The sequence below is a fragment of the Notamacropus eugenii genome, chromosome 7 (genome assembly GCF_028372415.1).
Source record: "Notamacropus eugenii isolate mMacEug1 chromosome 7, mMacEug1.pri_v2, whole genome shotgun sequence".
Classification (NCBI taxonomy): domain Eukaryota; kingdom Metazoa; phylum Chordata; class Mammalia; order Diprotodontia; family Macropodidae; genus Notamacropus; species Notamacropus eugenii.
Genome location: NC_092878.1, coordinates 3,254,132 through 4,203,966, shown reverse-complemented (window position 1 = coordinate 4,203,966; position 949,835 = coordinate 3,254,132). Strand labels below are relative to the sequence as shown.

Genomic DNA, 949,835 nt, shown 5'->3' with positions numbered 1-949,835 from the left:
CAGGGGTAAGGCATTGGCATTAAGGGGAATCTGGAAAGCCTTCTTGAAGTGGGAGACAGCTAGTGCAAATGCCTGGAATCGGGAGTCAGGGGTATCTTGAGCATGAGAAAATGTTTGTCTAACACTAGGAAGGATTATCATTTCCAGAATATTTGTCATTCAAGGTTATTCCCGTACGAGGCGATTATCTCTGCTTCACAATGGTAAAAACCACCCAGTGAGCAATTGTGGGTCCTTTAAAAAAAGTCACAGCAAAGAGAACAAGGTCTATGTGTTTAAAATGAAGTAATCACGGATTCTACCCGGGTAGAGGGAGGTGGGAGTGGATGAGGAGAAGGACACTGCTTCTCTGGGGTGGAGAGATGAGCTCTGGCATGACTCCCTCTTCCTCTTAAAGAGCTACTGATCTGGGAGCCTTGAGGGATTTTAAGAACTTCAGTCCCTGCTCTTTCTTTTTCGGATAATGGTCTTGAAAGGGAATATACATCCATCTGGGCAGCTAGGTAGTGCAGTGGATAGAGCACCAGGTTTGGAGTCAGGAAGACCTAAGTTCAATTCTGGCCTCTGACACTTCCTAACTGTGTGATCCTGGGTAAGTCAGTTCACCCTGTTTGCCTCAGTTTCCTCATCTGGAAAATGAGCTGGAGAGGGAGATGGCAAACCATTCCAGTATCTTTGCCAAGAAAACCTCAAAATGGGGTCACAAAACGTCGGACACAACTGAAATGACTGAACAGCATAAAAATACTTCTATCCCCATTTAAGAGGGAACAGTGTTTTTCCTGTTCCCCCTCTATGTGTTTTCAAGTAGAAATTTGACAACTTGCTTGATCAGTGGCCACATGCTTCAGGGACATGAATATGCACATGCTTAGTAATAAAGCATTTATTGTTGTTGACTCATTTCAGTCGTGTCTAACTCTTCGTGACACCCTTTGGGGTTTTCTTGGCAAAGATAATGGAGTCATTTGCCATTTCCTTCTCCAGCTCATTTTGTAGATGAGAAAACTGAGGCAACCAGATTTGAACTCAGGAAGCCAGACACCATCTACTTCACCACCTAGTTGCCCCACCTATATTAATGATCCCATTTGATCTTAATTATATCATGAGTTAGTAGGCCATCTTCATTTTACAAATGAGAATAGTGAAATTCAGAGAAGTCTGTCCAAGGCCACAGAGCTAGCTAGTGAGCAGTGGAGTTGGTGTTCAAAGCCATGTCTACTGGCTTCTGGCCCAGGACTCTTTTTGCCACATCATACTGGACTACTCTATTCACAAGCTGATAATAATCCAGATGATAAACTTTCAATCCAAGAAGCCAAATAGAAATAAAATATTGCCTGGAATCAAGATCCACTAAGTAATCGTCCCAAATCATGGTGCTTGGGAAGTAAGTCAGACTTTCAGAAGACATATGGATATTAAAGTGGGGGGCAGGGGGTGACACTGGTAATGATATCCTCTGAAAATGGTTATCTCAGACTGGGGAAATAACCCAGCCACTTTGGAAATTCCAGATATCCCTTTGCTCCTATGCCCAGCACGGGAATGATACACCCTGTCTTTTCCAAAAATTAAGTCTAATCAACAGAGGGACCCTCATGAGAGTCACACAGATAAAGGAGACAATGTGCCTTGCAGATTGCTTTTTGGGGTCCTTTGGAGTCATCTCACATCTCCTATGGAATCAAAGTCATAGGACAGAGATGGTTGGAGTTACTATGAAAAGGAGAAAAATGTGAAAGAAATAGAAGAAGCAACTCTTGGATGATGCTAGTCAGAGACTGGATAGACTAAATGTACATAAACTGGCACCTGAATCATGACTGGACAACTTCTGATCCTACCAAACACAACACTGTGTAAATATTGAAGGAGGATTCCAGATCAACAACAAAAAATACTCAGTACCACTGGTTGTCGCCACACCATCAATGATCAGGAGAAAGGCAGTAAGTTAGTGGAAAACTGGAAAGCAGATCTCTGATAATACAAGGGGTTCAAGTATAGTTAGGAAGGGGCATATGAAAAGAAGGACCTTGTAGCTGTTACAAAAGGAGCTAGTGCTGAAACTAGATGCTTCTTGTAACAGAGAATCAACAAAAAAACCCCAAACATTCAAACCTCAGTACCTGGCACATTTTGTTGTTGTTAAGGTATTTTTCAGTCATATCCAACTCTTTGTGACTCCATTTGGACACTTGGCAAAGGTACTGGAGCAGGTTGCCATTTCCTTCTCCAGTTCATCTTACAGGTAAAGAAAATGAGGCGAACAGGGTTAAGTGACTTGCCCAGGGTCGCACAGCTAGTAAGTATCCAAGGCCAGACTTGAACTCAGGAAGATGAGGCTTCCTGACTCCAGGCCTGGCACTCTATCCACTGCACTACCTAGTTACAAGACTGACAAGTAGTAGGTGTTTAATAAATGCTTATTGATTCATTGATGGTATAGTAAAAAGAGGACTGGATTTGATGTAAAGGACCTAGGTTTAAATCTTGGCAGTATTCTTGGACCAGTCACAAACTACCAGTCCTCAGTTTCCCCCTCTGTATGTAAGAAGACCAGTAACTTTGTGGCTACTGTGCAGAAGAAAAGCAGGAATGTAAAATAAGGGTTAACAGCCCAAGAGCCCTTTCCAATCTTGTACCCAAGTTAATTTACCCAAAAGTATGATAGGATTAAAAAGAATCCCTTTAGCATCAAGTATTTTTTTAGTCTTGCGATGGAGTCTTGAAGGGAAGCCAGGCAGGTGATGAAAGGATTAAAAATGAACGAAAGGCAATTTTGCACTATACCTAAGATTAGGATTTAGATCAGAGGTTCCCAAGCTCATTTGGCCTACTGCCTCCTTTAAAAAAAAAAATTACTCAGCATCCCCCTGGAGATATTTTACCTTTTAACATTTTTTTTTAATTTGTGTCATCTCAAAAAAATATATAATTTTTTTAAAAGGATGCATCTTAAATTTAATAATTTATTGTAAATTTATGGGTTTTTTCTGCACTGAAATTTTGATGATACAATATTGACTCATGTAATCATATGGTATCATGTCGTAAACAAGTCATTACACACACATATTCCTGCCGATGCATGCTGGAGTTCCCAAAAATGTGCAACACACTTGCCTGCCAACACTTGCTTGTTAAGACCTGTCAGAGGTCTTGATGACTGATCAGTTATAACTTGTATTTTGTGTGTTTATTTGGAAAATAATGTAATCACTAAGACTTTAACCCTGCTACACATTAGATGAAACACGTACTAATGGTTTTTCAAAACTTTCCTATCTTCTTCTTTCCTAATGCTTCTACCACCCCCTTATTTTTATTCAAAGCCCGTTAATTATACCCAAGGTTACTACTGCCCTCCTGGATCACTCCAGTGCCCCCCATGGGACAGTATCACTCACTCTGGGAAGCTCTTTAGACTGAGATGCCAGGAACAAAAGTTCAAAAATCAGACTTAAAGATAAGACCTAAAAGCTTCTCAAGTTTTTAAGATGGATTTGTCTAGCTGGAGTTTGCACTATAACAAAGCTAAGGCTGGGCCCTGAGGATACTAAGCTGAAGACCTGGCAGATCCCTCCCTCTGCTGCATGGGAAGAAGTCTCAGAAGAGCAGCAGAGTGTGACAGCAGCAGCAGAGGAGATGCCCAGCAGAGACTGGCAGCAGCAGGAAAAACAAGAACAGGGCACTGAGATACAAAAGGGCAGAAAACCTGAGCTCAGTGGAGAAAACAGCTTGTTCTAGGACTCTGCCCAACAACAGCACCAGTTCTGAAGTTTTCCTGATGATATGTTACTAGTCATACGTGTTCTGTGGGTGTATCTACTCCCCTTTCTGGTAGCATGGTCATCCGTGAGAAAGTATTTCCCCCTTGTGTTTGGGGAATTTTTTCTTGTCATTTATCTCGATACATTATTTAATTAAATGTCTTTTGCTCCGAATTATGTAGTGTCCTGTGTTTGGCTTTCTAAAAAAAACAACATTTGGATAGGGGCTCCTAAGTTATAAATGATGATCCATATCTGTAAGATGTCTCACACTTGGGGTAGTATTCAGGGGACTCATGTACATGGGGGAATGAGATCCTGGATGACTCATGAAAGGTTTCAAATAGATAACCTCTCAGGTCCCCTCTAGCTCTAAATCCCATAATCTGATTTGGAACCTGGAATCTTGGTAGAAAAAGCACCACAGTCTCTAAACAATTTCTGTGTCATGTTCCACATTGGGTTAAATTTGCCCTGAATCCACTTTATTTCCACTGGGAAAAAGGACATGAGTATTAAATGAACTCTCTCTCTCTCTCTCTCTCTCTCTCTCTCTCTCTCTCTCTCTCTCTCTCTCTCTCTCTCTAGCACAGAGCCTGAGTGAGACTCCAGAGCTAGAAAGTGGGTGACAGATGGAAGGGAGATAGGGCCTGACTTCCCCTTTGCTCGATTCTCCAATGGCAGGGAATATCTTGACACAGGAGAAGGGGCCACCAAGACACTCTAAGCCTGACTTGGGGCTAACAGTTTCATATATTTCCCCTTATGCCCATGTAAAACTCTCCCATGTAGGCTTTCAAATAGAGTTCTGTCCCTCTCTCTCCCTTCCCCAAAAAAAAGGGCAACCAGAAAGCCAGACTGAAACCCAAATCATCAAAGCTACAAAGACCCTGGAGAAGAAAAAGGCCAGTGTACATTTTTTCTTAAATTAAAAAGCTCTTCTCAAGGCAAAAGCAGCTTGGGGGTTGGGCAAGTAGGAGTGAACAGGGAAAGAAGGAAAGGTGAAACTGTAGTTTCATAGTGTGGGTAGTCAGTGTGTGGGTACCCAGGAAGGACAAAAGGGCCTTAGTCCTAGAGAAAATGCAGCCTCCAGCCCTTTAGCAGAGTATAAAGGGAAGCTGTGTCTCCCACAGGACTCAGGCCCACATTTGTCTTCTGTGTCGTGTCAAAAGGAGGTTCAAGAGAGATCCTGCTGCCTTGTCCCCTCCCCCTATCATGGATGGGGTTGACAAGAGAGCCAAGTTCTTCTCCCCAATGAGCTTGGTTAGGAAGTCAGATTAAAATAGAATTTTCCAGGCTCTGCCCTGGGTTCTCTGTTGGCCTTTTCAAAAAAGCATGGGCTGGATAGTGGTCTCTTCTTGTTAGAAAGGGAGGCAACACACAGTTCTGTCTCCTTTGATGAAGCCCACGTCCTTACCCAAGGGCTAAGTTCACGTTATAAAATCAAAGGTCAGAAAATTAGGGATTGTCGCTTTTTCTTTTTGACCTCTCTTGAATCTTTCCTGGCCACTTATCATATCTTCAGTGGTCCTGGCTACTCTATTGGCAATTACAGTTAAAGGGGAAATATTCTTACTGACATTATCCAAGTAATTCTCTACAAGGCTGTAACAAATAGTCTCCTCGCACAGTTGTTACCCTATTGGTATCTACTACCCAATCCAAATCCGGGTAGCTGTTGTCTGCTGATTTCCTGGTCAGTCTCCTTCCCTCTCAATGAGTTTGATAGCTGGCTCATAATTTTTCTTTCTTCCCAATCTCCTGACCTCACATGAGGGAACTTCAACCTACATAGACCCCATCCAACACCCTAACCACTGAATTATCCAATCTATTCATTTCCCATGATTTACTCATCTACCTTACCTCAGTCATGCACAAAGATAGTTTTACCCTTGATTTTGCCATCAGCCATAGATGTACCACTTCCACGTTCAAGAATTTTGAAATCCCTTTATCCAACCATTTGCTTCTTACCTTTCTCTCTGCTTTCCCTTATAAAACTCCACTCTTTGTACATGCCATGGCCTCCAATTCCTTGGCACCTCAATTCTCTCCTAGGACATCTTCCTTGCTCCAGTCACTCTCTCCTCTTTTCCTCATCCTGACCCCCTGGTAAACCAACTCATTTCTACACTGTCCTCTTCACATGAATTCCCAGCTGTTTTAACATTTCACTGACTGCACCTGCTAAGTCTCAGCCTTGCATCATTCCCACAATGCACAGCCTTCACTCTTACAAATGTGCTGCTGAACAACCTTTCTGATTGGGTCTACTATAAATTTATGTTACACAACCTCAACTGGGTCCTCACTGCTGCTAGGCAATCCTTCTTCATCTCCTTTTATCAACTCACCATCCCACTCTCCAAACATTTTTATCCCTTCTCAAACCTCTCATACCTCCCCCCACCCCACTCTCTCAACTGAGCATCTCATCTCATATTTTACAGAAAAAAAATGAGGTCATTCACTGTGAATTTCCTCTTCTCCCCTCTTCGTCTCACATCATTCATATACCTTCTGCCACTCTCTCCTCCTTCACCTGTTTCATATGATGAGGTGGCCTTTCTCCTTACCAAGTCTAACCCCTCTGTCTGCTCAACTGATCCCATTCCACTGCATTTCCTAACAGATTGCCCCCTCTGTCACCCCCCCCAACTTATTTTCAATCTTTCCTGTTCACTGACTCATTTCTTTCTACCTGCAGACATGCTCATGTCTCCTGAAAAAAATCTTCACTTGACCCTTCCATTGCTGCTAACTCAAGTTTTATATCTCTTCTGCCCTTTGGAGCAAACACCTTGAACGAGATGTCTATAATCAGCACCAGCACTTTCTTTCCTCTCCTTTTTCACTCCCTTTGTAAGCCCTTACAATCCATCTTCTAATTTTATCATTCCACCAAAACTACTCTTTCCAAAGTTACCAGGGATCTCTTAGTTGCCAAATTCAATGACCTTTTCTCAGTCCTCATTCTCCTTGACCTCTCTGCAGCTTTTGTCACTGTCCATCCCCCTCTCCTTCTTGATATTCTCTTTTCTCTAGGTTTCCAGGGTTCTGTTTTCTCCTGGTTCTCCTCCTAGCTATCTGACCACTCCTCTGCCTCCTTTGCTGGATCCAAGGATTCTGCTTCCTCTCTCTAGGGGTGAAGAACCTGTGGCCTCAAGGACACATGTGGCCCCGTAGGTCCTCAAGTGCAGCTCTTTGACCAATTCAGTCCCACCCCTGCAATCTATACTAGTTCACTTGATGGGATCATCAACTCCCATGGATTTAATTATTATACCGATGATTCCAAATCTACCTGTCCTGCCCCAAACTCTCGGTCGACCCCTAATCTTAAATCTCCAATCGCTTTTCAGACATTTCAAATTGGATGTCCAGCAGACATCTTGAACACAATATGCTGAAAAGAGAACTCATTATCTTTCCCCCTAAACCCTCCCAATCTCCTACCTTCCCTGCTACTATAGAGGGCAATGTCCTCCTCCTAGTCCCTCAGGTGTACAACACAGGCGTTACCCTGAATCCCACATTCTCACTCCTGCTAAGACCAGTCAATTTCCTCTTTGCAACATCTTCCAAATGTACCCTCTTCTCTCCTCTTACACTGGATCTCTCTGGTACAGGCCTTCAGTACCCCACACGTGGACTATTGCAATAGCCTAAGGGTGGGTCTGCCTACCTCAAGTCTTTCCCCACTCTATCCTCCATTAAGCCACTAAAGTAATGGTCCTAAAGCACAGGTCTGATCATGTCACACACCACACACACACACAGTGAACTCCAGTGGTTCCCTGTCATCTTTAGGAGGAAATATACATTCTTCTGTTTAGAATCCATAACCTAATCCCTTCTTTTCTTTTCAGTTTTCTTATACCTTCCTCCCCACCTCATGATCTTCATTCCAGCAACACTGGTCCCCTCGCTACTCCAGGAACAAGACTCTATCCTCTCAGCGGGAGGCATTTTCTCTAGTTAGCCCCCATGCCTGGAATGCCCTCCCTTCTCATGTCCACCCACCAACTTCTCTGCCTTCCTTTAAGTCTCAATTAAAATCCCAGCTTTTCAGCCCTCCCTCACTCAAAACAAAGTCAAATGTAAGTCATGTCATCATTTCTCTGATGGCGTGGTCGTCTTCGGCAACAAAGGACCAACACACAATCCCAGCTTTTAGAAGAAGCTTTTCTCAACCCTCTTAATTCTAGTGCCTTCCCTCTGGCATTTCCCATTTCCCCCTTATATGTTTATTTGTTATGTCCCTCATTAGATCATGAGGTCCTTAAGGGCAGGGACAATCTTTCTCTTTTCATGGCTTGGCACAATGCCTGGCATGCAGTAGGTGCTTAATAAATGCTTACTGATTGTTATGTCATCTTTTTAAAAAACTGTAGGTAGAAACCATGTTTTGTATAATGTAGATATTTATAATTGCTAACATTTATATATAGTTATATAGTGTAAATCCAGAAAATATGCTAACATTATATATAAACATATATGCATACATACGCACATACACATACTATTAAGATCTACCATGTGTTTTATATACTGGGGTAGACTGGTAAATGTTCAACAGCAGGACTGGGGGAAAGGGAAATGCAGGCACACACAACTTTGAATTTAATCTTCATTATGAACCTTATTTGTTGATTTATATAATCAGCAAAACAAATCAGTCAAGCCCTGACTTGAAGGTATGACAAACTTCCGAAGTATAATTGCTTATGCTGAAAATTGAACACATCTCCATATGTTTGTACACATGCATGCGTGTATATACACACATATATATTACACATTGTATCTGTACACATATAGACTACATAATATATACAGTGTATACATATACATACACAATACATGCACATACATAAATACACAATCTGTATGTGTATGTGTATTGTGTGCATTACATATGTATTTATGTGCATGCATGGATGTGTGTAATGGGGGGTGTACATGGATGTATGTGTGCTCCAACGGCTCTGTGATTTCTTCAACATGGATGTTTCATCCACTGATGCACACTGCAACTAATCCATCCTTCACCTTGTCCAATTCTCATCCATACCTTCTTGTAAACGCAGAAAATATGCCAGGCAACACTCTCTCCTCAGCTTCTATACCCTTAGCTCCATCCTCCCTAGTGCTCCTGTCCAGAAATAGTCTTTGTATACGTACATGTGTGTGTGTTTGTCCTTCGTTGTCGAAGAAGACCGTGCCATCAGAGAAATGATGACCTGACTTGCGTTTGACTTTGTTTTGAGTGAGGGAGGGCTGTGCAGCTCACCAGCCTCACTTCTCCAGAGCCATCTGAATCCAATGACCAATTCATCAGGTTGACTGGAAATGACCCAGGATGAGGCAGTTGGGGTTAAGTGACTTGCCCAAGGTCACACAGCTAGTGAGTGTCAAGTGTCTGAGGTGAGATTTGAACTCAGGTCCTCCTGACTCCTGCAGTGGCACTCTATCCACTGCACCACCTTGCTGCCCCCATATGTACATATGTATACTACATAATATAGCTAGTATATGTATATATCATATACACAATGTTCGTGTTATGAATATGTATACATATGTATCATATACACTATACAGTATAAATGGCATGTGTATTTAAACACACAATGTATAAGTTATCCACATATCCACAAACATATAGTGTAATCCCATTTGAGTCTCACACTAGCCCTGTGAAGTAGGTGCTTTTTCCCTTTTTCTGAAGCCTTGAGGTCAAGTGATTTGCTCATAAATAATGAGGGTGACACAGCTAATAAGTGTTTGAGGTGGAATTGAAATGCTTTTGCATTCTTTTATTCATTTATGAGTCAGAAATGGGCTGACAGGAAGTAGAATAATACTTGGTCATTCAGGAAGCATTTACTAGGGACCCACCGCATGCCAAGCCCTTTGCTCAATGCTGGGGCTACGAAGAAGGCAGAAGTAGGTTCTGCCTTCATGGGGTTCACATTCTAATGGGGGAGATAGCGTGAAAACAACTGTACAGCATCAATGGGAGGTGATCTCAGAGGGAAACCACTAGCAAGATGGGGAGGGTAGGGGCAGGAAAGGCCTCTTGAGGAAAGTGGAACTTGAGTCAAGTCTTGGAGAGCCAGGGAAGCCAGGAAGTATAGGTAAGGCGGAAGGGCAATCCAGGTGTGTGGGACAGCCAGGGAAAAAGGCATGGAGTTGGAAGATGGAATGTCTGAGGAGCAGGAAGAATTTCAGTGACGTTGATCATGCATAGAAGACAGTAGAACGTAAGACTGGAAAGGGAAGAAGACAAGCTAGGCCTAAACAAATACAGAAATGAGTGAAATGTGGAAACCAGAATGACCGATGAAGAAGGAAACTAAAATGGGGAGAAACAGCTGAACAGAGAATCTGGGATTTGGGGAAAGTTACCTTCTTCTGGCTTCCTAAAAAAACCAACATGGAAGGATATTTCTGGGCAGGAACACTAGGAAGGAGGGCGTTCAGGGTGGGTGCTGAGGAGAGAGCGTTTTCTAGCTTATTTTCTGCATTTACAAGAGAATATGGATGAGAACGACACAAGAGGAGGGATGGATTAGTTGTGATATGCATCACTAGAAGGAATATCCATGTTGATGAGATCACAGATTCATTGGAACATACACATAGATATACACATATGCGTATGTACACGTGTATATGTACACATGCACACATGTACATACATACATATATACACATGTGTTTACATATATTGTGAATGTATGTATATCCCAGATTTCTAACACTTTCTCCACAGAAAATGATATCCTTCAATATCAGATGAATAAAGGCATTGGATCAGATTGGGTTGGACCCGAATTCAAGTCCAGACTCAGCTACCTGTGTGGCCTTGGTTATTTAACCTATCTAGGCCTCGGTTTCTTTCACAGCAAATAACTAAATCATTTCTAGTGGGAGGCTGGACTATTTAACATTTAAATTCCTCCAAAAGTACCTCACCAATGGGAGAAGAGGGCTACTGGAGAGGAAGGAGAAGGTAACTGAAGCACAGTGGCAAAGTTGGAAATCACTTAATCTCTCTAGACCTCAGTTTCTTTATTTGTAAAATGGTAAAACCTTCAAAGGCTTTGAAGAACATGTTACTTAATGTATACAAAAGTGCTTTATGAATTTGAAATGGCTATGTGAATGGAAGGTATTTGTTAATAAGGTATAAAGTACGTGAAAAAAATGACCCAATGTTGTTGGGACTGGAAGCTCAATTCCATGTGGACAGTCTCGGGAAGGTAAAAGTGGGACTTCTAAATCTTAGAGTCTTACGAGGCCCTCCATGAACAGCGGGGGTTCGAGAAGGTCAGACCGAGCTAGCTCGGCTAGCTTGGGTATTTCCGCCTCTCCCCTGGAGATACCTGATGGGTGGAGTCTCCCTGCCCTTGAGGTCGTCCCGGATTGGAGCACACCTAGTTACCTAACAGCACGGTATTGAGATGCAAACTGTGTGGCTGAAGATTAAGTAGGATTGAGGAAGCCTAAAAGCTCTCTTAGCACGTGTGGAGCCAAAGAGAAAAGTAGGGCTCCGCTTCTTTTCTTTTCTCTCTCCCCTCCCCCTCTCTCCCCGCTTGTACTTCTACTTCCAATCCCTTAAGCTTAGCCTCCTTAGGAGATCTCCCCCTCTTCCTCCTAAGGAAGACCCCCCTGCATTTGTAACCCGGACCCTGAAATAAAGCTCAACCCCTGTTCGACTCTGGAACGTCCTTTCTCTCATACGTGCATCCGGCGTGGCCAGCCGAAGACCTCGGGAGGTGAGGTAAGAAAGACTCGGGGAGCCCAATACAGGCCTCTAGGCTTGGCACAATGTAATTAGTAATTGTGCTTCTTGGACTTGCCTAATATGTCCCTCACCCTGTATATCTCATAGAATGAAATTTGTCACTCTTGGACACCACTGAAGACACAGAATCGTAGAATCTTAAAATTGAAAGGAACTTCAGTGGTCATCTTTTCCAAAACATAGCTGAACAAGAATCTCCTCTATGATGTCTCTAATAAGTGTTCATCCAGCCCTGGCTTGGAGACCTTCCAGTAAGGGGGAACCCACTATTTCCAGAAGTAATCCATTCCATTTTTTGGATAGCTGTAATTATTAGGATGTTTTTCCTAGGCAGGATCCAAAAAGATCCTAGATTTGATTTAGAACTAGAAGGGAGCTTTGAGGTCATCTATTCCAACTCTCATTTTACAGATGAGGGAATTTAAATGCAGTGAGGTGAAGGATCCTACATGGGATCATAGGACTTGTTCAGTCACACAGTTAGTAAGTATAGATCCAGAGCTCAACACCAAGTCCTCTGACTCTAAATGTCATTGAATCATGTTGCCAGCGGCAAAGTCCATCTGAAATAAATGCTTAGCACATTGCCTGGAACATACTAGGTGCTTAGTAATATTTTTTGATTGACTAAATTCAGCTACATAGAAACTGAGCAAAGAACTGCATGGACTTTCTAACCCTAAGTCAGAGTAAAGTCTCTGATAAAGAGTCATTTGGTGAGTAGGAGGTACAGTTGAAACTGAAAGAATTAGTCATATGAAGAAGCTGTGTCCTGTGCTCCAAAAGAATTTAGAACCTGGGGTGAGAAATTATCCTTTGAAGAAGAAAGTTCATTCCAACAAAGGCTCAGAAAAAAGGATGGATTTCTCCCTAGGGAAAAATTAATAAATAAAAGCCAGGAAAGGTTTTTCTCTAGTCCTGTGACTGAATGTGTGAGGTTCTGCCTTCCTTACAGAAGTATAGCAAAAAGCCTCTGAGTTTAAAGCTAAAAGAGCAATCAAAAGTACTGACTTCTCCTAAAAGCAAGAGGTAGAAACTCAGCTTAAAAACTCCAGGCAAGGCTGGAAACAGAGAAGCACCACAATCTCATGTCCAGTAAAGCTGTCCCTGGTATTCATCAGGAATCATCACAGCATCGGCAGAACAACGTTGGGCATTTACCACAAGGCAAGCAAAAAACTTCATACGTCCCACACAAGAACCAATGTCTTCAGCCTCAACAGAAGTCAGTCAACAATAAGAATTTACTAAGTGCCTACTATGTGCAGAACAGCTCGCCAAAAGTCATTAGTGGACCCACTATTGTACTAGTCACGAGTTGCCCCTTCATGTACGTGTCGTGTGCCCTATATATGTCCATTCTTCCCATTTGGGGGAGACTGTGCCCCAGAGTTAGAAGTTTTATTAGCAGTTTTCTTACTATGAGATTTCATTAAATACCTATATTTTGAATTAATTGTGTCCTCTGATTGCCTAGTATATCTAAACACATCTTCAAGGGCTTGTGCTTAGATACCTATTAGTTGTGTGATCCTAGGCAAATTGTTTAACCTTTCTCAACCTAATTTTTCTTATCTATAAAATGAGAATATTAATAGTTGAGGTCTCCTTGGGCTGCTGTGAAACTCAAATGAGATCATTTCTGTAAAGCAGCTGACAAACCTTAAAATAATATATAAATGTTAGCTATGAAATCGAAGGGGCCCTATGGGTGGGGAGGGGCTGTCCTTGCGTGGCTCAAAGGGAGGCAGATAATAGGCTCTTCTAGCCTCTTTTCCTTTCACCCTTCCCCAAGGGAGATTTTCATTCCTGTTAGGAGAGGAAGCAGGAAATTGGAACCAGAGACCACTTTGCTCTACCCAACAGAAGGGGCTAGAATTTTATTTGCTCCCTTGAATAATTTTAGTCTAGGGAATATGATTGGGTTCAAGCTAACTTCTGATCACTCTGTCTCATTACTGCTGGGGAGAAGGGTAGACCTTAAGCTCCATACCCATGGCTTGACCCTTGTCCCACCAAATACCAGTTCTAAAATTGATATACGTAGTGAGTAACAAAGAAACCATTTGTCCGAATCATAGCAAAAACTGAAATTAGAGAAAGTGTACATAGGAGATATATACCAGACCATACAGAGTGAAGAAGTTCTCCCATTGGGAACAGGATCTCAGATCAACTAAAAGAGACTGTCCTTGCTGTCACTGAGGGGGAAACTCTTTGAAGTCTCTAGTGTAGCAAGATGCTCACAGGGACAAGTTGGAGACTACCAGATCCTATTGTCTTCCAAGAGTCTTTTCCTTCAGCATCCTGAAATGGGGTTGGCTTCTTCCTTCTTCCCTCTAGAAGCAAGAATCCAGAAGTACCTGAAGCGACTTGGGCTTGAAGAAGACGTGAACCTTGAAGAGATCCAAAGAGGATTCTCTGAGACCTAAAGATCTCCTGTGCACTAGACAGCTTTGCTCTACCCCTCACACAGGGCAGGGTTTTCATTCCCACCAATGAAAAGAGAGACCCATACTGAAGGGCAGGTGGATGAAGGTTATTGCTTAATCAACTGTGATCATCAGTAGCATCATCATTATCATGAACTATGATTTTACGTGGCTTCAGATCCACTGGGGTTACCTTGTACAAGGGACCCAACTGTGCAAGTTATGGGTGTCTGCAGGTACTAAAGGAATTAATGTAAAATCTTATACTTAAGTTTAAAAAAATCAACTCCAAAAGCATATTATTAAGAAAGAATAGTAAAATGGTAGGCCCTTTGAAAAAGATCTGGGGATTTTAATAGACTGCAGGCTTAACTGGAGTCAACAGCATAGCTCTGGCAGGCAAAAAGGCCAACATTTTCTTTGGCCTCCTTGAGAGAGAGTGTCTAGCACAAGTGAACTTATGGTCCCACTGTGCTCTGCCATGGTCAGACCACACCTGGAGAACTATGGTCCATTCTGGGTTCTACATGAGAACCGCATACACTCAAGCATTACTAACAAGCTGGAGATCGTCCAGGGGAGGGCAATTATCATGGTGTCGGACCTCAAAGAGCATAAGCCTGAGGAAAAAAATATAGGGAGGGAATATAAGAGCTGCTTTCACGTATTATAAAAAAAAAAAAAAGCATTATATGGAAAAGGGATTAGAATTGTCCTGCTTGGACCTATAGGGCAAAACTAGGAACAGTGGGTGGCAACTGCCAAGAGACAGATGTCAGCTCAATGTTAGAACTCCTTACCATTGAGAGCTGTCCAAAAGGGGCATAAGGCAGTTGAGTTCTCCTTCTTAGAAGTCTTCAAAAGAAGACTGGACACTCCCCTGTCATGGGTGCTTTAATGGGGTTCCAGGACAGTTTCAGGTAGGAGATATTCTCTGAGGTCTCTTCCAGTTATCTGATTCTGTGAAAATTCTGCCAGACCCTTCCTTCTATCAATACCCAATTCATATTTGATTTGCTTGGTTCAATCTTTGCACCCTATATGAACTGACCCTCTGGGGAATGCCTAAAGGAGATGAGTAAAAACGATGCAAAGGTTAGAAAATGGTTTTCCTTCATTCACCAAGGAATATTAATTCCCCATTAACAAGAAAGGATGCACTCTAAATGATTTCCTGAATCCTGGATTTTGTGTCAATCCACCTACAAGTTGGCCCTGTTTCTTATATGGCCTGTGGCAAATGTTTTTAGGATAACTTTTTTAATGTGGTCTGGGACTAAAGAACAGTGTTTCTTGGGCAACGTTGGCTTGTCTGACAAATGAACTAGCAACCTCATTAAGGCTTTGCTTTAAGCCACTAAGTTAAGTGGGCCAGACAGCTAAGAAGAGAACAAAGAAGTGGGCTTATTTGGGAAAAGGAAAGGCTGATTTAATATAAATGAATATGCAGAGCTTATATTCAATTGCATGCAATCTTGGGGTAGGGGGAGAGATGGGGAGAAAATTTGGAACTCAAAATCTTATGGAAGTGAATATTGAAAACTACAAATGAATGCTGAGAAGAGCCTAACAATCCCTCCTCTTAGTCCTCGGGACAAATGAATTTACCATTCTGAATTGGCTACTTGAGCTCCTCATCGCACAAACCCTCTCCTTAGCCCAAAATCCCTCTCAGATCCATAGCCCATGAGTTGATAGAGTTGGTAGTTCCTTGTGTTATAATTTGAAGGATTCCTTCCCAAATAATTCTCCTGACTTGAAATTAGATTATTTGAGATTTATTCCCATGGCACTAAAGAGATCACAGATTTGAAGCCGGACTAGGAAAAGGAGGGAGGGAACTAAAAAGGCAATAATGTTGGATGTTGCAGAGGATGTGGGAAAACTGGGGCACTAATTGCTCAGCCTTGCCAGAGCCTCAGGCCCTTCTGAAGTTCCTAATATCATGGGGATCCAGGTTAGGAGACCCTAACAGTGTGGTTGCAGCATAAGGTACAAATGAGTGCCCATTAGCAAGCTGTCATGGTTAGTCCAGTATGGAGTTCAGGGTTGGTCTTCAAGACCTGGATTCAAACCCCAGGGCTCTGAACAAACTCCAGTCTGGAACCCTGGGTTCAAAACTTTACAGTGCCTCTACTAGCTTTGTGACTGGGGGCTAGTCACTTGACTTTCCTGACCTTCAGTTTTTTCATCGGTGAAATAGGTATAATAATCATAGCTTTCTCACAGTATTGTGGTAAGGGTCAAATGAAATAAGGTATGTGAAGTACTTTGTAAACCTCAGCTGTATAAACGCAAATAATTATTATCTAAGTAGAAGGGTCCATTCTAACTAGCATGACCATACTTTTACAACTCCCTCTTGAAAAAATTAATTCAGTAAATGATCATAGTAATCTTTAAGTGTTAACCCAATGAATGACCCAAGCTTTTGGAACAAAAATTCATTATTTGTCAAAAATTGCTGAGAAAACTGGAAAACAGAATGGTAGAAATTAGGTATAGACCCAATACCTCACACAATTTAAGGTCAAAATGGGTACATGATTTACAAAGAAAGGGTGATACCATAAGCAAATTAAGAAAGCATAGAATAGTTTATCTGCCATATATATATGGATAAGGGAAGGATTTAGGACCAAAGAAGATAATGAGAGCATTACAAAATGTAAAACAGATCATTTTGATTATATAAAATTAAAAAGTTTTTGCACAAACAAAACCAATGCAACCAAAATTATAAGGAAAGCAGAAAACTGGGAGGAATTTTTTGCAACAAGTAGCTCTGATAAAGGACTCGTTTCTCAACTATATAGAGAACTGAGTACAATTTATAAAAATATTAGTCATTCCCCAGTTGATAAGTGGTCAAAGGACATGAACAGGCAGTTTTCAGACAAAGAAATCAAAGCTATCTGTAATCTTATGAAAAATGCTATAAATCACGAATGATGAGAAATATAAACTAAAACAACTCCAAGACACCACTGCACACCTATCAGAGTAGCTAATACGACAAGAAGAAAAATGTTGGTGGGAAAACTGGGACACCAATGCACTGTTGGTGGACTTGTGAACTGATCTAACCATTCTAGAGAACAATTTGGAACAATGCCCAAAGGGTTATAAAACTGTGCATACCCTTAGATCCATCGATAAATACCACTGCTATGTCTATATCCCAAAGACATTCACAAAAAGGGAAAATGAGCTCTATGTACAAAAATATTTATAGCAGCTCTTTTTGTGGTGGCTAAGAATTAAACATCACAAGGATATCTATCAATTGGGGGTTGGCTAAACAAGCTTTGTGGTATATGATTGTAATGGAATATTATTGGGCTGTAAGACATGACAAGCAGGATTTCAGAGAAACCTGAACTCACATGAACTGGTGCATAGTGAAATGACCAGAACCAGGAAAACATTGTATACAGTAACAGCAGTATTGCTTGATGAAGAATTGTGAATGATTTAGCTCACAATGAACCAAGACAATCCCGAAGAAGTAATGATGAAGCATACTATCTCCCTCCAGAGAAAGAACTGATTTTGTTTTAATACAGACTGAAACATACTATTTTTCACTTTCTTTCATTTTTTTTTCCTTTTATTTGAGTCTTCCTGTACAAAATGACTAATATGGAAATACTTTACATGATTGCACATGTATAAGCTGTATCTGATTGCTTGCTATCACAGGGAGGGGTTGGGGAAAGAGGGAGGGATAGAATTTGGACCTTACAACTTTAAATAAAATTTTTTTTAATGTTAAGAAGAAAAAACTAATTTTTTGTTTCAGGGAGCGTGGCCTACCATTTGTTCCACTTGTAATATCCCCACAGTGGTTCACTTGTCCAGATATTTTCAGATAAAATAAGCTTTTTACTAGCTTAAGTCTGGCAGAGGACTACTTGGTCACATGTGTGTGCATGCCTTCCTCTCCTTCCGTCATGCATTTATTTTGGTCACATGTGGAGGTTTGTGAGTAGTCATGGTTCAGGAAAGCACCCCAAGGGACATCCTACTCAGCTGAGAGTTGACAGGAAACAATCAAGGCAGAGAATATGCTCTCTAGGCACTAACTTTCCATTTTAATTAGGTAGCTCTTATGAGAAAAGGATTGTTTGGATTTTTATAAGATGCTTAGTCAAGAAACGCCACCTGTCTTAAATATCCCTAGAGAAGATGAGTCAGAGTTGATGTGTGCTACATCTTCTTTCTTCTTTTCAAATAAAAACAGTGTATATGGGTCTTCTGAAAGTCTGCACTGGAAAAAACCCAGGAACAAACAAATAATAAAAAAGAATCTACTAGGTAACTTCTAGGTGCCAGGCATGCTATATGGTAAGGACACAAATACAAAGGAAAAAGAGTTTGTTTTTTCAAGGGATTTACATACTAATGGAGAGAGAACACACATATAGAGGAAGGGGCATGGGGCAGGGGCAGGGAAGAGAGTTTTGGCCTGAAGACAGTCACAGGGACAGTGAGTGGATCCATAAAGTGGTCAATTGTCCTGCCCTTTCCAGGAGTAGTGGCATTATTGCTTTAATTACCGTTTCCAGAGTAAGAAGCAAAAAGTGAATGCCATTTGAGGATAAGGGAAAAAGTGAGCCCGTGCAGAGCAGATGGCAAGATGCTCAGGTAGGCCTTGGTTTTCCAGTGGATGGCGGGATATAGATACAGCTATTAAATTGATCAAGCAGCCCCTTCCCATAAGAGTGACCCAGAAAAGAGAAAGTCCCTTCCCATTCCCCAGCCCACAAAATACCTGTAAAGTCTAGAGCAGCAGAAGCTATAGAACAACAGAGTGAAACAGGTTTTTTCCAGCCAAAGGTAACCTGGAAGGCTCACAGGAAGGGTCTATCTCAAGGGACACTGAGCAGAACAGAGCACAGCCCTGGCCACGCTGGGTGGAACAGGACCTGAACAAACCTCTGGGCAGAGTTCCTAGCAGAGTTCCTAGCAGAAGGTCCCAGATACCTCAACCCACAAGCAACAAAGAAAGCTCCAAAGGTCAGTGGGGGAGGGCTTTCCCAGCTGGGCGAGAGGGAACAGGGGTTTCTGAAGCAATAACCCCAGGTGAGGGCAGAGGCTGAGGCAGCAGACTGTAGGCAGCTACAGAGGCTGGGAAGCAACCTGGATCCATTATTCAGGCAGTTTAAAGCCTCTGGCAGTAGGGAGCAGCTGATCTAAACCCCAGCCCTGAGTGACGGCCCTGCCCCCACCCAAAGCCCAGGGAACCGAGCAGCTGAGTCTAATCTCTTGACAAAGGATTCAGAAGTCAGGTAATTGGCTGGGAAAATGCCCAAAAAACGGGAAAAAATAAGACCATAGAAGGTTACTTTCTTGGTGAACAGGTGTCTCCTCCCATCCTTTCAGATGAGAAAGAACAAGGCTTACTGTCACAGGAGGTCAAGGCCCCTGCCTCCAGGGCCTCCAAAGGGAACTTAAACTGGCCTCAGGAAATAGAAGAGTTTGAAAAAAGAGTTAGCAGTTTGCTAAAGGAGAACCAAAAAAATGCTAAGGAAGATAACACCTTTAAAAAGAGGCTAACTCAATTGTAAAAAGAGGTCCAAAAAGCCAAAGAGGAGAAGGAGGCATTAAAAAGCAGAATTAACCAAATGAAGGAGAAGGTTCAAAAGCTCAATGAACAAAACAGTTCTCTGAAAGAGAGAACTGAGGTCAGGGAAATGAATGAGTATGAGATAAACCAAGCAGTTAGAAAACAAAACCAAAAGTTTGAAAAAATAGAAGATAATGTGAAACATCTCATTGGAAAAACAGCTGACCTGGAAAATAGATACAGGAGAGACAATTTAAAAATTATAGGACTACCTGAAAGCCATGATCAAAAAAAGAGCTTAGACATCATTTTCCATGAAATTATTGAGGAAAACTGCCCTGATATTCTAGAATCAGAGGACAAAATAAATATTGAAAGAATCCACTGATCATCTCCTGAAAGAGACTGGAAAAGAGAAACTCCTAGGAATATTGTGGCCAGATTTCAGAGTTCTAAGGTCAAGGAGAAAATACTGCAAGCAGCTAGAAAGAAACAATTTGAGTATTGGGCAAATACAATCAGGATAACACAGGATCTGGCAGCTTCAACATTAAGGGATCAGAGGGCTTGGAACAGGATATTCCAGAGGTCACAAGAACCGAGATTAAAACCAAGAATCACCTACCCAGCAAAACTGAGTATAATACTTCAAGAGAATAAATGGTCATTCAATGATATAGAGGACTTTCAAGCATTCATGTTGAAAAGACCAGAACTGTATAGAATATTTGACTTTCAAACACAAGAATCAAGAGAAGCTTGAAAAGGTAAACAGGAAAGTGAATCATAAAAGACTTTCTGAAGCTAAATTGTTTATATTCCTACGTGGAAAGAAAATATTTATAATTCTTGAGACTTTTCTCAGTATTTGAGTAGGTGGAGGGATTGTACACACACACACACACACACACACACACACACACACACATAGACAGAGAGTACAGGCTGTGTTGAATCAGAAGAGATGACATCCACAAAAAAAGATATAAAATAAAAATTAAGGGGTGAGGAAGGAAAATACTAGGAGAAGAAAGGGAGAAATGGAATGGAGCAGGTTATAACTCATAGAAGAGATAAAGAAAAATCTTGTTCAATGGAGGAGAAAGGGGAAAAAGGGAGAGGGGGAAAGTGAAGCTACTCTTCCCTCATATGGCTTAAGGAGGGAATAACATGCTCACTAAATTTGGTATGAAAATCTATCTTATACTACAGAAAAGTAGGGGAGGAGGTGACAAGTGGGGTGAGAGGGATGATAGAAGGGAGGGCAAATGGGAGAAGGGAGTAACTAGAAGTAAACACTTTTGGGAAGAGACAAGGTCAAATGAGAGAATAAAAAAATAAGGGGGAATAGAGTAGAATAGAGGGCAATATAGTTAGTATTACACAACATGATTATTATGGAAGTCTTTTGTAAAATGACACATATATAACCTGTATTGAATTGCTTGCCTTCTCAATGGGGATGGGTAGGGAGAAAGGGAGGGAAAGAAGGTGGAATTCAAAGTATTAGAAATGAATATTGAGAATTATTATTGCATATAATCAGGAAATAAGAAACACAGGTAATGGGGTATAGAAATTTATCTTGCCCTACAAGAAAAGAGAGAAGATGGGGATAAGGGAAAGGTGGGGTGTGATAGAAGGAAGGGCTCACTGAGGGAAGGGGTAATCAGAATGCAAGGTATTAAGGGGTGGGGGAGAGGAGAGATGGGGAGAAAAATTGGACATGTTACAAAGTGATGTAAAAGCAATTAGTATTAAAACAATTGACCAAATTAATTATTGAGACTAAATCAGAGACATCTTTAGTTTGGGGAAATGAATTTTAGTCTAAGTCTCTTAGAGGCAGGTAACTTTGGGTAAAATTTGGCATTGATGGAAAAATTAAGGTTTTAATGGTAAATTTGATTTTATGATTGTTATTTAAGGAGGAACTAGAACATGTATAGAAAGGCATGTAAGCCACTTAAGACTTGCCTCAAAAGATGTTCCTTAGCCAATGTGAAATTATAGTCATATCTGAAACCTGGTCATTGGAACTTGCTATTTTAAGGTGCTATGGGACTATTAAGTGACTGTTCTTCAGAGTCTAACTCCAGGTATGGACAGCAAGAAAGGCAGTCTGAGCCTCCAATCCATGATTCCAGTAAGCCTGTGAGATGCTGGCATGAATTGAAAAGGTGATCTCACGGGAAGGGTGGGAGAGTGGCTGTTCAGCTTGGGCTGAGATAGGATTCTCCTGACTCAATTTCCCCACTGACACCTGGCAGACTCTAAGCCTGACTGAATGCAAACTGACAATCTGCTCCTGCCTGGAACTGACATGAAGTTGGGGAGATATTGTTTCCCTGCAATGTTCCTACTCTTAGTGGCAATTTCCTATAGTCAAAGGGTTTGTAAGCTTAATACCAGATCTATTAAACTATAGATTGTTGGTAGGGGAACATCTGAGGTCAAGTCTAAAATTAAGCTATTGGGCTTAGGACTTTAGACCAACAACAATTAAGTTAGGGTCCTTTAATTCTTAGTAATAATGTGGAGACAATTAGGTCAAGGGCTTATGAAGTTAGCATACGTAGTAATTATTTGTGTCTCAGTTGGTTACTGTTAAAAAAAAATCCATTTGTGGTCTATATTGTAAATGCTTTAAAAGAAATACCACCTGACCAAAAGCTGGAATTATGTTATGTGATACGAACTGTGTTAAAAATGAAAAATAAAAACAAATAAGTACTCTGGAAGTAAGTTATCCCCCTCCTGATGGACAGATAATGGACTCAGGATGTAGACTGAGACAGACATTTTTGGACATGGACAAGTTATCAACAGCCACATAGAAAAATGCTACAAATTATTAATAATTAGATAAATGCAAATTAAATCAACTGCATTTCCACTTTACACCCATCAGATTAGCCAAGTTGGCCAAAAAAAAGGGGGGGGGGAAGACAAATGTTATAATGGAGAAGGGAAAACAGGCATACTAATGTAGTTTTGGTGGAACTATAAAATGGCCCACTCATTCTGGAAAGAATTTAGAACAACGCTCAGTGAGTTATTAAATAGATCATATTCTTTGACCCAGAAATCCCACTACTGGGGTTAAAAAAGATCAAGAAAGCAGAAAAGGTCCTATATGTCCCAAAGTATTTATAGCAGTTCTTCTTGTAGGGGCAATCATTTGGAAGTCAGGGGTGTGCCTAATGATAGGGGAATGGCTAAATAAAATATATCAATGTAATGGAATACGATTATGTAACAGGAAGTGTTGAAGGAGAAGGCTTCAGAGGTACTGGGAAAGACTTGCACCAACTGACACAAAGTCAAATGACCCAAACCAGGAAAACAATTTATAATACAGGAACAGCAGTATAAAAACGATGATGAAAAATGCTACCTACCCACCTTCTGAAAGAGAAGTGACAGGCTAAATACGCAGAACAAGACACTTATTTTTCCCTAGTACTTTGAATGGACTTGCCCTCTTCTGATTTATCATAGGATCATAGATTTAGCACTGGAAGGGACCTTGGAAGACTTCTAGTCCAACCCATTCATTTTATAGATGAGGACACTTAGACCCATAGAGATGTGTGACTTGCCCAAGGTCACAAAAGAAGAAAATGATGGAGCCTGGATTTGAGCCAAGGTCCTCTGTTTCACCAATCTAGCATCCTTTCCACCATACTACCCTGCTTCCTATTTCCCTGACTTAGTTTGAGTTCATAGTCATCTAAGCAAGCAGGAATGTTCTTCCTTTACTCCCCTCTCCCCACCCTCCAAGTCAGTTGATAGTCATAAAAAGAACAGAATGTAACAATAATGCATAAAATCATGGTTAAGGTTTTGGTCCAACCCTAGAAAAATATAGTCAAACATAATGAAGTTTTCATATGTAAACAAGATGAGTCTAACTAGGAGTCATTCACTTTTTTTGTACTATGGACCATTGTGGAAACCCACAGACCCTTCTCAGAACGTTTCTAGATGCCAACAAGAACTGAGGTGGAGCTAGAGATGGTCATACCCTGATCTTGCCATCATCCACAAGTGTTCCACTCCCATGTTCATGAAGTTTAACATTGCTTTAATGGAAGTCTACACAACATATGGCCCCAGGGCCACTGGCAGCCCAGCCAAAATGTAGAGGATGTAAAAGAAAGTAAAGCTGTACCACATGCTTTGTCCGTGCCCTGCTTAACCCACCTTCCACTAGTTACTAATGTGCCCGTCATGTAACTTGGTGGGTGGTTGCCATTGCACACTCTCTCCTGTTTGTCATGGGACCCTCAGCAACCATCCATCCTCAATCTGTGAGGACGTGAGAGGAGTGTGAATTGTATTTTCTCACTGTGTTTTCAGTTGTTACCAAATGTAAATAGTAAGAAAGCCTGAAAAATGTATTAAAACTTGTACCGCTTACCAAAGTAATTTTTTTAACAGTAATGTGATTTCATGATAAATAAAAATCTTAAGCAATAAGTGTAATTAACTGAAATTTTTCTTTTCAAAATATAGTTTATTTGCAAAATAGTTTAATTGCTAATGATACCTTTACTTGAAAAGTGAGCCACTAAAAACATATCTGTGGCCCCAAGAAGTTCAGCCTGTTTTGATTTTGGCCCCTGACTACTGCTAACTTGTACAGGTCTGTTTTAACTGATCATAACATTTTTATAACATTATTTTCTCTCCACCTTACCACCTCAGTCCTTTTCTTTGATCCTATCTGACCTCCATTTTCTCCACCCCTCATTCTTTTATAGTTCCTCACTTCTGAACTGACTGTACTCTCCTCCCTCCCGTCTTGACCCCTTTATGTACCGACTTTGTTTTACACTATTGTCCATCCTAGAATCCCTTGATCCCTCATCCTTCTGCCTGCTAGGTCTTGCCAACCCTCCAACCCTGGATTACTCTTACCTCTTTCACTCTCACTCATGGCACGATCGATTGGAGATACACTGCACAGGTGGCATTGGAGAATGATGCCAACAAAAAATTCTTACAAGATGACACTGTACTTTCCAACCGTGCATCCTCCTCTTTAGCTCATTTTCTGTTCTACTGCCATTCCATCCTCCAAACTGTCCCAGGGATCATGCCCAGCAAGAGCCAAGTTACCCAACGCTTCTCTTCCCGGAACCATGCCCTCATTTTCATTTTGTCCCTTACGGTTCTGTTGCTAAGTATGCATTTCATCTCCCTGTCCCTCCCACCAACTTCTCCAACTTCAACCGCCTGCTCTGAGAATTGTAATCAAATCCAATCATCAATGAACTGCTCCATTGTTTCCTTCACTACCTCTGAGGTTTCCAGAACATGCTCCCCTGGCCACGGTCACCCTATAGGAGCTATCTTCCCTGATTATAATATTTGTTCCTTGAGAGCAGAGCATGTTTTGCTTTTGTATTTGTATCTCTAGTCTTAGCATAGTTGATTTGCACACATTAAGCACTTATTAAATGCTCTTTTTCCTCATTCATTCATTTACTCATGGTGGGTCCCAAAAGCCAGAAGGAAAACTTAGCTGCACAGGTATAGAGACTATCTGTGTACAGAAAAAAGTCCACACGCACAAACTACGCCAGGTAGGGGACCAATTCGCCACGCATCTCTGGGTCAGGGTCCTAGTTACAAAAGGGAAATCCCAAATCATCCTTACAACTCCATCGCTGGTAACTACCTTCTCAAGGATACACTTACCCTCCATATGGCCTGAATTGCTTTGCCCACTTGCTCCTGTTGACCTGCAAGTTTGGTTAAAAGAGGCAAACAGGCTAGGAGGTATATAAATTCATATTGTTTGTACCCTTAAAGCTAGTTAATCCATGTATATATGGAGCCAGATTTCTAATTCTGACTGACTGATAAAAGAATGACAAGCCTCCCAACTCAGGATGTCTGTGTCCCTCAGACTGATGATCTCCATATGTGTTTAACCATAGCATACGAAAGGAATTTTCTTAATTGAATAAGTTGTAAAGACAATAAGAGAAGAAAATTGACAAAGGGTCGATTGCAAATTCAACCCAGGATATATGTGTTTCCTTTACCATGAATATGACATACCATAGTATATGTCCATAAAATACTAAGATAAGAAAAGTCCCATTATTCAAGGCAGTGTCTTGGGTTAAGGTGCCTCATCCTTAATGGCTATAAACAGAGGAATGTTCTTACCTTCATCTGACCTTGGAGTTGTTGACACAGGAAAAGGCATTCTCTGTGTTTACTCAGAGAACGAAGCAGGGAATATCCATGAGGTCAAGGTGCTTCTTCTGGTTGATTGGTTCAGGTTTTGGCCCTTATTTAGGGTCAAATGATCTTAAATGATTATCACCCCTCAGAAAAGGGACCACTTACTCTAAAGTTCCCTCATATTCTTTCTTGGCAGCTAGACGGTACAGAGAATGGAATGCTGATCTTGGGGTCAGGGAGACCTGTTCAAGTCCTGTGCCCCTGGGCACGTCATTTAAACTGTTTCAGTTTCCTCACCTGTAAAATAGGGATAACAATAGCATATCCTTCATAGGATTGTGGCAACGATCAAGTGATCAAGTAAAGCATTTTGCAAACTTTAAAACACTTCTATTGTCAAGCAGATGGACTGCTACAAGATTCTTCTATAAAGGTTCAAGCATTCATAAACATCTTGTATAAGCAATGCATCGTATCATTTTGAATATGTAGTACATTCTGAAGCAGTCTCAGTGGTACTTACCACAATGCAGCTATTGAAAGTTATCTATTGACTCAGTGTCCCACTGATCAATCAGTGTGGAGGGAGGTGTCACCCAGTCCCCTGATATCAGTCAAGTAGACAAGTCATCCCCTACCTGTGACCTTTGTACCCCTACCTGCAGCTACCTTGGGGAAAAACTGAGATGCAAAGGGCCAACCTCTTCTGTTGAGGCAGACCTATCTGAATTGTCTTAAAGTTACCTATAAAAGCTGTTCCCACCTTTTGACGTCATCCCTGATTGTAGTGTGTTATTACCTTGACTACTCAAAATCAACTCCTTCTAATTCCCATTATCCTCAGTTTTGCCTTGTTAATTGGGGCAAAACCTCAAATGAAGGATTTTTCCTTTCAAAGCGGACATGGGCAAGTGATTTAACTTTTCTTTGCCTCTGGTTTTTTACCCCTAAAATTGTGGGGATACCTGTAGTCCCTGTTTCATAGGGTTATTGCAAAATAATGAAATAACAGAGCTGTATAAATATTGTTTTCAGTCCAAATTTAGCTTATGTAAAACTTGAGGGCAGCCTACAACTTTTTAGGGCAGCTAGGTGGTGCATTGGATAGAGTGCCTGGAGTCAGGAAGACCTGAATTCAAATCCAGTCTAAGATATTAGCTGGATGACCCTGGGCAGCTCACTTAAGCCTCACTGCCTCAGCTTTCTCATATGTTGAATGAGCTGGGAAAGTAAATGGCAAACTACTCTAATATCTCTGCCAAGAAAGCCCCAAATAAGGTCATGAAGAGTTGGAAACAACTGAACAAAAAGTCATTTTTTTCTGAGTTTCTGTATAACATTCCTTTCACAGAGATTACATGGTAAAGGGTGTTCTGTTTTCAGAGGAATGTGGCATATTGGCAGTGACATCAAGATTTGGGGCAAAGGTCAGGAAGCTCGTAGTGGGATGAGGGATACCTCCTATCTGTCTCCTTCCTTTTTTTCCCTTCTTCCCCTCAAAGGAGAAAAGGCAGCACCTGGAGTTGAAAAGAGCTCTAGATTTGGGGTCCAGTAGTTGGGTTTGCATCCCACCTGAGCAATCTCTAGACTTCGGTTTCCTCACTGGTAGAAGAGGGGATTGGACCTCGAGGAGTACGTCCTGGAGCAACGAATACGACCTGGTCCAAATCTAAGCTCTGATAGTTCAACTATCTATGTGACTTTGAGTATGCTCCTTGAGTATGCTGTTTCCTCATTTATAAAATAAAGAGGTTTTACTAAAAGGCTTCTGAGGGTCCCCTCTCCTTCCAAATGTATGATTCTGGGATAGCTTTCAGGTCTAAGTCCTGTAAAAATCACTATCTTGGGAAGGGTCAATCCGCTCCTGAAGAGCTATTTTGAAATTTAGCTTACTCTAGTGTTTTGGAATCTAAGGAGAGTATTTTTGGAAGAAAAGAAAGAGTTTAACATGTATGTGAAATGGGGATTCCAATTATGAGTTACCTCCCAGTATCAGAGAGGTGACTACACTGCAAGTTCACACAGAGCCTCAAAGATGACAATGCAATCTGCTCAATTAACTGGGAGAAGGTTTAGAGTGAGGAAGTGAGGAAGCCCCACAGGTGGCAGGGCCAAAGTTTAAGCCTGCTAGTCCAACTTCAGATCTAGTGATCTTTTAATTTTTTTAAAATTTTATTTATTTTCAGAGTTCTACAATCACTACCACATAACTCGGATTATTATTTTCCCCTCCCTCCCCGAGACGGCATACAATTTTGTATGGGTTCTACACACACATTCCTATTAAATACATTTTCACCATAGTCATGCTGTGTTGAAGAATTAAAACAAGTGGGAGAAATCATCTAACAAACCAAAACAAAATACACACACAGACACACGAATGATCCGCTCCATTCTGCGACTGAATTCCATATTCTTTCTCTGGATGTGGAAGGCATTTTGCCTTTAGTGATCTTTTTTAGACAGTATCTTGTAAGAAGTGCTGGCTGATGAAAAACAAAAAAAACCACTCCTTAGCTGCTTGGATCCATGCCACTAACCCTTTGAGGTCACATTCTCCTACTGCTTTTCTGCACTTGGGGACTGATCAGTGGACATCCCCTGTAGCCAGTGCGGCTGGGGTATGTCCCTGAGGTGCACCACAAAGCTGGGCTGCTGCTTAACCTGCCTGTGCCGCAGGAGCCACTGAGGAGACTTTTCAGTGTTCTTAGATGCAATCCCTGTGCCTAAAACACCTCTGGGGACAAGCCCTACTCTCTTTCTAGTTCCATTTTTGGTTCTTTGAAAGGCTTTGCAATTCTCTCATAAATATTCTTTCTAATCCCTTTAGAAACAGTTTTTCCTTCTCCTCCCTTCCCCTCTCCCCTTCGTGTGTGTGCATGCGTGCGCACCATAAACTCCTCTGGCAGTCTAGTGGTCTATGAACTCCTCAGAATGTTTTTAAATGAATAAAATAGAAGACAGGATTACAAAGGAAACCATTTATGCTGCAATATAGTATTCAATATATTTTAAACACCAGTTCACAGACCCCAATTAAGAACTTCTGATCTAAAGTCCCTGGCAAACATCTTGAGGGGTAGGTTGGAAAATTATGAACATGAAGAAACAAATAAGATGCTTTACACACAGCCATCTTTATGTCTCTTTTCCAGATGTGTAAAATAGTTTCTTCACTTGATGCCCCCTTTAAAATAGAAATTATACATGGATTAGGGTCAACACATTTTCTATAGATTGGTATTGGGAGAGGGGGTAGCTTAGAAAAGTGACTGGTAGCAGAGGAAGCTAAAATTACAGATACTCTAAAAACCAACAGCTTCAGTCTCATCTATTTTGACGAGAGCACCAATTAAGAAAGATCTAATTATTTCACACTACTCCCGTGCAGAGGTCTTTATGGGTAGTAAAACTGTACTGGTCAGCAAACGAATGGACCAATAGGAAGAGAATGAGAAGCACGAGAAGGAAAAAGGATCCCAGATAATTCATAATTAATCAATCCCTGAGTCAATCAACCAGTTAAAATTTATTAAGTACCTACTATGTGCCAGGCATTGTGCTAAGCACTGGGACTATAAAAAGTGATAAGCAATGACCTCTGCCCTCCAGGACCTTACAATCTAATGGTGGAGACAGCATGCAAATATGTATATATATGTGTGTACATATATATATGTGTGTACGTATATATGTACATATATATATAACAAGTTATATACATGATAAATAGGAAATAATTATCAGAAAGAAGGCACTGGAATTAGGGAAGGCTTCCTGTAGGTAGGATTTTAATTGTCATTTAAAGTAAAGGAAGCCAGGGAAGTCAACAGGCAAAGATTAGGAGCCTGGAGCCAAGACATGGAATGTCTTAATCATGGGACAGCCAGGAGTCTAGCATCACTGGATTGAAGAGTATGTGTTGGACAGTAACGTGTAAGAAAATTGGAAAAGTAGAAGTGGGCTAGGTTATGAAGGGCTTTGGATGCCAGAGCATTTTGTGTTTGCTCCTATAGGCAATACAAAGTCACTGAAGTTTATTGAGGAGGGGCGTTGACATGATCAGATCCACAAAGTCAAGACTTCAGAAAGCATGTACCATCTCTATAATGAATCCCAGATCTACTCAGCTAGCCCTAACCTCTCTCCTGACCTTGTTTCACATTTCAAAAATGTCTGTTGGACCTCTTAGATTAGGTATCCTGTAGGCATCTTAAACTCAAGTCGTCCTGATCTGTATCTCCATTGGACCCAGAAGACTCCAGAGGAGAAAGCAAGGTTGGTGACTTTGCACAACCCTTCCTCATTAAAATCCAATCCACTTGCAAGTCATGGCATCATCTTCCTGATGTCATGATCATCTTCAAGAATGAAGGACAAACCACACAAAAAGTCAATAGGTCCAAAAATGAACTCGTTATTCTCCCCCCAAACTCTCCCCTCTTCCTGTTTCCTATTATGGTTGAGGGCACCACCATCTTTCCATGCACCATGGTTTACAACAGAGGTGCCTTTCTCAACTCTTCCCTCTCAACCCTCGTATCAAATCTTTTGCTAAGTCCTGTCATTTCTACCTTTGTATTATCTCTCCTACAGGCCCCCTTCTCTCCTTTCACTCAGCCCTCTGGTATGGCCCTCACCACCTCACACCTGCATTCTTGCAATAGCCTTCTTGGTGTTCTCCCTCCTTCAAGACTCTCCACTCCAATCCATCCTTCACTCATGTCAAAACTGAGCTATCTAAAACACGTCTGACCATATCACTCCCTACTCCCTCATGTAACAGACCCCAGTTACTCCATATAAAAATTCTCCCTTTGGTTTTCATAGTTCTTCATAACCTTTCTCACTTTCTACCACTCTATATAATCTATTAGCATTGGCTTTCCCTCATCTCCCACCTCCAGGCATTTTCACTGTCTATCCCCTATGTCTGGAATTCTCTCCCTTCTCATCTCTATCTTCTTGTGTCCCTGGTTTTCTTCAAGCCCCAGGTAAAATCTCACCTTCTACAAGAAGCCTTTCCCAAATCTCAACACTAGTTTCTTCTTTCTGTTATTTCCAATTTATCCTGAGTACATCTTATTTATACAGAGTTGTCAGCATGGTGTTTTCCCCGTTAGACTGTGAGGTCCTTGAGAACAGGAACTAGTTTTGGTTGGCTTTTTTTCTTTTTTATGCCCAGTACTTATTACAGTGGCTGGTACATAAAAGTGCTTAATAAGTATTTGTTGACTAGCCACCATTTTTAAGTTATGTAATTTCTCCTTTAATATGTGCCAGCACAAAGACTTCCTATGTCTTTATAGGACATAATCTATAACATTACTTATCCTCTCAAGGGGTAGGAAGAAGGGGATTTGGAACTCAAGACTTTAAAAAATGAATGTTAAAAATTTTTTACACATAATTGGTAAATATTTTAATGAAATAAAAATATATTAAGGAGAAAATAAGCATCAGCATAGCGGCACTGTTGTACCAATTCAGACACATTGTAAGGGGTAGTGGGGAGGGCACGATTCGATCTCTTTCTGTAAAAAGAACACCCATACTGTTTACATATAAATTATAAAGACACATACTTCACAAATTTACAATTCCCACTTGTGATGCCAAAGTCCTTTAAACCAAAAGGTGCAAAAGGCAGAAAATAGATAACTTTATTCATTTTTTGGTCTTTTGGCAACTGGGGTAAGAGGCAATTGGAAATATCAACTAGTTCTTAAATTCACTTCCGCCCTTCTTGGGACCAGTGCCCTGGACCCAAGTGGCATTAAATGCAAGAGACAAGGTCACAAACTACATTCACACAGACACTGCGTGTATTAGTCATTAGTCACGTCATGCCTGTGTCCAACGTGGCAGCCACCATTATAAAGTTGTGAACTTGATGTGTTAACTACCGCACATGTCAGCAAATTGGGACAGGTGCAGGGTGGGAAGTACAGGGGTTTGGGGGATGTGAACAGAAAAGCTAAAGAGGTCCCCACTTTCCTATATACTTGATCTTCCAGGGCTTTGTTGGACCACCTTTCCATTGGCCGCCAAATTCATTGAGCTGTCCTTGGTCTTAGAAGTTGAAGTAAACACAATCTGAACCTCCAATATCAGAAATGTCAGTCTCCATCCTTTACTAGCGCAATCACTAAATGCTATATAAACCAAACTTAATATATAAAGGAAAACACACATGGTCAAAGACCTGAAGGAAGTGACAGATTGCACTGAGAATCTGAATAGTAACAGCTCTGCATTAATAACAAGACTTTGGGAAGAAGTACTTTAATCTACTTGGATCTGTTTCACCTTCTGTGAAATAAAGTGGTTTGGGTAAATGAGCTCTCTTTAGCCCCAAAATTCCATGAATTTATGAAACGAAAACCAAAAACTGTAATTTAAACGGTGGTTTGTAATGATCGTACCAGCACCATAGTGACTTGATTTGGGTGAGGAAGGAGAACCCACAACACTGACTTCATTACCAGAGAACTGGAAAGGAAATGTTTTTCTACTAAACTCCCTCTACTAATGCAGATCAGCAACTGACCTACAGCTACAGCTGCTTTGTTCCCAGTGCCAAAGTTCAAAGTAGCAACCACAGAGAAGGTCATATTTTAGGATTAATGCCCACTTTCCACTGTGGCTTGCTGCAGGTGTCATGCACACCACCTTCTGGTTGGTTTGTGGAAAAACAATCACATCTGTTCGGAAATTGGCAGAAGCTGCTTGCATTCTGGGTAACTACTGGTTGGGAGTTTGGGGGTTGTGCTCTAACTCGTTCTCACAAAGCACACCTCACCTGCTCTATCACCTCAAAAAGCAAGATAAATGTCAAGTAAATTAAACTAAAATGGTGGGGAAGGGTAGTGGGAAGAGAAAAAACTGCAGAAAAAATGGTAAAACAAACAAACCAAAAGAACACATGAAAATAAATGAGAAATACTAACAGGTAAAAGAATTCTAGGAAAAATCTCAAGGAGTAATAATATGGAAGGAAAGGAGGAAGGAAGGAAGGAAGGAAGGAAGGAAGGAAGGAAGGAAGGAAGGAAGGAAGGAAGGAAGGAAGGAAGGAAGGAAGGGAGAGAAGCATTTAAGCACCTAATGTGCTCGACACTGTTAAACCCTTCAGGAATATCTCACGACAACTCTAGGATGTGGCTGCTATTATTCCCATTTTACAGCTGAGAAATTGAGACAAACGTTGAATGACCTGCACAGAGTCACAACTAGTAACTAAGGCTACATTCGAACTCAGGTGTTCCTGACCTGCCTGACTCGAGGTCCAGGGCTCTACCCACTTCGCTACCTAGTGGTCTCTAAACAGAGCTCCTAAGATTTAAAAGAAAGAGAACTGATAGCTTGGGTCAAAGGTGGAGAATTTAATAAAGTAGTGGATATTAAAAAAAAATAGAGAATGCAAAAATGAAGCGATGCAATAAGAAACAAACACAAAGTCAAGAACAAAACTGTGATTATTACAACACTTGAGATCTCCACAAAAGCAAATGTTCGAAAATTTTAAAAAAGTACATCTCTCCTTAGGCACACACAAAAAAATCCAGTAAAACAAATTATCTATGTGAATTGTCCAGAACCCGGCCCATCCCTTATCAATTATACGACACTGTAATAAAATATTTTGCCTTTAAAATAACCAGCTTCCTCTGCTCACTGGCACACCTAGCATCTACCATAAATACAGTGAAACTTTGTAAGGGTCCCTGTGACTTTTTAATTACAGGATCGCATCTCAGTCTTCCCAGGATATCCAGTATCCTGGGCCTTGACTCCAACATGATCACTTAGCCTGATTCTCCACGTGCGCTGCCCCCCCTTCATCTGCACAAGCCTCCAACTTCCCTCTTCTTACCTAGCTTTGGAGTCTGCCCCTCAGTGAAACTAACTTAACTGCAATCCAGCCTCCCAAGGTAGCAGCTTTGGGGTATATTACTGAATATTCTGCACACCTCTTCTCCCAGCAAACACTCCCATATCCCTAAACCCATCAACCTCGTGACCATCAAAGCACTTCTCAGGTAGTAACCAGTCAAGAGTCCTACCTCTCCCATTTTCTTTTTGGATGGGACAGGATAAGCAGGCATGGATGGGCTGGGATGGGTCACAAATCTCATTATACATTATTTTTCTTTCCAGAGGTACCATATTTCTGAATCACTCAGTTTCACAAAGTTACTGTTATAAAGGACATCTCCTCTCTCACTTAATACATCCTATCAACTGCCAAATCTCATCATTTCTACCTTCACAGGTCACTTTATTCACATGGCTAACACCCTAACTCAGGGCTTCTATTGTAAAAGTCTCCAGGGGTCTCCCTGTTCTAAGTTTCTCCTCACTCCAAGTCAGCTGCCAAAGTGATTTTCATAAAACCCATTGGGACTTTCTCAGTAGCTTCAGTGGCTTCCTATTGGCCTTAAAATTTTAGATTGGCTTTAAATTTTTTAGTTAACATATAATAAAATTATTATTGTATAATAAAATAAGGAAATTTATAATAGAATATATTATTTCATTTTTGTTTTATGTAAATTAGATAATGTAACTTCCTTTTAAGCAGGAATAGTTTCAGTTTTACTTTGTATTTGTTTCACTAGAGCCTAGCACAGGGTCTGGTGTACAATAAATCCTTAATGATTAATTTATATTATTAGTACAACAGTATATTTACATAACTTAGAAATAAACACATTTATGTGACATACATGCTCAAAAATTACAAATAGGAGTGTGCAACCAAAAAACTCTGGAGACTACCAGATTAGGCTAGCACTCTCCAAACTTCTCATCATACAAACTCAGCTGCTACTGCGGGTGCCTGAGTAAGGTTAGGTTACAACTTCACTGAGAGGTTAAGGCCTGGAAAAGAACGTTGGGAGCTTGAACAGTCTTGGGAGGTGAAGGAGTTGGGGAGCGTTCAGCTGTAACGGGTGAAGGATAGGTGAGGTTGAGTTGGAAATGAGGAGTGCATCTGACTGGCTGACCATACATTCCTTGGATTCTAGCCACAACTCCCAACCCAAACTTTGGAAACCAATGGATTAGAGGGCACCCATCGCAAAGGTTCTGACTCAGGAGATTTTTGAGGAGTTGCTGGTGGCCTGGAGCCAAAGCACCTTCAGCAAGCTGTAGAATGCTATGGCTATGGTTTTGAAGCAATTTCAGAGACATTCAACATTCTTCTGGAAACCTGTTTCTGTGTTAAACAACCCTTCAGCCAAGATTTTCCCATATTTATTCTTCATTCACCTCTTTATACTACAATAAACGACCAAATTTCTACAATCATTTTATTGGTTATATAAGAGTCCCCACTAATATTTACATAGTGCAAAAAAGCTGTTATTACTCCAAAATGATTAACAGAACAATTATCCTTAATATAGCAAATAACTAAAAAATTTTTTAAAAAGCCCTTCATGTTCCAATTCAATTTGCTAACTTTATACCAGAGCATAAGTTTAAAGACACTAAATTATAGATACATGTGGCGTTTCATTAGGAACTATTTAAAATAAAAGAACACACTGTTACACACAACACATGAACACTCTGAAGGTGAGATGTGCCAACAGCGAGTTTTCAGGACTTGGGGTTCAAATTTCAAGTTCAACAGACATTTTGGTAGTTTCTGTGGTGTGTGGCTGGGTTGAAAACCCTATAGCTTTTCATTATGGCTTCACTCTGCTTGTTGAGGGAAACAAAGAAAAAGGAAGGGTTCATTTGGAAATAAATCTCTCTTTCATTGCAATTTTTAAAAAATCATTAAAATCTGGTCCATATTTTAAATAGATTAAGCTAATATTCTGATGAGTTGGCACAACTTATAGTAAATACTTAAAATGACAGTTTTTAAAGCAAACAGCAGCTTTTCAAACAGTAATACTCTGTATACACATATTTAAAGTAACATTGTAGTAAGTTTAAATTTTATGTTAAAGAAATTAACTCAATCGTGTATAGCTCATCACCCATTTCCATGTAACATTTCCCACTCCTCCCCATCCCACCCCAGCTTATGTTAAGAAATCAGACAAGTGCATTATTCTGACATGAACAGTTTCTGAATATTTAATTAATAAACTACATGAAATCACCTTCTGACTAAATTTCTTTCCCAAGTATTGGAGGTATATAAAATACCTTCTCTGTAAAAAATGACCTCCAGTCAGTTCCTTTAAAAACTGTTCTTCCAACTCTATCCTCGCATTATTTTCCCCATATTTAGCCAAAAGAAATATATTACAGGATTTACAAATGGCTTAAACTAAAAATTAAAACTAGTATGAACATCTGTTTTATGAGTAGTTATCCTCACAGCAAACAAAGCTATGGCAGTGAGAAAATCTGTTTTGGGGAGTGTGATAACCCACACAGTAAATCATATCTATATATTGAAACAGAAATATAACATTTCAAATAATTAATCCCAATAAAATAATCTATCCAAAAATTAGAAAAAAGCTATGCTTTGAGTGTTGACAGAATCCCAATTTCACTATCATGAATTCTCCTCCTCGTTCTCCAAACTTCTCCCTCCAAACTCCTAATTTTTGGATACTAGACAAACTCTCCACATACTGTAGTTATTATAATTATAACATTATTATAATTTATCAAAAGGAAACAAGTCCTAAGCACATTATTAATACTTAAGCACACTCTCTCAGCACGGTAGCACACCCACTGCCACATTTTGGTTTAGCCTCTAGAGGTGACCTGTCTCCTATTATAAAAAGGCCATGGTCCCTTGGGGTATGTTGGCAGAATGGGTACCGCAATCATGAGAGGGTCTATTGCACACGTTATAGAACACTTCTGAAATCTATAGCAAAATTACAAGTAATCGGTGGTCTGAGAATTACCCGAACTTTTCCTGTATACAAAGTCAAAAAACTTTAAAATGACAATTCAAGTTCAGAAAAGATATATAAAATATAAGAAACCGTTGTGGTATTATTTCAAGATCAAGAGTTATCTGAATCACTGACACTGACTAATGCAAGAAAATCTACATCACGGAAAGGACTAGAATCCTTAAATTCACTTTTCTGAGGGGAGGAGAGATTGTCAGCAGTTCAAAACCTCCATCATTTCCAATGCTGGCTAATATTTCTACATGTGTAGAGACAGTAAGATCTGCCATAGGACTGTCCGTGATTACAATAAGAGGCGTCATTCCTTACACACTGCATTCCTAAAATGCCCATTATTTAGTGCCTAGGAAGGCTATACTGGGGAACAAAAGGAAAAGACAATAGTGTTCCCCCTTCACACAGTAATAAGGTTAAAAAATTATCAATATTTTCTAGGTATCTGTCTCTCAATTATGAGTATTTTCTATAATCCACAAATTTTCTGTGGGTCTCACACACTCATTAGCATCTCAAAGAAGGCTAATGTTAATCATTAACCCTAGAATGTTCCAAGAACTAAAATGCCAACACTGTAAAATACCAACTAATACAGTAGTTTCAATGACAAATAAATATTCTGCCCAATTCTCCTCTTCTGGCTCTGGGAGGCACAACCTGCCAGGTAGTGGTGTGGCAAGGAGAGAACTCTACCTCTTCCATCCCTAGATGTCATGTTCAAACCAGTCTTATTGCCTAGGTAGTGAGAGCTGGTGAGCAAAAAGTTATTTTGGTTTTGTATAAGAGGTGGAGACGGGACGGTCTGCATCTCCCACCATCACAAACCTGAAATGGTTCACGAGAGCCTGTAACGGTGTCTGACTGGAGGTGCAGAACTGAGCTCAGTAAGTTTAAGATCCTCAAAGCAGGTAGTTTCTGTGCACACACTGCTAAAGAAGGGCAGTGACAAATTTTTTTTAAAGTGATCAAGGAGTAAATATACAGTACATACAACTGCTTACTCTGAACAGTCATCAGGCAAATTTCACTACAACTATGACAACTTCCTCTCTTCTTGTGTATTTGCTCTTCTGAGCTTTAAGTCACAGGACACGTTGCAGTTCCGTAAATGCCTTGTCTCTCCTCTGCATCAGTAGCCATGGTCTTCCTTCTTTATATGCAGGAGATGTGTCACGAGGCTAGTGCAGCTGACATGCAAAGATCTCATTCTACACGAGATCCTATGGGTCAAACCAGATCCTTAACTCAAGGGGGTCAAGATCCAGAAACATGCAAGATTACATCAGCATCTATCAATATCCAAGCCTTGCCTTGGAATACTTTACATCAAGTGCTTCATATACAGTTACACTTAACTATTAAATATTTACCTGTCACAACATGCCAAATTCTGTATAATACAGATCATGTACAACAGCATTCCTGAGGTAAGTGAGTAAAAAACAATATCAGAATGAGGGTGATCATGGTTTACTTTTCCGTAACAGCAGAAAATCAGAATTAGCTGTGACAAGCACAGACTGTCACTGGACACCTCCTCTACCATAACAGTTTGAGAGGTATTATTTTATCTCATTACAATGTGCATCTCTCTAAATGGATGAACAGCCTTTGAAATATGCTTCTAAAGCTTCATCAAACTCAGCATGAAACGTTTCCGGTCCTAATGACCCTTTTCCTTTCCACGAGGTGGGTGGTTTTATTTTTGATGCATTATCATCATCTCCACTTCTTTCATAGCAGCCAGGAGAGTCCATCTCCTCCTCCACCCCCACCTCCCTGCTTTCATTAGAACGACATGGTCTGAAATTAAAAGTACAGTGGGATACTCTGAATGAAAATATCGATAAACTGCTTTTGAGCTTAAAACTTGTATCTTCTGCTTTCAAAATAGGAGCCTAAGTAGGCATTTTCAAAGTATTTCTCTTAAAACTGATCTTTTAACACTAGTTTCTATCACAAAAAAAAGTTAGAACTTATTTGCCAAAATGTTCATAGACAGCTCTTAGAAATACATGTTGATGTTAATTAAAAGCTAAGCTACAGATCATCATGAAACGAGTAACAAAGACAACTACAAAAATACTTCTGTAGGGAATTAAATACACTTATTAAACATTAACAGTGCAAAATGTTGAGATGAAGCATAAAAGGGAATGGCTGCAACCCTTACAGTTAATCTTATGTACGTATGTGTGTGCGTGTGTACACGTACACACGCACACACACAAACACACACACATACACACACACACACACACACACATATATACATATATATAGTTTTTTTAATTTCCTGAGTTATGCATTTTTACGTTGTAATAGGATCAGAATGCTCTTTACTAAGAGAAGTGCAGCTGTTGGCTTTCTCTTGGACATTGCCTGCTTGTTTGTCAGCTGTCCACTCCTCACTGTCAGTTACTGGATCTGCCGGCTCTGGACCCTCGATTTCCTCTTCTCCACTTTGTTCTGTATTGTCTTCTTGTGTTCCATTAAGGGCTTTCCCAAGCTGAAGGGTTTCCATAGTTCTCTGGGTTTCTGAGACCCATGATTCAATTCTACTGTTGAGTTGCACTTCTACAGATATGGGCTCGTGGGGGTAATCTTCATCCTCCTCCTCATCTTCATCCTCTTCTTCCTCCAGCATTCCCGGTACAAGAGTACTTGTGGTACTGGTGATAGAAGAATTCAAAATGTCTCGACAGCTCCCATCCAGAGACCCCGTCTCTGTACTCTGCTGTGATGCCCACTCCAGGTCATCTGGCTTCACTTCATCTTTGTCACCCACTGTACATTTCCCAGGGTTTGCAGCTGAGGCAGTGCTGCTGGCAGTCACTGGGGGTAGCTGCTTATTAACAGGAACCTTACTGGGCATTTCAGGTGCAGTAACTTTATATGAAGCATCTCTCTCATTTTCAGATGTTTCCAGTCCATCTGAGGTTTCCACCATGTTTCTCCAATTTGTTTCTATAAGTAGCAAAACAGATATTTTCATCAGGAGGTTATTTCAAAATTTACCAACTCTCTAGAACCCTAAGTAAGCAACAGTCACTGAACAAATTAAGGGTTTTGTTGGCTCATGATGCAGAAATTAAGAATTTTAGAGTTATAAGGGATTTCAGCAGGCATCCAGTCCAACCTACACCTAGAAAAAATCCCCACTATCAGACACTCATCAAATGGTAATCTAACTTCTGCTTGAAGACCTCCAAGGATGAAGCCATCACCAAGGCAGCCCTTTCCACTTTGGGGCAACTGGCAGAAATTTTTTCCTGACAAAGAGCCTAAATTGGTTCCTGTAATACCACCCACTACTCCAAGTTCTTCCTTCTGGGGCCAAAGGGACCAAGTCTGATGGTTCTGTATCACAGCTTTTCACATCCCTGAATATAGCTAACATATTCCCTTCGGTGGGTTCTCTTTCTCAGCCTAAACATCCTAGGTTCCTTCAACTAATCTCCATATGACATGGACTGAAGGCCTCTCCCTATCCTGACTCTCCTCCTCTGGATCCTCGGTTTATCAGTTTCCTTCTCATCCTGCAGGGTGCAGAATTGAACACAATAATGCAGATGAAATATTATCAGAACAAAATACAGTGGGCCTTTTGCATCCTTATTCCTAGAAGCTTGACTTTTGCAAAGCATAAGCTCCTGCTGCCATAATGGCAAGATGCCACCAGCTCCTTCAGCCGCCACGTTACACTGCTGACTCATCTGGACCAAAGCTCATGTCTGAACCCAATTCCCACTGAATTTCCTTCTTCCAGATTCAGACCAATCTTCTAAGTGTGCTGAGATTTATCCAGGTCCTGACTGCCTTCTGGTATGCTAGCTAACCCTTCTCAGCTTTGTGTCAACTAAAAATTGGATAAGCTTGCCATTTAAGGTTTTACCCAATCAACTGATTCAAATATTACAACGCCCAGGGAAGAGTCAAGGCCCCAGAGGAACTTTGCTGGAGGGGTCCTGCCAAGACAACCTTGAACCTTTAATGTCTATTTTAAGTGTCTGGTGATTTCAAGAATTCTGAATCCATCCAGCTGCATTATTGTCCAGCCAACTTGTCCTCCCCTTTTTCATAAGAGAAGTAGGAAAGACTTTATGTTTTACTAGAACCTAGGTAAAAATTGTTACAAAGTTGGGCTTTTATTAGAGAAAAGGAGTGTTGTGAGTATAACAGTGCCAGTGGTACAAAAAAATGCCTGATCCTTCCTGTTCACCTTGATAGTAAATCATTACTTTCAAAACACTCTGCTTCTGTCTTTCAGGGTTTTCCCAGCCACCTTGAGGCACATTTTTTTCTTAAAGTCTCCATGGAATTGTTAGCCTTTTCTGAAATCTTTTGAAATATGCTTCCCAATAGCTAGTTTAAGTGCATGAGAATACCCAGTGCTTGTCAGACTAAGGATCAGTGGCATTACAGACCACATCCCTCAAGTTTCGGCTTAAGGCCCTCATTAGGTGAGCAAATGTCTTGCTAAACATCCCCTTCACATCTGAGAAATGTCCTTATCTCCTGCTAGCAGCCCGTCACTCCGCCATCCTAAGCGATGGACCAGAAAACCAAATCCTGTCTGACACTGTCCCTCAGCCAGCTCTTCACTTCTCACATCTCTCTCCTTGAAAAGCTTTAGTGTTTAAAAAATTGGACATTATAAGAATGGATATAAAATACCTTGGGGAAAAAACCCTCTTCTTCCTTTGCTATTTAAGTCAAAAGGTGTCAAGAAGAACCTAGTAAAGTGGAGTCAATAAACTGGGGTGAGTTTAGGGAATGTCTGTCACTTCTGCTCTGAAAATGAGCCTTAAATGTCCTCCAAATTGGAAACAGGAACTTGGCAAACGACCCAAATGGAGCAGACTTGAAAGACACAAGGTATTTGCTTCTAGCTGCCATAAAAGATACACTATAATGTTGAGGTAAAAATGGTGGCCACGAAAAAGATAAAACCATCCTGCTCCTGAATATGTTTACAGCATGTCATGGTTTAAGAAGAATGCTTCCACACATTACGATTTCATCAAAGAACAGGACTGACCTTAACGATCAGTTAGTGGTCACAATCCAGAAAAACGGGAACAATCTGATGGACAATCTGCATTCAAGGGAAACTCTGGATGACCTGGGGTTTCAGTGCACTGCTGGTAGCCTAGTGAGCCATGCTTATGGATGAGAAAGCTGGGAAGTTCTGAGGGCAGGGATGGCTGTCTTGGCATCCTCCTTACCTAACACTGTGCCTCAAACACACCAAGTGCTTACTAAAGGCTCCCACCGGTCTTATTCCACGTCACTCCTTCAAACAATCCTGTAGGTATTCCTTGGACTCATCATTTCAGCGCCTGTCTCTAGCTTTGAATCCTTTGCCTGGATGTTCCCCCATCCCCAGGTTCCTTCACAATTCAGCTCCATTACCAACTGCCATCTGAAGCTTTTCCTGACGGCTCCTCCTCTGTTGTTATATTTATTTAACTGTATGCATAGTGTACCACTCCCCAATCCCAGGCCAGGAACAGGTAAACTCCTTTGAAGTTTACTTGGAAGACAGCTATATTCTAACACCTCGGGCAGTGCTGAAGAAGGCAAGCTGTAGTACATTCAGAACAGCTGCGCAGTAGGGAAGCAGAACTAATGATCATGCTAATTTCAGGGGACACTATGAAAATTAAGAGCAAGAGACACAGAGTGGTAACTGGCAGTGGAGTCGGAAGTCCCTGTACGGGCCCGTCCCCGCACACCACTACTGGGTCAACATGCATTATGTGCTTATTAGCACTATGGCTAAGCACTGTGGAAAGAGAGAAGACAAGACAAAGTGAATATACAGGAGACCAGGAAAAACAATTTAAAGTAGTAATATGTGCAATGAGAAGAAGCATGGCATAGTGGACAGATGGATGGCTCTGGACTCATAAGGCCTGAGTTATACTTGCCTCTAGGGTTTAATCTCTCGCCGTCCCAGGCACTGCCCTCAGACTAGTTCCTGACCTGTGTCAATAGAGGAGATCAAGGGAATCCCTTACACCTAGGCAACTTGTCCCCAATAAGTGTGTAAGGGTAACCCATAGATGAGGAGTAAGGGAAGACACTGGTGGGGTTAGAATAGAATAAAGTGAGATTTAAGCTGGGCCTTGAAGGATGAATAGGTAAAGAAATGAAGGGAAAACACCAGCAAAGACAGGAATGAATGTTTTGTGTGCGAGTGATAACACTGAATTCATGTATCAGGGGCCTGTCATTCCTTGAGGGCTTTGGAGTTGTTTTTTTCCCTACTTTCCCAACTGTTACATCTAAGATGCATAAAACAAGGGTGTCCTACAATTCTGGTTGCTAGAAGGGCAGAATGTAATTTTTTACCCAACATCCAATGGTTCCCATTACTTACTTGGCTTTTTAAAGGCCAAAGCAACACATTTTAATTTGAGCAAATTTAATGTTATTTTTCTTTCTCCTCAAATAGGCTTGTCAGTTCTTATTGTTTTTTCCCCAGAAGCTTGACATTTTTTTATGCAAAAGGGTTTAATGTCACCTACAAACCTAGAGATTTTACTATGTAAAATACTCCAGATCACTTGTGAAAATGCTAAATAAAATCTGCTTAGTGCTGTCTCTGAGAGCTCCACGGTTTTATACTTTCCCTATTTAGTTGATTCCTACATTTAAGCCAATTTCTATCCTTGACACCACAATGCCTATCATACTGCACCTTAAAAATAAAAGTAATTTAAGATAAGGCAGAAGATTTCAGCTAAATCAATCATATCCATTGGTTCCTCCTGGCTTGTATGCTTACTTACTCCCAACAACTGCTCTGGATAGATTACTTCAATCCCAATTTTCACTTGCAGAAACCACAATGGTTTTACTATGGAGTTTCTTAACCTTTCCTTGAATCACAGACTCTCGTGGCAAACTGATGACGCCTACAGACCTGATCTCATAAGAAATGTTTTCTAAATGTATGAAATAAAATAAGATCCCCAAAATAAGAACTGACTACATTGAAATGTCATCCCAGAAAGATCTCTAAAAACAAGTTCACAAACCCCAGGTTAAAGACCCCTGCTCTAAAAGGTTACGCATACTAAAGTGATCCTGCTCTAAGTTTTGGATTCTTGCACGTATGCGCCTTGGAGGCAGCCTGCTCCAGTATCAGACAGCTCTTACTGGCAGAAAATCTCTCCTTACATCAGAATTGCAATTGCTATGAACTCTGTACACACTGCTCCTCATGATGTCCTTCCTCTGCAGTCACCAAGAACAAGTCTAATCCTACCTCCACATGCCAGTTCTTCAGACACTTGAGGGGAATTATCCTATCTCCTGAGCGACCATGAACAATTCTTTCACAGAATTAACTTGGTCGTGGCTATCACTTTCACCCCTGAGGACAGCTTTTGGTACTGTCATCAGAAAGTGAATCCTGATTCTCCAGCTGGCTTCAAGCCTTTGAATCTTTAGTGGTATCTCCTGCAAGATGTCTGTTCACGTTTTCTTGGGACTCATGTATTCTGGAATTACAGTATTTTTTTGTCTCCAAATTTCCTATGGTTAATAATTTTTTGCAGCAATTTTCAATTTTTTCCTCTAAAGAATTTTCATGTTTTACTGTATTTCCCTTTCATGAATTAAAGCAACTTTCTGAAGACTTGAGATCAAAGAATCCAGAGCCAGGAAAGCCCTTGAATATCACGATCCAATTGCACCATTTCATTCCTATGAGGCAAAGTCATGTTTGTCTCATTTGCATTGCTGAATGTACTTTAAGAATAATGAAATTTCCAGAAGTGTTCCATCATTTAAATTTTCCACTAAGGAAAGCTGGCTTTCTCATCAGTTTTCTAAATAAAAAGACTTTTCTTTATGGTTAAAATTTATTAGATGTCTTTCTTACTCTTTTCACAGACCACTTTAAACACTGAGTAAAGGAGCGATCAGAGGAGATTTGGATAAATTAGCCAAGGTTTACTGGAGAAAAGGTGAATGGGAGAAGAGAGCGACGAGCAGGGCGTTCCAAGTCAGGAAAGTGGGACACGAAAAGGCAGGGACACAGGATGAAATTACATGTATGAGACAAGTAGATATGTCTGGGTAGAGTGTTAATTACGGGGAAAATAATGGGATAGAAAGATATCTATCGCTACAGAGAGACGACACTGTGTACTAGACAGAAAGCCAGCTGAACCTCTGACACATACATGCTATGTGACCCTGGACAAGCCATGTACTTCTCTGTGAAGAGGCAGACTATAAGGTGCAGTTGCTGACAAACACCGGTAGAGGGAGTTCCCTAGACCAGATAAAGGAGTTTGTATTTTACTCTAGGAAGAGTAGGGAGCCATGCTGAAGGTTTCTGAAGAGGGGAGGGACATGATGAGTTCTATTTTGGACATATTCAGTCTGAGTCATCATGGATGGGACCTATTGGGACATATCCAGAAGGCCTTAGGATTATGTTTTGGATTCGTCTGAACAGGGATAACATAAGATCATTTAAGAAAAGGTGTCAAGGACATCCTTACATAGGAGCTTGGAGGCAGGGGATGAACGCAAAGGAAAATCAGAAGGATCAGTCAGACAGGTAGGGACAGCAAGGAGAGAGCAGTCACAGACATCAAGGGAAAACAGAGCATCTAGGAGAACCTCCTAGACTGGACAGAGCATCCAAGAATGACTCACTCCTCTGACGTATTCAGGATAAGTTTATGGACTTAAGTGGGGTAGAGAGGAGGACTGAACAGTTACGGAAATAATGAAAGATGAGAAGAAGTTCAGAAAAAGCTTGCAGATCACAGGATTCATTCATTCTGAGTGGGAAAAGAGCAATATCTGGGAGTCTAGGGAGGAAAACAAGAGGCCCCCGATAGGAAAAAACAAAAAAGAAACTGAATAAATCACTCAGAAGATTCTTGGGTTAAGTCTCTATGAACATCATTTCCAGAAAGGAAAAAGCCATGAAAGGAATTTTTACTGTACTGGGGATCACAGAATGCTTACAATCGGATGGCTAGGAATCTTACGCTGTTTGATTCCTAAAAGGAGTGCAGTACAGTGAACAGTCAGGGATTTTCAGAGGACTGTGATATGAAACTTGGCTCTGTCGGTTACTGCCTGCGTGACCTTTTGTAAATCCCTCAAACTCTGTAAACCTGTTCTCTCATCTTTTAAAATGAGGAGGCTGAACTAAATAACTCTAAGGTCCCCTCCACCACTAGATAAATGATACTATGAACTTCTGGAATTAATTGGGTGCAGTTCTAAATAATGTTGAAGTCTAGAATACTAATTAAATTATGATCCATCTATCTATTCAATCTCAGTCCTGAATCAATTTTTGATTTTCTGTTCAAAAAAAGTATTTTTAAGGCAAATTTAACAAGTTTATTTTTTTAATATCCATGTAAATTTAATTTTGAGGAATTTAATTCTGATTATAAACAGAATGAAAAGAGGCAAGACTTTTAAAAAAAACTTTTAAAGCACTTTTCCTTATTTAAGGTGAGTAATTTACCTCCATAAAACTGTTTTAGACATTTTAAGTTAAAATTAATGGGTAAAACCACTTACCATATTCCTTTTCATTTACTTCAGAGATGGGTTCAGAAATAACACTGCAAAAAGAAATTGCACTTGCTGCAGAAGGATTTCGGGAATGGCCCATGTGGTGGGGCACCTTCTTAACATTCTTCAAGGCTTCCTCAGCCTGCTCCTGTTCCATCGCTGCCACCATGTCTTTATAAGCTTTCCTGGCTTCCTCAGTCAGTTCTACCAATTTATTAAACAGGCTCTAAGGAGAGAAAAATATTTGGTTAATAGTTCCTCTTGCTATATAGACTTATTCAAGTTAATTAAAACTATTATTTTACTTAATCAAACTAAGGTATACTTTGAGAGGGTATATTTCAGTACTGGCACATTTTTGGATCAAACATCCTAATGAACCACTTCCATAAAACATGTATTAATTTTTTGTGTGTACATGCAGATATGTATATAAACACATACACATACTTATGCATATATGTGTATGTTAATACATATAGATTTTCACATACACAAAGAATGTGTGTATAAACACTAAGCCATAAGTAACCGGAAAAATAGTTCCATGTTAAAAAAGAACAGATAGTGGTCACAAAGATTAATAGTTTCCTCACTGAAAGGCTAAATGGGTAGATGAAACCTGGGAGGAGGGAAAAGGCGGTGACTTTATAGACAGGTACATAGGTGGTTAGGGGACAGAGGGCAAGAAGTAGGAAAATTGGTAAAGTAAACATTCCAAGAGTACTTTACAATAATTTTTACAAACTTTCTTATGAATGACTATGCAATAAACACTCCCTTAAATTTCTGATAAAACAAAAAATAGTAAGGTCAGAAAGGTTGAATAACCTGTCCATAATTTATAAATATATTCATTCAATCAGTATTTACTGATTGGGTTAGGAAGGTACTGCTCCCCATTCCCTAGTTAGGTGTACTGCCAAGGAGACTGGCAGTACATCTAATTCTAATTATTAATCTAGGAATTTCTGCTTTTATTTAAAAGAACATTCTGTCCTTGAAGTCCTAACACTTTACTTGTCTCATTCCTAAACCAACCTCGTAAGTACATGGAGTTAGTTCACATGAAGTACAGGTTCCAAATAGCACCAATTCAATAAATGTTTACTAAATAAGTGCCTACTGTGTGCCAAACACTGTGCTAAGTGCTGAGGAAAGGACAACAAAAACAAGCTAGTCCTTGCCCTCAAGGGAAAGGAAACATGTACAAAATAAACACAAACTCACTCTGGAGGAAAGGACAGCTAAAAGCTGGGAGTCAGGAAAGCCCCTGTGCAGACGTGTCATGTGAGACGGAGGGAATGCACCAAGGCACAGGGCTTTGAGGATTCAAAGTCATGGTGGTGAGAGATTGGTCTAATGCAGGGGTGGCCCTCTAGGTTCTCAAGGTGGCCTCAAGGTTGCAGGTTCCCCACCCCTGATCTAACAAGTTCATAAAGGTGTGTGTAACGTCTAATCAGCCCAGAAGGCGAGGCAGAAGATAGACTATGAAGCACTTTGTACTTTATCTTAGAGAAAAGAGAACTATTGAAGCTTCTTCAGCAGTCAGTCAAACATTCATTAAAGCACCTACCAGGTGTGAGCCACTAGGTTGAACATTAAAGGTATCCCTGCAACCCAGGAACTCGCACGTTAGCGAGGTAGACAACATGAAAACAACTGCGTACAAACCAGATACACATACAACCTGCTGCAAACGATCTCAGAGGGAAGGCACAAAAGCATTAAGGGAGATAAAGAAAGATTTCCTGCAGAAGGTAAGATATGAGCTGAGACCTGAAGGAAGCACAAGGTCAGAAAGTCATGCTCTGCAAGAGATTATCTATTATAAGTGTGTGACAATACCGGTTTCAAGGAGACACAGTAAGTATACTGCTCCTGCATCATGGAGACCAAACTATAAGGTACAATCTAACTAAATGTAACGAACTAGGAGGTCGGCTAGGTGGTGCAGCGGGAAGACAGTCAAGCTCGAAGTCAGTGTGTTCAAATCCGGGCCTGTGTGACCCTGGGCAGGTAACTAAACCCTGTCTGCCTTAGCTCCCCAGGTGAGAAAATGAGCAGAGGGAAATGACAGATCACTACAGTATCTTTGCCAAGAAAAAAATACCAAACTGGACGGACACACTGAAAGACAACAAACAAAACAGTATCATTCAGTTCTACAAATACTTAAGTGTCAGAGATACAAGGACGTGAAACAATGTAATCCCTACCCTCCGTCTTAGCGAAGAGAGAGAGGTCAAACAGAAAGACTGGAAAGATCCAAAGAGATATCCTTTCCAGTTGGGGAAAAGTAAAAGTGGCTCCTTAGCTGGGCTCTGAAGGAGGGAAAAGATGTCAACAGACAAAAACAGGAGAAAAGAAGTCTGGACATAATCCACTTTTCCCAAAGTGTAGACTGTGCAAAACACAGTGTGATGAGAGAGCTATAAAGGTGAAGGTAGACTATGAAGGGCCTCTTCTGTCAGAGTAAAGAATCTGTATTTTATTTAACAGGCAAAGACATTTCCTTCTAAGCTGGCTGCCTGAACAGGAGGCAGACACCATATATATATATGTATATATATATATATACTCCAGAAATGTGCCCCAAATCACACCAGACTAAATAAAGATCATAAGAAATTATTCTAAGTGACCTCTTCCACCACAGGACTGAAGAAAAAATAAGCCAGAAACACTAAGTAATAGGAAAGGGAAGAGGGTCCACCAGCAAGGTGAGCTCCAGTCTGGAGGAGCCTGACCTGACCTGAGCTGGGCCTACGATAGGCAGGGCCTTCAAGGCTCAGTGTCCAAAGGCAGGGAGAGCAGAGGTCTTCCTTGAGAAAGCTACAGGATAGGAACTTTGGGAGTCCAAGGAAGTAACCCTGGTGCCTTAGCATTCAGGCCCAGGATCTGGGGTGAAACAAAAACAGGGCGATCAAGCCACTCAGAAGCACAGCAGGGAGAAAAGCCAGAACCTGATGAAAAGCCTAAACACAAAAACAGAAGTTGGAAAGGGGAGTAAGTCAAAGAAAACACTAACCAGCATCAAAGATGATTTCAAATCTAAAGATTCGTTCTTCTCTCTACAAAAAAAAACATGACTCCATAACAAGTAGGGACTCCTAGGAAAAAAATGTCTTTTCCACAAGAACTACATCATCACCTCAAAGAAATGGAGTAAGAGACAAAAAAAATTCCGGAGGAAACAAAGAACATCTTAGAAGAGAAGGTCAGAAAGCTTCGCTCAAGAACGGACTCCATGAAAAGAAGACAAACCAAACAAACGAAGATTCCACAAGATGGCGATAAATAAAAGAACAGAATAAAAAGAATGAAAAAAATCAGAAGAAAATATAAGATGTATGATATAAAAAAAAACAACACACCTGGAAAAAAGTCAAAGAGAGGGAAATTTCAGAAGCAACAGAATAATTCAAAACTATAATATTTCTTTAAAAGCCTGGACACTGTATCTCTGAAAACCCTAAATGAAAACAGCTCAGTTATTAAAACTTGGGGGTAAACGAAGAAGAATAAATCGCCCAGTCACCTCCTGAAAGAAAGCCTATAAGAAAAAATGTACCAATCAAAACCCAAAATATGACAAAGAGCTGGAAAGAATGGCTTCAAGCTCCAAGGAGCTGCAGTCAGGCTGCTACTAACACCAGAGACTGTGGAAGATGATACTCCAAAAGCAAAAGAGAGAGGCTTCCAACCAAAATAACTGACTGCAAAACCGTATAATGCTAAAGAGAACTACAGGACTTTCAAGCATCCCTGAGGACAAGATAGAAGCTCAGCAGGGACTCTGAAACAAACACCGAAGCCCAGAGAGTCCCAGAGTGGCTGGAAGGAGCTGCGTCGTGACACAGTGCCAACGTCCTGAGGGCGGGAGAAAGTTACTGAGGGAGTTAAATAAGAAAAATGGAGGTTATGGAAGGAGATTGGGTCTGCTCTGAAGGTCTGAAGTAGAGAAAAAAGGAGAATAAAAGGAATGCATCCGTGTAGAAATGGAGTGAAAGGAAGGAGGCAGAATTTGTTACTTCTCATAACTGGAGTATAACAGAATACATACACATGGAGGAAGGAGTGGGGGGTGGGCATCATGGGAACGTTACTCTTATCTGCAGTGGACAAAAGGAGAAAGGAACACACACACACACATACACACACACACAAACACACACACACACATACAAACATACACAAACACACATACACACAAACACATACACACATACAAACACACATGGCTGGATGCAGAAATACAGCAAACATAAAATGGAAAACAAGTAAGGACATGGAGGCTTAAGAGGGAGGCTAATAATGGGGAGAGAATACTCAGAAGCAAAACAGACTTCCCAGTCCTTACGAGGGAAGGAGCGAAGAGCTCGAACCTAAAGGAGCACCATAAACAGGCTCGGAAGACAGCTGGGGTATGGGATTCAATTTACGATTATACCCAATATCATTGCCTTATAAAAAATTATGAAGATAAATTTCACAGAATCCTGCGCAGTATTATCTGACAGATGAGGTAAGCAGAAACAAGAATAATTTACACCAGAATGAAGACCCTGTGAAGAGAAAACAGTTTCGAGACTTCAGCGCTTTGATCAGTGCAATGACCGTGATGTCTGGGGGCGTAGGGGCACACTGACAGACCGCTGCAGCTCTCCTCCCACAGCCCATAAAATACCTGTAAAAAATGATCCTAAACAAATTCTAAAGCAGCAGAAGCTACAAAAAAACAGAGTAGAAGAAACTTCTAGCCCAAGACAGCCTGGAAGGCCAACAGGAAAGGTCTAGCACACTGAGCTTAGGGAGAAGCGCAGCCTAGCCTTGGCTGCACAGCGTGGCAGGGACAGGACTGGAGCAGGCTTTAGGGTGCAGAATTACAGGCAGCAGCTGCTTCAAAGGTCAGTGAGAAAGCTCTTTCACCTGGGTGAGAAGAGAACAACGCCAGGGCCAGCAGCATAAAGACCTTGGGGAAACTGAGTCATGAATCTGGATCTCAGACCTAAGTGGCAGCCCTGCGGTGAGGAAGAGCACTGGTGGCTTTGAAGAGGATCCTGGGCAGAAAAACTTGCAGTAGCTCCAGACCAGAATGCAGGCCAGGAGAGGAGCAAACTCCTCTCCCTTGACTGTACTACCTGGGAGGAACTGAGAACTTACAGGTCCCCAGAGTATACCCTCCACATGACAAAGGACTCAAAAGTCAAGTAACTGGCTGGAAAAAAGGCCAAAAAAGGGGAAAAAAAATAAGACTATAGAAGGTTACTTTGTGGTGAACAGGTGTTTTCTTACATCGTTTCAGATGAGGAAGAACAATGCTTACTATCAGAGGAAGACATAAAAGTCAAGGCTTCTGCACCCAAAATCTCCAAAATAAATATGCAGTGGTCTCAGGCCATGGAAGAGCTGAAAAAGGACTTTGAAAATCAAGTAAGAGAGGTGGAGGAAAAATTGGGAAGAGAAATGAGAGAGATGCAAGAAAAGCATGAAAAGTGGGTCAACACCTTGCTAAAGGAGACCCAAAAAAATGCTGAACAAAATAATACCCTTAAAAACAGGCTAACTCAATTGGCAAAAGAGGTCCAAAAAGCCAGTGAGGAGAAGAATGCTTTCAAAAGCAGAATTAGCCAAATGGAAAAGGAGGTTCAAAAGCTCACTGAAGAAAATAGTTCTTTAAAAATTAGAACAGAAAAGATACAAGCTAATGACTTTATGAGAAACCAAGAAATCACAAAACAAAACCAAAAGAATGAAAAAATGGAAGATAATGTGAAATCTCATTGGAAAAAACGACTGACCTGGAAAATAGATCCAGGAGAGACAATTTAAAAATTATGGGACTACTTGAAAGCCATGATCAAAAAAAGAGCCTAGATATCATCTTTCATGAAATTATCAAGGAAAACTGCCCTGATATTCTTGGACTAGAGGGCAAAATAAACATTGAAAGAATCCACCGACCACCTCCTGAAAGAGATCCAAAAAGAAAAACTCTTAGGAACAATGTAGCCAAATTCCAGAGTTCCCAGGTCAAGGAGAAAATATTGCAAGCAGCCAGAAAGAAACAATTCAAATATTGTGGAAATACAATCAGGATAACACAAGATCTGGCAGCTTCTACATTAAGGGATCAAAGGGCATGGAATAGGATATTCCAGAAGTCAAAGGAACTAGGACTAAAACCAAGAATCACCTACACAGCCAAAGTGAGTATAATACTTCAGGGAAAAAAATGGTTTTTCAATGAAATAGAGGATTTTCAAGCATTCCTTATAAAAAGAACAGAGCTGAAAAGAAAATGTGACCTTCAAACACAAGAATCAAGAGAAGCATGAAAAGGTAAACAGCAAAGAGAAATCATAAGGGACTTACTAAAGTTGAACTGTTTACATTCCTACATGAAAAGACAATATTTGTAACTTCTGAAACTTTTTTCAGTATCTGGGTAGTTGGAGGGATCACACACACACACACACACACACACACACACACACACACAGAGACAGAGAGCATAGGGTGAGTAAGGGATGACATCTAAAAAAATAAAGGGGTGAGAGGAGGAATATTTTGGGAGGAGAAAAGGAAAAGAAGAATGGGGCAAATTATCTCATAAAAGAGGCAAGAAAAAGTTTTTTCAATGGAGGGGAAAAGTGAAGCTTACTCTCACCACATTTGGCTTAAGGAAGGAATGACATGCACACTCAGTTTGGTATGAAAATCTATCTTACACTACAGGAAAGTAGGGTGGAAGGGGATAAGTGGGGTGGGGGATGATAGAAGGGAGGGCAAATGGAAGGAGGGAGTAATGAGAAGTAAACACTTTTGGGGAGGGACAAGGTCAAAAGAGAACAGAAGAAATGGGGGACAGGATAGGATGGAGGGAAATATAGTTAGTCTTTCACAACACGACTATTATGGAATTCATTCGCAAAACTACACACATACAGCCAGTATTGAATTGTTTGCCTTCTCAGTGGCAATGGGTGGGGAGGGAGGAAGGAAGGGAAGTTGGAACTCAAAGTTTTAGGAACAAATGTTGAGAACTGTTTTTGCGTACAACTGAGAAATAAGAAATACAGGTAATGGGGTAGAGAAATCTATCTTGCCCTACAAGAAAAGACAGAAGTTGAGAATAAGGGAAGGGAGGGGTGTGATAGAAGGGAGGGCAGATTGGGGCAAGAGGTAATCAGAATGTATGGTGTCTTGAGGTGGGGGGAGGAGAGATATAGGGAGAAAATTTAGGACTCAGAATCTTGTGGAAATGAATGTTGAAAACTAAAAACAAATAAATTTTTAAAAGAGAAAGAAAAAAAAAACCATGTCTACAGAGGACCTATACTGAAACATCACCCACATCCTGACAGAGAGGTGGACTCAAGGTACAAAAACATACATTTGTGGCCATGGTCACTGTGTAAATTTGTTTTGTTTGACATGTTTTACATGGAATTTTAAAAAATATCTCGTGTTCCCTCCCCCCAGGGTGAGGGATGGAGAGGGAATTATATAATGAAGTTCTTCCCCAAAAAAGACCACTGTAGTATTTTTTTAAATGCACAGAAGAGAACTGAAAGAAGTTGAAAAGGAAGTACAAGGAGAAGCATTTTGAAAATAACATCAAGACTTTATTACACATATGTATATATACGCATATACATATTTTAAGTGATATGAAATGAAGATTCAGTTTCACTCTTTTGGTGTTTAAAGTCTAAAAAATATTTTTTTAAACAGGCAACAGGAGAATGACAAAGATTTTTTTTTAAAGCAGTGTTACAGTAGAAAATTCCTTTGGTAGTAGCTTGAAAGAGCATGAGAAAGGCTGGAGAGAAGGAGAACAATTCGAAGGTCATGAGAACCTGAGAAAGAGAGAAGGGACAGCACCAGTGAGAATGACAACAAGCACGCAGGAGAGGAAGGAAGGTGATGAAAGGCTACGAAAGGAAAGTGTGGACACGAGAGAAGTTCCAGAACAGGATGAAGGGGAAGGCAAGAATGCCTTGGAGCGTCAGACGCTTCAGTGACTTCAGCAGAGTCACTCTGCATTCCAAATCCAGATATATCCCCACTGTGGAGAAGAACACAACAGGACACCACAACATGATGAAAACATCTCAAAACATTAACACTCTCTGTCTATGACAATACCAGTGAACAACCTTCTGATGCTGATTTATTTTCCCAAGGCTGCTTTCCTACTGGGAAAAGAATGCACTGATCAGTTAACAAGTATTCCAGACTACTTGGTAAACAATTGATTCCAGCTTACAAATGAGTTGTCTCAGTAGGCTCACCATAAACAGCCAGTTAGTGTCTCTTTCTGCCTCTCTCTGTAATGCTACCTTACCTACAACAAATTCAATATACTGAAATAAACCAATCACACACAAAGACCTGAAACACGTAATAGCCTCTGAATACATACATTGGACACTTTGGTAACTGCCCTACAAGCAAAATATATGATAAGCAACTAACTTGAGATGACCTAAAATAATAATGCTGCTTTCATAATGTTACAGATTTAGGGGAAGGGAAAGGAATAAGCATGTAGACAGTGCCTACGATGTACCAAGTGCTTTTTTACAAGCATCATTCTCACAACAACCCTGCAAGGTGGTGGCTATTATTAACCCTATTTGACAACTGAGGAAACTGAACAAAAGACGTTCAATGACTTGCCCAGGGTCACACAGCTAACGTGTCTGAGACTGGATTTGAACTCAGGTCCTTCTGATCCAGTGTGCTATTCCCTGTATTACCAGCTCCTTCTACAGAGGTACATTTAGTCTACTCACTGCTGTGAGTGGATTTATTCTCTATAAAAATCACCTCAAGATTGGGGAAAAGTTTAATAGTAATTCAGGTACTTTCTATTCACTCTTTGAAATTTATCAACTCATTTTTTCAAACACATGTGCCTCCAAAACATGCTGTGTAGAACTGCCTTACCTCAGCGCCACAGTAGTTGAATATCCCCACCACACTGACAGGCACCAGCTTGTTGACACAGCGGCCTAGAGCTTTCCGTCCAAGTGCAAAGACAAAAGGGATTTCTTGTTCCCGTGCCATAGCTATAACGTTATAAAGTGCCTCGTCTAGGCCGCCTGGAGAAAAAAGTCAAGTTCACAAATTCAGTCATTTTAATGACCTAAACTGATCTAATGCGCTACGTTTAGTATTCTATATGTTCTAAATTGAGCTAACATTCTATTTTTTAAGTAAAAAAAGTAACTTAAATGTTTCCAGGTTCCTACAGCACACTGTACCATAAAATCTCACACCAATGGCATTACCTTCCACTCTTCATCTCTCCCATGTATATATATCATTTCCTCAACTAAACTGAAAACTTCTCAAAGGTCGGATTCTTTCCTTCTAGGTCTTTTTGAGGTATCTTTTGCCTAGCAAAGTTCCTGGCAGCTGAATAAGCTTCACATCAACAAGCATTTAACTTCTCATAATAAACTACCAACGAATTGGCTGTAATAAATAGACAAACATTCTTTCTCATTCTCAGTTCAATTCACAAATACATTGTGAAATAATAAAGAAAATTACAGATAAATGTCTTCCATAGTTAACGGCTCCAATCTATTATTTCATTTGAGCAAAAGAAAACCAAGGGCACTTCTCTGCTCTCTGAGCAAACAACTACACAAAAAGGGCAAGAGCGTCCCACAGGCCGTAAGTCTGTAGCAACAGATTTCACCGTATTAAACCTTCACCAGTGACACTAAGGGCAAAGTTCTTTCTGTCCCTTTTAGCAGAAAGGATGTAAAGGAGAAGAGAAAGCAGCATCTGGAAAGCAGAGGCTTCAAATGGGTCGAGAAGTGCATTTACTGGACACTAGCTACTGGTATAATTTTTTATGATCTTCAGATGGTTGAGAAAATATGCATCCTCGTTAAGAAAATCAGTGATTTTCTTTGAAATTTTAAGCACCCAGGTTTTGAAAGACTTATTTTTCTCTTCAATATTTTATAATAATGTCAACTGAGAAAAAGCTACATCCTCCTTCCCTGTGTAGCACACTATGTAAGTTAAATAATCACACTACAGTCACACACATACACATATACCTGGGCACTTCAATGGGTAGGCAAACCACATCCCTACCTACCTTTTGACTGTATTTTTTCACAATTGGGAGAAATAATAACACATCTGATCTTGTTTAACTTCATGTGTTTGGTAACCTCCCGAAGGCCCATAACTAAACGTCGTCGTGCTTTTGCCCTCACAGGATCCTTTTGGTAAATGCGCTCCTGAAAACTAACAAGCTCTTGAAGAAGCAGAGTCACGCATTCATCAATTTCTTTGCAGAGAACCTGATTACAGTACCTGTTAAGAAAAATATTTTTTGAAAGTTAAATCTTTGAACACTGGCGCTAAATTTATTTTAGTAACTCTTAGGAAAGTCTATAAGTATATACATACATATCAAAGATAATATATACATAGGCATATATATAAAACAATAGAACATTAAATATTCCCTTTATCCAACAAGTAAAAAGCATATTATTAGATCTGATCAAAAAACATAATATTGAAGTTTCTTAAATCCTTTTAAGAAATCCCTATTCATATGTAAAAAGAGGAAAAACCTGAAATAATGAATTGGACTTTATTGTTTTCAAATTACCAATCCAGCAGCCTTTTATTTAGGTGACAGATAAAATACCTCAAAAATAAAAACAAACACTCCAATTATGAACCAAATCAAACATCATGGGATGATGTGGTACAAATTCTTGAGACAAGTGGGATAAAAGACATTTCTGCTTCATTCCAGTGGGATGCCCATAAATGCAGCAACAATAAAAAAACATTTCAACAGTTTCATGACGGAAAAGCGGATGCTCTTAAAACAATTTACAGCCAATGGCAAGCACGCGATCAAAAGGGCCCACTAACTCCTAAATGCCTACATTCCTCTTAATGTCATTGGGAAAGGTTTAATTGTATGAGATTACTGTAATAAACTTATGGTATGTCTATTCTGCCCTCTTACATACCTTCTTTGCCCCAGGATCAGAGAAGTGTTATTGGCTCTGTGTCTGTGATCCAGGAGGGGATTAAACAATTCCTAAACCACTAGAGAAGCCATGGGGTGAGACAAGGGGTTACTAAGTTCCCTTACACCAAATAAAAGCATAGAGCGGTGGTGGAGAACCTTAGGCCTTGAGGCCACATGTGGTCCTCTACATCCTCAAGTGTGGCCCTTTGACTAAATCCAAACTTCACAGGACAAATCCCCTTAATAAAAGAATTTGTTCTGTAAAACCTGGACTCAGTCAAAAGGCCCCAGAAGGTCACATGAGGCCTTGAGGCCACAGATTCCCCACTCCTGGTATAAACTGTGAAATCTGAAGTGGTTTCAGTGTAGAAGATGGAAGGGGTGGGGAGGAGAAATGAACAGAAAGGAAGGTGTCAGGAACGTGCTGTACAATTGCAGGGGACAGCAGGCATACAGACGGTAGGCCTGAACTCATCCATCCTAGTTTTCACCTATATATTCCACTTTGAGAAGCAGCATGGCACACTGGAGAGAGAGCCAGGCTCAAGGCAAGGAAGATCTTGGTTCACGTCTCAACTCACCTGACACATAACAGCAATGTGACCCTAAGCAAGTCAATTAACTTCTCAGTGCTCTCTACGAATTGCAGAGGTGCCTACCTACAGAGGTAGAGGGAAGTGTCCTAACTCAGGAGTTCCCTATACTAATGAATTCTTAGATCTAGTTCCTTTCCCTTTATCCCACCATACTCAGCCCTTTGTCAAAGAAAATTTAATTCACTCGATCTGAAGATAGCTGTATTTCCAAATTAAAAACAGTAATTTCTAGCTTTATGATGGACAAAATCAAGAAAAAGTATGTTAATAAAATGACTAAACTCTACACGTTCCATCCTCTGTTGCAAACCAACATTTTACGAGGTACAAATTTTAACATGCATAAACAAAAGCTTAACCAATAAGAATAAAAAACATAATTGGATTGGCCAGGGAACTGAAAAAAAGGATGGATTTTTAATTCCGATAAATAAAGTCAACTCCACTCAACAAGGACTTACTAAAGGCCACGTGCCAGGCACACGGCTAAGGGACGGGAGAACACCAAGACAGACAAAAACACTCCCTGCTCCCAAGGAGCTCAGATCCTAATGGGAAGACAACATGTAAACCACTACACATGGGAGATGTACACAGGGAAAACTGGAGGGATTGTTAAGAATGATCTGTGACCATGAAAGAAAGTCAGTCATTCTTTGTTCTTCTAGGAATCCTTTTATGGTGTTTGGCCTCAAGTAACGTTTTAGACTCTGCATCCGTCAGTCAACATCTGACATTTTTCTAATCTAAGCAAGAATACTCTGACAGCAGCACTAGGAAAAGGAAGATAATACAACACAATCCCAATAAAGACCTAAGCTCCTACACCACACAGGGAGGCTAAACTATAGACGACTGCAGTACAAGCTGCAATATTTCCAACATTAAATTAAGTTCAAGAGGCTCACCTTTCGTTTTAGGTAGTAATTCATCCCGTATGTTACTTACTAATGGTTCATACGCTAAGCTGACGTGCTGATGACGGCAGACAGCACGTTTCGTGGTGGGTTGGTGAGTCTGTCTCAAAGGTTAATACAAAGTACACAATAGCAGAAGTATTTCATGGAAAACACAAGATAATCCTAAAAATAAGGTACTCACAAGGTATCCCAGGCATCCACATCAACAGCCTTACGCGAAAAGTAAATTCATCGTTAAATGATTTCTATGTGAAATACACTTTGATATCTGATGAAGTAAGTAAATGCTTTAACCTCATGAAACCATTCATCAAAATTAGTTTTTCAAATAAGTATTTCCAAAGGATATTGAACAAAATTGTGAATTAAAGGCAAATTTTATTCAGAGTTCAATGAAAACACAATCCTGGACTCATTCTATTCTCGTACACGCACACACAGTAACAACAAAATAATAACGTTTAAATTCAGGACTGCATTCTACAAGATAATGGAGTCGCTTTGGTTCCTCTGTGACGCCTCATTTCATAAGGCACTATAGGACCTTCCCATTGGAACAAAAAAGAATATCTGAGATCTTACTCTCTAAATCTTTTGCTGTGGATTTTGGTAATTGCTGAAGATGCCATTGGACTGCCTATCCCTGAGCTGGCAGGAGAGCCCTGTGACACAGGGGTCATGCAGTATGGAGAATTCTGACTTGCTGGAGAGAGTGAAGTATCACTAGGCATACTTAGTCCAGTATCTGAAATTTAAAAAAAAATTAGTTTAAAATCTTTTCAAACTCTAAAAAGTTATTTTAAAAAATTTAGTATGGCACATGGTTACCTCTTCAAAACATCCAGAAATTATCAACAGTACGTTAACATCTTTTAGATCACAAAAAAGGAAAACATTAATTACATGCTATTAAAATGTGAAATTTTCCAATTTCTGTTTAAATAATTTCTAAAACTCCCTAATGGCCTGCAATTAATCCATGTAAATAAAAACAATGAAGGCATGGATGTTAAACTCTAAAACATGAATATCTAGACAATTTACCTCTGAGAAGCAGAGGTGTTAAATCCCTCAGTCACTGCCTTTCTTCCCACACGTCACCATTTCCTCGCCTTTCCTTCGGGCTGCGTCACTTATTTTCCCCACCTACTCCTCAGATTTTAGTCTATTTTATTGATTTAAAAACTTAACTCCACAAAATAAAACAAAGCACCTATAGAATCATATGATGATAACAGCCGCACAAAATATGCTCTAACAAATAATACTATGCCTCCTTCAGTCTGTTCTTTTGCAACTACTTTTACACACTCAGCCACCTCACCTACTATCTGAACCCTACTCTGAAGTCTTTCCCATCCTTCTCTACCTCTGAACACTTGTCTAACTGACACAGCAAAGCTTCATCTCAATCTTTCTCTTCCATTCAGCATTCTTCTCTTTATTCAAACCTTCCCATTTTGTGAGCCATATTTTCTTAATGCTACCACTTTTCTCTTTTTCCTTAACAACTAAACCCAATGGAAAATGCAATTTAATCCTCCATACCTCCCTTTACTCACTCCAATACTCACAGCCAAAGACTCCTGTTTCCAAGCCCTTTCTTTACAGCTCTCTTGAATAAAATACTACATGTGAAAAGAGTTACAGAAAGCTAAGTCACTGCTGTTACATGAGGCACTTTTCTGACTGACCCCATGGCTTTTCTTTCAACGACAGTATTCCACTTTGAACATCATCTTCCCTCCTGGATTCAGTTCTGGATACTTTGCTATATACATAACCCCTCCGGGATCTTAGCTTCTACTGACAAACAGGATCTAATCTATGTTACAGAACAGTCTAGAACAGTAGCAGAACATTTTTCTAGATCATGCACTGGCAGACTATGGCTTGCAGGTCCAATCCAGCCCACTACCTGTTTTTGGAGAGCCCAAGTACTAAGAACGCTTTTTACATTTTTAAATGAAGTTCTCTCTGTTTCAGTTGCTTAATGGTAGCAGCCACCTGGTTAGTCTTCTCCCTCAAGTGGTTATTTAATTCACCTTTTTTTGGTTAACTCCCAAATCTGAACTCTGCAGTAAGGGGAACTCACACTTTATTTCTAACTAGTCACAGTTAACAATGTAAAAACGATTCTTCGCTCACGGTCAGATTTGATTCATGGGTCAAACTACAATTTGCTGGCCCTTATTCTAAATGACTGGGTATCACATCGCACTAACCAGAGCTTAAAAGAAAATTTCTTATTTTCTTCACTATGCTTCTACTAACCAGTTCTTCAGTTCTTTTTTTCTTTTTAAACAAATAAATCAAATTGATGCCTTTTTTTTTTTTTTAACATAAATCATTTGCAGGTATATTCTTCCACCTCTTCTTCTAACATTTTAAGAATCTCCCTTGTAATAAAATAAAAACAATGAACCCAAGACAAGACAATATAGTGACCTCATTTGACAACTAAGCAACCTTCTGTCCTTAAAATCCCACATCTCTTCAGAGAGGACAGATATTTTTCATCAACTGTTTTCTGAGACCATTATTTTTTTTCCAGTTACTCAAAGTTCAGTTTCCTTTCAGTAATTCTTTTATTTACATTACTGCGTTCAGTCAGAATTGCTGTTTTGGCTCTGTTTATTTCACTCTATATTAGTACATGTAAATCTTCCCATGTTTCTCTGAATTCTTCATATTCATAATTTCTGTGGGATCCAGATCTGCAATTTCATTAGTGTAAGGAACTTCCAACGAGGCATCTCCTACCAATGCAACAACATGCGCCCTTCCAAGTAAGATGGCTGGGTGGACCTCGCCTCACCTCCTCCTGACTCAGCTGCCAGCTCTGGTGCTTCTCATTTCTAACTGCACAGCAGTATTCCATTACATTCATATGACACAGCTTCTTCAGCCATTCCCTAGTTACTGGACACCCGCTTTGTTTCAGTTCTTTGGTAACACAAAAAGTGCTGTTGTGGACATCCTGGTTTCTGTTGCAATTTTCTCTTTTTTATCTCCTTGACATAGGAACAGATGAGTAATTTTTTCCATGTAATTCTATAATTAATAATGTAATTTTAACCATGTAACATGTAATAACTTTTCTCATATAATCCTGTAATACTATGTAATTAGTAACAGTGGGTATGATAAGATTAGTAACTTGTCTCATGGAATTCTGAATTGTTTTACAAAACAGACCAATTCACAATTCCACCTTCCAATACTGACTGATTCCATTTTTGTCACTTTCGTGAATCTGCACAGTGACAGTAACAGGAGCAGGAAATAAGGGCCCCCAGTTTAAGAAGCACTGAGGAAGCCCTGCCCTAGACTAAACCTCACGATTCACCGTTATCCTCACTACGTCAAATGTCAAAATTTTGCTACTCTCACTCCAAGGGAAGCTGCATCAATCTGTCCTTTCCTTTCCATTCTAACCATAAAAGCAGGTCCTCCTAAAATTCTAATTGGTGCTTTTACCTCTTCAGCAGCTTCTTCACTTCTATCTAAAAAGTGGCAGTCAACGATCAAGTATGCTTTGATCTTGTCAATTCTGCATCAAAGCTCTATTTCATCTCGATTGTTTTTCAAATAAATTTCAACTCTTGACAAAGTTGAGCTTCAGGCTATTATGCCATCTGACTACAGCTAAAGGTCTTCATGTTCTGCTAGCCACATGTATCCACCTATAGTTCCAACCAAGCTGACCTAGCCCCCTATTTCTTATTACCAAAAACTACCCTGTGATGGTCGCAAGTCTAACAGCTTTGAATAATTGAAAACATCTCTCCCATGTGTCCTTTGAAATTCTACCTTTTCTTCAATGGCTCCCCATTCACCCGGAACCCATCAAAGGGTGCTGCAGGATAGAGGTTATTAAGCTGGTGGAAAAGTTCTTTTACCAGTGCCTCCAGCCTAAAATCTGCTCATTTGGAGCAGTATGTCACCAGTTAAGGGAACCCCTTCCCGCAATAGTCTGCCTGTCACCTGCATGGAGCTATCCTGTAAAACAGAAGCCCACCAAGACTTACCATCTTCCTTGACACCAGGCCTAAGGTCCACATGCACTCTGGGATCACTGGGGCCTTGCCATCCTCCTGATGTGCTGTCTCCCCCAATCAGAATGTAAGTTCTTAGAGAACAGAGACCTTTTCTGTCTGTATTGTCAGCACTCAGTTCAATGCCAGACACACAGCGCTCAGTGAAGAGCTTTTCCATTTCATTCCGAGGTCTAGCACAAATGGTACTTATACTTAGTCCATGAAGTTTTCACCAAAGCTAACTAGCACAGCCCTTTATATCTCTTACGTGATGGATTACAGTTATAAAAACACCAAGTAATTCATGAATACATACACTATATTCAGTAGCAATATTGTACAGTGATCAATTGGGAATGACTCAGCTGCTCTCACCAATACAAAGATCCAAGACAGTTCCAAAGGACTCCTGAAGGACACCGCTCTCCATCTCCAGAGAAAGAACTAATGGAGTCTGGGTGCAGATCAAAGTACACTACTTCTCACTTTTCTTTTGGTCTATGTTTTCTCTCACAACATGACTAACATGAAAACGCATTTTGCCTGACTACACATGTATAACCTAGATCAAACTGCTTACCTTCACAGAGAGGGAGGACAGGAAAAGAAGGAGAGAATTTGGAATGCAAAATTTTAAAAAACAAACATCAAAAAATTTTACATGCAATTGGGAAAAAATAAAATATTATTAGAAAAAAAGAAATATACTCTATTATGTCATATGTTTGTGTATATATGTTTTCTTACCATGCTAGGCTGTAAGGGGCAGGAACCAGGTCTTCCTTATTTGCTCACATAATGCCTTATAAGTAGGTACTGAATAAATCAAAACTCACTCTACCTGAAAAACTCTTTCCTAAAATCAAGCTCTCTACCAGTATGTCATGAAGCTCCTTTGTTCTTCAGTCATTCAGTCATGTCCAATTCTTCATGACTCCATGGACTTGTCCATGCGATTTTCTTGGCAAAGATACTGCAGCTGTTCGCCATTTCTTTCTCCAATGTGTCCCCATTTTACAGTTGACGAACTGAGGTAAGTAGGACTTAAGTGACCTGCCCAGGTTCCCACAGCTAGTGAGTGTCTAAGGCCTTCCTGATTCCAAGTCCAGTGCTCTACCCTTCTGCCACCATCTCCATGAGAATTGTTATACAATGTACTATGATATAAAATGTATTACACACAAACACAAATAAACAGTAGCAGTAGTAGGAGGAGTACAGATCAATTAACTACAAACATTAAGCACCTAATAAGGCAGTTATGTGCTAAAGCAGAAAAAGCACTGGATTCAGAGTCAGGAGACCCTGGTTTGAATACTACTCTCACACTACTTAGTATTATAACATTTAACATCTCCCCGTTTCAGTACCTTGACTTTTAAAAGGAGAGTAATATATGTACTAACCTATACATTACATGGCCATTGTGAGGAAAGTACTTTATCAACCTCTTTTAAGAACTTTATCAAAGTGCTACATAAATCTGAATTATGTGAGTTATGTACAAAGCACCCAAAACAGTAAACTCTTACCCCTCCCCTCACTCACACAGATTAGTCGTGTAAGGGAGATAAGTACACACACAGGAGTTAAAACAGGAAATCCCAAAAGTCTTGGTCCCACCCTGCATAACATCTGGCACTTTCCACAGTCTGTATAAAAGGTAGAAACAGTAACCTGATCTCTGTACAACTTTAATGGCAGAAAAGATTATTGTAGTTTCAGATACTCAGAAAAGGGACATTCTACTCAGTCTAAGTTGGCAATACAGTTCTTAGAATATCTCAATACATTCCATTCTCATATATTTTATATATTGACATCTTTCCATTTCAAATTATGTCTTCTACGGCATGTGAGGCAGGATTAGCTTATGTCCCACAGGTAGTAGTAACCTATGCTGAAAATAATGGTCCTTATTTACTATTACACACTAATTGTGTGACTTTAAGTAAGTCAGGAATGGAAGTCAAGAACTTTATATTCTGGATTGGACAAAATGGCCTCTGAAGGCTATTTCTTAACATTTCGTGACTCTACTACTTGATTCCATGATTCTAAGAAAGGGCAGGATTCAAATGGAGGAGTTGAAGTTTGGGGACGCCACGAGAGGGTAATCGAAAAGTAGGAACATTCCCGACATATTCTGGGTTTGGCTACAGGAGAGGCTGAGGTAAAGGAGCAGTGGGAGAATGGAAAGGGGAGCCTGGGCCAAACCGAAGAGGTCCCTGAATCTGAGTGGAGAATGTAGACTTTATTCCCGTAAACCTAAAGGAAGATTTGTGATTAGGAGACAGACATGAGGAAAACCTTTTTTTTTTTTTAAAAGAAAGACTAATCTGGCAGCAGTGCTATGCAGCACTGTGACATCGTAGATACAGAGTGAGCCTCAATGTGAAGAATCAATCCATAAGAATTTATTAAATGCCTGCAATACAAAGAAAAAACCAAAACACTTCTTGCCCTCAGGGTTCCTAACAGATACTGGCTATGGAACTCTGCCCCCAAGAGCAGGGGAGGAGCTGCCTGGTGGAAGCACACTTCACACTCTGTCATCTCCTGGCCATCCGTCCTGCACAGTACAAATGGTGTGAAAGATAAGAGAGAAACAATGATCTCCTGGCTCCTCGAAGTCTCTGACCCTCTCCAACTGGAAAAACGCTGGAAGACGTTTGAGAAGTAAGATGTCTGTTCTAGACAAGCTGAGTCTGAAGTGCTGATGGAACATCACCCTATCACGTTTCATGTTCAGCGCATCTAGTGCACATGCACAAGCACGGGTGAGCCAACCGTGGCACAGGAGCAAGCGCTAGACTGGACTCAAGAGGCAGGCCCAGAAGCCCCGTCCCTGACCCTGCTTGAGCGATGCGACTGTGGACAGGTCATGATGCTCCTCATTCTGTTTCTTCATTTTTCACATACCATTCTGATTTAAACACAGACAACATCTCAAAAGAATGCTTGAAGGAAAGCCATTGCACAAAATGAACATACCATCCCCTGTGGCCTCCTTCCAAGCCCTTTCTAATCCAGCTCTCTTCTACCTTTCCCCATCACACACTCTAAGTCAGTAACACCGGCCTCCAGGCTATTCAGGAACAGGAGGCTCCAGGCCTTTTCTCTGGCTATCCCTCGTCCCTGAAGTGTTCTCCCTCCTCCTCTCTGCCTTTCCATCCTGCAGACAGCGTGCTCATGTAGACTTGTCTGCACACTGCCTCCCCCATTAGACTGTTTGCTCCTTGAAGGTGGAGGCTACTTTTTGCCTCTTTCTGTATCTTCAGGGATAATTTTTAATGACTGGAGGATACTGAAGAAAATACTGTTAAAGCTTTTAAAAACTCAAATAATATAAATTCATGAAATTCAATCATAACTTCCCTGCTGTCATTTTCAGGGTACAAGCCAAACATGGGGAAAAGTCTGGACTAGTTTAGGGGCGATCAGTCAACAAGCATTTGTTAAGTGCCTTCTATGTGCCAAGCATCGTGCCAAATTCTGGAGAGACAAAGAAAGGCAAAAACACTGTGTCTGCTCTTGAGAAGAACACATTCTAATAGGAGTGACCACATAAGACACATACGATGCAAATGGACGGTGACTTCAGAGGGAAGGCTTTAGGGACAGGGGGAACCAGGACAGGCTTCCTCCAGAAGGTAAGATTGGATCTGAGTCCTGAAGGAAGTCAGGGAAGCTAGGACATGTAAACAAGTGAGAGAAAGCATTCGAGGCATGAGAGACATTCAGTGAAAAGGCAAGGAGTGGAGAGATGGAATGTCTTATGTAAGAAATAGCAAGGCCACTGCATTGCAACAGTGTATGAAGAATACTGGAAAAACCGAACCAGCAAGGTGCCATCCAGCCTCTGCTTAAAGGCCTCAATGGGGAATCCATTAACCCCTGAGAGAGTCCCTTCCACTTCTGGACAAATCGACTTCATTTACATCAAGCCTAAATATGTCTCTTTGCAACTTTCACTCAACTGCTCCCATTTCTACGTCATGGGATCCAGAAGGACAAGATAATCCCTCTTCTATGTCACTGCCCTTCACGTCACTGAAAATAGCACTCATAGCCCTCGCTGGTTTTCTCTTCTTCAGACTAAATCGCCTCAATTCCTTCAACTAATCTTTGGGAAGAATAACGGCCACGCCTTACATCTCACTCAGCCATCCAACCAGGCTATAAGTGCAATACCCCCCAACTCTATTACCACCAGCTTTCTACCTCTTGCTCTAAGCACTGTAACCAAATGATACTGGCACTTCTTCAGGAAAGAATGTGCCAACTGACTGTCCTATGGGTCAACTCATCATCCCCATGATTCACCAGACCAAAACCTGTCTTTTTGGCTAGCATGTCCCTACATATTGTTTCCCTCTTTCAGAATGCTCCTTGAGGACAGAGACTGCCTCAGTGTTTGTATCTGCTTATCTAGCACGAAACTAGCACAATGCCTGATGCATAGCATTTCCCAAATACTTGCCGTGGATTCATTCATGACCTAGAACCATTCACTATTCTGGGTTAGCCTTTTCAAGTTTTGTCTACCATACAGAGAAACGGGGAACCCAGAATTGCGCATAATATCCTTGGTAAGATCTGAGCAGGGCACTCTCACCTCCCTAATGCCAGCCAGCCCTTTCTCGATGCTGCCTAAGACTGCATTACCTTTTTTGGCTCCTACATCACACGGTCATCTGCGCTGAGTTTGCAGTACCTTAAGTCCTCCAGAACTTCTTCAGATGAACTACTATCTAGTCATGCTATTTCTTCAATTTTGTACTTGTGAAATTCACTTTTTAAACACAATTGTAAGACTTTATACTTATCCCTACTAAATTTTACTTTATCTGATCTGACCCAACGTTTAAACCTGTCAAGATCACGAATTTTCTCAAGCATCTTAGCTATTTGAGAATTTGTTCTCTATGTCTTTATTTCAAGTCAGTAAATACAATTTTAAACAGTATATAACCAAGCAAGATCCCTAGGGCATGCCACTGGAAACCTGCTAGCAACCTGAGAAAGCACTGGTGTAGCAGGGAGAATTCCAACCAGAGCCTTAAGTGCAAATCACGCTTACTGTATGACGATGGTCAAGTCACTTAACTTCTGTAAGGTTCAGCGTCCTCATCTGTGAAACAGGAGGAACAATAACCAGCTCACAGGGTTGTGGTGAGGCTTAAATTAAGTGTGCAAAGAGCTCAGCAAACTTTAAAGCACCATTAGAATATCAACCATTGTCACTACTGCCATCAATGACCACATTTCGAATCAGACGCTCAAGTTTCCAAGCTAGCTCATTCCTGCTCTGCCCTTACCTTGCTATCTTCCTTAACAAGAATAACATGAGCACAGTAGCCAATGATTACAGCACTCTCCTGTCGGATAAACCCAGGGACCCCAGCTTCTGGGATGACGAAAACTGCTGGGGAAACTGGAAAACAGGATGGTAGAAACTGGGCACAGACCAACGACTGACGCTGCGCACCCAAGGGAAGCCCAAATGAGTACACAATTTAGGTATAAAGGCTGACTACTATCAACAAATGAGGGGAGCAAGGAATAGTTTACCTGTCAGATTCATGAAGAAGGGGGGAATTTTGACCAAACATGAGATAGAGAACATTATGAAATGCAAAATAGATCATTCTGATTACACTAAATTGAAAAGTTTTTGCACAAAGTCAATGAAACCAAGATTAGAGGGGAACCAGAAAACTGGGAAGGAATTTTTATAACTAGTGTTTCTGATAAAGACCTCATTTCTAAAATATAGAGAACTGAGTCAAATTTATAATACAAGTCATTCCCCAACTGATAAATGGTCAAAAGATATGAACAGGCAGTTTCCAGAAGAAATTAAAGCTATCTATAGTCATGAAAAAATGCTCTAAATCACTACTGATTAGAGAGATGCAAATCAAAACAACTCTGAGGTGCCACCTCACACCTATCAGATTGGCTAACATGACAAAACAGGGAGATGATAAATGCTGGAGAAGATGTGGGAGAGTTGGAACGCTAATTCATTGTTGGTGGAGCTGTGAGCGGATCCAACCATTCTGGAGAGCAGTTTGGAACTATGCCCAAAGAGCTACAAAAATGTGCATACCCTTTGATCCAGCAATAATGCCTCCAGGGCTATATCCCAAAGAGCTTATAAAGAGAGAGAGAAAAGGACCCACATGCCCAAAAATGCAGCAGCTCTTTTTGTGGAGGCCAAAAACTGGAAATTGAGGGGATGACCATCAATTGGGGAATATGAATGTAATAGAATACTAGAGTGAGCTATAAGAAATGATGAACAGGCAGACTTCGGAAAGACATATATGAACTGAAGCTGAGAGAAGTGAGCAGAACCGGGGGAACACCGTTCACAGAAACAGCCACAGTGCGTGCTGACTGATTTTCATGAACTTAGTCCTTCTCAGCAACGCAAGGATCTAAAACAATCCAAAGGACTTCTGATGGAAAATGTCACCCACATCCAGAGAAAGAACCACGCAGCCTGATGCAGAGTGAAGCGGCCTAAATGTTTTTGTTTTCTTTTGTTTTTCTCTTTCTTGTGATTTCTCTACTTTGTTATAACTCTCCTACGCAGCATGACTAATGTGAAAATGTGTTTGACAGGAATGTATGTGCAGACCCCATAGAAGACTGCATGCCATCTTGGGGAGGGAGGAAAAGGAGGAAGAAAATCTAAAACTTATGGAAGTGAATGCTGAAAACTAAAAATAAATAAATTGGGCAAAAATAAGAATAACTTGGAAGACTTTGTCCAGTGCTCTGATCAAATCTAAGTAAACAGTGCCTCAGTACTTCTGTGCCTGACCAGTTCAGTGACACTGTAAAACAAACAACTGAAGTCAGTCAGCTCTGATACGTGTTGTTCCTGACAAAGCCATATGAACTCTCATCACAGGGAGTTATGATGATTACACACTATATCCTTTTCTAATGTTTGCAAACTATCCCTTTAATGATATGCTGAAGAAGTCTGCAAAAATTCAAAGTTAAATTCAGAAGGCTTTAGCTTAGATATTTCATTCTGTTCCTTTTTTTTGAAAATTTTCTGCAAACTTGCAGTATTTCTCCAGTTCCCTGTGATCTTTTTGAAGTCTTTGGCAAGAGCTTAGTAACAATACTTACCAGTCCTTTCAGTACCCAAGGACACAGTTTTATCTGGGCCAGGCGATAAACTCAAAGATCACTAGGTCCTCTCATATTGTTTCCATCTCTACGTTTGGCATCAACTCCCTCTTAACCACTTTTATCCTTCTCAGGCCAAAGAAGATTCTGCTTGGCAGAGGAAAGAGAAGAAAGAGGTGCTCTTCTCAACTGTCCTTGACCTTCACCCCAACCCAGAGCAGCAGTCATTGTCCTTATTTGGTTCTCTTACTTTTTTCCCAGTAAAACAAGACTCTCATCCTTTTTTTTATCATATTTAGCTTTCCTTAGCAATCAGTGCCAAGTCCAATCTGAACCTTCATATTGCTAAAGGTCTGTCCTGTTCACCTGCACTTGCTTTTAGCTTCTGTACTTGTCTAAAAAATTTAAGTTGCCTCCCTTTCCACCACCATTGTCAACTGATGACCAGCTTCGACCAATAAGAAAGCAAGGCCAGGAGCCCCAGAAGCGACTGCGACTCCCAGACTAGAAGTCATTATTCCAGCCCAGCTGCCCAAGGCTTCATTCGCAAAACGATCTCTATGGAAATGCCAGCTAGCAGCTGCTTCTGAGGGTGCAGCAGCCCACATCTCCTTGGCTGCTGTAACTACTAAAGGCCCAGAAAGGAAACTCTTACTATCAAAGTCCTCGGCACTGTCGAATGATTCTGTACAAGTGATGTTAAAGAAGATGCAATGCCATCGGCTTTGGACCATAGCATCCTTCCATCTAATCTGCAGCTGGAACCTTCTGCATGTGTTGTCTCCCCCGTGAATGGGGGAATGTGAGCTTCCTGAAAGCAAGGACCATCTCTACTTGTTTAGTTGTATCTCTAACAGTCAGCATAGTGCTTTGTACACCGAAGTCAGGAACTGGCTGCTTCTGACATAGGTGCTTGTTTCATGAGTATCACTGAGTCACTTAGCTTCTCTGCAGGCACCTCAAGCAACAGACTGCCGGAATCAACCGTGGAGGAACTTCCTACTCAGAGTTTCCCAACCAGATGAAACTACAGGTTGGAAGAAGCAAAGATGAATGTGAATAGGTGTCATTTAAAAGAAATCTAGTTAATAATGTGGTGAATAAATCAGACCTTCTTGAATCTAGAAGATTGTACCTTTGGAAAATAAGATACAACCTTGAACAATCTTTTAGATAGTTTGTGCCACACTTGTGAAGTGGTTCATTTGCTTTAGATTAAAAACATAAAGCACCCAATGAGGGCAAAAAGAAAGGTCAAAGGACGCCACGTATCTCCCCAAAACCCTTTGTCAGATGCACTTAACAAAACACATCAAGTGAGCAAGAGAGATCAGAGTTTGGAGCTCTATCTCTGGACTCAGTTCCGCACCATCATGCTTCTGAATGTCTTTGTTCTCATTTTTTTCCAAAGGGTGGGGTTCACCTGAGAGTGGTGATGGTGATTGGTGAGCGATCCTACTGAGCGCCTAATAACATGTAAATGGAGAAGAGGAAAAAATACTGAAGACATGCTGAGCTCCCTCCTTGGAGAATCCTTCTGCGCTCCTTATCAGAACGGTTTCTCAGTATAGTTATCTTCAGAAATGCATTCCTAAGTAATACAAGTTTAAGCCACGACAACAATCTGACACCTGCTCTCTCCAAAACTCAGATACATGTCACACGACTCCTAGCCTCCCCTTTCTCTTTATCACAAATTCCGTGATGGAATTTCTATGATACGTCATCTAAATTTCCCATCATTTCCACTTCATGAACCAGTTCTTCCCTGCTACTGAGGACCAAATCCAGAATATGATTTCCCTATTTTGTTTCCTTTTGTCTTTTCAAAGATGAAATTATCATGACATCAGGTTGAGAAATGATCAGCTACACTGCTTGTGGCAGAAAGGAAATGTTCTGACAGATGTTAAATAACAGGGATCCCTCATCACTATCCTATCATGCCAGACATTCCTCAGTTATTTTCATCTTCTGCGTTCTCCAATAAGAACACTGCTTCCGTTTCTGCCACTAACGATCATGCTTTCCAGGAGGTTTCCCCTGTCAAGTTCCTGGATTTACTTTATCCCTCTCCATCCCCACCTCTGTTTTTACATCTCCTGTCTCTTTTTAAATAAGGCCCTTCTAAGGCTATATGACAGCCAGAAGTCTCAGTGATAATGACCAAGTAAAATGTTCCTCCTTTCAACAGGATCTCAAATTCACCTTGCTGTTTATTTACTTTGTGCCCAGACATTGGACACTACAGGTTTTTGCTTCCTAGAAACTTCTGGGCATTTTCTATTGCTCTTCTTTTTCCTATAATTCTAGTCATTCTCTAATGCACAGACCACAGGCCAAATCCAGCTGGTACATGGCCCATGAGAAAAAAATGTTTACCTTCTTACATATGACTTTATTGCTGCAAAGTCCAGATCTGACAGTGAAACCAGAAAGCAAACTGCGAGCAGTCACTTGGAAAAAGAAGACTAATCAGATGGAACTGGAACACAGCAAAAAGGGAATACGACTTTATTCAAAAGTGTAAAAAACATCCTTGACATGTGGGATGGACAACAAGAAGCGGCAGACCAGATTTAGCACATGGCTGCAGTTTGCTGATCACTGTTCTAATCTATCTAATTTGGTGGAGATATGTGTGCATGTACATGAAATATCATGTGTGTGTATCCTTTTTGTTGCTCATATTTCATACTGTGTGTGTGTGTGTGTGTGTGTGTGTGTGTGTGTGTGTGTGTGTATGGGGCAGCTAGGTGGTGCAGTGGATAAAGCACCAGTGCAGGAGTCAGGAGGACTTGAGTTCAAAGCTCACCTCAGACACTTGACACTCACTAGCTGTGTGACCTTGGGCAAGTCACTTAACCCCAACTGCCTCATCCTGGATCATCTCCAGTCATCCTGAGGAATATCTGGTCACTGGATTCAGATGGCTCTGGAGGAGAAGTGGGGCTGGTGACCTGCACAGCCCTCCCTCACTCAAAACAAAGTCAAGTGCAAGTCATGTCATTATTTCTCTGATGGCGTGGTCTTCTTTGGCAACAAAGGACCAACACACACACACGCGCACACACACACACACACACACACACACACACACACACACACACACACACACACACACACACACACACACCCCACCACTCACACATCTCACACACACACACATGTCATATTATTCCTACTTATTTTCAGCATCATAGGTAGGTGCTATGTTTTCTTCATCTTGAGATATGAAATATCCTTTGCACTTAAAACCATGTTTTTTGCCAGTCATTATTTCTCTAGGTACATATAAAATCAAGGGCAGCGACCAAAACCCCAATAAAATACTACATATTTCCACATACTCCCTCAGCTCTACTGATAACCTACTTACCCATCAAGGCTTAAATTAATTACTACCTTCTCCGTTAAATCAGACGTAAATTTTTCTTCCTTTGTACCAATCCTACTATAATGTTTCATAGCATCTTCTCGTTCTCCCTAATAAAATCTAGTATCTTTAGAGAATAGGGATCACGTCTTACATATTTATTTTTCGTCTTAAAAATATCTGAAATCTGCTTAGTACAGAAGAAATTTCAAAATGCTTTCACCTCTGGTACCTCATTAAAGCCTAATAACTGTGAACAAGAGAGGCCCCATGGCCAAGCAGACAGAGAGCTAGCCTCCGTCAGGCAGACCTGGATCCCAGTCCTGCCTCTGACACGCCGTTGAGCAAATCATGGAAGTTCTTGGTGCTTCAGACAACTCTCTAACACGTGAAGTTGCACAACAGTTGATGAACAGCATTAATAAAGGGAATTTCCTAGACCAACGACATCACAGATCTAGATCAAAAAAAAATCCACAATGAACCACAAAACAACACAAGACGTTCTCTCTCTCCTCAATCTCGCAGATGAGGAGACTGAAGCTCTAAGTCTTTAAATAACAGCCCAGGAATTCTCAGTATTCGTGGAAATAATGAATAAATTAATGTCTCAGAAGTTCTCAAAGGAGAATGGTGAAATCAGGTATACAGGATGATCCTGATACAATGTAATGAGGAGTAACGATGCCAAGTATGCCGGCACAGTTCAGAAGCATTAAAAATCATATACATTCTCAAAGAAATCAGTATCGAAGTAAATAAACGTGGAGGTCCAACGTGGTGATCCAACGTGGTACATGCTCTAATTAGCCTCCACCGTGCACCTATAATGTCTCTTTCTCTATAAATGACTAATGTACTATGAACAATTCCATTCAAAAAAAAGAAAAGGAAAAAGTCAAACTCTTTACCTTCCTGGGAGGCAATCTCCTGTGGCAAATCATCAATAAAATCTAAGGGCATCTCTATTGGCTCCTCAGATCCCAGAAGACTATGGTCTACAGTGAAACGCCCTTTCTTTTCCTCTCTCTCTTTCAGAATAACCTAAAAGCAAATACCAGTCTTCAGTTACTAATCAAACAATATGTACCTAGTGCCTAATATGCTCACCATTTTAAAAGTACAGAATGGAAAAGACTCAGCTTGACGATACAACAGTTCATATGAAACAGACCTGGGTGTTTTAGTTGACCATAAGCTCGTTAAGAAACAGAAACACAATATGGTTGATAGAAAAACAAATATAATCCTAAGCTAAATTAAAAGTACAACTCTACTGGTTAAACCATATTTCAAAGTCCAGTGATCAGTTCTGGGAATCATATTTTAAGGAAGATACTGACATACTGGAACATGCCCATAGGAAAATGACCATGACCACAAGTGGCAAGAAAACCATTTCACATGAGGAAGGCTGAATAATAACACTTTACACATGTACGGCAATTTGGTTATTTTGGGTCATAAAGTGTTTTTATTCAAATCCCCACACTTTAAAGTACACTGGGCAGACACCATTATTTTCAGAAAGGACATAGGACTTGGCCATATTTACACAACTGCTAAACTGTAAAAACGAGACTAGGACCCAACCTAAGAGGAATTTAACTCTTGGGCCCAATGTTCATTGCATACTGTTTGGCTTGAAGAACAAAAATCTTCAGACTGTGACAGGATAAGGACTAGGGCTGTGAGTTCACTGGTCTGGGGAACTCTCTTTACCAAAGTCGGTTTGCACCTTCTCTGCACTTTCCACCTCAGAGAGATGCTTAGAACGCTGAGAAGTGAGGCATCTCGCCGAGGGTTACAGAGCCAGGACAGATGGAAGAGGTGGGACTTGAAGCCGGGGTCTTCCTAAATTCAAGGCCAACTTTCAGTCTACTTTGCTTCTCAGAACTGAGAGCTGCCTTCAGATACTTGGGAGGACTTAGACTTAGTGAGGTAAGCATCAGAGGGCTGAATCTGAACCATTGGGAAGAATTTAGAGAGAAACAAATTTCAGGGACTTTTGGCCAACAAAAGAACACCAGAAACCACCTGGAACAGACTATCACAAGAAGTACACAAGCAGAAGGCAGATAAACACCCACCAGAGACCTTATGTAAGTGATTCTTTCATTGGTTGAGGGGCTAAGCTAAATGATGACCTCTTAGGTCCCCTCTAACTTCAAGATACTACGATCTGTGATACAGCGCTGCATGGGAGAGTCAGACTTACAAGTTACATATACTTCAAAGACTCACTGCTAATTGAGACAAAAAATATTGCAATTTCAAATTATTTTGATAAAAAAGCCTAAAAAATGATTTGGAACTAGAGTTTAAAATGTGTTTGACAATTTCCACCTGATATTGGTCAGAAAAGGTTTCATGTCATACGGCATTTGTAAAATATTAAAGGCCTTAAGCATCATACATATGAAATTTCTATAACTGAATGTACATTCTATCAGTGGCAGATTACTTCTGATTAATTCATATTTGGACGTGAATAGGATTAGTTTCATACCAGAATTCAGAATTTTTGAATGCTTAGCATTCTACCATTTATTTAATTTTTAAGAAAGCAGCACCAACTTTCCAGTCTTTTACTCCCATAGGATTAAAGTTAGCTATCATAATTTTCTCCAATCCCAAATCAAAGAGCCAACGTATGGAAACAAACATCTAAGGAAAATCCAAACGTCAGTTGAAAATACTACTACTGCTTGGTAATTTCGTCCAAATGAACATATACTATCAATATTCCTGCGGATTAGTCTGAGAGGCAATCTGTCTGATGGAGGACTGGCCTTGGAATGAAGAGTCCCAGCATTCAAGTCTGGCTTCTGTACCTCTTTAGCAGGTATCCAGAGGCTGAAATCACTGTCCTCAAAACCCTGGGCGACTCTCTAAGGGAAAGGTGAGCTGTTCACTTCTGAGGAGGAGTTTCCATACTAGGAGCTCTCTATACAGATGAAACCACATGTCTAGACCCAAAAAAACAAAAGTTTTGGTTTACCTTTTTAAGTGCTGTGGGTCGTTTAAGTTTGGCAATTTCTTTCTCTTTTCCTCTTTTTACTTTGGGGGAAGTAGTGTCCAAAGGGTTAAGAGGTGCCAAACAGGACTGACTTTTGGTTAAAGACTTTCTGTTGGCAGAATCTTTAGACTGTAAAGGAACAGCACTGACCACTGAAAACAAACAAGGACATTAGTTTCACTACGGAACGTTCCTGCAGCCAGTTTCACATGCTTTCAAAATTCCCAGTGACAAACTACAAAAACAAGAACATCCTCTTCCTGTGGGAGAAAAAAGGCAGATAATGACAGCAGGAAGCAGCCTGACCCAAAGACGCTTTTATCCACCTTTCTCATCCTTGTAAAGGATAAAACAAGACCAAAGTTATGGGCCGAGTATCTTACACCAACATGGCAACCCTGAAAAGTGTTCTTGAGTGGGTATGAAAATGTAAAACCCAGTGGAATCATGGAGGTCCTATGTCTCAAACCCTGCTTCATCACATGCTTCTTTCAGCCCTAACTCTGCAATCCTGAACCTCACCAGCCATTCAATGGCAAGTAAACCATTTAACACTTTCTTTGTTTTTATTCACCCAAACCAGGCCTTCAGTAAAGTCTTCCCTGAATGAGTTAAATCTGTTTCTTCTGCAAAATGCTGTCCTTCTTCTAGACAGTACAAAAAGTTCTGTATCTGATTTTTTGCTGAGACAAGTCCAAAGAGTCTACCTTTTCAGCCTCACTGTGCACCACTTCCTCTGATTCAATCCAACAAGAACAGGTTAAGCACCTACTCTGTGCCAGGCACTATGCTCGGCACTAGGGGGATAAAAAGGACCAGAGGCAACCTCTGCCCTCATGGAGCTTATACTCTATTAGAGGGAAGTGACTTTATATAGAAAATTAAATACAAAATATACACAAAGTCAATGGAGAGGGAAAAGTACTGGTACCTAGGGCAGAGGTGGGGGAAGATCAAGGAGGACAGGCTTCTTGGGAGCTGGTGCTTCTGGTCTCCCATCCATGCCTCTGCACAAACTACCACTCCCTCCTCCTCTCTACCTAATAGACTGCTTCCTCATCCTCTTCTGAAGGCTCAACTTGGATACCACTTGGTGATCTATGATCCATCCATCTGAACTTGCCCACCTAACAATCGTGCTGCCACTGTCCTCTTTACTTAAAGAGCTTCCCTTTCCTCACTCCTACCTTTCCAGTCACTACGAAAGTCCTCCCTCTCCTCCTCATCTCACATCTTATCTGTAATATCCTGCATCTCTCCCAACTCTACAACCAGCACTCCCCAGCAGAACGTGAGCTCCTTGAGTGTAGACATGGCTTTGCTTTGTTTTTGTCTTTGCATCTCTAGGGTAGTGTATACACTGGGCACTTAATAAATGTTTGTGGAAATGAAACAAGTCTTCTTGGGGCTGCCTGGAATAAAAAAATGTTCAAGACCTAGAATAAAATCTAGCACATGGCACTTCTAAATCATTAATCTTTCTAGTACTCTGGAAATAAAGCTCTGTATCATAATAATGTAGGTTATTATAGATGCTACTACATGCACTATTCCACGTACAATATGCATGCCATGGTAAACACGTTCTATCTGCAATGCTATCTTTAGCATCAAATATTAAAAGCAAAGGCTCATACCCAAATAACCCACGGAATAAAAAGCCAGATACTAAACTCTATGTTCAAACTTTTTGCCCCAGTTCAACTTCGCTGCTTATGACTTAATTTGCTAGTAAGGAATGGTCCCTACACAGAAAACAGAGATTAAAAAAAAAGCTATTCCACATCAACGGTCATTTTTTGTTAATGGAAAAAAAAAAGAGAATGAATGGAGAAAAAATTAAAGAACACATAATAATGCTAAGATAAAGTTCTAAAACACTGGCCACATCTGCCAGTGCCCTTTTTAGATTCTCTCAATGACATTTCACTTAATGGGAGTACAAAATTTAGAAGGCACATTTGACAACAGAAATTGTTTCAGCAGAAGGCGAGCCAATTCCATACAAATATCTGATGAATGCATTTAAAATCACCAGTTAGCTTGTACTTAACTGAATAATTAGAACTGGCCAAATGAATGTGATTTTAAAATTTATGAGATTTCGATCTACTAGAATTACTTTTTTAAAGTAAATATCCAGCATCCTACAAGTCTGAGAACAGTTTTAAGTTTTAATAGATTTCTGGGACCCTCTGTTAGTACATGCTCGAAAAACAACTACTTCACCATAAACACACATAAATTTAAATGCTTCTAAATACTGGCGCCATCTGAGTATATAAATCCTCCTTTCCTCCAGGTAAATGATGCCGTCACCTGTATACGACAATGGTCTGGTGTTTGTGATCTGCCGAGCTTTCATGGCCTGCTGCTGCTTTTCCAGAGCTGCCAACATATCCCCTAAATCAAGCTGCACAGGAGCCTTACTCTTCTTGCCAGCTGCCTTTGATAAGGCTTCCTGCAACATGAACAAAATACAATAAAATACACCGGCAAATTTAAGACTAAGAGATTAGTTATATCCCTCCCAACCTTTTTCCCCTTAGCATTTGACAAATTAAGTATTAAAAACCTACAAATGAAAATTATTTTTAACAAACCTGTATTTTTTTTTGCTCCATACTGATTTCTGAATATTCCTGAGCTGTGGCAAGTGCCGCTGCTAATGCCTTCTTCTTTTGACTTTTTGCACGTTTAGGTACAGAGGTTGTAATAGGAATTGGAGTCTGAACTATGTTAATTGGAGAATTTTCAGGTAAGTCATCCAGCTAAGATTTCCAAAACAAAAGTAAAAAAAAAAAAAGAATGGGGCATTCAATTTAAGGATTACTTAAAGATTCTTGGTACCTATAAGAAGAGTAATTTCCTATAAATTAAACTGACTACAATGATATCACTACAATAAATCAAAGTGTCAATGTGGATACCCATTAAGATAATTTATCCAGATGTTTTCTGAGACATGAGTTTATCTAATGACACTTTGGAAGACTTCCATCCTCCATCTTTAACTTCAAATATGTGTAAACAAGAACAAATTCTACATATTTTGTTGACCAATGTTAACTATAAAAATCTACTTTAAAATTAGTGTCAAGAAACTAGCATATGACCTATGTTGTAGGTTTTGCCAATAATAAGGAAATAAATTACATACTGTTATGTAAAATATATATTTATGTTTCATTAATAAAACACTGGTTCAAAAAATGTGCTTGATAAGGGGATTTTATACTTGTATTAATGGCTGTATATAAAAATCAACAGGAGTCAGCAATTCTGCAAGTCTATTCACATTTAGGAACAAATTATTCCAAGAATCAGTCTTACTACTTTTGCAGAAATTTTTTGTTGAATGTTCTCATCCTTAGCATTTCCGGTCTCATTCAGTTCTGTAAATTCATCTTCATCCTAAAACAAAGTAACAAATTTTAAAGTAAAAACCTAAACCGCGTAAAGCAACAACAAACTAATTTAGATGATTTTTTTCATTCTTTAAGAGTGTTGAAAAAGTCTTAAGTTCATTTTCCATTGGCTTTGCCACCATTCAGGCCCTCATTACCTAAAGCTAAGTATACTTTAACAGCCTTTTTAACTGGGCTCTTTGCCTTCACATTCTACCTCTACGTGAGCCCTCCCTCTTAAAAACTCTAACTATAATAAACTTCCCAAAACAAAATTCATATTCCCCTGATCAAAGACCTTCAATGGCCAATGGCCAAAATAAAATACATCTAAATGTAGCCTAGAATTTAAGGCCCTACATAATGTGGGCCTAACTTTGTCTTATCTCCCCAAACTCCCCCAATCCTACAATCTAACCAAAGAAAAACTCACTTTTCTGTGAACACACTCTGAACCTGCCCTCCTAACAACTGTGCTGCCCCTCCTCCTCATCTCCCAGTACCCACATGCCTTCTGCCACTCTCTCCTCCTTTACCCCTACCTCACATGAAGAGGTGGTTTCACTTCTTATCAAAGCTAAGACCGCTCCCTACACACCATCCCACTTCATCCTACCTTCCTGAACAAACCGCCACCTCCGTCACCTCTATTTTCCTTTACCTGCATTCACTACTGCCTACAAACATGTCTCTCTCACTTGATTCTCCCCTCCACAAGCTTTGTCCTTTATCTCTTCTGCCCTTGTGGCTGAACCCTTTGAAATGGCTGTCTGTAGTAACTGCCTCCAACTTTTCTCCGCTCATCCTTTTCTTGGCCTCTTACCATCCAGCTCCCAACTTCATCCTTCCCCCAAAAGTGCTCTCTCCAAAGTTACCCCTGATGTCTTAGCTGCCTCTTCTCAATCCTCATTCTCTTTGGCCTCACCTTATCCTTCATGTTCTCCAGGTTTCTAGGGCACCACTCCCAACTCCTCCATGTCCTCTGCTGGTTTCTCATCCACTTCTCATGCTCTCATCGTAGCAGTCTGCACAGGGCTCTATCCTGAAACCTCTTCTTTTCTCCCTTCAAACTAGTTCCCATGGACTTTACTATCTCTATGCTGATGATTCTTCTTTTAAATTCAATTTTATTTTACTTTTGGTTCCAAATTCTCTCCCTCCCTCCTCCTCAAACCATTGAGAAGGCAAGAAAAATAGAACCCATCAAAAATACGCAGTCATGCAAAGCAAATTTCCACACTGGCCATGACAATTATTCTCATATATACCTACTTTGCCCTAACCTCTCTGCTGTAACCTTCGACTGCCTTCAGACACTTCAAACTCGATGTCCAGTAGACATCTTAAACTAAATATGTCTAAAATAGAACTCATTATTTTCCCCTCTAAACCCATCCCCGACTTCCCTGTTCCTGTAGAGGACTACACCACCCTCCCAGCCCCTCAGGCTTACCCTGGGTATCACCCTCACACGCAGCCTCCCCCATACCCAAACTGTTGCCAAGGTCTGTCAGTATCACCTTTGCCATATCTCAAAAACATGCCCCTTGCCTCTGACACCACTCATGAAAGCCCTCATCACTTCACACCTATATTATTATTGGTGGGTCTGCCTGCCTCAGATTTCTCCACTAATCCATATTCCATTGGCCACTAAGGTGATTTTCCTAACGTGCAGGTCCAACAATGCCATCCCCTTACTCAATAAACTCTAACAGCTCCCTACAGGTTTCAAGATCAAACAGAAAATCCTATTTGGTATTCAAAGCCCTTCATGACCTAGCCCCTTGCTACCTTTCCAGTCTTCTTATACCTTGCTCCCTACCACATATTCTTTGATCCAGTGACAATGGCTACCTGGTTGTTCCACATTCTACCTCTTGGCTCTACGAATTTTGAGGGGTTTTCCCAGGTGCCTGGAATACTCTCCCCTCATCTCTCCCTCCTGGCTTTTCTTCTTAAGTCCCAACTAAAATCCTATCTTGTATAGGAAGCCTTTCTCAGTCCCGCTTCATTCTAGTGCCTTCCCCCTGTCCTGTCCACAATTTGTTGGTGCACACATCTGCCTGCTTGTTTTCTTCCCCAACAGACTGTGAGATCCTAGAGGACACAGATTGAACTTTGCCTCTTTTTGTACCCTTAGCACTTAGTACAGTGACTGGCACAAAGAAATGCTTACTGACTGACCTTCCAGGTCACTTCAGATGCCACCTCATATTTTCCTTCTCTGAACCCCCACAACACTTTCATCTTGTCTTCTATCAATTAATCACTGTACTTGTCTTGTCCTCCTACAAAACCATAACTTCTTCAAATACCATTTCTTCACCTTTAACTGACAGTGCATATGATGCTTAATAAGTACTGGATGATTTCAAACAAAAAGTATTTGGAAAAGAAAACACATTTAATTCTACTCATAAATGTGCTAAACAAATATTTACTGAAATAAAAAGGCAAGACACTATGCTTAATAAGTTTAAAAAATTCTGACATTTTTCTATCTCCTCGTAAACTCCTAATGTTGTGCTTCTCTGCATGCCTTACCCACCTCCTAAGACCTTGTCCCAACTGTGACGTTCAGATCTCTCCTGCCCTCGGAACTTAGCTTCAGCTTTCTCCTTTCTCAATCCTAATCCTACAGCTGACCCATTCAGCTCCACACTGTCTTCTACTCTCATATTCCATGTCTCCCCCGCCCTACCCATCCTTAACCCTGGACTAGTGACTTCATCCACCTGCTCTTCAGGCTGCACCAAAGAGAACTGGAAGAAGCCCTAAGAGGAGGACATTCAGGGACACCCTTGACGTCATCTGCCACTACCTCCTCCTTTACTCAGTTCTGGTGAAGAAGAGGTCCTTTCTCCCTGCCAAGGCCAACCTCGTTACAGCAAACCACACCTCCTCAATCACCCCCAATCTCTACTTCTTTTCTCTCTCCCTTCCCCCCTCCTCCGTTGTCCTAATCCCCTTTCCTTTCCTCTTCTGTTTCCTCTTCTCTCTTTCTTCAGCATCTTCCAATCTATTGGTTTTTTCTCCTTTTTCTCCCAACATGCCCAAATCTCCCCAATTCTTAAAAAAGAATCCTTAGGAGTCCCTATCATTTCCCACTAGCTAACTATCCCTACTAGCTAGCATTCTATCCCCCTTCTTCTATCACAGCCAAACTCCTGTAAAAAGCCATCTTTCTCTTCTAAAGAGAGTTGCCACTTTGCTTTTGACTTCACACAGCAGAACATCTTTTCTATTTGCTGCCAAATCTGAAAACCTTTTCTTTAATCCTCAGCTATCCTGACACTGCCAACCCTCCCCTAGAAGATCTCTTTTCTGGCATGCCTCTTGTATGGTTCTTCTCTTACCTGTCTACCTTCCCTTTCTCAGTCCCTTGTGCTGGATCATAATCCGCATCATACCCACTGTGGGTATACTACAAACCTCTGTCTTGGACCCACTGCAATTCTTTTCACCCTATACTATCTCACTTGGTGGTCTCTCATGGATTCATCTATCCAGATCTATATATTTAGTCCCAGACTCTCTCCTAAGCTCCAGTCTCACATAAATGCCTAATTTCAAACTGAACATACCATTGATTGGCATCTCAAATCTAACATATACTAAACAAAGCTTATCTTTCCCTCCCATAAAACCCTGTCCTCTTCCAAATTTTCCAATTTCTATTGCAGACATCACCATCCTATTAAAAACACCTTCTAGCCTACCAGGTAGCATTAACTCCTCATTTCCTCTCAACACAAATATCCAATTAGCTACCAAATCCTTGTATTTCTACCTCCACAACCTCTCTTGTACTGGACCCCTTCTCACAATTCACACAGCAAAACCCCTCAGTTCTAGCTCTAGTCACCTCTCATATGGACTATCTGAATAACCTTCTAACTGGTGTTTGTTCCTCAAGTTTCTTCCCTCTCTAGCATGTGCTCCACACAGCTGCCAAACTGTTTATCCTTAAATATAGGTCTGACTATGTTACTGCCCTAATCAATAAACTCCTCTGGCTCCCAATTGCCTTTAGGGTCAAATACAAATTTTTGCTTGGCTTTTAAAATCTTCTGTCATTTGGACTCAACCCAGCTTTTTCAGTCTTACTACACGTAACTTTTTTTCCCAAAGGCCTTCTGCAGTTCCTAACATGTGGGACTCCTTATCTGTCCTCCATGACTTTGCACTGTCTTCAGTCCCTAAAATGTGTTCTCTCGTTCCAACCTCCACAATTACTTCCCCCAGGACTCAGCTCAAGTATTCCCACGTCCCCAAAGATTTACCAAATCCCCATCATTGCTAGTACCCTCCCTCTCTAGACTCACTTGTATCTATTTTGTATTGCATTACATGTGTGCATGCTGCCTCCTTCTGCTAGAATGAAGGTTAAACACTGACTAATATAAGCTAAGCCTGGGATTAACATGAAATCACTGTAGTCCTTGTACATACCAAAAACGTCACCTACAAAACCAAAATAACTGGTGTAGTCAATTAAAAAAAATGGACTGCAAACAGCATTAATCTTTACATCTCAAATGATATCTGGAACTTCTTTATCCCACTTGTTCTTCAGTTTTCACAGAAAGAAAAGATGAAAAGTTAGTTCCGATTTGCCATTTTCAAGTTGGGATCTTTTGGTTTTGCTTTTTACTGACTTGATAATGCAGTGGCTGCTACATTAAAATTGGCCTATTAAACATAACTAGTATATTTCAATTCTGAATCAACCAATAAAAAAGAGACAAAATAATGGACATAATACAACATTTGGAATCCAAGAACTATGTGGTCTATGCAATCAGTTATGCTTTATGAACTTCAATCCCTGCATCTGGAACATGAGGAAACTAGCTCTCCTAGCTACGGTTCCTTCCATTATGACCCTAAAAAGGGACTTCTCTTATCCTCAAGAAACTTAAAATCGAATAGGGTATAAATGTTTAAAAATATTATGTGACCAGTGCACTTATACAAGAACAACAAGTATTCATTAATTTTCTCTGTATCCGGTGTCACATTAAGGGCTGGGGATGGAAATACTCAGAATAAACAATCCTTGAGAGATTAATAGGAATAAAATCCAAAATAAATGTCCCATGGCAGAAATCATTAACATCATACAGAGGAAAAGAGAATACCTCAAAGTATAAGGGGTCAGGATTTGGCTCCACTCTGTGAGACTGGCTGCTTAACGGTTTACTCTCTTGCCTCTTCTGCAAGCTCTGTCTTCTCTCTGAGGATGTGCTATGTCCACGGCATCTGAAACCAACCTAAAAAAACCCCAAAAACACAGAACAAAAAAAAGTACTAGGATTTCATACTACTACCTTTAAAAATTACTTAATTTAACATAACAGTCACAAATGAGAATGTTAACATACAAAAATGTAAAAATGTTTTTTTCAACATTCATTATCACCAGCATTCTTAAATTGTACTTAAAAAAAAAATCTGTTTAAATATGGAATTTTCAAGGAAGTTGATATATCAAAATAACTTTTTCACTAAAACACACTCAAGTAAAATACTGTAACTCTGTTTACAATATAACAAAATGCTCAGCTTTAAAAAGGGCCAAAATAAACAATGTATTAAACGTTAATCCTACCTACTTTCAGATCACTTCTTTTGAAGTACTCAATTTATTATGTTAGATACTTTCCTTGCATAGAAAAATGTTAAAGCATTAAAAACTACAGTCTCTAAGCTACCTCAGCTTTTAACCAAAACTCTTAACTAAATTCAAACAGTACAATTACCAGATCCAGAAAAATCTTGAGAGGAAATGCTTTTACACATGCTTTGAATTCTGAAACTTTTTGACGTTCTTAGGAGCTGGCTCTTATTCCTAAGAGACAAGCTGATAAGGTAGTGACGACACACTACCAGAACCACAGCCTGAGAAATTCTGTTCTTCTCATTGGGCCACTGGACACATGACAAGGGACTAATGAAAATACTGGGCTTCTGAAAGCAGAGCAGAAAGACTGTGAAACATGGCATCAGGTTACCTGGGATCTAATCCTAGCTCTGAGACCTTGGGAAGTCATTTAATTTTTCTAAGACTCAACTGCCTCACCATGTAAATTATACGAGTTAAACAAGATGACATCTAAGATCTCTTCTGCTTCTAAAATGATGACTCTGAATTGAAAAGTGACAGATTTGTATCAATTTGTGTTTCTCTACAAAGCCTTCATCTAGTATTTCATCATGTGGAGGTGACTACGGGTCCTAAATACAAAAACTAAACTTACTCACTTTATAGGTTTGAGAAACTCTAATAAAGATGGAAGGTATCATTTGCAAAAAAATCATTAAACTGAAAACGTAAGTACTAAGGAAGGTAAACATCTATAATTTCCAGATTGTTACTCATAACATCAATGCTTATGTTAAATGTTGTATGTTAAAGTAGCTTGAGTCCTTTTTAAAACTGATTTTTTCAGTTTTGCAAAATAAATTTTTCCTGGTTGAGACAAAACATACACAATACAAAGTCAATAACAAAAAGGTGTTTGTGAGCTTTACTGTTAAATGATAAAGCCTAAAATGGGGTAGGTCAGAATAAAGAATTGCACAGAGCTTCTTCAAAAAAAAAATTAAAGACAGATGATGTGACTACTATGATAAATAAGGAAATAGAAAAAAAAACCAGTTACAAATCTTTAGGTTTCAGTATCAGAAATAAATATTCTGCTGAACATGATATTCAATTACACACTATACTTCTCCCAACCCTGCCCTTTTTATATTTCTTATCCTTCCCACTGAGGAAAAAATACAAGATTGTTTTTATCCCCTCCACATACTTTCTCCTCTAATAGCCTGCCAGGTCAAAACTGAAGTCTTGAATTTCTGAAAAGTTTGGCAAAATCAGAATTTACAACCTGAAGGTAGGAATTTTCACACTTTATATATTTCAAAAATATGGCAATGAAACTATTTAATGGAGTTAATAAAGTCTTTCATTTGGGTTTAAAAACTTAATTTATAAGCACTTGGGCTTGCTAGACAGCAGTTTATCTGAGAAAGATCCGTAAGTTTTAGTGGCCTTTACACTCAATGAATCAACAGAGTGACCTGGCAACAACTTTAGGCTGCATGAAGAGGCCAAAATCACGAGCTAACAGCTTTACTGTATTAGCTCTGGTTAGATCACTTTTGAAATGTTCTGTTCAGTTGCGTGCCCCACATTTTAAGCATGACATTGATAAGCTAGACACTGATCAGAGGAGTGCTCAGGATTAACTGATAATAAATCTGATAATAAAGGGCCTTGACTCCAGACCATCTGATAATCAGCTGAAAACTAGGGATATTTATCATGGAGAAGAACAGGACAGTTACCTTTAAATATTTAAAGGGCTGCTACATGGAAAAAGAATGAGACATTTTTGTTTGGCCCCAGAAGGCAGACTCAAAGCAACTGATGAAACTGCAAAGAGGTCAATGTCAGCTTGATGAAGGAAGGAATTTTTAACTATTACTGCTACCCGCAAAAGTGGAGAAAGCTCTCTTGGGAGGCAGTAAGTTCCCCTTCGTTAGAGGTCTTCAAGGAAAGGCTGAATGACCTTTGGCTGGACTGTAGGAGGAGTTCTTTTTCAGTTACCAGTACTGGAAAAGAACACAAACCATGAGGATTCTCCCAAGGCAGATGACATTCTATTAATATTTATCTGTTAATAAAAAGTAGAGTTGCTTACAATTCCTGCTTTAAAAAAAAAAGTAGATCTTTGCCTAATAAGTTTTCCATAATAATAATTTGTTCTTCCAGTTTTCCAATTTAAATTCACGGTACTGGTACCTAAGGATCAGTTCTCTGAAGTTTCACCAAGACCAGATGGAAGCAAAGATTCGTGTAACTCAGCCACTTAGCAGCCTATCACCCTACTGCCATCAGAGAAAGCGATTTTTTTTCCTTTAGAAATGAAAAAAAAATTCTAGGTAAGTTCATTACAACTCTGGGCTAGTTACCAGTTTAGCAATTCAATAAGCATTTGTTGCCAAAGGGTTTAAAAACCAAGACCCCTAAAACCAAGAAGTTCCAGGCGGCAATAACTCTGCTTCGCGGAAAAAAGCTGATTCTTACTAATAAGGACAAACTGTCTGCTAAAGCAGAAATGATGGGAAACATCTGGAAGAAGCAACTATGCCATGTTACAGTTCATAATAGTCAGTAAAGGGAAAGTGGGCAGAGTTTGATGCCCACCACAAAAATATTCAATTTTCAAAGCTCAAAGTTAAAGTAAGTAGAATACTATGACCTAAAATTCTATAAGGAAAGCTAGTCAAAGAGAGTTAAACTAAATAAAATTTTAAAATCCTGACAATTCATGCAAAGAAGAAAAAGAAGTTCTATTTAGAAACTAATGTGAACACACAGGGAACTCGCTGAACAACTTTGGTTTTGAAAATACACATACATAAAATGGAAGCAAGGGGAAGTAAATGACAATGAATACAAAAAAACCCAGCACTGTACTATGAGAACAGCGTCAAGAATGCTAAAGTCCAGAACAAGTTAAAAGTTGCTAATTGCTAAAGGTAAGAGACAGATTTTTTTAAAGCTATTTTACAGGCAAAAGGAAGCTATAAGAAGAACGGAAGTGATGTTCTATCCCCTAAAATGAAGGGAGCTTTTACACTCTAAAGAGTGATACCATAATGTCAGTAGAGAGATTGTCCAACAAGGATCATAGGAAAAGGTAGCTAGTAGTCCTCAGTAACTCCCTGTTGAAGGTACTGAAACAGATATTTATTAATCTGATAATAAGAGAAGTCTACCTTCCCAGGGCAGTCTGCTCCCTTCCTAGGTAAACCCCAAACTTGTCAAATCAAATGACTACCTCCCACTTCTCACCACTCACAGGCATAGTCTAAAAGAACAACCTAAAAACAGTTATTCAATACTGCAAAGCCCTGGGGTACAAGTGGCATTTCTATCTATTCTGCTCATTAAGAGCAAGGGATTAAAAAAGAGAAAAGTAGATTTAGAAAGTGAAAAGCTGGTGAAGATGATCATCCCTGAGAATGGGTTTCAGAAATGGATCTGCACTATGGCTAAAAGTATAGGAATGACAAGTTTCTAAACAAGGATGGCACCTAATAAAAGCTGGTAAGGATATTCCTTGCTTAAAGTCTTACAAACCTAATTGAAGAAACTTTAAACTGAAAAGGCAGAGTGAACAAGAAAGTTTCTTAAGCATATCTACCAAGCTAAATTATCACAGACAGCTGCTAGAAATACAGGAAAAATAGATGAAGCTAATATGCTCAAAAATTCAGAGGATAAATACAAAAAAGAAGTCAATGATAAAACCTTCAGGTGTCTAAATATAAATTCACAAAGTACAGGCACTGGAAAAATGTATTAGGAGACCTAATATGTGGAGGGACACTTGACCTCACAAGTACCATAGAAACCTGGAATACGGCTTTAGAAAAGAAAGATGATAGATTACAGGATGGGACATGAGAGAAGAGCGGTGCTACATATTAAAAAGATCTCATTAGAGGAGGAAATCCAAGAATCAGAGAAAGGAAACACAATTAAGAACATCTGAATGAAAATCAATGGAGGTAGAAATGGAGGCAATGATAATTACTATGTTACAAATATAATAAATGAGGAGTCTGGGAAATCTCTCAGGGGAAGGAACCCATGGGGAAAAATATCCAAAAATGCAGCAGAAATGGGGATGAACAAAGAATCAGGACCCTACGAGAAGTGGAAGCGATGACGTCAGGTGGCACTGAGACGGCCTTCCCCATTCAGGGGCCTCACTCCCCTCTCGTGAAGTAGACGGCTATGTCACTTCCAGGTCTGAGGAGTGAGGGCAAAGTCTCTGTGCTAACAAGGGCACAACAGGACTTCTAAACGGCGCTGAGGTTTAACTCCGACTCTATGAATCTATGAAACGGGAGTTACCTGTGAATTATTTCTTTGCTCAGTCTGCCTTCCACCTCGAGAAAACGGCTGATTTTTTTCCATCCAAGGTTTTTTCTGAGTTGCCTGAGAAGTTACATTGGACCAACTTGTCCCACCTACAAGTGATGACAAAGATTTAGAAAAGGAAACAAGGAGGTCAAGGTGATGAAGGAGGGGAAGGAGAAGAGGAAAATGATGTCCTATGTTTCTTAATTGAAATAAATTCCACATCAAAGTCAGACAGACTTTAATACCATATTTAAACACAGAATATAACCTTGGAAAATTCTCAAAATTTTTTTTTATAAAATTCTTATTTTGAACACATGCTGTATCTTGCCATATACTTTCAAGGTTTTTAATCTGCTCAAGGGAGACATCTGGGTTAATTTCAACTTTTTTGGAAGACTTACAGTTTTTTAGTTTTGTTTTTTTCCATTTTCAAATTTCATCTATAGAAGCTAAAAAAACGCTTGAAAGATCTAGGAAGGAGCATGAGGAAACAGCAAGAAAGATGACACAACATGGAGATTCGTAGCAAGTAGTGGATGACAGCAGCAGAACACTGAGATAAATACCTGAACATATGGATGGTTCCACAAGCTAAAAATAAGAGAAAAAAGTGTTAGAGGTGCACTTTAAGATAAATAGTTTTAACTCTGAAGAAAGCTTCACACCATAAATACAGCATGCGCCCTACAAATTTAAGAAAAACAAATTTCCCTCTGTTCATTACTTTTAACAATAAATTTAAAAGAAAAAATAAATTCAATGTAAAATAAATGTTCAACCAACACCCTCTCATTCCCCCAATTCCAGCCAGTGAGTACATACATTAATTGTACCAGAATCAGCATTTCGGGAAGTCATCACGGTAGCCTGATTGTGGCTGTGTTTGGGGCTGCAGTAACCACTGTCGCTGTCGATGTCAGCTTCGCTAGCTCCTTGCTCACTAGAAGATTCTGCTGCAGGGTGGGATGATCTTCTCCGTCTTCCCTTTGATTTCCAGAGCATCGTAGTAGTACTCTCTGAAAGAGACTTGTTAGCAATATCTGATGGAAAATCTGAAAGGTAAAGAAGGCATAACAAGACTTTGTGACAAAATGTCATTTATGTGAACATCCAAGCTTACAAATCTCACAAAATAAAACATCTGGCTGTAAAAGAAAAATGCAGGTATGTATCAGCCCTTTGAAATGGCAGCCAAAAGGCTCACTATGCCTTCTCACCAGAGTAAAAAGGTGGTTTTTGAAGGCTATTCCAGCAGAGCACAGCTCTAAAAGGTCTTGACTAAACCGGAACAACTCTTGGTTTTGGGATGTGACTATAGATTACACTGGTCCTCTGAAAAGGCTCAGGATAAACACTCACAAGGTCATTCAGCCCTGGACGAACTTGAAGGCAGAAAGCCTTGGGTGTGAATCCTCCTTAGGTTCTCACTCCTTGGCCATCTGTAAGATCTCTGGGTTAGATTTATCAAAACCTTTGAGGTCCCTTCCAGCTACAAACCTATGATCTCCATTCTACAGTGATGATGATGAAGCAAGACCAAAAGAAGCAGAAAATGCTAAGAATGACAGTTTTAGACAACCTACAAAACATTAACCGTTGGTACTTGAAATGTGATCTTTGTCCAAAACAAATGAGTTGAAGTAGACAAGAACTAATTTCATGAATGACATAATTCCAGATTCGGTTACGATAAGATTCTTCATTGGGGAACACCAATGCATGACATGCAGTTATGGGACCTCCAATCAGAGCTATTTAAACAAAATGCTGACGTTTAAAAATGGGAAAAGAATCAGAGTAAAGGCGCTGACTCTTAACAGATGCAAAACAGTTAAAACGAGGCCTTCCAAAAGGCCTAGAAGAGCCTCCACAAACACGTGGTCTCCTTGCTAAGCAGAGAGAAGCGGTGGCCCAGGGGAACACTGCCTCAGAGTACAAGCTTATTTGCAAAAGACAACGACCAAAATTTTTTTCAAAACAGCAAAAAGTAGTTGAGAAAATGACTTGATAAACAACTTGGTGTTATATCCAGATCATTCCAAGAAGATTTGTTGATGAAACTGGAAAAAGGACAAAAAAGATGTTAAATGGAATAGGTTATCCATAATTTTTAGCGTCATCTCTTCTCAATAATAAATGTCAAACACCCCACTATTCTCATCAGAAGTGGAACCTCAATGACCAACGTACAACATAAATAAATGACAAGAGTAAAGGAAAAAACGAAGTTGGAAGAACAGATGGGCCTGGCCAAACACATGGGAGAAATCAGTAACAGACATCTCATGTCGTGCCTTTGCACCGCTTGTCCCCATACCTGCAACATATTCCTTCTTCACCTCTACCTCCTAATACGTAGCTACCTTGAATTCAATGCCATCTCCTATATGAATACTACTTCTGCAGGCACCCTGTTGCCTTCCCCTCGAAATTACCTGGCATGGGCTTTGTATATCCCTACATACACGTACATACTGTTTCCTTTGGCTACACCTTAAGCTCCTCAGAAGCAGGGATTCTTTCACTCTTGTCTTGGTATCACCTAAGCCTAGCACATTCCAGTCACAAAATAAGTACTTAGTAAGTGCTTACTGACTGACATAAAAAATCTCGTAAACAAATAAGAGATTAAGGCAGGAAAGTTACCTTGTTTCTTTGATCAATTCTGTTTCTTTGGAAACCATCAACAAACTGATATAATTAAGTAGAATAAAGAAATATTCCTAGATATGAAACATACAGAAACGTGGCATGGTAGGAGGGAGAAAGAACTCTGTAATATTTGCTATTCTCTTCCATAATCAGTGCCACAAATCTCAGGAACCTGTTTACCAGCTGTGGTTCTCCATTATGCCCTACAGAGGTGTTACTATACTGATATCAGCAAGTTTTGTTTTAAAAATTAATAAATGCCATGATCCTCAGGCCCCTTCCTGGGCCCTCTTCTCTTCCCCTCTCTCTCTCTCTCTCTCTCTCTACTCTCGCAATCGATCAACAGACATTCATTAAGTGACTACATGGCAGGCCCTGGAGAAATAAAGACAAAAAAATGAAATCAGTCTCTACTCCAGAAAAGTCTACATTACATCGGGGACTTCATCAGCTCCTGTACGTTCAGTGATTATCTCCAGGGAGACGGGTCCGGGACCCAGTTCTTGTCTCCCTCCAGAATTCCATTCCACATCTCCAAGTTTGCTATGGTTGTTTAGTCATTTCAGTAGGATCTCAGTCTTTGCGAACCCCACTTGGGGTTTTCTTGGCAAAAATACTGCAGGGCTTTGCCATTTTCTTCTCCAGCTCATTTTACAAATGAGAAAACAGATCAACAGGGTGAAGTGAGTTGCCCAAGGTCACCTATTAAATGTCTGAGGCAAGGTTTGAACTCAGGTCTTCCTGTCTCCAGGCCTGGCACTCTATCCACTTCTTAGCTACCCTGTATCTCCAATTACCACCTGGTCATTTCAAACTAGATTCTAATATGCATCTCATATGCAACATACCCAAACAAAACCCATCTTTTCTCTGAAATCTACACCTCTCCTGAACCTCCTTACTTCATTTGAGGTAAGCACTATCCTTCTAGTCATCCAGTTTTATAACTTCACTGTCATCCCTGACAGCCCTCTCATTCATCCCACATGACCAATCAGTTGCCAAATTCTCTCTTTTCTACCTCCACACAATCTGTCTATTTGTTTCCACTTATACGTTCATCACTGCAACAGTGTGGACCCTTATCACCTCTCACCTGGGATTCTGAAACTGCTTGTAGGGAGTAAAATACAATCTAAGGGAAACAGGCACCTCTCTCCAAGCAAAACTGGTTTACTAACAGTGATGCATGTAACTGTTAACAAAGCAGGTCACAAACTGGCCCCCTCCCGCAACAAGGGGAAAGAGCAGGGGTGGGCAACCTTCAGCCACATGTGGCTTTCTAAGTCCTCAAGTGTGGCCCTTTGACCGATTCCAAGCTTCACAAAACAAATCCCCTTAATAAAAGGATTTGCTCTGTAAAGCTTGGACTCAGTCAAAAGGCTGCACCCAAAGGGAGTTTAGGGAGCCTTAGAATTGGCCTTGAGGTGTGGCTGAACATAGACCTCTAACTGCTAACTGCTTTATGGGCCTCTAGTAATCTTAACTAGAAAGTCAAAGTCACCTAAATCAAGAGCCCCTCTTTAGTTGTCCCCTTGGAGGAGATCAAACTATCCCAGCAGGCACAAGAAGGGTAGGGATAGAATTGTCAAGGGGGAGGGGCTCCAGTTTAAACTGGTCCATTGTTTACACACAACAAATTGAAGTTCCAGGTTCAACGGCCTGGTAAGCAAACGTCCCCAAAGCAAGCTGCAGCAGTGATAACATAATCCCTTTCTACTATTAGGGCTGGGAGAGACCTCATTTTGAGCAGAGCGAATTCAGACAGATGCTAACCATTATAAAAACTATAAAATCTTTATACTGTAAAATCAATACAGTAGAGATCAGAGGAAATAATTTCTATCTTTTCAAATTTCTGATTGGTTTCTCTGCCTCAAATAAAGACTCCAATTCATCTTCCACACAGATGCCAAAGAAATTTTCCTAAAGCACAGATTTGACTATACCACTCCTTTTCTACTCAATATACTCTCTAGTAGATTTCTATTTTCTTTATGATAACACATAAACACCCCTCTTTGACATTTAAAATTCTTCACAACCTGGTCCAATCCTAATTTTCTAACCTTATGTCTCAATTTATTACTTTTCCTTCAAGGAAATTACAATAAAATTTCGCTGTTTAAAATTTTATATAAACCAATGGTTCTTTAAAAAAAAAAAGTCAACGCCAAAAGCCTAGTACATAACAACCACCTTAAAATAGCAAAACAATCTGTGCAGACAATGGAGGAAATAAGTGTAAAAAATAACGGAAACAGATTGTGGCTCCCTGCTTCCAAGGAATTTTATAAACTGGCAGACCAAAAAAAGGGAAGAATAGGAAGGCTTTCTATAATAGTAAAGTATTATTTTGCCATATACTTTAAAAATGGCATAAGCAACTGTTTTTACAAATTAGATTCCACCTTCAGAAATCCAGAACCTCCATATGTCCCCCTTCTCTTACCTGTTTGCTGGGAAGCATCCACCAGAAGCACAATTTTGGACCGATTATCAGGTCCTGCTGCGCTGGTTTCTTTCTGAGTTGCTACACTTTTTACTGGCGGCCTTTTACTTTTTACATGTTGCTGTAAAAGCTGCTGCTGCTGATTTAAATTGAGAAAATAATATACTACTTCAATAAAACAATACTGTGAAAATAAATACACGTAAAATGAAGAGAATGGACTAGATCAAAGGTGTCAAACTGGAGGCCCACAAAACTCTGGAGCACTAACCAGATTAAAACACAGCTGAGAATGTTTAACAGAATCAATAAAAAGATAATACAACATAAAGTTAATTTGTGATTTTCTAAATCACAATAAAGTCAGGGTTCCTTGATAATTGATTGATGATTCCTAAATCCCCTTTCAACTACAGAATTTTATTACACTAAGTATTTGACAGAAAAACTTATGATCTAATATTAAAATAGACCACCTTTACCAAGAAGCTGACTTTTTGTTTCACTGAAATATCATTGGGTAAGAATTTTCTCCTAAGAATAAAAATGTATAAGACAATTTTTGCCAAAATAGAAAAAAGAAGGAAAACTCTGAACTCTTATTATACGGCTATTCTTCGCTTAACAATAACTGATGTGACAGAATTTTGAATTTGAGGAACTGAACCTAGTTATTAACTCCCTCTACCATAGAATCTCTCTCATTCTTTGAAATGTGTGCATCTTGTGCTATCACCTTACTTCTCCTATCTCGTGGCCTCCATTCCTTAAAAATTCTAAACAAACAACTGTCAAGGCAGTGCAGATTTCCTTGGGACAGAGACAGACCCCAAGTTTTTTACAGCAACTGCTACTTCTGGTTTCTCCTTTTCCCCCATTAAAGCACACTGTAATAGATGAAAGTCTTTTCATGGGTCAGGGAGGAAGGACTGGCTCTCTGCTGTGCTGACACAAGTGCCAACTGAAAAGTCAGCAAAGGCTTTAAATTCGATTCAAGATTGATTCTGTCAACTCCAAGTGACTGAGCAGGATTTTTAGTTGCTAGTTGGAAAATTAAGGTTTCAAGATAGGAAAGTATCCTTTAGCTAAAAAAAACCCTTAAAACAGAATCTGCTGTCTTGTTTGTCATAATCTCAGCTTCAAAAAATTCACTTCTGCTCTCGAAGACTCCATTAATTCAGGGATATTTAGTCAAAAGTGGGGAGGGGGGAGAAAGGGCAGAGAAATTGTTCTGTTTCAAAAGACTATCTTGAACGTATAGCTGGTCTTGATCGTAAACATCATGTAGGACTCATCTTCCCTACTTCCTTGCTAGTCGGCTTTAAATTTTCATTTTGAAGCTACTCTAAGCTGTACCTGGAAGGAATGATTCTACGGTATTGTTAATACTGAGTAATACCATTAAGGATTTATCAGTTTAAAAAAAAAAAGAAAAAAAACTCCCTAATTGTAGCCAATACCTTCAAGCAGATGTCTGTTTACTTTGCATATTAAATAGACCCATAAAGAAGGTCAACCTGAACTAGCTGTCTAATAGATGAGTAACCACAGATGATGGAATATGTAAGAAGAGGAGGAAAAGACAAAAGCCTAATCCTTGGGATGGGGAAAAAAGCTGGACCAAAGGGAGTAACTCAGGATGGCACAGAAGGGAAAAGAAGGAGCAAGACATTATTCCCAACTACCTGATTTTCTTTGAAAGGTTATTCAATATTCTTAAGTTTGATTTCATTTTTTAAGGTTTAGTAAAATTTATTTCCTGCTAAATATGGTGGATCTTTTATTTAAATAAATTGAGAAAAACATGTTAACCAAAATTAACTTTTATAGCTAATTTTGAAGAAAACGTATTATTCTCAATAAAAAGCAGCTATAGAAATGCTTCTTAACTTCTTAATGAACTTAAGTGCCCAGCATTTTATGCAACATTATTTTTTTAAATTATATGCAATATAAACAGAATCAACATAGGAGTGAAAGGGAATAACTTGAGAGTAATTCATAAAAATGACATCACAGTGGATACAGTTGCCAGTCAAACGCTACTTTTTAGAATCCCAGAATTGTTTAAGTTCTAATTCTCACTAGTAAACTTAGTAGATTGCATTAATGTGTAAAATATTCATTTTTTTACTTAGCATGACCTTAAGCATATATTAAATAATTGTTTCACAATAATAAAGGTATAATATAAATTTCAGGGTAGCTGACTGCATTTAAATCCTTTAGCAGTACAAGGATATTGTGACAATTTAAATTTATTTGAAAGACTATGAGAGGTACAAAAAAAGTACTCATATAAAGGTTACTGAAAATAACTGAAAGACAGAGAAAAAAATGTAATAGACGTTACTTGTCCTTCTATATGATACAACACATATGCTTTTTGTCCAAGGACCAATCTAGCTCAATTTGGAAAGGTGTTATCACCAGGTTGGTGATAGGATAATGAGCTTTTACACCAAATGAACTCTTAGCAATTATCAACCAAGTCAGAGAGAGGCTAGCCTTTGGGATGGCGGCAGAAGCGCTTACAGTGACAAAAATAAGACAAAAATTAAAATAATTGATATTTGTCTGGATCATGGCAGAAAAGCCTATCAAAAGATTTCACTTACTACATCCTTGTATTGCTTATGGTCAGACAGCTGGAAGCCCTGTCTGTTGATTTTTATTTCTCTGTATTTTCTCTGAAGTTCAGGGTGCTGATTTTTCCCCCTGAACTAAGTGAATCATATATGTGCTTGATTAAAGTAGGTTACTGACCCCTCAAAAGTTGCTTTCCTTTTAGAAAAGCAGATCTAAGAACCCATACAGCACGCCCTCCTGGGTATGTCAGGGTCCCTGCTGATATAATCCTTTAAAATTACAAATGATAAGTTATTTGCACCAACGATAACAAAAGACATACACAGACTTTTACAGAAGCCAAGGAAGTTACTTACTTTCTGCACAATGGGACCTCTGTTACTACTTCTACTTCTCTGGCTGGACAGTGGAAAGACTTGTCCAAGCTGATTTGGACGGTCCGTGCATTCCGTGGGAATGGTATTTAAAGCATTTGCTGCTGGAAAGGTGCTGGAGTAAGGTGTAGGAAAGGGATGATAAAATCCCATAACTTGGGCACATGGAGCTGGCATCAGCTGATAATATGTATATTCTGTAGAAACAGGCGGCTGAGCAGATATGATGGGATAAGCAAGGTATGGCCCTGGAGGATTTGGATTGGGTTGCTGCCATCGTAGGTCATTGTTATATAATGGAAATTGTCTGGAAAGCCAACGGAAAAGGAGAACCAATTTATTAAATAAACAAATTTAAAAAATCATGTTTAAAATCTGAAAGTTTTTGTCTAAATTTAAAATCTAAAGCAAAACAAGAAACTTTTTCCCATCATGATAAAGAAAATAGTTCAGCAGAACCTCCATGTAATGCCAGCATGGGGAACAAAGTTACCTTGCCTTGTTTTAGTGTCTCAAACACAGACGTGAAAAGATTTATTCTGTATTAAACAGAAGTCCAATATGACTTCTAACAGAGTTTAACTGCATCATAAAATAAATATGAAAAAGAAAAGAAAAAAGAATAGGATCTACTACATTTACTTAAACTGCAATTTCCTTGAGTTCTCACTGTTTTCAATCTTAAAATCTAGGAAAGATCATTATCAAAGCAACTATTAGATCTGCTAATGCCAGCTCCTCCCCCCACCCCACCCCCAACGAGTTCCAGGATTCTATAAAGACTTCTGCTCAGGTCATCATAAAAGGTCATTCTATGATTCCACTTCTGCTTTTTTTACTCCTTTCTCACACTTCTTCCTTAATAACATGGGTAGATATTGTCTTGTATGCCACTTTCCTACTTTAACAACAGAAATGCTACCCAAGTGCAAGAGGAGAAGTGTGTGTGTTCGTCCTTTGTTGCCGAAGAAGCCCATGCCGTCAGAGAAACGATGACATGACTTTCACTTGACTTTGTATTGAGTGAGGGAGGGCTGTGCAGGTCACCAGCCTCACTTCTCCTCCAGAGCCATCTGAATCCAGTGACCAGATATTCATCAGGATGACTGGAGATGTCCCAGGATGAGGCAACTGGGGTTAAGTGACTTGTCCAAGGTCACACAGCTAGTGATTGAACTCAGGTCCTCCTGACTCCTGCACTGGTGCTCTATCTAGTGCACCACCAAGCCGCCCAAGAGGAGAAGTAAAAATAAAAGCAGTAAACCTGTGTTTTCCAGTAGCACTAATCTCAGTAGGGCACACTGATGAGGTACTCAAATACAATGGAGGAAGAAGGAAATGCCTCCTGTTTTATATTTATAGGCTCTTCAGGGATTCTTCTGAGAGGTGCAAGGAGCTTAGGTCTAGGACTTCATATAAAACAAGGTGGCTTGGCCAGGTAAAGAAGAAGGCAAAGGGCAGATATCAGAAGAAGCAAAGAGAGAATATTATAAAGAAAACCTTTTATTCTTTATTTTGCTTCCCCAAACATAGGAGATATGCAAACATATAGGAGATAAGCATGCATAAAAGATACAGGGTTTAAAAAAACCCTGCTATCCAATATAATTTCAGCAGTACCAATGGTGCTTTCTTTGCATATGAATTCTCCAGGATAACTTGCCAATAAGGTTGTTACAAACAATTCCTTCAATAAAAACAAAATATATGCTGTCAAAAGTTAACCAAACCCCAGAAAAGCACTAAATCACATGTAAATGACTACATTAACTTACATCCCATCAAAGGAAAAGTTAATTATCGTCCTTAATTTTCTGTTATTTCTTTTAATGTTCTGTTACTTCTATTAGTAACATTTATGAAATACTAGCAAAATACCAACCCAAATGATTCCTTCAGACCCTATTACATAGCCACTCAACAACACTCAGAATCTAAGAGCCTTTGGGGACAACTTGAATGCAGAGTATATAGATTTACCCTTCACAGCTCACATATTCTGTGTAATAAATTCAAATTAAGTAGCAATTACATTGCTAGTTATGACTAGAAAAGTCTATGGTGATTCAAACAAGTTCTAACCATTAGACTATATAATAGCTGATTGAGAACTAAATATTACATTAGCACCCAGTACCTAGAGAGCTGGTAATAAGTGTTTTCTGACTGAAAATAAATGCTAAATAGCCACATCAGTATGAATTGTAATTTCTGTGGAAACAAAATTCAATCATACTTCATAGTCATACAAGATCTTATTGCTAAATCAAAGATTGGGAATAATTTATCACTGTATTAAAACTTATCTTAGTAGGATTAAATAGAATCTAGCTCCAAGAAGTTTTTATTGGGTTCCTCCTGCATCTTTCATTCCTCTCCTCCTTTGAATTCAATTTTTAATTTAAACAAGATTGAAGAATTTCATGGCATGACGAAAAAACGTCCCTGTGGTCATCACTTTAATGTGAGCATGTATTCACATATGCATTAGAAACACTTCTGTTTGCACTTCATAATATAAAAATATTTTTTAAAATTGATTTTTCAAGCTTTAAGCAAAGGTTTAATTCTGTAAAGGTTTTTATGAACCAGAAAAAGTGCCAATGTTCTAAGTCACCTATTATGACAATTATGCCTAACCAACTTTTTATACTGTCTCACCCCCCCACTCCAATCAATCCAACACATACACACACATACACACCCCCAACCAAAAAGTACCTATTAGACTGGTTTTCCTGCACAAAGGGATAACAAGTGATCAGGTAGCTGGGAATTGGAGTTGGCTCCACTCCACTCACACTTCCACTATCACCGGGAAGTGCCATTGGGATCACAAGGGTATCAGGAGTCTTTTTCTGAGGAACAAAAGGCTCTACTTCAGCAGACAGCTTGACATTCTTCAAAAAAAAAAAAAAGAGAGAGAAAAATGAATTACTATCTGTTTAAAAGAAATGTAAAAATCAATACAAATTTGACAAAAGAGAATCTATCTTCCAGAACAGCAATGAGTTATCTTTCTTCAGAACTTCCACAGAACATTTAAAAAAGTGGCACTTTAAAACAGCTGAACAAAGACCAAGTTATTCATACAAAACCATCCATTAAAACAGCGGAAAATGCATAAAAGGTTACTAAGTTTCAATGAAGTCATCTCTTGTTACGTAATCAAAGCTGTTAAAGCAATCAAGAATACAAGGAAGTCGTACTTCAGAGACTAAAAATAAACTAGGTAGTAAGAGAATAGTTTGGGCTTTACTAACTTCTGCCTTCTGCATTCAGATGAAGGCTAAAATCGTTACTCCAGAAACATAAAAGCATACATTGAGATTTCAATACACAATACAGACACCTAGGATGAAATAAAATCTAAATATTTAACACAAAAAACAACTTTCTTAAACTGATAAAATTGCTAAATACTGAAGATAAATTCAGTATAAAATTTTTAAAACTTCAAAAAGTATATGCTCTCTATTAAACGTTTATTTTTTCTTTAAAAACCTGGATGAATTAAAATACAGTAGTATCTTCCTTCAAATGGCAAAGTCTCACTAAAGTAACAATACACATTTTAGAATATTTAATACTACATCAATGTGGGAAAATTCTGAATTATTATCAAGTTCAATTAACTTGAACGTGAAATCTTCAGCAATTATAAAATTGCAAGAGATTTTATGCCACCAAATTTCAATGAAATTTGTGAGGGAAAAAGTTTGAGCATCTATTACTTGATATTAATTTAATTCATCTGGGTCAGGGGTTATTAATTATAGACCCCTTTGGCAGTCCGGTGAAACCTCTGGATCTTTTCTCAGAATGTTTTAAAAAGCATAACAGAATACATATAGGATCACAAAGGAAACCAATTATACTGAAAGACAATTTTTTTTAAAGTTCAAAGACCCAGATAGGTTTTTAAGAATCTGTGAAAACTAGACTTAAAATGTCTTTAGCTATTAAAATCCACATGGCACAGACTTCTCAACACCACTCTGAGTGGTCTCAGGCAATGCTGTCAAAAAAAGAATATTACAAGGTCCCTATACAAAGCATAAGAATTGTAGCAGACTCAGAGTGAAAAGTGGGTTTAAGTCTCACCTCCGACACTTTCTAGCCCTGAGGCCACTTAACATCTATGAACATGAAGAGCACCCACAGTATCTAACAGGGTTATTTTAAGTCTCAAAATAAAATCTCTAAAAACCAGTATACAAATGTCAAAACACTACGTTAATACAAACAGTAACTGACGTTGATATAGATCGCATATTCTTTGTTAAACAGAAGTCTATTAACCTACTGTAAAGCATTCAAACAGGATTTACTTAACAAACCAGGCCATTAAATGGTACTTTTTTCCTTAACAAGCTTTAAGCTCCTCACTGAATTTTGCTCTTCCCTCTAACACTAAATCTCAAGTAGATATAGTACTAATGCTTTGCTATTGTTGTTACATTGAAAAATGTTCTAAGTCACTATTGATTAGAGAAATGCAAAATAAAACAATTCTGAGGTCCCACCTCACACCTATCAGATTGGCTAACAGGATAAAAAAGGAAAATGTTGGATACTGAAGGGGATATGTGAAAACTGGGACACAAAATGCACTGTTAGTGGACTTGTGAACCGATTCAACCATTCTGGGGAGCAAACTTTGGAACTATGCCCAAAGCGCTATAAAACTGGGCATACCCTTTGATCCAGTAATACTACTACCAGGTCTATATCCCAAAGACATCCAAAAAATGGGGAAAGGACCTATCTGTATAAAAATATTTATAGCAGCTCTTTTAGTGGTGGCTAAAAATCGGAAATCAAAGGGACATCCATCAATTGGGGAATGGCTAAATAAGATGTGGTATATGGTTACAATGTTACTGCGCTATCAGAAATGACAAGCAGGATGGTTTCAGAAAAACCTGGAAGAATTGACACAAACTGATGCAGGGTGAAGAGAAAAGAACGCTGTATACAGTAACAGCAATACTGTGCAGCAATACAGCAGAACTGTGAATGATTTGGCTAATCTCGGCAATGCAATGATCCAAGACAACCCTAAGGGACTAATGAAGCATACTAGCCGCCTCAGGACAAAGGAATCATAGTGTCTGAACACAGAGTCACTTTATTTTTTCTTTTATTTGAGTCTTCTTGTACAAAACGACTAGTATAGAAATGTTTTACATAACTGCACGTCTATAACCAACACCTGCCTGCTTAATGCCTCCGGGAGGGATAGAATCTGGAGCTCAAAACTTTACACAAAAATGTTCTTTTAAAAAAAGCATTACTGTTTTGCAGTAGTTAAAATCAGTGCTTAAAATTCTCATTGATTTAAAGACTAAGAAGGCAAAATTTAGACCATAAGCTCCAGGTAGCAACAGAGAGTAAAATGTCACTACCAAACTGTCATCCAAAGAGTGAGCACTTCTTACCAATAGAACTGTGAGTGGTAAGAGAAATACCCCGAATGTCTTGGCGATGAGCAGATAGCAAGGGACTATTACAATAATTGAAAGTTTCTCCAAATACAAAAAGAAAAATTCATGTCTTCAAATGTAGCTGAAAGAGCAGCAGACATGGGGAGCTGAAGGGCCCAGCTTCAAGTTCTGACTCTACTTACTACCAGATCTTTCAGAAACCACCAAAGAAGCCTCTCTAAGCCCCAGCTTCCTTATCTCTAATTGAATAAGAAAACTTCTAAGGACCCTTCCAACTCTAAATTTATGCTCCTATAAACAATAAATTTAAAGATTTGGGTTCAGCATGCTTTCACAATGCACATGTTCCTGCTGAGTTGTGTTTAGATCATTTTTAAAAGAAACAAATTCTTAATGCATGAGAAATATGTTTAAAATCCTCTTGCAAAATAAGGAATTATTATGAAATGTAAATAATCATAACCTAACAGGTCTGTTTTGTAAATCTGCACTTGTGTATATTAATGTATTTTTAAAGCAAGGAATACTTCCAGATCCAATGGGCTATATTTTAGCAATGCTAAAAACTAATAAAAACAAAACTCCCAAATGAAAATAATCAATATAAATGGTAGCAATCTCTCCAAAATAAAACATATATCTCTACAAAATACTTCTTTTATTTATGGTTCAAGACTTGTTCAGTTCAAAACTTAGGAAACAGTTCTCACTAAGATCACTTTGTGGTGCCCAAAATACCTTTTAGAAGACTTTTACCACTGAAACGTTCAATAGGTCATGTGTATAATTTACAACAGATTTTTTTTTGCAAGCAAAGATAATTCATATTTATTCAGTTTTAAGTTTGTTTTCCCTTTGATTTGATGTTTTTTTAATAGTGCTACTTATAGATTTCATTTCAATAATTAAAATCACAATAAACATAAATGACCCCTTTGTTCTTTGCCTAAAAGAAAACTACTGTAGTCATCACCAGCTGCAGAGACAGAAGATGTCACTAGTAGGAACAGACTGGTAAACCATATTCTCCAGTTAGAGTGCTGGATAGTTGTTTTTTTAAAGGTCTTGTTTGTTGTGACTTTAGGAGGTTCTATATCTCACATTAAAACGCATTATCTACCCTTCCCCAAACCACAGGTCAGGAAAGCAACATTAAAACTTCTAACTGTTCTCCCATACACCATAATTTGATAAAAAAGATACAGACAATATGTTGGGAGTGATTATAGCACTAAAGTGGAAAAAAACCAGAGAAATGGTCCACCTAAATGTGTTTGAAAGTGAAAAGGAAAAATCTGCAGTCAGCAAGAAAATGTGGTGAGCTATGTGAATGTAAGAAGACATGCTATACATAGCTAATATATATATAGGTTGTATATATACAGACACACACACACACACACACACATAGGTAAGTCAGAATTTGGTTTTATTCCTAGATATCTGAATTTGAGTTTTAATTAGAGATTAGAGAAAAGTCATTATTTTTTCAAGATCTATTTTTCAGATATAAGAAATCTCACATCAAGAAGTTCTAAAAATACAGTAATACATCTGGGTGGGAAATCAGTATTACCTAGGCTAAATTATACTTTTGCCTTATCTAAAAAAATTCAACTATGAAATTAAACTATCCTTCATTCTCCAAAGTTCTTCAGTCTCAGCATACCTTAAATGAAATTACTTCATCATGTAAACATTATTACTGTAAAAATTACGTCCATACAATTACACCTGACAGTACAGCAGGCACACAGGGAGTTGATCCATTTCGTCACTGTAACCCATCTTATGGGGAAATCACAGAAATCGAGGCTATTAACGACATTATTCCTCCAAACCAGCACACTCAGGTTACCTCCCCACAAAACTGGGAATTCCGAAACAGACACAAACGTCTTACTTGAAACCTATTTCATTAGTCTAGTCAAACATATTCAATGGACTACTGAGAGTGCACTTAAATTCAGTAAGTATTACTGAGGCAGCTCCGCTAGGCCTGCTGTGGGAGGATAAATACCATCTATACATTTATTATTTGCTGATAATCTACAACGCACATTTTTGGAGATGAAGTTATAAAGAAAGAAGGCAAACTTCTGCCAACACTAAACAAGGTAAAACTCAGTCTAAATGTGTGCATTAAAAGTAATGATAACACCATCTCACAGTGAAGTTTCAAAAGAAATTATACCTCCCACTTAAAAAAAAGGAAAAATGTCAGATTATAAAAACATTTTGTATTTTATCCATCTTAGAATGGAAGCTGAAATCACTCTTTGAGATACTTTGCCTCCTGCAGACAAAAGTACTTTCTGCAGGAAAGTGTGATATAAAGAAGAGTACTCCAGAAAATCCCAGAAGCAACCCCTGATTGCCTGGAGAGCTGCTCAAAATGTGTACGCTGACTAAATACACCAACTGCCAAAATAAACTACAGGATAACTTCAGTCTGCATGTAAAAATTCTGCAAGACTTCGGAACACGTTTAGAAAAATCAAAGTCTGAAATTTTAACTTGTCCTAGCCATGTGCATTCCTATTCACCTGATTTTTTGCGTTAAAAAAAAAAACTAAGTAGACATAACCTAATTCAGAAATAAACTATGGGATGTAGGACCATGTGTACACATACTATTTGTCATTACTATTTATTACTATGTATCTAGCTAATTATTGACTAAATGACAGAACAGTCCTGAAATTTCTGTCATTAACTTTCACATTCAGACACAGAAGCCAGTGCTGACTACCCTTACTCTACAGTTTAAAAGGAACACATTTTGGGGCAGCTTAACATCATTAGCTATTAGTATTTTAATAGTGATTAATATTTTTATAGCATTGGGAATTATGAAAACTTATTTTTAAAAGGAAAACATCCTAAGAAATTCCACTCCCTTATAATTCCTGGCATAGATATACACACACCTCATGGCATCACTGCTTTCTTTAATTCTTAGAAAGTAACAAAATAGTCAACAAATTCTAAGTATAGAATCCTCCCCTCCTTATTCGCTGGAAAGCAGGCCAATTTTTTAACTTTGTGTACTCAATTCTTGTCTGTGTAAATAAATCGGTTAACGCTTTAATTTCAAGAAACAAGAAGATTTCTTTCTCTATGTCTAGCAGAATCTGCAATTTCTGTCATGTTTGAAATGAAACACTTAATAAAATAAAATCTAGTTAGTCATTTTTCCTATCCCTCCTCACACTACTTTTTTCAAGAAAAAGCTATGTATTACACCTACTGTTCCTCAAACACCTAAATGAAATCTAGTCCACCTGTTTTGCTTGGCAGTTAAGATCAAAATAAATGCTTTTATACAAAAGTAACTAAAAGATTACTAGAATTCTTTTCCAGTAAGTAATCCCTCCCAAATGTTGCAGTCATTATCACAATTAAGATTATTTACGGAATCATAATACTTTCAATGAATCCTAAGTTTACATCCTTAGAAATCACCTACTCCAAATTCCTCATCAGAAACTGTTAAATATACTCTTACATTAAGCAAAAGAGATCCCAGGCAAGTCCAACTAGAGAATTAAGAAGATACTTAGCAAGAGATGAACCAGCTCAGTTTTTAGCTGGAATGATCCACACACACTTTGCACCCCTCCCCAGCCTCCACCAGAAAAGATTTCCTCATACACCCCATGTTACAGAGATGACCACATTCAATTAAGGAGCTGCGTTCAAAGTTGTGGTTGAAATGGTTCATTTAAAGTTCCTTTAGGATGAAAGGGACTCTAAACACACGCCAGCCTTACCAGCTGCTGCTCTGGCATCCGGGGGAATAACCAAAATACTGAACCCTCTCATTAGCTCACACCTACAAACAAGGAAATGGTTCAACACTCTCTTCTTCTGTCACCCTTCAAACAGACTGGAGTCCAACAGGCCCCCCAGATGAAGGCAGGGAAGCATGAACAAGGTCACCCTAATACCCAACAGAGCTGCCCTTGCCCATGAACGTTCCCTTATGTAATTCCATATGTTATTCTATCAAAAGTCATGGGTGTGCCTATACACCCCTAAAAGTGAGAGAGGAGGAGGGGGGAAGGAGAGAAAAAAGGGGGAGAAAGAGGAAAAGAGAAGAAAGATGGGGGGAAAGAGTGAGAAAAAGGGGGAGGCAGGGGGAAAGAGAAGATGGGGGAAGAGTGAGAAAAAAGGGGGAGACAGGAGGAAAAGGGGAAAAGAGAAAAGGAGAGAAAGTGAAGGAAAGGGATGGGAGGGAGGGAGGAAGGTCCTAGGAAGGGGGGAGCCCTGTCCCCACTGACGTGCCCGGATGCCCCCACTTCGTTACCAGGTAGAGAGTTCGGCGGAGGGGAGATCAAAGCCCCCCACCCCCTTTTCGGAACCGGGCATTTCAATTGTTCTGTCAGCCCAACAAACCGAACCGAAATAAGCCCTTCCGGGATAAAACCACCGCTTCACCCTCACTCGGGGGGCTGCGCCCCAGCCTGTAAGGCCAGCCCCCCGAACTTTCCCACCAGCCGGGGCTGTTCGGTTTTGTCTCCACGCCGGGCAGCGCGAGGGCGGGCCCCGGAGCCCCTCAAACAGCGGGCAGCACCTGGCGCCGGGAGCCCGCGGACTGGCACTGCTTTCTAGGACACCGCCACCGAAGTGCCCTCCTCCTCCGTGTGCCCGCATTCTGACGACACATCCCCCGGACGGTGCCTTCGAAGCTCGGCGCTGTGGGGGGGGGATTGGGGTGCCCGCAGCGGCTCGGCCGTCAGACCCGCCCCCCCGCTGGACCCTCGGGGTGCCCCCCTGCCCGAGGCGGGGGCGGGGAGCCGGGCGGCCTCCCCGCACCCCACCGGGCCCGGGGCCTCGGGCCTCGCCCGGCCCGCCCCGCGTACCTGGTCCCCGGCGGCGGCGGCTCGGTCCATGGCGCCTCCTGCGCTCGCGGCAGCCGCTCTCCGTCAGCGTCGAGAACGCCCGGGGCCGCCTCCTCCCATGGCCCCCGCCCGGGCCGTGCCAGGATCCGGGCCCGCCCGCCCTCCGGTCCGGCCCAGACGCACAGGCCGGCTACGCCACTGACCGCGGCGGCGGCTCCTGCGCCCGGAGATGATGGAGAAGGAGGAGGAGATGCGGCCGGGGGGGCGGGGAAGGGGGAGCGCCGGGTGAGGAGGGGGCGGAGGAAGAGAGGAGGCCGAGGGCAGGGCCGGGGGCCGAGGCGGGGGAGAGGGATCATGGAGGACGGGGGCCGAGGAGGCCCACGCGACGCGGAAGGCGTTGTCGGCTCCGGAGAGGAGCCGCCTCCTGGAGCAAGAACGGGGCGGGCCTCGGGCGCGGAGTGACGGCTCTGCGCAGCCAATGGACGGGCCTCGCATCCCAGGCCCGGCCCCCGCAGGCCCCGCCCCCGCAGGCCCCTGCCCGGTCCAGGTGCAGAGCGCGGTGGAAAAGGCCCACCCCCTCCTGGAGGGAGCTCGCCGTCCCCGAGTGCGCCCCGTCGCGCACTTCTTGGTTGTCTTTATCTCTTCCTTGCAACGTGGCAGATACAGAAATCATGTTTGGCGTGACTTTACGTGCAGAACTGATATCTCGAGGGATGGGGGCGGGGCTGGAGGGAGGCAGACAACTGGGGACGGGTGACTCCCGCTGCGGTTTGGGGGGTGCCCCCAGGGTCTCGGGATCTAGGACACCCTGATTCCGCCCTGCAGTACTCAGGAGCCTCTCCCGGACCTTCTCTGCATCGTAGAAAGGAGCGGTTTGTCAATATCATTCAGGGAGTTACAATGTATCCGCACAGTTCTCACCCTCACGGAATGCAGTTCAGCTCTGCAGACGTCTATTTATCGGTCCCTGTTACATGCAAGAGCTGGGGCCGCTCGCCTGCAGAGATAACGTCCGGACGCTGACTCTGAATCCAAGTCCCAGGACGGACACTTATCATTTCTGCGACCTTAGTAAGGTCACCTGTCAAATGAAAGTCTACATAGTTAGACCTCAGCTTCTGCCCCTGTCCAATGAAGAAATTCTAGCATCCCTTCTTACTTGAAATTGACGGTCCTTTGATCAGACCCTTCTTAAACTTAGTATTGGGGAGGAAATGACAGGTCCACAAGAGAGAAGAAGAGAAGGGCAAAAGAAGCCAGGCGCGCTAGAAGATATTTGAGGAGGGAGAGATCACTTTCAGTTCATGGAGGAGATGGCACTTAGGTTGTCATGAAGGAAGGAAGGAATCTCAATAGATAAGAGACCTGGGGGTGGGGTAGTCCATTCCAGGCACAGAAAGAGAAGAAGTATCAAATAGACAAGTGACAATATGACCAAACACATTTGCATTTTTATCATTTGTTTATTTTAAGTTAAAGGTTGTGCTTTACCTAAGCAAATGAAAATAAGCTTCAGTTTCCCAATTATTTTATAATGTCCCATTTGGCCTTGCTTTTCACAAGGCTGACTCTGGGTCCAGCCGGCTATGTGGGAGTTAAAAGACATAACTTAAGCAGATAAACAGACACTAATCCTTCTCATTACAAGAATTAATTGAATCCTGAATTTCCTAATTTGTTTTTTCAGTGCTGCCAAAAAATTAGACACTACTGGTCTTTGGTCATAACGTAACTAATCCAGTGCAACCTAATCCTCAGTTTACTGAAATATTTTCCCTTTTTAGGAAAAAAAAGTTCAGTTATCCTATTAGGGGAATGAGTTAAAATAAAATACTATAAATGACTTTCATGTTTTGCTACTTTTATTTCAAAATATATTTATAAATATGTGAATCAATGTTTCTGAGTATAAGTGAAAACAGAACTAAAATTAATATATTCTCCTTTCTGTGATCTTCTATTGAAATTTTCATTTGTAGAAGGGAGAAAACTTTAATTACATTTGCTGCAGATATAATGAAAGAATGACAGAATTACAGAGGTGGAAGTAACCTCAGAAGTCTTCTAGTTCAACTTATACCTGAAATTAAATCTTCCTTATAACACCCTAACAAGCAATTATACAGCCTTGTCTTTAAGATCTGTAATGGATGGGTGGAAAGCTGCAGCTCCTTACAGGGAGGTCCATTCCACTTTGGGCCACCTCAAATTTTTAAGAATGTGTTCCTTACACAGAGCTAAAAGCTGCCTCTCTGTAGTTTCTCACCGTTGGTCCAGATTGTATCTGTTGTCCTCTTTTCACATGACAGGCCTTCAGTATTTGTGTCTCCCCCAACAAGTCTTTTCTTCTCCAGGCTTAACTTCCCCAGTTCCTTCAGCCAGTTGTCTTATGCATGATTTCCAGTCCCCTCACTGTTGACTTGTCCTTTGAATTTACTCCAAGTTATCAATGTCTTTCTAAAAATATGGCACCCAGAATTGAACCCTGCAGATGTAATTTCACTATTGCAGAAGACACTGAGATTATCATCTCTCTTGTTATGAACACTATTCTTCTATTAACACAATTTGAGTTCCCATTCCTGTCTCTTTTTGGGCAGGGGGGCGCTGCTATATCGTACCATTAGATCAAGTTGAACTTACAGTCCACTAGACCTCCATAATAAATGCTTATTGATTTATTGATATGAACAATTGCCTAAACGTGCTTCCACCATTCTGTAAGTATACAGTTGTCATGTAGGAATTTTATATTTATGCCTATTAAATTTCATTTCATTATACTCAGCACATTCTTATAGTCTGTCAAGACTTTTTTGTGTCCTCTAATATTGTCTAATATTTTACCTCTCCCTCTCATCTTCCTGTTATCTACAAATTTGATTAAATGTAACACATACCTCTTGACTTGTCATTGATTTAAATATTGAAAAAAAAAAAGACAAGGAAAGATGCTAGGCTACACTCTTTGAATCTGGTCATTCAGGTGTTTCCAAATACATCTAACTTCACTGAAACCTATCATCCATCATTTCATCTTTTCTACAGGAATATAATGAGAAAGATCCTGTCAAATGCCTTGCAGAAAGTTATGTATATAAACTGCATTCTCCTCACTAATCTGTCATTAGACCTTAAGACCTGTTCTTGATGAACCCATGCTAGCTCTTAGTGATCATCACTCTCCTTTTTAAGTGTTTCCAAATGATTTCTTTTCTTAAATTAATCTTTATTTATTTTAAGTTTTCAACATTCATTTCCACAAAACTTTGAGTTCCAAATTTTCTCCCTATCTCTCCCCTCCCCCCTAAAATGCTGTGCATTCTGATTGACCCTTCCATCAATGTGCCTCTCTAATACCCTTCCCTTCTCTTATCTTCATCTTCTCTCTTGTCCTGTAGGGCAAGATAAATTTCTATACCCCATTACCTGTATTTCTTATTTCCCAGTTGTACACAAAAACAATTTCTCAACAGTTGTTCCTAAAACTTTGAGTTCCAACTTCTCTTCCTTCCTCCCTCTTCACCCATCCCCACTGAGAAGGGAAGCAGTTCAATATAGGCTATATATGTATAGTCTTGCAAATGACTTCCATAATAGTCATGTTGTGCAAGACTAACTATATTTCCCTCCATCCTATCCTGCCCCCCATTTCTTCTATTCTCTCTTTTGACCTTGTCCCTCCCCAAGAGTGTTTACTTCTAATTGCTCCCTCTTCCCATTTGCCCTCCCTTCCATCTTCTCCCCTACCCTGCTTATTCTCTTTTCCCCTACTTTCCTGTAGTGTAAGATAGATTTTTATGCCAAATTGAGGGTGCATATTATTCCTTCCTTGAGCCAAATGTGATGAAAGTAAGCCTCACTTTTTCCCTCTCGCCTCCCCCCTTTTCCTCTCCATTGGAAAAGCTTTTCCTTGCCTCTTTTACAAGATAATTTGCCCCATTCTATTTCTCCCTTTCTCTTTCCAATATATTCCTCTCTCACCCCTTAATTTTGTATTTTTAGATATCATCCTTTCCTATTCAACTCACCCTGTGCCCTCTGTCTACATGTATATAATCCCTCCAACTACCCAGATACTGAGAAAAGTTTCAAGAGTTACAAATACTATCTTTCCATGTAGGAATGTAAACAGTTCAACTTTATTAAGTCCCTTGTAATTTCTCTTTCCTGTTTACCTTTTCATGCTTCTCTTGATTCTTGTGTTTGAAAGTCAAATTTTCTTTTCAGCTCTGGTCTTTTCATCAAGAATGCTTGAAAGTCCTCTATTTCATTGAATGATCATTTTTTTCCCCTGAAGTATTATACTCACTTTGGCTGTGTAGGTGATTCTTGGTTTTAATCCTAGTTCCTTTGACTTCTGGAATATCACATTCCAAGCCCTTCATTCCCTTAATGTAGAAGCTTCTAGATCTTGTGTTATCCTGATTGTATTTCCACAGTACTCGAATTGTTTCTTTCTACCTGTTTGCTATATTTTCTCCTTGACCTGGGAACTTTGGAATTTGGCTACAATATTCCTAGGAGTTTCTCTTTTTGGACCTCTTTTGCCAATTGAGTTAGCCTATTTTTAAGGATGTTATTTTCTTCAGCATTTTTTTGGGTCTTCTTTAGCAAGCTGTTGACTCGTTTTTCATGATTTTCTTGCATCACTCTCATTTGTCTTCCCAATTTTTCCTCCACCTCTCTTACTTGATTTTCAAGATCCTTTTTGAGCTCTTTCATGGTCTGGAACCATTGCATATTTATTTTGGAGGTTTTGGATGCAAAAGCCTTGACTTTTATGTCTTCCTCTAATGGTAAACATTGTTCTTCCTCATCTGAAAGGATGGGAGAGAATACCTGTTCACCGAGAAAGTAACCTTCTATAGTCTTATTTTTTTACCTTTTGGGGGCATTTTCCCAACCAGTTACTTGACTTTTGGGTCTTTTGTCAAGACCTCAAGGGAGGACCTGTAAGATCTCAGTTCCTCCAAGGTGGCACAGTCAAGGGAGAGGAGTTTACTCCCTGGCCAGGCTGGTGGCTGAGATTCAGATCAGCTGCTCAGTTCCTCCAGGGGCTTTATCCAACAATGGATGCTGACTACTTCCTGCCAGGCCACCATAATCGCGCCTGCTGCTGCTGCTACTGATGCTGCCACCTGAGGCCAGGGCTAGGGGAGGACCCTGCTCCCTTGTCACAGAGTTAAAAAAAGCTCTCACTGACCTTTGAAGCTGCCTTTGGCACCTGGGTTAAGGGATCTGCGAACCACTGCTGTAGGTCTGCTCTGGTCTTGCTCCTCCCAGCTCTGTGTGGCCAAGGTGGGGGTGTGCTCCTCTCTGTCCTGTGTGACAGACCTTTCCCATCAACCCTCCAGATCACCCTGGGCTGGAAATCTCCTCCACTCCATCTTTCTGTGGCTTCTGCTGCTCTAGAGTTTGTTGAGAGTCTTTCTTTACAGGTATTTTATGGGCTGGGGGGAAGAGCTAGAGCATGTGCATCTTTCTACTCTGCCACCTTCACTGTGCCCCAAGCTATTTCTTTAATCCCTTTAAATAACATGTTCCAGAAATTTTCCACGAGCATCATAGCTTTCTGAGTTCTCCTAATTTCATGGTTTTGGAAGGAGATACATACACATGACTAGAAAGAGAGACTGTATACAAAATATTTATAGCAGCAGTTTTTGTTTTTGCCAAGAAAACAAAAGGATTGCACATCAATTGGGGGAATTTCCATTTCCTACCATGCCATAACTCCATCTTTGGAGGGGGCTTTTGCAGTCACTTAATCCAACCTTCTACCACACATTCCTAACAGGAATTTAGATTCTGCTTGAACAATAAGCTATTTCAAAAACAAAATGCAAATCAGGAAAGAAAACTGTCTACATCCAAAAACTAATTATGACAACCCAAAAGTAGAAATACATGCTGTCAGGACTTGAAAGAAGACATGCAAGGTAGTCAAAGCAGAACTGCAGCAACTGCAAAAGAAAATTCATAGACAAGTGCCACAGGATTTGTGCCAACTAATTTTAAAGAGGCTAAAGAAGAAATAATGATTGCAAAATATTGAAAGACAAAGATTACACTACACTGAAAACAAAAATGAAGGTCGAAAAGTCAACTAAGCACTGAAGATACAAAGAGAAAAAAACATCCGCACCTGCAAGGGGTTCACAATCTAATGGGGGATACATGGTGTGTGTGTGTGTGTGTGTGTGTGTGTGTGTGTGTGTGTGTGTATGTGTGTGTGATATATTGTATGGTCTTAGAGGGAAGGCACTAAGATTAAGGAGGACTGGGAATGTCTTCTTTCAGGAAGTGGGACATCTAGTGCAAACATTCAGTGTAGGGAGATTAAGTGTTGTGTTCAAGGAGGTCAGGGTCACTGGACTGCAGAATATACAGAGGGGAATAAGGTATAGGAAGACTGGAAAGGAAAGAAAGGAGTTAGTTATGAAGGACTTTAAGAGCTAAACAGCAGATTTTGTATTCAATCATGGAGGTAGAATGGAGCCACTGAAGTTTATTGAATGGGGGTGGGGGGTTACTATGGTCAAACCTGTGGTTTTGGAAGAGTAGTTTGACAGATGAATGGAAGATGAACTGGAATAAAGGAGACTTGAGGCAAGGAGAACAGCCAGCAAGTGATGGAATAGAAGAAATAAGTCAATCATATTATCACAGAACTTTAAAGCTGGAAAAGACCCTAGAGATCATCTAGTCTAATGGTTCATAATAAAGGGTCTAAGACCCTTGGGTGATCACAGATTTTTCTTTATAAGATTATGTTCATTCTTCGTTTTCAAACCTTTAAGTGAGTACCTGAAAAGGTTTTAGCCTAAAAGGCCGAGATCTCCCATTGCATCCTGGGTCATCTCCAGTCATCCTGATGAATATCTGGTCACTGGATCCAGATGGCTCAGGAAGAGAGAGTGAGGCTGGTGATCTTGCACATCCCTCCCTTACTCAAAATAAAGTCAAGTGCAAGTCATGTCATCATTTCTCTGATGTCATGATCCTCTTCAAAAACGAAGGATAAACATAACCTATGAGTAGACTGAGCTGCCTAAATGCTGCCTAAACTAGCTGGGTAACTCCTTCCCTTCCCTTCCATTCCCTTCCCTTCCCTTCCCTTCCCTTCCCTTCCCTTCCCTTCCCTTCCCTTCCCTTCCCTTCCCTCTTTCTTTCTCTCTTGTCTCTTGTTACAAGGTATTCATGAATCTGCATACCAGTCTATAACTAAGCAAACATATCTTCTATAAACCTAGTAAATAATATGTTCACTGTAGCTTTTATAGACTATGGGTTCACTGTCCCAATCCCACACTTCAAACTATCCCAGAGACTGGTTTAATCTTCACTGTGACCTTTCTTCAAATTATATACCATACCAAGACTTTGACTATCTTTCTCTAAGATGAAAATACAGACCACACCTCTACATCCCTTTATTGAGTGGAAAAACAAACATTTTCAGTTTTACTATCCCAGGGTCCTATTTGTGTTGTTTCAGAAGATCCCAGCTGGGGTCTCTCCTCCCCACCCTTCCCCCTGCTCTCAGAGTTGTGTGTGAGAGGATTTCCTTGCTGCCACCCAAATCCATTCAGTGTTGTAGAAACGATCTTGCTCAAGCCTGGTGGCTGAACTATTTTTTAAAATATTTCTGTAACTGTATTTCAATATAACTCATTTTCTTTGTATTATTATTTTGAGGAAGGATCTGTAGGCTTCACCAGACTGCCAACAGGGGTCCAAGACACAAAAAAATGGTAAAAAATCCCTTCATTAATCTTTCCCTTAGATTTGGGGTCAAATGACTTTTCCCAAGGAGATAAATTCCTGTGCTACCAGGCCAAGATTATTCATTTTCTACAGGTAGTACCTAGCTATGGTAGTGTGGCCAATAGGGTCCCTCCTGGTCTCAGATGTCTCCCAGTTTTCTGCTGGGAAGTTTTGATCCTACTGTTCTGCCACTTTCTAGATTTCAAAAGGGAATGTTAACAAATTCCAGGTCCTATTTTGGTTTGAATAGACGGGCAAGGAAACTGCCTCAGTCATGGCTTCCACTCCTTCCACCCTTTCCTAACCTGTCTTCTCATTTGTTTATTCTTACCATATGGTCAGCTAACAGGCTGACGTGTATATGTATGCGTGTGTATATATACATATATCAAGGTACATAGACATAAGCAGGAAGTATAAGAGTAGTTTATATAAGTGTGTATATACATATATGTGCACATGTGTATGTACATATATGTATGTATCAAGTTATATAGACACAGAAAGTATAAGCTCAGTTTATGTGTGTTTATATATGTATGCTTATATATGTGGTATGTATATGTGTGTATATGTATATATCAGGCTATATAGACACTGACAGGAAGCATAAGATCTGTTTATGTATATATGTGTATATACATGTATGTGCACATGTGTGTACATATATGTATATATGTATCAGGTTATATAGACACAGAAAGTATAAACTCAGTTTATTTCTGTCTATAGACATGTATGTGCATATATGCATGCATGTATATGTGTGTATATGTATATATCAGGCTATAAAGACACTGACAGGAAGCATAAGACCAGTTTCAACAACCTCTTCCCCTCTTCCATTAGGCTTGTTGCTTCTAGGTGAAAGGGGATATGATATATCTAAAACATTCTTAGTCTATGGGCTCCATCTCACAGTACAGCTTTTGGGAAGGAAGATTCCTTCAGTATTGGTAATTTTTATTCAAGACTCCCATTGGTGGAGGCTGGACCAGGCAAAATTATAACTAATATAATTATCAGTGATTGGGAGGCCCTATTTCTAGCCCCAGCAGGAAAGGTAGTCAGCCTAATACTACCTGTGCAATACTGGGCAATTATTTAATCTTCCTAAGTCTCCATTTCCTCACCTATACAATGAGAGATTTCAGCTCTAAAGCTATGATCTTATGAGCTTATGAATTCCCACTCAGGCATGATTGGGAGCCGCTGTATGTGCTACAATGAACCTCATCCTTGGTCAGCATTAGCCTTTGATGTTGGGGCCCTACCAACCCTTGGCTCAGGACAACTTCCTCCAGCTAAGTAGCTGAAGGTTTCCTAAATGGAGATGCAGCAGCTCTCCAAGCAATAACAATTGCAGAAATAGTTTTTCAAACGAAGGAAGGATAAGCCACAAATAAAGCATGACCAACAGAGCTGCCAGTGATACAGTGTTACAAATCACTTTCCTGGAATCGCCTCAGCCCTCCCAACCCTGTGAGGCAGGCATTACAGGTAGGATTATCTTAACTTTACAGATGGGGAAACCGAGGCCCAGAGAAGTTAAAGTGTCATGGTCATGGTCAAACTGTTAGCTAGTGGCAGGTATGGAATTCAAACCAAGTCTTCTTTCTGACTCATAATTTTTTTTTTTGCCACTATGTTACAGTTACTTCTATTTTTCCATCCCCAGGGCCCAGCAGAGTAATTTTCACAAAGTCTGTATGCACTTCGTAAATTAAATTAAGCAGACATTTGCTAAGCACCTATTATGTGTCATCCCTATGGTAGATGATGGGAATGCATCCATACTCTCAAAACACTTAAATTCTACTGGGGAGAAATAACATGTACAAATAAGGAAATACAAACAATACGCAAGATAAACACAAAATAATTTGGGGTGGGGGGAGTACTAACAGCTGGGGGAATTAAGAAAGGTCTGTTGGGGGGCGGAGCCAAGATGGCGTAGTAGAAAGACGCACATACACATAGCTCCGAACCCACAACCCATAGAACAACTACAAAGAAGTAACTCACGGCGAATTCTGCACCCAGAGGCCACAGAACCTTGGAGCGAGGGAGATTTCTGTTCCGGAGAGACCTGCAAACCTCTCGTAAAAGGTCCTTCGTGCTGCGGACTGGGCGCCGGGACTGGGAGCTGAGTACAGCCTGGCCGCAGCACAGAGAGGAAAAGATCCGAGCGGGCTTCAGGGACGGGATCTCCAGCAGCCGCACAAGTACCTCCACCCACAGGTGACGGGGGTCGGTGAGAGAGTCCCTTTGGCGGGTCGAGGGGGGAGTGGGGTGCCCCCATGGCTCGGGCCCCCTCGGGAGACAGAAGCTGAGGGGCAGCAGCAGACCAGGGCTCTCCAAGCACGCAGGAGCCTGGATCCATTGTTGAAGGTCTGTGCATAAACTCCCTGAGGGAACTGAGCCTGAGAGGCAGCCCTGCCCTCACCTGAGCATCTGAATTTAATCTCACACTGAATAGCAGCCCTGCCCCCGCCCAAAGCCCTGAGGCTGGAAGCAGCATTTGAATCTCAGACCCCAAACACTGGCTGGGAGGATCAGGAGGTGAGGTGGGTGTGAGGAAAATATTCAGAGGTCAAGTCACTGGCTGGGAAAATGCCCAGAAAAGGGAAAAGAAATAAGACTATAGAAGGTTACTTTCTTGGTGAACAGGCATTTCCTCCCTTCCTTTCTGATGAGAAAGAACAATGCTTACCATCAGGCAAAGACACAGAAATCAAGGCTTCTGTGTCCCAGCCCACCCAATGGGCTCAGGCCATGGAAGAGCTCAAAAAGAATTTTGAAAATCAAGTTAGAGAGGTGGAGGAAAAGCTGGGAAGAGAAATGAGAGACATGAAGTCAAAGCATGAACAGCAAATCAGCTCCCTGCTAAAGGAGACCCAAAAAAATGTTGAAGAAAATAACACCTTGAAAACTAGCCTAACTCAATTGGCAAAAGAGGTTCAAAAAGCCAATGAGGAGAAGAATGCTTTCAAAAGCAGAATTAGCCAAATGGAAAAGGAGATTCAAAAGCTCACTGAAGAAAATAGTTCTTTCAAAATTAGAATGGCACAGATGGAGGCTAAGGACTTTATGAGAAAGCAAGAAATCACAGAACAAAGCCAGAGGAATGGAAAAATGGAAGATAATGTGAAATATCTCATTGGAAAAATAACTGACCTTGAAAATAGATCCAGGAGAGACAATTTAAAAATTATGGGACTACCTGAAAGCCATGATCAAAAGAAGAGCCTAGACATCATCTTTCATGAAATTATCAATGAAAACTGCCCTGAGATTCTAGAACCAGAGGGCAAAATAAATATTCAAGGAATCCACAGAACACCGCATGAAAGAGATCCAAAAAGAGAAACTCCTAGGAACATTGTGGCCGAATTCCAGAACTCCCAGGTGAAAGAGAAAATATTGCAAGCAGCTAGAAAGAAACAATTCAAGTATTGTGGAAATACAATCAGGATAACACAAGATCTAGCAGCTTCTACATTAAGGGATCGAAGGGCATGGAATAGGATATTCCAGAAGTCAAAGGAACTAGGACTAAAACCAAGAATCACCTACCCAGCAAAACTGAGTATAATACTTCAGGGGAAAAATTGGTCTTTCAATGAAATAGAGGATTCTCAAGCATTCTTGATGAAAAGACCAGAGCTGAAAAGAAAATTTGACTTTCAAACACAAGAATGAAGAGAACCATGAAAAGGTGAACAGCAAAGAGAAGTCATAAGGGACTTACTAAAGTTGAACTGTTTACATTCCTACATGGAAAGACAATATTTGTAACTCTTGAAACATTTCAGTATCTGGGTACTGGGTGGGATTACACACACACACATGCACACACGCACACACACATAGAGACAGAGTGCACAGAGTGAATTGAAGAGGATGGGATCATATCTTAAAAAAAAATGAAATCAAGCAGTGAGAGAGAAAGATATTGGGAGGAGAAAGGGAGAATTGAATGGGGCAAATTATCTCTCATAAAAGAGGCAAGCAAAAGACTCATTAGTGGAGGGATAAAGAGGGGAGGTGAGAGAAAAACATGAAGTCTACTCTCATCACATTCCACTAAAGGAAAGAATAAAATGCCTACTCATTTTGGTATGAAAACCTATCTTACAATACAGGAAAGTGGAGGATAAGGGGATAAGCAGAGTGGGGGGGGATGATAGAAGGGAGGGCATGGGGAGGAGAGTGCAATTTGAGGTCAGCACTCATGGGGAGGGATAGGATCAAAAGAGAATAGAAGTAATGGGGGACAGGATAGGATGGAGGGAAATATAGTTAGTCCTATACAACACAACTATTATGGAAGTCATTTGCAAAACTACACAGATTTGGCCTATATTGAATTGCTTGCCTTCCAAAGGGAAGGAGTGGAGAGGGAGGGAGCTAAAGAAGTTGGAACTCAAAGTGTTAGGATCAACTGTAATGTTCTTACCACTAGGAAATAAGAAATACAGGTAAAGGGGTATAGAAAGCTATCTGGCCCTACAGGACAAAAGAGAAGACAGAGACAAGGGCAGAGAGGGATGATAGAAGAGAGAGCAGATTGGTCATAGGGGCAATTAGAATGCTTGGCGTTTGGGGGGGGAGGGGAGAAAAGGGGAGAAAATTTGTAACCCAAAATTTTGTGAAAATGAATGTTAAAAGCTAAATAAAAAAAAAAAAATGGAACAATCTAATCCCAGTCTCACTCGGAGAATTTACAAGAAGATGGGTTGCTCAAGAGCTAGAATTCACTGAGAAGAGCTTGGTGGTTCTATTTGAAACTTCTGGATCTTGCCCTGAAAATTAATAAGCTTCAGAATTAATTCAAGTCAGACTGCTCAGGAGTAGAACTGATGCAGTGTTCTTAAGCACTTTTCCAGGCCTATACTCATGCCTTGCCTGGCCTCCAGTCACAGTGGTAGAACATGCCCAAAGACATAGCATGTCACAGAAAGGATACAAAGGATTCCTTTTGAGGATTAGTCAGGTCCTTTACTACTCTTAGGGACTACTTAACTTTTGCTGGGGCATGAAGGGTAAGGGTATGGTTGAAAAGGAGAGGAAGAGGTGGAACTTAAAATTTTAAATTATCTAATTTACATCTTGTAAAATCCACTTCACTAGGACATTGTTACTACTTTGTGCCCCTCTTTTGCTCCTAGCAATGTGGTTGAAAGTTTATTTAGAAGAAAGCACATGAAAATACTGGTCAACATGAGAGTTGAAAGACTTGAGGACTCTTATCAATATAAATAATCAATCAGGATTCCAGAGGACTGATATTAATGAATATTGCCACACATCCCTCTGACAGAGGGGTGATAGATTTCTTATAAAATGCGACATTCTGGATGTGAACAATGCAGAATTTTATTTTGCTTGACCATATATATTTGCTACAAGTATTTTGTGCAAATTTGTTTCTAAGGATTTGTTACAAATATCTTTTCTGTTTCAAGGGGAAGAGAACTGGGGGAAAGAAAATTAATGTTTATTAACTGGAAAAAGGGAAATTTCTTTTAAAAATTTAAAAACATGAGAATTGGAAGTTGTCTTTGTATTCCATGCATCTGGGGATTACCACCTATCCACCCAAGTTTGTATATAATTTTTAAAGTATCTATGGTTACTTTCCTCACTTCTACCCCTAATAGTATAAAAGATTCTTAAGATCAGGGACCCTTTTGTATTTTCTCTTCCTATCTCTAACCTAATACAATGTCTTCCACAGGTATTTAATAAATGGTTATTAAATTGAATTGAAAAAAAAAAAAAAAAGAAAGGTCTGTTGAAGGAAGTGTCGTCTCAGCTGAGACTTGGAAGAAGCAAAGCAGAAATGAGGAGGGAGAGGATTCTCAGCATAGCATGGAGATGGGGCCTGAGGGGGATTGCCTCTTGAAAGGTGTGGAGAGAGGCAGCTAAGTGACACAGTAAAAAGAGTACCCACCCTGGAGTCAGGAAGACCTGGGTTCAAATGTGGCCTCAGACACTTGACACTTGCTAGCTGTGTGACCTTGGGCAAGTCACTTAAATCCAACTGCTTCACTTTTTCCCCCTCCAAAAAAAAAAAAAAAAAACAAGGTGTGGAGGAAGGAGATGAGACGCTGTGTATAGGGAACAACAAAAGACCAGCCTGACAGAAATGCACATCATGCAAAGGAGGAAAAATAGACTGCAGTCAGATGTGGAAGGGATTCAAACACCAGACATTAAAGAGGTGCATTTTATCTTAGAAGCAATAGAGAGCTATTGAATGGGGGAGTTATATGGCTGGACCTGTACTTTAGAAAAATCAGTTTGGTATCTGGGAAAAGGAGAGATGAAGCACAAAGACCAATGACGAGGTTCTTGTAATTGTCCAGCTAAGATGTCATGAAGACCTGAACTAGGATAGTGGTCATGTGAGGGAACAGAAAGCAGCTTGCGGGCCAGATTTGTGTTGAATCAGAACTTTTAAACTTAGAAAAAAGTTTTATTGATGCTTTTAATCTTTACAGAATACCTTTTACTTTAAGACACATCTCAAGCAACACCTTTGTACACGAACATATTTCCAGCTGCTGGTACTCCCTCCCAAATTACCTTGCATTTAACTACTTTGTGTTTACTTGTATTTTTTTCTCCTTATATTTATTCCAGATCTATGTATATATGTACTTTTTGTCTTCCACATCAGAATGAAAGCCGCTTCTGAGTAGGGATTGTTTAATTCTTTATATCTGTGTCCCCAGTGCTAACCCAGTGACCAACACTTAAGTGGTCATTTAATAAATGCTTGTTTATAGATGGTATGATTGATTTACATTGGAGTCCTTTCCTTCTCCACTACCCTCCAGCGTCTTCCCTTATAACTAATAAAAATAATTAGTTATCAATACACAATGCAGAATTTTTTTCCCTTGTAGTGTATATTCTATCCTAATTTTTCCCCTCCATAAGGAATCTGTATCTATACCTATATCTATAGCCTCATACATACACACATATACACATGTATATATATATATATATATACATACACACATATGTACATAAGATTCTCTTTTTCTAAGACTTTCATTGTCTTTAAAAATGTAATTATTCACAACTGAAGTTTTAGTGATTTTTTTCTTTTTACACTCGCAATTAATGAAAGTTCAAATAGCGCAAATTCGATTTAGAATGAATTACAAAATGATACCAGGTCTCATTTCATGCAAACCCAAATTCAATTAAAGTGATACCATGGGTGATAGAGGAGGATTTAAACTCACTGAGCTGCGTTGAGTCTGTACTTTCTTATCATTGATTGTAGATACGATCTACTGCTGTGTACTAGACTGTCAATTGGTTGGATTAATTTTTTTAAAAAGTCCTTAACTTAAATAATTCCCAATGGTCTCAAGGCGAAATGCCTTCCACATCCAGGGAAAGAGCTATGGAATTCAATCACAGAATGAAGCAGATCATTTTCTTTTAAGTATTACGTTTTGGTTTGTTTTCTGGTTTCTCCCATTCATTTTAATTCTTCTATGCAACATGACTAAGGTGAAAATGTATTTAATAGAAATGCATATGTATTACCTATATAAAACTGTATGCCATATCAGGGAGGGAGTGGGGAGGGAGGAGGTAAGGGGCGGGGAGGGAGGAGAAAAATCTAAGACATATGGAAGTGATTGTAGAACACTGAAAACAAACAAAATAATAATGTAAAAAGTCCTTAGCAAAATGGACAAGAAGAGAAAAGGAAGAAGGAAGAGGAGGAAAAATGAGAAGGAGAAGATCAACACTGATCAGAAATTTTTAATGTGAATGAGACTGGTTTATGCTGGAAAAAGATGCTTTCCAGAACACAAGGGCAAAAAACTTCAACCTGGATTTAAAGCATCTAAGTATTGCTTAACACTTTCGTTGGAAGGCAGTGTAGAAGTAAAGGAATTTTAAATTCAAATCAATGCTTGTTTACAGAACTCAAAATTCATGAGCTCCTAAGAAGTCAGACCTGTCTGTTGCTTCCAGTTCTTTGTCATGAATGACTAAATCTGTTTTCAGAGACTCGTTTTCAAGTTATTTTAACCCAGCTGTTGGAGAGTATTGTCAAGTCAACAATAATGTGTTGAAAGCATTATTGATTTTAAATGATGCTCCAGGTCATCCAACTGCACTTGGTTCTTTGTGTGAGAAGGTCAACAAGCCAATTTACTGATGTGTGGATAAAGTCCTTTGTACCTACCAGCATATTTAATGTGAAGGCAGGTCAGCCCACACTGATAAAATATTTTAAGTGACAGTAGCAATGTTTTCATCGTATTGTCATTGTAGGCATATCTTTAGGTACAATATTAATTAATTTTAATTTTTAAAATTTTGATTTCTATAACTATTGTTTTGTCATAAACTTGATCAGAAATATACTTTTCTTATCCTTTGCTCTTTTATTACATTGATAAACAGATAAAGAACTTATTCTTTAACATTTTTTCATTGGATATTCACATTGAGCTGGAACCAATTACTACATTTTACTTATAACTCAGAATAATTATATTCTAACTTTATAATATATAATATTATATATGAGATGTAATTTATAATATTATATATGTAATATATAACATAATTCTAATTTTAATTATAACTCAGAATAGTGCAAGTTTAAAAATAACCACTTCCTGGGGCTGATTATTTGCACTTTTTTAGACTGAGCTATATTTCATTCTGTGATCAATTCATATGAGTCTTGTGTGCTTCTGAATTCCTGAACTCTTACTGTATTTTTTATTTTTTATTTTTTATTCCTCTTCCATGGTGTTGTTTTAGTCATGCTCTGATAAGTGGGCACCCGCTTTGTTTCCAGTTCTGTGCTATCACAAAGAGTTGGGGGAGGAGGGAGGAGTAAGTGTTTACATGTCACCTACTATGTGCCAGGCACCATGACGAGTGCTTTACAAAAATTATTTTACTTGATTTTCACATCAACCCTGCAAGGTAATGCCGCAATTATCTCCATTTTATGGCTGGGGAAACCAAGGCAGACAGAAGCTAAGTGACTTGCCCAGGGTCATAAAGCTAGCACCTGAGGTCAGAGTTGAACTCAGGTCTTCCTGACTGTGAGCCAGTGCTCTATCCACTTTGCCACCTACCTGCCTGGTGTGCGTATTTGGGAACACACTAGATCTTTGTCTCCATCTTTGATTTCCTTGAAGTATATGCTTGTTAGTGGAATTGCTGAGCTGAAGAGTATGACAGGTGAGTCATTTGTGACAGTGAAAGCAGCTTAGCCCCGACACCTCACCTCCATTTGGAAAACGGTATCATTTTATTTTGTGAAAACTCTTTCCACTCCATGTGCTCATTTTATCCTTTCATCAACAACGCTTTTGCTCTTGCCTGGACTATTTTAATTATCACTTAACTGATCTCCTTTTCATCTTTGAAGGATTTCATCTTCTCATCTTTGCCCCCATTCCCTTAACTATAAAGTGAGGATGAACTCTCCTTCCCAAAGGTTCTTTAACTTTGTACATTACTGGAGGGGAAGATAACAGCTTCCAAATCAAATTAACACCAGTAAACAAACAGTTAACCAGCCATATACAAAGAAAACAAGAAAATGAACCCTTAAATTTAATCATTTAAACCTAACACCCACTTGCTAATTTTCTCCCACTGGATCTTTCTTACACCATTTTCTTCCCTTCTCTAATCCATCCTTTTCGCAAGTAAAATCACACATTAATTCCTACTCAAAAACCTTCCATGACTGTCCATTATCAATCAAATAAAATATCAACTTCTTAGCATTGACTCCAAAGCCTTCCACCATCTAGTGCCAAGCTCTCTTTCCAGTCTTATGCCATATTATTCTCCTTCACTCACTTGACTTTGTTTGCAGCCAAACTATCCAGAACCCGAGCTTAAAAATTTCTATTTTATTTAGTGAATAATGGAAGGCCATTGACTTTTTGTTGAGTTTTCCAAAGGCCATTCTTTAGGCATGGAGTGGACTCTCCACCCCATTCATAACCTATCTCCATGTATTGACCTCTTTCCTTATTTCTGTTCCTGGTACATATACGTCCTTGAAGTCCTCTGTGATTCTCTCACCAAGACCATAGCAGGAAATGAAAAAGGACATGATGTTCTATCAGATAAACTGTATTCCAATTCCCAGGCCTCTGTGACCTTGGGCAAGCCAATTAACTTCTCTGGGTTTCAGTTGTTTTTTTTTTTTAAGTACAGCAAGATAACCAGTAAAACATGATTCTCAGAGTTGGGATTAAATGAAGCCAGATCTGCCAATATGTAACACCTGTTGGTGCTGGTCCATCACCAAGTTTCCCTAAGGCTTCCCATCAGTCTTACTGATCTGACAACCAGCAGCACCAGGTCTCACAAAGCAAAAATAAGAAAAGGCTCCTGACGCTAGAAAAAGTGGCTACTATTCCAGATTATTTTAAAGAAGCAGAAAATGTAATTCAAGAAATGTGTATGGGACAAACACTAGGAGATGCCATCCATGTATGTCTTCCATGCCCTCAATGGAGAATACTTGTGGAACAGCTTGGGGAAATGTAGGGAATTTTTTTTCTAAAAGATTCTTCTTTTCTCCTCGCCTACTTCTCACCAAGCCGCATATTTCAGGGACCAGAGGCTAGGCTCTGGACAACTTAACTCTTTCAGCTCCAGAACTTGCCTGGAAGTGCCCACGTTCTGATTCATTAATACTTCATGGTCCACTGTATTGTCCAGTTGCTCCCTCCAGTTTTCACTGTCCTCTCTTACCATCCTCTTATCAGTCCTTTTGGGCCTTACACATTTCCTTCTTTGCTTGCCTTGCTTCCTCCCTTCACACGCATGCACACACACCTCCCTCTGCCCACCCCTACAAACTTTCTAGTTTTGGAAGCAAACTGAACCAGCACTTCCACTGCTACTGGAAAGAGTGTTTTCAATCTATTTTTCCCTTGAGTCCACTCATTATCTCTATAATTTTATGAACTACAGTATACCTCCCTGGCCATCATTGTTCTACATGTATCACTTCTACTTCTTAGGATATAAGCTCTTTGCAGTCATGGGCTGTCTTTGTATTCTTAGAATTTAGCAGAGTGTTTGGAACATAGTAGGATCATAGGATTGTAGATTTAGAAGTCACTAAGGCAGTAGATGGCAAAACCAAGCTTTGAACACAGGTCCTCCTATTACAAGTGTAGCATTTTTACACTGGGCCATCCTGCCTCAAGTGCTTAATGAATGTTTTTTCATTCATTCATTCATTCCTCTTACAATTCTAAGATCATAGATTTAGAGCTAGAAGGTACCGTAGTGGCCATTTAGTCTCATCTCTGAATTTTACACATAAGAAAATCAAGATCTGAGGCGTTTAGTGGTTTGTCCTGGGTTTTTAACTTTTTTAATTCTTTCCCCTTTCTCATTGTCTGTGTCTCTCTCAGAAGAACCATCAGTGTTCAGGGAAGTAGACCTACTGAACTGAATGAGGACATTCTGCAAAGTGCTGGAGACACTATACAGTACATTTGTCAGAGCAGGTAGAAAAACACAAGCAAAGACAGGTATGAAGTCTTATCCCATTTTCACCTTGAAGGATTATTGGGAAGAAAAATAAGATTATGTATGTGAAGTACTTTGAGATGCTACGTAAAAGTCACATGATGATTTTTAGGAGGTAACAAAAAAGCAAATTTTAGACCAAGGTTTAAAACTAGATCACATTATTTTGGAAAAGAAAGTTTAATTAGCAGAGAAAACGTCCATGGTGGAGACAGACCTGAAATTGCAAGAGAAAATCTCAAGAGCTCTTCGTGACAATTTCGGCTTTGTCTCAGATTTCTGTAGAGTGCATATAGTCAGGTTATATCACATTAGTCTGCATTAAGTTGTGTAATCTGGAGTCTCATTTGTTTGGTTTTTGCATTGCATATAAGAAAGGCTTAACAAATGTTTTTCCTTAATAAATGCTTTTTCCTTCCTTAGCTAGGCTGTAAGTACCCTATGTTTAATGACCACACATTTTATTTCTTTGTGTTTTCACATAAAATCTAGTAAAAGTCTTAGGACAATGGTGCATTATAGTTTGATCGATGGGTGACATTTCATTGATCCCTGAATTTAAAAGTTGTTTAAGTAGTTGTTGACTGTGTGAAAGATGGAAAAGCCAGAAATAATTTCTCTGGTCGCTACTATGAAGGGAAGGATGAGTCTGAGAGGATTTGGGGAATCTTTGACTTGTCTTTCTCTTCAGCCATAACTCTTGACAATTCCTTTGAAACCTACCTTGTATCTATCTTTTCCCATTCCCATCCATAATCATTGTCATTCTCTCACACTTGAATTAAAGCAACAGGCTAGTAGCTTGTTTTCCAGCCTTATTTCTCTCCATCCAACCCATCCTGTACTCCATTGCCAAAGGAATTTTCCTAAGCCTTTGCTTTCATCATCTTTCCTTTTGCCCACTACATCAAGGACGAACTCCCTTACCTTTCTTTCCAGGACCTCCAACACTAAGCTAACACTACAGCTTATAAAACTGTACTTTTCACTACTTCCAATATATGTTCCATGCCCCAGTTACATCACCCTTCTCCTTAACCTACTTAATTGCATTGTTCATTCTTTCCTCCATGGCTTTCACATGCCCACCACCAGAAATGGCCTCCCCTTTCCCTTTGCTCTACTTATTCAAATTTTGCTTATCTTTAAAGGCTCATTTTTAAGGTCCCTGTCCTTTATGAAACCTCCCCTGAATACTGCATCCCACACTGACCTTTTCCTTATAGAACTCAGAATTTGTATTACTTAATACTGCCATATTAATTCTCTCTAATGGTTTTATGAATGCAAGTCTTACTTAATAATGTGATTGGAGGCTTTTTCAGGACAAAGGACATTTCTAGCATGCTTGCTTGCATCTCCCCAAAATAGTTAGCACAGAACTGGGCATTCAGTAACTACGCAACTGATTGATTGACCTCAGATAGGATTGGAGCCCTGCTGAGAGGCTAGAAGACAAAAAGATTCTTTACTAAAAGCCTTGGAAAAAGATAAAAACAAACATCCCTCTCCAAAGAACCGAAAGGAGTCTGATGGGTTTTCCACATTTTGAATAGAAGTATATTATATACATATCAATAAATGAAGGCTCTATATCTAAAGTATAGATGATTCACATCTATATACCCAAGTAGAATGTAGAAAGAGGGTTTTACATGGAACCTCAAATCTCTCTTAAGAACTGCTTTCTTTTCCTTTTAAGTATATAACTTTCAAAGTTGTCCAGCTTGGCTGTGTTTCCCTGTTGTTTTCCTTCTGTTCTCTTCTGTGCATTTAAAAAAAAAGATGTTTTAGAGACTCTCATTTCTTTTTCTTCCCCGCCCGTCTTTTGGGCAATTATCGTTATCCACCCCTCCATCCCTGAAATCAAAACCTTTGTAACAAAGATGCATAGTCAAGAAAAAAAAAAACAACATTGACTGTGTCCAAAAATAACTGAGAGTTGAAAAACACTCAAGTGGTGACTGTAAACTGTACTATTCACTATTAGCCAATCCTGTTTTGCCCTTTCCTGCCTTTAATCTTTATGCACACTCAGTATTGTAATGAGCATAGAGTGGGCGGTTTTTATATGGTAGTGGGCATGCTAACTTCTTCCCCAGTAGGTAGTTTTCATAGTGACTGTCTTTATACTTCTTCTCAGAGTTCTCTACTAGCCTATGCTATCATGTGACAAACCACTCCTAGACTCTTGCCCCACCCACAGTTCCATCATTCTGATGGCTCTTTCATAAGGCTGCCTTCTTCTCCAACACCTGGGCATTAGGGGAAGGGTTGGACCACCTATTCTTCCACAGTGACTGTACTTGTGGTCAGCCTATCCTTTTTGCCACTGTCTCCCCCAGCTGTTTGTCCCCTACATGAAAATATTACTAGATAGGGCCTATGTAAACATTCTCCCCATGCCTATAATGGTTTCCCCTTGCTGAAATAAGTCTCAGATTAAAAATGTTGCTCCTTTCTCAGATTTCACCTGCTACTCTGTTTGGACCTCTCCTAAACTTCAGACTTCAGGCTACATTTAGAGAGGCAGTTTCCAGAAACAAAACGACAATAGTCTTACTGTATTCTGCCCTGCGTAGATTACTTCTGGAGGTCTATGTTCAGTTCTGGATACTACATTTCATTTCATTTTTGTTGTTGTTACACTTTAAGTTATGAACTAGCTCCCTCCATCCCTCTCCACAGAATGATAGACAGAGAGAAAGAGAAAGAGAGAGAGGGAGAGAAAGAGAGAGAGAGAAAGAGGGAGAGAGAGGGAGAGAGATGCATACATACACACATGTAAAACCATATTACGCGTACTACTATTTATCATTTCTTTCACTGGAGGTGCGTAACATCTTCCTTCATCGGTTCTTTGTAGTTGATTTGATATAATACTCAGAATAATAGTTTTTCACAATTATTCTTTGAACAATATTGTTGTTATTGTATCCAGTTTTCTCTTGGTTCTGCTAATTTCCCTCTTTATTATTTCATGCAAGTCTTTCCATGTTTTTTCTATAATCAACTTGCTCCTCATTTCTTACAACTCAGTAACATTCCATTACAATAGTATATCATAGCTTGTTTAGCCATTCCCTAATTGATGGGCATCTCCTCAATTTCCAGTTCTTTGCCACCCCAAAGAGAGCTATTATAAGTATTTTAAAACATATAGATTTTTTTTCCTTTTTTCCCTGATCACTTTGGGAAACAGACCTACTAGTGGTATTGCTGGGTCAAAGGGTATATATGGTTTTATAACCTTTGAAGCATAATTCCAGATTTAGGGTCCAAAAGAATTAGGTCAGTTCACAGTTCCACCAACAGTGAGTGGACTCACTCAATGACTAACTCAATGACTCAATTTTCCCACATCCCCTCCAGCATTTGTCATTTTCCCCTTCTGATAGGTATGAGATGATATCTCAAAGCTGTTTTAATTTGCTTTTCTCTAATTAATAATGATTTAGAGCATTTTTATATGGCTGTATACTTTGATTTCTTCATTGAAGACTGCTTGTTCATATCCTTTGACCATTTATCAACGGGAGAACGACTCATATTCTTGTAAATTTGACAGAGCTCTCTATATATTGGAGATATGAGACCTCTATCCAAGAAATTGTCTATAAAAATACGCCCCCCAATTTTTTTGCTTTCCTTCTAATCTTAATTTACATTGGTTTTATTTGTACAAAACATTTAAATTTTAATGTAATTAAAATTATTCATTTTACATCGCACAACGCTATCTCTTGTTTATTCACAAATTCTTCTCTTCTCCATAAGACTGATGGGCAATATGTTCCATGTTCTTCTAATTTATTTATGATATCTCCCTTTACACCCAGATCATGTATCCATTTTGACTCTGTCTTGGTAAATGGTGTAAGAGAGTGGTCTATCTCCAATTTTTACCAGACTGCTTTCCAGTTTTCCTGGTAATTTTTACCAAATAGTGAGTTATCATCCCAAAAGTTTAAATCAATACACTTCTCAAACACAAAGTTATTATAATCATTTACTATTGTATATTGTATGTCTACTCTGTTCCACTGATTCACCTTTCCATTTCTTAAGTTTAGTAGGCAGAATTGTCATTTTTATTATATTGGCTCTGCCCATCCATAAATAATTAACATTTCTCAAATTATTTTGATCTGACTTCATTTATATGAAAAGCATTTTATAATTATGTTCATGTAATTCCTGGATTTGCTTTGGCAGGTATACTCCCAGGTATCTTCTACTGTCTATAGTTATTTTAAATGGGGTATCTCTTACTATCTCTTCTTGCAGGGTTTGTGTGATGATATATAGAAATGCTGCTGATTATTTTATTTTATATTTTATATAAATTTTATTTTTATTTTATTTTATATCGTGCTACTTTGCTAAAATTATTGTTTCCACTAGCTTTTCAGTTGAATCTCTAGGATTTTACAAGTATATCATCTTATCTGCAAGAAGAGATAGTTTTATCGCCTCATTGCTCATTATGATTCTTTCAATTTCTTTTTCTTCCCTTATCGCTATTGCCAGCATTTTAATGCGACATTGAATAATATTGGTAATAATAGTCATCCTTGTTTCCTCCCTGACCTTTTTGGGAAGGCTTATCCTCATTAGAAATAAACTTGCTTAGGGTTTTTCTTATCATTTTAAGGAAAAATCCATTTATATCTATGCTTTCAAGTGTTTTTAGTAGGAATGATTATTTTGTCAAAAGCTTTTTCTGCATCTATTGTTATAATCATATGATTATAAAGTCATATGATTTTTGTTACTTTTGTTATTGATGTAATCAATTATGTTATTAACTTTCCTTATATTGTACAAACCCTGGATTCCTGTTATAAATCCCACTTGGTCACAATATATACTCTTTGTGATAGTGTTTTAGTTGCCTCACTAGGATTTTATTTAGGATTTTTGCATTCCTATTCATTAATGAAATTGATCTATAATTTTCTTTCTCTGTTTTTGCTCTTTCTGGTTTAGGTTTTAGTACCATATTTGTTTCATAAAAGGAGTTTGGTAGTACTGTTTCTTTACCTATTACTTTAAATAGTTTATTTAACATTGGAATTACTGTGGTAGAATTTGCTTGTACATCCATCTGGTCCTCATACTTTTTTCTTAGGAAGCTCATTTATGACCTATTCAATTTCTTTTTCTAAAATAGGATTGCTTAGATATTCTATTTCCTCTTCTGTTAATCTGGGCAGTTTAAGCATTCTTCCATTTCACTTAAATTGTTAAATTTGTTGGCAGATACTAGGGCAGAATAACCTTGATTTCATCTTCATTAGTGGTAAACTTGCCCTTTAATTTTGGATATTAGTGATTTGGTTTTCTTCTCTCTTTTTAAAAAATCATCTTAGCCAATGATTCATTTATTTTTTTTCATAAAAAGACTCATAGATTTGTTTATTAATTCCATGATTTTATTAGTTTCACATTTAATTAATTTTCCTTTCTATTCCCAATTCTCTCCAGATATTTATCATGTCTAGCTTATCTAAGATTCTATCCATCTCCTTGATGTCTTATTTATTTTTGGTTAGATGTATTTAGTTCTGAGAAGGGAAGGTTGAAGTCCCCTACTATTATAGTTTTGCTATCTATTTCCACCTGTAATTCATTTAGCTTTGCCTTTAAAGATTTGGATGTCATATATAGCATTTGGTGCGAATAGGTTTAGTATTGATTTTACTTCATTATCTATAGTACTTTTTTTTACCATTATGTAGTTTCACTGTTTATCTCTTTTAATTAAATCTATTTTAGCTTTAATCTGGTTTGAGATAATGATTGCCACCCCCTCTTTTTTCGTATCAGCCAAAGCATTATAAATTCTATTCTAGCCCTTTATTTTTATTTTGTGTATCTCTCATTGTTAAGTGTGTTTCTTATAAATAACATCATCAGGGTCTGTTTCTTTCCTTTTTATGGCTTGGTTCATTCCATTCACAAAGTTACTGTTAGCTGTGTATTTCCTTTCATCCTATTTTTTCCCACTGTTTATCTTTTCTCTCCCTCTTTTTACCTTCTTCCCCCTCAGACGTCTGACCACTACCCTCCTATTCCACACCGCTTCGAAGAATCCCTCTCTTATCCTATACTTATCATCCTTATTATTCTCCGATCTTATCTCTTCACTCTCCTATTACTCTGTAAATTAAGAAGACTTTTACACTTTTCTAGACATGTTATTCCCTCTTTTACCCAGTTCTGATGAGAACAAGGTTCTTGCACTACATACACTACAGCCCTACACCCCTCCTGCCCGACACTGGAATAGTTCTTCCATTCAGTCCTTGTTTGTAGGAGATAATTGCTCCACTTCACCTCTCCCTACCAAATTTTATTTTTTTAGGGTCCTCCCATCATCCTCAGTCTCAAGCCATGTTTGCTCTTTCCAGTGACCCTAGTGATGATAGCTTCCCCTTGTCCAATTCTAATTTTTATGGAGCAGTTTTCTTCTGTAAGTTTTCGGATCCCTCTTTCCAATCAGTTGGCTTTGTCTTCATAATTTTCTTGATTTTCTTGCATTACTCTTAGTTTTTTTTCCTATTTTATCTGAGAAACTCCTAGTGAGGGAAATCTCTGCAGTGATATAGATAAAAACTTACCTGTAATTTATATATGTCAAGTGACTGTTGTATCACATAGCTAGTAAATGTCAGAGGCAGGATTTCCTGGGTCCTCAGACTCAAAGTAGATTGTCTTTCAACTACACCAGGCTACTTCTCAATGAACATAAGGAGCACTTAAATGTTTGCTGAAATGATTTGGCCAAAGCCCCAAACTAACTGAGAGAAGTAGAACTAGTGATGAAAAACATGAGTAACCTATGTGGACATTCAAGTTCCTATCAATTAGTGTCCTTTGAGAGCTCGTTGTTGGCACGCTATGATTCTCACCCTTTTAAGGGGAAATACAAAAACTAATTATTAAAGCTGTTCTGGCTCTAGGAGCTTACTCCAAAATAAAAAGAGGGAAGCTTCTATAAGGAGAAAAGAATAACTTATCAAATAATAACACATAAAACAGAGTTGGATGAACATTTCAGGCATTCATTTCAACAAATATTTCTTTACTTACCATGTACGAGGCACTAATTCCAGCCTCTGAAATCATAAAGAAAGAAATGAAACACTCTACAGGAGAAGAATCTGGTGGATCTCAGATGAGCATATTATTTGAGATGCATGAAAGTACAAAGAACTGGGGGTAGGAGGGAGAGGGTAGGATTAGGGAAGGCTTTATGAAGGAAATGGTATCTCAGCTAAACTTTGAAGGAACATAAATAAAGAATTGGAGAGTCATTAATTAGGGGAGATTCCTGTGGGTAAGAATTATAGGCATGGAGGGCAGACAATCGATACAAATGTGCAGTGACAAGAATTGGAATTTCAAATTTTATGAGTTTTCATTTTTCAGAGAGTAATGGAATAGCTCTGTAGTTGTTATGCTGAAATGAAAGGGGTGAGAGTAATAGGATATGATTAACACTCAATTACTTGTGGTCATCTAGGGACAAAAATTAGACATTGTAAAAAAAGTAATTTTACCCTTTAGCTTCAAGTTCAGAACACCAAAACTTTTCTTTTTAATCAAATTGCTAATAGGTAGCACACTGATTGACTTGAGTTTCCCCCTTTACACCTTGCTATTAGGAACTCCAATTCATAGCACCTTATGGTTTACAAAATGTTTTTTTCAAAACTTTCAAAGAAAGGTAGTATATTATTATCTCCACTTTATGGACATGCAGACTGAGTCTCAGGGAGATTTAAGTAATTTGCCCATAGCTAGCATGCTTTCTGGCTTCTTTCTAGCTCTTTCTAGCACTCCATGCTGCTTCCCCCTCTCCTCCAGGGAAACCTCTGTTCTAGGCTCCTAATGAAAAGAGGGAACCTTTTGCACCTGAAGATTCCAGATTCAATTTCTGAGCCAACCCAAGTTCCTTTTTTTCTTCATTTGGTTTCTATTGAACGTAGGGGCTCTGCTTGCACAAATAAGGAAGGGGGAGGGAGGTAGATGGGTATGCTGTAACACCAGTTCCTTGTATCTTACTTGACAGCCTAGGTAAGGGTGCTGGAGGAAAGGTAATAATGTGGAGAAGCTAGGGAGCACAGGAAGCTTCACCTAAATAAAAAGTTCTCCTCCACACATTAGAGATTGATTTCAGATTACAATGCCCTCTTTTAAAATCAAACATTCCTTGGCATCATAAATCTCATTTACATCCCAGTCTGAATTTTTATCATAAAATCAGAACACTTTGGTGCCTCAAGAACTGGTGCTTTGATATGCATAAGATAGTTTTGGAACAGGAGGACAAGCCTGGGTGGAGGAGGAGACTTTGGACAGTGGGAAGATAGTGTGAAGGAATTCTTGCCAGAGACACCAGATAGATTGACAAAGACAAACATTATCTACTTTCAGAACCAAGACAAACTCTTAGTCCAGATCTCAAAATTGATTCCCCTGTTTTAATCTCTACTAGACCAAATGTGGCAATGCTGTCACCATATAAATGCCTACTGTGCCACAGAGAAGGGAGTTTTCTGGCATTAAAAATATGCTCCTTTGTAAGAGAAATATGTAAAAATTCTGTGTGGGTTGGGTCCTAGGCAGTTTCCTCTAATGCCTGCCCTAAGTCTTGACTCTGCTTTATACTTTGGGGCTTTAGGGCCTGGAGGCATTTGGGATGGTTTGCCTCAAACCCAGTCAGCTCAGTTTGACTGTGCCCAGGTCATCTTATCTCTTTCCATCCAATCCCTATCTTTCCTCTTCTGGGAGGAGAAGGAGAACAGGGACATAAAAAAACAAAAAGGAGGAAGAGGCAATATCTACATGCACCCAGTGTTCCTCCTTTTCTTTTTCCTTATCACCAGTTTAATTTGGTTATTCCAAGCCCTTTAGAATGTATCTCCTGGCTTTCTGTGGCCCACTGACAAAGAGAAAGAGAACTCCTTCCCCCTCTCCCCACCATAGTGAGCCCTTAATTATCAAGAATTTCAAGTAGTGAATGTAAAAAGGTGATGGCTTGGTCTCCATTACAGAGAAAGAGTAACTTATCTTTTGACTGTACCCATTCTCTTCCGTAGAGCAATTCTCAATAAATTGACTCACATTAATGGGACTCCACTCTGAGGGCAAAGACTTGCTTTTGTCTTTTTGCATCCCTTATATTTTGCATTCCCAGAACTTAGCACTATTAAGCATGCATACAGTGTTTAATTAAACTAGAACAACCAGGAGAATTGATTGTATTCATTGACGTAAGAATTTTAAAGTATATTTATATAATTTTGCTGTAATTTACCATAATTTCTCTTGTGCAAATGTACTTTAAATAGAAACGATTACAAGATGATATTAAAAATTTTACTCTGAAATACAAATTTTCATCCTTACTGTCTTTAGTATGTATGTGCAAATGCAGCGTGTCCATTGACATAGCTTGGTCCTTCAAGGTATTTTTAAATTTTTGGTTCTTCTTGCTTGTTAACTTAATTTGCCTTGATGGAACCTCCCTATTATACCAAAGGTCTCATCATGATCACCAGATCCTTGAACAGAAGGTAGTAGCAGAAGCATTTGAAGATTGAAAAGAAATTTTTTTTGGATCAGATCTGTGATTTCACAGGATGAGGAAACTCCTATTACTGCAATTCATCACCCACCTGCTTGGCAACTTACCATCTTAGAGAGTTGCTTAAGGTATTCATTGCCATTTGTGTCAGAGGTCTTCCTAGGTGAAAGCCCATCGGAGGCTCATCTGCCTTGACCATGGTCATAGTAAAGGATCACCAGTCTCCTCCTATAGGCTCAGAAGTTCCCAGATTTAGATTTATAGGCAATCAACTCATAGATTTATAGGTAATCAAGAAATTATATCAAAGTCTAAATTGTCCAGGTTCAATGGAATCTAGCTCTCCCAGACTCTGATGTTGACTTGCTAGCCACTATTCCATGCTGCTCTTTAAAAATCTTTTTATTTTAAAATATAAAACACAAGTTCCCCAATTTGCCTGGCAAAGATGTTCCTGTTTTCCCTCCCAGTTTGTTTTAGTTATCTTTTCTTTTGTTGTGAAAGAAGACAGACAAAAAAATTCAAGAAAAATTAAAAAGTCAAAAAAGTATGCTTCAGTCTGTATTCAGATACCATCAGTTCTGTCTCTGGTGATAAAGCATTTTTCATTGTAAGTCCTTCAGAGTTGTCTTCAGTCACAGAGTTGTTGAGAGTAACTAAGTCATTCACAGCTGATCATCTTACAATATTACTGTACCTAGTACATTTCACTTTGCATCAGTTCATGTAAGTCTTTCCAGGTTTTTCTGAGAGCACCTTGCTCATCATTTCTTATAGCACAACAATATTCCATCACAATCATACACCACAATTTGTTCAGCCATTCCCCAATTGATGGACATTCCTTTAGTTTTTAATTCTTTGTCTCCAGAAAAGAGCTGCTTTAAAGATTTTTGTACATATAGGTCCTTTTCCTTTTTGTTTTTTTCCCCTCTCTTTTGAGATACAGATCTAGTAGTAGTATTACTAGGTCAAAGGGTATACATGGTTATATAGCTTTTTGACATAGTCCCAAATTACTCTACAGAGTGATTGAATCAGTTCATAACTTCATGAACAGTGTATTAATGTCTCATTTTTCCCACATCCCCTCCAATATCTGTCATTTAACCTTTTTTGTCCTATTAACGCCTAACAGGCATTTCCAATCAATAGTGAATTAGAGTACTTTTTCATATGGCTCTAGTTTGCTTTGGTTACTTCATCTGAAAACTGATCATATCTTCTGATCATTTACCAATTAGGGTATGGCTCTTATTTGATAAATTTGACTCAGTTCTCTGTATGTTTGGGAAATGAGATCTTTATCAGACAAACTTGCTTCAAACTTTTTTCAGTTACTACGGCTAACTACATTTCCATCCATCTTATACCTCCCCCCCTTATTCTATCATGAGATTGTTTTGAGGACAAATGAAGTAACTCGTGTTGCTGGCTAAAAAACATTGCTTTTACTTATTTTCATTCAAAAGGCAAAGGTGGTGACTCCCTATCAAACTACACAATCACAGGTTTAGACTTGGGAAGTTTAATTGCATTGGAAGACCAGCTGCTTTGGAAGTAGATGTTGGAATCCAGTGCCATCGTTTTACTAGTTCTAATGTCTAACAAGTAACGTATATTCTTGAGTTGCTCATGGTCTCTTCAGATGGCATCAGAGATATATAGCTTTAGAGTGAGGAGGGACATTTCAGGTTATCAAGGGGCTGAATTAAAATCTAAATTGCCCAGTGAAGACAAAGAAGAATCTTTACAAGTGTTTTTTTGCCTTGGCAATGTACAGTGACCAACAAGTGCTGTCTACCTGGCAATAGCAATCGATCAGTTAATCAACAAGTATTTATTAAGCACCTATTGTGTACCAAGCATTCTACTAGGTGCTGAGGAGACAAAAACAAAAACAAAAATGTTGCCTGCCTGCAAGTAGTTCACTTCCTATAAGGGGAAACAATGTGTGTGCATAAGATATATGCAAAAATAAGTACATACCAAATTAATAACAGATAATTTGGTAGCTGGGAAGAAGATACATAAGCCTTGTATAAGAGGTGACTTTAGAACTGAGCTTGGAAGGAAATTGGGGGTGCATCCTAGGAACGAATCCCAGGTCAGCCCATGCAAAGGCACAAAGGCAGAAGAAGAAATGACACGTATTAGCATCATCAGTAAGATCTGTTTGATAAGATTGATGAGTTGGTAAATGGAAGTGATCCGCAATAGGAAGGGGAAGGAAATGTGCCTACCATACGCCAACCACGCACAGCTGAGTGCTTTTACATATATTATCTCGTTTGATCCTCAGAGCAACCCTGGGAGGTAGACGCTATTGTTAGCACCATTTTCAGATGAGGAAATTGAGGTTAAGTGACTTGTCCTGGGTCACACAGCTAGTAAGTGTTTGACACCAGATTTGAACTCGGGTCTTCTCGATTGCAGTCCCAACACTTTATCTACTGTGCCACCTAGCTGTCTCCATTAAGGATGGAAAGACAAAATCTGTGTGTACTACAGAGGCTAACATTTCTCTTTGGAGTCATCTTTTGGTGCAAGGTATTCCTCACAACACTGCCATGACATAGGAGAACCCAGTTTTACTGATGGCGAGGTATTGTGTTGTAATGGAAAGAACATTAGCCCTGGAGTCAAATAGACATGCCTTTGAGCTCCCAGCTCTGTGCCTCAGTTTCCTCTCCTGTAAAATGAGAGGATTGGACTAAATGATCTCTATGGTCACTTGCAGCTGTAAATTCTATGACAAAAGGCTCAACTGATTTTGTTTGGGGATCTGACAACCATGTTCTAAACCAGGATGAAGCCCCCCGTCTATGAATCCTGTCCTGTGTTTAGCTCATGTTCATTCCTGTATCTGGCAATTTAAACAGAACTAGAGAGGAACATAATTTCAAATCCAGTGGGGTAATTTGATTAGGAAAGAAACAATAACTGGGTGAAAGGTTTTCCTAACAAATATATGCATCGCTGTACAGGACAAGGAAGTGGCTGAGTATTTCTCAGTCAGCTGGAAACAGAGAATACCAGCAGTAAAGCAAAACTGCTTCATAACCTACAAGTATCAGTTTTTCAGCTTTCCTAAGGGAAATTTCTAATGGAATGCTGTCCCTTTCTCCCCCTACCATACACACACACACATGCACACATGCACACACACATGCGCACACATGTGCACACACATGCTCACACACACACACACACACACACTCGCTCGCTCCTACTCCTCTCCTCTTCCTTCTGCTATTTCCCTATCCTGGTTTTTTCTTTTCTTTTTCTTAGCCCCACTTGCAAAGGATGGCCAAGATTCCCAGGTATGCAGCCCTACTGATGGAGCTTGATGTTGAAGTAGGTAAGCGCTCTTCTAGCGTATGACTTGTTCTGAATCTTGTCACATTTTGTAAGTAAGTTGAGGGAAAGATCACAGCCATGAGAAATCCATCCCCTTGTTTCCATGAGGTCTTTCAGTCTTCACATTTCCCAGGGCCTCAGTCGACCACAGAAGCATTTTGGGAACAGAGGGAGACAGATTAGTCAATGAAGTGAAATGCAATAGGCTTTTGTTTGACATATTTGAATACAGGAAGGCTTGTGGTCAAGCCTGAGGTACCAAGGTCCACAAGGGGTTGGGAAGTAGGGGAAGGATCCATCCAGATAAAAGTCTCTGGAGAAACAAGGGCGTCCTGTTGTTCTCTACCTGTGTTCTTCGTTGGTAAGCTTTGTCATATTTTGATAACATTGTTTATAACATTGTTTTACTTACATCATGGTAATCAATATGCATATTGCCTTCTGGCTTCTGCTTATTTCATTCTGTGTTAGTTCATATATCTTCCCATGCTTCTCTGTATTCATCATAGTCATTAGAGGAAAGTGATATTTCACCATATGACTTGTTTAGCTATTCTCTAAACAGGTGGCATCTGCTACATCCTTCCCACATCTTTGCTATATGTACCACAAATGATCCTAAAAATTTCTTCTGTAAATATTCGGCATACATGAGACCAAAAGGCAGATTTTTAAATGCTCTAAGACCCTAAGACCCATATCATTTTGGGGGGGAGGGGTGAATGGACTTATGATTTCATTGACATAGTGAACTCCTATTGAAGAAACTCAATGAAGATCAGTAACTATTCTGCAGCTTATACTTTTAGAAAGTTAACTCAGGCACTGAGTTTAGTGACTTGCCCAGGGTCACGCTGCCAGTGCTTCAGAGGCAGGACTTGAAACTGACTTGGAAACTTTCTCTCTATCCACTGCACCATTCTGCTTTTCTAACATCTCATCTACCTTCAGAATCCTTCAACACTTCATGGATCTATGGTTTCATTAATGTGGGCACTCCTTCCACCAACTCATCTGTGTTTAGGGAGGATTAGTACCTCTGGTATGAGGGCTTGCTGAACCCTTCTCAGGGCTTCTCTTCCACCTTTGGTGTCTACCTCCACTCAGCTCTTACTTGTGGCTCCAAGAATCTGTAGCATGTGGAATGACCACACCCTGGTAAACCATTTCAGTAGACAAGCAAAAGCAAGTTGAGGGTAACTGACAGACCTCAAATCTGTTGGTGAGTTAAGGGGGTGTCCATTCCAAGAATGCGAAGATCTCCTCCAGCAGAATGGAGAAGTAGAGAACAATTTGTTCCAATGGCCATGAAGGCATCTGAAGCAGGTGCTGTGGAATGCTGTGGAACATTGAAGTTGCTAAGGTCATTCACTGCACTCCTAGCCATCGCCAGTTGTCTTGACTTTTGTCTCGTCACTGGACTCTGACAACTCAGAAACAATGAGGCTGACAGCTCTGCACAACTCTGCCTCACTTAAATCCAATTCATGTACAAGTTAAGACATAACTTGTAATATCACTGGTCTCCTAAAAGGATGCAGAACAAACAACAAGAAGATAGTCTTTATGAGTTGTTATGGCCATAATCTGAAACTGATCACCTGATGGCCAAGTGACGAGCTTTCCTACATTAGGGAAGTGATGAGCTTTCCTACATAGAAAAACCATCAACTGGTTCTTTCCAATCCATGTCCTTAGTCACAGAAAGCAGACCTGTTCTCATCCCCAGACTCTACAACTTAAAAATCAGTTCTTAAAGGTTCTTGTCCCTCTCTTACAAATGGTGCTGCTTGACTCTGAAATGTTGAAATATTCTACCGAACATATAACAGCTGCCTCCTTAGGCAGCTTGTTCCATTATTGTGTAGTTTTGCTTGTCAGAAGTTCATTGTTTGCGATAAGTGCTCAATAAATGCTTCCCCTCACCCCCATTCATTTCTCTAACCTGCTTAGCAGATTAATGAGTCTATCCCTGGTCCATTCTCCAAATGTTTCCACCTTGATTGAATCTCATTGAGTTGGGGGCTCACTGGTATAGCCTTTGAGACTCCAGGGTACACCCCAAAGTAGCTTTCCAATAATGGAGGATGACTTCACCATAATGCTCCCTCAACACAAGGCAGGCAGTTCAAAGTTCAAAGCTGCCGTTGCTCAGTCAGAATTGATTTGATTTCATCATCATACCCAACAAGAGAAAACCCTCCAACACCATAAAAAGTTTGGGAAAATATCATGTCCGCTGGATATGTCAGTGTTAAATGTAAATACAGAGGAAAACATGCTACCCAGCTGGCAGGAACAGAGAGGGAAGCAACGAGAACAAGCCACCAAGGAGAGTTACAATCACAGGCATTGTGCTCCCTTCAATGCTGCATCTCACTTCTTGGGCGGCTGGGCTTGTAGGACACAGATTTTGTGGGGGTGTGATGAAAAAAGCTTTTCATCCTCTTTGAATAATTAAATCAAAAAGAAGACTGGCCTGGAATTGTCCAAGGAATTTGTTTATGTTAGAAAAAAAGAAATAGCCATATAGAAGGTTGAGAATATTCCTAAATCCAGCTTTGGAGACATGGAAAAGCTACCTTCGGTTACTTATTACTTGTGTGACCTTAGAGAAGCCATTTAATTTCCTTGGGTCTGAGTTAGCTCTTCATTCAAATGGGAGTGGGCGTAAGACTGGATGGCTTCTCCAGTCCCTTCCAACTCTAGATTTATGATCCTATGATACAATCTTGGGCAGTGCCTTCTGGAAGAGGACAAGAGCTTGTAGAAACCTCTTCAGAGTTGTGGAGACGAGCAATGGGAATTGGTCTTTTCCCTGTGACTAACTGGCACAGGATGGTGGACAGCTTTGCCTATTATTTCCCCAAATTCCAAATGTTAAGAACTTCCCCAGATAACATATGTAGGACTTCTTTTTCAGGAATAAAAAAATTCATCTCCAGTAGTAAAATGGTTACAAATAATGATTCTTGGGAAATGAAATGTCACAAGTCTCCTCTGATTGGCAAGTTACTTAACTACCCCAGAAAAGAAAGTATTATAAATATGAACCAAATAAATAGCCTCTAATAATTTGTATTCACTGACAACTAATATAAACAGACTGACAATAGATCTTTATTTGGTAATCCAAACATAATTCAAATTTCCAAACAGGGTAAGTCATAAGAGCAATGATTTAAAATTTTTAAAAAGATGTAAATAGTACAGATTTAAATAAATCATACTAATTTTTTTACTAAAATGACTTTAAAAAACTCTCTATATACTTTTGGAATGAACCAAAATACTTTATCATGGGATCACCACAAGCCACATATGCTGTGTTCAATTCATTTTAAAGAACTAAAGAATTTTAGAGCTGGAAGGGAATTTCAAGGTCATGTAAATCCAGAATATTCCATTCAGTTCAGGAATTCCATGAGCAAAATCTCTCATAGATGGTTGCCCGGTCACCATTCAAACATTTAAAACATTCTGTATACAGTTGGTACCCAATACATATTCTGTGAATGGAATTCTAGTGAAAGGAACTCATTGATTTTCTAATATATATTAATAAATAGTACAATAAGATTTGCAAATCACTTTACATAAATTATTTCATTTGAATTTCACAATCCTGCAAGATAGAGGTCATGCTATCCCTGCTTTAAGGATTAGGCAAACTGAGGTTAAGGGAAGTTTGGTCATCACCAAATCATCCTGATTCCACATCCAGGACTCTATTCCCAACTGCCATCCTAAGTGGCGCTGTTATTGCTTGTACTTCATTTTCTGAGAGGACCAGTGACATCATGGGGGATGTATTGACTCGCTCATGAATTGAATTTAAGTGAGGCAGAGTTGCACAAAGTTGTCAGCCTCACTCTCTCTTCTGGACTCATTGAAGCCAGGGACAAGATGACTGGTGATGGCCCAGGATGCAGTGGATAATGTTGGCGTCTTCAATGTCTGACAACAGCTGCCAGAAATGGCTATTGGAACAAATTGTTTTCATCTTCCCATTCCACTGGGGGAAGTTTTCACATGCTTAAGTTTTCACATTTGTCTAACTCACCAACAGGTTGGAAACCTGTCAGTTACCCTCAACCCAATTTGGCCCATCTCTCCAGAGGGTTTACCAAAGTGTGGCCACTGAATCTTCTAGTACATCTTCTTGGAGACACAGGTGAGAGTTGAATCAGGTGGACACCAAAGGTGGATGAGCAGCCCTGTGAAAAGAGCTTGGCAAATCTTCAAACCAGAATACTCCTAGGCAGTATATTCCATTATTGGATAGTTCTGCTTATTAGAAATGCTTGGCATACAACAAGTACTTAATAAATGCTTTTTCATTCATTCAAAAACTCTTCATTTTAAACTTGTTTCCAAAATGGAACTCATTATCCTTCCCCCAGAAACCTCTCCTCTTCCCAACTTTCCTATTACTCTAGAGGGCACCACCATCCTCCCCTTCCCCTTAGTGTCATCTTTGACTTTTCACTTTCTCTCACCCCCTAATATCCAATCAGTTGTCAAGCCTCGTCATTTCTACCTTTGTAAAATTTCTTATCTCTACTTCTTTCTTTCCTCGGACACTGCCACTACCCTAGTGTAGAGTCTCACCACCTCACACTTGGACTAACTACTACAGTAACTTACTGGTTAGTCTGCCTGCCTTGAGGCTCTCCTCGCTCTATTTCATTCTCCATTTAGCTGTCAAATTGATCTTCCTAAAGCACAGGCCTCACCATGTTATCTCCTATTCAATAAAATTCAGTGGCTCCTTCGTAATTTCATGATTAAATATAAAATCCTGTTTGACTTTCCAAGCAATGAATGACTTTCTGTCCAATCTGTTTATACCTTACTCCTCTCCACATATCTGCAGTCTAGAGGTGATGGCCTCCTTGCTCTTCCTTGCATACAACACTGCATCTCCAGACTTAGCATTTTTACGGGCTGTTCCCCCTGCCTGGAACACTGTTCCTCATCTCTGCCTCCTGGATTGCATGAAGTCTCAGCTAAATTCCCACTTTTTGCAAGAAATCTTTCCCAGTCTTCCTTCATCTTCGTTTCTTTCCTCTGAGACTACCTCCGCAATTAATCCTGTAGAGATCGTTTGTACATCGTTGTTTACATGTTGTCTCCCCCATCAAACTGTGATCTCCTTGAGACTAGAGACTGTTTTCTCCCTCTTTTCATCCCCCACACTTAGCACAGTGCTTGGCACAGACTAACCTCTTAATAATATCGGCTGACTTGAATCATTACACTGAACTAAAGTTTTTCTTTCTAAACTTCCATTTTTTTATCCTGTGATTAGGGCCTCTGGAATCTCACATTAGAAATCCATTCCCTCTCCCTCAATAGTTCTTTGAATATATGAAGAAAGCTATTAACTATTATGTTCCCATTAGAGCAAGGAGATATATGTAATGGAAAGGTTTTGGATTTGGAGTGAGAAGGTCTGGCTTAGGATGCTGGCTTGACTACTGACTTACTACATGGATGACTGAGGAGAGTGACTTCCTCTCTCTGGGCCTCAGTTTCTAATTTTTCTTGGTCTGTAAAATGAGAGGTTGCACTAGATGAATTCTAAGGGCCTCTGTGGCTCCGAACCTTCTTGTCCTCTTATCTCTGCACTACATAAATCTCTGTGATATGTTTTCCAAACTACTCACCATCCTGGTCACTTTTCCTTGGATGTTATGATATGGCATATAAGAAAGAGATGTAAGCATCCAGGTCAGGGTGTAGTGGGACTAGTGCTTCCTTTGATGTGGACAGTATACTTCTGTTAGTAGCCTGAAACTATTTCCAGTCTGAGATTACATTAGCTTTTTTTTTTTTACAGACTTGCGCAATAGGAAGATTATTTTGGCAGTTATGTGAAAGACGAATGACAAGAGGCATCTTGTGCATTTTGACCCACTGTTCCAACCTATCGAAATCTTACATGAGTATGTCTTCATAAGAGTAAAAAAAAAAAGAGAGAGATGTTAGACGGAATAGGGCCAAGGATGGAATCTTGTGGGGTATGACTACCCATGTCCCTCCAGACTGACGTTGCTTCACCTGGATCCTGATTTGAGATTTCATTAGTATTGGGAAATCTCTTTTTGGAAACTCCTTCCACCCATGAAGGTCAAGAACCATTCCAGAACGAATAGTTTCAAAGTTGCTTAGGGGCACTAACAAAAGTGAGAGGTAATAATTGAATGTCCCTCTTCAAGGCTGGTTTGCTAGCTGGCTCCATTAATCAGTTCAATGCAACAATTCAACAACCTTTTATTAAGTACTTGTTAACAACAGTGCAAGAACTTCCATTTTTAGAGGACTAAAGGTTAACAAAGAACTGTGCTCACAACAACCCTGTGAGATAGGTATTGCAAGTGTGTTGTTATCTGTAACAGATGATGAAACCGAGACAACAGAGAAGTTAGGTGACTGGCACGAGGTCACAGAGCTGGTACACAGCTGCACGAGGAGACAGACTCAGGTTTCCTGACTCCATGTCCAAAGGTTATTTCCATTACTTCTGCTTCATGATTGTATGCGAAACCAAAAGCTTGGCCACATAGAGAAATTTAGATAAGACACAGTTCTTACTCCCATAAAGCTTACAATCTATTGAGATATATGACATACACACACACACGCACACACACACACTGCTGTGGCACAGTTATAGCACAAAATAACTAAGGATGATACATCAAGTGAAGGGCTGTGCTTTGTCTGAGAAAGGAAAGGTCATCCTCCTTGGGGGAGGGGGTGCTACAAAAGAGAACTTTCTGGAGGTGACCAAAGGATGCGCAGGAATTAAACAAGCAGAGAAGATAGCATTCCAGCATGAGCAAAAGCATGGAGGCAAGAAGGGGAATGATATATATGAGAAAAGAAATATTCTTATTTGGCTGGAACATGGTGTACCTGGAGAAGCATGAGGTAAAAGTGGGGTAACATTAGATTGCCTTGAAGGCCAGGCAAAAGGATCTGAACTTGACCTGAGGGACAAGAGGGAGCTAGCGAAGGGTCTTGAGAACAGAGCTGCAAAGATCAGTTCCACATTCTTTAGGTATGACTGATTTGATCATTCGTTCAGCTGTGAATTTATCTAATTAGATTGTCATCTAAATCCTGGATGGTCATGCAAATGTGGAGAAAAGTAGGAATCACTCATTCTACAGCAAAAATCCAACCATTTATTAAGTGCCTACTATGGTAATGGCAATAATAATTTGTGTCATGGAGAGAGTGCTTTAAGGTTTGCAGAAATACTCTACATACATCACCTCATTTGATTCTCATAACAATCCTATGAGATTAAGGACATGGGTATCATTATACCCACTTTACAGATGAGGAAGTTGATGCTTGGAGAAGAGGCAGCATGATACAATGAGGGGGACTCGTGATACAATAGAAGACTTGGTTTGGAGACACAACATTGGACTCACTTCTTGTATGATCCTAGCTGACCTGTTTAATGTCTCAGACCCTTAGCATTCTCATAGGAAAAAGAAGGAAAAACAGGAAAACCAGTGGTCTCTGAGATGCCTTGTCGCTCTAAATTCCATGATCCTATGTGATGGCACCATTTTCATGCTAGGAATTGTCAGCGAAAGGATGCAAACCTCATTCTCTTCTAACTCTAAGGCCAGCACTTTCTCCATGAGGATAAAGCCTGCCTCTCCAAACACCAAACTGCACAACACAGAGACAAGATAAATAATTTACAGTCTAGGAGGGACGAAAAAGATACACACAAATAACCTTTCTCTTCTTGCTGGATGGACCTAAGTTCAAATCCTGAATCTGCCCCTTGCTCCCAGTAGGACCTTAGACAATCATTTCTCTTCCGTGGGCTTCACTTTCCTCATTTGTAACACGAAGTGGTTGGACTAAGTGACATTCAAGCTATGAATATACGATCCTATGAAACAACCACAACTTAAGAGGAAATTTTAAAATATTATTAATGTGAGGGATCAGGGTCAACCCAAAAGGATAGAAAGAAGTAATCAAAGAAACAGACATACTGTAATACTGAAATTATAATTTCATGGAGCTGAAAGTGACCTTACAAATGATCATAGCATATTTCAGGATAAATAGCAATGTGAGAAATACATGCTTACTGATGACGTTTTAAAGAAAGTCACACCCGTGTTATTGGCAGTCATTTAAAAACTTGGATGACTGAAGTGAAAATAGGCTTTAAAAAGCAAGAATTACCCTGCAGTTGTGTATGGATTTACTCACTTTAAATGGAGATGACTAACTGAATAGGTCAGGAGCATCATCCTTTTCTTCCACCCCTCTCATTTTGTGAATAATCAAGAGAAGGGTGAAAACAGAGCTGGCAGGCTGCAGAGCCTACTGTTTTCAGTTGCTTGTTTGAGGCCTGCTGAAAGTCTACCTAATTATCTTTTTAGAAGACTACATTTCCTATTTATAATTTATTGGCCACTCAGTGGGGCAATGGGTAGACAGCTGGACATGGAGTCAGGAAGACTTGAGTTCAAATTCAGTTTATGGGCTGTATGACCTCAGGCAATTCATTTAACATCCGTCTCTCTCCATATTCCCATCTATAAAATGAGAGTGATAGCAGCATATTACCTCTCAGGGTGGTGAGGAGGAAACGAGATATTTGAAGTGTCTTCCCAATCTTAAAGTGTTGTTTAAATGGAAGCTGTTACAATTCAAAGTTTAAAATATTTTTAAAAACACGTTTTCATTAAAAGAACTTACACGTGGCTGAAGCAAATATTCATAATATTTTAAAGTATCCACTTAAATGGTGATAGAGGATACCATGTCATGGCAAACATATTCTTCATCTATTCAGATTTCACTTGTGGAGTCCGGGAAAATTTGCCTCAGTGGTTTTGCAAACGCTGCCCCAGCTAGTTCGGCAGTGAAACAGCTGAATCATCAACTTTCATGACGAAGCCACAAAAATGGGAGCTGTATCAGCCCTTCAAAATGTAGAGTAGAGTGGCTTCCAAAACGTTAACCAAAAGAGCAGCTTTATTTCAGTTCCGTAGCGCTTTAAGAACTATGGAGTCCTCTCCTTATGACATCCCTGTGAGGTAAGCAGTATAAGCATGAATTTCCTCATTTGACAAATGAGGAAACTGAGAATCAGACTTTCTAAGGTCACAAAGCAAGTCAGTGGCAAAGCTGGGATTTCTGCTATCCAAGTGGAGCGCTCTATTATATCAAGTTTCCTTGGTATAACAGAGCCTGCTATTTAAAGAAGTCATCCGTCTAGGTGTCTTTCCAGTACAAGGACCTCACCCTCTTCTTTTGTTTTGGGTGTTGTTCATGGTTCTGTCTAATAAGATTTTCTTTTGGGGGTCACCTCTCAAGTACTGAAAGCCAGAAACAGGTAATTCTTGGTCAGGGTCTACCACTTTCTGCCTCTGAGTGGGCTTCTAAAGTAAATGGTGTCTGTTTAAAAAAATGTATTTTTTGGATATCTTTTGTTTTTGTATCAACTGTATTTCCCAATTCTCCCCCAAATATTTTCCTCCCCTCCCCTCTGCTCTTCCAATACCCACTAAACCAATATAGTGATGACTGCTGTCAATAAAATCCATAGACTTCCATCATCCCTGCCCCAGGACCGAGGGGTCAGCTTAGTAATTAAGATGGGCAGATTTTTATCCCATTTCTGGTAGGCTCCAGAGTTCTCAGGTGAGTTGGCACAGTTGGGGCCTGAAACTGGAAGGTCAGAGGAATGAAGGGCCTTCCATGAGAACAAAAGGGATCTGAGCACTCACTGCAGCCTGCTAGCACACATGTTTAAACAGATAAAGCCTCTCCCCTCCTATCTCTGCATGGGTTTGATCTGGATCTGCAAAGGGCAGGTCTGGGCCTGGAGGAACCTCAATGTTCTGTCACAAATCTGTCACAAATCAAGGCAGCCCACAGTAGTCAAGTCTACTTGTGGGTGCAGTCAGGTCCAGAACAATGAAGCCAGAAAAAGGATGGGACTTTGGCCTGCCCCCGGAAGATTTTAGGGACACTTTAGAGAGAACTTGAGCACACTGGAAAGTAATGGAATCAATCTGACCAGCCCTTATGGCTCAGCAGTCAGAAGAATGGGGGACAGACAGAAGGGAATGTTTAGCTTCGGGCACCACCCTCAACAAGTCAGTGCTACTCAGTTCAGATCGATAAACATTAAGCACTTTCTGTGTGCAAACTGAACGAGGTACTAAATACTGAGAAACAGAAAAAAAATGACAGTCCCTGTCCTCCAAGTGCTTCTAGTCTACTCAGAGGCGTCTTGATGAACACAAATAAGCGTAATACAAGACAAGGCATGATAGATGCAAGAAGAGATCCGGATAAAGGGCTCTAGAAAAATTTTTAAAAGGAGAGAACATTTGGGCAGGTCATGCCTTTTTTTTTTTTTTGAGCCCATGTCCTCATTTTAAAATGAGGGGGTTAAGACTGTGGGACCTCTATGATCCCTTCTAACTTTTTCCTTAGGTTCTAAGTGGAGAGAAGGCTATGTATTAGGTGAAAGTCCAGCCTGCAAGGTGGAGAAATCAAGCAGTGAACTTGGGGAGGAAGGGGGAGAGCTAGACTGAGTAAAATTTTGCTTAAATGCTTGTGTTGGGTTGTTACGGCAGATATGCTGCTATGGAAAACTTTGTGAAGGAGGTGGTGGCATCTTAAGACATGAAGAACAACACACTCCAAACATGGGAATGGCCTTCCCAAGTGAGAAGAGAAAGGAGAAAGTAGAGAGGGGGCCTAGGACAGGTCCATGCTTAGTAGGTGGGGACACAGACAGTTAAAGGATGAGGAAAATAATAAACTTGGGAAGAGGCAATTCAACAGGTGGAATGAGAACCAGGAGAAAAGTACTTGGGGAAGGAAAAAGTATGTAGGAAGAGATGGTGGCCTAAAATATGAGGGACATTGCATTTAGCAATGGAGAGGTCATCCATGACCTGTGAGCGGTTTTGGTGGAGTGGAGATGGCTTGGACCCAGACTGTAAGGACATTTTGACAAGATAGAAGCCTTCAAGTTGTGTGTGTGTGTGTGTGTGTGTGTGTGTGTGTGTGTGTACAATGTGTATACACATTATGTATACACACACATATACGTATATATGTACGTTTTCATTCAGAATATGACACCTTAATGCTCAGTCAGCTACAAGAAATCGTACAGCTGTCACAAGCAGAGCAGGGAGGTCAGAGAATCACTCGATTGTACTCTAGTGCTTTGTGCTTTCTTTGGCAGATACTTTGAATAAAAGGAGCATTGAGCAACAGTTGGATGGCCAGCTGAGGGAAAGAAAGCTAGAGATTTCCTGTATCTTTTTAAAAGCCAATGAACCATTTTTATTTTGCCTACAGTAGGAAAAAAAGACACTGAAGTGCTTGACAAATATTATCCCATTTGACCTTCAAACAGCCCTAGGAGGTAGGTGTATTATTATCCCCATTTTACAGAAGAGTTTCAGAAACTGAGGGCCGAGAAAAGTTAAGTGATATGCCCAGGGTCACATAGGCTGGATTTGTACTGAGGTCTATCCAGACGGCAGGTTGGGCACTCTATCCACTGAACCACCTCGCTGCCTCTAAAGCTTACATCACTCTAGGATCCAGGATTTGGCCCATGGCAAACATGTTGAATTAGACTTTTTATTTTTTACCATACATTCCCCGCTTTGATCACGTCTTCAATTCCCAACGGTCTCATAGTTCTCTGAGTCTTCTCTAATAGCAGGAAAGCAGACCTAATCATTGAAATCATACTGAAGTGTTAGTAACTTGCTGCTTTACTTCTCTGAGGGTTAATTAAATTTTAGGAGAGGTTTGGCAAGGTCAATATTTACGAAGGGAGGATACTTCTTTATTGGCAGAATTTTCAGGTCCCCTAGCAAACTGAAGGAGAAGGTTATTTTTGGACAGAGGGTACTTCCCTGAGCCCCTGCAAATGTAGGCAATCACTTCTGCTCTCCATAACAGGCGTTGTAAAAAGCATTTATTATGGAAGTTTGGATGATCAGAAACTCTTTTTCATTAGACTGTGAACTCTAGGAGGACAGAGACCAGTTCTTATCCAAACACTGCTTATTTATCCTCGTATAGTACCTAGCACAGTATTCTATACAGTGTAGTAGGGTCCAAGCAGATGTGCACATGTCTTTATTTCCTTAGGTAACCAAAAGCACTCTGTTTGGTTAACATTAATAGATTTTTTTGGGAAAAGTGTTAGGCAAGTATACTGATCATTGGTGTATACAAACCACATTTTCTAACGATATGTATACAAGAACATCTACCTGTTTACGGAAAGGTATTCCCACTGACAAAAGCATCTGCAGCTAGATCTGATTCCAAGTTCAGCCCTCTGTTGATTATACTACCACACTGTCTCAGTAGGTTCCTAGAGACATATGACATACAGCACAGGACAATCCCAGCATAACCTAGAATTAAAGCAGCCCTAATAACTCAAAACAAACTGAAGTACTTTGGAGAGTTTAACAAAATATACACTAGAGTCTAGCTCTTTTTTTCTCCTGCACATACATGGTCTATTACTGAATTTCTACAGATGGACCAAAAGACGATGCCCAAATTCCACTTAAAACTATTAGGGAAATCATCTCTGACTTAAACTAAATAAACCATTTCCTGCCCAGTGTGCACTAGTTTAGCTGGCCTTTCAAAGAAACAAAAAAAAAATTTTTTTAAAGTAATAATTATTTCAGGTACCTCCTAATGGATAGTTTTGTCTGTTTCATTCATACTCTTGATATTATGGTTTTTAGTGACCCTAGATAAGGTATTATAATAACGTCAGTTCCCTAATTAGGTCTTAACCAGAATCATAAAACACTTATAGCCACAGTTGCCCTAGTTGAAATTACCTCCTGCGAAAGCAGAAAAGAGATGTGAGCTAATTAGCCTCTGCTCTGGGTTCAGGCTCACTTTTGTGACCATATCCATTGACTGCTATCAATGGAGGTTAAGTGACTTTCTCAAGGTCATACAGGTGCGGTAACCAGAGGTAAGATTGGAAACCTAGATTTCTCTGATGTCAGATTCAGTGTTTTCCCCATTGCATGATTTCTGTGAACCTTACCTGATGCCTCTATATCTGGATCTAAGGCTTGGTCTGTTTCTCACTTTCAGGTTGGTCCCCATCAGATAATTACTACTTCCTTGGCCAGTCTTGGCCTCTAGCTTATTGTAGGCATCTAGCTCAGATGGAATATTGACCCCCTCTCCTGTGGTTCATGATCTTCATACTCATTTGTCTTTCTTCCAGTCCTAGTCCCTTCCCTGACCATGCCTTGTTGAAGTGACTCTATGCACTTAAATATGACTCATCTTACCAGCATAGGAGAGGTGTGTCTACATTCAAATCATAATAGCTCACTCATATAGAGATTTATGGTTCAGAAAATGCCTCACATACATTATCTCATTGGATTTTTCAGAACAGCCTTCTAAGGACTGTGTTATTATGCTCCTCCCTTAACAGATAAGGCACCTGAGGCTGACAGAGGTGAAGTCCCTGCCCAGGGTCAAACTTGATAAACAAGTGTATGAATCATTCTTTGAGGTTGGATATGACTCGAAGTTCAGCATTCTGTTGAATGTACCATCATATTGCCTCAGTAGCATCTCAGAGATGGGCCATATCAAATACAGTAAAGATTAGGGATAGCCTAGGACTAAACCAACTCGGACAACCCAAAACAAACTGATTCACTTTGGAATATTTAATAAGATGTACACTAGCGTCTAGCTTTCCTTTTCTCCCCCAAGTACGTTTTGCTTATAACTTATTACTGAATTTTTCTGATTTGTTGATGGGCCTATTACATAAAAAATGACTTCTCAATACTTATAGGTAATGTATGTAAAGCATTTTCCGAACCATAAATCTCTATATGAGTGAGCTATTATGATTTGAATGTAGACACACCTCTCCTATGCTGGTAGGATGAGTCATATTTAAGTGCATAGAGTCACTTCAACAAGGCATGGTCAGGGAAGGGACTAGGACTGGGAGAAAGCCAAATGAGTATGAAGATCATGAACCACAGGACAGGGGGTCAATATTCCATCTGAGCTAAAAAGTTTTAAACTCATAGTAAACACTGGCAATTTAGTATTTACACAATATTTCTGAGCTGCAATATTTCCAATTGATTAGAGAAAGTTCTGCCTTTTTAGAGAGGACTGTGCCTAACAAAATGTTCTCTGTGGAACTTTCCATCTTGACCAGTGTCATCCTGCCAAGAAACTTGATTAATTCCAAGAGTAACCAACCAACCAACCAACCAGCCAACCAACCACATATCTGAGTAACTTCCAAGTGCCCACAATTGTATAAACTTGGTTTTTTGGGTTTACAAAGGAAATGTATGACATACTCCTTACCTTCGAGAACCTTACAGTCTAACTGGGGACACCAAAAGGATGAATATGAAACAATGACCACAACTTTTTGGAATTAAATCTAAGTACAAATAAAAGAGATGAGCAGAAAGAGCAACACAGGGGCCAGTGAAGTTGGTTGAGAAAGGCTTTATGGAAATGGCTGGACTTAATTAGGCCCTAAAGATGAATTGGATTTCTCTAATTGAATGAGATGAGGGAGCACCTTCCCCTAAAGAGAAGCAGTGGCCATAGTTCCTGTATCTTTTCTTGCCATGACTATTGTAATTTCCTAACTGGTCCTCCTCCAGGCTATTTCTTCTAAAACATCATTCTTCACGTAATCTTTCCAAATAATTATTACTCCTGCTCAAGAAGCTTCAATGTTCTCACTGGCTACCATTATCTGTTATGTGCTTCCAATTTAACTTTCCAGCCTACTCCTTTCACATACTTTAAATCCCAGACAAACTGGACTACTCACCATTCCTGGGAATGGATTTCTCCCATTTTCTACATCAGTTGAAGACCCTCTTTCCCATCCTAAAGAATAATATCTCTTCCACAAAACCTCTATTACCAACATACCCCATGATGAAAGTGGTTTCTCTTCCTTTCAGACTTCTCATGGCCCATTTCCAGGACTTCTCTTGTGTACTTACCACATTTTCCCATGTTATTTGTATACATACAAGTAATTTCCCCTTTACCAGAGTGTAAGTCCCTTGAGGGTAGAATCTAGGTTATATCTATCTTTGTACCCCCAGTGCTTAGTAATAATAATAGCTAACATTTAGATTGCAATTTGTTTGCAAAGCACTGTATATATTATCTCATTGGATCTTCACAACTATCCTGTGAGGCAGGGGCCATTATTAGACCTATTTTACCAATGAAGAACAAAAGGCTGAGAGAGATCACGTGATTTTTCTAGAGTCAACACCTCTTGACTGTATTAGAGATAGAATTAGGTTTTCAAAATATATTGAACTGAACAGTTCACGTAGGGAACCATACAAGGAAATCTGAGTAGAGGACAGAATATATATGAGTAAATACAAGTGGATTGGTAGGATGGGACCAGATAACAGATAATTTTGAAAGCTGCAAGGAGTTTGGATTTAACCCGGTAGGTAATAAGAAATCAATACATATTTTTTAACAGGAGAATTACATAATGAAAGTGGTATTTGGTATTGGTATTTCAGATTTGATTCAATTTGGTTCCATAAACACTGAAAAAACAAAACAAAACCCAAGCTCTTACTAAAGTGCCATTGGACCAGGAGCCATAATACACTGATGATCCTCCTCAGGGATGGGATCTTAATAGGAGGGAAGATAGATTTATTTTTTTAAATGTACACAATCATAATACAAAATAGAAAACAGTAGAAAGGAGAGATCCAAAGGGCTGTAAGAAATGAATGAAGATTAGTTGGGGGTGGAGTGGGGTAGGAGGGGGATTGGCTTCATTCTTCCTTCATGATCCCTGAATTGAGCCTCGAACAAAAGGAAACTCTACAACAGACAGAGGTGGGGCCAACACAAGTTGGATGGATAGGGGGAGACATTGGAGGCAAGATCAGCTTGGAAGAAAAAAAACTCCCTCATAATGAGTGCTATCCAAAAGTAGAGGGGGCTGCTTTGGGAAGAACTGGATTATCTTTCACTGAAGGTTTCTAAGCAGGGGTAGGAGAACCACCTGCCAAATAAGTTGCAAAGGGAAATTCTTCATCAGATATAATTGAATTAGATATATCCTGAGATCTCTTCCAACTTTGAGACTGTTGATTTGTGATGAGTGATTAACTTATGTTCAAGGTAAACTGTTGTTTTCTATCAATAGGCCAAGACCACATGGCTATAGTCAGTTGAGAAGGTGGAAACTGGACTCCTAGCAGGCATTCCTTTAGAGGCAAACTAGGTGGCACAGTGGATAGGGTGATGGGCTTGAAGTCAAGAAGACCTCAATTCAAATTTAACTTCGAATATTAGCTATGGAACCCTGGCTAACTCATTTAACTTCTGCTTAGATTAAGCAACATAAAGTAAAGACAATCGCACCAGCCTCAGAGGGTGGTTGTGAGGATTTAAATGAAATGTTATAAAATGCTTGGCACACACACCACACCACGGTAGGAGGTGGCACATACTTGCTGATTCCCCTCCCATCACTTTCCTATTCCAAGTCCAATTTCATTACACCACACTGCTGCTCCGATCAATGTTATTTAGTGATTGAGTTTGGGAGCCTCAATATTGGATCTTAAGTCTCTGATCGCCACTCTATTAACTAGTGCAATTTTTCTTTGGTTGGATTTAGAAATCCCTTTAATCTGGGCTTCTAAACTTCAATCTTGAAACAATGATCTAGTTCTTCATTTGGAGTTCTGATCAGCTGTAAGGGCTCTCCCAGCTCTTACATTGTATGATTTTGATTTTAAAAAGCACGGTCCTGCCCCACCCCAAACATGTAGCTTTGGTTGAAAAGTGCTTTTCCCTAATGGAATAAAAAATATGGTAGACATTGTACTGGTGCTAGGTCTTAAAACTTCTGTCTCATTACTCTTGTATTGATCTAAAGAATTACCTAAATTTAAGTTGAACTTTTCAAGATGCGGATGCTAAGTGAGGAGATTTGGAGAAATAACCATGTTGTGGTCTACGATCTAAAGTTTCTAAATTTTTTGTAAGTTTTCAGTTCTCTCCCCCTAATTTTCTGAAAATGAGCTCGGTTTAGTTTCTAATGTAGGGCGTATACCCTTTTAAGCACTCATAGCTGGATTGTACTTTTTGGCACTGGAACATTTTGGTAGTTAAAGTGGGTCTTGACCTAGAAATACACTACAGCCACAAATATTAAAAATGGAAAGGGGTTGTCTGATGTAACTCCCTCATGTTACAGATTAATAAAGGCTAAGAGAGGCACAGTCATTTGCTCAAGGACATACAGCTAGTCATTAGGACTCTGAAGATTTCAACTGCACCAGACTGCTTTCACCCCCAAGCCTTTAGTGTTGCCATAGCTTTGGTGTCTCTCACTCTGGGGTCACTCACACGGGCTGCTTGTGTGTAGATCTGGAGGTGCCAAAGCAGGAAGGGAAGTTGTTGGGCAAAGTAGAGACTGAAAACTGCCTGGCATTAGCTCTAATTCTATCCAGTCTCCTCATAATGCCTTGCCACCAGGCCTGCTTTCCCAAGGTACTGCTGTTATAGGTTTAGCTGGAGGGATTCATAAATCAGAGAAACCTCAGGGACTTAATAATGAAAATAAACCTTTCTATTTGCACTTTTATTCCAAACACTTGAGTCTCTGGTCCTTTGTTACACTAGACCAATGGTCACCCAACTTTTTTGATTCTGTTCCCCTAATGCATGTATTTACTTATTTAAAAATTATGTTCCTGTATCATGTGCCATATTGTATATTATGAAGCTTGCACAAAAATTGAAATTAAAAAAGGATGAGATAAAGACAGATACTCTTTGACCCTAGGGTAAAAGCCACTGGGATGTACTGAGTAGGAGAGCAACACAGTCCAACCTGTGCTTTAGGAAAGTGACTTTGGCAGATGTGTAGAAGATGTATTTATTAGAGAGAAGACTTGAAGCAAGGAGTGCAATTAGGAAAATAATGCCAGTGTTTAGTCGAGAGGTGATAAGGGTCTCCATTTAGGGGCTGCATTGTAACGAGAAGGGGCTGAATGCAAGAGATGTGGTGGAGGAATTAATGGCAAGATTTGGCAATTGAATGGTGAGACTATGGTGATGGGGAATTTGTCTGCACAGTTATCACAGATGCCTAGGTCAGTTTTAAACCTCCCATACCTGGGGTGGATCCCAGGAGGTCATCAGTGAGGGTGGATGTGACAGGAAAATATTGAAAGGGATAGGTTATTTGCGGGTGTCTAGGGGTAGAATGAAATACCATCCATCTTCCCACCCTCTGATTGGCTGGTCACGTGGCCCCTTCAAGTCAAGCCCCAACTTTGGATACCACGGAACTAGACAATGCTTTCTCAAGCTAACACCATTACAGGAGACAACTGTGAGCAAAACTAGGTAGAGGGTTAGGGACTACTACTGGCACTTCAGTCCTACTGGGTTGCTACAATTCTCTGCAAATTATGCCACACTCACTATTGCACCAGTAGCTGCCACATTTGACAAAAGAAAAACATTTTCGCCCACTGTATCTGCCAACCTCTCCATTCATGTGCACCTACCTCTCTAATAACAAGCGTACACAGTATCCACATTCAGACACCCCTACATATTGAAGCATATACATTTACCCACAAGTACCAATGCTTATGCAAGAAAGGATGGAGAAATATGAGAGAACAGCTAAAATGCTAACATACACCCAAAGGAAAATGTACATGCAGGGGAGGAATGCATCACAAAGCACCTGTGAAGAGCCTGTATGTGCTAGGTACCGGGAAATACAAATACAGGGAATGATTCTGATTCTTAACGAGCAAGTGTGTGAAAGAGGAAGCCAAGGCAGAGAGCAGCAGGCACTGGCAAAATCATGGCTAGATGTCAAAATCCAATATTATTGCTATTTAAAAAATGAGATACAATGGAATAACTTTCAGTTCACCTTAAAATGAACTACTATTAACATAAAACATAACCATATTGACAGTGACTGAACGTGTTTCCCTTGAACCAATCACCTGCCCACCTACCTGCATTATGTGATTACGTTGTGAGCTCCTTGCGGGCAGGGTCTAATTTTTGTTTCCTTTTGTATCCCCAGGCAATTAATACATGTCTCTTGACTGATACTGATTGGTCTATCTGACTTATGCACAGGGAAATTCTAAATTATTCTGGTACTCCAAATTCTGTCAGACCTTCTCATTAGAGCTGTAACAACCACTCGAGCTCCAGAGCACGAGGGCAATATATTAGAAGGCAGCGTGAAAAAAAAGGGACTGAGGAATCCTTGAAAGTCAGTAAAAGTCATGAAAAATTGAGGGAAAAAACACACTTGAAAAATAATTCACATTTGTGTTGCAGTTTAGAGGGTCTCAAAGCACTTTCAACAGAACCACACCGTGAGACAATGTAGTGGGCTTTCTAAGGAGTTTGCTTAAAAATCCAATTAAATTCAGTTGGTTCATGTATCTTAAACAACATGAGAATTTCCCTGACCAAAAAAGTTAGTGAAACATCCTACTATTTGCTAGTAGTGAATTCTTACAATCCCTTCTTTGTATAATGAATGAAATTCAGCATGGAATGTAATGGAATGGGAGAGGAATCCCATCCCAAGTTATGCTGACCCACACTCTCTCATGACATTTTGCTAAGATATTTGCTAGATCAAAAAAATAATGAGCTGTTGTCAAATACTGTTTATTGTTAAAAAAAAAAAAACAAACCCCAAAAAACCAACCCTTGTTCCTGCCATACATACCAAATCAAAGGTCACTTTAAAGGGATTCTCTGCTGCACTCAAGAACAAAATATAAAGCTTGGAAAATGTCCTTTTGGGTTGTGGGTGCAATGCCGCTATGCTCCTCTACAGCAGTTTTAACATTTTTTTGCATTGTGGATGCTGTTGGCAGTCCAGTAAACCCGATGAAGTCCCTTCTCAGAACAATGTTTTTAATTCCATAAAATACATAACAAAGGAAATGAATAACAAAAAACATTCAAAAAATAAGCTTGCAACTCCAAATTAAGCTTCCTTGTGAGTTTACAGGCTTTCCGTATAGATAAAACATCTAGGGTGAATAGTATTCTGAAATTCTCTTTTAAAACACATGTAGATTAAATGTTTTGGCTTATGCACAAGCAAATGCTGGTAGAATTCAAGTCACCCAGTGGTATCCACTTTCCAAATACAGGATTTAAGGTATTCCTGTGAAGTTAATTACTTCTAAGTTTTCACAGGATTGCTTGGTATATTTGCTCTCTTTTTTTTTTTCCTGTCCTATGTTATTTTCATACAGATGGGTAAATAGCAAGGAATTTCAAGTTGCTGAAGACGCTTGAATCTAAGACAGCACAGTGGAGAGAGGACTGCTCTGGGAGTTGGCGAGATGTGAAGTCAGATGCAGGCTTTCACACTTACTAGCTGTGTGATTTACCTTGTGACCTTGGGCAATCACCCTAAATCAACTGTAAGATGAGGGTAATAACTTCTCAGAGTTATTGTGGGGATCAAATGAAATGTTCGTAAATTGCTTAGTATGGTGACTGGTATACAGTAAGCATTACATAAATGTTATAAAACTTTATTGATTACTTATGGAATTAGGTATCCATTTAATATTTTCCTTTTTGTAACCGCTCAAAACACTTCCTGTGAGCTATTTATGTCACTTGTATAGACTAGTTATTATCCCAGCTTTAATGGTAAAAGAAACCTGATTCCTATATTGATCAAAAACTTATTCCCCAATTCCTTCTTTCCATTTCTTTTCGAGATCTCCAGATACTGTGACAGGGAGGCCAAGCAACTGATTAACTTTTAAATGTCACATATATTTTTCATTAAAAAGTAGGAACATACAATGAAATCCTGTGACTTTTCTAGGCAGAAAATACCTGAGAGGCAAAAAGAGACTTGTAAAATGTTTTGGGGAATCTAAGACACTAAGAACGGGCAACAAAAATAGTAACAACAATACGCAGCATAAACAAAGCCATAAATCAAGTCCAAAAAGACTGCTCTGAGACTGGCGAAAAGCAATGGCCCTTGGGAATCCCGGGAGCCCCGGGAAGAGATGGGGGAAAGGAATTTCTTCTTAAAATCCGGAGTTCTTACTCAGGCAAATGTAACCATCCCATATACAGCAAGATTACAATACATGCAAGCTTTATTGGTTTTTAGTATGTACTTTTGTCATTTGAAGACTGTTTCCTCTATGAAAACAGGGCACTTAAAAATGTACCCCACCTATTCTTATGACACTTTCGGTTGCTATATATATATGTATATATGTATACACACATATATGTACACACATACACGTACACACACATATATGTATACATATATATGCACGCACATGTATACATATACGTATACACACATATGTATACATATACACATACCTATATAGTCAGATACTTCAACATATCAAAGATTGGTGACTTCATTAATGTGGGCACTACTTTCTCCATGGAGACTGATTCAAAAGCATATAGACAGCTGGAAGGGACCACGGAGCAGTCCTTTAGTCCAAAGGAAAGTAATGGCTAGAGTTTCAATAACTTGCCCAAGGTTGCAGGTGGTAGAACTGGGAATCCAGCTTAGGTCCTCTACACCAAATCCAGAGTATCCTACCACCACTATCATCTTTCCTCCAAGTGGATTCTGAACCACATGATCAAGGTTCTGGTGATAAAGCCGGATCTTGAACAACAGACATAAAGACCTGTCACTGGATCTGAATTCAATCTTTCCAGCTTGGTAGGATTAACCTGAGATAATTTCTACAGCATGATAACCATTGGGCAACCCTGAGTGTAGCATGACGGTACTACACAAAATTCCCTAAACAAGCACCTGTCTTATAAGAAGGTTATCTGCCTCTTACCCCAATGGACTCCAATTTTTTCTACTTAGCATTCGTTGAGCCAGCCCGTTGCTTTGCTAGGAAACATCATGGGCTAAATAAGGACAGTCACAGCAGTTTAAAACCTCCACTTGCAGTCCCAACTCCAATCTGAGTCCCTTGCCTCACTTGAACTATCCTTTATTCGTCAATCTCTTTATCAATCACACTTATACCTTTTACCTCTGCCTGATCTCCCTGTTGAACCCCATATTATTTGGCCCCATGCCCAGGGTACAGACATTGTATTTGAAGAAAACAGCATGAACCTACTGGTGCTCCTGATCTCTTTCCTCAGAGACACATTCTACTAAAATAGGAAAGGGAGAATTTTGAACACACTGACTGATACTCATAGAGAAAAGTCAATTCTGGTATAAAAAAAAAGGAAGAGGGCAAAAAGAAAGAAACTCCTAAACCTAAGGCAACTCATGCATCCTCTTTTAGGTAGAGCTGCTTATTTCAGTCTATCTCCTCCTCCATGAACTGGTATCACTTATCTATACTCCATAATGGAAAAATGTTCTTCATATCCTTGAGAGTGGAAACTCCAGAGGGATAAAAGGAGAGAGTATGGAGTCATCTCCATGAAAAAAGGAAGAAACAGGTGGGAGAAGGGTCCTCTGACTTGATCTTGGTGTAAAGCTATAAAGCTGGTCTATCGACAGCAAGGAATGAGTGAAAGGAAACTGGCTACAGATCACGAGGGGAAGGTCACAATGACACCGTGGCATAATGTTTAATCATCATCTCTAGAGAACTAGGCAAGCATTATGCTACGCTTTTAATAAAATGTAGCATTTTCAGTAATGTCATAGAGGAAAGGTGGGGAAGGAGGAGGATGAGGAGCTGGGTAGAGACAAGCAAGAAGGGAGAACAGAGAGAGAAATGAAGGGGGCTTTCCTGGGCCTTGGGACTCCGGTCACTAGCAGGAGAGCCCTCTAGAGGAAGGGCTATTCGCTTCTCCACATTATTACTCACTGACAAATGCTCCAATTACTTTGTTCCACCAGGGCTCATGTCTTGAATCACGTTTTACCTGACTAACCAAAGAGCCCATATTCTAGGTTAAAAAACCAACCCCCAAAACCATAACTACTGTGCAGATTTTGAACTTCTCCCAATGCTAGGCGAAGATTAAAAAGCAAACAGCACATGTAGTAATATCTTTCCAAACCTGGACGCTGAGCTAGTATAAACTGCAGGAAAGTTCCTCTAGCGTACGTGCGGGGAGCACACACAATGAAAAATCTCATACAGACCATGCGATAGTAACTCACTTCAAGGGTTGCAAAGTGCTTTACACAAGTAGAAGTTTACACGCCATCATTCCCCACTTTGCAGATGAGAAAGTTATCTCAGAGAAGTAATTTGCCAAGAGTGAAGGTGGGATCTGAACCTGTCTGACTACAGAGTGAGGCTCTAGCAACAGTACTTGATCCAAGATGCCACAGACTAGGAATGAGATCATGAAACTCATGTTCTCCCTTCGGGTTTTAAGTAGGTAAGCACATGATCTTGGCCTTAAAAATAACAAAACCAAGGGTCTTGAGGGGCTTTATTATGTCACTACAGGATACTTTAATTATTATTCAAAATACTGAGCTCTGTTCCTTAAAGATGATCCTAGATGTTTTAGTGTTCGTGTTTTAGATGATACATAACTTCTGATTCTGACAGAGCTCTATAATATTAATACCCAACTTTACTGATCTTTAAGATATAACAGAAGCTGATAAATAGGTGCTGTTTACCTAGATAAGTAAATATTTCATAAACGCTGTGAGAGTACACTACTGTAGGAACTATTAAATGTTTGGTAAATATAATGGACTCCAGATATTGTGATCATTGGTTAAAGTTCATTAAAGACTAAATTGCAACAGTCTGAAAAATAAATTTTGAAGACATATTTTAAAGTGTTTCACAGGAAGTGATACTTCCTAGAAGAGAGGGAAAGGGATTAGATTTGTGGATTCCCTTGATATGAAGTTCCCCCAAATGAGTAAATTTCCTCTACCAATGTTAGGTCATACCTTCTCTTGTAACTTAGTCTTAGAGAGCTGCCTAAAGCACTGAGAGGGTAAATAACTTGCTGAAGGTCACGAAGCTAGCATAGGTCAGCAGCACAGCATGAAACCAGGTCTTGGTTGTCCACTATGCGTCACACTGCCTCCTGAAGGTTTATGAATGTACGGATGTTGAAGTTTAACTTCTAATGTAGTTTGCTCTTGTTTTACTTAGTTATAATTTATACGAAATTCAGCCAAGAGGTAAGCACTTTTATCCCTAAAATATAATGTAGAAACTGTATAAAAATACAGGATTACTGAGCTGTTCACAATCTGTTGTATGAGAACCTTGATAAGAGCTCTTTCCTTACCTAACAAACTGAATGAAGGAGGGTGGGACATATAGAAGGTCTATTTTTCCTTCCAGTCCTTCTAGCATTCCAACCGACTGGGTCCTCATTAACGTGGTGTGGGCATCAATATGAAAGACTCTGCGATAAGTCAGAATTATCCACCTGAACCAGAGTATCGGTGCTCACTACTCCAACGCTAATTCATACTCTATGCTATCCCAGTTTTCCATTCAACTTTCAACTGAGTACTCCATTGATGAGATCAGGATGGAGGGAAATTTCTATTTAAGGCCACTAAGTCAAAGGAAAAAAAAAATCACTTGAAGGTAACAGAAGTTTAAAAGCAAATTAACTTAATTTTTAAAAAGAAACGAGTGTTCCACTTTACAAATAAGGTAGAAACAAAATTACATTTAATCCCAACATATCAGAAGATGGAGTGGAAGAAATAAAAATTCAGAAACATGGTGGGGAAGACAGGTATACAAAGAAAAGGCGAGGAAGCCTAAGAGGAGCTCAGTAAGCTGTCAAGTGTCAACACTAAAATGTTCGTACAGTTAACCTGGGCTGTGACTATCTCAGTAAATTAACACCTGCTATCACAGCCCTCTGAAACACATTTACAGCACTTCTTGTAGTGGGCAGTTGGTTGTTTGCTCTTCTTTTCAGTCTTCTAAGTTTATTTTGAGGAAAAATTTGTTTTGCTTCAGGTCCGTGATGTTTATCAACATGGTTGAAGTCTATGTGAATGTTTTCTTAACTTGTTTTCAGAGACCCGCCTTGGGCACTGAGGTGCTAAATAACTTGCCTTGTAGCCTTGCAGCTACAATACTGTCAAAGGAAGGCTTCAATTCAGGGTCTTCCTAACTCCAAGGCCAGGCCCTCTTTATCTGGTATCAAGCCTCTCTTCATTTTAAAAAGATGTTTTTCAGTGTGTGACAAAAGAACAGGTTTTGGAAATTTACTTGGCAGCCTTAGAGCTGTCGATCATGGCTTTGTCAGTCTCATCAACTTTCAAAGTTTTTAAATTTATTAAGTTCTTTGAGAAATTGGGGGTGTCCTACTGAACAATGTTAAAAAGTTGATCTGAGAATATTATTAGAATCCCCAGTAGTTTAAACTATTCATTTTCATTCCAAAAAATCAAAATTGGGATAGTATTTCTTCCTCTATCAGTGGCATTGTGATGAACTTTTTCAATAAACTTAAATCCTAAGTAAGAAATGTTGATTTTTATAATTTTCAGGATGTTTATGAAGAAAACTTATTTTAGGCCAGATATTAGCAGGGTTCAGGAAAGGCAAATTCTACCTCTTTGGATATTTCAACGCATACAGCAATGCAATCTTAGGATGGAAAACACTTTACCCATGATCTAAAAACCCAAAAGAACAGATCAACTTTTCTTCTATGAAAAAGAGCCATGATTAAGTCAGGTTCTCTGAAAATTTTAGTTATTAAAAATGCAAAAGCACACTCTTAAGAGTACAAAACATTGAGTTACGTAGTCAAGGACATAACTTGCACCATTTATAGCTATTATATGTCTGGCACTAAGAGTATCTAACCAAGCTTTACACAGTAAATGTTTTTAAGACTGGTTATGTAATTTTTTTTAACCTACAAGTCATTTTTCCTTGGTTGAGTCAGAAGTCTTGTGCTAAAAGAATGGCATACAAACCTTCTGACTCACCCTAAATACACTAGCCAATTCTCAATTATTCATTCAAGGAAAATCCCTTAATGGATGTTTAATGATTTGCTGGCTTTCTTTGCCATGTAGCACGCTCCTGACCACTGGCCCTACCACCGAATCAGTACGAACTCTGGAAATACAAGTGGATTTAAATGTTAGGCTTAAGCACAACAGAAGTGGGAGAACAACTCACACGAACCATTCCAAAATCAAATGTTAAGTTGATATCCATGTTACTGTTTCTTTTCACTGCTGCAGATTATTGATAATAATATTTTAACAAGTGTTATTTTAACTATATAACTTTATATATATATATATATATAAAACTTATTTTAACTATATAACTATATATAATGTGGGTCTGAAATGTGATGAACAACACTGTAATACAATGGGGAAATTCAATATGTACAGTACTGAACTGTCACTGGTGTTTACCATCATTGGACGTGCCATCATTAGAACGTGACTAAGTGCAGGGGAAAGTCGGACAACAATTTCACATGTGATCAAGCATTAGTCATGATTTATTCAAATGATCAATAAATCTATGTTATTTCGTTCAAATAAAGTCTTTGGCAATAGTTTTCAAGACACTAAAATAGCTAATGCCAATCAAGTAAGCTACTTGTAACATCTGATAACAGTGTCCTATGACCCAGTTAAGAAAGTGCAGAGTGTGCGGCAAGGCACAGGGGAGCGTGGTTTGTGCCAGAGGAGGAGTAATCATTTCAGATTATAACGCTGATGCGTCTAAATATGGTAGCAACCGTTTTAAAAGATTTACCTTCTTAAGATAGTTTCAAGCCTCTACAACTCTACCCCTGGCAATATTTCTCAGACTTCCCGGGTAGTAGAGGTGGAAGATTACTGATCATGTTTTCATAGGATGCTGTTAACCGACTCTGAGCTACAAGTGAAGATCCTGTTTTCCAAATTAAACAGGAAAGTTAACCTGTGATAAGTCAAGGAACTAATTAAGTTTTTACACATTAAATGCTGTACTGGTCAGCCATGCTGAAAAACAGGCCATCACTTATCATTTCAAGTCACATAAGATAACGCATTAGACCAGGCCTGGTCAACCTGGGGATGTTTTCCTCTACATTTTTTGTGTGCCACTCTGAAATCCTTTGGCATGCCTGCAGGTCATAAAAGAATCCCAGAATAATTCATGGAGATGGAATAACATAATATTTTTTTCTATGGGATATTATATAAAATTTAAAAAATAAGCAATCTTTTCCGGATTTAAAAGAAAAAAATAATTGCTACATTTCAGTTTGGGAAGCAAATGTCATGAATCACCAACGGCAAGTTGAATTTAGCTTTTATTTGTAGGGCTTAGCTTCACAAAACATAAATCCTCTTAATAGCATTAAAATTCTGACTTAATCAGCACTTTTCCATACTCCATTCCAAAAGATTCAGATGATTACCGTAACACTCAATTCCTACTTGATGATTTAAAATAGTTTTAAGCCACAACTTAAGAACCTTTAATGTGCACACTACTTAGAAAATACAGACATATAAAAAATGGCTCTAATAAGAGAACTCCTGATATATGACATTTTGAAGAATTTCACGGAGTTTTTACGTAGAACCTGAATCTTGTCACCAATACATGAAGTTGCCTGAAAAAAAGATGCTGGTGCAATTAAAGCCCCAAAACACTAGAGGAAATGTTTTGTTCTTGGTCACACAAATAAAAAAGAAATAGCAAGCTCTGTGATATGACACCGAGTCTCTTGTCCTAACTTCTGGTCATGTTTTCTAACACTCTGGAACAGAACACTTGAAAGTTAGTTCCTTTCTTAAAGAAACGAGCTGCATGGACTTTAATTCAGAATTCTGCTTTCCAATGGTAAACAGAACAGAAACAGGAGGATATCATGGAGAGAGCACTGAGCTTAGAATCAGAAAACCCTATGTTCAGTTTCTGGCTCTTTCATTTATTCACTGTACGACCCTGGCAGGTCACTCATCAGTTCTGAGACTTGGCTTCCTCATTTATAAACTTGGGGTAATAACGTATGTACTGAACAGGGCTATTATGTTACCACAACTTAGTAAACAAAGTGTTATAAAATTGAGACAATACAGAAATAATGACAAAAGAATGAAATTCTTTGCTCTATTTAGGCATCTAAATAACATTAACAAGAGTAGGAATTACAGGGTTTTACTTTCAATGCCTGAATCAGGTTTAAACCCCCCCCCCCCCACAAACTTTCAAATATATTTTCAAATAAAAGCAACACTTAAATGAGAAACAATTCCTTCCCACTTGAAGTAAACATTTTTAGAAGCATAATTTCAATTATACAGGTCAAAAATAACTTTGTAATTAATTTAACATCTACTTCCCTGCACCTATGAAATATGAAACATTTCAAACTAGGTCAAACTGCAAGGGCTTAAAAACAATTCTGGCAAAAATAGTTCCTGTATATCTTCTCCAAGGCACCTTTACTGAGGGAAACTCAGTGGGTAAAATGCCCACTTGACACATTAAACATTTTATTTCCAAAAAGTTTACTTACCTGCATTCACTATCACGTCACACAAAATACTGATAAAAATTGTTTTTAAAAAATCACTAAATTAATGGAGATGTTAAATAGTTACCACATTTTCTAACAATACTGCCAGAGGAATGGGTCTTTTGTCTGGAGAAGGTCTATGTTCTTTCCCCTTTGCAATGACGCTGTGCTGCAAATCATGTGGCCCATCTAAAACAGGCTTCCTTTACATTATAGCCACAAAGTGAGATCAAATTTTCACGAGTCTTGAAAAGATACACCATTACCTAGTTAATTATTAGTTAGAACGCCATCACATAATGAAATCAGTACATTTACTAACATTCTAAGAATTTTTTTAAAGTGCCAAAGGACCATTTATAGTACATTCATATTAATCTTGTATTACGTAAAAGTGTAAACCAAGCATTAGAGTGTGAGCCCAAAAGAAAACACTGAGATGAACAAGTGGTCTATGTGTGCATACACCCACACCCACATGAACACTTCTTGGTGTATATAGATCTGCACTAACCACAATGAGTAGTTCACTCAATTTCAGGCGATGAGGCAGAAGCAGAGAGAAGCCATTCTTACACATATATATGTATATATGCAGGATATCTGCCTAAGTTTGCAGCAGGGCAAAGGATGACTACAAAATTTTAGTGTAAAAACACTAGGTGAAAATAGCATACTATAAAGACAAAAACTGTGTTTCACAAGAACCGTGGATAAATTGATTAATAGACCAACGTCATGAGTTTGCCAATCTAGCACAATTGCCTGCCAAAATTCAAATTAAATTCAATCTCTAATCCATATTACAATCTTACAAAATCTGAAAAACAAAACATAGAACTTCAAGTGTTGAGTAGAAAAAAAAAATCAAATGCTGTTCCAAGTGTTAGTCAATAGGTATTAAGTATGTATTCTGGATCCAAGACTGAACTATGTAATCTAAATGATTAAATTTGTAAGTATACCTTTGTAAATAATGAATTAGATTTCACTGACGCTGAAGTAACTATACGTAAATTAAAGATTTTAATGAAGAGATACATTTAGACTAATTCTCCAACCAAAGCCACGGATGAAATCAAAGTTATATAGGGATGTTCTCTGAGAATTATATGCAATTTCAAATTACAGTTCCTTCCTTTAACGTAGTAGTTTGTGGATGATTTTCTCCTCTATACAAAAACGTGTACTACTGAACAAAAAAAAGCTGGAACAGGAGAACTGGGAGACCTGTCATACTAACACTGGGGATCCTGAGAAAAATCACTCTGAACTCTATCAACTAATGCAGAGAAATGTTTGTTTACCATTCTGATCTTAATTGTGGGCAGAATCTGTCACTTGTTTGCCTTTCATTTGACAGCTATTGTGATTCGGGCAACAAAGGGTCTTCCAAACTCTAAGGATAAGCACATCTCTATGTTATGTATTGAAAAAACACCCCTGTACCAAAGAACACATGATTCTGTAAAGGAAGGAGGAGAAAATACACGTAATATGATAAAATCATCTTCAGCTCTTTTATTCCCTACCATAGACATGACTTTCATTTTTGGTTTTCTTCCAATGTTCTACAGTTTCCAACTTCCAGCTGTTCACTCACTGCTTTAACTGGATAGACATTGGTTACTGCCTTCCTAAATCTAGAGATGATAGAGCTAGAGTATAAATAGAGACCACAAATCTCCAAAAAATGCTGACAAAACTGAATAAGCATGCCTTGTGTTGAAGTCCATGCTGGTACCGCTGATGATAAAACAGGTTTTATCCACCAACAACACTTTGTTTTCACTCTAAAGGCTGTAAAGTTTTCCTGCCACTCACTTGTACTTTGTATGTCAGAAAGAGATGATATTCAAAGAAAAAATAAATTAACCATATTAACATTTCCTCTTGGTTGTGACTGTTCTAAGTGTAGAGTAATAAGGTTTTTTAACCAACATGTCAGACCTTGGCTATCCAAATGAGCACTCTTCCCTTTTAAAGCAATCACCTTGTGAGGCGATACACTCATTCCAGCAATGCTGCCACTGCCCTACGTGTTTGTAAATCCTCTTTGGATACTGCTTCCATGGCCTGTGACACGATCTTTGAAGACCTCAAAAGTAGAAAATCTTTGCCCTGTGAGAATAGATTTAATTTCTGGCAACACTCCAAAGCCATCAGGAACAATGTCTGGTGGATTCAGCAGGTGATCCGCAAACAGTTGAAGGGTAAAAATGAAGTGGGATTCAAAAGTTTTTAGACTGATGGCTCAATCTGGTTCCATGCAGCTGCAGCATCATTAGAATAAGTGTCTAACCTCCCAAGGTGACAGTTATAAACTTCTGGTATGGTTGTGATTTTTGTTTTAAAAAATCACTTATTATAGTTTTAGTTTGTAGTCTACCCCGCTGTCACATATAGGATTTACTACAGAATTTAAAGTCTTTTAGCAATTTTTGAAATTCAAGAGACAATAAGAAACGTTCTGCCCATTATTTTTGGTAATTTTCTTTTCCAAATTTTATTCTACCAAGTAGGTTACTACCCAACTTGTGACTATTAAATAACTAGTCTGTTTCTCTTTATATTGTTAACAGACTACTTCAAAAGTAAAAAACAAAAAAACCCAAAAAGCCAAACCTCAAAAGTAGGAAATCAATTCATTTATCCCCAAATAGCTTACCATTAACTGGAGATAAAATAATGTGAAATCTCTAAAACACAAAACCAAACCAAACAAAACTCAAGTATAATAAAAAACACATCAAGAACCAAACTGTACAATTTCTGAGCTGCACTGTTTATTTTGCTGCGTGAAACCTAAGTGACAGTATGCCACTATCACGACGGGGTTTCGTCTAGACCTTTACTACACTGCAGGTACAGAAATATACGGACACATTTTTGGAGAATTGACATTTTGCAAAATGCAGCAAACATTTTAATTTATACATGAGAAAAGGAAGTGTTCAAAAGGGTATGCATTTCAAGTTATTGCAGGTTATTTCTGTGAGAGAATTTCTGCAGGTAAAACATGTTTAAATTTAACCAACAGTAACGTGTCAGTGTATTTAAAATCATGACAAAAATCTTCTCTCTGGTCATTAGTTGCCCATGACAAATTACTACGATGTTGTATGTTTAGGGCAAGATGTCAATACAGCATAAATCCCATGGCATTTTGGTTTTCTTCTGGAGATTAAAGCTGTTTTTCTTGGGATAAATGCAGCAGCAAAACACAAACCAGCTGATCAAAAAAGCACTTCTGCCATAACTCCAATAATTTTCAGGGCACATCAACCGACAGTAGTTTTGCCATTCCCAGTTCTTTTAAGGTTTACATCACTGCACTGTTGCCTTAAGTATGTCTTGTAAAATCTTGTTCTCTGTTAAGCCAGTTTACTGACTACAGCTTGGTTGAGAGAATTTAGCTGGTTGGTCCATTTATCTAGTGCAGTATATCGGGCACCACCCCTCTTCTGATGATCCAGTTCAAGGAGCTGGTTGACTTGATCAATTCGGCCATGAATAGTACTAGAAATAAATAAAAGACAATGTGTCTGCAAAACACTCACTATGCGTATGTCTGGAACGTTGTTTCAGAAAAAAAAAAAAACAATTATCCAAGAACACAAAAGAAAAAACTGCTGTCTGTAGAAACTGACACTATTCCACGGTGTTGGGTTCCTATGTGTCTTACAAAAAATTTAGCTAGAAAGCAGAATGCAGGCACATCTTCTCAAGTTAATCCAAATGTAAGAAAAAAGTAGTATGAGACACAATCATCAACATGCTTAAATATAACTTAGTAAAAATTAAATGTCAAGGAACATGCACAAATAATGTCTTAGTTTGGTGGCAGTGGGGGCATACTGTAATCTTATCTCCCTGTAGTGATGCACGTGTCTTACACCTGACAATCTGAAGAAGACTAAACCTACATTCTCATACGACCCACATATTGATTAAAAAAAAAATCTTTCCAAAGAAACAATTTACAATTTTTTCAGAGTTCAAATGTCAAAAAAATGTACCTGTCATAAGCCATATCTCTCTATCTAATCTGGCTTTAATAAAACAAATATACATGCACACACACACACACACACACACACACACACACACACACACACACACACACACACACACACATACACAAAAAACCCATAGTTTTTATCAGAGGAAAATTATATCCTTACAGCAATTCTTTAAGGAAAAAAATCATTTCACAACTATATTTATCATTGAATATTTTATATTTTGCAATTAAAAAGTATAAAAATGAAAAAGTACTTACTTATCCAATATGCATTGTACCAGCAAGCTCTCCACATCAGCTACATCTATGTTTAATTCCTAAGACAGAAGACTCATTATGCTTCCACTGAATAATTTCACTGTTTTTAGATTTCATGCAAATTATGATATACTTTTAATTCATTTACTATTTAACAGAAATGCCTGCATAAGTTTTTTCATTGTGACCTCTAAAATACTTTTTAAACACCAGTCTAACAGAAAAATTTAGCTTCATAAAACTGTAAATATTTTACTTTTTCATTCCCAAGTTTACTGCGTTTGAAGTTAATATTTCATAAGTAATACATTTGTCAAAAAACCCAATTTTTCTAGCATATTAAAATTTTTTCTACCTTAGTAAATTTATGCCAAGGAAACATTTCAGTACCATTTCATAGTAAAATTAAAGTAGATATAAACTCATAATAAGATGTTATAACTATGATGACTAATGAATATAGATTAGTTTTTCAAACTGAAGATATGTATGCTACATTCAACAGCTCAAACTATTAATAAGAGATAGATCCTATATTAGTGACAAGTACCTTAGAAATAAAAGGAATATGTATTCTTGTGTAAGGCTTAATTAATTTTATAAGCACTTGTGTTCTGATGTTTCGCAAAAGCTCTGGAAGAAAAGACAAGAGTTAAAAAAAATAAAAACCTAAATCAATATTAACTGTAACAGGAAAAGGGCAGATTGTAACTATATATAAAAGCAACATACACTTTTGTTTCACGAACATAAACTACTTTTTCACCAATCTTCTAAAAAAAAAAACCCAAACATTTCTTTAGTCTGAAAACTAAAAGCATATGTTAAAGTTTTTGCAAAAACATTCTGGTCCAACAGAAACATATTTCTCAGATGTGGAAAATTATATCTGTTGAGGAATGCCTGCTTATACACACTGCTTGTGTTCACCTTCCAATTCCCCCCCTACCTACCTCAAATTTTCATATACTTCCTCTTGTCTATTGTCCATTTATACATATAATTTTTTTGAAAAATCAAAACATTGCAAATTCCTTGAGGAAAGAGAGAATTATCTTCTCTTATTTTTGTATGACTCACAGTCCTTACTACAGTTCTGAGTGCACAATAAGTACTTGATAAATGCTCTCTGAATGTAGTCAGAAGGGAAGGGGAAAAGCAGGAAGCTATCCACTGTGGAACCAATATGGGTTTCCTTATACAGGCATCCTGAAGAGAAGCCTGCTACATGGAAAACTGCTCCTGTGGAGGGACAAGAGCCTGAAGCTGTGTCCACACAGGTGAAAAGCCCAACAAAATGTGGGACCCTGGTGCCATAACGGAAACGTGGCACATCTGGCTTCTGAGTTCCAGCGCATTTACCCAAGCACACCTGGGTCAGTCCGTACTGCTTTAGTTCCTTTTTAAGGTGCGTTCTACAAATTAACTTTAATGCCACGATCATCAAAACGGAAAAAAGAGCGACACTACGAGATAGAGTAAGTCTATGAGCGGCTAACGCAGCTAACAAGGTCTCACAGCTCCTCAGGGAGAAGGAGCGCCAGGCTCTAGTTCACGGGGTTCACTAACCAATACGCCACACCACGCCCAGCTCGTCCGCAGCAGGGGAACGTACCTTCGATGTGCTCCCTTATGAAGGGATCGTCCATGATGTTACTGTGATTGGTTTTCAGAATCTTCTCAAATTCGGTGATGTCATTATTCTGATAGGCACTGAAAGAAAAGGGGAGGGGAGGGAAGGCTGAGCTCTGACTCTGTCAAATGGAGATAAACGACACAAAAACAGAGAATCCAAAGAGAACACCACCGAGGTTACTGGATTCTCTAACTCATATAATCAGAGTATAACAGAAAAAATAACAACAGGAAACTGAAGACTGGAGGGCTGAGTTTAAAGCCTCACTTTCCAGATAAAAGCTGCCTGACAACAGGGAAATGACTTAGTATCTCTGGGCCTGTTTCATTATCTCTAAAATCAGGGTACAGGACAATATGATGCATAAGGACTGGACGTTCCATGGGATAAACACATTCTCTGCCCACCTTTCTTCTTTCCAGACCTTCTCTAAGTAAAAGAGGTTTTCTCCCTTAACTCTTTGATTCTACTTATAGAAAATACAATAAATGTTCTTTCCTTTTTCTTAGCTGCAAACTATTAGAATGACCTCTGAAGTCTCCAATTTATTCAGCCACAATTTATAGCTGACTGTGACTTGTTATTGAGCACAATTCTTAAATGTGATGTTTCTAATTACGATTATACTTTTATCTGGTAAGAATTATCACTGAAATAATTCAGGATATGTGAGTTAAATCTCCTTAAAAAAGGATGTACCCTCTATGAAAGATAGTCAGATGGTGTCTTGTCTTTAATCTCTTAGGAAATCATTAACAGCTACAAAAAACTTTCTTGCTCCTAACCATGAAGTTCCATTGAGATCTGAAAGATGGAACATTATTGTAGCAATCACAAAAAATTGCTGCCAAATGGAACACACGTACAAAGCAGAGAGCAGTAATGGAGTCCCTTACTGCAGAGAGCCAAAGGCCTATTTACGGTCACAGTTTACTGAAGCGTCTGTTGATACCAGTTCCGTCAGGCACTGTGTGAATCTTGCTAAAGGTGCTGAGAAGGATGAAGCCAACCTTCCGGATATGGCACCACTGTCTGCTTTATACATATGTCATATTCATCAGCCATTCTGCACGACCTCTGCTGTACTTCCATCTGCTGGATCACAATATAACTTCATTTTAGGGAGAGCAGATTCAAGTGCTTCCCTGTAGTCTGCTGCCAACTGACTAGGAAGATAAAATTAGGAAGCATTACTCTCTTGACTATCCAAAATGCATTATTTGAAACTATTATTATGGGACAGGGTAATTAAGGGGCAGTAAGAACAAATACATATTTTAATGAGGAATTTTTTTTAATCTGATGCAAAATCACAGAGGCTTCTGTAGTGAATGTTCCAAGTCATCATTATTAAAAAAATTTGGTAGCTCTCTAGGTTCATTAGAACCAAATACAAGGAAAGCTCTAAAGTCTTTCACTCCAAACATCTCAATATGTGATCAAAGTCTATCGTTAACTCCATTTATTTAGCCAAAATAAGTTTTAAATTAGAACAGAAAAGGCCCTCACTGAAGTTTTCTCAAGAAGTTTGGACTGAATATAGACAGGATAAGCCCCCACATGTGGCAGCTCAAAAGAACACTGGACTAGGAGGCAGACATTTGCCCTTTCAGCCCCACAGACTCTCACTGACAGTTTATGATCCCTTGGCTTTTACTTGCTTGGGCTACATGATATTGATTTGTACTCAAGCTATAAGTGGTTAAAAAAACCCCAAACAAACCAGTAACACTGTTGTAGTCGCTGTGTATATGATTTTCTTGACTGTTTAACTCACTCCTCATCAGTTCATATGGATCTTTTCATGCTTCTCTGTGTTCTTCACACATACTTCTTACAGCATAACAGCATTCTATTACATGCATGTACCATTCCCCAAGTGATGGACATGTACTTTGTTTCCAATTCTTAACTATCACAAAAAAAACCCGCTGATATAAATATTCTGGAGTCTATGAGGACTTTTTTCTTATCGATAGCTTTCTTAGGGGTAAGAGTTCAGGAATGGAGCCTCTGGTTCAAAGGGAATGCACATTTTGGTCACTTTATTTGCATAATTCCAAGCTGCTGTCCAAAATGATCGTTCCATTTCACAGCTCCACCAACAACATGCTTCTTTTAATACACTTTTCCCAACTGTCGTCATTGTTGCCAACGTGTAGGCTGTGAGGTGAAGCCTCAGGTTTCTTTTGATGTCCCTCTCTCAGCAATCTGGGGCGCTTCTTCATGTGTTTGTGAATACTTGGCAGTTTTTCTTTTGAGAACTATTTGCTAGTATCTTTTGATCAATTATGTTCTGGGAACACTGTAAGTGTTCATGTGCCCGTTCATGAGCACATCACTGAATTCCACAATGAATGTGAATGTGAATGAAAACAGCACCATGTGGTGGAAGGAGAGGTAAGGCTTGGAGGTCAGGAGTCATGGACGGAGAACTTCCCTCTGACACTTCATAAGTAGGTGACTGTGGGCAAAGTCATTTCACACTTTGGAGTCTCAATAGACAGTGTGGTGCCATAGAAAGAGCCCTGAACAATGAAGCTAGAAAAAGAGGCTAAAATCTCAGCTTTAAGGCTCACTGTCATTATGAGCAAGTAACTTAACCTGTGTGATATTCAGTTCCCCCAAACAGAGGATGGAGTGACTCGCCACATATTCAATCAGCTGCCAAATACTCTTACTTCTCCCTCCATTACATCTTTTGTAGCCAAATCCTTCTCTCTAGTCACACAGTCAATCCACCTGTTTAGGTCCTCGTCTCCTCTCTGGGATTAGTGTAATGGTCCCTTAATTGTCTCCCTGCTTCGAATGCCTCACGCCATCCAAAATGATTTTTCTTAAATGCAGGTCTGTCCATGTTACTTCCCTAAAAACTCAATCAACTCTAGTGGCCCCTTATTGTCTCCAGGATAATACATAAACTCCTACGTTTAGCCTTTAGTCCTTCATAATATGGCCCCCGCTTGTGTATTACTCCAATCCTGTCCTCTATAATTCATCCAAATCAGCTCTTCTTAACAAAAACTCCCATCATCTCCTGCCTCACCTCCTTTGTGCTGGTCACCCTCCACACCTAGAATACACTCCAACCTCCTCTACCTCATCGAATGCTTCTACTTCTTAAAAGATGCCACTCAAGAACCACCCTCTACATGAAGCCTTTTCTGATTCTCCCAAGTGCTAGTCTCCTCCTGTCTAAATGGCCCTGTCTTTAATAACTTTGTACAATTTGTATTTACTCTCATTATTTATACAAGTATTCTGTGTCTTCCCCATTAGAATGTAAGCTCCTTGAGAGAAGGGGCTGTTTCATTTTTTTTGCGTGTCTAGATCCCCAGCATCTAGCATAGGGTAAGTGCTTAAAAAAATATTTCTTGAATGATTTTAATATGCAGGTGGGAACCAGGGGTGAATTGTACAAAAAAAGTTGTAAAATATGATTAAATATTAAGAAAAAAGAAAAACAAAGGCTTATAGACTAGTCAGAAGTTTAAATATCAAGGGTACTTCAAGAAAAGAGCCAGCACTTGCACTGCATTAGAAGGGAGAGAACAGCGTATGTGGGAAATTTCAGTAACCCTGGATACAAAACTCCATCATCTTAATACTATTCTTTGAATGCTTTGTGATAAATTGGAAATGGCACCAAGGAAACAGCCAGATCAGACCAAGTATACTGAGAGGAAATCAGTGCTGGAGATGATAATTTGGAAAAGGTCAAGGGGCTGATTCATAAAATATCTGAAAGAGGGGACAATAACAAACGATTAGAAAAATGTCACGGACTATGTTACTACTGAAAATTAGCATTCAAGAGGACATGAATAACTACTGACCCATTTACCTGCTTTTTCCTCTATAAAATCTTTATGAGGATTTTCACTTATGAGAGGATCCTTGATGAAAATATGAGAAGGGAATAAGCAGATCATGTCTGTACGATCATACAATTTACTGAAAAGTACAGCAAATATAAGACCCCACTATGCTTACTGATTATGTGGCCTTACAGACTCCCTTCTCAAGATGCCTCCCATGCATGAATTAACATCAAACAAGACTTTCCAAGACAACTTTTTTCAATAATGTGCTAATCATTGACATTAAGCCAAACACAAAATGCTCATTTCTGTACTGGACGGCGTGTAGCAACATTAAGCAGAGTCCAAATGGAGGAGAAATTCCCTATGTCTGACCGAATCCTTCGAACACTCCTTTGTGCAGGTGGTGTTCTCACCACAAGTCCCGGAATTCTAAAAAGAATGCTAGATTAAATCCACAGCCACCCAAACAGTAAAAAAACAAGTGGATGAAGAGTATCTGTTGTTGAGATCATAGCCACCTCAATGAACCAGTTCACTGGTAGGTATGTATGCATGCAGGTAGCTAGTGGTTCAGGGCTGGGCCTGGAGTTTGAGGAACTCATTTCCTTAAGTTCAAATCTGGCCTGAGATACTTACCAGCAGTGTGGCCTCAGGCAAGTCACTTAACTCTGTTTGCCTCAGTTTCCTTATCTGCATAATGAGCTGGAGAAGGAAACGGCTCTTTGCCAAGAAAACTCCAAATGGGATTATAAAGAGTTGGACATGACTGATAAAACAGAACAACTGCAATAAGATGTATGTGCATACATACGTGTGCGCATGCATGTATATGCATGTGTGGGACACACATGTGTCTCTTGAATAGACACTGCAAAAGGATGGCAAGCCTGGCACAGAATGAACGGGACAAAGAGGAGCAAATGCACAGATTCTTATATGGGGAAAATTCCCAGCGCTTTTAAGGATCCTGAGCTGCTGTAGGAAATCACATGTATTTTCTTTTTCAAACCCCATAAAGACGGATTATTTAGTAAAGAGTAAGGAATAACTGGATGGCTAGTCTGACTAATACACTGGTAATCAGAAGAAATTAAAAAAACTAAAAAAGTCTCTCTGAAAGTTGCGCATATTCTCTATGAAGGCCTCTGTGGAGGGATTTGAAAAAAAAATCATAAAAGATGGAGAAGCTGTGATCTGCATGGTAGAAGGAATCCTCACATCTATGAGATCATAGATGCACTAAATCATCTACTACCTCTTGATTTTTTATACTGTCTCAGGTTCTTCCATTACTGATTGATTTATAATAGGAAGGTCTCAAAGCAATTCTATAATCCTTATTTTTCCACATGACATTTCCCTTTTGCCTGTTTCCATTCCTGACTGGTAAACTGTGATGGACAACCTAGGATACCAGACCTCAGGAAACCAAAGGGTCCCTTCCTCTTTATCTCTAATGCAGTTACTTAAAACCTTGTAGCTCTACTGACTGGCTTCCACAGGCAACATTCATTCCTCTTACCAAAGCACTATCCCTATCTTCATGGCATCTACACCTAAGCTCAGGAGACTGTGGGTAGGAGAGAGGGAGGGAAGAAATCAGAAAACGAAAGTAAGGGAGGAATTCTGTCAGCCTTTTGCCTAATGAGTCTTTGTCACTTTCATGCAGGTGAAGTTTCCTTTTTCTTTCTCTTTTGGTCTTGTCTTTTCCCAAGTTATTTTGTTTGGAATTGCTATAGTCAAGTTAGCAACTTCCAGTAATTTCTGAGCTTCTTAACCTCGCTGAATTACAAATAAAGACAACTAAATTTAAATAACCATCAAATAAGAAATCTAAATCTCCTAAGAGTTCTCTTTCCTACTAGTCACCATGCTGGAAAAAAAAGAAAAAGCTAAAAGGCATGGAACTTACAACAGTGAACATGTCAGTGCACGCATACCTACGTTTATGACAGTGAAAGAGAAATGAGTGCACAAAGAGATAATAAGAACCTCAAGTTTTCAATGCAAAGCTTTAATAAATACCTTTGGAAAAAAGATTGAGCAGCTCCTAGAGCTCCTGGCTAACTATTCATAACTGTTCATCCTGTCACAGGGTTACCAGTATGCTGGAGTCACAAGCAAATGCCTCTAAGGGCAACTCTGCTCAATGTCTAATTAAGTTCAGTTTGATGAACTCAGTCTAGGAAAAGTGGGAGGAAAACTGAGTTCAAAGAGGAGGAGGTGTGCTGACTCTCCTCTCAGGGACAGCTAGATGGGCTTTTGATTCAAAACTTTATCAACCTTGCTTAAGGATAACTTACTTTCCATTAACGCTTTCATTTTGCGGATGGGCAGCTTAGGTCACTGTGTCAAAGACAAGAGAAGGAAGGAATAAAGTGGAAAAGAAATTTCTTCACCATAAAATGTACTGGGGGGATGTATTATAAGTAAAAACGGACAGTGTTCATGACATCTAATTTTTTCATTTAAATTGGTCACTTTGAACCAATTCATAGTCAGATTTGAGAATAAGTTAACATCTGTGGCGAAGAAAGGAATGTGACAATGGATTTTACAATAGAAACTTTAAAAACATAGGGGACTTCATCATTCAACAACAAGTAATATGTACGTTAAGGCTAACAAAGCAGATACTGATTTCAGAGAACATCATAATTAAGACCTAGTGAGTGCAGATAGAACTTTATAATGATTATTGATTTCTATAGGGGAAAAGAGGCTCAATTATTTTAATACTGCTATTTTGGTACATTGAAGATTGAACAACTAAATTGTAAAACTGTGATTATCATAAAAGATAAAAATTTTAGCATTAAGGTCCTATTTTTAAAAGTGCTCTATTTAAATTCTTAACTTGCTGCTTTAAGTAAATTTCTTCAATTCACAGGCAAAATCTTACCTTACTAAATTCGTCATCGCTAGAATCTCTGGATCATTTTTATACGGCTTTGCCTAAAAATAATAAAAATACATATTAACTATATACATATAGATATCAAGAAAGTGATAGTAATTTATTTTCCTAAGAGACACGTAGAAGTAAGAACATGGCAAAGGACAATAGATAATATAGTATAAATATACCTCCTGAGAGTCAAATGGATTTATTCCCGATTTCATTAGCATGTTTGCTAAGACCAAATACTTTAAGCAAGTGGTTCGTCTGGGACTCCCTGATTCATCATAATTCTTGAATGCTTCAAAAAAATCAGTGTGAGCCTTCTCAAATTCACCTTCTCTTAAGTGCATTTTACCACCACATTCTGTGAAGGACAGAAAAAAACAACGTGCTGAGTATATACTCACAGGAGTGAATGCTGTGTCACATTCACATGGAATAAATTTCAGTGGCAAGGTGTAGGTCATTTAATTCAGTATGTTGAATAGCATTTTCACTGTGGTAATTTTTATTAAAAAACAAGACAATCTCTTCCTTAGGCAACTGACAAGAGGAAACCATCAACTTGCCATCTTTTCCCACTCACCTACAGCTTAAATAGAAAGGAGTTTTTCTGAATTTTCAATTTCTCATATATTCAGTTTGAGGGAAAAGTGAATTGGTGCAAACTTTATAGGATAAAAAAATGTAATTTTAAATTAATTTTGAAACCAACCAGCTTACTGACCATGAAATTACAATGCACATACAGTATGTTTTTGTTTGGTTGTTTCAGTCATGTCTGACTCTTTGTGACCCCATTTGGGGTGTTCTTGGTAAAGATAATGGAATGGTTTGCAATTTCCTTCTCTCTTTATATAAGATACTGAAAGAATATATTTATTGTCTGTAAAATAACTTACAGTTATAAATAATAATGACATCTTATAGTACTTACTATGTTCAAGGCACTGTTTTGAGTGCTTTACCACTGTTACAAGTTATTTCATTTGATAACCACAAGAACCCTGGGAGACAAGTGCTATTATTGTCCTCATTTTACAAATAAGGAAACTGAGGCAAAAGAGGTTAAATTACTTGCCCGGGTTCAGACAGCTAGGAAGTGTCTGAGGCTGGCTTTGAACTCAGGCCTCTCCTAACTCTAGGCCCAGGGCTCTACCTACCAGCAAGCTAGCTGCCTACATGTCACGTTAAATGTTTTAGTAGTTGGACTGTTTCCTCCTACTTACCTCTAATGACACCCATGATTAGTGGATGGGGGATGGCTGATTTGATGTGCAGTGACTGTTCATACAATGCTTTAAGTTTTTTGTTATTTTTCTGTGCTGTATACATTTGAATTTCTAATGCATAAATTTCCAATAACTGTGTACCCTTTTTAAGGTCATCTTCTCCATCATCCGTCTAGGAAAGAGAATATTTTTAGTGTAACAAACTTAATTTAAAAAACCATACACGTATAGTTTCCAACTTTAAAATAGTTATGTATCAAAAATGTTTATTCTGAACTGTCACTTCAAGCTCAGGACTTATTTCCCTTCTGAACCTCTCTTAGGTGATTTTAGCTTCCCAGTCTAGACCACAAAAGCCTCTTTTAGCCCGTAATTCAGCCAAAATACAGTACACTACTATCTATGGATTAAATATGAATTTGTAAACTAGGCATGGAACATAACCTTCCATTTATAACACTGCGTTTCCAAGAAATACGCAACAAATTCCGGTTTCGAAGGTGACGATTCAGAAAACATATCACTGCATCCTTTTTACTGCCACTGGTCATGTGCAACTAACTGTTAGTTTCTAGTCAACTGCCAAGAAGGAACTCCTCTACAATAAGTGCAAAGACTTTCCCTGGCCAAAATCAAGAACGATATGTAGGGAAAGAATATTTAGGCTGTGCATTTGTATCTTGAAGGTGTATTTTTTAAAATAACGTACATGAAGTCCATCAATAGAAAGAACCATTTGATCGAATTAGATATTCAAAAATCAATGTTTGTTATTAGCAGGGTTAATAACTTCTTTCCAGGGAATGCTTTGATACATTTGATATTAAGACCTTTAGCCTCTGTCTAAAGACTGTTTTAGAAGACCTGGCCTAAAGCTGTCACCTGAGCCACCCTGACAGTCTAACAGATAGGGGCACGTCCTGGTTACGACCCAACTGCTTCCACAACATAACCATGAAACGACACCAAACACCAGAGTGGTGTTTACAATGCACAAGAGACTTGTGCTTGTTTCCATGTCTTGAATTCACCAGGGGGGCTTTTACAAGACTTTATTCTGCAGCTCTCATTCTCTCTAAGTATTCAATAAGACACTTCCTGTAAGCAGATCGACGTGCTCCCATCTGCTTGGAAGAGCTCTCCAAGTCTATGGCGCTTTCTCTCCTCTTTCACTCTGATGACGACCGGACTAAAATTTACCATGAAAAACACTGAATAGCCTACAAGTAAACAAAATAATCTTTGTGTCACTATGAAAAATAGTGAAAAAATGGTAGACAGTGGGCTTCCCATGTGGTCTAACTGCCGTTACTTTTAGGAGAGGAGAGCCACCTATCTTTGTTTCCTCCTAATAAGTTTTTCCTCTTCTCTTCATACAAGGTAATGCAGATATTACTAACATAGGAGAATACTAGAAGTCCCTAGAAGAGCTTCTGAAGTGTGTAAATGAGATATCTTTAAGAAGAACTCTCACCTAACAAACACTTGAAGACTAAGAAGGACAGATGAAGAAAAACTTTCGAGTTCTGAAAGAGATTCTACTCTCAAACTGAACTTGCATTCTGGCTTAACATACTAAAAGAAAAAAAAATCCAGGCTGTGCACAATTTATGCTTTTAATTTACAAATAATTTCTGTTTTTTAAAAAATATATTTTAATGATTCTTTTTAATGACATTATTATTTGCCTCTGACTCTCCTTCCCTTGTTCTGAAAAAGAACCCTCTGTAATAAATTGGTATAGTCAAGTAAAATAAAATCTGTACATTGTCTGTATCTGGCATGTTTTATCATCAGTCCTCACAATTTCTCTCTTCACTGTATGAGGTTTGGCTATCTTAACTTTGCACTAACTTATTGTCATATTACAAAGTAAAGAGATAAATTCTCCTTTTAATTAGAAGCTTCTTAAATTTAGATCTATGGTTAATGTGGATTAAGAAAGGAATACTAGGTCATAATAGGGATGTGTACGATTTCTGCCTTATGCAATTTTACAGAACTGAATTCCAAATACTCATCTCTAAGTAGTTTCATTTGAGGTTATATTTATACGAGACTAAATAAGCATTAATATTATGCAGACAATTAAAACTAACAATTTATAACTCCACTTCTAAACACACTGTTTTTGGTCACCTATAAGAAACTACGGCACAGATTTCATCCTCCCTTTGTTTCCAAGGTGGCAACACTTATTTTTAAAATTTCTACTTCTTTTAGGAAACTTAGCAACATAAAAGATTTTTAACCTGTACGTTATTGTTTTTTTCTGGGAAATGCTGTTATTCCTTGTACTTATTAAAATGTTTATAAATGTATATTTGTATATATGCAAAGAGAAAATTACGGATGCTACCTGGCATGACTGATGCAACTGGCGTAAAATTTTTTGAAGCTTTCCATATTCTTCTCGTTCTAGATATAATTTTCCAAGCTGTAAGAAAGCAAAGCCTTTAAAACCATTTAATTGGCAAACTTTGAAATGAGAGGTGTGCATTTGCAGCATATACGAACTTTAAATGTTACCTTTGTGTTTGTCTTAAACCACAGCCTATCGTTCTTGGCGTCTTTCAGAGCTTCCAGAGTCGTTTCGTAGAATTCCTGCAGCAAATCCATCTGACATAAAAAATCAGAATTCTATAATTGTGAACAGCAAATTTACACCTGTTAATAAAGTCAATCTGAACAAGCTGAAAGTGCATGACTGAACTGTAATACACAAGAGATACAGCATCTTGTATCCTATTGAAAGTCTGCTCACACGGAGCAAAAACGAATGAAACCGATATGCAGGTAGCCTCCCACTTAGGACAGAATTATGTTTCATGACCTCATTTCATTACACTGTGCTGCCAATGATTTGAGAACTATTTATTAGTCATGAAAAACATTTAGGTCTCTAGGGCAATTCATAAAAAGTATATTTCGTTTATAATGTAGCTGTGAGCTAAATCGCAGTACTAAGAACTAAGTACTATAGGTTTTATTCTATTAATAACATTCATCTTCTATCCCAATCACATATATTTTACTTGCCAGGGAAAAGGTTAAGAAAAATGAGATAGCTGTCATATACAAAAATACTTGAGTGACAGAGGGAATGAAAGAGATAATATGGCAGTTACAGAGAGATCTCTATCGATGGAGGAGGAGGAGCACTGGAGAGCGGGCAGGGACAGTCTCTTAAATCACCAATCTGACTGATTCCCCACTCTTTATCCCCAAAAGGGACCAGCTGTTTTCATGTCAGAAGAAAGCTCTATGGCTAATGCATGCGCTCCTGCATCTCGTGTCTGGGTGGATTTGAGTGGTGGCAGAAGGCAGCAAGGCTTGAAATGCTACTAGAATGTACATGTGTGTAAGGATGTGCCTTCTACCAACCACAGCACCACAGCCCAAAATGTAACAATACACAGTGACTGAACACACATTTTTCTCACCTTTCAATTACTTTTTCTACCCCAAAATGAGTATATAAATAGATTTATTGCAACACAAAATAAACAACAGAGTAAAGTGATTAAAATTTAAGGCTATTTTGCTTAGACAAAAAAAAAAAAAAAAAAAAAAGCTTCACCCTACCTGAAATTGTAACAAGAACTAAACATCCGATCCAAACTATGACAGCGTGTCAGATATGGAAGGTACTTCAGGGGCCTACCAAACCTCAACAAGAATCCCCTCAGCATTCCCAACAAGGTGATCCAAAACTCTCCTTAAAAATCTCTAAAAAGGAGGAACCCCACCCCCAAAGCCAATCCATTCTACTTTTCAAACATTTCACTTGTCAGCAAGTGCCTCTTTATGTTAACTCTTCATCTGCCCACCTGCAAATCTATCCCTTGGTCCTAGTTCTGACCTCTGGCGCCAAGCAGAAATGATTCTAAGCCCTCTTTAACACAACTGCTCTTCAAATACTTGAACAGTGATATCAAGACTCCCCTAGTCTCTTGCTTTGCTTTTCTAAGCTTAACATTATCATATTCCCAGTGCCCTCAATTCATGTTCATATATGGCAGGGTCTCAAGTCTACTCACCATCTTGATCAGCATTGTCTAAGCTCACTTCAATTTTAAAATAGCATCCAAAACTGAACAATGATACTCCAGATGCTGTCTGATTAGAAAAGAGTAGAACGTGACCATCACTCCCCTCATTCCGGGTATTGCTGCTGCATTAGCTTTTCTGGCAGTTAGGTAGCAGTTAGGTAGCACTGTTCGTTCATTATGAATGTGCAGCACACCGAATTCCTCAGACCTCTCTCAAACGAACTACCTCTCAATCACACAGCAAAACCGATTTTCTGAAGTCAAGTTCAAGCAACCTTTTTGGACCTCAGTTCTGTAAAATGATGACCTCCATGGTTCCTCCCCACTCCATGGTTTTACATTAATCTTTACTATCAGTTGTTCTAGCCTATCAGGAGATCTCTAAAAAGAGCCTTATTCTGAAATTCAGTGTCAGCCATCCCTTTTGGTTGTGTCACCTGGAAATTTTACAAACTCTCTATATCTATTATATCATTGGAAATGTTAGACAGCACAGGACCAAGGGCAAATTGCTAGGAAATTCTCTTTCAGATTTCTCTCCAAGCTGATATCAACCCACGAATGACTGCTTTTTAAATCCAGTCATTTTACCAGTTCGACATCCACACCATTTTATTAGTCTAGCCTGCATCACACCATGACAACATCTGACATAACAGCCAGAAAGGAAATGAGGTTAGTTTGTTACGACCTGCTCTTGATAAAGTTCTGCCACTTCACGGTGATGCTTACTTCATTTTTAACATGTTAAACTATCTCAACATTCCAGAGTAGAGCAGGGATTGAAATCAAGCTGACAGGGCTTATCTTTACAAACACCTCTGTTCTCTGAGGGGGCTCATGAACGGTAGTTAGGTGCTCTTTTACTATCTACCTACTTATCTGGGATTTTGCCTCCACGGTATCCATTTTTGTTTTGTCTTTTCTAATAAAAAGAGTATTATTTTGGATAGAGAAAAGACTTCTTTCATCTATTTCATTTATTACCATTACATCATTCAAGCAAAATAATGGTTCCCTAACTTTGATCCTCTTCCCTCGAACAGTTTTCCCCCTCACACCTTGTTTCCCTTCTTAGTCATGACCAGATTACTGATATGGCCCTCACAGGGCCATTCCATGATCTGTATTTATCTTTTCTTTCTCAACCTTGCTTCCATCTTCTGTGCTGTGTGCCTGGTGAATTTCCTATGCAACAACATTGTCCTACTGAAGCAATTCCTCCTTTTCTTTCCTGACAGAATTATTTTTATGTCAGATGTTTTGTATACACTACTTGCATTCGTGGAGCCACTTCTTAGTTGAGGTTGGAGTCAACTCTTGCCTAAACTATGGAAACGGTATTCCGACTGGTCTCCTGGCTTCCTTTTTCTTCTCTAATCTGTCCTTCATAAAACTGTCACCTAGATACTCCCAAAATACAAATCTGACAGAGTACCTCCCCTTTCTCAAAAATCAGTGGTGACTCTCTATTGCCTGTAAGCTAAATTATAAAACCCCTTCAACCAAAATCTGCCCCCAACCTACTGTTGAGTTTTATATTACTCATTCTATGTATGTCCTTTTCAATTTAGAATGTCCTAGTATCTGTTCTCCACACCTACCATTCTACCTCCCACATGGTGCATTGTATATGCACTGATCCCTAAGACTGAAGTGAACTTCCCTTTTCACCTCTATCGCTGGGAACCCTGTCTTCCTTTAAAGTATGGCTCAGATGTTAACTTCCTACTCAAGAACTTGCCTGATTTCCCTCCAGATGTTAGTTAGGTCATGGAGAATCAAACACAACCAAATCCATTGAAAAACTAGAAAAAACGCTCTCCATACATACCACACTCTTCTTACCTCTGTATACTACCTGTGCTTTCTCTTTTCCCTGTCTTTTTTAAAGTTAACTGTTCTCTAAAAGAGAAAGGCCTTTAAAAACTCAACTACAATGCTACCTCCTCCAAGGTGATTTCAGCCTAAAGGATAGCATTCCCCTACTGGCCTTCACAAAGTACTCTGCTTTCACCCTCTGAGGTAGTGCAGTAGATAAGAGCACCAGTGCGGGAGTCAGGAGGACCTGAGTTCAAATCTCACCTCACACTCTTGACACTCACTAGCTGTGTGATCTTGGGCAAGTCACTTAACCCCAATTGCCTCTTCCTGGGTCATCTCCAGTCATCCTGATGAATATCGGGTCACTGGATTCAGATGGCTCTGGAGGAGAAGTGAGGCTGGTGACCTGCACAGCGCTCCCTCACTCAAAACAAAGTCAAGTGCAAGTCATGTCATCATGTCTCTGATGGCGTGGTCTTCTTCGGCACAAAGGAAGAACACGCACACACACACACACTGCTGTGTGTTATATCTGTGTATTTACTCACTTTTTGCCAAACCTTGTACTTATTCTGTATATAATTACATGTTTTGTACATCATTATTGTCTCACTCAATAAAATGCAAGCTCCTTGAGGGTAAACAAAGCTCAATTTTTGTTTTTGTATCACAAGTTCCTAGCACAAAGTAGGCCATTAATCTGCTGACAGATATCCCTCTACTACACTATAAACTCCGTAAGAAGGAGGCTGTGTCTCATTTGATCTTTGTACCCCCAAAGAGCCTAGTACAATGCCCAGCACGCAGTAATGCTTAAGGCACGTTTGCCGAATTTAATGAACTAATATAATTGCTCAGTGATGTCTCTAGGTTTAGATTTTTAGAAAAATATACAAAGTTCGCTGGAAACAATGGACACTAAGTGAGTACTGAGATGGAAAAAAATGGATCTAACCTGCTTGGAAGTAGAGATATAATCAAGGATAGAGTTAATAGATTTTTCAGAATAATTCCTTGTGACTGCACTCCGAATGTAGGTCAAGAGTTGCTTATATCTGTTCATCATTTCCGGATAGTTTGTCTGGGAAGAAAAAGACAGGAGATCTCATTTGAAAATACTCTGGATAATCTTAGTCGATGCATTTTACTGATTGAAACACAGAGTTCAAGTAACTACACAATTAAAAATCATAAATATTTCAGAGAAATGCACAATCAGGTATATTACAAAAGTGAGTTTGAAACAACATATTTTGGCCACTCAGTTGTGCCCAAATTAGTATAACTAGATTCTAAGATAAAAATGGTGGCGAGAAAAGCTGGACATGACAGCGTCACAAACCTGAGATCCTGTTCTTTAAAACTTTTACATTTCTATTACGACAACAGGCACATGTAACGAAAAGAACCAGGCCTTCAAAGTTTGGAACAAAAGCTCTAAATTAATGTCTCTCACAATACTCTGAAGAAAGCCAGTGTCTTAAAGCATCGTAATTATCAGGGAGATTTCAACACCAGACACTGCACATGGGGAAGAAGTTCTTCATTAAAAGCTATGGATTTTCCTCTACGCATGGATAACAGTTTTACCTATAAACTTACCATCCTCAGAAAAACCACAAAGCAAGAGAAACTGAAAGGTCCCTGAACCTCATACACGAGTTTCAATGCCCTAAGAAGTTTTAATCCTACTTGATGCTTATTTAATAACAGCTGAATAATCTTCACTTAGTAGACCACCCAGAAGTATCTGCACTGTATTTTATGGCTCTGCAAAGTAGCATGGCACAACAGAGAGAGAGATGGCCTCAGAAGACCTGGGCTCAAGTCCTGCCTCTAACACATGGTGGTTGTGCGACTTTGGCTAAGTCATAGCTTCTCAATGCTCTGAACAACTCTTTAGGACTATGAATTGCAGAGATGATGGAAACCTGCATTGGTGAAGAGAGTTTCCTTACCTGGGGTTCCCTGTACCAATAAAATCATAGGTCTAGTCACTACATGATTCTGTAAGAATTAGATGACTTCAATACCTAAAGAAATTAATCTTCAGATTTTCAATGAGTTCTTTGGTGGGGAGATGTTTTCAGCAAAGGGGAACTCTCCCATGAACCTCTCAAAGTATACACTGTGGACAACTTACAAAGTGCTTTTCCTTTGTACTTCTAGGACTCTTTATTTTTCTTGGGCTCTACACCTCATCTAAGGGCAGGTATATAAACAGCTGTTATGCTTTATGTCATTCCAAAATGTCAAGTTCATTTCGAGATTACTCATTTTAAAGATCTTTGACGGATAAATATCTTTATAGTCAGTCAAACCAAATCAACATCAAATTTCTGCAAATGTCACTCTTAATCATTAGTAAGAGACTAACTAATGATATGAACTTCCCTAACCTCATTCAAAAAGGTATTCCCTACGTACACATCAAGAAAGATACAGCAGATCTTTATAGGACTATGATGATTAAAACCGGGTCAGGTATAAAACAGGAAGACAAAAGCCAGCTAAGAGTGATTTTCATTTTAAAGCACAATCTGCAATGAAGGAGGATTCCCTGGAGAACAGGGCAATCTTGACCTTTTTGTGTGATTGTATCCCCTTTGGAAGTTGGGCATATGGACCTCTTCTCAAAATGTTTTCAAATGAATGGATTACAGAGGAAACTAGTTACACTGAAATTTAATTATCAAAATATTTCTTAAAAAGAAGCATACAGACCAGATTCCAAGTTAAGAACCTTCTGCTATAGATGGTGAGATCTTCTGCTTATGTATATCATACTAGTTGTATCAAGTGCCTAAACAGGGCACAAACCCAAACAAAAGACCGAATACAGACGAAAAAACCAAATGGATAAAAAAATTCTTATTATCTAGATTATGACATGAGGTTAGGTAGGAAACTTATAGAACTCATTCATTTCTCTTCTTTGGTATATCTACAGATATACAGAGTGTGTGTATATAAAGTGTGTATTATATGTATGTGTGTATTATGTATTTAGGTATAACACATGTTACATATATAGCATATATATATTTTGTTTATACATGTGTGTGCACACGTCTTAATGTGTGTGTTCTTCTCCCCCACCCAGTAAAATAAGGTCATCTCTGGACTGGATGATCTCTTGGATTCATTCATCCAAAGAATCTGTTATGATCCTTTAACTGACAGAAATTTGTGAATGTGTGTGTCCTGCAGGATTTCACTGAACAGGAAGTACTGTAATCATACTGCTAAGCAGTAAAGCAGCATTAGTATGGAAACTTCTTTTTTATACAGAACTTCAAAGTGTCCATTGCACAGAAAGAGCGCTGGACTTGACAACAAATGATCAGGTCTGGATTCTGGCTTTGATACTTAAGAGCCACATGACTATGGGCAAATAAGCTTTTCATTCTCAGCTGATTCACCTTAAATTGAGAATGATGACTGAACTCTCAATCTACAAGGCTGTTTTTAGGAAAGCTCTGTAAACTTAAAGCATCACTGACTTGTAATGTTGCCTTGTAATGCTAACCTGTAACAAGTTACAATCCAATGCTACTGTACAATAAAATTATTTGTATGTCTCCTAATAATTCTTACCAACTTGAAGTTGATTTTAATCATCTGTTTCAGTGCTTTAAATCCCCATTCTCCTTTTTCACCTTCGAGCTCCAAAACCTGAAAAAGAAAGACATTTCCTCGATCCATTTTTTACATACTACATCATGGCAACCTTTAGGGTATGGAACCACTTCTGTACGAATTTCATTGTTTTTAACCCTAGGGATGTTTTCAGCAAATAATCCAAACGTAAGACAAAAAACATTTCTAACATTTTGTTAGAAATATGAAAGCAAAAATGAATTTGCTTTAAAATTCTTTCAAGAAAAAGCAAAGAGAAATCAGCCTGCTGCTGTGCTTACCTCTGAACAAATATTTGCATGAATTCTAAATCCTTAAAGCTGTGCCTGTGATGTAACTCACTGCGCTGGAAAGGGCACCGGATTTGAAGACACAGGACCTAGATTCAAATCCTGACCCTAAAGCTTATCTGTGTGACCCCAGTCAAGTAACTGAGGTCTATTAAGTGAGACGGTTATTTTAGATCATAGTTCTTAATCTCTTGTGTGTCACAAAGCCCTCTAGCATCCCTTAGAATATTTTTTAAGAATCCACAATTTCAGGAAATGCTAAATTTCAGAGAGTAGTGAATGGTTATCAGCGAATGGAAAATAAAGATGACCCCTTTGCTACTCTCCCCCCATCCCCATCTATGGTCAGGGACTCCCTGAAATCCACCAAGAACTTGACCTACATGGTTACTATGGTCCCTTGCACTACTAAATTAAGATATTTATGACCTAGCCTATGATAGATTAAAGCTGGAGGGTAGAATGGAGTGTGGCTAAAAGAGTCAGGGGACAGCTCTCCTAAGTCTCACTTATGACACTACCTGTATGACTTTGGGCAGCTCATTAAAACTCCTTGGTCCTCAGTTTCCTCAATTATAAAATGAGGATTTGGACTATCTAGCGTCTGAGGAATTTTTCAGTTCTAATTCTATGACTATGAAGACTAAAGATTCCTATAACTAATTCTACGAAGAGGAAAATATGGATACTGCTCAAAGATTCTCAGTATTTTGGGACACCCACCTTAAATAAATTTAGTAGAAAGCTAGTCCATAATTAACGAAGAATGAGACAGTCCTTATTAAGTTTTCAGTTTTCACTAAGTATTTAGAATGTAAATTTATGTTAACAGTTTTACTGTGGTTACAGAATAATATTTAGGAATATTCGTTTTAAAGATATTTGCATATATGGAACAAATACTCTCATCTGTTCTACACAAATTTTACAGACGTGCATCTATTCACAAATAAGCTAATAAAAATAGTTTTAAAAAGTACCTTTTGGAAACTGCTTAATGCTGCTTTTGGGTCATCTTCCTTCAATGCTTTGGAATTGTAGTACTGGTTTTCCAAATCCACATTTGGTTCAGAGTTACTATCTTCAGAGTATTCCTATATTTTAGAAAGAAAAATGAACACAGGAAATCAAGATACCAGCAAAAATTTGCCTTGAATTCTAATGGAAAATTAAGTATAAGCAATCTGCTGACATATCCAGTGGAAGCAGACTTCTGGTTTGTTTCTTCTTTCTCATGGTTCCTCCCACTGGTTCTAATCCTTTACAACATGACTAACGTGAAAATATGCTTAATAAGCATGCATATGTAGAGCCTATATCAGGGTGCATGCTGTCTTGGGGAGGGGGAAGAGGGAGAGAGGGAGTACATTAAGAACTCAAAATCTTATGGAAGTGAACGTTGAAAACTAAAAAATAACAAAAAAACCCAACACACTCCTAAAAAACTACAAATGCTAACGTTCTCTGTGACAACTTAGTGAAGGGAAATAAACTTAAATAAGAAAAAAAGTTCCATTCTCAGCTTCTTCCTATAAAACTTCGTACTAGTTTGAGGCCCACAGCAAATAAAAGTATTATACAGTATATACGTTTTTGATCATAATAAGCTAGAGTTCAGTTCACTTCAATACATATTTACTATAGATAAGACCTGTGTTATATTGTAGGGGGATGGGAAAATAAAAAGCAGGGAGAGAAAGGTAAAAATAAGGCATGGGTTTTGAAGAAACTTAAATATAAGAAACACTTGCTAGAAAAATGGAGGGAAAGGAATTAAAATTAGTTGTTAAAAGAAGGCTTATGCAACATAAAGACCCCAAAAGAAATGTAAATCTGAAGTATCCTGTGAATTACTTGGACAGCAGACTATCCCTACAAAGACTTTTTTCCTTCTTCAGAGCAAAAGAATATTTTTCTAAAGTTTGAAAGAAAACACAGAAGCAAAATGGGGGAAAAATGTGAAGTTCTTGGGAAATGAGCAGTAAATTTACTACCTTAGTTCCCAGTCCTCCAGTGTTTTTGTCTTATTTACTCCTTTTCAACTCTCAAGCCTGGGTAGTGAAATAAAAATTTTGTAGACCTGTGTATGGGAAGAACAGGCAGTCTCACTCATTTTTACGGAACAGCACCAGGACAGCTGTCCAAACAAGTTCCCTACTCTCCACTGCCAAACAGAATTCACTTTCCTTTCATCTCCTGGCTGCAGACCAAACCTCTGCTACCCTTCCCAGCTGCTTGGACTAGGCAAGTCACCTTTCAACAATCTTTGCCTTCCTCCCACAAACCCCAGTTTTCTTTTGTTCCCACCTCACCTAGCAGCAAGGAGGAAAAATCTTCTATCAGGGATGAGAGAAAGAAAAAAGCCAACTGGACATTATAATGGGACCCATGCTTCTCCCTTTCTCCAGTCACCGCAACCAGCATCAGGGGCTAGGCCAGGCCTAACAGAGGGGGCTAGATAGTAGGGGGAGGATAGAATGCTGGGTCTGCAGTCAGCAAGACCTGAGTTCAAATCTACCCTCAGACACCAGCAGTGTGATCATGGGCCATTTAACCTGTCTGTTTCCTCAGCTATAAAATGAGGATTCTAACAGCTCCTACCTCTTAGGATTGTTCTGAAGATCGAATGAGATAAAGTGCTTAGCACAGCCCAACTGTTCTTGATCATCCACTTTCCCTTCTCACACAGCAAAACTGACTTAGAAAGTTTCAGAGTCATTTACTAATCTCTAGAGCAATCTTTTCTTCCTCCCCAAGGAATCACTCAACCTTTGTCCCAGGCAACTGGGGCTATTATTGTGGCCCAGACTTTGGTGGCCCTGTGTGTGTACCTAGGATCCCACCAAGCCTGCAAGGCTGTTGTGAGGACCAAACGAAATACTATTTATCAAGTGCTTAGCACAGTGCTTGGCACATAGTAGATTAATTTCTTTCCCCCAAGCTGAAACTCATAATGTTTGGTAACAGAAACAAGGTAATAAATTGAGTTCAGATAATATGGCAGCATCAGTAAACTGCAGATTAAATGAATTTAGGTTTGGTGGACTGGCCTACCGAAACTAAACATCATTTAGAACGATGTTTTTATTTCACTGTTCTGAGATACAAACAACTCAAATGAATGTTTCTGGCCCAGTTTGTTGCTAATTTGGGGGCTGTCTGCATAATGTTGTATAATTACAACACTAAATAGGAACTTTTAAACAATTTCCTTTATATCTTAATCACTTAACATGGTTTAACAGAAGGGCTCAACAGCTTTGGACCAATGGCAAGGAGTTCAAAATAAAAATGAATATAACCAATTGTGTTTATATTATCTTATGTGAAGAAGATATTTCCAGGACACATTTCTTACTGGACACTGCCATTGTGTAAATTTTAGCTTCTGGGGGAAAAAACTTGGGAAATCAAGAAGAAAAAAAATAGCGATATAGATAACTTCATGATCAAGCAGAAAATTTACTACAATGGTTAGATTTTGAAAATATGTTTTCCAGTTTATTATTCTACCAAACATGGCAGCACCTCTGAGGTATTAAAAAGGCGCTAACATTAATAACCATTACAAGATGTCTAACAATGAGTTCACAAATATGACTGGGGAAGGAGATGCTATTATCTTCATTTTACACACAATGAAACATGATTGGCCCAGAATCACACAGATAGTGTGTGAGGCAAGATTTGAAGTTAGGAAAATACATACGGCTTGGGATAAAATAACCAAAAAATTCTTCTTTATAAACATAAGATGAAAATTTCCTTCTCAGCTACAAGGTCACGGGCAAGATGTCAGAAGACAAAGGGCAAGTTGAAAGTAAATTAAGGGAAAAAACCCCAAAGCAAGGGTGTAGAGACAAGAATGTAATACATCTTTGGTCAGTAAATAGCAATACTGTCAAACTCCATAATGTTCTCCATGACGGGTAGGAGAACAATGAAGGACAGATCAGAGGACAATGAAGTTAATGCAGCAAATTTTAATCCAAAGCTTAAATGTTTGGTTTACTACAAATCAATGTTAAATTCTTTCCTTAAACAGTAGATAGCTGGTACAGAGTCACATTAAGTGCTAAGTCACCAGCAGTGTGCTCAGGGAAGGTGACCTCGGGAGAGAGCTGGATGACTCTGGAAGACAGAGGCTGAGGACTGTTTAACTTTGCCTCACTTAGCTCTCTTTGTGGTGGCCAAAAACTGGAAATCAAGAGGATGGCCATCAATTTGGGAACGGCTGAACAAGTTGTGGTATATGAATGTAATGGAATCCTATTGTGCTATAAGAAACGACGAATAGGAAGCCTTCAGAGAGGCCTGGAAAGACTTATATGAACTGATGCTAAGAGAAAGAAGCACAACCAGGAGAACTTTGTCCACAGCAACAACTGCAGTGCGTGAGGAATTTTTCTGGTAGACTTAGTCCTTCACAGCAAAGCAAGGATCTAAAAGATTCCCAATGGACTTCTGAGGCAAAATGCCTTTCACATCCAGAGAAAGAACTATGGAATTGGATCGCAGAATGAAGTAGACCATTTTCTTTTGTATTATGTTTTATTTTATGGTTTCTCCCATTCATGTCAATTCTTCTATTCAACATGACTAAAGTGAAAATGTATTTAATAGGAATATATGTGTAGAATCTATACAAGATGGCACGCTGTATCGGGGAGGGAGTGGAGAGGAGGAAGGAAGGAGGAGGAGGGAGGGGAAAAAAATCTAAGATATATGGAAATGATTGTAGAACACTGAAAACAAATTTTTTTTTTAAAAGAAAAGCAATTAAAATTCAATTAAAAAAACTTTAACTCATTTAAAACCCAATTCATGTGCAAGTCATGACATGGCTCCTATTGCGATGTCATTTGGTCCTCTTCTAAAATGAAGGACCATCACCATCAATTTGGTCATTACTTTCTTTGAGGGTGCAGGTTGCACATACTCTCCAACCTGCAAAGGTCATGATTCCACTATCAGCTACTATAATGAGTACCCTAATGTGACATCTAACCATGGATGATCATGAGCAGGTTAGAGGAGCGTTTATTCCATTTTGCAGTGATACAATTAGATGTGGGTTCCCTAATAACTAACAAAGAAAATAAATTTAAAAAGCTGTAAGTTTCTTTAAAGCAAGGACCCTGACTTGTACTTCCCATATCCCTCCCTCCACTGCACTACTGCGTGAGCAGCTCAATACAGACCTGCTAATTGACTGAAATGCATAAAGGAGCAATGTTTTCACCACCACTTTATAAATAAATGAAGTTGTCATCATGAAAGGTATATGAATACACATATAAAATCATCAGTCAATATGCATTTATTAAGCAACTACGTGCTGGGGGATACAGATGCAAAAAGTGAACAATCCCTGTTCTCAACGAGGACACGTTCTGTCAGCAGAGATAAAACACAGACAATAATCATATGGGAAATATTTATCATCACTTCTCAAAGGTCCTGAGGGACCTGAAATAGCATGATCTCCAAGTAAAACTCCACTCTCCTACTTCCTTATATAGGGGCTTAATAAGCTATCCACTCATGTCGTCATAGACAGTAAATTACCAATATTATTTCCATGAGTAAGGAAGCCCAGGCTCCATGACAGGCATTAAAAACGATTTACAAAGCTGATTGTCTTTGCATTCCTGGATGTTAGTGCTGACAGTTGTTTCTGAAGCTGTATAGTAGAAAAATACACGGAATCCAACTGGAAGATTTGGGTTTCAACTCTGACTCTGCCACTTTCTCTATGTGTGACTGAGCTTCTCCTCTTCTATCAATCCAGAGGGTCAGCCTGGACTTTCTCTAAGACTTTGGTCAAATCTAAATTGTTACCCCAATAAAGAACTACTGAAAAGGAGTCTCATGGTGGTTGTCTTACTTGGATAGTTTACATTTTGTTCTTTGACTCTCAGTCATAGGGACTGAAGGACTTAGAGGGGGAAGGAATCTTGAGACCACAGAGTCTCTCCCCTCTCCAATCTGGTCTCCACACAACTGACAGTTTGTTATTTGAATTCAGCAAGCATTCATTAAACAGCTACTACTGGCAATGCACTAATACACGAGCCACTGAAAATACGAAGATGAAAAACAACGTGACCGAAGCACAGGTGTCAGCACTTCATGAACCTCCTCACACAGTTCTAGTGGCTCCAAGGCCAAGGCTGCCTGATCATACTACTACAGGTTACCCTCCTTCACACAAGTTATTTCAGCCAAACCAGCCACTTCCTAGTTTTTGTATATGACATTCTAATTTCCATTTCTATGCTGCCTCCGTGTCTGATATGGACCACCACCTCCATAGCCTCTGCCTTTCAGCACTACTTGTTTCCTTCAAAGTTAGTTCTGCTAGAATTCTACTTTCTACAAGAAGTCTATTGTCCACCCCCCAAAATTTACTTTTAGGTGTGCTGGTTGAAACATATTTTCAATGGATCTTTGTACAAGAAATGGTAAAGGAGATGGGCTAGTTACATAAAAGGAATGAAGGGTAATAAATAAACAAGTGAGCCCAGCACTAGTACCCACAAGATGTTAAAACCTGGAAGGTCTCTAGCATGTAGGGAGGGTTTGAGATAAGATCAAGAATCACACAGGATGAGAAGGCGTTGTGATCTATTAGATTAGAAGGCACTGAGAGATTATGATCTTTATTAAAAGCTCATATTGATGAGAAAAAGGATCCAATTATGTACTGAACTATCATATAAATTCGGCCTGTTATTGCCTGGAACACTAGTCCTTGTTGGATAGCTCAGTAATATGCACTCAGCTAAGGGGATGCAGTGCAGAGGCAGTCACTCTGTTTCTCTTAGATAGCGTCCTGGACCTCCAGTCAGGAAGACCAACCTCAGACGCTTAACTAGCCTGTGACCCTGGTCAAGTCATTTAACCTTTGTCTGCCTTAGTTTATTCAAATGTAAAATGGGTACAAAAGTATCAAATGAGATCTTTATTAAGCACTTAGTACGGTACCTGGCACATGGTTGGTGCTTAATAATTTCCTTTTTTTCCTCCTTTCCATTCAGCCATTAGGGATTACATCCATTCCCTTGGAATGGTACTAGAGTGAGGGTGTTAATGAACAGCAGGTTATAGGAAGCAGGGATAGGGAGTTACATTAGTAACTTACAGGACAGAGGTGCTTCAATGGGTAGACTTATTTTTAGGTAGCTTTTTAAAGTGACTGATCACAGTGTGTCTAATTAATGGGATCAGAGCAGGGGCCCTTAACCTTTTGTGTCAGACCCTTCTGGCAATATGGTGAAGTATATAAATTCCTTGTGTTTTAGATGTCTAAAATACAATGCAGATGATTACCTAGGGAAACAAAGGTTAATGGAAATATAGATGTAATTTTTTTTCCCATCCAAATTCACCAAGAGCTATCTCTCCTCTACTCTAGCAGTCATTTAAACCCAGGGGTTCTTAATCCCGTATCTGAACATAGAACCCCTGGGTTTAGATGACTGCTAGAGTTAAGGAGGGATAGTTGTAGCTCCCAGAATACAAAAGGAAGGGGCTTTGAAGGTCTGATTCCTTTATATAACCACCTCACTTACAGTTCTGAAATGCAGGTGAGTAGAAGGTCTTAGAAGAGATGATTGGCACTGTGTGTTTCAAGTGAGGAATGGGGAACCAGGAAGAAAATATTAAAGTGGGAAGGAAAAAATGTCAAGCTCTTGTTAGGGATATGTACGTGTGTGACATTTTTAAGTCTTGTTAGGGATATGCACGTGTGTGAGATTTTTAAGTCAAGTGTTTGTAAGTCAGGGACCACCAATGTATCCCTTTTTATTACACTCTAAGCTCCTTGAAGGTGGGCACCATATTATTTCTCCTCATGGTATTTTCAGTGGCCAGTATAGTGCACTGCCTATAGTAATCATTTAACAAATGTTTGCTGACCTCAAATAACTGAATAAGTGATGTGTTCCAATTTGCAGAAAATGTCACATGCAGAAGACATTGTTTAAGATCATAGCCCTGATATCACCATACCTAAACACACAAAAAACAAATGTTTAAATTTTAAGTACAATAGCATTTATAGACTTAGTTTCTTGGAATAAAATCTAAAATTGCTTCAGATACAAAAAAGTGTGGTATTCTACATTAGAACTCTTTTAAAGAAGCGAATGCTCAGTAATCAGTAGATTTTTCACTTAAGTAGAATAGACATTTTCAGACCTTGGCAGTCTCACCTCAAAACCTTTAGCTGATTTTTTGGGGGTAGAGATTCTCTAGCAAAAAAAACCAGATGGCTTTTAACTATTACCTGTGCTTCCCAAAGGTGTTCTGATCAATCTAGATTATAGGGTACAGTGGAGGTCATGATGGCTGAGGCATTCTGTTAGTGGAGCTGTGAATTAATCCAACTGTTTGGTTATCAAATTGGAATTGTGCAAGAAAAGTCTTCATAAGCAAACCATTTTCTTTTGTATTATGTTTTGGTTTGTCTTATGATTTCTCCCATTCATTTGAATCCTTCCATGCAACATGATTAAGGTGAAAATGTATTTAATAGGAATGTATGTGCAGAACCTACATAAAACTGTAGGCCATCTCAGGGAGGGAGTGGGGAGGTAGGGGAAAAATATAAGATATATGGTAGTGATTGTAGAATACTGAAAACACATAAAATAATAACAAAGAAAGGTCTTCATATTCTTTAATCTGCAAAATGTCACAACCCATCCACATCCTTTAACCTCAAGATTCCACTATTCTACTACATGTATCCCAAGGAAGTCAAAGATAGAAATGACGATCCAATATATATCAAAATATTCCTAGCAACACTGCTGTGGTAACAAATTGGATTATGGCTAAAAATGTCGTATAAGTATAGTATATAAAGTGAAAGAATATTATGCATTAAGAAATTACAGATATGAGAAATATGGGCAATTTTTAATGAACTGAGAGTAAAGCAAGCAGAATCAAAACAATATACAGCGTCTACTACAACGTAAGTGAAAATATCCCTAAAAAGAAGCCGAAATGAGTAAATGCGAAGGACCTGAAGGAAATCTCTGCTGGTCCATGTTGAACATCTAAGCTGAGAGCAGGGAACAGTATTACCAAAACTCTGACGCTAACACTACTTTTATTTTTACACTGGCGTGAAACATTATTCAATAAAAGTAGCAATTGATCAGTTGAAACTGACAAATGGCCCATATTATGGCAGTCCTTGAGGAGAGGAAATAAAACAAAACAAAGCACAGTGCAAACGGTGCCACTGCTGGGTTTAAACAAGACTGTCTATTGCTGCTTTTACTGATGGATGGTCTTTAATGTCATTAGTTTGGAATAAATAAAGGGTTAGCAGTCTGAAGATGGGGCCACTTAGTTAACCACGGACTTAGGCACACAGCCTGCTTTTCTAAAAGGAAAGCAGCTTTAGTCAAGCACATGCATCATTCACTTGGTTCAGGGGAAAGATCAGCACCGGGAACTTCAGAGAAGACACAAACAGAGAAACAAAGATCAATCAACAGACAGGGCTTCCAACCGTCTGACAGATCAACACGCAAGTTACCAGAGAGCAAAGCAGCAACGTCTGGGTTTTCAAAGGGGTGGTGGGGAGTGGGAGGGCAGGTCCTTACCTGCAGCCCAGAGTCTAGACTGCCAAAACATGCACTTCCAAAGAGTAAGCCCCAAAGTAAAACCTCACTCACCACAGAGTATTTACACTTTTTTCGGAGCCAGAGGGCATCACAACCCTAGAGAACCAGTGCCTCGGGAACCAAAGGTATGGGCCTTCCAACAAATCTCCCCTAATCAAACTCCCCTAAAAAGGTAGGCCCATTAAAGGGTGGGGAAGATCTTTAATTCATTAGCATTACAAGAAAAATCCCCTCAATAAAACAAACTTAGTCAAAAGGCCACACCCAAGAACCTTGGAGGCCACACGCAGCCTCAAGGTCAGATTTCCTACCAAGCATCTAGTCCTTCCAGCTAAGCAGTCCTACCAGAATTTGTCCTCTGCAAGTAAAAACTTCAAGAATCCACGGTCACCTCCATATTCCATCTTGTTGTTGAGTTGTTTCAGTTATGTCTCTTTGTGACCCTACTTGGGCTTTTCTTGGCAAAAAACACTGAAGTGGTTTCCCATTTTTTTCAGCTCCCAGGAGCTAAGTATCTGAGGCTGGATTTTAACTCAGGTATTCCTGGCTGGGCCTGGTGTGGCACTATCTGGCTGCCCCACATCCCATGTGGGAACTGAAACAGGACTTTAGGCAGCGTGAAAGAAATAGACAGAATACTGAACTTATGAGTCAGGAAGACCAGAGTTCAAATCTTGCCTGAAACTCTTATTAGTTCCATGATCCTGGGCAAGCTGCATAAAGCTCTCTCCACCTCATTTTCCTCACCAGTAAAATCTGTCACAGGGCTGTTGGGAGGATCAAATGAGACATCTAAAAGGCTTTGTAAAAACTTTAAAATGCTATACAAATGCTAGCTATAATGACTACTTTACTGCAGTGGAGGTAGATGTAAGAAACTATTAAAATCTGAGACACAGTAACAACTCACTTTTATTCACAAGTCAGACACCTGGCAATCACAACCTCAAGGAACATAGCCTTGATAAAAGTAGATAAATATGGTGTCAGAATCAAACAGGTATAATAAGTTCTAGCTCTAATTCCATTTCACTATGAAGGAGAGGTTATTTTAGGCTTTTCTTACTCAGAAGCTACTACTGTTTAACATAAAATTCTCAACAAACAGTTTTAATGGAACCAACTACAGTTCCAGAGGAGTCTTAATGAAAAAAAACAACTGCTATCTACCTTAAGGGAGAGAACCAATGGACTCACAGTACAGACTGAAGTCAATCTGCTAAGGCAAGAATCTGTTTTGCTTCACTACAATATTTTTACCAGATTTTTTTCCTTGCTTTCTCAATGGAGAGGGGAAGAGGGAAGGGAAAGGGATAGAATTTGGAACTGAAAAGAAAGTTAAATAAAAAAACCCTAAAACCCACAAAAGATTAGAAGCAAAGAACTGAAACAGAATTAAAGTTAGAGGGGGAAGCAGAGGGTAATGAAAAAAGGGAAGAGAGTAGTGGAGGTGAAGGCAATAATGATTTTGGGAGAAAAGTATTATAATATCTTCAATTTCCTCTACTTAAGAAGGTATGTTATATACTACTAAAGATATTTAAAGCTTTGGTCCTTTCAGTGGCAAGCTTCAGTCATCAAGGAAAACTCATTTACGTAGAGTTCTCATGTATTTTGATAATACTACTCTAACTTGTAAAAGTTTCCTAAAATAGCAGCATGAATTCGGTCAACTCGTACAAAAGACCTCCCCCCTCATACTTTCAGAGATCTTACAAAAAAACTGAAATGAGAATAATTATATTGAGGTTTTTTTTCTTTAAAAGATAAGCACACAGGACAAAATTCGGCCAGTATCTGAAAGTAAATTATTATCACAGTGTCATAGAGAGAGCGCTGACCTTAGAGTCAAGAAGACCTGAGTTTGCTTCCACCTCTGATGTATACTGGTTGTGTGACCCTGGGCATATCACTTAATCTCTTGGTATTCTAAGCAACCCTCAAAAACCTCCAACTGCAGAGAATGAGAACTTCTTCATCTGAGAATTCCCTGTTTCAATAAATTCACAGGTCCAGTCCCCATCTTCAATATGGATATTTATGATATAGAAAATGGAATATTCATTCTAAATATCAATCCATTTTAAAGTTCTTCTTAGCTTAAGGATTACATAAAATTTAAAGACAAAATTTCTATAATACATATAAACTTTCTTTTATCACCCTGCCCTGTCATAATAGGACCACTTACGCTTTTATCTTTTAAAGGTTTTCTTTATATGAAACTTTTTATGGACTTGAGGTTCTCATTTTTACAACTGACCTGGCTGCACAGCATGGAAAAGTCTGGGGGTCTTTGTAATATTTTCTAAGAGGAGGCTCCAGTGCTAAGTGAACTTTTTGCCGTGTTTTTAGTAATCTTTCAAAATTTACTTTGATGAATAATTATAAAAAGATCACCATTTACAATACTAATAACTGCTGTGTCTCAGGGACACAATTTTGTGTAGCACAATTGTGTAAGAACATTAACATATATTAATGAAGGTATGTTGCAATGGCAGGATGTTAGAGAGTCACTCTCCTTGGTCAAAAAACCCCAGTGGCCTGTCTGCTGTCCTGAGGATCATAAAAACTCTTCTGTTTGGCATTTAATGTCCTCCATCATCTAGCTGCAGCCTACCTTTCTAGGCTGATAATGTTCATGTCTTTCAAACAGTTTCTGGTCCAGCCAATCCACTACTCTTTGTTCCTCGCAGATGACATTCCAGCTCCTATAGAGTCCCTCTGCTCAGGCTTTTCTCCATGCATCAAACCTTCCTGTCTCTTAAATCCCATTTTTCTTCAAAGCTTAGTTCAAGCGCCAAGTCACACAGGAGGTTCTTCCTCATTTCTACAACTGCTATTGCCTCCACTCCAACTAATGAAATTATCGCGAAATTATCTTGTACATACTTGAATGCCTATGCGCTGCCCACCCTTCCATATTTCCAGGTAAGCTCCTTGAAGGCAGAACTCTTTTTTTGGGTTGTTTTTGTCTTTGGTGCCAAAAGAGCGTGGCACACATTAGATATTTAATAAATACTTGTGGATGAATATGAGGATATGACATAAATCATTCAAGTTCAGAATAATCAAAATAAATTCATTAGAGAGAGAACAGAAAATGCTTTGCAAGCTGGAGGAGTGGGGTTTAAGAGAAGGGAAGAAATAGAGAAGCTGTTTTTTTTCCGCACTCCCAAAGTTAAAAAAGGCAGTTATAATTTTAAAATAGGAACAGCACTAGAGTCAAGTCAAAGGATTTGCTTTATATTTTTTTGCTCAAAGAAGTTGAAAAGGGCACTGGTGCTAAACAAATATTTACTTGGTGTTCGCTGGCTCCTGGGACAATAAACAGGGTACTGTGTGGGATACACTACGGCCTTCCTTGATGATTAGGGTCATGTAAGATGACCATCTATCTCAGAATGAGACAGTCCCCTTTTCAAAGAAATCTTTTATTTTATACTGAAACCTTACAAAACAACTATCTTTTATTAGACAAATATCTTTTATTAGACCAAGTTTTGGTTCTGGGGAATAAAAAGATGAAAAACAGAAGTCTTCAAATAGTTTAACATCAGAAAATACAGTCTCGGTATATACATCCTAGATTCTCTTACTAGAAATATGTGGTTTATACGTAAATGTTAAAACCCTTTTTGAACTAATTTTCTGCTGATGTCACCTCTTGGGGCTAATATGTTACATATTTCATATATTTAATGGCACTTTTATAAGTCTAATTTTAATGTGTTCAAGTTTTAAAAGGTATCTCTTTATCCTGAGATTTTAAGATCTGTTAAAGGAGTGTGCATTCTTATGATTTTATAGATTTAAATCTTGTGCTCTTTTTGATCACTTTTCAGGCAGAATAATCCTAATTCTTTAAAAAAAGATACTTATAATAAACCTAGCATTTAATCATCAATACAGGTTAATCAAGCATAAATACTTATTAAACTCCTACTATGTGCCAGATACTATGCTAAGTGTTGGGGATACAAAAAGAGGCAAAAGATAGTGCCTGCCTTCAAGAAGCTCCCAATCTAACAGGGAAGACAACTTGCAAACAAATATATACAAAGGTGCCAACATGGTGGAGAGAAGCCAGGAAGTTACCTGAGTTCTTAGAAGCAACATTAAATTAAGCCTCTAAAAAAAAATTCTGGAGTGACACAATCCACAAAAAGCAGGAGTGAAACAATTTCCCAGCCCAAGACAATGTAGAAAGACTTCAGGAAAGGTCTATTTAACTTGGGCAAATGTGGAGTGCAGCCCAGCACTGGTAGTGCCCATGCAAGCCAGTGGGAGGCTCTTAGCCACAGCAGGGATCAACTGAGGCCCTGTGGTTGTGGCACAGCAGGCCAGCTGTGAGATCTCCAGCAAACTGCCATCCCTGGAACCCAGGGCACAAAAGGCACAACTAAGCCAGGCCATCCCAGCTTAGTAGGCAAATTGCGAGCCCTAGAAGCCCTGGAGTAGAAAACCAGGGACCAGGCCCCTGGCTCCCCAGTGCAAGAAATTTGGGACAGTGCTCTTTGTACCCCAGGAGCAGAGCTCAACTTTTAAAAAATTGAGCAAAAACCAAAAAAGAGCCCTGACCACAGAAAGCTACTTTGGGAACTGGGAAGATCCAAATGCAAACTCAGAAGAGGACAACAATGTCAAAATGCCTACATGTGAAGTCTCAAAGGGATTGGTCTCAAGCCCCAAAAATCCTCTGGGAAGAACTCAAAAAGGATTTTAAAAATTAAGTAAGAGAGATAGAAGAAAAATTGGGAAAAGAAATCAGAGTTATGCAATAGAATTACAAAAAAAGAGTCAACAACTTGGAAGAGAAAGCACAAAAATTGACTAAAGAAAACAACTCTTTAAAAAACAGAATTGGCCAAATGGGAAATGAGGTACAAAAGGTAACTAAAGAAAATAATTCCTTAAAAATCAGAACTGGGCAAGTCAAAGCTAATGACTATGGGACACCAAGGATTAGTCAAATAAAATCAAAAGAATGAAAAAATAGAAGAAAATGTAAAATGTTTCATTGGGGAAAAAAATTGACCTGGAAAACAGATCCAGGAGAGAAAATTTAAGAATTATTGGACTAGTTGAAAGCCAAGATGAAAAATGAAAAAAAGAATCTGGATGGCATCTTTTCAAGGCCAAGAAAACTGCCTTGATATCCTAGAATCAGAGGGTAAAACAGTCATTGAAAGCAACAACTGGTAACCTCCTGAAAGAGATCTCAAAATGAAAACTCCAAGGAATATGATCAAGGAGTCACAGAGGGGACTGCACAGGACTTAGTGGCTTCAAAATGAAAGACTGGAGGACTTGGAATATATTCTGGAAGGCAAAGGAGCTTGGACTACAACCAATAATCAACTACCCAGCAAAATCTAGCATAAACTTCCAGGGTAAAAGATGGATATTCAATGAAGCAGAGGACTTTCAAACTGTCCTGATGAAAAGACCAGAGCTAAACTAAAAACATGCTCTTCAAAGACAAGACTCAAGAGAAGCACGAAAAGGTAAGCAGGAAAGAAAAGCACAGTAGCCAACAACATTAAACTGTTTCCATTCCTACATGAGAGGATGGTATTTGTAACTCTTAACTGTATCTCTATGCTTAGACAGAAGGTGTGGGTATAAGTCGATGTTGATGTGATGGTGAAAAAAAGGACTATACTGGGAGAAGAAAGGGGAAGGCAGAATGGGGTAAACTATAATCACACGAAGAGGCATGAATGACTTATTCAGTAGAGGGAAAGAAAGGAGGGAAGCGAAGGAAGCGAGCATTGTCTGAACCTTACTCTTGCTTAAAGAGGTAATAACATACACACCCAGGTGGGTAAAGAAAGCTCTGTACCCTGCAGGGAAGTAGGAGGGGAAAGGAGAAAAGAAAAAGTGATGTGGTGTTAGCAGGGAGGGCATACTGAAGGGGTGGTGGTCAGAAGCAAAACAGTGGTGAGGGTGAAAGGAGAGAGAGAAATATAAACAAGGGAGAAACAGAATGGAGGGAAATACACAGTAATCATGACTGTGAACGGGAATGGCATGAACTCTCCCGTAAAATGGAAGGAGATAGCGGAGTGGATTAAAAGCAAGAATCCTACAATATGTTGTTTTCAAGAAACACATCCGAAGCAGAGAGAGACACATACACACACAGTAAATGTAAAAGGCTAGAGCAGAATATATTATGCTTCAGCTGAAGTTAAAAAAGCAGGGGTAGCAATCCTCATCTCAGAAAAAACAGAAACAGATCTAACTGAAAGAGACAAGGAAGGAAAACTACATCTTGCTAAAAGGTACTAAAGACAATGAAGTAATATCAATACTAAACATATGCCTCCAGCTGTATAGCATCCAAATTCTTGGAGAAGTTAGGTGAGTTACAGGAAGAGACAGACAACAAAACTGCATTACTGGGGGACTTCCACCTGCCCCTCTCAGAATTCGATAAATCTAACCACAACCTAAACAAGAAAGAAGTTAAGGAGGTGAACAGAATTTTAGAAAAGCTGGATATGGCAGACCTCTGGGGGGGAGAATAGAGAACATATCTTTTCCCTCAGCAGCGCATAGCACCTACACAAAAACCGACCATGTATTAGGGCACAAAAACCTCACAATCTGATGTCGAAAGGCAGAAATGCTAAATGCATCCTTTCCAGATCATGATACGGTAAAAATTGGAAACTAAATAATCTAATCTCAAAGAATGAGTGGATCAAACAACACAATCAGTAATTTCATCAAAGAGAAAGACAATAATGAGACCACATACCAAATACATGGAATGCAGTCAAAGCAGTACGTATGGGAAGTTATTTATCTCTAAACGCTTACATGAATAAAACAGAGAAAAAGCAGATCAATGAATTGGGCACGCAATCTAAAAAGCTAGAAAGGAGCCAAATTAAAAATCCCCAATTAAAGACCAAATTACAAAATTTGAAACTCACAGGAGAGATGAATAAAACTGAAAGTAAGAAAATGAAAACAAATAATTAATATATTTGGGGGGGGGAAATAGCATAAGAAAACTATTGAACTAATAAATAAAACTAAGAGCTGGATTATTAAAAAAAAACCACTATGATAAAATAGATGAAACCCTAGTTAATTTGATTAAAAAATTAAAAAAACTAAATTACTAGTATCAAAAATGAAAAGGGTGAATTCACCACAAATAAAAAGAAATTAAAGCAGTAATTAGGAGGTTTTACCCAACTGTATGCCAATAAATCTGACAATTTTAGTGAAATGGATGAATGTTTACAAAAATATAAATTGCTCAGATTAACAGAAGAGGAAATAAAATACTTAACCCTATCTTAGAAAAAGAAACTGAACAAGCCATCAATGAATCCCCTAAGAAAAAGATCTCCAGGGCCAGACGGATTTACAAGTGAATTCTACTAAACATTTAAAGAATAATTCATTCCAATGCTATATAAACTATTTGGAAAAATAGGTGAAGAAAGAGTCCTACTAAATTCCTTTTAATGACACAAATATGGAGCTGATACCTAAATCAGGAAAAGCCAAAACAAAGAAAGAAAATTACTGACCAATTTCCCTAATGAATATTGAGGCAAAAATTTTAAATAAAATATTATCGAAGGGATTGTGGCAATTTATCAGCAGATTAATACACTATGACCAAGAATGATTTATCTCAGGAATTCAGGGCTGGTTCAATATTAGGAAAACTATTAGCATAACTGACCCTATCAATAACAAAACCCCCCAAAATATAATTACCTCAATCGATGCAGAAAAAGCTTTTGACAAAATACAGCACTCATTCCTATTAAAAACGCTGGAAAACATAGGAATAAATGGAGCTTTTCTTAAAATGATAAGCATTATCTATAACAGGGATAAGCTCGAAGCATTTCCAGTAAGATTGGCAGAGAAACAAGGATGTCCATAATCATAATTATTATTCAACATCGTACTAGAAATGTTAGCTTTAGCAGTGAGAAGAAAAGGAAATTGAAGAATTAGAACAGGCAACGAGGAAACAAAACTATCATTCTTTGAGCATGATATGATGGTGTGCTCAGAGAAGCATACGAGAATCAACTGAAAAACTTGAAATAATTAACTTCAGCAAAGTTGCAGGATACAGAACAAACCCACACAAATCATCAGCATTTCTATATATTAACAACAAAGCCCAGTAGCAAGAGATAGAAAGAGAAATTCCATTTAAAATAACCGTAGACAATATAAAATACTTAGGAGTCTATTGCCAAGGCAACCCAGGAACTATATGAACGCAATTACACAACACTTTTCACACAAAGTCAGATCTAAACAACTAGAAAAATATTAACTGCTCATGAATAGGCTGAGATAATGTAACAAAAATGACAATTCTACCTGAATTTACTTGTTCAATGTCATACCAATCAAAGTGCCAACAAATTATTTTGTAGAGCTAGAAAAAATAATAACAAATTCATCTGGAAGAACAATAAGAGGTCAAAATGCCTGACCCCGCAGAGCAGAATAAAGTCCAAATGGGTGCACGATGTAGGTATGAAGGGTGATACTATCAACAAACTAGGGGAGCAAGGAATAGTTTGTCAGATTTATGGAGAATGGAGGAATTTATGACCAAACGAGATAGAAAACATTGTGAAATACAAAATGGACAACTTTGATTACAACAAATTGAAGTTTTTGCACAAAGCCAATGCAACCAAGATTAGGGGGGAAGAAGAAAACTGGGAAAGAATTTTTACAACTAGTGCCTGTGATAAAGGCCTCATTCCCAAAATATATTGAGAACGGAGTCAAATTTACAAAAATCAAGCCATTCTCCAATTGATAAATGGTCAAAGGATATGAACAGGCAGTTTTCAGAAGAAATTAAAGATGTCTATAGTCATATGAAAAAATGCTCTCAATCACTGATTAAAGAAATGCAAATCAAAACAACTCTGAGGTACCACATCACACCTCTCAGATTGGCTACTGTGACAAAACAGGAAAATGATAAATACTGGAGAAGATTTGGAGGGTTGGAACACTAATTCATTGTTGGGGAGGTGAGCTGACCCAACCATTCTGGAGAGCTATTTAGAATCATGACCAAGGGGCTGTAAAAATGCGCATACCCTTTGACCCAGCAATACCACTTCTAGGACCGTACCCCAAAGAGATCTTCAAAATGGGAAAAGGACCTATATGTATAAAAGTATTTATGGCATCTCTTTTGTGGCTGCAAAGAATTGGAAACTGAGAGGATGCCCAATAACTGGGGAATGGCTGAACAAGTTGTGGTGTACACATGCAATGGAATTCCACTGCGCTGTAAGAAATGATGAGCAGGTGGATTTCAGAAAAAAGCCTGAGAAGACCTACGTGAATAGATGCGGAGTGAAATGGTCAGAAGAACCAGGAAAACTACACGGTCACAGCGACACTGTGCGACGATCAATACGACAGACTGAGCTCTTCTCAGCAATATGATGATGCAAGACAATTCCTGAAGACTCATGTCCAGAGAACTACGGAGCCTGAAGGCAGACTGAAGCGCACTACTTTTGTTTTTTTTTAGCCTTTCCCTTTTGTTCTGCTTCTTCTTTCACAACATGACTAAAGTACAAGTGTATTGACATGCTTGCACATGTATAACCTATATCAGAAATGCTTGCTGTCTTGAGGAAAGATGGAGAAATGTTAGAACACAAAATTGTTTAAAAAATGAATGTTGAAAATTATCTTTACATGTAATTGGAAAAAATAAAATGCTATTCCCCCCCCGCCAAGTCACATAGAGGAGGGAAGGGCATTCCAGGCATTAGGGGCAGTCCCAGAGATGGTATATCTTGTTTAGGGAGCAGCAAGGAGGCCAGGAGTCAGATGTAAGACTAGAAATGGGGACAAGGCTATGACGGGCTTTGTATGAGTCCGTGACACTGGAGGCAATGGGGAACCACCGCAGTCTGAGCGTGGGAATTGCCGAGAGCAGCCCAACCAGTCCTTCAGGAAAATCACTGGTGTTTGGGGGCGAACAGACAGCTCCCACCACTAGGTGGGAGAGCCACCAAAAGGTCTAAATTGGCTTTACAACTTCTGTTGTAAAATGAATGAATTCAAATCAAATTAATGAATTGCAATGTATTAAATGGAAACTTTGCAGTCTCATCAACATTCTTTTTTAATTTATTCCCATTTACTCTCCCTTTGACATCACTGCAGGCAGGCTGGGCCTGGTGCACACTTCTTTTTTCTGCATTCTTTAAAAGAAAGGCCTTTCCATATTTCTTCGTATTCCTCATGTATGTTATCTTAACTGTTCTGCAGTATTCCATCTCATGAACATGGAATGATTTAACCATTCTGTTATTGCTGGGCATTTGGGTTATTTCTTGTTTGTTTTTTTTTAATTGCAAATAATGTTGCTATTAAAAGAACTTTTAAATAGCTTAAAGCTGGACCTGAGAATGCACACCTGGAATCCTCGAGGATCTCTTGGGCCTGCATGGGCTATACCAGGAGGGCATCTGCACTTAGTGTGAGACCAGTATGGGGAAAAAGGAGGGTGAAGTTCCCAGACTGATCAGAGTGGGACTCTTATTTCTAGTCTGGCCAAAACAGAACCTTTTGGAGTGGGCTGGGGGTGGAAGTTGGGGAGGATAAAAACTCAACTCTTCAGAGTATATTGCCACCCATAGGTTCTAATCTTTTAGATTATGCTTCAGCAGTCCTCTCTCTTGTCAATCGTTTAGTCTGAGTCTTTTCTATTTTCATTATACAGGGTACTACCATAAATAATAAGACCAATTAAAAATATATACTAGACTATATACTGCAAAGAGCAATGGCTAAATATGCATTAAGTATTGTGCTAAGAACTGGGAATGCAAAGAGGAAAAAATATTCCGAGCTCTCAAGAGCTCATGGATGAGGGAGACACAATTAATTATGTACAAACAAGATACATACACAGGATAAACTGGAGATCACAAAGATACGGCACTAGAAAGAATTAAGGGAGATCTAGAAAGGCTTCTAGTTAAAGATGAGATGTTAACTAGCACTTGAAAGAGGCCCGGAGACAGGGATGAGGAAGGAGAATCTGAACCTAAGAGGGAGATGGAGTATGGATGTGGGGGAGAGTCTCCTGACTCCACTATCTGGTGTTCTTTCCACTCCACCTTGGGAGGTATCAGGACAGTATCATAGAAAGAGTGCTGAAGTTGGAGTGATGGGTCTTGAGTCTGAATTCCAGTTCTTTCATTTACTATCTGCATGTCCTTGGTCCAAGTCAACTGCTCTGGGCTTCAGGGTGCCCATTTATAGAGATGAGAAGGGTGAACAAGATGACCTCCGACGTCTCCACCAGACACAGACTGATGATGATTCTGCAACATCGTACCCTTATTCCAACAGCGTCTTCTTTGCTTAAAACTATCTTCAAAAATGTGCCAAACAGAAACTTTCATTATTTTGTAGTTATGATACTTATTCACTAGATTTGGCTTTGAATCAGTTTTGGATGTTTCCAAAAATTCACTAATAATTCAGAAGACCAGACAGCCAGTGCTGAAAACCATTCTGAAGGAAGTGTTCGCAGAATCACAGATTTAGAGCTCCAAACGATTCCAGGCTACCTAATTTAATCTTCTCTTTTTAAAAAGGTGGAAACTCAGACCCAGAAAGGTTGAATGATTCAGAGCTCCTGGAGTAACAGAGCTAAGTGATAAAAACCCAGACTTCTGACTACAGGTCTAAGCATTCCTTCCACTGCACTCTCTAAATGTTTTCTAAAAAATGTTCTCAGCACTGGCAGATTAAAATATGTGCTTCCCAATATGATTATTTTGAAGGGAACAACACTTCTGTATGTACACTCATTTTTTAAAAAATCAGTCACACCTTCACGTTTACAGTCACCCTTTCTCAAAATAATACAAATTTAATCCCACACACATTTCAAGAATGACTATACCACATGTTTACATAGGGATACAGTAATATTTTTTGTTTTGCTGCAATGTCCTTCTTGATGATGCCCAACACTTAAATGGCTTTTATGACTATGGGAGGATAGCAGGCCTCTATCCCTTGGAAACTATAACAACTCTAGGTTCCCATCCTGGATTGTGGAAGCTCACTCAGGGCCTTTCATTTTATGTCTGTGGTTTGTATTTGTTATCCTCCAATGGACTATATGCTCTTGTTAAAACATGAATTTGTATTCCATTTCCATCAAATTGACTCTTCTCAGTCAAAAACATATTATCTGCTAACTTAAAGTCTACATCCTCATTATAACATTAGAGATCAATCTCCAATATGCCGAAAAGTTACTTTCTGTGATGACACTGTTAACAAGAGATGAAACCAAATTTTCATAAGATTCATCCCCCCATAAAGCATATAAGATCACCAAGTCCCACTTGAAAAACTGAACAAGTGTTTTGAAAAACATGTTATTAAATAACACAAGAAGAGGAACGCTAGATTACTATACTTTCTGGATAATTTTATGGAAATAAATGCACGTGACCACACTCAACAATATATAAATGCTTACAATTTGCAGGCAACGCACTAACATTAGAACCTTATTATATGATATCTGGTATAACACAGAGCTGTACCGAATCCTTTTCAGGTTAGTATCGGAAGCACCTGACAACTTCATTAAATCATGATAACGTATGATCCAATTTCAGTACAGGTAACTCACCAATAACATTATTTTAACCAAAATATCATAAATTAGCTTTGCAATAAATATTGGGAGTTGTAAGTATGGAACACAGCTACAGATCTTCAAGGCCTGCACTGACCTAAAGCACATTTATCTATCAATCTCCCTTTCTTTTCCTCCTATGGCTGCTCCTTGTATCATGAGGCAAAGAAAACACACGTGTCAGCCGACAACAAATGCCACATTCCCATGTAAATCAAATGAGAACATGCCAGAAAGGAGAGATAAAATATATTGAATTTCTTCTAGGTTTGCTGCCTTTTTTCATTCCTTCTAGACCTTGGGTACATGGGCCAACGATTACTTTCATAAGTGATGCAATGATAAGGTTTAAAATAAACCCAGATTCTCCTTTCTCAGACATTACTGTATGACACTCTATTCTCTAAATTTGTAAGAATACTAGCTGAACGCGACAGGCTTATGGAAAAATAAAGTTTGGATTCCCTGAGATCAGTCCACACGCAGGCCCAGCTTCGAGCTAAGGAGATGAACAAGATGGCTCAGTAAAACAGAGCGTCTGGTCTACAGGACACATCTGGCCTCATCTCTGCATCCGCTCAGCTGCCCAGTCTGGGCAGTTTCACTTCCATAACGTCTTTCCCCTGGACCTCTCCTCCTCCTGAGGCTGTCCCCACAGGGGGGCCCGAGGGACCTTCCTAAACTGAAGGACTCTCCCCTGAGCTCCAGGGACACCTGACTGCCTAGAGGACACGTCCAGCTCTCACGACCCACACACACGGGCCTGCTTGCTGGGTTCCATGTCCAGACTCTTGAGCTTCTGGACTGACTGCTACCGTTCCTTGAATGCACTCCCCCTCCTCACTCCTTCTTCACAAGAAGCCTTTTCTGACGCACCCTCGCTGGGGGCTTAGCTCCCTTCCAAAACTAGTCAGTGCTCATTCTGTAGATATATCAACATGGGCGTCCAGGTGGTGCGGTGGGTAGAGTGCTAGGCCTGGAAGTCAGGAAGAAACCTTCCTGATTTCAGATGCTCCCACGAATGGGCACGTCACTTCATCCTGGTTGCCTCAGTACCCTCATTTGTAAAAAGAGTGGAGGAGGAAACTGCAAATCACTCCAGTATCTCTGCCAAGAAAATCACTACTGAATAACGAAGATCCATAGATATGTGTGTGTATACGCTTGCCTCTACCTTAAGAACATCAGCAACCTGAAGGCACGTGAGATTTCACGGTCATCTTGACGTCCACAGTGCTTAGCACAGTTCCTGGCACATGGTAGGTGTTAATTAAATACTTGATTGAAAAATGAAAAAAGGCATTCTGTTTCATTATATACAGGATTAGTTAAGACTACTATTTAATTCCGAAAATGTAACCCCCCAAATTAGAGCCACATATCGAACGCTGTTCTATCTTATATTCTAGTACTGATGTCTATTTCGAGGTGGAAAAAACATGGCAAAGTTCAAGTGTCTTGTTAATCAAAATTCTTGTTGAAAATGACGTGGTCAAGAAGGGGAAAAAAATCTAAAACTCAAAATGTTGTGGAAATGAATGTTTAAAACTAAAAACAAATAAGGAATAAAAGACTGACTTGGTGACTTAAAAGGGACAACGACAACAATCTGAAAATGTCTGTAAGGTGACCGTAAAACGACAAGCCATGAAGCACAACAGAAACTTTTGTTTCTAGGTTTTTAGGTGGGAAAGAATACACTGAGGTGAACATTATCTAGATCAGGCTTTTTAACTAGGGGTCCATGAACTTCTTAGATGAGGGAAAAAAGGACATTTTAATTTTCACTAACTTCTAACTGAAGTTCAGCATCTCCTCCAATTATGAAGCACATAGTTCTGAGAAGGGGTACACAGATTTCACCCACCCGCCAAAGGGGCTGTTACATGAAAAAGGCCTTAAGAACTCAGTTCTAAACAGTTAGGAAAAGACCTGATAAAAAGTAACGATTCCCCCCAAAAAGGGGAAGGCAGCCAAATTTAAAAACAGCACTGGCTTTATCATCAGTTTTTAAACTCTCTTACAAGGATGCTCAGTGACTTAGAGAATCTGGCGCAAACCTTGCCTCCGTGTGACCTTGACCAAGTCACTGTCCTGGGGCCTCAGTTTCCCCATCTGTAACATGAGGTCTAAAAGGGGACTTCTGGTTCTGCACCCCCAGTTTCCCAAATATATATTTTAAAATACACATTAAAAGGCACCAGTCCTCCCAAAGTTCTGGAGACTCGGGCCCCACCTCCCTAGGAAGCGCTGCTCCTTCTACAAAGGGAAGGGATTCCCTCTTTCACAGCCTTTTACCAGGGTCTTCCGCTGTATACAGCTGGCGGGTAAAAAGCCCTAAGCACTTATTAGGCGCCTGCTGCGTGCCACCAGCCCCGCCCCCCACAAAGCATCCCCCAAACTTTGCCAAGCGCCACTTTTAGGTCCGGCCTTCCCCAGGGCTCCCCCATCTCGCCTCGTTAGGACGAGAACCCCGCCGGGGAGCCCCAGGTTTCCTGCCCCGGGGACACTTTCTACCCCAGAATCCTGGGAATGGGCAAGGCAAGGGGACAGAAAGAAGGGCCCGACGGCCTCCCCCCGTGGGTCAGTGAGAGCAGAACACCCCGCTCTTCTCTCCATCCGAGGGGTGAGCAGGAAGGATCCCCCCTTTTGGGGGTCCGGGCCGAGGACGGCTCTTCTCGGCCTGCGCTGCTCCCCCGCCCCCCGCCGGACCCCCACAGGTCCGAGCCTTCCCGCAGGAGACGCCCCAGGGGGGCCCCGCGAGTCCGGGGGGAGGGGAGCGGAAGGGCCCGGGCCGGGCCTGGAAGGGCAACGCTCGGGCCTAGGCGGCGGCTCGGCCCGGCCCGGCCGGCGTTGGCAGGCCCCACCGCGCCGGGCGCCCGGGCCTCCCGGCCCTCGCCCGGGCCTCCCTCCTCCCGCCGGCCGGGGGAGTCGGGCCGGCGCCGGATGCGGGCAGGGGGCGGAGGAGGTAAACTCGTCCTGTCACCGCATCCGGAGGGCCTGCAAGGGGCCGCGCTCCGAGGGCCCAGGCCGCCGCCCCCCGCCGCTCCCGCCCCGGGGGCCCCGCGCTGCCGCCGCCCCGGGGGCCCGTCCCCGAGCCTCACCAGGTCGTAGTCCTCCTCATCATCGCACATGAAATCATCCTCCATGTCAGACATCTTGGCCGGGAGGGGGGGAAGGGAAAGGGGGGGAGGAGAAACTGGAGACAACCTCCTCCCACAATCCTCCGCGCGCAGCGGAGTCACCCCCTTCTTCCTCCGCGCCGCCCTCCCTCTCGTCCAGGCGAGGAGCGGGCCGTCTGGGTGCGGAACGTCCGTGCTCGGGGCCCGGGATCCACGCCGACGGGCAAAGGGAGCGCGCCGCCCGCCCCCCGCCCTTCCTGCGAGGCGCGCGGTGCCTTGGCAACTCCCCCTAGCAACCGAGCCTAGCAACCGCCCTCCGGCGGCCGGAAGTCGGCTGCGGAAGCCGGAGCGGGGCAGGCCGGGGAGGCGAGGCCTGGGACCGGGCCTCCCGCGGGCGCCAGACTCGGACCCTGGGTCAGAGCAAGAGCCGCCCGGGGGCGCTGGGAGGGACCTGGTGCCCACACCTGAGGTCCTAGCGTGCCAGCCTGATGCCTCTTTACGTGTTTTATTCTTCATCTTATTTTATTCTCAGCTCACTCCCTGATGTCCCCGTTCCTTTGAGAGGTGCCCCCCCCCGGGCACCTGTGCCATCCTCAGCTTCTCAGGTGCCACCCTCTGACCTGGCACAAGACGTTGTCCCGTGCCTGGGCTGTCTCACACCCTGCCTCACTCCGAGCCCCCCCCCTCGGGCTCAGACTGCCCCTCCTGTGCCCCTCCCCCAGCCCCTGTGGCCCACAGGATCGAACACGAGCCCTTCCCATCCCCCATCCTCTGGTGACACCTGTTCCTCACCAACCATGCATCTCCCGACTCCCAGCATTTGCCCTGACTGTGGCCCATGCCTGGACCTCCCTCCCCGCTTCTGGCCTCCACCTTCTCCCAGGAGCCTTACCTGTCCTCTGCGGATGACCTCCCTTCTACCCTACACCTGCCTGGCCCTGTTATTCCTCCTGAGACCAGGGGCGCCTCTTGGCTTTCTTGGGACCCCATCCTCAGCATGGTGCTTGTCACACGGAAGGCACTAATCAATAAATTAATCAATAATTAAATCAATAAGCTGATGGATTAGTGGCTACCAAGTAAGTACAAGATAATTGGGCCTGTGAGTGTCCAGTGTGGGACAAGCTGAGCTTGGGAAGGAGGCCAGAGTAGGAGAGGGCATTCCAGGCCAGGCAGAGGGTAGAGGGCCAGCAGATGCGGAGCCTATAGACTGGTTCACCTGGAAAGGAGACTGCGTGATGGGGAGGAACATGCACTGAGGCCAGAAATGGAGTGAGGGGTGAAAGCAGGCAGTGGGGTAAATATGGCAGTGGGTTTAGAGTCAGATCTGACCCAGGGGATACAGCCCTGGGCCTGGGGTCAGTTCACATCCTGCCCCTGTGATTCGGAGCAAGTCACTTGGCCCTGTCTGCCTCAGTTTCCTCATCTGTAAAATGAGCTGGAGAAGGGAATGACAAACCTCTCCAGTATCTGACCCCAATGGGATCACAGAGAGTCAGATTCAAGGGAAATGACTGAACAAGACCTGAGCTTAGATCTGGAATCGGAGATACTCACTAGCTGTGTGACCCTGAGCAAGTCACTTGCCCTCTCGGGGTCTCAGTTCCCCAATCTGTAAATGAAGGCGTTGAACTTTGCGCTGTAAATTCCTTTCTAACGATAAATCTTGTGGCTTTAAGTCCTGTGATTTGCATGCGGATCTTCCCCATAGAAGTAGGCTTTCCAACAACCACCACTCCACGTGGCAGTCTCAGAGTAACAAAGATTTATTGACCAAGTACTCTTTGAAAAGCCTTCAGAAGTTCATATGGTTTAAGGGACTCACTCATCTTTCTTAGCCTCAGTTTTCTTATTTGTTAAATAAAGATGTGAGAACACACATATCTAGCACACAGAGCAGTGGAGCACCGTCCTGCTACCGTCCTTTGAGAAGCTCTAGAACTGAATTAAAATGTAACTGGGAAATATTTAGCAAAATAAGAATGTAATACAACATAGATAATGTTAACACATAGTTTTCTAAGTCAATATGTGACCTGAAGGGATCCTAATGTATGATTGATTGAGTGACATCTTTTTCTTTTTGAGTTTGACGTCACTGGGTTAGACAATCGGGGGTTTTAGTCTGGGATCCAAGACACACATTTAAATTTTTTTTTAATAGTTGCATTTAAAATAATTACTTTCCTTTGAAATCCTTTGTGTTTTATGTGCTTAAAAACATTCTGAGAAAAGGTTTATAGGTTCCACTTGGCTGCTAAGGGGCTTATGGCACACAAAAAGACTAAGAAGCCCTGGCTAAATAATTCCTAAGGCCCCATCCAGGGTTCAGTCCTTTGATTCTGCTCTGGGGCCCCACCACCATCCACACTTGCCTCCCCCTCAGGATTTCTGCTTTTCCTGCCTTTTGTCCTTAGACTGTCTCAAGCTCTGTTCAAATGCTCCCTTCTTCCCTTTGTAATGAACAAAGTAATCTTCACTTTGGACCTTAAATTAAATTCAAAACAGCATTTATTAAGTGCCTGCTATGTGCAATACACTGTACTAGTGAGACAAGAAAAAAAATCAGAACTATCTTTGTCCTCAAGGAATTTATATTTTATTTGGAGGAGAGGTTGGAGAAACGCAGACAAGTAATTGCAAAAATCATACAAAGTAATTTTTCTGGTTAACAGCACTAATAACTGGGAATCATGGAAAGCCTTTATAGGAGGTGATACTTGCAGAGAGCTAAAGATTCAAAAGTGAGGCAGTGAGGAAGGAGCATGTTCTAGTAACGGGGAAAGGAACGGAAGCACAAGATAAAGTACAGCAAATAGTCTAGTTTGGCTGGAAACTAGAATTTTTGAAGTGGAAAAAATCAACATTTTTTACAACCCCATTTTGTAATGGGGTATTAGGTTTTTAAAAATTAATATTTTGTTTTATACAATCAATGAAAACCAGCTTTTTCTCCCTTCTCACCTTCCTTTCTTCTTCCCTCTCCCCAAGCCAATAGAGAAAGAAAGAAAAAAACCATTACAAACATGGAACAAATTTCAGCATTGAACATGTCCCCCCAAAAGTGGTGTTTTTGTAGGCAGCTAGCTTCCATATTGGATTTTGAATTCCTTGAGGGGGGTACTGCTATTTAATTGTGTGTTTCAAAGAACCTAGGATTCAATGTGGGGCAGTTTAGGGTAATGCTGAAGTGGATAGAGTGCTAGGCCTGCAGTTAGGTAGACCTGAGTTCAAATTCAGCCTCAAACACTAGCTGTGTGACCTTGGACAAGTCACTTAATACTGTTTGCCTTAGTTTCCTCATCTGTAAAATGAGCTAGATAAGGAAATGGTGAACTACTGCAGTATCTTTGCCAAGAAAACCCTAAATGAGGTCAAAAAGAGTCTGACACAATTGAATGACAAAAACAATAGAGTTTAGCAAACAGGAGGGACTTAAGAAACATTAAAAGTGTTGAACTGAGTAGCCAAAACATGTCTTTAGAGTCTTGGAAGCAGATAACAATTTTGGCAAATAATCCAGTTTGAACTGATTTTCCTGAATTCATTCTCACTCTTCACTGAAAGGCAGCAGCTAAAGGAAGTATTGCTTTTAGCTAGGTGGTTCTGGAATAGAATACTGGATCTGGAATTAGGAAGACCTCAGTTCAAGTCTGGTCTGAGACACTAGTTCTGTAACCCTGGGCAAGTCACTTAACCTCTGTCTGCCTCAGTTTCCTCATCTAAAATGGAGATAATAATGGCACTTGCCTCCTACGGGTTCGTCTAAGGATAGAATAAGATATTTGTAATGTGTTTTATAAATGTAAATCCTATGTAAATCCTAACATTATTATTTGTAGTCAGGGCACTCAATTTCCAATCCCACCTCTGTTACTACTTACTTATGTTGTAAGAAAACATATTACTTAGTTTCTCTTAACCTTAATTTCTTCATGCTTAAAACAAGGATACTGAACTCTTATGCATTTATGACGCATCTCTCTAATCTGTCCGCACAGCTGCCATTCTGTAAAATGAGGTCTCTGAGATCCTTTCAGCACTGTGTCTATGACCTTATAATCCTAAATTCAGGCCTGAGCACGTTGTTTCTCTGCTAAAGAAGATTCCAAGGCTCCTTATTGCCTTTACAGTAAAATGCAAACCCTTCTATGAGGCATTTAAAGCTCCTCCCTTCATAGTCCAGCTTCATCCTTCCTTCCAGGCTGATTCCACACTACTCCTCACCTACTCTGCTGTACAAATTGGCTAGCTGGCTGTTTCCTCTTCTCAGTGCCTATGTACAGGCTGCCCTCCCCTTTGACCTCACTGACCTGGAATGCTTTTCTTTTTCCTCTTTTCCCCTCCTTTTCCTCCTGCCCCTTTTTTTTGGAAACCTGACAAGGCTCAACTCAAGTGCCTTTTCCTTCAACATGACTTTCCTAATTGCCCCAGTTATTAGTTTTCTCCCTTTCCATCACTATTTATTTTGTAAGTATACCATATTTACTTTTATGTAAACATGTATCCCCCCAGTAGAATATGAACTCTGTGGGTAGGGACTGTGACACTTTGGTATTTAATCTCCAATGCTAAACGTAGTTCCTGGCCCACAGCGCTTAGTGATTATTGACTGACTCCACATCATTTGCCTATTTTCTCCTCTTTGTAGCAGAGGACTTGCCAGTAAGACAAGGAGGAGAGAATTTTGCAGCTAAGTTGTTAAGGAGAGATGCAAAAATAGCAGCAGCCTGAATTTAGAATTTTACCCCATTCATCCCCCAACTCTGTCCTTTGAAAATTCATTAAGAGTAACTTAAAAGGTGTGAACAGTCCTTTTAACTTTTTTTTTTTTTTTTTTAGGAAACACGGTCATTCCTATCCAACTACTTTTACTAAGCCTTCATAGTACCTTTACTACTTCTGACGACCACATAAATTGCCTAAAAATGTAACTCTTTGGAGAAAAATAATTAACATTTTTTTCTTCAAGATTGGGGAGTGGGTGGGAAAAAGTTTACAAGGATGTGAGTAAATATTCTCTAAAATTTTTAATCATTTAACTTTTTTTTTTTAAATTCTGACCATCCCTTGTTAGTAACGCCTCTGTTCTGGGTAAGTTTGAGAAACATAATTTTAGCAACATTACTGTAACTTAGAAGCAAAGTATCCGCAGTTCCCCCTTGCTTCCATTCCCACACAGCAGAGGCGCAGTACTCCCTGCGTTTTGTTTTATCAGTTGGCATATTCTCCCCACAACAGTAACTGGTTACTTTATTCTCCTGAAACTGACTTCAGACCAGAACTATGTGTTCACATTGTCTTCCTCAAAAAGTATAACAGTACGTAGGGTACAAGTTACAAATTCCAAGCACCATCCGGATGTAGTAATATCCATGTAGTCCAAAGAAATGTTAGGACGTTACTGTTGTGTATCAGTTTAGGGGAAAAAGAAGTTGAGCTGTAGCTCTCTAATTGTGAGAACTCTTCAACCACTCTCAGCAAGATGGGCGTGTGTGTGTGTTTGTGTGTGGGTGTCTGTGTGTGTGCATGTTTGTGCGTGTGTGGGGATGTGTCTGTGTCTTTGTGGGTGTGTGCATCTGTGTGTGTCTGTCTGTGTATGTGTGTGCATGTTTGTGCATGTGTGTGTGTCTGTGTGTTTGTGTGTGTCTCTGTTTGTGTGTCTGTGTGTGCATGTTTGTGCGTGTGTCTGTCTGTGTCTGTGTGTCTGTGTCTGTGTGTGCATGTGTGTGTGTGTCTGTGTGTTTGTGTGTGTCTCTGTGTTTGTGTGTGTGTATGTTTGTGCGTGTGTCTCTCTGTGTCTGTGTGTCTGTGTCTGTGTGTGCATGTTTGTGCATGTGTGTGTGTGTCTGTGTGTTTGTGTGTGTATCTGTGTGTGTGTCTGTGTGTGCATGTTTGTGCATGTGTCTGTCTGTGTCTGTCTGTGTCTGTCTGTGTGTCTGTGTGTGCATGTTTGTGCGTGTGTCTGTCTGTGTGTCTGTGTGTGTGTGTATAGCAGGGTGGGAGGGCCGGGGCAGTGTTGTACCCAGTGCAAGGCTTTTCTCCTTTAGCAGGAACTTTGAACATTACATTTGAATGACTTTACCACCTAAATACCACTGCGGACATCATTTCCCCCTTAAGCTCTGAAGCAGAATTTTCCTTTGCTCTCCTTCTGCCGACCCTGGGCTGGAAGGATTTCCTTGTAAGTATCCACCCATATTTTACCTGATACAAACTAACGCTGAAGGGGGCGGGGCAGACTGGAGTCGGGGGTGGTAGCAGGTGACAGCTGCATCCAGACTGCCCCCTGGCAGTGCCTCCCGCCCAGCTCTACCTGGCTGCACCTGACCAGCAGGCGGGGAGGACCAGCCAGGGAGCCCCAGGAGGAGGGCTCGGGGGAGGAGCTGCGCTGCGGAGCTAGCCCACTCCACGCAGCCGGACTTCCGCGAAGGGCCGGCCGTGGGGCCCGGAAGGGGGAGGCTCCTGAGCCGCTGCCAGTCCCATGATTGCCAGGGGGAGCGGCCGAGGACGGGAGGAGGCCGGAGCCATGGCTGCGGAAGGTCCGGACACGCGTCTGATCCAGGTGGCAGAGCATCCCAGGTGGGAGAGCGGGCATCCGTGCGCTGAGCCGCTGCCCTCGCCCGCCTCGCAGCCTTGGGCGCCTGGCCCTGGCCGGGCTTTCCTTGGTTCTCCGTCCAGACCTCGCAGAGTAACTCAAGGTTTCCCTGCCAGATGGCAGACCTGCAGCCAACCTCACCCCAGGGAAAGTGGGTGAGGGAGGGGGGAGCTTGTGCTCTGCGGCACAGACTCTGGTCTCCCGTTATGCCACCCTCCTTTTTTTCATGTCGTGGGTGAACCAGGAGCAGGCCCATCCTCCCTGAAGTTATAACTTTTTCTCCCCTCACACTTTTAGGAAGAGTGCCAACATACCCTTCCCCAAAGCCCAATTCAGAGGTCTTGTTATGAAGTGGAGTGACCCTGAGTTCTACCAACCTGAAATGATTTCCAGCAGGCCCCAAGGTTGAATTTTAATTTAATTTAAGAAAACCTTTCATTTAATTAACCCTTTAATTTAAGAAAACCTTAAACAACAACTCAGGAAGCCTGTGTACTGGGGCCTGGAAAAGTGGTGTTCTGGATTGGTGACTAGATCTTTTGAAGTACTGAATATCATAAAGTTTCATTTCTCTGCGATGTCCTAGTGGTGGAAAGGATGGTTTTCGGAGCCTATTCTATTTTCATCAAAAATCCATTGTAGGAATTGGTCTCCGGAACTTCTGAAATTTCAGTTTCTGCCTAGTAACTATAGTTCTGGTTTAAATTGGCTTCATCTGGGCAGTTTCATGATCCCAAGGGGAGGACATTTAGATTAAGGAAATATTGGAGATATGGCATAGAAATTGGCTGACACCTGTTGCAAAGAAAGATAGGGGGTTTTGCCCTTAAGGAGAGCACACAGTCTAGTTAGGTGGCCTGGTCTGTCTCTTCCATGAGTCAGTTTTATTTCTTGAAGCTGATTTTTTAGAAAAACTGTGATCACTTCATGAGCCAAACAGTTGTTCGAAGTACTTCTAGAAAGCATGTAATGTGAGTCTTCACCCTTCCGTCCATCTTCATTTCATGGTGCCCCAATCCGTTTTTCTGTGCATTTGTGAGCCCATGAAGAGGCAGTGGTGGAGTAGCTGGAAGGATGGAGGGGTGCGGAAGACAGATTCAAACGCTGCACTGACATTCACCAGCTGTGTGCTCAGGGACAGACTAAGTCCCCTCTTTGTCTTCCACTATAAAAGGGGCGTAATAATACTTAAACTGATCTTGTAGAAGTATTGTGGAAAACAATAATAGTGCACATTCTCATAGTGCTTTCAGAATTTGCCAAGTGTTATGCGTACATTATTTCATTTTAGTTTCATAGCTACCTTGGGAAGTAGGCGCAGCAGATATTGTCCCCATTTTACAGATGAAGACTCTGAACTTCAAGTTAAGTGTCTTGCCCATGGCCAAAAAGCTAAGTGTAAGAGGCAGGATTTGAACCCAGTGGTTGTGGCTTCAGTACAAGATTCTATATGTCTTACAACACCATAGAAATGTGTGTAGTCATTTTTGTAGACTCATTCCCACTCCAGAGTAACTGCCTTGTAATTGACAAACCATTTACTACTGCTGGAAAGCAAGTAGGAATCTCTTTGGTATTCTTAGTTTACAGGTTGTTGATGGTGCATTTGTATTTTTAAGCATCTTTTGCTTTTGCTAGGAAAGAAGGAGTGAAATTTATTTATTTCAGGCTTGTAGTTTCGACTGGTCAAGGGTCTCTATTTATCTTTTCGGGAATGTCTGTCTTTGTTTTCTTTGACTGGCAACAGAAAGAAACAAGATGAAGCTGAGTCCTTGAGAAGGGCAGGGCTTATCTCAAGTCCAGGAGGGAAATGATAATGTGGAGTGCTCAGAGGGTATCTTTGCCGATTTTGCAAAATACAATGATTCTTGGTTCCTCAGTCACCATGGAAGTAATTTAGGAGTCTGGAGTCCCTGGATCCCTATGTTGGGGCACAGTTTTGGTAAAATCCACTTGCTCCCCAGTTGGATGTGTTGGAGGGAGACTACACTAATGATCCATACATGTGAAGGATTTTTTTTTATCGCTAAGGATTTCATAATATAGGCAATTCCTTCTAACAATGCAGATTAGCAACTGTTTCATAATTTATACTCTTTGGAATTCTGTGGTAGCACTGATATGTTATCAGTAGTGTCATAATGGAATTTTTTGAGGGGATCCAAGAGGGTCAGTATGCACTAATTAAGAGTGAATCAAAGAGATAGCAAGGTGGAAAGCATCTACAAGAGGGTCCATATATATGTATGTGTATATATGCATACACACATATTTTAGGGGATCATTAATAAGCTAAACATTATTCAGTGTATCATTGTATGAAACAGAAAAGAAAGATGGCTGGCTGTTCATTAAACATAGGTGGTTATGCAAAAATGAATAGTATACTTGTTGGAGAAAAACATGTATATTCTTAGCTACAGGAGACAAATAAGGGAGTTAACCGCTGAGTATAGCTAGTTTCGCTAAATCAAAGAAATACTCATACAGGGGGGAGAACTTTGCCAAGCTGCTGTCTTCTTCCACCTTTAGCAGCTAAGTCTTTTTATATCAGTAAGAAGTGAAAATGAGCCCATGAAGGACATTAATTTTTGCAGCTGGTCTTGTAGTTTACTAGGGGTTGTTTACAGCAAACATAGAACCACTTGGAGTCAGCCTGGTTTGGAGCAGGGCTGTTTTTATGGAGGAGAAAATCTCCATGTTATCCAAACATGTCAGGGTGCAGTATCAGAAGATTTGGTAAGGAGGCTCACTGGAAACTTGTTGAAGTCAGTCTCGGGGCTTTATTTGGGAAGGGTAATTTTATTAATTCACTTTTCCGACAGTGTCAAAATCAAATAGAATGGATTTCTAGAGCACAGGCCCTGGAGTCAGAAGAAACTGAGTTCAAATCTGGCTTCAAATATTTATCAGCTATGTGACTTTGGGCAAGTGACTTAACCCTAATTGCCTAAAAGAAAAAAAAAGGATTCCTAGGGGCTGCATATCATCTTTGACATACAGAAATCGACATTGTCTATGTTGCATATATTTTTATTTTGTTAAACATTTCCCCAATACATTTTAATCTGGTTTTGTCTGCCACCTGGGTTAAGTGAATCTCCAGAGTCTCAGAGCCAATATATGTTAGTGGCAGCACCTGAATCCAGGTTCAGCACTTTATACATTATGATAGGATATCATGAAATAATGTTTTTAATGAAGTCTCTACCTTGTACATAGGTGCCTAATAAAGGTTCTTTAAATTGAATAGAATATGATGGACATATTTCAGCATATGTGAAATATTTCTAAGGATTCTATGGTACTTTAACTTTTTGGAGAAGAATGGATGTGATAGATGCAAATAGCACACATTACTGAAAAATGAAACAGTAGTTTCTTAACTCTTCTTCCCTAAACAGATCAGTATTTTCCAGTGATTTCTCTCTCTGTCTCTCTCTTTCTCTCCCTCTCTCTCTCTTTCTCTTCCTCTCTCTCTCTCTCCCTCCCTCCTTCTTCTTCTGTCTCCCCCTCCCCCACCTCTCCTCTCCCTCCTTCCCTCCATTTCTCTCTCCCTCCCTCTCTTCCTTCCTCCCTCTCCCTCCCTCTCTCCCTTCCTCCCTCTCCCTCTTCTCCTTCCCCCTCCCCCTTCCTCTTTCCCACACCTCTCTCCCTCTCTTCCTCTCTCCCCCTCTCTTCCTCTCTCCCTCCCTTCCTCACTTTCTCTCCCTTCCTCTCCCTCTCTCTCCCCCCATCCCTCTCTCTCCCTCCCTTTCTCTGTCTGTCTGTCTCTCTCATCTATCTCACTGCATTCATACAACAACCATTTATTATTTTGGAGCTAGGTGGCAAAGTGGATAGAGCTCTGGGCCTGATGGCAGGAGGACCTGAGCTCAGATGTGGCCTCAGACACTTGCTAGCTCTGTGACCCTGGACAGGTCACTTAACCCTGTTTGTCTCAGTTTCCTTACCAATAAAATAGGGATAATAATAACACCTGCCCCAAGGTTGTTGTGAGAATCAACATAATTTAAAGTGCTTAGCACAGTGCTTGGCACACAGAAATCTCTATATAAATTTTAGCTTTGTTTTGTTATTATAATAATTATTACGGCTGTTTTCTTGTGTTTGGTATTATGCTTGGTGCTAGAGAAACCAAGAGAAAATGAAATCCAGCAGTTTTTATCAAATGAGTTAACCTGTGTAAAGTGCTTTGTAAACCTTAAAATGCTGTGTAAATGTTAGCTATTATTATTTTTTAACGTTTCCCTAAATGGTACATCTTACTTTAGGAGGGCCCATCTAGAATTTGAAAATACATTAGCTTTTTAAAAGAGGGGCAAGTTCTTTATAGAGAACACAAATATGCATAAAAATATCAATCGGCTTATGAAGTAAGAGCAAAATTTATAAACTGAAAAAGTACTTAATAAGGTATAGGGACATACCATTTTATTTCCTTTTGATATAATCTTCTCCAGGGTCCTGGAAGAAATCATTTTTTGAAACAAAACTTCCTGTTAGTCCCATGAGATGCTGGGATCAACTAGTTGGATTTTTGAAAGAGAAAATTGAAACAGAGATTAGATGTCTTGGTTTTGGTCATATCTGCCATAAAAATCTTATCTCTTAATCTCAGTGCTGCGGCCCTGATCTCGTATTTGTGAGATGCTTCTGGGCCTGCCTTTCCCTTAGGCCCAAAGGTAAAATCCATGCTCATTCAAAGGTAGTTACACCCATAAATTTGTTTCCTTAAACTCAGTCACTAGCACTGCTATCAAATAAATCTTAAGTCAAAAGAGCATTCAGAGCCTCCCAGTCAGCAGTTTGTGGCAAATTCCTCCATGAACAATGGGATCTTTGTGGGAATGCTTTTCACACTGAAAGTGCACTGAGGTCATTAGACTGCTTTTTGGCACTTTGGCAGCGTATTTTAAAAGCTAGTGTGTTCTCAGTGACCAGTATGGAATTATGGAAGTGTAGCTGCTTCCCAAATTATAAGCATGACATATTGTGCGTTATTGGAGAGTTACAGATACAGAGACACACTGAATGAATAGAGTGCAAAAATAAAGAAGGAAAAGGAAGTTGAATCCTAGAATAATGTTTGGTCTTTAGAGTTCATTTTGTCTCCTCCTTACTTGGAACAATAATTCTCTCCAGTCACTAGATGATCATCTGGCTTCCCTGGAAGACTGGTTATGATGGCTATAACTTTCTACTTCCCAAGTTGGGCCATTCCATTTATGTTCAGGAAGTTTTTCCTTCTAGAAGACAGATTTCTGGGAAATATAACTTTCAACCTCTTGGTTCAAGTTCTGGCCTTGAAGGTCAAGAAGGATTAGATTCCATTTTCCCTTCTACTTGATAGTCCTTCAAAAACTTGGAGATAATTATCAGTTTCCCTCACTTACAACAAAGTCTTCTCTTATCTGGGTAAAACTTCCCTAGGTTCTGCTGAATTGTGGAGCACCTTGAATAAAAGACAAATGAGTGTGAACTTTATTTAGTAGCATAAGCAACCAAATTTATGCATAACGAAGTTTAGTCTGTTTGAGATTTGAAGGATGGATTGGAAGTGGGAGAGAGAGGCTATTGTAATATTTCAGGCTGGTGATAGTGCTGAAAGGAATAAAAAGGAGATCTCAAATTGAGATATTATGGAAATAGAATGCACACAACTTGGTGATTGATTGAATACAAGATTATAGATTTAGAACTTGAAGGAACCTTTTAAGTTTCTCACCTAGTATGCAACTCCTTAATTTTACAGATGAGGTATCTGAGATCCAGAGAGGCTGAATAAATGGTCTGATGTCACACAAATATTAATTTGCAAGGTCAGGATTCTAACAGGGTTTCTCTCATTGCAAAGTCAGCTCTTTCCTCTGTACCACTCTCATATGAGAGATGAGTGAGAAGGAAGTGTCAAAGATAACATGAAGATTTTGAACATGGAAAATTTGGTGCATGGAGGTGCCACTAACAAAAATGATTTAAGTCAAAAATAGGAGTAAGTTTTTGGGAAAGATGTATATTTTTGGGAAAGGAAGTGGTGTGGTTTCAATTAAGAATGAATGACGGGGGGGGGGGGGGGGGGGGGACCAAGATGGCGGAGTAGAAAGACACACATACGCTAGCTCCGAACCCACTGCCCATAAAATATCTGTAAAAAAAGAACTCCCGGCGAATTCTGGAGCAGCAGAAGCCACAGAACAACAGAGCAGAGGAGATTTCTGCTCCAGAGAGCCTGAAAACCTCTCGCAAAAGGTCCCTCGAGCCCCGGACCTGGAGCAGAGCCCAGCCCTGCCTTGGCGGCGCAGCGCCAAAAGGAGCTGATCCGAGCAGGCTTCAGGGACGGAATCTCCAGCAGCCGTGCGGGTCCCTCCACCCACAGGTGACAGGGGTTGGTGAGAGGGTCTCTTTGGCGGGTCGAGAGGGGAGTGGGGTGCCCCCATAGCTCGGGCCCCCTCGGGAGGCAACAGCAGAGGCGGGAGCAGACTGGGGCTCCCCAAGCAGGCAGGAGCCAGGATCCATTGTTGAAGGTCTCTGCATAAACCCCCTGAGGGAATGGAGCCTGTGAGGTGGCCCTGCCCTGACGTGAGCACCTAAACTTGATCTCACACTGAATAGCAGCCCCGCCCCTGCCCAAAGCCCTGAGGCTGGGGAGCAGCATTTGAATCTCAAACCCTAAGCGCTGGCTGGGAGGATCTGGAGGCCAAGTGGGTGTGAAGAGAATATTCAGAAGTCAAGTCACTGGCTCGGAAAATGCCTAGAAAAGGGAAAAGAAATAAGACTACAGAAGGTTACTTTCTTGGTGAACAGGCATTTCCTCCCTTCCTTTCTGATGAGGAAGAACAATGCTTACCATCAGGGAAAGACACAGAAGTCAAGGCTTCTGTATCCCAGCCCACTCAATGGGCTCAGGCCATGGAAGAGCTCAGAAAGGATTTTGAAAATCAAGTTAGAGAGGTGGAGGAAAAACTGGGAAGACAAATGAGTGACATGCAAGTAGAGCATGAAAAACAAGTAAACACCCTGCTAAAGGAGACCCAAAAAAATGCTGAAGAAAATAACACCTTGAAAAATAGGCTAACTCAATTGGCAAAAGAAGTTCAAAAAGCCAATGAGGAGAAGAATGCTTTCAAAAGCAGAATTAGCCAAATGGAAAAGGAGATTCAAAAGCTCACTGAAGAAAATCGTTCTTTCAAAATTAGACTGGAACAGATGGAGGCTAATGACTTTATGAGAAACCAAGAAATCACAAAACAAAACCAAAAGAATGAAAAAATGGAAGATAATGTGAAATATCTCATTGGAAAAACAACTGACCTGGAAAATAGATCCAGGACAGACAATTTAAAAATTATGGGACTACCTGAAAGCCATGATCAAAAAAAGAGCCTAGACATCATCTTTCATGAAATTATCAAGGAAAACTGCCCTGAGATTCTAGAACCAGAGGGCAAAATAAATATTCAAGGAATCCACAGATCACCGCCTGAAAGAGATCCAAATAGAGAAACTCCTGGGAACACTGTGGCCAAATTCCAGAGTTCCTTGGTCAAGGAGAAAATATTGCAAGCAGCTAGAAAGAAACAATTCAAGTATTGTGGAAATACAATCAGGATAACACAAGATCTAGCAGCTTCCACATTAAGGGATCGAAGGGCGTGGAATAGGATATTCCAGAAGTCAAAGGAACTAGGACTAAAACCAAGAATCACCTACCCAGCAAAACTGAGTATAATACTTCAGGAGAAAAAATGGTCTTTCAATGAAAAAGAGGACTTTCAAGCATTCTTGATGAAAAGACCAGAGCTGAAAAGAAAATTTGACTTTCAAACACAAGAGTGAAGAGAAGCATGAAAAGGTAAACAGCAAAGAGAAGTCATAAGGGACTTACTAAAGTTGAATTGTTTACATTCCTGCATGGAAAGACAATATTTGTAACTCTTGAAACTATTCAGTATCTGGGTACTGGGTGGGATTACACACACATACATGCACATGCACACGCACACACACATAGAGACAGAGTGCACAGAGTGAATTGAAGAGGATGGGATCATATCTTAAAAAAATGAAATCAAGCAGTGAGAGAGAAATATATTGGGAAGAGAAAGGGAGAAATGGAATGGGGCAAATTATCTCTCATAAAAGAGGCAAGCAAAAGACTTATTAGTGGAGGGATAAAGAGGGGAGGTGAAAGAAAAACATGAAGTTTACTCTCATCACATTCCACTAAAGGAAGGAATAAAATGCACCCTCATTTTGGTATGAAAACCTATCTTACAATACAGGAAAGTGGGGGATAAGGGGATAAGCAGGGTGGGGGGGATGATGGAAGGGAGGGCATGGGGAGGAGGGAGCAATTTGAGGTCGACACTCATGGGGAGGGACAGGATCAAAAGAGAATAGAAGTAATGGGGGACAGGATAGAATGGAGGGAAATATAGTCAGTCTTCTACAACACAACTATTATGGAAGTCATTTGCAAAACTACACAGATTTGGCCTATATTGAATTGCTTGCCTTCCAAAGGGAAGGGGTGGGAAGGGAGGGAGGAAGAGAAGTTGGAACTCAAAGTTTTAGGAACAGCTGTTGAGTACTGTTCTTGCCACTAGGAAATAAGAAATATAGGTAAAGGGGTATAGAAAGTTATCTGGCCCTACAGGACAAAAGAGAAGATGGAGACAAGGGCAGAGAGGGATGATAGAAGAGAGAGCAGATTGGTGATAGGGGCAATTAGAATGCTTGGTGTTTTGGGGTGGGGGGAGGGGACAAAAGGGGAGAAAATTTGGAACCCAAAATTTTGTGAAAATGAATGTTAAAAGTTAAACAAATAAAGAAAAAAAAGAAAAAAATTACTGAATTTGAAAAAAAAAAAAAGAATGAATGACAAGAGATGTTCAGTACATCAGTAATTCCCAGGATACTGACAAAATAAGCAAAGAGCTTCCTGTGTGTGATGAGATCTTCAGAGGATTTATGGAAAGATATGAGCAAGAATCATCTCAGGTAAAAAGGTATAGAAGGTTGCCTTCTTCATTGAGAGAAGTACAGATAATAGTGAAATCAGAGATCATGAAAGTATCAGTATATTAAGAAAATGAACAGATGTTTATATTTTTCTGCTATTTTAAAAGAGAAAAGTATTCCATGGAAAGCTACAATTGTCTTTCTCTTTGCCTTGTTTCTTCTGTTCAGTTCATGTTAAATATGCCTTCCTAAATAACTTTTATCAGATTTAGATGAGATCTTTTACAACGCTTCTTAAGAGCAAGGCGTCAGTGATAACATGTGGCAGCCCAAAACGTATTACATCCTTTGCATTATTTGTAACTTTGATTCTTTTGAGGTTGTGATGTTCCATGATTTGAAGACAGTTTTGGCAACAAAAAGTAGTTTGAGGTCACCTTCATTTCCTATTTGTAGGAAATGACTGGCAAGTATTTACTGAAGTTATTTGGTTTAAAAATAGTTCATAATTGCTTTCTTGTGACTTGGGGAAATAAAGCTCTGAGAGAGGAAAATTCCAAGTAAATTTTGACTTATAGCAAGAATTTAGTGCCTTTCTTTTTCAAAAGAAAAATCACTAATAATAACATTTTTTGTGTGCTTTAATGTTAAAAAAGCATTTCCTCCACAAAAAACCTCCGAGGTAGGTGATTTGCATACCATTTTACAAATGAGGAAACGGAGGTCCAAGAGGTCAGAGTGATATTTCCTGTACAATCACACCGCTAATAAGTGTCAGATCCTGGGTCTGAATTTTGATGTCCTGGTTCCAAGAACAGTGTTATTTCCACTATCCCGCAGTGCTAGTTGAAATGTGAGTTTTTTTGGTCCTTAGTTCAAAAATATCCTGAAATATTTCACTTTGCCTTTCAGACTGCTAAAGCTGAAGGAGATGTTCGTTTCCAAGTTTGGATCCATACCTGAATTTTATGTTCGGGCACCAGGACGAGTCAATTTAATAGGTACTTAGAAATTCATTCTCTTAATTATTTTGCTGTAAAATAAAAAAAAACTGGTAAATTCTGAATTTGTTGATATTTTGCTGTTTTTTTTTTCTTGGGGAGAGGGCTTGAGGAAACAGATTATATGACATATATGGTTGTGGGAGTGCTTAAGCCTCCCTCATGGGCTCACTAAATCCATGTTTGAGGCTCAGTTTGTTTGCTCATTACTTCATTTATGTGTTTGTACAGAATAACTTGACAAAAAATTTTATGGGGTTGATGTGATTTAGAAATTTCCCTTATTTCTGTAGAGCTTATTAGCTAATTTAGATAGAATTGTATAATTTTTACCAAGAAAACTGCATACAGGGTCACAAAGAATTAGATATGATTGCACATTTTTTAATTTAATCTGCCTTATTAACATTTTCTCCCTCACTTAAGTCTAGACAGTCAACAAGAAAAAAAATGAATCAAGGCCTAATTTGTAGCATCTGTGATTTCTGAAGTATAAAATGCTTAAAATGAAGATTTAACAGCTAACTCTGCCCGCTTGAGCTGGCTCCAGCACACCCTTGACGAGGAGAATACTTGAGAAGTTATCAGTGATTTGATTTTATTTTTTTACATGTGGCATGATCTAGGTTCTGGAGGTCTTTGACCATCTTTGACCATCTTCCTCTTGGCAGTCTACAGGCTGGTTTCTTGTAACATTAATGTTATTATATGACATATCCTACTCTGTTGAGATCGCATGGCTGAGTATCTATTACTCATGGACCTCCAATAGGGTGATCTTTCACTGGGAAAAATAGGTGCCTCATAGAGAGACTTTTAGCGGCTCCCCTCAGATTTTGCAGCTCTGCAGGATTTCCTGTCTCTTTGCTGATAATTTTCAAATCTTTCTTTCTGGTCCTACTATCTCCACTAATTTCCAATCTTTCCTCTCCAACTACCTTTCAAATATCTCAAACTGGATGTCCAGTAGATATCTTAAACAATATGTCTGAAACAGAGTTCATTATCTTTCCTCCTAAACCCTCCCACCTCCCACTTTCCTTATTATTGGAGAGGAGTCTCTTAGACTTGTAACCTAGACTCTTACCCAGTCATCTTGGACTCCTCATCTCTTACACCTCCCCTCCCCTTCCGCATCCAAACTATTGCTAAGATTTGTTGATTTCACTTTTGTACCATCTTCAAATATGCCACTTTCTGTCCTCTGATCCTGCCACCACTCTTGTATGGGCCCTGATCACCTCATGCCTGGATCATTGCAGTGTCTGCTGGTAGATCTGCTTGTCTCAAACCTCTCCTTCTCCAGTCCATTCTCTGTTCAGCCACTAAAGTGATTTTTCCTAAAATGCAGGTCTTTTCATGTCACCTCTTACTCAGGAAACTCCAACGGACTTTATTGCTTATAGGATGCAATACAAAATGCCCAGCTTGGCTTTTAAAGCCTTTGTAACCTAGCTGCCTCATACCTTTCATATCGTATTTCCCAACATGTCCTCTGAGGTCGTGATGTCCAGTGAACCTTCTTTGAATAAGATGCTCTGTCTCTTGGCTCTAGTCATTTTTCCTAGTTGTCCTCCATGTCTGGAACACTCTGCCCTTCCACTCTGGCTACTGACCTTCCTGACTTTCTTTAAGTCCCAGCTAAAATCCTGCAGTCTACTAGAAAGTTTTCCCCAACCATTCTTAGTTGTGGTGCTTTCCCTCTGTTAATTATTTCCTATTTAGTTAGCTTGCTTTGTATGTATATATATTTTCATGTTGTCTCCCTCTTTAGTTGGTAAGCTCCCTGAGGGCAGGGACCATCTTTTGTCTCTTTGTATCCTCAGTGCTTAGTACAGTGTCTCATACCTAGTAGACTTAATAAGTGTTTATCAGTTGATAACAGAACACTTCCATAGTTTGGAGAAATTTATTGACTCTAGTAAGTAATAAATATTTATTGGATAAATCAGCATTGACCTAATCAGTTTATCTAATTACTCTGTAATTTTGGGAACTCTTGAAAAGACATCTGTAACTGGTTTGGTCAGTTTTTCTTCTGTTTTAACCTCATCACATTAACTTTGCCATTTTTAAAAAATTATTTTTACTTCAGTAACTATTTCCCAATTACATGTAAATTTGTTCAACAATTATTTTAAAAAATTTTGAGTTCCAAATTCTTTCTCTCCCTCCCCTTCCTCCTCCTTAAAAAAGTAACTTGATATTAATTATACACATGAAGTCATTCAACGTATTTTTCCATATTAGCCATGTTGCAGAAGAAAACACACAAGAAATAAGACAGTAGTAGCGAAGAGAGTTAAAGAAGTTATGCTTCAATGTGCATTCCTGGTCCATTGGTCTTCTCTCTGGAGGTGGATGACCTTTCTCATCGTGGGTCCTTTGTAATTGTCCTGGACCATTGTCTTTCACAGCTGATTAGCCTTACACTGTTGCTGTCACTATGTACAAAATTCTGGTTTTGCTCGCTTCGCTTTGCAGGTCTTCTTGGGTTTTTCTGAAGCCATCTTACTCATTTCTTATAGCACAGTAGTATTCCAACACAATCACAAAGCACAGTTTGTTCAGCATTTCCCATTTGATGATTCAATTTCCAGTTCTTTGCCACCCCAAAAAGAGCTGCTATAAATATTTTTGTACATATAGGTCCTTTTCCTTTTCTGAAAAATATCTTTGGTACATGGACCTAGTAGTGGTGTTGCTGGGTTAAAGGGTATGAACAATGTGATAGCCTTTTGGACATAGTTCCAAATTGTTTTCCAGAGTGATTGGATTGGCTCACAATAGTGCATTGGTGTCCCATTTTTTTCACATCCCCTCAAGCATTTGTTATTTACTTTTCTGTCTTCTTAGCCAATTAATAGATATGAAGTGGTACCTCAGAGCTGTTTTATTTTGAATTTCTCTCTCTAATCAATAGTGATTTAGAGCATTTCTTTGTGTGACTATAGAGAGCTTTGATTTTTTTTTTCTCTGAAACCTGCCTGTTCATATCCTTTGACTGTTTTATCAATAGAGGAATGACTTCTTTTCTTACAAATTTGACTCGGTTCTCTATGTATTTGAGAAATAAAGCCTTATCAGATAAATTTGCTATAAAATTTTTTCCTCCAGTTTTCTGTTTTCTTTCTAATCTTGGCTAAATTGATTTTGTTTCTGCAAACCCTTTTTAATTTAATGTAATCAAATTCATCCGTTTTATATCCCATGATGCCCTCTCTCTCTTGTTTAGTCATAAATTCTTCCTTTATCCATAGATCTCACAGGCAAACAATTACAAGCTCCCGTCATTTGCTTGTGATATCACTCTTTACGTCTAATGATATACCCATTTTGATCTTGGTACATGGTGTGAAATGTTGGTCTGTACCTATGTTCTGCCAAACTGCTTCCCAGTAGTTTTTTTTTCAAATAGTGAGTTATTGTCCCAAAAGATTGCCTCTTTGGGTTTATCCAAGACTAGATTACTATGGTAATTTAATACCCTGTATTGTATACCTAATCTATTCCACTGATCCACCACTCCATTTTTTAGCCAGTACGGCTTGAGATATGGGCCTCCCTCCTTCCCTTTTTTTTTTATTGATTCCACTGATATTCTTGACATTTTATTCTTCCAGATGAATTTTATTATTTTTTCTAGCTTTATGAGAAAGGTGTGTGTGTGTGTGTGTGTGTGTGTGTGTGTGTGTGTGTGTGTGTGTGTGTGTGTGTGTGTGTAGTTTGATTGGTATAGCACTGAATAAGTAAATTAACTTAGGGAGAATTGTCATTTTTATTATATTGGCTCTGCCTACACATGAGCAATTTAATATTTTTCCAGTTGTTTAGATTGACTTTATTTGTGTGAAAAGTGTTTTGTAATTTTGTTCATATAGGTCCTGGATAGGCCTTGGCAAATAGATGCACAAGTATTTTATGTTGTCTACAGTTATTTTAAATGGAATTTCTCTTTTTGTATTTTGCTGGATTCTGTTGGTAGTATATAGAAATGCTGATAGTCTATGTGGGTTTATTTTATATCCTGCAACTTTGCTGAAGTTAATTATTTCAACTAGTTTTTTTGGTTGATTTTCAAGGTTTCTCTAACTGTATCATCTGCAAAAGTAATAGTTTTGTTTCCTCATTTCTCTAATTCCTTCAATTTGTTTCTTCTCTTATTGCTATAGCTAGCATTTGTAGTACAGTATTGAATAATAGTGGTGATCATGGGCATTTTTGCTTTACCTCAATCTTATTGGGAAAGCTTCCAGCTTATTCTCATTACAGAACATGCTTGCTATTAGTTTTAGATAGACAGTTATTAATACTTTAGATACAACTCCTTTGAAACTTATCTTTTCAAGGAAAGCTCCATTTATTCCAATGCTTTCTAGTGTTTTTAATAGGAACGGGTGTTATGTTTTGTCAACAGTTTTTTCTGCATTTATTAAGGTGATTAATACAATCTATTAATATCTATTTATATGATTTCTGTTGTATTTGTTATTGATTTGTTCCATTATATTGAAAGTTTTTCTAATGTTGAATCAGACCTGCATTCTTGGTATAAATCCCACCTGCTCATATTTTTGTGATATACTATTGTAATCTCCTTACTAATATAACATGTTTTGCTTCTGTATTCATTAAGGAAATTGTTGTATAGTTTTCTTTCTCTGCTTTTGTTTCTCTAGTTTAGGTATCAAAACCACATTTGTGTCATAAAAGGCATTTGGTAGGACTCCTTTTTTGCTTTTTAGTCTAGTGTGATCTGGGGAGAGGTGTGGTCACTGCTATCTGGTCTGTGTTCTGCTCCTTTAACAATTTTGTTCCTCTGTTCCCCTAATCCTTTGAAATCCCTGGGAAGGTATACTGTGCTGCCTCTCTCTCTGGACAGAGACTGTTCTTCCCTGCCCTTAAGCTATGACTCTGAAGTGGGCATAGATTGTGTGGAATTGCTAAATAGCATCTTGTCCTGTGTTCTGGGCTGGCATGGAGCTCCTTGTAATCTCTTTTGACCTGTTGCTAGGTCCTCTCTTAATCTCTAGTTTTAGAACTCCCAAAGCTGCTGCTACTTCTGTCACCACCACCTAGTTCCATTGATGTTTCATCCATATGGGCTATGGGTTAGCCGCCTCTCCTGGATCACAGATCTCTTTTTCTGACCTGCTATGTTGTCTTGGGCTGGAAGAACATCTCACTCTGACCTTTTGTTGGCTCTGCCACTTCAGAATTTCATTTGAGGTGTTATTTTAAAGTTGTTTGGAGTGGAATGGTGGGAGAATTCATCTGAATGCTTTCTGTACTCTGCCATCTTGGCTCAACACCCAATTTGGTTTTAATGATACTTCCTGTCTGTAATGGTACTTCTTCATGTATGTGGATTGTCCACTTTTTTCAAACAGTGGGTTTATCTTCAAAGGACCTTAGAGATCCTGCAGTCCAAACCTCTTATCTTCACTTGAGAGAGCAAGTGTATCGTTCAAAGTCCCATACGTAGTAAGTCTAACAGAGCTTACACTTGAACTCAGGGTCCTGACTCAGAAGCTGGTGGCTACCTGTGCAAATTACAAAGTTGATCATCTATGTTAAGCAAATGCCTGTTTCTAACATTTAAATCCGTGTTCTGCCAATTTCTAAAATCAGTAGCTTTTGTATCATTTAAATAATTTTGCTCCTGTAAACTCACATTTATATAAAGCTTTATGCTTTTAAGACAAGCTTGTAAGTTAATTAGTAGAAGAATTATTATCTGTATGTATGTAAACAGTGGTGTCTTTGTATGATGTTAGGGTGCTGGTGGGATGAAGCACTCATCTTCATCAACACATCATCAACACACACCACTAATGGGAATCTTCTTAGGCAGTACCAGAGCACCCAAATGGATGTGTTAGGTTCAGTTCTGAAGGAGACTGACTTCTAAGGGATATCCAATTTTTTCTCAGACTTTTTAAACCTTCATCCTAGAGACCTGGGAAAAATTACCTAAGGGTTAGATAATTTGATTCATTTAGAATCTCCCCAAAAAGGATCTAGAAAGGCATTTAAGTACAATGTAAATTGGGTAGAGTGCCACTTCTTATTTTCTCTAAACAAAAGAAATGCTAAACATATAATTCCCAAAAACACATATTGAGTAGGAGAGAATAAATTACTTACAGGGATAGAATTCTGTTCCTGTGGATATGAATCAACATGTTGAGGTTTAGGGGTACTGGGACCCTGAAATAGCGACACACTGGGTTCTGCTCGAATGAGTTCAACCCAAGCCTTCTTTCCACCAAAGAAAAACGATGTTTATTAAAGATCTACCATATTGGATAGACTCTTAAGGAATTTGAGCATTTGTACAGCTAATACCAGCAGGACAGAATGAATCTGAGCCCTTGTGATGAGAGTCAGATTGAATCTGAGAACCTTCACAGAGGCAGGGTGGATCTTATCTACAGAAAGACTGTCAGAGGTATCTAGGGATGGCCAAGTAGTCTGAGGTGACTAGAGGAGGGTTTTTGGAGGGTCTTGATGGGTGTGGCCATTAGCTGGGGTGACTAGAGGTCCAATACTGGGAACCAAGAGATTGGGATGCAAGGTGGGGAGTAGCTGAGGGCTACCTGGAGATAACAGACAATGGAGAGCTAGGCTAGATTAAGGGTAACAGAGATTTGGGCGTAGAGATAATGGAAAGCTTATGTCCTCAGGCCAATGCCAGATAAAGTGGGAAGATTCAAGGAGAGTTGAAGGAGGCTCCCAAAACCTACCCCATCAAGCACAGCATGGAGAAGAATGAAAGCATCTTTTACTTGGGCCTTCTCCTTGAATTGGAGGTTCTTCCCCTCCCTGGAGAAAATAACTCCTTAAAGGAACAATTGGACAGATGGAACAGGAGATGCAAAAGTTAACTGAAGAAAACAATTTGATAAAAATCAGAATCAGGCAAGTAGAAGCTAATGAATCTATGAGACAAGAGTCAGTCAAAAAGAATCTAAAGAATGAAAAGAGAAGGGGATGTAAAATATTTAATTGGAAAAACAACTGACCTGGAAAATAGATCCAGGAGAGAAAATCTAAGGATTATTGGTCTATCAGAAAGCCATGATGAAAAAAAGAGCCTGGACAATATCATCCAGGAAATCATCAAGGAAAATTGCCCAGAAGTCCTAGATCCAGAGGGCAAAATTCACCTCCTGAAAGGAACCCCAAACTAAAAACACCAAGGAATATCATTGCCAAATTCCAGAACTATCCAATACAGGAGAAAACACTGCAGGCAGCCAGAAAGAAACAATTCAAATATCGAGGAGCTGCAGTCAGGATCACACAAGACCTTGCAGCTTCTACATTAAAAGATAGAAGAAATTGAATATGATATTCCGTAAGGCAAAGGAGCTGGTCCGATTACATGTAAAGAATAGTTTTCAACATTTATTTTCATAAGATTTTGAGTTCCAAATTTCTCTCCCTCTCTCCCCCTCCCTAAGATAGCAAGACAACTTGACATAGATTATACATGTGCAATCATGTTAAAGATATTTCTACATTAGTCATGTTGTGAAAGAGGAATCAGAACAAAAGGGAAAAACCATGAGAAAGAAAAATTTAAAAAAAGTGAAAGTAGTATGCTTCAATCTGCATTCAGACTCCATAGTTCTTTCTCTGCATGTGGATAGCATTTTCCACCGTGAGCAATTGTCTTGGATCATTGTATTGCTGAGAAGAGCTAAGTCTATCAGTTGATCATCACAGAATGTTCCTGTTACTGTATACAATGTTCCCTTGGTTTTACTCACTTCACTCAGCATTAGTTCATGTAAGTCTAGATTTTTCTGAAATCCACCTACTCATCATTTCTTATGGCACAGTAGTATTCCATTACATTCATATACTGCAACTTACTGAGCTACTCCTCAATTGATGGACATCCTCTCCATTTCCAATTCTTTGCCACCACAAAAAAGAGCTGCTATAAATATTTTTGTACATGTGGGTCCTTTTCCCTTTTTTAATAATCTCTTAGGATATAGAACTAGTAATGATATTGCTGGATCAAAGGGTTTACAGAATTTTATAGCCCTTTGAGCGTAATTCCAAATTGATCTCCAGAGTGGTTAAGTGAATTCATGACTCCATCCACAGTGCATGAGTGTTCCATGAATTGAAGGTTTTAAGATGAATTAGCCTATCAGTAGGTGAGGACACGGGGCAAAGGATACCTCCAAAGTATGGGGTGAAGTGAGTTTCCAGGTTGAAGAGGTTCCTGTGTCATGGAAGAGGGTCACCTTTGGAGATGCGCTATCTCAAGCTCCTCCTTATATTGAAAGTTCTGAGAGAAACTCGATAAGCCTAACTCTTACTATCTTAACTATTTCCTTCCCCACCTTTGGCCTTAGTACTTATTTGAAGAAAATACCTTCTTCCTTTCCATCTTCTGTGTCCTATTCACTTAAAATTTTTGATATAGATCTCTGGGAATAGCCCTTTGTATTCCTCCAGGGGAGCTATACTGGAGGAATGGAATGAAGATTGGATTCTCAACTATTTTTAGATTATTAAGCCAGATTGTATTTTAAGATACCTTTTCCTCATTCAAGATTTATGTTACCTGAAATCATCTTGTGGACATGAGGCACTATACCAATCTGGACATCTCTCTAAGCCAGAAGTAGCTTGAATGCAGAATAATGGCAAATAGAATAAAGATCGTTTTTGACAGAGTTGAGCCCTGAAACTATAGAGTTCAGTATTAACATTTTTTTTTTTTTACTGTCACATTTCCATTGCAGGAAATATTCATCTCAGGATTGTTTTCTTGTTTCAGTCCCCTATACTCAAGAAAGAAACACAAAATAGCTGCTTGGGTTGTGATATTGAGCACACCGTAACCTGTGATAACTGTTATAAAAAGTAATTTGTTAATTTGTATTTGGGAAATGATTAGTTTTTTAAACTTCTTTTTCAGTTAAGAAGCATTCATTTTCTCTCCTCATCTCACTCCACTTTCCTTCCGCCTCCCTCCATCGGAAAAATATGGATAGTAAAGCAAATCAAATTCCCTCATCAGCCCTCCCCAAAAATGTATGTCTCGATTCTACTTCTTGACTATTTGTGGATAACTGTAATCTCCAGGACCATCAGTTATGGTGGAGCTAGACTCTCCCTAACCCCTGTGAATTTTAGGATTGGTTTAAGAACTATACTCAATGGACTGTTTGGGATTCTGTAGGAGACCATTAAGAGTTATGCCACATGGACTTCATGCTACTGTTTGGTTCAAGGCACCAGGAGAGATAATTGAAAGGACAGTATTTTAGTATTCCTAGAGAATTTTCAGAATTGAAAATTTGGTATTTTGTATCCATCTCACAGGAGAGTATAATAGTACTCATAAATTATTCCTGCTGTTTGCTTAAGTCCTCCACTCATGAGTCTCTTGTGTTTAAGCATATCTTTTCTGAGGAAGAAATAAATAGATATCCTATATCTTATCTACAATATATTGAGCACTTTTCTATTCCCCTTCATTTTCCCCTTTTTGGGTTGGTCCCAGATATAAACCAAACCTAAACTTTAAGTGACTCTCTCCGGGGCTCCAGGAAGAAGTCTTAAAGAAGGGAGTGGAGTATTTAAGAAAAAGAACCTGACCCTTCTCTTTCAAGACCAGGCTTCCCCAGGACTGCACCCTATCCAGAGCCAAGTGGGACTTAGGGGAGAGGGAGAGGGTGAATAGCCTGCACCCAGAATCAGTTATTTTTACATATAAATTAGGAAATTGAATCTCAGGAAGACTGTGATCTTCCTCCCTTTCACTCTGCCTTCCTTCCTTGCCTGTTTAAGGGCTATATCTGGGAGCAAACATGGTCAGTTGTAGATTCCGTGAAAATTGTACCGTCTATCGTTTGGTCAAGGCCCAGCTGCCCTCCGTGGTTAGTTTGATGAAGTTTCTGATCCCTTATACTGTGATTTCTTCTTCCAAATCCTTTATTCTTTACCTTTGTTGGAAAACTTGTGATCGTTGATTTCCCCCCTTCATTTGAAATAATTTTGGAATATCCTCCCATTAGTTTTAAGTTTGTTTGAGATTCAACTTTAATTTATCCATTTTTATCCTTCAGAATGACTTGCAATTTTTTTCCTTTACTTTTTGTGCACTCCAAAATGTTCATGGGTAGAGTCTTCTTTCTCATTTGTCCTTATGCTTGCCTCCTAATCTTTATTCTTTCTTTGCAAATATCTCACTTTTTCTTTTCTTTTTTCTTTCTTCCTCTTTTCTCTCTTCTGTAATGTTCTGCTCATTCTGCTTATATTTTTTCTTTACAATATTTGGCTTTACTTTTCCACTTTATTCCTTTTTTACGTATGTTTTACATATGCTTTGTTTTTAATTTTTTCCTTTTCTCACTTCATGCTGAATTAGCTTCCATATTTCTCTGTTGTATTTCCTCAATTTTGCAAAAATTAATATCCCATGTTAGCATTTCGTGGTCTAGAAATTTATTTTGTTGTAATGAGGTCTAGCCAGTTTTACTCCCCCCCTTTTCCTTTTGTTATAAACTGTGCTTAAATAGTCATTCCTCAGTTCTTCATTTTTACAAATGGATTCCAGATATTTCACGTTTCATGTCACTTTTCCACTGCTTCGTCTTGTATCTCCCTTCTCTGTTGTGCATTCCAAGTCCTTCCCCATGTAAAGGGTGTTTGTAGAAAGGTGGCAACCTCTTGGAAAAAAAAAAATTCCTTTTAATCTTAATTCTAGGGTTGGGTTGGTAGGTTGAGGTATATACCTGAAGCTAAAATTTTCCCTTTTCTAAGTCATATTTATCATATTATTTGGATTTTTGGATTGCTATTTTCTATTTTCCCATGTTATGAAAACCCAAAAGAAATATAGCTCTTTTGCCTTGCTTGAACACTAGGAGGAGCATCTAGTCTCTTTATGAACTAATCTATTTCGTTTTCTAATAAGCCTTTTTTTTTTTTTTAAACTCATGCTATTCAGTGTAATGGTGAAAGGTACTTAACTTTTAAAAGATAGCTTAGGTTTGAGGTGAGACCTTTGAAGTTGAATGTGGAAGACTTGGGCTGGAAACCCAGCTCAGGGACGTATTAGCCCTGTGTCCTTGGCTCAGTGGCTTACTTTGAACCTCATTTTCCTCATCTGTAAAATGGGAGCACAAGTCTTCCTTGTTTGCCTCCCAGGATTGTTGTAAGGGTCAAATAAGGTAGCGGATATGAAAGAGTTTCAATTTACAAAACATTATAGAAATGAAAATTTTAATTTTAAAAGATTTGACAAAAATCTGTTTTCATTCCTCATGTCTCCCACCTCCCAGCTTAATGTGTGTGTGTGTGTATATGTGTGTGTGTGTGTGTGTGTATATGTGTGCGTGCGTGTGTGTGTGAATCTTTGTAACAAATAAGAAGTTAAATTCTTACTTTGTTCATGTCCTATCTTCTTTACCTTCTTTTTGGGAAACTTGGACATCAAGTTATCTGTCCTGGTCGGAGGTTGCAGACAGAATGAGACCTGAATTGGGACATGTCTTTTCCCTTATCCTTCCCTCCCCAGTACATACTTGCTTTTCACTTTCCCCCGTTGGCCTGGCACCCTCATAAGCTTCACTTATTAGGGTAGGGGGTGGGAGGAAAGGGAAGAATGGTTCAGGCTCAGCGTCTGGTCCCCGGCAGGGGGTCTGGTAAGGTTCAACTCTTCTGTTTGGCCTATAGTATGAGTTAGGGAGGAGGGCAAATATGAGGTAAAGGTCTTTTGATTATATAGTTAATATAATTGTTGAGAAGTGTGTTTTAATAAAAAGGTAAAAATTGTGCTCTTGGGGATTTCCAGCTGTCAGTTTCATTGTCTGTACTGAAACTGACATACAGTATAAAATTTTTGTTATTTTCCCTGTAAATGTTCAAAATATTAGGGTCTGTGGTATAATCTAGTAACTATTTGAAATCCATTCTTATAATACGCTGAGATTTTAAAAATTCCATCCTCTGTAAATGAAGGCAAGTTGTAAAAGTTACAGGAGCCTAGAGAACTAACAAGGGAATAGTTTTAAGGACATTCACATAATACAGAAATACAGCATGGATTGCTGACGGAAGAGCAGGCCCTGAAGTCAGGAACCTGTTCAGGTCCTTTCTCTGACATAAAATGGCTCTGTCATACAAGTCATCTGTGACCACTGGCAACTCTCTAGGATAGCTTCTCTGTGACAAAGGAAGGTTTGAGATGATCATTGCCATTTAGAATTGAGCAAACTAGGGCTTGGAAAAGTTAATGTCAAGGTCACACCATTATTAAATTACAGGTTTAGGACTTAAAATCAGATCTACTTGATTTCCATCTTTTTTACTTTTAACTAAATTATGGCGGTAGGTGAGTATATGAGGCATTGTGCATAGTCTTCCTCATGGCAATTGTGATTTCCCATCCATGAAACCTTTCATTTTCATATTTTGAAGTCTGAGATAGTTATGTTTTATCTTTCAGTAGGAATAAGAAGAGTTGCAAAATTGCAACTATAACACTTTTTTTTTAAAGCTCAGTGGTAGCTCATGTGGGTCTTTGGCAATGTCTGGATAACTTTAAAAGTAGTTTCTATAAGTTGTGAATAACTAGTGTTTGAAAGAAATGTAATTTTCTGTTTATGCCTTTTATTTCAGAGGAAAAAAGTTTTGATTTAATTTCAGCTTAAGTCCCAATTGTGAAGAAACACATCTGTTTCATCAACCGAAGACAACCTGCATGTTTCACAGATAACACACAGGAGGTACTGGAGTTCACAGTCTCCAGCCTCTTAACAGGTTCACTCTTGATCTGGTCAGGCAGACAGCTTTTTTCTAGCCTAGTCTTCTCTAAAGGTTGCTGGGAGAACCACCTCCTACAGCATTCCCTAATCACCTTTCTTCCAGGGGCTGGCGAGAAGGGGGGCAACTACCCCTACATCTCGATGGGATCAATTGAGACAGGCACACTGGTGCACTCACTTAAATCCCCTCAAGCCGTAATGGGGACTGGTTGAGGTACCACAGATTCCCCTATGAGTTCCTTGTGGTTTTTCCCCATGAATTCCCCGCATGGATTTTCCCCAGTCACTGACCAATGTCTACTTGCTTTTTTAGGGCAATAAGACAAAGAAGACATCTTGCCAACATTAAGCTGTAGGTTAGCTTTAGCAATATCGTCATTCTGTGCAAGTGTAGTAAATACAAATTATGTCACCTCACCCCCCCACCTCATGGTGCAGCCTCAGTAGGACTGCCTGTCACTAGGATTCTAAGAACTACTATCTAGAATCCTTAATTCTGAGGGTTATTATCTAACACCTGGAAACTAGACATTCCCATGGCCATGGATCCTGAGAAGCTAACTCTGAAGGATAAAAAAAATCCTCCTTATATACGTTGCATTATTATTTTTAGACATTTTATGTTTTTTTCTAGTTACATGTAAAAACAAATTTAAAACATTCTTTTTTGAAATTTTGAGTTCCAAATTCTCTCACTTCTTACCCTCTTCCCTTCTTGAGAAGGCAAGGCATTTGATGTAGATTTTACTGTATGCGTTTAAAAAAGTGGAATGCAACGTTCTTCTGAAAGAGTAATTAAGCAGTTTAATACTACACCAAACTTTCTATGGGTTTAATGTACCAATTTTTTTTTTTTATAAAAAGAAACTTAATCTAAGATTCTTTGCTTACTGCAAAATACAGATGGACTTTCTTCATCTGGCTTTCTCCAGATGTCGTTTTGGATTTAAATTTTGTGACTAATATCAATGATTATGATGGTAATTGGGGAAAATGTTAGACTTATGAGAGGAAAGAGGAAGATTTACATAGTTCTTGGAATGAGATTTGCTACTTTTGGTTAAACCAGCACAGAATACACTTTCTTCTTTGGCTAGCTATAGTTAATGTGTAAACATAGTGATTTGAAAAGGATAATTACATATTAGAAACAATAGCAGAGGACGACCAACTCGTACATATTTGAATGCCCAAAAGAACAGTGAAGAACTCACGATGTTATTTCTAGTTGGCAGAGGTTCCTGGCAGAGGTGTCTGGGATGGAAGAACACTGTCACTCTTAGTGGGTTTTTTTGTTTGTTCCTTTTCTTTTTTAAGTTTGTATTTTCCTTTAAAACCTTGTATTGTATAAAATTTTTCTCTGATATTGGCATGCCAGTTGTTCTTTGGAGCCCACGGTGATCACAAAATGCTTTTGATTTTCTTTTCTAGGAGAGCACATAGATTACTGTGGCTATGCCGTCCTTCCTATGGCTGTAGAACAGGATATCCTAATAGCTGTTGAACCTGTGAAAAGTCAAATGCTCCACTTGGCCAATACAGATCCCTTGTACCCGTGAGTACTTAAGATTGCCATTGTGCCTATATAGTCTTAAAGAACTTTAGAGGTAGAAGGGAGGGATGTGTCCCATTTACTCTAGATTTCAGGCTTCATTGAAACCACCACTGATTATGCATTAAAATGCATATCACACACACCATCAACAGTTTCTTTCTAGATACACTTAAGTCTGGTTGGCCTAGTTTGGACATTTCCCCTCCATTGGGGCTTCCATTCTTGCTCGCCTCTGTCAACAGGTAATCATGACTTCATGAAACTAATGTGAAAACTAGGTTTATTACAAGAGGAGTGGACATGCATGTGGAACCCGAAGAGTTCACAATCCATACAGAAGTGTGCATATTTATAACGGTACAAGGAAGGAAGGAGGAGGAAACGCAAATCCCCACCTAAAGGAGCTTGATTTGGGAGGGGGAAAGGTGCAGTAAAAGTGGGAAAAATTCCCTCCTGAGGGGGAGGACCATGGGAATGGCAAAAGCTGTATCCTTTTCCCTTGGGAACTGCTAGATCATAAAGATTTGACAGTCTGCTTATCTACTTCTCTAGGCAGCTTATTATCTCAGTGCAGACTGACTGGTGCCTGTCTTGACTCCCAGGACACACAAGGAATCCTATTTGGGATGCAAACAACAAATTCCATTAGTTCAAGGAAGGCTTTGTCCTTGACACATTCAGGGCACCCTGTATACTCTGGGTCCAGTGTTTCTGGAAAATATAGCAACTCAAAAAGACACATTCAGGGTACCCCCTTAACATTCCTCACAACTACAGCTAATTCACAGGTGTGATTATTGACACCTTGTCTTGACTTTTAGGACCAATGCAGGCTGACAACAGATTTCACAAAATCAGAGTTGGAAGAGACCAATAGTTCAGTCTGTGTTGGAACAATGACCAAACCCCTCTGCAACATACCCAGTCAGAGGTTGTCCATTCTCTGTTTCAAGACCTCCACTGAGAAAGAAACTTCCTGTTTCCTAAATCAATGCCATTCTGGGGTAGCCTTCATGGTTAAAAAGTGTTGGGAAAGACTGGTATCATATTTGCCCTTAATCTATTCTCTATGCCAGAAATTCCCCGTTCCTTTAATCAATCATCATGTGGAATTAACTTGAGACCCTTCACTACCTTTGTTGCCCTCCTCCAGCTCTTCTATTTTCTCTTATTTCATATAAGATGTTTTAAGTTGATGTTTTCTGGTCCTCAGTTTTCTCAACTGTAAAATAAGAGGGTTGGGCTTGATGAACTCTTTCAACTATAACTTTTTATTTTGAATTTAGAATGAACATAGTTTGGGAGTTAAAAAGAAACCAGATGTTTATTTTCTTTAAATAATTCTCTATATTTTTAGTTGAAGAAAAATATCCAGACTGTAGAAACCCTTTTCTTTATTTAAAATCGATCATAAGTCTTATGAGTTTGGAGGAAAGGAGAGTGGTAAAGGAGGGAGAACTATCCCTCTATCAGCACTTTATAAGTTCTTGCATCTAGAGTAACCAATTGTCATTTCATTTTCTGATGTTGCAAAATTAATCTGGGGGAAAAAAATCAGACTAAAGAATTGATCAGCATTATATATACAATTTCTGAAAATGAAACCTTTATCTCAATTGTGAAGAATGTTTTATAATTAATAATAGTTATAATAATATAGCACTTGGAAATTTGCAAAATGCTTTTTCACATCCCATTTGATCCTTTCAACAGCCTAATGAGGTGGATCCTGCAGGTTTTATTATTCTCATTTAACGGACAAAAACAAAATGAAAGCTTAGAGAAATAGAGTGGTCATACTGCCACTAATAGCTGCAGGGAAGATTTGAATTCATCTCTTTTATTAATATATGTACATTGTTCTTTCTACTGACACAAGGCTCTCCCTCATGATCTGTAAATATAAGAATGTACTTTTGCAGAAAAATATTAAATCACATCTTCTTCGTAAACAATTTATTTAGATCTCATTGTAGCCCAAGATTTCTTGATTGGGACCTTCTGACCTTCATTCCATGGTTGAGAGCGTTTCCTCATATTTTTTTTTTTAAATTTATTTATTTGACATTCATTTTAACAAAATTTTGGGTTCCAAATTTTTTCCCCTTTTGTCCCCTCCCCCCCCAAACACCGAGCATTCTAATTGCCCCTATCACCAATCTACTCTCTCTTCTATCATCCCTCTCTGCCCTTGTCTCCATCTTCTCTTTTGTCCTGTAGGGCCAGATAACTTTCTATACCCCTTTACCTATATTTCTTATTTCCTAGTGGCAAGAACAGTACTCAACAGCTGTTCCTAAAACTTTGAGTTCCAACTTCTCTTCCTCCCTCCCTTCCCACCCCTTCCCTTTGGAAGGCAAGCAATTCAATATAGGCCAAATCTGTGTAGTTTTGCAAATGACTTCCATAATAGTTGTGTTGTAGAAGACTGACTATATTTCCCTCCATTCTATCCTGTCCCCCATTACTTCTATTCTCTTTTGATCCTGTCCCTCCCCATGAGTGTCGACCTCAAATTGCTCCCTCCTCCCCATGCCCTCCCTTCCATCATCCCCCCCACCCTGCTTATCCCCTTGTCCCCCACTTTCCTGTATTGTAAGATAGGTTTTCATACCAAAATGAGTGTGCATTTTATTCCTTCCTTTAGTGGAATGTGATGAGAGTAAACTTCATGTTTTTCTCTCACCTCCCCTCTTTTTCCCTCCACTGAAAAGTCTTTTGCTTGCCTCTTTTATGAGAGATAATTTGCCCCATTCCATTTCTCCCTTTCTCTTCCCAATATATTTCTCTCTCACTGCTTGATTTCATTTTTTTAAGATATGATCCCATCCTCTTCAATTCACTCTGTACACTCTGTCTCTATGTGTGTGTGTGCGTGTGCATGTGCATGTGTGTGTGTGTAATCCCACCCAGTACCCAGATACTGAAAAGTTTCAAGAGTTACAAATATTGTCTTTCCATGTAGGAATGTAAACAGTTCAACTTTAGTAAGTCCGTTATGACTTCTCTTTGCTGTTCACCTTTTCATGGTTCTCTTCATTCTTGTGTTTGAGAGTCAGATTTTCTTTTCAGCTCTGGTCTTTTCATCAAGAATGCTTGAAAGTCCTCAATTTCATTGAAAGACCATTTTTTCCCCTGAAGTACTATACTCAGTTTTGCTGGGTAGGTGATTCTTGGTTTTAGTCCTAGTTTCTTTGACTTCTGGAATATCCTATTCCATGCCCTTCAATCCCTTAATGTAGAAGCTGCTAGATCTTGTGTTATCCTGATTGTATTTCCACAATACTTGAATTGTTTCTTTCTAGCTGCTTGCAATATTTTCTCCTTGACCTGGGAAGTCTGGAATTTGGCCACAATGTTCCTAGGAGTTTCTCTTTTTGGATCTCTTTCAGGCGGTGATCTGTGGATTCCTTGAATATTTATTTTGCCCTCTGGTTCTAGAATCTCAGGGCAGTTTTCCTTGATAATTTCATGAAAGATGATGTCTAGGCTCTTTTTTTGATCATGGCTTTCAGGTAGTCCCATAATTTTTAAATTGTCTGTCCTGGATCTATTTTCCAGGTCAGTTGTTTTTCCAATGAGATATTTCACATTATCTTCCATTTTTTCATTCTTTTGGTTTTGTTTTGTGATTTCTTGGTTTCTCATAAAATCATTAGCCTCCATCTGTTCCATTCTAATTTTGAAAGAACGATTTTCTTCAGTGAGCTTTTGAATCTCCTTTTCCATTTGGCTAATTCTGCTTTTGAAAGCATTCTTCTCCTCATTGGCTTTTTGAACCTCTTTTGCCAATTGAGTTAGCCTATTTTTCAAGGTGTTATTTTCTTCAGCATTTTTTTGGGTCTCCTTTAGCAGGGTGCTGACCTGCTGTTCATGCTTTGACTGCATATCTCTCATTTCTCTTCCCAGCTTTTCCTCCACCTCTCTAAGTTGATTTTCAAAATTCTTTTTGAGCTCTTCCATGGCCTGAGCCCACAGAATATTTAGTCTGGATGTTTGGGATACAGAGGCCTTGACTTATATGTCTTTGCCTGATGGTAAGCATTGTTCTTCCTCATCAGAAGGGAAGGGAGGAGATGCCTGTTCACCAAGAAAGTAACCTTCTATAGTCTTATTTCTTTTCCCTTTTCTGGGCATTTTCCCAGCCAGTGACTTGACCTCTGAATATTCTCCTCACACTCACCTCGCCTCCTGATCCTCCCAGCCAGAGCTTGGGGTCTGAGATTCTAATGCTGCTTCTCAGCCTCAGGGCTTCTGCAGGGGCGGGGCTGCTATTCAGTGTGAGATTAAGTTCAGGTACTCAGGTCAGGGCAGGGCCACCTCTCAGGCTCAGTTCCCTCAGGGAGTTTATGCAGAGACCTTCAACAATGGATCCAGGCTCCTGCCTGCTTGGGGAGCCCTGGTCTGCCACTGCGTCAGCTACTGCCTCCCGAGGGGGCCTGAGTTATGGGGGCACCCCACTCCCCTCTCGACCTGCCAAGAAGACCCTCTCACTGACCCCCATCACCTGTGCGTGGAGGGACCCGCACGGCCGCTGGAGATCCATCCCTGAAGCCCGCTCAGATCTGCTCCTCTCCGTGCCGTGGCAGGGCTGGGCTGGGCTCTGCGTCCGCAGTGTGACGGACCTTTTGCGAGAGGTTTGCAGGTCCCTCTGGAACAGAAATCTCCTTTGTTCCACTGTGCTGTGGCCTCTACTACTCCAGAATTCGCCGTGAGTTCCTTTTTACCGATGTTCTATGGGTTGTGGGTTTGGAGCTATGTGTATATGCGTCTTTCTACTCCGCCATCTTGGCTCTGCCCCTTCTCATATTTTTTTTCACAGAAGTTCCTTGAGAAAGCCTTCCCTTCCCTCCGAGTTGTATTTTAGTTCAATTTATGGCTTAAGAAGATCTTTTATCCTTTCAGAACCTCAGTGACCTGGTTTTTAATATGTGAGTAAGTTTCATAGAATTATGGGATTAAAAATATGGGCAGCTGGAAAGGACCTTAGAGGTCAGTTTCCAGTGCATTTTTAAAAAATTGAATGTGGAGAAATAGCCCGGTGTAACTGGAGTCTGGCAGCCCCTGGCCTTGATTCTTACTTTAGCTGTGTGACCACAGAGAAGTCGCTTTGCCTCTCTGAGATTCTGTTTCCTTGGGTATGAAATAGGTCTGATAATGCTTTCACTACTTATCTCACAGAATTTTTGTCAATAAAGTGCTCTGAGAACTGTTATGAGTTATATATAATGGTGCAAGCATTGAAATAAGTGTGAAAGTATTTTTTCAGTCAATCAACAAGCATTTATTAAGCCCCATGCTGCTTGGGATGCAAAGCTAAATGCTTCTGCCATTTGTGCTACTGTGGGAGACATGCACATACATAATATTGCCTAGACTCACACAATTCATACCATGATTTCCATTGCATCATGACACCTCTCAAAGAATTTTTAAAAAACAATTTCAAAATACTTTTGGAACCCCAAAGGCATTGAATATTGTCTGCATGCACCAGGCAGAATGTTGGAGTGGCCGAGTTCTGCTGTGGATCTTTTTGTGGAAAAGCATTTCAAGCCTTGTATGTATGATGAAGTAGGAACTATACTGTGCCTGGGCTCAGAGGGCCAGTGTTCAGATGTCAGCTTTGCATATCACATCTGTTGCTTCGTTTATATGTAGTATATATTTATACAACATATTATATATAATAAAATATATAAATTTACATATGCCTATATCTGCAAAATGAAGGGGTTGGGATAGATTACCTCTAAGATTCATTCAAGCTCTAGATCTGTGATCTTATGATTCCAAGAAAGGCATTGTGTTCCCATCCTGCAGTTCAGTAATCCTTTCTTGAAGGCCTCCTGTCTGCCCGATGCTTGCAAGGAGTGCCAGAGGAACAGAGAGGGAGGAAGAAATAAATGAACGATAAGTATACGGGCAATACTAGATGATGGTATGTTTGAGATTCCAGCTTGAAGAGAAAGTACCTATTAGTGAGTAGTGAGATAAAGCTGGAAAAGTAAGATGGGACCAGACTGTAAAACTCTTCAATGCCAAGATGAGTTATTTATATTTGCCCCATCTCATCCATGTACTCGTTTGAGCTCATCATCGTCTTGTTAGTTGCTGAGGTTGTCCTTACTTCGGTGCTCGTTTGTTAATAGGAACTTTTTTTCTTGGTTCAGGATATGGACATTTTTAAAAGTTCCCTAATAAGCGATGCTTGTTGGTGAATTTATCTTGCCTTATTTCTACCTCCCCATCCCAGACATCCCAGGTAACGTCTTTTGGAGGTTTGATCTAGTTCTGGCTCAGTCTTAGAGGTGTGGATCTGTCAGAGCCATAACTAACAATCTTGGCACTCAGGGCAAATTCAGGTTTGAGGGACATTGACAGGTGGAACTTGGCAAAGGATATTGGCGCTGCATGGGTAGAAGTAACCCCTAAAATAACATGAGTCCACCCTTTGGGGAAAGGAGTAGGATCAGGCTGGGAAAGAACTTACCTGGAGTAAGGCCAAAGGGGGTAGAAAAAGTTTCTCATTTAGTAGCTTTCTTTTTTAAGCATTGCTGAGTTCCTGGGCCTTGCCATCCACTCTTGGTGCCACCTTGGGACCTTTATCCTCTTTATGTGCCCTGCAGCTGAGCCCTCCTATTTGTGTTATCTCTCCATCTTAAGAAAAGTCAGTTCAGTTAGAGCAAGGACTGTCTTTTTATTCTGTTTGTTTCCCAGGTGCTTAGCATGATGGAACTACCGGGTACAAAGTAGCAAGTAATTAACAAATGTTAGCAAATGTTTTTTCATTCTTTCATTCATTCCTATTAAGAAAGTACGAAGTTATCTGTTGATGAATATCTTCTACATTTCTCTGCCTGAGGGATGAACTCTTTCCCCTATCCTAGTTATAACTACAGAATCTGATCTGATTTAGTGTTTCCTGGGCTGCACCTTTGGGTCCAGTCTGTTATGAGATGATTTAGGGGAAATCCCCCCATCTTTGGAACAGTTTGACTTTTGGACTACTTCAGAGAATTGGGCCTGTCCAAGTCATGACCAAGCAAATATCATCGCTAGAATCCTTCTAAATGGCTTAGAATGGCGCCTCAGTGCACAGAGAGCTGGGCCTGGAGTCAGGAAGAGCCAAGTTTCAGTGTGGTCTCAAATCACTTAATCTCTGTTTTCCTCTATAAAAGTGGGGTAAAAATAGTACCTACTTCTCAGCGTTGCTGTAAGGATCAAATGAGATAATTGTAAAGTGCTTAACACAGTGTCTGGCACACAGTAGGTGCTATATGAATGTTAGCTATTGTTAAACCTGCTTTAGAATGCCTGTGAACAAGCCTCGAAAGTGCTGTGGTCTTCTGGGTAACGTGATTGTTCTGAATTCCGATGGAATTGTGAAGCCATCTTTCCTCTTTGCTTTAGATATTCAAGTGTTTTTCTTTGTATAGTCTGATGAAACTCAAGCTTTCAAGAGACTTTATCCCCAGAATATTACACAGAGTTTTGGTTGGATCCCAGATCCGGTAACTACAACAGCAATTAAAGATTAAAAACTCGGATTATACATGGTTTCCACTCTTGTGGAATTTGCAGTCTAGTAGGGGAATAATCCACAAGCACACATCATTGTGATTCACAGTATTACATGGGAAGTGCATCATACAGGTGCAGGGCAAGTTACTGTGTTCTGAGGGGAGGTTCATGACCACTTGAGGGGATTGCAGACACTTTCATGGAAAAAAGCATATTTGATTTGGACTTTGAAGAACGTGTTGGAATTTAACAAAGGAAGGAGGGGGGAGCATTCACAGAATCATAGATTTTCAAAGTTGGAAAGACCCTTGGGGATATTGATTCCAATTCATACCCAAAATGAGAAATGCTCATTTTGACAGAAAACTGCTACCGCTATTGCCAGAATACTACCATGGAGGCCAGTAGGTCACCTGGGCAGAGAGGAGCTGTATTATGAGTATCAGTAAGAGATATGTTTACTGGGCTCTTTAGGAATCAGGTTGGGGGTTTGTTTCTAAAGGGGTTGATGCTTGTACCATTGCATAGTCAATAGAGATTGATTCTATGCAATGATGAATATAAGCCTTATTGGTGTATCATTAACCTTAAAAAGCATTTGTAACAGTAAATTGGTTACCTATGCATCTAACCCTAGCCCTAAATGCTTTACATCTTGTACAATGAAGAAATTTCCTTTTCAGTTCTGCTCATTGGACTCAAAACCCCTAGAGTCTACTGCTTGAACTCATGAAGTTGTCTCCAAGCCAGGATAGGTTTACGTTGAGACTGGTGTTTTGTCACCTATTCAGGAAGGGAAATAGAGAACAAAAGATAACCAAAGGTCCAGAGGAAAGCTTGTTTAGCTGAGCTCTTGCTCTGCATCGGAGAAGAGTGATAGGAAAAAAAGACCGTCCCATCCCTTCACTCACCTCAGAGAGGGTAGTAATAGAGAACATTATTTGCCATATGGGAAAGGGGCATGAAGAATGTAAACCAGAAGCTGTTTCTTTTTAGCTGACTTCCTTCCTCCTCTGTCAGATAAGGGGGGTCTCAGGAACCACTCAGGACCTTCTGTGCCATGCCTAGGCTACAGATCAGTTACTACTGATCAGATCAGTTACTATCTGAGGCAGCTGGGAAGTCCCTTAGCCCCCGAAAACCCAAGTGCTGAGTTTCACAAGGATGGATAGAACGAGGAAAGTTCTGTGCATGCTGTGTTCAATCTATAGTGCATATAAATTATCTCATGTGAGCCTTGCACAAACCCTGTGAGGTGGGAAATATGGATATTCTTCTTCAACAGGTAAAGAAACAAATTCAGATTAAGTGACTTGACTTGTATCAGAAGCAACATTTGAATTCAAGTCTCCCTTACTCCAGGTTCAACGCTCTGCTATGCAATGCTGTGTCTTTAATATTGTGTCCAGCTGTGAGTGTCACAGTTTAACAAAAACATCAACAAGCTAGAGGGTGTTCCAAAGAGGGGCTTTGGTATGGTGAAGGAACTGGATCATGCCATTAGCAGTTTCACTTGAATGACCAGAGGTTGTTTAGACTGGAGAGGAAATGACTTGGATTAAAGGGGATTGGAAGCATGGGAGCTGTTTTCCAAGTTTAAAAACAGTATTGTGAAAGACAGATCAGACGTGTTTTGTCTGGCCTCAGAGGGCAGATCTAGGAGAAAAGGGCAGAAGTTCTGAGAGGCAGATTTTGGCTGATCAAAGAAAAATCTTGACAATTAGAACTATCTAAATGGCTGCCATGACATGAATACTTTGTGGGTAGAACTGTGAACTAATCCAACCCTTCTGGAGAGCATTCTGGAATTATGCCCCAAGAGTTAAAAAACTGTGCATACCCTTTGACCCAGAAGTTAGGTCTGTTTCCAAAGGTGATCAAAGAAAAAGGAAACGAACCTTTATGTTCAAAAATATTTATAGCAGCTCTTTTTGTGGTGGCAAAGAACTAGAAATCGAGGAGATGCCCATCCGTTGAGGAGTAGCTAAACAGGTTGTGGTATATGATTGGGATGGAATACTGCTGTGCTGTAAGAAATGATGAGCTCAATGATTTTAGAAAAATGTGGGAAGACTTGCGTAAAGTAAAGAAGGTGAAAGGGCCAGAACCAAGAGAATCTTATATTGTTTGAAAAATAACTGGGAACAGCTAAGTTATTCTGAATGTTATAAACATTCAAACCAACTACAAAGACGTATGAAGGAAGATGCTATCTACTTTCAGAGAAAGAACTGATAAGTACAGGTAAGCATAGTATGTTTTTACATATACATACATACGTATGTCTTTCCATATGTATATATCCATGTCAAATGGTGGCCTTCTCTAGTGTGGGATGGGGAGGGAAGAAAGGACACAGTTTGGATCTTAATATGTAACAAAAAATAAATTAAAATTGAAAGATAAAATAGAAAGTAAAATGGCTGTCATGCTAAATAATAAGTTTCTTATTCCCAGAGACCTTCAAGAAGAGGCTGAATGACCACTTAGGGTGTTTTTAGAACATATTTCTCTTTGGGAGTAGGTTGGGCTGGGTGACCCTTGCCAGCTCTGACATTCTATAATTCTTCTTCCCTGATCCTGTCTCACGCTAAGTTATTGGCTGGTTTGCTTATGCCTCACACAGGATTGGGATTTCATCTTTTTGTTTAGTGCTATTGGTTTGGTGTTCACCATTGAGCACAGCTTGGTGGGATGTGTCACTATGCGAAGAAAAATCCCAACACTCATTCCTCAGGGCCCCATTGTAATACTTTATATCTGTGGAAATGGCCTTTTATCCCTAATCTTTTCCTGTCTCCAGGCCATTTATTTATTCATAAGAAAACATTTCCCCAACTGTACCCTTTAAAAACAAAAACAGAACAGAATGAAAAATAGCCTTTGGGATGAAACCATTTTTGGTTTGCAATGATGTCAGATTGGACTGGTTGTTCAAAGGCTCCAGTGGAACCAACTTCATCTTTTATTTTTCTCCTGAAAATGGTCATTAAAAACAATGTCTTTATGGCACTCTTTCTCACTAAGATTAAGTGACTGCATAAGGAAGTCTTAGAAGGTTCAGCTTTCACAAGTTAAAAAATTTTTAAATCTTATATTTTTTGGAGTGAATGGGCTGTGTGTGTGTGTGTGTGTGTGTGTGTGATATACAGAGAGAGAGAGAGAGATTGCGCGAGCTAGCTTAAAACTGCACTAAGATTTTTTTTGGACACTATGCATATGTGAATACACGCATACATCCCTAAATGTGTATATTTGCATGCACATATGTATGTGTATGTATACACACATATGTATATACACATATACCATGCTGGGGTATAAGTATATAGATACATATATATGTGTGTTATGTCTATATGTGTATGAGCATGTATTCACATAAGCATACGTGGTATCCCAAAAGCCTTAGTGCAGTTTTAAGCTTTTTTTTTTCAATTTTTTTAATTTTTTTTATTTTGTAATGTTTAACAATCACTGCCATACAATTGCGATTTTATCCCTCCCCACCTACTCCCCACTACCCAGTTTTAAGCTTTAATACTATATCTTTATGTGTAGCTTTAGTATTACATACGTGAATAATGAACTTTAATAGTATATATAGTTTACACATATGATAATTGTATGTGAAGTGTATATGCTGATATATGTATTCATCTATATATGTGTCAGCTTGTGATTTCGTCAGTGTGAAGAGGTTTTTATATGGAAACTCCTCCCACCATTGCGTATCCGTAGTTCCTGTCTAATTTGTAGTCAGAGAGTGGCCTTTGGGCACCAAGAGAGAAGGAAAGGAGAGGATATGGAATCTAACAACCCACATTTGGTAGAGATAGAAATGAATCAGATCAAAGTTCGGGGATCTTTGGCATGGCATACGTCATTTGTTGATCCGTTTCTCTTCTTTCTTAAAATGGGTAATGAGGGATGGAATTTCTAGTCAGAATAGGCCAGTCATAGTTATTTTACTTCTTGAATATTTCTGGTCTTATTGTTGCTCTCTACGTTGGACTTGGTGAAGTTCATGATATTTTCTTCCAGCAGCTGAGCGTTGCTGATGACCAAGGTCATTCCCAAGCAGGATCAGGTAGTTTTCATTCAATATTTTTCTTTCTCTTAATGTATCATATTTCCCTTACCGTTTCTGCCACCCTTCTCATACAGACAAGTATCTGTTCCTAGTCTCATTATCAAAAGGAAAGGCCTTTTTTTTTGTCAAATTAAGTAAGGTGTTGGTTGATAATTATTCAGTGTGTTGTCCCTCCTGTGGAGTACTTGGATTCTCTGATACGGGACTCACGAAGACCAAATTACTCTTTCAACTTTTATTGATACTTGTTGTTTTTTCATCTCCTATATTTCCCTTTGAATCCCTCTTCCTCTTTCCTTCCAGAGAGTCATCCCAGGGAATTTTTTTAAAAACAAATATAGGAGGAAGAAGAGAGCAGTTTTTAGCAAAACCAATATAGCTAAAAAAATGTTCATATCTCCCGTCCCACCCACGCCCACCCTTATTCCCTTCTGCAAAGGAATGGTGGAGAGTGTCTTCTCCTGTCAGATTGCCTTTGAGAACTAAAGGAAATGATTCTCTGATTGAGCATTGTTGGGGCAAAATGTATGAGGCAAGAATTGGAAGGAAGCCTTCTTAGAGCTGCCATCTATTTCATTCACCTGTATGGGCATTCCCACTGGCCCATGTACTGGCAGGGCATTACAAAAGCCCATGTCAGTCCCTTTCTTTGTAAGTTCCAGTGACTCCCTCTTGCTTCTAGGATAAAATACAAACATTTCTGGGGGGCTTTTTAAAGCCCTTCACAATATGACTCCAACCCAACTTTCCAGTCTGATTCGCCATTACTCACTTGTGTGTGTGTTCATCCTTCATTGCTGAAGAAGACCATGCCATCAGAGAAATGATGACATGACTTGCACTTGACTTTGTTTTGATTGAGGGGGGGCTGTGCAGGTCACCAGCCTCACTTCTCCTCCAGAGCCATCTGAATCCAGTGACCAAATATTCATCAGGATGACTGGAGATGACCCAAGATGAGGCAATCGGGGTTAAGTGACTTTCCCAAGGTCACACAGCTAGTGAGTGTCAAGTGTCTGAAGTGAGATTTGAACTCAGGTCCTCCCAATTCCTGCACTGGTGCTCTGTCCATTGCACCACCTAGCTGCACCTACTCATATATACTGTATTCAAACCAAACCGGCTGACTTGTTTTCTCTGGTACAGGAGATGCTTCCCATGCCAGGGAAGTTGTTTTTATTTAGCTTGCCTCTTGGCATCCCTAAATCCCTGCAAGGCTCAGTTTAGATGTCATCTCCTACAAAGAGGCATTTCCTGACACCCTCCCTCCACCTTCATGGTGCTTTGCTTCTACTTGGTACCTACTTTGTCCTCAGTGTATCATGCCAGTTGAATGTAAGCGCCTTGAGGTCAGGGACTGTTTTGTTTTTGTTTTTGTATCTCCAGTGCCTAGCACAACACCGATATGTGACAGTTAAGAGATCATTGGTAACTTTGGAGAGAGTAGTTTTGGTTGAATGATGAGGTAGGAAGCCAGACTGTAGAAACTTAAAAGAGAGTGAGTGGTGAGGAATCCTCAGAAAGTGTCCGTCGAGTTGTTGCTTTGATTGCCCATTCCCTGGCCATGTCTTTTTGTGGGCCTGGATTTCTTCCCTTCTCCTTATCACAAGCCTTACACAGGAGGTGCTCCTATGAATCCTTCTTTTTGCGTTCAAGAAACTTTGTAAAAGAACCAAAGGACTAGAATTAGTTTGTTAGTAAACATCTGAAAACATCACTTACCAACAAAATATCCACAGGATTTTGCAATAAAAAATTGTGTTCAGATCCAGAGATCTTTATCAAAGAGAAATTATTAATTTATTTTGTAACAAAGTTCCTAAATAAGATATTCAGTAATAATTATGGAGACAATTGCACCCAGATTTTCTTCTTACATCCTACAGAATGTGGGCATAATAAAGCCTTTATTGAATTTTGAGAATCCTACTAAATTCAGGACAACTTGATTCTAGTAACCCCCTATTTGAAGTTTTCTCATGTATTATATTCTTTGAAACAATCCTTCCTAGAGATCTGTGAAGAGGTTTGCCCTGCATAGCCTATCTTCCTGCAAATCTGAAGAATTTATTTTCCTAAAATTAAAAGTTCTGACATCCAAACTCTCTGACTACTCAGTTTAATGGTACAAATGTCCTGGGCATTTGCTTCAATTTGGATCACATTAGGGTATTCACAAGCTAAAAGGGACATAAAAAACGGAGTTTTCAGTTTATGACTTTAGTGTGTTCCTGAAATAAGGATTCTCAAAGAATAAAACACATTAGTTAAAAAAAAAAAGACATAATCTTGGATATACTGAGATATGTACACAAAAAAGAAATTTTTCTTAAACATCTGCAGTGTTTCACTGGAGGGGGAAGGGAAAATAGATGATATAAAATAACTTATATTTTAAAAAGCTTCTCCCTAGGTTTCCCCTATTAGTAATTCCTTCTATCCTTTGATTAGGGAGAAGTGTTCACAATTTGAAATCAAAGATCTGTGGTTGAGTGGAAACAGCAACTCATAAAATGTTGGTGGTTCAGAACCTTTAAAGATTAAATGTTCGCTAAGAAGGAGCCTTAAGAAATTACTCTTAATACTCACACAGTATCTCGGATGGATCCTCAGTGTTGGAATGAGGATATGACATGGACCAGAGTTATATGGAATTAACAGTCTGGGAGGGGTTGTGATGCACACTGTTGGAAGGAATACTCATCTTGAAGAGATCTAAGAATCATTTGAGTATTTGAGAATACCTGAATAATGTTTTATGTAAGTTTAAGAATGTTTTAGGCTGCTATGACTTGTTAGTTATTGGAAAAAGAATTGACAACAGACATTTATTGAATGCCCATGGTTTATAGGGAGCTGTTAGTGCTCTGAGAATTGAAACCTGTCGAAGTCAAATCATGTGCACAAATACCCATGGTACAAGGTAATATTCAGAAAGAATTGGTTGAACGTAAACTCCTTCAGGACAGGGACTATGTCTTACTTTTGTTCCTTATATCTGTCACACCCAGCACGGTGTTTTGCACCTCCAAGACAATATGTATTTGTTTGATGGAATATGAATGGTTTAACCTGTGAGAGTAAACAAGAGGCCAGGATTGGTAGGTTGGAAGATGTAGCATTTCAAATGAGTATTGAAGGATAGATAGTAAGTGAAGGTGAGAGAAAGGATTTTTAGTCAGTCAATTGATAAGGTGCGTTTATTAAGTACCTGTTATGTTTTAGGCACTCTCCTCTTGCTAGATGATACAAAGAAAGTCAGAAGACATTCCCTTCTCTCAAGAAGTTAATGATCTAGTGGGGGAGACAACATGTAGATAACTGTGTAGAAATGAGATATAGGAGATAAACTGGAAATAACCAGCAAAGGGAAGGAACTCACATTAAGAGAGATCAGAAAGGGCTTCTTGTAAGAAGGTCAAATTTTATCTGGAACTTGAAGCCAGGAGATGGAGATGAGGAAGAAGAGAATTCCAGTCATGGGGGATAGCCAATGAAAATGCACAGAGTAGGGAGACTTAGGATCTTGGGTGAGGAATCACAGTGAGGGAGCCACTGGAATATGTACGGGAGAGGGGGATACAATATAAAAAGAGTAGAAAGGAAAGAGAGGGCCAAATGCCAAACATAGAATTTATGTGTATAGTTTAGTAAATACAGGAATGACATGACTGGATGTATATTTTGAAAATCCATTTAACAGCTGAGTGGAGGATGGACAGGAGTGAGGATAGGTAAGGAGACCAACCAGAAGGCTATTGTAGTAGGTCATACATGAGGTAACGAGTGCCTGTACCCGAGTGATGGCCGTGTCAGAGGAGAGAAGGGGGCTTATAAGAGATGCTGCAAAGGTAGAATTGACAGGACTCTGTAATGTATTATATTGGGGAGGGGAGGGCAAGGCAGAGACTGAGGAATTGAGGATGACACCTAGAATTGGAGCCTAGGTGACAGGGACGTGGTGGTTTGGCTGTAATGGGAAGTTAGAAGAGAAGGGCTTCAGGGGAGCGGGGGGCAGATTATGAGTTTTGGACATGTACAAGACAGTGAAGATGTCCAACAGAAAATTGGATATACGAGTCTGGAGTTTAGCAGAGAGACTGGAACTGGAAAAGTAGATCTGAGAATCATTGACATAGAGATAAAAATTGAATAATTACAAGGTGTATGGAGATGAGATCATCATGAGAAACAGTATAAAGCAGTGGTGTTAAACTTAAATTGAAATGGGGACCATTAAGTTGTATATGAGTATCCCAGGGGGCTGCATATTCATCACATATTAATACTATTTACGTTGTATTTTTATTTACTTTGTCAAATATATCCTGATTTTATTTTAATCTGGTTTTGGCTGCTCTTGGGAGTGTTGTGGCCTGCATGTGACCCATGGGTTATGTTTGACATTTCTGGCACAGAGGGAGAAACGAACCCAGGACAAAGCCCTCTGGACACCCACAGTCAGTTGGACAAAGATCCAGCAAAATAGACTGCAGAAGAGCGGTCAGACAGGCAGGAAAACTAGGAGAGAGCAGTGTCTTGAAAGCCTAGAGAGATGAGAATATGAAGAGGATGGTAGACAGTGAGTGGCAGTGGCTGCAGAGAGATCAAAAAGGATGAGGACTGAAAAAAAGACAGATTGGACAATTTAGAGATCATTGGCAACTTTGGAGAGGGCAGTTCTGGTTGAATGATGAGGTCAGAAGCCAGACCATAGAGAGTTAAAAAGAAAGTAAGAGGAAAGGAAGTAGACAGAGGCATCCATTGAAGGTGGCCTTCTCAAGGAGTTTAGCTACATAAGAGAGGAGAAATGGGATAATGGGAATGGCTGGATCAAGTGAGAATATTTTTATTGTTCCAGGCAGAAGGACCAAAACAATCAGACAGAAAATCATAACCTGTGTTTGAGCAGGTAGTCCAGATTAGCTTTTTTTTTCCTGTTAAAATGCCAAGAGAATTCATTTAAATGTCAAAAAGGGGAGCCTATGTAATCAGAATTCAAACTGGACATCTTTTGAAAATCTGACCTTAAAAGGTTGTGAGATAAAACCATTTGCATTTTGCCCAGAACAGTTCTGCTGGATCTCCCGCATTAGAAAATGACATGGCCTCCTTGGTCCCGTTGGGCCCTTTTCTTCATCCTTTTTGGTTTCTTTTCTTTTCGTTAGAGGCATATAAAGGAAATCTGGTGTTATTTTACTTGAGGAAAAAAACTGATGATGAGCCTATTTTCTGTCATGAATAATAATCCTTTATATAGACTGATTTTTCCCAGGAATTAGCCTTGTTTTCCTTTTGTAGCCTTGTTCTGGGATTATCCACAAAACAGACCTGGTTTCTTGCGCTCCTTAACAGTTCAGAGGAGCTTTTCAGAATTAGAATATTTTCTCTTACATCACAGATTTTCTGAAATAAAATGTCATCATTACATATAATTTGGTGAGGGCCTCTAACATTTCTACGTGAACAATATTGTTCTTGGTTTTGAATTACTGCCTACAGAAGTAGACATTAATTGTGACCAATTACACCTAGTCTTCTTCCCCTTCCCTCTCTGTCCATCCTCTCCACTTTATGCCTTACCTTAGACCCTTGCTCTGGGACTACTCAGCCCATGAACAGCAGATCTTTCTTATTAGTTGTCAAGAATGTTTACAAGCCATGTTCATATCATGAGTGCATAAAACATTCTTTTAACACCTGAACTGATGACATCCAAAGTTTTCTTCCATAGGCTGTCCACATTTACTTCTGATTACCACCTAAGACAAATCTTGTCTCTTTTAGAACCCCTCTCACCTAGCAGACGAAAACATTGAGATAATTTCCTTCCCACCAACTTGGCCATTTTCCTTGACCCATTCCTATGTCCTCTCTCTAAGGGTAACCCGAAATCTTCAGACCTTTTCCTTCCACCTGTGTGGTATGTATAGCCAGTGACCTCTGTAACTCAAGTAAAACCTTCAATTTTTTCTTTCTCAACACTTTGTCTCAATTCTTAAATAATCTGCAGGATAATTTCTCTTATAGTTTTTTTCCCTCTTATTAATGATAATGATTACAAAAACAGCAATAACATTTACATAGTACCTACTATGTGCCAGGCACCGTGCTAAGTGCTTTTTACAAGTATTGCCTAGTCTGAGTTCTAAATTCTTTCCCTTCCTCTCACCCTCTCCGTCCTTGAGAAGGCAAGCAATTTGATTTTTATTATACATGTGAGGTCATGCAAAACATTTCTGTATTAACCATGTTACAAAAGAAAACACTAACAAAATCAAACAATAAAAGTGTGCTCCAGATGTAGTCATAGTTAATCAGTCTCTCCCTGGAGGTGGATAGCTTTTTTCATCATGGCTTCCTTTGGAATTGTCTTAGATCGTTGTCTTGATAAGAGTAGCTATGTCTTTCACGACTGATTATCCTTATAATATTGCTGTTATTATATACAATGTTCTCAGTTGTTCTACTAGTGTTACTTTGTATCAGTTCATGTAAGTCTTCCCAGGTTTCTCTGCAACCATCGTGCTTGCCTTTTCTTATAACACAATAGTATTCCATCACCACCATATATCACAAATTGTTCAGCCATTCCCCAATTGATGGACATCCCCTTGATTTCCAATTCTTTGCCTCCACAAGAGCTACTATAAATATTTTTGTGTGTATAGGTACTCCCTCTCCTCTTTAAAAAATCTCCTTGGGATACAGGCCTAGTAGTGGTATTTCTGGGTCAAGGCTATGCTGAGTTTGACAGCCTTTTGGACATAGTTCCAAATTGTTCTCCAGAATGATTGAACCAGTTCACAACTCCACCAATGGCTCATTAATGTCCCTGTTTTTCCACCTCCTCGTTAGCATGTCATTTTTCTTCTCTGTCATGTTAGCCAATTTGAAATTTGATCAGAGCATTTTTTCATATGACTATAGAAAGCTTTGATTTGTTCTTCTGAAATCTGCCTATTCATGTCCTTTGACCATTTATCATTTGGGAAATGGCTCTTTTTATAAATTTGTCTCAGTTCTCTATATATTTGAGGATTGAGACATTTGCTTCTTTCCTTCTAATTTTGACTACATTGATTTTGTTTGTGCAAAACCTTTTTAATTTCATCTAATCAAAATTATTCAGGTACTTCCCATGATTCTCTCACTGTCTCTTGTTTGGTCATAAACTCTTTTCCTTATCTATAGATTTGACAAGTAAAATTTTTCATGTTCTCCTAATTTGCTTATACCACCCTTTACATCTAAATCATGCATCCATTTTTATATATTTTGGTATACAGTGTGAGATATTTGTCATTACCTAGTTTCTGCTGAGTTGCTTTCTAGTTTTCCCAGCAATTTTTGTGAGATGTTGAGTTCTTACCCCAAAAGCTTGGGTCTTTGGGTTTATCAAACACTAGATTGCTAAGGTCATTTATTACTGCGTAACTAACCTGTCCCATTGATCCACCACTCTGTTTCTTAGCCAGTACCAGATTGTTTTTGACAATTGCCACTTGTAATAAGGTCTGATACCTGGTACTGCTAGACCACTTTCTGCCACATTTTCACCCCATTGATTCTTTTCATATTTTTGACCTTTTGCTCTTTCAGATGAATTTTGTAATTTTTTTCTAGATCTGTAAAATGATTCTTCGGTAGTTTGGCTCATATAGCAATAATGAAATATTTTTAGATATGTTGTGTTTAGGACTATGACTTATTCTGTACCTCTGGTTTGTCACTTTTCTGCCATGAGGGAAGGGAAAGGAATAAGCTTTTATATAGTGCCTACTATATGCCAAGCACTGTGCTGAGCACTTCATTTAAGAGGCAGGAAGACATGATTTTATCATCAGTCTTCCCAGGTTTTTCTGCAGCCATCCTAGATAATTGATTATTTCTGGGCTCATGGGTCTTAAATCTTTCACCGTCGTTTTCCCTCGCAATGTTGTGGTCACTATATACATTGTTTTCCTGGTTCTGCTTACCCCATTTGACATCAGTTCACACAAGTCCTCTAATGTTTTTTTGAATCTCTCATATTTATCATTTTTTTACAGTGCAGTATTTTTCCATTTCATTTCTGTGCCATAATCTGTTCAGTTACTTCCCACTTAATGGGCACCCGCTTTATCTCTAGTTCTTTGGCATAACGAAAAATGCTGCAACAAATATTTGTGTACATATTTTTGCACATATTGTGCTTATCTTACTGGAGTTTCTCTAAATATTGAGAAAGCCTGTGCATTTTTAGGGATACACTAATGACACTGTATATCTTATGTTGCATAATGTCTTTTTCCGGGGCAGGGTTTTCCAACCTAAACTCTATTGTGCTTTGATCATTTTCCTATGTGCACTGATTTGTTCTGTGTGTAGTCTCAATCTGGTAGCACATATTGGGTCAGGGAGTAGGAGCAGAATCTAGGGATCTCAGGAGAAGGAAGAAAATAGAAGAATTTGGGGGAACTTCTTTTCTTTATAAATTTTAACTAGTGCCTTTTTGGGAATGAAATTTTTGTGGGCTGGTGAATATTTGCTTCAGATTTGTGTTGGGGAAACCCTGTCTTGGCATGTCCTGTATCTTTTATTAAGGAACACATCATTCCTGTATAAGAGCATAGAGAAAACTAAATTAGTTTATGGAGTTAATAAAGAAATAAGTTGATAAAAGTTTATAAGAAAAAGGTCACACAGAGTTTATAAAGAAGTCGTTTCCCGCTGATCACCACCTGACACTCACCCAATACTCTTACCACTTCTGCCTGCAGTCTTGTAATCCTAGCATTACTCCAAGTGAATGACCTCATACACAAATCTGGAGGAGATGCTGACCTCGACCAGAATCCTCTGGTTTTTTATTGACGTGTCACAAGGTTAGCTTAAAAAGCTTATTGGGGGTAACACCCTTCCATGGATATCTAGTAATGATCGTTTCTTCCATTATAGTACCCCATTCTCTTATGTTCTTATTCTGTTCTGCTTCATCATAATATAACTATTGCGTATTTGTACATGTGTCATATCCTCTTTGCTACACTGTAAACTCCACGAGGGCAGGAGCCATGTCTTCATTATTTCTTTGTCTCTTCAGTCCCTACCTAGCATATAGTAGTAGGTGATTGATAAGTGGTTATTGAGTAAATGAATGAATAAGTAGGAAGTAAGATAATGTGGAAACTGGAGAAGGGTTTATTTCTACTGGATCTGCAAAGAAAAGAGGGGGATGAAAAATATCTACTTTGAATCTTAATGGATTTTATGCTGTGTTCATTCATAGACTTTTCTCATCAAGGGCTCTTATTTCTGATCTTTCAGGAAAGCCTCCTGTTCATCAGTTGAAAACAGAATTATTTGTGGACGCTGTGTTCCATAGTCATCTACGCATAGTTGTTTAGAAAGTTGAGAATTTTAATGCCAAGGAAAGAAAATATTATTAAGAGTAAAAGTCAAGGGATTCCTGGACCATGATGAAAATATCTCAGGAGCCAAGAACATCTGTCTTTTTAAGACTGCAAGCTATTCAACTCTTTCCCTGGGTTGATCAATGACTTGTATGAATCTGTACTTCTGTTACCAGGTCTTAGTGTGGCTAGGTTGCACAGTGGATAGAGTGCCTGGCCTGGTGTTAGGAAGACTCATCTTTGTGAGTTCAAATCTGGCCTCAGACACTTACAGATTGTGACCCTGGACAAGTCACTTAACCCTGTTTGCCTCAGTTTTTTACCTGTAAAATGAGCTAGAGAAGGATATGGCAAAACACTGTAGTATCTTTGCCAAGAAAAACGGGGTTATGAAGAACCAGACAGGACTGAACAACAACCAGGTCTTCGTGCTTGTGCCAATATAGTCTGTTGTCCCCAGGAAGTGTCATTCCAAAGAACTTCTTAGGCTGCCCTGTGGTTTGGTTGGCCCTGTTGTGACATAACAATTGGAAACAGAGGAACATTAGCGTCTCCTCAAAGAAGAGCTATGTAATTGCATTATTACCAAAACCTTTAAGATTGTTATCTTCCTAGGTGTTAATGTATGCCGGAGACAGTTTTATTTCCTAAGCCGTTGTTTTCCAACAATTTTTTCCCCTTCTGATGTAGCATGAGGAAGTAGTTCTCTGGAAGAAAGTTTGACTAGGGAATGTTTTCTACAGTAGGCTCCATGAGCAGGAACGCAAGTCTTTGAAAGTTAAGAGGATGCTTCCTTCATTCTTGACGGACAGTTGTAGATATGATATGAGAACTCTCTGAATATTTGTTACAGACCTGAATTGCTCCCAAAGGTTAACAGCTTTTTTCTCAACCCCAAATACCCAGATATAAAATAATATATGATTAAGTTCATTAGAAAGGTATAAAACAAATTGTAAGGTATGGCCTGGGGTAGGGTGGGGTGGAGATTATTATTTGAGTGGGAAGATAAAGAATCGTTTTATGGTCAACTTTCCTCTCCTTCCCTTTAATTTTCCCATAGAATGAGATGAGCCCACAACTAGTTAATTCCACTAGTCCCATGACTAGTTGGTGGAGAGCCCAGGCCAGTGTTCTTTGTGCTTCTTCTTGTTGCTTGGTTTTTTGGGAGTGAAGGTGAATGCCACAAGTAGTGGCAGGGAGAGGGTCACCTACCAGAAAGGTTTCTCTTATGAAGAAATTTAACTTCAGCTTCTCAGTTACCATGGACACCTGTTATCAATCTTTTGCCTTTTTAGCTCAAACAAAAAGGTTTACTTGGTTCTTAATGGTTCTTTTACTGTAGCAGATTTGTAAAGCCAAAAATTATTATGCATTTTAATGCATTTTATTCTAGTTACTTTAGTAATCTTTTTTAAGAACTAATTTTATCTTAGTCTTTTATGTGATGAAGAGGAAGCCAGCATAAAGGAAGAGTTTAGTGTGCCTAGTTCATGTCCTAGATAAGGAAAGTAAGTACTCCTTCTTACCTGACTAGTTTTGCAGAGACCATTTTAGTACCTGAAATAGATCATTTATTCTAGGTCACAGATGGCCCTCTTAATTTAAAGAAGTCTGCTAAGAAAAGTTTGATAGCTTTATGTCTCAAAATCACAATTCTTAAAAATTTAGTAATGCTAGCCAATTCTTTTTTAAAAAAAGTATTTTTATTCTGAACTTGAACACCAAGTAAAATGGGCATTTCCATATACACAATAGAACAGAAAAAGATGATTACACATAAAATTACAGGTCTCTTTTATGTATAGCTTGCTTTTCTTTTTAAGTATATAAAAAATCCATTCTGCAGCTTTTAAAGCTGTCCCACTTGTCTGTGATTCTTTCTGGTCTTCTCTCTGTTCTCTTTTCTGCATTTACAAAAAGAAGCTTTGAAGATGTTCGTTTCTTTTTCATCTTTCTTGTTTTGCTCTCCTATCCCCCTTTGCGTTTGCCCTCCTTCTTACCCTTACATAAAAAAAAAAAGAAAAATCAAGCAGATGTACGTAGGCAAGCAAAGCAAATTCTAGTATTGTCCTTGTCCAAAACATATATGTCTTATTCTGTGTCGAGTTCCTTATCTCTTTGTCAAGACGTAGGTAGTATGCCTTCTGGAATCACAGTCATTAGCACACGTTTTCAAGTCTTTCAAAGGTATTTTTCTTCCTAATATTTTGTTATTGTATAAATTGCCCTTCTTATTTGGCTCACTTCATTCTAAATCAGTTCACAAAGGGTTTCCTAGGTTTCTCCAAAATTGGCTATTTCATTATATCTTATGGTGCAGTTAAATTCCATCATATTTATATACCATAATTTCTACTACAAAAAGTGTTGCTATAAATATTTTTGTACATTTAGATCCTTTCCCTCTTTCTTTGATCTTTGTTTTTGCTGTCTAGTAGTTGTATTTTTGAGTTAAAAACTATGCATCAGTTAGTGATTTGGGGGAGTGATGGAGGTGGGGAAAGTAGGTCTAATTTGCTTTACAGAATGGTTGGACTAATTCACAGCTCCTCCAAGAGGGCATTATTAGCATTTGTTTTCCTGCAACCCATCCAGAATTTGTCATTTTTCTTGTGAAGTGGAACCTTAGAAATTGCTTGAATTTTCATTTCTCTAGTTTCTTAGTGATTTAGAGCTTTTTAAAAGATACATATATATGGTTGTTGGTAGCTTGGATTTCATTCTTAGAAAACTGCCTATTTGTATCTTTTGACCATTGGGCTAGTGGGGAATGGCTCTTATTCCTATAAATGAATTCCTTTTATAAATATTTTAGTTTCTTATATATACTAGGTGTGAAACTTTTATTAGAAAAACTTTCTGTAAAGATTTCCCCCTAGTTACCTTTTTCCCTTCAGACTTTAACTGCCTTTGTTTTGTTTGTGCAAAACCTTTTCAATTTTAAATATTCAAAATTGTTCATTTTATCTTCTATGATCTTCTCTATCCCTTATTTAGTAAAGAACTAGGTATCCATGTATGTGAAAGGTAATTTCTTCCTCTAATTTATGATAGCATCCTTTATGTCTAAGCAACATATTCTTTTGGAGCTCATCTTTGCAATAGTTTGAAACATTGTTTTCTACCTAATTTTTGACAGACTGCTGTCTAATTTTCCCAGTAGTTTTTTTTTTTGGAATCATGAGTCTTGATCCCAGTGGCTGAGTTCTTTGGCTTTATAGAACACTTGGTTACTGTGTTCATTTTCTTCTGCGTGTTGCGTACCGAATCTTTTCCAGTTCTCTATTTCTTAAGTAGTACCAAATAATTTCAGTGACTATTACTTTGTAACATAGTTTTAGATCTGGTACTGTAAAGCCTTCTTTCTAATTTTTCTTTTACCTTTGGGTTTGTAAGTTTTTACCCTCTAGATGAAGTTTGTTATTATTTTTATAGACATAAATTAATGGTTGGCAGTTTGATTGCTATGACATTGAATGAAGAAATTAATTTTAGGTAGTATTGTCATTTTTATTATATTGGCACAGCCTACCTAATAGTGATTAATATTTCTCCAGTTATTTAGGTCCGTCTTTCTCTAAAGACTGTAGTTGTACTGTACAGTCTTGAAAGATTGTACTTGTTACTAGATTGAAGTTGCATTCATATAGTTCCCATGTATGCCTTGGTAAGCAGACCGCCAAGAATTTTATTTTTACAGTTACTTTGAATGGAACTCCTATATCTTCTTTCTGTATTTTATTGGTAATATACAGATAATGCTTATGATTTATGTGGACTTATTTTCTATTGTGGCACTAAAATAGGCACCATAATTTTTTTTTTTTTTTACATCTTATTGGACTAGCAATGTAGAAATCCCCCAAACTCTAATTTTAGAAAGTTTCCAGCCCTTATGCAAGGATGTGGTAAAGTAGATGGTCTCATCTAGTCTTGTTTGTTTGTTTTTTTTTTTAATTCTAATTTATTTATTTATTTTTAGTTTTCAACATTCATTTCCACAAGATTTTGAGTTCCAAATTTTATCCCCATCTCTCTCCTCTCTCCTCTGCCCACCCCAAGACAGCATACATTCTGATTACCCCTCCCCCCAGTCTGCCCTCCCTTCTATCATACCCCTCCCTTCTCTTATCCCCATCCCCTCTCTTTTCTTGTAGAGCAAGATAGATTTCTATACCCCATTGTCTGTATATCTTATTTCCCAGTTGCATGTAAAAACAATTTTTAACATTCATTTTTAAAACTTTGATTTCCAAATTCTCTCCCTTCCTCCCTCCTCACCCATCCCCACTGAGAAGGCAAGCAATTCAATATAGGCATGTGTAGTTAGGCAAAACACTTCCACAGCAGTCATGTTGAGAAAGACTAACTTTATTTCCCTCCATCCTATCCTGCTTCCCATTTATTCTTTTCTCTCTTTGGACTCTATCCCTCCTCAAAAGTATTTACTTCTAATTATGCCCTCCTCCCATTTGCTCTCCCTTCTATCATTCCCCCACCCCCTGCTTATCCCCTTCTCCCCTACTTTCCTGTAGTGTAAGATTGATTTTCATAGCAAATTGAGTATGCATGTTATTCCCTCCTTAAACCAGATGTGATGAGAGTAAGGTTCACTTTTCTCCTCTTATCTCCCCTCTCTTCCCTTCCATTGAAAAAGCCCTTTCTTGCCTCTTTTATGTGAGAGAGAATTTACTCCATTCTGTTTTTCCCTTTCTCCTCCCAATATATTCCTCTTACCCCTTAATTTTTTTTTTTTGGCTATCATCCCTTCCTATTCAACTCACCCTGTGCCCTCTGTCTATAATGTCTATAATCCCTCTACCTTAGTACTGAGAAAAGTCTCAAGAGTTATAAATATTATCTTTTCATGTAGGAATATAGACAGTTCAGCTTTAGTAAGTCCCTTATGATTTCTCTTTCCTGTTTACCTTTTCATGCTTCTCTTGATTCTTGTATTTGAAAGTCAAATTTTCTATTCAGCTCTGGTCTTTTCATCAGGAATGCTTGAAAGTCCTCTATTTCATTGAATTACCATTTTTTCTCTTGAAGTATTATACTCAGTTTTTCTGGGTAGGTGATTCTTGGTTTTAATTCTAGTTCCTTTGACTTCTGGAATATCATATTCCAAACCCTTCTATCCCTTAATGTAGAGGCTGCTAGATCTTGTGTTATCCTGATTGCATTTCCACAGTATTAGAATTGTTTCTTTCTGGCTGCTTGCAATATTTTTTCCTTGACCTGGGAGCTCTGCAATTTGGCTACAATATTCCTAGGAGTTTTCCTTTTTGGATCTCTTTTAGGAGGTGATTGATGGATTCTTTCAATATTTATTTTACCCTCTGATTCTAGAACATCAGGGCAGTTTTCCTCGATAATTTCTTGAAAGATGATGTCTAGGCTCTTTTTTTGATCATGGCTTTCAGGTAGTCCCATAATTTTTAAATTGTCTCTCCTGAATCTGTTTTCCAGGACAATTGTTTATCCAATGAGATATTTCACATTGTCTGCTATTTTTCATTCCTTTGCTTTTGTTTTATAATTTCTTGATTTTTCATAAAGTCATTAGCTTCCTTCTGCTCCATTCTCATCTTTAAGGAATTTTTTCTTCATTGAGTTTTTGGACCTCCTTTTCCATCTGGCCAATTCTGCTTTTTAGGGCATTCTTCTCTTCATTGGCTTTTTGGATCTTTTTTTGTCATTTGGATCAGTCTATTTTTAAAGGTGTTATTTTCTTCAGCATTTTTTTGGTTCTCCTTTAGCAAGCAGTTGACTCGTTTTTCATAATTTCCTTGCATCACTCTCATTTGTCTTCCCATATTTTGCTCTACTTTTCTTACTTGCTTTTCCAGATTCTTTTTGAGCTCTTCCATGGCCTAAGGCCAATTCATATTTTTCTTAGAGGCTTTAGATGGAGGAGCTTTGACTTTGTTTTCTTCTGTTTGCATGCTTTGGTCTTCCTTGTCACCAAAGTAAGATTCTGTGGTCTGCTTCTTCTTTGGGTTTCTGTTCATTTCCCCAGCCATTTACTTGACTTTTGAGCTCTTTGAGCTTTCAGTGGGGATGGGGGGAGGGTACTGTCAGCTGTTTAATTCCCCCACAATCTGTGGACCTAGAGCTCCAGAAACTGTTGCTGTCTCTGCCTCTGCTTCTGCTGTGGCTGCTGCAAGTTCCTTTACCCCTTTCCCCCTCTGCTGTCCTGGGCCTGGGGCTGGAACACTCCACTCTCCCACACTGGTGCTACAGGCTTTTTCCACTGACCTTCCAATGTGTCCTTGGTGTTTTGGCATCCTGAAGTCTGGAAACTGCCATCAGTGGGAGAGATTCAGTCTCCCCAAGGCCTGCTCAGGTCCTGTCTGTGCTAGCACAGCCCATGCTAGACTGCATGCTGCGCTCTGGCAACCTTCCAGGCTGTCTTGGGCTGGAGCTTTGCTTCACTCAATCATTCTGTGGGTTCTGCAGCTCCAGAGTTTGTTTAGAGCCATTTTTTCGGTATTTGGCTGGGCAAAGACAGCGCTGTAGAAAGTGCGGCTGTTGCTCCTCCGTCTTGACAACGCACCTCTCATCTACTCTTGCACAACTACTTGCTATTGTTGGATAAGAGACCCTGCAGTTTTGTCTAAAAGGACTGTTTTCACTCTTGTAAAAATATTTAGGATCTTCCTCTTGTCTTATGTGCTAAAACTAAGAGAATGTTTTCTTATAATAAATCCTTTTAGTTACATTCCAAATAATCCCCTTTCCTCCCTTGACTGAGCACTCTATCTTTGTGTATTCCTCTACTACACTATCCTGTGTTGCTATGGAATGATCCTAATTGGCAGTATGTTTTCAGTGGGTCTGAAAGGTTCTAAAAACCATATATATGCTACATGTATCTGAATGTGTTGTCAGGGAGAGTAGATTCCTTCGCATGATAGTAAATCTCTTCTAGTTTGGCCTCCTAACTTTGAACTGCAAGCATCATACACCATTGATGAGTATGTTTCCACCAAGAGGTTGAGAGAATTCTCTGATGGTATTTTCTATCTTTGCTTAATTTATTAATACTTTCAGTTAAATTTTCAGTTGACTGTATAGGGTTCTCAAGATCAAAAGTGTGAAACTCTTGGACCCTGGGCCTCAAGCCCTGTGGCAGGAGCCAGATTAAAATCTAATTGGGAAATGTTTAACAAAGCAGAAATACAATACACCCTAGATAATTAATTTGTGGTTTTCTAAGTCAGTATTAGGTAGAAGAGGTCTGTTTCTATTTGGGTTGGACGCTACTGCTCTAGATAAACCATGGTATTATATGGCATTAAAAGTATTATATGGCTTTAAAAGAGATAGTTGGTTTCTCTTTTGCTTGTGTTTATTCTCTTGAGTTTTTTTTCTTTTCCTTGCTATAACTAGCATTTCTAACACTGTATTTAATAGTAGTGGTAATAACAGGCACCCGTGTTTTGTCACGTCTTATTTGGAAGGCCTTGAATCTGGCTCAATCATGTATAATTTTTGCACTTGGTTTTAGATAGAACTACTGAACATTAAGGAAAAGTACATTTATTTCTTTGTGTGCTAGTATTTTTAAAAACATTAGGAGCATTGTATTTCCTCAAAACCCTTTTTAGTATTTATATAATCATGTAGTTTTTTAATTTTTTTTTTTATTAGTGTGGTATCTTATGTTTATGGCAGCTAGGTGGCACAATGGATAGAGTGCTGTGCTTGGAGTCAGAAAGATTCGTCTTCCTGAGTTCAAATCTATCCTCACATACTAGCTGTGTGACCTTGGGCAGGTCTCTTAATCCTTTTTACCTCAGTTTCTTCTTCTGTAAAATTAGCTGGAGGAGGAAATGGCAAACCACTCTAGCATCTTTGCTAAGATAACCCCAAAAGGGGTAGACATGATTGAAATGACTGAAGGACGGTATTATGCTTATAATTTTCCTTATATTGACCCAGCCCTATATTCGTGTTATAAATCCCAGTTTCTCATAGCGTATTCTAATTTTAATTTGTTGTTTTAGTCTCTAGTACTAATTTTAAAATATTTTATTTAATATTCTTGTGTCAAAGTTTATTAGAGATATTTATCTATAGTTTTTTTTTTTAAAAACTTCTTTGTTGCTCCCTAATTTAGTAATTAAGGCCATATTTGTATCACATAGTTTGAAAGAGTTCCTTTTCTCCCTATTTTTACAATTTATGTAGTATTGTAATAATTTGTTCTTTGAATGCCTGATAACATTTGCTTATAAATATATCTGTCTCTGAATTTTTTTAGGAGGAGTTGTTTATGGTTCAATTTATTTTTCTTATACTATATTTCATTCTTCTGTTAATCTGAGTATTTTCATATTTTTGTAACCATCCATTTCATCTCAGTTATTAGTTTTGTTATATTATAACTGGGCAAAATAATTTCCTTTATTCCTACTTGCTGTGAATTTTTTTCCATTTTTGATACAACTTAGTTTTCCTCTTTTCTTTAACAATCAAACCTGCTTATTTCATTTGTTGTTTTCCCCCAAAAGATACAGAGCCTAGATTTATTTATCAATTTAATAGAGATTATTTTGCTTTTATTTTTATTAACATCTTTTTTGATTTTCAGAATTTCTACTTTGGTGTTTAGTTGGAGTTTTTTGGTTTGTTGATTTTCTATTTTTAAAAAATTTTTAGTTATATGCCCAATTCATTGATTTGTTCTTTCCTTTATTTGTTGATGAGTTTCCTGTAACCATTGCTTTATCTGCATCCCATATCTTCTTTGATAAATTTTTCTTTTGTTTCTCTGATATGTTCTTTGATCAACCAGTTGTTTTTCTAAATAAGTTTTTATTGATATTTTCTGTTTATTACATGCCTTTCCTTCCCCCTTTCTGAAAACTAGACATTTAACAGTATTTTTTTTTTAGAGAGGAATAAAAAGTTAGTTCAACTAACGGATTCATTAAAAAGTCCAAAAATATGTGCAATGTGTAACACCTGTGGTTCTCCCACCTCCGTGAAAGCGTAGATTGTGTGAATCTTCTCATATGTCTTCATTCATAAGCTATTTGATCTTTATAATCTTGTTAGACTTGCTTTTGATTTTTTTTTTTTTGGTGTGTTATTCATGCCATCTACATTGTTGTTTCTCTGTATATTTTTTTCGTGGCTCTGCTTCAATTTTCATCAATTCATATGAATTTTTTCATGCTTCTCTGTATTCATCACATGATCTACCAATTCTCAGGATTATTTAGGTTCCAATTAATTTCGATTCTTCAATGGCTCCTTTTTGAATGAGTTTTTATTGTCTTGTAATTAATAATGGGTATGTTTAGTATTTCTTTTTTCTGAGGTGCCGGTGCATGATTATTTTTTTATGAAAGTGTCATGCATGGCTGCAGCAATTACCATACATCTAGCTTTTTAAATTTTTCTAAAGTTCTTTTCATATCCTTAATTTTTTTCGTTAGTCTTTCCATTAGATTTGTCTAGGTGTGAAAGAGCTCTATAGAGATCTCTCACTGTTATTGTTTTACTTTCAGATTCTCACTGAAATTTGATTAATTTTAAAAAAAGTGTAGATGTCATGCTATTTTGTGCATATCTATCAGGTGCTGACATTGACTCATTGCAGTTGGTGCTTTTTAGTGTCGTGTCGTTCCCTACTTATGTTGTTTCTTTTTGTTGTTCCTTTCGCTTTGCCTGAAATCATGATTGCCGCCTTGCTTTTTTAGTTTACGTGAAGCAAAATGGGTTCTGCTGCAGATTCACTTTAACCATATGTGAATCTTTATGTTTCAAGTATGTGGTGTCGTGTGTGTGTGTGTGTGCGCGCGCACACCCAGACTATTTAGTCTTATTTCTATTTCAACTTTTTTAGGTACTTCAAAGTCATTTTTAGTATCAGGTGCAATATAAAAATGAATGAATAAAAGCAGGTGTTTGGCTGGTTTCTGTAGCAATATCCCCTTTTCACCTTAAAGGGACCTAAGTAAAAGCCTCTTTCAGTGGTTTCCTGTTATTCACCTTGTCTGCTTGTACCCTGGATTTATTTGATTTTTTACCTTGTAGAGTAAAAATGTATAGACGAGAAAAGGAATTGTTCTGTTTCTGAAGGAGCCCAATTATTGGAACTGAACTGAATTGGGCAAATTCTTCTTGTAATCTTATTTATCCTGATATTTCTGATAATAAAAACATGGTCCTTTGAGGATCTGAAATTTGCTGTTTGGTGAATAGGACCACGGAATGTACCTTAGATTTATTTGTCACTAATTAATAAGTGGAAGTTTTCATCAGGAAACCTCTCCCTGGACTGCTGGTTGGTTTCTAGGGATAAACTCCCTTTGAAAGAGCTCTTTAAAAAAATGTGATTCCATATGGATTCTTGTTTCCTCCTCCGTTCTTTGTTCTTTATGGCATCAGAGCAGAAACAGCTGAATTCACTCTTTCCTTTTCCCTCTTCTTCCTTTCCTTTCTCTTTGTGGATGGTTTGGTTCTGACCTGCTTCCTGAAGGCCTCTGTTTCCTATTGTAGATCGTTTTTTTTCCTTACCCTGTCTTTAGTAAGATTTGGAACACAGGCATTCTCCATTTATAAGAAGGTTTTTATAGCTCCATATAGCAAACTTTAGGTCATCGAATGTACATGTTTAGCATCCTTAATTAACAAACTCACATGCAGGAAAAATAAATCTGACTTTTTTTTTCTTGAATAGGAAAACCTCCTAATTATTTTGGGTTACCTTCTCTGAAATACTTCTGTTTTTTCCCTCACCTTTAAAATATGAAGCCAGTACCTAGACAATTCTCTGATTTAAATAAAGACCTGATAAATTAAGATAATATTCAATGTGTTTTTAAATATCACTCCTATCAGTTTATTTTGGCTTCTGATTTGTATTTTGTGGGCTATTCATTGTTATACGTTTTAGCTGGTGAGTTGATATTTTTAATTTTTAAGAATGGGAGATAACAGCAACAATAATGGCTTTTCTGTAGCACTTGCTGTGTGCCGGACACTGTGCTAAACACTTTACAATTATTGTCTCATTATCTCGTAACCCTGGGGTGTGCGGTGTTATTATTGTCTTCATTTTGTAGATGAGGAAACGGAGGAAAATAGTAGTTAAGTGACTTGCCCAAGGTCATATAGCTAGGAAATGTCTTACATAATAAAACTAGTGTTTACCAGTGTAGTTAAGTAAAAGTGATTGTGTGAATGAATAGTTCTTTCCATCCCTCTTGTTCAGTCTCTTTCTTGATCTGTTTACTTTTCTGAGTTCAGCTTAAAGCTTTGGTTGTGGTTGAAGAGAGTCTCTTGCAGAAATGTTCCCTTTAGGTAATTTGATTTATCAAATGTAATTTCATCCCAGAATATATCGCATCTCGATTTAACCATTCTGTTTGCCTGTTCTGGTTTTTTGTCTTGATATTTTTCCTGTTTCTGGATCTTATTCCTTCCTCCTCGCCCTTCCCTCAATCTTATACTTTGTGTTTCCATTTATAGTTTTACTTAGATATTTTACCCTATGTTAATCATTCATCATGGCCTTTGTAGCACTTCCCACATGGGATTTCCATATTTATCAGTAACAGTTGAAGTGGTAATCTGACTTCTGACGATATTTGCCTCTCCTGGTGTAAAAAAAAGTGTTTTCTTCCTTTGGGTAGACACCTTCTAAGCTGAGAAATCATTTAGCTTATTGGAGAAAAAACAAAACAGGAAAGCAGGCCTGTCTTGCTACTCTATTAATAATCAGAAAGAGGAAGGTGAAGTTTAGGTTAGCTGTTTAAACAGGGCTAAAGAACATGAAAGTTTGCCTAATGGGGCACCAGGAATGGTTATAGGAAATGTGGGGAAAAAAGAGTGAGGAGACAACATGCCCAGTTGGGTCCCAGACCCATCCATCCTTAAGGGGAGGTATTGCAACAAAATGATCTAGTTCCCTCTGTACCCAAGCTAATATTTTAAATTTCTTCTGTTGATCTAAATGGAAGAGTTGTTTTAAACCACATTTCACATTAATAATTATAAAGTAGCTAAATATTACACTGTGAATTTCTTGAGAACAGGAACTGGCTTTTTTTTGGGGGGGGGGCGCAATCTTTGTTTCTGGAGTTTTAGAGCATAGTAAAGTTCCTGTCACATAGTAAGTGCTTCATAAATGCTTCTTGAGTGACTAAAAACTTGAATATATACATACAGAAACTTACATATATTTATATCATCACTATCGTAGACGTAGAATTGGAAGGAACCTTAGAGGCCATCTAGTCTGAGATCCATAATGTTATAGATGAAAAACTGAGGCCCAAGACATTAAGTGAAATCATTCTGGGTTACACAGAGCACGAGAGTTGGGACCTCACAGTCTTCAACTAGTCTTCAGCCCAGTCTTCCATTTCACTAAAGCGTAATGTTGTGATTGAATGATATAACGTATGTAAAAAATATGCAGACCTGAAAGCACTATTTAAGTGAAATCATCTTTGTTATTGTGTCCTTTTGTAAAATAATGGTTGAACATTCTAATTCAAGTTTGAAAAAAATTGTTAAGAAAGAATATATGATAAATGAGTTTGGGGACCATTATTCTCTACTGAAGGATAAAAATGTTCCTTAAACACCCGAATTCTTTTGTTTAGTTAGAAGTGATTCAGCTTTGATTTTTAAATGTAATTCAGTTCCTATTGCACTTACTGTGAACCTCAGAGCTTCAGTGTGATTTGGAGGTAAGGTGAGGGTAAGTTTAGCATGCTAACTATGATAAATAACGCTAGCTCAAGTCAGTCCTCTCTGTGATAGCTAATAGTCATCAAAAAAAAAATGGTGCTCCTTCCCAATGGTTTTCTTTTCTTTTTTAAATCTTTGTGTGGAACTCTTGGCTTTTGACTTACTACTTGTAAATTTAGACTGCAGATTTTTAGTCCTTGGATTTGGTACTTCTCAACTTGTGAAATTTCGGCTTTGAACTGTATTAACCCCTTTGATCTGTTGGTTTCTGGTGGTGTACTACAACCCAGCCTCGCTTCATTCCTCTATTAATTCTTGTACATTGCAGGACTATCACTGACTGTTAATTTGCTGTGAAACTCTTAGCATGCTTATCCAGCCTTGTAACCAGTAGGGTGTCACAGTCTTCTCTAAACCCACTGAACCAGCAATGGCAGAACTTTAGTCACTGAAGCAGGAGACTATATACTTTATAGATGGCTAAGTCAAATCTTAGAAGAGAATGTCACTTTCTGGGAAAGTTCAGGGTTCTAGAGAAAATAAACAAGTGGATTTCAAATTAGGTAATCCACTCTCCTGCCCAGCAGCAGCATGGAGAATTTCCTAGATGGCTTCACAGCATGAGTAGAGGACGTAATAAGGTTTCTTGCTTAAATAAAAGTTGTCATGAATGAGAACTGTTTCCCCTTTGTCTCTGTGTTCATAGCAGCATAAGGATTAATAAATGATCGTTGTTTGATTGAACCATGCAAACATGACCTTTGCAAGGTCCCAGGCTACTCACTGGACTGTGTGCTCTTATCCCGTGTTGCACGGTGTTGAGGAGCTCAACGTGACCTTGGGAAAGTTTGATGATCCTCAGCATCTGTGACTGAAGAGAACTGTTATTCACCCTTCTAGGTTGAGTCAGTCCCTGGGGTTAATCTGGGGAGCATAATTTTGTCCATTTTTTCTGCTCCATTACTGTAAAAACCATAAAATGCAAGGGCTTAAAAGAATTCATATTTAGTATGCTCACAAGCACATATATCTAAAACCAAAGGAAATTCTGGGAGCTTTCCTAATAGACAGCTGAAGAGTAAAGCAGGAAAGGATATTGCTCTCCCCACTATTATTTGGCATAATTTTAGAAATGTATGCTGTAGTAATGAAACTAAAGGCAAAAATTAAAAGCAGAGTCAGAATTATTCCTGTTTGCAGATGACATGATGCTTTACTTAGAAGACCCCGGAGAATCCGTGAAGAAACCAATTGAGATGATTAATAGTTCCAGCAAAGTATTAGGATAAAAAAAATCCACAGAAATCATCAACATTTCTTTACAGTATTAATAAAATTCCAGAGAAAACAATAGTTTTAAAATTCCATTCAGAATAATTACAAAATGCATAAAAATCTGAAGTGTAACCTAATAAATCCTACTGAGAGCTTACATAAGTAGGGATAGAAACAGCTACAAAACACTTTTTATGGAAATAAAAGACAATGGTAGAGATATGAATTGTTTGTACAGTATTCGAGCCATGCCAGTCTAATAAAAAAGATACCACCTAAATTAGCTTACTGATTTCGTGCTACACTAATTCAGCTCCCACAGAGTTTCTTTATAGAATTCAATTCTATTTGTTAGTTAAATTAAAAAAAAAATCATATGCTTACTAAGTAGTCCTGCCTCTGACATACCCTGCGTGACTTTGAGCAAGCCACTTAACTTGGTGCTTTTGGAAAATAGGATTTTATACATTATTTTATACATCATATACGGTGCCAGCCTGTGCTGCTGGGAATGGAAAGGAGCGAGGGGTATTCCTATAACAATGAAATCATAAGATTAGACCCTATTACTACTCCTGTGTGCAAGAAGTCAATGTGTTAGGTGCTGGGGACGCAAAGCCACAAATGAAACAGCCCTTGTTGTCAAGAAGCTTTTATGTACTTGGAGGATACAATATGTACAGAAGTAAAGATATACAAAGTCTTATCCAGAGAGCAAAAGTACTCATTGGGAAGGGGAGTCAACAGAGGATTCGTGTAATTACCTTTCTTTGCTTTGTTTCGTCCTAGTTCAGGTGTCAAGACCACTGGTCTTATAAAAACAGTTTGGTGGAGCATCTTCTTTTCCTATTTTTTTCCCCCATAAATAATCTTGTGGCAATAAATTTCTATTTAAATGTTTGATAGTATTCACTTGTAAGTACATTTGGAACAGGGCTATTTTTTATTTTTTTTGGTGGTGGGGGGTAAATTTCATTTAAGGATTCCTTGATTTCCTGTTCAGAGATTGCATTATTTAAAAATGCATATTTCTTGTTTGTTACCTTGGATATTTTATAATTTTGAACTAATCAATCATTTCATTTGAATTCTCAGTTTAAAACATTAAAAAAAAAAGAATTCTCAGTTTGAGTTTTTCTATGGTAGTATCTAGTAATTATCTTTATTTTTTCCAAATTCATTGTAAATTCACTTTGTCCATTTAAAAACATTGCTCATTTTATTTTATGATCAGTTTTTTAAATCAGGTTATCCAAAGGTTTATTGATTTTGTTAGATTTTAAAAAAACCTGTAGCTCTTTTGCTTAGTTCCTTAGCGTTATTTTCAACTCAGTTCATCTTTTTCTCCTCTAATTTTTACTGTTTGCTCTTGTGTATCTATTTTAGATTTATTTTATGCTTGTTTATGGGTTTTAAATTACAATTTTAGTTCATTGATCTTCTATTTTCTATTTTTAAAAATATGTGTTAGTTAACACATTTTCCTTTGAAGATTAGCTCCGTCTCTTAAGTTTGAGCATATTGTCTCAGTGTTACCGTTCTCTTGAAAGTTTCTTTAATCCATTCATTATTCAGAATGTTAGTACTTATTTTCTAAGAAAAGTCTCATATTACAGTGGAATTACACTTACCTTGAAGTCGTAAAAGTTCAGTCCCAGTTTACTGTTTGTGTGATCTTCAGTGAATTATTTAACTTCTCTAGGCCTTATTTTCCTCATTTTGCAAATGAGGGGGTTGGATTAGATGATTTTAAAAATCTGTGGTCTTAACATCTTGAAATGTTGGCATCCCCACTTAGGTCTCTGTGTTTTGCTCATATTTCCTTTGTCAATTACTAATTTTATTGTATCATTAAGGAGGTGCTTGTTATTTTTGTTAGAAAGTGGTCATTGGCTTTGATGGAAGTTAGGAATCCTATAAGGAAGAGTGAGGTAAGAAATGAGTGTGTTCCAGACATGGGGAACCACTTGTACAGAGGCAGAGGTGGGGAGATACAGATAACAACTTACAGTCTGATGTGACTGGAGTAGAGAATGTATAAAGGGTATTAAAATGAACTAAGACTGAAAATGCAGTTGGGGTTCAACCTAAGGAGCACTTTATATGAGATTTTGCATTTTATCCGGATAGCCCCTGGAATTGGTACTTCTCTGCATGTCAGAATCATAGCTTTCAACTATGAACTCTACTTAACCCTTTACTCGTTTGAATTACTGACTCGCCATCCATGGTGGCAGGCCAGTCGTGCTGAGAGCCTGAGCTCTTACCAGCTGTGCCTAGAGAGATTGTTATTTTCACATTAATCATGTGCTCTTTGAAAAACAAACATGACCTTGAAGAGAGATTCCCTTCTTTTGTCTTCCCTCCTACTGCAGGAATTGTTTGGGGAGTACGTGTGCCAATTCCTTCCTGAAAAGGAGCAATTGTTGGTATACATTTGGCCAGACTCTCTGTGACTGCTTACATGTGCAGAATGGAACAGTCTTTTCTACTTTCTGACATCCTGTCTTCCCCTTCATTTTCTGCTCCAGTTAACTTTAAACAGGGAAAAGGAAACAAACAAATAAGAAAACTTCCCTTCAAAGTTTTTTCTTGAGGGTATTTCATCCTTATTTAAAAGTATAGATTTCTTCTCTTTCTCACTTCTTGTCATATCTCTCATTTAATGGCCTTTCCTGACAGGCGTTAGAGAGACATATACCTTGCATTTCCTAAAGTTTGGACATCACTGATTCCAATATAACTCTTCCTTTTTTGTTGATACATTTTTTGTTTTAACAAAAGACTTTCCTCAAACATCCAAATAAACCTCCACAAGTATTTTCTCCATAACAGTTAAGAAAAACTCTCTAATAGAATGGTTGTGACTGAGAGAGTTCTTTTCACATTCTGCTTGGTTGGATTGGATGTCTACACACCTATCTAGCTCTAATGTGTAAAGTACAGAAGAAAGGGAATTAATTTTCCAGTGAGAGGAACTGGGTTTAAATACACTTCTGAAGCCTACTACCCATGTGCCCTGTACCTTTCATCTGTTTTTTTGGTCCCTCCATCCTCTCAAGGCATGGTGAAAATTTGAGAACTTTTCATTTACGTATGCTTTTGAGCCCTGGCTAGGTGTTGATGATTCTTTGCTTTCCTCTGGCTCATTCACCATTTTTCTTACCTGAGAGTTTTTCCTCTGAACTATCTCATAATCAAATATAGTGATTTACCATGAGACATTGTCATTCTTTTGTTTTATCCTTGAAGTATTAATTTAATTCTTGATTTTTTTAAGTTCTCATTCTTTTTGCCCATGGATACGCTCTTTGTTCTTTCAGTGTTCCTCAGGTGATGTGAGCATTTTTAGAAAGAGGAAAATTTTGAGAAGATACCCATAGCCCTGGATACATGAAAGCTCAAATCTTTGATTACATCTTCCTTAAACCTCACACAATGGCTGGCATGTCGTAGGCACTTAACACATGCTTCTCTCATGTATTCATTTATCTGATCTATTTTCTTTTGTTGGATCAGTTTGCATGTCACCTGCCTTGCTTGATCTAGTTTCTTTTGAGGGAATAATTAGAAAGCCTCTTGTTTGTTGAAAGTCAAGCCTCTTGTTTGTTGAAAGTCAAACTTCTTAAATTGATGATAAACTTCAGCTTTGTAGTTGTTCCACAATTCCAGTTTTTCCTTTGATTTCTCATAAATACAAACTAATTCCAAGATATTCTGGTTTCTTTTTTTTTTATCTTGGCTGCCTAAATATTTGTTTTTCATAATGTAGTTTTGGAGTTTGACCATGATGATTCTTGGTAATTAAAATTTGAATTTCTCTGTTGGTGTTCTAAAGATTCTTTTTATTTAACTTTATTTTCAGGTTCAAATTCTCTCTCTTCCTTTTTTCCACCTTCTCAGTGAGAAGGCTAGAAAAATAAAACTACTGAAAATACTTATAATCATACAAATTTCCTCATTGCCATTAAAAAAATGAAAGAAAGAAATAGAAGAAAATATGCTTCATTCTTTACTCTGAGTCCATCAGTTCTCTGTCTGGAGGTGGAGAGCATGTTTCATCATGAGACCTTTGGAATTGTAATAGGTCATTGTATTGATCAGATACTAATCAATCAAAGTTGATTATCTTTACAATATTGCTATTATTGTATACAATGTTCTCCTGGTCCTGCTTACTTCATTCTGCATCACTTCATGCAGGTCTTCCTAAATTTTTCTGAAACTATCCCCTTCATCATTCCTTATAGCACAATAATATTCCATCATCTTTTCTACCAAAATTTGTTCAGCCATTCCTCACATGACGGTCATCCCCTCAGTTTCTAATTCTTTGCCCTCTTGAAAAAAGCTGCTATAAATATTTTGTACCTTTGGGTCCTTTTCCTTTTTATTTAATCTCATTGGGGTATATCTTAGTAGCAGTATGGCTGGGTCAGTGGTCTTTATTCTTTCAAGCTCTATTTTGTCTACTTCCATTAACTTCTGGATAATTTTCCTACCCAATTTCCTGTAGTGTAATAGTTGGGATTTTATTTTTTCAGTTTTTAAAGGGGAAGACCTATAACTTTTAGACTGACTCTTTGTATGCTAACTTCAAGTTGAATATTATTATAATGTAATATCATTACTTGTAGAGCTCTTACATATTCTTACAAACTTCTTGTTTTATTTAATTTAATTAGTTTTTCTTCTGCCTCTGTATTTTTTTTTATTCTAGTTCTTTCAGTCTCTTCTTTAGCAAGTCTGCTGTTTTGGATCATTTCTCTGTCATCATATGTTGTTTATACAATTGATAGCAGTCTGTTGTTTTTAATTTTTAATTAAAATATTCTACTTGTTTTTTTATGTTTATTTATTTTTAGTTTTCAACGTTCATTTATGTAAGTTTTAAATTTCCTCCTCCTCCATCACCTTCCCCTTTCCCCAAGATGGCTTGCAATCCAATGTAGGCTCTACATATACATTCCTATTAAACATATTTTCATGCTAGTCATGTTGTATAGAAGAATAAATGGGAGGAACTATGAGAAGGAAAAAAAATAAAAGAAAATAGTTTGCTTCAATCTGCATTCAGACTCCATATTTCTTTCTCTGCATGTGGATGGCATTTTCTATCATGAGTCTTGGAAATGTTTTAGGTCTTTGCCTTGCTTAGAAGAGCTAAGTCTATCAAAATCAGTCAGCATACACCGTGGCTGTTTCTGTGAACAATGTTCTCCCAGTTCTGCTCTCTTCACTCAGCATCAGTTCATATAAGTCTTTCCAGGTTTCTGAAGTCTGCCTGTTCATCATTTCTTATATCACAATAGTATTCCATTACATTTCTCTAACACAACTTGTTCATCTTTTCCGCAGTCGATGGGCAATGCCCTCAATTTCCAGTTCTTGGTCACCACAAAGAGCTGTTATAGATATGTTTGTACATATGGGTCTTTTTCCCATTTTTATGATCTCTTTGGGATACAGCCCTAGAAGGGGTATTGGTGAGTATGCACATTTTTATAGGCCCCTGGGCATATTTACAAATTATTCTCTACCATGTTTGAATCAGTTCACAGCTCCACCAACAATGAATTAGCATTCCAACTCTCCCACATCTTCTCCAGCATTTATCATCTTCCTGTTTTGTCATGTTAGCCAATCTGATAGGTGTGAGGTGGTACCTGAGTTGTTTTGATTTGCATCTCTCTAATCAGTAGTGATTTAGAGCATTTTTTCATATGACTATAGATAGCTTTAATTTCTTCTGAAAACTGCCTGTTCATGTCCTTTGACCATTTGCCAGTTTGGGAATGACTTGTATTCTTATAAATTCGACTTAGTTCTCTATATATTTCAGAAATGAGGCCATTATCAGAGATACTGCTTGTAGAAGTTCTTTCCCAGTTTTCTTCTTCCCTCCTAATCTTGGTTGCACTGGGTTGGTTTGTGCAAAAACTTTTCAATTTAATGTAATTAAAATTATCCATTTTGCACTTCATAATGTTCTCTATCTCTTAGTTTCTATTTGTTTTAAGCAGCCAAAATCTGTCTTCACACCGTCTTCATTGCCCCTCCTTCCCCATCAATTGGAAAGACAAGAAAAACACGACCCAGTACAAAAATGTATAGTCAATTCAAAGATTTCCACATTGACTATGTCCAATAACAATGTCTCATTTTACGCTATGTGCCTTGATTTCTCTGTCAGTAGTTAGGTAGCATGTATTAATTTGTCTTCTAGAGTCATGACTTATGATTACGCTGAGCAGAGTTTGAATTCTTTTAAAGCTTTTTTGTGGAGGGGAGCTCACTGCGTTGTTTCCTGCTACTCTACCGTCTTGGCTGTGCCTCCCCATCAGTCTTCGAAAACTTTTTCCATGAGAAATCTAATTTCTTTTTAAATTTTTATTTTACTTATCTTTACAAAATATTTTATTGCGTTTTGGAACCATTCCAGAGATTCTCGGAGTCACTGTTTTCATTTCTAGGGTCTTTGTTGACATTTTTTTGTAAATTTTCCCTTTGGTGGAGGTTCTTGACTAGATTTCCTTCATTGCAAAGTACTTATTCTTTGTTCTGTCTTGTTATCTCTAGTAGTTGGCTCATTTTTCTTATTTGTCAGAATTTCTTAGTCTTTCTGCTGATTTTCCCAGGGTGCCCTTATTATAATCAGGTTGCTTTCTTACTGGTAATCCTTTAGGAAGAGGAGTCCAACCCTTGTGTACCCCTTTTCCATCCACTGCTGTTAATTCCCTTTAGGCCACTGAGGTTGGGTAAAATTAGTAACTTGCTGGAGCAGTGCCACAGGCAGGCTCCAAGAGGCCCCTGCAGCTTCTCCTGTTCTCCACTTTTAACTGGACCCTTCCTGTAAATAGTACCATTTACTCCTACACTGAGTTAGTGTTGTAACATCCCTACACTTCTGGGCTTCACTTTCCTCCACAGTGGCCAACTTTTTCTTTCCTGATCCCAGGACTGTGATCGAAGTTATAGGCCCCAACATACTAAGTGATTGAGGAAGAATCCAGTTAGGACCCTGCTGAGGCCGTACTCCAAGAGAGTGCTGCAGCTGGGCTTATTTTATACATTTGGTTCAAATCTCCTTCAATAAGCCTTTTCCTTCCTGTGTTGTATTAGCGTAAGCTAGTGCTGCATTGTCATACCACTTCTTCTGTAGCCATCAAATTTCTTCTCCCCCAACTTCTGGGGCTGGTTGGATTTATGGGCCTTAAGTCAGTAAAGAGTTAGAGGGCCTCATCAAGACACAACCAAGAGGAAACTTTGAAAGCCAGTATTGGAGGCTGCTGCTGTTATGTGGAATTCAACTCCAGGCCAGAGTGGAAAGCTGTGGGTAGACAGTGTTAGGTCAAAAAATGTAAATTATCCAGATGAACACAATAGCACATAGAGAATTCAAACAATTCATTCTCAGAGAAAGAAATCAGAAAAGCCATAAATGAATTCTTAAAGACAAAAAACTATAAGCCCAGGTGGATTTACAAGTGAATTCTATCAAATATTCGAAGAACAATTAAATCTAATAATACTATATAAATCATTTTCAAAAATAGAGTAGATATCTTACCAAATATACTCTTAATACCTAAACTGAGAAGAGATAAATTAGAGAAAGAAAATTATAGACCTATATCTTTAATGCATGCTGATGCAAAAAGATGAATAAAATATTAACAAACAGTCTATAACAATATACTGAATTTTTTTTCATTCTGACCAAGTTAGATTTAGAACAAGATTGCAGGGTTGGTTCAGCATTAGAACACTATAAATAGAATAGATCATATTAATAGAAAGATATTAAAAATAATGAGATTATGATTAGCAGATGCAGGGAATTTTTTTCTTATAAAATGTGACACTAATTTATGTTAAAAATACTAGAAAGTACAGGAATAAATATACCTTTAATTAGTATTGTAAATACTAAGAATTAACATTATAAGAATTAACATTACACATAATCTACAAACAGTAATGATCTTTCTAATAAATCAAGTAACGTAAATTTTATTATTTTTACCTCATGATTATTAACCTCTCTCTGTAATATTAACCTAGTAGGAAGAGATGGAAAAAAGAAATTCAGTTCAAAGTGAGTAGAATTTTAAAGATGTCTAAATATCCATCTAACTACATACACTTAGGACTTACATGAAAACAGGTACAAAACACTTTCTCCTCCCCCTCCCCCGCAAAAATAAAAGAAGACAAATAATTGGAGAAACATTACATTTTTATTATGGGACTTTGTCATATGATGAAAATGATGACACTACTAAAATTCATTTACAGATTTAGTGCCATCTTAGACTACCAATTGGTTATTTAATAGAACTGGACAAAACAATAACAAAATTCATCTGGAGGAAAATAATGAAAATGGTAGAAACAGGGAATCTAGGAGTAGTGTCAGATCTCAGACTTCACCATGAGGAAATAATCATTTAAACTATTTGGTGCTTGTTAAAAAATACAGAAGTTGATCAGTAGAACAGATTAGTTGAACAGGACTGAAAAGCAGTTGAACATAGCATACTGTTAGGTAAATTCAAAGACACCAGTTACTGGGGTAAAGACTCCCTATCTGACAAAAACTTCTGAGAAAATAAAGCAGCATGGGAGAAATTAGGTTTAGAACAGTTTTTTTTCTATATGGACAAATGGATGTGACAAACATAAAAGATTACATTGTAATAAAATAAAATACAAAAATAAAGGCTAAAGGAAGATAACTTTTACAGATATAGATAAGGAGAGAATTCTTACCTAAAGAAAGAGCAGAGTTGACCATAAATGATAAAATGGACAATTTCAGTTACATAAAATTAAAAAGCTTCTGGATGAACCAAATAAATGTAATTAAAATGAGAGGGAAAAGAATTCGGAAAAGACCCTTCATGACCAATTTTGATGAAGGCCTAATATCCAATATATTATAACAAAACTGATACAAATCAATGGAAATAAGAACCATTCCTAGTGTCAAAGTGGTCAAAGGATATGAATGGCTTTTTCTCAAATGAAGAAATGCAGAAATTATATGAGAATATTTGTGAAAAATCTATTCATATATGAATTAGAATTCATGATAGAAATGCAAACTAAGAACTATGGAGTTCTACCGCACATCAGTTTTGGCAAGGGAACTGGGGGAAAGACCACTCTTGGTAGAGCTGTGAAGTGGTTCAGCCAGCCTGTACTTAGAAAAGTCACTAAATCATCTGTTTGGACCCCTAGGTATTCCTGTTAGGCAAAGATCCCAAAGAGGTCAAAGGCAGAGGAAAAATACTTACTCATGCTAAATATTCATGGCAGCCTTTTTTTGTTGTAGCCAGGAACTGGAAACAGAATAGATGCCTGTCAGTTGGTATAGCTAAACAATTTATAGCATAATGAATGTAATGGGATAGTATTGTGCCAGAACAAAAGATGAATTTCATATATTTGGAGAAATATTGAAGCACTGATATAAACTGATGAAAAGTGAAGTGAGAAGAACCAGGAGAGCAATCCGTGATGCCCACAATAATAGCATGAGGGGAAGCAACACTGAAAGACTTGACTTGGACTGGAACAATGACCAATCATGACTTTAGAAGGATGTTGAAGAAATTGATTTCACACTTCATGTTAGAGAGGTGATGGACCAGAGGTCTAGAGTTAGGCAGGCTTTCTCAGAAATGGCCATTGTGTTGATGGATTTTATTTGATTATACATGTTGATTACAAGAGAAGGCTTTTTGCTTTTAGATTAATGATAAATGGGATAAAATGCATCAATAAAAATATTTTTTAAATGCATGGAAGAAAAAAGCACTTGAGGACATTGGGCAATTTGTGACAACCTTGTTGAACTATATGTACGTATGGCCAAATATTCACCAAATACTAGTTCCGCAATGAGAACACAGCCAAATAGCAAAGAACCCCACTTCTCCAAATCATGGCAAAATAGAAACCATGGAAGTAGGGTGAGGACCCCATGGAATAGTGGAATTTTCAAGTTGTTCAGCTGAATGAAGATGTGACCTAAGAATGGAATGAGAGGGGTATGTATTTGTGTATATTTTAGCTTCTTCGTGTGTATGTAGAAGGGTGGGTGAAAGGGAACCCTCTTGAAGTTCTAGAGTCTGAATCCTCACTGTCTGTGAACTGGAGTTCTTTGGAAGTTGTACTTAGTCAGGAGAGTGAAAAAAAGTCTATACTTTTAGGTTGAATTTAGATCTTGGCTCAAGCTGGGTGGGCATGGAGGAGAGACTGTTGCCCTTGTACTTAGTGCTAAAGTATCTGGAGAGGCATAGGGTCTTGATGGGGCTGGAAAGGTAAAGCTAGCCTGATACCATGGAAAGGATGAATGAAAGGTTGGGAAAATATTATTTCTTTTGTGTAGGTGATCATTTTAAAGAGAAGATAGCTCACAAGACATTTCTTTCCCAAAATGTATTCCCTAACTCTTAAAGTAACAAAATTTGTATGCCTGTTCTAGATGTGAATTTATGGGATCCTGGCTTCAGGGGGTGGAAGGGCTGAACATCACCAGTAATGAATGACAGGAGTCTTAACTTGTACAATTGTGAAATCAAATCAGACTTTGAGACCTTTCAAAAATCATGAGATTTGGGAGAATTCTCCATTTTCATTGTTGTACTTTATTGGTTTTTCTCTGTATCTTTTGATTTTCCTGCTGTGTGTTGGCTGGATATTACACATATGTCCTTACAATTTGTATCAAATACAGTACAAGTTGATAGAATTTGTAAATCCTGACATTGTCAAGACTTAAAGGTCTAAAATGACAAATCGATCAACACGTACATGTTAAAGGCCTACTACATGCTAGACTGGGGATATAGACAAAATTATAACAATCCCTGCTATCAAGAGGAGCTTAGTTTATCACGTGATAGAAGAAGTTGGGAGTTCGTACAGTAGATGATGCTAAATGATGGAATTGCTGAAGTTTTACATTTTTTTATGTGAAATCATTATCTGGTGTTTTAACATAAACTTACAAATCTGGAATTTGAAAACAATCCTTTTCATATTTTCAAGCTCAGTTTCCCACATTTCTTTGCCATTTTAAATTTTACCATTTTCTGGGATCTCTTTTGATTACTATTAAAACACACTGAGGTTTCTCCCAAATAGGTCAGCGTATTTTAACATAGTAAATCTATGTTATGAGAGGCCTCAGGGTGCCATGAGTACAAGCCTCCTTTGCTTACTTACCTGTGTGACTCTGGGAAAGGTATTTATCCTCCCTCGTCTCAGCTTCCTTATCTATATTTTTTCTGATGCTACAGTTATTATTATTTTTACGTTTTGATATAGTCTTTTCCAAACAGAGTAGACAGTAAAACCGACTGTGTGGATGAATGGCAGGGTATATGAAGGCAGTTTTGGGACTGGCTGTTTCTTCAACCAGGAGTGAATGAATGAGGTTGTGTAAAACTGAGCAAAGCCGTCTTCCTATCATTATCATGTGGTTCAACTTTTACAGAACGAAATAGCGAAAAGCTGGAAGAATATCTTGGCTTTTCACAGAATGTCAGGAAATAGTGAAGTCAGTGGGAAGTAGTTCAGGTTACTCTCTACTATATTTCTTAATCCTAATAGCTTGGGATACTGGGATGCTCCTGTGTAGACTGTAAAATGTTTTGAAAATGTGTCAAGGAGGAGATAAAAATGTTACTGTATTGTCAGAAGGTGGCAGCAGTTAGCCATTTGTTTTTCAAGGAACTGAACTGACTGACTTCAAAAATAAACTTTGCTATATCTTTTGTTTCTGCAGGGATTTCAGTACCAGGATTGATAACGTTCACATTGATAAAACCAAGCCTCAGTGGCACAACTATTTCCTATGTGGACTTAAAGGAATCCAGGTAAATGATGGTAAATAAAGAACATTCTACCAATTAAGACAAATTGTATTTTATGTTTTATTAAGATTCCTCATACTTTTGTTACTAATGTGATTTTAGCCTTCATTGGGCTAATTTTTTGCCTCTTCCTGTTGTAAAGATTTTAAGTGAGGCACTATGGCCTCAGTAATGGAGAGAACTGGGACAGATATTCCAGCTTTGGTAGAAGAGGGCTTGGGTAGTGGTGCTAGTAGTTTCAGCTTCCATGGGACTTTTTTGGAGGTGTTGTAGGGGGGAAGGATACTAATCTAATTTAGTGGCCATTGAGGGTAGTTGTGGCCTTTTTTTTAAGGAGGGGTTATTTGTAAATTAGGGGTTTCCTGGATTGTAGTTATACATTTTCAGGTCCAGACCTATGATTTCATTGGAGTAGGGAGCTCTGATTGTGGATCTCCTTCCACATAAATGGATGGATTACCCCTGGTTACTTATAATCTTAAGAGAGGTCCTTGAGGAATTAAGCAGTTGAAGGATTTTCCCATGATCACTCACTAACATGAGTCAGAGATGGGACTTGAACTCAGGTCTTCCTGACTCTAAAGATCAACCCTCTATCAGACAGTAGATTGTCTATCTAATCTGCCATACTGCTTGGATTCTATATATCATTGTTAAGGGTAGAGGTGTAATGGACTGGCACACCATACATTCTTGCGGCTTTCATTTTTGTTAATGTTTTCATTTGAAAAGATTCTGTTCAGAGCCTTTCGATAATGCTGCCTTAATGTGCTTCCATAAATGTCCCGTATGGAAACGTTTTTGACTCTATGGATTGGCTTTCGCTAGTGTTTAAAGAAGCAATGAAGTTGTGTTATACTAGATATTTTCCTAGAAATGTTATAGAGGTGGGTTGGATATCATTGTGTTTTTGTCTTGAGAACAAGAAAGCGAAATGAAAATCGTGATTTCCTTGGGTGAAGCCAGGCATTCAGATGGCAGGAGGTAGACAGGCAGCTTCCCTGCTGAACACTAGTGTGAGTTTCAATAATTGTTTCCAATCTGGCCCTGTCATGGAGAGGCTGTAAGCCATGGACGTTGCTCTTGTGAGTCTGCAAAGTGTTTCTAAGAGCATGGTTACCGAGCTGTTACTGCTCCATAGAATACATGTAGCATCATGTCAGAGACCCAGACTGGAGCTCCAGGGGCACATCCATCACAGAAATGCATCAGATCCATGCTCCGTTGAGGTTGCTGTCTTCTTTTCATGTCTTTATTTCCCAGGTCCAAGGAAATGTCTTATGTGAAGAATTCCTCGCCAACATGAAACCTCTCCATTGCCCACTTTAAGCAATCTTAGATATTAATGGAAACTTCAGTATTTGGAATGTGTTTACCTGGCAAGTGCTGCGTGGTCTTTGTTATAACAAACTGCAGGGTTTTCTTTGCATTTTGGATAAAGGACCCTAAATGAAACAAGCTCTTTTGGGGTGGAAGGGGGGTCTTAAAGACAATCTCTCATTTGATGGCTCATGTGCCAAGCAGGTTTGTAGACAACTCCTGGCAGAAAATCTGCCTCAATGTGAGGCTGTTAGGAAACATTCAAATTGAAGTGCTTGGAGGGTCCAGAGGATAATCTGTTTATATTAAATTGAACATGTTATCCTTCTGGAATAGAGTTGTTGTGGAATTTGGCAAAACCCGTTTTCGTCTCTGAAACTGTCGTACATTTTTATTTAAACATCGTGTGATAAGTTTGCAAGCCTGATTCATGTTCAAGACGCCCTGTGGATTGATTTCTGGTTACATCTCTAAGGGTTTTCTTTCTTTCCCCCCACCCCCACCTCCCACCTTTTTTTAACAAGCTGTCGGATGTTCTGCATGAAAGGGTATTGGCAGCAGCCGTGTTTCAGTTTATAATTTGTTTGTATTTCTGGAAAGGAAATTTTTAGATGATTTGAATTGAAAAGAAGAAACCCAGCCAACTGAGTAACTGAGTCTCTTTACTTACAGACCACGTGAGGTTTGCCTGCTAATTTTAGGGAAAACTTTTAGGGTCTGTCCCTTGCAGAGAATAAGACATATTTCTCTAGCTGTTGTTTTAGCTTGTTTACAAAATCTCTCCCTGGCCTGTTGCGTGTGACGGTATGTCATACAGTGGGGTTTCCCACTTGCATGACATTTGGTTTCTGCATATATTGAATTACATTGACATTATATTCTTGAAGAATAGGTGGACTTATTATTTCAATTCTCAGTCCCACAGAGGATAAGGAATTTTCTTGATATTCCTCCCTAAGCCATAAATGTAGCTTTTAATCCCCAGAGTGCCAGCTCTGTAGTCTAGGCCACAGTTCTAACCAGCCTAGAACTTCTCATGCCCAGGTAACATGGCATACTCAAGTGGGAATCAATGGGGTTAAGGTTCTAGTCCTAGATCTACCATGAATTGTTTATAGGATCTTAGGCACATCAGTTCATGGTCTTGGGCCTCAATTACTCTGTGTGTAAAAAGAGCAGGTAGGATTAGATGAGGGCCTTCCTAGGTCTGAGGTTATATGATTCTCATATCCTGGTCCACAGAACTGGACAGCCTATGCTTCCTTGAGGCTTTTCTGTCTCTTGTGTATTTCCCTCATAATTTAGAGTTTGCACTTTTATTTGTGACTGTTGGCCAATTGGGGCTCCGTTGAAAGCTACCATATGGCTCAATTGTATCTTTAAAATGCTAGTAAAAAAATCTGCATTTCCTCATACGTCTGACTTGCATTAAATCAATCACAGAATGCTGGCCCAGGGTTCTAACTAGAGAGGAAAAGTTCTTTATGAGAAATCAGAGTCCTATGCCTGAGTTCTACCCTGCTGTTTACTTGCAGTGTGATCCTGGGAAAGTCTCTTAACCTCTCCTCGTGCCTTGATTTCTCTATTTGTCTGATAGAACTAACGATTCTTGGAGTTCTGTTCCGAAGAGGAGCTTCTGTTGGTTGGACCTCTAGGAATACCAGTTTTTATTCTGGGTAACTTTCTGTGGTAGTAAAGGGTTTAACATGGAAAAGAACCAGCCCTTCTAATTTGCATTATTTGTTGCCTCAACACTTGAGACAACTAGACTTATTATTGATTTCCCATGCCATTATAGATTGGTCGATGGCTCTTTGGGGTGGGAGGACTGTCATGAGGTGTAAAGAGCTGTCACAGAGGGCAGAGCTAGGACCCAGAGGAAGCAGTTCCAGAGAAGCAGATTTCAGCTGAATAGGATGAAAAACTTCCCAATCCAGAAATTCATCCTCAGCCTTTTGTGTGCATTTGGCCTTGGTGAAGGAGTGGGGACCTATGAACCCCTTCTCAGAATAATGTTTTTAAATGCATAAAATAAAATGCACATGATTAAAAAGGAAACTCATTATTTTGAAATAGTTATAAAAATTTATTTTTAAACCATTTCATGGGACCCAGGTTAAATGTCCCTGTTTTTATCCAATTGTTCATAAGTAGAATGGACCACCTCTTGACATAAGTAGGACAATTATGTGTGATTTCATTTAAGCCTCATTCAACTCCTCTGACATAGGTAGCATGAACCTTATTGTCTCCATTTTATAGGGGAAGAAACAGGTTCAGATATCAGGTTCTGTGACTTACCCGTGTTCTTAACACTAATAAATGGTGCAAGTGATCTTTCTGACCTCAAATCCATTACTGGGCTATATTGTGAGAGGTTTTAAGCAGAGGCTGCTTGATTACTTGTTGGTGGAGGAGATATGTTAGGGATTGTGGAGATGATTCCTGTTCATGTATGAACTGGACTGCATGGCCTAAGAAGTTCCTTCTAATCTGAGAATCCACGATAATATAAAAAACAAAAACAAACAACCTCTTCCCCCTAACATTTTAAAAACCGTGGGCTCTTTTTATTCACCATAGTAACCTTGATTGAATAAAACGAAAGGTAATCTGACCCTGAGTATACTCAGAATGAAGCACCGTGACAGTTATGTCATAGTCATTTCTGATGGATCAGACGACCCTGAGCAGTGTTTCTAAATAGTATGAAAATCGCCTTGTTAAAATTGTGCTCCCTGGGCCTCCTTGGATTTCATGTTGGTTCTTTTTTTTTTTTTTTAAATCCTATCTTTAGGAACATTTCAACCTCAGGAACCTGACTGGAATGAATTGTCTGTTGGATGGAATCATCCCCCCAAGTTCTGGCCTCTCCAGTTCCAGTGCCCTGGTGTGTTGTGCTGGGCTTGTGACGCTGAAAGCTAACAGGCTGAGCCTCTCCAAGGTAACTTATCAAGAAACAACGCTTTCTCTCAAGTCTCACTTGTGCCTCTCTGTCTAAATCCATCAGTTTGAATCTCAGGGCCAGGAGCTGTGATTGGCCTGAAAGGACTATCACTGGGGAAGTCTTTTCCTTTAACAGGTTCTGTTTCCTATGAAGCAGTCCTAAGGCAGCCGTTACTTCCTCCCTCCTCCCTCCTCCTGCCCCTCACCAGATGAGTGGCCTATCTGGGATTAAGTGTATTAAGATGCTCTTGGATTAAGTGTGGGGCTGACTGCATTGGCATTCCTTCCTATCACCTCATTAACAAGTTAAATTTGGAGCAAGAAGTTTCAGGCCTCATAACAGTGCCTGCTTCGTTTCACCCATAACCTTAAATTAAACACTTGACTGAGCAGTGTTTAAGGAGAGTACAGACCTGTAAGGGGACTGAACAGTGTGTATGTTTATATCAGCAGGTTAGTCAGTGTAATAAACTTTTTTTTCCTTAACATTGCATTACAAAGAGGAAATGCTTATTTAAAGGACATATAAATCCAACAAGAGGTCAAAAAGCCTTCATTTTACTAGTTCACATAAATCTCTGGCTTCACAGCTCAGAGCAGGTGTGCTTCATTTTAATTAATGCTATGAGGTTCTGGTTCAAATAAAACCTTACCATGGAGCCTTTTTTTGCCTGATGTGAACGCCAGGGCTCGGTGTACGTAGTTTAGAAGCTCACACCTGCATCAGGTCAGATTTAGGAGGAGAGTGTTGGCCAGGTGCTTCGGCTTTTTTCATCCTGTTTGAAAGTTTTGGTAAGGAAACTGGATATACAGGATGGAAAAGAATGACCAAGAGAGAGAAGAGTCAGATTTAAGCTTCATATACCCAGCCGACATCCAATAATCTAATTGAGTCTGAGGAACCCAGGACTGCATCAGGTCAGCCTGTCTCAGAAATCAGCAGGTTTTGGGATTGAAGTGGAATGATGCTTCCCCCCCTTTTTAAAATAATGGTCATGTGATGTGAAGAGTAACATGGGGAGGAGGAGATACTGCATATAAAAAATATTTTATTCTCAGGTCCTGTTTTTCAGTCTGTTTAGTCCATTGGATAATCCTTGATCAAGCCCTTTTGAAGGCCATTGATAACAAGGATATTTAGTAAAAAACAAGTAATTGATACTTTAACCCTTTGAAGGTAGACCTGGCTTATAATGGATAGAGCCAATTCCCTTTTATCAGAGTTATCTGTTAATCGTGCCTAGAGATTTTTGCATTTCTGTCCTACACATGTGATCCCAAGGGGAAGGGTGCTTGTTTACTATGTCTAGTTATTGATATTATATTTAAGAGGGACAAAGTGGAGCTTGTCCAGAAGAGGGTAAACATAATGGATAGTGATTGGGCTTAAAGGTTGATGGGCACTGATGGGTTGATGGATGTTTTTAATTTGAGGAAGAGGATATTTAAAAGGGCGGTGCTTGCTGCTTTAAAATGCTTGAAAATCTGCGACTTGGAAGAGTAATTAATTGTAATTGGGCAACTAGGTGGCATAATGGATACAATGCTGGACTTGGAGTTAGAAAAACCCGAGTTCAAATCCTGCCTTATATACTTACTGAGTTGTGTGACACTGGACAAGTCACCTAGCTTTCTCAGTCTCAGTTTCCTCATCCGTAAAATGGGAATATAATGGCACTTACAGTACAGAGGTGTTGTGGGAATCAAAGGAGATAACATACATAAAGTGTTTTTTAAATTTAAAGTTATATAAATGTTGGCTACTATACTTAACCAAAACTACTGCTATTATTACTATTAATAATAATAATGATAATAATTCTAGTTAGTGCCGGAGGACAAAACTAGGACCACTATGAAATATAAAAAACAGGGTTTGCCTCAATATAAGGAAGAACTTAAAAAAATACAATTAGAACTCTCCAAAATGGAATGGGCTGCCCCACCATCATGGTAAGCGTTCAAGCCATCTGACATATGTTGTAGAGAGGATTATGTTATAGGTCAGGAGGTTGACCTAGATTCTCTCCAGGCTCTCTCGTAAACTCAAATCTTATTGACTTGGAATCTTGTCATATAATTAATTCCTGGTTAGGCATGAGTTAGAGTAGATGATTGAATTTCCTGAACAAGCTACCTCTAACATTGTTTCAAGTCAGGAAGCAGGCAGGAAGAATGAGCAAAGGTAGAATCCCCTCTTAAAGAACTATCATGGTGTGACTGGGATGCTCCAAATGAACCCATAAGAAGAGAATGACTCCAACATGTCTGTAAGCAAAGCCTCAGAGAAAACATAGCTCAGGCACAGACTCAGCTGGAACTCTTGGAAGGTATAAAGCAAGAGGGAAAATGTTTTCATAAATGAAAAGAAAGCATTTGAGGAAAAAATGAGAAAGAATTGGAACAGTGGTACAAAACCTTGCGTCAGCAGCAAAGTCCTTGACAATGAGAATGGATCAAAAAGAAACCAAAAACTACGAGACAACAAGAAATATTAAAACAAAGTCAGAAGACTGGAATAAATTAAATAAAATGTAAGGTATCTTACAGCAAAAACAACTCACTTGGAAAGCAGAGTGAAGAGGGGAAAAATCATTAGGCTTTTTGAGTTCAGTGGTTAAAAAAGAAAAAGAACCTAGATACCATGTTTTAAGAAAATTTAAAACTGCTCAGATCTCTTATCACCACAGGGCAAAGTTGAAATAGAAAGAAGTCACCAGTCACTTTCTGAAAGAGAAAATGAAAACTCCCAGGAATTTAATAAATCCAGTGAAAAGTCAGAACTTCTAGTTCGAAGAAAAAATGTGAAGCCAGAAAGAAATAATTCAAGTACTGGGGAGCCACCGTTATTATCATGCACAGTTTAACAATCACCACTATAAAGGGATCAAAAGGTTGGAAGAGGGTACTCCAGAAGGCAAAGGATATACGCATTTATAGCTAAGAATAGCTTACTTAGCAAAACTGAGTATAAAGCTACATGTAAAAAATGAAGCTTTAATGAACCAGAGGACTTTAAGCATTCCTGATGAAAAGACCAGAGCTATGTAGAAACTTTGAATTTCTGTTTTTAGATTAATTTATTTTTAGTTTTTAACATTCACTCTTATAAGATTTTGAGTTCTAAATTTTCCCCCCTCCTTCCTCTCCAGGTATGCAATCTCATATGGGCTGTACATGTATAATCATATGAAACATTTCCTCATTAATCATATTGTGAAAGAAGAATCAGAACAAAAGGGAAAAACCACAAGAAAGAAAAAACAAACCAAAAAGAAAATAGTCCCCTTCAGTCTTCATTCAGACTCTTTAGTTCTTTCTCTGAATTTGGATAGTATTTTCCATCCTGAGTCTTTTGGAATTCTCTTAGATCATTGCATTGCTGTGAAGAACTATGTCTATCAAAGTTGATCATCGCACCATGTTGCTGTTACTGTGTACAATCTCCTGGTTCTGCCCATTTCACTCAGCATCAGTCCATGAAAGTCTTTCCAGGTTTTTCTGAAATCTGCTTGCTCATCATTTCTTATGGAACAATAGTATTTTATTACATTCATATATCATTGCTTGTTTAGCCATTCCCCAATTGATGAGAAACTTTGAATTTCAAACATGAGAGTTGAGAGATATAAAAAAGTAAACACATGTGAATACGTGTGATAAGGGACTAGACAAGGATACCCACCAGAGGATAGAATGAGGTATATGTGCTTACATTCAAATGTGGAGGCCTGGAGGTGGTTCTGTTATGTTTCGATCTCAGGAGAAGGGAAAAGAAGGTTAGGGAATATTATTTCTCATATTATCAGGGTGTGCAAATAGAGGAACAGAGAAGGAGAAGGGGATGGAGATAGCAGCTGACACTTGAATTCTCATCTGAACTAGTTACAGAAGGGAAGAAGGCATTCACACAGAGTTGGGTACAGAATACACTTTAACAGAGTAATACAAGGGGAGAGAATAGAAAGGAGAATTAGATGGAGAATAGATGGAGATATCCTTAGTCTTAAGCAAAACAAATTCTGATGTACAAAAATATTTATGGCTCTCTTTGAGGTACCAAAGAATGTTTGCCAAGAAAAAAATACCATTTTGCTATTAAGAAATAACAGGAAGATTTCAGAGAAACCTGGGAATACATGTATGAATTGATGCAGAGTGAAGTAAGTAAAACCAGCAGAATGATTTTTACAACGACAATTTGGTTAAGAGAAATGACTGAAGTGATCATCATAATGATCCAACCAGGATTCCAGAAGACTAATGATGAAACGTGCTATTCATTAGAGGACAGAATTGAGATATATTTCTTTTGGGACATGACCAGTACAGAGATTTGTTTTGCTAGATTAGACATGATTGTAACAGGGGTTTAGTTTTTCCTTTGTTCTTACTAGGAGGGAAGGAGAAAAAGGCTGGAGTGTGAGAGCAAGAAGGTGGATGTCTTCTAATTGAAAAATAAAATATAATTAAAAAAAAAAAATGACCATCTGTGAGCTCAAGGAGTCTCCAGTCTGAGGCTCTTTAATGGTTTCCTCACAAACATAGCTCATAGTGCTCTGGGGAATGAAAAGAGTACATATTCTACTCAGTCCCTGGCCTTAAGGAATTACTGTCTACCAAGAGAGACATTCTGTTTTATTCAGCAAACAAGAATGATGACTATCAATAATAATTCCTTTTGAGATAGGGCTTTAGAGTTTATAGAGTATGTTCCTCACAATAATCCCATGAAGTTGTAAGTATTCCAATAACCCATCATACCAAATACTCCAGTGTATCTGTGATCTCATCACAGCATTGTGAGCATTCCCTTGATATTTAATAATAGAGATCCCAGCCTATCCATGCCTAAGCATCCTGTGTAACGTTTTATCTTCCAATAGATTCATCCCAGGGCATCCACAATACACGTAGGAGGTGGTAGTGGGTTTGCAGAGGCTCCCATTCATTTTCAAGATGTTATGTAGATACCAGTAGAGCATGCAGGCTTTCCACTGGTTATTCTTCAGTCTTTACTACCTAACTGGCCTGCCATTTTTCCCCCTACTCATACATTTCTCTGATGACATCCTCAAAAATATTATTATTCCATTTTTTATGATAAGGAAAATAAGGCTCAGAGAGGTTTAATAGCTTGCCCAGGGTCACAGAGCAGGGGAGAACCTGTCAGGACTTCTACTAAACTCAAGTCTTTGGACTGAGTCTGTCATGAATAAATGACGATGGTGAATATATATAATGATCATTTATTTGTTGCTGACTTTTGCATGTGAATGTAGCTCATTTGAAATGATTATTACTTGACCTGCAGTAATACAGAAGGAGCAAATCCTTAGGTTTTTATTTTTTTAATAGCCTTTTAGTAAGTCATAAGGAAAATCAGAAAACAATTTGCACTGTCATTCGTTATTATGCAGAGAAGACTATATAATGACATTATGCCATTTTCCTTTGAATAACAAAAAGCTTCAGCCATGGAGTGGTTAAAGAAGAGTATTTATTTTCAAATGTCTCAGCCAGATGGTGAGTGGTAATGAATAGCTTGCAGCAACAAATAGGATGGCAGATCTAGAATATGGTCTTTAAACGCAGTCTTTTAAATTCAAGATTGAACATGACCTCCATCTGTGCTCTGCTAGTGCAAAAGCACAGGAGGGTTTGATGTTAGTCTTGGTTGTTCTTCCCAAAATATATATTTATTCGAAGTTTTGAGTCAAGGGGCAGCATAGTCAGCAACAACAAATGTTTATTAAGAGCTTCCTATGTGCCGGGTTGGGCAATGAGGTGGCTCACTGAGTAGAATCTTGGTCTTGGTGTCAAGAAGACTCCTCTTCCTGAGTTCAAATCTGGCCTCAGACACCTACTAGCTGTGTGACCCTGGGCAAGTCATTTACCCTTGTTTGCCTCAGTTTCCTTATCTGTAAAATGAGCTGGAGAAGGACATGGGAACCCACTCCTGTGTCTTTGTCAAGACAACTACAGATGGGCTCACAAAGAGTCAGACATGACTGAACAACAATGACAGATGTGCCAGGCACTGTGCTTAGTGCTGAGAATACAGAAACACCAGAAAAAGTCCGTCTTCAAGGAGCTTGCATTCTAATACATAGAAGGGAGCTTAAAGAAAAGAGGCATGGGGGAAGGGAAATATCTGGTGTAGTGGCATGGTAGAAAAAGTTCTATGGAGACGAGTCATCAGTGCAGCCTTGAGAAGAAGAATGAAGATGCGATTGTTCTGGGCCTCCTCAAAAATGGAGAAACCTGTCTATCAGTGGGAGAGGTGCGGTATTTCTAATGTAAGAAGTAATTCAAGGGTAGAGTGAGTTTTCTTTTTTTTTTTAAATTTATTTATTTTTAGATTCTGATATTCATTTCCACAAAATTTTGAGTTCCAATTTTTCTTCCCATCTCTCCCCTCCCCACTCCCCATAATACCTTGCATTCTGATTACCCTTCCCTCAATGTACCCTTCCTTCTATCACATCCCACCCTTCCCTTATCCCCATCTTCTCTCTTTTCTTGTGGGGCAAGATAAATTTCTATACCCCATTACCTGTGTTTTTTATTTCCCAGTTAAAAGAAATAATAATTCTCAACATTCATTTTTAACATTTTGAATTCCAACCTCTCTCTCTCCCTCTCTCCCTCCCTACCCATCCCCACAGAGAAGGCAAGCAACTCAATACAGGCTATATATATGTCTTGCAAAAGACTTCTATAATAATCATGTTGTGTAATACTAACTATATTGCCCTTTATCCTACTGTTCCCCCCTTTTTTATTCTCTCATTTGACCTTGTCCCTTCCCAAAAGTGTTTACTTCTAGTTACTCCCTTCTCCCATTTGCCCTCCCTTCTATCATCCCCCTTACCCCACTTGTCCCCTCCTCCCCTACTTTCCTGTAGTGTAAGATAGATTTTCATACCGAATTTAGTGAGCATGTTATTCCCTCCTGAAACCATATGTGAAGAGAGTAAGCTTCACGTTTCCCCTCTCATCTCTTCCCTTTTCTCCTCCATTGAACAGGATTTTTTAAAATCTCTTTTATGAGTTATAGCCTGCCCCATTCCATTTCTCCCTTTTTTCTCCCAGTATTTTCTTCCCTCATCCCTTAATTTTTATTTTATTATTATTTTTTTATGGATATCATCTCTTCTGATTCAACTCAACTCTCTGTCTATATGGGTGTGTGTGTGTGTGTGTGTGTGTGTGTGTGTGTGTGTATGTGTATGTGTATGTGTGTATGTACAATCCCTCCACCTACCCAAACACTGAGAAAAGCCTCAAGAGTTACAAATATTATCTTTCCATGTAGGAATGTAAACAGTTCAGCTTTAGAAAGTCTTTTATGATTTCTCTTTCCTGTTTACCTTTTCACGCTTCTCTTGATTCCTATGTTTGAAAGTCAAATTTTCTCTTCAGTTCTGGTCTTTTCATCATGAACGCTTGAAAGTCCTCTATGTCATTGAATGACCATTTATTCCCTTGAAGTATTATACTCAGTTTTGCTGGGTAGGTGATTCTTGGTTTTATTCCCAGTTCCTTTGACTTCTGGAATATCCTTTCCAAGCCCTTCAATCCCTTAATGTAGAAGCTGCTAGATCCAGTGTTATTCTGATTGCATTTCCACAATACTCAAATTGTTTCTTTCTAGCTGCTTGCAGTATTTTCTCCTTGACCTGGGAACTCTGAAATTTGGCCACAATATTCCTAGGAGTTTTTCTTTTCCAGTCTCTTCCAGGAGGTGATTGGTGGATTCTTTCAATATTTATTTTGTCCTCTGGTTCTAGAGTATCAGGGCAGTTTTCCTCAATAATTTCATGGAAGATAATGTCTAGGTTCTTTTTTGACCATGGCTTTCAGGTAGTCCCATAATTTTTAAATTGTCTCTCCTGGATCTCTTTTCCAGGTCCGTTGTTTTTCCTTTGAGATGTTTCACATTATCTTCTATTTTTTCAAACTTTTGGTTTTGTTCTCTACCTGCTTGGTTTATCTCATAATGATTAGCTTCCCTGAACTTGATTCTCTCTTTTAAAGAACTATTTTTGTTCAGTGAGCTTTTGAACCTTGTTTTCCATTTGGCTAATTCTGCTTTTTAAAGCCTTCTCCTCATTGGCTTTTTAGACCTCTTTTTCCACTTGAGTTAGCCTCTTTTTAAAGGTGTTATTTTCCTCAGCAATTTTTTGGTTCTCCTTTAGCAGGCTGCTGACATGCTTTTTAAGCTCTTCTATGGCCTGAGCCTATTTCATTTTCATTTTGGGGGTACTGAAGGCAGAGGCCTTGACTTTCTCTGACAGTATGCATTGTTCTTCCTCATCTGAAAGGATTAAAGGAGATGCCTGTTCACCAAGAAAGTAACCTTCTATGGTCTTATTTTTTTCTCCCTTTTTTGGGCATTTTCCCAGCCAATTACTTGACTTCTGAATCCTTTGTCAAGAAGAGGGTCCTAATGCTTCTCCTCTCCCTGATACAAGGCTGAGATTCAAAAATTCAAATCAGCTGCTCAGTTCCCCTCCCCCTCCCTTTGGGTGGGTGTGGGCTGCCACTGAGGGCTGAGGTTCAGATCAGCTCTTCAATTCTGCCAGAGGCTTTAAGCTCAGCTGCCTGGACAATGGACCCAGGCTTTTTCCTGGGCCACTGTAGCTGCCTGCCTCCTGCTGCAGCTGCCACCTGGGATCAGTGCTGGGGGGACTCTGCTCCCTCTTTGCCCAGCTGGGAAAGCCCTCCCACACTGACCTTTGGAGCTTTCCTTGTCGCTTGTGGGTTGAGGGATCTGGGACTCCAAGGCCAGGGCTGGGCTCTGCTCTGCTCAGCCTCCTACCAGATAGACCTTTTCTGTTGGCCTTCCAGGTTACCCTTGGCTGGAAACCTCTTTCACTCTTGTTCTGTGGCTTCTGCTGCTCTAGAATTCGTTGAGGGTCATTTTTTACAGGTATTTTGTCTACAGTGAATTTTCAAGGGCGACGACATTTCTGTGGCTTGGTAGAGAAAGTCCTGAGGAGATGAGTAAGAAACGCACCCTGAAAAGGAATAAAGACATAGTTGACCTGGGCCCTCTCCTTGTCCTCTTGCCTTTCTTCATCCTACTTTGTTCTCAAGGGTTCTTATGTGGTCCAACTGGCTAGGAACCAGAGCCCCATACTATAGTGGCCCAGTGTTTACACTGTTTAGAAGACTTGAGTCCCAGGTCTGTTAATACCTCTGACAGTGGATGTGTGACATTATTTTTCTGTGCCTCAGTTTACTCATGTGGGTGATAAAGGGGTTAGATTGGATTTGATGACCTTTAAGTTACCTTCCACCTTTAAATCCTACTATAAATTAAATGCTGAACATGTGAATCCAAATTCATTCACCTGATGTGGTCATTAAAAGAAAAAAAAAGACCAAATAGACCATGTTTCTATCAGTTGCATGGGAGGGTGTTTTTATTTGTGTTAGCATTCTGTTTTAGGGGCAGACTTGGGGAATGAATCATTCAGTTATTTATTTAATGATCTTATGCCGTTGACTTGTTCACTTCCTTGGGATAATGTGACTAAGCTATTTGACTGCAAATTGAAAGTCTTGCCGCTCTGCCCTTGTTTAGGTGACCTCTGATTTTTTTTCCATTTCCTTTCCTAGGCTAACTACATGTTTACCTTTAGTATAAACTAAGGCAAACAAGTCCAGTTCAGAGTACAGCAGATTAAAATACTGAGGGCCAGTGTTTGTTTCCTAGTGCTTGCAAACTTGGCCTTTGACATTGCACATTAAAATTTAAGTGTGCGAGTTTTGAGTGTGCATGTTCTGCCCTTTGATTTGGCATCCTTACTCTTTCATTTATTGGCTATATGATCTCGGGCAAATTGTTTTTCCTCTCTAGGCTCTAGTTTTTTCATCTGTAAAATTAGAGTAGTTTAGCTCTCTCTGATCTCTCTTTCCTTTCTAAATTTCTATGATCTTACGTGTGTGATAATTGTAGGGTCAGAAGAAATTCCACTGGTCTTATATTTACCTGAAGAAGAACCCTCTCTGTAACTGAAGGTTTTAAACTTTTTTGTGTCACCTATTCTTTGGGCAGAATGGTGATTCCTGTGGACTCTTATCTCTGCATGTTGTTTTAAAATAATTGAAAATGATAAATTTTAGTTAGAGGTGAGCAAAAATAAAGATACATTTTTTTTCTTAGCTAACTTCATGCACCCACTGAACTCTATCCATGGATTCTAGTTTAAGAACCTTTCCTCCACACACCCAACATGTGATCCAGCCTTTGCTTTAAAGATTCTTCAGTGAGGGGAACCCACTCTCCCCCAAAATATGCCATTTTACTTTTGACAGCTGTGATTATTAAGACATTTTTCCATTTCTCAAACTTAGATTTCCTTTGTTGCAATTTATAAGGCCATAGGATTATAGATTTAGAGCTGGAAAGGTCTTGAAAGGCAATCTAGTCTAACCCCTTCATCTTACAGGGAGGTTGTGATTTACCCAAGGTAACACAGAGAATAAATGTTAAAGGTGAGATTTGAACCCAGGTCTTCGGATCCTAAATCTACTGACTTGAAACCCAGTGCTCTGTCCTCTGTCCTATATAGCATTTAGTTGCTCCTTCAATCCATTGCTCCTGGGTTCTACGCTTTGAGTTTTATCTCAACATATAATCACTATGTTTTGGAGGCTCTAGATTAAGACTTTCACAAGAATATCTGGTAGGTGCTAGTTAACACGTAAAGAACTAGAACATTGTTAAGCATCTCATATAAGTACACAAGTTCTGTTGGACTTAGAATGATTAAGAGCTGAAACCCTAAGGGGAAAGAATTCCTTTACTAAATATGCTTTGTGTCTAGTTCCACCCTCTAAGTTTTCTAGAGGCCCCTCATGGTTATAGGTTTCCCTGGGGTAATTTATGAGATGAAATTTAGTGGCTCTTATACTGATTGAGCCATTGACTTGTGCATGACTATACGTTATTTATTTAACTTACGTATCCCTTAGCTTCCTCATTCTGAAATGGAACAAGAGAATAACTATTTCCTTCCTGTCCCCAGAACGGTGATCAGAACTTCTGGGGCTGAATAAATACCACTGACCCTAAACATTTTGGTAATTAGCATATTAAGAAAAGATTCAGGAAAAGAAATAGAATAGAAGGGGAAGGAAATGGCCATTTTTCAAGTATGAGCCCAACGATCAGTAGAAATCAGTGGTTTCCTGGGAGTTAGTGCTGTCCTGGTTATCCTCAATCAACATTCACTGAGCACCTGCCACAGTCCTGGTGCCATGCTTAGGCTCTGTAGGCTCTGGGGACAGGAAGAGGGAAAGGAATGAACATGGTCCTGACTCTCTAGCAATTTATAGCTTAGGAGATATATCTAAAAAGAAAATAAGGTTGTGTATGATTAGTGTGGTTGTGCTACAAAAAAGTAAGTTGTATTACGAGTTAATAGTAAGAAAAGATGACTCTGGTTTGATGGTTTGAGTAGTCAGGGAGTGCATCATAGAAGAGATGGGATTAGATCTGAGCCTTAAATGGAAAGTATGACTTCAGAAGGCAGAGAGGATAGGGAGTGCATTCTAGGAAGAGGGAACAGAAAAGCATGAGGGGTTGGGAATTTGAAGAATGTGCATAGGTGAAGTTCATTTACAAATGTGGCTGCCTATAGGAGAGTAATGAGAGCTGAAGTTGGAAAAGTAGACTTTCAAACTGGGTAGGGCTTTGAATATAATACTGAAGAGTTTTGCAACAGGAGTGATATGATAGCTGTTGTTGGGCAAGTCCTTTTATCCCTTTCTTTGGGACGTATGTTCCGAGTTTTTGTCAAAGGAAATGCACAGCATCTTGGGTTGACCTGGCAACCCTTTATGAATTCCTGTGATCAGGGGTTGTGTTAAAGAGTATTATCCATTAAATGTCATGTTGGACTGACTTTTAAAGGATCCTCCTTCTTTAGTAGGCTATAAGTATTATAGAAAGACCCTATCCATTCTCTTTGATGCTATTACTTCTCCCTTCCTCCCTTTTTAGCATGTTATTTTGGGATTCTGCTAGCTCTCCTTTGGATTTTCAGCTCCCCAACTGTACTCAGAAGACAAGTCACCTAAAGGGGTGGCTGCCCTGAGCTTAAGGTATTCTGGTGCTATATACTCCAAAACCAAACTCATGATCCGCTTCTGAAGTGTTCACCTTAACCTTATGGTTAGCCAGACAACTCAGTGTTAACTTAAGCCAAAGCATTTATTGAAATGGCATAGTAAAAAATAATCTTATAATATCAGAAGACTCATAGAGATGTGGATTTGGGAATCTTCTTCAATAGTTACATTGTTGATTGTGTTATTATTAGTTATTATTCAGTAATTATTAAGGCCACGTCCAGGGATGAGATCTTCTAGGGAGAGAGTGTGGAAAAGAAGACGCTAAACATGATGACTGGGCTTTGCTAATATTTAGAGTGTGTGAAGAAGTGGAACCACTGAAAAGAGAGAAGAAAATGAAACCAAAGAGGCTAGACGAGAACCAAGATAGGGTAGTGGCACTAGAATGCAAGAAAAAGAGTTTAAGAAAAGGATGGGGTCGAGGGTGGAGAGACCAGTCAGCTACATCTCATGATGCAGAGAAGTCAAGGGGAATGAGGACTGAGGAAAGGCTTTTGGATATAATGAAGTCATTGGTGACCCTGGACAGAGCAGTTTCTGAAGAGCACTGGATGTCCTGTACAACATGTTCAAAGCAGAACTTGTCTTTCCTGCCAAACCTATCCCTCTTCCAAACTTCCATATTACTGGGGAGGGCCTCACCCTTCTTAAGCACCAAGTTTGAACCCTCATTGTCATTCTCAACTCCAGTTTCCCAATCTCTCCAAATCTCGCCATTTCTATTTCTACAGCATTTTTTCCATACATCCCATTCTCACATGGCTACCATCCTAGTTAAGAACCTCATTATCTCTGTCCTGGATTATTGCACTGCCTGCTTGTTGGTCTCACTGTCTCATGCTTTTCCCTGCTCTAATTTATCCTCCCAACAGATGCCAAATTGGTTTTCCTCCCTAAAGTGCAGACTTGTCGCTCTTCTCCTGCCACATAGTAAAGTCCAATGTCTCTCAGTTACTTCTGGCATTTAGAAGCTCTTCACAACTGGCCCCTTCCTACTTGTCTAGGCTTATTACACTTTAATTCCTGTCTATTTACTTTGAGCTCTATTCAAAGTGTCTGATTGGCTATTACACACATGTAATGCTTCCTCTCTTGTCTCTGTGCCTTCGCCCTATCTATCCCTCATGCCTGGAATGCTCTCCCTTCTCACCTTTGCCTCTGTGAATCTCTGGTTTCCTTCAGAAGTCAACATGAGTATTATTTTCTATTAATTTCCTCACATACTAGAGCCTTCTCTCTCCCCAACCTACCGAATGTTCATTTTGTATATATTCCTTGTAGATGAAATATGTTGTTCCCCTTTAGGGCGGGCCTGTCTGTGAGTGCAGTGCCTGCTGCATAGTAGGGGCTTTATAAATGCTTGTTGATTGATTAATAGTGAAAAAAAGGCAATGTCAGACAGCAGGGATTTGAGGAAGGTTGTGTTTTGAGGAAATGGATGGAAAGCCTTTAACTTGGCTTTACGATGAAATGCTTGTCTATTGGCCCTTAGCTGACCGACTAGGATTGATTTGTCCTCTGGGTGATGTGTTGACTGATGATGTTGGTTCTGAGCTGTGTAAATTGCACTGTGAGTTCAAGGCGCTGTCTGCTTCAAATCTGAAACAGCTAAATTTGAGTTGTGAATTCTTAAGATTTTTTAAACAAAAACTAAATTAAAAAATTTGAACAAAAATGTCTTCATTGCTTTTGCCTCAGCCTCAACTTTTGAATGCAATAAATACTGAATTTGAATTATTTTTATTTTAGCCTTGGAGTAAAAAAAATCTGTTTTTGCAATATATTCCTGTCTTAAATAGACACAATGTCTGGTTTTGCTAAATTATTATCTGCTAACATTTTCCCATTTTATTCTTAGTTATTTTTTCCCTAAATCATTGTTTTACTAGCAAAGCAGAACCACCCCCTACCCCAGCCCACCTCGCAAAAAGAAAGAAAACAAGTAATGCTGCTCATGTATTGGGAAGTTCACAGAATGATACTCGTGTGTTTTCAGTGACTTTGTCTAATGTGACTTAGCCAACGCTTTATGCCCTTTGTTCAGTTTGTTTTGAGGTACTTAGAGCCTGAGAGGGTTTTTACCCTAGGCTAATAGGTACAGGCTACTTGCCCGTTAAGCAGGCACCTGTGCTCTCTGACACAACACTGTAGATCTTTTATTTCTACCTGAGGAACTGCCATTGTGACTGGTTCATGTTGTGGGTCACGTTGGCAGAGTAAGACATAACCTTTGGAACAATATACATCTGTTCAGCACTTGGATGTTTTCAGTGTACTTTCTGATTCCTCTATCTGCTAAGACATTCAGAGAGCCTTATGAAGCCAAGTAGCTTCAAGCCAGCAGCATCTCGAAACAGAGGCCTGATTGTCATAGACTTCATGGGGTGACCATGCCAAGTCTGAACGTTTCCTCTCTTTTAGGCCAAAAGGCAAAGATCTTGTTGTACCATACAAAATAGAAATGATTTTTTTTTAGCCTAAAATTCAGAAGACAGCTTGCTTGAGACACAAAGCTACAAGGTGGATTGGAGTGAAGTCTGAGTGGGTTTGAGATGTGTGAGAGTCGTAAGACTGAGTGATTTATAGAGGGAAGGGGCTATGGGGATTGTCTAGCGTCTTCATTTAATGGAAGAAAAGCTGGGGCCCGGGGAGGCTGAAATGGATTGCCTAAGATTACACAGGTAGTAAGTGGCAGAATCAAAAGTCAAGGCTAGCATGTTTTCTACTACAGGGATAATATTGCCCTTTGGGGTTGTTTAGGTGCCTCAGGTGTCATAGATGTAACCTTGGAATGAAAAGGTAAGCGATCAACTTTGTATAAGGCCATGTACTTAGAGTTTTTTCCCCTAAAAACAAATGCATGCTTTAGGGGCTTTGTTTTTCTTTTGAGTGAACTGGTAATGAATTACAGGAAGGATATGATTTTTCCAGGAAAAAAACATTGATTATATTGGGGAAGATAGTGGTGGTTTGGCGTAATAATGAGGTATGAATCCAAAATATTAGAAGAGACATAAACAGTCTTTATTATTTGGAAGAATTAGTCTTGTTGGGCATGGCCAAGATGGCAGAGTGAAGGCAGCAATCCAACTGAACTCTCCCAATATTCCCCTTTGAACAACTTTAAAATAGTGCTCAAATTGAATTCTGGAGTGGCAGAGCCAACAACAGATTATCGTGAGAAATTCTTCCAAGCTAAGACAAATTAGGAGGTTGGCAGGAGACATCTGTGACATCAGGGTGGAGACCAATCTGGAGTGTACAAGGTGGCAGCACCAGTGGCGGCCTTGGAGGTGACCACAACCGTGGCAACAGGAGGTTTGAGATCTCTCAGCCCAGAGATAGTAAGGGGTTTGGACAACTGATCAGAAAAAAGATTATGGGGTAGCAGAGAGAAGGCAGGGACACTCCTGAGTTCTCTCGAAGACCCCTCCAAAGATGTTTAAATAATGCCCTGAAATAAAGTTTGGAGTGGCAGAACCCCAAAAGGAAGGGGTAAAACAATTTTCTAGTCCAAGACAACTTGGAAGTTTGGTAGGAAAGATCTATTGCACTGGGGTGAGAGTGGATTACATTTCAGTGCAGGCTGTGTCAGCACAGACTGAGCCCCAGCAAACCAGGTTGCAGGCCTTGGGAGTGACTAAACTGGAAGAAGTGGTGGCTGCTTCCTGAGCTCTCAGCCCATAGATGGTAAGGGAGTCAAACAATTGGTCAGAAGGAGATTACAGGGGTCTTTTTGATAGTACTGGGGAAGGACTTTGTTGTTTTTCCCATACTCAGATCTGGGTTGCAGTCCTGGTTGGGAGTCCCAAGACAAAGAGGAGTACTAGCATAGCAGAGTTTGCAGCCACAGTGGACAGGGACCCTCCTCACAGTTTCAGGGCAGAAAAAGAGTGCTTATGGTTGCTCACAGTCTAGAGCACAGGTCAGGAAAGTAGTAAATGTGCCTTTCTTTAGATCACATTACCTTGGAAGAACTGAAAACCTACAGGTCCCTAGAAGTATCTCTGAAAACAGCTGTACAAAACCCCTGAAGCTTGGTAAAATTCACCCTCCGTCCTGGAAGCAGATCTCCACTTTAGCAAAGAACCTAAAAGTCAAGAAATGGGTAGGAAAAAATGAGTAAACAACAGATAAAATTCTGACTCTAGAAAGTTACTGTGGTGACAAGGAAGATCAAAACATACCTCAGAAGAAGACAGCAGAATCAAAATTCCTATATCCCAAGCTTCCAAAAAAAAAAAAAATATGAATTGGTCTCAGGCCATGGAAGAACTTCAAAAGGATTTTAAAATTCAAGTAAAAGAGGTATGGAAAATTTGGGAAGAAAAATGAGAGAGGTGCAAGAAAATAATGAAAAAAAGAGTCAGCAGCTTGGTAAAGGAAGCACAAAAAAAAGAATACTGAAGACAATAACACTGTAAAAACCAGAGTAGACCAAATGATAAAACAGGTACAAAAATCCAGTGAGGAGAAAAACATCTTGAAAAGCAGAATTGGCCAAATGGAATAATGGGCCCAAAAGACTCACTGAAGAAAACTCCTTAGAAAGTAGAATTGGCCAAGTGGAGGAGGTACAAAAGCTTACTGAAGAAAATAATTTCTTAAAAATTAGAATGGAACAAGTGGAAGCTAATGACTTTATGAGACATCAAGAAACAATAAAACAAAGCCAAAAGAATGAAAAAAATAGAAGAAAATGTGAACTACCTCATTGGAAAAACAACTGACCTGGAAAATAGATCTAGAGAGATAATTTAAAAATTCAGAATTTCCTGAGAGCCAAGATAACAAGAAAACACTAAATATCGTCTTTCAAGAAATTATCAAGGAAAACTGCCGTGATATTCTAGAAGCAGAAGGTAAAATAGAAATGGGAAGAATCCACCGAACATCTCTTGAAAGAGATCCCAAAATGAAAACTCCCAGGAATATTATAGCCAAATTCTAGAACTCCAAGGTCAAGGAGAAAATATTGTAAGCATCAAGAAAATAAATCAATTTAAATATGGTGGGACCACAGTCAGGATAGCACAAAATCTAGCACATTAAAAGATTGGAGGACAAAGGAGCTAGGATTATAACCAAGAATCACCTACCCAGCAAAACTGACTATAATTGGAAAAAATGGCCATTCAATGATATTGAGGACTTCCAAGCATTCCTGGTAAAAAGACCAGAGCTGAATAGAAAATTTGACTTTCAGATATAAGATTCAAGAGAAGCATAAAAAGATAAACAGGGAAGGGAAATCATTAGACAATAAGATTAGACTGTTTACATTCCTGCATGAGAAGATGATATTTGTAACTCCTAAAAACTTTGTCATTGTTAGGGTAGTTAGAAGGAGTTTATATAAGCAGAAGACACAGTGTGAGTTGAATATGATGGGACAATACCTTTAAAAATAAAATTAAGGATTAAGAAAGAGAAATAAACTGGGAGAAAAAGAAGGGAATAGGTAGAATGGGGTAAGTTATCTGACATAAAAGAGGCACAAAAGAGCTTTCAAAATGGAGGGAAAATTGAGGGAGGTGGTGGGAAATGAGGGAGGTATTGGGGTACTCTTGAATGTTACTCTCTTTGGAATTGACTCAGAAAGGGAACAACATATATACTCAGTTGAGTAGAAATATGTCATACCCTACAGAAAGTAGGAGGGGAAGGGGATAAAAGAAGCGGGGAGGTGCTCATAGAAAGGAGGGTGAATTAGGGGAAGCAGTAGTCAGAAGCAAAACACTTTTTAGGAGGTACAAGGTGAAAAGAGATGGAGAATAGAATAAACAGGGAAGTAGGTTGAAGGGAAATACATTTGAAGCAAGTTTCTCTGATAAAACCTCATTTCTTAAATATACAGAGAAATAAGTTAAATTTATGTGAATAAGAGTCGTTCCTCAATTGATGAAATATGAACAATCAGTTTTCAGATGAAGTTATCAAAGCTGTCCATAACCATATGAGAAAATGCTCTAAATCACTATTTATTGGAGAAGTGCAAGTTGAAACAATCTGAGGTACTACCTCACATCTATTAGATTGGCTAATTGTATGGAAAGGCAAAATGACAAATGTTGGAGGGACTGGGGGAAAATTGAGAACTTAGTACACTGGTGGTGGAGTTGCGAGCTGATTCAACCATTATGTAGAGCAATTGGGAACTATGTTCAAAAACCTAAAAAACCATATGTACTCTTTGACTTAGCAATACCACTACTAGGTATGTAATTCAAAAGAGATAAAAAACAAAAAGGAAAAGGACCTATACGTACAAAGCTATTTATTGTAGCTCTTTTTTGGTGGTGAAGAATTAAAAATTGAGGGGATGCCCATCAGTTGGGAAATGGATAAACAAGTGGTGTTATGTGATTGTGATGGTATACTGTTGACTATAACAAATGATGAGCTAGATGTTCTCAGAAAAATCTGGAATGACTTAACACTAATTGATACAGAGTGAAATAAATGAGTAGAACCAGGAGAAAATTGTACACACTAACAGCAATATTGTTAGATGATCAGCTATGAATGACTTAGCTGTTCTTAGAATACAGTGATCTAAGACAACTGAAGAACTTATGATGACAAAATGGTATCTGTCCCTAGAGAAAGAACTGATGGAATCTGTAAATACAGATCTGAAGCATATTTTTTTAATTTTATATTTCTTGGTTTTTTTAAAAATTTTGGTCATATATATTTTTAAATAACATGACTAATATGGAAGTATGTTTTGGATGACTATATATCTATAATCTACAGCAAATTGCTTTGCTTATCAATGATGGGGGTGGGGAGGGAGGGAAAGAATTTGAAACTCAGTTTTAAAAATAAATGTTGAAAATTATTTTTACATGTAACTGGGGGACAAACAAAATACTAAAATTATGAAGGACCTTTTGCTGGCACTGGGTGAGGGTCCTGGCACTGTTTGGCAACTCTATTGCCCATATGCAGTTCTGGGTCATAGTTTCAGGGTAGAGGGAAGTGCTTGTGGTTAGTCACAAGGGAACAGGGGCCTTGGTCACAGTTCCAAGGCAGAGAGGAGAATCTGCATTTGTGGCTGCAGGAGAGCAGGGGACCTTATAGTAGTTCCATGGCTAAGAGAAGCACTAGTTCTTATTATTGCAGGAGAGTGGTGGTCCTTCCTGGGTAAAAACCAGGGCACAGACCAGGAGAGCAGTGACTACTCTCCTGGGATTAAACCAGTTTGGAAGCACCTAAAACTTGTAGACCCTTCGAACTAGCTCTGAAAACAGCAGCAAGAAAAAGCCTGAAACTTGGGATGACAATGTCTCTTACCGCCAGGTGAGCAGACCCCAACTTTAACATAAAGTCAAAGTCAAGAGATAGGTGGGAACAGTGAGCAAACTACAACAAAAAAGTAGCTACAAAAAGCTACTTTAGTGTCAGGGAAGACCAAGAAACAGATTTAGAAGAAGACAATGCGTGAAAACAACTACAAGCAGAGCATCAAAGAAAAATGCAAATTGGACATAAGCCCCACAAGAATTCCTGGGAGAGTTAAAGAAAGAGAAGAATGATAGAGGAAAAATTGGGAAAATAAATGAAAATGATGTAAGTAAATCATGAAAAAAAATCAATAGCTTGGTAAAAGAGGCACAAAAAATGCTGGAGAAAACAATACCTTAACAGAATTGTCCAAATAGTAAAAGAGGCACAAAAATTCACCAAAGAAAAGAACTCCTTAAAATGTAGAATAGGCCCAAAAGAAAAGGAGGCATAAAAGCCTAGTGAAAAAGATAATTCTTTAAAAATCAGAATTGTGCAAGTGGAACTGGATGACTTTATGAGATATCAAGAAATAATAAAAGTCAAAAGAAATAAAAAAAGAAAATATGAAATATCAGAAAAATAATTAATGTGAAAAAAATATCAAGGGGAGATAATTTAAGGATTATTGGACTAGCTGAAAACTGTGATCAAAAAAATGTACCTAGACACTATACTTCAAGAAATTGTAAAGGAAAATTACCCCAGTATTTTAGATTCCGATAGCAAAATAGAAATTGAATCTACCAATTGCCTCCTGAAAGAGGCAAATGAAAACTCTCAGGAATATTAGAACCAAATTCAAGACTTCTCATGTGAAGGAGAAAATATTGCAAGCATCTGGAAAGAAACAATGCAAATATTGTGGAGTCACAGTGAGGATCACACAAGACTTAGCAGTTTCCATATTAAAGGAGTGGAGGGTTTTGACTGTTATTTGACTATGCCAGGCAAAGGAGCTAAGATTATAGGATTAACCAAGAATAACCTGCCCAGCAAAACTGAATATAATCCTTCAGGGAAAAAAAGGGATATTTAATGAAATAGAGGACGTTCAGGCATTCCTGATGAGAAGACCAGAGCTGAATAGAAAATTTGACATTCAAACACAAGACATAAGAGAAGCATAAAAGGATAAACATGAAAGATAAATTATAAAGGGGTTAATAAGGTTAAACTGTTTATATTCCTAAATGGGAAGATGATACATATGACTCCTAAGAATTTTATCATTATTAGGACAGTTAGAAGGAGTCCCCATAAACAGAGGGCAGAGATATGAGCCAATTATGTTGAGATAATCTCAAAAAAAAATAAAGGGGTGAGAAGGAGAGATGCCCTGGGAGAAAGGAGAAGGGAGAGAAACAATGGGGGAAATTATCTCACATAAAAGATGTGCACAAGGAAGAGCTTTTATAGGAGAGAGGGAGTATGTGGGCAACACTTGAACCTCACTCTCATTAGAGTTGGTTCAATAAGGGAAGAGTATACATACAGACTCAGTTGGTAGGAGACAGGAAGTGGGGGGGAAGGGGATAAGAGAAAAAGGGAAGGAGTTGATAAAGGGTGGGCAGGTTAAGGAAGGCAAGGATCAAAAGGAGGAACAGGGTAAAGAGAGAAAAGGATAAGCAGAAGAAAATAGAATCATAGAATCATAACTGTGAATGTGAATGGAATGAACTAACCCATAAAGTGGAAGTGTATAGTAGAACGGATTATAAGCTAGAGTCCAACAATATGAGCTAGAGTCTCTTTACAAGAGACACACTTGAAATGGAAGGACACACAGTGTTAGAACAAGAGACCAGAGCATTATCTTAATATGTTTCAACTGAAGTAAAAAGGCAGGGACAGTGTAGTAGGTGAAAGATGAAATGACTGAAGAAACAAAAGATTCAAATGTTCAAACATATTGATTTATTAAGCAGTGCATGCCTTTATTTCCTCATTATTTCATCTTTCACCTGCCATACTACCCTAACACAATAGCAATCTCAGACAAAGCAAATGCAAAATTAGACCTGATTAAAAGAGATAATTAGAGAAACTATGCTAAAAGTTACCATAGACAGTGAAATAATATAAAAAATTTTACAGCAAGTTTCTCTGATAAAGGGCTCATTTCTCAAATGTAGACAAAACTGAATCAAATTTATAGAATAACAGTCATTTCCCTATTGATAAATGGCCAAAGGATATGGGTAAGTAGTTTTCAGAAGAAGAAACCAAAGCTATTAATAGTAGCATGAAAAAATTCTCTAAGTCACTATTCACTAGAAAAATGCAAATTAAAATATCTCTGATATGTCACCACATGCTTTTCATATTGGCTAACATGACAGCAAAGGAAAAGGAGCAATGCTGGAGGTGGTATGGAAAAATAGGTACACTAATGAACTGTTGGTAGAGTTTTGAACTGGTCCAACCATTCTGGAGAATAATTTGGAACTATCCTTAAAGAGCTATCAAACTCTGCGTATGCTTTGACCCAGCAATACCACTACTAGGTCTGTATTCTAAAGAGATCAAATAGAAGGGGAAAGGTTCTATGTGTACAAAAATATGGCAACTCTTTTTGTGGTGGGAAAGAATTGGAAGTTGAGGAGATGCCCAACAATTGTAGAATGGCTGAATAAATTGTGGTTTGTGATTGTGATGGAATACTATTGTGCTTTAAGAATAAAGAGGGTGGTTTCAGAAAAACCTGGGAAGACCTATGTGAACTCATCCAAAGTGAAGTGAGCAGAACCAGGAGATCATTGTACATAGTAATTGAAATATTGTAATGTTGATCAATTGGATCAATGTGACGTATTTGATCAATGTAATGTTGATCAATGTGAACGATTTAGTTGCTCTAATCAATGCAGTAATCCAAGATAACTCTGATGGACATACTAAAAAATGCTTTCCACCTCCAGAGAAAGAACGGATGAACTCTGAGTGCAGATTGAAGTATAAGTTTTTCATTTTCTTCTTCTGTGACATGGCTAATACGGGAAGATGTTTTGCATGATTTCACATGTCTAATGATATATTGATTGCCTTCTCACTAGGTAGGGGAGGGGTTAAAGGAGGGAGAGAGAAAATTAGGAACTCAAAATAAAAAAAGTTAATAATAAATAATAAAGTTCTTTTAAAAAGAAGACTAGACTTTTTGGGTATGTGGCATCAAGCCATGATAATGTTATTTCACATCACATTTTAGGTGATCTTTGTCTGGACTGTCTACTGGTTTGACAAAACTAATGAACAGAAGTGTTCTCTTGAGGGTCTCCATGGAGTATGGCATGAGCTCTTGAGAAGTACAGGAGCCAGGCAGTTTCTTTGGCACCTATTCCATGCCTTACACAATGCTACATGCTGGGATAAAGGGACAAAAGTGACTTACGTTCTTCTGTCAAGGAGCATACCTTCCACAGGGTGGGGAAAGGTTCCACATACTCAGAAATAAGTTACTGGAAATATGCAAAGTAAATATAAAGTGATTTCTAAATGGGGGCAGGGGTGGCAGTAGCAACTGGGAGACTTGGCAAAGACCTCTTGAAGGAAGTGGTGCTCTAGCCGAAAAGGGAGAACATTCTAGGCAACGAAGTATCTTTAAAAGGGGAGTATTATGGTCAGATCTGTGCTTTAGGAATAGGATTTGGGTGGAAAATGGACTGGAGGAGGGGAGTGACTGGATACAGGGAGATTAATTAGGAGGCTGTTGCAATGTTAGAGGTGTTGAGAACCTTCAGCCATGGTGGCTGTCACATTAGCAAAGAAAAAGAAACAAGGGAGAGAGGGGTTGTGTAGAGAACAGTTAGAATATAGAAGAAATCTTTCTGCTCAGTCAGGTATTCAGAAATTATCTGTCAGAGAAAGTTACCCTGTTCCTTTCTGCTCATATCCCTCTTTTAGGTAAGGACACTAGCACCCAAAGCATTTTATCTGTCTATTTTTGGTGGTACTATGAGCTGTTCGTAATTGCTGCCTAGTAGATGGAGTTATGGGTGGAAATTGTAATTTAGTTGTACAAACCTCTTTTGTTGTTTCAAAAATCTGATATCTAAAAAGGGACACTACTCCAGTTGTGGTCTGAACTTTACAGAGCATAGTGGGATCACTACCTCTCTCATTCTGAACACTAGACTTTTTTTCAGTATACTCACAACATTTATGTGACCTTGCATTTTAGTTATGTGTATATGTTATCTTCTCTACTAGATTGTAAGTGCATGTAACTTCTAGCACAGTGCACTCAATAGATATTTATTAAATGATTCACTAAATCTCTCAATTACTGTCCTACTTGTGTGTTTCTACTAAAAAGGGTTTAGAAATGACTAGATGGTTGAGAGACAGAGCACTGAGGACCTTGACAAATATTAGGATTCAGTCTCATAAGGGCATTGAATGGTGTGGTCACCACAAATTGATTTGGTGGGGTTTGATTTTATTTGTTTTATCGGATATGAATCCAAAATGAATACTGTTTTTTTATGATAGCAAATTGAGGCTGTTTCATCCCTTATCTTAAAGGACCAATGGAAATGCCATACTCATGTAGATAGTTTCCTGCCAAATTGTAACATTAGCAATCAGAAAAAACAATAAAACTGATGAGAAGGCCATCAGTTGGTGTCCAGAAGAAAGATCATGCATATCTCACAGAAGAGGGGATCTTCTCTCAGTGCATTGAAACGTAAAGATGACCTTTCTTTTGCTATTCTAGACAAGAAATTTTGGAACTTTAGTCCAGGCAGCATCTGGTATGTCTGGAAAGCTCTTTTCTTTGAATTAGTTTCACTTATGGACAATTTTCAGCTTTTTTGGTCACTGGGGAGTATCGTTTATACTTCTTATCCTTATCTCACAGCTTCTTTCAGACTTTTTCCATTGCCCTTTCCTTGTTGTATGGCAGAAAATTGTCCTGTCTATAGCTCCTGAGATCATATGACTTAGCTGATCCTGGATAATGTCATGGGCTCCTGCCTTTTTCCACAGTCTCTTCCTCTTCCTATCCCCTCTCCCCAACCTATCTAGTTAAATGACTTAAAAAAATCTCTCTAAAGGATAACTCTCAGAGCAAACCTGAATTCTGCTGTGTGGATAAGCAATAGGAATTCTGTCCTAGTTGTATTTCTTATGCATAGAACTTTTGTGCTGTCAGGTTGGACATGAAACCTGTTAAAACAATATATATTTCAATGAAGCCATTTCCCATGGAGCACCATCATTTCTTGTGAGCAAAACTGGGAGTAGGAGTGAAGATCCCATTTCCAGTAAATAACAAGGAAAGGATATATTGGAAGTTTCCCCTCTAGAAACCTATTTAGCTATGCATTTGTCCTTAATTTTGTGCAGAAAAGAGCTGTCCCCTGCTATTTTCCTAATAGTTTTTAAATGAATTTGTTTTGAGGAAAGATTCTTTAAGATGCATGAAAATATAAATTCCAGTATTTTGTATCTTGGGACACATAAAAAGTTAGGATGCCTTTGACTTCTTGAACTAAGGCTGTTGGAGAAGAGACAGATGAAATTTTTTTAAAAGTATCTAGAGCCTAGAAAATTTTAATTTGTAGCATAGATTGCTATGTTAGTATCCTTGGGAGACATTGGGTACCACAATTAATTATCTATTTGTACTTAAATTTTCTTATATAGTAAGTTAAGTTGTAGAAGCTTTGCCTGATTTAAATGTTTCCTAGGAACAGGAATGAGAAATGAGACTAAGGAATTATTCCATATATCTCAAGGTATGATACATATCTGGTACAAGGGATGGTGGCAGCAGAATAGGAAACTTGAATTTGTGTTATATTGCAATCATAAAATACACTTAGAGCACAAAGTAAGCTTCCAATAACTCCTTAGGACTTAGAGCTGTCTGCCAGATAAAACAACCTGAGCATCAGGGGCAGCCTTTTAAGCTAATAATCCTCCATGAAGGTCTTTTATTTTTATCGTTGAGTCATTTCAGTCATGTCTTCCTCTCTGTGACCGCATGGAGTTTTCTTGGCAAAGATACGTTTCTGCATGACAGCTCTTTAGATACATCCAGGGAACCATCTTGCTGTTCTCCAGCTCCCTCACATCCTGTGATTTCCAGGCTAAATATTCCTACATCCTTTAACTAGCCACCCAGTGGCACCGTCTCCGCCCCTCATCATCTTGGTTGCCCTTCTCCAAAGCCAGTCTGGGTTGTTGCCATCTTTCCTGAAATGTCATGACCAGAATTGAATAGAACACTCCCAATGCCCCCTGACTATGGCGGCAGTAGCACACCCCCATTTTACTTACTGATCCTCACTCTTAATGTAGCCCAGGATTAGTCTTTTTGGCTGTCATGTTGCAGTTTTGACTCAGAGAGCATTGATAGTCTACCAAATTCCCCAGATCTTTGTCATATAAACTGGTGTTTTGATACTTCCCACCCCCACTGCCATCTTGTATTTTTGCAATTCATTTTCTTAAACTAAGTGTACGGTTTTATATTCTTTCATATGTGTGATTTCATCAATACAGGCACTCTGTTTACCTTTCTCTAATTTTTCTACAACTTGGCAGATGGCATTCAGGCATTACTCTGGCCAAAAAGTGAATCCCTGAAGTTTATAGACTTCAGAAAATAATAAATGCTAGAATCATATGTGTAGCTTTTTTTGTCTGTTAACCCACAAAGAGTAACCCCACCCCCACCAGTGTCACTGTTTAGTAGTGATAGAATTAATTCTTTTCAAAGTGCCATCAGTAGCATTGATCTTTATTTCCTACCAGTTAGACAGATCTCGGTTTGGGAGTGGGGGAGGGAGATCTCAATTGCAGGATCTTGGAGAAGGAAGGGACCTTCATGGCTCTGTAGTCTAAACTCTGTCTGAAAGAGAAGTGCCCAATCAATGTTTATCCAGCCTTTGCTTGAGGGCCTCTAGTGGCGGGGTGGTGCTGGTGGTGGTGGGGTGGTGGTGGAAGTGGAGGTGAAGGTGGTGGAGGTGGTGGTGGTGGTGATGGTGGTGGAGGTGGTGGTGGTGGAGGTGGTGGAAGTGGAGGTGGTGGAGGAGGTGGTGGAGGTGGTGGTGATGGTGGTGGAGGTGGTGGTGGTGGAGGTGGTGGAAGTGAAGGTGGTGGAGGTGGTGGTGGTGGAGGTGGTGGAGGTGGAGGTGAAGGTGGTGGAGGTGGAGGTGATGGTGGTGGTGAAGGTGGTGGAGGTGGTGAAGGTGGTGGAGGTGGTGGAGGTGGAGGTGGTGGAGGTGGTGGTGGTGGAGGTGGTGGAGGTGGAGGTGAAGATGGTAGAGGTGGTGGTGGTGATGGTGGTGAAGGTGGTGATGAAGGTGGTGGAGGTGGTGGTGGTGGTGGGAAGCCACTACTTTCTGAAGCAGCCTAGTCTACTTTTGAAGAGCTACAAACGTGAGGAAGTTGGTCATCACTTCAAGCCCAAACTTGCCTCTTCTACACATGACTTCCAGTTCTGCCTTTTGGAGCCACGCAGCACCAGTTAAATTCCTGTCCACATATGTGATCCCCTTGAAGACATCTGTCACATCTGCCTCTCTCCCCCTTTCCTTGTCTAGGCTAAACAACCTCAGTATTTTCAAGTGATCCCGGCAAAGGATGCTCTTGACCATCTTGGTATCTTTTCTTTTTGCTGCTGTCTCTATTTACACTTATTTCACATAGTTGATGTTTTCCATTTATACATGGGTATAAGGAGAAAAGCCTTTTGTGCTCCAACAATTCTCCTGAAGGAATGTTATATGGATGGAGGCTGAGGGGATAGGAAGTAGAAAGGGAGGAAGGGAAGCAGGGTAACCGTGCTTAGGCAGTTTCATCTTTCTTAGATACTATCCCTCCCTAGCAGAGAGGAGCTGGTTAATATATCTTCATAATATGATCTCACTGTTTTCATTGGTGTTGTTTTGTCTGTGTATGACATACTCGCCAACTGCTGGGAAACAGGACTCCCTGGCATATCACTGTGCTGGGCACTGGTCAAGAGGAGGGGGCCCCTGTTGAGCAAAAGTTGGAGCAGACAGTCCGAGAGGCAGAATTATAAATTGTCACAGACTAAACACTGGCTACAGGCAAAAAAAAATCAAACAACTGTTGTCACCTATGTGGTCTTTTTTTTTTAAGAGGGATATAAATACCAAACTGCGACCACAGCCATCTTCGGATACAAAAGGCAGCAGCAGCAGCAGCAGCAGCAGCAGCAGCAGCAGCAGCAGCAGCAGCAGCAGCAGCAGCAGCAGTAGCAGTAGTAGCAGCAGCAGCAGCAGTAGTAGCAGCAGCAGCAGCAGCAGCAGCAGCAGCAGTAGTAGTAGTAGTAGTAGCAGCAGCAGCAGCAGTAGTAGTAGCAGCAGCAGCAGCAGCAGCAGTAGTAGTAGCAGCAGCAGCAGCAGCAGTAGTAGTAGCAGCAGCAGCAGTAGTAGTAGCAGCAGCAGCAGCAGCAGTAGCAGCAGCAGCAGCAGTAGTAGTAGCAGCAGCAGTAGTAGTAGTAGTAGCAGCAGCAGCAGTAGTAGCAGCAGCAGCAGCAGCAGTAGTAGCAGCAGCAGCAGCAGCAGTAGTAGTAGCAGCAGCAGCAGCAGTAGTAGCAGCAGCAGCAGCAGCAGCAGCAGCAGTAGCAGTAGCAGCAGCAGCAGCAGCAGCAGCAGTAGCAGCAGCAGCAGCAGTAGCAGTAGCAGCAGCAGCAGCAGCAGCAGCAGCAGTAGCAGCAGCAGCAGCAGCAGTAGTAGCAGCAGCAGCAGCAGCAGCAGCAGTAGCAGCAGTAGCAGCAGCAGCAGCAGCAGCAGTAGTAGTAGCAGCAGCAGCAGCAGCAGCAGTAGCAGTAGCAGCAGCAGCAGCAGCAGCAGTAGCAGTAGCAGCAGCAGCAGCAGCAGCAGTAGCAGTAGTAGCAGCAGCAGCAGCAGCAGCAGCAGTAGCAGCAGCAGCAGCAGCAGCAGCAGTAGCAGTAGCAGCAGCAGCAGCAGCAGCAGCAGCAGCAGCAGTAGTAGCAGTAGCAGCAGCAGCAGTAGTAGTAGCAGCAGCAGCAGCAGCAGTAGTAGTAGTAGTAGCAGCAGCAGCAGCAGCAGTAGTAGTAGTAGCAGCAGCAGCAGCAGTAGTAGCAGCAGCAGCAGCAGCAGTAGTAGTAGTAGTAGTAGCAGCAGCAGCAGCAGTAGTAGCAGCAGCAGCAGCAGCAGTAGTAGTAGTAGTAGCAGCAGCAGCAGCAGTAGTAGCAGCAGCAGCAGCAGCAGTAGTAGTAGTAGTAGCAGCAGCAGCAGCAGTAGTAGTAGTAGCAGCAGCAGCAGCAGCAGCAGTAGCAGCAGCAGCAGCAGCAGCAGTAGCAGTAGTAGCAGTAGTAGTAGTAGTAATTGCTGTGAATTCCCCCAGTGTATCCATATTCAAATGGAGGACAATAGTGTTATCCAAAGCCAAATACAAACGACTTTTTGATTACCTCTAGTTCAGATGATGCTTATTGCTACGTTTTCCTCTATTGATCTGGGCAATCAGAAGTTTCCCTTGGAATGAGTTGGCTCCCTTAGACTTGCTTATTTTCCTAGTCTTGAAGTCAACAGAATTGTCTTGGCGTTGACAAAAATCCAGATTTTTTTCCCCTTCTTTTTACAAGGTCAGAGGCATTTTAAGGGGATACCATTAAACCTACTGGTTTTTAAATGAACATGAATCTAGCTTTCTCTCTAGCTTTAGGGACTAGGTTAAGTATGACAAGAAGAAAGGTTTTGTTAACAATGTGAAATAAAAAAAAGATATTTTGGAGCCACAGATCAAAGTTAGTTTCTTGGCTATGATTACACTGAAAGGAGATATTCCTCAGTTGTAAAGATTGTCTTGTTAATTCCCAGGGTGCCCTGCTTTATATTACTGCCAGTTAGGTTATGCTAAGTAAAATATACAAGGAGGTTTCCTTTCTCGTTTCAGCTTTCAGATGATAGCTTTTAATGTGAGCCACCCAGGATCCTCTTGTGCCAATTTGCTGGTTTAATTAAAAAAAAAAGTCATGCAAATGAAAGTACGATTCCATGAAAGGTCTCAGGCCACTTCCCACCAAAGAAGACATTCCATGGCTATTAACCAGTTGTTAAGTTTGGCTGTGTTTATGTCAAATCAATTGGAAGCAGAGCCCGTTGGAACTCTATGTGTGGTAATCAAAGCCCATAATCCATCATATATAACCTATAATTTATGTAAGTTATAGGGAAGGTAAAATTGAGTCGTAATTTTTGAAGTTCAAATGACATCCAGATAATATCTGGCTAATATGTTCCTACTTTTGATGAACATGTCTCATTACCTTGAAAACATATGCAAAATTCAACTAATTGGAACTTAGCAAGCCAATTGTAAACAGATGAAAGCTCTCATTAGTCTTGTTTCCTAATGAGATTTGACTATTTGTGATTCTTTGTAGTGCTTAAATATTCATTTTTCTGTTGCTCCTATTCTCATTTTTGTGAGCAGAACGTATTTATGTTTTTATTATAAGACCTTTTAAAATTCCTGCTTCTTCATTAAAGTGGATGTAGGATTAAGAAGAATGGTATTTGTCGGTGATGACGTTGGAAGTGTTTATCAGATTTTTTTATTTTAGTGTTAAATTCTGTTGGGGAGGAATAAGCATTTATATATTGTGCTGTCTGTACCAATGTTATATGCTCTTCGTCAGGCACTTTGCTGAGTGCTGTACAAATATCCTCTTGTGTGATCCTCCTACAATCCTGTGAGGTAGATACTGTTCTAATCCCCATTTTAGAGTTGAGGGGACTGAGGCAGAGAGATAAGTGACTTCCCCATGGCCACACAGATAGTAAGTGTCTCCATTTGGATCTGAACTCAGGTCTTCCTGACTGCAGGCCCGGTGCACCCCCGAGCAGCCCATTTGAAATAGTATGGCTAAAATCTTGATTTTAGTGTGGGGAAAAATTTAAATGACTGTCTTGGAACATTTTGCAATTATTCACTGATGGTTTTGCCCAAAGATCTTGGATGCAACTTCAGTAATTTAAATTATTTTTATGGTCTTACAGGACCACAGACTACTAGATTTCTTCAGTATTGTCACTATTATTATTTTTAAAAATATTTCTCCTCCCAATTTATATGTTATAGGTTACTTTGAGAAGGATGTAAAGTATACTACTTAAAATTATTAAGTGGTATTATTAACATAGCACAACATTTTACGATCCTTTGTAACTAAAAGAAGAGCTCTGCTATCTTTCCCAGAGGCTGGATCAAGGGTATCCATAGGGGATACTTGTTTCCTTCATACATGGGAATTTTCCATTAATCAAAGAATAATCGTTTCACCAACCAATTTTCCATATCCCCTGCAACATTTGTCACTTTCCCCTTCAGTTATTTGAACCCAATCTGACAGGTATAAAATGATATCTCAAGGTTGTTTTAATTTGTATTCCTCCAACCAATAATGATTTAGAGCATTTTTTGTATGACTATTAATTGTTTTGATTTCTTCATTGGAAAACTGCCTGTTCATATCTTTTGACCATTTATTAGTTGGGGAATGACTCATGTTCTTGTAGATTTGACTAAGCTCTTTATATATTTGAGATATGAGACCTTTTTGTAAGAAACTGTATAAAATTCCCCCCGCCCCCAGTTTTCTGCTTTCTTTCTGGTCTTGGCTGCATTTGTTTTATTTTATAAAACCTTTTTAATTTGATGTAATCAAAATTATCCATTTTATACCTTAAAATATCTTTATCTCTTGTTTATTAATAAATTCTTCTCCTATCCATAAGTTTGATAGATAATATATTGTAAACAGAACTATGAGGGGAAGGGGAAGACAGAGAATACTTACCGCCCAGTGCCTAGCAATAAAGAAATTTATTTCTGAAGATATGACAGTTTATAATTTTAAGCTTCTATTTCTAAAGAAAATTCCCTTCCCAGCTAGCACATTAAATATGTCATATTTTCTCGTATAAAAATCTTTTTTTTCCTAGATGGGTGACGATGAAGGACAAATCACATCAGTAACATGACTTTTTAGTTGTCCCTGACCCACTAGGCATGTTACAAGAATGAAGAGAAAAGTGTTGCCATCTTTTTGCATATGTGCAGAGTAGATTTTGATTCGGAGGCATCAGGTTCATGACCCATAACTGCTGCTCATTTCCTCGATGGCCATGGTCATTTCACTTCACAGCTTTCCCATCTGTGAAATCAGGAGCTTGAATGCAAGGCCCCTTGAGATCTCTTTCAGATCCAAGTCCCCACTTTGTGGATCATGGGATGAGCCCTGTGTTCCCCGCCACAGGACTGCTAATGTGAACAGGTTTACACTGAAATTGCTACCTTCTTGTACTCATTTCCTTGCGTCAGTCCAACAACATGTATTTGTGAGATGGCTGATCATGGTGGCTGTGGCTGGCTGTGCTTCGTCTGTCAAATAAGGGAGTTGACAGTAGGCAACGTTCCTATGCAGGTCTCTGAATAATGTGATTTCCTTGTTTGTTTTTCTGGTTTGGAGCTAACTGTCTGTTATGAGGGTCCAGTCTGCAACCTGGGTCTTATTAGCACCATGTTCTAAGTGACTGAACTAAGTTGTTAATAACGGAAGTGAATATTTCAGCCCTTATTTAATGTGCATTGTCTAATTTCGGTAAATTTTTCAATTAGACATAACTAATTTGGATAGGTTCTCTCCCGTTGCAGCTGTCAGGGTGGTCTGTGTTGCTCATTCATGTGAAAATGTACAGTATTTCTACACTTGTCAGAGCAGCAAGGTTGTGCTCCTTGTAGAGAGAGTGAAACCAGCCAGCATTTATTAAGTACCTATTGTGTACAAAGCACTGTTCTAGATGTGGAGGATACAGAGATCAAAATGTCAGTCCCTATCCTTAAGAAACTTGCATTCTCCACTAGGGAAGGTGGAAAGTAGAATGAATTTATTGATAAAACTCACAAATGCTGTTGGAAAAGGTTTGATTTACTACTGGGAGAGTATCCTAGGCATAGGGAATGATGAAAATAGGCATGGAGGCAGGAAAGCAAGGGATGTGCTTGGGGGTCAGGGAGTTACTGCTGTTACTAGATGATAAGGATGTGAAAAACTGAATATTGTGAGATTAGGAGGGAGAAGAGGGTGTGAATGACATTGTCGAAGTACTTGAATGCCAGAATGTAAGGACCAAGGAATTGAGACTTTCTATGGGAGGCAATGGGGAGTCGGTGCCTAGAGAGAGGGTACGGTGGTATGTAACAGGGCTTGATGACTGGTTGAATGTGGATGGAGGCTAGAGTGAGAGACAAAGCACAGACTGAGGAGCAGGAGTCCTGAGTTTGTATTGCAGACTTGTTCTTAATGAGCTGTGTGATCTTGGACAGGTTGCTTTACCTCACTAGGATTCTACTTCCTCATCTGTAAAGTGAGGGGGAGAAGAGCAGGTTGGATTACATGAAGTCTAAAATCCTTTTCAGCTCTTAACTACCCATTACTCCTTTTTTATTGCTGCCTGAGTTTGGAGTGGACCCTTGTCTGGGCTTTGTGGAATGTTTTAGAGATGGTAAATGCCATAAAATTTATAATGCTTACCCATCCTTTAGAGAAAACTAAATCCTGCAGTGCTTAATCCCAGAATTTTTCCTAAAATCTTAAGGTTAATACCGTATATTTTCATGACTTTTTGTGACATGGCCCCCAGCGTGTTAGGTGAACCCTCCTGTTGAGAATTTGTGGGAGGATACGGACCAGAGTAGGCCAGTATGGATGGATGCAGTCTGTATCATTGGCAGGAATACCTCTGTAACGAGGTGGATAAAGTACTAGCCTTAGAGTCAGGAAGACCTCAGTATAAATCCTGCCCCAGACACTATTGGCAGTGTCTGTTGAAGCTGGGCAAATTACTTAATTGCTTTCAGCTCTAATTTCCTCCTCTGTAAAATGAGCAGATTGAACTTCGGTGGCTCCGAAGAGTTCTTCCAGTTCACAAGTCCATGGTAGTATGACTTGCACCAGTAAAATCACCGATGAATTGGAATGTATCAAAACACCACTGGACTGACAGCCGTAGCACCCCGGCAGTGCCTGTCTAGATGGTCAGTGGTCTAAAGTCATTCAATGTGAGTATTTCTTCTGGTGATGCAGACCTACCTCATTCATACCTTTTTATCCTGTCTTGTCCATGTCCTACTATAAGTCCAACAGAAGCTTCCCTAGGTTTAGGGAGCGATCCTCTAGGTCTCTTGGCCTAAAGGATGGGATGGGCCACCTATTGTCCTTCACTCTTGCCACCTCCTTTCCAAGTCATACATCTCTTGGATATTTTTTCTACTACTTTTTTTTACATGCCACGGTTTATCTGTACCTAGCATATGTCTTAACATTGCTCTTTGAGTGAACCACAATTTTGATTTACTGGAGAGCTTAGGCTGTAATAATAGAGGGGTAATGTCTGGAATTAGGAGGTAAACAGTCCAGCTGTACTCTGTCCTGGTCAAGCTCCATCCAGAGTATCATGTTCAATGCCACGTGAAAAACTGGAGTGTGTCCAGAGCAGGGCGACCAGACTAGTGAGAAGCCTGGAACCAAGCCACCATAGGGGCAAAGAATGTTTAACCTGGAGGACAAATGACTTGGGGGAACAGGATAATTGCCTTTTCAATTACTAAAATTCTGTAACATGAAAGGGGGATTAGATATTCTGCTGGGTCTAGAATGAGTCTAGGACCAATTTGGTGAAACCTACTGAGAATCAGATTTAAATCCAACATAAAGAAAACTTTCTAACAATTTGAACTGTTCAGAAGCTGAATGGGCTGCCTCCTGGGGACCTGGAATCTCTCTCACTGGAGGATTTGGAGCATAAAGGCTGACATAATTTGTCAGGGATTCATGTTCAAGTATGGATTGGACTAGATACCCTTCAAGGTACTTTCCCAATACTAAATTCTGTGATTCAAATACCTTCCAGATTCTCTTGTGTTGTTATGGGTATACTAAATAGAGCCTCACCCTCAGGACCCTGCTTCTAAGATAAAGCACTCCATTGTCTTGTTGAAAAGACAGAAAAAAGAGACTCTGAAGGGCCTTGATTATTTGAAAGTAGGTGGAGACCTGGCCTCCTGGGTGTGGGTGGAGAGGAGACTTATTTTTAGGTCCCCCTAGATCTTCTTTCTGATGGTAAGGTTTCAGACAATCAATTTGTGTTTGTTATCATATTCATGCTGTCTTAATACTTTTCTTGCTGGGGCCCAGGGATCTAACACCTAGGGCCAATAGCAACAAACAGAACTTAATTTTAAAAGACAATCTTCATTTAGAAAAAAAAGAATCAGAAACCTAATTTCAGCCCCAAGCTCCTGACATCTTCAACAAATCTTTTATGAGAATCAGCAGTGGGGAGCCAAACTGAATGCTTATCCTGGCCCTCGTACATCCTTTGGTAAAAGTACTGTTAGGGAAGTAAAAAATGGCTAAAGAGATGTAGTAAGCCAAGACTGAATAATGAGCCTCGTGACCATTGAGACTGTTTGCAGGAATTAGGGAGGGGAGGAATGCTGTGTGATGAAATATATTCTTTAGCTTTTAATTTATATAGGAGATTCTTAACCTGGGGTCTCTGAACTTAAAAAGAAATTGATAACTGTATTTCATTATGAGTAATTTCCTTTGTAATCTTATAAATTTTGTTTTCTGCATTTTAGAATATTGTTTTGAGAAAAACGTTGTTTTGAGAAGAGGTCTATTGGCTCCCCCAAAGGGACACGACAAAAAAAATGAAGAATTTATAGGAAGGCAGCACATTGAGGTAGAAAAGAATGACTGCTGACCTGAGTTCAGTCTTGCTTCTGATCCCTCCCTGGCTGTGTGACTTTCGTCAGGTCACTTAACTTCTCAGAGATCAAGTGTCCTCATCTTTAAAAGGAGGATAATGATTTCTTCCATGGCTGCTACATAGGGTTGTTGTAGGGAAAGTGTCTTGTGAACTTTGAAGCGTGATGTAAACATGAGCTCGGCCGTTTTTCCTGGTTCATAATAAATCCTCGTGCTTTCCAGGTTTTCATCTTTGTCACTTAAATTCTTCTTCCATGGTGAAGGAAGCGAGGAATTAGGTAGCTACCGCATTGCCTTTAGGAGGTTGGAGGTGTTACAGGGACCACCCAGACAGATGTACTTTACCTAAACAGGTACCTATGTCCCTTTCTCTCCATGCAGAGCCACAACCCTCATTCAGGCTCTCATTTTCTTTAAGTTACACTAGTACAATGCCTTCTAATTTCCCTCCCTGCCTCATGACTCTCCACTCTGCTTCTTCCTTGAGTCATCAGTGAGAGAGCTCAGGCCCAGTCTGCTGTCAAGGACAGGAACAAACCTACATCCCAAGAGCTGGAGAAGCTGGATGGCACTGATGCAGAGGAGCAAAACCTCAACTTTATCCTTTGTTACGAATATAGGTGGTGGGGTTGACGTTGTGATCAGCCCCTGAGTGGAATTCACTCGAGTGTGAAAGGTTGAGTGTTGAGCAAACTCAAATTGATTTCCTTTCTGAAGGAGTCCAAACTCTTAGGTTAGTGGTGTTTGACTGGAGGCCTGTATACAGGTCCTTAAAGTTGGAAAATGACACTCACACAAGGAACTCATTGGAGGTAAGGACCGTGTCTTAATTATAAGGGGTTCCTGGGAGTCCTTTATGTTTTTTTGGGCTCACCTGTGTGTGAACATCTGCCTTCCTCCAGCTCCTCCAGACAATGTGGGATTCTCATAGTCCCATGTGCTCTCAATATGTGAGGTGGATGTGTTTTGTGATGAGTTACCCTAGTGATGGGCAAATTTCCGGGCCTGGGCCAGTTCCTGTTCCATTAAAAGTCACTTGCCCTTCCTTTGAAGCCTCTTGCCAATAGTTTACTAAGACATTGGCTGGCATTTTGGCATTTATGTCAAGGAGGAGAGGTTGTGCAATAGCATCTGCCAGAGCCTTAGTGTTGCCTTTTATACTTTAACCTTTCCCTCATAAAGTCGTCCTTCAGCGCACATGAGTTAAGGGCCTACTATGTATATACCACTAGAGTGATAGAACCTGGTGAGGACCTGAGGCCCAGAGATATGAAATGGCATAGGATCATGGAGGATGGAATCCTAGATTTAGAGCTGGAAAGAACAGTGAAGGTCATATCAGCTTCAACACCTGAAATTTTAGATCTGAGGAAACTGAGACCCAGAGAGGTAAAGTGATTTAGAAAGATGGATTTAGAGATGGAAGGGGTCTTAGCTGTCATCTAGTCCAGTCTCTTCATTTTATAGATAAGGATACTGAGTCTCAGAGAGGTTAAAGGAATTAGATCTACGCAGCTGTCTGTGGATGTCAGGATTAACCCGTTAATCTTTTCCAAATCCAGTGTTGTAGTCTTTTTAAAAGTGTAAATTGTTAGTATGTTTATTATGATCAGGGAAGGGCGAGGTATAGAAATACTCAGCAAGGGATGGAGAGGCCTCAGAAAAATAAATTCTCTTTAGTTGAAGGGCAGAGCTTCTCCAGGGCATTGCTGTTAAGGTTCCTCATTCCTTGGAATCTGATTGATTATAACTTGATTATAGGATTCTGAGAGCAAGTATCAAGTCTTACTGTTTTTTTTATGTTGCCCTTAGTGCCTAAAACAGTATTTTATGTACTTAGTACCTGAGTGAATGAATCGCATTTCCCATGTTACCCCGTACACATTTACTTGATGGTAGTACGGTCAAGGATAGATAAGGTCAAGGAAGTTGTACGATTTGGAAGGGTGGGAGCACAACTGCTCCACAAGTGCAGTTATTTCATGAAGTGAAATCAGTATTCCCCTCATGAAGCCCCATATTGACTAGAGGCAGTGTGGACTGACAGGCATGAGATCTAAGTATCATGTTTTAAAGAATGGGCCTGTGAGGGATTTTAAGCTTGAATCCCCCAAGGGAAGACAGTGTGCTTATTCCAGCAACCCCAGGCTCCACATGGAACCTTAGTGAAGAGTGAGATCAGAACAGAAACTCCTTGCCTCTTTCAGGGACTCTATGAGAATCTTTGGAGCTTTCCTAAAGTATCTGAGATTATATATTCTGTCTCCTAGGGAAATTGGGGGTTGGTCCTCCCCAGAGTAGTTTAGGACCATGTTTACAGTCTCTGGGCTTTAGGAACAGGATCTGGCTACAGTGCCCTCTGTTTTCCACCCCAGAGTTAAAGATTGGAAGGTTCATGATTCCAGAATTCACAGCCCCCTACCTTGTGTGCCTTGAATTTTTGGTTATAACATTATATGGCACCTCTTGTCCCAAACCCTGCCTGAAGAATGTGTACAGAATTGTAGCATCTCAGATTTCGAAGGAACCTCCAGCACCGTTTAGTTAAACCCCTGCTTGAAGCCTGAATCCTTTCGGTAATGTTCCTAGCAATGCCGATCATCCAACTTGTGCTTGAAGATCTCTAATAATGGGAAGCTCATTACTTATTGAGGCAGGTTAGCCTACTTTTGGACAGCTCCAGTTATTACTATGCTCTTCTTTCCAGTTGTCATCTAAGCCATGCTTGGAGAGATAACTTTATCCTAATTGTGTGAGGAGAGGTGGGGTGAGGGAGGAGAAAGGAACCCTTGAAAAGAATCCTTATTCTGTGTGACCTGGTTTGATCTCTGGGATATAGAGATCTTTTTTCATGTCATACTTCTGGGGAACTGAAGGCTTTACCACAAGATCTTTATGCTCAAGGTGTCACTCATGGTAGAATATTTTAGTGTGAGTTAGTGGAACAGGGATGAGGGTGACTTTAACCAGTTAACAATTCAAGGCTCTCTGCTTACAAAAACTAGTCTGTGTGTCTCTGAAATTAAAAGATGTGGGTTCAGATGCCCTGTCTGACACTATTACATAGCTTTGGGCAAGTCACTTAACCTTCCTGAGCCTCAGTCTCCTCATCTGTAAAATGCTGAGGTTTGACTTAATGACTTCTGTGGTCCTTTCCAGTTCTAAATCTCTGGTTCTGTGTCTAGTAGGTAGTACACATGTTAATAGCTTCATTTATAGAAAAGGAAACTAATACTTAGGTCAGAGCTGGATTAGGATCTTTGTCTTTACTTCACCAGGGAAATAACCAGGAGCTAATTGTAGTACTAACACTGTTGTTTTATTATGCTAGGGAAATTACCTGGGGTTGGTGTCTGTCATTTAATCTTCCCGTATCTTTCTGTTCTCCTTGTCCAAATTGGTTTAATGCCTAGTGTTATTGGTTGATCAGCTGTCAACTGGACTTCAGGAGTGGGACAGGAATATGATGCCTTTTGGATAATCAGTGCTCCATGTGAGTGGAGCCTTCCCCAGGGAATGGGAGGCTTCCATTGACTGTGGAAGATGACATTTCTTTCTAAGGGACTGAAGGCCAAACCACAGGGTTTGGCAGTCTAGCCTCTTATCCGTTATTATTATCATGATTTAAACATTTTAGAAAAGTTGGAGCCAAAACAAGCAATCTTTTAGCCATGAGAGAGACACCAATTCTTTACAACATGCCTTGCAGTGGCATTCTGAGTCCCCTTTGGTATTTAGTAGCTGTGACTCTGGTCTTATTTCTGTCTAATCACATTAGTCTGGCCAAGGTTCTGCCTCCTGCTGTCTTGCCACAACAGCTTTTCTTGGATTTCCCCTCCCCTGCTCTTCCTCTGCCCCCTCCCCAAATACCCATCAACATCTTAGCACATGTGAGTTTTTACAAAATCTAGACAAGGAAAAGAATGAACTGTACTATCCCGGTTAGGCACATTCTGAATGGAAGGCTTTTTGTACCTCTTGAATTCCAGGTTTCTGGCCAGTTGGACCATCTTCCCAGACTCCCTCTCAGCCCTTTGACTGCAGAGGACTCACCAGCATCCCAGCTCTGTCTCTGGATTGCTTTGGTTAGATGTACTACTACTTCTGGCAGCAGTTTCTTGGATTAATGTGGGAAGAAGGCTTACTGATGAGCTGGAGGGGCAGGCTGAAGTATATTAGTCTGTTTGGAGGGAGGGGATCACATGGCAGGTCCCATTCTACATGGATTTTTGAGTGCCTTGCACATGGTAAGGTGTATGATAAATATTTGTTGAATACTTACTGGCCTTGAGAGTGATCCAGATTCATTAAGCACACCTCCTGGGTGTAACACATTAGGCTGGTTGCTGGCACAGAGAAGAAAATAAATACGATGTGACCTCTATTCTCAAGGAACTTGTGGTCTGGCAGGGAGATCATGAACTATACAGAAGACCAAAATACAATAGAAATTAAAGTATAAGTGCGTTTATTTATCATAAAGTGACTATGATCGGATTGGGGAGAAAGAAGAGTTGGAGCTAAGTCAATCACAGGGGAGGTAATGTTTAAGCTGGGCCTTTAAGGACAGATAGAATGACAACGGGTGACTGAGATTTTGGTGGGAACTGGGGAGGGCCAACAAGGATGTGTCAGGGTTATGGAAAACTGAACAAAGGTTCACTAAGGTAAGAAAACAGAAGCTTAGGGACCTCCTGTTTTCCTTGCTTCCTGGACTCTTTCTTTTGTCTTTCCCTAGTGAAGGTTGGTAAGTCTACCCTTAAAGATGCTGTTTCACCAAAGTTCTCCCCCCCTTTAGTTGCCTTCCTAGGGCCACCCCCTCCCCCCAAAATAGAGCTTTCCAGATCCCTTCCAGAAGGCAGAAAGCATCTTTTCTCTTGAAGCCCAGCACTCACATGGGTTCCCTGTGCATGTTTTTATATGACATCTCCTTAGAATAGACTTTTTTGCATCTAGAATGGAGCAGATTTTTAGGACTGATTCTCAAATACTTATCTTCACTGCTGCATCTTTCTCGGTTCCATTTCTTTTGTAATCCTTGCAACCTTTCCTCTTCTTCTGTACCCTGTTCCTTTCGTAACTGCTCTTTGGTCTCCAAACTAACTTTTCAGGGCCAAGCTGACAAGTATGATTTTTTTTTTCTGTGCCTATTTTGGGATGTCTCCAGGTTGGCTCACAGTGTCCCCTGACAGCTCGTCTTGAGGTAGGATATGTCATCAGCTTTTAGGGAAAAAGAAATGCAAACACAAGAGAGACATCATCTTTGTGATTCAGAAACCTGCAGAGAAAAAAAGTCTTTCTTTCTCAGCACATGCCCAGGGGGCTTGCGACTTGAAACCTGGACATTGGCCATGTTCTAAAACAGAATTAAACCCTTGGTGATCTTTTGGGGACTATTGTGGGAGCTGCCTTATTAGGAAAGTAACCCGTTTTTGGCTGGACCCCATCTGATGGTTCCAAATCCCTAAAAATAAGAACTTGAGTTTCTTGTAGAGTGCACCTAGCAACCAGGTGTTTAATGAAGGTGTGTTGGATTTAGAGTCTGACCTGGGCAAGCATACCTCTAGAGAACTGGGATAGTAGAGGGCCCATTATCTATTGCTGGAGAAGAGGGTGAGTGGAGCACAGCACAGCCATTGGCCTTGTATCCTTTTTTCTTCACCTTCTTCATGCCTAGGACTGTTTTATCACCAGCGCCTCTTTTATAGGAGAATGCTTGCAGCACTGTGCTCTGGGTGTTTTCCATAGCTTTTGTGTTTGTGGATGATGCCTTCTCATGGCGGAGTTCTTTGCCTACAGAATTTATCCAGTTTTTGGGATTGATTCCTAAGTACTCCTTTCATCACTGCTTTTTCTATCATCCTTCTCCCCATCTCTTTCTTAATATTTTTAGACCTTCTTTTCTTGTATACACAGAACTTTTATGTTTATACAGGACTTTAAGATCATTTAGTTCAGAGGTTTCTTTTTTGTAGGATAGACCCCTTTGGTACAGTCTGGTGAAGTCTGTGAATGCTGAGGTTTTTAAATGTATGAAATAATATGTATAAGATTATAAAGGAAACAGATTATACTTGAATATTGTTATAGAAACATAAAAAAGCCAACCAAGTTCACAGGTCCCAGATTTAAGAGCCCCATGTAGTTCATCTCCCTCATTTTACAGATGAAAAAACTGAGGCCCCGGGAGGTTTGTGACATGCCCATTTCTTTGTTGGCTGATTAATAATCTCTCCAAGTTCTACCCCTAGCCATTTTTCTAGGGACAGATTGAGGGGCCCAGTCTGCCTGACTTCTTAGAGAAGTTGTTAGATCGTTGGATCTTTGTTCTAGAGTTAGCCTCAGGGGCTAGGATCCACATTAGCATAAAATTAGTTTGACAGTGAGTGACACTCTTTCTAAAGTCTAGACACGTGCAGGCTAGGCTGCTTATTGCCTGTTACGTACTTGGCCTGCCATTGAAATAAGCTACCGTGTGATAGGTCGTTTTTGTGTCAGAATTCCTCCAGGTGTGGTCAGTGAAAGCATGGAGTGTCAAGTGCTCATTTGCTTAATTGTGGTTAAAAAAAACCCCAAAATGAAAACCTGTTTCATCCCATTCACCGTTGCGTATGTCATCTAACAAAACTTCTCCAATTCTTAGTTACCTCATCTATAAAATGAGGGGATTGGACTAGACAGTTCTAAACTTCTAATTTAAAATGACTGTTGAATATGACGACATTACTGAGAACATTTAAGTATAAACACATGCCAGTTATTTATTGAAAAGTACATAATTCGGTGAAGACAAAGAAATATAAGTACTTCAGTACAATAGGGCGCTTCTCACCCCGATCCATCTGCCTCTGCTATTTCTTCATACACTCTGATCTTCCCATCCTGGCAGATGATTGTGGCGTATTAAATATCCAGCCTGACCACGCGTAGTTTCCCATCGTTCTTAGGGGAAAGGGACCCTGGAAGTGGGGATCCAACCACTTTTAATTTAGTAGCCTTTAAAGTTGGTAAGTGTCCCGTTTCACCTTACTTCCTATAGAGCAAAGAGCCAGAGCAATGAACTGTGGTTTGTCGACTTCTAATTTGGGGAAACTGCTTTTCTGAAATCAGGCTGCCTTCTTACGTGATCCCCAGATTATCTGTTTGCAAGCGGGTTAGGATGGAATGGAACTTCGATGCAAGTGAGGCAAGGTGAGGCACCTTTAAGGTTCTTGAAGGTCTAGGTGGAAGGTGGGATGCTGGAGCGGATGCAGTTTCCTTTATTAAACCAGGTTTAAAACAACTGAGCCAGGAGCAGAAGGAAAGGGAGAGCCCCTTCTTAGTGAAGCCTGGCTCTCTTGCCCCAGGGTTTTCGGTCTAGAAGCAGTGCAGTGGGGCAGGGCCTGCTATTTCCTAGCTACCGCAAAGCCCTCACCTGCATTAGGAAGAGAAAGATCCCTTTGTCCTTGGCTGCGTGGCTTCGGGTCTGTTGGGGTCCAGGGTTTAATGGAAATCTGATGTTCTCTCCGAAAGATTTCTTTTCCACCGTCTGTTAACGTGTTCACAGCAGTTCTTTGTTATCCATGTAAAGTTTATCGCACATTTGATACAACTTAAGTAGCGGTTGAGTGTTAAGCAAACCAATCCTAGGGCATTTTTTTGGTTGCCAGCTAGTTATTGCCCTCCAGCAGTATGAGAACGCTATCTCTGTGTTATCTGTGTCCTTTCGGATGGAGTAAGCAGTGCTTCGATGTACACACTTCATTCAGATCCCTCCAATTTACTGGCGTTCTCCGTTCCCAGTTACAGCTGTGTGCCGTTTAATGTCACTTCTTTAGCTGGTTATATTGTTTCAGTCCACGTCGTGACTTTTCTCTCCAACTTAGGACATGAAATCAGGTCTAAATTTGCTTTTGGTTCAAAATATGCATTTCTTTTATACTTGGACTGTACGCCCTCTTTATTTCTGCCTCTTAGAATTCTTATCTGCTTTCAAAGATCATTTCAGATGCCACCTACTCCACATAACCTCCCATGGTCTCCTCAGCTCTTAGTGCTCTCTCCTTCTTGTGCATTTTCCTTTGCTCCCTTTTGTGCTTGCCTTGTTTTATATTCATGTGTGTGCCTGTCATTCACCTTATAGAATATAAGTCCCTTGAAGACAGGGGTCATTTACTTTTTTATTTATATCACCGTTGCCTGTCACAATTCCTCAAACTGAAAGAAAATTCTGAATCTGTCTTTTACATTTTTACATCTTTCCTATGGTATGGCTACCCAAAATTTGCTTTTGTGGCTTAGGGACACAAAAAAGGTTTCTTCCTTCACTTGTCAGCTTAGTGGGAAGAATTCTGAACGTGAAGTCAGGAGACCTGCATTCACATTCTACCTGTGGAAACTTAGTATTTGTGTAACCATGGGTAAGTCAGTTCGCTTTTTGAGCCTTTGTTTAGTCATCTGTAAAATGGAGATTATCATGTATATGTAATCATATATACCTGCTAGAGTCATGGTGCTATGATTAGGGAAACATTTCATGAACTTAAAAGCTCTTTATAAATATGACTTGTTTTCTTGCACACTGATGTTTTTGGGGACTTCATTTCCTCAAGCACCTTGTAGCTTCTGTCTTCAGATTACACTTGGGGTGGGTAGCATTTTTATGCGCCAATCACATGATTTCTCATTCATAATATGCAGCTGCCTGCTTCGTATGTCCTGTTTTCTTCGTACCCATCATAGAAATAATTTTATTCTTTTCTTCTCAATTCCCCTTTCCCCATTTTCCCTCTGTCTACTCTTCTTTCTTCTCTATTCAGAATAACTGGATCATTACCTGTCTAACCGTGGAAGTGTCAGAATTAGGCTTCAGGTGTGATGTCAAGTCAGCTTTCTTTGAGGAAAGAAAGAATAACAACAACAGAAGCTGGTTATATTTTAACAGACAGAAAAATGACTTATTACTGATGGTGAGAATCATTCCCAGTAGTGTCCTGTCAAACCCATGACTTGTTAAAGCAAAGACTGTGATGGATGCAAAGCTAGAGGAAAGAAGAAAAATGAATAAATGTATGCCTCATTAAAAATGCCACCTCATGTTGCTTACAAGTTATTGATTTAGAAAGAAGGGAAATGAATAGAGGAATGGACATGGACGGAGACTACAGTAATCTCATGCAAAATCTCAAGTGTCCAAACCGGTAATTAGAACAGGGAGACCGAGAGCTGAAAGATTGCCTTGACTTACTTGCCAGGGATAGATATATCGATGACAATGGACAAGAGTCATTTGGAGTATAAATTTGTTTGCACAGTAATATGGAGGAAGATGAGCAGAATTTGCCTCATAAAAATGGGAAGAAGTAATGAAGGGGAAAACCAGTTTAAAGAAAGACTGGCCAACATCATCCCATAGACATTATGGATGAGACTAAAAGGAGGCCCGCAGATGCATGAAAAAGATCTATGAATATTATTATCATTTTTTTATGAGCACCATCTTGTTTACCTTTTTTACATTGTACTCTTGGATGTGTGATCTGGAGCAGGCATTATTTACCTGGGGTCCATGAACTTAAAACATTTTTGATAACTATTTAAATATAATTTCTTTCTTAAGCCTATGTATTTGATTTTATGTATTTAAAAACATTATTCTAGGACAGGATCTGTGGACTATACTTGACTGCTGGAGGGATTCAAGATGATCCCCCTCCCCCCCCAAAAAAGAGATTGCAAACCCCTAATGCAGAGGAGGTAGACATGACCCTCAAAGGATACAAAAATAATGGAATAGTCCAGGGGTGGGGAACCTGGGGCCTCGAGGCCACATGTGGCCCTCTAGGTCCTCAAGTGCAGCTCTTTCACTGAATCCAGACTTCACGGAACAAATCCTCTTAATAAAAGGATTTGTTCTGTAAAACTTGGACTCAGACAAAAAGTTGTACCCAAGGACCTAGAAAGCCACATGTGGCCTTGAAGCTGCAGCTTCTCTACTCCTGCAGTAATCAAACTGAACTAGACCACGTGTTCACAAAAGAGATCCTTGCTGAAGTCAGCATGGTTTTGAAGATGTTGGGAAATTGATTCTCAAGGCTTTTAAAAGAGGGAATAAGTCAAAACTGGGGAAAAAGGTGAATATGAACAACTACTTACCTTTGAATATCCTTTGAACGCTGGGAGCTTAGATCAGGAGCTGGAGGGGACTTAAGGACATGATTTAGTGCAAGCCTCTCTGTAACTTTTCCTGTCTATATAATTTTTTTATGAGAATATCTTAAACATGCATAGAGAGTGCATCCTTAGTAGGAGTATTAGATGGGAACAAGAAGGCTTTTCAAAGCAATATTGAGTAGTAGACATTTATGCTATCCCACAATTAAATGAAAGATAAAGAGTGCAAGATTCCACTTTAGTGATTGCTTTCTTGACTACTGGAAAAAAAAAACAGTTTGGTTCCATAAAGCAGAACTGTCCCAAAGGCAAGTTTGCCACAAGGTGTCGCCCATGCATATTCCAAAATTATGCAAGATATGTTGAAGATGTAACTGAGATATACTTGTTTGGCCCTCCAGTTATTAATATCAGACAAGTCATAAAACTGGGTGACACACACATTTACCAAAGGGGTTTCTAACTATCAAAGGATATCCATTGCAGCCCTGAAGTCAGAGGAATTCCTCATAAATCTGAGGTCCTCAGAGGCTCCTGTTTGTGGATAACGTGCTGATCGTAACAACTCTGGAAAATTGTCTAGCCTCTTAAATAAGAGTCATAATTACTCCAGAGAGTTTGATCTTCCTATCCATGTGGGAGCAGGAAGGGTGAGGACAAGAAGGGCCAGTAGATGAAGAATGCCTGGTACTCAGGATCTCGTGTAGAATTGTATGTACTATGTATAGAACTTAACCCTTAGTGCATATAACTTTGATAGGCATTCAGATGGACGGTGAGTTCAGCCCAAACTTGGAGAGATTAATTATTCTGTATGGCCTGTATGTGAAATCACATTATTCTTTTAATGACCAAATGCTGAAAGAAAAATGACTGCATCCCTAAAAGATGTAAGCCCTTTTTCTGAAAGGGTTTTTTGATTTTTTTTTATATTACGTATGTTTCCCAGCATATTCTTTTTCCCTCCCAAAAAGCCATATCTTATAATAGAAAAAATAACAACAAACTTAAACAACTCATTGAAAGTTTGATATCATATACTGCTCTGATTCCATGGTCTCAGGTGGAGGTTGTCCTTTCTTTCACTTCCTTTGCATAATTCTCATTTGCCTTCCAGAAAGGTTGGATCAGTTCACAGCTGCGCCCATCTTCCTTTATTGCACTCCCCTTGGTATTGCCCCTTCAGTCTTCGCTTCTCTTCTGTTATCTTTTCCAGCTTGCTTGGTGTGAGACAAACCCTCAGAGCTGCTTTGATTTACATGTTGCTTATGATCAGTGAATAATAGTTTAAGTATTTCTTTCACAAACTAATTGTTCATGTCTTTGAGTGTTTATCTAATGGGGAATGGCTTTTGGGGTTCATCTGTGGCAACAAGGTGGCACAGTGGATAGAGCACTGGTCCTGAAAAGCAAAAAATAGGTGCTTTGTTATTATTTATTCTTATTTAACAGCATTATTTGGGTGATTTTACTTGGCTGTGAATCGTGGAACATGATAGTCTCAAGTATTTGAATTTAAAATCATCCTTAGGAAAAAAGAGAGGTACACAGTGGGCACAAGTAGATTGTAACAAACTGCAAATCAGTAATTATGAAGAAAAATTGATATAAAGTATACCATCAAAGAAATGTAAGATCAGAAAAGAAGCTGGGATGGTCATTTGGCAAGAATGAAGCATAGGTGATGTACAGTGTACTTCACTGGCATTTTTGAGATTTGGAGAGAAAGTTTGGAAGGCTCCAACACATTACGCATGCCCTCCCTATGGCAAAGTTATGGGAGGGATGTGGGAAAAAATTAGGCAGTATGAGTAGGCATGGATAGATTGTGATTGATTTACAATGTTAGAAGACATGCCTACGTTAATGAGATCACAGGGCATCCTGCAGCATTTTGGAGTGCTGAACAAGGCTTACAAATGTGGATCACTTGTACGTTGACATTTCAATAGCCGACATTTCAGAAGCTCTTAGGCATCTAAGATATAAAAGTAAAGGTAGCCTCGGTACTCATAACTACGCGATGATTGCCATTTTTCAAAGTCCATTTTGTGATTAGTAATCATGACTCAGAACTTGTCTAGATCTTTCTTTTGTCATAGCACTCATTCTCACAACAATCAGAGAGAGAGAAGCTGTCATTATTTCCATCTTATAGATGAGGAAAGTCAGGTTGAGAGAAGTTGAGTCACTTTCCTAGGATCACATGGCTAGTGTCTGAGACTCGATTTAAACTTAGGTCTTCCTGATTTCCAGGCCAGTGTTCTATTTCTCTGTCTGTCTGTCTGTCTCAGGAGTTAAATGATGGGAAGAGCAGTCTCCATCAGCGGTCAAGGAAGCAGAATTAAAATTAGCAAGAGAGTGAATGTAAAAACACAAATACCAGTACCAAGGTGTCCATCAAGTATGAAGTCTGAAGTGTTAAAATAAGATTAAAATAAAAAAAGTATTAAATAAATTCAGCTGTTTGACTGAAATTAAGCTCTGAAGTATCTGTACTAGGTCAGTAAGTAGGAATCATCCTCCTTTTCCAAAGCTTTGTTCTTTTTATTGGATTTACTTTCATTTCCTCCCTTCCTATTTCTTCATTCTCCATTCCTTGACCTTTCATCTGCTATGAATATGTTGGCATCGTCATGGGCGGCATTTGTCAAGCCTTCTTCTAACTCAGTCACTCCTAGAAGGCCAGGGTCTCGTATGAAGGATTCATTCTGCATCAGTTCTTAAAAGTTTTCTTAAGTTTTTATCTATTTGTCAATTTGATCAGAATTCAGGTCAGTGCAGTGATCAGATGTGTATTTAGGGGGCTCATGATGAAGAAAAATTGTATTGATATCCTGCGTAGCATCTCATTTACTTTAAAATGAATGATTATGATTATGGCCTGTACCTCATATTGTATCTGGAGTGGAGGGTTACCCAGTTCTTATAACAAAAATAAGGATGTCTGGTACTGGTTAAAATGGCTTCTGTTCATTGATTTTTAAGGGTTATAGAAGGCTAGATCATGTGAGGTTATGTATGCAATCTGCAAATATTACCAAGTTATGGTAGAATAAGAGATATAGAGAGAGTAACTTTTCTAAAAGTCTTGTCATTACAGATGGGATCTGAAGTGGGTGTTTGTTGAACTTTTAGTAAAGACTTATTTATTTGCAAATTTACAGTTGGATAAAGTATTGGATGTATGGCTTGTCTTATAAAGTGCTTTACAACAATTTTTATGTTCTTTATTTGAATGGATTTTGGGGGGATTTTTTAGTTTATCCCATTGTTGTTGGGAAAAAAAAATCAGGGTTTTCTTTGGCTGTTTCCTGTATTATGCTTGTAAGTGTCTTTGTAATTTTGTTGTAACCAAAGAACTTTTTTTTTTAATTGGAACAACTTCCACTGAAAGCCTTTTTTGGTGCCTCAGCCTGGTGCAGAATTGACCTTTGAAGGCTCAGCGAGCAGAGTGCGTGTTTTAGCAAATCCCACCAAGCTAAGATGGTTCCATTTGTGGGTATAATATGTGTCTGTTGATGTGGGACCAGCCTAGCTAAAATTGGAGAGGCTTCATCACTGGATTCACTGTGGGAGGAGGAATGTTTTGGGTACAGCCATCCTCAAAGACCATCTAGTGCAGAGGTTCTTACCTGTTTTGAGTCATGGACCCCTTTGATGGTCTAGTGAGTACGATGGATTCTTTTAATGTTTTTCAGTGCACAAAATAATATACATAGGATTATAAAAATCAGTTGTATTAAAATGCAGTTGTAAAATTAAAAACAAATTCATGGACCGTAGATTAAAACTCTTGATCTAATAAGGGATAGAAGTGTCTTTTAATAAAAGGAAGATGATCTTTTAGTAAAAGGAAGTATCCATATGGATTAAAATCAGAAATCTTTAAGGTAATATCATATATAATGTAAAATAAAACCATTGTTAAGTCAGATCAAATTGCAGATCATATTTTTCATTCTTCTGTTTTTTCAATTCAGTTCAATTCAATATACTTTTACTTAAATGCTATTTTTTAAAAATTCATTTATTAAACTCTTATTATTTATTTTAACATTTGGTATGGAAATGAAGTTTATTATGGACACTTTGTTTCATTGTCAGATCTTTGATCATTAACAGTTTAGATTTTTTTGTCTTTTCATTGTCTGCATTTCATCTAAATGTCTACCAGTTGGGCACTGGTGCAGAAATCATAGTTAGAACCTTCACACAACTAAGGATATAAATAGACATTGATTATTTTATACGTACATTGCTAGAAAAGTACTGTATCGTGTTCATTTTGTACAATACATCATTGGGCACATTCAGTAATTGATTCTCGACCCTTAAGAAGCCAACTTTTTCGTCATGTAATTAGACCAGTTTTAATTAGTTTTTAATGTTTTTCTGGATCCGTACACTCAGTGTCGCACAATTGACCCAGAGAACAAAACAGATGTGTTTGGGGTGTGCCTTTTACTGGTTTTATAGCTGTTTCTTTGCACTCTTTCAGTTATTTTGTGGAGTCCCAGAGTTCCATAGAACAGTTTGAGGAATTCTGATACATAAGGGAAGGACTGGCTTTCTTCTTTATTTAAATATAAACTCATTTTTACCCTCAGATAGAACTGGCAGAAATTTGTACCAAGAGTGAACGTTATATTGGCACTGAAGGAGGAGGCATGGATCAGTCCATATCATTTCTTGGAGAGGAAGGAAAGGTAGGTGACAGTGGCCTGTTTGGAAGCGGCAGCTGTGAGACGCCACACAGGCAATAAGGCACTGACATATCCGAGATGTTTCGCCACAGACAAGTCCAGTCAGACCTACTCTTTCGGGCTTTCCTAAACATTTTCCAATACCATTCCAACACTCAGGCGCATCCTTAGTCCTCGTCATCCGGTGCCACTAGTTTACCTCTTAAATCTTGGTCTGTTTCACTGTTTTCTTTCCGTCTCTCACAATTTCATCATCTCATTTCAGTTCACTTTCCCAGTTGATCTTTTCTCTTTTTCTTTTATACCCATTTTCCTTCCTTGTCTAGTTTGTGCAAACGACTTCTCAATTCTCCGTGTTGTCTGAAATAGCTCCCTAAACCTCTCATCTCATGTTCTTTCCAGATTCCCTTGTTGGTCTTTAAACCCAAATGCTAGCTCCGTTACCACATGCGTTCATAACCTCTCTTTGTATAATTCACTCTTTAGCAATACTATGCTCTATAAACATTTTAGGACCCAGGCTGTGGGGAAGAAAATGTTCATAGTCAGCCAGAAGTAGATTCCTGTTCTGGTTGCCACTTCCCCTTGGCCATCAACTCCCTCTAACGCAGCAGAACTTTTTGGTTGCTGTCCAGAGTGCCCACTACCAAAATAGTTGCAGACATTTCTTCTAAACCTTTGCAGTTCTCAGTACTGCATCCACTTCCTACGGATTTGGCTGCTCTTCAAGAACTCCTGGATTATTTCTTATTTAATATATGTTGTTGAAATATGTTGCTTGAATTAAGATTTCCAAAGCCCCAGGCATAGAAGAGGAGGGGATTTTCTTTAGCACAAAGACATTGCTTGAGCTCTATAGTAAGAAGACCTAAGTGGCAGGCGTGAAGACAGTAGTTCTGAACTGGGTGATTTGATTGTCCAGCCTGAGTAGGCAGCCAGGCTTAGGAGAAGACTTTGAAAGAATCTTTTTTGTACTGATAGTGTGCCTCAACCATTTCTAGGTTTTAATCTGTCATTTTTTTTCTTTCAAAAGGCCAAGTTAATAGAGTTCAATCCTCTGAGGGCAACTGATGTCCAACTTCCAAGTGAAGCAAGTTTTGTGATTGCTAACAGTTGTGTTGCAATGAACAAGGCAGCAACTTCTCATTTCAATACTCGGGTGATGGAATGTCGACTGGCTGCAAAGGTAGTAAACTTTGTAAACTCTTGGCAAATTGTAATGCGGATTTCATATAGGCTTCTTGTTCCCATCACGTCCCATGATTCCCGTTACTCTGATGCCACATATTTTTGCGTAATGCTACCAGAAGCACAAGTAGGATTTTGCACTTGGAAGACAAAGTGTTGAAAGTAAATCTCGCTTGTTTTCTTGTATTTCTCACCAGCTTTCCACTATAATAATCTTTCTACCACTCCCAAACATTATCTGAGCTCAACCTGGTTCTTCACCCCAATTCCTACCCTCTCAAAACTGTCCCACTACCTTGTCACACTTGACTCTCCCTAATATCCCTAGAATGTAGAATTTCCTGTAGAATGGAAGGGGGTGGGGTTCCCAGTCACTAGGGCTGAGCCAACAGAACTCCATTCTGATTTCTGTTTCCAATATGATTTGTAGACACCTTTCATGAACTGTTGTTGGCTGGCTTCTGGGGTAGGGTTTACATGGAAGAGGGAGCAGATTTTCTTTGTAGAAGCCTTTCAGAGGTACAATTTATATTTGAGAAGCATCTGTGGTGTTCTTTGAAGGTTTGTAGTTAACCTTGTAGTGATATTGAGTTTTTTAAATAGTTTATTTCTTTTTTAAAAAAAATTATCACATCCTAACGACATTTTTGCCACACAAAATATTTCATCAAAGATCTGTCTTACCAGAGAAGGAGGTTGTCCAGTCAAGGGGGAGGGAGGGATAAGAAAAGGTGTATATCTGCAGTATTGCTCTGGTGTCCATAAAACATTAAAAGACCCAGGGAAAGACCTTGTTTCTTCAGTAGATCCTTTTCAAGGGTTGTGAATGGAGTTAAATTCTGCACTGATGAAGGGATCAAGACCCATTTCAATGAACTCTTGGATCCACTGAAGTATCACCTTAGCCTAATGAGTAGAAGTTTAGATTTCTTAGGGAATCAAGGGTAGTCAGATGGGAGTTAAAAGTTTTGGGTGAAACGTGAGTCATCTTAATTATTAGAAGTCCTGATGACATCATGCCATGTGTGGTGGTAAGGGAGTGGGGAGAAAACACATAAAAGACTTTTGATGGAAGAGAGAGAGTACAAAAGTCAAGGCATTATTGGACCTTTGGAGGATGCATTCATTCTTCATCATAATTTTATGCTCAGTTTTAGAATCCAAATTTTTGATTTAGTGACTGACTAGTAAGCTGCTGTGTCATTGGAATCATTTCTTAAACTTCTTTTGTATGACTGTATGGCAAAGGTCTTTGCTTACTAGGTAGGAAAGGGAGAGAATGCACATTTGTGTAACATGAACTATGTGCCAGGCACTGTGGTGAGCACTTTACAAATATTATCTCTCTTGATCCTCACAATATCTTTGCGAAGTAGGAAACTGAGGAAAATGAGGCAAACAGAGGTTAAGTGTCTTCCCCAGGGTCACACAGCTAGTAAGTGACAGAGGGAAGATTTGAACTTGGGTCTTCCTGACTCTGGGTCCAGTGTTCTGTACACCTTGCCACCTAACTGTCTGTAAGTACTTGCTGAAGGACTTTTAGAGAAGAGGCAGGGAATAGGAGACAGTTGTGGTGCTTTTTCCTAACTATACAAGAAGAAAAAGGAAAGCAAGAAAGAAAAATGGCCGTCTGGTGAGGCTTTACCAAAGTTTAGGAAAGAAAGAAAGCAAAAGGGAAAGGAGAAAGGCAAAGGGATGCTCAACTGAATGGAGAATTCCAGAGAATAGCAAGAAGAGATGAGAAAATTTTCTTAAATGAACCATGCAAAGTAATAGAAGAAAACAATAGAATGGTAAAGACAAAAGCTCTCTTCAAGAAAATCAGAGATATTAAGAGAATGTTTCATGAAAAAATGGGCATGAGAAAAGTCAAAAATGTTAGGGACTTCACAGAAGCAGAAGAGATTAAGAAGTGGCAAGAACATACAGAAGAGCTGTAAAAGAAAAGTGTAGTTACCAACCAAGAGCCAGACGTCCTAGAGAATGAAGCCAAGTGGGCCTTAGGAAGCACTGCTAGCTGTATCAGCAAGGACCCCATCACACATAGGAGGGCCTGCTGTGCTGGTTCTTAGATTTGCTTTTCTGAAAGGAAAGCAACTTTGGAGCAGTCAAGAGTCACTTTAATCAAGCACATATATCATTCACTTAGTTCAGGGGAAGAAGCACCCTGAATTCCAGAGAAAATACAGATAGAAATTACAGACAGAAGCTGGCACACTCCTTAGGGGCTGCCCAGAGTCTTGTCTGGCCAAACAAACACTTCCAGTGAGTAAGCCTCAAAGTAAAACCTCACCTCAGACTATTTAGACACTTTTTAGAGCTTGAGGGGACAACCTTCTGATCCAATGAAATAGAAATTAATAGTAATAGAAGTTAACAAAAAGTATAGAGGCCTATTAAATGACAGGGAAGATCTTTAACTCTTCCCACCCCCCGTTAACTTTACATTAATATCACCCTAACAGTAAGGTTAGTGGATGTGATGGAATTCCAGTGAGCTATTTAAAATTGTAAAAGATGATGCTGTTAAAGTGCAGCACTTAATATGTCAGCAAATTTGGGAAACTCAACAGCGGCTGCTGGATCGGAGAAGATTCTTTTACATCTCAGTCTTAAAGAAGAGCAAGGCCAAGGAATGTTCATATTACCAGACGATTGTGCTTGTTTCATACACCAGCAAAGTTGTGCTTAAGATTCTGCAAGGCAGACTTCAGCAATATGTGAACTAAGAATTACCAGAAGAGCAGGCTGGTTTTTGAAGAAGCAGGGGAACTAGAGACCAAATTGCCAACATTCATTAGATTATGGAGAAAGCAAAGGAGTTCCAGGAAAAAAAAAAAACCAACCATCTACTTCTACTTCAGTGAAGCCTTTGCCTGTGTGAATCACAACAAAATGTGTCAAATCCTCAAAGAGATGGGAGTACCAGATCATCTTACTTGTTTTCTGAGGAACCTGCATGTAGGCTAAGAAGCAATAGTTAGAACCTAACATGGAACAACTGATTGGTTTAAGATTAGGAAAGCAATACAACAAGGCTGTATATTGTCACCTTATTTATTTAACTTATGTGCAGAGTAGAGCATGTGAAATGCCTAGGTGAATCAAAAGATGGAATTAAAGTTGATGGGAGAAAAATTAACAAACTCGGATATGCAGATGATGCCACTCTGATGGCAGAAAGTGATGAAGAATTAAGAAACTTTTTGATGAGGGTGAAAGAGGAGAATGTAAAAGCTGACTTGAAGCTTAACATCAAAAAAACTAAGATCTTGGCGACTGGTCCCATTACTTCCTAGCAAATGGAGGGAGAAGAAATGGAAGCAGTTTCAGATCTTATATCCTTGAGTTCAAAGGTCACTGCTGACAGTGACTGAAACCACGTAATTAAGACACTTGCTCCCTAGAAGGATGGCAAATACTAAAAGGTAGACGTATCACCTTGCTGACTAAGGACCATATAGCAAAAACTGATTTTTCCAGGAAAAATATATGGTGGTGAGAGTTGAACTGTAAGGAAAGCAAGTGCTGCAGAATCAATGCTTAAAATCATTGTGCTGGAGAAGACTTTGGAAAGCAAGGTTATCAAATCAGTCAGTACTTAATGAAGTTAATTTACGCTGTTTATTGGAAGGTCAAACGCTAAAATTGAAGCTTAGATACTTTGGTCACATAATGAGAAAACAGGACTCATTGGAAAAGACTTTGATGCTGGGAAAGATTGGAGGCAAAAGGAAATGGGGACGGCAGAGGATGAGATGGAAAGATAGTATCATAGAAACAACAAATATGAGCTTGGACAGGCTTTGAGACGTAGTGAAAGATAGAAGGGGCTGGCATGGTATGGTCCATGAAGTCAGAAAGAGTAAGACGTGACTGAATTACTAAACAACAACAACTAAGAAATTAATGGGTAGAGTACAGGGCACTTTGACTTGAAACCAGGAAGGCACTGGCTGGGTGACTGACCATGGGCAAGTCACTTAACCTCTCTTGGCCTCAATTTTCTCATCTTGAAAATGAGAAGATGGAACACATTGGCCTTTAATGTCCAGCTGGAAGGGACTTTAGAGGCCATTGAAGCCAATCTCTTCATTTTACAGATAAAGAAGTTCTGAATCTCAGAGGATAATGACTTGCCCATGGTCATATGACTAGTAGGTATCTGAGGTTGGAATAGAATCATCATGCCTCATAATGTAGCTGCTAAATGTTGGCAGGTTATCCATATTAATAGGAAAAGAGTGTTCTTTCTTCCCTTATCCAAATTCTGAGTAGAGAAGGACTTAGAAGAAATCAGATGTAGCACTGGACCCATAAGTAGCTAACTTTCTCACTGATGCTTTGTCCTTGAGAAATGGCAATCTTACTTGCTTCCCTCATCTGTAAATCATCTTACTGTCTCCAAAGCCACATTTCAAAGGGTCTCAAGTGGGTTTCCCTGTTCTACTCCTTGAATTGTGTGCTGCTCAGCTGCTCATAGGAAATTACAGTTGATGTTGAGGGCATGTGGTAGATTTCATTGGTAATTGAAATGCACACCAAATTGGCTGTGTGGCCCTTCCAGATGAAAGCTAAGTGGACAATTGGGCTAACCATTAGCAAACTGCGGATGTAGCTGGATTGAATGTGAAATTCTGTACGTCACTGCCTCTGTGTGCAGATCAATCACACGTAGGAAAGGAGAGGCTAGCTTTTGAAAACTGAGCCCTGGAGCCATTTTTCCTGCATCTTACATACCCAGATGCTATGGGCCCTGTTACCTTGGAAAGGGTGAGGGGGAAATATGACTTCTGGGACTAGGATTTGGATGTGGGTATTGAAAAATGAAAGGAGTTAGGACCCAGAAATCATTTTTGACATGTCTGAACAAATAAGGTTTACATTTCTTGTCAAGTTCATGCCAAGATTCTCTAATGCTTTTCCTAGCTTCTTTATGGTTATTTCTAAATTTAAATACCTGACAAAACTATTTCTAAGGTTTAAACTGTGGTGTAAACTTATGTAGATAGATTGACTTGGAATCCTTGGGAAGTGACTGCTTCCCTTGGTTGAGTTCAGGGATTATGTTGGGATAGGCCGTTAGTCTTCAGGATTGTCAATTTAGTACCTAAGCAGCGCCTATAACAAGAGCCTGTATGGTAAAGAAAAAGCACTGGACTCGAACAGGAAAGATATGAGCTCAAAGCCTAACTCAGTCCCTTAATAGCCATGTGCCCAAGACATGTTATTTACCTTCTCTGAATCTCGGTTCCTCCACCTGTGATGTGGAAACAATTAGACTTATACTCAAGGCTTAGCTGTTTAACTTACACACTGAAGTAAGATCTCCGGTACCTAGCCTTCTGCTCAGCACACTGAAGTACTTAATAAATGCTTACTGATTGTTTGATCGGTTGAGCAATATCTTTGGGCAAGTCATTTAACTCTTCTGAACTCCCTTTCACTATCTGTACAATGGGAGAGGGTGATGGTGTTTGTGATGAGCATGCTTCGTTAAATTCTTAGGAGAGTCCAACAAGATAGTGTATGCGGAATGCATTGTGAACCTTATGGCGTCAGTCAGCTAACATGTGTTAAACCAAACGCTGTACTAAAGGCTGGGGATGCAAAGAAAAGTAGAGGACAAGTCTCTTCTCTGAAGGAGTTCATAATCTACAGGGAGGCAATGTGCAAGTAACTATGCTATGTAAACGTCAGCTATTATCATGATAAACGTTAGATTCTTAAGCCAGATTTAGAGGAGTAGCAGGGAAAAAACAAAGTCATTTAGAATAAGGCTTTAGTGCTTTAAAAATGAGTGTAAAATGAATTGTAAAATATGTCATACAAAGGACATGATTGTTTGGTTTCCTAGGTCATCTTTAAAAACATGAACTCTTTTCAAATGTACGATCTGAGGTTTTTAACAGTATCATTGAATAAAAGTGTTTGTTATTAATGTTTCCCTGAAATTAATGTTCTTAACCAAAATACAAAGCTCTTTTGGTACATCCTGCTTCCTTCACAGAATAAGGAAAATCTAATAATTGGTGTTGCAGTGGAGTAAATCAATTGCACATTTCCTTATGGAATTTTTTCCTTTCTCCTTCTTTATTTCTTCTCACAGTTTGTTGTCTGTCCTTGCCATACCTTGGACCCAGGAGATGAAGCTTGACTGGCCCTACTGTCTGTTCCAAGGACTAGGGGAAAGACACTGTCTGTACTGAAGCATACTTTCCTGTTTTGAGTGCCAGCTCCTCTTAGAGGGCTCATGCAGTGACCAGTGGGATAAACCACAGTGGATTACAGAGAGAGGATAGAAAGAGAGAGACATACCCTGGTTTGGAAGTCCCTAAAAAAATCCTTCCAACAAGTTCCTGCTGGTCCTAAGGATTTGGTACATGTCTAATTTAGGATAGTCTCTCAAAGGAGAAGGGAAAACACAACTTTATCATGCCACTAGTTGAATGAAAATGGTTTTTCATGAATTCCCCAATGAGGTTTTTATTTAAAATACCTTTCAGATGTCCAGATATTCAAGTTCGTTAGCTACCTTCCAAGTGACGTCTAGTATATAGGAGAAGTCTTAACCAGGTCATTGATAACATGGCTCCCTCAGACTTACATTATATGAGATTAGAATAGTTTTCTGTGAATGTTATAGAGGCAGGATGCAGTAAGGATAAATCATGTGACAAGGGATTAAAAGTACAGAACTGTCCATGGAAGTAGCCCTGTGGGAAAGGAGGGACAGACACAACATCAATAAGAGATTAGTATTCTTCTTGGAGGACAAAGACTTAATTTTTCTGATCTTTGAACATCTGTCATATAAGAATGGGAAATTCCAAACATCTGAACCCACTCTATGTTTCTGAGTAACAGTGGCGAGCTTGGGTAGGTTGAGCGGAAAGAAATTCATCTTCATGTTGAATTTGGCTAATTAAAGCATGGCCTGTTGATTTCTGAATAAAATTGATCATTGTTTTGATTTGAATTTGCAGTTCCTGGCTAAGTACAAAGGCCTGCAATGGAACAAAGCCCTGTGCTTGGAGGAGGTGCAGATCAAACTAGGCTTAAGTCTGGAGGAAATGTTGCTACTGGTGGAAGAAGTCTTCCATTCAGAACCTTATAGCCAAGAGGAAGTCTGCAATTACCTAGACATTAGCCTGGAGAAACTCAAGACCCAAATCCTTTGCAAGAACACTCAAGATGGTAAGTCCTAAGAACTGCCAATCAAAGATAAATTGCTTCCATTTCTTCACCTCTAGTACATGGTTAAAGCCCAAGTTCCCAAATGACATGTATCAATTTTGAAGAATTCTAGAATGAAAATCTAGGTACGTAATCCTCTAGCCTCTACACTTATCCACCCTTCAGCCACTTTGTTACTAAACAGTAAGTACTTTCAGTGAGAAAAGTACCTCCCAAGTGATGTGTTATTATAGCCAATGGGATCGTGAAGATTGAGCTGATTTGTGACAGGCTGGATGGTTTCCATCGTAGCCTGTGATCCATATTCTCTTATCTCTTTGTTGAATTTGTTAGATCTGTTTTAATTTCTTTAGGTATCTTGTCTGGCAGCACCAGAAACTGGAGATGGAGGTAGGAGGTGTGGGCTTATGAAGACAGTGCAGCTCCCTTGGTGTAGTGCTTGGCCTCAAAGCTGAGGATGGTCCATGTGATGGAGGACAGAACTACTGGGACATCTCTGAGCCAGGACTTTGTAGACCTTCAGTGGGGTCTGACTACAGTGATGCCTTAAATGCAGCCCTTCTGACAAATTGGGGCTTTTTACTCACTATGCCATGATTCCTGTCTTGCCTTCCGAAAATAAATGCATTCATTTCATCCTTGGTCCCTTCTCTCTACCGCTATCATCCATGCCCCAATACAGATTATCATTTCTCTCCCCTTTTGGATTATTGCAGTTATTTTTTATTTGGTCCTTCCTGCTAAGTCTTTCCACTGTACCCTTCAAATCATCATTTGCAGTGGTTGCCAGACTTCTTCCTTCCTGTAGTTCTAAGAGAAATCCTCTTCTAGAAGGCAGCTGTTGCTCTCAGTTCTGGGAGAGGAGGAGGAAGGCAATGGGGTGAGGTGGGTAATCTTGGGGTGAGAGTGACTTCAGAGAACCAAGGCTACAGGTAAGGAAGTCATTCTTCAAAAGATGATGGGCGTCATACCCAGTTATCAATATGGAGAATACAGGACAAGTCTCTGTTAGTAAAGACTCTGAAGGGAGCCTCAAAGGCAGTAACTAAGCTATAGTGGCATACAAAGCATTAAATGGAGACTTCATGAAAGCCATGAAAATCTATTGAAGAGACAATCCCTCGCTGATGCTTCTGTGTTCTGTGGCTCGTTCATAGAGGAGTCAAAAGTGAACCTTTTTTGTTTGTTTATTTTTTGGGTTGCACTTATGATTTCATTACTGTAGGGAAGTCATTTTCTCCACTCATTCCTCCCTCCTCTACCAATTCTTTTTGGGTATTCAGAAGTTGTGATCCTCATTAAGATCCTGATTCAGCCTAGGATCACGCAGTCCATCAATTTCAGACTCAGACCAGGTCTTCTGACATCTTGGTGGCCTCTTTATCCACAATACCATGCTGCCTCTATTGCAAACATTGATGCAGTCATTCCCTCTCTCTGTTCCCTTCCCTCTAATCCTATCATCCACACCTTATCTTCCCCCTTGGACAATTGCAGTTCCTTTTTTTTTTTTTCACATTAGACTAATTTATTTATTTTTAGTATTCAACATTCACTTCCGTAAGATTTTGAGTTCCAAATTTTCTCCCCATCTCTCCCCACCCCACACCCCAAGATGGCATATAATCTGATATAGGGTCTACATATACATTCATATTAAACCTATTTTCACATTAGTCATGTTGTAAAGAAGAATTAGAACCAATGGGAGAAACCATGAGAATACAGTTATTTCTTAGTAACACTCTACCCCTCAAATCCTACCAGGCTTCCCTTCCTTCTGTAGGCACATATATTTGATCACATTCTTCTTTTGCTCAAAACCTTGCAGAGGCTTCCTTGTTGCCTACTCAGTAAAGTTTTTAAGATCTTTTTCGCCGGCATTCTAGGCGTACTGCCATCTGGGCCCACCTTGTCTTGTGCCCCTTCACCTATTTTGTGTTCAGGCAAAACTGGAAACCCCAAGCTTTTTTTCCTTCCTATTTTCACTCACACACATGCCAATTAAAAGAGAGTGTTTTTACTTAGTAGTAATATTAATAATGGGTCAGCAAGGCGATGCAGTGGATGGAGCACTGGGCCTGGCGTCAGGAAGACCTGAGTTCAAAAGCAGCCACAGACACTCACTAGCTGGATGACCCTGGGCAAATCACTTACCCCTGTTTGCCTGCATTTCCTTATCTGGAAAGTGAGCTGGAGAAGGAAATGGCAAACCGTTCTAGAATCCTTACCAAGAAAACCCCAGATGTGGTCATGAAGAGTTAGATGTGCCTGAAACAACTGAGCAAGAACAAAATGTTAATTGTAGTAGCTAATGTTGAGAGAGCACCTGTTATGTGTCAGGCACTGTGCTGCCTTCTTTACAACAGTTATCTTACTTAATCCTTACAGTAACCCTGGGAAATAGGTACTCTTATCATCCTCATTTCACAAAAGAGGAAACCAAGGCAGACAAAGGTTAAGTGACTTGCCCAGGGTCACACAGCTAGTAAATGTCTGAGGCCAAATTCCTGACTCCAGGCTGTGCCACCCAGCTGCCCAGGCAGGAAATTTATGGCACTCTATCCTGACCCTGCTCAAGAACTTCCCGTGGCACCTTTCTGCCTGCTGGACATGGAAGCCTTTTCACAAGTTGGCACTGGCTGCCCTTTCTAGGCTTATTTCCCTTGCTCCTCTGCATCCTCTTTATGCATTCCACCTTGCCAACTAGCCTTGACCTTGGAATTCATTTTTCTATCCTCTTTTGTGCAGGCTGTCCCCCATACCTGTAAATGCACTCCTTTTTCTTTTCATCCTGTAGGAACAACTAGCTTCTTTCAAGCCCCATTTCAAGGGTTGTCTCTTCCATGATGCCTACCGTGATTTCCCCAGCTGTAGTGCTCTCCCTTCTCAAAATTACTTTGTATATATGGCATGTGATGACGTTTTCTTCCAGTAGAATGTAGAAAGCTCCTTGGGGCCAGGGGCCATCACGAAAGAACAGGTGGATATATTCATTCTATACATCATCGCACAAATCTGTCGTGCCAGGCAGACTTGATGTAATCATGTATTTCAGTCATATTTCCATCTTTGTCCCTTATTCCCCATTCTTCTTGGCTCAAAGTGTCCTACCTCTTCACTTTTGCCTATCCAGCTATCAGCCATGCTTTAGGCCCAGCTGAGCTCCTACTTTCTCTATGAATCTTCCCTAACCCCCTTTTCTCCCCTCTCCCTCTTCTGTCCTTTTGCCTCTGCTTCTTCCTCAGTACAATGGAATATTTTGCATTATTCTCTCATTTTGCCTTGTATTATCTGTTATCGTTGAGGGAACTCTTCTTTTCATCGGATTCTTATTTTATTTTTGTAGCTTAGTACCATGTACGCTGCAGGTCCTTAATAAGTCACTTTTGATTTAAATTGTACTGCACAGAGAACTGATCCCCAAGAGGACAGAACTTAGGACAAATACTTTGACATACAACCTGTAGGTAGTTGGCCTTTTTGGTCACAGTGCAGTGAGTTGAGTTGTTATGTTTAAGAAGTAGTCAAATGCTGCCAGGATTCTTGTCCAGTTCGTCATAGATAGCTTTCAACACCCATTATTTGATAAACATAGTTTGGATTATTTTCCCCTGAATGACCTTGTTATGAATGGGAGTTGTGTTGGCAGTCTACCAGTTTTTGTCACAGTTTATGAAGACAGGTCCCAAATATTGGCCAACGTTTCCCTTTGGAACCTTGGGTGACTGCCACTGAGTCTCAGTGATTTATTTATTTCCACTTTGTCAATTATGTTTAGAACATCCTGTCTGCTTACCAGTATTTGATTTTTCCAATTCAAAGGATAGTTTGGGAATGTCTCCTAAACCTCTCAGTAAAACTGATGCGCAGAGGGTTTGTTGAGCGTTTTTACCGTTGACTTTTCACTCTAAGATTGTGCATGCCTTTTACTCATCAGCAGTTGAACTGAATCAAATCACATGGTCTCTGGCAATCCAGCTAACTTCCTGTCTCTGATACATGATAAAAAACTTTTATTATTGACCATGTAATCCCTTTCAAGATGCTCCTAAAATGCATTTTGGTCTACTTGTTTTTCATGTATATATATGAACTTTGTGGGCTTCTTAATTCTTTCCATTTGAGCAGGGTTCCATTTTTAAAAAGATTAATTCCTTACACAATACCTTCTGTCACTTTTCCAATTACCTTTATAGGTTTTTTCCTGGATTTGTGGTATACATTTTTAAAAAGAATAAAATATTAAAGAGCATTATAGTCACAGCAATGGCAATTGGGAACCGTCAGACTTGGGCCCTAAATGATATAACCCATAATCTCTGTTGGCACTCCTTAGCCTGGGCTGGCCATTTCTTTGGAGTGCCATTTTAAAATCAATAATGATGACTCGTACCAGGACTGAGAGGAGTGGATGCCACTCCTGTACCCCAGAAGTTCCCAACCAACTTCCTCAGGCTCTCTGCAGCCTACACAAATATACAGTCTCTGTGATGCTCTTTCTTTGCCAAGACAACCAATAACACTGATATGTTGGTGGCAGTCCCCCCAGAATGTGGAGCAGTATGGACAAAGTTAGACTATATAATATTCATTTGGAGGTGCTGAGCAGTGCTGCTGCTGGGTTAGGGTAACTTGGGTTTTGTACTAGAATACCTAAATCTAGAAGGTATACTTCCTCACTTGTAGCTTACCTGTTGTGCTTTGAAATCCTCCACTAACCCCAAGTCATTCTGTATACCCCCTCTCCCACCACTCTCTTCTATTTCTTTTTAATGATTCAATAATTTTTTCTTTCTTTTTAAAAGACTATGACTAATCTTATGAACTCTTTGCTAAGAAGTAGAAAGCATAATTTGCAATGGAGGATGTAACTGGTCATTTCAATGGTGCTTTTTGGTTCTGCTTTATTCTCTCTGAATGAGTTCATACAAGTTCTTTTAGGTTTCTCTGGATCCATCCCTTTCATTATTTCTAATGACATAACAATATACTGTTATTTTTGCATACCATAGTTTGTTTAGCCATTACCCAATAGATTGGTATCCCAGTAGTTTCTGTTTCATTATTACAACAAAAAGTACTGTTATAAATTTCTTTTGCATTTATGGGTCCTTTTTTCCTCTTTCTTTTATCTTTTTGGGATATGAGCCAAGGAGTGGCATCACTGGGTCAGTGAGTATACACTGTGATTTCTAGGGGATAGTTCCAAGTTGCTTTCTATAATGACCAATTCACAACTCTACTAATAATGTATGAGTATCCCAATATTCCCATAGATTTGCCCAAAACTGTCATTTTCCTTTTGTGTTACCTTTGTTAATCTGATGGGTATGTAGTAGAAGAACCTCAGAGCAATTTTAATTTCTCTCATTGTTAATGATTTGAAACTTTTTTCTCGTATGGTTGGCCTGTTTATGTGCTTTGACTCTTTGTTTGCATAGTTGTATTGATTTTCTACACTTATTTGAAATCAGACCTTTATTTGAAAAAACAACACAAAACTTGCCCCCAATTTTTTACCTTCTTGTCTATTTTCCTCATAGAAGATAAGCTTCTCATTTTAACTATGCTGACTTTGTGAAGAAACTTTTCAGTTAAAGGTAATATTGTCTGTTTTATCTCCTCTCATCTTTTGTATCTGTAATCTAGTCCAGAATGCTTCATGGATCCATCTGCTTCTCTTATTTGTTTATCTATCATATGACTTTTTATATCTAGATCTCGTATCCATTTGATGCTTATTGAGGCATATGATGGGAAACGTTGGTATCGGCCTAATTTCCACTTCCATTCCATTTCAAACTGCTTTCCATTCTCCCCAAGGGTTTGTGTCACATAATAGATCTTTGTCCAAGTAATTGGGAACCTTAGGGTTTTTGCTTCTCAGTCTTTGGTACCTAATGTCTCCTAATGATCAACTTTTCTATTTAAAAATAATATCGTGCAGTTTTGATAATTACTGCTTTGTAGTGTCATTTGAGAACTGGTACTGATCGGCCCCCTCCTTTCTCACTCTTTTCATTTCCCTGAGGTTCTTGACTTTTTTAGGTGCTCTAGGTGAATTTTGTTGTTCTTTTTCTTGTTCCGTAAAGTAACATTTTGGTAATTTGACTAGTATAACAGTGAATATTAAGTAAATTAAGGCAGGATTTTTTTTCATGTTGACACAACCTAGGGGTGGGACACCTGTGGCCTCAAGGCCACATGTGGCTTTCTAGGACCTTGACTGCAGCCTTTTGACTGAGTCAAGTTTTACAGAACAAATCCTTTTATTAAGGGGATTTGTTCTGGGAAGTTTGGATTTAGTCAAAGGGATGCACTTTAGGGCCTAGAGGGCCACGTGTGGCCCCAAGGCCCCAGGCTCCCCAACCCTGGAAAACAACCTCTCCAGCTTCTTTTGCTTACCTGGCTTTCCTGTGTATTCATGTGATTCCTTGCATGTGCTATGTGTGAGATATTTTCTGTAGTTGTTTTGAATGGAGTATCGTGATCCATCTCCTCCTGCCAGGTTTTGTGGGTAATATACAGAGAAAGCCAGTATTTTTGTGAGCTTATTTTCTATCCACTTATTTTGCTGAAGTTAGTGACTTAAACTTAATGTGTCCCTCCAAGCAAACTATTCACTCTATTGCCTGTTTCCCACAGAAGCAGCCCTATTATGTACTTCCTGCCTCCCCCAAACACATCAGAGACTCCTTAAGCAGTAATTATTCCCATGGAACAAAGACTGGTTTTTTTAAAAAATGAGATTAGTGCTCTGTTAGATGCCAAAATCTCTGATCAAATGTTACTTCTTTATTGCTTCACATATACTATTCAACATTATGACGTGTCTCTGAATTTGCTTTTTGAATGCAGTTATCGAATTTTATCGCTTTTCCAGCCTAGATTTATGATGTAGTAGAAAGAATGGTAGAAACTGGGGTCATACAGACTTAGATTTAAGTTCTGGCCCCACCACTTACTAACAGCATGGCCTTGAGAGACTCTAAACTTTCAAGGTTTCATTTTCCTTGAGGGATCTCGAGATGATCTCAAAGGTCCCTTCTAGCTCCTGTTGTAATTGCTTGGAACCCAGCACCGATGGCAGTCAGAAGTCTGTTTCTACCTTTGCTAGGCAGTTAGGGGGTATCCCTGCTGTTGCCCTTTGAACCCTTCCTGATAACCAAGAAAAATGAGTAAGCCAAATGGAACAATAAATTGACAAAGTCTGACAGTCGGTGCAACGCTGGTGCTTCAGCAGATAGAGAAGACCTGAGTTCAAAAGCAGTTTCAGATACTTACTAGCTCTGTGACCCTGGGCAAGTCACTTAACAGTGTTTGCCTCGGTTTCTTCATCTGGAAAATGAGAGGAGAAGGGAATGGTAAACCAGTCTAGTATCTTTGCCAGGAAAACCCCAAATTGGGTTATGAAAAGTCAGACATGACTGAAATGACAACAAAAACAATTATTTCTTGTCTCACCTTTTCACATAGAATGTAAAAGTATCCCAGCAGTACTGCTACCATGTTGTTCTTTTAAATACAGTGAAGGGCGTCAAGTATTTCTGAGTTAGAATTTCCAAGTAAATCTGTTTCTTTTTTAAGCTCTTATTTAGTATTTTGTTTTTCCTTAGTTCCATGTAAAAATAACTTTTAACATTCGTTTTTCAGACTTTGAGTTCCAAATTCCCTCCCTCCCTCCCTCCCCATCCTTCATCCCCTACACCTCATTGAGAAGGCAGGCAATTCAACGTAGGTTAGAATGTGTAGTCAGCAAAACACATCCATAACAGTCCTGTTGTAAAGGAAAACGTAGACAAGAAAACAAACCCCAAGAAATAGAAGGTTAACAAAAAGTATGCTTCCGTCTGTACGCAGACACGTCAGTTCCTTTTCTGGGCAGGGATGGCATTTTTCATCATTAAGTCCTTCAGAGTTGTCTTGGATCATTGTGTTACTGAAAGTAGTTCAATCCTTCACATCTGATCATCTCACAGTCCTGCTGTTGCTTTGTACACAGTACATTTCACTTTGCATCAGCCCATTCACGTCTTCCCAGGTCTTTCTGAGAGCATCCTGCTCCTCATTTCTTATAGTACAATACTATTTCATCACAATCACATACCACAACTTGTTCAGCCATTTCCGAAGTGATGGGCATCCCCTCAACTTCTGATTCTTTATCCCCAGAAAAGAGCTGATATAAATATTAAATATATTTCTTTTTTTAAAAAAAATTATTTTGTTTTCAGTGTTCTATAATCATTTCCATATATCTTAGATTTTTTCTGCTCCCTCCCTCTCCTTTCCCCTTCCCTCCCCACTCTGTCCCTGAGACGGTGTACAGTCTTATATAGGTTCTACACATACATTCCTATTAAATACATTTTCACCTTAGTCATGTTGCATAGATGAATTAAAATGAATGGGAGAAACCACAAAGCAAAACAAAATATAATACAAAAGAAAATGGTCTGCTTCTTTCTGCGATCCAGTCCCATTTCTCTGGATGTGGAAGGTGTTTTGCCTCGAGTCCATTGGGAATTTTTTAAGTCCTTGCATTGCAACAAAATACTAAGTCTACCAGAAAAATTCCTTGCACACTGTGGTTGTTACTGCGTACAAAGTTATCCTGGTTCTGCTGCTGCCAGTCAGCATCAGTTCATATAAGTCTTATTAAATACATTTCTTTAAGAGACTTTGTGAAAGTCAGCTTACACTTGAGCGCTAGCTTTTGGAATCAGAAGGACTTAGGTGTAAGTCCCCTCCTTGACACATGCTGTCTTTGTGAGTCAGGGCAGGTAATTGGACCTCATGATGTTCCACACAGTGCCCTCTGACTTTAAATTGCAAGGCAGGTGCTCAGCTGCATTGGTAAGAGGGTGTTTTCTCACTGGAAGTAATCTGTACTGATGAGATCCCCTTCCCTCTTATACTGTCAGTTTCCAAAGCGTTTACCTTTCTATTATTCACTCTCATTAAAAGTTTTACCTTTTTTATTGTAAGGAAAAAGGCATAACAGAAATCTGTTTTTGTACCTTAAAATTGGGCCAGATATTCACATGAAGTGATTTAAATACAAAAATAGTTGTTTAGGCAGAGTCTAATAAACGGTATGATTTCAACAGACTGACTTATAAAAGTAAGTAAGTATTCCCTTTAAATAATTTGGAAGACTAGTTTTTCAGCTTTAAAAAAAACATAAGAAATTTCAAAAGAAGTTGTGCTTCTGTCTAGTGTGTGCAGATACTGGTTAAACAGAAATCCTTCAGATTTTCATGACTGTGGCTTTTAGTGATTAGGCAAATTAAAATGAACTGTGCAGGAAACTTCTCATTTTCCTTTACACAGGAAGAGAATGAAGTAACAAGTTCCTGTGAAGCTAAATATATTTTTAAAAATCTGCTTTTTTATGCACAAGACATTTTGTTCTAAGTTGCTTTTGAAAGCCTATGTTTCTGTTTTTTGATAAGAAAATGCTGTTGTTTAAGGTTGGTTTTCTCTTCTCTGGTCTATTTAAATTAAAATAAAGACTTTATAGATTTAGAATTGGAAAATGACTTAAATTTCAGCGAGGCTGACCCGCTTTATTTTATAAATGAAGAAACTGAGGCCTCTGAGAGATCAGATGATTTGTCTAAGATGTTCCACAGGAAGTAGAGTCAGAGTCAGGGTCCAAATATGGCCCATTGTTTACTGTTTTCTGCTGACTTGTGCTTCCTCGAAGTCCTAGGTCTGGAGACCTCAGGGCCAGAAAGTGCACATTAGGAAAAATACAGTTTCCTTTTGGCTTTTTCTAGGACACTGTAAGAAGAGGTCAAGCACAAAGTTGAGTTTAACCCAGGAGAGGAGGAAGCTTAAGGGTTTGCAAGTATACTAGGGAATATTACATGGAAAGGTTGCCTTCTTCTGTGTGACTGTAAACCCGTGGTGTCAAACTCAGATAGAAATGGGGGCCCTGGAGTATACATAAAGATTCCAAGGGATAGCATATTGACTTAGAAAAGCACACATTTAATTCTTTCTTTGTTAATACATCAAACACATTGAAATCAAGGGAGGAACTCCATTTTAATTTGGTGCAGGCTGCATTTGGGAGTGTTGCAAACCACGTTTGACCCTTCTGCCACGGAAGAAAGAATGGGTAGATAAGCAAAGAGGGAGGCTCATTTAAACGCTCTATAAGCAAAAGCTTTCCAATGATTTGAATTGTCCCTTGATAGAATGAGCCACCTTCACTGGGAGCAGAGTTGGTACAATAGAAGGAATAGGAGATTTGGCTTCAGAGGTCTAGGTTTAAGTTTTAAATCTAGGATTTATTATCCTGTGACTTTGGGCATGCCATTTAATCTTTTAAGCCTCAATTTTCTCATCTGTAAAATAGGGAGATTGAACTAGATGACCTCTAAGGTTCCTCCCATCTTTACATTGGCGATTCTGTGATCCTGTGAAGTTTGAAAGCAAAGCCTGAATCCCTCAGTATATTGTAGGAGGGACTCCTGGGTGGGGCAAGAAATTGGACTGCATTGACTTCTAAGATTGCTTTCAGTTCTGTGATCTGCTTTGACATACTGTGTGACTGAGAGGATGGTGTGTCCTGTACAGTAATCAGAGTTGTTGGGAAAAGACTTCAGTTTTGGACTTGTTGAATTTAAGATGTTTGTAGGTCATCCAGTTCAAGATGTCTAACAGGCAGTCGGAGATGTGAGACTAGAGGTCAAAGAGGGGTTAGGGCTGAATAAGTAGATTGGAGAATCATTAGGACAGATGTGATAATTGAATCCATGGGTGCTGATGAGATTACCAAGTAGCATAGTATAGAGGAAGAAAAGAATGTGGCCCAGGACAGAGCCCTGTGGGATGCCCACAGATAATAATCATGACCTGGACGAAGATCCAGCAAAGGAGGCCAAGGAGGAGGAAAACCAGGATAGAGTAATGTCCCAAAAGCCTAGGAAGAAAAGCGGATCACAGAGAATTAGGGTGACTAGAGGCACGAGGAAGAATGAGGACTAAGAAAAGACCATTAGATTTGGTGATCGAAAAATTATTAGTGACTTGGAGAGAGCAGTTTCAGTTGAATAAGGAGTTTGGAGTCAGACCGTAGAGAAGTAAGAGAGCAAGAACAAAGGAAGGGCAGGTACCTCAAGGAGTTGAGCTACAAAATGGAAGGCAGATATAGGATGATAGCTAGCAGAAATGGGTGGATCAAGTGAGTTTCTTCTGCGGATGGAGGATGATATGAGCATATCTTTAGGAAGTTGGGAAACAACCAGTATTCAGGGAGAGATAAAGATAAGTGAGAGTGGAGAATTATAGACGAGGAAGTCTCCTGAAGAAGATGGAATGGAATGAGATCTCTTGTGCATTTATCTTGGCAAGGAGAAGGGTCACCTTTTCATATGAGACAAGAGTGAAGGAAGAGATAGTGACAGATGACATCTAGATGATGGGAGATAACAAGGAACTAGGAAAAGTGAACTCTCAGTGAACGGCCTTAATATTTTTCATAAAATGTGAGATGAGGTTCTCAGCTGAGAAGGTTGGGGGAGAAGGAGCCATGAGAGATTTGAGGAAGGATGAAAGGGTTTCAGAAAGTCTCTGTATTGAATGGGATAGTACGTTCCTCAAACCATCTAGTTTTTCTGAATTGTGACCTCTGGGGATCTCTTAAAATGATCCTGAAAGATCTTATCTCCTATGTTCTCCTTAGAGTACCAGAACTGACTTAGACTTGAGAAATGAAATAAGGGTGCCTAGAAACTAAGTGTTATGGTATAGGGTTAAACAGATTGGACTGTGGCTTCACTTCGAAAGTACAGATTGGCCACCAAAAATGTGGAAAGTCCAGGTGCTCTAGAACCCAGGAATCTGGTTGCCATCATATCTTATCATGTCATTCTATGTCGTTTTCATTGTTTTCATGACATGACCCCAGGTGTCATGACACCTATCCAGGACACTGGAGCACCTATCTAAGCCTCTCTGTTCCCCATTCCCTCTCCCCAAACAACAACAACAAAAAACCAAACCAAACCCAAACTGTATCCTATCTGTTCATGGTCTGAGATAGACACAGAGTCATTCAGATGAGCTTAATTTTGGATTGATTATATTCAAGATTAGAAATAAACAGGGCTGTTTTTTTCATGGATAAAATTCCAGGCCAGACACATAAATCTGGATAGATTTTTATGGAAATGCTAGGGTAGAGAACTAATAATCTTAGAATCACAGGAGTTTGGAGTCCAGTCCTGCACAGTTTTTTTGCCTTACTGGAAAGAGTTTGTGGTTGGTCCAATTTTTGGATAAAACCCACATCCTAGAGACCATGAGACAGCAGAACTCTGGATCCTGTTTTTGCAGACACAAAAAAGCCAGATGAAGTTTGGAGGACAGACTCCTCATTGACTGGATTTCCCCTGCTCCAAAGGGGAGGTTGGTTGGTGGCACTATACGGAAGGACAAAAGCTTAGTCTTTTAGAGGCATTGCTTGCTATTACACGATAGCAGCTAAGTGAAGGATAAGCTCTCTCTCTTTTTTTTTTAATTTAAGAGAAAATGAGCTTTAAAACAAGTGGCTGTCTTCAACTCATTGCTACCCTCCTGCATTTTAACCTTTCTTGCCTCATTGAAGTATTTGTTTATCAAACTCACAATTTGATCTTTCATGGAACCTGAGTCTGTGTCATGACCATGTTTTCATGAACAGTGAGGTGAATCCCAAGAGAACCCCTAAAACAGTGGTATCAAACTCAAGTAGAAATGAATTCTTGTGGCTGCATATTGACCTAGAAAACCACAAACTAACATTATCTATGTTGTATTCCATTTTTATTTATTATTTCCCCTGATCCATTTAAAGCACTGGGAGTTTTGCCAGTCCCCCTAAGTTCACCCCCTCTGCCTTGCAAACTGACTGAAGGAAGCGTGGCCTTACCCATTCTCTGCGCCCCTATCGCCTTCTAGGCATATTTAAAGTAGGCCATACCATAAAAACAAAGGGACTAGGACAACTGTAATAAACGATAACTAAAGTTAATTTATGTGCTTCTTGTGGAATCATCGCAGAGCTTCAAAATAGTCTTCTTTCATTTATCTTCCCCAAAATCTTCCGTGACCTCCTTTTGCATACTGGGTAAGATACCAACTCTTAAGCTTTACATTTAGGCCTCTCCACAATAAAAAGGAAAATGTCAAAAAAATATGGTATGTGTGTGTGTGCGTGTGAAGGGAAGCAGCCTGAAACAGTCTCCTCTTATGATCGTTTACTGAATCTTTTAGCATTTGTGTATGTTTTAAGATTTTTCAGAAAAATTATTTATAAATCGTAGGTGCCTTCCTTCATGTGACACCCACATCTTCATAATCAGTCCCTTTGTACTCAGAGAATTGTTAATGCATGCAGCTCTTCTTCCTGGGCTCCTGAATTCTTCATACTTATATTAAGGCAGCGATGATATGATGAAACCACATGTACTTGGAGCCCGAGTCTCAGCCCTGATGTGTACAAGTTAACGAACCTCCCTGAGTATCCTTTTCCTTATCTGTGTTGTGTGGACAGAGACACCTTGATTACCTGCTTACCACTCTGTGATTGTGGGCCAGTGCCTCAGTTTATTCATTTGAAAAATGGAGACCATCATACCTTAATGACCTACATCTTAAGATTATTGTAAGGATCAAATGAGATGTATGTAAAGCACTTTGCAAACCTTCCAGTGCTACATGAGCGCTACTTTAATGATATTTTGGTGTAATTTATCTAACTTCATCCTTATTTCAGGTTGTTCCTAGCACACTCTCTCCATCCCAGCCAAATTGGCCAACTCCCTGCTCCCAAATCTCATCCTGCCATTCCTTTTTCCATATAGTCTGTCACCCATGTGTAGAAGGTGTCCTCTCCTCATCCTTGTTTGTTGGAATCCTTCTCTTCCTGCCAGGCCCAGCTCCAGGGCCATCTCTTCCATGGATCCCTCCATGAGCCTCCCAGCTTGAGCATTCCCTCCTGTCTCCAACTGTCTCGGATCACTTTGGATCTGTCCTTTGTTCCTATGCCATTTTATCTTGCGTTGTTCTTATTGATGTGCTTGCTGTAATCCCCCTTTGTAGACTCTCCACACCTTGAAGGTAAGGGTTTTGTAACATTTTTATCTTTTTATCCTGAACAGAATATTTTCAATATGTCTCTATGAGCCATAAAATACTACAGTTGTCTGAAGAATCAAAAGACCTCATGACCCAAAGGTCAAAAGAGAGACATATGATGGGTGCAGGTAGCCTTTAGCATAAGACCTTTGTTCAAGAAGTGATGTAAAAACCATCATCTAAGAGATGTGCTGTAGGTCCAAGGAGGCATCATGGCCAAATATCATGTGTGAGGAATATCAGGTGGACAGCCAGAAGACTGCTCTTGTCCCCTTATAATGTTAAAAGACCTAGAAGAAAGTCTCTAGTGAGTTAGGTAGATCATCTCTAAAGCATTCGTGGACAAAGTCTGCATGGAAGGAGAAGGCATTCATTGATAGTGTGCTATCTGTGTCATTGGGAGTAGGGGTGGGGTGGGGTCAGGCAGCCCAGTCAATAAGATATAATGAAGTACCTTAACACTTAGAATAGTTCTTACACATGTACTCTAGTACTCTGAGGGATCTTTAATCTCATGTATGTTCTTGTTCCTACCAACATTATACAAATATCCCTTCCATATCACAATTTTCCCCTTTGTGGTTTCGATATATCAAGGGTTGGCCTAAGAAGTTAAATGAACTTTTTTGAGACTTTCTCAGAAGCTATAGACGAGGAAGGCCAGCAGATATATAAAAAGTTCAGAAACTCAGAAATGCATAAAATATATGTATAGTATTGTATAATATCAACATATTTTCTCTTTTAATTCCATAATAATTCAGATTTCTTCCCTGGTAGGAAGGGAGGATGAAAAAATTTTATGTAGATTTTCCAGATGGGGTGGAGGTAGCACTGTCCCGCTAAGCCCCCTGCGAAGTGGAAAGGATAGCTGTAGATCACAATCCATCCATCCATCCCATGTGATTCATTTGTATGTTCTATAAGTTTACAGTAGTCCTCCCCTGCTCTCATGTTCCCCCCACACCCTTTCTCTTCATATGAGGTGAATACAAAGATTGAGTGCCTGGGTTGTCCATCAGTTATAACAAGGCTGTCTGCTTATCCTCATTATACATATGGTGGCAGATGAAATGTATCTTAGAACTGAATGTTGCTTCAGCTCATCTTCAAAGCAAATGACCTAGAAACAGATTGAGATTTGAGCATGTGCTTGTCTAACAGAACATCTTGGACCCTCTTATATACAAGTAGAGCTCAACTCTAGGCAGTAAATATGTTTCCGAGAAACTTATGTAAATCAGATTTTTGTAAACAAAGTTGTATTTCAAATTCAGCAGACAAACTGGCAACTTGAAGGAATTCCAAAATGAATATTTTAGTAAAGGAAAAAATCCTTTTGGTTTGTGAAAAATGGCAAACTAACTTAGTGGGTGAGTGATATTAGTTGTTACTTTTTTTAAAGTTGGGGATATACAATAACCTTTACATTTTTAAACATCTCTACTAGTGGTAATCACTGAGCATTTGCTTAGTCTGAGTGTGTGCTGGTGCCTTTTAAGAAGGACAAGTTGTGACTCCCAGGATTTTCTGTGGCTATTTGCAGAATTGGTCATTTTATCAGTTTAAGTTTGCAGTTGGCTTAAAACTTGCTTGTTTTCTAGGCCATGTGATCCATTAGAATGGCAGCGAAGTCGGGGAGCTGTGCTTTGGTGTGTCAGACAAGTGTGTCTTTTGGCTTCTTTCTTATGGTTACCGCACTTGCGCTTGCTTCCAAATGTCTGATGTTCCTTGAGTTGGCATTCCTGCCTTACTTTGTTTTCTACTCTTTCCAGTTTGAAGGTAGTTCTTGTTGAGAAGCAAGGAGCAAGGTAAGGGTTTCCTAGTTCAGCCTTCTGTCTGACCTGACCCAGGGGTTGAGCCTGCACCTTCCTTGTTCTTTTGGACATTCTTTAGGTTTGTGCAACACATTTGTATTTGTTCTTGATTCTACAAGAACCTACCTCTGCTTCTTTTTTTTTTTTTAATCTGAGTTCCTTAGAATATTTTCTGTACAATTACATTGTTTCCTTTAGCGTGCTTTTCTGTTTTTATTCGTTACAATTGCTTACTGTAGGATAGTAAGTTTCATTTTTTAATTTCACCCCCCCCCCCCAACAAAGCACATTCCATCTCTAGTGTCTTGATGTCAGAGCAGAGCTATCTTTTTTTTTTTCTGAATTTTTTGAAATCTGCTTTCCTAAAGTTTAAGGTATTACATGTCCAACTCTAACTAATGTTCCCTTGAGTTTATGCTTCCAAGATGGCATGATTACTTCAGCCCAAAGTAGTGTGTGTGTGTGTGTGTGTGTGTGTGTGTGTGTGTGTATGATGGTTAACATTTAGCAGCTCCTTTCTTAATTTTATTTTGAGAAATGAAACGGACAGCAAGTTCAGTCAAGAATTTTTTAGATTTGCCTCAAGGAGAATTAGGCTTTTAACAGACAAGGCTGGTGATTGTCTCTCATTGCTCCTTGTTTCTGTGTTAGTTTTGTAATCTGTATTAGAAGAACCTGGTTCATGCTCTGCTGTCTGTCTGGGTGATTGATAGAATACTGCCGCAGTCCTCCTACTTCCTTTTCTTTCTCCTTCTGTCCTTCTCTAAACTCTTTCTGCTCTGCTGCCTGTCCTCCCTGCGCCCCCATCCCCATTGTGCTCCGATCAATGGATTTCATTGCTAACGTATATATTATTGTATGTACGTTGTTGTCCCCTTCCCATTTTGTTACCTTTGTTTATTTTAAAGCAAGTCTGCTCCTCTATTCCTTCACTAACCCTCTATGCTAATGCTTCATTGGAGGGGTGGCATGATCCTGGGTTCTTGATAGCTCTGCTTGAAGAGCACAAACTCTGGCTGGGCCTGCCAAGCCAGAAGGGCATGTAGCAGATCCTGGTGATGGATTGCTTGTAGGTATCGTATCCAAGGACCCACCATAGCTAATTTTGGAGCATTTTTGTGCCAGGTGGGACTCACGGTGGATATTCCAACTGCAGTGTCCCACAAAAACCATAAATTAAGGACAGAGGAGTTATGAGAAGCTTGCATAGAGGGAGGACTTGCATCATTGACATCTGTTCCATTGTCATGTGCCCAGCTGTGCATTCCTTCCAACCAGATCTCCGGTGATAGCTCTTCTTCACTTACCTGTGACAGCCTTGTAGGCTCATAATATATATTTATATTCTGTGTGCTAGAATAAAGACATTTGAGCCTATAATTATTGTTGTGACCTACTGTTCCTTTTATTTTCACTCCAGAATGGACAGGCATATCCTATCCTTATGTTACTTATATGTTCATTATGCTGCTTTTCTCATATTGTCAGGTTTTGCAGTTTTATCTGTGCTCTCTCTCCACTCACCCCTAACTGCACCATTGACTTATCACGATCAGCTCAGGAAGCCTCTCACCATGCACATTTCCCACAGTTTTGTGGAGGTGCACCCTTTTGCATGTGAAAAGGTTATTTTGGTAACAATGGAAACCCTATTTTCTTCTTGATAACATGGTCTGGTATTTAATCAATCAATCAGTCAACCAGCATTTTCTGTGTGTTAGGCAGTGTGCTAAGTAAGCATTATTACAGCTGTGATTGGATAGCAGATGAAATCACCAATATTAAATCAAAAAACAATTCTTCAGGCCCTGCCCTGTGCCAGGTACTATGCGAAATGCTGAAGATACGATGTAGGTTTTAGCCATGACTGCCAGGTGAATTCAAGTGAATCCATGATCCCTCATCGCCCTTTCCAAGTTATACGTGCCAACCCTCTCAGACTGGCCAGAGCAAGTGCCATCCTGAGAGGAGGAAAGGGCGGCAGCCATTTGTGCTTCGACCTGCTTTTCAGAAATCTGCATTTACATGGATTGTCACTAGCCTACTCTCTTTCAGAAATGTGCACCTGTCAGGATCATCCCCTCTTATTGTGAAATTCAACTTTAAAAACAGCATGTATTTGAACCTGGTGCCTGACTGCTTTCAATGGGCTTCTGCCTTGAAAACTCCTTTAAATTTTTCTCTTTCTGGGATTGCTTCATTATTGAGGGCAAGGTTTTTCTTTTGACAATGCCGAAAGAGGCAATAGATAGTCTGCCCTCAAGGAGCTCACACTCTAACGGGGGAGACAACAGATGAATATGGACCATGTTTGCCTCAGTTTCCTCCTGTGTAAAATGAGCAGGAGAATAAAATGGCAAATCATTCCAGTATCTTTGCCAAGAAGATCCCAGATGAGGTCAGGAAGAGTCAGACAGGACTAAAACAATTCAACAACATGTGCAGTACAAATAAGAAACAGTGAACAGACATGGCGGTTTTCCTGGAGGGAGAGGTGTACTCAGGACTTTAAAGTTATTAAAGAGTCTTTCTACATTTCCAACCTCTGGCTTACAGTTTCTTCTGGTTTTTTTTCCCCCTTCTGTTCTGTCCTCAGTGAAAGGTATTGTGTTTAATGAATCTTGACAGGGTCTCTGTCACATAATAATAGTGAAGATAAATTAGCCAACACTCACGAAACATCATAAGGGTGACAAAATATTTTGTGTATATTAATTCTCATTTGATCCTAATAACTTTGTGAGGTGGTTGTTACCAGTGTTATCATCATCCCCGTTGATGGGGAAACAGAAGCATATAGAAATTACAGTGGCTTGTGTATTACAGTGGGAAAGAGCACTGGATTTGGAGTCAAAGGTGGTTGTTGAGTTATTTGAGGTTTTCTTGGTGGAGATACTGGAGTGGTTTGCCATTTCCTTCTCCAACTCATTTTACAGATGGAGAAACAGAGGCAAACAGGGCTAAGTGTCTTGCCCAAGGTCACACAGCTAGTAAATGTCAGAGACCAGATTTGAACTCAGGTGATGAGTCTTCCTGACTTCAGGCCTGGTACTCTATCCACTGCACCACCTTGGTTCTGATTCTGTTTCTGGTACTTTACTCTCTCTCTGTGATTTTTTTTGCCCGAATCCCATTTCCCTCAACTGTAAAATGAAGGGATTGAGCTAGATGTCCCCTAAGTTCCCTTCCAGCTCTAAATCCATGCTGAACAAACTAGCATCAGAAGGATTTGAACCTCCTTGTCTGCTGACTCAGTATCCAGCACTTTAACCACTATACCACCATGCTCATTGCTTTATATTTTTTCAAAGCATTTTTGCACATCTGATCATGTTTCATCTTGGTTAAGTGTGACAAAACTGAAATAAGAAACAACTGAGATGTGCTATAATTTTCAGAACAGGGGGATAATATACTTCAAAAAGAGTTAAGTAAGATGATTCGTGGTATGTTTTTAGCATAGATTGGCACAGGGAGGTAAAAGAAATTAACACACTTTGACTAGAACATCAGGGGCAGGGAACTCTGTTTTTGCCTATCAAGGACCATTAACTCACAGGAAGAAATGAATTATTTGGGAGTCATGGAAATAAAAATTTTAAAAAGAACCACAAACTTAATTTAGTTCAATTTTAAATGAGAAAATTAGAAAATGTTCCCATCATCCACATTTTAAATTAAGAACAGTTACTTGTATAAAATGCACTTCACAAAATAAAGCTTCAGCCCTGTGAGGTAAGTTCTGCAAGTGTGACTAGCCTCATTTTTACACATGTGATGATTGAATTCCCAGAACATTAAATGAACTTGCCTGAGGTCAGAGGGTGAGGCCGGTAAGTCAGGGCAGTAAGTGAGGGAAATGGCCTTCAAATCCAGGTTTTTAAGATGACAGGTCTTTTTATTTGTATGACCTGTCATAGGGTTGCCTCCCTTCTTTAGTTTTCTCTAAGAAACTAGTTTTGGGGATATTGTAAAATAGAGGAAAGGGAAATGATCAGATTCTTCATGAAATGGGAAGTAAAGTCCTCTGTGTGTACAGCCAAAGTTTCCTCTCAGGCCCAAGAATTGGGTGAACTAGTGGGAATGAGAGATTAGGAGAGTGATGGATTTACTTGTTCAAGAAATAGTGATTGAGTGCTTGCCAGGTGCAAAGTAATGTGAGTTGTACAAAAATGCACCAAACTTCCCCCCCGCTTAAAGAAATTTATAGTTTAATAGAAGAGATAAGGGGGCAGCTGGGTGTCACAATGGGTAGAATACTGGACTTAGGAGCTAGGCAATCATCTTCCTGAGTTTAGATTCTGCTTCAGACACTTAGTAGCAATGTAACCCTGGGCAAATCACTATTTGCCTTAGTTTCCTCATCTGCCAAATGAGCTCGAAAAGGAAATGGCAAACTACTCCAGTATCTTTGCCAAGAAAACTTCAAATGAGGTCACAAGAGTCAGATACAACTGAAAAAAATGAGTGAGCAAAAACAGCTGAGGGGATAAGACACAGAGTCTGCCTAGCAAAGAAAAGTAGGGTCAAACTCAAAACAAATCCCTGTGGGGATGCACATTGACATGGAAAACCACAAACTAACATTATTTATATTACATTGTATTTTTATTTGTTTGTTAAGCCTTTCTCAATTATATTTGAATCTGGTTCCTGCTCCTGAGTCTGAGAGTTTGACACTTCTGGCATACAGCATAGAGAACTAACTAGTCTTGGAGTCCTGAAGAACCTGTCTTCAAGTTCTGCTTCTGGCACTCCCTAAATGTATGATCACAGGCAAGTCATTTAACTTCTCAGTGTTCTTGGCAACTCTCTAAGGGTATACATTTCAGATAAGGTATGAATGGCATTGGTTGGGTGCATTTTCCCAGCTTAGTGCCCTTATAGACTCATAAAATCATAGGCCTAGTCCAAAAAAGTGATGTAGATACAACTGTAATATAAGCCATTCAATAAATGACAAATGAGTTACAACAAACTAAATTCTAGATGAGCATAAGGGGAAAGGAAGTGACCCCCTCTTAATTCGAGGAGATGAAGTATCATATAAGAAATGGCATTGGCTTGAGTTACTGAAAGATAGTGGAAGATGGAGGATGTTGCTCATAGTGTATACAGCATGAGCAAGGACTTGACTTGAGGAAGCCCAACATGTCTTTAGGGAGTGATAGATAAATTGTGATAGAGTTGGCTGGGATCAAAACACCTCAAAGTTGTTGAGGAACCTGAAAGCTCTTCTAGCTTAGTTGTCTGCCTGATTCATAAATCCCTTCCCCTAGATTGTAATGACCTCTAAGATCACTTCCAACTTAAAATCCCTTACTCTTGTGGTCCTTAGTAACTCATAACTTCTACCACATAAATGGCAGTGCCATTTGATTGGATCAAAAGTATTTTAGATGAGAAAAATCAGAAATAATCACAGGGCTGCTGGCCTTTGGCCCCTTATATCTTCCATATTTTACGTGAAGAGGAAATTTGGCTCATTTGGCTCTTTTGAAAATCTAAGTAAGAGAGACTGTAAATTCGTGAAGTAATGTTATATCTAGTCACATGGTAATTTGGTGTCGCAGATTCTTAGATTTTCACAATTCCTTTGGAATTCAGTTTTCCATGAGTTAATGTGATCAGTGTTGAAAGCACAAATTATTTTCCCTTCCTTTTCTTCTTCTGAGTGGTTTGGCTGTTAAAAAGCAGGTAGAGATTGTTCTTTTAAATGAAAAATGGTAATTTAATTTTGTCTTTTTAGTATGGGAATGGGCTCCTAATGTGCCTTAAAACAACAGTTTATTTTTGTGGCTTTGACCATTTCAAAACTTCGCATTTGTGAAAAATAATTTTACTGGGAAAATAAATGTGCAACCACAATGACTTCAATGGGGTATCTATAGTGTTTTTCCATCTTACTGCACAAATGCCCCAAAATACTATGAATTAGACCACAGAGGAGAAACTTACCATCGTTTTGTTGCACAAGGAAAGAGCACCCTTAAACCGATTAAGAAGTGGTTTTTCCCACCACCCCCCCTTTGGCAATGTGTTCTTGGAAACTAAACCTTGTTCTAGCCTTGAGAGAGCGATGTGCTATGAGTGTAACTGACCAGTTTACAAAGAGAACTCAAATCGAAGTGACTTCAAGGATCCATGATTTCCTCAGTGTATTTCCTGTAGTGATATGGATCATGAGCCCCCTCTTCCCCTTGGTAGTAGATATTTATGAGTTCTTATGTCCAAAATACCCATTGGTGATGCTTCTTCCCTTACCAGTCCCTGGCCCAGACTGTGGAAACACATTTTAGAGGGTAAAACCCTGGGGAATTTCCATTTCAATGGTAAAGATGTCTCATGCTTCATACTCATTGTTTTACCTGGGCTGATGGAGCACTATCACCTTGAAGCTTCAAACTTTAAAAGACGAGACCATTTAGGCATAGAACTCCCTAGACGGTCTAGTCCAGCTCTCCCTCACTTTACAGATGGGGAAAAACAAGGTCCAAATTCTCATAGATAGTATCAAGGTTAGTATTCAAACCCATGTCCTCTGACTTCAAAGCTCTTTTCATGGTGAATCCCACTCCCCTGCTTTCTTATCTGTCCATCCTGATTTCCCACTGTTCTCTAATACACAACTTCTTCACTGTTCTGCATACATATTACATCCATCCTTACTGCTCCCACAGACTGGAGTATCTTAAAAGCCAACTCAAGCTTCTTCTTGATGGCTTTCCTGGCTATTTCAGGCCAATTCTGATGCTCCTTTCTCCATGAAGCCTTGGTTGAGAGTCACTACATTTTCCTGGTCCATTTCCTGTCTTAGACTTGCTGTTCATCTTCACTCTATTTTCATGTATTCCTCCTGATGCCTTAAGGCAGATGTCTCCCAGCATCCTGTCTGTAGCCCTTTTCTTTTCTTTCTCTACTCTGTCTCCTTGCCACTTTCATTTAGTCCCATGATTTCAGATCTCACTTCTACCCAGCCAACTCTCAGATTGATACCTTCAGACCTGATGTGTTTTCTAAGCTCCAGATCCACTTCACCAACTCCTGGTGTAAGATAACCATCCGAATGTCTCATTGGTACCTCAGACTTAGCAGCATCCCAAACTAAGCTCATAGGTTTTCTCCCTAAACTTGCTTCATTTTTAATGTCATTTTTGTCAGTCTTCCTGCCATTCATTGTCTCCCATGTTTAAAACCACGTAGCTATCGTTAATTCTTTCTTGTCTTCTTACCTGTCCCAGCCAGTCACTTATGAATTCCTTTGACTCTGGTTCCCCATGGCTGTCAGATCTCTGCCTTCCTCTCCAGAAGCACCTAACTGCAGTCTTTGCTCTCTCCTCTTTTCACTTTCTCCTTTACACCGCTCAGAAAAACTGTCCTTATGTGTGGCCATAATTTGTCCACATTGATAAGAGGGAGCATGTTGTGGTGGATAGAGAGCAGGTCTCCAAGCCAGGAAGACCTGGGTTCAAGTCTTACCACAGACATAAGTCCCTTAAATTTTTCAGTGCTTTAAGCAGCAGAGAAGGTACTGACCTGCCTTGGTAGAGTTTCTTTGGTTGTTGTTCTGTGTTTCAGTTGTGCCTAATTTTTTGTGACACTGTCTAGGGTTTTCTTGGTGAAGATACTGGAGCAGTTTGGCTTTTCCTACTCCAGCTCATTTTACAGATTGGGAAACTGAGGCAAACAGGTTTAATTGACTTGCTCAGGGTCACATAGCTAATAAATGTCTGAAGCCAGATTTGAACTCAGGAAGATGAATCTTCCTGACTTCCGGAATAGCATTCTATTCCTCGTGCCACCTTGCTGCCCTTCACTTCCTTACCCAGGAATTTCCTATACCAATGAAATTATGGGTCCAGTCCCAAACTGCAGGCAGTAGCTGATTATTACAGCTAAAGGCAAACAGCTGTCATTCAAAAGCATACACCTGTTGGCTGCTTTTGTTTTCCATAACACTTTCTTCTCAAAATAGGAAAAGAAGAGCTTAGAAAATGCATGTGAAAGGAGTCATATGAGACCCCATATGATTAGAAGCTCAAGTCTCCTCCCATCTCTTGTCTCCTCCAGTTGGTATTCATACTCTGTAAAGGACGTGCTAACCCCCAGTTCACCATCTTATTTCCAGACACAGTCTCTCTCAGATCCAAGCTCAGTGAACAGCTGGGGCTCACCAGTTTCAGAATCCTGGACCTCTCCCTGTTTCTTGCTGAATCTTACTTCAAACTAATCCTCTTCTCACTCTTTCCAGCATCTGCAAACTTCTCTCCACCTTATTTTCCTCAACCCAATGCCCTCAAACTCTTGGCCCACATTCCTTCTTTTCCACACTTGCCCTGACTCTTACTCCCTTTTTCTTTCTGAATCTTCTCATTTCAAACTCATTCTCCACTTAGTCTTGCCAAGCTCCCAGACTTCTTTCCATCCTGCTTTTCTCAACCAAATGCCCTCTAACTCGAGATTCACATTCCTTCTTTCCCACACAGGCTGGTTTCTAATTTTCATAGGAAAATACCAGCCCTGACTCTCCTTCCTGATGTCATTAAATAGGCCCAGGGAATTGTGGCCTTGGGTGTATAGTCACTTCTCATTCCCTGTTACACGGTTGTTTGATATCCTGCTCTGATGACACTTCATGGCCCAGAGCTGACCTTGGATCTTCCAAGGTTAGACCAGCAGAATATAAATCTTATTAAACTATAAAGGCTTTGAATATGGGTCTGGTGACAGAATCTCTGCCTGCCATCTGAAGACAAGTCTAGCTAAATTAGAGGAGGGTCATCACCAGGTTGATTACTGAGGGAAGAGTTTTCTGGGCATGAGAACCTCCAAATATCTGCTAATGAGGTCTTTAGAGAGATTATCTATATTAAATGAAGTAAATTGACATCCTGGAAGTGTTGACAATCCCTAATAGCCATTTTCTTGCCATTTATTCTTTGCCCTGCCTTTTCCTTATGAGTTTTTGGTACTACAGCTATTTGTGCCTGTCACATTCCATGCAAATGTATCCACCACATATCTGCCAAAGTGCCAACCCCCTCTCCAAACACAACAGTCTTTAGTAGCTTCCTATTGTCTCTGGGATCAAATGTAAACTCCTCTGTTTGGCATTTAAAACTCTTCACTACGTGGACCCTTTCTTCCTCTCCAGCCTCTCTTACACACTTTATATATGCCATTTTGGCCTACTTGCCATTCCTAAAACAGGATAGTTCCCTCACTCATCTCCCTGCCTATGCCCTAGCCTGTCCCTCATACCTCCTCACCTCTGCTTTTTAGGAGGCTTAGCTTCCTTCAGTACTCAGCTCAGATCCCTCCTTCTGCAGAATACCTCTCTGGTCCCCCCAGCTGCCAGAGTTTTTCTCTCTAAGATTACCTTTTTATCTTTGTATACTGGAGAGCTGTGTGGTGCAGTGAACAGAGTGTGGGATCTGGAAAGCCTGAGTTGAGAGCTGGCCTCAGACTCTTACCAGTAAGTTAGGTGACCCTGGGCAAATCACTTAACCTCTGTGCATCGTAGTTTCCTCCTTTAAAATTATCTCCAATAATAGCATCTATTTTCCAGGGTGTTTTTTAGAGATGAGGTAATATTTGAAAAGCACTTTGCAAATTTTAATGATATATAAATGTTATTATTATATCTTGTCTGTATCTGGCTATTTTCATGTTCTCTCCCTCATTATAATGTAATCTCCTTGAGGACAGAATTGTATTTTTACTTAACACAGTGCCTGGTACTAAGTAAGTGCTTAATAAGTGCTTGTTGATTGATTGATTGGATACTAATCAGACACCTTTAGACCTACTGTAATTCTACTGTTTTTGAACGTTCACATTCAGACTATTACCAAGTCCTATTGATTCTACTGTATAATCTCTCACTTTTGTCCCATCTCCACTCCCACTGCTGTAAGCCCTTAATTAGACTTTCATGAGTTCTGACCTAGAGTCACACCCTCTAAATGTTTCCCTTGAATCCAGTGTCTTCTTTCTTCTGGCCCTCAGTTTGATCATCCATAAAACAGGGATAATGAGATCTAGAAAGCCCACCTTGCTGTTTATGAGGTTTGTAAAAGGGCTTTGCAAACCCTAACCCTTCAAGCATTATTTAAATGTCAGCTATCATCAGTACTTTCCCATTGGAGATGCTGTTAAATCAGTTCAGTGGATAAAAGGAGGACAGGTACCTCTTTGAGACCTCCACACACACACATCTTGTCTTAGAGAGAGGTGTCAGGAATGGGCCTGGATATATATCTCTAAAAAGAACAAAAGTCCCTTGTCTGCAAAATCTTCTTTTGACTTTATTAATAATCTATAGCCTAGCCAGCTGGCCTCATGGCCTCTAACACGTGCCATTAAGAAAGGAAACATTTCGATCTATAAAATGAAATCCAATTCACGGACTATGAAAATTCTTCAAGAGATAAAATGAAGCCATTGTTGGTATTTCATTTAAGCAATGGGTTGTTACCGTAGACATGGTGCATTTTATGTCATTTTACTGTTAGGATTTGAGCAAAAGCATACAAAATACCAGTCTCATAAATTTACTTTTACAGAGCATCACATGACTTTGCCAAGAAAGTTCTCTATATCCAAACTGGAAAATCCCTTTGAGATCACCAAGTTAAGTCCCACTCCCTCATTTTATGAATGAAGACATAACTTGCCTGTAGTAGCACAGCTAGTAAGTGGCAGAGTTGGAACTAGAACCCGAATCTCCTAGCTTTTAACCCAATGTATTTTCCACTTTTTGAAAATTTAGCCTATTTCCAGATCAGGGCCTCAGATTTCCTATGGTTAGATCACTAGCAGCTCATTATTGTGTACATGTGTTGGGGTCTAGGGAAGCCGTCTTGTACATAGTCTGATTCTTGAGGTTGGACTGGTTGGGATGGGGTCACATCAGCAAAGAGAGATATGACACGATTGCTCTCCAGGAGTCTGTGAGATTGTAAAGAAGTTAGAGCTGTAAACAAAGTTATCGTGGACCCTGCTTCAGACTTGAGACTTCCTGATGTATGACCTGCCAGAACAACAGACCCCAAAGTGTTGTGAGGTAACAGACAAGTAAAAGTTGCTTCCCAAAGGGTAGTCCCTGGGATCAGCTGTAGCCCTTGGCAAGAGCTTTACATCACAATGGAAAACCGTTGTTTTCAGCTTATTCTGGAGTTAATGCAGTTCAGTGGTGATTTATCAGAGTGGGTAAACCATGGAAATCTCAGCACACCTTCAGATATGCCCTAGGTCTAGGAGCATTCTTATTGGAAATTTTTTGTTATGAAAGAATTGCTTTGCGAGGATAGTATGCTTAAAGGAGTATCATCATAAGCCTGGTGATGTGGAAGCAGCACTGGATAGAGAAAGAGAAGGTGTTTGAGTCCTGGTTTCCCCACTTATGAACTGTGTGACCTTGGGCTAATCATTTTTTTTGCTCTGGGATTGAATGTCTTACCTGTAAAATGAGGAGGCGTGGATTTGGCGATCTGTAAGGTCCCTTCCTGTATCAGATCAGCTGGGATGCTCCGATAAAACCGTGGGGTTTTACCTGTGAGGTGCTATTAATAGCTCTGAGGAAACCACACATTCCATGTCTAGGCTGAATTTTAGGTCTGAACGCTAGTCACCGCTGAGTCTCAAGCATGAGGAATTTTGAATGAAAACCAGAGGGTTGCTCTTCACTGGAAATGCATACGCAGCTGTTATCCTAAGGTTTCCTTGTGTATAGTATTCTAAGTGCAGTGGCCAAAACGGTGTCATGAGGGTACACAGTACCCCCCCCACACACACACACACATATAACCCATAACTCTTAGCTAAGCAATGTGCCACTTTCTTACAGTGTCTTGGGAACCATGTGGCTGTCCTAATCAGAGACTTTGGAATTGATGTCTTCATCTGTAAGGATTTTTAAGGGGGAAAAAATCCCCCAAATAAACCGCTGACTCTGAGGCCCAGCCTTCGAGGAGGGGAGGTAAAGTCATTTGGGAGTAAACGGAAACATATGTAATGTTAAAGTTGCCATTTTATATATTTAGCCTGAAACGGAGCTTAAGTAAAAAAAAAAGGACCAGGAAACAGAAACCGCACACGTACTGTTTTAGTGGTAACTACTTGGGGAAGCCATCTCCTGTCCATTTAGACCACGTTGTGTATGCTGTCCGCAGTAGCATCTATTCTAACCCTAAAGCCACATTATGCCCAATTTATCCTGTCTATGTCTTGTTTGGAGATAGTTGTTTGCACGGTTGTCTGCCCCATGAGAGTCAGCTCCTTGCAGGCAGGGACTACCTTTTGTGTCCCCAATGCATAGCACATAGTGAGTGCTTAATAAATGCCGACTGACTGACTGACTGACTGAGCTGTCACAGTGAGAGACTGACAGAAACAGAGAGATTGATCTGGAAACCCTGGGAGGATTTTGATGTGGTAAAAGAAGAAGGCAGAGGAGAGTGTTTGATGGTGGGTGGTAACGATTGTGTGGAGGTGAGAAAGTGCATCAGTAGGTTGAAGGAAGCAGTAATATTATTGTAGGTGGTACTTAGGGAATGCTTTAACATTTACCAAATATTTTCTCCACGTTATCTCATCCTCACAACAAAACTGTGAGAAATAAGGGCTATTTTGCTGGTGAGGAATCTGAGAGAAACCAAGTGATTTTCCCGGGGTGACGTTGCTGGTAAGTATCTGAGGTAGAACCTGAATCCAAGTGACAACAGCAGTAAGAGCATTTATGTAGCAACTACTGCATACCAGGTATTGTGATAAATGCTTTACAATGATTATCTCCTGTGATCCTCCCAACAGTCCCTGGAGGGAGGAGCTGGGAAACTGAGCCAGTGGCCAAGTGACTGTACCAGAGTCCCAGAGGGAGCAGTAAATGTCTGGGGTCTGATTTGAATTCAGCTCTACCTGACTCTACTGTATCATGCTGCCACTTGGCCGGAGTGGAGGGTTCACCCCAAGGAGGACAGGAGATACAGCTCTAGTGAAGCCGTATTCCAGTTAAGGAATGGTGGGTGTTTCTTATAAGATAGCTAGGCAAGTCATTACCCATCCCCTGCCTTTCAGGGCTGCAGGTAGTTTGCCATCATTGTGAGTCGTTCTTCCTTTGATTTATCTCTTTGCACTTGTGTCATGTCATTTAGAATAATATTTTTCTGCAGGCCTTCCCTGATATATGAACTACCAAAGTAACCTTTGCCAATGACTGCCCCCTTTACTCCTTCCCTCCTCTCCTCCTCTCTCCCCTGCTTCTGTTGCCATGAATACCTTATGAATAAGTGGGACTTTTAGAGAATCCTTTGCCTAAGCCTGTGATACCTGTGACCCAGGCTCCCAGGACACTGCCCTCAGGCCAAACTGTCATCAGTTTTAATGTACATTCTTAGTTAAATAGGCTCCCATGGGCTGGCCTAGCCCACTAGCTTGCCCTCTCTGGTAACTATTTATAGTATGGTTGGTGGGGTGGGCTGGGATGCCTTTAGAATTCCAATAATTGGTTACCTTACAAAGAAACTTTCAGAGTGAAACTCATTTCTAAGCTAGGGACTGGCAGTCCTGGTTTGGGGGCTGGCTTTCCTGTTACCTAGAACTCTTCTGCCTGCAGTGTTCACCTAAGGCCAAGAGTTGTTTTTTTTCCATCCTGACTCATTATTACTTATTTATGTTTTTGGATTAGGCCTGAAAGTCCATGGAAATGTGAACCATTAATGTTATTATATGTAAAGGAGAGTAAACTGCTTAATTAGTCAGACATGTTTCCTGAGGCCTGGGCCCAGGCTCAGCTGCTGCAAGTAGAAACCAACGGAACAGAAGTCCCTGATGTATGTAGTGGAGTGCCAGAGGATGTTAATTGTTGGTGAGACTCAAGAAGATTTAAATGGGCAGGGTCCCTTACGTTAAAAGTAGCAACTTCTCTGTATACTTTGGCTTAAGTGAAAATAACAATGAGGATGAGGATGATGGCTAATGTTCATCTAGCACCTTTAGTACTGCAAAATGCTTTATGGAAATCCTGTCCCTTGATCATCACAACAGCCCTATAAGGCTACATATTTGCAGTGTTCATCAATAAGGAGTCCCAGAGTTATGTATGCAGTTACCATTAACCCAGGGAGACATGTCACAGCTGTGTGCCAGGACAGGCTGCTATAACACAACCTACTTCATCTAACTCCATAGCATCCTATTCTTTGGACTAAAACCCTGTAAGTAGTGAAAGAGCTACTGCCTTGAGTCCCTAGCTTTGACATAGGGAAATAGGACCATTGAAACTGCTTATATGACCATTGCCAGGCATGGGCACCCATGCCTTTGGTCTCTGCTGCTAGGGAAGCCGAAGACAGCTTGAATCTCAGAGTTCATAACTGCAGTAGGCTCAATGTTAGGTTGCATGCACTAAGTCTGGCATCAATATGGTAGACCCCTGGGAAAAGGCTGCCTAACAATGAGCAAACCAGTTCTGGTCAACAACTGGCACAGGTTAAAGCTTCCATGCTGATCAGTATTAGGATCAGGCATAGGAGACAAGTGGGTGGACCCAGTCCTCCCCCATTTCACCCCCCCCCAAAAAAGGAATTAAAGACAATTACTTCTTATAGATATGGAGGATGTCCAAGATAACTTAGCAGAATGTGTTGATTCCACTGCTGATAAATGCTTCCATACTCTGCCCTCACTCATGACCGTATAGTCATTTTGTATATTCTTAACTATGTATGTAATGTTTACATACTTAAATACATGCAAAATGAGATTTTTTAAGATATATTTTAATACAATAGAACCTCAGTTTATGAATTCATTCTGAGATTCTGTTCATCCTGTGATTTGTTCGTATTGCAGTGAATTTTCCCATAGGAAATAATGTAAAGTAGGACAATTGGTACCACATCCCCAAAAATAGTCATATAAAATAATTATTGATAATTTTAAGTAAGTTTTTTGTCCCTAATGTGCCTGAAATACAATAGCAATGACTAGTACACAATATAAACTGAAAATAAAATAAATTAACCTGCACTTTACCTTTGAGAAGAGTCTTGCTTGGCATGAGGGAGATGAGGGAGGAGGAGGAGGAAAGGGAATCTCCTTCTATAAGAACATCCGGGATGTCAACATTAGGAGTGTTCTCTCTTACGCTGCTTTCACTAAAAGTAAGACTGTTGTTGCTGCCTTCACTTATTTTTCATTTTTTAGAATCACTTTCGTGTTTTGACTCACTAATTTTTTTTCTTTACGTTATCTTCTGATTAAGAGTCTATCTAATGACACTTGTTTTTGACTTTTTAAAAAATTAATTTGTTTTCACTTTTCAACAGTCACTTCCATAAATTGTAAATTTTCTCCCCTTCTGCCCCCCGCCCCGTGAGACAGCAAGCCATCTTATATGGGTTCAAAAAAAAAATTGCCCTAGTTGAGCGTCATCCCTTCAAGAGCCATTCAAGTACAGATATGATGTTTGTACTGTGAATTTTGTCCATCGTGCAAGACAAATTGTGCAAAAAACTTTCCTCGTCCAGCAAAGCATGTGTAAACCAGGTTACTTGTAAACCGAGGTTCTACTGTGTGTACATATGACTAGAGGCAGCATGGCATAGTAGGGAGAGACCTAGTCTCAGATTTGGTAAGACTGGCTATGTAACTGGGTAAATCATATAAACTCTCAGTCCTCTAGGCAGCAATCTGAGACCAGAAATTGCAGAGGAAGAGCCAAACTTCCTTGGTAGAAGGAGTTTTCTTACCAAGGAAATTCCCTATATTAGTGAAATAACAGGTTAGTCCCCCTACCAACTTCCTCGCTGGGTACTCCATGTTCCAACCCTGGGCATTCCCTTCCTCCATTCCCCATGCCTAGAATGCCCTCCCTCCTCACCTCTGCCTCCTGGCTTCCCCTCAGTCCCAGCTAAAATCCCACCTTTTACAGGAAGCTTTCCCTCATCCCTCTTAATTCTAGGACCTTCCCTCTTTTGAGTATTTCCATTTTATCCTACAGAAGTATATAGCTCCTCAGTAGCAGAGGCTGTCTTCTCCATTTCTTTGTATCTCCAGTGCTTAGTACATAGAGAGCACTTCATTGTTGTTAACTGACATAATGTAACCTCCATGAGGTCAGAGATGGTTTCACTTTTACCATTTTATTCCCAGTGCCTAGCACAATGCCTGGCATTGTAGGGGAGAGAGGTGGAGGGAATGGTCTGGACTTTTAACTTGATCAGTGTAAGGAACATTGAATGTGAACTCTGTTTCTCCTGTGGTAGTCTTAGAGGCTGGCCTGGGGTCTGGCCAGTATGTCAGAGGAAGGACTTTAGTCCAGGTCCTGCTGACTTGGAGGCTAGCCCTCCGTCCCCCGTACCACACTGCCTCTTGTCTGTCTGGCACATTATTGGCATTTAATAAATGCCTGTTGGTTAATCAATAGTACCTGCTGTGCCTTCTAAGTAAGATCCTAGGATCCCAGATTCAGAGTGAAGAGGTCATCTAGTCCAGCCCCTTATAGAAGGAGCCTCAGAAGCCCAGAGAGATGCATTAACATGTCCAGGGCCAGACTGATAGAAAATGATACTTTGGAATAATTTGGAAAAAGGTTTCTTTTTTGTTTTTCAAAATATATACATTTAGGGTTTTCTACTGAATTGAAGATCAGTTTGTAAGAATGTCGGCTTGGGCTAGGAAAAATCGCCTTGGTAAAACAGACACCAACACAAGGATTGGTAAAGTCATGGGACAGAAATAGCTCCTCTGATGATTGTATTTTTATGGGCCCTTGGGGTGGGATTCTGGGACTATTTCTAACCATGTCTCCCCGCCTTTCTTTTTTAACAAGTACTCCTCTTCAAGTTGTACCAGCGTGCAAAGCATGTGTTCAGCGAGGCAGCCAGGGTGTTGCAGTTTAAGAAGATATGTGAGGAAGCACCTGCTAATGCTATCCAGCTGCTGGGAGACCTAATGAACCAGAGTCATGTGAGCTGTAAGAACTTGTATGAGTGCAGCTGTCCCGAACTGGATCGGCTGGTGGATGTCTGTCGGTAAGTCTGTTGGGGGAGGGGAGGAAAAGATGGGGCATCTTGAGAATAAGTTTAAAATGTATGACTATCTTTCAAAGGCAAGTGATTCCCAGTCTCATGCTTAATGAACGGCTTCCTGGGACATTCTCCAGCTAAGACTGGTTCTCTCTGACAGCTGACAAATGTTTACAGAATGAAAGAGTCCTTCGATGGCGGCCATTATTTCCCCCTGGTCCAGGATCAACTCTTCTTTGAAATCGCTACAATAAATTACTCTTTATTCTCATGTGTTTAGATCTTTCATGAAGGCAGTAGTAACTTTCTTCAAATATTTGCTCAGTTCGCTCTCTGGTGACTTTGAGCTAAATGTATCTTACTCTGCACAACTTCTGGGCTGCCCTCAAACTAATTGGCTTTCTCCTCTGTTTCTGAAGTTCTTTTGTAAAAGTAGTAGAGGATCATGGCATGACTGGAATATTCTGGTCTCTTAGGGATTGAGATTCTGTTTAAAGCTGAGACACTTTGGCCGAGAAGAAATGGAGTGAGCAGTAAGAAAGTAAATTTAGAAAAGGTTTAGTTAAGATACTGAACTTTGTAAAAATCCGAATATTTCATGAATTGCTTTGTGCTTGATGGGCAATGGGGCACTAACATATACAAGTTGGACATGTAAGTAAGAAAGATAGAAATGACCCCGAGAGAATGGAAAGTGAAATCCAGAGAGCTTTCAAATGACTGGGTAGAGGTCATTTCCATTGTGAGAAGAAAATAAAATGCTTCATGTAATTAATAAGGAAAATACAGTTAACCACTTGGCGCCGGTGGTTTGCCTTGTCCATTGCCACAGAGCCGGCATGGAAAGATTAAACTGAATGCATCTGATGCTCATAAACCATATGTGTCACACAACCTGTTGAGAGAATTTGCCCAGTGTTAATGAGCCCTTCTGCTGACGTCAGTGTTTGTTCTTTAATTTCCGAAGAAGCTTCTGGAGTTTGTTTTATTGTAAGGACTATTTTGTGAAACTGCGGAGGGCATAGGAATGGGATGAGACAAGTAATTTCAGTTCTTGTAGAAAAGATGTGAAAGACTTTGCCCATTCCTTCAGTTGGACAGATCAGGTGGCGCAGGGGTGAGGAAAGGTTTATATCTTTTTGTTTCTAATGAAACAGAGTTGAGTAGTTGGTAGTTTTAGAAATGGTCTAAGCAGAGTTGGTTTCCCCACTACAACTGCCGAGGTTCTCTCTTCTGAGAACAGTAGTCACGCTTGCCGTATAACTTCATATATGTTTTGCATTTACTCATATGTGTACGTGTTGTTTCCCCTTACAGAAGATGTGGTCCTTGAGAGCAGGGACTTTTCCATTATTGTCTGTATCTGCAGTGCCTAGCACAGTGCCTGACCTGTAGCCCACTCAGAAGCAATACTTATGGATTGAGTTCTGTCACTCAGAAACAAGAAAAACCAAGATCTTTCCAACCTAGTCTTGAGATTTTTTCCCCTCCATTTCCCTTTAGAAAAATATAAAAATGAAACTTCCCTGAGTTACAAATGAGGTGTATCTACAGACGATATCTACAAATGTACGTTTCTTTTAACTTTTCCTGACCTTTGTAGGATGAATCAATTAGTCATCAGTAGGCGTTTATTAGGCATCTGTTATAATATAACAGCCACTGTTACCAGTATCACACGCTGTTGGTAGTGATTTGGAAGTGAACGAGGCCTTTGCTAGAGAAGGGGGTTTAGAAAATGCCCCCCTGCACTTTTTAAAGCATGGAAGTTGAAAACCATAAAACTAACTGGAGGAAAAGGAGTGATTTTCTTTAGAAAAAAATGAACAGTGTTAAGAAAAAGAGAAATAAAAAATGTTTTTAAAAAAAGGGAGAAAGTTGTTCCTTTCCATTATTTTTTGGTTGGAAAACCGATTACTGCGTACCAAAATGAGTTTTTAACTCTCTCTTCTGGTGAACCTATAAGGACTTACTGTCCAGGGTCTGATAGCTTTGCCTGGACTTGGCCCTCTGGTGCTTTTATTTCTGGGGGAGCTAATGGCCTCATTGCTGTCACCATGGTCATCAGTCAGTGATAGCTCAGCGCCCTGGTATGTATAGCCTGAACACACATCAGATGTTTCTCAGAGAAGAGACATGAGTGTCAGACACACTTGCAGAGTAGAAAAGCAGTGAGGGGTTGAGTGACAAAACACATGTCCTGTAGGGGAATTTGTATCACATGTGAAAGAGGCAGGCTGCAGCAAACACTTTTTAAAAAAAACTCAGGGCACTTAGCATATCATTTAATATATAATTGGGAGGAGATTGTGAGGAAGATGAAAGGATTGTGAAGAAATGAAAAAGAAAGATTCATTTAACAGGAACTATTTATGGTGTCCCTACTATGTGCAAGGTACTGTGGTAGGCATTAGGGACAGAAAGACAGGTAGAGAAGGAGAAGGCAGATTGGTCACAGTAAGAACTGACATGCGGGGAATTAAGCTTTATAATTTACAAATCACTTTCCTTCATAATCTTGTTTGAGAGGAAGGGCAAGTATTATTGTGAGGAAACTGCAAATCAAAGAGGTTAAGTCATGTGTTCATATTTACACATACGGCAGGGAACCTGGCAGCTCCGAAGTCCAGTCTTTCCAGCCACAAGTCCAATACTCTAAAGTAAGAAAAGGCTCCTCAAGGCATTATTCTCTCACTATTCTGCACCAGCCTCCTCCCTGGTCATTGTCTGAGACAAAGGCTCTTAGCCTTTTCTGTATCGAGGACTCTGGTGAAGTCTGATGAAGGTGAGGCCTTCTGCTGAAACCTGCGGACCCCTATAAGAGCAAACGCCCCAACATACATAGGAGGGCCTGCTATCACAGGTTCTTAGATCTGCATTTCTAAAAGGAAAGGCAACTTTTGAGGGGTCAGCAGTCACTTTAATCAAATACATATCATCATTCACTTTTTTCAGGGGAGAAGTCAACGCCCTGCACTTCAGAGAAAATACAGAGAAATGATCACTGGCAGGCTTCCAGCGGCCTGACCACAAGCAGCATATCCATGACAGATGGACAGCTCCATCTGTCCGACCATTCCATTCGAACACAGTTACCTGAGAGAGAAGCAGCAACATCTGAGTTTTCAAAGCCAGGGGGCTCCTTAGCAGCTGCCCAGAGTCTTGACAGCCCAAACAAACATTTCTGATGAGTAAGCCCCAAAATAAAATCTCACCTCAGAGTATTTATACATTTTTCAGAGCCAGAGGGCATCACAGCCCTTGAGAACCAGTGCCTCCTTAGCAAAAGGTGTAGGCTTTCCTACAAATCTCCTCTAATCAAACTCCCCTTAATGGGCAGGCCCATTAATGAGTGGGGAAGATCCTTAATCTCATTAGCCTTACAACCCCTTCTGAAAAAAAAAAATCTTTTTATATGTGTGAATACATAAAATAACATAGAATTACAAAGGAAACCAATTATATTGAAATACACATAAGATTTTTTTTAAAAGTTCTTCGACTCAAGGTTAAGAGCCCCTGGTCTCATGGAAAAAACATTGGGTCTTATGTCAGAAGACCTGGGTTCCCATCCTGCCTCTTCCACTAGATCACCTTCATGAGCTTAACATCTCTGTTCCTTAGTTTTCATCTGTAAAAGAAGGGGGCTGGACCAGATGATCTCTTAGGTCTCTCTCAACTCTACAAACCTATGGTCCCCTAACCAGTCTGCCCTGAAGGCCCTAGCCCAGACTGTGCCCCACTAGCCTGCCGCAGACATTGGAAATTCATAGTCTACCTTTGGCACATGTTGTACAAACATGTTCCTTTCTTTGCTGTTCATTTTGAATGCTGCCATCCTCCTTGCAGCAATGGATAGTGGGAAGGATTTCTAGATCCCTCTGGAAATGCAGCACCCCCACAGGTGGTGGCCCTGCCATCTTTGTTAACTAGCCTCAGCTTCCTTCAGTCTCCAGGCTGAAACTTGGGTCTTAAAATCAGAAGTGGAAACGATCCCAGTTGTGTGGCTTAAGTTCGTTCTCTTTGGTGGCGCTCTTGTTGGAAAGACTGAGTTACCCCAGGACTGAGATGAGACCACAGTACAGGAACAAGGCCTAAAGAAGCAGAATCGTTTTGGAGTTGCATAGGATTGACTAATTCCTGGGTAGACCAAATGGAGAAGAGATCTCCCACAAATGCAAAACCTAAGCAGACCTGTTTTATGACCCTAGTAGAAAGAAAATAAAAATTAGAGAAGGGCAAGTATTTTCCATATTTTTTCGGATAGCCTTTTACCACCTTGAAGAGAAGCTTATTTAACAATGAATTCAAAGGTCCACAGAGAGATGAAAAATTCACAATGGAGTTTGACTTTTTATTGGAAAATTTTAATTATGTACCACAAAGTTGACTTAATGAAGGAAAAAATATGCCTGAATTATAACTGATTTTTTAAAAAATAAACAAAAGGCATGTAAGATTTTATAAGAATTGTTAAATGTTAAAGCAGAATTGATTGACAAAACAAAATGAATTTGAAGCTAAGACAGTTACATCCTCACCACTACTTAATGGTTACTTCAATCCCTTCTTGAAAAGAATTGTTTTGGTTTTACTTGAGAAATACGTTCACATATTTAATATCCGTTTTGACACTTGTTGAAATTAGAGATTTACTACCATATGGTTTCCTAAGTTATTGAGGAAGTTGAATGACAAATTTTTTATGGAACCCATTTCAAATACTGGTCCAGCAAAGGTTATGAGTTAAGTGGCTTTGTAGCCTAGAAAAACTGGTACAGAGCAGTTTTGTAGCCTTCTTTTGCCTCCATGAATCATCTCAGCCCTCCGTTTTTGAACTGAGAAGGGCAATTTGTATTGTCTCAGGTACTTGATTTCATTTGGAGCTGAAAGTTAGTTTTCTTCTGCCCAGAAGAAGACAGATTTTCTTGGTCATGTTTTGGGGGCACGGACACTGTTTGCCCCTCTTTGATCCGGCTTCTCTCAGTTTTCAAATGAGGAGAACTTGCTTTATGCTTTTGGAGATATAATGGTTGACCATCGTTTTACCTTTTGTATTCTATACAGTCAGACAAATTAATGAATACACTTCTTAAACCATGGTTGTAGGAGCATATATTTAGAGGGGAATTAGTTCAGCTTTCTCATTTTACAGGTGAAGAAAGGGAGGTCCAGGGCAGTAAGTGACTGGCCCTACCATCACACAGGTTAGCAGAGAGATCCACGATTCAAACCCAGACTCCCAGTCTTGGTAGAGTGGAAAGAGATATGGGGCTCGAGTCCCAGGACCAGAGTTCAGGACCAGGCACTGCTCTTTCTGCCAGAGGGACCTCGCTTAGCTTGCTAGATCTCTTTGAGTATCGGTTTCTTTATCTATCAGATGGTTAGGGGATTGTATTAGATGTCCTTCCATTCTATGATCTGGAGTCTCCAAATCCAACATTCTTTGCGTTCCACCACACAGCAAACGGTGTTCATAACTTTGAAAACTAGGAGCTTTCCATGGGGTTGTTTGTACTGGCTGCCCAACAACTAATCATTAGCAGTGCCTTATAATGGTGGTAGGAGGAGGGTACCATTCATTGTAGCCTCACTTCCCCCAGACTTGGATTTAATGGAATCTTCATGGTGCTTTTTCAGAAACAGGCTATTGTGGTCTCCTTTGCCAGCTCCTTCTACATTACTTCCCATTGAGCCAGCACAGACATCCCAGTAGCTTTTGAGGGGAGGTTTATGGTTTGGATTTTCATAATTCTTACCTTGCCTTCCTGATTTGCAGTAGCCCAGTGAATATATTTAACATCTTATAGTTCCAAGAGGGGGGGAAAATAAACCTTCCAGTAATCTTAAGACGTGATTTGCTCATTGGTCTTAAAATAAATCTTGTTTCCCTGTTTGGTGGTCTCTCTCAATACTCTGACTTACTAAGCCAGAGTGGATACTCAAGATAGGGGATTTGAATGTATTTTGTTGGGCGTTTGTGTGCACATGCTCATGCACATGGGCCCTAACTCCTCAGCTGCTGGGGCAGCCTCTTGATTTGTGAACGCAAATGCCAGCAGTTGAAGTGTGCTCGTCATATTTATAGGCACACTTACCATGCTTGCTTTTGGAAATTTGATCCCTGATGGCTTGGGGTCATGCGGTCTTGCCTTCCATTTAGCCCATTTTAAGTCTTTTGCAGGGCAGTCATGGATCAGTTATAAGGGGCTTGGGAAAGCAGTCAGGAGTTTGTGTTTACCTGAAATAGCTTCAACCTTCTGTTTAAAAAACTGGCACATGCATCACAAGAGAACAGACCTCCTAATCAATCTCTTTGGTTTCTAGTTTCAGCCAGGTTCAACATAACATGAAAACACTGTTTTTGGTGAGAGTTGTAGCTTCAATCATTGAGATATAACTCAAATAAGAAAGAGAAAATATACCATTAAAAATAAGGGTGTGTGGGTGGGGTGGAGGAAAGGCAAGGCAATTGGGGTTAAGTGACTTGCCCAAGGTCATGCAGCTAGTAAGTGCCAGTTGTCTGAGGCCGTTTTTGAACTCAGACCCTCCTAACTCCAGGGCTAGAGCTCTATTCACTGCACCATCTAACTGTTCTCCCCTCCCTTTTTTAACCTTCGGTGCTTTTTTATAGGGCAGTCCCCCGTCACTGTCAGACTCCAAGAGCAGGAGTGGGCCTAAAACCAACCTGCTTCTTCCTACCTGCCCCCAGAACTGAGTCCCATCAAGCTTGGAGGGGACAGAAGAGAGGTGCCTGAGCTTGATTTTTCCTTCTCTTATGGGTGGTGCCTGGTCACTGCCAACTAGTTTAACTGTAACCATACCCATCACATCCCTGCCCTGTGATCCACCCTTCAAGGAGGGTTGGTAATGTAAATGGGGCTTCTCCTGTCTCCTTGCCAGGGTCAGGATGTGCCATCTCCCTGGTGCTGGATGAGATATCTCCTGCTTCTCTTCCTTTCATCTTATGTGAGGGGATTCCCCCAGTTTCTCCCCATGTGGGAGGTTGTAGATTTGGTTCTGGAGAGCTCACAGTACTAGGGCAAAACATTTAAATGGAAGACTGGGGTCTAAATTCAGGTAGATGCGAGCCAACCTTTCAGGGTCTTTCTGGGGCTATCGATTTAATTTTTCCTGCATCATCCTCCACAGTGAGCTAGGCCTGGACATGAGGATGCATACCATCAGTGTGATGGGAGCTGCAGATTGGCCCTCTTGGATCATCTGTGGTTTTTAAGGTGTCTGCTTTAAACAAAGGGCAACTGTAGGCCCCAGAATGAGAGGAGCAGAGTGGAGCAGCTCCTGAAGGAGGAGATGAGTGTTTTCAGCACAGAAAGAAAGCTGGCCTTCATCTCTTTGTGAAATTTTGTCTTCTCTCTTGTGCGTCTCTTTTTTTGAAGAATAAAATTTCAGTGACTACAATGGATGATGGAAAGAAGTAAATTAAGGAGATCACTGGAGAGGGTGGGTGAGTTGGAGGTGCAGATAACTGCCACTGTGCAATAATCCCAGTTTTATAATGTGGGGAGGAAATGGCCCTTTGGTATTTTGCAAGAAGTATAAAGTAACTTATTTAAAAGCAGAGGAAGTGGGGGGGAACCATGTTGGTGGTGGAGCTTTTAATCTGCTACTAATTAGGAGAAAAATTTATTAGTGAGGATAGCAAATCTGAGTTGGGTTTTGCTGTCAGGGCAAGTTGGCCCATTAGGGGAGAAATAAAGCTCATATGCTTTGTATTGGGGCCTGTCACTTCAGCTTAGGTCCCAGGTCTGAAACAGCATCTAGCTGATGGTAACTGGAACCAGCCTATGACTACTGGCTCTCGTAGAGACAATTGCCATCCAAGTTAGTGGCATTTTGTTTGGTGGTACCCAGTGCCTATGCAATGTCTGGCCAACTCCAGGAGGCCGCAGGGAGTAAAGGTATGAAAGCATTGTGCCCATTAGTTTCTCACTAGAGAGATTTTCATATAAGGGAAACTTGAATTTGCTTTGAAGGATTTTTTCTGTAAAATGATAAAGTTTAATAATATATGCCTTTATGACAGATTTTCTCAGTAACAATCAGGGTCATCGGCATCACAAGATTGTTGGCTACACATCAAAAATGAAAGTAACAACAATAACTGCAGCGTTTACGTAGCGTGTTAGGGCTTAACATTTGGTCCTCAGAAAACCCCCAGATCCTGTGGCATCGGCTCTGCTGTTGTCGTTATTGTATGAATGAGAAGGGCAGATTAAAGGAGAGGTTAAATGACTTGCCCTTTGTCACTCAACTAATAAAGAAATGTCTGAGGTAGGATTTGAACTCAGGGCTTCCTGACTGCAAGTCCAGCTGTTATGCACTGTGCTAGGCACTGGGGACTTTTGTATTAGACAAACTCAGTAGGTCCTAGGAGGGGAGACAATATGTACACATAAAATTATATGGAGAAAAAACACAGAGTAATTGGAGGTTACTAGCAGGTGGTGGGGACAGGACGAGCCTCCTTTGGAAGATTACATGACTTGGCTATTGGAGGAAACTAGGGATTTAAAAAAAGCAACAGTGAAGTTGGAGTACATTCTAGGCATGGTGGACAGCCAGTGCAAAAGCATGAAATGTTGTACGTGAGGATCAGTTGGTTGGTTATTGTCCTTTGTCCTCAAAGAGGTTCAAAATGACATTACCATGGTAAAGTGAAGTTTCAGTGTGTCCTACTGTGGCTGACCAGACCAATGCGAGCTTGGAATGCTCTACCACAGGTTGGGCACAGAGAGTCCGTATGAATATTTGGGGTGGATATCCCAAATTTGTGCATCCTGTGTTTACTTTGTGCTGTCTCAATTCTGCTTTGCTGATAGAGCACAGCACCTTTTCAGATGTGGGTACACCATGCTGAGTGATCCTGCGCCTGCGTCTCCCATGTTGCACAGTCAAATCCAAAATTCTTGAGAGAGACCTTGAGAGTGTCCTTGTATCATTTCTTCTGGCCACCATGCGATCACCTGCCCCGTGCAAGTTCTCCATAAAATAGTCTTTTTAGCAAGTGCACATTTGGCATTCGAACAACATGGCCAACCCATTGGAGTTGCACTCTCTGAAGCAGAGTTTGAATACTTGGCAGTTCAGCTCGAGCAAGCACTTCAGTGTCTGGTACCTTTTCCTGCCAGGTGATCCTCAGAATCTTCCTAAGACAGTTCAATTGGAACAATTCAGTTTCCTGGCATGGTACTGGTAGACTGTCCATGTTTCACAGGCATACAACAATGAGGTCAGCACAACGGCTCTGCAGACCTTCACTTTGGTAGTCAGTCTAATACCTCTTCTCTCCCAAACCTTTCTTCAGAGCCTCCCAAACGCTGAGCTAGGTCTGGCAATGCGATTGTCAATGTGTACATCCCTGGAAAGTACACTACCAAGGTAAGTGAACTTATCCACAGCGTTCAGAACTTCTCCATTTGTTGTAATTGATCGTTCTCCATATACATGGTGTGGTGGTGGCTGGTGGAGCACTTGTGTTTTCTTGGTGTTAATTATCAGGCCAAAATGAGCCCAGGCAGCAGAGGATGGATCCATACTTTGTTGCATCTCAGCCTCAGAGGCTGCATTGAGTGCACAATCATCTGCAAACAGAAAATCATGCACCAGCACTCCCTCCACTTTGGTCTTGGCTTGTCACCTTGTGAAACTGAAGGACTCACCATCAGTATGGGGGTGACCTTGATGCTGTGTTCATCCTCATTGAAAGCATTTCAATGGATCAGTAAGGACTGGCCTGGAAGGGGAGCTCCTTAAGAGATGGCTTCACTTATTGATTTATACCCCTAGCACAGGAGGTGGCATATAGTTTAGGCTTAATAAGTACTTGTGGTTAATAATATTAATAATGGAAAGGTAGGTTGGAGTTAGTTTGTTAAGACCTTTAAATGTCAGAGGAGTTTGTATTTGAATTTGCATACAGAGTAATGAATCTTGAGGACAAGGGGAAAAAATGCACCTTTCCCTGAAGAAATCTCCTTTTAGGTCTATGGACTTTAAGTTGAGATTTGACACCTTCTAGCTGATCCAGGAACGAGTGTTCATTCTGTCTGTTCTCTCCCCTCTCACTCATTACAGCACTGATGGCAAGCTTACAGAATATTGAGATTATGAAGACTTTTTTGGAGCTGATGAAAGCCATGGCCTTGTGCGCAGCCAGCGCCAGCCAGAGCTGGGGACGAACTTTAGTCACACATCAACGACTAAAAGGTCTCAAGTTCTATAGCCTTTCCCAGATGCTGAAAACACAGATATAGGTTTTTCCTGAGAACTTGGCCAGCCATAGATGTCCTCGTGCTTGAAGACAAATCGCTCTCATTTTAATCAACAGTTTCTAAATTTTTCTTCTTCTTATTGTAGGCAGTTTGGGGCTCAAGGGTCACGACTGACTGGAGCAGGATGGGGAGGCTGTGCTGTATCATTGGTACCCACTGACAAGCTGCCTGACCTTCTAGCAAATGTGCAAGAAACTTATTACCAAAGCAGCCAGGGAAGGTCAGCCGTGGAGAAGCGGTGTCTGTTTGCTACCAGACCTGGAGGTGGGGCTCTGGTTTTCCTTGAGGCCTAAACAATGTAAGAATTGCAGAGAAACTATTCAGGGCATTTAGAAACTGGCAGCACTTCCTACGCCATGGTAAATGAAGTCCCTCTCTGTTTTCTATTATGATGAATGTTTGCTATTATCAAGATACATTTCCAAGGAAGTTGTTGAAAGCTTTCTACACTTTATAATGAACACTTTTTTCCCTCTTATAAATGTTTGTTACAAATAATGGCCAAGATATTGCTGGGATAGACCTTTTAATGACTGATGATGAAACGAATCTTACCGATGTGAAAATGTCAAAGATTTAAAAGATCAGTGGCGCAAATAAAAATATGTGTATCTCATGTTTTTGTTTTCTCCCTTCCACCATGGACACCAAGATGAATTGGAAACTGAGTTAAATTTATTATTATAATTAAACTGAGGCCATGAAATGGTTGAGCTTTTTTCCAGGATATATGTATGTGTGTGTGTGTGTGTGTGTGTGTGTGTGTGTGTGTGTGTGTGTGTGCGCGTGTGTGTGTGTGTGTGTGCGCGTGTGTGTGTGTGTGCGCGTGCATGCGCATTATTACTCTAGATCATCTGGCTCTTTCTCACATTAAGATTCATGTTCTTCATCTTCGGAATAAGTAGCCTCACAGGCAAGTAGAGAAGCAAAAGCAGGAATTGAGGCTATGGCAGCAGCAGCAACGGCTGATGGTGACCTCGTCGATATGGTTTTTCGTGACCTTTCTGCATCACGCTGTTCAGACAATGAATTGAAATACATGCAAATGTTCAGAAGGTCATCTTGGACATTGAGGATGTCAGTGTAAGATTATGCTTCTCCCTCCTCCCTATCCCCCGAAAAAGTTCCAAATTAGGGTGAGGGTAGATGGAGTTCTTTACCATGTAGCCTGGTGGAGAACAGGTGAGATTTAAGGAATCAAGAGATGCCAGGCCCCTCTCTGGATTTGTTTTTATGATATGATGTCATTTGCACTGCTGTCTATGTCATTTTACAAAGAAGGGTTTGACTGCTGGTTGAGATACTCTCAAATTATCCATCTGTATTTATACCCAGGGAAAGGTAGGAAATGGAGGTAATTATCTGCATGTATGTATTTCTATCAAGTACACCATTGTCCTTCCAGTCATGTAGGTTTGTGACTTCTGAGTCATCCTTGACTCCTCTGCAGACTTTTCTCCCCCACATCCAATCATCATCTGCCAGTTGTTACTGATTTCCCTGCCATACTATCTCTGCCATCCATCTTCCCCCTTTCTCCATGCATATATAAGGGTCACATCATGGTTCAGGCCCTCATCATAACTCTTGCATTGGCCTCCTAAATGGTATCCCTGCTTCTTAGTCTGTCCCTTCCCTAATCCGTTGTCCTCAGTGGCCAAAGTGATATTCCTCTTGTACAGATCTGACCAGGTCACTCTCCTGCTTCTCTGTTAGCTCTAGAATCATATAAAGACTGAAAGTCATTTATAATCTGCCTCCTACCTACCTTTCCAGAAACAACTCTATAAGCACATTTGTACTGGACAGCTCCATTTTCTCCTTATCAGTACCCTCTTCTCAACTGTATTTTGAATATATTTGGTTATGTGCATCTGATTATCTGTTTGCATCTGTGGCTCAATAAGGTGTATATCTATTGGTATTATGGATGAAAGGGATTGTGTTTGGGTATATGTTGAATCTCTGTACTTCTCTCAGTGATTAGAACACTGGGGACAGAAAGTAAATCCAGGGTCAACAGGAACTGGGCCTTTCCCCAACCAAAGCATTCTGGGTAGACTGATAACATAAACCAGCCTGACTGGAGCCTGATTAGAGAAAGCCCTGACAGCCAGCCACGTTTTAGATTTGATGAAGGTGGGCAGTGGGGAGCTAGTCTTCAGTTTTATGCCTAAGGGAATGATGTTTGATGTATATGATATCTAAAGTTTACCCTTTCCTGATAATATGTGACACAATATTCTCTGTTTTCAAGTTCCTTTGGTATTGGAACTCAAGGAAGGTAGTATATGTGTCATTCAGAATGACTGTGATTAAGCACAGGAGAAGGGAGGAGAAAGATGCAACTTTAAGATAGCCATTTAAAAATCCTGACTGCATTTGATAGGATTTTAGATGGATATTTTAGAGCTATTGAACCTCTACGTCTAACTAGGTTGGCAACTGTAAGACAAGAATAGTTGCAAGTCAATTTTTTCCCCCTCTAAGACCATAGAGGGAGATTGAGGCGTTTTACTGGCCCAGATCTGGCCACATCACCCAGCTGTAATTTGTATATTAGAAATAATTCAGGGGGAGCCAAGATGATGGAATAGGACAGACCTGCTCTAGCTCACTGTCTCCCCCCCGCCAGCCCTTAAAATACCTGTAAAAAAAATGACTCCAAACAAATTCTAGAGCATCAGAAGCCACAAAATGACAGAGTGAGACAGATTTCCAGCCCAAGACAGCCTGGAAGGCCAACAGGAAGGGTCTATTGTACCGGGGTCAGAGTGAAGCTCTCAGAATGGGCCATATGGCACAGACAGGAATGGAGGAGGCTTCAGGGTGCTGAATCATGAGTATCTGCTGTGGCTTTCCATATTCTCAACCCAGAAATGCCAAAAACAGCTTCACAGGTCAGTAAGAAATCTCTTTCTCCTGGGTGAGAGAGGAGCAGCATAATCTGGCCACAACCCTGGCCACAGTGGCAACCACTGGGAAGCAGTGTCCACTTTTGGAGCCATGGGTCTAAAAACCCTAGGGGAATCAAGCTACTGATTTGGGTTTCAGTCCTGAGTGGAGGTCCTGGGGTGAGCAGGAGTGCTGGCATGGTGGAATGGAGCTGGTGACAGGAATAGAGAGGGAATGCTACTCACAGTTCCAGGACAGAAAAGAGTTCTTTTGGCTGCTCACAGACCAGAGTGCAGGCCAGGAGAGAAGTAAACTCTTCTCCCTTGATTGTGCCACCTTGGAGGGACTGAGAACTTACAGGTCCCTAGAGATATCTTAGAGAACAACTGCACAAAACCTCTGAAGCCTAGGGTAGTATACCCTCCACTTGACAAAGGACTCAGAAGTCAAGTAACTGGTTGGGAAAATGCCCAAAAGGGAAAAAAATAATTCTATGGAAGGTGAAAAGGTATTTTATTTCGTCCTTTCAGATGAGGAAGAGCAAAGCATACAATCAGAGGAAGAAAGCAAGGTCAAGGCTTTTACATCCAAAGCCTCCAAAAAAATATGCAATGATCTCAGGCCATGGAAGAGCTCAAAAAGGATTTTGAAAATCAAGTAAGAGAGGTGGAGGAAAAATTGGAAGAGAAATGAGAGCAAAGCAAGAAAATCGTGAAAAGTGAGTCAACAGCTTGTTAAAGGAGACCCAAAAAATGCTGAAGAAAATAACACCTTTAAAAATAGACTAACCCAAATGGCAAAAGAGGTCCAAAAAGCCAATGAGGAGAAGAATGCTTTAAAGAGCAAAATTGGCCAAATGGAAAAGGATTCCAAATAAATTCTAGAGCAGCAGAAGCAACAAAATGACTTAATGAAACAGATTTCCAGCCCAAGACAGCCTGGAAGGCCAACAGGAAAAGCTTATTGAAGAAAATATTTCTTTAAAAATTAGAATGGAGCAGATGGAAGCTAATGCCTTTATGAAAAACCAAGAAATTATAAAACAAAAGGTATGAAAAAATAGAAGACAATGTGAAATATCTCATTGGAAAAACAACTGACCTAGAAAATAGATCCAGGAGAGATAACTTAAAAATTATTGGTCTACCTGAAAACCATGATCAGAAAAAGAGCCCAGACATCATCTTCCAAGAAATTGTCAAGGAAAACTGCCCTGATATTCTAGAAGCAGAGGGTAAAATAGAAATGGAAAGAATTCACTGATCACCTCCTGAAAGAGATCTGAAAAGGAAAACTCCTAGGAATATTGTAGCCAAATTCCAGAGTTCCCAGGTCAAGGATAATATATTACAAGTAGCCAGAAAGAAACAATTCAAGTTTTGTGGAGATACAATCAGGATAACACAGGATTTAGTAGCTTCTACATTAAGGGATGGAAGGGCTTAGAATATGATATTCCAGAGGTCAGAGGAGCTAGGATTAAAGAATCACCTACCCCAGCAAAACTAAGTATATTACTTCAGGGAAAAAAATGGAATTTCAAACATTCTTGTTGAAAAGACCATAGCAGAATAGAAAATCTGACTTTTAAATACAAGAATCAAGATAAACATGAAAAGGTAAACAGGAAAGAGAAGCCTTAAGGAACTTATTAAAGTTGAACTGTTTACATTCCAAATGGAAAGATGTTATTTGTAAGTCATGAGACCTTTTTCAGTATTAGGGTAGTAGAGGGAATATATAGATATAGATATGGATATGGATATGGGTATGTATGTATGTATGTGTATATTATACGTGTGCATGTATGTATGTGTAAATGGGTATATGCACATATGTACATATATATACATAGAGGGCACAGGCTGGACTGAATATGAAGGGTGAATACCTAAAAAATAAAATTTACTGTTGAGTGGAATGTACTAGAATTAAGAGAAAGGGAGATGTAGCATGTAGTAAATCGTCTCACATAAAAGAGGCAAGAAAGAGCTTTTACAGTGGAGGGGAAGAGGAGGGAGATGAAAGGAAATAAGTGAACCTTACTCTCCTTGGATTTGGCTTAAGGAGGGAATAACACACACTCAGTTGGATATGAAAATCTGTTTTACCCTGCAGGAAGGCAAGAGGGAAGGGGACAGGAGAGGAAAGATAACAGAAGGGACAGCAAATTGGGGAAAGGGATAATCAGAAGCAAACACTATTGTGGGGAGGACAGATCAAGGAAGAGGATGGAATAAATGGAAGGGAGGACAGGACAGAGGGCAATGTGGTTAGTCTTTTACAATGTAACTATGTTACAACTTCCATAATTATGGGAGTGCTCTGCATTGTTACACATGTATCACCTATATTGAATGGCTTGCTTTCTCAATTTGTGGGGGTGGGGAGGGAGGAAGGGAGAGAATATGGAAGTCAGAGCTTTGATAATGAAAGTTAAAAATTGTTTTAGCATGCAACTGGAAAATAGTATGTACAGGCAATGGGGCATTGAAATCGATTTTTCCCTGCATGAAAATAGAGGGCAGGGGGATGGAAGAAGGGTGGGTAATAGAAGGGAGGACAGACCGGAGGAAGGGGGGGGGATGGGATGTGTGCTGTCCTGGGGTGGGGGTAGGGAGAGATGGGGTGAAAATTTTGAATTCAAATTCTTGTGGAAGTGAATGTTGAGAACTGAAAAATAAATTGTATTTTTTTAAAAAGGAAATAATTCAGATTTATCCCCATTTTGAGTAGATTATATGGAAACCTTGGAGAGGGAATCCCCAATCCTGTATATAAAAAAAGAAACATACCAGCTCCTCTAGATACTTCATACAGTCATTCATAGCTTCCTCAGGTCTCGTTCGGGCTTTGTGTTCCAAACTAATAGCAGGATAAAGAAAATGGAATAATGCATTTCAGTGACATCATTCTGACATTGTGTGATTTTTCTTAGCAATGAACCACTTCTGTATTAACATGTACTGTCTTAATTCTTGACAGGCTTGAGAGTGAACAAAGATAAATCGGACAAATAGACAAAATAAAAACCAGGGGTGGGGGAAGGAAGTAAAAAAAAGGATGGTGGGTGAGGACGAAGGGAGCTAGATATGTGTAGGAACTTGGGACAAGATAAGGGGTGAGATGATAGCTGAGAAGATATGTAGAAACTGAAGATGAGAAGAAACAGAGTCATAATTTCAAATTTAAAGTCTAGGAAATTTCATGTGAACTGTGAGATATTTCTGCTTTTTATGCAGAAGATGGAAAAAAGGCCCAAATTTTGCTTGCCAATCAGTATTTTTTTTATTGTAAAAAATTCTGAAATGAATAAAGATCAAATAGAAGGGGCATTTCCATATGTAAAGTAGAGCAGATAATAAGGGTGTACATGAAACTGTTAATCTATTACAGTTTGCTTTTCCTTTTAAGCTTGAATCACTTTCCGAGTTGTCTTGCCTGTTTCCTTGTAAAATTGCTTTTGTTTCCAAACGTTACTTCGGTGATTCTCTTTCTTTTCTCCCTTCCTTTTCTTTCTCTGCTATTGCCATTTCCCTTCTCTAGGACTTCTCTTGGAAGTAGTGAATAACACACCACCAGTGGTCACTCGATGTTGTACTTGGCTCTTGAATTGATCCGCATTCTTATGTCATTCAGAGCTTTTTATCTTAAATTTCACTACTTCCTAGTCATGCCTCCTGTGACTCTAAATAGGAAAAGCAGTTACTCAAATAAATCCTTCTCACTTTCAAAGGGATAGTATGCTTTTTCCTCTGGAGGAGGTGGAGAGAAGTCATTCACTCTGTGGGAAACTCTTCTGTTCTCATTCCTATCATAGACAGCCAAAGAGAAGAGGGGTAAAGAAATTTGTAGAAGAGGTAGGTAAGCAGAGTAGGTGGTAGTGTCAGACAAGGAAATAGAAAGATTCACCTTAAATTAATAGTTGAAGAGATGGTATCTCATCAAGTGACTGGGTATTTCTACTTACGGCGTTTGATAAATTTGTGAATGCAAAACAAACCTTAGGAACTTCTTTCTACATTCCCGTTGTTTATTTTTTATTGCTCTTATCTGATCTTTAATAAGCTTGGATTCTCTGTAAAATAAAATTTTTTGGGGGGGGTGTTAAGCTTTAAAGTAAATAATTGGGAAAGAATATTAGCAACAAACGGGATATCAGATTCATTTTTGAAAATCTGTTTCTAAAGAAACTCTGTTCCTTCAACGTTACCTAAGTTCATCTCCTGTACCAGGAACCTTATGCCCACCATTGCCACTGATATCTGTACCCCTCCCTTAAGAGTCTAAATGGCCAGGGCTGAATTTCCTGACCTTATTGCTGCTGTACAGGGAGGGAATGGGAGTATGGAAAAGAACAAGTCAGTAGACCCATTCTACATTTCCGTCCCGTTAGCCCATTGGGAAAGACTATGCTTAAAACTCCACCCCTTTCTCCTGCCTGATAGACGCGACTCTTTGGCTTCTGTTCTAGGGGCTGGCTGTGATACTCTTGGGCCACAGGGCTAGTTCAAATCAAAACCTCAGGGAGATGGACAACCTGGCTTCCTGTTATCTAAGTCTTTCACTTTTGATTGCCAAGCCTATCCATTTACAGCTATTTAAATTAAAACTTTAAGTTTAAAATCTAGGCCCCAAAGCATGCATTTTAGAAAAGTCCTCTCTACCTGGCCTTTTTTGTACCAGTATAATTTCTCCATTCTTCTGCCTCAATGGAGACCACAGCAGTCCCAGCACACTTCAGTCATTGCTGCCAGACCTCTTCTCTCTGAATTTCTCCTTACATCCTTTATTAGGGCTGTAGCCCTTCAGGTAAAAGAACTAGTATCCCTCTTTCATATGCCCACCTGACATTACAGTATCTTCTTAAAGGGAATTTATGCCAGTGATAGACACCTAAAGAAAGAATCTGCCTACAAATCAATAAAATGAGGAGCTCTTAACTCAAGACTTGGGAACTTCTTGGCATACCTGGATTTCAATATAATTTAATTCCTTGGTAATCCTATGTATTTCACTTCATTTAAAAACATTCCAAGAAGGGGTCCATGACACAAAAGGTTAAGAACCTCTGTTCCAGATGATTTCTCAGCTTTGTTCAGTTCTAACATCCTAGGCTACTCTAATGTTTTAAAAGGAGCAGGTGAACTTACACGTTATAAGCAGCTTTGTTCCTGGCAAATATTTTTCTGCTTTCTGCTGCAACTTCACGGTATGTGGGACCTATGTTTGTTGTGTAATTATAGTTAAAGATCTCTGATTTACAAGATTAAAAGGAAGGTAATTGATACATCATAGTTAATACTGTTTCTGTATGCCACCTGTAGAAGGCAAGTAGCAATAGATGGGAAGTTTAGTTTGTTAGTATGTGGTAACATTACATTGTCTATGACATCAAGGTCTTGGGTTTTCATCACTCTCTTTCTTGACCACATCTCAAAAATGTATGTTATTAGTTGCAGGAGAGACAAGGTAAGAGAGCATTCATCCTATTGGAGAAACAGTGAAAAGTATGTGTCCCTATGGATCAGAGGAATCCACCAAGTGCCAAACACTTAAGTGCCTCTCATGCACTGTGTTAAGCTGGGGATACAGATACAAAAACTGAAAAAAATCTTATCTGAAGGATATCTGACCCCACAGAAAGACAGCAAAATGGTAACTGCTGTCCAAAGAAGGCCTACAAAACCAAATGTTGCAACCCATACCTTGGATATCAAATGAGCACATTGCCATGATGATCAAGTCTCTGAATTGCTGTGTGCCTTTATGGAAATGTTTAGTCCATAAGGGTATCTCCTCTATGTCCTCAAAAAAGAGCAGGTCTGTGAGGTAAGCCTGCACATTTTGGTTATGTTGTGAAATTAGGGATCTTCTGTGGGGGATTTGCACAAAGAAGGGACTCTTCCTCCAAGGAATGGGGGCTTAGGACTGTCTGCATGTATTTGGGGGTGGGGTGGGGAGTAACAGTGACAAAAGGTCTGCAGTTGTTTGTGGGATGACTTGTGACATGGTCACATTAGCCAGTTATTTTCTGTCACCAAAATGCCATGTTCTTAAAAGAGAGGTTAACCAGCCCCTTAAGAAGAAAAAAGAGAAGTGCTTCCATTCTGCCTCAGACCACTCTTATTATATTTTGTTTGGTTAAGCATGCATAGTGACCCAGCCATTTGCGGTCCTAAATTCTACAGTTATACCCCAGTTATTATCTTGACTTACTTGATGTTGAAATGCTTTACAGGCTCAAATCCAAATGTTGTCCTCAGATCCTCAATCATGGACCAAGAAGGTATTTTTAACCTAATCTTTGCTTTTTCGGTGGTGCTGGAAACAGCAGTAACACTGGGTGGTTGCCGTTTTCTGCCATCACACTTTATGGCTAAATATACTCTACCTTTGAGAACTAAACCAATATGGATGTCTCCTTCCTAAGCTGTCATTTGCCACTGGGTTTATGCTTTGTTTCTCTGTCTCAATGAAACATCTTCACTTCTTGAGTGACTTAGAATCCAATTCTGGTGAGCAGGGGGAACACAGAACAAGCAGCAAGGACTCAGGGGAGAGGCGGAGGAGCCCTGGGGCCTTCAAAAGGGCAAGAGGGAGCAGTACAAAGCACTGGGAGCCCCACACAAAAAAAGGAAAACCCCAAATCATGAGCAGAATGATGAAAAAAGTCAGAGGAAAGCTGAGGAGAAATGAGCCAGCATTCATGGAAGGACATTTGAATTGCTTGTGTTTTCTCATGGATTTGTAAATGTTTTGGGCATCTCTGGCATCATAACAGTCTTCTCTTCTTTTGTTTACTCATCCTTCCAGCCTTATTTCCCATATTATGACTACCTTGGGACTGGTCTCAGTTCTTTTGTTTTGGCCCTGTGTGATCCTGGCCTGTCCTATTTGGGATCCTGCCGCTGTTTTCAGGTATTAAGCCCTGTGTCCTTCAAGGCTTACAAGTACAGGTTTAGCTGAACTGCTGCTGACTCTGAGATCATAATGATCCTGGGAGCAGTGTTCTGATTTCCTTGCTGGGGGCTGCAGGCTCCTGTTAGGAGCCCTGGGGGCAGATTGATCGTGTGTGTCCTCCCTGGCCCCCCCTTTTCAGTACTGGCTGTACTTTCATTCATAGCTTCCCCATATACTCTTTGGCCATGTTTGAATTGGAATATTCCTTGCTCTCATGGCCATTTCTAGGCTTTCCATTTCCCACCAATCACTCAGTAAGGACTTCTTGGAGGTTCATTCAATTCCTATTTATCCTCCAGTCAGGATTCTGGTAGGTGTTATCTACCAAGCTTCAGGACACTATCCTTCCTTCCTCATTGAATTCAGTGCTTGGCTCATATTCTTTTATCTTCTCCTCAACTTCTGTCCTCATACTTGGGTACTTGAACATGTCTGTCTGATACTATCTCAGACATCCTAACTTCCTAGTTCTTCAGTTTATGAATTTCCCACCATTTCATCCTTCACCCATCTCAGCTACATACAGAGATGGACATGCCTCTGATCTTGCCATCACCCACATATGTTCAGTTTTCATGTTCATGAACTCTAAAATTCCTTTATCTCATCATACTCTTTTACCATTACGTCTTTCCTGCTACATGATTAACTTCTAAACATGTTCTTCATTCAGCTTGTGACTTCCAGCTCTCAATGCTTTGCCAGGCCATCACCCCTTCATTGGCTTCTATTCTTGTGCTACTCAACAGAGCTAGAAAGAAATCAAGAAGCTGTATTGCCTGGACCTATTACAGATTTATGCTACATAATTTCAGCTGGCTCTCCCTGTGGCAAGGTGATTCTTTTACATCTTCCCAATTGATTCACTATCCCATTCACCAAAGCAGCTTTTCTAAAACTCTCCACCCTTGTGTACACTGCCCAAGCCTGCCCCTCACCCCATGCTCTCAGATCTTCAATCCTTCTCTGTCTATACTCGCTGCTTCTCTGTTTCCTACAAACTAGATTCCAGACACAGAGCTAGCTTTTGGTGACACAAAAACAAAAGTAAAACAGACACTACCTTAAGGAACATAAGAAACATATATTCATATAAGTATATACAAATGATCAACGTGAATAAGTAGTTTGGGGAGGGTGGAGCATCAGGGAAGGCTTCATGTAGAAGCTGAGTCTTTCAGAAAATCAGGGATCCCAAGAGGCAGAGGTGAAGAGGTAGTGCCTTCCAGGTGTGGGGGAAGTCATTAGAGGCACAGAGGCAGAAGATGGAGCAAAATCTAAAGCTCTCAGGTCAAAGGCAAAATGTAAGCAGCCAGAAAGAAAGAATGAAACTACCAAGGAGTCACTTAGGATCCAAAATATTTTAGCTACTACTACTGTTAAAAGGAGGAGAGAACCTGAAAAGTAATATGCTAGAAGACAAAGGATATAGGCTTACAGCCAACAATAATTTACCCAGCAAAACTGAGTATAAGTCCACAGTGAGAGGAAAAAAACCAACAAATTTCAGAACTGTAATGAAATAGAGGTCTTCCAAACATTTCTGGTGAAAAGGTCAGAACTGAGTAGAAAATCTGACCTAAAAACACAGGAGAAAAGAGGAGCATAAAAAGGTGAATAGGAGTGAGAAATCACAAGGGACCAAACAAAGTTAAACTTTTTCATTACCATAGGTCTGAGTTGTTAGTCACATCCACCTCTTTGTGGCCCCATTTGGGGTTTTCTTGGTAAAGATATCACAGTGGTTTGTCATTTCCTTCTCCAGCTCATTTTACAGATGAGGAAATTGACATAAACAGGGTCCAGTGACTTGCCCAGAGTCACACAGTTAGTGTTTGAGGCTACTCAGGATGAGGAGTCTTCTGGACTCTGGGCCCAATACTATTTCTACTCTGCCTCTTACAGCCTGTCTACTTAGACAGAAGTCCTGAGTCTCATTGTTTCTTTAGGTCAATCAGGCATGCAACCAAAAAAAAAGTAGAAAACTGACAAGTTAAAGGCCCCCAAATAAGTGCAAAAACAGAAATTCTGAAGGGATTAATAATATTGAAAATTTTTTTAAAGCATTGACTTAATAGGAGCTAGATTTTTGAAGAAAAAGTAGGTAATCCATTAAGTACTTTAAGAAAAAAAGGAGAGGGGGGGCAGAGCCAATATGGCAGAATAAAAGCATGGACTTGCTATAGCTATCTCCCCAAATCCAGTCAAATACCTGTAAAAAATGACTCTAAACAAATTCTGGTGCTGCAGAACCCACAGAATGACAGAGTGAAGCAAATCTCCAGACCAGGACAACCTGGAAGGTCGATGGGAAGTGTCCATCACACCATGCTGGGAGCAGAACACAGTCTAGTATGGGCCACACTGGCACAGATGGGATCTGAGCAGACTGGGGGGGATGGGTACCCTGAAACTCTGTCACCAGTGGCAGTTTCCAGACTTCACAACCCCAAAATACTGACTACAAATTGGAAGGTCGGTGAATAAAACCTGTTGGACCTGTGTAAGAGAGTAAAGTGGTCTGGCCCGAGCACTAGGGCTGCATAGGGGGTGGAGGAGCCCATGACAGCCATAGCAACAGCAGGGGCATTGGCAGCAGCTATTTCTGGAGCTCTAGGCCCAGAGATTGTGGGGGGAACAAGCAGCTGACAGTACATCCCCCTACCCTCATTGGAAGCAGATAACTGCTTTGATAAAGAGCTCAAGTAAATGGCTGGGGAAATGAGTGAAAACCAGAAAAAGAAACAGACTATAGAATCTTACTTTGGTGACAAGGAAAACCAAAATATACAAACAGAAGGAGACAACAAAGTCAAAACTCCTACATCCAAAGCCTCCAAGAAAAATATGAATTGGTCTCAGACCCTGGAAGAGCTAGAAAAGGATTTTGCAAATCAAGTAGGAGAAGTACAGCAAAAATTGGGAAGAGAAATGAGAGTGATGCAAGAAAATATGAAAATCGAGTCAATTACTTGCTAAAAGGGACTCTAAAGATGCTGAAGAAAATAACACCTTAAAAATAGTCTAACCCAAATGGCAAAAGAGATCCAAAAAGACAATGAGAAGAATGCCTTAAAAAGCAGAACTGGACAGATGGAAAAAAGAGGTTCAAAAGGTCACTGAAGAAAATAATTCCTTAAAGATTAGAATGGAGCAGATGGAAGCTAATGACTTTATGAAAAATCAAGAAATTATAAAACAAAATCAAAGGCATGAAAAAATACAGACAATGTGAAATATCTCACTGGAAAAACAACTCACATGGAAAACAGATCCAGGAAAGATCCATTTAAATTAAATTAAAAATGATTGGACTACCTGAAAGCCATGATCCAAAAAAGAGCCTCGACATCATCTTTCAAGAAATTATCAAAGAAAATTGCCCTGATATTCTAGAAATAAAATAGATATTTAAAGAATCCACCTATTGCCTTCTGAAAGAGATCCCAAAAGAAAAACTAGGAATATTGTAGTCAAATTCCAGAGCTCCCAGGTCAAGGAGAAAATATTGCAAGCAACCAGAAAGAAACAATTTGAGTATTGTGGAAACACAGACAGGATAACAGAAGATCTAGCAGCTGCTACATTAAGGGATGGAAGGACTTATAATATGATATTCCAGAGGTCAAAGGAGCTAGGATTAAAACTAAGAGTCACCTACCCAGCAAAACTGAGTATAATACTTCAGGGGAAAAAAATTATCATTCAATGAAATAGAGGACTTTCAAGCATTCTTGACGGAAAGACCACAAATGAATTGAAATTTTGATTTTAATGTATAATTCATTTTTTCAGTTCTTAAGATTCACTTCCACAAGAATTTGAATTGAAAATTTTCTCCCCATCTCTCTCCACCCCTCACCCCAGGACAGCATGCACCCCATCTGCCCCTTCCTCCAGTCTGTCTTCCTTTCTGTTACCCACTCTTCTTCCATCCCCCTTCCCCTTTATTTTCCTGTGGGGAAAAATAGATTTCTATACTCCATTGCCTATATATCTTAATTTCCAGTTGCATGCTAAAACAATTATTAACATTCATTCTTAAAGCTTTGAGTTCCATATTCTCTCCCTCCCTCCCCACCCTCCCTCACTGAGAAAACAAGCAATTCAATATAGGTCTTACATGTGTAACAATTCATAGCACTTCCATAATAGTTATGTTGTAAAAGACTAACCACATTTCCCTCTGTCCTATCCTGCCCTCAGTTTATTCCATTCTCTCCCTTGAACTCCCACAATAGTGTTTGCTTCTGATTATCCCTTTCCCCAATTTTCTATATATTCTATATATTCCCTCTAACCACCCTAATACTGAAAAAGGTCTCATGGGTTACAAATAACATCTTTCTACATAGGCATGTAAACAGTTCAATTTTAATGAGTTTCTTAAGGCTTCTCTTTTCTATTTACCTTTTCATATTTCTCTTGATTATTGTATTTAAAAGTCAAATTTTCAATTTAGCTCTGATCTTTTCAACAAGAATGCTTGGAAGTCCTCTATTTCATTGAATAACCATTTTTTCCCCTGAAGTATTATGCTCAGTTTTGTTGGGTAGGTGAGTCTTGGTTTTAATCCTAACTCCTTTGACCCCTGGAATATCATATTCAAAGCCTTGCAGTCTCTTAGTGTAGAAGCTGCTAAATCCTGTGTTATCCTGATTGTATTTCCACATTACTTGAATTATTTCCTTCTGGCTGCTTATAAAATTTTCTCCTTGACCTGAGAACTCTGGAATTTGGCTACAATATTCCGAGGAATTTCTCTTTTCAAACCTCTTTCAGGAAGTGAACAGTGAGTTCTTTCCATTTCCAACCAGTGAATTCTGGTTCGAGAATATCAGGGCAGTTTTCTTTGACAATTTCTTGAAAGATGATGTCTAGGCTCTTTTTTTGACCATGGCTTTCAGGTATACCAATAATTTTTAAAGTATCTCTCCTGGATCTATTTTCTAGGTCAGTTGTTTTTCCAGTGAGATATTTCACATTATCTTCTATTTTTGCATCCTTTTGGTTTTGTTTTGTAATTTTTTCATTTCTCATAAAGTCATTTTTTTTTCCATCTGGTCCATTCTAGTGTTTAAAGAACTGTTTTCTTCAGTGAGCTTTGAACCTCCTTTTCCATTTGGCCAATTCTACTTTTTAAAGCATTCTTCTCCTCGTAGACTTTTTGGACCTCTATTGTCATTTGGGTTAGTCTGTTTTTAAACATGTTATTTTCTTCATTTTGTTGGGTCTCCTGTTGACTTGCTTTTCACGAATTTCTTGCATTGCTCTCATTTCTCTTCCCAATTTTTCCTTCACCTTTCTTACTTGATTTTCAAAATCCTCTTCCATGGTCTGAGACCACTGCATATTTTTTGGAGGTTTTGGATGTAGAAGCCTTAACTTTTATGTCATCCTCTGGTGATATGCTTTGTTCTTCCTCATCAGAAGGGATGGAAGAAAATATCTTTTCACCAAGAAAGTAGCCTTCAATACTCTTATTTCCCCCCCCCCCCCCTTTTTTGGGCATTTCCCCAGCCAGTTATTTGACTTTGGAGTCCTTTGTCAAGTGGAGGATACACTCTGGGGACCTGTAAGTTCTCAGTTCCTCAGGTGGCATAATCAAGGGAGAGGAGTTTTCTCCTTTCCTGGCCTGTTGGGGATGGAAGCTCAATTCCATGTGGACAGTCTCAGGCGGGTAAAGGTGGGAACTTCTAAATCTTAGAGTTCTCATGAGGCCCCCCATGAAACACCAGGGAATCGAGGAGTGAGACCGAGCTATCTCGTGTATTTCCGCCTCTTCCCGTGAGAAACGTGATGGGAGGAGCATCCCCGCCCTCGAGACTGTCCCGGATCTGGGCACACCTATTGTTATCTAACAGGCACGGTATTCAGGTGCAAACTACACGGCCGGAGAGCTTAATTAGGGTCAGAAAAGCCTGAAGGCGCTCTTAGCGCGGAGGGGCCCTGACAGGACAGAAGGCTCCGTTTTTCCTCTCTTCGCTCTCCCCTCCCCCTCTCTCCCCACTTACACTTCTGCTTCCAATCTCTTACCGTAAGATCTTTGCCTCCTTGGGAGATTTTTCTCTCCCTCCTAAGGAAGAGCTCCCCCTGCACATGTAACCAGGACCCTGAATAAAGCCTAACCCTTGTTCGACTCCGTAAAGTCTCTTCTCTCATACGTTTATCCGGTTTGGCCAACCGAAGACCTGGGACAGGTAAGGTAAGACTCGGGTAGCCCTCAGGCCTCTAGGCCTGGCACTGGCCTGCACTCTGGTCTGTGAGCAACCACAAGCACTCTTTTCTGCCCAGCATCTGCAAGTAAAACTCCCTCTCCACAACCACCAACAGCTCCGCCAGGCCATCATTCCTCCTCACCCCAGGACTGCCACTTAGAACTGAAACCCAGATAAGCAGCTCGATTCTCCCAGGTTTTTAGGGTGAGGGCTCCAAAAGTGAATGCTTCTGCTGCCCTGGGGCAGGTCCTGGGGCTCACCACACTCCCGTCTCACCAAGGTGAAAGAGCTTTCTTACTGATCTTTTAAGCTGTCTTTGGCATTTGTGGGTTGAGAAATCTGGGAACCACAGCTGCTACCCATGATTCTGTGCCCTGAAGCTTGCTCCAATTCTGTCCATGCCCTGCCTCACAGCCAAGGCTGGGATGTGCTGCACTCTGAGACCAGAGCAATAGACCTTTCCTGTCTGCCTTTCAGGCTGTCTTGGGCTGGAAATCTCTTTCACTCTGTCATTTTGTGGCTTCTGCTGCTCTAGAATTTGTTTAATCATTTTTTACAGGTATTTTATGGACTATGTGGGGAGAGCTAGAGCTGGTCCGCCCTTCTTCTCCACCATCTTGGCTCTGCCCCCTCCCTCCTTGAAAATTTGATTTTAAACTCAAGATTCAAGAGAAGCATGAAAAGGGAAACAGAAAAGAGAAATCATAAGGGACTTACTAAAGTGGAACTGTTTACATTCCTACATGGGAAGATATTATTGTAACTTTTGAGACTTTTCTCTGTATTAGAGTAGTTGGAGGGATTATATACATATAGACAGAGGGCACAGGGAGAGTTGAATATGAAGGGAAGGTATCTAAAAATATAAAATTAAAGAGTAAGAGAGGAATATATTGGATGGACAACAAGAAAAATAGAATAAGGTAAATTATCTCTCATATAAAATAGGCAAGAAAAGCTTTTTCAACTGGGGGGAAGAGAGGGAAGTTGAGAGGGAAAGAGTGGACCTTACTGTCATCAGATTTGGCATGAAAATCTATTTTATTCTACAGGAAAGTAGGAGGGAAGGAGATAAATGGAGTGTGGGAGGGATGATAGAAGGGAGGGCAAATGGGAGGAGGGGGTAATTAGAAGTAAACACTGTTCAGGAGGGACAGGGTCAAAAGATAATAGAATAAATGGGGGGCAGGATAGGATGGAGGGAAATAAAAAATATCATTAATTTTTTATAACATGACTGTTGTAGAACTGTTTTGCATGACTACACATGTATAACCTATATCAAATTGCTTGTATTTTCAGTGGGGATGAGTGGGGAGGGAGCAAGAGAGAGAAGTTGGAATTCAAAGTTTTAAAAATGAATATTAAAAATTGTTTATACATACAATTGGGAAATAAGACATAGAGGCAATGAGGTAAAGAACTGTATCTTACACTACAAGAAAATAGAGGGGATGGGGACAAGAGAAGGGAGGGGCAGATTGGGAAATGGGTAATCAGGATGCAGGCTGTCTTGGGGTGGGGAAAAATCTGAAACTCAAAATCTTGCATAAGTGAATGTTGAAAACTAAAAATAAATTTTAAAAAGAAATAAGAAAAAGGAGAAAATCAAATTGTCAAAAATGAAAAGGGTAAATACACAACTGTTAAAGAAACAAAAGCAAGTAGGGGTAATATCAGTATTGTATGATAATCTACTATGAACAATTTAGCCATTCTCAGTAATACGATGAACCAAGACAATTCTTTAGGACTTATGATGAAAGGTGCTTGGACATATCCGGAGAAGAAACTGGTAGAGCTTGAATGGAGACCAAAGATACTTGTTTAATTTATCTTCCCTTTTTATTTTTTATCTTTGTTTTCTTTCACAGAATGACTTATATGGAAGTGTGTTTTGCATGACTACACATGTGTGTGTCAAATTGCATGCCTTCTCAATGGAGTGGGGAGGAAGAGATTTTGGAACTCAAAATTTGAAAAAAAATGTTAAAATTGTTTTTACATGCAATTGGAAGGAAATAAAATTTTAACATAAGATTGAAAAAGTAAAAAACCCAATAATTCAGAGCTGTAAAACTGACTAAATGAAGTGGATGACTAGTCATAAAAATCTGTAAATTACCTGGATGAACAGAACAAGAAATACGATACTTAAATAATCTTCTCTCAGAAAAAAAAATTTTTACCAGTCATAAATGAACACTCAAAGAACAAAACCCCAGCACCAGATGAATTTACAAGTGAATCCTACAAAGATTCTACCAATGCTACATAACTTGTTTGAATCCATGACACAATTAATGGTCTTGATGATCCTTAATGAATATTGATGTAAAAAAAACCCAATCAAACAACTAAATAACGGATTATCAAAACGACTACAACACTGTATCCCAAAATAATTTATGATCAGGGTGGAATTTTGTCAGGAATGTGAGTATTTCAATATTAGGAAAACTATTAAGTATAGCAGACTAAAACAACAAAAACCATATGACTTCCAATATATGCAGAAAAGACTTTTGCCAAAAAATACCAATCCCTGTTACAACAATGACAAAAGAACATACTCGAATAAGTGAGTAACTTTTCCAATAAGTTCTGTGGTGAAGTGAGGATGTCCATTATTACTATAACTCTTTGATTGTAGTAGGCATGCTAGATATTATACTGGAAAAGAAATAAATTGAAGGAATAAGCATAGGCAAAGAAGAAACCGAACTATCGCTTTCTGCAGATGATGTGATGGGTTTATTTAGAGGATCCTAGAGAGAAAATGAAAAGAACTTAAATAATTAACAAACTTCAACAGAGTTGCAGGATATAAAAAAAACCCCACATAAATCAACATCTATGTATATTACTGATGAAATTCAGCAAGAAAAAGTAAAAGGAAACATTCTTTAAAATAACTAAAGATAGCATAGTGTGTGCCAGGACGCACACGGAAATTATATTAACACAATTACAAAGCACTCTTCACATAAGGAGAGATCTAAATAATTTCAGGAATGTTAATTGCTCATGGGTTTGTTGTTCAATTGTTTCAGTTATGTCTGACTCTTTGTCACCCCATTTGGGGTTTTCTTAGCAAAGATACTGGAGTGGTTTGACATTTCTTTCTCCAGATCATTTTACATAAGAGGAAACTGAGGCAAACAGGGTTAAGTAACTTGCCCAGGGTCACAGCTTGTGAGTATCTGAAGCTGGATTTGGACTGAAAAAGATGAGTCTTTCTAACTCCAGGGCCAGCACTCTGTCCACTACACCACCTAGCTGCCCTTCCTGAAGGGCAATTAGCCCTTGTTAATTAAAATGATAATACTACCTAAATTAATTTACTTAATCACTACCAAACCTATCAAACTACCAAAGAACAATCTGTAGAACTTGAAAAAATAATAACAAAATTCATGTGAAAGAACAAAAGGTCAAGAAGAGCAATTAAAAAATGGGAAGAAATGGGACCTAGCAATAACAGATCCCAAACTGTACTACTAAGCTACAATTGCTACAGCAATTTGGTACAAGGTCAGAAACAGAAACTGATCACTGGAAGTAATTAGGCATGCAATATACAGATGCAAGTGAGCACAATAACCTAGTGTTTGCTTAACCCAAAGATCACAGCTAATGGGGCAAGAGTGCATTATTTGACAAACACTGTTGGGAGACTAGATATGAACCAACAAGTCATATCATGTATCAAGAAAAGTTCTAAATGGATACATGATCTAGACATAAAGGGAAATGTCATACATAAGTCACTTAGTGAAACATGGAAGAAATGACTTGTCAGATCTGTGGATAAGGGAGGAGTTCCTGACCAAACAAGAAATAGAGGAGATAGCAAAAAGTAAAGTAGGGGTTATTGGATAAAATTAATTTTTAAAAAAATGTATTTGTCTTCAACATTCATTTCCACAAAATTTTGAGTTCCAAATTTTCTTCCCATTTCTCCCCTCCCCCACCCCAAAACGCTGAGCATTCTAATTACCCCTATCACCAATCTGCCTTCCCTTCTAACATCCCTCCCTTCCCTTATCCCCATCTTCTCTTTTGTCCTGTAGGGCAAGATAAATTTCTATACCTCATTACCTGTATTTCTTATTTCCTAGTTGTATGCAAGAACAATACTCAACAGTTGTTCCTAAAACTTTGACTTCCAACTTCTCTTCCTCCCTCCCTCCCCACCCATTCCCACTGGGAAGGCAAGCAATTCAATATAGGCCATATCTGTGTAGTTTTGCAAATGCCTTCCATAATAGTCATATTGTGTAAGACTAACTATATTTCCCTCCATCCTATCCTGCCCCCATTTCTTCTATTCTCTCTTTTGACCCTGTCCCTCCCCAAGAGTGTTGACTTCTAATTGCTCCCTCCTCCCATTGCCCTCCCTTCCATCTTCCCCCCCACCCTGCTTATCCCCTTCTCCCGCACTTTCCTGTATTGTAAGATAGGTTTTCATATCAAAATGAGTGTGCATTTTATTCCTTCCTTTATTTGAATGTGATGAGAGTAAGCTTCATGTTTTTTCTCTCTCACCTCCCCCCTTTTCCCCTCCACTGAAAAGTATTTTACTTGCCTCTTTTATGAGAGATAATTTGCCCCATTCCATTTCTCCTTTTCTCCTCCCAATATATTCCTCTCTCACCCCTTGATTTCATTTTTTAAAGATATGATCCCATCCTATTCAACTCATCCTGTGCTCTCTGTTGCTATATGTGTGTGTGTGTTTCTGTGTGTGTGTGTGTTTGTAATCCCACCTACTACCCGGATACTGAAAAAAGTTTCAAGAGTTATAAATATTGTCTTTCCATGTAGGAATGTAAACAGTTCAACTTTAGTAAGTCCCTTATGACTTTTCTTTGCTGTTTACCTTTACATGCCTCTCTTGATTCTTGTGTTGGAAAGTCAAATTTTCTTTTCAGCTCTGGTCTTTTCATCAAGAATACTAGAAAGTCCTCTATTTCATTGAAAGACCATTTTTTCCTCTGAAGTATTATACTCAGTTTTTCTGGGTAGGTGATTCTTGGTTTTAGTCCCATTTCCTTTGACTTCTGGAATATCCTATTCCATGCCCTTCGATCCTTTAATGTAGAAGCTGCTAGATCTTGTGTTATCCTGATTGCATTTCCACAATACTTAAATTGTTTCTTTCTTGCTGCTTGCAATATTTTCTCCTCGATCTAGGAACTCTGGAATTTGGCCACAATGTTCCTAGGAGTTTCTTCTTTTGGATCTCTTTCAGGAGGCAATACGTGGATTCTTTCAATATTTATTTTGGCCCCTGGTTCTAGGATATCAGGGCAGTTTTCCTTGATAATTTCAGGAAAGATGATGTCTGGGCTCTTTTTTTGGTCAAGGCTTTCAGGTAGTCCCATAATTTTTAAATTGTCTCTCCTGGATCTATTTTCCAGGTCAGTTGTTTTTCCAATGAGATATTTCACATTATCTTCCATTTTTTCCTTCTTTTGGTTTTGTTTTGTGATTTCTTGGTTTCTCATAAAGTCATTAGCCTCCATCTGTTCCATTCTAATTTTGAAAGAACTGTTTTCTTCAGTGAGCTTTTGAACCTCCTTTTCCATTTGGCTAATTCTTCTTTTTAAAGCATTCTTCTCCTCATTGGCTTTTTGAACCTCTTTTGCCAATTGAGTTAGCCTATTTTTCAAGGTGTTATTTTCTTCAGCATTTTTTGGGGTCTCCTTTAGCAAGGTGTTGACCCACTTTTCATGACTTTCTTGCATCACTCTCATTTCTCTTCCCAATTTTTCCTCCACCTCTCTTACTTGATTTTCAAAATCCTTTTTGAGCTCTTCCATGGCCTGAGCCCATTGAATATTTATTTTGGATGTTTGGGATACAGAAGCCTTGACTTTTATGTCTTTCCCTGATGGTAAGCATTGTTCTTCCTCCTCTGAAAGGATGGGAGGAGATATCTGTTCACCAAGAAAGTAACCTCCTATAGTCTTATTTTATCCCCTTTTTTGCACATTTTCCCAACCAGTTACTTGACTTTTGGGTCCTTTGTCAAGAGTAGGGTATATTCTGAGGGTCTGTAAGATCTCAGTTCCTCCCAAGTGGCACAATCAAGCATGTACTGGTCTGGGAGCAGGTAGAGATTTTTGTGCCCTGAATCTTAGCAGAGTTTCCTCTTCACAACCACCTTGCCTCCAGTTCTGCCAAATCAGCACTGGGGGCTGAGGTTCAGATAAGCTGCAGGGGCAGGGCAGCCATTCAGTGTGAGATAACGATCAGCTGCTGTAGGGCCTCTAAACAGGGCTGAGGTAAGAATCAGCTGCTCAGTGCCCCCAGGGGTTTTACAATCCAATAATTGATGCAGGCTGCTGTAGGGGCTGCTGTGGGAACTGCTGCTCCCCGTCCAATGGGACCTCTGCGGCTGCTGCCTGAGGCCAGAGCTATGGGAAGGCCCTTCTCCCTTCTTGGCCAGTTGAAAAAACCCTGTCACTGAACTTTGGCACCTGTGGGTTGAGCGATCCTCAAACTGCTGCTACTGGGACTGGAGATCCTAACCCTAAATGTGTCCTCCTCCAACAGCCGAGCCATGCGGCCAAGGCTGGGCTCTGATGCACGTCCTGTGTGACAGACGTTTCCCATCGACTTTTCAGGTCACCCTGGGCTGGAAATCTCCACTCTGTTGCTCTGTGGCTTCTTCTGATCTAGAATTTGTTGAGAGTCTATCTTTACAGGTATTTTATGGCCTGTGGGGGGAGAGCTAGCATATGTGCATCTTTCTACTCCACCATCTTGGTTCTGTCCCCCAAAATTAATTTTTTTTTGTACAACCAAAATGAATGCAGCTAAAATTTGAAAGAAACAGGAAATGAGAAAATTTTGCCACAAGTTTCTCTAATGGAGTTCTTATTTCTAAGAAATAATATTTCTTATTTCTAATAAATAATACGGAGCTGAGTCAAATTTACAAGAACTGTTCCCCAATTGGCAAATGGTCAAAGTATATGAAAAGGTGGTTTTAAAAGGAAGAAATCCAAAGTATCAATAGCCATATAAAAAAACAATCCAAGTCACTTAGAGAAAGACAAATCAAAACCACTGAGGTAGCACATTACAGTCATCAGAGTGGCTAAGATGACAAAAAAAATGAAAATGACAAATATTGGAGAGACCATAGAAAGGCAAGTACTTTAATGCAATATTGATGGGGTCATGAATTTGTCCAATCATTCTGTAAAGCAACTTGGAATATGCCACCCAAATCTAGTAAACTGTGTATATCTTTTGATGCATTAATACTGCTACTAGGTCGGTACTCTAAAGAAATCAAAGAAAGACGAAAAGGATTCATGTGAGCAAAAATATTTTAGCAGTACTTTACATGGTAGCAAAGATTGGAAATTGGGGGGATGCCTATCAATTGGGGAATGACTGAACAAGTTATAGTACATGAATGTAATGGAATACTGTTGTGCTATAAGATAGGAGGACAAGGATGGTTTCAGAAAAATCTAGGAAGGCTGGGTGCAAAGTGAAGTGAGTAGAACCAGGAGGACTATTTATACAACAGCAATATGGTACAAATAATAAACTCTGAAAGACTTGGGAACTATGTTCAACATAATGGCCAACGAAAATTCCAAGGGACTGATGCTAGAAAGGACTGACTCTATCTTACCTCCAGAAAGAGAGGGAGATTAACCCAGAGTCCAAATTACAGCACATTTTCTTCTCTTTTTCTTTTTTCCCTTCTGGATAAGGTCAATGAAGGATTTGTTTTGCATGACTATATTCTGTATGTATGCATGTATACATACATTATATGTTTGTATATGTACATATATGTGTGTGTATGTTTATAGGTTTTTAAAATCTCAATGGGTAGGGGAGGCAAAGAACTCAGAACTGAAAATAAAATAAAATTGAATGGCAAATAAATTAAACTTGCATCATCTGCAGGAATCTTTTCCCAGTCCCTCTTAATGTCTTCCCACAGAAGTTACTTTCAATTTAAGATGTATATATCATGTTTATACGTAGTTATTTGTGTGTTGTCTCCCTATTTGAATGTGAGGTCTTCAAGGGACTGTTCTTGCCTTTCTTTGCATAGCCAACACTCAACACAATGTAGGTGGTAAAGTCTAAATTTAGAATCCCCAAAACATCTATAAAAAGAGAGTATAATTCATGGAGAAGTATAATAGTCAAATCTGAATACAAATTTTGTCAACAGCAAAGGAAAAAAACCATTGCATTTCAAAGAGAACCAATCTGTAGTATGACATTGCTTTGTGGTTATAAGAGATATAAGTAAAACTGGAATATGATATGCTATTTCAAAGAGCAAAAACAATGAGTATCTAAAATAACATCCTGAAAAGTTGAGGTTAAGAACCTAAGAAAATAATTGAATGTTTGATTTTTTAAAAAAGCAAAGATTTGAAACATTCCTTCCAAAGAACCCTGAGGTGAGCAAGAAATTCAGTGTCCTAACTGACCAAGCAAAAAAGAAGGTTAAATACTTTTCAGATAGCTATGAAATCTAAGAAATGAGTCATTTGTTTTCATGTGGCTAAAGAAAAAGCCATTAATATGGGGCATCTTTTTTTAAAATTTTGTTTCTTTGAACCTAAAAGAAATCTTAACACCATACCCAAGAGATTTTGAGAAAATAAAGCATCAAATCAGATACAAAGACACATATCATCCACACATAGTGTATTAATGGAAAATACAAAAACAACTCAATTATTTTCCTTTATGTAAATAGATTAAATGAAAAGATTGGCCATATGAATTAAAAAGTTTGGAGAAATGAATTAAGAATCCCAACTATTTGCTAAAAATGATAGAAATCTTAAAAGAAAATGGATACAAAGTGAATGAAAATAAGAGGATGGAATAAAGTAATATTTTAGGCTACTTTAAAAAAGCAGGAGTTAAAATCATGATCTCTGAAAAAGCAATAATACAAATTGATAACTACATTATGTTTAAAGATACCATAGCTGAATTAAAAAAACGTAAAACTATGTCATAGAGGTTAAATTCTTAAGAGAAAAACTTGGATGAGTTGAGAAAAAGACATGAATAGTCACTTAATAACAAGATATTGATATCTGTCTCTTAAAGCTGTATAAATCTAATAGAAAGACACCAGAAGGAAAATACAGCACTGAATAAATTGCTGGGAAATTAGATTGGACTGCCCTTTGCCAACAAAAGAATTGTCTATAGTACCTTTACAAAAGTTGAAATCTGACATGATGACATAATATGGCAGGGCACTATAATATATTCATTACCATCACACTTTTACAAAATATCTTTATAAATATTGGGGGGGGGGGTTAGTATGGATAGTCAACTTTTCTACTCTGCACATATTTATTTTTTCCCCATTTTTATCTTTGTTTATTTTTAGTTTTCAACATTCATTTCCACAAGATTTTGAGTTCCAAATTTTCTCCCCATCTCTCCCCTCCCTCCATCCCATACTGCCTTGAATTCTGATTATTCCTTCCCCCAATCTGCTCTTTCTTCTATCACCCCCTCCCTTCCCTTATCCCCATCTTCTCTCTTTTCTTGTAGGGCAAGATTGATTTCTATACCCCATTACCTGTATTTCTTATTTCCCAGTTGTATGCAAATACAATTCTCAACATTTATTCCTTAAACTTTGAGTTCCAGCTTCTATCCCTCCCTCCCTCCCCACCCATCCCCACTGAGAAGGCAAGCAATTCAATATAGGCTATAATATGTATAGTTTTGCTAAAGACTTCCATAACAGTCATGTTATAAAAGACTATATTTCCCTCCATCCTATCCTACCCCCTATTTATTCCATTCTCTCTTTTGACCTTGTCCCTCCTCTAAAGTGATTACTTCTTATTACTCCTTCATCCCATTTGCCCTCCCTTCTATCATCCCCTCCAGCCCACTTATCCTCTTTCCCTCTACTTTCCTGTACTGTAAGAAAGATTTTCATAGCAAATTGAGTGTGCATGTTATTCCCTCCTTAAGCCAAATGTGATGAGAGTAAGCTTCACTTTTCCCCTCACCTTTCCCCTTTTCTCCTCCATTGAAAAGCTTTTTCTTCCCTCTTTCATGAGAGATAATTTTCCCCATTCTATTTCTCCCTTTCTCCCAATATATTCCTCTCTCACACCTGAAATTTATGTTTTTAGATATCATCCCTTACTATTCAACTCACCCTGTGCCCTCTGACAATACACATGTGTTTCAAGAGTTACAAATGTGATCTTTTCGTGTAGGAATGTAAACAGTTCAACTTAAGTAAGTCCCTTATGATTTCTCTTTGCTGTTTACCTTTTTATGCTTCTCTTGATTCTTGTGTTTGAAAGTCAAATTTTCTTTTCAGCTCTGGTCTTTTCATCAAGAATGCCTGAAAGTCCTCTGTTTCATTGAATGACCATTTCTTTCCCCTGAAGTATTATGCTCAGTTTTGCTGGGTAGGTGATTCTTGGTTTTAATCCAGTTCCTCTGACTTCTAGAAATTCCAAGCCCTTCTGTCCCTTAATGCAGAAGCTGCTAGATCTTGTGTTATCCTGATTGTATTTCCATAGTACTTGAATTATTTCTTTCTGGCTGCTTGCAATATTTCCTCCTTGAGCTGGGAACTCTGGAATTTGGCTACAATATTCCTAAGAATTTCTCTTTGTGGATCTCTTTCAGGAGATGCTTGGTGGATTCTTTCAATATTTATTTTACCCTCTCTTTCTAGAATATCAGGGCAGTTTTCCTTGATAATTTCTTGAAAGATGATGTCTAGGCTCTTTTTCTAATCATGCCTTTCAGGTAGTCTCATACTTTTAAAATTATTTCTCCTGGATCTATTTTCCAGGTCAGTTATTTTTCCAATGAGATATTTCACATTATCTTCCATTTTTTCATTCTTTTTTTTTTCCTTCTAATTTCTTGGTTTCTCATAAAGTCATTAGCTTCCATCTGCTCCATTCTAATTTTTAAAGAACTATTTTCTTCAGTGAGCTTTTGAACTTCCTTTTCCATTTGACTAATTCTGCTGTTTTAAAGCACTCTTCTCCTCATTGACTTTTTGGACCTCTTTTGCCACTTGGGTGAGCCTATCTTTATTTTCTTCAGCATTTTTTTTTTTTTTTGGTCTCCTTAAGCAAGCTGTTGACTCAATTGTCATTAATTTCTTCCATCGCTTTCATTGCTCTTCCCAATTTTTTCTCCACTTCTCTTACTTGATTTTCAAAATCCTTTTTGAGCTCTTCCATGACCTAAGACCATTGCATATTTATTTTGGATGTTTGGGATACAGAAGCTTTGACTTTTGGGTCTTTCTCTGATAGTATGCATTGCTCTTCCTCATCCCAAAGGATGGAAGAAAATACCTGTTCACCAAGAAAATAGCCTTCTATAGCCCTATTTTTTCCCCTTTTTTGGGCATTTTCCTAGCCAGTTACTTGACTTTTGAGTCCTTTGTCAAGAGTAGGGTATACTCTGGGGACCTGTAAGTTCTCAGTTCCTCTAAGTTGGTACAATGAAGGGAGAGGAGTTTACTCCTCTCCTGGCCTGCACTCTGGTCTTGGAGCTACCAAAGCTTTTCTGCCCAGGATCTGCAAGTAGAATTCCCTTTCCAGAGCCTCCACTAGCTACACCAAGCCAGCACTCTTTCTAACCCAAGACCCCACCTCTCAGTGGCTCAATTCCCCCACGATCTTTAGGCTGAGGGCTCCAAAAATGGACGCTACTGCTGCTGCCGCTGCTGCCTGGGGCCAGGGCTAAGGGGACAACCCTGTTCCCTTCTCCCCCAGGTGAAAAAGCTCTCTCACTGACCTTTGAAGCTGTGAGTTGCAGGATTTGGGAACCACCCCTGAGGCCTGTTCCAGTCCTGTTTCTGCTGGTGCTGTGTGGGCAAGGCTGGATTGGCTCTGTGGGCTGAGCTCCACGTACCATGTGATAGACCTTTCTTGTCAGTCTTCCAGGCTGCCTTGGGGTGGAAATCTCTTTTACTGTCATTTTCTGGCCTCTCATGCTCAAGAATTTGTTTAGATTCCTTTTTTACAGATATTTTATGGGATGTGGGGGAAGAGCTAGAGTAGGTGCATCTTTCTGCTCTGCTATCTTGGCTCCACCCCCTACTCTCTGCATATGTTTAACAAAATTTCAATAAATCAGCGTGTCTGTGTTTCTCATCAATGTACATTCAGTTCCGTTATAAACTGATATTTATTTCTAAAAATTACCATACTAAAAATTACCTATGAAGTGAGGGTGACAGCACTCAATAACTTCTCAGTAACACACACATACACACACACACACACACACACACACACACACACACACATACACACACACAACATGGAACCTAATAAAAACAACAGTACAAGTTTGTCCATGTTATATAGTCAAAAATTATGTCAGTACTACAATAACTAGTTGTAATGCCCATGTCCTTGGGCTGCTGCTCAGCCAGCGCCCTTGTTTTCACAGGGCACAGGTTAGCAGAGTCAGGTCCCTGTGATTGAGAACGTGGCCTTAATAGGCAGAAATGCCAGACCTGTGACCTAGATGATGGTGGAGGGTGGGGAACGGACTAACTTTCGTGTCAAAGGTCCTTCTGTGCTAGAAAATATACAGCAAATCACACTTTACCTTGAAAAAGACCTGAAGTTTATTTGGGGAAGTAGGTGTTGGGTTGTAGCTTAGGAATTGTGATGTGGTTTTTTGTATTTGCTTACTGATTCTTGTGGATGAAACTGCACGTAGGAAAACACAAAATCTGAATTACGCTCAGATCATTCCCTAATATAGCAATCATGTTGGAACAAATTTACATTTTCAAAAGAAGCGTTGTAGCAGAACTGAATAGGTATTTCTTGAACTGGTAACATTCATACCATCTCAACCTTCCTGCCTTGTTTGTCTGCCAGTTGTTCAGCTGTTGACAATTTCCCAATTCCATTCTTGCTTCTTGTATTAGAAAAAAATTGAATTTTCATAGCTGTGAATAGGCAGTAGGAAATACAGCATTAGAATTCTGGAGTGCAGGGCCTGGGGCAATGGTTCAAGTTGGTTGGTTAGTGGACCAGTCATGAAAGTCAAGCCTGAGGTAAAGGTGTGCATTTCTCATATCATTTCTTTGGCTTTACAAACAATTCCTGAAGCTATATAATTTAACTTTTATTGTTGTTCGTCACCTATGGTCTAAAATTGATCTGCAGGAAATTTCTTCTATGCCAAATGGATTAGAAACCAGAATCCAACAGCTGTTTATAAGAAACACACTTGAAACAGAAAGACAGACACTCACAGAATTAAAATATGGGGATCTATTATGTTGCAACTGAAGCAAAAAATTAAAAATCAGGAGCGGTCATCATGATCTCAGACAAAGCAAAAATAGATGCAAAAGAGATAACCAGGAAAACTACATTTTGCTAAAAGGTACCACGATGAAATAGTATCATATGCATCAAATGGCATAATATTCAAATTCTTAAAGGAAAAGTTGAAATGAGTTGTGGGAGAAAATAGTAAAACTATATTAGTGGGGAACCTCAATTATAAGTTATGGAGATGAATAGAATTTTAGTAAAGTTGGATGGCCTTCGAAAAAAAATTGAATGGAAAGAGAAAGGAATATACCTTTTTCTCAGCTGCCTATGTTACCTTCACAAAAATTGAACATATATTAGGGCTTAAAAACGTCACAGCCAAATGGAGAAAAGCAGTAATATTAAATGTACCTCCTCCTCTTTCCAGACCATAATGTTGAGTTCTGGGAACCATAATGATGAGACTTGGGGTGCTTGGGACCCCAAAATACCAACACGCCAGGTCCTGCCAAATGATTTTGACTCAAACCTTCTTTCAGCCAAAGTAAAACAAAGTTTATTAAAGATTTGCCATATTGGGTTGACTCTTAAGGAGCCTAAGCATTTGTAATGCTTATATTGACAAGTGCACCAGATAGAATCTCAGCTAGACAGATTCTGAACTGGATTGAATCTGAGTGCCTTCATGGAGGTGAGATAGAACTTTGTATCAGTAAGCACCCTAATATGCTGCTTGGAGGGTGAGGTGGGGTGGGGGCTGCTATCACAGGTTCTGAGATCTGCATCTCTAAAAAGAAAGGCAACTTTTGAGGGGTTAACAACCTCCTTTAATCTAGCACATATATCATTCACAGTTCTGGAAATCAACAGACAGCACTTCCAAACTGTCTGACATAAGCAATATGTATATCACAAATCAACAGACAGGTCCAACTCTTTGACCATAGTTGCCAGAGAGGGAAGCACCAACATCTGGATTTTCAAGGTGGGGGTGTGTATGCTCCTTAGCAGCTTCCCAGAGTCTTGTTTGGCACATAAAGCTTCTTCCAAAAACTAAGCCCCAAAGTAAAACCTCACCCTCATAGTGTTTATACCTTTTTTTGAGCCAGAGGGCATGCCAACCGTAGAGAACCAGTGCCTCATTCACAAAAGGTGTGAGCCTTCCTACAAATCTTCCATAATCAAACTCCCTTTAATGGGCAGGCCCATTAATGGGTAGGGTAGATCTTTAATCACATAACTTATACTGTTTCTAGTTAAAGAAAGTCTTGTTTCTGTCATTTGCTCCTAGTAAAGACTCTTGGTTGATAAAGGCAAGATTCAATCAAAGGCATAATACTTCTTGGTTATACTAAAACAAAAACAGCAAAAGATCCTACTTTGCTTGCTCTTACAAACTCATATACAGAAAGACCATGGGAAATATCTAGAGATGGTCCAGTAGTCTGGGAGGAAGGTCTAAGGAGGATCTTGATGGGACTGGGGTAACTAGTGATATAATCCAGGGTGGGAAACAGCTGGAGGCAATTAGGAGGTATCAGACAATGGAGGGTTTAGGTGGGAAGTAGGTGGGGCAATCCAGAGGTAATAGACTATGAAGGGCCAGGCTAGGTTTAGGGTAACAGATTTGAGTATGAAAGGGCAGATTAAATGGGAAGAGTCAAGGGGAATTCAAGGAGGTTCCCAGAGTCTGTACCTCATCACTAATACAATATGATTACATTCCATAAAGGGCCTTGGAAGCATAAATTAAAAATTGGAAACGAAATAATCTAATTTTTAAAATGAAAAATTCTAATACTAAAGTATGAGTGGGTCAAAGAACAAATCACAGAAATAATCAATAGTTTTCATTCAAGACAACAAAAAGACAACATTCTCAAATTTGTGGGATGTAGCCTCAGCAGTATTTAGGGGAAAATTTCTATCTCTAAATGCATATATTCAATAAAAAAAGTCAATGAATTGGGCATATAACTAAAAAAAACTAGAAAAAGAACAAATTAAAAACCTTTAACTAAAACCAAAATAGAAATCCTGAAAGTCAGAGAAAAGATAATATTGAGTAAAAAAACCCATTGAACTAATAAACCTAAGAGCTAATTATATTTTTAAAAAAACCCAAAAAATAGACGAACCATTGGTTAATTTGATTTTTTAAAAAAAGAAACTAAATTACCAGTATCAAAAATGAAAAGGGTGAATGCATCATTAATGAAGATGAAATTAAAGCAATTGTGAGGAGCTATTTTGTCTAATTACATGCTAATAAAACTGATAATCTAAGTGAAATGAATGAATATTTACAAAACTAAAATCATCCAGATTAGCAGAAGAGGAAATAGAATACAAAATAACCCTATCTAAGAAAAGAAGTTGAACAAGCTATAAGTAAGCTTGCTAAGAAAAAACCTCAGGACCAGATGGATTTACAAGAAAATTCTACCAAATATTTAAAGAATAATTAATTCCAGTATTATATAAATCATTTGTAAAAACAGGTAAAAAAGGAATCATACCAAATTCCTTCTATGAAACAAATATGGTTTTGATACCTATGCCAGGAAGAGCAAAAAAAAAAAGAGAGAAAACCCTATAATCCAATTTCCCCAATGAATACTGATGCAAAATTTTTAAATAAAATGCTAGCAAGGTGACTATATATAGCACAAAAACATACAACAGGTGGACTTTATATTAGGTATGCAACAACAAAAATTGTACAACTATTTCAATTGATGCAGAAAAAGCTTTTGACAAAATACAACACCCATTCCTATGAAAAAAGCAATAGAAAGCACAGGAATAAATAGAGCTTTTTCTTAAAATGATAAGTAGTATTTATCTAAAATCAAGAGCAAGCATTATCTCTAATGGAGATAAACTAGAAGCTTTCCCATTAATATCAAGGATGAAACAAGGATGTCCATTACCACCATTATTACTCAATATTTTACTAGAAATACTAGCTATGGTAATAAGACAAGAAAAAGAAATTGAAGGAATGACAATAGGCATGAGGAAACAAAACTATTACTCTGCAGATTATATGATGGTATACTTAGAGAAACCTTGATAATCAACTAAAATTATTGGAACTCTTGAGGTGTGGGAACCATACTGATGAGGTTTGGGGTGCTTGCCAGGTTCTGCTGAATGAATTCAACTCAAGTCTACTTCCAGTCAAAGTAAAAGTTTATTAAAGGTTTGTCATATTAAGTTGATTCTAAAGGAGACTTGCCATTTGTGATGCTTGTATTGGCAAGCAGGTCAAATAGAATCTCAGCTAGATAGAGTGGGAACTGGATTGAATCTGAGCCCCTCCATGGAGGGGAGATGGAATTTATATACAGAAAGAACATGGGAAAGATCTAGAGGTGGTCTAGTCATCCAGGAGGAGGGTCTAAGGAGGATCTTGATGAAACTGGGGTAACTAGTGATGTAATCAAGGGTGGGAAACAACTGGAGGCAATTGGGTGGTATCAGACAATAGAGGGCTAGGGTAGGAAGTAATCAAGGATGGGCTAGGGTAGGAAGTAATCAAGGATGGGCCAGGCTAGCTTAAGGATAATAGACTTGAGTATGAAAGGCCAGATTAAGTGGGAAGATTCAAGGGGAGTCCAAGGAGGTTCCCAGAGGCTGTATCCCATTAGAATAATTAATCAGCTAAGCAAAGTAGCAAGATAAAAAATAAAGCCACACAAATCATCAGCATTTCTAGATATTAGCAACAAAACCCAGGCAGAAGAGAGAGAAAGATAAATTCTATTTAAAATAGCTGTATACATCACTAGCTACCCCAGTCTCATCAAGATCCTCCTTAGACTCTTTTTCCAGATGACTAGAGCATGTCTAGATCTCAGCATAGTGTGTCCACATCCAAAAGGGTGCTGTGCTCTATGAGCAAAGTAGAATTGAGACAGCACAAAGGAAATATAGGATGTGCAAATTTGGAGTAACCACCTCAAATGTTCACACAGACTATCTGTGCCCAATCTGTGGTAGAACATTCTGAGTTCATATTGGTCTGATCAATCACTGTTGGACACATTGAAACTTGACTTTATCATGGTGATGTCATTTTGATCCTCTTCAAGAATGAAGGACAACAACCAACCCACACAGTGTGTTCATCTTTCGTTGCCAAAGAAGACCATGCCATCAGAGAAATGATGACATGCCTTGCCCTTGACTTTGTTTTGAGGGAGGGAGAGCTGTGCAAGTCACCAGCCTCAGTTCTCCTCCAGAGCCATCTGAATCCAGTGACCAGATATTTATCAGGATGACTGGAGTTGACCCAGGATGAGGCCGTTGGGGCTAAGTGACTTGCCCAAGGTCACACAGCTAGTGAGTGTCAAGTGTCTGAGGTGAGATTTGAACTCAGGTCCTGCAGACTCCTGCACTGGTGCTCTATCCACTGCACCACCCAGCTGCCCTAACCAATACAGTATAAAATACCTGCCAAGACACATCAGTAATGATATAAATTATAAAATTTTTAAATAAATTTTATATTATAAATTATATATTTATATATTTATAAATTTATAAATTTTATAAATTATAAAAATTTTTTCATATAAATAAAGACAAGTCTAAACAACTGGAGAAATACTAATTGCTCATGGATAGGCCAAGCCAATATAATAATTCTACCTAAATTAAATTACTTATTCAGTGCCAAACTACCAGAGAATTATTTTATAAAGCTAGAAAAAATAAAAATGAAATGAAGAACAAAAGGTCAAGAATATCAAGAGAATTAATGAAAAAAAAGTGAAGAAAGATGGACTCATGACAGATTGCAAAGTGTGCTACAAAGCAGTAATCATCAAAGCACTCGGATAGTGGCTGAGAAACAGAGCAGTTTAACAGTGGAACAGATCAGGCGCATAACACACAGCACCAAAGGACCGCAGTGATCTAGTAACCAACACTAGGAAGAAAGCAGGAGCAGGGAAAATTATTTTACAGAAAATTTCTCTGAAAAGAGTTTCATTTCACAGAAATATAGGGAAATGAGCCAAATCTATAATAATATCAAATCCCCAAATGAAAAAATGTGCTTTTTTTTTTTTTTTAACTATTTGTGGTTACAATGGATATGGTTCTGTGGACATGAACAGGCAGTTTTTAGAAGAGGAAATCAAAGCTATACCAGTCACATCAAAAAGTGTTCTAAATCACTATTGATTAAAGAAATGCAAATTAAAACAACTCTGAGGCACCACCTCAGACCTATCAGGTTGGTGAATATGACAGAAAAGAAAAATGATAAATGTCGGAGGAGATACGGAAAAATAGGTTCACTAATGTTAGTGGAGTTGTGAACTTGTCCAATCATTTTAGAGAACAAATTGAAACTGTGACCAAAGGGTTCTACAACTGTGCATACCTTTTGATCCAGCAATATCGTCACTAGGTCTGTATACCGAAGTGATGAAAGAAAAATGAAAAGGATTTATGTGTACAAAAATCTTTATAGCAGCTCTTTTTTTTTTTTTTTGTGGTGGTAGCAAAGAACTGGAATGCCCATCAGTTGGGGAAATGGCTGAACAAGTTGTGGTATATGATTGTGATGGAATACTGTTGTGCTGTAAAAAATGACAAAGCTGATGGTTTTAGAAAAACCTGGAAAGATTTGTACGAACTGATTGAAAGTGAATAGAAGTAGAGCATTGAACACTGTAATGGTAATGAACTGTGAGATGCTTAGCTACTTTGATCAACAAAATGATCCACAATAATTCCAAAGGGCTCATAATGAAAAAAGCTCTAGGTGAATAAAATCGGAGTGGAGATCAAAACATCTTTTTCACATTTTATTTTTCTTGTTTTTGTTGGGTAACATGGTTAATATGAAAATATACTTTGCATGATCACATTTATAACGGGCATCATTGCTTGCCTTCTCAATGGGTGTGCAAGGGACGTAAAGGTGGAAGAGAACTGGGAACGCAAAATCTTAAAAATAGTTTAAAAATGTTAAAATCTTAAAAAAGGAAGTCTCTCTTATAAAACAAGGGAAAGCAGACCATAAGATTGCAGATGCAAAGAAAATCTCTATACAGGACCAACAGAAAGTGGCAACACAAAGATCAAAGCAATTTGTTCAAAGGGTTTCTTTGCCTTAAAAATGGAACTGATAATACTATTCTGATATCGGCTTTTCCAATTTTCTCTGGAATAGGAATGAAGTAAATAATTTAGAATTTTCCCACTATACCTAGTGTTTCTATTTAAATGTTTAAATTATATTGAATTACCTCACTCCTCTTGTCTTTCATTGCTGAAATAGTTTTCTTCTGTATCATTTCAATATACCTAAAGTTTCTTTTTCAGTTTGAATTGTTATTAACAATACAAATAAATAAAAATTGATTCTAATAAAAAAAGGAATTCAAGAGTGAGATTAGTACTAGAGATACATATTTGCATTTTTATCTACAGATAAAGGTTGAAATAATCGAAGTAGATGAAGTATGAGTGTGCAGAGAGAAAGAACAACCAAGGAAGGAAGTTTGGGGCATCATGACCACATGCAAAAGGGAGGGTTGGGATGGGAGAGAGAACAAGAATTCGGAAAAGGTGACAAAGGAGGAATGGTCAGAGAGGTAGGAGACTCAGTATAATGTGTTCCAGGAACCACAGAAGTAGTTTCAAGAAGAAAGGAGTGATATGTTGTAGCCCATGGTGTCAAATGACACTGATTTTTATCTTTGCTCTAACAAGTTGGTGTTCTGATGATAAACTGACAATAATGCAGCAAGGTCTCCCTAAAAAATCAGTAGTTTTTTGTCTGATAAAACAGAATTAATTTCAGATTTTGTGGTGCTGTTTGGTGCTTGCCATGCCCAACTCCTCAACTCCTATTTCCAAAAAAAAATTCATCATGCTAGAAAGGCATCAGGCTTCGCCGCACTCTACCATCTTTTGGCTTCTCTTACTTTTTACTCCTGAATCTTACTTATTTTTTCACTGTCTTCCTCTGTGCCTATTTGCCTCGAAGTCACTGAACGTTAAAATATATGTTAGTTTAAGGTGGACAGTCTTGCCTGGTGATCTGTATAATTCCTGTGCTTCATCCTATGCAATAGATACCAGGGTGCAGGCAACGATTATCTTCATGATGACTCTTTTTGCCAATGCTTGACAAGGACCCTGCGGTAATACCGGAGGACCAAGTGTCCCTTGGGAAGCTTTTCTCTTGCTGCCTTTTGATACATAGTTTTTGACACGTAATTGAACCAACTCCACCCATTCCTCTGTTGCCTCTCCGAGAAGAGCCTGCGAGCCAAGCCAGGTTCCCTTTTAGCCGTAGCTTCATTTTACCTTTGGTTCTGTTCATAGTTAAAATGTCACAAGACTGATATGATTAAATTTCTCCAGTAATATGGCTTTTAGGTTAAACATTCAGCTACTGGCTGCTAAGTTAATGTTTACAGATGGTCTAAACACTGACTCATAGCATCCTGAAATATAGTGGGTCATAGGATGGTAATCATGGATTTAAAGCTAAAAGGGACCTTAGAGATTGAGTCTAACTTACTCATTTTACAAATGAAGAAACTGAGGCACAAAAAGATTAAATTATTTGCAGGATTTGAATCCAGATCTTTGTGACTCCCAAGCCCAGTGTCCTAATCTACCAATCCATGATAATCCTCAGGTGTTTAATAAATATTTGCTAAATTAATTTGAATTGGGTGGATATAATTAGGGTTCTACCAATGAATGGCTAATTCTCAAAGGTATACCTTCCACAGAAGTTTTTCCCAGCTCCTCTAAATTCCAGGACCTTCCCTCTATTAATCATTTCCTATTTATCTTGTATAGAACTTGCTTTGTATACATTTCTTTGCATGTTGTTTCCCCATTAGATTGTAAGCCCCTGGCGGGCAGAAACTGTCCTTTGCCTCTTTTTGTATCCCTATTACTTAGTACAGGGGTGGGGAACCTGAGGCCTCGAGGCCACATGTGGCCCTCTAGATCCTCAAGTGTGGCCCTTTGACTTAATCCAGACTTCACAGAACAAATCTGCTTAACAAAAGGATGTGTTCTGTAAAACTTGGACTCAGTAAAAGACTGCACCCAAGGACCTAGAAGGCCACATAAGGCCTTGAGGCTGCAGGTTCCCTATCCCTGGCTTAGTACAGTGCTTGAAACACAGTAGGTACTTAATAAATGTTTATTGATTGATAGATTAGGTATCCTGTCATTCAGGCCATTTAAAAATATTTTTATTTGTAAGTAATATCTTATCAAAGAAACTCTGGGGATTATTCAAACCTAAGAACATTGCTAAAGTAAGAGTGGGGTCAAAGTCATCCCACTTCATTTTAGCCTTGATAATTAGGGAGAATAACTTAAAAAAGCAATCAATTAAGATCTCGGACTAAGTGTGAAAAGTCTTTGAAAGTCACTTGATAAAGATTCCGGGAAGAAGTCAGATCTAGTTGGCTGTGGGATTTAATTCTAATCTCTGAATATTGTAAAAAAATGTCAAGTTATCTATAGTGGGAACTCTTGCAGAAATGAGAGCATGTGGCTTTTCGGCATATCCCCCAAAGAGGAACCATGAGGGTAAAAGAGAAGAGGTCAGGTCTCCTACCTCGCCTCTCCCAGGCTTGGAGCACAAGAGGACCTTCCAGGTTCAAGGTTCCAGGGGATGTTGGACTTCCCATCTTCTTAGGGGTGTGTTAACTAGTACCCTTTAAGCAGCTGGCATTAGTGTCTACATGAAGGGGAACCAAGGACAGAATGGACTCGGGGCTCAATAAGGAGCCCAGCAAAGAGACAACAAAATGGGTGAAAGCAACTTCTCGAACACCTCCAGGAATGAGGAAGGGACTTCCAGCAGTCAGGAGCGGGGAGCGACCCTTTGGTCACATACGCTTTCTAGATCTAATCCTGCTTTCCTCTGGACACTATTGTGGGAGACAAAGTCACAGACTTTTCATCCTATGATTCTTACTGTATTACCTTAGACAAGAGAGATCAAGGAAATGAATACGCATTTATCCACAGTGCCAGGCACTGCGCTAAATGTTTTTTACAAATATTATCTCATTTGATCCTCACAAAAACGGTGAGGTAGATGCTACCTTATTATCCTTATTCTGCAGGAAACTGAAGCAAACAGAGGTTAAATGACTTTCCCAAGGTCACACGGTAAGTATCTGAGGGTGGATTTGAACTTAGATATTCCTGGCTGCAGGAGCATCACTCTATCCACTGTGCGCTCTATTTAAAGTTGCCTTTAAATAACCCTTTAAAAAAATTACTCAAAGCTCCTTGATTAAATGATTCTCAAATAATAATCTTGGGGGAAAGCGTGCTGGTGGGAGCTTAAGCTAATGATGTTACGTGTTAGGTTAATACTAGAGTCCTGAGAGGAGACGTAGACAGCTTGGCTCTGCAGAACTCCTGAATAGGAACGGGAATTGGCATTAGGATCCTCAGAGCTTATATGATCATCAGAATAGTCCAGTAAGGAAAATGGTAGAAGCTTTGTTTGAATTATATTTGATCTGACTATGGAACAGAACAAAAAAGATTCTTTTTATTCTTTGGAGTTTTGGAGAACTTCGTATATGCCACTTTGTTTCTCTTGGTGTCAGCTTCCTTATTTGTAAAAGGAGGCACTCAGAGGATATAATTTCTGAGGTCACTTTCCATAGTAAATCAGTAATCCTATCCCACACAGTATCTTTATGGATTCTGGGTTTTCAATAGATACTTCGCTTTTTAAAAAATAAGCGATCAAAGGATATGTATGAATAGGCAGCTTTCTATGAACTTTACATATTAAGATGAAATTGAGAGGGATTTAAGTGATCTACAAAACAGGTGTTAATTACATTAAATATGCAAGTAAGAACCATCCAGTCTAAATTGAGCCAAACATCTCTTTGGTCTGCCTCTTTTGCTTCTATTTTCCCACTAGAGAAATTGTATTGAAAATCTAGTCACCAAGGAAGGAAATGCTAAGATCTCCTTAAGGTCAATTTGATAGGAAAGACCAAAGGCTAATTTAAAATCCTCATTTTTATAGTTGCCATTAATTTTGACATAACATTCATTTATTTACTCAGACTATTAAAACTAGCCTTCCTAGGCCTTCCTCCACTACAGTAAAGCTTTTCTAAGGATGCAAAAAGCACGAGCTGAATTGTTTCACCCAGAGATTGGATTAGCTGAAGCTGTTGAAGTGTAGGTGGTCCTTGTAATGTCTAAATACAATTTGCATTCAGCTACTTCCTGCTATTATTTAAGTTCTCTTTGAGAATATTGACTTGGTTTTTCAAAGATTTTATTCTTCCCAATTGGACTTTTCATGCTAGGAAGTATTTATGAGATGACATTTTTTGGTGGGAAATAATTTAATTTTGTTTGCCTTGCACATTAGTTGTATAATCTCTCCTTGATCTTGATGAATGGAAACAAAGAATTATGTTTTAATTGCTCTCCCTATAAAATATTAATTTTGAACATATGACATTAGGGTGATGAATTGGCATACATCCTTTGGTAAATATGTTCTCAGCTTGCACAAAGCTTTAGTCATTACTGGGCACTGAAGTGATTATGTGAGGTGTCACGTACTATAATGGTCTGTACAGACTTAGACTTCACATTGCCTTATGTTGCTCATTGTTAACAGAATTTTCAGAAGACTTTAGTTAATTCACATTAATGAATACAGTAATTTTTATTGTGTCAAGACATTCAAGGACCTTTTTTGTTTTGGTTCCAACTATAGAGAGAGATGGAAGGTTTAATGCTAGTAAAGTCTGAAGAATAGTTAACCACTGTTACTTGAAGATGGCTATGGGGAGATATTTTTCCGTGGCATTGTATGGGTTGGCAATGAGCTCCCCTCCCCTGTATCTCCCCTAAACCCCCACATTTCTTATGGTGAACGAATATGTGATACACATCTAAAATGAAAGGGAACCATTTGGGGCAAATCCTAGTTATCATTCCATTTGAAGACTTAGCAACATCTGCGTATTCTAATATTACAGCCCCAGTCCTAGAGACTTGGAGGTATCAAAGAGATCCCAGCTCTGAGAGACTGAAGGAAACTTGGAAGTCTTCTGGGCCAGAATTCTTAACTTGGGATCCTTGAACTGTTTATTTAAAACTATTTTGATGCTTCTTTTTCCATATGATCAGTTCCCTTTGTCTTATATATTTTATTTTCTGCATTTAAAAGCATTATTCAAGGGCTCTATGGGCTTCACCAGACTGCCAAAGGGTCTATGACAAAAAAAATTACTGAAAACTCCTGAATCAATACAATCTATTTAATCTATAAATAAAGACCGAAAGAAATGAACTGTGTTGCCTTGAAGCATCTTAAGTTTCACTCAGGGAGATTAATTCTGTGAGACTGGCCCTAGGAGCACCATTTTAAAATAGTGAATAAGGGAAGTTCCTCAGAGTGTCAGGACTGGGTTTAAAATGTGACTGGCTGCTTGGTTATCTATCCCATTTCTATGAGTTCCTTGAAATATTCCCTGAATTGGTTTCAGAAATCTCTGGAGGCAGGACTGATATCCCCATACCACCTACAGTACTGCCAATCTAAAAATCATAGTCTGAACAATTACAGTACCTTTGTAATTGAACTCTCTGTCTCCAGGCTCTCTTCAGTCCGATCCATTCTCTATACAATGGCTAAAGTGAGTTTCCCAAAGCATAGGACTGAGGATGTCACCTTCTCCTGACCCCACACTCAATAAACTACATTGGCTCCTGTTAAGTCTAGGATCAAATAAAATTCCTCTTTTCAATATTTAACCACCTTCCCAAGCTAGACCCTTCCTATCTTTCCAGTCTTTAACACAGTCCACCCTTCCATATAATCTATGGTTCAACCAGACTGGCTGCTGTTTCCCATCCATAAGACCCCTCCTCCCCCTCATTTCCTTACCTTTGTATTGGCTCTCCAGCATTTCTGGAATGCTCTTCCTCTTCCTTCTCTGCATTTGACTCCCTTTAAAACACAGCTCAAGCTCTATCTCTACTTCCTGTAGGAGGCCTTTGCCAGCCCATTAACCCCTCACCAAGGTGCTAGTACCTCTCCCTGTAAGGTTTTCTTTCAGCTGCTCTATATTCATCACTGATTCATGTACATGTTGCTAGAGAATGTGAGCTCTGTGAGGGCAAAGGTTTTTTTTTTTTGGATGTATTCTCAGCACTTATCATAGTGCCTAGTAAATGTGTTGTCTTTCAGTTGTGCCCAGCTCCTCATGACCCCATGGACACAGCACACCTCTACTGCCTGGGTGTCAAACACACTGGAGTGATTTGCCATTTCCTCCTCCAGTATGTCAAAGCAAACAAAGATTAAATGCCTTGTCCAGGGTCACATAGCTAGTGGGTGTCTGAGGCCAGATTTGAACTCAGGTCATCCTGACTCTAGGCCCAGCTGAGCCCCACCTAGCTGCCTAGTGTGTCTAGTGAGTACTTAATAGTACATAGTAAGTATATAATACTATATATTAAGTACTTAGTAAATGCTTCTTGATGGATTTATTTTGGACTACATATACATGATAGCCAGAAAGTTTAGCCTAAGCTTAATTTGTACATTAGTAAATATGATGACTGGAATAAAAACAACAAACTTCATGAAATCATTTATTGGCAAATTAAGTTTGGGTCCTAATATGGGCACTCAAGCCCATTTCCTCAAGGTCATCCTCTTACTGAAATGTTGGTTTGTCTTCCTACGTGCCCAGCCACTGATACACAACACTAGCCTCTCCTTTTTCCCCACTCCCACCTCTGCCATGGAATCAGAAATTAAGTTACTGGAGATTTCAAATCTGCAGAACACTTCTATGGGGCAGCTAGATGATGAGAGCTCTGAACTTGGAGTCTAGAAGACCTGAATTCAAATTTTCCCTCCTTCAGCCGCTCACATTTCCTCCTCTATAAAAGCTCCCAGTCTATGACACTCTGACCTGAGAAATAAGCAAAAAAAAAGAAGAAAAGTAACTGACGCAAAGTTTATGTATTTTACTCCATGGAGGAGCTACCTTTCCTCACAGCTTTAGGAACTTAGTACTCTGTGGATTTAATAGGCTTGGCCATCTGGCTTCCAATTTCCTGTTTAGTAGAAGCACTAGATTTATGCGGGGAGGTTGTGAAGGAAGGACGTCTTAGAGGCAGCGAAAGCAGTGACAGATGATAACTGATATTCCTGGACATTGCAAGAGAAAGCACGAATGAGAAAAAGCAGGCGCAATCACTAGAAAATAAAAACAATTTGGGGCCATTTAGTGGCAGGACAAGCAATCCTCCATCCCTCCTTGGCCCCGAGGGCAGCACAATACCCAGTGTTTATCCTGACAGCCCTTGAGTCATCTAGAAAAGGTTAAATCATGTTCCATTTATTCCTTTTGAAAAGAGAAAATTGTGCAAGAGGGTTTAGAAAGATTTCTATCATAGTTAAAAGCAGTCTTGCTACTTAAAGAGGCAAGTTTCTTTTATAGAGAAATTTAATTATGTGGAACAGTTCATTCCCTGGCAATACCTGATAAAATGAACTTAGTTAAGAATTATAGCCTTCAGTGCTTGTTGTCATATCTCCTTGGGTATCACGATGTATTCTCATGACCAACCAAATCTGAACAGATATATTTCATAAAAAACAAAAACAAACCTGATGATTGAGCACCTATCTGTGCAGGGCACCATGCTAAGTCCTGAGGATACAATACAATATTGGCGTGCTCTCCGGAAATTACATCCAAAGAATCTGTGGAATCCATTACAGCAACTGCCAGTTAGTAGCTAAGTCCTAAACTGAGGCAGAGGGAAGGAACTTTCCCAGAGTTGCACAACTAGCCAGAGAGGACAGGCATTTCATGACACTAAGCCCAGCACTCTGTCTGCTACACCAGGCTGGCTCTCAGACAAATCTGTATCCAGATATCTCAAAGTAATTTAAGCAGGGACAGAGAACTGACAACTGCAGGGAACTTCAGGAGGGATTCCTTTTAGGAAGAGGATTCTAAGACATATGTGAAGAAGGAATGCATTGCAGGCATGGTCCGTGGGGTGGGGGAAGCTTGAAAGGAAATGACAAGTTTGGGATACAGCACGTAGGTCATTTTGGCCAGAAGGTTGAACATAAAAAGGAGAGTAATGTGAAAGGGTTGGAAGGGCAGGTTTGGGAGCCAGATTGTGGCAGGTTTAAGAGCTCATAGTTTATTCAAGAGACAAAGGGGAGACTGAGGATTTGGGGGTAAGGAAGTGATATGGTGAAACCTGTGCTCTGGGGAGATTATTTTCACAGTTGCATGGAAGATGAATTGGAGAAGGGAGACCATTCAGGAGACTAATACAGCATCATAGATTCTGAACTGGGAGGGACTTTAGGAGCTATCTGATTTAATCCCAACATTTTATACATGAGGACACATTTTATACAGAGATGAAGTGACTTGGCTACAATCACACTGGTGACATGTTACATGGCTGAGGGTCAGAATGAGTGTGGGTGACCATGGGAGTGGTAAGAAGGGGGAGAGGATGAGAGAGATATGGGAGTGAGGTAGATTCAACAGAATCTTTGTCAGAAGACAAAGAGAAGGGTCCCCTCTTCTCTCAGGCAACTATTTGGATGTGGGTGGCTGATAACGGGGTAAGAGTCAAGGATGATCATGAATTTGTGAACTCCATTGGCAAGATGGTGGTGCCCTTAACAGAAATAGGGAAGTCTGGAGGTGGGGCAGATTTAGGGGAAAGATACCAGCTTTGAGGTGCCTTATGGTGCATCCAAGTAATTTAGCAGTCAATTACTACAGTCCTAGAGTTTAGGAGAGACTTTAGAACTAGATAGATTGGTTTTTGAGTCACCTGTGTAGATGTGATAACTGAATCCATGGAAGCTAATGAGATCAGTGAGATACGTAGAGAGAAGGCCCAGGACAAAGCTTTAGTAAGGGCTCCACAGCTGGAAAGAAAAGGATGATCATCTTGCAAAGGAGAAAAAAATCAGGCAAGAAGAAAATCAGGGGAAAGCATCCTGACAAATAGAGAGAAGAGGGAGTAACCAAAAGGGCTGGGTGGTGGACAGTGTGAAAAGCTTCACAGGGATCAAGAATGATGAAGAACAGGGACAAATAAAACCAGCACAGTCAGGAGTTGGCAGATCACTGGGAACCTTGGAGAGAGGTCAATTTCAGCTGAGCAATGAGTCCCATTGCAAGGGACTCGTAAGAGACTGAGGGGTAAGATAGTGGAGACAATGAGTGGAGATGCCTTTTTTTTTTAGGAACCCGGATAAGAAAGGGAAGAAAGATGCAGGATAACAGTTTGGGGTGATAGCAGAGTCGAAAAGGTTTCTTAAGGACAGTCAACCAGTCATGCTTGCAGGCAACATTGACGGAGGCCATGGAGAGGGAGAAATTGCAGACAAAAGTGAAAGGAGAGGCCAAGATCCCAATGAGACAGGCAGTTATGGGATCAAGGGCACAGTAGAGTAGTTGGCAAAAGAAACAAAGGGAAGAGTCCCCTCTTTTCTCAGAGCGTAGACCCAATGAGAAGAGAGCGATGGAGTATTCAGAAATATGGAACAGGGAAGAAGGAATGTGATAGTTGGCCTCAATTTTCTTAGCAAAGTAGGAGAGAAGTCCTTTGCTAAGGAGGAGGAGGAGCAGTGTTGGAGGCATAGAACAGGGAGGAGGAGAGTCACTGCAGATCGTGGTGAGTGAATAGAAAGGAAGAATGAGAGAGAGAAATGAAAGCACAGCAAGTGAGGACAGAAATAGGAGATTTGTTGAGATGTATTGTAGAGGCAGAAGGAAAAGGAAAGCTGGGAGGTTTTGACATAAATAGGCATTTGGCTATGATATGACATCATAGGTTATGAAAGATGATATAAATAGGATAGGATATATGTGTCATGCCTAGAACCAGGATTCTTTTTTTTTCTTTCCAAAGTATTGGCTTTCCATGGAAAATTAAAGACAAGATTTTAGAATTAGAATAAGACTTCTGGTTCTTAAACACCAGATCGAGGTAAATAGCCCCCTGCCCAAGGCAGGTGGTAGCACCTTTTATTGGGTGAGTGAGGAGTAACAAATGATGAATTTGTTTACTTTTCTTTCTTTTTTGTGTCTCTCCTAGGATGAGTGGGTGGGGTTTTTTTTTAAAATAGTCTGGTCAAATTTTTGTTTTTATTTAAAATGTTGCTTTCAACTCTCAAAGAAATCCTAAGCTTTCAAGAGTTGGCTCATAATGAAAATAAAAGGGTAATGGGAGAGAGGGAGAGAGAGAGAGAGAGAGAGAGAGAGAGAGAGAGAGAGAGAGAGAGAGAGAGAGAGAGAGAGAGAGTGTGTGTGTGTGTGTGTGTGTGTGTACACGGCTGCATACGTGTGTGTATTTTCACTTTTGTGGATCATTTAGAACAATTTTATTCTGAACCATTTTCTTCTCCCAATTGATAGAATTTTGGCTCTAACATATTCACACATTCATTCTGAATTTCCATAAAAGGGGAGAAAACCCATTTTCATGATGAAATTATCTTCCCTAACCTACCCTCCCTTCCACACCCCATTCCATAAACCATGTTTATAATCCGAAGTCCAAATTGTGGTTAAAAAATTGATACAATGTCCTTTCCCCAACCTGATTTCCTCAGGCGACTGAAGTCTTCTATTTATCTCATTAGTTAGTTTAATAACAAGTTTGTTGAATTGTGGTTTGGGCACTGTATACTTTATAAAATAACCCAAATTGGAACTTAACCAAGCCCTTTGAGTAAAAAGGGGCTTGATCTTCTGAGCAGTTTTGTAATTGTGTCTGGCTCAAGGTGGCTGCAAAAAAATGGTTACTCTGCTCACGCACATGGCCGCTGCGGTGGAACAAAGCTCCTTTGTTTGCCATGTTCAAGAAAAAGTGTTATTTGCCTTTTCTGCCCCTGGTTTCCTTGGTCGCAGCCTCTTAGGCAACTGGCAGAGTTTGAGAAAAGACAAGACTTAGCAGCCTCATCAACATGGGTCCAAACAACTTCAATTAAAAATATTCTAAAAATAAATCCAAACTTTTTTTTCTAGAACAAAATTGCCAGACCTGGTTTTTGGTTTATGCAGTCTTGTTCTATCATGCCCTCATTAGAAAATCAGTCTATATAGATATGTATGGGTGTGGGTGTATGTTATGTGTATGGATTGAAGTGTATACATACCCCCAGTGAAAGAATGTGTGTGTGTGTGAGAGAGAGACAGAAAGAAAGAGAGAGAGAGAGAGAGAGAGAGAGAGAGAGAGAGAGAGAGAGAGAGTGTGTGTGTGTGTGTGTGTGTGTGTGTGTGTGTGTGTGTGTGAGTGAGAGAGATAGAGACAGAGAGATAGAGAGACAGAGAGAGGGAGGGAAGGAAGGAGAGGGAGAAAGGGAGAAAGGAGATTAAAGAATATTGTGCTGGAGTTTCAGGTAGAAATCAGGTTCTAAAATTTGGGAATCTATACTGTGCTGAATGTATGTAGAATGTATTACGAAATCATGCAAAGAAACTTTTACATAATACTGTATTCAAAAAGCAAGGATATGGGCAGAAGTTTAGTCAGGTCAGAAATCTCCCCACTGGAAAAAGTCAGTAACTATTTTATGCAGCTTTGGGGAAAGTTGCACAGCTAAGCAGTGAATGTGCATGGGTTGGCACCTCCTTTTCTTTTGGTTGGTGCTATGTTGGATGGAGTAAAAAAAAAAAAAAAGACCATGTGGAAATATGCAAGGGGAAGCAAAAGAGAAGAGAGGCATTGTTAGCTAAATGGGAGAGTGGTCTGAGATCAAAATGACAGCTTTCCTCTTATAAATTGTGAGGTAGGACTTTTGATTGAAAAGCTTTTCTCCAGCCTTGACTTGCACACCCCAGAAAGCTGGAAACAGCAACCACCTGGATGCTTGTCTATGTCTTTAAAAGCCTTAAATGAAAGGGAAGTTTCTCTCTTAAACAAAATAAGGAAAAGCAGCCACATGAACTAAAGAGAGTGAAGCACATTCCATACTTCAGTCTCAACAATTACAAGAGTCCGACTTCTTGACACCATCAGTCAATGAAAATCATTAACCAAAGTGCAAGCCACCTATTCAAGTGTGGGAAGAAGTAGTGCTTCAGTCCATTGGATAACTGAAAACCAGTAAGTGTAAAGAGAGCAGGAAGGGATTGGGGAGAGCAATGGACTAGGTGAGTGGCAGAGTTAGGTAATCCTAGATCAACAAGTTCAACAGTAAGCTGAGTTTAAGCACTAGTCAAGACCAAGAAATGCTCTCCATACGTTCTATTGTTTTGGAGAAGGATTCAGGTTTTTTTATCTCAAGGTTTCCACTTCTCTCTCCTCAAATCTGGTTGGTTCTGCCTTGTAGCATTGGATGCTAGTGGTGGTGGTAGTAGTAGACAGGGAATGAACCTTTGATTTCATTGTTATAGGGACCTTCTAAGTGAGGAATCTTCCTCTGCCAATTCAGGTCAGCACCTTCTGTCTAACTTATAGTCTTAGAGTTGCCTAGTATGGAGAGGTTAAGGGCTTGACCAGGGTTATACAATCAGTATATGCCAAAAATGACACTTGAATTCTGGTCTTCCTGGTTCTGAGGCCAGGCCTCTATCCACTACACTGTGCCTTGTACATGGTACATAAGAGCTATTTTTCAAATTGAATGTGATCCATTTCAAGCACAGAATCACCACATAAGTCTGTGTGTTTTCTAACTTTTTCCCCTGAAGTTAGAGCTACATTAGACTCAGTTAGGGAATCCATACCTTCAGTGTTTATCAGTGCTGGTTTCTGGAAACAGAAGGGTTGGACCTTGAGTCATAGAATCAGAGTTAGAACAGGAAGGGAGTTCAGAGTTCATGTAATTTTACAAATGGGGAAAACAAGGTTCTGAAAGATTAAATGACTTTTCCCAAAGATATGCAGGTGGGAAATAGCAATAATGGCTCACTTCCTTTAATTCTCAATCAAGTATTCTTTGTGCCATGTCGCCTTTCTTTGGAGCCTTTCCCCCAAATCTGTTGCCCCTTGCGGGTGATGGCTTGGGTCCCAACAAGTACAACCTATATCAGTATCACAGTGGACATGATTTTCCTTAGCATATTTTTAGGAGGCTATACATCCTTGACATATAGTAGGAGTTAAATGTTTGTCTACTGATAAAAAAAAAAAAGTGTATTTTATGTGAATAGGCCTATTTACTTTTTGAATTGAATTAGGCATGGCCTTAACAAAAATTTTAAATGTGGGGTTAAAAAAATCACGTTGGTTAAATTGGAACCAAACCTTAGCGTCTTGGTGTATGTAAGAATGTTGAAAATCTTGGTTAAAACAAAACATTGTGAAAAAAAAGCTGCACTTGCTCATAAAATATTCCACACCCTTTTACCCCCCTTCCACCCAAACTTTCTGTGTGAAGATGGGCTGACTTATTACCCACAGCTGGCAACCTTTTATGAGCAGAGGGGGTTTAATTTCTGTGCTGCCTGTCTGCTTTTCCCCCACATAACTGATAATTAAAAACAGATGTTGACTTCGTAAAGCCCTTATTTTCATGTGCGGGTAAAAGCTAATGTATTCCCAGATATCTTACTTTTTTTATTGTGGAGTTTGAATATTTATACTCAAGGTAATTTGATCTCGATTCTGGTTATCTGTCAGCAAAGCTTGCCACCGCAAATCAGTGACTGTACACTAATGAGGGAAAGGGGTTGTGGTACATTCCAGGCTGGCCAACAGCAGGGTCAGTGTGCAGTGACTACTTTAAATAACTTGAGTTGCCCATAATTGATAAATGTTGGGGTGGAGAAGAGGGTCTTTCTTGTTCTGAAATTCACCCTGGGATCTCATACAGCTTTGGTGCAGGGTAGAAGGCATATAGCTGGGCATATTCACTGTGGACCAGTGAAGAGCTCAGTTTGTTGTCAGGGAAATCCAGTTATTGGATTACTACTATCATCAAAGGCTTTCCAAATGGAAAATTTACTACAATAATAGGGAAAATTATGGCTACTTAGATGCAGTTTTTGAATAAATTGAAAATGATCAGCATCTCATGAACTTCAGAATATAAAAACATAGTATTTCCTGGTAATTTTTATAAACTCAAGAGCTGGAAGGGACCTTTGTGATGCAACTTGAGTCTTAAAAAAAAGAAACCCAAATCTTCAGTAGATTTTCTACTCCAAAACTCAGCTCTATGCATTGTAGGCATACAAAAAAAAATGAACATATGATATGGTCCCCTGCCCTCAATGTTTATAAGCTTGCTTGGGAGTATGATGATACTTTAATGCTTTTAGTTGGTTGGGTTTGCAACTATAGTACTTTTGAAACACTCACTATTCTGCCTATTTCCTCATCATTACTTTGCCTGTAATTAGGTTGCCCTGTCATTAGGTGAACATTAGTGCCTTCCTTGAGATCTCATGGTCCAAACAGCTAAGCTTTCCATGTGTGGTTAATAGGAAAATTAGCACACTTTTCATACTTGATCTTTTTTCTTTGATCATAAAATTAAATTGATCATAGGATCTGGAGGAGGAAGGAACACAGAAATTTTCTGGTCCAACTCTATCATTTTGCAGATGAGGAAATTAAGGCCCAGAGATGCTAAGCATCTTGCTGTAAGTTACCCAGGTAGGAATGAACAGAATTTCCCCTCTAACCCTGCCTTCCCTTCTTCCTTTTTTCCTCTCACAAAAACACAACTCCTTTTTTGAAATGCAAACCAGGGTGAAGTATATATTCCTAAAAGGCATAGCTACCCACATCCACAATCATTGCAGAATAATATAATAAGAGTTTATAATATAGACTAACTTATTTGGTGTTACAACAAGCACAAGTCCTGTTGTTTTCTCCAAATTTATTATTTATTTTTGACATTCTTTTCTTTTTAAATTCTGATTCCCAAGTTCTTTTTCTTCCTCCCACCACTTCCCCAGCCTCTGAGAAGGCAGGCAGAATGGTAGCATTTATACACATGAAATCCTGCAAAACATATTTCCATATTAGCCATATGGAACAAAAAAGCCAAACAAAAATAAAGCAAGAAAATGATATTTCAGCTTGCGTTCTGAGTCCATCTACTCTCTCTCTGGAGGTAGATAGCATTTTGTGTCAGACCAGTGTATTATCACTGCACATCAGAGTAGCCAAGTCATGTACAGCTAACCATCATCACTATATTGCTGTTACTGTGCAGCAAGAGTCTGAGGTCAGATTTGACCTTGGGAAGATGAGTCTTCCTGAGTCCAGAGTCAGCACTCTATCTACTGTGTCACCCAAGACACAAACTCAGAAGAAGACAATAACTTGAAAACAACTACAACCTAAGCCTCAAAGAAAAATGCTAATTAAACACATGCACAGAAAGAATTTCTAGAAGAGTTAGAGAGATAAGAGTGGCAGAGGAAAAGTTGGGAAAAGAAATGAGAGTGATGAAAGAAAATTATGGAAAGAGAATTAACAGCTTGGTAAAAGATGCAAAAAAATTGAAGAAAATATCTTTAAAAAACCCAACAATTAGCCTAATGGTAAAAGAGGTACAAATATTCACAGAAAAAAGAACTCCTTATATCTTTTTTCCAGTTACTTAGATCTGACTTTATTTGTGTGAAAAGTGTTTTGTAATTGTGTCCATATAGTCCCTGGGTTTGTTTTGGCAGGTAGACTCCCAAATATTTTATAGTGTCTATTGCAACTTTAAATGGGGTTTCTCTTTCTATCTCTTGCTGTTGGGCTTTGTTAGTAATACACAGAAATGCAGATGATTTATGTGGGTTTATTTTGTATCCTGCAACTTGTCAAAGTTGTTTATTATTTCAAGTAGTTTTTACTTGATTCTCTAGGATTCTCTACGTATATCATCATATCATCTGCAAAGAGTGATAATTTAGTTTCTTCTTTGCCTATTCTAATTTCTTCAATTTCTTTTTCTTCTCTTATTGCTAAATCTAACATTTCTAGTACAACCCTGAATAACAGTGGTGATAAAGGACATTTTTGTTTCACCCCTGATCTTATGCATCTAGCTTGTCCCCATTACATATAATACTTGCTGAAGGTTTTAGGTTTTTTGTTTTAAGGAAGGCTCCCTTTATTCCTATGCTCTCCAGTATTTGCAATAGGAATGGGTGTTGTATTTTGTCAAAAGCTTTTTCTGCATCTATTGAGATAATCATATAGTTCCTGTTAGTTTTGTCTTTGATGTGATCAATAATGCTCATAGTTTTCCCAATATTGAACCAGCCCTGCATTGCTAGTATAATCCTACCTGAGCATAGTGTATTATTCTCATGATAAGTTGCTATAATCTTTTTGCTAATATCTTATTTAAAATTTTTGCATCTATATTCATTAGGAAAATTGGTCTATAATTTTCTTTCTGTTTTGACTCTTCCCAGTTTAGGTATCCAAACCATATTTGTATCATAAAAAGAATTGTATAGGCATCCTTCTTTGCCAACTTTCCCAAATAGTCTACATAGTATTGGAACTGTTTTTTAAATGTTTGATAGAATTTACTTGTGAATCCATCTGACCCTGGAGATTTTTTTCTAGGGAGTTCATTGATGGCTCATTCAATTTCTTTTTCTGATAGAAAAGAATTCCTTAAAAAGCTGAATAGGACAAATGGAAAAGGAAGTACAATAATTCACTGAAGAAAAGAACTTTAAAAGCAGAATTGGCCAAATGAAAAAAGAAAGGGTACAAAAGCTCACTGAAGAAAAGGAATCCTTAAAAATTAGAACTGGATACCTGGAAGCCAATGACTCCACAAGGCATCAAGAAACAACAAAACAAAGTCAAAGAATGAAAAAATAGAAGAAAATGTGAAATATCTCACTGGAAAAACAACTGACCCGGAAAATAGATAATTTAAGAATGAGTGGACTACCAGTGCCTAGACAGCATAGTTAAAGAAATTATTAAGGAAAACTGCCCTGATAGCTTAACTCCAGAGAGTAAAACAGAAGTTAAAAGACCCATCAATCACCTCCTGAAAGAGATCCCAAAATGAAAATTCCCATGAATATTATAGTCAAATTCTAGAGCTTGCAAGTCAGAGAGACCCAGAAAGAAACAATTGAAATACCAGGTAGGCACAGTCAGCATCACACAAGATTTATCACCTTCCATATTAAAGGAACAGAAGGCTTGGAATATGATATTTCAGAAGGAAAAGGAGCTAGGATTACAACCAACAATTACCTACCAGTAAAGCAGAATATAATCCTTAATGAGAGAAAATGAATATTTAATGAAATAGAGGACTTTCAAGCATTCCTGATAAAAAAAAAATCAGAGCTGAATAGAAAATCTGACATTCAAACAGGAGACTCAAGGGAAACATAAAAAGGTAAACATGAAAGAGAAATCATAAACAACTCAATAAATTAAACTGTTTACATTCCTATATGGGAAGGTGATACAGATAACCCTTAAGAACTTCATCATTATTAGGGAAGTTAAAAGGAATATGCATGGAAGGCATAAGTGTGAGTCAGTTATGTTGGAGTGATCTCCAACAAAATTAAGGGATGAGAAAGAGCGATGCACTAGGATAAGAAGGAAGGGAGAAGTAGAATGGGGAAAATTTTCTCTCATAAAAGAGGTATGCAAGAAAGAACTTTTACATTTTACATCAGAAGTGAGGGAAGATGGGGCAGGACAATGCTTGAACTTCACTCTCGTTGGAATTGGTTCCAAGAGGGAAGAACATCTATATCTATATCTATATCTATATATAATATACACACACATACACACTGTTTCTTCACTTCACCTCGGTTACACACAGCAACAATTACACCCTTGGTCTTACCATCAGCCAGAGCTGTTGTATTACAATGATTAAGAACTTCTTTTAACCAATCATTTACCCCTATCTTTCTATCTTTCCCTATGACTTGTTCCTCCCAACTCATTCTTCATTTTCACTATGACATTTAATCCTGCTACCCTTTAGTACTTTCCCAGGCCATCATCCCCTATCTGGTTATATTTTCCTCCCTTCCCAATATTGATATCTTAGTGATATAGTTCCACCCTACACTACTCTCTGTTCTTCTCATACTTTGCCCAAATCCAACCCTGTATGTTCCCACCTTGCACCTCCTCCATTCCTACTCACATGCTGCTGACTGCAGCTGCAAGAAGTCACATAACCATGCTCACTGAGTTTGCTACAAATTCTCTAGCATCAACCGAGAGGGCACTGTAATTAAGGCAGTCCTTTTACTGTTGTCAGGCTTTCAACCTCATCACCAGTTTTACCAGGATTCTCTTAATTGTAAGATTTGGATTCTTCCTGACCTGTCTGAAAAATTGGACACTATTGATCATTGTAGATTTCTGGGCACTTTTTTTTTTTTTTTTTAACAACATGTCTCTCTCCTGATGTTACTGCTATCTGCCTCACTGCTCCATCTCAGTCTCTTTTGCTGGATCATCCCCCAAGGTTCTGTCCTGGGTCCTCTTCTCTTTTCTCTCTCCTCTCTCACTTGGTGACCTCAGCTTCTTATGGCTCAATTATCATCAATGAATAGATTAATCCTAGGTCTATAGCTAGGTAGTGCAATAGGTAGCTTGGAATCATGAATACTTGAATTCCAATGCAGCCTCAGACACTTAATAGTTATGTGAAAAACTAAGCCCCACCTAGACAAAACACTTAATCACTGCCTGCCTGTAATGAATCAAGAGTCTTTGATTGGAAATAGCATGTATATATATGTATGTATGGAGAGAGAGAAAGAGTGAGAGTGAGTGAGAGTGAAAGTGAGAGTGAGAGTGAGAAAGAGAGTGAGAGTGAGAGAGTGAGAGAGTGAGAGAGAGAGAGAGAGAGAGAGAGAGAGAGAGAGAGAGAGAGAGAGAGAGAGAGAGAGAATTGCTTGGAGGGAGAAGAGAGAGTAGAGAGAAGCAGAGCTGAGAGAGAGAAGTGAGCATGAGCAGGTCAGGGAAACTTGCTTATGGGGAAGCCTAACAGGAAGGATGTTGGTGATGTCAGCACTCCCTCTATTGATCTGTGTTAATTTCTCAGACAGAAGTGCTGTCTATTGGTCTGTGCTGATTTCTCAGACTGAAGCCATATGTTGGTTTTTGTGAGTGAATTGAGCTGAAGAGTGTTGATCCAATCATGTGAAGGAGCTTAGCTTAAGCCCCTTTTAAAGAGCTTTTAAAGTGAATTGAGATGGGGGTGCTGGTAATAGCCTTGTTAAGCTTTGATTTCATTGAAGCAGAAGTTGCAGGCAGGAGCCATGGAGCCTACTGTCAGGCAGAAGCAAGAAGAGTTTGGAGTGGAACAGTCCCTGTGAGTTGAGACAAGGAGCAGGAGCAGGGAGCTGCCTGTGTGTGAACCCAGGCAAGAGCTGGGAGTGGTTGGCCCATGGAGGAGGAGCCAACCTTGAGTCGAGATAAGAAAGGACTTCACTTGGACTCTGCACATTGGTTAAGGAGATTGTTCTTCTGGTGACCTAGGGTGGATGGTGTGGTGTTTTCCGCTACCCCTTAAGGATGCATTGTGCTAGGGAAGATCCTAGCCTGGGATGCCCTGACTTTGGGGATGTAACAATATACACTATACACCACATGACATACTGAGTGTTATGAGATACATATATGTATTAGATGAGATTTTTTGCTTAAGGATGTTGCCATGTATTATGCTTTACTTTATTGAACAATGTTTAGTTTATTGCTGAATAGAGAGTTCATTGTACTATGTGATTTAGACCCCTAACGTTATTCCCAACAGCAGTCTTCAAGTGTTCTACCATGATCAGTGTTACGCTGCCTTAGTTTCCTCAACCCTAACCCTCGACTGTAAAATGAAGACAGTAATATCACTTAACTCACAGGGCTGTTGTATCAAATGAAATATTTATAAAGCCCTTAGCATAGTGCCTGGAAAATGACCTGGCATTTAATAAATGCTTCCTTTCTACCTCCCTTCATCATTTATATCTATTTCTGTCTCTCCCCTGACCTCATATCCTGCATCACCAGCTACCTTTTGGATATTTCAAACTGGTTGTCCCATAGACATCAAAAACTGAAAATGTCTAAAAGAGAATTCCATTTTCCCCCCCAGAACTCACTTCACTTTCTGTCTCATTTTTAGCCCTTCTAGCAGAGATGAGGCAAGGGCTAAAAATGAGACAAAAATGTTTTTATAAATGAAATGAGAGTGCTTGATGAAACAAATGGAGAAGAAATGAGAGTTCTGAAAGAAAGGATTGGAAAAGGAATTGACAGCTTTGCACAAGAGGTAGAAAACTTTGCCTAAGCAACACACTGTATGAGAATTCGAATGGACCAGGAAGAAGCACAGTACTCCATGAGACAACAAGAAATATTTAAACAAAATCAAGACTAAAGAAAGGTAGAAAAAGTGTAGAGTATCTCATATCAAAAACAACTGATCTGGAAAACAGATTGAGGAGAAAAAAAATTAAGAATCATTGGAGTACCTGAATGCCAAGAACATGGAAAGAGCTTAGACATCATATTTCATTCTTAAATGGTCTATAAGCATCTCATTTTATTGCATTTCTGAACCTGAAAAATTAACCTGACCTGAATCAAGTCTAGTCTGCAACAACCACTTTCTACATGAATCATTTGTGAATTCTTGCAACTCCTATTGCTCTTTCTCCCAATCAACCTTGCATTTATTTTATTTAGAGTTATTCTTTATATATTTATATACATATATCTACATACATATTTATATACTTCTCTCCCCTGTCAGAATGTAAGAGTAAAGATTATTTCATTCTTTGTATTTTTATCCTTAGCACTTAGCAGAGCGTCTAGAACATAGCAGGTACTTGATAAATGTTTACTGATTGATTGAGTTTTACTTTTGTAGTTCCTGGGATTCCCTTCAGAAAAGCTGCCCTAGGCTCAAGGGACTCTGGGCAAACATCCACACCAATAACCAGAGAACGCAGTTCTCTCTTATTAAGCAAAGTAAGACACAACAAAAAAAATCCTCAAACAGCATACCTAACTGACAAGAAAAAAAATTCCAATATATACACATGGGTTATTCTCTCCCACAGGTCACTCCACCACCAATGGGGAAGAGTATACACACATACAAAGAACATATGTAACTAAAAACATGGTGGAGCACATACATTTCCTCTGGCTGGAAACATATGTAAAGGGCTTCTGGTGGTTGATGCCATGTGAACATGGCATACATATATGGAAAGTCTTCATGTAGGGTCCCATATGATCACAGTACATGTATAGCTAGGGTAACTCACCCTTTTGATGCTGTAGAGCTCTCAGTGTCCTCTGATAATGTCACTTCTAATACCACAAAGCTGCCAACGTCCTTTGTTGTCAGCAGCATCCTCGTGCTGCTCTCATCCGGATATATCCCTGACGGTTTTTCTTGCTCTCCTGGTCATCAAGTTGCTCTCTGCTATTATCTGCTGAGCTTAAGCTATTTCAGGTCATCTGTTGCTATTAGGTGTTATAGTTTAGAAAGCTTCTCCCTGAGAGGGAGAGGTATACAGCTTTTAATGCATAGCTGAAGGCTATGAACCACCACTCTGCTGGACAGACAACAGTAGTTAGACGAATGGACCCAAGGTAAGATCAAGTCTATTCTTTTGACCACTTATTTCCTTATGCTGTCTTCAGCTCCTTGAAAACCACCTGATTTGTGGTTAAGCAATTCCTTTTCATTCCTATTAAATCTAAGATTGTGACTATGTAATAATAGCAAAACCTTTTTGGGGAACTATTTCCTCACCCTTCCTTTCCCCTCACACAGACAGTGTTGGAGTGATGAGGCAATCCTCCCTGATGGGCCTAAAACAAAAGGTAGAAGAGATGAAAGAGCAGATGTTTTAGCTCAATTCGACATCCACATTTTTGTTGTTCATTCTTCATTTTCAAAGAGGACCAATGACACCACTGGTGATGTCTTGACTTGTGCGTGAATTAGATTTAAGTGAGGCAGAGTTGCACAAAGTCATCAACCTCACTCTTTCTTCCAGAGCCATCAAAGTCCAGGGGCAAGACAAATTCAGGACAGCTGGTGATGGCTTGGGAGGCAGCAGATGACCTTGGCATCTTCAATGGTCTGACCAAGTTCCAAGTGCTCCATGGTACCTGTTTTATCAGTCTTCATGGCCATTGGAACGAATTGTCCTCCTTTGCCCATTTTGTAGGGGAAAGTTTTCCCATACTTGAGGTAGATATCCCCCTCACTCACTGATGGGTGTTAGGCCCACTGGTTACCCTCAGCCTAGTTGAGCTGGTCTCCTGAGACAGATTTACCACAACATGGCCACTGCACACATTACAGCTTCTCAGAGTCACAGGTGAGAGTTGGGGAAAAGTAGACACCAAAGGTGGATAAGCAGCTCTGAAAAGGACGTGGCAAGCCCTCACCCCAGAGGTGCTAGTTCTCCCTGAGCTCCCATATCCCTAGGTGTCCATATGCTGAAATGGTGCTTTTAAAGTCTTATAAAACATAGAATATATCCTCTAAGGATACTTTTTCACCTACTGAACAAATATGTATGAAGAAAAGATGAAATCCTATATTTTTAACTTGATAGACCTTTTCTCTGAAATGTTTTTTAGAAGGATTGCGTGTCTAATATGAGAAAAGGTACACTTCATCTTATGTTTATTGGGAAAACATCCCCAATTTTTGTTTTTAAAGCTATTTCAGACATTCATCTTCCAGTTAATTTATTCTTTTCAAGTAAATTAGTTACACAACCTGTATTAGACAACCAATAGGCATTTGTTTAAGAATTGGAGTTAGCCTTAATAAAAAACTGGTTAGGGGATACAAAATCTCAGAAGTTGCTTGTGTGTGCGTATGTGTGTGTATATGAATGCATGAGCGTATGTGGGTTTATAAGAAATTGTCTTGGACACGTGGTCATAAAATAAAAAATAATGTCCTCTGTTGTCGGCAACATTGTTAAAAAAAAGTTTTGGGCACAACTTACTACGTGGAGTTGGGCTGTAGTATCGACCTCACGGACTTGTGAGGCTCAAATGAAACGATGAACATAAAGTACTTTGTAGACTTTCCAATGCTGTGTAAATGCCATTTTTTTGTTGTTAATAGTAATAACATTAATATCATCGTCGTCGTCGTCGTCATCATCATCATCATCATCATCATCATCGCGCTCCAGTGTAAAGAAGTACCTTTTTGTATGACAGATAATCAGATCCCAGTTTTCAGCCGAGGCAGGACTGGTCTCACAGCAGATGAGGCTAGCATCAACGCCTGCCTGTTTCTAATGCTCTGTGAGCAGTCCTGGGAATCCTCCCAAGGGTGGGGGAGGGGGGACTTCTTTTGACAGGGAAAAAGGTAGGCTCTGGAGACATTAGAGGTAACTAGAACTCTGGGGATTGAGCAAGAAGCCTACAGGATACCGTAGATTTCCTCATTATCAACAATGTATTGATAAGAAATTCAAATCACTTATATAATTTGGTATGGTTCTTAATGTGACTTAAAGACAATTGAATCCATCATTTTTGAACATGCCTGCTCACTCATTTCTCATAGAAACACTATCTTAAATATAGAATGAAGAAAAAGTACTCTAAGTAGTCTTTTGAACTTAATGAAAAGGGAAATAACTGAATTCATGAGAAATACAAGTTTTGTATCTTTCACTGGCTGAGGCATTTAAATAAATTTGGAATATTTTACAAATGGCATATGAAACAAAACTCAAAAGGATATGGCCATCGGAAAATTTGAGTCATGTGAATCTTGCAAGACCATGGGAGCCTTGGATTTGTTGCAATTTCATGCATCTTCAGATAATATGCTACCAGAGGACTCTGGCCTGCAACTCGGAAGAGATACCGGCAAAATTCTGGACCAGGGCCAATATTGTGAGACTATAAGGGGAAAAAAAAGTCAGTTAGGCAGGATTTTATGTAATTTCTCAAATTCTATGCAACAAGATAAATACAGTATATCTACAGTTAGAATCACTGTGAAATATCAATCATAACAAATTGGAAGCAATAGTTTGAAAATATTCTTCAAATTAGAGAAAAATAATTTATTATTTATTAAAGTATAAGTTATTGAGTAGTAATTTCCAGTAGGACTATTTTTCTATCTCTTCATTATTTCAAATAACTAAATAATCCCCTTAGCTGAGCATCTGCTAATACTCGAATCAACCACAATACCTCTTTCACTCTTCATGATTCAATATACAATATGATTATAGAACACATTTTATTAAAGGCGATATCAATTCACCAGTCAGTTTATTATGAAAAGTAAAACAAAAGTAAGAAAGTTATGACATCTTTTGTTAAAAATATGGAAAAATAACAGACTACTAGAGTCTCTGTATTGGTCAAAACCCATCATGGAGAGCACCGTGGACACATGCAAGGTTGTTCTGTTGAGGAAGTCATCAGCAAGCTTGGATGATGAGAAGTTACGTTCTTATGAAGCATCTTGTATTAGCAAGTTAAAAAACAGGTCCACTAAACAAAGCAGAGGAACCCAATTTTCCTGCTCCCCCAGTGTTGCTCTTCTTGTGTTTCCCGTGTTTCATTTCTGTTTGACCATCTTAGGAAGCAGGTTGAATGTTTGGTTTGTTGGTTGACATGAGGCAGGGGTAAATGGGTGATGGGACAAGAAATCTATAAAAAGCTGAACTGCCACACAGCTCCTCTGCTCACAGAATGAAGGGAATGAATTAGGAACCCTTGTTATAAAGAAAGATACATGAACAGGAACCAAAGCAACTATTATATGGATTAAACAACAGAAAAATTTCTGTTCAATTTCAGATCAATGAAATAGTTTTAAAATACAGGCTATCTGAAAAGACATGGAAAGGCTTAGGCATTTATACTGAACAGTCTCCTGGTATTTCTAAGTTTCCTTTTGGGTGGTATTTTACATATATGTGCATACACAAAAACACATCATTTGTTATTTCTTTGGAGACTTTGGAAGTACTAATTTTAAAAAGAAAGGAGAGCAAATATGTGTGAAAAGAAAAAAATTAGATATTCTGAAGAATGTTCAGAAATTTTGGACTTGAAGTCAGAGAAACTGGGTTCATAGTTTAGCCCTGTCCATTAATATCAGGAAAAAGAAATGAGGTTAGACTGGCATGAACCTATATTTTTCTACAGATAAATTTTTTTCATTTTCTAAGTAAATAATGAATAACCTAGTGGGCTCCCTCTCTGACAAAAAACTCTGGGTTAATAACTGGATCTGATTTGAGGGGTTGACCCCAAAAGGTCATATTCCTTTTCTCCCACCCAGAATTTACTATGGGAAATCTTTGCATTGATGATCATAGATTTAGAGCTAGAATGGATTTGAGGGGTCATATAATCCAGCTCTCTCATTTTACAGATGAGGAGACTGACGACCCAGGAAGTAAAGTGACTTGCCGAAAGTAGCTAGGTTAGAATGCAGGGCCAGGTATCAGGAAGACCTGAGTTCAAGTCTAGCCTCAGAAACTTACTAGCAAGTCATTTAGCCTCTATCTGCCTCAGTTTCCTCAACCATAAAATGGGGATAATAATAGCACCTGTCTCAAAGGATTATTGTGAGGATCAAATGATACAATATTTTTAAAGTGCTTAGCAAAGTGCCTGGCAAATAGTAGGTGCTTAGTTAATGCTTATTCTTACCTTCCCTCTTAAAGCCAAAAAGGAAGTAAGTGCTGGAGTTGAGATTTTTAACCCAGGTTGTCCCACTCCCAAACTGGTGGTGTTTTTATGTAGGTGATCAGTTGTGTGAGTACTGGCATGTACTGTGCTAAGTGCTGCAAAGAAAGCATGAACAGCTTCTGCTCTCAAGGAACTGACAAATGAATCGGTGAGAAAACATCTAAATTAAAAGTTAGATGCAAGATATATGTAGAGTAGATAGAAGATAATTTTAGGGGAGGAAATTAGTAACTAGGAGAACTGGAAAAGGTCTCTTGGAGAAAGAGGAATTTTCATTGAGTTTTGAAGAAAACCAGGGATTGTGAGAGATGTAGGGGAGGAGGAAGAACTTTCAAAATGTGGAGTGGGAACAGCCAACTACTGGAAAGGCAGAGAGATGGTGTGTGTTTGTTGTGTGTAAGGGACAAAAAATAGACCAGTATAATAGGCCAGTTGTGTATATGGGACAGAAAATAGGGTGAACTTAGGGGAGAGTAGAATGAGAGTAGAATGCAGAAGACCAGAAAGGCAGGAAGGGGCTAGAGTTTGAAGAGCTCTGAATGCAAAAAAACCCCATTCAATATTTGAAATGGGACGTGACAGAGAGTCATTGAAATTTGAGTAAGAAAAGTGACATGAGCATCCCGAATTAGAAAAATCACCTCATTAGATGAGTAGGGGACAGACTGACATGTGAGGAAGCTTGAGGTTGGGGGAACAATTGGAAGACTTTGTAATAGTCAAAGTGAGAAGGGTTGAGAGTTTGAACTAGAGTCGTAGCTTTGTAATTAGGAGAGCTATTCTGAAGGTAGAAGTGGAAAGATTTGTCAGCTGACTGGATATGTGGGATGAATAAGCATGAGGAACTGCAGATGACATTGAGGTTATGAGCCTGGTCAGGGAGGATGGTAGCACCCTCCACAGGAATAGAGAAATTCAGAAGAAGGAAGAGTTTTGAAGGAGAGACAATGCATTCTTTTTTGGACATGTTAAGATGTTAATGTTAAATTAGATGCTGGATATCTAATTTGAAATGTTCATTAAGCAACTGGTGATGTAGGACTAGAGATCAGAAGAGAGATGACAGTTGTATATATATAGATATATAGATATAGATATAGATATAGATATATATAGATATATATAGATATATATATAGATCTGGGAATCATGTCTGCACAGAGATAACTGAATTCATGGAGCATAAAAACAAGCTCATTTTGAATGACCAGTTTACTCAGACCTATCCTTTCTTGTAGGGACAACGCAGGCAATCTTGGCAATTACACTGATGGATTTTTTGGAAGCTCTGTGTGGGAACTCCCTCCTCCAATATCAATTGTCTTGGTAAATAGACTTAGTTTAGGGTACATGGTTATTAAGTGATTTGCCTAAGGTCACAAGGTTCTCAAATATTAGAAATGGGAATTCAAACCCAGATCTTCCTATATCCAAGGCTAAAATTTCACATACTACACTAACTATATATTTTAAAAAATCTTTTTTTCCCTTTAAAATAAACTTTACTTTATTTTTGTCTTAATATCATTTACACTTCTCAATATATTCTTCCCCTGTGCCTCTTCCAGAGAGTAATTTTTTATAACAAAAAATAAAAAAAGAAAATAGTTCACAAAACTAAATAATACATCAACCAAGTATGACATTATTTGTAGTGTTCCACACTGATAGTCTCCAAACTCTACAAAAAGGGAATAAGGTATATTCTAAAATCTTGTCTTTGGGCCCAAGCTTGTCATTACAATTTCAGAGAATTCAATTTCACAAATGCAGTGCAGCCCAGGAAGCGTGGAGCAGGGACAGGACCCTGAACAGACTTCAGGGAGCCACTGGCAGCAGCAGTTCCCAGGTTACTCAACCCACAAATGCCACAGACAGCTTCAAAGGTCAGTGGGAGGGCTCAGTCATCTAGGAGAGGGAAGCGTGGTCTGGACCCTGGCAGCAGCCACTGCAGCTTCCATTTTTGGAGCCTGCCATATAGAGCCCCTGAAAGAATTGAGAAGTATATCTGAATCTCAGCCCTGAGTGACAGACCTGGGAGACCTCTGCCTAAAGCCCCTGGGGGAATTGAGCAGCTGATCTGAATCTCAGCCCTGAGCTCTGCCCTGACAAAGAACTCAAAAGTCAAGTAACTGGCTGGGAAAATGCCCCCAAAAGGGAAAAAGAATAAGACAACAGAAGGTTACTTTCTTGATGAGCAGATATTTTCTTCCATCCTTTTGGATGAGGAGGAACAATTTAGGTCTTCAGAGGAATACCTAAAAGTCAAGGCTTTTGCATGCGAAACCTCCAAAATAAATATGCAATGGTCTCAGGCCATGGAAGAGCTCAAAAAGGATTTTGAAAACCAAATAAGAAAGGTGGAGGAAAAATTGGGAAGAGAAATGAGAGCGATACAAGAAAACTATGAAAGCAAGTCAACAGCTTGCTGAAGGAGACCCAAAAAAGATGGTAAAGAAATTAACACTTTAAAAAATAGGCTAACTCAATTGGCAAAAGAGGTCCAAAAAGCCAATGAGGAGAAGAATGCTTTAAAAAAAGCAGAATTAGCCAAATGGAAAATAAGGTTCAAAAGCTTACTGAAGAAAATAGTTCTTTAAAAATTAGAATGGAGCAGATGGAAGCTAATGACATTATGAGAAACCAAGAAATTACAAAACAAAACCAAAAGAATGAAAAAATAGAAGATAATGGGAAATATCTCATTGGAAAAACAACTGACTTGAAAAATAGAACCAGAAGAGACAATTTAAAAATTATGGGAATACCTGAAAGCTATGATCAAAAAAAGAGCCTAGACATCTTCTTTCATGAAATTATCAAGGAAAACTTCCCTGATATTCTAGAACCAGAGGGCAAAATAAGTATTCAAGGAATCCACCAATCACCACCTGAAAGAGATCCAAAAAGGGAAACTCCTAGGAACATTGTGGCCAAATTCCAGAGTTCCCTGGTCAAGGAGAAAATATTGCAAGCAGCTAGAAAGAAACAATTCAAGTATTGTGGAAATACAATCAGGATAACACAGGATCTAGCAGCTTCTACATTAAGGGATCGAAGGGCGTGGAATATCATATTCCAGAAGTCAAAGGAACTAGGACTAAAACCAAGAATCACCTACCCAGCAAAACTGAGTATAATACTTCAGGAGAAAAAATGGTTATTCAATGAAAAAGAGGACTTTCAAGCATTCTTGATGAAAAGACCAGATCCTTATAGAAAATTTGACTTTAAAACACAAGAATCAAGAGAAGCATGAAAAGGTAAACAGGAAAGAAAAATCATAAAGGACTTTCTGAAACAGAACTGTTCACATTACTAAATGGAAAGGGAATATTTGTAACTCTTGAGACTTTTTTCAGTATTTGGGTAGTTGGAGGGATTATACACACACACACACACACACACACACACACACACACACACACACATATATATATATATATATATATATATATATATATATATATATATATATATATATATATATATATATATATATATATATATATACACATACACACACACAAACACACATATAGACAGAGAGCACAGGATGAGTTGAATAAGAAGGGATGACATCCAAAAAAAATAAAGTGGTGAGAGAGGAATATATTGGGAGGAAAAAGGCAGAGCATTCAATTTTTTTGGTTTGTTATTCTTGTTCTTTTCATTTTTATTGTTTTGGTGATTGTGTATGCTGTTGTCCTGATTTTGCTTACTTTAGTCCATATCAGTTCATATACTTCCTAGATTTCTCCTCAGTGGATAATTTGCCACCCAGGCCTAAGATCATGCTCTGATGGTCTTAACAACTCCCTTACCCTCCTACCTGGCTTATAGTTAAGGAACTATAATTAGACCAGAATTGCAATCTCTACTAGAAATGGTAGCTAGATGGTGCAATGAATAGAACACTGGGCCAGGAGTCAGGAAGACTCATCTTCTTGTGTTCAAATCTTGCCTCTGACACTACCTATGTGACCCTGGGTAAGTCATTTGCTTCAGTTTGCCTGTTTACCTTAGTTCTTCATCTACAAAATGAGCTAGAAAAGGAAATGGCAAACCACTCCAGCATCTTCACCAAGGAAACCCCAAATGAAGTTACAATTAAGGGACAACAGCAGAAACAACTAGCAAGGGTGTACTAAGGAGTGGGTGTATTAGGGAGCACATACTCCCTTTTCGCTCTTTTCACTACACCTACCACTTTCCAAACCATAATGCCTTTCCTTGGCCACCACTCCTCTTTATGAACTATGTTCCCTTGTTAGAATAGAAACTCTGTGTTGGCAGAGATTATTTTTAAATTTTTATTCTTAATATTTAGCATAGAGCTTGGCATATAGTAAACACTAATTTTCTTATCCATTTGTTCATATAAATCTTATTCTCCATATTCATCATTTCTTACACTCTTTTCCCACTAGGATTATAGAACCATAGATTTAGAGTTAGAAGGGATCTTGGAGGTCAAACTTCTCATTTTACAGATGAGGAAAAAGGCAAAGAGCCTTTAAGTCCCACCATGTATCACAGTCTGTTCAGACATTTCCTCCACCTGAGGGCATCTGCTTTGTTTTCAGTTTTCTGCTAAAAGTGCCGCTATAAAGATTGTAGAGTATTTGGACCTTTCTTTTCATCACTGACTTCCTTGGGTATAAAGTGAGTAGTGAATTCTCTGGGTCAAAGGGCATGAGTATTTTAGACACTTTATTATCATGGTTCCAAATTAATTTCCAGAATGGTTGGATCAATTCACAGCTCCACTAATAGTATGTTAGTGTGTTTTATTTCCACAACCTCTCAAAAATTAACTATTTCACTTTTTATAAGCTTTGCCAATTTGTCCATTAGGTTTGTTGAATATTAACTTTTGTAGGTTTTTGTATCTTGTTACTTTACTGAGATTGTTCAGTATGTCAATTAGTTTCTGTCATGATTCACTAGGATTTTCTAAGTAAGCTATCATGCCATCAGTGAATAGGGATAGTTTTATTTCATTTTTACTTATTTTTATGCCTTTTCTTTTTTGTATTACTACTATTGCTAGATATATCCTATATATGTAGGATAGATATATTGCTAGATATATCCTGTATCCAGGATATGTGAAATAAAAGTGAGGAAGGGACATTCTTGCTTTTCTCCTTTATTTATGAGGAAAACTATTGTTTCTCCACTGAACATAATGCATGATTTTAATTATAGATACTTTTATAAATAATGTTAAGATAAGGTCTTTCTTTGCCTGTGCTTTGTAGGTTTTTTTAATTTAGTGTAAGTGAATCTTGTACGGTGTAAAAGACTTTGTGAATTTGTTAATGTAATCATGTGGTTTTGGAAGTCCTTGTTCATATGATGACATCACTGCTTTGTTAATATTGAGCCACACTTGCAAATCTGGTAAAAATCAAACTTTTTCACACTAGGCAGTCTTAAAAAAACCCATAAGTTTGTTTTCAGATACCGTAAGTAGGGAGATGAGGAGCTTAACAGATAAAATAAATATCTCTGAGCTTAGCTTAGGGACTTAGGTCATTAACATTCTCAGAACATGGAGAGAGAAATTCAATGTGGCAATTCTGTTGACTTTTTCTGGGAAGCAACAGTTACATCCAGGAATGATTCAGAACCAAATTTCAGAACTGAATGGTCCTAACAGCAAGAAAGTGATCAATCTATTCTAAGATGGTATCTCATAAGGAAATATAGAAGTCAAGATATAGATAGGGAATGCTGATTGCTTATGATCTTCTTGGTACTTCTGTGTAACCATGTTCTTTGTCACCTGTTGTACTAAGATTGAGTAGAATTTGTCAAGAAGTAATAAGCTTCTTGGACCAACATGGAGACCATCATTACCATCCCACTATCCAAATAAGGGAAGCTCATCATATGAGTCTTAAAAAGATGATTAATGTATTGGGAAAAGAATTTGGGATCATATGAGGAAAGTCATTACATTATTCATATCCTCTGCCCCAGAGGTCAGTGGGACAGAAGTCCCACTTTTGGACATATATAGATTGGATACACACACACATATATGTGTGTGTGTGTATATATATATATGTGTGTGTGTGTGTGTGTGTGTGTGTGTGTGTGTGTGTGTGTGTGTGTGTAGTCTTATACATACCAACATATCATCACCTCTAGGATCAAATACAATTCTGTTTGGTATACACACCTTCATAACCTGACCTCCTCCTACTTTCTAGTCTTGTTGCCCTTTACTCCCTGCCACACACTGTTCCATCCATCCTTGCTGTACCATGTACTCGATCTCCCTGCTCTGGGCATTTTCTCTATCTGTTCTCTATGTTTGGAATGGTCTCTCTTCTTGCTTCTCTGACTTCCTGGAAGTTCTAACTAAAATCTCATGTTCTAAAAGAAGCCTTTCTCATCTCATCCTGATTCTGGTGCTGTCCTTTTTTTGTCATTCCCTGTTTTGCCAGTATTAGAGTTTGTTTGTATACATTTGCTGCTTGTTGTTTCTCCCACTAGATTGTGAGCTCCTTGAATTCAGGAAATGTTTTTTGTTTCTTTTTGTATCCCCAGCATTTAGCACAGTGCCTGGCATATAGCAGGCACTTAATAAATGCTTTTTGACTGATTTTTTTGTGCCATTAAAAACCTGGAGACAAAACAGGTTGGAGAATGACTGAACATATGGTGATATATGAATAAAACAGAATACATGACTCTGCTGTAGATATAGCTAAGATGAAGAATTCAGAGAAAACTTAGAAGGCTCATATTAAGTGATACACAGTGAAATAAACAAAACTGGCAAAATGACATAGATAATTGCCATAGTGATGTAAATGCAAAGCAAATTAAAATGAAGCTAAATATGGTGTAATTCTGATGATCAAATTCAGCTGCAGAGATGAGATGAGGACATGCACCTGTGCTCTCACCTTGGAGCAGATGGGGACTGAGGGCAGAATATTGTCTATGCTGTCAGCCAAGGTTCACTATGTAGATTCATTTGTCTGAACTTTTGTTTACAAAGGAAGGTTCACTGGGTAGGTGGGTTTGAGGCATATCTAGAAACAATTATAATAGAATAAGAGGCATCAATGGAACTTTAAGTTAAAAATAAGAATGATTATAATGAAACAACTAGAAAGTATGTGTTTTTAGTGAGGAGACCTAAGTTCAAATCTTGCTTCAATCTCTTACTAACTAGATGATCCCCAGCAAGTCCCTAAGCCTCTCGGAGCTTCGAATTCCTCGTCTGTAAAACAAGAATAGTAATAGTTCCTAGTTTGCAGAATTTCTGTGAGGATCCAACGAGGTGATGTCTGTAAAATGTTTTGCAGACTTTATAGTACTATATACATGTCAGCTACTGTTAATATAAATTGAAAAGACCCTCTTCTGATCAGTTGAATTTCTCCAGCGTACATTTATCAGACATGTAAGTTACAACATTATTTATGGTAAAGTGAACACACTTGCTGTTTGACAAAATTAACTAGTGGGACCATAATTTGCAATAAATGTGTCACAAACCTTTTTGTGTATTAGATTTCGAGTTGTCTCTTGATCAGGTGTTAGCAGCAGTGTGTTTTGGGTTTCTTGTATTAGTTTGTCCAAGTTAAATTCCATATCTAAAATAAAAATACAATTCTTATTTTTAAAGTTCAAGATTTCCCATTCACAAAAAGAGAACAAGTTCACACCCTTCTCCTACGAATAAAATTTTTTTTCTGGCATTTGGAGGGGAATGGATATAGAGAGAAGTTCAGAAAGTTACAGTAACAACCTGCCTTAGCTTCCATGCGTTGAAACTGATATTGATTTTTTTCTTTTGCTCCTGGCAAGCTATGGACAGTGCATCTGGCAGAACTAATAGACCCTGGTATAGGTGATCTTCCCATAGTAGGAATCACGTACCTATGCCCCACCTGAAAATCATGAGCCCGAGCATCCCCTCACTAGTTTTACCATAGTGCTTTTTGACTCAGCTTAGTTTTTTGACCTTTTGTACGGAGTTCACTCTGACCAAAGATGTAGAGTCCACATTCATCCGAGGGGGCATTTAACCTTTTTACTTCCTTTATCTTCCCTAGGTGGCACCAGGATGCATGAAGATGCCCTCCTGAGAGGATTTATGGTCTTTTGGTAACTTGTTTTAGAACTATGTAATACTTGCACAGTTATGATAGTCGGCCAAAATAATTCAGCAATAATTTATTACGTGCTTTCCATGTACATGGTATTGGACCAGCCAGTGGGGAACCAAAGCTAAAACCAAACAAACAAACAACATATGGTGCTTGGCCCCACAAACTTGCTTTCTATCAGAAAGATGTGACAGAACAGAGAGAAGCATATTACAAGACAGGGAATTAAGGGAGCAAAGGTGAAGTCAGACAAATGTTTTAGTGAATGTATTCTTAACCATTTTTGTGGTATGGACTCCATTGGCAGTCTGGCAAAACCTCTGTACTTCTCAGAATATTTTTAAATGCATAAAATAAAATTATTCCAATTATGTCAAAATTTTTGTTGTTTTTCATTTGTATCGGACTCTCCATGACTCCATTTGGGGTTTTCGTGGTAGAGATACTAGAGTGGTTTGCCATTTCCTTCTCCAGCTCGTTTTGCAGATGAAAAAACTGAAGAAGACAGTGTTAAGTGACTTGCCCAGGGTCACACAGCTAGTATGTGTCTGAGGCCAAATTTGAACTCAGATAGATGAGTCTTCCTGACTCCAGGCTTAGCATTCTATTCACTGCACCATTTGGCCACCTATGTTGGAATATATACACACACATAATATATTGGATATAATATGGAGCCAAGATTTTTTTTGCTGTTATAACATACAGGGTGTCCCAAAAGTCTTAGTGCGATTTTAACAACTTAAATTGTTAAAATGGCACTAAGACTTTTAGGATATCCTATATTTATAAAAGTATGATAAAAGTGGAAAAAAGTAAGAATTTAGGGTTAGGGTTAGCTATTTAGAACCACTCAAGAATGTGCAAAAGGAGGTCAACCTTTGGAAGGAGAAAGAATAGAAGTCTAACAATAGTAATTAAAGCTGAATTTATTAGGAGCATATGATTCCTATTTTCTCTTCCTTTCCCCCTTCATCTTCTCATCATCTCTTGCCTGGACTATTCCAACAGCCCTCCGGTGAGCCTGTCTGACTCAAGTCTCTCCCCACTCTTGTTCATCCTTCCTTCAGTCACCAGAGTCATTTTTCTAAACTACAGGTCCAACCATGTTACAATCCTCACTCCATCCCCTGGCCAATAAACTCCCTGTCACTCCCAAGGATCATCTATTTGGCGTTCAAAGTCCTTTTTAACCTCCTCACCTCTAGCACCTTTCCAGCCTTTTCTCTGGCTGTCTCCCATGTCTGGAATGCTCTCCTTTCTCATCACTTCCTGGCTTCTTTGACTTCCTCCAAATCCCAGCTAAAATCTCAATCCCTCTTCATTCCAGTGCCGTCCTTCTGTTGGACATTTCCCATTGAACCTTTAGGTCACTTGTTTGTACGTAGTTGTTTCTCTGTTGTTTCCTCCTTTAGATTTTAAGTTCCTGGAGGGCAAGGGCTGTCCTTTGCTTCTCTTTGTTTCCTGTTTAGCATAGTGCCTGCGAAGTTACACATGCTTTCCTGCCTGACTTATTGGTCATCACAGCAGAGGCTATCACAGCACATGAGTCTTTGGGGGCACACTGGACACGTTACATGATTTTGATGCCAGTGTCAACTTGATTAACATCCAGTTCAAAAGTCCAGAAGCTCAGGTCAAATTGTGAAAAAGTGACACCATTGCATATTCTTTTTCTCCCTCCCTTTCTCTCCTCCTCAGTCTTTTTTTGGCTAAATTCCTTGAATTCTTTCCGAGGTTAGCTTTCATTGTCCTCTTCAACATTTTCTACTTAGGATTTTAGAGCTTGAAGGGACCTTAAATATTAACTATTTATTTTGCAGATGAGGAAGCTTAAGGCGCAGAGAAGGGAAGTAATTTATCCACTGGTGTATTTATGGCAAGTGATGATGCCTGGATTCAAACCCAGATCTTCTAACTTTACATCTAGTGTTGAACCCCATCCTACTGAGTGACCTTTTCTATTCCTCACATTCAATTCTTAATTTTCCTAAGGTCCCAGTCACTCTTCCTGGGCAACATTACAGAGGAACAGGGTGTAAACATGACTTTTGTAACATTGTTCTTGCCAACCTTACTCCTCATTAATGCTATTAATAAAATTACGAGTAAACTCAGAGGAGGCTGGTTCCCTCCCCTCAACACTCTTCTCCTCTCTATCATCCTTCCCTCTCTAACACTGCTCCTGTGGAACTAATGACTCCTTATACTTTGGTTTAATGCCCTATTTTTCTTGGAACCAAGCATTAGGTGTAGTAGGACTGTTCTTTAACCCTGTTAGGCGCCACGTCCATCACAAAAAAACCAAAACAAAAGCTTAGGAACTAAAGCATCAAAAACTGAACTGATAAATCTGGTTCCCATTTGCTACAAAGCTTTTAGAAAACACAGTTGTGTGCTGTTTTATTGACCTGGGCTTTTTTCTTCTACTGACATTGCGAAGAAGCCACCATGCATACCTAGGCTTCAGATCGTATCTCTTTGATTCAGATTATATCTTAAATGTTCAACATGAAAAGAGGGCTAGGTCTTTTAAGATTGCAGGCCAGTGGGAGCTGACATGGTGAGAAAGGCTTCCGGGTTTCCAGATGAGAGATAGAGACCAGGGAGCTAATTAAACCTAATCAGATTTAGATTTTGGGATTAGAGAGTAATAGGTGGCATGAAATGCTGCTCTCCAAGCTTCCATCTACAGTGACCAAGTCCAGAACCTGAAAAGCTGAGATTAGCGTGCAGAGACCAGTGAGGCAGAGGTAACCCAGACCTGGGAGCAGAAGTGAAGGCTGGAATGAGAGGAGATCCAGACAACCAGAGATCATTGTCAGCAATTGTAAATTGGTGAACCGGAGATAGGAAGGTAGATGTCCCTCTCTACACTTTTCTGCCTGCCTTTGTTCAGTATCCTGTGGCCTAGAACTAGGGACCCCTCCCCTTGGTTCCCTCTCCACAATCTGCAGTCAAGTAAAGTTTAGAAATTCCCCAGACGCACTTGGACAGTGGAGAGATTAATTGGGAGCAGTTTGAGACTGAGGCAGAGATCTCCATGTAGAAGGCCTTAATATTTTGCCTTTAATTATTTTTTTATATCTAATAAACTCCCACCTTCACAGGAACAAAATCTGTGGTAAGAGCAGGGCATTACGAACTTTGCCTCGGCTGTAGGGACGAAACAGAAGTTTGTCACTCTGTAGCCAATGAGACTAAAGTATGAGACTCAAAATGTTAAACATGTTTCAAGGTATAGACACAAAGTATCTAGCTGCTCTAAGGCACCATACAGTAATAGGCTTATTAATGGCTTCACAGCTTTGGGGTACCAAAGACCAACAGTCCAATAATTGGCTGTATTTTTAAGTTAAAAGTATATAAATTCATTAACTACCCAGCAATTATTTCATCCTCCCTTAATGATCCCACTAAATTGTTTTTCAACACTCCAAAAACAAATGCTTAACCAGTATTACCACACCTCCTCTAATTTCCCTGTTGTCCTTCCTCTATTATCTAACTGTAAAAACGGCCAAGTCCTATTTCTGCTCTGGCCAAGCAGAAGTCCTTCCTATTATCATTTCTATACTTTTACCTGGAAAGTCTACCCCTTTCTTTTCAGCCTATCTAAATACTACCCATTGTTCAAATTTTAGGTCATTCCACTTACCTAACCATTCTGGACCATGATGGATGTATCCTTCCTTACTGTATGATGATAAAATAATTTCCATTTCCCCATCAACTGCTTGTAAAAAAACAAGGTAATAAGAAAGCACACTAGCCTCTGTGAACAATTATGCCTTTCTCTTATTTTCAAGAAGGAATTTGAAAACTTCTGTCCAGGATTCCAGAGGTTTTTATAAGTTCATTCGTAATAATATCAGGGATAGATTTCCCCAGATTTCTGACTCTGGTAGTAGGGAAAAGTGGTTGAGAAATATACACTCATATGGTACAAAAGAAGAATAAAATCTAGGGACTTTCCTATAAAAAATTAAAAGCCTATAATTATGAAATATAAGGATAGAGAGAATTGACATCTGAGGAATGCCATCATATATTTTTATCTTGGGGACTATATATGTATGGTCATAAATTTGGATGGAAGGGTAAAATGGTGATGAGGAAAACTTTCAAAACAGGTCATTTTTTTTTATTTTGAGTAGAAATGTTAAATGGAGGGTGCTGTGGTTCACCCATATCATTTTCTCTTTGTTTAGACCCATTGTGTTCTAATGGGAAAAATATTAGCAAAAGCCCTGGTGACGCAGTGTCCGCTCCCCACCCTTTAACCAAAATCCTTCAGTCAGAGGACTTACTGTAAGTCAGGTTTCTCTACTGAACAAAGGAACCAGCTTTGTGCTTTATTCCATTATTTGTGAAAATAAATTATATACTCAAACTTCCTTCATGGGCAGATTCTTATATTCATCACTAACAACAAGCCCTAAAATAAATCCATTTCCCAGATCAAACTGGCAAATTTTGGTTCTGTTTTTAATTAAAACAAAGACGATCTCAATTGCTTTTAAGTGAATAAAAAGCTAATAGTTGAACTTAATGATTGGAATAAGAATTGAATCTTACCAGGATCATTGGCTCCAGTGACTTTGATCTGGTTACCACTAAGTTCCCAACCTAACTGCTGAGAGCCACTGGATCCAAAAGAAGCCCAATAAATGAGCTACACTAAAGGAACTAGCTTTGTCAGAAGCAGTTTATTTACATAACCATAAAACCTCAAACTGCTTTATGGAAAGATAGAATCTCAGTATTTGGGGAAGAAGACTTGTCCTTCTCAGCACGTGACCTTGTCTCAGAAGTAGGTTTATCTTTAAATGTATAGAAAATGCTACATTGAGTAGTGTTTTAAAATTAACTCTTTGTAGTTGAGCTAAGAATTGGTCTCACTTGAAACTCTAGCACCTACTTTGCCTCTGTATTCAGAGACAGAATTGTGTAGTCTTATAGACAAATCTTATATGACTTGGGTCAATGTTTTAATTCCAGTATTTACTAGATGGCTTATCTTAGCTCAGATAAGTCATTTAATTGAGTGAGGTTTAGTTTCTTCATGTATAAAATGACATTAGTAATACATTACTAACTATGCCATAGTGTTTAAAAACCAAGCAATTTATTATCCAATCATAGAAATGAAAATTATTTGTTCCTAGAATCCTACCTAAATTAACAATCATTTGTATGAGTCCACATTAGTTATAGCTATGGTTAAATTTCAATCTACATTTATAGATTGATGCTACAGTGAGTTAAATATCCAAAACTAATGAAAAAAAGCTGGATTTCCAATCCTCTCTGCTAACAAAAGGTGCAATAGGTCAAGATGATTGAGTAAAGGCAGGGACTTGTGTTAGGTCTCCCCTAAAACCCTTCAACCAACTTCTAATAGTGCCCCCAGACAAATTCTGGAGCAGCAGAATTCACAAAAGGATGGGATGAACAAATTTCCAGTCCAAGAAAACTTAGAAGGTCAGCAGGAGAGGTCTGTTGTGCCAAGGTAAGAGTGGAGTTCAGTTAAGCACAGGCTGTGGCCCAGAAAACCAGCAGTATGTTTTGGGAGAGACTGAATCAGTGGTGGCAGTGCCAGGTTCTGGACCTCTCAGTTCACAGATGGTAACTGGTCAGAAGGAGATTTCAGGGGTCCCTTTGCTGGCACTGGGGTCAGGACTTTGATGCATTGCCCATACTGGGATCTGGGTCCCAGTCCTGGGTCTCAGTCCCAGGGTGAGGAGAAGAAGTAGCACATCAGATATTGTATCTGCAGAGGAACTGAGATACTGGTCGCAGCTCCAGGGTGGAAGAGAGTGCTTGTGGTTGCACACAGGCCAGCAAAGTAGTAACCACTTTTATCATACTGCCTTGGAGGAACCAAAACCCTAAAATTATCTCTGAAAACAGCAATGCAAAAAATCTGAAGATTGGGACAGTGATTTCTCCATTCCAGAAGCAGAACCCTATTTTAGCATAAAGTTAAAAGTCAAGAAATAGGTTGGAAAAATGAGCAGACAAATGAAGCTGGAAAAAAAAACCACAGCAGAAAAAGATCTTGACTATAGAAAGTTACTAAGGTGACAGGGAAGATCAAAAGACAAATTCAGAAGACAATAAAATCGAAACTGCTTTATCAAAAACTTCCAAGAAAAATATGAATTGGTCTCAGGCCATGGAAGAGCTCAAAAAGGATTTTAAAAATCAAGTAAGAGAGGTGGAGGAAAAATTGGAGAGGGAAATGAGATACAAGAGAATCATAAAAAAAAAAAGTCAGTAGCTTGGTAAAGGAGGCACAAAAAATACTGAAGAAAACAGCACCTTAAAAAGAGAATTGGCCAAATGATAAAAGAAACACAAAAATCCAAGGAGAAGACTGCCTTGAAAAGCAAAACTGGCAACATGGAAAAAGAGGCACAAAAATCCATTTAATAAAAGAATACTTAAAAAGTAGAACTGGCCAAATGAAGAAGGAGGTACAAAAGCTTACTAAAGAGAATAATTCCTTAAAAATTAGAATTGAGCAAATGGAAACTAGTAACTTTATGAGACATCAAGAAACAATAAAACAAAATCAAAGGAATGAATAACTAGAAGAAAATGTGAAATATCTCATTGAAAAAACAACTGACCTTGAAAATAAATCCAGGAAAGATCATTAAAGAATTTTTGGACTGCCTGAAAGCTATGCTTAAAAAAAAGAGCTTAAACATCATCTTTCCAGAAATTATAAAGGAACACTGTCTTGATATTCTAGAGCCAGAGTATAAAATAGAAATTGAAAGAATCCACTGATTAGCTCCTGAAAAAAACCCCCAAATGAAAACTCCCAGAAATATTATAGCCAAATTTCAGACCTCCTTAGTCAAAGATAAAATATCGCAAATAGACAAAAAGAAATAGTTCAGATATGGTGGAACCACAATCAGGATAACACAAGATTTAGCAGTTTCTACCTTAAATGATCAGAGGGCTTGGAATATGATATTCCAGAGGGCAAAAGAACTAGGATTATAAGCAAGAATCACCTACCCAGCAAAACTGAGTATGATCCTTCAGGGGGGAAAAAATAAACATTCAATTGCATAGAGCACTTCCAAGCATTTCTGATGAAAAGACCAGAGCTGAATGGAAAATTTGACTTTCAAATATAAGATTCAAGAGAAGCATAAAAAGGTAAACAGGAAATAGAAATCATAAGGTACTTAATAAGGTTAAACTGTTTACATTCCTACATAGAAAAATTAGGCTTGCAACTCTTAAAAACTTTCTTATTATTAGTGCAGTTAAAAGACATAGACAGAGGGCACAGGTGTGAGTTGAATATGATGGGAGAATTATCTAAAGAAACAAAATTAAGGGATGAGAAAGAGGAAAGCATTAGGAGAAGGAGAAAGGGAAAGGTAGAATGGGGTAAGTTAATTGACATGAAAAAGGTGTGAAATAACTTTTAAAAATGTTTATTTTTTATTATTAATTTGTTTTCATTTTGAAATAACTTTTACAGTGGAGGGGAAGATGGGAAAATAGTGTATTGAGGGAAATGTGTGAACCTTACTCTCATCAAAATTGGCTCAAAAATAACACACACATTCAGTTGGGTGTAGAAATATATGTCACCCTACAGGAAAGTAGGAGGGGAAGGGGATAAGAGAAAGGCAAGGTTATAGAAGGGAGGGCAGACTTGGGGAGGTAAAAGTCAGAAACAAAACACTTTTGAGAATAGAGAGGATGAAAGAAAAGAGGAAGAGGAAGAGGAAGAGGAAGAGGAAGAGAGAGAGAGAGAGAGAGAGAGAGAAAGGGAGAGGGAGAGAGAGAGAAGGAGAAATGGGGAAAATAGGATGGAGGGAAATACATAAGTAGTAAACATAATTGAAAAAATCTTCACAGCAAGTTTCTCTGAAAAAGATCTTAAATATATGGAGGATGGAGTTATAGAAATAAGAGCCATTCCTCAACTGATAAATGGTCAAAAGACATGAACAGTTAGTTTTCAGATGAGTAATAAAAAATACTCTAAATCACTATTCAGTAGAGAAAGCAAATTAAAACAACTCCAAAGTACCACCTCATACCTATTAGATTGGCCAACATGACAGAAAAGGAAAATGACAAATGTTGCAGGGAATAGGGGAAAATTGAGACACTAGTGCACTGTTGGTAAAGTTTTATACTGATTCAACTATAGAGCAATTTAGAACTATGCCCCAAACCCTTTGACCAAGCAATACTCCTTCTAGATCTGTCTCCCAAAGAGATAAAAAAAAGGAAAAGAATCTATAAGTACAAAAATATTTATAGCAACTCTTTCAGTGGTGGTAAAGAATTGGAAATTGAGGGGATGTCTATCAATTGGGGAATGGCTAAAGAAGTTGTGGCATACAATTGTGATGGAATACTATTATGCTATAAGAAATAAGCAGCAGTTGGATTTCAGAAAAACTGGAAAAAGTTACACAAACTGATGCAAAGTGAAGTGAGCAGAATGAGGAGAACATTACCTAGTAACAGCAGTACTGTATGAAGATAAACTGCGAATGACTTATCTATTCTCAGCAATACATTGATTCAAGATAGTTCTGAAGGACTATGATGAAAAATGTGATCAGTCTCCAGAGAAAGAACTGATAGAATCTGAATGAAAAAAGAAACATACTTTTTCTTTAGTTTATTTTTCCTGGATTTTTTGGACCTGTCTTTTACAACATGACTAATAGAGAAATATGTTTTGTGTGACAGCACACTTATGACCAGTACCAAATTGTTTGCTTCTCAGTGAAGGGAGGAGAGGAGGGCCCAGGAAGGAGAGAATTTGGAAGGCAAAAAAAAATTTTTTTTTTTAGCTTCGGCACAATAATTTTATTTCCTACCATATGGTAAACACATATACCCAAAGCATGCTTGTTTCTGCACATCTAGCTCTCCACAAATGGCTTTCCAATTATCCCCAGCCTGGGCCTGGGGATGCATTGGGCTATTATGTAGGCAGGGATAGGGAGAAACTGTTTTCAGGAGGATGGAACATTCTGGATAGACCCAACTAATTACATGGGATTTGGTTTCAATAAAGCTGCCTCTTCAAAGCTCTCGTTTACAAATCTATGACTTTGGAATGTAGGATTTCCTGATCAAGGGAATGAAACAATGCTGATTGGTCTTCCTGAAGGGCCAGTAGGTGCTCTGGTAATAAAACCACTTGTTCACATCTGTGGGGATACCACAGGTAGATTCACAAGGTGGCAGCAGGGTATCTACAACTGCTTTGGTAGATTCCATGCTGTACTTGAAGGGACTGTCCTCTTTGGTCATGCTCATGCAGTTGATTCCTCTTCCATCTGCTTTCTTCACCTCCAATGCCTTCCAGTGATCATGAGTGATTTTAATGATGTCAGTGCCAAAGTCCTTATCTTTAAATTCTGCCTTGAAAGCAAACTCATTTTCTGGTTTCCCATCAGGCATCCTGTACTTTCTAAACCATTCTACAGTGGCTTCTAGATAATCGGGTTTCAGTTTTCTGACCATAACTAAATATAATTATAGCTAACAGCATTGAGATCATCCACAGTGATTGCAATGACATTCCACTCAGTTTCTCCATCATCGATCATAGCTAATATGCCCCAAACCTTCACTTTGATCACTTCTCTTGAGCTCCCAGTCCTGCAGACCTCAGTATGGTCATTGTCCCTACAGCTGGTAGGCTACTCTATATTATGCCTTGGATCTTTCCAAGTCTGAGAGATGACTCTGTAGTTCCAGATATAACCTTTGGGAGGGAAGGACGTTGGCAATATAGTGGTGTTTTCCCTTTTTGATGTCTTACTTAATTGGATTTAAAGGATCCTTTCCCGCCATCTCCATCTTTGTACTTGTCCATTGAGGTACTCCATGACCATGTAGAACACATTCTTGTCTGTGTAAATCTGTATGTCATGAAATGGCGATATGTATTCTCCATGTGCATTTTTGAGGAAGAGTGGGCTATCAAGGCTATGGGATACCACATGTTCCTCACTGCTGGCTCCTGGTGCCAGTTGCTCACTCACCCTGACCGCTCAATACCCCGCCGCAGCCTCCACTTGCCAGCTCCAACCCAGTAAGGGTGATTGGGGGGCTGCGAATTATGTACCAGGAGAGGAAGGAGCACTTCTCAAAACTTTTTTTAAAAGAATGTTAAAATTTATTTTTACATGTAATTGGGGAAAGTAAAATATTAAAATAAAACAGGCACGGTTTAAAGAGAACATTTCTGTTAAGATGGTGTTTGGATACATATGTGTAAACATCAGTTTCTTAGAGATGGTGCTGACCTGCATGGATAGAGGGAGAGGACAAGTCAAGTTTATATTCTGAGAATCTACTCTATGTGGAACAAAATTAAATTAAATCTACCACCCACTTATTAGGTGCATACTATGTACTGGCAATACAAAGATTGAAAATGAAATAGTTCTTGTCTTATTTATATCCTACTAAGAGGATACAATATATTCAACAAGCATGTAAAAGAAGTACTATATAAAGTAATCTCAAGAGGAAGAAAAGTGTTCATAATTGGGAGATCACGAAAGTTCTGCAAAGATGGCACTTGAATGGTACAGCTGTCTGCCTTAACTATACTTGCCCCATATTAACTCTTTCCTTGCTCCTCAACGAAAACTGGAAGTATTCTATGTCAGATTAATTTTTTAAAACTTATTTGTTTAACTTTTTAACATTCATTTTCACAAAATTTTGGGTTCCAAATTTTCTCCCCACCTGTCCCCTCCCCCCACCCCAAAACACCGAACATTCCAATTGCCCCTATCACCAGTCTGCCCTCTTTTCTAACATCCCTCCCTTCCCTTGTCCCTATCTTCTCTTTTGTCCTGTAGGACCAGACAACTTTCTATACTCCATTACCTGTATTTCTTATTTCCTAGTAGCAAGAATAGTACTCAACAGTTGTTCCTAAAACTTTGACTTCCAACTTCTCTTCATCCCTCCCTCCCCACCCATTCCCTTTGGGAAGGCAAGCAATTCAATATAAGCCACATCTGTGCAGTTTTGCAAATGACTTCCATAATAGTTGTGTTGTGTAAGACTAACTATATTTCCCTCCATCCTATCCTGCCCCCCATTGCTTCTGTTCTCTCTTTCGACCCTGTCCCTCCCCAAGGAGTGTTGACTTCAAATTGTTCCCTCCTCCCATTGCCCTCCCTTCCATCATCCCCCCCACCCTGTTTATTCCCTTCTCCCCCACTTTCCTGTATTGTAAGATAGGTTTTCATACCAAAATGAGTGTGCATTTTATTCCTTCCTTTATTCAAATGTGATGAGAGTAAGCTTCATGTTTTTTCTCTCACCTCCCCTCTTTTTCCCTCCACTGAAAAGTCTTTTGCTTGCCTCTTTTATGAGAGATAATTTGCCCCATTCCATTTCTCCCTTTCTCCTCCCAATATATTTCTCTCTCACCCCTTAATTTCATTTTTTAAAGATATGATCCCATCCTATTCAATTCACTCTGTGCTGTGTGTGTGCGTGTAATCCCACCAACTACTCAGATACTGAAAAGTTTCAAGAGTTATAAATATTGTCTTTCCATGTAGGAATGTAAACAGTTCAACTTTAGTAAGTCCTTTATGACTTCTCTTTGCTGTTTACCTTTTCATGCTTCTCTTCATTCTTGTGTTTGAAAGTCAAATTTTCTTTTCACCTCTGGTCTTTTCATCACGAATGCTTGAAAGTCCTCTTTTTCATTAAGAGACCATTTCTTCCCCTGAAGCATTATACTCAGTTTTGCTGGGTAGTTGATTCTTGGTTTTAGTCCTAGTTCCTTTGATTTCTGGAATATCATATTCCTTGCCCTTTGATCCCTTAATGTAAAAACTGCTACATCTTGTGTTATCCTGATTGTATTTCCACAATACTTGAATTGTTTCTTCCTAGCTGCTTGTAATATTTTCTCCTTGACCAGGGAACTCTGGAATTTGGCCACATTGTTCCTAGGAGTTTCTCTTTTTGGATCTCTTTCAGGTGGTGTTCTGTGGATTCTTTGAATACTTATTTTGCCCTCTGGTTTTAGAATGTCAGGGCAGTTTTCCTTGATAATTTCATGAAAGATGATGTCTAGGCTCTTTTTTTGGTCATGGCTTTCAGGTAGTCCCATAATTTTTAAATTGTCTCTCCTGGATCTATTTTCCAGGTCAATTGTTTTTCCAATGAGATATTTCACATTATCTTCCATTTTTTCATTCTTTTGGTTTTGTTTTGTGATTTCTTGGTTTCTCATAAAGTCATTAGCCTCCATCTGTTCCATTCTAATTTTGAAAGAGCTATTTTCTTCAGTGAGCTTTTGGACCTCCTTTTCCATTTGGCTAATTCTGCTTTTTAAAGCTTTCTTCTCCTCGTTGGCTTTTTGAACCTCTTTTGCCAATTGAGTTAGCCTATTTTTGAAGGTGTTATTTTCTTCAGCATTTTTTGGGTCTCCTTTAGCAAGGTGTTGACCTGCTTTTCATACTTTTCTTGCATCTTTCTCATTTCTCTTCCCAGTTTTTCCTCCACCTCTCTAACTTGATTTTCAAAATCCTTTTTGAGCTTTTCCATGGCCTGAGCCCATTGAATATTTATTTTGGATGTTTGGGATACAGAAGCCTTGACTTTTATGTCTTTCCCTGATGGTAAGCATTGTTCTTCCTCCACTGAAAGGATGGGAGGAGATATCTGTTCACCAAGAAAGTTACCTTCTATAGTCTTGTTTTTTTTTCCCTTTTTAGGGCATTTTTTCCAACCAGTTACTTGACTTTTGGGTCCTTTGTCAAAAGTAGGGTATACTCTGGGTGCTGGGGTTGAAAGCTCAATTCCATGTGGACAGTCTCGGACGGGTAAAGGTGGGAACTTCTAAATCTTAGAGTTCTCACGAGGCCCCCCCAGGAAACGACTGGGAATCGAGGTGAACCGAGCTATCTCGTGTATTTCCGCCTCTTCCCTTGAGAAACGTGATGGGAGAGAGCTCTCCCCACCCTCGAGATTGTCCCGGATCTGGGCACACCTAGTTACCTAACAGGCACGGTATTCAGATGCAAACTATGCGGCTGGAGAGCTTAAGTAGGATCAGGAAAGCCTGAAAGCGCTCTTGGGCGGAGGGGCGCAGAGCGGACAGGACAGAAGGCTCCGCTTTTCCTCTTTCTTCTCTCCTCTCCCCTCTCTCCACTTGTACTTCTACTTCCAATCTCTTATTGTAAGATCTTTGCCTCCTTGGGAGATCTTTCTCTTTCCCTCCTAAGGAAGAATTCCCCTGCACTTGTAACTAGACCCTGAAATAAAGCTCAACCCTTGTTCGACTCTGGAACGTCCTTTCTCTCATACGAGCATCCGGTTTGGCCAGCTGAAGACCTCCGATAGAGGTAAAGGAAGACTCAGGTAGCCCTCAGGCCTCTAGGCCTGGCACTCTGGGAATCTGCGAATTCTCAGTTCTTCTAACATGGCACGATGAAGTGTATACTGGTCTGGACACAGAGAAGTATTTTTGTGCCCAGAATCTTAGAAGTTACCTCTCCACAGTCACCTGGCCTCCAGTTCCACCAAGTCAGCCCTGGGGGCTGATTTTCAGATAAACTGGATGGGCAGGGCCACCATTCAGTGTAAGACCAGCTTGGCCAGGGCCTCCACCCAAGGCTGAGGTATGACTCAGATCTTCAGTGCCCCCAGGGGTTTTTACGCTCCAACAATGGAGGGTCTGTACAGGCTGCTGTGCAGCTTCTGTGGCTGCTGCCTGCTGCTGGAGCTATGGGAAGGCCCTTTTCCCTTCCTGGCCAGCTGATAAAACTCTGTCACTGACCTTTGGCACCTGCAGGTTGAGGGATCTGAGGACCTGCTGCTGCGACTGGAGATTCTGCCCCCAAGGTGTCCTCCTCCCAGAGTCTCATTGTGCTTCGTGGCCAAGGCTGGGCTAGGCTCCATGCTCGGCTCTGCCTCCAGCACAACCAATGTTTCTGTGGGCCTTTCAGGTCACCCTGGACTGGAAATCTCCTCCACTCTGTTGTTTTCCACTTCTGCTGCTCCAGAATTTGTTGAGAGTCCCTCTCTACAGGTATTTTGTGGGCTGTGTGGTGAGACCCTGTGTAAGTGTGTCTTTCTAGTCCGCCATCTTGGCTCTGCCACCATTCTGGAGAATGTTTTGGAATTAGGCCCAAAGAACTGTAATGGACGGCCTGCATCCCCACACGGCTTGGTCATGTGGTGAAGAAGAAACACATGGGAGGCGGGAAAAGATAGACCAATTCCCCAGATTAATTTTTTAAAGTGCCGAAAGTAGTGCTGGTTTGTAGCTATACACTTCTAGGGCAGGAATTTAGAACACTGTTTAAGCTTAATGTTGCCTGCCCCCTCCCTTTTTCTCTCTTTCTTGCTCTTTAGGTCCTACTAGATTAGAATAAACAAAGATTATATTTTTCCTATAAAATAAGAATTTGAAGCCAAGAACTTAGATAATTTCCCTTTGATAATCCAGAACAGACTAAATATGAGGATCGCTAGATACAGAAACTGAAAAATCCTCGATCAAAAGTTAGCAGAAACTAGCTTTTTTGTTTATTCTGCTGTGGCAAGGAAACTTGAAGTGAGGTGGTTAATAGTGGCAGTGAGAGACATAAGAAGGATGAAAATAAAAAGTACACTCAAGATAACTACAAAATCCAGAAAACATCTGGAAGCTAACTAACCAAAGCACACTCAGGACTTATACGAACAGAATTATAATCACTTTTTACAAAAATAAAGACAAATAACTAGAAATACTAACTGTTCATGGTTGGGCTACAACAATATAATATCTAAATGATTTTTTTTTTCAAATTTAGTGCTATACTAAGAAAATTATTAAGGTGTTACTTGGTAGAACAAGACAAAATAATAATACAATTAATTTGGAGAAACATAAGGTCCAGATGCTCCAGGGAAACAAAAAACAAGTAGAAATGAAGGCTGCCTAACATCATCATGTTTCAGCCTAAATGATAGAGTGGCAATCATCAAAACTATTTAGTACTGGCTAAAAAATAAAAGTAGATAAATGGAAAGGACTAGGTAAACCAGGCTCAGAAACAATGGGACATACTAATTCAGTGTTCAATAACTTGTAGAGAAAATACTCCCTATCATATAGCCATTATGGGGCAAACTAGAGAGTAATTTTGCAGAAATTAGATTTAAACCAGCATCTTAAAACATATACTAAAATGAACATAAAATGGATTAGTGATCTTAATATAAAAGACCTTATAATTTAAGAAAAAAAAAAGATGAGAAAGACAGAAGTTGGATCTTTCAGAATAATTCAAAATCACATAAGGATTAGAAGAGATCACTAAAGACAAAAAACATTTCAGTTGTACAAAATTTATAAGCTTTTCATGGATAAAATCAACATTACTGAAAAAAACCCCTTTCACTTGAGAAAAAAATCTTTGCATCAAATATCTCAACTAAAGGTCTAAAATCCAAGAATTGATACATATAGAAAAGCAAGAGATATTTCTCAGTAGATGAGTAGTGAAAGAATATGAACAACTTTCAGAAGAAGAAATGCAAATGATCGACCAACGAGGAGATGCTCTATAATTGGTGATAATATGAGAAATGAAAAATAAACCAGTTATGGAGTTTTACCACATACAACCAAACTGGCAAAAATGATAAAAGACAAAAGTTGTCAATGTTCAATGGACTGTGGGAAGATGGGAATGTTATACACAATTAGTGGGAATGTGATTTATTTTTGGATAACTGTTATGGAAAACAATTTTGAACTATAGTGAAAAATGGACCAAATCATTTGTACCCTTTGACCCAGAGATTCTACTACTACTGGTATTATATGTATCCTAAGGACATCGAAGATAGAGGGAAAGGTCTCATGTAATCAAGTTATTGATATCAGTACTCTTCCCAGTTTTATAAAAAAAAACCTAAAAAGAAAGTGGGTGCCTATCCATTGGGAATAGCTGGTATATGAAGGTTTTGAAATAACTTTGTACCAAAAGATATGACAAAACGTTTGTAGGGAGTTACCAGCAGCCCTCCAGTCACCCAGTATTATACCCTTACAATTATCCTTGGCTCTTCCCCCTTAATTCCTTTATTTAACTAGGTATTATCTTGATTATTCTATCTCTGCAGTATCTCTTGAATTTGTCCTCTCCTCTGCACTCCCACAGTTCCTACGCTAATTCAAGTCCTTATCAACTTTCCCCTCTACCACTACAATAGCTTCCTAATTGGCCTTCTTGCTTCTTGTCTTTCTCCTCTCTAAAAAAAAAAACACACACATTAGAGAAAATGATGAGGGAAAGTTGTAGGGCTATAATCTAGTCCTGAGTAGAAGAGATTCATTAAGCAGAGGGGCTTATTAATAGCAAACCTTCTCATTGAATGATGTCCCATAGGATTCAAAGAGTTAATTAGCAGATTTACATGGAACAGATAGCAGATAGATTTTATAAGATTATCGTTTCTTGGAAATGAGGGACTCAAACAATAACAAAGAGAGAAAAGAAGGTCCCAAGTCTATGATGCCTAAAAGAAAAGTTAAGGAAAGAAAGTCAACTTGGCTATAAATCTTTCTGAACTAGGCTTAATCTCCAAACAACAGACCCCAAATTTACAGCTAAGGTCATATTCAAAGCCTTTCCAGCTTGGTTGGACCTGCCAGAGCTTTTGCTTGCTAGCATAATTTTAAAGTCCTCAGGTTCACCTCACGGTGAGGCATCAGAGTAGGGATCTGGTGGAAGGGCTTTCTCATCTCTATAAAATCTTTATGAAAATGGTCTAATCAGAAAGGGTATGTTTAATGATGACATGAGAAAGGAACAAGATTTTTTACAACAGATCACATCCTCTTACCTTCAGTATAACATTACTAGTTGTCTATTAGACATTTTAAAATGGATCTCAAAACTATCATGACCAAAATAAAACTCATCTTTCCCCCAAAACTTTCCTTACTTCTAAACTTTCCTATTTCTGATAAAGACAGCAATCCTTCCAGTTTCCTAAGTCATAATTTAAGCATCCAGTCAGTTGCCAAATCTTGCAATTTCTACTTCTACAACATCTCTCACCTCTGACCTCTTCTCTCAGCTCCTACAAGCTGTCGTTAGTATCTCAATACCTGCCACTAGATTATGGCAACATCCTCCTAACTGGTCTCTTTGCCTCAAGACTCTCCCCAGTCTAGTCCATCCCGAGATCTCTGTGGCCAAAGTAATTATCAAAGTAACTGTAGATCTGACCATATAACTCTCCTACTCAACCAGCTCCAGTGGCTTCCTCTTGCCTTTTGTATAAAATATAAACTCATCTATGTAGCTTTTAAAGCCCCACACAATCTAATCCCAACCTATCTTTCCAACGCTGGGATCTAGGCAAATTAGTCTTCTCTTCATTTGCTCACTCATGGCCTTTGATCTCTTGTCTCTAGCACCTTTACACCAGCCATCCTTCATCCCTGGAATTCATTCCTTCATCTTCAACTCAAAAATTCCCTGTCTTTTCCTTTATGAGGCAGCTCAGATAACATCTTCTTGATGAAATCTTTCCTGATCTCATGTTTAGGAAAGACAGTCAACCTGGGTATAAATCTTTGGCCCCTGAGCAGCAGGCAAAAGTTGCAAAGAGACCAATTTTGGCTTGAGTTTAGGAAAAACTTCCTCACAATTATAGCTTGTGTTGCTTGGAAAGGGGATGGTTCTCTCTTCTGAAGTCTTCAAGATGATGGTGGATGATATCTTGTCAGGTTATCTTGTAGTGGGAAATTCCGTCATGTAAGGATTGGACTCCAGATGGCTGCTGAGGTAACGTTCCAGCTCTCAGATGCAGTGGCTCTGTGATTCGCTAAAGACCCTTCTGCCTTACACTGGACCATTTTCCTAGTTCCTTATAGATTTTTTGCATGACTTCATCTTTCACAGCAGATGTCAGGATATAAGCTGCCATCATTTTCACAGTGGTCATCATAAACATGAGATGACCAATTTGCCCATGTAATGATGACATTTTTTTCTTGCCTTTGGGTTCACAATAATATGAACTCCACTAACTCCTGTATTTGTACCTACTAGGAGAATCTGTGAGACATCCTCCCATTTAGCTACAACTTTTCCACGCCTTTTGGTTTCATTTCTAGTAAGAATGTGAATATTGTTGTGGTTCGATTCCTTTAATAATGTATCAACCTGTTCATTGTTAGAAAAATAGCTTCCAGTTGGCATGCTAACTGTTAAACCAATATTTATAGAAATTCTCAAAACCATGATTTTTAGCCTCTTCTACTCACTTTGTATCATTGCTACCATTACTTGGAAGCACAAGGAGAGACAATTGGTCCAAAGGGTATTTTAAATTTTAATTTGTTTTATGGGTCAGCATGGTGGTAGTATTACTTTTCATTGGATATATTGTCCTTTTGCACATGTCTCAAGAGTCCTGTGAGTTTAGCCTTGCCAATAGCATGTCTTGGCAAATTGTACCCAATAACCTACATTTACACAGATCTTTAAAAGTAGGAGGTGAATTAAAATATACACTATCATACTGGGGAAATTTTAGCAGAAAAAAATATAAATCATCATCCATCAAAATTTGAATTAGTTCAATCAAGTAACTACTTTGCATTATAAACTTAGCTTTAATAATTTATAATAGTAAAATCTAGGGCAGTTAGGTAGCACAGTACTTAGAGTGCCAGGCCTGGAGTCAGGAAGACTCCTTTTCCTGAGTTCAAATCCTGCCTCAGACACCTATCAGCTATGTGACCCTGGGCAAGTCACTTGACCCTGTCTGCCTCAGTTTCCTCATTTGTAAAATGAGCTGGAGAAGGAAATGGCAAACCAATCCAGTATCTTTGTCAAGAAAACCCCAAATGGAGTCATCAAGAGTTGGACATAACAGAACAAGAACTGAATAAAATAGTAAATCACAGGCAGAGAAGATATTTACGTTGGAGACAAAAGGGGCTAAGATTCATAAAGGGGGGAGAACATGCATGTGTGCGCGCGTGTGCACACACAAACACACACAGATTGGGAATAGTGCGGAGCCTGAAGATTGTAGTGAAAGTACATCTGGAAAGATAGTCCAGAGCAGTAAAGCTATCTTTCCCAGAATTCCATTGGATGGTTCTTGCTGGGGCGTGTTAAAAGCTCCTGTAAAGTAATGAAAGTAAAAGAATTTCTGTGACTCTTGGGAGAGAGAAAAGAGAGGGAGAGGAAAGAGAAAGAAAGGAGGAGAGAGGCAAAGAGGAGAGAGAGACAAGAAAGAGTTAGAGACAGGGACAGGGAAAAGAGAGGATGAGGGCTGTCAGAGCTCCAAGGGTTGTTCAAAATAAACATCAGTAGGACATAGGATGAAAAACTTTGCTTCTATGCATATACACACACACGCACACACACACACACACACACGCACATATATAAATGTTTCAAACCGCAAGATATATCATTAACTTCACAACTCCATAGATGATGGGGATTCACATAGCATGTTCCTTTTTCGAGCGTACATCTTTTTGTTTCCGTCTGTCTGGTATTGCAAACCACCTGATTCTTCTCTAAACATACACAGTAGGTAGAAAGCTGTGCAAAAGGTCTTCTTTAAGTCTAATCTGCTCATGAAGGCAAGGGTTGGGGGAGGAACTTCTGTAGGGAATGACTTTTGCTCTGTTTTGGTCTGGAAATTATTGACTGGCCTCTTCAAGTTTTTCTGGACTCCATTTCTTTTAATACTGTTTTGATTCTGCACAAAGATTGATTCTAGAATTGCCCATTTATGCAACATCTTCCTACTACTTGGGGGTAAAATGGCCAGGCTGCCCTACCTGAGCAGGGAAAGGGTCTTCAGAATCATTTAACTATTACCTGCATAGAGCTACTTCTTCAGTTCTTCCTGCCATTTCTATGTCCCACTATTGGGACAGAAAATATTCTGACATGGTACACAGGTAGATTATAACTTCAGTATGTCTTTAATAAGCATATATTCTACCTCTTCTATGAGACCTTTGAATACCATACACTCATAGACCCTCCTCTGAAGTCTCAGTGTATTTATTCTCTACACTAATAGTTTGGTACTTGGCATAGATGCTGCTTCAGTTTCTTTGTAGTCCTAGCACTCATCACAGTACTCTGTGAGCAGCAATCCTCCATGGATATGTGTTATTTTGTTGATTACAATGATGCCATCTTTAATATCTTTATACTTCAATGACATTTTTTACCTTCTTAATATACTTTAAAATCCACCCATATGCTTGAACTTGGTGTTAGAAAAATGGACACAATTTCCCTCCCCAGATGAATTCTAACACTGACCTCAGCAAGGTTCCCGAGGTTGGCAACTTCCAGTGAGCCTCCTTGCCGCCTTTGTCTTAATATCACTTACTAACCCCCCTGTTACTGCACCACGAACTTCCCTGATGTATTTATACAACACATAGATCCTCCCCTCCTGAGAAACCGCCCTACTGCAAGGCAAACCAACTCCATCTTGCTGTATCAATCATTTGCCAATGAACTACAAGACCAGCTGCTACCATGGATGTCCTTTGGTGTCTCATTTTCACTTCTTACTGGTACAAAAAGACTTAGCTTCAAAAAGTGGAGGACGCTAGCAGCCTGGGAAAGTTCTCTTCCCTGTCTGGCCCAACAGGTAGATTTCTTTGATTTAGTTAGAATAACAATACTCAGACAATAACTCTTTCATCTCTCTCCTGTAATGAATAATACACACTTTTTCTCCAACAAGTATGCTATTCTTTTGGTATCACCACCTGTGTTTTATGAATAGTCATCTTTCTTTTCTTTGTTTTGTACAATGATATACTGAATAACGTTTAGCTTATGAATGCTGTCCAAAATTTGTATATAAGAAACCTCTTATGCCGGACTCATGGCAGATGCCATCTATCTTGGTATCACCCTTGACTAACCAGAATATATGGCTTCTTGCTTCACACTTGATTGACTTCTTGTTGCTGTCATCTGACTCTGACCACAAGATTCTGGACTGATGAATATGGCTCCTCTTAGTTCCTTCCCTGTGATCTGAATTCCTGTATTTTTGTTATACTTATTGGAATCAATGCCATGATAATAGACATCATTAGGAGTATAAATTATCCCATTTGTAAATACAGTCAATCCTCAACATTAGAGCATTTAATTTTCATGACTTCAAACATTTGTCTGATTTTATTAATAACCTCATTTTCACTTTTGGATTGGCAACCATGCAGATTCACAGCTATGTGCAGTACAACAATGCACACAAACACGCTTCAAAGATTGTGTCACTAATAGTTTCCAAGACTGATCAACCAGAGAAATTGGGGCTGCTGGTCCCATCACTAGTCACAACCTCAAGGTAAAGTGTCTACTCACCTTTGCTATGCAATGGCTCATGAAGTAGGCACTGACGGATTATTGGTCTCCAACACCATCTACCAGTTGTGAAGGACAGTGTGTGAGTGTGCGTGAGTGTGTGAGTGTGTGTGTGTGTGTGTGTGTGTGTGTGTATGTGTGTTGTTGAGACCTCACCAGTCTCAGTGTCTTCTGATAACAGTGATTTAGGTCCCAGTAATCCCTCTGTTGGGTTTCAGAGGGTGTGCAAGGTAGAGAAGTTTACAGCAGTATAGCATACGGTACAATACCCTCACACTACCATGTGATACAATAGAAGGTAAGATTCAGTTTTAAAAATGTTTTAATTTTAGGAATTTTATTTGTGATATAGTCTAGTATTATAGATTTCATGTGTAATGAAAAGTGAATATTATCTAAAATCAATGTTTTTCTTTTTGAAATGTTAGTACAAAAGGTCACAGAATTCTAGTGAATGAGCGAGAAAAATGTATTATTGCATGTTACCAATTTTATTTTGTGTCTTGAATTTTATGGATTGCTTCATGCTTACTGTTAGGAAAAAATGCATATTTATTACAGTTAATATTTTGTTACAAAGAATTATTTGCAGAAAAGTGTATTTTAATCAACCTCTAGTGAAAGATTATAGTTTTTGGTGTTCATGGAAACCTACTCCCCTATTTCTCATAGGTTTGATGTACCAACATTTATATTTTTGACTTTTGGGCTATTTTACAGGAATGTTGCCCCAAGAAAAGTAGAGGATTGACTGTATTTTATCAACATGTAAACCCTATTATTTTTTTCCTAAAACTGTGATGGAACATTGTCAAGTTAATGCAAATACCAATATCAGCATAGCTAGAATAATTAGAAAAATGGTTAACTGGGGGAAAACAAATCTTCTCAGTATACAGTTCTGATAAAAGTCAGACATCTATTATTTTTGACTATACTTGTGCTTTCATTATGAAGGCAGCTCTCATTCCCTCTATCAATGCAGACTGTCACCTTCTCTCCAGATTATACCCTCTCTTGAAGCCACTGTACAGGGTTATAAAATCAGTATGTTTCAGGGTAGGACTTTATTCTAAACCCAAGGAATAAGGGGAATTAATATTTGGAAATTGGTTAAAGCCATTTTCAAAAGAAGAAATGCAAATTATTAAAAACTATATGAAAGAATATTCCAGATCACTACTGGTATGAAAAAGGCAAAGTAAAATAACTGCAAAGTTTTTACTTAGAACCTATCAAATTGGCAAGAATGGAAAAAATGTTAAAAATAGCACATGTTGAAGGGCTATGGAAAGACAGACAAACTAACATCCTACTGGAGAAGCCGTAAATTGGTACAACTATTTTGGAAAACAATTTGGAACCATATTAGAAAAACCACTAGAATGCGTACCATCTCTGACCCAGGAATATGATGCCTTAAGGAGATCAGAGATAGAAGGAAAGGCCCATAAAAAACAAAATAAAGCAACTTTTTTTCTTTCTGATAGCAAAATTTGAAAATGTAGTAAACTCTCAATTTGTGAATTGCTGAATAAACTGTACTTCATATATACAAACTAGGATTATAATGATAATATTGTGATATAAGAAATGATGACTGATGAATTCAGAAAAACCTGAGAAAACCTGCATCAACTGATTCAGAACACAGGAAGCAGAACCAAGAGAACAAAGAACATGATGACAACAGTAACATAAAATAAGTTGTACTGAAAGACACCAAAGTAATCAAGCTTGATTATAAAGGAATGAAGATGAAATGCTCTTTCTTCCTCTTGACAGGCATGGACATGATTAATACATTGGCTTGTTTTGCTTATCTATACTTCACTGCTACAAGAGAGGGTGGTGGTTGAGGGGTGGTAAAGAAGTCACTGGGAAAAGATCAGAAAACATTTATTTAAAAGGGAAATGAGAAAGAAATGACCAGAATCATTTCACAGCAAGACTTCATAATTTTGCATTATTATTTGGCTATATTATTGTTACAAAATGACATTGGCTGTACGGGAAATGCCCGAATCATTACTACTTTTTCTAAAGTTCACATTTTTGAGAGAAGTCATGTATAAGGGTGCTATTGGCAGAAGTAGCCCTTTGCTAACTGAGTAGCATGACACAATTCTTCCTCTTTTCATTTTTGAGATATGGACTCTTGCCATCTCTTTGACTAGTCATTCATTTCAACCTATGCTTTATAGAGTGTTTTAATATCTCTTGGATCATTTTGAAGAATTGTGAAAATGAAAAGAAATCCAAAGTATCTGTGGCAAATGGCATTTTACATATCAACAATGTAAAGTGAGGGTTGTATTTTGCTGCATAGGATACACAGTGAAATTGCTTTCTGGGAGACAGAAAAGTGACATGGGACTGGATCTATGATTTCAACAGTAGAGGGAACTCCTAGATAAGGAAATTCCCTTTACCAATGCATAGTGGTACATTCTCTACATTTATATAGTCTTAAAGAGTGGTCTGGAATACTGAAAGATTAAATGACTTGTCCAAGGTCCCATGGTCAATACGTATCAAAGAAGGGCTTGAAGGCATTTATTCCTGGATTCATGGCCAACTCTCCATCTAGTATACAACTTACCTTTCCTATCTCATGGTTACACTGCTTCCTACTTCCTAGTCCTCAACTTTTCTTCCTTGCCCAGAATATTACAGTACAAAACTCTTTCATTGCTCCATTGCCTGGCAACCATCCATGTGCATCTCTTACCGCTACACTCCTTGATATTATTTCTTTTTGGCTCTGACTACTGATAGTTTGTCCTTGCCTTTTCTTTCCCTGCCAACTTTTCTATTCTCTAGCTCAATATTCTTTCACTCTTACTAGGCTGATAAGATCACAGATCAAGAGCTGAAAAGGCACACAGAGACCATCTAGTCCAGCTGCCTCCTCTTACAAATGGGGAAATTGAAGCCTGAGGAAATGTAAGTGACTTGTCTAAAGTCATATAGGTCAAAAAGAGTAGAGATGGGATTTGAACCCAAGTCTATTGACTCCAGAGCCAGTGATTTTTGATCTACCATGCTGTACTAAGTCCTCTTCTACTTTATACTCAGCTTTTCTTTTCTTATTTAAATTAAATTTTATTTTACTTTCAAACAAAGCCCACCTCCTTTTCCACCACCCCTTTGAAAAAGTAAGAAAAACAAAACCCCATTACAAACATGGATAGTTAATCAAAATAAATGCCTGCACTGGCCATGTCCAAAAATATGTCTCCCTCTACACCTGAGTTCATCACTTCTCTATTAGAAGGTGGACATCATATTTCATCATAAGTCCTTGGAATCATGGTTCATCTTTTAAAAATTGTCTGTCTTTACAATATTGTTACTGTATAAATTGTTCTGGTTCTGTTTAACTCCATTTCTTGTAAAATTTGTGGTGACACTGGTTCTTAGATAAAAGTACCTGTAATGCATAAAAACATGACATAAGACTTTATCTCTCTAGATTGATTGGAACTGAGCACTATCTGGGTATATATGGTACAACTGAAAAACATATAAATGGACTCATAAGCACCTACACAACTGTTTCCTATTTTAATTCGTGTAGACCATATATAAATCTATATACAGTGAGGGGAATGAAAGGTTGCATTGTGAAATGCTACTTTAGAAAACTCACTATGCAGATGTAGCATAAGATAAGCCATAAGCAGAAAGTCTAGGTAAACAAATCACATCATATTAACATTTGAGTAATGCATGAAAAATGCAAAGGTATTGAAGTAATAAGTACTTTTATGTTTTTAATAAGTGCTTAATGTCAGGATTCTATTCGCAGGATAAAGACTAAGAAGGTGTTGTCTAGGGGACAGCTAGGTGGCACAGTAAGTAGAGCACCAGTGCTGGAGTCAGGAGGGCCTGAATGCAAATCTGGCTTCAGACACTTGACACTTACTAGTTTTGTGACCTTGGGCAAGTCACTTAACCCCAACTGCCTTGCTTTTCCCTCTCTCCCCAAAAAGAAAAAGAAGTTATTGTTCAGATTGCTACAACTGCTAACCTTTTGACACAGTCACCACTCCAGTCTTTAGACAAATTCAGGGTCTATGACCTCACATAACTTATTATACACCCAATGCATAAGACCCTTCCCAGAAACACACACCCAAAAGTAATTGCAAGCACATACACATAGGAATGTGTAATGTGATGCGTGCCACAAACTGCACTGTTCTGTCACAGCAAGGTTTTATTGCTCTGCCTTCTTCGAAACAAATTTAACTCTCAGGGGACTTCTTACACACAGTCATGCTGATCTCAGTCAAGTCCTAAGCTCTCCGTCTCCTTTTATCCTGAGGCACAATCTATTTCCTTGGGTAGATTGCAGAGGACTTCAGAAAGCTGATATTCAAATATAGATGCTCAATCTGGTATTGGCTAAGAAATAGAGTGGTGGATCAGTGAAACAGACGAGGTACATACTACACAGTAGTAAATGACCATAGTAATCGAGTTTTTGATAAACCCTAAGACTCAAGCTTTTGGGGCAAGAACTCACTCTTTAACAAAAACTGCTGGGAAAACTGGAAAACAGTATGGTAGATACTAGGTATAAACCAACGTCGTACATCACATACCAAGAGGGTGATACCATAAACAAATTAGAAGAGCAAGGGATAGTTTACCCATCAGGTCAATGGAAATGAGAAGAATTTATGACCAAACCAGAGATAGGTGGCATTATGAGATGTAAAATGAATACTTTTGATTATAGTCAACAAAAAAAAAATTTACCCAAACAAAACCAATGCAGATAAGATTAGAAGGAAAGCGGAAAACTGGGAGAAATCTTTTTATCACAAGTGTCTGTAATAAAGGCTTCATATCTCAAATATATAGAGAACTAAGTGAAATTTATAAGAATATAAATTATTCCTCCAGTTGATAAATGGCCAAAGGATATGATTTAATTGTTTTCCCATCTAAGTTCATGAAGTGCAGTTAGGATAGAGTCCCAGGCCTGGACTCAGGAAGACTCATCTTCCTGAGTTCAAATCTGGCCTCAGACATTTACTAGCTGTGTCATGCTGGAAAAGTCACTTAACCTTGTTTACCTCAGTTTCCTCATCTATAAAATGAGCTGGAGAAGGAAATGGCAAACCACTCTGGTATTTCTGCCAAGAAAACTCTAAACAGGATTGCAAAGAACCAGACACAACTTCAACGGAACCAAATTCACAGGTTCCTTGAAATCTTTCCATGGACCTGTGGATCCCTGGTTTAAACCTCTTATTCTCACACATCTTTTGATACTCAGTTCTCCATTTTAATCTCCTGCTCTTTCTCTGCTCCAGTCATTACCATAGACTCCTCCTCCTCAGAGTTCTTTGGTTTCATCTTTCCCCCAGCTCCTAACTATTGTCCCTTTAGGCTGTCTTTCTCCCAGAACACTGAATGGTGCCAAGTACAGCCAGGGCAGAACCAAGAGAACAATATACACAATGACCACAATTATGTAAATAAAAACAGCACTAAAAGACAACAGAATTCAGTCTAGTGCATTTACCAGTCTTGGTGGCTGAGGACAGATAATAAAACTCGGTTCTTTCCTCTTGGTAGAAAGGTAAAGGATTAATGTCAGAAGTCAGATGCTCCCTAAACTGCCAAGAGGCCTTGGCAATCATAGTTTGTTTTGCTCAACTGTTTTTCTTTGTTAAAAGGGAACGTTCTTTTTGATGAAAGGTTGGATTGTTGCAGAGTGACAGAGGTCTCTAAAAGCACCAATAAAATATTTTATGCTTATGTTTAAAATGGCAGTTCATTGCCTTGGTCTTCTCTACTTCTTGGGCTCTCTTACTGAGGAAATCCTATGTATGTTTACAAGCAAGGACTCCCTGATCTACCTTTTCAGAACTGGAAGCGTACTGGATATTTCTTTCCCAAACTTGAACCTGATTTAGGTAGTAACAGCCTCTTTTCTTTGGTAACCATGGTCTTAGGCTTTTGCCATTACAGAGATCCATTCTAATTTAGGAGAAGGACATTGTATATATCTTTAATGGATATGGGAGTGGTATTGTCTTGGTCAACCTTTCCAGTGTTCCTAGCATTGGTTAAAAACATGGACCTTGGTCATTCCCAAAGGGTTGAACTCTGGGGGAGCCATCATTTGACTGACAGTCACTGTTTCCACAGCTACTTTTCCATAGGTTCCCTTTTCCTATCCTGAAACCAGTCACAGAAACAATAGTTGTTGATCTAGGGTTTCCCACTGAAAATTCTTAGTCTGTACTGCCAACAGCAAGACTCCTGCCTATACCAAGTGGTAGACTGCTGCCTGGGATCTGGATCAAACTGAACAGTTAAGGCGCCAACAAAGAAGGAATCCCATGAAGTCAGGCTTCCATACTCATCACTTGGACCTTGAGATTCCTCTAATCTCCTTATCTTCGTTTTACTTCTCTCTGCTTCTACAAGATTGCCAGGAGAGAGAGAGAGAGAGAGAGAGAGAGAGAGAGAGAGAGAGAGAGAGAGAGAGAGAGAGAGAGAGAGAATGTGTGTGCGTGTGTACGTGTGTGTGTGTTTACTACTGCTTTGTCCCTTTGTGAATTAAGCTGCTATTTTGACCTCCCTGACAACAAGCTGGGAAGAACAGCCAACAAGGAGTTGGGGGCTCAGTAATTTCAAAGCCTGGAGTGCAGGGGAGAAGTTTTTGTTACACAATTAAAATCAACCAAAGTTACATGGATCTCACTTCTGTGTATCTCTGGGCACACATTCTTCCCTTGAAAGGAATGCATGGAGCTCAGAAATTTGCCTTTCAGATATGGTATCTGATTAGATTTTTATGTCACAGGTCCCCCAAACAGGAATAAGTACATGAGGAACACTAGGTTTCCCTAGACCCCCAGGAAATACAAACCTCTACTCTCATATCTCCACCTTCTTTCTTAGTTTCTCATCTAAATGCTGGGGCTTCAGGGTTTGGGGTACTTCTTCAAATGTACATCTTGCTAAGCCCTTTTTCATTCATCCTCAGATTCTAACATTTGCAATCATAGTATAAGGGCCAATTTAAAAAGCACCAGCCCAGAGATAAGGGTTCTTTTTGCTCTAATATACTATTAATAAGCTGCCTCAGTTTCAGGAGAGGGGTTGATGACCCATAGAATCTGTTTCTTTTCTCTTCTTATAGATTAACATTATAAAAAAACCCCATTAACTTCATATCATCCCTGATTATGATTCTACTGATAAAGTTAACTTTGTTGCAGTCTTTTTGGTTTTAATGCATACACAACTAGGAATTATTAGGTTCTTTTTTTAATAAGCAATCAGGGTTAAGTGACTTGCCCAGGGTCACACAGCTAGTAATTGTCAAGTGTCTGAGGCTAGATTTGAACTCAGGTTCTCTTGACTTCAGGATCAGTGCTCTCTCCACGGTGCTGTCTAGCTTCCCCATTTATTAGGTTCTAGATGAGATGATAAATTAGAGAGTTTCCAGAGAGGGCATCCAAGATGGTAAAGGGCCTTGAGTCCATGACGTAGGAGGATCAGTTGAAAGAACTGGGAAGATTGGGAGTGGGGAATGGGATGCCAATTCTGTCCTCAAGTATCTGAAGCCCTGTCATGGCATCAATGGGATTAGATTTGTTTTGTTTGGTCCCAAAGGGTAGAACCAGGAGCAACCAATCAATCAAGAAGCATCTACTAAGTGTTTCCTGCACAGTAGGCACTATGCTAGGCACTGGGGAGAGCAGCGGGTAGAAGCTGTAGAGAGGCAAATTTAGTTGTGGAGTCAGGAAAAAAAATTACCTAACAACTTCAGCTGTCCCAAAATGCAATCACTTGTTCTAAGAGGTGGCCGATTGTGAACAGAGGCTGAATGATCAGCTGATGAGTATGTTATAGTGGGACTTCCTTTTGAGGATAGGCTAGATTAAGTAACCTCTCTGTGATTAAGTGATTTATTAAAATATGGATTATGGATTCATACAGCTAGTGTTGGAAGGAACCTCAGAGCTCACTTAATTCATGAATCCATTCATTTTAGAGAAAAGGAGATAGTCAAAGATGTTAAATAATCTCTTTAAGGTCTGTAAAAGCAAGTACCCCAACATACACAGGAGGGCCTGCCATCACAATTTCTTAGATCTGCATTTCTAAAAGGAAAGGCAACTTTTGGGGGCTCAACAATTACTTTAATCAAGCACATATATCATTCACTTAGTTCAGTGGGAAAAGTCAGCACTCTGAACTTCAGAGAAAACACAGAGAAATCAAAATTAACAGACATGCTTCCAACTGTCTGACATAAGCAATACATACATCATAGATCAACAGACAGATCCAACTGTCTGACCATTACATACATACATACTGTACATAGAGAGGGAAGCCCAACATCTACATTTTCAAAGCCGGGGGGCTGCTTAGTAGCTTCCCAGAGTCTCATCTGGCACACAAACCTTCTTCCAAAAACTAAGCTCCAAAGTAAAACCTACCTCAGAGTCTTCATACACTTTTTTAGAACCAGAGAACATCACAACTTGAGAACCAGTGCCTCATTAACAAAAGGTGTGGGCCTTCCTACAAATCTTCCCAGGCCCATTAATGGCTGGGAAAGATCTCCTTTAATCACATTATTCAATCAGAGGCACTTGATTATACTAAAACACAAACAGCAAAAGATCCTACTTTGCTTGCCATTACAAGGTCACAAATATAGTTAGCATGAGGTGGGATTTACACCCAGGAAATGTGACTCTGAAATGTGCTGACTGAAATGTGCTAATGGAAGACATTCATGTTTGCTAATATCTGTTAAGCCCACAATTTTAAAAGAAGTCTAGGAAAGAAACAGTAATGGAAGACCCAAAGGTCTTGCTGAAGTCAAAAACACATAAAAAATAAATCCCTATGGGATTAAATTCTGAAAGAAAATGTTTTAGGCAAAATGACTGAGAATATGTTATCCCAGAAACAGATCTATTTGGGAAGACAATTCTTAGAATTAGATGCCCTTTGTAAAGTTAATACCAGGAGAGGACAATCAGGGCTTTGCCCTAGGGCACTGACTGTACTCCTTCCCAACCTCAATATTTCAAGCCCATCATCTTTTGGCCACTTAGTGTGACTACACCCATTCCCTCACTAGGCCCTAGACCACCACCCTCTAGAGTCCTGTTACCACATCCCCTCTCCCAAATCCTGGCTCCCCATTACCACTGTACCTCTATTGGATATTAGGGATTATTGCTTCTTTTGCATAGGTACAGGCTAGAATTTCTGGTGGTCAGGTTGCTTATTCTCTCTGAGTGATTGTTCTTGGGGCAGACTATCCTCTTTATCCTCCCCCCAGACCACGTTTTAATTTTTTTTGGTTTCAAGACTTTTTAGTTATAGCTCTGCCCTCTTAAAAAAACCTCTATAGAGGATCTACTTGGGTTTCCACTTCAATATTTTAGCTTAAAGAGGAGTTCAAAAGTGCAAGAAACTACTCCTATGTAGTAGAAACCCTAGACAAGTGATGAGGGCACCTAAGTCAGTTTCCATAATACTTCCCTCCCATTCTCTTGCATCATTGCCCAAGTTCCTCAAAACCTTTCCTAGGTTTTGAGCTACCAAGTAGGCTGCCTCCATTATACATTGTAGGGGCGCTTTGGATAACGTACTAATAATGTGCTAATGAATGTAAGAAATTTTTCTCTTTAAGACAGTGGAGGATAGTCAGATCTCTCAATTTGGAATGAAAGGACCTGGCTTTAAATCCCAATTCTACTATTTACTATCTTTCTGACCTTGGGAAATCAATTAGCCTATCTGGGCCCAAGTTCAAAAATGAGGGATTTAGATAAGATGATCTCTAGGGTCCCTCCTAGCTATAAATCTATGATTTTATGATCCTTAGTTTTCACACAGATGACTGAATGTTTAGGTTACAGATTTCACTAGGAAAGAAAACAAAAACAATAAAGAATAGGAATTTTGTGTTTGTCTAAATTTGAATCCCAGATAAGATCAAATCTGGCCACAGGCACTTTGGTCACTTAGCTTTTTGGATTTAAATGAATTTCTTGGTTCATACTCCAGAACCCCAGTTCCAATCCCTATTTTATCCTTCCTAGATTAATCATTACTCATTAAAACTTAGCAGGTGATATCAGTGGTCAGGTGACTCAAGGCTGTCACTTATTCCTAGTGATCATTTGTTCAAGTTCATGAATGCCACCAATTCCCTTTCCTATCATTCACTCAACACTACATAGACATTTATTAACCATCCCCTACATGAAAGGCATAGCATTAGACACTGGAGATATAAAAGTGAAACCATGGTTGAACAAGCTGTGGTATATGAATGCAATGCAATACTACGATGAGCAGGCAGACTTCAGAATAACCTGGAAAGACTTATATGAACTGATGCTGAGTGAAGGAAGAAGAACCAAGAGAACACTGCACACAGTAACAGCCACATTATGCAAAGATATCTTTGATAGACTTATCTTTTCTTAGCAATGCAAGGATCTAAAACAACTCCAAAAGACTCATAATGGAAAATGCCATTCACATCCAGATAAAGAACTATGGGGTCTGAATGCAGATTGAAGCATATAATTTGCTCTCTGTCTCTCTTTTGTTTCTTCTTTCTCATGGGTTTTCCCATTAGTTCTACTTCTTTACATATTACACCCTGTTTTGGAGTAGGGAGAGGGTAGAAATGGGGAGAAAATGTGGAACTCAAAATATTATGGAAGTGAATATTGAAAACTCAAAATAAGTAAAATAAAATGCACTCAACACACATTTTTAAGGTAAAGACACAATGACATATAGGATGCTAAGTGCAGATAAGATACAGTATTACTGAATTTACAGATGTGAGTTTCATCTATTTTCCCATGTCTCTGAATGGAATTTTAGAAGATAAATGACATAGAGGAGAAGAATAAAGATAGGAACTCAATAAACCACTCATAGAGGAAAAAAAAATAAAACCAAAACCAGTCTTTGCCCTCAAGGAGTTCAGATGATTTGAGGATGTAGAGAGCATGGATAACTGAATAGCCTTAGGCAGAATTTCCCAAAAGAGGTAGTAATATCTGAGTGTAACCTAGAAGGAAGTGAAGGCTTCTGAGACAGAGGTGAGGAGAGAATACATTCCAGATATGGAGCATAGCCTACCGTAGGGGAGCGTAGTGGAAGGACAGACGTGGGGAGTAACCGGCAAGCCATGTGCACTAATTAAGATCTTGTATTTTGTATTTTTATCTCTACCACAAGAGCAACATTTTCTTTTTGCTGTCCAACAGACTTCTCTTTTGGGTTCTGAAACCCCAGCTTCCCGCTCCAGCTTGCTGAATGGACGCTGCCTGTGGCTCACAGGGTACTTACAACACACACTGAAATGGACAAAAGTCAATTCCCATGGGGGTGGGGTGGGGGGTGGGATGGATTGCCCATTTGTTAGCTGTATCATGTTACATACACATTCTAAACAGGGCAGTCCCGAAGAGTTTCAGGAGGTTATTAGGGACTAATCCCATAAAAAGGAAACACATATGAAATAACAAGTGATGGGAATAATAGAATCCTGAGTAATAAACATTAAGGTTTACAAAGAATCCATAGCAGATGAGCTTAATTGCATTTTAAAGGGCCAGAGTCATGAAACTGGGCAAGAAAGACAGCATTGTTAGAAGTGTTTTGATGTGTGTTAACGGTGTCTAATGAAATCTCTCATGAAAAATAGTTTAAGCTTGGTTAGTGTGAACTTTGCTACAAGTTTGAAAACTGACTAAAGAATAATAAGCTAAAAGAAATGGTTTGAAGATAATAGGATACAGAGACATAGATCTAGTCTTATTGATATCTTGATAATAAAAAAATAGTTATAAATCATAAATATTCAAGTGACAACCACTAAAATGCACTGGAAATTCTACACTGCCAAAATTTGCTAATTCTAGCCCTATTACACTGCTCGCACCCCTCCACTTTTTCCATTCACGTAACCAACACTTTAGTTAGGTAAAAGATATGAGTTGGGAGGGGTTTACACATGAAACAGAATACTTTCTACATCTCTAATAAGTAGTCACCCATCCTCTATTTAAAGACCTCCAGGGATAAGGTACCCAGTATCTCCTAAGGCAACTCATTTCACTTTTCTACAGTTGTTAGAAAATTTTCCTTACATTCAATTTAAGCCGAAGACTGCAACTTTTAATCTTTGATTATGGTTGTACCTCCTGGGACCAGGCAGAACAAAGCTAACTCATTACTAATGAAAACCCTCAAATGTTTGATGATAGCTACCCTTTTCTCTTTGTCTTCTATTCTCTATTGTATCAACCCTTCATCACATTTTTCAGTCATCTCACCATCTGCCGGTAAAATACAGCCAGGAGGAGTCTTCAAAAGAAAAGATTGAATATAATATCAAGAGACATCCAGAAACAAAAATTGATCTAAAAAATTCAGAGTGACCAATAAGTTCAATAAAACAAATGAAAGAATATGTATAAATTATTCAGAAAGAAGAGAAAAAGACAAATGTAAGCCTTGGAAGTAGGAAATGGTCAGTGGGAAATGTTAATAAACCAGTATACCCTCTGAGGAACCAAACAATCCATGTGGAAGATAGAAATGCAGAGGTGAGAGAGGAAATGGTGAAACAAAAGAAATAAAAATATAAGAAAAGGAACTGGGATTCTCACCAATAGATATGAGGATAGAGAAAAGCAAGGCAATCTGAGCATTATTGGTATCCCAGAAATATATGAAAAACAAAGTCTGAAGTTTATTTAAGTAAGTGTTCTATGATTTTCTAACAAGAAGTATGGCAAAGAAAACTCAAGATCCATAGGCAGCCATCAGGAAGGAATTCAAAATTTAATTTACGCATAAATATAGTATTTAGGTTTCAGAGGTTTGGTGACAAAGAAGGAATATTAAAAATGGCTATCAGAAAACTCCAACAGGTTTTAGGGAGTATGCTCCGTAATGTGTTTATGTTTGTAGGCTATGTGAAAGCTTACTGACTAAAAAAAGGTTCAGATTAGGCAAATGACTGCTGAAATGCCTACCCAGGACAACAAGACATTTGATGCTAGAAAATATTTAGTAAACTTCATGAATGAGACACAATGGTAATACTGGATACAAATTTATTATATCCATTAAATGAAAAAACTGAAAGTGAATGAATCAATAAACAAGCAACTATTAAGTGTCTACTGTGTACCAGATACTGTATTGGGAGCTGGGGATAGAAATTTAAATAATAAAATTATAGATACTTATTCAGATTAAAAAAAAGAATCATGGAGGAAGAAAAAAAAAACGATGTTTCCCCTCTATCTAAAAATAATGTACCACTCAGAATGGCAGCTCTTGAAGGACAGACAGGGTTGATTATTCAAAGTTTTTCAATATTAATTCAGTAATGAGTCAGCCAGCACCCAGGGCACAGGCCCAGAGAATATTTAAATGTGGTTCCTCCTTCCCCCACTCTAAACTGTTTATCACAGAGGACTGTTCCCTTGTAAGCATCACACTAACACTCAACGTTTAATCATATAACATATTAGAGTTTGTATGACAACTAATGAAAAGAGCTCACATCCGAGACAGTCAAAATGAGTCTTTCCATAGGAGGATCCCACTTTCTCCAGTCATACTGAGTTTTAAGCGCCTCCTTGGGGTGGATGTTCAACTCCACATGTGAAGTAAAAGAAAAGACTTTGGAAGCAGCAGTGAGGCCCTCTGACTGAATCCACACTTCACAGAACAAATCCCCTTAATAAAAGGATTTACTCTGTAAAACTAAGACTCAGTCTAAACGCCATACTCAAGGACCTAGAAGGTCACATGTGGCCTCCAGGCCACAGGCTCCCCTTCCCTGACTAGGATTTTCTCAATTGTACTTATCAACTCAACCAGCAAATCAAGTCCTGATCATGATCTCATCTAAGTCTTGGTATTATCCTCACCTGCTCAGTCTCTCTCACCGTACATATTTAGCCCTAGCACAAATCTTTTCATTTATACTTCCATAACATCTCTCACATCTTATTTCTTCTCTATTCACACAGCCACCATTGTAGGCTTGTGTTTCTACAAGAGTCCCCTAATTGGTCTGCCTGCCTTAACTTTCTCTTCCAATCTATCCTTCATATAGCTGCCAAAATGATTTGACTTAAGTAGAGATCTGATCATGTTTCTGCCTTACTCACTAAACTCCAGTGGCTCCCTGTTCCCTCTAGCATCAAATATAAACCCTTCTATTTGGCTTTCAAAGACCTTCACCACTTGGCCCTTCTAATCATTCCATCCTCATTATATGTGACTTCCCATCCCTGCATTTTAAAGTCCATTAAACTGGCCTTCTGTCAGTTCCTTACATGCTTCCTTGTCTTTGCACTGGTCATCACCGTACATCAAGTGCTTTCCCTCTTCACCACTTTCTTTCAAAGTGTTGCTCAAGCATCACATTCTATGTGGACCTGCTCCTGCTCCTCTCAGCTGTTAGTGTCCTCATGCCCCCCCTCCCTTACATTTAACTATCTTGTATTTATTTTGTACTCATTTGCATATGTACTTGTTATATCTCCAATAGAATGTAAGCTTCTTGAGATCAGGGATTATTTCATATGTTCTTGTCTTTGTATTCCCCAGTATCTAGCAAAATCCTTGATAATTCTGTATTTTATAAATCATCTAATAATGGGAATCACAGGATTTACAGTTAGAAGATGCTTTAGAGATAATTTTTAAAATAAGGAAATTGAGGCCTAGAAACCTTTCTGTCTGGGTCAAGGCTACATAGTATTGTAAAGTTGAGCTTCAGATCCAGATTCTCTGTATTTTCCCCATGATACCAGACTACTTTTATTTAATAAGCATTCTTTTGGGGTGTCCAATTGGTTTCAATGGACTTTTGTCTTTAGGAATTTACAACTGGACATCTACTTGTCTGAACAGAATTTTATATGGTGTCTCGTGCTTTCAACACATATTGCTTGATGACAGAGGATGAGTCAATTCATTTTCCATTTAGCTGTTAAGGTTCTAACGTTTAAAAAGTAGGGTCCAATAATTTTTTCTTTCATCAACTGTCTGCCCACACCAATTCCTCTCCTATAAATATTATGAAGAGTTTTATTATTTAAAAAAAATGACAGAGCCAAGGTGGCAGAGAGAAGCCAGGAAGTTGCTTGAGCACTCCCCAGTTTCTCTCAGAAACATTAAATTAAGCCTCTAAAGAATTCTGGACTGACGGAATTCATCAAAAGGAGTAAACAACTTTCCAGCCCAAGATAATTTAGAAGAACTTCAGGAAGGGTCTGTCTTACTTGGGAAAAAGGTGAGTGCAGCCCTCCACAGGTGGTGTCCAGGCAAGTCAGCAAGAGGTCCTTAGCTGCAGCACAGATAATCAACTAAGGCCCCATGATTCTGTCTCAAAAGGCTAGTGGCATAACAAACCAACTATGATGTCTCTAGCCCCAGCACAGCAGGTAAACTGCCATCCCTGGAACCCAGGGCACAAGAGGTGCAACTAAACCAGTCCAGCCTAGCACAGTGGGCAAGCTGCTAGACCCAGAGGACCCCAGCACAGAAAGCTAGGGACCAGCCTCCTGGCCCACAATGCAAGAAGCTTGGGGCAATATCCCCTGTGCCCCAGGAACAGAACTCAACTTTTTAAAATAAGAAAAAAAGAGCCTGGATCATAGAAAGCTACTGTGGTGACAGGGAAGAACAAGACACAAACTGAGAAGAGGACAATGATGTCAAAATGTCTACATGAAAAGTTTCAAAGGGAAACATGAATGGTTCTCAAGCCCCAAAAGTTCTCCTGCAAGAGCTCAAGTAGGATTTTTAAAAATCAAGTAAGATAGGCAGAAGAAAAATTGGGAAAGGAAGGAAAGTTATGCAAGAGAATGATGAGAGAAAGAGTCAATAGCTTATAAAACAAACCAAAAAAAAAATGACTGAAGAAAGCAACTTAAAAAATAGAATTGGCCAAATGGAAAAAAAAATCCACTGAAGAAAACAACTCCTTTAAAAGTAGAATTAGCTGCTGGGGGCACAGCCAAGATGACAGAGTAGAAAGACATATATATTCTAGCTCTTCCCCCACAGTCATAAAATACCTGTAAAAATGACTCTAAACAAAATCCAGAGCAGCAGAAGCCACAAAATGACAGAGCGAAAGAGATTTCCAGTCCAAGGTAGCCTGGAAAGGGACAAGGTTAAAGGAGAGAATAGAATAAATGGGAGGTTTTAGAGTTTGGAGGGAAATATAGTCAGTCTTTCACAATATGACTATTATGGAAGCGTTTTGCATAACTACACATGTATAACCTAAATTTAATTGCTTGCCTTCTCAATAACAGTAGGTGGGGAGGGAAGAAGGGAGAGAGTTTGGAACTCAATTTAGAAAAACAAATGTTAAATACTGTTTTTACATGCAGCTGAGAAATAAGATATACAGGCAATGTGGTACAGAAATCCATCTTGCCCTAAAAGAAAGTGAGGGGAAGGGGGACAGAAAGGTGCAAGGTGATAGAAGGAGGGCAGACTGGGGGAAGGGATAATCAGAATCACCTTGGAGTGGGGGGGGGAGCGATGGGGAGAAAATTTGGAACTCAAAATCTTGTGTTAATGAATGTTGACTAAAATAAATAAATTGACAGAAAAATATCTCATTGGAAAAAATTTGGGAAAATAGATCCAGAAGATATAATTTAAGAATTACTGGACTATCTGAAAGCCATTATAAAAAAAGAGCCTGGACAGCATCTTTCAAGAGATTATCAAGGAGAACTGTCCTAATATCCTCAAACCAGAGGGTAAAATAATCATTGAAAGAATCCACTGATCACCTCCTGGAAGAGATCCCAAAATGAAAACTCTAAGGACATTGTAACCAAACTCCAGAGCTCCCAGGTCAAGGAGAAAACACTGGAACCAGTCTGAAAGAAACAATTCAGATAGCAAGGAGCTGTGGTCAGAATTACATAGGACCTAGCAACTTCTGGGTTAAAGAACTGGAAGACTTGGAATATGATATTGTGGAAGGCTGAAGAGCTTGGATTACAACCAAGAATCAATTACTCAGTAAAACTGTGCAGAACCTTTCAGGGGAGGAGATGCACATTCTATGAAATAGAGGACTACCAAACTTTTCTGATGAAAAAACCAGAGCTGAACAGAAAATTTGATCTTCAAATACTAGAATCAAGAGAAGCATAAACTGGTAAAGAGGAAAGAAAAAAATGGTATTCAATAAAGTTAAACATCTCTACATGGGTAAGAAGATACTTGTAACTCTTAAGAACTGTATCTCTGTTAGGGAGTTAAAAGGAGTATGGTTAGAGGGTGTGGGTGTAAGTTGTCTTTGATGTGATGATAAAAAACTAAGGTAAAGATGGATTGTACTGGGAGAAGAGGAAAGGGGGAAGCAGAATGGGGTAAATTATATCAAATGAAAAGGCATGTACAGTAGAGGGAAAGAAGGGAGGGGCAAGCATTATTAGAATCTCACTCTCATTGGATATGACTCAAAAAAGTAAGAACATAGATACTCAGGTAGAGAAATCTATCTTACCCTATAGGGAAGTAGGAGGGGAAAGGAAAAAGAAAAGGAAGATGAGGAGTGATAGAAGGGGGGGTAGAAGTAGGAGGGGAAAGAAAAAGGGTGAGGCTAATGAAAAGGAGTACAGATTGGGGGAGGTGGTGGTCAGAAGCAAAACACTGGGGAGGAGGGACAGGATAAAAGGTGAGAGAAAAGATTAAGAAGGAAAAATAAGATGGAGGGAAATACACAGTAATCCTAACTCTGAATATGAATGGGAAGAATTCTCCCATAAAATGAAAGCATATAGAAAAATGGATCAAAAAACAGAATCCTACAACATATTGTTTACAAGAAACACATTTGAAGCAGAGAGACACACAGAGTAAAGATAAAAAGATTGGAGTAAAATGTATCATGCTTCAGCTGAAATAAAAAAAGCAGAGGTAGCAATCCTGATTTCAGAGAAAGCAAAAGCAAAGATAAATCTAATTAAAAGAGACAAGGAAGGAAACTATATCTTGCTAAAAGGTACCATTGACAACAAAATAATATCACTACTAAACATACATGTACCAAGTGGTGTAACATCCAAATTCTTAGAGGAGAAGTTAAGTGAATTATGGGAAGAAATAGACAACAAAACTATACTAGTGGGGGATCTTAAACCCCTCCTCTCAGAACTAAATAAATCTAACCACAAAATAAACATGAAAGAAGTTAAGGAGGTGTATTGAATTTTAGAAAATTTAGATATGATTGACCTCTGGAGAAAACTGAATGGGGGTAGAAAAGAATATACCTTTCTTTTTCTCAGCAGTACATACAAAATTTCATCACATATTAGAATATTAAAAACCTCACAATCAAATGTAGAAAGGCAGAAATATTAAAGGCACCCTTTTCAGATCATTCAGATTCATGTCACCTTATATGTAATAAAGGGCCATAATCAATACATATATCACAAATCAACAGACAGCTCTGTCCGACCATAGTTATCAGAGAGAAAGCACCAACATCTGAGTTTTCAAAACTAAGGGGCTCCTTAGCAGCTTCCTAGAGTCTCATCTGGCCAAACAAACACTTCCAGTCAGTAAGTCCCCAAATAAAACCTCACCTTCAGAGTATTTATCCATTTTCTAGAGCCAGAGGGCATCACAACCCTTGAGAATCAGTGCCTCATTAACAAAAGGATCCTGGAAGGGTGGAGTTTGATGGCAAGCAAAATAGGATCTTTTATATGGTTTGTCAGATCTATGAAGAAGGGAAGAATTTATGATCAAACAAAAAGATACTGAACATTATGAAATGCAAAATGAATAATTTTGATTATATTAAATCAAAGAAGGCTTTACATGAACAAAATCGATGCAGACAAAATTAGAAAGAAAACAGAAAGCTGGGAAACAATTTTTATAGTCAGTGTTTCCAATAAAGGTCTTATTTCTCAAATACAGAGAACCAAGTCAAACTTATAAGAATAGAAATCATTCTCCAGTTGATAAATGGTCAAAGGACAGAAACAGGCAATTTTCAGATGAAGAAACTAAAGCTATCTATAGTCATAAGAAAAAATGCTCTAAATCACTATTAATCAAAGAAATGCAAATAAGATAACTCTGAGGTACTATATCACAGCTGTCAGATTGGCTAATATGACAGAAAAGGAAAATGATAAATATTGGAAAAGATGTGGGAAAAATGGGATTTTAATGCATTGTTGGAGTTGTGAACTGATCCAGCCCTTCTAGAGAGCAATTTGAAACTTTGCCCAAAGGGCTATAAAAACTGTGCATACTCTTTGATTCAGCAATACTAGGTTGGTATCCCAAACAGATCATAAAGAAGGAAAAAGGACCTACATGTACAAAATCATGTATATCAGCTCTTTTTGTGGTGGCAAAGAATAGGAAATTTAGGGGATTTCCATCAATTGGGGAATGACTGAACAAGTTGTGGTATATGAATGTAATGAAAAACTATTGTGTGTATAAGAAATGATGAGTGGGTAGATTTCAGAAAAACCTGGACTTACATGAACTGATGCTGAGTGAAATGAGCAGAACCAGGAGAACATTGTACATAGTAAAAGCAACATTGTATAATGATCAACTATGATAGACTTACCTTTTCTCAGCAATACAATGATCTGAGACAATTCCAAAAGACCTGTGATGGAAAATGTTACCCAAATCCAGAGAAAGAACTATGGAATCTGAACGTAGATCAAAGAATACTATTTTCACTTTTTTGTGGTTTTTCCTTTTGTTCTATTTCTTCTTTCACAACACAACTAATGTGGAAAGATGTTTACATGATTGCACATGTACAACCTTTATCATATGGTTTCCCATCTTGGTGGGGTGGGGGAGATGGGAAAAAAGGAGGGAGAAAAAATTTGAAACTCAAAATTTTATAAAAAATGAATGCTGAAAACTATCTTTACATGTAATTGGAAAAAATACTGTTTACCAAAAAAATTTTTTTACAGTTAAAAAAAATTACCTAGGTAGACTACATCAACTTTTTCAAGTTATTGAATTTTTTGTGGAAAAAAATTGGATAAAAGTTTAAAAGCACCAGAAGTTGCATCATTATAGAAAATATTTTTAGTATTGTAAGTCATCTATAATATGAAGTTGCTCCCAGAAGAATACTGATTAGAATAGGAACCAGATGTATTTTCAAGACCAGACTGCAAAAGTCTAGAAAGATAAGCAAGTAGAGAATTAATATAAAGATGTTCTAAGGGGATTTTGTGGGCATGTTGGAGAATGTGTGTGTTCAGGATAGAGGGAGAGGGAGAGGGAGAGGGAGAGAGAGACGGAAAGAGAGAGAGAGAGAGAGAGAGAGAGAGAGAGAGAGAGAGAGAGAGAGAGAGAGAGAGAGAGAGAGAGAGAGAGAGATACAGAAAGAGACAAGCAGAAAACCTGAAATGAGGGGAAAGAAAAAGAGAAAAACAGGGAAGTAGAAAGGGAAAGATAGAGAAGGGAGCTTAAAAAACTCCCAACACCTTCAGAGTTTAAAATTGAACAAGACCATTCAAATACTTCAGAACCCTCAGGAAAAAATCTCCATTTACCTTTTTTTTATAAATCAAGTTGTTTTTGTACATAAAATGAATATGTTAAAATGAGGATAAGTTTTGGATAGGGGGAAAAAGATTTTTTTGTTTAGACCTAAAGATGTTTCATACATCCTCCCTTCCCACATTAAAAAAATAACAATACAATAGTTCTTTTGATGATTTTTTGTTACTTCCTAGTTTTAAGATGTTAGAAATAATGTATATTTATTACTACCATATTTCAATTATTTATTAAGCATCCCAAGTGTCAGGAAGTGGTAAGGGAATAGAAAAGGAGGATAAAGGAAAGAGAAGAGCATACTATAAACTATTTTATTACCATTAAATTAATTTTTTGATTGTCCCTTGAATTGAGAACTAAACACTTCCTGCCTTTCATTGCTTTATACATGGTAAGGGAAAATAAGCAAGAATGCTCCAATGTAACGATTGTTTTTTATCTTGTAAATAAATGTAGGTGGACATCCTTCCCAAAGTCTTATTTATTGTGGCATGGGAGTTGCCCTGAGTTCCTGAAAGCTTTGTTAGTGAAACATAAACTCTAACAGTTTCTATAGTGCTGGAAAGGATTTGAGTACAGTCTTGACAACACACATCTTTGCTTTTCAGGTAGGTATGGCGAAGCTAAGTATGGACAAGGCTAGTTGCTTGGTAATGAATTCTTTGGTCAGGAGATCCATAAAACAAAGAAAAAAGATGGCTTCTTCTACAGTGAGTGGGGTGTTGTTTGTCCTTCATTCTTGAAGAAGACCCTGACAACAGGAAGGTGAAACTATGACTTACAAGTGAATTGGATTTAAATGAGGGAGGGCTGTACAAAGTCACCAGCCTCACTTTCTCCTCCAGAGCCATATGAGTCCAGTGGCAAGATACAGTTAGATCAAGATGACTGGAGATGGTCCCAAGTGACTGAGACAGAGTATCAGGAAAGAGGCAGTAGATGCTAAGAAGATCACATTTTTAAAAGATATCTTTCTATATTACCTGAACTGCTAGTATCGTAAATCAATCAATCAGTTTTTAATGGGACTTACTATATGCTAGGCACTATATACTAAATGCTGAGATACAAATTCTAAACCAAAAGCTGTGCTTGTCCTCAAGGAGCTAATATTCTAATGAAAGAGGCAATACCTATATAAATAGGTAAAAGATAAATTCAGAGAAAATGGAAGACAGCTTTAAGAGATGAAGGCACTAACAGGTGGTGGGAGAGAGGGAGCCAGTAAAAGCCTCCTCCAGAAAGTGGCGTTTGAGCTGAATTATTAAAAAAAACCTCAAAAACAACCTAGGGAATCTAAGAGGTGAAAGTTAGGAGGGAAAGGATTTCAAGCATGGAGAAGAGTCAGTGTTAAGGGACAGAGGTGGGAGATTGAGTGTTGCATATGAGGAACATAATGGAAATTTACTGTAAATTATGATATCTTCTCAAGTGACCAATAAATGGACCTGCTACTGGTGGAATTAAATGACATCAATCTTGATATTCTTGTTATAAAGTGAAAACATTTCAAAAGCACAACAAAACCAAAAATGATTCTCCTTGGAGTGACAAATAAGGGAGTCGGTAGGGGTGGCTTCATTGTTCATCAAAGGCAGTAAAAGCAACTTCTTTGGACTCTTGGGTTATCTTGTACTGCACTGTTCATGAGAAAGTGACCACCATTTGCAAGGTGACCATCGCAAAAGCAATTACACCTTATGCAAAGCCATCTCTTGCCTAGAATGGTACAGAGACATTTTATGAAGAACTCAGCAGGATCCTCCAAATTAAATCAACACATACTTCAATACTAGATAATTTTGATACAAAGATGGGCCAAAATTAAAATAGGCTAAATTTCTTTGGGCTGCAGATAGGATTTTAATGGCTCACTTTCCAAGTAAAGGCATAATTCATGGTTAAACTATTTTGCAAATAAACCATATTATGAAAAAGGGAACTTTCAATTAATATCAATTAATTATGCTTATTACTTAAGATTTTTATTTATCATATCACATTAATGACAAAAAATTTCTTTGCTAAGCAATGCAATTTTCAATACGTTTTTCAGGTTTTCTTACTATTTACATTTAGTTAAAGGGACATATTACACTTCTTGTCAGCAGTTTATTGTCATCTGGAATCATGTTTGAAACAGATTTTTTTAGAAATCTGAAAACTAACTTTAGTAGCCACCTCACTTTTCGAGTTTACTTTCTTGAAAAATTATTGTTCCCCACCGAGATTTTTCAACAATTTGGACACTTTAATTTGTTTTTATTGGTGTCCAATTTGTTTAAGTCAGGATGTTTTGATTTGAAATGGTGATGACGATTGTATTACTTCCGAACAGCTATTACTTCTCGGCACACAAGACACAACATTTTTGTCTCTTGTGTAAACAAATAAGTATCTATTTGTCCACTCTGGATTAAATACTCTATGTTCTGATTCGATCTTCCATCTCTTTTTATCACCCATTTTACAAAGTCAGCCCCAAAACTTTAATGTTAGAAGCAAAAAATCTTCACAGCAACTGCTCACATGCAAAGAAATACTGAAGTGACTGTCGAAACTTAGGGAGAGCACCAGACACTTACGTAATTTGGAGGGTGGCTGCTCAGTGAAAGAGGGGAAAAAGCCCTTGCATCATTGCTGCCCTTTGCATAGTAGGCATCAGCAGCGTTGGCTCATGGCTACATTCACTTTGCCCTTGTTCAGTGCCAATAATGACCTCAAACACAACAAAAAGCTACAATTCTCACTCCTCTCAGACTACAGACTGACTGACAAGGGCTGGTTGCTGTGGGTCACGTGACAGACAAGACAGAGTGTGCAGAAGCAGCTCACCCTCCAATTCACATGATGAGCACAATGGTGATGAGTCCCTTCTGGGTTAGGTGAGGCACAGAAAAAGCACTTGTTACATCTTTACTTTCTTTCACATACTCTCCATTTTCACCCCCTATCCAAAACCCTTCTGCAGGCTGCAAGCAGCCCTTGGGTCATACGTTGTTCAGGTCTGTGCTAATGTAAGGTAGGGTTAATTAATTTAACTCCACCCCACTCTAGTTAAGTGCAGCTAGGTGAAGTCACAGAATATCAGTTTCTGAAGAATTAATGGTATGAGTCACCAAAAGGACCATGGATAGAAACATGCCACACATTATTAATGAAGAATCCCACAGCATCATGATATCATAGATTTGAAGCTGGAAGGGACCACCGAGTCTACCTTTCATCTAATGATGAAACTGAGGCATATGGAGGTGAAATGGTCTGTCTAGCCAACAGGAAGGATGTGAATCCAGGTCTTCCTGTCTCCAAGTTCAGTACCCTATATACTGTCTCATTCTGACTACCAGAAAGGGCGTAAATATTGACTGGCTACATAGTAAGAGCAAGAGATGAATGATAGAGATAGATCAGTGTTCCCACAACATCAAGACAACCAGAGATTGGTTTCCAAAATGTTGGGTAAATTCCTTTATGAGCCTGAACAAAAGTAAAAGATGAGAAGACAGAGCCTGGGTGGGTTAGGATCTGCATTGTCAGAGGTAATATCTAATCAGTGTGATCACAGATCCGCTGATGTGAGAAATGAAGGCGCAATCAAACTTCATTTATTTGGACTCCACTAATCCAGAATTTGTATTCCTTTGGAGGGAGGTTGGATGGAAACTTTGCAGACTTTGAAATAACCCTAAATAAACTCAGAACTTCAATGATCATGTCAAGTTATAGCATAAACAAGATCTCCTGAAGAATGTTTCAAGTACAGGAAAGAACAAATTTTTCAATCACCCAGGAAGGCTTCTGAAATACTACATTATGAACAAATGGACAATCCAGTTCTGAATAATTCTTATCCAGTGAAGACAGATAATGCCACTTTAGCCTAGTTTTAGTATGCATATGTAGAGTATAGTAATTGAATAATAAAATTAGTGTTTTCCTAACATATCTTAGTGTAAGGGGAACGTGGAATATGACAAACAAATTAAGGGAATTACTGAACTTCAATGGTGGCTGATGGCAATGCCTTTATTGGAAGTGTAGAGACACATAAGGAAAGGGAGCTTCAGTTCTCAACAAGGGAATTCATGAGGACTTCATGGAAGGAGAAGAGAACTGAAAAGTAGGAGTTATGGTATCCCTTTTGCCACATGTAATCTCCAAGTTTGCTTCCTCACAGACCCCACATGCCATTGTAGAAGATGGTATCCCTTGACTTTTGGGGGAATTTTAAGAAGCTAAAAAATCCCTCACTACCTATTAAATATCCCCTTCAAAAACTAATTAACATAGGCTTTCTAATTAATGGAGAAAACACCAGAAAGGGACTACTGAACAGCAATACAAGAGCACTCCTCTCCCAACCCTTTAGGATTGTCTTTAGAATGCTAAGGGGAGAAGTAAGTCATTCAGCCAGTCAACAAGCATTCATTAAGTGCTACTTTGTCCAAGGATCTAAGCTGTTAATAACAGTGGGAAGTGAGCGGATGGATGTGCTACATTATAGTTTTATATATAGGTTTAAAAGTTATATATACCTATGTATGTGTCTGTGTATATATAGATATAGATATAGATATATATATGAGAGAGAGAGAGAGAGAGTGACAGAGACAGAGACAGAGAGACAGAGAGACAGAGAGAGAGAGACAGAGAGGCTTTCCTCTTAACAAGTCCGAATTCATTAAGTTCTACTTTTTTATGGCTTCCAATATGCCTAGGATTGAGAACCAAAGTGACATTTACAAGATGTCATTGAAATTGACCAACTGAAAAGCAGAAAATTTATCTTGACACAAATCTACGTTATTTCAAACAGCTGGAATGACTGACCTCTCTCCCCTCCTCAATTTGCAATTGTTTTGGTATTGTGTAGGCCCAAACCTAGTCTTCAGTACAATTTGTGTGTTGTTAGGGCTGCCATCGTGTTTTAATTTGCATACAAATGTTTCTGATATCTAAAATATTTATATTATTTCATTCTTATTGAAATAATTGCAAGATTAACATTGCTAAATAGGAAAATTTTCCTTAGTCCTTACTAAAACTGTGTGTGAAGTATATATGATTTCATTAGGGGTGAGAACTCTTGGTATATTATAAAATGGTCTGAGGTCAGTGACTTGCTTTGTGTCTTCGGGCCTCAGAGGATGGATTTTAGCTCAGTTCTTGACTCCAAATTCAGAACTCTGTCCACCAAGTTCAAAAGGAAAAAACAAAAACAAAACCCAAAACAAAATCTCTCATTTAGATAATAATAAGCAGAGAGGAATCAAGAGATGCCTTTCTTCTCTGCTTTCAATAATATTTCTTAAGTGATTTGAAACCACTGTTATTAGATTTTAAAGTCTATTTAGAAAAAAACAGTGGAACCTGTTACTGGGGTTAGGAAATATGACAATTTTGACTGTATTTCAGGCTAAACCAGGACTTGGAGTCAGGCTCCTCTGCATACCCTTTGCATTGATGGGACGGTGGAAAAGTTATGAAGGCACATAAGAAGAGTGGGACGAGGGAATTTTGAAATGAGGTCTGGGCATCCCCAAATGGGGAAATGGCCCAAATACCACGCTGTGGTTATGGCTCTGGGACCATCTGCAACCATGTTTTGAAATGGTCGATTCTAACCCTAAATGTGTCCTGTTTGCTAAAAACTATTTTTTAAAAGAAAAACAAGGATCTGCAAAGCAGGCTATTATTAAACTCACCCACAAATAACACAGAGCAACATTTTAAAAAATCCTATTTCAAGATTCCTTTAAAAAGAGATTTAGTCTCTACTACTAAATTGTAGTAGCAATTTGACCCTTAGCAGTAATTAAATTTGGAAGATCCTTCCAGATTCCTGTTTCCCAGAGGCAGAGGCACAGATTTATGTGGTCTGGGATAGACTGATTCTGGAATAACATCATAAGGTGATTTTGATGCCTAGAAATGAAGAACCTCCAACCTTTCAGTTATTTGGTCTTTGAATGACTGGCTGAGTAACTAAAGGATATAGTGAAATTTCAAAGAACTGAGAACTGTTGATGAATGAGATCTTACTATATATTAAAATTTACAGTCATTATTATAACTTCTTTTAGCTACTTTTTTACTCTCCCTCCTCCTCCCCTCAAGGATCTTATATTCTGTTGGCCAATAGGTACACGTTGAAATGTGTACAAAATAGATGTACAGACTACATACCGAATAACTAAAAATGAATTTAATACAGTTAAATATAAGAGAGGGAGAGAAAGCACTTGCAATTGGGAGGATCAGGAAGGATGATGTAAAGGTGATGTTTTAGCTGTTTCTGGAAAGAAAATGAGAAAGTTTATGAAGGAGAGGTAGGGAAAGAGTACGTTCCAGGCATGAAGGATGGCTAGTGTAAAAGAATGGAGATGGGAGACGGAGTCTTGGGTGATAAACACAGAAAAGGCTAGTTTGGCTAGACTGTAGAGTGTAGGAAAGGGAACAACCTATAATGAGGTTGGAGAGGTAGGTGAAATCAGGTTGTGAAGGACATTCAAAGGCCAACAGAGGAGGTTATATTTTAGTCTAGAGGCAAAAGGAAGTTGCCAGGGTTTACTGAATAGGGAGTGACATGGTCAAATCCACATTTAAGGCAGATCACTGGCCCCCCCGGGAAGGTGGTTCCCAAGTAGAACATATCATTTGTGCCCTTTTTTTCCTCTGACATTGATTCAATTAAATAATAATCACTTGAAATGTGTTCATTTGTGGCATATACATACTTTAGTCCCTGGGAACCAAATTGAACTGTTAGACGTTATTATGTTAATGTGAATAATTAAGTTTTGAGAATTTCTCCAAACAGGAGTTTTTCTGATACGACCTGTGAGGAAGTAAGTCCTTTGTACTTCTTAAAAGATCTTGTAAATGTGAGCTCTTAAATCAACCATTACTATTAATAAGCCCAATTCTGCAAATGATTTTAGAATCAAAAAATAATAAATTAATTAGAAGCAGTGTGGCGTAGTGGGAACCAACTTAGACCTTGGAGCCAGGAGGCCCGGGTCTCCCTGCTGGCTCTGACACGTATTAGTCACATGACCTGGCTCATTCCCTAACCTGAGTCTCCGTCTCCCCATCTGTGAAACAGGTAACGTAAGAGCACTTTGAGTATCTAATAGACTGGCTGCAAAGAAACATTTGCAAACCCTAAAATGTTACGTAAAACTCAGTTATTACTGATAATTGTTTCATACTTAAGAAATATAGATATTTCAAATTAATAATTTTTTTAAAAATGAATTTGTTTGGAATATGGTTTTGATACATTTTTGAAAAGTCACTCACCTGAACAATCCTACAACAGGAAAATGCCTAACAAAATGTGTGACAAATTGTCTCTCATTTCCTAAGGCTTTCACCTTTATAAATGACTTGATGTACGTATGCCAAGGGATTTTAAAATGTCAGACTGACCTAAGGAAGACCTCCAGTATTTACCATGAAGACATCTGGAACTCTACAGTCAGTCAACCAGCATTGATTAAGTGTCTGCTCTGTGTTGGGCCCTACAGTACAGAAATGTAAAAACAGTCCCTGCCTGCAAGGATTTTGCCATCTCACGGAGGAGATAACATGCAAACAGCTATGTATATACAACATAAAGGGAAAGCAATCTTAGAGGTATTAGCACTTCTCTCTCCTTACTCCACTCCAAAGTGATCTCAGCTGCCAAAGTGATTTTCCAAGGACTGATCTGACAACGTTCCTCATCTGCTTATGCCTGTTGTTTTTGAGTTCTGTTTGACTTTTCTTGACCCCATATGGGGTTGTCCTGGCAAAAATACTGGAGTGGTTTGTCATTTCTTTCTTTAGCTCATTTTACATATGAGGAAACTGAGGCAAACAGGCTTAAGTAACTTGCCCAGGGTCATACAAATCTGGTCTGAGACCAGATTTGAACTCCAGACCACTGCACCACTTAGCTGTTCCTATTTAAGCCTAATGGCTTCCTATTGCCTCTGAGATCAAATTTAAAATCCTCTGGCTTCTAAATCTCTTCCCTCCTTGGCCCCTTCCTAAATTTCTTGTCTTTTTATACTTTACTTCCCTTACATACTCTAAGATCCAGTGCCACTGGACTCCTTGCTATTTCGCACACTGGAGACCATCTCTCAATGCCTTTGCCTTCTCACTGTTTTGCATGCCTGGAGTGTTTTCTTCCTTCCTTCTAGTTATCTTTGTCTTTTGACTTCCCTACCTACCTTGAAGTCTGTTCAAATCCTACCTTCTGTAAGAGATCTTTTCTGTTCCTTCCAAAAGAGGAACACAAGAAATGCCTTCTGTCCCACAGAGTCCCTCAGACAGGGAAATGATACACATTGGCAGCAGAGTTTCTAGGACATTCCTGGTCCTGACATGAACCCATGGGGCTCAGACTGGAGTAAAATGCATGTTGAAACATGACATACTTCCTAGATAAGTTGTCTAGATCCTCTCCTCCTTCCTTGTCTTCCTTAACTATCTGTATCTATATACATACACAGACATATACATACATATATACACACACATATCATATATATACATATATGCATATATGTGCATATCTATCTATATTTCTATTTTATTTATTTTTATTTCTTTGTATTTTTATTCCCTAAATAGCCTAGCCCATAGCCAGCACTTAATAAATGCTTTTTGATATGCGGGGCTGTTAATTGATGATTGGTGTTTACTGCTTCTACCAAATTGACACTATCTATACCCTGTAGATTATTGCAAGACATATTTGTGTTAAGTTTAGTGGTAGTAACTTAACTTCTTTCGAAATAAATGCGATGGAACAGGAAGTTATATTATTGCATCTTTAGTTATGTTTATGAATCTATAAAACCTATGACAATTTTGTCTTTTACCAAGATGAACTTCAGAGTGGGGAAAGAGCCCGAGAAATTATCTAGCCCAACCTTTGTGTTTTACAGAGGAGAAAACTGAGGCTCAGAGGTTAAGTGACTTATCCAAGGTCTGGCAATTGATAAGTGGGAGATCTGGGAGTACAATCTGCTACCTTCTTAATCCAATATACTTTCCATTATATCATGTAACTTCTATTTATTTTCCTCAAATTATAGCCTTGAAACTTCAAAATTACCCTCTTACGAGCCTGACTCGGAGAGTCTTTGGGCAGATAAGACTCTTAGTAAATGTGAAAAGTATTGTTGTTTAAAAACTATAACAAAATTAGACACAACGATATCAAAATTGCTGTTTAATGGCACTAGTAAGCATCAAATAGAGGGTGTCCTCAAAATCCTAATGTAATTTAAAGCTACTAAGGCTAAAACTTTAATGCATGCAGTTTAGCTTGAGCTTTAATGGATTAAAATTACAATATAATTTATGAGATGTGCTGCCTTTATGGTGAGACTAAACTTTTCCTACCAAAGTTTCTTGCTTTCTTTCTTAGAAAAATGAATATTACTTCTCTGCATTGTTACTCCTTACCCCAGCTTTCTCCTACCTCGGCCTCAGTTTTCTATGCCCAGTGCTTCAATAACCACTCCTCCAAGGCAAAGTGGAAGGTCAGAAAGGCCTGAGGTAGAAATTTGACATGTGCTATAGATCTGCCCTCTAATTTCAGATGGCTTAGACAAGGACTCACTTGTGAGCATCTTCGCGGGGACAGACTGTGAAGAATGAAAAACTGGTAAAAAAAAAAAAAAAAACAAAAAGCAAACTTGATTTGGATTGGATACTTGAATTAGCACAGTGGAACAAGAAACACATGAGGTCAGGGATGTTGAGGAGGGTCATAGGATATGGGTTCAAATCCTGACCGAAACATACTGGCTGTTTGACATTGGGTAAGTTGCTTAACCTCTATGGACTTCAGTTTTCTTATCTGTAAAATGAGAATAATATTATTTGCACTATTTACCTGTTAGAGTTACTGTGGGATCCACTGAGATAATGAGTTATAATGCTTTGTAAACTATAAAGTCCTATGTAAATACGTTACTATTATAAAGTTTACTGAACTTTTTTAATGGAATCGAGAAGGAAAATGAGGCATTTTTTGACATGATAAGGTTGAGCCTGAATAGGTGGCTTTAAGGAAAAAAGCATAGAAAAAGAAGAGGCCAATATTGTTTCTCCATTAATTTATTTTCTTTCACAATCATTCTCTTTGGCACTAATTATGCCTATTTAGTTTAGAGGACTCAGTGGTTTCTGTGGAGAAATGCTCTAATTCCTCACAGTTGTGAAGGGAGATGAATGAACATCCTTTTGATCAGTTCAACTCCCCAAGGACTCAGCGAGGGCCTCTTTCGCACTCAGCACATTGCTAGTGCAGCTCAGTTAGATGCTGTGGGGGGAGATCAAAAGAAATATAGGAAATGGTGCTGGCTTTCTATGAGCTCATGAGAAAATCACTTCATGACCCTATGTTCTTCAGGCTGAAAAATTTCTGTTGCATGTCTTCCATCTTTGTATTCATGGTTTCCCTTCTCTGCTATCCATCTTTAACACTCTGCCTTTCTCAACTCCTAAATGTAATGAGGTATAGCGTATGAAGGGCCAAGTTGGGACTTCTGAGCTTTGGGTTCCTCTCCCACCTCACACGTTTATCAGCTATGCAGTCACAGGCAAAAAGGGTCTTCTGATGGACTCTAAGCCTACCACCTCATTTTACAGATGAAGAAATGGAGGAGGACTTTAAAAGGCTTTCCTGTGGTCAGACTGGTGGTAGTTGGTAGAATGCGGATGGACAGAATGAGTTGGGTAAAGTTGATTCTTCTAAATAATTGTGGTGAAAAGATTTTATAAAAGCATTATTTCTAAATGTCAAGAATTGGAAACAACCTAAAAGCCCAACAAAGGGGAATGGCTAAATAAATTGTGGTAGATGGATATAATGGAATATTATAATGTAATTAAAATAGGCAAAAGAAATATACAAATATGAAAAGACCTTTAGGAAATAATGCAAAGTGAAGAAACCAGTGAACCAGAAGAATAGAGTTCACTGACTATGACCATATAAGAAGAAAAGTTAATTTGGAACGAATGGACAAAGAATCTAAATGGTAACTGAGAGAGTGACTGGGAAGTTGTTATGACATTTGCTGTGTCGAAATTCATTTATTTAAATGTAAATAGTTGCAAAGCAAGTTTAACTGGCTGCACTGATTTGTAATATTAAGTTTATAATAAATCATTTAAAAAATGTACTGCAGATCTTCCAGAGAAATGGCTGTTATCACGTCATTAAAATAATTTGTCTGTTAGGATGTACATTATGTTCAAATATAAATCCTATTTGGATTTTTTTTAAAAGGAAAAAAATCGTAGTGAGAGATCATGGAAGGTTAGAGCCAAAAGAGGCCTTAGATAATGTAGGGCAATTAAAGAGAAGGTCAAAGAACAAATCCTAGAAACAATCATGATATAAAAGAAAATCATATGATGAAACAATACATCCACATTTTGAGGATGCAGTTAAAGCAACACTTGGGAAAAGTTAAATCCCTATAAACCCAAATGAGCAAAATAGAAAAGAAGAGGATTAATGAACTGAAAAATGAATTTTAAAAGCTAGAAAGCCAACAAATGAACTCAAAATATGTACAAAAGAGCAGATAATGAAGAGTACAGGAGAAAGAGATAAACTGGATACTAAAAGCACTATGGAAATGATAAACAGAACTGAAAGCTATTTCTTTTACAAGATTACCAAACTTGATAAACCTTTTGCCAGCCTGATTAAAAAGGAGAGGACAGAAAGACAAATGAATCAAAAGCAAATGTACACGGTGAAATGTACAAGGTGAAATGACAGCAAAACTAGGAGAAATAAAAAAAAATGCTCAGAAGCAACACGCAGAGCTGTGTGCCAACAATTCTGAAAACACCAGAGAAATAGATGAGTAGCTTCAAATACATAAAATGCCCAAACTCACAGACCAAGTGGCGATCTCAGATAATCCAACATCAGAAAAGGAAAAAGAAGTAGCCGTGAGGAACTACCACACTGCAGGGAAGCTCCTGCTCCTGTTCTTTTAAAAAACAATTAGCACCAAATATTACACACGTTAGTCTCAAAAACTGGGAAAGAAAGCATTCTACCAGCCTCCTCTTACAAAACAAATATGATCCTGATCGTTAAACCAGGCAAAAATAAAGCATAGAAAGAGAGTCATAAATCACAATCATTAATAACTGTAATTGTAAATTACAAAAACTGTAACAAATATGGTGTCAAAAAGACGACAGCAATTCATTACAAGCAAATAAAATTTTTACGAGGAATGAAAGGATGGTTATTAATGTAATAATTTTGCTAAAAATAAAATCATCAAACAATATATTATCTGAATTAATATGGAAAGCCTTTGACAAAATGCAACGTTCATTCATGCTAAAATTTCTATAAAGTATCAGCACAAAGGGAATTTCCTGATACCTTAAACAGTACCTAAAATCAAGAGCAAGCATCAAAGGCAATGGCGATACATTAGAGGCTTTCACAATAAAGCAGAATAAAACAGGAATTAAAGCAAAGATATCCACTCTCACAACTTTTATTTTATATGGTTTTAGAAATAACAGTCATAGTAACAAGACAAGAGAAAGACATTATGAAAGTCGACAAAGACATAAAACTATCCTTATTTACTGATGAGAGGAGCCAGCAAATACACTAATTGAGACACTTGATTGTTTCAATACACTTGTGAACTACAAAATCAACCCACAAGAATCAACAGCATTTCTATATACAGGAAACCAAATTCAAGAGGCAGCAATCGAAACGGAAATGCCATTTCAAATATCTACAAGACACATCAAACATCTTGGAATCAATCTAACAGCGCACAAAAGTCTTGTACAGATTCAAATATAAAACGTTCTTTAAAAAAATAAAGAATAACTTAAATAACTGGAGAAATAGCTATGCTCATGGTTTGATTGTGCTGATATGATAAAAATGACAATGACCAAAGTTAATTTATAGTTTTAATGTTATACCAATAAAACTACTGAAGAGATACTTTAAAGGACTCAATAAAATAAGAAAAGTCATATGGAGAAACAAAAGATCCAGACTATCAGGTGAAATAATAAAATAAAAAGGTAAGGGATGAGGAGGAATAGTGTTCCAAGACCTCATTCTATCATAAAGCAGCCATCATCATGACCATCTGGTATTGACTAAAAATAGAAAAGTAGATCAATGGAAGACGAGACAAAGGAGAAACAGAAAAAATGGAACTCATTAACGGAGAATATAATAAACCAGAAAATGTAAATGACTTAAGAAAAAACTCCCTACTTATTTTAAAAAAAAAAAAAAACAAATTTCTGGGAAAACTGAAAAACTGTCTGGCAGAAATTAAGCTTAGATCAACATCTTATAATGTATTTCATAATAAATTCTAAGTGGATATGTGACCTTAAGATCACATCACAAAAAATTAGAAGAGAGTCAGAGCATATGCTTTTCATAGCTATATGGTAGAGGATGTATTAATAATAAAACAATGGATAGAGGTAACAAAAGATAAAAATTACTTTGATTATGAGAAACTAAAAAGATTCTGCACCAATAAAATCAATGCTTCTGTACAAATAAAATCAATGCTTCTATGATAATAATTTAAACAACTGAATGGGCAAAATTCATCAGATTTCTCAGATATGAGTTTGGAATCCAAGATACACAGATATTATATGTATTATGTATGTATGTACTTATATACTTATACATAATATATGTTTACATATATATGTACACATATGCATATGTATGTATTTTTTAACAGAAGCTATTCTCCGACAGATAAATAGATAAGTGGTAAAAGGATATTAACAAATAGTTCTTATAAAAATTGCCAACCATTAACAATAATTTGGAAGAATGCTCAAAATAACGAGCGATAAGATTAATACAAATCAAAGCAACCTTGAGGTTGCACCTTAGATCTAATAAATTGGCTATGATGACAAAAAATGGTAATAGTCAATGTTGGAGGGAATGTGGAAAGACAGGCATGTTAGTTCATTGTTAGTGGAGCTAGGAATTAGTACAACTGTTTTAGAATGCAATGTGGAATATGCAAATAAGGTGATTAAAATACCCATGTCCTTTGACCCAGGGATCCTACTGCTAGAATTTTTTACCTCAAAAAGAACAATGATAAGAAAAAGATTTCCCCGTACGCTAAAATATTTATTGCAGCACTTTTTGTGGTAGCAAAGAATTGGAAATGAAATAAATTTTCATCCATTGGGGAATGGCTAAACAAATTGTGTTGTGTAAGAAATAACAAATATGATGAATACACAGAAACATGGAAATTTTTCTACTAATCTAATGCAGAGTAAAATAGTCACAGTCAAGAAATGAATGTACACAATAGCTTCAAAAACAGAAATGGACAGAATAACCACAAAACATCAATAGTAAGGGTTTCAAAATTTCAAAGAATGACCACAGTCCCAAAAAAGTGAAATTTGAAACCATTTCCATTCCACTCTCTTGAGAAGGTGGGAAATTTACAGCTATGGTACACTGCATATATTTTCAGAATTTTCCATGTGTTCGTTGGATTTGCTAATTTTCTTCTTCTCTCTCTTTTTGAAAAAAATATTATTACATAGGACAGGTCTTGGGAGCAAAGGGAGGTGGAAAGGATCCTGGGATGAATTCTAGTAATATGATTTATTTTTTGAAAAAGATAATGTGGCCAAATTTCCACATCCTACCAATGAGGAAAATGAAACTTCTATCTTTCACCAAGATCGGCTCTAAATGGATCTAAGCCAAGATAGAAAAGGTCACATAATAAACAGATTAGAGAAATGGAAGAAATTACCCTTCAGATCTGTGGACAGATGAAGAACTCATGACAAAACAAGAAATGGAGAAGATTATAAAAGACAAAATGACAAATTTTGATTACATTAAACTTCAAATATTTTGCAGAAACAAATCCAATAAAGGTCAAATTAGAAGTGAAGCCGTTAACTGGGACAAAATAATCTTTGCAACAAGTTTCTTTGACAAAGGTTTCATTTCCATATTATGAGAGAACTAAATTAAATTTTTAACATTAAGAGCTATCCTCCAACTGATAAATAGTCTAAGAATTTGAATAGGTTTCTCAATGAAAGCAACCCTGGAAATCCGTCATATTTAAAATAAGTCATATTTTAAAAAATGCTCCAAATGAGTAATGATTAGAGAAATGCAAATGAAAGCAGTTCTGAGCTCAATATCGTACTCATCAGGTTGGCCAGGAAGATTAAAAAAAAGGGGAACTATAAAAGTCACAGGAGCTGTGGGAAAGCACCTACTAATGCACTATCGATGGAGTAGTGAGTGGGCACAGCAATTCTGGAAAACAATTTGTGGTCGTTCCACCTGCCCCTGTCTTTTGTGTCTCCCAACCCTGCTCTTTTTCCTCACAGTTACTTCAGATCCTTCTGCTTCTCAGTTCTTTCCCAGGCCATCACTCCTGTACTGATCATGAGCTCCTCCCTTCCCCATCTTGATCTCTAAACTGACAAATGGAATGGCCTTTTCTCGAACCATATCCTTCTTTACCTCCCTGTAGAATGGTGACATTTCTTGCTTCTTTCCTCTGTTCCATAGTCCTTATATATCTATCTATCTACATATATATATATATACATATATATGTATATATATATATATATATATATATATATATATATATATATATATATATATATATATATATATATATATATGTATACGCAACCTCAGAATCATGTGGGCCCTACTTTGTATATGTATTTATAAACTTATCCCCTAAGAAAGGGAAAAAATGAAAACTCTTTTTATTCAATGGATTTATAGTCCATTACATAGTTCACGTGGTCCAAATAGTTACATTGCTTAACGTTTTTGTATTAGTGGACAAAGGCGTAGATGGCATCCTGCATATGAAATAAACCTGGAAAAGTAATTAAAAGATTGGTGACGGTCAAGATCCCAACAAATATTAGGCTAGAGGCTAAGATGAAAATGAATAGGGATCAATATAAAAAAATCTTATATCTGGGTTTAAAAAAATCAACTTCACAAGAACAAGGTGGGAGAGGCTTGTTAAACATCAGTTTGTATGGAAAAAAGACATCTGGGTCTGCTCACTCCAAAGCTGTCTTTGCTTCACTCTGACTTAGAAAGTAATTGAGATCATCTTGAAGGGTAAAAGTGAAATATGTCATCTGGTGACTTCGCTCCTCTGTTTCTGGGGAAATTTTTGGACTACAAGAGAGTTATTAGAGATAGTTATACTTCGCTGATCATAACACCACAGGATCAAAAATTTAGTGCAGGAAGGTACCTCAGAAATCTTCTGGAAGCCCTTTCTTTTACAGATGAGGAAACTGAGACCCAGAGAAATTAAGTAAGGGGTAAGGTCACACTTGTAGTCAGTAGCAGAGCTGAGATTTAGACTCAGTTCTTGTAACTCCAGCTTCCCTGTATCTATTCTAGGCCTTGGCAATAAAGTTTTGCTAGCAAAAGTAGTATGTGTCATACTGGAAAAAGTAGAACCTTGAGAAAATTACTTCACCACTTTCCTCATTTATAAAATGGTTTTTAATAATACTTGCATTACAACACCACTCCACAGATTTTTTTTTTTAGTAAAGAGCTTTATAAACGGTAAAGCCCTATCACCAGGAGTTGTATTCTTAAATGTTCCTAGAAATTATGCCAAGGGCAGTGGAGCGGCGGCCAACACAATGAGACAGCTTCCATAGGATAATTTTTTGTAGCAGCTGTTTTGCTGGTCTATAAAGTTATCAGGCACCTTGGCTATGACAACATACAGACCAAACAGTTTCTTGAAATGTTCATGGAATGGCCCCTCTACCTACGGATGAAAGGCACCGAAAATCTTATCTGAGAAATATTAGACTCTAGCGGGAAAATTGATGGTGGGCACATTGTTTTTTCTCTAATGAAAAGAGTAGACTATTGCAAACTCTGGGACAAGAGATTTCTGTAGCACTTACTGCTGCTCAATGATTAGCTAACGACATAGCTTTCACGCCTATCCTGGTTCCTCTCCTCTAGACTCCAAGCAGCCTTCTTTATCTGAACTCTGCCTCTTCTCCTTGGTCCAGTTTCTCCTGCAACCTCTGCTTGGAGCAAGTGCCCAAATGCCCACTGGTCGTGCTCACTCCTCATTTCTCACTCCTCGCTCTGCTCCTATGTTATGCCCAGACCTTCTCTCCTTTCCTCCTGCTCTTCCGCTCCCTTGTATACATTGTCTTCCCTGCCTTGAATGGGAGTTCTTTGGGGGCAAGAACAGTCTTTTTGCTTGCATTTTTATTGCCAGGGATTAGCCCAACGTCTGGCACATAGTAAGCATTGAGCAAATGTTTTTTGTGATTATTATGTAATCCAGCAGGGGAAATGGTACTAATCTTTCAGGCAGGGGTGGCCCTCTAGGTCCTCAGGTGTGACCCTTTGACTGAATCTTGGATTGAGGACCAGAATTGAGGCCTTGAGGTTCTCCACTCCCATCCCAGGCTGTCCAATAGAGTTATTATCCCAAGTGAATGTAGAATGAGTAGGTGTCTGATTTGGCATGTTCTGCTAATATTCTTTCCATTTGGATTTCCCCTATTCCCAAATTACTATCTTATATTTGTTCTTGTAAAGGATCATAGATTTATGATCTTATGACATTATGAGGGGATCTCATAATAATGATATTGTATTATTATAGTTCAACCTGCTCATTTGACATATGAGGAACATGAAACCCAAGGGTTTGCCCAGGGTCATATAACTTTTAAAGTATCAGAAGTAATATTTGAATGCAGGTCTTCCAATTCCAGAACCAGTACTTTTTTCCATTATGCTATATTGCTGGCTTGTTGAACATTTTTTTTTATTAAAACACTACTTTCCAGTATGGCAGAAACTGGGCATAGACCAACATCTTATACCATATACCAAAATAAAGTCCAAATGTGTACATGATTTAGATAAAAAGGCTGATACTATAAACAAGTTAGGGGAGCAAGAAATAGTTTATCTGTCAGATTTATAGAGAATGGAGGAATTTATGACCAAATAAGAGATAGAGAACATTATGAAATGCAAAATGGTTAATTTTGATTACATTAAATTGCAAAGTGTTTGCACAAAGCCAATTCAACCATGATTAGGAGGGAAGAAGAAAACTGGGAAAGAATTTTTACAACTAGCATCTCTGATAAAGGCCTCATTTCTAAAATATATAGGGAACTGAGTCAAATTTACAAGAACGCAAGTCATTCCCTAATTGATAAGTATGCAAAGGATATGAACAGGTAGTTTTCAGAGGAAGAAATTAAAGCTATCTATAGTCATATGAAAAAATGCTCTAAATAACTATTGATTAGAGAAATGCAAATCATAACAACTCTGAGGTACTACATCACATCTATCAGATTAGCTAACATGAAAAAACAAGAAAATGATAAATATTGGAGAAGATGTGGGAAAGTTGGAACACTAATTCACTGTTGGTGGAGTTGTGAGCTGATCCAACCATTCTGGAGAACAATTTGAAACTATGCCAAAGAATGATAAATCTGTGCATACCTTTTGACCCAGCAATACCACTTCTAGGGCTGTATCCCAGAGAAATCATAAAAATGGAAAAAGCACCCACATGCACAAAAATATTTACAGCAGCTCTTTTTGTGGTAGCCAAGAACTGGAAATTGAGGGGATGTCCATCAATTGGGGAATGAAAAGCTATAGTGTATGAATGTAATGGAATATTATTGTGCTATAAGAAATGATGAACAGGAGGACTTCAAAAAAACATGGAGAGGCTACAATGAACTGATGCCGAGAGAAGTGAGCAGAGCCAGGAGAACTTAGTACATATTAATAGCCACAGTGCAATGACTGACATTGATAGACTTAGCCCATCTCAACAATGCAAGGACCTAGAACAATTCCAAAGGACTCAGGATGGAAAATGTTATCCACATCCAGAGAAAGAACTCTGGAGTCAGAATGCAGATGGAAGCAGACTGTTTACTTTAGGTTTTGTTTTCCTTTCTCACAGTTCCTCCCATTCGTTCTAATTCTTCTATACAACATGACTAATGTGAAAATATGGTTTATAGGAATGTGTATGTAGAGCTTACACCAGATTGCACACCATCTTGGGGAGGGGAGAGGGGATGGAGTGGGAGAAAATTTAAAACTCATGGAAGTGAATGTTGAAAACTAAAAATAAACAAACTTAAAAAATACCACTTTCCTAGTTTTCTAAACTCATTTGGAAATCTAATTTTATATTTCAAAGTATTGCCCTCTGTTGCTCCTCAAGATTAGCATGATTTACACTCCATCCAGGAGATGATTTAGCTCACTCTAGCTGCTCACTCTTCTTTTAAAAATGTATTAATCCTCTGGCCCCAGACCTTTCTATGTTGGGATGGTTTCTAATCATGCAAAATAGACAAAAAATTCTGTTCTTTGTCTTTAAGTCCCCCTACAAACTTGAAAATCCTGCATTTAACTCTTTCTATCCTCACCCCGCATCTATCCAATATAGGGTTATTAGCATTAGGGACTGGGTGTCAACTTTTTGGGTATAAGAAAATCTCAGGTGAAGAAACTCCCTCTACCAACGAAAGCTGGCACCTTCTCTGCAACTTATAACTTTAGACAGGTGCAGAAGTATCAAACATGGTGGTGGGCCACATGCAGCCCACAGCACTCCTGAGTGAAGCCTGAACCAGATTAAACTGTGATTTGGAAAGAGGTAACAAAATAAATAAAATACAGTAAATCAAAGATAATGTTAATAAGAAGTTTTCCAAGTCAATATGTGGCCCCCAAAGATCCTTATGTATAATTTAGTGGTCTTTGTTTCTATTTGAGTTTGACACTGCTGGGCTAGATCCTTGAAAGGTTAAAGTAATTTGTCTAAAGCCACATCGCCAGTATGTGTCCAAGGTGGGACTTGAACTCAGGTCCTCCTTACTCCAAATCAAGCTATACAGTCTACAATGCTGCCTCTGAGGCCAACCTTATTTCTTATTATTTGTCCACATGAGAAATGAGGTTGCTGTCCCCGACATCATTTGGTGGCCCCCAGTTTTGGGACTCTACACAAACTATTGCCTCAGTACATGAAAGCCCCCTTATCTAAATGATTAAACAGAGAAAATTCATGCTCTCTCTCTTCACTTCTGCTGTGAGGTCACCACCGAGGAGATAGCACATTTACAGGAACGTGCAGTAACAGTTCCTCCCTCTCTCTACTATCTGCTACTCAATGAGAGTGCTTTTGCTAGCAGTTAATGTGGATAATTTCCTTTTCTTTCGATGGGGCATAAACTGAAGTGGAGACTGAAATATGAGAGGGTTTAGTAGGCAGAGTTGACTGCTCTGTGATCAGGAGAAACAGATGATTTAGAGTGCAGGGGTGGGGGTGGGGAGAGAACAAGGCTTAATACTAGCCACATTGCAGGGCATCTAGTAGGTGCTCCTAAATACTTGCTTAATTAAATTAAATAGAAATGACAGTTTTAGTATTAACAGTTATAGTTTTAATAGAAAGTCATTGCATATTTTTATCTTTTTCCCATAAGTGCCAAAGTTTTTTCAATAAGCCTTATGAAATATCCAGGCTCCATGTTAACTGAATTTCCACTAAAGTCCTTTCATGCCTTGTAGAATGAGAATGGTGTTAAATATACCACATCGTTACATTTTGTGGAGAGACTCATCACAAGTAAGACATCTTTTACATTTATCCTTATCCCAGTCACATGGATCTTTATAATGTGTCAGTGATAGGGGAAGAATATTTTTGGTCCTACATCTCATGGCCGACCATCAAATAAGGCATGGATAGGTTGTGAGCCATGTTAATGAAGAAAGTTTCTGTCATTTTTCAGTCCTGCCTGACTCTTCATGACCCTGTTTTGAGTTTTCTTGGCAAAGGTAATGAAGTGGTGTGCAATTTCCTCTTCCAGTTCACTTTACAGATGAGGAAACTGAGGCAAACAGGGTTAAGTGACTTGCCCAGGGTCACATAGCTAGGAAGTGTCTGAGGTCTGAGTGGAACTCAGGAAGATGAGTCTTCCTGATTTCAGGCCTACCACTCTATCCACTGTACCACCTACTTGCCAGTGGAGAAAGTATCTACATAATGAAATCACAGCCTTTTTGATATTTTTAATCATGACTTTTTGTTGCAAAAATGCAGTGTGAAATCAATGAAACAGCTGATAATCGGTTCTTCTAACAATTGCAGTGTAATAGCTCCCTCAGGGATATTACCTCAGAGATCTGGGGAATTCTGGGTGCCAACCCTCACTCTCTACTAACACACTTTTCTTTTACTTTCTGCAACATTTTGGCTCAGCTGTCATAGCTGTTTTACTACTCTAATGATATAAAGCTCACATTTCTGTAGCATTTCAAGCACTAAAGCGCCTTGAGGGCAAGACAAGAAGCAATGCAGGACAGATCAGTCAAACCACCACCAGCACCTTGACCACCATCTCCCTTCAGCTTCTGATGGAAGCACCAAGGACTCTGAACCAAAGAATCTTGGGAATATCCATGCTTCCAGCTCAGTATCCATGGCCATTATCCTAGGAAGCAATCCCTGTTGAGGTAGCCTGGTAGTTGCTCCAGCAGGCTATATACTGTGAGGATGATGAAAGTAAGATATGATCAATCAGTACACATTTATTAAGTGCTTATGTGCCAGGCACTGTGCTAAGTGCTGGTGATACCAAAAGAGGCAAAAGACATTTGCTACCCTCAAGATGCTTTTAATCCAATGGAGCATGACAACCATGAGCCAACTACTTATGTAACTGAGTCATAGCCTTGCCACAATTTTGTACATATGACTCAGGGTTTGTATTTTATATACAGTCGGTTTAGAAACGTTCCTGGTTATGGAAACATTTCAAAGCAAGGAAATAGTTTACATGCCTGGGGATTTTTATGGACAAAACATGCTAACTTGATTACGTCTTGTGCACTGTACCCAAATGGTTGCCCAGTTAGGTCCACTTGTCTGCAAAGGACATACGTACATAATGCAGACAGTTATAAGCGGACAGGTCATGAAATTTAATGCAAATTTAGATTATAAAATCTACTGGTCCTCTTGGAATTTATAACTGATTAGAGGGGATGGTAAATGTACATAAATAACCATAATATATATTACAATATTGGGGCAGTTAGATGGCACAGTGGATAGAGTGCTCGGCCTGGAATCAGGAAGACGCATCTTCCTGGGAACAAATACTAGCTGTGTGACCCTGAGAAAGTCACTTAACCCTGTTTGCCTCAGTTCCTCATCTGTAAAACGAGCTGGAGAAGCCACTCCAGTATTTTTTCCAAGAAAAACCCAAATGAAGAGTTGGACATGACTGAAATGATTAAACAACAACAGATTACAATGTTAAGCACCATCAAGAGAGGTACAAGTTGGAGTTGAGAGTTGAGAGAAATCACATGCAGTTTTAGGGATCAAAGGTAAACATGGGAGTATAGAACTTTAAGAAGAAAATAGTGAAAAAGTTGGGGATTGGATAGGAGAGAGATTGAGAAAGGAGAATCAACAACTTGATGACTAAATGTGGAGGAAGAGAAAGGAGAATAGATAAGTGTTTTATTATCAATAAGTTTTTATCCTCTCAGGTTCCACATGTACAACTAAGCTTTCTCACTCACAGATCATGTAGGATCACAAAGGACCTTCTGTTTACATATAGTCTACTGGGGGTGGGGAACCTGAAGCCTTGAGGCCACCTGTGGCCCTCTAGGTTCTCAAGCACAGCCTTTTGACTGAGTCTAATTTTTACAGAACAAATTCTTTTGTTAAGGGGATTTGTTCTGTGAAGTTTGGATTTGGTCAAAGGGCTGCACTTGAGGACCTAGAGGGCCACAGGTAGCCTTAAGGCTGCAGGTTCCCCAACCCTGCAACCCAGTGATGGTTCATTACGCAGATGAAGAAGCTAAGTGAAACCTAGAAAGGTGAAAAGATGCTTCCCCCATCTGAAATGCCTTCCTCCCCATCTTCCTATCCAAATACTGCCCAGCCTTTACAATTCCACTGTGGTCACTCCTCGCTGTGAGATCTCCATTCTCCACTGTTCCCTTCATTTTCTCAGCATCTCATGAACTCCCTCTACTATTCATTTTGGTATGTAATTAAACAGTATAATGTAAAGACATTGAGTGTCCATGGGTATTAGTGTTCTTTCTCCATGTGGTTCTAGTTCCTGGAGGGCAGACACTTCCATCATCTGGCGTAATTATGCCAAACATAGTAAATCCTCAATGATCACTCAAATATTTATCGAAGGAATATCTACCTCTGATTGTTAGAAGATTGTCAGAAACCTACAAAGACTGCAGTGGGAAGGAAGGGCTAAAGTGCAGGGATACAGGTATTTTAATAAAGAGACTGATCTCCACAAGAACTGGAGATGAAACTTGCAAAGACAGTGAAAGAAGTCAGCAAAGTTAAAAGGAAATTAGTAGAGAAAATTATTGACATGAGTCAGACTTTTCATAGGTGCCTGCTTTTTTCCTTCTCCTTCCATTTCTGTGATGAAGATAACAGTCTACCTAACTTTCCTCTCCACCCTTCTCTTTTCTTTTTCCTTCTCTTGTCACTTCCTCCCCACCATCTTTCTAGCTGTTGACAAGTCAGGGTTTTAAAGCTACTGAATTAAAAGTTCTGCCAATTTAGCTATTAAGACACTGACGTTCAACAGCTCTTTTTTTCACTTCTTTTTTTCTGTGTAGACAATGAATATGGAACCAAAGAAAGACAAATGAAAGTAAATGATATGATGAGACTCAGTATTCAGGAGCCATGTGTTCTCCTGGGAATGGAGCAACACTCTCTAACCAGCCCTGTTACAATGATTTTCCATGCCACCCTCTGAGTGGTCAACATCTCTCAGACTCAGCAGCTGGCTTCAAATGGGCATCAAGTCAGGGAGAATCACGGAACTGAGGGATGACTCATGACGTGCTTTCCTTCTACAGAAATGATCCAAATGGAAAAAAGAGAGCTCGTCGTCATCATGTTATCAACTGGAGAATCTTCCTGAAGATTAAATGGTCAGAGAGATTTTTCTTTTTCAATGGCAACTTCACCAAGCTTTTTTTTTTTAAACAAAAGATTAAATCACATGTGATGTTTTAGCAAACCCAGAGACATCTCCAAACCAACTATTTATATAGTTGAGTCATAACCATGCCACAATTTTGCACATATGACTCAGGGTTTGTATTTTATATACAGTTGTTTTAAAAATGCTCATGGCTGTGGATGCATTCCAAGACCAAGGATGGTGTTTACATGCCTGAAGATTTATAAGGACAAAGTATTCAAATTTGATTTTTTTGGGTGCATTTTACCCAGTGGATGCCCCTCTTTAAAGGACATCCTTACGCAATACTGATGTAGGCGCCTGCATCACAGAGTAGAGATGGAAGGGTCCTTAGAGGTTATTGGATCCAATCCCCTCATCTTGCAGATAAGTAAACTGAGGCCAGACTTGGGATTCAATGCCAGATCTGGGGTTCTTGTCTTTCATACCACTGCACTTCCCATGTTCCCATAGGCACAGAAAGGGAGGTGCCAGTGCACCTCTCTCCTAACTCTCATCAGTGATGAGAAATGAGGAAGGAGGTCAAGTGGAGCTCTAGGGCATTATCTATCAAGTCAAGGTATTACACCCCTGGATATGGGTACTGAGATTGACCTAAGGGAGAATGTAGACGAAACTAATGAGTGGGAACAGCCGTTAAAAAAACTAAACGACTAGCAGGGATAGGAATTACAGTTAATGGGTGAGTACTGGGGACAAGGGAGCCATGCAGTAGGCCTGTCCAAGGAACATCAAAAAGAGTACAAGTTGAAATTTGTCTCCTTGGGTAGTTCGAGTTCTGAGCTGATTCACGTCTAATCATAAAATTAAACAAAATATTATGTTCTTTATTTTGGCAAAACATTTAATAAAACATTAAGAAAATTTACTATTAATTAGTTGGATTTGGCATCTCACATTAAACAGCAATTTACCCTTTTCCCCAAATAATGAATGAAAACAGTTAAGTTCGAGTCTGCATGGTACCAAGACTTTTCTTTCTGAAGTAAAGAAAATATTGGATACTTAATAATGAATCCAGTTTGGCCCAATGAGACATCAATCAATTAAACAAAAAGCATTTATTAAACACCTACTATGTGTGAAATAGAGACTGGGGGATACAAAGACAGAAAAATGAAATAATTCCTGCCTTTAAACACAGAGCTTGCATGCTATAGGGGAGGAAAATATATACATGTATAAGGATGTAGAAAATAAATACAGGCAGAAAAATATAAAATGAATGCAAGGTGGATAAGGAAGGATCTTAGCAAGGACCTGAAAAGATATTACGTGTGCATGTGGTAAGCGAACTATTTCTGGAAACTGAGGTGAGGAATAAATACATTCGAGGTCTGGAGGGTGGGGTGCACAGTACTAGGCATGCCGAGGGAAGACAGAGCAGAAAAGAGGGTATGGGAAGAGGAGTTTGCCTAAGGAGGTTGAAAGTTAGGAAGGTCAAAATTGTCAAGAGCTTTAAAAGGCAGAGTACTTTTTATTTTACCCTAGACACCATTGGGGTTTACTAAGTAGGGGAATGACAGAAACAGATCTATATTGAAGGAAAGTCCTTTTGAAATATGTGGAAGGTAGATTGGAGTGAGGAAATACTTAAGGCAAAGAAACCATTCAGAAGGCTATTGATGGTATGGCAGATTGAGTGCTGGGCCTGGAATTAGGAAGACCTGAGTTCAGATCTAGCCCCAGACTATTACTAATTGAGGCAAGTTACTGAACCTAGAGCTGCCTCAGTTTCCTTGAGTGTAAGAGGAGAAAGTAATAGCACCTACCTGCTTGAGTTGTTGCGAAGATCAAATGAGATATTTGTAAAAAAAAAAAAAAAAAAAAAAAAGCTTCGCACAATATCTTGTCCTTTAGGAGTGTTCTATAGATGCTTATTCTGTTGTAGTTGCAATGCTCTAGGTGATAGGGGATAAGAGTCTGAACTAGGGTGGTGACTGTGTGAGCAGAGAGACGGGGTCAAATCGAAGAGACGTTTGGGGATAGAAATGGCAATATGCATAATATGTCTGTACTTCTGCATATGCTAATATATACATATATAATATGTAAGCAGGAACACAGATACATTACATAAGTATGTTATATAAATAAATGCGTGTGTATATATATATAATACACACATTTATATACACATATATAGATACAGACATATGCACACACATTCATACACATGTGTATGCATCTATGTCCCATATGCATACACACTTGTGTGAGTGGGTGTATACCACAATAAACCATACCAGAAAGAAAAATATAAAATAACTCTTAGTCCAGTATGGCCCCTTTCCATTTCTGTAACGATAGTGGCAGAATGCTGGAAAATGGCACCAAGTTGTGATAACACTGACATAAATCCCAAGATTGTGTATAAATATAATTTAACTGTTAATACTCTAAATATGAGATCCCCCTACCATGACTAGTGCTGAGATCATACTGCCAGTGGAACAAAGTCTTATCAGTCTTGACATTCTTGCTATGAAGAAAATGAGACAACAGATAGAGTTCTTATCGAACACTTAGACACTGGGCTAAATTCTGGGGATTCATGTAATAAGCAGGCAAGATAGTCCTAAAGGAGCTTACCTTCTAATGAGAGAAAACAATCTATAAAGGGGGACCTGGAAAGTGGGGAGGGGAGGAGTAAGGGCAATGTGCAGAGCTTTGTGAGAGACTGAAGGAGCTTAACATGGTGGGCCCTGAAGGGAGGCACTCCTCAGCAGAGGGCAGCCTCAGGCTATTAGACTCTTAACAGAAAGAGGAGGAGTTGAGAGGAGAAGAAAGAAGCCACAACTGAATACAGGGACAGTTCTCAGGATTTCTTTAAGTAGCAAATCAAGAAGAGGCAGAGTTGGGTTTGATCATTCATCCAAAGATATCAAGAAAGATGATGTCACAGAACTCATGGTAAGTTACTGTAAAAAGACAACTTGGAAAATAAATCTCTCTACGCACCTACATCTGTTGCAGAGAATGAACATGAATATAAATTCTATACAGATTTCATTCATATACACAGAATTAAATTAAATTTGATCCTTGGCCATTTCAATGGGCAAGGATAGTAAAAAGTATGTTGGGAAATATGATTCAGAAATAAGGAATGAGAGAGTCCAAAGACTTGCATGATACACAGAAGTTTGTGACTAGGCAACGTGGATACACTCCTACAGGAAAGAATCAGAAAGCACTAGATGGAGTGAGCGCCAAACAACGTCACAAAAATAGATGTGATTATATTTGACACATTAAAAAAATGACTTGTGACTAATGTTGAGTCATTCCTGAACCAGCCACTTGTGGAGTGTTAGATCACTGACCTGTTACAGGCTACATCAACATTAATAAAAGTCTGGGAAGAAGAATTAAAATGAGAAAAAGATAAGGCACAGAAGGAAAACAAGTTAAATGTTACCTATCCAAACAAGTGGGAGGAAAGGACATTAACATCATTTACGGAGACTTCATACAAACTACAGTTCAAGTGCCTTTTTCGGCTTCTCATACAGTACTCACTACCACACATGCTTTGGTCTAGCCAAACCGGCCTTCCTACAGTTCCTAATGGCTCTCATTCCAGCTTTTGTCTCTATGGCTTAGCCTGTCTCCTATAACTGGCAAAGGACTGTCTCCCTCCTCATTTTGACTTCTTGGCGTTCAAGGACCCTTCCTTCAAGCCTCCGCTCAGATGCTATCTCTCAAATAAAGCCTTTCCAGGTTTCCTTAATTGATAGTCTCTCCTCCCCAAAGCGCTCTTCTATTTATACGTACTTATACAGACACATGCTAGTTTCTCCGACAGAACATCAGCTTATCAATGGCAAAGACTTTTGCACAGTGTATGGCATGCAGTAGGCACCTAACTGATAACTTGTTGATTGATAAAACTGTCATAACAAAGACACCAAAAGAATTTATAATGTACCTTAAAAAAACACAAAAAAACTTGACTTGCTTGTCAAGTGTAAAGACATGACAGCAAAGGACAACATGGGTTTAGAGTACAAATTCATCTGTAAAACCTTGTAGTTGTTAAGAATGTTGGAACATTGTAAGCAATATCTCCTTATAAAATAATGAGCAGTGATGAAAGGCAGAACTAGCTTAAAGAACACTGGACTTCACATCCAAGGAAGCAAAATTATCCAGGAAGATTTGAAGGATGAAATAGAAAGCAGAACATAATACAAACCAAAGATAGAAAGGATGAGTTGAGAAATTTTGTTGTTATCACTCTTTCACCATCAAGGTTAGTCGGTCTATGATCTATCACATATGAATGCCAACATCACAGCACCAGACATGCTTATAGAGATAATGCAAATGGCACTGGAGAGGGCAAAAATGGGAAAAGCAGTTGGACCAGGATAACTGGACAGAAAGGAGGTCTGTGTTACAAGTGACACAATTTTGAGGGTGTTGAGAGACTGATGTTCAAGGTATCTAGAAGAATGGAAAAAACCTCAGATATACAGACCTTAAGGACATACTTCATAAGAGTTTTAGAAGAAAACTGGAGGGTTTCGAAAGCAATATTCTATGGCAAACCACATATTTATCACCATAAAACTGACTAAAAATGTCAGAACACAAGTGCTTATTAATTATTAAATATAAAACAGAATTCAGTTTGGTACAGAAAAATGTCTCCTTGAAGACTCCTATCTAATGAGTTGCCTTGTGTACATTCCAAGATTATGCAAGCTTTCTTTAAAAAAAAAAAAAAAACCCATAGCAACAGAGATAAGGTAATTCAACAGCTCTGTGATCATTAATATCAGGTCATGCATAAAACATGTCCTAATTAGTGATTGCCTCTGTTGCTTAGAATATCTAGACCTAGCCCTATCCAGGTTTTATTTTCTTCCCCAGCCATCTTTTCACCAACTGCCTTGCCACTGGGCACATGGCCCAAATCCTCCTTCTTGGCCTTCGCTACAAATCTTTTCAGTTCTTGAACCATAATAAAATCATCTCTGTCGTTGCTTCTGGAAAGAGCATGCCAATAGACTCCTCCTATGGCTTTACCCATCAACCCTGTAACTTTCTTCTGCCTTGCCTCCACTTCCACATAGCTCAAACTTCTTGAGGCAAGGACTATCTTAATTTTTTTTTTTTGTATCCTATGCACTTGACACAATGCTTGGCACATACTAAGTTCTGAATAAATACTTTTTTCTTCATTCCTTCATTTAAGGAAGAAATCCAGGACAGAGTTCAAATCCAAGGGGATTCCCTATAGAGGATGGAGTCCTTCAGATGTTCCTGTTTGTGAGGAGCATCAAGTTCCAGGACACTATGAAGTCTCCTGGATGAAGTTCATAGTCCTTCCAAAGAGTCTGGTCAAATGATCCACAACAGAAAGATCAAATAGATTAAGAATGTTTCCTGTAAAATGACAAGCAGGGAGATAAACAATCTGTAGAGTACATCCATATACAAGGTGTCCTCAAAGTCTTGGTGTTTCATCCTAATAAAGCTTAAAACTGCACTAATACTTTGGAAATACCCTCTATATCTTGGATGGACACTGAATGCAAATGGATAAGGGGTTGTTTCCAAGACACGGTGCTGGATTGTTTGGCGGAAATTGCAGAGTTCTAATAACTCTAAGCTTCTCCTCAAGGCATAGATCCATCTTTTTAAACATTAGTATTTTGGCAATGCTGTCATTAGGCTCCAAAGTACAGGATACTACAGTCTCTGAATGACTGACATGGAGACTCACCCAAAGGATAGAGGAGAGGCTCTGGATAGTCCCCAACAGGATGCCATCCATTATAAATATGGAACCACAAAGGAGAAACTGAATAAAGGATGTCACCAAAGAAATGTATGAGTGAAAAGAAAGCGTGTTGGCCACATGGCAAGAGGAAAGAATGACTGTTGACCAGATCATGGTATGCCTCCATGGCATCCTTGAGGTATCATGAGAAAGCAAGAGAGACCTTTACCCTGGGCATTGGGTGGAACTTCACTGGTGAACTTTGGGGAGAACATGGACCAGACATCCTGCATGAGCTATAATCTGTATAACTGTGGAGAGCTGATGAGATCACAGTTCCATTTGAATATGTGTGGTAAACATATTTAACAAATAAGGGAAGTTGACAGCAACCCCAGGGTTGTGAATTTCTGACAGTCATTTACTAAGGGATGTATAATTGAATTAATTTTTCTGGCTTTATTGTTAATGCCAAGCAAAAGCAACTGTAAAGCAATATGAAGTGGCTTATTTTATTTTCTCTGTAACTTTTGATATGCCTTCATTACAATATGTTAATAATATTCCTTCATTACAATATGTGAATCTCCCTTCAACTGAGTAAGAAATAGAAATTTTAAAAGACTTTGGGATACTTTTCTTAAGGTAGTATTTGGATAAATGATTCTAATCAAGAATTCAGGAAAACAAAGAACCTTCATATGTTAAAATGGGCCATTTGAGGTAAGATGTGCTTTAAAGTGGTTGGGAGAAAAACTAGCTGATTGTTCTCTCGGACTTGGAGAAGTGGCCTTAATTTGAAATAAGAAAGTCAACATGAAATTGACAGCACAAGATTTACCACCGAGTTTTCTCCTTGATGAAAGGCAAATTAAGAATTAAAATATATTAAAAGTCGGCTTAGCCAGTTTGTTTTAGGAAGGATGATTTTTTTTTTTGTTGTGGTTGTGGGTAAAACAGGAAAATGAAAAGAGGATGCCATATATAATTAAGAAAAGTTATAGGAAATAGCTCTGATTAAGTTTATAATTGGTGAGGTACTTAAACTACTTTTTAATTGAATCAAATGCAAATTTAATTTGAAATTTATGCTAGTAACTCTTCAAATCTATTCTAGTAACTAGGACAGCTAGGTGGTACAGTGGATAGAACACCACGCCTGGAGTCAACTTTGACTTCAAATCCGGTCTCAGACACTTACTAGCTGTGTGACCCTGGGCAAATCTCTTAACCCTGTTTGCCTCAGTTTCCTCATCTGCAAAATGAACTGGAGAAGGAAATGGCAAGCTACTCCAGTATTTTTGCCAAGAAAACCCTAGATGGGGTCCCAAAGTGTCAGGCACAATTGAAACGACTGAACAATAAGCTATTAACAACATCTAACACAATGCTGCACACATGGACACATGGATTATATCGTCCACAGAATTTCTCTCAGGTCTAAAGTGCCTTTGGAGTGATAAGTACTTTAGATAAGTTACGTTGAAAAAAATCTGTATTTTGTTGTAAAAATGAACAGTTCTTCCTATAATAGATACTCTGAAATTTCTAGATTTCCAGCATGGAGCCTTTGGAAGGCCTCTAAATACAGCTCACTGTGATTTGAAGCAGAAGTAACAGGTAAATAGAAAGAATTTTAAGAGAGGGTAAAAAGAAGTAACAACTCAGTGAACTTCAGCGAATGCTCGTTAATCACTAGCTATCTGCAGGACCTTGTAGGTCCTGTAGGAGGTCAAAGAGGAATATTGAAGTTGCTCTCTTTAAGGGATTTATGAAATATTTTTCAGATAAACATTTGAAAATAAATTTCAAGGGAAACAGAGAGATGACGACATTACTGATTCGCTGTTTAAATAAGAAGATCCTCAATTAGAATTTAGGCAAGGGGGCGGAGCCAAGATGGCGTAGTAGAAAGACGCACATACACATAGCTCCGAACCCACAACCCATAGAACAACTACAAAGAAGTAACTCACGGCGAATTCTGCACCCAGAGGCCACAGAACATTGGAGCGAGGGAGATTTCTGTTCCGGAGAGACCTGCAAACGTCTCGTAAAAGGTCCTTCGTGCTGCGGACTGGGCGCCGGGACTGGGAGCTGAGTACAGCCCTGCCGTGGCCGCGGCACCGAGAGGAACAGATCAGAGCGGGCTTCAGGGACGGGATCTCCAGCGGCCGCACAAGTACCTCCAACCACAGGTGACGGGGGTCTGTGAGAGAGTCCCTTTGGTGGGTCGAGGGGGGAGTGGGGTGCCCCCATGGCTCGGGCCCCCTCGGGAGACAGAAGCTGAGGGGCAGCGGCAGACCAGGGCTCTCCAAGCAGGCAGGAGCCTGGATCCATTGTTGAAGGTCTGTGCATAAACTCCCTGAGGGAACTGAGCCTGAGAGGCAGCCCTGCCCTCACCTGAGCATCTGAATTTAATCTCACACTGAATAGCAGCCCTGCCCCCGCCCAAAGCCCTGAGGCTGGAAGCAGCATTTGAATCTCAGACCCCAAACACTGGCTGGGAGGATCAGGAGGTGAGGTGGGTGTGAGGAAAATATTCAGAGGTCAAGTCACTGGCTGGGAAAATGCCCAGAAAAGGGAAAAGAAATAAGACTATAGAAGGTTACTTTCTTGGTGAACAGGCATTTCCTCCCTTCCTTTCTGATGAGGAAGAGCAATGCTTACCATCAGGCAAAGACACAGAAATCAAGGCTTCTGTGTCCCAGCCCACTCAATGGGCACAGGCCATGGAAGAGCTCAAAAAGAATTTTGAAAATCAAGTTAGAGAGGTGGAGGAAAAGCTGGGAAGAGAAATGAGAGACATGAAGTCAAAGCATGAACAGCAAATCAGCTCCCTGCTAAAGGAGACCCAAAAAAATGTTGAAGAAAATAACACCTTGAAAACTAGCCTAACTCAATTGGCAAAAGAGGTTCAAAAAGCCAATGAGGAGAAGAATGCTTTCAAAAGCAGAATTAGCCAAATGGAAAAGGAGATTCAAAAGCTCACTGAAGAAAATAGTTCTTTCAAAATTAGAATGGAACAGATGGAGGCTAATGACTTTATGAGAAACCAAGAAATCACAAAACAAAACCAAAAGAATGAAAAAATGGAAGATAATGTGAAATATCTCATTGGAAAAACAACTGACCTGGAAAATAGAGCCAGGAGAGACAATTTAAAAATTGTGGGCCTACCTGAAAGCCATGATCAGAAAAAGAGCCTAGACATCATCTTTCATGAAATTATCAATGAAAACTGCCCTGAGATTCTAGAACCAGAGGGCAAAATAAATATTCAAGGAATCCACAGAACACCGCCTGAAAGAGATCCAAAAAGAGAAACTCCTAGGAACATTGTGGCCAAATTCCAGAACTCCCAGGTGAAAGAGAAAATATTGCAAGCAGCTAGAAAGAAACAATTCAAGTATTGTGGAAATACAATCAGGATAACACAAGATCTAGCAGCTTCTACATTAAGGGATCGAAGGGCATGGAATAGGATATTCCAGAAGTCAAAGGAACTAGGACTAAAACCAAGAATCACCTACCCAGCAAAACTGAGAATAATACTTCAGGGGAAAAATTGGTCTTTCAATGAAATAGAGGATTTTCAAGCATTCTTGATGAAAAGACCAGAGCTGAAAAGAAAATTTGACTTCCAAACACAAGAATGAAGAGAACCATGAAAAGGTGAACAGCAAAGAGAAGTCATAAGGGACTTACTAAAGTTGAACTGTTTACATTCCTACATGGAAAGACAATATTTGTAACTCTTGAAACATTTCAGTATCTGGGTACTGGGTGGGATTACACACACACACATGCACACACGCACACACACATAGAGAAAGAGTGCACAGAGTGAATTGAAGAGGATGGGATCATATCTTAAAAAAAAATGAAATCAAGCAGTGAGAGAGAAAGATATTGGGAGGAGAAAGGGAGAATTGAATGGGGCAAATTATCTCTCATAAAAGAGGCAAGCAAAAGACTCATTAGTGGAGGGATAAAGAGGGGAGGTGAGAGAAAAACATGAAGTCTACTCTCATCACATTCCACTAAAGGAAAGAATAAATTGGTATGAAAACCTATCTTACAATACAGGAAAGTGGAGGATAAGGGGATAAGCAGAGTGGGGGGGGATGATAGAAGGGAGGGCATGGGGAGGAGAGTGCAATTTGAGGTCAACACTCATGGGGAGGGATAGGATCAAAAGAGAATAGAAGTAATGGGGGACAGGATAGGATGGAGGGAAATATAGTTAGTCCTATACAACACAACTATTATGGAAGTCATTTGCAAAACTACACAGATTTGGCCTATATTGAATTGCTTGCCTTCCAAAGGGAAGGGGTGGAGAGGGAGGGAGCTAAAGAAGTTGGAACTCAAAGTGTTAGGATCAGCTGTAATGTTCTTACCACTAGGAAATAAGAAATACAGGTAAAGGGGTATAGAAAGCTATCTGGCCCTACAGGACAAAAGAGAAGACAGAGACAAGGGCAGAGAGGGATGATAGAAGAGAGAGCAGATTGGTCATAGGGGCAATTAGAATGCTTGGCGTTTGGGGGGGGAGGGGAGAAAAGGGGAAAAAATTTGAAACCCAAAATTTTGTGAAAATGAATGTTAAAAGCTAAATAAAAAAAAAATATATATACAAAAAAAAAAAAAAGAATTTAGGCAAACCAGATTATATTTTATACTTGTAATTATAATAAGTAGCCAGTAATAGCTAATACTTGCTTGGCGCTTTAAGTTTGCTAAGCGTTTTGCATAGGTTACATCATTTGGTCCTCACAGCAACTTTGTGAGGCAGGTACCCATTTTACAGATGTGGAAAAAATTGAGGAGGATGACAGAGGATAACAGACTTGCTCAGGGTTATAAGTATCTGAGGAAGGATTTGAACTTAGGTCTTTCTGACTCCACGTTCAGTACTTGGCTTCCTTTTATTTTCAAATGCAGAAGTCTTTCATTGCAGACAGTGATTAGGTAGAAATTTCATTTACCCAAACGAAAGATTTGGAAAGAGCCTCCAGCAAGGCAAAATGGTGAACCTTTTCATTCTCCCTACCTAGATTCAAGGCTCCCTTAGTAATTAATTCTCAGGAAGTTGAGTAACTGATACTGACCAACTACAACTTTAGATGGTTTGGTCCAAAATATGTGTTGTATGTGCATTTGGGATCATTGACTTACAGAAATATAGGACCTTAGAGATAATCTAGCTTGGGCTATTTATTTTACATATGAGGAAACTGAGACCCAGAGATATGAGTTGTCCAAGGTTGCCAAACAAACAAACAAAAAACTAGCAGAGCTGAATCCTCTGACTACAAATCTGCCCCTTTTCTATACCTTGATGGTGCCATGAAATCTTGAAGTTTGGGATGAGGCCATGGCCAAAGGTCCAACAGACCAGAGGGTCTCAAAGAGGTTGAGTGCATCAAGTAATTTTCAGGGTAACATAAGGCCCAGTCACCCTTTTCTCTCCCTTTTCTCTGGCTTAGTATGAGCATGGTACCCTCCATGCACGCCTGGCAAAAGAAGCTACTAACAATAGGAACTATGGGAAAAATGCATGTTGATGATTCCAGTGATATGTTCACCAGCATCTCCTACCTAAGAAAGGCTTCTTAATTATTTTTGTGTCATGGATGCCTTTGGCAGTCTGGCAAAACTTTCTTAGAATAGTGTTTTTTAAGTGCACAAAATAAAACCCACAGGATTACAATGGAAACCAATTATATTGAAATTTATCAAAATATGAAAAAACTTCAGGTTTGCAGACTCTAGGTTAAGAACCCCTGCCTTATCCCTCTATCTTTCCATCACCCCTCCCTTAGTAAGCTTTGGTTAGTCTCAGTCTATAGAGATATCTATAGCTATCTGTATCTGCTTCCACTTTCAAGCTACTGAATGCTGTCATAAAGAATGATGAAACTGCATTAATTTAATACATTAAAAATTCATGTTGATAATTTTCATATGATGCCTTGTTGCTTCTTGGCAACCTTTTCATGAATGTTATGTGCTCTTTATTTAATTTCCCATGTCCCTATTCCAAACCTTGGCTTCTTTCTTCAAGACCCCAGATCTTTTTGCCTGTTTTTAGTAGGTCATCTTCTACTTAACTAAAACTATTAAGACCAGAAAAGTAAGCTCCATTATTGCCCTTCTTCCAGCTTTCACACTTCTCTGTGTTTTCCCAGGTCTTCTGTCTCAGAGGGAGAGGCTTCTCTTTTTGGAGAAGGTTAACCCCTCCACCTGTGCTCCTGAGTGCATCCCTCCTTGTCTCCTTCAGGGATCTTATAGCCCATCAACCATCTTTTCTCTCCTACATCTTTAAATTGTCCTACACCTTTGAATCTTTCCCTTCTGTCTTACAAAAACCCTCAGCTCTCCCCTATTCCAAATAAAGCTTTACCTTTATACTCAACTCCAGTTGCTAAACCACCTCTTCCCTGGTTTCTGTCAAAAACAGCCTGCCTTTGTTTTCTCTACCTTCTTACCACCCACTCAATCCCTAAGTCCTTGTTTCTTTCCCCAATTTTCCCCTGAGAATTGTCTCTGGAAGGTCACCATGAACCTCCTTAATCATCCAATCCAATACCTTTTCCCCCCAGTCTTTATTTTCTTTGACTTATCTGAAAGACTGGATGCCATTGTCCCATCAGGTCTTTTGGGACACTCTCTCTTTCCTTGGTTTCCATTAAACTTCACTCTTTTGGTTTTTTCTTCTTTCTCACATTCCCTGTCCCTTATGTTGTCTCTAATCCATTTAATACAGGCATTTGACTTGATTCTAACCCTAACCCAAGGCCTCCTCTACTAGAAGTACTTAAGCTTCTTCTCTGAACCCAAGAACTTTGTAAAGGCAGTGCCTCTTTCATTCTAAACCTCCCTTCTACCTACCTTGCTTGTAGCCTAGGCCCTTCATAGCCATCATTAAAGAGAGAAATCCTGAGGAGAAGGTGCTCACCTTCTTCACCACCAACACTAACTGCTAACTAATAGCCACTGGTGTAGATCTAAGCCCAAGAGCCCTAGACTCTGTAGCACCCCCCAGATCACTTGACCTAGTTCCATCCCAAATCCTACATGCATCCTCTGGGGAAGCACCCTCTAGAGATATAACTTGCCACAAAGCTATTGAAGACCCAGAAAGGAAAGTTCTCACCACCAAAGTCCTTGGCATTGCTAAATGGTTCAATGTCACAAATGCATACGATTTTTATCTGTAGAAAGGATCAAAGAAGAATGCATTGTCATTTGCTTTGTTGCTGTACTCTAAGGATCATGGGACCTTTGACTTGCAGCTGAAAAGTCTTAAATCTTGTGCCTCTATTAGATTGTGAACTCTTCGTGGGCAGGGGCTCTTTTGTTTTTCTTTGGTGCTTGGCACATAGTAGACACTTAAATGCTTGTTGACTTGACTGGATTCATTCATCCACCCCTGATTGCATGGGCAACAGCCTACAGGCATATTTCCCCTTAGACATCTTGACTCTTTAAGCTCAACAGGCTTAAAACCAAAGTCTTTTGCTGCCACACCTGCTTTTCTCATGGTCTTGGCCTTTTACTCAATGGCTTCATTGTACTCATAGTCATACAGGGTAGAAACCTTGCAGTTATCTTTGTCTATGCCCAACACCATATACAATCAGCTGCCAAATTGCTTGTACCTTTGCAGTTATCACCAATACCTCTGGATCATCTCTTTTCCATTCCAACCACAGGTTCCCTAATTCAGGCCCTCAGTGCCTCTTGCATTTCTATTTTGATAACTTCCTAACCACCTGGCTTCTAATTTATCTATACTTTTAATACACAATGCTGCAATCAGGTTAACATTTTTAATGTACAGGCTTGATCATGTCACTCCAGAACTCACAAAACCTTTAATGACTGAGCACTGCCTACTGCTAAAAGTTGAAACTCCTTTGTTTGACCTTTAAAATCCTTCCTATTCTGACCCCAAGCTGTCTTTCCAGTCTTATCTCCCACACATGTTATAACCCAGCTAAAATGGACTGCCGTTCCCTGAATGAATCCTATTTTTATCTGCTTTAATGTTTTTGCTTACACTATACCTTATGTTGGAAATCCCCTCTCTTTTTTTTATTAGTCAACAAAAATCTTTTTTTTTTTTTTACCTCATATCTTTTTACCCTCTCCCATTGAGGAAGCAACAGTGAATTGATCCATGTCATGTCAGTCTGCACTCTGGATTCATCCCCACTCTCTGGAAATGAGTAGCACATTCATTACAAATCCTTCCAAATCATGGTTGGGCATTGCGCTGATCAGAGGCCCTCGGTCCTGCAGAATTGTTTGTCTTTACAATATTGTTGTTACTGTATAACTTGTTCTATGAGCTCTGCTCATTTCCCTCTGTATCAGTTCATATAAAGCTTGCCATCTTTTCTTACAACACAATAGCATTCCATCATTCATACACCATTATTTGTTCAGCCGTTACCCAACCGATAGACACTCCCTCAGTTTCTAATTCTTGGTCACTGCCGAAAGAGCTACTTATAAATATTGGTTTTTGTACATACAGGTCCGTTTCTTCTTTCTTTGATCTCTTTGGGGTATAGACCTCCAGGACTGGGGTCACTGGGTCACAGGGTATGCACCATTTCAGAACTTTTGGGGCATAATTCTAAACTGCTTGCCAGAATGTCTGGACCAGTTTATAACTCCATCAACAAGCATTGATATACCTGTTTTGTCTCCCTAGTTGTTTCCCTTTCAGGTTGGCCTGGAGGCTATAACTGGGATGCTGCTTGGGTCCTGGGTTCAAAACTACACAGCTGCTGCTTGCTTTTGAACTTGTTTCTCCCTCAGTACTCAGCTTAGGACTTCTGATGGCTCTTTACCCTGGAACTTCACTTGCTATGTGCAGGTCCCCTCCTCAATCTGCTCTGGATCTGTGATCCAGAACCTGGTATCCTGTGACACTGTTGCCTGTTACCACCTGTTTTTTCATCCTGTAAACAGTTAGGCCCTTTTGTTTGGGTCTGGGATCTTTTCTTGTCCTCATCCTCTTTCATTTGTTATACTGGAAAGCTCCATTCCATGTATCTTGGCTAGACTCCATCCACAGACTTCTGTGTCTGTCTCTCCATGCCAACCTGGGGCTGGAAAAATGACTTGTAATTTCTTTTCTTGGATTTTGCAACCAGAACTTGGTTTGGTACATATTTTAGATCTTTGTGGGGCAGTTATTGTGGGGAGGTAGGTTAAATTTCTTCCTGCTACTCCGCCATCTTGGCTCTGCCTCTTCTCCCTTTTCTTGGTATCTATCTGTTGAAAATTCTTCCAGGTCCACCTTAAATTCTACCTTCTCCACTAAGTATGGTGTGATCATTACACACACACACACACACACACACACACACAGACACACAGACATACACACACACACACCAGAGTTGAGTTCTAACTGTTACATGACCCCTTGTTTGTAGTTTTATAATTCACGTCTCATATTCTAAACTGCGTGATAGTTATTTGTAGTTATCTTCCGTACACGATTGTAAAGTCCTAAGGGCAGAGACTATGTCTTATTGGAATTGTATCTCCCCCTTTTCCTGGCATAGTATATGCTACAAATGACCTAGTTCAATGCTTCTCTTATATGGAAGGGATTCTAGGTTCTTAAAGACTATGCTGGTAGAATCCAAGTTCTGGAACAGTCTACCAAGCTGTAACTATTTTGAGTATGGTTTCAGTGATAGACTTCGCTGTTCTAAAACAAGACTAGGTAAATACAGTGAGGGTCATTTCTATTAGACTGGTCATTGGATGATGAATTATTTGATTGTTGACATACCTTGTAAAACAGAAAATAATAGATATTGGTCCTCAGATCTGTGCAGTATCTGCTATTTTACACAGGAACAATGGTAGAGAGGTAGAAAAGGAGTCAAAGTGACAAAAAAATAATGGCTTTTAGAACATTTACAAATATCATCTCTGGCTATTCTAAATGTGAGATCTTTGTCATCAGATACTCTAGTAGAGAACATAAATTTATATTCCATCATAGAATATAGAAAAAGGAGGAAGAAATAACAAATGCTGAAATTTTGGCATTAAACCCAAGAAAGCTGGGCCATTCGGAGTGTACTTACATATTAAACTGAAGGACGAACAACAAACACATGTGAAATGGAACAAATTTTCTAATGTTTTATAGTAATAAATATACATACACACTCTCATCACAGAAAACAATGGAACCATTACATTTATTTTCTCATGACTCAGTACTCAATGTGCTTGACTCTAAGGACATGGAAATGCAATCTGAAAAGGTAAGATCATGAAATATCACTGAGGCTTGATTAAACATAGCAGAAGTCATGCTGGAGATCACACACTTTGAAAGACAGAGCAACAAATGCTGAAGAAAGGCAAGTTTCTAAAAAGAGCAGGAGAGCGCAGTGGATGGTGCCAAAAAGATGGCTGGAGAACATCAGAAAATTTTCAAGCCATTTGCTTATTTTTTTTTATCTTAATAAAATGAGAATTGTCTGTAAGGTACAGGCTCTGTATATATCTTTTAACGAAAACGTTTTTAGAGAAAAGTTAGGTTTTTGCAGAAGATTTTCTAAAGTTGACCACATCCTCACAGTTACAAAATTTCCAGAGAGTGAAGGGAATACAAGATTCCTCTGCAGCCATTGTTTGTTGATTATAAGAAAACATTTTATTTGGTAGAGCAAAATATAGCCTTAGATGGCATTACTGCTGGTCTGTTGGCAGGTTCCAATGAGAAGAATTGGGTCAACTCCATGCCACAATGAGGCATCAGAGGAGGTCTTTAGTGAAGACTTCCATATTGTTCTAATAACAATAACTCATATTTAGTGAGGGCTTTCAGATTGCAAACTGCTTTCCTGTACAAGTTGGTGACTCTGTGAGGGCAGGGTCAGTGTCATCATTCCTAGTTTTTAGATGAGAAAAGTGAGGTTCAGAGAGTTTAAATGATCTGCCCCTGGTCACACAGATGGGAATTGATGAAATCAGGACCCAAAGCTTTTCTAACTTCCACTCTGAGTGTGACTGTTTCTACTATACTGTACTTTACCACTGATTTTTACCGTTAGGGTGAAATAACATCTTCTGCTTTTCAGAAATGGCAAAAAATGCTTTTCTCTAAGAAGAGTTGAAGGAAATACACTGAGATTTAGTTAAATCAGAAACTATTAATATGGCTTTGGAGAAGTATACTTTTTTTAAGAGATAAGGAGATACCTGTCCAAGGAGTCTTGAAGAGTTGGTCATGGCTGAAAGGGTTGAACAAGAACCATCATATATGAATATAAACTGAACGTAGCATTTAACAATATTCCTTTCTGTTGTCTGTTTTGGAAGTAATCATAAATGAGACCCAAGGTGGAAATGCAGCATTAAGTAAAACTGCTTTCATTAATTACATTACTGACTGTCTATCATTTAATCCCCGATGATAAAGGGCACCATAAAATTTTCTTAAGTAAAACCAGGTGGGGAGCCACTGACGCAGGAACTGTCTGCGCTTTCATGTCACTCATTGAAAGCAGTTTCCTTGCAGTTTTCATACAAATAGCTTGTCCCCAGAATTGAACTAGAAAAAAAAATCATCATAGTTTTCTTCTGAAAGGTCTCCTAACTATTAACACTGCTTTCTGTGGAAACAGAAATCAGAAAATACTACAAGCAACGGAAACAGGCATTTACAAAAGTTATAGTCATAAAAGTTCAGAGGCAAGGAACACTTAATGAACATTTTTCTCTTTCATAGAGGAAGAAACTGACGATATCCTAAGCCTAAATCAGAGCTTGCTCAAACAATCTGAGACCTATAGATTGAAGGCAATATTTCAAAATTTCTTTGCCTTTAGCTCATATGGTATATTTCGTAAGGAGGCTCCTAGAAGGCACAGTGGCTCAGGCACGGAGTCTGGAGTCAAGAAGACCTAAATTCAAATTTGTCTTCAGACATTTACCAGCTGTGTGACCCTGAGTGAATCATTTCACTTTTATTTCCCTCAATGTCCTCATCTTTAAAAAAGCGGTTAAGAATAAGTACCTAGCTCCCAGGGATGTTGTGATGATCAAATGAGGATTGTACAAACACATGGTCCAGGTTGCTACGAAAGACCTTCCAACATTAGAAGTTACCACATAGGAAGGATATCCCTAAACTGTCTCTAGTCATCTCAGAGTCACCATTTCTGGCTGGAAATAGCTTCCAAGCCAACACTGTGATGCAAGTGACATAGCTGTGGGCTCCCCTGAAGAAATCCTCATCTGTTAAACTTTTGAGAACACAAAGATTGAGATCCTTTGTAGAAGTCAATCTCTCTGTTGTTTCAAGTCTAACATCTAAATTTTAGGGGTATTTGGGCTAGTGATTTAATTGATGTGGGAGACTCTTAGCATGGATGAAGTCCTCTATTGATGCTGATTGGCCACTCCAACAATTTATAGTCTCAGGGGATTGCTAGGGCATAAGGAGATGAAATGACATCCCTGTGGTCACAGAGAGTATGTATAAATTTGATGTTACATCTTTCTGGCTGCAGAGCCACCCTTCTACCCACTATGTCACACTTCCTCTCCTATATAAAATAGCAACATATGCATTTAAAATGCATAGGTTAAATAGAATAAATTGGGGCAAGATAGGATAGACGGAAATACAGTCAGTCTTTCACAACATGAAGTATTTTGCATAACTAAACATATATAACCAATACTGAATTGCTTGTTTTCTCAATGAGGGTGGGTGAGGAGGGAGGAAGGAAGAGAATGAGGAACTCAAAGTTCTAAAAACGAATATTACAAATTGTTTTTACATGCAACTGGGAAATAAGATATACAGGCAATGGGGTATAAAATCAATCTTACCCTATAGGAAAATAGAAGGGAAGGGGCTAAGAGAAGGGGGGTGGTATGTGTGCTAGAAGGGAGGGCAGACTGGAGAAGGGGGTAATCAGAATGCATGCCATCTTGGGGTGGGAAAAGGGGAGAGACGGGGAGAAATTTGGAACTCAATCTTGTGGAAGTAAATGTTGAAAACTAAAAATAAATTAATTAATAAAAAGAATAAATGCATTGATTAACTTTTTTTCCCCCACAAAGGATTTAGTAAGCACTTATGTTCCAGGCACTGTGCTAAACACCACGAACACAAGGAAAAATGTAAGGCAGTCCCTGGTCTCAAGGAGTTACATTCTCATGGAGGAAGACAACTCATAAAAGGGAGCTGAAAAGTTGTGAGGGATGTTAGGTGGGTGAGGTGCACGCTTTACACACCTGGGATGAGATCCAGAAGAAATCTGGGGAGCCACAGTCTGAACCAGATTCGGAATAAGCATGGCTGGCATGGGGGCTTCCTCAAAAAGGGAGTTGAAGCCCATTTATTTTCAGTTTGGGAATTATAAGCTATATAGGTATGCAGTAAAGATTTACATTAACATTTTGGAAGGTAATATTATTTAGGGGAACAATTACTGCAATGTGCCTGTTTCTCCCCATGCAAAGTCTTTGGTGTAGTGAATAGGAGACACATAAATTTCTTAGTTTATGAACAATGCTGTTCTGCTCTGTGAATTTAGAACTCTTTGGAAGAAATGATCGATCTTATGAGCTTTGACACTGGCAGGAGCTGTCAATTTCCTATGGGAAACAGATCTGACACATCTGACTGTATCCTTTACTTTAGCCTTTAACTTTGGCCTTTTTGGAGAACGTTTGACTAGATCCATATATTATAACAGATAGTTATCTATTTCTCAAGATGTAATCACATGCTCTGTAAGGGATCTCCTGCTCTAGGGTCTTAAAAACTTGTTCCTTTTTGTGCTTTACAAACATTTAGGAAAGTTCTCTCCTCTCCCTCCTCTCTTTTCCTTCTTTCTCTCCCCCTTCCTCACATACTCACAAACCTCCTTCTTTTTCACATATACTTCTCCCCCCACCTCAACATACATATACTCAGATATTAACTCCATTTAAATCCAATGGAAGTGAATGGCCTTTTCCTCTTTGGTCCACATGCACCACCTGGTGGTGATGTAGAGCATTTCAAACATAGAGAGGTTATTGGGAGGGGAGCTTGTTAACTTAGGGAAGGGAATGGCAATTTATCAAAATACTGACTCAGAGTGACAATTATAATACCTTACAGGAGAGGGCTAATGAAATACTTGTGTATCTCAATATATAACTTGGTCCAGGAAGTCAAAGGAGGAAATGACTCATGCTAGGAAGTAGAATTTATTTTTCTGTCAATCACATATATGTATATTAAATATATGTATATAAAACCCTTGCATTTTACATGCTACCATTAATGTACTGTACTACTTCTTTTTAGGCGAATGACTTCACATGAGTATCTAATCCGTACAACCTATTATTATTTTCCAAGAAGAATTTTTAAAGCCAGCTATGTTTTCTCTTGCCTGTACTAAAATGAATTATGTCATACAGTTATCAGATTTTAGAGCTGGAAGAGACCTTTGGGAGATAACCTAATGCAATTCTTTTATTTTACAATTGAGGAAACTGAAGTCCAGTTTTCCAGGCTCATAAAGTTAGTCAGACATAGATCTGGGACTATGTATCCCAAGTCTTCTAACATCCAGTTCATCCATTGCAAATGTAAAAATTAATCTATCAGAACTGCCTCATATAAAATGACTAATAGCCTTCATATGAGAATAATGCATGTTTATGTCATATGTAAAGCACATTATATAGCCATTCTAAGTTAGCTAATATAACCCAATAATTTAAGTCTGACAGCCCAAGGGCAGAAGTACAACATGTACACATGAAACTGTGGGAGAGAGGCTAACAAATAAAACAATCCCTGCATGTATGAGAAAAAGAACATTTTTAGTCTGAGAACAGAAAACACGTGCTGAACTGCTGTAAAGAGAGATCCTGTCTGTTTTTCCTTTTTCTCTGCCTCATCCTTTTCATAAGAATCAGAGCAATTTGTTTCTAGAAAGTAAGTACCAACTTTGAGATTTCAGTATAAACTATGTTCATAGCTCCCTCTGATGACCGTTGGCCACTACACAAGTCTCCTTTTATTCTTGCTGGTGTATTCAACTAACAGCTCACTGGTTAAGTTTTAATTGCTTCCAATGAGGTCAGCAAAGGTATTTATCGAAAAGCACTGAATAACAGACTCTACACACACACACACACACACACACACACACACACACACACACACACACGAGCACGCACACACACGCGCGCGCACACACAGAGAAAATCCTCTTGCGTGTTGATTTATGGAAACAATTATGATTCTGCTGGAGTCTCTCAGCTGAGAAATAGTTTTTAGCTACAGTAGAGAGTCTCATGTTGCAAAAGGCAGACAACAGAAATGGAATACTTATATATCCAGCTGTTATCAAGAGAAACAAGTAAGTTATTGTTATTTGTCCTTTAAAATAATGTTTAAGTTTTTCTAATAGTTAATGTCTTTTTCTCTTTTTTGTTCAGAATTAGAGGGGAGAAGTAGAGTTAACAGATTTTCTAGGCATGCTGTTAAGATCTATAGCAATTACCCTGCATATAGCTTATGGAAAGATAAGGTTGAAGCTCTCCAGAGCTGTCCTGACATTTAAAACCAGACAAATGTGGGCAGTTCTGTAGAAAATAATTGGTTAACCACAAAAGTGAAAGCATGAAAAAAGAAATGTAGAAGCATTTGCACTTAGCTAAGAATAAGTTGAGAAGTTTATTTAAAGCAATAGCCTTAAATGCAAATGCTATTGGAAAACACCAAATGGAAATGAATAGTCTAACAAGGAATATATCTCTGTGTGTACATATATACTAACATAAGATGTATAGACAGTCAATTTGAGAAATTGACGTCCTCTTTGGAAGTGTTGTTTGTGGGATTCAGTCTTTATAAGTTAAACCACACCAACTAATAAACAAAATCGTCTACTGAGATTTATATATACAACTTTTCACTCCTTCCTCCCTTTCCTTTTTTATTGCTTTCAATACAAACAGAGGATTCAAGTAGCAAAGCAGGTCCAGACAACTGAGCTTATTACAACCTGCTTTTTGAAGGATATCTCAACTGAAAGGTACTGAAGGAGCCATCCTCCTGATATCAGTGACTTAAAGGATAAGAATCCTCATTTGGAAAGAACCACCAATCTCAATTAAGTAGATCCACCATTCATTGCCAAGGTAGAAGGAGGTCAATGACCTAGGAGCAACGGTCCAACTTGAGATTGAATTTTCATTATGGTATTCCTGAACACCCAGGGCACTGCACTATAATGCACAAATGGATACTGACATGGATCCTGCCAACTCTGCTCTACACATCATGCTTTCACATTATCTGTCTAGTGGGCACCATAGCTTTCGCTTGCAATGACATGACTCCAGAGCAAATGGCTACAAATGTGAACTGCTCCAGCCCTGAGCGACACACTAGAAGTTATGATTACATGGAAGGAGGGGATGTAAGAGTGAGAAGACTTTTCTGTCGAACACAGTGGTATCTGAGGATTGATAAACGAGGAAAAGTAAAAGGGACACAAGACAAACAGACTAATTATAGTAAGTATGCTTCTTTTTTTAAAAAAACCTATTGTTTACAAGCCAAGAAAAAATGTGAAGAGGGAAATTTTGATGAGTCCTCAATTTTCTTTCTTTTTCTTCTCCCACATTAATCTGAACAAGTTTTTCTCAATTATTTAATACTGGGGGGTTTGGATTATGTCAATATAAATACCTCCTTGGTGTAATATAGATCTGCTGCTGTGATCAGCCTAGCTGGTAAACTGAGCCAAGTTGAAAACATAAAACTACATGTCTTATTCTAAAAGTGCTCATGAAAGTCAAACAAAGTCTAAGTGGAACCATTTACACAGAAATGATTTAATATTTTCTAGTTAACAATGGAAGTTTAGTATAGTATTAAGTGCTCATTAAATAATGACTGAAAAAACTTACTATCATTTCAGTTTTTAAACAAGCTATTTTATGATTTGAGTACTTAGGCTACAGTCTCAACAGCAACAGTTTACAGTTATGTAATAAAAAGGAGTCTCTTTTTTTCTCCCATCAGTCCATACTGTTAGTGGTATATATTAGGTTGCTGTCTACTGGTCAAAAACCACAGCCAGATTCTTCTCTACATTTTGTTTATTTGAAATCTTCTTTGCATGAGTTCTATTTCATTCTATGCGTATACGAATGCAAAACATTTCAAGGAAAAGATATCTAAAGTTAAAGAGGTGCTACTGCTCATGATTGAAAGGTCCTCCATCCCTCCCCCACCATTTTCCATCTAAAGAATCAAAATTACACATTTTTTATTTTGAAATTCTATTACTGATTATATTAATTCACTTAATGACATAAAAGAGCTTACTCTTTAATAGAGTAAAAGTACTGCTTCCCTCAAATAATATATAAAGTGCTTTGGGAGAAAAACAATTAAGGGATAAAAAAACTGGATTTTTTTGTTTGCAGCACTAAAAAACAGATGCTGCAGTTCTATTTCATCTTGGCACTGTTTGTACTAAGTTTCACTGAAAATGATCACATCAAAAATGATAAAATATGTTTTTTATTACGCTATTCCACCAAGTAAAGTACAATTATGTAACTTTTTATATTTACTATAGGGTCACTTTAATGGTTGGTCTATTATCACTTAGGATTTAATCATCGTCCCCTCTGATTTCACTAATTGTATTAGTCCCTGAAGAAGCCCCTAGTGATAATAAATCTTGATTAGTTCCAAATTCATTCTGGGAATTTTTTTTTTGTAGATTTCCACTCATGAGAAAAACCAGAGAATCTATTGCAATTATCTAATCTAGAGGCTACTGAAATGTCATCTATTTAACTAAGTGCAGGGTGGGAGAGAGCACACTGGCTTTTGGGAAACCTGGCTTATACTTCCATTTCTGTCACTAACTAGCTTGTGCAATACTTTCTGGGAGTCAGTTTCATCATTTGTAAAATGAAACATTTTTTTTTACTAGTTTGCCCTAAAGGCTCCTTTCAGATCTTAAAATCTATTCAAAATTTATCTATATATACATGTATATATCTAACTCTCCTCATAGGGGTATGTGCATACCTATACCTCACCTTGTTTGACAAATTTTCATTTTATAAATAAGTGAGTATTCACTCATAAATAGTATCATAGCATATATCAGTTGTGCTGCTTTATACTTAGAAGAAATCTGTAATTATACATGGGAATTCTGATATTGCTAAAATTTGCACCCAAATGTGTTTTTCTTTACATGTATGTACATTTTTTAAAAAAAGCGTCTATTAGATACTTATCACTCACATTGATTGAAAAATTGAATGTGAGTATAATGAGAAGTGGACAAGATGGCTAGAGTTCTAATTTTTACTTCCCTATTTGCTGTCTGTGTGATCTTAGGGAAATTAATAAGTTTTTCTGGGTCTCAGTTTCTTCATTTGTAAAGTGAAGGAGTTGGATTAGATGACATCTAAGATCTCTTCTAGAGCTTAAGATCTTTAATGACAAGATAAGCTGTCAAAACTAATTTGATGTCTCAGTGAGAGGAATTTAATTAACCTGGAAGGTACCATAAGGACCATGTAGTAAGTACCCCCATGTTCTCTACTTCATTATGATTCTAAATAACATTAAAATATTTGTATTGAAAAATAAGAAAAATAGAGAGGAAATGGGAAAAGGAAGCATAAACTTCAGTGTGAAAGGAATAATGTACAATTTTAAAATGGCACTTTGCTAATCTAGTCACATTATTTATCATTCAATTCAGAATGCAATTGCATTGTATTTGGAACAAACTGAAAATTTGGATCCCTTTGGGTTTTCTTAAAGCTCTAAACCCAAATGCACTGTATCTGAGACAAACTCTGTGATTTGGATCCAACACAGTTGGGATGAACTTTGAATAGTCAAAAAATTAATACCAGCTTGGTAGACCATTTTTCCTTAAAAATGTTATTTCTGTAGTTTCAAAAAAGAAAGACACACCTACCTTAGCCTAAATGAGAATGTTATGAGACCTTTCTATATGAAATGGCATAATATACCTAAGATAAATTTTGATACTAAGATCTATCTTGATCATATAAGCTATTTCATATGTGGAGAGTGAAAACCTTTCTTCAGAAGGTAAACTTTCCAGGAAAGGGTACAAACCATGTCAGAAACTTCTGGCAATTTCTTTGCTTTCAGCCGTTATCACCTTTTTAAATGATTATCAGAACCTAAGAAATACTGTAATTTCTCATACCTTAGGTTTCTTTCTTTAATAATAGCAATTATAGGTGGAATTGGTATATGACTTTAAGGCTTCACAAAGCACTTCAGAAATGTTATTTCTTCTTAGGTTCACATCCCTGGGAGGTAGGTTTGCAAATGAGGAAAAGGAGGTTCCTCAAAGGTTAAGTTGCCCAGTGTCATACTGTCTGAAGCTAGATTTGAATTCAGGATCACCCTGCTTCCAGGTTCAGTGCTTTATCTACTCTACTACATAGGTACACCCTGGTATCTTGGAACGAACTATTGGCTTCCCTATAATCCCAAGAAGATAAAGTACCTTGCTGCTATAGGAAACTGGGTAGAAAGAAGCATTCTACTTGCATTAGATAGAATGGATAGAAAATGATTGCTAGGAAATTTTGGGCTTAGATAAGGATCTTGGCAACTATTAACTACCACATGAGAGATGGAAGAATTTGCTTGTATCTTCACTGCTTTCTGAACACAAAAGGTGCAGATCAATAGCGTTGGAGTTGGAGTCCCTTCCCTTTATGCATTGACTAGATTCAAAATTGGGACCATATCTTCAAACATTCCAAAGAAATACGGAAAATATGGAAACAACAATTTAATGATGATTAGTATTCACATATACCGCTCCCCTTTTATCAACAGGAGGTTGAAAGCAAACTAGGAAAACGAGCAAGTTTAAAAACAATCAGATAGTCAATAAGCATTGATTAAGCACCTACTAAGTGCCAGGCACTGGGTTAAGTGCTTGGGATAGAAAGAAAGGCAAAAACAATTCCTACCCTTGAGGAGCATCCAATATATTGGGGGAGATAGCATACAAACAATTAAATGCAAAGAAGATAGGTACAGGATAGATTGGAGAGAATCAACAGAGGGAATGAACTAGCATAGTGTAAAATATCAATGTCAGTGACTTGATTTGTAATTTCTAAAATGTTCTGATGGGTTCAGAAACCTTCTTCCTTGAAGATGGTTATACAGTCTGTCAAGTTGCCTGTCTGAGGTAGTTAAATTTCACAAGAAAGAGTCTTCTCTCTACCACCACCATCTACCTGAACTGAATGAGTAGAAGATGCTGATGGAGGTGACTAGGATTTTGATAGGCAGAATAGAAGTTAATGCATAGGAATCAGGTTTCAGAGGGATTGGTAAACTAAGGACTGGTGCCACTAGACTCTGTTTATAGGAGAATTATTACTATTATAGGAAGTTAGACTCACGACAAGGATAGCCCCAGAGGAGGTTTTGGGATTAATGTTGTCACATTCGTGTGTGTGTATGTGTGTGTATTCAGGGGAAGTGGGCTAGGGTCTGAACTTGTCATTTCACTAGTGTGGGGAAGCCCTGCGGACTCTGTCACTTCTGATGCAGATCCACAACTATCCCATAATTTCTGGTGTTAGCTGCCTGGGAGCAGTTAACAGTTACGTGACATGTATCAAAGATAAACCCAAGTCTTCCTGACACTGAAGTCAATATGTTTCAGATTTTAAAAAGAATTGAAACTGAGCTACCTTGTGTTGTTCACATCCTTTTTAGAAGAGAGAAGGAGATGACAAATCACTCTATTGTCGCTGGCCAAGAAAACCCCCAAATGGGGTCATGAGAAATTGGGCATGACTGAAACAATGATCAACAACCACCTGGGACAATGGAAAGAGCATTGAATTTGAGGTCAGAGGAGCTGGGTTTCATTCCCACCTTTGCTGCTCCCTACCAGAGAGACTTTGAGCTAGTCACTCCATCTGCTTGGGCTTCAACAACCTCATCTGCAAAATGAGGGGCTTGGTCTAGACTCGAGATGGTTTCTAAGGTCCCTATGAGGTTCTATGCTTATGATCCCATGATCTGACTTCAGACTCCTTACCTGTGGCTGTACTAGGTGTTAAGTAGAGACCAATTTCTTAAATGTTTTATTTAAATTCAGAATCTTGGATACAGAATAAACAAGGAATGAGGGAGAGAGAGTGAAAATAAATTTAAAAAAATTCTAAGGTAGCATTATAACCAGAACATAATATTTATTTGAACATAGGACTTCCAAAGAGCCACGGAGAAGGTGGGCAAGTTGCCACTGCCAGGCAGGAAAGATGCTAGAGAGGCAGGCCAGAGAGAAAGTAGATGCAAAACAAAAAGGAGGGGGGCTGCCTCTTACTTATATCAAGGACTAGGAAGTCCTGGATCAAATCCTCCCTGGCTACTCCAGGCTTAATGTGCTGGCTATAGAAAAATAGAACATTAACCTGGGTCTATGTGAAATGGAGTTATAAGAGCAAAATGGGTCTTTAAAACTCATGCCCCAAACTAAAGAACTAGTCATTTCCTCTCAAGCAGGATAAATATGAATAGTCATAGCAAAGAACCTGTTTACAGCTGGTATTCTGTTGCTAGTGTCTGAGACTTTTCTTGGTTGGAGGGGGGTGGGGGTTAGAAGGGACTGCAAGCAGGGTTGGCCACCAGCAGCCAGAGGAGATCACTCTGCACCTGACAGAAATAACACTGCTATTTCAGTAGAGGAATTGAGGTGCCAAGTGAAAACCAGCAGAAGCAGTGCATTGGAGGCTCACAGCAGCTCTGAGAGACAAATGAGATGGACAGTCCAGACCATTCCAGATCATTTTCTTGCTTTTAGCATCCAATTACAAGGGAGTCTGCTCCTCCTCCCCAGTGGTCAATATTGCTGGATTCTTTAAAACAGCAGAAACGTTTAATTGCCACACATCACAGATCAGAGAGTAAGTATCCCTCACTTAGTAATAACTGAATACCATAAGTTCTGTAGTGAGAGAAGGGATGGGCCTTCTGAGGAGCAGCCAGCGATTTGGCAATAGTTTTGGACAGTTCCACTGTGATGGAATGGGACTCGGAATTGGACGGGGGTGGGGTGTGGAACACAATGGTGTTGTTGGATAGGACTTGGCAGAGGGAACTTGAGCAACTCAATTAGTCAACAATTCTTTGGGTAGGATCCTGCTGAAGAGTAACCTCTTCTAGAGACCAGTAAATAGAATTTTTAATTCCTAAACGTGGAAGCTGTAGGCTCTCTTACTTTCAGCCTAATTCTAACAAATGATTTACTGTAGAAGGAAAGAAAAATTACAACAGATTTTTTTAAAAAGGCAACAGTAATAATAATTTTTAAAGGTGGGCCACTAGGACATGCCTACTGAATCTGAGTCACTGGAATTAAAAAAGTGGATAATTCTAGCCTGTTGTTCCTCTATAGCCACTTGCTAAGGCAGTTACTTAGCATTTAGTCAGTCAGAAAAACATTTATTAAATGCTTCCTATGTGCCTGGCACTGTGCTAAGGACAAAGGATACCAAAAAAACCCCCAAACAAACCAGTATAAACAGCCCCTTGTCTCAAAGAGCATATTCCAAGGAAGGAGACAACATGTAAACAACTAGGTACCTAGAAGGTATATTCATTGTAAATGTGATGAAATACGGGAGGGGGGAAGCAGCTGCATTGCAATGTCCCCAAAGTAGGTCAAATAGAAAGACATTATTACCTGTGGTGGATCTTGGAAAGTTTCTAGTTTTCCAATATCATTTTATTATTTTTCATTTTACAAATTTTCTATACCCTATTTTCCCCTATATTTCTTCTTTTTTTGTCCCCATTAGCTTACCCACCTCTACCTTTGTAGATCTTTGCCTGAGTTGTCCAGGACCCATCAACCTAGAGAGTCAATGCCCTCTCATGCTTTCCAGATTATTCATGGGTAAGGTAGTGATAGTTGAAAGAACTGTGAATCTTGAACCTTGGTGCCCTGACTCACCTATGGACACCTCTGTTCTTCCCTGAGATTCACAGACTGCAATATAAGGGGAAGCAAAGCCTGCTTAGATGACAGTAGAAAGGATGGGAACCTTTAGTCTAGAGCAGGGGCTCTTAACCAGGAGTCCATGGATAGATTCCAGAGGGTCTATAAATTTTGATAGGGGGAAAAAAACAACTTTATTTTTACTAACTTCTAGCTAAAATTGAACATTTCCTTTAATTATAAATGTAGGTAGCAAACTCCAGTAGTATCAAGCCCCACCAAACTGCCAAAAGCATCCACAACACACAAAAAAATTAAGAACTCTTGGTAGACAGTCCTGAGGATGGTGAAAAGAATATTAAAGTAGATATACAGCTTGTGTGCAAGGTTGGAATCATGCAGGAAAATGGCCTTAATGTCCTTTTTTTTTTTTTTTTTTTTTTTTTTTTTTTTTGTAAAGGCTGGTTCCTAATTCTTTTAAGCCTTATGCTAGCAAGACAATTTCAATGAAGTAGGTAGAGTGCCCCAAGCACAGTACTGCAGTGAGGATGGGTTGGATTCCTAAGATTTTTTTCAGGAGAGCTCCCTCACCTCCACTTTCTCGTTTCCCAAAGTGGAAAAACAATGGGCAGGAAGAAAAGGCAAGACCTTTGATTATGTCAGCTATTTGTTTCCAATTCAATCTAGCTAAATCAAGGTTACTTCCTTACAAACTTCTATTTTCCCTGTAATATATTCAGTTCTATAAACCAATGATACTGGAAAATAATCATCTTCTATATTTCATAAAAACTAGGAAGGTACATAAAATAGCCACCACAAATATCTTTTATTATTTAATTCTATTTTGACCCAGGTCTCAGTTTCATCATTTGTAAAGTGAGGAGGTTGGATTATATTATCTCTACAGTCCCTTGAAACTCTAAATCCTACGATTCAATAGGCTTTGGGGATTTCTCTCAAGGCATGCCAACATAGTAGTAAAGTGAGTCTCATCTAGCTTCCCTTATTGTGAATGGGGATGTTGTAGAAACATTCAGTTCAATTCAAACATTGATGAAGCTCCTATTATGTGCAAAGAACTGTGCTGTGGATATAAAATTAAAAGCAGAAGTTTTTGCCCTCAAGAGGCTTACCACCTTCTACTTGTTGGGATACTACCCATAAACTGATAAGCATATTCACAAGGAGAGTAATGGGGGCAAAAAAGATCCAACTAAAATGCTGGAGGAATAATTTGAGGAGGGAGAGATTTGTCACTTTTTTCTGGGTATGGGGGGAGGAGATGGCATGGGAGATGACTCCAGGTGATGGAAGATAAGGATTCTGAAAGGCAAGATCAAGGAAGGAATACATTGTAGATAAGGAAGGAGTGGTCCCTCATCGAAATATTTGAAGTATCCTAATGTGTTAAAAGTGGGGTTCTCATTTTTTTGGAGAAAACTAATTGTTGTTAGTACTCTTTCAACAATGTATAGATCCACATCAATTATATAAGGAATGAGGAGAGATGAAAACTAATTCAGCATTGATGCTTTGGAATAATTTTACCATGTTTAGTCAGTGATACCATCTTCACAAGGGTCATGGCCAAAGTAAAGTGATTCTTCTGTATTCACGTTAGCTCCTCTGTGGAAGAGTCAATGTAATCACTTTAAAGGGAAGAGTTTAGGGTACCTACAAACCTTTTAAAATTAAAGGTGTTTAATTGTGTATGAGGGAGGGGTGAGGAAGAGAGAGGTAGAGAGGGAGGGAGCAAGAGGCAACGAGGGGGTAAGGAAGGAGAGAGGGAGAGAGACGGGGGAAGAAAAAGACAAGGGACAGAGTGAGAGACAGAGTAAGACAGAGACAGAGAGACAGACAGAAGACATAGAGTCATAGACACAGAGGAGTAGACGGAACAATAAATAGATTTTTGAATTTATAGTGATCATGCCATTATACGGCAAGCACTGAAAGGGGTTTAAATATGTGGGAATCTCACAGAACATTGGTCCTTGGACCTTTCTTCAGGAAAAGGTGGGGAGGGGGCAAATAGATTTCTAAATTTATAATGACTTTCTATAAGTAGTGACAAGGTCTAAAGATAGTGGAATATCATAAAGAATCAGTTTCAGGACCCATTCTTGCTAGGCATAGGGAAAAGGGCCTTATTAGCCTCTGGCAGTGGGAGAGGATTGGGTAATTAAAACAAAACATGAACTCTGGGAATACTGGATTTAGCTTAAGACTATAGAGACAAAACTTAGAGGGCATTTGGGTAGTTGACTTATATAGTTCCTTCTTGGACAGGAGGTATCTTTCTATTGGTCAAATCTGTAGGGGGGCATTGAGTTTTTAGTAACCTTTGCTGACCATTCAGAATTATTCTGGAAACTCATTTATCTTTTAAGGCTAATGGAAGATGAAAGAAATAATGTTTCACAGATTTAAAAGCATATTTGCCATGTTTTAATCAAAGATATCACATTTTCCATTTTATCTGTTCACAGAATCAGTAACTAATGCTGAGGAAATGACAAATCTGTACACAATCTTACCCAATAACTCTCTCCCAAATTCTAACTATTGTATAAGCCTAGATTATGACCAATTTCCATTTATAGTTAGGGGTTTGGTTCTATGTTGCCTAAGAATTGATCTGAGTCAGTCTCGTAGGAGTGATTCTTGACTAAATACTTGTGCTAAAGGGCATAAGCTGGTTATGGAATATAGAATGCCAACTTGCTTTAGGAGGGCACATGAATACACAGATAACAGGAGTGGCATTTCAGGCCTGAATTGTCTCTAGAAATCCAGGGACCCAAGGAGATGGAAGGGTAGTTTCTGAAATTCTCAGAAGGACATAGTTGTGATGATCCCCTATGGCTATTATTTGGTGAACAAAACTACTTCTATCTTCATTTTACTTGTTGTCATGTAGACGAGCACTAATAAACGATGAGAAAAGTTTTAGGCCAAACAATACAGTATAAGTAGGGGAAAAACCCCAACCCTTTCTCTTTTCTAAGAATTCATGTCTATAAAAGTTGTGGTTGTTTCATTCACCTCAATAAAGAAACCAGAACTTATTCAATGACCAAAAACCATGTAGAGCTTTCATAAATTATAATAATAGCAAGCCCTAATTTCCTTCTCAAGTGATAAATGCACTACTCTTCTTTAATTATGATGGGGGGCGGGGAGAGAGACCTGAAGTCTATCATCTAGTTCTATATTACTTTTCTTATGGAGCAGGAAACATTCTTTCCCATTTCTACTTAATGTTCTCACTCACAGCCTCAAAGCACGAATTTTTCATCTTTCTTACGTCACTGAATTCTTTGACAGTGTGGTGAAACCCATGGGCGGCTTCTCAGAATGTTTTGAGATGTACAGGATTATCAAGGACAGAAATTACATTGACATACAGCAAAAAGGTTTTTTAATTAAAAAAAGTTCTTGGACCCCATCCTGAGTCTATCTTCTAAGTGTTCTACTAAATACAGGCATCATTTTGAATTCCTGAGGAATGATCTTATCTGTGTATTTAGTTATTGTGCCTTATGCCTCTAATATTTCTATTACACCTTGAGTTAGAAATGATACAGTTTTGAAAAGATCTAAAAAGGGACAACTAAAGGTTAGTGCTCTCCAAAATATGAAGAGGAATATGACTGCAAAATCCCTTCAGGCACAAATAGGACAAACCTTTAACAGTGGGCCCAAACCCAGAACACCGGAACAGGAAGGGAATCTACGAAACTGAAGAGTACAGGGCGAGAAAAAAAGGAGGAATTTTGCTTTTTAGTGGCACAAAAGACTACAGAGGCTAAAAATACAAACAGCTTCAAGGATTCCTAGAAGTTCATATAATCATCCCCATCACCGTCATCAGAGTAGCTTGAATTTAGATAATGCTTTAAGGAAGGCAAAGAGTTTTATGTACATTATTTCATTCAATTCCCCACAGCATCCTTGAGAGGTGGGTGCCCATATCATCCCCATTTTACAGATGAGGAACCTGACACTGAGAGAAGTTACATGACTTGCCCAGGATTACACAGCTAGAAAGTGGCAGAGTCCAAATTTAAACTTAGACCTTCTGACTCCTAATACCAACACTGTGCCATGTGGCCACTGGAGAACTGAAAGGGATCTTGAGACGTCAATCTGATTCGAGCCTTTGCTTGTAGAAGAGAGAATTTTTAACTGATTTAGGGCAGACAGTTGTCTATAGGCACAGATGCTCTGTATCTGCAATAATTTTCATTACTTCTCTTAATCTTTTCAATTTTCTTCACTTACACTGGACACAATATATAATAAGGGCTTGACTCCCATATGAAGGAAGGACCGTTTCCAGACTTTTAGTCTGTATCCCTTGATACATAGTCATGTTGGCTTTTTTTTCAATAGGGAGCTGCCTTGATGACTTACATTCATTTTGTGATCATCTATGGACAACAGATTTTTCTGTTCGGTCCTAGTGCCAAGTCAATATTAAGGTATCCTGAGCTGGGATCATTGTTTGCTTCTATGTGTATCCTTTTCACCTATTCATTCAAAAAGACTTTAGTGCTAGGGACTGTTCCAAACAGTTCCAAACAAATTTTACTGTCTTTTTTGGGGAAAAACAACACAAACATAGACAAGTAAATACAAAATTTATACCATATAAAGTAATTCAGAGGGGAAAGGGCACTAGCAACTAACTGGGACAAATTAGGATAGGTCCTGTGAAAGAGATGACATTTGATCTGAGTCTTGTGACATTGGAGAATCTAATGGTAGGGAGGAGACAGTGCATTTCTAGCATGTACAAAGGCCTGTAGATGAGAGATGCAATATACAGGAAATGTTATGTAGACCAATTTTGCTGGGACATGAGGAGAGTAAGGGAGAATACTGCATAATAATTTAAGAAGGGTAGTCTGGAGCAAGATTCAGAAGAACTTTAAATGTCAGCTGAAGGGGTTTTGAATTTTAGCCTACAGGTCTGGAGAATGGAACTTCTGGATAAGGGAAGTTACATGAAGATACCTGTTTTAGGAGTATTACTTTGGTGGTGGTGCAGGAAATGGATTGGAGAAAGGAGAAACTGGAGGCAGAGAGACCTAGTGTAAGGATATTGCAATAGTCCAGGCTGGATGTGATGAAAGTCTCCTCAATGAGGATGACAGCCATGTGAATGAAAAGAAGTGTACTAATGTGAAAGATGCTGTGGATACAGAAATGACCATACTTGGCAGCTGCTTGGATATGGGAAAAAGGAGGCAAGGAACAGATGACACTGGAAATGTGAACCTGGGTCATTGGAAGGATGAGGATGTCCTCAACAGCAACAGGGAAGTCAGAAAGAAGGGAGGGTTTGGGGAAAAAGATGAGTTCTGGTTTGGACATGTGTTTGAGATGCCTAGAGGATAAAATATGGATGGGGATACATATGCATATGCTTGTTTGTGTTCATATGTATAATTTTTATTTAGTAATTTGCATAAGATGGCATTTGAACCCATGGAAGCTGGTGAGATCTCCAAGATAGAGAGTATAGAGCACAGAGAAAAGATCATCTAGGATGACTTCATTCTTTTTTTTTAATTTCAATCATCATCTTCTATTTTTTTCTCTCTGTTACACTGAGTACCAACTACCTCCATTGAATTCTAGATCATTTGTAAATAAAATAAATGCACAGCGAGGTGACAAAGTGAACAGAGTGTTGGGCCTGGAATCAGGAAGACTCATCTTCCTGAGTTCAGACTTGGCCTCAGACACTTACCGTGTGACCCTGGGCAAGTCATTTGACCCTGTTTGTCTCTGTTTCCTCATCTCTAAAATGAGCTAGAGAAGGAAATGGCAAACCGCTCCAGGGTCTTTGTCCAAAAAATTGGATATGGGATCAAAGGGCCAAAATGGGAAATTAGTGTAGATTGCAGTTTCAGAGTTCTCTGAAGCCAGCTGTACTTTGTGTGCTTGTGTTGAGTGTAATTATACAATATTTACATACAGAATTAGCTGGTAACTTAAATGATGACCTCCAGAACTCTGACATCCCATGTACAGTTTGGTTATTTCAGGAAACATTTGGGTGGTCAGTTCTGTGGCCACTCAACAGGGAACTCAACGAGTTTAATATGTGGTCACTCAACCAAATGTCTATAATTATGTATTAAAACACGCTCTCATCTCTCAGTGTTGCCAATATCCAACATATTACTAACCATTGTGTACAATCAAGTTAAAAATGCCACAGGGGAGGTGAGAATAGAGAGGGGAAAATGGCTTCCAATTGTATATCTACTTTTCTTGAAAAAGCAGGTTACATACTGACTACAGTTAAGTGATCTACAGCTGAGACGGAAGGAAGGAAGGAAGGAAGGAAGGAAGGAAGGAAGGAAGGAAGGAAGGAAGGAAGGAAGGAAGGAAGGAAGGAAGGAAGGAAGGAAGGATGGACGGACGTGTGAAGTGCCTACTAATCACCAAGCACTTTAAAAATATCATTTCATTGGATCCTCACAACTATTCTGTGAGAAAGGTTTGATTATTACCCCATTTTAGAGTTGAGGAAACTGAGGCAAATGGAGGTTAATAACTTGACTAGGTTCATACGTCTAGTAAGGGACTGAGATTGGATTTGAACTTAGGTCTTCCTGCTCCAGGATAGAGATCATTCTCTCTGCTTTACTTCTTAGCTGACTAGATTGCAGTTAGTACACCAGAGGTATTTAAAGTCAAACAGTTCTTTGAAGCATGAGGAAGGACAAACTGATCTAAGAACTCCATAAAAAAACTCATTGGTTTGGGCACATGCCTCCTCACTTTGTGATTCTCACTCTTGTTTTCCCATAACTCTTCTCTAATCAGTCCTAATCTCATTATTGGATAATAAAAATTTTATGTCAGTCTCCTCTGTACAAGATTTCCATGCATTTGTCCCCCCGTTGGTTCAGATGATTTAAATTAATTTTGTTTACAAGTTGAAGTTTGGATAGATTTTTACACCTTTCTTACATATGCATTAAAAATATTTGTACTGCCACTCATTATTAAATTGCCATATAATTGTCACCAAAATGGTTTCAAAATTCAGTGGATAAGTCTGTCTGGTCTGTCTTAGGAAGTAGACCAGGCAATTTTCTTCTTAATAGGCTCCCAAATCCAAACAGGATACAAAAACAAGTAAAGCAGAAAGGAAAAACTATTGAAAAATCAATTGATAAAGAAATAGTTGCTTTGCAAATTGGTTCTTTTGTCCATTATTCACTTATTTCCTGATCCTATTTGGAAGAGACCCTCTTAAAACAAAGGATTCTGACAATAAGAAAGGGTCAAAAGAAAGAAAAAGATGGAACCAGACAGTAGTAAGGTAGAATATTTGGAATTCTTGCTGTCTTACGGCATGGGCTGAGCCTGGACAAGTTGGATCCTGGACACATTGCCGACTTCCTTGTTTCTTATTTTTTCTTAAAACCGAACATAAAAATATTAGTGATCTGTTGACTGCTCTAGAAAGATTCAGACCAGTACCTACCAAAATCACCTCCTTGGCAGAGTTAAGTAGTTGCATTCTTTTAGGTCACTAGAATATTTCTAAAAATTTACTAAACTGATCATTAATTAATCCTAAATCAGAGCAAAATAAATTATCTATACTGACAGATACTTATTGTGTCTACTTATGGTAGTAGTGGATAGAACACATCATCAGAAGTGAGAAGACCTGAATTCCTTTTCTGGCTTTGTTTTCTCCATGACCTTATTCCAAGTTATACTTACTCTGGACTCCAATTTTCTCATTAATAAAATGAAAAGGTTGAACTAGGAGATCTCTAATAGTTTATGCTTTATAATTCTAACCTTAATAACAACAACATTCAGTACTAATAATTCTCATTTACATAGCATTTTAATATTGCCTTGTTACTCCGCTCTGCCAGACAAGGGTTTTGATGCAATGTGTTAAGTGCTTAGTTGTCTTAGAGTTTTCTCTTAGACTGATGATGCTCAAGCTGACTTTGAGGAAGGAACAGTGTTCTAAGGGAGATAGATTAGGGTGAGATCAAGGATCCAGGATGAGGAGGAGAGACAGGAGCGGAATGAAGAAAATGGGAGTGAACTCAGAAATTTCTCGTTAGAGAAGAGGGAAATGTGATGTAATGGAGCCCATTAGATCCGGAGTCAAGAGACCTGGATTTGAATCCCAGCCTTGCCACTGACTGACCACCTATGAAACCTTGGGCAAGTCAGTTACTTGCCTGGGTCTCAGTTTCCTTGTTTGAAGGGGTTGGACTAGGTCCAGTCCTTTTCAGTTTTATGGCTCAGAGAGACCTGAGGTGAAATGAACTTGATTTCAGGAAAGTACAAGGTTAACCCTTATAGAGAAAAGAGGCTGGGATAATGGATTCTGAACAGTCATTCCTAGCTTCTTGTGGCTGTTTTAGTCCCTCTCTGGTTACCCTTATACACTCAGTGAATGTTTTCATCCCATTTTTAAAAACCACATTCACTATGTGTTCCAGGTACAAAGGGACTGCAGATAAATGGCAAATTAGTATAATTCTGAATCCTTGAAAGCAAAGATAATTGTTCCCTTGATATCTTCAGGGCCTATGGAATGTGTCTTTATACACAGAAGATGGTGAATGACTTTTTTTCTTTAGGATCTTTCACGAAAGACTCCTTATTGTATTTCTTCATTCCAATTGTTCATTCTCTTGCCATCCCCAAAACTAGCTGCAACAACTTATTACAAGGCATTTCATGCTACATACTCCATCCCCAGGCAGAGACATTCTAATCTATTACTGACTAGCTTAGTATTCATTGTAACTTTCACCCTCTTAACACTTAACACTTTCTCCCTTCTCCACCCCCATTGTCTCCATACATAGTTTGTGAAATGGAGAGTTAGAGACATTCAGACAAGGCTTCAAACACAGCATACACTTGAATTCATTACAAATTTTAAACTGAAAATGTTTGGAGTTTCTTTACAATAAAAGATAACTTTGAAGCTTTTAATATACTCTTTCACAAACACATTTACAGTGAGAGGAAAATGGCATATCAAAGTAAAATTTTAACCAAGAAGGTAAAGGAGTCAATGAATGAATTGTCCTTGGTTTATTTTGAATTCAATAGAAGTTATAAAAAACCAAATAAATAGGTTATTCAATTTATAATAACACTTTTTTTCTTTTCTGGAATACTTGGTAGAAATATTTAAACTAAAAAGGATATGTATATCGCATTCCAGTTTCCTTGGGCATTTAAAAAATCACATAAACACATATTTAGAAAAAGAAATCATATGTACACACATCATATATATGTTCATATTATATATACACACATTGCACACATATATACACACACATGTGTGTGTGCGTGTATGTATTGTCTTCAGCACAGTCAGGTATGCACACAAGTCCTCTGACTCCAAATCCAACTCTCTTTCTCTAGTTCCATGATTTGGTTACAATCTTGCACTTTCTCCAGACATCTAGGTGGTGCAGTGGCACACACATACATACATACACACATACATACATGCATACACACATGAATATTATTCCCTTCAAGCTATTATTTATACAGAAACTTATTGTTCATACGTCATATGTAACATAGTAAAACCATACGTGTGTATACGTGTAGAAACATAGCATGTGAATACATGTATATTTGTATGTGAATATATACATGTTTCTCTCTATCTATCTAAAATGCTGCTGCAGTGACAGTTCCTAGTATGAATCACAGTTGTTTGAAAGACCAAGGCCATCCTTTGACTTACAGCTAAAGGTGGTTTTGTGAACTCTACTGCTATTGGCTACTGTTACAGTTCCTATTCTTTTTGACACATTTGTGCAAATAGAGTCAATCCATTTCCCCTTTCTACATGTTGTTGTTGATCTGTGTCAAACTTAGCTACTTAGTTATTTTATTTTTTATATTTTAGAATTTTTGAAATTGAAGCTGCATTTTACCGTGTAACCTTAAGATTTTACTCTACTGTTTGCAGTTGCTTCATCATTCACAGAATGATTGGATCATGGAGCTACGAGCTAGAGCTAGAAAGATCTCCAGAGTTTATCCCCATAATAATAACTGCCAGCAGGTATGCAGGTATACCTCAGCAATATTGTGGGTTTGGTTCCAGACCACCACAATCAAGTGAATATTGCAAAAAAACAAATCACATGAATTCTTTGGCTTGCCAGTACATCCAAAAGTTATGTTTATACTATACTGTAGTCTAATAAGTATGCATCTAAAAAAACAATGCAGATGACTGAATTTAAAAATATTTTATTGCTAAAAATGCTAACCATCGCCTGAGCCTTCAAGTGAGTTGTAATATTTTGCTAGTAGAAGGTTTTGCCTCCATGTTGATAGCTGCTGAGTGATCAGGGTAAGGGTTGGGGGGGCACTCTGGCAATTCCTTAAAATAAGGCAACAAAGCCTGCCACTTTGATTGACTTTTGCTTTCACTTGAACACTTAGAGACTGTTCTAGGGCTTCCAATTAGACTAATTTCAACATTGTTGTGTCTCATGGAACAGGGAGGCCCAAGAGGAGGGAGAGGGATGGCCAGGGGCAGTCAGTGGAGCAATCAGAAGAGACACAACTGCATTTATCAACTAAGTTTAAAGTCTTATACAGGCACAGTCCGAGGTGCTCCAAAACAATTATAACAGTGATGTCAAAGATCACGGATCACAGATTACCATAAGAGATAGGATAATCATAATGAAAAAGTTTGGAATATTGTGAGAATTACCAAAATGTGGCACGGAGATGATGTAAGCACATACTGTTGGAAAAAATGGCTGTTAGACTTGCTTGACACAATCTACAATTTGTGAAAACACAGTATCTGCAAAGTGTAATCAAGTAAAGCTCAATAAAATAAGGTACGCCTATGTAGTGTTTTAAGGTTGCAAAGCACTTTGCAAATACTCTCTCATTCATTACCTCTTTTGATCTTCCTACCTAGGAGGTAGGTGCTGTTATCTGTATTTTGGGGGTGCAGTGGATAGAGTACAGAGTCTGCAGTCAGAAAGACTCATTTTCCTGAGTTCCAGTCTGGCCTCAAATACTTACTAGCTGTGTGATCCTGGGCAAGTCACTTAACCCTGTTTGCCTCAGTTTCCTTATCTGTAAAATGAGCTAGAGAAGGAAATGACAAGCCCCTCTAGTATTCTTGCCAAGAAAGTGCAAAATGGGTCATAAAGAGCTGTCCATATCTGAAACATCTGAACACCATCAACAACAGAAAAGGAAACTGAGACCCAGAGATTTCCTTGAGTCCACAGTCAACACCACAGCCAGGATCTGCACATGACTCCTTTGACTCCAAATGCAGTCAGGTCTCTTTCTATTTTCCCTTGGTTTTGTTATAATCTCTTGTATTCTTCATATATCTAGAAGTAGCTAAGTGGTGCAGTGGATATAGGGCTAGAACTCAAGAAGACCCAAGTTCAGATATGGTCTCAGACACTTACTAGTTGTGTGACCTTGGTCAGATGACTTCCTGTCTGTCAGCCCTGATTTCCTCATCTGTAAAATGAGAGTAGCAATGGCACCGACCTCTCTGTGTTGTTGTGAGGAGTAAATAATACTTTCAAGGTGCCATGCAAACCTAACTACTACTATTATTGTTGTTATAAATATTAGCATGGCAAAGATGTGAAGCAGCAAATGTTGAGTCAGTGAGGGCAGACCAATGAAGTTCCAAGACATTATTTTTTTTTCTAATCTTGTCTTTTGTGGCTCCTAACTGTAATGTATTCTAGTCGTTAAAATCAGATTCCCCTTTGAAACGTAGTCAAGGGAAGCTAGCGTCACCTACCTAATATTTCTTACTGGCGTGTTTCCTATTTTCCCTTCTACTTTGATGAACGAGGTGTTAGCCAACCTATTGTACAATTGGAGGTCCCCACTTCCCCTAGAGATGTGAACCTGCTTTAAGCTCTAAGCTGCCAGAGGGAAACTCATCCTAGATAGGAAAAACAATGAGGCTACAAGCAATTCAGTACTCCCTCCTGGAACAGATACAGAAAGGTGGCATCTTTTATTCCTATTATGGGGTGCCCTACAATCTCTACCTCTACCTTTACTTGACTTCTTCACCATTCAAGCCATTGTATTTGGCTGCTTACTTCCTCTTCTCCGCATGTACGGACTTCAGGAATTCCAGGAGTCCTCTCTGAGAAGTTTCAGGTGTATGGAGTAGGGGAGGAAACTTATGGTGTTTTGTCATCGGATGTTAATTATTGTGCATGTGATATGGATGAAAAAGTTCAGTAAAGCAGCGGTTATGGCAAATCTAAATTTCCTAGCCATATAAATGATTCCAATGCCTATTACTGTGCCTGGCACATAGCATGAAGGAAGAGAACAAGTATTTATTAAGTACTTACTATATACAAGATAATGTGCAAAGTACTTTACAAATTATCTCTTTTGTGCATCTCAACAAACCTGAGGAGGTGCTATTATGATCACCCTTTTCCAGTTGAGGAAACTGAGGCAGAAAGAGATTTAATGACTTGCCAAGGGTCACACAATTAGTGTTGGAAGCCACATTTGAACTCAGGTCTCCTTCACTCCAGTCTCAGTGTCCTATTCACTGAGTCACCTCGGTGTTTCTTAATAAATGCTTTTTGATTTGAATTTCTTATCATTCTCAGTTTAATTCTATTTGTTCTGAGACTTGCCATCTTATTAGTTGCTGGCCATCAACTCTCTTCCTGCTTTACTTCTAATCACCCAGCTCCCCACAAGAGAATAATGACCTTATTTATTTTATGCCTGTAAGTCACTGTAATATTGAATCTTGTGCTGATGGCTATTACAAATGAAGCCTGCTATAAGTATATGGCACAGGATGCTGATTTGCAGGCTTAGTTCTCTGAAAAGAACAGATGCTATACAATTGTCCAAAAATATTAGTATCTCTCCCTGCACATCCAAGGCAAGAAGAGGGGAAAAGGAGAGGGGAAAAAAGGGAGACTGGGGATTGGCAACTTTGGAGATTAATAATATTAAGTCATGGTCCATATTCAAGAAATTTCACAATAAAATCCTGATTCAGTTTAGGTGAACTAAATTTCAGTCCCCATTTATTAAGTACCTACTATGTGCTGGGGATAAAAGGAAGAAAAGAAATGACAAAGTCTCTGGCTGGATCACATTTTGTGGGAAGGCACAGACCACGTACTCAGCTGTGTGTGTGTGTGTGTGTGTGTGTGTGTGTGTGTACAGATATACAGAGAGAGAGAGAGAGAGAGAGAGAGAGAGAGAGAGAGAGAGAGAGAGAGAGAGAGATACACAGACAGACAGACAGACAGATAGACAGGTAGGTAGGTAGAATATATATGGAGACTGAATGAGTTCAAATTCTGCCTCAGACATTGGCTAGCTGAATGATCATGGTCACTTAACCTCTCTAAGTTTCTTCATTTATAAAATGAGTTGGTTGGACTCTATCTCTAAGGAAATTTTCATATCTAAAATCTATGATCTTATGAACCCATGTTGGGGGCAAAGAAGAAATTAAGACAAAGTATTCTAGAAAAGGAGCAGCTAGGGAGGCTAGTAGATAGAGCACTGGGTTTGGAGTCAGGAAGACTCATCTTCCCAAGTTCAAATCTGTCCTCAGACCCTTACTAGCTTGTGATCCTGGGTAAGTCACTTACCCCTGTTAACTTCAGTTTCCTCATCTGCAAAATGAGCTGGAGAAGGAAATGGCAACCACTCCAGTATCTTTGCCACGAAAATACCATTTGGGGTCATGGAGAGTCAACACAACTTAAATGACTCAAAAACAAGAACAAAAACATTAGGAAAATTTGGAAAGAGAATATTTTTATTTGGGGGATCAAGGAAGGAAGGCTTCATGAAAAAGATGGCACCTGCTCTGAGCTGTGAGGGATGATGGAAACTAGGAAAGTCAGAGATGAAAGGCCCAGGGGATGGCTGTGGGGAGTGCATGGCAGTTGGAGGTGGCATAATGAATCTGAGCAACAACTAATGGTCAACATTGGTTACAACAGAACGTGTGAGAAAAAGCAATGCGAAACAAGACTAAGGAGATAGGCAGCAGTCAGATTGTGTGTTCGTCCTTCGTTGTCAAAGAAGACCATGCCATCAGAGAAATGATGACATGACTTGCACTTGACTTTGTTTTGAGTGAGGGAGGGCTAAGCAGTCAGATTATGGAGGCTCTTGAGCACCAAGCTAAGGAGTGTACATTTTATTCCACAAACACTAGAGATCTTCTAAAGTTTTTAGAGCAAAGGGAGACTTGAGAATGCTCAGATCTGTGCCTTGGGAAGATTATTTGGATTGCTGTGTAAAGGAATCTGCTCCTCCCTCTACTCTAATCTCCCACTATTTCCCAGTGTGTATACCCTCTATTCCAGGAAGCCAGTGCCCTGAACACCATTTGTATCTTTTACTCGACCTGTGCTCTTCACGTTGATGCTTTCCTCCCTTCTCTCCATCTGCACCATTCCTATCCATTCTTCCAGATTTAGCTTTCTTCCCTTTTCATCTACTATGTTTCTCTCATCATTCTAGTCCATGGCAATCTATCTCTTTGTGCACTCTGTCTCTGTCTCTCTCTCCCCTTCTCTCTCTTTTTTGGAGGCAATTGGGGTTAAGTGACTTGCCCAGGGTCACACAGCTAGTAAGTATCTGAGGCAGAATTTGAACTCAGGTCCTCCTGACTCCAGGGGTGGAGCTTTCTCTCCACTGCACCACCTGTGTCACATAGTTGCCCCACTCCCCTCAGTTTCCTCTAGCACTTATTATATGTACTGCTGGTTTCATACTTATCAAATTCTGCCTTGCATTCGCCTATGTATTAACTCTGCAACTATATTTTAAATTCCTTTGTCAGGGATGTCCTTTTGTGCTTCTTTATCTCTTAAAGCTTTATACAGGGCAGATACTCAGTGATTATTCGATTGATTAATCTTTATCCGTGGTTCCAAAGCAAGGATGTGTTGGCAATTATTTAATACTCAGCTCTCTGAACATCACAAAACTTTCAAGCTTAATCTGCATCATGAATAACTTTTCCATCACTTTCTAAAATCTAGGTAAAACAATCAATGAAGCTTTGATTTGTATCTTTTGCCAATTTCTGAGGTGTAAATCCTTGTGCTAAAAATTTAACAACCTGCTCTGGGAAGCCAGTATGTGATGCTGGTTTGAGCTGGCTTCAGCACACCCTGGGTTCTAATCCTTAGATCTTAGCACAATTAGGAACACAACGAGCAGGGCTGGGTAGGAATCCAGTCATGTCCAAACAGTGGCTCTCATTCACTGCTCCGTACACAGTCTGGTCCCAGACTCCTTCCTGTTGCTTGTCATTTATTCTCCTTATCCTGTGTCCTGGAGGATACCTGCTTTATTGCCCAGCCTTTAGCACCTACCAATAAAGATCCTGTTCTGCCAGGATCTTTCAATGTTGCTCATCTCATTAACCAGGTATGAAAGGGATTGAGACTTGCTATAAGAGTCACTGGAAGGCTGGTACTTGTAGTGAGGAACTAGAATGACATTAAGAACCACAGTGGACTGAGCAGCAGTTATTCTGGGGAGGAGTGCTCATGGATAGTGAGGCAGCATTAGGGCAGGCAAAGCTCTTCTGGAACGCGGAGACATTGACAAGATTGACCAAAACTAGTGACAAGGAGGGCATCCAGGTGATGCAGCGGATAGGGCACTACGCCTGGAGTCAAGAATATTCATCTTCTCGAATTCAAATCTGGCCTCAGACTCTTACTGGCTATGTGACCCTGGGGAAATCACTTAACCCTGTTTGCCTCAGTTTCCTCATCTGTAAAATGAGCTAGAGAAAGAAAAGACAAACTACTCCAGTATATTTGGCAAGAAAACCCCAAGTGTGTCACAAAGAGTTGGATGTGACTGAACAAGGACTCAACAAAGTGACTAGAGAAGATAGAAACAGAAATGATGATATGGATGGGAGGAGGCAGGGAGAGATAGTACGATTCTGGGGTAATAAAAAAGTCTGGAATGAGTTTGAAAAACACACTCTTGACTAGTCAAATAAATTTCCCCAAACTACATGAAACAGAAAAGCAGGGATGAGAAGACCTTATACACAGATCATTTCATCAAATCAGAAAACAATAGGTTTGGATAACTATATGCACCATTTTATTCCTATGTGAACTATTGTTGCTGTGAGACTAAAACCTCATAGTCCTTTCACTCAGTCCAATATTTATTCCTAGTTATTTCATCTCTCTACCAGTAAAATGCCTTGCTATAAAAAGATCTTGATAGTGCAGAGGGAGAAAAACATCTGACTGAAACAATGACAAAGTCCATGCTGCAATACGAAAAGTGAAAGCCAAACATAGAGCATTTCATATGTTTTCCTTTTTAAGCTTTCTATCAGAAATTCCAAGACACTGAAGGAATAATATTTAGGTACCTGCTAGAAAATATAAAAAAAGCTTCATGATGTCTTATTAAATTACTTTTAGTTAAAGATATATTTATTTTGAGAATATGTGGAAGAAAATCGTATCCTAAAATAACAAGAACTCAAAAGAAGACTTATTTGTCCAGGAAAATCTAAGAAAAGTCATACTGGAGCAGATCAACATTTATCCAGTATGAGACTAATTATCTGACAGTGAGTAAAGCTTTTTTTTCTGTGGGATATCTCCTCTAAAAACTAATCCCTCTCCTTTTCTCTCTTCCCTTTCTTCTCTCTCTCTCTCCTCTCCTTCCCTAGGCCCATTTCATCTCCTCCCCTAATCTATTGCCTTTTTTTCTCACTGCTGACCACCATGCTCACACTGACACACACCCACATTGAAAAAACAACCTTTATTTTGACCCTGCTATGTTAGCCTCTATCTCTTCTTTCTTTCATAACCAGACTCTGAGAAAGAATTACCTATACTCTCCACCTCTACTTCATCACCTACTCACTTTTCAATCCCTTGCAGCCTGGTTTCCAACCAAATGATTGAAGTTTCACTTTACAAGGATACTAGGGATCACTTTAAGGTTAAATCTGATGCGATATTTTTCAGTCCTCATAATCCACTCTTCTGCTGCTTTTAATATTGACTACTCCAGGAAACAGAAACAAAGAGAAGTGGGAGGGGGGGAGAGGCTGGTGAAAAAGAATATCAGTTCTATATTTCTTATCAACCTTGTTGGATAACCTACGCAATTATACAACAGTAATAAATATATGAGACAACAAGATGGCTCAGTGGATAAAGCACTGAGTCTAGAGCCTGAAAGACCTGAGTTCGAATCTAACCTCGCATATTTACTAACTGTGTGATCTTGGGCAAGTTACTTAATCGCTGTTTGTTTTAATCAATTGGAAAAGGAAATGGCTATTCCAGTATCCTTGCCAAGTAAAACCTATGGACAGTGTTATGGTTCACAGGGTCATGAAGAGTGAGACACAACTGAATGACTGAACAAAAACAAGTAATGTATAATTAAGCTGGGAAAATTGGGAACAAGTTAGAAAGACTTTTCAAAAAGCAACCCTTCATCTCTGCTTCTTTGTAGAGGTGGAGATCTATGGACATGAAACACTCCATATGTTATCAGACTTTTTTGATATGCTAGTTAGTTTGGCTGAATTTAGTTTATCCCCCTACTATTTATTCTTTGTTGGAAGAGAATGCTCTCTGGCAGGAGGATGAGGAGGAAAGGATACACTGGGAAATAAGGTGGTGCAAACCCAAAATACACCAATAAAATTTATTTTTAAAAAAACCTAACAAAATAATTTCTATTTTATTCCAGAGGCAATTCATTGGGAATTTACTGAGTAGGGATGTGACCTGATCATATTTATTATACTTAAGAGACATTGTAAAGGCAGAAATGTCAAGATTTGGCAGCTGATAAGATATACGGGGTGATAGAGAGTGAAAAGTCAAGGATAACTTTGAGGCTGTGAACTTGGAAGGATGGAAGAGTGGTGGGACCCTTGAAAGAAAAACAGAAATTTGGTAGAGAGGTGAAAGACAGTGAATTCTTCCTTGGACATGATGAGTTTAAGACCTTTCCAGGACATGTAGTTTGAAAGGTCCAGTAGGCAGTTTGTGATGTGGGGCTCAGGAGAATGAATGTGTGCGTATGTGTATGCATTTGTGTGTGTGTGTGTATATGTACATATGTATATATATGAATGTGTAGATATATACATACATACATACATACACATATATGTATGTATATATACATACACAGAGAGACAGAAAAAGAGAAAGACAGAGACAGTGAGATCTGCGAGTCACCTGTATTGATATTTAAACAAGGGGCCTCATGGTCAGGTCCTCATTCTCTATAGCCAGCCCTGTTCTCCAGACATGTACAATAATTTAGCTCATTTCCCTAATTTTTTTTGGGGGTAAATTCATTATGGTAACAATTATGAACAATGACAAAAAAAGGAACCCATGAGGCTATCAAGAGAAAAAATGTAGGTAATGAAGATGGTTTAGAAGAGAACTTTGGAGTGTAACCACAAGTAGGTGGCATAAAGTGGATGATAAGACAGTGAAGGGAGAGTTAATAGAGAAGCTGCGTCATAAAACTCTAAAGAGAAGAAGGTATCAAAAAGGAGAAGATGGTCAACAATTTCAAATAAAGCAGATTCATAAAGATGAAGAATGAGAAAAGACCACCAGATTTGTCAGTTATGAAATTGTTTGCTAACTTTGTCGAGTTCAGTTTCAACTGAGTGATGAGGTCAGAAATCAGATTAGTAGTTCCTTAAGAAATCCTTGTTGCTTCTTGATTGATTTAACCCCACTGCCAAAGAAAATCAGGGAAAATCACAATGTCATTAATAGGATACTCAGAGGCAGCTCAGTAATTCAGTGAATAAAGTCCTGGATTTTTGAGTCAGGAAGACTTGAATTCAAGTCTTACCTTAGACATACTAGCTGTGTGACCTGCTAAGAACTCTTTTGGAGAAGCAGTGGATTTTATAAAACACTTTGAAGGACAGCATTTCAAACCAACGAATGGGACGAATGCCTTCACCTGTGTCAGTTTGTTTCCTTATTTATGAGAAAGGGATTATATGATGTCATAATGTAGCATTATATAATAATACAAAATTATATAATAATAAATATTACAATGTCTCACAGAAAAGTTGTAAGGATCAAATGCAAAGTGTTTTGCTAGCCTTGAAACACTTCACAAATAGTAGCTATTCATACCATATATTTATAATACTTCTTTAGCTTGGTTACTAGACAAGAAGCACGTCGGGAACCATGTATTTTTGTCACCCTGTTGTTGACAGGCAACTACCTTTTTCTTGGAAGTTCCTACTTTCTCCCTGGTCAGCAGGTGCTGTGGTTGACAAGCCATAAATGTGCTATGACAGATCCCCATCTTGTCCTCTTTGCCCAGTTGATGTTTTCCCCTCTGAAATCTTCCTGTGGTGCAGTAAATACTATTTTGACCTCACCATCTGTTGCAGGCAAGTTTAAACCTGCTTTTCTCTGTGCATTTTCTTCTGCACATATCTCTTTTTTGAGAGTCATTTATTCATTGGTTTGAAATGCTGGCATTCAAGGAATTCTCAGTAGTCTATCCTGTCAACAAAAATTACCATGGGAATGCTTCCCCCATGAAAATTCTTGCTCAATCTTTTACTTTTCTAATATTTTCAAGTACTTAGTTAATGAGTAAAAATTTATCCTCAAATTCAAAACTGTATTAATTTCCTATTTTATTCATAAACATGTATTGACATAATTTTATCTGTGAAATCTTTAATTTCTCCTTACTCTAACATTGACCGTGTTATGGCACATCATTGTAGAGTCCCCAAAATTCACATTTTAAGATTACTCTCATCTTCTTGCTTTGGGGTATTCTGGGATTAAGGCAATGAGAAAGAAAAGGAAAATTTAACCTGTTAGTGAATCCTGGCTATTGTAACTGGACATTTCACCAGAATTTAATGAAGAATGAAAATGTCCCATTTTATGCTATCAGAAGATGACAACTATCAAGAACCAATCATAAAAGTAGGCATAAAACTGGGAATAAAAAACCCCACATCTCACTAAAAAAAACAATTCACAGGAGCATAGATTTAGGGCTATTAGGAACCTTGGAGGTCATAATATCCAACACCATTAGTTTATGAATGAAGAAAATGAAGTTGAGAGAGGCTAAGTGATTGTTAACTGTTTATTAACAAAATCTTGATCCTGAGGTGCTATTGTTAAAAAAGTGAAATGAATTAGTAACTACTGAATACATTTTTGGGAGGGGGATGTTGATTTCCCAAACCAAAACCAATGATTCTAACAAAGGAAATGTAGCAAAGAATGATGGTTGTCAGTGATTCAACAGAGAATCCTTATTGACTATTAAAATTTATAGGGCCAGTTTTTAATGTTCAGGCAAGTTTACAGTGAACACAATACAGGGACAGCACAATAGAGATTTCGTATTAGTTAAGAATCTAGAGAATCACTTTTGTGGGAATATCTCATGGAGTGTTAGCATTTTTCTCAGTGAATATAGACCATAGACAAGTCCCCATTTTTCTGATAACTTATTTTACCAAGCAGTTCATTTGGCACTATTTAATTAATAACTAAGCCTTATTTCTCAACTTACTCATTCTTCAGTTTCTACTGTAGAAATTCGTGTGGAGAATAACTTAGAAAAAGAAATGGGAGAAGGAAATAAGCAGACCAACAAACAATTATTAAGCACATACTATGGGTCAAGCACTGGGAGACAGAGATTCAAAGCAAAATAATCCCTGGTCTGAAGAAGCTTACATTCTAATGGGGGAGATACCATGGAAATAGATTAGAATACACATAATAGATGTTAAATTAAGCCTAGACAGGTAGGAGAGGGAGTACACTGGCAAGGACGATCTTTTCTTTTTGCTCCCAGTGTTTAGCACAATGCTTTTGCACATAGCAATGGCTACTTTAAAAAATGCTTCATTAGTTCATTCATTAGCAGCTGGGAGAGCAGCAAAGGCTTTGTGCAGAAAGTGGTGCTTCAGCTTAGTTTTGATGGAAACCAGGGATTTCAAGAGGCAGAGGTGAGGGAGAGAGCACCCCAGGTGTGGGAGAGAGAACACAGGAATACCATCTGCACAGAATAACAAGTAGGCTGGATTACAGAGGGGGCAAGCAAGGGAGTACCATGTAGGAAGACTGGAAAGATGGTGAAGAGATTTAAATGTCAAATAGAAGAGTTTATGTTCTGTCATCAAAGCGATTGAGGGTCAATGGAGTTTGCTGAGCAGGGACTGGAATGATCAGACCTGTCCCTTGGGAAGATCACTTTGGCAAGCTGACTAAAAGATAGATTGCAGTGGCAAGAATTGGAAGGCCAAATAGGCCGCTGCAATTGTCTGGGAAAGAGGTGATGAGAGCCTGAACTAGGCTGGTGGCTGTGTGGCTTGATTTTCATACAGTCTGACTCCAATATGCTTCTAGAGAATCTTAGATTAAGAAGGTATCTCAGTCAGAGAATCATAGAGAAAGCTAAATACTGCAGTTACGGTCATTAAAGGACCTGTGATACCTGGGCATAGAATCACAGAAATTCCAATTGAGAAAAGACTTCAGAGGCCATTCAATCCCAACTACTCCTTTTATGGATGGAGGAAACTGAGCCCCAGGGAGGTTAAGTGACTTGTCTAAAGTGACACAGAGGGAGTATCATCAGAAGTGAAATTATGAGCAAGGCCCTTCGATTCCTGAGCTGGTGCTTTCCCCATCGTATCAGGCTGCCTTCTTACCAACTAATACTGCAAAAGGAATCTTGAAAAGGGTGACAAATAGTCAACCAGCCCCTGCTTGAAGAGCACCAGTGTGGGGGACCCTACAACCACCCGAGGAAGCCCATTCCGCCTGGAGACACTTTTCATTGTTAGGAAGTTTTATTGCTCTTGACATTTAGCCTAAATTTGCCCCTTTAAAATTCCACACCTTACTTTTGGTTTTGTTTTCTGGGGCCAAATAAGAAAAATCTAATCTCTTTTATGGATACGACCTGTCAAACTCTTGAAGACGGTTATCACAGCAATATTAATCCAGCCTTTATATGGTACTTTAAATATATATGATAAATATATAAACTATATGCAAATATACAAATATATAAAATAAGCATTTATAAATTATATGATATAAATACATAAGATAATTATAAACTAAAAATAAACATATGAAATAGAGATAGATGGATGAGATACATAGGTGTGGGGGCCTTTTTCTATTTCTTTTCCAGGGGTGAGGAACCTGTGGCCTTGAGGCCACATGTGGTCTTCTGGGTTCTTGGGTGAGGCCTTCTGACTAGGTCCAAGTTTTACAGAACAAGCTCTTTTATTGAGGGGATTTATTCTGTAAAGTTTGGATTCAGTCAAAGGGCCACACTCGAGAACCTCAAGGGCCACACATGGCCTTGAAGCTGCAGGTTCCTCATCCCTGATCTATTCAATCTCATCTGATTCTCAGTCATTCCCATTTTACAGATGAAGAAACTGAGACTGAGAAATGTTGAATGATTTGCCTAGAGTCACACAGCTCCTGTCCTGTGGTAGGACCTGAATTCAGGTCTTCTTGACTCCAAGCTCAACATATTCTCCATTATATCGCCTAGCTGTCAATCATATCTCCACCAAATCTTCTTTTCTTCCCAGTTTTTCTCAATGATCTTCATATGACATGGGCTCATCTCATTATCTCAGCTACCCTCCTCTGGATGCTTATTGTTTTACCACTGAGCTCACATAGCTCTGAGGACTGAACAGAGCAGTCTAGGCTTGGTCCGATCAGGGCAGGGCACAGATGGAAATGTTCCTCGAAGTGATGCCTCTCTTAATGCTGTTCAGGATTACGTTAGCTTTTTGTGGTTGCCACGTAACATTACCGACCCACATTGAACATGTAGTCCATTAAAGAGCCCCCAGGTTTTTTCAAAAGACAAACTGCCATCTAATCAAGCTTCTTCCCTTTTATACTTGTAAAGTGATTTTTAAAAAAAAATCCACGTATAATACTTCATATTTAATTCCATCGAATTTTATCTTATTACATATGGATCGCTATTCTAGCCTAAGATATTTTTAGATCTTGACTAATCCAACTTGTTAATTATCCTTTCTAGCTTCATGTTATGTGCAAATCTGATAAGTATCCCATCTATACCCTTGTTCAACTCATAAGAAATATTAAATAGCATAGGGTTAAGCACAGACTGCTGGAGCACTCCACTGGAGATCTTCTAACAAGCTAACATTGAACCATTCATGACTTATTCAACCAGATATTCAAGCAGTTCTGAATCTAATTTGGACTATCATCTATCCCACCTCTCTCTCTCTCTCTCTCTTTCTCTCTCTCTCTCTCTCTCTCTCTCTCTCTCTCTCTCTCTCTCTCTCTCCCTCTCTCCCTCCCTCCCTCTTTCAGAAGAGTATGAAAGATTATATCAAATGCTATGATTCTTCACGTGCCACCATTCACATCTACTGACTATGTGACTCTAAGTAAGTCATTCAACTTCTCAATGCTCCCAGGCAACTCTCTAAGACCATGAGTTGCAGACTAGTTGCCAATCTGAATTGGGAGGGAGGAGATTCCTCATTAGGGAACATCCCGAAATGATTAACTCATAGGTCATGGAAAAAACAACAATCAAAAAACCAAATTCTCCAATTTATTGTCAAGGGGTAAGTGGATTTCCTGATTAGGATTTTAACTTTGAGCCCACACCCACTGACTAATCACACCTCTTTTTTCACTGGCATATATTTCAATGAGCACTATTCACATGACTTGGCATGATGGCATCAGTGTTATACAAACACAGAAAAGCTTGCTTGGACACTTCATTTAGCATTTACATTTAGCCCAGAATCAATAAACAAATAAATAGTCTGTAATAACTGGAGAACAATGTATAATAAACATAAAAAAATCTACCAGCTGACTGTGAGCTTGCCATTCTCCCAAACTTCAGAAATCCCCCTCCTCTATACATAGGATTCATTTGGTCCCAGGAATGCTAGGAAATGTATACTTGTAGTTTATTTTTAGTTCCCTGCTCCCCTTCTCCTTCAAGTAGGCAAAGGATTTGCCATTTGCATCTTGAGTCCCTACATGAACTCTGGTAGAATTGTGTACCCAGGACTGAAAACATAGGGAATGGACTCATGATTCAGGTGGACCAGGGAATCTCACCATACTTAGATCATGGACTATTGAATTGGATACACACTGGAAACCAGAACATTGATGCTCTCCCTCATTTCAGTAGTCCAATCTACTGAAGGTGGGAACTTCTTGACTTCCTTTGGTCACAGTCAACCCATCATGGAACAGGGTTTGTAGATTCAATAAGTGACTCTAGCAAAGATGGGTGCTTCCATTACAGATCCTAATCTCACTTGCTATCTGACCTTGAGCTCAAGCATGGACTCACTCTGACAGTCCCTATCCTCAATGTTAGCCACAATCACCATAGCTTGAATAGAGGGAATGGTTCAGAAGGGACAGCTAGATGTAGAAAAGGAATATACCACAAAAAGCCGACATTGCTTCATAAAGAGTAGGCCATGCCAGACTAACTTCATATTCTTCTTATGGCAGGGTGGCATCAGGATGTCATGGTCTTCTTTGAAAATGAAGGATGGGCACAGACAGACAGGGTTACGGAGGTGGCAGTCAATTATCATTTATTAAGCTGGGCACTGTTCTAAGCACTAAAGGGGTATTCTGTAGTTAAAACTTATCTAGAGTTTTGGCAAATTATATGACAGTCTTTCTTAATAGCCTTGAGAAAAAGGGGAAAATGAGGGCTGGATGATGGTACAGTAAGATAGGTTAGATATTGAATGACTAGACCCAAAGACTAGTAGTTCTTTAACTATGGTGGACTGGTTTTTAGTATGGCTTTAATAATAATTTAAATCAACTATTCATATCTCATGACAAAAATTCTCTGATATTTAACACTTCATTCAGATAAGCGAAGGCCTGTCTGTGGCAAGTTTAGATGAAGGGTCAGAGAAGACTCTGACAAAGAAATTATCCTGAGTTCCTGTGAATCTATTCTTGAGGGAACATCTGAGGGCATGAATTAGGCACTAGTTAAAATGAATATGAATTGGGAAAGGGCACTGCAAAAATAGTTCTGCATTTTTCCTGTGTTAACTGTGATGAGTAAGAGTGAGTAAGCATGTGTATGCGGTGAGTAGGAGAGTGACTAAAAATGAAAAGGTTAACATAGTCAGTTTTATCTTTGCCCATTCCGATTATTTCGACCTGTAAATGTTTACCATTTCATTGTGTAAGGCTTCCAGCACATCTGACTTTCAGGCATACTGAAAATACAAAGACAAACTCCTCACTATTTGTAAAGTCAAATTCTAAGGGAAAAATTGTGGAAACATTGGAAAAAATCACAAAACTTTTCAAATAGATGAGGCTTCGATTCCAGGTTGCTTTTGTTATGCTTGTCTTTCGTTGCCGAAGACTGCGCCATCAGAGAAAACGATGACATGACTTGCACTTCGTGTAGGACGTAAAGTATAAAAGCATTTTCTCTTCATTTATTTCCTCCCCTATCTAGCGCAATTAAGACACTTCAATGATTTGTGGTATCTGTTCTGTGACTAGGTATAGAATCACAGACCTGCTTACTGAAAACGACAGCAAAGATCACTGAATATAAACTTTGCCTGAAGCAAAAAGCCCCTTGAGGGTATCCTGGACAAGGGCTCAGTCAGCTTCTGCCAGTATACCTGACGGGAGGGGAAAGTCACTGCTTTGCAGAGCAGCTGACTGCATTTTTAGATCACATTCACTGTTAGGAAACTTCTTAAATGAATCCAAAATTGACCTCTAGCCTACTGCAATGGAATCATTGCTTCTGGTCCTGTCCTTCAGAGTCAGGTAAGACAAAGATGACGTTTCTTCCATCTACAAACCCTTCTGATATTTAAAGGCGTCTTCACGAACTTCTACTAATAAGGCATTAGAATTGGAATTGATTGTGCAACATGGGAGACACTGAAACATGACCACTCAGCATGGTGTGCCCACATCAGAGAAGGTGCTGTCATGTGTGAGCAAAGTAGAACTGAAGTAGCTCAAAAGGAAAAGCTAGAGAATCCACCCCAAATGTTCACATGGGCTATTTGTGCCTGACCTGTGGCAGGACCTTCCAAGCTCGCATTGCTCTGCTCAGCCACAGACACACTGCAACTTGACTCTAGCACAGTGATGTCACTTTGGTCCTCTTTGAGAAAAGACAACAATCAACCAACCAATTAAGAAGCAACTAAGAAAAGGAATCAGTTAGAAGGAATAAAACGCAAGTGATGCAATTTGAAGGAGACACAAAGCTACCAAGAAGCCTAAATACAAACCCAATTTTAACCTGACATTTTATAACTTAAAAAAGGGGAGAAAGTGAGAAGCAGCATGCTAGAGATAGAAATAATAGAATTTGAGAACAGAAAGGAATGTAGATATTTCAGTCCAAAGTATTCATTTTATGAATGAGGCAGCTGAGGTTCTGAGGGGATCTCTGTGAAGTTGCCCAAGGTCACCCAGTGCCAGAGGCAGGATGAAAGCCAGTTTTCTTGGCATAGACTACTGTTGTAATATAACATGCTGCTCCAGACATATTCAAAACAGCAACAACACAAAAATTCTTTTTGTAAAAATCCAAAAGAGAAAGACTTAGGAAGGTGGCAATTAATATAAAAATGAGACTTTAACTTTAAAAAATATTTTTATGTCTTTTTTTGTGATATCACATTAATTGCTAAATATATTTCTCCCTTCTCTCAATGAACCCCCTTTTCACAAAGTTTTTTGAAAAAGAGAAAAAAGTTCAGCAAAACCCACTGACCATGTCATGGCCATGAGCTCATTCAATATCCCATGCTCATAGTGACCCACTTCTTCAATGGAGGGTGGGAGATGCATTTTTCTTTTCCTCTCAAGTCTAAACTTAGTTATTAAACACTAACTTTTCACAATTTTAATGTCAGTCAATGATGAACTATTTTAATAATAATTACTATGTAATTTCAATGGACTTTTACTATGATATAAGTGGAGTTCTAGTTGTCGATAAGCCAATAAAATGTAGTTATCAAATTGTGCTTGCATTAAATTGGGAAAGATGAGACTTTTCCTAAGACTTCTCAATTTCTCAGGATGACCTAAAGAATTGGCACTTTATCCAAGAGGGTATGTGTTTACAGAAGTGTAGCCACAGGTCCTTGAGGGGAAAGGAGGGAGGGCACAGGAGTACCAGGTGTAGCTCATGGAAATCAGAATGATTACTAGCTGTTATATGTACGTAGTATGTATATATGTGTTCATTTTCTCTCACATGATATGCAAACTGTGGTTTTGGTAATCTGCAAGGGAAGAAAAGTTGAAATACAAACCGAGATAGTAATAGGCATTATTGAGACAGAAATTGCCAGGTTATAGGAAAAAAGCTCATTGTAAAGATTGTATTCACATCTAGCTCTAGGTGATAAGTTCTCTCAGCAGAGCCTACCAAGAAAAGGGGATGGTATTAGGGATGTGATGAAATGCGAGACTAAAGAAATTGGAAGTGATCATTCCATAATTCTACATAGCTTCTACAAAGAAAAAAGAAAAACTTCTGCACTATTATGTGGTTAGCCTTTTTCTTACTCTGTAACACTTGCTCCAGCAAAGACTATTGAGGCACGGTTCTCAAATGGGCCCAATAATATCTTCAAAATCTTGGGGTAGCAGTGTCTCTTCGTATTTTGCAGAACTCACTTGCATATGAAATTGCTGATATCTTTAAAAGGTGCAGAAAGAGTTGAGGAAATGAGGGGAAAAGCTCCCATGAGAATACAAATTTCTTGTGAGTAGAGATTATTTCATTCTCTGTATTTATAATACCAATTTCTAGCACAGAGCCTGACACATAGTAGGTGCTTATAAGTTGCTTGCTGATCAAATAATTGAAAGCTGTAGGAACCTGAGGAAGACTCAAAGTAATAGAAATTCTGAATACCTCTAGATTTGACTTCACTGTGGATCTTCCTGCAGTGCAAACCTACATGGCAGGGCTTGGGTCAGTTTTATGGACCAGAGGGAAAAGCCTAGGGATCGGTTCACTGTTATTAAAATCTTGTCATTCACAAGAGACTAACTTTTGTGACCTTCATACAAGTAAAAAACAAAACAAAAAGTGACAGCCCCCACCTCCAAACTTGTCAGACATAAACAAAGAGAAGGAGCCTAGACTTTCTCTTCTCATGGGGTATATGCTCGGTCAATAAGTGGTCAGCCACAACTTTTATTGGGTCACAAGATACTCAGAATGCTGAGACATAGGAACTCTAAGTCCTGAATGGGAACTGAGGAAAATGTTCCAAAGATTCTTTAGTTCTGGGATACCCAAAAGAATGTATCTACTAAGCACTTCTGGGTTTAAGACAGAATTATATGTAGAGCATACAGATCGTGGGATAAAAAATGTGGAGTGGAAAGGGACCACAGAGGCAAGCCGGCCCAAACTTCTCATTTTATAGATGAGGCCCAGGGAGGACAAGTGACTTGCTCCAAAGTCACATTGGTACCAAGAGTCCAAAGTGAGATTTGGATATAGGCCCTGTAACTTTAGAGCCAGTGTACTTTCTATTGTATCACATATAGATATGGCTATATTTTCACATATTATATATGTATATATAATTACATATTACATAATATATGATTATAAATGTACATCTAATAAGTAACAATGTATTTATAATGTATATGTCCATATATACTCTGTGTCCTTTTCTGTATGAAAATGGGTTTTAATTTCCTTTGCTTTGCTCTCAAATTTCTGCAAACCTAATTGATCCAGAGCTAGAAGGGACCTTAGGGCAGCCAGGTGGCACAGTGGAGAGACAGCACTGGGCTTGGAATCAGGAAGTCTCCTCTTCATGAGTTCAAATCCAGTCTCACACACTTAGTGGCTGTGTGACCCTGGGCAAATCACTTAACTCTGTTTGCCTCAGTTTTCTCATCTGAAAAATGAGTTGGAGAAGGAAATGGCAAACCTCTCCAGTATCTCTGCCAAGAAATCCCCAAATGGGGTGACAGAGAGATGGACATACTCAATAACAACAAAAGAAGGAAACTTAGAGGCCCTTAGAATGCCCTGAAGTATTTGTGTCAAGATATAGTCTGTGGGTACGAATCCACATATGGATATATCTATATTTCTTTACATCCAGTGCTTGCTGGCCTATGATCGCCACCCCATGGAATGCCTCTTTACCCATAAGCTGGGCCCACTTCTATACAAAGCCTCTCCCTATCTGCTCACCTGCTGCTACCGTAACTACCTTGACTTTAACTCCCTGTATTTATCTTACATTTATTCTTTGAATATCTGTATACATATAAACATATGTGTTATACATGCGTACATTACAGAGTATGGCACCTAGCAGATATTTGATAAGTGTTTGTTCATTTATTAATTGAAATTAAGTCCATTTTCATACAAAGGTTGTAAGAAATGCTTTTGATGCACAAATTATTTTCTTTAAATTTCTTGTTGTTCAGCTGTTTCTGTCATGTCTGACACGGAGTTTTCTGGCAAGGATGCTGAAGAGGTATGAAACAAAAATGAAATGGTAATTTCCTTCTTCAACTCATTTTACAGATGAGGAGACTGAGGAAAACAGGTTAATTAACTTGCCTCGGGTCACTCAATGAGTAAGTGTTGAGGCTGGATTTGAACTTAGGTCTTCCCGACTCTAGGTCTGGCATTCTATCCGCTGCCTAATTGCCCTTAAATATTCAGATGGAGAAAACATTGCTGGCATTGCCAATTTTTCAAACAGTTCTCATTCAAGTTGCACAGAACTCCAGGATTCCACAAAACATCACTTAGGAAATGTTCTTCCAACTAGGAAACAGTATTGTTTTGTGGCTAGGATATAGGACTTGGAGTTAGGAAACCTGGATTCAAATCTTGCCGATCCGGGGTAAGTCATTTAACTCCTTAGAGCTTCAGCTTTTTCATCTGTAAAGTGGGGATAATAATAGTACGAAACCCACAGGGATGTTGTGAGGCTACAATAATATATTTAAAATACTTTCCAAATACTAAAGTAGTATGAAAATGCTATTATTGTCTTACATAAAACTGCTTTTCTTTTTTTAAAGAGGGGGAATCTAGGTCTTTGATTTCCTTGAAACAGGAAATTCTCATGAGAGAAAACTCTCTCTACCAACGCAGGTTTGCATTTGTCTCCAATTTATAGGCTTAGGGAATTGCTTAGAACACAAAGAAGTTAAGTGGCTTGCCCAGGGTCATCGAGCCAGAATGTATCTGAGATGAGACTTGAATCCAAATCTCCACGATTTGGAGGCCAACTCTCTTTCAATTATGCCAAACTGTATCTTTAAAAAAAAATAGCAGCTTTGGATGAGTAGAGAATATTTCCAAATCAAATATAGCAAGTATTTGTTACATAAAAAAATATCTAGGAGACACAAGATCATTTCAGCATAAGGAGTTGCCTATTTGGAAAGGGGTTAAATTGTTTGATCCTTGGATGGGGTTGGGAGGTATAAGGGGAGTCTTAGAAATTCTACAAAATGGGACAGTAATTGTGCTAAAATCAGCATGGTACGGTGAGAAAAATACTGTACAGAATATCGGAAGACCTAGGTTTTACCACTGACTCATTGTGTTACTTTGGACATATTTCTTCACCTTTCTCTTACTCAGCTGCCCCATCTGATGCACCAAAGGGTATGTCAGTTCAATAAACATGTATTAGGCCCTTGTTGTGTACCAAGAGCACTGTATAGGACACTGAGAAAAATAAAACATCTAGATAAGACAGGATCCCTGTCTTCACAGAGCCTGCAGTCTGGGGAAACATGACATGTACTGTTATGACTTGAGTCAGTCTTACAGTCTGGAGGAAAGAATAAGACAACTGCTTCAACATGGTTAGTGTTTGGTAACAGTGTAACCATGTACAAAAAATACTGCTGTGTTAATTATAAGCCCTTCATGCTGCTATGCATCAATTTAAAAAAAATGATTAAGCACCTTCAAACAGCCAATCAACAACCATTGAATCCATGGCAAGTGCATAGAAGAGGAAGTTTTTGTTTTCAGCTGGTGAGAATGGAAAGGAAGTCAGCTCCAGGACCACAAAAATAGCATGAACAAAGGCCTGGAGGTGGGAAAGTACAGGGCCTATTTTGGGACCAAAAGCAGTCTTTTTAGCTGAAACAGAGAGCATATATATTGGAGCAGTATGAAACGAGGCTAGGAAGGTAATGAGCTACCACATTGTAGAGAGCTTGACATGTCAGGCAAATGGGCTTAAACTTTACCTTGGTTAGTAGTAGAGAGACACTGAACATTTTGTTGTCGCTTTTTTAGCAGAGGAGTAGCATGAACAGATGTTATTTCATTGAGAAGAAGAGAGGTTTTGGGGAAAGAGAACTGCATCTGACATCAGAAGATCTGAGTGAAAATCCTGACTGTTATGACTTGTATGATCACAGACAAGTTCTTTCATTTCTCTGGGCCTCAGTTCCCTCTGAAGTTGGAAGATATTGGCTGTGGGAGCCCTTCCAGATACAAATTGTGATCATATATCTATGTAGAGGGAAGATTAATTTGTCAATAGTATGGAAGATTTATCTGAACAGAGGAGAGAACATTGTCGAAAAGTGAAAATAAATTGGGAGATAGGACAGAAAGAGAATTGATGAGGCAATATCTGATTGGCTCTAAGAGATGGGGGAGAGCCGAGTCATTGATAACTTCAATGTTTAGAACATGGTAGACTGGCTAAACAGATGGAGATGGAAATGGTTAAGTCAGAAGGAGATTTAGGGGAAAATAAAATCACCTTAGACTGGGATTTGTTAGGTTTGAGGAACCAGTTGGTAGGTGGTATAATGGACAGAAAGCTGGACCTAGAGTCACAAAGAACTGAGTCTAATCCTGTTTCAGACACTTGCTACTCATGTGACCTTGACAACATTACCTGACCTGTCTCATCACAACCAATAAACACCGTGCCAGGCACTGAGCTGTTTGTTCATCTTTAAGTTAAGGATCATAGCTACTGCTTCATAGAGATTCAGATGGCTCTGGGAGAAGTGAGGCTGGTGACCTGCACAGTGCTCCCTCACCCAAAACCAAGTCAAGGGCAAGTCATGTCATCATGTCTCTGATGGCAAAGAAGGATGAACATAACAACAACGAGCTTTAACATTCTAAGAAAACAGGGCATAGTGTTCAATTACATGGCAATAACAATGTAAGCTTTTGTAGAGTATTTTCTGGTCTTTAAAGTAGTTTCAAATTATTATCATCTTTCATACATACACGCTTCTAATACCCTTATAGTGAAGGAAGCCAGTTCTGACTCTCAGTTTTACATGTTAGGAAACAAAAACTTGGAAGGGTTAAATGGTTTGCTTAACATTGAGCTACTTGACAGAAGGGCCAAGGCTAGAATTCAGCTTTCCTGGCTAGAGTTTTGTTCATTCTGCTGATTTTCAGCTGCCAGGAAAACATTCCAACTGGTTTCACAAGGGGATTGTGGATGGCACCCTTCCATCATGGGCACCGACAAGTTTCACCTAAAAGTATGGACTTCCATATTGGGGTCATAGATTTAGAAATGAAATTGATCTTTCTAGTTTAATCATTTCATTTTTAAGTTGAGGAAACTGAGGGCCAGGGAAGGGAATGGATTTTCCCCAAGCTCATACAAGCTTTAAGTCATCGAGCTGGGAATTGAACTTTGATTCTCTGATCATCCAGGCGTCACTGTTTTTCCTACCCTATCCTGCCTCTCACCCACATTAAGCTTGATCTTTATTCAAAGGACTTTTGGTACTTTGGGTATGAATAATACAAAAGTTAAATGAAATCAAGACAAGTGGGAAATTTATTTCATAATATGGAAGCAATATTCACTATAGTTATACACTTGAACTAATTTCCATAAATAGAAAATATTAGCAGATTAATGAGGGTTCCTTTAGTAGTTCCATTATGAAGGATCATCATGTCCTCAGAGGCAAGACTTTAGTGGTTTGATGATGATTGTCATGTTTAAATATTGGGCACAACTAGTGCTAGGAAATATAAAATTTGTGCCATGTATATATAATTGTGGCACCAAAGTTATCTCTCAGATCAATAGCTGAATACAATAATAGACTACAGAAAAATCCATCTGAGAGTTGGAAATAAAATTATAACTCTGACAAAATCACTAATAGTTGTGTTCCCTAAGCATCACAGAATTTTCATTGTGTAATACACATGTAAAGGGAACATTTATCAAGTACATACATATAGTTTTACATATATTTATGTAAATTTATATGGGGCAGCTGGGTGGCACAGCAGACACCAGGCCTGTAGTCAGGAAGACTCATTTGCCAGAATTCAAATCTGGTCTCAGACACTTACTAGCTGTGTGACCCTGGGCAAGTCACTTAACCCAATTTGGCTCAGTCTCCTCATCTCTAAAACAAGCAGGAGAAGGAAATGGCAAACCATTCCAATGTCTTTGCCAAGAAAACCCCAAACAGGGACACCAAGAGTCAGATGGGACGGAAGCAACTGAAAAACCAAGAAATTATATATCTTCATAAAGTGCTTATGAAGCACTTTACAAATATTATCACATTTTATTCTTACAACAATCCTGGGAGGTAGGTGCTGTTATTATCCTTATTTTACAGATGAAAAGACTTGAGTCTGAGAGAGATTAAGTGACTTGCCCAGAGTCATATGGTTGGTTTCTGAAGCCAGAATTGAACTTAGCTACTGAACAACCCAGCTGCCTCTAGCTTTGTATAACTGTTTGTTGATGAAAACATTTTGTGTGAAATGAAGTTTCTGTTGTTGTTGTTGTGCAGTGGGAAAGGTATTGGATGGGCAGTAAGCAGAGTGGAGTTTCTGACTTGCTGTTCATTAGCTTTGTCGCCTTAGGGAAATCGCATAACTGTTTTAGAGAGGAAGCTTGTCTTAGGGGATAGAAAGTTGGCTTTGGTGCTAAGAAGGCCCACCGAGTCTAACGCATACATGCTGTGTGATCCTCTAAGACTCATAAGTTTCGGAGCAAGTGCAACCTTACCTATAAGATGAGGAAATTCCCTGCTTCTAGCTCTAAAGTTTCATAATTCTGTGAATCACATTTCCCCCATAGTTTAATTTCACAAACATTTTAAATCTTTATTTCTGATGGATCTTTCCGTGTCATTGGTTGTAAGCAATTGAGCTTTAGGTTCCCTTTCTACCCATAAAAATGTTCAACTTTTAATTATATGACATCAAATATATCATATTTATATATTGTTTTAGGATTTATAAAGCATGTATTTCTCAACAACCTGCTGAGATAGTTAGTGCCAATATTACTTATCTCTATTTTATAAATGATAAAATTTAGGCTGTAATTCTTCCATGGTTACCAACTAGGGAACATCCAGGCTCTGGCTTGAAACCAGAACTTCAAATTCAACTGACTCCAAATTTGACAGTCTTGACTCTACACCAGGGAACTGAATATTTAAAGCAGCCCTGACTTTCACCTTTTTGTAAAGGCATGGGTCCTGCTATAATGTGAATTTTGAACCCAGAATTTATCACTATGGTAAATTGACACATTTGTACATTTGAGTTTCCATTACTGAATCATGTCTGTATTTTTAAGATGGAAACAACCAGTTGTTTTGTCTTTTTTCTACCCTATTTTCTGTTCCTTTCATTAATATTTTTACTTAATTTCATGAGTATAATTCGTGTTCCAAGGCACACATTTCTTTTCTAACTCAATTCAGTTTGCCCTGGGGCTACCATACATTACATTGGATAACTAAAGTGCTAAGTAGCTATTTCAGTTTCCAAAAGCCTGACAAGATTGTAATTGCCCACTGGAGTGGATCTAACAGAATTGCTTTGAAATCTATTAATTAACATCCAGAGTCATCTAGCTGTGTGTTGAAGGGTAACACCCATCCATCCTATTTCAACTGAATTCTTGTCGTGTGATCAGGCCTTATTATTACCCTTATGGTAAGAGATTTAGATGATTGTAAACATACTAGCGAAACTGTCATGCCTCAGAAGGTTTGGTTCGATTTATTCAGTCTCAGCTGAAGAAGAAGAGACGTGCTCTGGAGGGAAGAACTTTGGACAGGGCATTCAGGATCTCTGAATCTACTAGTCATTATTTGTGTGCCTTTGATGGGTCAAACTATTTTTCTCTGGGCTTCAGTTTTTTCATCTGTATGGTGATGGGATTGGACCAGACGACTTCTGAAATCCCTTCCCATTCTAATATTACACCTTGTTCCCCTCCATTCACTCTACAATCTGGCTATACAGGCTCACCTGCAGTTTCTCCAACACAACACTCTGCCGTTTGCATTGGCTGCTCTCCCTTGCCTGGAGTGTTCTGGTCCCTCTCCTTAACCTCTTGGTCTGCCAGCCTTCTTTTGTTTCTATGCTCAAAACCCTCCTTCTGCAGAAGGCCTTTCCTAGTACCTCCTGGTATTAATGCCTTCCCCTTTCAAATCACCTTCCATCTTTGTTGTTGTTTAGTCATGTCTGACACTTTGTGACCTCATTTGGGGTTTTCTTAGCAAAGATACTAGAGTAGCTCACCATTTTACAGATACGGAAACTGAGGCAAACAGAAATAAATGACTTCTCAGGGTCACACAAGAAGTAAGAATCGAAGGCAGGATTTGAACTCAAGATGAGTCTTCCTGACTTCAAGCCTGTCTCTATCCACTGCACCACCTAGCTGCCCGTATACTCTCTCTATGTCTTACATGTACCTAGTTCTTTACATGTGATCTCCTCCACGAGAATGGAAACTCCTTGAAGGCAGGGATAGTTTTTTTTCATATCCTCAGACTTAGCAGAGTTTCTGGCACATATTAAGTTGTTCTCTAAATATTTGTTGATTAGGTTGCTACGCTAGGTTGAGAAAGTTCATGGGACAAGATAGGCAGGGTGCTGACTTGCCAGTAGGAGTTATAATTAGAATTTGATGTATCTCTAATATTTTAACTAATGCTCTTGGTACATGAGTGAAAGCAATAAGTGGAAGAAAAAGATTCCACCAGTGATAGGTAGGTGGGTGAGAAGTCCAAGATAATAATGGGGAAACTATTGGGAAGGACCCAGGTGGGTGCTAATCTAGGATGTCAGCAACTAGAACTGAAAAACAGTATTTTTAAACTTTAAGTATGGACCCAACCACAACACATTAAGGGTTTGCATATAGGCCAGGGATGCCTAGTCTCTGACCTATGATATAATGGATGATGTTTTTTGTTTGAATATCTTACAAACAAAATCAGATCTAACTATTAAGCGTGCCCAGATTTCATGACGAGTCCCCTTTGTAGGCACAAGAAGAAGGTGAGAAGAAGAAGAAATGGAGATTAATAATCACAAGAAAGATTGACTCTAAAAAGTCTTATGTTAGAGAAAAGAAAGAAAAATGACAAAAATTGTTGGGGAAATTCATAAAAATTTCATTTTAGAGTCATATTTTCTCGAATCTCTGGTTATTTTTGGTTTTCATCTTTATTTTCTTTTAGTCACCTTTGTCTCTCTAGTGACAACATGGCAATATTTTAACTCATTAAATTCATTTGTGTGTATGTGTGTATATACATATGGGGGGAAGGGAGAGAGGGAAAGAGGGAGGGATGAAGAGAGAGAGAGACATTTTGCTGGATATCAGGAAAACTGACAAAAATTAAATAGTCTCTTAAGGAATTTAGATTTTACTGGACATGGCAGATGGAAAAGAGAAGCACAACACATACAGATTTAAATGAGTGAAAAAGTATTTACTGACCTTTCACTACATTCTAAAGGCTAGAGATTCCAAGAGAAAAGTCAGATAGTCTTGCTATCAAGGATCTTACATTGCATTTTAACTGGGAAGACAACACAAAGAAGGCTCAGCTGGAGGATGGAAAGAGCATGTGGTCATGAAGGTCAGTGGTAGGGTTCTTTTCACTAAAGTTAACACAATGAATAGTGGAATATTGTTTTTCTTTAATAGCAGATGACATTAAATACACTCAGTCTAGAAAAATAAAGTCAGTAGAGACATTTCTTATGTTCTTTAAAAAAATGTCACAGAAATACTTTTTGGAATTAAAAGGGAAATTTCCCATTGCAAATAAAAAATATAGGTTAGAGTTTAATTTTAAAAATAAATGTTAGGTTTGATTAAAGCTTGATTGTTTAACTTGGCTATGAAGTCTAGCACCTTTCAATGACTGTGTGATGTAAACAGATTTTCTTGGCTTTTTTTGTGCCTAGATGAAGCAGTATCGACTAAAATTAACTTGGATTGTCAATCAACTCAAGTTCTGCTGCAGGATTTCTGTGAAATGCAGTTTCCTGAGGCATCCTATCTCAGAGAAAAATCATTTAGTCTAATCCTCTTATTTGACAGATGAGAAAACTGAGGCATGGAAAGACTAAGTAACTTGCCCAAATTGTAGAACACCACTACCACATCAACACCACAAAACCCAAAGTGTTATTAATCGGCTTTTGTGTTCAAGGCACAAGGCACTGGGGACTGAAAAAAGAAACTGAAAACACATAAACAGGAGAGTTATGGTTGGAACCATGGTCTCAGTACCTGCATTCTTTCCATTCTATCCACTGACTAAGCAGAGCACCAAATGTAAGGTATGTTCAGTTGTTTTCAGTCGTGTCTGACTCTGTGACCCCATTTGGGGTTTTCTTGGCAGAGACACAGGAGTGGTTTGCCATTTTCTTCTCCAGCTTATTTTATAGATGAGAAAACTGAGGCAAACAGGGTTAAGTGATTTGCCCAGAGTCACACAGCAAGTAAGTGTCTGAGGTCGGATTCGAAGGCAGGAAGAGGAGAATTCCTGATTCCAGACCGGGTTCTCTATCCATGGAACCACCTAGCTGCCCCTCATAACTACTCTTTCATGTTTACCTTTCTAGCTTCTCTTGGGTGTAGGGTATAGAGGATAATTATAAATTAAAGTATCATCAGATAATTTAGTTCATCAGTTGTGCTCTATCCAGCAAGAAGAAGGCATGAGCCTCATCATGCTCATTCTGGTTATCTGGTCCTACCCACTCTTGAGGATTTTGATGGTGAATAATTATTCTCCCAGAGCAGTAGCATCAAACTCAAATAGAAACAGAAGCCACTAACCCATACATGAGAAACTCTACAGGCTGCATACATGACCATTATCTCTGTTTTATTATATTTTATTTTGCTATTTCCCAATTATATTTTAATCTGGCTCACAACACTAGAGTGCTGCAGGCAGCCACACAGGTCCTACGTTTGATACCTCTGGCTTTTGATGACCTCATCCTGCCCTATCTCATGACCTCACTATCCATCAATGCTAGGGACATTGACTGTGAAGAACCACCCAAGTCTTTCTGGACTATTTTTCCACCCAGACTATATTCCCCTGATCTCTTATTTGACTTTTGCGCCATTCAGCTTTCCTGTTTCATTTCTAGGCCTCATGTTTAACCATAACCCAATGCACAGCAGACTCTTTTCTTTTCTGGTTTCCAAACTTGCAGTTTCTTCTTCCTCTACACATCTATTTTCTGTTGGAATATATCTAGTGATTCTCTTATACGAGAAATGTGAATTTTGTTATCCGCATGACATTGAGCAAGTCATCCCCATGGGTTTTGGTTTCCTCTTCTATAAAATGAGGGGGTTGGACTCAGTCTCTGAGACCCATTCCAATTTAGATCTAAAATCTCATGATTGCTTGTTACCTGATTTCTAGTGAGAAAAAAAATGAGGTTCCCTGAGCTGCACCGATCTACTGGGTTTGTGGGACCATACAATGAGAGGCAACCTAGTAGAGAGGAAAGAGTGTTGGATTTGGAATTTGAGGAACTGGGTTTGAATCTAGATTGTATTACTCACCACCTATATGACTGGGCAAATAATTTAACCTCTCTGGGTTTCAGAATCTTCTCATCTTTGAGGTTAGATTAGATAACTACACAAGGTTCATTATAGCTCTAACAATCTCATGTTAGGGAGGAAGGGGGGAAGCATTTATTAAACACCTACTATGTACTAGATACTGTGCAAATATTAACTTTGATAGTTGTAACATGTAATATGATCTTTGTAACAGCCCTTGGGAGGTAGGTACTGCTATTATCTACATTTTACATTGGAGAAAGCTCAGGCAGACGGAAGGTAAGTGACTTGCCCACAGTCACACAGCTAGTACATGTCTGCGGCCGGATCTTGATTCCAGGCTCAGGACTCCATCTATTGTACCACCTACTGCTTATTAACTGAATGGTATTAAAGAAATGTATTTAGTAGAGAGTAGTCAGGTAAATTATAGTATTTTGGGAAAGGAATCATCCTACTTTTAAATTAAATTTTTTGAGTTCAGTTGATTAGTACATTTCTGTTATGTCACATGACAGATGCATCAAACATCTCAATCTGTGTTCTCAAATCACCTTATTAAATTGGCTTTTTAAAAATTGGTATTAATATCTTAAAAATCTTCCACTTCCATTCAGTCATGACATGGAAGACCACTGGGCTGGGCAGTGTGCAAGCTATCGATGGTATCAGACTTTAGGAAAAGGGTAAATATTGCCTTAATTTTCAAAATAATGAAAAGGAATGGAAACTGTGTCTTCTAGGGCTGGTCACAGAGTGGTGACAAAATTCTAACTCATTATCAAAGAAGTGGTTAGTGAACATCTAGAGAAAGAAACATTTGATACAAAGAACTGGCATGGCTTCATCCAGAATAAGTCAAAGCAGGGTAACTTCTTCTCCCCCTCCACACTGCTTTCTGACAGCCTAACTAAATAGATTTATGGGGAGATGGGCTAGGCACTAATCAAATAATGTGTAGATGGGCCTTGCTAAATGACGTCAAGCCGGTGTCCAGAGGAGTGCCCCAGGGATCTGTTTAGGCTCTGTGTCATTTCATATTTTGGTCAATAACTTAGAAAAAGGCAGAGATGGCGTATTTCTCAAACTTGCAGATGATACAAGCCAAGATGAGTAGCTAAAGCATGGCACAACAGAATAGAGGTTTAAAAAAATCTTGATATCTAGAGCACTGGGACAACAAATAAAATGAAATTTTAACAGGATAAATGTAAAATTTTACGCTTGGAGTTTAAAATATATCTTTAGACATATGAGGTGAGGTTGGGGCATGGATAGACAATAGCTCATCTGAAGAAAGTTCATAGGATCATAGACTTAAGAGTTAGAATGGACTTCAGAAGTCAAGTCAAACCCCCTCATTTTACAAATCAAATAAATAAGGTCTAGAGAAATTAAATGACGTGTCCAACGTCACACAGTTGGTGTCTGAAATGGGATTTTAACTCAGGTATTCCTGACCCTAGTCTATCCACTCTGCTCATCTGGAGGTTCCCCCATTGACCTGTGAGTTTCTCAAGAGTGAGGACTACCTTATCTTTCTTTGTGTTCTCTTTGCTTAGCACAGTACCTGGTACATAGTAGGCACACAGTGACTGACTCCATATAAGACAATAGTATTATGTGGTTGCCACCAAAGCTAAAGATCTTAGGATTCATTAAGGGAAGCAAAGATTCGAGAAATAATGAAAACCCTACTCTACTCAATTCTGATCAGATTACACCTAGAGCACTGTATTGCATATTCTGGTGCCATATTTTAAGAAAGACTCTGACAAACTGGAAAGCATCCCAAGGAGGACAACCATGATGGGACAGGGGCTTCATATTCATTCCATATGAAGACTGGTTGCTGGAACTGGGGATTTTTAGCCTGGAGATGAGAGAACTAAGAAGGAACCTAGAGCTCTATCTAGGCATCATTGAAGGTCTGTCACTTAGAAGAGGACCAGACTTCTATTATACCCAAAGAGTAGAACTGGAAGCAATGCATGGAAGTTGTACAAGGACAAATATAAGCTTGATGGAAAGAAAAACTTTGTAACAGTTATTCAGTTGTGTACAACTCCATCTGACCCCATGGACTTTGGTCTTTTCTTGGCCAAGATACTGGAGTGATTTGCCATTTCCTTCTCCAATGTGTCCCCATTTTACAGAAGAGGAACTGAGGCAAATAGGGGTTAAGTGACTTGCCCAGGGTCACACAGCTAGTAAGCATCTGAGGCCAGATCTGAACTCTGATCTTCCTGACTACAAGCCTGGTGCTCTATCTACTGCACCACCTAGTTGCCCCTAGTTTAACAGTTTAACAATGACAGCTATCTGAAAATGGGATGGATTACTTCTAGAAATAACTAGAAGACAGACTAAAGACTAAATGATTACTAGTTAAATGTGCTGTAAATAGGAGGCTTTCAGGCCACTTTCAACTATGAAATTCTGGAACTTTTTTCTAAAGAAACAGAAAAGACGTTCCCTGCCCTTGAGGAGCTTACAATCTAGGAAATACCTGGAATAATGCAGAAAGAAATCCAGGAGAATTAAGTAGTCACAATCAGTCACAATCAGACTCTTGTCCTGGAGTCATCTTTGAAGGTCATTAATCTCACAAATATGCCCTTCCAGCATACTCAACTCGTGTTTCTAATTAGTTATTGTTAATGCCTTCATTTTTGTTTGGATTCTTTATTATCCAAGTTTTTCCTGTACTCTCTTTTCCAATTTAAGATTCAGCACACTGTATGCATTTAGAGATAATATTCATGAGAAGAAACTATTTCCGAACTAAGTGACTAGACATCACTTGGAGTCACTGCCAAGCTCTTGTCTTTATAGAAATCGCGGTGAACTTTATGTTTCCATACTCGCAGACTTTCATACAAAGTACAAAGGTAGCAAGCAACAAAAGCTCAAAATCAAGTTCAGGATAATGTTTCATAAGGCAGTGTGATTAGTTATAGTTATTGCGAATTTCTTTGAAGTTTTTAAAATACCTGTGTTTTAGAAATTTAGTAAATCTTCAATAGAACTCTCATAAAACACACTGGAACCCTTCCCCTGGAGTACTTGAGCCATCCATCTATCATCTCCCACTTTCACCACATGGCTAGCCTGCCTCTTTCCTGTTATAACATGTATGGCCTTGGTGAAGCAAATCGCCTCGGTAATGTGTTGGAGACTATTTGTACCACATGCCTCCCGTTGCCTTAGAGTGATGTTATTTGCAATCTTATTTCTTCCAAGGATGTAGCATTCTAGGATTTGCAACCATATAGCACTGAGATAATTTGGTGTTAAAAAGTTAGTTTTCCACAGCAGTGAGCAATTTGTGTTTACAAACTTCCCTTTTATTCCAGTGGCCATAGAAAGCATTTACAGGTTCTTCCACGCTGAAAATCTTCAAAGATGAACCACACTATAGATTAAATGCTCCTGTTTTCTAAGGACCAGCCTAGTTAAGTCTGACTGTTAGATGATGGATTTTTCAGCTGCAGAAGCTTGTGAAGACTATGCTGGTTGGCAGATGGGTTGTCTTGTACTCATAGCATACTGAATACGTATCAGTGGAATCAAGCGACTGACGATGGGTTGTCCATTCAGTTGCATGCATTTCTCCATTTGGATATGATGATTTCCTCACCCCCACTTTGTATCTTTGACAACATAAATAAAAAATGAATCCCTTTGACTTTGCTAAAGGATTACAGCTTCATTATTCCATTTTTATCTGATTAATGCTTAACAAGATCCCATTTTTCTGTAGGGTGAGGCCTTGCCATCTCCTGAATTTATCAGGAGTCTCTTGGAATCACCAAGTCTTTCTGGAATTTTCTAAGTTGCCTCCAACTATGGGACATAGTTAGGGATGTGACAAAAAATGTTTAATAAGCAGGTCCCTGAAAAAAATGTATTCTGGATATGCTTTTAAGCTTAATCTACATTATTAACATTTTCTCAAGGACTTTCTTAAGTTTAGATGATCGACAAACAATAAGTGAAGTCCTTAAATACTACTTTGTAGTATTTATTGATTTTTAAAGGTGTAAGTGCTCACACTGAAAATTTAAGTCTGCGTCTTATGAACTGGTTCCGCCTGGCTCCAGCACACCCGATATATTGGTTTCCTCTCTCCTTTGAGGTCATTGGAGTCATGCTACTGAGCATGTGTGGTTGGATGTGTTATGTTAGCAAGCCAGATTAGGAGAGTGTGTGATGCTGAAGAACTCCTTCCTTCTCAGGAAGAGAAATGAAAGAAGAGTAGAGCAACCTGTTTCCCTCTACTCCATGCTCCTCCTCAGAGGAAAATCAAATAAAAAATTAGTTATTTGATACCTTCGGTGTGCCAAGCTTTGAAGGGATACAGATAGGTGTGAGATATGATCTGTCCTCGAGGAACTTAAAATCAAATTAGGGGGAGGAGAGGTAGTAAATAAGTGAAAAGTTAACAACAAAGGAGTTCATTGTTTTCTAGGTCTCTTATTCTAAATGTTGCTCATCGTGTTCATTGGGATATTGGTGGCATTTTATTTATCTGGTTTATTTGAAAGGACCTGCTTTCTTGGTGTTCAAGGACATGGGATTTGTCAGTGTAAGGACTTCAGTGATGCAGGTAACAACTCCTTTAGAACTTAGAAGACAGTGAGAGAGGGAATCATCAAAAGTTACATTTTTCATATGGGGTAAAGAACTCTTTCTCCTCAACTGAGAAAAGAACCACAAACATTTGCCCTTTTCCTTCTTCCTAATAATAAGCCTTGGGACATATCATGGGGTTGGTACTTGTGAGCCTTAGGATATTATATTGATATTAATATCATTATTATAGTAATACAGTATTTTCTAAAAAGTCTTCTACGTTATTTTGATTTTTGAGATCTTTTTCTAATGAACCGGTTATTTTGCTTTGAAAAGCATTCATTGCCTTTGGAGGGCGCATCTTGCAGTGAGCAGGTCCATTTTTATCAGCAGCTGCAATTCTTTTTTTGAGTCCATATAGCTCTTGGATCACACACTTGTATCTAGTGTTTCTGACCTTGTCTATATTTCTCCCCCTGCTCTGGATTTTGTTGTTTTTGTCCAAATACCGTTCCTTCAAAGAGCACTCCAATTTAGCACAATTACACATACAGCAAAGCTCATGTGAAGAGAACTGGGTCTGAAACCGGAGGATGTGAGTTCAAATGCTGTCTCTGTTGCTTATTGCCTTGAGGATCTTGGAGAAATTAGTTCATATATTTGGGCCTCAACTTCTCTATCCATAAAATAAGATAAAATAAGATGAAGTTGGATTGTGTGATCTCCAAGGTCCTTTCCAGCTCTACATTCTGTGGTCCTCTGTGGAATAAACTTGATTCCAAATCTGTGAAGTCAGAATTATAAGAACTGATTACAGTTTGGGTAGAACGGATATATAAGAAAGGACATTAAATTTTCATTGTGAGCACTTTATACCTCAGGAAATTAGCACGTGTTACAAACAGGGTTTTGTTTATTGCTTTGTTGATTTTCTAGACTTCAGAAAGTGATTGAGAAAATATGAATAATGTAGATTAAATTTAAAATATATCCAGCATATGCTTTTTTTCCCCAGAGAGCTGCTTATTAAGTATTTTCCATCACTTGCCTGGTTATGTTCCAGAGTCAGAGGTACCTCAGAAAATGCCGAGATTCTAGGTGATTCTAAGAGACTGCTGATAGATCCACCGTACACTATATATATTACCACCATCATATACTGTGTCATATTGAGATCCTCCTGTCTTTGCTTCATAGACATTTCTAGAGGTCATGGGCACATGTCCACATAGTCTGGGGAGTGCTTGGAGGCCATGGGGGCAGCTGTCACCAGATAAGTGCTAGTTGGTCTGGTTATTGTTCAGTTGTGTCTGACTCTGTGACCCCATTTGGTTTTTTTTGGGCAGAGATGGGTTCATACAGACTTGGGCATGACTGAAATAACTGAGCAGTAACTACTTCTTGACTCCAGGCTCAGCACTGTATCCACTGAGCCACGTAGCTGCCATTTCCTTCTCCAGCTTATTTTCCAGATGAAGAAACTGAGGCAAACAGGGTTAAATGACTTGCCCAGAGTCACACAGCTAGTAAGTCTCTGAAACCAGATTTGAGCTCAGGTCCTCCTGACTCCATGACCAGCACTTTATCCACTGTACCACCTAGCCACCCCCACTTGGCCTCCTTAGTACACAGCTATTTCCAGATAATGCTACTGCTTCATGGGCCCCCATCCACAAGTGGGGTCTTAGTCTATGGAGATCTCAGCCAACCCTTACCATGTTACTGGTACTGTCATTACTCTTTCCTGTTTCTGTGAGGGCTCTCCTCCTGAAGCTTGGGCAGCAGGGTGAAGGTAACTCCACCCCACTGCATAGTCAGGCTCTGTATCTGGGCAGTGGGCAGAAAACATGCAGAGCGTGGCGCCGGTTTATTGGTAGCTACGGAAGCTCCTTCTGCACCCTCTGGATAACCCAGGGTAACCAGAAAGGGGACCAAACTCCACTTCTATTTATACTCAACCACACAGATATAATAATGGTTTGTGTTCCTTTGCACAAAACACAAATGCTGTAATTATTTACAGTTTTATAGATAGTGGAATTGATACTCAGGGAGGGTCAAAGAATAAAATGATGGGGAGGGAGAAGGTGCCTGTTATGTCAGGGCAGATAGCAAGATAACGGCTAGCTGACGTTCATATAATGTTTTATGGTTTTCAAAACCTCTTCAGATATCTCATTTGATCCTCATGCCTGTGAGCTAGGTGCTTTTATTATCCCGTTCTTCAGATAAGAGGATTGGAGCTGAAACAGGTTAACTGACTTATTTAAAGTCACAGAGCCAGGATCTGAGGAAGGATTTGAGCTCAGATCCTTTGTGACTTACCCCTTTATCCATTATACCAATGAGGCACCTGAGTAGTCCTAGTTTCCTGGTGCATAGCTGAATAGGACAAGTAGCACGGTCTGGAGTCAGGTAAATATACCGGGTTAGATTAATTTGTACTCACTTAATTCACCACTGAGGGATACCTCATCCCCAGGGCTGAGTTCCATTAGGGAGGGAGGACTTGGGGTCTGGTAGTTAGGCCCACAAGATGTTTGGGCATTCCATTGGGGTTTTAGTTGGGGAAGAGGGAGGTATCAGGGGAAACTGAAGGAATGATGCTTGAGGTAAGAAAAAGATGTTGGGAAGTAGAGATATATGGAGGGGACTCAATTCTGGGCATAAATTCTGTTAATTTTATTCAGCATGAAAACAGAAGCCTTGGTATTGATCACTATATATTAAATGCTTTAAGCCAGAAACCCATGCAGAAATTAGCAACATGGTTTTCTGTCCTGAGCAGAATGATATTAACATCCATTAATGTGATCTCTATGCATAATCATCACCATAATGGTAGCTCTTATTTATAATCACACTTCGAAAAGTTCTCTACATATATTGTTGTCTTACTTTTTTTCCCTCATAATTACTTTTTTAGCTAAATGCTATCACTCTAAAGACTAGGAACCAGTTTCAGTGAGATTCAGTAGACTTATCTAAAGTCACACTGTAGTAACAGAGTCAGAATTTGAACCTATACTTTGACTCCAAATCCGGTGTTTATTCTTTTCCCTATTCCTTCAATGCAGCGAGGAAGGCAACTAAGTGGAGTAATGGATAGAGTGCTAAGTCTGAAATCAGGAAGACTCCTCTCCCTGAGCTCAAATATGGTGTTAGACACTTACTAGCTGTGTGACTCTGGGCAAGTCACTTAATCTTGTTTGCCTTAGTTCCATCATCTGTAAAATGAGCTGGAGAAAGAAATGGCAAACCTCTCCAGTATCTCTGCCAAGAAAACTTCAGATTGGACATGACTGAAACAACTGAACAACAACAAGTACAGCCAGATGTTAAGATCCTTGAGGGCAGAGACTGATGGCTCATAGAAACACTTCCCAATACTTAGCACAGCGTTGTAAATAGTGGGTACCTTTGGGGGTCACCTCCTGCATGAAGTTTTCCCTGATAGATGTCCTCCTTCCTCTTACTCCTTATAACATTTTGTCAGAACTCTCCTTTGCCTTTATCACGTTCCATTTTACAATACTTATTTTAGAACATTTTTCCTATTATGATTTATCATATCCATTTTGATGAGATATTTGCTATATTGTAATAAACCTATCCAAAGGAATTAACTCACACAAATTATATTCTTTGGTTAGTTGAAAAAAAGGAAAATTTTGGAATATTGATTCCCTGTACATTTCAAATACTGTTTAAGAGCTTTTACCTCGATAGATCACTGTGGAACTCAAAATTAAATGAGCTGAATGTTGCTACATGTAGAGAGTAATTTTGACTACATAGATCACAATAGTGGTTGCATCCAGTAAAGACAGTCTCCTTATTGTGTATTACCATGCTCATTTCCATTTTTGTATTCTCCTCCCACCTGTTTTTCTGGTGATTCCATCCTCTTGGAATGCCCACAATCCTTTGCCCTCCTACTTATTCTTTAAGGTCTCAAATACCACCTTACCTATAAAGTCTTCCCTCATTATTATGGCAAAACTCCAGTGACAATTACAGTTCAGTCCTTTTAGAATTATCATAGTATTTATTACCATTGTCTTACACTTTGAGATTGAATTAGTGCATCTTTTACTAATAATTTTGCCCATTATTTGTGATATGTTAGAGAGAGATCAGAGTCAGGAAGTTTGGTCTGAGTCAGAGGTCTGTTACTGACTAACTGCACAAAACTCTGAGAAATTAAGTCACTCATTCATATAATCTTTCCCTACCTCTGTTTACTCATTTGTAAAATTAAATGGTTGGCCAAGTGATTTCAAGGTCTTTTCCTGAGTCTCACATTCAGTAAAGATTCTTAGTCAGCTGAGAAAAGAGACTATACCATATACTTCATTTGTGGAATATAAGAAACTCATTATGAGTGAGGATTGCTTCACTCTTTGCTCTTGAACTCCTAGGTCTTAACTAGGACCTATTACAGTGGGCCCTTAATAAATACTTGATGATGAATTTTGTGTTCTAACACTTACTGGGAAATGTCTGCTGGCTTAATATCTTTTAGTGTTGATTCAAAAAATAGGTTGCATGTTTTTTTTTAAGGATCAGGGCCTTTGAAATTTATGTCTTAAGATGTTTCTCTGAGACTGTTGGATTAATTTTTATTTAACTAAAATTTGTTATACTTTGGTAGTACAGATGTAGTCTTACTGTAGCATAATCTCAGACCACTTAGCCAATAAGGATGCTTTGATACTTGCCGAGAAGTTATACCTTCAAGTCATTTCAGCTGGGTGTTATGGCTTAATGTTGAATATTTCAGATATACACATAAGTGTAATCCATTAAAAAAAGCCGCATGATTTTTTTTTTCTACTCAAGTAGAAATCTCTTTTTAGGGAGATAAATGCCAGACATAATTTCTTTAGATGTGCAAAATGCCTTTGATACAGTTCCATGAATGAGACCATTAACAAGACTGAGTTACAAGTTTACTATGAGACTGGGGGAGGGAGTATGTTTTGTAATGGATAAGAAACTGGCTTAGAGACAGGAAGAAAAAGGAAGGGATGGGTACTTCTGTGAATGGAGAAACACGAATAGTCCATCTTCCTACTTACCCTTCATGGGTAGGATTTGGGGGCAGGAGGAAAGCATATGACAATCGCAATCACAACAAGAAGCTTTTTAGAGCCCATTTGGTCCCCCCACAGCAATCTTGGGATGTGCTATTATCATCCCCATTTTACAGATGAGAAAAGTCAGTAAGCGTATGAGGATGGATTTGAACCCTGATTTGAGGTCAAGCTCTCTCAATTCCAGGTCTATCACTCTATCAACTGCGCCAACTGGCTAGTTAAGATAATCTCCTTATATTTGAAGGAACAATCTGAAAAATGGCTTAGTGAAAATTTCAATTTATGTTACATAGTATCTTCTTTTGGTCAATGGAGTAAATTGCAGGAAGGTATTATATGGCTATATGAGCAGGCAAGTGAGTTTTCATGTATACAAGTTCCATGAACTTGGATGAGAAAAATGTTTTATCTTCATTTCACTAGCCTTTTCTTTCCTTTGCTATTCTATAGATTTGATTTTATGCATTTAAAAACACCATTCCAAGATGGGGTTCATAGGTTTCACCACACTGCAAAGAAGTCCATGACATCCTAAAGCTAAAGAGCCCCAGCTTTCATGGACCTCCAACATGACAATTTCATTCATTCATAGTAGTGCAGATCACAAGCCAGTCACAACATGAGGAAGCTAAGGAACCCAGTGGATAGAACCTTGGACTCAGACCAAGCCTCAAACACTTACTATCTCCAATGCAACTCTGTCTCCCCTCAGTTTCCTCATCTGGGGGTCATAATAGCATCTCCCTCCTAGGATCGTTGTGAGGATAAACTTGGATAATACTTATATAGTGTTTTACAAACCTTAGAGCACTATGTTAATGCTATCACCATCATCATTATATCATGTGTTCATTGTATAATTCATAACATATTACATATTATATAAGGTATAATTATTGATTACATATTATATAAGGTATAATTATTGATTACATATTATATTATCTATCATAGCTATATATATTATTACTTTGATAAAATAATGCAAACTACACTATGGGCTTTCAGTTATGACCCAAGACAGGAATACAAGAACATTCTTCTTTGGACAAAAAGACTGCGGTTTAATGAAAAGACTAGTTTTGGAATCCAGAAAGATCACACATTTTAGGGGCATTACCCAGACATCTATCATCGGTTCTGTGAAATTTAGCATTTTAATCAATGATCTGGATGAAGGTGTAGCCTTCTTTGCAATTTTGCAGGTGCTATAACCTTGAAAGGAATCCTTAACATGCTGGATAATAGAGTCAGGACCCCCAAAAGATCATGGCAGGAAAAACTGAAATCAATGGCTTCTAAAGCCCTTCCAACTTTAAATCTGTGATTCTGTGGTTCTAAGAAGGATGAGTTAAAGTCTGTGAATTTAATAGATATAATTATAAAGACCTACATTTGGCTTAAAAGAAATCAGTTTTTAAGTATAGGGTCATGTGACTGGACAATCATTTGTGTGAAAAAGAACTGGAGTTTTTGATAGCCTTCAGAGTTAGATATCAGTCAAGAATTAAAGATGGCAGCCAAAAAAACCTAAAGGATCTTGGGCTATGTTGAGAGGCACCGTGTTAAAAACAAAAGTAGCAGTAGTCCTGATCACATCACATACAGAGATCAATTCAGGGAAGGGGATTTTAGGAAGGACACTGGTAGGCTGGGCAACACCCAGAATAGGGCAAGAAAGGATGGTGAGAGGACTTGAGATCATATTGTGATGAGTGGTAGAGGAACTGAGGATGTTCATACTCAGTAGAAAAGAGTTGGAGAAGGGCCACAAGTTATCTCCAAATATTAGAAAGGCTGTCACATGCTATTTGACCTCAGAGCAGAACCAGAAGCAACGGCTACAAGTTGCAGACATATTTCTTTTCAATATAAGAACTTTATAGAAAGTGGAATTACTCGGAAGTGGAATGACCTGCCTCTGGGCAGGGTAAAGGTGGGAAGTAGAAGCTCCTTCTCTGAAGAACCCTTTGGAAAGTGGGGATGACCACTTATTGTGGATTCCTGTGGAGGCAGAGTTGGCTAAGTAGTCTCTTATAACTCAGTGTAACTCTGTACTAACTTGCAAGAATTAGTACAAAGAACCAAAGTTCTACTTTGTAAGACAATTATTACATGGAAAAAACTTATCCAAACAAGGTTTGGAGATTTGAAAATTCTAACCCATAATAAAATAAAGAATATAACATAAAGATAACATAAAGAAAATTAGGAATATTTGTAATACATTGATAATCACATGTGGTGGAACATGCATTGAATGTTACACAGTTCAGGCGAACTGCTGGAGGAACCATTGCTTGTCCAACATGTCATTTTAAAAGTCCACACTCTGAAAGTGACAAATATTATTTAGAGGATTACACGTATATTTCACATTGTCTTACTTCTTCTCACCTTTATTTTCCTAAAAGCATATTGACTCGTTAATGAGGGAACCACTAATCATTCTACTTGTTGACTTATCATATAATGTATCAGTTAGTTTTCAATTTCCTCATCTAGTCATCATTAAAAAATGCTGGTGTGCTACCCAGCAAGGTGGCACAGTGGATAACATACTGGACCAAGGGTCAGGAAGCACTGTGTTCAGATGTGATCTCAGACACTTACTAAGTTTGGTGACCTTAGATAAGTCACTTAACCTCTGTCTGTTTTAGTTTCTTCATCGTAAAATGGAAATAACAGCACCTGCCCCTCAAGGTTGCTTTGAAAATTAGATAAGATATTTGCAAAGTATTTTGTAAACCTTAAAAGAGTATTTAAATACTAGAATAAGTTATTATTATTAATATTAATATTACCTTATACAAAGTACAATGTCGGTTACTAGGGGTACAAGAGAATATGATATTTGCCCCATGCTTACAAGAAGCTTATAATCCAGCTGGAAGGACATTACATAATGTATGTACATGTATATATGTAGGGGTAGCTAGGAGGCTCAGCTGATAGAGTGTCAGGCCTGGAGTCAGGAAGACTTATCTTCCTAAGTTCAAATCCAGCCTCAGACACTTCCTAGCTGTGTGACCCTGTTTGCCTTAATTTCCCCACCTGTAAAATGAGCTGGAGAAGGACATGACAAACCTCTCCAGTATCTCTGCCAAGAAAACCCTAACTGAAGAACTGGATATGACTGAAGTAACTGAACAACAACTGTGTATGTATGTATTTCAAATGAAGGGAGTGCTGATTTGGAATAAGAGGGCCTACACTAAAATCCTGCTATTTAACATCTTTGTATTCTGGGTAAAATCTCTCTGGGACTGTTTCCTTCTCTATAAAATGAGGTAGAGAGACTGTAGGTATTAAGGTCCTTTCCAGCTTTAAAACCTAGGACCCTAAAGACAGAGATATATAAAATAATACAAGGTAGGTAATGCTAAGTACTAAGTGGATGATGCAAATAAGGATTCAAAAATGAAATGACAAGTCTGGGCTTGGAATGTAAGGGAAGTTATGACAAAATGAAAAGGAGGAGAGATTCAAAGCAGGTTGAATGTCACAAGCAAAGTTGCAGAGGTGGGGATGCATTTTTGGAGAGGGAGAGGGGACAATGAATAGGCTGGTTTGGTTGGAGTAGATAATTCATCTTGACTAAGGATAGTGGGAGATAAGGGAAGGGAGAAGCTACTGAAGGCAAGAAAACTTAGTAGGGGATTTTTTAAATGCATGTTATCCAGGTACAAAGTGATGAGGGACTGAATGGCAGTAGTGGTAGAATGAAAAGAAAGGGATAGATTATATTTGATAAGAGAAATGAAAACAAAGAATTAAGTGACACTTTTTACTTTTGACTAATGCACTCATAGGTAGGCCTTCTTAGGAGTAATCAGTTTTTAAATTGTTTTCTTCTCAAATTCAAAAAGTTTTCCAATTTGTTTCTTTTCTCTTTTCCCTTTCATTTTGATTTCTAGGGCAAACACTTTCATCTTTCATTAGAAGTAATTCTTATCTCTTCAATAAGGCAGGCTACATAAAAAATTCTAACAGACTTAATGACTATAATGCCAGAAAGATATGCCAGTCTTTAGCCAGTATTGACCTGTGCTGAAGGAATATTCAAGAACAATTAGGGCTTCCCTGTTCCTTGAGTGGCAAAAAATAGAAACAAGGATAAAGCAAGAATGAAATGAAAAAAATAAGAGTTACATAAGAAAACCACTAAATGGCACCATTTTACAGACTGAATGACATCTGACAAAAAATATTGACCTATCTATAACTTCCCACATGTTGAATATAAGGGGTTGAAGGAGCAGGATGCTATGTGTTAACACAGGTTTCCAGATGAACAGGTTACTTTGTGGTACCAGATATAATGACTTCCAAAGTCAGGCTTAGGCAAAAATTTGACATAGATTAGGTTTCGACATCCTTAAGCTTTCTCTAAAGCCTCAGTCCCCTCTTTTATTTCTTAAGGACTTCAAAGCCCTTCTACCTTCCTCTCATTCCTGTAAAATATAGCTTTGAAGGAAATATGAGTCACTTAACACTTTAGAGTAAATTTACATTTTTTTCCTCCAAGTGTTATTTGTATTTAAATTTTATGTTTGCTGGTAGCTTCCCTATTAAGAAAATGTTAGTCATCAAGGAAGAGCAAGGAAATAGCAAAATTTCTTAGTGGATGAAAATACATTTCACTTTTCATGACAGAATTATTTCTATATGTATACATGCACATATATGTGTATATACATATGTGTATATGTATGTGTGTATATATATATATATATGAACAGAGGGGGAGAGAGGAGAGAGAACAGAGGGGGAGAGAGAAAGAGAGAGAGAGAGAAAGAGAGAGAGAGAGAGAGAGAGAGAGAGAGAGAGAGAGAGAGAGAGAGAGAAAGAAAGAGAGAGAGTCCTTCAAGCACAACATCTTTTAATCACCTGCTTGCTTTTTTAATGCCGTTCTCAGAACTAAAGAGAAAACTACTAGAAAGGGCAGCCATTCATAGGCTGGTGGATCAGGCAGGGATGTCTCCTTCATCTGTAGAATGGAAAGTTTGAACTGAAAGATCTCAAGGGCCTTTACAGCAAGCACTAAGAATCTCCGAATTTAGGAAAGAATGTGGGAGAGAGAAAACAGAGGGCTTCTCTCTTTCTGAATTTAGAAATGATGTACTGCCTGGCAAAAGGGAGACAAATGGGCCTCATGTTCCAGAGAAGCCAATAAATGACTTTACATGTTCAGATACAAAGCAAGGTCAGGAAACTGGTACAGAAATATAACTCTGTACAGTACACTTGTGCTAAGCCCCCATGGCATTCTTCAGCAATGTGCCATTGGACTCACTCTATTTATTACACAACTTCATAGTTTGTCTTCAAATCCTGGCACAGTTCTAATACCACTGCAACATGCTGTTGCAACCTAAATACTTTAAAAAGAACACATCACCACCACTGTACTGTACCCTCATTTCCTGTCCAAACACTGTATATTCTCTGTTTTACCTTTGCTTGTTAAAGTCCTTCAATGAATCATAGAGAACGATTCCTTTACCCACTTGGTAAGTCATCTAAACTGTTTTTGACTGCATTGTAGAGACGAAATTGATTAACACTGTAAATAATCTTTTCTGATGTTGATGGTGGTGTGGGATCAGCTCTCATGTTGCAGGCTATTTCAGTCCCATTCGATACCACAGTTATGCAATCATGTTGAACTGTTTAGAATTTCCTTTTGGTTTGATGGGAATTACACTTTCTGGGTTTCAATCATAATCTGTTTGTGTTTCTCTTTTTTTTTGTTATTGGCTCCGATTTCATGACTTTCCCAATTCTTTTGGTGTCTTCCAAAGTTCTGTCTTAGATTTGTTATTCAGCAGCTACAGTATATGCTTTCTTAGGGTAAAGTTATCCAAAGACAGGACTAACTAAGTGCATCACCATGTGCTAAATGTGGTGCTGCAGAAGGGAACCTATCTTAGGGGACTGGGGGAAGGAAGAGGGATCTGGAGATGGATTCATATTCAGTGTGCTCAGTGCTCTTTGCACCCCACAATGTGCTTTCTGTTACCCACAAAGTCCAATGCCATTAACCTGGCATTCATTGCCCTCCACAATTTTGTCTCCTCTTATCTACCTCTCCAACTTTATCTCCTATACGACTCTTCTGTTCCAACCAACCTAGTCTATTGTCATCTGAATATGCCATTCACATTTCCAAATCTGTGTCCCTGCTCATTTTACGTGTCTGACCTGGACTAGCCTTCCTATTACGTATATAGCCCCAATCTTTTTTCCGGGTTCAGCTCAAGTCCAAAAATAGTTGTTGACGAACTCCATGAAAACTTCCCTCATTGCCCCAGTCCACAGCGACCTCTCTCCTCTCTACATTCTTCCTAGTTTTTTGGTCCATATCTTTTGCTTAACATATGCTAACTTATTATCTTCTTATGGGTTCTATTTCTCTAAAGCAGCATGCATATTCACTGAGGGCAGAAACCATATCTCACATCTTTGCTCTTCCTCTCCTCTAGTATATACTCTTTATGTAGACAAATACGTTTGTTAATGAAGATGAAATGAATCTTTATATTCTATTTATAGACCTCACCAATACATTAAATGCCATTAAAAGAAAATGACTATTGGTGAGTAGAAGCACCACTGGTTGTTCTGACAGTTTCGCCAATGTAACAGAGTATTTCTAACAAAGTTTAGTGAGCAACAGTGTTTGGATGAGTTGAGCATCAGAGCTCCTGGGAGAAAGTAAGATTGATCTTGGGTGTAGCTGATCACTGTTAGTTACTGTTAGGGGCTAAGGATGGGTTAAGGACTGTGGTCAAAGGAAAGACGAAGACGGGATCCAAGGTAGAACAAATTGCTGTGTGAATTAAATGCTAGGCACCATCTAAAAAGAACAAGGTAAGGGACGGGCCAGCAGCTCCAGATCAGATGAGTCATCAGGTGGGCACATGCCATCAACGTACAGAAGCAGAATGAGATAAAGCAACGACTGTCTCGCTTTTGCTGTACGTGGTCTATGGTACCCTGCAACAGCCTCTGCTCCTGGCAAGAGCTTCCAAACTTAAAGAGTTGCGTTCTTAGATCTGCTTCAGTTTTGTAGAAGGCCCTCGTGTGTTTCCTTATCAGGGCCATTGGAACAATCACCCTCCTAAGGTTGAGGACATTCCTACGTCTCAGGCCTGGGGAGCAAGTTTATTGTGTGGAGTGTCTGGCCATTTCATCAGAGTCCTTGCTGACACTGCCACAATTTGGCTAGCCTGAGGTGGAAGTATAAGATCTTAGGCCTAAATGCCTATATTTGGATGCATAAAAAGGGGATGGTGTCTTGTCTAATTCATTCTCATTACTAATCAGGATAAAGCATTACTGTGTGCCATGTTATTTAACCTTTTGAATGCATCCACACTTGATGTTGCCAAGGGATACCTAATTTAAAAAGCCATGAAAAAATTATCTAGGAATTATAGTCTAGAGTTGGCTAATAATGCTCTGGGAGTACATACATGGTGTCAGATCCCACTGATTTTGAGAATTACTTTGTGGAATTGGTTTGTCCTATAAAGCAGAAGGATCAAATGGAAAACGTTAATATGTGGCTTTAAGTCACTATGGAGCTCCCAGGAATCCTTACTATAGCTTAGTGTCCCCAATTCAATCTGATTTTGACTTCATTGCTACAGAATAAGGATAATCCAGGAACACTAAGGCCACACGCCAGGCTTCGTCTGAAAGGCTTTATGGCAGTAGGGTGTCTCTAGAAGCCACTCAGTCAATAAACATTTATTAAGTACCAGCTACGTGCCAGGCATGGTATTAAGTGCTGGCTATACAAAATAAGACAAAAAAATAGTCCCTGCTCTCGGTAAGTGTACAGTCAAATAGGAGAGATGACATGCAAATAACTGTACAAAAAATTATATGTAGGATAAATTGAAAAAAAAAACCCAACAGAAGCCAATACTAGAATTAAGGAGGATTAGGAAAGTCTTTCTATAGAAGGAAGTGCTTTATCTAGGATTTGAAGAAGGACAGAGTCCATTCACTTGCAACCTGCAACTTTTCAAGGTGTCCAATTTCTACATTAGAGCAATATATCATACTAGATTCTATAGAGTATATTCTATATAGGTCAACCCTGAAAATAAGCCATCCCCTCTCTGAAAGAGATCCCTTTGAAAGTACAAAAATATATAGCTACTTATTTAAAAAATAAACACCAATTATTGAGGCTACACTCTGGTTTTAGACAAGATTTTAGGCTTTTGTCTAACCTTATATTTGGCAGTGGGTATGTAGGTGGCACAAGCAGTTAGAGTGCTAGGTCTGGAGTCAAGAAGACTTCTCTTCCTGACTTCTAACACCTACTAGTTGTATGACCCTGGACAAGTCACTTAGCCCTGTTGGCCTCCATTTCCTCATCTGTAAAATGAGCTGGAGAAGGAAATGGCAAATCACTCCGGTATCTTTGCCAAGAAAACTCCCCAAAAGGTCAGAGTCAGACATGACTGGAAAATGACTAACCAACAACACAAAGCACTGTTTGGTCGTAGTCATGTCCCTGTTGGTTAATGGTAATTGTGACTCCAGATTCCAGTGCCTACTGCTTCTCAGTAGAGAACCTAAGATTTTCATTACTTATGCAATACTTAAAGTCATCAGTGTCAGAATTCATCTACTTAGCCCAAGCATCTGATGTCACCATTTGGCAAAGAAACAAAAGATAAAATCAATGCACCTGCCATGTCATTTGGAAGGTTAGTTGACTGAATATGGCATCCTTGTGGCATCACACCCTAGAGTAAACTAGAGGTCTATATAGCAGTGGTACTCTCTAGTCTACTCTAGAGCCATGTGACTTAGATATGCTATTAACTTCGCATTTATTTTCCTATTATTATTCCTATTATTTCCTATTATTATTCCTATTATTTATTTATTCATCAATTTCACCTTTGATATTGATAAGTTCATCAACAATAATGTCCTGCAATGTAGCTAGTCCACCATCTTTGAAATGACATTCATCACATCCCATCTGAGAAGTCGTCAAAGTGTTTGAAAGTGATGGCAGCAGGATGCCAAACAATGTACTGAAAGCCATAGTGTAATCAGAAGCAAAGAAGACAGAATAAGTACCTGAAAAAGGTACAGAAACTAGGCTTCAAAAACTGTGGGATTACCATGAATTTTTAGCAGGTAGCAACATCATTTGCAGGTGCAGCTATAAGCAGTGGGATGCCTTTTCTGACTAAGGACTTCCAGCAGTGTGGTATAAAGGGAATAGTGTCAGAAATGGAGTCAAGATAGACTCGATTTTAAAATCCTACTCCTGACACTAAATAGTTGTATGACCAGGGGCAAACTGGCCAGTGCCTTAGTTTTCTGACCTGTAAAATATGGATAACGACAACTCTGGTGCTTAATTCAGAGGTTGTTGTGAGGATAATTGAAGGAACGTTTTCCGATGTGCTCAGTGTGGAAAAGACTGCTGATCTTTATTTTTTTACTAAAATTATTATCAGTACTATTTAAACATTCATTTAAAAATTTTTTTGACTTCCAAATTCTCCCTTTCCCTTTAATCCTCTCACTCCTTCCATGAGATGGAAAGCAATTTGGTATAGGTTATACATGTTCAAAACTTTTTAAAAAAATATTCTTTTCCCTCATTACATGTAAAGGACATTTTTAGCATTTATTCTATAAAAAAAAGATTTGAATTAAAATTGTAATTATATCATCATCATCATCACTGTGTCCTCTTCTAGAGGGAGCCTGTCATAAGTGAAGAGAATGCTGAAACTTGATTTCAAACCCTTTCTTTGACACATTAACTATGTCACTTAATCTCTAGGTGGCTCATATGTGCTGTCATACATGATTGAGTTCTGAGGTGGGTGTTTAGAATTCTCATGCTAGCAAAAATACAGCTCTTTGCATATTCATGTATTATCATTTTCTACCACATCTTTGCATACAGATCCCAATCAGTAACATCATATTTTAAAATAAAAGACATCCTAGCATCCCCTGACTACAGTGCTCAAGAAGACTGTCAGTGAGCAGTGTTTTGCTGCCTCTCAAACAATACACGATTTTAATTATACCTCTTTAGGCAACTAAATGGCACAGTGAATAGAGAACTGGTCTTGGAGTTAGGAAGACCTGAGTTTAAATCCAGCTAGCCGTGTGACCCTGGGCAAGTCACTTAACCTTTCTCTGCCTCAACTTCCTCAGCTGTAAAATGGGGATTAAAATAACACCCAGCCTTGCAAGGTTGTTGTGAGGGACAAGTGAGACAATATTTGTAAAGTTCTTGGCATATATGAAGTCCTTAATAAATGTTTGTTCCCTGTCTCCTTCCTTTGAGCATGGTGGAAAGAGGACAAGATTTGAACAAAAGGAGCTGGATTCTGATGCCTTTTATGACTGATGTTTATCAGCTACATAACCTTGATCAATTCAATTCTGATCCTCAGTTTTACCATCAGCAAAATGAAAATAATACTAACTGTACCGTATAACTGATAGGGTTGTTGTAAGCATGGCGCTCTCTAAATCTGAAATTACTACGTAAGTGTGAGTTATTATTGTGACGGGATGTTGTCCTTAGCTCTTAAAATCCTGTAATTGCCATATTACACATGCTGCTATCATGTTTTGGTCTAAATCCCACTTCTCTTTGGCTGTGGTTTAGGTTCTGTACGTAAAACACAGTAAGAATTTACAGTGGATTTCTGAAGCATTTTTAGGCAAATACAACTGAAGCAGTTGGGGATGTTTTATTCAGCTGCAACAAGTTTAGTCAACCAAAAAGTTCTCATAAAGCACAGTGACAAACAGATAACCCTCTATTGTTTTTTATCTCCTTATAGAGATCAAGTTAATTCAGCGAAGGTTTATTAAGGGCCTATGTGCACACTACAGTAAAACTGGCATTACAGAAAATGCCACAGAAGCAAAAGCGTGGTTCCTACGCTTAAAGACTTTACACCTGAATGAAGAGATAAAACTAGCATACAAAATAACTAGAAAATTCTTGATGCCTCCCACTCTCGTTCCTCTGCAAGCTCCTGAGTTTGGGTTTTTAGTTTCCCCAGTAACCAGAGCCTTCTCTTACTCTTAGGCTCCTTTTACCCAGTTCTCCTTTATGGAGAAGAACTTTTCAGCTTTTTCTCTACTCTACCGGCTCTAAAAATAAAGCCATACCCTCTTTTAGGTTTTCTTAGGGTTTTTATTTCTAACAAGTAGAGTGAAACACTCTTGATGGTGGATGAGGAGGGAGGCATGAAAGTCATATGAAACCTTAACACCTATGCCTAGTCTTCCACCTAACAGGACAGAGATCTAGACCTAAATCATTCTTTCTCCCTCCTCTTCAGTGACTGGTTTCTCACTTTTAGTTATTTTCCTTGGAGTACACTAACCTTAAACTTTTCAAGGATCCTGCAATATAGACTTGAGCTGGCAAAGATGCTAAAATATTTGGTTCCTTTTAGAATAACCTTCTGGTGTTATTTCAGAAACTGAGGACCCTGGCTTAAGGAAGGCCATTCTCTCTGAGCTCCAAAAATCCCTCCCTCTATGAACTTCAAACCATCTTGAAGTGATTTCCAAGTTCTCTCACTTGTCTCATTGGTAATGGCTATGACTCTAGAGCTTTTGGAAATCCTAACCTCATGTTTGGGCACCTAGAATTATTTTTAAAGGCACTTCTCTACCCACCCTTTCAAAGACTGCTCCCATGGCCTATAGGCTTTCTGAAATAGTCTACTTTATAATCATTAGAAATCTAATTGGTTCCAAAATCTAGAAAATCTTTTAAAATCATTTTTAACGTTTTTTCCTCTCTGTTTGCACAAAGAAAATGTACAAGTCTGTTGCTGAGATTGGTCCTATACTTAAAGTGATTTGGTATCTGTCTCTAACATACTGAGACCTGTACCCCATGCATACTGTCAGTGTCCATTCTCTAGAGTCTGTCAGCATTGTAAGTGCTCCTTTCTACGGCCCATGGCAAACTTCTGTTTCGAACACCACATCCCGCGCCGGACTTCCTACTAACTGAGACAACTTGTCAGCTATTAAGCTAATTTGCAGAGAAGAGGTAACAGATGAATTTTGAGCCCAGTTATTTATGTTCTTTCTAGCTCTTCTTTTTTTTCCAGGTAAACTTTAATAAACTTATTTCTTCGGTCTACATTTCTACAGATAAAAGTAGAATTTACATTTTCAGAATCCCACTACTATATGTTTGTGATAGTAATAGGATCAATCCATCCAAAGATGGAAGGGACCTCAGACGGCATCTAGTTCAACCTCCCCACTTTAGAGTGGAGGAGACAGAGACCCAGAGAGGTCAAGTGACTAATCCAAGGTCACAGGGAAGGGTCAACTGATAGAAATTACCCATATTTTCTCCTTATAGTCACACTATTAATATGGAGTTGTAGAGACAACCAATAGCTTGCTAATACTGTTTTCCCTTTGACCCAGAGAGGAAAATGCAGTCTTGGGGGGTTTAAAATGATTTTCTTTTTGTATTTTGTATTGCATGTCTATAGTGTAGAATTATGTTCTATGATCTGAAGACATCTCAGGAATTCTTGTAAACTCTCTCCTTCCCACATAGGGAGAAAAGAATACAGTTTAACATGTGAGATATGCATGGGAGGATAGATCACAAAAAGAAATCTCCCCTCTTCATTTGTAGTTCTTTTGCATTCACTGTAGCAGGCCATAAGGGAAAATTTATAGGAAAACTCTACATTACATCATAGCTAGCATAATCAGTCAGGTATTGAACTTTAGATAGCAAAAGATGTGGTATTTGCATATGAAAATCCTTTGCTATGCTTACAGTTTTGTCAGAATGCTCAAATCATTGCCATCTGTAAAGACATATTTTTAGTCTTATTTTAAAATTAAAGCCATATTGAAATTCAGTTAGTAACCAAGCATGAATAGTCTGGATAAGACTATTTACTTACTGAGTTCTCAGAATTCAGTTAAGTTTTGTAACTTGACATGCTGAATCATTCGGAAATTCTCTACACATTATGGGGGTACATTACACATTTGAGTATGTATGTGCCATGTATCTATTTATATGCACCCACATGTTTAGGACTTACAAGGGAATTTAAACCCACAGATGTACGGTCACACCATATTTTACAAAGTACAGTCAAGCCCCAGTGAGATAGAATGGGAGAAATCAAATCATTTTGGATAACTAAAGGTTTTGGATAAACCTACACATCCAATAAAGATGCTGAATTTATAATGAAAAGATCAGATGCCTAGCAGTATAATCAAAATTTAGTTGAGCAAAATTAAGGAAAAAATTGTCCTGGTATTTGAGTTTTTAAAACATATGAAAATTAAACTTTTGTCAAGATAGTAAATCCTATAAGATGAACACATGATTCAATTTACAAATTGTGCCCTAGTTTAAGAATGGTGGATTTACACAGTTTATTAGAGGCCTCTGCATACCATTCTGATATTAATCTTAAATTGTCTGTTCAGAAGCATACCTTGGTTCCCTACTACTGAGAGGGAAAAGTCTAAATTGTTCATTTGGGCATTTGAGGCTTTCTGCCATCTGGCCACAATCCATTTGTCCAATTTTTCTTACTGCTCCCATATACGAAGTCTGTGTTCCAGGCTGCCTCATCTCTTAACTGTTTCCCAATGTGCCATCCGCATGACCATTTCCATACCTTGGCACACATTGGTTCTGCCTACCTACAATGCTATTACCCCTTTATCTTGGCCTATCTGAATTTCATCTATCTTTCAAGCTTCAGTTCAAATCCCATCTCGTTCCTTCATTTCTTTTCCAACCCTCCCAGACCACACTAATCTGCCTCTCTTTTTTTTTCTCTTCTGATCTCCTCATAGTACTTATGGTCTGTAACACTTTGGCACTTAATATATCTAACATACATGTGTGTATGTATGTATGTGTGTGTGTGCGTGTATACATACACATACACATATCCTATCAGATAAATCACAAATTGATCTTCTTAACGGCAGGGATTTTGTCTCATACTTCTGCGTGTCCTCAATAATAGCTAGCCATGTGATTTGCACCATATATTGATGACTGACTCTAATTTTTGTTATTGTTTTACTTGGAAAGCCTTTAGGGTATACAGAGGAGAGCACATTCTCCCTTCTTCATTTTGGCTCATGTAGGAGGCATCTCCCAAGTAGCAATAGTGGGCACTTGCTTCACTAGTCATCACAAAACATTTATGTAGAAATTTTCAAAGTGCTTTCCTCACAAACAGGAGGCACACAGTACTATAAACATCGGCAGTCCCGCTGTTAGTTGGCTTTTCTGGTAATTTTTTTTAAGTATACCATGAGCTGAAAATTTCCAATAAATTCCATATATAGGCTTTGAGCTTAAGAAAACTCTAGCTAAAATAAAAAGTTCTGAAAACTTTCTCTTTGGGGATAGAATCATTAAACTGGGAAGATGCCTAAACTGACAAAGAATTTTCACTGCCATCAAATTAGGTAAGAAGCCCTATAGTAGGTTGGAAAATTAAACTGCCCTGTGTTCTAAGAGCCCTTGTAATTGCAAAATTGTCTCTTTCATTTCTCGAAAATACCTTAAATTCCTGAGTATTAAATGAAGTGATAGGATTAACATAGTCTTTGCATACCATACTCATTTTAAAAATGCCACAACATTAAAGATCACTTCTTAATTGTTAGATAGATTTTTTCTAAGCAATGTTAGTCATGACCCTAAGGTCTCTTCCCTCCTCGATGCATGCTTGTGAAAATAACTTTTCACACACGTATGTCAATCAAGCACATTTCTCTCTTATTTATTTATAATTGTTTCTCCAATTTCTCAAAGTGAGGTTTAAGCCTTGCTTTTATTTTCATGTTTATATTTCCTAACATAGTCACAAATCCAGTAAGCATGGTCTTTATGACATCCCCAAGACATAAAACATCATCAAGTAATTAGATTCAAGATTGACCTTGCAGAATGTTATTGTTGCCATCCAGTCATGTCTGACTCTTTGTGACTCTGTGGTCCACGGGGTTTTCTCGGCAAAAGGTATTTCCTTCTCCAGCTCATTTTACAAACGAGGAAACTGAGGCAAACAGAATTAAATGACTAGTCACGCAGCTAATAAGTATGTGAGGCCAGACTTGAATCCCAATCTTCCTGACTCCAGGCTCAACATTTTCTCCACTGAGCTACCTACTGGCCTCCTGTAGAATGGTACCCATTCTTTTTATTTAACAGTGAATAATAACTGGATATGGGATAATAAGATTAACATAAAAAACTTGGAAAATCTTAAAGCTCTGTGTAATTGTGAGCTATATAAGTGTGCATAGAACATGGAACAGTTGTAAGCCTTATGCATAACTGAGCTTCCTAAAAGTTACTCACCCATTGGATCATCAAAATAAGTTATACAGTCTATTTTAGAGCATATTGTGTTGACTTTTAAATGAATGCCATGTGAAGAATCAATAACCTTTCTCAGTCCTCAATATATAATGTATAATCCTTCTCAGAGAATAATCTAGGCTTGACAATGAATCATAAACCATATTTTAAAGGAAATCTTTTTGGTCATTATCCAGTTCTCTAGCATAACGTCGCTGAGCAGGTAGATTTGGTTATGGATGAAATGAAATGTCTGGAATAAACAGCAGCATCGAGATTGTTACTAACTAGAAAACTTGAAAATATTTTGGGGTTTTTATATTGACCCAAACATCATACTAATGCTATAAAATTATATATGCATATATGTACACACTATATGTCATATTACACATGACATATATAATAGCTAACTTTTAAATAATGCTTACTATATGCCAAGCACTGGGTTAAGAGCTTTGCAAACATTATCTCATTAGCTTTTCACAACAATCCGGGGAGGTAGGTGCAATTGTTACCCCCATTTTCGTATAAGGAAACTAAGGCAAACAGAGGTTAAGTGACTTGCCTAGTCACACAGCTAGTAAAATGTTTGAGGTCAAGTTTGAACTCAGGTCTTCCTGAGTCCTGGACAGCTAGATTGGCATGGTGGATTGCATACCTGGTCAAGAGTAAGGAAGACCTGAGTTCAAATCTGACCTCAAATACAAACTGTGTGACCTATTTGCCTCAGTTTCCTTATCTGTAAAATGAGTTGGAGAAGGAAATGGCAAGCCACTCCAGTATCTTTGCCAAGAAAACCCTAGATGGGGTCAGAAAGAATCAGACGCGACTAAAACAACTGAACAACCACAACTTCCTAACTCCAGGCTCAGCATTCTGTCCGCTGAGCCACCTTGGTGGCCTCAGAGATCCTAAAATTTAATGTTAAGTCAAGTGATTTTAAAGACAAATAGTCAGAGGTAACGCCTGACCAATATTACTTGGACAATTCTGAAATTTGGTGAAGATGTCTGGAAAGTTTCATCACCAAATTTAAATTTTCTAAACTATTGTTCTCACATCCAGTGACCTTCCTACTGTTCGTCTCACACAAGCTCCTTCTCTTGGCTGTTTTTTAAACTATCCTCGGTCTTGAATTCTCTTTATCTCTGTTTCCTGGTTTCTCTGCCTTCCTTGAGGTCTGGGCTAAAATCCCACCTTTTACAACATGCCATGGCCTTCCCTCTGCTCACTGGAGATACTCAGCAGAGGTCAGGATTGTCTTTTGTCTTTCTTTGCATCCCCAGTGCTTAGCAAGGTGCCTAGCAAAGAGTAGGTACTTAATAAACACTGTGACCCACACTAACATTAAGGGGACTTAGGAAAAGCTTTTTGCAGAGATGGGATTTTAGCTGAGGCTTGAAAGAAGCCAGGAAAATTAGTTATGACTTATATAGGCAAAAATTGGGACTGTGAGAAGTAAAGGGAGCTGCCCCAAATCACCCATTATTAATTCAGTAAGGCTTGGAATTCTAACCCAAGACTTCTGACCACAATTCTACTGTTCTTCCCATGATGCTGCACTGTTGTTTTTTGATCACTGTGGAATGTTGCCTCATCAGTTCAATGTGCTACTGAACGCCAGCAAAACAATGAATGGGTTTGTTGACAAATGATCATACATTTCATATTACATTCATATTTATGAATGAAAAAATTATTAAACACTTCCTTCATGCCAGGCTCTGGGGACACAAACATAAAACCAAGAGGACTTGCTATCAGAGAATTTACATTTTAATTGGGGGAGGGGAGAGACAATATGCATAGAGGAGAGGAGACTTAGGAGGGGCATTTGGGTCCAAATAGTTCAGAAATACTGAGTAGGATCACAGGGGAGTATATTGACATATGGGAAAGGTAAATGGTACAGTGGATAGAGCTCCTGGTCAAGAGTCAGGAAGATCTGAGTTCAAATCCAGCCTCAGACACTCATTCAGTTGTGACCCTGGGCACACTTAGTCTTCTTTGCCTTGGTTTCCTCCTTTGTGAAATAAGCTGGAGAAGAAAATGGCAAAGCACTCCAGAATCTTTGTCAAGAAAACCCCAAATGGGGTCATGAAGACTCAAACATTACTGAACCACAACATATTGACTCACATCCCCATCAGAAACAATGATAGAACAGATTCAGTCATGGTGCGTGGTTCCAGGACCAGAGGGGAGTACACCAACTCAGCAGAGGTCATTGATAAAAATGCTATACTGGAGAGGGGAGGGGGAAGGACCACTCAGGTTTTTCTGAAGTAGTATTCTGGGAGAGGCAGCCACTCATCAGGTGAAGGAGAAAATTAATAGGTGTCCCCAGACTGTCAAAGGGGTACATGAGACAAATTAGGTGAAGTCAACTCTGTAGTCAACTGGGCATAAGGACAGGAACATTCATAGAGTCACAAGGTAGGTTTTCTTCTCCTTACGGCTTTGAAAGTCTGTAGTTTTGTATTGTGGTGATAGAAAGGGGAGAACTGGATATAATTATAAACACACAGTACATTGTATTACTTCATTTTATTAATGACCATATTCAGTATTTGGCATAGTCCCTGAATGTTATGTAGGGATATAAACCTCCAAATCTACTAAAAAAAAAGGATATATCATAAAATCTGTATTTCATTTTCACTGGTTTGGATTTGAGTACAAGATAAGGTAAGACCACCCCTTCCTCCTCATACTCACCACATTTTCAAGGCAGAATGAACAGACGTATAAAAATCTAACCGCAGAACCGGGATCTTAAAGAAATCCCTAAACTACCCAAGCCTACGGGAAAACTGCGTTTTTCATCTTGGCTAAAATAAGAAACTACAAGTGGGGAGCGTCAGACTTCATTGCGGTGACATCTCCCAAGAGAAGGGGCCTCGGAAGCTAGCTCTAGAGTTGTGCTTTGGAGTCAGCTCTTTGGGCGACATCAGTTTTAAAGGGAGAATTGACTGAAAACACTATCAAGTTTCACTTTGAAATCTACAGATTATGACAAAATAAATGAATACCCTGAAGCAAGAGGTAAGACTAAAAATAAAGTAACAAATAAAGGCAGATCAACTGTTTTTGTTTTTTGTTCCACCATAGCCTACAAAACCTCCTTCAGGTCTGTATTTGGAACACTCCGCCCCTCTGGATTCACCCACCATGCCTTTACCTTCCAGAAGGATGGGAGGGGGGCAAAATAATGTTTTCACCTTTTAATCTCTAATCATGCAAAATGCTAATTTTCTAAGTAGAACTGCATTATAGTCTTAAAGGCACAAATGTTCATAGAGCAAATCCCATTCAAAGGAAATGGCCCATATATTGTGTGTTATTTTCCTATCCCCGTGGAAGGCCTGAAAAATAGGATCTAATTCACCTGGTTAGAATGAATGGCTCCACAATGAACCCTCAGGTCCACAAATGTTCTTTCTTTCACTATTTCTATTGAAAAATGGTTCCTGGTGAATGGTGCACTATACAGGGAGAAGGAGGAGAGGAGAACTTTCTTACAGTTCATTGGCTGTTCCTCTACGGGGCACCTGGCCTTCAAAGTTCCTCCTCCTTCCTTTCACTTCCTCCAAGGAAGCAACCGCTCAACTTCCTGAGTCATCTGCAAAATAACTCAACATACAATAATATATGGGAACTTAGGGGAGAAGCGTGTGTGTATAACAGACTCTCTTTCTTCTTTGGACTCTCTGTGCTTTTTACACTTGCTAATTAAACAGAGAAAGATTGGATATAGACATCTTGTTTGTCTCCAGCTCCTCGAGACTATAGTTTTTGGTAATTGGTAAATTTTCGAGTGTTCTGGTTATAGCTAATTTATCTTAAAATTTGGGGTTCCATTAAATGTTATAATTGTAGGAAGGAAGGAAGGAGGGAAGGAAGACAGAAAGAAAAGGGGAGGAGGAAGGGATAAGGGAAGAAGGAAAAAAAAGGAAAGAAAGGATTTATTAAGTGCCTGCTTTGTGCTCTGTGCTAAGTGCTTTGCAAATATATTATTTGACCGTCCAAACAACATGGATAATTAGGTGTTATTCTCCTCAATTTTATAGCCGAGAAACTAAGGCAAACATAGGATAAATAATGTGCCCAGAGTCACACAATTAGTAAGTATCTGAAGCTGGGTTTAAACTCATACCTTCCTGGATTCCAAATCTGGATACTAGGTTATGACCTGTATTAAATGTTTAGCAGTCAGGGAAAATGCTCCTTTTCTGTTTATTTCACTTTAACCCATGTTGCATGAAAATTTGACATCCACTTTGTCTGTCAATTTTTTTTTCTAAAAATGAAGTGTTCACATTTTCTGTCAAGGAACTTGGAAAAATTAAATGTAAATGGTAACGTTTCTGATAGCTTTTAAAAGTCCATGTTAGTCTGATTTTTAAAATAAAAACCGGTAGGATTTTACTCAAGGTGGGATAGTGATTTTGAAAAGTAAGTGACCCACTAAAAATAAAATATAGGATCTGAGACTTAAAGCTGGAAGGGGCCTGGGTCTTCATACATTTATAGATATTATTTTATAGATAAATAAACTAAGGCCCAAAGGGGTAAAGCAATTTGTCCAAGGTCACACAGAATAGATGACATTTTAGATAATCTGGTTCCAATGTGATACTCTTTCCATTGTACTATGTAACATCAGCACATTGAATCAAGCCTATTTCTAAAAAAATACATGCATATATATATTTATATACACATATATACATACACACATAGATAGATACACATGCCATAAAAGGTGGTTATAAAGGTACAGAAACATGTTTGGGAAACACCTTAACTTAATAACGTCACCTCTGTTTGCCTCAGTTTCTAAATCTGTAAAACGGGGACAATAATAGTGCCCACTTTGCAGGGTTGTTGTGAGGATCACATGAGATAATGCACAGCACCCGGCACATTGCAGATACTGTATAAACGCTTATTTCCTTTCCCTTCTTCCATTTCTCTTCCTGTTCATTCATCACTGTGAAAGGACATAAGGATACAAAGTGAAAAGTGAAACTCTTTTTGTCCTCAAGGAGTTTCCACTCTATTTGAGAAGAGATCAGGGTACATAGATAAGTAAATTCAAGATATGTTTGAGGAGGGAAAGCATACTAGCAATAAGATGCAGAAGGAGGTAGGTCAAGCAAGGCTTCATGGAGAAGATGGAATCTAAGCTGAGCCTTGAAGGAAGATAACGATTCTGAGGGAGAGGTACAGAAGGAAGGAGCAGCTAGTAACGCAGTTTGGCTGGAACTCAGAGAAAGTGAAGGAGAGTAATGTGAAAAGGCTGAAAGGGTGGACAGGAGAGAGAGATTGTGAAGTCAGTCAACAAGCATTTATTAATCACTACGGTTAGACACTAAGCAAAGCTCTGGGGAGACAAGGAAAGCCAAAAATTAGTCCCTAACCTCATGAAGCATACATTTTAATGGGAGAGACCATATGTCTCATTAGGAGATTTACAATAATGCAGATGAGAGGTGATGAGGAGAAAGAAGGGAAGAGATGGGAAAGATGTTGTGGGAATGGTCAGCTGGACTTGAAACTGGTTTGCTCTAGGGATGAAGGAAAGAAAAGAATTAATGATGAATCCTTGTGCATGAAGTTAATGTTGCAATGATCCTATTATACCAGTTTCAAATGAGAACATGGAAGATGCTAGGAACGCACCAGCATTCAATTCAACAAGCATTTGTTTGATACCTAGAATGTGTCAGGCTTTGGAGGATACAAAAACAAAAGTGAAACAACCTATGCTCTTAAGGAATTTACACAGTCCCTTCCATTACTAGGACAAATCTCCAATTCTAATGGAATGGAGAATGGCAGGCAACCAGGAAGGAGAGTTCCCTGGGGCTCAAAGGGAAAGTCAAGAGTTTTTCAGAAATGTACAAGCTTGGAAGGGACTTCCAGAAAGCAGTGAGAGGGTCTTTTCCCCAGATAAGACATCTAAGTCACTAAATAAATGAGTATATTCTATTTTAAGGAAATTCCAGAAATGTAGTGACCATAAATCTATTAAATGATATTTCATTTTCAGAATTTTATTTCACCTTTGTGTATAGCCTAAATCTCTTTGTATACAGAAAGAACTAATTTTGCCTTACTTTGCTCTGAGTATAATTAGTTATTAATATATCTCATACATGTACATTTATTACTTAATTTTCCCTGAACTCTTTCATTTTTAGTCATCCATTCTCCTAGAATTTTTCCACTTGTGCCCTAACCTTAACTTTCTGTATTCCCCTCAATGTGTTTTTGAAATTATTTTAAATATTTATTGATGAGCTTCCCTTTCTTTATCTATTGTATTAAAAATCCTGAGAGTCTAGAAACCAGTGCCTTTAAATATATATATAATATACATATTATATATATATAGTCCTAAATTATAGTAGAGTTCTATACCCTATGAGAGTACTCAAGTACTACCTGAGGTTAAATAACATCAATTCATTTTAATTTCCTTCATATATACTTCTCCCTCCCCACCCCCAGATCTAATCATATCCTATTGCTTTCTTAGGTTCTAAACGTTTTCTAAGTTCTCATCACTTTTGGATCTGAAAAAAATGCAGCATGTAGATTAATCTATTTATATGTGTATGTATATATTGAGCCACTAAATATACAATGTTTACTAAGGATTATGTTATGTAGGGAAAAGGTTAAAAGTAGAAAACACATGAAACAACATATGTTTCTACTGTGAAACATTTTATTACAAATAAAATAAATTTCAATAGCTTGCATGTTGCTATAAAATATGTATGAAAATACTTCAAAATTCATTTGTGTTTATTTTTGCATCCTATCTTGCCAATTTCTTATTGGTTTTAAAAGCCCTTTATCTTTTTAAGATACTTTGGTCTGTTTTCCATCTTCTTAAGTGTATTTCATTCCAAAAAGGTGGCAAAGGAAACATCTCAAAAAATGCTTTAATTGGCATCTTTACTCAATTTCATATGCCCCAAATATATTCTGCTTCCAATTATTATTTCAAAACACTGAAGGTTAACATGACTTCAACAGTAAGGGATGCTAGCTTTCTACACACACATATATGTATCTACAAATATATATATATATATACATATATATGTACATATAAAATCATGATAATTTAGGAATGAAGTTCTAGAAACAAGCGTATAAAATAATTGAAATTATGGGTATGTAGGTATCCTTTTTAAATGAAGAAAACATGAAGTAGTCTGCACTCCATATGTGTCGTTACAAGGGCTACATTGGGTTCTTTGTATGTGGGAGTGGGGGGGTATGTTTTTAATAAAAACTGTCCTAATCATTTTAACAGCTTTTAAGTGCAACTGAAATGATTAAGAACAAGTAGCCTTCCATGGCTAGGCTGCAAAACTCAACGAAGAGCTTATAGATCTTTCTGTGATTCATTGCAGATATTATGGAGATCAGAACAGTGGCAGTTGGAATAGTGGCAATCAAAGGGGTGGAAAGTGAGTACTTTCTAGCAATGGATAAAGATGGAAAACTCTATGCAAAGGTATGAAAACATCAGTCATAGTGTATGTTCGGTGCTTCAAATTTTATATTATTAGCAAATAGTTTAATTTTTTAATGATTATGTGTGCTGATATCACCATCATTCCAATATTTTTGTTTTGTTTTTGATAAATATTTTTAAAATTGATCACGTTAGTAATACCATTTTTTATATTAGACTCATTATTTTATCAGTTTATCTGTCATATAGAAATTCTTACCTCAATGTCTTTAGGCAATTAATTTGTGTTCTATAATCTCAGAGAGCTGCTTGGAGTACTAAGGTTAAGGAAATAATTTATACCCTTGAGTTCATGGCAAGGATGCATTAGAGACAGAATTTGAACCTAGGAACTTCTGACTCAAAGGACTGTCCTTCGTTCATTAGCGAAATTATCTTTGAAAGCCTACCAGTTTACATATATATATATATGCATATATATACATATATGTGTGTGTGTGTATATATATATATATATATATATATACATACATACATACATACACACACCCACACCCACACCTGTGTCCAGTGGTAGCTATCTTTAGGATATGGGGAGAAGGGGCAAGGATGAAAAAGAAATTGACTTGACAGTTTTGTTGAATATTTGAAAGGATAGCAAGTTGTGTAGATTTGTAGTTTCACTGCAATCCTCTTTTTTATTAGACTATGTTATGGAAATGCTTGTTTTATTCCATAAATTAAAACAAAGTACAATGAATTTGCAAAAAAAGAAAAAAGAAAGAAAACCTAAAACATAATATCAGCCACCAGTAAAAACAAAAGAAAAACAAGCCAAAAACCCCTACTTTTGGCTACATATAGTAAAATTTGATGTGTACTTGCCAATTATATATTGTTACATGAATAATACTCAAGAAGAAATTCTAAAAATAGGATTATACAAATAGCACTGAATTTGGAGTCTGAGAACTTCGGTTTGAATATCAGCTCAGTTACCTTCTACCTTGGTGACCTTGGGCAGTCACTTATATAGTCTGGGCTTCAGTGCCCTTCTTTATAAAATAGGGGTAGAGTTGGACCCTTCCAGTCCCAAATCTATGAGTTCATTTCTTAGCAATAAATGGTTAGCCATAAGCTGAAGAATGAACGCATAGGCCTATGCAATGGCTCTATTACCACGTTTTGAAAACAAAAAACAAAAACTGAACAAGCTGGACTTGCACGTTTATGTTTATTTTAAGAGACTGCATTAAAAGATTTGAAATTATACACAAAATCAGATTTAGTAACTAAAAGTTGTAAAAAATTTTAACTATAGAAAGACAATGTGGTTTAGTGAAAAGAGGACTAACTTCAGTGTCAGAAGTCCTTAGAGTCCCAGCTCTCTAACCTGCTGACTCTGAAACATGAAGTCACAAGGTCTGTGAGTCTACTTTTCATCTATAAAATGGAAATAATTAGACTCTCATTGCCTCCAGTATCTGATGGTCAATGATGTCAACAGAGATCTTTGTGAATGAAAAATGTCATATAATTGTGTAGTATGATGACAATCCACTTTACTACTAAACACTCCTCTAGTATAGAATATAATGAATGATAACCTTCCCTATGGAAAAAGCTTGGTGACAAGCTGTGAACAATCTCCCTAGAGAGATGAAAAGAGTGGTCTTATTCGTATAGAATAGGTTGCCCTCTCATGGAACTGTTGCTAGATGTTCCCAATCGGTATAGATCATTGAATGTTGACTACTCTAAAAAGACATAGAATTCAAAAGTCTGCTGTATAGGTAAAAAGTGTAATTTCAGCTTGGTCATCTGATTTAAAAAGGGCTTCTTTCATGAGTTGATTTACTTGGCAGTCACCATCATTTTGCAGATCAGATGAGAACTCCTCATCTTTAAGGATGAGTTTTGATGCATTTTCATTCTACCTAATGTCTCCTACTTATGCCTCTTCTTATTATATAAAGCACTCATTACACTTTTTTTTTAAACAGAAAGTCTGCAATGAAGATTGTAACTTCAGAGAATTCATTCAAGAAAATCATTACAACACATATGCTTCAGCAAAATGGACACACAGTGGAAGAGAAATGTTTGTTGCAATAAATCAGAAAGGGTCCCCTGTGAAAGGCAAAAAGACGAAGAAAGAACAGAAAACAGCCCACTTTCTTCCTATAGCAATCACCTAACCCTATGCAGGATATGAGGAACCAGTTCCAGCAGGAAGATTTCTTTAAGTAGACTTGTAAAAAGTAACTAAGAAAGGCTGGAAAACTACTGAAAACAAAAACAAAAACTGAACAAGCTGGACTTGCACGTTTATGTTTATTTTAAGAGACTGCATTAAAAGAAAGATTTGAAATTATACACAAAATCAGATTTAGTAACTAAAAGTTGTAAAAAATTTTAAACGAAGTTGTACAATCATGATGTTAGTAAGAGTAACATTTCTTTCTTAAGTTAATTTACCCTTAAGAGTAAGTTGCGACTTGATTTTCTGAGGATTATTATTTAAAAAATCTCTATCTGCTTATTAAAAATGGCTGCTATAATAATTAAAAAGCAGAGGGCGTTATGTAAAATACGTTGGACTTAGAGGCTGCTGGGATGCTTTGTCAGATCATCAAGTCAATGCTACCTGTGGAAGTTGAGCAAGGTTTGAGATGTTTTCCAGTGAAGAAATTGGAAACCCCTTCTATTCTACTCAGAGAAAAATCAATGCTCTTAAAATTGCAGTATTAAATCAAAATCTAGTTTGAAAAATAAGGATTGTACCAATAGCAAAAAAACGCTCGTATGTATGATTACCAACAGTAATGCTGCTCAATTGGAAAGAGTATTTCTTAGGGGATGTTTTGCAATCTTGTATATAAAACCATAACAGTAATAATACCAATGTACTTCATCTCACTTTCTACAAAGTAGCATATTATAAACTCAAAAATTAAAATTCAGACATCATTAGGTTTTTTATGTAACATAATCTATCTTTTGTATAATTCCTGTTAGGGCATATGGCTTTTGGAATACTGTTTTTCCCACCGTTACTCACGCTTTTTCTGTTGTTACCAGCATTAAACTTTATCTTAAGTTGTATTTGAACGTTATTGTTTTAAGTTATTTAAGTTTATGTTATTTATAAAAAAACTTATTAAGTTGCATCTGTTTCATATGCTTTTAATTCTAAAGGAATAACCAAACGGTCTGGCTCAGCTGCATGTTTTTCCCCCTATGACCAGACACTAAGTCTGGTACACAATACTCATGCCAGCAAACGCTGGATGGCAGACAAAAATGACAGCCTGCAGCGATTCCTACAATGGACGTCTCGCAGGGAACAAGACAACAATGTGAAAAATATTTTGCCACATACTCTTGCCAATGAAGTTGGATGGTTCAGTCGAAATCACAGCAGATAAAAGAAGCTAGATTTCAGAAGTAATCGTTGATTCGAAGTTTGAGAATGAAAAAAAGGAACCTATTTGGAAAACAAAGACAAACCAAAAAACAAAACAAAACAAAAACAACCCAACCAATACGTGTCTTCAGTTTCCACCAAAGACTCAGAGGTGGCCTATAGACATACAACATTTTTTCCTATGAGGTAGGATTTTAAATGCCTCACATAGAGTTCTCAGATCCATTATGGAGATAGTGCCAAGAGCAAGACCAACACATAAGTGGAATACATGACCAACTAAATGACATGATTGTAGGGGCACCACAAACCCCTACTTGACCAAAGAGCTGTCCTCCTGGGCTCCAGTTTTCTGAACTTGAAATGACACTGAATTTGATTCGAGAGAGCAGAATTCCTTAGCCAGTATCTAGCTATGTGACCTTAGGTAACTCATTTAGCCTAAGGTTCAGTTTTTAAAACTTTAAAAGGAAGCTATTTTAGACTAGATGGTCTCTAATGCCCCTTCCAGCTCTAATGTTGCATGACTTTTACTTGGCCTGAAATTCCCACCAACAGACAAAATCAGGGATATCATTTCTGTGAGGTCACTGTGAAAAAGGCTATATACATCATATGAGAATAGAAGGAATATTCAGAACCTGCTATAACTTTCTTCTTTTTGGAATATTAACTTATATTATTGGCAATGGTGGGCATAAGCATAGATAAGTATCACCAATGGAAATAAGAACATTGCAGTGATATGCCTTCCTTATCAATTATGATCATTATAGGGTATAAATTTTATGAGTAATTTCAGCCTTAATTGTCTATGGACAAAAATATCTGGCTATTTTATTTAGAAGTTGATAATGAATTATTAGATGATATATTTCATATTTTGTCATATTTATCTATCTGTATACAAATATATTAAGCAGGGCTAACATTGTTCTAACATATCAGGTCCATTGTATTTTCTGGGGTTCACGTATAAGACTGTAGATTGCCAGTCTTACCTCATACACATAGTCTTCTGGGAAATGAAATGAATAATGCTCTGACTTTAATTCTCTTGTGTCATTTGACCTGGCTTAAATCATGAGGCCTTTCTAACTGTGACCAGGTCTGTATGTAATGACTCAGTTGATATTATCATAGCAGCGCAAAAGGTCTCCTTAAAGAGGTGATAAACAAAGTAATGGAACTGGTTCTTTAGTTCACTTGAGAGAAATAAAAAATACTTCATGGGATTCTAGGTCATCTTTCAATTGTCACCTAATATTCACACTAGTCATAAGATACCAGATCAACATGAACATGATGGTGGCCTCTGTACCAACACCCATTGCAGAGGATAGAGACATAGAGAAAAAATTATCACGGTCATCCTATATATTGACAATTTGGAAGGTAGTGTAGGACAGTGGAAAGTGCATGGGATCTGAAGGTCAGATAAACTAGGTTCACCCCCCCAGGCTCTGTCACTTAATACTTATAGTTCCTTGGGCAAGGCACAAACTTTCTGAGACTCAGTTTTCTCAATTTTAAAATGAGAGTTATTCTAGGTGGGCTCTGAGGTCCTTTTTAGCTCTGTAGCTATGATCCTTCCATTTTTATATACTTCATGCAAAAGGAGACATAAGAGGAAGATAGAAAAACACTTTGGGAATTATAATTGGGGATCAAGGAATGATATATTATGAATATTGTCTTCAAGAAGACAGTTGGAAAGCACTAGCTGTGATTAGAAATCAACAGAAGGCTAAAGACAATAAAATACAATGGAATTCAACAATCTGCCATTCTTTTATGGTGTATCTATTTTCATCTACAACAGTGATGGTGTCCTGACACAGGCAGCACAATGGATGGAACCCTGTACTTGGAATCAGAAAAGTCTGATGTTAAATTTTCCCTCAGACACTTATTAGCTGGGTAATCTTGGATGACTGATTATTGTCCATGTCTTGGCTCACACATCTGTAAGATAAAGGAGATGGATGCTATTGCCTCTAAGCTCCCTTCCAGCTTTACATCTATGATCTTATGACTTTAGTCACCTCTGTATTCAGTGTACTATATGAAGAAGTAGAAATGGTATTTAAGATAAATGAAACTGGAAAGAATGGTTAGTCCTGATCAAATACACATGCACATATTATATATATATGTACGTATATATGCATACACAAATACATATACATATATACATACACAAATATATACCTATACACAGATATATACATACACACAATATATGTATATTTGTCGAAAGTGAAAATTTGAAAGCAGTTATCTGAAGGAGGAGTCAACTCCCAAAGAATCACAAAAATCCTAAACTGTAATACTACTGAAAAAGTGAAATGGGTAAATTTTCAACCGCAGTACTACTTTCTGATCTCTACAAAATATTTATAAAAATTATCTATGCCTGAATTAAAGGAAGTTTCAGTGAAAACACATTAAGTGGAAAGGCAAGCTCTTGTAAAATTTTTTGGGAGTCCATATCTTAAAGGTGTACATCAAACTGATGGAGAGGTGAGGAGGATATAAAATTTCTCTGTTTATTGCTTGCTGATTTGAATACAGCTCATGACTAAATAGAGAAAAACCTAGATGACATAGTACAGATGAGGTCTCCTTCACACATACAACAAAATTATAGAAGATATGATAGCTTCAAAGACAGGTGTTCAATGATTTGGTAAGTATTCACCTGAAGAGAGGTGCTAAATAGGGAAGCTAAAAGTTATCTACCAATAATTTTTTTTCCAGAGAGGCAGATACCTTGTATAAAGTTCAAATACATAGATTTTCAATTGATGTAATTTTCAGCATGCCATTTAAAGAGAACATGTTTCCCCATTATTCTTTGATAGAAGAGCTATTCAATGTGAACTCATCCCATACAGGCTACTAAGCTTCCTTAGTGAGATCTAAGTAATTCAAGAGATCAATCTAAGTATTTACACTGGAGAGTAAAGCAGATGAAAAAATGTCCATTGTTGAAACATTCACTTAAACACACACATGTGTTAGACAATAGGGGACTGGAAGTTTTAGATAAGAAATATATTCTGACCTCGTTAAGTTTATAATCTAGTAGGGAAGTATGACACATGAATAGATATAAAAAATTAAATAACTTGCCCTAAGCCAAGCAGTCAGTATCAATTATGTAAATTCTGGAATTATACTTTTTTCTTAAAAGAAGTTCAGAGTACTATGATTAATTGTAGGCATCCTGAATCAAAAAGATGCTAAAGAGATCACATAATTTCTGGGAATGTCTTAGGGATTTTGGCCCATTCTAGGACAGGTTTGAAATAGTCTCTGTTCAACCATACTTCTAGACTGGTGATCCCAGATTAGACTTTTATCTTGGGGTCATCACAGATTTTCCCTAAGTCCTTCAGATGAGTGATGATCCAGGGTCAGGTCAGATTTCTCAAGTTGGCTTTAGGCTAGAACTTCTGAATATATCAGGACTAATGCAAATTCTATATCTAAATACAACCTTGAATCAGCCTAGCTTCAGGTACGGATTCAGGGCATTCACTTCTCTGCATCCTATTCCACAATCCCATGGCAAAGCAGAAAATTTTTATGTTCATTGCAGACCTTGTGGATATTTAGGGCAAACTCTTTTGGGTGATGACAGTTCTCATTTAGGAGGTTCTATAACACCACAGAGCTTGATGCAATCAGCACAATGGCATCCAAAACACGAAAATCTGGAGAATTCATTATCTATGGTGGGAATCCCTCTTTGGCAGGCACTCCTTATTGGATCTTCTTCTGAAAATCTTTGGCTAACACATTTCCCTGTTCTATGCCTTTCTTGATATCAGTAATCAGGGGGTCATAGAACAAAGTTTTTTGTCATTATCTTTTATGAAATTTTGTATAATTTTGACATATGCTTGGCAGATTATCTTGACAAGGAAGCACCGTTAAGACTGTTTTGCTTTACCAAATCAAATACGGCTGGATGGGGCAACCTATAGAGTTCGTCCATCAGTATATATGCCCTGTGTAGATGCCACAAATAGACAATAAAGTGGGCCCAGAATTGACCAGAAAGAAGAGAGAGGGCCAGATTGCCTTTGGGGATTTGAAAAAGTCTTTAATAACCCTAAGTTTCTTCCTGAATCAGAGTGCCACTTTTTAAAGTATTAATATTATTTTGGTTGTGTTGTATGTCTGTGACTAATGGAATTATCCTCTGAAAAAATGAGGTAGAAAATAAAGAGTAATGGAAAGACATACATGGTGTACACTTCAACACAGTATGAACGAATCATTTCTCAGAAGAAGGAGTGTGAAGGATATCATTAAAATGAACACACAAATGCAAAAGAAGATAGGCTCGTCATGAAGCAAGTTTGAGGGACAGCCAGCCACACCTGGAGGGGTCCACTGGTATCCCCTGCAACTTGAGCAGAACATGAGGAAGGCTTTACGTACCCTGGGTGGACCACCTATGGTGAATTTATGGAAATACATACACAATAGCTATACATAAGAAGCAGACATGAGGTCATGATTGGCAAAACAGGAGGAAATTCCCATACTGATGGGATCACAGATTCATTGGAAGGTTGGAGACCTTATGGAAAGGGCAAAGAAGTTGTTTGGGAGAACAGAAGCCAAATACTTAAAAAAATGCATAATATTTAGGGTCTTGTTCCTTTCTGTCACTCCTTGGAAACATCCTTGAAATATGTCAATTGACAAACCTCAATGAGTGAAAATTAATTTAACTTGAGCATCTTAGAATGATTCATTTCACATATGTCTTGCTAGATGAAAGGTTTCTGAGAGTAGGGATTGTATCTTCCATATCTATTGTATTCCCTAATAACATCTGTATATATGTGTTCCTTAAGTGCTGGATAACTGAGTTTACTGATAAACACACCTGATTTATGGTTTAAAATGTAACAAAAGAATCTGAAATAAATTTTTTTGGTGTCTGGTTTTACCCAAAGGTCTCACACTGATAGTGCTAAAAGCTAAAAACTAGGTAAGACTTAACAAAAATATGCTTTGCAAAATATTATCTTCACTCTAAAGCTAAAAGTCTTAATATAGTAATAGACTATAATAAGAGAAGTGAGCATTTAAAAGTGCAGTCTTGTAAATAATTTAATAATACACTGGCTGAGGGGAGCTGGCTTGTAAATCCTGAGGCATTCCAGATACTGAAATTCTATAACTGCTTACATTCCAATCCTAAAAAGGGAGCTATTTTGCCTTTTTGTTTAGAAGGCAGATTTTAACTATCCACTGTCTGTTTATTTCATTAAAAACAAAAACAAAAAGGTTTTTTAATTCTAAAGGAAATCTGCATTGAGTTGATGACAAGCACGTCAGATGACAAGGAAAATCATGTTTTCAGCATTCTTGAGCAGGGTCTCTACTCTTTCTGTGCTGTGAACACCCCTGGCAGTCCGGTGAAGTGTATAGACCCCTAATCAGAATCATGGCTTTTTTAGCATAAAATATGCCAAATTACAAAGGAAACTAAATGTTAGTGAAAATGAAGATGTAAATTTTTCTCTCATCAAAGTTTGTGGGCCCCCTGAAACCTATCCATAGAACCTTGAGGGTTAAGACCATATCCCAGGTGAAAAAACTCTAAAACTGTCTTACAAAAGTTCATTTTCCCATTTATTCATAGAATTCATTCTACTCAAAAGTCACATTGTCTTGTCTCATTCCAGCTTTGCTTATGATGTCAGCCTTGTCATCGTTTGCCATTATAATAGCTACACACACACAACATACACACAACACACACACAAGTAGGTATCAAGAGATGCAGGTACAAACTGGGAGAAGGCAAGAGAAGAATCATAGACTACTTTTCCCTATTGAGAACTGCTACCACTTCATAAACCAACCACATTTTGGAATATACACTGAAACTGTACAGGGAGTGACTTAAGAGGTCATCTAATCCAGTCCTTACCTACATTTTGAATATCTACATGATCCTCGATGCAGTCGTTCTGTCTTTGATTAAACACATCTAGTGAGGAGGAACACCAAAGCTCTGCAGTAACTCAAGGGTCAATTCATGTGGGTGCTCTGAGCTCCACGGGTCAGAGCTGGGGATGCATTAACTAATTAACTGAAAATGTCAAAGCTGACAAGACCCAACCCTGGCCTCAGTAAATCAATCAGGGAAGCTCTATTGTGGACTCTTCAGGCAAGAATAAATTAATGTGGTACTTTTTGGAGTTAAGAATACATAGGGATATGTTTGAACGTTTTTAACATTTCCTTGGCTTATGGACGCCTCTCTCATGCACCAAGACCTTTCTTAGAGATGAGTTGGTAACAGATAGGAATGAGACCAGAGGAGAAGTAGGAAAATAGGATCAGGTTGTTTTCATAATAACTTCTGATCCTAGACACCTGAAAGGGCTAAGCAGACAAAGATTATCCACTGGATTTCCAAGGAAAAGTCCTAGTACTCTCACCCAGCCTTTTTTTCCTCCCTTCCTTCACTGTTGACTCACACTGAATTGGGGTCCATTAAATCCCCCAGCTCTTTTTCAGAAGAATTGTTTACCACGCTTCCCCTATGTTGTGCCTGTGAAGTTGATTATTTCTTTTGTACCAAAGAATCACAGGCTGCTTCTCCCTATTGTGAACTGCTACCACTTCATAAACCAACTTTACATTTATCCCCACTGAAGTTCTTCTTATTGGATCCACTCCAATGATCTGGTCTGTCAAGATCCTTTTGGATATTGACTGTCACCAATTGTGTTGGCTACATCTCCCAGCTTTATGTCATCTGCAACATTTTTTTCTTCCTCCAAGTCAATGATATGAATATTAAATAGCACACGATCGGATACAGATCTCTGGGATACCACACCGGAGACCTCCTGCCTCATTGGCATTGACCCACCGTGACTGGAATCCAGCCATCCATCCCATTCTCAATCCATCTGACTATTATCATCTAATCCATGCTTGTCCATCTCCATGAAAATGTCATGAGATTTTTCAAAAACTTTGCTAAAATAGAGGTAAGTTAGATCCTTCACATTCTCCCTAATAATCATGTTAAAAAATGAAATGAGGTTATTCTGTCATGACTATTTTCATAAAGCCATGCTGACCTTTTGTAATTACTTCCTTTTCTAGAGGTTTACTAACTCTTTAACGACCCATTCCAGAGTTTTCCAAGAAATTAAAGCCAAGATCCTTGTTCTGTAGGATTGAACTCAGTTCTCTTCGTTTGTTTTGAAGTTTAGAACAACATTTTTCCTTCTCCAATCCTGTGTTATCTATCCCATTTTCCATGATCTTTCAAATCTCCCTGATGGTAGCTCACCAGTTACATCTGCATCTCTTTCAGGGTCTGAAGACACAGTTCATGTGGACCAGCTTACTTAGATTTATCAAGGAGAGCTAGGTCTTCTCTCACTATTTCCTATCTCTTTGGTATCATCTCTTGTCAGTATTTTTTTTGTGCTGTCATTTTCAGTTTAAAGGTCATTCTCTTTTCAAATAAAAAAGAAACAAATAAATGATATGACATGCTGTTGTGAGAAAGACAGGTCAGGCTTGTCTTCTTTGGTCCTAGGAGCAGAGCCAATGAGAAACTAAAAAAAAAACAAAAAACAAAAAAACAAAACCAGATGGAAGCTTGATGTTAGGATAGACTTCCTGACATTAAAGGAGCCATCCATAAGTATAAAGGGCTTCTTCAGGAGCTGGTGGGTTTATCTTCATTGGAGGTCTTCAAGCAGAAGCCAGATGATCACTTCTCTTGGATATGGTAACAACTCCTTCCTTTTTGTGTATGGGTTGGATTAGATGCCCACTGAGGTACCTCCCAACTTTGAAATTCTGCGGTTCTATGATTCTGACCCCTATTCTTTTGTAAATAATAAAAGGATATGGCAAATGAGCTTTCAGATCTAGCCTCAGGAAGAGACATAACGTAATTCTAGAGGTAAAGAGAGTGCTGCTCATTGGTTGACTGACTTATGAGGATTGTTCTAAGAAGCGGCACAGTGCTTTCAAGCTTTTCTTTGAAATAAAAGCCCATATTTTTCATACTAACATTCTTCTGTCAATGATATAGGCTTCTAAAACATAGAATACCACAACCTATGAGGAAAAAATGTCGGAGGCCACCCGAAAATGGTCCGTTAGGTGAGCTACATCATATTATCGATGAACAATTTCAGAAGAAGTGTAATGAGATCTTAGCAGAGAAATTTCCTACTTGGAAAAGAAGGTGGGCTGGTAATAGAGTGAAAGCAAGAGAACGCTGGATAGCCTGTGTGCTCCGCTGGCACCCACACAATATTCACAAATGTAGAGGAAGGTTCTAAGCATGTGGATTTGTGGTACAGAAGGGAATGAACATTTCATTTACATAGTCCCTACTATGTGCCAGGCTAGAGCTTTACAGATCCTCACTGCAACCCTGCAAGGTAGGTGACATTATCCCCAGTCACATGTCTAGAAAGTTCTGAAGCTAGGTTTGAACTCCTTTCTTCCTGATTTCAGGCCCAGCACTCTACCTACTCTGCCACCTAGCTGTCTGAAAGGACATGGCCTCATGTCGAACAGTGTAACAAGGCACCAGGATAGGTCATCATCTTGGAGGATGTATTTCTCCACCCCATCCCACCACCCAACCCCTCTCCATACTTTAAATATTCCCTATTAAAATTTAAATAACCCTTTGAGGGGATATTTTATCAGCTACTAACACCTCATTGTTTAGTGGATGCTTTGTGGTGATAAGTGAGAATCATTTCTAGGAAAGGAGGTCAGATAATAGGTTCATTTTCACTGCGGGAAGGATGGGGAGAGACATATTCTGAATCTGGGCACTTGGCCAGAGAGAGCTTGACATCCTAGTGGAGGCAACTACCATTGAATGGTATTGACAAAGCAAAGGGCATTAAGAGAATTAATTGAATACCCTATCTCAAATGTTATTTATAATCTCTGTTCCATGAGTTTTGGCATCTTTCAAATGAAAATTAGCCATACCCAGATAAAAAGCTGACTTTTAAAAAGAAGCTTCTTGCCTCTTTTTAAAAATCAGTTTTAAAATTCTATTCATTCAGCAATAATTCTAAGATATGCAAAACTGGAAATAAAGGTGAGCAACCTTTACAGTTATCTAAGGCAGTGGTGTCAACTCCAATGGGATTGATACAGGATATATAGATTATTAAGTGCTGTATAATGACCTAAGAAATCATTTATTAACATTATCTATGTCCTATAATATTTTTATTTCTTCTGTTACATGTTTCCTAATCACATTTTAATCTAATAGCAGGGGAAGGGAGGCTCTCAGCAACGTGTAGCAGATGGGCTGCATGTATGACATCTCTGATTAAGTAAGTCAGTAAATATATATAAAGATAACGATGGGGAACACAATTAAACAAACTGATTAGAGCCAGGTGCTCCAAGACTAACTATTCCTATAGAATCCTAGCAGGTTAGGAGAGGGAGGGACCTTTTCCATCTTTTGGTCAAACCTCCCGATGTGACACAGACTCATATCCAGAGAAATTGTAGCTTGCTTAAGCTCACAGTTTGTGGCACAACCAAGACTACAATTCAGATCCCTAGACTTCAGCTCCAGAGTTCTTTCCAGTTCACTGTGCTGTGAAAGAAGAAAGAAGAACTGATGAAGTGCTTATGTTTCTCCTTTTCGGGATGAATTTTGATGAGATCACAGAAGGTCAGACATGGAAGGGATTGGAGGAACCATCTAGTCCCCGCCCAAATGATAATTCTCTGCTCATATAGCTGTATGAGGATCCTTCAGCAGTTGTATCTCCTTTCTTTAATTTGATCCTTTTCTTTTCTCCAATATGGTATGAAAAAATCAACAAAAAACCCACAGACCACAAAACAAATGTTAAAAAACCCCCCAAAACTTTTGTGGTCCTTAGTTTTCATCTCCATCTTCAAATTTATTCATTCTATATATGCTAGCAGTGGCTTGGAACCAGGAAGACTCATCTTCCTGAGTTCAAATCTGGCTTCAGACACTTATTAGTTGTGTCACCCTGGGCAAGTCACTTTACTCTATTTGCCTTGGTTTCCTCATCTGGAGCTGAGGAAGCTGGAGAAGGAAATGGCAAATCACTCCAATATCTTTGCCAAGAAAATCCCAAATGAGGTCATAAAGTGTCGGACGTGTCTGAAACAACTGAACAACCAAAACAAAAATTTTCTAGAAATTACAGTTATGTCATTCTTTGTAAGAAAAATAGTAAAAGGATTAATCATTTTGATGAATTTTTTTCCCTTGAGGAAGAAACCTGTGATTTTATTGTCATAGGGAATCCCTAGTAAAGGAACTTCCAGTGAGGAAACTCCTTCTATCAAAACAAAATTGCAACTACTTTGCAGCTTGAACTGTTACTTTCCCAAAGCACTGAGGGGTTAAGTGATTTGTCTGGGGTCTAACCAATACATATTGGAGTCAGCACGTAAACTCAGGTCTTCCTGACTGAGAGTCGATTTAAAGCCTGAAAGGACATTAGAGGTCATCTACTCTGAATCCCTGAGTTTATAGATGATGGAACTGAGGCCCACAGAGGTGATGTACTATGTCCAAATCCACACCTGTGTGAGCTAAGGATGTAAACACAGGATCTCTGACTCCAGATTCAACACTGTATCACAATGTTCATGGCTTACAGAAATACATTTGCAATCAAAATGTGAAGGCAAGCTAAATTATAAGTAGTTTAAATATGTACTATTTTATATAATAAGCTCCCACCCCCCATTCACAAACAAATTCCTGGTCTACAACACTTATTCTAACAGACTAAGAACAATATTGCTTAGTGACTATGTTCTAGCTCTAATAATTAGTAAATGACAAATTACTCTCTACTAAGTGGAACATTTAGCTTTGAAAAATAAAACTAATGAAACTTACAGATTTCTAAGATCTTACACAGAAGATATAATTGTTTGTTTTCAGTTCTCCACAAAAATATTCTCTAGCTTCACCAGTAGTAAAATCGAGGGAATGTTTTGAAGTGTCTTCGGTGATTTCATTTGCTGTTGAATTAGTTTAGCTGTATTTTGTCATCAGGTGTTAGAAACTATCACTGAAATACTTCAAAGTCATTAAACTTTTGCCAGGTGTTTATTTCTTTCATAAATTTTTTAAAAAATGTATGTTTGATAGGAATTAAAATTCATATATTTGTTTGAATAAGAATAGTTATTTTTAAAAAACCTAGTAATTTAAACTTCTTCCACAACTCTTAATTGGAACTCTTTCCCATTTTTATTTTGTATCAAATGGATATTAAACATTATAGTAGACTTCTGAAAAAATTGTGAATGGCAAGAGATAATGCCATCAATGACAATTACATATACATACATATGTGTATATGTATATATACATATGTGTGCATGCATGTATTTTTTACTTAGAAGAATAAAAAAAGTTTAGAAATGTTTCCAGGTTTTCTTGAGGTTAGTAGGAGGCTAACAAAAGGTATCTGATGTGTCTTAGCCCATCACAAACGTAGCAGTCAGGACCTAGTAAGGGACGAGCAGAATATTATAGGACAGGTGATAGAGCTACCTACCTTTTCAAAGGCAGAAGATAAAACAATGAGCAAACAACATTCATTTTAAAATGGTGTCTCCTTAGAACTTGAAATTGTTTTTATTGTTAGTCTGAAGTCTTATGATGATTCCTGCCTAGTGAACAAGTGCCTCTGAGTTTGCTGATAACACTTTAACCCAGTATTCACGTGAACCTCAACTTACCTTTGCTGGTAATTTCTCGAAGTCTTCCTTTTGGCTCTCTTAGCATGGCTCTCTTGTTACCATGGATTGTATACTCTTCTAATGCACCAAGATCCCATAGAGTCCAAACGCGTTCCTTGGGTCCTAGACCTGTCATATCAGAATTTCATTTAATTAGAGAAGAAATCCCCAAACCAGATTATAATGCCTTTTCTTCAGATGAACAGAAATTTGTCTACCAGGTTGTTCGGTCTTTTTGCCTTTATCATTTCATGAACCTCTCTATGAAGGTTCAGAAAAGTTAAAATCTACAATGAATGTCCATATCAATTAAACCAAGGATCCATGAAATTTTGATGTAAATAATAATGCCATTTAGCTTTTCAAACAAAGCACATTGATATCGTTTCATTTTACTTTTCAAAATACTCCTTATTTTCTAGATGGAACTGAAACAGAGAGAGGTCAAATATGTTGCATAGAAGTGTGCAGAGGACAGATAGCAGAGCTAGTAACCAAACATAGCTCTCGTCACTTCTAACTGGACTCCTTTTACTTCCCCTGATGACAGTAGCATCGTTACATTTTTTTTTGTTTCTCTGTATTTCTTAAGATAGCTGTTTATGAGGATTACATGTTATTTTCAAGGGCAGATCAGAATTTTCTCATTTTCTTTTCATCTGTTTAGCAGCTATATAGGACTGGTGACTGGTAACAGAGAATGAAGCTGTAGTGGACAATAGAAGGGGTCGAAGATATACATGCCCTATGCTGGATGGTCATAGAAACTGGGAAGGGGAAGAGGAAAGTCTCAACATAAATGCTATTCCAGAGTTAAGTGAGGGTTGAAATTTAGCAAGAGAAGGATTTAATCCAGAAACAACAAAAGAACGAAGGATTTCAGTGGGAGATCGGGTGGAACAGTTCATTCAACAAATGTTAATTTAAGAAATATGTATTCAGTGCCCACCAATTTCAGGGAATTATGGTAGGAGACAATGGAGTTAAAGAAACTTCAAACTGAGGCAGACACTTCCTTTCCTCAAGTAACCTGAATTGCATTGAGAAGGATGTGACTTGTGTATGGATAAGTACAATACGAAGTGGAGGATGTTGGGAATAAAAGGATGGTCCAAACTGTACTTTGGCAGAGGGCTAAGGAGAGAAACCTTCCAGTTTTGAGTGGCTTGTGTGCATGTGTTTATGTGGGGTGGGGGAAGATGGGATGGAGAGGGATCAGGGAAAATGGCACAAAGCAAATGGCACAATAAATTGTCAATCTTCTTGTTCTCCCTTGATGTCCACTTAAACCTCTCTTTACCCATATGAAAACTTTGTGCAGGAGTATGTAAATGCTTTCTCTTGGACCACGAACCTCCCTAAGAGAGACACTGGACTACTACTTCTGTCCTCCCAGGATGGCAATGCTAAGGGTCAGTCAGTGACTTGTTATTGATCTAGATCGGAGCTTGATGTGCAGCCAGTCAAAGTAGAATAGATGTGATGAACAGGGGAATAATCGTTCCCAATGTAAGAAAGGTACAGGGTGTAATCTGTATGAGTAAGTAGGACACATATGTAAACTGTACAAGGTTAGGACACAATAAAAGTGAAACAGGCTCAGCTGGGCTGGCTTCAGACACTCAGTCTAAAGAGGCACAGGAAATAATTCTTAAGAGGATAGGCCACTGTCTAGATACATACAGAGACAACACAAGCTCTGACAAAGGTGGAAAGATGAATTCATAGGATGAGTTTGGGAACAAAAAGGAGGAAGTTCACTTGATGGCAGGGGGAAAAAAGAGGCAGGAGAAAATGGGAAATGGAACTGGGGAAGAAAAATCATAAATAAGAAAAAAACAAAGAGAGAGAGAGAGAGAGGGAGAGAGAGGAAGAGAGAGAGAGAGGGAGAGAGAGAGGGAGAGAGAGAGGAAGGGAGAGAGGGAGAGAGAGAAGGAGAGAGAGAGAGGGAGGGAGAGAGAGAGAGGAAGGGAGAAAGAGGGAGAGAGAGAGAGAGAGGGAGAGAGAGAGGGAGGGAGAGGAAGGGAGAGAGAGAGGGAGAGAGAGAGAGAGGGAGAGAGAGAGGAAGGGAGAGAGAGAGAGAGAGAGAGAGAGAGAGAGAGAGAGAGAGAGAGAGAGAGAGAGAGAGAGAGAGAGAAGGGAGAAAGAGGGAGAGTTCCTGTGATGTAAAAGATGACACAGTATAGAGTTACAGAAGAAAGTGCTTCTTTATTGTTTGAAGTGTATCAAGTAAAAATAATTAAGAAAACTGACAATAGGGATATGACTCCATGAGGGATGGTAGTTACTGAGATCTTTTTTTAAATCAAAGATGGTATATGAAAGACTACAAAAGGAAGAAAATAACTGGAAGCAAAAAGAAGAATTAACGTAGCCAAAAGGAGAGATTGCAATGTGGGTAATTAAGAAAAAAATCTATGAGATGAAATTGAAAAAGGAACGTCTGGTTTGGGTAAAGATTGATCACAAAGCAAACTGATGCAAAGGGTGAGAGAAAGAGCAGGAGGGGTTAGCTTATATAAACTCATATTTTCAGCTCCAGTTGGTTTTTGAAGATTGGAGACAGCTCTTGTGTCCCCACTGCTCTTAGAATTTAAAGAAGTTAGAGACACAACAGAGCCCTGCCGTCTAAAGAGGCTCTGATACCCACTTCCAACACTACATTCATGGAGAAGAGGAACAATACTGTAGAACTGATTGAAGACAGAAACATATGCTGGTTTTCAAAAAAAGGAAAGAGAATAGGGTCTGTGAACTATAAACCAGTGAAGATGACTTTGATTCCTAGCAGAGACAGAAATTTAGAGTTACTCTAATTTACTCATTTTACAGGTGAGGAAACTGAGATGCAGTGAGGGCATGTGATTTGAATGGGATCATACAGCTGGTTATCGGTAGCACCGGATTAGAATGTGTATGTCCCAGTTCTCAGTCCAGTTAACTTTCCAAATAAGATAGGAAAATGAAGGCAATTATTTATCATTTGAAAACTGGAACTTAGCCATAAACCCCCCATCAACTCAACAGTCTATATAGTAATCAAATAGTTACCGGGGATGAAGGGTCATTTTTTTCCTTTTTTCCTGGTACATGAGTTGCCATGGCCAAAGAAGTTTTATCACCAAATAGCCAGCCTACTGGTAGTGTGCCTCTCAGTGATTAGCTAAAGTGGTACTTAGAAAACAGATTTGATCTGATTCCCAGGGCGACACTTGAAGCCTTTCCAGCATGACAGATCCTGCCAGAACTTGTTCTTTGCTGGCATAGTCTTTGAGAACCTAGGCTCATGTCCATAACCCAAAGAGACAGCAAAATATTTGACTTTTATTTATTTCTTGTCCTTTGGATAATAAACCCACAGCCACACAGCTCAAGTGAATGATTAAATTATAGAATTTATGACTCAGTTTCTTATTTGATAGTGGAAAAAGGTTATCAATTAACTACAATCAACTAAATGATCATTTGTTATCTAAGGTTTAATTTTACATAGCTAACATAAAAATGATGGTGATCTAGAGATTCACATCACATAATGTATCATCACCACCATAATTCATGCAATATTCACGTAATGACATTATATAATATATATATCAAACTGCTTATCAGTAAATATTGTTCTCCTTACCAAGAAGAGAGACATAGCAACAAAAGTCACACCGGCTTAGCATGCAAACTCATTTGTCAAACATCATCGAAGAGGATGACAGAAGGCAATAATTAATATCTTATAAAACACTGAAAATCAGTAGAGGGGAAAAACAAGCACATAGAAAACTTGACCTGCGACCTAAGACAGATTATTGCTAGAGTATTTGTGATTAAAACTAAAAAACAACAAGTAGAAGTGGAATGAAACAAATCTACCAGTACACATTCCTAAAGCAATCTGTTCTCAACAATTATGATAGTGAAACCACCAACTTTACCAAATGTACCATATGAAGAACAGGGAGGGGGGAGGGAGAGACAGAGAGAGATAGAGAGAGAGAGAGAGAGAGAGAGAGAGAGAGAGAGAGAGAGAGAGAGAGAGAGAGAGAGAGAGAGAGAGAGAGAGAGAATGGAAGCATTTATTTAGTGTTTACTCTGTGCCAGGCACTGTGCTAAACATTAAGGCTATGAATATAACCAAGCAAGATAGTTCTTACTTTCAAGCAGCTTCCATTCCAGTAGCAAAAACAGCACATGAAGGGGAGTTGGAAAGTGGAAGTGTACAAGAAGTGATGTGAAAAACATTACGCATGCTATGAATGGCACATGAAGAGACCCGAAGGAAGGCCTCCAGGGATTTGAGTAGATCTCCAGATTTATGGAAGGGCACGGACAAGACCAGCACTCCAAGAGAACTCATCTATCATCTGCAGTGGTGGAGAGAGTATCCACACTGAGATCATGGATCCATTACAGTGAAAGTGTTACTAATAATACAAAGACATATTATTGGTATAGATTAATTATAAACTTTGAGAGCAGGTTGGTTATAGGCTCTGAAGTAAAATATTTTCTTCCAAGAGGTCATAAATTTTGAATAAAGACTCTCAATCTAATACTACCTAAATGACCTTGGGCATTTAGTTCTCTCATTTAAGTTCTTTCCACTTAATTTTCCTCACTACCAAATGGGAGGGTTAGACTGGACAGACCCTGAAGTCTCTTCCACTACTAGGATGTCCTCTAATGACTCTGAGTTATATTTTTTGGCTCCATTTAAATTCTATGAATCATCAACCTCTTTCCTTCTTGTTCATGGACATGCATGATTGAGATACTAGGTTTATATTCTCTGGCTCCACTATTGACCTTTTAATTGACAGTGTTATATTTCTATGGATGTTTCTAGAATCATCACCAATCAAATGAAAAACTATGCAGTCAAGGTCCCTTTAAATGAGGACTTATGCTATATTTAAAATTTCTTCTTGATTTGTAAGAAATCTCATCTCTGTTCTTTGTCCTTTCACTTTTAAGGGAGAATGGATACATTTGACTATACCAAGAATCCTTCATCATTTTTGGGTGGGGGGCCAGTATCATAGACCCAAGATCATGGCAGTCTGGTGAAGCTCATAGACCCCTTCTCAGAATAATGCTTTAAATGTACAAAGTAAGATATACAGTATAAAAAGGAAGTCGTTTATCTTCAAATATGGTTATCAAAACATTTCTTAAAAACCAAGTTCTTGGATGCAAGGATAAAAATCCGTGGTCTACTCTGATTTCTCACTACTTTTTTTCAGCCTGCCTCCTCATTAATCTCTACTTGTATAGTATGCTTCTGGTTCCTAAAACTGAGTTGGTACTACCAGAAGGCTATAAAAGTCAACTTATCAGATTAGTTCCTAGAAATTGCACTAGGATGCACAGGTATAAAAAAGAGAGGTATTGCACATTTGTTATTTTTCCTTCTAAATTGAAGGTTAACTTTTAAAAATTGAAATCTTATTGCTACAGATTTTAAGGTAGGAGGTAAGTTATCTTCAACTTTCCATCTTTTTTTCCAGGAAAAATTCTAATGCAATAGATAAATAAGTCTGTGTTATCACAGGGGAAATTATAATAATCAAAACCAGATCTATTATGATACAGCCAAGAGGGAGCACATAAATGTCAGAAAGGATACAGCCAAGAATGTGTCCATTGGGAAACCCATGGCTTAAAATGCTGTTTCTGAAAAAGTGTGACCCAAAACTATTTGCCAACTTGTCTGGCACAAACATATTAAAAATCAAATGCTTATTTGATGGAATCCATAAAATGATAATTCATGTTTTGCAATCATCCAAAAATGTATATTGACTATCAAAATTATGTATGTACAAATATGTACATACATATATGAATATAATAGTAAAATAAACTGTCTCTCCCATGTTAAGAGTTATTCACAGACTGCTAGAAGTATCTAAGGTCAATGATGGTGCTTTGTAAATCAAGGAAATATAAGTGAAATTAGTCCAAAAGTCTCTGTGAAAACTAAAAATTGCATGTTATTTCTTAAGAGGAGGAGGCAGCTAAGTAAACTTTAATTCTTGGGGGAAATAATCATGAGTGACTTGCTCAACTATAGTGTTTCAGCACGCTAACACATTTTACCAGGAAAAAGAAAAACTAATAATAAACGAGCTTTTAAAATGAGCTTATAATATAAAAAACAAACAAAAACAACAAATCCCAGAAGACTTTTTCAGAATTCAAAAGACAATTGCAAAGTAAATGAATCATGTATAACTTGTCTCCTGTAGGGAAATGGATGAAAAAGGAACATGCTGATGAAAAGGTTTCTTTCGCTTTTTTTTGTGAATGAGAGATAGGTTTTGGGGAGAATCAAAGAAGGAAAATAAGAAAAAAAGTCTTAGATATTAGAGAGGTTATGTCAACCTTAAATAGAAACAGAGGTTTTTCAATCACAAATAACTACACATATCTATGTTTTATTGCATTTTTATTTATTTTGTTAAATATTTCCAAATTGCATTTTAGTCTGGTTTGGGCTATGTTTAAGTCCAAACCAGCGGAGCAGAATCACTCTCACATTCCATCAAGCTGGACAAGCTCTCAGAACCATTCAGGTACCATCTACACTATCTGAAGACTGAGACCCCCTCAAAATTATGTTGATCTTAATTCTCATTCAGAGCTCTTCACTTCTCCCTTGACTACTTCTCTTTTTCCAGGTGAAAGCTGCATGAAATGTGGAAATTGTCTATATAATCCTTTTATGTAAGGAATTCATTAAGAGAGTTCCCGGATCAATTTGATGAGCTTTGGAGGGTGAGCCTTTGACTGGGGCTTTGAATTTTCCTATGGAGAGTGTTGACAAATAGGAAGAGAAACAAGAGAGGGAAAAGTATCATGAAAATCCAGAGAGATGGGAACTTCAAATGCTACCAGGAGACACAAGAAGGTGAAGTTTCGGAAAGGGCCATCAAATCTGGCAATTAAAAGATCATTTCGGAAATAGAAAGGCTCATCTTCATGAATTCAAATCTAGCCTCAGACATTTAGTAGTTGTTTGACCCTGGGCAAATCACTTAACCCTGTTTGCCTCAGTTTCGTTATCTGTAAAGGATGGGTTAGAGAGTGGGAGAGAATGGAGGTAGAGAGATATCTGGTTATTTTTTAATGCTTATTTATTTATTTTTAGTTTTCAACATTCATTTCCACAAAATTTTGAGTTCCAAGTTTTCTCCCCATCTCTCCACTCCCCCTACCCCAAAATGCCATGCATTCTGATTACCCCTTCCTTCAATCTGCCCTCCCTTCAATCACATCCCTCCCTTATCCCCATCTTGTCTCTTTTCTTGTAGGGCAACCTATATTTCTATACCCCTTTACCTGTATTTCTTATTTCCCAGTTGCATGCAAAAACAATTCTCAACATTCGTTCCTCAAACTTTGAGTTCCAACTTCTCTCCCTTCTTCCCTCCCCACCTATCCCCACTGAGAAGGCAAGCAATTCAATATATGCTGTATATGTGTAGTTTTGCAGAAGACTTCCATAATACTCATGTTGTATAAGACTAATTATATTTCCTTCCATCTTATCCTGCCCCCCATTTATTCTGTTCTCTCTTTTGACCTTGTCCCTCCCCAAAGTGTTTACTTCTAATTACTTCCTCCTCCCATTTGCCCTCCCTTCTGTCATACCCCCATGCCATTTATCCCATTCTCCTCTGCTTTTCTGTAGTATAAGATAGATTTTCATACCAAATTGGGTGAGTGTATTATTCCCTCCTTAAGCCAAATGTGATGAGAGTAAGCTTGACTTTTTCCCTCTCACCTCCTCCCTTTTTTCCTCCATTGAAAAAGCTTTCTCTTGCCTCATTTATGAGAGATAATTTGCCCCACTCCATTTCTCCTTTTCTTCTCCCAATATATTCCTCTCTCACCCCTTAATTATATTTGTGAAGATAACATCCCTTCTTATTCAACTCACCCTGTGCTGTGTGTGTGTGTGTGTGTGTGTGTATTCCCTCCAACCACCTAAGTACTGAGAATAGTTTCAAGAGTTAAAAATATCATCTTTCCTTGTAGGAATATAAACAGTTCAGCTTTAGAAGGTCCCTTATGATTTCTCTTTCCTGTTTACCTTTTCATGATTCTCTTGATTCTTTTGTTTGAAAGTTAAATTCAGTTCTGGTCTTTTCATCAAGAATGCTTGAAAGTCCTCTACTGCACTGAATGACCATTTTTTCCCCCTGAAGTATTATACACAGTTTTGGTGGGTAGATGATTCTTCATTTTAATCTTAGTTCCTTTGACTTTTAGAATATCACATTCCAAGCCCTTTGATCCTTTAATATTGAAGCTGTTAGATCTTGTGTTATTATGATTGTATGTCCACAATACTCAAATTGTTTCTTTCTAGTTGCTTGCAATATTTCTCCTTGACCTGGGAACTCTGGAATTTGACTACAATATTCCTAGGAGTTTCTCTTTTTGGATCTCTTTCAGGTGGTGATGGGTGGATTCTTTCAATATTTATTTTGCCCTTTGGTTCTAGAATATCAGGGCAGTTTTCCTTGATAATTTCATGAAAAAAGATGTCTAGGCTCTTTTTCTGATCATATCTTTCAGGCAGTCCCATAATTTTTAACTTGTCTCTCCTAGATCTATTTTCTAGGTCAGTTGCTTTTCCAATGAGATATTTCACATTACTTTCTATTTTTTCATTCTTTTGGTTTTGTTTTGTAATTTCTTGGTTTCTCATAAAGTCACTACCTTCCATCTGCTCCATTCTAATTTTTAAAAAATGGTTTTCCTCAATGAACTTTTGAACCTCCTTTTCCATTTGGCTAATTCTGCTTTTTTTTTTTTAAAGAATTTTTCTCCTCATCGGCTTTTTGGACCTCTTTTGCCAATTGAGTTAGCCTATTTTAAAAGGTGTTATTTTCTTCAGCATTTTTTTTTGAATCTCCTTTAGCAGTTGACTCATTTTTCACGATTTTCTTTCATCACTCTCATTTCTCTTCCCAATTTTTCCTCCACCTCTCTTACTTGATTTTCAAAATCCTTTTTGAGCTCTTCCATAACTTGAGACCACTGCATATTTATTTTGGAGGTTTTAGATGCAGAAGCCTTGACTTTTAGGGCTTCCTCTGATGGTATGCATTGTTCTTTCTCATCTGAAAGGATGGAAGAAAACACCTTTGAAGCTGTCTTTGGTGTTTGTGGGTTGAGCAATCTGGGAACAGCTGCTGCTGTTACTGGTGCCCTGAAACCTGTCCTGGTCCTGTCCCTGCCATGTCACAGCCAAGACTGCTCTGTGCTCCACACCTGGTGCAATAGATCTTTCCTGTTGGCCTTCCAGACTGTCTTGGGGTGGAAATCTCTTTCACTCTGTCGTTTTGTGGTTTCTGCTGCTCTAGAATTTATTTAGAGTCATTTATACAGGTATTTTATGGACTATGTGTGTGTGTGGGGGAAGCTTCTACAGGTCCATCTTTCTACTCTGCCATCTTGGCTCTGCCCCCAAGATATCTGTTAAAAGATACTACAGTGTTCCAGAAAAAAAAGGTAATGGGCCCCAGTATTAGGCTGGTAGTAACCTGAATGATAACAGTGAGCATTTATGTAGGGCTTTCAGGCTTCAAAGTGCTTTTTAAAAATTATCTCAGGGGGGTGGAGCCAAGATAATGGAGTAACAGCCTGAACTTTCTAGAATGCTCCCCCCAAGCCCAGAAAAATACTTGTAAAAAATGACTGAAACAAATTCTGGAGCTACAGAACCCACAGAATGACAGAGTGAAGCATATCTCCAGCCTAAGACAGCCTGGAAGGGTGCCAGGAAGTGTCTATTGCACCTTGCTGGCAGCAGAAGACAGTGCAGCATGGGCCACGCCAGCACAGATGGGACTTGAGCAGGCATTGGGGAGCATAAATCTCTCACACCTGTGGTGGTTTCCAGACTTCATGACCCCAAACACCAAGGAAAAATTGGAAGATCGGTGGAAAAAGCTTGGAGGGCCTGTATGAGAGAGTAGAGTGGTCCATGCCCAGACCCAAGGTGGCAGAGCGGGGAGAGGGAAGCCCTGGCAGCCCCAGCAGCAACAGGGGCAGCTGCAGGTACTGTTTCTGGAGCTCTAGGCCCACAGAGTGGGAAGGTCAAGTGGCTGATAGTACACCCCTTACCTCCAGTGGAAGCAGAGATTTACCTTGATAAAGAGCTCAGAAGTCAAGTAAATGGCTGGGAAAATGAGCAAATACTAGAAAAAGAATTAGACTATAGAATCTTAGTTTGATGACAAGGAAGACCAAAACATGAGAACAGAAGGCAACAAAGTCAAAGCTCCTCCGTCCAAAGCCTCCAAGAAAAATGTGAATTGATCTCAGGCTGTGGAAGAGTTCAAAAAGAATTTTGAAAATCAAGTGAGAAAAGTGGAGCAACAATTGGGAAGAGAAATTAGAAGGTTGCCAGAAAATCATGAAAAATGAGTCAACTGCTTGCTAAAGGAGACCCTAAAAATGCTGAAGAAAATAACACTTTAAAAAATAGACTAACTCAAATGACAAAAGAGATCCAAAAAGCCATTGAGGAGAAGAATGACTTACAAAGCAGAACTGGTCAGATAGAAAAGGAGGTCCAAAAGCTCAGTGAAGAAAACAATTCCTTAAATATTAGAATGGAACAGATAGAAGCTAATGACTTTATGAAAAATCAAGAAATTACAAAACAAAACCAAAGCAATGAAAAAATAGCCATCAATAGCCATATCTCACTGGAAAATAACTGACCTGGAAACAGATCCAAGAGAGACAATTTAAAATTATGCGACTACCTAAAGGTCACGATAAAAAAAAAGAGCCTAGACATCACCTTTCAAGAAATTATCAAGGAAAACTGCCCTGATATTCTAGAACCAGAGGATAAAATAGATATTGAAGGAATCCACCAATAGCCTCCTGAAAGAAATCCCAAAAGGAAAACTCCTAAGAATATTGTAGCCAAATTCCAGAGCTTCCAGGTCAAGAAGGAAATATTGCAAGCATCCAGAAAGAAACAATTTGAGTACTGTGGAAATACAATCAGGATAACACAAGATCTAGCAGCTTCAACATTAAGGGATCAAAGGGCTTGGAATATGATATTCCAGAGGTTAAAGGAGCTAGGATTAAAATCAAGAATCATCTACCCTGCAAAACTGAGTACAGTACTTCTGGGGGAAAATGGTCATTCAGTGAAATAGAGAACTTTCAAGCATTCTTGATGAAAAGACCAGAGCTGAAAAGAAAATTTGACTTTTAAACATAAGAATCAAGAGAAGCATGGAAAGGTAAACAGGAAAAAGTAATCATAATGGACTTACTAAAGTTGAACTGTTTACATTCCTACATGGAAAGATCATATTTGTAACTCTTGAGACTTTTCTCAGAGGGATTATATACATATAGATAGAGGGCATAGGGTAAGTTAAAAAGGAAGGGATGATATCTAAAAGAATAAAATTAAGAGGTGATTGAGTAATATATTAGGAGAAGAAAGGGAGAAATATAATGGAGCAAATTATCTCTCAATACTATAGTCAACTAAGAAACTCCTAACTATTCTTTAAATCAAAAATCCCCAACTATGTTGTGAAAATGAATTACTTTACATTTTCTCAAAGTCTTGAGATCAAAGTACATGTGGCAGTGATAATAGTAGTGGTTATGGTGGGATGGGGAGTGTGATGTACTAATGTGAACATCTTAGAGGACAGGAGGAGGCAATGATCTCGATGTTCTCCTTCCTACGGGGAACCCTAGCAAACTTCATTGACTGGGACTTGGAAGAAAGAGAGGCAAGATGATAGTGACTGCTTGAGAGATGAGCAAAATCGGGTTTCAAACCTACCAAGAAATCTTTATATACAACTATCTGGGGTCCCTGATTAAGATGCATTAGGAAATCTCAATATTTAAATAACATCACAGTACCTATCATCCAATCATACATGGTGGTCACGAGTTCCTCTTTAAATGCATCATCAAATAATCGAGAAGAGTCTGGAAATGCTTCTAGAAATATTGTATAGATGGCTTGCGACAACCAGTCAGGATAGAGCTATCAAAATACAGACAAAAATTAATTATAGAGGGAAGATTTATTATACTGGTACTTTTTTTTGTTTTTCCTATTTGTTTCCATTTTGGGGACAATTCAACACATTCACACCTCCTCCGAAGAGGGTGGGTTGAGGTATATAACGGAAAAAAAATTTATAATCAAATATGTCAGTTTGCTTTTTTTAAAAAGCAGTTCTTGGAATGATTAGTATAGGGAAGGGTGAAATTAATAGCTAAAAAGAGATTGTAAGTTGTCTAAAATATTATTTATATATGTTGACAATTCTTTTCCCTTATTACCAAAGAGCTAACTAATATATTTCACTGAAAAAGTTGAGACCATTCACCAAGAGCTCTCTCTTGTATCCACCTTCTGTGACTATCTCTCCTTCACTCCTATCTCATATGAAGAGGTGGCACTTCTCTTCACCAAGGCAAATTCTTTTACATGCATCTCTGATTCCATTCCATTTTGTATTCTTCAGCAGATTGCCCCTCTATCATTTCTACTCTCTCATTTATCTTTCCTTCCTTTCCCTTCCCTTCCCTTCTGTTCCTTTCTCTTCCTTTATCCCTTGCCTCACTTGTTTCCAATCTTTCCCTATGTATTGGTTGGTTTTTTTTCTGCCTACAAACATATCCCATCCTCAAAAAAATCTCTACTTGATCCATCCATCCCCACTAGATATCATTCTATATCTTTCCTCCCTTTCGTGGTGAAACTCCTTGAGAATCTACAATCAGTCCCTCCATTGCCTCTCCATTCACTCATTTCTTAATTTTCTATAGTCTGGTTTCTGACCTCATAATTCAATGGAACTATTGTCCCCAAAGTTATCAATGATCTCTTAATTGCCAAATATAATAGCCTTTTCTCAAATCTGTGTGTGTGTGTGTGTGTGTGTACCACTCTCTCTTTTTCTTTCTCACATATATATTTACCTTTCTGCATCTTTTAACATTGTTGATCACCTTTTGTTCTTTGATACTGTCTTATCTCTAATTACATTACTCCTGATCTCCTTCTATTTATCTAAATGCTCCTCATTCTCCTTCTAAGTCATGCCCTCTGTGAGTGGGCCCCTTGACTCTGTTGCCAATGCTCTCCTTCTATCTTTATATTATTTTACTTATTGTGGGATTTTATCAGCTTCATGGATTCAATTATCATCCTTATGCTAATGATTATCAGATCTACTTATGTATTCACAATCTCTTTCCTGACCTCCAGATTCTTATCTCCAACTACCTACTGAACATCTCAAACGTGCTGTTATGTGGATATTTCAAGCTCAGTATGTCTAAAATTGAACTTATCTTTCTCCCCAAACACTCCCTTCTTCTGACTTTCCTACAACTATCAGGAGTACCACCATCCTCCTAGGCAACCAGGCTTATGATCCAAGTGTCATATTCAACTCATCACTCTCTCTCATATCCCATATTCAATCTGTTGCCAAATCTTATCAATTTTACCTTCATAACACCTCTTGTATATACCTCCTTCTCTTTTATATTGCTACCACCCTAGTGCAGGTCATTATCACACTTGGACTATTTCAGTAGCCTACTATTGATGTCCCTACTTCAAGTCTCTCCTCCTTCAAATCGATCTTCCAAGCTGTCAAATTGATCTTCCTGAAGTATAGTTCTGAACATGTCATCCCTTTATTTAATCAACTCCAGGGATTTGTTCCAGTGGTTTATTACTGCAGTAATAGGTTACCTTGAGGATCAAATCTAAAAGCCTCTGTTTGCCACTCTAAGCCCTTCATAACCTCACTTCGCCCTTTCTAGTCAGTCTTTCACCTTATTCACCCAAACGTACTTGGTGATCCAATGACACTGGCCTCCTTGCACAGTTACTTCATTTCCCATCTCTGGGTATTTTCAATGATTTTCCCCTATGTTGGGAATTCTTCCTCCTCATCTCTACCTTCGAGGTTTCATGGTTCCTTCAAGTTTCAGCTACAATCCCATCTTCTACGAGAGACCTTTCTTTAATCTCACTTAACACCAGTGCCTTTCTTCTATTATTGTTTGTCATTCATTTCAGTTGTGTTGACTTTTCGTGACCCCATTTGGATTTTCTTGGCAAAGATACTACAGTGGTTTGCCATTTTCTTCTCCAGTTCATTCCACAGATAAGAAAACTGAGGCAAACAGGATTAAGTGACTTGCCCAAGGTCACACAGCTAGTAGGTGCTGGAGACCAGATTTGAACTCAGGAAGGTGAGTCTACGACTAGCACTCTATCCACTGCAATAAGTGAATGAAGGAATGAATGAATGAACACACACATATATAATATATATATACATGTGTGCAGTGTATATATTAATATATTTGTATATATATAAAATAATTAACACATTAATACAGTAGATGATCAATAAATACTGACTGATTCATAGGGAATCAGTATGATCTACTAGAGAGATCAATAAACTGATAGCATAGGTCCTTGTCACAGATCTAGCACTATCTGGATGACTAAGCAGGTCACTTCATTTCTGGACAACATGATATAAAATGAGGCATTTGGAACTGATGATGGCCAAGGTTTAGTTTAAATTTCTCTAAATTTGTATATGGTGGCTTTTAAGAATATTTTGCTTTGGAATATTGCAGGGGCAAAATTAATTAATAGAAGTATTAATATGTTATGTAGACATTAACCAAAAGCTGGTTTTCAATTATTGGTACTATACCAATAGTGCTGTAGTATGTAAAAGCTGATTCATCTTCCTAAGCATCAAAATTGATTATGATGATTACTTTATAAAAGAACTTCCAATATGTTCTAACATTAAAGCTATTTATTTTCACTATTATAAAATTCTTTATTCATAAGTATATGTATATACATATGCAATTCGGTGTAAATATATTACTCTAAAAACTTCTACAAATTGGACTGGACCTTTAATATTAGAAAAGGTAACTCCCAGATAAGAAAAATTCCTTTCACAGTGTAGGCTGGAGGCTTCTCTACAACCTATAGCATTAGAGAGACACACAGACCACTGAGAGGTGAAGGGATATGTCAGGATTTCATAGCCAACATTTGTCTGTGGTGAAACTAGAATCCAGATCTTCTGAGCTTTCCATTCCTCTTTCTGGTATACCAAGCTACCTTTATACACAAGTAATGTGAATATGTATATAACTACTAATTGTGTTGGATTTATAATTACAAGTGAAGAACTGTTAAAAAATTAAATCCGATTGACAAGGTTGGCATCAGGGTTTCATTTATACTATTTTGAGGGGTGACCATTTATTAGTTTAAGTAAGATCTTACATCTGATTTATACGACTCAAAATGCAATACCTGACAAGAAGCTTGATATGTAAACAATATTTGTGGAAATCTTAGCAAGTTTGCACTTATTCATGGTACTAGTGATCTTATTCAGTGTAACCATCTTAAACTAGTAATTAATCTTGACAGGAATATTTAAACATAACTCCAATCTATTAATTTACTCATTATGTTTCATTGTTGAAGATGTTAGTATTTGGTCTTCAGCCATAATATGTAACATACATTTATATTCTTTGTGTGCCTGAAAAAATCCTTTTGAAAGTTAAAAATAAAGAGCTAATTAGAGAATACTAGTAGAGAGGTGAATGAATTTTCCTACATTTAATCTCCATAGTACTGATGGAGTACTATGATTTTTCAAATAATGCTAAATTTTATAATGGTGATCAAAGTTCAGAAAGAATATTTAATTCTGACATATAGTACAGCATGCAATATTATGAAAAAGACATTTTTATTCATGAAGACTTGACATTACCAACATTTATTCCACGATTGTCATTTATACCCTAATGATCAACCAAGCATTTTCTCTTATATCCTAAAAAGAATCCCTTGAGCATTATCTACTCTGTTAATGTTCAGAATTAATCAGTACAACTAATTCATTTCTATATAACTTTTACCTTAAAAAAAGTATCTTTTCTATAGGAGGGAACTTTCATGATAAGTAACACATAGCTTTCTGAAATCCTATCAAACAAGAGATCTTCATCATGTTGATTAGGCTTAAAAAAGAAACATTTAAGAAAATTAGTCATTAAATTATAAAATAATTCTAGAATAAACGACATTTATATAGAAGTTGGCAACGTAGATTCTGTTCTATACAACATAATCACTAGCAATTATTTTAAACTTTGATGCAGTTTAAAACTTTTTGGGGGGCTTCAATATAACATGGAGCTGAGGAGATACCAGTACCCTAGAATCTGCTGGAATGAGGAAGTTGCTGCTATTTGTATCTAGCTGTGCAAGTATGAATGGAAAATAACTAGGAAGCAAAATCGACATCATTAATCTGTTTGATTCCACTTACAACTTTTTGACTATGTTACTTCTGACAGTTTTTAACAGAAGAGGTTAAACAGATGAATATTAAACAGACAAACTTCAAAAAAAAAACAAAAACAGAAAACACAAGTAGAAAACCAAAGGAAAAATGAAAATGCCCCTTTCTGGTCACACGGGTCGTGACTGTATTTTATGCCTCACCCACAATTGTTTTATTTTTGTTGCTCGATGGCTCACCTGAGATCTTTATTCTGGAGGCAATCTGGGAAATTGTTTTAGCGGCATTTTTTCTGTATCCAAAGTTTTGGGAAGTTTTCTTACATTATTTCTTGATTTAAAGTATCTAATTTTCTTGTCCATCACATCCTTCTGGAAGACCTACAATTCTCACACTGTCTCTATTAAGATCAATATGTTTTGCTCACATGGAGATTATGCATTATTTTAATGGGGTTGCATTTTACTTCTCATCTTCCAGAATGTTCTTCACTCGTGTATTTTTATTCCCAATCAGTTATTCTCTCTTTTGTTTCTTTGGAGAGACTTGCCATTACTGATTTGAGTTTTTCTGTTCTATTAATCACTCCAGCTGTACAAGGCTAAATTCAGTTTTAAAACCTTGTAGAAAACCTCTTTGAAAACTATTGAAGAACACCCTTCTCTGTGCTTTTAGATGCCTGTTACAATCTTAGCAATGCATTTTTGTCTTTACTTTCTTTTGAATCTTATTTACTGGTTTCTTCACAGTTCCACACTTTGTCAGGAATCCACAAGATCCTCTACCTTGCCAGGTGCTGATTAATTTTCCTTTGTTGAGCAATATTTATTCATAGATGCCTTGACTCTTTTATCTGTTCTAAGATTTAGTATCATTTAGTATCTTCCTTGTTGGTTTATATGCTTATGCTCAAGATATTTAAATTATCTTTCTCCTTAGATGTTTAATAACTTCAGTCTTTTTTTTCTTAGTTTCCTTTGTTGCTCACTTTCTGACTCCCTCCCCTTTGATGGTAGTTTCCCTGGGAGCTAGCTTTTTCTTATGACATGAAGTTCTATAATATATTCCCTAAAATAAAGTTTATTTTCCAGGCTATTTTGTCATCATCCTTTGAAGGACATATATATTTTTTTGTCCCTAGCAGAATTGTAAAAAGTTATGGTTAGTTTGATTTACTACTCCTCATTCATTAAAGATCCATAAGTAGCTATGGTCACTATTTGCAGGGGTTAACATTAACGGGACCATAAACTTTGACTGTTTCTGCTGTACACATAGCCAAAATGGTCTTTCTGGTTGTATCCATCATATTGGGTTTATTGTTAGTTGATTCCTTTTTTTATTAACAAAACCAAAGTTTTATTTTCTTCAAATTGATCAAAATAAATTTATTCAGTAGATTTTCTAGAAAAATATTGAAATTAAGAGGGAAAAAGAAATGTTGGAACTTTTTAGCCAGAGCAACTTACAATAGGAAAAGAGAATAGAAGGCACGTAGGTGGCACAGTGGGTAGAGTGCTAGACCTGGAATCAGGAAGACTCATCAGATTGTGCTTTTAGCTGCATGTTACAATCTGGGCAATATATTTTTGTATTTACTATCTCTCAAAACTTTATTAATGGTTTCTACAAACACAACCAAGTCTGCTCCATCCTTTAAAAAAAACCCTAAGTAGATCCTATCATGCCCACAAGCTATCGTATCACCAACCATCATTTTATATCTTTTCTTCCTTTCATAACCAAAATCCCCTAAAAATCTACTTACATTAGGCATCTCCACATCCTTTCCTCATTTCTTTCTAAGGCCTCTGCAATCTGTCTTCTGCCATTATCATTCAACATGATTCTCTTCAAAATTACTAATGATCTTTAAATCAACGAATCTAATGACCTTTTCTCAATTCTCATTCTTCTCAACCTCTCTACAACATTCGACACTGTTGACCACCTTCTCTTCATGAATACTCTGATTTCTGGATTTTCTTTATTCTATTCCCTTCGTTCTGCTTGTATTTGTTTAGTGGCTCTTTCTCAATCTTCTTTGCTTGATTTCCTCATGACCTCCCAAAACTCTAGATTTTTATCCATATCACATCCACTACGATGTCTCCCAAGGCTCTGTTCTAGGGAGGCCTACTTTGCTTTCCTCTGTATGAACGCTGAATTGGTGATCTCACAAGTTTTCAAGAGTTTAACTATTATCCATATTCTAGTGACTCTCAGATCAACATATCCAGCCCTAGACTCTGTAGAACTCTAATTGCTCATTATCAGCTGTTTATTGGGCATCATAAACTGAATGTCCTATAAGCATCTCATTTCAACATGTTCAGACAAGAACTCATTAGCCTTCCCCTCCAGAATCATCACTCTTCCACATTTCTTTCTAACTACTGAGAGCACCACTGTCCTTCCTGTCACTCCAGTTCATGACCTCGGTTTTATTTTCTATTGCTCTATCTTGCTTACCCCACATTTAAACTCATTTACCAAAACTTTATAATTTCTTACTCTACAGCATCTCCTTTGTATGTCTTCTCATGACTTATACAACCACCCAATTAGTTCAAGTCCTTATCACCCCTCATCTCTACTTTTGAAAAAACTGTCTGTTTGGAATCCCTGCCTCAAGCCTTTTCCTTCTCCATCCCAACATACACATAGCTAGCCAAGAGATTTTGCTAAAACATAGGTCTGATAATGTCACTTCCCTATTAAATAAATTTTGGTTTCCAATTACCGTTGGAATAAAAAAAATAAACTCCTTCTTGGCATTTAAAACTCTTCATAACCTGCTCTCTTTCTCTCTTTACAGTATTTTAACATGACTCCCTTCCCTACACCCTGTGGCCTAAATATCACCTATTTGCTGTTCTTCATACATCTCTTGTCTCTATGCCTTTGTACTGGCTGTATCCCATCCTGTAATGCAATTTCCCCAACTTACAACTCTTAGACTCCATGGCTGTCTTTAAGACTCATTTTAAGTGCCACCTCCTGTAGGATACCTTTTTTGGTCCTCTCAACACCCCCAAATAATAGTGCCTTACCCTCCTAAGGTTACCTTCCATCTACTCTATCTTGTGTGTATGTATACACACACATGCGCTCGCACACACACACATATCCTCCCTCACTAGAAAGTAAGTTCTTTAAGGGCAGGTGCTATTTTTACTTTGTCTTGGCATCACTAGCACCTATTAGAGTACCTGACACATTGTAAGAACGTAATGAATTCTTATTGATTCTTTGAGAAATGTTTTATTGGTGCATTTTTATATTACTGTTACTTCTCAATGCTTTCCTTTTACACTTCCCACAACTGAACACTCCCTTCTAACAAAATTACATCCAACAGAGTATTTCTCACTCTATGTAGCACGTATGGCTCATATGTTTTTACCGTCAGTCCTCTGGAGTCATGATTAGTATCACATTCATCAGTTTTGACTTCTTTGAAAGTTATTTTCCTTTTCATTATTGTGGTGTTCATGTTATTGTTCTGTTGGCTCTGCTCATTTCAATCAGCATGAGTTCACATAATCCCCCCATAGAAATTTGCTGCAAAGATTTCTTCCCAATATAATTGCTTCTCTTATGCTTTAGCTGCATTGATTTTATGAATGTTTTTTATTGTACTTAAAATTGTCCATTTTGTCTTCTATGACTACCTCTGTTCCTTCTTTAGTTAAGAATTACTTCCCTAGCCATGACTGTTATCTTTAGATTCTTCTTTAAATTTTTTATTATGTATGAATACATATTTTAGCCACAAATCTATTTGGAGCTTTTGAGATTTATGGTGTAAGATGCGAGTCTGAGCCAAATTTCTGACAGTTATTTATTGAGAAGTTAGTAAGTTTAAGGGAGACTAGGCCTAGGTATACAGACACAGTAGACCTCTAAATAGAGATGATCATTCCAGTAGAATTAAGATGAAATGTTAGGTGGAGTTGAGATGACAGAGTGAAGGGTCACAACTGCCAAACTTCCCCTAATATCTCTCCTACAAAACAATTATGGAAAATACCAAACAAGATTTTGAGCAAGAAAGATGAGAACAATCATGGTAGATCATTTTTAAAGCCCAGGATGGCTTAGGAATACAGAAGGACAGTTCTATGAACACTGAGATGGAGGCTGGTTGAGAGTGTGCCACTGTAGAAGAGGTACTGGGTGGTGGTAAAGGCATACAGAAGGAACAGTTGTGAGAATGGTAACATCAGTACCCATGGACAGCAAAGGGACTAAAAAACTGGTTAGAAGGAAATCTCAGAGAACTTGTACTGGGTGGAGGATCAGGTACCATTTGAGAATTTGGTTGTTGATTATTCAGTTCTGAGTCACTGTTCCATTGTGAAGATGAGCCTTCATAGTCATGTGAGAGCAGGGTTCCTACCTGGGTAAGGAGCAAAGTATATTCCAGGAGGGCAGTGACCCTATCACTCCCTGGATCACATTACCTTCGATGCACCAAAAACCTATAAGCCTATAGACTGAGTGGTGAAAATAGAAGGAAGTAATAGACAGAAGCTGAGACCAATCATACTCCCTGTACCCCTGAGCTGAGCAGAGTCTAACTCCAACGTAAAGTTCAAAGTCAGGAAGTAGGCTGGAAAAACAACAACCACCATAAAAAGAACTTAGCATAAAAAGCTGGTATGATTAACAGGGAAGCTTAAAACACAAACTCAGAAGACAATGACTTGGAAACACCTACAAGCAAAGCCTCAAAGAAAAGTGCAGATTAGACACAAGCACAACAAGAATTCTCATAAGAGTTAAAGAGATCTTTAAAAGATCAAAAGACTTTAAAAATCAATTAAGAGTGGCAGAAGAAAACTGGGGAAATAAAGAAGAGTTATACAAAAAAATTATAAAGAGAAAATTAACAGTTTGGTAAAAGAGGTACAATAAGACTGAACAAAAGAATTTCTTAAAAATCAGAATTGACAGTAGACAGAGCATTGGCCTTGGGGTCAGAGGAACCTGAGTTCAAATCCAGCCTCAACCACTTGACACTTACAAGTTATGTGACCATGGGCCAGTCACTTAACCCCAATGGCCTAGCAAAAAATAAAAATCATATTTGACCAAATGCTAAAAGAGATATGAAAAAAATTTCCTAAAAATTTGAATTGATCAGGTGAAAGTTTATGACTCCACAAACCTTCAATATATAATAAAACAAAGTCTGAAAAAATACATTAAGGCAAGATAACTTAAGAATTTTTGGACTATCTGAAAGTCATGACAAAAAAAATGAGTCTAGATATGCTTCAAGAAATGTAAAGGAAAACTATCCAGATGCCATAGAGGGTAAAACAGAAATTGAAAGAATCCATCTGTCACCTACTAAAAGATATTCCCAAATGAAAACTCCCAGGAATATTACAACCAAAATGTAGAGCTCCCAGGTGGAGCAAAAATACTGCAAGAAGTCAGAAAGACACAGTTTAAATATTTTGGAGCCACAGTCAAGTTGGTAAGATTTAGATACTACTACCATAAAGGAGCAGAGGGCTTGCAATATGATTTTCCAGAAGTCAAAGGGGATAGGATTACAACCAAGAATAACTTATCTAGCAAAACCAAGTATAATATTATACTTATTGTCTATTTTTCCAAAGAGGAAATATTCAATGAAATAGAGGACTTTCAAGAATTCTTGATGTAAAGACCAGAACTGAATAGAAAAACTGACATTTAAACACAAGGCTGAAGAAAAAGCATTAAAAGATACACAACAGTGAGAAATGACTGCAGATATTATACGATTAAACTGTTTATATTTCCATGAAGAAAAATGATGCCTAGAACCCCTAAGAACATTATCATCATTAGGACAGGTACAGATGTCTGCTTAGATGGAGAGCATGAGTCGTATCTATTGCATTGGAATGACCTCAAAAGAAGAATGGAAAGCTGAGAAAAGGAGGTGCACTGGGAGAAGGGGGAAGGGGAAGGGAAAAGGGGGGAATTTATCTCATATAAAAGAGGTATGTAAGGAAGAATTTTAACAATGGAAGGGAAAATGGAGGAAGATTGAGCAATACTGGAACTTCTCTCATCTGAACTCAATCAAGGAAGCCAGAGTATATATACACACACAGCTGAATAGAGATATTCATTTTACCCAGTAGGGAAGTAGGAAGGGAAGGGCTTAATAGAAAGGGGAGAGGTAGAGAGATATGATAGATTAAGGGAGGCAATGATCAAAAGCAAAACAAACTTTTGAGGAGGGAACATGGTAAAAACAAAAGAAAAATAAACTAGAATAGGATGGAGGGAAATAAACTTGTTAGCTACCATAATAATGAATGTGAATGGAATGAAATCACCCGTAAAATGGGAGTAGACAGCAGAATGGATTAGAAACCAGAATCCAACAATACGTGGTTTACAAGAGACATGCTTGAAATGGAACAACACAGAGTTAAAGTAAGAGGCTGAAGTAGCATCTATTATGTTTCAGTTGCAATTTAAAAAAGTCAGTGTTACCAATCATTATCTCAGACAAAGAAAAAGCAAAATAGATCTAATTAAAAGACATGTTAAGAGAAATTATATTTTGCCAAAAGTTACCACAGAAAATGAAGTATTATCAGTATTAAACATATATGCACTAAGTGGCATAACATCCAAATTCTTAAAGGAAAAATTAAATTAGTTACAGGAGTAAATAGACAGTAAATCTATACTAGTGACCTTAATTTATCCCTATAAGACCTAGATAAATATAACCATGAAATAAACAAGAAACAAGTGAAGGAAATAAATAAAATTTTAGAAAAGTTAGATATACTAGACATCTGGAGAACACTGTATGGGAATAAAAAAGACCATACCTATTTCTTAACTGTGTATGAAACCGTTATGAAAATTGGTCATGGAGAAAGCTTTGAAGTTTGTGTTAATTGCTAAAAAGTCTTAGTAATTATCATTTTGTAAAAGTTTAAATAAAAAGAAAGAAAAGAAAATTGACCATGTATTAGGACATAGAAAACTCACAAACAAAAGCAAAAAAAAGGCAGACATATTAAATTCACCTTTTTCAAACCATAACACAATAAAAATTACATTCAGTAAAGGGTCTTTGAAGCATAGTTTGAAATTAATTGGAAGCTGAATAATCTAAAGAATGAATGGGCCAAAGAACTAATCATAGAAACAACCAATGATTTCATTAAAGATAATGGCAACAATGAGACTGCATACCAAAATTTGTGAGATGCAGCCAAAGTAGTACTTAGGGGAAAATTTATATCTCTAAACACATAAATAAAATGGGAAAAGAAGAGATCAATGAATTAGTCATGCAGCTAAAGAAATCCAAATACAAACAAAAAATAAAAAATCCTCAATTAAATATCGACACAGAATTCTTGAAAATCAAGAGAGACTAATAAAATTGAAAATAAAAAAGTGAACTAATAAATAAGACTAGGAACTGGTTTTGTGAAAAAACAAACCAACAATAAAATAGGTAAAGTATTGCCTAATTTGATTTTTTAAAAAGAAAAACAAATTGCTACCATCAAAAATGAAAAGGGCAGATGCACCGCCAATGAAGATGAAATTAAGATAATTATTAAGAACTATTTTGCCCAACTTTGTGCCAATAAAACTGATGGTCTAAATGAAATGGATAATTATTTACAAAAACTTAAAGTGCCCAGAATAACAGAAGAAATGACAAAATTATCTAAATTAATATACTTATTCAGTGCCATACCAATCAAACTACCAAAATCTTATTTTGCTAGAAAATATAGTAAAAAAAATAGTAGCAAAATTCATCTAGAGGAACAAAAGGTCAAGAACATCAAGGGAATCAATGAAAAAATGAAGGGGTATAGCAGTATCAGATCTCAAACCGTATTATAAAGAAGTAATAATGAAAACAATCTGGTACTAGATAAAAAAATAAAGTGGTTGATCAGTGGGGGTACATAATATAGAGAAGTAAATGAGCATAGCAAGCTAGTGTTTGACAAACCCAAAGTTCACTAGTTCCTAGGGCAAAAACTCATTACCTGACAAAAAGTAGTATGGCAAAAACAAGGCATAGACCAACATCTCAAACTATATAGCAAGATAAGGACAAAATGGATACATAATTTAGACACAGAGGGCTATATCATAAGTAAATTAGGGGAACATGGAAAAAAATTACCTGCCAGATCTGTGAATAGGGGAAGGTAAAATGGATAATTTAAATTATATTAAATTTAAAAGATTTTGCACAATCAAAATCAACGCAGCCAAACTTAGAAGGAAAGCAGGAAATTGTGTGTGTGTGGGGGGGGGGGGAGTTACAGGAAATTTCTCTGATAAAGATCTCATTTTGTTAAATGCCTATGGAATTGAACCGAATTTATAAAAAATAAAGAGGCATTCCTCAATTGATATATGGTCAAAGGATATGAATAGGCAGTAGAAGGAATTAAAACTATTAATAATCATATGAAAAATTCTCTAAAACACTAATAATTGGAGAAATGCAAGTTTAAACAATTCACTTTTCAGACTGGCTAAGATGACATAAAAGGACAATGATATGTGGAAGGGATGTGAAAAAAGAGATACACTAATACACTTTTGGTGGATTTGTGAACTGGTTCAACTCTTCTGGAGAATAATTTGGAAGTATGCCCAAAAGTCTATAAGACTGCATATCCTTGACACAGAAATACTGCAACTAGTTCTGTATCCCAACGAGGTCAAAGGAAAAAAGGAAAGGATCGAAATGTACAAAAATATTTATATCAGATCTTTTTGTGGTGGTAAAGAATTGGAAACTGAGGGGATATCCATCAGTTGGGGAATGGTTGAAGAAGTGATGGCATATGACTGTGATGGAATGCTATTGTGCTGTAAGAAATGATGAAGGGGATGGTTTCAGAAAAACCTGACAAATGAGCTGTTGTGAAATGAAATGAGCAAAACCAGGAGAACAGTAACAGTGATGTAACAATAATGAATTGTGAACGATTTAACAGCTCTCATCAATACGATGATTCATGATAGTTCCCAGAGGCTCATAATGAAAAACGCTATCCACTTCCACATAGAGAATGGGTAGACTCTGAGTATAGACTGAAATATTTTTTTTCTCTTTGAATTTTTCTTGCTTTTTTTTCTCACAATATGGTAAATGTGGAAACAGGCTTTGCTTAATTTCACATGTATAATGGGTATCATTTTTCTTGCCTTCTCGATGAATTAGGGATAGAGTGGAGGGAGGGAGAGAATTTGGAACTGAAAATAAAAATTTTAAAAATTTACTAACAGAAAAAAAGATGGAATATAACCTCATTGAGGATAAGATTCTTTAACCCCAGATCCTAGCATAGTGATGGAGATAGAAAAGCTAGCTGATCAACTGATTTTTTAACTCATGGAAGCTGACAAGGTCACCAAGAATGAATGGAGAGTAAAAAGGCCTATAGGAAAGAAACTTGGGGTATACCCACAGTTAGGAAATAGGATATTGTTGATTTTTGGTGGTGGTGGTGGTGGTCCTTCATTTTTGAAGAAGACGTGCCATCATAGGTGATATCTTTAGTTGGGCATGAATTGGATTTAAAGGAGATAGAGTTGCACAGTCATCAGCCTCCAGTCATCTAAGTTCATTGGCAAGACTGAAATCAAAATGACCAGTGATGGCCTGAGATGCAGTGGATGACTTTAGCATCTTTGATATCTGATTAAACTCCAAGCTCTTCACAGTGCCTGCTTCAGCTGCCTTCCTGGCTATTGGAACAAATTGGTCTCTTCTGCCCATTCTGCTGGGGAGGAAGGTGGAGAAGAGAAGGCTTTACATTCTTGGAGCAGACATCCCCTAACTCACCAACAGCTTTGAAGCCAGTTACCCTCAACCTGGCTTAGCCTATCTGCTGAGGTAGTTTTGCTGGGGTGTGACCATTGTGCATGCCATAGCTTCTTGGATGACTATACAATATAGAAGACAGGTGGGAGGAGAATTAAGAGAGTGTGGCATAAAAAAACCTAGAGAGAAGAAAGCATGGAAGAAGACAGAGTGGTCAGCAGTGTCAAATGCTACAGAGAAATCAAAAAAGGGATGAGAACTTCGAAAAAGCAATTGCATTTGGCAAATAAGAGTTCACTGGTAACTGAAGGGAGGAGTTTCAGTTGAATGATAAAAGTCAGAAGTCTGGTGTAAGTATCTCATGGTAAACAGCATCATCAGTTACGTTGCTTTGATATATGGTTAAAAAAAGACTAGGATTCTTAGTATCCTTTGTTCCATTTTTTCCTGTGCTACCACTTGCACTGTGGAAACAGAAGCAGGCAGCATAGGACGGAACTATCTTTTATGGTGATAAGCCTCCTTAGCTGATGTCCATTGGTCTTTGCACAGCAGACAATCTGCTGCTAAAAGCATATTAAAGCCTTTACAGTTGGGTAGAAACTGCCAGATGCTAAATTATGAGCTCCTTCAGGATAGAGCTTGTCTTTTGCCTTTCTTTATATGCCCAGGGCTTAGTACAGTACCTGGCACATGACACCATAGCATGCTCCACACCCCATAAGAAGTCATCAGAGTTGAATCTTGTGGAGGATTAGAAATAGGGATACATACAGAACCTGTGATTTCTTTGGGGGAGGCAAACAACTCTGTACTTTCTCTGCAATTAACAGTCTTAGAGAATTGCCTAGAGCAGTAGCTCTCAAAATGTAGTTCCTAGGCTTCTGGGGATTCCAGAGTACCTTTCAGGGGGTCCAAAAGAGCAAAACTATTTACCTAATACTACTAAGACATTTTTTGGCTGTTAAAACATTTCTCACTTTTCCAACTACATATCTGTGTGTGACGAGCCTGAATCTTCTTCCACGGAAACGAAACATTGCAAAAGATGGAGAAAACAAATGCCTTCCATGAAGCCAGACATCAAAGAGATTTGCACAAACACATCAAACAATGTCACCATTCTCACTAATGTTGATATAACTATAGATCAATACAAATCAATACTATAGACAGTATTGTAATGACGAATTGGGGGAATCGAGTGTGTCCTAAATCTCATAGACATATATGTGCATGTATATGTACGTGTGCATGTATGTACATGTTTGTATGTGCATGTGTATGAATATAAATGTGAATCAAGTGTGTCTTATCGCTAATCTACATATACACAGATGCATGTATGTAAGTTGTATCTACAACAATGTGTAGGCTACAAATATGCATACATGTAGGCTGCAGATACTATTGATATATGTTCATCTACTATATATCAAGAATCTACTATATAGATAATGTATATATAGTAGAGATATCTAGGTTATGTGTATAGGCTAAAGATACATACATACATGTTATTGTTCAGTCATTTCAGTCTTGCCCAACTCTTCATGACCCCACTGAGGGTTTTCTTGGTAAGGATATTGGAGTGGTTTGCCATTTTCTTTTCAAGCTCATTTTAAAGACTCTATCCACTGTGCCATCTAGCTGCCAATATACATATATACATGTGTGTGAGTGTGTTTTTACTAGAGATTTAGAACACGACTTGATTCTCCTGAGTAGTCAGTCAATATAATCTGCAATTAGTTAAGTGTATAGAAGAGTGATTTTTTTCTCTCTTTTGAATTCCTTTACTTTCAGGGACCTTACATAAGTACCAGCATGACTGCATACTTGATTAATTTGATATGGTCTAGCAGAACTGTATTTGGAGCCAGAATACTTGGGTTTCACCCCACCATGCTCCTTACTACATATGTAGCTTTTGGGAAACATTTGACTTTTCTGGGCCTCGATTACCCTATTTGCAAAATGAGAGAACTGAACCTGGAATTCTCTTCTTGGGATCTGGTCTGGCAGATCTAGGTTAGGAAGTGACATTTCCCCCAATTTCATTGTGAGGAGACACATTCAGAATCTTGAATGATACGGATGAGCTTTACATCTGGGGGACAATTACTTTAAGTACCCTTCTAAATCCCATGATCCCAGTAGGTCAGTGAAATAACATTTATTAAAGATTTTCCAAGTGCCAGATACTTTGCTAAGCACTAGGGATGCAAAAGATAGTCCCTGTTCTCAAGGAACTCATAATCTAATGGGAAAGATAACATGCACACAGCTATTTATAAATAAGCTATATACTAGGAAAAAATATGTAGATAATTCACAGAGGGAAAGCATTAGGTCTTTTGATCCTCACAACAAACCTGCAGGGTAGACGCTACTATTGTTCTCATTTTTCAGATGAGGAGACAGAGACTAAGATATCAAGTGACTTATCCAGGGCTACACAGCCAGTGTCTGTGTGAGGATTTTAACTCAGGTCGGTCTTCCTGAAGCCCATCACTTTATGCACTGTGCCACCTAGCTTGACTGATACATGCATTTTGTCAGTGATTTAATCCTTGTCGAAAATAATAAAGGATTTCTATGGGACTATAACAGAAGAGATGTATTGTGAATTATGGTTTATTTTGGCTTGGGAATGAATAATCGGGCAGCTTGGTGGCACAGTAGCTAGAGTGCTGCTGACCTTGGAGTCAGGAGGACCTAAGTTCAAATCAGGTCTCAGACACTTACTAGCTGTGTCACTAAACCCTGTTTGCCTAAGGTTCATCATTTGTAAAAATGATGTGGAGATGAAAATAGCAAACCACTCTAGTATCTTTGCCAAGAAAATGCCCAATGGGATCACAGAAAGTCAGACCTGACTGAAACAACTCAACAACAATAGAGAATTATTAGATAATATGATAAGGTATAACTTTGAAAAGAATAATTGAATGTAACCCTCGTACTTTCCCTAAGCAATGTAGACCACACACTAATGGTATAATGTGGTAAGAGAACCTCCCTCTCATCAAACTGAGATCATCAAAGTAGTTGATACATCTCCTACTGCATCCTGATGAAGGTGTGGTGACACAAAACAAGTATCAGGTGATTAATCTATTAAATACCCAATATCCTTTATGTTTGGATGTGTGTGTGTTAGAGTAATGACCTGTGGTTATGCTAGCTGTCTAAGCAGAGTTAGTATCCCTACTTTAGAACACTTACAAGACACCTGATTAGGAGCATGGCAGAGAACAGGAAAGGATACAGTTATCTGCAAATATTACTAAACTCGGGAGAGAGCTTCCAATTAGTTGTGGTTCATATGTTAGATCCTTGAAAGAAATGATTCATTAAACTTATGTAGTAAATGTACAGTTATAACTATGTGACCTAATGAAAGGGGTCAGAAGAACCCTGTTAAGAGTCTGTTCCCACCATCCAGAATTGTCTTCTTGGGAGCCAGTCTGACAGAACTTTCTTTATGGGGGGAAAACATATTTAAAATTTCCAAATAGTTTCATCCACTTGAAAGCAGAAGAGCTATTGTTTTATTTATAGCAGTCTACTTGGCTTCACAAATCTTTTTCTGATTTACTTTTAGAAAGCTGAGTGTGGGATTTCTGAATGCCAAATTTAAAACCTTGACTCCTCCAGGGGAATTCCAAACTTCAAAAAACTTTTCACCATCAGTACACCAAAGAATTTTATTCTCTGTGGAAGGGACCTAGAAAAAATGTTTATGTTAGGACTGCCTTTGTAGAAACAATACTTAAGGAGGAAAAAAAGCATCTGTATTTACAAAAATACTTATATTAGATCTTTTCATAGTAGTAAAAAAGCAGAAACTGGGGGGTGCTTACCTATTGGAGAGATCTCTAAACCAATCATAATCTAGTAGTGTAAAGGAATGTAGTTGTGCCATAAGAAATGACAAGATGGTTAGATTCAGAGGAAACTGGGCAGAGGCCTAGGAGCAGGACTAGGGGGACAAAGTATATCATAGTAACCTCAGCATTATAAAGAAAAGGAACTTTAAAAGACTTATAACTCTAATCAATGCAATGATAAGCCAGAAATTTAGGGGACTGGAGATGAAATAAAACCACCTCCTGCTAGGGATGTGAAGGATTGAAAAAGCAGAATGAGGCACACATTTTTAGACATGGCCCATGGGGGAATTTGTTTTGTAATACAATACATTTTTATTATGAGAGTTTTCATCTCATTTTATGAGAGCCTATTTATTTTTCAACGGGGGTCAGAGGGAGGAAGAGATAAATTTATAAATAAATAGAAAATTTTAAAGTTGAAAAACGAATCACTATTTGAGCTTCTAAGAATCACTTCAAAATGATCATTAAAAGTTAACATAAAAAGCAATTGTTATACCTTAAATTTATGGAGAAACCACCACCAAAAGGCATCTTGTAAGAGAGTAATAGATGATTCTGTGAGCAGCAAACATAACCAAATTCTAAAACTCTTTACCTTTGAGGAAAAAAATGAAATGTACGGGTCAGATAAAAGTGCACAGTAAGCTCATTAATATAAAAAGAAATCTTTACATTGTCTATGTTTAATATAGCATACAGCTTAAACCATAGCTGGGTTACAGTTCTCCAGCCTGAGCAGAACTTAGGTGTCAAGACCTCTGATAATAAATACCACGTTTAGTTCCAACAATCCTGAAGATAAAACCACAGCTTTCCTACATACCCCATAACCTGAATGATCTGCCCTGCATAAGCAAAAGAGCACTGAGTGACAGAAGAAAACATTACCCTGTGGTCTTGAGTGAGAGAGAGGGAAAGGGAGAGGAAGAGGAGGAGAGAGAAATATAAGAGAAAAGAAGAACAGGAAGGAGAAGAAAGAGAAAGAGGAAAAAAGAGTGGGAAAGGGAGAAAGAGGGAGACAGACACATGACACAGACAGACAGAATTACTGATTCATTTTGAAAACTTCCCAGGGCACAGAGTTATACTTACACATGATTTCTTTGTGCAATGAGTGAAATCAGCCGTAGCTGATGGAGGACTATGACTAACTAGACTGGGACTGAAATGGGACCTGGAGGATTTGTTCTTGTGCACAGTTCAAGAGGAAAAGTCTCCCCAGAAAAGAGCCCCAGGATGCAGCTGAAAAGAAAGTCCCACCTAAGGAGTGGAGTAGCTTGGTCTACCCAAGGATAGAGGACAGGGGAAGTAGGGGTGACGGATGGTCTAATCAGTCTGCTAGCCAGTGCACCACAATACCCCAGCACCACTTCTAGATTTATCGATGTTTTATTCCTCTATTAGATTATAAGATTTTAAATTCAATTCAACAAACTTGTTAAGATTTAAGTCTTGCTAAGCATCTAGTACGTGGAAGATACTGTTCTAGGTGGTGGAGTTATAAAGGCAAGAGATATTTTATAATTACCCTCCAAAAGCTTAGATTTTACTGGAAGGTAGGGCAAATCAGATATATGGGAAAGGAAATAAATATAAAGCAATTTTAAGAAGGAAAAAGTACTAATCATTTGGGGTGCGGGGTCAGGAGTAACTTTGTGTAAGAGGTGACACCTGAACTGTGCTTTGAAGGATGCTTAGGATTCTGTGAGACAGTAAAGAGAGAGTGAACTCCAGATAAGAGGACCTCAAGCAAAGGCATGAAGGTAGGAGAATCAGGGATGTGCTAGAGGCAGCTCCAAGTAGCCGGCGAGAGCTGATTGCTAAACTTTCAATGTGAGCATTTTTGCTTCAGAAACATTACAAATCAGGGCTCGATTTATTGTTTTGTTGAGTACTTAATATGTGCCAGGTACTGTGCTGGACACTGGGTATATAAAACTAAAAATATTCCTTGAACTCTAACAGGAAACAAAATATCCCTAAAAAAAATAAAATAGAGAGCTCTTAAATATACCTATAAGAGTTATCATTAAATATCGCTATGAAATACTTGTGTGTGGTTTTTAAAGCAGTATTTAACATGGTTGCATGGTCAGATCTGTGTTTTAGGAATATTACAATGGAGGATGGAATGGAAAGGGGAGAAACTTGAAGTACAGAGACTAATTAGTAGGTTACTTCATTAGTTCACGAGGTAAGTGATGAATGCCTGACCTAGAACAGAAGTCATGGGAGTGCAGAAAAGGTGAAAGATATGAGAGATAGAGTTGAAATATAACTGGCAGCACTGGCTAATTGGTCTGCTCTGTGGGGTGAAATCTGAATGAGGAATTGAGGATGACACTGAGGTTGCAAAGCATGGTAATTAGAAAGTTAGTGATGCTCTTGAAAGAACTAGGGAGGGTCAGGAGAAAAGTAAACATTTTTATGGGTGCAAAAGAGCTGGTGGAGAGGTATGAGTACCATTTTGGACAAGTTGAAGAGATACCTATGGAACATTTAATTCAAAATGACCAGTACATGGTTGATCAATGTTGGACTACACATTTGGGAATTACCTGCATGAGAATGATAATAGAACCCATAGGAACTGATGAGAAAACTATGATACAGTAGAGAGAGAAAAGAGGAGAGGATTCATAATTGAACCTTAAGCTATGACCATGGTTAGAAGGTGGGACATGAATGATGATCCAGAAAAGGAGATTGAGAAATGGTCATATAGGTAGGAGGATAAGGGGGAGAGATTGGGAAAGAGAGGGAGAGGTACACACATGTACACAAACACACAGAGAGACAGAGACAGAAATGAGAATAATACCACAGAAATCCTATAACTGTGGGCTGTCAGTTTCTTCAAGGAGTTTAACTGAGAAAGGGAGGAAATATTTGCAAATACCTTGAGGAGATGGAAGAGTCTAGTGGAGGTAGGTCATTTTTGTTTTGTTTTTAATGATGGAATCAACTTAGGTATATTTGAAGGCAGTAGGGAAGGAATCAGTTGGTAGGTTAGAGATCTGAGGTGTGTGATTGAAGACGTAATCTTCTGGAGAAGATGGAATTAGTACAGATGTAGACAAGTTGACCTTGGCAAGAGAAAAGTCATCTCTTTGTCAGAGATTGGGGAAAAGGAGGAGATAGTAGGAGATGTTGTCAAGGGGATTTGATATGAAGAGAATGGGGGGGAAAGGAGCTCAGATTGAATGGACTTAATTTTTTCAGTAAAGTTAAAGGTCAGGTCCTCAATGGACAGATCTGGGAAGGTGGAGAGGAGGTGTGGCTGCTTGAGGAAGAAGCAGAAGGTTCAGAATAATTCCGGTAGAAATAAGATGGTAAAACATTAGGTTGTTGTTGTTGTGTTCATCCTTTGTTGCTGAAGAAGACCATGCCATCAGAGAAATGATGACATGACTTGCACTTGACTTTGTTTTGAGTGAGGGAGGGCTGTGCAGGTCACCAGCCTCACTTTCTCCTCCTGAGCCATCTGGGTCCAATGACCAGATATTCATCAGGATGACTGGAGATGGCCCAGGATGCAATGGGAGACCTTGGCCCCTTTAGGCCAGGATTGAAAGGTCTACCTTTCTGCAAGTGAAAGTTCAGTTGAGATTGGATAATGTGAATTTTAACGTGCCTAGTCCACATGGCTGTGGGACTCCCTCCATCTTTGTTCAACATTTTGTGAGGAGCAGTAATGAGTCCTCGATTCTATCCAGGTCTGAGGTTTAGCAAGACAAGACAGTAACAAGACAAGGGGGTCATAAATCTGCGATGGCTGACTATTTAGATTGAGGTTAGAGAGAGAAGTCAAAATTGAGGGGTGAAAACAAAAGAGATCCCAAGTGTTTCCAAGAACAGGGTAGGGGAGGTGAAGCATAGGGAGACTTGGAAGGATGGGAAGTTCTGGTCACAAAGGGAAGTGGAATAATTGTGAGTGATAGCAAGATGTCATGTGTGGTCATGCCTCTATTTGGCTGAGTCAGAATAAAGGGTGAACATCTACTTGGATATTCAAGTCCCTTTGTATTAAGGCAAGAGCTACAGAAGAGAAGAGAATGGTGAGCCAGGTGCAGAAGTCCTTGGGGGAAAATGCCCTGAGGGCAGATATATATCCAGTTAGTCAACTAATCCCTGCTGTGTGACAGGCACTATATTAAGCATTAGGTTTACATACAAAGAAAGGCCAAAGAATATGGTCCCTGCTCTCAAGGAGCTCAGACTGTTGGAGAGCTATAAGCAACAAAATACATACAGTATAACTGAGCGTAACTTGAGAGGGAAGGCGCTATGATTAAGGAGATCTGGGAAAGGAGGGTGTGCCTTTAGCTGAGACTTGAAGGAAGGCCAGGGACCTTAAGGGATAGTATTCCAGGGAGATAATGTTGTCAAAGGCAGCCAGGTCTCAATGAGGGCTATTAGATAAAACGAATGTAAAGGAGGGGGCCAGGATGAGAGACAGTTTGCTGTGGAATGAGAATCTGATAGTGGAAAGGGCTGGATTTGGACATTGGTGGAGTTGGGCTGGGAGATGGGGGAGAAGAGAAGGGAACAAGTATTTATTAAGCACCTGGGCCAGGTACTGTATTAAATACTTTATTTAATAAATAAATAAACACTTTACAAATCTTATCTAACTCCTTCTATCCTCACAACAACCCTGTGAGGTAGGTGCTACTATTATCCCGATTTTACAGTGGAGGAAAATGAAGCAGATTTTTTAGGAGGGATGAATGTTGTATTTTGTCAAAAGTTTTTTCTGCATCTATTGATATAATCATCTGATTTTTGTTCCTTTGGTTATTGAAATAATCAATCATGTCAATATTTTTCTTTATGTTAAACCACCCCTGCAATCCTGGTATAAATCCCATTTGACTACAATGTGTAAGCTTTGTGGCACATTACTGTAGTCTCCTAGGTAGGATTTTATTGAGGATTTTTGTATCTATATTCAGAAGTGAAACTGAGCTATAATTTTCTTTCCCTGTTTTTGCTCTTCCTAGTTTAGGAATCAGCATCATATTTGTTCCTTATAAAGAGTTTGGTAGGACTTCTTTGCCTATTATTCCAAATAATTTATTTAGTATTGGAATTAATTGATCTTTAAATACTTTGTTAAAGGTTTTTCCTATATGCATTGATATACGTGCAGTTTTATTTTTAATGTTATTATAGTGTTTTCTTAATGATGAACCATTTGGACGTCTCTGCTATAAGTCCAACTTGGTCAGAGTAAATAATTTTTTTGGGTAAAGTGCTGTAATAGTTTTGCTACTAGGAGTATAGTTAAATGATCTCACTCAATATCCATTTGTCACACATTTCTCTTAGATTCTCAAATTTAATAGTACAGTTGCATATATTCCAATCTAATATTTTTCTTGACTTTCTTTGTCCTCATTGTCTTATTTCTCATTTCTAATTTGCTTATATAAATTTAATCATATATTAGATTCACTACTTTTGGTATTTTATCTTAAAATAATTCTTGAATTTATTTATAGTTTCAATTATATTATTTTTAAATTATAATCCTCTATGTCCTAACCTTGAATGTATTTCTTTCTTTGTTGAAGTATTACTTTCTTCTAAGTTTAAAAATTGTGGGTTTAATTCATTATTTTCTTACTGATGTAGGCCTTGAGTGCTCTGAATATAACCTGGAATAGTGCTTGGACTACACCCCATATTCTGATATGTACCATTTCTATAACTTATCTTTAATGTAATCTGATACTTATTTTACTGTTACCTCTCACATCAATCTATACCCTTTCATTCATGACATCCTAATTTACTGCTAGTTTTACTTCATTCTAATCAGCAGAATCTCTGCTATTCTCATTTAATGATATCCCTTGTACCTCAGTTTGTTATTAATTTTTTAGTTCCATGAATACTTGAAAAATAATATATCCTTTACTTTTCTATTAAGTACTCTATATATCTAGATAATTGAGGTTAGTACTTTTTAACTCTGCATTTTTGTTAAATTTGTAATATTCTGATCACTGAAATGTTAAAATCTATTACTAATTTTTAATTAATTTCTTCTTAGGATGCTGTTTTTCTCTTACTACAGAATTATTAGATTCACACATGTTTAATATTGTATATTCTCATTTTACATAGAGCATTTTAGCATAATGTAATGTCCTTGTTTATTTCTTTTAACATAGACTCCATTTGACAATTAGCATCACTTCTATTTTTAATGATTTCATAATAGTATGATAAATACTGGACTGTACTTGCATTTTGAGACTATTTAGATCCTTTTGGATCAAATATATATCTTATAAAGACTATATTGCTGCATTCTGCTTTTTAATCTACTGTATCTTTTCATTGGAGAATCTAATGTATTTATATATAAAATGGTCAAGTTTGCTCTTTTTTCTAGTTAGTCATTCAGAAGGCAATGTTTACTTCTTAGTTCTACTGTTAATATGGGACTAACAAAAGCTCAGCAAACACAATTCCTCTACTGTATTTTAGTAACTACAAATTTTCTTAATTTGTATTTCCTTTTTACTCATAATAGCAGCTTCATTCCTCTTTTTAAAAATATACATCAGCACTCTTCTTCACTTTGACCTTCTTTTATTTTCAGTTTTAAATTTTTTTCTTTTGTTTATGTTATCACTGTTCTTCTCTTTCCTATATCTACTTTTGCATTTATTTGGAGAGATTTTGTAAGAAACCTGGATTTCTTCAATATTTTCTGCAGCCTTAACTGGAAAGCCTCTGTTTGAGCCATTTTAAGGAGGAATCTACTACAGTCATGAATTTCTTTTTCCTAGAATGATTATAAAAAATCAATATGAATTTTTCCCTATGGCTTATTTGGTCATTTAAAAGTGGAAAATGAATGCTTTTGGCAGGTTATATCAAGAATTCTGGCATGGGCTACCTCCTTTAGCAGTTAATTTGATACTAGAATCAACTTTAGGCCATCAGTCATGGCTTCCAGCCAATGTAGTAGTACATAATTCCCAAATGTGCTGTATTAAAGCACCATAGCAACCAGAACACCTGAAGTATCAGGCAGTGGCTAGCAGATGGTGGATATGGGCAACTGCCCATTGCTCATATTTAGGCTGGTTGAAAATAGCAGGCAAAAAGCAGGTAGGGCATTGGATTTGTGTTTGTTGAGCTTGGCTCATTCTCTTTCTGTCAAGCTATTTCTTTTGGAAGGAGAGAAAGGTGAGAACTCCTTGTAGCAGAGGAGTGAAGGTGTGGGAGTATATTGTTTCCTGGTGACATTTTTGGCTTGCGTATGTTCTCCCAAGTTCTGAGTCACTAGAGAAGTTTTCCATGTCTGGATGTTCCATGGTCTGTCCAAGATATACAGTAGAGAGAACACCAAAGAGTTTGGGTGCCAATGGTTAGTGACAGCTATATTTTGGAGGATGCTTTGGTCTCCTCTATTTCTTCAAGTGTTAATGTTAGAGGTTGTAGGACACAAATGAGATAATATCTGTAAGTGCTTGCCACAGCGCCTGGCACACAGTAGGGAGAAATACTTATGGCCTTTCCTCTTCTTTACAGGCAACTTTCATTACTACACACAAACATTTCCACAAATCCTCATCCTGATCCCTACCCCACAGTATCTCTTCTTTTCACCAGGAAAAAGAGTTAAGCAAAACTGACAGAGAAATTCTATCTGCCCGTTGCTAACATTTCTGATCCCTACAGGCCCGCACTTCTCTACCACTTATCCTCTAGGGTAAGTCAATCTGCCTTTTAATGGTTTCTTCATCTAAAAATCACAGCCATTACACTGTTCTGTCCTGCTGTCATTATGTTGAACCAGATAATACTCAGGTTTCTCAACATTCAGCATTTTGATTGTTTCTTAAGGCACAATATTAATCCTAATTAATACATTCACCTATCATAACTTATTCAGTCATTCTCCTATTGACAAGAAGCTACTTTGTTCCAGCTTTTTGAAAACTGAATATTGCTTTGGATATTTTCTTTTGAGGGCCATCCTCTCACCCCCCTCCCAATTTTTGGATGCTTTAGGGATGTGTGCACAGGAGTATAAGCACAAAACAGTGAACAGGCTTATTGAATTAGTGACTTTTCTAGTAGAGTTCAAAATGGTCTTGTGTTGTATTATGCCGAAGCATAATAGATTCTGCACTGTCCCAAGCTTTTTTCATGCAACTGTTTTCAGAGTTAGTTCTGGGGCCTGTAAGTTTTCATTGCTTCCAAGCTGTAGTGATCTGGGGAGAGGTGCTCCCTCCTGCTCCCCCCAGTCACAAGTGCTAGCCCTGCTCTTGGCCCTGGAACAATAACAAGGTTTTCAGCTCTCCCACAGCCACGAGTGCTGGCTCTCCCTTTCTGCCTTGTAACCTGGGCTCCTGTTCCCCTGTGTTTGCAAGCACTAATGCTCCTTTTCACCCTGGTCCTGCAGCTATGCGAGCCATGCGAGATGGCTCTGGAGCAGAAGTGAGGCTGGTGACCCGCACAGCCCTCCCTCACTGAAAACAAAGTCAAGTGTAAGTCGTGTCATCGTTTCTCTGATGGCAACGAAGGATGAACGCAATATCATCATTCTATTGTAGGACCCTGATGTTTTTGAAATTCTTTGCATTCATTTTCCAGATTAGTTCTTTTCACAGTGTTTACATGAAACGCTCTTTCAGGTGTGCTTTTGATTTTTCGCTATTTTTTTTCGTATTATCATTGAACTTCTTATCCTAATTCCCCCATCCTTTTCATCCTTTTGTCAGAGGGTCCACTGTTCTGTATAGTTTCTCAGGTTCTGTTCTAAGATTCCTGTTTCTTCCTTTAGTTCTTATTGTAGGATTAATCTCTTCTGCTTCATTGTTTCAGGTGCTTGCACAGTTCCTTGGTCTTTTCACTGACAGGAATACATTTTCCCCCTTACGCAGTCTAAAGCCTGAACTCTTCTGTCCTCCCCCACCCACTTTGAAAAGGAGAGGATCATAGTAAGTTGTATCATTCTTCAATTCAGAGATAGCCTATTAGACAAAGTACTGGGGCTTATGTCAGGAGAAGACTGAGACACTCCTCAGCTTGTGAACCAGGGGAGGTCACTATACCTCAGTTTTCTCAACTATAAAATGGTGATAATAAGAATACTTACCTCTCAGAGTTATTGTGGGGATCAAATGGGATAATATTTGTTAAGTGCTGAGCATAATGCCTGGTACTTAGTTGGCACTAAATAAATGTCCGTTTCCTTCCTTTATTAAGAAAGTACTTAATAAAGCACTGAGGAATTACACTAAACTTTAGTATTAGTATAAAATTGAAGCAATCTTTACCAGTTACTAAAACACCATAACTGGAATCAGCTTCCATATTGGGTCTGTCAAAATCTCTAAGCACTACTGCAAACTCCAGTTCCCAGAGGCTCCTCTTTGTCCCTTTGCCTGGAACATAACTCTGTGACTTTATCGTCTTGTGATGATAAATCAGAACTACTTGATGTCAGGTTAGACGAACTGTTAGGACAGTTTTTCACTTCATTAAAAAGGGTTTTATCTTCATCAAACCACTTTACCTCTCTAGTTCTCAATTTCATCATCTATAAAATGAGGGGGTTGGACTAGGGGACCTCTAAGGTCCCCTCCAGCTCCAAATCCCCTGTCATTGGTCCTGTGGAAACCTGTGAATATCATTTCCCAAAGTAACCATTCTCGTAAAACCTGCCCTTCACATCTTTAAATCTACTGAGGCAGCATCATTCTCTGCCACTGGAGGAAAGTGCTGATAAATCTGAACTCATGTGCTGATAATGTACCATGTACGCATCCTTTATTTCGTTGGCTATGTTGCTAAGAGCTTTCTACCTGCATGTTATGGGCAGCACTTACATTTGAAGCTGTTTCTTTGGCTTGTGTAATATGTAGAGTTATGTATCCAAGTTGCTTAGCACCATTATAAAGGTTCAATTTGGTTCGGTAAGAGGTATCACTGGAGGGCTTCGTTGTCAACTCCACATACTTGGTAATATCAAAGCATTACCTTAGAGCCAGCCCCAACCACCACCCACCCCAGACTACAGAACAGAAGGCACCACTCTGCAACATAAGCAGAGATATCTTTACAATCTGATTTCCCAGATTCCAACTATGAAACTTAAATTTATGACAAAGTCATGATGGTGCATATGATACAATGCACTTTCAATATTTTCAAAAAAATTCCAAATATTTGACAAATTTGTTGTCATTACAAACACATATGTGTACATTTATATATATACATATACATATGTGTACGTGTACGTGCATGGAGTAATTCCTTGCTGTGTATGCCAGGGGCCCTGGATATTGAGGGAAACATAGCATGAATGGAGCACACTTGTGTTCAGGGCTTTCTACTTCCGTTTTCTGCTTCTCCCTGTAGAAATCCCAGGAGGCAAGTTGAATGACACATTATGACTTTCTTTAAAAAAATTCTAAATAATCCATTTTTAACACAGGATTCAATCAGGCTCCAAAGTGATGTCTGCTCAAGTTCCCATGACAGGTTGTGGACAGAGTGCTGGACTTGGAGTCAGAGAAACCTGGTTCAAATGTACGTGTGATACATACTAGCATCTGTTCTGGCAGCATCTTCATCTGTAAAAGACAGATACACCTGCAGGGCTCACCTCACAGAGTCACTGAGACACTCAAATGAGACAATGTAAGAAAGTGCTTTGCGGACCTGGAAGAATCATTATCCTGCTTTTCTCAGAGCAGACTTATACCAAATGTGGTTGTGTGGATTTAAAACAACCCTGTTACACCCACAACTTGTATTAGACATAAAGGGGAAAAAAATTATCAGGAGACAAGCAGAACTTCATCATGATGGTACTGTGCTGTTGTAAAGAACTATTCTGGGCAAATCTTACCATCAAACAAGGCAGGGTAATCAGGGAAATCATACTAAGGGGTACAAAGGAAATAAGAGTGCTGTCCTCCTGGGCTCCTGGACCATAAAGAGGTTGTAAAAAGGATTATTGTCTGAACCCATTCTCTCATCTGAAGCAGCAACTGAAGAAGTTAAAGAGAAGCTGGTGGGGTACAGGAGGGTGAGCTGAGGGTGGTTCCATCACCCTCGCCCACATTCTAGGGAGCTGAGCACAGTCTTCAAGATGCTGGGTAACTTCGTTGCGTTCAATTCCTGCCTCCATGACTGCCCCAGATCAATGCTGGCCTGACGGCCCCCGAAAATGAGCTTCTTACTCTCTAACTTCTTTGAGGTATCTCAGATATCATTTGTTAAGTCATTCTTTCAACATATTACTGACTCCAGTAACGATAACAATAACTTGAATGTCATATCACTCTACAGATTGCAACGCCATTCACAAATATTCTCATTTTATATTAAAAACAACCTTGAGAGGTAGGGTCTATTATGATCTCCATTTTACAGATGAGGAATCTGAGGCAGACAGAGGTAAAGTGGCTTGCCCAGGGTCACACAATAGCAGTGACAGAGGTCAGATTTGAATTTAGACCTGTCTGACTGCAGACCCTGTGCTCTACCCCTGGGCCACCTACCTGCCTATTCTAAAGAAATACCTCAAGTTCTGGAAAATGTGGCTCATTTTATTTCCTCATGCTCCTCTTCAAAGAACATTTGTCAATAAGCCAAATTTTCGATGCAAACTTATACATGTAGATTTTGAATGTTAGTTGTGAAAATCTTTCATTCATTCTATGCATGTGACCTTTCTACACTTTGTTTTTACTGTTTAGTCTAACAGGCTAAATTTGGAATATACTATTCAAAAGTTGAACAGATAACCATTTAAGGAAAAGTCTTTCCTCATACCAACATGTAACATTCAAACACACAATACATTTTTATGCTCTGAAAAAAACAGAAGCCTACCATAGAATTATGTCCTACATACTTTTCTAACACCAGCCCTACACCCAATTTAAAAAAAAATTCTCTTACAAGAAACTGCAGAATATTTCTGACATTATTTTAAATAACTTACACTGTCACATCACACAACTCTAGGCCATTAGTTCTGCTTCCTTTTTCAGCAGGCAGTAAGTACCAGGCCTTATGCCTTATGCAGCACTGATTTTAAATAACTAATTCATGTTTAATTTTACATTTAGTATGCTTTAAAATGTTAAAAAAAAACCTCATATCATTAGATAATGTTATCCCAGACCACTCTTTGTCAAAGCAAAATAATGATTACTTACATCAAGCTTCTGGGCTTTTAAAACATAAAGAAAAATTTCAGAAGCTGTCAAATGTCTGGGTAGTTTTGACTTCATGTTTACTCTGAAACCTAAGAAGTTACAATTCTGAAAAGAAGTGGGAAAAATCATAGAACGATAATTATTTGACTTTTCTTATTTTTATGGCATATTTTCATAAGATATTATTAAAATGTATGACTTTAAGGCTTTAACATAATCTTTTAAAAATTTCTATCAACCAGTTAATTCATAAACATCTAGCAAGCGTTTACTATGCGCCCAGCAATGAGACATTAACTTAAACCCTCCACACACCTCATGAGGTTCTGCTTTGCTGAAGACTGAAGCACTTGGTATATTCAAATACCAAGAGAATAAGATATTTGGGTACTAAGTTCGAGAAATGTACCCAAATGTTCAAGATATAACCCAGAGTCTGGTAGGAAATGGCCCAGGAAAGAATATTGTAATGTCCACAATTGTCTTCATCTCATTCTTTCCTGGGTGCCTGCTGGTACCAGCTCCACCTTCTCTCCCAGGTCTTAGCTGTCATGGCAATTTCTATCACCTAGCTAGAATTTTTTCTAGAGTCTATTTTTTTAAGAAACCAAGAGAAAAGAGAATAAAGTCTAAAAGTCTGACTTGGTACAGTTTACTGAACAATGAAGCCCAGTTAATTTTCCTGCCGTGAACTAGTCTGAAAAGCTATAAGGGCCCCAGTGCTCCCTTTGAACATTATTGCTACCCCCTGTAGTATCTTCTTCTTTCTGTCTCTTTTTACCCAAAGGAGATGGAAAAAAAAAAACCCTGTTAATTACATCACCATTTCTGATTCAAGAAAGAAAAAAAATTAAACTCCCTTAGGGACATGTTGACATACACAGTAGAATAAATTTCTAGGAAACTTATAAATGTATTCCATCTTTTTCCATCCAGTACAGCTAAAAGAAGGATGCTCCTATTTCAGTCTTATAGCCAATCCTATCACGCTGAAGGTGGAGAATCAGGGTTATAAGCCAATAAAGCAGATACCCAGCACAATTCAGGATAAGAAAGCAATGATGATAGACTACTGGATACAGACACATCTGGTGGAGCTAAAAATGTCCTTTCTCTTTTAAGTTTTTAAAATAATTCAAGAATATGGAGTATTTTCATCATTATTAATAAAAATGACTATTTCCAGAACTGAAAATTCCAGTAACTTATAACATTACCATAGATGAAAATGTTTTTATGGACACTAACTCAGTTACTTAAAATGCTACCAAAGTATATGATATATTTTTAAATTAAAGACAATATTTAACTATAAAAGTACTAGAGACCAATTTAAAACACTCTATATCAAGGACTAAAAATAAAAACTCAAGTTAAGTGGAAGAAATATCTCATGTTAAAATTTAAGTTAAAACAACTAGGATTCAATATATAAATTCATATTATTTCAAATATTCTTTAACACAGTATATGGGTTTAATCTAAAATGTGTTCTGCAGAAAAGAATTTTTAAATACCTCTACAGTCTTCTCTCCAGTTGTAGCATACGGATACTGAAAAAAAGTTTGAAAAAAAGAACTTCATATAAAAACTCCCATTTGCCCTTAAGTTTTATCTTTCCTTTTTGGATTATCAACATAAATGGCTATATGGGTTAGTTTTAATGTTCACAAATATTGGCTCCAACTAACTGACTAAGGGTTTTTTATGAAACTAGACTATTTACATGTAAGTTATTTTACTATTCTAGAGATAATCTATTTTATACATGTATATGTGCTTATAGGCTATAACTGCTACACTTGTTATAATCATTCCAACAACAAACTTGCCAAATTAACTACTCTTTTCAATGTTGACTTTTTTCAAGCAGGACCCATTAGAATTTCCCCAAATTCAGTCTACCCTCTATCCACCTCCTTCCTTCTCTCTTTTCATTTTCTAATTTTTTTTTAGAGAGCTTACATTATACATATGGTTCAAATACCAGTTAAATGTGTTTTGATTTTAAATCTTGATCATTGGTCTTTATTTCCAACATGTTCAGATGATCTCATACTTTCTGTCATACTGGCTGCCATTTGAGAGTAGGTAGTTTCACCTAAGTTAACTATTCTGGGCCAGTTATGCTCATAATGAATCATACGTTTTGTTAGAGGCAACATAGAATTATTGTGGAATAGAATATTAAATAGTCGGTTTGTGAATATTTAGGGAAGTAGTAGCCAACCCACTAATACTCAATCTACTTCCCAAAACTATAATTCATTCCAAAAGACCACCATCATCTTTTTAAAAGGGTTACTATTCAATCAGAAGATGTAGCAATTAGAATTTTAATAGGTATTTGACAAAGTCTCCTACAAGAAACTCTGGGATAAAATGGAGAAATGTGAGCAGAATGATGGGACGCTTTGGTGATTCGTAGTTGGTTTAATGATCACTCCAAATGAATACTGATTAATAAACTGATTTAAACCAAGTAAAAGTAAAGGGGTAGAAGTGGGGAGGGGGGAATGTTTTAGGGGTATGCCACAGGGTTACTCTGTCTTTGGCTGTGAGTTGTTCAATATTTTTAACAATTTAAATGAAATGGAAAAGGCATGATTATGAAAACTGGTAGGTTGGCTGGAAGGGATAGTTAATAGTCTGGATAACAGAATTATATTCAATAAAAATGAAAAACTCCTGAATTTAAACTTCACACAGACATACAGATACCTGAACATTTAGACACACAGACACAGTCAGACAGACAGACACACACACACACACACACACACACACACACTCCCCTTAGGCATCCAAGTATAGGAGAGATTTAGCTAGATAGTAGTTAATGTGAAAATAACATAGACTTAAGCAGACTGTAAGCAAAAAGTGGAATATTTTGGCATTTATCAAAGAAGCTAACAAAGTCTTAGGTTATATTAACAAAAATGTATCAACTCTCAGAACACATGGCATATCATGCTTGGTTTTCACCGTCATATGATATAATGGTTCTGGAAACCATTTCTTAGATAAAATGATTAAAGAAACTGGGGTTGTTTTCCCTGAAAAAGAATGATGTTATAGCAGGAAACTGGGATTTAGGAAATCTCGTTTATTTCTGTGTCTCCCTTGAGTTTACGATGTGACCTTGGGTAAGTCACTTCAATTCCTCCTGCTGGACCCTGGTTTCTCAATAATCTATAAAATCTAAGGTTGGGAGGTTTTTTGTTTTGGGGCCTGGATCTTTCTATCTCTCCCAGACTGGAAGCATAGAGGTATCTTGTGGGCCTCGTGTTAATGACGTGTACAGGGTTATATAGATGGTAAGTGTCTGAGGCAGAATTTGAACTCAGGATTTCCTAACAGCATGTCTAGTAGCCCCTCTCCAGAGCCCACTATATTGTAGCAGAACTTACTGTGAATACCCAAGAAAAACTGGGAAGAGAAATGAGAGAGATACAAGAAAAGCATGAAAAGCAGGTCAACACCTTGCTAAAGGAGACCCAAAAAAATGCTGAAGAAAATAACACCTTGAAAATTAGGCTAACTCAATTGGCAAAAGAGCTTCAAAAAGCCAATGAGGAGAAGCGTTAAGGCACAAGCTCAGTTTTCACGAAAACGGTCTTGGGTCAGGTAAAGGTGAGAACTTCTTGAAACCATCCAAGCTCTCATGAGACCCCCCCAGAGAACAGCTGGGGATTGAGGGAGTGAGACACGAGTTATCTTGTTTTCCACCTCTTCTCAGTGGAAACTTGCTTGTACCTTAACAGAGAAGAATGCTTTCAAAAGCAGAATTAGCCAAATGGAAAAGGAGGTTGAAAAGCTCACTGAAGAAAACAGTTCTTTCAAAATTAGAATGGAACAGATGGAGGCTAATGACTTTACGAGAAACCAAGAAATCACAAAACAAAACCAAAAGAATGAAAAAATGGAAGATAATGTGAAATATCTCATTGGAAAAAATCTGACCTGGAAAACAGATCCAGGAGAGACAATTTAAAAATTATGGGACCACCTGAAAGCCATGATCAAAAAAAGAACCTAGACATCATTGTTCATGAAATTATCAAGGAAAACTGCCCTGATATTCCACAACCAGAGGGCAAAATAAGTATTCAAGGAATCCACCAATCACCACCTGAAAGAGATCCAAAAAGAGAAACTCCTAGGAACATTCTGGCCAAATTCCAGAGTTCCCTGGTCAAGGAGAAAATATTGCAAGCAGCTAGAAAGAAGCAATTCAAGTATTGTAGAAATACAATCAGGATAACACAAGATCTAGCAGCTTCTACATTAAGGGATCAAAGGGCATGGAATATGATATTCCAGAAGTCAAAGGAACTAGGACTAAAACCAAGAATCACCTACCCATCAAAACTGAGTATAATACTTCAAGGGAAAAAAATGGTCTTTCAATGAAATAGAGGACTTTCAAGCATTCTTGATGAAAAGGCCAGAGATGAATAGAAAATCTGACTTTCAAACATAAGCATCAAGAGAATAATGAAAAGGTAAACAGGAAAGAGAAGTCATAAGGGGCTTACTAAAGTTGAACTGTTTACATTCTCACATGGAAAAATAATATTTGTAACTCTTGAGACTTTTCAGTATCTGGGTAGTTGGTGGGATTACATACATACACACACACATGCACACATGTGAACACACACAGAGACAGAGAGCACAGAGTGAATTGACTAGGATGGGGTCACGTCTTTAAAAAAATGAAATTAAGTAGTGAGAGAGAAATATATTGGGAGGAGAAAGGGAGAAATGGAATGGGGCAAATTATCTCATAAAAGAGGCAAGCAAAAGACTTTTTAGTGGAGGGAAAAAGAGGAGAAGTGAGAGAAAAACATGAAGTTTACTCTCATCACATTCCACTAAAGGAAGGAATAAAATGCACACTCATTTTGGTATGAAAACCTATCTTACAATACAGGAAAGTGGGGGAGAAGGGGATAAGCAGGGTGGGGGGGACGATGGAAGGGAGGGCATGGGGAGGAGGGAGCAATTAGAAGTCAACACTCTTGGGGAGGGACAGGATCCAAAGAGAGAATAGAAGCAATGGGGGGCAGGATAGGATGGAGGGAAATATAGTTAGTCTTACACAACACAACTATTATGGAAGTCATTTGCAAAACTACACAGATATGGCCTATATTGAATTTCTTGCCTTCCCAAAGGGAATGGGTGGGGAGGGAGGAATGAAGAGAAGTTGGAACTCAAAGTTTTAGGAACAACTGTCGAGTATTGTTCTTGCTACTAGGAAATAAGAAATACAGGTAATGGGGTATAGAAAGTTATCTGGCCCTACAGGACAAAAGAGAAGATGGGGACAAGGAAAGGGAGGGATGATAGAAGAGAGGGCAGATTGGTGATAGGGGCAATTAGAATGCTCAGTGTTTTGGGGTAGGGGTAGGGGACAGGTGGGGAGAGAATTTGGAACCCAAAATTTTATGAAAATGAATGTTAAAAGTTAAATAAATAAATTTAAAAAATAAAATAAAATAAAATCTTATTTAAAATTTTTGCATTTTAAAAAGAAAAAGAAAAAGAAAAGGAGTCAGCTAGCTGGCTCAGTAGATAGCTGGGCCTGAAGTCAGAAAGACTCACTTTCCTGAGTTCAAATCTAGCCTAAGACACTTACTAGCAGTGTGACTCTGGGCAAGTCACCCTGTTTGACTCAAATCCTCATCTATACAATGAGATGGAGAAAAAAATGGCAAACCACTCTAATATCTTTGCCTGGAAAACAACCTGAATGAATAGGACACAAATGAACAATGACGATTCAAGAAAAACACCAGAATATATAAATTGAAAGTGACCCTAAGGAAGGCGATCACAGTGAGAATATTAATTGAATTCAATTTCACAAACGTATTCAAACAACTGTCACATGCTTACTAGGCAGGTCGATGTTCCAGTAGAAGGAATGTTGTACTTGGAGTTCAGAAGCTGTTGTAATTCAGTTGTGTCCAATTCTTCATGACCCCATTTGGGGTTTTCTTGGCAGAGATACTGGAGAGGTTTGCCATTTCCTTCTCTAGCTTATTTTCTAGATAAGGAAACTGAGGCAAACAGGGTGAAGTGACTTGCTCAGGGTCATACAGCTAATAAAAATGTCTGAAGCCAGATTTAAATTCAGGAAAGCGGAGTCCTTCTGACTCCAGGGCCTGGCACTCTATCCACTGTGCCACCTGCCCAGAGTTCAGGAGAACTGAGTTCCAATCCTGACTAGGACACTTGTAAATGTGTGACCCTAGGGAAATCATTTAACTTCTGGCAGCCTCACTCATCCATCTGTAAAGTAGGGATAGCAGTACCTTAAAGCCTTGTGAGCATCAAGGTATTTAAAGCACTTTGAAAGTCTTAAAGCACTCTATAAATATTGACTACTATTGTTATTATATTTTAAGAGAAAGAGAATATGCTCAATTTTTATTTACCATGGAAAAATATAATGGCTTATACTCACATAGCATTGACAATGTAAAAGGTGCTTTCACATAACTTATCTCATTTGATCCTTATGACAATCCATTGAGTAAACTGATTGTTCCTTACTACCACAACTTTGACCAACTACCTGTCTGCAAACCCCTAATATCTGGCTTCTGTCCTCATCCATCTACTGATATGGTTCTCTCAAAAATCACTAAAATCTTCCTGATTCCCTAATCTCAGTGTATATTGTTTGATCTTTCTGTAGCATTGGACTCTTCTGATCATCCCATCATCTTTGAAAATATCTTCATTATATTGTTTTCTGTGACCCCAGATCAAGGTTCTTCTCCTCCTCCTTCTTCCTACTCACCTCTGGCTTCATTTTTGGCTCCTTTTATTCCTTCCTCCCTAAGATTCTTCCATTTTCCTCCTTCTCTCCTTTCCCTACACAATCATTCTTGATAAAATCATCTACTTCAATGGGTTCAACTATTATATCTGTATGACTCACCCCCAAATTTATATTGGTAGTTCCATCCTTTCCCTCGAATTTCAGATTCATATTAAATTAAAACAAATTTTAAAGAATTTATTTATTTTTAACCTTTTTTCCCTTTTAAATTTTGAGTTCAAATTTTTTTCCTTACCTCCAATTTCCTACCCCACTGACTGAGAAGGCAAGCAACATATCAATTATACATATGAAATCATGTAAAACTCCACATTAGTCATATTTCCAAAAAGGGAAGAAAACTAAAAAAAGTGAGAAAATTACACTTCTGTTTGCACTCAGAGTTCATCAGACCTCTCTCTAGAAACGGATAGCATTATTTCATCATGAATCCTTTGGAATTCTCTTGGATCACCCTACAATCAGAATGGCCAAGTCTTTCCCAGCTGATTATCATTCCAACGTTGCTGTTACTGTGCCCAGTTATCTCCAGTTTCTTCACTTCATTTTGCATCAGTTTATATAGGTTTGGTCATTTTTTTCTGAAATCACCCCCATCATTTCTTACAGCACAATAGTATTCCATCAAAATCATATGTTACAACTTGTTCAGCCATTGCCAAAATTGCTGAGCATTTCCTTGATTTCCAATAATTTGGCACCACATGAAGAGCTGCTTTAAATATTTTTGTACCTATCGATCCCTTTCCCTTTTCTTGATCTCTTTGAGAGACAGACTTACTGAGTCAAAAGGTATGCACAGTTATAGGCCTTTGGGTATAGCTCCAAATTGTTCTGAAGAATGGTTGGGCTAGTTCACTAGTCCACCAGCAGTTAATTAGTGTTCCTATTTTTCCTTCATTTCTCATTTCTGATAGGAGTGATGTGGTACCTAAGATTTTTTAATTTGCCTTTTTCTAATCAAAAGTGATGAAGAGCACTTTTACATGACTACAGATAACTTTGATGTCTTTTTCTGAAAACAATCTGTTTATATCTTTTGATCATTCGTCAATTGGGGAATGGTTTTTATTTTTATAAATTTGACTCTTCTACAGTGGGCATATATTTGAGAAATAAGGTCTTTATCAGATAAACTTGCTGTAAAAATGTGTTACTTCACTGTCTTAGTATAATGTAATTTCCCTGATATTTTTTTTAATGAGGTCTTTCTTTTTGCTTTTGCTTTGTTTGAGATCATGACTGCTACCCTTGCCTTTCTTAAAAAAAATTTAGCTGAAGTATATTGGATTTTGCTCCAGCCCTTTTATTTTAATTCTGTGTGTGTCTGTCTCAAGTGTGTCTCTTGTAAACAAGATACTGTTGGATTCTGATTTGTAATGCATTCTGCTATCTGCTTCTATTTTATGGGTGAACTCATCCCATCCATATTCACAGTTATGATTATTAACTGTGTTTTTCCCTCCATCTCATTTTCTTTCATTTCTTCTTCTGTCTCTCCTCAAAAGTCTATTTTACTTCTAACCACTGCCTCTATTAATCCACCCTCCCTTTTATCATCTTTCCCCTTCTCTTCTTATTTCCCTATTGGGTGTTATATTTCTACATACAATTGAGTTTGTATATGTTCTTCCTTCTTTGAACCAATTCCTATTAGAGTAAGGTTCAAGTATTGCCTGATACCCTCCCCTCCATTTTCTCCTCACTATAAAAGCTTTTCCTTGCACACTTCTTTTATGTGGGAAAAGTTTCTCCACAATACCTCTCCCTTCTCTCTTCTCCCAGTGTATCTCTCTTTCTTACCCCTCCATTTTTGGGAGATCATTCCAACATAATCAACTCCTACCCATGCCCTCTATGTAGATTCCTTCTAACTGTCTTCCTCCCACTTCCAGTTTCCACTTGCCTAATTCTAATTTTTAAGGGATTATTTTCTTCAGTAAGCTTTTATGCCACTTTTCCTGTTTGACCAGTTTTGCTTTTTAAGGAGCTCTTTTCTTCAGTGAATTTTTTGTGCCTCTTTTACCATTTGGCCTGTTCTGTTATTTTCTTCATATTTTGTGCCTCTTTTGTCATGCTATTAATTCTCTTTTCATACTTTTCTTACATCACTTTCATTTCTTTTCCCAAATTTTCCTTTCAGGTTTTATTGGTATCTGTTTCACATTGTTGTCTCCTGAGTTTGTTTCTTGGTCTTCCCTGCCACTGTAATAACTTTTTATGGTCACCTTCTTTTTTTGTTTGATCATTCTGTTTCTTGACTTTAAACTCTATATTAATTAGTATGACTGCTCACCCAGAGATGGGGATACATTGTCTCAAGTTTTAGGCATTTTTTGTGCTGCTGTTTTCAGAGCTGGTTCTGGGGGGCTGCATGGTTTTGGTGCTTCTAACATGGTGTGATCCTAGGAGAGGGAAGGCTGATGCTTTCCTAGTCTCCACTCTGGTCGTTACCCAGGAAGGGCCCTTGATCTCTTGTAGTTACAAGTGTTAGTACTCCTCTTTGCTTTGAAACTATGACCAGGACTCTTGCTTCCTTTGGACCAACCGCCAGTGTTCCTTTCTGCCCTGCAACTGTGACCTAGAATTCTCTATGGACAGCAGAGTTGTCAATCAGTACCAGCTATACCCAGTGCCAACACAGAGTCCCTTGCAATCTGTTTCTGACCGATTGTCTAATGCCCTTAACACTTCTGAGTTTAGAACTCCTAAAGCTGTTGCTGTTGTGGCTGCTGTTACCACCAAGGTATAGGTGGGTTCCAGATGACACGCCTGTATCATAGATTCTTCCTGCCAACCTCTTAAGTTTTCTTAGGCTAGAAAAACAACTCACCTCAGCTTCTTATTTTTTTTTTTGCTTTGCTGATCCAAAATTTGATTTGAGGTGTTATTTTAAAGTTGTTTAGAGGGGAATATTGGAAGAGTTCATCTGGGTGGCCGCCCTTGATTCATCATCTTGGCTCCATTCAGACTCACATTTTAAGTGGCCTACTGGGCTTCTCCACTACAACATACCACTAGCACTCTAAGTTCAATGTAAGAGTTAATAATCAAAAAACATTTTTAAGGTCCTTCTGTGTTCTAGGTACTGTGCTAATTGCTGAAGATACAAATACAAAAGAAAGAAAGAAAGAAAGAAAGGAAGAAAGAAAGAAAGAAAGAAAGAAAGAAAGAAAGAAAGAAAGAAAGAAAGAAAGAAAGAAAGAAAGAAAGACATTTCCTGACCTCATATCTTAAAGGGGGAAGACAATGCACAAAAGGAAAGTCAAAAGGGCAGGGAAGAAGGGGAAGTATTCAATGCTGGAACATGGAGAAGTCAGAGAAATCCCCCAATAGTGTAGCTGGATGGGAAATGGGATAGATGTCTGCATTGAGCCCTCTCCTTTAATGGAGGCTTTGGAGTTTATGGTTTTGCCCTCCAATCAGAGGGGCAGAAGGTAGTAACAAGGTGTGACTGAATCTTTAAGATGATGAGGTTTTCCCAACAATGAGCTTCCCATGGCATGGTAGAGAATTCCCAAAGCATTGTAGTCAAGGGAGATGAAGATGTAACAAATTGAACTTATTTTTATCTACAAATATGATTTTCATCCTTACTTGTCTCAGTGGTATCCTAAAGTCTCATCTAGATATCAGATCTTTATTTGAAAATTTTTCTGAAAATATTTCTGCCAATCAAACTGTTTCCCTTCTCATTGTATTAGTTTCATCCATGCAGAAACTTTTGAATTTTGAATTTTTTAAATTTTATTTAATCAAAATTGTCCATTTTTCTACCTGTGATCTTTTTGATGCTTCATTGTGTTAATAACTCTTCTCCTATCCACAGCAGACATATTCACATTTTTCTGTAGCTACACTTGTATATGGATGTATGTCACTTTGTACAATAGATATATTTCTAAAACTTTGCATTCATTTTGGGGGTGATAAAATCATGCTATATGAAAGAATGACAATAGATATGGCTATTCAAAAATAGGATGCTTTGGAGTTAGTGGGTTCACCCCTACATCCTTCTAGAGAATTTCAAAATCTGGATTCTAACCCTCTCATTTTCACAAATGAAGAAATTTAAACTCAACTTAAGCTCAGAAAGTTAAACTTAATCCTAAAAGACTTGCCTATAGTCTCATAGCTAGTGTCAAAATCAAGATTTTGATCTAGATCTCTCTGGCTCCCAGTCCAGCACTCTTTCCATTACATGACACTATCTCTTACAAAGACAATTAATTAGACTATAAAATTAAATTAAATTAAACCAGTTTGAGTAGAGACAGTATCCTGTAAGAGGTTTTCAAAACTCGAAGATATTGTTTGGACTCTTAGACTTTAAAAAATCTCTCTCACTCTCTTTTTTCCTTCCTTCCTTCCTTCCTTCCTTCCTTCCTTCCTTCCTTCCTTCCTTCCTTCCTTCCTTCCTTCCTTCCTTTCTTTCTTTTTCTTTCTTTCTTTCTTTCTTTCTCTCTCTCACACACACATCTTTTTTCTAATTTATTTTTTCTGTGTGTTGTCTTTATGCAAATGTTCTCTTAATATTTTTTGTTAGGCTTAATCCTCCATGCAAAAAAAAGCATATTTCTTCTGAGTTAGAAGATCTTTCAAATAATCAAGGTATATTTTAATCCTATGTATTGTATAACTATTCATATCTATCTTAAAAGAGAACTTTGTCTGAGTGGGATTGACTAGGTAAAAAATGCCAAGATACACTATGGCTAGTGTCAAGAGATTCAGTTCATAAGACTAGTATAATGAGCATGTTTAAGACAGAGAAAAATTCATGGAAAAACCTTCTTGCTAATGGTTCTGATGAATGAACATGAAAATTCTCATTAATGTTATTAGTATGAGTATGTGTGTAGGATGGAGTATATCCTGTAATTTGGTTTACAATGAACATTAAACAATCCCTTGGGTTAATGTTGGATATTAACACAGCAACTGAAACAGTATACACTGAAAAGACCACATACATGTTACTGGTATAGATTTCAAGGAAAAGTCCATCAAATAACTTGCAAATAATGCTTGTATCTTATACATCTAAAAATTTATATACTCTATCTACTGTAGAAAGGTTATAAACAATTTAGCTAAAACATTAAATTATGAACATACAAATGTCAAGGAAATGTTAAAATTATATATTTAAAATACATACCATAAATATTGTTTTCTTCCTTTTTTGATTTATCATTTTCCTTAATTTCTCCAACTTTCTATAATGATCTTAAAAACAATGAAATATGATTTAGAAATGAGTATCAGCCTTTTTCATGTTTCATAAATATGAGAGCTCTTAGGATAATAAGAATTTTAGAGTTAGAGAAGACCATAGATGCTATCTAGTCCAACCACCTTATTTTACAGATCAGGAAATTAAAGACAAGAGTGATTTCCTGAAGTCATACCTCACAGCTGAGATCTGACCTAGGTTGTGCAACTCCTGATCTAAAGATTTTTCAAAATATCATATTACTATCACCTTACTTTGATACTTTTGTGAATCTGGGATGTCATTGACATAGTTATTTCCTCCATCAGTGCAGTTCACAATCCATTCATACCCTTCTAACCCACTGAATTCTTATCCATGCTGTCCTGTGCATCCTTCAGAGGACGTTCACTCAATGCATTGGGGGCTCTCCTCCACTTTCTTGACACCATATGCATAGTAATAGAGAATACAAGTTGTTCACCAGTCACCTTGTCCCATTTATAGCAAGAATGTCAAGATTGACATAATTCAGTTCCTTAACTTATTGATCACTAGAGCAATACATTTAGAGTAAAGGCTGTTAATATTTATAGGCAGCCTAAAAGTTGTTTGATTTTTTTGCACCCTCTGCCCCATTTCCTATCACTCTGCCACCATTGCTGAACAAGCAGGAGTGAGCTATACAGGGCTGAGGGCCATTTTGTTTTTTCCTTTGCTTCATGGCTTTTGAGGCCAAAGAATTCATTACCAATTGGCCAGGTACCTGGTGATTAGCCTCCCCATTATCAACTACATTGACCCTCAGAAAGCAGACACAAGTATAGGTTCTTGCTAAGACTATAGTGGAAACCTTTCCACTGTGGTAGAAATTTCCAGAGCTTGTACAACACTATCATAGCCTTTAAGAACCCAGGATCACTTCCCATCAAAGTAGGACTTTATAGAGGTTGAGAAACTAAACACTGGAAATTGTCTTTGCAAAATGCAAATGAATCTTAGACTAGATGGGGGCTCTTAACTTCGTGTGTGTCATGTGTGTGTGTGTGTGTGTGTGTGTGTGTGTGTGTGTGTGTGTGTGTGTGTGTGTGTGGTGGCCCCTCTGGCCATCTTTTGAGATATAAAATAAAAAAGTTCATAGACTTAGACTAAGAAACCTGGGCCTAAATTGTTAATGAACATCAACCTATTATCTTGATGAGCACATGGAAAGTACTCAATAAACTCTTCTTGAATAACTAATTAAAACTAATAAAACATTCACAATTTTTGCTAATGTTTTTTCTAGATATTTACTTTCTAAAATGCCATCATGTCCCAATATGATCACATTTATGAGTAAAAAATACAATTTTTTCTATGTCAACTTCTTTTCCCACTGTTCAATACTATATTTCCCCTAATTTTCAATTATACCTATGTTTTCTATTCAGTTTTGGCCTCAGAATAGTGTTGTGCCAAACTACATTGATGGAACACTTTAAAATGCGATTCTGAAGGGGAGGTCTGGGTAAGGGAGAGATATTTTTGTTGTTTGGTGTTTTCAAAAAACATTTTTTTCCTGGTACACTTTTTAAAGCACTAGTTTTTCTCCCTCCTCCAAGAGAAGTATCTAAAGAGAATTTTTTCTTTCCAGATCAGGCCTTACATGTAACTTGGGTTTATGGAGAAATCAGAGATGTTTCAGGCAAAATAATATGAAGGGTGGAATATCCCTAACAGCTTACTTTAGGTCTGTATTTGGGGTGGGGGGTGTTGGGGAGGGAGGAAACAGCTCCTTATTAATAAGTCTATGAGTACTCATCAAAATCATGACTAGGAAGTCAGAGACTCACATCCTATTAAAAACTGAGAAAGCATAAAGCCTTGTATGCACTGAGGCTAACAACTGATTTTTAAAGGAAGCAAAAACAGTTTTTAAAAAAGATACAGTGAAGTCAAGAAGACTGAAGGAAGAGTAGGAGTCTTTGGGGGGCAGAAGGGAGATAAGAGTAGACAACAAAGAGAAGACGAAATGATTCCATTTCCATTTTACTTATTTGTCCACACCAAAGGGACTGACTCCAGGCAAGGAAATGACAGGCTAAAAATAGCTGGTAGGGAATGGAAATTCAGTGTAAATGAGGAAATGGAATCAGAGTTCTCAAGTTCCCTCAGTAGTAGCTCACAAGTATACAGTAGGTTAAGGTTTACCATACATACATTATCTCACTCCTCACAGCCATTCTGTAAGGTGGGTATTTAGAGGGAAATCAAATCAAGTCAAGTTAACATTCATTAAGAGATGAGAGGCAGAAGTTAAGAGGTGTGTCCACATTCAAACAGCAAGTTCAGACTCAGGTCTCAGACTACTCCAGGTCCTTCATCTCTTTCGCCATCACTTTACTACCTTTCAGTGAGTTCCGTTGCCACCTCCCAGGCACAGAAATAAACTGTCATTGTGATTGTTTAATCATGGTGGGAGATCTCTGGGAAAACGGGGCAAACTGCAGACGCCCCATGAGAAATGAGGATCCCACCTCCTACTTTATTAAGAAAATGAGAAGCCCTGCTTTGTGAACTTTCTTCTCTCCCTTTCTTCATTTCCAAACCTTATTCACATTGTCCTCCATTCTCTCCTCCTTATTCCTATCTCTAATGAAGAAATGACCCTTCTTGTCATGTACCCTCTATCCAGTCCCTTCACATTTCCCACAAATTAGCCTCCTCTCTTATTTTCAATCCCTCCCCATTTATTGATTCTTTCCCTGCTGTTTTCAAAGATTCGCATCTTTTAAAAATTTTAACTACATTCGACCACCCCCTCAAGCAATTATCTTAATCTTTCCTCTCTGCTATAGCCAATCTACTAGAAAAAAGTTATCCACACTTGTCTCCCCTTTCTCCTTTTTCACTCTTTTTACAATCTAATTCCAGCTTCAACACTGAATTGAAACTGTTTGCTTTAAAGTTACCCATTAACTGCTAGGCAGGATTGGCACCTTGAGGAATGTCATCTTAAGTTCAAATCTGGCCTCAAACACTTCTCAGCTGTGTGACCCTGGGCAAGTCACTTCACCCTGTTTGCTGCAGTTTCCTCATCTGTAAAATGAGTTGTAGAAGGAAATGGCAAACCACTCTAGTATATTCGCCAAGAAAGCCCCAAATGGGGTCACAAAGAGTCAGACACGATTGAACAATAAAGATGACCTGGTTGAGGGGCATGCTTTGAATCTGCTTAGTCACGTGGTTGAATTACTCCCTAGAAGCTGTGTTCTTGCAACTCTGCAACAGGAATTATCAGAGCTATGAGCTCAGAACGCCTTTCTTCAGCAACAGCTGCCCCAAAGTCCAGCCAGGAACCCCATACTCCAGGGAAAGGTGAACTGGCAAGGAAACTGACTGCCTTTGGGAACAGGTGGAAGCTACAAATTTGCCTTTGGTAAATGCGGAGCAATCCCTCATTCCTATTCCCTGAGATTTTAGGTTTGTTTTTGTCCCAAACAAAAATGTCCATGTACCTGTGCCCTAGGAAGTGCAGCTCCATCTAGGTGCAGAGGTCAAGGTAAGCTTGATGATGTAGAGACTGTCAGGACTCATGGGGTCAAGTCCTACCTCATTAAGAAGAGTCCTCTTGTGAAACCCTTTGAAACAGCTACTTAGTAGCTCCAATATCCCTCTGATGACTCCCTGCTGTGGGCTTCAACTGTCAAATCTGAGTTTGGCCCAACTGCAGCAGGGGTCAGTCATGGAATATACCAGCACCTGTTGACATCCATTGCCAGGAACCATCTTGAAATGGATTGGTTCCTGGAAATCCTGGCAGATCATTTCAGGGATGAATTAAGCTGTGAGAAATGGCTGACATTTTAAGCATAGTCACTTGGCAGGGCATGTGGATTGAGACCTAGCTCAACTCTGCTACCTTGGACCCTGAATAGCCCATGAGACTTGGATGAGTGGGTGGGACAGGGAAAGCAACAGGGGATGGGTCAGCCCTGAGTAAAAACAGCTACAGTCTGGCAGGCAGGCTACTGTCCAGCCTGTTACCCTTCTAGGCAAATACAGAAGCCCTTAGGAGCTGCCTTCAAAGTAGTTTCCACATAACTGGGATCTCCAATGGAACCTTCTTTTCCCCCATCTCCCAACACAGATGTCAATCCATCGCTTTCTGCTCCAGGTGTATGAGTTTTCTGCATATTGCAACTGGAGGTTCAGGCCCTCAAGGCCTCAACAGGAACCAGTCATCCTGGAACTCTGTGTAGCACTGGTGGTTGTCAAAATTAGTCACCTGTCCACACTGGACTCCGTGGACTCATGTGGAAGGGCATGCTGAACTCCTGTGTTGTTTGTTTCTACTTAGTTTAAGGGTGAAGTGGTTGACTTAGAGCAATTCAGAAATGGGTTGTCAGGTGTCACTTCCCAGAGCTGCATTCAGTCACCAGCTCCCACAACGTAGGCTCGACGGTAGCATTCCTAAGGCAGTAGTACTTTGGGGATAGTTTTCCTGCAGTGGAGGCAGATGTATGCGTACTGTGCCACTGGCCTGGTCCCTCGGTGTCTCCTCTTCAGGCAGCCTGTATCTATTCTCTGAGGATATCACTGAATCAGCCTTTCATAGAGTTCGTAAAGAAAAAAACTTGTGTGGAAGGGATTTCCCTACCACAAGCGCCACAGTTAGACACCTTGTTTTCAAAAGAAAAATACTGGAAGACTACGCCTCTGATGGAAGGGTGTAGGCACACTTTAAAATTTAATCTACCCCACTGAAAGTTTTTCCATCACTTTCTTAAGTCTAGACAATGAACAGAACAATAAACCAAGCCCTGATTTGTAAATCCTTATGCTGAAAATTGAACCATCACTTCTTTTGGTTCCAGTACACTCTTGCTCTGACATGACTATTGTATTCTGGGACAGGTCCAACAATTCAGACTAAGGAGTTAAAAGGCAATGAGGCTATTTTATGCCACAAAATTCAGTAAAATCAATTTTAGTAAGCAGAGATCAAAAGATATAAAAGACTATTTCCTTTTGATATGAAAGCACACAGTTAACACAGCATCCAGCCAGTTAGATCAGGAAGGTATTTCTGGAGGGCAGCAGATGCTCAGGTCAAACTTCTGACACCAACACCCACTTGTATTCACAACAGCCTTCATACACCCTTAAAGGACTAGGCCAGAATAAGCTGGAGAACTGCAATCAAACCTGAAAGATAGTAGGGCCTCGGTGGAGGCAGGAGCCAACAGAATGAAGGAATAGAGAAGAAAGGGAAAGGGCAGATGGGATGAGGAAGCCCAGAGAGCTGCTGAAGCTAGAGATCCTCAGGTGTGACTGGCTAACCCTCTGTTCCCTTGCAAGAATCCCAGTTCCCCCACCTGCCATCCCACATGTGGCATAGTCACTGAAAGAAGCAACAGCAAAGCACGTGTAACAACAGTGGTATGAACAGCGCTCCTGCCAGGGTTGAGGATTGAAGGTGACCACAACATGAGCCTGATATGTCCTGTTCCTGAGATCTCTTTGAAGAGGCAGCTCAGGCTGCCCTGTTTATCAAACTATATTTATACAAGGCATAGATCTTCAACTGGATCTGAATGGGACAAATGGAAGAGGCCATTCCAGGTCTCCTATGGCCTGTACTAATTCACCGTTACTTATTTGTGTTTTTGGTGCCTTCAGATTACCTATGCATTCAATCAGCAGATCTAGTGAGCATTATTATTTTTAAAAATTATTTTATTTGTTTTCAGTTTTCTACAATCACTTCCATATATCTTAGATTTTTTCCCTCCCTCCCCGTCCTTCTCCTCTTCTCTCCTCACTCATTCCCCAAGATATCATGCAATGTTATATGGGTTCTACATATACATTCTCATTAAACACATTTTCACCTTACTCATGTGGCATAAAAAAAATAAATTGAATGGGAGAAACCATAACATAACATAACAAAACATAACACAAGAGAAAATGGTCTGCTTCATTCTGCAATCCAATTCCATAGTTCTTTCTCTGGATATGGAAGGCATTTTGCCATTTTGGGAACTATTTAAGTCTTTGCATTGCAATGAAGGACTAAGTCTACCAGAAAAATTCCTCACACACTGTGGCTGATGCTGTGCACAAAGTTCTCCTGGTTCTGCTCCTTTCACTCAGCATCAGTTCATATAAGTTTTTCCAGGCCTCTCTGAAGTCTTCCTGTTCATCATTTCTTATGCCGCAATACTATTCCATTACATTCATATAACACAATTCATTCAGCCATTCCCCAATTGATGGGCATCCCCTTGATTTCCAGTTTATGGCCACCAAAAAAAGAGCTGCTATATATATGGGACCCTTTCCCATTTTTATGATCTCTTAGGGATACAGTTCTAGAAGCGATAATGCTGAGTCAAAGGGTATGCACATTTTTGTAGCCCTTTGGGCATAGTTCCAAACTGCTCTCCAGAACGGTTGGATCAGCTCAGTGAGCATTATTTTTAAATTGTTTCAACTTTTATTTTTATCATGCATATCCTAAGCCATGGCAACCAACTTGTCAATATTTTGGTAGGTTAAGTAGGTTAAGTTCTACTGGCCATAGAGCCTGACAAATTCATGTCAGCACAATCTGAAAGGGGAAACCTGAACCAGGTGGGAAGACAACCCAAGGCAAACAAATACCAGGGTAACCCAAAAGCAAAGTTCCATGAATCCGATGATCAGGGGGCTTAAGAGGGAAACACCAAGTCAAATTTCTGTCTAGGCAGAAGGCTTGGTTCTAACAGCAGCATTATTGGATGATCGACTTTAAAGGACTTAACTCTTCTTAGCAGTATGATGATCTAAGACAATTCCAAAAGACTCATGATGGAAAATACTATCCACATCCAGAGACAGAACTATGGAGTCTGAATGCAGATTGAAACATACCATTTTCTCTTTTCTGTTTTTTCTTTATAGCAGTTTTCCCCTTCTGTTCTGATTCTTCTTTCACAACAGGACTAATATGGAAATATGTTAAGTATGATTTTACGTGTATAGCCTATATCAGATTGCTTACCATCATGGAGAGGGGGAAGGAAAGAAGGGAGGGAGAAAAAAAAATGTGGAACTCAAAATCTTATAAAAGTGAATGGTGAAAATCATCTACATATAGTAGGAAAAAAAATACTGCTAAGTAGGAAAAAGAAGTCTTGGTTCTGAGATAGATAAATTATATGGAAGCAATAAAAATTCCTTTTTCTTCCCTAATTCTGTTAAGGGTACCATAATTCTTTTAGTTACCTGGTTCACCACCCCTTACTCTCCTTTTCATCCTGTATGCAATCAGTTATCAAGTTCTGTTGATTTTACAACACGTCTCCTTCATTTCATTCACACAGTCTCTGCTTTGGTAGTTCAGGCCCTCAAAACCTCTCTTCTCGATTATTACAGTTGCTATTGGCATACTTTCCCATGCATATTCCACACATATGCAAAATAATATTCACATTCCTTTTATAACACAGGTTTTTCTTAAGACTCCTCCCTTCATTTTCTTTTTTTTTTAAATTTGTATTGATTTCTTTTTATCACATTACCCTTATTTCTAATATATCCTTCCTCTCTTCCCTTGCAGAATCCATTCTTATGACAAATAATTTCAACCATTAGTTTCTATTTTTATAGATCTGAGGACATCTCTCTACTACTTTTCACTGCCTCCCTTTTAAAAAAGTGAATAATTTAATGAATACTGCTTTATATTTTAATAATTTTATAATATAATTTGCATTCTAGAAGTATTATCTTCCTTTCATTCCTATTAAAAATTATCCTCTAAAATTATTCCCCTTGAGAGTCTAGATCTCAAGATAAAAATCTAGATCTCAAGATAAAATCTCAAGATTCTAGATCCCTAGATAAAAAATTGTTATCCTCCTGAAGTGTATAGATTAGGGTTGGTAAACAGTGGCCCATGGACTAAGTCTGGAGCATTATCTGTGTTTTTTTTTTAATTGCCTTTGAGCTAAGAATGTTGTTCTATATTTCTAAATTAAGTTTTGATGCATTTTAAACAGTAAAAACTATTCTTAGTTCATAAGCCATGGAAAAACAGGTGACAGGCATATTTGGCCAACAGCTGTAGTTTGCCAAACTCTGTTATAGACAATTTGTTCCTTCACATGGATTTTTTATTATTTTGTCTGCTCCTACATTATATCTCCTTCATAGTCTGATCAGAATAGCACTGATTAATTTAGCAAAGATGGTCATTTTTATTATATTGTTGTGCCTTGGCCACCAGCACTGGTCGTCCCTCTAATTGAGCTATTTGTGGTTTGTGATTGTATCTCCATGAGTCTGCCACGTGCTTCGGTAGACCATTTCCTTATTTATTTTATGCATTTTGTAGCTATTTTGAGTCAAACTCATTTTTCGATTTTGTTCTTTTTGATTTTGCTGTTTTACATAAGATAATGCTATTGACGTTTGTAGGCTTCTTTTGTGTCATATTTTTCTGAAACTGTTAATTATCCTCAACTAGTTTATTTATTGATTCTTTTGGTTATTATAAAATGTCACGCTGTCAGCAATGGGGATAGTTTCATCTCTTCTTTGCCTATATTTAAGCTTTGAATTTCTTCTCTCTTCTGATTTTATTATTGGTTTATTTATTTTTCTTTTCTTTTTTATTTAGATTACCTAAAGGTTTCCCATTTTGTTAGTCTTTTAAAGAAACAGATTTTAGTTTTGTTTATTAATTCTACTGTTTTTTTGTTTTTTAAATTAATCTATTTCTCCTCTAATTTTCAAAATGTTCTTGTTTGGGCTTACTTATTTGTTGATCTCATTTTAATTATGTATTCAACTCATTCATCCTTTTTCCTTTTTGTCAATGTATGTTCTTAGGGATATAATTTCTCCTCTGAAAACTGTTTTTAGCTGCATCCAAGATATTTAGGAGGCACTGCTTCTTTTATAAATCTCTGTCACATAGTTTATTATTTGTTCTTTAACCTACTAATTGCTCAGGATGTCATCATAAAGCCTCCATTTAGGTCTATATCTTTGACTCTGCCCTGAAGACACAGAATACCACACTCTGTTCATGATAGATTCCAGATTTTGGTCTTTTCCAGTTTGTACATGATGCTAAATAAAAAAATTAATGATTTAAAAATTTAGTGATTTTTTAAAAAGCATTTATTTTTCTTCCTCCCACATCTTCAAAAAGAAAAAAAAAAGGAAACCATTGTAACAAATATGCATAGTTAGGCAAAACAAATTACCACACAAGCCATGTTCTGCCTCTTAAGTCCATCCACCCCCTGTCTCAGGATGTCTAATTTCTCTTGTCAGTCAAGATAGGGTGATAAAAGAGTCAAATGAGATGGAAGAATATGCAGCAAGTTCTTCTGTTATGACTTTACTTTTAAAATATTCAAGCCAATTTATTTAGAAAACTAAACATAAATATTAATAATATTGTTTTGTCCAGACTTCAGATTTCCTTGATGTAGGGCACTATTCCTAAAGAAACTCCTACAAATGTTAATCAGAAGTTGTTCTCCATTATAATCTCAAAGGGTTGTCTTAGGGCACTTGTGATTCACCACATCCTTCAGGTTCCAAGACCAGCTGTCCATTCACCACTCCATAATAAGTACCTCTCAAGTAAAATAATTATACAAAGAGATAGTGTACAATTTAGAGCAAGATATTAAAACACAGATCTCTAGGTACAATTAGTCACTTTATCAAAAAGTTCTTAACTATCATTCATCACTGCTTAATCCAACTCTTGGGTTTGAGAAGAACTACCTTACTCTGAATCTTATGACCCATGGTCCAATATTCTGAAATAGGAAAATGTTCCAGCGCACTTCAGACCTTCAACTCTGAGAAAAAGTCATAGTTCTTGCGGCCTTAGTTATACATTAAACTTTACCTTCCTAAGCAAGAGACATGTAAAGGCCTGCTTGGGACTTAAAAGATGCCCATCATTACCGCTATTATTCAATGTTGTACTACAAACATTAGCTGTAGCAATAGGAGAAGTTAAAGAAATTGAAGGAATTAGAATAGGCAATGAGGAAACAAAAGTATTATTCTTTGCAGACAATATGATGATATCCTTAGAGAACCCTAGAGAATTAACTAAAAAACTACTTGAAATAATTAACAACTCTAACAAAGTTTCAGTACGTAAAATAAACCCACATAACTCATCAGCATTTCCATATTTCCAACCAAGTCCAGCAGCATGAGATAGAAAATAAATTCCTTTTAAAGTAACTGTAGACAGTATAAAATACAACCAGGAACTATATGAACACAGTTACAAAACACTTTTCACATAAAGTCTGATCTAAACAATTTGCAAAATATTAATTGCTCATGGGTAGGCCAGGCCTATATGATAAAGATGACAATTCTACCTAAATTAATTTACTTATTCAGTACCACTCCAATCAAACTATCAAAAAATATTATACAGAGCTAGAAAAAATCATAGCAAATTCATCTGGAGGAACATAAGATCAAGACTACCAAAAGAATTAATGGAAACAAATGTGAAGGAAGATGGCCTAACCATACCAGATGTCAAACTATATTATAAAGTGGTAATCATCAAAACTATAAGGTCCTGGGTAAGAAAGAGTGGTAGATCAATGGAATAGGTGAGGTACACAAGCTACACAAGAGCTATACAGGTAAATGATCCCAGTAATCTAGTGTTTGAGAAATCCAAAGATCACAGCTTTTGGGACAAGAACTCAATATCTGACAAAAACTGCTGGGAAAAATGGAAAACAGTAAGGCAGAAACTAAGTATAGACCAACATCTTACACTGTATAGCAAGATAAGATCAAAATGGCTACATGCTTTAAACATAAAGGGTGATACCATAAGCAAATTATGAGAGCAAGGAATAGTTTAGCTGTTGGATCTACGGAGAAGGGAAGAATTTAGGACCAAACAAGAGACAGAGCACTACTTAATGTAAAATGGACAATTTTGATTATATTAAGTTAAAAAGGTTTTACACAAACAAAACCAATGAAACCAAGATTAGAAGGAAAACAAAAATCTGGGAAATAATTTTTACAGCAAGTGTCTCTAATAAAATATATAGAGAATTTATTTAAATTTAAAAGAATACAAGTCATTCCCCATTTAATATATGATCAAAGGATATGAAAAGGCTGTTTTCAGATGAAGAAATCAAAGTTATCTATGGTCATATAAAAATGCTTCAAATCACTATTAATTAGAGAAATTCAAATTAAAACAACTCTGAGGTACTACCTCATACATACCAAATTGGCTAATATGACAGAAAAGGAAAATAAATATTGGCGGGGATGTGGAAAAATTGTGACTTAATACACTGTTAGTGTGTTGTGAACTGATCCTGGAGAACAATTTGGAACTATGCCCAAAGGGCAACCAAACTGTGCATACCTTTTGATCCAGCAATATCTCTGTTACTGGGCTATAAGAAATGATGAGCAGGTGGATTTCGGAAAAACCTGGAAAGACTTATATGAACTGATGCAAAGTAAAGTAAGAAACCAGGAGAACATTGTACATGGTAATAACAATACTGTATGATAATCAACTGTAAATGACTAGCTATTCTCAAGAATTCAGTGATCTAAGACATTACTTATTCAGTGCCACACTAATCTAACTACCAAAAAATTATTATACAGAGCTAGAAGAAATAAAAGGACTTATGATGAAAAATGCTACCTACCTCCAGAGAGAGAATTGATGGAATCTGAATGCAAACTGAAGCATACTATTTTTCACTCTCTTTATTTTTCATGTTTTTCACCCTTTAGGTCTGTATCTTCTTTCATAATCTGACTAATATGGTAATATGTTTTGCATGAATGAATATGTATAACCTATATCAAACTGCTTACTGTCTCAAGGAGGGGGGAGGGGAGAGAGAAAATTTGGACCTTAAATTAAAAAGAAAATGAATGATAAAAATTGTCTTTAAATCTAAATGGGGAAAAATACATTTAAAAAAAAGAACTTAGAGGAAGAAATAACCAATACTATCAAATAGATATTCAGCATTTTAACTTCTCTCTTGGCATAACTACAGATCTTAAGACAAGCATTCTTAAGTTCATGAAGTTTATGAATTTCATATTTTTAAAATAATATTTCAGTATAATTTGTTTCCTTTGTGGTCACATGCATTTTATATTTTGAATTTATTTTCTGAATCTGAGAGAAGGTCTATAAGGAGGTTAGGGTCTACTTTGTTAGAGCATCAACGCTCACTCTAGTATTTAACATAAAAGAACCTGGGAGGATATCCCTTTCTATGAACCCTAAGTCCTTCCAAAGGACGTGGCTCCACTTTTACACATAAAAAGGAGAGATTTCAGGACAGGCAAAAAGGATCTCCCACTCTCAGAACTTTACTTCCTCTAAGCATTTGATGTTATTTAAGTCAAAGAAGTTTCTATCCCAGGGTCAGGAATGATAACACTGTCCCAGTCAGTGGGGCAACAATACCAGAGGAATAGCCTCCTTGGAACTCTTCTTGGTTCTATGATAAATCCTAATGGAGTCTTCCCTCTGGGGTTCAAATCTTGGTAACTTTCGGATGGACCTGAAACCTAGTACTGTCAGCATGATACATTTTACCACTGAGCAAGGACTTGTGGCACTACAATGTCCTATGAGTTCATTCCTATCGGAGAGCATGTCTAGTTGATAAAAACAGCAACATTAACAATTTAATCACAATTACCGATTTCAAAAATATTGTAAAGCTGAAGACAACTTAGGGATTTAAAGATTTGAAAATACAACTAAATTAATTATATAAAAATATTTTATTATTAATTTTTGGCATAAAGAAATGTCATTACCTTCCATGGCAGTACTTTTTGTATAATCTATGAATAGGGAAGCATGTGCTTGAAAATCATCAAATAAGTCCTTCATCCTAAATTCCATTTCCAGGAGGGCTTTATGTTTTGTAGTAACATTGTCATTTAAGTACGTAAAAATTGCATCATATGAACAGGCATCTTTTAATCTCTTGACAGCTAGTGAAGATGTATAAGCGTCATATTTTAAATGAGTAGACTTTGGCCATTCCTCCTGTAAACAATATAGAGAAGAAAAAATGTTTATAAACATATTCAATAATTAAAATAATGCAATTCTAGGTGTACAAACCTAAACTTGATGTTACAATTCAAAGTACACATTTTTGAAAGTTATTATAAAAGACAATCTTGCTGTGTTCAAATAGGTAATACAGAGAAAAATCAACAAAATGATTTTTTAAAAACTTTGGAGAGAGGGAGTTTTCTAGAAACTGTGTAAAGTAAGAGAAATAAGCATTCTGAGAATATTTAGAATGAGAAGACTAAGCTCTGGTTCTTCTTTTGGTGCTTTTGTTTTTTATGGTTTCATGACTAAATGGGTCAGAATAACCTGCGCTTGGACTCCAGAGTCAGGACGAATTCTGCCTCGGACTTGCATGGGACTTACTAGTTGTATGACTATGGACTTATCATTTCGCCTCATGGAGCCTCAGAATCCTCATCTGTAAAATGTGAATCATAATTCAACCCCTTTAACAAGGTTGGGAGGCTCATGAAGCAATGTGTTAAAGCAATGCTTAAAGTGCTATAAAAATGTCAGCAATCTTCCCACCCCTTTTCTACCAGACCTAATTTTCTTTTTTCCTTATATTTTTTACCCATCTACTTTTTTTCCCTGGAAGATACCTTCTTATTTTAAAGTCACAAGGGTTTATGGATGGTTATGGAATTGAAAGCTAAAAAGTATGTCAGCTATCACTAAATCCAACTTTTTTTTTTCATTTTACACATGAGAAAACAGGCCAAGACTGGTTAAATGAATTTTCCAACAGCACACAAGCAGGATGATAAGACCTTAGATCTAGAGTGGGAAAGGACCTTAAAGGTCATCTGACCCAGTTCCCTCATTGGACAGATTAGCTGTTTGTCCTTTGTTTTAGAAAAGGACCAATGATGTCATGGGTGAGATCTCGGATTGAAATGAGGCAGATTTGTGCAAAGTTATCCACCTCCCTGTCTTTCCTGAGTCATTAAAGTGCAGTGACAGGAGAAAAGTCAAGGCTGGCCCAGGATGCAGTCGATGGCCTTGCCTTCTTTGATGTCAGAACAAGCTCTAAGCACTCCACAGCACCTGTCTCAGCCACTTTTATGGCCGCTGGAACACATTCTTCTCATCTACCCATTCCATCAGGACAAGTTTTCACATTCCCCTAACTCACCAACAGGTTTGAGGCCTGGTCTAGCTCATCTGCCAGGCTGATTTTACCAGGGTGTGGCCACTTACAGCTTCCTGGAGCCAGAGGTGAAAGTTGGTAGAGGTAGACACCAGAGTTGGATAAGCACCCCTGAAAGGGCTCGGCGTTAGTCCTTCCTGAATACCTTACATACCCCAGGCACATTAGAAAACTAAGAACTAGACAGCCTGAGTGACATGTATAACACCACACAGACAGTAAGAGCCAGGATTTAAATCTACATCTTCTGGCTCCAAATCCAGTCCCTTTTTCACTTTCCTATGCTGACTCCTATCCCAATCAAATCCAACAACTGTTTATTAAGGGGCTATTTTATGACAGACCTGGAGGTAAAAAGACAAAAACAAAAAAACAAAAAAACCCAACCACCTAACTTTTCTCCCTTCTAGGTCCTTCAGCTTGGGAAAGATAGTATGTACAGAGATAAGTCTGCAGAAGAAAATTAGAAGAGGGCCAAGACATAAAAAAATAAGGAGGATCAGAAAAGACTACACAGGAGGTACTACTTGAGATGAGTACTGAAGGAAGCTGGGAATTCCAGTGGATTTCGAGGTAAGAAAAATGACTATGGGGCAACCTGGTAAAGGCATAATGGAGGGAGACAGGACACCAAGCTGAGGGAATAGTTTGGGTAAAATGGAGGAGGAACAAAAGGAAGCAGTATAAGCAGGCAGAAAGCCACAGAGGGCTTTCAATCCTAAACTGAGGGTTTTAAAGTTATCTCAAGAGGCAACAGAAAGAAACTGAAGAATTTTGAGTCAGGGTGTATGTGACATGATTAGATCCATGTCTTAGCAACAGAATTGCTATTCAATGACTATAACTGATTGGAGAAAGGAGGGGATCAATGCAGGGAGCACAATTAGGAAGTGATAGTAATCACCTGGGCTCAATGGCTGTTGTAAAAGATGCGGAGGTAGAATCAACAAGAACTGGCAGCTGGTGGGTCGTGGTTGTTGTTTGTTCTTCAGTCTCAAAGAGGACCATGACACTGGGAAGGCGATGTCATGGCATGCAAGTGAATTAGATTTAAGTGAGGAAGGGCTGTGCAAAGTCACCAGCCTCACTTTCTCTGCCAGACCCATCTGGGTCCAGGGGTGAGATATGGATCAGGGATGACTGCAGATGGCCCCAGAAAAAGTGGGTGACTGTAGCCTTTTTACACTAAGATCTTTCCCAGGTCTCAGTTTGTCTGAGGCAACACCCAATCAATGATTAAGGCCAGGTAAGAAATGAAGCAAAGAATGACCCACTTTATCTACTAAAATAAAATCAATCTGAGATGGGAAGATACCTAGAGTTTCTGTCCAAAACAAAAACAACTGCTATTTACACTCACTCTGAGTGTAAATCAGAGCCCAGACAATGATCAAATGAGGCTTGGGCTAGGATCAATTATTGCTGGCCAATCAATGGCAGCCAGAGTGATTTGGATTTAAGGCATGGCCCTTAAAAAAGAAGGGTGAAGAAGGAGAAAGATTTAAGGATGACACCAAAATTGGGAACTTGGCTGATTATATGTTGATACTTTCAAAAAGGGGATGTTTGGGAGACAGGTGGCATTTAGGCATGTGATAAGAGCTGACTGATACATGTTGAGATAGCTTTGCTGGTAATATCCATCATGTAGTTAGTAATAAAGGACTGCACTTAAAAAGGGAGATTAGGAACAAGGAGATTTGGGAATCATATGCAGAGGTCACAAATGAACTCATGGTAGCTGGTTAAATGGTCCACAGAGAGTGTGTAGAGAGAGAAAAGACCTAAGACATAGCTTAGAGGGAATCCTTATGCTAAGTGGGGTACATAGATGATGACCTAACAACAAAAACAAATGTGGAGTGATGAGAGAGGGCAGTGATAATTCAGCTATACTCTGCTTAGGTCAAATCATATTTGAAATACTGTACTTTGTTATCGATGTCACATTTTGGAAAAGGACAAGATTAGCTAGAGAAAATGCAGAGGTAGGCAAGCAGGTTCAAAGAATGTGTGTGGGGGTGGGACAGGGGTGCTGTGTATGCAGACTGGAAAGGTGTGGGAGGAGGAGGTTATGAAGGGCACCAAGTAGATTTTCTATTTATATCACCTCCAGAGATAGTGAGCCCCTAGACTTTAATGAGTGGGGAGGTGGGGTGGGTAACATTGTCAGATGTGTGTATAAGAAAGATCCTTTAGGCAGTTTTCTGAAGTGTGAAGTGGAATGGAGAGACATTTGTGCCAGGCAAATCAACCAGAAGACTGAAGCAATAGTCCAGGTGTGAGATTTCCTGCATCAGGGTGGTGGCAATGTCAAAGGAGAGAAAAGGGCTTATGAAAGTAAAATTGTGAGGCCATGGCAATAGATTGATTAGTTAGGGTGAGGAGTTTAGGTGATTGGGAGATTGGTGTTTACCTTGATAACAATGAGAAAGGTAGGACGTGAGGAAATGATAATGAGTTCAGTTTTGGACATCTCGAGTTTAAAACATCTATGGGACATCGAGTTTGAGATGTCTACTAGGAAGTTGGGGATGATTGGTGTTCAACAGAGAGATTAGAAATGGATAAGTAAATCTGAGAATCAGTATAGAGATGATAATTGAATTCATGGAAGCTGATGAGATCACCAAGTGAAATAACAAAGAAAAATGAGAAGTGGGCCAGGGAAAGAGCCCTAGAGCACTCTACAATTAGTGAGCAAGTCCTCATAACCCACAGTATCAAAGGCTCTTGGAACGTCACCTGGAGTTATCATGCAGCAAACACCTCATCAACCATTCCTTGGCCTTTTTTGAAGTTAGAGAAAGAATACCAATAATTGAGAAAGTCAAGAAAAATCCTCATAACCAACATAGGTATGAAATATATTGGGAAATATAAAATAAGCTACTCTACTTACCAAATTCTGAGCCTCCAAGAACTCTTTAATGGTCATTGGGGGTAACTCCATTTTCTAGAGATATAAAATACATATTATTAATATCCTCTTGCATATTATTTTGTTGGTTACAAAACTGCTAAATGTATATTGTTTACAAGCATTGTGTCATGGACTTGTTTTTTTACATCATCTAAATTACTATATATTCTTTCCCTTTCCCCACTCCTTCCAGAGAGTCCATCTCATATAACAATTTTTTTAAAAACAAAGAAGAGAAAAACATCAACAAAATCAATCTACATTTACAAAAAACCAATCCGATAATATACGTAATGTTCCGTGTATCTCTTGGTTTACTCCTTGTAATTCTGTAACAACTTGCAGTCATTCTTTCAGTTGGTTTTAGCCATCTACACTGTTGTCATCATATATGTTATTTTCTTGGCATTGCCTACCTTAGGTAAGTCTCTTCATGCTTCTCTGTATTCACCATATTTGTCATTTCTTATAGCACAGTAATATTAACGTATTAGATCAATGTATCATAATTTGTTCAGCTATTCCTCAAGTCACGAGTGTCTGTGTTGCTCCAAATTCTTTACCATTACGAAAAGTACTATAGAAATATTTTTGCGTATATTGGGTTTCGTCTTTTGTTATCTTGGAGGTGTGAGGTGAAACTTCAGAGGCGTTTTGCTTTGATGTACATTTCCATTACTCCATACTAGTGATATGGATCATTTCTTATAGAGTTGCAATAGTTTGCAATTTCTCTTTTAAGAACTGTTTCTATTGGTGAACAGCTTTTCATCATATATATGTATATAAGTGTGTATATATGTATGTGTGTATGTATATGTGTATACACACACATATGCACACATATTATATACACATATACATGTACAAATATATGTAGATATTTTAGATTTTTTTTTTGTTGTTCAGTTGTGTCTGACTCTTCGTGATCCCATTTAGGGCTTTTTTGGCAAAGATACAGGAGTGGTTTGCTATTTCCTTCTTTAGCTCATTTTGCAGATAAGGAAACTGATGCAAACAGGCTTGAATGACTTGTCCAGGGTCACAAAACTAGTAAGCATCTGAGACCAGATTTGAACTCACAAAGACGAAGCTTCCTAACTCCAGGTCTGACACTCTAGCCACTGCATCACTTAGCTGCCCAGATATTTTAGATACCAAACTCTCATCTGAAAAATCTGATAAAATGATTTTTCCCCATCCAATCATTTTTCTTTTTAATCTGATTTTACAGTTGAGGAAACTGAGCGTCATGCAACTAGGAAGCATCTGAGGCAAAATTATAATTCAGTCTTCCTAAGCCCAGCATCCTACTGCATCATCTCGCTGCCTCAATTGTACAAGTGAGTGGTAATGAGGACCTGCCATCACTGATGACAGGAGAAACAGAGAGGAGAGGAGTGGTTTCAGAAGGGCTGTAAAGATTGAGTCAATAGAACTTGGTAACTTCTTGCATCTGAGAGATGAGGAAGAAGATTGGATGAACTGACTTGGTTTGTAGAATGAAGCTGAAAAGTTTTTGAGGCAGCTTTCCATAGTGGGCCAGAGAGCTGGGTCAGGAGGTAGGAAGACCAGGGTTCAAATTCTATCTCAGATACTTGCGAGCAGTGTGTTCCCAGGCAAGTCACTTAACCTCTCTATGTCTCAGTTTCCTCATCTGTAAAATGAGATGGGACTCAATAAACTCTAAAAAGACCTTTCCAACTCTAAATGTATGATTCCATGATGGGCCAAAGGTAATTTCAAGTTTATGGTGGGTATACTAACCAAAATAGTCAAGCTAGAAGGAGTAGTAGTTTAGAGAGAACGATGAGGCCCAGAGACAGTTAAAGTGACTTACTCAGTGTTATACAAGCAGTAAGTCAAACAACTGGAAATAAAACCCAGGCTCAATCACTAAATCCAACGCTATTTCCACTGTACCAGCACAAAGAAATACGAGAGTGGAATTTAGAGATGAGGTTTATATAGCAGTAGGTCAAAAGGGAAAGGGATTCTAGGTTAAAAGTTCATGAAGCATATAGAAACAGACTGTGATATCAAGGCTGGGTACAAAAGCAAGCAAAGGTAGAGTTGGGGTGGTACTCTGGGAATGCAGCATGGGTTAAGGAACCAAAGGTAATGAGACAGACTGAGTATACTTATTACAGGTGAGTGGAGAAGGTAGAAGGACTGGAGATTGGGGGTCTATCAAATTTATAGTTTCAGATCTTGGATATGGTGCAGTTCAAAAAGATAATCAAGTTTAAGTTGCATGACCATAGTCAGTAATTTGTGACTCAAAGGGAATGGAGTTGAGGAACCTGAAAACTTGGTACAGTCCGATTGTTGAGTTGTTGCTATGAATGTCTGATTTGAGGAGACAGGCTCAAGGGCTGCCAAATCAATGGAAGCTTCCATGAAGTTTTCCCTGCAGGAATGATTTGTCAAATTAAGTCACCATAGACTTCCGTCCAGGTTGCTTTATGTATGGTTATTCAACAAAATATCAAGTCATCTAATCTATATTATTAAATTCTGATTTCTCCATTTTATCCACAAGTATGTCATGAGAAATCTTGTCCAATAACTTACTGCAATCTAGATCAACTATTAGCCACTGTATTATCCTTATCTAACAGTCTATGATATCTATCTCCAAAGGAAATGAGGTTAGTCTGGCATTACTGATTCTGCGTGAATCGGTCATACAGGCTTACATCATTCTCCTTCTAAGTGCGAACAAACTATTCATCAAATTATTTGATAGCAATCAAAGTCAAATTAAATGGCCCAGACCTTATGGATCTGCTTTCTTTTTAATTGAAAAGAACAGGGACATTTGTCCACTGCTTTCTTCTTCCTCTTTCTTTTTTTGTTCTTAAATTAGAAGGCATGGCTTTCTGGGAGACATCAGCAGAAGGGACAGATTTGCTAAATATATACTAATACTAAATGCTAAAATTCATATCATAAAAACATTAAAAGACAAGTCAATTATATATATTTTTGCAGGTATTGGCGGGAGAGGCATTCTTAACTAAACAAGGGAGACAGTTTCAAAAGATAAAATAGATTTCTACGTATTACATGAAATTCAAAAGTTTCTGAATAAAGAAAATTAATACATTTAGGATAAAAGGGAAGTAGCTGCATGAGAGAAAATCTTGGTATCCAATCTCTCATATAATGGTTTGGCCAGTTATAGTTTGTACTTGATTTCACTGGAGGTCTCTTCCAATTCTATGGTTTTGTCATTATTCCTTACAACACAATGCAATTCTTTGTTATTTTTCTTAGCTTTTTGGAAGCCTTAACTCATTTTGGGTTTTCACATTTGTGAAGTTACACTTACAATTCACAGGATCACAAATTTAGTGCTACAAGAAAAGACAAATATGGAATTCAGAGAAAATACAAAGATGTACAAATTCATGCAAAGACAAATAAGAACCAGGAGATAAATATAAGTGTCTACAATAATGTAAATGAAAACATTAAAAAAAGTTAAATTGAAATGATCAATCTTGGTCCTAGAGGACCCTCTTCTCAGCAGAAAAGTGGGAGACTACAGAGGGACCTCAGAGGCTGTCTAGTCCAAACCTATCACTGTCATACAGCTAGTGTCTGAGGTAGGATCTGACCCTAGTTCTTCCTGACTCCAAGTTCAGAACCTCTCTATCCATTATGCCATATTACTCCTTAGCTTTATGATCCTCCTTTTTAATTCTTCTTTTGCTATGTTTTCCTACTTCCTGTGAAATAAGTAATCAATCAAAAAACATTGTATTAAGTGCCTATCACATGCCAGGCACACTGTATAAAACACTGGGGATACAAATATAATAAAACAATTTCTAATATCAAGGAATTACATTCTAGTGGGAAGATAATTAAGGCATATATAAGTATACATAAATTAAGTTTAAGGAGAATAAAAATGAATACAAAGTAGCTAAATGCAAGGTAGTTTGAAAAGGAGGACATTATCAGGTTGAGGGATTCAGTTAAGGCTTCAGGTAAAAGAGGATTCTAGAGCAGTGTCTTGAAGAGGGATTCTGAGGGAGTGGAAATGGAGAAATACATTCCAGGCATGGAGGTCAGTCATTGCAAAGGCACAAAGATGGGAGATAGAGTGTCACAAACTAGGAAAAGGGAAAAGGCCAAATCTTTGATGACTATATCTAGAGTCCAGAGATCAGCATACTGCTCTTCTGTGGGCTTTTCTGACATTTTAAATTGGCTAAGGACATTTGGGTTTGCTTTCTTCTTTTCAAAAGTTCTCATTGGGGGAATTGGGAGATGGAAAATATCCTAGAGTGATTCACCACATTCAATAAGGGTAACCTATTCAGTTAGGTCAATCCAGTTGGACAATCCATCTAGAAGCCTTTCTAGAGATAAGGTAAGGGGTCCTTTCCTAGCAATTACACCTATAACATATGCTGTATTCAATATCCATAGTCTCCCACCTTTCTACTGAGAAGAGGGTCCTCTGCGACCAAGACTGATCATTTCAATTTAACTTTTTTAATGTTTTCATTTACATTATTATAGTCACTTATATTTATCTCCTGGTTCTTATTTTTCTTAGCATTATTTGTACATCTTTGTATTTTCTCTGAATTCCATTTGTCTTTTCTTAGAGCACAATAATATTCCATTACATTCATACATTCATTTGTTCAGCCAGTTCGCACCTGATGATGAATGCCTAATTTGTTTCCAGTTTTTTTCACTACAAAAAGTGTTATTATAACTATTTTGGCACAAATGAGGCCTTTCCATCTTTTCTTTTTTAGCTTTCTTGGGATATGTGCCAAGTGATGGGATAACCAGACCAAAGGGGTTTAATGACTTTTTTTTCAATATTATTCCAAATTGTTTCCAAGAATCATTAGAGGCAATTCATAGCTCCATTAACGGTGAATTATTGTGCCTGTATTCAAGTGGTTTTTATCAGTATTAACTATTTCCTTCTTTGATCAGCTATAAACAACGGATCATATATTTTTAATTGGAAGAGACGTCAAAGACTATCGACTTTAACTCCCTCATTTTACAGATGAAGAAATTGAAGTTTACGAGACTTCCTTGGGAGAGGATTCTGAGAAGATGGAGAAGAAAGTCAGAAAATTCCAAGCTCTCAGGATTTTCTTAGGGGTAGAATAGTGGTCTTCTTGCGACAACTGGAGAGGATCTGAAGAAAAACCCCAGGACATTTCTGTGAAGAGTAAACACCTCCAAGCTGGGGACTGCTTAAACAACAAACAGCAAGCTTTGGAGTTAGCTAGGTTGGGGGGCTGTCTCAGCAGCAGTTACAGGAATGTTTACTCCTCCCTGGGACAGTGAAGGGAGTTGGGCATCTGAATGGGAAAGACCGAAGGAAGCCTTGCTGACAAGGAATGCCAGATCCAGCTGTACCGCCAGAGACGTGGCCCCAGGGTGAGAAAGAACCAGCATACAACACCACTCCCCACTCCCTGAGCACAGAAGCAGTGGGAAATGGATACCACTGCCTGTGGGCACTTACAAGAGTGTGGCGTTCTTGGGTTCTGTTCCAGGTTAGAGGGGAGAAGTGAAGGAGGATCTGAGGCCAGAGGCACCATCTCCCATACCCCAGCACTAGATAGGTGATTACAAAAAATAAATTATTACAAAAAACTCCAAACAAACAAGTGCATAGGCAAAGGAGAAAGAACACAAACATAGAGAGTTACTGTGAGAACAGAGAAGACTGAGGTTCATCTTCAGAGAAGGATACTGAAGCAAAGAATCCCTCTTCTACCCCAAAGAGCCCAAAAATAATTTATTGAAGGACTTTAAAAAGATTCTGAAAATCAAATGAGAGACATGGAGGAAAAACAAAACAAAACAAAAAGAACAATTCAAGAAAAATAAGATTATGAAAAGAAAGTCAAACAATTAGAAAAGGAGAGCCAGAATTTTATGGAAGACAATGACTCCTTAAAAATCAGAGTTGGGCAAGGGGAAGTCAGAGAAGTTATAAAAGGTCAAGAAATAATAAAACAAAATATAAAGAATGAAAAAATAGGAGCAGCTAGGTGGCACAGTGAGTAGAGCACTGGCCGTGGACTCAGGAGGACCTGAGTTCAAATAAGGCCTCAGACACCTGACACACTGACTAGCTGTGTGACCTTGGGCAAGTCACTTGATCCTAATTGCCTTGCCTTCTCCCCTCCAAGAATGAAAAAATAGAAGAGGATGTGAAATATCTCATACGGAAAAAAACTGATATGGAGAACAGATCAAGAACAGAAAAAAATAAGAATAATTGGGCTACCTGAAAGCTGACACAGTAACACAAAAAACAATTAAAGAAAACTGTCCTGAAGCATTAGAACAAGAGGGGAAAATAGAAATAGAAAAAAATCCACCAGTCATCACCTGAAAACCATGCTATGAGGAAAACCTGCAGGGATATCATAGTCAAATGCTGAAATCCCTAGTTCAAGGATAAATTATGAGCAACAAGAAAAATATGACATATGGTGGTGCCACAATTAAAATCACACAAGAACTGGCAGTGGTGGCACTAAAACACCAGTGGTTTTGGAACACTGTATATCAAAGAGCAAAAGAGCTGGGCTTCTGGCCCAGAATATCATACTCAGCAAAGCTAAGCACAATTCTGAATGAAAAAAAAAACCATGGACATTTAGTAAACTGTCAGACTCTCAAGACTTTGTTAAAAAAAAAGCCTGAATGTAACAGATTTGACATAGAAGAGCCAAGAGAAAGACAAGGTACATATCAAAGTTCAATTACAAGGGACTCAATAAGGACAGACTGTTTACCTTTTCTATATGTAAAATGTAGAGGGGCAGCTAGGTGGTGCAACGGATAGAGCACCAGTGCTGGAGTCAGAAGGACCTGAGTTCAAATCTCACCTCAGACACTTGACACTCACTAGCTGTGTGACCTTGGGCGAGTCACTTGACCCCAATTGCCTCATCCTGGGTCATCTCCAGTCATCCTGATGAATATCTGGTCACTGGGTTCAGATGGCTCTGGAGAAGTGAGGCTGGTGACCTGCACAGCCCTCCCTCACTCAAAACAGAGTCAAGTGTAAGTCATATCATCATTTCTCTGATGGCAATGAAGGACGAACACACATACACATGTAAAATGTATGTCTAAGATTGTTATTAGTAATTGGGTAGCTCATAAGAAAGATTAGGGTAGACCTGAGCATGATATGAGTTTAAAAAGTAAAACTGCTCAGGAACAGCTAAAAGGAGTAATTATTTACACAAATGAGGTGTGAGAGGAAGAACTGACACAAAGAATTCAGTGGGGGAAGACAGTTGCTAATTCTGGAAGACTATTTTCATTGGGAATGAGTTCAAAAGGGAACAACACGTATACATGTCTAGAAGAGTATAAAAGTATTTTAAATGTAGAAAGAAATAAAAGGTTACCGGGATAGAGAGTGGGGAGAGGATAAGGGAAGGATGTTTAGAGGGGAAGGTGAGGGAATAAGTTAAAGGAGGATATAGAAGGCTGTTTAGATTAATGGGAATGAGTCCATATTTGAACATAGGTCTTATATATTGATCACATGTTGGAAGCTTCTCAAGGGTTGGGACTGCTTTGCTCATCATATCTCCAGTAAGCTCTTAAAATTTTATTGAGTTGAGAAATCAGATATTAACTAATGAAACTGATTTTTCATTTCTAGTGCAGTCAAACCCCCCAACAGTTCTGAAAGCTGTTTGGAACACCTGAGCATAAGTTTATAAGTTTTAAAACTATGTCCAAGAATCACAATCCTGAGCCACTACTCTTCAACTACTGACTTGATTGATCTTCAAAACAAAAGCTTTTCTCATATTTTCCAAAGTGTATCTCTTTAAATTTGTGCCAACTCTTACTGTCAAAAATAAACACTTGTGAGTGTTGTATAAGATGAAAAATTAAAAAAGAAAGAAGAGAGGAAATTATATAATACTCATAGAGGTTAGACTTAGATGAATTATCACACAGCTGGAACACGACTTTTATTTCTTCTTTCATCACTACTAAGATAATTGCACCTAAATATAATTTTTCATTGTATAATCAGCCAAATACTCCCAATGAATTATTCAGGAAAGTCCTCCCAAAACAATTATTGTACTGATTTGAAACATAATTTATAGCCAAAATCTGACCACAAACTCATCTCAGGATTTAATTAAGAGCTACATTTGTATAACCTTTTGCGCCTGTCTAAATCTGTCTGAAATATACATTCTCAAGACACTAAAAATGCCCTTGAAGTATTTAAAACATAATAACCAAATAAGGGCAACACCGTTTTAAATCTTCTAACTGGACACTTATCTACTGTATCTCGCTAGGAAACTGACACACGTATACAAAGTATCTGTATCTGGCCGTGCTGATCATCTTCCCGGACTGCAGCATCCCCAGCTCTCCTGGCTCTCAGGACGTTTCCTGGTGCTCAGCCAGCCCTGAGCCCCGCCTTCTGAGGCCTTCTCTCTCCCCTGTCCAGTCTTTAGAGACTGCCTCATCCGCTACTGCCTCCGAGGCCCGCTCTCTGGGCCAGACCGCCGGGCTTCAGGCCCCAGGCCGCGCTCGAGGCTACCACGTGTTGTGCGGCCTTCCCTCTCAGCGAGGAATGAGGACTTCCGGCGCAGGGCTGTGTAAGGCCTGCTCCCAGGCCGCGGGGGGCCCTCGGCCTTTGGGCCGGTGACTTCGTCCTTCGTGGCCATCGGACACGTGATGCCACGACTCGCCCTTGGGGAGGGCTGCGCGGGTCACCAGTGACCAGATACTCCTCAGGATGACTGGGGTTAAGTGACTTGCCCAAGGTCACACGGCCGGGTCTGAGGTGAGACTTGAACCCAGGTCCCCTGACAACTGCCGAGCTTGTACCACAAAACCAAACCAGCCCGGGGAGGGAAGACCTCGGGACTTCCGGCCAGTACGGACCGCGCCCTGGCCCTCCCGGTCTGGAGGAGATGCGGCTAGCCTGCCCAGCTATAGGCTGAGGGGTCTGAGCTCGCCGTCGGCCTCAGTTTCCTCATTTGTAAAATGGGGGTGGCGGCTCCCTCCCTCGGAGGGCTGCGGTGAGCGGCGCAGGCACGCCACGTGACCCTCCGGCGCTCACAGCTGCCCGGCAGGGGGGGCACGGAGGAGGGCACCACGGCTGACTGGCGGGCCGGGGGTCACGGAGCTGGCAAGGGCCGACTCTGCTGGGCGTGCGAGGGAAGGCCCGAGCGGAGAAGGCCCCACCCCCGGGGGCGGGACCAGCCCGGGCGGCCAGCGGGATTTGTGGAGGCGGGGTCTGAGGCGGGGCTTCCCGCTTCCTCCCGCCCCCCCCCTCTCCCCCGGCCAGTTACCTTCATGGTTGCTCCTCGGTGCTCGTCCGCCGAGTAACGGCCCCGGAAGCGCGCGCCCCCGGAAGCGCGCGGCCGGTGTGCCCAGGAAAGGGCTCCTCCGGGCCGCGGCCGCTTTGGGTCCGGCCACCCCTCGGACTCGGGCTGGTTCTGAGGCGGAGAGCGGAGCGGGAGGCCGCGGCCTAACCCTAAGTGCCTACAGGTCGGGAGCTTCGCAGGGGTGGGGGGGGGAGGCGGGAGTTTGGGGGAGGCCCCCCAACAGTGCGCGTGCGGGCCTGCACACCTGTGTCCTGGGGCGTGTCACGTGCGTGTCTGTGCACGTTGTGAGTGTACACACATATATGTGCACAGACAGACGTGTATCTGTATACGTTGTGTGTAGGATAGATGTGTGCATACATACATGCATGTGCGTAGACATTGTGCGTATTTAGGATGTGTATTTGTATGTTGTATACCTGCATATATGTGCGTAGACACACGTGTATCTGTATACTTTGTGTGTATGTAGAATATATATTTGTATATGTATGTACACATGGATACAGTGTATACACACGGATACAGTGCATACACACGGATACAATGTATACACATGGATACACACGGATACAGTGTATACACACGGATACACACGGATACAATGTATATACATACATGCATATACATATATACATACACACATACATATATACATGTACACACATATATATATACCTATAGGCCCAAAGGGGGCTAAGTAGTGCAGTGGGGGCTGGGCCAGGTGTGAGGAAGACTCCTTCCTGAGTTCAAATCCGGCTTCAGGCACTTATTATCTGCGGGACCCTAAACGCCTCCTGCCTCAGTTTCCTCATGAGTGAAATGAACCGGTGAAGGAAATGAAAATGGAAAACCACTCCTGCATCTTTGCCAAGAAAACCCCAAATGTGGTCAAGAAAATTTGGGTGGGACTAAACAATAACATAGTCTCAAAAGTCTTAATAGAATTTTAAGCTATTAAAATGTGTAACTACTGTAAGACTTTTTTGGGACCGTATACGCACACATGTGCTTGTATGTACTTATATGCATATATATATGTGTATCTGTGTATAATGAATATATACTGTTCCAGAGTATGTATATATACATATATTCATTTATGCATCTACAAATTACATATACATATATACATGTATTTTATGTAACTATTTAGATTTAAGTTTACACATATGTATATGTACATATACAAACTCATATATATGTATATGAATGTATACGTGCCCTTGTTATCCTTCATTAGAATGTAGGCTCTTTTCAAGTAGGGATTGTTTTCATCTTTTTTGTCTACCCCACACCTAACACGGTACCTGGCACACTGGTTTTGAGTGATTGAGCCCCAGGGAATACTTTTAGAAAGGATGAACTGCCCTGTGTGTATGGCAGAGTGTTTTCATTGGGGAGGTGAGCATGGAGAGGGAGGGACTTTCAGAAACATGGAGAACAGGCAGTAATACATTGTGGTAGATTTAACAGCCAAGGGATAAGGGTGCCCGTGAGGTTACAATGAGTGAGTCGGTCTGGGAATCTTAGGATTCGTAAGACCCGGGATCCTTGTGCTGGACTTGTCATTGACTGGCAGCTGGACCTCAGACAAGTCACTTAACCTCTCCAGGTCACAATGAAAGGTCACTAAGGTCCCTTTCAGCTTGAACTCCTTCGTTCTTCTTGACTTTGCCAAGTTATTTCTTGGCAACGTTGGCCAGTTAGGAAAGTTCATTAAACTTCTGAGTGTCTTTTTGAACCGTTTGATGATGATAATAGAAACTATTCACATTCCATATTCATAAAAACAGAAAACTTATATACAATTTCAACAGTTCTGTGAGGTACGTTAAGGCAACTAGGTGATCCAGTGCATAGAATGCTGAACTTGGAGTCAGGAAGACCTTGAGCCAAAACCTGCCTTAGAGACTTTACCAATTGTGTGACGTGCCTCTGATTCCACATCTGTTGAATAAGTCAATAAATATTTATTAAGTGCCTGCTGTATGCCAGCACGCTGGAGTGGAGTCAGAGATAGCCCTGACATTCAGTTACTTACGTAATTACCTTACTGTGGAGATCATATATAGCCAGGTGGTACAGTGGATAGAGGGCCAGACCTGGAGTCAGGAAGACTCATTTTCCTGAGGTTAAATCTGGCCTCAGACACTTAGTAGCTGTGTGACCCTGGGCAAGTCACCTAGCCTCATTTGCCTCACTTTCCTCATCTGTAGAGAGAAACTGGAAAGGGAAAAAGTGAAACCACTCCAGCCTCTTTGCCAAGAAAATCCCCCATGGGGTCATGAAGAGTTGTACATGATTGACTCCACTGAACAGCCACAAAGGAGATCATATGTAGAGGTTGAGGGGCCTAGTAGAAATAATGCTCAAGGCTCTTGGAGGGCAGGGAATGTTTCATTTTTGTCTATCTTTGGTACCTACAACAAGCAGTTTTGTCAAAATGCTGTATATAGCATGGGTTAACTATTGTCTTTTGTACCTTGTCTAAGGCAGGTGATCTCTGTTCAATGGAAAAGGTGTACCTGAGTCACTGAGTTTCCACAACAGTATTTATTCCTTGCCGCTTATGTATGAAATACTACGGTGGGTTTTGTAGAGAGAGCAAAAGAAGCAGAAGTTTATAATCCCTGTGCCCAGAATGGTTTGTCTCTCCTTAGAGCATGGACTGGATCTGTAACTTCATTGATAGAGGGAACTCACAGGTTGGCACCTTTTTTGCAAAAAAAAAAAAAAATCTTAGTTGAATAGAAGACTAAAGGCTTAAGTGACTTAACCTCCTACTTAACTTCTGTTGACTAGTATGTGGCAGAGGTAGACTCGAACCCAGATCTTCTTGGCTCCAAGGCTGTTACTACACTCTGTCTCTGTTGGGTAGAAACAGCTTATTCATATTTGAAAGAAGACTGGATTTGTAATAGGAAATCAGTGCCAAGTGCCTGGTATAGTCAGGAGCCTTAGGATAAAAAGGATCATTATCTACCTGGAGTAACCATGAAAAATTAATGCTTTAAATGGAATCAGATACGAGCCTTGAAAGATAAATGTTGCTTAGAATTAGGGGTGATGGTGGTTTCAGGCCGAGGGGCCAGGAAATCCCAGAACTCCCTTGTAGACTTGTTGGTTTGGAACAGAGGGTTTTTTCAAAGGGAGGCAATGGGAGAAAAACACAGAAAGATTTGTTGGGGCCACATTATTGGGGTCAGTGAAGGCTCATGGAGTTTATTCTGCACAGAATAGAGCTAGTGCAGCACGATGTTTTGTGGTGGTTTTCAGTTTTCACTTGTTAAATGCTTCCTTACTCTGTGCAGGCTCCCTTGCATGGTGCTGGGCTATAAGGGATCAAAATGAAGCTGTCTGTGCCTGCATGGAGCTTATACCCCGCCGGGCCGGGTCTGTGTAATGCCCTCAGTTCAGCACTCGCTGCACACTCTGCTGCTTTTTGCCTTTAATTCTTTTTTCCCTTTTTTATCACCTTCATTTCTCGTACGTACCTTCCTTCCCTTATCCCACAATATATTCCTTGTAAAAAGATTTAAGAAAAAAAGATTTTAAAAAGGCACTTCACCAAAACCAAGATGTAAGCTGCAACTGTCTGTATTTTTCAGATTCCGTACTTTTGAGAGAGAGGAACGTTTTTCCTACTCTTCTGTGGGCCAGACTTGCTCGTTGTAATTATACAGCATGTAGCATCCAGGTAGTGCAGCGGTTACTGCCATGACGTGCCCAGAGATGTGAAGTCCTGCCTCAGATGCTAACCAGCTGTGTGATCCTGGGCAAGTTACTTAACTCTTGTTTGCCTCAGTTTCCTCATCTGAAATATGGGGATTATAATGGTACCTGTATTGCAGGGTTTTTATGAGGATTAAATGAGACATTTGTAAAGCATATAGCACAGTGCCTGGCACATAGTGAGCACTATGTAAATATTAACCTGTCATCATCATTATTATTAGGTTTAATTTTAAAAATTTACATTCTTGTGGTCATTGTCTGTTGTTTTCTTGGTTTTTGTTACTTGCAGAAGAGTATCTTACTCTACTGCAGAGCTAGAGTTTGAATCCAGGTTGTTTAATTTCAAATTTAGTGCTTTTCCTACTGTACCAGACTGAGATTCCGAGGCATCCATTTTATAGCATGTGGACCACATCCAAGAAATTTCTTGTCTTCGCTGTCCTTTTGGAGTTTAAACAAATCCCATGCTGAGAGCTGCCCCTTCTCATTACTTCATTATTTTCTAATACATTCAGTCGTCTAGTTAATTCTGTCATCTCTATAGGTTCACTCAAGGCCATCAAACAGAAACATAGCATCACTGGGGCAGGACCAACCCATATAACTTTGACTTTCTTTAGGGATGTTTTCAGTAGCTGCTGCTGTGTCTATAGGATCCAAGTTTTTGGCTAGAATAAGATTGTCTGAGGAGTGCATTGAGTTAGATTTTATTGGCTGAACATGGTAACAAGAATGTGTGTCTTGCACTATGGGATTTATTTCCTCTGATCTCTTGGACTAGTGGGCCCTTAAAAACCCCAAGGAGTCCCTTCTGAGTGACCCTTTTATTCCTTTATATAAAAAGTGCTTTACAAATAGTATCTGAGGTCACCCAACCAGGTGACTTAGGGCAGAAGGGTATGCTGAGTAGTTTTGTGAGATGGACAGGATAGATTTGATGACCCTTCTAAACTATTATTTTTTCTGAGCCCCTTAAAAGCCTAAACCTGGACCTAATCAACATGGACAAACAATTTTGGGTTGTTTATCCCCTTGGGTAGATTTGGCAAATATATACTGCTCTTACTTTAATGACCAGCATACTTTTTCTTTGCTGTCTTTTTATGTGGGTTTCAACCTCATTGTGATTTAGTCTGAAGAAAGCCCCTGATGAGAGGTTAAATCAGTGTCACAAACTTCTTGTTAGCAAATTATATTGTATTTTATTTTCCACTCCATTTTTTGTCCTTCTTGCTTTTCTGTTTTTTGAGACCACCGAAAATTTCCTATTGCTTTTGTAGCTTTTCTCTTGACACTGTCTGTGCCTAGCGCTTCATACTTAAACACCACAGTTCCATAAGGCAATATAATAAGAAAATCCATCTGTAGCCAGCGAATGCATATCAGATCAAAAGGGCCTCTACTCTCTTTTCTCTTTTAAAGATGTATTTTGGTAGTTGGGTATATAGATATAAGCTAGTTTACTACTTTATCTCATATTCCCAAGATTTAGTATAGACTATACTTTGAAAATAACCTCTAAGAATATCATTTTAGAAAGAATTTCAAAATGATCTAGTCCAATTTGTATCTGAACAGGAATCATTCCAAAACATCTGTAACCCTGCTACTCTTTGAAGACTTCCAGTGATAGTTAACCAGTTTTTCATAGAATCAGACTATTCTGCTTTTAAAAACTTAAAATTCATGTCCAGATTAATTTTTAGACTCATATATAAGAATTTAATTTTATAGGGAATATTACTGATTCTGATATCTTTGACAGTAGGCCCTCTTTGTTTTTGTCAGTTAATTTTTCTTAAATTTAAATGGGAGAGGAAAATCAGCTATAAAAGAGACCCAGCTTACTTTTGGTAATTTGTCAGTTTTAAAATTATAATACTGGTTATAGCATGAAATCACAGCTGTAAAATGTCTGTTGGCATTTCAAGTCAGTTTACTTTGTGTGTGTTGGTTGTTCTAATAGTGTACGGCTTACATAATAAACCAGCAATAGTAATAAGAAAAGTAATGATAATTGACATGTAGTAGACTTGTGGAGTACTTTATATATGTACTTGGGTGATAGATATTCCAGGTATGATTATCCTATTTTTATAGATGGGGAAAATAAGACTCACAACGGTTAAGTGATTTAGCAGCAGTTATTACAGGAGTCTAAATTTGAATATAGTTTTCTGGAGATGACAGGTCCAGCACTCGTTGCAGTCTTCTCTCTCTCTCTCTCTCTCTCTCTCTCTCTCTCTCTCTCTCTCTCTCTCTCTCTCTCTCTCTCTCTCTCCTTCTTTCTCCCTCTCCCTCCCTCTCTCTCCTTTCCCTTCCTTCCTCCCAGTTCTTTTCAGTTCCAATGGCTTTAACTCTCATGTATATGCAGGTGACTCCCAGATCTATACATCCATCCCTAATCTCCCTGAGCTTCAGTTATATATCACCAATTGCCTATTGGAAATTTCAAACTGGATGCTCCAGAAAAATCTTAAACTCAACACATCTAAAATTATCTTTTCCTAAACTCTCCCATCTTCCGTTATTTCTGTTGAAGACACCATCATCCTTTCAGTCTCCCAGGCTTGTAACCTCCATTTTATCCTGGATTCCGTACTTTCCCACAGCCCACGTAACCCATTCAGTTCTCAAATCTTGCAGTTTCTACCATTACAACATCTTTCACATATGAACCCCACTCTCCACTCACACAGCTCCTACTTGAGTTCAGGCGCTGGCTCACCTCCCACCTAGAGCATTACAGTAGCCTCCTCATTTGTCTCCCTGCCTCAAGTCTCCATCCCCACACACTGCTGCCTGAGTGATTTTCCTTAAGTGCAGATCTGTTTTCTAGGATAAAACAGAAACGTCTCTCTTTAGCTTTTAAAGCCTTACGTAATTTGGTCCCAAGCTGTCTTTCCAGCCTAGTCCTGCTTTCCATAAGGCAGCCAAACTGGACTTTTTCCTCTTGCTCATTCATGACAGGTCATTTTTCTGTGCCTTTCCGCTGGTCATCCCACATTTTTGGAATGTACTCTTTCTTTTCCTCTTCTTCCTAGAGCCCTTTTCTTCCTTTAAAAGAGGCACCTTAATCCCTGTCTCGTACATGAAGTTTTTAGTGCTTCCTCCACCTGCTCTGTGTGAGTGTGTGTATTTACTGTGCAAAGTGCATATGTTTTATATGTGTACTTGTTTCTCCCCGTTAGAATGTCAGCTTTTACCAAATATTGTTCCATCTTTTGTACTTATATCCCCAGGGCTTATTAGCACAGTGCCTGGCATAGAGTAGGAATTTAATAAATACTTGTTCATTGATATGACCACATAACGTTACTAAACCAAAAACATATGAGGCAAGAATAATTGTTATAGTTCATTGGAAAAATGGATTTTCCATATTATTGATCATCATATCTGAAAAAACATACTTTTCTAAGCCCCTTTTGGTTTTTAATTTTGTGGGAAATTTGCCATTGTCAGTTCGTTTTGTTTTTCAAATACCATGTGAATTCACTGGTAAAGAATTTCGGTATTTATTGCTGTTCCATGAATCATTACACATTATTGATGTTTCAGTTTTAAATTAATATGTATGTGTCAACATACTAAAAAAAGGGGGTCTTACTGTATTTGGAGTCAGGCAGCTTTGGTTTAAATCCCATTTCCTCCACTTAATACTTTGCATAGGCAAGTTTCATCATCTGCAAAATGATGGAATTGAACTGAATGGGCTCTAGGGCCTCTCCCACTTCTAAATCAATAATGCTATATCTAACACTATGTTATATAACATATTTGTATAAGCCTAAATGCACGTAGACATGTATGTATGAATTCTGTGTGTGTATGTGCTTTTTGTTGTTGCTAACTTTTTGTGTTGAAATTCTCCATTTGCGATGTTTTGTTGTGTTTTGGTTACAGGTGCATCAACTCTTCTTTTCTGACTTGAAAGATGTCTGGAAACCCACCTGTGTTTTTCAGAGAGGACAAAGACAAAGATAGTAAATCAGAATTTCAAAACACTTCTGTAACTAAAGAAGATCCCCTTCAAAACTTACGCTTGGCGTCTCAGGAAGTTCTCCAAAAGGCCCAGCAGAGCGGCAGAGCCAAATGTCTCAGATGTGGAGGCTCGAGAATGTTCTACTGCTACACGTGTTATGTTCCAGTTGAAACTGTCCCAATTGAACAGATTCCAGTTGTGAAGGTTTGTGAAAAGGAAATGCTTGGGAGTGGGAAAATGGTTTAGAAAGCTTTCTGTATATTTCTGTTATAGAGTGGCTGACAGTCTTGTTAAATAGTTCCATTAAGTGAACTTCATTTTTGGTAGCAAATTCATAATAATATTCCAGTCCTGGGATGATATGCCTCAGAGAGTTTGGTCTTAAATGCGTAATTCTTCAAGTTGTCTTGCTGTGTCTTCTTCCTATAAACACAAAGTACCTCGGTGAGCTAAACATACTAAAATAGTTAGCAGATAAAACATTCGTGACAAACCTGATTTGACAGAAATGAGATTTTTTGTTAAATGCTTTAATTATTGCCTATAATAAAAACATGGCATGTACACATTTATATATATATGTCATTCAAAACAAAGCATTAGGTATACTGCCTGAAATATATGCTAGAACACCACCGAAAGATTTCATATCTCACCTAGAGAACAGCCGTTGTCCCAACAGACCCAAGATGGATTTCAGGCCGATTTTCATTGAAGGGTACATAATGGTGATAGGAACAAAAATGAAGCAGAAAATGACTTCGTATGTTGTGTAGTATTCATGACTCTTTGGAACCAATTAAAATGGATATAAATATTGTTTTATTCAGTAGTTTTCAAACTTTTTGTTTTCTGGATCATTTTGATGGATTGTCTATGAGGCCTGGTTAATTAATAAATGGATAATTATCGAATATCTCTCATGTGCCAGCATCACCTATGCTACCTACAACTTTGTTAAGGACATGAAATAAAATAAATATAGAAGTCAGTTCCTGCCCTCAAAAGCTTTGAGAGATGCAAGTATGTAATGCAACTGTAGTACTTAAAGTTTTCATTGGCAGGAATCTTATTTTTTGGGTATATTTTAAAAGTTTTAAATTTTAATTCTTTTTAATGTTTTACATTTTTCTGAGGAAATGGACCTTAAACAGATTCCCTACACAATTTTCTGTGATTTTTTTTTTTGGGACCAGGCTCAAAGTCCTCCATGAACCACTAGTGCTGTGCGGACAGTAAACATAGAATGGGAGAGGGGAAAGAACAACTGCACACACACGTTGGATTTGGAGCAAAAATATCTGGCCTTGAATCCTAATTGGGCTCCTTACTTCCTGTGTGACCTTTGGCAAGTCTCTCAACCTTTCAGGGCCTCAGTTTTATCTATGAAATAGCTAGTCTTTAAGATACTTTCCAGCTCAGATCCATTAATCTTACTCTAAAAACCATTGGTCTTGTGGAAAATCTACTGACCTGAATTCAGGAAGTATGGAATCTTATTTAAACTCAGTATTTCCCCCCTAGAAATCTCAGAAGCCAGAGAAGGCATTTCCTTTTCATACATACCTTCCTTCTCTCAAAGAAATGCTGAAAATAAATGAAGTCAATAAAGGTGAAAGACAGAACTGCTAAAAGAAAGGCATGGCTATATTGACTCTAAGCTGTAGTTCACAGTATCATTCCAGTTTCATCAGATGCGAATGGAATCACATTACAGAGATCACCACACAGCAGGCTATATTCTTGGAAAATTCATTTAAACTGAAATGATACAAATCAAATCTGGTTTTCCTGTAGAAACAGTTAGAATGGAGAAAGTTGTGTTCCTGATCAAGGACTTGGTACATTATTTAAGTGACCATAGAAGCATATTTTATGTATCCAGCTATTTACTCGTATAAATAATATGCTTTTATAATATAATGATCTCTAAAGTATATATAGTATATGATGCATCATATTATATAAAATCATTTAATATCATTTAGAATCAAGATTACAAGGTTTTTATCATAGGATCCCAGAGCTGGAAGGGACCTCAGAGGCTATTTAATTCAACTCATACTTGAAGTCAGATTTTTTCTCCAACATACTAGACAAATGCTAGTCCAGCCTTTGCTTGAAGTTTTCAAGTGAGATGACCCATTCAGTATTTAGAGTTGTAATTGTTAGGAAAATTTTCTTTTACATCAATCTGAAGTCTGCCCCACTACGGTGTTCATTTTTGCAATTTCTACTTCATTTTTACCGTAACACATTGGAAGGTGAAGTACTTACGGCATTCAGAAATCTTTCCTTGGCTAGATTTTTACAGATATTTGTAAGGCTGTTTGGGGAGATTATTTGAAGGCTGTGTGAAAAATTAATCAAAGAATCTCCATTCTAAAAAAATTTCTCTGGAGCAAGTATAAGTGTTAGTATTCAAGTTATTGTCCTTCCTAGGTGGTATAATGAGTATGGCATGAACTTAGAGTCAGGAAGACTTACTTGGTCAAGTCTCGCCTCAGCCAGTGATTAACTGTGGGATCCTGAGGAAGTCAGGGCTTCACCTCTCTCAGCTTCAGTTTTCTCCTCTGTAGAATGGGGATGATAATGCTAACATTTACCTCCCAGGCTTCTTGTGAATACCAAATGAAATAACCCATGTGAAGTGCTTGTGAATGCTAGCTGCAGTGTTGTTATTTGAGAGCTGAAGACCGGTTTGCTCCCACAGCTGGCAGCTTCACCTGCCCCTTAATGTTATGAAGGGTTTTCTCATTAAAATGAGAGCTCCTATACTGACTGTACTTTCATTCCTTAACACGTCCTTATTCTACAAAGTTTTGACTTTGAATTATTTGACTTGAGTAGCAGAACAGTCCTGAGGTAGATTGAATTTGGTCTTAGAGATTTCTTTCTGCCAAAAGCTTTATGTGCTGCCTGGAGAGAGCAGACTGCAGTGATGGGTTGTGTGCTTCCCTCTGCCTTTTGTAACTAGCCGTTCCTAAAGGCTGCATATCCAGTATGACTGCAGAATGATGAAATGCTTAAACATTCAGGGAGTGTTGTCTGCCAGGCGGTTATTATGCTCAAAGTTTTTTTCTAACGTCTCATTTAGAGCTGCCTTCAGGACTGATTTTCTGGTCTGTTAGGTATTTATTAAGCTCTTACTGTATGCCAGACACTGGGGCTAAGGATACAAAGAAAATATAAAAGCAGCCTATACCTTTTATATAAATAGGCACATAAAACAGAGTAAATGGATACTTATATTTGAGGGGAGGGCACTATTAGTTAGGGGGACCAGGAAAGCCTTCCTACAAAAGGGGACATTTAAAATAAGTCTTGAAGGAATCCAGGGATTCTAAAAGTCAGGTGAGGAGACAGTCATTCCAGTCACTAGGCACACCCAGTGCAAAAGTGCAGAGATGGGAGATGAACTACTATGTGTGAGGAACGGCAAGTAGGAAGCATGGACTGGATTGTAGTGGACTTTGTCAGCAGGTCAGGATTTCTCCCATTCAGCAACATGTGGTTGGCAGGATTGTTGTCCTAGCTGTGGGACACAATGAATTATCCCGATACCTCTTCTTCTTTATTTTCCCTATTTGCCAGACTTAACTTTGTCATTTCCTTCTCTCTCTTTCAACGTGACCAACCACAGGACACCCAGAGAGGGGCGATACCCTGAAGACAGGGACCGTGGGGCCAAGCTAAGTCTGGGAGCAGAGGGATCCTAAGTCAGTATAGTGGGCACAGTGTAATTACCAGAGGCTATTAATGCAGAGACCTGGAAGGAGAATTACTCTGAGCTGATGGGGTGGGAGATTTATCTCCAATGTCTTCCCCACTATTAAGGTTACAGAATTCCAAATTGCAGCTTACTGCATAATGGTGGATAGAACTTGCTTCATTTGTACAGAAAAGCTTCTGCTTTTTGGTGCATTATCCATCTCCCTACCACTTCTAGTGGGTACTCAGGCATATACGTAAAGGTGGAGAGGAAGGAATTGTAGGGAGATGAAGGGCACAGCATCAGAAGACCAGCTTGACCCGTGCCAGTGTGTGCCCCTTCTTCCTTTTCTGCTCAGAATCAGGCTGGTTTTCTCATTCACAGCTCTTCATTTCTCCCTTGGCTAGTTCTCTTTTCCTGTGTGAAAATTACATGAATGTGTAACTTGTCCATGTAAATCCTCCTTTCCAACAATAAACTCTAACTATGATTCCTTTTAGTTACTTGTCAATCTGTATAAAGTGATTGATACCAAGTTGTGAATAATTGGGACTAGAGAAACTTGTTAACCTAAATGAGACTTGGGGTTGGCACAGTGTGTGTGGGATGTATGTGCATATATACGTATACATATAAATCACATGTGGGCACCCACATGCAGGCCCATTCTCCATCCTGTCCCCTTTCCTTCATTCTGCAACAAAATAGTAAAGTAAACCAGCTTACCAGTGAGTAATGTCCTAAGTGACTTGAAGGCTGACACTCCCCATTTCTAATAAAATATTGCTGGACAGAGTTGGACTTAACAATTTTATTAGTTTAGGGAACTCCACCTACAGGTAGTAGGTAGTACTTTCTCTGCAACTTAGAATTTCATAAAGTTGTCTAGAGCACTAAGCATTTAAATGCCTTTCCCAGGGTCATGGAAAGTGCCATGGGCAGGACTTAAACCTAGGACTTCAAGGTTGTGAGTCCAGGATTTAATCATTTATGCCACATAATATCTTATGGGGCAAGTTAAAATTGCTCAGTGATTTAGAGAAATCCAAAGGTTAGCAGTGTATTGTACAGAGAACCTCCTGAGGAGGTAGAAGTGCAGGTTGACACAGCCAGTACTTGAAACATGGAACTCCAAATAGAGAAGGTTTGCAGTAGAGGAAAAAGTCCATAAAGGGGGAAAAATGTGTAGTCTAGGTCTGACCAGCCACCAGGATTAGTGAAATACTTTACAAAGATAGCAGAGTATATTTACTAAAAAGGATTTTTTTTTAGAGTAAGAGAAACAGGCCCCCATCATCTGCTTCTTACAGATGCAAGAAATATCTCCAGGTGGCCATTAACGACCATGGTAACAGTTCAGGGCAAGATACAGGTCAATTCTGAGGCTTTACATGAAAGAATATGTATATGTGGTTCTAGATCAAGGGTTCTTCACCTTTTCTATGTCATGGACCCCTTTGGCACACTGGTAAAACCTAGGGACCACTTCTCAGAATAATGTTTTTAAATGCATAAAATAAAATACAAAGGATTACAAAGGTAACCAGTTATATTGTAACCGTAACCCTAACCCTAAAGGCAGCTGTGAATCTCAGCTGTTCTGAGCAATACAGTGACTTATTACAGTTCTGAAGGACTCATGATGAAAAATGGTATCCACCTCCAAAGAAAGAACTTGTGGAGTCTGAATGTGGATCAAAGTGTACTATTTTTCATTCTTTTGTGTTTTTTTTTCCCTTTGCATCTTTGACTTCTTTCACAACGTGACTAATGTAGAAACATGTTTTATATGATTGCACATTTATAACCTGTTTAAAATTGTTTGTCCTCTCAGGGAGGGAGGGAGGAGAAAATTTGGAACTCAGATTTTTACCGCAGTGAATGTTAGAAATTATCTTTACATGTAATTGAGGGAAATATAAAGTATTATTTAAAATATAATTTTGTTACAACACTGTCTCTAAGTATTTAATCTGGTAAGGGGAACTTACATAGTGATGGATTCACAACCTTTTTTATAGTAAAGATTATTTTTGTGGGGGCAAATGTAAAATGGATGGATAGTTAAGCAAAAAAAAATTAAAGGACAAAAGGTCACAGATTCTAAGTTAAGAACTTTGGTTCTAGATGGTGCTGCAGGGAAAGTTACACAGGATTAAGAAATGTATGTGCCTTCTAATATCCTTTGTTATAAACTATGATAGAGCTATTCCTTATAATGAAATTAAGCAAAACATCTTGAACTTATCAAGAATAAATGTCCATCACTAAGCAATATCGCTTCTGGAAAGGTATATCAGGTAGCAACAAGAAGCTAAATTTTGGAAATCTTTTTCAGGAATGGATTAAGGACAGCATTTTAAATTGAAATAGCCAACATCCAAAAGATTTTTTTAATAGTTGTGAAAGACAAAATTATTTGAACTTAACATATTACTGTTTCTATTTTTAAATAGCATGAAACCCACTCAAAATTTTTAAAAGTTATAAAAAAATGTTCTCAGCACAAACACTACTGCTAGTAATTTGGACTCTAAATAGCTGGGTAATTTTAATGAAAATGTCACTGGAGTCTTTCCTCTCAGAACTGAATTTTAAATGAGTTGAAAATTGTTCCATTGCACACTGACAGAATCACTAAGGGAATGCATGTGTTTGTTTTATGACATAGCCATTCTTAATATTCCGAGCTAAAAAGCAGACTGGTTTTTAAGACATGCTTACAAGACTGACTTTCAGATTCTTTTTTAGTTAATTAAAAGCATGTCTAGGAATTTATTATGAACTTGATAGTTTGGCTTAAAAACTCATAGTCTTTTCTAGGAAAACAGGCATATATTTTTAACGTGAAAATTAGCTTTTTACTCTTGTCTTTTCCATTTGTTCCAGCTTCCATTGAAGGTTGATATCATTAAGCATCCCCATGAAACAGATGGCAAAAGTACTGCAGCACACGCTAAGCTCTTAGCACCTGAAGATGTGAATCTGTACACATATCCCTGCATTCCAGAGTATGAAGGAAGAAAGCATGAAGTAGGTTACCTTTCCTCAGTGTCTCACATGGTGCTTAAAGGAGACTTTTCAAAACGTCATACAAGAACAGCTTATTTATCTGAGAATTGATGAAGGAAAGGAATTCCAAATAACTCTTGCTTATTCCTTTAAGCAGAATGTTTTAAAAACTTTGCTTTTTTAGAGTTTTTAAATGGTTGAAAAAACTATTCAAAATGGAAATATTCCTAATATGTATCGTGTATTTTCCTATTTTCTGAACTGGTACACCAATTAAGTTTTGTAATATTATTATATAATATTATGGCATAATATTATAATGCTGAATTGTATGCACCTTGAATAAAAGGGCTTTCATTTCTCTTCATATTTCACATATGTAGATGTATATGTATACACATAAGTACATATATATGCTCACACACACATATATATGTACAGAGAGAGAATATATCATTGCATTTACATGTGTACTTATACACTTGGTCTGTTAGAAATGCTTGCTGATTGAATCGAAGCCTTGGCATCATAATTATGAACATGATTAATTACATTCTGTGCTCTAATAAGGTACTGAAGTGACTCCATATTGCCATGTTGTATAGTTGTTGTATCTGCCTTTGTTGTACTTAAGCTGTCAGGTGGCATTTCTGGCTGATATCAGTGTGTCATTGTATAGAAAAATTCCCTCTAACGCGTTGGTCTTCTTATTAAATTGAAAATAAAATCTTTTTGAAATCCAAGTGTTAAATGTACTGAAGGAGTTATATAAATAATAGATACTAACTCATTGTTATTGACTAATTGACCAGGTTTTTTTCCCTTGAAACAGTTTGAAATCAGTTTGACTAAATGAAATTTGACTGTATCAGTCTGTGGCAACATTAATTTTTAAGGACCCATGTAGGGCATGACTAATCTGAATTTTCTTCCTTCTAGATTGCACTTGTTTTTCCTGGTCCTAATTCTGTCTCGGTAGAAGATATTTCTCTTCATTTGCATAAACACATTCCAAGTAATGCTTTGTGTGATAGCAAAAATGACAGCTCTGGCAAACTACCCAATAAGCGCCAAAAAATGGAAGTAGAAGAGAATGGAGATGCTGAGGGCAGCAGCAGGACGGATGACACCTTGCTGAAGAAGGTTGTATTTATAGATAGTACCTGGAACCAGACCCACAAAATAATTGGTGATGAACGACTTCAAGGTAAAGAGACTCCAAAACATATAAAAATGTGTCACTTACCTAATTTATTTGATATAATTTGATTTGAATACAGCTTTTTGTACTTGGCCACACTGCAGAAATATAAAAATCTCAGTAGAGTAAGAAGAATCCTTTCTCATGTGTTTGCGTTTGATACATTTCAGTGCAGTCTGCAAAGCAAACTAGGCCAACTGAAGATACGGACAGGCTGAGATTAGATAAATAAGGTTGTATCATGCTAGAACAATTGCTTGTTCCTGCAGAATTCTTATGCATATATTTAAGCTTTTTCTTATGACATGAAGTTCTATAATATGTTACCTAAAATAAAATTTATTTTCCAGGCTATTTTGTCATCATCTTTTGAAGGATATATATACTTTTTTGTCCCTAGCAGAATAGTAAAAAGTCATGGTTAGTTTGATTTATTACTCCTCATTCATTAAAGATCCATAAGATTCATTATCTGCAGGGCCTTAGCATTAACAGGACCATAAGCTTTGACTGCTTCTGCTGTACACATAGCCAAAATGGTCTGTCTGGTTGTATCCATCATATTGGGTTTATTGTTAGTTGATTCCTTTTTTTTTTACTAACAAAAACAAAGTTCTGTTTTCCTCAAATTGATCAAAATAAATTTATTCAGTAGATTTTCTGGAAAAATAATGAAATTAAGAGGGAAAAAAAAATGTTGGAACTTTTTAGCCAGAACAACTTACAGTAGGGTAAAGAGAATAGAAGGCACCTAGGTGGCACAGTGGGTAGAGTGCCAGACCTAGAATCAGGAAGACTCACCTTTCTGAGTTCAACTTTGTCCTCAGACACTCACTAGCTATGTGACCCTGGGCAAGTCACTTAACCTTGTTTGTCTCAGTTTCCTCATTTGTAAAATGGCAAGTTTCTGTTGTCAGTTATTGTAGCAGCAAGCACCCAGCATACCCAGGATGGCCTGCTGTACAGGTTCTTAGGTCTGCTTTTCTAAAAGGAAAGCAACTACATTCACCAACGGAGAAAATACAAGGAGAGAAATAAAGACCGATAGACAGGGCTGCTAACTGTCTGACCATAAGCAGTACATGCAGCAAAGATCAACAGACAGCTCCAGCTGTCTGGCCATGACATACATACATAGTTACCAGAGAGACAAACACCAACATCTGGGTTTGCAAAGGGGGAGGGGGGCATGGCTACCCAAAGTCTCACCTGGCACATGAACATTCTTCCAAAGAAGACCCAAAAGAAAAGCCTCACCTCACAGTACATACACTTTTCAGAGCGGAGGGCACAATCCTTGTGACCTAGTGCCTCATTAATTGACAAAAGGTGTGGGCGTTCCTACAAAACCATCCTCGCCTAATCAAACTCCCCTTCGTGGGCTCCAGGTGAGGCCTGTTAATGGATGGGGAAGATTTTTAACTCTCATTAACATTACAGGTATGTAAGTATTCTTTATGTAAGTTTCTACTGTAAAAGGAAATGGCAGTCACAAAGAGGCGGGGACGACTGAAGTGACTGAACTCCAAGGAGAGTACTGAGTGGGTTGGCTCCAAGGGAGAGAAAAATGAAGGGTAAGATGCAGAGAAAAGTATAGCTAACTAAAAATTTAAGAGAGTTCGGCTTTGGTCTTTGTTCTTGCCTCTGTTGTACACTGTGATCTTCATAATTTGTTCACTTAACTTGTGTCTTCCTTAGTTTTTTCATTTGATAATAATACCTTTTTAACTAATTGTGACAATCACCTCCATCCCTGCAAAAAAAGTGCATGTGGAATCAGTGGTGGGATTTTTCACATTGGAAGGAGCCTTAGTTATTTAACCCAGAGAGAATAACTTTCATCTGAATTGGGCCAGAAAAATCAAGATATATTTTGGTAATAGTAATAACAGAAAGAAATCATATACTGAGTGCTTGCTATGTGTCAGGCATGTTGTTAGGAAGCTCTGGGGGTATAACTAGAAAACACAAGACAACACTTGTTCTCAAGGAACTCACATTTTTAAGTGGGAGAGATATCCTTCAGGTGAAGGATGGATAAAGAGCTCAGAAGTCAGTCTTAAGGGTCAATGGGATAGATGGCACAGCCCAGTGGTTCTTAGGGGAGGGCATTAGCAGGTCACACTGCAGTACCCACTGGGTACTTGCAGCCAAGGAAATGGCAAGGTCTAGAGCAGTGGTGCCAGACTCAGATAGAAGGAGGCTACTGACCCACATGTAAGGATCCCTGTGGGCTGTGTGTTGACTGAGGTTCAAAATGTGATGTTATCTGTATTTTATTATATTTGCATTTATTTTGTTACATGTTTTCCTGCTACATTTTAATCTGGTTTGGGGTATTCTCCAGTTTGACACCTGGTTTAGAGGAGCTTAGGATGCAAAGACAGGGCAAATGGTAAGACCTGGGGGTCTGCCGTCTCATCCAAAGGACTGTAGCTGGTGACTTCCAGCTTGTACAAGTGGTGTGGACTGCCATGTTGCTCTTTTTCCCAGTGGTCCCAGATGAAGTCTGGGCAGCTTTGGCGTCAGGAGATGGCGTCAGGAGAAGGGAAGCTAAAGCAGAAGGTCACCCCTGCTGGCAGTGGGGATTCTTGAAGAACTGGAGTTTTGGTAAAGGATTTTATGAGGAGCAGGAGGGGCTCTTGGAGCCTATATTGGATTTCCTGTTCTTCAAACCTATTCATACTTTCTTACCCTGGTTTTTCTAAAAGCTTCACATTTCTTCACATTTTGATGTACAGCACCAGTTGATAAGAAAGAGAAAATTGAACTCAGGGAAATTCTGTTGGCAATATCCTAGGATGGCAGGTAGCTAGCTGTGAGAGGAATTTCAGTCTGGAATTGAAATCTGAACCTGTGGCCCAGGTGACCGGAAGAGGTACAGAAGAAAGCTTAACTTGCATTATTTTTAGCAATAGTGATAAACTAGGAAGAAGACCTGGAGATAGATAGGTGTAAAAGCCTGATTCTGTGTTAACCAGTTCCAGGGTAAAGTAAATAGTTTGACTAGGTTTTTACTTTCCTGCATGTGATTTACGTGTTCCAAATCTCCATACTGTGATATGGCAGCTTTTTCATAGAAGATCCAACAGAAGAGGAGTATCGTGGAAGAAATAAAAAGATGAAAACTGTGAGGCCGGGGGCACGTTTGTTAGACAGTCCCAGTCACAACCATTTTGCCTATTATTTTGAGTGGTAGGAAGCCACAGAAACAATTGGGAAGTTTTCTCTGTGGAGCCTGTCATATACTGTTTTCATCATAAATGTCTCATAGGAATGTGATGGTCAAAGGAAAGAGATAGTGTATGAACAGTTAGAACTATGGGAAAGTATTTGGAAAGGTGTAAACTGTTAGAAGTACATGCTTCAACTAAATCTCTGTGTTTTCTTAGTACTTTTGTGCTCTAGCCTAGATTTGTACAAAATTGTTTTATTATGGGATCAAAGACAGAAGCAGTACTCTAAATTTAAATTCTGGATCCTAAGCAGAAATTTCAGATTCCCTTAAACTTGAGTTAATTGCAAAATATACAGCTCTTTAGAAAGGGAGGAGAGTTATTCTCCTTTCTCTTCTTCCACACCCCTTGTGGGCCCCCTGGCAGTACAAAGATTATTTGAGGTTGTGCTTGAATTTATAGCTTTCGAATACGTGGTAAGGATGTAAAACTGCCAAAATGTCAATTTCTTGATGAGCCCAAGTGACTTTTACAAGAAACAATCAGTTTTTGTAATATATCATTTTCTTTGGCTTTATATATATATATGTTGCAAGTTGTTGAAAATATGCCAAATAAACCAACTCTGAACCTCTTTAACATTAAAACTCATACTTTGAAAGTTACAATTTTCTGTTATTATGACTGCTAAGGTGAGGAACCACCTTAACAGGGTAAATCTGTTCTATTCTAACAGACTTTGCAGAGATACCTCTGACTGTTTTGTGTGTTAATTAGAAATATCAGGGGAATACTCACCAAGAGGGAAAATCTACTGAGGGAAAAGAATTATTTTTGCATATATGTCTGAAATTAGATTGCCTAAGACATCTGGTGAAGCTGGCACCATGAAAAGTCATAGAGGGACTTAATTCTTCTACATGTACTCAGATTCAGTAATAATCCAGAACTCCGAGGAGCACTATAAGTAAGCTTCAGCCCATGACTTAAAAAGAAGAGGAACCCCCAGTGCTAGAAGAGGTCTCCACAGGAAGGCCATCATGAGGTCAGGTGAATATTCTGGAAATGTGCATCAGCTCCTAAATATGGGAGACCCCAGACCAAAAGATAGAGTGGAAGCCAGTATCAGCGAGCCAAGACATCAGGGTCAGGGCCAGGGCCAGACAGGCCTGACCACCCTGTCCAAGAGGGCAAGAATGGAAGCCGGTCCTGATATGAAAAATCCACAGGAGGCACTGAGATGGGGATATGGGTAAATTGAAGAAGACACCAGAAGCAGTAATGAAGTATTACTGGTAAAGGAATGCCCTAGAGGTTAAACCAAGAGGAGGAGAAGAGAACAGCCACAAGCCAGTCCTCAGATTTAAAAATGGCTGGACTCTCAGGACTGTGAAAGTATCTGGAAGAAATAAAGCAAGAGATCATATGGAATTATAAGTGAAATAAAGAGGAAAGAATTCAAGGAAAGTAGTTTAGCACGGAAGGCGGAAAACCTAGTCCAAATAATGGGCTCTATGGAAACTCTATAAGACAAAAAAAGAAATATTAGAAAAAAATGGAATAATTAAAATACTTCCCAAAACACCCACCTGGAAAACAGATCAAGAGATTTCTAAGCCATGAACCGTTCAAAAAGATGAAGCATTTTTTAAGAATTTATAAATAAAAACTATCCAGATGTGCTAGAACCAGAGGACAAAATTAATATAGAAAAAATGATGAAGTACAAACACTCCAGTGGGGAAGAAAGGACGTCTACTTTTCACAATCCTGAAATCTTCAAGGGGCGTAGAGAGAATTAAGTAAGAATCAGGGGAACTGAAGGTAGTTTGCTCTGTTTGGATGTTCTTATTAGGGGAAAGGAAAAAATGGGGAGAAATGAGGAAGAAGAGGGGGTAAGCTTATGTCTCCTAATTAGGGTACATGAGAAGGGGTACATAGGGGAAGAGCTGAAAGGAGAGAGCATTACAGAAACTTCATTCTTGTCTGACCTGGTGACAGGAGACTTGAACATGCACTCAACACACAACACATAAAGAATTTGATGAGGTAATTAATGCATTAAAAAGAGTAGGGAAAGAGGTGGGGTTAAGGAAGAGGATGAAAGGGTTTAAGAGGAAAGATAGACTGTGGGAGGGAATAGTCACAAGAAAGTTTAAGAGAATGGATAATAGAGAGGAATCAAAAGAAAAAAGCAACTTTAAGAACTAGTGATCAGGCTCTTTTCTAATAGAAATGTCATTTATGATAGATTTCTGGTGGTTACTGAAAGGACACAGAAAGAAGTGTATGAATTTGACAACCATGCAGTTTCCAAAAAACCAAAGCAAAACCCCCAAACAACAAAACACCCTCATAAACAAATGCAAAAAATCAGAAATGTTAAAGATATTCTTTATTAATCAAAAATTATAATCAATAAAAGACTTTTGAAGAAAGGATTCAAATGTAAATGGAGACTTAAATACCTTAATTCTAAGGAATTTGTGAACGAAAGAACAAATCATAAGAACCACTGTTAAAATACGTTTACTGTTTCTTGGCAGAGCAGTAATGAGCTGGAGGTACAGAATAAGACACATTTTCAAATGTAATCAATGCTTGGATTTGGTTGAGAATGGAGGAAAGACTAAAGGGTGTTGATAGCAAAGAAATGGGGGTTGGCAGGGTGAGCAGGAGAAAGGTTGGAGAAAAAGAGTGTCGATTAAGGATTTCAAGAAGATACATAGAAGGAGCAGAAAGAAATTCCTCTGGCCACAGAGACAAGTGAGATAGCTCTGAAACTAAAGTGCTGAATTGAGTATATTCTTTTTTAAAACAGCTATACCTAATGAGATTTGTAGTTTCATATATAATCCCATTATATTCTCTCTCTCTGTTTACATATATGCATATACATATATATGTGTATGTATTAATATATATATATAAAATGTTTGTTGATATGTCAAGTGCACAGTAACCAAAAATTTAAGAAAAAAGATTTCTTGGCTGACTGTGTTAATTTGCTGTATAATTGCTCAGCTTAACCCTTCTTGCCCCTAGAGGCAACGTTAAAAGTACCAAATTCAAACTTTTAAATTTGAGCACAGTTCATATACCTTTGTTACATTTTTGTAGTACATTACTCTTTGGAATATTTTGAAGTATATTCAGGCATTTTTGTCTTAAATACTTTTTAAAAATTCAGAGACTTAAGAGTATAGGTGTTCATGAGAACAGAAATGTTTCAGTGTTAATATGCCATGTTATCTGTGATCTTAGCAGCACAGCTATTCCAACAATATAGATTATAACCCACTTTAAGCTGATGAGTTTCCTGTTCAGCCACATAGGTTTGTTTAGACAATTCCTCATTTCCTTTCTCATCTGAATTATTTCTCTTTGTTATCTTCAGAATTTCATCCTTTAACTCTGTATCCTTCTGTTCTGACTTCCTCTAAAGAGTTTTATTCCAGCCATTTAACACTCCCTCTGGGTGTAGGTAGACCCCTCAGCCTCTGTACTCTGAGCTCAGCGGAGGAAGCCCCATCCAGAAACTCAACATGTCCATTTACAAGATCCAGCCAAGAGAGATCTTTGACTCTCGTGGAAATCCTACTGTTGAAGTTGATCTCTACACTGAGAAAGGTCCATTCCGAGCTGCTGTGCCCAGTGGTGCTTCTGCTGGTATCCATGAAGCCCTGGAGCTCCAGGACAATGATAAGACCTGCTACATGGGGGAAGGTGTTTCAAAAGCGGGTGAGCACATCAATAAAACTATTGCCCCGACCTTGATTAGCAAGAAATTGAATGTTGTGGAGCAAGAGAAGATTGACAAATTGATGATAGAGATGGATGGCACTGAAAATAAATCTAAATTTGGTGCAAATGCTATTTTGGGAGTGTCTCTGACTGTTTGTAAGGCCGGAGCTGCTGAGAAAGGTGTCTCCCTGTACCATCACATTGCTGACCTTGCAGGCAACGATGAAGTCATCCTGCCCATTCCAGCCTTCAGTGTGATCAATGGTGGCTCCCATGCTGGTAACAAGTTGGCCATGCAGGAGTTCATGATCCTCCCTGTTGGAGCAGCAAACTTTAAGGAGGGCATGCGCATTGGAGCTGAGGTCTACCCCAACTTGAAGAGTGTGATTAAACAGAAATATGGACAAGATGCCACCAACGTAGGGGATGAAGGTGGCTTTGCTCCTAACATCCTGGAAAATAAAGAAGCTGTGGACCTGCTAAAGGATGCTATTGGTAAGGCTGGCTATACTGATAAGGTTGTAATTGGCATGGATGTTGCTGCCTCTGAATTCTTCTGATCTGGGAAATATGACTTAGACTTCAAGTCTCCTGATGATTCCAGCAGATGCATCTCCCCTTCTGAGCTTGAGGACCTCTACAAGAGCTTCATCAAGGATTATCTATTGAAGATCCCTTTGACCAGGATGATTGGGAAGCTTGGAAAAATTTCACTGCTACTGCTGGCATCCAGGTGGTAGGAGATGATCTCACAGTGACCAGTCCCAAGCGAATTGAAAAGGCTGTGAATGAGAAGGCCTGCAATTGCCTGCTACTCAAAATGAACCAGAACGACTCCATGACTGAATCTCTCCAGGAGTGCAAGCTGGCCCAGTCCAATGGGTGGGGAGTAATGGTTTCCCATCATTCTGGGGAGACTGAAGATACCTTCATTGCAGACCTGGTAATGGGTCTCTGTACTGGGCAGACCAAGACTGGTGCCCCCTGCCAATCTGAGCATCTGGCCAAGTATAACCAGCTTCTCAGAATTGAGGAAGAGCTGGGCAGCAAGGCTAAATTTGCTGGAAGAAACTTCAGAAACCCTCGGGCCAAGTAAGCTCTGTGGCTAGGAGGCCTAAGAGCTCACAGGCACCAGTCACCTCTATAGAAGTCTGCTCCTGTCCTAGAATGGGCAGCACCAAGTACTAGACCAGTCTTGTTTTGGGGGCAGGGGCCTCTGCTGCTCTCTCTTCAACCTTTCTGTGATGTTCTCACTGCTTCATTAGAACTGTCTTATACTAGAGACTACCTGATCATCTGGCTCTCTGTCAGAAGACCCTTTATCATCTTGTGACTGGGATAGATTGACCTGTTCTCACCCCCAACTCTGGTGTTGATGTGTGGAGCCATATACTTGTGACGCAGCCTGATGAGCCCACAAACTAGATCCTTAGTGGCTTCTATGTGCAGAAGAAAAGTATTTGGTAAACCCCCCCCCCCCCAAAAAAAAGAGTTTTATTCCATTGGAATCATTCTGATTCTTTCTCTTACGCTTTGAAAACTGTTTTCTCAAGATCTAGGGTACATCAGTCCACCAATAAACTACTGTTAAGCACTACTAAGTGCCAGATCTGTTCTAAGCACTGGTACATGTCACACTCTTCTGGGTTTTTTAGCCTCTGTCACATTCTAAGATGGAGTATTCACTTCTCTTTGAGGTTCCCATCATTTTCACACCAGCAGGTCAATTAATTAAATTTAGTTCATTTTAACAAGTATTTGCTGTATTCAAAGTACTCTACTAAGTGGTAAAGGATACAGGGACAAAAACATGGTGAGTAGATAGAAGTGGTCCATAGTTTGCTCAGAGAAGTTTCCCAAATGCTAACCATTCAGTCTCCTCCAAGTTGGTATGTGGTGATTAGGTAACATTGGTATGTAAAAAACATCACTCTATATAACTTACATTACTGATATCTTCTCTAAAATATTGGACACAATGCCTTGTTTGGAACTAAAAATGGAAGAAATTGTGCCAATTTTTTTAGGGAAGAAACTTAACAGTTAAAATATGGATCTTAATAATTATTGGCATTATTCAGCCAAAAGGAAATAAGTAGTTTACTCATACTTTATGTTGTTTTTTTTTTTTTTACAGGGTTATTACAAGTTGAGTTGAAGACACGGAAAACTTGCTTTTGGCGCCATCAGAAAGGAAAGCCAGATACCTTCCTTTCCACAATTGAAGCTATTTACTATTTTTTGGTAGATTATCACACTGCTGTTTTAAAAGAGAAGTATAAAGGACAATATGACAACCTGTTGTTTTTTTATTCATTTATGCACCAAATGATTAAAAATGCCAAGAGTTCTGCGGGAAAACAGCAAGAAAATAGTACTGTTAATTTGTAAACAGAGTACTTCATTAAACACTATTATTATCATATTTGATAAACTTGTAATGAACATTGTACTGTTTTTTAGCAACTAAGAAATCTAAACCTATCTGTGCTTAGAATAATGATTGCCAGACAAACAAAAATGGAGAAAAACTGTTAAAAAATAAATTTTTTGAAAGTATGTGGACTAGTGTCTGTTTAGCAAAAGTAAATGCTAATATTGAAGGAGCTATTTAGAAAAGTTAACTGAGAATGTTCATTTTAAAATTTATGTGGTAGTCAACAAATTAGTCTTGCAATTTGACAGTTAACATTAAATTTAAGTTGTATTTGTATGGTGCATTTCAAAATTATTTTTCTAACATCATAGTTAAATAATAACCCTATGAGGTAGCTAGAGTCGTTATTGATATCTTCCCATTACACATGATGAAATTATAGGTATCTAAGAGGGGTAGTGACAGCCAGAACTGTGGGTCTCCTGATCCAGAAGTGTTTCTAGCTGGCTTTTCTTTCTCATAGAACTTGAATTCCTAACTGTGTCTTCGATCAGTTTACCTTTCCCAAAGAATTACAAAGTTTGGTAGAATCTTAGATTTGTAAATATGAATCCATGTGCCAATTCTATAAACATTAAAAAAAATTAAAAGTAAAAATTAAGTTATATTTAACTGAATAGGATTGTGTTAGAACTAAAAAAGTTTATAAGATTCAATGTGTTGTCACAAATGATCAGAGAAATGTATTCTTCAATCAAGGATTGTATAATCCAAATTAACTAACTGAAGAAAAGATGTTTGTTTGACCTTAGAGATCTAATTCCATTTTGTCTTTTTTAACCTTTCATTTATATATGTGTTGATTATATGTTAATATGTATTGATACGTACTTTTATTTTAACATCCGTATCACTGTTTATGCCCCAGCTCAATTCCAACAACAAAGACTGCCATTAAAGAGAATGTGAGTGCTCTTAAAGGGAAGGAGAGTCAGCAAGGGTCACAAGAAAAAGCTAGTATTCTTACCTGACAGAAGTCATTCAAAGGATCCTTAATCTCTTTAGAAGCTCCTAAGGCAAATTGTACTTTATCTTATCCATATCTTTCCATAAATCCTCCACGGGGAATCTCCCTAGTTCACTGGAGTCCTTCCTTTGGGTCCTCCAATCTAGTCCTGTCCAGATTGTTAATGGTTCTTCATTCTGTTGTTTAAGGGGTTAGTTACCCCTCCCAGCTTCATGTCACTAACAAATTTGATCACCATGCCATTGATTCCTTCATTTGGCTCAGTGACAAAAATGTTCAAGGAAACCAAGTTAAAGATACCACCTTGGGACATTCCATTAGTGACCTTCTGGAGGAAGGCCTTCAGTGAGTGGCCTATGATCATTTCCCATTCACTTTTCTGGGTTGTAACAGCTAACTAAGAACCCTTCATCATATGTTTAAAGTTTGGATTTTTTAAAATACCTAAATGTATTTCCCATGAAATCTTTCCTCCAGAAGTTCCCAAAGTGGGTGATACCACCCTGGGGAATGCTGAAATGATATAGAGGGGGCGGTAGTCGCCTGCAGCATGGAGGGGCACAGCGTCAAATAAAAATAAGAGGGTAGTGGAAGCACTAAAAAGAGAATTTTGAAAAACAGTTCCTCCACGTTTCATCTGTTGAATAACAGTTAAAGTTGTAGTGATTACATTATTTTGCAAATAAACACACAAAATGCAAGTTTTAACCAATTAATGGTTAAGTCCTCCAGCAGGTCTTAACAAGCAAGTGTTGGCAGGTGAGCCTGTTGTGCTTTGTTGGGAACTCCAGCCTGCATTTTGGAATGTCAGGAATATGTGCTGTAATGACTTGCCGACAGTGTGATACTATGTGGTTACATGACACAATATTGTGTCATCAAAATTTCAATGCAGGAAAAATGCACAAGTTTACAAAAAGTTATTAAATTTAAGTAAAAAAAGTAAAAAAAAAGTATACTTTTTTGTAATGACACAAATTTTAAAAAAATTAAAGATTTAAAGATTTCTAGGAGGGCGTGTGTGTGTGTGTGTGTGTGTGTGTGTGTGTGTGTGTGTGTGTGTATGTAAAATACAGATGATAATACCTGTGGTGCCTACTTCACAGCTTTGTTATGAGGTAAGGTTTCAATGAGATGATAGATATAAAGTGCTTTGCAAACTTTAGAGTGCTATATAAATGTCAGTAATAAAGTATTATTTATTTTAAAACCCAGTAAGGTACAGTGGAATGAACACTGGATTGGGGTTAGAAGGCCTGAGTTCAAATCCTGTCCCTACTATTTATTACCAGTGTGATCTTGGGCAAGCCATTTAACCTCTGGATTTCAGTCTTCCTCATCTCTAAAATGAGTGAGTTAAAGTAGATAATCTGTAAGGTCCTATTTCACCTCTAAATCCTCATTGAGCATCTGAGGTTTTTTTCCAGATATTTTATTTTCTTCAAATATGGTTTTCCCATATTTCCTCAGAAATTACATTTTATGATAACCCTAAAGGTTGATCCCACTATTCTGTGAATATGCCTTTTCTCTGCTAAAACTTTCAAACATAGAAAGAATGAAAAACATTTATTAATGGCTTATTTTATACAAAGCACTAAGGATACAAATGGAAAATCAAGATAATCCTTCTTCTCAAGGAGCTCATATTCTAAGAGGGAGGGAGGGAGGTGGGTAAGGAGAAAGACAGAGAGAGAGAAAGGATGGAAGTTTCAGCAAATCAGATGAAAAGATCCTGTGGACCTGAGGGTGCAGCCATAAAGCATATGATCTTACATGTTTTTTAAATGGTATTTCTATTGATGAAGCTGTATTTATTTCTGATGTGGAACCAACCATTTGCTAAAAGTTGAGACTTTGGTACTATGAACTTTCTTTTCTCAACTTTCAAGAGCTGTAGCTGCTAAGTGGTGGAAGCTGCAAAATTGTAGACACAGACCGAGGCTAGTAGACATCACGTACCTTTCCTTATAATGGAATACAAGTTCAGTATGAGTCAAGAGTGTGGCGTAGCAACCATGTATGTAATCCTAGGCTTCATTCAAAGAAGCATGTTGTTCAGGACTGGGGACGTGACAGTCCTGCCCTGATCAGACTACATATAGTTTTAGGAAGGCTGCTAATAAACTGACAAGTACCCAGAAGATGAGTAGGATCTTGAAAGACTTCAAGATCAAGCTCTATGAGGATCTGTTAAAGGAATTAAGAATATTTAGGCTGTAAAAGGAAAAAAAAAACCTTAAGGACATGATTTTTGTGGTTTGGTTGTTTCCACACATGTCTGACTCTTTGTTGTCCCATTGGCTGTGTCCTTGGTAAAGACAGTGGAGTGGTTTTCCATTTCCTTCTCCAGCTCATTTTACACATGAGAAAACTGAGACCACCTGGAGTAATGTGACTTTCCCAGAGTCCTACAGCTAGATAGCATCTCAGGACAAATTTAAGCTTGGCAAGATACATATTCCTGATTCCAGGCCTGGCGCTCTATGCACTCTGACCACCCAGCTGCCCAGGTGCCACCTAATTGCCTAGGTGCCACCCAACTGCCCAGAGGGACATGACATTTATATTGTCTGAAGGACTGTTGCGTGGAATAGAGACAGAATATGCTGATTTTGCTTGGTCTAAGGGGGCATAACTAAGAACAATGCATTTAAGTTACAAAGAGGCAGATTTAGGCCTAAGGTAAGGAAAATTAATAATTAGAGCTGTTGCAAAAGTAGAATAAGTTTGCTAAGAATGTACTGGGTTTTCCTTCACCAGATGTCTTCGAAGAACCAGTTTTAAAGTGTGTGGTAGAGGAGATTCTTGTTCAGAATTTGAACTAGAGGCTGGCACTGGGTGCTTTCCAACTCAAAGATTCTTTGATTTTTATACATAGTTCTAGAAGGGTTATTGGGGATGATCTGGTCCAATTTCCTTTACTTAGCTGAGGAAAATGAAGCTCATTGACTTGCCTAAATTCATGGAGTGCACCTTACAGAACTTGGCCTAGGGTTCAGATCTTATCAGAACAATCCCATGCATAGCTATAGTTACAAAATTATGTAAAGCTATAGATTATAGTAAAGCTACGTCTATGTGTAAGACTAGGTCTTCTATAACTTTTATTTTTATAAATAGATTACAGAAACCCTGATTGCCTTTTTAAAAGAGTAATCTTTAGATTACTGCAAATTCTGGCAATAGTTTTGAATTTCACGAAGAGAACTAGCTGCTTTATAGCAATAATGAAATTTAATGTCCTGGAATTATAAATCTTGGTATCCCTCTATTCCGTATACCTCTTGAATAGATTTCAGCAAGACTATTCATAGTTCTTAATTAGTGAAATAATTTTATTCAAAAACTTAGCCAAATTTCTTGGAGCTAATATCATCTTAAAAACCTAAAATTACTACAATAAGCTTATATTTAAAAAATAATGGAATTAAAACTAAGTATAAGGTACACAAAGAAATGTAAAAAAAGCTTTTTCAAATAATGCAAAGAAAAAAGCAACAGAAATAGAAGACCCATGTAAGAGACAAAGTGATTGAATGAATGGACAAAGAATCCTGATAAAGACTCAGGAAGGATTAAACATTTTTATACTTCATGCATTGAAATTAATTGAAATGTAAATTGCTATTAGAAAATTTAGTCTTATTGGTGTTACAATGTTAAGCTTTTAATAAAACATTTTTAAAGCCTTACATCATTCTAATTTTAATTTGCAAAAAAAGAATGATACAATTTCAAAATAATAAAAGGCAATAAAAGCATCGTGTGTGTGTTGTGTGTGTGTCTGTGTGTATGTGTGTGTGTATAAATAGGCAGACCTAATGTCATTTGTCTGAAGCAAAGAAGGACAGTTCATTAATCCAGGCTTTTTATTAACATGAACAATATTCAGTTGGTAGTTTAAGTAAAACCTTATATTTTTATGACAGTATATTCAAGTATTAACTGAGTTTGGATGGGAAATGAACGTGTGAAATTCAAACATACTTATAAAATAAGTTATCATTTAACCATAGTCACTATGACATCACCAAAGGTAGAACCTTTTTAAAGAAAATCATCTTGGATAATAAACCTGTATAATCTAATCTCCTTTAATCAGATTTGATGGTTCTTAACTGTTGACTGTTGTTTTTAAGCATGATATAAACAGAAAGTGATATCTCTAGAAGTAGCATGTGCCATTAGTATTGTGTTGGGATTATATGATTCTGAAGGACAAAGAACATTTAAAATCTTTGCATTTTATTCATTCAACAAATATTTGTTTGGCATCTATTTTGTGTAGTGCACTGTGCTATAAAGGCATTGCTATTTGGACCACTGGACCTAGATGGCTCCAGGAAGAAAGTGAGGCTGGTGGCTTTGCACAGCCCTCCAGCACTTAAATTCAGTTCATGTGCATATCATGGCATCACCTCCCTGTTGTCATGGTCCTCTTCCAGTGTAAAGGACAAACCACAACAATGAAGTCTAGATAAGATATAGTGACTACCTGCATACAGTTTATAGTCTATAGAGATAAATAGAAAACACAAAGAGATGTAATATGCAGTATTACGTAAGGGTCTTAAAGAGGGGCAAAACACACTTCTATGTGCCTTTACTTTTATGACCTATCTTCTTTTTCTGGTTTTTTGAGTTTTTGTTCTTAGATGACTGTGCCTTCCATGCACCCACAACATGTGGATCAATACTCTGCTGCTTGTGCTAATTTGACCTAACAACCAACACCAAGAAAATACAGGCTGTCTACCAGCCAGCACCACACCACTCATATATGGAACCATTGGTTACAGCAAATGGAGAAATTTTAAATACTGTGGCTAAGTTCACTTACAATGTTTTGGCAGTGTACTTTTCAGGCGTGTACGCATAGATGATAAGGCTGATATATACATTGCCAGAGCTAGCTAAGTGTTTGGGAGGCTCCAAAGGAAAAGTGTGGGAGAGAAGAGGTATTAGGCTGCCTACCAAACTGAAAGTCTACAGAACTGTTGTGCTGACCTCATTGTTTATGCCTGTGAAACCTGGACAGTATACCAATGGCATGCCAGCAAACTGAATCACTTCCACTTAAATTGTCTTAGGAAGATTCTGAAGATCACCTGGCAAGATGAGGTTTTGGACACTGAGGTTCTTTTTCAAGCTGAACTGTCAAGCATCCAAACTCTACTTCAGAGAGGACAGCTCTGGTGGGTTGACCATGTTATGTTGTTGTTTGAATGCCAAATGTACATTTGCCTAAAAGACTATTTTATGGAGAACTCATGCAAGGCAGGCATTCACAGAGTGGTCAGAAGAAGCAATACAAAAGATATTCTCAGGGCCTCTCTGAAGAACTTTGGAATCGATTGCATGACATGGGAGATATTGGTAAAGGACTGACTAACATGGCATGCCCACATCAAAGAAGGTGCTGTGTTCTGTGAGGGAAGCACAATTGCAGTAGCTCAAAAGAAACACAAGATACACAAATTTAGAGACAAACATTCATATACACTATTTGTGCCTGACCTGTGGTAAAGTTTTCTGTGCTCTTATTGGTCTGAGAAGCCACAGTCAGATACTCTGTACCTTGACTCTAATATAATTTTGATCCTCTCCAAGAATGAAGGACAACAATCAGATGTTTCCCTAGCATTTAGCAGAGTATCTTCTCTCTCTCTCTCTCTCCTTCTCCCCACCTCTCTCTCCTTGATTGCTTCATGTGAGGTTTAAGGGTAAATATCTCAATAAGGAGTAAAGGAAGTCCTTATGGAGAAGGAGGAGGTATATGTGTTAGACTTTAAGAATGGATGCAATTTCAACAGACAAAGATGGAGAATCAGTCCAGGAGCAGGGAACAGTATGAACGGTCACCCAAGGTGGGAAGGTACAGGGTGTTTTCTGAAGATTGAAAGTATCATAGTTTGTCTAGAACACAGAATACATAAATTGGCATAATATGAGAACAGGACCTTAAAGACCCTTGAGTACATCCCTGTCATTTTACAGCTGAAGAAACCGAAGCCAAGAGTATAAATGAATTAGGGAGTTGAAGTAACACAGTTATTCGTAGAGGTTTAGCATCTGTTTTCCTCAAAACTTATTCACTATACCAAATTATACATAAAGCTTGCCCTTTTACATATACTAGCCATATGACCCTGGACAAGTCCCTTAACCTTTCAGTTAAGTCTCCTTATATTCCATATTCCAAAAGAATATTTCTTTTTCACGCTTATCACTATTACAAAGGTATCTTTGCTTTTCACGGTGATTGATATTTCTGTTGCTATATTTTAATACAAAGTATATTTGACATTCTAAGTTTTACTCAAGGTTCTTGAACTATTTCATGAAAATTTCAAGATATTAAGTCAAAGAAACATTGCTACTTAAACAGTTTTCAAGACAATGGGTTTTAATTTTAAAACATTTTGACCATTAAAAAAAAAAGAAAGAAAGAAACTGCCCTGACTGAACCAAGTGACCTAATGTTTTACAAGAATCTTAGGGGAAAAATCCTTTTTTTCCTTCCAAGACACATTTCCCTGAAAACATGTTTTTTTTATTTAAAAAGTAGAGGTCAGATAAAAGCTTATATAAGCTGGTCTTTGTTACTTTTGGAAAATACTTTCATAAGGTTAAAAACGTTTTCCAAATTTAAGCCTGGGTACCTCAATTTATTTTAACAATGGGAGTTAAGAAGCGATTCCAAAAGTAAATTAATTTTACTTCTCAGATGAAATCAATGTACAGAAGATATTTAAAAGCTGGAACATAGTATCTTTAGAAAATTAGGTTCAGATTATTGTTTCAGTGTTGAATTTGGTTATAAGCTACTTTTCCTTAAAAACAGTAGAAATCCCTTTACAGATGTGGGGCTCCTCGGAAAGCTGTTGACATTTTAATTACACCACAAAATCATGTTTTGGGGGTCTAATATCTTTGACATTTCAAAAATCCTTGTGGCTGAAATTTGATACATAGGTTGTTAGATGTTATTTCTCCTACTCTTCCTTCCCCCTTCTCCCCACCCCTTAAATTTAAATTCCTTATGTTAAGGGACTGGCTTTAGAATTTTGTGAACAAAAAAGAATTCTAGTTATTTTCTCATAGACTTGGGCCGTGTTATGTAATAGCAAAATATCTGGTTAATCCAGCCAAAATCAAGGGGGGAAATCTATCAAACTTGTTTGGTTGGCCAATAGGAAGAAAGAAATGCAGAAGGAAAGAAAGAAATGAATAGACAAAGAAAGAAATGTAGGGGAAAAGGAAAATGAAAGAAAGGAAAGGAAAGAAGAAAGAAAAAAGACAGGAAGGAAGGAAAACAATTAAATTTTTTCACTGTTCAATTGGCTATTTGGATATCACATAAATATCACTTCAGATAAACTTGACATCCTCCACAGAAAAACAATGAGTAGTAGTTTATACTACTACTGCCACTAACCTTATAAGAAAGCAGTGTAGTTCCTTTAAAAATATATACACCCTAGATTCATGGTTAAAAATTAGCTACTGAGAACACACAATTTTTCGTTTAGTATTGTAACTTATTGAAGCCTATAATTGTTTAAAGAATCTTGAAATTCAGACACTTTAGGATCATTTAAAACTATCTTTAATCTTGTCTTTTTCAATTGTCGGTTTCTACTGTAACATTGTCATTTACGTATTGTTGTCAGTTTTAAAAAGGACAAGTAGATCATTAAAGATTACAACAAGAACTAACCCAAACTTCAAATCAGATAGCAATGGGTTAAAGAGCTCCATTGTTTTTTCCAGTCTTTTTACCCTTAAAAACATATTTTTTTCAATACTCAAGTAGATATGTGATATTGACGAGGTACTCCCTCTGGTGGTGTAAATTGAAACCCATCCAACACCTCATTCTGTGCAATTATTGTCCATAAAATATTCATGTGTGACCTGCCCAACATGGAGATGATCTTGCAAAGACTTTTTCATATTCTATAGTACTCACGCAGCATTTGAGCTGGCTATCTTTTTCCTCTCATCAACACTACATGACTGGCCCTCCTTTTCCAGCCATACATTTTCTGGGTACTTTTTATGTCATATCTTGTAAGCAAGTCATTATTAATGATCTGTTTCAGCAGGTGTTTGTCTATTACACACCCCTCCAGTAAAAGAGTAAACTCTGGATCTCTTTCAATGTCAGTTATTTTGAGAATGTTGTGTTGCACGATTCACAGTCATATAGAATAACCAGGAACATAGTGGTGTTAAAAAAGATGAGTTTTATTGCCAAGGAGCAGTTTAGATTTATCCAAACATATGTTGTGCCTTTGTATACGTTTTGTCATTTACTACAACAGTCCTGTGAAGGACCTTCAGTAGCTACCTATTGCCAGCATTATAGAATAAAAACTCAATATGGTGTTAAAAGCCCTTTACAACTGTCTCCAAACTATCTTTCAAGACTGATTTCACCTTACTCCTTTCCATGTAGTCTATGCTCCAAACTGGCTTACCTAATGGTTTTTCTACCTGACACTATATCTCTCACCTCAGTGCTTCTGCATAGCACATTCTCTATGCCTAGTAGCACCCTTCTTGTGAATCCATCTAGACCTTTGTCTTATGAAGTCCCTAGATCCCTGAGGCCCATGATTTTTCACAGCTTTGCCTCACTTAAATCCAATTCACTTGTAAGTCAAGATATCATCCTCCTGATGTCACTGGCCCTCTTCTAGAATGAAGGACCATCACCACCAACTACAGAAAGATTTAATTGAAGTGCTGACTGCATCCCAGGTGCCTTTCTAATTTCTGTAACCACTGATACCCCGCCCCCCTCATCACTTCATATTTATTTGACATGTACTTTGTATTCATTTATCTGTGTTAATGTTGTTTCTTCCCAGCATAATATAAGCTTCTGAGGGAAAGAACTGTTTCGTTTACATCTTTGTGTACCTCCAGTGCTTAGGATAGGGTGCGGTGTTTAGTTGTCACTAAATCAGTGCTTTCTGAATTAAACAGAAGCAGACAATCCAAGTTTCATCCCTATTTACAGATCAGAAAACAAAAAACCAAATCAATTAGCACTGAAGATCACAGAGCAAGTAATGCCAAGCCTCAAGCTCAGATCGTCAGACTCCAAGCCCAGTGCCCTTTCCACCATGTGCTTGTTCTGGTTAGAGAGGAATAAAAAATAATAAAGAAAATATAAAATCTTTTCACAATGATAGATCAATCTACATATGACTGAAGACAGCATCTATCCTCTATCTGACATGACATCTATGACTTCAGTGATTTTTCCAGAATATTTCCATGGTAAGGTAGTGGTTACCATTCAATGAAGTTGGGGTTTTGGGGGGAGGGAGGTTTGAAGGAAAAAAAATATAAGGACCTAGAAAATGGGATATTGGCTCAAATACTATTTATGCTTCTTAGGCTGATAGTTCTTAATCTGTCAGCTTTCTAGACTTTTATATTTCATCAGATCCATTGACAGGAAACTTTTCCTGATTCCCACAATGTTTTCACTCCCTCTACAAACTGCTTTGTAGTAGTATAGACATAACCTTATGTTTATAATTATGGATGTCTATGCTGTCTCCCTCATTAGAAGGTAATGAAGGCTTTGTGTCTTCCACACCTAGTATGGGGACTGGCACAAAGTGGTAAATAAATACTTGTGGATTGATTGACTTAGGTTGATCCCATGATCTCATCAATGTGGAAATTCCCTCCATTAGAGCAGATTGCACACAATCCATCCATGCCTTGTTTCTCCAACATTCTCTGATAATGAATAACATCCTTTGGTACTAATCATCATAAAATAATTGTAGTAGGGTAATTCTAAACTCTACACTTGTTTAAATGGTTTTTATATGAAATCTAATGAATAAGAAAATTTTATGATAATTGTATTCCAACCAGACTGAGTTAGCTTAGTAGAATGCCAAATCATTGAGATTTATTTTAGTTAATCTACTTCTTCATGGACCAAACTGGATTTATATTTTTACTTTGGAGAATGTGCAGTTCTGTTCTTACAACAGAAGTCTGTGCATCTGTAATAATAAAAATAATCGAAAGAAAATGGCAGCCTTTGGTAGCTCATCTGTCTACACCATCCCAATCTTTTTTTTGACAATTCCTTTACTATTTTGTGATCCTGGTTATAATTTGTATCCAGTTTTAATCAAATAATGAAATATATCTCTCTTTATCCACTGACTCCTTACCTATTACCTGCCAAAATGTCTAGGTCTCTTTTCCATTCATAAAGACCATCCCCCTTCAATCTATCATCCTACATCTCTTTTCCCTATAAGCAGCCAAATCTCTTGGAAAGGTTTTCTACACTAACAGGCTTCATGCCCTCACTTCTCAAACGTTTGTAGTCTAGTTTCCAGCTTTGCCAACTAAATGAAAATGTTTTGTCCAAGGTTTGAAGCTCTCTGAGCTGTGCAGTACCAAGACTCCTCTCCCCGCCCCCTGCCCAGTCCTACATTCTACCGAATTTATCAGTAGCTTTTGACAGTTGCTCAGCCTGTACCTCCTGGATATTCTCTCTGCCTTTGACTTTCTGACAATATTCTTTCTTGGTTCTCTTTCTACCGCTCCTTATTGGTCTTCTTTGATGGACCATCCTTCTTCTTTTGCCCATGAAGAGCAAGATTTCTCAAGGCTCTGTCCTCTGCCCTCTTTTATTTTCTTTATATGCCAGATCTTCTTCGTGTGTGTGTGTGTGTGCGTGTGTGTGTGTGTGTGTGTGTGTGTGTGTGTGTGTGTAATGGATCCCTTGGGCAATTTGGCAAAGCCAGTGGATTCTTTCTCAAAACGGCGTTTTTATTTTTTGAGGCAATCAGGGTTAAGTGACTTACCCAGGGTCACAAAGCTAGTAAGTTTCTGAGGCCAGATTTAAACTCAGATCCTTCTGACTCTAGGGTCAGCACTCTATCCACTGCACCACCTAGCTGCCTCAGAACAGTGTTTTTTAATGTATAAAATGAAATACATAGAATTACAAAGGAAATCAATCATATTGAAATACCAAATATCAAAATCTCAAAAATAACAATTCCTGGATTCCAAGAACCTTTGCTCTTACTATGTCCCTTGGTGATCTTATCCCATTGACTTATCTCTATGCAGATCTGCACATTCAAACCTACTCTCATCTGCACTCCAGTTTCTCATTAACAGGTGCCTGATGAGGGTCTCCATTTGTGATGGTGTAGGAAGGAAATGTGGAGGATACATATAGGACCCTAAAAACCCACTCTTCCTTAACTGCCCCACCATCTTCTCACCAACTGCCTTACTGCCAGACAAGAAACCATACCCTGGAGGATTCAATCCTTTCAGCTCCTGAAGGTTTGCTTTGAGGTCCCTAAGGTCCTTATCGATGAGAGCCTCCCTGGTGGCCCACTATCTGACGTGGCTGCTTCAGCCAGACCTCAGATCATACCTAGCCCAGCCACCCATGAACCACATCTGTATTCAAGGTGTTCTTTGTGAAATTTTGGAACATTCTTTAGATAGCCCCATATACATACCTCAGGGCAGCTAAGTAGAGTGCCTGGTATGGGGTCAGGACTACTCATCTTGCTGAGTCCAAATCTGACCTCAGATACTTACTAGCTTTGTGACCCAGGACAAGTCACTTAACCCTGTTTACTCCAGTTTCCTCATCTGTAAAATGAGTTGGAGAAGGAAATGGCAAACCATTCTAGTGTCTTTGCCCAGAAAACACCAAATGGGGTCACAAAGAGCTGGACATGATTGAACAACAATATGTGTGTGTGCTGATGTGTGTATCCTACCCACATTCGATATATGTTAGAAGCAACACAGTTTTAAGAAACCAGAGGTTTGATTTTCAAGGTATATCAAAGAGACAAAGAATCTAAAGGAATGGGAAAAAAGGCATAAACGATATTGTTACCAAAAAAAGCTAGCAGAGTAGTCAGCAGCCTGCTATAAAATGTTGTAAAGAATGATCTGTGAACGTAGCATGAAGCATCCTTAGTGAAAATTGTTTGGTTCTTTGTTGATTGCCCTTCTCAAAGAGAACCAGTGATATCTAGAGTAATGTCTTGACTTGGGCATGAACTGAAGTGAGGAGGAACCATGCAAAGTCATCAGCCTCACTCTCTCCTCCAGGGAACACTGTCCTTTATACAGAGGAAGATCGAATCTTTAGTTATATAATTGACTGATGATGTATAATGAAGAGAAAATCGCACTCCATATAGTGCTTGTGGATTACAAAGAGGCATTTGGCTTGTAGCAAGGCGTAGCCTTGAAGGCTTTCATCAGACAACGTAGATTCCAAGTACATGGGGTTATGTAAAACTGTTAGATAAATGTTCAACTGGTCAACAATCCTTGGACCCTCAGCATCAAGGGAGGCAAAAAAAAGGGTATAAGACCCATAAAAATGTTTCTTCATGTCATGGAGCAAGTTCCCTGCAAAGGTGGATCAATGAATAAGAGATTTGAAACAAGGAAGATTTGATTTTGAATCCTGCCTCAGTCACTTACTAGCTCTGTGAATTTGGGCGAGAGCTACTTATCTTCTCTCAGGCTCAATGCCTTCATCTGTAAAATGATAATCCTAACAACGCCTCACAGGGTTGTTGTGAGGATCAAATGAGACAGTGTATGTGCAATGCATTATACATTTTAGCTGTCCTTAATATCCCCTGGGGATGGTGAGACCATTCAGGAGTTCCTGTTTGTGGATGAAATTGTACTGACAGCATCAGTCCCCAGACTCCAAATGCACTTACTTCTCTTGACACTCTACCACAGTGGGGACGATTGTCTCTAAAAGGTCATAGATCCGTCAAAGCAATCAAACATTTCCTATGTGAATTGAAAGGCAGACCATAATTTTACAAAATATGCCTGGATCCATATGTAATGTTAACATTAAGGTTAATGGTGGGTGGCGGAAGAGTTAAAGGTCTTCCTGACCCATCGATAGGCTTCAATACTTTTTGTTATTTTATATTGAGGCACTGCATCAGAGGGTTGTGCCCTCTGGCTCTGAAAAGTGTATAAATACTCTGAGGTGAGGTTTTACTTTGGGGCTTACTCATTGGAAATGTTTGTTTGGCCAGATGAGACTCTGGGCAGCAGCTAAGGAGCCACCCCCCAGCCCTTTGAAAACCCCGATAGTGGTGCTTCTCTGGTAACTATGTATATGTATGTGATGGTCAGAAAGTTGGATCTGTCTGTTGATCTGTGGTGTATGTATTGCTTATGGTCAGACAGTTAGAGACTCCCGGTCTGTTGGTCCTTATTTCTCTGCTTGCATTTTCTCTGTTGGTGAATGTCATTAGATTATTGACCCCCCAAAAGTTGCTTTCCTTTTAGAAAAGCAGAGCGAAGAACCTGTGCATCAGGAGCTCCTGTGTATGCTGGGGTGCTTACTGCTACACCATATCTGCATAATGCGTGTGCTTAATGAATGTTTTTGTACTTTTATTTCTACAAATCCAATTATCAGGATCAGTCAGTTAACTCTAGAAAGACTAGGCCTTGGTTACAAGATGACAAGAAAAATGGATTTTAAATACAAATAATTCTGGGTACGCAACATAATTTTATTTTGAAATAAAACCTTTCATATTACACCAATGGACACAGCCTAGTCTTTCAAGGTATTCTTAAAATCTAGTCCTTCTTGGATGTCTGTTTTTTCTGATGAGGCAGAGAATATTCCAAATGGTATAGTGGAAAGAGCAAGGGGTGTTGTTGTCAGAGGAAGCGGGTTCAGATCCTTGCTCTCCCACACATATAACTACGGGCATTCTCTAGGTCTCAGGGGATCATGAAGGCTTCTTTCATTTCTAAACCCAGGAGGCCAGGTAGTATAGTGTAGCATATGCTAGGACTAGAGTCAGAGGATCTGGGTTCAAATCTCTGTGAGATTAGATAGAGAGATAAATAGATAGATAGAAAGAAATAGATAGATATTGATAGATATAGATATCTGTTTTGTTATTACCATTGAGTCGTTTCAGTCATGGCTGACCCTTCATGACCCCATCCAAGGTTTTCTTGGCAAAGATATTGGAATGCTTTGTCATTTCCTTCTCCAGCTTCTTTTACAGATGAGGAAACTGAGGCAAACAGGGTTAAGTGACTTGTCCAAGGTCAGACAGCTAGTATGTGTCTGAGGGGAGATTTGAATTCAGATCTTTCTGACTCCAGGGCCACATTTATACATACATATGTGTGTGTATATATGCACACACATGTGTATGTATGTATACAATAGCTACACATACACACATGTATGTATATATGTGTATCAGTACATACATATACATACTATACACACATATAATTTGTGCTATGTAGTATGTTATCTTGTGATATATACATGTGTGTATATGTATATACTACCTGTGTGAATTTGCCTGTAAAATGAGGGGGCTTGGACTATGGATCCAGAGCTGGAAGGGACCTCAAAGACCCCCTAGTCCAACTCTCTCATTTTATAGAAAAGCAAACCAAGGCCTAGGGATTTACCCAAAGCCACACCAGTGTTAAGCTTCTAAGACAGGATTTGAAGTCAGGTCTTCTGATTCCAAGGTCTGTGGTCTTTCCGTTCTTCTAGGTGATTTCCAGAGTGCCTTCTAGCTCCAGATCCTATGAACTTCACTTAGTGGGTGTGCCTACTTTTTGTGTCACATTCATATGAATTAATGGTGTCCTCCAAGGAGCAGCGACTACCATCCTTTTGGCAGCATCAGTAAGAAAGCATGAAACGTAGGTGCTTCATCTATGAAGCCTTGCTCCTTACTCAGAAAGGAACATGGAAATCGTCAGACCAGAGAGAGTCATTCATCATGTTTTTGTCTCCTGGTGCTTTGGGACTTTTATAGCACCCAACAAAACATTATTTAAATTACAGATGTATGAATTTATGCAACCACTTCAGGGCAAATTAGATTAGTGTGGGTGGGTGGTGGCTGTGTGTTTTCTAAACCACTCCTGTAACAAGGCTTTTTTCACAGAACAGAACAGGACAGGAAATTTTAAAAATAAAAAGAATTAAATTCAAGATTCTTGTTTCTTCTCTCTCTCTCTCTCTCTCTCTCTCTCTCTCTCTCTCTCTCTCTGTCTCTCTCTTTCCCCCTCTTTCTCCCCTCTTTCTCTTCCTTCTCTCTCTTTTTCTCACTCACTCTATCTCTGTCTCTCTCTCTCTCCGTCTCTGAATCTTTCTGTCCCTCCGTCTCCCTCTCCCTCTCCCTCTCCCTCTCCCTCTCCCTCTCCCTCTCCCTCTCCCTCTCCCTCTCCCTCTCCCTCTCCTCTCTCTCTCTCTCTCTCTCTCTCTCTCTCTCTCTCTCTCTCTCTCTCTCTCTCTCTCTCTCTCTCACACACACACACACACACACACACATTTTAAAAAGTAAGCCTTTACCCATCCCATTTATTTTTCCTTGAAATTTCCTAACTAGGGCAAGGACATAAGTAAGACTATTTCAAGGAATTGTTTAATTCAGACCAAGGTCTATTATGTGCCTGGTTCAGACAGATTTTGTAAGCTTTTCTAATTATAGACCATTTGCCAAATATAGTAGCTGCTTTTTATGCATACATAAAGGAACTCTTTCCAACAACAGTTATTAGTTTTCAAATTGCTTCTCTTAATTAAAGAGGAAAGTCAGGAAGTCAGGTATGTGTTTGAGTGAGCCGAATTTCCTCTAAAAAAAGTGAACATCTCAATTTTTCTTTTGTATACTTAAGAGTCTGTACAGTAAAATACATATTTTTTAAAATCGCCAAGTGCTCTAAACATAAGAAAGTGTTCCCCTCTTGGTGCCTCAAGGAAAAGACCTTAACTCTGGCAAGCTTTCCCTGCTCCACCCACTTTCCACTTAAATAAAACATGTACTCCAGATCCTGGAAAGATCTGCAGTTTTCTTCAAGCATTCATGTAACAGATTAGCATTAATCACAAATGACCAATAAACAGGCGTTCATTTCACCAAGGAGGGCTGTCCAGCCCAACTGGGAGTACAATGCTCACTCTTAAAATGGGGAGGGTGATAAGTTATAGGAGCCTCTGAAGCCTGGTCTGTTGCTACCCTCAGAAACCTTCATTAATTACCAAGATATTGATTCTTTTTCCTCTCCACCCTACCCACTGAAGACCAGTGACAAAGTAAAGCGTCATCTCTTCTAAAACTAGACGACAATGGTGCTCTCTCCCTCTCTCCCTCCCTCTTTCCCTCTCTTACACACACACACACACACACACACACACACACACACACACACACACACAGTTCATTTTCCATTAAAGTCTTAGTCAGATGCTTCATCATGGCATGGAGGGGTTCTAAGTTCTTAGAAACCATTTGAGGAGGGAGTAGCCCAGGGAGCTCTTACCAGCTGAAATGGACTTTAGAGCATGGCCCCAGTGACGGACATCTCAGAATCACCCTAAGTAAGTTCAGAGAGGCACACATCCTGTAGGGCAGACTACGATGTGATTCTCCTCTTTCTTCTCCATTTTCTTCTCTTTTGTTTCTTCTCACTCTCAATCTCTCCCTTCTCTTTCTGCTCCTTTTCTCTTTCTTTTCTCTTCCTCCTCCTTCCCTTTTTTCCTCCCTCTCCCCTTCCTCCTTCTTCCCTTCCTCCTTTTCCTTCTCATATTACCTGGTGAAATAGTGTTAAATAAAATAAAAAAATGAATCTCATTTCTGTGTCTCTTCCACTTACAGTCACAGTATTAACCTGTCAGAAAAGGGAAATTTTAATCTTTAATTCAACGGAATATAAATAAAAGTTTATACCCTTTGACGTAGAAATCCTCCTTTTGGGTTATACCCCAAACATGTCAAAGGCAGAAAGAAAGGCCCTCTTCATGCCGAAATATCTACAACAGCACTATTTTGTGGTAGCTACAAAATGAGGGGGGAAAGTAGATGCCCATCCATTAGAGGAGAATTAGACAAATTGTGGCAATCTATGGACTCGAATGTTTCTGTTCTCAAGAAATAATGAACATATTAAAACTGGAATGGTAGACTGGAGCCAAGTAGTGAAAGAATTTAAATAGAAGACAGAACTTTCTTTTGGATCCCAGAAGTAATAGGGAGCCACTGGGTGAGTGTGACATTGTTGGACCTATGTTTTAGGTCTGTTTCTCTGGTTGCTCTATGGATGATGGAGAGGAGAGGAGAGAAACCTGAGATAAGGAGAACAGTTAGAAACTCCTGTAATGGTCCCAGCCGGATGTGGTAAAGGACTAGAATAGTGACCATGCTAGTGAAGAGAAGGGGACACACTTTTAAGAGACAAATAACTAATATGTAATATCATATAAGTTCATAAGAAAGATGCAAATAAAATGCTACGTGAGAGGTGTAAAATAGGGGTACATATGGGAAATGGGTTGACCAGAGAAGTCTTTGTACATACTTGAAAGAAAACAATGCCAGGTAGCATTAATAAGTGCTGATTTGAATAAATAATTGTGGTTTTTTAGAGCTAGAAGGTAACTGTGTCACCTTACACATGAGAAAATGGAGGCAGCTAGGTGGTACAAATGGATATAGTCCTGGCCTTAGAGCCAGGAGGGGCAGCTAGGTGGTGCAGTGGATAGAGTGCAGGGCCTGAGGTCAGGAAGACTCATCTTTCCAAGTTCAAATCTGGCTTCAAACAGACCCTGGCCAAGTCACTTAACCCTATTTGCCTCAGTCTCCTTGTCTGTAAAATGAGCTGGAGGAGGAAATGGCAAATTGCTCTAATATCTTTGCCAAGATCCCAAATGAGATCACAGAGTCAGACATGACTGAAAAATGATTGAAATAGAATCAGGAAGACAGACAGGCATAGACTTGCATAGAGTATGCTGGCACACACTGTGGGAATATTCCTTGTGGCCCTTGAACTGATGGGATTGGGATGGGCCAGTGGGAATACTCCCACAAGGTGTGCTTATATATCTAGCTTACATTCTATCCAGGCATATAATTCTGAATCATCTGGTTTAGTTATAGGCTTCACAGATTAATAAGGTTAATGATAAATTTTAAGAGACCCAGATATGTGAAGGGACTTGAGTCCATGTTATATGAAAAAAATCAGTTGAAAGAACCAGTACTGTGTTATCTTGAGAAGAGTGCAAGAGGAGGGACAGTATGACAGCTCTAGCGAAGTATTTGAAGGGTTACCAACAGAAGCAGGGCAGTTAGAGTGCCCAGCCTGGAGTCAGGAGGACTCATCTTCCTGAGTTCAAATCTGTCTCAGACACTTAATAGTTGTATGACCCTGGCCCAGTCCCCTAACCCTGTTTGCCTCAGTTTCTTCATCTGTAAAATGAACTGGAGAAGGAAATGACAAAACCATTCCAGTATCTTTTTTTTTCCAGTGGTAAAATTCTTTTTTTAAAAAAAAAATTTATTTAAGTTTTAACATTCATTTTCACAAAATTTTGGGTTCCAAATTATCTCTCCATTTCTCCCCTCCCCCCACCCCAAAATGCCAAGCATTCTAATTGTCCCTATCACCAATCTGCCCTCTCATCTAACATCCCTCCCTTCTCTCATCCCCATCTTCTCTTTTGTCCTGTAGGGCCAGATAACTTTCTATACCCCTAGTATTTCTTATTTCCTAGTAGCAAGAACAGTACTCCACAGTTGTTCCTAAAACTTTGAGTTCCAACTTCTCTTCATCCCTCCCTCCCCACTCATTCCCTTTGGGAAGGCAAGCAATTCAATATAGGCTATATCTGTGTAGTTTTGCAAATGACTTCCATATTAGCCGTGTTGTGTAAGAATAACTATATTTCCCTCCATCCTATCCTGCCCCCCATTGCTTCTATTCTCTCTTTTGATCCTGTTCCTCCCCAAGAATGTTGACTTCAAATTGCTCCCTCCTCCCATTGCCCTCCCTTCCATCATCCCCCCACCCTGCTTATCCCCTTCTCCCCCACTTTGATGTATTGTATGATAGGTTTTCATACCAAAATGAGTGTGCATTTTATTCCTTCCTTTAGTCAAATGTGATGAGAGTAAGCTTCATGTTTTTCTCTCACCTCCCCTCTTTTTCCCTCCACTGAAAAGTCTGTTGCTTGCCTCTTTTATGAGAGATAATTTGCCCCATTCCATTTCTCCCTTTCTCCTCCCAATATATTTCTCTCTCACCGTTTAATTTCATGTTTTGAAGATATGATCCCATCCTATTCAATTCATTCTGTGCTGTGTGTGTGTGTGTGTGTGTGTGTGTGTGTGTGTGTGTGTAATCCCACCAACTACCCAGATACTGAAAAGTTTCAAGAGTTACAAATATTGTCTTTCCATGTAGGATTGTAAACAGTACAACTTTAGTAAGTCCCTTATGATTTCTCTTTGCTGTTTACCTTTTCATGCTTCTCTTCATTCTTGTGTTTGAAAGTCAAATTTTCTTTTCAGCTCTGGTCTTTTCCTCAAGAATGCTTGAAAGTCCTCTATTTCATTGAAAGACCATTGTTTCCCCTGAAGTATTATACACAGTTTTGCTGGGTAGATGATTCTTGGTTTTAGTCCTAATTCCTTTGACTTCTGGAATATCCTATTCCATGCCCTTTGATCCCTTAATGTAGAAGCTGCTAGATCTTGTGTTATCCTGATTGTATTTCCACAATACTTGAATTGCTTCTTTCTAGCTGCTTGCAATATTTTCTCCTTGACCAGGGAACTCTGGAATTTGGCCAGAATGTTCCTAGGAGTTTCTCTTTTTGGATCTCTTTCAGGTGGTGTTCTGTGGATTCCTTGAATACTTATTTTGCCCTCTGGTTGTGGAATATCAGGGCAGTTTTCCTTGATAATTTCATGAAAGATGATGTCTAGGCTCTTTTTTTGATCATGGTTTTCAGGTAGTCCCATAATTTTTAAATTGTCTCTCCTGGATCTATTTTCCAGGTCAGTTGTTTTTCCAAGGAGATATTTCACATTATCTTCCATTTTTTCATTCTTTTGGTTTTGTTTTGTGATTTCTTGGTTTCTCATAAAGCCATTGGCCTCCATCTCTTCCATTCTAATTTTGAAAGAACTATTTTCTTCAGTGAGCTTTTGAACCTCCTTTTCCATTTGGCTAATTCTGCTTTTTAAAGCATTCTTCTCTCCATTGGCTTTTTGGACCTCTTTTGCCACTTGAGTTAGCCTATTTTTCAAGGTGTTATTTTCTTCAGCATTTTTTTGGGTCTCCTTTAGCAACGTGTTGACCTGCTTTTCATGCTTTTCTTGCATCTCTCTCATTTCTCTTCCCAGTTTTTCCTCCACATCTCTAACTTGACTTTCAAAATCGTTTTTGAGCTCTTGCATGGCCTGAGCCCATTGAATATTTATTTTGGATGTGTGGGATGCAGAAGCCTTGACTTTTATGTCTTTCTCTGATGGTAAGCATTGTTCTTCCTCATCTGAAAGGATGGGAGGAGATATCAGTTCACCAAGAAAGTAACCTTCTATGGTCTTATTTTTTTTCCCTTTTTTGGGCATTTTCCCAACCAGTTACTTGACTTTTGTGTCCTTTGTCAAGAGTAGGGTGTACTCTGGGAATCTGTGAGATCTCAGTTCCTCCAAAGTGGCACGATCAAGTGTGTGCTGGTCTGGACACAGAGAGGTATTTTTGTGCCCAGAATCTTAGAAGTTACCTCTGCACAGTCACATGGCCTCAAGTTCTACAAAGTCAGCACTGGGGGCTGATTTTCAGATAAGCTGGATGGGCAGGGCCACCATTCAGTGTGAGACAAAGACCAGCTTGGACAGGGCTTCCACCCAGGGCTGAGGTAAGCAGATCTTCAGTGCCCCCAGGGGTTTTTACACTCCAACAATGGAAGGTCTTTACAGGTTGCTGTGCAGCCTCTGTGACTGCTGCCTGCTGCTGGAGCTATGGGAAGGCCCTTCTCCCTTCCTGACCAGCTGATAAAACCCCGTCACTGACCTTTGGTGCCTGTGGGTTGAGGGATCTGAGGACCTGCTGCTGCAACTGGAGATTCTGCCCCTGAGGTGTCCTCTTCCCAGAGTCTTGTCGCACCCTATGGCCAAGGCTGGGCTGGGCTCCACTCCACCTGCCAATGTTTCTGTGGGCCTTTCAGATCACCCTAGGCTGGAAATCCAAGAAAACCCCAGATGGCGTCACAAAGAATGAGACACAACAGAACAACAAAACTCAACAGAGCCAGGATGAGACTTTCTACTTGGTCCAAGAGGGAAGATCCTGGAACAGTGGATAGAATTTGCATAGGGGCAAATTTAGGTTTGGTATCAGGAAAACCTTCCTGATGATTAGAGGTGTGAAAAGTGTCGTCAACTTGCTTGGGAAGCAATGGGGTTTCCACTGGAACTCAAGGACAGGATGGATGACCACAGGCTGGACATGTTATGGAGACTATTTTTATCCAAGTATGAATTGGACTATGTAGCTACCATGGTCTCTTGTGGTTTCTTAAAATAAAAGAAGTTAAAATATTCCCAAGTTACATTATTTGAACCTGATTACATTTAGAAAAAATAACAAATCATACCTAAGTTTGACATTGATAGGAGCACCAAGACCAGCAGGTGCTTGTAGGGTCAGGAAATCTGACAGATGTTTCCTCCCCCTTGCAAATCAGTTAATCCTCTCTGGGATTTCTTCATCTGGATTCAGAGGCTTCTGAGATGTCTTCTAGCTCTAAATCTATGTGCTCATGAAATGGGAGAGAATGAATATAAAACACTTCACAAATGCAGTGAGAGGAGAAATTTGCCTCTATGATGATCCTCTAAGAGGATTTATGACCTGCATCTTCTCCCCTGGCTGGGTCTTTCAGAAGCCATGCAACCTGTCCCTAGGGAAATGAAAGCCCTCTTTCCCACGTAACCGCCCACCCCTAACACACATACACACACTACCCCAAATGAAGTTCTCTTTCCTGGTCACAAACTCTCCTTTATGTGTCTGCCCCCATTTGGATGTAAGCCCTTTGAAGACAGGGGCAGTTTCTCTCTCTCTTTTTAATTGGATTCCCAAAGCTTACTTCAGGACCCGGCACAAAGTAAGCATTTGATAAATTATTTTTTTCATTCATATTTATGTGTGAGCTATTGTTATAACTTGTTCTGTTATGTAGGAAATTTTCAGTTGATGGGACAGTGACAAATATTTCAGTCTTCTACTCTGCTAAAGTTTAGAGGATGAAATGAAATGTTTGCTCATCACAACCCTCCAAACAAGTACTGACATGAAGTCAAATGGCTCATAAATTCTGCGTTTTCTCAAGGCCAGGCTAGCTCATGCCAAATCCCTTGGATTCAGATCAAGTCCAGCCCAAGGAAAGCTTTCTAATAGGGAAGGTAAGAAGGAAGATAGTTACATTCAGAGGGATGAAGGGATTCCAGATTATTTTTCAACTCCTCTTTCCCCTGCCCCCATAAGGGACTTTGGTTAAAAATAGGGGAGCCTGGAGGCCTTTTTGGGTTGTGAATGCCCTTTGCCTTCTTGCTCTGACACCTCAGCCCTGGGAAAAAAAAAACCCATTGCAACTGGATTTATTCAGGGTCTTTGGAATCAAAATCAGTGGGAGCAAATTTCCCCCAGTGAAGTTTCAAATTGGACATGAAACTAATATATGAATCTAGAATGAGACCTGCTCCAGGACTCTAGGGAGCTGAGGATCCATTCAGGCACTGACACTCAGTTCTGCCTTATGCTTCTAAAAATATGTGCCTCTGCTTTGCCAAAGGCATCAGAAAGTCAGCCCTGAAATTTTGCTGCTATGTTATCCCAACTCCTTCTAGACCTGGGTTCCTGCCAGCAGGCAAGCCCGGCTTTCTACTTTAGATCTTTAAGACTTTTCTGTTCTAATGGAAATATTCATGATCTCGTGTGTGTGTGTGTGTGTGTGTGTGTGTGTGTGTGTGTTTACAGAGGCTGAGGTCGCCAAAGCTTTTTGCCAGGGAAGAAAGAAGTCGTATTTCATAGCTTTGGTGCTGCTGGCTGGTCACTTTTTCTTTAAAGCTCCAAGGAATGGATGAAGTAGACAGTGACTTAAGAGTGTAGCATATTACAAATTGGGAGTGTATATTCAAAGAAATGTGTGAATTCATATGCAGGTGTTAGAAATTTATCCGTAGGCAGCTGATATTGATATATTATGTATATATATATTTGTATATGTGCGTGTGTGTATACACACACACGCACACACATACATGATAAATATAAAAGTCTGCCAGAATCCAGAATGATTTGTGGATGAGGAAGAAAAAGAAAGGGTTTAGAGAATGGATGATTTGGCAAAGTGAAAGTGGTACCAGTGAGAGGTATCATTCATTCTGTAGTGGGTACAGGGTTGGCCTTGGAGTCAACATGACTTGGGTGCATGTCCCATCTCCAGCAGGTACTGGTTTTACAACCTTGAGTATGTCACCAAATATGCTCTACCACAACTTTCTAGTACTATATGCTGTAGAAATGTTACTTGATCTGCATTCACTTGTGTCTAACTCTTCGTGACCCTATGAACCATACCACTCTAATACTGTCCATGGGGCTTTCTTGGCAAATATTCCTAGAGTGGTTTCCCATTTCTTCTCCCATTTTCATTTTCCAGATGAGGAAACTAAAGCAAACAGAGGTCATATGACTTGCCCAGAGTCACACAGCTAGTAAGTGTTTGAAGACAGATTTAAACTCAGGTCCTCCTGACTTCAGGCCCAGTGCTCTATCCACTGAGCCACCTAGCTGCCTCCAACTGATCTGCATAGGTATAACTAATTTCCTCATTTGAGACTCCCTTCATGAATGAAATCTTATGCCAAAGTGATCTTCCTAAAGCACAGATCTGACCATATTAACTCCTTATTCCCCCCACCCCCCAATAAATAACCAAGCATGTACATAGGCAAAAAACCATGCTAGAAACTACACATTTAAACTCGTACTTGACTGGCATTATGGCAACAATTGAGTACGTAATGATAAAAGCAAAACAGATTCTGCCTTCAAAGAATTTACATTCTACTGGGGGAAATACTGCGTAAGCCAATAAATTCATACAAATATGTATGTATGTGTGTGTATATATGTATATATATATAATAAGGGAGGGAGTGAATACTAAGCAACTAGGAAAAACACTTAGAGATCAACTTTCAGGATATATGAAAGACAGATATATTATAATGTCTAACATTATATATGCATGTATATAAGCATATATGTTTATTTACATATACAAGGTATTCCAAGAGTTTTGGAAAGGTTTCAATAAGAGACACATACTAACTTGATGTCAAGGAAACAACAGTATTAACGAGCATCTCCTGCACAGAACTCTGGGTATGGAGTTCTGACAATAAACAGACTTTCTAAAATAGCTTTTCTTTTTTCCTCCTCTGCTTCACACACACAACTGCTGAAAATGTTGATGACAGTGATGGCTTTCTTAATGCAAATGACAAAAACATTTTTTGCTGTAATAAATGCACATTGGAAACACAAACTGGGCTTAAGAATATGAATCCAATGAAGGAACAAATCCATAGCATATGTTTAAGTCTCTGTGAACAAAAAAGGCAGAACGAAACAAATATTCTCCTTAAAATGAACGGCTTACAGAATCCAAAGTTCATTTAGTCATTAGGCCTCTCCTTTAGCCAGAGTTCACACTTGGGCAGTTTGGTGCAGAGGGCAAAGTCCCACCAGTTAGAAGATGTAGCTTCGAATTCAGCCTTCTGTCACTTAAGAGCTACATTTCTAAGGGTACCCAGATCAACTTCTCTAAAGAATGGTTTCTTCGTTTGTATAATACTGGCATAGCTCTCTTGGAAAATGTTAGCAAAGTATTTTGTAAGTTTCAAGGAGTGATTTAAATATGAGCATATATATATATATATATTATATTTAGACATCAAGTAAATTTGATTCTTTGTTTAAAATAGAATAATTTCCACTAAACAACATGGAACTTAAAAATATGCTTAAATCACAGGTGTTCTTTGAACCTCTTGACGAGGGAAATGGATTTTGTTTGTTTGTTTTTAGCTCCTCAACAGCTTTTGAGAAGTGTCCCTCCTCTCTTTCTACAGGAACAAAATTGAATACATCTAACCAATCAGGAAATATTTTTTTTAAATCATCTATGTGCCAGATACTCTAGATATTGGCAACACAAATATAAAGGTGAGAAAGTCCCTGCCCTCAGGGAGCTTTTACATTCCATGAAGAAGGACATAAAAAGGTTCAAAGATAATTAATACAGGATATATACATATATAAAATAAAAATTATTTGGAGGCACTTAATTGATTAAATATGTTTGCCTAAGGTGTTCTGTTTCTATTAAATGGGAAGATGGAAAAAAAGGAGAACAGAAGAGATTTGCCTAGATGTACAGCCAGGAGTTGTATAGCTTGGTCCTGAATAATGCAAATAATGAATTCCCAGAAGTAGTGACATGTATTCAAATTTGTACTCCATATACATATATAAACATATTCTACATGCACACAATACATATGTATGTATGCATGTATATATATATATATATACATATACTCACATACATGTGTAAGTATATATAATTGGTTCCAGTTCAATGGAAATACATAAATAATGTAACTGCTTCAAGGGATTTATTATTTAAATTTGGAAATCCTCACTTCTTACCTACTGACCACTACCATAAGCTGCCATCTTTGTAGGAGGTGGCAGAGCCGGCTCTTCCATCCCCCTCCCTGTGCTTCAACCTCCCTTTTCAATAAGTTAGGAGTTTATTTTATCCTCTTTCTGCTCTACAATTGCTGTAAGTGCTGTTGTCATGGGTGCTAATGTCATTTCTGGATGTTGGGCTCTACTACAACCCATTATGGGAAGGGGACAGTAATGTGCCCTGTTGGTGGCCATAATTAGCTGTAATCATGAAGGATGTCAGATGAGACAGTGTCTGTAAAAACAAAATGATCGATGGGAAATGGAACAATATTTCCTACAAGGTCTCCCCCAAGAAATAGATGGTCTAGAGCAATTTTTTTCAACCTCAAATAGAAAAGAGCTCACTTCATACATCACTTCATACAATCATACATAAAAATCTTTGTCAGTTGCATACTGACTTTGTTTTATAGTATAATATTATCTATTTTTTGTTTATTTTACTAAATATTTTCCAATTACATTTTAACCTGGTCCAGCTATACTCAGAAGTGCTAAGGGCCACATATGTCTGCTAGACTTTGTGTTTGACACCTCTAGTCTAGAGGAGACAGCACAGAAGGCAGAACCTTGATGAAGAACTTTTACACTTAGGGCTCAAGTGCCACAAATTACATTTGGAGCAAGAGTGCCTTGTGTGTATGGCAGGGAGGGGGAGAAGGTAGGAACCACCCCATAGTAAAGAAACAAAAAAATCTGCAGCAGAGGTAAAACTGTGTGCTGGTGGAGGTGGGGGAGCTAGCTGGAAGGTAGTGAGAGGGGAGCTTATGCTATCCCACCATGTGGTAGTTTCTTAGCATGATATTCTTAAAAGTTTTAATCCAATGAGAAATTCTAGGAATCAGGGGGAAGAAACATGGCAGGGAATATTTGGGTGAAGGTCAATGGAAGGAGAAACAGAAGTGACTTTGCCATTGAAGCGTACTACAGACCACTTGGCCAGAAAGAGTCTATAGATGAGGACTTTCTGAAATAGATCCCCATTCTTACATAGAGGCCTGATATGGTGCTAATGGGAAACTGCAATGATTCAGATATCTTCCGTAACTTTCTCACTGTTGAAAGCTGATCATCTGATAACTTCTTGATGTGCATTAGTGATCATTTCATCCTTCAAAAAATGGAGAAATCAACAAGAAAAAACTTTTTGGATCTGATTCTTGTTAACAAAGAGGAATTCTGGTTGCTAGAGTACAAGTGATAGGAACCCTAAGGGAAATGTGACCATTTTATCCTTGAATTTGTGACAAGAGGAGAGGAAATCTGGATATAATGTGATATATACCATTGATTTTTTAGTGAAGCAGAGAATTCTGTAAAAAGATGGGTCAAAAATGCTCCAGGAAAAGGCAGCCCCAGAAGGATGGGAGAAACTCAAAGATGAAGACACAAAGAGAAACAAATCTAGCAGAGAAGAAAAAACAAGATTTGTTTGAAGAGACCAATGTGAATGCACAGAAAACTCATCCACCAATTCAAATATTTTTAAAAGGAATATTCATATGATGGAAGAAAGGCCAAGTAATAAGATAAACATAAGAATCTGAGATAGTCTTATTAAAAAGTATCAGAAATGTTGAAGACTGAGATCTTCAGGTAAAGGAAGCTAATGGGAAAGATTTTTTTAAAAAATAATTCTATTAGGAGAAAACGGAAAAAACAGAAAGGATTGGGACCTAGGTTAGAGTGGATGACATGATGATAGCTGATAAAAGAAAGAAGGAAGAAGGACTCTTCTATTCTCCTGCCAAGGAGAATGGCCTTTGCATTGGAAGTGTTGGAATGAAAATGATTAATAAGCAACTGATACCACCTAACCGCCTTTGATGAATTCAAATCAACTGGGCTCAGAGGAATTATAGACTTAGATCTTGAAGGAATCAGCAGATGTGATTGTTGGGTCATCATCAGTGAAATCTGAAAGATCACCAAAAATAAGGACGATGCCACTAAATCAGAGAAAGGTAAATGTATGAATTTTCCAATAAAACAAAAAAAGGGGGGAAGAAAAGTCAGTAAACTTGAGGCAAAGCAGCTTGACTGGTTCCTGGGAGAATTCTGTGAACGATCATTAAAGACATGGTTAGGAGCCATATCAAAAAGAAAGATTACAAAGAGGCATGACTTCAACAAGGACAAGTCGTGAAAGACTTTTGTCATCGCGTCCTTCAGTCGTTTCAATCATCTCCTACTCTTTGTGACTCTATTTGGGGTTTTCTTGGCAAAGGTGCTGGAGTGGTTTGACATTTCCTTCTCCAGATCATTTTACAAATGAGGAAACTGAGGCAAGCAGGGTTAAGTAACTTGCCCAGGGTCACACAGCGAGGAAGTGTCTGAAACCAAATTTGAACCCAGGAAGAGAAATTTTCTTTATTTCATGTCTGGCACTCTGCCCATTGCATCACCTAGCTGCCCCATGATAGACTAATTTCCTTTTAAAAAAATGATAACTTATCTTTCTCTCACACCATCTTTCTCCCTGAGAGCCATCCCATAATTAAAAGGGGGGGGAATGGCTCAACAAAACTATTTAACACAATGAAAAAAATTTGTCATTTTGTACAATGTTTCATGCCCAGAACCCACCACCTCTGCAAAGAGGGGAAAGAAGTACCTGTTCATATTCCTTCTTTCCTGCCAAGCTTGGTCATTATACTTTGCCAGTAGCATCAATTATTTTTTTAAGATCCATTTATATTACTAAAGTCATTTTCTATATTGCTTTCCTGGTTCTGCTTGCTTTATTTGCATCAATTCATGTAAATGTTCTTACGCTTCTCTCTATTAATCATATTCGTTGTTTATTACATGAATAATAATATCCATACGGCACAGCGATATTCCATCATGCTCATGAACTACAGCTTACTTAACCATTCCTCAGTCAATGGGCATCTTCTTTGTTTCTATTTCTTTGCTACTGTAGAAAATGCTGCTGTAACTATTTTGGTGTATGTAGGTATTTTCTGTTTGCCATTGATCTCTATGGGGTATATTTTTAGCAGTAGAACTATGGAGTTGGATATGAGTATTTTGGCCAATTTCTTTGCATATTTCCAAACTTATTTCTTTCTTATAATAGGATTACTGTAGACTTGGCCTGGAGGGGAATGTATGGTTATAATTTACCTGGATTTTAGCCAAGTAGCTCCTACTCTTCTTATGGAGAAGATAGAAAGGCATGAATTAGATAATAATTCAATTAGATGTGTTTAGAACTGGTAGGATGACTGGATTTGAAAGGCTGCTTGTTAGCAGTTTAACATCAACGTGGTAGGAGGGTTCCACTGAAACCCCCCAGGAATCTGTGTTGGGCCCTGTGTTGTTTAACATGTTCAGCAGTGACTTGGGAAGAAAGAACATGTGACATGTTCATCAAATTTGCAGAGAAGATAAAGGGAGGGATACTTAATACATTAGAAGACAAAGGACAGGCCCCAAATGATCTAAACAGATCAGATTATAGGGTTGAATGTAATAATCTGATCTGAGTGAACCCATGGAGTTCCAGCCCTTTGGTCTTCATGTTTGGAGTTTTCACATAGATGTATAATATATCATATAAATATCTGAGGATGTGGTGCATAAAATAGGAGGAGGGGGTAAGAAGAAAAAAAAGAAAATGAGAAAAAGGAATGGGAAGACAAGAGAACAAGGTGAAGAAAGTGAAGGTGTAAGAGTGGGAGGGAAAAGTCTTATCTTGAGTCTGATAGAAATTTTTTAACGAATGCAAAATGTCCTGCCAGTCAACTATTTTGAAAATCTGAGGTTCTTATAATGCTTCAAAGGAAATTGCTGCATTCGAGTGTTCTGTAGGGCATAATGATGTCTTCTCAGAGGAGAAAATTTCGAGGAGGATCAACCCACGCTATTGCCTGACCTTGTACATGATATGGAGGAAATGGCTTGACAGATACTCATTTTATGAAAAGCCACATCATACAGCAGGAAGAACACTGGATTTAAAGATCCCTCACTAAACATCTCTAGGCCTCAGTTTCCTCATCTGTAAATTAAGAAGATTGGACCAGGTAATGTCTAAGGTCTCTCCTAGCTTCATGATCCTCTGAACTAAATAGAAATGTGAGCTATTCCTCCTTTCTTCTTGGATACAGGGACCTCAAAGAAGAAATAAAAAAAAAAGAAAAAATGAGGCCAAAGTTTATGATGACTTTAATGGTCATATACACATGATAAAGACAGGAATTGGGTAAAACAACGGGAGAATAATGAACTTCTTTTACCTTCCCCTACTTGGTTTTACCCCAGTCTCTTCCTCATTGTCCAACTTATATGCAGAATGGGCTCTAGAATCAAGAACCTTGCCGGGAGATAAGGGTGTCTTAGACCCCAAGAGCCCTTGGGCAGATTCTTTTGGAGGGGAAGGTAGCCACCAGAATGAAGGCAAAATAGGTATAATCTAGACATGGTAAATAAATAGGGGTGCTTTATCCTAAACTAAAATGAGGTTTCTTACAAAAAGATCCCAACTCCAGACTATGAAGTTTAGTTCTTAGATAGACTAAACTTGAGGGTACTAGCTGTGAAGCTAGAAGACTCTACTTTTGGTTTAAAGAGTTTGGCACCTAGGGCAAATCATCTCCTACTGGAAATAAAAGGTTATTTTATCCAAGACTCTTAAAGCAAAACAGATTGTTCTAAAGATGGGGGATGGGGGAGTAGGAAGGAATTTTTTTCCCCCAGGAAGACATTTGAAAGTCCCTGGCTGATAACTGTTCAATTAAAGACTTGGGGCTTTAAGTCAAAAGATTATAATTCTTCTCATAAGGAAGAAACAGCACCAAAACCAAGGATTCAAACTGAGTACAATATTGAAGCCATGATAGACTTTAGACTAATTGCAAAAAGTCTCTTGATTGTTTTAGCAGTGAATTGGAGTGACATTGCATAGGGAATATTTGGATTGTCTGAGGGTCCCTGGCCATGCTCTGTGATCAGCAGAACTGATTCTAATCTGTAAGTTCAAGCGCCTCAAGGCTTAAATGGAGGGGGCTTTCAGCTAAGCCCCTGAGGAGTAATCATCCTGAGGGGGGGGGAATGAGGAAGTGCTCTTGGGGCCCTGGCCTCAGTTTTTTCCACACCCCCTTGACCAGGGAAAGACATATTGAGAATCCAGGTGTCTGGAGAGTTTGAGGAAGAGAAGAGAATGAACATTAAGTGCCTACTATGTGCCAGACACTGTCATGAGTACTTTCCAAATATTGCTTCAGCTGATCCTACCTGGGAGGTAGGCTCTTTGAAGACCCCCACTTTACAGTTAAGGAAACCAAGGCAAACAGAGGTTAAGTGACTTGCCTAGGATCACACAGCTAGTAAGTGTCTGAGGCTGGATCTGATACCAAGTCCTTCCTGACTTCCAGCCCAGGGCTTTATCCATTGTACCACCTAACTGTCTTCTGGACACTTCATGAGCACTATCCCTAGAAAATCTGGTGCTAGTGTATATGTCACAGACTGAGGATGGATTAGAAATGATGAGGGAAGACAGATTTGAAGTTCTACAAGAAATGGTGCAGAAAACACCTAAGAAGAACATCTCTAGATCTTCCAAGACATGGGAGTGACCCTTTTGGCCACATGTGCTCCAAATGTGAGCCCATTTTCCTGGACTCTATCCATACTGGTGGGAGAGTATCACAGACTTTTTGGGGGATATTGTAAACTGATCACTTAATTATATAGCCATTTCTAAAACCCATTTAAATGTGGCTGGCTAATTGATAGTAACTAGTAATCACAAGAGGAAGCTCCATAGGTTGGGAGTTACAAATTGTAGCATTAGATAGACTCTTTTCCCCCAGCCTCTAAGAGTTATCCCTAGAGACCTGAGAGGACATAGCAGCCTTATTGGACTCCCCAGTATATCAGGGCTAGTCACTATAAATGTATTGATACTATTTAAATAAACAAGAAGAGAAAGAAGGTCTTGAAATTTCTCCATGTGTTAGTTGTTTTCTGAAACAATAAATGTTATATCTCGAATATTAATGCTCAAACAACAGTTTAGAGAATACTGGCAGAAGATGGAATAGCTAAGCATGGCTCTTTGTGATCATTTCAGCAACATCCATAATTGTGGTCAGTCCAGGAAGACACTGGAATGAAGTTAAGGATTTCATTAGGCTTCCTGGCCCATAGCAACTTATTGTATAGGTCCAAGTTTTTACCCCTCCCCTGCTCCATGTGCACCATAGAAGGGCAGTTGGTCTAGAGGAAGGCATAAGCTGTCCATGGCCTTGTATTTGGATGCCATTTACACTGCTGGGAGCAAGCGGATAAAAGGAGTTTTTATGCAAGATGACAATATTCTATTGTCCTTCTTTTACTCTTTTCAAGTATTAACAAGGACCAAGTGAAGCCACAGGGAAATGTTTGCTTTTTATTGTATTTTGCAATTTGTCCAGGACAAAAGAAATAGCTTCAACTTAATTTAACTTTCCTTCTCCCAAAATATTCCAAGAGCAGAGATGCCTGCTCGAAATGATACACCTCATTTCTATTACCCAAAATGCACTGAACAAAGATCAGTTAGAGCCCAACACCCTCTGCTTCCATTCAGCATTGGCTGTTTCCAAAAGCTTAGATCCCAAACCATTTCCCCCATATTCTGACTTACCCTTTTTATAGAAGTAGGCAAAACTGAAATGGTGTTATCCTTCCACTGGGGCAATGTCTCAAATTCCTTCCATTAGGTATTCCTTTATGTCAAAGGTCTAAAAGCTGAGGTTAAATGATTAGCAGAGAAGTATAGTAAATAAAGCTTTTAATAGATCAGAGCTGCTCAGACCAAGATGGTGGCTCTTATCTGAGACTGGAATAAAATGAGGTGCTTGAAATCTGTCTAACAATGAACAAAAGATTTCCTTGGTGGCAGCAGGGGCTGGACATTCAGAGCAGGGGAAGGATGCTCCCTGAATTGATGCAGCTCAGTGTAACTCGGTGTCACTCTTGGTCACGCAGCCAGTCTGTAGGGTTAAGCCCAAGGAAAGAGTCTTTTGTATCCTGATTGTTTATGTACTTAGGTGACCAGGAAGGTAAGCCAAGGACTGGAGCTTTAGTTTCCTGAGCCACTTTAATCCCAGGCATATTTCCATATCCTTTAAAGAATAAAAAGACATTGAGATATTGCTCTCACTACAACCCTGGTATTAGCTTTCAACACCTTAAGAAGAAATTAATCTATCATGGCAGAAAACAGGTGTAAGAGAATTTGACTTAGGTTAAGTAAGTTTTCTTGAGGAGATAAAAGAAAGGTAAAATGTCTACACAGTGTAGTAGATACTATTAGGGAGGGCAGGCCTGAGTGGGGGATTACATGGAGACCTAGTTATAAGGTGTCTGGAGCAAGGAATGGGGACGGAGATACTATATGAATAAGCAGCTAGGTGATACAGTGGAGAGTGTTGGACTTGGAATAAAGGAGACCTGAGTTTGAATCCTGCCTCAGACATTGAGTAGCTGTTGACCTTGGGCAAATCACTTAATATCTCTCAATCTCAGTTTCCTCATCTGTAAAATGGGATTAGTAATGGTACCCACTTCACAGGGATGTTGTGAAGATCAAGTGAAATAACATACATAAAACCCTTTGCAAACCACAGAGCCATATACATGTGTTAGTTATTATTATAACCAGACTTTGCCAGAATCTTGGTTATCCCTAGAGATTATGGCCCTATTCCTACCTACATATATATATATTTTAAAAGCTATGAAACTATTGTGTGTGTGTCCGTCCTTCGTTGCCTAAGAAGACCACGCCATCACAGAAATGATGACATGACTTTCACTTGGCTTTGTTTTGAGTGAGGGAGGGCTGTGCAGGTCACCAGCCTCACTTCTCCTCCAGAGCCATCTGAATCCAGTGACCAGATATTCATCAGGATGACTGGAGATGAGCCAGGATGAGGCAATTGGGGTTAAGTGACTCGCCCAAGGTCACACAGCTAGTGAGTGTCAAGTGTCTGAGGTGAGATTTGAACTCAGGTCCTCCTGACTCCTGCACTGGTGGTCTATCCACTGCACCACCTAGCTGTCCCCTATTTCAATATACTTTTATTTTAAAAGAGGTTACAATACTAAGCTCAATTCCATTCTGCCTTTGTACAAGCTACAAATGCTTACTTAGCAGCTGAGATGCAATCTTTAGAAGCATATTTGAAAAATGAATAAAAATCCATATAAAATAGATATTCAAATAGTTTCCATAGGAACACAGATAAGTGTGACCCCATCTCTTAGTCTTCCATTACTGAAATTATCAAGATGGAAGATTGAACATTGAACACAACTGGGAATGTTGGTACCTCTGAAAAATTTAGATAAGTGAAGGGAAAAATACAGGCATGGAGAGAAATGACTCTAGGACACTGTCCAGTGAGGGATAAACAGAGACCCCAAGATGGCTGTCCATTGAAAGAAACTGTTGGGACTGGAAGCTCAATTCCGTGTGGACAGTCTTGGGCAGGTAAAAGTGGGACTTCTAAATCTTAGAGTCTTACGAGGCCCTCCATGAACAGCGGGGGTTCGAGAAGGTCAGACCGAGCTAGCTCGGCTAGCTCGGGTATTTCTGCCTCTCCCCCGGAGATACCTGATGGGTGGAGTCTCCCTGCCCTCGAGGTCGTCCCGGATTGGAGCACACCTAGTTACCTAACAGCACGGTATTGAGATGCAAACTGTGTGGCTGAAGATTGAGTAGGATTGAGGAAGCCTAAAAGCTCTCTTAGCACGTGTGGAGCCAAAGAGAAAAGTAGGGCTCCGCTTCTTTTCTTTCCTCTCTCCCCTCCCCCTCTCTCCCCGCTTATACTTCTACTTCCAATCCCTTAAGCTTAGCCTTCTTAGGAAATCTCCCCCTCTTCGTCCTAAGAAAGAAGACCCCCTGCACTTGTAACCGAAACCCTGTAATAAAGCTCAACCCCTGTTTGACTCTGGAACGTCCTTTCTCTCATACGTGCATCCGGCGTGGCCAGCCGAAGACCTGGACAGGTAAGAAAGACTCGGGTAGCCCAATACAGGCCTCTAGGCTTGGCAAGAAACTCTGGGATACTACTGTTGGGAAGTTCCTACAGGGGGAATCCCACCCAAGATACAGAAAGGCCTTGGGATCATGCTTTTACTGGTCCAAGCTGGCCTTCATTTTCACTGCCCCATGGGTGGCTTGAAATTAAGAGTAGCCACAATGTGGGTGGAGCAATCCATCCTCCAGAGTCTTTGTCTTACACTCCTGTGACCCTTCCAATTAATCAGTCAGGAGGTGTTCATTAAGTGCTTTCTACATACCTTTTCCTAAGCACCTAGAATACAAAGAAAAAGAAAAAAGAGACCCTGTTCCATAGGAACTTTGATTCTAATGGGACATGGAGAGAAGAAAGATACAACGTGTACATAAATAGGTATATGTTAGCTACCTAAAGAGCAGATGGAAAGAAATCTTCAGGGAAGGCTTTAGCAACTTGTGGGACTGGGAAAGTCCTCTTATCAAAGGCAATTTTTAAATTGCATCTTGAAGGAGACCCGGGGTTCTATGAGATTGAAATGAGGAGAAAGGGATTTCCAAGCATGAGAGATGGCTGGTACAAAGGCAAGGACCTGGGAGATGGAGAAGCCAATGGGTCAGTATGGCAGGACCATAGTGGGCCTACAAGGGAGTAGTGTGTAAGAGGTCTGCGAAAGTAGGAAGGGCCCAGGTCCTGAAGAACTTCCAATAGCAAACTGAAGAGTTTGTGTCCTGTCTCAGACATAACAGAGAACCACAGAGTTATTTAGCAAGGGGTCAGAGGTGTCAGTTGACGTGGTCAGACATAATTACCTTGGTTACCATATTGAAGGAAGATGGATTGTCATGGGGGAAGACCGAAGTAGAGAGTCCAGCTCAAAGGCTTTCACAATAGTCCTTGTGAGAAATGATAGGGGCCTGAAATAGATGGTGTCTATGTGAGTGAAGAGAAGGGGACACGTTAGAGAAAGAAACTATAAGATTGGAGATGGACTGGGATATGGAGGGTGAGTAAGACCCTGGAGTCAAGGATGACAGTGAAGCTGCAAACCTGAATGACTGGAAGGATTGTGGTACCCTAGAACAAGAAGTTCAAAAGAGAAGGAGACAGCATATGAGAAACATAGAAAAGGGGGGAATATGGGCTTTGGGAGAACGGTGTTACAGCGATGGAAATCTAGGTGTGGCAAGCCAGAACTGGACAAGGAGCGTGGATAGTTATGCTAAACAGTGGAACAAAGACAACCCAGGGATAGGGCTGGTGGCCCAGGACTCATATGAAGTGTATCCATCCTCCTCTCCCCTGTAGCCAGAAATATCAGCACCCAGAAAAAAGGCACCAATTATCCCCATCTTTGTTTCACCTCTCTCTGATCTAAACACTGATATTCAAAGAGGAAATAAATGAAACAATACATATGATTTCAGAAGTAGGAATTTATTATCCATCAGATTCAGGGGCAGTGAATGAATGAAAAAGTATTTATTGAGCATTTACTATGTGCCAAGCACTTGATAAATGCTGGAAATACCAACAGAAAAAGTCAGATAGTCCGTTTCCACAGAGCTCGCACTAATTGGGGAGATAAAAGACAGAAGTAAATCAATTGAAGAAGTCCTAAGTAGTGGCATGTGTGCCAAGATCCAACAGTCATCAGGTTCTAGAAGTAGGTCAGATGCCAATGGTAGGGTAGAGTCAGGGAGTCCCTTTCATTATAATGAAGAGATATGTTGACTCCCAGCTCCTCCAAGATATGATCAGGCAATCTAACCAAGAAAGCAAAGGGCAAGCAATATTTTCATCTCACAGAATCCCAACAGCAACTTCTCACTGTGTCCAGACTTCTGCCTCTTGACCGAACCCACATGAGTGGTGTGGAAAGGGGGTGTGGAGGGGTGGAAAGGGGGAAATAATTCAGGTACTGCTCTTTTCCTAAGCTATTATTTAAAATAATGTGGTCACTTGACGGCACCCTCGTTGATCTTGATCCCCTTGTATAGTCTGTAGCCTGCAGCAGACCTTTTAAATGAAATTGCTTTTTTTTTCTAACCTAGAGGAGTTGTGAACCATAAAAGCTGTGAGTTCATAGCTTCTTACTTAGACTTGTGCTCTGTAACAGTCTTAGATGTTAAAATCACACCTTGAACTTTCATAGTATTACTATATAGTGCTTCCTCTGCCAAAGTCCTCTGATGTCTGGTGTTCTGGTGGGCTTAGCAGCAGGTCAAATGGTAAGACTGTTTACAGGAAGTAGTGGTGAATTGTGCAGAGAGACACAGTGGTCTTTAGGGCACAAGAACAGAAGAGACGATGGGGCTTGGTGTTTCTCCATCTTACAGAAAGGATGATTGTAGCTGACTTCCTATTCATCCAACTGTGTCAACAGTCATGTATGCTCCATAGCAAGGGGATTCTAGAGGGGCCTGGCCTATAACCATAGGGAAGGGGAGAATGAGCTGGAAAATTGGGGGTTCTGGGTTTCCTCTGGTGGTACTGGGAATAGGAGGAGTGAGAAGTTGTTAGGAAGGCTGGGGAGAAAGGCTCACTGCAACAGCTGTTCTTGCTGGGCCTTCCAGGGTCCACTGGAATCTGGCCAACATCAGTGCAGTGGTTCTGTCTCTAAAGCTGCTCTTTGTCAGGTCCTTTATCCAGGGGAAGCGCTTGGGCACTCCACGTGGAGGAGGCACCCTTCCTTCGTGACTGAATATATTCAGGATCAGAGATGTCTTCAGGGCTGCCACCAAGAGCCAAGACCTGGAGATTCAGCTCTTGCCTCTGAAATCAACTTCTGCCTTAGCTAAAGTCCAGCTTTCTGCAAGAAGCCTTTCTTGATCCCCCTCAACGTTGATGCCTTCCACCTGTTGATTACGTCCAAATTACCTTGCATGGATCTTGTTTGTACATAGTGATTTGTATGTCATCTCCTCTGTAAATTGTAAGTTCCTAGAAGGAAGGCACTGGTTTTACCTTCTTTGTATCCCTAGAGCTTAGCATAGTACCTGGAACACAGCAAGCACTTAATAAAAGCTGGCTGACCCATGAGTGTGTCATCTGATCTCTTTCAGTCTCATTGTTCTCATCTCTAAAATGGAGATAATAATAATGTCTACCTCAGAGGGTTCCTGTGACAATCAAGTTCCTATATATGTATATGTACACACATATATACATATGTACATACACACATAAATACACATATACAGTTTTATATGTGTATGCACATATGTATATAGAGTATATATCTACATGTATGTATAATACACATAGATACACACTTAAATATAGTGCATATATATATTATATATGACATATATATAACACATATATACATACATATATAATGTATAGCTCTCTTCTCCTAGAATCAGCTTCACAAATAACAGTTATTAAGAACAGCCAAAAGTAGCACTTGGAAGTTTGCAGAGCCCTCTATATACACATCCATACACATGTGTATATAAACAGCTCTATACGTATCTCCACATATGTGTGTATGTATATATCTCCTCCTGCATATAGGCATATACACATATATTGCATGTACATGCAGTATACATATATATCCATCCCAACACACATGTGTATAAACAGATATATGTATGTGGATATATGCTTATAGTGCTTTGCAAACCTCATAGTGTAAATATTTTCTATTCATATCCATATTATTATTAATGAAGCTGATTCTGAGAAGGGAGCTGGGTCTGGCCCCTTCACTATGGCATATCTTCAAAAAGGTCTTCCATGATCCAACAGCAGCCCACAGATGTAGTCCCAAATAACTTCACAGCAAAAGGGAGACATCATAGAGCAACAGAAATTACTCTGATTTTGGAGTCAGAGAACCTAGTTTCAAATCCCAATTCTGCTACTTAGGGCCTGGGTGATCTTGGGAGGTAAGTAACCTTTCTGTGCCTCAGTTTCCTCATCTATAAAATGAAGAGGTTAGACAAGATGACCTCAAAGGAAACTTTCTGCCCTAATATCTATGATCCTAAGTCATGTAGCAGCTATACAGAACAGAAAAAAACATTCAGGCATAGAACAGGGGAGAGAAATCCTTCTTGTAGAGAGATTCCTTAGCACATATCCCTTTAGAGTATGGTCTAAAGTCTTTTGGCTGGCTTTATAGATTCCCTAACGTGCTGTCTTCTTTACTTAATCAGATAATTGAGTTTACTTACAGTTGGTACTTAATTTTAATGTCTCTGGTTCCTTTCTTCTGCAGAGATGTCCCCTGTCTTTAACTTTTTATTCTCCACAGAGACAGCAACCCTCTTTTGACCTTCCTTGTAATGAGGAACAATTCTCTTTGAAAAGGTGGCAAGTTCTCCATGGAGTACGTTGTGGGGATCTCAGAGCAATAACTAAAGATCGCCAAAGGGGAAAAGAGATGGACTTTTCAAACACCTAAAAACTGGTCAAGAGTGCCACCTTTTGGAAATAACGTTCTCTGAGAGCATGTCTGTCCCCAAACGTTCATGAGATGGAGGGTAGAAAGATATCAAAGGAATGTAGATTTGGGTCTGGAAAGGACCTCAGAGGTTATCTGGTCCTTCTCCCTTAATATTACAGATAAGGAAACTGAGACCCAAAGAAACTATATCACTTGCCCAAGGCTACCTTGTAGTAAATGGTAAAGCTGAGATTTGAGCCCAGATGTTTGGAATACAACTCCAGCTCTCTTTCAATGATGAAATTCATATATAATATGGAAAGTAGTATTCACAGAGAACACACACCATGAGAAATCTCAAAGCCATGGCCAGAAACATTTGGAGCTTCTGTGGAGGTTGGTTATCATTGTGCAATGGGTTGGTCATCATTGTATCTACTGGAAGATTCTTGTAGTTCCTTGGAAGGAAAAATCCCCACATTCTGCATCAGTCATTTCTGAAGAGGATCTGAAATCTCACACACTCTTCAGCTCTTCAACCAGCCACCATGGGTTAAAATTGGAAGGTAGATTGGAACTTCTTTCTAGGAGGAACTTTTGAGCAAGGACATAGAATCAACTTCAAGGGATAGAAATTAGAAGAGTTTGATTCTGTTTTTGTTTTCTTGATCAAAGAGAATGATCTTTGGATTGGGAAGGACAGATTAAACAATGACTACCAGGGAATGGATCTCCAAGTCTAGTGGGTTAATAGCAGGAAAACACTTCAGTACAAGTCACCAGGCCCAGAGCAATAAGTCATTGAGTACTGAAAGATTTGGCAGATGTGGTTGAGCCATTGTTGTGATCTGTGAAAGACTATGGAGAACTGGAGAGGCAGTGTAGGATTAGAGGAAAAGCTAGTGTCCCATTATTTTTTAAAGGAAGAGGACAGAATCTACAGACTGTAATCTGTTGAGTTTTACTTTGATTGTTGGTGAGTCAAGCCAACAAGCATTTTCTTGGTGTTTGTTACGGGTCAGACACTGTGCTAAGTACTGGGAATCTTAAAACAAAATAAACAAACAAAAAAATCAAAGCAAAAAACAATCCCTGATCTCAAGGATCATGTAGTTTAATGGGGGAGATAGCATGGAAGCAACTATATGCAAACAAGTTATATGCTAGATACATTAGAGATGAACTCAGGGGGAAGACACTAAGATTAAGGAGGACAGGGAAAATCTTCTTGCAGAAGACTGAACTTTAGCGGAGACTTGAGGGAAACTAGAAGGTGGAGACAAGAGGGAGGTAGTTCCAGGACTGAGAGACAGCTAGTGAAAATGTCCAGAGTCAGAACATGGAGTATCATATGTGAGGAACTACAAGATTTCCAGTGCCACCAGATCAAAAAGTATGTGGAAGGGTTGTTGTTGTTCAGTCATTTCAGTCATGTCTGACTCTTCATGACCCCGTTTGGAGTTTTCTTGTCTAATATACTGGAATGGTTTTCCATTTCCTTCTCTAGTTCCTTTTACAGATGAGGAAACTGAGGCAAACAGGGTTAAGTGACTTGCTCAGGATCACACAGCTGGTAAGTGAACACAGAAAGATGAAACTTCTTGATTCCAGGTCTGGCATTCTATCCACTGTGTCACCTAGCTGCCCCAGTGCAGAAGAGAGTATGGTGCAAAAAGAGTGGAAAGGTGAGAAGGGGCCAGGTGATGGAAGGTTTCCAAAGTTGAAAATATTAGTAAAGAGATGTCTTGGGGTGTCTAGGAAAGGAATCAGTGACCACAGAGACATGACATGGCATCATCAAGAAGAGGTCATACTAGACTTTTTAAAAAGTTCATCATAAAAATAGTTTTCCTTGTTCTGAATAGGATACTAACTTGGTAGACTGAGGGAATGCACGAGATATGATTCCTAGCAAAGCATTTGACAAAGTCTCTTATGCTATTCTTATGGAAAGGATGAGATGGGAACCAGATAATAATGGAGTTGGGTAGATTTAGAATTGGTTGAATAGCCAGGCTACAATCATAGTCATTGAGGTTCAGTTGGTGGAATATGCCTACAATCGATGCTTCACGCTGTGTTATATAACATTTGTATTAATGACATGACCGAAAGCTAGATGGTATGCTTATCAAATCTATAGATAATAAAAAACTCAGAGGAATAGCTAATGTGCTGGGTAATGAGTCAGGATTCAAAAGTCTCCATATGCTAGGACAAGGCACAGATTATATAATAAGATGAAATTGTTAGAAATAAACTTACAGGTTAACATCGAGATTTTAAAAAATTCATCTTCACATGAGCAGTTCATCTGGAAAAGATCTGGGAATTTTAGTAGGCTACAAGGTCAATATGAGTCAACAGTATGCTAGGACAGCCAAGAAACTTACTACAATAAACTGCGTTAAGAGAGGCATAATGTACAATTGGTTCCACTATACTCCATGCCAGTGCCAATCTGGAGTACGACATTCATTTATGGGTGCCACATTTTAGAAAGAACATTGATCACCTGGAGAACCTCCAAAAAAGACAAGCAAGATGGCAAAAGAAATAATATTACAGGAAGATCAGTTGAAAGAATTCTTCTCTATGTTTAGTATAAAGAAGAAAGACTTAGCAGGTACTTACTTTCTCACTTTCCTTAAATATTTGAAGAGGGAACAGATTTGCTTCTCCCCAGGAGAAATGTATATGTATATGTAAAATGCCTTGCAAAAGCAAATATCAGTTTGTTAGTGATTGTTACCTTACCTTCATTAGTATTATTTTGCAAAGGGGTAAATTTAGCTTTGTTTTTAAGTAATATCCTTTCAAAAATGGAAAATGGTCTCTTAGATGATAACGGATTATCCCTCACTTGAAGACTTTAAGCAGACTGGATGACCATTTTTGAACTATAAAGTAAACAGGATTTACATTCAGGTATGGGTTAGACTAAATGGTCCCCAAGGTCTTTCAACTCTAGGATTCTGTGATTCTGTTAAATTTTGCTGGATTAAAGGAGATGGACTAGATGATCCTTTGGAGTTTCCTTATGTCAGAGATTTATCTAATTACTAATCCCAGAGGAACTCTATCTGCAGGGAATCAATAGGGATCCTGGTATTACATGTAAAAAGAAAAAGCAGTCATAGTGACAGATAAGTAATAGTTTTAATTGCAGTGGTATCATGTATTAGTGCTGTGTTCAGCAAGTGAAAATGATGTGGCCTAGGGGTGGGGAACCTATGGCCTTCTAGGTCCTAGGTCCTTTTGACCAAGTCCAAGTTTTACAAAACAAATCCTTTTATTAAGAGGATTTGTTCTGTGAAGTTTGGATTCAACCAAAGGGTTTTTTCTATCAAAATATCTATATCTCCTTTGTATACAAAAGAAGGGAATAATGGTGACCTGCTTGCTTTTGGAAGGGTGCATACATTGAGTTATCATAGTGGGAATGTTCTGCCCTGTGTATCTTCTGCTTTTGTAAGGGTTCTATTTGTGACTGATGTCTTGTGCTTACAAGACAGTGTCAGTGATGCTCAGTGGCATGACTATGAAAATGAGCAAGGGTCATTGCTGTGCTACAGGAGTGAACCCATGATCCTTGTCCCAGGGACTTATCCAGGCAGAGAAAGGCAGTATTGACATGCAAAGTCAATTTTACCCCAGTCCTTTGAGGATCTGTGATTTTAGATCTATGACTCTGTAAATGATTTTTAAGAGCTGTTGTGATCAAAAAAGGAGCAGTGGATAGAGCACTAGGCTTAAAGCCAGAAAGATTTGAATTCAAATCAGACCTCAGACACTTCATAACTGCGTGAACCTGAGCAAGTCGCTTAATCTGGTTTGCCTCAGTTCCCTTATCTGTAAAATGATCTGGAGAAAGAAATGGCCCTCCACTATCTTTGCCCAGAAAACTCCACATAGGGTCATGAAGAGTCAGACATGGCTAAACAACAACGGGAGTAGAAAAAATTTATCACTCAAGACATCTTGGGATCGATCACAAGATCAAAGATGTAAAAGTGGAAGGGCCGATATGAGCCCCCTCATTTTACAAGTGAGAAAATCAAAGCTCCAGGAGATGAAATGATTGGCCCAAGGACACACAGGTATTAAGTAGCAAAAGTGAGGCTTAAAATCTTGCACCGCAGCCAGTCCTCTTTCCACTGGATCACCAAGGGATTTGGTCTTTATAAACAATTATCCATAGACTAACTTTTAAAAGATAAGTTCTGGATTTGTTTGGGTTTTTTTGCCAATTTATTTCTGCCTAATCTTTAAACACAAAGTGACAGGAAATTATCTGTGTCTTCTACCTGTCAATAATTTTCTTTAACATGGTTTCAAGAATGAAGCTGCTGTACCATTCTCCTCTCCCCATTTCCAAGGTTGATGGTATTTCTGTGACCATTGTTGTTTCGCTGTTTAGTCATTTCAGTTGTGTCCCCATGTTTGGTTTTCCTGGCAAAGATACTGAAGTGGTTTGCCATTTAGTGGATCCATTTTGTCAGGGAATCAGAGGCTAAGTGACTTGCCTGGGGTCACATAGCTAGGAAGTACCTAAAGCTGGATTTGAACTCAGGTCTTCCTGACTCCAGGCTCAATGCTCTATCTACTGAGTCACTGGTTAGCAACATAGTTGACAACATGTCAATGGCCACTGTCAACACAGGGCTAATTGCTCAAGTGTTCAAAGTAGTATATCTCCTCAGTTCATCCAACAATCCACTTGTTTTTTTAATGCGTTCTCTGGCTTGACTGATCATTTTAGCATAGATGAGAGGCTGAAGGTGAAAGGCCTGTACACTCTAAGGGAAGAATACTTTAACTACAGAGTTACGATTTGGGTCTATCCTCTCTTTTTCAAATGTAGTTGCTTATCAGTAAAAGCAGCTGATGGAAAGTATAGTTTCCCCAGCTGGAAATAGAGACCGAAGGATTACGGGAGGCAGAAGGCAGAGGAGAAAGAAAGGTGAGAGTGAGTGGATGGGGCAAGTAGATATGAACTAAATAAAATCGTGATCAGTTGGAACTTTGTCTAGAAGATCTCTTAAGGAATGATCTGCTCATGCCCATTTTGCAGTTTTTCTGATGTACCTGTTCGCTCTGCCATGGAAAATAGTGAAGCTATCCCTTCTCTGCTTTCTTTCCTGAGCTTCACTGCTGCCTGGACAGCTGGCATTCCTACCCTTGGAAAAACCTACTCTCCTTAAATCTTGTTCATTTTCTATTTATACTTTTATAGGAGTTTTGTCTCCATATAAACATGTTTGTTTTTTCTTGCATTCGGAATGTTTGCCACAGAGAAGTTGATCACACAATGGAGAGAAGATAAAAAGGATCCTCAAGGACAATCACCTTAAATTTAAGTATGAACTGATATCAAGCTCTCTCCTTGGCCCTACAAGGAAGGGCTTCAGTAGAGGGTCATTTCTTACTTTCTTTTTTTAGCCCACATTAAGTTCTAAGGATTATTAGCCCAATTCTCACTTCCACTGAAGAGTCAGGTTCCCCAGGGCTTTTCTATGTCTCCCTCTCAGGATTCTAGGAATACCCTGTGAAGTTGGGGAGTGATTCTCTAATGCCGTTAACTTTAGTCTCAACTGGCATGCTTCCTTTCAAGACTGTTCAGCCTTAAGCAGCTTTTAGAAAGGGATACTTATTAAGGTAGGATCAGAAGAGTGGTTGATGCAGATCATTCTCCCAAAAAGACTGTGACCCTTTCTCCCACAAGGACATACAGAGTTCAGGGATAAGTGGGCTCAAGCTTAGAGAGCACATGTGGCAATCTGAGTCCTTGAAGTTCTTTACTCCCATTCAAGGCACACACAAGATGTTCCCTTTAATCATGGTGAATTTGCGTCTATCAGTCCTTAGCTTCAGACACTGCTGTTAGCTATTCTGGGAATATGACTAGGTCATGCATAGGAAGAGAAGAGGAGAGAATTCCAGTATCCCTGAGATTCTTCAGAACTGTCAAGGTCCTTCTCTGGCCAAAGGGGACCAAAGAGAGTGAAGAACAAGGCTGAAGCCAGATCTAAGGACTTTCCTTTCCCTCCAGGTAGTTCCTTCTTAGTAGAGTTAGCTGAATGCCATGGTTACTCCACCTTTGGAATAAAGCCAATTCTAACTAGCTTGGTAATTTATAATAATGATAATAATAATAATAATAGCTAGTATTTAGCTCTTAGTATGTGCCAGACAGTGTGTTGAGCATTTTAAAAATATCTTGTTTTGGGGAGTGGAGCCAAGATGGCAGAGTAGAAAGATAGATGGGCTACAGCTCTCCTCCCATAAACCATAAAAAACCCAAAACCTGCAAAAAATTACTCTAAATGAATTCTAGAGCAGCAGAAGCCATGACAGAATGAAAGAGATTTCCAGTCCAAGACATCCTGGAAGGCTGACAGGAAAGGTCTATCACACAGGACATGGAGCTGAGCACAGCCCACAGAGTGCAGCCTAGCCTTGGTTGTGTGGTTCAGCAGGGACAGGACTGGAGCAGGCTTTAGGCTGCAGAATCCCAGGCAGCAGCTGTGGTTCCCAGATTTCTCAACCCACAAATGCCAAAGACAGCTTCAGAGGTCAGTGAGAAAGCTCTTTCACCTGGGTGAGAAGGGAATAGAGTCTGGCCCTAGCTCTGGGTCCAGGGAGGTGTCAGCTACTGCAGCACAGCATCCATTATTGGAGCCCTCAGCCTAAAGACCCTGGGGGAACTGAGGAACTGATCTGGTTCTCAGACCTGAGTGGCAGTCCTGGGGTGAAGAGGAGCACTGGCATGGTGGAGCTGGTGGAGGCTCTGGAGAGTGAATTCTAATTGCAGATCCTCAGCAGAAAAGCTTGTGGTTGCTTTCAGACCAGAACACAGGCCAGGAGAGGAGTAAACTCCTCTCCCTTGATTGTGTCACCTTGGAGGAACTGAGAACATACAGGTCCCTAGAGTATACCCTCCACTTGACAAAGGACTCAAAAGTCAAGTAACAGGCTGGGAAAATGCCCAAAAAAGAGGGAAAAATTAGACTACATAAGGCTATTTTCTTGGTGAACAGGTATTTTCTTCCATCCTTTCAGATGAGAAAAAACAATGCATGCCATCAGAAGAAGACATGAAGGTCAAGACTTCTACATCCCAAACCTCCAAAATCAATACGCAATGGTCTCAGGCCATGGAAGAGCTCAAAAAGAATTTTGAAAATCAAGTAAGAGAGGTGGAGGAAAAAATGGCAAGAGAAATGAGAGTGATGCAAGAAAATCATGAAAAGCAAGTCAACAGTTTGCCAAAGGAGACCCAAAAAAATGCTGAAGAAAATAACACTTTTAAAAATAGACTAATTCAAATATCAAAAAAGGTGCAAAAAGCCAATGAGGATAAGAATGCTTTAAAAAGCAGAATTAGCTAAACCGAAAGGGAGGTTCAAAAGCTCACTGAAGAAAATAGTTCTTTAAAAATGAGAATGGAGCAGATAGAAGCTAATGACTTTATGAGAAACCAAGAAATTACAAAACAAAACCAAAAGAATGAAAAAAATAGAAGACAATGTGAAATATCTCATTGGAAAAACAACTGACCTGGAAAATAGATCCAGGAAAGACAATTTAAAAATTATGGGACTACCTGAAAGCCATGATCAAAAAAAGAGCCTAGATATTATTTTCATGAAATTATCAAGGAAAACTGCCCTGTTATTCTAGAACCAGAGGGCAATATAAGTTTCAAAAGAATCCACCAATCACCTCCTGAAAGAGATCTGAAAAGAAAAACTCCTAGGAACATTCTGGCCAAATTTCAGAGATCCTGGGTCAAGGAGAAAATATTGCAAGCAGTCAGAAAGAAACAATTAGAACATTGTGGAAACACAATCAGGATAACGCAAGATCTCACTGCTTCTACATTAAGGGATTGAAGGGCTTGGAATATGACATTCCAGAAGTCAAAGGAACTAGGATTAAAACCAAGAATCACTTGCCCAGCAAAACTGAGTATAATACTTCAGGGGAAAAAAATGGTCATTCAATGAAATAGAGGATTTTCAAGTATTCTTGGTGAGAAGACCAGAGCAGAATAGAAAAATTTGACTTTTAAATACAAAAATCAAGAGAAGCATGAAGAGGTAAAGAGGAAAGAGAAATCATAAGGGTGTGGGCACTGCTCTTACCCTCTAAGAACATTACCCATTCACCAGATCAGGAACAAAACTGCTTGGAAGAACACAGGTCAGTTATTTAAGATAAACCTTTTTGGTAAAGTTGAAGCTTCAGGATGACTGTGCTATTTATTGATCTTCTGTGGTTTCAATTAAATGGGTGAATTTCCAAGTGTTTTCCTTTAAGGCAGTACGGGCAAGGGCAGAGTGAAGGGACTGGGTCAGACTCAAAAAAATGATCCCATTTTCCCCAGATTTCTTTGTAGAGGCTTTCATGTTTCTCTAGTACCTTTTTTTTTTTTTTTTCAGTTCCTGGAACGGATGGTTGACTGATTAGATAGATTATATCTGCTAAAATACCCTTGTCTAGGCCAATCTAGAATGTTCCAGAAGCTTCCAAGAAGGCAAGACACATGTTTTATGTTATAAAGATGCTGGGAAACTAGGTGTAAAACAATCTACAGCTTGCGAGATCGCATTTTTGTGTGGTTTTTAACAAACTGTCTGACGTTAGACTGAAATCATAAAGGATAAAGCAGTAGAATGCTCGGCACTCTATTCTGTAGAAATGCCAAACTTTAGTCATGCATTATTTATTTCCAGGATGATACAACAACTTAAGAGAATTTCACTTCCCATAAGAAAGACTGAAGAGATAATGCATTTAAAAACAAAAGAAGCAGCAGCATATTTAACTGTTCATTTGCAGAGAAGGTGACGATATGCATTGGCAGAGGGAGGTCCCTCTCTTGGGAGGTGAAATTACAGGTTTGGTCCCTCTTCTTAACTACTCAATAGGTTAGTTAAAGCAGAATAAATCAGTAATTGGGGGAAAGAGAGAGAAAATCTTTTGTGAGTGAACAGATTAGAAGGGACTTACCAATTCAGTTACGTGGTAATAACGGAGGAAAAACAGGCTCGCCATGGATGCTTTCTGCCAATGGAGTAGCATTTGCTACTTCGCAAACTGCAGAAATGCTTTTTGGCCTATTTTAGGTTCTACTTGCCAGCGCTGAAGGTCTGGCATTCTTCATGAACTTCACTTTGTGAAGAAGGTAAAATGGATTCAATTCAATTTGACAATCAGTTACTAAGTGTCTATGAGAGGTTCTATGTTGTAGTGTACAGAGAACCAGTCTTAGAGACAGTAAGAACGAGGTGCAACTTCTCCCTTAGGTTTTGTTCACTCGTCTTCAGTTGTGTCTGACTCTTCATGACCTCACCTGGGGTTTTCTTGGCAGAGGCACTGGAGTGGAGAAAGTATTTCTTTTTCCAGCTCATTTTACAGATGAAGAAACTGAGGCAAACAGGCTGAAGCGACTTGTCCAGGGTCACATAGTTAGGAAGTGTCTGAGGCCGGATTTGAACTCAGGAAGACCCAAACCTGGCATACTACACACTGCACCATCTAACCCTTTCCCTCTAATGTAGCCTAGCTATGTGATCTCAGAGAAATCACTCAAATTTTGAATAGCTCAAGTAGCTCCCTAAGATTGTAAGTAACAGAAGAAGAGCTCTGGCTTTGGAATTTGATAACTTGGACTCAAATCCCAGCTTTTCTGTTTACCTTCTACATCACTTTGGTCAAGTCAATTAACTTCTCTGCATCTCATTCTCCATGTGTAAGGCATGGTACTAATTCTGCTATTCAAAGGAAATCTGCCGTTTGCTTGAGAATTTTCCATATAGCTTGGTAACTAAGAGCGAAAGAAAACAAAACAAAAAAACAACCTACAAGTTGAATTGTCCCATGGAGTCCCGAATAACCAACCCAAATCTACTCCAAAGGAATACTTTGTTAACCAGTCCCTCTGACACTTCTTTCCTTGAGATTAGTATGACTTATTCCTTGGCTACCAGTCAGTAATTCTGACAATGGATTCTGTGGCCTGTGGGCAGTCTCAGCAGCTACACCCAATTCACTCTTTGGTTTCAGCCTCTTGTCCACATGGTACTGATCTTCTGAACAGACTGAAGTTATATTTTTTGTTTCTGTTTTTGTTTTCACTTTGAACTAATGACTCAGTTCTATGGAGACAGCCTAGTTACTTTTGTTAATCCTGTCAGGCTCCCTCTTGCTTGGAATACAGAATGGAATAAGCATTTTCATTAAGTACTTACCACCTTCCAGCTACTATGCTAAGCACGTTTACAAATATCAGCTCATCTGATCTTCATAATAACCCTAAGAAGCAGGTGCTATTATTATCCCCATTTTATAGATGAGGAAACTGAGGTAGAAAATGGTTAAGTGACTTGCCCATGGTCACATAGTTAGGATGTATCTGAGGTCAGATTTGAACTCAGGTCTTGTTGATTTCAGGACCAGCACTATCTATGGCATCATCTATTTTGCTCTTGAGAAAGAAGAGGAAAACCCTGTTTTTCCTTATTGTCCCCAACCCCTCCCCCCAAAAAAATCCCTTCCATCTCCTATTTTCTTCCAATTCCCTACTCCATTACTAATTTAAAAGATGATGCTATCTGACGGATAGAGTGCTGGTATTATTCACACTAGACCTCTGGCTCTTGATAGCCATGTGACCCTGGACAAGTCACTTAACCTCCATGTACCTCAGACAATTCATTAAGACATATCTATGATACCTAAACTTCTTCCCACACTAAATTATGATGGATTGCAATTTGAGTTGGCAGAGGGACATCCCCAAAATTCCCCATGCTGACAAAATCACAAATCCAAAATCAAAATCTGGTAAAAGTTTTTATGTGATAACTACTAAATAAAAATTTGAAATACCATGAAGAATGTTAAGGTAGGATCTAGGAAAAGTCAACACTTCATTTGAATATTTTACTTTTCTTCTCCTAATTTTACCTGATTTTGAAGGAGTAAAATATTGATCGATTTGATTTCATGGATCAGTCACAGGAATCTAAATCAATACCCCAAAGAGATTAAAGAAAGAGGGAAAGGATCCATGTATACAAAGATATTTAAAGTAACTCTTTTTGTAGTGTCAAAAAATTAGAAACTAAGGAGATACTAATCGGGGAATGACTGAATAAGTTATAGTTTATGAAGGTGATAGAATATTTTTGTACTCTAAGAAATATGATTCCAGAAAAATCTGGGAAGACTTGTATAAACTGGTACAAAGTGAAATGAGGAGATAAGGACAATAGCTTATAAAATAATAACAACATTGTAAGATAGACAACTTTGAAAAACTTAAGAACTCTGATCAACACAATGACCAACCACAGTTCCAAAGGACTCATGTTGAAACATGCTATGCACCTCCAGACAGAGGTCAATGGACTCAGTGTGGAATGAAGCACATTTTCTTCTTTCTCTCTCTCTCTCACTCTCTCCTTCCTTATGCTTATTCAATAAATAAGCACTTATTTTCTCTTTCTCTCACCTTTTCCTTCCCTCTCTCCTGTTGAGAATGAAAAAATGAAAAAGAAAATCCTTGGATTTGATTATAAGAAGGGTATTAGTGACTCTGGCAAGAATAATGTAAGAAAAGTCAATCGGGGCAGAACCCAAATTGAAAGAGGCTAAGGAATGATTGGGGAATGAGAAAGTAGAGACAGTGCAGACTTCTTTTTCCAGAAGTTTTCTAGAAGGAAATGGCAAACTATGGTCATATCTTTGCCAAGAAAACACCAAATGGGGTCGCAGAGAGTTGGGCATGAATGTGAATCACCCGAACAACAAACATTTCTACAATGCTTTAAGTCTTGCTTTAGACAATGCTGTGAAACAGAGAGAAGAGGTAGGATGATAACTTGGTGGGACAGCAGGGTCACTGGAAGAGTTTTTGTTTTTGTTTTAGAATAGAGAGACCTGACCATTTTGGTAGGCTGATGGAAAGGAGGTGGTAGAGAGAGAAATGTTTGGAGGACAGAGGGATGTTTGGGGGATTAGTCACCTAGGAGGCAAGGGAAGATGGGATCTAGGGTGTGGGTAAAGATACAATAAAAAACATGCAACAGTCCTTGAGTACATACAATTTCCAGATTTTCATTTTTTAATGAATTCATTTATTAATTTAGTAAACGTTTCTTAAGTGTCCATGGATAAGGCCTCCATAAAAGTCTTTTTTCCAATGCCTTATTGAGGAATAGAAGTGACTTTGGATCCTTGAAGGCTGTATCAGTGCTACAAAGCTGGCAAAACATCAAGTACCTTACCCGGTTAAAGATAGAATATATGTTCATCATCCAAAGACAAGCCTAACTAAACTTGGAGAGACTTTTCACCGTTTTTACCTCAGACTTCTGAATTTAGCAACCAGAAGCAATTCTCTAAGACTCTCCTACTAAGTGAAAAGGAGATCAATATATGCATTGTATCCTTGCGAAGAAAAATGGGCTCATGAAGACTTAGACACAACTAAAATGACTGAACAACAAAAAATATGCATTGTGGTGAGAAAATACTCATGCTGATAAAAACGAATTCTTAAAGTATGAACATGTGATCTAGTAGAAAAATCTCCTGATTTGGCAGGTGAGAACTTTGGCTTGAATCCCGACTCTATGACTTAGTACCTGTGTGACCATAGACAAGAGATTTAACCTTTTGCCTCTCAGTTTTCTCATCTGTAAAATGAGAGGGACCTTCAAGGATTCTCAATGCATGATGCTCTAACCCTGTGAGGAATGCTCAATGCACTATTTCGTTAATGGAACAATGTTCAAGGAAAAACAATTATATGTACACATACATACATACATACATACATACATACATACATACATACATACATACATATGCAGTGGGGCATCATAGGAATAAACTGCCCTTTTCTTCCTGGAGAGGAAAGAAAAAGCTTTGGATATGATACAGAAAACAAATGCACACCCCAAAGAGAGAGGGGAAACACCTGCTTTTCTGTAAATATTTGGCTTCATAAAATTCCCCAAAATGTTCAAATATAAGAGCAGCTAAGAAGAAATTTAGACTCAGTGAACGTGACACTATGACTTCAAAGGTCAAGGGGGGGAGAAACCACTGCCTTTCTCCTCTGCTCTTTCTCCTGAAGCTTTCCACTTTCAAAAGTTCCTAAGTGATGAAGCCAACAGATGGAGTGGTTTCTTTTTAAGATTTAAGAAAGGTCAAAAATAGCTTTCAACAGATCATAAGGGATTTGACACATGATTGCAGAAGATGGCCACCTTCCAGCCAGGCAGAAAAACTTCAAGGATTGAGAAAGAGCTTTCCTAACAGTCCCAGCCAACCTTAATCTCACCAGGACAGGTCCTATTGTCATTAATTAGCAGAGAATCGTGGCACAGGTCCCTATTCCTCTGTGCTGTCCATTATGTTCAGGCTGTTTTGTGTTCTTTGATGTTGCACATGGTTCCTTGTTACCGTGATACATTCTTTTCCAGACCAGCCCCAAGGTTAGGCAGAAGGTCACATAGAAGTAGTGTGATTTTTAAGGATAGTGAAAAGTCCCCCCTGAAACACTAACCCCCTTATCTCCTCCACTAGATGACTGAACTGTAATAATGACGGGAATCATCATAACAGCCACTGATATTTACACGGGGCTTTAAACGTTTGCAAAGTGCCTGATAGCTGTCATCTCACCAAATTCTCAGAACAACCCTTCCAGGTAACTTTTAGCTAATGTCACCCACATTTCATAGATGAGAAAACTGAGATTGAGACGTTAAATGGTTTACCTGGGGTTGTGAAAGAAGGAAGAAAAGATAGAAGGAAGGAAGAAAGGAAGGAAGGAAGGAAACAAGCATTTATTAAGTTCCTACTATGTGCCAGATATTTTGCTAAATGTTTTTAAAGTATCATCTCTAATCTTTGCAACAACCCTGTGAGGTGGGTTATCCTCATTTAGTTGAAGACATTGAGGTAAACAGAGGTTAAGGAACTTTCCCAGGGTTATATATCTATGAAGTGCCCAAGACCAAAATTAAACTCAGGTCTTTCTGACTCCAGACCCTGTACTCTAGCCACTATACTACTTGGCAGTCTGTAACGATAATAATAGCTACCACTGATATGTGGGCAGCTAGGTAGTGAAGTAGATAGAGTGCTGGGCCTGGAGTCAGGAAGACTTATCTTCTTGAGTACAAATCTGGCCTCAGGTACTTACTAACTGAGTGACCCTGGAAAAATCACTTAACCCTATTTGTATCAGTTTCCTCACTTGTAAAATGAGCTGGAGAAGGAAATGGCAAACCATTGGAGTATCTTTGCCAAGAAAATACCAAATTGGTTGGACATGACTGAAAAATGACTGAATGACAAACATTCATATAGTGCTTCAAATCTTGTGTTAGACAATGCTGATTCGCATTATGTTCAGGGAGGACAAGTACCTCTGGTGTGAGAGCTTGCCAAACCCTTTTTAGGACTGCTCATCCACCTATGGTGTCCACCTGCCACCCAACTCTCATTTGTGACTCCAAGAAGCTGCAGCATGTGCAGTGCCCACACCCTGCTAAAACCATCTTGGCTAACAGGTTAAATCAGGTTGAGGGTAACTGAGAGGCCTCAAATCTGTCAGTGAATTAGTGTGATGTCTACTTCAAGCATGTGAAGACTCCTCTCATGAAATGGATGGAAGAGAACAATTTGTTCCAACAGTCATGAAGATAGCTAAAACAGACAGTGCTATGGAGCACTTAGAGCTTGGTCAAACATCGAAGACATCAAGGTCATTTACTATATCCTGGGCCATCACCAACTGTCTTGACTGTCTTGTCACTGGACTTCAATTACTCAGGAAGAGGGAGGGAGGCAGACAACTTTGTGCATGTCTGCCTCACTTAAATCCAATTCACATGCAAGTCAAGACATCACCCTGTGATGTCACTGGTCCTCTTCAAGAAGAAAGACAAACAATCTCAAATCTTGTGTTATTCTCAGGACAGCCCTGGGAGGTATGTGTTAGCTAGTGACTAAGACAAGATTCAGACTCAAGCCTTCCTACCTCCAACATTGGCACCATCCATTATGCTACCACGATAACATATGTGGAAGATGTATTTACACTGTCCTTTGGGTGGGTGGCAGAATTTTCAAAGAAGGAGAATCTTCCTGGGATTCTGCCTATGGGTCAAAGTCCTTGATGCTGGGGAAAAAAACACCTTGATTCCATCTTCTATTGGGAGGAAGGTTGGAGGAGGGGTTCCCTCATAAGTCTGATAGAGCATAAGTCTTTTGTTAAAAGCTATCAAGGTTAATATTTCCTTCAGAGTGGGATGAGAAAACTTAAAAGGACAGAAGATTCAAAGCCATAATAATAGCTCACATTTATATAGCACTTAAATCTTCATAACCCTGTGAGATAGATCCTGAATCATCCCCATTTTACTGATGAGGTAACTGAGGCTTAAATGACTAGCCCAGAGTCACAAAATGTAGAAGAGAATGAAGTCAGATTCTTCTCTTGGGCTTCCTGATTCCAAGTCCAGAACTTCCATCACTCTACCACAATGCCTCCAAAAGAAAACCATCCTCAATGTTTCTATGGGTCAGACAGTCAATCAAACAATGAACATTCATTAAGTACCTACTATGGTCTGTCTGGCTGTCGGAAGCCACCAAAGAAGAGTTGTTTGCTAAACCCAGGGTGTACAAAGACAGGCAAAAGATCTTCCTGCTCTGAAGGAAATCACACTCTAATGGGGGAGACAATATGGAAACAACTGTCTAAAAATAAATTATATGCAGGCTAAATTGGAAATAATCAAGAGAAGAAAATCACATAAATTAAGGAGAATTAGGAAAACCTCCCTGTAGAAAGCGGAATTTTAGCTAGGACTTGAATGAGGTCAGTGAAGCCAGGAGGCATGGATAAGGAGTGAGAGAATTCCAGGCATGAATTACATTCAGTGAAAATGCCCAGAGTCAGGAGATGTACTGTTTTGTCCAAGGATGAAGAAGGAGGTCAGTATCACTGGACTGTAGTGGGTCCAGGGTGGTCTAAAGTATAATATGACTGAAAAGACTTGGGGGAGGGGGAGAGGATGGGAGTCTATGAAGGGCTTTGGATGCAAAGCCAGAAGGTTTAAATTTGATTCTAGGGTGATGGAGAACTATTGGAGTTTATTATGTAGGGGGATGGCATAATCAGATCTGAAATTTAAGCTAATTTTATTTATTTATTTATTTTTAGTTTTCAAAAATTCACTTCCACAAGATTTTGAGTTCCCAATTTCCCCCCTAACTCTCCCTTCTGCCCATCCCAAGACAGTGTACATTCTGATTACCACTTCCCTCAATCTGGCCTTCCTTCTATCACACCCCTCCCTTTCCTCATCCCCAGCCCCTTGATTTTCTTATAGGGCAAGATAGATTTCTATACCCCATTGCCTGTATATCTTATTTACCAGTTGCATATAAAAACAATTTTTAACATTCATTTTTAAACCTTTGAGTTCCCACTTCTCTCCCTTCCTCCTCTCTCACCCATCCCCACTGAGAAGGCAAGCAATATGATATAGGTTATACATGTGTAGTTCCTTCATAAGCCTGATAGAACAAAAGTCTGTTAAAAGCTACCAAGGTTAAGATTTCCTTCAGGTTGGAATGAGAAAACTTAAAAGGACAGAAGAGTCAAAGTCATAATAATAGCTTACATTTATATGGCACTTAAATCTTCACAACCCTGTGAGACAGATCTTGAATCCTCCCCATTTTACTGATGAGGAAACTGAAGCTTAAATGACCTGCCCAGAGTCACAAAATGAAGAAGAAAATGATGTCAGATTCTAATCTTGGGCAAAACACTTCCATAACAGTCATGGTATGTAAGGCTAACTATATTTTCCTCCATCCTATCCTGCCCCCCATTTATTCTATTCTCTCTTTTGACCTTGTCCCTCCCCAAGAGTGTTTACTTCTAATGACCTCCACCTCCTATTTGCCCTCCCTTCTATCATCCCCCACCCCATTTATCCCCTTGCTCCCTACTTTCCTGTAGTGTAAGATAGTTTTTCATACCAAATTGAGTGTGCATGTTATTCCCTCCTTAAGCCAAATGTGATGAAAGTAAGCTTCACATTTTCCCTCTCACCTCCCCCCATTTCCCCTCCACTGAAAAAGCTTTTTCTTGACTCTTTTACATGAGAGATATTTTGTCCCATTCTATTTCTCCCTTTCTTCTCCTAGTATATTCCTCTCTCACCCCTTAATTCTACTTTTTAAAATATCATCCCTATTCTACTCACCCTGTGCCCTCTGTCTATATGTGTATAATCCCTCCAACTACCCAAATACTGAGAAAAGTCTCAAGAGTTATAAATATTATGTTTCCATGAAGGAATGTAAACAGTTCAACTTTAGTAAGTCCCTTAAGATTTCTCTTTCCTTTTTACCTTTTCATGCTCCTCTTGATTCTTGTATTTGAAAGTCAGATTTTCTATTCAACTCTGGTCTTTTCATCAAGAATACTTGAAAGTTCTCTGCTTCATAGAAAATCCATTTTTCCCCCTGAAGTATTATACTCAGTTTTGCTGGGTAGGTGATTCTTGGTTTTAATCCTAGTTTCTTTGACTTTTGAAATATCATATTCCAAACCCTTCTATCTCTTAATGTAGAAGCTGCTAGATCTTGTATTATCTGGATGGTATTTCCACAATACTTGAATTGTTTCTTTCTGGATGTTTGCAATATTTTCTCCTTGACATGGGAGCACTGGAATTTGGCCACAATATTCCCAGGAGTTTCTCTTTTCAGATCTCTTTCAGGAGGCAACTGGTGAATTCTTTCAATATCTATTTTACACTCTGGTTCTAGACTATCAGGGCAGTTTTCCTTGATAATTTCATGAAAGACCATGTCTAGGCTGTTTCTTTTTTGATCATGGCTTTCAAGTAGTCCCATAATTTTTAAATTGTCTCTCTTGGATTTATTTTCCAGGTCAGTTGTTTTTCCAATGAGATATTTCACATTGTCTGCTATTTTTTCATTCCTTTGGTTTTGTTTTATAATTTCATGATTTTTCATAAAGTCATTAGCTTCCATCTGCTCTGTTCTAATCTTTAAGGAATTATTTTCTTCAGTGAGATTTTGGACCTCCTTTTCCATCTGGTCAATTCTGCTTTTTAGGTTTTTGAGCTCTTCCATGGCCTGAGACCAATTCATATTTTTCTTGGAGACTCTGCTCGTAGGAGCTTTGACTTTGTTGTCTTCTTCTGTTTGTATATTATAGTCTTCCTTTTCACCAAAGTAGGATTCTATAGTGTGATTCTTTTTCTGGTTTTTCCACATTTCCCAGCCATCTACTTGACTTTTGAGCTCTTTGTCAAAGTAGTTTTCTGCTTCCAGTTGGGGTGAGGGGTGTGGTCAGCTGTTTGATCCCCCACAATCTGTGGGTCTAGAGCTCCAGAAACAGTCACTGCCTCTGCCACTGCTGCTGCTATGGCTGCTTCAGTTTCCCCCATTCCCTCCCTGCTGTGATGCCCTAGTGCTGGGGCCAGACCACTCTACTCTCTCACATGGGTCCCATAGGGTTTTTCCACTGACCTTCCAATTTTTCCTTGGCGTTTTGGGATGGTGAAGTCAGGAAACTGCCACAGGTGCCAGAGATTCAGACCCCCCCCTGCCCCCAGGTCTGCTCAGGTCCTATCTGTGCCCCACACTGGACTGTGCTCTTCCCCTAGCCTGGCATGATGGATGCTTCCCAGAGACATTCTGAGCAGTCTTGTGCCAGAGATTTGCTTCCCTTCATCATTCTGAGGGTTCTGCACCTCCAGAATTTGTTTAGGGTCATTTTTTACAGGTATTTGGGTAGGCTTGGGGGGAGAGCTTTAGTAAGTCTACGCTGTTACTCCAGCATCTTCAATTTAAGATCATTTTGATAGCTGAGTGGAGTATGGACTGGAGTGGGGAGAAACTTCTGATAGGATCCAATCAACAGACTATTTCAATAATCCAGGTGTGAAGTGATAAGGGCCTGGACCAGTGTGATGGTAGTGTCAGAAAAGGACACATGAAAGAGATGCTCTAAAGGTAAAATCAACAGGCCTTTGCAACAGATTAGATATACAGGGATGGGAAAGAGCGAGGAACTGAGTTGACACTTACATTGGGAGCATGTGTGACTGGAAGGATAATGTCAACAATAGTAGGGAAGTGAAGAAGAGGTGTATGTTGGGGGAAAGGAGGTTTAATGAGGTCATTTTGGATTTTGAATTTAAGATTTCTATGAGACATTCAGTTTGAGATACACGATAGACGGTTGGAGATACAAGACCAGGGGTCAGCAAAAAGGTTAGGATGGATAAATAGATGTGGAGGTCATTACCATAGAGATGATGGTTGACTCAATGGGAGCTGAGAGAATCGCCAGGTAAAATAGTATACAGAAAAAGCAGAAGAGGGCCCAGGACAGAGCCCTATTGTATACTCCATGTTTAGTGGAGGTGGCTGATCCCAAGTCTGAGGCAACTTTGAAAAGACTATGGGTGAGTTTGAGAGGAGAAGCAATATAAACTGTCCCTCCCCTACCAACACTCATTGACAATAATACTTCCGAGAGAGGAATCGCATTATCTCCCATTTATATTTGTGAAGCTTAATCCCCCAACCAAATAACACTTTTCACATAGCGCAATAGGCTAGAGATTGGCTGCTTTGGCATGCATGCTCAATATGGGCATTCCAACTGACTGTTAGCCTTCGGCCATTTTAAAGTTGCTGGGGATGAAACAGTTTATGATCACTAGGCCTTTGGGGTGAGTCTCTAGTCTGGTTTTTGATAACAGACGTAAAACCTACAGCCAAACTGCACTTGAAGCCTTTCCAGCTTGGTAGAAGATGCTCAGAGCTTGGGCACTGTTGGAATAGCCTTTGAGAAATCAAGGTCACCCCTATGCCTGATGAGGAGTTGGAATACAATTTTAGTGGAAGATTTTCATTTTGTTTTGGTGAGAAACGTTACTTTGTAAAGTTCTGTTTGTTTTGTTGATTTTCAGCTTTTCTCACAATCTGATTTTAAAATCAAAGAAAATTCTTTTTTTTTGTTGCTGTATTTTGTATGATCTTGTCCAATTGCTTTATTAATTAACCAGTATTAATTAACTCCCTCTCACTGTTCCTTCCTTACATAAGCAAAAAAATTAAAAAAAATAACTAATGTGCATCGTCAAGGGAAGCAAACTTGCCATGCCCAAAAATATATGTCTCATTCTTCATTCATCTTCATGCAGAATAATGGTTGGCCACTGCTTTGATCAGTTATAAAGCATTTCAAAACTGAATTTCTTCAAAATGCTGTTGTTGTGGTTTTACTCCCTATTTTGTATGAATTTGTTAGTCTTTCTACCTGTCTCCAAAACTGTCCATTTGGTCATTTCTTATGGTGCAAAAATATTCATTATATTCATATACTGTAATTTGTTTAGATATTCCCCAGTAGGAGGAATTTAGCTACCAGTTTTTTGCCTCTACCAAAATTGCTATTATAAATTATATTTTTCTAACATGTAGGCCATTCTATTCATTCTTTGATCTCTTTAGAGATGTATATGTAATCATCAATTTTCATTTTTCCTTTGTTATTGTATTATCCAGGAAATGTATGACATAAAAAGGTGGGTTGGTAATGTGGGAAAATGGTGGCATGCATGAATTTTGTGCTCCTCTGGTAGGTATACTTGTAATGCCAAGACAACTCCTGTAAGGCTCCTAGCACTTTGGTTTGGCATCCTGTCATGGAATTATGTAAGGACATGATCAGGGGTTGCACAGGTTTGGTGGAAATAGTGGATCGTGGTCCTCATGGTTGGATGAACTTAAAAAGATGTAGGGGTGGCAGTCCATGCCAGAGTCTGCCACCAATAAAATCATGTTGAGTGAGTGACCTTTATGGCTCACCCCAGCACTGACATGTTAGTTTATGAAAACAAGGATATGACTTCATCCATCTACTCTGCCACATTTGGAAGCAAGCTTGGTGGAAGGAATGCTTTGCAGCAACCACTTTAAATGTACCCTATTCTTCCTAGGTAGTGAGATGTGGGTATGGGGGATGTGTCTGGAGGTGAGGGCAGTATTTTGTACTTGGGTTCTTATATAGTTATCACTTCCACATTGTGGGGGTTAGGGGCACGATGCCCTCATGATCTGGAAAATCTGCACAAAAGTTTTGCCTCCCCCCCAACTCTGTGTCAGAGAAGTCTGAATTATTATCATAGAAAACAATAAGATATGTATGTTATACAATACTATACATATATTTTATGTATTTCTGAGTTTCTACACTTTTTCTGTGTCATCTGTGGCTTCCAAAGAATTCCCCCCAAATTCTCACTTAATTTCTTATACCAGCCTGTGATATATCAAAACCTTGATGAGGAAAGTCCCAACGGGATAACTGTTCTCAGCAAAGATGTAAAAGGTGCTACCTTTGTAACCCATGTAAAATCTTTGTTATTAATTAATTAAATGGTACTGGGGCATAAATCGCCATATTAATCAATAACATAAAGGAGACACTAAATGGTGAACACGCTAGCATGGAGGTTCAAGCAAACAGCAGTAGGAAGATACTCCACACCCTCAGGGGTATACCTAGAATCCTGAGGGAAAGACGCAGTCGTTCTCTGAGAACTCAACTTGTCAATAACCATGGGAGTTGCGATTAGAACCCCAGGGTCTCTAAGTAGCCTTACTTAGGACCCAACTTGCTAGTGAAAATGGGAGTTCATTCATTCATTCATTCATTCATTCATTCAATAAACATTTATTGAGAACCTACTGGGGCAACTCCAAATTATACTGAAGGTCCTTAAGCAAACTGCAGATTTTCCTTTTTTATAGACACGGAAACTGAGGCTCAGGGAAGTGAATTGACTTGACCAAGGAGTAAGTAGGACATAGGAGGTAAATACACAAGCTGGGATTTGAGCTCAGCTCCCCTAATTCTAAAGCCAGAGCTGTTCTTCTGTTACTTATCATCTTAGAGAGTTACTTGAGCTACTTGGAGTTTGAATGATTTCCCTGTGGTCATATAGCTTGTCAGTATCAGAAAGAGAAGGTTAGATGATGCAGTGAGTAGAATGCTGGGCCTGGTGTCAGGAAGACTCATCTTCCTGGGTTCAAATCTGGACCCAAACACTTACTAGCTGTGTGACTCTGGGCAAGTAATTTAATCCTCTTTGCCTCAATTGCTCATCTGAAAAATGAGCTGGAGAAAAAAAGGATAAATGATTCTAGAATCTTTGTCAAAAAAAAAAATGGTGCCATGGAGAGTCAGACACAACTGAAAATGACTGGGTGTATGTGCTAAACGCTGGGATTGCAAAAAGAGGTAAAAGACAGTCCCTGCCTTCAAGGAGCATAGAGTCTAATGAGGGAAGACAATACATGAGGCAAATAGGAAATAAAAGAGGGAAGGCGTTGAAATTAAGAGTGATTGCAGAAAGCTTCTGGTAAAAGGTGGGATTTTACTTGACACTTAAAAGAAGCCAGGGAAGTCAGTAGTCTGAATGAATATTTCAGGAATGGAGACAGGCAGAGAAAATCTCAAGAGATAAAGAAAGAACATGTTATTTGGGGAAAAGCCAAGAGGCCAGTGCCACTGGATTGAAGAGAACCTGCCAGGGACTAAGGTATAAAAAGACTAGAAAGATAGGAGGGGGCTAGTTTATGAAGAACTTGGAACGCCAAACAGAATATTTTGTATTTTCTTTTGGAGACAATTGAAAACCATTGGGGTTTATTGAGTAGGGGAAGGTGACATGATCAGATTTGTGTTTTAGGAAAATCACTTTAGTGGTTAAATGGAGAATGGATTGGAGCAAGGTGGGGTAGGGAAAAAAGACTTGAGGTAGACCAGCACCACCATCAGGCTATTGCAATAATTCACATGGGAGGTGATGAGGACCTGTACTCAAGTGGTAGAAATGTCATCTGAGTCATGTCTGAAGTTCTTCTTGACCCCATTTGGGGTTTTCTTGGCAAAGATACCGCAGTAATTTAACATTTCCTTTTCCAGTTCATTTTACAGATGAGAAAACTGAGGCAGAGATAAGTGACTTGCCACAGCTAATAAGTGTCTGAGGCCAGAATTCAACTCAGTCTTCCTGGAATTCTCTAAATGAAATTTAATCTGTAACCTGACTTAGTTTACCTATAGAGATTGTTTAACTATGGCTATTTCCTTTATGAGATGTATGAGATTATAATTCTGTTTAAGTTTGTTCAACTTTTATGCCTAAGAGGATATACTAGATTGCTGTGGGTAAATGTGTGTGTGTGTATGTTTATGTATTTCCCTGCCTCTCTGATGCAAATTCGTCTATAAATAGCCTCATTAAAATCCAAATCTTTGCTCAGGATTGCTTTTTCTGCCTCCTGAACCTATGATTAAGCATAATAAAACAGGTTTTTACCTCTACTATTTCTTCATTGTGGTAGATTCATTAAGCATCAGTAACTTATTAAATGAAAACTCAAAAGGGAGACATCCCCCCCAACAGTCTGTGCTTAGACATTCTAATGAATGGGAACTTACTACTTTACAAGACAGCCTTTCCATTTTAAGACAGTTCAAATTGTTACATTGAACAGAATTCCACTTACATCTAATTTCTGAACATTTGGTCTTTATTCTGATCTCTCAAGAGACACTAAAGAAATTGAATCTCTCTACTTCATTTCATCCCTTCAAAGATCTGTATTTCTCCTGTCCTCAGTCCCAGCCCCAAACCTTTTCATTCTGAGGCTAAATGTTCCAAGTTTCTCTAATCATTTATAACAGGAGATGACTTTTCGTCCCTTCCCCATCCTGGTCACGTGCCCCAGATGAAGCCTTACTAATCCATGTTCCTCTTAAAATGTGGTGCCCTGAATTGAACCTAATGTTGCTGGTGTACGACCAGAAAAAAGCACAATGAGACTTTGTCTTCCTTGATCTGAATCAGGAGCCGACTAGCCTTCAGAGAAAAAATGTGGGGAATGAGCTTGACCGAGGTCCCTTCTTCAGAGGGAAGTGTCTCCTGTTCTTTACTTAACCTGCCTCCTTTCTATCACATTTTTCATTCAGCTCAAGCTCCCAAATAAGGTGATAGCAGTGGAAAGGAGAAGTTTTTAACAGATTATAATTCAAAGAATTCTTTCTCATTTAGTTTAGGAGCCCCCCCACTCCTTATGCAAGCGAAGTTCACTTTAGCTATTTTTTTAGCACTCGTTTTACACTGCTGACTCATATTAAGTTTGTAGTAAATTAAAACTTCCAAGGTTTTTTTTACTTAAACTGCTGTCTAAACCTATTTTCCACTCTCCCATGCTCATGCGACTGATTTTTTAAAGCAGGACTTGATATATTTACACTTATTAAAAATTCAGATGGTTGTAGCTAGTCCATTATATCAGATCTTTTGGATCCTGGTGCAGTCATTCAGTATCCCAGTTATCCCTCCCAGCTTTGCGTCCTGGAAAGAGAAGAGCAGGCTGGTTTGTGCAAAATTGTGTGGTACTTTTAATGATCTCAAATTTTTCCTTAAAACAAAGGCTCATATTTTTAATATCAATACTCCTCTGATGATTCATTCTGGAGGACTGACTTCAGCTAAGTAGTCTCCTTAGCTCAGACTTACTAATGAATTAGACTATAAAAGCTCTATAACACAAATTCTTTGAACTACAAAATATTTATTTTACACAAATTGCAAAGGAATCTTTGGTCAAAAATAAAAAGCAAGGATGAAGGAAATAACTATAGTTAGTAAGTTTAGAGCATTAGATACATTTCCCAGTGGCCTCTCTCAACTTTTACTGCTTCACTTTTAAAAGATAAATAAAATTGTTTGGCATATGACTATTATTAAAAACAAAAAGACTCTCGCAATAAACATTAAAACTGTTTTTTCCCCTTCAGATGTTGCTCCTTAGTATTGTCACGACACTGTTACATTTATTTCTGCTCTGTGTCTGTCTGTCTTTGTCCCTCTGGCAGCAAGCATTTATTAAGCACTTACTATGAACCGGGAACTGTGCTAACTACTGGTAATACAAAAAAATAAAATAAAACCATTGTCTCTGTTCTCAAGGAGTTCACATTCTAGTGGGGCAAAACCAGAGAAGCGACTGTAAGATATATAACGGAGAGAGAAATGGAGTGAAGGGTGGGGAAGGGAAAGGCTGATTGAAGAAGATGGGATTTGAGCTGAGAATAGAACGAATCCAGGGGCATATTGGGTGTTCAAGAACAGCTCTGGTATGAGGGCTGCCAAGTGTTTTTCAGGGATGTTCATCCACCTTTGGTGTCTACCTGGCACCTAACTCTCACCTGTGGCTCCAAGAAGGTGTAGGATGCCCAGTGGCCACAATCTGGTAAGCCATCTCATCAGATCGACTAAACAAGTTTGAGGCTAAGGGGAGGAGCTGGTGAGAGAAAGAGCTTCAGTTCTCAAAGACACCTTGGTCAAGCTTCAAGTTTTCTTCAAGGGTTGAGTTGGCTTCCAGCTTCAAGAGAGAAGATAGAAGAGGCCAGCGTGACTTCCGATTGCTGAAGGAAAAGCCTCTAGGAAGGGACGTGTAGTCTCTGTTAACAGTAGCTGTACAAAAGACTTTCTGATCCAGATACGATCACCCAAAGTGATGCATTTGTTTTCTTTCAATTTCAACAATATCAAAGATTGGTTGCCTGTGACACCAGAAAAATCATCTTTGAAGCATTAATATTTGTATTTATACTGGGAATTTACAGGTCTTAGACCTGCTCCAGCTGATCTTTGCAAGGGACTGCAGAGACTTTTAGCCCAGGGGAGGAATGTAGGCCTTGTCCCAAAGCCCATTGGTAGCCAATTCTCTCCTTATAGGTGGAGATGAAGGCCCCACCCTACATGAGAGGTGGGGCAGAGTTGATAAGAGACTGAGAGCTTTAGTTCTCAGAGTCTTCCCCACCCTCACTCCCACACACTTTAGGATTGAGTAAACTTTGAATTTTCTTTGACTGTTGAACTAGCTTCTAACTTCAAGAGAGAAAATGGAAGAGATCAACCTCAATTCAGGTTGCTGAAGGAAAAGATTTTCAGAACACACAAGAGATGCTGGCAGTTTCCAGCGTGTCTCTATATCCAGCTTGCTATTCTAGAGATTTCAGAGGATTTTCCCTTGGATAAGATCCAGGACACTTTCTCTTGGTTAAACTGAGTTCTCTCACTCCCGATGGGAGAGTTCCTTCACTCTGTATTTTCAGTTTTATGTATACCTTCTCTGATTTTTGTTTTGCTAACTCTAACCCTAACCCTTCTAACCCTAAATGTACTCTAACTCTAATTCTAAATAAATGGGCTTCTTTGCTATTTGCTATATATGTTCATTGTAAAACTGTTATTAGGTGGGAAAGGGAGTAAGCCTTGGATATAGAGCGTGGGGTTCTTCTTCTCCCCCATAAATGACAAAGTGATCAGAAGTTAGATGGAACCCAATCATATCTCTTAGAAAACTACCATTTAAGAGAGCAGATGGATAAATTTATAGCCTAGTATTCACCCTCTCTGAGGAGAACAGAGCAGCCTCAGCTCAACTTCCTGCTTCTCCTTGTGGCAGGAATCAAAGTTTTCCCTGGAGTAGAGTGGAAGTAAAAGAGGCTAGAGACGTCTTCTCTGCTTCTCTTTGACACACAATAACAGTCCTTGATATAAATGGGTCTATCTACACATGTGGGATTCATTCCTCTTCCATATACTGAGTAGACAAAAAAATGATTGGTTCATTCTTTGCATGGACTGCAATGCTTGGAGCAAAGTGAAGTGTGCTGAGCAGTTAGTATGTAAATGTAGAGTCAGAGAAAGAGAGAGAGAGAGAGAGAGAGAGAGAGAGAGAGAGAGAGAGAGAGAGAGAGAGAAGGAGGGGTAGTATTTAAAAAGATTCCTTTAGTTATTCTCTTGCCTAGCAGAACTGAATGGGAATACATCTTGAATTATTACCCTAATTTTGAGTATCTTTGGGGAAAGATAATCGATAATTATTCTCCTTGTTCTTTGCTAATGTTTTTGTGGTTGGGATTTTTCTTTGTTTTTGCCCACAATCGATCTAGAGAACAGTCGGTTACCATCTTTGTAATAACTCTTGATATTATGAAGACAATTGTGATGTCAGCCCTCAGTTTGTTCTTCTTTATGCTTAATTATTATAATTCCTTCAGCTTGTTAAATCCCCATTTGAACTATGAATACATTCCTTGAAGGCCATCTTTTTCAAAAGTGGGTAACTTACTAGTTAGTCAAGCAATCCATAAGCATGCACTAAGCACCTACTATGCCCCAGACAGTCTGTGAGGTGCTAGATCAATATAACTTAAGAAAGATATTGTTTTTCTCCTTTTGAGAGAATCTCATAAATGAACACAGAGATTCCTCCACTGCCTTACCTAACAGGGTTATCTAAGAAAAGTGCTTTGTAAATTTCAGAGTGCTTTGGGGTGTGTGCAAAGAGTACTGACTTAGTGCCACCTCTGGCACCTACTACCACCTGTCTTTGGACAGGTCATTTATCCTCACTAGGCCTCAGTTTCCTTGTCTAGGAAATGAGAGACTAAATGAAGGTCTCTTCGAAGGTCCCTTCTAGTGCTAAATTAATAATCAATGGTACTATAAATCATCATAATATAAAACCTTTTCCCCTGAACACTCTTCAGTTTTCATATGTTGAAAACCTGATATTGGTGTTCAGAATTAAAGGCGTTCAAATATTATTATGCCCATTTAACAGATAATTACAGAGAAGTTGCCAATCAATATCAGTAGAGGGAGTTTCTACATCAGCAATTTCCCTACATTGATTAAATCACAAACCCTTTTGTTCCCAAATAAAACAAAACAGATGGTGAAATCGAATCTCAGAGTAGTCTAAAGCAACACAATTAAGGGTATAGCTTAAATTCTAATTTAAGGTAGTTTTGGAAGTAAAACCCAGTAGAATCCTAGTTCCACGTTTTCCTCAGTAACTAGAGATATTTGCTGAAATATTGTCCATGAACCCTGAATTGTGATACCATGGTAGTTTTTCAATGGACTGCAGGATCTAGAATTGGAAACACTATATAACAGATATAATGGGGATCCATGTGAGGACACTATTGATTTTTTTACTATTATGGTTTTTATTTCTATTTAAGGTAGGAAATCCCTCTAAAACATTTGATAGACATTCATTCAGCCTCTGGCAGTCCCTTCCAGTGATGAGCTTACCTTATCATAATTCTATTTGAATTTCTCTGATTGTTAGCAAGTTCCTCCTTAGAAAAACCTCCTTGTTAACTCCTTCTCACTGGTGCTATTTTTGTCTTAAGAGACCATTCAAGGCTAATTTCTTTTCCACACAATACCCCTTCCAATATTTAAAGTTATCATAACCCACTAACTTCTCTTTCCCATATGTTTACATCTCTAGTTCTTTCAGCTAAAAAAAAAATCATCTCCATTCAGATAATTCCCAGATCTTTAAATTCAGCCTTATTTAACTCTCTGTTACAGACTAAATGGCCTACTTCCTATGAACTCAGAATCTCATCTCATAATGCCTCCATCCATGCCTTTGCAGAGTGATCCTCATGCCTGGAATGCAACCCCTCCAATACTTAGCTTCCTTCTGGTATCAAATCAGGTGCACTACCTTTGGTGACTTTCCCAAATCTAATCTAGCTTTTTCCCTCCTCAAATTATCTTGTGTCATTATCTGACTAAATGTCATCCTCTCTCTCAGTAAGAGATTATTTTTCATTGTGGTTTTGTAACCTTTAGCCCTGACTACAGTGCTTAACATGTTTTTGTTTTGTTTTGATCTGCACCTGAGATATCTTTAGTATAAAGTAATCCCTGTAAGGAAACTCCACTGATCAATCAATCAATCAGCAAGCATTTATTATGATGTGGTCACTGTATTGTTAGTTTTATTTCATTGTTTTACTTTGTTTCAAGTTGCTGTCAAGAAGTAAGAGCAAAATATAAATGTGCGTAACGTAAGAACAAAACATATCATCAGTAAAAGGCTATTGCAGTGGTCCAGGTGAGAGACAATGAGGGCAGAGCTAGGGTTGCAGCGATGTGAGTGGAGAAAAGGGAATACATAGGAAAGATGTCGTGATGGCAGAAATATCAAGATTTGTCAATGGATTCAATAAATGAAGGAGGAGTGAGAATGAAGACTGGAGGGTGCCACTAACGTTGTGAATGTCAACAGTAATAAACAGACTTGGAAGAGAAGAGAGTTGGAGGGAAAGAAGAGCTTGGCTTTGAGCTATTAAGTTTGAGTTGCCTAGGAAATATCCAGTCCAAAATGTCTAGTACGAAGCTGGTTACATGGGATTAGGACTCAGGAGAGAAAGTATAGGTAGATATACATACATATTTACATAAAGATGATAACTGAACATATGTTGACACTAAGAAAGTTGATGAGCTCAACAGGATAAGCAGTTTAAAGAGAAGAGGGAAAAAGACAGAGCCCTTCCCTCCAACCTATGGGGTACCATAACATAGTACATTTATTCAAAGACATGTCCTATACCCAAAACAATGGAACAGGAGGGACCATCAGCTTGCCATATAAGCCTCTTCACTTGCCAACTGATGCTTACGTTGGACAGCTCCAATTTAAGCAGTCCATGTATGTCATGGAACAGTGAATACAGGTGGAAAATTTCTTCATGCTTACCTAGTCTCTTTCACCTCCTCAGTTCTATGAGAAGTCTAATCTCCAAAATACCAATTCTACCACTTGTAATCCATCCCAAAGATCTACAAGAAACCAAAACCAGTAGTGCAATTTAATTTCATGCATTCAACCAGGCAAGACCTAAGTGGATCCCAGGCATCTAATTCTAGGAATGGTTTCCTTTCCATGATAAGAAGTGGAGGAAAAGTATCTACTAGCTTGTTACAGAAGCTACTTGCTACCTAGTCTAGTCTTTTTCCCTTTCAATTCTATAGCATCTCACACTACATTTTGTGTCCACAAATAGAATTCAAAGAAAAAACTTTGTTTTCCTTAGTCCAAGGATAATAAGGCAGTACTTTCATACAAACGCATGTGTTGGTATTGAAAATGCATTTTGGAGTTGTTCAACATGCCTATCATTCTGTTATGGGTACAGAGTGTACTCACAGGGAGGGGTTCTTAATGTTAAGTACATGCTCAGCCAAAAATTTAGGAGCATTTGTCTGCCTCGGTTTTCTGACTTCCTGAGTTGTGAAGTTCTGGGAGAAATTAAAGGAGGGCTCACTGCACTTTTGGATAAGGGGAAAATACCGAATGAGTCCTTACATCACACACTCTTAGCAAGACAAATTTGTATGGACTCTGAAGAAGAGTCACAAATGAATTCAAATGTATTTTCAGGTAGTCACCCATGCATCATATCCGTCACAGTTTTCTATCATCTCTAAGCATAATATCATGCTTAGATACAAAAAGTTCTGCTGCATGACAGAACCAGGATTCATACCTTATTTACTTACTGAGAAAACATTTTAATTTCCTTTCTCTTGAAGTAACAATCTAATAAGATTTAATAAAATAATAAATTTAATAAAATAATAAAATTTAATGAATATCTGAAAGTTTTATTTTAAATTTTTTTTTAAATTGCTTTATCTTATGCAATTTTGATCAAAGGTGAGGGGAACAACAACCCAAGACAGATAGGTGGAAGACTATGCCTCATAATAGGTCCAAATTCTCAACTGAGATATTCTTGGAAAAAGCTAATGGACAGCAGCAGGAAGTGAATCTGACAGTTAAAGCAGAATTCTAGCTGAATTGAGCCTAGGATTATTAATTGGATATTATTTCAATTGCTTCATTTTAAAAGAATCAATGCAAATTCTGTCTTAAATATGATTTAATTGACATTTTTAATGAGAAAATCACTGGCTTGTGCTTGGAGAAGAGACATAGGTACCTCTGTACAGGGAAGTCTACTTCAAGTGTGCCCAGGGAAAGCAAGGGGGAATTCCTTTCATAGTGTCACTATGCAAATGCATTATGCAGCAGTATAACATACAAGAAGTGTCTTCATTTGGGAATATTCTTGGGAAGGGTTGGCAGTGGGGTTAACTCTTTTTACGTCTCCAGCATCCTCTGGGATATGCTAAGGTCAGAACTTATGTACTTCAAGTAGTATTAAGTAGCTTTGGAGCTTATATTACCTTGTGGATCGGGAAGGCAATGACTACAGCTCAGAAATACCCTAATTGGATCAGATTCCGTCAATGACTTGGAAATGAAGGTGAGACTCTTTTCCACTTGGATCCATCGTGTCCAGTATGGCTTCTTTTGAAGCCAAGGAGATACTCAAACATACTTTACCTAGAAATACCATACAGCCATATAGTATATACACCAAGACTAAAGTTCAAGCTCTCTATGATAATTATTTTAGTCAGATTATCTTAGATTTGACTAATGTTCATTCTAGTGAAAAGGAATTTGCAACAAAAATATATTAAATCAACAATGGTGAAAATGAATATTTTTCCTATTAATTTTGTTAATTCCTTACTGGAAACCAAACATTTGCATAGATGTTATTATGAAGTAAATGCACTTTTAAAAAATTGAGCTTCAAAAATATAATTCAAAGATTAGTGTTCCTCAGAAGAATTCTGTGCTATAAAGTGACATAATTATAATGTAACTAGAACATTAACACAAGATAAATACCATGTTATTAGCAACCATACTAGCACACAGGGTGGGCTTCTAGCACACGTTCTTTGATCTGCTTTTCTAAAGGAAATACAGCTTTGAAGAGGTCAAAAATCTTATTTTAAATACAGATAAGTAGAAAGAAGTGAGTACAGAAAACACAAGCAGAGAAATTAGCACAGAGATTCAACAGACAGGCTCCAATTGTCTGAATAATGTAATACAACCACCTACAAATGCCACCAGACCAGGAGAGCACCAATATCTGAGCAGTCAGTAGGGCTCTTAACAAATGGCTACCTATAGTTAGGTCCAGGGAAGTAAAAGGTCATTCTCATGAGCAAGCCCCCAGAGCAAAATGCCAGTCTGCTAGAATATATAATGAAGACTCCACCCCTGATAGACTCAGAGCCAGTAGGCACAAAACTTACATGACTCAGCACAGCTGTGAATTATCAGGGTTCAAAGAAGATCAATCTTTTTTATGTTCACAATTTAACCTGAGCTTGGGAAACTGAATTCCCAAAAGAAGACAACAAAAATCCCACCTTGCTTGTGCTTATACCATAATACTTTCATTGTTATTCAGTCGTTTTTCAAAGAAAATATTACAATACTAATTTTGGTGTTGTTCAGTTGTTTTTCAGTCATGTCTGACTCTTTGTGACCCCATTTAGGATTTTCTTGGCAAAAATACTGGAGTGGTTTGCCATTTTCTTCTCTAGCTCATTTTATAGATAAAACAAATAGGGTTAAGTGACTTGATATATACTTGATAATCAATATAGCTAGGAAAGGTAGATAGGGAAAATATTATCATTCCAATTTTACAGATAAGTAAATAAATGGAAAGTAAATAAATGGAAGTTTATAAAACTTAAGTGAGTTGCTTATACAGAGAATTAGTAAGTGGTAGTGATGGGACTCAAACTCCAAGCCTAGAGCTTTAAGATTGACCAGTATTTTTTAAACTAAGTCTTGCCTCAAAGTAAGGGAATTATTTCATAGAATATTGTCAGCTCACCTTGACCCAGAAGAAAATAGGGTGATTGATATGTAAAATTGACTTGCTCATCTTTTCTCCTCTCCACTTATAATTCCATGGAAAATCTACACCTATATTATCATACATACACACACATATTCATAAACATGAGAGGCATCACTGTGTTTCGTATAGGACAGTAGTCTTGGGGTGAGGAAGACTGACTCTTAATTTACATCCCATTTAAGACACTTACTAGTTTTGTGATGTTGGGCAGGTCACTTGATCTCTCTGTGCCTCTGTTTCCTCATCTGTAAAATGGTCCAAGGCTTCCAAGATCCATTCCACTTCTAAAATCTAGAATCTTATGTGATTACATCAAGTTAAGTACTGTTTAAACTCAAAATTGAACTTTTCATTGGAACATTTAGAAGTAAAGCATTTTCAGGTAATCAATGATCAACTGCAACTATTCATTCTCCCTCAGTTTGTTTGTAGTCTAATCAGCCTTTTGTATAATATATCTCAGTCTTTTAAAATTCCATGAACCAAAGTAGCCTACCCAGAAAATAATGTTCTGCACAAGATTGACAAAGTCATGAGAGATTACAATCTACCTCATCTTCTTTCCTTGAGGACTTCCTTTTAACTTTCTGCTTGACAGCCAAAGAAGTATCTGGAGTTTTTTCACATTGGTATCTTAGCTGACTATTTGCCCTGGTCAGAATTTATTCTGGGCAGGTAAGAATTTAATTCTTCCTGTAATAAGATATTTATCTAAAAAAAATTCTCATCTAAACCAATTCAAGATGTTCTTGTTTCAAACTTCAGAATTTGTACCTAGTTTTCCCAATCAACTTTGGACTAAAGGGATTCTCTTCAATATCCACTCTCTCTTTTGTCTAGTAACTTTGAAATTTTAATTACTTTAAGGAGTATCACCCTCTCTGGACAGGAAGGCACTTATTTGATTCAATGAACTTGACCAGTCATTTCCTCACATCACACGGCAAATGCGTAAGGCACATTAGTATGAATGTTTTCTAATCCTCACCTTTCATGTCATGGTTTCACTAATGATCCAATCAAGTTCCATAATCAAAGTCATCCTTTGGCTCCAGATAAAAATAGTCTTCATCAGGAGAAAGAGCATTTAATCGTCTCAAGATGTAGCTGGAAGAAATGCTACTGGCCTGAGTAGCCATTTTACTTGGCAAATGTGTCTAACCAATGTGCACCACACCCTGATGACATTCAACATTCTGTGTCATCTTGCTAAATAGCTTTACAGTCTTTCTACATGACAGTGATAGTAATAGAAGGTTTTACAAATACAGAGCAATTAGAAGTTACGCACCCACGCAGACACATTTTCTAAGTGTTTTACTTAACAGGTTATGGTCTTAGCTTCAAAACTAATGGCTTACTGTAAAGTCTTTTAAAAAAATACCCAACAACTTGCTGTCAGCAATCCAACAGCAGAACAATCTCAGAGGCCAGTCAGGGAATAAGCTATAGCACCATATGTTGCTTATTTGGAGTTTTGCAAACATCCCTTGTTGCCCAGTACCACTTATATGTAGTACTGAGTCCTCATTCCTTATATTTTCATTTATTCTCTGTGTAAGATGATTTTGATATTCAGTGACTTTTAGGATTATATATCATAGAGGTTTGAATGAAGAATCTGACATTCAATATTGTGGTAAAGTTGACTCGTGGACCTTGAAAAAAATAATTGAATGTTCCTAAATGCTGAAAGCATTTGGAGTCTGGAAACTTTGCTCAAAATTCTTGGACTTTTTTTCTTGTAGATGCTTGTTTTCCTTATTAAAATATCAGTGTTAGCTTTCTCAGCTCATGAGCCACCAATTCAACTACTGAGTAGCCAATGTTCAAGGCTGTCAAGACAAAAGTGTAATCAAAAATTGGGTAAGGAGTAAATTCATTTGTGGTTAAGATCAAATAACCAAACAACTGACTGATTGATTGATGTTATACCACTTGATCTCCACCATTGGCCTCTACTTCCTAGAAGATTTCTAAGAGATGTGAAAGGCTTCTTAGAGTTACCATATCTACAGCAATACACATCTCTTCAATGTTTCTCTACATCCTTCACTCATGAAGGAGAGCAGGGGGAATGAAATATTGCCCTTGAAAGCAAGCCCACAAAAATCCTACATATTCTCTTCTCTGACAGCTGTTTCTCCTATGCAGCTTCCCAATTATGGATACTGTTGTTTATTTAAGAGAAAAAAGAAACTACCGGCCAGACTTCAGCTTAACTAAAAAACCAACTGAAACTTTTATTACAGTCATCTACATGGCCACACCAGTCTGAACTAGTTTTTATGACTTCATCTTAATGGGTCAGATCCTCACGTTTCTTCCCTAGAGGCAGTTGGGTGTAGTGGAAAGTGTATTTAATTGGGAGTCAGATGGCCTGAGTTCTAGTTCTGGTCTGGCCATTTACTCCCTGTATAACATGTCTATATCTAACTGAGAATCCTTTCTATATTATACCAGCTCTGGGCTTTGGTTTACTTTTGTGGGGGCAGGAGGATATGAGAGGACTGGAATGTCTTTAAAGTTTCTTACAGCTTCAAATCCCATGAATCATAAAATTTATCAGGTTATAATTTTTCATCTTTGCATTTGGTGCTAATAGCATGTTAACCAGATCATGGTCATACCTGACATGATTATGTAGGTGGATACTCATCCCGTGAACTAGAATGGCCTTGGTTACTAGGGCAGGTTGTGGAGGTAAAATTGACAAGAAATAACAACTGATTAGATATTGGAAGAGGGGAGAGGATAAGGAAGAACCAAGGATGTCTCCAAAGTTGCAAACCTGGTAACTGGAATTATAGTGTTGTCCTAACTTAAAGCAGGCAAATTTATAAAGAGTATTGGAGTTGGAATCACAGCTTCTATACTTATTATGACCATGAAAAAGCCACTAATCTTCTTGGAGTCTCAGTGTCTTCATCTGTAAAATGAGACATAATAATATTTGCATTGCATTTATTACGCCTATAGGGCCAGCTTTGGAGCCTGGAAAGGTCGGGGTCAATCCCTGCCTCAGACACAAATTGGTTGCGTGACCATTTGGAAATCAAATCGCTCAGTGCAACTCATTAGGATCATAAAAGTTATTGATCTATATTGGTGGAGGGAATTTCAACACCAGAAGTTCCCTCCATTGATGAAATGACGGATCTGCACAGACCTTTCTTACAAGATCGTTGCAGAGAAAGTGCTTTGTAAACTGTAGAACATGGTATATAGGAGAATTATTATTATAAACAACATAAAAGCCACTTCAGGGGCTTTAAGAAAAGCCATCTTATTCTGTCAGAAGCAGCTGAAGCAGGGCTAGAGGTGTGCAGGCTGGGGAGGCACAAAGAATTATTTTCATTGATGAAATGTGTTTCAGCAAAGCAGACAAGTAGGAAACATATAAGTTCCTAAGAAAATATACTCTCTTAAAAGTTACACAAAACATCTGAAAAGAATGCTTGCAGTGGATCATTCATACACCTGTACTCTCGTAATTTGTTTCTTAAAGGACAGAAAATCTAGATCATGTGTATGAAGAATGTTGCAACCTTCAGAGTATTATATGTCAATTATTATTATTTCAGTGTCATCTACTATAATAATAATTAACATTTATACAACACTTTAAAGATTGCAAAAGGTCTTAAATATCTCTTCTTATCTGAGCATCAAAACATTCCTTTGAGAGGAGTATTATAGGAATAATTATTCCTGTTTTATAGATGAGAAAACTGAGGTGGAGAAGCCCTGCTATTCAAAGAGGCTCAGTATCTGACCGATGGTCATTCATCTCATGAGTATCTGAGACTAGATTCCAACTCGTTTCAGGTTCAGCACTGCAGCTCAGCTGCTTCTTGTATACAACCTGAGCTGTATTGCTATTTAATGTTTTTGCAGCTGAACAGCTGTCCTCAGTGTCTATGTTGTTCCTTTGAATCTGCTTTCCTTACTGTGCATCACCTCGTGTGAGTCGTCCTCTATTTCTTTGAATTCTCGCTAAATGGGCTTCTGGATGGCAAGGTGAAAGGCTCCAGCCAAGCCCAACTTTGCTGTAAAATACCTCAGGAGTGACAAAGAGGAAATCAAAATGAAGCAAAGATGAAGAGAAATATTGTACCATTTAACTCCTTAAAAAAGCATTCTAGTTGGGTTGGACAAGTGTAGGACTCACTAGGAGGGGATCTCCCCGAGGTCAATGGGTAAAGTGGCAGGATGCCAGCAGATGAGCTGAGGCCAACACAGCTAGAAGTTGGGAACTGCTAGAAGACCAATCTGAAGCCTGTCACCTGGAATCAGGGATCTGATAGAAACCTGCTTGCCTGGGAGCTGAAGATGCAGGAGACAGACCTAGTGACCTCATGATTGGAAGGTGGGGGTTCCAGAAGGTGGTATGAAGCTAATCTGCTTTTATTTATTTTTATTTTTTTTATTTATAGAGTTATCAGAAGAAAAACCTGAAGCCAATTCAACCTGAGATCAAGCTCACTGGGAAACTAGAGGCACAAATACAAGAATTAGGCCATTCCTGTCCTCAAGGAGCTTACATCCTAATTGGGAGAGACAACGTATATATGGTAGTAGTAGCCTGGTGAAGAATTGCCTGGGAAGTCATAGAAATAGTGAATTAATCCATAAGGTAGACAATGAATCTTTCTAAGAACAATATATAGTAGTATTAATTTAATTACTGAACCCAGATCAAGGGTGAAAGGGTACATGTGGCAGCAGGACTCGTGGAAAAATGGCCAAAGTGGAAAACTGTTTAGAATGTGAAGCTTGGTCTGATTTCCTTGTCTAGGCCTGGCTAGATATAGCATAGTATTTGAGCTGGAGCTTGCTCACTCACCAAGCAAGTCTTTAGTCTTGGTGAACTTGGCTTACCAATCAACAGCTCAGCTCAGGATGGGAATAACGATTCCTCTGGTAAACGAGGTCATGTTTCTATTGGTCCAGATTATAGGTGCTGGTCCATTTGGGGAGAAATGGAGTAGCAGGAGGTCAGATGGCGAAAAGGTTAGAACCACTGGTTGGGATGTTGAAGCATGGTCTTGTCTAGCTGTCTGAGGATGGTAAATTATAGTCATAGAGCTTTTTCCCTACCCAATCGAGAGAGTTCAACCAAGACCACATAAATATGAAGCCTGTAAGGTCTTATTTCCCTGATGGAGCTATGCTAGGAGGCAGGCTAAGGCCAGTGAGACCAAATGATGGTAAGACTGGTGCAGATTGCACCAGTGGGTAGGGCCTGACCCAGGTCTGGGTACCTCTCTGAATCTCAAGCCAGGCCTGAGGAGGGCGGCAGTACTTACAAGGTCCAAGACAGCTTCCCAGACAGGATTTACAATATGGTAGGTAGAGGCCAACCATCACATCAATGTCACTGACAGAGCAGTAGCATCTGAACTGTAACCTTGGCAGGACCTATCCTGAATATGGTGAACTCCTACTATGATATTTCAATGGATGTCAGAATCTAGGCTTAAAAATCCCATTCAAGAAGTTAGGCAGAATGGAACCCAATCTTAGCACTAAATTCCAATAGAAATCCTGAGGTTGAAAACATGAATAAAGGGGGAAAAGGGCAGGGGAGTGGGAAAAAAAAGCCACCTTTTAATATAATGGAGAAATACCATGAAATAAAAGAATTCCAAGATAAGATTCCACAAAAAAATGTCTTCAATAATTGCAAGTAGAACACCAGAAAAAAGAGTGGATTTGCTGCAAGAATTCCACAAGTGGGTACCTATGCTGGCGTACAAGTCTCTGCAGTTTTCCAAATATTATTATAATACTATTATAATATATTATATATAATTATATATGTAATATATTATATTATTATTAAATATTATATAATCTGTAAATAGAAAAATTGTACTTGCTTGTTATCAATGATTAATCATCTAATGCATTTTTCCTGCTATGGCTAACAGCTTTAGTACTATGTCAAATAATAATGGTGATGTTGAGAATCCTTGTGTCCCACTTGGCCCTGTGGGGAATGATTCCAGTGTTTCTTTAAGAAAATAATGCTAATTTTTGATTTTAGATTTTTAAAAATATACATTAAGGAAAATTCCTCTAATTCTTGTTTTAGTTATTTAAGTATAAATTGTACTAATTTTTTCAAAGTGTTCTCTGTACCTATTGATAAACTGTAGCTTTATTATCCAGAGGTCATTTAGTCCAACTCTTACCTACTTGAAAAATCTCAGTTAAAGTACCCACAATAAGTAATCATTCAGCTAGGCTTGAGGACTTTACTGATGGAGAGCTCACTACCTCCTGAGGGAGCACATTCTATTTGTTAGAAAGTTTTCTGACACATGATGTCTGGTGGTGAGTGTGCATGTCAAGAGCCCTGACCAGACGTTTTGTTCTCTTTGCTTTTCTAGTAACTGTGAAAATCTTTGGGCGTATTAAAGAGTCATCTTTTCTCATGAATATGAAATTTTCCAGCAAAGGCTGGCTTCTTTGCTTTTCGGTATATCAAATTCCAGGCTTTTTCCTCCCTTTTACTCACTGGAAAACTTCACACCCAACAAATTGGCAAAGATGACAAAAAATGAGAATAGTCAATGTTGGAGGAATTACAGAGGGAGGCGCATTAAAACACTTTTGATGACAATATGAATTAGTCTAAACATTCTGGAAAGCAATTTGGAATTATGATTTAAAAAATTGTCGATCTGTCCTTCAACCCAGAGATCCCACTGCTAGGCACATTCCCCAAGGAGGTCAAAGACAAAAACAAAGGCCTAATATTGTTGACTGTGGAATGTACTGTATTGGAGATAATAAGAACATCTTAATAGCAAGAACCACAATACAACAGCAAAATAACTTTATTAAAATCATAAAAAAGACAAATGTAGGAAAATATACTCTGCAGTGACAGAAGTTATAGAAAGATCTTCTTGCAAAAGGGTTAGTAGGATGGCCAACTGGTGTCATGAGCTTGATCCAGGTAGAAGCTTACTCAAATGACCCAAGGCAGGCACTTTTATATGAATCTGAGTACTTTGTCTAGGAATGGGCTCAGTGATTGGATCATACACAATCTGGATTGCCCAGGGGTTTACCCTGTGGGCTTCATACAACACACAAGAACAAATAAGGCAATCATGCTTTCTGGGTTTAGGCAGATGTCACTATGTGTCTAACTCTGAGAGCTCCTTTGTTCAACCAGGCCTTCGTAGACCTAAAGGATCATATATTTAGCATCATCTGCTCCTACCCCCTCATTTTATAGATGAGAAAACAGAAGTCAATTGAGGTTAAGTGACTTGGTCAAGGTCACACTGCTAATAAATGGCAGAATTTGGATGTGAGCCCAAGTCCTCTGATTTCTAGTCCTCTTTCATGGTATCACCCCTTCTCATCTAACACCCCGTCTTCTGCAAATTTCCTGTATCCTTAATATATATGACAAAATATTCTTAGCAGCACTTTTTGTGATAGCAAAGATGGGGAAAAATAAACAAATCACAGCATATGAACGTAGTGGATTTATTACTGTGACACAAGAAACCATGACTAGGAAGACTTCAGAGAAGTGAAGTGAATAGCCAGGGAAGAATATATACATGATGTAATAAGAAATAACAATAAAATAAATTGGAATCCTGAATGATTATAATGACCAAGCTGGGACCTAAAGACAAGATGAGAAAATTCAGCTCATTCTTTCCAACAGAGAGATGGAGGACTATGGGTGTGGAATGTTCCATGTGCTGTATAGATCTGATAGATACAGTCAATGTGTTGACTGGTTTTGCTGAGCTGGTTCCCCCCATCTTTGTAACAAGGAGAGAATCCCTGAGTAGGGGCCAAAGATATATTCAGAAATGAATGCATTGTCAAAACAAAAGGCATAAATGCAAAGTTAAAATAAAAAGAAATATCTATGTATGAATATACGTGTGTATATTATATATATTAAAATTTATATAAATGTGTTTGTGTGTGTATATGTATATATATATGCATGTATATGGAGAGAGAAAGTGGATTCAGGACTTTGAGATAGATACGTGTGTGTCTATACATCATATAAACACATATGTGTGTATATATAGAAGTATATATTCACATATGTGTATGTATGTATGAATGTGTGTATACATATATCAAACCCTTGAACTATCACTTTAGTGGTTGTTTTTCAGTCGTTTCAGTCATGTTTGATTTTTCGTGACCCCATTTGGGCTTTTCTTGATAGAGATACTAGAGTGGTTTGCCATTTTCTTCTCCAGAAAACATCAGTCTACCCTGACCTTTGCTTGATGTACCTGTGCTGATCTTGTGGTCACCACTTCCTTTATTGCATGTTCACCAACCGTCCCTTTAAACATATACCATAGAATTTTGTGAGAAACCTAGGGTAAGCTCATTTACCTACAAATTGTAGACTCTACATTCCTCCCTTTAAAAAAAAAAGGGGGCCAACTTTTCATTCTCTACTGTCTTACAAAGATCACTGTCAGGGACTTAGCAATCCGGTCAGTCCTTTCAGCAACTGAGACTGTAAATCATCTGGACGGGGTGATAAACTCTTCAAAGGCATTTAGGTGATCTCTTGATATCTCTTTACTTACCCTCGGTCTCTATTCTAAGACTCCTGGTCAAAGAATTAGTTCACTTGACAAAGATTGATAAGAATGCATGTGTATAACAACTTGCAAGTCTACTAAAGAGAGTTTTAATTAGAAAAGAAAGGAAAAAAAATGCACTAAATTACAATTTAGAAAAAAGAGCATTTTAGATACCAGAAGTTCATAGGAAGCAAACTCTAGGAAAGGGATCACTAATAATAAAAACCTATGGCTTTTAGTTGTACTAACACCAGAAGAATGTCTAACAAGCAAAATGAACTGGAAATCCCCATGCAAGGAAGGCAAATCTGATCTCACAATTGAGGCTTGGAAGAAGAGACCCAGACCTAGAATATACCTAATGAGGATCTTGTATTGAAACTGGTGATGTTTTACCCTGATGAAAAAATAGAAGTAAAGTAAGAGTAATAGATCTCTTCTTTTATTTTTTCAATTTTTCCTTTCTTATATTATGAACTTAAATATCAACAAAGAGGAGCCAAAGAGAAGGATTGAATAGGAAACCATGAATAGCTATTATGTACAACTTGTTTTGAAAAGTGCATATTCAATTTAACAGGATCGTACCAACACCGCCCTGTTCCTCTGTGATCCCTTCTGAATTTCCTTTTTCTCTCCTGTGGATATTTTTCTGTTGTTTTAGTGATGCTCTCCTTTCTTTTCTTCTCTTTTTTTGCATCCATCACTCATCTCTTGTCCCCAATTAAAAACCCTCCTTTATAAGAAGAAAAGCATAGTATAAAAGTGGAGTTAGCCACTTCGGGAAATGGATGCTTCTTGCTGCATTTCTAGTCCATCACTTCTCTGCCGAGAGGTGCAAAGCATGTGTCATCAACCTGCTGGGACCATGACTGGTCAGCACCATTGCATTGACTAGAGTTCCTGTGTCTTTTATGGATGTTTTACTTTTTGTTTTAGTATTCATTGTTCAAATTGTTCTCCTGATCGTCTAATTTCACTATCAGTTCATACAAGTCTTCCCATGTTTCGGTTCATCCTTCCCATTTCTTAAAATACAATAAGCATAAACAATCATGTGACCAGAGATTTAAAGTTTGAAGAAACCTTAGAAGTGTTGAGTCTATCTCCTTCAGTTGTTTGGATGAGAACGTTGAGGCACAGAGAGTTTTGGAGACTACGCAAGCAGTGTCTCAGGTAGGATTTAAACCTAGGTCTTCCCAACCCCAAGTCCAGCACCATCTTTGCTATGATGAGCTGCATACCATACTATTTTCAGCTATTCTCCAACGGATGGGCACCTATTTGATTTCTGGATCTTTGCTACATCAAGAAGTGTTGTTTTAAATATTTTTCTTTGGATCCTTCCCTTTGACCCCTTTGGGGTATCGATTTCCTTTCAAGTACTTGAAAGATCATCACATAGCAAAGTGATTTTTATTCTACTAGACTCAAAAAGGCTGAACTAAGAACAATGGATGGAAGTGGCAAAAGAAGCAAGTTTGGTCTTGAAACAAGAAAAGCCTCTCAACAATTGCATCTGGCCAAAAGCGGAATGCCTCGGGAGGTAGCAGTTAGTGGGTTCTCCCTCACTGAAGCTCTTCAAGCAAAGGCAGATGACCAGTTTTCTGGAATGTGCCTGCTTAGCATGATACAGCAGAAAGAGTGCCTGATTTGAATCAGAAGATCTGGGTTTGAATCTTGGGTTTTCTACTTAATACTGCAAATCATTTTACCTTTTGGGGCTCTATCTTCCTCATCTATGAAATGAGGTACATAGTCTTGTCAGTCACGTCAAATCCAAATGCATATTGACTTAGAAAACCACACATTACAACTATCTATGTTGCATTGTATTTTATTTTGTTAAACATTTCCTAATTGCATTCTAATCTGATTGGGCTATAGCCAGAGCCTTGGAAGTCTGAGTCTGACACTTCTGGTCTACGTGACCTTCTAAGGTCTAAATTCTATGATCCTGTGTCAGCACAGTCATTTTTAGGGATAGAGCATTGGACTTGGGAGTCAAAAAAGAACTGAGTTCAAAAGTGACCTCATGTATTTCCAACTCTGTGACTCTGGGCAAGTCACTTAACCTTTGTTTGCCTCAGTTTCCTCATCTACAAAAATGGGGATAATAATAAGCACCTGGTCCTCCTAGAAGATAATATTTGCAAAGTACTTGGTGAACTTTCAGGTGTTACATAAATGTCATCTATTATTACTGTTGTTGATACTATTTCTCCTTATCTCCTTGGACGCACAGGTCCTGATCAGCAGCGTCTATTAGCCCAGGGGCTCTTAACTTTTTCTGTGTGTTATGGATCCCATTAGCAGACTGGTAAAGGCTAAAAATTCCTTCTCAGAACAATGTTTTTAAGTATATAAGATTACAAAGAAAACCAATTATATTGAAATATGTCTATCAAAAGAGTTTCAGAAAATGGTTTCAGACCTCAAGTTAAGGCCCCTTAAATATAGGCTGTCCTCCATCTCTGTTAATAAAGGGTAAAAAAGGTTGTTTGTATAGTGGAGTGACCCTGACAAAGAGGAGATCTGCTTAATCGGGGCAGCATAAACAAGGTCGGATTGTCACTAATAAATTTGTTCTTTGCTCCCTTTGGTTCCTTTCCAATTACAGCTCCTTCACTGCGATACCTAAGATTGTGTCTTTTGGCTTTGCATAGTCTTAAGCATTTGCTGTGCATGAAGGAACCATATCCAGCTGCTAGGAATACATGGCAAATCCAGGGATGTTTGGCAGAAAGGATTTTTGTTGTTTAATTATTTCAGTTTAATTGTCTGACTCTTCATGACCCCATTTGGAGTTCTCTTGGCAAAGATGTTGGAGTGGTTTGCCACTTCTTTCTCTAGCTCATTTTACAGATGAGGAAACTGAGGCAAACAAGGTTAAGTGACCTGTCCAAGGTCACATAGCTACTCTGTATATATCTCATTTGTACACATTTAGTTTTGTGTTGTCTTCCTTCTTCAAATGTGAGTTCCTTGAGGGCAGGGATCGTAGATTTGCCTTTACGGGTATCCCCAGGCTTAGTGCAGTGCCTGGAACATAGTAAGCACTTCATAAATCCTTATTAACCGACTCATTCATAGTTGAGAGCTAAGGTTAGCTTGTCTAGTGGGTGGCATGAGCAAGATTTAAAGAACACTTTCAAACACTTTTAAAGAGTAAGACACTCCTGCCCTTCAAAACAATTCCCTACCTGCTGGACAACATCAGAAATTCCCTTAAAAGGGAACAAAGCTTTCTAGTTCACCATTTGAGGCAAGATCCTTTAAGATAATAGGGACTTTATTCATACAAAATTGTAAATGACTGATACTATCTTATGTCCTAAAAGCAGATTCTTTTTTGAGAAGGTGGAGAGAGAAGACGAGAGAAGAAAGGGGGCATAACTTGTAATTACTGGCCCTTTGAAGAAGGATATAGGGGAAAAGGGTGGGGGGAGATGGTTTAGGGCAGCTTCACAATTTTTCCTAGGGTTGCTCCTGGTGACAACTGATAAACTTTCCTTAAGCAAAGTAGGCACTTAAGAAATCTCTCCATTCCTTCAAAATACCCTCCATTTTCTACTTTGGTTGTAGAGAGAAAGGACCTATTTCTTTGCTTTCCTGAAGCCTTAAAATTGCAGTCTGGGAGCAAAGTTTCTAAGAAACCTCTGCCAGAATATTGCTTTTATAATCCCAGAACTAGGTATGCGGCTTTAGGGAGGCAATCATCTTGGAGGTAATCCACTGCTACCCAGGGAAACTATCTAGCTCACTCAGTTGTTTCTTTGGGGCTTACAGCTTAAGATTCTCAGTTGAAACCATTCCATTAAAGTTCAGAGTAGGGAGAGAGAAAGAGAGAGAGAAAGAGAGAGAGAAAGAGAGAGAGAGAGAGAGAGAAGGACAGAAAGACAGAAAGAGTCAGAGGAATTATTTTCTTCCTTGCATAGGTCCTTATATCAAGGGTCATCTTTGAGATCCACTAGATCAAAGCTTTCCCCAAGTTAAATCCTCTAACCACTGTACCACCTAGCTGCCTTGATAGAATAAATACAAAAGAAATAACTGGTCTTCATATTCAGTGAACATCAACATGCTAACTTCCACTCATTGCTATCTTTGTCTACTTCTATTCCACCAAGATGATGAGGGCTATAAGAAATTTATTCATTCAACAAACTTTTTTAAAAAGGTATTTACTATCGACCCATCTCTATGTTAAGTGCTAGGGGAGATAAAGTGATTAAATAAGATATAATATGTGCACTGAGGCAACTATCTCAAATTCCATTGACATGATAAGTCAGGTCTCTAGATCAAGGCTACTATGCCCTTTCAGGGCTCTAAAAGTGCCCTTGAGGCATTAGGGGGAGTGTAGTAGCAAGCATCCTAGCATACCCAGAATGGCCTGTTAGCACAGGCTATTTGATCTGCTTTTCTAAAGGAAAGATAGCTTCAAAGGGGTCGACAATCTTACTTTAATTACAGATAAGTAGAAAGAAGTGAGTATAGGAAATACAAGCAGTGAAATTAGCACAGAGATTCAACAGACAGGACTCCAACTGTCTGAACAAAACAATACAACCACCCACATACACCACCAGACTGACAGAGCACTATCATCTGAGTAGTTGAGGAGATCTTAACAAAGGGCTACTCAGAGTCTCATCCAAGGAACTAAAAGGTCTTTCTCAGGAGCAAGCCCCCAAAGCAAAATGTCAACCTCTTGGAATATATAACAAAGACTTGGCCCCTTCATTGACTTAGAGCCAGAAGGCATGAAACCTACTTGACTCAGTACAGCTGTGAATTATCAGGGTTCAAAGGAAATTAATCCCTCAGATGTTTACAATTTGGCCTAAGCCTAGGAAACTGAACTTCAGAAAAAACAATTAACACCTCCTTAGGTATCTAAAACTAAACACAGCCAATTAATTATATTTATATTTTATTTATCATTATATATTTAATTTATTTAATATATGATAATTTAAAATACAATTGTATTTAATATAATTGATTATATTTTACTGAAAGCCCAATTTTCCCCCCAGCTTCCCTACTTTTCCCCCAAGGACATCATCATTCTTGTGGTCATTAAGGTTGTTGCCATCAATTCATCTTTTTTTCTCACATTTCTAATCTCTCTCTCTCTCTCTCTCTCTCTCTCTCTCTCTCTCTCTCTCTCTCATCCCATTCACTCTACTCAGGCCACTAGCCTTGTTCAGATCATCATTGCCCTTTGCCTAGACTGTAGTAATGACCTCATACATAACCTCCCTGAATTTAGTCTCGCTTTTCCAATTGGTCTAGCACACGGCTGCCAAAATAATATTGCTGAGACACAGACCTTATGTCACTCCCACATGTGCTCAAAAACTTATTGGCTACTTATTACCTCTGGGATAAAATCCAAATTCCCCAGCCTGCAATGTAGGGTCCCCCAAAATATAATTCCACTCTGCCTTTCCAGACTTATGAAATCATCTACTCTATATTCAAGTCAAATTGCAAAACTAACTATTCCCAACACTCTGCATTCTATCTCTTAACTCAGTTCCTTTGCACAACCTGGCTCACATTCGTTCCCTCTGTATCTATACCTTTCAGAAGTCTTATCTTCAATACTTAGTTCAAATACTACCTCATCCACAAAGCCTACTTTGAGCACATTCAGCTGGAAATTATTTTTTCCCTAAGACCATGGATAGCTGCAAAAGTTCCCCACTCCTGGACTCTGTACCTAGATCTCTCAAGTTGTTAATACTCTCTCTCATCAAATTGCCTTATATTTACTTATCAAGAGGAAGCCATGAGGCTCAGTGGATAAAGCACTGGGCTAGAGTCAGGAAGATCTGAGTTAAAATCCATCCTCAGATACTCACTAGCTGTGTGACCCTGGGTAAGTCACTTAACTTCTATGAAGGAAATGGCAAAGCACTCCAGTATCTTTGTTAAAGTAATACCATACGTGGCTAAGAAGAGTTGGACACAATTGAACAACATTCACTTAACACATGGAGTTTGTATCCCTTTTCCCCAGAATATAAACTTCTGGAGGATAAAGGATTATCATTTTGTTTTATCTTCAACTAAACAGATATTTGTTGAATTTCAATGAAACAAATGTGATGCAGTGGAAAGAGTTCTGGATTTGAAATTCAGGTCTTAGATCTGCTATTTACTGCTTGAATGACCTTGGACAAATTCCTTCTCTGGGTCTTGGCTTTATCTGTAAAATTAGTACGTTGGGTTAGGTGACTGACCCCAGGACCTGCACTACGTAAGGATGACACTAACCACCTGTTTCTGGTTGAACAGAGTGTTAAAGTCAACTGGGTTTCACCACACCATGGACACTTTCCATTTGATGTTTCCCTTTCTGCCTCTGGACCTCAGGAGATGATAACAATCTCTGCTACCTGAGATATAGGGTTTTCCTCCTACTTTATTTTATCTTTGGAGAAAGTGAAAAGAAAGGAAGCTTTGGTCAAAGTGAATTTTGTGGATTGATGGGGGGAAAGATGAGCTGAGAGAGCCAACACCCAATACTACACATTATTTCATTTTTTTAAACTAATGCTTTTAACACACAAAATCAAATTTTAGTAAGGAACTAGAAATGACTCTTTGATAGGGCTCAGAGGACCTCCTCTTTCAGAACCACACTTGTTCTACATTACAACATTCTTTTTCTAGGGAATGTCATTTCCCATTCAAATATAAAAACAGAGAAAGCATTAGAAAACAATCCATCATCAGCTTTCAAATTCCATCAGGGAAATGCATTGCGAGGTCTACTTTCCTTTCCTTTTCTTATTTTTTGGATCTTGGATAGCCTCAATACCATGTAAAATCTTCAGTTGGACATGTCTTCATTTGTCCAACGTGTACTGATCACCTTCAATCTGCAAAGGACAATGCTAGTTACTTTCAAAAATGAAAAGATGAGCAAGACATGACATGTGCTTTTATAGTTTTCAGATACTTTAGGATATGAGTGTCCACAGCATGATAACCCATTGGGGAACACAGAAACCATGGAATAAATATCTCAGGGTAGGAAAAGTTCCCACTATTTTAAAAGAACTGCTGGGAAAACTAGAAAACAGCAGAAATCAGGTTTAGATCATCTTTCCCCCACAATGAAATTCAACTAGCTACATAACTGCAGTGTAAAATTTCATGTAACTAGAGGAGAATGGAAGCAGGTAATCAATCACTCACCTATGGCTTGGAGGAAGATTCTTATGCAAACAATAGTGACCATATATGAATGAGGATTGGACTTGTGATTTCATGGGGCCAGGGAACTATTTGGTAAGGAAACTTCCACTAATGCAGATTGGCACTTTCTCTACAATTTACAGTCTTAGAGTTAGCCTAACAGCCTAACATTAAAGGTTAAATGATTTACTGAGGGTCACATACCTAGTATATGTCATGAATGGGACTGGAACCTAGGTTTTCCTGACTATAACACCAGTTTGTTATCCACTACACCATACTGTCAGATAGATAGATGCATGGGTGGATGGATGGATGGATAGATAGACTCAGATATATAGATACAGATAGATGTATATAGATAGATACACCAAAAGATATGACATATCTGCAGATTAGTACATACAAGGCTTACACAAAGTAATACAAAATGACTTCAAGAGAAATAGACAATGCAAACAACTCAGAATCAGGAAAGGTTTCTTATAGGAAGGGTCAATTGGGCTGTGGTTTGAAGGGAGCTAAGAATTCTAAAGGTGATTATAAGAGATAAAATAGAAAATGTCAAAATTTTATAAAGATAAAAGACTTCTATATGAACTAAATTAATACATAAGAAAAATTATCGTGAGAACAAATAATGAAATGCACATCACTCCTTCTGGTTGAGGGGTGGAGGTCTAGATTGGCAGAATGTTACATATACTATAAAGTGGGGTTTTATTTAAATTAAATTAATTAATTAAAGTTGGTTTTAATTAGCTACCTTTCTTTGTTGTAAGGAGGGCTCAAGAGGAGGGTAAGTTGACCAATATGAAAACAAAAAATAAAACCTCAAAAAACTGGTAACCCATTTCATAACAGTGAACCATAAAATCTTCCAACATGGAGTTCCACAAGGAAAATTTTAAAATGGGTAGCATCTCCAAGAAAGTAACAAATTATATTCTTAGCTTTTTGGACTTGGCTTCTTTAAATAACAAAAACTAGACATAAGACAGTTCTGTGAAACTACTGCCAATTCTTTACTATTACACATATTATTTTTTTCTCTTTGTTCAAACAATGGCATTACTGTTTCAACTTTCTCTGCTTAGCTGCTTCTATTAAATGGAACATTTGGTTGCATAAATATAAAGCATGGTGGGATCCCGTTAGCATCTGATACCAGGTCCACAGTTATAGACCCATCTTTCACTGTTTCTCTGCAGTCTCTGTAATCAGGCCTGGTGCCTTACTTCTTATGGCATGTGTATACCACCATCTTACAAAGTGTGCCAATATATATCATGAATCCCAGAATCAGAGTATTAGAGATAACCCTCTCTGTTCTCATCTGAAGAGCGTTGAATATTTAAAATAAGTGCTGCATTCTTGTATTCATCCTTTGTTTTTGAAGAAGACCATGACATCAGAGAAATGATGACTTGACTTGCTCTTGACCTTGTTTTGAGTGAGGGAGGGCTGTGCAGGTCACTAGTCTCACTTTTTCCTCCTGAGCCATCTTGGTCCAGTGACCAGATATTCATCAGGATGACTGGAGATGGCCCAGGATGCGATGGGAGACCCTGACCTTTATAGGCTAGGCCTTTTCAGGTACTCACTTTGAGGAAGATAACGCCCATTCAGTGAATAGCCCTCTTTAAGAAGTAGTCAGGGAATGTCCCCTTTAATGAGCAAAAGAAAAAATAACTAAATCAAGCTGAGAGGGAAAGAGATTATGTTATTATATTAAGTTATTATGGCAGAGCCGTGTGTATGTGCACACATGTGTGTGCACATGTGTGTAAGCATGTGTGCATGTATGTGTGTGCGTGTGTGTTGGGGGTGGCCAGGAGGGGTCCACTGGGTTGCTGCACTCACTCATCTTCCCTGGATATAGGTTCTTCCCCTCAAAGTTCACAGTAGTCTCATGGTTCATGGACATGACCAATGGATTGGGGTTCAGGAACTGGGGACAGTTCTCTTCCATGTGGGACCTGATGATGAAGCACTGAATATTTGAAAGTCAAATGGTAATACAGGTTCCAGGTGAGAAAACTGAGGCACACAGGGTCAAGTGACTTGCCCAGAGTCACAGAGATAGTAAGTGTCCTGAGACCAGATTTGAACTTGGGAAAATGAGTGTTCCTTACTCCAGGCCTGGCACTCTATCCACTGCACCACTTAGCTGCATCAGACTGAAGGTAGGAAGATAAATATCACATAAGTAAAGACGGGAGAAACAAGAATAGAAAAAGAGATGTTAAAGAGGTTGAATTGATTAGAGTTGGCATCTGGTTGATGAAGGAGAAAATGTAAGAAAGGAAGTGAAGAAAATGAGGACAGTGAAAGAGGAAATGCAGGGGAAAAAAAGTGAAGGAAGACTCCCACTCTCAGGTTATGAAACTGCTTGACTGGAAGGATGATAGTACCCTAGAGGAAATAGGGATCTTTGGAGAACGGGCAGATGGTCAAGTAACGTGTTCTATTTTGGATCTGCTGAGTTTGAAATGGGACATCCTGATGGAAACCTTTAGCGGGCTGTTGATAAGACTGGATTGATGTTAAAGAGAAGGGAATTAAGACTATAGATGTTTAGCCTTCATCTGAGTAATAAGTCCATGGAAGCTTACCAGAGAGAGAGAGAGAGAGAGAGAGAGAGAGAGAGAGAGAGAGAGAGAGAGAGACAGACAGATAGACAGAGACAGAGACAGAGAGAGACAGAGAGAGTGTGTTAGTTTTAATGAACACTTATGGTTAGGGAGTGGGAAATGAATGATGTGTCAAGAAGGGATACTGACGAAGAGTGGTAAGATAGTGTAGAGTGAAAACTAGGAATTCCAACACTTGAGGCAAATTCTATTGAATGGGGATGAAAGTAGTGTGACTAAGGTACGGTTGGTGCTGCCATTAGTTGAAGTAGACTAAAGACGGGGTTCGGGGGCTTGAGAAGTTTGAGAGATTGAGAGGCCACACTTTTCAAAAGGAGTAAAAGTTGGGTGGAGAAAATTTCAGGACAGATACTGAACTTGTTGGGGAGGAGGGAGAGTGACCAAGAAGTCCACAGAAAATAGCAACGAGAATCAGGTCTGTGACTCAGGCCCTCATCACCTCATGCTTGAATTAATACAATAGTCTGCTTGTGAGTCTTCCTGCCACAAGTCTCTGTCCACTCCAGTCAATCATCCACTCAGATGTCAAATCAATCTTCCTAAATTGGCACAGGTCTAAACATGCCCTTCCACTACTCCATTAACTCCAATAGCTCCCCATCTTCTCTTGTCTAGGATCAAATAGAAAAGCCACTGTTTGGTGTCCAAAGCCCCTTTCTACCTTTCCACTCTTCTGACACCTTATCACTTCTCTTCCCCAACTTACTCTGACTCAGAGATACTGGTCTGACCTCCTCGCTATTCCTTGAACAAGATACTCTATCTTCCAGTGACTGAATTTTCACCAGTTATCTCTCATGCCTAGAACTTCCTCTCTCCTCTCACCTTCACCAACTGGTCTTCCTGGCTTCTTCAAGTCTCAGCTAAAATCTCACCTTTTGTAAGAAACTTCAGGATCCCTCATAGTACTTTTCCTCTGTTGATTATCTCCGATTTTTCATGTATGTATCATGTGTGCACATAGTTGTCTGCATGTCATCTTCCTCATTAAACTGTGAGCCCCTTCAGAACAGGGAACATCCTTTTATCTTTGTATCTTTGCACATAGTAGGCACTTAATAAATGCTTGTTAACTGTTCATATTGATAAAACTATATCACTATTTCCTTGGCTCAGAACAGGTCTAATATAAAATTAATTTTCCCCTTTCATCATCTTTCCCTATGTTTTATCCCAGAACAAATCCTGTGCTCCACTGTCAGTGGAAAAATCCAACTTCCAAGCCAGGAATCCACATAGTTGAGCAACCCTGTAAATGTGGTCATAGTGAAGAAGAAAAGGATGCTTGTGCTTATGACGGTGGTGGTGGTGGTAGTGATAATCTTGATGGCTCCCTAGGGCCTAACACTTGGTTTCCAGAAGAAGGTCTGGAAAAGGGCATAGACCCCACACATACTGCAGGGAAAATTGCCTGTGTACAAAATTATCCTACTGTCACGCTAGTGGAAGATGTATTCTCCTGGCTCCCTTACAAAAGGCAGTCCTGGTGTTAGCTAAATTGTTAAATAGACTGAATTTGCCTTTCTTTTCCTCTGCCTTTACCTCTCAGGCCTTTTTTCCCTTTTCAGTACTTTTGCTTCCAACCAACCTCTCGCTCTCATGTAGGTAGTCAACTTGTATCCCCATATTGCCTTGGGGGGAAAAGGTGACAAAGTAGTGATTTAATTTGTCACTGCCTGAGTGACCTTGGGCAAATCACTGAAACTCTTTAGATTCCAGTTTCTGCAAATGTAAAACGAAGTGATTTGACTAATTCTGGGGTTCTTAATCTTTTCTTGTTGTTAGGAACCCTTTTGGCAGTCTGGTGAAGCTTGTGGACCCCTTATCAAAGCGATGTTTTTAAATGGCTAACATAAAATACACAGCATTAAAAGAGAAAGCAGTTCTATTGAGCTATCAAAATATTTTTAAAAACAAATGTATACATGTATAATTGACATCATATCTCTCACCTTCTCAATGTGTAGGAGGATGGAGAGAATTTTGTACTCAAAATTAAAAAAGAAAAGAATGTTAAAAATAAGTACGTAACAACATACAAAGTGTATAGACCCAAGCTGAAGAACCATTGGGAAGATTTCCAAGGTCCCTTCTATGTACTATGACCCTAGGTTATTCTTCCCAAGAGTATTTGCATTTTGAAAATGGCTACACAGAGAGGGCAGTGATCCCATAAGAATGTTTCTAAATCAGTGGTTTTCAAAGTGATCCATAGGTCCTAGGGGGTGCCTCAAACCCCTTTCGGGGGATCTGACAGTCAAAATTATTTTCATAATAATATTAAATGCTTCATTATAATATTAAAGTAATATTAAAATTATTTTCATAATAATATTAAAATCTTACCTGCAAATTAAAATACTCCCTTTCCTCACTACATATCTGTGTGATATTGGATTTTCTTCAGCCATTTTAAACATATCACCACACACTGAATGCAAAAGCAGATATGAGAATCCAGCTGTCTTCTGTTAAGCTAGCCATTTTTAAAAATTGCATAAATGTGCAAAATCATGCCACTCTTCTCTCTAATCTTTTTTTTGCAAAATTATCTACTTTTCCTGAAACATTTGTGTTACTGTATAATGAGTTTATTACGGTTATTTTAAATGAATTAATATTTTTTAAATTTCAGTTTAATTTTTAATATGATAAATATCAACATCCAATACAACGCACATAAATAAGAGCTCTTTAGGGTCCTCAATAATTTTTAAGTGTGTAAACAAGTCTGGAGACTAAAAAGTTTAGGAACCACTGGCCTAGATAGGGGGAATACGTCCATACTCCTAGATGGAGGATTGCTGGGAGTAGCAGACCAGTGGCAACAGAAGAATACTAAGGCCTAGAAGAGGGGGAGAAAAAAGAGAACAGAGAGTATCAAAGGAGTGGGAGGCGGGAGACAGGATATATTAAATCTGATTTTTTTCAAAAACAAGAGTAGAAGACAACGTTTGCCTGCTTCCCAATTTTTCTCATTGCTGGAAACTCTCCCTAATGTATTATCCTGTGCCACAAGAAAATGGGGATAGGGTGAGGGTGAAAAAAGGAAGACTGCTGGAGTGTTTTGGAAAGAACACACCCAGAGAATAACACCACAGATCTGCACTCTACTCTGCCCCCACCACATGCCCAAATGAATTTATGAATGTTAACTCAGGGGATAAGGCACATGTATTTCAGCAGCATACCCTTAAAGATCCTCTCCTATCTCCTCAATGATTAAAAATATTTCTCTGTAGGTTTCCTCCAACCTTGCTGTATCCTCAGGGGAGCAGACAACTTGGCTAACTGGAGTCTGACAGCTGTCCAGGACTCACTCCAAGAGTGCGTGATGTAGCAGTTTAGTGGTGGATGTTGGCCAACCACGTGAAAATGAGATAAGGCACCCATCACTCTCACAGTCAGGAACGTGTTCATTCTAAAATCTAATTACATTTTGTTCTCACGGCAACTTCAGAGAGAATGACCGGATGGGGAATAATCTTTAAGAAAAAATATGGTCTTTGTATTTACTCATGAGCAGCCTGAGACTTGGTTTCTTGATCTTTAAAATCTCGAATATTTGTTTTACTAAGCTTACAAAGTTGTGAGGATTAGATCAGGGCATGTATGCAAAGCATTTTGCATTCCTAAAGCATGTAACAATAATGATTCCTTTAAAATGTAGGCATTAATGCAGGGGGTGGCATGTCATAATGGAAAGGGAAGGGGAGAAGCCTTATAGAGAATCCACTCTGCAAAGCCCTATGATGCATGCCTTTTGCAAATATGATCCCATTTGACCCTTACAACAACCCCGTAAATAAGTGCTATCATTGTCCTCATTTCACCGTTGAGGAAACTGAGGTAAATCAAAATGAGGTGCCTTGCTCAGGATCATACAGCTAGCAAGCGTTTGAGGCCAGATTTGAACTTAGATCTTCCAGACTCTAAACTCAGTGTTCTATCCACTGTGCCCTCAGCTGCTTTATGTTAGATTTAGTTAGAGGTCCTTGATGCAAATTCTAACTCTGCTACTTCCTATTTGTGGACAAAGCAGTTAATCCTTCTAGGGCCTCATTTGCCTCATCTAAAATAAAAGGGTTGGGCTGGATGATCTCCCAGGACCCTTCCAATTCACAATCTGTGATCCCATGTTTATCATTACTATAAGGTTCATAACGATTTCTTTATTTGAAATATTAGTGGTATTATATAGCTGTGTTATTCTCCAAGTAATTAAAGAACAGGTCACCTAAAAGGCAAGGGGGGTGTGAGTAGTTGGTAATATATTACCAATGAAAAATGTTTCAGGAGAAGGGGTATAAAGGGGAGAGAAAGGCGTAAAAGAGAGAAACATATGGCCAGATTAGCCAGTGGGGCCATTGTAGTAAGAGTAAGTTTTAGTCCTTCAGTAAGAGAATGTTTGTTAATTAATGTAACTGATTATACAATAAAAATATGTTTTATTACCTTAAAAAGATAATTGTCTACCTAGCATAACTGATAATATATTGTTTTAAACCTCTATTTGGGGATTGAGTTGTCTTGACTAACTTGCTTTTCGATAAGTTGCTTTTCATCCATAAGATAAGCATCTGTGGGAGATCATTTAAGAAACAAAAACCAAAAACTGATAAACATATATAGACCTTCCAATAAGAGAGCCTACCAATGAGAAAATACCATATACAATTTTATCAGTAATTTAAAAGTAAGTTACCAATCAAAAAATGTGATAATTTTAGCTGAAAGTAAAGTCACCTGTGATGGCAGTCATCAAGGCCCATAGCTAAGTAGGGCAGGTTCTTGTGGTCCTGCACTTGAGACTGAGTAAGCCCATGGGACTCCAGAGCCACTGGATGATTGAAAGAGATTTGAAGACTTGACAAAAGACCACTGGGAAGGGAGAGATGGGAACCCTGTCTGATTCCATAAGAAAGAAGATGAAACCTCTAAACACGCATGGTGGTCTGTTTTTAGAGGGTATTGTTTGCAGGTAATGATTAATAAAATTTGATTGCATGAATTGAAAAGTATTGTCTAGTTAATGTATCCACATGCACAAACTGGAGGATTGGCACAGGACAGAAAGTGACCACAAATATCTTGTTTGCTCCTTTCAGGTGATATGCACCACTGAGAGCAGTAGATCCCCTCAATGTTTCAATTCGATTCAAATAGAAGGCCATTTATTAAAGGGTGGCCTAAAAGGCACTCTCTTAGGTGCTAGAAATGCAAAAAACAATCAAAAAGAAACAGTCCCTAACCACAAGGAAATTACATTGCATCGGGATGTACATGTGTACAACATGCACAGAAGTACATGTATACATGTCCTTGGATTCAGTCAAAGGGCCACACTTGAGGCCCTAGAGGGTCACATAGGACCTTGAGGCTGCAGGTTCCCCACCCCTGAGAGCCTCAACTTAGGCCAAGAGAGGGTAGCAAGAGGAAACTGGGCCCCTGTAGGCCCATAACAGGAATGAGTGGTGAACAGTCAATACTTGTTAAGAAGTAAATGCAGTTGTCCTTTCCACATGCAGAGGGGGATGGGGGCACACTAAGGATGCTCATCAGTGATCTGGAACTCCATGAAAAAATTTTTTGACCCTCCCTTTGTACCAGAGAAGTCTGAATTTTCTTTTTCTTTTATAGGGTGTTTACCGTACCTTGTTGTAAAATTTGGGTTGATCCCATATAATACTATACATACGTTTTATGCATTTCTGAGTTTCTAAACATTTTCTGTCATCTGCTGGCCTTTGCAAGTCCTCTGTGGCTTCCACAAAACTCCCCCAAAATTCTCATTTAATTTCTTATGCTGACCCATGATATATTGAAACTGTGATGGGGAAAGTTGCAGGGTAGAAGGGATAACTATACAAACTATATGCCAGCGAATATCAAAATTTATTTGAACAAGAATCATAGCCCATGTGCACATGGAGAATTCTCATCCCTTGCTTGTTTCTCCAGGTGTGTGTGGACTCTAGAGATAAGAGCAGGGACTGGATTTCACTGATGTAGGAAACTTGTCGATGAAGACATTCCCTGCACCTTTGCAAGTTGGCGCCTTCTCTGAAACATCTGGTCTTAGGGTATTGCCTAGAGCATTTAATGCCAAGATCAACAGAACAGTTCAGGGGCAGGAACTAGGCTGGCCTGATGAAAAAAATGTGAAGTAGGTGAAGGCTGTTTCTGGATCACAGTCATCCAATTTTAAATACTCCTTCCTGTTATCATCCTATAGGGACCCAGTTCCCTCTTGCTACCCACTTTTGGCCTAAGACTAGACTCGCAGGAATGGGGAACCTGCAAGCCTCAAGGCCCCATGTGGCCCTCTAGGTCCTCAAGTGCAGCCCTTTGACTAAATCCACACTTCCCAGAACAAATCCCCTTAATAAAAAGATTTGTTCTATAAAACTTGGACTCAGTCAAAAGACTGCACCCGAGGACCCAGAAGTCCACATGTGGCCTGGAGGCCGCAGGTTCCCTAACCCTGGTAGACTCTCCATTTTGTTTCCCATTTGAACCTGCCTTCCTACATAGTGTTTCATTAGACAAACCTCTCTCTCCTCCCCATGAAAACTGACCTTTTGGGTATTTTCCTCAGGGTCCCCTGCCAAAGTGACAGGCTCAGTAATAGAATCAACTTATCTATGCTAAAGTTAATGAAGCTTAATGATCTAACTGGAGAATTGATTTGCATTTAAGCCAGGCTCTGAAGACTTTACCCAAAAAGAAATATTTAAATTCCAGACATTGTGGTAGACATATCAGGGAGTAGATGGCATGCAAACGCTTCCCAAGTCAAATGACTTAATGGCCATTCTTTTGTTTATTAGAAAAACTGATATGGTTGTGAGCTGTGTTAATCATGCTATATGCATGTCCCTCCACATCCACGTCCCCTCCAAAGATCCAAATAAGCAATCCCATAAGGCTATCACCTCCAAGGGACCACTGGACCAGTTGGTGGAGTAGGATGGCCCCAGAAAGTAGGCATATGGGTTGTCACTTTCAAATAAGAGAATGTGGGTCATGGAGTGTGTTGTCCCCAGTCAGACTGAAATAAAAGACACCAATTTTGCTTTGAAACAGCAAACCATGATTCATCCAGCTACCAAAGGCTGGAGTGTGCTTCCCACAGAAACCACAGACGGCCAACACACGTGTCTGCATAATCCGTAGCTCACACCATGGCTGGAAAGTGTGCTTCTGGGTTTTGCATATGCTAGTTAAAGGGCAAGGACAAATCAAACACACCGCCTATCATTTGACATGGCAACCCTGTGGCAGTCTGGCTCCATGTGTCTCTCCAAGGCACACATGGCTTGGGTCCACAATCAAGCAGCTCCAATTCCTGAGACTCTGCTCATAAGACCCTAAAGACATGCAAAAAATGGATCTCTTGACTTGGGTACGATTAGAACCTTCTCACAAAGGACAGTGGTGTCTTTGACTCTTAGAGGAAATCACATTCCCCTTCCTGTCTTCAGAGAAGTAAAAGATCATGAATTTGAATAATGACTGAAACTGAAAAGGGTGCCACATGCCCACAGCTCTGTTTATAACCTTGCCCAGGGCCAGACTTCTTGAAGCAGAATGTCAGTAGCCATGGCAGCCACACATGTCTGGGCTGAACTATCCAGGCCCACAAGAGACACATGGTCTGCATGTGTCAGCTGTTAATAATTTGGGATGAAGGGCTGGCTCTGACTTGCTTCAGAGTACATGCTTTAGTCTACCTTACAGAGTCTATGCTTTGGAACTGCTACTATTTCCACTCCGTGTGAAAACATGTAACCCAGAGACAATTTAATCACTGCCCTAGTAACTGTCTCAGACGTCACAAACAACAGATTAGTCCATTGAGTACAAGAAATAGGAGTAAAGGATTATGTCCTTGCAAGAGCTAATGAGAATGATGATGATTTTAATACTACCGATAATGCCAGTGGCAACATTAATAATAACTCTCTCAAAGCCGAACCCATGATCCAAGTCATGGAAAGAAAGAAGAGGGCAAATTAGGGGAATTCCAATCAAGGTGACATATACAAGAGGCATTTTATTTGACACAGGAACTGTGGGGGAAAAACAAATAAAACTTCAGGACCTCAACACTGCAGCATTTGTATTTCATTTCTGCCACACTAAGAACCTTAAGAGAAAAGCAGAGCTATGAAGGAGTACTCCTAGAACAAGTATCAGACACCACCATGATGAAGACAACTTGAGAAAGCTGTTGTGCCACAGTGGATACAGCACTTGACCTGGAGCCAAAAAGAACTGAGTTCAAATCCTGATTCAGACACTTATTAGCTGTGTAATTCTGAGCAAGTCATTTGACCTCAGTTCGCCTCGGTTTCCTCATATGTACAATGCGGATAATAGCAACTACCTCCCAGGGTTGTTGTGAAAATCAAATGAGATAATAACTATAATGTGTATCTGGAACATAGTGAGCACTACGTACATGTCAAGTTGTTGTTGTCTGTGGGAAATCCTTAGAAGACTATGTCAATATCTATCTGAAACACATTGTCCATTTAAAAGAAAAATAAAAGAAACAGAGAAAGGAGTCTAGAAAGGCATGCCAGGCAATTTCAATTTCCTTGATTAGCAAAAATTTAAGAAAAATGTAAAAGTTTAAGGAGATATAAAGTGTCAAAGTAGTACAAAGAACTAAATAAATAATTCCTCGTTAATTAAAAACTTTACTACTTAAAAAAAGGAGGGGGTGCTTCAAAGGGAAAAGAAATCACAGGCATAAAGAAGATGTGGAACATTTTTGGTCGTCTATGCAGTCTCAAACCATATAGACTTTCTATCCAAAAAAAGAGTATATGGGAAATTTCTGGTAAACTATATGGTCTCAAGAAGTCCAATATGATGAAAAAATCAAAGCAGCCACTCAGAAGATCCTAAAAGGAATGACTCTGCCTTACAGACCTCCCTCCCCGACTGCCTCCCTAATGTGTCTAGACTCCTCATGTCTCTCCCTGGGGGCATAGGAAATGGTACCCTCCTCCAGCCTGCAAGACATAGAAAACTTGTACATCATTAAAATAAGGAATGACAGACTAGTTATGCCAAGGGGAGGGACTGAAATTTTAGCCTCTCTGCAAAACCAGAAAGAGGTTGGCCCAAATAGGATTCATAATTATTGGCCCAGAGCTTCACAGTGGTGCATGAATTACCAACAGGATGCTCATTTCCTCTCAGGGACAAGCTTGATTTCACCTTTATTAACTGAAGGTATCCCATGTTTATTACCAGAGGAGGAGAATATCAGTGACACCAGCGAATGTTGACTAATTGTATGTTGATGTGCTTTATGCAACGCATTCACAGCTTGTATCATGAAAAAAAATAAATCTGGTAACCCATGACAATAGTATTTTGGCTGCAAAGCAAAAAGAGTATGTCAAGTCCTAGGGAGTGTAAAGAACAACTCTTTATTGATTTGGTGATTATCCAATCAGCTGCCCCAAAGTGTTATAACATGGACTGCCTCTGTTGACTGTCACAAAACCTTTGAATCAATAAGTACTTTACTCATCATTCATTCACATGCTGGAAATATATCATTGAATATAGTGAGAACACTAGAGGACCCAAATATATTGATAACACTAGATCACTGGCTATCTACTTGGAACAATGTTCACTATTTAGAACATATCACCTAAATAATCTTTCCAAAAACAAATTTATATGAAATTTGGTATTTTTAAAAAAGAAAACAGTTCAAACCCATTTCAGTTCTACTTTGCCTTGAATCCACTATCATCTCTCCTAAAAAGAGATAATTATGATGTCTAAATTAAAGGGGTTGAGTCAAATGTCTTATTATCTACATAAAATATAGGTATGTATACATATGTGTGTGCATATATGTGCGTATACACACATGCATGTATACACAGAGAGACATGAATGTAATGGCTCCTCGAAAACAAATTGAGCAGCTTCCTTATCTCATGAAATCTTTCTCCAATACTATAAAAATGTCTTTGTGTCTTAATAAGTGTAAAATTCTTAACATAACCAAGGAAAGAGAGACAAAGTCTTCACGCTTCAATCTGGAGGTGACATTGAACCAAAAGGATAGAAGTAACATCAAAATATCTTTGTGGGTGTTTCCTCCAGACAATTTACACCAGGCTTCATGAGATCCAGGCTGTGTCTAAACACAATAAGAGATTTAGTGGCATTCTAAAATCAAAGCTGAATAGGAGGAACATATGGAAAACAATTAATGTCTATGAAAAGCCAGTCTTCATTCACACTTTTAGAATCGTCAAACTTCTCAAAACAGATTTGGAAAGTTCAGCAGTTTATACGGTACCAACTGCACTTATGTAGGATCAACAATATTGCCCTAAAGCTGCCACAGAAAGATGAACATTTCCACACCAAAAAAAGAGAAAGAAGATTCACAAATAGGTCAAAAAAATAACAAAAATGCTATTGGAATAGGCAAAGTGTCATTTCAGAGGCAGTTACGTCTGATCCTAGACTCCGACCCAAGTTCAAACATGGTCTCAGATGATTATTCTTTGTGTGAGTGTGAGCTAATCATTTAATCTCTATTTATCTCAGTTTCCTCACCTATAAAATGGGAGTGATAATAGCAGCTGCCTCCCAGGGTTGTTGTGAGAATCAAATGAGATATTTGTAAAGGACTTAGCTAAGTGACTAGCACGTGGTAGGGACTTAATAAATTCTTCTTTCCTTCCTTCATTGAGAAATAGTAAAGGTTGCTAATAGGTACATGTTCAATTTGTCAGACGTGACTAAGAGTTATTCTCTTCTGGATGGAACCTATGAAGCATCTACGATTCAATAACAGAACACACTGTGACAATATCCCCATTTATTTGGTTAGTAATATGATGAACCAGGTAGCACAAAATGACTTAGTCATGCAGATTGGTGTGTGGAAATGGAAGTGTTCAGGATAGTCATTCAGGGTCTGATCACTGATGTCAGAAGCTATAGAAAGGTTGCTTTAAAGAGCCTGTACTTTGTAATCAAAGCAAATTATTCAAGAGGATACTGAGAACACTGCAAAGTCTCACTGTAACCTGCAAAAATCTGGCAAATGCCAGATACCTAGCAAGATATGACAAAGTAGTGAGAATTATACATCCGAACTTCACATTGATTCACAGATCAACATGCGATCAATCAATTCCCCTACTATTAATACAAATCTCAAAATGCACTAATAAACCAAAGCAACAAATTGTAATGGAACCAGCTCATTATTACAGACCAGTTACTGACAGGTATAACGATATAGCATTGATCCATACAAATTTAAGTAAAACATTTTAATTGATTTCGTCATCCCAAATATTCATAATCTCCAAGTTTCATGAAATGGAACGCTTTCAAAATATGGAGATCTGGAAGAAAAGATCAAAATCACATGCAAAGAGGCTGAGGTGTGCATCATGCCTATTTTTCTGTCTGTTACTGGAGTTGTACTGAGCATGCTATGAATCAGTCAACAACTGTATAGGGTGCATGCTGGGGACACATAAGTAAAAAGCGGTGTCGTCATGCAAAACACATTTCCATGTAAGTCATGCTGTGAAAGAAACACACATAAAAAATCGAAGAAAAATAAAGAAAGTAAAGAAAAAATATCTTTGATCCACATTCAGGCTCCACCAGTTCTTTCTCTGGAGATAGATAGCACTTTTTATCACAAGTCCTTCAGAATTGCTGAGAATAGCTAAGTTAATCACAGTTAGACCTACATACAATATGACTGTTACCGTATACAGTGTTCTCTTGGATCTGCTCATTTCACTTTGCATCAGTTCATAGAAGTCTTTCCAAGTTTGTCTGAAGGTATCCTGGGATTTGAGCTGACTCTTGAAGGAAACAGAAAACCATTAGGAGGTAGATATAAGGGGGCAGAACATTCCAGATTTAGGATAGAGCTAATAATAATAAAAACCCAATCTACTACTCACATTAAGTGAGGTAGGAGGAGGGCAAAGGCAAAGTAAGACAATGCCAGTTAGGGAGAGGTGTATCAGGGACCCTGTGTGCCTCAAGAGCACTATAGTAGCTATCAAGGTCTTGCAGTGAACCCTGAGACACTAGTGAATTGGGCTCTGGTGATATGCTTTTTGTGTTAGCACTCTTATTGTTAAGAAGCAACGGATCCTAAGACTCAGGAGTTGATGGGAGAGAGAAGCTTGTGCTGACCACCAAAGGGCCAAAATATGAGTACACATGAAATGACTATGAATGCTTTCGTTATATGCCAGGATTATAAGATAATAAAAGTGGAAACATCTAACCCATTGCAGGCAAGGACTTTATAGTGTTTGTTTTGTTTTGTGGTCAGATGCCCGCAATTCAAAATATGCAATAAAGTACAGGGTAATTGTAACAAATAACTTGATCCCAAAGCCCAGACTGGATGAAATAAAAGCTACCAAATCTGAGGAGCTACTAAAATCTGATGAAGAAAAAATTAAAAACCTGGCCAGGGGAGGGTAACTGTCTCTGAAAATCTTTATTTAAATAAAACTCCAGAAATCATACTTAATAATGAATGACAAAACCAATATGTATATCTTCAGCAATTTTGAAAAGGAAAGGGGCATACGCAGACTCGAATTTTTAAAAGACCTTTGTGAGTTTGATGGCATGAATTAAAATGGCAACTATCAATCTAACTATACCAAAACATAATCATTTTTAAAAGCTTATATTTGCTATAACTAGCATGAATGAGCATATTCCTTACATTTCAGGAACTTAATAGTGTACGTAATGCCATGGACATGAGAGTAGAAACTGTCTTTTTGCCTTTTTTTTTAACTCACAGTACTTAGCACAATGCCTGAGAAATGATAGGTGCTTGATTGATCAATACACCAAGGCACTGGAAAGTTATAGCAATAGCTGGTTGGTACAGATAGTAGAAAGCTTGAATGGCATATTGCCCAATTAAAAGGAAGAAACAAACAATCCAGAAAACAAAAATGCATTAGAAGTTCTAGATTCATTTCTAGAGCAACTGAATTAAAATATTTAAAATTAAGGTGATACCAGGAATCAAAGAAGTACAAAGGATAATTCAGCGTCAAACAAAAACTTTACTACGAAGTAAATTTGAAAAGCTATGAAATCTGAAAAGAGAGAAAGACCCCAAAGAAGGAAGAGGAGGTGGGAAATTTCTGTTTATTTATAAATAAGATAACAAAAAGTCCAAAGTAACACAGCAAAAATGCACATTGAAATAAATATGAAAAAGAAAGTTTGCATATTTTTAATAAGGTGGACGACAAAATAGTTACATAAAGGGAGGTCACAGAATTCTAGCTTTTCTAAAAAACTGAAATGTTGTAGGGTAGGATAAAATTCCTAATTAGTGGCTCAAATGCTTCCCAAAGGCACACAAATTACTAACAAAGCACTTTTTCAGCTTCCCTTCAGATGTAACTCTTATCCTACCTTTCTTAAAAGATTTGCCAAACATTGCAAGGGATGTGAAAAGCAATTTATTATCAATTTAGGAATCAATGAGGAAGGTGTCCCAAAGTAATATGATATTTATACTGCCCTTATTGATTATCATAATGAATTTGTCTCAGTTCTGCAGTGAGGACTTATTTATGTACTAAAATATATAAAACAGACCCAGATAGAGTAACAATCCTACACTATTTGATGTCCAAATGGCAAGCTGTTCTCACTTTAAAATATACTACCATAAAAGAAGGTTAAAAACAATTTATATAAAACATGCCATCTTTCAGGAAAACAATTTTATCCCCTTATAGTTCTTTCAAGCTTTAAACCGCTTTGCATCTCTCCAAATTAGCTCTAAGTAGGCTTCTAATTCAAAGAAAGAGTAAAACAAAGCATCTTATTAATCTCTTGATGTATTTGGATGACATTACTATGCCACATGGAATCACAAAAGTAATAACATAAACAAAATATTAATCTTAGCATGTACTTTCAGAACTGTAAAATGGACCATCACAGATTTGTACAGTATACAAACCAAAATCAATACAGTTTCAAGAAAACAGAGAGTCCTTCTCTCTAAGAAAGTTGTAACAAATGAAGACTTCATGACAAAGAAGAAAAAGATTTATGCTTTTAGAGTTTATGAAAAATAGGTTAAAATATACATAAGTACTGTTGGAAAAAGCTGACATCAGTTCACCAAGCAATAGGTACACTGCCGTATCTTGCCCCAAACCAAGCCCCTACAGTGCTTCCTGGCCATTTCCAAACCATGCAGCCCCTCCTTCACCCTGTTTTCTAGCTCCCCTTATGCATTTTCTTCCTATGTTAGAACGTGAGCTCCTTGAGGGCAGGGTCTATCTAGCTGGCTTGTATTTGGCATGATGCCTAGAACACAGTAAAAATTTAATAAATGGCTTTTCACTTATTAACTGAATTTGTCAAGTGTAACCTTATCAAGAGTGTTATCTCTAGATAGAGACTATGAAATGGCTAAGATTTAAGGGTATAATCCAAAAACCCTCAAATGGTCATATCCACACGAATTTAACCAAAATATACCAACAGAGAAACATCAAACGAATGAGAGAATTATGTCGATTTCTTTATACAAATAGGGAAGCTGATAATGGAAATTCAGGACCAGGTCAAGGTCACCAGAAACTACTAAATGAACTATCCTTAAGAAAACTTGGCTTATTGATCAATGCATATTATGAAGGGAACTGGAGGAACTGTGCAGCACATTGATGGAGGCTGCAAAAATTTAGCACCAACCAGATATCTCACGATGTAAAACCTCATAGCTGGAATCATATCAGAAACTATCTTCCGTACCACAAATTGCTGCAGTACAAATATAGACCTCAAATATCTTTCGGAATTCAGCAAATGAACTGGCATAGGACTAGACTGTCATCACAGACGATATCTGCAATTGCCTGGATGTAACATTAAATCATGAAAATTGAAGAATATTTTAGTAGATGTTTCCATATCAAATAGTCATAATTTCTAAGGTACATGAAATGAAAAGAGTTTAAAATATAGAGGATTAACAACCTCTATGGGAACAGGATGAAGTACAAATCACTTCTGTCATCTACTAGAGATGTTCTGAAGATGTATTCAGAGGGTATGTAGAAGAACTAGAACCAAACCAGAACTAACCAGAGGTAATCCTATATATTTCCATCCAACATTGAAAACTACAGGTTGAATTTGTTAATTTATTTTAAAAGTCAGATAGAGGTCTATTGTTTAATGTACTATCATGCTCTGCAGTGTACATGGAAATGCTTCTCTTATTTAGTGTTTCCAAGTTTGGAATGAAAGAAAAACTTTTAAAAAACGGAAATTTAAAAAATAATTAGGCATGCAACGTTAATGTCATTTCCCTGATCTAAATCCCATTTTGTAACCATTTCTGAAAAGAAAATTAAGTTAGTGTGGCATGACTTGTACTCAGTGGTCTCCTGCTGGTTCATAGTGATTATCGCTTCCTCTTCCAAGTATTTAAAAACCAATCTTTAAATAATTCAATTTACAATTTTGCCAGGAATCAAAGTCAAGCATACCCTGTAGTCTGAAGAATCTACTTTCTTAGCTTTTTAATTTAATTTAAAATTAAATTTATTTAAATTTTTAAAACTTTTAAATTTATTTATTTTAAACTTGAATACTAAAACTTAAATACACAAGAAAAAGAAAAAAACTTATAAACAAATATTAAAACTTAAATACAAACTAAGAAAAGAAAAAAGCATTGTCATGCACAGTAGAACATGAGAGGATTCAAACTCTACAGTGATAAATTTCTATTTCAAGAAAGCCTATGTAATAAATACTACTCCTTGAGTTCAGAGTTGCCCATCTTTTCTTTGCTTCCTTGTAAATTTTCTTTTGTCCTCTGCTATGCACTTCTTAATCTGTTTTTTTCCCCCTTCCTCCCCTCTCCCCCAAGCAGGCTACAGATAAGTACAGATACACACACACACACACACACACATACACATATATACAAACATACATATATACATGTTCACACACATACACACAAAGATATATACATACATATACATATACTTAGATATCTATAATCATACTCATACGTAGAGATATAAATTCATATGTATCTCTGTAAGACTGTACTATATTTATTTGTCCTGTTTCATTGAGGGTAGATAACCTCTTCCTTCATAAGTCTGAGTCCTTTCATATTTTTCTATGTCCCACCAACACGTCATTTCCTACATCACAGCAATACTCTAGCCATATACTGTCTAGTTATTTTAAATAGTCTAAAATAATGTTGATTAATATGGCTGACGTACAGTGTAGTTTCCTTATTTTTCTCTTTTGATTAAACATATTTTAGTTTTAACTTTGAGATCATGATTGCTACCCCTGCTTTTTTTCCCTAATAAATTCTACTCCTGATTTGTTTGTGTGTTTCTCATATTCGCTATTCCTCCTGACTCCTCTACTTTACTTCTATATGCTACCTTGCCCACCTATTACTTAACCTACCCCTCCCTCCAGGGATGCATTCCTTATCCTCCCATTTCCATTAATCTAAACACCAGTCTATACCCCTCCTTATCCTATTCCCTCACCCTCCCCTCTAAAAATCCTTTCCTTATGTTCTCCTCGTTCCCTATCACCTTAGCCTTTTATTTCTTTCTGAATTAAGAAGACTTTATATTAAGAGATAGATACACATGTATGCATAAGTTTATGTATGTGTGTATATATATATATATATATATATATATATATATATATATATATATATATATATATATATATATATATATATATATATATATATATATATATATATATACATGTATGTATGTATGCTTGTATTGTTCCCTGTCAAACCCATTCCTGATGAAAGTAGGGTTCCAGAACTAGCAGTCCTCTCCCTCATCTAATTGCTCCGTCAATTCTTCCTCCTTCTTTCTTATACAAATACCTTATCTGTATAAGATAATTACTCTTTTTAGCTATTCCTAAACAGTTGTACTTTTTTAGAATCATATCATACTCAGGTCTGGCCCAGTCTTTCTTTCGAACTAGCTAATTCCTAAGAACAGTTGTAGACATATTTTCTCATATGAAAGGTAAACGATCTGTCTTTGAGTTCCTTGTAATTAAGTCTTTGATATGTACCTTATATTTCTCTTGTATCATATATGTCAAATCTTCTATTAAGTTCAAGTGGTTGGTTTTGGGTTTGTTTTGTTGTTGCTGCTGCTTTTTTTTTTTTTTTTTTTTTTTTTTTTTTTACAAAATCCTGAAAGTCTGGCAATTCATTGAATGTCTTTTTTCTCCATTCAGGATTAGGTTTAATTTTGCAGAATATGATATTTTTTGCTTTTCTTTTGTTCTTTTGCTTTTCAATATATAGTGTTCCAAGATCTGCAGTCTTTTAATGTTGCTGTTCCTAGGTCTTGTATGATTCTCATTGTGGCACCACCATATTTAAATTTTTTTCTTGTTGCTTTCCGTATTTCATCCTTGAGCTGGGGTTTCAGAATTTGACTATGATATTCCTGTAGGATTTCCTCATAGGATCTCTTTCAGATGGTGATCAGTGGATTTTTTTCTATTTGTACTTTCCCCTCTTGTTCTAATGCTTCAGGACAATTTAATTATTTCTTGTGTTATTGTGTCAAGATACCTTTTTTGATCAGAACTTTCAGGTAGTCCAATTATTCTTATGTTTTCTCTTCTTTTTAAAAGAAATTAATTTATTTGCTTTCAGTTTTCAACACTCACTTCCATAAGTTTTAAATTTTCTCCTCCTCCCTCCCCAAGATGGTATGCAGTCTTATATGGGTTCTACACACACATTCTTATTAAACACATTTTCACATTAGCCATGTTACAATATGTTTTCTCTTCTTGATCTGTTCTCCAGATCAGTTATTTTTCTTATGAGATGTTTCACATTGTCTTGTACTTTTTCATTCTTTATATTTTGTTTTATTATTTCTTGGTCTCTTAGAACTTCCCTGGCTTCCCCTTGCCCAATTCTAATTTTCAAGCAATCATTTTCATTCTTAAGATTCTGAATCTCCTTTTCTAATTGGTTGAGTTTCTTTTAATAGTCTTCTTGTTTATTTATTTCTTATTTTTTTTTTAAATTTCCTCAATCTCTCTTTTTGATTTTTAAAGTCTTTTTAAAGTTCTTCTGTGAATTCTATTTGAGCAGGTGATCATTTGATATTATTCTTTGGAGTAGGAGAAGGTTTTTCTGTTTGCTTGTTTTTGCTTCATGATTCTCCTCTAAAGATGAACCCTGGTCTTTTCTATTCCCATATTAACTTTCTATGGTTGGATTCTTTCTCCTTTGTCTGCTTATATATCTTTTTTTATTTGTAGAATCTTATTGTTTTCTAATCATCTCTAATCCTGGGATATGGGGGATGGTTCCTCTGGCCTCAGATTCTCCTTCATTTCTTTTCTTTAGCTTGGAACCAAACGCAAGAACTCCACCCTCCTGTAAGATCCCACAGCCAGTTTTGTTCCTGCCCCACTGCTTCTGTACTTACCTGGGCATGTGCTGGTTCCTCATATCCCAAGGCCACTTCTCAGCAGCCCAGTTGGGTCTAGCATTCCTTACCTACAGAGGTTCCCTCATTCTTCCCCCAGCTCAGATTCTCCACACTGTCACAGAGGTAGAAGTTCCTGTGGCTGAGACCAAGGCTACCTCCCAGCCCAGATCCTCCCAGGGCTTACTGTTTTGGTGGAACTAGTCTGGAGATGTTTACTCTTCACTTGGAGCAAATTTCAGTGCTGGAATTTTTCTTCAGATCTTCTTCAATTGTCCCAGGAGGACCCACTGTTCTGCAACAACTCTTATTTTTATCCCTCTATGTTTGCCCTGAGGTGCTATTTATCTTGTTTGTGGGGGAAATCTGAGGGCTTGGAATTTTCTTTCCTACTCTGCCATCTTCCCAGAATCCTCTCCACTTTCTTAGTTTTTTCTAAGACTAGTGTTGTAATTTTTTTTTTTCTCATCTCCTGACCTGTAACATGTCTCCTTTTCTCTAAGATTTTTGGAAAGATCTGAGCCTAGTGTAGTACCTGGCACATACTGAGGAATTAATAAATGATTGATTGATAACTGACTGTGAATGGTTCATCAATTAACTCTATAAATTCTTTTAACACCTTATCCTGTTGTTTGTCTGGGTCATGAGAACTTGAACTCATTGAGAGCAGTTCTCTGTGTGGGGAGTGTATGTGTGTGTTTGTGTGTGTGTGTGTGTGTGTGTGTGTGTGTGTGTGTGTTTACTCATTTATTTGGGTTTCAATTCTCTTTTAATCCTTTTCATCTTAAAGTTCTCATTCTGAGTTTCATAATCATATAGTTCTTGAACCAAAAGAAATCTTAGGATCTTGTCAAAATTCTTTATTTTTCTGATAAAGAAACTGAGCTTTCAAAATATGAGGTGACTTGTTCAAGGTCACGTCAGTCATGGCTGGCAGAGCTGGGAATGGAACCTGTGTTTCCTCACTGCCAGTGCAATGATCCCTTCATCACATTACTAGATGTTTCCTTTTCCTTGGTAAGAGAAAACAGAAGTAAAAGATAAGGTGAGTAGTTTGGCTTTCTATCATCAGTTATCGCTGTCTCATGCACCTACCCAATCCTATCCTACTTGCCTTCAACAAACGCCAAGTTCATTTTGGATGATAGTGTTGCTGATCTATTCATGTACCATGGTTGAACCTAGACTATTGCCTGGCTGCCTGTGGTGCCTTGTAGTAAATCCACATTTAGGAGTATACAGCGTTAACATGCTTTCAGGTCGTCAGAGGAGTAAACACAGAAGAAAAGCTGGGGCTCTTCTCTCTGAAGGGGACTTGGACTTTAGGGAGTTCTAGTGAGCTAGAAGCAGTTCCTATCCTGGCTATGCCATGAGCCATATGACCATAAGTCACATCAATGCTCTGGAAACTCGGCTTCCCTGTGATAAAATGAAGCCAATCTATAATTGGCTTGTCTTCTAGTAACCTCATGAGTTGGTTGTGATGATCAAATATGATAATGGCTATAAACAACTTTTGAAAAATGTAACATTCTAGACAATTACTAGGGATTTTTTTGTTTTGCTTTATTTTTGCTTTATGACAGTGATTGAAGTTGGTCAAATGTTTACATTGCCAGGTCCTTGCCTGAGGCTGGCAGACAACCCCTGTTGCCATGTTGCCATCTCTTCTCACCCTGGCATCCAATCACTTTCTAAATCAGGGTAAGTAGAAAAGTCATCAGGTTCTAGCAGCAAGGGTCCCCACCCTTAACAGAAGCAAATAAGAAAAGTTGCTCCCTGGGCACCATTATGCAGTCACTTCTTTTATAGCCAGTGGAGTAAATCCAGGGAACACAATGCCAGGACCTCCTATCTGCCCAAGGCAAGCCATTAACAGTAAGGCTGTGTCTTCATGCTTTGGCAAAAGATAAACCAGTATGTATAGAGTTGTGGGCAACAAGGTCTTCATGTGGGCAGTAGTAGCAGCATGAGGTACCTCTCCAGGGAATATCAGCCTCTCCCTTCCCTCTCTTCATTTTCAGTCACCATCCCAAAAACCTTGCCCAATGGCCCACACCCTGAAATTAACGGTGGCTCCAGAGTCTGAGATGCGCTCAGAACCAACTTAGGGAATTGGAGAGGGTATAAGGGCGGGCTCAGGTAATTACATTCTTGTCTTGGCTGTGATCTCTAGATCCAATTGGTCAGTCAGTATCAAGTATCAAAGCCACTTCCTAGTGGCTACTTTTTAGGCAGCTCATGATATGGTGGATAAAGTGCCAGACCTGGAGTCAGAAAGACTCATCTTCTTAAGTTCAAATCTAGCCTCAGAAGCTTCCTCAGCTGTGTGACCTTGAGTAAGTCATTTAACTCAGTTTGCCTCAGTTTCCTTATTTGTAAAATGAATTGGAGAAGGAAATGGTAAACTACTCCAGCATCACTGCCAAGGAAACCCCAAATGAGGTCATGAAGGGTCAGACATGACTGAAAAATGACTGAACAGCAACAATCCTTTATTTGGAGGTTGTTGGGGTTGGAAGCTCAATTCCGTGTGGACAGTCTCGGGCGGGTAAAGGTGGGAACTTCTAAATCTTAGAGCTCTCACGAGACCCCCCCAGGAAACGGCTGGGAATCGAGGTGAACTGAGCTATCTCGTGTATTTCCACCTCTTCCCTTGAGAAACGTGATGGGAGAGAGATCTCCCCGCCCTGGAGATTGTCCCAGATCTGGGCACACTATTGTTATCTAACAGCACGGTATTCAGATGCAAACTATGCAACTGGAGAGTTAAATAGGATCAGGGAAGCCTGAAAGCTCTCTTAGCACGTGAGGAGCCAAAGAGGACACAAGGCTCCGCTTTTGCTCTTCTCCTTCTCTCCCCTCCCCCTCTCTCCCCGCTTGTACTTCTACTTCCAATCTCTTATTGTAAGATCTTTGCCTCCTTGGGAGATTCTTCTATCCCTCCTAAGGAAGAATCCCCTGCACTTGTAACTAGACCCTGAAATAAAGCTCAACCCTTGTTCGACTCTGGAACGTCCTTTCTCTCATACGAGCATCTGGTTTGGCCAACCGAAGACCTCGGGAGGTAAGGTAAGAAGACTCGGGTAGCCCACAGGCCTCTAGGCCTGGCAGGAGGTGATATCAGTATTTCCTCTGTCACCTGTGTATTAACAATATGAGCCTTCCAAATTGCCCTCCCAAATTAGCAAGTGATTGTAGAGGCAATGTGGTGGAGAAGACAAAATGCTACTCTTGGAGTCAGAAAACCCTGAACTCAAGTCTTGCCTCTGACACATATTGACTATGTCCTTGAGTAAGGTCTCTTAAACTAGGCAACTTTCTAGAACAATAATTTGCAGAAAAAGTGCTGATCTGCGTTGTTAGAGGCAGTTTCCTCATCTGAGAGTTCTCTATACCAATGAGATCATAGGTCCAGTCCCCATCCATCAACTTTATCAGCAGAGCTTGCCCTCTTATTACTCAGCAGCCAAAACAGATATCTCTTCCTCTTGAGGACTTCCCATCCAATGGCAGTTGGATGAACCTCTGGCTTTATCGTTAGCCCATAGAGTTCAGAAGATAGATGGAGGAATGATTTATATCTTTAGCATTATTGAGGGAAGGAGCTGATTTTTTTTGTTTTTGTTTCCCAAGGGCCTTGCATAGTTACTTAATAAATGTTGAAATGAGTTGAACTGGATCCTTTGAAGCTCTACGTAATGTTCAGAACTGTAGCTGGATGACAGGCATAGATAGGAAATTATAAAGTTGGAAGGCACATCCAAAATCATTTCGTTATCCTAAGATCATAGATTTAAAGCTGGAAGATCATAGGAGCCATTTAGGTCAACGCTTCTGTTTTACAAATGACAAAACAGGCCCATATGTGGAAGGTTAGGGTACTTGTCTGAGGTTACAGAGGTTAGAGGCAGAAATAGAATTTGAAATCCAGTCGTGAGACTCCAAATGCTCATTCCATTGTACCATGATACCCCTCCTCACCTGAGGGACAAGGAAACTGAGGCACAGAAAAATTAGGTGACATGGACAAGATCATACATCTAGATAGCTGCTAAACCAGAATAAGAAATCGCGGTCTCTTGACCTCCACTTTCATGACTTTTCTCCCTCTGCCAAGAATCTAAATATGCCAATTGGAAACACTCGAAGTCCAACACTGAAAAGAGTTTTAAAATGTAGAGCTGATGTAGCAATCCGGCAGTGAGAGCCAGTGCAGTATGTGCCAAAGTAAATAACCCTCAGGGAAGAACACAGAACTATGCCATACCTGTCTGTGTATATCAGCTCTGAAGACGACACAGGATTGCTTCAACAGGACCATAAAATCATAGTCTAGAGTTGGAAAAGACCTTAGAGGTTCAGATTTCAGAGTTGTCAATAGACATTTCTTATCCAGGCCCCCATGCTGTGTGCGTGTGTGTGTGTGCGTGTGTGTGTGTGTGTCTGTGTGTGTCTGTGTCTGTGTCTGCGTCTGTGTCTGTGACTGTGTTTTGTCGGGGGGAGAGTAGAGAAGCAGTAGCAACTCCATCTAGGATTTTATTAGTATAAGGAACTTCCAGTAAAGGAACTCCTTCTACAGTTGCAGATGGTCACTTATTCTGCAGTTTATGGGCTTAGAGAGGTCCCTGGGACTCTAAGATATGAAGGAACTTGATCAGTTACAAAGTCAATATTGGTCAGAAGCAAGGTTTGGACTCAGTTCTTCCAGACTCAGGGGCCAGCTCTCTACCCATCAAACCACATTGCCTCAATGAGATAAGATTAGGAAATCCCCTTGAACATCTAATGAAACATTAGGTTGCAATAAACAAAATGTAGTAAGAAATGGAGCCCAGTTCCCTTCTTTGTGACCAAGAATACAGAGGAAGGCACATATTTGTTGAATTGAATTCAAACTCTCCTAATAAAGATGAGAAACTGACACCCACAAAAGTTAAAGAATAGACAATGACACACAGCTAGTATTAGAGCTGACAAAAGAAGTCAAGATTCTTGATTCTTAGTACAAATTTCTTGATACTACACCACAGATCACAGTTCCATAGATTTTACAATGCAAGGGAACTTAAGAGGTCATCCAGTCTAACTCCTTCATTTTACAGATGAAAAAACTGGGACCCAGAGAGGTTAAGTGATTTGCCCAAGGTCTTTCGACTTCAAATCTTCTACTCTTTCCATGATACTGTGCTTCCCCTCAAAGTTGCCTTTCATGAAATACTAAATATTTGCTTTTGTTTAATATAGGCAAAGTAGACAGAGAAAAATAGCGTTAGGAGAAATAATCAGGATTAGAGGGCTAGGGTGTGGTCTGCTGGTATGAGTGCCTTAGGAAGGGGAATTATAATTGGACTGTGCTCAAGAAAAAGAGAACCCCAAAATGGAATGCCTTAGACAAACTTGGCCCACTTTTTCCTTAGGCCAATCCTGACTAGATACACAGTTTGCAACAATGTTGCCATGCGAAAATTTACAGAGCTTGGAAGACTCAAAGATGAATGTACTTTACATATTCCTGTTAATCTTTTTCTTTTTTTAACTAATGGTTAAAAAATGCCCTTCTGAGCTATTACTTGATTGAGAAAATGGAATCCTAATTTTATAAATACGACAGGAAGGATGGAGATAATCCCTATTGTGGTTTTTGTCCCCAGTTGGATTCAGGATAAGAAGTACTCATGGATTTGGGCTTGTCCAGATTTGCAAACGGCCTTTGAATGAGTCTCCAGTTATTCCTGGAATTTACACCATAGGGATTCCCTCTTTGTCATCTCCCTCCCCCTTCCCCCCAATTGCCCAATATGTCACAAATAAATGTGATGGGAAGACAGACAAACATTTCATTTGCTTTCAAAAGGAAACTTATGTTGGAAAATACTTGAGTTGCATCCATGGTTGTGGGTTTCTTTTGTCTAATTCAAACATTCCTTCATAATTTAGCCTTTCCAATGAGTTATTACTGAAAAAGCACTTAAATTTATTGTTCTCTGTTCAGAGAACTGGTGAGAACCCAAGAAACATTCATTCATTGTAACTTCAAGGTTTGGTAACCAAGCCTTGTTATTGAATGGGACAAATCATATTGATGATAAAACCTGACTTTCTGGTGCCTGGGAGGTGAAAATTCCCTCATTCCATCAAGTGTGGATTCTATGATCTATCACGGCAACTTATTTCCATGCTTTTCTTATTGAAAGTCTAACATTAAAGACAATTTTGTATCAGAGACAAAGAAAGAAGAGATGCTACTTCCAGAAGTCATGAAACTCTGCCCCCTTGGTGACTTGTACTTTCTCCAGTGACAAATGGGCAGAATCACTGACTGTGTATGAGTCCTTCTGCCAAAATGTCAGCAGGCGTCCCCTTGGGTGCGGTGTCTCCACTGTACTAAAAACACATGGAGGTTGTGTATGTTTTTCCACATGGTCATGGCTCTAGTCAGAGCTTGGCTCTGAATCAATATTGTATCTAACTGTTTTTTGGAAAAAATCACTTCTTTTCTCATGCTTGCATCATTTTACTCCCTGTCTCAATGACCTGCAATAGCTCCCAATTGCCTATAGGATCATGTCTAAACTTTTTAGTCTGAAATGTAAAGCCCTCCTAAATTAGGTTCCATTGTATCTCTTCAATCTCATCTCTTTCTTTCCAATACAAAATTCCTGCTCCACACTGTCCAGAGAACATAACTATTATTCCCACTTATCTATCCTTGTTTAGACTTCCTCCTGCCTTGAATGCCTCCTTTCCCCAGCTCTTCCCCCCATTCCCCAACCTCTCCTCTTCTCCTATCTCCATTCTACTAATTCTTAGAGACCTTGCCTTAAGTTTCCACTCTCTCTCTCTCATTGAAATCTTTCATTGCCCTTTGTCTCATTGGCACTTTATATGTCATAGTCATATAATATTCTCCATCGCTATTTATGCTCATGCCTTATTTATCCTACCACATAGTAAAATTCCATGAGAACAGAGAGCATATCATCTTCATCTTGTAGTCTCTGTCACTGGTACATTGTACATGTTGTTGTCCAGCCTCAATTTTTGCAGAGAATTAATGACATTACAGGTGCACATAATGGACACTTAATAATCCTTAGCATTTATATAGCATTTTAAGGCTTGAAAGCACTTTACAAATGTTATCTCATTTTGTCCTCACAATAACCCTTGGAAGTAGATGCTATTATCACCCTTATGTTCTTGGTATCTAGTAGGTGCTTAATAAATACCTGTGAAATGATTGGTATTAGAGGTTATGGGTTTTACTACTGGCTCCTTTAATTGGATTTTAGACCCTGTGAACTTCTGGGTACCTCAGCTGCACTTCCTTCCTTGAGCTTCTAATTCAGGCCAGATGCATAGGCAATCCTCTCTGAGCTGTCCTTGATGTAAACCCCTTTTGATCAGAAACCAGGCAGATCCGTTCTGACCATTTCCTCATCATGATGCTTGTCCTCTGGCCATCATCCTCATATCCATAACCCCCACCTTGAACTGAGCCTCTGGGCTATTGGGTTTTGATAAGTGAGCAAATTTTGCCTTGTTTTGCCTGGTTGCCAAGATACTTCCTGACCATTTCCCCATTGTGAGGCTAAGGTCATCTGCCCAGGCTCTCTTCTTTTCATTAACCCCTTTTGTGTTGTATTCCCACATGAGAATGCAAGGTTCTTAAGGGACAGAGATTCTCTCACTTATATTTGTACATACTAAGTCTCTCTCTCTCTCTCTCTCTCTCTCTCTCTCTCTCTCTCTCTCTCTCTCTCTCTCTCTCTCTGTCTCTTTCTTACCTCCTTGCTCCCCCTCTCTTTCTCTCCCTCCCTCCCTCATTTCCCTTTCCCTTTCTCCCACTCCTTCACTCCCTCTCTCCTCTTCTTTTTTCCTTCTCTCCTCCTTCCCTCTCATTTACCATCTGTGACCAGAAGTCTATCTGTCACTAAATTTTAAAACATTCCCTTCTTAAACAAATAACTGCTCAAATAAATGGGGGGGAACAAAACAAATCAATTGTTTGTTAAGTTGACCAATAAATCCCAGAAGATCATAGGATTTAGAGCAGGAAAGAAAAATAAAGATCATTCCAAACTTCTCAGTTTAGAGACAAGGAAAATGAGGCCAGGGTGGAGCAAAGACTTGCCCACGATCATACATTTAGCAAGTATTAGAACCAGGATGTCTATGTAGACACAGTCATTGAATTATGAGGAATCAAAGAAACATAGATGAAAAGCGTGAAGGAACCTTAGCAGTCATTGGTCCAGAGGTGTCAAACGTGTTTTGAAGGCCCACAATACCCACAACCAGATAAAATGTAATTGGGAAATATTTAACAAAATAAATATAAAAATGCAACAGAACATATATAATGTTAATATGTGGTTTTCTAAGTCAAATGCTGTCCACAGGTATCCTTATGTGTACATAGTTAAGTGGTCTCTGGTTTTTTATTTGATTTTGACATCATTGATCCAGTCCAAACCCTTTATTTTACAGATGAAAAAAGCTAAGCCTGACTTGGAATAGTCCTCTAGCCCAAGCACTGGTGTGGGTTACATCCCATCAAATTTAGGGTGAAATAAGACATTTTTAGGTCATGTACTACAAGAAAAAAGGATTTCATTTAATCCTAACATGAAAAGAATGGTCAACAAGGATACATTAGGACCTAACTTGGGTAAACAGAGCCTTCCTCATCTCCATATGGAAGCATGTTTGTGTCAGCAGCATAGGGTGTGATGATTTCCACGGTCTTGGAACATCCATTAAGTCTGGAAGGAACTGACCCCCTTTGGGTGGGCCTTTTTATGCCCTTAAGTGAGCAAGAAAATCACGTCAATATTGTCAGAGGCCAATCAAGTTTTGACCCTATTGCCTTATCCAGAAAACACAGCCTAACTCATGTTGGTGACTGGAGAAAGAGAAAAAAACCCTGGAAGATGTATATTGGTCCTGTCACACTTGCCTATGTGGAAGTAATCTTGGACTCCTGGTTCTACCTACTGGATACATACTGGTTGGAAAAAATTATTTGATTTTAGGTCTCTTTGGACTATGTCCATGCATGCTGTTAAACTAAGATATGTCATGTTAATTTGGGCTGGTTTCTGGATCAGTATTGATGATAAAATCCAATATATAGTGATCACACAGAGCAAAGGTAGCAAAGATCAGTTGGAGTTGCATTGCCATAGCCCTGATTGTTTTGTTTGTATTAACTGAGTCCTTGAAAGGACCTGTTTAGTAGGTTACCATCATGGTGAAGCCCCTGTGGGCCCCCTTCAGACCATACCTGTGGAATTGCACTACATTGTGGATCATAGATTTAGAGGTGGGAGGGACTCTCAAGTTCATCTACTTCATATCCCACTGTTTTTTTTTTTAATAAATGAGGAAGTAATCCTCAAAGAGGTTAAATGAATTGCTAAAGGCCTGAAACTTAGGGTTAGAGTCCAAGCTGGAGTTGGAAGCTCAACTGAAGGTACAAATTTAGGGTTAAAGTTGGAGGCAGATGGGGCGGAGCCAAGATGGCAGAGTAGAAAGAGGCACATACACTACCTCCAAACCCACTGCCCATAAAATATCTGTAAAAAAAGAACCACCGGCGAATTCTGGAGCAGCAGAAGCCACAGAACAATGGAGTGGAGGAGATTTCTGCTCCAGAGAGCTTGAAAACTTCTTCCAAAAGGTCCCTCGTGCCACGGACCCAGAGCAGAGCCCAACCCTGCCTCGGCGGTGCTGCTCGGAAAGGAGCAGATCCGAGCAGGCTTCAGGGATGGAATCTCCAACAGCCACACGGGTCCCCCACCCACAGGTGACAAGGGTCGGTGAGAGGGTCTCTTTGGCGGGTCAAGAGAGATGTGGGGTGCCCCCATAACTCAGGCCCCCTTGGGAAGCAGCAGCAGAGGCGGGAGCAGACCAGGGCTCCCCAAGCAGGCAGGAGCCCAGATCCATTGTTTAAGGTCTCTGCATAAACCCCCTGAGGGAACTGAGTCCGTGAGGCGGCCCTGCCCCCACCTGAGCACCTGAACTTAATCTCACACTGAATAGCAGCCCTGCCTCCTGCCCAAAGCCCTGACGCTGGGAAGCAGCATTTGAATCTCGAGCCCACATCTGAGCTGGGCCTGGGATCACGAGAGACACTTCGACTTCTGCTGTCTTATGCCCAGAATGGATAAGACATTGTTCTTCCTCATCAGAAAAGAAGGGAGGAAATGCCTGTTCACCAAGAAAGTATGAACAGGCATTTCCTCCCTTCTTTTCTGATGAGGAAGAACAATGCTTACCATCGGGCAAAGACACAGAAGTCAAGGGTTCTGTATCCCAGCCCACTCAATGGGCTCAGGCCATGGAAGAGCTCAAAAAGGATTTTGAAAATCAAGTTAGAGAGGTGAAGGAAAAATTGGGAAGAGAAATGAGTGACATGCAAGCAAAGCATGAAAAACAAGTAAACACCCTGCTAAAGGAGACCCAAAAAAATGCTGAAGAAAATAACACCTTGAAAAATAGGGTAACTCAATTGGCAAAAGAGGTTCAAAAAGCCAATGAGGAGAAGAATGCTTTCAAAAGCAGAATTAGCCAAATGGAAAAGGAGATTCAAAAGATCACTGAAGAAAATAGTTCTTTCAAAATTAGAATGGAACAGATGGAGGCTAATGACTTTATGAGAAACCAAGAAATCACAAAACAAAACCAAAAGAATGAAAAAATGGAAGATAATGTGAAATATCTCCTTGGAAAAGCAACTGACCTGGAGAATAGATCCAGGAGAGGCAATTTAAAAATTATGGGCCTACCTGGAAGCCATGATCAAAAAAAGAGCCTAGACATCATCTTTCATGAAATTATCAAGGAAAACTGCCCTGAGATTCTAGAACCAGAGGACAAAATAAATATTGAAAGAATACACCTATTACCACCTGAAAGAGATCCAAAAAGAGAAACTCCTAGGAACATTGTGGCCAAATTCCAGAGTTCCCTGGTCAAGGAGAAAATATTGCAAGCAGCTAGAAAGAAACAATTCAAGTATTGTGGAAATACAATCAGGATAACACAAGATCTAGCAGCTTCTACATTAAGGGATCGAAGGGCGTGGAACAGGATATTCCAGAAGTCAAAGGAACTAGGACTAAAACCAAGAATCACCTACCCAGCAAAACTGAGTGTAATACTTCAGGGGAAAAATTAGTCTTCCAATGAAATAGAGGACTTTCAAGCATTCTTGATGAAAAGGCCAGAGCTGAAAAGAAAATTTGACTTTCAAACACAAGAATGAAGAGAAGCATGAAAAAGTAAATAGCAAAGAGAAGTCATAAGGGACTTTACTAAAGTTGAACTGTTTACATTCCTACATGGAAAGACAATATTTGTAACTCTTGAAACTATTCAGTATCTGGATACTGGGTGGGATCACACACACACATGCACACACGCACACACACATAGAGACAGAGTGCACAGAGTGAATTGAAGAGGATGGGATCATATCTTAAAGTTGGAGGCAGATTAGATCAGAGGGTTAAAGTAGGGTGATTTGGGTTGGAGGTGAATTTAGAATTGGTTAGATTTGGAGTCAGAGGGTTGGAGGCACAGTTGGAGGTGGACCTAGATAGTATAATGAATACAGTATGGGGCTGGAGGACTCATCTTCCTGAGTTCAAATCTAGCCTCAGACACTTACTGGCTCTGTGACCCTGGCCAAGTCGCTTAACCCTGTTTGCCTTAGTTTCCTCAACTGTAAAATGAGCTGGAGAAGGAAATAGCAAAACTCTCCAGCATCTTTGCCAAGAAAACCCCAAAGGAGATCACAGAAATTTGGACACGAATGAACAATCACTGAAACATAGGAAGTAGCTGGGAAAGGACTCGTACCCTAATTATCTGACTCCAAATATACTCATCTTTTCACAGTATTATAATGCCTGACTGGGAAAGTGGGAAGGAAAACTGAGGAACTGCTAAGTTCCCAAATTAAAGGGGAAAAAAGAAAGTGAGGAGAGAAATCTCTAAGAACCTTGCCTTGGCAGGGCCCTCTCTCTGGAGAACCTGGTTGGAGGTGTTCCAGTATCCAAGAAAGTGAATTCTATTTCCTTGATTTAAATAGCACTTCGGACCAAGAACACAAATGGTGTGTAGGTGATAGCAAAATATAGCTATTCACCCTGATTCCTGGAATAGACCAGTGTTATGAGCAAAATCTTTAAAAAAGTTTTCTTTCTGATTTTGTTTATGGTTTTACAAAGACTAACCATATCAATGAGTCTGACATTATTACCATGGCTCGTAATCTTTTCCTCTTTACTTGTAGCATAGTTGAATTATATGAGAGTGATTCATATAACCACGTATCCACAGGACAGCAAAAGGAGAAATATAGCTCATGTGAAGCCATTTAACCTGAGAAGGGTGTAATTATAAAAATACAACAGAAAATGAAAACTCCAGTCAATCAACAAACTTAAATAACTTGTATTCTTTTCAACAAGCCACACTGTACAGTGAGGAGACAGAATTAACAGGCAAGTAAAGGGACAACAATAACCGTAATCTCAAAGAATCTCAGAATTGAAAGGGATGGCAGAAAGCATATAGTCTAACTTGTCTTGAAACAATAATCTCCTGTACAATAATTCATAAAGGGAATCATCTAGCCTTTACTTGGAGATATCTAAAGAAGGATAATATGATCTATTTATATATGTTTGTATATACAGGTATATGTATATATACACACACATACATACGTATATGTGTGTATGTATATATGCGCACACAGGCATATATATATGTATATACAAATATACACATATATACAGAATTTCTCAAACAGCTATCACTTTCATTCTAAAAATCATTGATAATTTTTGTTTTTACTTGACTTTTATTTCCAAATAGTTCCCTCCCACCTTGCTACCCAGAAAGGCATCCTTTGCAACAAAGGGCAAAAAAGAGTGAGGTCATAGGTCCTCTTGGAGAGCAAAGGACCCGCAGCAAAAAACAGAAAAAGATGAAAGGATAAAGAGTTCAGCAAAACACAAGAGCAGATCAGCTAGTCTAACAGGATAGGCAAGGCCATATACCCATAGTCTAGCACCTCTGCAAAGAAGGGATGGAGATGTATTTTCTCATAATAATAGCTAACATTTATATGGCACTCTAATGTTTGCAAGCCACATTTGCAAACCTTCACATTTCACCTCCACAAAAACCCCAAGAGGTAAGTGCTAGCATAGTTCTTATTTAATAGATGAAGGCACTCTAGAGGAGAGAAATTAAGAGATTTGTCCATAGTGATCCAGGTAATGCGTATCTGAGGATTTTCTGATTCTAAGTCCAGCTCATCATCAGCTGCCCCTCTTCTCTTCCACGAGATCAAGATTGGCTGTTATAATCACGAAGCATGCAGTTTGGTTTTTCCTGTTCTTTGCATTTGCCTTGCTACAGTCATTGTTTATATCATTTTCCTGGTTCTGCTTCCTTCCTTTTGTACCAGTTGATAAAAGTCTTCACATGCTTCTCTGGGTTACTCATACACATCATTCTTTATGCAGCAATATTCTATTCCATTCATGTAGCACAATTTAATCATTTTTCAATCACTGGGCATTTGCTTTTTTTCTAGTTCTTCACTATTAGAGTGTTACTTTAATTATTTTAGTATAGATAAGATCTCTATTTCAATCTTTGACCTCCTTGGCATACATGCCTAGCAATAGGATCTCTGAGTCAATGGGTTTGAAGGCTTTTGTTACTTTCTTTAAGCTATCTCTCTTTTCATTATTATTGTTAAAGTTCTGAGGGTTAGTTTAGTGGATGAGAATGGGGTAGGGAGGTGAGGATTGGTCCATGACAGTAGTGACCTGGACAAGGTTGAGGGGAACTCAGTTCTGGAACATGAAAGCTTCAACAATTAATAGATTATTCCCATGTATTCCAAAGAGATTTGCACCATCTAGTAGCCTCCTAACATAAGTATGATGGCACTTTGTCAAATAAGGGCTTCATCCCCATTCACAAAGCAATGTTAGCCTGCATGTAGAGAATCTCTGACCATTTGTAGAAGAGCGGGTCTTTGGGTAATGAGAATTAAGGAGGAACAAGGGCTTTTGAAAGTTGTCTTTGTATACACAGACTATCACAATCTTGTTGCCTCAGGGTGACTATTCACAGAATCAAAATCAACTCAAGTAAGACTTTGGAACTTTGGAAAGGTGAAGCTGTATTTTCTGAATTTCCCAGAAAATTCTTTGGACTGGGTATATATGCCTTTCTCTGGTGAACTGCCAAATGGAAGATAAGCTGAAAGGAGAGAAGGAGGAAGGGAGGGATGGAGGAAGGAAGGGGGGGCAGAGAGAAAGAGAGAGAGACAGAGAGAAAGAGAGAGAGAGAATGGAGTCTACTTGTAAATTCTTTGGATGTTTTGTCTGCTACGGCAATACCTAGTACTTCCCCCAATGGTAGGGAGGGTCAGTTTCACATTAAGAGCCAAGCCCTTGCTGACAATGGCATTCAGACATGGTCTAGGATGCATTTCTGAGAAGGTTATTCTTTTTCTAAAACCCTGCCCCATCACTACACTATCATGATTGAAATACCTAGATGTAATATATAAGATGAAGCATAGGCCTTTAGAGTCTGGTCTACGTGTTTTTCTAGTTCTTTGGTCTCCCGGACTCCCCCATTCAATTCCTTTTTCTTGACAGGAAAGTAACTACTAGGACCTATTCAGAGAACGTGGTGTACCAAGAGTCACAAAATTTAAGAATTTAACTAAGTCAAAATAAATAAATGAAAGAGCCTAGATGTTTAGCTGACTCCATGTGGTGATTAAGTACACAACTGCTTTCCCAGTGTAATTTGAGAAGTGTTACAAGGCCCTGAATAATTCCTCCACTGGCACCAGCTTCTATTCTTATTTCATTTGAAATGTTCACTGTTAGAATTACACATTTTGGGTACAGAACAAAAGTCTTACCTCCAAAACTCACTGTTGTATACATATCTCTGCATCTTTCTCCATCTTCATCTTCTCTCTCCTCTCCTCTCTTTCCCTTTTCCTCTTCTCTCTCTCTCTCTCTCTCTCTCTCTCTCTCTCTCTCTCTCTCTCTCTCTCTCTCTCTCTCTCTCATCATCATCATCATCACTCTCCTTAGCTCTAATTTATCACTATAGATCTATATGTGAGAAGCACAGTTTGAATTTCCCAGGGCTTCCCAGGCAAGGTCAGGGAGTTAGCCTGGGATGAGCTGTCACTGCCCATTGCTTCCCTGGTAGTGTGCCTTCTGGAAGACCCATGTGATAGACTCATCCTCACTGAAACAGAGTGGGTAGAGGAAGACATTTATTTTGCTTCTCCAGAGGAAGCAGGTGTGGTGCTCACTAAAAACACCCCCACTGATACAGGAGTGAAGTTACACAGCTCTGTCCTTCCTGTTAGAGTTAAGGTTAGTTCAAATTCCTCAGGGTTACATCTTTTATTTCCCTACGTTTCCTCCTTATGCAATTTACACAGGAACAGGAGTAAGGGTACTTGTGACTGGAACATGACTTTTAGGGTCTGAGCTGTTTGTCCCATTCCCCACCCTTCTAATTCCCCCCTAAGCCAAGATGTGCTCCCATCATCCTTGCAAAACAGGCTATGTATGCTTATTGTATCACAAGCTCCCATCAGCCTAGGAGCTTTACTATTTTTCAAGAACATTTGTGGAAGCAAAACAAGATACAATAATATTCATTTTACACATATCAATCTTTATCTATATCCATATTCCTATCCATATCCATCTATAACTATATCTATATGTTTTTATGAAAGGAAGAGTATGGCAGGTAGTTAGATCAGAGCCATAGCTTGTTAGAGCTGGAGACCATTGTTGTCATTCAGCTGTGTCAGTCATGTCCAACTCTTCATGACCCCATTTGGGGTTTTCTTGGCAGAGATGCATGACCCGTTTGCCATTTCCTTCTCTAGCTCATTTTACAGATGAGGAAACTGAAGCAAATAGGGTTAAGTGACTTGCCCAGGGTCACACAGCTAGTAAGTGTCTGAGGCCAGATATGAACTCGGGTCTTCCCAAATCCAGACCCAGAGCTCTATCCACTGTATCACTTAGCAGCCCTAGAGACTCATAGAGATCACTTACATACTACTTCTCATTCTGATAAGCAGTAAAGGGAAGAGTGGGTACAGGACTTGTCAGAGGTTACACAATGATCAAGAGTCAGAGCTCATTCTAGAATCCAGGTCTCCTGATTTTTACTCCAGTTCCACCAGGAAATGGCATAGAAATTCCAAGCCCTGAATGGCCAGAATAGTGCATGAAGGGAGTAGGGCAGGGAAAGCAAACCCACTGTGGTAGGGGCACCTGAGGACGGATGTCCTATAATGACCAGCAGAGACAAATGCCAATGCCGCCCAAGTAGCATAGAAAGGAGTGGTGGTGTGGCAGTAGGGAGTGAAGCTTAATTTTGTCCTCCTTCCAGTTTTGCCTCTGGGCTCATGTAGAAGGCCTGGTGAATCCAAGAGCTGATTTCTTCAAAGATCTATAGGCTGCCTGGGAAAGAGCCGGGCAAACGTTAAGTGAAACCAATTTGCTTAGAGGCAAGGCGGGGAGGGGGGAGGGATGACTCAGGAGAATGGTGGAGGGACCTTTAGCTTCTAAGTCCCTGGCTTGGATCCAGCCAGGTTGGCAGGTACAACACTTCATTAGCATCAGAAGAATTTCCTGAAGTCATGGGGAAATGAGTTGGTGGACTCTATCCAGTTCCTGGGAGTCTGGTGTCCCAACCAAGACTACGTGCCTTGGAAGGTGAGAGGAAGGTCAAACAAAGAATGGAAATACTGATGTGCATCATTCTGCTTCCTTGTGAAGCATGCTCTCCTTAGAATATCAGAATCCAAGCTCTGGGCTTCTGCTACTGCTTGACACTTTTCACAAGCAGTGTATTCTATTTATTTGGAAGGGAAAGTATTTTTATTAATTCCAAAAATTAAAGAGGTACTTTTAAAAGTGGTTATTAAAAGAAACTAAAACTGTGCTCAGGGTCCCACTGAAAGCCTCCCACCCCCAACTTTTTCCCTCTTTAAGTAAGGCTCTGGTCCACAGACTCCTGACAAGACTACCAAACAACAGAGGAGAGGTATGTGTGGAGTATTTGGGCCCATCTCTGCCCAGCCCTTTTGCGCCATGATGGCTCTTACTTTGAACTTCCATAGACAAAGGGAAAATGGTGCCATGATCTGAACACATACTCATTCAGAAGCTGTATTATAACAAATCAGGAGCAATGACCCCCTTCAGCATCCTTGAAACGGACTGTCACAAATGGACATATTACAGTCCCTGGCCAAGCCACCCCTAAGCAGCTTCAGCAGATGGCTCTTTCCCTGTGCCCATCTGGAGCTAATTAACAGCCAGAGAGCAGCTGTCTCTACTCTTTCCATGGAGAGAACCAGCTCTTACTTTCATGAATGAGTTGGGGTGCTTACCTTATCCACTTAGAAGAGTGAGGGTGGCACAGGTTTGCATACAGTGTAGGCTGGGTAAGCTGTGGAGGGCAGTTTCTACAGAAGGTTGGATTGTTGATCACAATGGTGAAGAGATTTATGGAAGAGAAATAGCAGGCCATAAGCTCACCATGATCAAAAGTTTTCCTCCCCACTGGACCATCACTTTGTCTGGAATTTCAACTTTATTTTTTTGTGAATTAACAAATACCTTTTTTATTAGGAAGGCTGAACACGTTAAATCCACATTAAGTCAGTTGTTCACATTCTAGTATGAAGCAGTGTGGAACAGTACAAAGGCACTGAATCTGAAGTCAAAGAACTAAGGTTTCTTCTACTTACTCTCTGATCTTTTGCAAATTACTTAAAGGTCATCTAACACATCCCCTTTATTTTACAGAATAGGAAACTGAAGTCTAGAGATTTTCTTCAGCTCAAAATCCTTTGAATGCTCTCTATGAATAAATACAATCTGACTTTTTTTAATCCCAATAGCTGAGAGATGGGGAGCTTGCTGAGAAAAGAGGAAGGGGTTTGGGGTGGAAGAAGGGATTGGGGGGGATATAATTTCAGAATGAGGGGCACAATTCTGAAAGGGCAAACTTGACTGAACTATCCTGCAAGCTCTGGATTTCCAGAGAGCAATGGCTGGCTGGGTAGAGGGGCATGGAAAGGAGAACTGTCTCGGTTTCCAAAGATAAAGTTCATCTATGTCATCCTTTGCACAGAAAAAGCCCTCAAAGGAGCTTTTCCTTGCATACAGTTCTCATTAAAGAGCCTGACTTCAATAATTCTTCTAGATCTAAACTGAAGACTAAATCACAGGAATAACACTGGGGTTGTCTCAGGGGATACAGGTTAAAAATAAGGAATCTGATGAGTAGCATTCAGAGACTATTGTACTGATTAGGCGAGTGTGTTTCCCTGGGAACCCTGCCCACCAAGGGGGCATTATTTGTAGGTTAGAGATTCGCTGTAATCTTCCTTGAAGGGGGAGACATGGCCTTTCTCTGACCCTCTCACAGCTTTTGGATTCTGCCATTTTCTGAAAATACACAAACAAGTGACCACGCAGATGGAAAACACAGTTATGTGCTGTCTGCTGAGAGGCATCAGGGAGAGGCATCGAGTAGAAGGGTCTCCTTGTGCCTTGTCAGTGACAGGGTGTGGTTGGCATCCCAGGGAATGGGCCAAGCCAGAGTATCTTTGGGACAACACACCCATGCTGATGTAGGGGTGGAGGAGAACAGGAAAAGAAAGCTAGGAGGATAAAGCCTCTTGTTTTTCCCAAAACACTTCCATGGTGTATCATATTTTTACTGAGCTGAAGCTGTTCAGGGTCTGCAAGGATTCAAATCTGAAACCATTTCAGCATGTAGTTTGTATCAGCCCATAATTGGTCCAACATTTAAACCAGTTCGGATTTTCACTTAATGAGTTCCTTACCCCAATCCAAATGGCTCTGAAATCATTCCCAAGCCTGAATTGATTCAAACTGTGACTATTTCTGAATGATGACAGGCTGGCTGCTCTGCCTGATGGAGCCATGTGGTACTATGTGGGAGGGCTGAGTTCAAGACAAGTAATGATATCCTTTCACTTCTCTCGGAGGGGGCTAAAAGTCACACAGAGAGACAATCCCAGAGAGCACCTTGTCGCTACTGCCCCTAGTCATGAGTCCCCACCCCTACATAATGAGGAAAATGAGAAGGGAGGTCCAAACTGGCTTTTTCTGAGAGAAAGGGAGGCAAGTTTACCTCTGGAGTTCTCTTTTCAGTTTCCATCTGTAGCAGAGAAAAGAAGACTGAGGCTATATCTTCACTGAGTGCAGATCATGGCAAAAACCTTGGTTGGGCTGCCCAACACTTGCTACATATTATCACTGGGACTTGTGGGCAACTAGTGTTGCCCCATGAATTCAACTGGCAGCTGAATCCTGAAAAAGCTAAGGATGCACCTCCTCCAGCTGTTAGAGACAATGGGAGCAGCCTCTGGAAATAATACCTAGTGAAGCCTAGTGATGTCTTCAAGCAGATTTGGATCCCTGAACATACCAAGGATTGGAGACTTGTCCTCAAATAATTCTTGGTATTTTATACACTGTTCCCCGTGGATCATTTTTCATTCCAGATTGGCGAGACTGTCACATCCTCATGATGAGGGTCATTCAAAACTTCAAGTGAACCACAATGACATTTTGACTTTGTCAACAATGAGACTGTGGGACAATGGCAAAATTAGATAAATCAGTTTATCTCCAAAGCAAAAGACATAAATGCTGTTACAACTACAGTAGAAAGGATATTGAAGACCTGGGTTCAGCTCCTGTCTCTTGACATTTACTACATGAGTGACCTTGGACCAATCACTTAAAACTTTGTCAACCTCTATATCCTTGTCTGGAAAATGAGTGAGTTAGACTAGATGACCTCTGAGGATCCTTCTTACTCTATATCTAAGTTCTAGATCCTAAGATGCCATCTTTGACTCTCTCTGTGGTATTTGAAAACAAAGTTGTTCCACAGCTCTCCCACCCTTGCCTTGGTATTGCTCTGACTGAAGGTGACCAGAGAATTTGGACAATTAAGGAAGGTCAAAAGTGCCTAGCTAAGGATGACCCTGTAGGGTATTCCTATCAAGTGGAGTTCATTTCTATTTTAGATATGGCCAAAACTAAGGGCAATTTATGTTGGGAATATGCCCCTTCATAAGTGCTGGACTGTTGTTGTCGGGTCCCTGCCAACATTTCATGACCCCATTTGGGGTTTTCTTAGCAAAGATACTGGAGTGGTTCACCCTTTCCTTCTCCTGCTTACTTTACAGATGAGAAAACTGAGGCCAATAGGATTAAATGACTTGCCCAGGGTCACATCGCTGGTAAGTGTCTGACACCAGATTTGAACTCTGGACGATGAGTCTTCCTGACTCCAGGTCCAGCACTATTCACTGAGCCACCTAACTGTCCTTATTTGGCACAGGGAAGGTGATCTAGAACTACGATCTCATGAGTATGGGAGATCTCTTCAACAGACAAATTTCTGTTAGTTTGAGGAGAGGTCATAAACCCAATTAAGATTTTTCTGACTTTCTTAAAGGGTAGCATACAGTGTCCCCATGCTAGAAGAGGAAGATATTTTCTAGTTGGATATCCTTACTCATGGGGGAGGGGAGTCCTGGTTTTCTCAGGCATATGGCTATACCTACGACAGTGACAGAGACAGTAGTGTATCTTTTCACATTATTCTAACTCATTCAGGGGTACTAGAAAAGAAATTTGCTCATCCAGTTTCCATGTTGCAACTCCAAACTAAATAGGTTTCTATGCTTGTAGTAGTACCTGGGGCTCGTATATCTCTTTTTCTCCCTAGAATCCTGAGAGAGACTTGACATTTATTTAATTTGGCTAAAATTCCTCTACAAATGTGAACCACAGTGGGTAAAAAATGGATTGATTTTTTTCAGAATTCACTTTTCGGATTGCCACCCACCACATCAAGTTTATTTATTCAATTCAAGGAATGATAAAACTTGAATCACTCCCAGTGGAATGAACTCTTGCAATTCTCAAGTTGTCCTTGTGTGAGGAATTGGAGAAAACACATATCGAGGATGTTTACCTCTTCTGTTCCATTCTGCACTGTGGAATCCTGGGGGAAGGAGGTTGGTCACAGGTTCTCTGTGCCTTGGTTTCAACACCTGAATGAAATGGGTTAATTAGCACCCATAAGAATTCTGGATCCTCTTGGAGGAACAGAAGAAAAGGAAGAAATTGTTTGCTTGTGGGAGGTATGGGAAATCGTTATTACGAGTCAAATTTAGTTCACATCTAATCCTTTAGTGGGATTTTGTTTGTACATATTTAATAAATTTAAACTGGGATTTGGCTTACATTTCTCAATGGCATGCAATCTTTGTTCCACATGCAGGTCCCCTGGACCTTCCTAGAACCAAGCTAGAACCAGCTAGAATGAAGACAAATCTTCAGAGAAGTAGAACTGAAGCTGAAGCATCTCTGTCTAAAAAGAGTGGAGATTTTGGAATCAGAAAACTTGGGGTCCCATATGGCATCTGCCACTTACTACCTGTGCAACCCTAAACAAGTTGCTTACCCTCAATTCCCTTATCTGAAAATGAGGGAGATAAAACAGATAGCCTCTGAAACCTCTTCTATTTAAAAACCTTATGACCCCTTTTAGAAGGGTTAATAGTTAGAAACTGGGGCAGTTAGGTGGTACCCTGGATAGAGTGCCAGGCCTGGAGTCAGGAAGACCTAAATTCAAATCCAGTTTCAGACACTTAATAGCTGTGTGACCCTGGGCAAGTCATTAAACCTTGTTTGCTTCCTTTTCCTCATCTGTAAAAGAACTGGAAAAAGAAGTGGCAAAGCACGACAGTGTCTTTGCCAAGAAAACCCAAAAGAGTCAGATACAAGTGAAATGAATGAATGACAACAAAGTATTTTAAACTGGTGTCCTAAGCAGTCTATTAAAGAAAAACTGATAGAATCTTGTGGGAAAAGAGACAGAAAATATGGCTTTATAATAAATATGTCATAGGTTTAAGACAGAAAAAGGAATATGTGCACAAAACGAAATCAAAGTACATTGGTCCACAAGAATTTATAGGATGATAGAATCTGGATGGGACCTGAGAGGTCCTGTTGAGTCCAGCCTCCTCATTTTACAAATAAAGAAACTGAGGTTCACTGAGATTAAATTATTTGACTAGGGGCATACAATCAGCTCCTTTCTTGCCTAACCCTGTAGTTGATTAGGCAGGAACTCATCAAATTGATTAGGGGATCATCTTATCAACTCCCATTACACTAGCAGTCCGAGAATTCTGGGCTACAGCAATGTAAAAAATACAGAACCTGTTTCACTGAATGCAAGGTAGCACTTTCAACTCCGGACTCATGGTCCCTCAAACATTCCTCTGCTGAGATTCCTATAGACATCCTGGATTGGTCTGCCTGTCTCTGTAGGCACAGGCAGCTTAAGATCAACAGCCAGATCAAAGGATCTTTAGGCAAAGCTACCTTGGTGTTTACATCAATTAAGGAACCTTGTGTAATCTTAACATAAGTGCAGGAAATACATTTTCAGAAAAAAGATTTCAAAGCACCATTATGCTTTACCAAATCAAATGACATTCTTTGTTCTTTGTAATTAGTAACCAAGTAAAACAGAACCTACCACACCTCTAGCCATTATGTGTCTATGAAAATATGTTCCATTGTAGAAAATTAATTTCAAAACCCTGAAGATTTTGCATCTTTTATTTTCACCAAGGCTACCCTCACTACCTGTATACACTTCTTATATTTAATATAGATGAGTGAGCATATGGGTTTTCCTGATATAAGAGTAGGGGTCTCTGCATCAGGATGACAGTTTGATGTTGTTGGAGCATTTCAGTTGGGCCTGACTCTTCATGACCCCATTTGGGATTTTCCTAGCAAAGACACTAAAGTGTTTTGCCATTTCCTTCTCCACCTCATTTACAGATCAGGAGACTAAGGCACACTGAGGGTGAAGTGACTTGTCCAGGGTCACACAGCTAGTAAATGTCTAAGGCCGGATTTGAACTCATGAAGATGAGTCTTCCTGATTCCAAACCCAGTATTCTATCCACTGTGCCAAGTGGAAGATTTAAAGACCCAGGCTGGTAATAAGTCTTCCCTTGGAAGTCTAGTTATAAAACAAATGCATGACTTATGATTATTCTCCCAGTTAGGAAGAGAAAACTTTCTAAGTCTGGGCACTGGAATCCCATCCCTATATTAGGGAAAGTCACTCTGCTGCACGGTTCTGAGAGCTGTCCCATGTCCCTATGTCTCATGTTGTGAGCAAAAGGGCACAGGAAATGCAAAGGATGGGTAAACCACAGGTATTTATGTGAAAAAAGATTAGATAAGTCATATTCAGTCTGAAACAGAATGCAAAACAAAAGATAAGGAATATGTGTTAATCTCACCCAGCTGAAGTAAAGCAGGGGAAAGGGATGAGCACTACTATGTCTTTCCTTGTCTGTCTTTCTTTGCCCCCACAGTCACATGAATGAGTGCCCAAGGTACAGAACACATCTTACACCTTGCGGTCCTTCACCTGGGTATTTTCCCAGAGGTGTGGGCTAATAAGACCAACGGTTAGTGTTCCACATGTTGAGAAAAGCCTCTTCGCCTCCAAAATGGGTTCTCTCCTTCTTTTTCCTGGACTTTCCTTTTCATCCTGTCCCAATCCTATAACATGCAGTATTTCTCTGCCCAAGGAGAAAAGCAAAAAACTACAAATCTCACAAATCTATGAAGATTCCAATTATTCTCATACTCCACTTCTAGATGGAGCCTTACACTAATATCTAATACGTTCTCAGTCATCTCTTGGGACTCCATTAGTGATCTTTACCACGTCCTGAATTTTTGTGATTTTCAGTAATCGATCCCCGAGTACCTGTAAAAGTTTATCATGCCCAGTACAAGTTCTTTTTGTGTCTAACAATAGACAGGGTAACACAATTAAACCACTTACACAGCACTTTGAAGTTTGCAAATGGCTTTACATGTTAACATGTTCTCACAACAATCCTGAGAGTTCATGATTATCTGTTGTTCTCATTTTACAGCTAAGGCAGAAGAGAAGTGGCTTGCCCAGACTCTCTAACTGGTGTCTGAGGCAGGGTTTGAGCTCTAGGCTTCCTGACTCCAACTCCAACACTCTATCCACTGAGCTAAGGAGCTGCCTGCTTTTGTGAGCATTTAGTCAGAGAGATAGTTGCTATTGCCAACTCTATTTTATTTGTTAAGTGTTGTTTTTACTTCTTTACATAAAGGATCAAATACCAAGATGCTGAAGCTAAAATGTGATGGTTCCACTGTCAGATAATGAGAATAGATCACTATTGGATGCTGGTAAATCTGTTCCATTTTTTGCCTCTTTTTGTGTTGCAACTTACCTTACAGTTGCATCTACCAATGTTTTGGAAACGAGCTGCCTTATCTGATTCTCCTTATAAGTTTTCTGCAGATTTGTTTTCAGTTACACTACTGGTTAATGTTTTGTCAGGTGATACTGCACATAACTTTCCTTCCTCCTCCATGAGTTGATATTCTAAATTGATGTGATTCTTGGCTACTCTATACTTGGCAGAGAGAACAAGTATTTACTGGTTGGGATAGTTTCTGAACTCTTTTGGTCTCTTTACAATAACAGTTTTATGTCAGTTAAACTTCTCAAAGGAATCACAATAACCATAAGACTGTCTTTCCTTTTATCCATTTCCAATTTTTCAGAATTGACAGCTTGCTTAAATAGATAGGCTTAGAACTGTTGTAATTACTTACAATGATTTCTTATGCTTATCCTTTTTCCTAATCAGTTACTGATTTTGACCTCTGCTATAACTGGTTAAAGGTACAGCAGCACAAAGACAGCTGATTCCGAAGTGACTCCCTTGTGGATAACTGGCTGGCCATTCAGACATAGCTTCTTTTTTTCCCTGTCGTTAAGTGTCCCTGTTTGCAGATAACATCGTGCAGAATACAGTAGACCCCAGAATACGACAGGGTCTTGTTGACGTAATTCATAAACACTCAAAATTGACAGGTTGACAATCCAAAGGCAAGTATGAAGAATGTATACTGACCAGATGATGGCCCAGAGTTGGATGGACAGTCCATTGATTTACTCCATTAGTGTACACATCTTGGAGAGCCACTATGGTTGGACCTAGAATTGAATGGAAGAGGAAGAGGCTCGATTGCATTTGGGAAACGTCATGGTTCATTCACTCACCAAGCCCAGGTAGCCTCCTGACCAAAAAAAATCCACTTGATCAATGCCAATATTCTTCTAATGATGTTATATGACTGAGAATCAAAGTATGCCATAATCTCCAAATTATCAAATATTACATGGGTGCAAAACATAATGAGAAGAGGTATGGTAGGAGCAAAAAAGGGACAACAAGTCACCAATGAAGATGCCAATGTAAGACTGATGTGTCAAAGATGTGCCTGAGAATAACTTTGAGTGAATAAGTTATTTTGACTATTATAAAAACCCAAATTAATTATAAAAGACATGTGAAGACACTATCTGCATCTCTGCAAGAAGAGAAAGAACTGATAAATACAAGTATGTGTAGAATAATTATACAATTATATATTTGTGTCTAATGGTAGTCATCTCTAGGGTGGGAAGTGAGGGAAGGAAGAAAAAAAGATTTTTCCATGATCATTTTGTTGTATACTTGAAATAAATAGCAAGCTGTACATAGTAGAATTACCATTTCACATGCAATCATCTTTTTTATTTTACAGTGTTATGAAAATATTCATTTTATTCTGTAAATTAAAAATAAAATTTAAAAAAAGAATGTGTCTTATTAGGAAAGGAAGGAGGTGCTGATCATGTAGCTTTTGCAAAGGATAACTGACAGACCAGCTGTACTTGTAGATATTCCATGGAGGATTTTATGTGGGGATATGGGCAAGAATCATACAAACTGGGAAGGCACGTATGATGAGTTGTGATCTGCACTGGCAGGGTTGTGATGAAACCATGGATTCATCAAAGCACCAAAATTTCTGCCAAGTCAATACTTCATATTGTATTCTCATATTCCCATGGGAAGCGGTCTTGTATTCCCATGGAGATTATAAATTCTTTGAGGGCTTGTGATCATGTCCTATGATTTTTGTATGTTTCCAACAGTGTCAAGTATAAAGCTGAGCAACAAGTAACTGCAGAAATTCAGCTAGTTGATGGAATGAGCATCTACAAGGCTCTTCTCTAATGTACTTCACTTCAATTTCAATTCATTTATTAAGCACCTACTATGTGCTAAACATTATGCTAGACACCAAAGAAGCAAATACAAAAATGCAATAGATTCTGATTTTGTGGTTTATATTCTACTGAGATACTCTCCCCTCCCCCACTTAATAGTATTTTATTTTTTCCAACTACATATAAAGATAGTTTTCAACATTCACCTCTATAAGATTTTGAGTTCTAAATTTTTTCCCTCCCTCCTTCCCCTTCCCCTCCCAAATCCCCCAATATACGTGGCAGATATACTGCTTCATGGAAGAGAAAGAGAAGGGGATGGCTTCTATCAGCCAATGTAGAAAACCAACAACCACACAGGTTCCTTTGTCTTCTTCTAGATGGCAGTCTGTAAGAAGGGAAGACTGAGCTAGGAAGATGGCAGAAGCTCCTGTTCCCACTTCATGGCAAATATATTTTTGCCAAGTAGAGAAGAGAAATATTTCCAATGTTTTATTTACTATAACCTCAAAACAAAAGAATGACATGGAGCAGAATGAAACACCACACAAGGCTTTAGTACATTTCACCATGGGATAAAAACACATATTTCAATTCATTTAATTGCTAGACCTTCATTTCAAAGGATATCTGATTCAGGGAGCTTCAAGCCCTTGGTGATGGTGTTGGCATTTTGACAAAACTCATCCTTACCTGTGCCCGAGCCTGTTCTGAAAGCACTTTACAATAGTACCTAATAAAAGCCTTTAGCCAGGGACAAACTAGGACTAAAAATTGGCCGGGATCTTCAGAATGTCACAGTCCTCGCTCTGAGTTCCATTAGGCCTGTTACCACCCACTCAAGGCTGTCAGTCCCTTTGTGTAGCAGAAGTGAAGAGAGGGCCAAAGGAGGAAGCATAGAAAGGGGTACAGTAGAGGGAGAAGAAAAGAGGGGATCAGAGAAGGGGAGCTGGAGGGTGACCAAGGATTTTATAAACCTGTAGGCAGCATGATGCAATAGAAGGAGCAGTGAACTTGGAGTCATGGCACCTGGGTTTAAATCCAGCTAAGCTGTAGATCATAGTGAGGTAGAAGCAATGTCCTATTTAAAGCCTGAATGGGAAAGAGTCCATCTCTAAAAGTGGCAATTGACAAGAAGGAACAGATCACACAGGAATTGTTGTCTTTTTGGATTTACAGCTAATAGCTGGGTCTTAAATTTTATTTAAATGTATTGAATTATTTATTTTATGTAATTATTGCTACCTAAGCTATACAGTTAGGCACCACAGTGATTAGAGTGACTTGAGTTCAAATCCAGTCTCAGATACTTCCTAACTATGTAACCCTGGGCAAGTCACCTAACCCCATTTGTCTCAGTTTCCTCATATGTAAAATGAGCTGGAGAAGGAAATGGCAAACCACTCTAGTGTCTTTGCCAAGAAAAGCCCACATGGGGTCATGAAGAGTCAGACACGACTGAAAAACATCTGAATAACAAAGCTATAGATGTATTTACAGTTTAACTAGTTCCCTTTCCTACTTAAAGGATTTTGGGGAACTTCATGATCCCTGGGGTTCCTTTCCAATGTTCTCCTATTCTCTTTCATTTATATCTGTTACTTTTCTCCCTTGTTCTTCGTTCTTCATATTCTCTTGTCCCTGCTGTCCTCCTATTTTGCTGTCTTCCTTCTTCTACTATGCACCTGTCTCTCCTATGCCTACTTCCCTTGTTTCCATCTCTCAGAGTCAAGTGTTAAGGCACGCATGAGCCCTGGAGCATAGAATGTAGCTGTCTGTGTTACTATGAAGACATGGGGCACTCAGTAAGAGATTCCAGACCATGGAAGAGCTGTATCACTCAAATTCATTATTCCATGAACCATGGTGTTCTCATTCCTTGGCTGGAACTTTTAGTGAACTGGACGTTGGGTCAATTGACTAGAGAAAGCATTTAAAAAGAGAAATAAAGGTTGTTATGGGGTGAAAGGAAACAGTAGAGAGCAAAGGGAAGATGAATGTAATAAACCCCCCCTTCTAGAAAAACCCAACAGAGGACTTTGGATATGATATATTTACTTGGGGGCAGGCCTGGACCCCAGCAGAATACCACATGGCCAACAATGGGTCATGTAACAAACCAAATAACTTGAGTTCAAATCTTGATCTTGATATTGCTAAATGCATGACTTACACAATTATTATTATTCTTTTTTAAAATCTCTTGGGACCTTAGTTTCTTCAGCTATAAAATGAGACTTGAGTCCAAGATCTTTTAGAATCTTTCTCCCTCTAAGAGAAAAGCCGGTCATCACAAGTGCCTAGATAACTCTCATTTTCCCGGAGCCTGAAAAACATTTGTTCCCTTTTATTGTGCCCAGAGAAACATGGGAAGATTGGTATGAACTGCTATAAAGAAAAATAAGCAGAATGAAAGGCAAGATATGGACAGTGGTTACAATGGTGTGAGTAATCACTAAAGGGCGGCCAAACGTTGAGTGAACGTTAAACAAAAACGATGCATGAGAACAAGCTAATGAAACACACAGCCAGATTCAGTGGAGAGAATTCTGAATTTTACATTCGGTTCCTGGGTTTGTATCCCAGCTCTGGCATTTACTGTTTGATGCTGGGCAAGACCCTTCAATTTCCTGAGCCTCAGTTTTCTCATCTGAAAAATGGGAAAATGTTGCCTCCTTCTAGAAGGCATCTAGGCGGTACTCTACATACTTTATCTCAGATGTGGTCACTGTGGTGAGTATTTATGCTAAACCTTTTCCCTTTGTTTTAAAGGAGGACTGAATTCTGATTTATAGGGAAAGGTAGACTATTCTTTCCAAAATTGTAATATCAAAAGACACCAGTAAAACTTATTTTTATAAATGTTTCCTTCTCTTTGACCTTTAGCATTGTGGTTTGTCAGCTAGCAATTATTTTCACCCTTCAGAGGGCAAGAAAATTTGTATTTAACCCTCCCCGCTCCAGGGTATTTTCCTTTAAATTGTCTTAGGGTGTTATTTTATTTGTGGTCAGGAAAAAGAAAGAAAAGAAAAATGACATGAAAGAGAGATAAGAATTTTTTTTCTCCTTCACTTTTCTTAAACATTACTAATCCAGTCCTTATTTGTCAGGGAATGGACAAATTACTTCTTTCAGGGATGGGGTGGAAGGAGATGGGAGTCACCTGTCTATCCCCTACCTTTCTTTGTGACCCACACCTGACACAAGCACTGAACTTCTAGACTCTTAGTCTGGAGGAAAAGAAAGATCAGATTTCCTAAAATAGATTCCAATTCGATAATTAAAGGAGCTGTTACTAAGCAACTATTACAAGGAAAGCACTATTCTAGGCAATGAAGATTCAAAAATGGAAAACTAGAAACAGCCCCAGTCTTTAAAAAGCTGATAGTCTACTAGGGGATACAACAGGTAAAATAAATAAATCAAGAGAGGACCTAGACCTACGATTTCATTGGCATAAGGAACTCCTAAGGAAGGAAACTCTCTCTAGTACTGAAGATCTACACCTTTTGTGCAAATTATAGTCTTAGAGAATTGTCTAGAGCACTGAGAGTTTAGATCGCTTGTCTAGGGTTCCAGAGACAGTAAGTTTGCTGAAGAAATTGGATACTGATCTCCCTGGCTTTGAGGTTGCACTCAATCTACAGTTTTACTATGTTGCCCCACCTCTCATCTTCCCAAGCTCAAAGTTTCTGGCCTCAGACTCTTGCTGGTTGTGTAACACTGGGCACATCACCGAACCCTACTTGCCTCAGTTCCTCATCTGTAAAATGAGCTGGAGAAGGAAATGCAATATCTTTGCCAAGAAAATTCCAAATGGAGACATGAAGAGTCAGAAACAGCTAAAACAACTGAACATACACACACACACACACACACACACACATACACACACACACGGTAGATTTCAAAAATACAAGATAATATGAAGAACAAGAGTGCCAACCACTATGGGAATAAGACAAGGCCTTTCATAGGAGGTGACATGAGAACTGGACCCTGAAGGAAGGAAAAGATTCTAAAGGGGAAGATGAGGTAGAGAGATCTTTGCAGGCACAGGGGGTAGACTGGTGCTGGGCAAATATATGAAGGTAAATCCTTTGTAGGCAACGTTACTTTTAAAATCCTGACTATATTCTTAATAGAGTTCAGGAATAATCCTATTTGCTCTTTCATAACAATCTACTAAACCTAGGCAAGAGATAAGAAAAAGTCAAGACGATGACCTTGAGCAGCAAAACTGGAATAACCTCAGATAGTTGGAAGGCGAAGTCTAAGAGCCAATGTGCTAAGAAATAAATCCATAAAATATGTTTCAAGGCCAAATTCAGAGATTATATATACGTAATTGTACACTGACCACTGGTGTTTAGATAGTGCTTCAACGTTTATTTTTTAAAGCATTCTCTATATATTTGTATGTATACAAATATGTATGTATATATGTATGTAATATATACATATATATTATCTCACTTGATCTTCATAAGATCTATGAGATAAATGCTGTTCAGTCGTGTCCAGCTCCTATTTGGGGTTTACTTGGCAATGATACTAGTATGGTTTGCCTTCTCTACCTAGCTCATTTCACAGATGAGAAAACCAAGGCAGACAGGGTCACACAGCTAATTCTTCCTGACTTCTAGGCCTGGCACTCTATCCACTGTACCACCCAGCTTTAGATGTTTTCACCCCCATTTTACAGATGAGGAAACTGAGGCAAGAGAAGGGGTAAGCCACTTGAGCAGGGTCAGGCAGGTAGAAAGTGTTTGAGGTGGGGTTTGAAGACCTTGCTATGACTTAACTTCCTACTCTCTATCTACTATGACACACTACATAGTAACCCTTAGAAGCTTTAACCCATAGAACTAAATCTTCAGGTTTTTCTGCACATGTTTCTGTGCGTGCACAGGAGAAGGAGATGAAATTGGGGGTGATGGAAGGAGTGGTTAATCAACCAAATTGATTCAGGCTGCATCTTCATGCAAAATCGGTTAAATTGTTATGATGGTCAAGTCAACCTCTGACCCATCTGTTGGAGAAACAGCCCGAACACTATAAACACCCTGGAGAGGGCTCGTCTGCCAAATAGGATGTTTTAGAAATACTTAGTATCCACTAATGAGTACAGCCAAGGTAAATATGGACAGAAAGACCTTCTGGCTCTTTCCTTCGTTTTTGCCATTCCTGGCTGAGCAGACAAACGTGTATAAGCGGGATGCAATGCTCTTGGACAAGAAGTCATTAGTTTAAAAAATTTATATAATTGCTTTATGACTATAAAGTGCAATCACATTGACGGTCAGATTACAATACTTGTCTGCTCTGTCTGGTTTACACTCAGAATCCTCAGCTTGTTTCAGGCTCAGGCATCCATTCTGGGGTGTCTTCCCTAATCCTGTGACCCCTCCAGATGTTAATATTCTCTCATTTTTCAATTTACTTTGTACTAAATGTATGTCTGTTCGCAAAGATACGCTCCTTGAGAACAGAGGGACTATTCCATATATTTCTTTGTCTCTTTAGGACTTGGCACCTAATAGACCTTTGATAAATGATTCTTGAATTAAATGTTGTGGTTGTTAAGTTGTTTCAATTGTGTCTGACTCTCCATGACCGTATTTGAGGTTTTCTTGGCAGAGATACTGGGGTGGCTTGCCATTTCCTCCTCCAGCTCATTTGACAGTTGAGGGAAACAGTTAAGTGACTTGCCCAGGGTCACACAGCTAGTACGTGTGAGAGGCCAGATTTGAAGATGATTTTTCCTGACTTCAGGTCTGCCCCTCTATCCATTTCAGGACCTGCCTGCCCTAAATTTTGTGGCTAACTACCAAAAGTCAAACCAGGTATGTGTAGAGATGAGGTGTCTGTCTTTGCCTATTGCATCAAATATTTCCTGCCCAATTGGGCTGTACCCCACCCTCCCCACCCATGACATAAATCATGCCATAGTCACTGTGGTTTCAGTTACCTTTGAAGAGTCAATATGGAGGAAAGTCACCCTCTCCTTATCTCACACAGCAATACTCAGGCTGCAAAATTAATGCAGGCATTGTTGTGCTGCTAAAAATTGGATTCTCAAATTGGATAAACATAAGAATGATGTGCCTCTGAAAAACACCAAGTCAGTCACTGGGTACTAAGCATACATCTTATTTATGAAGACAGACAGATAAAGTTATGAAAACAGTGACTACGTATTTGCCTTACAAAGATGTTTGGGAAACAGCAGCCAGCGAAGGACAAAAGGCAGAGGGAATGTACGTAAAATGCCCCATTCAAACAAAAGAACCTGAGTAGAAGGCTCAATTAGCTTTCAAAAACTGCATATCCTTTTCCATTACAGGAGAGTTCCCCAATGTCATACCTCTGCAGAGTTCCCACTTTTGCCCAAGAGTTGAGCATCCAGTTGAGGTCTACCAACATTCAGTTCCATGAACATTATACGTGAATAAAGCAATAGATATGTAGATGTATGTATGTAAATATACATCTGCAGTTCATGGAGTATATTTATCTATAGAATTGTATTTCCATATAATAGGTTACCTCTGTATTCTTATGCATTTTATTTCATGCAATTAACATTTTTCTAAGATGGGGTTCATAAGTTTCATTAGAATGACAAAGGGGTTCATGATACCTGAAAGGTAAAGAACCAGTGCACCAAAGGGATAGCACAGATACTGTAGAAATGTGGAGGAACCAAAGGTTGCTCATAACAGCATGGAAACATGGTCTCCTTGAGCCACATTTATACAATCATTGAAATACTTGTTTGTCACTGGGAGGAACAGTAGGCTTCTTTAGGTCAAAGTGGGAGTTGATCCATGTTATGTTGTTGGTTTCTTTTTTCCTCACCTTTTCCTTTGTTAGTTCTTTTAGGTGGTGCAGTGGATAGAGCACCAGTGCAAGAGTCAGGAGGACCTGAGTTCAAATCTCACCTCAGACACTTGACATTCACTAGCTGTGTGACCTTGGGCAAGTCACTTAACCCCAATTGCCTCATCCTGGGTCATCTCCAGTCATCCTGATGAATATCTAGTCACTGGACTCAGATGACTCTGGAGGAGAAGTGATGCTGGTGACCTGCACAGCCCTCACTCACTCAAAAAAAACCAAGTCAAGTGCAAGTCATGGTACCATTTCTCTGATGGTATGGTCTTCTTTGGCAGTGAAAGATGAACACACTCATTTTTCCATTCTAGAGCTATTATTAATGACACTGTTTCAGTACAGGTATAATGTTACCATTAATCTTTAAAAGGATGCAGCAAAGAGCCCCAGATAGCCTCTTAGGAGAGCTGCCCAGGGCAAATAGCCAGGTTTTTTCATATCTTTCCTTTCCAATCCACCCATGCACATTTTTGGGTGGGGATGATGAGAAGGGTTTGCAAAGTTCTTGAACAACTCCTGAAGCTCTTTTTTGGCCAATACTTAGGGCAAAGGAAGATGCAATGTTCCATTTTCCTTAAGTCCTGTTCTCTCTCCACCCTAACAATTATTACTCTTGGGGTCCAGGAAACTGTACAGAAAAGGAATCTCAAAGTCACCACTATCCAACTTGTTATATATCTGGATTTTTTAAACTTGATCCAAAACTTGGTCCAGTAGCTTCACTTCCCAGAAAATACATGGTTCTCCTCTCTTCCTTACCCTTCACTTGCCAGGGGAGAGGACTGATGCAACTTGATGCAGCACTTGAAACTGAAGAAAGGCCTTTTCGACCATTCCCTTCCCTTGCCTTAGGTTGAAGGATTGAAGCCTTGAAAACAAATCTGACCTCTTTTCATTGTTTTTTGGGATCATTTTGTTTTGTTTTTGGGGGTGGGATAGGGGAAACATTCTTGAATACTGTCCCCCTATCAATAATTAAAGCCTCTGATACATAGGGAGGTTCACCATATCCCACTTGCCTTTAAACTAATGGCTTCTTGACCTAAACCAATTATTTTTCAACTTTCCTAGGAATTCCCCATGATTCTCTGTGTTCACTGCAGAACCTGGTGCAGCCCAGAAAGCTGAGGACATGGTTTGCTTCTACTAATAGCTAGCCAAACACAGGAAGAGAATGATAGGGTCATAGAACTGGAAGGGTTTTTTGGTCCAACCCACTCATTTTACCGACAAGGAGACTGAGGCTCAGACAAGTTAAATGATATACCTAAGATGGTACAAGTAGGAAATAGAAAACCTGGGGTTTGAACTCAGGTTCTCCGACTCCAGAACCACTATTCTTTCCATTGTACCATGTTGCTTCTCAAACAGAGATAGAGCAGGAGCAAAGAACCCAGTGGTAAGCAGCCCAAGTCCCTATAACAAATACATCTATACCCACACCAGCTAGTACATCAGCCCTATTTTCAGAGTCCTTAAGAGGTGACTAACAACCCAGCCTGTGTTAGAAGCAAAGCCATAGACTGAAATTCCTGATCAGAAAGTATTTTCTTCGGGAGTATGAGCTTTTGTTTCTTAAGTGTCTAAAGACTGTTTGTTGGTCAGACTTTTGGCTAGAGTTGTCTCCAAAGCATGAGTCATTACCCGCCCCCAATTCCTACTCCACCCCACCCCCAACTACATTTTGAAAGGTTAATCCCTGGCACCAGTCACTGGCAGTCTTCACTTCAATTAATCATGGTTCTTGTTTCCTTATTTTTACAAACTGATAACTACTCATGTTCCTTCCTAGGGCTGCAGTTCAAAACAAGCTGTTTAGGGTCCTATTTTTGCTGTTCCTAACCATTCCTGAGCACCAGATGTATAGAACCTGGACCTAGTAACAGGAGCCCAATCTAGGTTTGGCAATGTTGTCAGAAAGAGAAGGCCAGTGGTTCTTTAATAGTCCTTGGAGCCTTCGGATTGACTACACCAACATCCCTCAATGGAGCGACTCCCAAAAGAAGCTCCACTGATTCTAATTATCTCCCCTTCACATGAATGAAGCAAAGGCTATGAAGATGATGAGCTTTGGAGCCTGGCGCCACTGTTCTCTGGGCCCTAGCCTCCAAGCCAGACTAAGTTTGGAGAGGCAACAAGCATTTAGTATGTGCCAACTATTTGCCAGGCATTGGGGGATACAAATATAAACAAAAAGAAAAGACAGTCCCTGCTCTTGAGGAGATTATATTCTAAATGGGGGAACTGAAAGGAAGCTGTGGTTGGAATGAAAGTACTCACATTGGGGCATAGTACTGAAGTCTAGAATGTCAGAGGCTCAGTTGGGAGGGGAATTAAGGTTGGCCCACCCCAATCCCTCCTCAGAATGGAGGCTCTGGAGAGGAGAAGGGCAATGGCAATAACTGATGAATGTTCCAGGGTAAGAAGGCATCGGACTTAAAGGAAGATTCCAGAGTGACATGGCAGCAGAGAGAGGCCTATGTTTGCCATCCCAGCATGCACTGGAATCAGGGGATCTAGGAAAACGTAGGTCCAGGGCAGCAGGTGTGGGTCATGTGTAACCACAGCAAGTGAGATGCAAGTCTTTAAGATACAAATACCTGCACCTTCTCCTACCCTTCCTTTGGGAGCCTGACCAATACAGAGATGTGGACATTGAATCAGCAACTCAAAAAGTTGCCTTCTGAGAGGGAGGGACTGAGCTGCATGATGAAATTTTACTTATTAGATATCTACAGGTTACTATGACATTTTGGACAGGCTAGCCTGACCCTATTCCCCTCCCCATCTCTGTCCTGTTTCCTCTCCAGTCTCGCTAATGAACATCACTAGCTGGTGGCTGGCAGCTTGCTCATCATCTCTCTAACTCTTACGCACTAGCCTTTTGATCAGTGAATGTAAACCCAATGTGAACCCAAGGTTACCCCCCTACTACCAACACTAGATTTATAGCAATATGGCCAATCCTTAAAGCCAACAATGTCAGCCAAAAGAGAACAGAAAACTATGGGATCAGAGATTTAGAGCTGAAAGGAAACTGAAAAACCATCCAGTCTAAGACCCACCTCCCATTCTTTTTTTTAAAAAACTAAATAAATAAGGAAACCAAGCCTAAGAGAAGTTAAGTAATCTCCCCTAAGTCATACATTTAATATGTGTCTGAGGCAGAATTGGAACTTGTCTTCCCAGCTCCACTGTCAGTGGCACATACAGTAAATAGAAATAGCCAAACTTTTCTTATTTGTGCCTCCAAATCTTAGCTGTGCTGTTTCCTCTGAATGGAATTCCTGTACTGATCTCCTGTGTTTGACTTCCACTATCCACATTGTTTCCTACATGATCCACAAAGCCATCCCAATGCCCTAATTTCTCCTTATAAAACTGGATATCATTATGCAAGATAAACATATTGTAGCAGGAGAGAAATCAAGGTAACTTTAATTCCACTTTTCTAGGCTAGAGACCCTATTCAACTGGGAGAAAAAAACAAGTCAGAAGGCTGAGTCACCGCTGATTTCTAGGTCCCATTACCATGAAGAGGCCTGTCTGGGGTATCAATGTACCACTTGAGCTACCCGTCTGTTGTTTTTCCTCCTTATATAACTGGTCTCCCTCCTTTTCCCATCCTAGATAATTTCAACAACACCCATTACACCAAGTCTTACATGCATGTCACTGTTGGCAGCATAGTAAAAGCATGATCATTTCCTGTGTCTTTCCATTGTCCTTCAGATTATCTGTAATTTTGATTCTTCTCAAAATGAAAAAGTCATATTTCATCAATCAGAGAATATTAGCATAAAAGATATTGGGTTTTTGCAATTGCAAACAGTTTGTGGTCATGGAATATATTATATTTTCCCTCACATAGTAGATCTTTGTTTACCCAAAATATTTGGCATCCCCTCTCCTGTCAAGCATTCTAAGGGCAGAACTCACATCTATGCAAACCTCTTTTTTCTTATGGTGGTGGGAAAATAATAACACTAATATGTAGCATTTCTATAAAGAGCACTTTGAGGTTTGCAAAGTACTTTACAAATATTATCTCGTGTGATCCTTATAAAAACCCTAATAGGAAGGTGCTAATATTATCCCCATTTTACAGATGGGGAAACTGATGCAAGACAGAAGTAAAGCAACTTGCCCAAGGTCACAAAACTATTAAGGATCTGAGGTCAGATTTGAACTCAGGACTTCTTGATTCCAGTTCTAACGCTCTATCTTTGCACCACCTAGTTGTCTAAGTGTATACCTTATATGGGTATTTTATATGGAGGAAATTCATTTTTGGAAAACAGGGACTTAAGCCTGAGAAAGCAGAATTTGCATACATACATGTGACCAAATGCAAAGACAATGAATAGTAAAGAGGCAGTATAGTGTAAAGACAGTAGTCTTAGAACTAGGGAGATCTGAGTTCAAGTTCAGCTTCTGATACAAACTGGGCATATGATCTTGAGTGAGTCATTAATTTTTCAGGGTTTCAGACAACTCTTGAAGACCATAAGTTGCTTTGGCAGAGGGCGTTTCATCATCTGGGGGTGCCTAATGCCAATAAAACCATAAATTCAGCAGTATCTGTCTCTGTTTCTCTCCACTCTACAAACAACAAAAAAGGTGCTCCTTTTCCTTTCCCAGACTAATCCCTTCATTAGATTTCTTTGCTGGTTATCCTCTCTGTCTAACTTTCCCTCACCCTTTGAGTCCTCATTTCCCTCTTCCTTTAAACAATGTCTTTTTCTTATGTGGAAAGGCAAAACCAAACCAAACCCTAACCTTGTTCTGGCTGCCTTCACAAAGTGCTATATTTAGCAAGATACCATCTTTAATAATTTGAGGAGGTTATTGATTATATCTTACACTATTGTTTAGCTGCATGTGTATTTGGCACTTACAAGTGGCATGCTCATTGATACCCAGAGTCCATGTATCATGCTTCATTGTACCCCAACCAGCAGGGTGTTAAATTTCTCTGTATCCTCTCCTGCCCACTGTTGTGATCATAACAGCTAGTTATTATATGGTTGTTGGATGTAAAATGAACAGTTTATTAGAGATGAAGGACATACATCCACCCCTCACCTCCAACAGCACCCGAGTGATAGGAGATAATCAGAATAACTATCTGCTCTATAAATTGGTAGGGCAGCTGGGTGGTACAGTGGATGGAGTGTCAGTCCTGGAGTCAGGAAGACTATCTTCTTGAGTTCAAATCTGACTTCAGATACTTGCTACTTGTGTGACTCTGGACCTGTCACTTAACCCTCTTTGCCTCAGTTCCTTATCTATAAAATAAAGTAGAAAAGGAAATGGCAAAGGAGTCCAATATCTTTGCCAAGAAAATCCCAAAAGGGGACACAGAGAGACTGAAAAAATGACCAAACAACAACTATGAAATGGTGGACCTAGAGTATGTCCCTGGATGAGTTCATGGAAACAAAAGTCAAGTTAATGATCCACCTTCTCACCCATTTATGGACACAAAGTGAGTTCTCTCAACACTTCTGTAGACCTGCAAAGGAAGGAAATGACAAATTCCTCTCAAATGAGTGGGTCTTTCACGTCCTTAGATATCTAGTACAACATACTGAGGACAGAGTACTTCATTCTCTAGTGAAAAGAAAGCTCTATTTTCTATTTAAACTCCCAGGGCCCAGAATCTCTTCTGCGTGCGTGGGTGTATGTGCATCCACATGTATGTGTTGCGTGACTAGGTCTGTGGTTTTGAGCGGGGCATGACCCTGCTCCCCATCAGTATTTAAGGATGGCCATGGCATGCCAATGCCAGGATATCTTGGCCCAAGATGCGTGACAAGCTTATGAGAACCAAAAATTCCATTTTGAACATTCCTTATATTGATTATCCTCAGAAGCCGATTGCCAATATTCCAAAACTTTGAGCTTCCTACCCTGCCTTGGCATTTCTACCAGGGCAGGGAGGACCTATTACGACGTCTCTGAACCTCTCCTGACAATCTGCTGTTGTTGAAACCTTCTCTAACTTTCTTCCATCTGCATTTGATCTACAATGTATTTTGTTGCTCATGTTCTGCTAAAATATTTTAAAGCTTAGATATTTGTTTCTTTTCAGTGGACCCTTCTGCAAGCCTATTAATCCTTCTTCTAAAGGTATCTTAGGTCCTCTTATTTTTTTCCACACAGAATCTTTTCTTTGGTTCTGTCTTCATGATAAATGTTTCTGAGAATCCTTCTTTTCCAATTTAAGCTTTAGCTGTCAGCTGTTCACTGGGTTTCAGATCCTTTATAAGTAGTAACTGGTCCATCCAAATCAACCTCCCTTCCGTAAAATTCAAATTCTCCACAGCCTCGGTCAGTCTGGATATAGTTAGCAGCATCACCAGACTTTTCTTCATGTGGTCCCAGAATTTAAAGGGACATTGTCAATTTAGTTGATGCCCATACTTTGTAGGGGAAAAAAGCTTTTGCCCAGACCTATTCAGAATAGAAATGCTTTGTGATTTTTAAAAGTCCTATATGCCCCATAAATATTCCCTGATGACTGAGTTTAGGCAGACCAAAACTTTGCGAGTAGGGAATCTTTCAGTCAAACTAGGGAGAGGGGGAAAAAATAGTAAGAGATTTTGCTGCCTGTTTTTGTTTTCTGGGATTAAGATGTATATAAACAAACAACAAATAAAGAAAAATAACGTCAGCTGTAAAATTTTTGATCCTTATTCTCTCAATGAAACTGTATAGGGACTTTGAATATCCCTGGATACTGTTCCATCCTCGAATCCACTGGAGCATACCTGGAGAACATAGAACTGAGTATATGTCCTTCCTTCTCTTCCTCAGGGATTTTAGTGTCTCCAAGCATTCTGGCCACAGCTCTATTCCTCTCCATATATTTTCTCTTCGCCTCCTGAGTGTGTCTGGATCTCTTTTTCCTCCCTCTTATAGTTGCATCTCATCTCATCTCCTCTTTTCTCTTTCTCTCTCTCTGTCTCTCTCTCCCTCTCCGTATATACATATGTGTGTATACATATGTGTGTATGTGTATATATGCATATGTAAGTGTGTGTGTATACATGTATGCATGTGTATTTGCCTGAGGAATAATTCTGTGTCTCTTCTAAGTAAAAGAAAATATATTATTTCCTCTTAATTTCCTTCATAATTTTTGATTTCTGCTTATTTCTCTATTAAAAAAAATTTGGTCATTAATTTCTCCCTTTCTTTCTCCCACTATCATGGGTATTCTTGATGAAATATTTTTATTTTTAATTGACAAAAATTAAACTGAAACTATGGATCTTTGAATTACATTTTGAAACATTACTAGTAACTAGTAACTAGTAACATTCAAATTCTAGTGTCCTCTCTCTGTTGTTATCTTCAATTTAACCTATACTTAGCTTGTTTATTTGTATAAAAATTTGTTTGCATATTGTTTTCTCCATTATACTATGAACTTCAGAACATGGACTGTCTTTTGCCTTTCTTTGTGTTCCCAGTACTTAGCACAGTGTCTCTCTGGTACATAATAGACACTTAATCAACGTTTATTGACTGATTAACTGAAACGGTTGTTCCTCAGGTATGCATTATTTTAGTTAAGGTGTAGAGGTAGTTTTCAAGTTTCCATGCTCTTTTGGAAGTCACGCTTATTTGTAAGGAGAGGTGAGAGGGAACATCCAAAGATTCCCATCACTATACGTGTGTGCAGAATTCCTTCCAAATGCCTTGGAACCACTGTATTGTTCCCTTTCTCTTGGGAAGAAAGGGTAATCAGAAAATATTTATGAGATACATAGGACTATTTAAAAGTCATAACACATTTCTTTTCTAATTAGATCTGGGCAAAACATCCCCACTCCTCCAACTGTGGTCTTAAACTCAATTATTTGATAAAATAATTGTCAAATAAATTGTCAAAATAAATGTCAAATTTTTGGCATATAAAAAAGGCACATTTCCAGTCATTCTTTCTGCCTATTACTGAGTTCCTTTAAGGACATCCCAATAGTGGTTTGTGGTAATATGAGCTCTACCTGTTTAACCCTTGCTGGCTTCATTAAGAGAAGACAGAGTAAGAAGACATGTGGGTCATGCAGTCCATCTCTCAGATGAAGTTCTTGAACTGCCTGGTCATGAATCACAATAAGTATGATCCGAACATGGTGCAGACTTGAAACTGCCGGAAGGAGGTACTTTTGGAATGTCAAGGAGGTAGTGGAAGCCACATAGGGAATGAGAGAAAAACAGGACTTCAGCAAAAAAGACTTGTGTGTGTTTGTGTGTGTGTGTCTTCTTGTTGCAATAGTTTGAAGTTGTTTTCTCAACTAAAAATCTGATTCCCATATCCTCTTGACCTGCTGTGGAAGGGCTTTTATTTACCTTTCCACCTTCAGCTTGGATTAAGAGAAGACCATTCAACTAACCTAAGGAGGAAAGCTGGCTGTCTCAACAGTCACTTGACAGCTGAATATTCAAGCTACATCCCAATTTGCAAGTGAGTGTGAAAGAATGCAAAGATATTCATCAGGCTCATTCACTCTGGCTCAGTAAGAAGACTGATTCTGGGGATGGTAAAGGCAGATAAAAAGAACAGATGTCTTGTGATTGAGTACTTATGTACTCATCATCTAAGATGGAGGCAAAAGAATTGAATCCACTCACCTGGGAGAAAAATATAGTAATGAGTTGATTAATAATAATAGCTAACACTTATATAGCACTCACTATGTTCCCAGGACTGTCCTAAGTTCTTTACAATTGTTATCTCATTTGATCCTCACAACAACGCTGGGAGAAAACACCAGCCCATACCTGGTTTTAAAAGATCATACAGTGTAGTCAGGATTCAAACTTAGCACCTGTGACTCCAATTACAAGGGTCTATCCACTGGACCACACAGCGTGCTTTGCATATGCCGACTCAGATGGTTTTTAAGATGGAGTCAGGAACCCAATGTAGTGAATAAAGGCCTGAATTATGTCAGGTGTCATCATGCAATGACTTCTTAGTTCTTACAGGTCTTCTACCACTATCTGAGCCAGTTAGCTGAAGGGCGTTAGAACATTATATTCTAATAAATGGGTCAAAGTCACACCTATGTCTCCTGACAGAAAACAAGAAAAGCTAAAGATAAATTTCTGTAACCTCTGGTTACTGACTGAAGCCTATTTCCAAATCAGACATTTAACAAATGCATTGCCATCGATCATAAAGTGGAATGAATGAAGAGGTCTGGATGGTTTAGTCCAATCCTATACTGTCCACCGCCTGCTGATATCATTTAAATACCTGTTTTAATGGTGAGAAGTCAGTAGCATCATCTTACTATGTGAGGAATGATGCATGTTTTGTTCATTTATTCAATAATGTTTCTGGATTTCTTTTATTACATCCTAGGAACAAGTCAACATGGCATAATGTAATTACATGCTGGACTATGCTTCAAACCTTGCCTCTGATACATACTTACTAGTTATGTGACCATGGGCAAATTGCTTTAAAATTCTCAGCCTCAGGCAACTCTCCAATATTTTAAGTTACAGTGAGTTTTTAATCTAAGCATAAGGAGTTCACAAACTGATGAAATTTCAGGTTTTTGATGTATTTGTGTTATAGATACCATAGGGAATATAACAAGTCAACAAGTCAGTCAACAAGCACTCACTGAGCACTTACTATGTGCCAAGCAACATGTAAGATATTTTCTCTGAAGTTTACAGTCTCCTTGGGCAGACAGATGCATCTAGAACTCTTCTTTTGGAATTCTCTTCAAAGCTCTTTCACATTCTTTTGAATAACCTCAATGGAGACAAATCTTCATTCTTTGAGAGTGGATTTAATTTTTGGAAATAGTCAAAAGTCATCTAGAGCCAAGCTTTGTGAACAAAGAGACTAATCAAGCTAGGGAATGGTATTTTTGATAAGAAAAATGAGATGCAAAAATAAAATAACACAATCAGTTTTCTCATGTGGCTCTTAATGAGCTTTAATGGTAGTTTGAAAACATGAATTTCCAAAAGCATTTTGAATGGTGTAGCCAAGCCTATATTTCCCTCTATGTTTCTCCCTCCTGTACCATAAAAGGATGGAGAAAGGGCAGAGCCAAGATGGAGGAGTAGAAGCAGAGACTTGCTAGAGCTCTCTTCCTTAGACTCGGTGAAATACCTGTAAAAAATGACTAAACAAATTCTGGAGCTGAGAATGCACAGAATGACAGAGAGAAGTAAATCTCTAGCCAAAGACAGCCTAAAACATCAACAGGAAATGGCTATCATGCAACATTGGGAGCAGAGCACAGTCCAGAATGGGCTATGCCAGCATAGACATGATGTGAGCAGGCCTAGTGGGGGGACTGAATCTCTGGCACCTGTGGTGATTTCCAGACTTCATAAGCCCAAAACACAAATAACAAATTGAAAAGTCAGTAGAAAAAAACTGTTGGACCAGCGTGAGAGGGTAGAGTCATCAGGTCCCAGCAGCAGGGTGGCAGAGGAAATGGAGGAGCCTGCTGCAGCAGCAGCAGCAGGAGCTCTAGGCTCACAGATTGTGACAGTATACTCCCCAGCCCCACTGGAAACAGAGAACTACCTTGACAAAGAGCTCAAAAGTCAAATAAATGGCTGGGGAAATGAGTAAAAACCAGAAAAAGAAACAGACTACAGAATCTTGCTTTGGTGACAAGGAAGATCAAAACATGCAAACAGAAGACAACAAAGTCAAAGCTCCCCCATCCAAAAACTCCAAGAATAATATAAATTGTCTCAGACCATGGAAGAGCTCGAAAAGGAGTTTGAAAATCAAGTAAGAGAAGTAGAGCAAAAATTGTGAAGAGAAATGAGAGCAATGCAAGAATATCATGAAAACCCAGTCAACTGCTTGCTAAAGGGGACCCAAAAAATGCTGAAGAAAATACCACTTCAAAAAATAGACTAACCCAAATGGCAAAAGAGATCCAAAAGGTCAATGAGGAGAAAAATGCCTTAAAAGCAGAACTGGACAGATGGAAAAAGTGGTTCAAAAGGTCACTGAAGAAAATAATTCCTTAAAGATTAGAATAGAGCAGAGGGAAGCTAATGACTTTAAGAAAAATCAAGAAATGATAAAACAAAACTAAAGTAATGAAAAAATAGCAGACAATGTGAAATCTCTCATTGGAAAAACAACTGACATGGAAAATAGATCCAGGAGAAACAATTTAAAAATTATTGAACTACCTGAAAACCATGATCAAAAGAGAGCCTAGACATCATCTTTCAAGAAATTATCAAGGAAAACTGCCTCTAAAACAAGAGAGTAAAATAGATATTGAAAGAATCTACCAATCATCTCCTGAAAGAGATCCCAAAAGGAAAACTCCAAGAATATTGTAGCCAAATTCCAGAGATCCCAGGTCAAGGAAAAAATATTGCAAGCAGCCATAAAGAAACATTTTGAGTATTGTGGAAACACAAGATAATACAAGATCCAGCAGCTTCTACATTAAAGGATCAGAGGGCTTGGGATGTGATATTTCAGGTCAAAGAAGCTAGGATTAAAATCAAGAATCACCTACTCAGCAAATCTGAGTATAACACTTCAGGAGAAAAAAATGGTCATTCAATGAAATTGAAGACTTTCAAGTGTTATTGCTGAAAAAACCAGAACTGAATAGAAAATTCGACTTTCAAACACAAGAATCAATAGAAGCATAAAAAGGTAAACAGGAAAGAAAAATCATAAGGGACTTACTAAAGTTGAACTGTTTACATTTCTACGTGTAAAGATAATATTTGTAATTCTTGAGACTTTTCTCGGTATTAACGTACTTGGAGAGATTGTATACATATATACAGAGGGCACAGGATGAGTTGAATATGAAGGGATGATATTTTAAAAAAATAAAATTAAGGAGTGAGAGAGGAATATATTGAGAGAATGAGAAAGGGAGAAGTAGAATAGGGTAAATTATCTCACATAAAAGAGGCAAGGAAAACCTTTTTCAGTGGAGGGGAAGAGGGAGAAGGTGAGAGGGAAAGAGTGAACCTTATTTTCGTTGGATTTGGCTTAAGGAGGTAATAACATTTACATGCAATTTGGTATGAAAATCTATCTTACACTACAGGAAAATAAGGGGAAGGGGCTAAGCAAGGGGTGATGGGACGATAGCAGGGAGGGAAAATGGGAGGAGGGGGTAATTAGAAGTAAACACAGGAGGGACAGCGTCAAAAGAGAATAGAATAAATGGGGGCAGGACAATGGAGGGAAATATAGCTAGTCTTTCACATCATGACTGTCATAGAAGTGTTTTCCATGACTACACATGTATAACCTATATTGAGCAGCTTGCCATCTCAGTTGGGATGGGTGGGGAGGGTGGAAGGGGGAGAAATTGGAACTCAAAGTTTTAAAAATGAATGTTGAAAATTGTTTTTATATGCAACTGGGAAATAAGACATAGAGGAAATGAGGTATAGAAATCTATCTTGCCCTACAAGAAAATAGAGGAGAAGGGGATAAGAGGAGAGGTACGATAAAAGGGAGGGAAGATTGGGGAAAGGGGTAATTGAAATGCATGATGTGTGGACAGAGGGGAGTGATGGGGAGAGAATTTGTTACACAAAATGTGAATGTTGAAAACTAAAAATAAATTAATAAATGTTTAAAAACAGAAAAGAAAAGAAGGAAAGGATTATACATGAAATGAGAAATCTATGTAGAGGTTGCATTTCTTTTTAAATATATAATACAGTTCATCATGTAACTTCAAAACAAAAGAAATGGAGAAGGCAACCAGGAAACCCTGAGAGGCTTTACTTTTCTTGGGCTTCAGATGGTACAGAGAGGAATATGTTAGCTCTGTACACAGCAGCAGCAGGATTCAGTTCTCTAATCTTCACAAGAACCTGAAGAGCTTTCTCTGCTGAGAAAGCCTTTCTCTACACAACCAGGAAAGTAGTGGAACGCTTTCAATCAATAGGTTCCCAGTGAAGCAGCTGAATATCAGCTGCCTCAGCTGGAAGTTTCCGTGTCTTCTGTTTCTATATTCAGTTCCTAAGTCTTCTATCACAGGAAATTCATCCTTCTGCCAGGTATGAACTCCACAATCCTTAAACAATATTTCCATATCCCTCAAAAGTTATTTGATTTACAGTTGATCAATTACAGACTTTAAAACTCTGAAAACAGCTACCTAGAAGTGGACTGATGAGTTACAATGCCCTAAAGTCATTGTTATCTCAGTAATTATTCAACCATCCCCTCAGTACCTAAGTATCCCCCCAGTATCTGAGAGGCATTTCTCTATCAGAGAAGGGATATTTCCTGGGTCTCGATAGCCTCAGGGTCTGCCTCATGGAACACCCCAAATTCATAAGTTCAGGTATCGGACTTCTATAATTCTTTTTAAAGTGATGTTGACGTCTAGCCTTAAGGAAGGAAGAGGATTGCTGGTGTGTCATCCTCTCCTCCCCTCCCCCCAAAGTGAAACAATTTAAGCATAGAGAGGATCAAGAGAGAAGAAATCTAGACCTTGCTACCTCCTACGGTTACATTATAGAAACAGGAAGGGAACTGCTTGTTCAGCAATCCACAAATTACATTTGACTTCTGGAGGGACCCTAAAGCACAGGATGTTACTACAAATTGTAGGGCCAGGATTGTGAAGGACCTTATGGAAAAGAGAGGCTCAGTGGACCATCAAAAGGTGACCTTGATGACAAATCCAAGTTGAGTTTCCTTTTTAGGGGAACTTGCAGGCTATTTGAATATTTTATGTGTTCCCATATTTATTTATAGCTTTGTTATCTTCTGAATTTTCGGTGGGGTGAAGAAAAAGCTGTCCTATACCCAATTCACATTGTTATCCTGAATGATCATCTAGAAGCTGGGCACCCTGTTATGTATATTTGGGGGAAACTAGACATGATCTTTACCTAAACTTTGCTCTGGAGATTTTCCAGGAACTCCAGGTGGGGAAAATGAACACTCTTAGGTTAGTCCACCAGGATCAGATGTGGTCTGTCTACATTCAGAATTTGGGGACTTGTAGAGCTCTGAGCAAAGACTATTACAGTGGGAGCTTTGGTGACAAGGATTATTGTGACCCTTCAAGCATACTGTATTGTCTTTCATCACTGAAAGGAAAACATCATCTATTGTAGGAAAAGTTATGAAACTCACCTGGCAACTAAACTTTAGGTACCTAATATACATAAGATCCCATTTCCTGTCCCTGTACCTTTCCATGAGCTGTCCCCCATATTTTCCTTACCTTTACCCTTTGGAGTCCTTGACTCCCTTCAAGTCTCAGATCAGCCATCTCCTACATGAGGCTTTTCCTGATTTCTGCCTGTTATTCCTTTTACTTTCCACCAGTGGTTAAATTTACTTTGTATTTCTTTATCTGTGCACATATTATATCTTTCCCTTTCCCACTCAATCCCGGTCTCCAATAGAATGTAAGCCAAATTTAAGGAGGGAAGGTTTGTTTAATTTTTTGTCTTTGGATCCCTAGTATTTCATAAACATGCACATAGTAGGTACTTAATAAAGGCTTATTATTGAATGAAATTTTACTTCTGTGCAATAAATTATTCAATAAATAACACAATTGTTTGTGCTAAAATACAATTTTTTCACATTGAATTTCTAATTATTTTACCAGTTTGTGAAACAAACATGGAAGTCCATGGCTTCCTAGTGGGACTACTAGATTGGGCTTTCCTAAGTTTGGGAGTGGCTTCTCTGTTTTCTCAGTTCACTTATGGAGATTACCTAATTTTTGACAGTTACTAAACAACAGCATATTAAATGTTGTTTAGTTTATCCTCATAAAAACAGTAGTTGAGATTTCTTTTGCTATATTCCAGGGAACGATTGCCAAACATGATATCATGAGCTGACTAATATAAACCTGAAATGCAGTTTAATTAAAAGTGTATTGTTTGAAAACAACTGGTAATTTGAAATTGAGAAATATTGGATAATTCCATGTAGACTTTAGCTGTCTGTAATTGAGCATAAAAAAGTATTGCAGCCCAGAATGTTCATGCCACATTCCCATGGGAGAAAAAGAAAGGAAACTTTCATTTGTGAAATGTTTTGTAAACTATATCTCATTTGGTCTTCTCAACAATCCAGTGGACATGTATTGCAAATATTATCATCTCAGGTTGTTGTTTTTTGACAAAATCAGGGTTAAGTGACTTGCCCAGGATCACATAGCCAATAAGTATCTGAGACTGGACTTGAACTCAGGTCCTTCTGACTCCAAGGTCAGTGTTATATCCACTGTACCATCTAGCTGTCCCTATACAACAGAATTTTTTTTTGAGAATCTCAGTTTTTAAAAGGGGGAAACAGAGATTAAGTGACTTTTTCGAGGTCACATTTAGGGTTGCCCTAACCCTAACCCTAAATTAAGTAATACAGTCAGAATTAAAACCCAGGCCTTTGGGTACTCTTTGATTATAATCATGCTGGATTTTACATAGTCACTAGTATTTGCTATGTGATTCACTAGTTCATTTATTCAACAAAGATAAGGCATCTAAGTAGTTCAGTGGATAGAGTACTAAAACTAGAAACTCAGGGAAAACCTGAGTTCAAATCTTGTCTCAGATGCTTACCAGTCATGTGACTCTGGCAAAGTCAGTTAACCAGTATCAGCCTCAGTTTACTCATTTGTAAAATGGAGATGATAACCAGCATCTACCTCTCAAGGTTGCTGTGAGGACTAAATGTTTTCACATAGACTAAGTGTTTTTGAAATCTTAAGGCTGTATATAATTGCTAGCTATTTTTTAAAAAGAAGTTTCAACATTTTGTTTTCTTTTTTCTTTATTCTTAACATTCATTATTGTTTTTTAAAAAATTGAGTTCCAAATTCTATTTCTCCTGCCTCATCCCCACCCATTGAGAATACAAACAATATGATATCAATTAGACATATGAAGTCATGCAAAACATATTTCCATATTAACCATGTTTCAAAAAGAAATAAAAAATAAAAAAGCAAAACTGAAGAAAGTGAAAAAGCATGCTTCAATCTGCTCCTCAGACCTCACTAGATCTCTCTTTGGAGATGGATAGCATTTTTCATCATGAGCCCTTTGGAATTATCTCAGGTCATTGTATTATCAGAGTAGCTAAGTCTCTCACAGCTGATCATCCTTACAGTGTTGCCACAGTGTTCCCCTGGTTCTGTTCACTTTACTTTGTATCAGTTGATACAAGTCTTCTCAGGTTTAGTGAAATCAATCCCCTTATTTCTTATATCACAAAAATGCTATTATTATTATTAATTTTTGAAGTGCTATACTCAAATAAAACTATTTGATTATAAGTTTCTTAAGGGTAGGGACATAATTTAATGATTTATACATATCCCAATAGATAAGACAGTATAATGAACTCAGAGAATGCTTAGTAAATGAGTCAACTGACAGGGTTGCTAAAGAGAGTACTATACCCTGTGTGTAAATATGATCTTTTACCTACTATATTATTCTGCCTCTCAAAACATAATCTGAGATCCAATTTAATATATACACATATGTATATACATAGATACATACAAAATATATTATATAGGCTTGTCTTGTTTGTACATAGTTTTGCAGAGTTGCATGTTATTTTTCCCGATTAAATTGTGAGCTTCTTAAGGGAAGGGACTGTTTTGCAGTTGTTTTGCCTTCTTTTGTATCTCTAGCTCTTAGCACAATGCCTAACACAATAGCCAGCATTTAATAAATGCTTCTTGACTTGACTTCAATCTATAGAGAAACAAAATTATGAATATAGTCTTGTCTTGCCCCACCTATAGAGTCATTGACGTGGAAACTTGGCAAACCAGGTATTTACCAGGGACCTGGGCCAGGCGACAGCATTTTCTTTGGATACTTGTGGTTTTGTTATTGACCTTGAACAAAGTTCTAGAAAGCAAACAAGAGAAGAACATCAGAGGGAAGTCAAAGAAGAGGAGCCATATATAACTGACAGAGTGATGACAGAGCATTCTCTTCATGGCTCTCTGGACAAGGTTAATCACCATCTGTTCTAAGGTATTAATTCTCTTCCTGGTTTTTCTTCGTTTAGCTATACCATATTCTACCTCTTGCTCCATTTCTTCTGGTCCTTGTGGCTAGAACGTTCTTTTCTCTGAAATCTACTTGGATTTTTCCCTCTTTTTCTGGGTTTATCTCTTGGGCTTCTCTCAGTTTAAGATATTTCTTCACTGTGTTTGGCACTTTTTTCTTGTTTGCATATATTGCCAGCCTCAAGTTCTAGATGGATGCTTTCTGCTTGCATCACCCTATGTGGTGCACGTAGGCCCTACTTGGTACTAATCTCAGCAGCAAAGATCAGGATCCACCTTCTGCCAGAATTGTCAGATCTTGTCTCTTTCCATGGTTCAGGCCCAGGCCTTCTGTTTGCTGGGTCAGACAGGGAGATTCTTGGATGATCTTCTTGTCCCACCTCTTGCTATGGCACTAGGTTGCCTTGCACATCACTTTCCATCCATTCCCTGCTTCTGTGGGATTTTGGCATCTTTTTTGGTAGTTCTGTACCAGATCGAGAAATTTATAGCTGATTCTCTTTATTAGTACTATTATTGCTTCTGGTGCATTTTTAAAAGCTTTATTGGAGTGCTGGGGAGAGAAATGGGCTCATCTAGTTCTAATACACTGCCATCTTCTCACTCTCCTCTCCAGACACCATTTTGAACAGATCCCAGGAACCTGGGGAAATCTGGCTTGTCTGCTCTCATCTCAGGCACATACCTGGCTCACTGAGTTTCCAAGGAAATGATTACGGATGAGACTAGCCTATCAAATGATTAGAGAACTGGAAAAGGAAGTACTGGGAGTTGCAAGCTGGTTTAGAGTGGCAAGCATGGCTTGGTTAGTATGGAAAGAATTCACAGAAAGGATTCTAGTCCCAATTCTCTAAAAGTAGCTTAATTTACGTAGCCCTTTAAGGTTTGCCGATCATTTTGTATACATCATATTATTTGGTCTTCACAACAGTCTTGTAGAATAGGGGCTACTGTTATCTCCACTTACACATGAGTCTCTCAGAGAGGTAAGAGGACTTGCCAAAGGTCACACAGTAATTATCAGAGGCAGGATTTAAACCCAGGTCTCCTTGACTTTCTCTCTTTACCTTGGCATCTCAGAAATTTACCCTTTCTGGCCTGTTTCCCCATTTGTAAAATAAAAGGGTTGCATTAAATAATTTCATCCACATTTTTTTTAGCTCTAAGGGTCTATAGTCTAAGACATAATAGTCAAGAAATGCTTATTAAGCATCTACTATATGCCAGATACAAAGGAAGGTAAAAGATAGCCCCCGTCCTCAAGGAGCTCATAACCTAAGGGGGAGAAAATACGCAAACAAATACGTACAAACAAGCTATATACAGGATACATAGGAAATAATTAACTAGTGGAGGGGAGGTGCTAGAATTAGGAGGGATTAGGAAAGGCTTCCTGTAGAAGGCGAAGTTACAGTTGGGGCTTGAAGGAAGCCAGGAGGCAAAAATGAAGAGGGACAGAATTCCAGGCATGGGGGACAGGCAGAGAAAACCCTGAAGTTGAGAGTTGGAATGTCTTATTCCGTGGAATGCTAAGCATTCCAGTGTCACTGGATCAGAGTGTGTGGACAGAATAGAAAGTGTAAGATGACTGGAAAGGTAGAGGGGAGAAGAGGCTGGGTTATGAAGGGTTTTGAGCATCAAACAGAGAATTCTGTATTTGATCCTGCATGTGAGAGGAGGCCACTGGAATTTACTGAGCAGAGGAGTGATATGGTCACACCTACAGTCAAGAAAAATCACTTTGTTGCCTGAATGTAGGATGGAGGGAAGGATGGACTGAAGGCTGACATGCATGGCCCGTATGTGATTGTGTGTGTACAGTATACAGAAGACTAGTCTGAGAATCAAAAGATCTAGATTCTAGGGGTCAGTTTGACCCTTAAATAAATAGTTGTATGACTTTATTTGAGCCTCTGAGTTTCCCGATGCCTAACTCTCCTCATCTGTAAAATGATGGGAAGGAAATAAATGATCTTTAAGGTCCCTTCCTGTTTCAACATTCCTAAATTCTAATAAATACTTGCTGACTGATTTATTATTGGTGAGAAAATGATCTATGGGATGAGAGAAGATACACAGCCCAGATACACGTCAATTTGCCTGGATGAAGGGTAGGCTTTGAGCCCGAATGTTTACCTTCTGACCTCTACCCTCTTCCTCCCCTCCCCAGCTGTTGTCTTTGTCTCCTACAGATGTGATCGCCCCCTTATTCCTTCCTCCAAGTGGATAAGGCCCTCCCAAGAGCGCTCTGCCCAGTTGGCTTTTCCCTTCCAGGACCAGTGCCTTTCCCATCAACACTACCACCTGGAAGGGAGGAGTCTCTCCCTAAAGAGAACACTCTCTAGTTTTCCAGGTCCAATGAATGATTTATCGCTGCAGAAGACTTCCAGAAAGGGAAGGCTGGCAGTAACCCTGCAAGAGACAGATGGAAAAACTCGAGCCCAGTGGATTGTCAGCGATGTTCAGCTGACAGACACATTTACGGTGCTTTTCACACTTTTCTGGTATCCTTAGCTATTAGCCAGAGCCAATGACTTTGGTTCTGCTGCGTACCACATGCGGTGGAGAATGATTTTGTCCAAACTCCTACAGCTCCTTGAGGCTGCTTTGTTGCTTGTTTGGTTTTCATTACCCATTTCTAATTGGTTGTGCTCAAAATGCCACCCCACTCTGCCAAGTTTCAGACAACCAATGAAAACAAAGGCATGGACTGAGATAACTTGAAGTTGGGGGAGAGGTGGAGAGGGAAACATTTCAATCTTTTAACAGTCACTGAGGTTGATCAATGAGTCAATCAATAAGTATTTACTTAATAGCTACCATGTGCCAGACACTGTACTTTGCTCTGGGGATACAGAAAGAGGCCATAGAGAGTCCTGCCTTCAAGGATCCATAATGTAATGAAGGAGGCAACAATCAAACCAACACGTACAAACAAACAACGAAGAGGATAGAGCTATATGTAGAAAATAATTAACTGCAGTAACAATAATAGGCATCATATAGTGCTTCGTAGACATGATCTCATTCAAACAATACAAACAAGTCTGGGAATTGAAGTCCACAAGTACATCATCCCCATTATACACATGAACAAATGGAGACTTATGGAGATTAACTGATCTGTCCACTGAAACACAAATAATGTCAGTGGTGGGATTTGAACTTGGGTCTTCATGACTCCTGAGGTCTATGCTCTCTCCACTATATCATGACCAGGCATCTAATGTCAAATTTCTCCATCAAAAAATTTTAAACCTAACTTAGATAGTTATGTTTTTAGAGGCAGAGCAACAAATGAGGAGAGAGGGAATTCAAGGCATGGAGAATGATAATGCAAATTCATAGAGTAGGGGGATGGAGTGTAATGTGTGATGAATAACAAAGAATTCACAGCCACTGGATTGCTGAGTATGTGGAGGGGAACAAGGTATAAGATTGTAAAGGTAGGAAGGTACCAAGTTATGGTGGGTTTTAAAAATCAGAGGATTATTTAGAGTCTTTGGTTTTATAAAGTTATAAAAATGTATTCTATTTCTTTTTTTTCCAGGAGATAAGGAGTATTTTTCTTTATCAGAAAATTTTGGGGCCCCAACAGAAATTAGGAGCTGCTGCCAGTGGCTTAGTTGGTGAGTTATGCTTTATAAGACTAACATACCCAGTTTAAATACTAGTTTAAACTTTAGAAATAAATTTTATTCACTGCAACCCAACATCTTTCTTAATCACCCTTAGGAACAGAGGTGGAAGAACAAATTTTAAAAGCTCTCTCTATGGAGATTTATGTTTTCCTTCTTTAAATCAAAGCAATGAGATCAATGGCCATTCTGAGTCAATAATTCTTTCTTCCTTCAAAAACATATCCATTTTTCTCCTCTCTAGAAGTTGGTCTCAGAACCAGGAAGACCTAAGTTCAAATTCTTCTTCTGATATGTTGCCCTAGATAAGTCACATTTACCTTCCTAGATCTCAGTTTCCTTATCTGTAAACGATGGTGCTAGATTATATGATCTCTCAGGTCTCTTGTGGTTCTAAAATGTTTGTGACTGTGTATATTGTGTAGCCTCTCTGAAATTCAGTTCACAGGATCACAGGGTCATTATTCTAGAACTGAAATGAACCTCAAAGGTTACTTGGCCAAGGCCCACACAGGTAGTGAGCATCAAAGGCAGGTTTTGAACCCAGGTCCTTTGCCTTTGCCTCTCCATTTATTCAACAACCATTTATTAAGTGACTACAACAGATGGCAACAGCAATTTCTTAGAAAAGCATTGTGGCAGGTGACAACAGCAAGTCTGTTGAACAAACAGATAGTGACAGCTTCAGAGATGGGAACCAACAACAAGGAAATAGAGCTGTAGGATCAATGTACAGTGGATTGTCTAAGTTAGTCATAAGAGGTGGAAGCAGAGGCAGGCACAATCCTAGAGGGATGAGTTATCTTGGAAAAATGTCTTCTCTGATTGTCAGTATGGGAATGTGTGGGAGATAATACCTTTTTTTAACCTATAAGATTTTTTTCCCTTACTGTTCTGTTTAATTTAGTTAGCTAATTAATTAATTGGGTTTTCTGGGGTTTTTTTGCTTTGGACTCATATCATCTAACCTAGGTCAGAGTTTTTGGAATTGGGGGCTCAGAGCTATTAATTTGAGTATGAGATTGGGTATAGCTTTCAGGGGGATGCATAGAGGGGACCACAAGTTACACAAATAAACTGAAAAAGAACATTAGCTAAGACAAATGAAAGTTGCAGCCCGAGATATTTTTTGTTATATAACTCTAGAAGTAGATAGTGAAACTTCCAATGATTTGTGAAAAGGCTTATTTATTGGAATGAAAACGATTTTGCATAAAAGTCTTGAGGCATTGCTACATGCAATGTTTTTGCCTTTATATAGCTTGTATCCTGAGATTCTTCACACTGTGATAAAGATACTTTGCACTTTGAATGACAGATAAGGCTATGTAACTGATATCTCACTATGCAGAGGAAAGGAGGCAAAGTCTTGGGATGAGTCCCAAAGCAAAGACATCCCCAAGCCTGAATGATGACAGTAATAAAGACTGCCAATAATGGCAGGCCTGATCAAGAGTATTTGCCATATTGACAGAGACTATAGGATGTATGCTTTCCTTCTCCTATGTGCTAGGGACCCAAAACCAGGTGCAAAAGCAACTGGAGCCCAGCCAAGGAGAAGTACCATCACTGGCAGAACAGAACAAGCCCAAATAAGAAAGTCTTGAAGGACTGTACTGGTGTCTCATTTGTCTACACTAAGAGTATTATTAGCCTTATCCCAAGATCATAGGTTCAAAGTTGGAGGTGATCTTAGAAGTTAATTAGTTCACTCCTCTCATTTAACTAATAAGAAAACTGAGATGAAGTGACTTACCCAAGATGAGAACTGAACCACAGCTATCTGATTTCAATTCTAGAGCTTTTCCACTACATCATGCTCATCAAACTTGCTTCCTTTCTCTTTCTTTTCCTTCTCCTTTCCTTACTTCCTTCCATCTCATTCAACCTTCACAGATACTCATTTCCACTTAAGTCATAAGAGATCCTTTTCTTGACCTATTCACAATTTGCATTAGGACATTCTCCCAGGGACCTGGGACCTCAAGCTTCTATGTGGCTAGCCAAGAAGGACCTTGAACATAGGCTAGTTTGGACATGGGATATTGCAGATTACCGGGGATTCATTATTACCTCCCTAACTAACCTCTGATGGCTCATTTACTTTGGGTTTACCAATGCTTAGGGATTTAGATTATGTATCATATATCTTTTACACTCTCTCATAATTATTAGGGCTAGGTATTCTTACACATGAAAAATTCATTTGGGGTTTATAGGGCGATGTGAGCACAGGTCTATATCCACGAATTTGTCCCTCATTCCCAAAGGAGTTAGGGGGGAAAGTGACCCTTGCAGCTCTGAGAGTGGCAGTTAGGGGTGCGACTGGGAGAGGACAGAGGGTGTTTTATATATTAGCATGAGCTTGTGGAAGACAGTGGGACATGAAGAGAATGAAAGCCCTGTTCACCTAGCAGTAGGATCAGTACTGTCTGTAAATCTTTTTATATGTGTGTATACACATACATATATATACATACTCACATCTGTATATACATATACGTATTTATACACACACACACACACACATTTTATTAGAGGGCCAGTCCTGGAGTCAAGAAGATTCGTCTTCCTAAATTCAAATCTGGCTTCAGACACTAACTAGCTGCGTGACCCTGGGTAAGTCACTTAACCCTGTTTACCTTACTTTCCTCATCTGTAAAATGAGCTGAAGAAGGAAATGGCAAACCACTCCTGTCAAGAAAATCCCAAATGGGGTCACAGAGTCAGAGATACCTGAAGTAACTAAACTACTGCCACCCCCTTTGTGTACACTCAGTTAGATTGTTAGCTCCTCAAAGACAGGTACCATATCTCATTTGTTTGGTGCCTTCTGTTGCACCTAGATGAGAACTGTTCATTGTGCCCAGGTTCCAGGAACTCATTGACAAGACAGAAACAAAAAGGTATATTCTGCTTGAACTGATGAGCTCTCAATGTTGAATGAAAATGAATTGCTCTTTACTGCAGGTTGGGCTGGAAGAGAGTAATGTTTAAAGGAATTTCTGTGACTCTCTTGCAAGTTTATGAAATATCAATTCGTCTGTCAACAATTAATTGCTAGGTAATACATCACTGTGCCGGGGGCTCAGAAGGTAGACAAGAACTCATCAACGATCATCTAGATCAGAAGTTCCCAAAATTATTTGTCCTACTGCCCTCCTTTAAAAAAATTATTCAGTGACTCCCAGGAAATCTTTAACCCTTTAATGTTTGTTTGTTTGTTTTTTTAAAACTGCATCATTTCAAAAAAAATGAGTATTTTTTAAAATAATGCCTCTTAAATTTAATAATTTATTGTAAATTTGTGCTTTTCTTCTTGCATTGAAATTTTGATGATGCAATATTGCATCATGTAACCATATAGAAGTGTAATGTAAACAAGTCATTACACATACACACCCACATTCCTGTCAGTGCATGTTAGACTTCCCAACAGTACCCGACAGGCTCACCTGCCAACACTTGCATGTTAAGACCTGTTGGTGAACTTGACCACTGATCAGTTATAACTTGCATTTTGTATGTTTATTTGGAAAATAATGCAATCACTACAACTTTAACTTTGTTACATAACAGATGAAACTTGTATGAACAGTTTTTCTAAACTTTCTTCTCTTCTTTCCTTATGCTTCCACAGTCCCCTTATTTTTATTCTATGGCCCCCAATTGTACCTGGGGCTATAACCAATGTCTTAGATCATTCCAGCACCCCCCAGAGGGTGGCATCACCCACTTTGGGGGAAAAGTACAAGGTTTGGAGTCAGAGGACCTTGATTTGAATCTCAGATTTGTTGCTTCCTACCTGTGTAACTAGGGACTAGATAACTGTGGACAAGTCCCTTAACAACTCTTTTGTTGTTGCTCAGTTGTTTTCAGTCATGTCAGACTGTCTGTGATCCCATTTGGGGTTTTCTTGGCAAAGACCCTGGGGTGGTTTGTTATTTCCTTCTCCAGCTCATTTTACAGATAAGGAAACTGAGGTCAACAGGGTTGAGTGACTTGCTCAGGGTCACCCAGCTTAGTCAGTGTCTAAAGCTGGATTTAAACTCAGGAAGATGAATGTTCCTGACTCTAGGCCCACCACTCCATCCCTTGCACTACCTAGCTGCTTTAAAAACTCTAGGTATCAATTTCTCATCAATACAAGTGAGCACATGGAACTAGCTGGTTTCTCTGCTTCCTTCCCACTCAATGAGTGGTCCTATAAAATTTCCTGGATTAAAGCATCATCTTGAGATCAGGTTTATTCAAGTACTACCATTCCTGAGTGCATGTTAGCTTAGGAGTACAATGCAGTCATTTTTAGGCAGAAAGAATCCAATTGGATGAACCAGACAGAAAAACAGCTAACGAAAGGAAAGAAGAGTTGTTTTTCATAATCCTTTCCACTCCATGCTTCAGCCCCCCCCCCCCCCCACTTCATCCCAACCATGGAAAAGAAGAGTATCCAGTAAATCTTTTCTCCTGTAACATTGCCCTTGCTTCCAAAGGTTATCAGGCATGGATCTGATTCAGATAGAGGTTTGTATTCAGTGGAAGCCTAGGAAAGAGCAACTGCCAAGCAGACATCAAAGAAAGAATTCATAATTGCTTATTAGAAAATCGTGTTCCCCGACGCTTACCTCCAACTGATACACTGACCACATCCAAAGGACACTGATGAAACTCGGTGGAAGAAAGATGAGCTTTGGGGCTCCATAGCCCCATGCTCGCTTCAGGGGGAATGGGTGGCCTGCAGGTTGTGGGAAGAAGTAAAGTAAGACTCAGTTTTTGGTTCATTTCTCAAATCATTGACCAGAGACAGGATCAAAGAGAAGTAAACAATCCCTCAGCGCATGCCCCTTGTTCAGGGCCTGAAGGAATTGGGTTTGCTGATTTTTATTTGTTTATTCAACACTTCAGCCCTGGATCCCTGGTTCTAGGCCTCAGAATGGGCCAGCAGGCCTCACTCAGGGCTGATCTGGCTGATCTGTGAGGCACTTGGGTTCTTTAGAAATATTGGTTTTATTGGTATTCTCTCAGGCCTCCAAACTTTTTTTTTTTTAAATCAGGCCCCCAAAAGTCCCCAAGAGACTTACTCTACCGTTGCTCTACAGAGAATCTGAAGTCAGGAAGACCCAGGCGGGAGCCATAGCCAGCTCTAACAGACTTGCTATTGTCATTATTTGGTCCTTTTCAATTGCGTCCGACTCTTTGTGGGTTTTCTTGGCAAAGATACTGGAGCGGTTTGTCATTTACTTCTCCAGCTCATTTTACAGATGAGGAAAACGGGGCTGAGTGACTTGCTCAGGGTTACACAGCTAGTGTCTGAGGTAAGATTTGAACTCAGGTCTTCCTAACTCCAGGTTGGGTGATCTAACTACTGTACCACCTACCTGCAAGATATCACATAGTAGGTGCTATATGCATGTTAACAATATTCTTTTTTAAAAATTTAATATTTTATTTTTTCCTCAATTACATAGAAAAACAAGTTTTAATGTTCATTTTAAAAAAAAATTGAGTTTCAAATTCTCTCTCTTTCTTTCTCCCTTTGTTTTCTGGCATAGCTGATATGGTATTTAATTAATAATCAATTTTATGCTAAACAATTGTTATCTGGCCTCTGATTATGAAATTCTTGACAACAAAATGGGGCATTGGGCCTTAACTTCTTTGACAATATTGCCATATAGCAATTTGGACTTTTCAAAGTGTTTCCACATCTATTTTCTCAAGGTCAGGCCCATCTGACAGAGGGGGTGATAAAGGGGCACAAAGAAATTGTATAACTTGTCTGGGGTAGCCTAGGGAGGCAGTGGCCATGGTTCTCCAATAATAACATCTACTTTGATCCCCCTTCTAACAAACTGGGAGACTACTTCCTGGTTACTCCTGGTCTACAATTCCCACACCCTCCTCAGCTGTATCCTTCCACCTCAAACATTTGAAGATCCCATTCTCGACTGGTCAGTTGGTCACCACTTAAATGAACACAGATGGAGCCCATTCTCTGGTCACTGTGCCTCTGGCCACTTGGTCTAGAGTGAAAATTTTTAACCTAGTAGGTTAGTAGGGTATAAGGACCCCTTCTCAGAATAAAATTTTTAAATATATAAAATGAAATATATAGGATCATAAAGAAAACCAAGTCTATTGAAATACAGGTATCAAAATATTTTTCGAACACCATAAGAGCCCCCAGTCTACAGCAAAGAGGCATCTGTGGTTTAGGCCATCTTGAACTCAGCACTGGTGGAGGTAATTGCCTTCCTAGACTCTCTCTTTCTCTGCCTGACTATCAGAGAATCATAGGATGGTAAATTCCAGGTGGAAGAGAACTCAGTGGCCATCTCATCCAAACTTCTCCTTTGATAGATGAGGCAGCTGAGGTTTGGAGAGGCAGAGTCAACTAGGCAGTCAACAAACTTTATTAAGTGCCAATTACTCAGGAAGTAAGAAGTAAAGCCAGGACTATAACTGATACACTCTAAATTCAGTGTTGGTTCCATCGTAGCCCACTTTCCCTCCAAAGGTTACAGAGAGAGTTCTCTTTCTACTGGACCATGCTCCTTATTTACTGTCATATCTTCCTTCCAGTGCTTGGGTCCAGAGTTTTTCCAGATTCCCTCCAAAAAAAGCCTTTCTTGGCCTATCACTCACCCCCGATGAACTTTCATTTATATGTGCCCTAATTTACATACATATGTACATTAGCTTATATACATTTATATATATCCAATATAGTTACATGTACCTTAATTTACATATTAATGTATGTGTACAATTTACATATACAGATCTGATGAGACAGGGTTTGAAGCTGGACCTTAGAGGTCATGTAGATGAGTTCTGGACTTGGACTCTGGGATGCCCAAAGTTTAGATCCTATCTCAGTAGCTGTGTGAGCCCAGGGAAGTCACTTAATCTCTCGCAGCCTTAGTTTCCTCATGTGCAAAATGGAGGATAATCGTAGTATCTACCTCCCAGGTTTGTTGTAAAGATCAAATGGGATAACAGATGTGAAGTGCTCTGCAAACTTAAAAGCAGAACATAAGCGTTAGCTACAATTACTATGATGTGGTCCAACTCCAATTACTAATTATTTTTGTCTATTATACATAGCATAAGCAAGCCAAACCAATGTTTGGGTGTTGCTTATATACAACCAAAAAGGAGAGATATGTATATGATGAGTAAAGGCCATACGTTCCTGGATTGTAACCAATCCAGTGCTCCACATTCTGGTTTTCACCAATTCTGCCATTAACAACGGACCAAATCTTCAGAGCTAACTCTAAAACGCAAAAGGGAGATTTTTTAAAGCTCTGTAGTTGTACATAATAGATGAACAATTTCAGGTACAATCACCTTTTTGAAAATTCTACTATGTTATAGAAATGGTTGTGTTGTTTCATAAATTAAAAATAAAATAAATTTTTAAATTCTGCCATTATGAGACTAAACCAGTGTAAATGTAAATGATATTGAATATGAAAAAAGGATTTTGTGTTTGGTCAGTGCAAAAGGTTAACTTCTCCAATCTGACCCACAATAGTGTGAGCCAACCAGTTCATCTTAGGGATGACTCCCTCAGTGAAACATATCAGGAGACACCGTGGAGGGGAAAGGCTCAAGTCAGTGGAAAGAACACTGGCTCCAGGTTCTAATTCCAGTTCTGCCATTTTCTTCCTGTATGAATCTCAGATTTCTCATTTATAAAATGGGAGAGGGTGGTTCAATGACATCATGGTAATTGTAGGTAAATTTATATTTCACTTTCAAGTTTGCAAACACTTTACATCTATTACCTTGTTTGGTCTTCACAACAACCCTGGGAGGTAGGTACTGTAATTATCCTCCATTTAGGTCCTCTTGGAGAATGAAGGAGGAACTGTCAGCTGCATTTGACACAAGAGGAACTAGAGACTGAGATCCGGTGATTTCCTTGGGACCAAGAGCTAGGAAATAGCAAAGGTGAGGTTTGAACTCATATTTATACTCCTAACTCCATGTCTAAAGTTCACCTACATGACCTCTAAAATCCAGCTTTAAACCCAGAGTCCTAAGATCTTAGGGTCACCGCTCAGCACTGACACTAACTCAGGAGTTCTTTTTCAGTCCGCTGAATGAGCTCGTGCCCACCCCTAGCTCACGACCCTGTGAGTTTATCAAGTTAATCTGGAAAGTCCCTTGATCACCTCCTTTGTCTGCATATGGCCCAAAAGGAAGGTTATGGATGTGATGACTAAGGGCTATTGGTAACAGTGCTCCTTCTCCCTGGGCCTCCTGCCACCAGCTCTGCTCCCTCCATCTATCCTTGAGATCAACAAATGACCCTATAGAAAGCTGTGTGAACAAAGGTGACTTTGAGTGAAAGGCTGACTGCCAGGAGAATCTGGGTCTTTTCCTTCCCCTTTAGCCAACCTTGCAAAGACAAAGCATGTAGACTACCTCCCAGGTCCATCTGGAGTGTTACAGAGTAAGAAAGTTTAAAGCAGCTCTGGCCTCATTTAACAAGCCATCCATCAAAGCCACTGATGAAAGCCCTGTTCTTCAGACTCTCCGACTTCATGACTGCCTTTGGCCATCAATTCTTTATGGGCCTCTCTTCCTTCATGTCTTGCAAACCTCAGAGCATCAGGAGATGCACCAGCTCCCAAGAGACCAAATTTCAGGTTCAAATTCTTCTGTGGATAACAAAAATCAACCACAAATACCAATCATACCATAGTCCTATAACTGCTCAGGGGGATTTCAAGGCCTCTTTGTGAGATAAACAGAAAATCCTCAAACACATTTAAAAAATTATCACCATCAGCCAGAGAATGTACTCTGAATAGTCAGTCATCTTGGCTGGTAATGATTTTTCCAATTGGACATCGTTTGGCAATTTATTTCATACTTCTTGTCATGTCATATTGGGTAATAAAGCCTCATCTCCCTATTAGACTCTCAACTCTGCCATGATAAGATCAAGGTCTTTGGCACTGAAGAAGATGCAACATGCAGATCTCATTATGCACTTTATACAGTAAGTCTTTAGTAAGTGGTCATTGCTGGCACATAATAAGTACCTAATAAATATTTATCGACTTGAATCATCTTCTATAAGAAGTATGGCAATAGTTTTGGTCATCAGGCATGGCCCTGAACTCCCATTCTTTGAATGGCTACCCTGCTTAAAGGAGGTCATAGGTTTAATTGTTAGGGATGATGTCAGTAGACAAGTTTAATGACCAATGACTCACTCTACCTCCACCCCCTCAAAGCAAGAGAGACCAAAGTCTGGGGAAATCAGGATTGGTAATGAATTACAGAATAGAGCCTTAGACATATCATCTAACCCAATTCTGTTTTATACATAAGGAAACTGGGCTCAGAAGATAGAAGCAACCTGTTCAAGGTCACAGAAGTAGTGGCAAAGTTGGATCTAGAACATGGAACAGCAGGGAAATGCTAGCTTTGGAGTCAGAGAATGTGGGGTCAGTTCCTGACTCTGCTATCCTTATCTCTATGACTTCAGCAAGTCAATTAGCCTCTCTTGGCCTCAGTTCCTCATTGGTAAAATAAAGGCCCCCCAAGGTCCCTTCTCACTAAGTCTATGATCCTATTATCTAAGTCTCTGCATTGCCTCTACTACACTATATGTTGGGTTTTGTTGCCGTCAGGATGACTAAGCACCTGGCTGTGGCTCTGTTGAAAGAAATGATACTTTGCTTTTACCAAGGTGTTCATCCTGCTTACAGTGATGGCAGTGATGATTTTCAGATTGATTATCCAATGGAAAATGGATATCTTTATCCCTCCAGCTGTATCCTCTCTGTTTTGTGCAGTGTCAGATCTGAAGCAACATGGCTGAAACTGAGAGTCATCCCACGGACAGTGAATCTTCCCACACCTTCTTTCCCATCTCCCTGGAGGAAGGTCAGGTCTTGCCTTAGACTTTCCTCTCAGGACTCTGAGGTTACTCTGCTTGGCCTTGCTCCTGGACTTCCTGGCCCTGTCTTTGGCTCAGCCTTGTGCAAGGGCAGAATGCCACTCCAGGGAAATCAGGTGTAAATTTTCCAGCAGGAAGAAAGGAAAGTACAGTGACTAAAAAAAACCTTATGATACATTTGCTCACAACCCCCTCCCTCCACTTAAAACCAAAAAAAAACTCCAAACTTTCTACATTCTCTTTACTAATCCATCTTCTCTCTCATCTCTGCCCTTTGGATCCCTATGGATTCATTCAAGTTTCAGTTAGTATCACCTTTTCCAAACTTTGCCAGTTCTCCTTAATATTAGCTTCTTCCCTCTAAGACAATCCTCAGTTTATCCTCTATGTCATTCAGTCATGTCTGACTCTTTGTGACCATGTGGACCATGGGTCAAAGACTCTAGAGTATTTTACCATTTCCTTCTCCAGTGGATTGAGGCAAACAAAATATAAGTGACTTGCCCAGAGTTCCATAGCTAGGAAGTATCTGAGGCTGAATGTGAACTCATGTCTTCCTGGCTCCAGGTTCACTGCTCTGTCCACTGCACCACCTACCTGCCCCTACCTGGCATGTAGTTGGTATTAAATAAATGCTCATTGACTCACTAATTCCTGCCTGCTAGCTCCCTACCTAGTACAGTAGGAAAATAAAATCTCTAGGTTCTAAGTGCCCTTTATTTGATGTGTATGAGGTAGCAAGGTGTGGTTAAAGACAGCTTAGTATAGTGGATAGAGAACTGGCCTTGAACCCAAGAAAACCTGGTTTCAAGTTCCACCTAGATACTCCTAGCTGTGAGGCCCTTGGGATACCTATTTAATTCCTCAACTCTAGAAAACTCTCTACAACTTTAAACTGCAGAGAAGTTGCCAACCAACGCCAGTCGAAGGAATTCCCTCACCCAGAAGTTTTCTGTACCAATGAAATTACAAGATATAATCTCTGTCCCTTATCCCTTAATGGGAATGACTTCAAATTGTTTAATCCCCAGATGAATTCTGTCTGTTGGGGCAGTGCAGACAAAAGTGGCAGAGATGAACTCACTGACTTGTCCAGAGCCATGGAATCAGCCAGGAAAAATGGAGAACTGGCTATTTCTAGCGCCCAACTATTCCAGCTAGAGACCCTCTCTATGGCACGGAGATGCTAAGCTCTCAACCCTGGTCTTGGTTAATTAACACCCATTCCACTATTTTAACAGTATTGTTACTGTTATTTCAACAGTATTATTACAGTATGTTATTTTTATAGCCTCTTTTAGTTGATTAAGCAGATGTGTTTCTAACGATGATAGCTGACATCTCTATACCAATTTGCCAATTCGAAGTCCTGTGACCATAGGCAGGTTGCTAACCTTTTCAGTGCCCCAGGCTACTTTCTATGACTAAAGGTTACAGAGTAGTGATGATCTGCATGTGTAGGGAGGTCCCAGTGTGAAAACTCTTTCCACTGATTCAGATCAGGAAATTTTTCTATAACTTAATGGCTTAGAGAGAGTTGTTATGAAGAATAATAACAGCTGACATTTATAGAGAGTTTTAAAATTTGCAACTGTGTTTTAAATCAGTATTTCCTCTGATCCTCAGAATAACCCTCCGAGGTTGATATTATTTTTATGCCCATTTTATAGATAAGGAAGCTGAGGCTGAGTAAGGGTAAGTAACTTGCCCAGGGCTACGCAGCTATTAAGTGTCTAAGGCGAGACTTGAACTCAGGTTTTCCTGACTTCAAGTCCAACAACTTTATCTATTCCAATTTCTCTCACATGAATATCCAGTGAGATGAACACCAATATTTATTCATTATTATCTGAAGGCAAGCTATTTTTCAGTATTTCATTAACAAAGAGTAGAAAAGGAGACAGCTAGGTGGTGCAGTGGACAGAGCACTAAGCCTGGAGTCAGGAGGAATTGAGTTCAAATTCTACCTCAGATACTTATCCTGGGCAAGTCGTTTAACCCAGATTGTCTCAAAAAAACAAAGAGTAAGAAAGTACAGCCATACTTTAACCAACCTCAGATGGCCTGACCTAAATCCAAGGCACATCTCAGGATCATTTATTTGACATCACTTGGTAGAATCTGGCTTCTTCACAAGGACCATCACCAGTTCTGAGAAGGGCTAACCTAGTAAGACTCCACTTGCTTTTATAGCATAGGAATTACATTACTGTTGATCCTCTTCTGGACATGTGGTTTATGTTACCCTGGCCAGAAATTACAGTCGGAGTCCCAGTCTGTTCTGGGTACACGTGAAACTTCACAAAGGCTCTCGTATGGAAAGCATTGGAAGCTGTATCTGTCTCAGCTTTGAGGGACAGGTGGGGTATGGCTGGCTGCTCTCCTCTTAGCTGCCAAACTCCAGGGAGAAGCCATATTCTCTCCATGCAAGGTGTTTCCAATAAAAAGGCACATTTCCCTCGTTAGGCATAAAACAACACAGATTGACTATGTCATGGAATTTTCTTGGAAAATATGAAAACCGTTCTCAAATGTACTCAGTGAGCCGCAGTGATTGTGCGCCTGGGTGGGGTGGAGGTGGGGGAGGAGTAGACAATTTACACGGGGAAGCAAGAGGAAGCACCCAGATGGTTCTAACACTGTAGTATGCGGCTCTTTGGGCCAACAATGGTGAAATGTCACTTGTTCAGCTGCTTTATTAGGCTGAGAATGAAGGCCTGAGGGAGATGTCTCTGATTTAAGCATGGATATTCTTGGGGAACAGAGAAAATGTATGAAGTCTACTGTTCAAACCCACCTACACAAGTCTTATTGGCCCTTCAAGGCTCAGATCATTTCCCTCCATGATACCTTCCCCCTCTATCTCAGTCCTCAACAATTTCTTAGTCTTCCATGCTCTTATATTTTCAAACCTCACAACTTGGCATTCAAGAATATGCTGTTTTATATAATTGTAAGGAGTCATAGGTGAATCAGTCAGTGTGCTGAGCCTCTATTTGCACTGAACTTTTTCTCTATGATCTTATGAAAAAGGACAATTTGCTAAAGCATGGGATAAAGTCAGGGAAATGGATTTTTCACGAGTATTAAACTTTGTCCTTCTTATAGGCAGTTGAAATGGTACAATGGATAGACCACAAGACCTGACGTTAGAAAGACCTCAGTTCAAATCCTGCTTCAGATACTTACCAACTGTGTGACCTTGGGCAAGTCACTTAAATCTCTTTCAGTTTCAGTTTCCTCTTCTGCAAAATGACAACAATAGTCATATTATTGTGAGAGTCAAATGAGATAGTATATATAACACACTTTACAAACCTTAAAGTTCTATGTAAATCTTAGCTATTGTTAACTAATTTGTCATATCCTTGAGGGTAGAAACTATATCCTTCTATAACCTCCATAGTACTCCATCCTAGTGCAAAGAATATAGCAGGTGTTCTTTTATTTGTTTGTCATTTGACTTATAAAGAAGCATCTAGCATCAATTTGGATAATTATTGTTCATGCATGAATGCATGCAAGCACACACACACATGTACAAATATATGTGCGTGTGTGTGTATCACTTGATTTTCACATTTCTATAAAATAGGTAGTGTGTTAGAGAAGGAAACTGAGATTAAGACAGGCATGATCATAAAACCTAAACCAAGAAAAGATTTTAAAAGTCATCAAACCCAGTCCTCTTATTTTACAGATGAGGAAGCCAAGGCCCAGAAAGATTAAGTGGCTTTCCTGTTGTCAAGTAGCTAGATACAACTGATGGAGCTGGGACTCAATCCATATCTTTCAACACCAAGTCCAGGCCTCTTTCCACCATATCATACTGCCTGGCGTCCTCACTTTCTAACCTTGTTGAGTGTATTCCCAGAAATTCATAGTAAAGGCTGCGAAAAATAGCCAAGGAGGCATGACTCTGCAAGATTATTTCTAGTGCCACTCCTGAGTCAATATCCCATGAGAAAAGTACCTCAGGTCCTAAATTCCATTTATTTGAATGGGAAAACTTCTAACTATCTAGTCCTCAAGTAACGGATCTCTGTTGGAGGGGTGCAAACAGAAACAAAGTGACAAAGATGAATTAAAAGACCTTCTAGGAGCCGCAGGGTAAGTCAAAAAAAAACATATAGATGACTATTTCTAGTCCCCAGTTGTTCAGTTCAGAGACCCTGTCTATGCAGTAGTGATGCTAACCTCCCTTATGAAGGAGAGAGTGAATTTTGCCCAATGCCTGTGACAATTTCACCTGCGATCCATTTCTCATAGCTCCATTCAGAGTTTTTGGGTGAACTGACAAAAGACAATTCTACTCTACTGATCTTCCCAAGTTTTGCTTCGTCACTACATTCATCAGAATTCTGTCCACATTGAAAAGGTCTTTATCCATCTCCCACCTCTAACAAAATTTTATATTCCTCAAGCACCAGCACTCAAGAGGAATTTTTAAAAATCCTACTTCTTATTCAATTGCATCAGTTTTATCTGATACAGGACGTAAGAAGGAAATAGTGGGACTCTAGAGTTAAAGAACAGGATGTGGTTACTTCGTATTATTCATTCATCCCTGGCAAAGAAGGAAACTCTTTTGTCAAAGTCTAATGTTACCAAAGAGACATCGTCAATGCTTTACGTGCAGAGCAGAGTTTTCATGTCAATTGTGAGCCTGAGTCATTCCCACTATTTCCTTTTGCATACACATTGGATTTATGATCTGACGCAAATGACTTAGGGTTCCATACCCGAGATTAATCTTCAGGAGCTGTGGACTAGCACACGCCTATGGTTTTACGTTTGCGCGTTTGTTTCATTGTTATTGGCAAACTTATTTCTGGAAGACAACGAGAAAATAACATTGCTGAAGACAGACACGACCTTAACTGATTTAGGAACTCAGACCATGAAGAACCCCCAAGGGAAAAATGTAAGCTTATAATTGAGAGATAACCCACCAGGAGCTTTAAAGCCTGAGTCCCTAAGAGCCAAGTTAAGGAAAGCAAAAAGTATTCAATGTTAAAAATATTCAAAGCATGATTGAGGTTAAAGAGATACTTGCATATAAAATTTTTTAAGTATAATTTTCATTTGATTTCAGTTGCTCTAAAGCAGAAGTATTAAACTCAAGTAGAAAGAGGGGCCACCAAACTGAATGTATCCATCTGACACAAACTGATGTAGCAGAGCAAAACATTGCCTTAAAGATTCTCCTTCAATCATGCCTCCCATGGCTATGTCAAAATTATATGAGATTCCTTGAGATATGTGACAAAAATAACTATTTCAATCAATAAACATTTATTAAATACCTATTTTTATTATTTAATTACTTATTTGTATATTATTTAATAACAACAAATTTACTATATGTAATGCTAAAGTATTATACTGTTTTTATGTTTATAACATGTTTGTTACATATGATATTAACAAATATATTATTTAATATGCCAGGCGCTGACAACTTTATGAAGGAAGACTTCATGGATGATGGTGGATTTGTATTTGGCTTTAGAGGATGGGTAGGAACTCAACAGGCAAGAAAGGGAAGGGCATTCTAGACTTAAAGAACATGAGAAAAGGCTTGGAAACAGAGAGCACAGGGTATATTCAGAAGCTAGAGAAGCATCCAGTTTATCTGATGTATAGCATGTGTGGAAAGGTCCCTCACCTCTTTCTCAGGAGGTAGGTGGCATTCACTGTCATCGGTCTTCTGCAGCTGATCATTACCCTGGTCAGAGTTATATTCTCTTTCAAAGTTCTGTCTTTACAATGTTATTATTACTACATCAATTGCTTTCCTGGTTCTGCTTACTTCCCTCTACAAGAGTGAAATACACATTTTTATATATGACCAATGTAGAAATTCATTTTGCTTGATAGTACATATTTATTACAAGGGTTTTGTTTTTCTGTTCTTTTTGGTGGGATGATGGAAAGAAATGATTACTAATTGAAAAAAGTGAGTTTTAGGAAAGAATGTGTGGAACGGATGTAAAGGGAAGTAAGTAGAACCAGGAGAAGATTGTTCTTAGTAACAGCAATATTGTGTGATGATCAGCTATGAATGATTTAGCTGTTCTCAGCAATTTAATGATCCAAGGCAATTCCAAAAGATTCACAATGAAAAATGCTATCCACATCAAAGCCTATGGAGACATATTATTTTTCCATTTTTTTATGTTTTTTTTCTCTTGGTCTGTGTTTTCTTTCACAACATTACTAATATGGAAGTATGTTTTGGATAATTGTACATATAAAAGTTATATCAAATTGCTTTCCATCTCAGGAAAGAGGGAGGTGATGTAAAGAGGAAGAAAATTTGAATTTCAAAATTTTTTAAATAAATGTTAAAAATTTCATTTACATATAATAGGGAAAAATAAAATATTGTTTTAAAAGAAAGAGAAGATGTATGGAGGGCCTTAATACGACAAAATTCCAAAGTTAGAGTAGAATCAGACTGTAGAGGGCCTTGGATGCCAGCCAAGGATATTACTTGGTAAATAATAAGGAAACACTTTCTAGGGTTGTATCCCAAAGAGATCATAAAAATGGGAAAAGGTCCCACATGTACAAAAATATTTATAGCAGCTCTTTTTGTGGTGGCCAAGAAATGGAAATCAAGGGAATGCCCATCAATTGGGGAATGGCTGAACAAGTTGTGGTATATGAATGTAATGGAACACTATTATGCTATAAGAAATGACAAACAGTCAAACTTCAGAAAAACCTGGAAAGAGTTATATGAACTGATGCTGGGTGAAATAAGGAGAACCAGTACTATGTACTGTTATACACAGTAACAGCCACAGTGTGCAAGGACTGCTTCTGATAGACCTAGCCCTTCACAGCAACACAAGAACCTAAAGCATTCCCAAAGGCAAAATTCCATCAACATCCAGAGAAAGAACTATGGACTATGGAATCAGAATGCAGAAGGAAGCAGACTATTCTCTCTTGTGTTATGTTTTGGTTTGGTTTCATTTTTCTCATGGTTTCTCCCATTCATTTTAATTCTTCTATGCAACATGACTAATGTGAAAATGAATTTAATAAGAATGGGAGTTTAGAACACATACAAGACTGCATGCTGTCTCAGGAGGGAGGGGGAGAAAATTTAAAACTTATGGATCTGATTGTTGCAAACTGAAACCAAATAAATTAATTTAATTAATTAATTAATTAAATTTAAAACTGAAGAGTTTTGAGCAAAGATTTTTGACATGACCAGATTGGTACATAAGAAATACTACTCTGGCAGGGACACATTTAAAGGACAAATTAGAAGGGGGAGAATCATTTAATTTGAGAACTAGAAGGGACCTTAGCAACCATCTTCTTCCACACACAAAAGGAACACCCACTATAACATGCCTGATAAGTTATCATTCAATCTCTGCTTAAAGACTTCCATAGACAGGGGAACCATAACCTCTCTAGGCACCTATTCTACTTTTAAAGAGCTTGATGAAGAAATTAGAAATAAGAAAATTGTCTTCACTAAAAGGAAAAAAAAACAAGTGCATTGTAAACTACTGTCAGGGAAGATAATTCTTTAAAGCAATTCAAATTAAATAGAAATCTTTTTTTTAAATTCTACATGCAAGTATCACTTTTAGATCAACCATACTTTAAATACTTTTAACTTTTAGTAGAAATAGAAAGTTTTTCCTGTTATGAAAACTTAATTGGCCTCGTTGCAGTTTCCATCCATTGAGAGAAGGAAATCTTGTGAAAAATTATCCAGATGAGTGATAATGAGGACTTGTATTAAAATTAGTCAATAACCTATGCATACATTAAGCATCTTCTGAGTTATGTATCAGGCACTGTGCCAAATAAGATCAGGAGAAACAGAAAAAAGCCAAAAATAGTCCCTGCTGTCAAAAAGCTCATGGTCTATTTCAGAGACAACACAAACAACTAAGTACAAACAAAATATATACTGTAGTGGTAAACTGGAGAGAACAGAGAGAAGTTTGCCATTTGGGAACATGCAAGTATGACAGAGAAGTAACTAGCAGTAAGTAATATATTGATGGTAGAAAAAATAGAGGAAGAGCTCAATAGAAAAGCCTGGAGGTATCACTGGGCAGGGATTGGGAATTAGTTTAATATTAAAGACAAGGTTTACTGTAAGAAATTCTCTATTTGTCTTATTCGTGAGCCCCCAAATCACCATAAACTTGATTTTATGTAAGAGTACTGCTAGAAATATAAGTGCATCAAAAAGAGGACATATGTCTGTTCTGAAGTGAAATGACAAATTTGAAGAACAGTAGTCTAAAACATCATATATATATTCGCATTCTCATTTCACTTCTTTAGTCCTTACTCTTCTCCATCTTCCATTGAAAAGAGAGCACATGCTATCTTCCAAAAGCTGCTGGCGCAGACCCCCTCATTGGTCACTGCATTGAAAGGGCTTTGACCCTTTTGAACTACAACCTATTTATAAATTGTGTAATGCACATGTAAAACACAAGTTTAGCGTCCTCCTCCTAACTTGCTTAGTGGATTTCCCCATATACGGTTCAAGGTATTCTGTGTATCTATATGCCACCAAAATCACAATACACGAACCCATGCATCTTAACTTTTCTAGCCAGAGGACACAATTACCTCAAAGCAAAGACATTTAAAGAAAAAAAGAAACCCATGACAAGAAAAGTGGCAATAAAATATTTTCCCCATAAACCTAGCACATACTCCCACAAACACACACACACAAGGAACATGTGTGACTTGGCTGGGTTATACATGTTGAGGGGCACATATGTACGGAAAACAAGAAGCCAAAGGACGACTCACATCTCAGATGCAGCACGGTCACCAAAGCCACCTGGTGCTGCCATCGTGTTGCCTCCTCTGGGCTTTGTTCCAGAGAATGCAGACTCTTCAGGATATGTGGTCTCTGCTGCCCATGGTGTATTGTGGTCAGGCGCTGCTCCCTTCTGGTCTCACATGGGTGCTGCTTGACCTTGGACCTCTAGTCCCATCATGGTTGCCACATGCAGCTACACTAGTCATGAGGTTGTAGACCTTCTCTCTGACGCTATCTTTTTGGTCCAGCTGTAGTCTTTAATTGATGTGCCAACTCTTGAGTATAAAAGCAGGATCAGGTGCAGCCAATATTCCATTTACCTTAAAGTCCATAGGTATTTTGAAACAATTCTTTTTAGAAAATTTTCAGTTACCTTTTCATCAACAAACATGGTCTTAATGTTTCTTCCAGCCTTGGCTAGAATGGGTGTTTCCTCACCAGATTTCTTCCTTCAGGCTTAAAGTTCTCTAGAACACAGAATCAGGGCTGCCTTAGCTTACTTGCGCCTTCAGTCTTAAATCAGTTTTAAGCCTTTCTTTACTGATTGTCAAAGGACAACTCTTTTTTTGCACACTCACTTTGAATTACAGTGGGAAATTCTATTTAATTCCTATAGCTAAACTGCTCCTAGTCTACAACATCAAAGAGATTTACTTACACAAATGCACAGCAAAGAGGCAATTTAGGGATAGGACAAAGATAAAAAACAACTAATCACACTAATCATAAATTCCACTACTGTCTTACAAAATCCCTGAGTTACCTGAAGGATAGAGCATAACATCTAGATGAAAGTGCCTAGATGGTATAGTAGATGGCAACTAGGTGGTGCAGTGGATGGCACACTGGGCGTGGACTAAGGAAGACCTGAATTCAATTTCTGCTTCAGACACTTACCATCTGTGTGACCCTGGGCAAGTTACCCCTGTCTGCCTCAGTTTCTCATCTGTAAAATGAGCTGGAGATGGAAATGGCAAACCACTCCAGTATGTCTACCAAGTAAACCCCAAAAAGGGGTCATGAAGAGTAAAAGGCAATTGAAAAATTACTGGATTGAATGTGGAATATTTACTTAACAAAGGCACCCCAAAAGGGAGATAAGTAAAGAAAGATTTGGGAGCAGCTAGAGTGGTGCAGAGGATAGAGTGTTCCTGGAATCAGGAAGACCCATATTTGTGAGTTCTGATCTGGCCTAAGACATTTGCTGGCTGGCCCAGGGCAACTTACTTAGCCTTTTTTGCCTCAGCTCCTTATCTATAAAATGAGCTGGAGAAAGAAATGACAAAGCACTCCAGTATCTACGCCAAAAAAAAAACCAAACCTAACTGGGCTCATGAAGAGTTGGACTCAAATGAACAAGTTAATGAACAGATGAGATAACATATATAAAATGCTTTTCAAATTTTATTATGCTATAAATGTTAGTTATTATGACTAGAAATTGAATTGATATCTCATATCTGCTTAGAGAAAACTCCTCAAAGATGTGGTAATATCACAGTTGATTAGAGAAAGAAAGAAATGAGGACTTAGTATGAAGAATCTGAAAATTGCACTTTTTTACTTCTAAAAAGATACAAATACATATATATTAGATCTGTTTTTCCCTTTTAAAATTGCTTTAAGTAAAAATCATTTTGACATTTTTGGTTTAAAATTTGCTTAATCTTCTGTCATACAGTTGTTTTACAGTGTGAATCATGAAAACTTAAAAATGAAGTAAGTTAAACACAGCCATGGTTTAATGCCCACGTCTTAAGCAGACAACCCTCTAGAGCAAAGCTGGACATAAATTTCAAAATCATCACAAATCACTCAAAGTCATGTTAACTTGCAACACTGAATTGCAAAGGTGATGTCCTTCTGAGCATGATGGCAGTGTGAGACAAAAGTGGTTGCATGTGCAGCAAACCCATCCATCCTGCTCAACACAGCACTAACCAGTCATTGCAAAGAGAGGCCAGGCTATTTCTCAGTGCAAAGGGACATGGCAAACTCTTACAAGCCTTGCAGGATCATAAATGTGATTATAGTTTGACTTCAAAAGTTGGCTCCATCAGCCTACACTATTATGTTGCTTCAGGACCGAAATCATTTCAGCAAAGTCCACAATTTCCAGCAAATCTTGGATCCAAGGAACAGGGTAAGTGCCGGTAAGCTCATGATTTGTAGGGATAAATTCCTTTTTGTGCTTGTATCCAAGGGCCTAGCACAGTACCGGGAACATAACAGGCACTTAATAAATCCTTATCACTAGATTGATTGGTTTAGACCTTGCATTTACCCTGAGCTAATCTACCTAATACCCACAGAAGATTTCTTTCTCAGATTCCTCACTGCAATAAAGATGAAAGTCTGGACTGTCAAAGGTTACAGTCATTACATCTGAAAGATCTCGACAGATTAGAAAGGATTCAGATATGGGCCCAGTTATAGACTGTACGTCTTTTGTCTGAGGAACAAGTGAGCTAAGTTTGGATAGGCTCATCACCTACACATGAGTAAACTGAAGCTCAGAGAGCCCAAGTCACTTGGGCTCAGAGCTAGTATGTATATAAGCACAAGGCTATATAAATGTAACCTACAGTCTATAGTAGGCTGGTTATTGGGTGATGAATTATTTGGCTCTAGCAACCCATCAAATAAAGAAAAACACAACAATATGCAATAGTCCTAAGTCATGTGCAAACCATTAGAACCAGAGTATTAGAAAAGAGTAGACGATGCTTAGAATTACTGAGATTTAGACCCTCTATAAATACAAACTTACCTAACCTGACATCCTTGTTTAAGGCGCTGGGTCCACATGCTGCTAGAGGAACTGAGCCATGTAAGTGTTGACATTGCCATCATGAATGAAACCAAAAGATACCAAGAGGTTTTAGCTGAATTGGGGGAGCATCTCACAGGTTCTCCTTAGAGAGTCTTGAAGGAAACAAGGGATTTCAGTTGAGATGAGGAGGGAGAATCTTCCATGTAGGAGCAAAGCCAGTGGGCTAATCTGGAAATGGGAAATGGAGAATCATGTGAAAGGAACATTTAGTAGACCAATTTGGCTAGACCAAGAGGTCAAGAAGTAGAGTAATGTATCATAGGGCTGAAAAGGTAGTTTGGGGCTTGTTGGGGGTGTAAGCTCAGTTCCATGTGGATAGTCTCGGGCAGGTAAAGGTGAGGACTTCTAAACCTTAGAGTTCTCATGAGGCCCCCCAGGGAACAGCTGGGAATTGAGGTGTGAGACCCCGGCTATCTCGTGCATTTCTGCCTCTTCCCCGTGGGAAATTTGCTGGGGAGAGCATCCCCGCCCTCAAGATTAATCCATGGTCTGAGCACACCTATTGTTGTCTAACAGGCACGGTATTCAGGTACAAACTATGCGGCGGGAGAGCTTAAGTAGGGTCAGGAAAGCCTGAAGGCGCTCTTAGCTCTGAGGGGCCCTTAGAGGACAGAAGGCCCCTCTTCTCTCTCCCCTCTTCCCTCTTCCCTCTTCCATTCCCGCTTCCATTCTCTTACTGTAAAATATTTGCCTCCTTGGGAAGAGGATTCTTCTCTCCTAAGGAAGAATTCACCCTGCACATGTAACCAAGACCCTGAATAAAGCCTAACCCTTGTTCGACTCTGGAAAGTCTCTTCTCTCATACGTTTATCCGGTTTGGCCAGCCAAAGACCTGCGACAGGTAAGGAAAGACTCGGGTAGCCCTTAGGCCTCTAGGCCTGACAGTTGGCGCCCGAACAGGGACACGTGCAGATATCCTGGGTGGTTGGAACACCCAGAAGGGGCTGTGAAAGACGCGAGTCCCGAATCCTAGATTTGGAAGGAGAGAAAGAGTGAGTAGCTTCCCACACCCATGGGAAAAGGGCAGGGATGGGAAATCAATTGCCAGTAATAAAGCCAGAGGAACAGGAGGTCTGGGCTAAGATACCTTACAGGGAATGCAGGGAGGCGGGGGTCACTATAGAGTTAAGCGACCTCCGAGAATTTTGTAAAAGGATTTGGAAGGTCTCTCCCTGGCTCGAGCACACCAGAATATCAAGAGAAAGATGGGGAGCAGTGGGAGAACAAATGACTGCTTATGAACAACAATGCCCCGGGGAGCTGGAGGATTTAGATTTCCTGATATTCAGTGTGATTAAAAGCCTTTTGGAAGGCCCGGAGAGACCAGGGCTGGATTGGAATGAGAGTGGAAGCAGGAGAGAGGGGAGGGGAGAACCCTGGCGAGCAGAAAGTTAAGGAGTGTTGAGAAAAAATAGGTTCGGAGCTCCATCTAGCAGATGGGAAAGGCGATGCAGGAGAGCATATACCGTGTCTTCCCTCTGCACCTCCTTATAGCATGCTCCATTGGTCAGACAGTCCAGGGCCACAGTCCAGTTTGGAAAAGGGAATACGAAAGGCCATAGAGAATGGAGAAGACGTAGGGACATTCCCTGTGGTAGAAATAGCGGACCCCAGTGTCCTCGGTGGGGTTCGGAGGAGCCACATACCCATAGAGTGGAAGAGAGTAGCGACTCTCAAAGAGGCTTGTACCAAGCACGGCCCCAATTCACCCTTTGTTATAGCCATGCTTGAGACTCTCAGTGGTCAGTTCATTCTGACTCCTAATGACTGGAAGAGCTTAGCCAGAGCCTGCCTTACACCTGGGCAGAATGTGATTTGGGTGTCAGAATTTTCTCAGAAGGTGAAGAGCACTACCAGTGGGCTGGGGGCTCAGGCCCCCAGGCTTATCAGCAATTTACAGGAACAGGGCAGTTTGAGGCTACAGGAAATCAATTACAGTACTCGGCCGCCAATTATGTCTTGATTGCCGGAATGGCTATTGCTGCCTGGAAGGTTATAGCCTCTAAGAAAGAGAGAGAGTTTCCCATGACTAGAATTACGCAAGGAAACACTGAGCCATTTACTAATTTTGTGGCCAGGCTGCAGGAGGCAGTGGGTCGAGACATGGGAGAGGAGAATCAAGGGACAGAGATAGTGTTAAAGACATTGCTGCGGCAGAATTATAATCACGACTGCAAAAAGGCAATGCTGGGACTGCCAAAGAATGCATCCGTTGAAGAAATGATACAGAGATGTGAGAGGGTAGGAAGTCAGGTGTACTTGGCACAGGTCCAAGGGAAGTACCTGGCCGCAGCCTTAAAATAACATCTCCCTGGAGAGGAAATGTTTTCACTGTGGAAAACTGGGACACCTTAAGAAAGCGTGTAGGAAAGAAATAAGTACAGGGAGGGGCCAGAACCCTTGCTTTTCATGTGGAAAGCCAGGTCACCTAGCTAGACAATGTAGGAAGTCAGGAAATGGGGTGAGGGGCCCCTCGAGGGCCCCGAAAATGTACCCTTTGGCAGAGAATCGGGACGGCCCCTTGGAGGGAGAATACAGGAGATTATGGGGCCAGAGGAAGGAATGCAACACCTTTACAGCTTAGATAAGTGCCAGCTTGCAGCTCATCAGTTTACTATGATTCCCCTGAGAGACCCCGTACAGGAGGAATCCCTGATATTGCAGAACCCCTCTCACGCACCCATAGTTATATATACAGGAGTTTATCCCACTGGCACCACAGCACTTCCATGCTCCAATGTGGTAGCCAAGCCAGCTCATATAGACAATCAGCTTCCCATAGCTATTGCCCTTCCCTTAAAGCACTCAGTTCAAATCCAGTTACTAAAGGAAATAGGACGGAATAGACCTGAGTGTACAATCTGGCTCAATGGAATTCCCATGACTGGCCTCCTTGATACTGGAGCAGATAGGACCTGCCTTAGCGGTCGCTCAGTACCCCGGCACTGGAAGCTCAAAGAAAGCCAGAGACCAGTGTGGGGAATAGGAGGGTGCCAAAATACCTTAGAGACAATGCACCCAGTATAGTGGGAGGCAGAGGATCGCCAAGGGACCATATGGCCATTGGTGATTCCAGGACTTAGTTTTAACATCTGGGGCAGAGACATCATGAGCCGCCTGGGGATGAGGCTATCAAATTTTTAGTAAAGGCCATTGCAGTTGCACTGGAGTCCCCACCCTTGAATTGGAAGTCAGACACCCCAATTTGGGTGGAGCAATGGCCCCTGACTCCAGAAAAACTCCAGGCACTACAAATGTTGGTTAAGGAGCAATTAGCACCCTGGAATGCTCCTGTGTTTGTTATAAAGAAAAAACCTGTAAAATTCAGGTTCCTTACAGATGTTAATCAAGCATTTGTAAGCACCAGGCAGCAGCAATACCAAAGTAAACAGCCAGTATACAGCCTTATCAACTTCACCTTAAAGGCGATCCTTGCTAAACAAAAAAGGGGAAGAGGTCGCCTAACACAATCAGAGCTTGATACAGCTGTCTCAAAAAATTCACATACTACTCCAGCTATGAGACATTTTGTGACTATTCCACGACAACCCCAGAAGGAAAGTAATACCCAGGCTGGAAATAAGGACACATGGGCCATGGTAAAGGATATGGCCTCAGGGAAATGGCAAGGTCCGTATAAGATACTAATATGGGGTCCAGGGTATGTTTGTGTCTCCACAGGAAAAGGGGACGCGTGAATTCCCATCAGAAGGATTCGCAGGTGGAAACCAGTGTTGGAGACGACGGAGACGCAGGAAGCGACGAGCCTGGAGACCCCGGAGAAGGACCATGCACCACCTGAGTCTGCTGCTGACAGCTTTGACCTTGCTGCCCAGAGAGGAAGCAGCCCTCATCCCAACCACTGACATTGCTGCCCACTCCATCTAGGCATCTCCTTTCAGCGGCTGAAGGAGGACTTTGACATCACAAACCCAGGACACACGGGGGTGACCAACTTTTCGCCTGAACACCACAGGCTTGGCCGTGAGGTCCATTTGCATGACTGAGGGGGTGGTGATGTGTAAGGCGCCAGCACTGAGCTACTTCTCTTAGAATATGCTTTGGAATTAGTGATTGCCCTTCCTCTTGTTGTAATTCAGCCATTTAGTTTCATCTTTGTTTTGTTGGTGCCTCTCTTTGTCAGTTGTGCTAACTGCAGATTTCTGTGTAAATGAAGTTCTTGTTGTGGGGTACTCATATGCTAAAGGCCTCCCTAACCCACTTACCCTCCAGCCGCTATTTACTCTAGGGCCATGTGCGCTCTGCGCAAAACAAAAAAGGGGAGATGTTGGGGGTGTAAGCTCAGTTCCATGTTGACAGTCTCGGGCAGGTAAAGGTGAGGACTTCTAAACCTTAGAGTTCTCATGAGGCCCCCCAGGGAACAGCTGAGAATTGAGGTGTGAGACCCAGGCTATCTCATGCATTTCCGCCTCTTCCCCGTGGGAAATTTGCTGGGGAGAGCATCCCCGCCCTCAAGATTAATCCATGGTCTGAGCACACCTATTGTTGTCTAACAGGCACGGTATTCAGGTGCAAACTATGCGGCGGGAGAGCTTAAGTAGGGTCAGGAAAGCCTGAAGGCGCTCTTAGCGCTGAGGGGCCCTTAGAGGACAGAAGGCCCCTCTTCCCTCTCCCCTCTTCCCTCTTCCCTCTTCCATTCCCGCTTCTATTCTCTTACTGTAAAATATTTGCCTCCTTGGGAAGAGGATTCCTCTCTCCTAAGGAAGAATTCACCCTGCACATGTAACCAAGACCCTGAATAAAGCCTAACCCTTGTTCGACTCTGGAAAGTCTCTTCTCTCATACGTTTATCCGGTTTGGCCAGCCAAAGACCTGCGACAGGTAAGGAAAGACTCGGGTAGCCCTTAGGCCTCTAGGCCTGACAGGGGCTACCTTATAAAGGACTTTAAATGTCTAACCAAAGTATTTGTGTTTTATTCTAGGAGACAATAGGGAACCACTGGAGTTTATTGAGTAGGGTAGGACAAGATCAGCCCTGATCCATTTTCTTCAGGAAAATTGCTTTGGATGCTATATGGAAGAATACTCAGTACAGTGCCTGGCACATAGAGGGTACTTCATAAGTACTAGCTGACAAATTTTCCAATGCTCATAATGTGTGTAAGCAAAATGAGCACTGAAGGCAATTGCAATTTGTGTACGAGCTTGTTACAGAGGATTGGCTTTATAAAGAACTCAATGGGATTCTCCATATTAAGTTGACATGTATCTTACTACTCATTGATTTCTCTGCAAAGATGGGCATAGGGAGGATAATGAAAAATGTTGGAGAACTCATAGTTCAGAATTAAGAAACAAAAGGAACCAGTAGGTTAGGAGGATCAATTGAAGGAACTGGGGGAAATGGTTCAGAGAAGATCCAGGTGAGTTTTTCCCTGATGATAGCTGTCTTCAGGTAGATATTTGGAGGGTTGTCATGTGTAAGAATGA

The 949,835-nt window shown here is 39.0% G+C and overlaps 6 protein-coding genes and 2 pseudogenes across 20 annotated transcripts; 4 read left to right on the top strand and 4 right to left on the bottom strand.

Moving 5' to 3' along the window:
- Positions 1–33,165: 33,165 nt before the first annotated feature.
- On the bottom strand, positions 33,166–108,408 carry SECISBP2L (SECIS binding protein 2 like). Of its 7 annotated transcripts, none has more exons than XM_072622383.1 (18): positions 108,127–108,408; positions 100,536–100,714; positions 97,797–98,121; positions 94,852–94,987; positions 90,570–90,799; positions 90,314–90,338; positions 89,736–89,851; positions 84,943–85,074; positions 79,725–79,805; positions 78,995–79,162; positions 78,711–78,852; positions 76,374–76,543; positions 74,284–74,416; positions 59,387–59,549; positions 56,389–56,609; positions 55,218–55,372; positions 46,266–46,485; positions 33,166–39,665 (listed from the first exon to the last, which is right to left on the bottom strand). In XM_072622383.1, the coding sequence occupies exons 1-18, from the start codon at positions 108,154–108,156 to the stop codon at positions 39,010–39,012; spliced, it is 3,282 nt and encodes a 1,093-aa protein (XP_072478484.1). In that variant the 5' UTR covers positions 108,157–108,408; the 3' UTR covers positions 33,166–39,009. The 7 variants fall into 7 exon arrangements, with proteins under 7 accessions (XP_072478484.1, XP_072478483.1, XP_072478481.1 ...); XM_072622382.1 differs by having other exon boundaries at positions 94,852–94,990; positions 108,127–108,327; XM_072622380.1 differs by lacking the exon at positions 108,127–108,408 and adding an exon at positions 107,838–107,955.
- Positions 108,409–171,764: 63,356 nt separating this feature from the next.
- On the bottom strand, positions 171,765–218,681 carry COPS2 (COP9 signalosome subunit 2). 2 transcript variants are annotated; one of them, XM_072623492.1, is made up of 13 exons: positions 218,133–218,681; positions 193,662–193,775; positions 192,350–192,427; positions 189,708–189,833; positions 185,406–185,516; positions 185,236–185,313; positions 182,874–183,048; positions 181,830–182,008; positions 181,645–181,697; positions 174,898–174,995; positions 173,833–173,915; positions 173,283–173,341; positions 171,765–172,519 (listed from the first exon to the last, which is right to left on the bottom strand). In XM_072623492.1, exons 1-13 carry the CDS (start codon positions 218,664–218,666, stop codon positions 172,375–172,377), a joined length of 1,833 nt encoding a protein of 610 aa, XP_072479593.1. In that variant the 5' UTR covers positions 218,667–218,681; the 3' UTR covers positions 171,765–172,374. The 2 variants fall into 2 exon arrangements, with proteins under 2 accessions (XP_072479593.1, XP_072479594.1); XM_072623493.1 differs by having other exon boundaries at positions 185,406–185,495.
- Positions 218,682–224,205: 5,524 nt separating this feature from the next.
- Positions 224,206–402,575, top strand: GALK2 (galactokinase 2). Of its 6 annotated transcripts, XR_011970720.1 has the most exons (11): positions 224,445–224,732; positions 234,625–234,713; positions 248,945–249,068; positions 295,867–295,957; positions 300,072–300,218; positions 350,204–350,302; positions 351,333–351,485; positions 358,474–358,684; positions 391,469–391,670; positions 400,993–401,066; positions 402,045–402,575. XR_011970720.1 is itself a non-coding variant. In XM_072625048.1 (10 exons), exons 2-10 carry the CDS (start codon positions 234,644–234,646, stop codon positions 402,250–402,252), a joined length of 1,305 nt encoding a protein of 434 aa, XP_072481149.1. In that variant the 5' UTR covers positions 224,206–224,334; positions 234,625–234,643; the 3' UTR covers positions 402,253–402,575. The 6 variants fall into 6 exon arrangements, 5 of the variants coding, with proteins under 5 accessions (XP_072481149.1, XP_072481147.1, XP_072481152.1 ...); XM_072625048.1 differs by lacking the exons at positions 224,445–224,732; positions 400,993–401,066 and adding an exon at positions 224,206–224,334; XM_072625046.1 differs by lacking the exon at positions 400,993–401,066.
- Positions 402,576–402,612: 37 nt separating this feature from the next.
- FAM227B (family with sequence similarity 227 member B) lies at positions 402,613–738,485 on the bottom strand. Its single transcript, XM_072623913.1, has 17 exons — positions 738,386–738,485; positions 734,016–734,302; positions 724,648–724,701; positions 720,328–720,562; positions 707,422–707,489; positions 696,919–696,954; positions 695,402–695,506; positions 683,695–683,793; positions 669,079–669,180; positions 664,996–665,122; positions 653,077–653,205; positions 470,601–470,698; positions 461,105–461,264; positions 410,008–410,089; positions 408,858–408,932; positions 407,650–407,719; positions 402,613–402,973 (listed from the first exon to the last, which is right to left on the bottom strand). Exons 1-17 carry the CDS (start codon positions 738,483–738,485, stop codon positions 402,830–402,832), a joined length of 1,971 nt encoding a protein of 656 aa, XP_072480014.1. The 3' UTR covers positions 402,613–402,829.
- LOC140513139 (inorganic pyrophosphatase pseudogene) lies at positions 479,979–522,911 on the bottom strand (annotated as a pseudogene).
- On the top strand, positions 558,333–640,964 carry FGF7 (fibroblast growth factor 7). Its single transcript, XM_072625055.1, has 4 exons — positions 558,333–558,603; positions 559,205–559,765; positions 637,795–637,898; positions 639,863–640,964. Exons 2-4 carry the CDS (start codon positions 559,480–559,482, stop codon positions 640,055–640,057), a joined length of 585 nt encoding a protein of 194 aa, XP_072481156.1. The 5' UTR covers positions 558,333–558,603; positions 559,205–559,479; the 3' UTR covers positions 640,058–640,964.
- On the top strand, positions 733,179–759,178 carry DTWD1 (DTW domain containing 1). 3 transcript variants are annotated; one of them, XM_072625053.1, is made up of 6 exons: positions 734,123–734,214; positions 737,663–737,830; positions 741,696–741,978; positions 748,376–748,519; positions 749,438–749,705; positions 758,757–759,178. In XM_072625053.1, the coding sequence occupies exons 3-6, from the start codon at positions 741,727–741,729 to the stop codon at positions 759,008–759,010; spliced, it is 918 nt and encodes a 305-aa protein (XP_072481154.1). In that variant the 5' UTR covers positions 734,123–734,214; positions 737,663–737,830; positions 741,696–741,726; the 3' UTR covers positions 759,011–759,178. The 3 variants fall into 3 exon arrangements, with proteins under 3 accessions (XP_072481155.1, XP_072481153.1, XP_072481154.1); XM_072625054.1 differs by lacking the exons at positions 734,123–734,214; positions 737,663–737,830 and adding an exon at positions 733,179–733,504; XM_072625052.1 differs by lacking the exon at positions 737,663–737,830 and having other exon boundaries at positions 734,089–734,214.
- LOC140514567 (alpha-enolase pseudogene) lies at positions 749,716–758,750 on the top strand (annotated as a pseudogene).
- Positions 759,179–949,835: the final 190,657 nt, after the last annotated feature.

Bases quoted from the DNA above. Each gene is read 5' to 3' on its own strand.
- SECISBP2L (XM_072622379.1), bottom strand. From the start codon at position 107,930: ATGTGTCGTCAGAATGCGGGCACACGGAGGAGGAGGGCACTTCGGTGG. The intron at 94,991-97,796 runs GTAAGTAACTTC...AATTTAAATCAG, and splicing joins GAGGTCCCATTGTGCAGAAA to CAGCAGCAGCTTTTACAGCA. The intron at 39,666-46,265 runs GTAAGTGGTTTT...TGCTACTTATAG, and splicing joins AGTAAATGAAAAGGAATATG to AAACAAATTGGAGAAACATG.
- COPS2 (XM_072623492.1), bottom strand. From the start codon at position 218,666: ATGAAGAATAAAACACGTAAAGAGGCATCAGGCTGGCACGCTAGGACC. The intron at 192,428-193,661 runs GTACTTTTTAAA...TTTCTTTTTCAG, and splicing joins CATTAAGCAGTTTCCAAAAG to GTTTTGGAGCTCGAAGGTGA. The intron at 172,520-173,282 runs GTAAGTACTTTT...ATTTATTTCTAG, and splicing joins GTACAATGCATATTGGATAA to TACTATTCATGGCCGAATTG.
- GALK2 (XM_072625046.1), top strand. From the start codon at position 224,635: ATGATTGCCAGGGGGAGCGGCCGAGGACGGGAGGAGGCCGGAGCCATG. The intron at 351,486-358,473 runs GTAGTAAACTTT...TTGAATTTGCAG, and splicing joins AATGTCGACTGGCTGCAAAG to TTCCTGGCTAAGTACAAAGG. The intron at 358,685-391,468 runs GTAAGTCCTAAG...TTTTTTAACAAG, and splicing joins TTGCAAGAACACTCAAGATG to TACTCCTCTTCAAGTTGTAC.
- FGF7 (XM_072625055.1), top strand. From the start codon at position 559,480: ATGCACAAATGGATACTGACATGGATCCTGCCAACTCTGCTCTACACA. The intron at 559,766-637,794 runs GTAAGTATGCTT...GATTCATTGCAG, and splicing joins AGACAAACAGACTAATTATA to ATATTATGGAGATCAGAACA. The intron at 637,899-639,862 runs GTATGAAAACAT...TTTTTTAAACAG, and splicing joins ATGGAAAACTCTATGCAAAG to AAAGTCTGCAATGAAGATTG.
- FAM227B (XM_072623913.1), bottom strand. From the start codon at position 738,485: ATGCACTCCTCAGACAATCTTATTCTAGCCAAAAACTTGGATCCTATA. The intron at 734,303-738,385 runs GTTGGTCCTGCC...GACACGCCCCAG, and splicing joins AGAAAGTCAAAGTTATATGG to GACACAGGTGTGCAGGCCCG. The intron at 470,699-653,076 runs GTAAGTTGAGGT...TTTTTATTTTAG, and splicing joins TCGAGAAATTACCAGCAAAG to ATATGGAATTTAACTTGGAC.
- DTWD1 (XM_072625054.1), top strand. From the start codon at position 741,727: ATGTCTGGAAACCCACCTGTGTTTTTCAGAGAGGACAAAGACAAAGAT. The intron at 748,520-749,437 runs GTAGGTTACCTT...TCTTCCTTCTAG, and splicing joins ATGAAGGAAGAAAGCATGAA to ATTGCACTTGTTTTTCCTGG. The intron at 749,706-758,756 runs GTAAAGAGACTC...TTTTTTTTACAG, and splicing joins TGGTGATGAACGACTTCAAG to GGTTATTACAAGTTGAGTTG.